General features: G+C 39.9%; 13 protein-coding genes and 1 long non-coding RNA gene across 37 annotated transcripts in view; 7 read left to right on the top strand and 7 right to left on the bottom strand.

The window, feature by feature from the left end:
- The window catches only part of LOC129160269 (tumor necrosis factor receptor superfamily member 27-like), a 5164-nt gene extending 1473 nt beyond the window's left edge, over positions 1–3691 (top strand). Inside the window, exons 3-10 of the mRNA XM_054737390.2 lie at positions 492–605; positions 697–875; positions 960–1075; positions 1167–1304; positions 1395–1530; positions 1611–1749; positions 3065–3104; positions 3187–3691. Coding sequence (XP_054593365.2) covers positions 492–605; positions 697–875; positions 960–1075; positions 1167–1304; positions 1395–1530; positions 1611–1749; positions 3065–3104; positions 3187–3449 — 1125 coding nt within the window. The 3' untranslated portion in view covers positions 3450–3691. The remainder of the gene's footprint in view (positions 1–491; positions 606–696; positions 876–959; positions 1076–1166; positions 1305–1394; positions 1531–1610; positions 1750–3064; positions 3105–3186) is intronic.
- Positions 3692–4732: 1041 nt separating this feature from the next.
- map7d3 (MAP7 domain containing 3) lies at positions 4733–59659 on the top strand. 16 transcript variants are annotated; one of them, XM_015949373.3, is made up of 20 exons: positions 4733–4862; positions 32234–32335; positions 38242–38322; positions 38540–38703; positions 38861–38972; positions 39364–39447; positions 43044–43151; positions 43735–43836; positions 44220–44318; positions 45874–45999; positions 47612–47727; positions 50916–51046; positions 51142–51362; positions 55185–55314; positions 55426–55711; positions 55879–55932; positions 56098–56164; positions 57954–58113; positions 59083–59375; positions 59450–59659. In XM_015949373.3, the coding sequence occupies exons 1-20, from the start codon at positions 4817–4819 to the stop codon at positions 59455–59457; spliced, it is 2490 nt and encodes an 829-aa protein (XP_015804859.3). In that variant the 5' UTR covers positions 4733–4816; the 3' UTR covers positions 59458–59659. The 16 variants fall into 16 exon arrangements, with proteins under 16 accessions (XP_015804859.3, XP_015804850.3, XP_015804866.3 ...); XM_015949364.3 differs by having other exon boundaries at positions 47588–47727; XM_015949380.3 differs by lacking the exon at positions 39364–39447 and having other exon boundaries at positions 47588–47727.
- Positions 59660–61947: 2288 nt separating this feature from the next.
- On the bottom strand, positions 61948–78727 carry fhl1a (four and a half LIM domains 1a). 2 transcript variants are annotated; one of them, XM_054739242.2, is made up of 6 exons: positions 78524–78727; positions 66500–66681; positions 66159–66336; positions 65848–66017; positions 65550–65736; positions 61948–62503 (listed from the first exon to the last, which is right to left on the bottom strand). In XM_054739242.2, the coding sequence occupies exons 2-6, from the start codon at positions 66653–66655 to the stop codon at positions 62349–62351; spliced, it is 846 nt and encodes a 281-aa protein (XP_054595217.2). In that variant the 5' UTR covers positions 66656–66681; positions 78524–78727; the 3' UTR covers positions 61948–62348. The 2 variants fall into 2 exon arrangements, with proteins under 2 accessions (XP_054595217.2, XP_070406730.1); XM_070550629.1 differs by lacking the exon at positions 78524–78727 and adding an exon at positions 70467–70713.
- Positions 78728–84056: 5329 nt separating this feature from the next.
- Positions 84057–107129, bottom strand: slc9a6a (solute carrier family 9 member A6a). Its single transcript, XM_070550633.1, has 16 exons — positions 106723–107129; positions 100814–101013; positions 100484–100561; positions 100300–100376; positions 100091–100203; positions 99565–99670; positions 97789–97939; positions 90237–90333; positions 88108–88196; positions 87599–87712; positions 87233–87344; positions 86915–87068; positions 85247–85277; positions 85088–85173; positions 84792–84897; positions 84057–84543 (listed from the first exon to the last, which is right to left on the bottom strand). The coding sequence occupies exons 1-16, from the start codon at positions 107018–107020 to the stop codon at positions 84271–84273; spliced, it is 2085 nt and encodes a 694-aa protein (XP_070406734.1). The 5' UTR covers positions 107021–107129; the 3' UTR covers positions 84057–84270.
- A 694-nt stretch (positions 107130–107823) lies between these two features.
- taf7 (TAF7 RNA polymerase II, TATA box binding protein (TBP)-associated factor) lies at positions 107824–120199 on the top strand. Of its 2 annotated transcripts, XM_015949516.3 has the most exons (12): positions 107824–108017; positions 110517–110593; positions 110674–110752; positions 110939–111072; positions 111339–111459; positions 111608–111666; positions 112098–112170; positions 114038–114148; positions 115247–115441; positions 116975–117087; positions 119566–119625; positions 119940–120199. In XM_015949516.3, exons 1-12 carry the CDS (start codon positions 107999–108001, stop codon positions 119982–119984), a joined length of 1086 nt encoding a protein of 361 aa, XP_015805002.1. In that variant the 5' UTR covers positions 107824–107998; the 3' UTR covers positions 119985–120199. The 2 variants fall into 2 exon arrangements, with proteins under 2 accessions (XP_015805002.1, XP_054596014.1); XM_054740039.2 differs by lacking the exons at positions 119566–119625; positions 119940–120199 and adding an exon at positions 119224–119544.
- A 235-nt stretch (positions 120200–120434) lies between these two features.
- Positions 120435–137121, top strand: LOC107378992 (sperm-associated antigen 1). Of its 2 annotated transcripts, none has more exons than XM_054740038.2 (8): positions 120435–124045; positions 125910–126089; positions 126466–126654; positions 127422–127598; positions 128174–128315; positions 134009–134589; positions 135085–135226; positions 135827–137121. In XM_054740038.2, the coding sequence occupies exons 1-8, from the start codon at positions 123950–123952 to the stop codon at positions 136552–136554; spliced, it is 2235 nt and encodes a 744-aa protein (XP_054596013.2). In that variant the 5' UTR covers positions 120435–123949; the 3' UTR covers positions 136555–137121. The 2 variants fall into 2 exon arrangements, with proteins under 2 accessions (XP_054596013.2, XP_015805015.1); XM_015949529.3 differs by having other exon boundaries at positions 135082–135226.
- Positions 137122–137671: 550 nt separating this feature from the next.
- Positions 137672–662946, bottom strand: drp2 (dystrophin related protein 2). Of its 5 annotated transcripts, XM_015949550.3 has the most exons (25): positions 661370–662946; positions 536635–536812; positions 434887–435061; positions 399788–399944; positions 377350–377470; positions 374297–374408; positions 373026–373182; positions 244953–245099; positions 216028–216106; positions 211624–211684; positions 204356–204417; positions 203782–203856; positions 202381–202582; positions 191345–191430; positions 187830–187987; positions 183058–183224; positions 181071–181182; positions 180225–180361; positions 178244–178309; positions 159543–159608; positions 152623–152769; positions 150835–151081; positions 141822–141939; positions 141658–141744; positions 137672–140849 (listed from the first exon to the last, which is right to left on the bottom strand). In XM_015949550.3, exons 3-25 carry the CDS (start codon positions 434931–434933, stop codon positions 140830–140832), a joined length of 2631 nt encoding a protein of 876 aa, XP_015805036.1. In that variant the 5' UTR covers positions 434934–435061; positions 536635–536812; positions 661370–662946; the 3' UTR covers positions 137672–140829. The 5 variants fall into 5 exon arrangements, with proteins under 5 accessions (XP_015805036.1, XP_070406695.1, XP_070406694.1 ...); XM_070550594.1 differs by lacking the exon at positions 137672–140849 and having other exon boundaries at positions 140869–141744; positions 661014–662946; XM_070550593.1 differs by lacking the exon at positions 137672–140849 and having other exon boundaries at positions 140869–141744.
- LOC139069729 (uncharacterized) lies at positions 461208–463683 on the top strand. The gene is made up of 2 exons (XR_011520417.1): positions 461208–461458; positions 462938–463683. It is a non-coding gene; the product is annotated as an uncharacterized lncRNA (long non-coding RNA).
- Positions 490892–493919, top strand: LOC107379018 (uncharacterized). Its single transcript, XM_015949571.3, has 2 exons — positions 490892–492960; positions 493045–493919. Exons 1-2 carry the CDS (start codon positions 492729–492731, stop codon positions 493437–493439), a joined length of 627 nt encoding a protein of 208 aa, XP_015805057.1. The 5' UTR covers positions 490892–492728; the 3' UTR covers positions 493440–493919.
- A 147-nt stretch (positions 662947–663093) lies between the features above and the next one.
- cenpi (centromere protein I) lies at positions 663094–693752 on the bottom strand. The gene is made up of 20 exons (XM_015949585.3): positions 693471–693752; positions 690988–691125; positions 690635–690753; positions 682289–682396; positions 681635–681683; positions 681468–681514; positions 680377–680466; positions 675131–675262; positions 674336–674479; positions 671552–671672; positions 671215–671309; positions 671007–671124; positions 667222–667286; positions 666960–667069; positions 666555–666690; positions 664931–665055; positions 664445–664493; positions 663802–664017; positions 663508–663549; positions 663094–663400 (listed from the first exon to the last, which is right to left on the bottom strand). The coding sequence occupies exons 1-20, from the start codon at positions 693628–693630 to the stop codon at positions 663266–663268; spliced, it is 2199 nt and encodes a 732-aa protein (XP_015805071.1). The 5' UTR covers positions 693631–693752; the 3' UTR covers positions 663094–663265.
- A 2237-nt stretch (positions 693753–695989) lies between these two features.
- tmem35 (transmembrane protein 35) lies at positions 695990–697694 on the bottom strand. The gene is made up of 2 exons (XM_015949598.3): positions 697465–697694; positions 695990–696594 (listed from the first exon to the last, which is right to left on the bottom strand). The coding sequence occupies exons 1-2, from the start codon at positions 697582–697584 to the stop codon at positions 696229–696231; spliced, it is 486 nt and encodes a 161-aa protein (XP_015805084.1). The 5' UTR covers positions 697585–697694; the 3' UTR covers positions 695990–696228.
- A 6843-nt stretch (positions 697695–704537) lies between these two features.
- Positions 704538–709080, top strand: mars2 (methionyl-tRNA synthetase 2, mitochondrial). The gene is made up of 3 exons (XM_015949641.3): positions 704538–705030; positions 707077–707411; positions 707596–709080. The coding sequence occupies exons 1-3, from the start codon at positions 704757–704759 to the stop codon at positions 708772–708774; spliced, it is 1788 nt and encodes a 595-aa protein (XP_015805127.1). The 5' UTR covers positions 704538–704756; the 3' UTR covers positions 708775–709080.
- On the bottom strand, positions 709001–746327 carry med12 (mediator complex subunit 12). 2 transcript variants are annotated; one of them, XM_015949610.3, is made up of 43 exons: positions 746168–746327; positions 745433–745537; positions 745138–745329; positions 742404–742563; positions 742120–742295; positions 740980–741090; positions 740422–740694; positions 740177–740323; positions 739228–739327; positions 739000–739136; positions 738317–738448; positions 738084–738210; positions 737679–737956; positions 737545–737604; positions 737270–737443; positions 736827–736971; positions 733148–733266; positions 731489–731632; positions 731246–731409; positions 730341–730472; positions 729964–730191; positions 729730–729874; positions 729526–729646; positions 723699–723809; positions 723504–723617; positions 723239–723375; positions 722643–722822; positions 722328–722399; positions 722072–722235; positions 721815–721976; positions 721541–721742; positions 721242–721351; positions 721024–721159; positions 719237–719386; positions 718586–718951; positions 718371–718512; positions 718094–718284; positions 717926–718000; positions 716868–717076; positions 716565–716739; positions 713266–713454; positions 709467–709566; positions 709001–709391 (listed from the first exon to the last, which is right to left on the bottom strand). In XM_015949610.3, the coding sequence occupies exons 1-43, from the start codon at positions 746267–746269 to the stop codon at positions 709354–709356; spliced, it is 6495 nt and encodes a 2164-aa protein (XP_015805096.1). In that variant the 5' UTR covers positions 746270–746327; the 3' UTR covers positions 709001–709353. The 2 variants fall into 2 exon arrangements, with proteins under 2 accessions (XP_015805096.1, XP_015805114.1); XM_015949628.3 differs by having other exon boundaries at positions 737679–737908.
- Positions 746328–749126: 2799 nt separating this feature from the next.
- On the bottom strand, positions 749127–787472 carry wu:fb13g09 (ATP-binding cassette sub-family C member 5). The gene is made up of 29 exons (XM_015949649.3): positions 787239–787472; positions 785430–785612; positions 784849–785004; positions 776218–776365; positions 775320–775553; positions 774933–775106; positions 772124–772271; positions 771003–771151; positions 770753–770860; positions 768467–768817; positions 768310–768381; positions 768057–768181; positions 767889–767961; positions 767608–767811; positions 765708–765833; positions 765285–765396; positions 765023–765207; positions 764477–764623; positions 762471–762600; positions 760936–761089; positions 756780–756908; positions 756363–756549; positions 753259–753348; positions 752881–753073; positions 752606–752765; positions 751015–751093; positions 750831–750944; positions 750417–750581; positions 749127–749273 (listed from the first exon to the last, which is right to left on the bottom strand). The coding sequence occupies exons 2-29, from the start codon at positions 785600–785602 to the stop codon at positions 749184–749186; spliced, it is 4176 nt and encodes a 1391-aa protein (XP_015805135.1). The 5' UTR covers positions 785603–785612; positions 787239–787472; the 3' UTR covers positions 749127–749183.
- Between the last annotated feature and the right edge of the window lie 26019 nt (positions 787473–813491).

Here is an 813491-nt window from a genome sequence, read left to right as displayed (position 1 = left end):
TTAAATAAAGGGAACCTTTGTTTATTAATGTTTAATAAAGCACTAAGTAACGTTAATAAAGGGACCCTTGTAGTAAAGTGTTAGCAATGCAAATTCTAAACCCCAAAACTTCCATCTTATTCCTTATGAAACCAAATGCATATTTTAATTAGTTTGATTTATTCGACAAAGGAAGTTTGTCATGGAGACACAGGATTTACTCTTAGAAAACTTGTAATGTGAAAAAAACAATAATTATTTCCATATAAATAAAAAAACATTTAAAAAATAAGAAAAATTGCATAAATTACATTGAAAGTGCAAAGTTTATAAAACAATGCATGTATTTCCCAAAATTGTTTTTGTTTTTCCATTCATTAAATATGTTAATAGTTGTTGTTGTATTTGCATTCAAAGAAAAAAGACAAACAATTACTTTTGGAAACACTGCCAACAACATTTTAACAATGCTGAAGCTGTTCTGAATTCCTTTCACCTTTGTGTTTGTTCAGGGATCCTGTGTGCAGGTTCAGTCTGAGGCCAGTTGTGATCAGATGGAGTTTTTACACCCTAATGGCACTTGTGTTGCATGTCCTGTTTGCATACCTGGAGAACAGCTGTCAGAGGTAATGCACATCCTTTTGGCAGCTGCATGTAGCTTTTTGTAATTATCTTTATGGTGCTTGTGTAATTTGTTGCTCTGTGCATCATTTCCAGGACTGTGGCTTTGGTTATGGTGGAGAAGGGGTGTGTATTCGATGTGAAGAAGGGACGTTCAGCACAGAAACAGGTGTAGCTCCCTGCAGGAGATGCACCCAGTGCCGTCTGCTGAACCGCCTGGTGGAGACAGCGTGTTCATCCACAGGTGATACCCTGTGTGGGCGGTGCCTCTCAGGGTGAGTTACATCCACAGGAGCAAACACCATTTGCATTTATTTAGCGTTTGTAACTTACACGTGTGTTATTGTGCGTATGTGCAGGTATTATGAACTGAGGAGCATGACTGGAGAGGTGGAGCTGCTCTGCGTGCCGTGTAGCAATCACGACACAGTCCACAAGGAGTGTTTGCTTTTCAAATCAAAAGGCTCCAAAACACGTATGACCCAGAGATAATGTGTAGTTTCTGTTTGCATAGATACCTGTACTGATGGAGCTGTTATCAAGTTACGGTTGCTGTTGTCTTACAGAGGGGGCCATCCTGCTGCCTGAGGGAAATGTAAAAGAAGAGGAATTTCCAGTGGTTCTGATTGGTGCAGCAACAGCATCTGTGGTTTTTCTCATTTCTCTGCTGCTTTGGGTCATCCTTCTGACTTCAGAGAGATTCAGTGAGTTTCATAATCTCAGCTATTTCAACCTTTTTAAAGTTTTGTTTGCTTTCCTAAATTTGGGTCCCAAATTCTTGTTAATATGTTCAGAGCAGGTTCCTGCAGACTGCACCAAGCCTGAAGGACTTCTGTCTGCAGCAAGCCTTCAGTATGAATCTGTGTCGTGTCACATGGAGAAAGAAACATGTCCAGATAGCTCGGCAGTTCCAGCCGAAGATCCTACAAGGTGCTAAATCTAATTACCAGCTTGACCACTTTATTTGTGCATTTCTGATTTTACATTGTTCCGAATACTTCTGTACTCAGAGGCCAGAACTTACTGAGCCATGAGAGTGAGCGGCATCCCACTTCTATTGTGATTAATGTCACCACCAACATCAAGCCCTGCAGCCAGAAAGACAATATCACCACACAGGAAGAACAACAAAGCTTCACCACAGAGGAGGTGTTTGTATATCACATTTCTAGTAACAGTAAAAAAAAAAAGGGCGTCGCTTTGTGCTTAAAGCGTCTGGGAACAATGAACATAAACTTTAATGTGGTTTGAAGAGAACTAGAAACAATTATTAATGTAAAGTATTTATCATTTGTTTGACTTTCCAATCCAACACGCACAGGTGTTGACATTTGCATCTTTGTTCAATCAACTAAAGTTGAAAGAGTAGCTTGGGTTCGATCCAGCAACTCACCGAAAACAGAACAAACTTCTAAACCCCGGGGCTGCTATCACCTTTAACTAGGACTTCACAGCAAAACACTGGTAAAATAATACGTAGCTTACCTTTGTCAGGAATCGGTCAACTCCATTCCGCCACAGCGCAGCTGAGTTGTCTGTGATCCACCGGGCTTAATAAAAACTAAGTAGTGATTTCCCAGTAGGGCCGTCCTGCACCATTTCTATGGGACAAAATAATGGAACCGATATCCGATGGTTTTTCAGCAAGCACAAAACTGAGCTGTAAGTGCAGCCCTACAAGTGAGACTAACTAGGAATGACCCAGATTCCCTTAAGTTAATAGTGGGTTAGTTAAAGGACCAGTTTATGATTCAGCACAATGATGCATGGAACTGATCTCCCAGCATGCCATGCTAATTTCTGTCCTTTTGCAAAGTAAACTAAAGAAATTAATGATGGTTTTATATTTTTATTCACAACTGAAGAATAAATAATGCATTGTAATATCAATGAATGAAACGAAAGTAATAAGCCAGAAAAACCTTGAGTGTGTAAGATACGATACGAAATACAAAAGTGTTTAAAGTAATGTTCTAAAGAACTCAATGCTTGAAAAAGCTTCTGTTTCTTTCCTTTATATTCTGTTCAATTTATCTTTTGTTGATGTTGTTGAGACACCCAGACAAATAAAATGGCATCATTGTAATATTAAAATTACAAATTCAAACAACATCTGACATCGTTAAAACTATTGGTCATTGTGATTTTTCAAATTACTCACAAGCTCTCTGTGTCTCTATTTTTCAAGAACTCTGTCTTTTCATTCCTTTGATGTAATATTTGGTGGTCTGTAAATTTTAATTAATAGAAATCCAGACATTTGAAATAGTTCATAAAATAATTTTATTTCTATTGAAAGCACAAAAAGCACTCACAAGTGTACTCAATCAAAAATAAAGAAATGTGTTTTCACTGATTTGTTTTAATTGAATCAGTGATTAAATTTGCAATGCTGAGTTTACCTTCCTTTTGTGTTGAAGTGAGAAACATCTTTAACATTGTTTTTTTCTTTTGTTAACATCAGATGAAGCAAAAATTGCAGACAATTTGGGAGGTTGCTCAAGGTGCGTCCTCTGTGTTTTCCACCCGTAGGGCGAGTCCTGATCTCAGTGTTCATTAGACCTTTTCTGTTGTGAATATGTGCAGGTCAAGGTATTGACATCCTAGACTACGACTCCATCCAGGATTTGTCCCTGCTGCTTGATTCTCCCAAAAGCATCTTAAAGAAGCTGGGGCTGTCTTTGGGAGTGTCCCCTCAGGTTACAGCTCATCTCCGCAGCTTTGAGGACCTGTTCCAGTACCTGTGTACCTCCACTTACACACAGCTGCCCCAGCTGGCCCAAGCGGCTGCTCTCTTGCCTAATTTTGAAGTTGTTTCCAGGATACACAAAGCCGTGGTGAACAAGTGACTACTTAGCACCTCAAGGATATGCTTCAATGGCTTGGACTGTTGTAAATAACTTGCAACCTACTTTGCATAATGACACTGTCACCAGATCGCACTGCAGACCTTCTCCCTTCCACAGAGGCTTCATTTTACTCAAACACATTTAGTATGAAACATGAGATCAATACAAGCTGGATCTTTCTTGATGAAAAAGAGCCTGTTGTTGTACTGACTATAAGAAAAATAAATGCTAACAGGTTTGATGTTAATAAACTAACTTTTTCTAATAAATCGTGTCATGTGGCTGTCTTTGTGCAAACAATACAACTTCCAAGTAATTTCAGCTGTAGCACTGCATGCAAAATTGTTTCCTGTTTACGAAGTAAAATGGAAGAGCAGCCCTCTGGCTAAAGCATGTGAGAAAAATCAGGACAGAGGACACAGTGTTCAGGATATGAGAATGAAACTTGAGCTGTGAGAATTTTTATTATCCTCCCAGTTTGCCATTTGATCATCTCTGGGTCTGTAGATTCTTCGACGAATTCGATCTGGTAAGGCTTCAAACGACTGATTTTTCAAACATTTATCTATAAATGGTGACCAATTAGAGTGAAGTTTATTGAATTTATATGTTCTGCAATGCTAACATAGGTCAGAAACTAATAATTCAAACATCATTCATTCATTTTTACCAATATTTTTAATTCTTATTTGATTAGAGCAACACATTTGTTTTATTTAAATCACTCACAATTCCGCAAAAGGAATTTCTTGTCAATGCATTTATTGTTTGAAAAAGAAAATAAATAAATAAAACGACTGTGCCCGCTAGAGAGCGCTGTCGAGTAGGCTTTTAAATTCCCGGCGTTGTTTCGTGCCTTCTTCTCTTCTCCCAAGATCGTCTATGTAACAGCATGTGCTATCGTGCAATGATTTCATGCGGTTTGTGTAGCGTTTATTTCATTGAACTTTTTTCTCTACAAAACGAGTGGTAACGAAATACAGCTACTTTTACCTACAGTAGGCCATCTAAACTCAGAAACTACCTCTTGCTATGCGTGCGTCAACAATAGTGACCAGAAGCAGCAGAAACAATTTTAAACAAACGCTTTATTCACACAGCAAAGAGAGATTTTGAAAAACAATTGACATAATTTATATGTAACTTTGCAAGATTCATACAGGTGACAATCATGTCCGCCTATACTCACAGGGGAGTGTTTGGATCTTGTTTTTATTTTATTTTTATAAATGCCAAAAATAATAGTCAGAGTGAGACATCTGTATTGTTCACTTTCTCTTTGATGTCCACGTCCCCGTGGTGTCCGAGTCATACCGGTGTCGCCCGCCCCTGGCTTAGAAAAAAGAGAGAAGGAAAACTTTAGAGAAATGGCGGAGGGTGCTACGACGCTCAAAGGCTTGCGAGCCCAGATGGGTGAGAAATTATCGCACTGTTGTTCTGTTTCTGGTCTGTTTATGTCCCACAGTGGATGGAACATTCCGTCATGTTTACCGGCAGCCGTTCACTGGGGGGTTTTGAGCGGCAACGGTCCACTGGCTAGTAACGTTAGCTCGCTATCCGGTCACCTGCTATTGCTTACAACGAACGCAGATAAATATGCGACTTAACATCTTCATCAAAACATCTACGTAGGGCATTTGAAGTACCACATTTAAAGGCACGAGAAGCAAAAAGAAGACAGCCTGGTGACTAGAAGTGAACTGTTTGCACTAGTTTTAGCTAAAGTTGAACACGGTTTGTTTCTGAGCCGCAGACATATGACCAGATAGATATCCGGCTCATCACTTATCAGCTATTCTTTAGTCACGTTGTCTAACAATAAGCTGCCGCGTTGTTTACAATGATTCGGTTTGTCTGCTTTTCATTTATGGAATCACACCAAAGCAATATTAGTTTTTTAGTCGTTTGCGTTTGGAAGAGACAGGCTATCGGACATGTTCCCAGTCATAGAGGATCTTTAGTCTCGTACATCAGCAGTTTTGTAGCTTCCTGCTTGAAGGTCCTCTTATCTTGTGTGAAACGATCCCTCCCGCCTCCATCCTTCTCATATTGCATTGACTGTTTATGTCTATTTGATGGCATATGGTATAGCCCCCTCCAGTTGTCTGGGTGGAGGATAACTGCAACAATGACTGACCTGGATTTCTGATAGAGCTAGAATGTCAGAACAGAGCTTTGGCGTCTGATTGGAGGCTGACACCGTTCAGCTGTCGTTAGTGGCATGGTTTTGGTTAGACCATCAGTCCCTGGTCAGAAACTGCTCAGATTTTCAGGATTCAGTGCTAGATGTCAGCTAACGAAGCGAAGGTTGCATCAGTGCATTTTAATCACTACTTTAGTCTATGAACAAACGTGTTTTTGCATCTGTGGGCATGAATGCAGGACTTGTTATGGCTAGAGCAGCAGTTGGACTGTGTGTTTCAGCGATTTAGGGTATGAGGGAGTTTTCTGCATACCCATTTTGGGTGTAGGCAGGCTTTACTCCTGGCTACTACTACATTTGGACCATATTTAGTGCAGATCTTCCTGTTTTCCTTAGCTTTTCCACTGAGTACGTTCAATCTGGAATTGACATCCACCCACTTTAGTGGTTTTATGAAAATATCTGCAAAGTTTAGAGTTAGGTGTTGGAATCATGGCTTTGTGAGGAATTAAATGATGTTCCGGACAAACTTTAGATTGACCTTGAGCCAGAGTGGAGGACCAACAGTAATAAAATGATGTCAGGAATCCAGCTCGTTTACATTGTCCTCCACAAGAATGTGTGAAGGGAGAAAACTCACCCTGTGATTCTGAAGAGAGATCACACATCTGCACGTCAAACTGCAAGCTTATCCAGATCCTGGATCAGTAAAATCTTTTATGAAACTGAAAACATGAGAAGTATTTAAAATCTGATTGGATCTGACCAAATACAGAAAATGAACCTCAAGTTCCGTTTGCAGCTTTTTGATCTGGTTAATTTAATTATTTTGGCTCAAACGTCCCATCACTGTTTTATTGTTTTAAATGTAAAGGATTTGTTTTAGTGTACAAATATTGTCTCACACATGCAACAAAGATTTGAATAGCAACTCATCTAAGTTTGAGTGACTCAGGATATCATCATAATAGTTTGCTGCCAAAATTATGTATACATTTATATGTTTTCTCCATAGCTGTTATTTTGAACTGATTACATCTCTTTTATATAGGCTATGTGGAATGTTTGACTTGGTTGTTATCCTCAGAATACTGCAGTATGTAAACACAAATATTCAGTTTCAGTAGATATTAACCTGGAAGACTTTTATTTTTTTTACTCCTAAAGAGAGGTAGACTGATGTATTGGTCAGCCGATATATCTGGTCAATATTTCACTTTTTTTTTTTTTTTAAATATATTGGCATTAGGGCTGCCACAAAACGATTATTTTAATAGTCGACTCATCACTTTTTTAGGTGAGTAGTTGACTAATTGTGTCATGCATAAAGTATAGATTATTGCACCAGGATGCAGCTGCTATAATACACCCATCATTAGCTTCTAGTTTTAAGTGTGACCTGTTATGTGCTATCTAAAGATAAAGACAAGATGATAGCTTATCAAACAACAGAGGTCTCTTGTTTGTCACCAACAAGTTCAAAATTGCCGCGTTTGCTTGCCAAGGTGTGCTGTTGGCTTTTGTAGCAATCTCTCATCCATTGAATAGAATGCTTCTTTTTAACACTGTAACGTAGCAAGATACGATTTTTGATGCCATCCTATATAATCCAATACACTGTTTTTGGGCCGATATCTAACTACTTCCGATATCGATATCGGAACGGGACATTCCTACTCTAAAGGGCCCTATACAAATACAGGCCATTTGCCGTTTACTATTTTAACACACACAATATATTTTATTTAGTCAGTGATTAAGGTCATTTTCAAAAGTGTATTAAAATGTTTATTTTAAAGAGCAAGTTCAGTGAGAAAACATATTAATTCTTTTTGAAATACTACCAGGCACTCTGAGTCTCACATGCAGGCTGGATGTGAGAATAGTCCTCTACCCCCATTAGCTGCCAAAAGAAAATAGACAGGCAAAACGCTTTGGTCAGAAAAAGCCACACAGATCTAATGGCAGTTTCATATCTCTGCAAGCATGGACCAGACTGGGTAGCTTTTAAAGTGTTCACATCTTGGTGGCCTTGCATTTTTCTGTGCTCAACTGGTCTGTTTTTCAGCCCTCATACAAAGGTGGTCAGCTTCAGGCTGAATAGGTTCAACACACCTGCTGCCACTGATTAGCCGGCTCAAATACATGCCTACCATTAAGGGGAGCTTCCGATTGGCAGATAGAATCCACCAGCTGAGCAGGAGTTTCCCACATGCACATTGCCTCTGACTGAAGCTGCAGCAGCTCTCTTGTCTGAGGAACACACACACACACACACACACACACACACACACACACACACACACACACACACACACACACACACACACACACACACACACACACACACACACACGCACACACGCACACACGCACACACACACACACACACACACACAGAAACAGACCCTCTGTCTATTGGTCTTTGACAGACGACGCATCGGCTGCTTTAGCATGTTGCTTGATGAGATATGCAGATGTATAAACAACTGAAGTATTGGTTGCTTTGTGTGTTGTGAGCTTATAAACCTGCAGAAAATGGTACACTCCTGTTGTGTGAAGGGCTGCTATGCTATCTTCACAAGCAGGCAAAAAAATAAATGTAAGCAGGAATTGCGTTAACTGGATATTTGACAGTTTATTTTGAAGTAAACATCTCAAAGCTTTTGGTCATTCTGACAGACTGGCGTTACCTTGACGAATGCAGGTGTGCAGGGTTGTCATGGTAACCAGTTTAGCAGTAAACCCCGGTAAAAAAGTTGACAATAATATTAACTGTCTTGTTTTTGAAGAAAAATATTATCTCGGTGGATTACCGAAGCTGCGATGTAGGCGCGGTGACTAGGGTTGTCACGGTATGAAAATTTAACCTCACGGTTATTGTGACCAAAATTATCACGGTTTTCGGTATTATCGCGGTATTTTTTAAACGGTGTTGCATATGTTCAGAAAGCATTGATAGTCCTGTTCTACACAAACTGAAATAGTTCTGAAAAGGTTTAACAGTGTTTATTAAACCTAAAATAACACAAAGCCTTAGCAAAAGTGCAACTTTTCACAAGTAAAGGAACAAATAGCTTATTTTTCTGGAACATGTTACAGTAGTCAGTGCAGGTTTAAATGATACAAATCCAAACATTCAAAACATAAACAATATGTAAACAAATCAAAGAAACACCACTTGTTTTCTCATATACTTGTTTTCTTCATTATCAAAATGAAAATCTAAAACTCCAGTCCACACTTGACTTGAGCACTGTACAAGTCAACCTTAAAAAATATGTATTTAAAATAAATAGCCACTTTAAACAACTTACTAAAATAACTACTACACTATGTAATCAAATCCAAACGTTCAAGTATAAATGGCATTGAATAAGTAAACAAATCAATAACAAGGAACTAATTGTATATTTCTCTTCATCATCAACAAATAAGATGCTTCATCCAGCAACAGGGTGTCCGTGACACGGTTTAAATGCTGGCAGAGGACGCTGCGGCTGCAGTCTATAGTGACTCGTTGCATTCTCCCTCAACCAAAAGTCCTCACGTCATGCATTTAAGCTAAAACACTAATGTTAACTTACCTTGCACTGGCTGTAGAGATGTGGGTGATGGTCACGCAGATGTGCCATGAGATTCGAAGTGTTGCTGCCTTTTGCAGACACTTGTTTCCTGCACGTTCTGCAAACGGGATAGCCGTCTTCTATTAACTGTCCCTCAGCATTTTTCAGAAATCCAAAATATGCCCATACTTCCGATTTAGTCTTCTTTGAGGGCTGATGGATGTCCTGGGCGCTGCCGTCTCCTCCTTCGGCCGTTATTTCAGCTTCAAAGTTTTGGTGCCGTTGCAAACTAAAAAGTGCGTGTGCGCGCCGCGGGAACTTCAGCTGAAGCGACGGTGGCTGGTAAGGGTCATCGCGCCGAAACCGCGGCCACGGTAAACCCACCGAGATAATATAGTTTTTTTAAAAACTGGACGGTTATTTTTATTGTCAACTTTTTTACCGGGGTTTACCGCTATACCGGTTACCGTGACAACCCTAGCGGTGACCCTTACCAGCCACCGTATCATCTGCTGAAGTTGCCAGCGGCACATGCGCACTTTGTTGTTTACAACCAAAACTTTCTTGAAGCTAAAGCTGAAATAATGGCCAAAGGAGGAGACGGCAGTGCTCAGGACATTTATTATCCCTCAAAGAAGACAAAGTCGGAAGTACGGGCATATTTTAGATATTTGAAGAAGGCCGAGGGAGTTTATAGAAGACGGCTATCCTGTTTGCAGCATGTGTAGGAAGAAGTGTCTGTGAAAGGCAGCAACGCTTCAAATCTCATGACACATCTGCGTGACCATCACCCACAACTCTACAGTCAACGCAAGGCAAGCTAACGTTAGCGTTTTAGCTAAAATGCGTGATCCGAGGATTTGGGTTGAGGGAGAATGCAACGAGTCGCTATATAAAGCAGCCGCAGCGCCCGCTACCTGCATATAAACCGTGTCGCAGACACCCCCATATTGAAATGACGCTATGCATTACAGGGCTCCCAGAGGCAGATAAGAGTTGGTCTCTCTCCGAGAATAATTATGAATTTAACAATGATTACTGCCTGATGACATTTTCCCACGTCTGCAAAGCTCACTGGAAGGACACAAACCGAGGACAATATTTTCCTGATATAGGGTTTATTACTCAAGTAAGGGTAAAAAAGTATCTGATTAGAAGGCTACTTGAGTACTGAGTATCATCTGATCTAATATTTTTAAAATGATGACATCAAATAGACAAAAAATAAGAAGTTATGGGCAAATATTGCTATTTTAAAGACTAAAGGGGAAAAATGTAAACAAATAAACATAATTACAAAATAACAAATTTTAGGCAAAATTTAGATGCAAACTGAGGACTATACTCCTGATATACAGGGTTTATTTAGTTGTCTGAAAATGTAACACGTTTAAAAAAATACTGTGATAATTTTGGTCACAATAATCGTGAGGTTAAATTTTCACACCGTGACAACCCTACAGGTGTGCAGACATTTTTAACGTCACACACAGAGAACATTGTAGAGGTAACAAAATCAATCAAAAAAGATTCCCATCAGAATCTGATCCGAGCATTATCTCAGACCTGGACACCATGATCGGCGCAGCTCACTGTCAAGCGCACTGGAGCTGTGGAGAGCAGCTCGGAGCGCGTCTATGGGTCACAGGCCAGCAGCACTTTTTATTTTTACTTGATTATAAATACAGGTCCTTCTAAAAAATTAGCATATTGTGATAAAGTTCATTATTTTCTGTAATGTACTGATAAACATTAGACTTTCATATATATTAGATTCATTACACACAACTGAAGTAGTTCAAGCCTTTTATTGTTTCTAATACTGATGGTTTTGGCATACAGCTCATGAAAACCCAAAATTCCTGTCTCAAAAAATTTGCATATTTCACCCGACCAATAAAAGAAAAGTGTTTTTAATACTACAAAAGTCAACCTTCAAATAATTATGTTCAGTTATGCACTCAATACTTGGTCGGGAATCCTTTTGCAGAAATGACTGCTTCAATGTGGTGTGGCATGGAGGCAATCAGCGTGTGGCACTGCTGAGATGTTGTGGAGGCCCAGGATGCTTCGATAGCGGCCTTAAGCTCATCCAGAGTGTTGGGTCTTGCGTCTCTGAACTTTCTCCACAATATCCCACAGATTCATTCTCTATGGGGTTCAGGTCAGGAGAGTTGGCAGGCCAGTTGAGCACAGTAATACCATGGTCAGTAAACCACCATTTACCCGTGGTTTTGGCACTGTGAGCAGGTGCCAGGTCGTGCTGAAAAATGAAATCTTCATCTCCATAAAGCTTTTCAACAGATGGAAGCATGAAGTGCTCCAAAATCTCCTGATAGCTAGCTGCATTGACCCTGCCCTTGATAAAGCACAGTGGACCAACACCAGCAGCTGACATGGCACCCCAGACCATCACTGACTCTGGGTACTTGACACTGGACTTCAGGCATTTTGGCATTTCCCTCTGCCCAGTCTTCCTCCAGACTCTGGCACCTTGATTTCCGAATGACATGCAAAATTAGCTTTCATCTGAAAAAAGTACTTTGGACCACTGAGCAACAGTCCAGTGCTGCTTCTCTGTAGCCCAGGTCAGGCGCTTCTGCCACTGTTGCTGGTTGAAAAGTGGCTTGACCTGGGGAATGCGGCACCTGTAGCCCATTTCCTGCACACGCCTGTACACGGTGGCTCTAGATGTTTCTACTCCAGATTCAGTCCACTGCTTCCGCAGGTCCCCCAAGGTCTGGAATCGGTCCTTCTCCACAATCTTTCTCAGGGTCCGGTCACCTCTTCTCGTTGTGCAGCGTTTTCTGCCGCACGTTTTTCTTCCCACAGACTTCCCATTGAGGTGCTTTGATACAGCACTCTGGGAACAGCCTATTTGTTCAGAAATTTATTTCTGTGTCTTACCCTCTTGCTTGAAGGTGTCAATGATGGCCTTCTGGACAGCAGTCAGATCGGCAGTCTTACCCATGATTGCGGTTTTGAGTAATGAACCAGGCTGGAAGTTTTTAAAAGCCTCAGGAATCTTTTGCAGGCGTTTAGAGTTAATTAGTTGATTCAGATGATTGGGTTTATGATATGCAAATTTTTTGAGATAGGAATTTTGGGTTTTCATGAGCTGTATGCCAAAATCATCAATATTAGAAACAATAAAAGGCTTGAACTACTTCAGTTGTGTGTAATTAATCTAATATATATGAAAGTCTAATGTTTATCAGTACATTACAGACAATAATGAACTTTATCACAATATGCACATTTTTGAGGACCTGTATGTTGAAGTAGTGCTACCCACACTCAAGTGATATATTTTTGACATTAATGAAACATCTGAGCTCAATTTGTTTTCTTTGAGGTCTGGGAGGTCTATATTGTTGATTGTAGACAATTTCTGAAAATACCAATCCCTAGTCTTTACAAGTTTATCCCTGTAAGGCAGGGGTGTCAAACTCAAATTCACACGGGGCCGAAATGGAAATCTGGGACAAAGTCGCGGGCCGAACTTAATATTTTTTGAAAAAGTGACGGCAAATTTGCACATTTTCTTTATCAACATATATGCAATTTTGAACCTTTTAATTTGGAAACAAACTTATTTTTGCATTAACACTGAATGTGGAATAACCAAATGACACACGAGCAAGTCAGTTTTAAATAAAACACAGTGGTATTCATTACTTGTGGTATTTTCAGCATTTTTAAAATCTATTCAGGATTTATGTTTCTTGTTGTTTATTTGTTTTTCTTATTTTTTCCTCCTTTTTTCTCCTGTACCAAGTGTCATTGCTGCTGTGACATCTAGCTTTCCCCACTGAGGAACAATAAAGAGATTTTCTATTCCTGTCTGCAGCCTTTCCAGGTCCTGTTTTACTGTAGGTTAAATCTTTTCTCACGGGCCAACAACAAAATAAAAATATAATTTTATCTTAAATGAAAATGCAAAATCTCCCCTGTTAACTTTCATGTTTTGAAGCAGAAAAAGACCATAAAACCAAAATACTTAAAGCTCAGTTTGCTCCACTGATTTACTGTGATGCTCACCTGTTCCAGCCAGATACCTGCATCATGGGGTTGATCTGAGCTGAGGAGGAGACTCCTGTTGTTTTGTTCATCTTCATCATAATAATGACGACATTAGATGACAGTGGCGCTCAACTAGGGCTGCAACAACGAATCGATAAATTTGATGAAAATCGATTACTAAAAGCGTTGGCAACGAATTGCGTCATCGATTCGTTGTGTCGCACAACTCTTCCAAAAGCGCCCCTTCCCGCCCGCCGTTGCGCACAGACCAGAGCAAGTCAGATCAGCGCGAGGGAGAGCCGCAGATCAGCGCGAGGGAGAGCCGGCAGATCAGCGCGAGGGAGAGCCGGCAGATCAGCGCGAGGGAGAGCCGCAGATCAGCGCGAGAGAGAGCCGGTACCGGCAGATCAGCGCGAGAGAGAGCCGGTACCGGCAGATCAGCTCGAGGGAGAGCCTGCAGGCTTGCGCTGCTGCGAACCGGTTCCGCATTGTTGCACAGCGATCCAGGCAGCTTCTTCCAGCGCACGGTCCATTCTCAAAGTGGCGCAACCAAAAAACTATAATTAGCACACGATCGTTCTTGTCTGCACATGTTCTCTATTTTCTGTCTTATTTGTGCCTGAAGCGCGCTACTGCGGAGCTCATCACCTGTGCTGTGGTGATGTCACCTCACGCAGCATCGAAAACGCGCTCTGCGCTTTGTGGTCAGGAGATCTCTTTGATCTGCTCAAAAGTAACTGATGAGGTGAAAAGGTAAGAATCCAGGCAACAGATTTTCTGGAGAATTAAGAGGAGATGCAGGAAGATGAGAGACAGACAGGACAGGAAAATAGTTAAATAAAAACAAGAAAACAAAGTAAAATGTAGGTAGATTTATCTCCACTACACGTTTTTACCAGTAAAAAACAATAAGTTATACACGTCATATTTATACATCTGATACAATTCAGATCACCTTCAAAACTCAGTCACACACCCAGGGCCGTTTCAAGACATTTTGGGGGCCAAGGCAAAATGCCCCCCCCCCCCCCCCCCCTCCATAACTGGGCTCCCCAGAAGCCTCTGTGTAATTCATACCCTCTCCAGTAGTGTTAGTTATACGGTGTTTATAAAAGCCCCTCAGACATTACTGACATGTTCTAATATTATCAGATGAAGAACTAAATTATCAGACACGCTGTCTCATCTGCTTCTTTTATAAACTTGCAAAAAGTAACAAAACCATTTGAAAGCCACTATTTGTGGATTCTCTGAAAGTTTCCATGGAGTGTGTGACAACTTATTCTTTCATTGATCCTATCGTCTAATCTCACAGCTGAAACAAGCATCCTTAATAATCTGTGCACAGGAAGCTTACCGATGCTGTAGTAAAACAAAAGGTAGTTTCTTATTAATAAAACCTTGTTGCAGCACTAAAGCATAAAAATGAGATTTTGCATTAAATATGCAAAATATTTACATATGAATTGTTTTAGAGCCCTTTTATTGGCAGAATCTGATATTAATTTAGTTCTTACAAAAAATGGGTCCCAACATGGTTTGTGTGGCGTTGCCATAGTGTGACGTCATAGGCACAGATTCCCTGTCCTCTTGTTTGGAAATGGAAATATGGTCACCCTACATTAAACAAACTGTCCACCCGGGCTTTTGCGCTGCACAGAGACGCTTCGCTGCCAATGACTTTGAATGTCAGTTGAGAGTCAGTCTCATGCAGACTGACCAATGAAGAGAGGGCCTCAAGTTAAGACCCTCTCCTCATTGGTCAGTCCACACGAGGTGGGTCAAAGGTTACTCTGGGCAGGTTACGTGTTGTCAGGCATTCAAGTATTGAGTATATTTACTGCATATTACAGTAAAATATTCTGTATGTGACCACATTATGGTGATCCTTGGGTCGTGATGATGGAGCCCTTGAATATTGTTGCCCAGGGTACAACAAAGTGTTAATCTGGCCCTGGTTCCGCCGTCACATTCCCGCAGAAACTGGTTGATCACACCGGGGCCAGACTACTAGCATGTGGTTTTACAACCACAATGTCCTCGGAAGCAAAAACGCTTTTAAAAGGGAGGGAGGAGTCCTAACTGTTGCTGCAGGCGTGTTGTGTGAGAGTGCAGTTATATACTGGTTAATATATTTTTGGGTTCAGCTGCTTTCATGTGGCCTAATGTGAGTCTATTTGGGATCATTGGAATGATCAGCAGCATTTCTTGATGTGACTTTATGGCAGTTGCCCAGGGCATCATCGCAAGGAGGATGGCATTCATTTACTTTTGTTTTATTTGGTATTTTTTCAGTCATATTTGGAAATGGTGATCAATTTTGATTAATTCACAGCCTATGTTTAATTACATTTAAAATAAATGTCAACAGATGAGATCAAATAAAACAGATGAGAATTGCCCTTAAGTTGTTTAACTTGGACCAAGCATTTTAGGTCACTGATAGATGTAGCTTAGGGTCTCTGTCTATACACCTTACAGGTGCTGGCCAGTAAATTAGAATATCATCAAAAGGTTGAAAATATTTCAGTAATTCCATTCAAAACGTGAAACTTGTACATTATATTCATGCAATGCACACAGACCAATGTATTTCCGATGTTTATTACGTTTAATTTTGATATTTATAGGTGACAACTAATGAAAACTCCAAATTTGGTATCTCAAAAAATTAGAATATTCTGAAAAGGCTGAATATAGAAGACACCTGCTGCCACTCTAATCAGCTGATTTACTCAAAACACCTGCAAAGGCCTTTAAAAGGTCCCTCAGTCTTGTTTTGAAGGCACCACAATCATGGGGAAGACTTCTGACTTAACAGCTGTCCAAAAGACAATCATTGACACCTTGCACAAGGAGGGCAAGACACAAAAGGTGATTGCTAAAGAAGCTGGCTGTTCGCAGAGCTCTGTGTCCAAGCACATTAACAGACAGGCGAAGGGACGGAAAAAATGTGGTAGAAAAAAGTGTACAAGCTCTAGGGATAACCGCACCCTGCAGAGAATTGTGACGACAAACCCATTCAAAAATGTGGGGGAGATCCACAAAGAGTGGACTGCAGCTGGAGTCAGCGCTTCAAGAACCACCACGAGGAGACTCATGAAAGACATGGGATTCAGGTGTCGCATTCTGTGTGTCAAGCCACTCTTGAACAAGAAACAGCGCAAGAAGCGTCTCGCCTGGGCCAAGGACAAAAAGGACTGGACTGATGCTGAGTGGTCCAAAGTTATGTTTTCTGATGAAAGCAAGTTCTGCATTTCCTTTGGAAATCAAGGACCCAGAATCTGGAGGAAGAGCGGAGAAGCACAGAATCCACGTTGCATGAGGTCCAGTGTAAAGTTTCCACCGTCAGTGATGGTGTGGGGTGCCATGTCATCTGCCGGTGTTGGCCCACTCTGTTTCCTGAGGTCCAGGGTCAATGCAGCCGTCTACCAGGAAGTTTTAGAGCACTTCATGCTTCCTGCTGCTGACCAACTTTATGGGGATGCAGACTTCACCTTTCAACAGGACTTGGCACCTGCACACAGTGCCAAAACCACCAGCACCTGGTTCAAGGACCATGGTATCCCTGTCCTTGATTGGCCAGCAAACTCGCCTGACCTTAACCCCATAGAAAATCTATGGGGTATTGTGAAGCGGAGGATGCAATACGCTAGACCCAACAATGCAGAGGAGCTGAAGACGACTATCAGAGCAACCTGGGCTCTCATAACACCTGAGCAGTGCCACAGACTGATCGAGTCCATGCCACGCCGCATTACTGCAGTTATTGAGGCAAAAGGAGCCCCGACTAAGTATTGAGTGCTATACATGCACATTCTTTTCATGTTCATTCTTTTCAGTTGGCCAACATTAGAGAAACAAACATTTTTTCATTGGCCTTTAGAATATTCTAATTTTCTGAGATACCAGATTTGATGTTTTCATTGGTTGTCACCTATAAATATCAAAATTAAACGTAATAAACATCGGAAATACATTGGTCTGTGTGCATTGCATGAATATAATGTACAAGTTTCACGTTTTGAATGGAATTACTGAAATATTTTCAACCTTTTGATGATATTCTAATTTACTGGCCAGCACCTGTATAAGACAATTTAGGTGATGGCATGTTGTTTTTCTGCTATTGAACTGTTTTCTAATAATGTTGTGTTAAATAAAGTGAAGGAAGGAGAGAAATAACGTTTCCCTAGCAGTTTTTAAAAATTTCCCCATGTAATCCGATTAATCGATTAATTGTGTCGAGACCCCGTCCGATTAATCGATTATCCAAATAATCGTTTGTTGCAGCCCTAGCGCTCACATAGGTTTGTGCTGCTGAACATGGAGAGCGTCTGAGCAGCTTGACCACGCTGTTGTGTGTCGGGGAGGAAAAATAAAAACTACAGCAGCCACAGAGTCATGCTCATTTGAGCCTGTCGCTGCTCGCTGGAGTTATATCAGCTCTGTCTGGAAGTTAGTTGGAAAATGTTCTCTCTGTCGTGAACATATTACTGAGTGGTTAAAATCTCACTTTCTGGGCTTCAACGTCGGCAAATACCTGAGTAAACTCGGTGCTGAGTGAGAGGAGTGTTTAGTTTGTCCGAGACAGCGGAGCTACAGACACCGGCAGCAGACGCTGGAAAAAACACAAAGGAGGTGGCACTTCAGCTCCGCGCTAACGCCGCAAAGCATCATGGGAGTTGTAGTATTTGCGGTAAAATCTGCCAGCGGGTCAGTTTTAATATATTTTTGATATTTCTCACAGGCCACATAAAAATGCTCCGCGGGCCGGCCTTGTGTCTGACACACACGTGCTGTAAGGGAATTCGTTCGTCCTTGTTCTTTTCAGCCATCGTTTTGTATGGTGTGCTGCTTCAACTTCAGCTGCGGCCCACCTCAGCAACGTGAGTCATACACCCAAAATGGCGCTGAAGTGGTGTGGTTGACATGCAGGTCACGTGTCTGACAAAGGCCGATTCTTCACACACACAGAGACATTGCTCCCGTACCTTGAGCAGCACGGTCGTTGTTTAAGGGAGACACCACAGACTTTTCCATGTGTTTTTTGCCCCGCCCATGTCTTTGGAGATTTCCCCGTTCCTGTATGTGTGAACACACCCCCTACCAGTGCAGGACCTGGACCGACACCACCCAGCCCAGTCCGTGCTGGCCCAGATGTAAAAGTGCCATTAGTCACAGTGTTAATTTGCATTCATGGACTTGCCCATCTTGGCTCATGAAGGGGAAGGCTGTATTTATTTAAGGACCACGAGAGATGCTCCACTAAGTGGATACATTTTTAAACATAGGGTCCAAAAAAGGTGCAGTGTTGTTTTTTCCTACTGTGTCTTTAGGTCAGTAATGACGTAAATTGCCCAAATATGTTCTTTAGCAGATTAAGTAGTTCTTTTTATTTATGTACTTGTTTAGTTATTGTAGTAGCATTTTCAGCCAGTGTTGGAGTTTACTTGTTTAATGATGCCAAATGGTGGTCCACCCCTAAATTTAGCCGTCCAGACACTTCCTGAGCAGCCAGCTATTTAGCTGTACCATGCTGCAGGGCGCGATAAAGAGCGCAATTAGAAGAGGCTTTAAAAGAGAGACCAGACAACATCATGTAACTGCTTCTGACTTTAATTCATCCACTTTGCCAATAGTATATGTAACATAAGCAGTCAGTTGGTGTGGTGATGATTGATTGTTTTGATTTTATGCAGACTGACCTGTTTCCTGTTTAGTGTTTTATTTGGGTTGCAGACCTAGGTCATTATTAGCCCCCCTGATTTGCTTTTAGTTAACCATAATAACCCAGCAGCCCATAGTTGAACTGCAGTTTATCTCTAAATTACTTCAGATCAGAATGGCTTTGTACTCATCTCAAAATGGGTAATATCAATAGCTGTATGGTAATACGTTACTAAGAACAATGACAAGCTGAACTGCTGTAAATTCTAAAAGTGATGATCATATAAGTGCATAAAACATGTTATCTGCTGCAGACTGAAAATCTATTTTCCAATCACATCTCTTTGTAAAAAAGTAACAATATAGCTCTTTTGATGTTATTTGATCAGTCTGGAGTCAGTCCTTCAACACTTTTGTCTGTGATGTCTTAAGATTTGGCCAAGTTTTTTTGATTAGTATTAGTACTAGTGATGTATGCTAATATGCGCAAGTCTCCATAGTGATGGAGTGATGAGTGTGAGCTCCTCTCATAGGCGTTTTTAAATTTACTCTGTGTGCACACCTGCCCCTCAAGATCTGTTAGCAAAACTGTGTCTCTCCATCTCATGAAAGCTTTAAACTTTTAAGTTAAATGTTTTAACCAACATGGGGTTGGATGCTTGTATTATTCAGGGATGTTTTGGCTTTCATTTTTACACATGTAGCTTGTTTACTCACTCTGCTTCTGAAACCCATACATTTAGTAAAAACCAGGGTTTCCCTTACATAGGCGTAGCCGTGGCGGCCCGCCACGGCTGAAATCCCACCGCCACTCCTACAAGATCCCAAGTTTTTTGGTTTTTATTGGCGTTGTTTCCCGAAGAAGCAGCGGGAACTACTATGTTGTCGCTTGTGATTACAGCCGGCGGGCAGCAAGGAGGAGCAGGCAGGGCAAGGTGCAGTTACAGCATAAGTTACTGAGTTTAAAATTAGAAAGGTAGCAGTGGATATACTGCTTTTTGGTTTACATGTTTCAGTAGCATTGAGATAAACGAGTGTTGACGATCTTGACAGGGTTTCCTCCAGTGCTTATTAGGCCAGGTTTTCCTCCCCCCACCAGGCTAAGCATCACTTATTCATGTAAAATTTATTTATTTTTTCATGTCTGATTTTAACCACATCTAATACTGTATTACGATGTGAGCGCAACAGCGACAACTTAAGATCGATGTGTGAGCAGCGTGAGAGGTCGGGTGCTTTCATCTGAACCCTTAAAACCTCCAGCAGGCTACGCTGCACTATTGACGTGTTAGCGCGCGGCGCTAACAACTTAGTGACGTGGCATGTCTCGGAGAAAGCGTAAAAACACGTTGGACGCTTCTTCTGAAGTGGGAAAATAACACTTCTTAAGCAGAACACGACGCCGCCTCGGCTCGTTCACCCTCTGCCGAGCTGCACTGAGCTCGATAACATTGATCCAGCACAGCCACTGGGTCGTTGGAGCTGCCCTCGTGACTGCCTGATGGAAAACCAGCGGGTTTCATCAGACTCGTAAAGTTTCTTGTTTTTGCTGGGGACCCCATGTATTTTACCGCTCCCTCCTGCAGTCGCCCCCTATTAAAATTTAAAATGATTCTGTAAATTCCGTGTATCAATAGAAAAAATCTCTGCCTCTGCCAGCTGCAGTAAATGTAATTTCCAAATAATAAATAAGAGGTGCATTCATCTGTGTATCTCCTTTGATCCACATTAGTGATATTCTCAGCACCAGAACAGTGAAGCAAAGAAACAGATTCCTGAGTTTGTTAGTAATTTTATTTATTAGGTGCATCTAACCTGTTCTATTTTTCTCTGAAATGAGATCAAATCAGTGCTTCTATGGGTTGTCTCCACTCTGCTCTAGAAAATTTTACTTTATTTAGAGACTTGTCATAATTTCTCCCCAAGCTACTTAACTAATTAGCAGAATACATCTTTTTAAATTGAAAGAAAAAAATATGTATTAATTAGTAGATAAAGTGGTATTTGGAGATGAAGGCATTTCAGTAATTAAAAATCAGTATCAGTCCACTAATCCTTTACCCATGCATTTCCAGTTCTGAATAATTTTAGCTACAGATGTGTTCTCTCAAAAGGTTTTATAAGATAGAAGAAGAATGTGGATCATGACACTGATGCACCACTTTAGGTAGTGATTTTTTTCAAAACAAGTTGATTTTCATCAATATTCTAGAAAAAAAAAGTGTGACCTTACAAAGTCAAACACAGAATGAGCTTTCAGCTGCTAATCTCTGTTTATACATGGCCTGACCTGTTTTCTTCATATTCTGACAAAAGCTCTTAATATTTGTTGCCCTGGCAGGAATATTTGTTGTAAAAGTTGTCTTTTTTGTCCTAAGTTTGTATTTGTAGTAATGTTGTTTTGCAATGAACGTGATTCGTTTAGCACAACAAACAATGTACTAGAAAAAGGGGTCACAGGTATATTATTGATCCATGATGTTGCAAATAAGTGATTATGAATTAATTTCTAAATGTTCATTATAATTTTATCAATGATAACACAATATTAATGTAGCATTAAGGATTAGCTACTTATTTATTAAATGATCAATAAGATGTGATATTCCATATAAAAATGAAATATCAATCTGATTGGTCTTTGAATGTTTAATCAGAAAACTTCAGTTTTTTCACTTATTCAGGGAATTTACACTTCATATTAATCCAGACAGAGTAAAGAATATAGTTAGCTAGATGTTTTAGCAAAACCTTTTTTAGGTATCCGAGAGAGCTTGTGGTGTCTGTCAATTTGGCTGTACGGTTTGATAAGCCAAAATGTATTTATAAAACCATCTGTCACAATTTGTGACATACAGATGGGATGCTTGCGTCTGCAAATTAAAAAGGTATTTTCTGTTCTTTTTGATGAAGTGCTAACTTGGCCTTTGGTACGTTACATTAATGAAGGCAAAAGTCAGAATTTTAAGACAATTTATAAAGAGCATTTAGCAGAGACACAAGTTCTGTCTGCGTTTTCATAAGCTGGTTTTCTTATCCAGCTCTCAGAGTACAGACGCTTTTTCTTCAGCTCCCTTATCTGCTTCCCCAAGGCTCTCTGTCCTGTCTGCCTACAGAGCACTTCTCTGCATTTCTCCTGAAATCACTACTTCTTTTTTGGAAAATGGACTTAATTAACTGGTCATTCAACGCGATTGATAAGATTTTTTCTACAATGAGAATGGAGAAGGGGGCTCCCACCTGTCCCAAGGGGACATTCGCAGCGGGATATGCACTCGATTCTTGGGAGGTGTGGCGAATCGTGTGCCTCTCTCAGTTGTCCATCGAGGACGTGGAAGATTTGTGGATATTCGGCCCGATGATCACTGGATTTCTTCTGATTGAAGTGGGAGGATATCTGGTTTTCTGGAAATTTGGGAAGACGGGAGCGATTGGAGTGCGACCTGCACCCACGGAATGATGCCGCCCGTGCGGTGACCTCACAGACTGGGACGTTACTCGAGGTGAACCGTAAGCTGGACAATGTCCTCGCGGCGTTGCCTGTGTTAGTGCGCAAGATGGATGTCATCTCGGAGAGGGTCGCTGGACGGTGTGGGGATGTTTAGAACGTATAATTGGCTTCACTGGTGGACATGAATGACCACTTATAGACTCCAAGGCAGAGAGGAAAATTATCTCTGCCTGCCCTAAACAAAGTCTTGTTTATCCTTATCTGACGCCAAGGCAGCCTCCAAGGCTGGCATCAACACACCTCCACGAAAGGAGGAATGCTGACAGATGCTGTGTCCCGACCTTCCCCCCTGCCTTCAGATTGTGACTTCTGCTTCAAGGTCAGCAACCTGCAGGAAACTCGGATGTGCTCTCTGTCCCTCATTTCTCCCTCCCACCTGTCTGACTGCAGCTGGCTGAGCACCGTAATGGCAGCTCCCGTTGGAGGATTCAGGATCCCGCCCACCCCGCCTTCCCATAGGACTCTGATGTTTTGTATCTGTGATGTTCGTGCTTCTAAGTTGAGGAGTTTTTTTGTATAATAGAGTTACTCCCCGCTGGGTCTAACTCTGCTATGCCTTTTTTTTTTACCTTACCCCAATTATCCTCATGTAACACCCTTTTCATCTAATGAAATGAGCGCCGTTCTGGCTGCTCTCGTGACTGCCTGTACCTGTTTTTGTCTACATGTGTGTGTGTTTAACCTTGGTCAGGTTGTGTTGCGGAGTCAAGTTCCTATGCTCTGGGTCGTTGGAGCGCTGGCAATAAAGCTTATTCTGATTCTGATAGAGAACAAGCCGTAACAGAATAATTAATGCATCATAGTAAACAAACACAATAGAGATGGTTGGTTAGATCTGTGTTCTCCTGAGCAGAAACACACATCCACACAGGGGCAGCAGTAGCTCAACAGGTTGAACGGGTTGTCCAGTAATCGGAAGATTGCAGGTTCGATCCCGTGTCTAGGGCTGCAACAACGAATCGATAAATTCGATGAAAATCGATTACTAAAAGCGTTGGCAACGAATTGCGTTATCGATTCGTTGTGTCGCACAACTCTTCCAAAAGCGCCCCCCCTTCCCGCCCGCCGTTGCGCACAGACCAGAGCAAGTCAGATCAGCGCAAGGGAGAGCCGGCAGATCAGCGCGAGGGAGAGCCGGCAGATCAGCGCGAGGGAGAGCCGGCAGATCAGCGCGAGGGAGAGCCGGCAGATCAGCGCGAGGGAGAGCCGCAGATCAGCGTGAGGGAGAGCCGGCAGACTTGCGCTGCTGCGAACCGGTTCCGCATTGTTGCGCAGCGATCCAGGCAGCTGCTTCCAGCGCACGGTCCATTCTCAAAGTGGCGCAACCAAAAAACTATAATTAACACACGATCGTTCATGTCCGCACATGTTCTCTATTTTCTGTCTTATTTGTGCCTGAAGCGCGCTACTGCGGAGCTCATCACCTGTGCTGTGGTGATGTCACCTCACGCAGCATCGAAAACGCGCTCTGAGCTTTTCGGTCAGGAGATCCCTTTGATCTGCTCAAAAGTTACTGATGAGGTGAAAAAGTAAGAATCCAGGCAACAGATTTTCTGGAGAATTAAGAGGAGATGCAGGAAGAAGAGAGACAGACAGGACAGGAAAATAGTTAAATAAAAACAAGAAAACAAAACAAAGTGTTGAAAAGTAAAATGTAGGTAGATTTATCTCCACTACACGTTTTTACCAGTTAAAAACAATAAGTTATACACATGTCATATTTATACATCTGATACAATTCAGATCACCTTCAAAACTCAGTCACACACCCAGGGCCGTTTCAAGACATTTTGGGGGCCAAGGCAAAATGCCCCCCCCCCCCCCCCCCCCCCAACTGGGCTCCCCAGAAGCCTCTGTGTAATTCATGCCCTCTCCAGTAGTGTTAGTTATACGGTGTTTATAAAAGCCCCTCAGACATTACTGACATGTTCTAATATTATCAGATGAAAAACTAAATTATCAGACATGCTGTCTCATCTGCTTCTTTTCTAAACTTGCTAAAAGTAACAAAACCATTTGAAAGCCACTATTTGTGGATTCTCTGAAAGTTTCCATGGAGTGTGTGACAACTTATTTTTTTCATTGATCCTATCGTCTAATCTCACAGCTGAAACAAGTATCCTTAATAATCTGTGCACAGGAAGCTTACCGATGCTGTAGTAAAACAAAAGGTATAATAATTTATTATTAATAAAACCTTGTTGCAGCACTAAAGCAGAAAAATTAGATTTTGCATTAAATATGCAAAATATTTACATATGAATTGTTTTAGAGCCCTTTAATTGGCAGAATCTGATATTAATTTAGTTCTTACAAAAAATGGGTCCCAACATGGTTTGTGTGGCGTTGCCATAGTGTGACGTCATAGGCACAGATCCCCTGTCCTCTTGTTTGGAAATGGAAATATGATCACCCTACATTAAACAAACTGTCCACCCGGGCTTTTGCGCTGCACAGAGACTCTTCGCTGCCTACGACTGAACGTCAGTTGAGAGTCAGTCTCATGCAGACTGACCAATGAAGAGAGGGCCTCAAGTTAAGACCCTCTCCTCATTGGTCAGTTTACATGAGGTGGGTCAAAGGTTACTCTGGGCGGGTTACGTGTTGTCAGGCATTCAAGTATTGAGTATATTTACTGCATATTACAGTAAAATATTCTGTATGTGACCACATTATGGTGATCCTTGGGTCGTGATGATGGAGCCCTTGAATATTGTTGCCCAGGGTACAACAAAGTGTTAATCTGGCCCTGGTTCCGCCGTCACATTCCCGCAGAAACTGGTTGATCACACCGGGGCCAGACTACTAGCATGTGGTTTTACAACCACAATGTCCTCGGAAGCAAAAACACTTTTAAAAGGGAGGGAGGAGTCCTAACTGTTGCTGCAGGCGTGTTGTGTGAGAGTGCAGTTATATACTGGTTAATATATTTTTGGGTTCAGTTGCTTTCATGTGGCCTAATGTGAGTCTATTTGGGATCATTGGAATGATCAGCAGCATTTCTTGATGTGACTTTATGGCAGTTGCCCAGGGCATCATCGCAAGGAGGATGGCATTCATTTACTTTTGTTTTATTTGGTATTTTTTTCAGTCATTTTTGGAAATAATGATCAATTTTGATTAATTCACAGCCTATGTTTAATTGCATTTAAAATAAATGTCAACAGATGAGATCAAACAAAACAGATGAGAATTGCCCTTAAGCTGTTTAACTTGGACCAAGCATTTTAGGTCACAGATAGGTGTAGCTTAGGGTCTCTGTCTATACACCTTATAAGACAATTTAGGTGATGGCATGTTGTTTTTCTGCTATTGAACTGTTTTCTAATAATGTTGTGTTAAATAAAGTGAAGGAAGGAGAGAAATAATGTTTCCCTAGCAGTTTTTAAAAATTTCCCCATGTAATCCGATTAATCGTGTCGAGACCCCATCCGATTCATCGATTATCCAAATAATCGTTTGTTGCAGCCCTAGTTGTGTCCTTGGGCAAGACACTTAACCCACCTTGCCTGTTGGTGGTGGTCGGAGGGTCCGGTGGCGCCTGTGCTCGGCAGCCTCGCCTCTGTCAGTGCGCCCCAGGGCAGCTGTGGCTACATTGTAGCTCATCCCCACCAGTGTATGAATGTGTGTGAATGGATGAATGATACACTGTAGTGTAAAGCGCTTTGGAGTCCTTACTCTGAGAGGCGCTATACAAGTGCGGGTCATTTATCATTTATCATTATCCTACGTGAGTCTCTCAGTCGAAGTAACTCTCTGCTGCAGCAGCTTGCCAAATTGAGCCTTTTTAACACTCAAATACTCGTGAGATTTCCTAGAGAACTGCAGAAGTTACTCTCTATAGTAACGCAGGAAACTGTTTCCAAAAACTAAATGTTTTCTCTGTGACAGTTAGGTTTGAAAAGTTTTGGAATAGTAACATAAATGGTTTTTAATCCTAATGAGAATAACTTAAAAGACACCTTTGCTTATGTTTGTAACTTCACTCTTCTGTTATGATTGTAATACATAAAATTAAAACCAGTGATAAAGGATCCTTTTTTAAGACTTAAGTTGAATTTGATCATTCCACCTCCTTTGGTACAGAACTTAAAAAATTATCAGTTGGGTTTTTAGTTTTATTTTCAAATTTTGAATGATATTTTTATACTCTATCAGATATCACATTGTTCAAACGAGTGGTCTTTGATTCTCTTTTATTTTCTGAACATGAGCTGGCCATATGAAGTCCACAGACATCTTTGACTTTGACTAGAAGTTGTGATATCAGTACAGCAAATTGTTTTTGCAAACCGATAAGTTGTTTTCGTTTTACTCTTTAAAGGTTGTTAAAGGTTCGTTAAGTCTTTTACTGAAAGACCAAGTAGTACGGGGCGGAGTTGAGGACAGTAGAAACAAGAAAGACAATAATTTTATAATCACAACACTTCCTTCTGAAGCACATCAGATCAGAGGAGCCTAAAGTTCCCCACCCTACTTAATTAGCACATTGTTGATTTTTTTAAACTATATTTCTGGGTTAGGCTACTTGGAAATCTAGTGATAGATTTCTTATTTGTTCTTGTCACCACAGTATGTTTTTAGATCAAGATGCAAGTGAAACATAGGGTCCATTTATGTACAGGACACCAATTATTCTGTTTTTGAGTGACTAAAGTTTGTATGAAGAGTTGATTTGAATGCAGACATGGCACGCTACCACACCCACAGAAACCATGGTCAGTTCCAGTCGTGTGCACAGCATGATTTGTTTACTTCATAACAATGATGTAAACGATCTGTTCACTAACAACTGTCCTCAAGTGTCTTTTTCTACCCTTTTTTATTCAGTTTACACAAAATTGTTATCTTTACTATTTTGTGAAAGTTTCACCCAGTTGCTTCAAGGCAGATGTGTTTAGAATGGAAGACAACCTCCTTGTGTTATATATTTTTAAAGGGATGACCTCGGCAGGGCAGTACAGTGCAACATCAATGTCCCACATGTGGGGGGGGAATGTGATCAACTATTTATTGATGTAGCTAGGGCTGGGCGATATGACGATTTTAGACCGTTTTACGATCTACACATCTGACGGTCTGTCATTTTTGAGAGGCCTTTTTATCACGATTCACAGCTCTGCTGTTGAATTTTTGCCTCTGAATGAAAAGGGAACTTACCTCAGGCGAATGACACGCCTTTGTTTGACCCTTAACCAATCAGAGTGAGTCATAATAATATATTAGTGCCCCGCTTGTTTTCACCTGTGTGTGAACAAACATGGCTTCGCCGCGGCTGAGCGACAACGAGGTTTTCGTTTCAAAGAGGAACGCAGGGTTTCCTTAGCGCACGGCGTTAACAACTTAGTGACGTGACATGTCTCGGAGAAAGCGTAAAAACACGTTGGACGCTTCTTCTGAAGCAGGAAAATAACACCGCTTCTTAAGCAGAGCACGACGTCGCCTCGGCTCGTCGTGACTGCCTGATGGAAAACCAGCGGGTTTCATCAGACTCGTAGTTTCTTGTTTTTGCTGGGACCCCCTGTATTTTACCGCTCCCTCCTTCAGTCTTCCCCTATTAACATTTAAAATGACTCTGTAAACTCTGTGTATCAATAGAAACAATCTCTGCCTCTGCCAGCTGCAGTAAATGTAGTCTCCAAATATCATCTGTGTATCTCCTTTGATCCACATTAGTGATATTCTCAGCACCAGAACAGTGAAGCAAAGAAGGATTCAAATTCAAAAATACTTTATTAATCCCAGAGGGAAATTGATTCCTGAGTTTGTTAGTAATTTTATTTATTAGGTGCATCTAACCTGTTCTATTTTTCTCTGAAATGAGATTAAATCAGTGCTTCTATGGGTTGTCTCCAATCTGCACTGGAAATTTTTACTTTATTTAGAGACTTGTTGCAGAAAATATTCAGAATGCGCAGTTATTTGCTACCACAAGCGATCTCTGGTCCAGCCGCACATCAGAGCCGTATTTGAGCTTAACTATCCACTACATGAGCAACTGGGAGCTACATAGTATTTTGAACAAGTTAATGTTTGCACAATACGTTTGCAATTGACATGTTTGCAATTTAAATATGTTTACGATTTTAATTTATGTTAAGTTACTTGAAAAACGAGAAAAACAGATTTTTGTAATTGTTTCTCTCAGGGCTTTTATCATCTCTGGTGTGAGTTTAAAATATATGTGTGTTAGCACTGTGCTGATTATCCCTAATATGAATAAATGCTTATTTATTCAATGTTTCTCTTCTTTAATACGCAATTGAAGTTATGCTATTCATGGATAAAAAATCGTGATAAAATCAAAATCGTGATAAAATATTGGAAAAATCGTGATATTCTATTTTTGCCATATCGCCCAGCCCTAGATGTAGCACACATACAAGCTACTTGTTTTTTGTATAAATATGTGACAGCCAAGGCACATCACTATGCCAAATAATGGTTGTAGTCTATTATGATATCCAGGTTTTACCTTGTCATAATAGTTACTCTTATATTCTACAGCAATGCCACCACCACAATGCCTGCGCGTTCTTACAAGTTTACTGCTATACAATGTGTGTATGCGCTTCAGAGTCAGATGGATTTAGGAACCAGGATTTTCAGGCTGGGGAAATGGAGCAGTATTTCAAACCTTTAACAGAACACAAACTAACCATGTGATAAAGAAGAAACAAAAACACAACCTGCAGCAAACCAAGGTATGACCGAAGGGAAAAGTTTGTAAGCACAGCACTTTCTGTGGCGCAACTTCTCTTCTGTCAGTACTGGATTGAGGTGCCAAAAAGATCAAATCAAACTACTCTTATGTTGTAGGAAACAATGTTACAAAACATCTTGTGTCACATTCTGGCCAGGGATGCATTTATTACTACACAATTAGTGGTGTAACCGTTAAATGGGGGGTGTAGGACCGTTTTAGTTCGGCCTGTTTGGTTTGGTCCACTTGCGAACCGTTTCGGTTTATTTTTTCCACTAAATAATGAATTTTTATTTGCATGATTTAAGTGCAGCGGATAAAAGTTTCTAGGTGAGTTTCCGCACCGCACAGACGCTGTATTGAGTGATGCGTGATGGCTGCATGCGCCCGATCTCCATTTAAAAAATGTGATCTGCAAATTCTGATCAACGTCTTTCAGAGCGGATGAAACCAGCTGGTTGTCGCTGCTACTGTGGAGCCTGTAGAGATGCTGAACGGAGCGTCGCCCCTCCCTCCCTTCTCTCACACTGCAGGCACATAGCGGCAAAAATGTAAACAAACACGGCTGCTGAGCTTTCCCCGTGACAACTGATGTAAAGTTTTAATCCTACAACGACAAATACGGCACAGAGGAAGCTGGTTATTTATTATGAGTTTTAAAGAAGAAACTCTGGGCGGTGTGAGGTGTGTTTTTAAGGCTTGCTGCAGAAATAAAAACAGGGAGCATCAACAGTCAAACAACAGTATGAGAGTAACACACATAGCTGCACAAATAGCCTGTGAAATAATTAAAGACGTCATGCTAGATCAGCAGCCTGCGATGGCACCTGGTTCTGGTCACTAAAGTAGCTGCTTTACATATGAAATAAACTAATAGTGATGCACCGATATGAAACCAATACCAATATGTTATGAAACCGATACCAATATGTTAAAAAATTACTAACATCGGCCGATAATGATATTATTGCCGATATATTGTCCATCCCTAAAATTTAATAACAATATACTGAAAATGAATTGAACCTTCAAAACACCGAACCAAACTGAATATGATTTTAGCGTACCGTTACACCCCTACTAAACAACTACCAGAGCAGCTGAAAACTCATCTGTTCAAGCGGGCTTTTATGTGACCTCTTATTCTTCCTCACTAGTTTCTTATGCTGCTGTTTTTGTAAGCTCATTATTTGTTTGGGCTCCTGTGTTTAATTTTAATTAGAATTTATTTCATTTTTATTCTCATTCATTTTTTTCTTGTTCAAAATGTTCATTTTCCCCTAATGCTTTTATTACGATATTGGTAATCATTAAAAAAATTGATTCTTTTTGTGCTGCCTCGTAATATTTATCTTCAGAGGTGCTATATAAAAGTCTTCTTCTACTACTGCTTTTTATAATTATTCTTAAAAAATGTTTGCTCCTTGTGAAGCACCTCTTGAGAGGCGCTATATAAAAATGTCTTCAATTTCTGCTGCTACTACTACTTCTACTACTGTAGGTCGATGTAAAAACTAAAAGGCAAGGCAGCTTTATTATTTTATTACTTATATTGCACAATTCATACACAGAGGCAATTTAATGTTCTTTTCAGGTGCAAGAAAAACTTGTGAAAACAAAACGAGACATTTTAAAATGAACTGACAAGGTAAAAGGAATTTTTTTTAAATTTTTTTTATTATCTTTATTTCATTCAATAAAAAAATAACACAACATATACTAAACAATATTCATGAAAACACAATATTTGAATGAAAGGGAGCAGATAGAAGAAAAATCTTATTATTTCTGCCCCCTTTTTAAACTTAAATATCAATTTATATGTGCAGTCCCTCACCAGTTCTTTCAGTCCCGTAACTGTTCACATTTGTTAATTATTATGTCCACATCAATTGTCCGTTGTCATATCCACTCAACACGTGATTTAATGTGTAGACTGAACACTTTTAGAGTTCTTGACTCTTTCCATTCTCTGTCCCTGCAATTCCACAACTTCACACCATTCACAGATATGCTCATTTCCTTCATTCTTGTTCTAAATCTAGGTTTTTTGAAGATTTCAAATCCCTTCAACGAATAACTGCTATCTCTCTTTTCAAATATATGCTGAATATTCTTTGGCAATGTACCTTTATTTGCTTTATACATTATATGCAATATTCTCCAGTTGGCACCAGAGTATTACTATGAATCTTATGATTTATTGCTTATGTGTATGATGGAACAAGTTTATCATGGCAGGTGGAGTTTAATTATCAGCCTATTAAAGATTTCAATTTGAAATACTAAATTCTTTTGTTTTTCAAAATGTCCTGTTCTCATATGTTTGTAAGCACAGTTGTATGCAGGTTGTGGGCTTCATTGGAATGATAAACCTTATTGAAGTGTCTTTCTGTGTAAAAGTTATTGCCATCTTACCCACTGCACAGTTTCCTGAGTGGCCTGTTTGGAGAGAGTTGCATCCTCTTGAACTGCAGTGGACGTCTCTGCTAGTTCAAGCTAACCATTAGCATTAGCAACTTCACCACATGGCAGATGATCCTCCAGGCTTATGTGCTTGGCCCACGACCGGGGAATACTGTTGATTATTTAAAAAAGTTACTGGAAGTAAATAAATTTCGCTTTATCAGGAACAAACGGGAACACAGAGAGGAGGTAACGGGTGGAAACCAGCCCTATGAATGGCAATGTAATCACGAGGAGTCTGAAGACTCTCCCAAATGTGCTCAGTTTCTTCCCTTGAACATTTTAAGCATATTGTTTACTTTTTGATTATTTAGTTCTTGTAGGTAATCCATTTTGGAAGAACAGTTGTGACTTTTGCCCTTTTTTTGTATTGATTGTGGTTTCCCTAAAATATTGTTTGTTAGCTACACACAAAGAAGCTTGCAAGACATTACTTCCAAATAGTTTTCTGAAATCACATCTCTCAGAGCTTGTCATAGAAAGCAGTGAATGCTAAGCTGGACTATTGTCATGTTGTTTGAAACGGGTCTAAATTCGTATTCCTGCTCATAGCAGAAATTGCACAGAGAAAAAATATATAATATTATTACTTGTGTGGATTGGAATATCCCAAGCTACTTTTTTTCTTAAAATGTTTTGATAATCTCTTTGACTTTATGACACTTGATTCTGTGTATTTATTTATTGTGTTGTGTCATACAGCTGCAGCCGCACAGGCACAAGCAGAAGAGCGACGTAGCTTGGCTGGGAATAGTCCAGGACCTACAGCTAACATATCATCTAAACCTCAGGGCTGCAAACCAGGTAAACAATACCACAGATTGACACTGAAACAACATCTTCTAACGGCTTTGTCTTATGCAATTTTAACAGTTGGATGTAGCTAGGGTTGGGCATCGTTCATCGATTGGAACCGGTTCCAACTGTTAGTTTTTCCTGGAATCGTTCAAGGTTTTTTATTTTGATTGCTAGTTCCGTTTCCTAGTATGCCGACTGGAAGAGGAATCCGCGGCCGATCTCCGTGAAAAATAAACGTGATTTGCAAATTGTGATCAACGCTTTCCAGAGCTGATCACATCAGCTGTATGTGTGCAGCGCCGAGTCCCCCCTCCCCCCACCCGGCGCGCAGCGGCCAAATATAAACGCGTCTGCTGAACTTTTACTCCGTAATGTAATTTTTAATTCCTGCAGCATAGAGGAAACTTGTTAAATACGTCAACACGGTGGATAGGGCTGCAACAACGAATCGATAAATTCGATGAAAATCGATTACTAAAAGCGTTGGCAACTAATTGCATCATCGATTCGTTGTGTTGCACAACTCTTCCAAAAGCCCCCTCCCGCCCGCCGTTGCGCGCAGACCGGAGAGCCGGCAGGTGTTTGGAAGAGGAACATGGCAGAAGCAGCGAGACCCAAAAAAAGTAAAAACTTCTAAAGTTTGGGAGCATTTTCAGTTAAATCAGGCGAAGACATTTGTTACCTGCAACGTTTGTAGGTCAGACTTAGCATGGCACGGGAGTACTACAGTGATGATGCAGCATCTTAAACGCAAGCATGTCAGAATCATCAGCGAGGAAGGAGAGAGCTCTGTGTCCGGGTAAGTTAAAAACTTTTCAAAAGTGATTCACCCAAGCCCCGGATTATTACACACGCTAGACTTGCCCTAAGCTCTTAAAAAAACGTCTATAAAATTGTAAGCGCAACGCTATTAGATAGGCGGGTGGAGGGACTCGCGCTGCTGCGAACCGGTTCCGCCGTCACATTCCCACAGAAACTGGTTGATCACACCGGGGCCAGACTACTAACATGTGGCTTTACAACCACAATGTCCTCGGAAGCAAAAACGTTTTTAAAAGGGAGGGAGGAGTCCTAACTGTTGCTGCAGGCGTGTTGTGTGAGAGTGCATTTATATACTGGTTAATATATTTTTGGGTTCAGTTGCTTTCATGTGGCCTAATGTGAGTCTATTTGGGATCATTGGAATGATCAGCAGCATTTCTTGATGTGACTTTATGGCAGTTGCCCAGGGCATCATCGCAAGGAGGATGGCATTCATTTACTTTTGTTTTATTTGGTATTTTTTCAGTCATTTTTGGAAATAGTGATTAATTTTGATTAATTCACAACCTATGTTTAATTGCATTTAAAAATTAGTTGTTTGTCATCCCCAATTATAATAAATGTCTACAGATGAGATCAAACAAAACAGATGAGAATTGCCCTTAAAGAGCAAGTCACCCCCAAATAAACTTTTTTTTGCTGATAAACTAAATAAACGAGTGTCTAATCGTGCTGCAGACACGCGTCGTCAATAATTTGGCACTTCAGTGCATCTTAGTTAAAATTTAAATATTCTGCCTAAAACTGGCAGTGTTGTGGCCTTGTCAGGTAAAAACTCTGCACTGTATTTTAATTTAAATCTGCCACCGCTATTGGCTAAGAAGTATGCTATGATGTAAACTGGTACATTATGATGTCACAATGCTGTTGTGAGCCTGAGTGTGTGTGTATTTGTTAGCGGCTCTGCCCTTTCGGTCTGCCTGGCAACAGCATGTGTTGCATTTTTCAAACATGAAGTGGGAGTGGAGTTAGACTCTGGTAGGGGTTGACTTGCTCTTTAAGCTGTTTAACTTGGACCAAGCATTTTAGGTCACAGATAGATGTAGCTTAGGGTCTCTGTCTATACACCTTATAAGACAATTTAGGTGATGGCATGTTGTTTTTCTGCTATTGAACTGTTTTCTAATAACATGTTTAATAAAGTGAAGGAAGAAGAGAAATGACGTTTCCCTAGCAGTTTTTAAAAATGTCCCTATGTAATCCGATTAATCAATTAATCATGTCGAGACCCCATCCGATTCATCGATTATCCAAATAATCGTTTGTTGCAGCCCTAACGGTGGATTTAATAGAAGCTTTAAAGAACAAACTGTGGACGGTGTGAGGTGAGTTTGTCTCACTGCAGAAATAAAAACATACGGAGCGTCAGCAGTCAGATGCAGCCGCTCACCAACGTGTGTGTGTGTGTGTGTGTGTGTGTGTGTGTGTGTGTGTGTGTGTGTGTGTGTGTGTGTGTGTGTGTGTGTGTGTGTGTGTGTGTGTGTGTGTGTGTGTGTGTGAGAACGTCAGATGGCTGAACAATAACCTGTAGAATAATTAAAGTCATCATGCTAGAGCAGCTTTCTCTGTGGTGAACCACACCAGCTTCTGACACAATAAATAATTATAAAAATAATAATAAATCACACACAAAGTTGTGAAATTTCCTTTTTGAACTATTTCTGTTGAGAGTTTTAATGTTTAAAATCTGTTAGATTGTTACTGACAGCAGCTACATTTAAGTTTTACTTTCTGCTCTGACTGAATGCTGCTGCAACATGGAGGTGTAGTTCTCAGTCATCCTGGACATGATCATCCTGAGAGTTTTAGCTGAAAACAGCTGGACGTTTCTGGATATGTTGGAGACATTTAGCCTCTCATCCCAGAGGCTTCTTCCAGACTTTGGTTGTGGTCAGAAACAAACACACTGGTTGTGCTGCAAGTCTTAATCTTTTTTTCTCCAAAACATGTTTTTGTCTAAATGAAGATGATGTTGTTCATAGAATTAGAATTCATGTTGAAGTTAAGATAATTTCATCAAGGAGGACCTGTAAAACATGTCATGTCTTGAAAGAATCTGAATCGGGAATCGATAGGAACCGGAATCGAAACGAGGAATTGGAATCGGAATCGTTCAAAATCAAATGATCCCCAACCCTAGATGGAACACAATCCACCTCCACATTCTCAGTGTCATATTGCATGTTAGTCATCATTAGGGCTGTCGCGGTAACCGCAAAAAGAAAATATTGCGATATTAAGAAACCCACCGCGCTGCATGACGTGCACCCGCCATAACCGCACTTGATTGAATCTCGCGACAGCGCATGCTGAGAAGGATGGCTGCACTGGTGTCGAAGCGAAATGCTACTTCGCCCCTTTGGGAACATTTTGGCTTTCAGCCAAATGAAAAGGGGGAGCCAGAGAATTTAAACAAGGCAGTCTGTAAAATCTGCGGCAAAACGGTTCAAGTAAAACGAGGAAACACATCTAATTTAAGGGCTCACCTTGCGACCTACCATCCAGCTATCAAGGCGCGGCTGCCGTCGTCACCTGCCACACAGAGCTGCGGGGCAGCTCATGCCGGTGCAAGCCGACAGCTTGGACTCGGCGAAGCCTTTTCTCGAGTCGGCAAGTACAGCAGAGACAGTGACAGACATAAACACCTGACAGGCTGTGTTACACGGTATCTGGTGGAGGAGATGGTGCCATTTTCTACTGTGGAGAAACCTGCATTCAAGTCGCTTCTCCAGAAATTTGACAAGCAATACGAGTTGCCAGGGAAAACCTACTTCTCTGAAATTGCGGTGCCAAAAATGTACAACACAGTTAGAGCATCGGTTCAGAGTGAGCTCAAAAGTGTGGACTTTTTCTCTGCCACCACTGACATGTGGTCAAGTGTGAATATGACTCCTTACATGAGTCTAACTGTACATTACCTGACCAAAGACTGGACTCTTAAATCACGCTGCCTCGAAACAGTGTTCATGCCCCAGAATCACACATCTGACAACATCGCAGATGCTCTACGCAGCGTGTTTGATGAGTGGTCCCTGGATGAGAAGAAGCTGGCGTGCATAACGACTGATAACGGGGCAAACATCGCCGCAGCAGTGAGAAAATTGAGCTGGACTTGGCTGAACTGCTTCGGACATAATTTACACCTGGCAGTGACAAACGCAATGACAAGTGTTAAAGATCGCACATCCCGAGCAATGGGTCTGTGCCACACCTTAGTGGGTGCGTTCTCCCACAGCTGGGTGAAGAGGAGGGATCTGGCGAAAGCACAAGCGGAGCTCCGCCTCCCGCAGCACACGCTCATAATGGTAAAATAATTTTCATAAGTTTTATTTATGATCTAATTGTATCCCACTGTAATTTCACTTACTAACACAGATAGGCCCAATAAGTCTGCTAAAAATATGAATACCGTGAATGGGATTTATTTTATTTGTTGCCCGAAATTCATAAAACATATGTGCAGCCTTAAATAGCAGTTGGTGGCTTTATGTGATGCTTAAAAAACATGTTTTGTTTAGAAAGAAATACACTGAAACAAATAAATATTGTTATATATTGACTTAATTTAAAAAGAATAGGCAGATTTAATTTCAGTTTAAATAATAATATGCCATTACTCCATCCAACCAGGACTGTCCAACAAGATGGGGTTCCAAACAGAAAATGGTGGACCGAGTCTTGGAGCAAATCCCTGCTATTAAAAGGGTTCTGGATGATCGGCGGCATCAGCATCTCATCCCCAGCTGGCAGGACATTGCAGTTTTAGAGTCGGTGAACGCAGCTTTAAAGCCAGCAGCTGAATTTACGGATCTGCTGTCTGGCGAAAGCTATGTCACGGTTTCATCTATTAAACCTGTCCTGAAACTCCTCACTGAAGAGGTTTTAAAACCATCAGACGAAGACACCACTCTGACCTCGGACATCAAGCAGAAGATGTGCGGTGTTCTCGAGGAGAAGTACAGACCAGCAGCTCTACAAAAAACGTTGGCACGGTCCTGCTTGCTGGACCCAAGATATCGAGGCAACAATTCTGATGATGATGCTGAGGTAAAGTCCGCGCTGATCGAGGAGATAGTAAACATGGAAGATGGAGGGAGCCGTGCCAGTGCGTCAGCTGCAGTCCAGCCAGAGACCTTGGAGCAGGCAGTGCTGCCACCAGCGGCAAAGAAAAAAACGCTTGGAGACCTGCTGAAGCCACGGACAAGCACGTCATCTGTAACCGTCCCCAAGAGAGTTAGAGCCGAGCTGGAACTCACTCGCTACCTGCAGGAGGAACCCATTGACCCTAATGAAAACCCTCTGACATGGTGGCGTAACAACCATGAGAGATTTCCATTGCTCTCCAAAGTCGCACGCAAGTACATGTGTATTTGCGCAACAAGCGCACCATCCGAGAGGGTTTTTAGTGTCGCTGGAAATGTTGTCACCCCTCTCAGATCTTCTCTCAAACCGCATAAAGTTAACATGCTGGTGTTCCTTGCGCGTAACAAGGACATGAATGAGTTATAAATCTCAGTTAAGCTTGTGTGTGAAAGTGAAATGACAGTGCCTAGGACATCTCATTTTGTATACTTTATTTTAAACCACAAAACAAAACAGGCACTTTTTTTATTTCTGTTAGATGTTGCAGCCAAATTTGCATTTCAAAGTTAAACCTCCTGAATGTTGTTTTTAAGTTCAGTCAGAGAATGCTGTTACTGCCCTTCGATCTGCATTCAATAAAGTGGTAAAAATGGCCATGTATTTTTCTCTAACATTTTTAAAATGTGTAAGCACAATGTTTTAAAGGAAATATTGCCATGAGTTTAGTAATTAACAAACAAATTTGCTAAGTACATAAATAAAAACAAGGCGCAATAATATCGCATATCGCAATATTGAGCTGCCCTGACTCACCGCAGGGGGAATTCCTCAACCGCGACAGCCCTAGTCATCATCTCATTACCGTAACGGTGGCAAACCTCATTAATGAGTCACGTGCATCCATTTGGATGATAAAAAGCTTTTAAAACACACTGCATCATTCTAGTGTTGTCTGTATTTTTGTGCATATACTTTCCATTTAACCATATATGCACGTGTGTTGGTAGTAATCGACGGTGCTGCGCTTCGAGTAGACGACCGGCTGCGAGTGGCAAAAGAAAGACGGGAGGAGGCCGATAGAAAACAGGGTAAGAAGACAGGTTTTATTTTATTTGTTTCCAAAAACAGCCATAATGGTTCAATCCAAAAAAAGATCACACTTTTAGGTGCAGCTTTAAAAAAATCCCATAAAATAATTGATCCTCAACAGGCTAAAAGTAGAATGATACAAGAGGCCAGCATATATTTTAATAAAATAAATGCAGTAAACTCCATTTCCATTATCTAATCATTATGCGTCATCAGCTTTAAGAGAGTCTCAGATCATGGAGCGGGAACGCAAAGCTAAGCTGCAAGTGGAGCGCCAGCAAGAGGAACGACAGAAAAAGGTTGAGGAACAGCGAAGGAAGGAGGAGCAGAAACGCTTGGCCGTGGAGGAGAAGAGGAAGCAGAAGCAGGAGGAGGAAAAGGTAACTGCACCAGAACTGTGTTTACTTTTCAGATGTTAAAACTAAGAGATTGCACAGGTAAACAGTCTACTGTTTCCTTCATTAATAAATCAACCTAGAGGATCATGGCTGAAGTGTGTAAACAAGCTAAAACTGTCCTCTGCTTCGGTTGCTGCAGGAGCACTACGAGTCTGTGATGAGGCGGACGATGGAGCGTAGTCAGCGGGTGGAGCAGAGGCAGAAGAGATGGTCCTGGGGAGGGATTTCCACAGATCAAGATGGACGAGCAGGTAGCTTTCATTTGTTTTGTTCTTGATGTCCAGTTCTAGTTTTACAGCCTGTCTTGTAAACACTTAAAATGCACCTCACATCTTTAAAACAGACATTTATGTTCATGTTTCACCGCAGCTGGCATCAGATTGTCCCCACCTACTTTTAAGTAACACACTGTCAGACTGATTTAGATGCTCATGACAGAAATGGGCAGTTTTCTTTTTTTAATTCCAGAAAAAAAATGGCTTTTAACCACAAAACCCACCACTCTCAGTGCGATGTTCCTTTTTAATAGGGTTTAATAGGTTTTAGCCAGGTTTGACTCATTTATTTGTATTTATTTGAATGAAGGACATGCCCCTTCTTCTTGTGTTTGTGCTCCTGCCTGAGAGCTGTCTTTTCCCACAGGAGATTCTGATGCCAGCATCTCTTCTCCAGTAACTATAGTTGTCTCATCTGCCTCATCAGAAAAGCCACAGAGGAATGAACAAGGTTTTGTTTGTTATTTGTTCACCAACATAGCAACACAGCATGGACCGGCTCTGGCACCTCAGATAGCTTGGTTACCCTTTCCACTGTCACTCCCCAACCCCACCAGTCTCCACCTGCTTTCTAACGGGCAGTTTTTCCTACTAACAGAATGTTTTTTGTATGGTGTATTTGTTTTGAAGAGCCTTGTTGGTTATTTACTGGACGTGTTGCTCTTTTTCAGGGTTGGGCGCACGTTTTCTTTGTGATGTTTACTCATAGTTAATTATATATTTTTTTTACTTATTTTACATGAGCAAACTGACTATGTTTAGGAAAATGAAGCTGCCTCAAACAATAAAAGCACAAATGCAGTTCAACTAAGGACTTAAACCCTCAAACAGTCTAATAGTAGTAAAAAAAAAAAAGTAGACATGACATTCGCATCTGCACTCTTAGTCCCCATTAAACAAAAAACAAAATAAAACTATATACACATGGTGTGACACAAACAGAACAAGAATATAAAACACCACTTAATGTTCAAATGTTTCATTGGTATGCCAAAGGTTCTCAGTTCTGTAAGAGCTTTACCCAAAACTCCCAATATTTATGTAGTTTTCCCCATTATTAAATTTAAGAGCTTTTGATTCAAATAGGTTCTGGTTCTGACTTTAGATAATGTCCATCCCTATTATTGTACACCTCCAGGTTTGATGGGTAATTAGTATCAAAGCCTTTTAAAGTACTTTACCTAAAATACTTTTCTATTAACAGTGTAGTTTTGGTAATGCTTTCTTTTCTTTTGGGTAAAAACGTAAGCATGTGTTGTTTTCGGTAATCAATTATTTGTACATTTGTTCTGTTTTACAGCTGCTTTACCAGATCTGCAAAATAAGCTAGCTTTTAAACAAACACGGTCACAGAACTCAACATTTTTGTTGTCCTTCATTTTGACCTACATGGTTTAAAAACACGGTCACGATCATTTTTTTTTCTCTCCCATCATTTTCATTTCTAAAATAATAATAAACATTCAATGCTAGTGATGCACCGATATGAAATTTTTGGGCCGATACCGATTTCCGTTATTAAGATCACTGTTGTGGCCGATAACCGATATTTGCTGATACTGATACTGATTTACTGACATTAATGCTTCTAAAATCAGCTAATTTTGTATATAATGAAAATTATTAGAGCTGAATTTACATTATTATGTACACACAACACACACATTTACACTTCTGAGATGATTACGACCACTGTTCACATGACTAAACAATTACACACACACACACACACACACACACACACACACACACACACCCTCACCCTCTGAAACGGGCAATCAAATGGAGACGAGATGGAAAAAATACCGTTTGTTAATATTGGCCCGGTTTTGTTTATCGAACCGATAAACAATGATATGTTAAAAAATGACTAGCATCGGCCGATACTAATATTGATGCCGATATGTTGTCCATCCCATTCGAAACCATTCATTTTTACATTCATATATAATATTTAGACCAAACAAGCTGACCAGAGTAACTGTAACAGCCTCGGTAACATTAACTTTACAATTAAATAATTTCACTTGGAGTAGGAACAATTCACCTGCTGTGGCCCGAATGCACACCTTCCTACTGTTTTGCATAAACCTGAACTGTTCACCTGCTTGTGCGTAATCAAATGTCTACGGTGGATTGCTGAAGGGGCTATATTCATGAGGTTCTGGACTGCTGCCTCGGACAGACCCACGGTTGTTTAAATGTTGTGGTCCTATGAATCCACGCTCTGCTGCAACCCACAGATGCGCTCTGAGCTCCTGTCCGTCTCTTTTCAGCGTGGTGTCCACTTGCGTGCTCTGTCAACAGCGAGTTGTGCTGAGAATAATGTGACTTTATGTCCAGATGGGAGTCTTTCCTCGATTGAATTTGTTACCTCTGCAATCTATTTTATGTGCGTAAAGTTTAAAATGTTTGTGGACATGCAAGTCGGGGTGTGAATTGCAATCTGTCAAAATGACCCTTCAGATTTTTTCTGTCACCGATACAAAAATAAAATAAAATCTGTCAAATACAGAATATCCAGTTTACATAACACCTGCGGAACTCTCACCCTTCCCGTCAGCTTTCTACAGCTGAATGAAGATAAGACTGAGATCCTCATCTGTGCCCCAGACAAGCTGGTTCCCAAAGTCAGAGACTCTCTTGGTCAGCTTGCTTCTCACACCAAACCTTCTGTCAGGAATCTTGGTGTGACCTTTGACCCAGCTCTCACCCTGGATTCTCATGTCAGTTCTCTTGTTCGCTCTTCCTTCTTCCATCTCAGGAACATTGCTAAGCTGAGTCCCATTCTGTCTCGCTCTGAACTTGAGACAGTTCTCCACACCTTCATCTCCTCACGCTTAGACTACTGTAACTCTCTTTTCACGTGTCTGAGCAGAACCTCCCTGAACCGTCTACAGGTGGTTCAGAATGCCTGTGCTCGGCTTCTGACCAAGTCCTCCAAATACACCCACATCACCCCGCTTCTCCTCCAGCTTCACTGGCTGCCAGTCAACTTCAGGGTTCATTTCAAGATCCTGGTTCTGGTCTATAGGGCCTTACATGGACAAGCACCATCTTACATTGGTGATCTTCTTAGTCCCTACATCCCCAGCAGGTCCCTGAGGTCCAGTGATCAAAGCCTACTGGTTGTGCAGCGCACCAGGCTAAAGACCAAAGGTGACAGATCATTTGCTGCTGTGGCCCCCAGACTCTGGACCTCTATCCCCCTGAGCCTGAGATCAGTGGACTCAGTGGTCTCCTTCAAAAAGCAGCTGAAAACCACCCTGTTCAAGCTGGTTTTTGTGTGACCTTCACCACCACCCTCTCCTTATTCTGTTCTTATTCTGCCTTTCTTGGGATCCATCGATTTCCCTCTTTCCTGTTCATTTTCTCCCTCCCTTACATTTTTTTGGTCTTTTCTCCTTTTAAACATGTTTTTAATCATTTTGAAATCTTTTTAAACTTGAATTTTTGTTTTTGTGAAGCGCCTCATGATTTTTATCTTGAGAGGCGCTATGTAAAAGATAGTTGTCTTCTTCTTTCATCCCTAGGCCACGCCCCCCTGAACCCGCATTGCCACTAACCAAAAAAAAGTGAACATTTTCTATGACCAAATGTATTTTGTTTTCTGCATCTTCAAATTGCAGTTTTCTTTTCTGGTAGTTTGTCCTAAAATTGGAAGTGGTAGCAGCCCACTGTTTCTTCTTCTCTGATATAATTGAGCAGAGAACCTTTCAATCGTATGGTCCAATGGTTTGTTTTGAATAGAGTCGTGTTATTGGTGGAGGATTTTGACAAATGTGAGAGAACCACATTATTTGTTTTTAATTGCCACAAAATATTTATAGCTATACTGTGTTGGAAGGTTGTTAAAGGGACATGAATTCCGTTCTGGCTTATTTAGCAGATTTACCATTGTAACTTTAAAATGTTTTAAAACTCACATTAGTAAAACTGATATAGAAGGACCTTCTTCTCCCTCGTCTGCCCCTGAAATTCCTCTCCTATTGGCTGCTTCCTTTGTAAACCCCACCTCCCTCATCTATTCTTCCCCCTTGCTCTTAGTTGAGAAGCGCTCCTCATCCACCACCAACCTGAAACAGCCGTCTGAGGCTGGCATCAACAAGCGCTTATCCTCCTCCTCTGCTGCCCTCACCAAATCACCTGACAAAGGTAAGTCTCCTCTTTTCCATCCCTCCCTCCCTCCTTTGTCGTCCCCCCACCCCATCCTTCCTTGATTCACGTGCTGCAGTTTTAGCCCCACACAGTCTACAGCAAGCAGTTTTTTCACTTGTCATGCACTTAAATGTTTTTGCTATCATTTGCACGCTAGATTATGTGGCTAACAATAGACTCAATGGATTTAAGCCTTCTCTGCCAGTTTTAAGCCTAAAATGAACTTTGACCTCTGCCCTTTTGTATATCCATGGTTTTAACGTGCAGATTGCCTGATGCACACAGAGATTGGTAAAATTTAAAAGGGTCTTTTTCAGGCTCAACGGTTCCACAACTCCGCTTACCTTTGATACTTTCTTTTAAAATTCTGAACAAAGTCTAATGAACAGTTTATGGTCTTAAAAAAGTCTTTGATTTTTGCTTGGAAAGGAATCTGCTGACAATCTTGTGCTTAATTATTATTTCCCCAGTGTGCACCACTTTAATCTAAGGATGATGCAGGAATGTGTTGTAAAATGTCTGAAGAACCGACTACACAATGTTTCGTTTAATTACCAGATGTGTCGTTATTGTCTCTCAGGTGTTAAACCAAGGAGTTCATCTTGTAACCGGTTGTCAAGCAATGACACTGCTGCTCAGGCCAGTAAGGAAGGAGGCAAAAAGCTTCAGGTGGAGCTGACAGGTGCAGAAGATCCCCCCCCCCCCCCCCCCCTTCCCCCTCAGAGGTTGTTTTAATAACAGACGGGGTACAGAACACCATCGGAGCTTTGTGTTACACTTTCAGCTGCTCTGACAACGTCTAAATAATGAACCCTCACCTGTTATTGAGGAATAAATACAGTAGATATGAACTGGTATAGAAGGAAATGGGTGGTTTGATCAGATAGGACAGTTAAGAAGCTTGTTTGTGTCTTCAGACCTAATCTCCTAAACCGGGGCATCAGCTGCTGCTAGCTCTGGCCTGGTGACTTCCACAAGGCCAGATGAAGTGCACATGACTTGGGCCTTTCCTTGTTGACTCCCTGCAGTGGCTGCTTGGCTATAACTCCACTCTCATGTCTTTAGGCCATTCTGTGAAGAAGAGAAGTTCCTCCCTCACACGAGTAAGTGTGGGCAGAGCACAGACCCCTGCCAAGCCTGATAAGGGGACATCGGATGATCAAGGTGGCTAGCATGTAAAATCGGCTTGCACTGCTCAATCAGAACTACCTTTTTAAATAACAAGCATGCTGCTCTGATGGCTTACTAATTCAGAATGTCCTCATACTTTAAAAGTACAAGAAACGTTCTTTCTGCTCTCGGAGCTTTATGGAGTAATGCTCATTGATCTCATTTAAATGTACCAGATTTCATGCTTTTTTCTCTTTTAACTGGCTTACTTTTTTCTATTCAAGTTCTTTCTCATTGGAAGCTCACAAATTCCTAATTGCATAGGCTGTTTATGTCTGAACTCTTCAACTTTGATGTGCTGGCTAAATGTAACTATCTAACAGATCCAGCCCTGTGCCGTGTTTTCCATGACCTCCTTTCCTCGCTGTGTTCTGTCAGCTTTAACACCATTTATTGTCCTGTTGCCTGAAAACGTTGGTTGTCTTCAAGATGACGTTATCGCTGAATATAACTTGCCCTGGCTTCAGCGTAGTGTGTCAGTGCCATCCTCACAGGAGCAGGAGGGCACAGAAAGGATAATAGAAAAGTCTTTTTTGTTGCAATTAACCATGACTGCTTTTGTTTGTTCTGCAGCTCAGTCACCAACTTTTCCTACTAATGAAATTGTTGTGTTCCTGTCTTGTATATTTGTTTCCTGTGTGGTTGACCTACTCCACATCACCTATTACAGATATTAAATAGAACCTTACATCTGTATTCATAAAGTTTATTTACTCTTTTTATTTATCTCTGTCCCCGGCTAGAAAAAGGCAAAGAAAAAAGAATTTTACTTGGATTCAGGACAACATTCTGTCATGGTTTCCAGTCATCACTGAACATAACTCGGTCTGTCACTAGCAGATGCTGCTTCAGAAAAGAGCTGCAAAGGGAAGCAGAAATCAGCATTCTGCCTTCAGGAGCTAGCCCTTAATAAACCCAACTCATCAGCTCTAAAACTCCACCTGGTGTAATTTATCATCTGTAGAACGGTTCTAATGGGTAATTTGGACCTTCTCTCCATTTGATGAAAGCAAAATTCTTTATTTCTGCTGTAGGATAAAGGTCCATCATAATGACCTTCTCAGAAGTTGTGGTGTTTGACTCGACCACTGAAACCACCTCCTACAGCAGAAACTAAATGACTATTGCACGTTCACAGTCTCCCTATCACAGTTTCACTTCTCAGACCATAGTATTGACCCTCTATCTTTGAAATAACTAATGGTTTGTTTTTCCCATCAGCCCTCTTTCCTCTGCCTCCAGAAACCACTGATTTGACTTTATTGTCTGTTTTGACTGCTGGTTTAATTCCATTCAGTTAACACGTTTATCTCTGTACTTAGTCATGGTGACCTTTATTAACTCTGCCTCTCCAAAAGCAAAAGGACATGGAGAGTTGATGAGGAAGCCATGTTTTAACTACAGAGCTGTAGCCTGTGGTTCTTTACATTGACTCTTTCCTGTTGAATCACATGGTGACCTTTTCTTTTTGTTCATTTTTATCCTCTCCTTCCTTCTTGGTGTTCTTTTTTCTTCTCTCCTGTTTTTCGGGAAATTTGTGGCTGCGTAGCCCGCAGGCCACCGGCCAGTACTGTGGATGAAGGAGTCCTTAGTCGCCTCCTCACCCCCACCCAAGCCTCACTAGCTAGGAGCAAGAGCGCCGCTGCCCTGTCCGCTGAAGGAACAGATTCTCCAGGTAAACTCCGCCAAGGAGACCTTGACAGAGGAAGGATGTCTAAACACGTCCTTCATGCTAAACACATCTTCAGTATCATCATTAACATGAATTAGCCCCATTGCTATGCTTTTGGAAGAATTTCTCATTTCCTTGTTGCTAGTTGACTTACAGAAACCGGTTTACATCCCACTCTTTGGAAAAACCTGTGTTGATCAGCTGTTCATGTATTTACAGTCATTTCAGAGAGTTAGACATGGTCAGTAAATATCAACAAACATTGTTCCACTCACGCTCACTCACACATCTTTAACAATCAGCCATTTGTGACGTTGGGCGGTACAGGCGACGTAGCCACGAGTGTTTCCATCTGAGGAGCCTCATAGTCCATGCTGAGCGATTTACTCTTAAGCTGCTTACCCACTGTTACATCTGACTGAGACTGTTGAGAATGTGTTCTAGTTGTGAAACATTTCTAGTGACTTCAGGCAGTTTAGCTAAACCAAATTAAATGCTGATATTATACATGCATTAAATCCATTTATGTGTCTCATTAGAGAATCAAGAGTGATTATGACCCTGCGTGTCTCCGTGGCTCTCTCCAAAGCTGCAGAGTTTTGCTAGTGTTTGTTTTAGGTTGTGGTGTTTATTGACAAGCCTTTATGAACCCATTAACAGTGATAGATCTGCTGCTAAGTATAGCCTAAGCTGAAACATGACTCATCCAACTGAAGCTCGTGACAGGCTACGTTTTAGTCACCTCTGCAGCTCAGCGTGTAGTCAGTGAAGTACTGAGCACGTTTGGAGCAGGAAGAGTTGCTGAGGTCTGGATTATGAAGGCTAATCCCTCAATCTGACACAGCAACATGGAGAACAACACTATTTCCTCTGGTGCTTGTTCATGTAATGGCATTTTTTAAAAAGTCATCAGCACCACATAGGTTGCAACATGTTTTCTGTCTCATAATAATGAAGCTGAACATCATAACAGTAGGAAGTGCTCAAAGGCCTCATTTCTCACTTATTGTTGCATAATGGAGAAACAAGAAGTGGCACAGTGTGTGTGTTCGGCGTACTAATATAGTTTTGAAATGTGTGTGTGTGTGTGTGTGTGTGTGTGTGTGTGTGTGTGTGTGTGTGTGTGTGTGTGTGTGTGTGTGTGTGTGTGTGTGTGTGTGTGTGTGTGTGTGTGTGTGTGTGTGTGTGTGTTGTGTTTGTAGCATTTGACTGTGGTGTTGTGTAGGGTTTGGTGTTCAGATCCATGTTGTGGAGGAAGCAGGGCGTTTGGTGTTTTTGTCAGATTGATGCGTTCTCCATTCATTTGCTTAGCTATTAGAACTCAACCTGCCTGCATAAAGTGCTATATCTAACAAAGTGCTTTTTGTGTGCTCCCCTCCCCCGTCACAAAAACACTTTCCTGCAATTTCCAACAATCTATCCCCTCTCCACTCTTCATTTTCTCTCCTTACTCTGCCTTTGTCTCCCAATCCATCCTTATTTCATCCTCCCTCGTTGCTGTTTTCGCTGCTTTGCTGCCCATTTCGGTTGCTTCTCCCTCCTCCTACTGGTTGTGCTGCCCTGGTCCTGGGATGACTGTGTCCTTTACCAGAGTGTCACCTGTGTCCTCGTTCAGCATCTGCCAGTCCCCTGCACCCATCTCGTGGACCCGTACGCAGCCGCAGCATTGACCGACAGAAGAGCGGCATGACCACTTCCAAATCGGCCAGTGAAGCCCTCGACCCTTCTCAGGTGGGAAGTCTAATGGTTTCCAATGTCAGCAAATAAACCATTTTATTCCGAATTCAAATTAACTTTTTAAAAGTGAGTTACTTTAATAGCATTACAGCTCATTTTGTTTTTGATGAAACACTTTAAACCTGTTCGTTGTTTAGATGTGTTTGCTGATGAGAGTAACCTGAATGAGATTTTAACCATAAAATTTAACTCGGCTTCACTCAACACAGTGTGTGTGTGTGTGTGTGTGTGTGTGTGTGTGTGTGTGTGTGTGTGTGTGTGTGTGTGTGTGTGTGTGTGTGTGTGTGTGTGTGTGTGTGTGTGTGTGTGTGTGTGTGTGTGTGTGTGCGTGTGTGCGTGTGTACACAGTGAAATGCAATGGAAACAAATAGAAATGTTGCAGGAAATAATTCTGAATCTGAATATTTTGCTTTTATTTCTCTGGTAGACATTTTTGATTGCATTTTATTAATTTTTTCTGGTAACAGTTGATTTTGCAGAGGCTGGTTGGGGTTTACCTTGTCATTACAGCAGATGTCTGCTTTTCTACACTGAAACTGGATCACACCCAGTAAAAAAGAAAGCAGGACAGTCTGTGATTTATATGCACGTCTAACTACATTTGCCTGTCAAAGTACCTCTGTGGGATGCTAACCATAGGGAAATACAGCTCCTCCTGTGCTCTAAAACATTCTTGGTCACTCATATGTTAAATGTGTTTTTACTTTGGTGTAATTGTTGCTACTGCGTTACACAACTCTTTTCTGTGTGTTCTGAGTTGGTGGCCCATGGTGCCTGGCTCCTTCCTATAATCTGCAGATCCTCATCCTCCTCTCTGGTGTGAAGGGCTTCATTGTAATGGCATGAGACAAAGCGATCCACAGTGGCCTGATTATGGACTGATGAGGCCATGCAAAGCAGACTCCACCCTGACCATGAATCCTGATCTGCAGCCTCTGACTTTTCTCACCATTCAATTGTCCTCTCTCCCTTTTACACCCACAGTGGGAGAGGATCAGAATTCACAGCTTCATGTATTGCTCTGTAGTTGCATGAAACTTGAGTGGAATTATTTCAGTGTCAAGCATTTCTACCATCTTCTACATTACATATAACTCACAGTATTGGCCCTGAGCCACTTGTGAGGGCCATGCACACTGCTGTCCTACTCTGCAGGAGTGAAAGAGCTGTTTCTGAAGGAGTTCTGTTGTGCACATGAGTCTTAAGCTGGGCGGACACTGTGCGACTTTTTCACTCGTAGCACTCAGCTTCAGCTCAAACTACGACTTCCTCGCAGGGCAGACCTCACTAGTCATGTGCTCACACTGCAAGACCCAGTTCTCGGTTGCGATCTGACTGCTCACACTGTACGTCTGGTAGCAACACGTCGGCCCTAAAACATATGCTAAAAATAGCAGTTTTTACACAACACGTCAGACTTTTTTGTCTTGTTTTGCCTGTTGTCCTTTGGGAGTGCTGCAGGAGGACACACAGGGATTTATGGGGTTGGATGAGGAAAATGAAATAATGAAAGTAAATCTGTGTTTTGTGATCAGTTTAATTTGACATGAACACGACAAACACGCTTTCTTGACAATCTTTGTGAGTAAAAAAAACGTGTAGAAACAAAAACGAACAGCGTGTCTTTTTAGGGAAATAGCGAGCGGCGTTGATGCAGGATTGCGCATGCGCCGTGAGCGGTTCTGATACTTTTTGGGTCGCAGCGCCGCTTCAACAGTGTGATACCCTCACGAGGGACGAGCGACATATTAAACACGCCAGAAGTTTGTGCGAGCTCACGACTGCTGATCGGTAGCTGGTCACGTGGTGTTAATCGCCTCTCGAAACCCCCTGTACACTACACGACCGCTCAGCGCAAAACTCGCCCCGATGTCGTGGATTCTCGCACGACTGGAAAATCGGCTCAAAAAAGTGAAAAAGTCGCACAGTGTACGCCCGGCTTAAGAGCGATAAACTCCCATCTAGCGTTGTCACGATGTGAAACTGTAGCCTCGCGGTTATTGTGACCACACTTTTCAGTATTATCAAGCTTTTTTTTTTTGTATTTTTTTTAAGTGTTACATTTTCAGACAACTACATAAACCCCACTCTGGTTGACCAAGAACTGTACAGGGGGTTTTGAGATGATTTCCAGAATTCAAAATTAAATAGAAAACTAATTGCTGAAGCTACATTTCTTGCATAATTGTTAAAAACCATAAGAAATGATATTCTCCTGACGGCCAGTTTTGGCTGTGTTGTTTCGGTGATTTAGGTGTTTTTGCTGAAAACAGAAAATGCTCTTTTGGGTCATTTTTGGTGGCTGAATTTTCGGTGCATTTCTTGTCTTGTCAGTTGCTATTTTGTGTATCTGAAGCTGAAACGTTTGAGAACTGCTGTTTTAGGGCATTAAAAGCAAATCTTGTTTAAAAGCAAACAACATAGAATTGTTGCACTTATTTAGATGTTAACCTGTCAGTACAGTTCATGTTACTGTGCTTGTTGACATCAGTAGGGTGTTGTGTGGCCCTGCCCTCCTGTAGAACAGTTAAGGATTGGTGTTCATAGAGTACTAAAGATAATTTAAATGTGTACTTCCATTTCAAGGACAAATGGGTCTCATTTCTTAAGATTAAAAAGCCGGATCTGCTCTTGAGTCAGAACGTTTAAAAAATTTTAAAGTTCACCCCCAGTTTCTTTCTATTTTTTTTTTAATATTTTTTTATTTTTGTTGTTGTTTCTTTAATTTTCCTATTGAGAAAATGTATAATATCACTTCTAAGCTGCCTGTGTTACTATTCTTTTTTTTTTCTTCAAATGATCAAACCGTTTTAAAGTAGGGCGTTATTGTCACACACCATTGGTTTATTGTTCTACTTATTCCTCAGTATTTTTTGTTGAATAGTATGTAAGAGTGTCATTATTTCTCATAAGCACAGTGTCAAACACAGATGCTACACGTACTGATTAGAAAAGGCCATGGTCGTATATACCTGTGTTTTTATGTCCACTGACTTTGCAGCTGATTTCTGACACCGTGTTTAACACCGGCTTTAAAAATGCATGAGATGCAAGAATACGTTAGCATTGTATTACCCGTGTTCTACCTTGAGTAACCAGTATCTTCTTGGAGCATCAAGATTTACAAAGAATGTTAAAAATGATTTGTGTGTGTGTGCGTGTGTGTGTGTGTGTGTGTACAGAAAGAAAAGCCTTTATCATCGCCTCAGGGGCAGCGCCCCGCCTCCCCATCCTCCACCTTGGTACGTAACCGCTCACCATCACCAGCACCCAATCCAGCGCCAAAGAGAACCCCGTCTCCAGCAGCAACCAAGTAAGGAGTTGTTAAAGGTTGTTGCAATCTTGCTTTTGGTTTTATAATCTTTCAATAAACAAAAACAAATCACTCTGAATAATTTCTCTTAACAGGCAAAGTCCCAGGATGCGTCCACCTTCACCAGCTGCAATGAAACAGCGTCCTCCATCTCCTCAGCCAACATCAGCTAAACCTCCACCTATCCAGAAACCATCTCTCACGCCAACTGGGCCCCCAACCCTCAGAAAGAGGGACTCCAAATCCAAGGATCTGGGTCCTGTTCAGGCTGTGGCTTCACTGTCCTCCGATTCCTGCAAGACCAAAGACAAAGATGGTGAGCTGATGCCTTAAAAGGTCCGAAATTAAATATGTGGTTCAATTCATTGTATTATTCACACACAGTGATGCAACTAGGATGTTTGCTTTGATTCTTCCAGACATTCGGTCTGTTTTGGAAACTCAAGCACCCTGCTTGATAAAATATTTAGCATCTTAGCTGTGAACCTCATAAATCCTTTAGTTTTGCTGATTCAAACAAACTTCTGAACTGACAGAAGAATCTTCCTATTATTGTGCTGCGGCATGTCTCATTCAAGTAAGCAATCAGTGTAGGGCTGAACGATTAATTGCATATGCCATACGCAATTAATCGCGATGTGACAAAAGGAGAATTTCTAATTGCAAAGGCTGCGATTTGACTGGCAATGAGTGGTTAGCACAATGCTAATAGTCATGGGAAAATCCATAAGGGATGCTAATGCTAATATTGCCGATTACATTCTTACAAATTATGAATTAGGAACATGCCAACTGATTACATTTAGAGTCTAATAAAAAGTAAAAACTGCCATCAGTCAAATAAGTACATTTTAGTAAAGCTAGAAAACCATGAGACTTTTAACTCCACTGAGTATTATGACTAGCACCTATGGATGTAACTGAACTGTGGAAGCTCTGCATGGACAAGACGTCAAAAACTAAACACAAAAGACTTCAGTAAACAGGACACACTTCGTTCCTGCAAATACATTTTCACAATTGATGCTAATACCTATGCTCCTTCAAGGGATGTGCTCCTGGCTGCACAGCATTGCACCTTTACTTGTGAATTTTTATGTAGACAAATAAACTTGTTGATAAGATATGTAGATAAATATGTAGATGTATAAATTTGTTTATATTCAGTTCAAGTTACATAGTAGGGGTGAACGATTTTAGGAAAGGATTGAATTGCAATTTTTCTACCAGAAATTGCGATTTCAGTTCAGTTCACGATTTTCTGCAAACAAAGATCCAACACTAGCCTGCCAAGCCATCCTGTAGATTAAGTGAAAAGATGGTCTAGTTTCCAATCTAGTACAACAAATCATTCACATTAATATTTACTATTTAATCATACAATAAAAACAGTTAAAGCTATTAATATTTTCTCCCATTAGTATCTTTTTTGTATGCGTTTGCAAAGCAAATTGTGATTTTTATCTAGAGAGGAGCTTTATATAACATGTTCTACTCTAAAAATGCATGGAGGCAATCGTTAGATAGAAATGGCTTTTAAATGTATTAAATAAAAAAAAATGCACACAGTTTTCCCTGCATTACCAAGGCTGGCCGGCTGCACGTTTTTTGAAGCCGTCTGATAGTTTTTCCTCGCTAACGTCAGTTCCGTGAGAGAGATGCACACATTCTGAGACCTTAGCTAGTTTGAACTAACGTGCACCATCAGAAACATTCAAACCATTTTTAAAAGACAAGTTGAGCTTTCAAGTCAACTAACGTGCATGACTCCACACTCGTGCTGTTGAAGTATAAACCAAGCTTTAGAAATCAGCCTGAACCTGCTCCGTTGTGGGACGAGTCTCTCTCTCTCTGACCCGGGCTCACCTACGTCACCATTATTATTGGCTCTAGCAGCGCTGTGTGTGGGAACATAAAACAGGGAAAATAACCTGAACATGCAGCTGTGGAGTTGGGCTCGTCTCTGAATGGTACCCTCCGCGCTGGCTTTTGCCACCGCCATAACACGGGGGGAAAACCCCGGATGTAAAAAAAAAAAAAAAGTTACACAACTGATCCTGGATCAGTCAAAATGCAGCTTTGACGGTCACGTGTTCTTGCTGTTTGAAATCGCAATTTCGGTCCAAAAACGATAGATCGTTCAGCCCTATTACTTAGGTTTATTTTGCTTCTGCTCGTTGAAAAATCTGAAAAAGCCCCTTGAGAAAATCATCGTGAATTAAATCACAATTAGAATATTGAAGAAAAAAATTGCAATTATGTTATTTTCCAGAATTGTTCTGCCCTAAATCAGTGTCTCTTTAAAAATGGTTTCTGCATGGTGGCATTGTGTTGTTCCTGCTGTCCAAACACATTTTTACACCAAAATATGTAAACAGAAGTTAAATCAAGAAAAAAGGTTATTGGATTTTACACGTGTGTTTAAGTGACAATAAATCTTATTTGTCTACAATAAATCTACACTACTCATTTAAACTACTGGTAAAAACATCATGTCTTATCTTTTTACTTCATTAAAACTCCCAGTAATCTGGAGCTGCTTCAAATGGGACTTATTTTAGTTTAAAAACAGTGCACCACTATGCTTATAGTCAGACAATGAAATGCATTTGTGTGTGTGTGTGTGTGTGCATGTGCATGCTGCAGACTGACGTGGCAGCAGCTTTGGCTGCTATAAGTGCCTGTGGAGCAGGAGATTCATTAAGTCCCTGCTGGAGTCACATCCTGTTAAATGTGTGGATGTACGGTTGTGTCTGCCTCCCTGTGGACAGTATTGTGGACTGCAAGAAATGCAGGCTTTTGTTGTGGCTGTGCAGGTGAGTGCTGTAAATGCATAGTGAGCTCGGTGCAAGTGGGGATGTTTGGAAGCATCCTAGCTTTGCTCAGGTGCTTGAAATCCTTCAAAATACTTGGATTTCAATTAGGTGTTTTTAGGGGTTTTAAGGGAAAGAGCTCGATTTCCTAACTGCTCAGTTCATAATAAAGAACATAAGGCCTAGTCCACACGTAGCCGGGTTTTTTAAAAAACGAATATCCGCCCCTCCAAAAACTTGCATCCACACCACCTCGTTTAAAATAAAATCTCTGTCCACACGTACCCGGATAAATACGTTGTTAAGGACATGCCAGACCTGTAGGCGGCAGTACTTCCCCCGTTCTTAACCTCGTCCTTCGTCTGTGGTCTTCCGCAAGGAGCAGTAATTCCTCTTGCAAAAACAAACCAGCAAAAAGCGCTTAGACAATTGATAAAGCGAGCGCAGCTCTGTGGGCATCCATGCTGTCGGCTAGTGTAAACACAGGTCGCACACGTGATGTCAGCATTTTTTTGTCGCGGAAAGTGACGTTGCGGACCTTAAAACTCTGGTTTTGTCTGTCCACACGCAGACACCCAAAACGGAGAAAACGCAGATCTTCACTTTGGCCGGAGTTTTTAAAAAGATCCGTTTTCGTGTGAAAAAACTCCGTTTTTGTGTCTCTTCTAAAGGAACAGTGAGCAGAAGGACACGGCACACCGGGCATTTGCTGCTTTAATGGCCTCTTGCTGGAAAATCTTAAGTTCAAAACATGCTTGAAACAAGAGCCAAACCCTCTATTAGCTTCCTGCATGAAACGCAAAAGAAGCAGCTTTTTAAGATGGGGGTGTTAAGGATGATGGTAGGAAGAGGAAATATAAGGTTGAAGTTCACAACTTTTCAGCTAAAATGTGTATATTAACTCTAAATTGTGGTTCTAGAAAAATGTGATCATTTACTTTGAAAATGCTTGAAAATCCCTGAAAACTTTATTAATTACTGTAACATTAAAGGTGAGTTTAGGAGTTGTCTACCATAACCTCAAAAATACTTAGAGTGAACGTTCAGCAGTAGCAGTACTTTTTAGTTAATCCAGTCTTTGGTCTTAATGTTATCACATTACTTAAACGCTTCTGGGAATCATTTTGTTCCTAGAAAGTAAAGTTTGATCATGTGAAAGCTGCACAAGGCGCTGCTTTCTCCCTCAGCAGACTTTCAGCAATTGGTGTCCTCTCTCTGTGATGTTGTCGAGTAAAGGAACCGAAACCCGACCCTCAGCTATGAGAAAGTGATGACATGATGTCAGAAAGTGGTAAACGTATCTTCTGCGTTTGCTTCTCCATCAGACGCTAAGCCTGCGACGGGCACTAACTCAGCTGCTGAGGCCGCCAAGATCCTGGCTGAAAACCGCAGACTGATGAGGGAGCAGAAGGAGCGAGAGGAGCAGCTCAGGATACAGAAGGAGGAAGAGGAGAAGTGAGGCTACTCCAGCAGTTTAAGCAATTATGCATGAATCAGCAACACTCAGGCTGGCAGCTTGTACATGCTTTGATTTGTAAATACACTAATCCACAAACCACTCTTCAGGCTGAGAAAAGAAGAGGAGAAGCGTTTAGCAGAAGAAGCCCAACAGAAACGCCTGGAGGAGGAGAAGAGGCTGGCTGAGGAGAGAAAAATTAAAGAAGAGGAAGAAGCTCGACTTGCAGAGGAGGAACGGGTGAGAATGGCAGAAGAAGAAGCGATAAAGCAGGCCGAACTCCAGAAGGAGCGAGAAGAGGCTGAGGCGAAAGCCCTGGAGGAGGCAGAGAGAGTCCGTCAGGAAAGAGACCGCATCATGCAGCAGAACCAGCAAGAACGGATGGAGAGGAAGAAGGTATGAAGTCAAAAAGGAACTTCATGTATCACTCACATGGACTAATTTTAGTCGAATTTTAAACAGCTATTTCATCAGAATTGTCTCTTTGGATCAGCTTCATCAGTATCTGTATTTGTAATTTGAAAGGAATCCTTTCTAAACTGTCCTTTGTCCCCCAACTTCAGCGAATTGAAGAAATAATGAAAAGAACTAGAAAAGGAGAACAAAATGACTTAAAGGTGAGTTCCTGCAGTGTTTGAGCTAACTGCTCTAAACTGTTAGCCTAGTGAACTAGAACAAATTCTTGCTTTGCAAAGTTTAAATAATACATTTATTTAGTCTGGCTTGCCAGGCTACTGAACCGTTACCCTGCTGACTGATGTCCTGGTTGTTTATTTTGTTAGAGAGACGATGATAAATGTTCACAGGAGGACGGAGAAGATGGTCTAGACTTGTTGGGTGAAACCAAAAGTAAGTGTCTCACTGTTCTTGTGTTCATGTAACCTTGGTGTTTATAACTGATTTATTCATCATTCATGGCTCATGATGCTTAGAGCAACAAGCTCTCTAATCAACACATTTTCTTATCTTACAATGTTTTCTGGGAAGAATTTTTATTTTGTATATGAAGTACTTGTCACACTTTAATGATGTAGAAACCAACTTGCGTAACACTTTACAATAAGGGTCCCTTTATTAATGCTACTTAGTGCATTATTTAGGATTAATAAACCATTAAATAAAGTGTTAACAAATGCTTTTACTTAAGCATTACCTAACCATAATTAATGATTACTGAATTCATTGTGGACCCTTATTGTAAAGGCTAAACATGTGTCACTTTCTAAATGCCTAATAGACTCATAAGCATTATTTAAACACTACCTAACCGCAGTTAAACATTACCAAGTAAAAATTTGACCTTTATTGTAAAGTATGAACATTTATCCATTTATAAACACTTTCTAAATGCTTAATAGATGCCTAAGCATTACTTAACCGTAATGAATCATTACTGAATGAATTTTGGACCCTTAGGTTCAGTAATGGACATTAGTTAATACTGCATTAAATAATATGTTTAGTAATGCTATGTAATGCATGAAAGCAGTTGACAACACTTTGTTTAATGGTGTATTAATGCTTAATAATGCACTAATAGGGCTGAGCGATTTTAGGAAAAGACTGAGTGTGATTTTTCTAGCAGAAATTGCGATTTCAGTTCAGTTCACGATTTTCTGCAAACAAAGGTACAACACTAGCCCGTCAAGCCATCCTGTACATTAAGTGAAAGGATGGTCTCGATTATAATCTAGTACAACAAATAATTCACATTATTATTTACTATCTCATACAATAAAAACAGTTAAAGCTATTAATATTTTTTCCTATTATTATCTTTTTTTAATTGTTTTTTGTGATTGTGAAGCAATTGTGATTTTTATCTAGAGAGGAGCTTTATATAAAAATGTTCTTTAAAAATGCAAGGAGGAAAGCTGAAGGTAGAAACAGCTTTCAAATGTATTAAATAACAAATAATGCTGACAGTTTTCCCTCATTACCAAGGCAAGCTGGCTGCACATGTTTCCTCACTAAAACTATAACGCCTGGTTTATGCTGCGGTCAGCTCCATGAGAGAGACTCACACATTGAAAGAGAAACTGACACGTTAGCTAGTTTGAACTAACGTGTGCCATCAGAAACATTCAAACCATTTTTAAAAGAGAAGTTGAGCTTTCAAGTCAACTAACGTGCACGACTCCGCACTTGTGCTGATGAAGCATAAACCAAGCTTTAGCAATCAGCCTGAACCTGCTCTGTTGTGGGAGGAGTCTCTCTCCCCCACTCAACTACGCTCCCTCGCTTACCTACGGTGCCATTATTATCGGCTCTACCAGCGCTGTGTGTGGAAACTTGAAACAGGGAAAATAACCTAAATGTGCAGCTGTCAGCTGTGGAATTGGGCTCGGCTCTGGACAGTACCCCCCCCCCCCCACACACACACACACACACACACACACTGTTTGAAATCGCAATTTCGGTCCAAAAATGATAGATGGTTCAGCCCTACTAAGTAACTTTAATAAAGGGATCCTTATTGTAAAGTGTTACCCTAACTTGGTAATATAACATGCATAATTTGATCATGTGATCAGTAACATGTGAACAGTAACAGTGTTGTATTTGCTGTGGTTAATGCGAATACACATCATTATTTTTATAAACTGACTAGTGTTTTCTGTGTCCATTGTCCTTGCAGCTGAAATGGATGACATCACCACAGAGACCGACAAAGACATCGTGCTCTCTGACGAGCCTGTGGAGAGTCGAGGAGAACCTGTAGGCAGTGTGAACGGACAGTCAGAGGCTGAGGACAAGGAGAACAACGGCACAGACACAGATGAGATTCAAGCAGGAAGGTATGAAGACAACAGATCCCTTCAGTTGATTGGGAAAGTGCTTGTGATAATCTGTAGATGTGAAATGTTCTTGTATTTTGGAAGAGCTTTGGCCCATTTGTACTATCAGAGCTTCTGGGTAATTTTACCAGATTTTACCAGACCTTTGCAGCATGCATATTACTCCATTCCACCAGGCTGGTCTTGGAGAACTACTCTCAGGGACCAAACGAGTACCTGAACTTGGTTATGTACTTTGTAGAGTTGGAGGGCGGGTCTTGTGGTTGACTCGTGCTGATTGATTGTAACTCAGTAGGAAATTACACCAGCACACATCGACAAACAACCAGCATTTGTAAAAGTGGAAGAGTTGCTGGTAAACAGAAAGCAGAAAAAGAAACTAAGCAATTTTCACACCGTTTTAAAATAGCCGTTAATAAACTCCCAACACCAAAAATTGTGGCAGAAACCCCCCCCCCCCCCCCCCCCCCCCACAATGTTGTAATTTTTGCTGCTTTGTGGTCTGCTACAGAGCTTTTTACGTCACACAGTCTCTCTCCTGAATGCATTAAATGACGGCGTACTTTGACGGAATAAAACATGGATGCCTTTTGGTGCCAATCAGTGATGTCACTCTTAGCAGTCTTAGGAAAGTCCTGAAAGAGCTGATTTTGTATGGAGAAACAACAGCTGAGAGGACTGAACCACCAACCCGCCCTCCTAGAAATTCCCTGGAACTCTTACGGTGGAAACACGGCTACTTCCTTTTCCATGTGCAGCAATGAACAAAAGTGAATACTATCACTGGATGTCTTCTTTGGAAAAATTAGAAGTAAAATGATACTTTTGATCATCATTAAAGAAATGTGTTTTTTAACTAATTCTTTTTATTGAACTTCATGAATTTAAACACGTTTTACATTCAGCAAAGTTGAGCCTTGCTCGTGTTCTCATTATCCCTTCTGTTAAGTCCTACTCCTGTCTCTGCAGCCCCGTCCCTAAAGGGAATCTTGTTGAGAACTCGGAGTTCCTGAACGAGCAGGACTCCACCAAATCAGGGTTGGTCTCAAGTCTCAACGGGAAGTCAAACCAGTGGAGCTTCGAGGATCTCATTGATGTTAATGTCCATTCCAAAAGCCGGCCTCTCATTGAGTCAGAGGACTGTAACCAGGTTTTAATCAGCTGTGACGGGAGCACAGATGGGACCAAGGTAGCTTTTGAGGACAGGGGGACGCCCATAAACTCCCTGCATTCCTCTAATCAACCCATAGAAGCCATGCCAGGTGAGCAATCACATTCCCTCTCTAACATGGTAGACTCACCACAGACTGTAACCCGCCTGTCTTGGTCTTTGCAGAAATTTGATGCTGCAGTTATCACTGAGAAGCTTGTTGACGTTGTACTCCTAAAAGTTCCTGTCCAGTTGAGACCCTTTCAAGAATTCTCTTTCTGCTCTGAACAACCTCCTCCTCCTCCTCCTCCTCCTCCTCCTCCTCCTCCTCCTCCTCTTCCAGGAGGTGCACAAGGTGAAACGGAAAGACCACCCTAAGTGCTTCATTTGTACCCAACCTTTTGAGGAAACAAATAAATAACATTTATGTACGAGACAAGATCAGTCTTCAGGGAAATATTTTGTATTCCTCTAACGATCCTGCTCCAGGTATCTTTCTCTTTCCGTTGGTGTGAAGTTAAATACACAAAACTGTTCAATTTTCTGTTCAAAGTCAATGGTTTCTCTTTAATTTTTTTTCTCAGTTTTGTTCTTGTTAGGGGTGCATTGTTGTAATTTATTAATTTTTGCTTCTTTGTTATTGTAATTTTTTACATGTTTAGTCTTTTTGTCTCCTTAATGAGAATATTCCAAGACAAATGCACATCAGGTTGTGTAAATGATGTTAAATATAACAAATATGTTAATACATTCAGTTTGGGTGGGAACTAGCATCTGACGGTTTGCATGTGTTTCCTCAAAATTTACTTGACCGGCTGCTTTTTGCAGCATCCAGCTCCATGGCCTTACCTCTTTCACTTCCCAGCTTGTGACTGTCCTAAACTGTTAATGCTGAAACTCATACATGCATGGTTTAATAGCTTCCTTCAATCACACACACATACATACATACACGCCATTGTTGATGACGACTTCCCAAACTTTCTCCTGCTGTCCTGCTTTTCCTTATCTGGCCACTAGATGGCGTCACAAACACAAAGCTGAAAGGTTCAACTCGAGCCACAGTTCCAGCGCTGTGGTCTAGGATTCACATTTGGTTTAGATTCATCTTGTTTTAATTTACACACGTAAGTAGAAATAACGCTCACTAACATCCAAGTCGTGTTTGACTTTATTGTCATATTCAGCATCTATGTAACAAACTCATTGAACATGGGTGGATCTAGTTTCAGCCGTAGTTGCTCCTGAGACGGGTTCCTTCTTTATGCTGGCGTGGCTTCCTTCCCACTAACTCCGGTCGTCACCTTAGCTGCTACGTCTGACAAAATGCATTTCAGCTTTTGTAGTATAGAAAAGGGTTGCTTGTTGATGTAAAATACATTTCTACGTGAATATAAATGTTATAATGTTGTGTATTTAATCAGTATTAGGCCGTTTAAGCCATGTTTAGGATGGAGTGGCTCAGGCTGGGGAAAATGAAGTTTATGAATTGGGTTTCAGGTTGAGTGATGTCTGCTTACAGGTTTGCTGGGCTTCTGCATTTTATTCTGGAACTTGCAAAGCTTGCAGCTTGCTCTAATGAAAAAAAAACCCAAGTGGGAATCAATATCTAACAAAAATGAGGCGCATAAAAAAATAACAGTTTGCTACAAGAGCCGGTTGACCGAAGAAGCTGTGGAACCTCACGGTGCTTTTAATATCATTTAAATGTGTTTATGTGTAAAATAATTAGGAGTAAACGACCATCAGCTCAGGTTTCAGCTGTTCTACTGTAGTCGGAAAACCATGTTCACCCAACGGAAGGAGTGGGTCGCTCTTGATTTTCTTTTCTTTTTTGGATCAGTCTCCTAGTTGTCTTTGAACGGTGGTGTGAATAGTCACAACTATGGTGATGTTTGGGGTTGTTGCTGTCTGCCTTGTTCTCTGTGGGGTAACAAAAATAAGCTGGGCCTAAATTATCCCGGCTTTGATTAATAAGCTCAGTGACTTTCATTATTTAACACACAGAGCCAACTGCGTTCTGCTTTCATATATTATTCCTTTATGAAACGGTGAGAATCTGCACTATCAAAGATGAATTGTTACTGAGGAGAAGCTTTACTGTACAGACGAACTAGAAGATCTGTGATATTTGTAGAAAGGAGTATAGAAGCCCATGGACCTGTGACTTATTTTCGTTCTGTTATTGTAGTTTTAGCTTTTATTACGTTGACTCAAACCCTCCCCTCTGAAACCCCTCCTGTTCCACTCATATGTTGCTCCTGTTGGGGAGCTGGTCTAGTTGCTGCTTGAACAGATTGTTTTTCATGTCCTGCTGCATATTTTGGGTTTAACAACAGAACTGGTAGCTTTTTCACCCTCAGATTTGACTCCAGATAGCTCAGTGCCTTAGATAGAGATCCAGTGTTTTATTGCATTACAGTTGAAACTAAAGAGTGTCCTTACCTTGGCCTCGACAATCAGTCACCCAAACAGGGACTCTGTAAAGATTCGGCATCAAAGTCCCCTGCCCTGTCTATAAATAATATCTTTACTGTAAATATATCTAAGATATGATACAGACTGTTAAAACAATAAAGTCTTGCAAAAACATCCTTTTGTCATGATTCAGTTTCTTTCAGATGTCTCATTCTGAATACACACTTGGTTTATTTTGCAGCATCAAACAAAAGAATTTGTGTGTATTTGTAATTCACTCTTGATTCTTTTTAATAGCATTCAGAGATGTGACAGATAATCTCTCAAAGCTGGTGTGTTTATGCAGCAGCAGGCATGAAGCAAAAAATGCATTTACTCTTGGGAAGGTCCCAGTAAGGCTCTAATGGGACTTTTGAGTCCCAGAACCCTGGTACAGATTAAACCGAAACATCAATCCCAGAAATTCTGCCTTGTTAGAGATTAACACTTGATAATGATATAGTTGCAGCCTGTGCACTAAGTTAATATTTCCTTGTAACAGTTCCACAAAACTGACCACTGGCATGCATGCAAATCCAGGTCTTTTAAAAATGTCTTCTAGAACTTCAAAACAAAGCAACTCTTAGAGAATGCGTAGTGCGATTCCTTTTACAACCGATTGTGTCGTTTACAGCTTTTTAGCACAGTCGGGGCAGTAGATGTGATCTCCGTTGATGACAAAGCGCTTGTTGGCCAGGGAGAGAGAGCATTTCTTGCAGTTGAAGCAATACTCATGCCAGGATAATCCCTCATAGTTCACCACATTGGTTCCATGGCCAAATCCTGCACAGACAAAAGGGTGATTTTAGTGTCCCAGTTTGAAGTCAGACCCAAGTTTTGTTATATTAATAATAATCATAGAACTTATATAGCGCTTTTCAGGACACTCAAAGACGCTTTCACGCACTCTCACATTCACACACTGTTAGTGATGGTAAGCTACTTTGTAGCCACAGCCGCCCTGGGGCGGTCTGACAGAGGCGAGGCTGCCATTTGGTGCCGTCGACCCCTCTGACCACCACCAACACAGGCAAGTTGGATGAAGTGTTTTGCCCAAGGACACAACAGCAGAACACCCCTGGCGGAAGCTGGAATCAAACCCATGACCCCCTGATCATGAGGCAGCCCGCTCTACCACCTGAGCTGCTGCTGCGCTGTTATGAGAATAACCTTGGGACTTTATATCCTCACATATTTAGATCTGTTGCTTTAGGAGAATGCATTTAATATTATAGAGGGGATTTTTCTTTTACACCAACTGGTTTATTAAACAAATCGTTTTCTTAAATGATCAGCATTTCTCAGTGCTTTGTTAAAGGGATACTGTTGTATTTTACAGTTTTCATAGTTTAATAGGGATTACAAAACAATTAAAGCTGGGTCATTTTTAGATTCAATGTAAAAAAACTTCTCAATCAAATTCTATTTTTGACCACCTAGGGGGGATTTATTGGCTTCAGCAAGCCATAAGAAGAAAATAATAAAAATAACAAAAATATTTAACTGAGGCAGTGCAATTATAAAATAAACCGCTGCCTGTGAAGGGACCTGTTGGGGGAAAGTGGTACATGTTCTGTCAGATTTAAAATAATCATGGAAAGTAAAGATTTCATGCATTTTCCATACAGGGAGTGCAGAATTATTAGGCAAGTTGTATTTTTGAGGAATAATTTTATTTTTGAACAACAACCATGTTCTCAATGAACCCAAACAACTCATTAATATCAAAGCTGAATGTGTTGGGTAGTTTTTAGTTTGTTTTTAGTTTTAGCTATTTTAGGGGGATATCTGTGTGTGCAGGTGACTTACTGTACATAATTATTAGGCAACTTAACAAAACATAAATATATACCCATTTCAATTATTTATTTTTACCAGTGAAACCAATATAACATCTCCACATTCACAAATATACATTTCTGACATTCAAAAACAATACAAAAACAAATCAGCGACCAATATAGCCGCCTTTCTTTGCAAGGACACTCAAAAGCCTGCCATCCATGGATTCTGTCAGTGTTTTGATCTGTTCACCATCAACATTGTGTGCAGCAGCAACCACAGCCTCCCAGACACTGTTCAGAGAGGTGTACTGTTTTCCCTCCTTGTAAATCGCACATTTGATGATGGACCACAGGTTCTCAATGGGGTTCAGATCAGGTGAACAAGGAGGCCATGTCATTAGTTTTTCTTCTTTTATACCCTTTCTTGCCAGCCACGCTGTGGAGTACTTGGACGCATGTGATGGAGCATTGTCCTGCATGAAAATCATGTTTTTCTTGAAGGATGCAGACTTCTTCCTGTACCACTGCTTGAAGAAGGTGTCTTCCAGAAACTGGCAGTAGGACTGGGAGTTGAGCTTGACTCCATCCTCAACCTGAAAAGGCCCCACAAGCTCATCTTTGATGATACCAGCCCAAACCAGTACTCCACCTCCACCTTGCTGGCGTCTGAGTCGGACTGGAGCTCTCTGCCCTTTACCAATCCAGCCACGGGCCCATCCATCTGGCCCATCAAGACTCACTCTCATTTCATCAGTCCATAAAACCTTAGAAAAATCAGTCTTGAGATATTTCTTGGCCCAGTCTTGACATTTCAGCTTGTGTGTCTTGTTCAGTGGTGGTCGTCGTTCAGCCTTTCTTACCTTGGCCATGTCTCTGAGTATTGCACACCTTGTGCTTTTGGGCACTCCAGTGATGTTGCAGCTCTGAAATATGGCCAAACTGGTGGCAAGTGGCATCTTTGCAGCTGCACGCTTGACTTTTGTCAGTTCATGGGCAGTTATTTTGCACCTTGGTTTGTCCACACGCTTCTTACGACCCTGTTGACTATTTTGAATGAAACGCTTGATTGTTCGATGATCACGCTTCAGAAGCTTTGCAATTTTAAGACTGCTGCATCCCTCTGCAAGATATCTCACTATTTTTTTTACCTTTATGAGCCTGACAAGTCCTTCTTTTGACCCATTTTGCCAAAGGAAAGGAAGTTGCCTAATAATTATGCGCACCTGATATAGGGTGTTGATGTCATTAGACCACACCCCTTCTCATTACAGAGATGCACATCACCTAATATGCTTAATTGGTAGTAGGCTTTCGAGCCTATACAGCTTGGAGTAAGACAACATGCATGAAGAGGATGATGTGGACAAAATACTCTTTTGCCTAATAATTCTGCACTCCCTGTAGTTACTCCTGGAAGGAAGACAAAGACTGTAGAGTTGGTAGCTAATGGTTCGATAGTGTTTTTCAATAATTTTTTACTGATCCCTGTTATACCTATATAATCTACCTTGTAATTTCCAAATCTGATGTAATCCAATACCAATATGTGCAGGTCCCCCCTTGTTAAAAAAGAAAAAAATAAATTTTAGGTGACTAACATAACAAAGACACACTTGGTATTAAAACGCCCCCCTTGCATCACATCTCTCCTGTCATCCATACTTAAACTTTAATCATTAATTATACAAAATATAATTACTACTTCAATTTAAGTCAGGCAAGTTGTGCTAAACAAAAAACATCTCACTAAACGTCTGATCTCTGATTTTTTACATTTTAAGTGAGAGGAGACGTTGCTGAAGAATTTGATGTATAAAGATAATTTCCAATTTTATACTTTAATGCAATAACTACCAATAATATAGTACCGCACTAGTTGTTAACACATTGACATGTTCATATTTGGAGTGATTGCTTTACTTGCTTTAGTTTGGGTAAATTTAAAGTGTTTACATTTGTTTTTGCTTCTTAAATAAACTCGGCAGCAGCAGCATGCCACCCTGCACCTAGACTCAGGATTAAGCCAGTCATCTGCAACATCTGACCTGTGATCGGGTTCTTGCAGCCGTTGCACTTCTTGGCCACATCGCTCTTGTAGCAGTCCACACAGTAAACGTGGTTCTCATGGGAGGTGAAGCGAGTTCCAGCCAGAGGTTTACGGCAGGTTTGGCACTTAAAACACTCAGAGTGCCAGGGCTGGTCCTGGTAGCTGATCCCTCCAGAGGTGATGGGCTTGATAAAGAGACACGCAGATCATTAAAATCAAACAAGACTTTCTACAGAAGCTACGAAGGCTAAAAGAAGAAAACATGACCAAACAGCAGGCAGGGTCGGTATTTTTACCTGCTTGCAGTGGAAGCACTTCTTGGCAAATTTATTTTCATGGCATGGAGAGCAGTAGATGTCATCCCCTTTAGTCAGAAAACTCTGTGTGCGGATCGGCTTCTTGCATTCGAAGCAGGTGAAGCATTCCTCGTGCCACACCTTGCTCTTGTACTCCACGTTCTGGGACCCTGAAAACAACACACAAAAACCACAGAAAGGTTCACGGGACTGACTATTAGAGAGTGTGAATTCCTCTTTATGTAAAGATACCAAATATTGTTGATGTCAGGACCTTGAAAAACCCAAACTAAAAGTACTAACAGACCTACCTGGCATCACCACCTTGTAGCAGCCCTGACAGCGGTTTCCGTCCTCCCTGGAGCCACACTTGCCACACATAATCTTCCCATCATCCCGAGCGCTGAACGGCTCACTGGCCAGGGGCTTGTAGCACTTGGCGCAGCGGAAACAGTCCTCGTGCCAGTAGCGGTTCTTATGATGCAGCTCCTAAACCCATAGAAGTGGAGGGTTAACATTAAAGCAGTGATTCCATGAATCCAGAGACGCTGTGGATGCCAACACCAGAGTCTTGATGAAGAGACCTAAGGTGGGCATGTAAAATATTTAATGCACATTTCTGTTCATATAGAACTTTATTCTTTTTTTTCACCTTGGAGTCTGCACCAATAGGGCGCCTGCATTCTGCACAGGTGTTGGCACAGAGTTTATCAAAGCACTTGGTGCACACGTGCTTCTCATCCTTCTTCACATACTTCTTGCCGTGCAGGTTGTCACGGCAGTAGTAGCAGTCGAAGCGATCCGTCATGGTGGAGGTGAGGTAACTCCTGGGACCTGAAGAGACAACAGAGTCACGGATCGTAACGATCTTCTGTTCATCCTCTCTGATGTCATGTTACCATTTGACCACCAGAGGGGGTAGTGTTGTCTTTTACAACAAGATTATCTACTACTGATACTCCTCTATGAGGGATGGGATGCTCTTGCCATCCACTACTCATCTTGGATTCAATTGGGAGGGGGAGGGGGGGGGATTGGAATGACTGTTCTTATGTCATTTACATCTTGTCTTGTTTATTGATATATGTTCATTCCAAATAAAGATTTAATCCACAAAAAAAAAAGATGATCTGAATAAGTGTTGGGATAAATACTGTTTGCTTCTATAGAAAAAGTGCATAGTAAACATAGACAAGAACAGTATGAAAAACGAAATTATAATTTGGTACAAACGGAAATAAAATTTATACATTCATTCCTGCGTAAAAGTTTTAAAATCACTCCTTTTTTTATAGTTCAAAAAGTAACATTTTCTTAATTTTCTTTAATTTTGAATTACATTTATTTAATTTAATTGTGGAGGTTTTCATTCGTTTTGATTTTTCACTTTTTTGTTGTCTTGCTACCTGATGACATGTTTTGCGGTTTAAGCCTGAAAGTTACCAAAGTGGACAAGTGGGACACAAAAGAAGACACTTAAAATTTTAATGAACAGAATTGAAAACCAGGAAAGAGCCAAACGAAAAATAACCCTTCAATTTAAATTTTATATTAAAAATTTAAAGAGTCTTTTACATGTCCACTCAGGTAGAAAACACATGTTTAATTTGGAAACATGTATTTGACAAATATTATCATGATGAATTAGAATTATTATATTTTAATGACATTATTCCAACAAGTGGCAGAGTAAAGAATCATGCTGTATATATGCTTGTGTGCAAGTATACCATCAGCACCCACCTATAAAAGAGAAACAAAGCAGCTTTTGAGCAGCTGACTAGTGTATTGACCCTTCTGCGTGAACAGGTGTAAGTGGAGCCTATACGTTGTCTGGTTCAACCTTTGAGTTCAGGGGTCTTCAGATACTAAATAGGGTTCATAGATCAGAGTGGAGTGTCGACATGAAAAAGCAATCCTCTGAAAATGGTCAGGTACCGAACAGAAAAAACTTTCAAAATCCTCAGAAAAACAACTTGAAAGCCTGAATAACTACTGATCAAGGCAACTTTGAAATACCACTTTGGTGCTTGGAAGTAAATTATAAAGAATTTAAAGCTGATTAAGACTTTAACTCTGTACTCAATAAAGGAACGCTTACTTATCCGAGCTCCTTGCTCTAAAACCAACTCAGAAACAGGATTTTTAAAGAAGAACATCTGTTTTTCCACGTTCTCCCATAAAGACGCGGCTAGATCCGGCTGTTACAGCAGCATACCAAACCCATGAGACAAGTGTGAGAGAGGTGAAACTGCAGCACACAGATGGCTGCTTGTTGTCTGTCCTGCAGACTTTTTATCAGACTGGCCCTGAAAAGCTAGTGGGTGAACTCTAGCCCTGGAGCCTTGCCACACAGTCTTTTGTCTGAACTCCAAATCAGACCTTTTATTAAAAGTCGGATTTCAGTAACGAATTATGTCCAGAGACAGTGGGTGTTTTAACATATCACTTGTGTGCAGACTTAAAAAGTTGTTTATGAAGCCTCAACTGACAGCTGAACAGCACACAAGCAGTGCCACAGATATTTTAATCTAATCGGTAACAACAGCAGCAAAGGAGGAAACGATGGGTGGAATGACATTTTGTCCTTGTAACCATAGGGACATGAAAATATTTGTGTAAGGCAGGCTGTGGCTATTTAAGTGTGATGTAGTAAACAACCTCCTGCAGTGTGGTATTTGCTTCTGTTGTGTGTGGATGGATATAACTTGGAGAGCAGCTGTGCTTTGAGGATAAGAACCAAAACACCCACCCACCCACCCACACACACACACACACACACACACACACACAGGCAATAGGAAAACCCCTCCCTGTCTGTCCAATACCAGCTCGTCACATCACAGCAGCTTCCACTGAGCCCAGTTGGCCTATGAGCCTATTTTAACTTTGACCCTCTTTAAAGAGCACTGATCCTCCTCAGGGTGATGACTGCTGGGGCAAACCTATTGTGGCTTCGGCTGACTCCCGTCCAGAACTTTAATCTTTAGTTCCAAACAGTGGAGCAGCTGTCAAACAGGCGATCGATACGGCATGCACTGAGGATTATATCTCTGTGTCTCACTGTGGAAAAGTCCTCAACACTAGGAAAGGTCGCAGCGGGACCAGTTTGAGACTGTCTGACCCAGACTGCTACATTGTTCTCCGTCTTGTTGTGTCACACTGATCATGAAAACAACAAATTTCTAAAGCTACAGAGAGAGAGAGAGAGAGAGAGAGAGAGAGATCATGAAAACAACAAATTTCTAAAGCGAGAGAGAGAGAGAGAGAGAGAGAGAGAGAGAGAGAGAGAGAGAGAGAGAGAGAGAGAGAGAGAGAGAGAGAGAGAGAGAGAGAGAGAGAGAGAGAGAGAGAGAGAGAGAGAGAGAGAGAGAGAGAGAGAGAGAGAGAGAGAGAGAGAGAGAGAGAGAGAGAGAGAGCACAATGATTTATGTCTTTCAACGTGAACCAAGTGATAATTCTCAAATGAGATCTCCAGCTGTTAGATCACACATTTCCACTCTTTTAATGACACTATGATTTAAATACTGATCATAAACTCTCTTCTGGTTTATTCGACAAAGAACTAAAATATTACTAATAAAAAGGTAACAAATCCTCACAGTTTACTCACTTTTAGGCCTCTTATGTTGGACTACATCATAATAAACATAACTATATAATATTTGTTGGCTAATGTATCTTAACAATTCTTAAGGTTTCTAATATTTTCCAGTGAACAAGGATTGGATTAAACCCACGTGTAACTCAGTAATGCAATAAATAAATAAATAAATAAATAAATAAATTGTAAGTATGAAATTTCTCTTCAATTATAGCCCCTAGCTATATCACTCCATTTATAAAATGCTCAAATCATATTGAATAAAATGCAGAAACTGAGAACTGGGAGTAAAATGCAGTGCTACATACAAACATGCAATTAGAGAGGGATTCGTTCTGTTCAGTGAGTCAATTTGTAAGAATGATTGTTTCTATTTCATCAGACATCAAAAGATACAGAAAATAAAATTGAGTTCAGATGATGCTCTTAAATAAATAAATAACTGTCACATCTTTCTATCAAAAATCATAATTCAAGGAGCTCCACAATGTCACAGTTTTACATAATAATGAGTATAAGAAAGAAAAATCTGAGATGCATTAATATTGCTTTCATTTGTTAATTCTTAGTCTGGTTCTTTTTAAATTGCTACATAATGTTTTTTTTATGTAAAACCAAATAAAATTACTTTTAATGTATTTTTAAATACCATTTTTCTGTCTTTTTTAATTATTTCCCTGACTCTCCAAAGAAGTTTATTTGTCCTCTGTGTATAATGCTGCCCTGCCTTACAATCTGTTAAGAATATTATAGATGTTAAAATCAACTTTTAAGAGGTAAAAACTAACATGTAGAAGGGTAGGCCGTACCGACATGAGGAAACTTAACTGATTAAGTGAAGATAAAATCTGTATGTTTTTGAGTTTACATATTTTTTAATGATCAAACGGAAGACTGAACTTTTTTTTTTTAAATAAACCTGAATAAGTCATTTAGAAGGATGAGAAAATTACACATTAGATCTGTTATTACATCGAGCAATTTACTAAATCTGAGTACCTTTGTGTAATTTTACCTGAGTGTTTGTAGAAAGTCATGATTGGTTTCAGTCAGGCGGCAAAGATCAGAGCTGTAACATCCACACTGGGTAAAACCGAGAAAACCACGAGCATCATGTAGTTACGGAGGCCTGTATATACCCTTCTGTGACCCACACAAAGCCTCTGACCCCACATCCAAATCCAACCTTCACCCCTCCTATCCTTTTTAGGACATGCATTAGAGTACCAGTGGTACAAATTGGATTCCACTGCAGTAACATCAGATGTTAAAAAAAGAGAAAACACAACCTGAAGGTTTTGTCCTCTGAGGATAATAGATACTCCCTCTGCCTGAAATGAAATGTTGTGTTAGAACGTTTACAACATGCACGTGTGACATGTTGGATCGCCTTAGAGATGAACAAGTTTAAACTTGAATTTATTGGTATAAATCAGATTTATTTGTAGATTACAGTAATAGGTCAGGGAAAAGATGTTTGCATGTGAATGAAGAAAATTCTAATATGTTACACTGATAAGGGAACACATTTTCTCTAAATCATCACTTATGTTAAATTTAAGGTTCAATAGCCAAACAGACTTTAGTTGGTAGCCCAACTGTTAAAAACAAAATTCCAAACTATTGTGGTCTTTGACCTTGACTTTCAGTCTTTTAGGGAATAGATTATTGAAGATTAAATATAATAATAATAATAATAATAATAATAATAATAATAATGCATGCTGAGAGAACAAAGAAATTGCATAAGTGTGTGTATTTATTTATGTTTATGTTTATGTTTATGTATTTAGCAGACGCTTTTGTCCAAAGCGACTTACAAGTGATAATCGGCATGTTGCCCTTGAGGCTAACAACAATAGTAACAACAACAACTTGACATCAGTCATGGAGAGGAGGGAACAAGGAGTGGACAGTAGAGAGGGGGGACCGGTGCAGTGAGGGTGCTAGTTAAGAAGATGCTCTCTGAAGAGCAGGGTCTTCAGGAGTTTCTTGAAAATTGAACAGGAAGCCGCAGTTCTGGTAGTGCTTGGAAGGTCATTCCACATTTGTGGAACGATGCATGAGAAAAGTCTGGATTGTCCTGAGCGTGGTGTACGCACTGCTAGCCGACAATCCTGTGATGACCGGAGCGGCCGGGCCGAGATGTAAGCCTTTACAAGAGGACTCAGGTAGATGGGAGCCGTACCATCTCGGACTTTGTATGCTAGTGTTAGCCATTTGAATTTGATGCATGCTGCTAGCAGTAGCCAGTGGAGCTCAATGAACAGGGGTGATGTGTGCTCTTTTTGGCTGATTGAAGACCAGACGCGCCGCTGTGTTCTGGACCATTTGAAGAGGTCTCACAGTACAGCCTGGAAGACCAGTTAGAAGAGCATTGCAGTAATCGAGGCGGGAGGTGACAGTAGATTGCACCAGGAGCTGGGTGGCATGTTGTGTTAGGTATAGTATGCTCTTTTGTATGTTATACAGCGCAAAGCGGCATGAACGAGCAACAGAGGCAACATGATCTTTAAAGGTCAGGTGTTCATCAATCACAACACCCAGATTTCGAACTGCATTTGAAGGAGCCAGAGATAGGAAGTCATTCTGGATTGAGATATTGTGCTGTATAGATGGTTTTGCTGGGATGACAAGCAGTTCAGTTTTAGAGAGGTTGAGTTGGAGATGGTGGGATTTCATCCATTTTGAGATGTCAGAGAGACAGTTTGATATTCGTGCTGAGATTTATGTTTTGTATTTATAAAAAAGTGGTATGCATCAGAAATCTTTTTGTGTGAAACCCAGATATGTTTATGTTTATTCATTCGGCGACTTACAATTTATAACCTATAGGGCATGTTGTGATCTGTGGGGGAAACCGGAGTACCCGGAGGAAACCCACGCATGCATGAGGAGAACATGCAACTCCATGCAGAAAGGCCGCAGCCGAGTTTCGAACCTGCAACCTTCGTGCTGCGAGGCAACAGTGCTAACCACTGCACCACCATTTTACAAGCATTGTCCTGTTAAAGATATTAAAAAATATATATTTAAAAATAAAAAATAGCTAACATTGGTGTGACAAACCTAATAAAATTATTTATCATTATAAAAACTAAAAATACATGTATTTATTCTCTACACACTCTCAAGTCCTTACATTAGATCACACAATTTGTACAAGCTGTATGTCATAATTACCACCACTACAGTTGTACATAAGGTAAATGACACCTGCTTTACCTACTTGTCTACTGCAGAGAAATATATGTTCTGTTTTAAATGAAAAAGGAGTTTTGTGTTGAAGTAAGTCACTGCCACTGGGAGCTTTTTCACATGAATGAATGCAAAGTAACACAAAATGTCTGCAAACCAGCAAATCAAAAGTAAATCTACTTGGAAACATTCCAAAAATTAAAATGTCAAATTTGACTGCTGTAAAAATAAAAAGAAACAGGGTCATCGTCAGACAAAAACAAGTGAAACAGCAAGTTAGCCTTTGTGTGTGTGTGTGTGTGTGTGTGTGTGTGTGTGTGTGTGTGTGTGTGTGTGTGTGTGTGTGTGTGTGTGTGTGTGTGTGTGTGTGTGTGTTGTTTTGTGTTCAATGTGTCTTTTAACAAGTTTTCAGTGTGTCTGTATGTGTGTGTGTACTTGTATTTCCACAATATATAGGTCAAAGAGCTGGAGGCACCCTTATTGGGACTTTGTGAGGACCAACATACCGAGCCCTACAGATTTAACATGTCATTTTGAGGGCTATTAATTTGTGTTATTTTTAAAGCTGGTATTAGTTTAAGGTTCAGCTTAATAAATGAGCCAAAACATGAGTCATCTCAATAATGGGTCTTAAAGGATGTGAAGATAAGTGTGTGTGTGTGTGTGTGTGTGTGTGTGTGTGTGTGTGTGTGTGTGTGTGTGTGTGTGCGTGCGTGTGCGCGTGTGTGTGTGTGTGTCTGCGTGCATGTTAAAAGGGCATCTGGTTGTAATTACGGATTTGATTTGGTCCATTACCACAGAACACCCTATTACATTTGTCCCTCTTTTATAATCTGTCACCCAGTTACACTAAACCCACAAAGACTAATTAATGTGCAGGAAGGCGCCACAACTCCCTGCCAACAAATACCTTCTGAGAGTACTTTCTGGTCGGTGTTACATCAGAGAATCTCTCATTCGCCTAGTTTTATTACTTCCATTAGATTATTCTCTTGTTCCACATTTACTAATGTCAGATATAGTTTATGCTCATCCATTCTGTTCTTCAGTTTCAGGTCTTTCTATGTCATCCAGTCTGAATTTATGTTTATTATCTTCATGTAGCATGGGTTTTGCAGGAAGAGACTGGCATGTAATACATAGAAGATCTTATCATTTCAACTGAGGCAGTTTTTGGACAGCAACAGTTTTCAAATGAAATGATAAAAAAAAATTCAGAACATTTCCATAGAACCCTCCAAAAACATAAGACTTTGATTACACATTTTTAGTAGTCTTTTATGCATCAGAACACATCTATTGTTAGCTTTCTGTTTACAGAGTGCTACATGTTGATGTAGTCTATTCTAAAGAGATCATGATACTTCCTCCCTGAATCTACTGATCTGATGCACATAACAGCTAATATGAAGAACCCTCTCTTCTCCTGCCATCAGTGAATCATCACCTTTTAAAATAACTGCTGCAAATGCAAATCATGGATTTTAAGCCTTGCCTCCAGCCCATGAGCCAACTTTTTTCTTCAAGCAGATTAGAAGTTTCCTGAGAAACAAAAATATCTTGTCTGTATCTTCCTGACAATATGAGATCAAATCGCTAAGAGGGGACTGAAATAAACAGCCAACCTCACTGTTGTTGCCAGCAGCAACCAAAGATTTGTCTATGTGTCAATGAGCTCGTTTCTCAGGGTGACCTCTCACCCCTGGATCACCACGAGTCTCAGTCACCCTCCAAATCTGGTTCATGGGCAAACAGTCTGAGCTGCATTATCTCTGTCAGGGGAAAAGTGACTCATCACACACAAACACACACACTCACACGCACACACACGTGCGCACACACACACACACACACGCGTGCGCACACACACACACACACACACCTCAGTATAGGTTGCAGTGAACTTCAATTTGGGGCTCAAACATAAAGAGTCCACTCTTTCTGCTGATATGTAGAGCCATATTTCACAGTAAAGAAATCAAAGCAAGTCCAGAATCTGATTAATGACAGAAAATGCCATGAAGTTCAAATTAGTTATGGTTACCTGAGGTTTCTTTTTTCAGTGCACAAAGGGGTGCAACAAAAAAGTCACACTTTTGTGTTTATAGATGAATAAAACCTTATGATGTAATGTTTATGCTCCACTGCTTTTATTCTCTCTGCAGGACAAAGATAATAACTGGTGGTCCAGTTGTGCTCTGAAAAAGTATTGACACCCTTTAAAGGTTTTTGCCATTCCTAAATGTTTATCGTCTCCATAACTATATAAATATTTTAAAAATAATCTGAGTCAAAACAAAATCTGGCAATGATCATTTGATGTATTAAGGGAAATAAAGCTAACCAGTCCTCCTTGTTTTCAATGGGAGAGTTCCAAAACCTAAAGCTCTGTTGACTTAAAACAACACTATAGGTATTATTAACTTTTTTATAAAGAGGCACATTTGATTAAGTAGCTTAGCTTTTATTGATAAATGAGGATTTTTATTGGGTTATCTTTGTTTGATACTGTTTGCTGATATGAAATATTTAGGTTTGATTAAAACAAAAGCAAAAACAGAAGAAATGTCTTAGAGGGAAATCGTTTTTTCAACACTTTCCCCTTCCTTTTTCTCCCATCAGATTGAATTTGGGAAGTGCATGTTTGTAATTGAATCAGTCTTTTGCTGTTTATTACAGACTTACAGCTCTGTGCTCATTAGCTATGCTGTTTAGTCTGTCTGCTGGCCAAAGCACACACAATTTCTCATTCCTGAAGTTATTCTTAGAGTTCTCTCTTCTTATCAACATATTTAAAAATCATGAGACTATGTCCTAAGATTTGTTATCTTTAACCCAACCAAGAGCCCAGTCAGAGTTTAGGACAACTTTAAATATTTAACCCGTGACAGCAAGGTTTAGTTGTAAAAACAATTTAGACTAATCTGATCCACCAATATGTATAAGTGCTGTGATAGCTTAATAATGACATCATCTGATATGTTTTATTGATAGTAATAATATTAATAATTTATTTTGTATACAAACACACACGCACACACACATATATATTATCCAGAGTTGGGTTGCGGGGGCAGTAGCCTAAATTGAGAAGCCCAGACTTCACTCTCCCCAGCCATTTGAGCCAGCTCTTCCCAAAGAATCCCAAGGCGTTCCCTGGCCATGTGAGAGACATAGTCCCTCCAGCATGTCCTGGGTCTCCCTTTAGGCCTCGTCCCGGTTGGACGTGCCCAGAAAACCTCATCAGGGAGGCGTCCTAATCAGACGCCCGAGCCACCTCAACTGGCTCCTCTCAATGTGGACGAGCAGCGGGTCTACTCCGAGCCCCTCCCGGATGACAGAGCTTCTCACCCTGTCTCTAAGAGAGAGCCCAGCCACCCTGCAGAGAAAATTCATTTTGGCCGCTTGTACCCGCGATCTTGTTCTGTCGGTCACTACCCAAAGCTCGTGACCATATAGGTGAGAGTAGGAACATAGATTGACTGTTAAATCAAGAGCGTTGCCTTCTGGCTCAGCTCTCTCTTCACCACGACAGATGAGTACAACACCAACACCGCTGTAGACGCAGCACCAATCTGCCTGTCGATCTCATGTTCCAGCTTTCCCTCACTCATAAACAAGGTCTCAACATACTTTAACTCCTCCACTTGGGGCAGGACTTCATCCCTGACCGGGAGAAAGCAATTTACCCTTAGACTATAATGATACTGAAATAAATATACAAGCCTACTGTGTATACCTTTATGAACAACTGCAGTCCATGTTAAATCTTGTCATTATTCACATTTTATTGTGACATTAGTTTGTTTTTCTGCCTCAGATTTCGGTGTCCAACAGCTCAAGTGTGAATTAATCATCTGTTTAAACAATGCCCACATCATAGCACAATACTCAACTACCCCAGTATGTGGTAGTAACACAACATAAAAATTCAAGTAGATATCCTGCTACCTTGTAGCACGCTAGCTAGCTTGTCCAGCACCCCAGAAACAATATATCCTTTGATGCTGCTTGGCTAACAATTCTCCAGTTTTCCCTAGCAACCAAACATGATTGGCTTGGCTGTTCAGCTGCAGCTCAGAGGTACTTTTTGCCCCAGGTGTGAAATGAATGAGTCTGCAGGAGGAAATTCACTATTTTATGAGACAGCTGGTGAAAATGAAAAGTAAACATTTCAGATTGCATGTAGGCATGTGCAAGGGGGTTATTTTGATATTTACACAGTTTCATTATTATTTTACTAAAGTACATGATATAATCTGTATATTTATATCTCTTATCTTATTGTTTACTTTATTCATTTGTATATTTAGATTAGCCATTTTTATATTTTACATGTTTTTACATTACTGTATTTTTGCACAACTCTGTTGCTGTGAAGCTCGCACACAAGAATTTCACTCGCATGTACAGTACCAGTGTACCTGCACATGTGACGTGATAATAAAAGTGATTTGATTTGATTTAATTGCTTTAGTTTTTCTGGCACTAAAAATTAGCACAGTATAGACACATATAGACAGGACAGATACAGGCAGACCGCGAGAGCAGCCATACAATAAACATTTCATTATTTTTTAGTGAATATGCATGACTTTTTTTATTCACATGTATTTCTCAAGTACTCATGCATAATTCAGCTTGAGTTTTCCAGTGGCTGAAGGGGACAGCAGTGAGGCGTTTTGCCTTCTCTCAACACACACACACACACACACACACACACACACACACACACAGAGAGAGAGAGAGAGAGAGAGAGAGAGAGAGAGAGAGAGAGAGAGAGAGAGAGAGAGAGAGAGAGAGAGAGAGAGAGAGAGAGAGAGAGAGAGAGAGAGAGAGAGAGAGAGAGAGAGAGAGATAGCATTGCCTATTTAGGAGTCTGGTGAGAACACAGCTGCATATGTTTCATCAACTTTGGCACTGAGGCACACCCTCCGTTCCTTCATCCTCTCTGCTCAGTTTACAATAAAAAAAGAGGGATGAGACTTCTGAACAGAAGCATCCATCTGACTGAATAAACTGCTAGCACTGAGGCCTGCTGGATCTCTTGCTACAGGTCCAGTGATGGAAAGGAGACCTCATATAGGCAATAAAAACATCACAGAGAAGCTTTACTAAATAAAACAGTCTTCTGCAAGGAATTAATGTTTGTTACTTATTTAGTTCATGCATTGGTGCACAAACTACGGCAGGGACCTATTTGTTTTAAAAGTGGCTTTCTCAAGCTTGAACCGAGTTAATCCATCACATATTCAAGTACAAAGACTGTATGAGTTCAAAGGCTGGTGAAGTCATACTGGAACCACAGAGGGTGCCAGAAAAAGAAACATAGCATTAAGTTCTTTAAATGACATCATGCATTTGGTTTGGCAGCTGCTCAAACAAGATGGGAGGAGATGCATGTTTTAGTAGCCCACACAAAGTACCTTCAGGCTCTGCATATTCCTGATGAAACAGTTATCAGCATGCATTATTTGGTTTTTAATAAAAATCAGTTTTTCACAACAGCCATGCAGCTTCCTGTTTGAGCTGAAGTTGTCAGACTGAAGCTCAATTTCAGCCCATCCACGAGAAAACAACTTTCATCACCAAAGCTGTAATAGAAGTGAGCGTTTTACATTGCACCCCTCAAACAATGAATTAAGGAAAAATTACATTCCTGAGAGTGATTGGAATCAGTTTGAGTGAAACGTTTATAGGCTGCGCCAAGAGTGCACCACCTGTTGCGCTAAAAATGCACATTTCCCTTTGGGTCTGACTAAAAAATAAGGTCCATCGGATGAAGATAGCTAAAGTGGACACGGTAAACTCAGTGAAAACTCTTCTCTTGGTCTCTGAAGCAGCTTAATAAAAGCAGCAGCTGGACTAACCCACCTTACAAAGCTGATCCCTTCTGCGCCAGATGCGTCCGCTGGGTTCGGGCTGGAGGTGAAAATGCGCAGAGGCTGCGCAGCTTTAAAAGAATAGAGGGAGACGAGACGCTAAGGAAAAAAATAGACAGGAAAAGCACGAGCCAAACCCTTAAAGACCAATAAACAATGACCTCCTCAACCAGGAATTTACAAGCGCTCTCGGTTGGGTCTTATTGGCTCTGCGTCCAGAACCTAACGGGTCTTCCGGAAAACCATTTTCCTGCGTCGAAAGCTGAGATGCTGGAGGCAGGTTTCTTCTGCAGGAAAAACACTTTCTTCTATGATTTTTCTCACAAAAAAAAATCATTGCGTTTATATATTTTTTAAAAACAGAACTGTTACTGTAAACTTAGTTTCTCCCTCCTCAGCTCTTCACTCCTTCTTTGGTAAAGATCAGAGGAAAAGGACCCAACCCAAAAGTAGCTAATCTGCTATAATCCCGTTTAACACACCTAAAAGTGACCATGCTGTGATCTGATGCTACCTTTACTACCAGCAGCTTTATCTGTCAGATCTCGTCGTTTGATCTGCAGCCAAAAATTGTCTGAAAGAGAAAAGATTTCAAACTGCCAGGAAGGAAATGTGAGAGGAGTATGGGAGCCCGGGAGGTCATATTTGTTGTGTTAAATGCTGTTAGGGTTACTCAAAGATCAGGACAAAGAAAGAGGAAAGAAAACATACATCAGCCTGTTTTAAATGAAATTTAGAAAACTGCAGATAAATATAATTTATAATGACAATTTTAGCATCTGACACACACACACACACACACACACACACACACACACACACCACAGATGTTCATTAAAAGATTTGTATTTGCATTCAATACATTCTCTTTATTCCATCCATCCATTTTTAGCCGTTTATCTGGGGTCGGGTCGCGGGGGCAGTAGCCTAAGCAAAGAGGCCCAGACTTCCCTCTCCCCAGCCACTTGGGCCAGCTCCTCCGGGGGAATCCTAAAGTCTTCCCTGGCCAGTTGAGGGACATAGTTCCTCCAGTGTGTCCTGGGTTTTCCTTTAAGTCTCCTCCTCCTGGTTGGACGTACCGCAAAACCTCACCATCCTGACCAGATGCCCGAGCCACATAAAATGACTCCTCTTGATGCAGAGGAGCAGTGGGTCTACTCTGCGCCCCTCCCAGATGACTGATCTTCTCACCCCATCTCTAAAGGAGAGCCCAGCCACCCTGCGAAGAAAACTCATTTTGGCCACTTGTATCCATGACCTTGTTCTTTTGGTCACTACCCAAAGCTCGTGACCATAGATGAGAGTAGGAATGTAGATCCAACGGTAAATCAAGAGCTTTGCTTTTCAGCTCAGCTCTCTCTTCACCACGACAGATCAGTACAACTCCTGCATCACTGCAGACACAGCACCAATCCGCCTGCCAATCTCATGCTTCCGCTTTCCCTCACGCATGAACCTTGAGATACTTAAACTCCTCCACTTGGGGCAGGACCTCATCCCAGACCTGGGGAAGGCATTCTACCTTTTTTCAATTCAAGACCATGGTCTCAGATTTAGAGAAGCTGATTTGCTTTATTCTCGATATGAATATTTGAAAGCGGCCCCTCTAAAAAAAAAAAAGACATACTAAGTAATTTAAAGGAGACATATCATCCTTTAAAATTCTTCCTTTTTGCATCTAAATCATTCAGTTGCGGTCTAAATACAGTGGAACTGCAGTTCTTTGGTCCGAGTTCCTCATTATTGTTGCTCTACAGACCCCTCATCAACCCCTGTTCTGAGGAGACTGAGAATGAGCCGTTTTTGGGTACTGTCTCTTCAGTCGAGCCAAACAAAAATGCCTCAAAAACTAAACCTCAGATCAGTCTCATTTGGACATTTAGAGGAAAAGCAAAAGTAGCTGAAGAGTTTGATGTATATAATATGTTCATGAAAGTAAAATTTCTGTCAGTAAAATAGAAAAAATAAATTTTAATGCCAATATTGGTGGATAATATTGGACAGCCCTAAGATGACGTTATTACACCTAAAGAAGCAGCTGTTTTCTGGCCTTTTGTAGGGTAGAAAGTAAACTTAAAATGAGAACACTCGTTATTTTCATAAGAATATGTCATGGTCTGCGTCTCTCCTCATGTGTCTCCTTGTGTTCTCCATCCCTCTCTAGGTTCTCCTTTTGTGTCTCTTAGCACCCTCATGTGTCCTTGTCTGCGTCTTCCTCATGTGTTCCCAGAACTACAGCCCCTCTAGTTTTTTCCTTTCCCCCCAGGTATCTCCCTCCAGGTCCTGTGCTCCCCGTGGTCCTCCTTAGTCACGCCCCTGTAGTGTCTCTTTCTGTAGTGTTTTCCTTTAGTTTCAGCTGTTTATTTTTCAGTCTCTTTTGGTGTGTTTCTCTGCCCAGATTGTTGGTTGTTATTTGGCTCTTCCTTGTTTTTAGGTGCTGTTTCAGATCATGTTTATTTTCTTCCTCCTCAACTCACTGCCCTCTCCCTGATTAGTATTGATTTCACCTGGTCTCTCTCTCCCCACACACCTGCAGTTCATCTCCCTCTCATCCTCCCAGTGTACATAACCTTGTCTGTGTCTCTGTATGTTTGATGGTCCATTGTGATGTTTTTCTGTCAGTCTCGTCTTGCTTGTATCTCTAGTGTTTCCAGAGCTTCTTGTGTCTCTAGTGTTTTTGGATCTCCCGTTCAGTTTATGGATTTTGGATTTTGGCTCCCTGCCTTTGGATTATCCCCAAATAAAGAATTTTTATTTCATCTTCCACCCCTGCCTCCTGTCATCCTGGGTTTCTGCATTTTGGGTCCTAACCTCCTCCTTGCTCGCATCGCGACAGAATACATAAAAGAACCAGATTGAAGCAGATTTTTCCCTCCTTTTGTACATCTGAAGATCTTTGGTGTTCTCTTCCTTCAACAACTGTGTAACAAAAGGTATTTTCTCTGAATTTTACAACTCAAGATTAAGCTCATCTGGTTTCAGATAACATTACTGATCCTGACATCCAACTGGGATAAATAAGGTGGCTATCAGACCTGGGCTGTAGTCATGTTTATTCATCATTGCACGCACACAGTACAGGTGAGGGCATATTTACACAGATGTAAACAGTCAGTACCTGCAACAAACTGGAAAAAGACACGCCTCTCGAACTCACACACATTCAAATACACTCGCAGCCATTAGGACACACATTCACACAAACACCCACAGAGGATTTTGCAGTATAAAGAGAGACTGGAGTGCATGAAAACGTGGAGCATGGCAGGCCTTTTTGGTCAGCAACTTCTGACAAGAATTTTAATGATGAAAGATAAACACGAGCCATCTTTCAGACGGTGAAGTCAGAACCAGAGGCTGGAGGAGTAGGAGGTCAACCACAGACACCTACAGGTGGACCGCTTTCAGCAGAGGCCAGATTTGAACACATCAGTCAGAAAACACACGATTAGACAAGAGTCCATCAGTAGAAGATGATTCAGGCTCTGTGGACGTTATGGCAACAGCATTCAAACAGTGATTGGCTGCAAACAAACATAGCACACATTACCTGATAAGACAGAGCGATGCTATGTGTGGATGTGTGACGTATTTGCTGCAGCGCTGAAATAATTCTGTCTACTGAACATGAACAAATCAGAAAATCTTTCTGAATCATCAGGGTAACAACAAACAAGCAGCAGAGAAAATAATAATATACAAAAGGTTCTCAATACATGAGTGCAAATTGATGTTTTCTCTCCAAAAAGTCCATAAACAAAAATATCAAGTATATGATGTCACATGAGATAAAATTAAAAATAGAAATAATATAAAATTAGAAGTTCCTGCACAGCAGAAGATAACCGTGGAAGGAAAAGAGAAATGTACACGCCAGCTCTTCCTTCCATCTCTATCATCTCAAACACAAACACACTAAACACTGTCCCACTCCTCCGTCATTAATCTCCCTTTCTCTCAGCTTAATAATTCACCACTTCATCCGACTCCTGCATTCATCTCATATGCACTCCTTTCATTTTCTTTGGCTCACAAAGCAGCCGAAACACAACAAACTGTTGCGTTCAGCGAAGTCACCAAATGCTGTCTGGCTTCTGCTCTCGTAAACACAGTGTTGCTATGGTGACGTCCCATCAACGCTTCCTGTTAACGCCGTGTCAGCAGCTGCTGAGCTTCCCGAAAAAGAAAAGCTCTTCTGACCAGCTTTCCATGCTCTGAAACAGTCTAAACATTACACATCGTACTAGCAGGACCCATGGGATAATCCAGCGTTTAAGCACAATAACAACCTGTCACAGTAACAGTGCACATATCAGCTCAGACCAGATGATGAAATATAAAATGAACTTATTAGAGCATATTTTTAAAAAGTAGATTTGTCTTATGCAAATTACTCATTTAGGGCTGCAATCGTTAGGTCGGTTCAAAAATAAAACATCTGTACCGAACAAAGGATCCATAAAGCTATAATTTTGAGCAAAGTCAGGATCTGAAGTGACTGTTCAACTTCATAATTGGTATAAAGGGTCTAATGCAAGTATGCTCACATTTGATTTCCCCTCATCACCATCTTCTTTTACAAACCCCCCCAATGTAATGTACCAGTATTCCAGTTTGCAATACTAAAAAGTCATTTGTTTTCTTACATCATTGCAAGCAACTTCATGTTTTTTAAAATAAATTAATCAAATGAGACAATATGATTTGTTGCTACAAATGCAACAGTTGTGATAGAAAATGTGTGGAAAAAAGCTAAATGGGTATGAAAACGGTGATTCAAAAAGCATAACACACACTTTAAGGTCATGTGGACTCAGATTTCTTAAAAATGCCAGAGTGCAGGAGGAGAAATGGCACAAGGCTTTCTCACTTCGGCTCATTTTCACCTCAGCAGCCCTTCATTCTGCTGTGAGCAGAGTCAGCGGCTAAAATAAGGTGTGAAGTCTAACTCCATGTCACAGTCTAAGGTCACTGCACAACTTTCACTGCCAGCTCTGGCATGGTGCCACTTAACACTATTTACAAGCACAACAGCACAAACTGACAGTGTGAACACCCACGGAGTATATTGCTACCTTATGGACAGAGGCGTCTGTTGAGTTTTTATTATTATTTTTTCTTTTTTTTTAAATGCAAGGAAAGAAAACAGCGTTTTGTGTGCAAGAACTAATGCGGCATTAGGGTTGCCATGCTTAAAAAAAACAAACCTACAATTCCCAGGCACTTGATTTTATCCAAATGTAAAGTAGAGATTTCCACTGGGTCAGCTCGCCTCTGGTGCACAGAGAAAAGGCAGCAACATTCAGAGTCAAAACCAAAGCTATAACAAAAACGAGCTCTAAACTTCTGAAAACAACTGGCAACCTCCACATGCATAACAACGTCATAGATATACTGTACACTGATCATTTAACTAGTGGTTGGTGTTTGCACTCACACGCGGACACATGCTGCTAGAACTCTGTGCAATGCTACAGTAAGGTAACGGAGCCAAGATGAAAATAATATGACTGTAATACGGTAATGGTTGATGTCAGGGAGGTGTAGAATGAGGTAGAGACAGCAGTCTGGCTAAACAGGAAGTGAGAAGCACAAGAAAAGGCAAACGGAATGTGGAAAGTGCAAAAAAATAAAAAATAAAATAAGGAAGTGTGAAAAAGAGGAGAGTCGAGTACTCGTCTTTTGCTCAGTGACTCAGGTTAGTCCATCTAAAACAGACACCCGGGTCTTGAATGATTTTCACATCCGTAAGTTACGAATGGAGTCTGAGAACGGCGGCTCCGAGTCATCCATGGGCAGCACCAGGCGGGTTCCCCTCATCACCAGCTCGTGGTCTCCGTACGCCAGCTCTCGGTCCAAGTCATCAGAAGTGGCGGTGCCGGAGAAGCTTCTACCGCTGTTGGTGTGGGCGCCCATGGCGTCTGTGCTGACCGTGATGTCGCCGTAGCTCAGGTTGATGTCGCCGTCTGTCAGGATGAGGTCAGAGTCGTCGTCCTTCAGCTGGCACTCGTTCTGAAGGGGGAAATAGAATAATTTACAATATAAACGGTGAATAATTGTTTACATTTATTATGCTAACGGCTAGTCCAAGTGCAGAAAAACCAAAACGTGTAGCTGCCACCCTACAGCAGCCCAGAGGCCATTCAGTCTAGTTAAATAATAAGCTTGATACGATTTGCTTTGTAAATGTCCCAACAAGACCACTTTTCACGAATACGGATATGGAATTAAACATAAATAAAGCTCCAGTGTGAACCAACCTCAATGGCCTGAGGGCTGGTCAGAAGGCGGGCGACAGGGCCACAGCACGGAGGCAGAGTGGTGGTGAGAGGGGGGCCACTGTGAGTCAGGATGGGCTTCAGGTAGCTGGAGAGAGGCTGGAGTTGAGGAAATGCTGAGAATTAAGTTACTAGAAACAGCAGAGAGAAAAGGATCAACATAAAAGTGAAAGTGTCACTCTGCAGACTTAACAGAGGAGGTCATTTACAAGCAGGACTCCCTCTGCTGCCTGGGGATAAAAGTAACTCGACACAAGCAGCTGATGATGAAAGGATACTTGTGGTCGAAGTTGTACCAAATTCTAAAAAGCCAGGCACTTTCTTGTTTGGTGCTTCTTCTCTCCGATCCGTCAGCTAGACCCATCTGAGACAAGACCGATAATTACTCTAAACAGACTTCATTCATCAATCACATATCTGTTAAGTGTCGTACTTACAGAGTTATCCTGATCAGAGTCGACACCCACTCTGTTTAAACACACGCATAAAAGCAAATCAGCTTCATTTGGAAACTTCAGGGTTAGATTCCATAAGAGTTCATCTGTTCATCTGATATTTACACCATATTATTAACAGTCTGCTGAAGACGGGCGTACATTTAGACTTTTTCAGTTGTTGTATTTTTCTCCATCCCATTCTGTACGTCATTGTGATGAAGCAAAGCTTCATGTTCTCATCCTGTACGTGTGGAAGCCCCATGACCTAAACATATGCTAAAAATAGTATACGTTACAGACACAGTAAACATGGGTTTTTTTTTTTTTACTATCCTTGGTATTGTGTGTTGAAAACTATAAAAGAGACGACGTGTGTGTGGACGCATAAGGACCGCTGAAGGTGAGAGGTTTGATCCCTAAGCCTCGCTGGCCATGTGCCGAAATATCCTTGGGCATACTGAACCCTAAAAGTTCTGTTCTGTGGTCACAAGGGCTCTCCAACAAGTTCGCAAGGACTGAGTAGAGCCCAATTTTCTAATCCAGCAACAAAGACCGCAAGCCTGTGATTGGTCAGAATGCTGCTTCCTTTAACTGTGTCAACGGTACCGCCATTTCTCTCTCTCTCAAAAACAAAAACAAAACAAAACAAAAAACAACCATGAAGATATCTAGCAACAGACACAGAGCAGATTGAAGAACGTCTCATGGAAAACATCTGACAATATAAAACATTTTTATGCCTGTGACTGAAGGAGTACAAAGATACGCAGCAAACTTTTTATGTGCCAGAAAATTACAGGACACGTGGGATTGGAGGTGGAGGACAACGAGGGACACATTTGTCTGTCTCTGAAATGATGGCAGGATATCCCTGAAAAGTGCTCCGCCATCTGCTGTCCTGGTGGAGAATTGCACCAACAGAGAAGTATAAAAGGAAAACTTCTCTGTCAATACGTGTGCATGCGAGTGCAAACTTGTTGACTGAGAAGTATAAAAGGCCCTGCAGGTTCTGCTGCAATGTCACAATCAACATTCTCACATTTAATGTTAGGGATGCCTGACACGCAGCGATCCACCAATCACAGTTCCTCAGTTTGCAAAAGCAAACTACATGAGGGGTTGGTTATGTGAGATTTTGTTTTCTTTCAAACTCCATTGGTCACATGTAAGAATTTTTGACCTATCAGCCAAAGCTGAAGCTTTTACCTCAGCGGATGGGGGGGGGGGCACACTTCTCCTGCTGGATCAGGTCAGATCACAGGTTTGAAGCTAATATGAGGATGCTAACAAAGGTTATGGTATGTTTTAATATATGTGAAAAATAGACTTGTGAGCTAATAATTTGATTGGACATTTGTGGGTTTTGGTCAAGACGGCTCTGTTCTTTCAGTGGTGTGAGGCTTTGAACGATGAGTTGGCTGTTATTTAGTAATTCCAAAGGGTAGGACTGAAGCCTCTGTTGAAAATTGCAGCATCTTTTAATATTGTAATTTATCTCACAGGGTTAAAAGAACATTTTATATGATCCCCCCCCCCCCCCCCCCCCAATATTCTGGAGCCATAGTAGATGAGTAATTTTAATTAAGGGTATTATCAAGTAAGAATAGAAACATTAATGGGAAAAACCTGATATTAAACCACCAGCAGATCCCCGTTTAGACCCCGTACCGTATCCGCTGGCAGGACAGCATCTGAGTGGTGCCACCGCCACAAACCCAAACAGTAAAGAAGACCACAAGAAGATTGGTGGAAAACATCATCTGCCGTGCGAACGTGGCTGTGTCCCTGATGGAGAGGGCAAAGGTCATTGCACCTCGCAGGCCTAAGAAAAAAAGAAGGAAGATGTCTTGATAAGTCTCAAAATAAACTTTATATACAAGCTCACCTTTTTTACCCTTCGAGTGTGCTCATCAAAAACAAACTTTACAAAAATAAAAAAGTAACAAGGTTCATTTACAGGTAAGGTGAGAGCTGCGCTCCACTAACCTGCAAACATCATCATGTGCTGGAAGTTTGATCTAATCTTGTAACGTCGACCCAGATTAAGGAGGAATGAAAGAGGGTAGATGTTCGCAGCTCTTCCCACAAAAACCGCTAGCTGTGTGGGAATAGTGTTAGGGAAAACGTCGGAACAAAAAGCTATTTCTTGTGTCCAACGTCATTACTAAACCACTAAACCAAAGCAGAGTAAAATTATGCTAATCTTAAACTACTGCTTGCATTACTGAGACCTTCTAAATTCATACAAGTTCAAGAGTCATCTTAATGTTTCTACAAAAGCTAAACAAACCTTTACTGCTGTCATCAAGCAGATCATTTGCAGGTTTTGAGTAAACAACATTCGAAAGATACAAACGCTCCAACGATGAACATCGGATTAAAGATGTGATTCTGGAAGGTGAACAGGGTTAGACCCATGTAGGAGAAAATGAAGTTCTCTGCCAGGAAATTTAACAGCTCAAACAGCTGCAAAAAGAAAGAGAACAAAACAAGCGTCAACTGTTTCACTTTCAAAAGTTCATGGTTTTATGTTTTGAAAAAATTTTGGTTTGTGATATTATAAATAATGATGGTGTTCAGAAAAAATTGGTTCTGTTTTTCTGTTCAATGACAAAAGGAGGCTACAGTGTTTGTTTTGACACAATCATAGCAACGGTGAGGACGTTCTGAGCTTCACCGGAAAAGAAGAAAAAGCCCCATCTGTTATTTCCACTTCTAAACAAACGTAAATCTGTAAACCCAAAGCTTGTTTTCTATTTCAGTAACAAACACAGGATTTTTTATTTAAAGATGAGTAAAAAGATAAATTAAACAACAACGTAAAACATGGAGGAGGGTGGTCAGTGCAGAACTGGCCTGACCTGCTTCGTTCGGTCCTGAGACTCAGGAGACAGGTTATTGAAGGTGTAGTGGGCCTGAGTGATTCCACAGAACAGAACCGCCACCACACCTGCAAAATACAACAGAACAATAATGCATCAACAATCAGTAAAAATTAAATAAATTGGCAGTAAACCTCCTCTGATCCACACAAGAACCGTTTTTTTCTTGATAGGAACATTTCAACAGAGCTGAACCATTTAAGAATTTGTATTTGTGTGTGTGTGTGTGTGTGTGTGTGTGTGTGTACTTGTATTTATATGTTTAAGTGGGCAAATTTTAACTAACCTGTAATGTAACGTGTGGACATTTCCACATTGTGGGGACATTTTGCAGGTCCAAACAATGCTAAACACCCTAACACTTGGTTTTAGAGGTATGGTATGAATGAGCTTTAAGTTTAGGTCAGGGTTAGGTTATTGTTAGGGAATGGGTTAGGCATAGTGGAGTCACTAAAATGAATGGAAGTTAATGGAGGTCCACAGAAGGATATAGAGACAAGTATGTGTGCATGTACTTGTCTTTATATGCTAAAGTGGACAAATTTATCTTTACCATGTAGTGTGTGTGGACATTTCCACATCGTGGGGAAAGTTGGCTGGTCCACACAATGACAAAATACCTTTGAAGAGACAATCAGTAGTTTGTACCGTTAATCTCTGGAAATGTCCATCAAAATGCTGATGAAAATGAATAAAATAATGTCCATTTGTTGAAAAATATTGGCGGGTCGGTGCCATAACCATAAAAATCGGGTCTAAAATACATAAGGCGCAGGTCTAACATCTTTGGGGGACACCATGCTTCCTTCAGCCCAGCTCAGGTTCCTGCACCTATTGATGATGTCACACAATGGGTTCTGTTTCCACCATTGAAACGTAAATCCCCCTGTCATGGTTCAGATACCTCATGTTAAACATGTTAGTATCAGTTTGGACTGTTTATAGAATTTTCCTTCAATAAATTCAGTTAAAAAAATCACTAATATCACCTGGCTGAGTGCATCGCAATACATCGTGATATATCGTATTGTCTCCTCTGTATTGTGATACGTATCGTATCGCCATAATTTCACCAATACACATCCCTACTAGATGATTGGCTGAATGTATGACTTAAGAAAGTCACGCTATCACATTCGAAATCATTTAGGCGGTAATAGACACAAATTTAAATGATAAATGACCTGCACTTGTATAGCGCCTCTCAGAGTAAGGACTCCAAAGCGCTTTACACTACAGTTTATCATTCATACATTCACACACATATTCACACACTGATGGTGAAGAGCTACGATGTAGCCAGAGCTGTCCTGGGGCACACTGACAGAGGCGAGGCTGCCGAGCACAGGCGCCACCGGTCCCTCCGACCACCACCAGCAGGCAAGGTGGGTTAAGTGTCTTGCCAAAGGACACGACAGCAGAATTCTCTGTCCGGAGCCGGGATCGAACTTGCAGCCTTCCAATTACTGGACAACCTGCTCAAACTGTTGAGCTACTGCTGCCCCTAAGTTTTAATAAAAGAAACTGCTAAACTTTTTTCCTAAACATATGTGAAAAAAACAAATAGAAAAAGAGATGCAATGTATTTTTGATGAGTGGTATTGCCGTAGTATGATGACGTCATGGGCAGGCAAAGGATCCCAAGCAGATCCAGTAACAACAGTGCCAGAAAACTACGATCAAGATTGCATTCTCTCATGGAATCAACTGAACGACCATCAGTGTCTGAGGAGTCATGCTGAGGCAGCATGCTTTCTGCTCCACAGGTAACAACATTTACTGTAATGTTTTTTTAAACTAGCGACAGTCATGGTGATATGGTGTAAAACTACACTGAAATATATGTACTGCCGCCTAGCGCCAGGAAATTACACACGTCACATTAAACCTGGTTTTAGATGTATGGTGTGAATTATCTTTTGGTTTAGAGTGGGGTTAGGAAGAGAACAGCATTGGTTATAGTTAGGGGTAGGCATAGGGGAGTCCAAAAATGAATGGAAGTCAATGGAGGGTCCACACAAGGATACAGAGACAAGTGTGTGTGTGTGTGCATGTGTGTGTTTGTATGTGTGTTTGTGAGTGCATGCGTTTGTGTGTGTATGTGTTACCTGTGAAGCCACAGGCTTCAGCCAGCAGAAACGTGCTCCATGACATGAGGAAGAACAGTGCCGTCTCCAGCAGCTGGAAATCCCTCAGCTTGGTAAACTTGGTCACTTAGACACAAAAGTCAAAGACTCCAATAACACCAGTCAGTTGTTTCTAAACGCTTCCACAGAGTGTCTGCTAATAAAACATTTCTAATAGGGCTGGGCGATATGGCCTAAAATCAATATCACAATATATTGAGGATTTCACCTCGATAACGGTAAATGGACGATAACTACAGGTATGCACACAAACAAAAGTTGTCCACTAGATGGGGCTGTCACATGCATCGCGTTGAGTCACATTTTTACGTGACTCAAGGTGGTACAGCTTATTAAAGGGACATGAATGTTGACAACCTACACACATCTTTTCATTTCCCTTTCAGTCGATTCACTCTGTACAACGAAGGTACTGTGGGACATCACGCCCTCGTGTGGCCTGGCTGAAGACATATTTAATCATGCCTGTAAGGCAAATGAAAGTGATGCTGCGTGGAGGCCCTGCCCTCCACTTATAAGTGACCACATCACTGTCATTCCTCAGTTCTTACGCTCTTCACCTCGCTGAGAACACATCTGACAACTAGCTGCGCTATTGAAAGATAGCTTAACCGCTCGCTGACTGGACTCTACTGCCTTCTGGCAAGCATTCCCGCCCAGCGAGCGCTATCTTTCGCGGCTCTTCAGCTTCTCCACTTCGCTCTGCTGTGTGTCTCGCAATGAGCACCGTGCCGGACGTCGCTTCACGGAAAGCCGCTTTGCGCCCGTGTCCTCAGGGCTGTGGATTCTCTCTTCATGAGAAGGACTTACACGAAGCGTGCCTGGTTTGTCTGGGAATTCTCCACACCAGGAGAGCACTTGTGGACCCAGAGCCGTGCAAGTTCTGTCGCCGACTCCGCCGTCCCATGCTTGAACGGTGCATGAAGCTCCTACAACGTCTCCTGGGAGATGCTGCAGTTTCGCAGCAGGACCCCATGCTTTTCCGTTCGGCCCCGGCTTCGCCCGGTTCTGACGTGGCCTGCCTAGTGATCGCAGTCCCCGCTACTAGCTGGGCAGATCAGATGGAGATGGCGGACAATTTAACCGGACCAGACCTAGAGGCTTCTCAGTTTCCCCCTCTGGCAGAGGATGAAGGAGACATTTTGGACATTTGCCCTGACGGTCAGGACTAGCTCGAGGACGAGGAGGTCCTCTCGGCGGTGGAGTATTCAGCTCTGGCCGCTACTTCAGCCTCCGAGCTGCGTGATGACACTTCTTTTCTCCTGCTGTGCCGGCGGGCAGCGGGGAGGCTAGAAGTGGACTGGCCCGCTCCTCCACCTACACAAAAGAGGTCTCGCTTCTCTGGATTTTACCTCCCCTCGGAACCAGCGGAGGTAAAGAACTTTCTGCTACTGTACCCGGATTTTGTGGCTGAGCTCACGGCATCCTGGACCAAGCCGCTATCCACCTTCACCACGGTTCTGGGTTACAGTCAGTTCTCGGACCTCGACAGCGCAGAAATGGCGGGATTGGTTAACCTCCCTCTGATGGAGCGCTCTCTCGCGGCTTACCTGGCTCCGACCTGCAATAACGGAGTTAGTGGACAAACTAATCTACCCTCCAATCCATGTCGCTTCTCACCTGCACAACTGGAGAAGATTTACCGTGCGCAGGCCTCCACTGCCCATGTTCTCAGCTCTTCCACCATGCTCCAGGCCTACCAAGCACTTTGCCTGGCGGATCTTGGAGCAAGGGTCCCACCCGACAGCCCACTGACCCCCCTCATCAATGAGATACAGGTCACATCGGACTACATCCTGCAAGCGGCCCGAGGTGTCACCCTGCTGTTGGGAAGAGGAATGGCCTCAACTGTAGTGGCTCAGAGGCACCTGTGGCTGACCCTTTTTAATGTCCCCGACAGGGACAGGGCTAACTACCTGGACGAGCCTGTTTCACCCAGTGGTCTGTTTGGTCAGTCTCTCAACGCTATTCAGACGAAGTTCGAGGCCGAGCGGAAACAGACTGAGGCGCTACACTCCATCATCCCCAGGCGGGAAAGGTGGTGCACAGCACCTGGGTCTGACAGGAATAACCCGACCTCTCCTCCACCCCAGAGGACAGCCTCTCCAGCGGCAGCGAAGGGCTCGGTCCCAGCTCGGACCCAGTCTTTCCCTCCTCGCCACTCCGCTTGGAGTAAAGGCCCTCCTGGGGACTCACAGAAATGCTCTGTGAGCCGCAAGAAGAAACCTCAGTCGTCCTGATCCCGGGACCCACCTTGTTTGGGTTTTGGACCCTGCTGGGCTACAAAAACCCAGTTTTCCATGGTTGAAACGGACCGGTTCAGCTAATGTTCAACCCCACAGTCCAAAGTGACTTTGTTTCCTGCCCCCAGGGGGCAAAAACACAAATATAATAAAGACTGCTGTTTGCACTCGACAATGTGTGGATGCACTGTGTGTCAACAATGCTTCTCAAATTGGCCCCATAAAGCTACGTCAACCCGCTCAGCTGGTGAACGACAGCTCAATTTTCACATCAAATCCTGTCTGCATTTGACCTCTGTGGGAGCGGGAAAAGCTGTGTTCTCCCGCTCTGCTGAAGAACAGCAGCTTTCCTCCGACGGCAGACATGATGTTCTGAAAGCCTCCCGTTCCGCTAGAGAGCAGCAGCTACCCCACCAGGGCGCTGAGCGGTTGCCTCGCGACGAAACTTCACCTCTGGCGAGCATGCACAGTGTCTCCCTGGGTTGAGCGCACAGTTGCCATGGGTTACCGACTGCAGCTCCTGGTCAAACCACCCACATTTACCTTTGTTGTGCAGACATGTAAATACCGATGCTGCAGGCATGTTACGGGAGGAAATTCAGACTCTTCTGTTGAAAGGAGCTATTCGAGCAGTCCCTGACGAGGACACAAACAAAGGTTGGTACAGCCGCTACTTTGTTGTCCCGAAAAAGGGGGGCGGCCTTCGCCCTATTTTGGATCTGCGTGTGTTAAACACGTATCTGCGCACGTACAGGTGTAAAATGCTAACACTTAAACAGCTACTCGATACAGTCAGTCCCGGAGATTGGTTTACTACGATCGATCTCACAGATGCTCATTTCCATGTGGGAATCCACCCCGATCACAGACGGTTCCTGCGCTTTGCTTTCGAAGGGAAGGCCTATGAGTACATGGTTCTGCCTTTTGGGTTAGCTCTAGCGCCCCGCACCCTTTCGAAATGTGTGGAAGCCGCACTAGCCCCCCTCAGGGAGGAGGGCATCCGGATCCTCGCTTACCTAGACGACTGGGTTCTAGTAGCGAGTTCTGGAACACAGGCAGAAGCTCACACTGCACGGGTACTTTCCCACGTTCAAGTCCTCGGGTTTTCCATGAACTACAGAAAGAGTTCTCTAGTTCCGAGCCAGAGTTTCTCCTTCCTCAGGCTGGAAATTTGCTCTCGGTCAAGCAGAGCGCGTCTCTTGGACCAGCGAATAGCCGCGCTACGCAGCTGCTTAGCGCGCTTTCAGCTGGGAGCCAGACTGACACTCCGTACGGCTCTACAGCTGCTGGCTTCGTCCATAGCCGTGGTGCCTCTCGGACTGATAAAAATGCGACATTTTTAACCTTGGGTCTGCTTTCATCATCTCCATCCTTCACGTCATCTCTGCCGGAAGTTGACGGTCACCAGAGCCTGCATGGTAGCTCTCCTCCCATGGAGAGAACCAGGGCTGTTCTACCAGGGTTCCCCTATCGGGAGGGTGTCAGAACGCATAGTGGTGACCACAGACGCTTCCCTCTGAGGCTGGGGGGCTCTGTGTGGGGGTTTAGCTGTGAGGGGGGTATGGTCCTCGACCCAGTCAAGGTTCCATATCAACTTTCTGGAACTGTTAACTGTGTTTCTGGCCCTGAAACACTTCAGTCATCACCTGAGCGGACAACATGTGCTGGTGCGCACAGACAACACAACTGTGGTGTCATATGTAAACAGACAGGTAGGAACATGCTCTCTTCCTCTACTGAATCTGACCCACACTTTGCTGCACTGGTGCAATCTGAATCTGCTGTCTCTCAGAGCAGCTTATGTCCCCGTGTACCTCAACCACGGGGCAGACCTCTGTCAAAGGAATGGAGGCTCCATCCCGAGGTGGTGTCTCAGATTTGGCTGAGGTTCGACAGGGCAGTAGTGGATCTGTTTGCGTCAAGCGCAAACACACAATGTCCCCTGTTCTTTCCCCTGACGGATCAGACTGCTCCAATGGGATCGGTTGCTCTGGTGCACCCTTGACCCAACGTTCTCCTCTACGCTTTTCCGCTGGTGGAACTGATTCCAGCAGTACTGGAGAGTGTGCAAGTCAAGCACATCTCTGATTTTGGTGGCCCCTCAGAGGTCCACAAAGTCTTGGTGCCCGGAGATCATCAGTCTGATGATAGCCCCCCCCCCCCCATGGAAGCTCCCCATCAGACAGGACCTTCTGTCACAGGCACAAGGGGAAGTGCTGCACCCTCACCCACATCTGTGGAAGCTGCAGCCCTACCTACTGAAAGGTCCAACTTGTTAGCTAAAGGTCTTTCCCCGGCTGTGGTGAATACTATTCAGAGCTCAAGAGCATTCATCACTAGGGGTTTATATGCCTATAAGTGGAAGGCTTTTGAAGTGTGGTGTCTGAACAGGTTAGTAGTTCCCTCACAGAGCTCCATTGTGGACATTCTGTCATTCCTACAGGATCTGCTGGACAAGGGCTTGTCATTCTCCACTTTAAAGGTCTACCTGGCAGCCATTTCGGCTTGCCATGAATCTTTTAATGGAGTTTCTCCTGGCGCTCACCCTTTAGCCGTTCGGTTCATGAAAGGGGTTCGCAGACTGAGACCCATTATTAGATCGTCTGTCCTTTCTTGGGACCTCTCTTTGGTGCTGGAGAACCTGTGTGGTCCCCCATTTGAGCCTATTGAATCGATCAGTATGAAGCTTCTGTCTTATAAGACAGCTCTACTCTTAGCCCTTGTATCAGCTAAAAGGGTGGGAGACCTTCATGCTCTTTCAGTTCGCCCTTCCTGTCTGAAAATGTCATCAGATGGAGCTAGGGTCACTCTGCATCAGAATGCTGCGTATTTGCCTAAGGTCATCCCACTCAACTACGGTTTCATGACCATACAGGGAGTGCAGAATTATTAGGCAAGTTGTATTTTGAGGAATAATTTTATTATTGAACAACAACCATGTTCTCAATTAACCCAAACAACTCATTAATATCAAAGCTTTTTTTTGGAAGTAGTTTTTAGTTTTAGCTATTTTAGGGGGATATCTGTGTGTGCAGGTGACTATTACTGTGCATAATTATTAGGCAACTTAACAAAAAATAAATATATACCCATTTCAATTATTTATTTTTTACCAGTGAAACCAATATAACATCTCCACATTCACAAATATACATTTGACATTCAAAAACAAATCAGCGACCAATATAGCCGCCTTTCTTTGCAAGGACACTCAAAAGCCTGCCATCCATGGATTCTGTCAGTGTTTTGATCTGTTCACCATCAACATTGCGTGCAGCAGCAACCACAGCCTCCCAGACACTGTTCAGAGAGGTGTACTGTTTTCCCTCCTTGTAAACCTCACATTTGATGATGGATCACAGGTTCTCAATGGGGTTCAGATCAGGTGAACAAGGAGGCCATGTCATTAGTTTTTCTTCTTTTATACCCTTTCTTGCCAGCCACGCTGTGGAGTACTTGGACGCGTGTGATGGAGCATTGTCCTGCATGAAAATCATGTTTTTCTTGAAGGATGCAGACTTCTTCCTGTACCACTGCTTGAAGAAGGTATCTTCCAGAAACTGGCAGTAGGACTGGGAGTTGAGCTCGACTCCATCCTCAACCCGAAAAGGCCCCACAAGCTCATCTTTGATGATACCAGCCCAAACCAGTACTCCACCTCCACCTTGCTGGCGTCTGAGTCGGACTGGAGCTCTCTGCCCTTTACCAATCCAGCCACGGGCCCATCCATCTGGCCCATCAAGACTCACTCTCATTTCATCAGTCCATAAAACTTAGAAAAATCAGTCTTGAGATAGTTCTTGGCCCAGTCTTGACATTTCAGCTTGTGTGTCTTGTTCAGTGGTGGTCGTCGTTCAGACCTTTCTTACCTTGGCCATGTCTCTGAGTATTGCACACCTTGTGCTTTTGGGCACTCCAGTGATGTTGCAGCTCTGAAATATGGCCAAACTGGTGGCAAGTGGCATCTTGGCAGCTGCACGCTTGACTTTTGTCAGTTCATGGGCAGTTATTTTGCGCCTTGGTTTGTCCACACGCTTCTTGCGACCCTGTTGACTATTTTGAATGAAACGCTTGATTGTTCGATGATCACGCTTCAGAAGCTTTGCAATTTTAAGACTGCTGCATCCCTCTGCAAGATATCTCACTATTTTTTTTTTACCTTTCTGAGCCTGTCAAGTCCTTCTTTTGACCCATTTTGCCAAAGGAAAGGAAGTTGCCTAATAATTATGCACACCTGATGTAGGGTGTTGATGTCATTAGACCACACCCCTTCTCATTACAGAGATGCACATCACCTAATATGCTTAATTGGTAGTAGGCTTTCGAGCCTATACAGCTTGGAGTAAGACAACATGCATGAAGAGGATGATGTGGACAAAATACTCATTTGCCTAATAATTCTGCACTCCCTGTAGAGCTTTTGGGCTTCAGTAGTCCTCCTTTTGCCTCTGAGGAGCAGAGGAGACTGCATTGTCTGTGCCTGGTTCGTGCTCTGCAGGCTTATATAAGTTGCACTCTGAGTATCAGAAAAATAGACCAACTGTTTGTGTTTTGCCAAACCCTCCATGGGTAAAGCTTTGTCGAAGCAAAGAGTTTCTCATTGGATTGTGGAGGCCATTTCCCTGTGTTACAGCGTCACTGGCTCCCAGCTGCCCCTAGGGGTCAGGGCACACTCTATTAGAGGTGTGGCTGCTTCTTGGGCGATGTTTAAAGGTGTTTCAGTTGGTGACATTTGCTCAGCTGCAAGTTGGGCTACACCCCACACCTTTGTGAGGTTTCACCGATTGGATGTTTTGGAAGTCCCATAGTACCTTCATTGTACGGAGTGAATCGACTGAAAGGGAACATTAGGTTATGAATATAACCACTGTTCCCTGAAGGAGAGGAACGAGGTACAACGCAGGGCTGTCCCATTCACAGCCCAGCTCGGTGAAGAGCGGCTATCGAACTGAGGAATGACAGTGACGCGGTCGCTTATCAGTGGAGGGCGGGGCCTCCACGCAGCTTCACTTTCATTTGCCTTACAGGCGTGATTAAATGTGTCTTCAGCCAGGCCACGCGAGGGCGTGATGTCCCATAGTACCTTCGTTGTACTTCTTTCCTTTCCTTCAGGGAACAGTGGTTATATTCATAACCTAACGTTTTTCATTATCAAATGTATTAACATGGAAATTTTTTATAAGAGTCAGAAATTTTGATAATGATAAATTTTCTATTTATTGCCCAGCCCTAACTTCTAACTTTTCAGCCCCGATGCTGACCAAACCAACAAAGGATATGAGAGCTGTAACGACTCCAGTGGCCACTCCCAGAGAAAATGAGCCGCTGAAAACTCCCAGGAACATCCCAAAAGACTTGAGCAATGCCATGACCTCAAAGGTGTGACTGTTGTCTCCTTGTGGCTGGTACGCCACGATGGACCTGACATGTCACACAACACAAATACTTGATGGGCGAAAACATACGTAAAAGCATAGTGACTGTAAGCTACTGAACATAGACTAACTAAATTATAGTTCAGAGATTTTTTTCTGAGTAAACTTAATTACTTACAGACAGAAAACATTCACTTTGCAACTCAAAACAGTTGTATCAGGCTGAACTTTAGGATCGTATCTCCAAGTTTCATCATGAGCATTTATCTAAAAGATCTCTGATCACCACCCACAGGAAACTTCAGCTCTGAATAGAATTTGGATCCTTTAGAAACAATATCACAGTCACTTAAGCAATCCCACTCGTGATTCTCATAATTTCTAATAAATACATTTTATTTCTCATTCTCACAAAAGCTAGTGGTGTTTTATTGTATGTATTTATCTTTAATTCCCTCGTCTGCTTCTGTTATCAGTGGTTACCTGACACTTGTCATTGTTTTCTGCTTATATCTTCAATAACATTTCTAAAAAAGATCATCACAACCCTATCTCTTCTTTTTCAACAACATCTAGCACTTCAAGTACATGTGTGTCTATAATTACTTCAACCAATCAGCATTAAGATTCATTAGAAGCTGTCCCATGATTAATCAGAAAAGCTCTGATGGCCTCCACACTGATAGTTCAGGAAGGATGACTCATTATTACAACTTGAAAAGTCTGAAAATAACAAATTCAAAGGAAAAGATGAAACGTGCACGCATCAAAGTGTTCATCCTGTTAAATCCAAGTTGAAGGTGGAAAATTGTAAAGAACGTTTCTGTCAAAGAAGGAAAAAGAGAGTATAGATTTGTTTTTGGTGATGTAGTCAAAAATGTTTTCAGAGTTCAACAACTTTGTGTCACTTTACCTATCTGAACTGCCTAACATAAACAAGCAGAAACAAGCTGCAATCAAAATCGGGTCAAACGTGTCATAAAACCAATCATGACTAATCGGAAGTCTGTATGTTAACTGGCAGTGACAAAGAAAACCATGTAATACATATTTAAATAGAAGCTCAGATGTTATCTGAACAAAACCCTTTTCATACCCTCAAAACACACACACTCGGATGCATGTGCATGCATGCATGCATGTGCGTGTGTGCATATGCATGCATGCATGCACATGCACACACACACACACACACACACACGCTTTGTCTTTGAGCATGTTTCATGTTGCCTCCTTGCCTCTCAGAATCTCTTAAAATAAAACAAAAAGGTTCAGAAATGTTTTCTTAGCTGACTCACAAGATTAAAAATACACAAATAACGAAAAATCATGTATTTGGAAAAGCCAGAGTCTAGTCTGTGATTCGTCATGTATGTCCTCAGGCTAAGCTGCGACCCCCAATTCCCTGCTCTGCTCAGTGGGCCAGTCAGAGCTTTTCTGCAGGGCCCACTTCCTCCTTGCTCCCTACTTTTCTCCTTGTGCAATTCTGTGGAACATAAAACTGCTCCATGTGGAGGAGGACAGCATCATCTGATGGATCAACTCCAGTTTAATCAGGTTTTACAGTGAAAATGACAAATGACTTGTTTATCATCACTGGTAAGTCAAAAAACACACAACGACACTAAGGTTTGTGGACGGCGCATTTACAAATAAAATCAGGTGACTTACGAAGACAGAACCACAGCCACAGCATCGTTGAGCACGCTCTCTCCAAACAGCAACGCATACATGTCAGCGTCTACCTGCAGCTCGTGGAATATCGCCAGGACCGTCACTGGAAAACACACAATATTGCTTCTGAGAAGAAGTGACCAAAACAATTACACACGAGATCCAATTATATGATTTATTTAGTTTAGATAAAGGGGTTTTGTTTAGGCAGGTAACAGAAAAGAAACTCTGATCATGACTAAATGCCTCCTAATTAAAGTTTACAGGATGTTTTAATGTTTTCAGAACTGCTTCAGCTCTCAGATATTTTTTAAGCTTGTATTTTACAGTCCTCACAGGTTTTATGCATCATCATCATCATAATCATCCTGGAAATGGTTGTACAAGTTGCTAATAAAAATTAAATCAAGTGGTTGCAAAAAGGTGCAAGGACCATAAAAGGTGTGTGCGTTGTTTTATGTTCAAGTTGTCAAGCCAGTAGAATACTGATGTGTAATAGCTAACAGGACAGGTGTACTCTTACCTGGGTCGGTGGCAGAGACGATGGCTCCATAGAACAGACAGTCGGTGAAGAAGAAATCCCCACCCAGCTGACTGAACTGCTTCATCAGCATCACACATCCATACATCAACAACCTGTTGGAGGACCACACATCCATTCCATCCATCATCACTTTAACTCCACAAAGACTCGCATGTAAAAACACAAAGGGACAAAACACACATTCGTACCCAATAACAAAACAGGAGATGACTGTCCCCACAAAGGCATAAGCCAGGATGGATCCCATGTTCCGGAAGAAATGTCTCTGAGAAATAATGTAAAACATCAGTTATGGATGTGTCCCCAAAAGACTTTTGTTAGGAATCAAAATGTTTTTATATAAACAAATCAGTGCCTGAGTAGAAACTGTACCCTTTTCAAGCTGTAGCCAGCATGGAAGATGATGGGCGGCAGCAGAATATTGAAGAACACTTCAGGGTCAAAGGTCACCTAAGTCACACAGAAAAAGATGAAATTGTGAATAAATGAATAAATAAGCTATGGATATTAATACTTCAGTGCTGCTGCATTGATTGATAACTTAATTATTTGATGAAAGATCACACATTTAGAAAGTCATGAAACAACACACTCAACAGGAAGTGCTGTTTTAGGAACAATGGATTCCAACAAAATAAACCAATGAGTTCAGGGGGAAGTTCGGGAGGTGACACCTGAACGGTCTCAGTAAACAGTCTGTACCTTACGTAGCATCTCGTTATCTTGCACGTCGTTCACCAGGTTGGCGCTGATCTCCCCTTTCAGAGTGTACTCGTAGAATTTCCCACTGATGTTGACCAGCAGGGTGGCAGGGCTGATGTTCACAAAACAGCCCATTGAGGCCGTGCCAACGTCCCGAGGGACGTGCACTGCATATCTCAAGATTACACCAACAATCAGGCCTGAAAAAAGAGGAAAAATATAAGGAAAAGAAGTGGGAGTTGGAGACAATCGCTGTTAAAGTTACAGCGTGTATTTTTCCTGGTGATAGTGGGCAGTAGATACCTAAATTGTTGCAAGCAAGCAGTATTAATGTGTTGGGAGTAAGACCTCACCAATGGATGCCCATTAAGGTCAAAAAGCCTTGGGGAGTACAAACTTCAGCAAAATAACAAGCACATCAGATTCCCTTTCATCACTGGCAATAAGTGAAGAGGTAAATGTGTAAAACAACAACATTTAAGAATGACGAAAGTCTTGTAACCGTTTGTTACAAATCAGTAAATGCATTTAGTCCTCATGGGCTCCCATAGAAGGAAACATGACATCTAATATGGCGTGTCACCCAGAGATCTCCCATGTATTTTAGACCAGATTTTTATGGTTATATGTTACGAAGTCACCAATATTTTTCAACAACTTGGATTCATTTAATTAATTTTCAACAACATTTTGATTGATATTTTCATAGATTAATGGTAAAAACTACACATTGTATTTTTAAAAGTAAAAATCAGGTGAAAAAAGCTCCAGAGGTTTTGTTGCACTACGATTTTATTTTGTTTTTATTTTCTTTGGCTTCATGAGTTAAATTTGTTTCAAACATGTTATGAATGTGAAAAGATGCAGATACATTTTCTGGCACACAGAACTTTGCTTTTGGGCGGAACTGTTTATTAATTTACTTTCAAACCCTTAGATCAGTTGATAATGCTGAATTAAAATTAAAATTGTTTTACACAACCAATAACTTATCTTTTCACACGTCTATCTCAGCTTTATAAAATAAAATAACATTATGTTACATCAGAAAATGCAAAATATTAAAATGTTTCAACATATTACATTTAATCTCTTTATGATCAACCTTTAAAATCAGATAATTAAAAAAAACTGATTAAAATTTTTTTTTTTGTAATTCTGCTGAGTCAATGTGAAATCAGTCAGCCGTTTGATCAGATACAGGCGGACTGTTCCTAGGGATAGACCACTAGCCAATACGGTGTCGTTACAAGATCTGCTCGGGTGCAAGGTCGGCTCGGGGTCCGTCGACTGCCGATGACGTCAAAAGTAGTTGATTGGATGAACATGAACCTTACGGAATTACGTAATCACTAGGGCCGGGACGACGCGTCGACGTGATCGATTACGTCGACACGTAAAATACGTCGACGCAAATTATTTGCGTCGATGCGTCATCACGTTCAAAAACAAACATGGCAGCGGCGAGTAGTGGAAACATGAGCGGGGCAGTCGACTTAAATCACTCAACCCGAACTCGCAGTTCAAAGGTATGGGACTATTTTAACAGAAAAGGAAGCAATTCGGTCGTTTGCTGGCTGTGTAAAGTGGAAATGGCCTATCATATAAGCACGACGGCTATGCACCAGCACCTCAAACAAAGGCATCCAGGAGCAGCTTCGGCAAACGAAAAAACACCGTAAGTTTTCAACTTTTTTTTTTTTTTTTTTACTAACGCTGTTTTATAACATCCAAACACCCCACGTAGCCATGCACTAACTCACACACACAAGCAGACCCACTCTCACACAAAGATAAACACTCAACCCCTGGAACTCACTAACCCTCATTTAAGCTGCTTAGCAGTAACATATAGCAGCAGCTGTTATCTGTTTTGTTTGTTTTTATTCGTGGCTCATGATGGCCAAATGAGTCGGAATGTGCACGTGCTGATTATGAGAATCAGCGAGAGCTGAAAATGTGGGAGAGCGCTAATTGTCCGCAGTAAAAATGTTAACAAAGACAATGTAGCACCTGCTAAATGTAGCCGTCGTGGACATTATTACAATATTGTTGAAGTGCTTGCAAAAGCAAAATGACAACGGACTCTTGATTGTCAAGTTTAATGCCTCATCCTGTTCGAACGTTATTTTTTATACATCATGCTCCTCCAGCTTGTTGATCTTATAGATCTAAGTTGCACCATCTAATGACTACAAAAATGTGCAGCATTTTGTGTTAAAAACCTTTTTTAACAAATCTTATAGATTAAATATTTTGAGAAAACACTGAATTACAGATCTTCAAATTATTATTTTGATATTATGCTTTCTACATAAATATTTTTGTAATAATTTTAATTTATCTGTGTGTTGTCTGTGTGATTTATGTTTTCAGGAACAAACAGAAAAGTCTGGAGGACTACCGTCAGAAAAGAACACCCTGCACCCCCCAGGAGGTGGCTGTACTTACTGAGAGCGTCCTATCTATGATTCTGAAAGACATGAGGCCACTTGCTGTGGTTGAGGGTGAAGGATTCAAAGAAATGCTGACCACTTTTCAACCAGGTTACACTCTGCCTTCTAGGCGCCATTTTACAAGCATGATGGAGAGAAAGCATCAAACTTCAGCTGAGAAACTAAGGAACGAACTAAAAAAGGCCTCATCCAAAATCTCCTTTACCACTGATGCTTGGACAAGTCTAGTCACAGAGTCCTACTTAGGTTACTTATGTTAGATTTTGTTTGTTAAAAGACGCCATTGCTGCTATTTATATATATTTTTTTGTTATAAATTATCCTTGATTTATATGAATAGTTTGCAAAACATATGATTTTTTGTTAAATGTTATCTCTAACATAAGATTGTACTACTATTAAAACAACTTTATTTTTTTATTTTTTTATTAAAATGTGTTCAAATGAAGAAATTTGCATTTATTTCATTGAGATACATAAATTAGTAATAATCAAACTGCTATACAAGTCAAATAATTGGGAAATAATCAATAATTTAATCTAATCAAATTAACAAATTAATCGTTAGATTAATCGATGCATCGAAAAAATAATCGCTAGATTAATCGATTACAAAAATAATCGTTTTGCCCAGCCCTAGTAATCACGTTACGTTGTTATCACGTTACGTTGGTCCAGGCAAATCTTTCTGTTGGAAAGATGGACAACTTTTACTAAGAAATCCATCATTACCTCTTTGAAAATACACTTTTAGCATAGAGCTGCATGTATATTAGGGCTGAATGATTAACTGCATGTGCAATTAAATTGCGATGTGACAAAAGGAGATTTTCTAATCGCAAAGGCTGCAATTTGGCAGCGAGTGGTTAGCGCAATGCTAATATATGTGGAAAAACCCATAGGAATGCTAATGCTAATATCACTGATTACATTATTACAAATTATGAATTAGAAACGTGCCAAATGATTACATTTGGAGTATAATAGAAAGTAAAACTACCACCAATCAAATAAGTACAGACAGGTATTTTAGTAAAGCCAGAAAACTTTTAACTCCAGAGTTTTGGCTAGCAGCTATGAGCGTAACTGAACTACGCATGGACAAGACGTCAAAAACTCTAAACACAAAATACTTCAATAAACGGGACACACTTCTTTCCTGCAAATACAATTTCACAGGTGTTGCTAATACCTACGATCCTTCAAGGGATGTGCTCAAAGAGGAGTTCAACATTATGAATACAATATAGTGTTTTATTTTACAAATACCATTATAAACACAAACTTACGTCTTAAGAAACATTATTTTAATAACGAAACTGCTAAATTCTTTCCAACAGTATAAAGATGTGTAGTGTATTTTGTTCGAGGGGGTTTGCCGTACTTTGAAGTCATCGGCAGTCGAAGGACCCCGAGCCAATCTTGCACCCGAGTAGATCCTGTACCGACAACGGCTCTTTAGTAGAACACATTTAAAATCAGGCATACCCAGGGGCAGCCCAGTGCTGCTGCAAAACTACATTTAAATGTATATTTACATTTCTGAAAAATGCCAGCATAATAAATGTTCTAAAACAACATTTTCAGCCTTTACTTGTTTTTTAATGTAATACTTGATCAGTTTGTTGAACTGTTTAACTTTGGTTAAATATTTGATTTTTAATACTGAGCAGTGCAGAGAACTAAGATTCAAGACTTGGTTAAATTTAGTGTTAAAATACTGGTTGAGGTTCAGAAATGCGCATCAGCTGTTGTTATTATTTTAGTAGGGATATTCCGTTCCGACATCGATATCGGAAATATGTCCGACATCACCCCAAAAACGCTGTATTGGATTATATCGGACTGCATCAAAAATCTCAGATACTAGCAGTACTTTCTGCTTTAAATTTCATTCCAGCAACTATCCAGCAGCGCCCAGATCCAGCATACAAAGCTCACATGATCAGAACAGAGCGCACTAGTAATGTAGCAAGAAGCAGGAGCAATGTCAGCCGTGTGACAGACTGTTTCCCATGGTGGAACAGAACCAGGGAAGTTAAATACGTCCAACCACTTTAGGGATGTCCCGTTCTGATATTGAATTGGGATATCGGCCCAAAAACACTGTATCGATTATATCGGACTGCATCTAAAATCTCCGATATTAGCAATACGTTCCACTTTAAATTCCATTCCAGAATTTCTATCCAGCAATCCCACGTGATCAAAACAATGTGTGCTAGCAAAATAGCAAGGAGCAATGTCGGCCATGTGGCTGTATTTTTCGTTAAAGTCCAAAAAAGACAGTTTGGTTCGGTGCAACTCTTGTCATGCACAAGTTTCCCATGGATGAACAGAACCAGGGAATATTAATACGTCCAACCTTATTGTGCATTTGAAGCAGGATCACAAAACATTGCATGAGGATTTTCTCAGTGTGTGAAATTGAAACTTTAGACACTCAACTTGTAGTGGTTAATCAATGAACAATTTAGTGTATTCTTTTTAATAACCCTGCCCTAAGCTGTCCCTACCATTTGCTGACAGTAAATAAATACCTGAAGTGACCTTGAATTTGTATTTTGCACTTTAAAGGATATCTTTTTGTTTATTTATTTACTTAAAATATTTTTCAGAGTCTTTGAACTTACTATTTAATTCATTTGTTATACATTATGTCCAAGGTTTACATTTATGGAACAATGGTTGAATAAAAAATGTGTTTATTTCATACTTACTTTTGCTGGCTTTTCTTCTCTGAGTAATATCACTTGATCAAGCCTTTCAAGTATGTATGATTTGTGCTGATATCATATCGGATTGATATCGATATCTGTCAGTACTGAAGGCTGCAATATCGGTATCGTATCGGAAGTGAAAAGTTGTATCGGGACATCCCTACGTTTAGCATGCAAATAAGGCAGAAAAGATCTAAAAATCAGCCTTAAAAACTGGGCAAAATAATATGCAGCACATATCAGCCACCGGCTGACGATTACTTCTACATACCAATCTCTAGTTGAGAAACTGCACAATGTTTGCTGTGTAAAAATGCAAGCTCTCGAAATTTTTTTTACTCACTGAAACTTTTACTACGGTTAAGGCAAAGCTCAGCAACATGATAACAGGTCGTGTCCTGAAAAGACATTGAGACAAACGTTTTTTGAATCTGAAACAACTGAAAACAGTGTTGACGTCTGACTTAAAACGGGACTCAGGTAGAACAGAGTGGAGCGAGGAAGTAAATGATCAGTCAGGTGCTTTTAGCTGCAGCTGCTGCGTAGATTATTCCTTTTCTATGGGGACAAGGGTGGTCTTTAGACATGTTAAACATCTACACGAACCTGTGAGTAAACTGTCACAATTTAAACAGCTGTAGCCAAAGTTGTAAATAGCAGCTTCAGGGCTGGTTAAGATGCGTCATAATATAATAACGGCTCTGATGGCGAGTGTTTCGCTAAAGCATCTCACCATAAATCATCGCCAGTCCGGTTTCATGCAGAAATCTGAACCGCCGGTGTTTGAACAGCCAGATGGTTAAGATGGTGAGGGTGAGGAGCAGGATGAAGATGAGCAGGTCTGCGCTGTCTTGTCTGTGGCTCTCCTCAGCCCTTTTCTCCGTGACAATGTTCTGCATGGCACTGTCCTCCTCCTCCTGAGGAGATGATGCTCGGCAAACAGTGATGAACAAGCACAGGCTCATCAGGATGAGAAACCACAGCGTCCTAGCAGCTCTCCTGGAGCCGCTGAAAGTCACCCTAAACTCCATTTTAGCTTCTCCGCTAGTAAATCCAGCACGGTCTTCAAAACTAAAACGATTCAGGCCAAAATAACCACTAAGGACGGCAACACGGTGACTAACCCGGAAGTGAAGAAACTCCCCCCCCCCCCCCCCGAAGGTGGAAAATATTTCAGTTTAAAAGCACAATCAGAACGTTGCAAATAAAATGTTGAAAATATGTCTGTGAAGGTTCTCAGTCTTTCAAGCTCCTTCGACCAAAATGTTGAAAATGTATTTACAAACATTAATTCATCTATTTGTTTGACAAATAATAAAAATAAACACGATTACACATATTTATATCTTGATGAGGTTTTCACAGGGATAGCGATTTTTATTGTAACCAACTCTTATTCTGAAACCTCAGGTTAGTTTCTAAAAGGAAGTGAGCATGACATTATTTTTTCTACGTTAATTTTTTGTTGACTAGACGGTCTTTTAAGGGCAATTATTATTAGTAGTCGTTGAAAATATAGATTAGAAAATATTTTTAAAAGTAAAATCTCACTTAATTTTAGATTCGCTACAGAAGTGTTGGCAAATCTCGCGATACAAGAATAAAGAATTGACGTTTTGATTGTTGCGTTTAAAGCCACCAGAAAATTTCTACCTACAGAAGTTGAACGTAACATATACTAATCGCTTAAAAATATGTATATATATATTCTATCAATAGTGGATGAAATGCATTTTCAAGTGTTTTAACTTACTGAAATTATGCATTTCAGAGTTTTGTTTGATGAAAACCACTGAGTAAATGTACTTTCTATAAAGTCAACATAATAGTATTGTCAATTTTCCGAGGTAAATTTAATGCAGCAAAATTACAAGCGTAATTTTAGGATTTTCGATTGGTTCAAGGAGCTAAATCAGCGTTGTTTTATCTGAAACATGATTAGCTTTTACCTGAATTTCTTTATCTGAAAACCTTTACGAAGTGGCACCTTTTAAAATACAAAATTAAGGATGACGTCGAAAATTAAAGGTACGTAGCTCTAGCTTTTAGCCCGCTTTGCTAACAGCAATGGGTTTATTGTTAGTTATTCTTTTCTATTTGAAATGAAAACATGTGTGACTGATTCAAGTGGTTGTAGCACAAAACACAACTGAAGGTGTACTGTGTGAAGCAAAGTCACTGATAAGTCAACGCTATATGATCAATGAATGAATTAATGCTACATTAGCTTCACGTTGCTAAACATGCTTAAATGTTTAAACGGTAAAATAAATGTATCCCACTATTTCCTCGTTCGTTAGTTTTTCCTTACTGGGGCTTATCAGATCCACTCGTATGGTTTGAAGCTGTATTCTGTTCAGCTTAGTTACTTAAAAACTGTAAAAATGTTTACCATGGAAACTGTTAATTTGAACTAAGCTGCTTCCTCAGAATCTGTCACACAGGTTATGAGATTGATATTTGCAGCGCCTCATAAATTAATGGAACAAATAAATAAATAAAATAATGAGTATAAAAGTAATGAGTCATAAATATTATCTGTTATTGTTTAAATTACTTTCTACTCGGATTGCTGCAAAACTGTTACCCTTTTTTAGTTTTAAGATAAGAACAACTTTATTTATCCCGAGGGAAATTCTTGTGTCATGTACATGCTCAAAGCAGTAGGAGAGACAAAGGAACAGGTGAAATAGAAATATGATATACAATATATACAGTAAAAAATAATCTACAGTAGTACCCTGTAGGATAGTGCAAAACAAACAATCGGATAACTCAACAAATAAATACATGACTGTATCCTGGTGAATAAGTAATTAAGCCGTTGGTGCAGGCGATTCACAAAAGTGATTAAAGTATTGTGTAATAGAATTAGGGGTAGTAGCAGCATATGATATGGTAAATGGTAAATGGCCTGTATTTGATATAGCGCCTTCTAGAGTCCTGGAACCCCCCAAGGCACTTTACAACACAACCAGTCATTCACCCATTCACACACACATTCACATGATATGATGGGGGGATAAAAACATATTTACAATAAGAACTCTTGGGTGATATTGCACAGTCTGGGAGGGAACAGAATAACCCAGGTAACGGTATTAGAGGATCACCTACAGGATGAGGAAGAGTTAAACAATCCTATTGCCACCGGTATGAAGGATTTCCTGTGGCGGTCAGTTCTGCATTTCGGGGCAATGAGTCTTTTGCTGCGTTTGCTTCGATGGTCAATCATGTGGGCGTGCATGGGGTGGGAGGGGTTGTCCAAGATAGAGAGAAGCTTTTTTAGCATTCTCCTCACACAGCTGCAAAGAACACAATGCTCTCCAACACCGAGTGGTAGAACATGGTCAGCATTTTACTACTAACATTGAAGGATCTGAGCTGCCTCAGAAGAAAAAGCTGACTCTGCCCTTTTTTGAAGATAGCATTGGTGTTCTTAGTCCAGTCCAGTTTACAGTCCAAGTGTACACCCAGGTACCTGTAGTCCTCAACGATCTCAACGTCAGCCCCTCTTATGGTGACAGGAGTAGGAGGTGGGGCCTGCTTCCTAAAGTCCATAATCAGTTCTTTAGTCTTTGTGATGTTAAGTTGTAGGTGGTTTCGCTCACACCACTCAACAAAGCTGTCCACCACACTCCTGTACTCCACCACCTGACCATCCCTGATACAGCCCACGATGGCAGAGTCATCAGAGAATTTCTGCAGATGGCAAGACTGAGACTTGTACCTGAAGTCAGATGTGTCATAGTTATAGTGTCATAGTGCCATAATAATATGTTAAATGTAGAACAGAAGCAGTGCCGAGACTACTCCATTCAGCTCATTCATAATGTATTATTTATTTGTTAAAAAACGGCTAGTGAGTCCTAAAGGCTGGTTTTCTAAAGTTTAGCTCTCTCCTCAGCTCAACGGTAACTAATTGTCTTGACCTGGGCATTCTTAGGATGTTTTTTATTATATCAATAAATTTGATTTTAAAAATAAATAATTAGCATGATCCAAATATCCAACCCTATGTAGTTTGTGTATCACTCGCTTTTGTGATGTGCACATGCTCTGTAGTGTTTTTGTATTTCCCAGTATTTCCACACTGTTCATGTTTGCATTGAATGAAAACACAATTATATGAACAAAATCTGGTAAACATAACAGATTCTTCTCACTCAGTAACCTTGTCGGTAAAGTTTAGCATATTATTGTACAGATTTGCACAATTTATACATTTTAGATTCCAAATGAGTATGTCGCAGTAGAATATCTGCAAAAGCAAACAAAGTAATGATGCTGACAGAATGGTGTCAATATTTACTGAACCCCAACAATCCTGTGTTGTCAATTTAAATGATCAAGCATTAGGCATTCTGTCTTTATGCCAACATGCTGTGGGTGATTTTAGTCTATTTTTATATGTTTGCAATTTTAGTTCAAGCCCCAAAGAGGCAGCCGATTATTTCAATGCTCTCCAGTTGAAAATATATTGGATCATTTGTTCTGTGTTTTTACTGTCATGTGTTTTGGTTCTAGTGGGAAAGGTTGGCTCAAAGAGCAAAGAAGATGCTCCCTATGAGCTGGAAAGCCAGTTTGTCCTGAGACTTCCTTCGGTATGACCACTCGGTGAAATCCACTTTGACTTGGAGTTTAAAATGATGTGTTCATTTACTTTATTCTGTTTATTTTGCAGGAGTATGCTTCAACAGTAAGAAGAATTGCACAATCTGGGAGTATGAACATAAAAGACAGACTTACCATCGAGTTGCACCGTAAGATCAGTAGTCATAAAACTGGCCTGTGTGTGAGAAGTGTGTTTGTAGATTTTTATATGTGGTTTGGTAATTCTTTAGTAATCTTGTCTTTTCTGGTCTTTAGTACAGCCCATCAGTGACACCAGCTGTCGATACTTCAGCAACTTACAACAAATCTCAATCATTTGCTTCTTTCATTTACAGCTGATGGTCGCCACGGAATAGTGAGAGTGGACCGTGTTCCTTTGGCCTGCAAACTGGTGGACTTACCTTGTATGATTGAGTCTCTGAAAACTGTAGATAAGAAAACGTTTTACAAGACTGCTGATGTCTGCCAGGTAAACCACCACTCTATGATTTAATGTTTGCACTTATTAGAAATAAAATGGAAAATGCATGCTCAAACCTATATGCACTGTAAAAAAACAACTAAAATAAATCAGAACTATTTTGAGTAGGGGGAAGGTAGAAGCATAAGATTATGGATTTCCAAACCCCTCCTACAATTTTAGAAACACAAAATTTTAACTCCACAAACACACGGGCAAAAACAAAACAAACAACAACGACAATTGACCAGTCTATTATTTTTATTTTTATTTAGATGCTGGTGTGTACACTAGATGGAGACCTTTTTCCTCCGCTGGAGGAGCCAACTGGCACCGACCCCAAGAGCAAAAAGAAAGATAAAGACAAGGACAAGAAATTCATTTGGAATCATGGCAGTAAGCTGATGAATATCTCTGCATAACTGAATTTTTAATAATTTGTTCTAAAGAAAAAGTCACATGTCAGCAGTTGTGGATGCAGACTTTGCCTCCTCAGCTGATTGAATCATTTTCACTTTGCTAACTCTTTTGTTTTGGTCGTCAGTAACCTGCCCACTGAAGAACACGCGCAAGCGACGATTTCGGAAAACAGCCAAAAAGAAGGTAGACATTTTTAAAATCCCACCCTCTTCCCCATTGCCCTGCTGTTTCTTTGGCATATTGTTTGATGATTCATATATTTCTTAAGCTCTGCTCCAAATGTACTTTTCATAAAACAGCCTCTGTGGTGAAAGTGAAAACCAAGATTAACATATAAAGTGTTCCATCTTTCCTCCAAAGGCATGCAAAAAGGCAATTTCACTACTGCTTTGATCAGAGTGAAAGTGAACAAGCTTGAGTGTGACACTTTTACTTTGTCTTTTGAATAGATCTTCCTGAAGGTGCTGAGCAATATTGATTTGGCTCTTCATGTTTTTAATCACAAAAGTACTTCCTGGCTTGGATCCAACAGTTTTTTGTGAGGGTGTGTGTGTGTGTGTTTGCATGTGTGTTTGTGTGGTTAAGAAGTAACCTGAACTCTGTTTGTTTTGCAGTACATTGAATCTCCTGATGTGGAAAAGGAAGTGAAGAGATTACTGAGTACAGATGCTGATGCTGTCAGCGTTCGTATCCTTTTCGACTCCCACAGTACAAAACATCATGAAAATCTCCCTAACCTGTTACCGTCCAGCAAACTAAAAGGGTTGTTTGGAAACAATACAGCTGTAAAGACAAAAAGAGACCATGGAGATGTTTATACAAAAGTTTTAGAAATTAGGTTTATGGGGCGAATATGTTTATATTGCCAAAAGGAAATTGAAATAAAAGCAAAAAACAGCTTTGATGAAATGGGGCGAAATTGTAGCCTGACCAGCTAGCTGGGAACTCTCCTATTCAAATGACCCCCCCCCCCGGAGAATTCGAACCAAGCAAATCAGTGCTGAGCAGCGTACGAAACACACCGTAACGATGAGTTTCTCATAAACAACGAAGACGGCTTCTGAAGCGGAGTTCGCTGTAGAAGAGCTAAAAGACTTTCTTCTAAAGAAAGATCTTTGCGCTGTCGCCAGAAGCCATTTTTGACTACAGCTAAAAAAAAAAACTTCAGCGTCGCGCGTTACAGTCATCATTTCCGCCTTTTTTTCTGATTGGTTATTTTTGAGTTGGCTAGTCCTGCCTCTCATGTGCCTCTCTGCCTGTGAGTAACCAGACCTGTTTACTGTGTAGAACAGAGGACGAGTCTGGCAGGGCAGGCTAACAAAATTTAGTTAGTTAAGAACTTAACTGAACAAATAGCAAGTATAAAATGTAAGAACTAACGATGTATACAGAAAAAGTCCACATTTATGTAAACAGCTTCAGTAACTGCATAAAAAATCACATTAGAATTGTTGAGAGGTTCTTGGGACAGTTTGATGCTGATTTCATGTAGTTTCACATGTTTTGCAAAACAGGAAATATGGTGTTTCATTAACAAGTTAGTTATAAAGAAAAAAATATTTAATAACAAATCTGCTAAACTCTTTCCAAAACCTATGTCTGGAAGAACAGTATCGAAAAAGATGTGCAATGTATTTTGTCCGAGAGGCATTGCTGTAGTGCGATGTCATCGGCAGGCCCCTGAGCACATCGGGCACCCTGAGTAGATCTGGTACCTACACCGTCTCTGATCTGCTTTCACATGTACATTAGTGATGTTGTAATGCCTGCGGGGAAATGGTGTGTTCTGAGAAAAGCTGGTTAACATGTCATAAGCAGGACACACCCCTTAAATTTACATGTTCCATCCCACTTCAGCATCACTAATATATAAACGTTGGTCACGGTAATGCTAACCGCAGAACAACACTAGCCCAAGCTATTGCTAAGGACCTTATTGGACAATAGGAAAACAACAAAGAAGAATGTCAGAGCTTGCATTGATCTCGGATGAATTTGGAATATTCAGACATTGAATAAATACCAGAGCTTGGTCCACACCTCAACCCCCCCCCCCCCCAATGTCCTGAGAGGATGAGCAGAAAACAGTGCTCAGCAGTATTATGTATGACAGTAGTCTCTGTCGAGGCTGTGGTGAAAACCTGACAATCTCAAACTTAACTGTGATGTACACAGAATTTAATATCTCACATTTAATCCAAGACCCAGCAGACTCCGTCCCACCCAGCTCTCTTTATCTGGCTCCGTGTGATGCTTTTGTGAGGCAGACACTGTGTGAAAAGAAGCTATTAGAGCTCTAATGAAACCCTGAACATTTCTGACAGAATAAGAGCACAGCGGAGCGGCTTTGTCTGGCTGCTTGCTGTGTGTTATTGAGACGGTCGGTTCATTATTGTTTGGTCACAGAGAAACTAGATTCTGTTTATGTTTTTGTTGCTAAATGTTGTCCCTCAGGTGTGATTCATAGAAGAGCTTATTTAGGTTCATCTCACAGGATTTGAGGTATTTTAGTGTTGGATTTTTTTAAAGATTGGCCCTAACTCAAGATGTTCAGGATGGGAAATTATAGCAGAGGATGAGTCCAAAGAAGCAGACCAGCATGGGTCTCTGGCTAATCTGGACTCTTCACCTGGTACTTCAGGACATAAGGGTCACGGGTCCTCAGGTAAATGTAAATACACGTTCTGTTTGATGAACAGCTGGTATGGACTTTGTTGACAAATCTGGGGTACAGATTAAGACTCTGATTGTGACTGCTTTCTATAAAACCATACATAAATCCTGAAAGGACGAAAAGCCTGAATTTCTGCTTTAGTCCCTCAGGAAAAGCTAGCATAGATCAGATCTTTATACATTCGTATGCATGTATTGTTTGCTTATAGACGCATTCAGTCATATGTTGCTTCTAGGGATGTAAGAAAATATTGATATAGCAATATATCGTGATCTTTTTTCCTGCGATATATCGATATTCAAAAGCTGTGTATCTAATTTTTGGAAGAATTTACATGCAAACGTGTGTATTAACTTTTCTTTTGGTGCAAATCAAATGCCGACCACTAGTTGGCAGCAGTGTACAATGGGTTCTGTTTCCACCATTGAATTGTAAATCCCTCTATCATGGGTCAGATACCTCATGTTAAACATGATAAGTATCAGTTTTGACTGTTTATTGAATTTTCCTACAATAAATTCAGCCTAAAAAAATCGCTGATATCGTCTGACTGAATGTATCGCAATATATCGGGATATATCGTATCGCCTCCCCGTATCGTGATTCTTATCGTATCACCATCATTTCACCAATACACTTCCTTAGTTGCTTCCATATACTTTACCAGTGCTGCTTACAGTTTGTAGCCTTTTCAATTTAGACTGTCCACTTAAGAAACTTTTGACAAATTTTAAATGTTACAAGTTTTTTTTAATGGCCTTTAAAATGAAAAACACCTTATTTTGTGATTTTATTTGTGCTGAGATATTTTTTTTTATTAAAAAGGAAATTAATAAAACATGATGATCTTCATGTCAGTTTTTACAAAACGCCCAAACAGTCAAGGTTTGGGTTTAGAGATCAGAGAAGATTATTCTGGATGTTTGGACTCCAGGATGTTTTCCGTCAATGACCAACAGACCAAAAATGTTATCTTTTTATAAACTTTGGTGTCTCCAAGGGAATTCAAAGCCATCTTAGTTTTCAGAGTTTCAGCGTGTCTTGTCTGTGTGTTGTTGTTAATAACACCGTTGTGCTCTGCACGGCCAGTCCCGCGCGACGAGCTGAGGGAGATCTTCAACGACATCAGCAGCTCAAGTGAGGAAGAGGAGGACGAAGGGGACCGGCATGAAGACGAGGACCTGAATATCATGGACACAGAGGATGATCTAGTGCGACAGCTCCAGGAAAAGCTCAACGAGTCGGATTCTGCTCAGCATGAAAGCGACAGAAACAACCAGATAGGTGAGAATTAGAAGTTTGGTCGTTGTTCATCACAAGGTCAGCAGTGTGGGGGAGAATAATCTCACACTTTAAAGCTGTTTAACCTTTTTCTAAAATGCAATGTGGGCCTCGTTTATAAAACTTTGCATAGAATCCTTACCAAAACCCTACTTAAGCTCAGTAAAGAATAAATTACTCACGCAAACTAGTTTACTACGACCTATAATACTCTGCTCACTCACAGCTGCACGCAGTTTCTGCTTTCTGTATCATGGCCAGGTTTCCTGTGTCCAAAGCGTACTCACGCCAGGTCCAGTGTTTGCTTGAATTTGCGCACAATTATTCTGTCAAGTTTTTCTGAATAAGTCACGTTTGCATGGAAAGTCACTTATGCAGTTTTCAAACCTTGTTTTCTGTGCAAGCAAGCTTTATAAATGAGGCCCCTGGTCTGTAAATTATCATTTTCATTTACCTGTTTAAACATTTTCAGGTTGCAGGTTCCAGGAAACGTCTGCACGTAAAGTGCAGACTCAAATTTGAATCTCTTTACTTCCAAATAACCTACATACCTAGCTGAATGAAGCAAGTGCTGTGTTGGATTATGCAATCTTTCATGCTGTGCTTGCAACTCACACCTCAGGGTAAATGTTCAATCTCTTAGCCAACTTGGTTGTTAATTTTTTTGTCAGAGTGGTCACAGCAACAAGGTTGGACTTTGGAAGAAAGTCAGACATTAAATTAAATCAGATCACCCCTAGGTACTTGTCGAAGCAGATGTAAAAAATAAACGGAACCAAGTGTTTGAACTTTTAATAAGAAGTGAGCTTTCTAGGTCAGACATCACACACAGTCAAAGAAATAGCCTGGCTTCCCCGTAAACGCGCATGCTGCTGCACCCTGCAGACGAACACACTGACAGCTCTCAGCTCTCCTCCTTAACCAACCAGGCTGACAGGTGTTGCAGCGCGGCATGCAGCTCAGACAGCTGTCCGGTCTGACAGCGCCGGGCCTCCTTATCTGCATACGTGAAGCTGTCAGTCAGCAACTCCACTGGTCAGCTGCAGACCAGCATCCAGGCAGAGCGTTTTCCAATATGTTGCAGAATGGTTTGCCATGATTCCAGCTGCTGTGCAGGCTTGTAATAAATGGTGCAGCAAGGGCCCCTTGCTGCTTAATTTAGCACAATACAGCAACTGCATTGGAAAATTGAGCACCAGTGGAAATAAGCAGTGAATGGATGCAATTAGTTAGAAAAATATGGAGCCAGTGCAGCTACAGGTTAGTGGGAATCAGTTGAATTGAATTAATTGTAACTCTCTTTGTTGAACCTACAGCAAACTGATTTAATTGTCTCATAATGCGTCACTGCTGCTGGTGCATCATCCGTTAAACAGACCAATCGTTCCCTAGAAGGTTTAATTTACTTAATCTGCAGTCATGCATGCATTGTTCTCCAGAGTTGTTTAGTTGCATCAAGCGATGCCAGACCATTGTTTTTTTCTGAGTTGTTTTAGGACCTTTTTTAACACGTTGGCCTCCTGCTGTTTTCTGCAGTTATGGAGTACCAGGTGCAGATTAACAACATAAAGGCCAAGCTTCAGGAAACTCTTGCCCGCAAGAAACAACAGGAAGAGCTCATCATGAAGGTGGAAAACCAGGCCCTGAAAGTAAGTGGCCAATGCTTTCTTTTTGCTCCTGAATTGCATGAAATCACTAAAACACACACACAGGGTCCGAAATTAACACTCGCCACTCGCCAAATGCGAGCAAATTGCTCCATTTGGCGAGTAAATTTTTGAGCTCTATCTGCCACCTGGCGAGTAAATGTTTGCACCAAATTAGTTATGTTTATCAGTCATCTTCCATGGATTTCTGTGATACTCCTCCCGCCTGCATGCAACGTACACAAACGTGCGCGAAACGTGAGCGCCGCATCCAATGTCATTTCCACCTATCCCATTCAATCAGTTTATCAAGTTAGCAGTTAGCTTCGTGTTAAAACTAGCGGTGAAATGTGGCGGTTTTTAACTGGAGTCAGCCAGCCTTCCAAAAGAAAACTCGTCGAACTGGAAGAAAAACCACCAGGACCAGTGGCAACCAGATTTTGTGAAAAGTGGCGAACTGGAGATGGCGGAGTCGTGAGACAATGGCTACATTATGATGGCCACGTAGCGTTGCTGCCTTTCACAGACACTTTTTTTCTGCACGTGCTGCAAACAGGATAGCCGTCTTCTATCAACTGTCCCTCGGCATTCTTCAAATATCCAAAAAATGCCCGTACTTCCCACTTTGTCTTCTTTGAGGGATAATAAATGTCCCAAGTGCTGCCGTCTCCTCCTGCCATTATTTCAGCTTTGGCTTCAAGAAAGTTTTGGTCGTAAACAACAAAGCGCGCATGTGCCGCCGGTAACTTCCAGCAGATGATACGGTGGCTGGTAAGGGTCACCGCGCCTACACCGCAGCCACGGTAATCCACCGAGATAATATATATATTTTTTAAAACAAGACGGTTATTATTATTGTCTACTTTTTTACCGGGGTTTACTGCTACACTGGTTACCGTGACAACCCTAGCCCTGACACTTTCAGATATTCTCATGGTGCAGCTGTGTTCTCCAGAGATCAAGGACCTCTTGGCCCTCATGGAGGGGGCTGTCTAGCACACTGCTGCTATCCACTTAAACATTCTCCTTCTCCTGATAATAACTTTTTGCTTTCCTTGACGTTGGACGTGTTACTGCTAGTTTACCCATTTAATTAGAGATCCACTAGGATAAATACAATAAAGTTGATCTCACCAAACATAATATTTACTAAGACATCACAATAGAACTATAGACACATTATTGTGTGTGTGTGTGTGTGTGTGTGTGTGTGTGTGTGTGTGTGTGTGTGTGTGTGTGTGTGTGTGTGTGTGTGTGTGTGTGTGTGTGTGTGTGCGCGCGCGCGCGCCTGCTCTGTCTTCTCGATCCCCAGTGAGTCGTGGAGGATGGCTGCTTATACTGAGCCAGGATTCTCTGGAGATTTCTTCCTGTTAAAAGGGAGTTTTCCTCTCTACTGTCGCTGCATGCTTGCTTAGTATGAGGATTGCTGTAAAGTCACTGACACTAGTCAGTGACTTGATGCAATTTGCTGGGTTCCTTATATAGGAAACTATTTCTGATTGGCTTAATGAACTGTGAATTGGAATGTTTATTATGTGAAGTGCCTTGAGACGACTCTTGTCGTGATTTGGCGCTATATAAATAAACTTGAATTGAATTGAATTGAAGTGACTATGACCCAAATGAGGCTGTAATGCTTTGGCACAAAGACGGTGTCAGAAGCAGGAGGCCAGACTTCATGGACAGAGAAAACAAGGAGTCTGACTAGATTTCAATGAAAGAGTTCATAAAAACATCTCTAAAAATAAATAAATAGTAAAAATGACAAAAGAGTTGTTTTTCTTATTAATTGATGTTTTAATTATTTTGTCACTCCGTCTGGAATCAACATAATATAGAATAACATGCTTTAGGTGGATCTAAATCATTTAGAATTTTGGCCGGTAAAAAATATGCTTGGCTGGTAGATTTTCATCATCTACCGGCCAACTTGGCCGGTGAGTAAAAAATTTAATTTCGGACCCTGCACACACACATAAAAATATTGCAAATTAGCTAATGAGCTGGAATGCAAAAATCTTGATGCAATATACATTCTGCATTAAAAATAACTGATTGCACATATTTTTTCATATATTTGATTCATTTAAATATCATATCTTCTCCCTAGCTAATTCCAGTTTAAATCTCAATGTGCAGGAAAAACTCTGAACAAGATCTGCATCTTCAGCCAGCTGCACTTTGGTGAAGACTTTACACTGAGGCGAACATGAGCAGACGTGACCCTTTTTATATGTTGCCATTTAGAGCTCTCAATTCATAGTGCTTTGGGACCATTAAAGCCTGATCACTAGTTGTTATTATCACAGTGGCATGGAAAAGGTCAGCTGTCTCTTACTGGCATTCTAAGTGGCCCTTCTGTCGGAGAGGAAGCAGCGACACGAGCAGGCCTCTGCAGACGCACATTTAAAGGCATCACAGTTTAAAGAGGCTCGGCGTGTCCACTCGTACAAACCTTTTTTTGTCTCTTGCTGGTTGCAGAACCGTTTCCAGGCCTTGCTGGATGAGATTATTCAGCAGGAGGAGCGGGAGATGGAGCAGGTATGTAACTGCCAATAATCTGTGCCATTGTGATATTTTTGTATTTATTTTTTTACTTCTTGCAGCTTTGTGAGGTTGTCAGTTTGAGCTTGTTGATTTCATTGAGGTTTCTGGTTTTTAAAAACATTTAGTATTCTTAATTCCACTTATGAGAATGCTTTTTTGCTGTTTTGTGGGTTTTGCTTAGACACTGTTGGGTGAGTGTGTTTAAGAAGAAGGCAGACATTTCATTATGAATTGTTAAAGATTTTTTACATGTACAATAACCTTGAGTTGTGGACCTCAGTCACATTTTCTGTCTTGTGTTTTCACAGCTGGCTTCCCTGCAGGAGCAGCTGGACTCGCTGATTGAGAAGTGACCAGCAGGGGGCAGTCTCAAGCCATCTTTAGCCAGGCTACTTCCAAGGATGAGGAAGAGGAGGAGATTAGGCTGAAGGCTGTACTTCATTAGGAGACTTGCCATGTCTTTTTTGTTATTTTGCCATTTTTAATACGTGACATCTGCAGCTTTCATGTTTCTGTGTTAATATTTGACATTTTCTGTTAAGTAAATAAAAATTCTGCAAGTTTCTGAGTGCACTCTAGACATAAATATCTGCTTTAGATACCTTCTTGAAATTAAAGCTTCATCTTATTCATTTTAACTTTATTTCACTCTGCTGCTGAAAAGAAGGAAAAACTAACGACCAATGTTAGCATCATTCATTCTATCTGTGTTTTTGGTATTCATTGTTGATTTAGTGTAACATTTAACAGAATAAATGAGCGTGAACCATGCAAATAAAATATAATTGCACCCTAATAAATGATCAAAATGAATCAAAAGCAAAGAACATCAATATTCCTGTGTTCAAATTTGCAAAAAACAAACAAACAAACCGGAGTGAAGTAAAATCAGCTCAAAAGTACCAGCAGTCATGTGACTTCTAGGAGTTTTAATACCAAACTCCTCAGTGATTTTCGTTCATTACACGTATACCACTGCTCTATCCACCCACACCTCTGGGGCCACACGCAGTGGCTCTTTGTGGCTTTGACTTAAAATAACAGAAATTAAATCAGTTTTTATACCCTCGATAAAAACATAGTTGGCTCCCCTGTGCAGTTTTGTACAAATATGTGATTCACAAGTTTGGCTTTAGTAGTTTATTACCTTATGGGCACCTTAATTCATTGCCAAGCCAGCTAGTGTCATCTTTTTCTTAAATCTACCCCAACTTAAACATTTTAAGACCTGTTTAAATGGCATACTTGAAAGAAAAAGTGATTAATTACCCATTTGACAGATTTTACTCTTGCTCTCTCGCGTGTTTCCTAAACAGCTTTTCCTCAGTGGGTCAAGGAGCTGATGTTTAACTCCAGCTGTATTTGGGCGAGGGGTAGGGGACACCCAGGTCAGGTCTCCAGTCCATCCCAGGGAGTCACACTTGGGAAGACATCACCCTGGGAAAAATATTGCCCCAGGGTCAGCCCTGGTTATGATATTATTACTTCTCTATTCCTATTATCTGACATTTCACCTATTGACAAGCTGCGTGACCACTGGCAACAATATAGTTGCCAGTCATAAAAATGCTATTTTCTTCCAAAAAAATTGCATAATTGAAAAAAACATAACACAATTAAGAGGGACTCAACTGATAAAATGACATGCATTACGGCTCTGCAAAAAGTTTGGGCACAAATGGGTTAATCCTGCTGACAGACTAAAATGAGACATTAAAATAATACAATCTGCTAAACCTTTGCAAGTTATTCTGAAGACCAAACAAAGGCTTTTCTTTGCAAAAATCCTTCATAAATGTTCAAGTAAATACTAGTCTTTTTTTTTCCTAAAAGTAATAAAGTAAGCATCAATTAGCTCCTTTTAATGTCACTCAAATAACCAATCTGTACTTTTTGTTTCACAGTGAGATACTGAATACATTTATGCAAATACTAAAATGTCTCACTTAGAACTTGTTAAAGCTCTAAATTTTATCTAAGGGGCATACATGAAAAGAAAGTTGTACAGCTCTCAATAATTCTTATTTAGAGGAAATTAATGACAGAACTTAAGATTGGTAGACTTAAATAAATTTTTAGATGGAATGCTATTCTAGTTTGCATACGCAACATGACCCACCAACTATAAGGAATATTTAATGTTGACAACATCACAGAAAAAGATGGTGTTAAAATGTGAAGGTGACGTTGGGTAAAAGCGTTAGCTAGTTCTAGCTTCCTCAAATCTGTGTGGAGTACAGAAATCAAAAGCATGATGGTGCAAAACAATGTTGGCATGACCCGTCAAATAAATTAACTCCCAAAAACATCTTAACAATCAGCCTGGGGCCTCATTTATCAAGCTTGCTTATGCACAAAACGGGGTCGGAAAACTGCGTAAGCAACTTTCCACGCAAACTTTGGGATTTATGAAAGAAAACTTAGCAGAAAAATGTGCGCAACTTTAAGTTGACTAAGGACCTGGCTTACACACATTTTGGACATGGAGAGCACCTGCAGTGCTGCTGCTGAGAAGGATAAAATAATGAATTCCAGCAGCATTATCACTTGTACTGCTTTGTTTTCACACAGAACAAGACCCCCCACACGCACACACAGCCTGAAGCACAGAATACGGAATGCTGAATATCAGCAGGGGGGCAAATAGAGACAGAATGTCATGCGTCTGTGAAAGTGTGAGCGTCCCGTCACTGTGACCCGACTGGTCATGTGCCCTGGCTACTTGATCAAAGAGAGATGCCCATTTGGCTGACTGGTTAGTGCGTGTAACTTTCACCTGGGAGTCTGGGGGTTGAATCCTGATCAGATCATTTTTAATATCCACCACAGATCTCTCTGAAGAATTCAGCATTGACGGCTTCAGCAATGCTGTGCCACTCCGGATTTTCTCTGATTTGTTTTGCAAAAGCACTTCCTTTCATTTCTCCACCTCACCCACAAGTACCTTAGTTTCTGCTTGTGAAATAGTGCTTCCTTGATCTGCGGTCGGGATCGAAATGCTGCAACAAGCCGGCTTATGTATATGCATGAGATCCACAAGGCACTTTGCATTGACTATTTATGGCAGTAAGTGATAAGGGATGTGACTAAAAAGCAGCTGAGAACCTTTCTAGATAGTCTCTGATTTATGAAGCGGAAATTGCGTGCAGCTGTACGTACTCCATGTTTGATAGATCACAAACCTATTTGGCGTAAGTACATTTTTTTTGCTGAGCTTAAGTACGGTTTTAGTAAGGATTCTATGCAATGTTTGATCAATGAGACCCCAGGACTCTTTCGGCTGATCTGGGTTCTTCTGATAAGCTGAGTAGAGCTCCAACTCTCAGATGAATGGAGAGACCAGTGGACCAAACCTCTAGTGAAAGGCTGCACATCACTATAATTTATAAATCTCATAAAAAACAACATGCTTGTGATACATTAGTGGCTTGCTATTTAAAGAGGAACTAGGCAGTTTTGGCTTGCTTTTACCACCTCCTAGTACCTGCAGAACTGAACCCAAAACCTATCCTCACTGTGCATTCGCCCCTTTAGCATCTTAATCTAAGAGCAGAAATGTCTCCCCAGCCTTCTTTAGTGTCTACAGGAGTGATTCAGCACTAAATTAAACAAATCGGCTGTGTTCATAAAACATGCAGGAAATGTGCTGGAAGCAGACTGCAGCGCCAGGTATGTCAGCTCCATCTTCTCTTAAGTCAGTCTGATGCTGAAGTGGAATATTCTGGCCACAGGGGGCGATAGGGGCTGGGTGGCATTTCATCAACCCAAAGGGTCATTTTAGCACAAGGCTCGAGAAAATGTTGCAGTGTCCCTTTAACATAAAATTATTTAAATCAGACTATAAAAGTTCATATATTTTTTTCACCATTTGCTGACATTTAGTTTTGCAATCCATTAGGTGGTTCAGCTGTAATAAAAGCAGTCACTAGTAACATTCTCCTTTAATCTGATGCTGTGTGCAGGTCTCTTGCATGGCTCATAGTTAAGCCATCACCGAGCCGTCAGCCTGCCCTGCTTCCAGAGTGAGCTTTTGTTGTCCAGGAGTGATGTGGAAGCTTTCTTATCCACAAGTCTGGCCTCTCACTTCCTCCTGCAGGGACTGCCCTACCAATCGTAGGGGTAGGCGAGGGATTAGCTCCACAGATTAAAGTGGCCATCTCCAAACCCTGCTTAATCCTGCCATCTGTCAGAGAGCAGAAAACCAGCCAAGACTCTCTTCACTGGGCTAATTAGAAAAGCCAGAGTTGCACTCTGAAAAAAGGGGAAAGGATCTAAACACACAAACTTCTCTGTTGGATACTAGAACTTCACAAAGGCAATGGAGGAGATGTTCCTTCTCAACTATCCTGGAGTCAAGAAGAAAATCCTGGCTGGAGGCACAGGACCACTGCCTCATTTTCCACCTGGGACTAAGGTATCCTAAATGACAGCTAATCTGATGACCTACGTGATCATAGAATTGGTGTTTAGTCTCTATTTTTAGAGGTTTCCATGTACCAGAATTCTCATGAATTATCTATAAAGTGAAGACATCTTTTGCTTTATCTGGCTCACACCCACAGAGCAAACAGCATTTGGTCAATTGCAACATGTTTTTTTTTTTATTTCGCCCTGCCTCTGTTCATCCACTGATCTGCTGGTCTCTCTTTTACCCCCTTCCCATCCAGCCATATGGCACTGAGCCTGGACACTGACAAATATTTTCCGTGACAATGCCTGCATGAATTTCCACTCACCTGTGTGATCCAGCTGACCGAGTTGCTGGGAGTCCCTTATGTAATTCACAAGCAGAAGAAACTTAAATTAGTTATTCATTAAAGGTCTTCCTTCAAAATGAAAAGAGATCAAAAATAAATAACAGCTGCAGCTGGTTAGCTTTCTAAAACAGAGCGCTTAGATGATGTGGTTGATGGTCATCACCACAGTTTTATTCTTTGTCCCTTTTTTAATGATAATCCATTTTATGAATGATATATGTGTTTAGGCATTTAGAAGCTTACGAGTCACGTTGTGTATTAAAGAGCCTTTCACAGGCCGATGAGCAACAACATCAAAGCACAATGATGGTAGGAGAAATAAACCAAACCCCCAGGAGTTCAGGCTCTAGCAGAGAAGTGAGGACAGCGGAGACCTGCTGAAGAACCCAGATGAGAAGCAGATGGAAGAGAAAAGGAATAATAATCTACTCAGCCATCCATCTCTCTCATTCCATTTAACCAAGACCGGGTTGTTGAGGTAACACGCCCGGAAGGAAACCTCACTTCTCTCAAAGATTCTCCGACTCCTCCTAAAGGGCTCCCAAAGTGCACAGAACTAACATAAAATCCCTTCAGCAAGTTCTGGGTCTGCCCATGAGTCTCCTAGTGGGACACGTTAAGGAAACCTCCAGAGGGAGGCAGCTTTGATGAGGAGCAGCAGACTCTATACCCTAAGATCCTCCCGTAACCCGGGCTGAGCCCGCCCCCATGGAGGAAGCTCATTTAGCAACACCAATCTCAGATCTCATTCTTTTGGTCAAAATCTCATAACCAAAAGTGAAGGTTGGAAACATCGATGGACCAAATCAAAGTCGTGGCATTTTCCTTCATCTCTTCTTCACCCCAACAGACGAAACCCTATCTACAAAAACTAGTCCATCTCACATTACTCGTGAATAGGACCCCAAACTTGAACTTGGTTCCTTGAGGCAAAGACTCACTCCCAAGTATTCCAACTTTTTTCCAGTTGAGGACCCTGACCTCTAATTCTAATAACTTCCCACTCGGCTATCAATCGCCCCAGCACAGGCTGGAGGTCGCGGTTTGGAGACACCAGCAGGATCATTGTGGTATTTAAATGGTATTTAAAGGATGATGACTATGGGCTGATTGGTTTCAAGAAATAAGACAAAAAGAGGTGAGGGAGGTGAGCAGATATTCAGGATGAAATTACTCTGACAGCATGGAAAAGCGGAAAAGCAGAGGTGATGAGTGGAATGGACCTGCAGGAATGACTAATATTTACCACAGAGGATGAGCGATGGGACAAAAGGGCAGATTATTCTGGCTGAAGCAGCTTGAGCTTTATTTGCAAAAGAGAGAGAATTAAAAAAATGTCATTGCAAACATATTAGCTGGTTTTCATTGAAGATGTATAATGATTACGTTTCTACTCCTTTAATTATCGCATACTTTGATGGCAAGCTTCACCTGACTCACTTATTGGTCCTGACAAAATGTGCTTTGTGGATTATATCCTTTTTGCCTTCTGTTAATCCTCCTTTTCTCTTATCATCTAAGCTGGTTTTCCATTTCCAAACACTCCTGGACAGCTTTGAGAGGACGGTAATCGATGACAGTCGACTGGCCGGCAGACCAGCTGAGATTTTTGTCGGAAAGATGTTCAAGATGGAAGTGTGGGAGCCAATGCTGATGTCCATGAGGGTTGGAGAAGTGGCTGAATTTTGGTGCGATGCCACTGTGAGTTAGAAATCAGGCTTTATGCACATTTTGTGAGATACAAGAGTCCCCATGAGCTTATAAGGGAAGCTTTTACTTGTCATTATGTTGGATACATGAGCCAGCCTTCAGCAGTTTCCTATAAGTCACAGTAAAATAAACAAACAGCAAATTAGTGCAAATGTATGCTTTTCTCCTCCTGGAGAAAAATGTCATTAGCAAGTAAAATTGAGACTGAGTGGTTTTTTTTTTGTGCAAAAGTGATTGGCACAAGCCTGGAGCGTGTGTGTGTGTGTGTGTGTGTGTGTGTGTGTGTGTGTCAGGGGAGAGGTGCTTGATTAAGTGCTTAATTGTTTTATTTTTTGTTCACGTTGTTGTTGATGCACTACTTTTGCAGCACACAGGCCTGTATCCCATCGTGTCAAAGGGAATGAGACTGATCGCTCAGGGAAAAGACCCCCTGGAGGGTCAGAGACACATGTGTGGCATGGGAAACCTGTTCCACTATCACTCCACTGGTTTCCCTGAGCTGGACGAGCTCATGAGAAATCCTCAGCCTCTAATATTCATCATGGAGCTGTTGCAGGTGAGCTCCAGTGCCTTTGAAACTTAGAGACAAAGTGGACCGGGGTGGTGGGTGGGATAGCCAGAAGTACACCATAAACCATTTATAGAAAAAAATAATTAAAAACAAACTAATAGATAATCTAGTATTTAAATCTGTGCTATTATTGACTTATGTTAAAATAATACCTGCAGTACTCAGTTTTGTTTTATTGTGTAACTGTATTACAATCTAACAGTAATAAATACATAAAACTGGCTCTTGCTCGCACGTAGATCGGCCACCAGGAGGCAGTATACACATATGGCCTGGCTGTGGCAGGTATTTGATGAAAGCACTAATCCTGCTACCACATCTACATGCTTTTGGGCCAGAATGATGCAATATTTCAACAACAGTGACAGCGTATAAAGGGTTAAACAAAACCACAATATTTTCATAATACTACTACAATAATAGCACTTAATTGTTAAACGTTTTTTTGTTTCTATATTCTTCAAGTTTGGACTTAAAACAAAACAAAACAAAACAAAAACCGGCACATATATACAGGTTTTATTTAAAATAACGTTCAATAAATTAAATAGAAAGCCAAAATTTCCAGCTGTGATGTAACTGAATAGTGTTTCAGGCATAAATTGCTGATGCTAAGTACCTCTGAGTGGTTTTCTTCAATTTTGCTTCTTGCCATTGTAATAATTGTTTTTCAGCTCTGACTCCTGTTTTAAGATGTCTCTTCTCCCTTCTTATCCTGCTGTTTTTCTTCCTCCTGCCCATGCTGCTTCCAGGTAGGAGACCCCTTGTCCTACCACAGAGAGTCGTGGATGATGGACAAAGATGAGAAGCTGCAGACGGTGCCGACCCTCCACATGCAGGGCAACGCTCTGGTCAAGCAGAAACGATTCCGCGAAGCCGCCAGCAAATACAAAGAAGCAGTCCTGCTGCTGAAAACCGTCCAGTCCAGAGTGAGTAAAGGATCTGGGATGAAAGGTGGGATGAAAGACAGAATGAGATAAATGTCTACGCTCTTGTTTGTTTTGTTGTCCATGTTTCATGACCTTTAGGTTTCTAAGGAGGGAACTCTATTTTAATCTTCTTCTCTGTGGTCTTGCTCATAGGCAGTAGGGTGGGAGGGCTGTCAGAGGAAAGGAAAAGAGAACAGCTCTGGATTGTCTAGGAGGAGGAGAGGAGCTGTAAAACTGGAGACATACTGGAGGGAGAAAAAAAGCTGTGTGTGTGTGAGATGCTCAGATAAGATCTAGTCAGGACTCTTTTGTGTGAGATTCATTTTTAGCAGCTTTAAGGGTATTCACTAGTTTAATAAAGCCTTTATTAAAAGCACGAGCCATGTTCTGTCAGGAAGAGATAGTGGTTTCAGTGTTCTCCACCGTCCCAGCGCCGTATCTTGTTTGAATCAGTTTGGAAATATTTAAAACGAATATTTTCATGTAAATTATTGAAAACAGTGTTAGAGCTTCCAGGTAAATGCAGCAATGTGGGCTTGTCTCACCCCCCCCTCTGCCATTTCTACATGTGTTAGGAGATGCCAGGTGATGTAGACTACATTAACTTGGGTCGGATGATTGTTCCCCTGGAGCTGAACTACTGCCAGTGCATGTTAGAGTTGGAGGAGTACTATCACGTTATAGAGCACACCACTGAGCTGCTGGAGAAACACAAAGGTAAAGACAAACACTCACAAGAGACACACACTCCTATGTTTTAGACCAAATCTCATTCATTTAGCTCATTCTGGGAGAAACAGCACTCCTTCATTTTTCTCTGTTCAGTCACCGCTTCACACTCCCACCATTGTGTCACTCCATCATACCTCTGAGGTTAGCAGCTGCACCAGAGCTGCCACGCTTAATCTTGTGCACTGAGGTGTTTTAACAGTGTGAGGTTATTATTCACTCCTGAGATGTGAACCAGCAAAATACACCATATGCTCACAGCCCTTAAAGCTCAAGGCTACTGTTGTGCACAAATATGAAAAGAGACAAAAGACAGGACCGTGTCAGCTAGGGTCATTTATGCAAAATTTGTTGCAAACATTGTTTTTCTAATCTTCCTACGGCAAGAAAATTCAAATGAAAGTTCAGATAAAACTGCTTATTTTCTCTAAAGCCTAAAGCTCTTGTTCCAACAGACAGATTTTATGGTTGATTTCTTAAAGATGTTTTAAGAAACGCTAAAGAAAACCTGTTCCCAAAAAAGGAAATAAACTATCTGTCCGTCCGTCTATCTATCTATCTATCTATCTATCTATCTATCTATCTATCTATCTATCTATCTATCTATCTATCTATCTATCTATCTATCTATCTATCTATCTATCTATCTATCTATCTATCTATCTATCTATCTATCTATCTATCTATCTATCTATCTATCTATCTATCTATCTATCTATCTATCTATCTATCTATCTATCTATCTATCTATCTATCTATCTATCTATCTATCTATCTATCTATCTATCTATCTATCTATCTATCTATCTATCTATCTATCTACTGAAATTATTTAAATAGTATATTTTATCTATTTTATTCTGTTTATAAACCCATTAGGTATGGTAGTTTCCTAATTAAACTAACTAAATCTAGCTAAAATGGATGGTTCTTCCTTAATAAAAACACATAGAACCTTACAAATGTATTCTTCTCACTTTTATTGTTTTTTTATTTATTTTTCCCATAGAGCACCCTCCACCCCTGAGAACAAACAAAATCAACATCTTATACAGTATAGTCTTAGGCAGGCCTCTTAACTGGATGACCCAACCTTGTAGTAACAGTGCCACCCAGCTTCCAGTTGTCAGACACTGCTTGAAGCGTGTCACAAGCAGCCTGAGGCGGAATTAAGGATGGACCAACATCGTGCCTGAGGTGTCTGCGATTTCTCCTCAATACCGCACCAGACTCCAGCTCCACCTTGTAAGATCTTGAAACCACAGGAATAATCACCGTGGCTCTTTCCCATGTCTTTCCAAGCACCAAGGGTTGGACTCTAACTGGATCCCCAGGTGTAACACCATCCAAGTCCTTTGCTGTGCGGTTGCAGTACCACTCCTGCCTGCACCTGTTGTCAAGCAGCCCTTGTTTGCTGTTGCACACTTCTGGTTCCAATAAAGTTGTTTTTGAGGCAGAAGAGTTCTGGTCCTCCTGCTGAGAAGCCTTTGTGCAGGACTGGAATTCTGACCCTGGCTTGGAGTGTTGTGATGATCCAGTAGGGCCAGGCAGGGCCGGATTTAGCCAGCCCTACAAAGGGGTGCAGATAGAATATTGGGGGGGCAGGTCTGGGAAATAATTTCTTGGGTGTCACATACCTCCAAATACCTAAAATGCATAGAAAACTATGCTATCATCATTACGGTTCCTCTATCTATATATCTATCTTTTCCTTTGATCCATTCCTTACACTACCCCCTGCATTTACCCAGGCTTGGGACCGGCACAAATGGGACACTGGCTTGTTCCCTATTGGGGCTGCATTAATCAATCTATCAATCTATCTATCTATCTATCTATCTATCTATCTATCTATCTATCTATCTATCTATCTATCTATCTATCTATCTATCTATCTATCTATCTATCTATCTATCTATCTATCTATCTATCTATCTATCTATCTATCTATCTATCTATCTATCTATCTATCTATCTATCTATCTATCTATATCTATCTCCTGAAATTATTTAAATATAATATTTTATTTATTACAATAATTCTGTTTATGAACCCATTAGGCATGGTAGTTTCCTAATTAAACTAACTAAATCTAGCTAAAACGGATGGTTCTTCCTTAATACATTTTTTTTACTGATATACAAAAGTGTTTTGCATAAGTTCTTTAGACATGAGTTGTTTTATAGTCACAAGTTGCTTAAAATGATGAGTGAAAGAAAATTAATCACAGTGATTGTAATAGGTGGAAGCCCGCTCACTCTGTTTCTGATACTATGAAATCTTTAATGAGCAGATGAATTATTGCCCCTCTGTTCACATGGCCACTGGTTGAAAGCAGAACTACAACTGTCGTATCAGCTTTAACTAGTGCTAACAACAAGCTAACACTAACAGGAGCAGACTGATATTAAATAAGCCGTGAAGTAAAACGATCGACACAAGTCCAGTAGCAACAAAGCCAGGTCACCATCAGTACGTGATTTCATAGCCTCCTGCAGCTCCTTCAAATGAGTGTAGGCCACACAGATGTTAGCTCTGGGTTTTCTTTGCTTTATCTCCAAACACGTTACTCTCTTTACTTCCAGACTCTACCATGAGGCAAACAATAAAAGCAAACCTTTTCTTCATCTTGTGCTTTTTATTGATGATTGGTGAGCTTAACAAGCTGACTGCTAGCCCTGATATTAGCTACACAGTAAACAGCTATTGCCGTAAAGCAGGTAGAGAGCTCCCACTAGTGTTCTGACCTGAGGCACAAAACTGTTGAATGCAGTTTCTAGTGAGCAAAGGGCTACAAAGTCCTGTCCGATGTGAAATCGTTCAAGTTTATGGCTCAAGAATCACTGAAACCAGTTTGGAAGCAAAAACTTAAAGCAGTGGTTCCCAATCTTTTTTCACAAGGATCCCCTTTTCTGTGTCCAAGACAAGCCCCGCGCGACCCCAACCCAAACTCCTACACACATGTACACAATTAAAATTTTATTATTACAAATTTTACACAGACATACAGAGTTATGTTTCTTACACAGTATTTTGATGGTACTATGTGTTATCTGAATTTTAATCATGTAATTTTTTATAAATATAATCTTGGTAACCTAAAAACCTCTGCACTGAAAACATTGTAGGGATCCCAGGTTGGTATTCGCTGGCCCTGAAGTGTTAAAACCTTTTTAGTGTTGCTTTAATAATCACTATAATTACTAAATAGATAACAATGAGTATAAAACAAACATTCAGCCATTGTTGGAGCCAGAATTTCAAAAGGAATAGTCTTAGACATTAATTACACTGCAATCTGTCGACAGATAGGCTAAAATAGACAGAGACAGACTAGACTGCTGCCTATTTAAACACACAAGTTAATTTCTTATTTGCAATACTTGGAAAAGGCAGGACAAAGTTAGCGTACCTTTATGTAGCTTTAGTCTTTATTTTAAATATGCTTAGCTTAGCATATATTAACCAAACAGCTGTCCATTTCACATATGCTAATTAAACACACAGCTGTATTTACTGTACCAGATCATAAGAACTAACTAAAATAAAAACACTCTGCTGAATGTTGCAGCTCTGTTTTGTGTAAGTGTGTGGGAGGACTTGAGGCTGACATTACTGAAGGTTTTACTGCTGGAGCAGCCCTGGGAATTGTACTGTCATACTCAGGGCCAGCCATATAAGCCTAGGACATCCTCACATGCTGGCACAGCCTCCGCTTCAGAGCCTCAAGAGTCGGCCCCTCACTCTGTGACAGAATCTGCTACGACAGTCTGTATTGTATTCTTCAGCTTGTATTCTTCAGTTTTACAGTGACTTATTGTGTGTTTGTCTGTGTATCTGCACCTCTATCCTACTTTTAGAGTGTAGTGTTAAAATGTGATTAGGCAGCTGGATTCTGGGTAAAAGACTAGTCATCTCAGAGAAAATCACAGCATATTAGCAGAAATAATGAAATACACAAACTGAGATTAGACTGAGAGAATAGTTGAGGTATCGTCATGAAGAAGAGAAATAATGTAAAGAGCACCACTGGTTAAGCTCACATGATGTTTGAAGTCTTTGTCTCCTGTTCTAGAGCCATACCTTCAGTCGTTCTCAAGCTGCACCTTTGTTTCACAACTTTACAGACTTCAGCACCTTCTTATTTCCCACTTGCTTGGTTCCTCACCGTGTTGTTTCTCCTGTCATCAGTGTCATGTTGTCTGCAGCAGTTTAAGTCAGCCGCTCTGCTGCTCTTTCATCCCTTCAACACAGTTGTTCTTTGGGAAAGGCGGCTCTCTGTGGTGTCTCTGCTTTTGCCAGAAGCGACACAGAAGTCTGTTTAACTGCTGGCTGAAGGAAAATTTAGCGTCGGCTGAAAGAAAATGCCAAGAAACCACCCCCAAAAATACAAACATATATGAAACCAGAGGAGCTGCAGTGAATGAGAACACATTGTTTTCTTGTACACACATTTCCTACTTTGGGATTTTCCATTATTCCCCGATAAATGAAAAGATTGCGAGGTTTTGAAGCCTGATCAAAAGCTGTGTGCTTTCTTGGTTTAGCAAGACTAGATCTGTCCAAGGGCATCAAATTCTGCTAGAACAAAATAAAATAATAATAATAAATAACTGAGGTAATTTTGTTAAAACTAAGATTAGCTGTCTTTGCCATTTTTCTAAGCAAGGTTCACGTTTAATGATGTTGTAATTGATGGAACCAGAAAATAATTAATACAGTTTTATAAAGAAGAGTGGGACAAAATTCCCCCACAGATGTGAGAGACTGTCACAATGACTTTCACATGCAGGGTGAATACAAAAATAGTACTTCCCTTAGAAACGCTCAGGTCAGAAAAAGCCACTCAGATCTACGCCACACAGTAAATTCAGAAACGTGTCGATTTAGCACCCAGGAAAGAGCAGAGCACATCTCTGCTAGTAGGAGCTAACTATTAGCATTATCAACTCCCCAACATGGTGGAACATGTTCAAGCTTGTGTTATTTGTGAGGATATAACGTCAACGTTGCATTTTTGACCCAAGAAACAGAGTGAACGAAGGCAGCGGAAGAGTCGTATTGCTGTTAGCCAAACAGAGGCGAGATGTACAGAACATTAATGAGACTCCAAACTGTGCCATTTTCCAACCCCACTCTTCCACATGACCTTTTTTTTTTTGGACAGAAAATGACTCACAAGGCATTCATTCTTACTAGAGACTAAAGCATGCCAACTTTACGATTCAGTTACTTGCTTGGATAGTTGTTATCATTTAAAAGCTGCATTCAGTCAGAATTTACTCAGATTATCTTTGTCTGATGAATACAGTTGTGGAAAAAAAGTGTTAAAATACAAAACAGGAAACATAAAACCGAGGAGATTTGTGAGGAAGTCACACTTTTTACAGCACTGTGCACATGTAATCAGGGATTAAACCAAACCAGTCTTACCCCCAACAGATTCCTCACTGTTGGAACACAGTTCTTTCTGAAGAGACTGGTCCAGGTTAATTAATAATCTAATCCTCCTCTGAGTCACAGGTCCTCTTCATTTATTCATCATGCTGACCTGAATAGGTTTAGCCTTGCTCAAGGAAAATGCACACTAATCCCTTGTTTGATGTGCTATCTAAGCTTCTGTGTAGCAGATTCCTTGTTAAATTTCAGTGATAAATAAGCAACAGTGTGTGTGTTTCAGACTGTTTGAAGGGCTACTACAAGAGGGCCAAGGCTCACGCTGCTGTATGGAATGAAAAAGAGGCTCGGAGAGACTTCAACATGGTGGCCCAGCTGGACATCTCCCTGTCCTCACTGGTTCGCCGAGAGCTGAAGGACCTGTCGGAGCGCATGAAAGAGAAATACTGGGAGGAGAAGGAGCAGTACTGGAACAAGCTGGAGACAGTGGAGAGTAAGAGCACAGAAGAGGAGGAAAAGGACTTCGGTGAGGAAGAGGAGAAAGGAGGAGACGAGAAAGGCAAGCGAGAAGACCTTGAAGCTGCGATTCAAGTGGCAGAAGAGTCAAGTCCTCTGAAAAGTTCTGCAGCTGGTGAGGAAGAGAATGAGGCAGCACCATCTGAGGGAGAGGAGGAGGAAGCAAGCTGCTCCGCCATCGAACCAGGTGCTAGTGACAAAACCGACGAGAAGGACTGGCAGCAGATGTTACGGCTGGTCATGCTGCAGCAGAATGAAGGGAACTTTCTCATTAAAGAGAAAGACTTCCAAGAAGCTTCTGCAAAGTTCAAGGAGGCTATAGAATATGTGGACATACTACAGAGTAAGGTAGGAAAGTTGCAGAAATCTTTTAAAACAAGCTGTACTGATTTGAAAATGATCCCTGTTTTTGTATTCTATTCAGAGTGGTGAAAGTCTGAAACACAAAAGCAGTTTAAAGGATAGCGACTCTGTATTCATCATGTGTCACAACTTTTCTTCTCCTTAAAAGAAACAGCAACACTGTAGCCTCACTGGCAAAATGAAGAGCAGAGAAGATGTGCTAAAAATAACAGATATCCTCTGAGATGTCACTGTCACAGCACTCCAGCTCTTGCTTCTGCACCTCAGTGTCTCCAGTTTCACATGAAACTAATCCTCTTTTCTTCACCTTGTCCTCCTTCCACATTTTTCTTGCATTTCTCTGAATCATTATTGACGCAATGTCTTTTTTGTCATTTCTCTCAGCCTATGACTCGTTTGTTCACACTGTTGTTTGGGTTGCATCTTTCAGAAACCCTCCCCTCCATAAATCACCTCAGCCCTCCTCTGTCCTGTCAGCAGGTGGACCAAAAGGGTGAGGACTGGGAGTCTCTGGAGAAAGTGCGTCTTCCCCTTACTCTCAACCTCAGCCAGTGCATGCTGGAGCTGCAACAATACCAGCAAGTGGTGGAGCTAAACAGCAGGCTGCTGAAGACGCACAGAGGTAGTGTTTGCTGGGGGTGAAAAACAGATTGTTGTACTGGAGAGGACATAGGAAACAAACATCTTATTTGATAGAGAAACAGCAACCCAAAGTGTACTGGTTGTTCTGTTTTTTTCTGTTCATCGCATCATTTTTAAAGCCCCAAACAAAAACAAGGTGTGATGCTCAGGCCCTCTGCTTTCTCTAGCACTCCTTTATCTCTTTGTTTACTAAGAAAAGACAAAACCAAACACTCACAGCCACTTTTCTGTGTCTCTTCTTTTCCCTCCAAAACCCACCCATGGACATCTCAGTCAAAACGGAATAGTTTGTCTTTTCTAAGATGAATTATTTATAGAAACTGATGTAAAATAGCCGTTTTTATCTTTGTCTTTCCCATCATTTACTCCTCCAGCAATCCTCAAACGATTTCCATCACCTGCCTCACCCCTGGTCTACAATTTACATACTTCAGCTTCACTCAGGAAATTTATTTAGCTGCTTTCTGGTTTTATTATTGCAAACCTGTCGGTCTGGTTGACTTTTCTATTTTCTCCTTTCTTTGCAAGTAAACATTTAGTTCATTTTCTCTCCTTCCTTCTTGCTTCTCATGCTCCAAAGGTAACTTTAAGGCTGTGTACCAGAGGGCGCGCGCACACGCCGCGCTGTGCAACGAGGATGAAGCTCGGAGAGATTTTGGGCTGCTGGAGAAATTGGACCCAAAGTTCAAGCCCTTTGTTGTCCAGGAGCTGAAAAAGCTGGGTCAAAACATGCGCACCATGCATGCCCGCCAGAACAAGACTTACTGGGACACATCGAGGGAGAAGTGGGGGTCCGGTGGAAGCAAGACCAAGAGTGCAGCAGGACAGAAGAATATTAGATTTGCCCCAAAAGAAAACACAGATGTGGATGAAAAGACTGCCAGCAGTAAAGCTGAAGAGAAGGAAAGCCCAGACGAACACTGCCCTGTTCAGACAGAAGCAGTAGATGCAAAAAGTCCAAATTCAAAAGCAGAGCAGAGCAATAAAGAGCCAGAGCGTGCGACGGTGAGGGAAGATGATGAAAACACAGAACGGGTCGTGACTCCTGCAGCTGAGCCAGGTGTACCTGATAACCACAAAGCACATAAAGATAGTGAATCTGCAGCCACCGGCTCTGATAATGTAGTGAGAAAGAGATCAGCACAAGATAAGGGCAAGAAGAAGGTCAAGAGCCAAACAAGTGGTGCTCCACATCCAAGCAGAGCAAAATCTGGGATCAAAGGCGGAAGATCTAAGAAAGGAAAAGGAGGCTCCGTCAAACACGACCGGTGTGTTGACGCGACGCCGAGTCAAAAGTCAGAAATGTAGGTGAAGACAGACACAAACAGATCTATAAGTGGGAACAAAATAACAGGAAATATTGATTCCATCAGACAAACATAAACAAAACCAAACTATAAGCTTGTATTTGGCCTCATTCTGAGTCTTTATGATTCAGCTCTCAAAGGATTTATCGCATAGACACAAAAACGACAAAAAAAAAAAAAAAAAAAACAGAGAGAAACGAAAAGTTTGCCAAATACAAAGTTTTATTTCTGTACACAAAGAGTAGAAAGCAGCCAGTAACCCACTTGTTATTACAGTAAAAGCAGTTCCTCAGAAAACTTCTTGTATAGATTAAAAACTCCAGAGAACAGATGGTGAAGGTGTGGGAGTTCTGGGCTATAACAGAAAATCAAAACCATTAAACAATACGCATTTAGGTGATTAATGAGGTATATTAATGTTGAGTTTAAAGACAAAAAAAGAGAGAAACCTTAGTTCACCTGCAAGGAGTGAGTGTGTGTATAAACGTGTGTGTGTAGAAAACACCTTGTTTGACGTTAGGCAATTTAATACGCTGCGTGTGTCCATGCGTGTGTCTGTGTGTGTGTCCATGTGTTATTGTTTATGTTTATGTATTTAGCAGACGCTTTTGTCCAAAGTGACTTACAAGTGATAATCGGCATGTGTGTGTATGTGTGTGTGTCTTTGTGTGTGTGTCTTTGTGCGTGTGTGTGTGTGTGTGTGTGTGTGTGTGAGAATATAAAGTTCCTAAAGCAGGATGAGGGGTTGGTTTTTACGGATCAGACCTCAGATGATGACAGATGTGTGATTCTGTGTGAATCACCATCAGCCTGATAGTGAATGATAACGTAGCTCAGACATAAAACCATTTCATGTGTTTGTGTCATTCTGCCTCCTCTAAATCATTTAAAAATAAACACAACGATAGCTGACGTGTGGGAAATGCTTCTGCTTCTTTTTCATAATTAGTCACTGCTACATCTTTTGTGTCCTCGTGAGAGCATGGAGACAACGTGTGTGATGGGTAATCATTGTTTAATGAGATGTGTAAATACCCAGAGATAAATGACTAGGAACAAACACACTGCTCTCCCTCTCTCCCACTCACTCACTCTCTCCCTCTCTCCCACTCACTCACTCTCTCTCTCTCTCTCTCTCTCTCTCTCTCTCTCTCTCTCTCTCTCTCTCTCTCTCTCTCTCTCACACACACACACACACACACACAAAGATGAGCTTCTGCTCATTGTTCTCACTTGTGAATGCTCTGAAAAGAAAAATTCTTGAGCTGTTGCTGATGCACACACATGCCTCCCCCCCCCCCAATAATAATAGTAATGATCATCAGCAGCTAAATAGCAGCAGGCTTCGGTGGACACGCAAGAGGAAAAATGGAGGGTTGTGTTTCGGAAGCAAGATGCGCTCTCACGCTTCCCTTAAGGCTATTAGCATTTGTAATATAAACGGCGCATCGCCTATCCATCTCACAGACCTGTGGAACTGCGTCCCTGTGGACAGTTGCCTAGCAACAGCATCAAAACTAACAGGCAGCAAAGTGCTGAGGAGGATGGTGTCAAATGTGAGTGCTGTGGGAGCCTGTAATGAATGCAGCGCACGGGTTTCTAAACTCATGTTTGTGGGGTCAGGGTACCTTCTACTCCGGGTTCAGGGTGAATTTCTCAGCCTGCATGTCTCCTCCTCCTCTAAAAGAATTCGAGCTTCATTGTTTTAGGTAAAGCCTGGTCCTGCGTAGAACTGTTTTTGCTGTGGCAGAAACATCAAAGAGGATCTCTCCTACCAGCCCTCAAGCTAAAAACTAAAAACTCAATCAGTATTTTTTTGTTTTATTTTTTTCTACTTTCCTTTCATGTATTTCAGTTCTATATTCCCTCCGAGCATGCCCAGCATCATGGGTTCACTCATAAGAGCCCTCTTTAACCGGTTCCAACCCATGAATGTTCAACTTTTCTGTGATCCTCACTTCACTTCTCCTGTTCTATCACGTTAATAAACCACAGACAAACAGACACACAAACATCTGATGCAACCTCCTTCTTTCTGTGTATACATGTATAAAAACAAAGTTTGGGAAAACTAACATCTCATGTGGGTCCAGTTCTGTTTTAAGGCAATATTTGTGCTACATTAATAACAGCATGCAACCTTGAGAGAAAATCCTGTCCAAGCACACATCCTTTTCTAAATTTAAGTGTAAATGATGCAAGGTCCAGAGATGATGGGCTTATAAAGACCAAGTTCACTGAGAAACCGTTTTTTACTTGTTGTTTCTCAAGGGTTCACATGCAAGCTGAAAATAGTCGTCTACCCCAATTTCCTGCATTAACCGCCGATAGGCAGAAAAATGCTCTGATTAGGAAAGCCTGACAGATCTATGTAACATTCATGGACTCACCCCTCTTGACTCACGACGGGGAGGGCTGTTGATGGTTTAGCATCCAGGACACAGCAGAGAATGTCTCGGCTAGCAGACGCTAACAGTTAGCATTAGCTACTCCACCACAAGATAGAACTACTTTGGGCTTGTGTTATTTGTCAACAGATTGACCGGGTTGTCCAGTAATCAGAAGGTTGCATGTTTGATCCCGGCTCCGGACAGGGAATTCTGCTGTTGTGTCCTTGGGCAAGACACTTAACCAACCTTGCCTGCTGGTGGTGGTCGGAGGGTCCGGTGGCGCCTGTGCTCGGCAGCCTCGCCTCTGTCAGTGCGCCCCAGGGCAGCTGTGGCTACTTCATAGCTCAACACCATCGGTGTGTGAATGTGTGTGTGTGGGAATAGATGAATGATGCACTGTAGTGTAAAGTGCTTTGGAGTCCTTACTCTGAGAGGCGCTATACAAGTGCGGGTCATTTATCATTTATAAAACATTGACATTGAAAAGCAAATGGACACAGTGGCAGAGTCACATTGCTGTTATCCAATCAGAGGAGGGATGTAAGAAAATCAGGAAATAAGACTCCAGATCCTGCCGTGTTCTGCACCCTTCTCCTCTGGCTAACATCTGGTTCCAGAAACATTAGCACCAGAGCTTTTTTCCCCCCACAAAGATTGACTCACAAGACATCCATTTACACTAGAGACCATTGCAAACGTGTATAAAAATGAGTGAACTTGGCCTTTAAAATCTACATGAAATGATGGGAACATTATGGATAATATCAGTGTTGGGCAGCCTTATGTCCGTGTGCCTTATAACCCCCCCGTGGCATCTGGGATGGGCCTTGCACAGAGAGGAAAGGGATTCAGCCTGAAGTTCCTTATGTCAATTTCTCTTCAAACAGCAGGAGAACAATGATCCAAGGGAGGAGCCCTGCATGCTGTTATTTATCGGCATACGTTTCGTCATCAAGACACAGTTCCACTCACAATACAAACTGGCTCAAACCCGACGACTTCAAATGAGAAAATAAGCGGATCTCCAGGTTTATAAACGAATAAGTGGGGTGGACGCTTTTGCAATGCAGTGCAGCACATTACTGATCATGCGGGGAGTCTCTGTGTGTGTGTGATGCAGGAAGCGTGGATTGTGAAGAGAGTGCATGTGTAGCAGCATAAATGTGTGTGTTTGTTTGTATGTGAAGGGAAGCGATGAGAGTGACAAGCGGTTTGAGAAGCGGAACACAGCGTGTGCAAACAGAGGCGCTGTGCTAGCGGGCACTTTGGCTGTTTTAAATAAATCATGGATTGAACTTATGATGTATCATTCTCACAAAATAAATAAGCCCATTTGGGTGCACTCATCTCCAATTTACAACGCCTGTCTGAAGACTCAAAAATAGCAACCATGAAAACAAGTTGAAACAAAACTCAGACAGTAAAAAATACAGGCATTTTGACACAACTAGTGACTCCCCTTTGATTCAGATTTACATTTTTCAAGTTCTTAATTTGTAATTTGTGCTCTGAACTGATATAAAGCTTCACACTTCAGAATGACTACACAGATACTGGTAAGCACAGTGTCTTGGCTGGGCTTGTTTCTCAGTCTCTGACCTTCAGCTAACAATAGTTTCCCTTTAACGCCATAAACATGGTGCCACTGGACTGGTGAAGCACAGCCTGGCCAAAAGGGCGTCAGTGTGAGCCTTTAGCGGTTTGCATTAGAAAGGCTTTTAGTGCACAGATATCTGGAGGAGGGTTAGTTCTCGGTTTTGTAGCTGCTGCTGCAGCGGTCACAGGGCCCTGGAATGTTGCCACCTGACCTCAGCTCAATCAAGCTCCTCCCTCAGCTATCAGGAAACCTTTCAGGCCGTCATTTTTTCCTCGAGTCCCACTCGAGCTCAGATGTGTGAGGTGGTTCCTAAAATTAGGGAGCAAAAGACAAAAGTTTAAAAACACATGGAATAAATGTCTGTGGCTACAATAAAATCAGACATATTACAACTATTTTTTTGAGTTCAGTTTTACGGTGGATTTAAAACATGTCCATGAAGTTGTTTGCATAAAATCTCTGTCACGTTACACAAATTCAGCTGTTTCATTCTTGACAGTTTCAGTACCTTTCAGAATGAGCTGCCTCAAGGCTTTGTTGCTTTAAGAAAACAAGCTGGAGCAGGCCACGCCCCCCCCCCCCCCCCCCACTCAGGCTTCTATAAGCTGAGATGCTCAAATATATGGGAGGGGCTCAGAGTAGAGCTGCTCCTCCTCCAGTCTGGAGAGAAGGTAGGTAGTTCTATGCAAATTTCCCAAATTGTAACATCACACATGGTCACACTGACAGAAAATAAATGGACACTGTTTACATGTCTGGAGTGTTTACAGAGGCAGTAGAAACCAACACAGCACATCAAAAAAATGCAAAAGGTGAGTTTTACATTATGTTCCCTTGAAGAAGAGTTTCATTTAGAAAAATAATTTCGTTGTTTGCAGCAAATTTCCCAGAAAACTGCATTTTAATGGCAGTGGAAGAGTTTATCTGTGACAATGATGCTCTCAGTCTTTGTGTCACTCTTATCTTCCTCCTCCTTTATGCTATGTGATCTTCCTGTCCCTTCCTCCAAACTATCGACCTGCAGCAGTACATATTTGCTCTCCTCTCCATCTCTAGAAAAACTCTGAAGTTTGGTGAGATGGAGCAGCAGAGACCCGTGCAGATGCAACAAACTCACCCGGTTCTGAGGGGAAGACGTTTCTCAGTTGCTCGATGACCTCTTGGAGCTGCAGCACCGTATCCTGCTCATGCTCCAGGTCGTCTCCTGACACAGACACAGAAGCTTTTTCCTAATTATGAGCAGAGTGGGGTGTGTAGTAAGAGTGTGTGGCTGCTGCTTACCTGCTGCTTCTGTGTCAGTTGTCTCTCTGCTAGCTGGATCCCCATGGCGACCCCCTCCAGACACAGGAGAAGACAGCGTGGACAGTTCAGATCCATTGGCCTCTAAATCATCTTTGGGCTGATTATTGGAAAAAAAAACTGATATTATCCATTCCAAATAACTGCTAAAATAATAAAATATCAAACCTATAGGAGTCATTAGATCTACAAGAGTTGCTCTGTGATGTTGAAGAGTTTTCAAATTGCATCCTTCAGCAAAATACATTTAATTTTCTCAAAAGTTATAACACAAATAAAATTACCTGGATATTTTTGCTTTGACAGACAAACCAAAAGCAGGAAAAGTGCACTGAACAGAGCATCCCATAGAACTATTGTGACAAATGCAGAGTAAAACTTTAGATCACAATCAAAGAGGATCTAATATGCAACATAGCATTGTTTTGTTTTTGTTTTCAGCAACACAGAACAGTACTCAGGAGGTGAATAATTTCAGATGTGTCTGCAGAGACGGAGGCACATTCATACATTTCAGATTACAGTTTCCACATACTTTTATTTTCTGGAGAAATGAAGCAGTGGTGCTGTTCCATGGAGAAAAAAAACTCCAACAGCCTTTTGTATGTGTTGCCGTTTCTGTTTATGCAGGAAAATAACTTGAACCTCATCTCTTCCTGAAAACTCTCTTTTCTATTCACTTTCAATTTCCAGGTCTAATTCCAAAAGAGGAAGCACACTGTCCTTTTGTGTTTCTCATCTTCATCACTCTGCTCTCTTTTTACTCGGTGACCTGAATGTTCAATTTAGTTACTCTCACTTTTAATAATTTACACCTTGTTATAAAGGTAACACAGTAAACCAGCTGCCTCCTTGTTCTTTTGTTACACCTAGACTTCTGTCTACTACACTCTTTTTACTCTTATTCCCTTGTTTATATATCATGTTTCGCTTTTTTGTTCTTGTACGAATGCCTGTGAATTACTTTTATGCTCGGTCTATGGACTGTGATACATACAAATAAAGGAAAGCGCTGAACTTATACTTTTCTCTGGCCTTTATTCAAACTGCTCTATAAGAAACTGGCAGGGAATGAATCTGATGCAGTGAAGCAGAGCTCTAAAACACAGCGGAGGCTGATGTTGAACATAGTAATCACTACAGGGATTGATCTTGTGCCAGTCACTCTGTTTCTTCATACTAGAGCTCTAATGCTCCATTTACAAATATAAATAGCTCGTGTGACCAATAATGCCAAGATGTTTAAGGCTTAACATTGTGCATTTATATAAACAGTATAATGGATGCCAAAACACAGACTCTGTTGTATTCCCTGAATTCAATTTGATGAACTGTTGACTGCTCTAAGAACAACACTTGTGCTAAAAGTAACTGTTTATTACCCGCTGGCAGACAGAAATGTTCTTGTCTGCCTTTCACGGTGCGACGGTGGCACAGGAGTTAAGTGCTCACCCCGTAATCGGAAGGTTGCAGGTTCGAGCCCCGCTCAGTCTGTCGCTGTCGTTGTGTCCTTGGGCAAGACACTTAACCCACCTTGCCTGCTGGTGGTGGTCGGAGGGACCGGTGGCGCCTGTGCTCGGCAGCCTCACCTCTGTCAGTGCGCCCCAGGGCAGCTGTGGCTACATTGTAGCTCATCACCACCAGTGTGTGAATGTGTGTGTGAATGGGTGAATGACTGATTGTGTTGTAAAGCGCCTTGGGGGGTTCCAGGACTCTAGAAGGCACTATATCAAATACAGGCCATTTACCATTTCAGCAAAAATTCTCATGAAAGACTGGATTAGATTAAGAAAATCTTGTAAGTAATCTCTAAATGTCTTCTTCCTCTGATTAACTTTTAGACTCAACCTGATTAAGATGACCACCAACAAAACGCAGTGTTGTCAACAACCCTACTAGAGCTAATGGATTACATGGCGTCTTTCAGTGTCATGACATAATACATAATATTTATTTTCATGACCGAAACAACTCTAACCCCAACATTCCTCTCTATGATGGCTAATAAATCCTTTATAGTGAGCCAAATTTATTCACCAATGTACTTGTTCTAGAATTCCTATACAAAACATTTTAGACAAAGTAACAACCATGTAGGCAAAAGGGCTATTTGGAAAAATCAAGATTTTGCATATATATTTATATATAATGGGGGGATAGTGGGCAGCAGAGGGCAACAACGTCCTCTGCTAACCACGGATAAATGAAGCAGGAAGTGACGCCACCATCAGCGTCACCTCTGAGGATGTTTTGCAGTCGGCAAACTAAACATTAGCAAGGTAAAGAGAAACCTTTCCTGTGTTTTAAAATGAAGCAAAAATGGAATTAGAAACTAGACACAGCAAGAACACACCAAAGATGTTTAAAGAAAATACGGACAACAAGGAACAAAGGACTTCCGCCGTTTGGAACGTTTACATCTAAAACGCGCACGTCTAAGGAACCACCTTCGTTTCAATGTAAGATGCCGGGACGAAAACATCACACCAACAAGCCTACAGCTGAAAACACCGATCTGGACCAAGACAGCACAGAACATAATGGAAAGAACTCTAAAAGCACTACTCAAACAAAGGATAAGAAACGTCGCAACCAAACAGAAGCAAGTGGAAAACAAACTGGAAAGAAGACACCTGGACTTAAAAAGGAATTACAAACTTGATAAAAAACAGAGGAACAAACTAAAAGACACGTGATGGAACAACAGGAAAAATAATTCACAAAAGTAAAAGAAAGACACATAAAGAAGTTAAACAAACTCATCAACAAGAAAAAGAGAAAAGAAATACAAGATAACACCACACAAAGCTCATGGGTATGTAACATTTCACAATACGAACTAACAGAAGCAGAAGAAAGCATATTAAAAAAAGGTTTAAACTTTGCAGTAACACCAAAGAAAATACCATATGAAGGATTTATTGTAGCAACAGAACTGGCATGTCAACAAGGCAAAAGAAATCAGCTAAATCATCAGCCCGCTATTAGGTTACACAGATCAACACTGCAGAAATAGTATAGAATTGGCAAAAGAACTAAAAAAGATTACAATAAAAGATAACGACATACTCATCTCGCATGACGTCACATTCCTATTCACAAAAACACCAACCCAAAAAAACCATAGACATAGTAGTTAACAGATTCAGACAGGACAAGACTTTACCCAAAGAACAAACCTCACAGCAGATGACATAGCTCAACTGATAGGACTGGTAGCTAACTCCACTTACTTCACGTACAATAACACAATATACAAACAACTTGAAGGCTTCGCCATGGGTAACCCGTTATCAGCCACCCTGTGTGAGTTTTTCATGGAAGACATAGACCATGAGACCATACCCCCCCCCCCCCCCCCCCAACTGCAAAATAAAACAATGGAAACACTACGAAGACGACATACTGGAAATCATACCAAAAGGACAAACAGAAACACTAACACAACACTTGAATAACATTGACAGCACAGGCAACATAAAGTTCACTTATGAGTCAGAAACAGAAGGCAGCATAGCATTTATGGACATGAAAATAACCAGGCAGACCGACGGGACCCTAAACATAAACACATATAGGAAACCAACACACACAGACCAGTATCTATTACGGACATCAGAACACTCCACCATACACAAAATGTCAGTAATCAGAACATTATATCACCGAGCAAACATGATAATAGAAGAAAGAGACCGTAAACAAGAGAACAAACACATACAACACGCTTTAAAGACCTGCGGATACCCGACATGGGCAATAAACGAAGGAAAACAACAAACAGCAGAAAGAAAAGAACAAACAAAGAACCAGAAACCCAGAAAGACAAGAACCAAAACCAGTGATAACCCTACCATACATCAAAGGCATAACAGAAAAAATAAGAGCAACAACGAAAAAACACAACATAAACACACCAACAAAACAATACACAACAGTTAGAAACAGACTAGTACACCCAAAAGACAAGATACCAGCTGGACATAAATGTGGAGTTGTTTACGAAATCCAATGCAAACTCTGCAATAGAACATACATAGGAGAAACCGGACACCAACTCAACACACGAACAATAGAACATAGAAAGGAGTGTGAGAAAGAAACAAGTCAAAGACACACAAGAGCAGCAAAACAAGAAGCAGAAAGCACAATAAAGAAGTCAGCGTAACAGATCGCTGCACAAGAGAAAACCATATAATGGACTGGGACAACACAAGAATCATAAACACCGAACTACAGAAATACAAAAGATGGATAAAAGAAGCTATAGAGATAAGGAGACGTGGATGTGGGACCATGAACAGAGACGATGGGGTGTACACATTGGATTGTGCATGGGACTGCATCATCAGAGAGAGGAGAGTGGGCAGCAGAGGGTGACAATGTCCTCTGCTGCCCGCGGATAAACGGAGTAGGAAGTGACGCCACCATCAGCATCAGCTCTGAGGATGTTTTGCAGTCGGCAAACGATATGTTAGCAAGGTAAAGAGAAACCTTTCTTGTTTTTTAAAATGAACCAAAAATGGAATTGGTCTCATCCTTCCAAGCTCAGGTCCTCTATCAGAGGCCTGGGAGCTTGAGGGTTCTGCAGTGTCTTAGCTGTTCCTAAAACTGCACTTTTCTGGACTGAGATGTCTGATGTTTTTCCTGGGATCTGCTTTAGCCACTCCTCCAGTCGGGGGTTACTGCCCCGAGTGTCCCGATGACCACGGGTAGCTACCACAGATGTCTTCACTCTCAGGCTTTCTCGTTCTTCTTTGAGGCTCTGGTACTTCTCTAGCTTCTCACGTTCCTTTTTTCTGATGTTACCATCACTTGGTATTGCTACATCAACCACAGCAGCTGTCTTCTGTTGTTTGTCCACCACCATGATGTCTGGTTGGTTCGCCATCACCATTTTGTCAGTCTGGATCTGGACATCATCGAGGTTACCATTTGCTTTTGGGATACCAAGATACTTGTAACTGTCCTCAATGTCTGCAATTACTCCTTCTGGGAGGGAGACCCCTTCTGTGTGGACTACCTTTTCTTTCTTTTTCATCATCCGACCACACTTCTCAAGTCCAAACAGTGGCAGATTTGGCAATTTGGGGGCCCAAGGCAAACAGTCATGGGGCCCTTTACACTAAATTTTCGACAATCTTACCTTCAACTGGATTTAACTTCTTCTTCCCACTCTTGGAGGGTGCAGATGCTTTTTTCCTCCTCTCCTCCATATCTTATCCTCAAGGCCCTTTGTCTGTCTCTGTGTGCTGGGTCCACAGCTGCTTCTGTATTTTTTCTGGAAACTGGAAACTGAAATCACTAAAATGGACCTCGTCAGTTGGTCTCTCAACGCGATTGATAAAATTTTTTCAACGATGAGAACGGGAGAAGGGGCTCCCAGATGCCCCTCTGGGACAGACCCAGTTGGACATTCATGGACTCCTGGAAACAGTGGAACTTGATTTGTTTATCTCAGCTGTCTGTGGAGGACTCTGAAGACGTGTGGATATTCGTGGTGTTGGTGTCAGGTTTCTTGCTCATTGGCTTGGAGACTTCCTGGCTTACCGGAAAATTAACGAGCTGTCGAGGAATATTGGCCTGCTCCCGGAGCTCAGAGATGGTTTGCACCGTGCTGTGAATTCACAGACTCATAATTATTGAGATGAATCGTAAGCTTGGAACTTTGGCTGAGATTCATTCACTGGCACAAAAGATTGATGCCATCAAGGATAGAGTGGACGAATTAGCACGGATTGGGATAGATTAATGTCCATTATTGGGATTTTGAGAGGTTGAGGACCAAGGAACTTTAAGACAGAGAGGAAATTATCTCTGTCTGGCTCCAACGAAAACTCCCCCCTCAGAAGATATGTGGAATGTGCCATCGCTATGGCAACTCAATTCTATCTCCTATCCCAGCCTGGGCGGGACTGCAGGAAGGCCGCCAAATCGTTCCAGGGTCACTGCAACCCTCCAACTCTAAATGCTCCTCCTACTGTTCAGACTGAGGTGACATGCGCTGCTTGTAGTGGCTGCAGGAACCGAAATGTGGATAGTTCCAAACCCACCACCCCACCTAGTGGACACTTATGTTGTGTGATGTCTGAAGTCTGTTGCATATCTGTCTGAGGTGTTTTTTTGCAGAGCAAAACTGCCCTCCTGGTGGAGGTTAACTCTGAAGTGCCTTTTTTTCCCTCCACCTTAACCAATCCTCATGTAACCCTCTGATCTCTATTAAGGTAGCGCGACTCAGGGTTGCGAATGACCACAGTCACCAATTCTTGTCATGTGTCTTGCCCATGTATGTCTGATCTCTGAATTGTGTGTACTGAAACTCTAATTTCCCTCTGGGATTAATAAAGTATCTTTGAATTGAATTGAATTGAATTTGCGAAACTCTCCCCTCTTCTGACATGAATTATTTTCCCTTTTTATTAGTCCTCCTCTTTTTTCCTGTACTTACCTCCCTTTGAGCGCTTTCAATATTTGCTCTGCTTTCTTTTTCCTGTCAGTGCTCCTGTGCTTTTGCCTTTGTTATTTTTTTTTCTATTTTCCATTTTGGTCTATGTTTTCCTCCCTTTAAACACTTTCCACGGTCTTTCCTTTCTGCTTCCTTTTGAGGTTTACATCGAAAAACGACGTCACTTTCAAAAGTGAAGATAAAAGCTTTTATGAAGCATGCTGCTTCGTTCTCTTATTGGAGCCACTAGGATAACTCCATGTCATGCTTAATGTATTGACTATCGCTTTGAGTTTGTTACGAACGCTTCCGCCTCTCTTCTTCTTCTTCTTACTTGTGGTCTTATGGCACTTGGCAAACAACAATTTGGTGCATTACCGCCACCAACTGGATTGGAGTGGAATGACTACCAATCACTTCCTGTTTTTGCATCGCCGTCTTAATAACCCTCTTACGACCATAAATATAACAGGGCTGCCTGGTATTTTTTTAATCTTATGGCTGTAAAATTGTAATAAAAAGTGCAAAGTGTGTGTAACTCTTCTCCTTTTTTCAGAACAACCTCAGCTTTCAGTGTATGGTTTGTATTTAGAATTTATTTCTATTAAAGCCTTTAAAAAATCAGCTTAAAGGTGAAAAAAGCAAAAAACGAATTTGAATTTTTTACATTTATTACTGAACTGGAACTTCTAAATTACTGGGCAAACAATTTGGAAAGAACACTTTAAACTTTGAACTGTAATGAATCTATTCTTAAAAAAGTTTGAACCTTGGTATCTTTTTTAGCAGTTTTAAGACCATTTAGTTTTGTAAACTTTCAGACATTTTTATTTGATGTGGTAGACCTTGAAGCAGTTTCTCTTCAGCTGCAGGCAGAGCGCACCTCACACTGCCATGGGGTGCTTCTCTGGCACACCGTGCACTGCTATACCCAAAACTTTTGTTTTAGCAAAAATAATTATTTATTGTAAAAAGATAAATAATGCTGGAATGAAGCTGAATCTTACAATTGGCAAATAGTTGAGGGTTGTTCAAATAAAAATAAAAAAATTAAGACTGAACAAACATTCATATCCTGGTTCACTGGAGATCTGTCCTTCTTCGTGGTCACTGTCTTCAGATATAAGCCTTCTGGGACACTTAATAGATCGTGTTGATTTTCATTGAGTCATTTCCATAATTTCATGCTGGCTTTTTACACTGATTAGCTTCCCCGTTCCGTTATCCGCTTTCACCGCGGCGCTGTGCTCCGTTTCAATCAGGCTGTACAGCAGGATTTCCCCTTGTCGCAATATTTTCCATGACTCTGATGGCTTCATGCTATAGATCGTTGGAAAGCTGCTTTTATGTGCTTTTAGGAACCGTTGGAAGTTTTTGAATCTGATCAGCCATTCAAAAGTTATAAAATGAAGCATTTTGGATGACAAACTCAGCACATCTCTAAATCTGTGTTGTGATTCGTTGTGCTCAAAACAGGGAATGACGGTGGCTATCATAATGTCTTGTATATGCACGGAAAGCCCCAATTTTAATATTTTCAGCACTTTTGGAATTTTAATGATATCTTGAACGGTTCAGGAATCATGACAATGAGAAGTGCGCACGTCCAATCCCGTCGGCAGGTTGGTAATAAGAATATTGTGGCATTAACAGAGGGGTGTCGGCGGTCAGGGCTAGGGGGCCTCCCAACACAAGGGGGCCCCAGGTGGCCGCCGACCTATGCCTAATGATAAAACCGCCACTGAGTCCAATTGACATTTCGATATCAGTGCTGTAGATCTTGGTGGTGTGGATCAGTGAGCCAATGTCTTGCTCACTCTTGGTGTACAGCTCCATAGGAGGTAGCTGATTGTGTTTTCATTCTTGAGTCAGTATCCATAGCCAGTCTTGTTGATTACTTGGCTGAGGGAGTTCAGACCTATGCAGAACAGCAGTGGGGACATGGCATCTCCTTGGTATATGCCACGTTTGATGGAGACTTGTGCAATTGGCCTCAAGGGTGGTTTTCCTCAGCCCCAATGAAGGCTCTCAGAGCCTTGTTGATGTTGTACAGCTCCAAGCATTCAATGATCCATGAGTGCAGTATTGAGTTATATGCTTTCTTGTAATCAGTGCAGGCCGTACACAGGTTGGTGTGTGTCGGGCTTTGCAGTCTTGGGCGACTGTTCGTCTATCGGCAGTTGGTGTTAGGATAGAATGGATATATATAAATATATATGAACAGATTTGTCTCCCATCCTTTATTGATGCATAATAAACACTTTTTGATATTTATTATAATATGTATTTATTATAACTTATTATTAATGACATATCACAAGAATTTAATGACTATTTTTAAAATTCCTGTAAAATAAAATATCATTCTGTCAAAAATAATTAGAAAAAAAATCTATATTTAAAAAACTGCTTGTCCTTTTTGTTTGAATGTTAGAGCAGAAATTAAATAATAAGAAAAAAACACAAGACTAAACATTCATTACAATTTTTGCAGCAAATGAATCATGGATGTGTCTACTATCTGTTCAGAGCAGCTCATCTCTGCTGTACCTGTAGCAGCAGCTCCCTGAGCCTGCGCAGCTGGGACTCCAGCTGTTTGTTGTGGTCCTCTAGGATCTGCATGCGGGTCTCCAGGCGGGTTTTGTGTTGACGGAGGACTCGCGCCTCAGCCAGGAGCTCCTCATCCTGCGTCCCTCCTGCTGTGGGTGACCCCGGCTCTCCAGCCTCCGTCAGCATGGGCACTGACGCCGCCTCCTCGTGTTTCCACTTGAGCCTCCTGTATTCGCTCTGGAGCACCCTGAGGTCCCATCATGGAGGGCAGGTGAACAAAATCAGGTAATTGATGCGTGATGCAAAACATCCACACAACTAGAAGTATTTATCCAGGTCAGCCAGACACAATAAAAACAATCTAATTGATGTAAACATAAAATCACACCCTGCACACTGATTTCTAGTTAGAACGGTTTGTTTCTAACTGAAAACCAGTAGAGTTGTGAAAAAAAAACATGGAGGCTCAGAAATTATAAAAACGTTTTGAAGAATACTGTGAAATGACTCTGCTCCCACACCGCAGCAGCTGGTTTCCTGGGTCCTCAGATGTTTTCAGTGATGTTAAGAGTTAAGGTGATGCAACACAGTGGTAAACCTTTGCTGTCCAACATACTCACATGAGATTCAAAATGAGTCTGAGTCCAAGAAAAACCAAACAAAACAATAAAACTTCTCAAATGCTGCTGTTTGAAACATAAGTTATATTAAATGAAAAATTTGGATTATGCAAACTCATAAACTAAACAGAAAATAAACATTTTAGTTGTACAAAGATAAAGAAATAAGCTTACTTTTTCTAAACAAATTAATAAAATAACTGCTTCTTAAAATCTAATTTATTCCTGCAAAAAGTAAAAAAATAAATAAAAAAAAGAGTTCAGACTGGGTTCCCAAAATCGAGTGAGATTATGAATATCCACTTGAAAGGCTCAGAAAATAGTTTTCCGAGTGTGTTTTGTTTTAAAATCTGATTTATTGTTGATGCCACATAAATACATAACAAGACACTTTGTGCAAAAACTAAATAAGGTTAAGCCTCCATTGCCCCAAAGGCCCACGAGTGTGTGTGGCAGTGTTTTGCTGTGGGTTTGGAAAAGGTCACTGACATAAATGGGCCGAGAAAATTATTCATATGAATCATTCGCATAAAGGATGCCTCTGGTGACAAATTAAGGGATAGAGGATAAAACGAATTAGCTTCATTTATGAAAAATGGCTGAACCTGAAGGAAATAAATTCAAATTAAAACATTCATATCTTGAGTTTCAGACATGCTTTTCACACCAGTCAGTTCATAATGAGCTTTTCCCCTCCCTCCCTCGACTGTTGGGCACAAGCTGTCAAACTGAAGCAAGATTTACAAGCAGTTTCATGTTATCACAGTATTTTACACACTTAGCTGTCAGCTATGAATTCAGAGAGTGTTTCTTATGTCCTGAGGCTGTTCAAAAGGATGCAGAGCTGCAGAGTGTTTACTCTCAGCAGGAGACTTTTTAAATGGCAGGCTCTCTGAAAATAGTGCAAAAGCTCCAAATAAACTCCTACATGTTTGTGTTGGTATGGATCACTAAATAAAGTTAACGTATATCTATATCTAACCTCCTGTCAATTGTACAAACAAACAAACAAACAAGCACAGCTGCTTAAGATTTTTGAGTTAGATGTTACCCTTTCATCCGTTTTTAGCTCATTACAACTCAAGTGAGCAAAATATGTTTTTTGTTTATTTTGCATGACAACAAAGATTTGAGCTGGTAAACAGAATGAAAATGTCTGAATACAAACCTGTTCTCGTTCTCCAGCCGGGCCAGGGTGCACTGGAGCTGCTCCTTGTCCTGATGCTCCAGGTGGGCCAGCATCATGTGCTGCCCGCAGGGTGAATCGTGGTCCAGGGCGGGGCTGGAGTGACGCAGGAGGTACTGATCTTCATCCCTGAGTCCCCCACACAGGAGACAACACACTGAGCCCCTAGCACAGCACACAGCCACCAGCAGCACAAAGCAGAGCCAACAGCAGAGCAAAGCCAAAGCAAGGCAAGCGAGACGAGGACGGGCTCCACAAAATGACACAGTCAAACAAAATGGGACACAGTCACACAGAGCCAGGTTCACAGCCCAAACACTAAATACCAAATTCTACTAAACAAACTCAGCTCAGCAGACCATTAAACCGCCAGTGTTTAATAAAAACCGAGGATGCAATACTAATGTAAACAGCCCAAAATAATAAAAACATCACCCTGACATTGGGATAAAAACACAAATCTCTAATAGGAGACCTCAGGCTGCTAAACCACAAACAGAACTGTAAATTTCCGGTGATCACTCTATTAGAAAGATGGTTATTGCTGAGCTCATGTGTGGTAATAATGATTGTGCCTGCACTGGAAAACATATAAAAAGTTATAGGGCTTTGAATTTCAATACCAGATTTTACGCCTCGTGGATATTTATGGGTGCAGGCATAAACATCTCCAGATGCAGCTTTATTCACATAATAAAAGACCTATTAAAGGAGTTTTCTCACTTTTCTCCAACTAATGCAACATGTGACTCACAACACGTTCTACCATCAAAAGTTGAATTTAGTAGCATAAATTTGTTGGCTCATCCTTCGATTTTAATACATATTTAATTAGTCCATCTCTCCGAGCTACAGCTGCATAACAACGTCTGTTCAGAGTTTCTGTTGAGTGGGAGGAGGTGGTTATGGTCTCTTGAATGAATAAAGGATCATTTAAAGAATAAGAAACTATGACTTTAAAATGCTAAAGTAAAGACAGCTTAAATATCAGAGAAACTAACATCTGTGAGATGATTTTAAACATTAATATTTACTGAAATGCGTAAATAGGCTTTTGCAGAAGAGTTTCTAAAACTTCTGGAAGCAATTGTGGGTGTTTGGAGTTGCAGCGCTGTGCTCTCATGTTTTCTGAAATATAAATATAATTAAAAAATTAATAAATAGAAACAAATTAGTTTCTGAGTATAACATGTGAGGAAATTTTAGGAGTTTGTGACTAAATAAAAACAATTGTAACAGGTTTAGGGATAAGGAAAATGATCTCTCATTTGTGTTGCTTTTCTTCTGAGGAGCCTTTTCGTATCAATCATATTACATGAAGTTAATTATTATTATTATGTAGTTCTGGGCTGTCTGCTCTGTATAACTCAATGATTAGAAATCTGGGGACACACTAGAACCTAAACTCAATCTTTGTTTGATTTACATACAGTGGGGCAAAAAAGTATTTAGTCAGCCACCGATTGTGCAAGTTCTCCGACTTAAAATGATGACAGAGGTCAGTAATTTACATCATAGGTACACATCATCTGTGAGAGACAGAATGTGAAAAATAATCCATGAATTCACATGGCAGGATTTTTAAAGAATTTATTTGTAAATCAGGGAGGAAAATAAGTATTTGGTCAATAACAAAAATTCAACTCAATACTTTGTAACATAACCTTTGTTGGCAATAACAGAGGTCAAACGATTACTGTAGGTCTTTACCACGTTTGCACACACAGTAGCTGGTATTTTGGCCCATTCCTCCATGCAGATCTTCTCGAGAGCAGTGATGTTTTGGGGCTGTCGACGAGCAACACGGACTTTCAACTCCCTCCACAGATTTTCTATGGGGTTGAGGTCTGGAGACTGGCTAGGCCACTCCAGGACTTTCAAATGCTTCTTACGGAGCCACTCCTTTGTTGCCCGGGCGGAGTGTTTGGGATCATTGTCGTGTTGGAAGACCCAGCCACGTTTCATCTTCAAAGCTCTCACTGATAGAAGGAGGTTTTGGCTCAGAATCTCACGATACATGGCCCCATTCATTCTTTCCTTAACACGGATCAGTCGTCCTGTCTCCTTAGCAGAAAAACAGCCCCAAAGCATGATGTTCCCACCCCCATGCTTCACAGTAGGTATGGTGTTCTTGGGATGCAGCTCAGTATTCTTCTTCCTCCAAACACGATGAGTTGAGTTTATACCAAAAAGTTCTACTTTGGTTTCATCTGACCACATGACATTCTCCCAATCCTCTGCTGTATCATCCATGTGCTCTCTGGCAAACTTCAGACGGGCCTGGACATGCACTGGCTTCAGCAGTGGAACACGTCTGGCACTGCAGGATTTGATTCCCTGCCGTTGTAGTGTGTTACTGATGGTGACCTTTGTTACTGTGGTCCCAGCTCTCTGCAGGTCATTCACCAGGTCCCCCGTGTGGTTCTGGGATTCTTGCTCACCGTTCTCATGATCATTTTAACCCCACGGGATGAGATCTTGTGTGGAGCCCCAGATCGAGGGAGATTATCAGTGGTCTTGTATGTCTTCCATTTTCTGATAATTGCTCCCACAGTTGATTTTTTCACACCAAGCTGCTTGCCTATTGTAGATTCACTCATCCCAGTCTGGTGCAGGTCTACAATTCTTTTCCTGGTGTCCTTCGAAAGCTCTTTGGTCTTGGCCATAGTGGAGTTTGGAGTCTGACTGTTTGAGGCTGTGGACAGGTGTCTTTTATACAGATAATGAGTTCAAACAGGTGCCGTTAATACAGGTAACGAGTGGAGGACAGAAAAGCTTCTTAAAGAAGACGTTACAGGTCTGTGAGAGCCAGAGATTTTCCTTGTTTGAAGTGACCAAATACTTATTTTCCCCCCTGATTTACAAATAAAATCTTTAAAAATCCTGCCATGTGAATTCATGGATTTCTTTCCACATTCTGTCTCTCACAGTTGAAGTGTACCTATGATGAAAATTACTGACCTCTGTCATCATTTTAAGTGGGAGAACTTGCACAATCGATGGCTGACTAAATACTTTTTTGCCCCACTGTAAATGAGCTTTGAGAATCATTAATGACAGTCACTATAAAGATCCCTCCAACTCATTATTTATCAAACATAAAGTATCGAAATGTTGTGATTTAGTTGATTTTAAAATATTGCAAACAATGTTTATGTTTATGTTTATTCATTCAGCAGACGCTTTTATCCAAAGTGACTTACAATTTATAACCTATAGGGCATGTTGTGATCTGTGGGGGAAACCGGAGTACCCGGAGGAAACCCACGCATGCATGGGGAGAACACGCAACTCCACGCAGAAAGTCCGCAGCCGAGCGGAGTTTCGAACCTGCAACCTTTGTGCTGCGAGGCAACAGTGCTAACCACTGCGCCACCATGCAGCCAATGAACAACGCTAATAAAAGACAGAAGTCAGAAATCTTGGTGTCATAATTGATTCAGACCTGAGCTTCACTGGTCACATTAGGGCTATAAATAGATCAGCGTTTTATCATCTGCATTGAATAGCACGACTCAGGGGTCTCATGTCCAGACGAGACCTAGAGAAACTCATTCATGTGTTCATTTCCAGCAGGCTGGACTATTGCAATGGTCGTTTGACTGGTCTTCCCCAAAAAGCTGTGAAGCAACTGCAGCTCATTCAGAATGCTGCTGCTAGAGTCTTTACAAGAACCAAGAGAACCAAGCACATCACTCCTGTTCTTAAATCTCTACACTTGCTACCAGTAAACTACAAAATCCATTTTCATTTAAATTCATTTCAAAACTTTATTAAACAGAAAAAGATTAAAAACAATCGGGCCTGACTCAGTTTAAAACGTTGTTTTTTTTTAGCAGGCTCCTGTTCTGCAGAACATCAAACTGCAACCTCACAAGCATACATACAAAAACAGCACAAAGCAATCATACAAACACTCATGATCCAAAAAAGGCAGAAAGTTGTAACTCCTCATCTCGTCTGGACCTTCAACAGTGTTTACAGGAGAAACAGTCCAACAGATGAGAGATGAATTTCCTTTTGAATTGAGGTAATGTTGGCGCTGTCCTTATGTCATGTGGAGTTTCATTCCAAACTTTAGTCCACGCATAAAAGAACGACCTCTGGTCGTAAGAATTTCTAACGGCAGATAGCGGCAAAAGTTCACTAGTGGCGGACCTAGTAACTCGCACAGAACTTAAACTGCGCCTAGGAATCAATGCCTTTAGGTCCGATGAAGTATGACCGTTTAGGATTTGATAGTAGAATTTAATTCCCTGACATTTTATGAAATCCTGAAATGTCATGGCTTTAGCCTGTATTAGAACCAAACGGGGTCCGGGGTCCGGGGTCCGGCTTGGCAACCCGGCATGAATCTTGTAAGTTTTTCAAAGTACTTCTACTAGTTTATAAATCACTCAATGCCATGGGACCAGAATACATGTCGGATCTCCTTCAGGTATCTACGCCCAGCAGAGCTCTGAGATCCTTAGGAAGCAGTCAGCTGGAAGAACCTCGGGTCAGAACCAAACAGGGTGAAGCTGCTTTTAGCTACTACGCTGCTCACAGATGGACTCAGCTTCATTATGACCTCAAACATGCCCCAACTCTAACTTTTTAGTCAAAATTGAAAACCTTCATGTATTCATTAGCCTGTGAATGATTGTTTCTTGTGCTGCACCTTCTGCACTATAACTGCTCCCCCTTTAATTTAGTATTTTATCTCATTCATACATCTAATTTTACTTCTGCATTTAAATTTTTGATTTTAAAATCTGCAGTTTTATGTTGTCATGTTGATTTTAACGTTTTATGGTCTTGCTGATCTTGAACCTGGAAAGCACACTGAATTGCTTCTGTGTATGAAATGCGCTGAACAAACAAAGCTGCCTTGCTTGTCCAACAAATATTCAGACAATGTTCGCGAAAAGAGTTGGACATTGTAATCGGAAAGAAGTACAATGTCTTAAAATAACCCTACATTTAGAACAAAAAAGTGTACGGTCACTCATTATACTCATAAATTGTATTAATTATGAAAGTGTCATAGTTAGAAAATCTAATCGGGAAGTTGATAAAATGAATGTGTTTAAGTTTGAAACTATGGGAATGTAATGATGCCCATTTTGGTTTGTATAAAAGGGCAGGCAGTACAATATATCTTCTTCTTTCTGATCACTTTCATTCAAGTTGTTCAGTGTTGATATGCAAATTCCATCAAATTATTTATGTTTTTCTTTTAAATGACTAAACAAGTCCTGAAATATATAGGGATCTCTGTATGCAGATCAATGCCTCACTCTCCTCAGAGATGTTGTTGATTAGAAGTTGACATCCCACTGTTGAAGGAGTTCAAGTGAGACTCAGAGCGGGGATGTTCCTTTTAGAGTTGACAGCTTAGACCTTCTCCTCTGTTTTTCCCTTTACTCCTCATTATAAAAACATCTATAAAGAGAACCCACACAATTAAACATTAAAGTAAACTGCAAACAAATGAAAACATTATAGGACACTCAGCTCTGAGAAGATTTTGCACAAATAATGCAATTTGTTTGTAACTATACGCCCCGTGTGACTCATCCACTTAAAAAGCTTTTATCAAAGGTGTCATAAGCACCATTTTAGAGTGATTTCAACCGAAAATCCTCAGATTATCCTGCACTCTTCTGTCTCTGTTTGCAGCTAGGTGAAATTTCAGCTTTAGTTTTGTTCCAATAACATGTTTTCACGTGCAATTGAACATTTGTGATCTGTACATGAAGGATTATCTGCAGAATAATTTTGCAACTATCACTGGAGCAGGCAAAAAAACTGACGGATGTTTGTGCGATAATTAAGACAATTTTTAGAGCAAAATTCAAAACATGCTACAGTATTTTGGGAACATTTTGACAATTCATTCATTCAGTGAGTTAGCTTCAATCATTTCCAGGTCTGTTGCCTGTCAGTCAGTCTGGCGAACTCAGAGTGATATACAAAGGAAGAGGTTGAGGGGTATGCATGTAGACAGCATGGTTCGGGACAGAAAACAGTGTGATAGAAACAAAAACAGCAGCTGGAGGCACGGATAGCTCAGCGGCATGCAGGAGAGAAAGCATGGAGGCAATAGAGACACTGAGAGACATCTGAAGACAAAGAACGAGACCACGAGAACAGAAAGCTATGCCGCTATACTGGGACGTCATGCATGCAAACACACTGTCGGGAGGGTAATTCTACATAGACAAACTTGCGAATGCCTTGAGACACTTTCTGTGACATCGCTCCATCAGCAGCAGATGAAACGGCTCAGTAAAAAAGAATTAATTTTTTGCTTCTAAGTTTTGTTACAGCCTAAAAACAGATTCTTGATGTGGTGTCAGTCGCACCCTGCCCCACAGATAAAACTCATCTGAAATGAAATAATGAACACAGTTCACCCAGTGAGACAGACACCTGGAGCCCTGAAGGCTCAGAGCTGCTGGCCACGAAGACTCGACCCTGAGACGCATCTGACAGCTCCACCAAGTCCGACATCTTTTCACACAGCACTAAACCTCATTTTCTTTCTCGTCACTCAGTGCTTTACAATGAGGAGTGATTGCCTCATTCACGTGAAAACATCTTAATTCCTGTGGCTGCTGCACCCTCTCAGCTAGCTCCAGCAAACACAAACAAACAGAAGCAGGCGAGTGGACGATGAAGGGGGCTGCTCTCTCTGGGTCATTCTCATTATGTGGCTGATTATCAATGTGATTACTCAATCGCTCACTAACGGTTCAGCATGCACGTGTGAGCCTGAGCGCACACGTAAACACACAAACAGTCTGTGTCTCAGGGGCCAAGGGCGCTCACACACACACCCACATACACGCGCACACACACACATATAACTCAGGGGTTGTAATCAGCGGGTTGTTGTGAAGGGGTGGCTGCATACTCACAGGCTCTCATCAGGAGATAAGCTATCCGTGAAGAAAGAACAATTCTGGTTCTCCATTTCAGCCAATCTGTACACACACACACACACACACACACACACACACACAAATATGAAAGTATCAATAAACATCAACACGAAACAGAGAAACACACAAAATACAGGAGAGGAGGGTGACTTTTAGAAAAGCCACTGACGTGATGATAAGGATTAATGCTTCAACAAACTTATCATTACAGAAAACAGATTCAGCTCTTTTACTTTAGAATGACACTTCTACACTTTATCATCTGCAACTTTACAGAAACATCTGGCTAACAAGATTGCAGAGTGGCACAGATTCTTCTAGCCTCAGTCTGAATGCAATAAACATATCCAGTAGGACTGTCTGAGCACTGTCTCGCAGCCTGCAGGCATTAAAACCCGTTTTAGAAATGTGCTTTTCAGAAATCTGAGCCTGTGATGACAGAAATCTGAGCCTGTGATGAGGCTGTGTGGTCTATCAGAGTTAAGGACCCAGGTAAATGTCAAGGATAGCCCCAGTGTACAATCTGTACTGTGGGCTGTTTGGTTAGAAAACGCCAAACACATTGGACTGCGTTTGGGAGAAAGAGTTTCACTAACTTTAATGGTTTAAAATGAAAGAAATAACACACACCTAAAGTAAGAACATTTAAAAAAGGAAACATTCTCAGTGTTTGTGTTTTTTTTATTGTGTAGATGTACAGTTGCTCATAAAATTAGAATATCATGACAAAAGTGATTTATTTTAATCATTCCATTCTGAGATTTATAATAATCAAAACTGAAGAAATAAACATTTGAAATGTGTCAGTCTGTGTGTAATGAATGAATCTAATTGCACAAGTCTCACTTTTTGAATGGAATTACTGAAATAAATCAATTTTGTTGTGATATTCTCATTTTATGACCAGCACCTGTATGTGTGAATGTGTGCTTTGTATGTAGACAGTTTTTCCCATTTAACCTGTAACATGGGGACAGTTAGAAACTGTGGGAACTTTGGCTGGTCCCCTCAGTGAAAAAAAAAACAACCCACAATACTTGGTTTTAGAGGTATGATGACAAGTAACTGGTTAGGGTTAGGAATGGACCAGTAATGGTTAGGGTTAACCATCATGAGTCAGAGATGCACTGTACCAGATTTTAGCCAGGTAGCTAGTTTCCATCTGTAGTCTCTCAACAACAAGAATATGCAATAAATAAGTAAACAACAATGAATAAGCATTTCTACAGCAATGACTCACATTCATCCCCTCTTACATCCACCAGAAAGACCTAGATCAATGCCGGTGCTGGCAAGTCAGTTCGTTCCAGAACCATTTTTTATTCTCTAGTAAAATGGTGTATCTTTCTATCACTTTTAATTTGGTAAGAAAAATAAATAAATAAATACATAAATACATAAATAAATATTTACACGCTGATGGTGATGAGCTATAATGTAGCTACAGCTGCTCTGGGGTGCACTGACAGAGGCTGCCGAGTACAGGTGCCACCAGTACCTCGGACCATCATTAGCAGGCAGGGAGGGTGAAATGTCTTGCCCAAGGACATTTGACAACAACTGACATGACTGTGGGAGTTTGGATTCGTACCTGCAACCCATTGATTACAGGATGAACTGCTAACCTCTGAGCCATTGATGTTTGTTTATTGTTGTAAAATGTGAAAATCCCAATTACTTTGTTTATACATGATACTAGCTTGGTTCTGATGATGCCTGCTTGGGTAAGCAAATTTTTCTGGTATTTTTCTGTGAAATTAAGGGCGAGTTTGCCAGTAGGGTTGCTGGTTCAAATCCCAGCTTTTACCTTTTATACACTGAATAGATACACATGCCAATGCACTGCAGAGTGTATTTTAATGAAGCTTCAAATGGAGGAATACTTGTTTATGAATATTTAAAAATTGTCCCTAGCAATCTTCAAGCCACAGTCAACCATATGGTTATTGTCCCCAGCAATATTAACACCCTTGAGCAGCATGCATATCTGTAATGATAGCATGCTGCTTTCGACTTTACAACTTCTTCTAGAGCAGTGCCCCCCCCAGGGAACATATATTTTTTGTTTGTCAGCTCCGTTCTCTGGAGCCGACAAAGAGGCCACAGCTCCACTGCTTTTTCTGCTGGGTTAGCCTGTCAAATAGTCTGGGTGTTGATGCCTCCGAGTGACTGGGGGTGGCTAAAATTTCCAGCCTAAAAACAGTTGCTTGAAAAAAGGACTCTTCTGCTTCTCATGAGTCCCCAAACATCCCATTTTGCCCTGATGGGATGTCAGTTAACTAATCACTAAGTTACTTTACTGAAGCTTGATTATTGTTGCTCACTTGTTAGTGTATTTGGATGAAAGCAGCTGCAAAGTAATGACGTTAATAGAGGGTAAATTGGATTCAATAAATTGCTTAAGAGCTATTTATTTTTATTGTCATTACTTGTGACCCATAGCTGTAATACTCTATTATTATAGAATATCACCTTGCTTGGTCTTAGGATGATTAATTAGAAGGTTCTAGGATTCTTTTAATTATTAAGGGATCGTCACACTTCGCTTTGATACAAGAACCAGTTAGTGTTTGCAAACAAATAAGAATTTATTTTACAAACAATTTTAAACCTTAATAAATGGTTTAACTATTATTTACTGTGAGTGGATGCGAAATAAGAGACGGGTGTCTGGAACTAGGTGTGAATATAGTATTTCAGAGTCAAAGTCTCCGCATCTCAGAGAGAGGTGAGTTCTGGAAAATAAAAGAATTTGGTTTGCGTCTGAGCTGTAAGCTGTTCTTATCAAACTGCATACAGATGCTGTCTCAGTGTGTTCTATGTACCCAAGAGGAGACGCCCTTGCGGATCCGAGATGTCAGGGGGTTGGAGACCCCGGGTACAGAAGTCCGTAGACTAACTCCTAGTATGACCAGGTCGGTCCAGGATCGCTCCAGGTAACACAGGTGGACTGGATGAAACCAAGTGTCTCAAAACCACTCTGAAGGAGTGTTGCAAAATCAGCTTTGATCTGCTGGAAAAAATCTCTCGTTGTCCTCGGCTTTGCAGGTGCAAATGTTTAAGGGTTTTGACAGTGTGCCAAACTCCTTCCTTTGAGTTAGAGATCTGCTAAGAGGTGGCCGGCCTCCGCTTGCTCTCCGAACTCTCATTCTGTCGGATGTTCGGACTGAACAGAGGAGAAGCAGAGCGGCTGGTTTTATAGCCTGCTGTTTATCTATTACCAAAGTTATCAAGAATTCTCAGAACGCACACTCTGTGATGCAGAGCCGCACAGTCTGCGAAACAAGGTTAGTTTATGTGCAATGCTTCTTAATTTAGCCTTACTTCTTGTCTGGTGCGAGTGATCTAATCCAGTAAACATACTTAGCATCATTGAACAGATTCATGAAACATTTCATCATTTATAATTATACATGGCAATATTTAGTGATAACTGTAAGATCTTCTTTTCTTCAAGGATTATTCTGAAATATAAAATTATTACTTTAGTTATGAAATCTTCTTTTCTTCTGGGAATAAAAGTTTATTTTACAGAGTTTTGTGCAGAACCTTGGGGAAAGAATGCTACTGTCATCTTTCATTATCTGATGAAGCTTCAGTTCAGCAGATGAAATCATGTGATTAAAGAGCTTGCATGAAGACATTCCATCTCCTGTTAGGGTAAAATACAGCAGAATGTATGTAGCCAGGGTTATTTGCTCTGGCCATGCATCTGAACTGTGGGATCTCAAAATCAGTCCATTTGGTGATGTTACACCAAAACGTCAGGTACCTCAGGTAACTAAATCGTAATACAGGGAGTGCAGAATTATTAGGCAATTGAGTATTTTGTCCACATCATCCTCTTCATGCATGTTGTCTTACTCCAAGCTGTATAGGCTCGAAAGCCTACTACCAATTAAGCATATTAGGTGATGTGCATCTCTGTAATGAGAAGGGGTGTGGTCTAATGACATCAACACCCTATATCAGGTGCGCATAATTATTAGGCAACTTCCTTTCCTTTGGCAAAATGGGTCAAAAGAAGGACTTGACAGGCTCAGAAAAGTCAAAAATAGTGAGATATCTTGCAGAGGGATGCAGCAGTCTTAAAATTGCAAAGCTTCTGAAGCGTGATCATCGAACAATCAAGCGTTTCATTCAAAATAGTCAACAGGGTCACAAGAAGCGTGTGGACAAACCAAGGCGCAAAATTACTGCCCATGAAAAGTCAAGCGTGCAGCTGCCAAGATGCCACTTGCCACCAGTTTGGCCATATTTCAGAGCTGCAACATCACTGGAGTTCCCAAAAGCACAAGGTGTGCAATACTCAGAAACATGGCCAAGGTAAGAAAGGCTGAAAGACGACCACCACTGAACAAGACACACAAGCTGAAACGTCAAGACTGGGCCAAGAAATATCTCAAGACTGATTTTTCTAAGGTTTTATGGACTGATGAAATGAGAATGAGTCTTGATGGACCAGATGGATGGGCCCGTGGCTGGATTGGTAAAGGGCAGAGAGATCCAGTCCGACTCAGACGCCAGCAAGGTGGAGGTGGAGTACTGGTTTGGGCTGGTATCATCAAAGATGAGCTTGAGGGGCCTTTTCGGGTTGAGGATGGAGTCGAGCTCAACTCCCAGTCCTACTGCCAGTTTCTGGAAGATACCTTCTTCAAGCAGTGGTACAGGAAGAAGTCTGCATCCTTCAAGAAAAACATGATTTTCATGCAGGACGATGCTCCATCACACGCGTCCAAGTACTCCACAGCGTGACTGGCAAGAAAGGGTATAAAAGAAGAAAAACTAATGACATGGCCTCCTTGTTCACCTGAACCCCATTGAGAACCTGTGGTCCATCATCAAATGTGAGACTTACAAGGAGGGAAAACGGTACACCTCTCTGAACAGTGTCTGGGAGGCTGTGGTTGCTGCTGCACGCAATGTTGATGGTGAACAGATCAAAACACTGACAGAATCCATGGATGGCAGGCTTTTGAGTGTCCTTGCAAAGAAAGGTGGCTATATTGGTCGCTGATTTGTTTTTGTATAGTTTTTGAATGTCAGAAATGTATATTTGTGAATGTGGAGATGTTATATTGGTTTCACTGGTAAAAATAAATAATTGAAATGGGTATATATTTATTTTTTGTTAAGTTGCCTAATAATTATGCACAGTAATAGTCACCTGCACACACAGATATCCCTCTAAAATAGCTAAAACTAAAAACTAACTAAAAACTACTTCCAAAAACATTCAGCTTTGATATTAATGAGTTTTTTGGGTTCATTGAGAACATGGTTGTTGTTCAACAATAAAATTATTCCTCAAAAATACAACTTGCCTAATAATTCTGCACTCCCTGTACAAGCCAGTTGACTCTCAGAGGGTAAATTGGTTCTCTCTCAGTTGAAGAGTTAGTGGTTGGATCTGTGCATTATTTAGATTAGATGTCTGGCAACTTGCTGCCATTTACATATTTGAGCTCATGTGGAATTTTATGCAGACTGCTCCTAAGGTCATAAGTAGGACAAGCATTGTATTTTAATTGTGACATCAAAGCTCATGATAAAACAGACCAGAGACCTGACATGTACAACTTATGCTTAACTCCCAGGAAAACACTAACATGCAGAATATTTCCCCTTAGATGCTGAAAACAGCACATAGACCTACTGATCAATAAAATCTCCACAGAGAATCACATGATCATGAAATATGAAAGTAGTCCATTATCAAAGTGTGGGGTTCTCCCTTAAGAATGATAATTAACCATCAAAGACAAGCAATCCCTTGATGAGAAGGCACTATACCAGCCTGTATTTGTTTATATACACACAATCTGCTAAATAGAAGTCTTAAATCTTCGCAGCAGCATTTTGATGCACCAAGACACACTCTGCTGCATCATCTTTTTGAGTCATCAGGGAAGGGAGCAGGGCTGGTAAGTGATTTAGAGGCTGTCACGAGCATCCCGACTACATCCTATTTCTTTCAATTTTCCAATGTGACCATTACACTGAGAAATGTGGGATTTATCTGCGTCCTGTAACAGGAGACTGAGCCCGTGAACCTGACTGCTTGTAATTCAATCCACAACACCATTCATCAGAAAGGTTCCTAAAACCTCAAGGCTGAGTCAGGGACAAGAGCAAATGAGAAAGGTAAGGGCAGAAACTAATAGGACAAAGTGGTTGGGGTGTGTGTGTGTGTGTGTGTGTGTGTGTGTACATGTGTGCGTGCACACACTGCTTTGTGAATGGATGTAAATGGATGTGAAAGGAAATGAGAAACGGGGAGAAAGGGAAGGTCGGGGAAGAGGAATCCTATCAGAGATTGCATATTTTTTTATTATCCTCTTCTCATCTATCCTCCATGAGATGTCAAAGCATCTGTGATGATGAAAGGACCGAAGTCCTGCATCAATGAAGAAAGAAGAGGAAGCTGAGAGATACAGATATGAAAAAGGAAGCAGACACAAAGGCCATGTTTGAGACTGACATGACTACAAATCTGATTTTTGTAACTTCACACATCAAACAGAAACATCTACTTGACGATACCAGAATATTTTTTCTATACAATAAAAAACGCAGACGTGATTTGAATTTTGATTGTCCATCCATCCATTTTCTTCCGCTTAACTGGTGTCGGGTTGCAGGGGGAAAAGCCCAAGTCAAGAGGTCCAGACTTCCCTCTCCTCGGCCACTTGGGCCAGCTCCTCCAGGGGAATCCCAAGGCGTTCCCTGGCCAGCCAAGACAAGACCCAGAGATACTTAAACTTCTCCACTTGAGGCAGGACCTCATCCATGACCAGGAGAAGGCATTCGACCCTTTTCTGTATCAAGACCATGGTCTCAGATTTAGAGGAGCTGATTCTCATCCTAGCTGCTTCACCCTCGGCTGCGAACCATGCCATCGAAAGCCGGAGATCACATTCCGATGAAGCCAAAAGGATCACATCATCATCAAAAAGCATAAACCCGATCCTCAGGCCAAAATGGATCCCCTCAACATCTTGGCTGCACCTAGAAATCCTGTCCATAAAAGTTTTGAACAGAATCAGTGACAAAGGGCAGCCTTGGCGGAGTCCAACTCTCACTGGAAATGAGCTCGACACACTGCCAGCAAGCCGGCAAGCTCTGACACCTGTCATACAGGGACCTATCAGCCCATATCAGAGGGCCTGGTACCCCATACGCCTGGAGTACCCCCCACAGGGCCTCTCAATGGATGCGGTCGAACGCCTTCTCCAAATCCACAAAACACATGTAGATTGGTTGGGCAAATTCCCACGTACCCTCCAGGATACAGGATAAGAGTATACAGCTGGTCCAGTGTTCCACAGCCAGGATGAATACCACATTGCTCCTCCTGACTCCTTGGTTCGACAATCCGACGGACCTTCCTCTCCAGAACCCCTGAATAGACCTTACCAGGGAAGCTCAGGAGTGTGATCCGTCTATAGTTGGAACAAACCTTGTGGTACCCATGTAACATGATAAGTGGTTACTTTTATTAAATGATCAATAAGATGTGATATTCCATATAAATATGAATTATCAATATTATTGATCTTTTGCAATTTGATCTAAGATTTGATCTAAGATTAAACCAGGTATTTTTGATAGTTCAGGGAAACCACACCTTCGTAAAAATTTGAGACAGAGGCAAAATGTAGTTATAAAATCAATTTTATACTAAATTCATACCACTAATGATGACAGAACAACTTATGATGAATGATGGTTGACACAAGATACCTGAGACAATGAATGAAATGATGGAATGAAAGCTTAGATGTTCTGTTACAAAACCTGATTAAGTGTCTTAGAAACTTGTGATGTCTGGGTTGTGAAATCAGTCTGACTGTAAGTTTAACAAACTATCAATTATTCAAAAAATCATCCCACGCCAGTTGTGCAGATCTACGAACCCTTGTGGTGAAAGTCCCTGTGCAATCCAGGGGGTCACAGAAGTCAGTATGGACAGACTGCCTGTGGAGATGGACTTCTGGTATTGTAGCACATAGCTCTACCCCAAATACGACCTGTCTGGTCTGAGATACCTTCCAGGTGACTGCAGGAAGCTGGTGTAACTATTCTCGTCTGATGCAGCTTGCAATGAAGGCTTTGACCTTGAGGTCAAAAAGGAGGATGGTTCCTTATGCTTTGCTTACCCAGTCAGCCGAATCCGGCAGCTCGCTAGAACTGAAATGTTCAGGAAGTGAAGTAGCTTTTATTAGCCATTGTTTATCAATTTGGACAAATCAGAATTTGACAAGTTGAAGTGGGTGTTATCAAAGACCTCAGACACCACTTCTTTCTCATAACCTTATTCAATTCAATCCAATTCAATTCAACTTTATTATCGGACTCAAGGTCCACATTAAAGAGAGGTTAGAGAGGTTATTTCACCTAATGTGGAGTAAAATGTCAAATGTTTATGTGAAGATAATATATTAACAATAATATGGTAATATTAATATGTGAATATACTGATAGATTAACATTATTACATTCAACAAGTATGCTAATCTCGTGTAAATTAAGATCTGGCATAAATCATTGTAGGAATAATCAATCATGTTAACCCTTCATTCGTTACTGTAGAGCATTCAACATTATTAAAACACTTTAGATTTAAACATATCGGCAATTCAACAAAATGCTTTATTCAAAGAAAATAGATAAGATATCTTGAAATACCGCAGCATAAGTTAATCATATTGGGTCAAGATAATAGATTCGATAACGGCACCACAGTGTCAGATTGACCTGTATGAAGAAGTAAACTTTTGGACATTTTGATTAAATACATGGCCTTTTGGTACGTTACAACAACATCTAGAGCCGGATTTGGTCAACTGGTCATTCAATGCAATTTACAAGATTTTTTCAACAATGAGAACAGAGAAGGGGGCTTCCTACTTGTCCAGATGGAACACACCCAGTGGAGTATATATTGGATTCCTGGAAGGAGTGGAATATTATATGCCTTCCCAGATGTCCGTGGAGGACATAAAAGGTGTATGGATTTTCGGCCTGATTGGAGTGCAACCCATACCCATGGAAACTCTCAGCCGTATGGAAATCACTCCGACTGGGATGTTACTCGAGGTGAATCGCAACCTAGAGGGATGGCTAATGGTTAGCTAGACCTTCTCTATTGTTTGCTGGATGCTAAACCAACAACAGCCTTCCCTGTTGTGAGTCAAGATGGGTGAGTCCATGAATGTTAAGTGACTGTGTGACATAGATCTGTTAGGATTTTTAAATACTAGATTTTCACCATCTATTTTCTATTAGAAGCTAATGCAGGAGATAGGTGTAGGAGACTATTTTCATGTTCAACCTGCATGAAAAACTCATGAAAATAATAATAATAAAAAAGTTTTTTCAGCGTTCAACACCTTTAACCCTCCCACTGTCTTTATGGGTGACCCCACGAGGAAAGTTGACCATTGAGCAGGATTGATGGTTTGAGGTCCACGTGGCAGGGGTGAGGTGGTGCTCACTCCTCACCCCTGCCGCATGGACCCAAGAGATAAACCCTCAACCCTGCTCAATGGTCAACTTTCCGCATGGGGTCACACCCATTAGGACAGTGGGAGGGTTAAATTATAAGTACCTAAATTACATTATAAACGACTGACACAATCCACCATTTCACACAATTATCATTGAAAATAACACGTCCTTCACTGTGTAAATGCCAGTAAGTGCGAATATTTTTCTGAGCGCCAAGTTTCACAAAACTAAAAGCTGTTAATGTAAAGTAGAGTTTGACACATTTTATCTAGGTGTAATTTACAATTCACTCAAATGTTTTTCACCCCGTAATTCAGAGTTACATGAATATAACCTCTACGTGGAAGCGGTGAAAGAAGGCGTTTTAGTAAAAAAGCTGCCAGTGAACAAAAACACATCAATTTAAATGTAGAATAATAAAAATAAAGACCCGTTCAGCAACTTTTTTTTTGTTTTGCTTCAAAGAATGAAAATATCGACAAATTTAATAGCTTGTTAAGAAACATTTACATTGTAAATTATTTAAGAAGACATGTAGCCAATTTAATTTGTTAATATTTTTTCACAAATATTGAAAGTGAGATAAGGACTTCACAAAGAAATCATACTACTACATTAATATGTTCCCTTCGTTCACAGAGGGCACCTTGATGCAAAAGTACAGACACACAATGTCTAATGGGTCGTCTCAAGGGTAGAATTTTAAACACACCGACCTGCCAGTGATGATCACCGGTATTTTGATATCAGTTTGACTTTCCATTAAAGAGAGCACAGAGTTACAATTAGGACTTGGAATGAATTCAGATACGAAATATAACGCTCCCATTTTCATCAGGAATTAACTGATGAGAAAGAAAGGAAGGTAAGTATCACCTCAAAGAGTGTCTTCTCCTGTTATACCTCTGCTTACATCTTGTTAATAAAATATAGAGCTCATACCTTTCTCCTTTTTTCATTGTTATTCCTTTTCTTTTGTACACCGAGCTGATGGACCACCACGCTTTAAACAAAGTTGTGAAAATAATTTATTCAATTTATTGAGCAGCAGTAGCTCAGGTGGGAGAGTGGATTGCCTCACGATCGGAGGGTCATGGGTTCGATTCCAGCTCCCGCCAGGGGTATCCTGCTGCTGTGTCCTTGGGCAAGACACTTCACCCAACTTGCCTGTGTTAGTGGTGGTCAGAGGGACCGACGGCGCCAAATGGCAGCCTCGCCTCTGTCAGACCTCCCCAGGGCGGCTGTGGCTACAAGTAGCTTACCATCACTAGCAGTGTGTGAATGTGAGAGTGTGTGAAAGCGTCTTTGGGTGTCTAGAAAAGCGCTATATAAGTTCAATGCATTATTATTATTATTATTATTATTTCATAAACACACGAGTGTTAAAACACATGTGGGTTTTACTGTCTTGAAACAAAGATTGTTGATTAGGAGATTGCCTGTGTAGTTAAGGTGTAAACCCTAACCCCACCCAGTAAAAGGAGGGGTTGCAGGTTCACACCCCCTGTCAGTGTGTGAATGGATGACTGTAGAGTAAAGTGCTTTGGAGTCCTCTGACTCAGAAGAGTGCTATACAAGTACAGGTCATTCAAGAGTCACAGGTAAAAGTTTCAGCCATATTTAGCATTCTGCTATAAGGTTTTCTATGTAGAGACAAACTACTTCTGGTTTTCAGGGCCAAAACTGATTTTGATTCCTGTACAATCCTGACCAATATTGCCACCCCATCATGCTCACTCAGATCCTCTTCCTCTCTTCACCTTGTTGCTCCTTCTGCACACCTCACTAGCATGGGGGACAGTCGTCAGCCGCTCAGCTAATAAAATGTATTCTTCTTCTTCTTCTTCTTCTTCTTCTTCTTCTTCTTCTTCTTCTTCTTCTTCTTCTTATTATTATTATTATTATTATTATTATTATTATTATTATTATCTGGTCTTTGGAACTACTAGAAGGTTCTGGTGTGTGGACCTGAGGGCTCGGGTTGGGGCATAAGACTAACAGTTCAGTTATATAGGGAGGAGCTTGACCATGTAGAGCATTGAAAGTTATAGTCAGGATTCCAAAATGAACTCTAAACTTAATGGGTAACCCGTGCAGAGGGGTGGCAACCCCCGTACCCGCTGTTGGACACCAGAGGTTCGGGGAGCCGTCAGGCTGAAGAAGGAGGCCTACAGGGCGTTGCTGGTCTGTGGGTCTCCGGAGACAGCAGACAGGTACCAGATAGCCAAGCGGGGTGCAGCAGTGGCAGTTGCCGAGGCAAAATCTCGGGTGTGGGAGTAGTTTGGTGAGGCCACGGAGAAAGACTATCGATCGGCTCCAAAGAGGTTCTGGCAAACTGTCCGGCGCCTCAGGAGAGGAAGGCAGCAACTCGCTCACACTGTTTACAGTGGGGATGGGGAGCTGCTGACGTCAACTGGGGCTGTGGTCGGATGATGGAAGGAACACTTTGAGGAGCTCCTCAATCCCACCTATGCACATTCTGAGGAGGAACCAGAGCCGGGAGACCTGGGGATGGACTGTCCAATCTCGGGGGCAGTAGTTGCTGAGGTAGTCAAACAACTACACAGTGGCGGAGCCCCGGGGATGGATGAGATTCGTCCTGGGTATCTCAAGGCTATGGATGTTGTAGGGCTGTTGTGGTTGACACGTCTCTTCAACATTGCGTGGTCATCGGGGGCAATTCCTGTGGAGTGGCAGACCGGGGTGGTGGCCCCCATCTTTAAGAAGGGTGACCTAAGGGTGTGTTCCAACTATAGGAGGATCACACTCCTCAGCCTCCCTGGAAAGGTCTACTCCAAGGGACTGGAGAGGAGGGTCCGATCGATAACTGAATCTCAGATTGAGGAGGAGCAATGTGGTTTTCGTCCTGGCCGTGGAACTGTGGACCAGCTCTATACCCTTGCAAGGGTGATGGAGGGGGCATGGGAGTTTGCCCAACCAATCCACATGTGTTTTATGGATTTGGAGAAGGTTTATGACCGTGTTCTCAGGGGCACCCTGTGGGAGACGCTCCAGGAGTATGGGGTGGGTGGCTTTCTGTTGAGGGCCATTCAGTCCCTTTACCAGAGGAGCGTGAGTTTGGTCCGCATAGCCGGTAGTAAGTCGGACCTGTTCCCGGTGAGGGTTGGACTCCGCCAGGGCTGCCCTTTGTCACCGGTTCTGTTCATAATCTTTATGGACAGAATTTCTAGATGTAGCCGTGGTGTGGAGTATGTTGAGTTTGGCGGCAGGAGAATCTCGTCTCTGCTTTTTGCGGATGATGTGGTCCTCCTAGCTTCATCCAGCTCTGACCTTCAGCTCTTGCTGGGTAGGTTCGGGGCTGAGTGTGAAGCGGCTGGGATGAGGATCAGCACCTCCAAATCTGAGACCATGGTTCTCAACCGGAAAAGGGGGGCTTGCCAACTCCGGGTCGGGAGAGAGGTCCTACCTCAAGTGGAGGAGTTTAAGTATCTTGGGGTCTTGTTCACGAGTGAGGGTAGGAGGGATCGGGAGATCAACAGGCGGATTGGTTCAGCGTCTGCAGTGATGCGGATGCTGAGCCGATCTGTCGTGGTAAAGAGGGAGCTGAGCCAGAAAGCCAGGCTCTCGATTTACCGGTCTACATCCCAATCCTCACCTGTGGTCATGAGCTTTGGGTAATGACCAAAAGAACGAGATCGCGGATACAAGCGGCCAAAATGAGTTTCCTCAGTAGGGTGGCTGGGCTCAGCCTTCGAGATAGGGTGAGGAGCTCGGACATTCGGGAGGGACTCGGAGTAGAACCGCTTCTCCTCCGGATCGAAAGGAGTCAGTTGAGGTGGTTTGGGCATCTGGTCAGGATGCCTCCTGGATGCCTCCCTGGGGAGGTGTTTCAGGCATGTCCTGCCAGCAGGAGGCCCCCAGGTTGACCCAAAACACGTTGGAGAGGCTCCATCTCCAATCTGGTCCGGGAACGCCTTGGGGTCCTGCCAGAGGAGCTGATGGAGGTGGCCGGGGAGAGGACGGTCTGGAGCTCCCTAGTTGGGATGCTGCCCCCGCGGCCCGGACAAGTGGAGGAAGAAGATGACGACGACAGTGCAGAGACTTTACAATAGGAGTGATGTGAGCTCTTCTGATTGCTCCAGTTAGGAGCCTCACTGCCGAGTTCTGGATCAACTGAAGGATGTCAAGGGCTTTTTTGTTAAAACATGTGAAGAGTGTGTTGCAGTAATCTACATAGGAGGAGATAAAGGCATGGAGCACCATTTCAAGTTCATGTTTTGACAACAACCTTCACAGTTTGGAGATAAGTGATAAAAACAGTTTCATACCAATGTTTTTGGGTGGCCATCAAGAGACATTGATTGGCCAAAAACAACACCCAAATATTTATCTTGACAGCAGAAGATAAATGACCAAGTTATTGACTAATCAGGGAACACGTCTTTCTGCTTGATGAGAAATGAAAATAAATCTTCTCATTTTCTCCAAACTGAGGTTGATTAAAAAGCTACCTATAGGTAAGATATCAATTGTTTGTAAAGTTTTTACAAAAACATATTTAAAAAATATGTTTTTGTAAAAACTCTAGGACCTCTCTCTGGGCTCCCACCTTACCGTAGTGGAGGGGTTTGAGTGTCTCAATGATCCTAGGAGCTAAGTTGTCTGAGGCTTCTGCCTCTGGTAGGGTCACCCATGGCAAACAGGTCCTAGGTGAGGGATCAGACAAAGAGCAGCCCAAAGACCTCTTATGATGAATTATGTGAATGGAAACCGTGTTCCCGCGCCTGGACATGGGTCACCGGGGCCCCCCTCTGGAGCCAGGCCTGGAGGTGGGGCCCGTTGGCGAGCGCCTGGTGGCCAGGCTTTCACCCATGGAGCCCGGCTGGGCACAGCCCGAAGAGGAAACGTGGGTCCCCCTTTCGCATGGGCTCACCACTCGTGGGAGTTGCCAAAGGGGTCTGGCGCAGTGTGTGACGGGTGGTAGTCGAGGGCGGGCACCTTGGCGGTGTGATCCTCGGCTACAGAAGCTGGCTCTTGGCACATGGAATGTCCCCTCTCTGGTGGGGAAGGAGCCTGAGTTGGTGTGTGAGGTTCAGAGGTCTCGACTAGACATAGTCGGACTCACCGCAATGCATGGCTCTGGCTCTGGAACCAGTTTCTTTGAAAGGGGTTTGACTTTCTACCACTCTGGAGTTGCTCCCACTGAGAGGCGCCGAGCAGGGGTGGGCATACTAGTTGGCCCCATCTTGGTGTCTGTACGTTGGGGTTTACACCAGGGAATGAGAGGGTAGCCTCCCTCCGCCTATGTGTGGGGGGACAGGTTCTGACTGTGGTCTGTGCTTATGCACCAAACTACAGTTCAGACTACCTATCCTTTATGGAGACCTTGAAGGGGGTGCTGGAAAGCGCTCCTTCTGGTGACTCCCTCATTCTGCTGGGGGACTTTACCGTTCGTGGGCAACAACAGTGAGACCTGAAGAGGTGTGGTTGGGAGGAACGGCCCCCCGATCTGAATTCGAGTGGTGTTTTGTTGTTGGACTTCTGTGCCAGTCATGGATTGTCCATAATACCATGTTCAGACATAAAGGTGTCCAAATGTCAGGGGTGTCCAATCCTGGTCATGGAGGACCGGTATCCAGCAGGTTTTGTGGTTTTTCTGCTCCAACAATCTTGATTCAGTGGTTGAAACACCAGTGCAGCAGCTCATCAGGCTCTACAGAAGCCTATTAATTAGCTGCTGATTGAAATCAGGTGTGTTGAAACAGAGTTCAAACTAAAACATGCAGGATACCGGCCCTCCAGGACCAGGATTGGACACCCCTGCCATATGTGCTCTTGGCACCAGGATACCTTAGACCGCAGCTCGATGATCGACTTTGTTGTTGTTTCATCTGACCTGCGGCCGCATGTCTTGGACACTCGGGTGAAGAGAGGGGCGGAGCTGTCAACTGACCACTACCTGGTGGTGAGTTGGCTCAGGTGGTGGGGGAGGATGCCGGTCAGACCAGGCAGGCCCAAACATATTGCGATGGTCTGCTGGGAACGTCTGGCAGAGTCTCCTGTCAGAAGGAGCTATAATTTCCACCTCCGACAGAACTTCCAAAATGTTACGGGGGAGGCGGGGGACATTGAGTCAGAATGGACCCTGTTCCGTGCCTCCATTGCTGAGGCAGCCGACCGGATCTGTGGTCACAGGATCGTTGGTGCCTGCTGTGATGGCAACCCCCGAACCCGCTGGTGGACACTGGCCGTTAGGGATGCTGTCGAGCTGAAGAAAGAGTCCCATCAGGTCTTTTTGGCCTGTGGGACTCCAGAGGCAGCTGATGGGTACCGGCAGTCCAAGCGGAACGCGGCTCGGTTGGTCGCCGAGTCAAAAACCCGGGCATGGGAGGAGTTTGTTGAGACCATGGAGCAAGAATTCTGTACGGCTTCAAGGAGATTCTGGTCCACCATTCGGCACCTCAGGGGGGGGGGGGGGGAGCAGTGCACTACCAAGACTATCTATAGTGGGGACGGTGTGCTGTTGACCTCCACTCAGGACGTTGTGGATCGATCGTGGGCAGAATACTTCGAAGATCTCCTCAATCCCACCGACATGTCTTCCAGTGAGGAAGCAGAGTCTCTGGACTTTGGGTTGGCCTCTCAAATCTCTGATGCTGAGATCACTGAGGTGGTTAAAAAGCTCCTCTGTGGCAAGGCTCCAGGGTTGGATGAGATCTGCCCGGAGTTCCTTAAGGCTCTGGAGGTTGTGGGGCTGTGTTGGCTGACGCGGCTCTGCAATATCTTGTGGACATCGGGGGCAGTCCCACTGGACTGGCAGGCTGGGGTGGTGGTCCCCTTATTTAAAAAGGGGGGCTGCAGGGTGTGTTCCAATTAATAACTCAGCCGCAAAACATCAATTCCATCCAGAATGCTTCTGCTCTCTGTGAATGAAACCTCCTAATAATCTCATTCACGCATCCAAACTCGTATTTTTCACTTAGCTTCCATTCAGCCACAGCTTTGCTTTTAAAACAAGTTTAATATCAAGGCGGTTAAAAATTGTCATTAAATTGTCATCCTTGAATTGTCATTTATGATGTCATTTCAAATCTTTCAGTTTAAAATTGTTAGTAATAAATTTCTTCATTTTTAAACTTGCCTCATTATTGAAACGAAACAGAAAAGGTATAATGTTTCTGGTTATTTGAAAGCAAAGATCCTAGCTTCTGAATAACTTTTGCTATTAAATTTAAATATCTAAATTAAACATTAATCTTTGGATTAAAATTAGATCAAACAGGTTGATGTATGAACTTAGATCGATATATAAGTATCCAGGATATCTATATATATGATATATATATAGATATAATGATTGGTCATTTTTCGGAATCTCCACTGAATAGCAACAGAGGTGATTTCAGTATGCAGATAACTCTACACAGACAAGGTGTGGAGGGCATCCGTTTTGGTGGCCTGAAGATCAGGTCTCTGCGTTTTGCAGATGATGTGGTCCTGTTGGCTTCATCAGAACATGATCTCCAGCTTTCGCTGGAGCGGTTTGCAGCCGAGTGTGAAGCAGCTGGGATGAGAATCAGCTCCTCTAAATCTGAGACCATGGTCTTGATTCCAAAAAGGGTAGAATGCCTTCTCTGGGTCAGGGATGAGGTCCTGCCCCAAGTCTTGTTCACGAGTGAGGGAAAACTGGAGCGTGAGATTGATAGGCAAATTGGTGCTGCGTCTGCAGTGATGCTGGCGTTGTACCGGTCTGTCATGGTGAAGAGAGAGCTGAGTCAGAAGGCAAAGCTCTCGATTTACCGGTCGATCTACGTTCCTACCCTCACCTATGGTCATGAGCTTTGGGTAGTGAGCGAAAGAACGAGATTGTGGATACAAGCGGCCGAAATGAGTTTTCTCCGAAGAGTGGCTGGGCTCTCCTTTAGAGATAGGGTGAGAAGCTCGGTCATTCGGGAGGGGCTCGGAGTAGACCCGCTGCTCCTCCACATCAAGAGGAGCCAGTTGAGGTGGCTCAGGCATCTGGTCAGGATGCCTCCTGGACGCCTCCCTGGTGAGGTTTACCAGGCACATCGAACCGGGAGGAGACCTAAAGGTAGACCCAGGACACGGTGGAGGGACTATGTCTCTCACCTGGCCAGGGAACACCTTGGGATTCCCCCGGAGGAGCTGGCCCAAGTGGCTGGGGAGAGGGAAGTCTGGGCCTCTCGCCTTAGGCTACTGCCCCTGCGACCCGACTCCGGATAAGCAGATGAAAATGGATGGATGGATGGATGGATGGATGGATATTTAAAAAATATATATAACTATATGAATTATTTGTTTTTAAATTCCTCCCCAGTTTTAGTTAATGAATGCTGTGGGTAAAGAGAGTTTGAGATTTTTAAAGGTGACCAATGTGGGCAGTTTGAAGAAAATTATAGAGTAACTGACAAATCTCAGTCAACATAAGAGGATGTGAAAACAAATGGATGAAAGAACAAGAATAAAGACAGAAAGAGACAAAATATTGTAGAAGACAAAAGAAGAGACCATAGAGGATAGAGAGTAAAGGTAGAGAACAGCTGAAAAGGGAAAACGGGGTAAATAAAAGAGGTAACAATGACGATTGTTCCTGCTCCATTGTTGTCTGTTGCTCTTGTTTTGGCAGGACATAACGTGTGTAGGAGCCTCAGGGAGACGCACAAACACACACATTCACACACTGCAGGTTAAAAGGATGCGTGTGTCCAGCTATGCCCACAGTGTAGCGCTGCCAGGAGTGTGGGAGTCCAGGATCATGGCCTGTTTATAACCTGTCACATAGACACTAATCCTCACCGACGGCACCCAGGTGACCAATGGGCTCACTGCCCCGGCAAGTGACAAGCCGCCAGGCATGCTGACCCCCACTAACCTTCACGGACACTCACACAGAACCACAAACTGCTCCGCTTGTGTGTGTCAGGGTGTGTTTGTGTTGAGGATCAGAATAAAAGGAAGTGCCGGGGCAGTCCGGCCACTGTCCCGGCTGCAGTACAGTACACAACGCAAATCAATACCAGAATCAGCAAAGATTAAAAAGGTAAAGGAATTAGGAAGGCAGGGAAGGGAGGATAAGGTGGAAGAGGGAAGAAGAGGAGCTAAAGAAGAAGGCAGATCAATCGAAGAGAGAAATGTGGAAAAAAAGGAAGACTAAGATGCGATTATTTGATTTATAGGGCACATACCTGCTGGCATAATGTTCAATCCTGCTGTGTGTGTCTGCATGAGGCAGTCTGGGTGAGGAGCATGGTCTGGGGAGGTGAGAAGTTTAAATCAGGATCTCACAGAGGTATTCCTCATACACTAAAGAAAACAAGACCTCATATGACCTAAAACTAAACAGAAATATAGGTAAAAAGTGTCTTTACAGTTTTATTTAAATACATACATCTATCTTTTCTTTTCTTAATAATTTCATAATAAATAATACTTTAGCTTGTAAGAATTATGTTTAAAAAACATTGTAATTGTGAGGCTCAAAGCTCCACAACAGTTTTGTCCAGAACTGGCCCTTCAGGGCCACCGTCCTGCATTTTTTATAGGTTTTTCTGCTTCAGGCATCTTCAGAACTTACAATTGTGCTCAGGAGGTAAATAAACCATAGGGTCAGGTTTTTTGAAGCAAAGAGACTACATAAACCTGCAGGAGTGAGCCCTGAAGCACCAGGATTGGACACTACCAACCTACATTAACACCAAGATGTGTGATATAATGAGGTTTATGTTTTGTCTTTCTGATAACTTTACTGTTGTTCCATTTGTTTGACAGATGATGCATAGTGTTAGTTTAATCATTTGGTTCAGCACAAAAATATTGAATAATTTAAACCAAGAGTCAACTGGTTCCACTAATCCTAGTGGCTTAAAAGGGACACTTTAACTTTTATTGACCCCTCAGCATTCCAGCGTCCTGCCTGTGGAACAAAACCCCATTGTGTTCATTAATCCTGGAAATTTAAGGGGTTAAGTTAAGTAGTTCTATGGTCGATATTAAACATGTTCATGAAGTTCTTTGCACTAAATCCCTCACACATAAGGCAATCTCAGCTGTTTTACTCTTGACAGTTTCAGGACCTTCCAGAATGAACTCAGGGTTTTTTCACTTTGGGAAAACAAGCTGGAGCTGGCCACTCCCACTCATCCTTCACTCAGGCTGCTATGAGCTGAGAAGCTCCAATCCAGGAGGGTATCAGAGTAGAGCCGCTGCTCTTCCAGCAGCAGCTATGTCTTACACGTGAGAGGTATTTCTAGTCATCTGTCTCCATTTGTGACATCACAAACTGGGACTAGAACAGCTTGCTTTAGTCACATAAATCCTAAAACCAGACAGGAAAAGGATGGACATATTTTTGAAGTATGGAGTGTTGACAGAGGCAGTAGAGACCCACATGACAGCACATACTTTAAAAGGTGGGTTTTGTATAATATGTCCCCTTTAAATGTAGAGTAACAACCATACTTTATGTTAATAGTAAATGAATGTTACTCTTTACTCGTTTTAGTGGAACCAGTTGACCAGACATGGCTAGGTAAATTCAGCATTTGTTTCCTGGAGAGCAGGAACATAGTGTTGTGAATCATCAGCGTAGCTATAAAAACATACATTATGAGGATGTTCCCAAAAGGCATCATGTCAAAAGAAAACTGACAAATGATTTCACCCCTGTACCAACATTTCCTGAATGACTTTCAGTTTGGGCTCAGGATTTAGAAGATGAAAATGAGCCAGTCTGACTAAACCTGGGTTGAGGTAATCCTCCTGACTAGAGGACCTTGTCAGCACATAAGCAAACCAAAATTCTTCATAATTTGCTTTAAGTAACCTTACACTGTAAAATATTTTATACATTTTGCAGCTTTAGTTGCACAACCTGACAAGAAAATGAACCCATACTTATGACAAATCATCCTGGATACTAGCCTAAGGCAGAGCTTCATGATGATTTTATTGATTTTAGTCCCACAGTCCTTGTTCTCCCTTGAGACTCACTGGTGAGCAACGCGACTGAGTCAGACAGAGATCACAAGCTAATGTGAACCCCGACCACAGAAACATCCCTTTAAACCATCCGAGTAAATCAGCACAATTAGCATACAACAGAAGGAATGTGTACGTGAGTATGAGAGGAACAGACACGAAGAAAAGCCAGAGTGTTGCGGGACTCACGTCTCTGAGCTCTCAGCCTCCAGCAGAGATTGCACTGGCAGGTAACCTCTCTGCGGGTGTTTTGTAAAGTACTGCTTTGACCTGAACTTGTTCTTCAGAGTTTTTGCAAAGTCCCTCATCTTCTCTCCCGAGGTTGTCTGCAGTCGCCGAGGGTGAAGGGTGGAGGAGGGGTGACGGGTGGGGGTTAAAGCACAAGGCATGGATGATTGAAAGACAAATTGCACAGCTTTAAAGTGGCTTTCTCCAGAGATCACCTCATGTAAAATACATTCAGGGATGTTCCATTACTAGTGTTTCCCTCCATCTCTTAGTTTATTTTGTTTTCATGACAAACATTTCCTTGATTTCCTTTCTTTAAATGGAAGAAAAAGAAAGAAAAAAGAAAATTTTAAGAAAAAAATGTAAAGTGCTTCCTTGCTTTGTTTTCAGGAGAACCTTTGTCCTACTCTAATAAAAAATGTGCAATGAAAATACGATTTTATGAAGATGTCACACTTAATGTTTTGTAACAGATAATGGATTTAATCTGACACAATCTCACTAAATTTCCAATAAAAAAAAACACTGAAAAACTACACTTTGTGCATTAGGTTAGAGTTTAGGTTTGGTTTTTAAATTATGCCTTCAAATACACAGTGAGAAGGGCCAAAAAGGATAATGCTACTAAGTGGCACTTCATTTGTGTGTACTAAAGATCTGCATGAGATGATAGACACTTTACAGTGGATTAGATTCCTAATCCATGTTTGGCAGAATGAATGGAGAGTGTAAGAAGAGTTGAGCTTTATCTTTCCCTAAAGAATTGAATTAGTATTCTGTTGAGGCGTTACATAACGCTCATCTTACTGGGGTGTAATACTCCATGATGGGGTAGTGCAACTTCTTTCCCTTGGTCGTGCGGCCGGTTAGAAAACACGTCTGGCAGATGTCCACATTGAACTGCTTCAGACTGCGATATCTGTCAAGATCAATATAACAAGGAGATTTTACTGATGATTAAACTGATTTAGCTGTCGTGTGTGTTTATCTTACTCGAGCTGTGGAGATATAAAACCGTAGACACACACTTACAGGAGGGGACCTTCCGTCAGAAGAGCTTGACATTTTAATGTAAATTGAATTTTAACATCAGGTTATGATTAAAGAAAATGCTAAGACAATATTTATCTAAGACTTTAAAATTACCCTTCAAAGTTATATAAATGCATGCTTTCAATGAATAGATGAACCTGTGAACATGCTGTTCCTAACATACACCAGGTGTTTGTAATATGTATACATTAATACTTTTTAGTGTCAAAACAATAAAGAATGTCACAGGGTGTGCAGGTGAACATAAAAAATGAGAATATGGAGCAAAAGTCCAATATAGAGCAGTAGTTCATCTTAGACTGAGAGACCCTAAAGGCCCAGGAAGCCTTTGCTGGTGTTCTGGATTCATTAGCTGAGTAGAGTGTGACACTTTGAGTCTAGAATATTGAACCTTTTAACAATATTCTGATTGTCTGAGATTCTGAATGCGTGGCTTTCATTAGCTGTAAGTCACAATCATCACAATTATAACAAATAAAGACTTGAAACATCTCAATTTTCACCTTTTAAGTAGAATTAGTGACAAAAATCAGCTTTTGCACCATATTCTAAATTTTTTGCATTTCACTCATAAATCAGATTAAGTTCTATCTATTTTTATTAATGGTCATTTGAAAGACGTTAAGAGCTTTTCTTAACAGCTTCAGTCAGACAATTTTCCAAGCAGTTCTTCTATTCTTCATTTCATCATTTACTCCATTGTCAAGTTCGCATTAAATAACTATAGAAGTGCATCCAGGGATCAAGTCCTGCAGAAATTTTTAGATATTTCTTCCAAAAAGAACCAGGTATTGTGAAACTGACAGCAATGTAAAAGGCTTATAAGCAATGAGGTTAGACCATATATAAACATTTCTAATGTTTTGTGGGCCTGACACACACTGCATGGAGTGATCCACCAATCACAATATTGTAAGAGGGGTCCTCATGCTTGAGACTGTTATTTTTTTAAATGTATTGAATTTGTGATGCCTCAGTCATCAGTATATAGTGCTGTAGGTGATTTGAACTACACGTCATATGGTGGTGGCACTTCTGACTTATCAGCCAATAGTTGAATGTTTTGCTTCAGCAGAGGAGCCTGTTGGTGAAGTGGTCTTTCAAAAGACTGAAACTAATGTGAGCATGCCAATGGAGGGTGTGATAATAAAAGTTGGTTTTGCATGCCCATTATGTTTTAAAGAGACAATGTGTAGTTTTTACTGGTAATCTCTGAAAACATCCATCAAAATGTTGTTGAAAATTAATTAAATGATGCCCAGTTGTTGAAAAATATCGGCGGCTTTGTAACATATAAACATTAAAATCAGGTCTAAAATACATGGGAGTGGATCTAAGTCTCTGGGCGACTCTATATTAGATGCCATGTTTCTATGGGAGCCCATGAGGACAAAATGCATTTACTAATTTGTAACAAACAATTGAAAAATGTTCGCTATTCATAAAGGTTGTTGTTTTACACATTTACCTCTTCACTTGTTGCCAGTATTGAAAGGGAGTCTGGTGTGCCCGTCATTGGAGGTTGCACTCCCAGAGATTTTTGATTCTAATGGCCATCCGTTGGTAAGGTCTTACTCAAACACAAAAACACCACTTGTTTGCAATGATTTAGGTATGCACCGCTCCTTATTGCCAGGGGAAATACGCATAATCACTTTAAATGATTTGATAAAAAAACATTCTATGCAGTATTTAGTTTCCATCTCTTTACATTTCTATAAGAAGCATATGCTGTACCCACCTGAAGCCTTTGATGGGACACTGCTTGCAGACGTAGCATTTGGCCTGATGCTTAGTGGACTCAGCAGCAGCCACACGGTGGAGGACAGGCAGCCAAACCATCGACTGGGGCTCCAGACTCATCCATTCCAGGAAGTGAGACACCTCGATGGCAGGTTTCCCCGGGGCCTGGCAAAGAAAAATTGGAGGAAGGTGAAAGAAGAGAGAAGACTGTAAACAAACCAAATATAGATCAACAACAGTTCGGAAGCCTGGAGTGAGAAGAGAGGACAGTGCCAAATATCACAGAAAAAATAAACAAAGACAGAAAATAATAAAGAGAACAGGAAATATAACATTATAGTTTACCTGAGGGCTATGTAAAATGTGTGTTCACGCTACTGTGAAGCCAAAAATACAACAGATTAATGCCAGTCCACGTGTTTATCCACTTATTCTGTTTCACTTGGAGACAGCTTGTTATAAATTCCAGAAAGTGGAAAAAAGAGGAAGTGAACCCAATAAAAAATAACTTGCGAAGCGCTAAGAATCCGTGATGTGCTAAATTCTCATTAAGTCTGCATCAGAGATGCATTAAGGAGTAGATTTCCCTGGGGCTCCCCCCACTGCTCAAGCAGAGTAACAAAATAAACGTGTGTGAATGTGTTGATCACAGACTGTGAGGTGTACAGAGACGTAATGTCTCCAGAGGATGAAGAAGCTCCTCTCTGTTTCGAGAGAATCCAGCCTGATCCTCATGGGGGGGTCAAATGTCAGCGTCTAACACACCAAACACCTGGAACTGGCAGCGTCTAAATGCTGCTCACGCTTCTGCATGGTAAAGTCGCACACACAACCGATGGGATGTTTTATCTGTCACCAGCAAAAATAGATTGATTAATCTACAACAGTCTGTAGTTTATTTTAATTTTATACAGGTAAATAAATGATCATGGTCTGGAATGATTTATAGGAAAGCACAGTCTTCACAGAGTAAAATGGAGTATGGGAGCTTTAATTTTACAAGAAATAAAAAAGAGAATATTTCAAATACTTCAACACAATTGTTCCCCAGTCAAAGAAAGGAGCAAACTAATGTTTTCCCATCAGTAGTCCATAATGTCAACAATGTTGACAAGAATCTGCAGATGATGAAAAATCCATACACCAGTGAAGCTCTCAATGGGGAAAGGAATGATGGATGGATGAGCGGTGATGGCTCACATCTACACACTTCATCTGTGATAGTACAGCATTACATACTCCATTATCAGATGTGTATTTACCTGAAATAGACAGTCATTGTCAAGATTTAAAATAAATGTTAAATTTGCACAAATTCTACCTCTACATGTATCACTCATGTTTTTCAATGTCTTCGTTGTGATCTCTGGTCATTTTCTGTGGTTAAAAAACTCTGGTGTTGGCAGGATTACTCATTAATATTCATGATATGCAAATATCTCACCTTTGATTGTTCCAACAACAACACAACTCTGCTGCCTTCGTCAGCTCTTCTCTCTTAGGTAAAAAATGCTACGGTGAGATTTTAGCTCCACAAACAACACACGCCTGAATGTGTTCAGCCATGTTGTGGAATTGCTTTTGCTAACGGTTACCTTCCACTTGTGAAGATATGCTCTCTCTACTTCCCACGGGCAATCGCAAGCTAAGGTGGGCAAGACCGAGGTTGGCAAGCCATAGACAGAGCTCAGTTGTGGGGTGAATTCTATGTTGTCTTTCAAACTGTCTCCACACACAATTAGACAGTACTAGGACCAATCAGAGCAATGAACAATGTAACATACTCATTGCTCTAGCAATCAATCAACAGGGCAGTTCTCCGTACATTTGAAGAAGCAAATACATCCTTTATTCTAAATAAAGGACAAGAACTTCTATCTGCTCATGTCTGTAAGAAAAGCCCAAGTTTCACTGTTCAAAGTTGCTGCCAAAGCCGTTTCAAACGAGGCCCGTTACTGAGCTTTGCTGTTTTCTTCTGTTGCAGCACTGGCGCTGAACCCATCTAATAACATTCAGTGCCTGTGATTGGTAGGACACAAATCTGTTCAGGCCCACGGTAGACCTCCTGAGGCTGTTTTGACTGTGCCTAGACTGACCGAGACCGACCTACAGAGCAACATATTTTGTTATTGCTGCAGTTGGTCTAGATTTCTAGACTAGGCAGGGCCATGACTGCAAAGCTTCTATGTGACTTAGAGGAAACCGGCTTTTTCTGACCTGACCTTTTTCTTGTCCTTTCCTTTGCAAATGCAGGAAATAGTGGTTAAAGAAAATCTTCACTTTCTGCATGCATGTGAAACTCCGAGTGATGGTATGAGGTTTTGTCAGTGCCCTTCACAAAGGTCATTTATACTTTTAGTTAAAGAGCAAGTCACCCCCAAATCAACTTATTTTTTTGCTGATAAACTAAATACACAAGTGTCTAATCGTGCTGTAGACACGTGTAGTCAATAATTTGGCACTTCAGTGCATCTTCGTTAAAATTTAAATTTTCTGCCTAAAACTGTCAGTGTTGCGCCGTCGTCAGGTAAAAACTCCGCACTGCATTTGAATTTAAATCTGCCACCGCTATTGGCTAAGAGGTATGCTATGATGTAAACTGGTTCATTATGATGTCACAACGCCGTTGTGAGCCTGTGTGTGTTTTTGTTAGTGGCTCTGCCCTCTCGGTCTGCCAGGCAACAGCATTTGTTGCATTTTTCAAACATGAAGTGGGAGTGGAGTAAGTTTCTTGTAGGGGTGACTTGCTCTTTAACAGAAGTTCACATGTACAATTTAAAGCAATGATCCTGTTTTGCCTTCAACACAAGTCTCTCTGTACATATTACACAGCTACAGGAGGAGGTTGCCTGCAGTACTAACATATCCAAGGAAGAATATGTGGAAAACACTGTATCAAAATGTATAAATATTCAATATTTGTTTTCTATATTTTTTGAATATTCCTGGGGTCTCATTTATCAAACATTGCATAGAATCCTTACTAAAACCATACTTAAGCTCAGCAAAAAAATAAATAAAATAAAATAAAATTTACTTACGCCAAGTAAGTTTGTGATCTATCAAACATGGAGTACGCACAGCTGCACGCAATCTTCGCTTCATAAATCAGAAACTATCTAGAAAGGTTCTCAGCTGCTTTTTAGTCACATCCCACCCTCACCATGCCCACGTACTGCCATAAATAGTCAATGCAAAGTGCCTTGTGGATCTCATGCATATACATAAGCCAGCTGTTGCAGCGCTCCGCCAATGACATGGCGATCGTAGATCAAGGCAGATCAAGGAAGCGCAATTTCACAGAAGCAGAAATTGAGGTAGCTGTGGGTGAGGTGGAGAAATGAAAGGAAGTGCTTTTGCAAAACAAATAAGAGAAAATCCTTGGAGTGGCACAGCGTTGCTGAAGCCGTCAATGTTGTGAATTCTTCAGAGATCTGTGGCAGACATAAAAAAAATGCTCCAATCGGGATTCGCTAACCAGTCACCCAAACGGAGATCTCCCTTGTCCAAGTAGCCAGGGTGCATGATCAATAGGGTCACAGTGACAGGACACACACTGTCACACTGTGACATTCTGTCTCAATCTGTCCCCCTGCTGATATTCTGCATTCCGTATTCTGCGCTTCAGGCTGTGTGTGTGTTTGTATGCGCGCGTGTGTGTGTGAGTATGCGCGCATGTATGTGTGTGTGTGTGTGCACGCGTGTGTGTGTGCGTGTGGGGTGTCTTGTTCTGTGTGAAAACGAAGCAGTACAAGTGATAATGCTGCTGAATTTCATATTTTTATCCTTCTCAGCAGCAGCACTGCAGGTGCTCTCCATGCCCAACATGTGTGTAAGCAAGGTCCTTAGTCAACTTAAAGTTGTGCACATTTTTCCGCTACATTTTCTTTCATAAATCCCAAAGTTTGCGTGGAAAGTTGCTTACGCAATTTTCCGACCCCGTTTTGTGCGTAACCAAGCTTGATAAATGAGGCCCCAGGTCTCTTAGGACCTTTTACCATCAGTCAAAGGTTGGCAATTGTCTCTAGATACCAGAGGTAAATCCTTTAAAGTGTGTTTATTTTATTTTATTTACAAAAATCATTCAGTCAAAAATGACTTCAAAATGATAAATAGATAAATAAATCCATTAGAACAGTTCCACAGGCTTTCTGCCCTGTGACAGCCTGTTTCTGATTGTTCTTTTTCAGTTTTTTTTCTAAACAAGACAAAAAAGATACACAATGACAAAACACAGCATTTCCAGTCACAATGCAGAAATGAGGAGAGTGGAAACTACCAAAGCAAACACAAACCTTCAGCTACAAGAAGAAGCTTTTTGATAACCTATTGCTGCCAATAACACGTACTGTGCTGGAAAAAGTAAAACATGTTGGACAAAGGCCCTGTTTTTATGAAGTATGGCAAGCCAATTTATAATCTATTATCTCCATAACGTAGTGTTATTTTACCAGGTCTTCACGGTATTTCAGGCTGCTTTGAGGTCCACTACAGAGTGTCATAAAAAACTGCTTATATTTTGCGCTAAGCAGTTATGTAATACCCTTAAAATATGGTCACGATCTGCTGATGTCTTAGCAAATAGCAAAATCCTGAAAGGGCTGATTCGGAATGGAGACACAGCAATTGCTCTCAGACCTCCTATAGTAGGAACTACGGGTGGGAATCTAAAACCAGTTCTTGTTGAGAAGTGGTTCCCCTTCTTTCAATTCCTAGGCACAACTGTTAACGTGTACGATGTGAAACCCACGAATGCAGCTGAGGCCTCACCAAGCGGAAGCAGCTCCGAACGCTGGGCTCCACGTTGCTGCCACCAAAAGCAGCGACTTCGCCCAGCTGGCGGGGAATCTGGATGGCTTCGTGGAGCAGCAGGCTGAGGTGACGTTGGTCTGTCAGACCTCCAGAAGCAGACACCTGATGGAACAAATCTACAAAACATAGACTCTCTTATCCATTAGTTATGCATTAACTAACCTGATTACACACCAGTGAGTGCAGCAGCATAAATAAAGCAATATGGCATTTATTTAACAGAAAAAAGCTTTATCTCGTTATCTGCCTGTTTTGTCTACCCACACAGATTTTGCACTACTGTGCTGTTTACTGATGATTTTATAGACTAATTTTTCCCCTCAAAAAAGCATAATATGAGTCATGAGTAAAATAAAAAGTGTATTTTTAACTATGTGCCTCAAATTCTCTGCATTCAATCTAATCAGTCCTGACACGATGGAATCAACATAAATGAACCCAGGATCTTTAGTAACCGGTCAGCTTGGAGCTGAAAGCCCTGCATTAAAAGCACCGAGTCTGTCTCACGAGTCTGAGCGCTGAGTGTCACTAAAGAGACGAACCCTGACAGGCGTGTGAGTCTGCTGTGCAGTGTCAGCCTACTGAACATCCCGTATCCCCCGTTTGAGTACTTATTCCTGCTCACAATGAAAACATTTGGCTCTGACACCTCCTCCGTACAGTCTCCTGAACCGAGGCTGAAGCTTGTTTGGCATTTTAAATCTTCCCATAAAGCTGCTGAGCGGAGTTCTGAAAATATTTATTCAGAGACATTTCCACACCATCTATTATGTCTTTTAAAAAGTGCAGCTTGCAATGTTAAAAACTGTGTGGTGAAGTTGTTTTTTTCTCAGCTTGGTGCCACAAACCACAAATAATCTGACTGCTGTAGCCTCCGGAAATGGTCTGTTTTTCAATCTACAGGTCTGTCACGTTTTGGGGATGTTTAGGACCCAAATATGCAGAAACCCAGGATGACACGAGGCTGGGGAAGATGTAAAGTAAACTCCTTTATTTTAGGAGTAACCAAAAAACAAAAGTAATCCAAAAGGCTGGGAGCCAACAGTCCAAATATCCAGATAGAGATCTGGAGATCCAAAAATACAAGAGGCACGAGAAAACTTGACAGAATTACAACAAACAATGGACTGACACCAAACAGAGACAAGACAGGGCTTAAATACACAGGGAGAACAATTAAGGAAACAGGAAGCAGGTGTGTGGAGTGAGGGCTGGATGGAAGGCAGGTGACAATAATTATCTAAATGGGGAAAACAGAAACAGAGGAGGGCAAATACCTAAACACAAAACTAAACAACAATTATCTAAAGACAGAGGGAAGGACTCACACAAACTAGCTGGAGGAGGACATGGCACACACACACACACACACACACACATACACACACACACACACACACACACACACACACACACTGAGCTGAGGACAAAGAGGCTGGAGCTTTAACTGAGACGCAGACAAAAGACACATGAGGGCACTATGAGACACAGAAGGGAATCTAGAGAGGGATGGAAAAACATCAGGAGACCCATGAAGGAAGACACAGACACAGACCATGACAAGGTCACCTCTTCAGTATCGGTCATTTGGAGACATAAGTCTCCAACTGGAGCTCTAATCTACAGAAGAGACTGTTGCTTCAAGGTCCTTCCAGGCTCACTCTTATCTAAGACTGGTTTTTATTCACAGCACAAGATAGAAGAACTTTTAAAACTTATAAGTTAAATAATCATTAAATAAACATTTGTTTACTGTCACTTACAATAATTATAATGTAAATGAAATGCTTTCATTAATCTGTGCTTGAATGACTGAAGTTTGAAATGAATGTTATGCTATTTTCTTACCCTCAAATCAGAGCATCCGGTATCTGAGAAGGCGTGTTTTCTGAGGTTGTCTTGGTAATATTCCTCAACATGTCAACCTCCGATTGGCCACACAAATCATAACATGAGAACATTAAAGCAGAATCACTCTGGTGATTCAGCAGTTCGAGTTCGAGTCTCAGTCTGAGTCAGTGTTCCAGTTCTACAGAGTTCTAGAGGAAGCTACGGAAACGGTCGTCCGTAGTGAAGTCTCTTTAACTAAGAAGCAGCCTTTGACACGCCGTCAAGGTTGTTGCAAAGCTGACACAGCAACCGGTTCCTGCAGAACAAAGCTGATTTTGTTCCGACTCCTTGAGTCTAGATGCAAATGGTTCCATCCAAACTGTGTGACTGGCGGCATCTATGGACTGGAGAAGTCGGTGCTGTGGTCAATCTACTGGACCTGGGTGCTCAGAGGTCATCCGACCTCGATGACCTCCGGATCCGTGAAGAGGGTCTCCGAGAAGGGTGAGGTAGAACACAGTGGGATTGCGTCTGATGCTTCTTAGCTTAACGCAAACCAAATTCTTTTACACTCAGAACTCTGCTTTCCTAGATACGGAAGTTCTGATAACATCACATTCACACATAGGCATCATATACCACATCTCCTCCATCTAGGTTCATCCATCACAGTAAATATTAGTTAACCTGTCATGTTTTAATTGTTTGGAAAATAAATTCTTACTTTTACAAACCTGACTCTTTTCTTGAATCAAGACGAAGTGTGTACAATCCCTGAATAAACAAGAATCCTAGAATCTTCTGATTAAACATCCAAAGACCAAGCAGGTTGATATTCTATATTTATATAGAGTATCACAGCTTATTGGTCATAAGGAGAGGTAATATAATGAGCTCTCAAAGCACTACATTCACCACATCCTACACTGTCCATGAGCCGTAATTTAGTCGGTCAAAGATGTGGTCAAACTGACATCAGCAGGACACAGAGAGCAACACTGATGACAGTTTTCATGTAAACACTGAACTATGATGGACACTTGGATGAATTATTCCTGAAGATTTCAGTTGGAAAACCTGGGCTTGGTCAGACAAACCACACCCCTGCGTGGATTCAGAAAGGTAGAGCTGACCATTTTTGGAGATTCCATTAAAGAGAATTGATTATCTTTCAGTATTCAACAGAATGTGTGCCAGGGATGAATAATCCCTGCAGGAGTTTGTGGTTGTTGCTCAGTGTGAGAAGCTGTTACAGGTCCAAACATTTTCCTTTCAAATACCCTCTCTTTATTTTAGCAAAGCATTCTGGATGAGTCGTAAACAAGGGCTACAAGAGAGCAGCAAAAACACGTCCCCCACACGCTAAAATTAAACTACTAGAACAGATTTAGCTCGGAAATGATGAGCTCTATTCTACTTGAGCATAAGAAAGAGAGCAAACATGAATGTAGCTTCAAAAAGCAATCCATTTAAAACCACTAGTGCACTTGGTACAAGAAAAAAAACACTTTCATCTAATGGCACCATTTCCTCCATTACACTAAGTGGATGTCTTTATGTGATTCTGGCTATCAGAAGTGTTTTGTTTGGGATCGTTGTTTAGCTGCTGAGAATATGTCTGCATGAGCGAGCATCTGACTTACATTTGTACTTTTCTTGGACATCTGCGTTGCACAAGCTCACCAATCCCATCTTGAAGCTGAGAACTCGCATTTTGCCATTTCGAGCGCTACAGGAAAGAAGCCAAAGAGGGGGGGTTCTGAAGTTACAATTTTTGAAAGGTGAATAATCTTGAATCAGTGCGTACTGGATCGTGATAATGCAAAGCCCTGCTGGGAGGAATTACACGGGTCAAAGCAGCACAATACAGGTCAGTGAAGTAGTGTGAAATTGTATTAGAGCACATTCGAAGTAAGTAAAAGCTCTTCGGGGACTTGGTGAAGTGTTGTCCAAAGGGTTTATGCCTGGAAAAGAAATAATAATCCCATATAGCACTTACAAACACATTTATATACCTCACATTTCCATTCCTTGTGAGGTTATGATGTCCTTTTCCTGACTGGACAAACAGTTTAATCAGCAGCCAGCAGCAATACATGAAATATGAAGCTTTTTTTTCATCTTTTATTTAGCTTGGATTAAAAAAGAAAAAGGAGAAAATACTGAATTTGATGAGCAAAAACAACATCAATGTTCCCCGTGCTGCAGCACAGCCTGGAAGAAGTTTGTGTTGAGCAAAGCAGCATTAGCTAAAACCAAGCTGATCAAATTAGCTAAGAAATCCCCACATCCGTCAGAGAGCAAAAGATCAATGAAGAATAAAGCTGGGTGAGTTTCATTCCCAGACCTGCATATTTCTTCATAACTAGTTTGGGCTGCAGCTTGGGTAAAACAAAAGTCACACACACACACACACACACACACACACACACACACACACACACACACACACACACACACACACACACACACACACACACACACACACACACACACACACAAACACACACACACACACACACACACACACACACACACACACACACACACACACACACACACACACACACAGGTAAAAAAAAAAACATCTTGAGTAACGCAAACAGACAAAAGTTAGAGTATCACTACTGCTCCCTTATTAGATTCAGGGCTGGAGCGAGTCCAGAGGAGACGGCGGGCACACGGCGACGATTGGCTGTCAGCATCTTTCACCCACTCTTTCTGCTGTGTGCCACAAGCCAGTGTCAATATGCACCCCATAATGCTCCTCGGGGGATGTAATCCTCCTGCACACCCTGACAACCTGCTGGAGGACTCACACATGAACATATATGCATGTCGCAGCAGCCTGGAATCCACATTCACCAACACAAACAAGCTGAAAACTGGCCTCAAACATACTCCAGTCTCATTCTCATTCCCTGATTTCACTTATTAGGAAACAAAAATCAATTAATGAAATGTATTCGGGGGTAAAGTCTCTGATTGATTCTCATTAGTAGTGAGTGGTTGAGAGCCACAGGCCGGATTTACTGCATTGTGTTTGCACGTTGGGATTTCTCCTGAAGATGGAACAAGATAGTCAACTGGGAGTGAAGATGGATGAGTGCATGTGTCAGAGAGGATTTATTGCTGTTGTGTCTCAGAGGAGTTGACTGACCCTCTGCTTGGACATTGTTACTCCAACTTGAACTGGTGTGACATTTTATACATTTCAGTGCAACATAGAAATGCTCACTCCGAGCTGCAAACACACCAGGATGAAATGCTGTTGGGTTCCTAAATCTGTGCAAAAGCACACTCAATTTTATTAGAAGACAAAAGAAGCATTTCAGGTTTTTACTTTAAGGACCAGCGGCACCTAAATAAACAAACCAATTTCAAATCCAAATGTTAAAAACTAAAAGCTAATTCTACTCAAACAGTAATGTACTCTGAGCAGGACACATAACCTTGGTTTCTACATTGAGATGACGGTTTATGAATCTATGTTTGGTCCGTTGAACTTGAGAGAACAGCCTTTAAACTGAGAACACATACAGTGAGCACAAGCTGGGCTTCTTAGCCCTTTATAGGGCACTCACTGAAATAAAGTAAAGCTTAAAATTTAAACCCCAGGGTGTTATTGTGGTATATTACAAAAGTTTTAAACGCTTTTCAAATTGTTTTATTTTCCTGCAGAATATGGACGCTGGCCCTGTTCTGATAAAAGAAATCCCAAAATACAAAAAACATGAACATGTAAAATAAACATTCATTTAGAATAGTTTAGAACAGGGGTACTCAGCTATACGTGGGCAAGGGCCACCAGGAAAATTTCCTTTGAGTTGGAGGGCCGGTCCAGGGGTGGGGTTCGGGCTGAGGTGTGTGTGTGTGTGTGTGTGTGTGTGTGTGTGTGTGTGTGTGTGTGTGTGTGTGTGTGTGTGTGTGTGTGTGTGTGTGTGTATGTGCGTGGGCGGGTGTGGGTGGCCCAGAAAGAAGAGGCTCGTGGGTGTACCACTGGATTAGAACACTAGACAAGATAACACACTTTGGAGTAATCTAGCACATTTTACATTTTATCTCTGTAGGTAATATCACATTTTTAACATTATGAATTTTTTTAATAAAAATATATTTTTGTAGAATATGTTTTTAAATTTACTGAACAATAGACACACCTGATAATGAATTATAGAATATGAGAATATTTTAGAAAGTTATATATTTGAGGATCTGCCTCATCAGTGCCATCTTCCTCCTCCTCCTCCTCCTCATCATCAATGGCGAGATTTGGCTGGCACAATAACTGCCCCTCTCTATTTTTAGTAGAATTTGTAGTATAAAACTCCAAAGTATATTAGAAATCATAGTTTTTATTATTACTGTTACCATAGTTATGAAGATTTTGTAAAAATAAATAAAATAATAAAGATCTAACCTTAAAAACAATTTATTTTGCTTGTTCAGGTTTTATGATCAATTGTGACAGCTACAGTTTTCATTCTATGATTTCACCAACTTTAACATATACAACACACACACATCCTTATTTAGCACAAGTCAAGCTTGTGATGTGAGAGTTTCATAAACCTAGCATTGTTAGTTTTAGAGATCTGACTGTAAACACGAGGAGAGACCGAGCTGCAGGAAGGCAGTTTACCAGTTCTGCAGACACACCGATGTTTGGTGCATCATGCACTGATTGGTTGAATGGGCCCATGGTGTGAACTGTGACAAGCTAGATCTCTGATGATGGGTTTGTTGAAATCCTGTAATTCTAAGAGTCGATGAAAAGGTGCACTGCCATGATTAATGATGTGAGCGAACATGCCTAAATATAGACGCTGGCCCTGTGAAAAACAAAGCTTTAATTAACCTAAATTTCTATATCACCAACAGACAGAAGAGATTTAACCCTCTGGAGGCAGGCGTTGCAGATTTGCAACGTTAAAACCTACCTACCTGGTTACTCCACATACGTATTTCATAAGCATTTTTTTACTCAGAAGTTCCCCTGAAGGACTTAGTTGTTCGTCCTTTCATCAAAACTTATTTTGAGCCTGAGAGATTAAAGGGTACTAAAAGTATAATTGCAGATGAATTGCTCTGATATGAAATTTCCAAACTGTGAGTGTCTGTTATAGTTTTATTCCGATACATAATTATATCCACTTTGGGGGAATATGACCTAGATCAGACCTGGGCATTTTACGGCCCGCGGGCCACATCCGGCCCTTTGGTTGACTTTGACCGGCCCGCGTAAGGTTAATTGGAAATTACAAAATAAATGTATTTTCTCATTTTACCTCATGCATGGGCTAAGGCTGCATTGCTTTTATTTTGAAGTTGTTTTTTACGTGCACAATGACGCAATACGTATAGCAACAAGTGCCCGCGGTTGACATGGTGATTGTAGCCTGAGAAATGTCCGCTCATGCAAAAAAAAAAAAAAGTAAGATGCCAAATACAGGATTTTCAACAAAAATTGGACTGCTAAGTATTTTTTTTACTGAAGTCGGAGGTAAAGCCGTGTGTTTGGTTTGCGGGGAGGAGATTGCCGTGTTTAAGGACTACAATTTGAGTCGGCATTACGACAAGAAACACTCAGAAAAATACAAGAACTTGTCTGATGCTGAGAGGGCACGGACATCCGAAGCTTTGCTAGCAAAGTTGCAAAAGCAGCAAGGCTTTTTTACTAAGCTTCACACATCCAGGGATGCAGCAACCAGGACCAGCTTTGTGATATATCCCACAAAATAGCTAAAAACAGCAAGCCGTTTTCGGAGGGAGAGTTTGTCAAAGAGTGCATGGAGGACTCTGCCGCACTAATATGCCCTGAAAAAAAAGGCGCATTTGAGCAAATCCCGCTGTCCAGGTGAACCGTGACCAGGAGGATCGAGGACATTGCGGGGAACCTGGAGCTTCAGCTGCAACGTGAAGTGGCAAGTTTGGACTTTTTCTCATTAGACGGGAGCTGTGATGTCCGGGACACAGCCCAGCTGCTCGTATTTGTCCGGGGATAACGGACTTCAAGCTCACAGAGGAGCGGGCAGCAATGCGGTCGATGAAAGGGACAACGACAGGGAGTGATGTTTCTACAGAGGTAAATGCGTGCACGGACACTCTGGGATTGAAATGGGAGAGACTGTCAGGTGTCACAACAGACGGTTGTCCAAATCTTAAGCCGGGCGTACACTGTGCGACTTTTTCACTTTTTTGAGCCGATTTTCCAGTCGTGCGAGAAGCCACGACATCGGGGCGAGTTTTGCGCCGAGCGGCCGTGTAGTGTACAGGGGGTTACGAGTACGAGAGGCGATTAACACCACGTGACCAGCCGCCGATCAGCAGTCGTGTGGTCGCACGGACTTCTGGTGTGTTTAATATTTCGCTCGTCCCTCGTGAGGGTATCGCACTGTTGAAGCGGCGCTGCGAGCAGCTGCGACCCAAAAAGTATCAGAACCGCTCACGTCGCATGCACAATCCTGCATCAACGCCGGTCGCTCGCTATTTCCCTAATAACACACGCTGTTCGTTTTTGTTTCTACACTTTACCCACAAAGATTGTCAAGAAAGCGTGTTTGTCGTGTTCATGTCAAATTAAACTGATCACAAAACACAGATTTACTTTCTTTATTTCGTTTTCCTCATCCATCCCCCATAAATCCCTGTGTCCTCCTGCAGCACTCCCGAAGGACAACAGGCAAGACAAGACAAACAAGTCTGACGTGTTGAGTAAAAACTGCTATTTTTAGCACATTTTTAGGGCCGAAGTGTTGCTACCAGACGTACAGCGTGAGCAGTCAGGTCGCATCCGAGAACTGGGTCGTACAGTGTGAGCACATGACTCGTGAGATCTGCTCTGCGGGGAAGTCGTACAGTTTGAGCTGAAGCTGAACGCTGCGAGTGAAAAAGTCGCACAGTGTACGCCCGGCTTTACAGGGGAAAATGTCGGACTTTTGAAACGCATGCAAGATAAAGTGACAGAAATCTATGCAGATCAAAAATAGGTGTTTTTGCATTGTATTATACACCAACATGTGTTGTGCAAGTCAGTGCTAAAAATCAACCATGTTACTGATGTTGTTACTAAAATAATAAACTTCATCAGGGCGCGGGCGATGAATCACAGACAGTTTGTGGCTCTTGTGGAGGACTCCACACAGCTGTCAGCTGGCTCAGCCTGGGGAAAGTGCTGAAGAGGGTTTGGGACTTGAAAGCAGAGATTCAGGATCTCTGCTGGATTTCTACTCTTCTCTTAAGGAGGATTTTCCAAACCTGAAGAGACATGCTCAGAAGATGTTGGTTCTCTTCAGCTCTACCTACATTTGTGAACAAACATTTTCAATGATGAAGTTTACAAAATCCAGGTATAGATCCTCTCTCACTGATGATCATTAGTCAGCTGTGCTTCGCTTCTCCACCTCAGACATTCAACCTGACTTTGATGCACTCGTTAAAGCCCAGCAGAGACTAGATTTCTCTCACTGAATAAGAAAAAAATTGCTTAAAAACACAAAATAAGGTGTTTGGACCACAAATGTAGGCAACTAGCAGTGAACTGGGACACTTTTTTTAAACCTCTTTCTCAAGATCACAGTTCAGTGATTTTATTTTACAGACGATACTGTGTGTCTGTAGAATGCTAAGAACCTCTTTCCAACAATATTTGAAACTCAGAATGTGTTTTGGAGTGAATGTGACTGAAACTGTTAACTAATATAAGTCACAAATGTTTAACAAAAACCAAATGCGCACACTTTGTTTACCATTGCCTTGGGAAATTTGAATAAATCACATTTTTGTAAGACAACCTCACTTTTTCCTTTTTGCTCATTTATAACATATAGTCTACTCTTACCAGCTTGAAGAAACAATGGTATTTACTGCTTTTTATAAAGAAATGCCATTAATATTATGCATAATTGACTTCAGCCTTTTGGCCTGGCCCTCCACAATATTTTCTATTTCTCATGTGGCCCCATGGAAAAAATAATTGCCCACCCCTGACCTAGATGTAGCTAAACAGCTGACAATAAAGATCAATCTGATCCTGAAATTCCATTTTACACCATTTGTACACTAATTATCTTAAAAACATAAATATAAATGAACAGAAAGAAAACATTTTGACTGAGTGGATTGATGGGACCATATTAGTAATAAACACAGGGAATCCACCACTAACATGACCTCACCAGGGGAGAAGAGGCATGCTAGCAGGGGTTCAGCTCTTAAAGATAGAACAAGTTTAAGCTTCACTGGTTAAAAATGAATGAAGTGTCAGTAAACTTGTAACAAGTTAAAAATTCTTTGAGATGTGGAGCAGAAGGACATCTGGTACATCACATTCACTCCGGTTCATAATGACCCGATCTTTGTTTCACACCTGAGTTTAAACTTTCAATCAAACTAAGATCTGAGATGTGCGGATGTAAAAAGTTTATAAATGGAGTCTAAAGATGAAAGGTTTGTGGTTTTATAATTAATAGTAATGTTCTTTTTTTTCTTTAAAAACAAATCTAAATTAGCTTTTGTTTTACATTTTTGCTAACATAAAAATAAGTTTTATTTAACAAGTGATGGTGAGTTGGGTCTGAATTAATCAATCTGCTGTAATCTATCCAACTGAGAAATCCCTGACGCACTGTAGCAACAGATTTAATGAGCATTGAGTGTAATTTGGGCATAGGTGCTGGGTGAATTTTATTTTCTATACTCTTCCCCTCATTAATTATGTTTTCTTTTTCCATCTAACTTACCGGCAGGGGGAAAAATGCAGTTTGGTTTTAGCTGCAGGTGTGACCAGCTGTTGGTTTTTTAAGCTAAAAACTAAACAGACACGAGAAGATCTGTTTAACTGTTCTTTTCTAGGATTTTATTTTGCTGCCCGTAGAACGTTTTCCTTCGATCGGCCTTCTGGAGACCTGAAGGTCTTTAGTTGTTTCTTTGCTCCAACTAACATGAATAAAAAAAAAAATGAATTACATAATCAGCATCTCAAAATTCTAAAGAATCCCCATTATTCTCAAAAATTCACTAATTATGTATTAAAATGCAGAGATTTGTGTCACCATTCAGCCAAGACTCCTTTATGATCTATGATTCTCTCAGGACTCCACCTGAAATGGTGCAGAGAGGGTTAACTGATCATATTCTTTGTTACTGGCCCTGTCTTCAACTAAACATTGACCTAGAACATGATCTTTCCAAAACCAGAAAAGATATCACGCTTCAATATTGGGGCATTTCTACAAGTCAGCGCGGCTCAAATCAGGTCAACTAGACTCTGCTCTTTGTGGTTTTGTCATGACTCCCATCCTTCACCCTCCTCATTTAACCTTCATTCAGCTCACCTGGTCCCTTCACCAAGCTCCTTACAAGCCCTGTTTCCCCTGGCAACCACAATCAACTCCATTCTTGTCACCTGTTCCTGTCATCAGCTTCATCCACTTCACCTGCTCCTGGCTCCTCAGCTCATCTCACACACCTGCTTCCCCTGCTATATTAGAACCATCCAGCTATCCAGTCTCTGCCAGATTATTGAAAGCCTTTGCCAGTAAATTCTCCAGCCATCCACCCTGCCTGATCTCTGCCTCCGGACCTTGTTTTTCTCCTGACTCTTGCCTTTTTCGCTGCCTGCCTTCACGACCCTCGCCTGTCCTCCACCTCGTCCCCAGTCTGTTCCCTGTACCTGCATGTCCGATCTGGTTTTGACCCTCGCCTCCTCTTCCACTCTGTCTCCAGCCTCATCCACCTGGTAACTCTGCAGCAAATAAAAGACGTTTTTATCTACTTTTCTGTGTTTGGCGTCTTCACGGGTCTTCTGAGTTCTGCTCGTGACAGGTTTAGGTGATTTTTCCACTATAACTGAGAAACGGCTCTAGTGGACGGGCTCATCATAGCGGGGTGGCAACCTGACACAAAGCATGAGAGAGAGGTGATCTGTACACAGCACAGATTGAATGATCTGTGCATGACATAAAAACACAGCACAATGCAACAATGGCGGACATGGCAGTGATGCTACTGCTTAATCAGTGGCATTTTGTCAGACTCTAAGAAGAGACCCGGAAAAGGCTGCACGCAGCAAAGCGGAAATCTCTGGAGCAACCAGAGTTTCCACCCCCTAGCCAATCTGTGACTGACGATCTCTAACATAGCATTTTTGGCTCGGTTTGGTATGCGTGGAACCATACTGAACCAGCGGAAAATGGGCTGCCTGCAACCATTGACTTGTTACTAATGGAAACAACCTAAAACTGCACCGGTACAAATGGAAAATGCCCATTTTTTAGAGCCCATTACCTTTCTGTTTTGAGGATCCCCACTAAATCAACAAGGATTCTGTAGAACTTAGAGATGCTAAGGAGATAATTTTACCATAAATTCAGACATGCTGGAGCAGGGAAACACCTAAAACATGCAGCACAGTGGCCCTCGAGGACTGATGTTAAACATGTGTTTTAGAGTAGTGCTCAGGGTAGCAACAGCTCAGGAGAAAGAGTGGGTTGCCCAGTAATCGGAGGGTTGCTGGATCTATCCCAGCTCCGGGCAGAGAATTCTGCTGTTGCATTCTTGGGCAAGACACTTACGGTAACCCACCTTGCCAGCTGGTGGTGGTCGGAGGAACTGCTGGTGTCAGTGTACAGAAGCCTCACCTCTGTCAGTACGCCCCAGAGCAGTTGTGGCTAAATTGTAGCCCTTTACCACCAGTGTGTGAATGTGTGTGTGGATGGATGGATGAATGACACACTACAATGTCCTAGACAAATCTCTCAACATAAGCAGAATAGTGGCACAATACAGTGACACTGAGGGTGATTTGCAGGCCTGTGATCATCCAGTGTGACCAGCCCAGCCACAGTATATTGAGGACACAACCAAATCCAGCGTCAACAGTCTTAAAGCAGTGTCAGAAATCCTACAACTCAGGTCTGGAATCAACCAGTAAATATAATGAAAAACAAGTGATGAGTGTACAATGTGAGAGTAGCATTAGCAACATTAGCAACAGTGGTGTCTACACACAAGAACATGTGGACCACTTATTTTTTTGGAGTTTGATTCTAATAAAAGAAGTTTCAATGCTAGCACTTTTTCCTCGTCTCATCTATGCTGCCTTGGGTATTTGTTGGCTTTTGGGTGGCAGTTAACTTCCTGAAGCTCAATGAGGCAAAGACAGAGACACTTGTCTTGTTGGTGCTCCTGTTTCAGCTACGAACATGGTGCAGGTTGCTGCAGCAAGGTTTTTGACTAACACAAAAAGGTGGAGTCATATCGCACCGGTTTTGGCTCATCTCCACCGGCTTCTTCTTCTGTTCAGAATATGATTTAAAATCTTGCTGTTTAAAGCACTGAATGACCTGGCACCTGCATGTTTGTCTGACCTGCTTAAACCATATGTGCCAAAGCACTCGTTGCGGTCTGCTGAACATCTGTTACTCTGTACACCCTCTATGAAATATAAAACGAGAGGGGAAGGGGCCTTCGTGCATGCTGCTGCCTCAGTACTTTGGAATGCTCTCCCCATCTCTATCCACCAGTCACTTACTCTTGTGGATTTCAATTCCAGACTCAAAACCCATTTTTATGATCTAACTTTGAAATCATGACTCGGGAATGGGTTTAATTTTTAGCCTTTAGTGCTTTTTTTTATATTTATTGAATCACACTAGTGTGTAATATTTTAGTTCTCTTAGTGTGTTTTTATCTGTATTACCTTATCTCGTGTCACTGACTGTCTCAGTCGACTGACTGGACATCTCGTGCTTTATTTTTATGTGTTATACTTTGTGCCGGCTTGTTAGCCATGTTTATTTACTGTATCTCCTGTGGGTCGCTTTGGTCAGCTCACATGCTGTTTTTAAATGCTCTTGATAAATAAACTGGTTTGTAATGGTATGGTACATGCTGAAATTACAATTACTTCTCAAAAACAGTAGAAAATATTTTCAGTGTAAAAGCATGGGCATGTGTTAATAAATATTTGCGTCGCTTTGTATGTTTTTTGTGCTTTTTGGTTCCCCAGGTGGTAGGTCAAAGTTGCATCTTGCTACTCTTGAGACAACACACTAGGCTAATAATGAATTAAGATGAAGGTGGAAACTCCTTCCCTCCACAAGCAGGAGTTTTTAATCTTAACTGTGTGAAATGAAGGCATACAGGCACAGCAAGGCGTGCAGGGGAGCATTCACACAAAACAAAAACACAGTCTAGCTCTTTTCGCTCACTGAACTACCGCTTCTCAAGATAACGTCCCCAACATGCCACACTCCCCTACAAAGACCTTTAATGCAACAACTGCAGGAACTTCCAACAGACATGAAAGTAACATCTGATGATTGTTGTTGTGTTTATTTAGAAGTTTTGATTTAAATTTAAATTCAGAATCATCTCACATTAAAGCCGCATCTGACCTTGGATGGCTGTAATATTACTGTTATATAATCATTGAACTGACATTTTACTGATGATATTTCATACACTTGAATAATATTTAGAGGAGTTTGTGAAAAGTCAGTGATCGTAAACCACTACAATTAACTGTATTATTTTGATGCAATAACCTTCCAAAGTGACCTTCTCCACACTGGTGGGTCTAACGGGTCTGCTGAATGCTTGGACTCTAACCTGGTCTTTTTAAAGAGCTCTACCTGATGCAGATTACTTTAAAATAGACAGAAGGAGTTCCACTCACCTGTCATAAACATTGAGCAGCCAGTTGAGACACATATCAACACAAAGAGGGATGTTGACCAGAATAGATCTCTCCTCCTCCAGCTTTTCATACAGAGCTGTCAGGCCATGAATCACCTCCACCACATCCATCACATGCTCCCCCTGCTGCAGCTCCGGCTCCCGAAACACCTCCACCAGGCTGCGGAGAGCCACTAGATCCACTGAACAGAATGCAGATGTGCATTAAAGACCAGATATGAGGAATAATATGAGTTTTAATTCATGTTTGATTCATGCACAACATGCATATAAGTGCATTTAGACATATGCATGTTATATGACGCATACATGAGTGCACATTAACTTCTGAACACACACAGAAACATGGCAGAAAAACCCTTTTCCACACTTTTCATGAGTGCCCAGGCGGCAGCGGTGCTTATTCATCCAGTTTGGCCACTAAAGCCCAACCATATGCTTCAAGAGCAGTGACACAAATTTGATTTAGCTCTTCTAAACTAATTTGAAGGCCCATCCCTGAGAGAGGAGCTAAAAGGGGTGTCCATTGATGCCAGGTATAATTGGATAGCATGATAATGATATAGAACAGAGAGAAGAGATAAGGGGAGTATTCTCAGATTTCGGAGGGAATCACCCAAAATTGTACTTTTGATGAGCTATAACGCAGCACTGCTCATTCATTCACATGTGTAGAGAAAAAAAAAGAGGATTCTGGAGTTATTAGGCAGTCTAGCAATTAAATTCAACTCGTAGCCAGAGCAAGGGGAGATAACAGAGATGGCAGGAGAAAGAAAATGGGAGAGTGACTGAAAGAGGTTTTATGTGCATGCTGAGTTTTTATTACAACATCTGAGAATGTAGTTGGAAGAGAAGGTTAGAGGAAGGTTAGAACAAATAAAAGGAGTAAAAGTGTAAAACTGGACACTTTCAGGGATAAGAATGAACTGAACTGGGGTCAGAGAGTTTCAAAAGAAAACACAAAACAAAAAAGGGGGTATTGACCCTGATGAGGCCTGCAATCAGGCTTCAACCAAGCAGCAAAAACTAATTAGCTTCTATTTTGTAACTCAAATGGGCCAATTAATAGGTAATTATCCAGCAAGCAAGGCATCCAGATTGAGAGGACAGTGAGGAAGTATTCTGGCAAGTATGCAATTCTAGTGGCTCTTGAGATTAGCATTACTTCTGATTACTGCATTTTAAAGCTAGTAGGGCAGAAGGAGAAGTGATTCTCTCAGTGGTCAAATAAAGAAACATGCCACAGCTAATCGTTACGTCTCATTCCTGCAAAGATCATGTCATGGTGAATTACTGATGGTGCAGGATAACGGAATATCACTCAAAGAGCCTTTCCAGGACAGCGGACAGAGATTCGAGCAACAAAAATGCACCCGCGTACATCTGAGAGCCTTCTGAACTCGTCGCAGCTTCATCGCCGTTCTGTATGCAGAGAACTTGATGTTGTTCAGATCCGCTATTGGAAGGAGAAAGAGATAGAGCGATTAGAGCAAACTAATCTATCCAGCACCATTCTCCACCCTGCAATTGAGGAAGTAGACATCTCTCTCTGTCTCTGTGTTTATCACATTGCTGGAGGAGTCATTAGTAGTTTATTGTCTTACTAACATTATCTGTGTATCTGTCTGTTGTCATACATGTTGAGCTGAGCATTTGACCACGTGCATACCCCCCTGCAAGCTCTCCGTGTCAGATGAGATTAACTGTAAAACACATAATGTCGTCTAATCACAATTAATTAGAGGCTAAGCAAGAAGCAATCACGGCACTGGCAAATTGAGCCTCATAGGTTAATGACAGGACAAATGTAGTCCCCAAGGTGGCTGAAATCCAGGTTTCTTTAATGAGCTGTGCAACAAGGACTTTGTAGTGGAAACCCAGCAGCACCAAACCAAACAAGTGGCATTTCTGCCACTCAGTAGGGGTTGTGGACAAACGAGCTAGAGAGTACTCACAGAGTGCTTGGTATAGCTCTGTCATCTTTGGATGGTCCCAGCATGTCGTCTGGGCCTGATGGCTGATAGAAAAATGAAACAGAGGCACAATTTTTATAAAGCCAAAGAGAATAGAGGTACACTGTTTTTCCAGGCTAGAAAGATCAAAGTCAAAGTATACAGAAAATGGTTGCACAGAGCTGAAATGGAAAGGTGAGGCAAATAGAAGAAGTTAGAGGAGAAATAAAAAGTAAGGATATGAGAACTGTTTACTAAATAAGCCAGGAGACTTTAGACCTGGACAGTTCAGACATGGATTAAAAATGTAACGAAAGGATCCATGTTGGGTGCACTCAAATCCCACCATACCGCTTTGCTTCACTTAGAAATGCAACACGATCTATCTCATGGCTACATCAAAAATCCTTCTATGTTAGCGCTGTCTCTGAGGGACCATCCCATCTGGTATAAAATAGATCCAATAAAGGGACGAGTGCAGCAGAATCAATGGGAAACCTCATAGCAGGAAGTCTGCCAGGACCCCTGGGCCTCTCAGGGCTGCAGTCATCATTTACCTGTAAAAGTACTCATTGATTACTGACGAGCAGAGTGCTACTCTGATACTGTTCATCTCCCAGCCCCACTGGAATAAGGATATAAGGCATAAAGAACTGGCTGGCAGGCTAAACAAAGTCCCACCAGGTCCTATTGCAAATGATTAATAAGATAAAGACTAATTTTGACAGAAGAACAGATGGTATAAACGCTTTCTCATCTGCAAACCCGATGAATCATAAAACCAATGTTACTCTAAAGTATCATGGATCAGGGAAGCAAACAAAAAAATGAGTCATCAGTCTATCATGGACCATGGGAGCTCTGATTTCTATTTAAATCAAATTTTTTTATCCACTCATAGCCACATGTTTGAACAATGAAATGATTTGAAAATTAAAAAAAGATGAATTGTTTAGGACATTGTCTTTCGCTTCAAAAGATTTCACTTTATTATAAAACCTCTGTTGCAATTACAGCTGACCCCATGTCCAGAATAGGGAGACTGTGTTAGGCTCAATGTTCACCAAGCAAAAAAATATTCCAAGAATCTGTAGACAATTCCTGGGAGCTGAAAACATCCCAGTTCTTGCATGGCCAGCATGTTCACTGCACACATTACATCACCCATTGAGCATGTTTGCGATGCTCTGGATTGGTGTATACAACAGCGTGCTCTACTTCCTGTATATATCCAGCAATTAAATATATAAATATATATAATAAAATATATAAATATAAATTATATATATATAATAAAATATACAAATATAAATTATATATATATAATTAAATGTAGAAATATAAATTATATATATATATATATATATATATATATATATATACATATATATATATATATATATATATATATATATATATATATATATATATATAGTACATACTGTATATACAGCTATTGAATTAAAATGGCCCAACATTCCTCAGGTCAGTATCACCAACCTGATCAACTCCATGCAACAGAGGTGTTGAACCATGACATGAGGCAAATGGTGGCCAGAGGTATTTACTACCCCCCCCCCCCCCCTACACACACACACACACACACACACACACACACGCACACACGCACACACCTCCCAATTATCTCAGTGAAGGAGATGTGCTCACTAACACAGATTTAGACATATTTGAGAACATTATTTGAGAGTAATGGTTATTTTGTGTAATTAAAACTTGTTTGAGATATTTGAGTTCAGCTCAAAGATGGGAGCAAAAACAGAAGTGTTGTATTTATATTTTTGTTCAGTGTTCAGTGTTTATACAAGCCACTGGTTTGTAGAAACACAAAATGTGAACTTTGCATCTGAGATCTTGCCTTATTGACTGCTTGAAGAAATAGATGAATGTACATCTAAACAAGTATAGGTAGAGTATGTATAAATTAAATGAAAGCAATTATAACAAATCTGCAAACAAGCTATATTCTGAGGTCACGGTACATTCACGCCTCTCCTTGGGTATCTACCCTGAGATGCTTCTACCAGAACCAGAAACCCATAATTCCAGAGGAAACGGGATAATGCTAAACACCAGTCACCAATGTCTATGTCGAAATGTCTTTTATTGTCCATGACTTCAAATGGTGTTTTTCTTTTTGGGACTCTTGGTAGTTTGTCCTAAAGTTTAAGTGGTAGCAGCCGGCCGTTTCTCCTTCTCTGATATTATTGAGCTGAGATCCTCTCATACCAGTGGTGTTCTGTTGCTATATACAGTGCATAATGAGTGGAGGACCCAGAAAAGTGTGGTGGTTCAGCGAGACGACAACTGGATGGTCCAATGGTTGCTTTTGTGCGAGAGAAAAAATAAATTCACTTTTTTTAATCTGAACAACATGTTTATAGCTAAACTATGTTAGGCATTAAAATGTTTTAAGTGAATTCGTTTTCCTAATTCTCCATTGCAGCTTTAAGTCATTTTCTACTTGGAGACAAAGATGAAAAAAGATAGATTTGTGTTGAACTGGTACATTTGTCACTTTGAGTATCAAAACTGCAAAGAAATTGCAAAAATCACACAATATTTTGTTATTTCCCCATGCAGTCCCAAAGTGTATTAATTATGTATTTTTTTTTGTTTGCAATTTATCCTAAATTTATTTACAATTTAGTTTCACTGAGAAAGTCAGATTTCAGACTGAAATCAATTACTGTTTAGTTGTCAACCCCTCACAAAATGCTCTTACATTGCTTTAAAGGCTTTGAGATGGGATCCATAGGCCCAAAACATTTTTGTGACTATATTGAGAAAATAAGTCATAGTTGATCATGGTCAAAATTTCAGCAACAAGACAGGGAGATCTTGAGACTCTTAAATGAAAATGAAAACCCCCTCCAAAATCTGTCCATTTTCCCCCAACAGTCATCCCTGTGAAGAAAGGCTTCATAACTGTGGTTGAATAAGGCACATCTGTCATTTCTGACTGGTCAGTTGAACCAGTCTGTGAAAATAAACCTAACTGTGTCATGAAAATGCATTAGAAATAGAAAGTGTTGATGCTTTTGTGCTTTGGTGTTCTGCAGCTTTTTAAACTTAACATCATTTCATAGTGGAAAACATTTGTTAATTATGACCAATAAGGTGTGATGATTCCATATAAATATAAAAAATCAATCTGATGGATGTTTGAATGTTTAATCAGAAGATTCTAGGGTTCTTTGCTTCTTCGGGGACCATAAACACACTTTGTATTAATTCAGACAGAGTCAGTATATAGTTTATAAAATGAATTTAATTCTTTTTTCCTAAACTAAGGATTATACATGACAATATATGAATAATGATATGTGGTGTAATGGATCTGGAGTGATTTAATGTGATAGGTGAAATGTTGTAATGGAAGCTAGATGTTTAGCAACCGTTCTTTGTATCTGAGAGAAATTGTGAAATCTGGGAGTAAAATAATTTGTTGTTGTTCATAACTAGAGTGTTGTTTGTTTAAAAACCTCATCAGACTCCAGTATGCAGGCTACAATACCCGTGGAATGAGTTGCTCCCGGCGGTCCGGAGGGTTTCGGTCAGAGAGGTGAGGTCACCGGACGTCGAAACCACAATACTCAGAGATTAGTAGCTTCCTCTGAGTTCAGCTTCCCCGGCCATGAGATGCAACCCGGGGTCTGCAGGTTAGGTGTCCAAGGTGGATGTCTGAGAGTTGAAGTAGCTCTGAAAAGAGCTGTTGTGTCTGTAATCACTTGCAGCGTCGCAGAAAGGCTTTTGACTTAAGATTAAAGGAGTTTGTTTCAAAAGAGAGGCTTCTTTCCCAATTTAACCGAATCGAGAGTCAGCTGGAAACTGAATTAATCGGGAAGTAAATCCCATTTTAATAAACTCATTATTTATAATTTCTGACGTATTCTGGCAAATCAGAATGTGCCATGTCTTGAAGACTTGACCAAAACATTCCTCAGAAAGCCAACGCATTCTTCAGATACCAAAAGGTGTTTAACACTTTGTGAATGAAAATGCCTTAAAACACTTATGTGAGGTGAATGAGTATCTTATTGTAATGTGTATGAGCGTAAACAATGATTAACTTGTTAAATCAACACATACTGATCATAAGATCTGAAATGGATCGTTGTAAGAACAATATTCATTTTAAAGCCATCATTGCTTTAAGCACAGATAATTCAAACATTTTATTTCAACGTCTTGTTCATTCATCACATATGATTGTTTAACTTATAAATGTAAAATCAGGGAAGCTTCACTTTCTTCAGGGTGAAGAATGCTGAAGTATGGCTCTTACGCAGAGAGTGCAGGACCTTGGGAGAGAATGTCTGCCTGGATGTGTTGTCTCCTTATATGTGAACACACATTGAGCAGAACCTTCTGGATTTGAAGGCCAAATAGAAAGTGGACTTATGCCTGTAGAGTAAAAGTTACTGTAAATGGTGAAAAATTGACCCTTTTGGTAGGTTGTAATTTGAATAACTGGAACTAAGCAAAGAAAAAGGCCAGAAACACGTCCAGCCTGTCCGCTTCAGTAGAGGCTGTGGAAAAGAAGTCATTTGAATCTACTTTGATTTTCAATCCAAATTGATTTAGGTTAAATTGAGTGTGGTTTAATGGTTGACTGTTCACCGATGGATCTAATGTTCAGGCTGACTGATGGTCTGACAGGTTTATAGAATTTCTACTTTTCACTCAGAAGTTTCACAGTTTATTTATTTATTTAGTTTTCAAGCAAAAACTACAAAGAATCTAGAATTCTTTGCATCTTGTGGCAGCATTTACACATTCCTTCTTGTTACCTTTCCTTCATTACAAAACCACACAGGGGAGGTTCTAGACCAGAGGTTCCAGTGACCCCCCAAGGGCCACTGCAATCAAAAGACAGGGGGTCCCCAAAATTTTGTTGGTGCTGAAGTTGTGAGGCTACCAACATTATACTTGTAAAAATTACATTTATAAAATTCCAATAACACACCCAACAGTATTATAAAAACTGTATCAGGGTTGCAATTTTGTATGTCTGTATAGCATTTGTAATTGATCACTTTTAATATGTGTATGTAGGCAGGAGATGGGATTTTGAGTCCTGGTTGGTCTTGGACACAGGAAAGGTCAGCTTCTCTGTTTGTGAGGCAAACACTATGAAAATTGTCTTTAGCTATTTCAAAATGAGTGTTTAGTACAACATAATCATTGCAATTCAGTTACTTTAGATACATTAGATTCAGTTTTTCTCTTTTCTACTTCAGATAAATGCAATCACGTGTAAAAATACACAAAGTGTAACATTAGCAACCTGTCACCACACTTCTGGTACACATCCAAAACATGAAACCCCGCTGGTGGAGATGCACCCAACCGTCATCCCAGTGAAGGATTGCCTTATAGCTGTGGTTGAATAAGGCACATCTGTCATTTCTGACAGATCATTTGAACTATTCTGTGAAAATAAACCTAAAGTCGTCATTTGCAATTTTTTTACTGTGAGGGCGTCGGAACGAGTCCCCCCACCGTGAGAACAAACATCCCAGCTTTAAAGCCGATCTTCACCCACGTACGTCACATGTCACGTGATCAGGAAGCAGAAAATCCATGTGTTAGGAGATCATTTTGGGCCGCTGCTGTAAAAAAGTGAGGTGCAAACCAGAAAAGCTTCTGCCGATCACAATTCAACAACGGATTATGAAAGAACAGATATCGCTCGAAACACACAGCTTCTTCCTGATGTAAGAGGTGAGTCTCTTCTTTGTTTTGGTAGTTTTGGCGTTGACGACATCATAGAGCACAATGTTCTGTGACTCTTAAAAAAACAGTGAAAATGCTGAAAAACGCTGGCAGCGAAGGTCTTTTCTGATCAGGAAATGGCTGGCAGTGAATGCGTTAATGCTTAAGCTCTGCCCTGAGAGGAGGGCAAGGTTACTTTCGGGTTGGTACTGGCCGATCCTGGACCCCCATAGAACCACCCCTGAAACCACCCAAAATACTTCCTCAGCTTTTTACAACCTCATTCAACAAAACTGATCTGCAACAACAACCAGGGGTAACATGCTTAAATCTTGTGCAAGCAGACATGCCATAGCCTGCTGGCTGGTTTGTGTAAGATTACCACGGAAACAGAAAAAATCAGTCAACCATATCAAACATTTTTATAAAATTAATCACCTGGGGTCTCATTTATCAAACATTACGTAGAATCCTTACTAAAACCGTACTTAAGCTCAGCCAAAAAATGTACTTACGCCATGTAGGTTTGTGATCTATCAAACATGGAGTACGCACAGCTTCACACAATCTCTGCTTCATAAATCAGAAACTATCTAGAAAGGTTCTCAGCCGCTTTTTAGTCACATTCCGCCCTCACCACACCCACTTACTGCCATAAATAGTCAATGCAAAGTGCCTTGTGGATCTCATGCATATACATAAGCCGGCTGTTGCAGCATTTCGATCACGACCACAGATCAAGGAAGCGTTATTTCACAGAAGCAGAAGTTGAGGTACTTGTGGGTGAGGTGGAGAAAGGAAGTGCTTTTAAAAAAACAAATAAGAGAAAATCCACAGAGTGGCACAGTGTTGCTGAAGCCGTCAATGTTGTGAATTCTTCAGAGAGATCTGTGGCGGGTATAAGAAAATGGTCCAATCGGGATTCAATGCCCAGACTCCCAGGTGAAAGTCATGCATGCTAACCAGTCACTCAAACGGAGATCTCCCTTGTACAAGTAGCCAGGGCGCATGCTCAATCGGGTCACGGTGACAGGACACACACTGTCACAGACGCATGGCATTCTGTCTCAATCTGTCCCCCTGCTGATATTCTGCATTCCGCATTCTGAGCTTCAGGCTGTGTGTGTGTGTGTGTGTGTGTGGGGGGGGGGGGTCTTGTTCTGTGTGAAAACAAAGCAGTACAAGTGATAATGCTGCAGGATTTCATAATTGTGTCCTTCTCAGCAGCAGCACTGCAGGTGCTCTCCGTGTCCAAAATGTGCGTAAGTCAGGTCCTTAGTCAACTTAAAGTTGCGCACATTTTTCCACTAAGTATTCTTTCATAAATCCCAAAGTTTGCATGGAAAGTTGCTTACGCAGTTTTCTGACCCCGTTTTGTGTGTAAGTAAGCTCGATAAAAGAGGCACCTTGTTGTGGATAGGCCAATTTGTCGCTAAAAATAACATCTTATCTTAACTTTTATCCAATCATTTAACTTGCTTTCTTCAAGTGCATTTAGCCCAACAGTGTAGACGTGACCCTGCAGCTGCACTTACTTAATGTAGTAGGGTACTTTGTTTGGCGAGATGGCACGCTCCCATGGTATCTGCACTGAACCTGTGCAAACACAAAAAGAAAGGAAAAATCAATGTCATGCTTGAATTGCCATTATGCTCAGTGTGCCTGACAGCGAGTCCAGACACAGTGTCCATTCAAACCTTCTTAACAGAACTGCTCCCCTCTCCGGCGCAGTCAAGCTAAAGAAACAAGTCTATTGTGTGGGGGGCTCCACACAGAGTTGGTTTGTTTAGCATAGCCTAATAGATTACAGAGAGGGAGTCGGTGAGCAGGGTGGCTGTAGCATTTTAACTGACCAGGAAGTCGTATCGTCTCAGTTTGTATAACAAAACTCAAAAAGCAAACTTTATTTTGATTCCTAAAAATACTAAATTGATGGAAGTACAGAAAGCATGGCCAACAATAACATACTTCACTGTTATTTATAAGGACTGGTTGTGTAAACATAGACCTGAGGAAGGATCAGACCACACGGACAATAACAATAGCATACAAATTCAAAACTGAAAATCAGAGCATTTCAAAGGAATTCTTTTTTTTTCCTATTTTTGTCATTTATACATGTCTCAAAAATCTGTGATTGCTTGGAGATCAAAACCAACATATAATCAGTCTGAATAAGAAAATGAACAATACATGCAGACACCATCACTGTTAGAAATTTAGATCTTTAAATGAAAAATTCTAAATAATTTGTAGCAACTTTCATCTGGCAGACGTCAATAATATTAGTTGTCAAAATTATCTAATACAAATCTTCCTCTTACTGTCAAGCAGCTCCCTAAACAGCTCAGTAGGGTTCAGATTCGCAGAATTAGGTGATGATCCTGCTTTCACTCTATAGAAAATCTACTATTTTACCCCCTTCAACATTTCCTCTAGACCATAACAGAGTTTGTTATGATACACGTTTTTTCCAATAATCAGTCAGCCCTTTGGAAGGACAAACCTTAATTAGCCTAATTATTAGGAGAGTGATGAAGGGAACATGTGCTTATGACAGGCCTGGCAAACATGTAGATCTGTGTTTAAAATAGGGATGCACCGATCAGGGTTTTTGCTGCAGATCACCGATACGATATCAAAGAATGCTGATCACCGATACCGATCACCGATACCGATCACGTGGATTGGCCAGACATTTTCTACAAAATCATAACGAGTGCTACAAACTACATAATCTGGGAATGAAGGAAATGTAACCTAATCTAAAATGGTCTGCATTGGGTTGTCACGGTGTGAAAATTTAACCTCACGGTTATTGTGACCAAAATTACCACGGTTTTCGGTATTATCGCGGTATTTTTTTAAACGTGCTACATTTTCACACAATTAAATAAACCCTGTATGTCAGGAAATATTGTCCTCAGTTTGTGTCTAAATTTTGCCTAAAATGTGTTATTTTGTAATTATGTTGTTTATTTGTTTACATTTTTTCCCTTTAGTCTTTAAAATACCAATATTTGCCCATAACTTCTTATTTTATGTCTGTTTGATGTCATCATTTAAAAAATATTAGATCAGATGATACTCAGTACTCAAGTAACCTTCTAATCAGATACTTTTTTTTACACTTACTTGAGTAATAAACCCTATATCAGGAAAATATTGTCCTCGGTTTGTGTCCTTCCAGTGAGCTTTGCAGATTTGGGAAAATGTCATCAGGCAGTAATCGTTGTTAAATTCATAATTATTCTCAGAGAGAGACCAACTCTCATCTGCCCCTGGGAGCCCTGTAATGCATAGCGTCATTTCAACATGGGGGTGTCCGCATCACGGTTTATATGCAGGTAGCAGGCGCTGCGGCTGCTTTATACAGCGACTCGTTGCATTCTCCCTCAACCCAAATCCTCGGATCACACATTTAAGCTAAAATGCTAACGTTAGCTTGCCTTGCGTTGACTGTAGAGTTGTGGGTGATGGTCACGCAGATGTGTCATGAGATTTGAAGCGTTGCTGCCTTTCACAGACTCTTTTTCTGCACGTGCTGCAAACAGGATAGCCGTCTTCTATCAACTGTCCCTCGGCATTCTTCAAATATCCACAAAATGCCCATACTTCCGACTTTGTCTTCTTTGAGGGATAATAAATGTCCTGAGTGCTGCTGTCTCCTCCTTTGGCCATTATTTCAGCTTTAGCGTCAAGAAAGTTTTGGTTGTAAACACAGTGCGCATGTGCCGCCGGCAACTTCAGCAGATGATACGGTGGCTGGTAAGGGTCACCGCTCCTACACCGCAGCCACGGTAACCTACCGAGATAATATATTTTTTTTAAAACAAGACGGTTATTATAATTGTCAACTTTTTTTTACCGGGGTTTACCGCTACATTGGTTACCGTGACAACCCTACCTGATCGGTCTGCTTTGATCTATTTTGAAAACTCCGATCAAAACCGATAGGGGCGCTATCGGCCGATTGGGATCAAATGCCGATCCATCTGTGCATCCCTAGTTTAAAACACATAAAACTGTTTGTGAATTTCAAGAAAATGTGTTTTTCTTTAAACAGACATTTCCAAATGATCCAGAATGGCCTGTAAATGGTAAATGGGGTTGTATTTGATACACATAGTGCCTTCTAGAGTCCAAGAACCCCTCAAGGTGCTTTACAACACAATCAGTCATTCAACCATGCACACACTCATTAACACACCAGTGGTGATGAGCTACATTGTAGCCACAGCTGTCCTGGGGTGCACTAACAGTAGCGAGGCTGCCATGCACTGGTGCCACCGGTCCCTCTGAACACCACCAGCAGACAATTTGTGTTAAGTGTCTTGCCCAAGGACACAACAGTAGCATTCAACTGGGAACCGGGATTGATCCTACAACCCTTTGATTTCTGGACAACTCGCTCTACCTCCTTAGCTACTGCTGCCCATTCCTAAACATCATAGAGTGTTATCTGCTGTATTGATCCATGCTACTGAGACTTTTGTGATTTAAGCTTCTGCAGAACTTCTTGGTCACAATCAGCATCCACAACATTCAACTCACCAAAGATATGGGGGAGGCTGGATCTCAGACATGAATCCACCACATGACATTTTCTAACAAGGAATCTTCAAAGCTGTTTTGTTACAGCCAACATGGTTTACTCCTTGGGAGTTTGCTGATCAGGATTTTTTTAGCTCAAGTTGACTGCTGACAAATAATTTTACAGATAACATTGTGAAACCTATCTGAAGTGTAGTTAAGGCTTTCGACTACCAGAAATCAATGCTTTTTAAATTCTTAATTTAAAATCCCTGCCTCTGTATTTATTTCACTCTAACATAAATGCATTTAAATTTTATTTTAATTTGCAACCGAAACACCATACCATACAACACACAATCAATTTAACTTAGAAAGATAGGTCAGTTTGCACACACTCTTGGGAGAGGAGTGAATCCTTTTTTCCTTCCGTCATTCAGCTATGGCAACCTGGTGAATCTACTCACACATTATTCTCTGTTCAGATCCTTCCATAGTATTTTTAATTATTTTTGATCGTGGTAAATGTCTTAAAACCTGTACTTTTTCAGGTTCTATTCCCTTAGTTGACGTATGTTCTCAGTTTAATGATAGATGTATTGTTTTTTTTTTCAAATTTACTTGTATATTTCTAGAATTTAGTTATCATACTGCTTCCACCATATTCCACAGATGTAGCGCTCTGTTCTCATCATCCTGAACTCAGACGCATTGTTCATCAGAGGTTTCTGCTTGTGTTTAGTAGAATCTAAAATGTTTCAAGTTGTTTTAAAATTCATTCTGAGCTACTCCCATTTGATTGCCTTCACAATGAATGAATTTTCATTTGTTTTAGTGGCTGAGACTTTTCAGGCACGACTGTATGTTATATAAAGCAGCTGAATTATAAATATGCTGGTGGATTAAAACAACACCCAGATTTAGCGAGAAGCGTCAGGCTGAGTTAGATGCTACGTTGCCCTGAATAAAAGTCCGCCGTGGCAACTCTGATCAGCATTGCACCCTGAAATCTGGATGGGGTCGGTGAGGACGCTGAGAACATGAGCAGACCTTCCCACTTCTGATACATTCACACAAAAAGTTCTGACACACACACACACACACACACACACACACACACACACACACACACACACACACACACACACACACACACACACACACACAGTTTTTACACTTCATCGTCAGTTTTAATCAAATCACATTTGCAGCCTCTGAACAGCAGGTAGAAGAGGAGGAAAAATTCATAACTCTCAGATTGGGGCCATGTGTGCGGTGGAGCATTAATGTTTGCCCCCCCCCCCCACCCCCACCCACCCACCCACACACACACACACGCCATGGCTCTCCAGCACAGACTGGTGTAACACAAGGCACCACCTTCAAATAGCAGGAAGGACTCTTACTGGAAAGGAAGTGCTGCGATCCAGGGCCAAAGTCTCTGTGTGCATCCTGGAGCTGCTTCAGCCGCTCTTCAATAGAACCCTGAGGTGACACACACACACACACACATACCAAAGTAAATCAAACAGAGTCCTGCTGTTCGCCGCTCCCTATCACAAATACGGCACAATAGGAACACACACACACACACGCACGCACGCACGCACGCACGCACACACACACACACACACACACACACACACACACACACACACACACACACAACCTGCTTCTGCACTGTTAGTTAACTGCTGAATGTAAATTGTGTCTGCTGCCCCAGCTCTTAAAGGACTTTGAAAGCATGTAGTGAGCAGCAGGTAGGAAATGAAGACAGAGATTATGAAATAATTTATTTCGTGAAAAGGAGGACAGTGGTACAGCTGCGTGGGAAAAGAGCTGGAGAATAAAAAATGAAATAAAAGAGAAGAAGGAGTTTGCAAAGTCTCCAACAACCATGGAGACTGAACAGACAAAACAAAGTTTGCCATAGAATGTCATATCTGGTATGTTTCCCACCAAATGGGATTTAGTCTGGTAAATCCTGCTTTATTTGAAATGTATTGGATTTGGCACATTAATCATTGTCAGCTGGATGTTGAAATACCCCCTCAAGCAATGGGGGGTAAATCCACCCACTATGAGGTGAACAGACACATACAGAGGATGATTGCACTTTCAAAAGAAAAAAAAAATGGTTTCGGAGTTTCTGCTCATCAGTGCTCCCCCACCAGAAAATTAAAAAGACAATCTGCTGTGTAATTGAAATTGTTTGAGACCAATAAAGAGTGCTGTCAATGTGCCGTGGAGATGTTCCTGCCATCTTCGCTGCGTTGTACAATTTATTTGCTATACACGCAATTTCAGCTGCCATAAGGAAGACAAATGGCTGAATTATGCACAAATATCAGCTAATCATGTTTGGAAATGGATGTTTGCTCATGTCAGAGGCCAACATAAACAGCAATGAGGCTGCTGCTGGAATGTACCATTTATTATTTTGATTAAGACAAAGCTGAGACAAAGGAAAGGAATGCTTTCTAACTCTTTTGGCATTCAGTATGTTCATGTGCATCATTTTCAACTCATAATGAAGTAGAAAGTTTTTATTTAAAACATTTTCAACACTTTGCATGTCTCTTAAAACTGGGTTGAACAGGATATGAGAGACCAATCAAAAACTCAAGAGATGTCTATCAATGGGAGAATTCAGATGCTAAAATGTTTCAAAGAATGATTCATCAGATGTTGTATTCAGGTGAGTCAATCATAGTGCAGACAGAACACAAGTTGTTTTGTAACACATCCTTACTGTTGTAGCATACCAAACGGCCAAATATTTCATCAAAATGACCAGAAGTTAACTTTCAAGCCAAACTTCTTCATACAGGTCAATCTGAACTTGAGCCAATATTCTAAACTAATCCTGCGTACGTCACGAGTCAAGGCTGCAAAAGACGCAGGACTTCTTATCTATCCTCTTTGAATAAAGGTAATCTTTTCTGGCTCATAAAGTTCACTTCTTGGGCTGGTCAATTCTCAGCAGCTTCCCGGTTTGGCCGACTGGGCAAGGCCGGATTTAGCCAGCTTTACAAAGGGAGGAAGGTAGATTATCAGGGGGCAGGTCTGGGACATAATTTTTTGGGTGTCACATACCCCCAAATCCCTAAAATGCATAGAAAGCTATGCTATCATCATTACGGTTCTTCTATCCATATATCTATCTTTTCCTCTGATCCATTTCTTACACTTCCCTCTGCATTTACCCTGTCTATCCTTCCATTTTCTTATTATTATTTTTACTTATATATGTTTTGTTTTATTTTCTATTTAACTTATATATATATTTTTTATTTAATTGTTTATTTTACTTATATATTTATTTATTCTTTTTAGAATTGTTGTTTTCATTCCTTTATGGCTTTTATCAGTCATTACAGCATCAGCCGTCTGCTTTTCTGTGCTAAAGTCCTAACAAATCCATCCATATCTAGGCCTGTTGTTATGGCCTTCTCGTGAGCCAGAATGACTACATTTCTTTTTCTCTCGTGTAGCGTAGTACGGCGGAACGGGGTAAGAACACGAGACAAAGAGGAGAGAGCTCTCGCATGATGCTGCTGATATTCCAATCACAAGGGAGGTCACGTACATGCGATGGTGCTGAGGAAAGGCATTCTTATACCCATGTAGATACGTATGTGCAAACGGTGGAGAGGTCTACAAACTCTTCGCTGTTATCATCATCAGTCTTTCTGAATTCTTTCTCCAACATTATTTTTGCAACAAGAATCTCATTGGAAAGTTTGTCACTGTCACTTCCTGTCATTTTCTGCAAAGGACTTCACATGTCAGGATCCAGAAGAGAGGGAGACTGAGGTTGAAGGCAGTTATCTGCTTTCATGAGATCAAGATTGCTTTTGGAGAATCTTGTCTCCATCTCTACAAGGACTATGTCCAAAATGTTGAGAAGAGCTCTCTTCAGAGCCTGGCTAGGAGTTGTGGAGTCTTCTGCGTGGCTCACAGCGGACATTACAACACTACCTGTTAGCAGTGAGCTTGTTTGTCTTTGTCTTTTAGCAGCTGCTGCAGGTGTGCTGGTTAATATTCCACTTTCCTCTTCTCTCATCTGCTTCAAAGCCTGCAGAGATGCACTGACTACTTCTGAAGCACAGCACAGGTCAACAGAATGAGACTGCAGCATAGAATTTGCAGACTTCAGGGAACCCAGAACCTTTAGGAGGAATTTTCCTATTTCAAAGAAATTGTGCCTCCTTAACATCATCAACAGCCCTGATGCCTCTGTACAGATGTCAACAGCAGCAGCTCTGTCCTCTGTAACCTCTGACAGGACACTCATAATAGCATCCTGATTCTCCACAAGGCACTTGGTCACATCATGGTGGCTTGTCCACCTTATCTACAACAGTCGTTTCAGGGAGGGAACGTCATAGTTCTGTGAAACATAATGACGGTGGAACAATGAGTGTAGAGATCCTGAAAGATCAAAAATGGTTTTTGCATATGGCTATGCTTGCATTGCATGGACCACTGCCAAGTGCAGCTGGAGGTTGTAGCAGTGGATGTAGGGAATATGCTTCCCTACCTTCTTCTGCAGTAAGGCCTGAACCCCACCCCTGACCCCACTCATGACAGAAGCTCCATCATAGCACTGACCGATCATTTCAGCTGCACTATAGCCTGAGTCAGAGAGATGCTCAAGAATTTGGTTGGTAATGAATTCAGCATTTAACTGACTGAGGTCAAGCAGACCGATCAGGTGTTCTTCTGGAATGCCATTACAGACAAATCTAACCATGACTGACTGATTCTCCATGTTGTGGCCACCAGCCTGGCCAACTTGTTTTTTAAAACTTACGACCTGGGAAACAAAAGCACACATCCAGTTTCACTGAATATTTCAGCCATGGTCTCTCACCATACCAGGCAGGGCAAAATGAGTGCATGTTCTTCCCAAAATGGCGCTTGGGGAAAACAAGAGCGGTGGGTTGGGATGGTGTGCTACTGTTCAGGTCTGTGTCACCCACAGCGACAGCTGGGTTGGTAGTGACGAGGACAGCAGGAGGGGCTGCAGTGCTTGTGCAACAGGTTGTTCCAGTACTGCTCTGGACACGGGGGGGGGGGGGGGGGGGGGGGGGGGGGTTGTGGCGAGTTGAGAAGCAGCACCCGATGAGCCGGCTTCTGCCGCTAGTGCCTTAGCACTGTAGCTAGTTTTAGAAACCAGAAACCTGTGCATGTCGACTCGGTTCACTTCAAAATCAAATGAAAGAGAACGAGGCAAACTAAAACCTTGAGAAAGAGTAAATAAATTATTCCAGTGACCGACAGCAGAAGAAAACTTCAACCAGTGGCTGAGCGCAGATAACAACGGTGTGTCTCTGTGTTCTGCTGCTGACTCTGGGGGCGTGTGACGTATGACACAACAGAGAAGAACCATGTAGAATGGCTGGTCACACCCTCCCTATGCATCTACCAATCAGCAGCTACTTTGAATGAGGGAGAGAGAGAGAGAGGAGGGCACTCTGACCCTTTTTCATCAAATCTTTTCAAATTTGGGATTTCTACATGTCATCGAATTCGGGGGGGCAGTCACTATTTTTAGGGGGGCATTGCCCCTCCTTGCCCATGCCTACATCCGGGCCCGCGACCAGGTGAGCAAAGCACTTGAAACCATTCTCTTTTGACTCAAGTTCAAAGCCTCTTTGCAACGCTTGCAAGTGGCATCAGACGCAACAACTCATCAGACATGGAAGATCTAACTAGCAGACCCTGGTAGAATCATATGGCCGGTGATATCTGAATTCAAAGGGTGCTGCGACTCTGAGATTCCAGGAGCCACTCAGTCAGGTGATATCACCACACTGGCTGCCTTTCCTCCAGATCGCCGAGAGCTGCTGTTAAACACACCCATCGTAGATCTGCACAATGGCGTCGGATGGCCTTTTTTATGAATAATTGATAGTTTGTTAAACCATACAGTCAGACTGATTTTACAACCTAGACATCACAAGATTTCCCAGATACTTAACAAGGTTTTGCTACAAACATCTAGCTTACATTGCATCATTTCATTCATTGTCTCAGTTATCTTGTACAACCATCATTCATCATAATTTTTCATGTATAATCATTAGTTTAGAAATATAGAATTAAATCCATCTTTATAAACTATATCCTTGACTGTCTGAATTAATATGAAGTGTGTGTTTCCCTTAATAATCCAAAGAACCTAAGTTAATATTAAATCAAATATTCAAAGATCAATCAGATCAATAACTCATATTTATATGGAATCTCACATCTTATTTATCTTTTAATAAATGTAACCACTTCCATCAAGTTACACTTGTAGCCTGCAGCAGATTTTTCTCTGTGCGTCGGTCTAGCCATGCTCCATTGTGGCCACGGCAAGTCTACCATTGTCCTGATCAGCTTTGTGTTTAGCCAATGTCAGCACTCTACGTTTGTTGGACAGGCTTAGCACTATAGCAGCACTGGAGAAAAACAATAAATATGGTATCAGTTCAGGAATGGCACTCACTTTAAAACGACTTTAGCATCAACATTTGTTTGAGGGATTAAGCTCATAGAGGTACTTAAGTAATTTTTTTAAAGAATATAGTTTCTTCTGTGACAAAGTATGGTCTATTGACTGACACTCATACATCACGTTGTTCATTGCTCCAGTTGTTTTTAGCGCTGTCCAATTGAATGCAAGGCAGTTTGAAAGACAACTGTGGATTCCGCTCCACGACTGGGTGGTTTCAATGGCTCGTGGTCAGACCATATATTTACATATATAAGATGGCTCACCATACTCTTCTTTTTCTAGATCTTTCAACAACAATCTCAATTTCTAGAATATTTCTTATTAAAGTCAGGTTTTATTTCATATGTTGATGGATTCAACTAGAACCTTGTGTGTGTGTTTTGTGTTTTTCCTGCCAGTAAACTTGCAGGTTTTTTATTTCAAGCCAGAGAAACAGGAACCACTCAAGTGTATGAAAACTGACAGCAGGTCTATTTTTATGCTCCTTCTATCCCACACATTAGGATAAATATCAGCTGCATCTGGAGAATTTCACATCCCTAAAGCAAAAGCACTCAAACCTCATCAGTTTGGTCAAATCCTAAAAAAAGAATTGTATAAAACCATCAAAACCGCAAGAAATGAACACAGCAACATTGTTCATGCACGTAAGTTGGTTTAGACTTTAAAAGTTGTGTTCTACGGCAGAACTAAACACAATATCGTAGGAAGGCAGGTCAAACTGACTCATTATTGGAGTCAATCCAATTGAAGATGGCTGCCACAGTAAATAAAGCTTTAGCCTGCTCCAAAATTACTTTAACTTATTTTTGTAGTTATTGTCGAAGCTGTCGTTGCAAGTCATTCGCAATACAGTCATTGAAATCCCGGTAAGTTCATGTGAGACATTTGACACAATTGTTTCAAGATTTGATCAAAGCTGCTATAATGTCATCATTTAGCAGCTGGATGTGCTGATATCCATTTTAGTATTGTAGTTTATCATATTTTATGTTTATGATTATGTATTTAGCTGACGCTTTGTCCAAAGTGACTTACAAGTGATAATGAAGACAGCAGGTTGTCCTTGAGGCTAACAACAAACACTAATCAGTCAATCCTGGGTGGCAGTGAGGCCGCATCATCAATCATAAAGGGAAGCGAACATAGAGTGTGCAGTAGAGAGGGGGGGCGGGTGCAGGGAGGGTGCTAGTTTAGAAGATGCTCTCTGAAGAGCAGGGTCTTCAGGAGTTTCTTGAAAATCGACAAGGATGCCCCTGTTCTGGTAGTGCTTGGTAGGTCATTCCACAATGGTGGAACGACACCTGAAAAGAGCCTGGATTGTCCTGAGCGTGATGTATCCACAGCTAGCAGACAGTCCTTCGATGACCGGAGTGGCCGGGCCGTGATGTAAGCCTTTGCAAGAGGATTCAGGTAGATGAGAGCTGTACCATCCAGGACTTTGTATGCTAGTGTTAGCAATTTGAATTTGATGCATGCAGCTAGCGGTATCCAGTGGAGCTCAATGAACAGAGGGGAGACGTGTGCTCTTTTAGGCTGATTGAAGACCAGATGCGCCGCTGCATTCTGGACCATTTGAAGAGGTCTCACAGTACAGGCTGGAAGACCAGTTAGAAGGGCATTGCAGTAATCGAGGTGGGAGACGACAGTAGATTGCAGCAGGAGCTGAGTGGCATATTGTGTTAGGTACGTTCTGATATTTCGTATGTTTTACAGCGTGAAGCGGCATGAACCAGCGACAGAGGTAAAGGGATCTTTAAAGGCCAGCTGTTCATCATTCACAACACCCAAATTTCAAATTGCCTTTGAAGGAGCCAGAGATAGGGAATCATTTTGGATTGAGATATTGTGCCATATGGATGGTTTTGCTGGGATGCCAAGTAATTCAGTTTTTGAGAGGTTGAGTTGGAGATGATGAGATTTCATCCATCTTGATTGCCTGCTGGTGGTGGTCGGAGGGCCTGCTGGCGTCAGTGTTCGGCAGGCCTCGCCTCTGTCAGTGTTCCCCAGGGCAGCTGTGGCTACTTCGTAGCTCATCCCCACCAGTGTGTGAATGGGTGAATGACTGATTGTGTTTTAAAGCAGACATTTTTGTGAGAGGTGTTCTGTGACCTGCTTGAAGGCCACCCTTCTCATATTATATTATGTGATCTCACTGTATTCTCTTTTTTTGCTTGTTGCTTGTGCATTATTGTAACTTTAATATAGTTTTCATATATTTGATATTTTATGTTGCTTTCCCCCCTGCAAATAATTACCAATGAGCCAAGCTTGGGTAGGTTGAATCGGCTGTGACAGAAACATCCAACAGGTTTCAGAGGGGAAGATAAGGAGTTTAACAGTTGCCTCCGTCTGTTGGAGAGGAACAAGAAAAACCCTCTGTTTTTTTTATGATATTGGCACAGAGGTACTCTATTTTAGTATCCTCTGATCGGTCAAGGAACTGGGTCATCATGAACAAATTCAAAGCATCTCTGGCAATTTGAAAGCAGAACAGATTAGGGTGCAAAATGGACACTAGAAATCAATTTCAGAGACTTGTTCAAAAACCCTTAAATTGTTATAGTCAGTGAAGGGAACAAGAAGAGAAAAATATGCTCCAGCTAATAAAGTGACATGTACTGCAGGGAAAAAAAAGTCAAGAAGGTTATCTAATGGAAACAGGACGTTCTGATATAAGGTGAAAGCTGAGTGGTGTGTTTTACTTGTAGATGTAGCAGTTTGCTGATGGCAGATGCAGCTGATGCTTGAAAGGCACTACAGTCACAGTGGTGCTGTGTGAATAGTGCATCCCTACATTTAGCTGAGCACTAACGGGGGCAAGTACAGTTCAAGGTTTAAAAGGTTTTAGGAGTAAGTACTTTAAACTCGTTGAAGTACAGCAGTCCTAATGTAGGATCAAATGTTCAAACCAAACATTTACGCAGCAAATCTGCCATTCTCTCACTTCACTAAGAGCCATTACTAGACACATACATGTGTGGAGAGCCTTGACTCATTCGCTGAAGTTTGAGGTAATTTTTGCTTTATGACACTCATTATGCTGCTGGCAGTCAATAATGGAAAATGGGTGTATTGTCATGAAGAGAACCATATAGTCAGCAATATGCTCAGGCCCCCTGTGGATTCAACCAATGACTTTCTCTCTTTGTGATGAAAGACAAAAATAATGAAAACAATAAAATTACCGATTTCCTAAAAATGGTCTTTGCAGCCTTTAGATTACTGGACAACACGCTCCACCACCTAAGCTACTGCTGTCCCCACCAAACAAAGACCATTTTTAGGAAATCTGTAATTTTATTGTTTTCATTATTTTTGTCTTTGATCACAAACAAAGAGGGAACGTCATTTTGGTGGGGACAGCAGTAGCTTAGGTGGTGGAGCGTGTTGTCCAGTAATCTAAAGGTTGCAGGTCTAACCTCGGCTCCGACCAGAGAATGGTGCTGTGGTGTCCTTAGGCAAGACACTTAACCCACCTTGCCTGCCTTTTCATATTTTACCTTTGAAGTCAAGAAGGTTCCCTCACCAATCCTGGTTGGCTGGGGACCATGATGCTCACGTCACAAAAGTAGCAAGCATCCCAATACATGCATCATTCAGCCACTTCTTCTCATATCAGAGGTAGCTTGTCTCAGGTTAGCTCAACTGTTCACACACCGACCCTTTACTCTCACTGAACACTGACTTTCTTCCTTCCCGTCTTGACCTTCACCATAGGTTTGGAGCACGGCAAGCAGTTTCACACTCCAGTGCAAATGTTCTCTATTACAGCTAATACACCTGTTAGCCCACATGGAAGCCTCAGGCTGGAAAGTGTCCCCAGGTCATGTGAGCGCTATCTGTGTGTCTACTGCACCAGTTCTCGGAGACCCTCTTCGTGGATCCGAAGGTCAGAGAGATCGGATGACCTCTGGCACCGAGGGCTGTAGAATACCGAAGTACCGACTCCAGTCCAGAGATGTCTCGGGTCACAGCAGATGGATGGAACCGCGCGTCTGGGACTCTTGAGGAGTCAAAACAACATCAGCTTTTCTGCAGGAACCCTTTGCTGTATCAGCTTTGCAGGTGCAAAAAGATTTTGACGGCTTGTCAAAAGCGTTGATGGGTTAGAGAGATTTGCTTCAGATGGCCGGTCTGAAGCTTTCTCAAGAACTGATCTGATACACGACTGGAGAGAGTTTTTCAGTTATCAGGTATGGACCTGACCACTTCTGCAAAAGTTTCTTAACCAGTTTACCAGAGGTGACTTTTTTGTGACCGGAATTAGGAGCAAAGACGTAGAACCAGGCCTCATCACCTACGATGAGTTCAGAATGTGAGGCCTGCAGATCATAACGAGCCTTCCTGCCCACAGCTGATTTCTCCAGATTTGTCTGGGCAAAAGAAAACGCTGCAGGCAGATGGTTCTTCAGGTCCTGCAAATACTGCTCGCCAGTGTAAGTCGGAGCGGCACTGGACTGAACTGACTGATACAGCAGGTGAAGTGGCAGGGTCATCATCATTTCTTTAGTACATGCCATTGTGAGGTCAAGTTTAACACAAATCTGTAGTGTGAACTGGTGGTAGTTAGTCATCAATAGATCTGGGCGCTCTTGCAGCGTGATACCTGAAGAGGGCCCAGGTTTGTACGGTCGTATTACAGGTGGCTGTGGAGGAAGCTTAGCTGCGTTGGACATCAGACAGACACACGCAACTAGCAAAAGATACTTGTCAGTCCTGAGAACTGAAACCAAGAACGTTTTAGACTGTAGACTGGCGCAGGCACAGCCTTGCGAGGGTTCAGCGCAGGTGAGCACTCTGGAGGGCCCTCGGTCGACGCGCAGGTGCAGTCAGAGAGATCAGGGTCAGCCAGTAGTGGTACAGGGTGACAGTCAACTCCCCCTTTGGTAGGTGAGTCACCAACCTCAGGGCTAGAGGTTACCTCACTTTGTGATGAATTGGATAGAACTGGATTTCCAAAGCTTTTGCTGAAGATGCCGGATTAATACCTGCTAATAGGTGGCGGTACCGGTCGATGAAGGAATTTGGTCAGAGAAGAAGACACTGGTCACAATCTCTTCAATATAAAAGAACTAGCAGATTAAATCGTTCTTTTAAAGTATATTGATTTAAACACAGCAGTTTATAAACCAAAATGTGTACCCTGAAGGGATTCGATTGGCAGTGTTGCCAACTTAGCGAATTTGTCACCATTTCTAACGACTTTTCAGACCCCCTTAACGACTTTAAAAAAAAAAAAACACCTAGCGACAATTCTGGCGACATTTCTGACCCCCCTCAGCTACTTTTACTACAACTTTGTAACAGACTTTCCCTGCAGATTAGCGAGGCATCTGAAGCGACAGGACCGCCCTTCCTTCCAGAGGATCAGAAAGAAAATGATCTGCGCATGTGCTTGCACAATGATCACGCTACCCCCGTTGGCCAATCAAACCTTTTGTGGGTTTTCACAAGTCCATTATTTGAGATAGCCACCGGAGCTACATAAAAGGCGACCGCTCCTTCCGCCATCCTGCCGCATTTTGGCAGCTGAGCTTGGCTGGCACTGGCAGGCAGCGTCGCACTCACACATGGTTTCTCGCACCACTTGTGGTGCATTCAAGGAACATTGGAACTCTATGTTGAGTTCAATAAAGTAGCACATTTAAAACTTTTATAAAAAACAGAATAATACTGTAAGTCATTGGCAGGTCATTGGCAGTTTGCATGTAACATTTCTGAATACTAAATACGACCTGCTTCTTTTTACACAAAAGTACTAAAAACAACAAAAACAAACAAAAACAATATTTTAGGTCAATGTATAGCACCGAATCACAACATAAGAATACATCTCAATGCACTTGAAAACTACAACAGAAAATTCATTTTAATTCAGTCATACATACATTTCTATCAATTTAATATTTTTTGTGTTTAAGAGTTCCATTCTCTTCAGACAAAATATAAATATTCCTTCCATTTTTTTGTGCCATCTTTCCTTGATGTTTTAAAGGCTGCTGTTTTGTATTCTATGGGTTTTTTATTTTAATCAAATATTAAACATGAAATTAAATATTTTTTTAAAATAAAATCATGTGGGTTTTATTTGATTTACTCTACAAGACAGGTGACGTCATGACGCAAACGTGGTGACGTCACCACGCAAACCACATGACGTCATTGCGTCGTATGCAAATTAGCATGTGACGTCATTTGGCAACATCTAGTGACTTTTGGGGGGAACTTCAGCTACTTTCAGTCAAAAACAGTTGGCAACACTGTCGATTGGAGATGCAGACTCGCTGCGGCGGATTGTCGATAAAACCTGAAGGAGCTTCAGTGTTTTATCTCAGGGCTCAACAGCTAATGCTAACTATAGCCACATCAGCATCAGGCCTTGATCGCTTGATCAGGCGTTTAGGCATTAATTTTCTAGGGGAATTAAAGTCTTCGACCACGGTATTCCTTCCACAGGTTTTCGTAATTTAATTTGTTGGGATGTCGGTAATTTACACGGTATGATACGTCGTGACGTCGCTCTTCCACCCGGAGTTAATGTAGCAGCCGGTGCTTGAGATGAGCTAAAGGGAATATTGCGCTCTTCTGAAACGGATTACGACTTCAGCTTCAGGTCTCTGCCTGGAATAATCAGGTATAAGCTTCAGAAAATGTCCGGTATCGCGTCGCACTAACCACGGTTGATCAGACCTCGGTTAAAGCTATTTAGCTCTGGTGCTAATGTCGGACCTTCTCTGATCCAAGTCCACAACAAGCATAAACAAAGGTGACAAAATCACACAAATAAACGTGAAAGAATCACTCAAAAGACGTGACAACTCACACGCATAAATGTGTTTACCTTTAAATATCAACAAACAGTTTATCTCTTGCAGTTCTGCTGTAGCTTCTCATAGGCAGATTTTGAGTGGCAAGGGAGAGTAGCGCCCCCGGTGGCGGGGATGGGACTCTCACTGTTTGTGAAATAGGTAGGGACAGTGTCCCCAGGTGGCAAATAACGAGATTGCCCTCGTTTTCCGCCCAGACACAGAAAATAATAGTTTTTTGAAGAGTTAATGAATCAGAACCAACCCGAAGTGGACAATTCTAATAAAGTCTGGCTAGCTTCTGCCAATATTACCTCTACTTATGACCAATAAGCTGTGATATTCTGTATAAATGTAGAATATCAACCTGCTTGGTCTTCACTGTTTTTAATCAGAAGATTCTAGGATTCTTTGTTTATTCAGGGATTGTAAACACTTCATTTTGATTCATGAAAGAGTCAGGTTTGTTTTATCAGGTTTTGATTTATTTCCCAAACAATTAAAACATGACAAGTTAACTAATATTCACTGTGATGGATTAATCTAGATGGGGATGGAGAAATAACTAACATTGTGAAAACATTTAAAAATAAAAAGTCCACTGACTGTTTTGGTATTGATATGATATTAGTGAAAAGTATTATAGAATATATAGTGAAATCTTTTGCATAAATCTGTAATCTATCCTTTCGAACTGGTGTGTTTCCCTCACAAATGAAAATAGCTAAAGTTATGCCAATCTATAAAAAGGGAGAGAAATGTGAGTTTACCAATTACAGGCCAATATCACTACTCCCACAGTTCTCAAAAATTTTAGAAAAAGTTATTTGTTAATAGACTTGATAAATATATTGAGAAGCATAATCTCCTAAGTGATAGCCCATATGGCTTTAGAGCGAAAAGTCGACTTCGATGGCAGTGATGGACAGGGACGAAATTTTGATTTCAGAAGTGGGGGGGACACAGCAGGCTTGTGCGGATTTGGGGTGGGGGGTGTTATGTAAAAACCCCTTGACACGTCACGTGCCCATCTCAATAATTTTTCCATCCTCATATATATATATATATATATATATATATATATATATATATATATATCAAAGTTAAAAAATGTACAACTCTATTATTATTTTTATTTATTATCATTATTGAAGTGCAGTTTTGGCTGTTGACAATGGATAGGCCATTGTATTTATTGTTTTGGGTCTTTTTTATTGTTTTTGGTGCAACATTTTCTAACAGGGAGTGAGATTCCTTTTTTATTCAATTTTTGTTTGTTATTTTTATTCATTTAGAAGTTCTGGTTCTGGACATTTCAATGTTAAATGAAGGTTTATTTGTTGCATTTTAAAGGGTGTACTTGCATTATTATGATATATTAACATTATATTAGTGGTTATTTTGGTCTAGATAATGTTGACAATATCGTTTATCATCAACAATTTGTTGGACAAAATATCGTCCAGCAAAATGTGTTACTTTCCCAGGCCTAGTCAAAAGTATAAAAATGATTTATACATAAACGGTCCCTCCTGAGATCTGGCCGTTTGTTCATTTGCTGTGTTAGAGGACATGCTGAACTAATGTTTTACACATGATCATCACCCTAACATTTGAGTGTATAAAAACATATTAAATATGTTTTTTCCCTTAAAAGTGTTTAAACAGTTGTTGCATTTCAACACACAAAAAATAAATGGAAAAAATAAGATAAATCTAATGAAAAGTGTACATCTTTGACATTAAGCTTAAAAAAATCTGTTGACGATGATACTGTTCATTTTTCAGAGCTTTTTAATGTGAAAATATACATTGCAATAGATAAGTTTACAATAAAGTTAAATGATAAAAGTTTTGAAGTTACACTTCTACTACTACTAGTAATAATAATTATGATGATAATAGTAATAATAATAAAAATAATTATAATAATACGAATAAATTGTGTCTGAGGAGTCAGTTATGTGGAGGAGATGAGTTTGTAAAAGTTAGTTTTGAGTATGTTTGTGAAGGAGGAGGTGAGTCTGAGCTTAATGCAGGGGTGTCACATGTCCAACTTACGTTTTGACTTTGAAAGAAGTCTCTTATATCCACTTTTCGTTTTCTTGACATGCTGCCTCCTGGCTGTGCCTAACTACCAAAGACTCACAAATGAACAGTTGTTCAAATGTTATGTAATGGAAGCTGAGCTGAGCTGATATTACACAGCGTCTAGTTGACGATGTGACTCAGTACCGGTGTTCCCTAGCGGCTCCAAACTAGCAAAACAACGTGAGCACGTTCTGACTGTTTCCAACTTGAGTGACAGCAGCAACAGCCAATAATACGTTAGCAAGTATCAGCAGAGCCAATAGATTAGCTTTTGGGCGGGTCTAATAGTAAACCGGTTTCCGTTTCGGTCCTAGTGCTCAACCAAATCCATTTAATGGAGCGTAACATTGTTTTTGGACGGAAAAAAGTGCAGGGGACCAAATCTGCCTTTTGAAAAAGTGGGGGGGGGGGGCATGTCCCACCCGTCCCCCCCCAAAATTACGTCCCAGGTGATGGAATATGTTGAAATTCGTCATGTAAAATCTAAGCAGTTGAAAGTTACTTGTGGTGTTCCTCAGGGCTCTGTGTTGGGCCCTAAATTATTCATACGATATATAAATGATATATGTAGTGTTTCCAAACTACTTTGTATTGCTCAGGTACAAATCTACAACAGCTTCTGACTACAACCACTTTGTATTGCTCAGGTACAAATCTACAACAGCTTCTGACTACAACCACTTTGTATTGCTCAGGTACAAATCTACAACAGCTTCTGAATACAGTGGAAAAAGAGTTAAATGTATTAAAAAACTGATTTGATATAAATAAGTTATCATTAAATATAAAGAAAACAAAATGGATTGTTTTTGGCACTAGACAAATGAAAAATATATCTAAAATTAGGGTTAATGGAATTGAAATAGAAAGGGTGTTAGAAAATAAATTTATTGGAGTGATAATTGATGACAAGTTGAGTTGGAAGTCTTACATAAATCATGTGAAAACAAAAATGTCAAAACCATTGCTATACTCTACAAAACAAAGTATGTCCTGAACAAGAAATCATTACACACACTTTATTGTACTCTATTGCTTCCATATATGACTTATTGTCTTGAGATATGGGGTAATGCATATAAAACAAATACTCTTCCTATTTTCAAGTTACAAAAAAGAGCTATAAGAATTATAAATCAATCTAACTATATAGAACCAACTAACATTATGTTTATTAATCTGAATACCCTGAAAATTTATGATTTAATTTAATTAAAAATAGCACAGATAATGTATAAAGCACAAAATAACTTGCTTTGCCGCAGTACTCAGAAGCTGTTTAAACTCAGAGAGAGCCAATATGACTTAAGGGGAACTGAATTCTTTAACAAAAACAGAATAAGGACAAATATAAAGCAGCAATGTGTTTCTGTTAGAGGAGTTAACCTGTTGAATAGTTATGACAGTGACTTAAAAAGGTGTAGTTCATTTTCCTTGTTTAAAAACATGTTTAAAATAGAGTATTAGAAAAATATAAAAATCAAGAATGAAAAGAGCAAAAATAATAATACTGAAACTCTTGACTGTTTTGCTTTGATGAAGTTACTTACAGTACTTAAGGTGGAAAGTTTTTTGTATTGTTTGTTTGTTTGCTTACGTGTTTGTTTGTTTTGCGTTGTCTCATCTTCTGCTTGCAGCTCCAGTACACTGGAGCTGCAAGCAAATAGATCTTTGTAAGAAGGGTTGGCGTAATAAGCAAATGCTTCAGCCAATACCTTTTGATTAGCCTTGTCTTTGTGGTAATTTTTTGAAAATTTCTTTTATATTTAGTTTTTCACTGAGATATTTGAATGCTAATCAATCAATAAAGTTTGAAAAAGTTTGAAAGATGGGGATGTAGTTTATGGTGCCTATGTGTGAATGCGATGTTATCAGAACTTCCGTATCTAGGAAAGCTGCATTCTGGATGTAAAAGAATTTGGTTTGCGTTAAGCTAAGAAGTTGATTATTATCAAAAGGCATCAGATGCTATCTGTGTGTCTACTTCACCCGTTGTCGGAGATCCTCTTCGTGGATAAGAAGGTCAGAGAGGTCAGATGACCTCTGGCACCGAGGGCTGTAGAATACCAAAGTACCGACTCTTCAGTCCAGAGATGTCTCGGGTCACGACAGATGGATGGAACCGCGCGTCTGGGACTCTTAAGGAGTCTGAATAATATCAGCTTGTTCTGCAGGAACTGTTTGCTGTATAAGCTTCGCAGGTGCAAAAAGACTTTGACGATGTGTCAAAAGCTTTGATGGGTTAGAGAGGTTTTGCTTCAGATGGCCGGTCTGAAGCTTTCTCAAGAACTGATGAATCTCCAGAGTGATCCGGTTTTAATGATCTCATGTTATGATTTGTGTAGCCAACCAGAGGTTGACAAGTTGAGGAGTATTACCAAGACAACCTCAGAAACATGCCTTCTTTGATACTGGATGCTCTGATCTGGGGTAAAGGGCTATCTATGTGTCACGCGTTTGACTTTACATTGTCCTTGTGTGAGTGCAAAAGGTGACGACCTGGTCATATCACCATGCTGAAACATATATCAATCAGTGTAATCATAGCATAACATTCATTTCAAACTTCAATCACTCAAGCACAGATTAATGAAAGCATTTCATTATATTATAATTATTATAAGAAGCAATAAACAAACATTTATTTAATGATCATTTAACTTATAAGTTAAAAGTTCATATTTAATTTAAGAAATCATTCTTTGATTTAACAACTAATCCGAGCTGCGAGTGTTCCTTATTCAGAGGCATGAAGAATCCTGTAGGACGATGAGAGAAGCTTGGGCCTTAAGGAGAGAACATCATTGTTGACAATACGTTATCACGTGTTCAAAGCTGCAGAGAGGCTCTAAACTCCAGCTGATGGGATGAAGGCAGGCAGATTAAAGAGAACACATGCAGTCTTGTGTCTCTATTTTGACCAGATGTTGAAGGGTTAAACTGTACTTAAAACTGACCATTGCTGGACGTTACACTTGCTTCACCATGAAGAGCCTTCATCATCTACTACCATGCCAAGCAAGCTTGTCAACTCCTAAGCTGCCAACTGAGGACGTCAACAAACAAGCCCTTCAAGCTGAACCCAGCTGGGGCTCCCAGCTTGAACTGGCTGCTCCAAACCACTCAGTTGAGGACGTGCTGAGGTTGGACTACAGAGACAACGAGGAAAGCTTGGAACTCCTCATTTCAGAGAACAAGGAGGATGACGTTTCTCTCCCTCCCTGGACATGTCTGAGGTTAGCCTTTCACTCACGGACATTCCCCTACTAGACGGGAAAACTCGTGAGGTCAGAAGGGACTTTGTAGTAAACAAACATGTGGAAAAGCAGCATACTGCGCTCTGCAGTTCCATCAAAATTTCTGATTGGCAAAACATCACATTTAATAGGCAGCACATTCATTTGTCCCCAGAAATCAGACCAAGACAATTTGTATTTTAAAGCCCTGATGTGTGATCAGAGTGTTCCATATGTCCATATCATAGAGCTAGTAACACGCCACACAAGGTGGGATTATCTGATCAGATTATCTTTAGAGATGATTCAGTAAATGGCATTTGTATAGCACCTTCTTAGGGTTCTACAACCCCCCAAGGTGGTTCACAGCACAATCACTCAATTACACATTCACACACTGGTGGGGATGAGCTATGGTGTAGCCACAGCTGCTCTGGGGCACACTGACAGAGGCGAGGCTGCAGAGCACTGGCGCCACTGGTCCCTCCAACCACCGCCAGCAGACAAAGCGGATTAAGTGTCTTGCCAATGTAACCCAGAAGCTAGAACCTTAATGAGGTATTAACTAATTGGCTTACTAATATGATCCATCCTCAATTTAGATAAAATATAAAATATAAATTAAGGAAATTAACAATACTAATTAATAGATATCTAATTAACTAATAGATAATTTCATAATGAATTATTGGAAGGGTGAATAACTAAAATAACGAGTTTAATATTAAACATCGGTTAAAACAAGAATCTTGAACATCCCTAACAGAAACAGAAGAGGAAAGCTGTATACTATTGGTCCAGGTGGGAATCTGAAATTTCATTGGCTGAGAGACATAAGTCCCGCCTCCGCGAAATAAAACCGTGCGACGCAGCTGAGCGAGAGGAGAGACAAACGGCTGTGCAGCACGCAGATACAGAAAGCAAAGACTGAGCGGTTAGAGAGAGAGAGAGAGAGAGAGAAAAAAAAACAACGGTCGAGGCCGTGAAGAACCCTGATTTGGGTGCCGCATAGATAGAGGGAGAGGCGGACTTGACTCCTTCTAATAAGAGCTAGGAACTTGGAACCAACGCGGTGAGTAAAGAAAAAAGAAGAGAAAAAGCTAACGATGCAACTTAAAAAAAAAAAGGAAACTTAAATAGCTTATCAAATTAATTCCATTCTTATAGATTTGTGTGGAGACGACAGAGTGAACCAATCCTCTGTAGGAGGGAACCGTTGGAGCGCGTTGGTGAGTGAATGAGATTAAATTCAGTAAATTATTAAATTCAAAAAGCTAATTACAGCAACCGAGGTGACAGCAGTGGGCTGCTAGACGTTAGATCCCAGGAGTTAACATCTCAAACTACCAGTTAACGGTGGTAGGGCATATAGGAGTTAACGGCTCAAACCGCCAGTTAACGGCGGTAGGGCATATGGGATTCCCAGGAGTTAACGGCTCAAACCGCCAGTTAATGGTGGTACGGCCTAGATGTACAAGGTCCTCAAGGGCGTTATAGCTAACGCCATAGAATTAGCAATGCGTCCCTTAACCAAACATTTAATAATAAAAAAAATAGATAAATAAAAATAAATAAAAGCTAACTGATTAGGGAGGAATTATTTTACAAAGGTGGACCAAAGGACCAGAATTTATATTTTGTTGAATTTTGTTATAGAACATTTTATTTATTTATTTATTTATTTATTTATTTATTTATTGTGTTACAGATATACAAGGTGTCACAATGCTGTATAGAAACACAACTAAATGTATCCTTGTTGTCATGAATGTATTTCTTGTTGAATAGTGTAGAGTAATAGAATCTAACTGAGCCTATTGAGCTGAACAATTGTTGTCATATGTAATTATATTTCCAGAGCTACTGAGAATTATTTTAATAGACAATCAAATTGATGTTATGTTAGTTGAACTGTGAACCCAAACATGATTGGCTATGCCAATAGAGTGAAGCATTTGTTTAAGTCTGTAAGACTTTATGCTGTGATGTGACGAGAAGGGTCGATGCCAACTCGCTAACAGTCCTGTTGTTTACAGGCTGGGTTTTTTTTTTTCCTTGGGTTTGATCCCGACTCCTATGATCACTCACTTGGAACGAGAACTGGATTTCTTCCTGACGAGGGAGATGGCGAGCCTTAACCACTGAACGAACCAGGACATCTCAAGTAACTGAAGAGCAGACTGCTCTCTTCTGTGAACAATCTCAACGGTGCGGTAGGAAAAAATCGCACCACCGGACTCTGACTTTCACCCCAAGCGTGGGGATTTGACTTGACGCCGGCTGACTTGTGACTCATATGATCAAATCTCATACCGACCATTTTACTATTGTCGATTGTTTTCATCTGTTTTTGTGTGTTATCTTTATGTGTTATATTTCCCATTATTATTAAAATTTAGTATATAAACCGTTTCATGCTATACCCGTGACTCCAGTCATTCTTAAACAACCTCCAATTCTCCCCGAACCTAATTATTGGCCCATTTGTTTATTTTTTCTTTTAATTATCTTATTGTATCCTGTAATCCGGTTACATAAAACTTGGCGAGCCAGCCAGGAGAATTGTAGAGTTGTTACCTTAGCTAACCATTGACTGACATCATAAGAGTGCCTGGAGGTCACAGTGGTTTGCCATTTTGGCATTATTGGTACTTTTGAGTGTTTTAAAATGGAAGTTGTGAAAACAGAAAAGGTCAAAGTTTCAAATGCTGTTTTAATCAGTGGGTTAACTGATACAGACCTTGATAACGAAGTCTTTGGGTTTATGGAAGGATTCGGACCAGTTAACAGGCGCATTAAGTTACCAAACTGTGATCAGATTATTGTGGAGTTTCAACATGAAGCCACTGTTAAGGAATTAAAGAAACAATGTTTACCCTATGACAAACCTTGTACTAGGAACCCAGATGTTTTCTTTCATATTCAAGACCTAGCCAGCGCGTACAGTCTAGAAACTAGCACATCTGCCACTGATGCCTATCTGTCAGAGCTCAGGGACATAGCTGCGCGTAGCAATCAATCATTTAAAGACCTTCTAATGGAGGAACTGGCAAAAATTGGGGAATCTTTAGGAAGGGATACCCATGCATCTGAACCAGTCACTGAACCAGAGCCAATGCTCCATAGTGACCAAGTTACATATTCCCTGCCTTTAACACCAGAAGTTAACTATATGAACAACTCAAAGGACAATTGTCCACCTACAGAGACTGGAAAACAAAACCCTTGCATTCCACCAAATCTTTTAAACACACCTGAGGTTCAGCGAGTTATTGTGGAACACATTGTTAAAAGCAGTGAGGTTATCCCTCCGCCTAGTTCACAATACAGACTAAAACCGTTCTCAGGGCGAGTTCCACACCCTTCTCTTGAAACTGACTATGATACTTGGCGTAGTAGTGTAGTGTTATGCATAAATGATCCTTCACTCACCAAGTCCCAAATTGTACGAAGAATCGTGGAGAGTCTGTCAGCCCCAGCAGCGAGCATCGTTAAAGCTCTTAGTCCAAAATCCGACCCGGAAACGTACCTTGAACATCTCGATTCAGCTTACGCAGCTGTCGAAGACGGCGACGAGCTCTTTGCTCGCTTCTTAAACACAAACCAGGACAGTGGTGAAAAACCTTCCGATTACTTTCAGAGGTTATACACCTTGTTAAACCTAGTTATTCAGAGGAATGGAATTTCCTCCAGTGACGCCGACCAGCAGCTGCTCAAGCAGTTTTGCAGAGGCTGTTGGGACAGCTCGCTGATTTCAAACCTGCAACTCGAACAAAAGAAAGACAACCCGCCTCATTTTACAGCACTTCTCCTCAAACTGCGCACTGAAGAAGACAAACAGGCTACTAAAGCAGCACGCATGAAACAACACTTAGGGGCACAACGAACTAGAGTGTATTCAAATGTGCAAACAACATGCTCTCAGAGTAAAAACACTTGTGAACTGGAAATAGATGATAACTGTGATGACTTACGCAAACAAATCGCTGAGCTCAGGAGCCAAATTGCACAGCTTAAGGTTAACAACACAGATAAAAAGGCAAAGAAAACTCAAAAAGAGTCAAAACCCCGTGTGGGGACTAAAATTCCAGATGAGCCCAAACAGATTCAGCAGATAACAGCAGTGGTGCCCAGACCAAAGCCTGGATACTGTTTTAAGTGCGGAGAAGATGGGCACATAGCTTCTAGCTGTAGCAACGAGCCAAATCCAGCACTAGTTGCAACTAAAAGACTTGCTCTTAGACAGAAGCAGCGCGAGTGGGAGATGTCAAAGCCAATTGCTCAGTCTCCTCCTTTAAACCGGTAGAAGCTCCTATCGTGGGACAGATAGGTGCTAAAGTAGAACCAAGTCCCTCTAAGGAAAGGACAGAGAGACTTTTTTGCAAGCCAGTTCATGCTCATTCAGTGCCAAAACTTCCCAAAAGATTAGTGGGTGGGCGATGCACAGCTACAGTCTCAGTTAACAGTGTTGAATGTAATTGTTTACTGGATTCAGGGTCCCAGGTAACCACCATTGCCAATTCTTTTTACCAAGAACACTTACCTGACCTCTCAATTAAACCCATCAGTAATCTGTTAGAAGTCGAGGGCGCAAACGGTCAAGCAGTTCCTTATTTAGGATACATAGAGATAAGTGTCACATTTCCAAAAGAGCTCGATCAGTCTGGACTTGAGTTACCTACCCTTGCGTTAGTGGTTCCGGATATAAGCTCAAACTCTGATACACCACTACTCATTGGCACAAACACACTCGATCCTTTGTATGAGCAATTGTCTGCCAATAACTTACCTGATTCCAAGGCACTCTCTTATGGGTACCAACACGTGCTAAAAGCCTTAGCCGTCAGAAAAAAACAAAGCAAAGATGGACGAGTTGGTGTGGTGAAGCTTCGAGGGAGAACCCAAGAAGTTCTCCCTGCAAATAAAAAACTGTTACTAGAAGGGTTTATGCAACCCAGCCAAAACAAGCATGAGCCTTATGCACTCATTGAACAACCCACCAATGGTTCTCTACCAGGGGGTATAATTGTAGACTGTTGCCTCATTTCCTTACCTTCACATGGTCCATACAAAGTACCTGTTGTACTAAGAAACGAAACTAACCATGACATCACATTACCCACTAACTGTGTGATCGCTGAGTTAGTTAAAGCCGATCGTGTTATGCCATATCCAGAACCTGACAAAAGTGATCAGAAAGTACTTGCGGCGTGTAGTTCGCAGCAACAGACTTCACCTTCAAACCCTCCTCTCAGTTTTGACTTCGGTACTTCGCCCTTGTCCGAAGAATGGAAAGGGAGGATCACCAACAAACTTAACACTTACTCCGATGTGTTTTCGCACCACGATCTTGATTTTGGTCATACACAACAGATAAGACATCACATCAACTTAAAAGACGAGACCCCATTCAAACAGAAATCTCGGCCGATCCATCCACATGATTATGAAGCCGTGAGAAAACATTTGGAAGCCCTCTTGGAAACCGGTATAATAAGAGAGTCGGAGTCTCCATTTGCCTCACCAATAGTGGTAGTTCGGAAAAAGAATGGTGAGGTACGTCTATGTATAGACTATAGAAAGCTTAATCTGCAAACCATTCGCGACGCATATGCCCTGCCTAACTTGGAGGAGTCCTTTTCTGCTCTCGCTGGATCACAGTGGTTTTCTGTGATGGACCTCAAGTCAGGTTACTATCAAATAGAGATGTGTGAAAAGGATAAACCTAAAACTGCTTTTGTTTGCCCGTTTGGGTTTTATGAATTTAACCGTATGCCACAAGGAATAACAAATGCTCCAAGCACTTTCCAACGGGTTATGGAAAAGTGTATGAAGGACATTAATCTGAAGGAAGTGTTAGTTTTCCTAGACGACTTGATCGTCTTTTCCAACTCCTTGGAAGAACACGAAACCAGACTTTCTCACGTTCTTGAACGGCTTAGAGAATACGGACTCAAGCTATCACCAGATAAGTGTCGTTTTTTCCAGACATCTGTGCGTTATCTTGGACATATAGTATCTCGAGATGGCATAAAAACCGATCCAGATAAGGTGGAAGCACTCAAAACATGGCCGAAGCCTCAGACTTTGAAGGAACTCCAATCTTTCTTAGGATTTACCGGTTATTACCGACGCTTCGTTAAAGATTACTCAAATATTGTCAAGCCACTAACATCTCTCACGGCTGGTTATCCACCCAAACGGAAAAACTTTAAAACACCACCATGTAGATCAAAGTACTTGAACCCCAAAGAACCCTTTGGGAATCGTTGGAGCCAAGACTGTGAGAAGTCCTTTCAAACTATTATTGAAAAACTTACCACTTCGCCAGTTCTTGGCTACGCTGACGCAAAACTCCCATATCTAGTACACACAGATGCTAGTACGACCGGACTCGGTGCAGCGCTATACCAAGTGCAAAACGGTGTCACACAGGTAATCGCTTATGCAAGTCGCGGTTTAAGCTCTAGTGAAACTAGGTACCCTGCGCACAAGTTGGAGTTTCTAGCCTTAAAGTGGGCCATAACAGATAAGTTTCATGACTATTTGTATGGGAACACATTCACTGTCATTACTGATAATAATCCGTTAACTTACCTCTTAACAACGGCAAAACTCGATGCAACGAGCTATCGTTGGCTAGCTGCGTTGTCCACCTATAATTTTGACATCAGATACCGTGCAGGTACACAGAACGTTGACGCGGATGGCCTGTCTAGGAGGCTGCATGATAAACCTGAAGACAACTCAAAATTCACTGAGGAATGCCAACGACTAGATGAGTTCCGATCTCATCTTTTATCCTCTGTCAAAGAAGTCGAGCTTCAACTTCAAGCCGAAGCAGTGAAGGCAACATGCCAAAAGCACATGGTCTTGGATGAGACTGATTCTCCTTGTGGTTTAGTTCAGTCACTTGCCATGTCTGCAGCGGCCATTCCAGACCTATTCCAGTTGGAAGACAATAGTGACAGTTTCTTTGCTGTGCCCAAGTATAACCATGCTGACCTTGTCTCCTTGCAGAGGAAAGATCCAACCATTGGCCGAGTCATTCAGCTGCTTATGACTGACAATAAACCGCCAACTGATACTATTGCAGAACCCCCGGTGGTTCTTAACCTTTTGAGAGAGTGGAAACGGTTTGAGTTTCAAAATGATTTACTGTACCGGAGACGCCAATTAGGACCAGAGACATCATTGCAGTTAGTCTTGCCTGATTCATTACGTTCAACAGTCATGCAAAGCCTACATGATGATATGGGGCATCTTGGGGTTGAACGTACGACAGATCTCATTCGGTCCCGTTTTTACTGGCCAAGAATGGCTAGTGATATCGAAATCAAAGTTAAAACTTGCGAAAGATGTATCCGTCGGAAGGCCCTCCCTGACAAAGCTGCTCCAATGGTGAGTATTACCACCACCAGACCTATGGAGTTAGTTTGCATGGATTTTCTCTCCATAGAACCAGACAGTAAGAACACTAAAGATGTCTTAGTGATTACAGACCATTTTACAAAGTATGCAGTGTCCATCCCAACCAAAGATCAGAAAGCCACCACCGTCGCGAAGAACCTGTGGGAACATTTTTTAGTCCACTACGGGTTTCCTGAGCGTCTTCATAGTGATCAGGGACGGGATTTCGAATCACGTACAATCAAGGAACTTTGTTCTTTACTTGGTATCCGTAAAGTCAGAACGAGCCCTTATCACCCTCGTGGCAACCCCGTTGAACGGTACAATCGTACATTACTCAGCATGTTGGGAACTTTACAAGCCACTGAGAAACATCACTGGCGCGATTTTGTAAAACCACTTACTCACTCGTACAATTGTACAAAAAATGACGTGACGGGATACTCTCCCTACGAGCTAATGTTCGGTAGGCAGCCTCGGTTGCCTATAGATATTGCCTTTGGGTTACCGCATTTGAACAAGCCCTCTATAACTCATTCTCAGTATGTTAAAGAACTGAAGAGTCATCTGGAACAGAGTTATGACATTGTCATAAAAAACTCTCAAAAAACAGCGAGGAAGAACAAAGAACGGTTCGACAGAAACATTCGTGAGTCCACACTAGGTGTGGGAGATCGTGTTTTAGTCCGAAATCTTCGCTTAAGAGAAAAGCATAAATTAGCAGACAAATGGGAGCAAACAGTGTATATAGTTCTCAAACAGATGGAAAACTTGCCAGTATACACTGTAAAACCAGAGAACGGAGAAGGACCCAACAGAACACTCCACAGAGATCTTTTACTGCCTTGTGGTTTTCTCTCTTCATTAGAAAATGAAACAGAACGCGTTACGAAACCTAGCAGACCTCATACAAGACAGAGTTCAGCCTTAGAACCTGACCCAGATGAGCCACTTGACGAAGAGGTAGATGAGTTTTATTACTCTGATCTTCCACAAGTGCTAAACCGACCATCCTATCAAATAGCGGTCACCTTGCCAAATAGGGAACTCATAGCAGATTCAGGACCGGTAAATAATATTCAACAACAAAACACACTATCCTTACACACAGGGGATCGCAAGGAACCAACCTTAGCTGGTAATGAAAATGCTGAATTGCCCTTACTTGACAAAGGCATCAACACCGAAACATTCTTACCTGACAGAATGAGTGAAACTGCGACATTCTTACCTGAAAGAGTGAAAGAAGCAGCAACATACTTACCTGAAAAAACGAAAAAAAAACGAAGTATACTTACCTGACGTAGAAACGGGGGATGAAACTAACACAAACCTACCTCAATTGGATGGTGTCCTAAAGTCGCAGCAACGTGATGTAAGTTTTGAACCCATCATACACGATCAGACACATACATCTGAAAAGACCAAAGTCTTAGAGAATAGCTCATCAGCTCTGTCGGAAACAGAGAGCTCACTTCGTCCTGTCTCAGTTGAGAATCAAACCGAAACGGATGAGCATGATACTGTGCAACCAGAGATGTATGTCAGGAGATCTGAACGAAGTAGTCAGCCTCCTCAAAGACTAACTTACTCTCAATTGGGCAATCCACTAGTGACCGTAGTTAGGTCCCTTTTCCAAGGACTTAATAAAGCTTTTATTGACTCTCTTACTCAAGAAGTTGTGTACCCCGTAGAAACAATGCACAGGGACGTGCATGATATTTAATGGGGGAGGATGTAACCCAGAAGCTAGAACCTTAATGAGGTATTAACTAATTGGCTTACTAATATGATCCATCCTCAATTTAGATAAAATATAAAATATAAATTAAGGAAATTAACAATACTAATTAATAGATATCTAATTAACTAATAGATAATTTCATAATGAATTATTGGAAGGGTGAATAACTAAAATAACGAGTTTAATATTAAACATCGGTTAAAACAAGAATCTTGAACATCCCTAACAGAAACAGAAGAGGAAAGCTGTATACTATTGGTCCAGGTGGGAATCTGAAATTTCATTGGCTGAGAGACATAAGTCCCGCCTCCGCGAAATAAAACCGTGCGACGCAGCTGAGCGAGAGGAGAGACAAACGGCTGTGCAGCACGCAGATACAGAAAGCAAAGACTGAGCGGTTAGAGAGAGAGAGAGAGAGAAAAAAAAACAACGGTCGAGGCCGTGAAGAACCCTGATTTGGGTGCCGCATAGATAGAGGGAGAGGCGGACTTGACTCCTTCTAATAAGAGCTAGGAACTTGGAACCAACGCGGTGAGTAAAGAAAAAAGAAGAGAAAAAGCTAACGATGCAACTTAAAAAAAAAAAGGAAACTTAAATAGCTTATCAAATTAATTCCATTCTTATAGATTTGTGTGGAGACGACAGAGTGAACCAATCCTCTGTAGGAGGGAACCGTTGGAGCGCGTTGGTGAGTGAATGAGATTAAATTCAGTAAATTATTAAATTCAAAAAGCTAATTACAGCAACCGAGGTGACAGCAGTGGGCTGCTAGACGTTAGATCCCAGGAGTTAACATCTCAAACTACCAGTTAACGGTGGTAGGGCATATAGGAGTTAACGGCTCAAACCGCCAGTTAACGGCGGTAGGGCATATGGGATTCCCAGGAGTTAACGGCTCAAACCGCCAGTTAATGGTGGTACGGCCTAGATGTACAAGGTCCTCAAGGGCGTTATAGCTAACGCCATAGAATTAGCAATGCGTCCCTTAACCAAACATTTAATAATAAAAAAAATAGATAAATAAAAATAAATAAAAGCTAACTGATTAGGGAGGAATTATTTTACAAAGGTGGACCAAAGGACCAGAATTTATATTTTGTTGAATTTTGTTATAGAACATTTTATTTATTTATTTATTTATTTATTTATTTATTTATTTATTTATTTATTTATTTATTGTGTTACAGATATACAAGGTGTCACAATGCTGTATAGAAACACAACTAAATGTATCCTTGTTGTCATGAATGTATTTCTTGTTGAATAGTGTAGAGTAATAGAATCTAACTGAGCCTATTGAGCTGAACAATTGTTGTCATATGTAATTATATTTCCAGAGCTACTGAGAATTATTTTAATAGACAATCAAATTGATGTTATGTTAGTTGAACTGTGAACCCAAACATGATTGGCTATGCCAATAGAGTGAAGCATTTGTTTAAGTCTGTAAGACTTTATGCTGTGATGTGACGAGAAGGGTCGATGCCAACTCGCTAACAGTCCTGTTGTTTACAGGCTGGGTTTTTTTTTTTTCCTTGGGTTTGATCCCGACTCCTATGATCACTCACTTGGAACGAGAACTGGATTTCTTCCTGACGAGGGAGATGGCGAGCCTTAACCACTGAACGAACCAGGACATCTCAAGTAACTGAAGAGCAGACTGCTCTCTTCTGTGAACAATCTCAACGGTGCGGTAGGAAAAAATCGCACCACCGGACTCTGACTTTCACCCCAAGCGTGGGGATTTGACTTGACGCCGGCTGACTTGTGACTCATATGATCAAATCTCATACCGACCATTTTACTATTGTCGATTGTTTTCATCTGTTTTTGTGTGTTATCTTTATGTGTTATATTTCCCATTATTATTAAAATTTAGTATATAAACCGTTTCATGCTATACCCGTGACTCCAGTCATTCTTAAACAACCTCCAATTCTCCCCGAACCTAATTATTGGCCCATTTGTTTATTTTTTCTTTTAATTATCTTATTGTATCCTGTAATCCGGTTACACCAAGGACATAACAGCAGCATTCTTTGGTCGGAGCCAAGATTGAATCTGCAACCTTTCGTTTACTGGACAACCTGTTCTACCTCCTGAGCTGCTGCTGTCCCTAGTAATCATTTGCATTCTTAAAATGGTCAGAATGGGCAGAGCTGGTCTACAATCGGAATCACCCACCAATACAAAGTAGGTTGCAGCAGAAACCAAACATATAGGGGTGCAGGAAAGCGGTCCTCCAGGACCAGGACTAGACACAATATAATACTCTTGATTTGATGAAGGATGTCAAGATTTCAGAGTGGGGGGAAAAAACTTTTGTGATTAGATGATTGCACAAGGTCAGAATCACAATGAACAATCTTGTCTTGTTTAAGCAAGACCTTCCTTACAAACATTTGTTGTTACAAACACATCTTTCAGTCTGCCGAAATACAGTGATGTTGATTCTAAAAAAAGACTGCTTAAGAAGTTTTCACATAACTGAGTAGAAATGAAACGGAAATCACAAAGCTGGCAAAAACTCTACCTGAAGCACTTTCCATCTGCTGTTGAGATGCTCCAGGGCACGAGCGTTCTCCATCGACAAATGGACGTCGGAGATGGCCAGCTGGTGAGCTAATTCATTGATCTGTTTCATGCCCTCCTTCACCTGAGTGAGCTCCTCCTTGAATAACTGCAGGAGTCAGTCCAAGAACAAACACAGGAGCAGAGAGGGGTGGATGATAAATGGAACAGCGAAATTTTTAGAAAAAACCCTGATAAATGCAGATATCACACAGAGTGAGAGTACCGTGCAAAAACACCAAGAGAAATTACTTTAGATGGAAAAGAAAAATCAATTCAAATTCATTCCCTTAACGATTTCTCCTCTGTTGTACAAACGTTTTCTCAAGTAACCGTATACAACATCCTATAATCAAAGGGGAAGCATGTACAGCATTATTGACTGGCCTTGTCATCTGTCTGTATACATGTGTATAAATAATAATAATAATAATAATAATAATAATAATGCATTGAACTTATATAGCACTTTTCTAGACACCCAAAGACGCTTTCACACACTCTCACATTCACACACTGCTAGTGATGGTAAGCTACTTGTAGCCACAGCCGCCCTGGGGAGGTCTGACAGAGGCGAGGCTGCCATTTGGCGCCGTCGGCCCCTCTGACCACCACTAACACAGGCAAGTTGGGTGAAGTGTCTTGCCCAAGGACCCAACAGCAGGAAACCCCTGGCGGGAGCTGGAATCGAACCCATGACCCTCCGATCATGAGGCAATCCGCTCTACCACCTGAACTACGTCAGGAAACGCTGGGGAACGGGCACCATTGAAAAATAACAAAGAAAATAAATAAAGATCTGAACCTTTAAAAAACACACTCAAAAATTAAGCATGGACATAAATAAAGTGGTACCATATTTGATTATTTATTATATTTAATATTTATATTTAATCTGTACAACATTCTGCAGAAAATCAATGTTTGGGAGGTCAACCACTCGGCCAAGCACACTTTAGTCCCTATTGAAGCATAAAGTGAACAAACAATATTAAATAAATAATAGAAGGATGGAAAACACTTCTAGTCTATTTAAGCATTATTTGTCCCTCTGCCACTTACCTGAAAACAATGTATACAGCGTGTAAAAAAGCCCAGTCCTGACAGACCTTGAGATAGATTTTCTTCAATTTAGTGATGGATTATTATTTATCAACCACCGGTTATGTTACAAGAGTTCACCTAAGACATGAGCGCCTTTGTTCTGCAATGACTGTTCCATAGTCATGTGTCTTGAAGTACAGTAGCATGCTCTGTGTTTCTCTACTGTGCTTTTACATGAAGGTTTGCCTCCTTCTAAACATTATGTGGGGATGGAAAAACTGTGGCAGCCTTGCTGGTTTAGGGATATTCTGTTCCTTCCCTTTGGATTGCTTGTCTTGCTTCAACTGCATGTGATAGCTCGATTGAAAGCTGGAAGTCGTTGATGACTGTGGCGGTGAGCGAATGGCTGCAGGGTGAGACAGAGACGGGTGTACAGCAGTAGCAGAAGACCCAGCTGAAGTGACAGCAGTGGAGTGAAAAGACGCAGATGCAGCCAATGACTGACTGGACCTGTTCTACAAATATTCACAGGTCAAGGACAGAGGGTTCTCATTTTCCTGAGAGAGATGCCAACTGCAGGAAGTAGCAGAAACAGTAAAATAAAATATGCAGACGGCTGAAAGCTTGTGTGTTGTGTTTTCTGTGAGGATCCCCGAAGTAACTGTCAATGCTACAGTGTCTCCCTCTCCCCTACAGCCGTACGCGCACCACCTCAATGGCATATTGCCTTTTTTTAATGGGTGTGGGGTACTGTAGCTGCAATACTTACTCGGAACTGCGTAACCCTAAAGATTCAAATAGTTTTACACACTGGGGCTTTAAATAATGGTTTCATTTATCCATACAAAAATAGTGATGTGTGAAAAGGAAACCTAACAAGTGGTTGTAACACTCTTGGCAACAACCAATCAATCTTAACCCCTAAATTAGGGACCACATTCTTCTTATATTGTGTCATGGAATCAAAATCAATCTCAGCACCTGCTCCAGCTCTTTTCAATAAGGCTCATATAATTTATCAGTATGAACACAGTAATGTCACCATATATCATTAATGGTTAAAACATGTTTGCTTCACTCTAAGAATCTGAGGGAAGGAGTGATTTCTTGAGGTATTTTGGTGACGCCTTTAAACTTGTCAAATTCTGATTTGTCTAAATTTGTCAACAGTAGTTAATAAAGGCTAGGTCGCTTCCTGATTTAGCCAGTTCTCCACCGCTTCCCGGTTCGGTCGACCAGGTGAGCAAAGCACTTGGGACCATCCTCTCTTTTGACCCCAAGGTCAAAGCCTCTTTGCAATGCTTGCGGGTGGTATCAGATGCAAAATAGATACGCCAGCTTCCTTCATTTATTTATTTTTTACCGTGTCCTGTCTGGCTGTGAAGCAAACAGAATTGATGTCTGAATGCTAGTGACAAGCCTTACAGATTTACTCTCAGGTGCATCAAAGCGTCTGCTTTAATGTCACGCCTGGTACTTAAAAATTTATTGTTATTGTTTTTTGAATGCTTTATAATTCTGACCAGACATGGAGACAGAGGTGAAAGAGAAAAGAAGAAACAAAAGGAAGGGGGGGGGGGGGGGGTCCACAAAAATGAACAATAAATGAACAAGAGTCTGCTTCTAGTCGTGCAGGAAGAGAAAAACAAACAAAAAAAAGAAGGGGGCACAGAACAACACAACAAGAGCAAACTATCACTGCGTCAACCTGATGAGGAAAAATAAAATCAACATTGTTTAACTGAACAATCACACGATAATAAGTCACAGTGCATTTAGTGCCAACCACAGCCTTAAGACATGTGTTGAACGTGCCCAAGTCCATACTTATGAGAGCACCATGTGAGCACCTGTGTGCGTACACACGCTTGTATATGTAAGGTTTATCTATAGGAGCGTCCAATAGAGAGTGTGAGGGGCCACAGATCTGCCCCCCAAAGATGTGTAGGAGATGGCGGGAGCTCCAAGTCCCAGAGATCCAGGAGCTGTCCCAGAGCGCAGGGACCCCAAGGAGACTGCGACCAGAAAAGCCCCAGCCCCTTCTCTGGGTCGTACTCTCGGAGCTGAACTACGGGTTCCGGTACCAAGAGGTCCACGCCACTGACAGTTTGTCCATTCTGACCTCTTGACCCCCTGGATCTTACAAGGGCCTTCAACACAAAGAGTTTGTAGATTTGCACAATGTCATAGGATGGTTTTCTGAATAATCTCCAGTTTGTTAAACCATACAGTTAAACTGATTTTAAAACCCAGACATCACGCAATCTCTCAGATACTTAATAAGGTTTTGCTAGAACATCGAGCTTACATCCCATCATTTCATTCATTGTCTGTTATTTTGTCCAACCATCATTTAATTCATAACTTCTCATGTATAATCATTAGTTTAGAAATATGGAATTAAATTCATGTTTATAAACTATATCCTTGACTCTGTCTGAATTACTATGAAGTGTGTGTTCCCTGTATAGTCCAAAGAACCTAAAGTAATATTAAATAAAATATTCAAAGACCAATCAGACTGATCATCAGGGCCGTGCAGAGACCTTTGACGGGGCGGGTGCTCAAAGTAAAAAAAGGGGCACTTATAGAGCAATCCAATAAGTTAGAAAATTCAGATAATGAGACCCTTGGGTTCAAACAACATAATAAAAATATATAAATTAGTGTCATTAGTGTTAATGTTAGTTCATAAATAATAGTTTTAGTTTTTAAAGCTGACTTATATCTAGAGATGTTACAACCACATTTTTGCCCCTGATCCGAGTCCAAGTTGTTTGATTTTTGATTATCTTCCAATACTGAGTCCTGTTCTGATACCAGGTGGTGATGCAACACATTATAAAATAAGAAATAAGTCATCCTTCTGTCTGTATTTGTCATTTTGTTATTTTAGCCTGAAAAGGTCACTCATTCAGGAAGTACATTTAACAGGAATCAAGATACTGTATTGCTATTGCACAGGTGTACAACCAAAGATATTTTGTGATTACTAAAGACAGCTCTAGTAAGAGGTAGTAAAATAAATGTAAAATAAATGCAACCACAGAGACTTATCCAGTGTGATCTACAGCTATGTTAGCTGAGATCTTTTTCCTGTCAGTAGAAAATTCTTGATCCCATTCCATGATTTCACTGAACTTAACACTAAACATGAGAGCTCTGCTACCAACCTAACAACAACACCCTTTACACAAAGGCACCATCATCACATACGTGGCAGGAGTCTCAGAGAAACTTAGAAGAATCTTCTCCAAACACAAAATCCCGGTAAACTTTAAACCCAACAACACCCTCAGACAGAACCTGGTCCATCCAGAAGACAAAACACCCAAACAGAAGCTCAGTGGGGTCATTTATGCAGTCCAGTGTAGGAGCACTGTCCAGATGTTTACATTAGAGAAACTAAACAACAATCACACAAGAACATAACACAACACAGGAGAGCCACCTCTTCAGGTCAAAACTCTGCAGTCCACCTTCACCTGAAGGACAAGGGACACATCTTTGAAGATGACAAAGTCCACATTCTGGACAGAGAAGATAGATGATTTGAGAGAGGAGTAAAATAAGCTATCTATGTAAAAACGTGAAACCTCCACTTTAAATAGGGGCGGGGCTTAGATTTCACCTTTCCAGTACCAATAATGCAGCATTGGTCAAGGTCAAGGTCAATTTTACTAACAGAACGCATTTACAGCAGCAAAGCTACACCAAAGCGCTGTACAAGGTAAAACAAATCAAGATACAACAAATCAACAATAAAAACCTAAAATAAGATGAGCACACAACAGTCACAATCTATGATAAAAACTGTTAAAAACTATTAAGATGCTCAAGTCAACCTGCATTAAAAGCCACTAAAAAAAATTGTGTCCTAAGAAGGGATATAAAATGCTCTAGACTCTGTGTGGTCCTGATGTTGAGAGGTAGCTTGTTCCACAGTTTGGGCCCAACCACAGAGAACGCTCTGTCACCGCGAGTCTTGTGGCAGGTTTTTGGAACTGTTAAAAGAGCTTGAGAGCTGGACCTCATGGTTCTGGCAGGGACGTAAGCGGACAGCAGCTCAGAGATGTAAACTGGGGCCAGGCCATGAAGGGATTTAAAAACAAAAAGTAAAATTTTGAAACGGATCCTGTAAGAGACAGGAAGCCAATGGACAGACGCCAGAACCGGGGTTATGTGATCCCACTTGCTGGTTCCAGTCAGCAAGCGAGCCGCTGCATTTTGGACCAGCTGAAGTCGGTGTGGGGAGGACTGGTCCAGGCCAGAATACAGGGAGTTACAGTAGTCCAATCGGCAAGACACGAACAGGTGGATGACATGTTCGAGGACATTAGCAGGAAGGCATGGCTTCACCTTTGCTATCTGCCTTAAATGATAAAAACCTGATTGGACCACTGCACTCACCTGTCTGTAAAGATTAAAAGAACCATCTAAAAACACACCAAGGTTTTTAACACAGGGTTTTAGAAAACCAGAACAAGGACCAAGAGGACCAACAGCGTTGTTTAAAAGATTAGAACTTTTTTTTGAATCTCATTCAGTTTCAGTCTAGGTCACATCTTCCTGCATGTAATCAACACGATGACTCACCATCAATAGAGGCTAATGACTCATCAGGAGATGGAGAGGTGGGGTAATCAGAGTAGTTTCTGCTCTTTAAATAACAACAGACAGCTACAGCTTATGAGCTTGACTCTCCCATATTCCAGTTAGAACTGACAAAGCTCCTCAGAGGAGAAGTGAAATGTTTTAAAGAAACCAAAGAAGTCCAGTTGCCTTCATCTGAACCCTTAGGAGTAATAGTCAATAATAAAAAATACATAATAAAGTAATAAAACGTATATAATTATGCTCACATTCACTTTTACCATCTCTTTGTGGGAGGCAGAAAATTTATCACGTTTAACCCTCTTATGACCATAAATATAACAGGTATTTTGCTTTGTTTTATGGCTTTAAAATTGTAATAAAAGTGTAAAATGTTTGTAACTCTGCTCCTTTTTCCAGAACAACCTCAGCTTTCAGTGTCTAGTTTGTATTTGTGTTTATCTTTATTAAAGTCTGTAAAACTGCAGCTTAAATGAAAAAAAAAACAGATTTGAATTTTCTTTACATTTATTACTAAACAGGAACTTCTAAATGACTTGAGCAAACTATGTCAAAAGAACTACTGGTATTTAAACTCAGAACTGTGTTGCAAACACTCAGAAAACAGTGTGACCCCTGACCTCATGTTAACCAGTTTAATGACTGCAGCCTGTCTGTGACCACAGGTCTACGCTCTGGTCCAGAGAACGGGATACAGTAAAATAAATACTAGGTATCATAAAATAACACTCATAGGCTACTTCACAGCTGTAGCTACATTTCTACCAGCATTATGAAGATCAATAAGCCAGATAAAAGGTTAAATCTAAACATTTCATTACAAAAAGTCAACTAATAAAATTCTGCACTGATAACATTATATTTTCAGCTAAATAAATATTTATTGTACGTATAAATAATGCTGGAATGAAGCTGAATCATTTAGTTAACAGTTGAGTGTTCAAATAAAAACCAGTGTGACTGTAATCTGTCCCTTCTCATGTCACCATCTACAGAAACAGCCTTCTGGGACACCTGACCAACCAGGTGGATTTTAATTGTGACGTTTCCATAACTTTATAAAAGCTGCTGATGAAGATGATCAGATCATCTCCTCCTTTCGGTTCTTGCTCTCCCGTCGCGGTTCGCTCCGTTTCTTTCAGTGACGCTGCAAAGCTGGTTTCCTTCTTATGGGCTCGACACACGGGAGGCGACATTGCCTCTCCTCCATTCATTTTCAATGAGACATGCACAGGGGCGGATTAAGGACTGAAGAACATCCGGGGCTTAACACATGCACATGCGCGCGCACACACACACACACATGTGACACGCGCTAGTCAACATCATATATGTCTTGTACCTCATAATTTTTAATCTGAAGCTACATATTAAGCATTTTCAGGGCAGAGTATTGTTCCTGTTAGTGTTTAATGTGAGATGATAGTAAATATTCCCTTTCTTTCTCCAACCACTTTACCTGATAGTAAGCTAACTTTAGGCAAACCAGCAGCACAACAAATATTTTCAAATAAGACTCACAAACCTGAGTCAGCACCAGTCTCATCAAAGCTGGGGTTCTGTCGCCGTACTTTTGGTCTAAAAAACGTCCTTATGTCCATCTTCACTCATGCGTTTCAGGCAGAGAGTAGAAGAAGCCGCCTGCTGAAGGGCTTCTTCTTCAGTGGTGGAGGCTCAGGCAGGCTGTATACAAACTACTGCCAGCTGCTCCCTCTCTGTTAGACTTTGGTACTGCATGTTAGTCTAATGAGCTTTGAAAGAAACAGACGTACTGCATGTTACTTCCGCGATTTAGATCCGGGGCTTCCTCTGAAACATCCGGGGCTTCAGCCCAAGTAGCCGGGCCTAACGCCGCCCCTGGATATGCGCAACAAAGCGATAATCGCGGGTCTCCCTCCTACTAAGCGAAACGCGAAAAACGTGCGTGTGAAATTATGCGCTCGTGCACGGACGACCCAGCGACGCGATCCCAGAAAGTTGAAACATTTTCAACTTTTCATCGCTGTCGCTCGGATGAGGACCAATCAACGGAGGTTTTATTCACTGACCAATGAGCGGACAGGATGCTCCGTGCACCTCCGAGCAAACATGGAGGAGAAGTTGATTATTATTATGTTTTATATAGTAAAATCAGAAATAAGATTTCACATAACTCTAGCAGCACCTTGTGAAACATCATATCTACCACTTTATTAACTCTGAACCGCTTAAATAACCTTACTTCCCTCCAACCTGACACAGCCAAACAAAACAACGGAAGTTTCAATTTCGCCATGGAACAGAACGCGTAGCCGGCTTTGCCGCTGGCCGCTGCCGCGGATCGCCTTCCGTGTGTCAGGTAATAAAAGCGACAGCGACGAATTTCGCTGATCGCGGTCGTTTATCGCCTCCCGTGTGTCAAGCCCATAATAGCGATTTTTGGAATAACATGAATTACATCATGTAATACCTCGTTGGAAAGCTTGTTTTATGTACTTTTAGAAACAGTTTTGCAACCCACATATAAATGTACCTTAAATATTAGAGGTCAATCTCTATGAAAATAAATAAATAATAATAACAATAAAATAGAAATAAGCTATTAGTTTAAGAGCTACGTTTAGTTGTATCTGAATAGCCTACAGATCCAGCATAAAAAGGGTTAACTCCCAGGAGAAATGAAGGCGTCGCTCTTAGCCAATGAGCTGCGGCTAAACCCCGCATGTCCCGCCCATCTTCTCCATGTTGGGTTGCAGACCTTCCGTTAATTCTTTTGGCTGGAGCACCTGATCAGAACGCATCAACCGAGCGAGCAGACACGGAGTTTCGGGAAAAAAAGAAAGCCAGAGTTTAGAGGCGGCGCCATTTTGTGCTGCTGTGCTGCCCCCTCGTGAGATCGGTCAGGTTTTTTGTGTGATGCATGAACATTCTGATGTTGATGGCGAGCCAAGCCCGTGGATAAGTCAGATCAACAGCGCCTTCTTCTTCTCGCCTCGCTGCACAGTGGAGTGTGGTAGGAGCGCATCGAAAGGACCCCATTACACCAATCTGCTCTCGTTTCCCTTTCACATACATGCACACATTCCCTTGGACCTTTGGACATCACGCTTTATTATTTAGGACTCTTTTTTTTTTGGACTCTACACAACGCCATACGAGAGGCGATTTGGTGTGTTTCAAGTCGGAGCCACTCCGACAAAAGTGGAGGTTTATTTTTTTGTTGCAGGAAGTTGGAGGTTATACACGTGTCAAGCAGATATTGTGTACTGAAATTGTGCTGATATGAGCTGAAAGATTAATTGATTTACTAAAAAGGGTGCACCCAGGGAAAGAAACAAGAATAATTGTGATTGCGGAACGGTATTGTTACTCAAACTGTTGGTACCAAAAAGAAAGATATTTCGGTATGAAATAATTTTGTTTTCTCTTTTCAAATTTTCTTTATTAAATTCATCCAGCTGGTAGTTCTAAAATACTTTAAACATTGTCTTGAGTCTCATTCCTTTTCACCTCTTCCGTGTGTAGCCGAACCTACTGGTCCAAAACTTCGACTATATTTACCTCGCTTAACCGTCAAAGTAAATATAGTCCCGACCATGTCGACGCACCCCACAGCCCCCACATCAGGGCATGGCTATATATATATATATATATATATATATATATATATATATATATATATATATATATATATATATATATATATATCTGAGACTACTTAAGGGTCTAATTGCTAACCGCGAGTAGCCGCTAGCACAACGGCTAACCAGCTGCTAGCCAAGCATATTCATTAAGCTCTTGTTCTGCTCTGTTTCATTAATTAAGCTAATGCTAAGATTGAATGTTCTCGCTAGTGAATTGGCATTTAGCGGAGTTGTGTGATACTGTGAGGAGGAGACGGACGTCTTGCTGGCGTGTCGGAGAGGTCCCCTTTGCTGGTGTGCTGAAGTTATGTGTTCACATGGGAGCACGCGGAGACGACGACTGAGTGCTGCTGCCGCGGCCTGCTGGTAGCCTTGACTCAGCTTTCCCCGGCTGTCCCCTTAAACTGCCAGGAGGTGTGAGTATACTGTGTGCACGTTTTTTATTTTACTGCTTGGCAACAAGTGAAGTGACCATATTGTTTTAGGTCCCAACGCACCCGAGCCGTGACCCAGGCCTGCAACAAGGGGTGGGCTAAGACTGTAGTATTTGAGGTGTGTGTGTGTTGGTGAGAGTGCATGTGGGCCCATAATATTATTCGATTACTTTGTTTATGTTGAAGTAGATACCATACTATTGTTCAGCAAACTTAATTGATATTTCTTTTTTTTTTTGCCGTGTTAATTAATTGTTCACTAAAGTGGAGTTAACTTTTAATTGACCTGCTTGTGTGTGATTTCTTTTTCCTATATAGTGTGGTTTTATTGCATAGTTTATACCATAAGCATCATAAAGGGAGTATCAATAGGAAAGTAACGACAGGAACCCAGGGCCCATCTCAACAGAAGTGGGACGGGTGTTTTATATATATATATAGATATATATATATATATCAGACATCAAGCTAAACAGACAGGGTTAAAAAAATATGATCGACCTTTTTCCCCATCACTTTCATTTTTTAAATAGTAATTAAAAAACATTCAATACCATTACAATTTCCTTTGATTTAATTTTAAATAAATATTTAGAGTGCCCAGGTAGCACATCAAAAATGCAATTTAACGGTTTTCTTAAAGTAGGAACGTTTAACCTGTGCGGCCAGAGCACTCTCCTTCCTTCTGCTCTGCGTAAACCTGAGCTGGTCACTTACTTGTGCGTAATCAAATGTCTATGGGGAGAAGTTGGAAAAGAGATAGCCATGAGGTTCACTTTCGCCTCAGACCGACTTATTGCTGTTTTATAGTGTGGCTGAATCTGCGATCCACTGCCACGCGGACTGGAATAACAAATGCTGCAGTAACATGAGTTCAGGTTCGGAGTCACTGGCTGGAGCAGACCCGACCTTAATACGTCATCCCAAAATAGAAGCTAATATCTTAATTTGACCTGGAATGAAAAATGTTGTCATAAAACCTCTTAAAAGTTTTTATCACAGAGGAGGCAGCGTTCATTTCTGTCTTCAGTCTGACGGCGCGCCGGAGTCTACACAGCGTGCGCGCTTATTGAATCTGTGTGTGTGTGTGTGTGTAAGCGCGCGGCACAGCTCTATGAGCCGCTCCAGTCACCGCGTCTCGTTCTTGGCGCTATTTAAATCAATGTTGTAAAATTACTTATGCCCAGTCCAGATGTGCACTTGTGCACCCGTGAGCCGTGGTTCCGCTGGAACGCGTCTGACCTCTGACAGAGGCACTCTGAACTTCAGATCTTCAGCACGCTGTTAATAGCCTGAATGGGAATAATTTCTTGATTTATTTTGTTACTGTACATCCACAATGTTCTGTGTGTGAGGTTTACAATGTCAGAACACCTGCATGAGACAGGTGTTAATTACAATCTGCCAGAATGTTTCACCACCTTCAGATTTCTCCAACATCGTTAAAAATGATCAAATACGGAACATATCGGCGTGCGCAGGCCAGAGTGCTGAAGCTTGGCCATTATTATGAAGCTAGGGCACATGTGGAGGACACACACACACACACACACGCAAAAAAATATACTTGTTTTCAATTACATTTATTGAGCCCACTTACTTTTTCTTAAGCCCACCCACAAATGAGTTTCTGGCTACGCTAATGGTGACATTTGACAGACTTCTCTGAGCTCCACAGCCATTACACTTTTCACCTCGCGCACACCCTAGCGGCAGCTCACGCACCCCCGGGGTGCGTGCACCACACTTTGGGAATCCCTGAGTTAGATGAACGCAGACTCCCGTCCGCAGGGAAAACACCGGTCTGTCGTCTCCATGGCTACAAGGTAGAGCGACAGTAAGGACAACCAATCACACGTTAGTATGATGCGGCAGAGCCAGTCAGTGAGCTTGTAGGCAGGTCTAAGGGAAAATAACCTTCAGCTTGAGGCTGCTGCCTCCGCATGGTCCTAGTGTCCAATTTGTATCAGAGTATAACAGTTTTGTATGGTAAAATCTGACGAACGACCCGAAAAAGGGCACTTCGGACAAAAGGGGCAGGGTCTCAAGCACCCCCCCCCCCCCCCGTCTCTGCACGTGCCTGTTGATCATTCATATTTATATGGAATAGCACATCTTATTGCTCATTTAATAAATGTAGCAACAATCCAACCACGCTACAGTGTTATCATATGTTGCCTTTTGACATCTTTAATTGTGCTTCATGATGTCAAACAGGTTTGTTTGAAAGGATTTCCTTCTTTTTAAGGTCTGGCAGAAATCAGGTCTGGATGTGGAAACGTTAAAATGTTCATTAAAATGTTTAAATGTTCATTAAAACGTAAAATTTTTCATTACAACGTTTAAATTTTCATTTTTAAAAATGTTTAAAGGTTCATTAAAACGTTAAAATGTTCATTTTTTGAAACAAACAGTCTCCGTCTGACATCATAAAGAAACAAATCAGAAGGAGACTGCTTGTTTCTTCATGATATCAGAAGGAGACTGCTTGCTTCAAAAAAATGAACATTTTAACGTTTTTAAAAATGAACATTTAAATGTTTTCATGAAAAATTTAACGTTTTGATGAACCTTTAAACGTTTTAAAAAGGAACATTTAAACGTTTTAATGAAGAATTTAACGTTTTAATGAACATTTTAACGTTTTTAAAAATGAACATTTAAACATTTTAATGAACATTTTAACGTTTTTAAGTATGAACATTTAAACATTTTAATGAACATTTTAACGTTTTTAAAAATGAACATTTAAACATTTTAATGAACATTTTAACGTTTTTAAGAATGAACATTTAAACATTTTAATGAATAATTGAACGTTTTAATGGACATTTAAACGTTTTCATGAACATTTTAACATTTTAATGAAGATTTTAACGTTTTATTGAACCTATAAACGTTTTTAAAAATGAACATTTAAACGTTTTAATGAAGAATTTAATGTTTTAATCGACATTTAACCGTTTTAATGAAGATTTTAATGTTTTAATGGACATTTAAATGTTATAATGAAGATTTTAACGTTTTTAAAAATGAACATTTAAACGTTTTAATGAAGAATTTAATGTTTTAATGAACATTTTAACGTTTTAAAAATGAACATTTAAACATTTTAATGGAGATTTCAACGTTTTAATGATGATTTTAACATTTTTAAAAACGAGCATTAGAACGTTTTAATGAAGATTTATATTCAACAAGCATATATATATATTCTGATATATATCAGACATATCTGTTTCTATAAGATATCAGAAGGAGACTGCTTGTTTCTACATGATATCAGAAGGAGACTGCTTGTTTCTACATGATATCAGAAGGAGACTGCTTGCTTCTTTATGATGTCAGACGGAGACTGCATGTTTTAAAAAAATGAACATTTTAACGTTTTAATGAACATTTTAACGTTTTTAAAAATGAACATTTAAATGTTTTAATGAAAAATGTAATGTTTTAATGAACCTTTAAACGTTTTTAAAAATGAAGATTTTAACGTTTTAATGAACATTTAAACATTTTAAAGAACATTTTAACGTTTTTAAAAATGAAGATTTTAACATTTTATTGAACCTATAATCGTAATTTAATGAGAATTTAATGTTTTAATGAACATTTTAACGTTTTTAAAAATGAACATTTAAACGTTTTAATGAAGAATTTAAACGTTTTAATGGATATTTCAACGTTTTAACGATGATTTTAACGTTTTTAAAAACGAACATTCAAACGTTTTAATGAAGATTTATATGTCAGACGGAGACTGCTTGTTTCTACATGATATCAGAAGGAGACTGCTTGCTTCTTTATGATGTCAGAGGCAGACTGCTTGTTTCTTTATGATGTCAGAAGGAGACTGCTTGCTTCTACATGATATCAGAAGGAGACTGCTTCTTTCTACATGATATCAGAAGGAGACTGCTTGTTTCTTTATGATGTCAGAATGAGACTGCTTGTTTCTACATGATATCAGAAGGAGACTGCTTGTTTCTACATGATATCAGAAGGAGACTGCTTGCTTCTTTATGATGTCAGAATGAGACTGCTTGTTTCTACATGATATCAGAAGGAGACTGCTTGTTTCTACATGATATCAGAAGGAGACTGCTTGCTTCTTTATGATGTCAGATGGAGACTGCGTGTTTCAAAAAATGAACATTTTAACGTTTTAATGAAGACTTTAACATTTTAATGAAGAATTTAACGTTTTAATGAACATTTAAACATTTTAACGTTTTTAAAAATGAACATTTAAATGTTTTAATGAAAAATGTAACATTTTAATGAACCTTTAAACGTTTTAAAAAAATGAACATTTAAATATTTTAATGAAGAATTTAACGTTTTAATGGACATTTAAACATTTTAATGAACATTTTAACGTTTTAAAAATGAACACTTAAACGTTTTAATGAACATTTTAACGTTTTTAAAAATGAACATTTAAATGTTTTAATGAAAAATGTAACGTTTTAATGAACCTTTAAACGCTTTTAAAAATGAACATTTAAACGTTTTAATGAAGATTTTAATGTTTTAATGAAGAATTTTAACGTTTTAATGAACATTTAAACATTTTAATGAACATTTAACGTTTTTTAAAATGAACACTTAAACGTTTTAATGAACATTTTAACGTTTTTAAAAATGAACATTTAAATGTTTTAATGAAAAATGTTACGTTTTAATGAACCTTTTAAACGTTTTTAAAAATGAAAATTTAAACATTTTAATGAAGAATTTAACGTTTTCATGGACATTTAAACGTTTTCATGAACATTTTAACGTTTTTAAAAATGAAGATTTTAACGTTTTAATGAACATTTAAACATTTTAATGAACATTTTAACGTTTTTAAAAATGAAGATTTTAACATTTTATTGAACCTTTAATCGTTTTTAAAAATGAACATTTAAACGTTTTAATGAAGAATTTAATGTTTTAATGGACATTTAAATGTTTTAATGAAGATTTTAACGTTTTTAAAAAATGAACATTTAAACGTTTTAATGAAGATTTATATTCAACAAGCATATATATATATTCTGATATATATCAGACATATATATCTTGTTTCTACATGATATCAGAAGGAGACTGCTTGTTTCTACATGATATCAGAAGGAGACTGCTTGCTTCTTTATGATGTCAGAGGCAGACTGCTTGTTTCTTTATGATGTCAGAAGGAGACTGCTTGTTTCTACATGATATCAGGAAACTGCTTGTTTCTACATGATATCAGAAGGAGACTGCTTGCTTCTTTATGATGTCAGAGGCAGACTGCTTGTTTCTTTATGATATCAGAAGGAGACTGCGTGTTTCTACATGATATCAGAAGTAGACTGCTTGCTTCTTTATGATGTCAGAGGCAGACTGATTGTTTCTTTATGATGTCAGAAGGAGACTGCGTGTTTCAAAAAATGAACATTTTAACGTTTTAAAGAAGATTTTAACATTTTAATGAAGAATTTATTGTTTTAATGAACATTTAAACATTTTAATGAACATTTTAACGTTTTTAAAAATGAACATTTCAACGTTTTAATGAACATTTTAACGTTTTTAAAAATGAACATTTAAATGTTGTAATGAAAAATGTAACATTTTAATGAACCTTTAAACGTTTTAAAAAATGAACATTTAAACATTTTAATGAAGAATTTAACGTTTTAATGGACATTTAAACATTTTAATGAACATTTAACGTTTTTAAAAATGAACACTTAAACGTTTTAATGAACATTTTAACGTTTTTAAAAATGAACATTTAAATGTTTTAATGAAAAATGTAACGTTTTAATGAACCTTTAAACGTTTTTAAAAATGAATATTTAAACATTTTAATGAAGAATTTAACGTTTTAATGGACATTTAAACGTTTTCATGAACATTTTAACGTTTTTAAAAATGAAGATTTTAACGTTTTAATGAACATTTAAACTTTTTAATGAACATTTTAACGTTTTTAAAAATGAAGATTTTAACATTTTATTGAACCTATAATCGTTTTTAAAAATGAACATTTAAACGTTTTAATGAAGAATTTAATGTTTTAATGGACATTTAAATGTTTTAATGAAGATTTTAACGTTTTAAAAAATGAACATTTAAACGTTTTAATGAAGATTTATATTCAACAAGCATATATATATATTCTGATATATATCAGACATATATATCTTGTTTCTACATGATATCAGAAGGAGACTGCTTGTTTCTACATGATATCAGAAGTAGACTGCTTGCTTCTTTATGATGTCAGAGGCAGACTGATTGTTTCTTTATGATGTCAGAAGGAGACTGCTTGTTTCTACATGATATCAGGAGACTGCTTGTTTCGACATGATATCAGACGGAGACTGCTTGTTTCTTTATGATGTCAGAAGGAGACTGCTTGTTTCTTTATGATGTCAGAAGGAGACGGCTTGCTTCTACATGATATCAGAAGGAGACTGCTTGTTTCAACATGATATCAGAAGGAGAATGCTTGTTTCTTTATGATGTCAGAAGGAGACTGCTTGTTTCTTTATGATGTCAGAAGGAGACTGCTTGCTTCTACATGATATCAGAAGGAGACTGCTTGCTTCTACATGATATCAGAAGGAGACTGCTTGTTTCTACATGATATCAAAAGGAGACTGCTTGTTTCTTTATGAAATCAGATGGAGACTGGTTGTCTCTATGATGTCAGAAGGAGACTGCTTGTTTCTACATGATATCAGAAGGAGACTGCTTGCTTCTTTATGATGTCAGAGGCAGACTGCTTGTTTCTTTATGATGTCAGAAGGAGACTGCTTGTTTCTACATGATATCAGAAGGAGACTGCTTGCTACTTTATGATGTCAGAGGCAGACTGCTTGTTTCTTTATGATGTCAGAAGAAGACTGCTTGTTTCTACATGATATCAGGAGACTGCATGTTTCGACATGATATCAGAAGGAGACTGCTTGTTTCTTTATGATGTCAGAAGGAGACTGCTTGTTTCTACATGATTTCAGAAGGAGACTGCTTGTTTCTACATGATATCAGAAGGAGACTGCTTGTTTCTTTATGATGTCAGAATGAGACTGCTTGTTTCTACATGATATCAGAAGGAGACTGGTTGTCTCTATGATGTCAGAAGGAGACTGCTTGTTTCAACATGATATCAGAAGGAGACTGCTTGTTTCTACATGATATCACAAGGAGACTGCTTGCTTCTTTATGATGTCAGAGGCAGACTGCTTGTTTCTTTATGATGTCAGAAGGAGACTGCTTGTTTCTACATGATATCAGAAGGAGACTGCTTGTTTCTACATGATATCAGAAGGAGACTGCTTGCTTCTTTGTGATGTCAGAGGAGGACTGCTTGTTTCTTTATGATGTCAGAAGGAGACTGCTTGTTTCTACATGATATCAGAAGGAGACTGCTTGTTTCTTTATGATGTCAGAATGAGACTGCTTGTTTCTACATGATATCAGAAGGAGACTGGTTGTCTCTATGATGTCAGAAGGAGACTGCTTGTTTCTACATGATATCAGAAGGAGACTGCTTGTTTCTACATGATATCACAAGGAGACTGCTTGCTTCTTTATGATGTCAGAGGCAGACTGCTTGTTTCTTTATGATGTCAGAAGGAGACTGCTTGTTTCTACATGATATCAGAAGGAGACTGCTTGTTTCTACATGATATCAGAAGGAGACCTGTGTTTCTACATGATATCAGAAGGAGACTGCTTGCTTCTTTGTGATGTCAGAGGAGGACTGCTTGCTTCTTTATGATGTCAGAGGCAGATTGCTTGTTTCTTTATGATGTCAGAAGGAGACTGCTTGTTTCTTTATGATGTCAGAAGGAGACTGCTTGCTTCTACATGATATCAGAAGGAGACTGCTTGTTTCTACATGATATCAGAAGGAGACTGCTTGTTTCTTTATGATATCAGAAGGAGACTGGTTGTCTCTATGATGTCAGAAGGAGACTGCTTGTTTCTACATGATATCAGAAGGAGACTGGTTGTCTCTATGATGTCAGAAGGAGACTGCTTGTTTCTTTATGATATCAGAAGGAGACTGGTTGTCTCTATGATGTCAGAAGGAGACTGCTTGTTTCTACATGATATCAGAAGGAGACTGCTTGCTTCTTTATGATGTCAGAGGCAGACTGCTTGTTTCTTTATGATGTCAGAAGGAGCCTGCTTGTTGCTACATGATATCAGAAGGAGACTGCTTGCTTCTTTATGATGTCAGAGGCAGACTGCTTGTTTCTTTATGATGTCAAAAGAAGACTGCTTGTTTCTACATGATATCAGGAGACTGCTTGTTTCGACATGATATCAGGAGACTGCTTGCGTCTTTATGATGTCAGATGGAGACTGCGTGTTTCAAAAAATGAACATTTTAACGTTTTAAAGAAGATTTTAACATTTAATGAAGAATTTAACGTTTTAATGAACATTTAAACATTTTAATGAACATTTTAACGTTTTTAAAAATGAACATATAAACGTTTTAATGAACATTTTAACGTTTTTAAAAATGAACATTTAAATGTTTGAATGAAAAATGTAACGTTTTAATGAACCTTTAAACGTTTTAAAAAATGAACATTTTAACGTTTTAAAGAAGATTTTAACATTTTAATGAAGAATTTAACGTTTTAATGAACAATTAAACTTTTTAATGAACATTTTAACGTTTTTAAAAATGAACATATAAACGTTTTAATGAACATTTTAACATTTTTAAAAATGAAGATTTTAACGTTTTATTGAACATTTTAACATTTTAATGAACATTTTAACGTTTTTAAAAATGAAGATTTTAACGTTTTAATGAACATTTAAACTTTTTAATGAACATTTTAACGTTTTTAAAAATGAAGATTTTAACATTTTATTGAACCTATAATCGTTTTTAAAAATGAACATTTAAACGTTTTAATGAAGAATTTAATGTTTTAATGGACATTTAAATGTTTTATTGAAGATTTTAACGTTTTAAAAAATGAACATTTAAACGTTTTAATGAAGATTTATATTCAACAAGCATATATATATATTCTGATATATATCAGACATATATATCTTGTTTCTACATGATATCAGAAGGAGACTGCTTGTTTCTACATGATATCAGAAGTAGACTGCTTGCTTCTTTATGATGTCAGAGGCAGACTGATTGTTTCTTTATGATGTCAGAAGGAGACTGCTTGTTTCTACATGATATCAGGAGACTGCTTGTTTCGACATGATATCAGACGGAGACTGCTTGTTTCTTTATGATGTCAGAAGGAGACTGCTTGTTTCTTTATGATGTCAGAAGGAGACGGCTTGCTTCTACATGATATCAGAAGGAGACTGCTTGTTTCAACATGATATCAGAAGGAGACTGCTTGTTTCTTTATGATGTCAGAAGGAGACTGCTTGTTTCTTTATGATGTCAGAAGGAGACTGCTTGCTTCTACATGATATCAGAAGGAGACTGCTTGCTTCTACATGATATCAGAAGGAGACTGCTTGTTTCTACATGATATCAGAAGGAGACTGCTTGTTTCTTTATGATATCAGATGGAGACTGGTTGTCTCTATGATGTCAGAAGGAGACTGCTTGTTTCTACATGATATCAGAAGGAGACTGCTTGCTTCTTTATGATGTCAGAGGCAGACTGCTTGTTTCTTTATGATGTCAGAAGAAGACTGCTTCTTTCTACATGATATCAGAAGGAGACTGCTTGTTTCTTTATGATGTCAGAAGGAGACTGCTTGTTTCTACATGATTTCAGAAGGAGACTGCTTGTTTCTACATGATATCAGAAGGAGACTGCTTGTTTCTTTATGATGTCAGAATGAGACTGCTTGTTTCTACATGATATCAGAAGGAGACTGGTTGTCTCTATGATGTCAGAAGGAGACTGCTTGTTTCTACATGATATCAGGAGACTGCTTGTTTCTACATGATATCACAAGGAGACTGCTTGCTTCTTTATGATGTCAGAGGCAGACTGCTTGTTTCTTTATGATGTCAGAAGGAGACTGCTTGTTTCTACATGATATCAGAAGGAGACTGCTTGTTTCTACATGATATCAGAAGGAGACTGCTTGCTTCTTTGTGATGTCAGAGGAGGACTGCTTGTTTCTTTATGATGTCAGAAGGAGACTGCTTGTTTCTACATGATATCAGAAGGAGACTGCTTGTTTCTTTATGATGTCAGAATGAGACTGCTTGTTTCTACATGATATCAGAAGGAGACTGGTTGTCTCTATGATGTCAGAAGGAGACTGCTTGTTTCTACATGATATCAGAAGGAGACTGCTTGTTTCTACATGATATCACAAGGAGACTGCTTGCTTCTTTATGATGTCAGAGGCAGACTGCTTGTTTCTTTATGATGTCAGAAGGAGACTGCTTGTTTCTACATGATATCAGAAGGAGACTGCTTGTTTCTACATGATATCAGAAGGAGACTGGTGTTTCTACATGATATCAGAAGGAGACTGCTTGCTTCTTTGTGATGTCAGAGGAGGACTGCTTGCTTCTTTATGATGTCAGAGGCAGACTGCTTGTTTCTTTATGATGTCAGAAGGAGACTGCTTGTTTCTTTATGATGTCAGAAGGAGACTGCTTGCTTCTACATGATATCAGAAGGAGACTGCTTGTTTCTACATGATATCAGAAGGAGACTGCTTGTTTCTTTATGATATCAGAAGGAGACTGGTTGTCTCTATGATGTCAGAAGGAGACTGCTTGTTTCTACATGATATCAGAAGGAGACTGCTTGTTTCTTTATGATATCAGAAGGAGACTGGTTGTCTCTATGATGTCAGAAGGAGACTGCTTGTTTCTACATGATATCAGAAGGAGACTGCTTGCTTCTTTATGATGTCAGAGGCAGACTGCTTGTTTCTTTATGATGTCAGAAGGAGCCTGCTTGTTGCTACATGATATCAGAAGGAGACTGCTTGCTTCTTTATGATGTCAGAGGCAGACTGCTTGTTTCTTTATGATGTCAAAAGAAGACTGCTTGTTTCTACATGATATCAGGAGACTGCATGTTTCGACATGATATCAGAAGGAGACTGCTTGTTTCTTTATGATGTCAGAAGGAGCCTGCTTGTTGCTACATGATATCAGAAGGAGACTGCTTGCTTCTTTATGATGTCAGAGGCAGACTGCTTGTTTCTTTATGATGTCAAAAGAAGACTGCTTGTTTCTACATGATATCAGGAGACTGCTTGTTTCGACATGATATCAGGAGACTGCTTGCGTCTTTATGATGTCAGATGGAGACTGCGTGTTTCAAAAAATGAACATTTTAACGTTTTAAAGAAGATTTTAACATTTTAATGAAGAATTTAACGTTTTAATGAACATTTAAACATTTTAATGAACATTTTAACGTTTTTAAAAATGAACATATAAACGTTTTAATGAACATTTTAACGTTTTTAAAAATGAACATTTAAATGTTTTAATGAAAAATGTTACGTTTTAATGAACCTTTTAAACGTTTTTAAAAATGAAAATTTAAACATTTTAATGAAGAATTTAACGTTTTCATGGACATTTAAACGTTTTCATGAACATTTTAACGTTTTTAAAAATGAAGATTTTAACGTTTTAATGAACATTTAAACATTTTAATGAACATTTTAACGTTTTTAAAAATGAAGATTTTAACATTTTATTGAACCTTTAATCGTTTTTAAAAATGAACATTTAAACGTTTTAATGAAGAATTTAATGTTTTAATGGACATTTAAATGTTTTAATGAAGATTTTAACGTTTTTAAAAAATGAACATTTAAACGTTTTAATGAAGATTTATATTCAACAAGCATATATATATATTCTGATATATATCAGACATATATATCTTGTTTCTACATGATATCAGAAGGAGACTGCTTGTTTCTACATGATATCAGAAGGAGACTGCTTGCTTCTTTATGATGTCAGAGGCAGACTGCTTGTTTCTTTATGATGTCAGAAGGAGACTGCTTGTTTCTACATGATATCAGGAAACTGCTTGTTTCTACATGATATCAGAAGGAGACTGCTTGCTTCTTTATGATGTCAGAGGCAGACTGCTTGTTTCTTTATGATATCAGAAGGAGACTGCGTGTTTCTACATGATATCAGAAGTAGACTGCTTGCTTCTTTATGATGTCAGAGGCAGACTGATTGTTTCTTTATGAAGTCAGAAGGAGACTGCGTGTTTCAAAAAATGAACATTTTAACGTTTTAAAGAAGATTTTAACATTTTAATGAAGAATTTAATGTTTTAATGAACATTTAAACATTTTAATGAACATTTTAACGTTTTTAAAAATGAACATTTCAACGTTTTAATGAACATTTTAACGTTTTTAAAAATGAACATTTAAATGTTGTAATGAAAAATGTAACATTTTAATGAACCTTTAAACGTTTTAAAAAATGAACATTTAAACATTTTAATGAAGAATTTAACGTTTTAATGGACATTTAAACATTTTAATGAACATTTAACGTTTTTAAAAATGAACACTTAAACGTTTTAATGAACATTTTAACGTTTTTAAAAATGAACATTTAAATGTTTTAATGAAAAATGTAACGTTTTAATGAACCTTTAAACGTTTTTAAAAATGAATATTTAAACATTTTAATGAAGAATTTAACGTTTTAATGGACATTTAAACGTTTTCATGAACATTTTAACGTTTTTAAAAATGAAGATTTTAACGTTTTAATGAACATTTAAACTTTTTAATGAACATTTTAACGTTTTTAAAAATGAAGATTTTAACATTTTACTGAACCTATAATCGTTTTTAAAAATGAACATTTAAACGTTTTAATGAAGAATTTAATGTTTTAATGGACATTTAAATGTTTTAATGAAGATTTTAACGTTTTAAAAAATGAACATTTAAACGTTTTAATGAAGATTTATATTCAACAAGCATATATATATATTCTGATATATATCAGACATATATATCTTGTTTCTACATGATATCAGAAGGAGACTGCTTGTTTCTACATGATATCAGAAGTAGACTGCTTGCTTCTTTATGATGTCAGAGGCAGACTGCTTGTTTCTTTATGATGTCAAAAGAAGACTGCTTGTTTCTACATGATATCAGGAGACTGCATGTTTCGACATGATATCAGAAGGAGACTGCTTGTTTCTTTATGATGTCAGAAGGAGCCTGCTTGTTGCTACATGATATCAGAAGGAGACTGCTTGCTTCTTTATGATGTCAGAGGCAGACTGCTTGTTTCTTTATGATGTCAAAAGAAGACTGCTTGTTTCTACATGATATCAGGAGACTGCTTGTTTCGACATGATATCAGGAGACTGCTTGCGTCTTTATGATGTCAGATGGAGACTGCGTGTTTCAAAAAATGAACATTTTAACGTTTTAAAGAAGATTTTAACATTTTAATGAAGAATTTAACGTTTTAATGAACATTTAAACATTTTAATGAACATTTTAACGTTTTTAAAAATGAACATATAAACGTTTTAATGAACATTTTAACGTTTTTAAAAATGAACATTTAAATGTTTTAATGAAAAATGTTACGTTTTAATGAACCTTTTAAACGTTTTTAAAAATGAAAATTTAAACATTTTAATGAAGAATTTAACGTTTTCATGGACATTTAAACGTTTTCATGAACATTTTAACGTTTTTAAAAATGAAGATTTTAACGTTTTAATGAACATTTAAACATTTTAATGAACATTTTAACGTTTTTAAAAATGAAGATTTTAACATTTTATTGAACCTTTAATCGTTTTTAAAAATGAACATTTAAACATTTTAATGAAGAATTTAATGTTTTAATGGACATTTAAATGTTTTAATGAAGATTTTAACGTTTTTAAAAAATGAACATTTAAACGTTTTAATGAAGATTTATATTCAACAAGCATATATATATATTCTGATATATATCAGACATATATATCTTGTTTCTACATGATATCAGAAGGAGACTGCTTGTTTCTACATGATATCAGAAGGAGACTGCTTGCTTCTTTATGATGTCAGAGGCAGACTGCTTGTTTCTTTATGATGTCAGAAGGAGACTGCTTGTTTCTACATGATATCAGGAAACTGCTTGTTTCTACATGATATCAGAAGGAGACTGCTTGCTTCTTTATGATGTCAGAGGCAGACTGCTTGTTTCTTTATGATATCAGAAGGAGACTGCGTGTTTCTACATGATATCAGAAGTAGACTGCTTGCTTCTTTATGATGTCAGAGGCAGACTGCTTGTTTCTTTATGATGTCAAAAGAAGACTGCTTGTTTCTACATGATATCAGGAGACTGCATGTTTCGACATGATATCAGAAGGAGACTGCTTGTTTCTTTATGATGTCAGAAGGAGCCTGCTTGTTGCTACATGATATCAGAAGGAGACTGCTTGCTTCTTTATGATGTCAGAGGCAGACTGCTTGTTTCTTTATGATGTCAAAAGAAGACTGCTTGTTTCTACATGATATCAGGAGACTGCTTGTTTCGACATGATATCAGGAGACTGCTTGCGTCTTTATGATGTCAGATGGAGACTGCGTGTTTCAAAAAATGAACATTTTAACGTTTTAAAGAAGATTTTAACATTTTAATGAAGAATTTAACGTTTTAATGAACATTTAAACATTTTAATGAACATTTTAACGTTTTTAAAAATGAACATATAAACGTTTTAATGAACATTTTAACGTTTTTAAAAATGAACATTTAAATGTTTTAATGAAAAATGTTACGTTTTAATGAACCTTTTAAACGTTTTTAAAAATGAAAATTTAAACATTTTAATGAAGAATTTAACGTTTTCATGGACATTTAAACGTTTTCATGAACATTTTAACGTTTTTAAAAATGAAGATTTTAACGTTTTAATGAACATTTAAACATTTTAATGAACATTTTAACGTTTTTAAAAATGAAGATTTTAACATTTTATTGAACCTTTAATCGTTTTTAAAAATGAACATTTAAACGTTTTAATGAAGAATTTAATGTTTTAATGGACATTTAAATGTTTTAATGAAGATTTTAACGTTTTTAAAAAATGAACATTTAAACGTTTTAATGAAGATTTATATTCAACAAGCATATATATATATTCTGATATATATCAGACATATATATCTTGTTTCTACATGATATCAGAAGGAGACTGCTTGTTTCTACATGATATCAGAAGGAGACTGCTTGCTTCTTTATGATGTCAGAGGCAGACTGCTTGTTTCTTTATGATGTCAGAAGGAGACTGCTTGTTTCTACATGATATCAGGAAACTGCTTGTTTCTACATGATATCAGAAGGAGACTGCTTGCTTCTTTATGATGTCAGAGGCAGACTGCTTGTTTCTTTATGATATCAGAAGGAGACTGCGTGTTTCTACATGATATCAGAAGTAGACTGCTTGCTTCTTTATGATGTCAGAGGCAGACTGATTGTTTCTTTATGAAGTCAGAAGGAGACTGCGTGTTTCAAAAAATGAACATTTTAACGTTTTAAAGAAGATTTTAACATTTTAATGAAGAATTTAATGTTTTAATGAACATTTAAACATTTTAATGAACATTTTAACGTTTTTAAAAATGAACATTTCAACGTTTTAATGAACATTTTAACGTTTTTAAAAATGAACATTTAAATGTTGTAATGAAAAATGTAACATTTTAATGAACCTTTAAACGTTTTAAAAAATGAACATTTAAACATTTTAATGAAGAATTTAACGTTTTAATGGACATTTAAACATTTTAATGAACATTTAACGTTTTTAAAAATGAACACTTAAACGTTTTAATGAACATTTTAACGTTTTTAAAAATGAACATTTAAATGTTTTAATGAAAAATGTAACGTTTTAATGAACCTTTAAACGTTTTTAAAAATGAATATTTAAACATTTTAATGAAGAATTTAACGTTTTAATGGACATTTAAACGTTTTCATGAACATTTTAACGTTTTTAAAAATGAAGATTTTAACGTTTTAATGAACATTTAAACTTTTTAATGAACATTTTAACGTTTTTAAAAATGAAGATTTTAACATTTTACTGAACCTATAATCGTTTTTAAAAATGAACATTTAAACGTTTTAATGAAGAATTTAATGTTTTAATGGACATTTAAATGTTTTAATGAAGATTTTAACGTTTTAAAAAATGAACATTTAAACGTTTTAATGAAGATTTATATTCAACAAGCATATATATATATTCTGATATATATCAGACATATATATCTTGTTTCTACATGATATCAGAAGGAGACTGCTTGTTTCTACATGATATCAGAAGTAGACTGCTTGCTTCTTTATGATGTCAGAGGCAGACTGCTTGTTTCTTTATGATGTCAAAAGAAGACTGCTTGTTTCTACATGATATCAGGAGACTGCATGTTTCGACATGATATCAGAAGGAGACTGCTTGTTTCTTTATGATGTCAGAAGGAGCCTGCTTGTTGCTACATGATATCAGAAGGAGACTGCTTGCTTCTTTATGATGTCAGAGGCAGACTGCTTGTTTCTTTATGATGTCAAAAGAAGACTGCTTGTTTCTACATGATATCAGGAGACTGCTTGTTTCGACATGATATCAGGAGACTGCTTGCGTCTTTATGATGTCAGATGGAGACTGCGTGTTTCAAAAAATGAACATTTTAACGTTTTAAAGAAGATTTTAACATTTTAATGAAGAATTTAACGTTTTAATGAACATTTAAACATTTTAATGAACATTTTAACGTTTTTAAAAATGAACATATAAACGTTTTAATGAACATTTTAACGTTTTTAAAAATGAACATTTAAATGTTTTAATGAAAAATGTTACGTTTTAATGAACCTTTTAAACGTTTTTAAAAATGAAAATTTAAACATTTTAATGAAGAATTTAACGTTTTCATGGACATTTAAACGTTTTCATGAACATTTTAACGTTTTTAAAAATGAAGATTTTAACGTTTTAATGAACATTTAAACATTTTAATGAACATTTTAACGTTTTTAAAAATGAAGATTTTAACATTTTATTGAACCTTTAATCGTTTTTAAAAATGAACATTTAAACGTTTTAATGAAGAATTTAATGTTTTAATGGACATTTAAATGTTTTAATGAAGATTTTAACGTTTTTAAAAAATGAACATTTAAACGTTTTAATGAAGATTTATATTCAACAAGCATATATATATATTCTGATATATATCAGACATATATATCTTGTTTCTACATGATATCAGAAGGAGACTGCTTGTTTCTACATGATATCAGAAGGAGACTGCTTGCTTCTTTATGATGTCAGAGGCAGACTGCTTGTTTCTTTATGATGTCAGAAGGAGACTGCTTGTTTCTACATGATATCAGGAAACTGCTTGTTTCTACATGATATCAGAAGGAGACTGCTTGCTTCTTTATGATGTCAGAGGCAGACTGCTTGTTTCTTTATGATATCAGAAGGAGACTGCGTGTTTCTACATGATATCAGAAGTAGACTGCTTGCTTCTTTATGATGTCAGAGGCAGACTGATTGTTTCTTTATGAAGTCAGAAGGAGACTGCGTGTTTCAAAAAATGAACATTTTAACGTTTTAAAGAAGATTTTAAAATTTTAATGAAGAATTTAATGTTTTAATGAACATTTAAACATTTTAATGAACATTTTAACGTTTTTAAAAATGAACATTTCAACGTTTTAATGAACATTTTAACGTTTTTAAAAATGAACATTTAAATGTTGTAATGAAAAATGTAACATTTTAATGAACCTTTAAACGTTTTAAAAAATGAACATTTAAACATTTTAATGAAGAATTTAACGTTTTAATGGACATTTAAACATTTTAATGAACATTTAACGTTTTTAAAAATGAACACTTAAACGTTTTAATGAACATTTTAACGTTTTTAAAAATGAACATTTAAATGTTTTAATGAAAAATGTAACGTTTTAATGAACCTTTAAACATTTTTAAAAATGAATATTTAAACATTTTAATGAAGAATTTAACGTTTTAATGGACATTTAAACGTTTTCATGAACATTTTAACGTTTTTAAAAATGAAGATTTTAACGTTTTAATGAACATTTAAACTTTTTAATGAACATTTTAACGTTTTTAAAAATGAAGATTTTAACATTTTATTGAACCTATAATCGTTTTTAAAAATGAACATTTAAACGTTTTAATGAAGAATTTAATGTTTTAATGGACATTTAAATGTTTTAATGAAGATTTTAACGTTTTAAAAAATGAACATTTAAACGTTTTAATGAAGATTTATATTCAACAAGCATATATATATATTCTGATATATATCAGACATATATATCTTGTTTCTACATGATATCAGAAGGAGACTGCTTGTTTCTACATGATATCAGAAGTAGACTGCTTGCTTCTTTATGATGTCAGAGGCAGACTGATTGTTTCTTTATGATGTCAGAAGGAGACTGCTTGTTTCTACATGATATCAGGAGACTGCTTGTTTCGACATGATATCAGACGGAGACTGCTTGTTTCTTTATGATGTCAGAAGGAGACTGCTTGTTTCTTTATGATGTCAGAAGGAGACGGCTTGCTTCTACATGATATCAGAAGGAGACTGCTTGTTTCAACATGATATCAGAAGGAGACTGCTTGTTTCTTTATGATGTCAGAAGGAGACTGCTTGTTTCTTTATGATGTCAGAAGGAGACTGCTTGCTTCTACATGATATCAGAAGGAGACTGCTTGCTTCTACATGATATCAGAAGGAGACTGCTTGTTTCTACATGATATCAAAAGGAGACTGCTTGTTTCTTTATGAAATCAGATGGAGACTGGTTGTCTCTATGATGTCAGAAGGAGACTGCTTGTTTCTACATGATATCAGAAGGAGACTGCTTGCTTCTTTATGATGTCAGAGGCAGACTGCTTGTTTCTTTATGATGTCAGAAGGAGACTGCTTGTTTCTACATGATATCAGAAGGAGACTGCTTGCTACTTTATGATGTCAGAGGCAGACTGCTTGTTTCTTTATGATGTCAGAAGAAGACTGCTTGTTTCTACATGATATCAGGAGACTGCATGTTTCGACATGATATCAGAAGGAGACTGCTTGTTTCTTTATGATGTCAGAAGGAGACTGCTTGTTTCTACATGATTTCAGAAGGAGACTGCTTGTTTCTACATGATATCAGAAGGAGACTGCTTGTTTCTTTATGATGTCAGAATGAGACTGCTTGTTTCTACATGATATCAGAAGGAGACTGGTTGTCTCTATGATGTCAGAAGGAGACTGCTTGTTTCAACATGATATCAGAAGGAGACTGCTTGTTTCTACATGATATCACAAGGAGACTGCTTGCTTCTTTATGATGTCAGAGGCAGACTGCTTGTTTCTTTATGATGTCAGAAGGAGACTGCTTGTTTCTACATGATATCAGAAGGAGACTGCTTGTTTCTACATGATATCAGAAGGAGACTGCTTGCTTCTTTGTGATGTCAGAGGAGGACTGCTTGTTTCTTTATGATGTCAGAAGGAGACTGCTTGTTTCTACATGATATCAGAAGGAGACTGCTTGTTTCTTTATGATGTCAGAATGAGACTGCTTGTTTCTACATGATATCAGAAGGAGACTGGTTGTCTCTATGATGTCAGAAGGAGACTGCTTGTTTCTACATGATATCAGAAGGAGACTGCTTGTTTCTACATGATATCACAAGGAGACTGCTTGCTTCTTTATGATGTCAGAGGCAGACTGCTTGTTTCTTTATGATGTCAGAAGGAGACTGCTTGTTTCTACATGATATCAGAAGGAGACTGCTTGTTTCTACATGATATCAGAAGGAGACCTGTGTTTCTACATGATATCAGAAGGAGACTGCTTGCTTCTTTGTGATGTCAGAGGAGGACTGCTTGCTTCTTTATGATGTCAGAGGCAGACTGCTTGTTTCTTTATGATGTCAGAAGGAGACTGCTTGTTTCTTTATGATGTCAGAAGGAGACTGCTTGCTTCTACATGATATCAGAAGGAGACTGCTTGTTTCTACATGATATCAGAAGGAGACTGCTTGTTTCTTTATGATATCAGAAGGAGACTGGTTGTCTCTATGATGTCAGAAGGAGACTGCTTGTTTCTACATGATATCAGAAGGAGACTGCTTGTTTCTTTATGATATCAGAAGGAGACTGGTTGTCTCTATGATGTCAGAAGGAGACTGCTTGTTTCTACATGATATCAGAAGGAGACTGCTTGTTTCTTTATGATATCAGAAGGAGACTGGTTGTCTCTATGATGTCAGAAGGAGACTGCTTGTTTCTACATGATATCAGAAGGAGACTGCTTGCTTCTTTATGATGTCAGAGGCAGACTGCTTGTTTCTTTATGATGTCAGAAGGAGCCTGCTTGTTGCTACATGATATCAGAAGGAGACTGCTTGCTTCTTTATGATGTCAGAGGCAGACTGCTTGTTTCTTTATGATGTCAAAAGAAGACTGCTTGTTTCTACATGATATCAGGAGACTGCTTGTTTCGACATGATATCAGGAGACTGCTTGCGTCTTTATGATGTCAGATGGAGACTGCGTGTTTCAAAAAATGAACATTTTAACGTTTTAAAGAAGATTTTAACATTTAATGAAGAATTTAACGTTTTAATGAACATTTAAACATTTTAATGAACATTTTAACGTTTTTAAAAATGAACATATAAACGTTTTAATGAACATTTTAACGTTTTTAAAAATGAACATTTAAATGTTTGAATGAAAAATGTAACGTTTTAATGAACCTTTAAACGTTTTAAAAAATGAACATTTTAACGTTTTAAAGAAGATTTTAACATTTTAATGAAGAATTTAACGTTTTAATGAACAATTAAACTTTTTAATGAACATTTTAACGTTTTTAAAAATGAACATATAAACGTTTTAATGAACATTTTAACGTTTTTAAAAATGAAGATTTTAACGTTTTATTGAACATTTTAACATTTTAATGAACATTTTAACGTTTTTAAAAATGAAGATTTTAACATTTTATTGAACCTATAATCGTTTTTAAAAATGAACATTTAAACGTTTTAATGAAGAATTTAATGTTTTAATGGACATTTAAATGTTTTAATGAAGATTTTAACGTTTTAAAAAATGAACATTTAAACGTTTTAATGAAGATTTATATTCAACAAGCATATATATATATTCTGATATATATCAGACATATATATCTTGTTTCTACATGATATCAGAAGGAGACTGCTTGTTTCTACATGATATCAGAAGTAGACTGCTTGCTTCTTTATGATGTCAGAGGCAGACTGATTGTTTCTTTATGATGTCAGAAGGAGACTGCTTGTTTCTACATGATATCAGGAGACTGCTTGTTTCGACATGATATCAGACGGAGACTGCTTGTTTCTTTATGATGTCAGAAGGAGACTGCTTGTTTCTTTATGATGTCAGAAGGAGACGGCTTGCTTCTACATGATATCAGAAGGAGACTGCTTGTTTCAACATGATATCAGAAGGAGACTGCTTGTTTCTTTATGATGTCAGAAGGAGACTGCTTGTTTCTTTATGATGTCAGAAGGAGACTGCTTGCTTCTACATGATATCAGAAGGAGACTGCTTGCTTCTACATGATATCAGAAGGAGACTGCTTGTTTCTACATGATATCAGAAGGAGACTGCTTGTTTCTTTATGATATCAGATGGAGACTGGTTGTCTCTATGATGTCAGAAGGAGACTGCTTGTTTCTACATGATATCAGAAGGAGACTGCTTGCTTCTTTATGATGTCAGAGGCAGACTGCTTGTTTCTTTATGATGTCAGAAGAAGACTGCTTGTTTCTACATGATATCAGGAGACTGCATGTTTCGACATGATATCAGAAGGAGACTGCTTGTTTCTTTATGATGTCAGAAGGAGACTGCTTGTTTCTACATGATTTCAGAAGGAGACTGCTTGTTTCTACATGATATCAGAAGGAGACTGCTTGTTTCTTTATGATGTCAGAATGAGACTGCTTGTTTCTACATGATATCAGAAGGAGACTGGTTGTCTCTATGATGTCAGAAGGAGACTGCTTGTTTCTACATGATATCAGGAGACTGCTTGTTTCTACATGATATCACAAGGAGACTGCTTGCTTCTTTATGATGTCAGAGGCAGACTGCTTGTTTCTTTATGATGTCAGAAGGAGACTGCTTGTTTCTACATGATATCAGAAGGAGACTGCTTGTTTCTACATGATATCAGAAGGAGACTGCTTGCTTCTTTGTGATGTCAGAGGAGGACTGCTTGTTTCTTTATGATGTCAGAAGGAGACTGCTTGTTTCTACATGATATCAGAAGGAGACTGCTTGTTTCTTTATGATGTCAGAATGAGACTGCTTGTTTCTACATGATATCAGAAGGAGACTGGTTGTCTCTATGATGTCAGAAGGAGACTGCTTGTTTCTACATGATATCAGAAGGAGACTGCTTGTTTCTACATGATATCACAAGGAGACTGCTTGCTTCTTTATGATGTCAGAGGCAGACTGCTTGTTTCTTTATGATGTCAGAAGGAGACTGCTTGTTTCTACATGATATCAGAAGGAGACTGCTTGTTTCTACATGATATCAGAAGGAGACTGGTGTTTCTACATGATATCAGAAGGAGACTGCTTGCTTCTTTGTGATGTCAGAGGAGGACTGCTTGCTTCTTTATGATGTCAGAGGCAGACTGCTTGTTTCTTTATGATGTCAGAAGGAGACTGCTTGTTTCTTTATGATGTCAGAAGGAGACTGCTTGCTTCTACATGATATCAGAAGGAGACTGCTTGTTTCTACATGATATCAGAAGGAGACTGCTTGTTTCTTTATGATATCAGAAGGAGACTGGTTGTCTCTATGATGTCAGAAGGAGACTGCTTGTTTCTACATGATATCAGAAGGAGACTGCTTGTTTCTTTATGATATCAGAAGGAGACTGGTTGTCTCTATGATGTCAGAAGGAGACTGCTTGTTTCTACATGATATCAGAAGGAGACTGCTTGCTTCTTTATGATGTCAGAGGCAGACTGCTTGTTTCTTTATGATGTCAGAAGGAGCCTGCTTGTTGCTACATGATATCAGAAGGAGACTGCTTGCTTCTTTATGATGTCAGAGGCAGACTGCTTGTTTCTTTATGATGTCAAAAGAAGACTGCTTGTTTCTACATGATATCAGGAGACTGCATGTTTCGACATGATATCAGAAGGAGACTGCTTGTTTCTTTATGATGTCAGAAGGAGCCTGCTTGTTGCTACATGATATCAGAAGGAGACTGCTTGCTTCTTTATGATGTCAGAGGCAGACTGCTTGTTTCTTTATGATGTCAAAAGAAGACTGCTTGTTTCTACATGATATCAGGAGACTGCTTGTTTCGACATGATATCAGGAGACTGCTTGCGTCTTTATGATGTCAGATGGAGACTGCGTGTTTCAAAAAATGAACATTTTAACGTTTTAAAGAAGATTTTAACATTTTAATGAAGAATTTAACGTTTTAATGAACATTTAAACATTTTAATGAACATTTTAACGTTTTTAAAAATGAACATATAAACGTTTTAATGAACATTTTAACGTTTTTAAAAATGAACATTTAAATGTTTTAATGAAAAATGTTACGTTTTAATGAACCTTTTAAACGTTTTTAAAAATGAAAATTTAAACATTTTAATGAAGAATTTAACGTTTTCATGGACATTTAAACGTTTTCATGAACATTTTAACGTTTTTAAAAATGAAGATTTTAACGTTTTAATGAACATTTAAACATTTTAATGAACATTTTAACGTTTTTAAAAATAAAGATTTTAACATTTTATTGAACCTTTAATCATTTTTAAAAATGAACATTTAAACGTTTTAATGAAGAATTTAATGTTTTAATGGACATTTAAATGTTTTAATGAAGATTTTAACGTTTTTAAAAAATGAACATTTAAACGTTTTAATGAAGATTTATATTCAACAAGCATATATATATATTCTGATATATATCAGACATATATATCTTGTTTCTACATGATATCAGAAGGAGACTGCTTGTTTCTACATGATATCAGAAGGAGACTGCTTGCTTCTTTATGATGTCAGAGGCAGACTGCTTGTTTCTTTATGATGTCAGAAGGAGACTGCTTGTTTCTACATGATATCAGGAAACTGCTTGTATCTACATGATATCAGAAGGAGACTGCTTGCTTCTTTATGATGTCAGAGGCAGACTGCTTGTTTCTTTATGATATCAGAAGGAGACTGCGTGTTTCTACATGATATCAGAAGTAGACTGCTTGCTTCTTTATGATGTCAGAGGCAGACTGATTGTTTCTTTATGATGTCAGAAGGAGACTGCGTGTTTCAAAAAATGAACATTTTAACGTTTTAAAGAAGATTTTAACATTTTAATGAAGAATTTAATGTTTTAATGAACATTTAAACATTTTAATGAACATTTTAACGTTTTTAAAAATGAACATTTCAACGTTTTAATGAACATTTTAACGTTTTTAAAAATGAACATTTAAATGTTGTAATGAAAAATGTAACATTTTAATGAACCTTTAAACGTTTTAAAAAATGAACATTTAAACATTTTAATGAAGAATTTAACGTTTTAATGGACATTTAAACATTTTAATGAACATTTAACGTTTTTAAAAATGAACACTTAAACGTTTTAATGAACATTTTAACGTTTTTAAAAATGAACATTTAAATGTTTTAATGAAAAATGTAACGTTTTAATGAACCTTTAAACGTTTTTAAAAATGAATATTTAAACATTTTAATGAAGAATTTAACGTTTTAATGGACATTTAAACGTTTTCATGAACATTTTAACGTTTTTAAAAATGAAGATTTTAACGTTTTAATGAACATTTAAACTTTTTAATGAACATTTTAACGTTTTTAAAAATGAAGATTTTAACATTTTATTGAACCTATAATCGTTTTTAAAAATGAACATTTAAACGTTTTAATGAAGAATTTAATGTTTTAATGGACATTTAAATGTTTTAATGAAGATTTTAACGTTTTAAAAAATGAACATTTAAACGTTTTAATGAAGATTTATATTCAACAAGCATATATATATATTCTGATATATATCAGACATATATATCTTGTTTCTACATGATATCAGAAGGAGACTGCTTGTTTCTACATGATATCAGAAGTAGACTGCTTGCTTCTTTATGATGTCAGAGGCAGACTGATTGTTTCTTTATGATGTCAGAAGGAGACTGCTTGTTTCTACATGATATCAGGAGACTGCTTGTTTCGACATGATATCAGACGGAGACTGCTTGTTTCTTTATGATGTCAGAAGGAGACTGCTTGTTTCTTTATGATGTCAGAAGGAGACGGCTTGCTTCTACATGATATCAGAAGGAGACTGCTTGTTTCAACATGATATCAGAAGGAGACTGCTTGTTTCTTTATGATGTCAGAAGGAGACTGCTTGTTTCTTTATGATGTCAGAAGGAGACTGCTTGCTTCTACATGATATCAGAAGGAGACTGCTTGCTTCTACATGATATCAGAAGGAGACTGCTTGTTTCTACATGATATCAAAAGGAGACTGCTTGTTTCTTTATGAAATCAGATGGAGACTGGTTGTCTCTATGATGTCAGAAGGAGACTGCTTGTTTCTACATGATATCAGAAGGAGACTGCTTGCTTCTTTATGATGTCAGAGGCAGACTGCTTGTTTCTTTATGATGTCAGAAGGAGACTGCTTGTTTCTACATGATATCAGAAGGAGACTGCTTGCTACTTTATGATGTCAGAGGCAGACTGCTTGTTTCTTTATGATGTCAGAAGAAGACTGCTTGTTTCTACATGATATCAGGAGACTGCATGTTTCGACATGATATCAGAAGGAGACTGCTTGTTTCTTTATGATGTCAGAAGGAGACTGCTTGTTTCTACATGATTTCAGAAGGAGACTGCTTGTTTCTACATGATATCAGAAGGAGACTGCTTGTTTCTTTATGATGTCAGAATGAGACTGCTTGTTTCTACATGATATCAGAAGGAGACTGGTTGTCTCTATGATGTCAGAAGGAGACTGCTTGTTTCAACATGATATCAGAAGGAGACTGCTTGTTTCTACATGATATCACAAGGAGACTGCTTGCTTCTTTATGATGTCAGAGGCAGACTGCTTGTTTCTTTATGATGTCAGAAGGAGACTGCTTGTTTCTACATGATATCAGAAGGAGACTGCTTGTTTCTACATGATATCAGAAGGAGACTGCTTGCTTCTTTGTGATGTCAGAGGAGGACTGCTTGTTTCTTTATGATGTCAGAAGGAGACTGCTTGTTTCTACATGATATCAGAAGGAGACTGCTTGTTTCTTTATGATGTCAGAATGAGACTGCTTGTTTCTACATGATATCAGAAGGAGACTGGTTGTCTCTATGATGTCAGAAGGAGACTGCTTGTTTCTACATGATATCAGAAGGAGACTGCTTGTTTCTACATGATATCACAAGGAGACTGCTTGCTTCTTTATGATGTCAGAGGCAGACTGCTTGTTTCTTTATGATGTCAGAAGGAGACTGCTTGTTTCTACATGATATCAGAAGGAGACTGCTTGTTTCTACATGATATCAGAAGGAGACCTGTGTTTCTACATGATATCAGAAGGAGACTGCTTGCTTCTTTGTGATGTCAGAGGAGGACTGCTTGCTTCTTTATGATGTCAGAGGCAGACTGCTTGTTTCTTTATGATGTCAGAAGGAGACTGCTTGTTTCTTTATGATGTCAGAAGGAGACTGCTTGCTTCTACATGATATCAGAAGGAGACTGCTTGTTTCTACATGATATCAGAAGGAGACTGCTTGTTTCTTTATGATATCAGAAGGAGACTGGTTGTCTCTATGATGTCAGAAGGAGACTGCTTGTTTCTACATGATATCAGAAGGAGACTGCTTGTTTCTTTATGATATCAGAAGGAGACTGGTTGTCTCTATGATGTCAGAAGGAGACTGCTTGTTTCTACATGATATCAGAAGGAGACTGCTTGCTTCTTTATGATGTCAGAGGCAGACTGCTTGTTTCTTTATGATGTCAGAAGGAGCCTGCTTGTTGCTACATGATATCAGAAGGAGACTGCTTGCTTCTTTATGATGTCAGAGGCAGACTGCTTGTTTCTTTATGATGTCAAAAGAAGACTGCTTGTTTCTACATGATATCAGGAGACTGCTTGTTTCGACATGATATCAGGAGACTGCTTGCGTCTTTATGATGTCAGATGGAGACTGCGTGTTTCAAAAAATGAACATTTTAACGTTTTAAAGAAGATTTTAACATTTAATGAAGAATTTAACGTTTTAATGAACATTTAAACATTTTAATGAACATTTTAACGTTTTTAAAAATGAACATATAAACGTTTTAATGAACATTTTAACGTTTTTAAAAATGAACATTTAAATGTTTGAATGAAAAATGTAACGTTTTAATGAACCTTTAAACGTTTTAAAAAATGAACATTTTAACGTTTTAAAGAAGATTTTAACATTTTAATGAAGAATTTAACGTTTTAATGAACAATTAAACTTTTTAATGAACATTTTAACGTTTTTAAAAATGAACATATAAACGTTTTAATGAACATTTTAACGTTTTTAAAAATGAAGATTTTAACGTTTTATTGAACATTTTAACATTTTAATGAACATTTTAACGTTTTTAAAAATGAAGATTTTAACGTTTTAATGAACATTTAAACTTTTTAATGAACATTTTAACGTTTTTAAAAATGAAGATTTTAACATTTTATTGAACCTATAATCGTTTTTAAAAATGAACATTTAAACGTTTTAATGAAGAATTTAATGTTTTAATGGACATTTAAATGTTTTAATGAAGATTTTAACGTTTTAAAAAATGAACATTTAAACGTTTTAATGAAGATTTATATTCAACAAGCATATATATATATTCTGATATATATCAGACATATATATCTTGTTTCTACATGATATCAGAAGGAGACTGCTTGTTTCTACATGATATCAGAAGTAGACTGCTTGCTTCTTTATGATGTCAGAGGCAGACTGATTGTTTCTTTATGATGTCAGAAGGAGACTGCTTGTTTCTACATGATATCAGGAGACTGCTTGTTTCGACATGATATCAGACGGAGACTGCTTGTTTCTTTATGATGTCAGAAGGAGACTGCTTGTTTCTTTATGATGTCAGAAGGAGACGGCTTGCTTCTACATGATATCAGAAGGAGACTGCTTGTTTCAACATGATATCAGAAGGAGACTGCTTGTTTCTTTATGATGTCAGAAGGAGACTGCTTGTTTCTTTATGATGTCAGAAGGAGACTGCTTGCTTCTACATGATATCAGAAGGAGACTGCTTGCTTCTACATGATATCAGAAGGAGACTGCTTGTTTCTACATGATATCAGAAGGAGACTGCTTGTTTCTTTATGATATCAGATGGAGACTGGTTGTCTCTATGATGTCAGAAGGAGACTGCTTGTTTCTACATGATATCAGAAGGAGACTGCTTGCTTCTTTATGATGTCAGAGGCAGACTGCTTGTTTCTTTATGATGTCAGAAGAAGACTGCTTGTTTCTACATGATATCAGGAGACTGCATGTTTCGACATGATATCAGAAGGAGACTGCTTGTTTCTTTATGATGTCAGAAGGAGACTGCTTGTTTCTACATGATTTCAGAAGGAGACTGCTTGTTTCTACATGATATCAGAAGGAGACTGCTTGTTTCTTTATGATGTCAGAATGAGACTGCTTGTTTCTACATGATATCAGAAGGAGACTGGTTGTCTCTATGATGTCAGAAGGAGACTGCTTGTTTCTACATGATATCAGGAGACTGCTTGTTTCTACATGATATCACAAGGAGACTGCTTGCTTCTTTATGATGTCAGAGGCAGACTGCTTGTTTCTTTATGATGTCAGAAGGAGACTGCTTGTTTCTACATGATATCAGAAGGAGACTGCTTGTTTCTACATGATATCAGAAGGAGACTGCTTGCTTCTTTGTGATGTCAGAGGAGGACTGCTTGTTTCTTTATGATGTCAGAAGGAGACTGCTTGTTTCTACATGATATCAGAAGGAGACTGCTTGTTTCTTTATGATGTCAGAATGAGACTGCTTGTTTCTACATGATATCAGAAGGAGACTGGTTGTCTCTATGATGTCAGAAGGAGACTGCTTGTTTCTACATGATATCAGAAGGAGACTGCTTGTTTCTACATGATATCACAAGGAGACTGCTTGCTTCTTTATGATGTCAGAGGCAGACTGCTTGTTTCTTTATGATGTCAGAAGGAGACTGCTTGTTTCTACATGATATCAGAAGGAGACTGCTTGTTTCTACATGATATCAGAAGGAGACTGGTGTTTCTACATGATATCAGAAGGAGACTGCTTGCTTCTTTGTGATGTCAGAGGAGGACTGCTTGCTTCTTTATGATGTCAGAGGCAGACTGCTTGTTTCTTTATGATGTCAGAAGGAGACTGCTTGTTTCTTTATGATGTCAGAAGGAGACTGCTTGCTTCTACATGATATCAGAAGGAGACTGCTTGTTTCTACATGATATCAGAAGGAGACTGCTTGTTTCTTTATGATATCAGAAGGAGACTGGTTGTCTCTATGATGTCAGAAGGAGACTGCTTGTTTCTACATGATATCAGAAGGAGACTGCTTGTTTCTTTATGATATCAGAAGGAGACTGGTTGTCTCTATGATGTCAGAAGGAGACTGCTTGTTTCTACATGATATCAGAAGGAGACTGCTTGCTTCTTTATGATGTCAGAGGCAGACTGCTTGTTTCTTTATGATGTCAGAAGGAGCCTGCTTGTTGCTACATGATATCAGAAGGAGACTGCTTGCTTCTTTATGATGTCAGAGGCAGACTGCTTGTTTCTTTATGATGTCAAAAGAAGACTGCTTGTTTCTACATGATATCAGGAGACTGCATGTTTCGACATGATATCAGAAGGAGACTGCTTGTTTCTTTATGATGTCAGAAGGAGCCTGCTTGTTGCTACATGATATCAGAAGGAGACTGCTTGCTTCTTTATGATGTCAGAGGCAGACTGCTTGTTTCTTTATGATGTCAAAAGAAGACTGCTTGTTTCTACATGATATCAGGAGACTGCTTGTTTCGACATGATATCAGGAGACTGCTTGCGTCTTTATGATGTCAGATGGAGACTGCGTGTTTCAAAAAATGAACATTTTAACGTTTTAAAGAAGATTTTAACATTTTAATGAAGAATTTAACGTTTTAATGAACATTTAAACATTTTAATGAACATTTTAACGTTTTTAAAAATGAACATATAAACGTTTTAATGAACATTTTAACGTTTTTAAAAATGAACATTTAAATGTTTGAATGAAAAATGTAACGTTTTAATGAACCTTTAAACGTTTTAAAAAATGAACATTTTAACGTTTTAAAGAAGATTTTAACATTTTAATGAAGAATTTAACGTTTTAATGAACAATTAAACTTTTTAATGAACATTTTAACGTTTTTAAAAATGAACATATAAACGTTTTAATGAACATTTTAACGTTTTTAAAAATGAAGATTTTAACGTTTTATTGAACATTTTAACATTTTAATGAACATTTTAACGTTTTTAAAAATGAAGATTTTAACGTTTTATTGAACCTATAAACGTTTTTAAAAATGAACATTTAAACGTTTTAATGAAGAATTTAATGTTTTAATGGACATTTAAATGTTTTAATGAAGATTTTAACGTTTTAAAAAATGAACATTTAAATGTTTTAATGAAGAATTTAATGTTTTAATGAACATTTTAATGTTTTTAAAAAATGAACATTTAAACTTTTTAATGGAGATTTCAACGTTTTAATGATGATTTTAACGTTTTTAAAAACGAACATTCAAACGTTTTAATGAAGATTTATATTCAACAAGCATATATATATTCTGATATATATCAGACATATATGTCTTGTTTCTACATGATATAAGAAGGAGACTGCTTGTTTCTACATGATATCAGAAGGAGACTGCTTGTTTCTACATGATATCAGAAGGAGACTGCTTGCTTCTTTATGATGTCAGAGGCAGACTGCTTGTTTCTTTATGATGTCAGAAGGAGACTGCGTGTTTCAAAAAATGAACATTTTAACGTTTTAATGAAGATTTTAATGTTTTAATGAAGAATTTAAAAATTTAATGAACATTTAAACATTTTAATGAGCATTTTAACGTTTTTAAAAATGAACAATTAAACGTTTTAATGAACATTTTAACATTTTCAAAAATGAACATTTAAATGTTTTAATGAAAAATGTAACGTTTTGATGAACCTTTAAACGTTTTTAAAAATGAACATTTAAACATTTTAATGAAGAGTTTAACGTTTTTATGGACATTTAAACATTTTAATGAACATTTTAACGTTTTTAAAAATGAAGGTTTTAACATTTTATTGAACCTATAAACGTTTTCAAAAATGAACATTTAAACGTTTTAATGAAGATTTTAACGTTTTAATGAACATTTTAATGTTTTTAAAAATGTACATTTAAATGTTTTAATGAAAAATGTAACGTTTTAATGAACCTATCAGTAGGAGACTGCTTGTTTCTACATGATATCAGAAGGAGACTGCTTGCTTCTTTATGATGTCAGAGGCAGACTGCTTGTTTCTTCATGATGTCAGAAGGAGACTGCTTGTTTATACATGATATCAGAAGGAGACTGCTTGCTTCTTTATGATGTCAGAGGCAGACTGCTTGTTTCTTTATGATATCAGAAGGAGACTGCTTTTTTCTACATGATATGAGAAGGAGACTGCTTGCTTCTTTATGATGTCAGAGGCAGACTGCTTGTTTCTTCATGCTTGTTTCTTCATGATGTCAGAAGGAGACTGCTTGCTTCTTTATGATATCAGAAGGAGACTGCTTGTTTCTACATGATATCGGAAGGAGACTGCTTGCTTCTTTATGATGTCAGAGGCAGACTGCTTGTTTCTTTATGATGTCAGAAGGAGACTGCTTGTTTCTACATGATATCAGAAGGACACTGCTTGTTTCTACATGATATCAGAAGGAGACTGCTTGCTTCCTTATGATGTCAGACGGAGACTGCTTGTTTCTACATGATATCAGAAGGAGACTGCTTGTTTCTTTATGATATCAGAAGGAGACCGCTTGTTTATACATGATATCAGAAGGAGACTGCTTGCTTCTTTATGATGTCAGAGGCAGCCTGCTTGCTTCTTTATGATGTCAGACGGAGACTGCTTGTTTCAAAAATGAACATTTTAACGTTTTAATGAAGATTTTAAGGTTTTAATGAAGAATTTAACGTTTGAATGAACATTTAAACATTTTAATGAACATTTTAACGTTTTTAAAAATGAACATTTTAACGTTTTAATGAACATTTTAACGTTTTTTAAAATGAACATTTCAATGTTTTAATGAAGAATTTAACGTTTTAATGGACATTTAAATGTTTTAATGAAGATTTTAATGTTTTTAAAAATGAACATTTAAAAGTTTTAATGAAGAATTTAATGTTTTAATGAACATTTTAACGTTTTAAAAAATGAACATTTAAACGTTTTAATGGAGATTTCAACGTTTTAATAATGATTTTAAAGTTTTTTAAGAAGGAACATTCAAACGTTTTAATGAAGATTTATATTCAACAAGCACATATATATTCTGATATATATCAGACATATATATCTTGTTTCGAAATGATATCAGAAGGAGACTGCTTGTTTCTACATGATATCAGAAGGAGACTGCTTGCTTCTTTATGATGTCAGAGGCAGACTGCTTGTTTCTTTATGATGTCAGAAGGAGACTGCTTGTTTCTACATAATATCAGAAGGAGACTTCTTGCTTCTTTATGATGTCAGACGGAGACTGCTTGTTTCAAAAAATGAACATTTAAACGCTTTAATGAAGATTTTAACGTTGTAATGAAGATATTAACATTTTAATGAACATTTAAACATTTTAATGAACATTTTAACGTTTTTAAAAATGAACATTTAAACGTTTTAATGAAGATTTATATTCAACAAGCATATACAAATATTCTGATATATATCAGACATATATATCTTGTTTCTACATGATATCAGAGGGAGACTGCTTGCTTCTTTATGATGTCAGAGGCAGACTGCTTGTTTCTTTATGAGGACAGAAGGAGACTGCTTGTTTCTTTATGATGTCAGAAGGAGACTGCTTGTTTCTACATGATATCAGGAGACTGCTTGTTTCGACATGATATCAGAAGGAGACGGCTTGTTTCTACATGATATCAGAAGGAGACTGCTTGTTTCTACATGATATCAGAAGGAGACTGCTTGCTTCTTTATGATGTCAGAGGCAGACTGCTTGTTTCTTCATGATGTCAGAAGGAGACTGCTTGTTTCTTTATGATGACAGAAGGAGACTGCTTGCTTCTACATGATATCAGAAGGAGACTGCTTGTTTCTTTATGACGTCAGAAGGAGACTGCTTGTTTCTTTATGATGTCAGAAGGAGACTGCTTGTTTCTTTATGATGTCAGAAGGAGACTGCTTGTTTCTTTATGATGTCAGAAGGAGACTGCTTGTTTCTACATGATATCAGGAGATTGCTTGTTTCGACATGATATCAGAAGGAGACTGCTTGTTTCTACATGATATCAGAAGGAGACTGCTTGTTTCTACATGATATCAGAAGGAGACTGCTTGTTTCTACATGATATCAGAAGGAGACTGCTTGTTTCTTTATGACGTCAGAAGGAGACTGCTTGTTTCTTTATGATGTCAGAAGGAGACTGCTTGTTTCTTTATGATGTCAGAAGGAGACTGCTTGCTTCTACATGAAATCAGAAGGAGACTGCTTGTTTCTACATGCTATCAGGAGACTGCTTGTTTCGACATGATATCAGGAGACTGCTTGCGTCTTTATGATGTCAGATGGAGACTGCGTGTTTCAAAAAATGAACATTTTAACGTTTTAAAGAACATTTTAACATTTTAATGAAGAATTTAACGTTTTAATGAACATTTAAACATTTTAATGAACATTTTAACGTTTTAAAAAATGAACATATAAACGTTTTAATGAACATTTTAACGTTTTTAAAAATGAACATTTAAATGTTTGAATGAAAAATGTAACGTTTTAATGAACCTTTAAACGTTTTAAAAAATGAACATTTTAACGTTTTAAAGAAGATTTTAACATTTTAATGAAGAATTTAACGTTTTAATGAACAATTAAACTTTTTAATGAACATTTTAACGTTTTTAAAAATGAACATATAAACGTTTTAATGAACATTTTAACGTTTTTAAAAATGAAGATTTTAACGTTTTATTGAACATTTTAACATTTTAATGAACATTTTAACGTTTTTAAAAATGAAGATTTTAACGTTTTATTGAACCTATAAACGTTTTTAAAAATGAACATTTAAACGTTTTAATGAAGAATTTAATGTTTTAATGGACATTTAAATGTTTTAATGAAGATTTTAACGTTTTAAAAAATGAACATTTAAATGTTTTAATGAAGAATTTAATGTTTTAATGAACATTTTAATGTTTTTAAAAAATGAACATTTAAACTTTTTAATGGAGATTTCAACGTTTTAATGATGATTTTAACGTTTTTAAAAACGAACATTCAAACGTTTTAATGAAGATTTATATTCAACAAGCATATATATATTCTGATATATATCAGACATATATGTCTTGTTTCTACATGATATAAGAAGGAGACTGCTTGTTTCTACATGATATCAGAAGGAGACTGCTTGCTTCTTTATGATGTCAGAGGCAGACTGCTTGTTTCTTTATGATGTCAGAAGGAGACTGCGTGTTTCAAAAAATGAACATTTTAACGTGAAGATTTTAATGTTTTAATGAAGAATTTAAAAATTTAATGAACATTTAAACATTTTAATGAGCATTTTAACGTTTTTAAAAATGAACAATTAAACGTTTTAATGAACATTTTAACATTTTCAAAAATGAACATTTAAATGTTTTAATGAAAAATGTAACGTTTTGATGAACCTTTAAACGTTTTTAAAAATGAACATTTAAACATTTTAATGAAGAGTTTAACGTTTTTATGGACATTTAAACGTTTTCATGAACATTTTAACGTTTTTAAAAATGAAGATTTTAACGTTTTAATGAACATTTAAACATTTTAATGAACATTTTAACGTTTTTAAAAATGAAGGTTTTAACATTTTATTGAACCTATAAACGTTTTCAAAAATGAACATTTAAACGTTTTAATGAAGAATTTAAGTTTTTAATGGACATTTAACCGTTTTAATGAAGATTTTAACGTTTTAATGAACATTTTAATGTTTTTAAAAATGTACATTTAAATGTTTTAATGAAAAATGTAACGTTTTAATGAACCTATCAGTAGGAGACTGCTTGTTTCTACATGATATCAGAAGGAGACTGCTTGCTTCTTTATGATGTCAGAGGCAGACTGCTTGTTTCTTCATGATGTCAGAAGGAGACTGCTTGTTTATACATGATATCAGAAGGAGACTGCTTGCTTCTTTATGATGTCAGAGGCAGACTGCTTGTTTCTTTATGATATCAGAAGGAGACTGCTTTTTTCTACATGATATGAGAAGGAGACTGCTTGCTTCTTTATGATGTCAGAGGCAGACTGCTTGTTTCTTCATGCTTGTTTCTTCATGATGTCAGAAGGAGACTGCTTGCTTCTTTATGATATCAGAAGGAGACTGCTTGTTTCTACATGATATCGGAAGGAGACTGCTTGCTTCTTTATGATGTCAGAGGCAGACTGCTTGTTTCTTTATGATGTCAGAAGGAGACTGCTTGTTTCTACATGATATCAGAAGGACACTGCTTGTTTCTACATGATATCAGAAGGAGACTGCTTGCTTCCTTATGATGTCAGACGGAGACTGCTTGTTTCTACATGATATCAGAAGGAGACTGCTTGTTTCTTTATGATATCAGAAGGAGACCGCTTGTTTATACATGATATCAGAAGGAGACTGCTTGCTTCTTTATGATGTCAGAGGCAGCCTGCTTGCTTCTTTATGATGTCAGACGGAGACTGCTTGTTTCAAAAATGAACATTTTAACGTTTTAATGAAGATTTTAAGGTTTTAATGAAGAATTTAACGTTTGAATGAACATTTAAACATTTTAATGAACATTTTAACGTTTTTAAAAATGAACATTTAAACGTTTTAATGAACATTTTAACGTTTTTTAAAATGAACATTTCAATGTTTTAATGAAGAATTTAACGTTTTAATGGACATTTAAATGTTTTAATGAAGATTTTAATGTTTTTAAAAATGAACATTTAAAAGTTTTAATGAAGAATTTAATGTTTTAATGAACATTTTAACGTTTTAAAAAATGAACATTTAAACGTTTTAATGGAGATTTCAACGTTTTAATAATGATTTTAAAGTTTTTTAAGAAGGAACATTCAAACGTTTTAATGAAGATTTATATTCAACAAGCACATATATATTCTGATATATATCAGACATATATATCTTGTTTCAAAATGATATCAGAAGAAGACTGCTTGTTTCTACATGATATCAGAAGGAGACTGCTTGCTTCTTTATGATGTCAGAGGCAGACTGCTTGTTTCTTTATGATGTCAGAAGGAGACTGCTTGTTTCTACATAATATTAGAAGGAGACTTCTTGCTTCTTTATGATGTCAGACGGAGACTGCTTGTTTCAAAAAATGAACATTTAAACGCTTTAATGAAGATTTTAACGTTGTAATGAAGATATTAACATTTTAATGAACATTTAAACATTTTAATGAACATTTTAACGTTTTTAAAAATGAACATTTAAACGTTTTAATGAAGATTTATATTCAACAAGCATATACAAATATTCTGATATATATCAGACATATATATCTTGTTTCTACATGATATCAGAGGGAGACTGCTTGCTTCTTTATGATGTCAGAGGCAGACTGCTTGTTTCTTTATGAGGACAGAAGGAGACTGCTTGTTTCTACATGATATCAGAAGGAGACTGCTTGCTTCATTATGATGTCAGAGGCAGACTGATTGTTTCTTTATGATGTCAGAAGGAGACTGCTTGTTTCTTTATGATGTCAGAAGGAGACTGCTTGTTTCTACATGATATCAGGAGACTGCTTGTTTCGACATGATATCAGAAGGAGACGGCTTGTTTCTACATGATATCAGAAGGAGACTGCTTGTTTCTACATGATATCAGAAGGAGACTGCTTGCTTCTTTATGATGTCAGAGGCAGACTGCTTGTTTCTTCATGATGTCAGAAGGAGACTGCTTGTTTCTTTATGATGACAGAAGGAGACTGCTTGCTTCTACATGATATCAGAAGGAGACTGCTTGTTTCTTTATGACGTCAGAAGGAGACTGCTTGTTTCTTTATGATGTCAGAAGGAGACTGCTTGCTTCTACATGAAATCAGAAGGAGACTGCTTGTTTCTACATGCTATCAGGAGACTGCTTGTTTCGACATGATATCAGGAGACTGCTTGCGTCTTTATGATGTCAGATGGAGACTGCGTGTTTCAAAAAATGAACATTTTAACGTTTTAAAGAACATTTTAACATTTTAATGAAGAATTTAACGTTTTAATGAACATTTAAACATTTTAATGAAGATTTATATTCAACAAGCATATATATATATTCTGATATATATCAGACATATATATCTTGTTTCTACATGATATCAGAAGGAGACTGCTTGTTTCTACATGATGTCAGAAGGAGACTGCTTGTTTCTTTATGATGACAGAAGGAGACTGCTTGCTTCTACATGATATCAGAAGGAGACTGCTTGTTTCTTTATGACGTCAGAAGGAGACTGCTTGTTTCTTTATGATGTCAGAAGGAGACTGCTTGTTTCTTTATGATGTCAGAAGGAGACTGCTTGTTTCTTTATGATGTCAGAAGGAGACTGCTTGTTTCTACATGATATCAGGAGATTGCTTGTTTCGACATATCAGAAGGAGACTGCTTGTTTCTACATGATATCAGAAGGAGACTGCTTGTTTCTACATGATATCAGAAGGAGACTGCTTGTTTCTACATGATATCAGAAGGAGACTGCTTGTTTCTTTATGACGTCAGAAGGAGACTGCTTGTTTCTTTATGATGTCAGAAGGAGACTGCTTGTTTCTTTATGATGTCAGAAGGAGACTGCTTGCTTCTACATGATATCAGAAGGAGACTGCTTGTTTCTACATGCTATCAGGAGACTGCTTGTTTCGACATGATATCAGGAGACTGCTTGCGTCTTTATGATGTCAGATGGAGACTGCGTGTTTCAAAAAATGAACATTTTAACGTTTTAAAGAAGATTTTAACATTTTAATGAAGAATTTAACGTTTTAATGAACATTTAAACATTTTAATGAACATTTTAACGTTTTTAAAAATGAACATATAAACGTTTTAATGAACATTTTAACGTTTTTAAAAATGAACATTTAAATGTTTGAATGAAAAATGTAACGTTTTAATGAACCTTTAAACGTTTTAAAAAATGAACATTTTAACGTTTTAAAGAAGATTTTAACATTTTAATGAAGAATTTAACGTTTTAATGAACAATTAAACTTTTTAATGAACATTTTAACGTTTTTAAAAATGAACATATAAACGTTTTAATGAACATTTTAACGTTTTTAAAAATGAAGATTTTAACGTTTTATTGAACATTTTAACATTTTAATGAACATTTTAACGTTTTTAAAAATGAAGATTTTAACGTTTTATTGAACCTATAAACGTTTTTAAAAATGAACATTTAAACGTTTTAATGAAGAATTTAATGTTTTAATGGACATTTAAATGTTTTAATGAAGATTTTAACGTTTTAAAAAATGAACATTTAAATGTTTTAATGAAGAATTTAATGTTTTAATGAACATTTTAATGTTTTTAAAAAATGAACATTTAAACTTTTTAATGGAGATTTCAACATTTTAATGATGATTTTAACGTTTTTAAAAACGAACATTCAAACATTTTAATGAAGATTTATATTCAACAAGCATATATATATTCTGATATATATCAGACATATATGTCTTGTTTCTACATGATATAAGAAGGAGACTGCTTGTTTCTACATGATATCAGAAGGAGACTGCTTGCTTCTTTATGATGTCAGAGGCAGACTGCTTGTTTCTTTATGATGTCAGAAGGAGACTGCGTGTTTCAAAAAATGAACATTTTAACGTGAAGATTTTAATGTTTTAATGAAGAATTTAAAAATTTAATGAACATTTAAACATTTTAATGAGCATTTTAACGTTTTTAAAAATGAACAATTAAACGTTTTAATGAACATTTTAACATTTTCAAAAATGAACATTTAAATGTTTTAATGAAAAATGTAACGTTTTGATGAACCTTTAAACGTTTTTAAAAATGAACATTTAAACATTTTAATGAAGAGTTTAACGTTTTTATGGACATTTAAACGTTTTCCTGAACATTTTAACGTTTTTAAAAATAAAGATTTTAACGTTTTAATGAACATTTAAACATTTTAATGAACATTTTAACGTTTTTAAAAATGAAGGTTTTAACATTTTATTGAACCTATAAACGTTTTCAAAAATGAACATTTAAACGTTTTAATGAAGAATTTAAGTTTTTAATGGACATTTAACCGTTTTAATGAAGATTTTAACGTTTTAATGAACATTTTAATGTTTTTAAAAATGTACATTTAAATGTTTTAATGAAAAATGTAACGTTTTAATGAACCTATCAGTAGGAGACTGCTTGTTTCTACATGATATCAGAAGGAGACTGCTTGCTTCTTTATGATGTCAGAGGCAGACTGCTTGTTTCTTCATGATGTCAGAAGGAGACTGCTTGTTTATACATGATATCAGAAGGAGACTGCTTGCTTCTTTATGATGTCAGAGGCAGACTGCTTGTTTCTTTATGATATCAGAAGGAGACTGCTTTTTTCTACATGATATGAGAAGGAGACTGCTTGCTTCTTTATGATGTCAGAGGCAGACTGCTTGTTTCTTCATGCTTGTTTCTTCATGATGTCAGAAGGAGACTGCTTGCTTCTTTATGATATCAGAAGGAGACTGCTTGTTTCTACATGATATCGGAAGGAGACTGCTTGCTTCTTTATGATGTCAGAGGCAGACTGCTTGTTTCTTTATGATGTCAGAAGGAGACTGCTTGTTTCTACATGATATCAGAAGGACACTGCTTGTTTCTACATGATATCAGAAGGAGACTGCTTGCTTCCTTATGATGTCAGACGGAGACTGCTTGTTTCTACATGATATCAGAAGGAGACTGCTTGTTTCTTTATGATATCAGAAGGAGACCGCTTGTTTATACATGATATCAGAAGGAGACTGCTTGCTTCTTTATGATGTCAGAGGCAGCCTGCTTGCTTCTTTATGATGTCAGACGGAGACTGCTTGTTTCAAAAATGAACATTTTAACGTTTTAATGAAGATTTTAAGGTTTTAATGAAGAATTTAACGTTTGAATGAACATTTAAACATTTTAATGAACATTTTAACGTTTTTAAAAATGAACATTTAAATGTTGTAATGAAAAATGTAACATTTTAATGAACCTTTAAAAGTTTTAAAAAATGAACATTTAAACATTTTAATGAAGAATTTAACGTTTTAATGGACATTTAAACATTTTAATGAACATTTTAACGTTTTTAAAAATGAACACTTAAACGTTTTAATGAAGATTTTAATGTTTTAATGAAGAATTTAACGTTTTAATGAACATTTAAACATTTTAATGAACATTTAACGTTTTTAAAAATGAACACTTAAACGTTTTAATGAACATTTTAACGTTTTTAAAAATGAACATTTAAATGTTTTAATGAAAAATGTAACGTTTTAATGAACCTTTAAACGTTTTTAAAAATGAATATTTAAACATTTTAATGAAGAATTTAACGTTTTAATGGACATTTAAACGTTTTCATGAACATTTTAACGTTTTTAAAAATGAAGATTTTAACGTTTTAATGAACATTTAAACTTTTTAATGAACATTTTAACGTTTTTAAAAATGAAGATTTTAACATTTTAATGAACCTATAATCGTTTTTAAAAATGAACATTTAAACGTTTTAATGAAGAATTTAATGTTTTAATGGACATTTAAATGTTTTAATGAAGATTTTAACGTTTTAAAAAATGAACATTTAAACGTTTTAATGAAGATTTATATTCAACAAGCATATATATATATTCTGATATATATCAGACATATATATCTTGTTTCTACATGATATCAGAAGGAGACTGCTTGTTTCTACATGATATCAGAAGTAGACTGCTTGCTTCTTTATGATGTCAGAAGGAGACTGCTTGTTTCTACATGATATCAGGAGACTGCTTGTTTCGACATGATATCAGACGGAGACTGCTTGTTTCTTTATGATGTCAGAAGGAGACTGCTTGTTTCTTTATGATGTCAGAAGGAGACGGCTTGCTTCTACATGATATCAGAAGGAGACTGCTTGTTTCAACATGATATCAGAAGGAGACTGCTTGTTTCTTTATGATGTCAGAAGGAGACTGCTTGTTTCTTTATGATGTCAGAAGGAGACTGCTTGCTTCTACATGATATCAGAAGGAGACTGCTTGCTTCTACATGATATCAGAAGGAGACTGCTTGTTTCTACATGATATCAGAAGGAGACTGCTTGTTTCTTTATGATATCAGATGGAGACTGGTTGTCTCTATGATGTCAGAAGGAGACTGCTTGTTTCTACATGATATCAGAAGGAGACTGCTTGCTTCTTTATGATGTCAGAGGCAGACTGCTTGTTTCTTTATGATGTCAGAAGGAGACTGCTTGTTTCTACATGATATCAGAAGGAGACTGCTTGCTTCTTTATGATGTCAGAGGCAGACTGCTTGTTTCTTCATGATGTCAGAAGGAGACTGCTTGTTTATACATGATATCAGAAGGAGACTGCTTGCTTCTTTATGATGTCAGAGGCAGACTGCTTGTTTCTTTATGATATCAGAAGGAGACTGCTTTTTTCTACATGATATGAGAAGGAGACTGCTTGCTTCTTTATGATGTCAGAGGCAGACTGCTTGTTTCTTCATGCTTGTTTCTTCATGATGTCAGAAAGAGACTGCTTGCTTCTTTATGATATCAGAAGGAGACTGCTTGTTTCTACATGATATCGGAAGGAGACTGCTTGCTTCTTTATGATGTCAGAGGCAGACTGCTTGTTTCTTTATGATGTCAGAAGGAGACTGCTTGTTTCTACATGATATCAGAAGGACACTGCTTGTTTCTACATGATATCAGAAGGAGACTGCTTGCTTCCTTATGATGTCAGACGGAGACTGCTTGTTTCTACATGATATCAGAAGGAGACTGCTTGTTTCTTTATGATATCAGAAGGAGACCGCTTGTTTATACATGATATCAGAAGGAGACTGCTTGCTTCTTTATGATGTCAGACGGAGACTGCTTGTTTCAAAAATGAACATTTTAACGTTTTAATGAAGATTTTAAGGTTTTAATGAAGAATTTAACGTTTGAATGAACATTTAAACATTTTAATGAACATTTTAACGTTTTTAAAAATGAACATTTAAACGTTTTAATGAACATTTTAACGTTTTTTAAAATGAACATTTCAATGTTTTAATGAAGAATTTAACGTTTTAATGGACATTTAAATGTTTTAATGAAGATTTTAATGTTTTTAAAAATGAACATTTAAAAGTTTTAATGAAGAATTTAATGTTTTAATGAACATTTTAACGTTTTAAAAAATGAACATTTAAACGTTTTAATGGAGATTTCAACGTTTTAATAATGATTTTAAAGTTTTTTAAGAAGGAACATTCAAACGTTTTAATGAAGATTTATATTCAACAAGCACATATATATTCTGATATATATCAGACATATATATCTTGTTTCGAAATGATATCAGAAGGAGACTGCTTGTTTCTACATGATATCAGAAGGAGACTGCTTGCTTCTTTATGATGTCAGAGGCAGACTGCTTGTTTCTTTATGATGTCAGAAGGAGACTGCTTGTTTCTACATAATATCAGAAGGAGACTTCTTGCTTCTTTATGATGTCAGACGGAGACTGCTTGTTTCAAAAAATGAACATTTAAACGCTTTAATGAAGATTTTAACGTTGTAATGAAGATATTAACATTTTAATGAACATTTAAACATTTTAATGAACATTTTAACGTTTTTAAAAATGAACATTTAAACGTTTTAATGAAGATTTATATTCAACAAGCATATACAAATATTCTGATATATATCAGACATATATATCTTGTTTCTACATGATATCAGAGGGAGACTGCTTGCTTCTTTATGATGTCAGAGGCAGACTGATTGTTTCTTTATGAGGACAGAAGGAGACTGCTTGTTTCTACATGATATCAGAAGGAGACTGCTTGCTTCATTATGATGTCAGAGGCAGACTGATTGTTTCTTTATGATGTCAGAAGGAGACTGCTTGTTTCTTTATGATGTCAGAAGGAGACTGCTTGTTTCTACATGATATCAGGAGACTGCTTGTTTCGACATGATATCAGAAGGAGATGGCTTGTTTCTACATGATATCAGAAGGAGACTGCTTGTTTCTACATGATATCAGAAGGAGACTGCTTGCTTCTTTATGATGTCAGAGGCAGACTGCTTGTTTCTTCATGATGTCAGAAGGAGACTGCTTGTTTCTTTATGATGACAGAAGGAGACTGCTTGCTTCTACATGATATCAGAAGGAGACTGCTTGTTTCTTTATGACGTCAGAAGGAGACTGCTTGTTTCTTTATGATGTCAGAAGGAGACTGCTTGTTTCTTTATGATATCAGGAGATTGCTTGTTTCGACATGATATCAGAAGGAGACTGCTTGTTTCTACATGATATCAGAAGGAGACTGCTTGTTTCTACATGATATCAGAAGGAGACTGCTTGTTTCTACATGATATCAGAAGGAGACTGCTTGTTTCTTTATGACGTCAGAAGGAGACTGCTTGTTTCTTTATGATGTCAGAAGGAGACTGCTTGTTTCTTTATGATGTCAGAAGGAGACTGCTTGCTTCTACATGATATCAGAAGGAGACTGCTTGTTTCTACATGCTATCAGGAGACTGCTTGTTTCGACATGATATCAGGAGACTGCTTGCGTCTTTATGATGTCAGATGGAGACTGCGTGTTTCAAAAAATGAACATTTTAACGTTTTAAAGAAGATTTTAACATTTTAATGAAGAATTTAACGTTTTAATGAACATTTAAACATTTTAATGAACATTTTAACGTTTTTAAAAATGAACATATAAACGTTTTAATGAACATTTTAACGTTTTTAAAAATGAACATTTAAATGTTTGAATGAAAAATGTAACGTTTTAATGAACCTTTAAACGTTTTAAAAAATGAACATTTTAACGTTTTAAAGAAGATTTTAACATTTTAATGAAGAATTTAACGTTTTAATGAACAATTAAACTTTTTAATGAACATTTTAACGTTTTTAAAAATGAACATATAAACGTTTTAATGAACATTTTAACGTTTTTAAAAATGAAGATTTTAACGTTTTATTGAACATTTTAACATTTTAATGAACATTTTAACGTTTTTAAAAATGAAGATTTTAACGTTTTATTGAACCTATAAACGTTTTTAAAAATGAACATTTAAACGTTTTAATGAAGAATTTAATGTTTTAATGGACATTTAAATGTTTTAATGAAGATTTTAACGTTTTAAAAAAATGAACATTTAAATGTTTTAATGAAGAATTTAATGTTTTAATGAACATTTTAATGTTTTTAAAAAATGAACATTTAAACTTTTTAATGGAGATTTCAACGTTTTAATGATGATTTTAACGTTTTTAAAAACGAACATTCAAACGTTTTAATGAAGATTTATATTCAACAAGCATATATATATTCTGATATATATCAGACATATATGTCTTGTTTCTACATGATATAAGAAGGAGACTGCTTGTTTCTACATGATATCAGAAGGAGACTGCTTGCTTCTTTATGATGTCAGAGGCAGACTGCTTGTTTCTTTATGATGTCAGAAGGAGACTGCGTGTTTCAAAAAATGAACATTTTAACGTGAAGATTTTAATGTTTTAATGAAGAATTTAAAAATTTAATGAACATTTAAACATTTTAATGAGCATTTTAACGTTTTTAAAAATGAACAATTAAACGTTTTAATGAACATTTTCAAAAATGAACATTTAAATGTTTTAATGAAAAATGTAACGTTTTGATGAACCTTTAAACGTTTTTAAAAATGAACATTTAAACATTTTAATGAAGAGTTTAACGTTTTTATGGACATTTAAACGTTTTCATGAACATTTTAACGTTTTTAAAAATGAAGATTTTAACGTTTTAATGAACATTTAAACATTTTAATGAACATTTTAACGTTTTTAAAAATGAAGGTTTTAACATTTTATTGAACCTATAAACGTTTTCAAAAATGAACATTTAAACGTTTTAATGAAGAATTTAAGTTTTTAATGGACATTTAACCGTTTTAATGAAGATTTTAACGTTTTAATGAACATTTTAATGTTTTTAAAAATGTACATTTAAATGTTTTAATGAAAAATGTAACGTTTTAATGAACCTATCAGTAGGAGACTGCTTGTTTCTACATGATATCAGAAGGAGACTGCTTGCTTCTTTATGATGTCAGAGGCAGACTGCTTGTTTCTTCATGATGTCAGAAGGAGACTGCTTGTTTATACATGATATCAGAAGGAGACTGCTTGCTTCTTTATGATGTCAGAGGCAGACTGCTTGTTTCTTTATGATATCAGAAGGAGACTGCTTTTTTCTACATGATATGAGAAGGAGACTGCTTGCTTCTTTATGATGTCAGAGGCAGACTGCTTGTTTCTTCATGCTTGTTTCTTCATGATGTCAGAAGGAGACTGCTTGTTTCTACATGATATCGGAAGGAGACTGCTTGCTTCTTTATGATGTCAGAGGCAGACTGCTTGTTTCTTTATGATGTCAGAAGGAGACTGCTTGTTTCTACATGATATCAGAAGGACACTGCTTGTTTCTACATGATATCAGAAGGAGACTGCTTGCTTCCTTATGATGTCAGACGGAGACTGCTTGTTTCTACATGATATCAGAAGGAGACTGCTTGTTTCTTTATGATATCAGAAGGAGACCGCTTGTTTATACATGATATCAGAAGGAGACTGCTTGCTTCTTTATGATGTCAGAGGCAGCCTGCTTGCTTCTTTATGATGTCAGACGGAGACTGCTTGTTTCAAAAATGAACATTTTAACGTTTTAATGAAGATTTTAAGGTTTTAATGAAGAATTTAACGTTTGAATGAACATTTAAACATTTTAATGAACATTTTAACGTTTTTAAAAATGAACATTTCAATGTTTTAATGAAGAATTTAACGTTTTAATGGACATTTAAATGTTTTAATGAAGATTTTAATGTTTTTAAAAATGAACATTTAAAAGTTTTAATGAAGAATTTAATGTTTTAATGAACATTTTAACGTTTTAAAAAATGAACATTTAAACGTTTTAATGGAGATTTCAACGTTTTAATAATGATTTTAAAGTTTTTTAAGAAGGAACATTCAAACGTTTTAATGAAGATTTATATTCAACAAGCACATATATATTCTGATATATATCAGACATATATATCTTGTTTCGAAATGATATCAGAAGGAGACTGCTTGTTTCTACATGATATCAGAAGGAGACTGCTTGCTTCTTTATGATGTCAGAGGCAGACTGCTTGTTTCTTTATGATGTCAGAAGGAGACTGCTTGTTTCTACATAATATCAGAAGGAGACTTCTTGCTTCTTTATGATGTCAGACGGAGACTGCTTGTTTCAAAAAATGAACATTTAAACGCTTTAATGAAGATTTTAACGTTGTAATGAAGATATTAACATTTTAATGAACATTTAAACATTTTAATGAACATTTTAACGTTTTTAAAAATGAACATTTAAACGTTTTAATGAAGATTTATATTCAACAAGCATATACAAATATTCTGATATATATCAGACATATATATCTTGTTTCTACATGATATCAGAGGGAGACTGCTTGCTTCTTTATGATGTCAGAGGCAGACTGCTTGTTTCTTTATGAGGACAGAAGGAGACTGCTTGTTTCTACATGATATCAGAAGGAGACTGCTTGCTTCATTATGATGTCAGAGGCAGACTGATTGTTTCTTTATGATGTCAGAAGGAGACTGCTTGTTTCTTTATGATGTCAGAAGGAGACTGCTTGTTTCTACATGATATCAGGAGACTGCTTGTTTCGACATGATATCAGAAGGAGACGGCTTGTTTCTACATGATATCAGAAGGAGACTGCTTGTTTCTACATGATATCAGAAGGAGACTGCTTGCTTCTTTATGATGTCAGAGGCAGACTGCTTGTTTCTTCATGATGTCAGAAGGAGACTGCTTGTTTCTTTATGATGACAGAAGGAGACTGCTTGCTTCTACATGATATCAGAAGGAGACTGCTTGTTTCTTTATGACGTCAGAAGGAGACTGCTTGTTTCTTTATGATGTCAGAAGGAGACTGCTTGTTTCTTTATGATGTCAGAAGGAGACTGCTTGTTTCTTTATGATGTCAGAAGGAGACTGCTTGTTTCTACATGATATCAGGAGATTGCTTGTTTCGACATGATATCAGAAGGAGACTGCTTGTTTCTACATGATATCAGAAGGAGACTGCTTGTTTCTACATGATATCAGAAGGAGACTGCTTGTTTCTACATGATATCAGAAGGAGACTGCTTGTTTCTTTATGACGTCAGAAGGAGACTGCTTGTTTCTTTATGATGTCAGAAGGAGACTGCTTGTTTCTTTATGATGTCAGAAGGAGACTGCTTGCTTCTACATGATATCAGAAGGAGACTGCTTGCTTCTACATGATATCAGAAGGAGACTGCTTGTTTCTACATGATATCAGAAGGAGACTGCTTGTTTCTTTATGATATCAGATGGAGACTGGTTGTCTCTATGATGTCAGAAGGAGACTGCTTGTTTCTACATGATATCAGAAGGAGACTGCTTGCTTCTTTATGATGTCAGAGGCAGACTGCTTGTTTCTTTATGATGTCAGAAGGAGACTGCTTGTTTCTACATGATATCAGAAGGAGACTGCTTGCTACTTTATGATGTCAGAGGCAGACTGCTTGTTTCTTTATGATGTCAGAAGAAGACTGCTTGTTTCTACATGATATCAGGAGACTGCATGTTTCGACATGATATCAGAAGGAGACTGCTTTTTTCTTTATGATGTCAGAAGGAGACTGCTTGTTTCTACATGATTTCAGAAGGAGACTGCTTGTTTCTACATGATATCAGAAGGAGACTGCTTGTTTCTTTATGATGTCAGAATGAGACTGCTTGTTTCTACATGATATCAGAAGGAGACTGGTTGTCTCTATGATGTCAGAAGGAGACTGCTTGTTTCTACATGATATCAGAAGGAGACTGCTTGTTTCTACATGATATCACAAGGAGACTGCTTGCTTCTTTATGATGTCAGAGGCAGACTGCTTGTTTCTTTATGATGTCAGAAGGAGACTGCTTGTTTCTACATGATATCAGAAGGAGACTGCTTGTTTCTACATGATATCAGAAGGAGACTGCTTGCTTCTTTGTGATGTCAGAGGAGGACTGCTTGTTTCTTTATGATGTCAGAAGGAGACTGCTTGTTTCTACATGATATCAGAAGGAGACTGCTTGTTTCTTTATGATGTCAGAATGAGACTGCTTGTTTCTACATGATATCAGAAGGAGACTGGTTGTCTCTATGATGTCAGAAGGAGACTGCTTGTTTCTACATGATATCAGAAGGAGACTGCTTGTTTCTACATGATATCACAAGGAGACTGCTTGCTTCTTTATGATGTCAGAGGCAGACTGCTTGTTTCTTTATGATGTCAGAAGGAGACTGCTTGTTTCTACATGATATCAGAAGGAGACTGGTGTTTCTACATGATATCAGAAGGAGACTGCTTGCTTCTTTGTGATGTCAGAGGAGGACTGCTTGCTTCTTTATGATGTCAGAGGCAGACTGCTTGTTTCTTTATGATGTCAGAAGGAGACTGCTTGTTTCTTTATGATGTCAGAAGGAGACTGCTTGCTTCTACATGATATCAGAAGGAGACTGCTTGTTTCTACATGATATCAGAAGGAGACTGCTTGTTTCTTTATGATATCAGAAGGAGACTGGTTGTCTCTATGATGTCAGAAGGAGACTGCTTGTTTCTACATGATATCAGAAGGAGACTGCTTGTTTCTTTATGATATCAGAAGGAGACTGGTTGTCTCTATGATGTCAGAAGGAGACTGCTTGTTTCTACATGATATCAGAAGGAGACTGCTTGCTTCTTTATGATGTCAGAGGCAGACTGCTTGTTTCTTTATGATGTCAGAAGGAGCCTGCTTGTTGCTACATGATATCAGAAGGAGACTGCTTGCTTCTTTATGATGTCAGAGGCAGACTGCTTGTTTCTTTATGATGTCAAAAGAAGACTGCTTGTTTCTACATGATATCAGGAGACTGCTTGTTTCGACATGATATCAGGAGACTGCTTGCGTCTTTATGATGTCAGATGGAGACTGCGTGTTTCAAAAAATGAACATTTTAACGTTTTAAAGAAGATTTTAACATTTTAATGAAGAATTTAACGTTTTAATGAACATTTAAACATTTTAATGAACATTTTAACGTTTTTAAAAATGAACATATAAACGTTTTAATGAACATTTTAACGTTTTTAAAAATGAACATTTAAATGTTTGAATGAAAAATGTAACGTTTTAATGAACCTTTAAACGTTTTAAAAAATGAACATTTTAACGTTTTAAAGAAGATTTTAACATTTTAATGAAGAATTTAACGTTTTAATGAACAATTAAACTTTTTAATGAACATTTTAACGTTTTTAAAAATGAACATATAAACGTTTTAATGAACATTTTAACGTTTTTAAAAATGAAGATTTTAACGTTTTATTGAACATTTTAACATTTTAATGAACATTTTAACGTTTTTAAAAATGAAGATTTTAACGTTTTATTGAACCTATAAACGTTTTTAAAAATGAACATTTAAACATTTTAATGAAGAATTTAATGTTTTAATGGACATTTAAATGTTTTAATGAAGATTTTAACGTTTTAAAAAATGAACATTTAAATGTTTTAATGAAGAATTTAATGTTTTAATGAACATTTTAATGTTTTTAAAAAATGAACATTTAAACTTTTTAATGGAGATTTCAACGTTTTAATGATGATTTTAACGTTTTTAAAAACGAACATTCAAACGTTTTAATGAAGATTTATATTCAACAAGCATATATATATTCTGATATATATCAGACATATATGTCTTGTTTCTACATGATATAAGAAGGAGACTGCTTGTTTCTACATGATATCAGAAGGAGACTGCTTGCTTCTTTATGATGTCAGAGGCAGACTGCTTGTTTCTTTATGATGTCAGAAGGAGACTGCGTGTTTCAAAAAATGAACATTTTAACGTGAAGATTTTAATGTTTTAATGAAGAATTTAAAAATTTAATGAACATTTAAACATTTTAATGAGCATTTTAACGTTTTTAAAAATGAACAATTAAACGTTTTAATGAACATTTTAACATTTTCAAAAATGAACATTTAAATGTTTTAATGAAAAATGTAACGTTTTGATGAACCTTTAAACGTTTTTAAAAATGAACATTTAAACATTTTAATGAAGAGTTTAACGTTTTTATGGACATTTAAACGTTTTCATGAACATTTTAACGTTTTTAAAAATGAAGATTTTAACGTTTTAATGAACATTTAAACATTTTAATGAACATTTTAACGTTTTTAAAAATGAAGGTTTTAACATTTTATTGAACCTATAAACGTTTTCAAAAATGAACATTTAAACGTTTTAATGAAGAATTTAAGTTTTTAATGGACATTTAACCGTTTTAATGAAGATTTTAACGTTTTAATGAACATTTTAATGTTTTTAAAAATGTACATTTAAATGTTTTAATGAAAAATGTAACGTTTTAATGAACCTATCAGTAGGAGACTGCTTGTTTCTACATGATATCAGAAGGAGACTGCTTGCTTCTTTATGATGTCAGAGGCAGACTGCTTGTTTCTTCATGATGTCAGAAGGAGACTGCTTGTTTATACATGATATCAGAAGGAGACTGCTTGCTTCTTTATGATGTCAGAGGCAGACTGCTTGTTTCTTTATGATATCAGAAGGAGACTGCTTTTTTCTACATGATATGAGAAGGAGACTGCTTGCTTCTTTATGATGTCAGAGGCAGACTGCTTGTTTCTTCAAGCTTGTTTCTTCATGATGTCAGAAGGAGACTGCTTGCTTCTTTATGATATCAGAAGGAGACTGCTTGTTTCTACATGATATCGGAAGGAGACTGCTTGCTTCTTTATGATGTCAGAGGCAGACTGCTTGTTTCTTTATGATGTCAGAAGGAGACTGCTTGTTTCTACATGATATCAGAAGGACACTGCTTGTTTCTACATGATATCAGAAGGAGACTGCTTGCTTCCTTATGATGTCAGACGGAGACTGCTTGTTTCTACATGATATCAGAAGGAGACTGCTTGTTTCTTTATGATATCAGAAGGAGACCGCTTGTTTATACATGATATCAGAAGGAGACTGCTTGCTTCTTTATGATGTCAGAGGCAGCCTGCTTGCTTCTTTATGATGTCAGACGGAGACTGCTTGTTTCAAAAATGAACATTTTAACGTTTTAATGAAGATTTTAAGGTTTTAATGAAGAATTTAACGTTTGAATGAACATTTAAACATTTTAATGAACATTTTAACGTTTTTAAAAATGAACATTTAAACGTTTTAATGAACATTTTAACGTTTTTTAAAATGAACATTTCAATGTTTTAATGAAGAATTTAACGTTTTAATGGACATTTAAATGTTTTAATGAAGATTTTAATGTTTTTAAAAATGAACATTTAAAAGTTTTAATGAAGAATTTAATGTTTTAATGAACATTTTAACGTTTTAAAAAATGAACATTTAAACGTTTTAATGGAGATTTCAACGTTTTAATAATGATTTTAAAGTTTTTTAAGAAGGAACATTCAAACGTTTTAATGAAGATTTATATTCAACAAGCACATATATATTCTGATATATATCAGACATATATATCTTGTTTCGAAATGATATCAGAAGGAGACTGCTTGTTTCTACATGATATCAGAAGGAGACTGCTTGCTTCTTTATGATGTCAGAGGCAGACTGCTTGTTTCTTTATGATGTCAGAAGGAGACTACTTGTTTCTACATAATATCAGAAGGAGACTTCTTGCTTCTTTATGATGTCAGACGGAGACTGCTTGTTTCAAAAAATGAACATTTAAACGCTTTAATGAAGATTTTAACGTTGTAATGAAGATATTAACATTTTAATGAACATTTAAACATTTTAATGAACATTTTAACGTTTTTAAAAATGAACATTTAAACGTTTTAATGAAGATTTATATTCAACAAGCATATACAAATATTCTGATATATATCAGACATATATATCTTGTTTCTACATGATATCAGAGGGAGACTGCTTGCTTCTTTATGATGTCAGAGGCAGACTGCTTGTTTCTTTATGAGGACAGAAGGAGACTGCTTGTTTCTACATGATATCAGAAGGAGACTGCTTGCTTCATTATGATGTCAGAGGCAGACTGATTGTTTCTTTATGATGTCAGAAGGAGACTGCTTGTTTCTTTATGATGTCAGAAGGAGACTGCTTGTTTCTACATGATATCAGGAGACTGCTTGTTTCGACATGATATCAGAAGGAGACGGCTTGTTTCTACATGATATCAGAAGGAGACTGCTTGTTTCTACATGATATCAGAAGGAGACTGCTTGCTTCTTTATGATGTCAGAGGCAGACTGCTTGTTTCTTCATGATGTCAGAAGGAGACTGCTTGTTTCTTTATGATGACAGAAGGAGACTGCTTGCTTCTACATGATATCAGAAGGAGACTGCTTGTTTCTTTATGACGTCAGAAGGAGACTGCTTGTTTCTTTATGATGTCAGAAGGAGACTGCTTGTTTCTTTATGATGTCAGAAGGAGACTGCTTGTTTCTTTATGATGTCAGAAGGAGACTGCTTGTTTCTACATGATATCAGGAGATTGCTTGTTTCGACATGATATCAGAAGGAGACTGCTTGTTTCTACATGATATCAGAAGGAGACTGCTTGTTTCTACATGATATCAGAAGGAGACTGCTTGTTTCTTTATGACGTCAGAAGGAGACTGCTTGTTTCTTTATGATGTCAGAAGGAGACTGCTTGTTTCTTTATGATGTCAGAAGGAGACTGCTTGCTTCTACATGATATCAGAAGGAGACTGCTTGTTTCTACATGCTATCAGGAGACTGCTTGTTTCGACATGATATCAGGAGACTGCTTGCGTCTTTATGATGTCAGATGGAGACTGCGTGTTTCAAAAAATGAACATTTTAACGTTTTAAAGAAGATTTTAACATTTTAATGAAGAATTTAACGTTTTAATGAACATTTAAACATTTTAATGAACATTTTAACGTTTTTAAAAATGAACATATAAACGTTTTAATGAACATTTTAACGTTTTTAAAAATGAACATTTAAATGTTTGAATGAAAAATGTAACGTTTTAATGAACCTTTAAACGTTTTAAAAAATGAACATTTTAACGTTTTAAAGAAGATTTTAACATTTTAATGAAGAATTTAACGTTTTAATGAACAATTAAACTTTTTAATGAACATTTTAACGTTTTTAAAAATGAACATATAAACGTTTTAATGAACATTTTAACGTTTTTAAAAATGAAGATTTTAACGTTTTATTGAACATTTTAACATTTTAATGAACATTTTAACGTTTTTAAAAATGAAGATTTTAACGTTTTATTGAACCTATAAACGTTTTTAAAAATGAACATTTAAACGTTTTAATGAAGAATTTAATGTTTTAATGGACATTTAAATGTTTTAATGAAGATTTTAACGTTTTAAAAAATGAACATTTAAATGTTTTAATGAGGAATTTAATGTTTTAATGAACATTTTAATGTTTTTAAAAAATGAACATTTAAACTTTTTAATGGAGATTTCAACGTTTTAATGATGATTTTAACGTTTTTAAAAACGAACATTCAAACGTTTTAATGAAGATTTATATTAAACAAGCATATATATATTCTGATATATATCAGACATATATGTCTTGTTTCTACATGATATAAGAAGGAGACTGCTTGTTTCTACATGATATCAGAAGGAGACCGCTTGCTTCTTTATGATGTCAGAGGCAGACTGCTTGTTTCTTTATGATGTCAGAAGGAGACTGCGTGTTTCAAAAAATGAACATTTTAACGTGAAGATTTTAATGTTTTAATGAAGAATTTAAAAATTTAATGAACATTTAAACATTTTAATGAGCATTTTAACGTTTTTAAAAATGAACAATTAAACGTTTTAATGAACATTTTCACATTTTCAAAAATGAACATTTAAATGTTTTAATGAAAAATGTAACGTTTTGATGAACCTTTAAACGTTTTTAAAAATGAACATTTAAACATTTTAATGAAGAGTTTAACGTTTTTATGGACATTTAAACGTTTTCATGAACATTTTAACGTTTTTAAAAATGAAGATTTTAACGTTTTAATGAACATTTAAACATTTTAATGAACATTTTAACGTTTTTAAAAATGAAGGTTTTAACATTTTATTGAACCTATAAACGTTTTCAAAAATGAACATTTAAACGTTTTAATGAAGAATTTAAGTTTTTAATGGACATTTAACCGTTTTAATGAAGATTTTAACGTTTTAATGAACATTTTAATGTTTTTAAAAATGTACATTTAAATGTTTTAATGAAAAATGTAACGTTTTAATGAACCTATCAGTAGGAGACTGCTTGTTTCTACATGATATCAGAAGGAGACTGCTTGCTTCTTTATGATGTCAGAGGCAGACTGCTTGTTTCTTCATGATGTCAGAAGGAGACTGCTTGTTTATACATGATATCAGAAGGAGACTGCTTGCTTCTTTATGATGTCAGAGGCAGACTGCTTGTTTCTTTATGATATCAGAAGGAGACTGCTTTTTTCTACATGATATGAGAAGGAGACTGCTTGCTTTTTTATGATGTCAGAGGCAGACTGCTTGTTTCTTCATGCTTGTTTCTTCATGATGTCAGAAGGAGACTGCTTGCTTCTTTATGATATCAGAAGGAGACTGCTTGTTTCTACATGATATCGGAAGGAGACTGCTTGCTTCTTTATGATGTCAGAGGCAGACTGCTTGTTTCTTTATGATGTCAGAAGGAGACTGCTTGTTTCTACATGATATCAGAAGGACACTGCTTGTTTCTACATGATATCAGAAGGAGACTGCTTGCTTCCTTATGATGTCAGACGGAGACTGCTTGTTTCTACATGATATCAGAAGGAGACTGCTTGTTTCTTTATGATATCAGAAGGAGACCGCTTGTTTATACATGATATCAGAAGGAGACTGCTTGCTTCTTTATGATGTCAGAGGCAGCCTGCTTGCTTCTTTATGATGTCAGACGGAGACTGCTTGTTTCAAAAATGAACATTTTAAAGTTTTAATGAAGATTTTAAGGTTTTAATGAAGAATTTAACGTTTGAATGAACATTTAAACATTTTAATGAACATTTTAACGTTTTTAAAAATGAACATTTAAATGTTGTAATGAAAAATGTAACATTTTAATGAACCTTTAAACGTTTTAAAAAATGAACATTTAAACATTTTAATGAAGAATTTAACGTTTTAATGGACATTTAAACATTTTAATGAACATTTTAACGTTTTTAAAAATGAACACTTAAACGTTTTAATGAAGATTTTAATGTTTTAATGAAGAATTTAACGTTTTAATGAACATTTAAACATTTTAATGAACATTTAACGTTTTTAAAAATGAACACTTAAACGTTTTAATGAACATTTTAACGTTTTTAAAAATGAACATTTAAATGTTTTAATGAAAAATGTAACGTTTTAATGAACCTTTAAACGTTTTTAAAAATGAATATTTAAACATTTTAATGAAGAATTTAACGTTTTAATGGACATTTAAACGTTTTCATGAACATTTTAACGTTTTTAAAAATGAAGATTTTAACGTTTTAATGAACATTTAAACTTTTTAATGAACATTTTAACGTTTTTAAAAATGAAGATTTTAACATTTTATTGAACCTATAATCGTTTTTAAAAATGAACATTTAAACGTTTTAATGAAGAATTTAATTTTTTAATGGACATTTAAATGTTTTAATGAAGATTTTAACGTTTTAAAAAATGAACATTTAAACGTTTTAATGAAGATTTATATTCAACAAGCATATATATATATTCTGATATATATCAGACATATATATCTTGTTTCTACATGATATCAGAAGAAGACTGCTGGTTTCTACATGATATCAGAAGTAGACTGCTTGCTTCTTTATGATGTCAGAGGCAGACTGATTGTTTCTTTATGATGTCAGAAGGAGACTGCTTGTTTCTACATGATATCAGGAGACTGCTTGTTTCGACATGATATCAGACGGAGACTGCTTGTTTCTTTATGATGTCAGAAGGAGACTGCTTGTTTCTTTATGATGTCAGAAGGAGACGGCTTGCTTCTACATGATATCAGAAGGAGACTGCTTGTTTCAACATGATATCAGAAGGAGACTGCTTGTTTCTTTATGATGTCAGAAGGAGACTGCTTGTTTCTTTATGATGTCAGAAGGAGACTGCTTGCTTCTACATGATATCAGAAGGAGACTGCTTGCTTCTACATGATATCAGAAGGAGACTGCTTGTTTCTACATGATATCAGAAGGAGACTGCTTGTTTCTTTATGATATCAGATGGAGACTGGTTGTCTCTATGATGTCAGAAGGAGACTGCTTGTTTCTACATGATATCAGAAGGAGACTGCTTGCTTCTTTATGATGTCAGAGGCAGACTGCTTGTTTCTTTATGATGTCAGAAGGAGACTGCTTGTTTCTACATCATATCAGAAGGAGACTGCTTGCTACTTTATGATGTCAGAGGCAGACTGCTTGTTTCTTTATGATGTCAGAAGAAGACTGCTTGTTTCTACATGATATCAGGAGACTGCATGTTTCGACATGATATCAGAAGGAGACTGCTTGTTTCTTTATGATGTCAGAAGGAGACTGCTTGTTTCTACATGATTTCAGAAGGAGACTGCTTGTTTCTACATGATATCAGAAGGAGACTGCTTGTTTCTTTATGATGTCAGAATGAGACTGCTTGTTTCTACATGATATCAGAAGGAGACTGGTTGTCTCTATGATGTCAGAAGGAGACTGCTTGTTTCTACATGATATCAGAAGGAGACTGCTTGTTTCTACATGATATCACAAGGAGACTGCTTGCTTCTTTATGATGTCAGAGGCAGACTGCTTGTTTCTTTATGATGTCAGAAGGAGACTGCTTGTTTCTACATGATATCAGAAGGAGACTGCTTGTTTCTACATGATATCAGAAGGAGACTGCTTGCTTCTTTGTGATGTCAGAGGAGGACTGCTTGTTTCTTTATGATGTCAGAAGGAGACTGCTTGTTTCTACATGATATCAGAAGGAGACTGCTTGTTTCTTTATGATGTCAGAATGAGACTGCTTGTTTCTACATGATATCAGAAGGAGACTGGTTGTCTCTATGATGTCAGAAGGAGACTGCTTGTTTCTACATGATATCAGAAGGAGACTGCTTGTTTCTACATGATATCACAAGGAGACTGTTTGCTTCTTTATGATGTCAGAGGCAGACTGCTTTTTCTTTATGATGTCAGAAGGAGACTGCTTGTTTCTACATGATATCAGAAGGAGACTGCTTGTTTCTACATGATATCAGAAGGAGACTGGTGTTTCTACATGATATCAGAAGGAGACTGCTTGCTTCTTTGTGATGTCAGAGGAGGACTGCTTGCTTCTTTATGATGTCAGAGGCAGACTGCTTGTTTCTTTATGATGTCAGAAGGAGACTGCTTGTTTCTTTATGATGTCAGAAGGAGACTGCTTGCTTCTACATGATATCAGAAGGAGACTGCTTGTTTCTACATGATATCAGAAGGAGACTGCTTGTTTCTTTATGATATCAGAAGGAGACTGGTTGTCTCTATGATGTCAGAAGGAGACTGCTTGTTTCTACATGATATCAGAAGGAGACTGCTTGTTTCTTTATGATATCAGAAGGAGACTGGTTGTCTCTATGATGTCAGAAGGAGACTGCTTGTTTCTACATGATATCAGAAGGAGACTGCTTGCTTCTTTATGATGTCAGAGGCAGACTGCTTGTTTCTTCATGATGTCAGAAGGAGACTGCTTGTTTCTTTATGATATCAGAAGGAGACTGGTTGTCTCTATGATGTCAGAAGGAGACTGCTTGTTTCTACATGATATCAGAAGGAGACTGCTTGTTTCTTTATGATATCAGAAGGAGACTGGTTGTCTCTATGATGTCAGAAGGAGACTGCTTGTTGCTACATGATATCAGAAGGAGACTGCTTGCTTCTTTATGATGTCAGAGGCAGACTGCTTGTTTCTTTATGATGTCAAAAGAAGACTGCTTGTTTCTACATGATATCAGGAGACTGCTTGTTTCGACATGATATCAGGAGACTGCTTGCGTCTTTATGATGTCAGATGGAGACTGCGTGTTTCAAAAAATGAACATTTTAACGTTTTAAAGAAGATTTTAACATTTTAATGAAGAATTTAACGTTTTAATGAACATTTAAACATTTTAATGAACATTTTAACGTTTTTAAAAATGAACATATAAACGTTTTAATGAACATTTTAACGTTTTTAAAAATGAACATTTAAATGTTTGAATGAAAAATGTAACGTTTTAATGAACCTTTAAACGTTTTAAAAAATGAACATTTTAACGTTTTAAAGAAGATTTTAACATTTTAATGAAGAATTTAACGTTTTAATGAACAATTAAACTTTTTAATGAACATTTTAACGTTTTTAAAAATGAACATATAAACGTTTTAATGAACATTTTAACGTTTTTAAAAATGAAGATTTTAACGTTTTATTGAACATTTTAACATTTTAATGAACATTTTAACGTTTTTAAAAATGAAGATTTTAACGTTTTATTGAACCTATAAACGTTTTTAAAAATGAACATTTAAACGTTTTAATGAAGAATTTAATGTTTTAATGGACATTTAAATGTTTTAATGAAGATTTTAACGTTTTAAAAAATGAACATTTAAATGTTTTAATGAAGAATTTAATGTTTTAATGAACATTTTAATGTTTTTAAAAAATGAACATTTAAACTTTTTAATGGAGATTTCAACGTTTTAATGATGATTTTAACGTTTTTAAAAACGAACATTCAAACGTTTTAATGAAGATTTATATTCAACAAGCATATATATATTCTGATATATATCAGACATATATGTCTTGTTTCTACATGATATAAGAAGGAGACTGCTTGTTTCTACATGATATCAGAAGGAGACTGCTTGCTTCTTTATGATGTCAGAGGCAGACTGCTTGTTTCTTTATGATGTCAGAAGGAGACTGCGTGTTTCAAAAAAATGAACATTTTAACGTGAAGATTTTAATGTTTTAATGAAGAATTTAAAAATTTAATGAACATTTAAACATTTTAATGAGCATTTTAACGTTTTTAAAAATGAACAATTAAACGTTTTAATGAACATTTTAACATTTTCAAAAATGAACATTTAAATGTTTTAATGAAAAATGTAACGTTTTGATGAACCTTTAAACGTTTTTAAAAATGAACATTTAAACATTTTAATGAAGAGTTTAACGTTTTTATGGACATTTAAACGTTTTCATGAACATTTTAACGTTTTTAAAAATGAAGATTTTAACGTTTTAATGAACATTTAAACATTTTAATGAACATTTTAATGTTTTTAAAAATGAAGGTTTTAACATTTTATTGAACCTATAAACGTTTTCAAAAATGAACATTTAAACGTTTTAATGAAGAATTTAAGTTTTTAATGGACATTTAACCGTTTTAATGAAGATTTTAACGTTTTAATGAACATTTTAATGTTTTTAAAAATGTACATTTAAATGTTTTAATGAAAAATGTAACGTTTTAATGAACCTATCAGTAGGAGACTGCTTGTTTCTACATGATATCAGAAGGAGACTGCTTGCTTCTTTATGATGTCAGAGGCAGACTGCTTGTTTCTTCATGATGTCAGAAGGAGACTGCTTGTTTATACATGATATCAGAAGGAGACTGCTTGCTTCTTTATGATGTCAGAGGCAGACTGCTTGTTTCTTTATGATATCAGAAGGAGACTGCTTTTTTCTACATGATATGAGAAGGAGACTGCTTGCTTCTTTATGATGTCAGAGGCAGACTGCTTGTTTCTTCATGCTTGTTTCTTCATGATGTCAGAAGGAGACTGCTTGCTTCTTTATGATATCAGAAGGAGACTGCTTGTTTCTACATGATATCGGAAGGAGACTGCTTGCTTCTTTATGATGTCAGAGGCAGACTGCTTGTTTCTTTATGATGTCAGAAGGAGACTGCTTGTTTCTACATGATATCAGAAGGACACTGCTTGTTTCTACATGATATCAGAAGGAGACTGCTTGCTTCCTTATGATGTCAGACGGAGACTGCTTGTTTCTACATGATATCAGAAGGAGACTGCTTGTTTCTTTATGATATCAGAAGGAGACCGCTTGTTTATACATGATATCAGAAGGAGACTGCTTGCTTCTTTATGATGTCAGAGGCAGCCTGCTTGCTTCTTTATGATGTCAGACGGAGACTGCTTGTTTCAAAAATGAACATTTTAACGTTTTAATGAAGATTTTAAGGTTTTAATGAAGAATTTAATGTTTGAATGAACATTTAAACATTTTAATGAACATTTTAACGTTTTTAAAAATGAACATTTAAACGTTTTAATGAACATTTTAACGTTTTTTAAAATGAACATTTCAATGTTTTAATGAAGAATTTAACGTTTTAATGGACATTTAAATGTTTTAATGAAGATTTTAATGTTTTTAAAAATGAACATTTAAGAGTTTTAATGAAGAATTTAATGTTTTAATGAACATTTTAACGTTTTAAAAAATGAACATTTAAACGTTTTAATGGAGATTTCAACGTTTTAATAATGATTTTAAAGTTTTTTAAGAAGGAACATTCAAACGTTTTAATGAAGATTTATATTCAACAAGCACATATATATTCTGATATATATCAGACATATATATCTTGTTTCGAAATGATATCAGAAGGAGACTGCTTGTTTCTACATGATATCAGAAGGAGACTGCTTGCTTCTTTATGATGTCAGAGGCAGACTGCTTGTTTCTTTATGATGTCAGAAGGAGACTGCTTGTTTCTACATAATATCAGAAGGAGACTTCTTGCTTCTTTATGATGTCAGACGGAGACTGCTTGTTTCAAAAAATGAACATTTAAACGCTTTAATGAAGATTTTAACGTTGTAATGAAGATATTAACATTTTAATGAACATTTAAACATTTTAATGAACATTTTAACATTTTTAAAAATGAACATTTAAACGTTTTAATGAAGATTTATATTCAACAAGCATATACAAATATTCTGATATATATCAGACATATATATCTTGTTTCTACATGATATCAGAGGGAGACTGCTTGCTTCTTTATGATGTCAGAGGCAGACTGCTTGTTTCTTTATGAGGACAGAAGGAGACTGCTTGTTTCTACATGATATCAGAAGGAGACTGCTTGCTTCATTATGATGTCAGAGGCAGACTGATTGTTTCTTTATGATGTCAGAAGGAGACTGCTTGTTTCTTTATGATGTCAGAAGGAGACTGCTTGTTTCTACATAATATCAGGAGACTGCTTGTTTCGACATGATATCAGAAGGAGACGGCTTGTTTCTACATGATATCAGAAGGAGACTGCTTGTTTCTACATGATATCAGAAGGAGACTGCTTGCTTCTTTATGATGTCAGAGGCAGATTGCTTGTTTCTTCATGATGTCAGAAGGAGACTGCTTGTTTCTTTATGATGACAGAAGGAGACTGCTTGCTTCTACATGATATCAGAAGGAGACTGCTTGTTTCTTTATGACGTCAGAAGGAGACTGCTTGTTTCTTTATGATGTCAGAAGGAGACTGCTTGTTTCTTTATGATGTCAGAAGGAGACTGCTTGTTTCTTTATGATGTCAGAAGGAGACTGCTTGTTTCTACATGATATCAGGAGATTGCTTGTTTCTACATGATATCAGAAGGAGATTGCTTGTTTCTACATGATATCAGAAGGAGACTGCTTGTTTCTACATGATATCAGAAGGAGACTGCTTGTTTCTTTATGACGTCAGAAGGAGACTGCTTGTTTCTTTATGATGTCAGAAGGAGACTGCTTGTTTCTTTATGATGTCAGAAGGAGACTGCTTGCTTCTACATGATATCAGAAGGAGACTGCTTGTTTCTACATGCTATCAGGAGACTGCTTGTTTCGACATGATATCAGGAGACTGCTTGCGTCTTTATGATGTCAGATGGAGACTGCGTGTTTCAAAAAATGAACATTTTAACGTTTTAAAGAAGATTTTAACATTTTAATGAAGAATTTAACGTTTTAATGAACATTTAAACATTTTAATGAACATTTTAACGTTTTTAAAAATGAACATATAAACGTTTTAATGAACATTTTAACGTTTTTAAAAATGAACATTTAAATGTTTGAATGAAAAATGTAACGTTTTAATGAACCTTTAAACGTTTTAAAAAATGAACATTTTAACGTTTTAAAGAAGATTTTAACATTTTAATGAAGAATTTAACGTTTTAATGAACAATTAAACTTTTTAATGAACATTTTAACGTTTTTAAAAATGAACATATAAACGTTTTAATGAACATTTTAACGTTTTTAAAAATGAAGATTTTAACGTTTTATTGAACATTTTAACATTTTAATGAACATTTTAACGTTTTTAAAAATGAAGATTTTAACGTTTTATTGAACCTATAAACGTTTTTAAAAATGAACATTTAAACGTTTTAATGAAGAATTTAATGTTTTAATGGACATTTAAATGTTTTAATGAAGATTTTAACGTTTTAAAAAATGAACATTTAAATGTTTTAATGAAGAATTTAATGTTTTAATGAACATTTTAATGTTTTTAAAAAATGAACATTTAAACTTTTTAATGGAGATTTCAACGTTTTAATGATGATTTTAACGTTTTTAAAAATGAACATTCAAACGTTTTAATGAAGATTTATATTCAACAAGCATGTATATATTCTGATATATATCAGACATATATGTCTTGTTTCTACATGATATAAGAAGGAGACTGCTTGTTTCTACATGATATCAGAAGGAGACTGCTTGCTTCTTTATGATGTCAGAGGCAGACTGCTTGTTTCTTTATGATGTCAGAAGGAGACTGCGTGTTTCAAAAAATGAACATTTTAACGTGAAGATTTTAATGTTTTAATGAAGAATTTAAAAATTTAATGAACATTTAAACATTTTAATGAGCATTTTAACGTTTTTAAAAATGAACAATTAAACGTTTTAATGAACATTTTAACATTTTCAAAAATGAACATTTAAATGTTTTAATGAAAAATGTAACGTTTTGATGAACCTTTAAACGTTTTTAAAAATGAACATTTAAACATTTTAATGAAGAGTTTAACGTTTTTATGGACATTTAAACGTTTTCATGAACATTTTAACGTTTTTAAAAATGAAGATTTTAACGTTTTAATGAACATTTAAACATTTTAATGAACATTTTAACGTTTTTAAAAATGAAGGTTTTAACATTTTATTGAACCTATAAACGTTTTCAAAAATGAACATTTAAACGTTTTAATGAAGAATTTAAGTTTTTAATGGACATTTAACCGTTTTAATGAAGATTTTAACGTTTTAATGAACATTTTAATGTTTTTAAAAATGTACATTTAAATGTTTTAATGAAAAATGTAACGTTTTAATGAACCTATCAGTAGGAGACTGCTTGTTTCTACATGATATCAGAAGGAGACTGCTTGCTTCTTTATGATGTCAGAGGCAGACTGCTTGTTTCTTCATGATGTCAGAAGGAGACTGCTTGTTTATACATGATATCAGAAGGAGACTGCTTGCTTCTTTATGATGTCAGAGGCAGACTGCTTGTTTCTTTATGATATCAGAAGGAGACTGCTTTTTTCTACATGATATGAGAAGGAGACTGCTTGCTTCTTTATGATGTCAGAGGCAGACTGCTTGTTTCTTCATGCTTGTTTCTTCATGATGTCAGAAGGAGACTGCTTGCTTCTTTATGATATCAGAAGGAGACTGCTTGTTTCTACATGATATCGGAAGGAGACTGCTTGCTTCTTTATGATGTCAGAGGCAGACTGCTTGTTTCTTTATGATGTCAGAAGGAGACTGCTTGTTTCTACATGATATCAGAAGGACACTGCTTGTTTCTACATGATATCAGAAGGAGACTGCTTGCTTCCTTATGATGTCAGACGGAGACTGCTTGTTTCTACATGATATCAGAAGGAGACTGCTTGTTTCTTTATGATATCAGAAGGAGACCGCTTGTTTATACATGATATCAGAAGGAGACTGCTTGCTTCTTTATGATGTCAGAGGCAGCCTGCTTGCTTCTTTATGATGTCAGACGGAGACTGCTTGTTTCAAAAATGAACATTTTAACGTTTTAATGAAGATTTTAAGGTTTTAATGAAGAATTTAACATTTGAATGAACATTTAAACATTTTAATGAACATTTTAACGTTTTTAAAAATGAACATTTAAACGTTTTAATGAACATTTTAACGTTTTTTAAAATGAACATTTCAATGTTTTAATGAAGAATTTAACGTTTTAATGGACATTTAAATGTTTTAATGAAGATTTTAATGTTTTTAAAAATGAACATTTAAAAGTTTTAATGAAGAATTTAATGTTTTAATGAACATTTTAACGTTTTAAAAAATGAACATTTAAACGTTTTAATGGAGATTTCAACGTTTTAATAATGATTTTAAAGTTTTTTAAGAAGGAACATTCAAACGTTTTAATGAAGATTTATATTCAACAAGCACATATATATTCTGATATATATCAGACATATATATCTTGTTTCGAAATGATATCAGAAGGAGACAGCTTGTTTCTACATGATATCAGAAGGAGACTGCTTGCTTCTTTATGATGTCAGAGGCAGACTGCTTGTTTCTTTATGATGTCAGAAGGAGACTGCTTGTTTCTACATAATATCAGAAGGAGACTTCTTGCTTCTTTATGATGTCAGACGGAGACTGCTTGTTTCAAAAAATGAACATTTAAACGCTTTAATGAAGATTTTAACGTTGTAATGAAGATATTAACATTTTAATGAACATTTAAACATTTTAATGAACATTTTAACGTTTTTAAAAATGAACATTTAAACGTTTTAATGAAGATTTATATTCAACAAGCATATACAAATATTCTGATATATATCAGACATATATATCTTGTTTCTACATGATATCAGAGGGAGACTGCTTGCTTCTTTATGATGTCAGAGGCAGACTGCTTGTTTCTTTATGAGGACAGAAGGAGACTGCTTGTTTCTACATGATATCAGAAGGAGACTGCTTGCTTCATTATGATGTCAGAGGCAGACTGATTGTTTCTTTATGATGTCAGAAGGAGACTGCTTGTTTCTTTATGATGTCAGAAGGAGACTGCTTGTTTCTACATGATATCAGGAGACTGCTTGTTTCGACATGATATCAGAAGGAGACGGCTTGTTTCTACATGATATCAGAAGGAGACTGCTTGTTTCTACATGATATCAGAAGGAGACTGCTTGCTTCTTTATGATGTCAGAGGCAGACTGCTTGTTTCTTCATGATGTCAGAAGGAGACTGCTTGTTTCTTTATGATGACAGAAGGAGACTGCTTGCTTCTACATGATATCAGAAGGAGACTGCTTGTTTCTTTATGACGTCAGAAGGAGACTGCTTGTTTCTTTATGATGTCAGAAGGAGACTGCTTGTTTCTTTATGATGTCAGAAGGAGACTGCTTGTTTCTTTATGATGTCAGAAGGAGACTGCTTGTTTCGACATGATATCAGAAGGAGACTGCTTGTTTCGACATGATATCAGAAGGAGATTGCTTGTTTCTACATGATATCAGAAGGAGACTGCTTGTTTCTACATGATATCAGAAGGAGACTGCTTGTTTCTTTATGACGTCAGAAGGAGACTGCTTGTTTCTTTATGATGTCAGAAGGAGACTGCTTGTTTCTTTATGATGTCAGAAGGAGACTGCTTGCTTCTACATGATATCAGAAGGAGACTGCTTGTTTCTACATGCTATCAGGAGACTGCTTGTTTCGACATGATATCAGGAGACTGCTTGCGTCTTTATGATGTCAGATGGAGACTGCGTGTTTCAAAAAATGAACATTTTAACGTTTTAAAGAAGATTTTAACATTTTAATGAAGAATTTAACGTTTTAATGAACATTTAAACATTTTAATGAACATTTTAACGTTTTTAAAAATGAACATATAAACGTTTTAATGAACATTTTAACGTTTTTAAAAATGAACATTTAAATGTTTGAATGAAAAATGTAACGTTTTAATGAACCTTTAAACGTTTTAAAAAATGAACATTTTAACGTTTTAAAGAAGATTTTAACATTTTAATGAAGAATTTAACGTTTTAATGAACAATTAAACTTTTTAATGAACATTTTAACGTTTTTAAAAATGAACATATAAACGTTTTAATGAACATTTTAACGTTTTTAAAAATGAAGATTTTAACGTTTTATTGAACATTTTAACATTTTAATGAACATTTTAACGTTTTTAAAAATGAAGATTTTAACGTTTTATTGAACCTATAAACGTTTTTAAAAATGAACATTTAAACGTTTTAATGAAGAATTTAATGTTTTAATGGACATTTAAATGTTTTAATGAAGATTTTAACGTTTTAAAAAATGAACATTTAAATGTTTTAATGAAGAATTTAATGTTTTAATGAACATTTTAATGTTTTTAAAAAATGAACATTTAAACTTTTTAATGGAGATTTCAACGTTTTAATGATGATTTTAACGTTTTTAAAAACGAACATTCAAACGTTTTAATGAAGATTTATATTCAACAAGCATATATATATTCTGATATATATCAGACATATATGTCTTGTTTCTACATGATATAAGAAGGAGACTGCTTGTTTCTACATGATATCAGAAGGAGACTGCTTGCTTCTTTATGATGTCAGAGGCAGACTGCTTGTTTCTTTATGATGTCAGAAGGAGACTGCGTGTTTCAAAAAATGAACATTTTAACGTGAAGATTTTAATGTTTTAATGAAGAATTTAAAAATTTAATGAACATTTAAACATTTTAATGAGCATTTTAACGTTTTTAAAAATGAACAATTAAACGTTTTAATGAACATTTTAACATTTTCAAAAATGAACATTTAAATGTTTTAATGAAAAATGTAACGTTTTGATGAACCTTTAAACGTTTTTAAAAATGAACATTTAAACATTTTAATGAAGAGTTTAACGTTTTTATGGACATTTAAACGTTTTCATGAACATTTTAACGTTTTTAAAAATGAAGATTTTAACGTTTTAATGAACATTTAAACATTTTAATGAACATTTTAACGTTTTTAAAAATGAAGGTTTTAACATTTTATTGAACCTATAAACGTTTTCAAAAATGAACATTTAAACGTTTTAATGAAGAATTTAAGTTTTTAATGGACATTTAACCGTTTTAATGAAGATTTTAACGTTTTAATGAACATTTTAATGTTTTTAAAAATGTACATTTAAATGTTTTAATGAAAAATGTAACGTTTTAATGAACCTATCAGTAGGAGACTGCTTGTTTCTACATGATTTCAGAAGGAGACTGCTTGCCCCTTTATGATGTCAGAGGCAGACTGCTTGTTTCTTTATGATGTCAGACGGAGACTGCTTGTTTCAAAAATTGAACATTTTAACGTTTTAATGAACATTTAAACATTTTAATGAACATTTTAACGTTTTTAAAAATGAACATTTAAACGTTTTAATGAACATTTTAACTTTTTTTAAAATGAACATTTAAATGTTTTAATGAAAAATGTAATGTTTTGATGAACCTTTAAACGTTTTTAAAAATGAACATTTAAACATTTTAATAAAGAATTTAACATTTTAACATTTTTAAAAATGAAAATTTTAACGTTTTAATGAAGATTTTAACGTTTTAATGAACATTTAAACGTTTTAATGAACATTTTAATGTTTTAATGAAGAATTTAATGTTTTAATGAAGATTTATATTCAACAAGCATATTTATATTCTGATATATATAAGACATATATATCTTATTTCTACATGATATCAGAAGGAGACTGCTTGTTTCAACATGATATCAGAAGGAGACTGCTTGTTTCTTTATGATGTCAGAAGGAGACTGCTTGTTTCTACATGATATCAGAAGGAGACTGCTTGCTTCTTTATGATGTCAGAGGCAGACTGCTTGTTTCGACATGATATCAGAAGGAGACTGCTTGCTTCTTTATGATGTCAGACGGAGACTGCTTGTTTCAAAAATGAACATTTTAACGTTTTAATGAAGATTTTAAGGTTTCAATGAAGAATTTAACGTTTGAATGAACATTTAAACATTTTAATGAACATTTTAACGTTTTTAAAAATGAACATTTAAACGTTTTAATGAACATTTTAACGTTTTTTAAAATGAACATTTCAATGTTTTCATGAAGAATTTAACATTTTAATGGACATTTAAACGTTTTCATGAACATTTTAACGTTTTTAAAAATGAAGATTTTAACGTTTTATTGAAACTATAAACGTTTTTAAAAATGAACATTTAAACGTTTTAATGAATAATTTAATGTTTTAATGGACTTTTAAATGTTTTAATGAACATTTTAACGTTTTAAAAAATGAACATTTAAACGTTTTAATGAACACTTTAACGTTTTTAAAAATGAACATTTCAATGTTTTAATGAAAAATGAAACGTTTTAATGAACTTTTAAACATTTTTAAAAATGAACATTTAAACATTTTAATGAAGAATTTAACGTTTTAATGGACATTTAAACGTTTTCATTAACATTTTAACGTTTTAATGAAGATTTTAACGTTTTATTGAACCTATAAACGTTTTTAAAAATGAACATTTAAACGTTTTAATGAAGATTTTAATGTTTTAATGGACATTTAAACGTTTTAATGAAGATTTTAACGTTTTAATGGACATTTAAATGTTTTAATGAAGATTTTAATGTTTTTAAAAATGAACATTTAAAAGTTTTAATGAAGAATTTAATGTTTTAATGAACATTTTAACGTTTAAAAAATGAACATTTAAACGTTTTAATGGCGATTTCAACGTTTTAATGATGATTTTAACGTTTTTAAAAAAGGAACATTCAAACGTTTTAATGAAGATTTATATTCAACAAGCATATATATATTCTGATATATATCAGACATATATATCTTGTTTCGAAATGATATCAGAAGGAGCCTGCTTTTTTCTACATGATATCAGAAGGAGACTGGTTGTTTCTACATGATATCAGAAGATGACTGCTTGTTTCTACATGATATCAGAAGGAGACTGCTTGTTTCTACATGATATCAGAAGGAGACTGCTTGCTTCTTTATGATGTCAGAGGCAGACTGCTTGCTTCTTTATGATGTCAGACGGAGAGTGCTTGTTTCAAAAAATGAACATTTAAACGCTTTAATGAAGATTTTAACGTTTTAATGAAGAATTTAACATTTTAATGAACATTTAAACATTTTAATGAGCATTTTAACGTTTTTAAAAATGAACATTAAAACGTTTTAATGAACATGTTAACTTCCTTTAAAATGAACATTTAAATGTTTTAATGAAAAATGTAATGTTTTGATGAACCTTTAAACGTTTTTTAAAATGAACATTTAAACATTTTAATAAAGAAATTAATGTTTTAATGGACATTTAAACGTTTTCATGAACATTTTAACGTTTTTAAAAATGAAGATTTTAACGTTTTAATGAACATTTAAACGTTTTAATGAACATTTTAATGTTTTAATGAAGAATTTAATGTTTTAATGAAGATTTATATTCAACAAGCATATATATATTCTGATATATATCAGACATATATATCTTATTTCTACATGATATCAGAAGGAGACTGCTTGTTTCTTTATGATATCAGAAGGAGACTGCTTACTTCTTTATGATGTCAGAGGCAGACTGCTTGTTTCTTTATGATGTCAGAAGGAGACTGCTTGTTTCTACATGATATCAGAAGGAGACTGCTTGCTTCTTTATGATGTCAGACGGAGACTGCTTGTTTCAAAAATGAACATGTTAACGTTTTAATGAAGATTTTAAGGTTTTAATGAAGAATTTAACGTTTGAATGAACATTTAAACATTTTAATGAACATTTTAACGTTTTTAAAAATGAACATTTAAACGTTTTAATGAACATTTTAACGTTTTTTAAAATGAACATTTCAATGTTTTAATGAAGAATTTAACGTTTTAATGGACATTTAAACGTTTTCATGAACATTTTAACGTTTTTAAAAATGAAGAATTTAACGTTTTATTGAACCTATAAACGTTTTTAAAAATGAACATTTAAACGTTTTAATGAATAATTTAATGTTTTAATGGACTTTTAAATGTTTTAATGAACATTTTAACGTTTTAAAAAATGAACATTTAAACGTTTTAATGAACATTTTAACGTTTTTAAAAATGAACATTTAAATGTTTTAATGAAAAATGTAACGTTTTAATGAACTTTTAAACATTTTTAAAAATGAACATTTAAACATTTTAATAAAGAATTTAATGTTTTAATGAACATTTTAATGTTTTAATGAACATTTTAACATTTTAATGAACCTTTAAACGTTTTAATGAACATTTTAACGTTTTTAAAAATGAACATCCTAACGTTTTAATGAACATTTTAACGTTTTAATGAAGAATTTAACGTTTTAAGGAATATTTTAATGTCTTAATGAACATTTTCACGTTTTCATTAGCATTTAAACGTTTTGATGAACATTTTAACGTTTTAATGGACATTTAAACCCTTTATGAAGATTCTAACGTTTTTTAAAATGAACATTTCAATGTTTTAATGAAGAATTTAACGTTTTAATGGACATTTAAACGTTTTCATGAACATTTTAACGTTTTTAAAAATGAAGATTTTAACGTTTTATTGAACCTATAAACGTTTTTAACAATGCACATTTAAACGTTTTAATGAATAATTTAATGTTTTAATGGACTTTTAAATGTTTTAATGAAGATTTTAACGTTTTAGAAAAATGAACATTTAAACGTTTTAATGAAGAATTTAATGTTTTAATGAAAATTTTAACGTTTTTAAAAACGAACATTCAAACGTTTTAATGAAGATTTATATTCAACAAGCATATATATATTCTGATATATATCAGACATATATATCTTGTTTCTACATGATATCAGAAGGAGACTGCTTGTTTCTACATGATATCAGAAGGAGACTGCTTGCTTCTTTATGATGTCAGACGGAAACTGCTTGTTTCAAAAAATGAACATTTTAACGTTTTAATGAAGATTTTAACGTTTTAATGAAGAATTTAACATTTTAATGAACATTTAAACATTTTAATGAACATTTTAACGTTTTTAAAAATGAACATTTAAATGTTTTAATGAAAAATGTAACGTTTTAATGAACCTTTAAACGTTTTTAAAAATGAACATTTAAACATTTGTTACGACACCTGGGTTTTACGATGGTTGGTCGTATTATTATTATTACTATTTAGTCAGAATTTGTTCCCCTGTTTTGGTAGTTTTCTTCCCATTGTTTTGTTTTCTTTTGGAGTGACAACACCACACCCAGAGACAAGATGGCTGCCTCCATGCTGTTGTCCAGTAACCATGGAAACCACAATGAGCACCGGCAGCCTCATCACCAGTGGATCCCTCCTCAGTTCTTCAGGTGGAAGCAATTGGACTAATCGTTTTTCTCTGGATCTGGAAAGGATAAAAGGCTGGAAGAACTTTCATTCTAGGAGCTACTTGTAACCAAGTAGACTCCCTTTGGGATGGTTTCAGGGTTTTAGAAGTTTAAACATCTTGAAAGAAAATAATTCCTCAGCTTTTATTAAGTCTCTCTTTGGGTTTAGTAATTACTTTTGGTAAAAGAACTACAGTGGTCACTGTTAGAGTTTGAGAGTCTTTTGTGGTTAATTTGCTGAATTATTATGTAGAAGGTGAAAGCTTCTTTAGGTTTTGGAAATAACCCTGAGTCTTTTAGTTAATCCATCCCACATCTTTCTTTCTTTTGTACCATCCTGTTGGACACTTAGGTCTGAATGGTTTTCTTTTGGTGCTGCCAGTTAAAATATCTGAGCCTTAGTCTCCTGCTTTATTTTATATGAACATTGGACTCTCTGAGTTTTATGGGCTGTGTTAGTGCATTTCTGTTAGGATTTCCAGCCCTTGATTTTGTGTTATCCTCTAATGTTTTAATAAATTTGTTTTTCTTTACACAAGTTACTTCTTTCCTCCCTGGTTTCCCCTCCCTGAAGAAGGTAAAACGTAACACATTTTAATGAAGAATTTAACATTTTAATGGACATTTAAACGTTTTCATTAACATTTTAACATTTTAATGAAGATTTTAACGTTTTATTGAACCTATAAACGTTTTTAAAAATGAACATTTAAACATTTTAATGAAGATTTTAACATTTTAATGGACATTTAAATGTTTTAATGAAGATTTTAATGTTTTTAAAAATGAACATTTAAAAGTTTTAATGAAGAATTTAATGTTTTAATGAACATTTTAACGTTTTAAAAAATGAACATTTAAACATTTTAATGGAGATTTCAACGTTTTAATGATGATTTTAACGTTTTTAAAAAAGGAACATTCAAACGTTTTAATGAAGATTTATATTCAACAAGCATATATATATATATATTCTGATATATATCAGACATATATATCTTGTTTCGAAATGATATCAGAAGGAGACTGCTTGTTTCTACATGATATCAGGAGACTGCTTGCTTCTTTATGATGTCAGAGGCAGACTGTTTGTTTCTTTATGATGTCAGAAGGAGACTGCTTGTTTCAAAAAATGAACATTTAAATGCTTTAATGAAGATTTTAACGTTGTAATGAAGAATTTAACATTTTAATGAACATTTAAACATTTTAATGAACATTTTAACGTTTTTAAAAATGAACATTTAAACGTTTTAATGAACATTTTAACTTTTTTTAAAATGAACATTTAAATGTTTTAATGAAAAATGTAATGTTTTGATGAACCTTTAAATGTTTTTAAAAATAAACATTTTAATAAAGAATTTAACGTTTTAATGGACATTTAAACGTTTTCATGAACATTTTAACGTTTTTAAAAATGAAGATTTTAACGTTTTAATGAAGATTTTAACGTTTTAATGAACATTTAAACGTTTTAATGAACATTTTAATGTTTTAATGAAGAATTTAATGTTTTAATGAAGATTTATATTCAACAAGCATATATATATTCTGATATATATCAGACATATATATATCTTATTTCTACATGATATCAGAAGGAGACTGCTTGTTTCTACATGATATCAGAAGGAGACTGCTTGTTTCTTTATGATGTCAGAGGCAGACTGCTTGTTTCTACATGATATCAGAAGGAGACTGCTTGTTTCTACATGATATCAGAAGGAGACTACTTGCTTCTTTATGATGTCAGAAGGAGACTGCTTGTTTCTACATAATATCAGAAGGAGACTACTTGCTTCTTTATGATGTCAGACGGAGACTGCTTGTTTCAAAAAATGAACATTTAAATGCTTTAATGAAGATTTTAACGTTGTAATGAAGAATTTAACATTTTAATGAACATTTAAACATTTTATTGAACATTTTAACGTTTTTAAAAATGAACATTTAAACGTTTTAATGAACATTTTAACTTTTTTTAAAATGAACATTTAAATGTTTTAATGAAAAATGTCATGTTTTGATGAACCTTTAAACGTTTTTAAAAATGAACATTTAAACATTTTAATAAAGAATTTAACGTTTTAATGGACATTTAAATGTTTTCATGAACATTTTAACATTTTTAAAAATGAAGATTTTAATGTTTTAATGAACATTTTAACGTTTTAAAAAATGAACATTCAAACGTTTTAATGAAGATTTATATTCAACAAGCATATATATATTCTGATATATATCAGACATATATATCTTATTTCTACATGATATCAGAAGGAGACTGCTTGTTTCTTTATGATGTCAGAAGGAGACTGCTTGCTTCTTTATGTCAGAAGGAGACTGCTTGTTTCGACATGATATCAGAAGGAGACTGCTTGTTTCAAAAATGAACATTTTAACGTTTTAATGAAGATTTTAAGGTTTTAATGAAGAATTTAACGTTTGAATGAACATTTAAACATTTTAATGAACATTTTAACGTTTTTAAAAATGAACATTTAAACGTTTTAATGAACATTTTAACGTTTTTTAAAATTAACATTCCAATGTTTTAATGAAGAATTTAACGTTTTAATGGACATTTAAACGTTTTCATGAACATTTTAACGTTTTTAAAAATGAAGATTTTAACGTTTTATTGAACCTATAAACGTTTTTAAAAATGAACATTTAAACGTTTTAATGAACATTTTAACGTTTTTTAAAATTAACAGTTCAATGTTTTAATGAAGAATTTAACGTTTTAATGGACATTTAAACATTTTAATGAACATTTTAACGTTTTCAAAAATGAACATTTAAACGTTTTAATGAACCTATAAACGTTTTTAAAAATGAACATTTAAACGTTTTAATGAACATTTTAACGTTTTTTAAAATTAACAGTTCAATGTTTTAATGAAGAATTTAACGTTTTAATGGACATTTAAACATTTTAATGAACATTTTAACGTTTTCAAAAATGAACTTTTAAACGTTTTAATGAACATTTTAACGTTTTTTAAAATTAACATTTCAATGTTTTAATGAAGAATTTAACGTTTTAATGGACATTTAAACGTTTTCATGAACATTTTAACGTTTTTAAAAATGAAGATTTTAACGTTTTATTGAACCTATAAACGTTTTTTAAAATGAAAATTTAAACGTTTTAATTAATAATTTAATGTTTTAATGAACATTTAAACGTTTTAATGAACATTTTAACGTTTTTAAAAATGAACATTTAAATGTTTTAATGAAAAATGAAACGTTTTAATGAACTTTTAAACGTTTTTAAAAATGAACATTTAAACATTTTAATAAAGAATTTAATGTTTTAATGAACATTTTAACGTTTTAATGAACATTTTAACGTTTTTAAAAAATGAACATCCTAACGTTTTAATGAACATTTTAACGTTTTAATGAAGAATTTAACGTTTTAAGGAATATTTTAATGTCTTAATGAACATTTTCACGTTTTCATTAACATTTAAACGTTTTGATGAACATTTTAACATTTTAATGGACATTTAAACCCTTTATGAAGATTCTAACGTTTTTAAAAATGAATATTTAAACGTTTTAATGAAGAATTTAATGCTTTAATGAACATTTTAACGTTTTTAAAAAATGAACATTTAAACCATTTAATGGAGATTTCAACGTTTTAATGATGATTTTAACGTTTTTAAAAACAAACATTCAAACGTTTTAATGAAGATTTATATTCAACATGCTTCTATATTTTCTGATATATATCAGACATATATTTCTTGTTTCTACATGATATCAGAGGCAGACTGCATGCTTCTTTATGATGTCAGACGGAGACTGCTTGTTTCAAAAATTGAACATTTTAACGTTTTAATGAAGATTTTAACGTTTTAATGAAGAATTTAACATTTTGATGAACATTTAAACATTTTAATGAACATTTTAACGTTTTTAAAAATGAACATTTAAACGTTTTAATGAACATTTTAACTTTTTTTTAAAATGAACATTTAGATGTTTTAATGAAAAATGTAATGTTTTGATGAACCTTTAAACGTTTTAAAAAATGAACATTTAAACATTTTAATAAAGAATTTAACGTTTTAATGGACATTTAAACGTTTTCATGAACATTTTAACGTTTTTAAAAATGAAGATTTTAACGTTTTAATGAAGATTTTAACGTTTTAATGAACATTTAAACGTTTTAATGAACATTTTTATGTTTTAATGAAGAATTTAATGTTTTAATGAAGATTTATATTCAACAAGCATATATATATTCTGATATATATCAGACATATATATCTTATTTCTACATGATATCAGAAGGAGACTGCTTGTTTCTACATGATATCAGAAGGAGACTGCTTGTTTCTTTATGATGTCAGAGGCAGACTGCTTGTTTCTACATGATATCAGAAGGAGACTGCTTGTTTCTACATGACATCAGAAGGAGACTACTTGCTTCTTTATGATGTCAGAAGGAGACTGCTTGTTTCTACATAATATCAGAAGGAGACTACTTGCTTCTTTATGATGTCAGACGGAGACTGCTTGTTTCAAAAAATGAACATTTAAATGCTTTAATGAAGATTTTAACGTTGTAATGAAGAATTTAACATTTTAATGAACATTTAAACATTTTATTGAACATTTTAACGTTTTTAAAAATGAACATTTAAACGTTTTAATGAACATTTTAACTTTTTTTAAAATGAACATTTAAATGTTTTAATGAAAAATGTCATGTTTTGATGAACCTTTAAACGTTTTTAAAAATGAACATTTAAACATTTTAATAAAGAATTTAACGTTTTAATGGACATTTAAATGTTTTCATGAACATTTTAACATTTTTAAAAATGAAGATTTTAACGTTTTAATGAAGATTTTAACGTTTTAATGAACATTTAAACGTTTTAATGAACATTTTAATGTTTTAATGAAGAATTTAATGTTTTAATGAAGATTTATATTCAACAAGCATATATATATTCTGATATATATCAGACATATATATCTTATTTCTACATGATATCAGAAGGAGACTGCTTGTTTCTTTATGAGGTCAGAAGGAGACTGCTTGCTTCTTTATGTCAGAAGGAGACTGCTTGTTTCGACATGATATCAGAAGGAGACTGCTTGTTTCAAAAATGAACATTTTAACGTTTTAATGAAGATTTTAAGGTTTTAATGAAGAATTTAACGTTTGAATGAACATTTAAACATTTTAATGAACATTTTAACGTTTTTAAAAATGAACATTTAAACGTTTTAATGAACATTTTAACGTTTTTTAAAATTAACATTCCAATGTTTTAATGAAGAATTTAACGTTTTAATGGACATTTAAACGTTTTCATGAACATTTTAACGTTTTTAAAAATGAAGATTTTAACGTTTTATTGAACCTATAAACGTTTTTAAAAATGAAAATTTAAACGTTTTAATGAATAATTTAATGTTTTAATGAACATTTTAACGTTTTAAAAAATGAACATTTAAATGTTTTAATGAACATTTTAATGTTTTTAAAAATGAACATTTAAATGTTTTAATGAAAAATGAAACGTTTTAATGAACTTTTAAACGTTTTTAAAAATGAACATTTAAACATTTTAATAAAGAATTTAATGTTTTAATGAACATTTTAATGTTTTAATGAACATTTTAACGTTTTTAAAAAATGAACATCCTAACGTTTTAATGAACATTTTAACGTTTTAATGAAGAATTTAACGTTTTAAGGAATATTTTAATGTCTTAATGAACATTTTCACGTTTTCATTAACATTTAAACGTTTTGATGAACATTTTAACGTTTTAATGGACATTTAAACCCTTTATGAAGATTCTAACGTTTTAAAAAATCAACATTTAAACGTTTTAATGAAGAATTTAATGCTTTAATGAACATTTTAACGTTTTTAAAAAATGAACATTTAAACGTTTTAACGGAGATTTCAACGTTTTAATGATGATTTTAACGTTTTTAAAAACAAACATTCAAACGTTTTAATGAAGATTTATATTCAACATGCTTCTATATTTTCTGATATATATCAGACATATATTTCTTCTTTCTACATGATATCAAAGGCAGACTGCTTGTTTCTTTATGATGTCAGAAGGAGACTGCTTGTTGTTTCTTTATGATGTCAGAAGGAGACTACTTGCTTCTTTATGATGTCAGACGGAGACTGCTTGTTTCAAAAAATAAACATTTAAATGCTTTAATGAAGATTTTAACGTTGTAATGAAGAATTTAACATTTTAATGAACATTTAAACATTTTATTGAACATTTTAACGTTTTTAAAAATGAACATTTAAACGTTTTAATGAACATTTTAACTTTTTTTAAAATGAACATTTAAATGTTTTAATGAAAAATGTCATGTTTTGATGAACCTTTAAACGTTTTTAAAAATGAACATTTAAACATTTTAATAAAGAATTTAACGTTTTAATGGACATTTAAATGTTTTCATGAACATTTTAACATTTTTAAAAATGAAGATTTTAACGTTTTAATGAAGATTTTAACGTTTTAATGAACATTTAAACGTTTTAATGAACATTTTAATGTTTTAATGAAGAATTTAATGTTTTAATGAAGATTTATATTCAACAAGCATATATATATTCTGATATATATCAGACATATATATCTTATTTCTACATGATATCAGAAGGAGACTGCTTGTTTCTTTATGATGTCAGAAGGAGACTGCTTGCTTCTTTATGTCAGAAGGAGACTGCTTGTTTCGACATGATATCAGAAGGAGACTGCTTGTTTCAAAAATGAACATTTTAACGTTTTAATGAAGATTTTAAGGTTTTAATGAAGAATTTAACGTTTGAATGAACATTTAAACATTTTAATGAACATTTTAACGTTTTTAAAAATGAACATTTAAACGTTTTAATGAACATTTTAACGTTTTTTAAAATTAACATTCCAATGTTTTAATGAAGAATTTAACGTTTTAATGGACATTTAAACGTTTTCATGAACATTTTAACGTTTTTAAAAATGAAGATTTTAACGTTTTATTGAACCTATAAACGTTTTTAAAAATGAAAATTTAAACGTTTTAATGAATAATTTAATGTTTTAATGAACATTTTAATGTTTTTAAAAATGAACATTTAAATGTTTTAATGAAAAATGAAACGTTTTAATGAACTTTTAAACGTTTTTAAAAATGAACATTTAAACATTTTAATAAAGAATTTAATGTTTTAATGAACATTTTAATGTTTTAATGAACATTTTAACGTTTTTAAAAAATGAACATCCTAACGTTTTAATGAACATTTTAACGTTTTAATGAAGAATTTAACGTTTTAAGGAATATTTTAATGTCTTAATGAACATTTTCACGTTTTCATTAACATTTAAACGTTTTGATGAACATTTTAACGTTTTAATGGACATTTAAACCCTTTATGAAGATTCTAACGTTTTTAAAAATCAACATTTAAACGTTTTAATGAAGAATTTAATGCTTTAATGAACATTTTAACGTTTTTAAAAAATGAACATTTAAACGCTTTAATGAAGATTTTAACGTTGTAATGAAGAATTTAACATTTTAATGAACATTTAAACATTTTATTAAACCTTTTAACGTTTTTAAAAATGAACATTTAAACGTTTTAATGAACATTTTAACTTTTTTTAAAATGAACATTTAAATGTTTTAATGAAAAATGTCATGTTTTGATGAACCTTTAAACGTTTTTAAAAATGAACATTTAAACATTTTAATAAAGAATTTAACGTTTTAATGGACATTTAAATGTTTTCATGAACATTTTAACGTTTTTAAAAATGAAGATTTTAACGTTTTAATGAAGATTTTAACGTTTTAATGAACATTTAAACGTTTTAATGAACATTTTAATGTTTTAATGAAGAATTTAATGTTTTAATGAAGATTTATATTCAACAAGCATATATATATTCTGATATATATCAGACATATATATCTTATTTCTACATGATATCAGAAGGAGACTGCTTGTTTCTTTATGATGTCAGAAGGAGACTGCTTGCTTCTTTATGTCAGAAGGAGACTGCTTGTTTCGACATGATATCAGAAGGAGACTGCTTGTTTCAAAAATGAACATTTTAACGTTTTAATCAAGATTTTAACGTTTTAATGAACATTTAAACGTTTTAATGAACATTTTAATGTTTTAATGAAGAATTTAATGTTTTAATGAAGATTTATAGTCAACAAGCATATATATATTCTGATATATATCAGACATATATATCTTATTTCTACATGATATCAGAAGGAGACTGCTTGTTTCTACATGATATCAGAAGGAGACTGCTTGCTTCTTTATGATGTCAGAGGCAGACTGCTTGTTTCTTTATGATGTCAGAGGCAGACTGCTTGTTTCTTTATGATGTCAGAAGGAGACTGCTTGTTTCTACATGATATCAGAAGGAGACTGCTTGCTTCTTTATGATGTCAGACGGAGACTGCTTGTTTCAAAAATGAACATTTTAACGTTTTAATGAAGATTTTAAGGTTTTAATGAAGAATTTAACGTTTGAATGAACATTTAAACATTTTAATGAACATTTTAACGTTTTTAAAAATGAACATTTAAATGTTTTAATGAACATTTTAACGTTTTTTAAAATGAACATTTTAATGTTTTAATGAAGAATTTAACGTTTTAATGGACATTTAAACGTTTTCATGAACATTTTAACGTTTTTAAAAATGAAGATTTTAACGTTTTATTGAACCTATAAACGTTTTTAAAAATGAAAATTTAAACGTTTTAATGAATAATTTAATGTTTTAATGAACATTTTAACGTTTTAAAAATGAACATTTAAACATTTTAATGAACATTTTAATGTTTTTAAAAATGAACATCTAAATGTTTTAATGAAAAATGAAACGTTTTAATGAACTTTTAAACGTTTTTAAAAATGAACATTTAAACATTTTAATAAAGAATTTAATGTTTTAATGAACATTTTAACGTTTTAATGAACATTTTAACGTTTTAATGAACCTTCAAACGTTTTAATTAACATTTTAACGTTTTTAAAAATGAACATCCTAACGTTTTAATGAACATTTTAACGTTTTAATGAAGAATTTAACGTTTTAAGGAATATTTTAATGTCTTAATGAACATTTTCACGTTTTCATTAACATTTAAACGTTTTGATGAAAATTTTAACGTTTTAATGGACATTTAAACCCTATATGAAGATTCTAACGTTTTTAAAAATGAACATTCAAACGTTTTAATGAAGAATTTAATGCTTTAATGAACATTTTAACGTTTTTAAAAAATGAACATTTAAACGTTTTAATGGAGATTTCAATGTTTTAATGATGATTTTAACGTTTTTAAAAACAAACATTCAAACGTTTTAATGAAGATTTATATTCAACATGCTTATATATTTTCTGATATATATCAGACATATATTTCTTGTTTCTACATGATATCAGAAGGAGACTGCTTGTTTCTACATGATTTCAGAAGGAGACTGCTTGCCCCTTTATGATGTCAGAGGCAGACTGCTTGTTTCTTTATGATGTCAGAAGGAGACTGCTTGTTTCTACATGATATCAGAAGGAGACTGCTTGCTTCTTTATGATGTCAGACGGAGACTGCTTTTTTCAAAAATTGAACATTTTAATGTTTTAATGAAGATTTTAACATTTTAATGAAAATTTTAACATTTTAATGAACATTTAAACATTTTAATGAGCATTTTAACGTTTTTAAAAATGAACATTAAAACGTTTTAATGAACATTTTAACTTCCTTTAAAATGAACATTTAAATGTTTTAATGAAAAATGTAATGTTTTGATGAACCTTTAAACGTTTTTTAAAATGAACATTTAAACATTTTAATAAAGAATTTAACGTTTTAATGGACATTTAAACGTTTTCATGAACATTTTAACATTTTTAAAAATGAAGATTTTAACGTTTTAATGAAGATTTTAGCGTTTTAATGAACATTTAAACGTTTTAATGAACATTTTAATGTTTTAATGAAGAATTTAATGTTTTAATGAAGATTTATATTCAACAAGCATATATATTCTGATACATATCAGACATATATATCTTATTTCTACATGATATCAGGAGACTGCTTGTTTCTACATGATATCAGAAGGAGACTGCTTGCTTCTTTATGATGTCAGACGGAGACTGCTTGTTTCAAAAATGAACATGTTAACGTTTTAATGAAGATTTTAAGGTTTTAATGAAGAATTTAACGTTTGAATGAACATTTAAACATTTTAATGAACATTTTAACGTTTTTAAAAATGAACATTTAAACGTTTTAATGAACATTTTAACGTTTTTTAAAATGAACATTTTAATGTTTTAATGAAGAATTTAACGTTTTAATGGACATTTAAACATTTTCATGAACATTTTAACGTTTTTAAAAATGAAGATTTTAACGTTTTATTGAACCTATAAACGTTTTTAAAAATGAAAATTTAAACGTTTTAATGAATAATTTAATGTTTTAATGAACATTTTAACGTTTTAAAAATGAACATTTAAACGTTTTAATGAACATTTTAATGTTTTTAAAAATGAACATCTAAATGTTTTAATGAAAAATGAAACGTTTTAATGAACTTTTAAACGTTTTTAAAAATGAACATTTAAACATTTTAATAAAGAATTTAATGTTTTAATGAACATTTTAACGTTTTAATGAACAATTTAACGTTTTAATGAACCTTCAAACGTTTTAATTAACATTTTAACGTTTTTAAAAATGAACATCCTAACATTTTAATGAACATTTTAACGTTTTAATGAAGAATTTAACGTTTTAAGGAATATTTTAATGTCTTAATGAACATTTTCACGTTTTCATTAACATTTAAACGTTTTGATGAAAATTTTAACGTTTTAATGGACATTTAAACCCTATATGAAGATTCTAACGTTTTTAAAAATGAACATTCAAACGTTTTAATGAAGAATTTAATGCTTTAATGAACATTTTAACGTTTTTAAAAAATGAACATTTAAACGTTTTAATGGAGATTTCAATGTTTTAATGATGATTTTAACGTTTTTAAAAACAAACATTCAAACGTTTTAATGAAGATTTATATTCAACATGCTTATATATTTTCTGATATATATCAGACATATATTTCTTGTTTCTACATGATATCAGAAGGAGACTGCTTGTTTCTACATGATTTCAGAAGGAGACTGCTTGCCCCTTTATGATGTCAGAGGCAGACTGCTTGTTTCTTTATGATGTCAGAAGGAGACTGCTTGTTTCTACATGATATGAGAAGGAGACTGCTTGCTTCTTTATGATGTCAGACGGAGACTGCTTTTTTCAAAAATTGAACATTTTAATGTTTTAATGAAGATTTTAACATTTTAATGAAAAATTTAACATTTTAATGAACATTTAAACATTTTAATGAACATTTTAACGTTTTTAAAAATGAACATTAAAACGTTTTAATGAACATTTTAACTTTTTTTAAAATGAACATTTAAATGTTTTAATGAAAAATGTCATGTTTTGATGAACCTTTAAACGTTTTTTAAAATGAACATTTAAACATTTTAATAAAGAATTTAACGTTTTAATGGACATTTAAACGTTTTCATGAACATTTTAACGTTTTTAAAAATGAAGATTTTAACGTTTTAATGAAGATTTTAGCGTTTTAATGAACATTTAAACGTTTTAATGAACATTTTAATGTTTTAATGAAGAATTTAATGTTTTAATGAAGATTTATATTCAACAAGCATATATATTCTGATACATATCAGACATATATATCTTATTTCTACATGATATCAGGAGACTGCTTGTTTCTACATGATATCAGAAGGAGACTGCTTGCTTCTTTATGATGTCAGACGGAGACTGCTTGTTCCAAAAATGAACATGTTAACGTTTTAATGAAGATTTTAAGGTTTTAATGAAGAATTTAACGTTTGAATGAACATTTAAACATTTTAATGAACATTTTAACGTTTTTAAAAATGAACATTTAAACGTTTTAATGAACATTTCAACGTTTTTTAAAATGAACATTTCAATGTTTTAATGAAGAATTTAATGTTTTAATGGACATTTAAACGTTTTCATGAACATTTTAACGTTTTTAAAAATGAAGAATTTAACGTTTTATTGAACCTATAAACGTTTTTAAAAATGAACATTTAAACGTTTTAATGAATAATTTAATGTTTTAATGGACTTTGAAATGTTTTAATGAACATTTTAACGTTTTAAAAAATGAACATTTAAACGTTTTAATGAACATTTTAACGTTTTTAAAAATGAACATTTAAATGTTTTAATGAAAAATGTAACGTTTTAATGAACTTTTAAACGTTTTTAAAAATGAACATTTAAACATTTTAATAAAGAATTTAATGTTTTAATGAACATTTTAACGTTTTAATGAACCTTTAAACGTTTTAATGAACATTTTAACGTTTTTAAAAATGAACATCCTAACGTTTTAATGAACATTTTAACGTTTTAATGAAGAATTTAACGTTTTAAGGAATATTTTAATGTCTTAATGAACATTTTCACGTTTTCATTAGCATTTAAACGTTTTGATGAACATTTTAACGTTTTAATGGACATTTAAACCCTTTATGAAGATTCTAACGTTTTTTAAAATGAACATTTCAATGTTTTAATGAAGAATTTTATGTTTTAATGGACATTTAAACGTTTTCATGAACATTTTAACGTTTTTAAAAATGAAGATTTTAACGTTTTATTGAACCTATAAACGTTTTTAACAATGCACATTTAAACGTTTTAATTAATAATTTAATGTTTTAATGGACTTTTAAATGTTTTAATGAAGATTTTAACGTTTTATTGAACCTATAAACGTTTTTAACAATGCACATTTAAACGTTTTAATGAATAATTTTATGTTTTAATGGACTTTTAAATGTTTTAATGAAGATTTTAACGTTTTAGAAAAATGAACATTTAAACGTTTTAATGAAGAATTTAATGTTTTAATGAAAATTTTAACGTTTTTAAAAACGAACATTCAAACGTTTTAATGAAGATTTATATTCCACAAGCATATATATATTCTGATATATATCAGACATATATATCTTGTTTCTACATGATATCAGAAGGAGACTGCTTGTTTCTACATGATATCAGAAGGAGACTGCTTGCTTCTTTATGATGTCAGACGGAAACTGCTTGTTTCAAAAAATGAACATTTTAACGTTTTAATGAAGATTTTAACGTTTTAATGAAGAATATAACATTTTAATGAACATTTAAACATTTTAATGAACATTTAAACGTTTTTAAAAATGAACATTTAAACGTTTTAATGAACATTTTAACGTTTTTAAAAATGAACATTTAAACGTTTTCATGAACATTTTAACGTGTTAATGAATATTTTAACGTTTTTAAAAATGAACATTTAAACGTTTTAATAAAGATTTTAACGTTTTAATGAACATTTAAACGTTTTAATGAACATTTTAACGTTTTAATGAACCTTTAAACGTTTTAATGAACATTTGAACGTTTTTAAAAATGAACATCTTAACGTTTTAATGAACATTTTAATGTTTTAATGAAGAATTTAATGTTTTAATGAAGAATTTAATGTTTTAATGAAGATTTATATTCAACAAGCATATGTATATTCGGATATATATCAGACATATATATCTTATTTCTACATGACATCAGAAGGAGACTGCTTGTTTCTACATGATATTAGAAGGAGACTGCTTGTTTCTACATGATATCTGAAGGAGACTGCTTGCTTCTTTATGATGTCAGACGGAGACTGCTTGTTTCAAAAAATGAACATTTTAACGTTTTAATGAAGATTTTAACATTTTAATGAAGAATTTAACGTTTTAATGAACATTTAAACGTTTTTAAAAATGAACATTTTAACGTTTTTTAAAATGAACATTTCAATGTTTTAATGAAGAATTTAACGTTTTAATGGACATTTAAACGTTTTCATGAACATTTTAACGTTTTTAAAAATGAAGATTTTAACGTTTTATTGAACCTATAAACGTTTTTAACAATGCACATTTAAACGTTTTAATGAATAATTTAATGTTTTAATGGACTTTTAAATGTTTTAATGAAGATTTTAACATTTTAGAAAAATGAACATTTAAACGTTTTAATGAAGAATTTAATGTTTTAATGAAAATTTTAACGTTTTTAAAAACGAACATTCAAACGTTTTAATGAAGATTTATATTCAACAAGCATATATATATTCTGATATATATCAGACATATATATCTTGTTTCTACATGATATCAGAAGGAGACTGCTTGTTTCTACATGATATCAGAAGGAGACTGCTTGCTTCTTTATGATGTCAGACGGAAACTGCTTGTTTCAAAAAATGAACATTTTAACGTTTTAATGAAGATTTTAATGTTTTAATGAAGAATATAACATTTTAATGAACATTTAAACATTTTAATGAACATTTTAACGTTTTTAAAAATGAACATTTAAACGTTTTAATGAACATTTTAACGTTTTTAAAAATGTACATTTAAATGTTTTAATGAAAAATGTAACGTTTTAATAAACCTTTAAACGTTTTTAAAAATGAACATTTAAACATTTTAATGAACATTTTAACGTTTTTAAGAATGAAGATTTTAACATTTTATTGAGCCTATAAACGTTTTTAAAAATGAACATTTAAACGTTTTAATGAAGAATTTAATATTTTAATGGACATTTAAATGCTTTAATGAAGATTTAACGTTTTTAAAAAATGAACATTTAAACGTTTTAATGGAGATTTCAACGTTTTAATGATGATTTTAACGTTTTTAAATAGAACATTCAAACCTTTTAATTAAGATTTATATTTAACAAGCATATATATATTCTGATATATATCAGACATATATATCTTGTTTCTACATGATATCAGAAGGAGACTGCTTGTTTCTACATGATATTGTAGCGTTAGAGAATTCATGATGGTCTGCACTTAACAGCTGCCCCTTCACACAGTAACACCGCCAAGGTCGGACGCTTTGTTCAGTATGTTTACATTCCAGGAGAAGAGACAGAAGAACAGAAGAAGAACGCTTTTCATGGAGTAATCAAAGTACTTTATTTGTGATAAGCTAATCAAAGCATTAGTTGATCATTAATAATCAAGTGAATGATCTGTGAAATAAAGATGTCGTGAGTTATGTGTTTAAATGAATAAACAGGGCTGCCCAGACACACTGATATGCATTACCATGGAAACGCATGACACATTGTTTTCAACCAATCAGAACTTTCGTCTGTGGTAGGGCAGAATCTGGTTTGTTTATGAAAGTAGTCCAATCCAGTTTACTAAGATTCTCAAACAACTGGGAGATATAAAAAGAAGGCAACACCATTTTAAGTCAGTTCCACGTTACGTCCGACTTTCAGCAGTTACGTATTAAACTCAGCTCCAGGACATCCGAGTTCCTAAGGATTTCCATCGTCATCATTAAGAAGTTCAGACTGGCCAGCTGGACTTCCTACTTTGAGCTGAAATCTGTCAAGCTTGAGATTTTCTGTCGTTCACCTCAGTCAACGAGACGACGGTCCTTCAAAATAAGAGTGAACTTGTTGACGCCTGCCGAGCTACCTGAGTCGACCCATCAGACGGGCGTTGTTTGCTGTGACCGCTGTTTCAACCAGCTCCAGTATCGTTGAAGGTCCGAGACCTGGCAATTCCTGATCTAACACGGGAGGCTCTTCCTGGGTACGTAAATACGGCAAATGGCGGCTCATGTCATCAGCTTCTGAAGCCTCGTGGTAGCCTAGTCATAATAAACCAGATCCGCTACTCAGCCTAGAGATTCTGAACAAAACACACACACACACACACACACACCAAACCGAACCATCTACATCCATATGCATCCATCATTGAGATAGTCCTGGTAGATTGTAAGAATTTATAATTATAGAAATTAAAGATTCTTAAACGATCCCAACTTTCTCTCTTTCTTGTCTCTCAGTAAATACAAAGTGTTGAAGTAAACTCCCTGATGATAAAAACGACCACTTCTGATTGATTATTTAGATTGTATAAATATACAGGATCAGGTAATTAAATTATTTAATTACAGTATATAAATATACACTTCTAAACATTACATTACATTACAATATCAGGAGACTGCTTGTTTCTACATGATATCAGAGGCAGACTGCTTGTTTCTTTATGATGTCAGAAGGAGACTGCTTGTTTCTACATGATATCAGAAGGAGACTGCTTGTTTCTTTATGATGTCAGAAGGAGACTGCTTGTTTCTTTATGATGTCAGAAGGAGACTGCTTGTTTCTACATGATATCAGGAGACTGCTTGTTTCGACATGATATCAGAAGGAGACTGCTTGCTTCTTTATGATATCAGAAGGAGACTGCTTGTTTCGACATGATATCAGAAGGAGACTGCTTGCTTCTTTATGATGTCAGACGGAGACTGCTTGTTTCAAAAATGAACATTTTAACGTTTTAATGAAGATTTTAAGGTTTCAATGAAGAATTTAACGTTTGAATGAACATTTAAACATTTTAATGAACATTTTAACGTTTTTAAAAATGAACATTTAAACGTTTTAATGAACATTTTAACGTTTTTTAAAATGAAAATTTCAATGTTTTCATGAAGAATTTAACGTTTTAATGGACATTTAAACGTTTTCATGAACATTTTAACGTTTTTAAAAATGAAGATTTAAACGTTTTATTGAACCTATAAACGTTTTTAAAAATGAACATTTAAACGTTTTAATGAATAATTTAATGTTTTAATGGACTTTTAAATGTTTTAATGAACATTTTAACGTTTTTAAAAATGAACATTTCAACGTTTTAATGAAAAATGAAACGTTTTAATGAACTTTTAAACATTTTTAAAAATGAACATTTAAACATTTTAATGAAGAATTTAACGTTTTAATGGACACTTAAACGTTTTCATTAACATTTTAAAATTTTAATGAAGATTTTAACGTTTTATTGAACCTATAAACGTTTTTAAAAATGAACATTTAAACATTATAATGAAGATTTTAATGTTTTAATGGACATTTAAACGTTTTAATGAAGATTTTAACGTTTTAATGGACATTTAAATGTTTAATGAAGATTTTAATGTTTTTAAAAATGAACATTTAAAAGTTTTAATGAAGAATTTAATGTTTTAATGAACATTTTAACGTTTTAAAAAATGAACATTTAAACGTTTTAATGGCGATTTCAACGTTTTAATGATGATTTTAACGTTTTTAAAAAAGGAACATTCAAACGTTTTAATGAAGATTTATATTCAACAAGCATATATATATTCTGATATATATCAGACATATATATCTTGTTTCGAAATGATATCAGAAGGAGACTGCTTGTTTCTACATGATATCAGAAGGAGACTGGTTGTTTCTACATGATATCAGAAGGAGACTGCTTGTTTCTACGTGACATCAGAAGGAGACTGCTTGCTTCTTTATGATGTCAGACGGAGACTGCTTGTTTCAAAAAATGAACATTTAAACGCTTTAATGAAGATTTTAACGTTGTAATGAAGAATTTAACATTTTAATGAACATTTAAACATTTTAATGAACATTTTAACGTTTTTAAAAATGAACATTAAAACGTTTTAATGAACATTTTAACTTCCTTTAAAATGAACATTTAAATGTTTTAATGAAAAATGTAATGTTTTGATGAACCTTTAAACGTTTTTTAAAATGAACATTTAAACATTTTAATAAAGAATTTAACGTTTTAACCCTTTGATGCATGAATAATGAAATCTTCAACCACGATTTTTTAAACAATTTTTTTCATTCATATTTAGGTGTGAATGAAACAAATTTCAACAAATATCTTTTGTAAAATTTTGTTAATTTACAAATAGTTTATTACATGTCCAACTCAGGGGACAGCGTGCGTTCTGAACATGAAATGTGTTGGCTTGACTTGCTGAAGCACAAATGGAGGGGCTCACATGCAATAAAGTCTTCAACAGCTGTGCTTAATAGCAAAAATAAATAAATAACAATTTTGAGTACCTGTCCACTGTAGTGACCATTATGCACCAAAGGGTTAATGGACATTTAAACGTTTTCATGAACATTTTAACGTTTTTAAAAATGAAGATTTTAACGTTTTAATGAAGATTTTAGCGTTTTAATGAACATTTAAACGTTTTAATGAACATTTTAATGTTTTAATGAAGAATTTAATGTTTTAATGAAGATTTATATTCAACAAGCATATATATATTCTGATACATATCAGACATATATATCTTATTTCTACATGATATCAGAAGGAGACTGCTTGTTTCTACATGATATCAGAAGGAGACTGCTTGTTTCTTTATGATGTCAGACGGAGACTGCTTGTTTCAAAAATGAACATGTTAACGTTTTAATGAAGATTTTAAGGTTTTAATGAAGAATTTAACGTTTGAATGAACATTTAAACATTTTAATGAACATTTTAACGTTTTTAAAAATGAACATTTAAACGTTTTAATGAACATTTTAACGTTTTTTAAAATGAACATTTCAATGTTTTAATGAAGAATTTAACGTTTTAATGGACATTTAAACGTTTTCATGAACATTTTAACGTTTTTAAAAATGAAGAATTTAACGTTTTATTGAACCTATAAACGTTTTTAAAAATGAACATTTAAACGTTTTAATGAATAATTTAATGTTTTAATGGACTTTGAAATGTTTTAATGAACATTTTAACGTTTTAAAAAATGAACATTTAAACGTTTTAATGAACATTTTAACGTTTTTAAAAATGAACATTTAAATGTTTTAATGAAAAATGTAACGTTTTAATGAACTTTTAAACGTTTTTAAAAATGAACATTTAAACATTTTAATAAAGAATTTAATGTTTTAATGAACATTTTAACGTTTTAATGAAAATTTTAACATTTTAATGAACCTTTAAACGTTTTAATGAACATTTTAACGTTTTTAAAAATGAACATCCTAACGTTTTAATGAACATTTTAACATTTTAATGAAGAATTTAACGTTTTAAGGAATATTTTAATGTCTTAATGAACATTTTCACGTTTTCATTAGCATTTAAACGTTTTGATGAACATTTTAACGTTTTAATGGACATTTAAACCCTTTATGAAGATTCTAACGTTTTTTAAAATGAACATTTCAATGTTTGAATGAAGAATTTAACGTTTTAATGGACATTTAAACGTTTTCATGAACATTTTAACGTTTTTAAAAATGAAGATTTTAACGTTTTATTGAACCTATAAACGTTTTTAACAATGCACATTTAAACGTTTTAATTAATAATTTAATGTTTTAATGGACTTTTAAATGTTTTAATGAAGATTTTAACGTTTTAGAAAAATGAACATTTAAACGTTTTAATGAAGAATTTAATGTTTTAATGAAAATTTTAACATTTTTAAAAACGAACATTCAAACGTTTTAATGAAGATTTATATTCAACAAGCATATATATATTCTGATATATATCAGACATATATATCTTGTTTCTACATGATATCAGAAGGAGACTGCTTGTTTCTACATGATATCAGAAGGAGACTGCTTGCTTCTTTATGATGTCAGAAGGAGACTGCTTGTTTCTTTATGATGTCAGAAGGAGACTGCTTGTTTCTACATGATATCAGGAGACTGCTTGTTTCGACATGATATCAGAAGGAGACTGCTTGCTTCTTTATGATGTCAGACGGAGACTGCTTGTTTCAAAAATGAACATTTTAACGTTTTAATGAAGATTTTAAGGTTTCAATGAAGAATTTAACGTTTGAATGAACATTTAAACATTTTAATGAACATTTTAACGTTTTTAAAAATGAACATTTAAATGTTTTAATGAACATTTTAACGTTTTTTAAAATGAAAATTTCAATGTTTTCATGAAGAATTTAACGTTTTAATGGACATTTAAACGTTTTCATGAACATTTTAACGTTTTTAAAAATGAAGATTTTAACGTTTTATTGAACCTATAAACGTTTTTAAAAATGAACATTTAAACGTTTTAATGAATAATTTAATGTTTTAATGGACTTTTAAATGTTTTAATGAACATTTTAACGTTTTAAAAAATGAACATTTAAACGTTTTAATGAACGTTTTTAAAAATGAACATTTCAATGTTTTAATGAAAAATGAAACGTTTTAATGAACTTTTAAACATTTTTAAAAATGAACATTTAAACATTTTAATGAAGAATTTAACGTTTTAATGGACACTTAAACGTTTTCATTAACATTTTTACATTTTAATGAAGATTTTAACGTTTTATTGAACCTATAAACGTTTTTAAAAATGAACATTTAAACATTATAATGAAGATTTTAATGTTTTAATGGACATTTAAACGTTTTAATGAAGATTTTAACGTTTAAATGGACATTTAAATGTTTAATGAAGATTTTAATGTTTTTAAAAATGAACATTTAAAAGTTTTAATGAAGAATTTAATGTTGTAATGAACATTTTAACGTTTTAAAAAATGAACATTTAAACGTTTTAATGGCGATTTCAACGTTTTAATGATGATTTTAACGTTTTTAAAAAAGGAACATTCAAACGTTTTAATGAAGATTTATATTCAACAAGCATATATATATTCTGATATATATCAGACATATATATCTTGTTTCGAAATGATATCAGAAGGAGACTGCTTGTTTCTACATGATATCAGAAGGAGACTGGTTGTTTCTACATGATATCAGAAGGAGACTGCTTGTTTCTACGTGATATCAGAAGGAGACTGCTTGCTTCTTTATGATGTCAGACGGAGACTGCTTGTTTCAAAAAATGAACATTTAAACGCTTTAATGAAGATTTTAACGTTGTAATGAAGAATTTAACATTTTAATGAACATTTAAACATTTTAATGAACATTTTAACGTTTTTAAAAATGAACATTAAAACGTTTTAATGAACATTTTAACTTCCTTTAAAATGAACATTTAAATGTTTTAATGAAAAATGTAATGTTTTGATGAAGCTTTAAACGTTTTTTAAAATGAACATTTAAACATTTTAATAAAGAATTTAATGTTTTAATGGACATTTAAACGTTTTCATGAACATTTTAACGTTTTTAAAAATGAAGATTTTAACGTTTTAATGAAGATTTTAGCGTTTTAATGAACATTTAAACGTTTTAATGAACATTTTAATGTTTTAATGAAGAATTTAATGTTTTAATGAAGATTTATATTCAACAAGCATATATATATTCTGATACATATCAGACATATATATCTTATTTCTACATGATATCAGAAGGAGACTGCTTGTTTCTACATGATATCAGAAGGAGACTGCTTGTTTCTTTATGATGTCAGACGGAGACTGCTTGTTTCAAAAATGAACATGTTAACGTTTTAATGAAGATTTTAAGGTTTTAATGAAGAATTTAATGTTTGAATGAACATTTAAACATTTTAATGAACATTTTAACGTTTTTAAAAATGAACATTTAAACGTTTTAATGAACATTTTAACGTTTTTTAAAATGAACATTTCAATGTTTTAATGAAGAATTTAACGTTTTAATGGACATTTAAACGTTTTCATGAACATTTTAACGTTTTTAAAAATGAAGAATTTAACGTTTTATTGAACCTATAAACGTTTTTAAAAATGAACATTTAAACGTTTTAATGAATAATTTAATGTTTTAATGGACTTTGAAATGTTTTAATGAACATTTTAACGTTTTAAAAAATGAACATTTAAACGTTTTAATGAACATTTTAACGTTTTTAAAAATGAACATTTAAATGTTTTAATGAAAAATGTAACGTTTTAATGAACTTTTAAACGTTTTTAAAAATGAACATTTAAACATTTTAATAAAGAATTTAATGTTTTAATGAACATTTTAACGTTTTAATGAAAATTTTAACATTTTAATGAACCTTTAAACGTTTTAATGAACATTTTAACGTTTTTAAAAATGAACATCCTAACGTTTTAATGAACATTTTAACATTTTAATGAAGAATTTAACGTTTTAAGGAATATTTTAATGTCTTAATGAACATTTTCACGTTTTCATTAGCATTTAAACGTTTTGATGAACATTTTAACGTTTTAATGGACATTTAAACCCTTTATGAAGATTCTAACGTTTTTTAAAATGAACATTTCAATGTTTTAATGAAGAATTTAACGTTTTAATGGACATTTAAACGTTTTCATGAACATTTTAATGTTTTTAAAAATGAAGATTTTAACGTTTTATTGAACCTATAAACGTTTTTAACAATGCACATTTAAACGTTTTAATTAATAATATAATGTTTTAATGGACTTTTAAATGTTTTAATGAAGATTTTAACGTTTTAGAAAAATGAACATTTAAACGTTTTAATGAAGAATTTAATGTTTTAATGAAAATTTTAACATTTTTAAAAACGAACATTCAAACATTTTAATGAAGATTTATATTCAACAAGCATATATATATTCTGATATATATCAGACATATATATCTTGTTTCTACATGATATCAGAAGGAGACTGCTTGTTTCTACATGATATCAGAAGGAGACTGCTTGCTTCTTTATGATGTCAGACGGAAACTGCTTGTTTCAAAAAATGAACATTTTAACGTTTTAATGAAGATTTTAACATTTTAATGAAGAATTTAACATTTTAATGAACATTTAAACATTTTAATGAACATTTTAACGTTTTTAAAAATGAACATTTAAACGTTTTAATGAACATTTTAATGTTTTTAAAAATGAACATTTAAATGTTTTAATGAAAAATGTAACGTTTTAATGAACCTTTAAACGTTTTTAAAAATGAACATTTAAACATTTGTTACGACACCTGGGTTTTACGATGGTTGGTCGTATTATTATTATTACTATTTAGTCAGAATTTGTTCCCCTGTTTTGGTAGTTTTCTTCCCATTGTTTTGTTTTCTTTTGGAGTGACAACACCAGACCCAGAGACAAGATGGCTGCCTCCAAGCTGTTGTCCAGTAACCATGGAAACCACAATGAGCACAGGCAGCCTCATCACCAGTGGATCCCTCCTCAGTTCTTCAGGTGGAAGCAATTGGACTAATCGTTTTCTCTGGATCTGGAAAGGATAAAAGGCTGGAAGAACTTTCATTCTAGGAGCTACTTGTAACCAAGTAGACTCCCTTTGGGCTGGTTTCAGGGTTTTAGAAGTTTAAACATCTTGAAAGAAAATAATTCCTCAGCTTTTATTAAGTCTCTCTTTGGGTTTAGTAATTACTTTTGGTAAAAGAACTACAGTGGTCACTGTTAGAGTTTGAGAGTCTTTTGTGGTTAATTTGCTGAATTATTATGTAGAAGGTGAAAGCTTCTTTAGGTTTTGGAAATAACCCTGAGTCTTTTAGTTAATCCATTCCACATCTTTCTTTCTTTTGTACCATCCTGTTGGACACTTAGGTCTGAATGGTTTTCTTTTGGTGCTGCCAGTTAAAATATCTGAGCCTTAGTCTCCTGCTTTATTTTATATGAACATTGGACTCTCTGAGTTTTATGGGCTGTGTTAGTGTATTTCTGTTAGGATTTCCAGCCCGTGATTTTGTGTTATCCTCTAATGTTTTAATAAATTTGTTTTTCTTTACACAAGTTACTTCTTTCCTCCCTGGTTTCCCCTCCCTGAAGAAGGTAAAACGTAACACATTTTAATGAAGAATTTAACATTTTAATGGACATTTAAACGTTTTCATTAACGTTTTAACGTTTTAATGAAGATTTTAACGTTTTATTGAACCTATAAACGTTTTTAAAAATGAACATTTAAACATTTTAATGAAGATTTTAATGTTTTAATGGACATTTAAACGTTTTAATGAAGATTTTAACGTTTAAATGGACATTTAAATGTTTAATGAAGATTTTAATGTTTTTAAAAATGAACATTTAAAAGTTTTAATGAAGAATTTAATGTTGTAATGAACATTTTAACGTTTTAAAAAATGAACATTTAAACGTTTTAATGGCGATTTCAACGTTTTAATGATGATTTTAACGTTTTTAAAAAAGGAACATTCAAACGTTTTAATGAAGATTTATATTCAACAAGCATATATATATTCTGATATATATCAGACATATATATCTTGTTTCGAAATGATATCAGAAGGAGACTGCTTGTTTCTACATGATATCAGAAGGAGACTGGTTGTTTCTACATGATATCAGAAGGAGACTGCTTGTTTCTACGTGATATCAGAAGGAGACTGCTTGCTTCTTTATGATGTCAGACGGAGACTGCTTGTTTCAAAAAATGAACATTTAAACGCTTTAATGAAGATTTTAACGTTGTAATGAAGAATTTAACATTTTAATGAACATTTAAACATTTTAATGAACATTTTAACGTTTTTAAAAATGAACATTAAAACGTTTTAATGAACATTTTAACTTCCTTTAAAATGAACATTTAAATGTTTTAATGAAAAATGTAATGTTTTGATGAAGCTTTAAACGTTTTTTAAAATGAACATTTAAACATTTTAATAAAGAATTTAATGTTTTAATGGACATTTAAACGTTTTCATGAACATTTTAACGTTTTTAAAAATGAAGATTTTAACGTTTTAATGAAGATTTTAGCGTTTTAATGAACATTTAAACGTTTTAATGAACATTTTAATGTTTTAATGAAGAATTTAATGTTTTAATGAAGATTTATATTCAACAAGCATATATATATTCTGATACATATCAGACATATATATCTTATTTCTACATGATATCAGAAGGAGACTGCTTGTTTCTACATGATATCAGAAGGAGACTGCTTGTTTCTTTATGATGTCAGACGGAGACTGCTTGTTTCAAAAATGAACATGTTAACGTTTTAATGAAGATTTTAAGGTTTTAATGAAGAATTTAATGTTTGAATGAACATTTAAACATTTTAATGAACATTTTAACGTTTTTAAAAATGAACATTTAAACGTTTTAATGAACATTTTAACGTTTTTTAAAATGAACATTTCAATGTTTTAATGAAGAATTTAACGTTTTAATGGACATTTAAACGTTTTCATGAACATTTTAACGTTTTTAAAAATGAAGAATTTAACGTTTTATTGAACCTATAAACGTTTTTAAAAATGAACATTTAAACGTTTTAATGAATAATTTAATGTTTTAATGGACTTTGAAATGTTTTAATGAACATTTTAACGTTTTAAAAAATGAACATTTAAACGTTTTAATGAACATTTTAACGTTTTTAAAAATGAACATTTAAATGTTTTAATGAAAAATGTAACGTTTTAATGAACTTTTAAACGTTTTTAAAAATGAACATTTAAACATTTTAATAAAGAATTTAATGTTTTAATGAACATTTTAACGTTTTAATGAAAATTTTAACATTTTAATGAACCTTTAAACGTTTTAATGAACATTTTAACGTTTTTAAAAATGAACATCCTAACGTTTTAATGAACATTTTAACATTTTAATGAAGAATTTAACGTTTTAAGGAATATTTTAATGTCTTAATGAACATTTTCACGTTTTCATTAGCATTTAAACGTTTTGATGAACATTTTAACGTTTTAATGGACATTTAAACCCTTTATGAAGATTCTAACGTTTTTTAAAATGAACATTTCAATGTTTTAATGAAGAATTTAACGTTTTAATGGACATTTAAACGTTTTCATGAACATTTTAACGTTTTTAAAAATGAAGATTTTAACGTTTTATTGAACCTATAAACGTTTTTAACAATGCACATTTAAACGTTTTAATTAATAATATAATGTTTTAATGGACTTTTAAATGTTTTAATGAAGATTTTAACGTTTTAGAAAAATGAACATTTAAACGTTTTAATGAAGAATTTAATGTTTTAATGAAAATTTTAACATTTTTAAAAACGAACATTCAAACATTTTAATGAAGATTTATATTCAACAAGCATATATATATTCTGATATATATCAGACATATATATCTTGTTTCTACATGATATCAGAAGGAGACTGCTTGTTTCTACATGATATCAGAAGGAGACTGCTTGCTTCTTTATGATGTCAGACGGAAACTGCTTGTTTCAAAAAATGAACATTTTAACGTTTTAATGAAGATTTTAACATTTTAATGAAGAATTTAACATTTTAATGAACATTTAAACATTTTAATGAACATTTTAACGTTTTTAAAAATGAACATTTAAACGTTTTAATGAACATTTTAATGTTTTTAAAAATGAACATTTAAATGTTTTAATGAAAAATGTAACGTTTTAATGAACCTTTAAACGTTTTTAAAAATGAACATTTAAACATTTGTTACGACACCTGGGTTTTACGATGGTTGGTCGTATTATTATTATTACTATTTAGTCAGAATTTGTTCCCCTGTTTTGGTAGTTTTCTTCCCATTGTTTTGTTTTCTTTTGGAGTGACAACACCAGACCCAGAGACAAGATGGCTGCCTCCAAGCTGTTGTCCAGTAACCATGGAAACCACAATGAGCACAGGCAGCCTCATCACCAGTGGATCCCTCCTCAGTTCTTCAGGTGGAAGCAATTGGACTAATCGTTTTCTCTGGATCTGGAAAGGATAAAAGGCTGGAAGAACTTTCATTCTAGGAGCTACTTGTAACCAAGTAGACTCCCTTTGGGCTGGTTTCAGGGTTTTAGAAGTTTAAACATCTTGAAAGAAAATAATTCCTCAGCTTTTATTAAGTCTCTCTTTGGGTTTAGTAATTACTTTTGGTAAAAGAACTACAGTGGTCACTGTTAGAGTTTGAGAGTCTTTTGTGGTTAATTTGCTGAATTATTATGTAGAAGGTGAAAGCTTCTTTAGGTTTTGGAAATAACCCTGAGTCTTTTAGTTAATCCATTCCACATCTTTCTTTCTTTTGTACCATCCTGTTGGACACTTAGGTCTGAATGGTTTTCTTTTGGTGCTGCCAGTTAAAATATCTGAGCCTTAGTCTCCTGCTTTATTTTATATGAACATTGGACTCTCTGAGTTTTATGGGCTGTGTTAGTGTATTTCTGTTAGGATTTCCAGCCCGTGATTTTGTGTTATCCTCTAATGTTTTAATAAATTTGTTTTTCTTTACACAAGTTACTTCTTTCCTCCCTGGTTTCCCCTCCCTGAAGAAGGTAAAACGTAACACATTTTAATGAAGAATTTAACATTTTAATGGACATTTAAACGTTTTCATTAACGTTTTAACGTTTTAATGAAGATTTTAACGTTTTATTGAACCTATAAACGTTTTTAAAAATGAACATTTAAACATTTTAATGAAGATTTTAATGTTTTAATGGACATTTAAACGTTTTAATGAAGATTTTAACGTTTTAATGGACATTTAAATGTTTTAATGAAGATTTTAATGTTTTTAAAAATGAACATTTAAAAGTTTTAATGAAGAATTTAATGTTTTAATGAACATTTTAACGTTTTAAAAAATGAACATCCAAACGTTTTAATGAAGATTTATATTCAACAAGCATATATATATTCTGATATATATCAGACATGTATATCTTGTTTCTACATGATATCAGAAGGAGACTGCTTGTTTCTACATGATATCAGAAGGAGACTGCTTGCTTCTTTATGATGTCAGAAGGAGACTGCTTGTTTCAAAAAATGAACATTTAAATGCTTTAATGAAGATTTTAACGTTGTAATGAAGAATTTAACATTTTAATGAACATTTAAACATTTTAATGAACATTTTAACGTTTTTAAAAATGAACATTTAAACGTTTTAATGAACATTTTAACTTTTTTTAAAATGAACATTTAAATGTTTTAATGAAAAATGTCATGTTTTGATGAACCTTTAAACGTTTTTAAAAATGAACATTTAAACATTTTAATAAAGAATTTAACGTTTTAATGGACATTTAAACGTTTTCATGAACATTTTAACGTTTTAATGAAGATTTTAACGTTTTAATGAATAATTTAACGTTTTAATGAACATTTTAATGTTTTAATGAAGAATTTAATATTTTAATGAAGATTTATAGTCAACAAGCATATATATATTCTGATATATATCAGACATATATATCTTATTTCTACATGATATCAGAAGGAGACTGCTTGTTTCTACATGATATCAGAAGGAGACTGCTTGTTTCTTTATGATATCAGAAGGAGACTGCTTGTTTCTTTATGATGTCAGAAGGAGACTGCTTGCTTCTTTATGATGTCAGAGGCAGACTGCTTGCTTCTTTATGATGTCAGAGGCAGACTGCTTGTTTCTTTATGATGTCAGAGGCAGACTGTTTGTTTCTTTATGATGTCAGAGGCAGACTGTTTGTTTCTTTATGATGTCAGAAGGAGACTGCTTGTTTCTACATAATATCAGGAGACTATTGCTTCTTTATGATGTCAGACGGAGACTGCTTGTTTCAAAAAATGAACATTTAAATGCTTTAATGAAGATTTTAACGTTGTAATGAAGAATTTAACATTTTAATGAACATTTAAACATTTTAATGAACATTTTAACGTTTTTAAAAATGAACATTTAAACGTTTTAATGAACATTTTAACTTTTTTTAAAATGAACATTTAAATGTTTTAATGAAAAATGTCATGTTTTGATGAACCTTTAAACGTTTTTAAAAATGAACATGTAAACATTTTAATAAAGAATTTAACGTTTTAATGGACATTTAAACGTTTTCATGAACATTTTAACATTTTTAAAAATGAAGATTTTAACGTTTTAATGAAGATTTTAACGTTTTAATGAACATTTAAACGTTTTAATGAACATTTTAATGTTTTAATGAACATTTTAATGTTTTAATGAAGAATTTAATGTTTTAATGAAGATTTATATTCAACAAGCATATATATATTCTGATATATATCAGACATATATATCTTATTACATGATATCAGAAGGAGACTGCTTGTTTCTACATGATATCAGAAGGAGACTGCTTGTTTCTACATGATATCAGAAGGAGACTGCTTGTTTCTTTATGATGTCAGAAGGAGACTGCTTGCTTCTTTATGATGTCAGAGGCAGACTGTTTGTTTCTTTATGATGTCAGAAGGAGACTGCTTGTTTCTACATAATATCAGAAGGAGACTACTTGCTTCTTTATGATGTCAGACGGAGACTGCTTGTTTCAAAAAATGAACATTTAAATGCTTTAATGAAGATTTTAACGTTGTAATGAAGAATTTAACATTTTAATGAACATTTAAACATTTTAATGAACATTTTAACGTTTTTAAAAATGAACATTTAAACGTTTTAATGAACAGTTTAACTTTTTTTAAAATGAACATTTAAATGTTTTAATGAAAAATGTCATGTTTTGATGAACCTTTAAACGTTTTTAAAAATGAACATTTAAACATTTTAATAAAGAATTTAACGTTTTAATGGACATTTAAACGTTTTCATGAACATTTTAACATTTTTAAAAATGAAGATTTTAACGTTTTAATGAAGATTTTAACGTTTTAATGAACATTTAAACGTTTTAATGAACATTTTAATGTTTTAATGAAGAATTTAATGTTTTAATGAAGATTTATATTCAACAAGCATATATATATTCTGCTATATATCAGACATATATATCTTATTTCTACATGATATCAGAAGGAGACTGCTTGTTTCTACATGATATCAGAAGGAGACTGCTTGTTTCTTTATGATGTCAGAAGGAGACTGCTTGTTTCTACATGATATCAGAAGGAGACGTTGGTTACGTATTGTAACCCCAGATTCTATGAGTCTAGTCGCAGCCCTTAAGCTAGCTGCTATTGGAAGGATGATCTCCGCATCAGCCAATCATGAAGAGCTTAAATGTACGCCCACCAATAGTGGGCCCCCTCGTGGTATATAACCGCAGTGACCCCACTGCTCGCCTCCTTTTTCTCTTCATGCCAAGCTGAGAGCTTCTTAAAGAGCAAATTTATCCAGAAATAGCAAGATTATCCGAGAAGACTTACCAGCCATGTCCAGCGACGCCAGACCCTGCCCGACCTGCCAGTCGGGCTCCATTTCCAGCGGAGACCTGCACGCTAAGTGTGAGGTCTGTCTCGGGGCTCACCACGCTGGCCTGGCCTTGACCCCGCAGGCCTCGTGCCCGTTCTGTGCCGATCTGCCCGTGGCAGAGAAGATTCGCCGGGTCGAGTACTTCACTCCCGCCGCCGACGAAGAATTTCCGGTGGCTGACTCGTACCCGCTGGACAAGGCGTTGGATTTCTTCGACGCCGGTCAGGAGCCGGCTGGCTTCAACCGGCTGGATGACGTCACCGACAGCGAGAACTACGACGAGGCGGCATCCCTCCTAGACATAACGGAGGTCGATGAGCTCCGCCCAGCGGGTCCTTCTGCCCCAGTGGCTTCTCGCTCCTCCCTGCCAGCAGTAAGAGCACTGCTCCAGGAGCTGCCCGCCATCATTTCTGCGGCAGCAGCCCACAAGGGGCTAGCTGTGCCAGAACCAGCCCCGCCTGAAGCGAATGATTTGGCGGGAATCTTCGGGGCAACTCAGACACGCTGTCTAGACCCTGTCTGGCCGCGCTTCCCTGCTGCTATGAGCTGCTGGTCTGCCGCCTTCTCCGAGCCTGCCAAACTCAAGGCACCAGTCTCCACCTTTGCGCCCATCACCAAGGTCGAGGGGTTTTCCGACCAAGGCTGGCCGTCCGTTCCTCCGCTAGAGCCGGACTTGGCCTCGCTGTTTGGCGCCAAGAACCACCTCGCTGGCCCGCGAGCTGTTCCCGCTTCAAAACATGACCAGCTGCTGACGCGGCTCACCGACCGCGCACATCAGTGTGCCTTTCAGACCGGCGCTGCAGGGAATAACATCGCCCTCCTTGCCTTCGGCGTCTCGAGGATGATGGAGGAGCTGGAAGCCCCCGAGGAGTCGAAGGCCGTCATTACTAAGACTGCTGATGCTATCCTCAATTTGTGTGCTGCTGTGCTCACCGGTTCTGCTCGCATCGCTGCCTGGCAGACCCTCATCCAGCGAGCGATCTGGCTCAAGGCCCTGCCCCCCATTCCGGAGCATCTGCAAAGGGAGATGCTGGACGGCCCCATCACCACCGATGTTCTGTTTGGTCCCCATCTTAGGGGCGTCATTGAGAGGGCTCAGAAGACGGCCGAACTATCGGCTACGGTACGAGACCTGGTTCACCCTCGGTCAGCCTCGCACTCCGGCCGTTCTGCCAGAGGATGGGACAAACGGCGCGCAAGCTTCAAACGCCCAGCTGCACCGTCCACTCCACGGAGCCGGCCTCCCGCTTCGGCTCCACATCAGCGGGACCAGCGAGATGGCGGGCAACGGTTCCGGCGGGGCCAGCAGACGCCGTCTTGGCAGTCCCAGGTGCACGAGCCTCGCCGAAAGCAGCCACGGAAGTGACTCTTTGGGGGGAATGTGTGTGTACATGATTGTAATGTTGATGTTGGTTTTGAAATAAAACCCAAAACATGTCACTCAAAGAGCACAATCCTACAGTCCTCCGCAGAATCTCCTGCCGAGTTCTCACACATGTTCCCCACACCAAGCACTGCTGCACGCACACATGTTCCTGCAGGCAGTCATAATATACGGCCAACCGTAAGGGTGCGCTCCATTGGCGCTCTGGCCCCAGCATCCGGCCGGGCCCAACTCTCACCACATCGACGGGTGGGGCGAGATGTCAGGTCGCTGTCTCGACCACGCGCGGCGGCACAGTGCGCGGCTTCGTCCGCTGGCACTTTGTCGCCCCCGTGCACAGGCTCGGCTCCCACTCGTCCTTCACTTTCGGACTCCACGCTCCGCGGTGCGGACCAGCCTGTTCCAGCTGTTTCGCACCCGCCCTTTCGAGCGCAGCCCTCCATGGGTCGCCCCCAGTTCTCTGGTACGGGCGACGGCGGTAAGGGCGCATGCACAACCCTCAGTCGTTGCTCACGTGACCGCGCACACGCGTCCTCTGTCGGAACGCGCGCACGAGTGGCGCCGCCTTTGTATCATGAGCAAATGGATTTCGGACACCATTCATTGCGGTCACACACTTCACTTTCAGGTCACTCCACCTCCCTTCAACGGGATCGTGGAGACGACGTTCACATCGCAAGTACAGTCTCAGGCTCTAGAGCTGGAGTTGCGGGAACTTCTGTCCAAGGACGCTATTTCACGAGTCCCTCGCGGACAAGAGCTCTCGGGCTTCTACTCCCGCTACTTCATAGTACCGAAGAAGTCGGGAGGAATGAGACCGATTCTCGACCTGTCCCTGTTCAACTGCTCCATAGCAGTAATGCATTTCCGCATGTTAACGATGAGACAAGTCCTGGAATATGTGCGCCCTGGGGATTGGTTCACGTCAATCGACCTGAAAGACACATACTTCCACATACCAGTAATTCCGAATCACCGGAAGTTTCTGCGTTTTTCGTTCAAGGGAGTTCAATATCAGTTCAATCGCCTCCCTTTCGGCTACTCGCTAGCCCCGCGCACCTTCTCCAAATGTCTGGAGACCGCGCTGCAGCCACTGCGCACGGAGGGAATGAGGGTTTTATTTTACTTGGACGATCTTCTCCTGTGCGCTCGGTCCAAGGACGAGGCGTCACAGCAAACCAGGAGGTTGACAGAGCATCTGTCGACCCTGGGGTTTTCTATAAACTGGGAAAAGAGCTCCGTTCTTCAATCCCAGTCGATTGTGTATCTCGGGGTGGAGTTGGACGCCTCCCTGATGAGAGCACGTTTGTCGCCTGCAAGAGCGGCAGATCTCTCCACGGTGATCTCCCGTGTACAACCCCGCAAGATCGTGAGAGCCCTGTTAGTCATGAAACTCCTGGGCATGATGTCCGCAGCCCACGCTGTGGTACCGCTAGGCTTGCTGCACACGAGGCGCTTGCAACGTTGGTTCACCCGCCTCCGGGTGCACCCGATACGTCAGAAGAGACGTATGTTGAGGATTCCCCCTTCAGTGGGCGGGGACCTCGCTCACTGGGGGAACCCCTGCATCCTCTCACGCGGGGTTCCCATCGGACGTCCTGCGTCACACGTATCTGTGTTTACGGATGCGTCACTGTCGGGGTGGGGGGGCACGTGCTTGTCCCATACGGTGGCGGATCGTTGGCCCTCCCACACGCACGAGCACATAAATGTGTTGGAGCTTATGACAGTGAGGAATGTGATCAGACACTTTGCTGCCCTTCTCGAGGGCCGTCATGTCGAAGTTCACACAGACAACCAGGTGGCGGCAGCCTACATAAATCGCCAAGGGGGAGTTCGATCCCTCCCTCTGTTGCGTGTCGCCACAGATTTACTGTGTTGGACACATGTCCACCTGCTGTCCATCAGGGCCATCTACATTGTGGGGGTCCTGAATGTAGCGGCAGACATCCTGTCGAGAGGGGGACCCCGCGACTCCGACTGGCGTCTGCATCCCGCACTGATATCACAGATCTGGATCAGGTTCGGGGAACCGTCTGTGGATCTGTTTGCGGCTCGCGAAAACGCTCAGTGTCGCCTGTGGTTTTCCCTGAGTCCCCGGGACGGACCCCCGCTCAGGGCGGACGCCTTCTCACACCAGCCCTGGCCTCGAGCGCTCCTTTATGCGTTTCCACCAGTCCCTCTGATTCCCCGTCTCTTAGACCGAATTCGGTCGGAACGGCTCTCGGTGATTCTGGTGGCTCCCAGGCGCTTGTCCGCGTCATGGTTTCCGGACCTGCAAGCGCTAGTGTCCGGCTCCCCGTGGAGGCTCCCGTGGAGGGCGGACGCCCTTCTCCAGGTGGATGGGATAATCAAACATCCTCCGGAAATAGGCCAACGGCTGTGGGTCTGGCCGCTGAGCGGTCACGCTTAGAGGCTTCTGGGCTGCCGCATGATGTGGTCGCCACGATTCAGAGTGCGCGGGCGCCCTCTACCATTGCGTCTTACGCTGCTAAATGGGCAGCTTTCCAGAAATGGTGCACAGAGCGGAATGTTCAAGCGCTCTCCTGCCAGCTGGCGGATGTCCTGTCGTTTCTGCAGATACTGATGGACAGGGGCCTCGCCTTCAGCACTATTAAAACATATGCTGCAGCCATCTCATCCTGTCATCAAGGGTTTGGAGATAGATCTGTTTTCAATCATCCCCTCACAAAACGTTTTCTAAAAGGTGTCAGGAGGAACAGACCTGTGTCCCGCCCGCTTTTTCCCCAGTGGGATCTAACGGTGGTTCTGCACGGCTTATCCAAAGCCCCATTTGAACCCTTGGACCAGGTCTCACTCAAGTTCCTGTCACTTAAAACTGCATTGCTGCTAGCGCTAGCATCAGTTAAGAGAGTGAGTGACCTGACCGCCCTTTCAGTGGCTCCCGCATGCCTCAGGATCCGGGAAGATGGCGGGTCTGCTGTTTTATGCCCCAATCCAGCCTTTGTGCCCAAAAGCATTAATGCTTCCTTCAAGTCCAGGTCAATTTCATTGGCTGGACTTTTTCCTCCTCCCCATAATTCTGAGGAGGAGGCGGCTTCTCACCTTCTCTGCCCGGTGCGCGCGCTTGTACGGTATGTGTCACGCACTTCAGGGATTCGTCGTTCACAAAACCTGTTTGTGCACTACAGGGAGTCTTCCCTTGGTCAGGCGCTGACGGCCCAGCGTCTTTCACACTGGCTGTGTGACGCCATTTCCCTCGCTTACACGTCATCGGGGCAGGTTTCCCCTGAGGCACTCAGGGCTCACTCAGCCAGGGGGATTTCCTCTTCGATGGCGCACCACAGTGGTGTGTCGATGGAAGACATTTGTCAGGCTGCTTCATGGGCTTCACCCTGTTCCTTTACTCGTTATTATTTACGGGATGTGTCTTCAGGTTCCATCACTCGTTCAGTGCTTGGACCCCAGCAGGCTGAATGAATGCTTATGACGCCTCATTGGCCTTGCTGAGATGGATTTCATCCTCTCGTGGATGATGTTTTTTTAGTGGGGGCCCTTCTTTTATCGTGGCTGCCTCAGTCTTTAAGCCTGGTCTGAGGCTGAACCTCCCTCACTAAAGGAGATTGATTGGGTGTGTCCATTGGTTGTGTTAACCAGTGTGGCGTAAACCCATCCAGCTGCGCTTTATTCCAATAGCAGCTCGCTTAAGGGCTAAGACTAGATGAAATAGAACGTTGGTTAAGTATTGTAACCCCAGATTCTATGAGTCTAGTCGCAGCCCTTAAGCCACTTGGCCCCACTGGTTATGATGGAATAAGAGCCATTGGAGGCGAGCAGTGGGGTCACTGCGGTTATATACCACGAGGGGGCCCACTATTGGTGGGCGTACATTTAAGCTCTTCATGATTGGCTGATGCGGAGATCATCCTTCCAATAGCAGCTCGCTTAAGGGCTGCGACTAGACTCATAGAATCTGGGGTTACAATACGTAACCAACGTTTCTTTATGATATAAGAAGGAGACTGCTTGTTTCTACATAATATCAGAAGGAGACTGCTTGTTTCTTTATGATGTCAGAAGGAGACTGCTTGTTTCTTTATGATGTCAGAAGGAGACTGCTTGTTTCTACATGATATCAGAAGGAGACTGCTTGTTTCTTTATGATATCAGAAGGAGACTGCTTGCTTCTTTATGTCAGAGGCAGACTGCTTGTTTCGACATGATATCAGAAGGAGACTGCTTGCTTCTTTATGATGTCAGACGGAGACTGCTTGTTTCAAAAATGAACATTTTAACGTTTTAATGAAGATTTTAAAGTTTTAATGAAGAATTTAACGTTTGAATGAACATTTAAACATTTTAATGAACATTTTAACGTTTTTAAAAATGAACATTTAAACGTTTTAATGAACAATTTAACGTTTTTTAAAATTAACATTACAATGTTTTAATAAAGAATTTACCGTTTTAATGGACATTTAAACGTTTTCATGAACATTTTAACGTTTTTAAAAATGAAGATTTTAACGTTTTATTGAACCTATAAACGTTTTTAAAAATGAAAATTTAAACGTTTTAATGAATGATTTAATGTTTTAATGAACATTTTAACGTTTTAAAAAATGAACATTTAAACGTTTTAATGAACATTTTAACGTTTTTAAAAATGAACATTTAAATGTTTTAATGAAAAATGAAACGTTTTAATGAACTTTTAAACGTTTTTAAAAATGAACATTTAAACATTTTAATAAAGAATTTAATGTTTTAATGAACATTTTAACGTTTTAATGAACCTTTAAACGTTTTAATGAACATTTTAACGTTTTTAAAAAATGAACATCCTAACGTTTTAATGAACATTTTAACGTTTTAATGAAGAATTTAACGTTTTAAGGAATATTTTAATGTCTTAATGAACATTTTCACGTTTTCATTAACATTTAAACGTTTTGATGAACATTTTAACGTTTTAATGGACATTTAAACCCTTTATGAAGATTCTAACGTTTTTAAAAATGAACATTTAAACGTTTTAATGAAGAATTTAATGCTTTAATGAACATTTTAACGTTTTTAAAAAATGAACATTTAAACGTTTTAATGGAGATTTCAACGTTTTAATGATGATTTTAACGTTTTTAAAAACAAACATTCAAACGTTTTAATGAAGATTTATATTCAACATGCTTCTATATTTTCTGATATATATCAGACATATATTTCTTGTTTCTACATGATATCAGAAGGAGACTGCTTGCTTCTTTATGATGTCAGACGGAGACTGCTTGTTTCAAAAATTGAACATTTTAACGTTTTAATGAAGATTTTAACGTTTTAATGAAGAATTTAACATTTTAATGAACATTTAAACATTTTAATGAACATTTTAACGTTTTTAAAAATGAACATTTAAACGTTTTAATGAACATTTTAACTTTTTTTAAAATGAACATTTAAATGTTTTAATGAAAAATGTAATGTTTTGATGAACCTTTAAACATTTTTAAAAATGAACATTTAAACATTTTAATAAAGAATTTAACGTTTTAATGGACATTTAAACGTTTTCATGAACATTTTAACGTTTTTAAAAATGAAGATTTTAACGTTTTAATGAAGATTTTAAGGTTTTAATGAACATTTAAACGTTTTAATGAACATTTTAATGTTTTAATGAAGAATTTAATGTTTTAATGAAGAATTATATTCAACAAGCATATATATATATTCTGATATATATAAGACATATATTTATCTTATTTCTACATGATATCAGAAGGAGACTGCTTGTTTCTACATGATATCAGAAGGAGACTGCTTGTTTCTTTATGATGTCAGAGGGAGACTGCTTGTTTCAAAAAATGAACATTAAAATGCTTTAATGAAGATTTTAACGTTGTAATGAAGAATTTAACATTTTAATGAACATTTAAACATTTTAATGAACATTTTAACGTTTTTAAAAATGAACATTTAAACGTTTTAATGAACATTTTAACTTTTTTTTAAATGAACATTTAAATGTTTTAATGAAAAATGTAATGTTTTGATGAACCTTTAAACGTTTTTAAAAATGAACATTTAAACATTTTAATAAAGAATTTAACGTTTTAATGGACATTTAAACGTTTTCATGAACATTTTAACATTTTTAAAAATGAAGATTTTAACGTTTTAATGAAGATTTTAACGTTTTAATGAACATTTAAACGTTTTAATGAACATTTTAATGTTTTAATGAAGAATTTAATGTTTTAATGAAGATTATAGTCAACAAGCATATATATATTCTGATATATATCAGACATATATATCTTATTTCTACATGATATCAGTAGGAGACTGCTTGTTTCTACATGATATCAGAAGGAGACTGCTTGTTTCTTTATGATGTCAGAGGCAGACTGCTTGTTTCTTTATGATGTCAGAAGGAGACTGCTTGTTTCTACATGATATCAGGAGACTGCTTGTTTCGACATGATATCAGAAGGAGACTGCTTGCTTCTTTATGATGTCAGACGGAGACTGCTTGTTTCAAAAATGAACATTTTAACGTTTTAATGAAGATTTTAAGGTTTTAATGAAGAATTTAACGTTTGAATGAACATTTAAACATTTTAATGAACATTTTAACGTTTTTAAAAATGAACATTTAAACGTTTTAATGAACATTTTAACGTTTTTTAAAATGAACATTTCAATGTTTTAATGAAGAATTTAACGTTTTAATGGACATTTAAACGTTTTCATGAACATTTTAACGTTTTTAAAATTGAAGATTTTAACGTTTTATTGAACCTATAAACGTTTTTAAAAATGAAAATTTAAACGTTTTAATGAATAATTTAATGTTTTAATGAACATTTTAACGTTTTAAAAATGAACATTTAAACGTTTTAATGAACATTTTAACGTTTTTAAAAATGAACATTTAAATGTTTTAATGAAAAATGAAACATTTTAATGAACTTTTAAACGTTTGCAAAAATGAACATTTAAACATTTTAATAAAGAATTTAATGTTTTAATGAACATTTTAACATTTTAATGAACCTTTAAACGTTTTAATGAACATTTTAACGTTTTTAAAAATGAACATCCTAACGTTTTAATGAACATTTTAACGTTTTAATGAAGAATTTAACGTTTTAAGGAATATTTTAATGTCTTAATGAACATTTTCACGTTTTCATTAACATTTAAACGTTTTGATGAACATTTTAACGTTTTAATGGACATTTAAACCCTTTATGAAGATTCTAACGTTTTTAAAAATGAACATTCAAACGTTTTAATGAAGAATTTAATGCTTTAATGAACATTTTAACGTTTCTAAAAAATGAACATTTAAACGTTTTAATGGAGATTTCAACGTTTTAATGATGATTTTAACGTTTTTAAAAACAAACATTCAAACGTTTTAATGAAGATTTATATTCAACATGCTTATATATTTTCTGATATATATCAGACATATATTTCTTGTTTCTACATGATATCAGAAGGAGACTGCTTGTTTCTACATGATTTCAGAAGGAGACTGCTTGCCCCTTTATGATGTCAGAGGCAGACTGCTTGCTTCTTTATGATGTCAGACGGAGACTGCTTGTTTCAAAAATTGAACATTTTAACGTTTTAATGAAGATTTTAACGTTTTAATTAAGAATTTAACATTTTAATGAACATTTAAACATTTTAATGAACATTTTAACGTTTTTAAAAATGAACATTTAAACGTTTTAATGAACATTTTAACTTTTTTTAAAATGAACATTTAAATGTTTTAATGAAAAATGTAATGTTTTGATGAACCTTTAAACGTTTTAAAAAATGAACATTTAAACATTTTAATAAAGAATTTAAAGTTTTAATGGATATTTAAACGTTTTCATGAACATTTTAACGTTTTTAAAAATGAAGATTTTAACGTTTTAATGAACATTTTAACGTTTTAATGAACATTTAAACATTTTAATGAACATTTTAATGTTTTAATGAAGAATTTAATGTTTTAATGAAGATTTATATTCAACAAGCATATATATCTTCTGATATATATAAGACATATATATCTTATTTCTACATGATATCAGAAGGAGACAGCTTGTTTCTACATGATATCAGAAGGAGACTGCTTGTTTCTTTATGATGTCAGAAGGAGACTGCTTGTTTCTACATGATATCAGAAGGAGACTGCTTGTTTCTTTATGATGTCAGAAGGAGACTGCTTGTTTCTACATGATATCAGAAGGAGACTGCTTGCTTCTTTATGATGTCAGAGGCAGACTGCTTGTTTCTTTATGATGTCAGAAGGAGACTGCTTGTTTCTACATGATATCAGGAGACTGCTTGTTTCGACATGATATCAGAAGGAGACTGCTTGCTTCTTTATGATGTCAGACGGAGACTGCTTGTTTCAAAAATGAACATTTTAACGTTTTAATGAAGATTTTAAGGTTTCAATGAAGAATTTAACGTTTGAATGAACATTTAAACATTTTAATGAACATTTTAACGTTTTTAAAAATGAACATTTAAACGTTTTAATGAACATTTTAACGTTTTTTAAAATGAACATTTCAATGTTTTAATGAAGAATTTAACATTTTAATGGACATTTAAACGTTTTCATGAACATTTTAACGTTTTTAAAAATGAAGATTTTAACGTTTTATTAAACCTATAAATGTTTTTAAAAATGAACATTTAAACGTTTTAATGAATAATTTAATGTTTTAATGGACCTTTAAATGTTTTAATGAACATTTTAACGTTTTAAAAAATGAACATTTAAACGTTTTAATGAACATTTTAACGTTTTTAAAAATGAACATTTAAATGTTTTAATGAAAAATGAAACATTTTAATGAACTTTTAAACATTTTTTAAAATGAACATTTAAACATTTTAATAAAGAATTTAATGTTTTAATGAACATTTTCATGTTTTAATGAACATTTTAATGTTTTAATGAACCTTTAAACGTTTTAATGAACATTTTAACGTTTTTAAAAATGAACATCCTAACGTTTTAATGAACATTTTAACGTTTTAATGAAGAATTTAACGTTTTAAGGAATATTTTAATGTCTCAATGAACATTTTCACATTTTCATTAACATTTAAACGTTTTGATGAACATTTTAACGTTTTAATGGACATTTAAACCCTTTATGAAGATTCTAACGTTTTTAAAAATGAAAATTTAAACGTTTTAATGGAGATTTCAATGTTTTAATGATGATTTTAACGTTTTTAAAAACAAACATTCAAACGTTTTAATGAAGATTTATATTCAACATGCTTATATATTTTCTGATATATATCAGACATATATTTCTTGTTTCTACATGATATCAGAAGGAGACTGCTTGTTTCTACATGATTTCAGAAGGAGACTGCTTGCCCCTTTATGATGTCAGAGGCAGACTGCTTGTTTCTTTATGATGTCAGACGGAGACTGCTTGTTTCAAAAATTGAACATTTTAATGTTTTAATGAAGATTTAAACGTTTTAATGAACATTTAAACGTTTTAATGAAGATGTTAACGTTTTAATGAAGAATTTAACGTTTTAATGAACATTTAAACATTTAATGAACATTTTAACGTTTTTAAAAATGAACATTTAAACGTTTTAATGAACATTTTAACGTTTTAAAAAAATGAACATTTAAATGTTTTAATGAAAAATTTAACGTTTTAATGAACCTTTAAAACATTTTTAAAAATGAACATTTAAACATTTTAATGAAGAATTTAACGTTTTAATGGACATTTAAAACATTTTAATGAACATTTTAACGTTTTAATGAACCTTTAAACGTTTTAATGAACATTTTAACGTTTTTAAAAATTAACATCTTAACGTTTTATTGAACCTACAAACGTTTTTAAAAATGAACGTTTAAACGTTTTAATGAAGATTTTAACATTTTAATGAACATTTTATTGTTTTACTGAACATTTAAACGTTTTAATGAACATTTTAAAGTTTTAACAAAAATTTTAACATTTTGAAGAAACGTTTAACGTTTTTAAAAATGAACATTTAAACGTTTTAATAAAGAATTTAATGTTTTAATGAACATTTTAACGTTTTAATGAACATTTTAACATTTTAATGAACCTTTTAACGTTTTTAAACATGAACATTTAAATGTTTTAATGAAGATTTTAACGTTTTTAAAAATGAACATTTAACCGTTTTAATGAAGTATTTAACGTTTTAATGAACATTTAATGTTTTAATGAAGATTTTAACATTTTTAAAAATGAAGATTTTAACGTTTTATTGAACCTATAAGCGTTTTTAAAAATGAACATTTAAACGTTTTAAAGAAAAATTTAATGATTTAATGGACATTTAAACGTTTTAAGGAAGATTTTAACGTTTTAATGGACATTTAAACGTTTTAATGAAGATTTTAACGTTTTTAAAAATGAACATTTAAACGTTTTAATGAAGAATTTAATGTTTTAATGAAGATTTTAACGTTTTTAAAAAAAATGAACATTTAAACGTTTTAATGGAGATTTCAACGTTTTATTGATTATTTTAACGTTTTTAAAAACGTACATTCAAACATTTAATGAAGATTTATATTCAACAAGCATATATATATTCTGATATATATCAGACATATATATCTTGTTTCTACATGATATCAGAAGGAGACTGCTTGCTTCTTTATGATGTCAGAGGCAGACTGCTTGTTTCTTTATGATGTCAGAAGGAGACGTTTTTTTTCATCAAGTTGACGCAGGGATAGGTAGATCTTGTTGTATTGTTGTTGTGTCCCTTTTTTGTGTCCTTTTGTTTGTTTTTTTTTTTTGTCTTTTTCTGCAGGTCTAGAAGCAGACTCTTGTTCATTGTTTATTTTTGTGGATCCACCCCCCCCTCTCTCTCCCTCCACCCTTTTTCTTCCTTTCTCTTTCACCTCTGTCTCCGTGTCTGGTCGGAATTACAAAGCATTCAACAACAATAACAATAAAGTTTTAAGTATTAGGCGTGACATTAAAAGCAAACGCTTTGATGCTCCACCTGAGAATAAATCTGTAAGGCTTGTCACCAGCATTCAGACATCAATTCTGCTTGCTTCACAGCCAGACAGGACACGTTAAAAAAATAAATAAATAAAAAGAAGGAGACTGCTTGCTTCTTTATGATGTCAAACGGAGACTGCTTGTTTCAAAAAATAAACATTTTAACGTTTTAATGAAGATTTTAACGTTGTAATGAAGATTTTAACGTTTTAATGAACATTTAAACATTTTAATGAACATTTTAACGTTTTTAAAAATGAACATTTAAACGTTTTAATGAACATTTTAACGTTTTTAAAAATGAACATTTAAATGTTTTAATGAACATTTAAACGTTTTAATGAACCTTTAAACGTTTTTAAAAATGAACATTTAAACATTTTAATGAAGAATTGAACGTTGTAATGGACATTTAAACGTTTTCATGAACATTTTAATGTTTTTAAAAATTAAGATTTTAACGTTTTAATGAACATTTAAACGTTTTAATGAACATTTTAACGTTTTAAAAATGAAGACTTTAACGTTTTAATGATGATTTTAACGTTTTTAAAAACGAACATTTAAACATTTTAATGAAGATTTATATTCACCCTCCCCATTGGGTGAGCGGTGGGGGGTGTTGCCGCCCGCGGACTCGTCTCTAGGCCGAATGTGAGATCTAATATGGACTGGGACTGTTAAATTACAAGCAGGGCCAGACCGCTGCGACCGGGAGCCCTGGCCTTCCAGATCAGCGGGACATTAGCTACATGCTAACGCGGTAAAACAACTCCTACGTCATTGCCCTACAACGTTTTATATATATGTCTGATATATATTCTGATATATATCAGACATATATATCTTGTTTCTACATGATATCAGAAAGAGACTGCTGGTTTCTACATGATATCAGAAAGAGACTGCTTGTTTCTACATGATGTCAGAAGGAGACTGCTTGTTTCTTTATGATGTCAGAAGGAGACTGCTTGTTTCTACATGATGTCAGAAGGAGACTGCTTGTTTCTTTATGATGTCAGAAGGAGACTGCTTGTTTCTACATGATATCAGAAGGAGACTCACATCTTATTGCTCATTTAATAAATGTAGCAACAATCCAACCACGCTACAGTGTTATCATATGTCGCCTTTTGACATCTTTAATTGTGCTTCATGATGTCAAACAGGTTTGTTTGAAAGGATTTCCTTCTTTTTAAGGTCTGGCAGAAATCAGGTCTGGATGTGCTCCACACACACTAACCACGGACTCACACGCACATAAACAAAAGCTCTGATATTAAAATCTATCCAGCTGACGTGAAGCAGGCAGAAAAAAAACTTACAGTTAGATCAGTGGTTCCCAAACTTTTTAAGCCGCTCACCCCCTCCTATGTCCCGACCATGTCGACACCCCCCCCCCCAGCCCCCACATCATATATATATATATATATATATATATATATATATATATATATATATATATATATATATATATATATATATATCAGACATCAAGCTAAACAGACAGGGTTAAAAAAAATATGATCAAGCTTTTTCCCATCACTTTCATTTTTTAAATAGTAATTAAAAAACATTCAATACCATTACAATTTCCTTTGATTTAATTTTAAATAAATATTTAGAGTGCCCAGGTAGCACATCAAAAATGCAATTTAACGGTTTTCTTAAAGTAGGAACGTTTAACCTGTGCGGCCAGAGCGCTCTCCTTCCTTCTGCTCTGCGTAAACCTGAGCTGGTCACTTACTTGTGCGTAATCAAATGTCTATGGGGAGAAGTTGGAAAAGAGATAGCCATGAGGTTCACTTTCGCCTCAGACCGACTTACTGCTGTTTTATGGTGTGGCTGAATCTGCGATCCACTGCCACGCGGACTGGAATAACAAATGCTGCAGTAACATGAGTTCAGGTTCGGAGTCACTGGCTGGAGCAGACCCGACCTTAATACGTCATCCCAAAATAGAAGCTAATATCTTAATTTGACCTTGAATGAAAAATGTTGTTATAAAACCTCTTAAAAGTTTTTATCACAGAGGAGGCAGCGTCTTCAGTCTGACGGCGCGCCGGAGTCTACACAGCGTGCGCGCTTATTGAATCTGTGTGTGTGTGTGTGTGTGTGTGTAAGCGCGCGGCACAGCTCTATGAGCCGCTCCAGTCACCGCGTCTCGTTCTTGGCGCTATTTAAACCAATGTTGTAAAATTACTTATGCCCAGTCCAGATGTGCACTTGTGCACCCGTGAGCCGTGGTTCCGCTGGAACGCGTCTGACCTCTGACAGAGGCACTCTGAACTACAGATCTTCAGCACGCTGTTAATAGCCTGAATGGGAATAATTTCTTGATTTATTTTGTTACTGTACATCCACAATGTTCTGTGTGTGAGGTTTACAATGTCAGAACACCTGCATGAGACAGGTGTTAATTACAATCTGCCAGAATGTTTCACCACCTTCAGATTTCTCCAACATCGTTAAAAATGATCAAATACGGAACATATCGGCGTGCGCAGGCCAGAGTGCTGAAGCTCGGCGCATTATTATGAAGCTAGGGCACATGTGGAGGACACACACACACGCACGCAAAAATATACTTGTTTTCAATTACATTTATTGGGCCCACTTACGTTTTCTTAGGCCCACCCACAAATGAGTTTCTGGCTACGCTAATGGTGACATATGACAGACTTCTCTGAGCTCGGCAGCCATTACACTTTTCACCTTGCGCACCCCCTAGCGGCAGCGCGCGCACCACACTTTGGGAATCCCTGAGTTAGATGAACGCAGACTCCCGTCCGCAGGGAAAACACCGGTCTGTCGTCTCCATGGCTACAAGGTAGAGCGACAGTAAGGACAACCAATCACACGTTAGTATGATGCGGCAGAGCCAATCAGTGAGCTTGTAGGCGGGTCTAAGGGAAAATAGCCTTCAGCTTGAGGCGGCTGCCCCCGCATGGTCCTAGTGTCCGATTTGTTTCACAGTATAACAGTTTTGTATGGTAAAATCTGACGAACGACCGGAAAAAGGGCACTTTGGGCACTTCGGACAAAAGGGGCAGGGTCTCAAGCACCCTCCGCCCCCCCTCTGCATGTGCCTGTTGATCATTCATATTTATATGGAATATCACATCTTATTGCTCATTTAATAAATGTAGCAACAATCCAACCACACTACAGTGTTATCATATGTTGCCTTTTGACATCTTTAATTGTGCTTCATGATGTCAAACAGGTTTGTTTGAAAGGATTTCCTTCTTTTTAAGGTCTGGCAGAAATCAGGTCTGGATGTGGAACTGAACTTCTAAGTTGTTAATCGCAGTCAATTTATGATTTAACAACTTACTTACTTTTTCACATATGACACTTTGTCTTCTCCCCATTGATGAAAAAGTTTTGAATTTGAAAACAGCGTATTGTACTCATCCAAGTGTTCTTTAACACTGATGGAGATAATGACACAATTTAGTGAGAATGGACTACTATGCAGTTTATTGTGTATCCACCTTGGTAGCATCGATGTGGTCCTGCAGAGAATCAATGAAGAGGTCACCAACAGGCTCCCAGGCATCCCTCACCCCCTCTGCCTGCTCCAGGGCCCCTGCCAGCTCTTCCATGGCTGCCTGGATCTGCAAAAGGCGCTCCAGTGTTCTCTCCATGTGTCTGCAGTTTTCATTAACAACACAAAAAGTTTAACTTTTAAAAGGTCTGTGATCATGCAGTTACAAGTATCATTTATCACAATGTATAAATTGTCAGTTTAGTCTGTATAAATTTCAAATTTGTCTTATTTGGGTTACTAAAATACACCATGAGAAGAACTAATATTTAAGATTTTAATATCGTAACCAAAATATAAAAATGTCACCCTACAGGGATGAATTGGGTATGTAAATATAATTTCTTTCCTTTTCCTGGGCCAACATTTGATACATGTGTTTACCTAAAAGAGTGTGTAATAGATTACAGTTGCCCCATTCTATGATATAGTTATGGTATTATAGATAACATATGGCAGCATAAACCTCTGATGGACAAAAGGCAAGTTTAAACACATGAAGAAAGTCAGGATTTATATAAATGTATCTCAAAAAGTTAAAATAAACAGCTAAAACTATTCAGACAATAAACTAATTAAACTAATTTGAATAGAAATACACAGACTTTGGGTTGAAGGGCTGATAATCTATCTCTGAGTCTCACACGGCTTTGATCTGCTGATTCTAGTGTCAGCAACTTCTGACAGAAAAAGATTAACAGAATATGACTTATTTATTTATTTATTTCTGATTAACTTTTAAATTATGATTCTGAAAGTAAAAACTTCCATTTAATAGAACTGCTCTTACCAACTGTGAAATCGTGGATTGAAAAAGATTTGTGAGTTTCACATTGGCTCATCACACATTAAAACTGTCATGCTGAATGTTGTCCTGTTCTGATCAACAGCAAGTGTTTTCATGTAACACTGATTTTGAACCAAAGTCTCTAAGAACTCTCAGACGCTAGTTTCTTTGGACATTTTTGTTCATTTTTTTAAACCATGTTTAGCCATTAACTTTCAGTATTTAACAGTGACCAAACCTGTCTAAATATCCATATTTTTATTGTATTTCAACCTCCTTCTGGCACCATCTTTGTCAACATAAACCCTACCAAATTAAATTCTTTTGAACTAAAATGGTCCTGTATGTGACAAGCTGTAATAATGATTTTTTTTAGAACAGAAAGGGTGCTATTTAGAGATGTGCACTATCCTTGACTAACAATCTCTGACCTGTGTCGGTCCACACAACGTGCTGTCAGCTTTTCCCAGAGGTCACTGGCCACATTCGCCTGCTTCCATACCGACCGGCTCACATTGAAAATCCTCCGACGGGGAGAAACCTCTGTGGAAGGTAGAGGAGGATAAAAGAAATTTTGGATGGAAGTGAACACGTTGGGGTAATAACATAAATCAAGTAAAAGAGTTGGTATGTAAAGGAGAGAGTCAAGGATTTGGTTAAATTCAGTTTCATTTACATATATAGCGCCAAATCACAAGTCATCTCGAGGCACTTCACTAACCCCGGCTTTCCACGGGAGCCGTCAGCAGCACGTTACTGCAGCAGCACGTCATAGCTGCTGATAGGAACCGCTGTGGTCAACAGAACCTTTTCCACTGGAGCCGTCGGCAGCCATCAGCAGCGCGAGTCGGCCGCGTCTCACCCCGGGTTTCCACGGGATCCGTCAGCAGCACGTTACTGCAGCAGCACGTCTTGCTCGCGTAAGCTGCTGCTTGGCCCTTCCCACGAGACGCGAAGCAGCAGGGGAGCAGCTGTCACCGACCGAGCACGTCAGTAAACACAACAACAAGCAGGAGAAAATTACAACATGGTTTGTGTTTTATGTTCTGTCCGTTTTATAATCGCCAATACGGACCTGAAAAACAAAGGAGACCGCTAGCTAGGTGATAACTTCTCACGGGGACGCACAGTTAGTAACCTTTTTTAAAAGTAAAGCAACCAGAAAGCAGTACGTTCTTTATTCTGAAAATCTCGGGAGCTTCTCTCCATTTCCGCGTCCGATTTCCTGTCTTTCCTTCCCCCAAAACTGTCGAACTTGACCCGTTTCAGAGGCGTCGCGCGTAGAAAATAGAACCGGCGCATAAAGTGCTGCGACATGCTGCTCCTGAGACGCGGCCGACTAGCGCTGCTGACGGCTGCCGACGGCTCCAGTGGAAAAGGTTCTGTTGACCACAGTGGTTCCTATCAGCAGCGTGCTGATGCAGTAACGTGCTGCTGACGGCTCCCCTGGAAAGCCGGGGTCAGGAGCAGCATGTCGCAGCCTTTACGCGCCGGTTCTATTTTCTACGCGCGACGCCTCTGAAACGGGTCAAGTTCGACATTTTTGGGGAAGGAAAGACAGGAAATCGGACGCGGAAATGGAGAGAAGCTCCCGAGATTTTCAGAATAAAGAACGTACTTCCTTCCGGTTGCTTTACTTTTAAAAAATGTTACTAACTGTGCGTCCCCGTGAGAAGTTATCACCTAGCTAGCGGTCTCCTTTGTTTTTCAGGTCCGTATTGGCGATTATAAAACGGACAGAACATAAAACACAAACCATGTTGTAATTTTCTCCTGCTTGTTGTTGTGTTTACTGACGAAGTCACACGAGTGACTTTGTCACTGTCACTGGTGCTTGGTAAATCTGTCATCTTTTCATTCGACCATAAACCAAAACATCCGAAGTATAAAACTATGCCCACGCCATCTTTAATGCCAGTTCAAAGCGTTCTAGAGAGGTTGACGGAGTGGCCAATCCGTAACTCTTCTCTTCAGCCGAAAGAACCAACGACAAGCTGGATAAACCTGTTGCCGTTCCACCTGCTGCAACGGTTCCTTTCAGAATAAAAGCTGAACCACCACGACCCCGTTTTGGGTCTTGTTAGATGCTGATAAACTGTTGTGACCCGGGAGTATCTCAAGACTGGTGGTCGGCTGCCGCGGCTGCTTCTACAAGCTTTGGCTCCACAAAGGTCAAGCTGGACCTTTACACCTCCTGATCTAGACGTGGACTTCCACTAAGGGTACGTAGACCGACAGAATGGCGTTGAATGTGTTTATGAAACTCCTGACCAAAGCTTAGCGTGAAGACATCAGCTTCATTTCCCACCAGAACTAATCGTTTCTTCAGATTTGCTGGTTCTGAGCAACATTCCACACTACACCATTCTCCGTCTCATTCACCTTAGTTACACCATACATTTAGTGTTAAGTTAGTCTAGTTTTAATTTGTTTAGTAATAAATATTTAAACTTTTAAAACTTGACTCTCTCTTCTGTTGTCTGAGTTAATACGAAGTGGTTACATTATCCCTGCAATAAAAAGTTCCAATCTTCTGGTTAAACAGTACCCACAGATCCATCGGGTTGATTTCACATTTACTATGGAATCTTATGTCCAATGGCTCATTAAATAACATGTAAATTAACTCATTAAAATAGTGATATATTCTGTAGTTTTGAACAGTGATATAATGTTCTAAAATTAGCTAGATTATGCTAAAGTGTCTTATAATTATTCATTTATTCAAAAATATTGTTTATTTAGCTTGTTCATAGTTATTTATTTTGGGATTTCTTTTACCAGAACAGGGCCCACGTCCCTATGTGATCACTTCAATCTGATTTTCTGCATGAAAATAAATATTTTTGAAAAATGACATTGAAAACAGAAATACACTTTTGTTATGGACTACAATAACACCCAGGGGTTGAAATAAAAATAAAAATTAACTACTTCAATGAGTGCCCTACAAAAGTTAACAGGAAGAAACAAAACACACACACACACACACACACACGGCTGCACACATTGTGATTTCTTAGTAGAAATTATATTTCCCAGCCAAATAATCTTTATTTTCTCTATCCGAGTGAATTAGAAACTGAAACAACACTAAAAAACAAAGTAAAGAAAGGAGAAACTACTTGGGTGGAAGTTGAAACACTTTACAACAAAGAAAAGTTGGAGAGACAATAGTGGGACAGCTTACTGTGAGAACAAACCATTCAGAGGAGAACATGAGTCTGGAGAAACAGTCAAGCTCACTGTAATATTGATCTCAGCAGCTGGCACTGTAGTAAACTGGAGCTAATTGGTCCCGACCCGGACATTTTTCCTAAACTCAGCAAGACACCAGAGGACTGATCACTGCTAATAACAGCTAATGGAAAATTTCACCTGCAAGGGACCTAATGGAATGAACTTGGGGGTTGAACTGAGGGGGAATCTGAGTGTGACATTTTGACTGGCGCAGCAGTTGGCTCAGAGTGTGGAGGGAGCAGACCTTTTCCATCGGTCAGGGTCTCCTCTGGCTCCTGGAAAGGGTGCTGAGCCAGAAAGGCCTGGGCAGACTCCAGAACCGAGTAGATGAAGGGCCCGCGAGACTTGACATCCTCCATGAATGCCTAAAGGAGGGAAGAAGGAACAAAACATGAAAATGATTCCAATTTAAAACAAGGAATGAGTCATACAGGCTGAGCGCCTCCTCCTTGTTCAATTTAGACTGAATTTTAATGTCAATACAACTCAAATCAAGTGATTAAAAGTTAATAATTATTTGAACAGCATTTTAATTTGAGTTTAAGTACACAAATAAAAAGGATTTTTAAATTATTTGGGAAACTTTTGATCTTTTTCAACTTAAGAAAACATCTAATAGTTTATGTTTTGATACTAGTTTCAATAACTATAAATATGTATCTAATTCTAACTTTTTTAAGCAGACTGATGAACTGCGATGCCAAGGATTCTGAAGCCATAAAATAAACATTTTGTTAAAGTAATACTGCTCCCACATCATGAATGTGTAAAATGTACAAAGCTCAGTAGAATGTGAAACATTGACCATCATTTACACTAAAGAAAATGTTATTTTATGCACTCAGGTTTCTGGAGTCATTCACTACACGTAATCATGGCACTGACGGATCACAGAAAGGTCTTTGATCCGCTTCAGAGTGCACATCATAGGATTATCTTAGTTTAAAGAGCAAGTAACGCCTAAATTAACTTTTTTTTTTGCTGATAACCTGCATAGATGAGTGTCTAATGGTGCTGTACACATGTGTAATCATTAGTGTAGCAGTTTAGTGCAACTTACTTTAAATTTAATATTTCAGCCCAAAACCATAATTCTATCTCCATCTTCAGGTTAAAACTCTGCCCCACATTTATGTAGAACCAGCTGTGGCTAATGGCTAAGCTGAAAAACATGAGGTTGTCTGCAAATCACTACGTGGCTACACTGCACTGGTCTCCAGGTGATGCAGCCGCACCTACCAATTTGACACGCTGGCGCTCTGAGCCGCTCGCCTCCTTTAAAAAAATGCCCTCCTCCCCTTTTCATCTAATGATCGCGTTTAACAGGAAATCCTCCAGAATGCTGCATAATCTGTCTGCTTTTCTTCTGAGCGGTAAGTGTTGTGTGAGTACGTGGTTGCATGCACGCGCGAGTACGCACATGCTCGTTAACCCTTTGATGCATAATGGTCACTACAGTGGACAGGTACTCAAAATTGTTATTACTTTATTTTTGCTATTAAGCACAGCTTTTGAAGACTTTATTGCATGTGAGCCCCTCCATTTGGACTTAAGTAAGTCAAGCCACCATATTTCATGTTCAGAATGCACGTTGTCCACTGAGATGGACATGTAATAAATTATTTGTAAATTAACAAAATGTTACAAAAAATATTTGTTGAAATTTGTTTCATTCACACCTAAAGATGGATGAAAAAAATTGTTTAAAAAGATCTCATAATTCATGCATCAGAGGGTTAAACTCCGACAGCACACGCTGGGGGGGGGGGGGGGGGGTGCTCTTTCAGAAGCCTTTTCCTAACAGGAAGTGTGGATGAAATACATCTCCACCCATGCCTTGACCCTCACTTTAAAGTGACATATTACGACTTTTTCTTAAGATATAGTAGTTCTATGGTCAATACCAAACAGGTTTATCAAGTTCTTTGCCCAAAAACCCTTTCACATAAAGTAGTTTTATTCTCAACAGTCTCTGTACCTTCTAGAATGAGCCTTTTTAGGACTCTGCCACTAACAAGCTGCAGCTGGCCAGGCCCAGCCATCCCCACTCAGACTGCTATTGGCGGACATCACAGAGGGGCTTAGAGTAGAGCCGCTGCTTATCCAGTTCCTTCTTTCATGTAAAAACTTTTGCCCATGTGTGACATCACAAACAGGAACTTTTTTCCAATGTGGGTTAGGATTAGCTTGATTTAATAAAGTAAAAGTCCCATTAGTCATCATCACACCCTGGGGAAGTTACATTTCTGCATTTGACCCATCCCCGTGGAGAGCTGCGCTCTGGAACTAAATGGGTGTTTATCCCCACCCCCCACCCCACCCCAATCCAATTCATTTCAATTCTATTTTATTTATGTAGCGCCAAATCACGACAAGAGTCATCTCAAGGCACTTCACATAATAAACATTCCAATACAGCTCAGTTCATTAAGCCAACCCCTGAAAGCTGAGTTACTGGGTCCCATTTTTAAAGTCTTTGGTATGACCCATCTGGATTGGAGCCCTTATCTCCCAGTCCCAGTGCAGACAGTCCTACCACTAAGCCAAGGTTTGTCTTTTTACTTCAATGTTACTTTTAGCCTATTTATTTTCTTGTGATCAGTATGTTATACACCTTTTCTTGTGCCCTGGTTCATTTTATCTCAGGCCCCAGATCAGCCACCCCACCTATTTCCCATCAGTTAAACAGCTCACGACCAGCCTTGCCAGTCCTCAAACTCCTATCGCTTCTTACTGAAACATTAAAAATGTCATCATTTTTTTTTCAAACTCAACCTCATGACAACAAGAACTAAATGGTGACACGTCTCTAGAATTTCAGGTATTTTGTTCAGTTTGAACATCAAATAAAAAGCTTTGGCTACATTCAGCGCTTTAAGACCAAAGTCCTTCATTTCAAACAAAACAAAATGATTCCAAAACTTAACAATCCTTAGAAAATGCCCAAAGGTAAAAGCTTTCTCTCTCTCAGCCTCTTGAAAAGCACTAACCTAAAGTAAAATGCAAGTGTTAAATAATTAACTTTGGTTGAAACTCCTTTCATTCTGGCCCTTTTATTGTGGAACATTAACACTCCAAGATGACTTCAGGTCTGAAGGACGGCTTTAAGCACAAACTGTTAAAGATGAATTCTCTCTGACATTCAAGCTCAGTGCTTTGTGTAAAGTGCGTAGATGTGTTTGATCAAGAAAGTTGAATAACAGTCGGTAGCTTTGCTGACGTTACAGGCTCTGATTGTTTACTAGGTTTTATACTGAGAAACAGCTTTACAAGAAGACTGAGTGGGCCTGTATAGAAGAGAGAATGAATAAGACACTTTAGAGCTTTTTCTTTTCTTATACAGCCACATTGATGTAGTTACAGTCAAAACAGAGCCACACCTCTGCTCATTTAATTGAAGGAAAGCCACATGATGCATGCAGTTTCAGTCACTCTGTCCAAGTTTATCACCAGAGGAAAGATCTTTGTGTTTTGAGACCTTAGATAAAAGCATAAGTCTTGTTACCACTTTTGGGTGCTTTCCATTTCCTAATGCAGCCCACTGCTTGAACACAGCAGCCCAACTCTGCCCAAATGCTGTTAATACTAATAGTGGCAATGGAGCACAGAAGGATGTTAGGTCAGCAGCTCAGTGGGAGGTGGCTGCTGGCAACTAATTAGAGCCATAAAATGAAGGAAAATGAAACTGAGCTAGTACCTTTGAGACTTTTAGAGTTGTTTTATCTATACTTGACCTGCTCATCTGAAGTAAATTAACACTAAATGCAACAGTGGTGTGACTTCAAGAATGCAGAACAAGTCACTTTTCATTTGTATGGATTTTAATATTAATCTATTGAATGCAAAATCACATCAAATGACTGAAGAATGTATAAATTACATGTATAGCATGGGATTTTTTCCAAGGATTACCAAGCCAAGTCCAATTACTACATACAAAAGTACATTAATATATATATATATATATATATATATATATATATATATATATATATACAAATGAGGGGTGCTCCGATTGATCGGCCACAGATAATTATCGGCTGATTTTCCTGCAAAAGTGTGTGATCTGTGATCGCCGATCACTGCCTTTCATTTCCGATCTGGCACTGGCGCTTACTCTTCCCGGCCGGTAGTTCACCCTTCCGCTTCTCCCCGCTTAGTGCGCATGCACCTGGCGGCAAACCCGCAAAGACAAACATGTCTGCCGTGTGGAACTTCTTTACGGTGTGCGAGAGTGATATTAAGTTTGCGTCTTGCAACACTTGCAACGAAAACATACCCTGCAGAGGAAGCACTTCAAAAAAAATTCAACACAACGAATTTGATCCGACATTTAAAGACTAAACACTTGGCGGAGCATGGTGAGTTTTTGAGGCTCACCGCAGACAATGAAAAGAAGCCTGCTAATGCTAATGCAGCCACAGTCAGACGGCAGCTAACGCAGCCGACGCTTGGAAACACTCGCCCATATGAGCGTGACAGTCAAAAGGCTAAGCAAATTACCCGTAAAATCATCGAGTTTATTGGACTAGACGACCAGCCTTTTTCAGTTGTGGAAGACGCCGGATTCCGCCGACTACTAACCCACTTGGAACCTCGCTACATGCTACCGGGACGTAAATATTTCGCCAACGTAGCCCTCCCAGAGCTCCACCAGACAGTGTAATCTTTCATCGAGGGACTCCTTAAAGAAAGTGTCTCATTCTCTGTGAGTTTCACAAGTGACATTTGGAGCTCAGATGTCAGTCCTGTGTCAGTGCTGAGCTTAACAGCTCACTGGATGTATCTGAATGTATCCTTGGTTACTTAATTTGATTTAGGCGGTGATGTGAGATAATGACTTTTCTTGCACTATTTGTAGCCTAAAGAGAGCCTTAATGTTTTCAATTTCTTATAAATTGTTACTGATATTACATAATTTGAAGTGAAGTAAAACCATGTTTTTTCTGAATTAATATGTAACATATGCATTAGAACTCACCATAGCTAAATGAACAATTTACAGCCAATCTATGTAATTGGTATCGGTAATCAGCTGACCGGCCATGATCGGCCTCTTGGCTGATCGGTATCGGTGATTGGCAGATTAAAACCTGATCGGAGCATCCCTAATACAAATATAATTGGAGACAATATGAGTAGGTTGCTTTATATTGACATCTCTGATCATTTGCCAATATGTACACTTTATAACTGTCCAACATAAGGGAAATAATTATATAAGTAAAGGATTACGAAGGCCAGATTTTATGAATATGTTTAAAACTGAATTATCCAAGCAAAACTGGAATATAGCTTGTGAGCAAACACATGTAGATAAAGCCAATAATCTATTTTTAGAAAGGTTCTTGAAACTTTATAGTGAAAAAGATCAAATAAAAAAAATACAAGAAAACAAGCCTTGGATTACAAAAAGCTTAAATAATGTGTGCCAAAAGAAAAACGTACTAAATAAAAACTTCATCAAGAACAGATCAACAGAATCTGAAAGTAAACACAAGGCATACAAGAATAAATTGACAACAATTCTAAGAAGTAATAAAAATAAATATTATAGTGATCTTATTGAACAAAATAAAACTGACGTAAAAGGGACTTGGAATGTGCTCAATACTCCTATTAAAGGTTCAAGTAAATCTAAGAGACAAGAATATCCAGATTATTACTATGACAATAATGAAACTATTAAAGACAAGACTGATATTGTTAATGGTTTTAATAGTTTTTTTTTCTGTTAAAATAGGGCCAGAACTGGCAGAAAAAATAATTCCACCAGATATAGAAACCAACTTCGATTATTTAGAAAAAAGATATGTGGTTCAATGTTTCTTTGCCCAGTAGAACATGGTGAATTAAAAAAATTATATAAATGGACAAAAATGTCTAATGACTGGAATGATATAGATTAAAAACATTATAGAAGAGATTGAGCCATTAACATATATCTGCAATCTATCATTCAAAGCAGGTAAATTTCCCCAGAAGATGAAAATGACCAAAGTAATACCTCTATATAAAACTGGAGATAAACATAATTTCACTAATTACAGGCCCGTGTCACTATTATCACAGTTTTCCAAAATTCTTGAAAAACTTTTTTTGAAAAGTCTTTTACAATTTGGGGATGTAAGCGGTTTACAAGGAAAACTGAATTTTAAAACAACAACCAGCCCACCACCTCTGCCCCGCAATCTAGGGATATTAAAACAGGAGCAGCCAGGTGGTACCAGCTCCAGCAGGGCGCTCCAGTCACCAAACGGGATCCAGGACTCACAGATGCACAGAAAACTCAAGTCATGCTGAATAAAAAAGTCCCAAAGAATAAAAGTTTTGTTCAGCACAGACCTGGCATTGACCAGACCAAACTGGGTCTGCGGCGGGGCCGCAGCACTGGGATCGCGCACAGGCACGTCTCTTCCAACTCTGAGCCCGTGACCGAGCGTAGATTCTCCCAGCAAACCCCACTCTGGCGAGGTCCTCGAGCCGATTGGCCATGGCGCGGTGCCAGCTCATCCTCAAAGCCGGCCAAGTCCACAAGGCAGGGCACAGAGTAAACCATCAGACGTCTCGGAACCACCGGGTCACAAGCTGGGCCGAATCGGACCAGCCACTTCTTCAGAGATCCCGGAAGTCCAGCCCGACGTCTCACACACCGGCTACCTCGCTTTCCCCATCTTCTACGATGCTTCCTTCTCAAGCTGGGGCGGACAGAGGGTCGACACATCACGGCTTGGGGGAAGAGAGCACACAGACAGTCCAAACAACAACGCCATCCGTGAGGGTCCCAGCGAGCAGCGCCCGCTACATCAACAAGAGGACGAAGCCTCAGCAGCGCAGCTCGATCATAAGTCACCAGAGAAGCCACACCATTCAGAAAAATCATCAGAGACAACGACGATACATAAAAGCCAATTAAACGCAAGGTTCCATTGCGTAAAGACGACGAGCAGCTCGCTGCGTGCACCTGCGCGATCGCCATCTGAACTCTCCAAAATATGCCACAATTTTAAATGAAATCCCCAATTAAACTATTAAAAGTATAATATGCCTGTTTGAAAGAGAATAAAGATGTAGTATTTGTAAACCTATTATAGTATTTAGGAGTTTGCAAATTAAAATGATGACATAATTGCTCAGGCTCCTTAAAGGAGTAGTCCCTCCCTGCATGTAAAATGAGACACCCACAGCAGCAGTGATCCAGCAGAGCTTCATGAGGATAGAAGCTGCTTGTGCTGAGAGCCCAGGGCAAAACAGAACTCCACTGGGAATCATCTGGTCTCAATGCAGAAGTGCCAGTTATAGCTGAGAGCCCAGTTCTCGTGGCCCAACAGTGCTTACTATGCAAATTACAAACGAGCGGCTCATTGTGTGAGAAAAGACACGTGTCTTAAATTTGTGCTTTAATGGATACCCAGAACATCCCTTGGTTCTTAAAGAAAGCCATTGTGTCAACCGTCTTCATTCTCCTCCACTAGTCTTTGTTCTGTATGAAAACACAGTTCAGGTGCAAGTACCAGGGATGTTCCCTCTCTTCAGAGTCATTTATTTAGGCAAAGCCAGTACTCTCAATCCTCTTAGCGTATAAAGAGATTACACTTTCAGCTAAAAATCTACATTCCCTGTTTGAATTAGTGAAGTTGTAAACCACAGTGTTTCAGAGACTTTTAACAACCCCAGAAGTAGAGCCCGGCAGACCTGATAACACCCAGAAAGTGGAGTCAAACAGAAAGCCTCGAACAAAGCACCAGCAAACACCAGCTGGCACTGAGTAAACAAGAAAAAAGTGTGTGACGATGGAAAGCTGGAGCATGAGATAAGACTCCCAAAGCAACAGTCAAAAGGAAAACCTACTGTCTGTCCTCCTCTTCCTTCCTACCACCCTCCTTCGACCTTACATCCTCACTTCTCCCCGTTTTATCCTCTCTATTCTTTCCATCCTTTTTCTTCAGCTGCTTTGCAACCAAAGAGGAGCTGAGCCTTGGATTCCCTGTGCCAGCTGTCATGTTAAAACTTTAATTCTGGCTAAATTTCACACTCAGAGGCTTCATCTTTGGTTGGAGGAACATTAAGAGAGGAGCCTTCAGATCAGATTAAGATACATTATGCATGAATGGAGAGAAGTCAGGGGAATGAAATGGCTTCATTGACTTGGTTTAACCATGTTGATGGCATTAATTTGACTCCCTCTTGATGCTTCCTCTCAATTATGATAAATTTTCATTTCCTTTTCCTTTTCACACGAAGCTGAGACATTTCTACAGCTGTAGAAGACGCATAAAATCCCTTCACAGTGGGACGGCTCATTCATTCCAACACCCAAACCCATGCATCCAAACCACCGTCAAAGACACAACCCCAAATACATGCAAAGTAAACATGTTACCAAACCAAGACTTAGATACACACACACACACACACACACACACACACACACACACACACACACACACACACACACACACACACACACACACATTCACTACAAGCTAAACTCACACAGCAACATCACAATAAATCCACTTAAGATCAATAATTCACTATTCATAAAATAACTTTAGTTCTCTATAGAAATCTCTGATGCAATTTCCCTCGTTGCTTTGTTGGGAAAGTTTTAGCGCGACCAGGCTCTGGAGAAGCAGAGGCATCACAGATTATGGGGATGAAAATGGGACAGAGGAGTGGTGGCACATAGAGCTAAGAAATGTGAAAATGATGGGAATAAAAAAAAATACTACAGTGGATATCATAACGTGGGTTCAGCCAAATTTCATTGAAAGTATAACTTTACTAGCTCCACAGAAAGACATGCAATATTGAGCCTGTGCTTGCATGCATCTGTGTGTGTGATATGTGTGCGCGCATGTGTGCACCTGTATGTGTTTATGTGTGTGTGTACAAGGGATCTTTGTCTTCACAAACATAAAGATGGCCGTAAGTCAGTCACTGTTATAGACTTTTAGCAGAAAACGTAGTGTTGTTGTAGCGGAGTCCTTTAAATCTAATTTATAGGTCTTAGCTTGAGTGCGAAGTCATGCTCACTTGGACTGGAACATTTTCCTTTCAATCTTCTCCATTGCCAGAGGAGTTGCAAAGCAGTTCCCCTCCAGCACAACAGAGGGCGTATCACTTTTCTGGGGTGTTCTGCCACTATCACAATCACGTCTCTGGTCCATGATAGTGCATCTACTATTGTGTGTTTATATTAGGTATTATCCACATCTTCATGCAGTCGCTACCGCTGAACCCGCATTTCCCTTAGTTTACTGCCAATTATTGTGCTTCTTCAGTCAAGGATGTATAAACCTTCACGTCACTGGACGTCTTCCATGAGACATACTGATCGGCTCCTTGTCTGCCACTAAATCTATTTGGCACTTGTTTATTTTTTTAAGGGGGAATGGCAGTGCTGTTACTGAGTGAAACAGCATCTTGATCAACGACAGGCTTGTGGTCTCTGTTCCTTTGGATGGGCAGTAAAAAAAATTGGGTGTACTCAATGTTTTCTTCAGATTGCGTAAGATCTGACAGCATCATGATGATCAAGATTTGACCAAAATGACAAGAACTCTGTGTCTGTCTACATTTATTTGTATAGTGCTTTACACAACCCCAAGATGTAACCAAAGCTCTTCACATTCAGAGACATAAATTAAAAGCATGTAAAACAAGAAACAACAGTTTAACTGACTGGGTGTAAAACCAGCCTTACCCAAGGACCACACACTTGGCGGCACAACCAAGTTTTGAAATGCCTTGCTGCTACACTGGAGGTAAAACGATCCAGCATCAACGCCCTTTCAGTACCTAACATCTCAACACCACCATGGGCAACTGCCTTCGTCCGTGAAGGCACAGCAGCAACTAAGAGCAGTTAAATCATCAGAGAGAAGCCAGCTGTGCCTAGCACGTGACTGGAAGATGCTGGCAGACATTGGCAAACAACTGGTGTTTCCCTCAGAGATAGCTACCACCACCGTTAGGCCTGACCTGGTGCTATGGTCCTCCTCCATAAAGGTTTACATAATTTAATTCACCGTACCCTGGGAGGATTCCATGGAGGAGGCCTTTGAGCGGAAGCATCTGCGGTATGCTGACCTAGCTGCCGAAGCAAAACATCGTGGCTGGAATGCAGAGGTCTGCCCAGTGGAGGTCGGGTGCAGAGTGTTTGAGGGTACATCTACCACAAAACTATTAAGGGACCTAGGAATCATGGGCCAGAAACAGTGCTGAGCCATCAAAGCTACATCAGAGGCAGCAGAAAGAAACAACCAGTGGCTCTAGCTGAAGAGGAATGACCCCATTTGGGCCCCCAAGTAGTGTGCCAGGTTGCACACTTTAATAGCTAATTGGACTTGGGACACAAGCTGAGGTCTGATCAACCTACAGCTGGCCGCCTCTGAGGAGGGTGTATAGTGTTAAAAGCCAAAACACCCCATGATCCAGAGGAACACTACTGAGGATGGGTCCCAGAAATGTTTTCCTGCAGTTCTACCATCCACCATTAAGTAGACCGAGCACTCATATGTTCTTGCACAAGGAAATACCATCTGATCCTGTGTTTTCTGGAATTGGTGCTTTACACAACCCCAAGATGTAACCAAAGTTCTTCATGTTCAGAGACACAAATTAAAAGCATGTAAAACAAGAAGCAACAGTAAAAACAGCAATGGCATAGTTAAAAATCTGACTAAAATAATTAAAGAAAAATATTAAACAGAATGTTCTGGTACCTGTCACACCCCTGCTGGTTGTTTAAAAGTCTGACAGAATAGGTTTGTTGTAACTGGGGGTATAGAAAATAAATTGACCGGATGACCTTGTGCCTGTTGTGTTTGTGCAAATGAAGAATGTCAGAAATATAAGTGGGAGTAAGGTCTCGAATACCTTTTAAAACAAACTCCATTTTAAACATACATTGATTCTGGTCTAAAAGGAAAGGAAACGGGTGAAATGGAGTCTTTTAAAGAATGCTAGACTTTTTATTTATTAATGTCATGCACACAGATCAAGAGAAACTAAGAAACAGAAGTTTGTTATTTCTCTAAACATGTAAGCATAGAAAAAAATGTTTTTTCCCTGATTGATTTTCACATATCAGTCTTTACATGCCTACCACACAGCCACTTCATTTATGGTTGAATTTAGACTTTTCCCAGCCTTTTCCTCCAGCGCCTACCCGTTAGAATGACATGTTGCAGAACAGTGCCAGTGACAAGCAGCCAGATGATTAAACAGTCATAAATAAAACAACATGACTCAACAGAAAGACAGTGCCAAAAAGCAGAATAAATCAAATTCAGCTTGAGGTAAAGCATCAAAGGTCTCAAAGTACAAACTTTCATGTGCTACTGCTACTTCAGACTGGTTGCCGGTGACAGTGGTAAAATGATGAGTGTGACACTCAGACGAGATGAGGGCAAGAAGCATCAAATAGAGCAGCGAGGAGCTCTGAGTGAGTCGGCAGCCGCCGCCTCAAACCAGGCAAAGCACCAGCCAGATAATACGGCTGATTATGGTGTCAAGGCTTCTTTGGCTTTAGCTTTGAAGAGGTAGAAAACAACCAGACAGCTCAAGACTAATATGCCTGCTATTTATTTTATTGGGTTGAATACATGAATCCTTTCAGACAGACAGACTTCTAAAATGAAAAACTATGTCTCAAACCCAAGGATGTGCTCACTGGTATGTTTTATTTTGTGTTATTTTGTGTTACACAAATATAGAGATACTACTGAAACTTATAGATGTATCTAGTCCCACTGATGCACTCACTCCCACCTGTTTGAAAAAATAGAGTTGTGTTCATTTTTACACTTTATATGAGGAAAAGAAACAAAATGCCGGGCTTTTAGGTTTTTGTAGGAACTTATTCAACCTGATTTACTGGGTATTTGTTAGGTTTGTGTTCTATATTGTTTATGTTGAGTTTTGTTTATCTTTTTGCCCTTTTTTCTGAGTCTGTTCCCAACCTCCGACCTTATTTCTGTCGGGGTGAGCACACATTGTGTATCCTTTTAAAACTGTAAACACATAACTAAAGAAGCCTTTTGGAGAGAGGTGAAACATCGTAATGCAACAAGAGAAGTCCAGTTGCCCTGTTTGACTCCTACCCCTCATTTAGAGTGAGAAGGGATGTGGTCCAGAGTTCGTATGGCTTCCAGACGGCGTGCATTTTTGACAGAGCTGTGTTCTTCTTCATGGATCAGGATGCTCCTCTGTGATGAAATAGGTGTAATTCTTCTTTCATTGAATCTAACCGATTTTTTTCCGGGATGATAAAATGTCTCAAATGAGGCATCGTCATAGAAAAGAGGGTAATTTTTTTTATCATACATGGGCCTTTCACTGCTCCTGAAAGATTTTAATAGCATGATACAGTTATTTTAAACAGTCCAGCTGTTTCCTTGTTGGTTCCTTACTGTCTTCCTCCTTGTTCCAGATTTTCTCCTGCCTTTACCCATGCCTGTAAGTTACCTCTTTGGTTATTGTTTCTTTTTTCCTGTGCCCTTCTCCTGTGTTTTAGAATTAAAGACTTCAAGTTAAATTCACCTGGCTCTCTCCTGAAATACCTGCATTTGGGTCCAGCCTCATCAAAAAATCCCATGACACACTGCACTGCAAGGTGATGCAGACACCTCACTCCAGTCAGCTGATCAACCCAGCTTGAGCCTAGGTTCAACCTGCACTGAATTAATGTCAGTCTGTAAAGTTTAAGCTAACCGTGGAAGAGGAGGGAAGGAAATGAAAAGGGATTTATCTAGAGCGCTGCGTCAAACAATTGTTTTGGCCTGTTGTAGCATAGTTGCGATGTGCTAACATCGTGAGTGGTGGTTTCCTGCTAGTTTTGGATGTTTCAAAGCTTGAACACGTCAGATTTGATTAAAACGATTTGCACATCCTGGTGTCTCCTTCGGCTGAGAACATAATTCAGACGTTAGAATCAGTTGTGTCGGCGCAAGAGCATCGTCTGTCAGCGCTACATAGCTATGTGTGTGCAGTTGCATGGTATTATATGAGGCTTTCAGCTCCTTCCTGAAGAGGATGTGCAGGTGCGGAGCTATAGCTATTTAAAAATGTCAAAATCCCATTCTCTAAAAGGAGATGCAGGATTATAAGAAACCTGACCTTGACCAGCAGAAAATTTCTGACTCTGTTTTAAAAGTGCATGAACTAAGATTGATATCTTGTGGTAAAATGTGGGTACTGCAATCCATGTATGAAAACAAAAGAGTCTGCTCTCAGCCATTCCCCCATCCTCCATTGTTAGTTTCATGCTGGCTAGTTACAGATCAGTACCAAGACGAGTCGTGCTTATAAGCTGATAACTGAATAAATACATTCCACTGTAATATTGATTTGTTGGTAATTGAACAAAATAGCCTGAGATATTTTTAGAGACAACAATTTTTTTTCTTATATACTTATTAGTTTGGTGTTAGCCTCTAGCCTTCTCTACCTAATTGAATAAAACAAAGAGGGTGCTGTGGCTTTTTAAGGGTACAAGAAATTCCTTCTGGGCTACTCCTTTTACTGGTTTACATACTATCTACTATTCTGCTGCTCTTTGCCGGCCGGTGCTGCTCCTGAGTAGTAAGCTCTTTATTCGTTTCTCAGCTTATGATTTCTGACATACGCATGAGAAAGATATAAAATGACATACTTGCCTCTTTGGAGTTGATGCAGTCCTGCTAATTGAAAGTCTGCACCAACTCAAGGAGTTTGAATGAGGTGATGCAGTAAAGACTTAACCCTTTCCTTTCAATGCAACTTGATTTCAAACACAGCACAGAAAGCTAGAGGCAAGGTGGAAAACAGGGTAGCAGTAAAACAATAATATGCATGCTAAAATACCCATTAACCCTCTGGAGGCAGGCGTTGCAGATTTGAAACGTTAAAACCTACCTACCTGGTTACTCCACATACGTATTTCATGAGGATTTTTTTAACTCAGAGGTAATCCTAAAGGAGTTAGTTGTTCGTCCTTTTATCAAAACTTATTTTGAGCCTGAGAGGGTTAAAACAGTTTCTGTGTATGACAAGATTCATCATTTGTGACAGAAGTGCCAGGTGCTTCTGAGAAAACCCATATTTTATTTTCTAAATTACAAATATTTAAATATTGTGCCTTGGCATATTATGAAATGCACTCACTAGAGTTCCTGCTTTAAAAACCCACTCACACCCTTAAGTGTGTTCCACATTTATAGACAGCACAAACCACAAAAGGTGTATAACCTGTCAATTAAATAGATTTCTGAGGAGAGACTTTCATGCCTTAAAGGCGTCCTGGGATCTCTGCAGTTGTCCCACTAGTGGGTATCATCTTTCTCTTCTGAAGCTCCACATTTAAGAGTAAGCACTGAAGTGTTCAGTCACTATGACAGCTGGTGAAATAAAACAGCTCAGACTGGAAGGAACATGTGGTAACTATGACAATAATTTCATAATTACCCGAACTACAGGTGTGCTGGTTAATCGGACGTGTTTTAATTTCACAGAGTATATAAGTCATATTCTTGAGTTTTAATTATTTTGTTTTTTTTTTTTTTACACTCATTCTTAATGGAATGAATTTGTTAATAATTCATTCATCCATCATCGGCAGGCTACTGCTTAATAATCTAGTGGGGTCATGGGTAGATGGTGCTCAACTCCAGCCGTCATTGAGCAAGAGGTGCTGGCACACCATTGGGACACACTCACACTTAAGAATAAAATAGTCTCCAATCAACCTAACATGCATGCTTTTGGTCTGTACCAGAGTAAATTCACACATTCACTGGGAGAACTGGGAGAACTATCTCTGCACAGAAAGGTCAGCATTCAAGCCTGCTTAAACCTAATGTATACTTCTGCGTCAGGTCCACTAGGGAGAGACACACAAGCACAGACAGAAGCGTTTTGCTCTTGGACTTCTTCATCAGCTGGGGATTGTTGCAAAACAATTCCCAGCCAGGACAACAGAGGGCATAGCACTATGCTAAGTTATCCTGTCACTATTACAGTCACGCATTTGGTCCACGATAGTGTATTTACTAATGTGTTTACATAGTTTTAATGTATTTCAGAGACTTTTGAACACAAACAAATTTGTCCCTCATCCACTTCTTTGTGCGATCAGCCGCTATAAACAAGGGCGCCCCCAACGGGCTAGAAAATTGCTGCCCCTGCCTATAAACCCATGTTTCTTGTCCTTACCATCCACAAATAAAACACTTCTGCATATCTTTGTACTTCTTCAGTCATGGGTGAATAAATGTTCATATATTAAGACGTTTTCTTTTTTGGAGACTTTTTCTTCAATCTCTTCCATGTCTACCGCCAAATATTGTTTTCCTTTTTGAGGGGGCAAAGGCAGTGCTGTTGACGAATTAACTGGAAGCAGAGTCCTGACTAATCACAAGTTAGTGTTCTCCATCACTTTTGACAGATAGGTAAAAATTTGGGCATGTCTCCGTCACCCTCTGTGAGCCTGTCGGAGAGCTCTTGCGCTGACGCATAATGACGCGTGACGCAGAAGGAGAACTATACATTAAGCTTCAGACTTTCTCACTGCAAGGCAACACAGTTTTACGAACTCTATCACCATTCAACTCCCTTGCTGCTGAAAAGCTGATTATTCCCTCAAACCAAAATAAATTAATCTAGAGCTTGTATTTAAAGAACTGTTAGATTATTATCATTAAACATTGTTGTTAGAGACATGGCCTTAAGCCTCAACACTACCATTGGAACATTTTGTTCTTCTCATGAGGGAAAAACAAAAACATTATCGGATCCGTTTGTCTGCTTTGCTTCAAGCGCACCAAGACCAGGTGCAACACACCACAACTGCCTGAATTCAATTAGAATGGGTTTCCTGCTCCACAGCTGAACCCTCACATAGCAACAAAACAAATTCACTCATAGGTCCACCCCACTCACTGAGTGGGAGGAGTTTGGGCTATTATAAATGAAAAAACATGGACGTTTAGGGACCTCTTTTGACATATTACCCTTATAAAAGTTTGGAGAAGCACCAGCACTAAATTCTTGGTACCATTTCTCTGATTTTTGGATTTGTTAAATTAGGTTAACTGAAATTGTGGAATTAGAGTAATTGTTGATGAATATTTATGTGCTCTGTTCATGTTCCACTGGGACAAAAGAACCAAAGCAAAGAGCTCAAGCAAAAAACTCAACAAATGGTGCCAAAACCTCTCGCATGGCAGGAGAAATTTCTGCCACTGAACCACCTAGGTACCCCTGGCTGAAAGACCCACTACCCCCTGAGAGAGATGAAAGGACTGGTATACATCCCATGGAGTCATTACAGGGACCACTATGATGGATGTCTCATTGTCTAATGAGCAAACACTTTGATTTCACAACACTCAACCACCAAGTGATGAGCCAAATCCACAGTTCTCAGTTAGAGTTGTTTGGATCAATAGTGTGTATGACAACATTATGATGATTGTTGTAAAAACACTGATGCCAGCCAGTGACTTGATGCAGGAAACATTTTACTGATTGGCTTGAAGGGGCATTATGGAAGTTTAACAGCCAAAATATGTATAGAAATAATAAATTTCTTCTTCATACATTCTCCTGCAATGCCCTGGTCCTGTAGAATGAGCCCTGGCATTTTTACTGATTGCCTGTTTTTCTGTAAAATCACAGAAAAAGAGAGATGCTCGGGTCGAGCAGGCTGCTTCATTCGCATTTACGCTCAGGCATAGCCCGTAGCATTTGCTATCTATAGGTTTAACAGCAGAGTGAGGTACTGCCAACTCAGCGCCTTTGTCGCTGTTCCTAAACGCCTAGTGACAAACCTAGCTACATTTCTGAGGACCCTTAGCTACTTTCTGTAGAATGTTCTTCTAGATATTTCCTGCAAATTAGCAACAAAATAGCCATTTTTGCTTCGAACCGTTCTTTGGTTTGACGTTGTTTCAGGTGTCATTAAGGATATAAAAGTTATGAATGCTGTAAATGCTACCAGAGAGTAGCTCACCTTGTAAGACATTTGACTACCATGCATAAGACCTGGGTTTGATTCTCGGTGGGAATGTAGTTCATTTAGAGTTTCGTTTTTACATTAAAGGTATATTTTTTTACAGTAAGATGCCCAAATTTTTATTTGAGACTCGCCGAACGGCATTGAATTCACAGATAAAAAAAGATGTGGGTTCAACTTTCATTTTGGAACAATTTTTCAAGCCAGGGAAGGGAATGATCTGAGCATGCAGGAGGACTGACCCATCTTAAACCTTTGTCGGCTGTGCTGAAGAGAAAGGTACATAACCAAATTATTTAATTAATTAGCTGCGCGTTCTCCTGTACTCTGTCCACCGGGCCACACACACACGGGACTGTCTCAGTTGTTATTTTCGTTAAGGAGTGTGCACGTACAGCATGCGCTCCTCGTGCACGAGCCTACTATTGAAGCTGCCGTTACGCTTTTGGCCTGAGGGGGCAATCGCAAGCATAAAAATTCAAAACTCCGTAAAGTCCCAGACACTGTAACTTCTAGTTAGAAAGGTATGATCTAAACCAGTCGAGAGCAGTTCCAGAGACCACAAAGTCTGTTAATTAAGGTGTTGAGATAAACAGTGTCAAAAGCTGTAGGAAGATCTAATAATACTAAGACTGTGAAGTTGCTTTAGACGCCAGGATTTGTTAGTGTTGTTTCCTAATATTTGGACATCAACTGCAATGCGAATCTACCACTGACTCTGTTTGCTTTGCAACATTGTTTATCTCCACAAATAAAACAAGCCTGAAGGAGTTCTGCCTACTAGTTGAGACGTTCTCTGCCGTTTCCTTGATGCTAAACCAACAACAGCCTTTCCTGTCACGAGTCAAGATGGGAGAGTCCATGAATGTTAGGTTACTGTGTGACATAGATCAGTCAGGCTTTTCTAACCCTAGTTCACCGTCTATGTTCTATCAGAAGCTAATACAGGAAGTAGGTGTAGGACAGAATCCTCCCGTTCAGCTTGCATGTTAAACTCAGAGTAACCAATTATTTAAAGAGCAAATTGCAGGTAAAACAAATTTTCTAATTCGTATAAAATGCTGTTAAAAAAAATCCTATTCGAAATGTTTATCGTGGATATTTAATTTTAAAATACATAACAGCAGTTTTTCTAGTAAAAAGTGGCCTTTCTCAGCAAAGCTTCTAAAAAGGCTCTTTTTTCTAAACGTGAACCTCTGACATAACCAAAGGGAGTTAGAAGTTAGGCTGCCTCAGCTCAGTGTGGAGAGTGGGTAATTTTAGGGTAGAGCTGTTATCCAGACAGTGTGTGTGTGTTTACTAGTGTAGGATTGTGTTCATGTTGATAAAATATAGTTTGTGAAGGCAGTACCAACTCCAGCCTGTCTGGACATTGAGTCCACGGGTTTCCAGATAGCAGAAACAACACCTCTATCTCCATGCCTGAGGGTGTTTCTGCAGCTGAAAGACGGACCTCTGTAGCCCACATTGGTCGGTACCGGGACAGGGAGGTCCGCGCTGGGCTCCGGAGACCCGTGGTGGGGTTTAAAAAATGAAATGCGGATTTCTGAAGCTCAGATCGCCATCAGAACCAGGCCAGAACCGACCACCAGAAGAGATGTGCGGCTCAGCGGGCCAGTTGGTTTCCGGGTCAGAACCGGTGTTGTGCCAAAGTAGTTACCCCCATCAAAAATTGTTTCCCCATTCACGGGAGCAATACTATAATACTGTAAAACCAGACGTGATCATGGAAACACGTCACTCTCTGGTGAATTTACACTCGGTTTACACTTTGTTTTTGTTGGCGTTGCTATCACGAAATAGTTTATTTACAAAATCAATCACAGTATAACCAATAACTACAGTAACATTGCAGAGTGTTTCTTCACAGCAAAAGTTAAGGAGGGATACAGATTTTATCAGGCTGTGTGACCTCGACTGCCAAAATGTGTGCCCCCCCCCCCCCCCCAATCAATAATGCACATTGGCATTGCTATCACGAAATAGTTTATTTGCAAAATTAGTCACAGTATAACTAATAACTACAGAAACTTTGGAGAACATTTTCTTTTTTTAGACTTCTTAATTTAACGTTTAATGTTCTCCAAAGTTTCTGTAGTTATTAGTTATACTGTGACTTATTTTGCAAATAAACTATTTCGTGATGGCAACGCTAACAAAAACAAAGTGTAAACCGAGGGGAAACAATTTTTGACGGGGGTAACTACTTTGGCACAACACCGGATCAGAACCACCGCCCGGACAGCCAGGAGAGGATCATGTGCAGCTTTTAAAAATACCAACTGGACTGGCTCGCTGGTTTTTGGGTCGGATCCAGCTCACAGATGTCCGCATGAGCCCCAGAACCGGAAGCTCTCCCTCTCTCTAAAGCACTAAACTACATTAGGTGAATGGATATTAATGAGTATGAGACAGCTGACAGACTCTCATTCATAGCTATTAACTCACCAATACTATTTTAATTGTCTGGTACAATATAGTAATTTGTACAATATTTTAATGTTAGCACACAAGTTTAAGCTAGCATCGTGAACTCACCTGCTCCATCAGAAGTAGAATTATAAACATTTAAAGTTTCCTCTGTGTCAGCGCTGCATTAGAATCCATATTTTTCTCTGGATTGAGCTAACTCCCGTAGCTGGCGTCCCTTGGCGTGGCAAAAAAAAAGACTTTCTCACAAAAAGGACTCTAAAAGCCAAAATAATTCATATATATGAAAAAAAATTTAAACGAGTTTCTATTATGTTTTTCTAAACATTGGGTGCTCTTTAAAAATAAAAGTAAAACATGGTTTCTCAGTGAAGGACCTCTTTAAATGTTGCAGAAAGAGATTTCAATCCCCTCTGCTGATCAATCTACAATTGTTCCACCTGATAGATCAGTAAAATATTTTGCCAAGTCTTAGGTTTTAAAAGTGATGACTTCGTGAAAACTAAAGAAAGAAGCTCATCTGTAACACATCACACACCTGAGAGCAGAACCATATGGATACATCTGTCTGTGTGCATCTCAGAGGGACTCATCACCGATGCTTCTGATTGTGCAGATAATGTTGACAGGTGGTAATTTAACTCAAACAGTGATCCCAATTTGATTGCATTCAGAATGAAGAAGAATCCAGACAAACAAACACTCTGAGTATGTGAGCCTGTGTGCCCTTGAAGAGATATAAAGCCAAATTATTCAACCATGCAGCAATTAGTTGACAGGAGATGTTTCTGTCATCTACAATTATTGATGATCCCTAAAGCCTTGAACTTTGATGCAGACAAAAATAAAACATTATAATTGCTGCCAGTCCTACCTCATTAACGTTTGTGAAACTTGTTTGTGCCCTTCACCCAGGATGCACATAACTATTGAGTGCAACACACTGCTAATAAAGAGATGAAGACTAATCCTTGAGTGGCTCGATGTTAATCAAAGTATTAATTTTACAGAAGAGTGAGTGGGACACTCTATGAGTATAGCAGCAGCGTTGTGTAGAATGTGAGTTTGTATCTGTGTTTCTGATTGTCCTGCTACAATTAATTCTCTGGGTCACAGCCAGGGACAGTGTCTTCATACCGTGTTACAAAAATATCAATCTAAACTTTTAACAAGCAACCTGTTCAGTTCGGGTCAACATCAAGCTAAAATAGTTTAGTTCTCAAGAACCCAGGAAAAAAAAATTGACTTTCTCTGCTTAACGTGAATACACTTTAAGGCACAACTTGGAGTCTTACTCATTAATATTAATTGTATGCACACATCTCGTCTCTGACTGGATAACAGCAATGTGACTTTTCTCATTTCTCATTTATTCCGATCCCCATTAGCTGTAACTTGTACAGCTACTCTTCCTGGAGTCGATGTAATTCAATAAAACATTTTTACATGTATAATAATGCTCATAGAACTAGCTCAGTTCGCTCTCTCTTTGGTAAAAACTGCAATGTTGTTAGCCTAGAAATCTAGACAGACGAAAAATGATTTAGCGCTGCATATCAGTCTAGCCACGCTCCATTGGCACCTCTGCAGCCCTGACCTGTCTAGTGGCGTGCCAATCACAGCACTTTATCAGGTTGGTGGTCAGGATGATGCAACGGAGGGGAACAACTAAACTGGCGACAGCTTGTTTGAAACGGCTTTGACATCAAACCTGGACTATTTATATTTGGGCTTTTTTTTTTGAGTCAAGAGCAGATAGAGATACTTAAGTCCTTAAAAAAGAAAAAGGTTGTATTTGCGCTTTCTTCAACAGTGTATGGCGGACTGCCATGTTGACTGACATCCATAGTGGTGAGTACATCACATTGCTTGTTGTCCAATAGCTTTCAGAGACAGTTTGAAAGACAACCGTTGAGTCCACCCTTCAAATGAACTTTCACTATGGGTCGCAGCCAGACTATTCACATATTTAGGATGACTTTCCAATTAATGCTGATGTTTTATTTCCACAAATAGCACAAGTCTAAAAGTGTTGCGGAGCTGCTAATGTTAACTTTTACTGTTAGAGATTTGCTCAGCTATATCCTGGCTGGTAAATCCACATAGCCTGCTGTGACTGCAATGATCTATGACTGCTGTTTTTCCAGTGTTACGTAGATCTGTGCGGCTTTTTCTGACCTGATCATTTCTCTATTTTCCACTCATGGCTTAAGTAGGAAACAGGAGTTGAAGACTATTTTCATGTTCTGCATGTGTGTGAAACTGATCATACTTGAAAAATAAGTATCGTACATTCCTCAGAGCCAAAATAAAATGTGTCACCTTTTTCACTGACAAAAAAACAGACACATTGAAAAAGAAACAAATCTTTTAGCAAATTTTCTGAAAAAAAAAACAGCAATAAAACTTATTTTCTATGTACCTTCGACTGATTTCTAATGCAAATGAAAAAACAAGCTGATTAACTTATCTAACATATATATATAAACATTTTACTGCATTAAGTTTATTACATTTTTTTCATCCAGAAATCATAAAAACAACACAAACCTTTACAAAGGATACTAACAACTCATGTCAATAACAAAAAGGACAATTTATAAAAAGTGCATCAGTGGTTTGAAGGCCAAGTGTTTCTCGGATGGTCTTCCAGAGTTAGTTTGAACTGTCTGGATGCCATCTCAGCCTCCCACAGAGCTGTGCCTCCATCAGTGCTATCAGTGACAACTGAAATCAGGGAAACCATTTCAGGCATCTATCTCATATTGACTGAGACTGGACAATAAACTCAGGTTTGATCGATAGCTGTGATATTTGCAAAAGCCGCCAGAAAACTCTTGTTATCTACAAACTAAAAGTGCACTTTTCTGTTCTTCACTTGCTACAAAAGAAATTAATCATTTTGGTGACTGTATAATCTGTCTTCAACAAGGACAAAATTGACCCATTTTAAAAAGCTGTCTACAAAACTACTGCTACTACACACACACACACACACACACACACACACACACACACACACACACACACACGCATGCATATGCACAAACAAACACCGCACAGACCATGTGTAAAACCTGTTGTAGAGGATGAAGTTTCTGGGTTCTGAAGCTAAGAAGCACAACAATAGGCATCTTGTTATGTCTATCACTCAGTGTTTTATTCTATGTGCATTCTTAAAGGTGTGTGTATGTTCTAAGTTTTCACTTAAAACTTCCTATGTCCTGGACATACTCAAAGGCATCCAGGTTACCTGGTGGAACTCTCTCTGATGCTGGACGGCTCCTGCGTCGCCTCCTATGGGCAGCTGCTCAGACAGCTCCTCGTCCTTGGCTGTAAGCCACTCAATGATCTCCTGCAGGGAGAGCTGTAGCTTCCCACTGTTGTCGGAGAAAGCTTCGAGCCGCGCCCTGCCAACACACACACACACACACACACACACACACACACACGCACACACACACACACAGGCACATTAGCATTAACATATTCCAGTACATTTAAATGCTCCAGATGACAGGTGGTCTCCTGCTGTTCAGACAGAATATTTACTTCATTAACATCCATTAAACACCTTGTTATGAATTTAGAAAAAAAAGCAAAGGTCAGTGGTTGTGTAGGTTGAATCCTAAAAAAATTACTGTAGATGTATATTTATGTTTATCTATAATTAGTTTGTCTATGTCTTGACAAGGGCATTGACCACATTGTCTGCAGATGGTTAAGAAGGCTACAGCTCAACTTTTTACCCAAACAAGAAAATGTGAGCACATCACAGCACTTTTGGCTTCACTTCACTGACGAACAGTGGCTGCACTAGGTCTATGGAATACTTTGTCAGGTCTCACATCAGATCTGTCCAACGACTGGCAGTTCTTAAAGCTCTTTAAAAACCTCACTTTTATTCCGTAGCTCTTCAGTAGAAGATCCAGACATCACAGGAGGGAATTTGAATCACATGACTTGAATTCAAGTCATTCATTTCATGACTTGAATTGAATAAATATTCAAAGATTTTGACTTGACTTGGACTTACACACCAGTGACTTGGGATCGGATTTAGACTTGAATCTGTTTACTCAAAAAGACTAGATATTTAGGCCTACATATTGAGTGAGTGAGTGAGTGAGTGAGTGAGTGAGTCTAGACAAGGAGGTAAGTTAATCCAGTCAGGGAAAAGGATATTTCCAAGTCATGAGCTTAATTATTTCACTTCAGACAGAAATGCCATTAATCATTTTTGAACAATCATCAGCTGAATTAAAGTAACAGAAAATGATTAGGTTAAATGGTTCAGGTTTAATAGAATATCATGAAGCTGAGGGAGGCAGTGCAGTCCAACAAGAGGGTCAGATAAAATTTGTATTCAGTAGTAAAAGTCTGTACTCTTTCATTTTAATTTATAAAATCTCAAAATATTATTCAAAATCTTTTTGTGAAATGTTGTTTTTTAAAGGTTGCAGAATGTGAGGTCCTGCAGAACAAAGTCCGAATGTGAGTAGAAGGAGCTGCTCTGGATGAAAACACTCCAATAGTAAAAAATATTTTTTGACAATTAAATTCTGAGCAACATTGTTTAGGCTCTAACAAACATAGCAAAGTGTAACACACTGGAGCTCTAGGAAACTATTAACGTGCTGTGAACACTCTTGTGGGTTCATTGTGCAACGCATCGTGTTAGTGGGGAACATCTGGATCAACGTGACAGACAGGCCCACTAGAAGTACATTTAATATGTTAAAGCTGCCTTTCTGGTTACTGCTACTCACTTTTTCTTCACTTGTTCAGGAAAATAAAAGTTCTTCTTTATGTTCTGACTCTTGAAATGTTGCTGTCCCTCAGATTCAAAAGTTTCAAAATCAAATAGACGAACACGACACATGGAAGTGTGTACTTCATTGATGCTTTAACCCTCTGGAGGCAGGCGTTGCAGATTTGCAACGTTAAAACCCACCTACCTGGTTACTCCACATACGTATTTCATGAGCATTTTTTAACTCAGAAGTACCCCTGAAGAACTTAGTTGTTCGTCCTTTTATCAAAACTTAGTTTGAGCCTGAGAAGGTTCATCTCTGTTCAAAGAGTCAGATCTAAATGAAAAGAAAAGAAAAAAAAATTAGGGTCCTCATGCATCAAACGTGTAAGCGGTCTTATATTTCTTCCTACAAATGAAATTTAGAATGTGTGTACAAACAGCCAAAATCCTGCTTTCTGAAACATGCGGTGGCCTCTCGTACGCACGCTCCTTCGCAATCACCTGTTGATGAATCCCACCTGTGCGTAACCAGGTGCTCGTGTCCATTCACCGACATTTACATACAGAAACGCCCTCAAATAACCATATTTGGTCACGCTACGTCCTCAGCACATGAGGGAATTTCCTGCTCCAGAAGGATCTCCTTCGGAAAGATTAGTGTGCTCAAGGAGGACGCGCTCCCTCCAGAAGTCACGCTCTGCCAAATCCTCCAACACAGACCAGCCATGATATAATGTCAGATTCCCATCAGTCACATGTGTCTTTTGTTGGTTTTAGCACCAATTATGCTAGAAAGCTGTTTTTCCACCAACATAATTATGTATTGGTAAAAATACTTTATGGATGAGGAACATGTGTGGATGACTGAGACCTTCAGTACTGCGGTTTCCCCGTTCTACCACTAGCTGCTGGGCGTTCGCATGGTCAGAGCTGTTCTTATATTTGGGAACATTTTTATGCACGAGTACAAATTGGTAAACACTACACAATGTGTAAAAATCTATCCTACACACAAAATACACACAGATGTTCATAAGTACGGTTGATAATTAAGCAACCTGGATTGGAGGAAGTGAAGATTAAACAACAAGATTACCCGGTGCAGGCATTTTTAAATTATGTTGTCAACATTTTGACCTTTACAAAAGTGAAATGGAGACAGGATTATTGGTTTAATATGATACTGGCATAACAGCTTTCATAATATTTTCATAAAAGGAAGTGATTCTGAAAGGTTTAGTTACTCTTACTTAAAAGAAAACACATGTAGCTTTGACACGGTGATATTTGTAGCAACATGCTTGCTTTGATAACAGAAAATACACCCTGCTAATTTGTAAACAAGATTTGATAAATGCAAAGCTCACGAGAAAGTAAAAAACTCAGTAGGCCAAAGTCTCAACAGTGATAAATGACAAATGTTCAAACCAAATCAAGTTACATTTCAATCAATCATGATGTTTGAAAAGGAAAATAAACACATAAAAAATTTACAATAAAGATTCAAGCTACCCTCCGACGAGAAACAATGATTTATTTTAATGACACATAAAGTCATTCAGTTATCAGTGAATTTACTGGACTAATTGATTATTGATCCCTTTATTCACATTTATTCTACTTTAAATGTCAAGCCCAGCTCACTTATTTACGAGCAGTTCTACCAGCATCAGAGTCAGTATGTAGCAACCAGTCAGAAAATGTAAAAAAAAAAAAAGTCACATTTTCATTGGCTGTGTCTCAATTCAGGGTCTGCATCCTTCGAAGGACCCAGCCCACCCGGCCGACGTGGGCTGCGTCCTCCGTCGGCCGGGTAGACCGGTTGTTAACGGCTTTGAATTTGGACAGGCCTAGCCTTCATGAACTCCCTCGGCGAACGTTCCGTCGCCTAGCAACCGTGGAACCGCTGGGCAGAAGGGAGAAGGAACTTTAAACGATGGAGCTCGACGTTTTATTTAGCTTTTTAACCCCCAGAAACCCAAATTTAGAAACAACTGCAAAATCTTTTTTTAACCTTTCACATGTTGTTCTAGCAGGCCAGATAAACGGGCCTATTTACACATTTTAACAGCCAATAGTGTTGCAGAACTGAACAATAGGTCCTATTAGCAATGTAAATGTGGTTTTAAAAAGAAAAAAAAATGGGGAAGGTTTATTTTTGTAGACTTAAATCCGATGTTGTAATATTACAACCGTGGGTCTCTGGGGGTTAATCATTTCCTTGACTGTTGGAGAGCTAATTCAGAGAAAATACTTTAGACAAGCTGAGCCTGAGCAAAGATGTGATAATAGTTTTTAATACTTTCTAAGGGTCTTAATTTGACCAAAACCGATTTATCACCTTTTAAGACTTTTCAAGACCCAGCGGATACCCTCTAGTAAACAATTCTCATTTGTAAACAAAAATAAAATTCAAGAGTTTAATGCAGAACTGATTTTATTTAGATATTTCTTTTATATGTACATGTTTAATCTTCCTTAACCATTTTTTTCTAGCAAAGTAAAAAGCTGTCAAAGTTCTCCCTTCTCTCCTGTGCTCTCTGCTGCTCTGCCTCCCTCTGCAGCCTCATGTCCTCCCTGATCAGCTCCAGAAGCTGGTCATCGCTGGCACCTTCCCCTGGATGTCCATTTTCTCCAGAATAGTCTTAACAAACATGTAAGAAAAAAACAGATAGAGAAAAGAGGACAACGGGTTATTCCTTTCATGTTTTCGCAGATAAAAATAAACTCAAACGAGTTTTTTTAAAATATGAGATGTTATTGTACCTCCATGCCACAGCCGCCGAATACTTTGCTCCGGTGATCATGTGGTCCATCTTCGCCCTAAGCTTAATAAATTCCCTGGTTTTCTCTTTTGTTCCTAAAATACAAACTTCTATTAAAATCAGGGGGAAACGCAGCGGGAGAAGTACGACACCGAGCGCGGCCGAACATACGAGCCAAGACCGCAATACAAGCACTTTTACTGTTACATTTCTAACTAAAATAACGTTCATGTATCACAAAAAGTCCTTAACCTAACAGTTTTCAAGTTTATACTGACATTTATATGCGCAATCCTCTCCGACAGCTCCCGCTTCACTGTCCGCCATTGTTTTTAAGTTTTTCTGCCGGCCGGCCCGCAAGGCATCTTGGGAAATGCTACCTATTGAAGGATACACCGGACCCATCCTTCATTCAGGCGAAAAGAAGGCCGCATTCGTCGACTGCATTTGAAGGAGTCTTCGAATTGGGACAGGCCTAGTCGCGGCGCTGTGACGTAACCGGCCGACGTAGGATGCAGACCCTGAATTGAGACACAGCCATTGAGTGGAGTTAGTAGCATATTCTGTAAGAAGAAGAAATAAAATTAGAACTAAAATGGATCATTGGCATATGGTCCTTTTGAAGCTGGTATATCTTTTTGCACCAATAGCAGCTGCTGTTTAGACTCCGCCCCTGCACACGTATCGTGAAACATGACAAAATTTTTCCAGCGCTATGTGACCTCGTCAGCAATCAGTTCATGTATTTTTTCTATTGCCATGTTTCGCTGAAGGATTAAAAGTTAAAAGTAATTGAAACGTTGTTATGCCATGAGCCACATCACTGCTCAGCTTCAGGAGACAGGACTTGGAGACTTATTTCCTGATATTTGGACATCCTTCCTCTGATTGTGTGCTTGCTCTGCAACGTTGATGTTTCATCTCCAAGAACACAAGTCTGGAGGAGTTCTGCTGTGTTGAGTTGCTAATGCAAATGGTTAGCTTCTACTAGTTGAGACGTTCTCTGCTGTTTTCTGGATGCTATAACAATAACAGCCTTCCCTGTCGCGAGTCAAAATCGGTAATTCCATGTACATTCAGTGACAGTGTGGCATAGATCTGTCAGGCTTCTCAGATCCTGGAGTTTCATTGTATATTTTCTATCAGAAGCTAATGCAGGGGGTAGGTGTAGGAGGCTGTTTTCATGTTCAGCCTGCATGAAAAACCCAGAGTGATTGATTATAATCAAGAATAAGATTTTTTAAATGTTCTTTCTGTGTTCCACAACTTGAAACAATATTTCTTCCAGGCTTTGGGGTTTCTTTTAATGGCTGTTGTTGCAAATTATTTTTCTTTTTTCTTATTTTGTCTTTTTAATGACTCAGTAGTTTATTATGTTTAATGATTTTTATTAAATGTTCTTCTGCATCTTTAAACCAAATCTTTCAGAACATATTGCCATTGTCAAATAACAGCACTGAACAAAGCACCTAAAGTCAAAAGAAAAACATGAAAGGCCTTCAGAAATTCAGAAAAAACACAATCAACAATGACAACAAAGTCTAGCTGGTAAAAAAAATACTAAATTATATTTTTTTGCACAGTAGAAAAGGTGCAAGTTGAAATATTACTCCTAAAAAAAGAAATGTCCTGACAGAAGGTTCAGCCGACGGCCAGATAAACACAAATGGTAAATGGCCTGTATTTGATTTAGCGTCTTCTAGAGTCCTGCACACACACACACACACATTCACACGCTGGTGGGGATGAGCTACTATGCAGCCACAGCTGCCCTGGGGCGAGGCTGCTGAGCACAAGCGCTGCCAGTCCTTCTGACCAACACCAGCAGGCAAGGGGGGTTAAGTGTCTTTCCCAAGGACACAATGATAGCAACAAACTGAGTTTGTTATGGGGTGAGCACTTAACTCCTGTGCCACCATCACACCGTCAGTGAGTAGAGGTAAAGAATATATTTTATGACCAAAGCTACATAAACAGGCTGAAACTGGGCAATTATGTTCAGAAAAATTCAGCTATAGTGTGATAGAATGGCACGCAAGCTACATTATCCATCCATCCATCCATGCATCCATCCTGATTCACTTACCATACCATACCATACCATACCATAATTTAGTTATATAGCACATTTAAAACGCAGCATGGGAGCTGCCCAAAGTGCTGCACAGGCTGGACCAAAACACGACCAATCAAAGCAACAAAAACAGAAGATAAAAATACAGATAAGAAAAGCAAATTAAAAATGAGGAATACTAAGAACACAATAAAACACTAAAATGAGTCACGGTCTAAAAACCAAATCGTAAAAGTGGGTCTTTAAATGAGATTTAAAAACCGTCAATGATGGAGCCTGTCGAACTATAATGAGTAGAGAGTTCCACTTAACCGGGGTCGGGTCGAGAGGGCAGTAGCCAAAGCAAAGAAACCCAGACTTCCCTCTCCCCAGCCACTTGGGCCAGCTCCTCCAGGGGAATTCCAAGGTGTTCCCTGGCCAGATGAGAAACATAGTCCTCCTGTGTTTTCCTTTGGGTCTCCTCCCTGTTGGATTTGCCAACCTGAATCCCTCAACATGCATGCATTCAGAAGACATCCTGAACAGATGCCTGAGCCACCTGACATGGCTCCTCTTGATGTGGAGGAACAGCAGATCAACTCTGAGCCCATTATGACATTACATTAGATATACTGGAGGAACGTACATGAAACATAAAGAACCGAAAAACGTCCCATCATGCAGCAGCATAAGGAATGTTAGAATGAAGCTCTGACATTCAGTGGCACAGCTGGCACCAGGAGGGATCAGGGCATTATGAAGGTTTCCTGGTGTTTCAGTTACACACACTGTGGTCCTGCATTCACATCTCATTATGCCTCCATCCATCCATCCATCCATTTTCAACTGCTTATCTGGAGTCGCGTCATTGGAGCAGAAGCCTAAGGCAAGAGGCCCATACTTCCCTCTCCCCAGCCACTTGGGCCAGCTCCTCCGGGGGAATCCCAAGGTGTCCCCTGGCCAGGTGAGAGTCATAGTCCCTCCACCGTGTCCTGGGTCTACTCTACTCTACTGGGAAAACTCATTTCGGCCGCTTGTAACTGCAATCTCGTTCTTTCCGTCACTACCCAAAGCGCATGACCATAGATGAGGGTAGGAACCTAGATCGACCGGTAAATCGAGAGCTTCGCCTTCTGACTCAGCTCTCTCTTCACCATGACAGACCAGTATAACGCCCGCATCACTGCAGACACAGCACCAATCCACCTATCGATCTCAAGCTCCAGTTTTCCCTCACTCATGAACAAGACCCCGAGATACTAAAACTCCTCCACTTGGGGCAGGACCTCATCCCTGACCCGGAGAAGGCATTCTACCCTTTTCCAAATCAAGACCATGGTCTCAGATTTAGAGGAGCTGATTCTGATCCCAGCTTCTTCACATTCGGCTGCGAACCGCTCCAGCGAAAGCTGAAGATCACGTTCTGATGAAGCCAACAGGACCACATCATCTGCAAAAAGCAGAGACCTGATCCTCAGGCCACAAAAATGGATGCCCTCCACACCTTGTCTGCGCCTAGAAATCCTGTCCATAAAGGTTATGAACAGAATCAGTGACAAAGGGCAGCCTTGAGGGAGTCCAACTCTCATTGGGAACGAGCCCCACTTATTGCTGGCAATGAGAGGGCCTGGTACCCCATACTCCCCGAGTACCCCCACAGGGCCCCCCGAGGAATGCGGTCAAGCGCCTTCTCCAAATCCACAAAACACATGTAGACTGGTTGGGCAAATTCCCATGCACCCTCCAGGATCCCCCTAAGGGTATAGAGCTGGTCCAGTGTTCCACGGCCAGGACGAAAACCACACTGCTCCTCCTGAATCTGAGGTTCAACAATCCAGCGGACCCTCCTCTCCAGAACCCCTGAATAGTCCTTACCAGGAAGGCTCAGGAGTGTGATCCCCGTAGTTGGAACACACCCTGCGGCCCCCTTTTTTAAATAAGGGAACTACCATCCCGGTCTGCCAGGCCAGTGGGACTGCCCCCGATGTCCACGCGATATTGCAGAGCCGTGCCAGCCAACACAGCCCCACAACATCCAGAGCCTTAAGGAACTCCAGGCGGATCTCATCCCCTCCTGGAGCCTTGCCACAGAGGAGCTCTTTGACCACCTCAGTGACCTCAGCACCAGAGATTTGAGAGGCCAACCCAAAGTCCCCAGACTCTGCTTCCCCACTGGAAGACGTGTCGGTGGGATTGAGAAGGTCTTCGAAGTATTCTGCCCACCGATCCACAACGTCCTGAGTAGAGGTCAGCAGCACACCGTCCCCACTGTAGATAGTGTTGGTAGAACACTGCTTTCCCCCCATGGTGCCGGATGGTGGACCAGAATCTCCTCAAAGCCGTATGGAGGTCTTGATCCATGGTCTCATCGAACTCCTCCCATGCCCGGGTTTTTGCCTCGGCGACCACCCGAGCTGCGTTCCGCTTGGACTGCCAGTACCCGTCAGCTGCCTCTGGAGCCCCACAGGCCAAAAAGACCTGATAGGACTCTTTCTTCAGCTTGACAGCATCCCCAACCGCCGGTGTCTACCAGCGGTTTCGGGGGTTGCCACCACGACAGGTACGGACGATCCTGCAACCACAGCTCCGGTCGGCCGCCTCAACAATGGAGGCACAGAACAGGGTCCATTCAGACTCAATGTCCCCCTCCTCCCCTGGAACATTTTGGAAGTTCTGTCAGAGGTGGGAATTGAAGCTCCTTCTGACAGGACACTCTGCCAGACGTTCCCAGCAGACCCTCGCGATACGTTTGGGCCTGCCTGGTCTGACCGGCATCCTCCCCCACCATCTGAGCCAACTCACCACCAGGTAGTGGTCAGTTTGACAGCTCCGCCCCTCTCTTCACCCGAGTATCCAAGAAATGCGGCCGCAGGTCAGATGAAACAACAACAAAGTCGATCATCGAGCTGCGGCCTAAGGTATCCTGGTGCCACGAGCACATATGGACACCTTTATGTCTGAACATGGTGTTCATTATGGACAATCCATGACTGGCACAGAAGTCCAATAACAAAACACCACCCGAATTCGGGTCGGGGGGCGTTCCTCCCAACCACACCTCTCCAGGTTTCACTGTCGTTGCCCACGTGAGCGTTAAAATCCCCCAGCAGAACGAGGGAGTCACCGGAAGGAGCGCTTTCCAGCACCCCCTCCACGGTCTCCAAAAGGGTGGGTAGTCTGAACTGTAGTTTGGTGCATAAGCACAGACCAGCCAGAACCCATCCCCCCACATGTAGGCAGAGGGAGGCTACCCTCTCATTCACTGGGGTAAACCCCAATGTACAGGCACCAAGATGGGGGGCAACTAGTATGCCCACCCCTGCTCGGCGCCTCTCAGTGGGAGCAACTCCAGAGTGGTAGAAAGTCCAACCCCTCTCAAGGAAACTGGTTCCAGAGCCAGAGCCATGTGTTGAGGTGAGTCCGACTATAGTCGGGACCTCTGAACCTCACACACCAACTCAGGCTCCTTCCCCACCAGAGTGGTGACATTCCATGTGCCAAGAGCCAGCTTCTGTAGCCGAGGTTCAGACCGCCAAGATCCCCGCCCTCGACTACCACCTGTCATACACTGCACCTGACCCCTTTGGCCCCTCCCACGAGTGGTGAGCCCATGGGAAGGGGGACCCACGTTTCCTCTTCGGGTTGTGCCCGGCCGGGTTCCATGGGTGAAAGCCCGGCCACCAGGCGCTCGCCAAAGTGCCCCACCTCCAGGCCTGGCTCCAGAGGGGGGGCCCCGGTGACCCACGTCTGGGCGAGGGAACACGGTTTCCATTTATATAATTCATCATAAGAGGTCTTCGGGCTGCTCATTATACCTGTAGATCACAATTTGCCAGCATGTCACACAAGAGATAATGAAGTTGAGTGAAACCAAGAGTCATAAAATAAAAAGAGGTACACTAATGGAGAGTCCCGGATCTTTCTCCGACTGAATTGGTAATCAGAAGGCTTCTTAAGTAAAACACCTAAAGGTTCAAATTAATCAGGTTGAAATTAATCAGATGATGTCTCCTCTGATCAACCTAATTAGAAGTCAAATTATACATGACATGTGAATAATGCAAAAATGGTGAGGTCCCAAAAACACTGATCTATTATACATCAACCTTCACTTTTAGCATGCTGAAAGCAATGTCATGTAGTCTAATGATTAAGAAAATACTGTAAGGCAATGTCCTTCTAATTAAACTTGGCACAGAAGAGTTCTGACATATGAGGGATTATGTTTTACTTTAGGGACCCAGTTCCAGCGAGACACGAGAAATGCTTTAAGACAAAGGGAAAACAGCAGAAATGTGAAGTGATCGGTCTTTTTGTTCAAACCTTCACCAGAAAATCTGAGTGAAGCGGACCATGATATCCCTTAAGCCTGGTTTATGCTTCTCCGTCAGCTCCGCAAGGGACAGACACGCACGGACTGACGGAAGCGTTTTGCTCTTTTACTTCTCCGTCTCCTGGAGAGTGTTGCAAAGCAATTGCCTGACAGGACCACAGAGGGCGTAGCGCTGTTCTGTGGTATCCTGTCATGTATCGGTCCAAGATCGTTTGTTTATATTATGTTTTTTGTGTATATAAGAGACTTTTAACACGGACATATTTGTCTCTCATTCTCCCACCGCTTCTTGCGCTCCCCACCTCTAAACCCACGTTTCCTGTCATTTCCGCCCACAAATAAAACGCTTGCTGCGCATCTTTTCACTCATCCAGTCACGGGAGAATTAAACGTTCATATTTTTAGAGTTTTTTCGCAAAGTATTCTTCAAGCTTCTCCGTGTCTGCCGCTAGTTATCCTCGGCTCTCTTTGCAATGATGGCGCTGTAAACAACAGCGGCGTCCTGACCAATCACAAGCTTGCGTAATCCGTCTCGTTCGACGGATGTTTAAAAAAGTGGGCTCGACTCCGTACGTACTTGCGTGCCTGCCGGAACCCTACGCAAGGACGGATAATGGCGTTGCGTGTCTCCGCACTGACGCAGACGGAGAAGCATAAATCAGGCTTTAGCCTCTTGTTGCCCCCTGCAACTCAGTTTGTAGTGGTAATTGAATCAGAGGGCAGTTTTTCTTTGGCTCCAACAGAAAAGCCTTTCATTTCCGGACAAGTGTGAATACCCATCCAAACACACACACACAAACACACACACGTGTGTGCAAGCAAACACACACACACACACAAGTATACACGGGCCTCAGAGATGACTAACTAAGGTTATCCATCAAGAGATGGCCCTGACAGTTTTGCAAAAAAACTTCTAAATGCTTCAAACAGCTTCAGAGATTTGAACAGGAAGCGGGCAGAACCAGTTCACCGAGCACTCAAACTGTTCTGGTTCCAGTGCTCCCAGCAGGTGAGACAAATAAAGAACTGCTTGTACTTTAATGGATTTGTCCTCACATTACGGGCGCTTCCAGGAAAAATCTCCTGCCCTGCTTTGCTGCAGGTGGGTTAGACTAAAGATCTGTGAGGCTAGGGGGGCTAAATAATGATACTTTATCTTGACTGAAACCATCACCTTCTCAATGTTCAAATGCTTCTGTTTTACACCAGGAGACACGCTCAGTGTCAAAAGAGTGAACAGGAGTGATAAATAAACATATGAGGTGGAAAAAGATAAATGTTCCATCAGTGCTGCAGGAGGTAAAAATATCACTATGAGGACAGATGTGTTGTTAAAGTGTTCACATCATGCATGAAAAGAACTGCACTCAAGCTGTCTGCAAGACATTAACCAGGCATGTCTTCAATCTGTAGCAGCACAAGGGGTGAATCTTCTGAGATAATCAGTGAGAATGTATATGAGTCTATTTCAAATCATCCTAAAGTAACAATGAGGTAGCAAACACTGGACATGTGCATTTTCTTGTTTTCCACAAATAGTTTATTGATTTTAAAGAGATTAATTTCCATCACAAACATCAAAATTATTTTTATTAGGAGATTCAGGACAGGGACTGAATTGCAGCAGGCTGTTGAATGTCTCTACAAGTACAGATGCATCACTGCAATGTTTTATGTGCTAAAGTATGACTCATTCCCACATCCTCATTATATTTGGAGGTGGGTTTACATTTCTGAGTACTCTTTGGCATCAGCTTAGAGTGAAACTGAAAAGAGCGCCTGCCTCAGATAAAACAAAGGAAAATTACCAGAAAGACAAAAACTCAGGCTCACTAGTTTTCTTTGTGTGGATGTTTTTGTGTTCAATGCAAACCAAAAGACTTGATAACGCCATAATTAATCAATACAAATAGGCTGATGGGGATTGAGAGCGTGCACTTCTGTGCATGTTTGGACAGACAATCTGCTGGCAGCACAGATGGCATGAGTTTGGGTTTTTAGGATTAAAAAGGATCCAGACCTAACAGAGAACAGAACTTATTGTACAGTACACGCTGAACCCATCATAAAAGAAGGTATCATCAGAGACAGGCTTTCTCCACTGTGTATCAGAAACATACAATCATGTTCCTGAACAGAAATAAAACAGCCTCTGTTCAACAGGGTCCTTCATGAAATGAGATAGAAAAGACAGCGATGCAAGTTTCTGATTGATTTCAGGTTACGGAGCATTTGGTATCTTGGTTTTATGAATGTGTGCCTGCAGTGGGACGTGAGATCGCTGTGCATCAACATGATGGGTGTTTTACCTTCATCCTTTTAAACCATCATGTGTCGCCTCAGTGAATTTTGTTGTCATGGCACGCTTGGGACTTCTTGAATAATTGGAGTTGTTAGAGAATTACAGTGTCATGTTGTGAGTGTGATGGACTTCACACTGAAATGGAAGAAAAAAACTCAAAAATCAGATTAAATATCCATCTACTTAGCGTTGTGCTCGACTTGAGCTTTTTTGGTGAAAAGACTGAGACCGGTGTGTCTACACCAATCTGAAGGGAATTTTGTATTTTTAGGACAGGAGTATTCCCATTTGAGTACATAGAGGGGGGCAGGACATGATCCTTGTGTCACAGTGGAGGACATCTTGTTTTATTTCATAAACATGATTTTTCTTGGGGAAAATTTAAAGTTCCACTCATGTTACAACTTCTTCATCACACCCATCTCTCCGATTGTCCATCCATACAACCATCCAAAGAAAATCGATGGAGGAGGGAACCAGATGGTCCCTTCCCCAGCTCCTTCTGAGCCCATGCTCAGAGAGGGGGTTCTGTGTTTGCTCCAGGGTCTCCTCCTGCTGCCGAAACCCAAAGAACCAGGTGTCGGATAGAATATTTTACTTCCATTTCATGATTCAGCTAAATTTAAAGGATTTATAGCAGACTTCACATCAGCGGGACCAAACTTTGAATGAGAATACATACGATTTTTTGGAGTGATGCTGAGTAACAAAGAACATTTGTGAAAATGTCTTTGAATATCATTCATCAGTGCTGTTGGCTGCAGTGAAGAATCCTAATCACAGTGTTATGAATAAAAATAGGAAATTACAATGTTTATGAAATTTGGAGCTTTATATTTCTTGCAACTTTGCGATTACTGATTGAAATCTCTTTCTCATGCTAATTCTAGGTATTTCTTCAACACATTCAAAACCCAAAGTAAATATTGTATTCAAACAAGGATCAATCTCCCCAGTCAAAATGAAAATGTCACAGAGAGAAGCTGAGCCAAATCTTTAATAATTAAATAATGTATGGAATATATGCCGTGTTTTTCACAGTTTAAGAGCTTGCTGGTTCGTTGCCTTGGGGCCCAGAGAGGCTTTGAGCACAGAACTCTGTTTCTTTCTTTGTCAGATGCAAAGATGCCATAAAAACTGGCAAAGAAATTTAAACTGTGTGATGGGCCCCAATGATACAGCCATGCTGCTTTAAGTAAAGAGGGCATGCATTCAAGTGGGCTTCATTTTTCCCTTTGGCATCTCAAGGAAAGCCACATTCAGAAAGCCTTGAATTGAAATAGATTCATTTATGATGTCACGTTTCCACTCCAAGCGAGTTAGGATGTTTGCATGAAGGTTTGACAAGCGTGCTCAGAGTTTTTGGTGCATTGTGCATGTATTGTAGTGTTTAACCCCAGCTGTAGAGTGCATAAAACAAGTGATTTTTTAAAAACACTTATTTTATTCTATTAGTAATCAGATGGAGCTCATGTATTTACCTGGATGATTTGAAACTAGTAATGCTCTTTTTGACATAAAGCATGCTTCTTCTGAAACATGGATCAGTGCAATAGAATTAAATTAAGATTCCCTTATAAAACAAGCAGAGAAGAGAGTGAGTGAAAAATCAGTTTTCTACAACGTTCTGTGTTTGCTTCATGTAACTCAAACAAGGCCGTCTTTGATCCACTTTCTTTCACCCAGTGACTTGTTTAAAAAAATATTTAATCAACTCAAAATCTCTTCTTCTAGTTTATCCAAAGCTTTCCACCATCAGGAAAAAAAAGTCTATGACTTCAGCTATATATGCTAAACAAGACAGGTAGCTATTGCAAGCATTAGCGTAGCATGTCCCCCTCATAATAACTTGACTCCTTTCTCAAGTAATAAAATAAAATAGTGATAAATGCCTGACTCCAGGCTTCAGAATGACTGTACCCAGGACCACTGGTCTTAATGTGACTGAAGCTCATTTCCCACCTCAACGCCCTGCTGACCAAACGGTGGTTTCTTCATCTACACAGTTGAGAGGAGCTGTCGCAGGGATTCATTTTGTAGGATTTCTTGGTGCAGTCAAATCAGCCTACTGTGAAAACATTGAATCATGGCACTGCACGTGTCTTTCTGAGGATTTGTAGAGGAAACACGATATTAGAAAATAACGTGTTTCATTGGCTACAATGGTAGGAGCTTTCCTGCATGTTCCTTCTGTTGCTCTCCTTGGTTTTCCCACTCAGTAGGGTTATAATGTGCCATTCATGATGCATTCAGACATGTTTTCGGTGAGCGGGGGGATACTTCCAGCAGACATCTTTAATACAACTAGTTAACTGTAGTGAAATAAAAACACAAGTGATGAATGTTTCCCACCAGTGCACATACGAATGCATTCATCTGCAGCAGTGGACACCCACAGAAAATTTACTCAAGCCAGTTTCAGGGGATAATTGTCTAAATAAACAGCAATGCATTTTATTTATTATAAAAAGGACTCAAATATAACTATTTCAGTATGTCCTTTCTTGGTGGAGAGATGATTTTTTTCCTCATTAGGGGAGCTTTAAAACACAAACTTACTCCTGATAAGAACAATGCTCTGTATCAGGATGACTTATTCTTCCAATTAACCCAAATTCAGAGTGCCTCATGTGGGTCACTTCCTCTTCTGCATCACATTATTGCTCTTTAATCTACATATACAGAAAGTGAAGTAAATACACCTGTTCATGAAGCAGTTCTACTTCCTGCACTGCAGGGAAACTGCATGAATGGAAACCAGACTGAACACACACACACACACACACACACACACACACACACACACACACACACACACACACACACACACACACACACACACAGGGGTGAGTGTGCAGAGATGCATACAAAGAAGAAGGTATTTCCCTCCTTTTGTTATGCAACGCAGAAAGACAGATGGAGCTATGAGAAGGAGACAACATAACAATAGAAAAAATAAAATGCAAATGAGTAGCATGAGAGAGCACTTCAGCTCCAGAGTGCTGTATGTTTTGTATTTGTGTAGCAGTACTGCAATAAAACAGTGATGTATGGTGTTGTCTAAGGCTGCTGTGGATGTTTGTGTGTGTCTGAATGGCTGATGTCTTCCATCAAAATCAATGTTCCTGTGAATTGTGTGTGTGGTGCATGCTTGTTGCCATTTATGTGCATCAGAGTGTGGGGAACTATCGTACCCTTTCAGTACTTTTCCTTATGGTTCATCTATCAGATTTTGACATTAACTACAGACTGAGGGACTCCCCGTCTTCTGCCCTGTCCCAAGGGTAGACCCAGATTTTGGGGGTTCTCTTGCATCACCTGAAAACATTTCTTTAGATTCTACTATTCATTTATTATAAAGTACTTGTTTCGCTTTTCAGAGCAAAAACAGGCTGACAGAAGAAGACTTGTGCCAACGTAGTTTTTTTTAGGAGAAACTGGGTCAGTTTTAATATTCAGATTTCCCACAATGTGAGTCGAAATGTTTACATTTAAAGAGGTTTCCAGCGCAGAAGGTTGGGGGAGAATAGGTGATTAAGTAACACAGTACTGATCGGTGATTGGTCATTGATCACAGAGGCACACTATAGATCAATGTGCTGCTGGTCTGTAACTGATTAAGAATCATACACAAAATAATGGGCAAAAACTCTTTCTACATTTTATTTGTCTTTGCAAAAAAATAGATGTAGTTATTACAAATTTTAAAATGTTAAATGTAAATGAATATTTTATTGAAAGAATATGAAATGGGCATATACTTGTTATTTTAGCAATAAGGCTGTGGGCTCTAGTATGAATGAATGCCTAATGAGTTGTTTTCTGTGGGGAGAAAAGCTCTGGAGCTCCTGTTTCAGGAAGAAGATGTTAGCCACAGCAGAGGTGAGCAGAAAACAGCGGCGTTTGGAGTCTTACTCATTAATATTCATGATATTCAGACTTCTCATTTCCCATTGGCTAACAGCAAAAAAACTTTGCAACACTGATGTTTTATCTCCACAAATACCACAACCCTGAAGGAGTTCTGCTGTGTTGTGGAGCTGCTAATGCTAACAGTTAGCTACTAGTCGAGGCATTCTCTGCTCTCTCCTGGCGGCTAAACCAACAACAGCTTTCCACGTCACGAGCCAAGATGGGTGATTTCATGATGGCTAATTTTCACCGTGACATGGATCTGTTTGGGTTTTTCTAACCAGAGCATTTCCCCGTCCATTTTCTTTCAGCGGCTAATGCAGGAAATAGGGATGGAAGATGATTTTAACGTTCAGCCTGCACGTTAAACTCAGACTGATCATATTTTACAAAACTATATGTTCCACATGTTTCTCAGTGAACCTCCCCTGTGGCATATTCAGATGGTAAATGGCCTGTTTTTATATTCAAATGGATTTTAAACAAACATTTGAATTTAATTCATGAGACCCTTTTCTCAAATTCTTGAAGAAATCTGCACTTGTTATACCTTGGTGGTAAGATAGTTAGGTGAGGTTGTAACGCTGCCAATTTGGGCAAACGGCCAGTTGTTGGATTAGAAAAAAGTCTCATCCTGTGTTCTTTGGTATGATGTTTCCAGCCTACAAGCAGCACAGTACATCTGACTCTCCCACTTCTCCTCTCTTTTGGTTTCACAACACTGGATTCATTTAGAAAAGTAAATCAAAACGTGGTCAGCTCAAACTCTGGTTTCTGAACATCCAGTGGCAGCTTAGAGAGAAGCATGGCTTCTCTCATGGCTCAACTTCCTTTCTTTCTTTATTTGCCCAGGTATGTTAATTACACTAATGGACATCATTACTGGCATAAATAAAATAAAATAAAATAAAATAAAATAAAATAATATTTCTTGTCACTCAGTGGGTAAATGTTGTTAAAACCAGCAAGCAAAGCAAAATCCAGTTACACAATATTTAATTTTTGAGATTTTCACAGCAAATTAAAACTTCTAAGTTAATGTCATTGGCTTCAATAGATTAACTAGTCTGTACTAGTTCATAATACTAGATTTGATTTACTTTTAAACACTATTTATATTGGTTTTTAAACACTTCTGAAACACTGTGTATAAACTAAAACAGGTTCAGTATTTGAAAACAGAAAGAAAACTTTTTTTTCTTTTTTATTTGATGAATTGTGAGTTACTAATTCGTATAAGGAGTAATTATTAAAGCATTTTGAAGTAAATTTATTGTAAAATGGATTCAAATGTATATAATCAGTAGAAAGAATAAATGTGGTTTTTCTGTTTCCTGACAACAAGGTGTTGATTGAGGAATCGCCTGTCCTGCGGAGACCGTTTTAAAGTGGCAGCTGAGAAGGATGATTATCATTTAATGGCCACTTTATTATGCACACCAGTCAGACACACATTAGGACAATCTGCAATCATCCACTCACAAAAACTAAGCAACTGAACATGAATCTGAGCATCTGTGGGACTAAAACACTACACGGTGTTCACTGAATGGGAACAAAATCAGCAGATTCCCTCGTTCTCTAAAGCAGAATTATAACATTCCTAAACGTATGACTGATTTGGTATGAAATCTTTGTGAACAGGTCAGTGGAATTCTTTTTTGATGAGCTAAAATACCAGTTTGTTCTAAAAAAAATTTGTTTTTAGTAGCAAGTGACTCTTGTAATGTGATGACTGGGAATCAAGCATAGAAGCTCCTGTTTGAAGAATTAGTGGGTGAGACACTGATGGTGAAAGCTGAGGGGAAAAAAACTGGATGCCACTCATCTACTATGAACTGGACTGTGAGGATGGAGTGGTCTCTGGCTCACTAACTGGACGTTTGAAGATTAGAAACGTGTCACCCTGCCTGAGGAGTCAGCAACACTCACATCATAAGACCCTCTGCACAATCCTGGTAGTTTCTTCATGTTAGTTCATGTGGGTGCATTATTAGCCTAGAAATCTAGACAGACAAATGGCTTTGCTCTTCACGTCTGTCTAGCCACGCTCCATAAGAACATAGTCTTGTGTCTTGTCAATCACAGAGCTCCCTCAGTTTGGTGGGGGAGATGTTGCAACCGAGCAAAACAACAAAGATGACATCGACTTGTTTGAAACGGCCTAGGCTTTTATTTAAGTCAAGAGCAGATAGAGGTACAACACACACACACACACACACACACACACACACACACACACGTTGTCAAGGCAACAAACTAACAGAAAGCTCTGGCAGCTGACACAAAACAGGCTAAATTTAAAGGCAACAGATCCATTACCCAAACGTTTCCCAACAAGGAGAGAACCTGAATCTAAACAGAACAAATAAATCAACTCCTTAAATGAGATTTGCAAATGACAAACAGAACAGAACATTCTGTCCATTGAAATAAAGAGCCCAGCTCAGGCTTTACTTCCTGCTCCAAACCATGAATCTTTTACACAAAGGGGTGTGCACAGAGAGGTGAAGGAAGGTCAGAGGAGCAGTTTGATGGATCACAATTCAATCATTAAAAACAGGATGTTCACAATAATTGCATGGTTGTGACCAAAACATTAATTATACTTTTTTTTTTTTTTTGCTAAACATTGAATTTATTAGTTGCCATCAGAATGTGAGGAGCATTTCAAACAACAAGGTCAAAAATGCTCCAGAAAAGTCTCTCTTATTTCATCTTTAGCTATAAACAAATACAAAGCACTGTAATATTTATTACCTTAGGTCTTTTGTTATGCACATCCCAGATGGGCATTTAACAACATAAAATAATTTAAAAGACATGAAACAGCAAAGCAAATCTATATTTTTTTAGATTGTAAAACCAAGAACACAGGAGAGGGGAATAGAGCAAAAAGCTGCCCTTGAAGCCTTGCTGCTAATGATTACATTTCAGTTACCTGATGTTTTGTTTGTTTGTTTGTTTTCACTGCTAATAAAATCAGGACTATTCGGGTCAGTGATGATCTGCAGCCATCCAGGACTCAGCAAATCCTAAGAAACTTTTAAAAAAGTGGCAGGACTTATTTTAGTGGATTTATTTTCCTGTTCTGAAGATGCCTTTAAAAGAGGGAAAGCTCCTCTTGAAAAAAAGTAACACATCTTCAAATCAAAAGCCTAGCATTCCTTAAAGAAACACATCCACACGGTGCCTTTCATGCCTTTTTTTAAAGATCATCTTACACTGAGAAATGATGAAGGATTTCTGGTCAAATCTCAGGCAATATCACAAGATCTTATGCAACCCATTACTCAGTGATCAGAATTTGTGTTAAGAATAAGCCCCAACTGCTACTACATTAAATTAGAGCTCAAAAGCTAAAACTCTATCTATTTTTTAGCCATTTATGTATGCCAGGGCAAATTGACTGAAGCAGCCATCTTGAATCTGGTTAATTTCAACAGTGAATCAGTTGTAGACGTATATCCGATGATTGCTTTCTTAGAGGTTTGTTATAATCCATCCAGTGGCTCATGAGATGTTTTGCTCACACTCACCCACACATTATTAAACTATTTTTTTCCTTTTAACAGCCGTCAATAAAAATAAGAAAAAAATTCAGTCACCTTTAAAATTCTTGAACTGTGTCAGTAGTAGCATGCTTATGTAGTTAATGCTATCTAATAATTAGCTTTCAGATGATTAAATTAAATGCATATTTATCCTGCTGACCTCGGTATGCAGAGCTGCATTTAAACAAGACTAAAATACAATGTGTGCTCTGTTCAGACTTGAAGCCGTGACAGAATTTGGTGTTTACTCTGTTTTCAGAATGCCTGAGAACAATGTGTGCATGCTCTTTCATCATTGGACTTTCACCAGTTAGTCGAACATTGTAGAGTTCCAGGTTTGCAAAGGATCAGATGAGTAAGTAGATGCTCTTTAAAGCTTCCTTCACTCTCAGCCATACACACACACACACAACACACACACACACACACACACACACACACACACACACACACACATATATGTATATATATATACACACACACACACATTTAAACACATGCACAAACATATAGACGTGTATACACACACACACACACACACACACACACACACACACACACACACATACACATGCACATACATATACACGTGTATACACACACACACACACACACACGCACACACACACATACACACATATATACACATGCACATACACACACACGTGTATACACACACACGCACACACACATATATACACATGCACATACATATACACGTGTATACACACACACACACACACAGACATATACACATGCACATACATATACACGTGTACACACAAACACACGCGCACACACACACATACACACATATATACACATGCACATACATATACACGTGTATACACAGACACACACACATTAAAAAATATATATATATATATACATATATGTGTGTGTGTGTGTATGTGTGTGTGTGTGTGTGTGTGTGTGTGTGTGTGTGTGTGTGTGTGTGTCACCCTGTGGTGCATGCTGGGAATGTACTCAAATATTAATATTAAGTAATGCATTACTGAGCAGACCCTCCGCCCAGCCCATTGTCCTTATCTTAAGAACGCTTAATAGTTAATAATAATGTGCTTAATAAGACATTAAGTAATGTTAATAAAGGAATCCTTATTGTAAAGTGTTTCCAAAACTTCTGTGAGGTCTAAATTATTTCTATAAGAAGTAATGGATTTAAACGTATTAAGGCTTAACCAAATGATGATAAATGTTAAATGACGATTAATCAAAATTAAATAAAAAGTGGATTAGGTCTTCAGGATTTTCCTCGACAGCTGTCTTTTATAATGTTACGCTGAATTCAAACTAAAGATTTCTGCCCTTTCTCACAGGCAGGTCAAGGCAACAAACTAACAGAAAGCTCTGGCAGCTGACAGAAAACAGGCTGCATTTAAAGGCAACAGATCCATTACCCAAACGTTTCCCAACAAGGAGAGAACCTGAACCTAAACAGAACACATAAATCAACTCCTTAAATGAGATTTGCAAATGACAAACAGAACAGAACATTCTGTCCATTCCGACTGTAATACAAGCAGATTTTAGGTCTTAAATAATTCTCATGCTTCACTAAAACAACCCCCTTATGACATCCCACCTTGACCTTGAAGGTAATTTTAATTAAAATGTAAGTGGAGCTCAATACATCCTGCAGGTATTTTACTGCAGCTTTCCTGGAGGTTCAGAAAAACTGGAGCAGAGAGGCACCAAAGGGCATTGCACTGAGATCAAGCTGTATATAGAAAGCGGATAAAAAGCACAGGAGTACGGGAAAAAACTCAGAGGTGGAGGGTGGAAATGTTAGCAACAACAAAGGGTGGGAGAGGAGCAAAACGGGTACAATGGAAAGTGACTGGCATTACAAGTGCCAATAGAACAAAAACAGCTGTGTGTAGAAAAGAGAACACTGAGGTAATGATAGACTCAGAGGTCTCCCTTTGCCCTCAGACAGATACTGAGCGTGGGTTGTTGGCTCTCTGCAGCTATCTGAGCCACGGAGGCAAACAATTCAGAGCATTCGGCTTAGCAACCTACTCCAAGCTCTGTGTGCATTCCCCGCAGAGCAAACCAGTGGCCACTATTGTAGGACAGTGTGCAGCTCAACTGTGGCTGATATTGTTATGGTTGACACTATGATCTGCACAACATGAGACATCTGTTTGGGAGAGGATACATCATATGTGCAACAGATCATTGTAACAAATACCAACTGTACGAGATTGTTCTCAATTCAGCAAGAGGCGTTGTCTTTGCTTTTGCTGCTGCTGTAAACACAGCAGGTTTCAGTGGAGATACTACTTCAGATGACTAGAAGATGCTGAGGTTATGAATGTCGTTGGATATGGAGTAAGCTATCTGACCATCTGGTGGCAGGACACAGCCATAAAGCTGCTTTGTTAGGCCATAATTAGGTGAAGCATGTCTAAGTGGAACATGAAAGTCTAAATCACGTTTTACCCTGACAAGTCCAAGAGCAGTCACATAAACCACCAACAGGAGATTCATTGTGGCTGTGCCAGAGAAGGGTGGATAAATTGCTCTAATCAGTGGGACATATCTCTCAGGATTTAAGTGAATCTGTTACACAGAAGGTGATTAGTTCTTTTCTTTTTTTTAAGGTGACACAATCACAAAACACAATCAATGGTTTTAGGATTTAGTGAATTAAAAGCACATTTTTACTAAATAGAGAATGTCAGAATAAAGACAGAGATTAAGATGGCTACATAGTCCTCATCTCCTTTACTTTATTTTCAGGTTTGAGAAATGAACTAGACACAGATGAAAGCTGTACAATTCAATCTCATTTTACTACAGTAACAATGTTGTGGCCCATTTCTTTTCCCACTCCTCCTAAAGCAGTACCACAAGACAGTATGTGATTTCAGTCTTCTATTTCTAGAATGAATGCATCAGCACCCGACCAAAAATACACCTAGTACCTATGTGCTCCTGCAGACCAAGATGCTGTGTGAACAACAATGAGCTGTTTTCTTGTGTGTCTGGAGACCAATGTTGAGGGGACTCTGTGGTATTAGAGGTTGCTGAAGACATTCTCAGGTTAGGCAAGCTCATTCGAGGTGAGCTGATGCTTTAGTGGATAGATATTCGAAGTCAAGGAGAGGACTGTTTGGGAACCTCAGAGTCTAATCTCTGCATATTGCAGATGATGTGATTGTGTATTCATGACCCTCAGTGTCCAAAGTGGTTTCTAGACGAATATGAAGCAGCAGGAACAAGCGTCAGCTCCTTCAGGTCTAAGGTCAAGATTCTTGACTAGCAAAAGAGGAATCCCTCCAGGTTGGCAGAGAGTTTCTGCTTCAGTTGGAGGAATTTGGGCATCTCGGTGTTGTAGTGGTCACACTTTATAGCGTGGCGACTGCCAATTAATTATGACTAATAAGATGTGATGATTCCACATAAATATGAAATATCAATCTGATTGATCTTTGAATGTTTAATCAGAAGATTATATTTACTTTTACTTGTTCAGGGACCATAAACACACTTCGTATTAATTCAGACAGAGTCGGGTATATGGTTAAAAAGGATTTTTACTCTTCTTTAAACTAATGATTGTACATGACAAGATATGAATAATGAGATGTGATGGAGTGGATATGCGGTGATGGAATGTAATGTGTAGGTGGTGTGATGTAAGCTAGATGTTTATCAGAATCTTTGTATCTGAAAGAGATTGTGAAATCTGGGTGTAATAGAATTTGTTGTCTGCTATGATCTAGAGAGTTGATTATAAATAAAACAGCATCAGACAATCTGTTGCATCTACAAACCCTGGCGGAGACCCGCAGCAGAACCGGACTGTCAGAAGTCGGGTGGACCTCACGGCACCGGGAGCCAGTAGATTAACTCCAGTACAACCCGTCCAGTCTTGAGACGTCTCCAGGTCACAACAGTAGCTGGAATGCTTGTTTGCGTCCAAAGTGAATGTAGCTCTTAGGGAGCCGTCTGGCTGTGTCAACTTGCAGCATGCAAACAGGTTTTTGACTGTATGTCAGAAGAGATGTCTCAAGGATGCTTGTTACGAATTGGCCGGTTTGGAACTCCGCTAGAAACTGAATAACTCAGGGAAGTAATTCTTGTTTTATCAAACTACTTTGTTATGATTTCTGGCGTATTCTGGCAAATCAGAATGTGCTATGTCTGGAAGGCTTTACCAAAACATTCCTCAGAAAGCCACGCCTTCCCTCAGATACAAGATTCTTAACAATGTGAGTAAGAATCTTTAACCTTTATGTGAGGTGAACCTTGACCTTAATTTGTATCTTATAAAGATGTGTGTGAGTGTAGATAATAATTAACTTGTTAAATCAAACACATACTGATCATAAGATCTGCAATGGATCATTGTAAGAGCAATGTTCATTTCAGCTTCATTGATTTAAACTCAGATTATTCAACCCCGCTTGGGGGGGGGGGGGGGGGGGGGGGGGCTGGTGCCTATCTCCAGCGGTCAATGGGCAATCAGGCGGGGTACACCCTGGACAGAGAGCCAGTCCATCGCAGACTGTGTCAATCCAAAGGTGAAAATTGACCCTTTTGATGCATTACAGTGTCTTGTTTAGGAAAAGTAAAAAGATGGAGCAAGAGATAGGCAAATGGATTGGGGCTTCTTCCAAATAAAGGTCAATATAACTGGAAAAAACAAGTACTATTACTATTTCTGATTATAATTAGTATCTCTGAGTTTGCCATGCAGGCTAAACATGAAATGTATTAAAAATATGACCTTTAATAAGTACATTGCTCTGGTCTGTTGTGGAGTAAACCAAGCTAAACTAACAAGAAAGGTTAATTTATTGGTACATCCAGGTACTAATCTATGGTCACAAGATTTAAATCTAGCTCAAAAGAACAGGATCATGAAAACAAGTGGCTGGAATAGATTTTCTCCTTGGGTTGCCAGGTTTAGCCCTTAAGGCAAGCTAAGGAGCTCCATTCTGGAGGCACTTGCATTGGAGTTGCATCAAAAGAAGTCAATTGAAGTGCTTCAGGCGTCGGAATAGGATCTTTTTTTTACTTCTCCCATGTCCTGTCCAGCTGTAAAGAAATCAGAATTGATGTCTGAGGGCCAAAAACAAACCTTACAGCTTTATTCTCACTGGTGGAGTGTTTTAGATTCAGCTGTAATGCCCCTCCTGATATCAAAAACATTACTAGAAATGTTTTTGGTTATTTTTAATCCCAACGGACATGAAGATAAAAAGAGAAAGCGGGGAAAGAAAAGGGGGGTGGGGGGGGGGGGGTCCACGAAAATAATTAATACAGGAGGTACAGAAATCTGCTTCTAGACCTCCAGAAAGAGAGAGGGAGAAAAAAATGGACACACAAAAACACAACAGAACCAAGAAATTACTGTACCAAACAACTTAAGGATATATAAGAGTAGCAATATTTGCTGAAAAGCACAGAGTAATAATTAATTCATGGTGCATGTAGTACCATCCACAGCCCATGGTAATGGGTCAAAAACACAGAGTCCATACTTGTGAGAACACCATGCGAGCATCTGTGTGTGTACACATGCTTGTGTATGTAAGGTTGCTCTACAGGAATGTCCAAAAGCGAGTGTGAGGGGCCACAAACTTATAATTATTTTCAGTAAATATCTTACTTTATGTATGTTATTAAGTAATTTTAGACTATTCTTAGTGATATTTGACATTGCTTCGCTGTTTTTTTGTACTCGTTTTTGACCCGTAGTTCGTCGTTTTTCAGCTGCATATTCATTGAGGCTTTTTATTATTTTATATGTAAGATTTGTTTTTGTAAATAGAAAACAGGAAATCTAGAAAGAGGAAACTTCCATCAAGATGTTTGTTTGTTGATGAGGAGCAAGATGGTCCACATTGTTTTTCCATCCCAAAATGCAGTAAGTATCTCTGCACCACATATTTTCCACTAAACACGTTCCAGTTTTTTGTTGTCAAGTATTTCTGAGTATGTTGAGTATGAGTATGTTTTATAAAATTTCATATATTTATAATTTTAGAGATTCTTCAGATGAAGAGCCATCCACCATCACCAGCAAAAGGCAATGTCAGAGACAGGATGCTGCTTGAGATGCTCCACATCATCTGGACTCCTGGACAACAAAGTCAGACCCGGGTACCGTCAACCCACGACAGCCAGATTTATCCCCCAGAAGAACTCCTGGCTATCAGCTACCTCTCACCACCAGCTCCACAAACAAATCAGCAACAAGAAGCAGAAGGAGGCCATGAAACATCAACAATTTCAGGAGCAGCAGTGTGCACAGCTGCTTGTGAGGATGAAAACCCTCCAGCTCAAGGTCACATCCCTGTCCTCTGGACCAGTGGAGAAGGAATGGACAAAGCACAGTGGGAAAGTCAGGGGGGAAACAGGTACACTGTGTGCAAAAAACAAAAAATAACACACTCCTTGGATGTACAAAGAGTACAAGAAATAGTTTAGTCTGTAGCAGGACAAGAACGGCTCTGCAGAATACCACAGCAGCTAAAAACTTCTGGACATTGACATACAATATCACCTGAAACTCAGACACTGAAAGTTGTACATATTAAAAAAATCACTACAAAGTTGTAATACATGTTGGGATGGATTTCTTCTATTTCAGATGTTTTTTGTTTATGTATATTTACATTTTCTATTCATAAATTTCTGAAGAAAAATCAAATGCTTTTTTTTACAGTTATAACACACGGTTTTGGTTTAAAATGCCAATTATAAACTACACACCAGCTTTAAATGTTAATATCCCGATAAAACCCGAGTTATACTTAAAATAATTAAATCTCAGACCATCAAAAAGATTGTGATCTCGATCACTGTCTTGATACAGTAATCTTTGATCAATTGTTGTCGTACTTGCTCACATGTAGCCCCTTTATTATATGTGTGACGTGAACATCCCTCCCAGGGTGGAGGTCAGCACTCTGAATGCTTTCTAGTTTGTATTACTTAGTTATCTTTCTTGAGTGTTTAATTTTAATACTGTAACATGTTTTGCTTGCAATTTGTGGCAATTTATGGTGTGTTTATAAATCATCTAACAGACTATCATTCAATTGAAGTTTGTCAAAATAGTGGGCTTCAGAACAAAATCTTGCAAAGGGCCCCCACAATGCTAGAAACGGCCCTGCCCACCACGCAGCTACTGGGAGAAAGCTGGTAAATGCCACAACACCCAGCCCCAGACACGAGAGCAGCAAATACGCAGGCAGGCAGAGGCACCACCCACAAGCAGGACATGGCAGGGAGGATAGGCTAAGAGTAGTAGTAGTGCAACAAGATGGCCCAGGTGAGGAGAGTAGTCCAACCCTACTTGACAGATCGATCCCTGTCCAAAAGACATCCCCTCACCATCTCTCAGAATGTCTCTCTCTCTCCTGTCACACCGCAGGTTGGCTCCCTGCCCCCACTTCACGTTGCGTGAAGATGGGCGTCCTTACGAGGGCATTTGAGCTGAAGAAGGAGAGTCTGGGTCTGTGATGACTCGTCTGTCTCATCTCGACGAAAGGGCAACACCATTCTATGGAAAACATTGTTTTAACATAAACTTTCCTCCTCTAGCAATTCCAACGAATCAACTGAGTTTGCTAGTATTGTTGCAAGTCCGAGCAATCGGTCAAGGCTTAGAAACAGTGGTCAGAGACAAGGGTCACACAAGGGTCAAGAGGACAATAGTTCAGGACTTGCTGGTGAGGACAGAACTAGGCAAAGGGTCAAAAGACAGGCTGTCTTCTCTGGATCCACCCATGGACACACCCCTGGGCCCGCCCCTAACTCCACCTCTGGCGGGAAAAGAAGGACTGGCATGGAGTGAGGAAAGTCCAACTGGACCCAGAAGCTCTCAGGAATGCTGGAGGAAGATCTACAATTTGCTACCAACATGAAGATTTATGACCTGTGCTCTCATTCCAGGAGTGCAGAATGTAACTTTTGTGCCCTCATGTGAATACTGCATGTAGTGAAAAAGATACCAAATGTCTAATGTAGAGCTAAAAAAGTGTATCTGGTAAATGACCCCTTGACCTAAACTGTCAGGAGAGAATGACTTGTGACTCTTACATTGTTTAGAGCAGTCTCAGAAATGATATAAAAGGATGCAGCTCAGATCAGATTGAGAGAGCTGGGGCAGACGACAAGAAGAGACAGAGCAGATTTGGAGGGGTCATCCCCCGTCCTGCTGGATGGGGGATGACAGGCAGTTTTTTGGAGAGAAGCAGAGCTAGAGGGCTTCGTTCTTGGGGAGATTCTGAGAAGACAAGAGCTAGTGTAAACTAACTCTTATTTAATCATTTTGAACTAATTCCTCCGTGGGGGATAGCAGTTGTTTTTCACTTTACCCAATTTTTGTATTTTGATTTTGTAATAAACCTTTTTTGAAAAAGAAACATAATCCTGATTCTTTCAGGTTTTCTCTAAAGCTTCACGTTTGGGGCCCTGGCCATAATTGCACAGAGGTAAGCATGTCGAAGATCGGTCTCTGAATTATCAGGACTTACTTTACAGTTTATAACAGAATAATATAAAGAAACCTTAAGATAAGGGAAGTTTTAACTTCCCCCTCCTTGCGAGTAACGAGTTGTCTTAAGGGCGATAAAAGCAAAATATTCGAGGTTATTTTGGCTCTGATTGCAGGTTGAAAAAGTCTCTAATCAGCTGGAAGGTTGGATTAATAAATAAATTGATAAACTTATGATAGCCTGATCAACTAGCATAAAACATTTTATAGTTACCAACCTCCCACATAAGCTGTTAGAGGCGCAATTAATTCCGGATAATCCAAACAATTGCTGAGAGGCTTGGCTTGCCTCCAGACTTCTCTCTAGTATCTTAACCAAAAGGTAACGAGTTTAAAAGAAGTGTAATACTCTGGGGCTGGCTATTCGTGCAAGTCATTTCACCTTTAAAATAAAAGGCAAGATTCTAATTAGGTAGTCCAAACCCGGGTCTGGTACGATTATACTCGTCGATACACCCCCGAACCCTGATGGATGCACCGTCTCATAAGTTCTAACGGAACTGGGTTTTAAAGGAACCGGTAAATGGGACGGGCACGTGACAGTATCTGATAATTCATATCAACTCGTGTTAAAGTTTCTTGCATCTGTTATGGTTATCTTAATAAAGCTAGGCACACAGGATAAAGTAGATTTTGGTGTTTGGGTTATTGTTAAGCTAAAATCATCGTATTGATTCATAATTCGTGCTTATTGACTATTGGGTTATTGACATCTTACTCTGATTTGTTATGACAACAAAAATGAACATCAGGAGGGAATGTTAGGTATTTTTGATTGTTCATTATTGTTGTGAAATCTTTTCCTTTGTCTATGTGAAGAGTTCATTCACCTTTACTGCTTAAATGTGGTTAGGAAAATCCCTGACCTAGTTATTTGTTTTCACGTTTGGGTGTTTTCAGAAACACCTTTCTGCTTTAGGCATTTTGATCCAGTTTCTGAAGTTTTCCTTTGTCCTGTGCATTCTAAGACCAAGGTGTTTTCCATTAGGTAAGGGCAAACTGGTCAGGTAGGAAAATGAGCTCTAATCTAGAAACTTCTCTTCTGGTTATAGAATTTGTGGGTGTGCATTCTGTGATGTGTGGTTGGGTGTGTTTGTGCCAATAAATACTCGCTGCAGTTTCCAACTCGTTGTGAGAACAAATGACCGTCTTGTCTGGTGTTTGATTCTCACACTTTGCAGAGTTGTTGACTGTTTAAGGTTTATTACAAATTACTAAATTAAGAATCTAATCCCTCTGTGTGTGTGTGTTCTGACTTTAAGGTAATTTAAGTTTAAGATAATGAGAACAATAGAATAAATTAATATACTCAACATAATATGAGAACAATAGAATAAATTAATATACTCAACATAATATGAGAACAATATGCTACATTAAAATACAACGATAAATTAAATTACCTAACAGTCACCCCCCCACCCCCCCACCCCCCACCCTCATGCTCACACATAAACACATCCAAGGTAAAGACACACCAGACTGCACATCATACACCCACTCACACTCCCCACATAGCGGTTCAGGTACTGCTAAACAGAGGGCACAACCATTCCTGGAACCGGGAGATGGTCCCGTTTTTACTGGTGTAACGATGAGCAGGCAACATCGCCCAAAGCTGGCAAAGCAACCCACTACACCAGACCCCAACCAGAAAACCATCTCCCCTCCTAGCCTCCAGCACCGGGCAGCAAACTGAGAACTGAGGTGTTAGTCTCCCTCTGCCTGCTTGATGCATGATAGGATGGGATGTTTTTGGGAAAGCAGTAGCTCAGGAGGTAGAGTAGGTTGTCCAGTAATCGGAAGGTTGCAGGTTCAATCCTGTCTCTGAACGGAGAATGCTGCTGTTGTGTCCTTGGGCAAGACACTTTATTCAATTCAACTCTATTCAATTCAAGTTTATTTATATAGCACCAAATCACAAGAGTCGTCTCAAGTCACTTCACATAGTAAACATTCCAATACAGGTCTGTTCATTAAGCCAATCAGTAAAACGTTTTCTATATAAGGAACCCAGCAGATTGCATCAAGTCACTGACTAGTGTCAGTGACTTTACAGCAAACCTCATACTAAGCAAGCATTTAGCGACAGTGGAGGGGAAAACTCCCTGAGTAGGCATCCCCGTTCCCAAACCCAACCCGGTGCAGGGAGATCCCAGCCTCTCTAGTCAGGGCCCACAGGAGCAACATCTCAGAGTCCGAGGCCATCCACTCAGCCCCACCCCAGTAGAATACCTACTCTCACCCCCACATTTGATCAACTTCCAGACTACATAAGACATCAGACACTCAGGCAGAGCTAGATTCTCCCCCTCCTGGAGATCCCCTTGCCCTGTGGTGGAAATTAGAAGTATTCCTGCTAATTAAGGAGGAACCAAGGTCCACTCGAGACCTTTGGGCCAAGGTCAGGCACTTGCCCACGCCAACGGCAACATACAAGCCAGCACACAAGTGCCCTAGGCCCAACCCCTGGGGCCCCACACATGGCTGCTAGAAGGACAATGTTATGTTGGTCCAGTCATCCAAGCATCTCCAGGCTGGACCAGCAGTTCCCAACCCAATGCCAGACTGCCCAACGAACCCATCCCCAGGAAAACTCTGCAGAGAGTGATACTAGAAAGAGGGATATCAAGGTTCCCTGCATAGATGATCCTGTTGCCTTAATAATCAAAATTAGGACATCAATCAATCATTAAAACTTTATTTAGAAAGCACTTTTCCTATAAAGGGTGCAACAACGATACTACAAAACCCTCAATCCAATCCCTCTCACACTGGTACAGTCGTAACAGAAGTATACTTCAACTTTTAGTTTCCTAATCATTTGTCATATGTCACACTGTCCCTGTGAGCTTTTTAAGATGTTCAAGTTAGCATTTAGCTGACAGCTCTCATGCCTTATTATTGACTCACATAGCTGTCAGCAGAATATTAGAATCTCAGCCCTCTTTACAAATAAGTACGACAGTAACAGCATAAATGTAAATTAATTCCAGTCAGGCCAGCATGTAGCCTTAGGGACAACGCATGACAGTTTATAGGATGGAAAGAAGCTGCTTTGACTTTTATTGTAACAAAGTCAGACTCCTGTCAATCAGTTCTAGACAGGCCATTATAAAACCAGTTGTCTGTACTTGTCTGGCCACTGGCATCAAACGCAGTCAGGTGTTTCCTTTGGACAGCACTTATCTTCAAGGTTAGACAGCTATTCGCTGAAGCTCTTTCTCATTCATTCATTCAGTCTTTTGGTCCCGTTTTCATCCTGCCCTTCTCAATTTTCTACATCTCTCCTGTTTGATGATTTAACACTAGCCGTCAGTTTCTCCTTGCTGTCTCTCTCTCACTACCCCCCGCCCCAACATTGACGTCCCTGTTTTCCTCTCTTCCTGTCTCAGCCTGATGCAGCCAGAATGTGGTTTGGATATAAACAGCCACTGCAGGCCATGCATAGTGATCTCATTATGCAGGACTGCAGGGGAAACTGTCTTACCCAATTTAACAACCATTCTCCCTTAGCCCTCCTCCCCTTCCTGTTCTCCTACATCAGGGTCAAGTAAGCAATTAAGGGGCCAATTGTCTAAACAGGATGCCAGTTGAATTGAAAATAACAAAAATGATGCAGCAAGTCGGCACGTTTTCCAATTAAGCAATAAAGACCAGTGTGGACACCCTGTAATTGCTTCACACTGACAAACAGCTCATGTGCACAATAGAAGTATTTACCATCATATCAATAATTAATGTGATGGCTGGAAGAAGATGAAGTAAAATATGCATCATCTGACAGCACGTTGTTAGACAAAACCCTTTTTTAAAAATACCTTCACACTGGAAAAAGGCAAGAAATGGATTGTTGGGTGAAAATATAGAAAAATGAGAACATAACTATAGATATACATTTTTGGTTTACTTTTCCCGTTGCAGATAGCTAGACAAGACATAGATACGTTATACTAGAAAAAGTACAGAGACACCCTAAATCAAGGACTCCAGATGTTCGTGTGATGGCAGAGCCCTGACCTCAACCCAATAGATCCATCCATCCATTTTCATCTGCTTATCCGGAGTCGGGTCGCGGGGGCAGTAGCCTAAGTCAAGAGGCCCAGACTTCCCTCTCCCCACCCACTTGAGCCAGCTCTTCTGGATGAATCCCAAAGCGTTCCCTGGCCAGATGAGAGGCGTAGTCCCTCCAACGTGTCCTGGGTCTACCTTTAGGTCTCCTCCCGGATGGACATGCCCGGAAAACCTCACCAGGGAGGCGTCCAGGAGGCACTTACCAGATGCCCGAGCCACCTCAACTGTCTCCTCTCGATGTGGAGGAGCAGCGAATCTACTTTGAGCCCCTCCCAGATGACCGAGCTTCTCACCCTATCTCTAAGGGAGAGCCCAGCCACTCTGCGGAGAAAACTCATTTCGGCCACTTGTATCAGCAATCTTGTTCTTTCGGTCACTACCCAAAGCTCATGACCATAGGTGAGGGTAGGAACGTAGATCGACCGGTAAATCGAGAGCTTCGCCTTCTGACTCAGCTCTCTCTTCACCACGACAGACCGTTACAACACCCGCATCACTGCAGATGCAGCACCAATCCGCCTATCGATCTCACGCTCCAGTTTTCCCTCACTCGTGAACAAGACCCCGAGATACTTAAACTCCTCCACTTGGGGCAGGACCTCATCCCTGACCCGGAGAAGGCATTCTACCTTTTCCCGAATCAAGACCACAGTCTCAGATTTAGATATACCCAGTAGATATTTTAAAAAAAATTAAAACTTTGAAATTTTGCTGCTAAATTCATGTCCCAAATATCAATATTTGTTTACGTTCTCCAAACACAACTAAAACTACAATAAAACAGTTTAGATGGAAAATAAAGCAATTTTAAATATTACTAAATCAAAATACAATAATACTTGAACATTGTTTTAGAAGAGCATCTGCCCCTCTCGGTGTCTGCTGGAAAAACTTCTGGCCCTTGAACAAATTTGGTTGATAACCCATTTTAGAGGATCGAAAAAGCAGGTTTAAAATAATAAGACAGCAAAATAGCTGAAAGTTTCCCGTTTCCACTTTTAAACCAAAAATTTCCTCACTTCTCCACATTTTTTTCCTGATGTCCATCCCAACCAAAGCTGAGTGGAAAAGAATCAAAGTAGTTTTGTGCAGGAGTCAGCTGAAAACAAGATATTTCAAATTAATGTAATTCATTATAAAGGCTGTACAGTTGCATCATTTGGTGGTAGTTTGGTATAGTTTGGGGAAATGCTCTATCATTTTTATTAGATAGGTTAAACAATGTTTTTTGTCAATGAACTTTTAATCATTACCTGGTCACAACAGTAGCTTTTATTCAAAACCAAAGCTAAAAAGGTTTTCTGTGAACTACTGAGCCAGTAGTAATGTGTTGTGTACGTTTAACAAGTTCATTCTGTAGCTTAAAACATACATTAAACCATCTAAAGTTTACATGTAAGTCCTAAAAGCTTCTAGAATAAACAAAGTTACTTTACCTGAAAACGTTTGTGAACAAACGCTGCTGATGGACATGAAGCTGCTGTAGCTCCTTAATATTCCTGCTCGATTTTCGCTAGCTTTAGCATTTTTTCTTTGCGTGTAGCTGCCGCCACGGGCGGCTGTGACGGGACCTACGGGTCACCGTAGAGGTGAAGGCTAGACTGTCCGAATTCAGAGCCGCTGGGTTCTGGTCTTAGCGGTCTGGCAAGGACCCGGCCTTGCTAGACCGGCGAGGACCCGTACTCGTAAGCATCCTGCCTGTGGATTCGGACCTCGGACACACCCGCTGACTGCTCTTTAACATAACCACGTTCGGCAGAACAACTTCCGGTTCAAAAGGCCAACGGATCCATCATCCAATCAGTGATGCCTGTTGTTGCAGCATTGGTACCTACCTTTTCCGGTTTGTATTTTCAATTTGTTTTTGTGTTTAGTGAATTTGTTGCGCTTTTCAATTTGTTGTGCATTAAGTGATTTGTTTTTGTGGTTTGCACTTCAGGGCCACCGTACAGCACAGATGGGAACAGAGACAATACAAAGGAGAGCAGATAAATTATTTCTTTAAAATCATTCATTCATTTAGATTTTCCTATGTTCTAACGAGCTGAGGTTCTTTCTTACCGGATGTTGTGGGACTTGCGCTTGATCTCGTTCCAGCAGAGGTTCATTTCTCCGGTTTGGTGGGGACCGCCTCCTGTCAGTCTCCCGCACTCAGTGCCCTCGTCCTGCCCCTCACCGTCCACTGTGGACTGACACGGCACACAGCGGCATCCCGGCCACGAGGGCCGCCCTGCAGCTAGAACACAATCAGAGACAGAAAGCAGGTGAGTGCCACAGCTCTGCTGGTTTGACTCTGGTCTTCAGAATATGGTGCGTACTGTTAAGAAGAGGCTAATAGCAAAACATGACTCTGACTGTCCTGAGAATTTGTGTCCTCTTTAAACGTGTTACACGTGTGATGTGGGGGGCCAACATCCTGGTGATCTGAACTCTGAACAAAAGAAAAGGTCAAGTACAGAACCGAGCTTTGCCCTGAATACAAACTCATCTTTCATTTCAATAAAACTCACATTGGTCCAGCTAAAAGTCATTGAAAACATTATTAAAGGGACTAACTATGTCATACAAAATACACCTTTTGGAGCTTTTGACCATGCTTTATTGTTAATTCATCTTGGAAAACACTTTTCCATCTCAGCTTCTTCTTTACTTCAACTGTGCCTAACTAAGTTAAGCTATTGCAGATAGCTGAATGGGGCCATCTTTGCGTCCGCTCATCCCACTCCAGGTCATCTCGATTCCAGATCCCTCGTTCCCTGGACTGTCATTACTAACACCCAATCTCTCAGAGTAGCTAGCAGGGAGTTTAATCTCAGCAGGTGTAATGAAGTTATTTCTTTCTCATCTAGTCTGCATTTTAAATAATGCCTCAAACCCAAAAATGGATTTTTGTCTGTGATAAGAAGAGCATCCATCTGCAGTCTTCCTAAATAATCTTCAAGAGCTCTCAAAAACCAAGCCACAATGTGCTCGTGAATTCACAGACTGCTTGTTAAACAATTGGCAGTACCGGAGAGGGTTTTCAGATGGATTACTACTTTACTGGCACCATTATAACATTAATACCACCAATGGATAGGCCAGGGCCATGAGTACAACTAAAATGGTAACCAATAACTGCTAGCTGAATGGTTATAAAGTTTGGCTGGTGAGTGTCAGGAACAGTACTTCAGGCCAGGAATTTGCTACCGACAGACACCTTATCCTCATCCAAGCAGGGGTGTGTGTGTGTGTGTGTGTGTGTGTGTGTGTGTGTGTGTGTGTGTGTGTGTGTGTGTGTGTGTGTGTGTGTGTGCGTGCGTGCGTGCGTGTGTGTGTGTGTGTGTGTGTGTGCATGTTAGCGGCCCTGACAGAGAATTCTTCTACGGGGAGTGGAGTGCATTGACAACCGACTGGGACTTGTCAGCATGCATCTGTGGTCTCCGGCTCAACAGGTGTGAACTATTGTAGATGGAGGAAGGCGGGGTTTCGTCAAATCCAAGAGTCTTTTCTCCGGGTTAAAGAAATGGCTCACAAAAATATCCTAAAAAATGAAATATTAATAGTGCTAACGGTAATATTTTATCATATATTGTGCCCATGTTTGCTCTGGGTGGTGTAAAATAGCATGGCATATAAATACATTAGAGTTTAAAAATGAGGCAACACTTGCAAAACTCAACAGAAGCTATTGCTATTTCATTAAAACCTTCTTACAAATAAAACATTTTTTTGCCATTTGTGAATGATCTTTTCTTCAAAAAAGAGCACTTTAGGTAAAAAAAAGTGTAGTCATTTTAAAGGAAGATACTCAAAACCACCTTAAAGCTGTTGCACCTTCCTGTAAATCAATCCACTCAAAGTGAGATACAACTTCCTTTCAGTTCTAGCAATAAGAAAAAAGTGAAAAAAAAAAAGATTTATATCAACAGGAGTAAACCTCTTTAAAATGTGAAGCACCACACACATGGGCAGCAAACTCAAATTGTATATCTCTGTCTTGTGGGCAAGAAAACCTAAGAGACGAGAGGTTTTATCCCATTATTCCGTTCCATTAAACTCAGGGAAACAAAGATGGACAAAAAGCTTCTTTTATCACAGACTTATAGAGTGTGAGGGCATGTGAGGCAACACGAAGGAGTGCAATCCCCTTGATAGACCTGAGAGGAAAAAAACATCATGGAGGGAGCCTGTGCACACACACACACACACACACACACATGCTCACAAACAAACTCCAGTTTGTGGCATTCTGTGGAGCAGAGGCATTTCAAGGTTCAATGACAGAACTGGTGTCTGGCCACTGGGTTGTCTGAGGTTTGCTTCACAACCTTTCCCTGAACAGCAGCCAGGTCTTCAGGTAAACATAATCAGACGAGTAAGACAAACACTTTCTCACACACACTTTCATTAAAGTTTTTAAACAAAATAATCCTATTTTCCACTGCAGCAGAACTTAAGCCTTGACTCCTGACAGCAGCACACAGTAAAGATGCAGTATTCAACCTTGGAAAAAAGCACTCAAGCAAGCTACATTTTGAAGAAAAACAATTAAAATGTCTGACCCCTTTCTACAGGCTCCTTCCTATTAACAGAATCTGATGGCTGCAAAATATGGTACAACACCGGCTAGCGGCACAGACACACAGGAGCAGACATGGAGCTCTGCTGTGCTGCTATGGTCAAAATTTCCATCTGACAAAATGTTAATGTATTGGTTGCCATGGGTGTGTGAGAAGCATTTGAATCAATATGGCAAAAATTCTCCAAAAAATTAACTCAGACAGTACATGTAATGTACTGTTGCATTTTAAAATTCAGATGTGCAGTTATCAAGACTTTATACATAAAGATAGAAAAGTCATTTATGTTTTAAAATGTTTAGAGCAGCTTGGTACTAAAACTTAAAGATGTTGGTTAATTACAAAAGAGTAATTAGGCCCGAGCAGTGAAGCTGCGAAGGCCTATTGTATCTGCTCCGTTTATTAGGCCCGAGCAGTGAAGCTGCGAAGGCCTATTGTATCTGCTCCGTTTATTATTTTTTTTCTTTTTTTTTTTCTTTCTTTTTTTTTCTTCCGCGTCATTGGATGGCCTTTAGGGGGTCTAAGCATATCCAAAAACTCACCAAATTCTGGCCCAATATAGAAAGTGCGTGAAATTTACGTATTTCACTGGCAACGTGAAAGTTGGTAAAAAATTGTTTCAACAGCACCCCCTGGAAAATTAAAAATACCCCTCCGCTTTGACCTTTTTTCATAGTAGAGTGATGAAATTTGGTACACTTGTAGAACTCAACAATACGCACAGAAAAGCCTCTTGCACCCATGGTCAATATCAAACAGGAAGTCGGCCATTTTGGACTAAAGTGGCCATTTTGACCCCATTTTGGCCATTTCTAGGGTCTATATTTGGTTGAACAGTTTGGTCAATTTTCGCACGATCGTCTCAAAAATAGTGTGCGATCGAACAGAAGCGATGGACGATTAAAATGAGACAATAAAATTGACTTTTCGTAAATACTGAAGGGGCGGGACCAGGCCTCAAAGTTCGAGCACTCGCCAAAAAAATTCAAATTGCTATAGATTCATAAATGAAAGAATTACAGTTAAAGAAATGTTCTATGGACAATTGGCGTCGCCCTCCGAAGACAAATGAATGGTCGATTGATGATGTCACATAAGCCCCGCCCCCTCAGGACTTAAAAGGTCAAGTTTTACTAGGAAATTTCCCAAAATTCGCCCTTTCAAATAATCACCCCAAATTTGTAGCAGGTAACTGAAGACAAGTTGGGGTTGCTTGGCGTCACTTTATGGGAGTTTTCTGAAGAAGGCGGGGCTGTGGCGGCGCGGCGAAGTCAGGCGTACCGACGTGGCCTTACGTTTGCCTCCCATTTCGTCATTTCTAGAGATATCGCCACGAAACATCTTGGGAGTGATCCTAGTCCGGCCCCCCCAAAAAAGTGATGTGAACATCCGGTGGGCGTGGCCTATTTTCTGAAATAGCGCCCTCTAGGACCATTAAAACTGCCAGCCCCATGCCATGCTTTGACTGACGAGTACAAAATTTGGTACACTAATGTGGTGTCTCAGGACCTACAAAAAAGTCTCTTGGAGCCAAGTGCAATGTCGCACAGGAAGTCGGCCATTTTGGTCCAAGTGCGCGATTTAGTGGTTTTCGCACACGTTGTTTGGAGAGTGATGCTCCGTCGCCCTTTTCACCAATTGCCTTCACACTTCTGCTATATACTGTTAAGACATAGATGAAAAAATTCAGCCGTCGGATTTTAAATAAGTATAAAGGTGTGGGCGTGGCTAAGCCTCAAACTTTGACCTGTCGCCACGCCACTCTTTTTTTCACAGCTCCCTATTGGACTCCTTTTAACCAATCACCACCAAACAGTTGCAAATAGCAGCAGACAAGTTGAGGTCACTTAGTCTATAGTACTGGCAGGTTTCGAATAAAGGCGGGGCTTTGGGAGCATGGCAAAATTCGCCATCACGACATGGAAATACGTTTGTCTCTCATTTCTTCAATCATTGTGACATCGCCACACAAGTTCTGATGAGTGATCCTACTCTGACCCCTAATAGAATTGGACAGCTGAAGTTTGTGGGCGTGGCCTATTTTCTGAAACAGCGCCCCCTAGGACCATTAAAACAGTCAGCCCCAAGCCATGCTTTGACTGAGGTTCACAAAATTTGGCACACTAATGTAGTGTATCAGGACCTACAAAAAAGTCTCTTGGAGCCAAGCGCAATGTCGCACAGGAGGTCGGACATTTTGGTCCAAGTACTCAATTTAGTGGTTTTCGCACACGTTATTAGGAGAATGATATCTCCTCGCCCTTTCCACCGATCACCTTCAAACTTCTGCTATATACTCTTAAGACATAGAGGAAAAAATTCAACCGTCGGATTTTAAATAAGTATAAAGGTGTGGGCGTGGCTAAGCCTCAAACTTTGACCAGTCGCCATTACCTTATTTGACTTAACAACTCCCATGTGCATGATCAGATCAATTTCATACTTTGACTGTGTGATCACTGACCACATCTGAAGACAGTGACAATGTGGACAGCTGACATCACCTAAGCCCCGCCCCCTGACTACAGGAAGTCTATTGTTTTATGGTGAACTGCCCATATTTGTCCCCTCTAATTTAGTCAAGATGACACTAAGGTCATGCACTGTCTTCATGATGCTGTAATGACCATTCAGATCTGATAGCTTTTCAGAAAGGGAGGGGCTTTGATGCCACAACGAATTCTGTTCTGGTGGACGTTTCTGCTCCGCGCACGTGCCCTGGTGTCCCGGGCTGCCGGCCAGGAAGGGGCGCGGAGCTGGGTTTGGAGAGCGTCGGGGATGGAGCAAAGGGGGTACAGACGGAGGACGAGCAGCTTCGCTGCGAGGGCCGAACGACGCTGCTTGCAGCTTTAATTTATTTTTTTTTTCTTTCTTTCTTTCTTTTTTTTTCTTCCGCGTCTTTGGATGGCCTTTAGGGGGTCTTAGCATATCCAAAAAGTCACCAAATTCTGGCCCAATATAGAAAGTGCGTGAAATTTACGTATTTCACTGGCAACGTGAAAGTTGGTAAAAAAATGTTTCAACAGCGCCCCCTGGAAAATTAAAAATACCCCTCCGCTTTGACCTTTTTTCATAGTAGAGTGATGAAATTTGGTACACTTGTAGAACTCAACAATACGCACAGAAAAGCCTCTTGCACCCATGGTCAATATCAAACAGGAAGTCGGCCATTTTGGACTAAAGTGGCCATTTTGACCCCGTTTTGGCCATTTCTAGGGTCTATATTTGGTTGAACAGTTTGGTCATTTTTCGCACGATCGTCTCAAAAATAGTGTGCGATCGAACAGAAGCGATGGACGATTAAAATGAGACAATAAAATTGACTTTTCGTAAATACTGAAGGGGCGGGACCAGGCCTCAAAGTTCGAGCACTCGCCAAAAAAATTCAAATTGCTATAATTTCATAAATGAAAGAATTACAGTTAAAGAAATGTTCTATGGACAATCGTCATCACCCTCCGAAGACAAATGAATGGTCGATTGATGATGTCACATAAGCCCCGCCCCCTCAGGACTTAAAAGGTCAAGTTTTACTGGGAAATTTTCCAAAATTCGCCCTTTCAAATAATCACCCCAAATTTGTAGCAGGTAACTGAAGACAAGTTGGGGTTGCTTGGCGTCACTTTATGGGAGTTTTCTGCAGAAGGCGGGGCTGTGGCGGCGCGGCGAAGTCAGGCGTACCGCTTAGGCCTTACGTTTGCCTCCCATTTCGTCATTTCTAGAGATATCGCCACAAAACCTCTTGGGAGTGATCCTAGTTCAGCCCCCCACAAAATGTGATGTGAACATCCGGTGGGCGTGGCCTATTTTCTGAAATAGCGCCCCCTAGGACCATTAAAACTGTCAGCCCCAAGTCATGCTTTGACTGAGGATTATGAAATTTGGCACACTAATGTGGTGTCTCAGGACCTACAAAAAAGTCTCTTGGAGCCAAGTGCAAAGTCGCACAGGAAGTCGGCCATTTTGGTCCAAGTACTCGATTTAGTGGTTTTCGCACACGTTGTTTGGAGAGTGATGCTCCATCGCCCTTTTCACCAATCGCCTTCAAACTTCTGCTATAGACTCTTAAGACATAAAGGAAAAAATTCAACCGTCGGATTTTAAATAAGTATAAAGGTGTGGGCGTGGCTAAGCCTCAAACTTTGACCTGTCACCACGCCACTCTTTTTTTCACAGCTACCTATTGGACTCCTTTTACCCAATCGCCAGCAATCTCTGGCGAATAGCAGCTGACAAGTTGAGGTCACTTAGTCTCCAGTACTGGCAGGTTTTGAAAAAAGGCGGGGCTTTGGGAGCATGGCAAAATTCACCATCACGCCATGGCAATAAGTTTGCCTCTCATTTCTTCAGTTATCGTGCCATCGCCACAAAATGTCTGGTGAGTGATCCTAGTCTGACCCCCAATAGATTTGGACAGCTGTAGTTTGTGGGCGTGGCCTATTTTCTGAAATGGCGCCCCCTAGGACCATTAAAACTGTCAGCCCCTAGCCATGCTTTGACTGAGGAGTACGAAATCTGGTACACTAATGTGGTGTCTCCGGACCTACAAAAAAGTCTCTTGGAGCCAAGTGCAAAGTCGCACAGGAAGTCGGCCATTTTGGTCCAAGTACTCGATTTAGTGGTTTTCGCACACGTTGTTTGGAGAGTGATACACCATTGCCCTTTTCACCAATCACCTTCAAACTTCTGCTATAGACTCTTAAGACAAAGGGGAAAAAATTCAACCTACGGATTTTAAATAAGTATAAAGGTGTGGGCGTGGCTAAGCCTCAAACTTTGACCTGTCGCCACGCCACTCTTTTTTTCACAGCTCCCTATTGGACTCCTTTTAACCAATCACCAGCAATCACTGGCAAATAGCAGCAGACAAGTTGAGGTCACTTGGTCTATAGTACTGGCAGGTTTCGAATAAAGGCGGGGCTTTGGGAGCATGGCGAAATTCGCCATCACGCCATGGAAATACGTTTGTCTCTCATTTCTTCAATCATTGTGACATCGCCACACAATTTCTGATGAGTGATCCTACTCTGACCCCTAATAGAATTGGACAGCTGAAGTTTGTGGGCGTGGCCTATTTTCTGAAATAGCGCCCCCTAGGACCATTAAAACTGTCAGCCCCAAGCCATGCTTTGACTGAGGATCACGAAATTTGGCACACTAATGTAGTGTCTCAGGACCTACAAAAAAGTCTCTTGGAGCCAAGCGCAATGTCGCACAGGAGGTCGGCCATTTTGGTCCAAGTACTCGATTTAGTGGTTTTCGCACACGTTATTAGGAGAATGATGTCTCGTCGCCCTTTCCACCGATCACCTTCAAACTCCTGCTATATACTCTTAAGACATAGAGGAAAAATTCAACCGTCGGATTTTAAATAAGTATAAAGGTGTGGGCGTGGCTAAGCCTCAAACTTTGACCAGTCGCCATTACATTACTTGACTCAATAACTCCCTTGTGCATGATCAGATCAATTTCAAACTTTGTCCGTGTGATCACTGACCACATCTGAAGACAGTGACAATGTGGACAGCTGGCATCACCTAAGCCCCGCCCCCTGACTACAGGAAGTCTACTGTTTTACGGTGAAATGCCCATATTTGTCCCCTCTAATTTAGTCAACATGACACTAAGGTCATGCACTGTCTTCATGATGTTGTAATGACTATTCAGATCTGATAGCTTTTCAGAAAGAGAGGAGCTTTGATGCCATGGCGATTTCTGGCGTGACGCTGTGACCTTACGTTTGACTGTAACTTCCACAAACAGCCTCCGATTTGCCAGAGACTGAACATCACATCACCAGTGTGGTAAAGATAGAGTATCTCCTAGTGGTGAGACGTGTAATGCTGGGCTCAGAGGGGCTGCTGAATCAGGGTGAGGTGTGGACGAGGAGGCCGTTCACGGTTTCTGGTGTCGGGGTGGTTGACTTTCTGTTCTGCCCGACGTGCCCTGGTGCCCCCGGCTGCCGGCCAGGATGGACAAGCGCGGAGTTGGGTTTGGAGAGCGTCGGGGATGGAGCGGAGGGGGTAAGGAAGGAGGGCGAGCAGCTTCGCTGCGAGGGCCGAACGACGCTGCTTGCAGCTTTAATTTTGTTTTGTCTCTGGTCACCTCATACCCCACCAGATGCTGAAAAACTGATCCATGCTTTTGTCTCCTCTAGACTGGACTGTAGTAACTCACTGCTTACTGGGATCTCTAACAAGAACCTTCAGAAGCTTCTATGTGTCCAAAACTCTGCAGCTAGAATCCTGCTGAGAATGCGTAAATATGAACACAGTACAGCCATCCAACAATCACTTCACTGGCTTCCTGTCGCCACAAGGATAAATTACAAAATCTCTCTTCTAATTCATCAATGCTTGCATGGAAATGCTCCTTTCTATCTCAAAGAACGTCTCACCCCACCAAGAAAGAAAGAAGACGATCTTTTCTACAGCACCTCTCATGATAAAAATCACAAGGCGCTTCACAAAAATAAAAAATTTTAAAATACAAAAAAGATTTTTGAAAATGATTAAAAAATGTTTAAAATAGGCAAAAATAGAACATTGTGATTAAAAATGCTAATGGGACTCAGCTTAGCAATGTTCCTGAGATGAAAGAAGGAAGAGCGAACAAGAGAACTGACATGAGAATCCAGGGTGAGAGCTGGGTCAAAGGTCACGCCAAGATTTCTGACAGAAGGTATGGTGTGAGAAGCAAGCTGACCAAGACAGTCTGACTTTGGGAACCAGCTTGTCTGGGGCACAGACGAGGATCTCAGTCTTACCCCTTCTTTCCACAGGAGCCGTCAGCAGCACGTTACTGCGGCAGCACGTCATAGCTGCTGATAGGAACTGCTGTGGTCAACAGAACCTTTTCCACCGGAGCCGTCAGCAGCGCGAGTCGGCCGCATCTCAGGAGCAGCATGTCGCGGCCTTTACGCGCCGGTGCTATTTTCTACGCACGACGCCTCTGAAACGGGTCAAGTTTGACATTTTTGGGGAAGGAAAGACAGGAAATCGAACGCGGAAACAGAGCAAAGCTCCCGAGATTTTCAGAATAAAGAAACGTACTGCCTTCCGGTTGCTTTACTTTAAAAGAAGTTACTAGCTGTGCGGCCCCGTGAGAAGTTATCACCTAGCTAGCGGTCTCCTTTGTTTTTCAGGTCCGTATTGGCGATTATAAAATGGACAGAACATAAAACACAAACCTTTTGGAGCCATGTTGTAATTTTCTCCTGCTTGTTGTTGTGTTTACTGACGAAGTCACTTGTGTGACTTCGTGCTCTGTCGGTGACAGCTGCTCCCCTGCTGCTTCGCGTCTCGTGGGAAGGGCCAAGCAGCAGCTTACGCGAGTAAGATGTGCTGCTGCAGTAACGTGCTGCTGATGGGTCCGGTGGAAAGAAGGGGTTATCTTCATTCAGCTGTAGAAAGTTCCCAGCCATCCAGGTTTTAATAGTCTAATCAGGTGTGTAACAGCTGCAGCTTAGACATCTCATGGTGCTTAAAGGAGATGTACAGTTGTATGTCATCTGCATAAAGATGGTAGGAGATTCCTTTGAAGGAGCTCAGGATGTGCTGAAGAGGAAGCAGATAAATGAGGAAGAGCAGAGGCCCCAGCACAGAACCTTGTGGGACACCATGAGTAAGGGAGGTGGTGGAGGACCTAAACTTGGAAAGGGGTGAGTCTGACTATATCTAGTCGGAACCTCTCAACCTCACACACCAACTCAGGCTCCTTCCCCACCAGAGAGGTGACATTCCATGTGCCAAGAGCCAGCTTCGGTAGCCAAGGATCAGACCGCCAAGGGCCTTGCCCTCGACTACCACCCGTCACACACTGCACCTGACCCCTTTGGCCCCTCCCACGAGTGGTGAGCCCATGGGAAGGGGGACCCACGTTTCCTCTTTGGGCTGTGACCCGCCGGGCTCTATGGGTGAAAGCCCGGCCACCAGGTGGTCGCCAACGTGCCCCACCTCTAGGCCTGGCTCCAGAGTGGGACCCCGGTGACCCACGTCTGGGCGAGGGAACACATTTCTATTTATATATTTCATCATAAGAGGTCTTCGGGCTGCTCTTTGACTGATCCCTCACCTAGGACCTTTTTGCCATGGGTGACCTTACTAGAGGCAGAAAGCCTCAGACAACTTAGCTCCTAGGATCATTGAGACACTCAAACCCCTCCCCCACGGTACGGTGTCAGCGCAGGGAGAGGACGTCAAAAATCAGAACTAAATAATCAATAAATAATGAAAATATACTAAAAATCATTAAATCTACAGTTTGGTGGCATTTTATAGCTTATTTATTGCCCAAAATCAAGTTTCCTTTTTTTTTTAGCTCATCTTAATGTTTGCCGTAATGTTCAATTCAGGCTTTCTGATGTAACATCAAAATACTATGAAAGGAAAAATATCACTGTTTTCAGACGTTTGGTGGGAAAAATAATAATAATAATAAATGAAAAAATTTAAATGAAAAAGTTTAACAAAAATATTTTAAAATGACTGTAATTTCACACAAAGTGCGTGGAGAAGAATGAGTGATAAAACAAACCCCAGGAGGAGTTTTGATGAAGTGGTTGAAAACAGAAATGATAAATGAAAGTGCTGAGTTATACAGTTTTCTGCTCCATTACACACCGACTGGCTGCAGCCTAATGTAACAATCAAGAGGTATAATTAACGTGTGACAAAACTAATTTTGGTGTACTTGGTAATTATGTAAGACGTTATTTTTAAAACTCTTTTTGAATATTTTCAACGAGAATGAATTTTTTAATCTATCTTCGAGGCTATTCCATAAACTCACTCCTCTTACTGAGATACATCTTTTTTTTATTGGTTCTAATATTCTTTTTTTTTTAATCCCATTTCCTCTTAGACTATATCCTCCTTCCCTTTGTTCAAACATCCTTTGGAGATAAGGTGGAAGATGAGCCTGATATGCCTGATATACTACAACCAGTGTATGCAGGTCAATAATATCGTAAAATCTTAGAATTTTTAAATGGATGAAGATAGGGTTTGTTGGTGCATAATAGTTAGCATGGGAAATTTTTCGAACTACCTTTTTTTTAAGTAAATATACAGGACAAATATTTGCTCTGTAATAATTTCCCCATATTTCAATACCATAGCTCAGATATGGTCAAATAAATGAGTTACAGAGTATCTGAAGGGATTTGATATCTAAAACAAATCTCATTCTACTCATAAGTCCTATATTTTTTTAAATTTTTAACTTTATATCATCTATATGAGGCTTCCAACTCAGTTTTCTATCTATAGTCGTCGTCGTCGTCGTCTTCCTCCGCTTATCCGGGTCCGGGTCGCGGGGGCAGCATCCCAACTAGGGAGCTCCAGGCCGTCCTCTCCCCGGCCTTGTCCACCAGCTCCTCCGGCAGGACCCCAAGGCGTTCCCGGACCAGATTGGAGATGTAACTTCTCCAACGTGTCCTGGGTCGACCCGGGGGCCTTCTGCCGGCAGGACATGCCCGAAACACCTCCCCGGGGAGGCGTCCAGGAGGCATCCTGACCAGATGCCCAAACCACCTCAACTGGCTCCTTTCGATCCGGAGGAGCAGCGGTTCTACTCCGAGTCCCTCCCGAATGTCCGAGCTCCTCACCCTATCTCTAAGGCTGAGCCCGGCCACCCTACGGAGGAAACTCATTTCGGCCGCTTGTATCCGCGATCTCGTTCTTTCGGTCATTACCCAAAGCTCATGACCATAGGTGAGGATTGGGACGTAGATCGACCGGTAAATCGAGAGCCTGGCTTTCTGGCTCAGCTCCCTCTTCCCCACGACAGATCGGCTCAGCGTCCGCATCACTGCAGACGCCGAACCAATCCGCCTGTCGATCTCCCGATCCCTCCTACCCTCACTCGTGAACAAGACCCCGAGATACTTAAACTCCTCCACTTGAGGTAGGACCTCTCCCCCGACCCGGAGGTGGCAAGCCACCCTTTTCCGGTCGAGAACCATGGTCTCAGATTTGGAGGTGCTGATCCTCATCCCAGCCGCTTCACATTCGGCCGCGAACCTACCCAGCAAGAGCTGAAGGTCAGAGCTGGATGAAGCTAGGAGGACCACATCATCCGCAAAAAGCAGAGACGAGATTCTCCTGCCACCAAACTCGACACACTCCACACCACGGCTGCGTCTAGAAATTCTGTCCATAAAAGTGATGAACAGAACCGGTGACAAAGGGCAGCCCTGGCGGAGTCCAACCCTCACTGGGAACAGGTCCGACTTACTACCGGCTATGCGGACCAAACTCACGCTCCTCTGGTAAAGGGACTGAATGGCCCTTAACAGAAAGCCACCCACCCCATACTCCTGGAGCGTCCCCCACAGGGTGCCCCTGGGGACATGGTCATAAGCCTTCTCCAAATCCACAAAGCACATGTGGATTGGTTGGGCAAACTCCCATGCCCCCTCCATCACCCTTGCAAGGGTATAGAGCTGGTCCACAGTTCCACGGCCAGGACGAAAACCACATTGCTCCTCCTCTATCTGAGATTCAACTATCGATCGGACCCTCCTCTCCAGTACCTTGGCGTAGACCTTTCCAGGGAGGCTGAGGAGTGTGATCCCCCTATAGTTGGAACACACCCTCAGGTCACCCTTCTTAAAGATGGGGACCACCACCCCGGTCTGCCACTCCCTAGGAACTGCCCCCGATGACCACGCAATGTTGTAGAGACGTGTCAACCATGACAGCCCTACAACATCCATAGCCTTGAGATACCCAGGACGAACCTCATCCGCCCCCGGGGCTCCGCCGCTGTGTAGTTGTTTGACTACCTCAGCAACTTCTGCCCCCGAGATCGGACAGTCCATCCCCAGGCCTCCCAGCTCTGGTTCCTCCTCGGAATGCGCATTGGTGGGATTGAGGAGCTCCTCAAAGTATTCCTTCCACCGTCCGACTATAGCCTCAGTTGACGTCAGCAGCTCCCCATCCCCACTGTAAACAGTGTGAGCGAGTTGCTGCCTTCCTCTCCTGAGGCGCCGGACAGTTTGCCAGAACCTCTTTGGAGCCGATCGATAGTCTTTCTCCATGGCCTCACCAAACTCCTCCCACGCCCGAGATTTTGCCTCGGCAACTGCCACTGCTGCACCCCGCTTGGCTATCCGGTACCTGTCTGCTGCCTCCGGAGACCCACAGACCAGCCACGCCCTGTAGGCCTCCTTCTTCAGCCTGACGGCTCCCCGAACTTCTGGTGTCCACCAGCGGGTACGGGGGTTGCCACCACGACTGGCACCGGCCACCTTACGACCACAGCTAGCAACAGCCGCCTCGACAATCGCAGAGTGGAACAAGGCCCACTCGGACTCAATGTCCCCCACTGCTCTCGGGACGTGGTCAAAGCTCTGCCGGAGGTGGGAGTTGAAGACCGTCTTGACAGGTTCTTCTGCCAGGCGTTCCCAGCAGACCCTCACTATGCATTTGGGTCTGCCAGGTCTACGCGGCATGTTCCCTTGCCATCTGATCCAACTCACCACCAGGTGGTGATCAGTTGACAGCTCCGCCCCTCTCTTCACTCGGGTGTCCAAAACATACGGCCGCAGGTCAGATGATACGACTACAAAATCTATCATCGACCTGTGACCTAGGCTGCCCTGGTACCAAGTGTACCGGTGGGCATCCTTATGTTCGAACATGGTGTTCGTTATGGCCAAACTGCGGCTTGCACAGAAGTCCAATAACAAAACACCGCTCGAGTTCTGATCAGGTGGGCCGTTCCTCCCAATCACACCCCTCCAGGTCAAGCTGTCATTGCCCACGTGAGCATTGAAGTCCCCCAGCAGGACAATGGAGTCCCCTGATGGAGCACTATCTAGCACTCGTCCCAGGGACTCCAAAAAGGGTGGGTACTCTGAACTGATATTTGGCCCATAAGCACAAACAACAGTCAGGACCCGTTCCCCGACCCGAAGGCGCAAGGAAGCTACCCTCTTGTCCCCCGGGGTAAACCCCAACACACAGGCAGAGAGTCTCGGGGCTAACAAAAAGCCAACCCCAGCCCTCCGCCTCTCACCCGGAGCAACTCCAGCAAAGTAGAGTGTCCAACCCCTCTCCAGGTCTCGGGTTCCAGAGCCAATGCAATGTGTCGAGGTGAGTCCGACTATATCTAGCCGGTACCGCTCAACCTCTGCCACAAGCTCCGGCTCCTTCCCCGCCAGCGAGGTGACGTTCCATGTCCCAAAAACTAGTTTTCTTGTCCGGGGATTGGACCGCCAAGGCTCCCGCCTTGGTCTGCCACCCGATTCACATTGCACCGGACCCTTCATGTTCCTCCTGCGGGTGGTGGGTCCACAGTTGGACGAGCCCATGTATCCGGTTCGGGCTGGGCCCGGCCGGGCCCCATGGGCGAAAGCCCGGCCACCAGGCGCTCGCTCACGGGCCCCAACCCCAGGCCTGGCTCCAGGGTGGGACCCCGGTAACCCTCCGGGCCGGGTACTCCGACTCTTCGTTTTCACCGCCATGAAAGATCCTTCGAACCGTTCTTTGTCTCACCCTTCACCTAAGACCAATTTGTCATGGGAGACCCTACCAGGGGCACTAAGTGCCCCAGACAACATAGCTCCTAGGATCATTAGGGCACTCAAACTCCTCCACCACGATAAGGTGACGGTTCATATAGTAATTCCCAAAAATTTATATGTGTGTACTTGTTCAATTTCAATAGCATTTATTTTTATAATAATTGCATGATTAATTTTCCTGTTTCCAAAAATAGTTTACTTTGTTTTGGTCACATTCCTAGAAAGTTTATTCCTGTCAAACCATCCTTTTAACACTGCCAGTTCTATTTCAACTAAATCAACAAGCTTGTTTAGGTCATCACCAGAACAATAAAGGCTGGTGTCATCTGCATACAACAAACAATTTACTTTATCTAGAACCGCACACACATCATTAAACATTATAATACATAACACATAATACATTCATAATACATTATGAATAATTTAGGTCTCAAAATAGACTCTATTGGGACTCCATGAGTAATGAACTCCTTTCTTGAATCAACATTATTGATATGCACATACTGGTCTCTTTTACTAAGGTAGCTTGCCATCCAAGCATAAGCAGTGCCACAAATACCATATCTTTGTAGCTTTTGAAGAAGAAGTGTATGATCTATAACGTCAAAGGCCTTACTTAGGTCAATGAAGACACCCAAGGTATATTTATTTTCTTCCATTGCAGTTGTAACATCTTCAATTAAGACCATTACTGCCATCAGAGTGGATTTGTTTGATCTGAAACAAAACAGTTGTTAATTCAACAAGTTGAATTTTTCTACAAAATCATCAAGTCTAGTGACAAACAATTTTTCTAAAATTTTAGAAAATTGTGAGAGAAGCGAAATCAGTCTATAATTTATGAATACGTGTTTACTTCCATTTTTATAAATAGGAATTACTTTTGCTGTTTTCATTTTACTCGGAAAAACACCAGTACAGAATGACAGATTGCAGATATATGTAAGGGGTGTGACAATGTGATTGATAATTTCCTTTACTAACTCATATCTAAATTACAGCAATCAGTTGAACTTTTGTTTTCAAATTTATTGACAATATTTATTATTTCAATGTCTTCTACACCCCTTAAAAATAACGAACTGGGGTTACAATTAGATAGACTCGGTAATATTTTTTTATTATTTTTACTTATAGGTGCTTTAATAGCACCAGCTAATAATGGTCCAACCTCAACAAAGTAACCCGTCACACACTGCATTAGCAATTTCCTTGATATCAGTTATTTCATGATCTTCTTTGATGAAATAGCTTGGGAGTGCATTAACTTTTTTCCATTCCTAATTACACCATTTAATAATTTCCACATTCCTCGTGTGTTATTCTGGTGTTGTTCTAATAATTTATAATAATAATGTTTTTATTCATGCATATTATATTTATTAATTCATTTTTATATATCTTACAGTGGTGGGCAGTCAGGGCCAGCAAAGCCTTCTCTGCTGGCCTAAACGTACTCAAAAACGTAAATGTATTTTTTTTCCTTTGGTAAATATTTTTAAATAAAAAAAATGTTCACTGGTCTATTTTCTTTATATCCTATTATACCCACTTGGCTGCGCTGCTTCCAGTGTTAAAATACCAAGGCTGGGTGTTATCCAATCAGATTTAAGCTAGCTTGTGTTTTCAGGCAGATTAAGTCTGCCCTAGGCCTTCAGAATCAATCGAGAAGCCCACTGTCCGCTGTAAGTGAACAGAGACGAGCCAGTTGCGATAGCCAATCAGCTCACGAGTCAGCTTGGTCCGGGCCAGCTAGCTGGCCTCACGCAAAAGCTGACAAGAACGCATCCTGTGATTGGATAAGCAGTAGTTAGAACTTTTCTAGCAGCATGAAGCAAAATATCAAAACTAAACACGGAGATTTGTATCTATAGGCAGCTATCGGTGTATTTTTGAACACATGATGGCTGAAAGAGGAGGAGACAGGCTTGGTTGCAGATTAACTTGCCACACCATTTTCCAGACGGACCTTTCAAGAAAAAATGGATCTTGTGAGAACAGGTTATCCGACTCCAATGCTAGCTGGCTTGTCCCAGCAGGGGAAAGGATTTGTTCGTCATTTTCAGGCAAGCAACTATGAACGGTACCCATGGCTAACAGCTTCAGAGAACCGCTGCAGGTTATTCTGCTGGGAACGCCTGTTGCTCGCATCAGATGGATTTGGTAGCATTAAAGCGCAAAACGTACGCCAGAAACACGACCGGGCAGACACGTCTTTCAGCATTAGCCTCCATGTCCATAGAAAAGGATCCACTCATGGACCTGAAGCGCACAGATAAACTGTACGGAGCCATTGAGGTTTTCCTGAGGAAAGAAAGAAGGATGGATTTTATTTTCAAATGAGCAGGAGAGAAGGAGATCCATGCTGGACATTTATGTTGGTGAGTAGAAAGTATTTTTTAACGTTTTGTCATTTCATTTTGTTAATAATCAATAAATGGTAACGAAATAAAATGTCTAAATGAAATTATTCTGTGTTCTGTTTCTATGCAATTTATATTGTGTATAACGTGGTGTGTCCAGCTGCGCCAACATGTTCAATTGTTTCGCAGTGCAATTTTCTCCAAAACAAATGCAAATGATGTGTTTGCTTTACTTATTTATTTTATTGTCTCATCTCTTAAACCCATCTTTCATTTTTGAGATTTGACGGTATCCGTGGTCTTAGCTTCCTACTCTCAATTGGGAATGCGAGGTTGATTTTAAAGGCTCCGGAAATGACGTCTTGCCCAGCCACTGGTGTGTGTGTGTGTGTGTGTGTGTGTGTGTGTGAGGTTTCTCCAGCTGTGATGTCCTATTGATGGTATTTTAAGGTGTGTTAATTTAGATTGGACTGAACAGGAAATCACTGAAGGCCCAGGGGTGGAATGCACCGCCTGCCACTGATGTCTTATATCTTTCTTCAGCACTTTTAGTTCTTTGTTTTAAATATAATTTGTAAAGATTATTTTTCTTCTTACAAGCCTTTACTATGCCATATCTTCTCCAGGGCTTTTTTATTTTAATTTTATTTTCAGTAATATATTGCTTCAATGAGCAGTGTTTATCATAGAGTTTGGTTACTTTGGATAAGAAGGCATCATATGCTAGGTTGGGGTCCTCAGTACAAAAAACTTCATCCCACGTCTGAACAGAAAGATCTGCCTTGTATGCAGCCAGGGCTTCGGGTGTTCTATGTCGAACCAATTTCTGTGTAATCGTTTCAGGATTTTGAGCATAATGTACTATTTGATGAAAAACTCTAAATACCGGTAGATGGTCACTTATATCATTAACTAGTAATCCCACTGTAATTTGTCTGGATATCTCATTAGTGAATATATTGTCGATCAAAGTGGCAGTTGTAGTTGTAATTCGAGTAGGTTTAAGGATAAGTGGGAGAAGGTTATTACTGTACATTGTTGTAATAAAATTAGATATTTGTAAGTTATCATGAGGGTTAAGAAGGTCAATGTTAAAGTCACCACATACAATATGGACCTTGTTTAAATTTACAAACAAGCTACCGACTTCCTGATTTAAAGTATTTAGACAAGATCCAGGTGTTCTATACAAACAACTAACAATGATGGGTTTAGTTCCTTCAATAGCAATTTCAACACTAATGCACTCCATAACCCCAACAATAATAATTGTCTTTTTTTCAGATGACTTACACCTCCGGATTATATCCACATACAGTGCAACCCCACCGCCCTTTTTCATGTTCCTATTTAAGGTAAATAATTCATATCCCTCGATTTCCACATAGGAACCCTTTTCATTGTCCAACCACGTCTCTGAGACAGCAATAACAGAACATTTTGGTAAGTGACTCAAATACTCTTTAACCTTATCATAGATTTTATGCAAACTTCTACAATTGAGATGGATGACAGAGAAGGCTCCCACTATATTTATCTCTTTAAAATCCTCATCACTATAGTATTTACAATCATTCCATGGCTCTTTATTAAAATTACCATCAAAATCTAAATCGCTTCCAAAATCATTCATTTTGTGGCGCAAAGAGTCAAACATTTTGAAGTTGTTTACCATGGAGTAGATAAGTGTCCTCCTAACAGTCAGAATCGGTAAGTAGTTCGTCCTCATCCACCCCGCATACAGTACAACAGATATGTCTGCCTACAGAGCAGTAGTGTTTTATTTAAGTAATATCCTACCATTATAGATAATTGAGTCCACCTCACCCTCGAAGGCCTTGTTAGAATATATTCTCTGATCACCTTCCATACACCTTACCATACTTAGAAGGGTCCAATCATTCAAATGTTTGTAAATTACCAACCAAGTCCCTGTCATTAATCTCGAGATTTTTCTGTAATTTTTAGTGTCATTTTAATTGCTCAAGATCTTTATGATCTTTTGCCATAACTACTTTGGCTTGTTCGGGTGTAGTCCCATCCAGTTGGAAGCAAATCTTGCAATTCCTTGTCCAGGTCGTCTTTATCTTGTTGTTCTTCCTCAGGTTGCGTGCTTCATGTGCGAATTTGGCTGTTTTCTGCGTAAGATGCTCATTCAAGTACACCTCAGAACCCTTCAACTTCTTCCCTTGCCTCATCAGTTCTATTTTACGTTTCCTGTTTACAAGCTTCAAAATAATGGCAGGTTTGGACTTATCTTTCCTTAGAAGAGTATAGCAGGCAGAAATATTCCCAGCATCCAGATGTATATTCTTCCCAGCCAAGAAACACACCACTTGCCCTTCCAACGACTGTGTGTCCTCTGGATCGGCATCTTCGTCTATATTTCTCCCTCCTGCTGCGGCTCTTGCGTATGAGCGACGCTCATCCCAGTAATTATCACATTCTCCATTCCCGTATACTGCTCCAAGTTATCGATCCTTTTTTCTAGTTCTTCAATGGTCTTGTCCCATTCAATTATGGTCTTCTTTAGTAGCTTTACTTCCTCAAAAAGTTCCATGAGCTTAAGCAGCTGTTGCGTTACCTTAGCCAGCTCCTCAGACATGCTGTTTATTGACTTACGAATGTCCTCCATATCGTATTCCGTCTGCAATACTCTCTTGAGTGGCATCTTTTCTCTTTCAGTGCTGTATTGTTTAATTTCGTTTCCCAACTCCTCTGTGCAAAAAAAAAGTTCCCCCTTATGAAACCATGTGCATCGTGCAGGTATGCACCAACTCCGAGAGCGAGACCCAGGATGGTCCTGTCTCTTGCATTAAGCTTCAAAACTCTGAGTCAAGCTTTAAAACATGCATTATTTACAGTCATGATTGGATGTGACATTTGCTCAGTCAAGAGGAAGTACAGCGGCTTTTTTTTTTCTTTCAAAGATGCTGAAAACCAGCTGAGATTTCCCTGACGTACTAAAAAGTGACACAGACAATATTCATCTTGCTGCTTACGGACACGAGTCTCACTTGGTGGGTTTTCATGGCTGCTTCCCACGCAAATCATTCCTTAATTCTTTTAAAGAGGAGAATTTACTCCATGGAGAAAAAAAGCACAGACTAGATATTTGTCTATTAATCTTTGTTTTTAGTTCACGCAAGCTAAAACAAGCTGAAATGACTTTTTCTTACAGGTTGTGTGAATTTCAAATCAAAACAGCTGAGGATAATAAAAGAAAGCACGCTAAGCTTTGCAGGATTTCACGAGAACAATAGAATACAGTTTAGCTGTGCAGATAAGGCATCAGTAGATCAAAGCCAGAGAGCAGTTATAGCATGTATACATGATGATCTTAATCTAAAGACGATGGCTCAGATAGCTCAGAAGAACAGCACGATAATCAGGATAGTCTCATTTCTAAATCTCTACAGATACACACAAGTCTTTCATGCCTACCTTAAAAGCAGAAGCGTGCAGTGCTGCTGCTGGTTGGTTTGAGAGAGAAAATAAAGAAATAGAGGAATGGATGTTGAAGAATGAGGAGGAGATGGATGTCCCGCAAAATCAAAGCCATCTCTGTCCTCTGACATTCCTGCACACACCTACATTTTCCCCAATAAAAGGCCATCTGCCTGATGACCTTCTGCCCACACGCTATGACCAATGCACAAAAAATGGCGCTTACTGGAATACCAAGCATTCAGGGAAATAAAATGAGTAAATAAGCACAGACTTTCACAGGGTTATATATTCTTTTAAAAATGAAAAAAAAAATTTAAGATGAGTGATTAATAAAGGAAGAAAAGGTCAAACATAGCACAATGATGATATATACTACAGTATCAAATAAAGAGGAGAAACTATTAAGATGGAAAGTTCTATTGTTTAATATCTTCGTCATCGTCTTCTTTTCCTTCTTCAAAATCTTCCTCTTCAAAATCTTCAAATTTGTCAAATTATTATTATTATTATTATTATTATTATTCAAATCTGTCAAATTATTTTCCAAATTCTTCTAATACTTCTTCGTTTTCTTCTTTTTCTTCTTCAAATTCTTCAAGTTTTGGCTCTAGATCTGAGACTAACTGATCTAAACAATTTTTCTAGCTAACAGAAACATTTCACAAAAGAATAATGGGGGTTAACAAAAGGTCACACTGCTTGGTGTCAAACATGTTTTTCTTAATAAAAAATAAGGTTTCATTCTAAGAAACTCAACTGTAAAATTAAAACGCTCCTCTGCTGTGACAGATGGAGTGATGGTACTGAAATGGAACTAATTCAGTACTCTAGCTGCTAACACGTACTTCTGTCAGCAGGGGAAAAGCCTCCGATTTGTGATGCATTAACACCCACCATAACAACACTTAACACAAGTGATTAAAAAAACATTATGAATAGGCAAAAAAAAGGACATTTGACAAATACAGAAAGAGACACTGAGAACTTCAGTGGTCAGCCACTAAAACAGCAGCTAAGCTTCAATAACCCGGAGACCTGCTGCTAAAATTACACATGAACATGAGAAGATGGGTAGTTAGTGCATTTGTGAGTTTGTGTGGATGCATAAAGAAGTGTGTGTGTGTGTGTGTGTGTGTGTGTGTGTGTGTGTGTGTGTGTGTGTGTGTGTGTGTGTGTGTGTGTGTGTGTGTGTGTGTGTCCTGTTTGTTTCAGTAGCAGCCTTTTCGCTTTGTGCCTGATGGGTGTTAGTGGAGGTTGGACCACTGCCTCCTTGCTGCTGTGCTCCACTGTCCCATATCCCCTCGGCAGTCACCAGTTGTAAAAGACAAGAAAACACACACACACACACACACACGCACACACACACACACACACACACACACACACACACACACACACACACACACTTCCTGCTTCAGAGCAAGCTGAGCTTCTCACAACTAACAGTCACACACACTGCTGGGGAGACTGAAACTCCAGGGGCTTGGAACAAATACATTTTCACATAAGCACACTTAAATATTGACTTCTAAAATCCCCCCCCCCCCACACACACACACACACACACAGATTCACAAAGCTGTCATCTATACCCCCTGAACCCCTGTTGCATTTAGGCCCTTGTCAAACTCCTTCCATCTCCCCCAGAAACTTCATCAACATCTATCCAGTGTGGACTTTATCCACTCCACTCACCCTCCTACTGTCATTGTCCCTTTGATCCTCCATTTCATCTAAACATTGTTGTGTTGTGTTTGTAGATATTTGCATTTTAACGCCAGATATTTCATTACACTTTGTCCATAATTATCAGTTTACCGTAATAATGTCATTTTCCTCTAGAGTAAAAACCACAATCCACACACTCAGTTATATTTACAAGTGGCATTGATTAGTTTATTTTTTTTACAACAGTTTGGCAGCAAAACAGGAGCTCAGCTGATATTTAAATCATACTTGCGGGTGGTGCAAATTGTGGATGTGCTATTTGAACACTTCACATGGTGCTCATTTTGTTTATTCTCTTGTCAAATGATTTCCATTCGGTTCTTCAAAGTCAGCTGTGAAGTAGAAAAAACTGCTTTCACAGTTGCTGTTGCTAATCTGAACAAGTAAAAACTATGACAATAAAAATAACAGCCACGTATTTTAAGGTGGTCTAAGTTCACAGACAAGATTTAATCCTAACAGAAAATGCAGAAGAAACCTGATCCCATTTATTTATCGGTTAATTATTATTATTATTATTGTTGTTGTTGAAAAAACAATTTTACACAAAATGATTGCCATATTGTTGTCCAAAATATAGTGACTAGAGAGGTGTGGACTGGTGACACATGACTTATACTTGAGTCATTATTTTAATGACTTCAGACTTGACTTGATAAAATCTACAACGACTTGACTCGGACTTGAACGCCAATGACTTGTGACTTGAACTGACTTGCATCTGTTGACTTGATGATGACTTGATCATATTTGATATTTTAGCACAAAAGTGGCACGACATGAACAAAAATCATAAATCATTATTCGTTCTGGGTTTGATCATGTACGGCTAAAGGCAGCAGCACTTTGTTTATAATCACTTTCAGCTGCACTTTCTGCTTGTTTCAGTAAATAAGTTAAGCTTTAAGAAGCTTTATTTCTGGAATTTATTTATTATATTTGTCATTAAATTCAAGTTGGACAGATGGTTTGACTGTGACTTGAATTCTGGAACAAAATACTGAAACAAATACAAAAAGAATACATACTAAACATTCTTTCATTTGTTTTTCATAACAGCTTGTTTCAAGGTACTGGATGATGGACGGACGGATGGACAGACAGAAACAGCTGCTTCCATCAACCAGAGTCTAAATTTCAGTCTATTTCATCTTCTTTTTGTTATCCATATTTGTAGGAAGTTGATCTGATTTAATAATCCTAATTGAGACACAGGTTTTAACACTTCAGTAAGGAAACAAGGTACCATAAGCATTCCCTTGTGGGACAAAGATATTTTGCCTGTTTGTCCACTGCTGTTTTGTCTTTAAGCTACCAAAGTCAGAGACAGATTACAGACAAATGTCCTCTTCACTCAGCTCTGTGCTAAAGCTTTGAATTCATACAGCGCCCTAATGAACTAATTGTAAAGTCCTTCTATTTCCACACCAGCCTAGTCCCTCCTGTCTAGTTTTTATCAAGAAAATTGAATTTACAGCTGTGAATTCTTTAATAAAAGTAAGGAAACGTCATCCAATTTCAGATATGGTTTATTCAATAATAAAGCATTTTTATCTGCTTGCAGAGAATATGGAAGCATGCACCTTTAGACTTATCTGTTCAGTGATGTTGATGCATAATACAGTTTTGTACTATTTTTAAAACTTTTTTTCTGTGTTAGAGATGGAAACGGCAGATAAAATTGTACCACCGAACAATTTAAGGTAGTTGTATTTGCAGCCAAAATAGATTAAAAAAAGAAAGATTTGAATACATTTCTAAAACGAAAACAGAAGACCATGAGATCGGCTAATTTTAAAGTTCATTGCTTAAGCAAAGTGGGAGAGCAGTGATTAATTTTACTGATTAAAACCTCATTCCCAAATGAATGACTTCATGAACACCTTTTAAAGACTAAAATAGGCAGAAAATTGCATTGCTGCAAGAGCAGAAGATCAGCTTTGAGACACAGAAGCCAGATGTGAAGGGGAACCCGCTGGGCTTTAGATGTAGATAAAAAATGAATTTAAGATGCTATCTATGTCTACTGTTACTCCAAATGAAGTATTTTAGAACAATTATTTTTTTGCCTTCCTTTCAGTTTGTACAGTGCAGAAACTCACTGCTATTAGAATTTTGGGCTGAAGGTTTAAAGCAGCTCCTTTCTCTGGGACATGTGTTTTTACAAATACATCAAATGCATCAAATAAAGATCTTTAATGATATGAAAGCATTTATCCAAAAATAAAATCACATTATTCAACCAAAAGTCAATAAAAAGCTGAAATTCCTATTTTCTGATGAGCATTTAAATGTAATCAAATGAAATCACCATCAAAAACGCACACAATGCCTCACAATTACTGTGTAAGCAGCACTGATTAAAAGTCAGTGATGTCATGTCTCCCTACTGTGCAGATAAGTGTAGAGAGGAAACGCCTGCTTCAAAAGGAGGTAATTTACCAAACCCCAACTGAAATCCACACTAATTAAGATGAGTTTCGCCCACCGTGAGATGAAACATTCTGCTGGGAGGAAATGCATCGACAGAAAGTCCCACGGAATTTAAAGCATGAAGATGCCAGGGTTTCGACACAAACATACCTAAGACTATCTTTTATTAGGATTTTGGTTGGCTTCCTGTCACCGAGCACCACCATAACTTTCTGTAATTAATCTGGTTGGTTTAGATGTTTCTAGTGATTTCTAGTATTCATAAAATCAACCCAAAAAAGTTAATGCTGAGAGGTGCAGACTTCCATCTGTAAAAACTACTGAGTTAATGCCATTTTCATTCATTCACTCATTGTAGATGGGCGTTTAAAGGGATACTATGTAACTTTTTAATATTTTTAAATACTTTTCTAAAATGAACCTTTAATGGGTTAATGAAAGGTCACCCAGCCCCTTTCACCCCCTGGGACCAGAATAATCCACTTGCAACTTTATCCTGGCAGGCCGCTCTGTTGAGAAAGAACTGAGCTGACATATCTGGGGCTGCAGTCTGGTTCCAGCACATTTCCTGTATGTTTTAGATCAATAGCACAGCTGATTTGTTTAATTTAGTGATGAACCACTCCTGTAAACACTTTTCAGCTGTTAGATTAAGGTGTTAAACTATGGTGTCAGGTTTCCGCCAAAACCCGTGCAAGCGTAGCCAAAACCCGTGCACGCGTATTGTGCACATCGCGCGTGCGAACGGGACTCGTGCGTGGAGGTTAGAACCTCATGAGTGAAAATATACATGGCGAGGAGGTCATTTGTACACTGAGAGGGAGCAAACTGTGTCTGTGAGCGCACAAGGATGTGCACAAGTGACAAACCTCGTTGGCCAACGAGCACACGGCAGAGGAAAACATGCGCGCGGCAGCCTCACTGCACGCTCGGTGCGGCAGCCTCACTGCACGTGTGGCAGCCTTTCTGCGCGCTCGGTTTCTGATTCTGCTCGCTCGGCTGTTGGGAGTTTTGGCACTCTGGAGGCGTGGAAGAATTAAAGTGCCAGAAACTGAGCAGTTGAACTTTCAATTTGAGAGCAGAATTTCATATCAAGAGACCATCTTTTTAATTTCAGAATACTATTTTATATTATTGCTCTCAAAACTTGTAATGCTTGCGCTCAAAATGTCTGCTCTCTTTCAAATTCACTCTGTTCTCCTTCAAATCTTTGTTTTTGCGCTCAGATTTAACCTTCTTACACTGGTATTGTCTTCTCATGTGACAACTTTTTCTCTACACGGATCAAAACTCCTCCCACAAGTCTGTCTCCTGCTCTCACGGATCTTGTCTGCTCTCGCTCAAAACTTAGAAGTACAATCTCCTAGCAACCGCTCAGCCAATAGAAAGACTTGTGGGACTGGGCGGGAACAAACCTCTTTGGGGTGCGCTCGTTTTGCGCTCTGTGGATTTTCCTGTGTGGCTGCCGCATCTGCGCACTAACAGCCTGGCTAATACCCGCTCTGATCTGGAGCGAGAGTTTCACCTGCACCAGCAAAATGGACCAGAACCAACAAGACGCTCAAGTAAGTTATTTTTCAAGGCTACTAGCTGCAGTTTATTCCATAAAATTGTTTTGTTATGCTACTTTTTACGACTCCTCGCATTTAATATTGCAACAGGGGCACATAGCTAGGTGGATTAGGTTATTCACTATAGCTACAACTTTCATAAAATGGCCTCAGCAGATTTGAGTTTTACCCTAACATATCACTCGTCCCCAATGCTAGCTCTGGACCTAGTGTAGATGTTTTTTGTTTAGTATTCCCACCTTTGTTTTTAATAGTTAGCTCTTTGGACATTACAGTAGTTATTCGTTAGCGTTTACTCCATGAACATTGTTTCCTCATCTAACTGCTAACTATCAAAATGTGTTTCATCCATCGACATAAATATATCCCAATGTTTTTCTCGCGCTGTAATGAACAAGATGGGTCATCAAAGTAAGAGAATGTTATTAAAAAGTGGAACTCGTTATAATTGAACGATGGAAAATTTTGACCAAAGCCGTAGGAGAAAACCGTTTTTGATAGGGAAACACATTTTGACACAACACCTGCCCTGACTGGCGCGTCAGCTAGCTTTCAATCTGTTTGTATGTTTCTGAAAATATTAATGCTATGTTAAGTGAGTGTAATCCAGTAGTAATTTCCCCAACAAAATAACAATTTCTATTTTTGCTCAATTCCTGCCTCCTTCCATTTCATTTTGCACTTGCATTATTTCTTTTTGTAATCCTGTCAAACCTAGCCGCTGGTCTTTAAACATAATGAGCCTAGCTTACTAATACTGAGTCTGGGGTTACATAAGCAGTAACAAAACAAAAACAGTTTCTGTTTCTAAGTCTCAGCAATGAGTAAGGTTGTATTTCTGGTGTAAGCGAACTAACATTTGTTTTCTGTGAAATGCGCGAAATGTTGTATTACACAGTCTGTGGTACCATGATGCAGCACAATTCACTGTTGCATGTTAAACCACAGAAGATGTAGAGGAAAATGAATGTAATGGCTGAGGTGGAGGACCTGTAATGACACCAGAAAATAAGAAAATGTGTAAAAGCTTTATTAAAAGTTTAGTCCTGAAATTCTCATGGTAATCCAGGGAAGCAGGTTGGTGTATGGTCAGGGAACAGGCGTGGGTCAGGGCCAGATAAACAGCAGGTTCCATCCCAGCTCCAACCAGAGAGTGCTGCTGTTGTGTCCTTGGGCAAGACACTTAACCAACTTTGCCTGCTGTTGGTGGTCGGAGGGACCGGTGGTGCCAGTGTTCAGCAGGCCCGCCTCTGTCAGTGTGCCCCAGGGCAGCTGTAGCTACTATCTGGCTTATCACCACTGTAAGCATGTGAAAAGGGTGTGGCTGTTGTGTAAAGTGCTTTGTAGGCCTTGGACTTGATAAATTTCAATAAATGTGCAAGCCAATTACAATTTTTTTCAATTTGTAGGCGTTTCCCATTTGCTGTATAACCAAATACAACTTTTTCTGTGTTTTTTGTTGTATTTCTTTAGACTGGTTCCATCCGAGAAGTTACGAGAAACCTTATGGATTTACTGAATGCTCATCTACAAGCAGAGGGCCCGCAACAAACACCAACTGTGCCACAGCGCACAACACCAGCGACAACACCTTAACAGACTATCCCTCGGTCTACAGTTCATCAAGAAATGTCAAGGTAAGTTAAGTGTAGAAATGTAAATATTTGACATCTGCATTGGTCTATTCAGTGGTTTGAAATTAAATTATTCCAATGATGCTTTATTATTCATCTTAGAAAGAGGCTTTCTGCAATTGACTATTTTTTTTTTTTACATAGTGAAATTAAATTCTGAAATAATGTAAGCAGTGTAGTATAGGCTACAGCTAGGGCTGGGCAATATATAGATATTTTAAAATTATAAATATAATTTTAAACGAGAAACAAGATGACTTTGTATTGATATAACTAGTCAAGCCACATAAGCTAGCAACTAGCTTGCTCCGTCTCTAAGCGGTCATTTCATGTATTCTCACAAATCTGCTCAATCAGAAAACCTCTGGGTCAATGTTCTGCCCTAAACTTTGCATTTGGCTTCATGGTTTTTAATTATTTGGGGATATTCGTTCATGTTTCATCAAGCCTGTTCACTGTGGTTACCAACGGAGTTCTGTTTACCCCTCCCTCCCTCGTGTAATTGGGAAACCACTACAGAGAGCCGGAGTGGCCAAATTACCTCAAACATGTTGTAATGGCTTCAACTGTAAACGTTAGGGTTAACATTTAATTTTGAAGGTGAGTTCAGCGCTAAAAGTTTTTCTGGTTCCGTTTTTTGATGCTTTGCTATGGTCGGGGCTCAGCCACGTGAGTTCGGAATAGAACGGGTGGTTTCTTGTTCACATGTGATTCCCAGGACTTCTCAGGAATGCGGAAATCCCCGAGCATGTGGGCGGCGGTAAAGACGCGCGGAAGAAGTCTGCGGTGTCCGCCTATGCTAAAAAATAATTCCTCATCAAACCGCTGCACCAACACACACTGCGCTTCTCTAATAATCTGCTCTCCTCTAATCCTTCCTACTTCAGCGCTGTAGTGTCCTCCGCTGCAGACGTGTCCTTATAACCGCTGCTACACACACACACACTGCTGTCCTCCTCTGCTGCGGAGCGGGTGACAGCAGCTCAGTGCTTCATGTGGGCTAAACAGCAACCAGGATGAAAAGTAATCGCATATGCGGAAACCCCCCGGTGTTTGATCCAACTCCCCAATAGGAGGCGGTAGGTGTGAGTTTCAGCTGCCAATCAGTCCATAGTGTCTGCTCGGCACCAGCCGGACCTCCAAGGGAAGTAGTCTGGAAAAAAAAGTCTCCTTAGAACGAAATACACACATGTGAGCCATATGCGAACAAAACATTTGGTTCCGAACGCATCCATGCCGACCCAGATGTGAAAGCGGCTTAAGTGAGGGAAAATACTAACATGGGACGACTGTGAGAATAAGGAGTAAAATAGTTTAGTTTTAAAAATAGTTTCCAGCTCAAAACAGGAGACTTGACAGGTGTGATCCTGGAATTGTGGATGAAGTCTGTCAGTGAAGCTCTTGGGATCACAGCTCCACCTCTCAGTTCAGACTCCACAGAGCTCCTAGTGTGTGAGTTCTTGTTCTCTTCTGTACTTTTAACGTTAACGCAGGAGAGTGTTTGCTGTTGTATTTCAGTTATAATGTGAACAACCACACAAAACATTAAATTTACTCAAAAATTCTGAATGGATTTTTAAGACCTGCCGTGTGAACGTAGCCTTAAGCTTGATTCATGCTTCTCCGTCTGCGTCAGTGCGGAGACACGCGACGTCCTTGCGTGCCTGCCGGAGAGCTCCGCAAGGACGGACGGAGTAAAGCTCTCTTTTCTAAACAGCCGTCAGTCGAGACAGACAACGCAAGCTTGTGATTGGTCAGGATGCCGCTGTTGTTTACAGCGCCGCCATTGCACCCTCAAAAACATAAAGAGAGCCGAGGATAACAAGCAGCAGACACGGAGCCGGAGCAGCTTGAAGAATACCTCGCGAAAAAACTCTAAAAACATGAACTTTTAGTTCCCCCGTGACTGGAGGAGAGAGAAGATGCGCAGCAAGCGTTTTATTTGTGGACGGAAATGACAGGAAACGTGGGTTTAGAGGTGGCGAGCGCATGAAGAGGTGGAGGAGAATGAGAGACAAATATGTCCGTGTTAAAAGTCTCTTATATACACAAAAAATACAATATAAACACATTATCTTGGACCAATACATGACAGGATACCACAGAACAGCGCTACGCCCTCTGTTGTCCTGCCAAGGAATTGCTTTGCAACACTCTCCAGGAGACGGAGAAGTATGAGAGCAAAACACTTCCGTCAATCCGTGCGTGTCTGTCCCTTGCGGAGCTGACGGAGAAGCATGAACCAGGCTTTAGACAGCATGTTTCTCTGTACATAAGCCGTACCATAGACATCATTGGCTGCTGGAGAGTAACTGCTTCACCGCCATATTGAGTAGGTTTCTAACTTCAAAACCCAATTTGAATCCAGTCATTGGAGCAACTATGCCTGTTTTTGTGCAGCTCACAGTTCCAACAACCAGCAGTTACATCTGCCTGTAAGCTTTGTTTGTTAATAAAGTTATATAAAAATAAAAAAAACTGTTACGTCACGATCTCCTTGCTTTCTACAGGAAGTTTAAAAAATTATTTCAATAAAGACTGAAACACAAACATGAAGCTAAATGAGGAGCTCTATGAACATACTGAACGCCGCTTTAAAAGATACTGAATGTGAAATATGGCATTTCTCTACTGCTGACTGATGAAAGGGAGTCCGATGTGCCTGTTGTCATTTTGCAGGAGGTTGAACGATCTGACAAGGTAGTTAGCCCGTAAAAAAATTGTGCTGCAACACTCCCAGTGCTTTTTTTGGTGGCCTTTACGGCTATTCATTGGTAGGCTCATCACGGAACACAAAAATGTAGCTTGTTTGTTATGATTTAGGTACGTACTGCCCCCTAGTGGCAGAAAACTACAGACTGTCGCTTAAAGAAATAGCATAAAATGGCCAGGGATGCAATTCAATATATATTCTCTTCTACGGTTTTAAAATTTTGAAATAATTATCTATCGATCGATTAGATTTTTTTAAATTAATATGCTTTTATTCATCAACCAGCCCTAAAACCTACTAAAGGTTAAACATTTTAAATTGCAAACTGTACTTAATTACGGTGATGCAAGTAAATGACAATTACACCCCTGCAAAATAGTAAAAGTTCTAAATCAAAACCATTTTGAATTTTTGTTATTCTTGTCCCTACTATTTGTAATTTTTTTAATCTAATTTTGACATATAGTAATCCTGCACAACAATGTGATAATTTGGTTTCTATTAAAATTTAGGAAATTTTGCTTATTTGTTGACAAATTGCAGCTCAATATAGAAACATCATCATTGTTCTCTTGTTGTAATGTCAGGATTGCCAAGAGCCAGACATCGACTGGGATGTTGCTGCAGAGTACAGCCCAGATGTGGACGGTGCTGCTGTGGTCCCGGAGTTCGACAGTCCCCTCACTGAAGAGCAGCATGCTGAACTGCATCCATGCTTTCATTCTTTTTTAAACACAGAAACAGTTTTGTTTACCTGTTAGTAGCTACAGTTTCGCCGACGGCTGCCGGCTTCTTCAGGCTGACGCTGTTGGTGGCGCGTCACTTCTATGGCGTTTAAAGCGTGCCACAACCCGTGCACGCGCATTGGGTCCACAGCGCGCGTGTGAACGGGACTCGCGAGCGCAAATATACATGGCGAGAGGTCATTTGTGCACTGAGAGGGAGCAAACTGTGTCTGTGAGCGCACAAGGATGTGCACAAGTGACAAACCTGCGTGCGCGCGTTGTCAACGAGCACACGGCAGAGGAAAACGTGCGCGCGCGGCAGCCTCTGTGCGCGCTCGGCAGCCTCTCTGCGCGCTCGGTTTCTGACTCCTGCTCGCTCGGCTGTAAGGGTTTTGGCACTCTGGAGGCGTGGCCTGTGGCAGATCTTCTCTGTCCTCTGATTGGTTAGTGTACCCCGCACTTTACCCTCTACCTATCTATACAAAAAAGTCTGCTATTCAAGCAGTTGCTGGCATAGCTCAGTTGGGAGAGCGGGTGACTCTCGCCCCGGAGGATCCGGGTTCGAGGCCAGGCAAGGAAAATGCAGTAGATGTCATGTTAATTTTTCTTAATTTCAGGTATTTTACTGTCATTAAACGTCCGAATGTTTGCTGGGCAGTGTTTTAAAAAGTGCACATAAGCTAGATGGTTTTAACCATAGAAAATTACATTTTTTGTGATACTGGAAAAATACATACTGAAATAAAACTACTGATTGAAAACTTTATGACTGTGGTTGTACAATATATGACTCACTAATACACTGCAAACTCCCTTAGAGTGGGGCTTCCAGAGAGAGAGAGAGAGAGAGAGAGAGAAAAGTTCTTGCCTCATTAATGAATTGTTTATTTTTTTCAGTATTTAATTGACAAATTATCCTTTCAAATAATTAATTGATGAGTTACATAATTGTCCATTTAGAATTGTTGAATGGACTGAGTCAAGTTTGGTGCACTTTATATATTTCAAAACATGTTTTTTTTTTAATGATGCATATAAATAATTTAAATGTTAATTTAATGAAATATTTCTATTTTTTCATTACCTCACCCTTGTTTTGACAAAAACGGGACCTTGCTGGATAATATCATGGAGAAACTATTTGTTCACAGTACATGGCTCAGTGAGGATCTGTGTACCAAAGGAGGAGATACTCAGAAATCTGTCTGCAGATTGTTACAACCCAGACTGGAAGTGGTGGGCTGTAATAAGAAAGGAGACCAAACAGAGGAGTGGGGGTTCAACAACTGATTTATTTAACAAAAGTAAGGATTTACTAAAGCAAGTTAGTGAACAGAAAATGGCCAGTGAGGACTCTCCACCACACAGGAGAGACCCAGTGAAAGCAGAAAAACAGTAGGCTTTGTAGGCAGCACCACACCCTGAGCCCAGGTGCCTCCAAGGCTGCTTAACCAGCTGCCTACAACAGAAGAAAAACACAATTAAACACAAATGAAAACCCAATGAGACGGTGGGGGCATCACAACACGTTCAGGACTACCTAAACACCAGTAATTCTTGACTGCACTGATCTGAGGTGTCAATGGCCATATTCCCCTCTCTTCCAGAGTCATATATTTTCCTCAAGTTCAACTGCACTCTGAAGAGGCTCATTTGGATTGTGCCACATAGGCCAGTGACCTTTGTCTCAGCACTGTATGCTGGAACTATCAGCGACCAACCTGGGAATCTGGTGTGATGAAAATGCTACAACTAGAGATGGTCATCTTGGTAGACAGGGGTTTCTTCATTGATGACATTGTGCCCTGCAAAGTGTACAGGCCAGCTTTCCTTTCTGGCAAACCTCAAATGTCTGCATGTAAAGTTATAAACAGAAGCCATAACATCTCTGAGTGCATGTGGAGCGCTCCATTCATCTGGTCCAAGAACACAAGCATTTTGATTGTTATTCCCCTCCTTGCATTTGTAAACAATCAGCTATATGCTGTGGTTTTTCTCCTTACCAACTTTTAAAATAGCCCACTAGTGAAGGCCTGGGCAAAGAAGCCTGATGTCTGAGAACCTCAACATATGTACGGCAACCACACTGTATATTTACACACTTTCATAAAGAAACTGCATATCAAGCTTTCATTCAGATGACCTTCAACAGTGCTGCACCCTGCTGAGGGACATCCGAGTAAAACCTTGAGATGGCCATTTTCTGTTCACTAACTTGCTTTAGTAAATCCTTACTTTTGTTAAATAAATCAGTTGTTGAACCCCCACTGCTCTGTTTGGTCTCCTTTCTTATTACAGCCCGCCACTTCCAGTCTGGGTTGTAACAATCTGCAGACAGATTTCTGAGTATCTCCTCCTTTGGTACACAGATCCTTACGGAGCCATGTACTGTGAACAAATAGTTTCTCCATGATATTATCCAGCAAGGTCCCGTTTTTGTCAAAACAAGGGTGAGGTAATGAAAAAATAGAAATATTTCATTAAATTAACATTTAAATTATTTATATGCATCATTAAAATAAAAAAAAAAACATGTTTTGAAATATATAAAGTGCACCAAACTTGACTCAGTCCATTCAACAATTCTAAATGGACAATTATGTAACTCATCAATTAATTATTTGAAAGGATAATTTGTCAATTAAATACTGAAAAAAATAAACAATTCATTAATGAGGCAAGAACTTTTCTCTCTCTGTCTCTCTCTCTCTCTCTCTCTCTCTCTGGAAGCCCCACTCTAAGGGAGTTTGCAGTGTATTAGTGAGTCATATATTGTACAACCACAGTCATAAAGTTTTCAATCAGTAGTTTTATTTCAGTATGTATTTTTCCAGTATCACAAAAAATGTAATTTTCTATGGTTAAAACCATCTAGCTTATGTGCACTTTTTAAAACACTGCCCAGCAAACATTCGGACGTTTAATGACAGTTGAACGGTCACAACTGTAAAATACCTGAAACTAAGAAAATTTAACATGACATCTACTACATTTTCCTTGCCCGGCCTCGAACCCGGATCCTCCGGGGCGAGAGTCACCCGCTCTTCCAACTGAGCTATGCCAGCAACTACTTCGCCAGCAGACTTTTTTATATAGATAGGTAGAAGGTAAAGTGCGGGGTACACTAACCAATCAGAGGACAGAGAAGATCTGCCACAGGCCACGCCTCCAGAGTGCCAAAACCCTTACAGCCGAGCGAGCAGGAGTCAGAAACCGAGCGCGCAGAGACGCTGCCGAGCGCGCACAGAGGCTGCCGCGCGCGCACGTTTTCCTCTGCCGTGTTCTCGTTGACAACGCGCGCACGCAGGTTTGTCACTTGTGCACATCCTTGTGCGCTCACAGACACAGTTTGCTCCCTCTCAGTGCACAAATGACCTCTCGCCATGTATATTTCCGCTCGCGATTCCCGTTCACACGCGCGCTGCCATGTATATTTTCGCTCGCGAGTCCCGTTCACACGCGCGCTGTGGACCCAATGCGCGTGCACGGGTTTTGACACGGGTATGACGCGATACACTTCCTTCTCCGTTTATCTGCGGGCAGTTGTCTCTGCTGCCCGCAGATAAACGGAGAAGGAAGTGACGCGCCACCAACAGCGTCAGCCTGAAGAAGCCGGCAGCCGTCGGCGAAACTGTAGCTACTAACAGGTAAACAAAACTGTTTCTGTGTTTAAAAAAGAACGAAAGCATGGATTTAGAAAGACACAGCAAGAACACACCTAAGATGCTGAACTGCAGTTGCTACTGGCACAAAATTGGGAGCGTTCAAACACTAAGGAACTTTTATCTATTGTGCAGAGAATATGTTAATGCTGCTTTGTCAGATTAATGTGTACTTGAAATAAAAAATCAAGAGATCAGTTCCAGTGCTTTTATTAATGTTACAAAAGAAATACATAACATGTATTTGAAATGGCAATAAGCCTAACTTTATGGATTCATGTAACAATGTCGCTTTCTAGCTCCAAAACATTACATTATTTAACAAAACCATTTGTCTTTTTGGATTCAAAGTTAAATTTGAACCATTATACAGTAACCTGAACCCAGAACAGTGGCCATCTTGTTTTCACTTAATGTCTGCTAAAATCAAATCTATCACAGACTGCCTGAGTAAGCTGACTTTCAAAGTCAGTGTATGTAGTAACGTGCCATGTAGGTAAGGTGATTAAGTGTGGTCCATACCGGGTGGTACTGTCGTGATCAACATTTAGTTATCTTGTAAAATTCTCTTTCTGTGTCTGTTAGTGGCAAATGTGCCTGGCCTGAAACCCACTGAAAAAAATCCTTGCACTGACAACTGCTTTGCTCCACAGCCATCTGATGGGCTCCCATCTTGGTCATCTGTTCCTGAAGGGTGAAAAAAAAATCAGTGTGTCACTAACATGATTGAGGTACTGATTACCTCTCTGTAATTAAGGTGTAATGGCTAAATCAGTTTCAAAACAAATATATTTATAATTTATTTTTAAATTTTTTTTATTTGATGGGGGATTGAGTGAAACACAATGGTCTCTCTGACACTTCAAAATTTTCTCAATCAATCAATTTTTATTTATGTAACACCTTCCACTGCCTTTGCAGGAGCCCAAGGCACTGAACATAACAATTTTAAAAAGAGCTAAGCATTATGAGCAGTAAAAGTGGAATAATCCTGCATGGTTCTGTGGCTACCTCCTTCCAGGTTTTGCAAGAGGTCCTGCAAAAAGTTGATCATGTCCACTTCCTTTGTGTCTTACTGATCCATTGTCACTGTACTGAGGAGCCAGTGCCTCCACAACGAAGTCTGCATCCACCTACAAAAGACGTTTTTAAAAATACTGTGAATTAAAAAGATAAAACTGTTAGGGCTGCTTCTGCTTATCCTGCAGAGCTAAATTAATATAAGAAAATGAAGATGTATACCACTAAAAAATATGTAAAACTTCATTGCCATGATATTAGAATAAAAAATACATCTGATAGCTTCCTTAAAGAAAACTTAAAATTGCTGTCTGTAAAAAAAATGATAGCTGTAAAAAATAAATTGGGGCAAACATTGTTAAACAAACAGATTATTGTACTTGTGAATCGATTTGATTCTTAGTATTTTTACAAGAATCGATTAGAACTGTTGATGGAACAAAAACAGCTTCAGCTTCTCTGCATTTCCTATATGTTTTTGTAATGGACATATTTTTTTTGCAGAGGCCTAAAGAATTTGTACTTACCTGTTTAAGGTTCCCAGGAAGAAAGAGGGGCTGAAGTGCCTGGTGGTGTTGTGGCAACAGCTCATCCAAACCCTAGATGGCCAGTCCTTCTCTAAGCTGACTTAGCATCGGTATGAGTCTCATCACCGAATGCAAACTGATGGCCCTAGTAAAAAGAATAATGAACTTGTAATAACTCAATTTTCAAAAATTGCATGACTTGTTTAATGCTACATTAACATAGCCTACTCAATGATGGCCCTTTTGCAATTGCTGTGAATTGACCAGTGTAGCCACATGCTACAATGGCATCAGAAAGGTCTGTCAGTGCGTCTTCTTCGGCACGTTCGACCTTCAATCAGAAACACTTGTTAGTACAATTTACAGAAAATAAATTATTCTGTTTAATTTACCTCCTGAATCAGGTTCTGGATTGCCGTATCAGTCACCTCTGGCACATCTTCATTTGTTATTTGTCCATGACGCAAGAAATGGTAAGACCAAGTAGAAAAGAAATTCGGTGCTGGTCCTGCTTGAACCAAGCTGGTGGCAATGATCTCCCCACAGATCCTGAACACAAAACAAGCCAAGTTACACTGCAGAGCAGCATCATACTGTACATACCTGTATCTGTTTTCCTGGTAGTAAGAGATACTATATTTGGGGTTTTGCCTTTGCATGAAACTCCTTCAAATAAGTTCAACTCAAGGCCTCGCATCATTTCTATTGGGAAAAAAGAAATGACAGTTTGCCATTTTCAACTATATTCAAAGTTGGTATGTTGACATTAGCAAGGAATACATACCAGTTAGGAACTCTCGGCGTAGTGCTCCTTCATCAATGTCGTGTTCTCCAATAAAGGAAACAATTAGCTGGTTTTTGGGGGAAGCCTGCTTCTGTCTGGCCCGCTGTTTCAGAACTTTCTGGTAAAGGTCGTCCCTTGTCACATTATGTTAAAGGTTTTAGTGTTGTCAACTCTTTCTTGTAGGAACTTCAGGATGTCTGATAAGCTATTGACAACAACATTGTGTTTATTATTATTTATTTTAAAACCTACACATTAACACAAATGTTTGTAAAAATTCTAACCAGATTAAGTGCTTGGAAGAGTCATCCACATCCAGTATGATGCTGTTCAGATGTGGAAACAAAAAAAAAAAAGATTAAACTCTCATAACATATTGTGTACAACGTGCATGGGTAAAAACATGCACCTGTCCTCTTCCTCCTTCACCACAAAAGCTGGCATGCAGTTGTATAGACTCCTGAGTAAATTCTTATCATACAATGGACAGGAAACCTATTAAAGACATTTTTTTAAATCAGTGACCAACAATCATTGTTAAGTAAACAATAATGATTAACATGAAATGTAATTAAAATATTCTGTATATTGCTAACGTGCATGTCTGAAGTTTGATTTAAAGGGATATTCCACCCTAAGTGAAAATTTGTCTACTGTCTAAATTGGCTCCTGCAAATGTGTTACTTCTTACTTTTCATTTGCAGTCAACATGTTTATTGAGCTCAACAGGAATAGCTGGTATCATAATTTAGTAATTTTACAGTTTTGCACACAAAATGCTACTACCTCCCATTAAGTTACATGGTTTATTCTCATCTAAAGCAGACAGACTGCTGGCAGATAAGAATTACTGCGCTGGTTAAAACAATCCTTTTTCATTCACTTATCGAACTCTGGGGAATACGGCACTAGAAAACATTTTTGGATCTTTCCCTGACACATATCTAGCCCCTCATAACTCGATCCCCAGTTCCTGGATAAAACACCGGACATTTTATTCCATGTAGGACCCTAATCCACCTAGCTATGTGCCCCTGTTGCAATATTAAATGTGAGGAGTCGTAAAAAGTAGCATAACAAAACAATTTTATGGAATAAACTGCAGCTAGTAGCCTTGAAAAATAACTTACTTGAGCGTCTTGTTGGTTCTGGTCCATTTTGCTGGTGCAGGTGAAACTCTCGCTCCAGATCAGAGCGGGTATTAGCCAGGCTGTTAGTGCGCAGATGCGGCAGCCACACAGGAAAATCCACAGAGCGCAAAACGAGCGCACCCCAAAGAGGTTTGTTCCCGCCCAGTCCCACAAGTCTTTCTATTGGCTGAGCGGTTGCTAGGAGATTGTACTTCTAAGTTTTGAGCGAGAGCAGACAAGATCCGTGAGAGCAGGGGACAGACTTGTGGGAGGAGTTTTGATCCGTGTAGAGAAAAAGTTGTCACATGAGAAGACAATACCAGTGTAAGAAGGTTAAATCTGAGCGCAAAAACAAAGATTTGAAGGAGAACAGAGTGAATTTGAAAGAGAGCAGACATTTTGAGCGCAAGCATTACAAGTTTTGAGAGCAATAATATAAAATAGTATTCTGAAATTAAAAAGATGGTCTCTTGATATGAAATTCTGCTCTCAAATTGAAAGTTCAACTGCTCAGTTTCTGGCACTTTAATTCTTCCACGCCTCCAGAGTGCCAAAACTCCCAACAGCCGAGCGAGCAGAATCGGAAACCGAGCACGCAGAAAGGCTGCCACACGTGCAGTGAGGCTGCCGCACCGAGTGCGCAGTGAGGCTGCCGCGCGCATGTTTTCCTCTGCCGTGTGCTCGTTGGCCAACGAGCGCACGCAGGTTTGTCACTTGTGCACATCCTTGTGCGCTCACAGACACAGTTTGCTCCCTCTCAGTGTACAAATGACCTCCTCGCCATGTATATTTTCACTCATGAGGTTCTAACCTCCACGCGCGAGTCCCGTTCGCACGCGCGATGTGCACAATACGCGTGCACGGGTTTTGGCTACGCTTGCACGGGTTTTGGCGGAAACCTGACACCATATTAAACAGACAGTCGCACAGCGAGGAGATAGGTTTGCTTTTGGTTCTACAATCAGGCACCAGTGGGTGCTAAAAGCAAGCTAAAACTGCCTAGCTCCCCTTTAATAGATACTTTCTGGGAGTTTCCATTTAGTGGTTTATCAGACATCTTGCTAACATTACACACATGCACAAACACACTCACACACACAAGCTAACAAACAGGCAAAAAAAAAAATAACATCACCCACCTTCTTACCTTCACCCACCTTCTTACCTTGTGGAAATAATAGATTTTTTTAGTTTAGTGTGTGAGGTAAGATTGGCATCCTGTGGTCAACTATGGGTACTGCAGTCCATGTTTCCAAACAAACCAGTGATTCCCCTCCTACCCTGTTAGTTTCATGGGTACTACCCATCCGCACCAGAAGATTCTTGATGATGACTGAAGATGAGTGAAGTTGAAGCTGACTCTGAAAGGCGCAGGTCATGTATCATTTTAACTAATTAATCTAAAGTAGATCTACAGTAGGTACAGAAAGTATTCAGACCCCAGTCAATTTTTCACTCTGTAATTTGCAGCCATTTGGTAAAATCAATTAAATTCATTTTTTCTTTTTTGTCTTTCTTTTTTTCTTTTTTTTTTTTTTATAAGTGTCACAAACAAAGGGTCTGAATACTTAGGGCCATGGGATATTTCGGGTTTTATTTTTTAACAAATCTGCATAACTTTCAAAAATTCTGTGTTTTTTTGTCAACACAGGGGGCTGTGGGTACATTAATGAGGTAAAAATAATTTCATTGATTTTGACAAATGGTTGCAATAAAACAAAGAGTGAAAATTTGACGGGGTCTGACTACTGTCCGTACCCACTGTAAGTGGGTTTTTGTTAGCTTTGTAAAGTTTAAAGTTTGTATTACAGACAAAAAAAAGTGAAAGTGACTATAAACATCACATATTTAAAGTCACATTTCACTGTAAGAACAAACAAATGTCAGTTTACTACCTATTTATTTAACCAAGCAGGCAGGGCCAGATTATCATTGCAGGGGCCTCTGGGCACAATGTGCTTAAGCCCCCCGGCCACCCCCAACATTACTGTCACCCAGTAGCACTTTTTAGACATTTATGTTTATGTTTATTGTAGCATCATGGAAGGTCCTCTAAATTGTGGCAAAGGTCACATCTACCCAGCTGGGTCAAGCTGGGTCAAACAGTACTTTTAAATCCACAGATTAACCAGGAGCCATGATGTCTGCTCAGTATCATATCACCTATCGGCTGCTGTTCCATCCCAGGAGAAGGACACTCCAAGTTCAGGATGATAATTATTAAATGATGATATTAATAAAATATATTTGATTTTACTACTGTTTATGAAATTCATCATAAATGATCACTTGGTTCAATATAAAGGTATTTTAATTACATGAAATGAATGTATGCTTTGGGTATAATAATGATTAATTATGATTATGGTTGATGACAGTAAAAGATGTGTTCAGCAAAGAAGGTCAGTTCACCTTATCCATCTAACACAGAGTCCAGATAAAGAATAACTGCAACACATGTTTTTGACGCATGATCAAAGCTTTCTTGCTGAGAGAGTGGGAGTGTCCTGAGAGCTTTGTAAACTGTAACCATCACCAGCTTCAGTGCAGTTCTTGAACCAACATCACGGAGGAAGGGAACGGCCGTCCCTAAACCTCCACCTGCTGTTCCAGTCACGCCGACAAGAATAGCTAAGAATAAACGAAACTGTAACCAGCTAACGAAAACTCTACCCAGAGTTATTGATTTCTGAGTTAAGTTAAGACGAGAACGTCCATCCACCAAACGCTCGACAACTGTGTACCCAGCGACATCTCTGGACCAGAGGATCGGACACTCGCATCTTCCCTGCCGGACCGAGGGTCATCTTGGATGGACACATCCTCCTGATCTCCGGATCCACAAGAGGGTCCCCTGTTTGGGTGAGGTAGAACACGGGAATGCGTTTGATGCTGTTTTCTCTAAGTGAAAGACTCAGTTAGCCGAAAAACTTCATTTCCATCCAGAACGCTTCTCCTTTCTCTGAAAGAAACCTTCTGATAATTCCATTCACACATCCAAACTTTCCAATTTAGTTTCCATCCAGCCACAGGTTTGTTCTTTTAAAACAAGTTTAATATCAAAGCTGTTAAAAATTGTCATTAAATTGTCATCCATGAATTGTTGTTTATAATTGTCGTTTCAAATCTTTAAGTTTAAAATTGTTAGTAATACAATTTCTTCATTTTTAAACTTGTCTCATTATTGAAACGAAACATAGAAAAGGTATAATATTTCTGGTTATTGAAAAGCAAAGATCCCTAGCTTCTGATTCAACATAACTTTTGCTATAAAATTTTACTATTTAAATTAAACGTTAATCTTTGGATTAAAATTAGACCAACCAGGTTGGTGTATGAACTTAGATCGATATATAAGTATCCGGGATATTTATGCATGATCTAAGCCTCATAGGTTAATCTGATTGGTCATTTTCAGAATTAACAACTGATAGCAAACAGTGTTGATTCTAGTGTGTAGTAATCTCTACATAATTGGCGAGCGTAACCCAGTCTTAATTTTCCTTAACCTTAATTTTCTTCCTCCGGAAACTTCCGGGAGGGAAGCTTTTACGGTGACACCGACATCCGGCATAAACATCCGGCAATTCTAAATACAGCGATAACCCACAGGTCTGTGGGACTGTTTAAAAGACATCCTAATTGCTAAAGTAAGTGAAGGTGGTGTTTGATTGCGTGTTTGAGTGTGTTTGACCGTTTATTCGTCCCTTTGTTGAGACACTGCGTCTCCGAGTCAGAGACTCGTTTTCGCTCTTCACGTTAGTGAGAGCTAACCGCTAACAGCCAGCCAGACCGGCTGGAAAAATAGCACCCGTTCTCCGCTACAGCTTAAACGCTCTTATCTTAAGCTTTCGGGAACGTTCAGATTTAGTCTGATCGAACTGCGTGCATCTGCTAGTTTAAAACGAACAAGAGTTCTGTTTTAGACAAAATAGCTAAAACAGCTTTGCGTCTGAACACCGCGAACAAACAACATCCAGCTTAAGTCGACATCAGCCAGTGCACGGCGTGCCGCAGCTGAACAGGGAAATCGCCTGATAAAGGGGAAATACCTAAAAAAGTCCACGGATCGTTCGACTCGTGGTAGGGGATAGGTTTTACTTAGGTAAGACCGACAGATCAAACAGGTCGCCGTCAACAGCAGCGTCCCGCGGAATCCTTTTGGGTAAATATTCTGTAAAATCACTGTGTTTCAGCCAAAACCAAGAGCTTGGCTTCAACAGCTTTGCTTCAGCGCCTTGGGCTTCCTGACAGGGTTGCGGAAGGCGCTTTATAAATAAAGCTTTGATTGATTGATTGATTGCAAGTTCATGACTCTGGTTAAAGAGTGAAGCATCAGCTCCCTCCATTAACCAGTTCCTTAGCCCAGTGGTTCCCAAACTTTTTTAGCCGCGCACCCCCTTCTATGTCCCGACCATGTTGACACACCCCCCAGCCCCACATCATGGCTATATACATATATATATATATCAGACGTCACGCTAAACCAGGGGTCGGCAACCTGTTCCCATCAAGGAGCCATTATTACCCGTTTCCCACAGTAAAGAAAACACTGCATCAGCCGCGGCGTTGTGGGCGGGGCCTACCCTCAGACAGCAGAGAGCTGCTCACAACAGGTGACAGCAGCCGGTATCGCTCGTGTATGTCAAAGCTGTCTTTCATAAGAAGATAATCAATAAAACGATTTATATAAAATGGATCTAGAAGTTGTAGCCCGTCACTGCCTACAATATTTTGATATTTTTCACCCTGTTGGTAGTTTTACTGAGCAGGTGCCACTTTTGTCATACGTTTCTTTTTAAAACATGTTTAGACTGTTCAGAATACAAATCCAGGCTCTGTCACGTTTGATTGTTGTAATTAAACTCTGTAGGTGGGGAAGGTCAGAAAAGGATCCGATCATTGTGTTTTCCCCTCATTTACAGTGACGGAGATAACGGCGCAGTGCGCCTGGCTCTGGTGTTAATCAAGTTTAATTTTATCTATTTTCACAAGAAAACAAAACAGTTAGAACAGAATAGAAAGAATTACCCCGACGCATGCAGACGAACTGACACTTTATTCGTTTCGCAAATCGCAGATGTAGCTAAATCACCCAAGAAAAGATTTCCTTCTGAACATCTGAGCTGGACACCGCTCAGCGCAGCTCACTGTCAGTGCGTACATAAGGTGCCCAGCGAGCTGAAGATGTGGAGAGGGGCTTGGAGCGCGTTGCAGAACCAGAGCACATGCGGGAAGATTCCTTCCACTGAAGCGAGAGTTTTCCAAACCCGGTCTCTCAGAGAGACTTGTCACTTAGAAAATGTTCCCTGATGATGAAACTTTGGCTGAATAACGCTTGTTCCTGTCTCCAATGTGGCATCTGAGGAGAGTCCCAGAATCTCACATCGTCTTCAGCTCAGAAAGCGCCTATATGATTACGCACAAGCGTGACGCGTCAACCCGGTCACACAGTCAGACCGGGATGGAACTGTTCAGGTTTACGCAGACAATCTTTACATTTAGAATTAGCTTACAGATGTAAAATTTATGCAGTAAAATATAAAGCATTTTATTTAAATATCCATTCATTATTTTACAAGCACAGAGAGCCGCATCAGATGGATGGAAGAGCCGCATGCAGCTCCAGAGCCGCGGATTGCCGACCCCTGAGCTAGGACATGTGCGGAGGACACACACACACAAGCAAAATATATTTGTTTTCAATTACGTTTATTGGGCCCACTTACATTTTCTTAGGCCCACACACAAATGAGTTTCTGGCTATGCTAATGGTGACTTTTGACAGACTTCTCTGAGCTCCGCAGCCATTACACTTTTCACCTTGCGCACTCCCTAGCGGCAGCTCGCGCACCGCACCACACTTTGGGAATCCCTGCCGATCGATGCTGCCATCTTGTGACGGTTTTAACACCTGGCTCAATAAAGTTCATTTTTCCTTTCTGTTCTTTGTTGTTTCACTACTAATGCTTATTTCTCATAATAAGGTTCCTAGTGTATTATTAAATGTTGTTCAAAGCAAAAATGTCTCCTGTAACATAGCTCAGTATTAACAACTGAAGTCAGCTTCCATTAATTTTTAAAATAAATTAAAGGGCTGGACATTGGTTTTTTTTTAAATGAGCTCAGAGGAAATCAAGCTATTAACCACTCTCATTCTAGAGATGAGGAGCCAGTCCCAAATTCATCTCGCTGAGATGAGAAACCATCTCCAGACTCAGTGCGCTGAAATGAGAAACCAGTTCCAGATTCAGCTCGCTGAGATGAGAAACCATCTCCAGATTCAGACGGCTGAGATGAGAAGCCAGTTTCAAATGCAGAAGGCTGAGATGACAAATCAGCTCTCCAAACTGCGTCAGGATGTAACAGATATTCAAGATAAAACAAACATGCTGCAGAGAAAACAAGTGACAACTCCATGTTCCTCTGATCTCCCGCCAGATAAACAAGAATCAAAATATTCTGATGTGTTACTTGGCTCTGTTCTAAAGCAAAAATCCTCATCTCTGACTAATACGCCTGACATAATCTCACAAGATCATTCTGTATGTATTTAGCAGACACTTTTGTCCAAAGTGACTTACAAGTGATGGTCGGCATGTTGCCCTTGAGGCTAACAACAACAATAACAACAACTTGACGTCAATCATGGAGAGGAGGGAACAAGGGAGTGGACGGTAGAGAGGGGGGACGGGTGCAGGGAAGGTGCTAGTTAAGAAGACGCTCTCTGAAGAGCAGGGTCTTCAGGAGTTTCTTGAAAATTGACATAACATTTCATAACATTGTCAATATTAAAAATCGCTTACTTATGTTGATACTAAAGCATTTACTTCCAGGACAAAATAGCTTTGTAACCCAATCACACTCATATCTGATGATTTTCCTGTTGTGCCTCACTCATATATCTTTCTTTCTCTGTCCTCTCTCTTTTCTCCTCGTTTTCTGTCTCTCTCTTCCTCGCAGTGCTCCTGTCTTCTCTTCTGTCTGTAATAACAAACATGTTTCCAATCTGTGGGACAGTGGGGGCAAGAGTCTGCTGTAAAAGAGATCCCACTGTCAAAGTACAACAGAAAGTAATGCAGGATTATTTAAAAGATTATACAGTTATGGAAAAGTTTGCAAAGAAGAAATATCTGCATGTTTTTGTTAGTCTCCTGTCTACTTCCTCCTATTGTCTCCTGTCTCATTCCTCCTCTTGTCTCCTGTTTCCTTCATCCTCATCTCCTGTCTCCTTCCTCCTCCTGACTCCTGTTTCCTTCCTCCTCTTGTCTCCTGTCTCCTTCCTCCTCTTGACTCCTGTCTCCTTCCTCCTCTTGACTCCTGTCTCCTTCCTCCTCGACGCCTGTCTCCTCTTGTTGGTCTCCTCTCTTGCCTTCAGAAAAACTGCTTTCTGGCCTTTCTATTAGTAAATTCATTTACAATGTCTTCAAAGTCCAGATTCCTGACAAGCTGAGATTCAATAGCCATCAGTGACAGTGCACTGAGGCACTGTTGAGTTAGTGTTGTTATCAGTTCATTTTTTTTTCTTGCCATTTGTGAAAATGATCGTTCCCTTCACAATTTGTAACTGGTAGAGTTAGAAAAATCCGCAGGGCCACAAACACATTAGGGAAGATGGACTGTAGACTATTTTTTAGCCCGAAAACGATCCTGGTACTGCTTACATTAAATTATCTAGGTGGACTCTCTGGGAATGATTTAGAGCTGAGAGGCACAGAGCTCTGATCGTTGATGCGCTCCAGACAGATGTGTCCTGAGCACGGCCGCAGTAACATTATCAAAGTGTTGCCACCTCAAAAACAAATTTAATGTGATCATTCATGTCCGCTCATATGCTTTCATGCTTTCGGTCTTTTATTTGTGCCTGATGCGTTTCGCTGCAGCGGTGCAAGCACATCACCTGGTTCATCCTCCAGTGACTTCACCTCACCGGTGTGGCCGCCGAGCAGCGCGCACTCTGCTATTTTTGCGGTCGGTAGGTCTTTTAGAACTGCATTTCAAAGGTAACTCATGAGGTAAATATATATGAAGCCATGTAGCAGTTTTTTCTTTAGGATTGAGAGGAAATGCAGGAAGATAATAAACAGGCAGGACAGAAAAATAGTCAAATCAAAAACAAGTTCGTTTTTGTACCTGGTAGCAACAAACAGACACCACTGAAGGTAATCAGAAGTGAGGAACAGAAAATGAAATAATTCTTTCAATGTTTAGATCAGGAGGAACTCTGAGAGGCTGCAGGCGCATCAGTGAGTTTGTGGCCGCTGCGCTGGGGGAGGGGGGAGAGGGCTGAAGCAGGCAGTAGAGATGCAAAAACTACCGTTGTTAAAAGAAATGTGTTAACTTAGAAAATGCGGGCGCAATTTTAATTACTTGTTAACTTTTTTCTCCAATGCGAAGACTGCTGCACATAAAAAAAAGACTGCTGCTCGCATGGGCCCCCTTGTGGCTGTGGGCCCCTGGGCCTGTGCCCAGTTTGCCCATATTATAATCCGGCCTTGCAAGCAGGTAACTACAAAACATTTTCTAATCAGAGAAAAAAATCCATCCATTCTCTTATGCTTATCCAAGGTCGGATCTCACGCTCTATCTTTCCCTCACTTGTGAACAAGACCCCGAGATGCTTAAGAGAATATATATAAAAAATAAAAATAAACGCCACCCAGACTGGAAGAATATTTTCACACATCAATAACTAATTACCAAAAAATGCAACAAATAAAACAGAGCTAGCTTTTTTCTGACCGTATATTTTTACAGGCGATTATGCAGGCCCCACAAGTTCTATGTCAGACCTCAATCTTTGCTTCCTAAAGTCACAATCTCCTCTCAATAGAAATTGAAAAGACATAAAGAGTTGTTGCCCTCCGCTGGTCTAGGAGGTGATATGTGGGGTTTAGTCAGTCAGTAGGATTTTGTGTCATTTTCTCTGTTAGAAAGAAAAATTAGACCTATGCTCACTTCAGAAGATACTCTAAGAAATCATTTTAAATCTGAATATGTTTCATTTAAAACAAATTGCTTAATGTGGCTTTAAATTTCATTTTGAGTTTATTAAAAATATTAAGATTAAAATGCAAAAGAAAACTTCTACTGAACAGAAAGTTAGTGGTGCTAATGATGAACATCTGGCATAATGAAGGCTTGAAAGCACAAATCAAAAGAAAAACGGTTTTGATGGATTCAACGGTTCATTGAGTTCCACTTTAAAGCTTAAATCTCATTAAAATGGCAAGAAAAGGCTTTTGACAGGCTGCGATGGAACATTTGGCTCTGGACTTAACTGTCCACACTCACTGCCCTGTCAACCTTGTCACTTTCTATTTGTTGATGGAGCTGCGCAGAGTCCAATAGCAGGGAATCTGCTTGACAGTTGGCTGTCTATTAAAAAGGTGATGATGATTTCCAAAGAATAGCTGCAGCTCACAGTGAAACTAACTTTGGCTGAGAAAGAGCAGCTAGCAGAAACTCACTTTACCAAACAACAGGGGCGAGCACGCAGAAGTCATTCAGATTTAACAGCCACTACGACAGAAATAGAAAATGCAACACTGATGTTTCCACTGTCACAAAACACTGGGACATAAAACTCTGTGCCTGACTGTGTAATTGGGACAGGCAAGAATCCAGCGTGAAAGCAGCTGTTTGTGTAAAGAGGGTCGTGTCTGTTTCCCTCTCGCTCAACACAAATACATTTATGAATAAAATGTTGCACGAATCATTTACATGCTTCTAAAAAGGGCATAACAAATGGAAATTGTGGGGTGAAATGGGAACGCAGAATAAGCATCAGCGGACGACACGCCAGCATAAGTTTAATTAGAGATTTATTTGAATAATTCCTCCAAACTTTGCCTCAACAGGATGTCAGATGTGAGTAAAATCAATGCTAAGCACCAAGCAGAGCTGATTAGAGATGGAAAATGGTGAAAACAGGTTCCTCAGTAATGGTGGATTTCAGTGCTCTAATGAAACACTGATGATGGAGGAGAGTTTAAAATATTCAGGTAGCTCTCATCTGCTGTGAACCTGTGAGACCTTTATTAAAAAGCCTTCATTCTGCAATTCTGGTTGTTTTCAGTTCAAGGTTCTCCTTACAGGGATCTGCACTGCTTCAAGAACTTTATCCAATGTAGAGAAAACCCCACTGTAGATTAACCTACTTTTGATGTGCACAGATGAGGACTTGCCTTTAGGCAAAGGAAAGAAGAAGAATGTGTGTTTAGAAAAAACAGTTCAGTTAAGAATAATTTTAAATGACCATACAGATCAGTGCATCAACCCATGGGCAGCTCATGCATAAAGTAAGTGGAGCAACACAAGGGAACCAAAACAAAGAAGAAACGTGGTTATGATGGTCAGACAAATGTTTGTTGTCTTTATCAATTCTGATTTTATGTTTTTGACTGAACAAAGAATATAATCAAACAACAGCACAACACTCGACCTCTGAAATGGTTCAGTCCAACTTAGCCAATATGTTGCTATAGCTGCTAGATTGCTAGTCAGACATAATTTACCCATGGACATGTAAAAACAGCCCAAGTCTTCTTTTTAAGTGCTAAAACATTCCTTAAGCTTGGTTCACATGGCAGGATTTTTTAAGAGTCAGCTGATTTTCAAAGCATGAGAGACCATAGATCCTCCCGTCCCTTATCTTTACTTGTTGAGCCTTGCAGGGTCACAGGGGGCTGGCTGCCTCTCTCCGGCAGCCTTCGGGCAAACTGGCGTTGTACTCCCTGGACAGGTTGCTGGTTCAACACAGAGAGAACACATATGTGGTGATGAAAAAAATCACACATACAGTATAACAGTTCAGGTCCTACAGTGTGTGATGTGCAGCAAATCTGCAAACACACTGCATGTGAACCGCTTTCACTTACGGGCATTCCCCGGTGAGACGAGAGATTTTGCAAGATCAAACGTGACATCAGCATAAACAAACTTGCTGAAGGAAGACGTGTGCAGCATGCATCCATTACCTTGCTTTCTGTCACATTCAACAGGCATCATGCTTGTTTGTCTTTAAAAATCAGACCAAAAGAATTCCACATGTTTAAAAGTCCTGCTTTAGGATGGGAGCAGTTCCGACATATTTCCGAGCAGACCAGACAAGATCAGCTCATAACACACTACACATGGCAGGTATGCCTAATAAAGTTATCTGTAGTATGGTATGGTATTAGAGTCGTTACGGTAATCAGGCTCATCCTAAGGGCTGTTGGAAGGAGAGGAGCGGGTCAAAAAAGTCACCAAGATTAATCCTCACTAAGAATCAAACAGACCTGTACAAGACCTTTGTCTGGTACCAGTCAAACATGTTAGACATCCTCACTCTACTCTCCCATCAGCCCACAGCACATAGGTGTGTGAGCCCCCATTGAGAATTCCTTTGGAGTTGAGAAAGCCATTTCGGAATTGGAATTTGCTAAACCCTTACATTTAGTTTTGGACTTCTGCACTCAGTCAAAGTAGGTAAGGAAGGTTACAATAACAGCTCATTGCCTTTTTGTGTTTACCTGTATTCTTGTTATTTCTCATATTCCTTTTCTCGAAGTGTAAAAGCTGCTGTAACAAGTGAATTTTCCCCCGTGGGATCGACAAAGTCTATTCTATTCTAAGAACATTTAAAACAATGGACTGTTCCACAGTCTGGTGAGAGAAACACATTCCAAAATAAACTGTTCTCTCAGTACATCCATTTAAAGTGTTAGTCACCCCCTACCAGAGTTTTACTCCACCCACAATTCCAGTCTGTCACAAGGAGGCATTGCCTGGTGGACTGGGAGGGCAGGTCTGTGGCAGCCAGTGACTCAAACTGTTAAAACCGAGACTTGGCTGCATTTAAAGCCCAAAGCGGCAGTGCTGCTGACGGTGCTGGCTAACGTTACAGGGTACGTCTTAGCCATGGCTGATTAAAAATTCAGTGTAGTGCAGTGTTTTAACCTGAAGAAGGCCTCACATTGATGGTTTTAGACTAAATTATAACACTAACACAAATTTTAATAATGAATTAGATTTATATAGCACTTTTCAAAGCAACCAAAACTCTTTTCATTATTCACACTCTCACACACACACAGCTGTTGATATTATTACATTTTAAATAAGATGCACTAAAATGACAAAATATCTACAGCACTATATTTACATAATTTTGCGGCAAAAACAGTAGATTTTGGAGTAACTTGTTCTTTTATATAGAGATTTCATTGAAAATGGGATATGTTTGTACTCTTTGAAACACTAACATGCATAAAACCAACACAGGGCTAATATTTTTGGACAAGGCTGATAAATGCCAGCATATTTCAGTGAATTTATGATAATTTTCACAGATGATATAAGAGGTAAAAGCTGTCCCATGAAAAACAACAGCAGACAACAACGATTTCTGCTGCAGCCAGGAAAGAATAAATGCTAAAACAGGTGTCAGATGTGCGGCTGGCAAAGACTAAAAACACTCCGTAATGGAACATTTGCGCAGATATATGAGAACAGCGTGTCATTACAATGTGGCAAATTATGTTGGTTTTCTGCTTTTTTACATGCTGACGGATGTTCAATACCACTATTGGAGGACATAGATTATATCTCAATCCTTTTAATCCAATTAGTAGAAATGGATGATACACATTATCTGTAACCAAATCTCTCACAGCACCGGACATTTTCTGTTCACCTTGGAGTTTATGTTATTGTACTCACACACTACAGGTACACAACGCCTTTCATATTTAAATAATATAGTTCAGGCATGAAAAAATCTGAATCAGAACTTAACACAAAGAAGAAATGTTTTTTTTTGTTTGACTAGTTCAACGCAAGGAAACTAAAGTGTCCTCCAGATTACGCTTATAAGCACGCAGTCGCAAGCAACGCTGTGTGTTTGATGCCACAGTTCCACAACACAACATGTTCCGAGTCAGACGGACATTTCAGCTGCATCTCACTCTCTTTTCTTTTTGTTCATAAATGACTTTTGTTGTGCATCAGATTTTTTTTTAAGTAGACTGAAAAAATGTTATTATTTACAGAGCGGGGGCAAATGTTTGTGTGCGTCGGGGGGGAGGATAGTTTCGGTTAACCGGCTATTAACCGTTAAGGGGTGTCAATAGCCAGTTGAAGAAATGTTGGCAAATGTGCATCCCTAAGAGTAATATAATAAATAAAAACAAATCATGGAGCCTATATTTGTTACAATTTCAGCAGGGCCGTGCAGAGACCTTTGAAGGGGTGGGTGCTCAAAGTAAAAAAAATAAAGGGCACATATAGAGCTAATTTTTAAAACAGATTTACGATCCAACAAGTTTGAAAATTCAGAAAATGAGATCCATGGGTTCAAACAACAATATCAACTAGGAAAAAGATGTAATTTTGTGTCATTAATTGAAGGTAACCTGGGTTTTTCCTGGCTCAAATTGAGGCAAAGGTGGTACCATCCTGACCATGCGCCAGCACGTGCATACTCTGTGCATTCAACTGCCTCACTTTTTTAAAGACAAAATATTATGAAAGGCTCAATAATATGCATTAGATTAGTGTTTAGTTCCCTTTTTCCCATTTGATATTTATAGTTACAAATATATTTTAATTTTTGACTTACAGTTCAGTAACATTTTAGGTTTGTATTAATAACACTCATCTTGTCAAAATAACACATAAATATATCCAGTAAGATATAGTGCATTTCATTAACATGCATTTGTATTGGAAATTGTAATAACATATAATTTCGGCTGTCAACAATGTAATGGTGGCATGTCTATTATGTACGGGTTGGCAATAATCCAGTACAAATTATGTTCAAAGATACCGTTGAAGCGTTTGTGAATTACCGTAGATCCTCTAATACAGGCCCGGGTCTGTATTCGACTCAAGCTCATCAAGCTCCAGGCCTTTATTGGAAGGAGGACCAGAATTAGAGGCAGGCCTCAATTTCTATTTGAGCAAAATGAACTAATGGTTCGCTGGAGTTTTTGACAATTAAAATTGTGCCCACATTTTCAAAGTTAAACACATTTCTTTTAACAATGGTAGTTTCTGCTTCAGCCCTCTCCCCCCTCCCCCTGCGCAGCGGCCGCAAACTCACTGATGCGCCTGCAGCCTCTCGGAGTTCCTGCTGCTCTAAACATTAAAATAATTATTTCATTTTCTGTTCCTCACTTCTGATTACCTTCAATGGTGTCTGTTTGTTGCTACCACCAGGTACAAAAACTAACTTGTTTTTATTTGACTATTTTTCTGTCCTGTATCTGTTTATTATCTTCCTGCATCTCCTCTCAATCCTAAAGAGAAACTGCTACCTGGGTTCATATATATTCACCTCATGAGTTACCTTTGAACTGCAGTTCTAAAAGATCTACCGACTGCAAAAACAGTGGAGTGCGCGTTGCTCACCGGCCACATCAGTTAGGTGTGTCACCGAGGACAAAACAGGTGATGCGCCTTGATCCACAGCAGCGAAACGCATCAGGCACAAATAAAAGAATAAAAGACAGAAAACATAAAAGGAGATGAGCCGACATGAACGATTGTGTGTTAAATTAGTTTTTGAGGTGGCAACACCTGATTTGATAATGTTACTGTGGCCGTGCTCAGGACGCAGATGTCTGGAGCACGTCAACAATCAGAGCTTTGCATGCGCAAGCTGGTTAAGGTTAGGATGGGAGTGAGGGGAAGGTTAAATTGCAAGAGGGTAAACGTTACAATTTGGTTAAATGTCCGTTTTACGGTGGGTGCCGGTACCGGCACTCTGGCACAGCGCGTTGCCTCCGGACGCGCAGGAGCTTGTCACCTGCTGACAGCAGGCTGCTGTCTTCTCCGTGGACTGCATCTTGCCGGTCATTATCATGTGACAGCGACTAGTCGATGACAGGCATAAAAAGTCACTATAGAGCGGTGAAGTCGACTAGTGACTAGTTCATACAACCCCTGCTACTGCTCCCCAGAGTGTTCTGCAGCATAATCAGCACGTTCTCTTTGAACTTGATATCAAATTTTCACCTCCTCTTCGTCTCCGCATGGTTAAAGTTACCCTCGCGGTCTATCACTGGCAAATCAAAAGTGAGACGGATGACACAGCCGCCCCCGTACTTGCTTGTTACCACATTCCACCCGGCCACAATAAAAAAACGGCCATTATTCACCTCCGCCGACTCCGACGCCAGCCAAAATATGATACCCGGCCGTTAATTAAATACAGGCTAATATTAGAGGATTTACGGTATATACTACAACGGCTTGCCGCAATTCCTGCGCCAGCAGTAATGTTTGTGACTCGAATCTGCAGCGGTTCTGATCCATAGCGCTGCAGGATGCAGAATAAACAGGATGGTGGGGACTTTTCATCTGCTTGTAGAGTTTAGTCTTTCTTAGTTTTACGATCATCATATATTTTTTGTGCGCCGCTTAATCGTGAGACTGCTACCCTTTAGCTGTAGCATTAGCCAATCTACATGTAGCCGCACTTTTGATCCCAAACTTTGGACCGGTTCTGCCTTTGCGCCTTTACTGGTTCCTGTATTTTCCTCCACTGCATCCAGATGATCACACTGTGCGCCAGTAAAAAGCATTTTTCTTACACGTAACTTACTTTTGTTCAATAAAGTTCTGGGTAAAACAGTAATTCAAAGATGTTGCACCGGTGCTACGTTTAAAAATTGACAGACACGCACACAGTTTTTTTCATCGCACTGTACAGCCCTGCTCTTATATGGAAGAGCCTGGGGGAAAATCAGGACATCAATAGCACCAACCATAGATATGTAACTAGCGAGAAAAGCAATATTTGATCCTTGTCTGCTGCGGTTTTAGTGCTTTTCGGTGCACCGCTGCTGATACAGCGCTCCTGTAGTGGTGCAACACTGAAAATGCAGTTAAAATAACATCCATATAGCTGGGGGCAGAGTGAAATCAGGCTGGGGCGGCACAAAATTAGCTGGAGGCGGCCGCCATACTAATTTGAATGCAGGAAAAAACCCTGGTAGTGTTAGTTCACAAATCATTGTTTTAGTTTTTAAAGCTGACTTATTTCTAGAGATGTGTAATGATTTAAATTACATGTCATTTAATAAGCCATAAGGCGTAGGATTCCATAGTAAACATGAAATCAACCTTACGGATCTGTGAGATTATTTTAAACCATCCACATTTTTGCACATGCCTGAATTTCAGTAACTCAAGTTGCAAGCGCATTTAAAATTTGTTTGCAAGAATCCTAAATTCCTCCCAAATAACATGGCAGACTAGATCATGTGTCTGAAGGCAGCCAGCAAGCAGCAGAGTAACATTGTAGTTAAAAGTGACATATCATGGCTTTTTATTAACTTTTGATGGTTTTATGATAGATATGGAAAAAAAATAAAACAGTAACAAGGTACACCAGAACAGTAAAAGTAGTACAGAAAACTACTAAATATAAGCTACAGGGAATACTAATCATGGCTAAAAGTAACTGAAAACAAATGCAAAGTAGTGTAACAAGCATTTTGTTTGTGATCTAAACTTTTATATTTTATATCTGTAGGGTTCTCTCCTCAGAAGTAATGTAGCTAAGGGTGGCTGTGGCGGTATGGAGAGAGTGGCACTGATAAAATATTTATTTTAAACAAAAAACAACAACAGGTTGTCTCACTGTAACTTCCAGCTTTTGTTTCTAATATCTAAAGAAGACCACCTTTAATTCATGAAAATCTGACCGGATCATGTAAAAAATTGTATATTTCATATTCTTACAGCCCTTGAAGCATCTCACACATTCCACCCAGAGATGAATAAAGCAGAACATAAAGATCTTTGTGTGTTTTCTGTCCCCTGCCAGCCTCAGTAGAAAGGATACCTTTAATCAAGTGTCCAAATAGACCCATAAACCATGCTGAAAGGCCTCCCGTAGGAACCTTACTGTGTAAACAGCCCCATCACTCTGTCACCATCCTAAATTAAGATATAACACCACGCATGCGATTAACATTTGTTTTCAGACCAGGAACAGTACATCACGTTGATTAAATGAAGTTTGAGAGTTACACACAAAAGAAATGCTGTGTCATTTTTCCTTCTGCAGAGAACAGAAACTGGATTAAACAGAATGGATTTGCAAACACTGAAAACAGGACATGGTGGGTATTTACTGAGAACAAAAATAGCAAAGACCCATCAAAGAAAGTTTTCCCTCTGAAGATTCAAAGCCTTTTCTGCAGAGGTGAATTTTGTCTGTTACATCAAACTTCTGGTGAATTGAAATGAGCGTAGACCTCACGCACAATGTTTTGTTAAGTGCCATGGGCCTCTTATGAATTTGGCTTGCGCACAAAATGGCGTCTGAAAACTGTGTAAGTGGCTTTTCAAGCAAACATTGTGATTTATAAAGAACGACTTTACTGTGTGCAATTTTAAGCTAACTTTGGACCTGACGTCGGGACATTTTGGAGAAGGGACACCTGGCAGCACAGTCAGTGAGATTGAGAAATATTTTATTTTGGACACATTAACCGACATAGACCCTTGCGCTCGCATACAGAACCAACAAGCCCCGCTTAAAGAAAACCACCATTTGAAGCCATAGAAAGCGGCCAAAATGAGTTTTCTCCCCGGGTGTCTGGGCTCTCCCTTAAGCTTGGTTTATGCTTGACGCATTCACTTTCCGCGCGGTGATGCGGCTCGCGGCTGAAACGCGCTTCACAACTCGCAGCGTTTATGGTTTGTGCGGCTCGTCTCTGCGGTGAGCCAATATTCTCCCAAACTGTAGGGGGCAGCATGGAGCTCTACAGCATGCATCCAACACTACACCACAGTAGAAGTAGAAATCACTGTTTACAACATGGTATTTCAGCATTTTTAACAGCGTCCTCGTCTTTTCCGACGGTGCGAGCTATTTCTCTCCAAGAATTATTAACAACATGTTGATCACGGTGATCTCTGAGAGCTGAATCATACAAATGTCTGTATTTACGAACCTCTGCCGTGCCGGTCCGCCATGTTTTTCCGCGTCCGACCGTCCGCGTGGTTAGAAATTTTCCGAGGTGCGCGTTGCGGAAATCTTGGGCCGTGCGGAGACGCGGTGGAGGGGCGTGGTTGTTAAAATGATGCAAAATGACGCTACTTTTCCGCGCGGAGCCGTGCGGACCTCGCGGACGCGTCAAGCATAAACCAACCTTTAGAGATAGGGCGAGAAGCTCAGTCATCCGGGAGGGGCTCGGAGTAGACCTGCTGCTCCTCCACATCGAGAGAAGTCAGTTGAGGCGGCTCGGGCATCTGATTAAAGCTTGGTTTATGCTTGACGCATTCAATTTCCGCGCGGTGATGCGGCTCGCGGACGGAACGCGCTTCACAACTTGCAGCGTTTATGGTTGTCTCTGCCCTGAGCCAATATTCTCCCGAACTGTAGGGGGCAGCCTGGAGCTGTACGACATGGATCCAACACTACACCTACTATAGTAGAAGTAGAAATTACTGTTGTTTACAACATGGCAACACCACGGATGAGACGTGCGAGGTTATTACTTGAAGAGGAAGAAATTGTATGTTTACTATTGCTACGCAGCAGACGACGAAGGAGATGGTCCACTCGTCCATTAAACCAAAGTAGACGAGAAGTGAATATAGTTCCCTTGTGAGACCCATGTGTGGAATCGATGAACAGTCGCATTTCAAGTACTTCCGCATGTCTGCCAGTAGATTTGACGAATTGTTGCATCGTATTCGATCACATATTAACCACGCAGCGACCCACAGTAGCCCTGTGAAGCTGGAAGAAAGACTTGCTGTCACGCTTCGTGTGCTTGCATCAGGAAACAGCCAGCAAAGCGTGGCACAGAGCTACAGGCTATGATCCACAACAGTCTCCCTCATCGTCACTGAAGTCTGTGAGGCCCTTTGGTCGGCGTTGTGCAGTGATTTTGTCTCATTACCTGACAAAAACAAGTGGGCAAACATCTCCCAGGAATTCTGGAGTGTTTGGAATTCCCCAAATTGTTTGGATTGCGTGGATTGAAAACATGTGATCATAAAAGCACCACCAAATGCAGGGAGTGATTTTTTCAACTACAAAGGAACTCATTCCCTCGTGCTCATGGCTGTGTGTGATGCTAACTACAGACTTAGCATGGTGGAAATAGGGGCATATCGACGAGAGAGTGATGGTGGAGTTCTTCAGGAGTGCATGTTCGGGAGAAGGCTGCTCCATGGAACCCTGGACCTACCACCCCCGGCCAACCTGCCTGGTTCCACAACTACTGTTCCACACGTGTTCCTAGGTGATGCGGCCTTCCCTCTCCACCAAAACCTGATGCAGCCTTTTCCAGGTATGCTATCATTAGGATGTGATAGGATAAAGATTTCTTTAACTGGGATTATTATATAACCTAACCTTTTAACTTAACTTGCAGGAACAAACCTTGATGACACACAGCGGATTTACAACTACCGCCACTCACGTGCCAGGAGGGTGATAGAGAACAGCTTTTGCATCCTGGCAGCCCGATGGCGGATCCTGAGACGACCAATCGACTTCCACCCTGACAAAACTGTTAAAGTTGTGAAGGCCTGTGTGGCTTTACACAATTACCTGAGCAGCACTGATGCTGCCAACACCCCAGCCACCCGCTACGTCCCACCCAGGTTCTCCGACTCTTTCTCATCTGCAGATGATGTGGTGGATGGGGAATGGAGAAGAGTAGCTGCCGGTGACAGCAACCTGTTGGATGCTGGACAGCTCAGCAAGGCACGAGCAACTCGGGCTGCAATTTCAGCCAGAAATGATTTTAAGTCATTCTTCCTGTGACCGCAAGGACTTGTACCTTGGCAGGAAAGCGTGCTAAGGAGAGGTACACTGAATGAAGCCTCAGGTCTGGTCTGAATGTGTCTGTGGATGGAAGGGCATTTTCAATTCTGCAGTCAGTTTATTCAGGTCTCTAGGCAACAAGGAATAGAGCTCAACTCAATGCATTAAATCACACCATTTATTGTGTTCAAGGTAAAAAATGACACATGAAAAAATAAAAAATAAACCATAAAAAAATCACTGTGAATTGTTTGTCTCTATCGCTTCATACAGCAGCTGGTAGATTTTTAACTGGACAGACATTTTCTTTTCAGATGGCATTTTCCCCAGCAAGTCAGCAACAACATGTCCAAATCTAATATCCTCTGTGTCATTTAGGACAGCTTTCTCATGCTCAATCCTGTCGAGCCTTTTGAGTAACACGTCATCCATCTTCTTCCTCCTGTTTGGTGCTGGGCCTGGACTCATTAAGACACTGGTTAAACCTGAACAGAAAAGCAGTTTTGTAAATATTTAAAAATACATTTCCAATTAACTAAGTGTAAGTACAACTGCACGTACCACCACTGGATCCTGGAGAGGAGAAGACCTTTGCGGTTGGACAACTGTTGGACAACGTGTCTTGGAGGGTGCGTGGGCATATTGTGCTGATTTCAGATGAACTGGATGATGAAGGAGATGGCGTTGGGACAGGGGAGGGTGGGGAATCAGACTGGAGGAGATCTGCATCTGAGTGTGATTCCTCCACAACCTTTAAAATCAATAAAATAAAATTAACATATACTTATTTTATAGAAGCTGTTTGTTATTCAACATTAACAGAAAAAAATATTAAGTCTTTCTATGAATCATGTGATCAGACACATTTCTTAAACCTTCACAGAAAAATAACTTTACTTAGCACGGCTGATGTCACGTTGGTCTCTGTTGCTCGATGTTTTATGTAAGTTGAGAGCCAACTCAGCTCTTGTAGAATTGGTGGAGTGTTGTGGTTTCCACCAGGATCACCGCTTTTCCCTTTGTTCCCCTTTCTTGCCTTCACATATCAGTCCCTGATGTTTTTGCAGCATTTTTTCACAGCTTCCTCGTCTTTTCCGACTGTGCGTGCTATTTCTCGCCATGAATTACTTACAACATGTTGATCACGGTGATCTTTGAGAGCTGAATCGTACAAATGCCTATATTTGCGAACCTTCACCACAACAAGTTCTTGCCAGTCCGCCATGTTTTTACACGTCTGACCATCCGCGTGGTTAGAAAATTTCCGAGGTGCGCGTTGCGGAAATTTTGGGCCATGCTGAGATGCGGTGGAGGGGCGTGGTTGTTAAAATGACGCAAAATGACGCAACTTTTCCGAGCGGACCTCGCGGACGCGTCAAGCATAAACCAACCTTAAGATGCCTCCTGTACGCCTCCCTGCTGAGGTTTTCTGGGCACGTTCAACAGGGAGGAAGAAAGACCCAGGAAACGCTACAGGGAATATTTTCCCCTGGAGGGTCTGGCTCAAGCCAATCAATCAATCAGATTTGTTTATAAAGCGCTTTTCAAACAAAGTGCGACTCAAAGTGCTTTACAAAATGACCCCAGATTCCCATAACAGATTAAAAACATTAACAGACATATGCAAGCACGCACGCACGCACACACGCACGCACACACACACACACACACACACACACACACAAGTAAAAATTATATTTGGCTGAGTCCAGATGAGCCAAGTAAGGTAAGGCAAGGAAACGCCATCAGAGGAGCCGTCTGCCCCGGCAGCATCAGGTCTTCCACACTAAGTCAGGGTGCTCAGTGGAGGGGGAGCATAGACCCCCACCTGTAGAGCGCCCAGGAAGCTACAGTCGACCACCTCTCCTGGGGCAGAGGGCCCCTACAGAGAAAACACTGGATTAAAATGAGTAAAAATATAATAAAAGAGTTAATATAAATGTCAAAAGTTAGAAAATAAGTAATGAATAAAATCATATAGACAGAAAAATAATAATATTAAATAATACAAATGTGCTAAAATATAATCATATAAAACATGCAAAGCAAGCAATAAAATATAATCATGTAAAACGAGAAATAAAACTGTAGTAAATATTTAGATAAAAGCTAACCTAAATAGGTGGGTCTTGAGCCTGGACTTAAAACCATGAACGTTATCTGTGACCCTGAGGTCCTCTGGCAGCTCGTTCCAGAGGCGAGGGCCATAACACTAAGGACGCCTTGCCATGAGTGTGTGTCCTAACTTTAGGGATGACCAGGAGACGCCTGCCAGAGGAGCGCAGAGGCCGTGAGGGTTCATATGGTAAAAACAGCTCTGAGAGCTAAGAAGGCCCAAGACCGTTAAGACACTTAAAAACCATTAGAAGAATCTTAAATGGATCCTGAAACATACGGGGAGCCAATGCAATTATTCTAAAACTGGTGTAATGTGCTCCCGCCTCCTGGTCTTCATCAGGACACGTGCTGCCGAATTTTGTAGAAGTTGTAAGCCTGAGATGCTCTTTTTAGGAAGACCAGAAAGCAGGGCATTGCAGTAGTCTATCCTACTGGTGATAAAAGCATGCATCAGCATCTCCGTATTGGCCCGAGAGAGAATGGGGCGGACTCTGGCGATGTTCTTTAGATGATAAAAACCTATTTTTGTGATATTTTTAATGTGTGGGATAAAAGTCAGCTCAGAGTCAAAAATCACACCCAGGTTCTTCACTTGTTCAGATGGATTAAAAGACAGAGATTGTAATTTCGGTAAAAGTTTCTCACTCTGGGTCTCAGGACCAATGACTAAAACTGCAGTTTTATCCTGGTTGAGCTGGAGAAAGTTCTCTGCCATCCAGGATTCAATGTCTAAAATACAGTTAAAAAGTGCATCCATTGTCCAAGAGTCATCAGGAGACACGGAGATGTACAACTGTGTATCATCAGCATAACTGTGAAAGTTAACTCCGTGTCTCCTGATGACTCCGCCAAGTGGGAGCATATAAAGATTAAAAAGCACTGGGCCTAAAATTGAACTCTGGGGTACACCACATGTAATCCCATGGACCCTAGAGGAACAGGTATCCAAACTCACCATGAAAGTCCTGTCTGTGAGGTAGGATGTGAACCATCTATGTACAGCACCAGAGAGGCTGATCTGTTTTAAACAGTTAAAAGAATAGTGTGGTCTACTGTATCGAAGGCAGCGCTTAGATCCAGTAGAACCAACACTGTCAACTTCCGTCTGTCATAATTTACTCTAAAATCATTTAAAATCTTCAGAAGGGCCGTCTCGGTGCTGTGGTTCACCCTAAAACCAGACTGAAATTTCTCTAGGGCATTATTAGTGTTTATAAAATCATTTAGTTGATTTAAAACCAACTTTTCTAAAATTTTGCTTAAAAATGGTAAGTTGGATACCGGTCGATGATTGTTTAATTCGTTAAAATCTAAATTGCTCTTCTTCAACAGGGGCCTCACCACCACCTCTTTAAAGGCAGCAGGAAAGACCCCCGTCTGAAGGGAGCAATTCATCAGGGTTAAAATCTCATCACTAAAACATCCATAAAATTGTTTAAAAAGCGAAGTTGGGATTGGGTCCAGAACACATGTGGTGGGTCTCACTGAGGAGAAAACTTTATCAAGAGTCTCAGCTTCTACCAGGACAAAGCTGTCCAGTGTTTCCTCTGATATAGACACACATTCAGATCTATCTAAAACCTTATTACTTATAGGATAAAATATTCTGTCTGATGGTGTCTACCTTCCCTCTGAAGTGGGCTGCAAACTCCTCACAGAGAGCATTTGAGGGTGTTTTCTGAAGTGAATTGGATGTATGGTTTAAAATGTTGTTTATGGTGGAAAAAAGTATTCTGGGATTGTGTTTATTGTCTAGAATGATTTTGGAAAGGTATACATTTCTTGAATTTCTCACTGCGTTATTGTATGATTTAAGTAGCTCTGTATATATTTGATGATTTATAGTTGTTTTGTTCTTTCTCCATCTCCGCTCTGCAACCCTGCAATTTCTCTTTAGTTTCTTTAGATTTTCATTTTTCCACGGTGAAGCACGTTTAGAATAAAGACTTGATTTTAAGTGGAGCGAGCAGGTCGAGAGCGGATTTCAGTCTACTGTTAAAATCATTGACAGTAAAATCACAAGAGGCAGTTACCGGAGTGGGAGGGATCTTTCTAAAAACTTCAAGAAAACCTGCAGCCACTTCATCAGGGGTGAGATGACGCTTCCTTACAGTTCTCACAGAGGGTTCCAGCAGGATAAAACTGGTGATGCTAAAAAATACACAGTAGTGATCAGAGACAGCCAAATCAATAACAGAGGACACACTGGTGGACAGGCCATACGTGATGACCAAGTCCAGGGTGTGTCCTGTGTTGTGAGTTGGCTTTGTGACGTGTTGACTAAAATCCATATAACTCAGAATATTTAAAAACTCCTTTGAAAAAGGATCAGAAGGATTATCTATATGTAAATTAAAATCACCGGCTAAAATGATCCTTTCAAAGGAGTTGTGCAGGATTGATAAAAACTCTGAAAATTCTTGAATAAAAATGGCACTCTGCTTAGGAGGGCGATAAACTGTGACACATAAAATCTGAGGAGAGCTAAAAACTGCTGCTGTATATTCAAAAGTGGTAAAATGATCAAATAAAACTGGTTTGGCAGAAAGTATTGATGAACTACTAAAAGCAGTACCGCCTCCCATTTTGCTACTCCTCGTCAAAAAATTAAAATTAAAATCCGGCAGAGAAGCCTCTGTGAGAACAACAGGTGCATCTGAACTCAGCCATGTTTCTGTTAAAAACAGACAGTGAAGATTACGATCTAAAATCAGGTCATTTATTAAAAACGTTTTGTTCAGCAGAGAACGAACATTTAAAAGAGCCATATAAATAGTAACTGGTGAAGGAGTGACTGTATTAACTGAAGGTTGGACTTTTGGTAACTGTTTTAGATTACTGGGGTTGCTTTTGTTTGGTTTATGATTGTTTGTCCGCTCTCTGCTGATAATAACAGGTATGAATGAGGTATGGCAAGGTCCAAGTCCGATATGTGATTTACTGTTAAAATCAGGGCTGGGTTGGTAGGAGCAGGGACCAGCTACACATCAGGAAGTGGGAGCAGATGAGGCTGGTGGAGCAGACAGGGGGGGTCGTGGACAAGCCAGGCTCATGGTTAGAGTACGGGTCCGCTGTCTATTTAGGTGAAGCCCATCCGCTCCAAACGGGTGTCTCCTGCCCCCGAAAATGTTAAAATTGTCTATAAAACCAACATTACGGATCACGGTGGCAGAGGAAAGCCAGGTGTTTAATGATAAAAGTCTGCTAAAATGGCTGATTCCTCTGCCCATGGTGGGAGTGGGGCCAGAGATAAAAACAGACACATGAATGGTTCTTAAAAGATTAAAAATGTGAATAAAATCACGCTTGAGGAGCTCTGACTGCTGCTTACAGATGTCATTGGTACCGGCGTGGATAATGATTCTACTCACTGTTGTGTGTTTCTGGATGAGGTCTGAGATGTGTCCTGCAATGTCCAACACTGTAGCTCCGGGGTAACAGAAGGTCAGGGCTCCTCTCATCCTGACATTACGGAAGATGGAGTTCCCAACAATGAGAGTGTTTGGTGGTGGTGGTGGTAGTGTGGGTGTGGTAGTTGGTTGAAGCTGGGCAGAGGACCCTGCCAGGACCTGCTGACTGATGGGCTGAGCTCCCCCAGGACTGCAGCGACGAGAAGTCAGCGCTCCTTGGTGGGTCCCAGCTTCAGTCTGGGGGGTTGTGCGACGTTGATGGCCGCTGCCGTTCAGCTGGTCCCGCAGCGGCTGGGAGGATCCTGAAAAGTCACAGCCAGGGGCTGGCAGAGGAGGAAAGTCTAACTCCAAGGCGCCGAAACGGTTGGACAAGGACAGGCTAGGTGGAGGAGATCGGCGGCCGCCGCCCCACGTACCCCCACATTGGCCGGACCCAACCTTGACCCATGCACCCTGGAGCAAGGGAGTGGAGCTGAGGGGGGCTTTCGGCTTTGCCCCCAGCTGGAACCAGCGCTCCTCCTCCGCCGCGAATGCTGTGCAGGCCCCCGGCACTCCGAGCCTGCTTGGAGAACCGGAGATGGAATTTGCTCCAACAGTTACGCCGGGCAGGGCTGCGCAGTGGCGCAGTGGTTAGAGCTGTTGCCTTGTAGTAAGAAGGTCCTGGGTTCATTTCCCAACCTGGGATCTTCCTGCATGGAGTTTGCATGTTCTCCCTGTGCATGCATGGGTTCTCTTCGGGTGGTCCGGCTTCCTCCCACAGTCCAAAAACATGACTGTTAGGTTAATTGGTCTGTCCAAATTGTCCCTAGGTGTGAGTGTGTGTGTGTGCATGATTGTTTGTCCTGTGTGTCTCTGTGTTGCCCTGCGATGGACTGGCTCTCTGTCCAGGGTGTACCCCGCCTGATTGCCCATTGACCGCTGGAGAACATGATTTGTGAGCTGATCACTGCAATGTGTACAGTACGTTTGTTTATTTTTAATTAATGACAAAATGAACCAACAAATATAACATTAAAGGACCAAATGAAAGATAATGGTATATATAATCTGCCCCACTCACATGAGTAGTTAATTCAATAGTAAATAAAATTTGTTTGACTAATAACATTTAGCTAAAATACAGCTGCCCACCAAGATGCCAGTGATTTACAGATGCATCATATACTGTTTTTGGAACATCAACAATTCAATGCAGTGCAAAACAAGAAAAAAATCTAAGCCCAAATCAGCTTTATTGCTGATATTTTCTCATCATAGCGATTTTAACAGTCTTTTTAAACACTATAATTTATTTTGCTTCTTTCAATTCTGACTCCAGATTGATCCTTAAACCGACTCTGTACACAGCAACACGTCACTCCAACACTTTGGTCCTGAATCTAGGTTTTATAAACAGTGCGCATCCTTTTAAATTATAACAACTTTTTTTATCTCTCTTCAAAATTACTTGGTCAATATTTAGTATAAGCTTTATATGTCAATTTTAAAATACTATAATCAACAAGATTGCCAAATTTTTGTATTTTTATTTTAGCAAATAGTTGGATTGGTTTGGGCCTTATAACCATTTCGACTGATTTTTCTAATTGCTGGATTAGTTCGTTTTACATGTAGTTCCCTAGATTATTTAATTTAATAATTTGAGTTTACAAATGTTAACAAGAGTGAAGAGCAGACCCTTTTTCCACTTACAGATCAAGATTTTATGTAAATATTGTTACTTATAGTTTTCTGACAGGTGTGTGGTTACCATGGTGACCCTAAAGTAAACTTTAAAGCCTACTGCACACTGGAAGCATCAGCAGCACAGAACGGCAGTCGTCACTGCTTCAAATAAAATCAATTACAGTCTATGGGAGTGATTCAAACCAGCCGTGATGCGGAACTTTTCAGGCACTTCCCAGAAGCGGCACGCCGCACCACTAAATATAGGGTCGGGTTCTATTTTTGCCGCTTCTCCGACAACAATTTCCGCAGTTAACATAGGGCTAGGCAGGAAATCACACACGGTTTCAGTGTAAAACCCCCAGTAATTTTCTAAACAAGTCTATTGCAGCGATGGGATTTCATATCTATGTAGATTACGTCAATACAAGTGACCTAACAGCTTATTTACTCCCAGCATTGTTCCAGAAGTTCAGCTGAGTGTTTGTCATGGCTTTAATACTTGCAGTGGAGAGGAACAGCATATATGACATCAAACAGCAATTTCCAACGTGATTTCCTTCTTTCTGGTTTATTGGCAGACTGCATAAACTTGAGACTTCGTGATCATGCAAGTTAAGCGAGGAGAACAGTAGAGAAGACTCGCCCGGTGTAAACTGGAGTGCAGCGATTGTCACGAGTAAACCTTTCCACTGCCGTTCCACGCCGCTGATGCTTCTAGTGTGCAGTAGGGGTAATATTTCTTTGGTTAAGTTTTGTAATGCAAAAGTGGGTCTCAGAGTATAATCGGGCTATTTTGTGATAGGAAGTTCCTAATTTAGCTTTAAATTTCTATGTTTAAATATTTAGCATAGGGCCTATGATAAAATATTATGGGCCGTTAAGAATCAATAGAGTTGATATGTGTGGACAAAAGCTCCAAAACATAATTAAATAGCAAATAATCTTTGAAATATGTTTCTTTTATCTAAAATACTGGTAAAAGACACTGTTTGAATAAATAGCAGGGGTTTAATAATAAAGGAAAGCAGCCACTAAGGATCAAGGAACTTGTAAGACTGAGATTAGAGCAGCAGAACTTTGAAGCTTCATCTGTACTTCATGCCTGCAGCCAGCTAGCACTCTCTCAAAAGCAGGAAACATGGGAACGTTGGAGAGCACAAAGAAACTGCAGGAGAACAGCTTTGAAGATCACAGTGGAGCCATCAAGGGTGGTGTTGGTCCCAAATAAACACCTCCCAAAAAAGCTGCTCCTCTCCAGTAATCAGAACTAATTCATGTCGTTCTCCTCTCCGGTTGCCTCCTGCTCTTTGATGTCATTCTGGGGAGATGTTTCCTAGTTTTATTCCCATTAGCCATAAACAGTGCTGCTGCTGAACATGGTGTGTGTGTGTGTGTGTGTGTGTGGGGGGGGGGGGGGGGGGGGGGGAGATCAAGGATGCAAGGGGGAATCCCTGTTAAAAGGAGAGGAAAACAAAAGGAAAATAGTCGATCTGAGGAAGGCGTCTGAGTGGGAAAAAGCTTAGCAGTAATCAACAAGGGCAAGCCTCATAGGATGTCTGGTCTGTAAGCAAATAGAACATTTCCAGGAAAATAACTCACTTTTGAAAAAGGCTTTTTAAGTCGGAGTGAGAGCGGGTTGAAGACAAGGCTGTGCAACAGAAGGGGGAAAACAATTTAGGTGTATGCCAGATTGTTTGGCATAATCTCTGCAGCCAGCCAAGCAAAACAGAGCTATTTTTGAGCCTGTCTTTCAAATGCTGCTTTGGTGACAGGACGATTTCCAATATGTTGAGAGAGCACCACACATGCACCACCAGACGATACTCTGGGATGTGTTTCAGAGCGGGCGGGCAACCCATGTCTGGCCTCACACTCTTATTTTGAGAGCCATCATTCTCACGAGTAAAGCATCCTGGCTTCATTGAGACTCAATCTCCATCACTCTGCAGCTTCTTCCTGCATCGAGACAGGCTTTGTTTTTCCTGTTACTGCCCGCATGTTTGATTTAACGTTTCAGAACAAAAGAGAAACAGCAGCTATTATCCTACTTTGTTAAACTGCTTGTGATTGACAACCTCCTTTTACACCTGCTTTCAAAATGATCTCACTTTACCAGATAGCTGTATTGTTAAAGAAAAAATGCTCTAGGATCTGTTAGAAATTCCTTATTTTGTTTGATTTTCATATGACTGATGAAATATTAGGCAACAACAAAGAGGTGTCTCAAAAGAACAACTTCACAAAATGCACACTCTCATAAACATGTGCAAACAATATTGTAAAATGTTGCAAGGGATCTCTGAGGGAATAAACATTTCTAAAAATGCTTGTTGTTTCATTACTTTAGAAGATAATTTTGTGGGTGCCAAGAGCTCACTACCCTGATTGCTATCTAACCAAACTATGGCAAACAGTCTCTTCCATCTCCTCTCTTGTGCCATGTGATCTCAGAAAACCAATTTATGGCCTTGGTCCAATAAAAGTAGTCTTTTTAAAATGCATGTAAACATCTGAGTCAGGCTGAAGTCGAGCCGAAATGGACTTCTCCTTATCGAGCTATGTGCAGTTAGAAATCTAAATTTATCTGCATGTAAACATCTCAGCTTAGACACTCCCTCTTCCGGAAGTGACAAAACTGTGAATGTCTGCTTCTGCACACATCACACTCTGCGTGAATCTGACATCTAACACAATCAAACAGTACCTAGCAAATGTAGTGTGCATGTCTCTGACCATTGTGCATGTCCTGCTTTTACTCCACGTGTTGCACTCCCACCGGCATTTGTTTACTATTTGTGTCGCTATAGGCTAACCAGTAGAATGTCAACAAGAAAGGGTGCATGTTGCCTACTACTGTAGCAGAGTGGAACGCACTTCATTCAATAATTCATTTTTCTAACTAACATGGGAACTTGAATAAAGGCTGCCAATTTTGTTAAGGTATTAGCTCGATTACTGCAGCAGCTAGACTTAGATGGACATGTAACTAAAGCTTCTTTCACACAGATTGTGGAATAGGTGCGGTCTGGTTTCCATATGGCTTCCATGTAGACCCAAATAAATGAGTCCAATCAGAGCATTCACACAGGCTGCAGTGTGGTGCGAGTCCAGATGTGGAGTATGTTTGTTTTTTTACATTGATCCAGTGTAGCGAGATGGGTGGGGAGTGTGTTTTAGTTGTTTCTTATGGTTTGTCTGGTTAAAAATTGTAAAAGTTCAATAAACAGACCATGTTAAATCATTTAGTGCGTGTGAAGGAGCAGCTATCTGGAGCACACGAACCGTAGTCAGTGTTTATGGCAATCTGACTTAACCCTACCAGATTAGTCGGAACTCTGGAGTTACAAGATTAAAGATCCAGTCTCTGTCCCAACACTCACATGTCTGCATTTGGGTAAACCAACACGTGAAATTCAAACTTCAGTAATCTTATCATTTTTCTGGCAGATTTTATTTATTTAAAAATATTAAATGACATAAAACAACAAACACAAGAATACAGTCTCATTACCTTTTGAGAAGTAATCTTCAATGACCAAAATATCATATAATGTTTCCTCTTGCTCTTTGGACGTGAAAATGAACCCTTTTGAATGTTTAAACAATATATTTGAAAGTCTAAAAAACTAATGATTTGAAAAGGGCTCAAGTCATGCCACAGTTCTTTTCAACTCAGTCACTCTTTTTATGAAATAACTTCCCTGGATGGTTGAAGGTTGGGGACACACGGAGACAAACATCCACTCACACAGAAACAATTTAGGGTTGCCAGTCAATCTTACATGCATGACTTAGTCTGTGGAAGAAAACCGCAGTACCCAGAGAAACGATAATGAGGATAAGAAAATCCTCTAATGGGCCACTGTCAGGATTACAACTTGCAAACTTTTCACTGTGAGGCAACAGTGCAACCAACGATGCTACCATGCAGTCCTTATTATTTTGTAGTGTTTCTACTTTTAGAATATGTTCCTACCACACCTTTTCTGGTGAAACTGATAAGTACATTTAAATACATAAATGACTTTTGAAAGGAGTTGTTTTGTCTCAGCTTCAACCACAAACAACAGTTTGACGTGTTTGATGAAATTAAATTCCCAAACCTTCTTAAACTTTTAAATGTTAAAGATAGCTAAACAGATTATTTTTAACAGCAGGCCTCCAGAGATCCTCCAGACACAAGCTGCAAGCTAAATACATCCCTCCCGTGTTGTGTGCATGCGTGTGTGTGTGTGTGTGTGTGTGTGTGTGTGTGTGTGTGTGTGTGTGTGTGTGTGTGCATGCGTGCGTGCGTGCGTGCGTGCGTGCGTGCGTGTGTGTGTGTGTGTGTGTGTGTGTGTGTGTGCATGCTGACTGGTTAAGATGTTTGCCATCACTGGGGTTTCTGGTCACGCTATTCTGCCTGGCATTATTACACCACACATCACTCAGACCTACTGTATATGTTATTCATGTCCCGGGAGGAGTCCGTCAGCGGTCGTGGCTGCAGGTGCTGTGACAGAGCGCTCAATCATGGACACCCACGCCGTCTGCTCACACGACCCCGCCGTGACACAGCAGCCCATGGTTTTACTCTGTTCAACTGTGGATTTGGGCTCAAAAGTGCAGAAGAGAAGAAACATTCTTTCGTTGTTTGCTGATTAACAATTTAAGCAGCACGTTCCTGCAAACAAGGACTGAACTTCCTAATGTGGCCTGCCACACATCATTATCAATAGCTAACTCAATGCACACATGGATGTAGTTTTGGGGGGGGACAGGGGGGACGTGTGTGTTTAGTCAGACATTAGAGGGAAAGAAGCTCAGGTGTCTTCCACCAAAGACTCGGGTCCTTTGATAGTGCCAGCAGTCTGCCATATCAGACCACAGCGTGAAAACACCTTGACTCAAACCTCAAAAGCAGAAAACATGCAAGTCTACAGAAATAGCTATAGCTTCAGAAACTGATGTTTTTGCTCTGTTTTAGCTAGTTCTTTAAAAGTATCAATAATCAGCCCCAGTTCTCACAACTAGAGATCAGCAGAAACTTTTATTCTTTCAGTGTTGGAGGCAAAAATGTCTCTTTAGCAAATGTTGAGAGGGGAACTTTTTCTATTGGGTTACAGTCTTCTGCTGTGCTCCGGTCCCTTGTGAGGTAATTTGAAGTCTCAGGTTCTTCATTAAGATCCTTCTACCTTTATAAAAGAGTCTGAACACCCTGTCTCCTTAAATAGGCCTGAGGTGTTTCCACCCTCAGAACAGCAAAATCCAACATGACACCAGGACCAAAACTTTAACTATTCTGTCTTAAAAAGTCAAAGGGCTCCAAATATTCTGTAAATTTACCAGAAACTTTCTGTCTCTTTTTCAAGGTTTCCATATCTCTGCTCAACTCGGTGTTGTTTTCTCCTGAAGACACCAAGATGTAACATTTTCACATTTGGGATGATCAAGACTTTACAAAATCATGTTTTATAACACTGGGGATGTTTTTTTGTCCTTTTGTGGCCTGAAGAATACAGAATGTTTTCCATCAGTAATCGGAAAGTTGCATGTTTGATCCCGACACCCAACAGAGAATGCTACTGTTGTGTCCTTGGGCAAGACGCTTAACCCACCTTGCCTGCTGGAGGTGATCGGAGGGACCGGTGAGGTTCGCGCGGCAAAATTGCGTCATTTTAACAACCACGCCCCTCCACCGCACCTCCGCACGGCCCAAAATTTCCACACCGCGCACCTAGGAAATTTTCTAACCACGCAGACGGTCGGACGTGGAAAAACATGGCGAACTGGCAAGAACTAGTATGGCAGAGGTTTGTAAATACAGACATTTGTATGATTCAGCTCTCAGAGATCACCGTGATCAACATGTTAATAATTCTTGGAGAGAAATAGCTCGCACTGTCGTAAAAGACGAGAACACTGTTAAAAAATGCTGGAATGCCATGTTGTAAACAACAGTAATTTCTACTTCTACTATGGTGTAGTGTTGGAAGCATGCCGTGGAGCTCCATGCTGCCCCCTACAGTTTGGGAGAATATTGGCTCACCGCAGAGACAAGCCGCATGAACCATAAACGCTGCAAGTTGTGAAGCGTGTTCCAGCCGCGAGCCGCATCACCAAGCGGAAAGTGAATGTGTCAAGCATAAACCAAGCTTAAGAAGGCGCTATACAAATACAGGCCTTTTAACATTTACCATCATTTATGTGAACTGACCTGGCACATAATACACCTAGTAGTTGTTCTTAAATGTATAAGTCCCAAACTAACCAGAAAATAAGCTTCTATTTCATATTACGAAGCTCATTTTGAATTTAACTTTAACAAACCAAGTTTCCTAAATTTTATTTAACCTTTGTTAACTCGGGAAAAACTCACTGAGATCATTTTTTTTTTCTTTTTGAAGAGTTCTCTGAACACATAAAACATTTAAATGTATCAGCTTTTACCGTTAGAAAAATGGAATAACCTTCCAACCTGATCATTAAGTCTAGATTATGTAGATTACATCACTGCTCAAAAAATAACAAGGGTCCAGATTCACCAACAAAGCACCGTGCGCCATCATCTGACCCTGCTGTCTGCGCCATCTCAATGGCAGGTTCAAAATGCAAATAGTCCAAATTATAGGCCTGGTGCACACAAGACAATAAAATTCCACAGGTGTGAGTGCTTTGTAATCTTTTGGCATTAATCACAGCTGTCCTTGCAGCACAAGCTAAAGATAGACATTTGGCACAAACACACTCGTCACAAAAGTGACAAAGAGAGAAAAACATTCTTCTGACAGTCAGCTGCAGGTCTAAAGGACGAAGAACAAGAAAGAAGAGTGACCTGGTAATTATAACATAATATAATTACTGTAGGTTAATCTCTGAATGTGAAACTCCACTTGTTGTAATATCCTATAATTAAAAAAAGATGTGTTGTTTTTCTCTGATCGTAAAGTAGCAACAAAAATGTTCCCACATTTTGACAAAGACTTAGACAAATGTAACCATGTTTGATTTAAGATTTGCCCTGACACACCTTGCCTGATTTTGTTAAGGCAACAGTCTTGCAGATGCTTTTTTTTTCATTTTTATTCCCTGAGATGCAGACATCAACAGTTATCATAATATATAATATATGTAATAATAAATACATTTTTTAAACTCCACAGTGCTTTAAGATTCAAACGTCTTTTACACTAATAGTTACTAACGTTAACACGAGGGCGTCCTCTAAATGCATAATACCTCATTCCAATATAAGCACATGTACCAGAAATTAGAGATACTGAGATGTGTTTTTACAAGGTCTTTGTGAGTTAGACAAAGGTGCAAAGCCCTTATCTGCACTCACAAAAGACACGCAGTCATTTTGGTGAATTTGGGCTGATTTTTTTTTGGGGGGGGGGCACATAAATAACAAAACCAAGCTGCAAGTTCAGTACAGACTTTTATTACTCACCAAACTTTAAATCTGTCAAAAAATTCTACAGAACTGTCTGATTTTAGTAGATATTATTTCACTAGAGATTTGCAGAGTTTCTGCAACAAAGCATCTAATTTTATCACATTTCAATGAAGGTAGCCACGATTTTACTTTAACAGATGTCATCAGATTGTATCCAGCATACTATTTTAGAAAACCGAGTTAGTTTCAGAAGGAATGCTTTTGTTTCCAGCGTGTGGTGGTTCGTGAGAGTGATTTTTAACCCAAATCATAATGTTTTTCTGAACCAAGCCAAAAAGAAATGTACATGTGAAAGACAAGGAAAAAAACATTTGCAGCAATAACCTTCCAAGACATGAAACAAACACCAGTTCATGTTTTCATCTATCACTCCTCCAACTTCATGGTTCTTTTCTCACCCAGGAGGATGCTAAAAGTATGCTTGCTCTAAAAGTAAGAATAATAAGTAAGAGGAATCCGATGCCAAGAGCTGCTGACTAAAATGTGACAAAAGTGGGCGAATGTGTTGCAGCAGCCCAACTTCAGTTCGCAGATAAAAAACTGAGGAAAGGAGGAGGAAGCTTCCTGTGATTAGGTGTTCAGAACTAAATGTTAATTATAATTCATGTTGTATTCCAACACTCATAGTTAAGACATGCCTCAGATTACTCTGAGTTATTTGAGCTATTAAATGTGCAAAACAGAGTGATGAAAGAGCTGGAAAAGGTGGATGAAAATGTGTCCATTTAAAGAAAAAGCAAATAATTAGCTCACCAAACATGTTTCTGTTTTTTCTGAGTCTTGGTGAGCTTTTTAGCTGCTGCCTCTTCAGTATGATATAAATACACGTAATACTGATGATTATGTTATCATACTAATGCCAAATACATGAGATTTGCAGACAAGTATCCTCCAAATGTTTGCTCTAATAGTGGGTAAAAGCAGTCTTGAGCACAGTGTTTCAGATATTTTGTATTATGCATGTGTTGTGTATCTCTGGATCACGCATCTTTCCTTCTGCCGACAGCCCCCTGTATCTGTCTCCGCTGCTGTAAGCAGGGATTAACTCCCACCAAATGAAGGGCAATTTAGCGCTGGTATCAGGACACATGGACACCAATTTAAAGGGTTCATGACTTTCAGTCTGATAATTACAGTGCTTGAGGATTAACACTAAAGTTATGAAGGAGTCAGCAGAATGCTAAATGAAGGAACACCGCTCAGAGCAAACAAACCAATGCAGACATTGTGCCACTCATAAATGCACAGACACGACAAATGCATGCACAATCAGTGAGTTTTCCATCTGAGCTCCTGTTTCTGCACTAATGGCTCATGGCACATCAGAGTGACAGTGCTGGAAACATACACAGCATGCAGCGACTTTTCAGTCACCTCCACTCGGTCTCACGCACCATACATGATAATGATCTCTTTTATAAAAGCCAGGGCATGACATTTAATGTTTCCACATCTGTTACAGGGGTAAATTATGGCATGTAATAATTCATCTGTGTCACTGCAAAGACAGAAATTACAAGGCCTATAATAGCAGATTCATCACACAGAACCAGACAGGGAAATCTGTACAAACTCAGGGGGGGTTTATATATATATTTTTTTGTTTTTACTTAATTTGCGACAGCTTTCTCATGCCCGATGAATAAGATCCTAAAATAAAATTACAAAATAAAACTACAGTGGGGAAAGAAAATGTTTGGCAGCCAATGATCGAGCAAACTAAAACGATGTGGGTGCAGCAGTAGCTCAGGAAGTAGAGCAGGTTGTTCTGTAATCATAGGGTTGTAGGATCAATCCCGGCCCTCAGCAGAGAACGCTGCTGTTGTGTCCTTGGGCAAGACACTTAACCCACCTCGCCTGCTGGTGGTGGTTGGAGGGACTGGTGGCGCCAGCGCTCAGCAGCCTTGCCTCTGTCAGTGTGCCCCAGAGAAGCTGCGGCTACAATGTAGCTCATCATTAGTGTGTGAATGTGTGTGTGTGTGAATAAGATACAGACCATTTAAGTCTGTTATTTTCATAATAGGTACACTTTACTAGACAGAATGTAAACACAAATCCAGGAAAATCCCATTGCATGATTTTTAAAGAATATATTTGTATAAGGGTGCAGAAAGACCATATCAGAGAGCTGTCTGGACACCAAGGATGAGATTGTACACCGTGATAAGACTGGGATAAGTCAATCTACAATAGACAAGAAGCTTGAATGTCACTAGAAATGATCTTGTGAACTGTGGTAACCCATTGTGAAGCCTGAGGGTAAAGCGTTCCGCTTTTGGGCTGCTTTGCTGCAAAGGGCATCTGTATTAAAGAAAGGATAAATTGGGCTATGTACTGTTAGACACTGGTCAATAACCTCCTTCCATCCGTGATAGCATTGAAGATGAAACTTGGCTGGATCCTCCAGCAGGACAGTGATGCCAAACACACCACCTGGGCAGCAAAGGAGTGGCTACATGAAAAACGCTGCAAGGTTCTGGAGTGGTCCAGACCTCAGTCCAATACAGAATCTGTGGAGGGAGTTGAAAGCCTGTGTTGCTCAGTGACAGCCCAAAATATCACAACTCTAGGTGGGATCTGCATGGAAGAAAGGGCCAAAACACCAGCTACAGTGTGTGCAGACCTGGTGAAGACCAACAGGAAACGTTTGACCTCTGTCATTGCCAACCAGTAACCTGGCAGCACCGCGCCGCATGTCGAGTTCTACACATTTCGATCTGGTAGAATATTTGGAGCTGATTGGAGGACGTGCCCGGCTGGCACTGGCCACCATATTTTGTCTTTAGCCAATCACAGTAACAGCTCAAAAGACGTATACCACGTGCGCCTGGAAAACAACAACTCGCTCAAGCTTCATTCAATCACTTATGTGGCAGTTACCATGTCTTTGGTTGATTTCTGCCAGTTCTGCATGGAGAATATGCACATAAAGGGCAAGGTTTCCCCCAGCGCTTTAGAAGCCAAAAACTCTTGATTTCCCCGCCACTTACGTGTTTCCAGTTAAAAACTCAGGAAGAAAATAATAAAGAAAGTTTGGTTCCAGATTTGGTCCTACCTGATTCTGTTTGAATAGTAGTCAGCTGGGCACCATTTCCCACTTTTACACAGCCCAGTTGAACACTGTATCTGTAGTAGTGGTTGCATCTCTACCTGCCTCACGATTCGATCCGATTCCGATTATCTGCCTAACGATTCGATTTGAGTCTGAAATGCATCACGATTCTTCACACAAAAATTTTCATTACTTAATAAAAGCAGTAGAATAGTTTTCAATTTCTTTTTGATTTCGAAATCCCTGAAAAACAGAACATTCATCTATTCACTATAGTGAGCAATAATGTTTAAAGTGTGCTGCCTATAATTACTTAAATAATTCAAGAAATAATGTTTTCGGTAGAGCAGCTTTAAGATAGAATATTACTGAACTTAAATACTGTGTTAAGTGATTCTTTCACATCCAGGATCCCAAAACAGAAATTAGCCCAGACATCCGATTTAAATGTAACGGGTACATCTTTGATTACTGGTAATGTTGGCCCTGTATCCCTGTCCAATTGCTTCTAGGACAACGCAGTGCGCATGTCATTGCAACTCTGCCCCAGAAGTAATTGTAAAACCTCAAAAATTTATTGTCCTCGCATAGACATACCAGGGGTCGGCAACCTGTTCCCATCAAGGAGCCATTATTACCCGTTTCCCACAGTAAAGAAAACACCGCAGCAGCCGCGGCGTTGTGGGCGGGGCCTACCCTCAGACAGCAGAGCGCTGCTCACAACAGGTGACAGCAGCCAGTACCGGTCGCTCGTGTACGTCAAAGCTATCTTTCATAAGAAGATAATCAATAAAACGATTTATATAAAGAGGATCCAGAAGTTGTAGTCCGTCTCTGCCTACAATATTTTGATATTTTTCACCCTGTTGGTGGTTTTACTGAGCAGGTGCCACTTTTGTCATACGTTTCTTTTTAAAACATGTTTAGACTGTTCAGAATACAAATCCAGGCTCTGTCACGTTTGATTGTTGTAATTAAACTTTGTAGGTGGGGAAGGTCAGAAAAGGATCCGATCAGTTTGTTTTTCCCTCATTTACAGTGACGGAGACAACGGCGCGGTGCGCCTGGCTCTGGTGTTAATCAAGTTAAATTTGATCTATTTTCACAAGAAAACAGAACAGTTAAAAGCAGGGCTTGTGTTGTGTTGACCGGATAGTTCCCGTTTTTGACTATTTATTTTGACGGAGAAAGAATAGAATTACCCCGATGCATGCAGACGAACTGACACTTTATTCGTTTCGCACATCGCAGATGTAGCTAAATCACCTGATTCCCATCTGAGCTGGACACGGAGCTCAGCGCAGCTCAGCGCAGCTCAGCGCAGCTCAGCGCAGCTCGCTGTCAGCGCGTACGTACGGTGCACAGCGAGCTGAAGATGTGGAAAGGGGCTTGGAGCACGTCGCAGAACCAGGGCGCATGCAGGAAGATTCCTCCGACTGAAGCGAGACTTGTCGCTTAGAAAATGTTCCCTGATTATGAAACTTTGGCTGAATAGCACTTGTTCCTGTCTCCAATGTGGCGACACATCCAGGAGCTGAGGAGAAGCCCAGAATCTCACATCCTCATCAGCTCAGAACACGCATATGATTACGCACAAGCGTGACGCGTCTACCCGGTCTCACAGTAAGACCGGGTTGGAACTGTTCAGGTTTACGCAGACAATCTTTACATTTAGAATTAGCTTACAGATGTAAAATTAATGCAGTAAAATATAAAGCATTTTATTTAAATATCCATTCATTATTTTACAAGCACAGAGAGCCGCATCAGATGGATGGAAGAGCCGCATGCGGCTCCAGAGCCGCGGTTGCCGACCCCCGACATAGACATAGGGAGAGAATCTCATTATGTCACGTTGCTGCATCGATGCGGAATCATGCAAGGCTGAATCGCGATGCATCTTAGAATCGATAATTTTTCCCACCTCTAATCTGTAGAATGTTTATCTACCAACTTCTGTTAGCTTTAGCAGTCAGATCCTATGTATTTAACACTTATGGTCATTCCAAATGAAGAAGAAGAAAGAAGAAAATATCATTTCTATAGCGCCTCTCAAGATAAAAATCACGAGGTGCTTCACAAAAACAAAAACAAAAAATATAAAAATTGTAAAAATATAAAAAAGCATTTATGTTTAAAAATATATTTAAAATGAGCAAGAATAAGCAATTGTGATTTAAAAGAAAAAATGTTAAGAAAGAGAGAGAATGAATAGGAAAGAGGGAAATCAGTGGATCCTGAGGAAGGTGGAATAGGTGGAGAGAGCAGAATAAAGAGAGAGTGGTGAAGAAGGTCATACAAAAACCAGCTTGAACAAGTGAGTCTTCAGCTGCTTTTTAAAGGAGACCCTTGAGTCCACTGATCTCAGGCTCAGGGGAAGAGAGTTCCAGAGTCTGGGGGCCACAGCAGCAAATGATCTGTCACCTTTGGTCTTTAGCCTGGTGCGCTGCACAACCAGTAGTCTTTGATCACTGGACCTCAGGGACCTGCTGGGGGTGTAGGGACTAAGAAGATCACCAATGTAAGATGGTGCTTGTCCATGTAAGGCCCTATAGACCAGAACCAGGATCTTGAAATGAACCCTGAAGTTGACTGGCAAATATGCCAAAAGGAGGTGCTACCTGGAAGACTGTTTCTCATTCACATTGATCCATTAGATTGCACTCTAGGCAAGAACAACATGCTCTTAGTTTCATTGTGTTTCTTGACCATCTATGAAATGTTACTTCATCAGCTCCAGCTGATAGGACGAAGGCAGGCAGTTTAAAGGGAACACATGCAGTCTCATGTCTCCATTTTGACCAGATATTGAAGAGTCAAACTGTACTTAAAAATGGACCATTGCTGGACATTACACTGGAATTACAAATCAGCCTCCAGATGCAAATGGAAAAAGTCTGGAAGAGGTCCAGAAATGGGACCTATATATGTAAATATAGGTTTTATTTTTATATTTTTAATCAGAGCCTGTTTTTCTTTGCTGTTTTAGTTAATCCTGATGACTAGAGCAAATATGTCAGATTATTTCCAAAAGTGGCTTTGAAAGCTGCTGAATATTGTGCAACAGATGTCTAACATCTCACATAACTATATTGTATTCAGAAAACAAATCTTGGACAACAAATTATGGCCCAAAAAATGACACCGCAATGAAAAAAACTTTTCAGAAACTGAAACGAGCAGGAGTTTTCAAACTGCACCTCACATTTGTGTTTGCAGTGACATTTTTTTGACTGCTGTCAGGAGAAGAAATCCTGCACCAAAGCACCTTCTCCTGAAGAACAATGTTGTTTGTGGAGCAGAGAAACCTGCACAGACTGACAGGAGGTAATTTTATTAGGCAGTTTGTTGGACTGACAGAGGTAAACACAAAAGCATGACAGGACCGCAGTACCGCATGAATGTTCACTCCGCTGCAGGCCGCTGCCTCTTTGATTACACTACAGCAAATTTGTGTTTGCCAATTATAGATTTCACGCTCAATTTTGAAGCACTCTGAAACAATTAGGTGAATATTGATCAAGATGCAGGAAGAGGACTCAAAACTAACCTTTAGCTTTAGAACTCTCTCTTTATACAGACTTTGTTACTGTATACTTTTTTCATCTGACATCCTGCTTCAGAGGTGATGTCTCTGCAGTGGAAGAGCTAACAACTCATTAAACTAAAAGTTTATACTTTTGTGAAGAAGCAGAAAGTTTTGAAGCAACTGCAGAATAACGTGTGGTTCTAAAACCTCTATGAAACGGAGAACAACTTTAACTTAATACTACAAAAACGTACAAGTACCTAAAACTTGGAGGGAGCACATAGTCAGAGCCAAGTATTGACTTACTTTTTACTACTGCAGTAAGCTATAAATTTAGATACTAACTACAGATGTAGTTTGGAGATAAATAAAATAACTTTAGCAGCTGCTTTGCAAACAGACAAGTTATAACTTCCTGCAGCTTCTTGTCCCTTTACAATAATGGAGCTGTTGCATAAACTATAACAACATTTTCACATTTGCCCCTCGGTGACATCCATGGTACATTCTGCTTATATATAAATAATGTCTAGATCTATATTACAGACTTTACTTCAACATGAATTTTCCGCTTTTACCTCTATAGACATCTTTTTAGTTCAAACTGACAATGTCACGCTTGTGTGTAATTCGTAACAAGGTCAGGCACAGTTTGGTTCTGTTTATGTAAAACAATAAAGCTTTTCTTCAAATAAAATTACAGAAGTTCTAGTATGATTTATCGTCTCTGACGCACCAGCGTTTGATTCCAATAAACGAGACTCATACATTTTAAATTTCTCGCACCTTCAAGAAAAAAAGAGTGCTGTAAACATTTCAGCTACAGCTAGATAAGATAGCTTCCTTTGAAATAGAAATGTCATTTGAACTGCAGAGAAAGCCTGATACATATTCCACATTTATGTTCGTCTGCCTGCCAAGGTGAGGGAGTGCACTTTCAGCAAATTGGTCTGAATCTGACTAAAAAGGCTTGGGGTTAAATTCCATTCTCCAATTTACATCTCCTTGTAATGACAACCTCAGAAATCAAAGTGATACTAAGAGAAGGTCTGAAAGCCAGCAGGTGAGGTAGTGAGAGGATGTGTAACTTCGAGGACAGAGAAAAGGTGAATTGTTTTGGGCCACCTGGAACCTCCAGTAAAGAAAACACATCAGGTCTTTTTGGCTACCTGCACTGAAAAAGATTTATGTCTTTTATTTTATTAGATTAATGTGTTTTCTTTACTACTTATGTCTTGAACATGAATTTTTCTGTTTTACTTTTACTGCAACTTGTGTGTCTGGTTAGAAATGTAGTTGGACACTGGTGGTCACTGCATCTGCAGCTACTCCAACTTCTCAACTCAAAAGGGGCCATACTATGATGTTCTATTGTCGATAAAGAGCAGTTCACTCCCTCTTAGCCGAGTCTTAGTCCACCCACACTTCCTGTTTGAAAAAGGTGCCAAAAGGAGGTGCTACCTGGAAGACTGAGGGCGATGTGTGGCAGTGCCACCAACAGCAACAGATTTAGACATGGAATTTTAAATAGGATTCACTATATCAAAACAATGACTGCACGTGTTTATAGCACCATTACACACTAATTTATACAGCCTAAAACAAGTTAATTTGGTGTTGACTTGCTCTTAAAGAAAACAAGTTGGTGGTGGCCACGCCCACCGGTCCCCCACTAAGCTGCTATAAGCTGAGAAGCTCTGATATCTGAGAGGGGTCGGAGCGCCTGCACGTAGTTCTATTATACTTTCCCCATTTGTGACATCACAAACAGGAACTAGTTTTAGGCACATAATTCCTGAAAACAAACACTGACAGAAAACAAAAGGACAAGGATTTTTGTCATATTTAACGTGTTAATAAAAGCAGTTGAGACCCACATGGCAGCACAAAAGGATGCAAAAGGTGGGTTTAGCAAATATGTTCCCTTAATGCATGCAGAGTTAAATTTCATAAACAAACACCAGAGAGCAATGCATTAATTTCATTCAGACTGTTTCACAGGTCCCTGTCCCACACATGCACTTCACAGGCTTAGAGTGTCTGCAGGAGAATCAGTCTGACGGCCACGGAGGAGACTCAGAAAAACCTCTGTCAATATGGCAACGGAAGAAGGATAAAATACAAATAAATATGGTGGTGAAACAGTTGTCTTAGCATGTTCATGAGCATATGCAACCCTAACCAGCACGTGTGTGTGTGTGTGTGTGTGTGTGTGTGTCTGTGTGTGTCTGTGTGTGTGTGTGTGTGTGTGCACGCGCACACGCACACACAGACAATGTGCTGTTGAACAGCTTTCATTCTCTACTCTCAAAATCATTTGAATTTTCTGAGCTGGAAAAGTAAGATGCTAATAATTTTGTCACAGAAAAAAAACTTCTAAATGTCTGAACTATCCCTTTAAGATCAATTTAGAAGTAGAGATGAATTTAAAATACTCAAAGAAAACAATGTGCACCGGAAGAAGATTCAAAACCCACACTAAAAGGAACTTTTGAATCTGTTATGAGGTGTCATTACACACACGCACATCATCACAGTGCAGCTGTTATGACTGCAGTCCATGTGTAAAAACACTGATATGCAGCAAAGATGAAGTAAACACAGCCTCCGGCAAATCCCTTGCACGCTCCACCAACGTACAGGTAACTAGTGAAGTTAGATCTCCATTTCTGTTTCTTCACCAGCCCTTCCCCCAAAGAGTTACCCATCATTCTCAGAGGTGACAGGCACAGAGAGGGAGGGGTAGAAACGTGTTAGGGGAAATGGGAAATAAAGACGTGAAGAGCAGTGTGTGTGTGTGTGTGTGTATGTGCATACGTGTGTGTGTGTGAGTGAGTTGGGGGGGGGAGGGGGGCAGGAAAATGGAGATTAGTAAGAAGAGTGATACAGTAGAAGGAAGGCCACATTTGCTGATCCTCAGGCCAACTTCTCAGCACCAGGAGCCTCTGGAGAATGACTCACATGAATGCCAGCCTCCAGCTTTACACAACACACTGGCCCTTGGGGGGGGGGGGTTGAAGTACCAGGAAAATGAAGAGGGAGGCAGATAAGAAGATCAAACTGTGAGAAGGGAGTGGGGTAGTAAAACTACAAGGGCAAAGAAAAGAAGAAGTAGAAGAAGAAAAGGCAAAGTCTATCCTCCTAAATGAAAGTAATGAGGTCTTTCAGAAAGAAACAAATGCTCAGGGAGGTTTGAGGTGGGGAACCAGACTAGGCTCCCTCAAACAGAATGAAGAATGCTCTCACTGAGCTCCATGTGTGGTCGTGTAGGAGCTTCAAAAACTTTAAGAAGATGTCTTGTTAAACTAAAGAGCTGCTGAATAACTGTGCTTTATAGTTTATTAACTCACAGATCGTACTAAAATCACAATAAGCAGAAATTGTCTTCTAGACTTCTACAGCTGGGGTCAGACCATACTGTTGGTCATAAAACACAGAGGCCCAAATTCACCAAAAGATTGAATGGTACTACTGGGTCCATATAAGGATTCTGCACCTCTGTCTAATTCACAATGCCCTTGCAAAAACATAAATTATTTACCAAATTTAAATCCTACTTCCTTTTATGCTGCCAATCAAACAATATATCTATTTCAACCAGACTACGTTATGTATTATGACTGTAAATGCATAGGTACATGAAGACCAGGACTCTTTGTCTCTTTTCTTTCTCTTTATGTTATGCAGCAAGAACAACTGTAATCTGAGGCCAATTTCCCAAACCTATACTGAACTTAATAAGTGTGCATGCAACAGCATATTTATCACTGTTTGATTGTGAATGTGAAGCTTAAAAAGGAGCAGATACCAGGTGCAAATGATGTTTAATAAATGCAGCTAAACACAGGTGCTGTACATTCTTGGCATCTTGCCAAATCCTAATGGTGCTTTCACACCTGGGTCTTCACCAGTGCTGGGAGTAATGGTGTTTAAGTACAACGGCATGTTTATGCAATGCAATAATCTAATAATTACTTTTTCCATTTTTATAACAGCGTTACTATTACTAGGCATGTAAAGTGGCATCACTGTTGGTCTTTCTGACTGGCACGTTGATGTGTCGGTCACGCACGAAACAAAGCCGGAGCCATTCGGAGCCGGCTCCATCTTGGACAAGCTGGAGTGAGTGACAGACTGACTCCCCCATCCTATTCCGAGCCGGTAAGAAACTGCAAAAAATGAACATACACACACATGTAGCATGCACACACTCATACACACACACACACACACAGTGTTCCTCTGATCACTATGAAAGCAGGGAAGGAGGTGTTGAGCGCAAAGTGCCTGGGACAATTATTACAATAACATGATGGTCCTGTAAATATTGGTGAAGACAAATCTGTAAAAGAGGAGGAAAGAAAAGCAAACAGCCCTTCAGAAAGGCCAGGAAATGAGTGAAGACAAGACATGTTGGGAATGAGCAGACTTTGGCAAACTGTTTTAACGTTTAATCAACAACTAGACCTCTCTGTAATTCCTTTTTGAATAGCAATGAGTTAATTTATCCTAGTAATAGTTGTATTCATATTAGTCAAAATTGCAAATGAAGCCATTAACAGTTATGCTGTTACTATAGAAACTATAATTAAGGGTATCCATAATAATAACGGCACTAGTGGGAATTAAGTTTGACAGAATCCCTAAAAACCTAAGGTGGCTTTTTTAACACTTATTAGGCAGACTGGATGTGTATTCCTGGTATCTATATTTATATTGTACCTAGTAGAAATTAACCTTCCAGATCTCTATAAGAACACAATGAGTATTTCATATATCTCAAATGTTCATTCTAGACAATGAGAATCATTAAGTTAAGAAAAATTTTTACGTTATAGATTTTGTAGAACGTAACGGTGTTATATAACATGAAGGTAATGCTACAGTTACTTTATGCAGTACATTTCATACACAGAGGCAAATCAAAGTGCTTTCCATTAGCAAGAATATGAAGAACATTAAAATTATGAATGAGCTACAGTTGCGTCACAGCTTTTTTGGGAAGACCAGTCAGAAGACCATTGCAAAAGTCCAGCCTGCTGGAGATGAACACATGAATGAGTTTCTCTAGATCCTGTCTGGACATGAACGCTGATCTAGTTATAGCCCTAATGTGTCCAGTGAAGCTCAGGTCTGAATCAGTTATGTCACCAAGATTTCTAACCTGGGTCTTTGTCTTTATTCCTCTCAAACCAAGTTGAGATATAACCTCCATCCTATACTTCTTATCTCCAAAGTCAATAACTTCAGCCTTGTCTTTGTTTAACTGGAGGAAGTTTGTCTGCATCAGTCATTGACTTGCTCCAAACACTAACAGAGTGGGTCTAGAGGACCACAACACTAGGTAATAGAGCTAGGTAGATCTGGGTGTCATCTGCATAACTATGATAGGTAATGTTGTTATAGCGAACGACCTGACCCAGGGGGAGCATGTAGAGATTGAAGAGCAGTGGTCCGAGAACTAAGTACTTTTACAATGTGGTAACTGAGCTACTAACTCAATTACTTATATAACAAATACTCATAACTAATTTTTCACATATGATGCCCAACACAAGTCGGCACAGACCTCCTAGCGGTCCGCTTCAGGCTTCACGCCTACTTTGGGGGAGCCGATTGGCCGGACTTCCCGCATGCGCGATTCATTATCACTCTGGATGCTGAGGAGTAAACATTTCCTCTGACTTCAGCTGGGAGCTGTGCTCCAGCACACAGCAGTTTCAGTGAGAGAGCGAGCAGAAAGCAACATCAGTCTCCAAAAGCAACACTGCTCACGGCCGCCTTTATTCACTAATTGAGGAGGACACCACTGACATTTCCACCCATCTTTTGCCCCGCCCACGTGCTTGCCCATGGCCTGAATATGTTTTACTTAAGAAATAATCACTAACAGTTTGTTTTAGCCATAATTGCTACAAAGCAAACATCATATTTATGGTCTAATAGGCTTAGTCACCAACAGCCTGGACTGTTAAAGTCAACAAATAAAAGATGGAGAAAATAAAGTATTTTTGCTGAAATAACTAAATCCTTTTCTTTGTTAGAAGTTAGATGAATTTTTAAATCTGCGACTCCAAAAAGACTTGGACGAAGCCTTCAACAAAACTTGGAGGATGGGGTAACAGTGAAGAGTGCACGGCACCTATTTTCCTGTTAACCTAGATCTCTGAGCTAGAGTTAAACTCTGGGAATTACTGCAACTTTATAATATATCTACACTCAACCTTCTGCCTTTCTTCAATCCAGTAGTCACCTTTTATGACCTTACGCTCCCCCTCCTCACCCACACCATTCTTTCTGTGGGCTTCGCTGTGAAGACCAGACTGAAGCTTAGCAATTGAAAGTCAGAGATAAGGGCAGAAGGAGGATATTACCGGAGTGTAGACAGTGATTGAATTGGCTCCAGGGGGTCAAACACACCTAAATGATAACATACCAAGAGCCCAAGACCCATTTATTTAACTCTAAGAAGCGTCGAACGGTAGGTCTGCTAAAACAACAGTGTGGGTGGCCGCACAGCTGAAGGGTAAAGCAAGGAGGAAAACAAAAGCAATCTGCAGCTTACAACTCTCCTAGTGATCATGTAAGTCTGTTCTTATATGTGAGCAAGATAAGGACATAAATCAGCCAATTTAAAGCTCACCAGGAATGAGTAACAAGCTACAGTACAAGAGAAGAAAACACGTGAAGGGACAGACAAGAATAAACAAGGTGAGTGACCACGTTTATTTTTACTCCCTTATCAATTCACAATAATGTAGGTACAAAATTAAACACTTCCAGAAGGTTTAAATAGATGCAGCGTCAGAAATTTAAGAAGTGATGAAAGCTAAATGTGAGAAAACAAATTCATTGTGTGGAAATGTAGTTAGATGTGGGGAGCTAGTTTTCACTGGTTTTTCACTTTTAGACACTAAGCAAAAAACTTTCTACCAAAGACTTACTGCTGTGACGGTTAGTGACAAATTGTAAAAGGCCTTCAAGAAGTTTTTTAAATGTCTCAAAATGTTTGTAAGACTTCTCATGATTCACTGGGCCTCACTTTTATCTCATGGGATCAGGGCCGGATTTAGCCAGCCCTACAAAGGGGTGCAGGTCTGGGAAATAATTGTTCAGGTGTCACATACCCCCAAATACCTAAAATGCATAGAAAACTACTCTATCATCATTACGTCTTCTATCCACATATCTATCTTTTCCTTTGATCCATTCCTTACACTACCCTCTGCATTTACCTGGGCTTGGGACCGGCACAAATGGGACACTGGCTTGTTCCCTATAGAGCTCCGGGAGTTGACGTCACGTTTCCCGGCACGCAACAGTTCAAATCGAAACGGCGCCATTAGGCAGGCAGAAGCCGGCAGCTCTATTGGGGCTGCATTCATCTCTCTCTCTCTCTCTCTCTCTCTCTCTCTCTCTCTCTCTCTCTCTCTCTCTCTCTCTCTCTCTCTCTCTCTCTCTCTCTCTCTCTCTCTCTCTCTCTCTCTCTCTCTCTCTCTCTCTCTCTCTCTCTCTCTCTCTCTCTCTCTCTCTCTCTCTCTCTCTCTCTCTCTCTCTCTCTCTCTCTCTCTCTCTCTCTCTCTCTCTCTCTCTCTCTCTCTCTCTCTCTCTCTCTCTCTCTCTCTCTCTCTCTCTCTCTCTCTCTCTCTCTCTCTCTCTCTCTCTCTCTCTCTCTCTCTCTCTCTCTCTCTCTCTCTCTCTCTCTCTCAATGTTTTTTTCTTTTTTGTCTTTTATATATTTTATCGATCTTATCTGTCTATCCTTCCATTTTTATTTAATTTTTTATTTTACTTATATACTTTTATATCTTTTTTAGAATTGTTGTTTTCATTCCTTTATGGCATTTTTCAGTCATTACAGCACCAGCCATCTGCTTTTCTGTGCTAAAGTCCTAACAAATCCATCCATATCTAGGCCTGTTGTTATGGCCTTCTCGTGAGCCAGAATGACTACATTTCTTTTTCTCTCGTGTAGCGTAGTACGGCGGAACGGGGTAAGAACACGAGACAAAGAGGAGAGAGCTCTCGCATGATGCTGCTGATATTCCAATCACAAGGGAGGTCACGTACATGCGATGGTGCTGAGGAAAGGCATTCTTATACCCATGTAGATACGTATGTGCAAACGGTGGAGAGGTCTACAAACTCTTCGCTGTTATCATCATCAGTCTTTCTGAATTCTTTCTCCAACATTATTTTTGCAACAAGAATCTCATTGGAAAGTTTGTCACTGTCACTTCCTGTCATTTTCTGCAAAGGACTTCACATGTCAGGATCCAGAAGAGAGGGAGACTGAGGTTGAAGGCAGTTAACTGCTTTCATGAGATGGAGATTGCTTTTGGAGGATCTTGTCTCCATCTCTACAAGGACTATGTCCAAAATGTTGAGAAGAGCTCTTCAGAGCCTGGCTAGGAGTCGTGGAGTCTTCTGCGTGGCTCACAGCGGACATTACAACACTACCTGTTAGCAGTGAGCTTGTTTTTCTTTGTCTTTTAGCAGCTGGTGCAGGTGTGCTGGTTAATATTTCGCTTTCCTCTTCTCTCATCTGCTTCAAAGCCTGCAGAGATGCACTGACTACTTCTGAAGCACAGCACAGGTCAACAGAATGAGACTGCAGCATAGAATTTGCCGACTTCAGGGAACCCAGAACCTTTAGGAGGAATTTTCCTATTTCAAAGAAATTGGCCCTCCTTAACATCATCAACAGCCCTGATGCCTCTGTACAGATGTCAACAGCAGCAGCTCTGTCCTCTGTAACCTCTGACAGGATAATAGCATCCTGATTCTCCACAAGGCACTTGGTCACATCATGGTGGCTTGTCCACCTTATCTACAACAGTCGTTTCAGGGAGGGAACGTCATAGTTCTGTGAAACATAATGACGGTGGAAAAATGTGTGTAGAGATCCTGAAAGATCAAAAAAGGTTTTTGCACATGGCTCTGCCTGCATTGCATGGACCACTGCCAAGTGCAGCTGGAGGTTGTAGCAGTGGATGTAGGGAATATGCTTCCCTACCTTCTTCTGCAGTAAGGCCTGAACCCCACCCCTGACCCCACTCATGACACAAGCTCCGTCATAGCACTGACGGATCATTTCAGCTGCACTATAGCCTGAGTCAGAGAGATGCTCAAGAATTTGGTTGGTAATGAATTCAGCATTTAACTGACTGAGATCAAGCAGACCGATCCGGTGTTCTTCTGGAATGCCATTACAGACAAATCTAAGCATGACTGACTGATTCTCCATGTTGCATCTGTCCCTAGATCCATCACTTTTAATGCAAAACCCAGCATAATCTGCTTTGTCATAATTATCTTTTTTAATACCATTTTTGCCAGTGTTTCAATAATTTGTTTTGTATGTTGTGAGATGTGTATTTTGCATTTTCTGGGATGTGTTTGTTTGTTTCATAAAATTTGGAGTCGTTGGCCGGTGTGTAGTCAACCATTTTTAAGAACAGTCCTGCAGAGTTATCATCACCACTGGAGCTTTCCACAGTTCATTTACTGCTAGGAACTGAACTACTTCTCCAATTGTTTTTACATAGTATCTGTTTTTTTTTCTCTCGATTTGTGTGGGACTTATTGAATTACCTATCGTTTCCCCTGTGGCCACTCTTTGGGACATTTCAGACCAGCTTTTAATTTTTTATGTGGCATTGACTTGATGCATGCTTTGTGAATCCCTTATCCTTTTCCAGTGCAGTTTTCCAATGATTAAATTCTTGTTTTGTGAAAACCAAATCCTTATCATTGTTCTTCCCCCCAAACTTACGACCTGGGAAACAAAAGCACACATCCAGCTTCACTGAATATTTCAGCCATGGTCTCTCACCATACCAGGCAGGGCAAAATGAGCGCATGTTCTTCCCAAAATGGCGCTTGGGGAAAACAAGAGCGGTGGGTTGGGATGGTGTGCTACTGTTCAGGTCTGTGTCACCCACAGCGACAGCTGGGTTGGTAGTGACGAGGACAGCAGGAGGGGCTGCGGTGCTTGTGCAACTGGTTGTTCCTGAACACGGGGGGTTGTGGCGAGTTGAGAAGCAGCACCCGACGAGCAGGCTTCTGCCGCTAGTGCCTTAGCACTGTAGCTAGTTTTAGAAACCAGAAACCTGTGCATGTCGACTCGGTTCACTTCAAAAACAAATTAAAGAAGAGAACGAGGCAAACTAAAACCTTGAGAAAGAGTAAACAAATTATTCCAGTGACTGACAGCAGAAGAAAACTTCAAACAGTGGCTGAGCGCAGATAACAACGGTGCGTCTCTGTGTTCTGCTGCTGACTCTGGGGGCGTGTGACGTATGACACAAAAGAGAAGAACCATGGTGAATGGCTGGTCACACCCTCCCTATGCATCTACCAATCAGCAGCTACTTTGAATGAGGGAGAGAGAGAGAGGAGAGCACTCTGACCCTTTTTCATCAAATCTTTTCAAATTTGGGATTTCTACATGTCATGGCATTTGGGGGGGCAGTCACTATTTTAGGGGGGCATTTCCCCTCCTTGCCCATGCCTACATCCGGGCCCGCATGGGATGAAGAAAGAAGGGTTGTTCTGTGCCTTTTAAAGGGCTTGTATCATGTTATTTTACACCTGTCAGAGCAACAATAGGTACAGCATATGGTAAAAGATTACCATCTGCACTGTTGAGATGTCATTTGTTCTGAAATATGAGTTTTTTCATGAACAATTCTTTCAATCCAGAAATTTAACTTGGATTCAATGAAATCCAGCCTCCACCCATGTGAATTCCACCTATTTCATAACGTAATCCTAGATCAGCCAGTAAAGCAGCTCTTTTGTACGTTCGTTCTGTGTGTAACTTCATAATCCATTACTTTGTTCTTTTTTTACACAGGCGGAAGTAACACCACCAACACCAGCGAACCCTGATGAGGGCTAGAGTCATTAGCCGAAACATGTAAGATAAAACCAATTGTTTTACTAGCTGTGTATAAATAGAACAAAGTAATGGATCAGTAAAGCAGCTTTTGCATCAGGTCAGCAGTGGTGAACTGTATCACGAGCATTGGAACATTACCCAGTGGTGTGGCCCTCTCAGCGATTGCCATGAAGTGGTTTGCACATCTTAAACTCACCTTTTGCATACTTTTGTGCTGCCATGTGGATCTCTACTGCCTCTAACAGCCTCTCTACTGCTCTCCAAGTCCTGTGCTGGACAAACTGTCGTTTGTGGTACTGAACATGTAGACTCCTGGGGTGAAGTAATTCCAGGAGAATAGAGTTGGTACCACAACTGAGTGAAGATGGCTAACACTTTGCTCCAGCACACAATCCTTGGCCGTGAAGTCCAACATCGATAGATGTTGGAAACAAATGGAAATGGAGGTAGGTCCGCTTCAAAGTGTAAGAAAAACAGCCTTTCACACCACAGAAACTCTACCATAACATTAGTTTTCCCCGCCACTGACGTATTTCCAGTTACCGTAATTTCCGGACTTTAGAGCGCACCCCAACATATGCCGCACCGGGCTCGCATCAGGCTAAAAGCCGTAGATATCTACTGAATTGAAAATGTAGTTTAACTGTCAGTGTCGCTCTCCGTGTTGCTGTCATCATCCCGGGGTGAAGCTGGGAAAACAAGCAGCGCCGTTTTACTGTGAAAAAAATCCTCCTGGGCGCTTTCCGTAGCACTCCTTTAACCATTCCTTCATTAGACTTTCTAGCATCCATCATTTCTGGTTGACTAAAGCCGCACCTCATTATCTCATTATAAGCCGCATGGTTCAAAGCGTGGGAAAAAGTAGCGGCTTATAGTCCGGAAAATACGGTAAAACCAGGAAGTGTGGAAAAATGTCAATGATGTTACAAATGTGGAAATTAGCATTGGAACCCCCCTCTCACCTCTCCTCACTGGAGAAGCAGCTGCCCTACTTCAAACCCCTCCCATTATCTGAGCTTCTCAGCTTATTGACCCTTTGCACCGACGTCACCTAATCACGTGGGTCCACCATGATGGACGGCAAAAGCATGTAAACAGTGAGCGACACGATTACTAAACAAAGGGAAAAGTAGAGCCTGAAATTGCTTTTGCAATCAAAACAAAAACAAAACTCCTCCAGCAGTCCTTCAACTAGTTCAAGCCCAGTTCAGTTATCAGAAGAAGTAGCTCATCTAGCCGGGGCTCATAGAGAACGGTATGTTAACTAGCTTACCAACGTTATCAACAAGCTGAACCGGGCCAACATACCCACTGCTGACTGATTGGTGTGTGTGTTGATTTTTGGTGTGACAAGATGGGGCTGTCCATGGCCTGCCGTCTGCTCTCCCAATTGTTGTTTTTGCTTTTTATTTTCCTGTGTTGCTCTTTGGTGGATAGTAGCTCAAATTTTCTCTATGATCGACTCATCCTTCTTGAACTTCGTCATAAACTTGGAGTTGCCTATCACCGCTGTTTGGATCTAAGACGGTCCTTCGCCCCGCTGTTTACGCCGGTCCCAGATCTGCTGCTTCGCTCTCCCCGCCCGGCGTGGCTACCAAGGAAACGCCGCAGACGTGGCAAACGCGGGGGTTCCAAAGTGCGGCTCAGAGCGTCCTCCGGCCGTTCGTGCATGGGATGTAAACTTCACCTGTCACCAGAGTTGATACATGGAGATCATCGGACCTTCCGCATTCCATCGCTCCGTTGAAGATTCTCTGGGGAATCCGGTCGCCAGAATGCCTCAACCACCAACCCGTGGATGCACCGGGGCGTCAACCAAGCTAACCTTTGCTATCCTACGGTGACCTAAGCAGCCCAGTCACCCCGGTCAGCTGATTCGGGTCTTCCACCGATCTTCAGGGTAGCTCTCCTAAACGCCCGGTCAATTGGGAATAAAACCCTCATTTTAAGAGATTATTTTTTCCAGCATGAGGTGACATTATTCTGCATGAACGAGACCTGGGTTCTTCCTGGTGAGTCAGCTGCTCTGTCAGAGCTCTGTTCTTCAGACTGTCAGGTTCTGAATGAGCCCAGGCTCACTGGTCGTGGAGGTGGATTACTAACCATGTTCAGATCCTCTTTCCATCCTAAAAAACTTACTATACCGGTGACTCCAAACAGCTTAGAGTTTATGGCTTTTGAAGTGGACTTTAGTCCTCCACTGCTGTTTATTCTCTTCTATCGCCCACCTAAGTACAATTCACACTTTTTATCTGAATTTTCTGATCTTTTAACAGACTTTCTTCCAAAATATGACCGTGGGATTATTCTTGGTGATTTTAATATACATGTTTGCTGCCCTGACAAACCTCTTATTGGTGGCTTTTTAGAAATCTTAGATTGTTTTGGTCTCCAGCAACAGGTCCAGTCACCCACCCATTCAGGATCGCACATTTTAGACTTGGTTTTGTCATTTGGGATCTGTATCTCTGATCTGATTGTTGACTCTGCATGTATCTCTGATCATTCTCCTAATATTTTTAATATCTGTGGCTTGACACCTCCATCCACTAGGCAACATAATCAACACCTTACAAGAATAATTTCCCCTTTCACCACCAATCTATTAGCATCTAGCCTAGCTGCAACTCTATCCGCTTCCCAACCTGATTCCACCTGTGTAGGAGTTGATGAGCTTTAAACTCTACCTGCTCAACTGTTTTAAATGCAGTCGCTCCTCTAAAATCTAGGCATAAAAAACTGTGGCAGACCCTTGGCTCAATGAGGAGACTCGTGCCCTAAGACGGCAATGTAAGTAAGTAAGTAAGTAAGTAAAAGTTTATTTACAGAGCACCTTTCACAGATATAAATCACAAAGCACTGTAGGGTCTGCAAACGCCGGTGGCGGAAGGACAAGCTGCAAATCTCTTACCAATTATTCAAGGATTCTTTGACCCGCTATCAGAAAGCTGTCCGCACAGCTAGAAACAGATATTTTGCAAATATAATCACTAGGCATAAAAACGACTAGAAGAAACTGTACAGTGTCCTCACCTCTGTACTATCCCTTAGAGAATCTCCCAACTCTTCTCCCTCTACAGGGGCTCTTTGCAATGAGTTTCAAAACTTTTTCCTGCATAAAATCCCGGATATTAGATCCGGTTTCTCTTATTCAGGCTGGGTTACCTGTGTGGAACCTCACTGTCCACCCTCATTCTCTTGCTTTGCTCATGTGACACTCTCTTCCCTGGTTGATCTAATCTTGGCTATGAAGCACTCAGGCTCTCCAGAGGACAGCCTTCCTCCAAGACTGCTGCACGATGTCCTTCCAGTGGTGGCCCCTGCTGTTTTGGATTTGTCAATTCAAGCTTCTCCTCTGGTGTGTTTCCAGCTGCTTTTAAAAATGCAGTTGTTCAGCCACTATTGAAGAAACCAGGCCTTGACCAGTCTGACTGTGCCAATTATCGCCCAATCTCAAAACTTCCATTCATCTCAAAAGTAGTTGAGAAACTGGCTCTCACGCTGCTTACTTCTCACCTAGATGACAATGGGCTTCTTGACCCATTCCAATCAGGTTTTAGACGCAATTACAGCACAGAATCTGCACACATTAGGGTACTCAATGACATCTTGATTCTGACTGACTCTGGCTCCCATGTGCTGTTACTCTTACTCGACCTGACTGCAGCATTCGACACTGTAGACCTCACCATCCTACTTCACAGACTTGAATTTTGGGTGGGTGTGACCGGTACTGCCCTCAAATGGTTTAAGTCGTACCTTAATGGTCAGTGTTTTAGTGTTCATGTTGGAGACTGCTCTTCTCCCAATGCCCCACTTCCATGGGGAGTACAGCAGGGCTCCATCCTGGGTCCTCTCCTCTTTTCAATTTACATACTACCACTTTGTAAGATTTTAGCAAGTCTCGGGGTTAACTACCACTTTTATGCAGATGATTGCCAGATCTACCTTCAAATCAACCAACAGCACTCATTTTCTATAATGTCAGAATGCCTCTCCCAGGTCAGATCCTGGCTTTCTCAAAACTGCCTACGGTTAAATGACAGCAAATCAGATGCCATACTTTTTAGCCCCACTAACATGAATGGTGCTTTAGATGTCTCAACTCTCCCACGCAATCTCAGCCTAGGTGTGCCACTAGCCTAGGTGTGAAACTGGACTCTGACCTTTCAATGTCTTCACAAGTCAACGCTACTGCTTTTTCCAACTCCGCCACATCACTTGTCTTAAGTCAATCCTCAAACGCCCGGATCTTGAGTCAGTCATTCATGCTTTTATTACTTCACGTCTGGATTACGCAAATTTTGTCCTGATTGGGATTAATGCTTCAGCCTTAAGCAAACTGCAGAAGGTTCAAAATGCTGCGGCCAGATTTTTAACCAACACCGACAGGCGCATGCAATCACACCCATCCTCGCAGATTTACACTGGCTCCCAGTCAAATTTAGGATTAACTTCAAGGTCTTGTTATATGTTTACAAGGCTTTGTACTGCCCATCCCCATCCTATCTGACGGACCTGCTGACCCCGTATGTTCCCACCCGTGCCCTTTGGTCAGCAGATCATCTACTGCTTGTTGTTCCGAAGGTCCGGTACAAATCACGGGGGGAGCGTGCCTTCTCTTATGCAGCCCCAAAACTCTGGAACTCACTGCCCCTCCATGTGCGTCTGGCTCCCTCTGTTAGCAGTTTCAAGTCGGCCCTGAAAACGCACTTCTTTAGCATTGCTTTCCCTCCGTGACACTTTTCATGACAATCTAGCGCTGGATTTGAGTTTTTAATTCTATTTTTATGATTTAGTTGCTCACTTTTGGCACCTCGCACCATCTGGTATTTTATTTCGTTTTATTTGTGCTATTTCAAATGTTTTTATTATTCGTCGCATTATTTTATTTTTATAGTGCTGTTAACTGTTCTCCTATTTTATTGTTTTTAGTAGGAATTTTTATCTCCGACTATTTATGCTTTGTTCTAATGTATTTTGCCTGTTGTTATTGTGTTTCTTGGTCAAGCATTTGGCTTTTTTATGTACAGCACTTTGGTTAGCTGCCATGCTATTTTGAAATGGTGCTTTATAAACAAATATGGTAGGTATGGTATGGTAACGTTAGCTTATGTTCTCTCTGCAGCTGTTCACCGATGTAAACATGTTGCTGACTTTGCCTAAATTCACCCCTCTGGATTTATAACCTTATGTTATAAATAGCGTTTCACTTTACACCATAGCTGATTTTTAAAAAGTCCGGATCCCTACCAGCTTCTGTTGCTGGTGGTGTTACCGGGTTCAGCTGCTGCTCTCACACCAGAATGAGAAGATCTCTGAACGGCAACGCTCATGTAAATAAATACTGTAATTTTAACAAATGTAATCATACATCAGAGCTTTAATATTGTTAATAATTATCTCGCTTTACACTACAGTGGATGGCGCACATCCTCCGTGGTGAAATACCCATCCATCAGGATTATTATCAATAATTAGTATAAACAAACACATCACATTTGTCCCTGTCCCCGTCTTCCTCGTGAAATAAATGAACGTTAATCTTACCCGGTAAAAACATGCTCGCTGCAAATCTGAGGGCTGCTAGTCCGCTTGATTGATCGCTGCAGTTCATCTCCATCAAAGTTATTAAAAAAAAGAGTTGAGTTTACATCCTTGTCTGTTAGTGCAGCCAACCACTCAGCAAGCTAAAACCATTTTACTGTCAAATCAACTGAATAAAAGCAATAAAAGGCTAAAAGGCTACAAACTGGCTTGTTTTGACTAGCTTCTCTTGAGTTTCAGCAGGTGTAAATGGTCTTTTTGCCGTCCATCATGGCGAAGGGGGCGGTCACATGATTGGCGTGACATCATGTGCAAAAGGTCAATAGCAGCATGAGTGGGGAATGGAAGGGCGTGACCAGCTCCAGTTTGTTTTCTTAAAGAGAGTCCAGAAACAGCCAATTCTGGAAGGTACTTAAGCTGTCAAGTATAAAGCTGCTAAAACTGTGCAAAATAACCATTTTAATGTGTTTTGTATCAACCATAGGACTATTTTATCTTGTTTTAAGTCAAAATAGGTCTTTAAAATTCTGAAAATGTGCAGCGTGTAAATCAGCTTTGAGAAAGGATGGCAACCAAATCACCAAAAAAACGACATGCAAAGATTTGTGGGGACAAGAACTTTTAACCCTCCCACATTTTTAATGGGGTCAGATGGACCTCTGGTGTATTTTTTTTTTTTAGGGGTGCATCACTTCACCCCTGCCAAAGCATAAACTTTAAACCCTGTTTAACCACCCCTCAGGGGTCAGGGTCACCTGATAGGACAGTGGAAGGGTTACACAGTTTTGCAATTATATAACATGACCATTCACTGTGATCACTATGTGATCTCCCTCCTAGTTTCATGCTACTGTCCTGTCTGCCTGGGCGTGATGCACAGTGAGTTGTTATCAGTAAATCTAAAAACAGTTTACTAAACTTTATTTTACTTTTTACTTTATTTTCTTACTGGGCTTCATACCATGATGATGACTTGATCTGAATTTTATGTGCACAATTTTTTACACTTTCTTAAAATGTAAATACTAGGGATGCAACGATACCACTTTTTTCCAATACTTGGAACTGAGTACTCGTCGATACCGATTACCGATACCGATACTTCTACCGCACACAAAAAAAATGCTATGAATTGGAATACAGGTTTTATTTTCTTCTCTGTCTTTCAACAGGAAAAGACTGTGAGGTAGATAAAAAGTAAATTATATGAATAGAAATTATCACAAAACTAAAATATTAAGGGAACAGAAATGACAAGTTACAGTGAAGCCAATTTCAAGCTACTGTATTGGTATCGGTTCTTGGTATCGGTTAATACCTAGTAAATACGAATCATTTAAGCAGGGGGATCTGTTTCCATTGATCAAAAATCTTTAAAACGTATAAAAAGAATTAAGGAAACAAATTCCCATGATCTATAAAGACAATTCTGCCCAACTATTAAATTATAAATTGATATAAAGATATAAAAGCACCATTAAATTATCCCATCACTTCTTCTCCGGTATTAAACTGGTACTGATTAAACCTTATGGTCAGCACAATAGTCACGGTAGAAAACTACACAAATCTGTATTTTCATTGAATACATAAAAAATATTTGCACTTTGCTCCAAATCTGAAGTCACTAAATTGATGAAATTATTAAAAGGGAAAAAAAAATTGGCCCAGTTTTACTTTTATTTGCATCAGAAAGTTTAGCTTTTGTCTGAGGCCAAAGCACATTGGTCATGTAGGGGCGGCTCAGAGTTCAGCTGAAAACAAGTTTTTAAAATATGGACAAGCATCACTCTGATACAAATATTTATCCCAACCCACAATTTGACTGTATTAGCCCACAGCTATTTATGTTTTTATCAAAAACATCTCCAGACTTCTCTGTCTGCCTTGGACTCAGCTGATAAGAGCCAGATCAGATCAGAGTGAGGTTTTAAAATCTGACCTTTTTAGTTCTGCTGAGTTAAATCTATACTTTCCAAATATTTTCTTATCTATTTTTTGTTCATTTTTAAAACACAGGAAAGGTTTCTCTTTACCTTGCTGACAGTTTCGTTTGTGGCTGCAAACATCCTCAGAGCTGACGCTGATGGTGGCGTCACTTCCTTCTCCGTTTATCCGCGGGCAGCAGAGGACGTTGTCGCCCTCTGCTGCCCACTCTCCCCTCTCCGATGATGCAGTCCCATGCACGATCCAACGAGTAAACTCCATCGTCTCTGTTTGTGGTCCCACATCCACGTCTCCTTATCTCTATAGCTTCCTTTATCCATCTTTTGTATTTCTGTTGTTCGGTGTTTATGATCCGTGTGCTGTCCCAGTCCATTATATGGTTTTTTCTTGTGCAGCGATCTGTTACGGCTGACTTCTTTATTGTACTTTCTGCTTCTTGTTTTGCTGCTCTTGTGTGTCTTCGACTTGTTTCTTTCTCACACTCCTTTCTATGTTCTATTGTTTGTGTGTTGAGTTGGCGCCTGGTTTCTCCTATGTATGTTTTATTGCAGAGTTTGCATGGGATTTCGTAAATGACTCCACATTTATGTCCAGCTGGTATCTTGTCTTTTGGGTGTACTAGTCTGTTTCTAACTGTTGTGTATGGTTTTGTTAGTGTGTTTTTGTCTTTTTTCATTGTTGCTCTTATTTTTTCTGTTATGCCTTTGATGTATGGTAGGGCTATCACTGGTTTTGGTTCTTGTCTTTCTGGGTTTCTGGTTCTTTGCTTTGGTTGTTCTTTTCTTTCTGTTGTTGTTTGTTGTTTTCCTTCGTTTATTGCCCATGTCGGGTATCTGCAGGTCTTTAAAGCGTGTTGTATGTGTTTGTCCTCTTGTTTACGGTCTCTCTCTTCTATTATCATGTTTGCTCAGTGATATAATGTTCTGATTACTGACATTTTGTGTATGGTGGAGTGTTCTGATGTCCATAATAAATATTGGTCTGTGTGTGTTGATTTCCTATATGTGTTTATGTTTAGGGTAGAGGGCGAAGTCCTCTGCTGCCCGCGGATAAACGGAGTAGGAAGTGACGCCACCATCAGCGTCAGCTTTGAGAATGTTTGCAGCCGCAAACGAAATTGTCAGCAAGGTAAAAAGAAACCTTTTCTTTGTTTTAAAAAAAGAACCAAAAATGGAATTACACTGAAAAAAACAGAATAGTTTAATCAACCTAATTTAATAATTTCAATTGGTAACAAGCAATTTAATTAAGTTTATCCAACCATAATTATTAAAATTGTACCAATAATTTAAGTTGGATGAACTTAATTAAATTGCTTGTTGCCAATTGAAGCAATTTTTTAAGTTGGGTCAACTTTTTTCTTTTTACAGTGTAGAAGTACACAGCAAGAACGTACCAAAGATTTTCTCATCTAACTTTTATATGAAGCAAAACGGTCTAATTGAGACAAGAGGTAACAGAAAGTAGATAGGTAAGTGATGCTAGAGGTAAGTAAAAGCCATTGGCCCTTTAACTGATCAGTTAACCACCTGGTAGAGCTCATTTTAGTCTCTTATCAAAATAAAGACACTATAAAAGCTTTGGAGATTAGAATACAAAGTTAAAAATTGTTACATTATTTTAATTAACCGTTTTGCCCCATCCATCCATCTATTGTCTTTACCCACTAATCCTCACAGGGTCGCGGGGAGGCTGACACCTATCTCCAGCTGTCTCCAGGCTAGCAGGTGGGGTACACCCTGGACAGGTTGCCAGTCCATCACAGGGCAACACAGAGACACATAGGACAAATAACCAAGCACACACACTCACACCTAAGGACAATTTAGACAGACCAATGAACCTAACAGTCATGTTTTTGGATGGTGGGAGGAAGCCGGAGTACCCGGAAAGAACCCACGCATGCACAGGGAGAACATGCAAACTCCAGGCAGAAAAACCCCAGGTCGCGATTTGAACCCAGGACCTTCTTGCTGCAAGGCAACAGTGCTAACCACTGCACCACTGTGCAGCCTCCTTTTTGCCTGAAAGGAACTGAAACTTAAAAGAAGAAAAACTGCCATTGCTTATTGTCTTGATGTGGTAATTAGCACTTTATTGGTGAAGTGATCATATTTGATCACTTGTGCATGCTTTAAGTCTTGGTTTGCAGCTTTAACTAGAAACAATTTTTATTATGAAAAATATCTATAAAATATGTGTTATAAAAGAACTAAAGCTAATTTATTAGAAAAAGAATTGACAACTGTAAGAAAATGTTCAAAACTTAGACAGACAGACAGACAGATAAAAAGAAAGAAAGAAAGAAAGAAAGAAAGAAAGAAAGAAAGAAAGAAAGAAAGAAAGAAAGAACCCCATATTCCAGTCAGAATTGACAAAGCTCCTCAGATGAGAAGCGAAACATCTTCAAGAATCCAAAGAAGTCCATTTGCCATCATTTGAGCCCTTTTGGATTACCATGACCTGGATGACTGAGAACCTTCACCAACAGACAGACTGGTACAACATCCGCATTTTTGCAGACGAAGCACCAATCGGGCCGGTGTGAACTAGACCATAGAAAAGTGGAACTCCTCCACTCCATATTTTTGTATTTTCCCCAACAACTCATCCCTGTTGGGTTCAGCTCCGTTCCTCTTTATGCCTCGGGTCACGTGACTAGGGGCTCACTTACACACAATCATACCTCTCAATAAAAACAGCACCTGCCTGAGTTTGCAGACTACGAAAATGCCAAAAATAATCTAAGTTTTGGCTTTGTGTGAAAGTAAATGGCAGCAGAGATAAAGGTAACATCTGTGTTAAGATTTGTGTTGCCAAATATGGAAATACCGACAATATTGTAAAGCAGCTTGTCGTTCGTGGCATTGATATGCAGGCAGAAGCGTGTACCGTCTTCAGCTATAAAAACCCATCATTGAGCCTAAACCTGATGACTGTAATGACAAAAACATGTTTTTCTAATCATAACCCTGCCAGATGCTTCACTGTGCATGTTTGTCATTAGTTTGTAGACCAGTCTGCTGCAAGCATCAAGTATGAACAAAAACACACAGTGATTCAGGACGTGCAACCAGCAAATTGAACAGAGTCTCAAAGTGCCCCACATCCCTGAGGAGGTCTGCTGAGGCTTGTTTAGCGATTATCTGTGGGTTTATGATTCGAAGCGGCTCCTCACACACAGCATATTTGTTGTTCTGATAGTATTAGTGCAGCTTTGAGAACTAAAGTAATTCTTTGGTGTAGTTCAACACAGAGTGGAGACAGTTCAGATGATGATACCTGGAGTCAAAAGTCAAATGAGTCATTACAAAATAACCTCTAATGAAACCTTGAACAATTCTTTCTGAGCCCTGAAGTGTCTCTGTGTGGGTGTGAGAGACTGTATGTTATTACATGCTTGGCTGGAGAAAATGCCTCTTTTGCATGAAGGTTGCACACATGAGTGAGTCCAGAAGCAACAAATAAGCATGAAGAACAGACTCCAGAAACAGGGACAGCATAATGTCAAACCTCTGTGCTGCTCCGCCTCCCGGAAAACATCCAAAAGCAGGAGCTTTCTGCTCGCATGCTTGATAGTTACCCAGTGGTGAAGACGTGATGGATGTGGCTGCAGGATCGGAGCCTCCTTGGAATCCAGCCAAGCTTTCGGTGGCTGCCCCGCAATGTCAGAGGAGGGGGTGGAGAAAGGGTGGGGAGGTCTGGACTTGGAGTAACGATGGCAGCAGCAATCTCCTCACACAAGGAAGAGAGGGGAGGACCTACAACACAGGGGAACAGGGTCAGAGGCTCGTCCCTGGTGAACAGAGGGAGATTTGACAAGAAGCTGACAAAGAAACATCATTTAACAGCCGTCTTTGTGGAGTTCAATCCATTATAGTTGGTGGGCTAGATGCCAATATCCCAGTCACTCCCAACAGCCCCGGTGTCATTCAGACCCAGACATGCTGAACATAAAGCAAAGATTCCCTCAACCTTTAGGCGAGATAGACAGAGCGGTGTGGCCACGCTGTAACTCAGCTCTGTAACTCGCCTCAGTGTTTGGGCTGTTTATTATCAGCAGACAGCACACCCGGGTCTGCGATATAGGACCGCTTAGACACTGGGTTCTGGCCGCTGGGAGGAAAGGGAGTAAGGTGATGCAAGAAGAATACCAATCAGTGTCCCCTCTGCTCCACCAGATTTCATTTTCTTCTGTGGCACAACACAAAGCAACTCTATCCTGCCTGGGGTTTTAAACAACCTTAACAGCAGCTAGAGACGTTTCTCCGGACTTAAGATTGGAATCATTACACAACAAAACCGTGTTGATTCACCCGGATACAGCTAAATTAAGCAGTTTGTAGTTTGGGATGAGAAAGATGGGCTCTTTTATTAAAGAGATGTGAGAGAGTTTGCCAGTAAACAGGCTGGTACAAAGGTGTGTAACATGTCCAATAAATCCTGAGCAGCTGAGGTCCAGAGGGGCCAGAAAAAAGAGAGCATTCCCTAACAGCTCAAAACACACATGAAAGTTTAATGCCAAGCTGGAAGCAAGTAGCTGACAGAAAAGGAATGAGCCAAACTATTTTCAGAGTAGTAAGAAGCATTCATAATTCACATTACAGTCTTATGTGTAGAAGCAGAATATTCCTTTGACTCACTGTTTCTGCCTGTAATACCTCTGCAGTATTGATGCCCATTATTGTGTTTTGCAGAAAGGCACGTTTGCTTACATTTGTGTGACTGACAGAATATTTCATTGCTTTAATAGATTCAATATGCTAAAATTTTTGTGCGACATCCCGTGAGGGTGTCAGACTGAAAGCTAAATGAAACGGTCTGTTGTTATATCATCAACAACAACCCCGGCGCACAAAGTGAGAGACGGTTTGCATTTCCTAATCCAACTGCCAGAATCTGGCACAAGCAGCTATTTCAGGCTCTCAATCTTAATAAATTAAATCTTACCGCACGAGACAAATAATGAAATTTAATAGTGGGGTGATATTAGCATGTTTGAAGGTTCTTACTGATGCTCAATTATTTAAAGCAAGACCGCCCAGAGGGGGAAACATCGCGCAGTAAAGGGAGGGGAACGAATAGTGAAAAGATGACTAAAATGGAGCACAAATGAGGTCAGACAACCTGAGAAACTGAAGAACTGAAGAAAAAAATCACCTTGTATGTGAAACCCTTAAATGTTAATGGCATGTACAGAGCAGAGTGAGGAAAGAAAGGTTAATCAAATCTGCAAATGTCAATAGAAAGATGTGTTTTCTACTTAGCTGGAACTAGAGAGGCTTTATCAGGTACAAATATCTACAAAGACCTCTTGTGCATGCACGAAAACAAGTCTGGAAAGCAAAACCCCAAAGTCATTTTACACTAGCGTGAGAGCAGATGTTATAAACACAATACAGCAGAAAAAAATCCCTTGTTTTTACATCGTACTGGAGGCTAAAATAACGGCACACGAACCAGCAAAAGATGGGTCAGGAAAAGTTGTATTCTCCTCGCTGTGCACTTTTGGCTTTTGTAGAAAAAACAAACACAAAAGTCACAACACAAACTGAGAAAGTAGGGCCGGAAAAGTTAACATGAGAATAAGTTTGAGAGGAGAAAATGAGAACATTTTGTTCATCTCTGAAATGTGAGTTTACAACCAGACCATAGCCTAAATCTGCAGCAGGTGTCATAACAAAAAAGGTAGATTTGTGTTTGATGCTAAATGACTTTAATTCAGTTGTTTAAACTCGCTTGAGTAACACAAGCAAATCCAGTCGTTAGTTTGAATTGCTTCTATCTCCACCTGGATTTAAATCATCACATTTAATAATGAACACACATGTGCTCCCAACCAATTTGCTGTTTAACTTCATACTGGCTTATGCTTTACATCACTTTGCAGAGCAGAGGCGTGCACTTCAGTCAGCCTTAACCAGACCTAAAACTCCACAGAGATGAAAGGTGCTGCAACATGAATAAGATGTTATTGTTTTCATTCAGGTTTCCAGCTCACATCTCAAAAAGCCTTCACAATAAAGTTCACGTTTCACACCTGATTTCATGCTTTCCTCATCAAAATTCATCAACTGGACTAATAAAGTTACAGGTGAGGAAAAATCTACTTCACCAGTCCTGAGACTTCCTGCATAAAGACTGGTGTTATAACAGATGTTATCAATGGAGAGTGATGAAAAACCAGTGTTCCCAGTAGAACCAGAGAGGAAGATTTCAGTAAATCATGGAAATAATACCTGCTGCTTTTCTTCTGTTCAGAACTATCTGAGACTCTGTTGCATAAATCACTTCATTGATCACATTAAATTAGTTTTTATTTATTATTCTCTGTTCAGAAGCTCTTTACGTGACTTTTGGCAAATCAGGGCAAAATAACTGATTAATTTATAGATTTGATGCTGTTTAACAATTAACACATAAGTAACATGTAATTACTTATTTTCTTTTATTCCTGCTGCAATCTGAATTATTTTTTCTATTTTATGTGTATTATTATTATTATTATTATCATTATTGATACTGTACATCTCATGGAGAAATGCTTCTCTTCATTTGATCAATCTCTGTGGAGGAGTGGGCTACCATTTGTACAGCAACCAAGGTGGAAACTTTTGGGATTGAGTTGATGCTGATTGGGTCTAAAGATGATGCCAGAGCTTGGATTATTTGACAATCTCACATATTTTCAAAACATTTGAATGTTGTTTCAGTCACTAAGAACAAAATATGTGAGCAACTGTTGCTTCTTCCATATGGTGAGTGAGCAGGTTATAGGCTGTTACCATGGCGATCTAGCCATGCTCAAATAGATCCTCTTCTGTGACAGCATATAAACTCCAACTTCCAGATCAACAAAGTCAACCAAGTAGGAAATGATTTACCCTCCACCCGACTCTTGAGATCTGTAAAATATCGGTCTGAAAACTATTGGAAGGTCACAGTTTGTGACAAAAGGTGACAGCTTCACAACAAAAAAGGTGTGTGGAGGTATACTGTAGACCCAAATAGAGAAGAAATCCAGAGTACCAAGGTGGACTGAATCTTCATATAAATAAATCCACAAGCACAAGGGTAAAACAACAAAGTAAGGTTCCCACAAACAAGGATCTAGAAACAAACAAACCCGTGAGTTATACTGATGTGAACAAACACAAAATATGCAGCAGGTGGGTTAACTGGAACCAGAAGCCTGGTGTGACAAGGAGACAGAATGTATCTGACCAAAAAGCACAAGGAGATCCATGACCATGGTATAACAGGAAGCCTGAACATGACTCAGAAATAAATCAGCCATCCCTTGTGAATGGAAACCCCCGTCGTAAGTCCTTAAACTCAAGTTATACTCCCCTTCAGATCTCAACATAACAGAATTTAGGGAGTTTTTGTCAAAAGACTGGTGCATATTTTACTTTATCAATGTATTTCTCAGCATCTTTCCAACCAAACTCATAAAAAAACTCATAAAACACATTCTGAAACTCTAGTAAAAGGAACATTTCAGACACCATTGCTATTATAATGGATTTAATCATTAACACATATTACTGATTTCCTATAATTAAGAAACATTGATGGTCTAATCAGAAGTGTTTGATTCTGAGTCCATCCAGCTGTGTATAAAAAATACACATGTGTCTACACATACTATATTATCATGCCTTGCATTCTGAAAATCATTCTTAATCCTTTAAATTCCTGAACTGTTTTCAGTTTGTCATTTTTCTAAATGTTGCCAAATTCATCAAAACATCTGTCAAGCTCTTAGATTTAATTCACTCCCTGATGAGGGATCTGTTTATGCTACACACTACTGAATCCTCGCCTTAGCTAAACCCTGCTTCATCCACTCTCATTTCACAAGAATTATATTACACAAGATCTGAAGAAATATCCAAATATCATGAATGTTATCGAACAACCTACGGTTTCATTTGAAGTTGCTGCTGAGGGCCTTGACTGCTTTGATCTTTAATGGATGGGTATTTAGCTTAGAATTTAAAAAATAAATAAATAAAAATAGTAATAAACTCTATAAAACCCTGATTTGGACTTCAGATGTCTGCGTGTATAAACAGAATTTAGTACACAGACTTTTCCCCCCTTCCGGCTATCAGCTGTTCTAGATCTTTCAACGGCTATTTACAGTACAACAACCTCGAGTGGCTGAGTGCATCCGTCATTCACAAAATGTGTGCCCTACAAACCTCGATAAAAAGACCAAAGTTAGGTTATTGTTCCAGTTCAGTGGAGAAGAGGAGACTCCCCGTTCTATCTCCTTTAATGTTGTAGCGCCTTCAACTCATTAACAGCCAACTGCTTCCTTTGATTATTTTAATGTTCAATCATATTATGGTCATTAGAAATACAAAAATCTGACTGTATTGGGGTTCCTTGGTGTTTTGGCTGCATTGTAATGCCAACATTAATGAGTTGGTTGTGTTATGGGGCATGCTGATGTAAGTACAACCACAGCCAAAGGTTTGCAAATCACTCAAGTATTATTTTTTAAAATGTTTGTTCCTTTGGGCTTTTTAGATATTTTTGTCCAATGTTTCTGTGGGTATTGAAGTACAGGAGCAGGCATTTCATACGTTTCAATAATTTTATTCACTAAAACATTGTGCAGAGTCAGTATTTGCAATTTGGGTCTTGAGTCATGCTGTCAACTTGTGGTCCAAATCCTGACAGAAGGCAGCTTATTGCTGCATGGCCAGTTCCTGAAATGTGTCCGAATCCATGGCTTTCTGTTTGTCCACACACATCTCGGGAATCGACCACAAGTTTTCAATGGGATTCATGTTTGGAGACTTTTATGGGCACAAACTCATATTTGATGTTTTTCGAGCCACTTCTAGTTTGACCTCATGGCGTGGAGCTTCATCATGCTGAAAAAGACATTACTCATCATTGATCTCTTTTGGAAAAAAACTCATTCTGGTCACTTGTGTCCACAATCTCCTTCTTTAGGTCACTGCCCAAAGCTCATGACCATAGATGAAGGTAAAAATGTAGATCAACTGGTAAATCAGCACCAATCCACCTATCAATCTTGCACCCCATCTTTCCCTCGCTCATGAACCGAGATTCTCAAACTCCTCCACTTGGGTCAGGACCTCGTCCCGGACCTGGAGAAGGCATTCTACCTTTTTCCAACTAAAGACCATGGTGCCAGATTTAGAGGAGCTGATTCTCATCCCAACCGCCTCACACTCAGCTGCAAACCACTTCAGCGAAAGCTGGAGATCACTGTCTGATGCAGCCAACAGGAACACACCGTCTGCAAAAAGACGAGACCTGATCCCTGGGCCACCAAAACAGATCCTTTCAACACCTTTGCTGCACCTTTAAAGCCTGTCCATAAAAGTCATGAAAGATTACTCATTTTAGAAAAAAAGACCACCCTGGTCCTCAGAAGTCCAGTCTGTGGATCTTTAGCAGAAAAACTGTCCTTGGTGGATTTGTTGAACTAGAGGCTTATTTGCTGCCCTTCTTGAAACCAGGCCAAATTCCAAAACATTTCCCTCCGCTGTGTGTACTGATACACGCACACTAGCTTTCTGCCATCCTTGAACAAGTCCTGCACTGGTGGTACTCTGATCCAGCCCCTGGATCAAAATCAGTAGATGGAGCTTGCTGGATTCTCATGGGTGCTCTAGCTGTAATCCATCAGATTCTCCTTCATGACACCCAAAAACTTTGCTACCTCATAATGTTGTCTTTCTGAAGTCTTTTAACTGTGGCTGAGCTTCACATTACACAAATAGGTTAAATGCAACTTACATGATCACTAAAGTGTGAGATGAAGAAAGTGAAAGGAATACGCAGAATGCTGCAGGCAGAGCTTAGAGAAGAGCTCTGCAGCGTCTGTAAGTTTCACTGTAGGATGAATTCGAGTCTGCGAGAGCAAAAGCCCCAAATAAACCAGATAAAATGATTAACTCCATGTTATCACTTCACAGAAAACCCCAATATCTAAAATAAAATCATCCAAATGGTGCAGCTTTTACACCTGACTGAGGTGGAATAGATAGCCTTCAAATGAAAAGTTAAAAAAACAGAAACAGTGTTTATCATGACACACACACACACACACACACACACACACACACACACACAATCATGTAATCATCTGTCACTCAAGCTCACATTTCACTGAAAATACTCACAGATAAATATGGAATTTGCTGGGAGAAATATGGAAACTATGCTTAAACAAAAATACATTCATAAGATTTATAATATTTGCAAAAAAAGATGACAGACAGACAGTCTTCTACAGGACTCGGAGCATTAGTTGAAGGGCTGAGCTGTCAGTCTCTCACTGAACTACTGCACTGACACTAACATGAGGTGTTACTGAATGCTAGCATTCTCCTTCTGTTTTTCCTCTCCTCAGTTCCCCAGTGGCCACCCACTGACCCTGAATGTTTAGCTGCCTCAAACAACAACATTTCAAAAGGAATTCAATCTGTCCGGGGTACTGTGGAGGACACCGGGCTGTCAAAGCATCGCTTTCTTCTAGGTGGATCTGGGGCTCTCCCAGCCCGGAGCCTTGCTCATGCATTCCCCTTGCTAGCTTTCCCCCTACCTTTTTCTGGGAGAACGTCAATCTGAATAGGACAGAGAAGTGCACTTCAATCGCAAAATGCAATTCAGCAAGCACAGGTTTTAACCCTTCATGTCACGTTCCTGCCGCTGGAAAATGAAGCGTTTTGCCCTTGAGTATGGGAGTGCACTTGTTCAGAAAAGTCTGAGCAAAGTTCCAGGGGCATGAGATCGGTTTTAATCAGGCTGTTGTGAGATCAGTTGCGTGAGGTTATTTCCAGTAACTGTATGAAATCAAAAGATGAAAAAGCAATCAATACGCTGTGTGAAACGAAAGCTAACAAGAAAGACAAACTTTCACGAGAGGAGTGGGAGAAAATAAGTGGTTGATGAAATGATGAATCAGAAATAAAGAGAATGACATACGAATGGAGTTTATGATTTAGTCTAAGAGAGAAATAAGAGACAGAGAGGAAGTGAACACATTCAGCTAAAGATCCCAGTAACAAGGCAGCAGCCTTGTTCCAGCACTTCCCATTAAGCCAAGGTGTACTGGATGAGAAGTGACATACTGGTAGGACTTGCTGTCATTCTCACTCAAAGGTATGTCAGCAATCCCATGGTAGGTCTCTGCAGCTGGTGTTCAGAATAAAAAACGACCCTATCACCCTCAGACAACCGCTGGTTCCCACAGCAGACTGAAACTCTCCACAAAGCAGTAACGTTTTACAGTTTTACCACAGGATACCGGTGTGGGTAAATTATTCTGGAGGAAGACGAGTGGCCATGATTTAAGAGCAAATTTGCGGTTGAAACAGAATTATCGTTTATCCACTAAGTACATCTTAATAGAGGCACTTTTTGCTAATGTATGACTGAAAAAAATACACTTCTTTCTCAGGGTGATTCCACTTTGAGTCAATATAGTTCAATGAGTGTATTCAACCCCAGCGAGACAATTAAAGGTAAATACAGCAGATCGCAGAGCAATGGTTTTAAATAAACCTCATTAAGTCGGGTAACTCAACAAGTTTAAAAAAAGAAAGTAGTAATTAAAATACCAGCTACTGTAAACACACGTTAGTTTTCCAGGTTACTCATCATTTGATCCGTCAGCATATTCTGTCGAGTCTGATCTGATCTAGAATCAGTGCTGGTGTTGTGTTACGATGTGTTTTTCTGATTTGCTGAAATACTAAACTCCATTCTCTAAACCAAATTCTCAGTAGCCTGCACTCACTTTTATAAATCAAACACTTTCGGACAAACCTTAGACGCTGTTCAGGTACCTCAACAAAAATAAACAACACTCATTCACTTTTTCTCTAAACCTTAAACACATCCTCAGTCACTAAACACATCTCCCAGATAAGTAGCTAAACTGTAAATACTGGCAGCAAAATGTGAACTCAAGCAAAACACTCTTTTAACACTCCACAATTCAAAGGTCAACACAGATGTTTCTAAAGATGTGATCCAATCAGTTGTGCATGTTTAAGCAGAGATCTCGTGGTGCATGTGCATCTGCATGGATAGACATACAGACAGGCAGATGGTGGTGGGTTAGAAGGAAGTGGACGAGGGGGATAACGAACAGCCAATACGGGTGAAATACTGTTGTACACCAGGTTCTCGTTCAAGAGGCAGCAAGGACAGAAGGACAAGGAGTTCAGTCCTGTCTGAGCAGATTCTCTGTGGGCAGCAGCATCAGGACATTTAGAAAACATTTCCCTGCTGCTTCGTATTTCTCCAACTATACTGTAAGTGCTGTGATCTACGTTACAATGCTATCTTTACTGGCTATGAACATTTGCAAGTGTTTTGTCCCTTTTCTAGAGTTAATGGATGACTAAATGATGGTGGAACAACCTCTTGTCTCAACAGCAAGAAGCGTCATTGTTGACATGGTCATCCTAAATTAAGAAGAATAAATAGGAGACATTGTCAACTTTGATGAAACAAGAAGATGAAGACAAAAGAAAGAGTCTAATGCTATTTTAAGAAGAAATCACAAAGTGCTTCAACATAGGCTTGAACCAGCAACCCACCAACTACATGGCTAACACTTAACTCCTATGCCACTGCCACCCATATAGTAATCAACAGTATTGGCTGTGTCCTCCAACACAACAGACCTGACAAGTGTACAGAATATGCTTTGAGCAAAACTCTACAAAGTCATAAAGGTCTAGGACAGGGCTATTCAAATTTGGACCTCGAGGGCCGGTGTCCAGCATGTTTTAGTAGTTTTTCTGCTCCAACACACTAGATTCAGTGGTCGAGTCACCTCAGGTCATCAGGCTCTGTTGAAGCCTGTTAATCACCTGCTGATTGAAATCAGGTGTGTTGGGTTCAAACTAAAACGTGCTGGATACCGGCCCTCAAGGCCTGGAATTGAATAGCCCTGGTCTAGGAAATCATGATGTTTTCCCCTGATGCCTGGCAAGGGAGAATATGGCTTTGATGTGGATGAAGCCCACGATGATGGAAAGCATCTGTGAATTACAGTAACGTGTCTTTAAATTTGTTTTGTTTTTCACTCTAATCGGGGTAATGTTTGTTAAATACACTTACTTGTAGGACATCTCACAAACCGGCCCCAGTTTGTGAGAGCCTGGGACTGTGTATCTGACCTGCTGACCTGCTGTGTGGGTGTGCCCCAGGGTACAGTCCTGGCTCCCTTTCTTTTTACCCTCTAATCTGCAGATTTCAGATACAGCACAGACAGCTGTGTTCTGCAGAAGAAATCTGTTGTAATAATGCAATGTCCCCACTGAGGGACAAATAAAGGTATTCTCATACAATGACTATTTTAACTAGTCCAGGATGCCGTGTCTTAAGTTATTGGATGTAGTATTGATTGTTCTGTGGTGAATATACTTTTATGTCCTGTGTTTATGATGTGAACACAGAATGACTGATTTTGAAGTGATAGTTTGATTTGAACAGAAATATTTGCTGTTTAGTGAATGTAGCGACAATTTTTGGATTTGTGTTAGAAGGAAGTGGGTGCAGGTTTTAATAAATGTGTCTTAGCATTTCAAAATACTGTAAACTAGTTAACAAGTTTACTTTCATCAGCCAACTAGGAATGTGAATGCAACCTTGAAAGTGAAGCTGGAAAATAATGAGCGCCCCCTGTAGGCTGGTTCCTGTACATTTGTTACAGTCCTGCACCCTCAATGAAAGTGAACAGGACATTTTCCTGATTAAAATGTGACTGAACTGGTGACCAGCATGAGGACGAGGAGCCAAACCTATGTGGCTGTATGTGGATCTTCCAATTACTTGTGTGCAACCACCCAATCCAACTCAGAAAGAGAGTGAATATACAAATAAAATAAAGTTACAGGGGATTTTGGACAATTTTTTTGAGGCTACCCACATGTTTACCTTTGTTTTTTAATTCCACTGATGCACAGTCCTTACAATCCTAATTGTACTAATTAGATTTTCCAGATTTATTACCAAAGAGCGTTAATACAGCAAAGGAATAATCAGCCAAACATACTGTTACGCCCCCCTCTCTGAAGGTCTAGGAGGATGAGGGGACTAACACAAGAAAATAGGTGTAGGTGTGTAAGAGTGGATAAAGGACGAGGAAGTTTGAGTAAAAACAAAAGGATTTATTAACAAAGGGTGTCCGTGTCTGAACGGCAAAATAAGGCTAAACAATAACGCAACATGAAGATGGGAACTGAAAACATAAGCAAGTAAGGCTTATGGGAAAAAGGCTTCCTGCCAAACTCAAATAACAGCCTAAACGAAAATATCCCCTGCTCAAAAGGTCCAAAGGGGATAAACAGCCACCAACACCAGAAGACTGACCCTAGGTCAGTAAAATCCTACACAGCGGGAGGATAAATAAGCCAAACCCTGTAGAAAACACTTGAGAATCACAAACGGTTTAACTGTAACAAACACAATCTCAGGAGAAAAACAGACTACCGCTCGAGTCTTTTGTAAAACCTCCAATCCGAAGAGTAACGGTTCTAATAACCTTAAACCTGATCGGTAACGGGTTAAATGTAATCAGGAGTGTCAAAGAGCGAGGGAGAATCGCAGGCTAGTCCTGGATCTCCCAGACTGTCTGTAGTGCTCCTCTTTTAAGGAGATGGGAGCTGCTTGATCGCTGATTCAGGTCAGCTGCGGTCTTCGCTGGCGTGCCTCTCTCCGAGGTCCTGAACTGGCACTGTGCGCTGGAGAGTGAGCAGGCCGCTCCGGGCGCTGTCCATGGTGCTGGATCCTTTTCAGTGAGGACAACGGCTCAGGGGAAGATGGGATGACGGACCGAAGGGACGAGGTTCGTCACACATTCATTTTCTGCATTTTTTGCTACAATGATTTCTGTCTGTTAGGACCTTATTAATTATGTCCACATTGTTTTTACCCATTGAGTGAATATGTTGCTAGTATCTGAATGCTTAAAATGCAGAGAAATAAATTATATATGACTTACATTTCTAATAACAGTAACCTTGCCTCTGAGCACAACCGTTCACAAATCCAACTGGGTTTCCAGCTTGTAACTGGGTGTGATGTCATCCCCAGATCTGAGTTCTGATTTCTGAGGTAAAAAGGATTGTGGACAGTGGATGGATGAGTAGTGGACATCTAATAATGTGTCACCAAACATATAGACATTAGTAATGGAATAGATTTAGATATTAATAGCTTTTTTCTACTGTAGCCACGACTGCCCTGGGAAAGACTGACAGAGGCAAGGCTGCCATTTTGCACCACCAGCCCCTCTGACCACCAACAACATAAAAAAAGTTAGAGGAAGTGACACAACAGCAGGATACCATGGAGAACGCTGGGATCCATCCAGCAACCTTCTCATTACCAGACAACCCGCGTAGCAATTTCTGGAGTTCAAAATATCTCCTCTACTCATTTATTGTCTCCTTTAAAATCAGGTGAAAAACAGAGGTCAGACAGCTAAACAGCACCTACAAATAAGGTGACAAGAGTGGTAAACCATTGCTGCTAGCTGTGTGCTGCTTAACACTGTTCCCATGTGGCACCAGAGTGTGAAAATCGCTGTTCAAACTTCAACTTCAAACAACCTTTGCAGATGCCAGGTTGTCGCGCAGGCTAGAAGACATACAGCGCGACCAGCGGCAGAAAACCCAATAAGACATTGTAGGATTCTCCCAGGCAATCAACAGGCACAGTTCCGTGGCACAAGCAGACATGATTGAGCATCTTATCAATGTCTACAGGACATTTTGTTAGGACTCATTTGTTTCCTTTCTCACCTTTCAGATGGAGGAAGAGAAGTGGCAGAGAGCAGAATAAATATCTGCCAGGCCCAGAATAACCCAGAATAACAGCCTGGTGAAGGTGGGACACCCAAAGTGTCCTCTCCATTTCCCTGTCCTTGCTGCCACCTTGCTCTCACAATGCTCACACTCCATTATTCATCCTAAAGCATGGCCAGGACACAAACAAAGGTAAAAGCAAGACTATCTTGGAATATTTTAGTGCTGCTGAAGCCACACAAGTGCAGAAAAGAGATAATAGTTAGGCAACAAAAGCTTCTTTGTTTAATAATTTTTTCATGTTTAAGTCTTATTGTACTGCATTCTGGTCCTGCTACTTAAGGGAAGAGCAGGTAAGCTGCTGCTTTTATTAGTCCTGTTTATCACATAATCGCTTGATGGTGGAGCAACACAATCATTGCATGATTCATGTCTGAGACAACTAAGCTAATTTTCCTTTATTTTAACAGAAAGTGTAATTACACTTTAGTTTTCTTCATATGAACTTTCAAATGAATCCACGCTTGTTGCTTTTGTGACTGTATATGCAGAATGTAGGGTTTCACTTGTGCAATGTTTCATTTGTGGGAAGCTACATTTTTCGTTTTCATTTGTTGCTTCAGTTGTTGTCTCAGTCTCAAACTGTTGGGATTATGTTGACAGGGTCCTTTCAATTTACACATAGAAAGGAATGAAGTCCATGTAACCAGTCAGATGAGATGTTATCAGGCTGTGTTTAATGCACAGGGCTCTCCTGGGGGTTAAATCTTCAGATTATTTGCTGGCCGTCCTCCTATAAGAAACCTAATCTGGGTGTTGCTGATGGGATGCGGTTCCCTTATTTCACATCTTAAATGGTTTATTTCTTCAGAGAAGCAATAACAGAATTTTGCAGCTTTCTTTTAATGAATGCAGTCTCATCTCACACAGAGATATCTCCTAGAATGGAAAACAAAACATCTTTGAAAAACATGAAAATAAGTCTATTGACCTTTTATCTAAAAAATAAATAAAGTTGACCCAATATTTTTTTAAATGAGCCTTTCTGCTGCATTTCTACTTCCAATTCACACAAAGTTTTCAGTTAGAAAAACTTTAAATAGCTTAACAAACTTCTGCTTTGCAGTCTCCACTTTGATTAGAAAAGTAACAGTTTTCAGGAATGATGACATATTTTTGTGCCTTGAACACAAAAGAAACAGAAGAGCTTTAGTATCTCTCTTTATCCTCATCCTGCCATCATTAAACTTGATTGTGCGCTTATGTGAATAAAATAATAGGAAATATTAATTAGAATAAAAAACTCTTTATGAGAGAATCTTTTAAGGGTGCTTAAAATCTAGGAGAATGCATGAATGTGAATATGGTACTTTCAGATGTTTGAAAATGAATGTTATGAAGTTGTAGAAACTGATTAAATTGGTTTTAGCACAGTAGAAAGTACATGTGTATTATTTGTGTAAGGGTGAATGCTCACCAGCCCACAGGAAGCTGTACCATCCTGAAAATCCACATAAAAAATGCCTTAATTTGGCAAATATATGATAACAGTGACCTTTAGCCAACTGAAGAATGTTTGTATTTTGATATGTTGTTGTGTTTGTGTTTTTCCCATTACACCTTTTGGGCGTTGGAAGAGTTAGCTGAAGGTTAGGAGTTCAATTCCTGGCTGGGTGGCAAAGCGTCTGTGAGCAAGACATTTCACACCAAACTCATAAATGAGTAACAATATAGGTGTGTGTGTGTGTGTGTGTGTGCACGCGCGTGCGTGTGTGTGTGTGTGTGTGTGTGCGTGTGTTGTGTTTTTACCTCAATTTCACCAACTGCCCATCTTTGATTCAGAAACATATTGCCTTTTATTTCCATATCATACTCCTGAAGTAAAACAGGTGGGCATTATTTTAGCTGAGCATCAGCTAAGATTGCTGCATGAATCATGTGAACTTTATCACCTCTTCATTCACTTGCTAATTCTCACTTGTGGAATACATTTCATTCTGCAAAGCTTGTAAATTTAAGTATAATCTTTCTCTTATTACAGCTTTCTGGAAAATATTGCCCAGAGGCAGTGCTTCCATATTGGCTAACCCATATACCCCCATTAAAAAGCCATTTTTCAGACCTCTCTGCACACATAGAGCACCTGAACATGCGACTAAAGGAACAAATAGAAGGTTTTAAACAGAGTTTTAACAGCATACGACACAAACTCCGACACAGACAGGTCCCTAACATCAGAGTTATTCATTCTTATACAGCAAAAGTCATTAGATGTAATTGCATTTTTTATGAAGCCAACATAGAAGCTTGCAGTGTTTAATCGATGGGAGGGCACTGCGTTTGTGCAGAGTTGGTTGTGCACAGTCCTCTTCGAAGGGTTGTCCAGTTCTGTCACATTACAGTTCAGCACCAATCCACATCCTGATGATGACACTCACACTAGAGAAGGATGCCTGTCTCTAAGATCCCCATCTGGCCTCATAATGGACTTCTGGGCTGCTATAAACTAAACTAAACTAACATCAGCTCACAGGGTTACCAAGGAGGTCCAAGGGTTTTTCTAATAGAAGAATGCAGTAACAGAAAAAAAAACTGCCTTAGACTTTAAAATATATTTTTTTCAACACAGTCCTTCCTTCCTTCCTTCCTTCCTTCCTTCCTTCCTTCCTTCCTTCCTTCCTTCCTTCCTTCCTTCCTTCCTTCCTTCCTTCCTTCCTTCCTTCCTTCCTTCCTTCCTTCCTTCCTTCCTTCCTTCCTTCCTTCCTTCCTTCCTTCCTTCCTTCCTTCCTTCCTTCCTTCCTTCCTTCCTTCCTTCCTTCCTTCCTTCCTTCCTTCCTTCCTTCCTTCCTTCCTTCCTTCCTTCCTTCCTTCCTTCCTTCCTTCCTTCCTTCCTTCCTTCCTTCCTTCCTTCCTTCCTTCCTTCCTTCCTATTTTATTTATTCATTTAAATGTTTTGTTCCTCTTTGCTCTTGTTGAGAATGTAATTGCTGCTGTGACACCATAAATTACCCCACTGTGGGACAATAAAGGGATTCCCCATTCTATTCCACTCTGTTCTATTCTACGTATTCTAAAGGTGGAGTGTGTGATGTTTTCTGGAGCATTTTTGTCATTTTGCTTGAAAGACTCCACAAACTGGTGGCAACCAATAAATTACATGTTTTGTTAAAGAAAATAATACTTTTAACCGTCTTTGAAACCTATAATCCTGGCAAAACCTCCAGGACCTCCAATCGGTGTAAACATCATATTCTCGATGATTGGTTCATAACTCATCAATCAAACTGCCCTCTGACAATCTCTCCCCTCTCTGTGGGATGTTCACAGATGTATAGTTTAACAGACAGAATGTTCTGTTTTCAAACTTTATTTAAGGAGTTGTTTTACATGATTTGTTTAGAATATGGCTACGTGTGCGTGTGCGTGTGTGTGTGTGTGTGTGTGTGTGTGTGTGTGTGTGTGTGTGTGTGTGTGTGCATGCGTGCGTGTGTGTGTGTTGCAAGCCGGCCTAGACGAATCTGGAGGCTTTGACCTTTTGTTAGTAGGATCTTACCGTTAACACAGCTGAGCTGCTGTGATTTGGAAGTTGAGAATAAACTAAGAAAGCTAAAAACGGCCCTGTTTTCCATCACAAAAACACCACACTATATTAGGTAGCATAGTAAATTGTCAGAAAGTTAAAGCTACAATAGAGAATTTGGAAAACAAATTTGCTTAAAACATGTTTTTCATTTCTTTTTACAACACTGTAACATAGTATAACCATAAATATGTTGTAGAAATAAAAAAATGAAATAACTTCATTAAGTGGTTCTCTCACATTTGTCTAAAAATCTTCACCAATAACACGTTTCAGATCCAAAATAACTACTTGACCATTAAGTTGCTGGCCTCAACGAACCTTCGCACTTTCCTGGGTTCTCCATTCATTACGCACGTGTGTATTTAGCAACAGAACACCACTGGTGTGAGAGGTTCTCAGCTCAGTAATGTCAGAGAAGGAGAAACAGCCGGCTGCAACAACTTCAACTTTAGGACAAACTACCAGAGTCCCAAAAAGAAAGTCACGGAAAACGTAAGACGTTTGGACCTAGAAAATGGTGACTGGTGTTTAAAACTGGCATTGCCCATTTCCGGTTCTGACAGAAATGTCTCAGGGAAGATAACCGAGGGGAAGGGTGAGTGGCCCGTGACCGTGTTTGTGTTCAAAACCTAGCTTGTTTGCAGATTTGCTATAGCAGCTTTATGCTCTGTTAGTGTGGTGGTGCGCTGGGCCCCGCGGGTCTGCAGGAAAGGATGGAACAGCTGGAACAATGGAACCATGCTTCTACACAACCGGAGCGCATAAGTAATAGTGTTGATAACTGATTCATTCATTGACTCGTCTCTGTTATTGTTAGCAAACTACTTTCATTAACAGGCTATAATTATTTCTAGCTTATGACTTTTTCTATTCTGTTGTCTCTGAGTGAATACGTAACGGTTATCTAATCTCTGCAATAAAAAGATCCAATCTTCTGGTTTAAATAACCCTCGATCCGTAAGGTGGATTCTATATTTCCTGTGGAATCCCACACCTTGTGACTCATTAATTAAAATGTAATAACCTCCATTTCATTAAACTTATCATTAAAAACAACAGTCCGTTTCTTAAAAATACAAACGTGTCACCCAGAGGAAGCATGTGGTACTACATATGAGTCACACACCCCTACCGCCCGGTGCTCAGCTGCAGAAACGCAGGCCGCGTTACCGGGGAAGGGTTGCTCCTTCTGAACTCTGATAGCCTGACCTATGCCATGTAACTATATTATATAGTTTACAATTTGTTTGTTTTGCAAAGATAATAAGAGGACTAAAGAAAAAATATAATATCTCAGGTACACCACTAGTTTTAAAAAATACCTTTCAGTACAGTAAAATGGATAGATTTCTTTTCAATCACTCATGTTAGCGGTAGAATTTACATGGAAAGATGAGTACATTAAGGTTTAGTGAAATCTGAGTAAGTGACTCAAATGACTCAAAAACCGATTCATTTTTGTGAGTGACTCATTCAAACTTGATTCAGTAAAAATAATCAAGTTTACCATCATTAATAAGTCATCAGTACTCTTGTGTGCTTAAATACAGATGGAGGGGGTGGGCTGTGAGCACAAGCCTGAGAGAAGACGCAGGATTGCTGAAGGACCAGACGTACGTTGAGAACCTGAGCAGATGTGGTGTGTGTACCCCTGCAGTAGCTATTACCGCTACTTACGTATGGCAGAAAAGTAGGATAAAATGAAAGGCGTAGGAACGGGGGGGATGGGTGGGGCGTGTCCCCTTCAATATTGGACAAACGCGCATTTGTCCCCCCAATAACATGGAGAAGAAAAAAATTGATTTTGAAATATTTGACTCGCGAGCTTTTATTTTGAAAGACACCACAGATTTCTCACCGACACAGCCCCTCCCCTCAGGGAGTTAGACAGGCTGGCTGAGTGAAGCGGGAGTCAGAGCCAGGACGACAGCAGCTCAGCCAGTTCTTCTCATGGGCAAAAAAGAAAGAAAGAAAATGTGAGTTGGTAATAATTTAGTCCAAGAGGATAATTGTATTTCTGGTCATACGTTAGACAGGCTGACTAACGTAAACATCATGCTAGGCAGCATTAAACATTAAACAACACTACAGTAACAGACAAAAACCATTTGACACGAAATAAATAAAAAAGTAGAATCTCCACATAAAAATGGAGTTTGTAAATGTGATTGTTGCTTGTTTGTGACATTCTCATCACATTTTATTTTGAAACCTTATTCATGTCACTCTTTTCATATAAGAGACCAGAGGAAGTTCAGCAGGAAAATGATGAAGAAGGTGAGACAGGTGGCCCCAGACCCGCTGAGGGTGAGACAGGGAGTACCAGACCTGCTGAGGTGCAGATAGGTCAGGGGTGGGCAATCCCAGTCCTCGAGGGACGCTGTCCAGCAGGTTTTAATTGTTTCTCTGCTTAAACACACCTGGTTTGAATCTACTAGTGATTAACAGGCTGCTGCAGAGCCTGATGAGCTGCTGAACAGGTGATTCATCCAGGAATCAGGTGTGTTGGGGCAGGTAAAAAACTAAAACCTGCTGGATAGTGGCCCTCGAGGATCAGGATTGCCCACCCCTGAGGTAGGTGCTACAATGAAGAGTGAGATTTTAGATGGTTGATGATGAGAGGAAGATTCGAGCATGATAACAAGTGAACACGACTAAATAATACTATAACTAGCATGATTTTAATGTTGCACTAGTCCTCCAACAGTATCTTTACTCCTTATTCATGTCCACAGTTTTTATATTAGAGATCAGATGAAGTTCAGCAGGAACCTGCTGAGGGTGAGACAGGGAGAGCCAGACCTGCTGAGGGTGAGACAGGGAGAGCCAGACCAGCTGAGGGTGAGACAGGGAGAGCCAGACCAGCTGAGGGTGAGACAGGGAGAGCCAGACCTGCTGGGGGTGAGACAGGGAGAGCCAGACCAGCTGAGGGTGAGACAGGGAGAGCCAGACCTGCTGGGGGTGAGACAGGGAGAGCAAGACCAGCTGAGGGTGAGACAGAGAGAGCCACACCAGTTGATGGTGAGACAGGGAGAGTCAGACCAGTTGAGGATTAGACAGGGAGAGTCAGACCAGTTGAGGGTGAGACAGGGAGAGTCAGACCAGTTGAGGGTGAGACAGGGAGAGCCAGACCAGCTGAGAGTGAGACAGGGAGAGCCAGACCAGTTGAGGGTGAGACAGGGAGAGCCAGACCTGCTGGGGGTGAGACAGGGAGAGCCAGACCTGCTGGGGGTGAGACAGGGAGAGCCAGACCTGCTGGGGGTGAGACAGGGAGAGCCAGACCTGCTGAGGTGCAGGTAGGTGCTACAGTGAAGAATGAGATGGTTTTAGGTGGCTGATGAGAGGAAGATTTGAATGTAATAATAAGTGAACACAGTTAAATATATGTAATCCCATTACAAGTAGGGCTGGGAGTACGGTTTAAGAATAAATTACATTCTGTACACGCTTCCTTAGAAATATTAGAAAAATAAGTGTTAAACTCTGTATTCTGGTGCATTTAGACTGCAATTTTGGCCACAGTTTTTTCTTTTGTCCGTCTGAAAATTAACGTAGTTCCAGCTGTTGTTGTGAGTGAATTATTTCTTTTTTCATTCTGTCAGAAGCAAACAGATTTTTCTGATTGTTGGTCAGCATTGTTGGCTGATGTAGTTTAAAATATTCTGATGAGAGTCAGATCAACTCAGACTGAATTTTCACAGCTTTAGTCTTGTATTAAATCTGTTTATACATCTCTACCCATATGTATAAGTTAATATATCCTACTTTCATATTATTAAATAAAAATAAAACAGTACTGACACATAAACAGCTTTTTTATCATTAAAATGTCCACGTTGGCCGGTAATCACCTGGATCTGGCTAAAGGGGAGCCTAAGTCTCCTCCCCTTCTGGCTGGCTCATGGGTCCCCGATCAAAAAAAACAAAACAGAATGTTAGTGAACTTGGCTATAAAAGTTATTTTCTTGTCTTTCTGGGCTTTGCCTTACGCCCTGAGTCACATCTGTCAGGCTTTTCTAATCCTAGAGTTTCACCGTCTGTCAGACTTTCTATTAGAAGCTAATGCAGGAGATAGCGGTAGGATACTATGTTCATGTTCAGCCTGCATGAAACACTCAGTGACACGTTAGAATCAGAAATAATCATTAAATGTATTTTTTTCAGTGAGGTTGACCTATATATTGACCTACAACACATTTGTTAGATTTCCAAAATGTGTCCCCCCCAATATTAAACTCGTTCCTACGCCCTTGGATAAAATTATGCTTTCAAGGCTGTTTGACAGTGTCCATTGTATCAGGTGTTGCACCACTGTCCACAACAATCAAATTCTCTGCATCTAGGGGGAGCCTGAAGAAACTAAACTATTCTTACATTTTAAATCCAAATGCCATTGTTCATGGAGGACAAGGACTGCTCTAAGACAGCAAAGGAAGGGTTGTGCAACAAAACCTACAGCATTTTAATCAGAATCAGGTTTATGATTTAATCTAAAGAAGATGTATGTCCTATGAAAAACAAAAAGATAAAACATGTAGGTGTTGTTGGACCATTTGTGGTGACTTTTCTGCAGATATAAAGAGAAACAAATAAAAACTTAACTTCCTGCATTCCTCTGAGAACTTTAAAACAGAAGAACTGCACTATATAACTATCCAACAGTTTCACTGTGCTGAGCTGGTTAGGTTCCCTGAACTGACATTTTAATCATTTATCTAATTTATTAATAAAAACATCCAAGAATTCTTTCCCACATTTTTAGAAATCAAAAATAAGTTTTATGTAAACCCACGTGACAAAGATGTCTCTTCTACTTGAAATTTGTCTCATTAAACATATTTATGAATCTTTGTTGCAAATAAACCAAACCGTCTCAATCCTGTTTGTGATTCTGAGAACAGAGAAAGCTGAACAATATATTAAATATGTATGGTGATATTGCATGTATAGATATTGCAATATAAATGTAACGTCCAAAAGGGTACATTTTCACCTATATATTGACCAACATAGTGACCTTTCATCTACAGCATAAATTCACTTTCTATGTGGCCTTCTAAATCCAGAAGGTTCTGCTCAGCGCGTGTTGACATTCCATGGTTCCCGTCTCTCCATGAAAGCCAGATGTCAACGTTCTTCACTCTGAAGAAGTGAAGACTCCATGATTTTATAGCTATAAGTTAAATAATCATATGTGATAAATGAACAAGATGTTTAAATGAAATGTTTGAATAATCTGTGCTTAAATCAATGAATTTAAAATGAATATTGTTCTTACAATGATCCATTTCAGATCTGATGATCAGTATGTGTTTGATTTAACAAGTTATTCGTTGTTTACACTCATACACATTACATAAGAGTTGAACATTGTCATTCACAGTGTTAAAAACATCTTTGTACCTGAGGTGGGCGTGGCTTTCTGAGGGATGCTGGTAAATACTCAGAAACGTGTCAAATTCTGATTGGCCAAACTTGGCCAGAAATCATAACAAAGTAGTTTAATAAAACAGGATTTACTTCCCAATTAATTCTGTTTCTCGCTGGCCCTCGAACCGACCAATTTGGGAAAGAAGCATTTTTGAAACCATCTTCTCCTTTGACCTCCTGTCAAAGCCTCTACAACGCTGTGGCTGATACCAGACAACCGGCTCTCTAAGAGCCAAGCAAACATCCTCCTTAGACGCAAATAAGCATTGCAGCTTCCTACCTTCACCTGGAGGGATCTCAGACTGGACGGGTCTTATCGGACCTATCTACGAGTGTCATGGTCCGTGGTAAGCTGTCTGTCAGTAATCTTGTTGTCCTCTGAGCTTTGTCTGCAGGTGGGCGCGTCTGAGAGCAACCAGCCGCAGCTGATCCTGTCATCAAGGCCCAGGGGATTTAAGGAGCAGTGTGATACTACGCCACGCCGGATGATTACTGTGTTTGGGTAGCTCTAGCCACTAACCTTTCTTGAACTTGTATATTTTACTAGAAAAACCTGCCGCCTGAAAGATCCCCGACGACTCTTCCCTGCTCTTCTTCAGGTTTCACTCCACGTTCCCTCGTCTCCATAACCACCCCGGATTCCTGCACTCCAGATCACACTGCCGCTCCCCTGGCCGCCCGTTCTCAGCTGCTCACCTGCCCTCATCAACATCCGCTCCAACCTCACCTCTGGATAAACAGTTTGTCGCCTTCTAGACCTCCTCAACTCTCCCGGACCTGAGAGAACATGCAGACTTATCACAACTGATAGCATTAATCCAGGCTGGCGTACTCTAAAGAACAAGTCACCCCCAAATCAACTTTTTTTTCTGATAAACTATATAAATGAGTGTCTAATCGTGCTGTATACATGTGTAGTCAGAAACTTGGCATCTTAGTTAAAATTTAAATATTCTGCCTAAAACTGGCAGTGTTGCTACCAGTGTTGCCAACTCAGCAACGTTGTCAATGTTCCTAACGACTTGTTGATCCCTAACGACTTATTTTCCAAAAAGCACCTAGCGACAAACCTAGCGACATTTCTCAGGACCTGTTGCTACTTTCTGTAGAACTTTATTGTAGAGATTCCCTACAGATTAGCAACAAAGAAACCGTTTGCACTCTGAACCGTTCTTCCGGGAGTAAGGAAAGAATGATAATCTGCACATGTGCAAGAGGACTGACCAATCATAAACCGTTTTCGGCCGGGCCGATTCGCCGAAGACAAAGGTACAGCTGCAGAGCTGGAGACCGCCGACTTACATCAGCTGCTGCTGCAGGCTCACACTTCTACTAGAGACGGCACAGGCGTCAACCTGTGACCTCTGGTTCTACAGCCGTCAGACACTTTGGTTTTTCCTGCATTTGGCAAATAAAGTCAACGGGAGTTTCAACTACCGTCCCCGTTTACACACGCAGCTCTGTGGCTCATCTGAATTTCCTTCAGTGACACAGGGATGGTTATACCATGAGACACCCGCTCCCTGTTGCTCGGTGCGCCGTTATTATCACGATGGAGAGAATGCACAACAGAGGTGTAAAAAAACTGCTTTTTAGGAAAATGTCTGTGAGAATGAGGAGAGCAGGAGGTCTGAGTTATATCCTACAACAGAACTGTTTGGATCACCACACCATATCTGTCTTAATGTCACTTTATTGATACTTTTGGAATTTATTGTACATATCAAAGCAATTTGGGCCATTTTAATCATACTAATTAATAACTTTAACACAAAACATAGTTTTTATTTTCCTCCCTTTTAGTCCTATATATATATATATATATATATATATATATATATATATATATATATATTAGATGCTATGGGGAAAATGATCGCCAATGTGGCATGATGACATCATAAATATGTAAATTAGCACGTGACATCATCTGGCTACATCTAGTGACTCTGGGGGGAACTTCAGCTACTTTCAGTCAAAAACAGTTGGCAACACTGGTTGCTACTGTACCTCTTCAGGTAAAAACTCTGCCATCGCCATTGGCTGAGAGGTAGCCTATAATCTTAGCTGGTACCATATGATGTCACAATGCCACTGTAAGTGAGTGAGTGAGTGAGTGAGTGAGTGAGTGAGTGTTTGTTAAGAGCTCCACCCTCTCAGTCGGTCAGGCAACACCTCCTTGTGGTGTATTTTTCAAACAGGAAGTGGGAGTGGAGTTAGACTCTTGTAACCTTGCTCTGTAATATTGTGCAGCCCATACTGGAGACATTTTTTAAAATGAAAAGCATTAGTATTTTCTAATATTATTTACTTAATCGCCCTATAACGTTTTATTTAAAAATGTAATCACTAATCCATTGAAACAACACCTCCCAGGTCTAGAGGTGAGTTTTTCTTACAAACAAAAATAAAGTATTCTGATATACAAAACCTTTTTTTCCCTTAGTTTGGGATCCTTTGTGATTTTTACTTATTTTTGTTGAAATGAGGTATAACTTTATGCAAAAGAGGTATGTTGACATTCCAAAAAGCAAAAGAGGTATGTTGACATTCCAAAAACAATTTGGATCGATAACACCTCCCACCACCGCCACCAGCACTCAAGCCATTTGTGGCCACACACACACACACACACACACACACACACACACACACACACACACACACACACACACACACACACACACACACACACACACACACACACACACACACACACACACACAAACACACACACACACACACACACACACACACACACACACACACACACACACACACACACACACACACATTTGATATCAAAACTGCATGTATTAGAAACTAAGCAGCTTCCAAAATCCTATAAGCTCCAATTATTTCTATTGATAGCTGCTTTCATATTTACACATGCATAACAAGATGCTGCAGTCTCTCATCAACAGCAGTTGATGCTGTAACTGTGTGAACAAACTGCAGTCTAGTGTATTTAATAAATGTGTTCTTCTCTTAGGAGGCAAGAGTGAGGAGAACGGTGTGACACTCTACCAGAATCTAGCTTTTTACTGAAACCATCAGATTAGTGAGATATTTGAAGGATAGAAGTTCTTCAATGGGATGCATCCATGTTTCTCATAGCTTCATTCCCTTTTTTATGTCTATAATTAGCACACGTAATGCTAATTTCATAGCATTGTTATTAATCATATTTTATAGTAGGGCTGCTCAATTAATTGAATTTTAATCACGATTACGATCTGAGTTTTAAACGATTATAAAAACAAAACAAGCCGATTATTTGCTCCTCCCACTTGCGCTGCCCCAAGTTGCAAATGAAGCGCTGCCAACTTAGCGACTTTGACGCTATTTCCAACAGCTTTTCAGACCCCCTTCTTGACTTTTTAAATCTTAAAAGTACCTAGCGAACACCTCAGAAACATCTCTGGTGACCCTTAGCTACTTTCTGGATAACTGTCGTCGACGTTTCCTGCAGGTTAGCTAAACACTCCGCCTGTGCTCCGAACCGTTCTTCAGGACATTAGGAAAGGGAATGATGTAGTGATGTGTCGGTCGCTAAAGCAACGGCTCTCGGAGCCAGCTCCCTGTTGAAGTAACCAGAGTGAGCGACACACACCATACCTGCGGACCCCTGAGCCGCTAAAAACAGCTAAATGTGCGCGTGCGGCGTGCTTAACACACGTGCAGCTTGCCCCTGATTGCTGTGAGACCGGGTTGGGGGGTGGGAGGTGCAGCTGTGGTTGGGACAATTATTACAATAAGTGATGGACTTGTAAATAAATAGTTTATAAATAAGGTAGAACTAACTTCCTCACGCTGATAAATAATAACTAATCTCTCTGAGGACACGGTGCTAGTGCACTCACCTACAGCACCTTGACACGACTCAATAAATGTTATGCAACATTTAGTGAACATCAATTTATTTGCATTTATTTGTTATGAATGCCACTGTATAATTCTTGCTGTCAGTATTTGCAAGATATTGGTATTTGGGTCTGTACTGGTTAGACTTAAATGAGTTAAACCAAGGTCTATAGCCCTTGGGTCATAAACTATGAGCTTTAAGTATATTGGTCTTTTTATATTGGGAATCAGGAGTTATTTTAGTGATCATCTTGTTTCTTATTTATTTTTGTCCTGATTGTGCCCTGAGCAATTTTATGACTGAATGAAAACAAATAAAATCAACATAAATTGAAAAATCGTCTTAAATAATCGAGATCTCAATTTCAGTCACCATAATCGTGATTATTATTTTTGCCATAATCGAGCAGCCCTATTTTATAGTTGTATTATAAATCATTTTTTATGAATTACACCCTCTCCCTGCTTTTGCTATAATTTTTCTTTCATTCAGGTTTCAGCTTGAGGTTTTAATCATTAATTAACCTGCTTAATCAATAATATAAATGTTAGAAACTCACAAATCTTAATAGACCTGCAAAAACTCAACAGTTGAAGACTTGAGTCACACAGCCACACAGTTTTCACACGTGATATTAGCACCATGCCACATAATTAAGAGCCACATTATAGACATGTGCTTGATAAATATGCCTGTAACCCACTTATTGTTGGTATTAATTTCCATTGCAAATGAAATCGAGCTTCTCCTTTTGTTGAACAACAGTGCGCTTGTTCCAATTCATTATCGTGGCTGTGGTACACTAAGTACCAGAGCCTGATTTATGCAGGACACAGACAGTCTCCTCAACCCCACAGAGAGAAAACAAGCAAGTGTGAATAGCTTGTCCAAGTTCCAGGAATTAGCTGCTGAGTATCAGTCATATTCCTCCTCCACATTATGTAAAATGACAGAACAAGATCCATGAGGAGTGTTGCTGCTCTATGTGTTAGATTAATGCAGGCCAAAGACAGCCTCCTCATTCTCACCAGTAACAGCAAGAAGAGGGGTGCAAAAATCACATAACCAAGACGCTGAAGAGACACACAAAGGTCATTTTTCTATCAGTCTCCTTTCAGTTCACAAGTCTCAAGTCAGAAGAGTTGATTTAATTAAATTACAACCTGCATCATCAATATTTTGGGAGAGACAAATAACTCTCAGAGCCACTGCCATCTGCTAATCAAAGCCACCTTTTATGTAAGGGGTTAAAGATGGATGACATAAGTCTGCTCACACGGACCGAAAAGTTGCAGTCCATCCCCAGACTACATAGACTTTAACTCAGTAAAAGGTAGAAAGTAAGAATACATTTCATTCTTTTTCCTCTCTCGTTTTGGAAGTAGGAGAATGCTGCTAGATGTTCTTGCTAATTGCTGAAGACATTGTTTCTGTCCTAAATTTATTGTTTACATGCATTTTTTCATTTTACCGATGAGTAGGACATCCACAGCATTGAGCAAGCATTGGTTTAAATGACTGAAAAACTCAAAAAAATTAAAAATGTGTAAAAAGTTATATATATATATATGCATTAAAACATGTTTTTAATACATTTACTTTTAAAGTTTTTCTCACTGAGGACAAAATAAAATATTTAAGTAAAGTAAAGCTAACTGTTCACATGACGACACAGTCTCAGGAGGTTATAATAATGAATTTTCTGAGTTAAATAAAAAGTGGAAAACTTTTATTTTGCTATAAGCTATACCAAGTTGTTTTCTCTCTAAACCAAAGTCATGACTTAAGTCTTTAATAAAAAAAATCACTGTTTAAATCATCACTCCTGAGACACTCTAGAAATGCGGCAGTGAGACATTGTTTCAGATAAGGGATGTTATAATGAAGTTCAGGATAAAGTACTATGTGTTATATGGCAAAGATCAATGCAATTTAATGCATTTTGGAGACATACATCACCACACACCAACCTATATTACCACATAGACAACATTGGTCCACCTGTGGGCTTCACCCCTGCTGCTCCTGCCCTCTACTCTCAGTCTGGCGAGTCGGAGGATCTGGAGCTACCTGCGGAGCTTTGGGGCCGTTGTGGGTATAGATGGGTGCCCATGAGTTGGGGTATGGTCTGGAGGCCCTGGCCAGTGTTGTGGTATGTGTAACGGGGTGACTCGAGCTGGGCGAGAGTTTGGATGTGGCGTGGCTTTTAACCCAAGTGCGGAGTGACTGACGCCAGGTTGAATGGACACGCTGTTTAATCTGGGAGCCGGGTGCGCAGCTGTATGGTGACACAGCTGAACACGGCGACTCCTGGTCTGAAGCTGATCTGTACAAACAGGCAGGATTCTGAGATCTGGCTGGTCTGATCTGAACAGGCTTCGTGATCTGAGCTGATCTGGTTTGGACTCTAGGTTAGGTTCGGTTAGAACGATGACTGAGTGAGCCAGCGTTGTGCGGCACTTCCTTATATAGATTTGGCGGGTGACGTGAAACGGAAGCCTGGCGCTGGGGATGTTGGGTAATGGAGTCTGAGCGGCTCTGCGGTGCCTCCCTAGAGGAGGTTGACGGCTGAGAGGGAGGTTGTGTGACAGTATGTTGGGTGGCTGACTGTTGGCTTGGGATCTCTGGCATCTTGGGCTGGCTGCTGCTCCATTCCCCAGAAGGGGGAGAGCCCTCCAAGTTTCATGGCCAAGGATGTCCTCTCAAACTACCATCCCCACCATGTTTTGGGCTGGGAGCGTGGTTAGGGGATTGGAGCTCGCTCCGCCGGGGAGGCGGGGCCAGGTTGGCTTGGCCTGTAGCTGTGAGGGTGCTAGGTAGGGGGCCTGAGGCTCAATGGCCCCAAATAGGTTTCCTTTGGTTGACTGCTGGTGCCCTGACGTCCTCTGGTTTGACCCCCTTCTTCCCTGGACTCGGATCTATCCTCTGGTCAGGCCAATCGGTGTCCATCCAATGGTGGCTATATTGGGTAGTGGGGCGTGCATGGCCTCGGACTCTGGCACTGGGGTAGGTAGCCCCTCCCTTCATACACACAACATTAAAAAACAAAATAACACTCTTGGTGACAAATCCAATCATCCACAAACATGTAGCCATTCAAATAAACACAGCTTAGGCCTGCACACATAGATAACCACACAAACACACACACACACACACAACATATTCTACAAGATAGACATGCACACACACAATACATGCCACTTTAAATATGGTTCCTTATCCCATTTATTCTTGTACATTTTCATTTATTATTTTTACTATGGTGACCTCACTCTTTTGTCCTACCTGTGTATTTGTTGTGTACTGCACAAGAAACACTCTTGATAATTAAAATTGATTTTCTTACCAGAGCCATTGAAAGTATTGTTGGGTGACTTCAGCCACGGTGCTGCTGATGAGAGACGGAGGCATTTGATAAAAACATTGATGCATAAACTACAACCATGTGACTTTTCAGTGACTGCTGGACTTTATCAGCAATGAGTTGAAAAATCAGCTCCTGTTGTTTTTTATTAGTGATGTAAAATTAATATAAATGCTATTTTTAAAGAACGCTAATGCAATGTGTCATTTATTTGCTGTTTAATAAAAGAATGACATTTTAAATGTGTGTGTGTGTGTGTGTGTGTGTGTGTGTGTGTGTGTGTGTGTGTGTGTGTGTGGTGTCATTCTTCCTCATACAGATAATTTCACAGCTCATTTAATTCCATATTTATGACAGTTCATATAAAATCTCCTGTGTTTTTGAAACAATACATATATATGTCACTTAATAAATTTTCATTTCACCATCGTTTAAGCATTGTTATGAAGAAATGAATTCTCATTAGATTATTAAATGTTTGTTCTGCTGTCGGAGTGAACAACAGTGTAATGCTTTAAAATACATTTTATTTCAAATATCTCATCTGCAGCACTTTATCTTGATGTCTCTAATCTTCATCCTGCTTTTTTGTTTCTGCACCTACAACTGAAAGAGAGTCAATGTGTATCACGTTTTCTTCCCAGAAAACTAATATAACTCTTTCTATCCTTATTCACCCTGTTTCCAAACAGAATCATCTCATCACGTTTATTGGTCATGCAATAAAATTGCATAAAGTGTTTATCTTTCATTAAGGATTTATTCATTAACACGATAATAAATTCATTTTCAGGCTTAAAAGAAATAGCATTTTAATTAGTGTTTATATTTCTTGAGAAACTTTTCTAAGGATCTTTGTCGCTGTTTGGCCTATTTAAACTTAAACATCACAAACTAAGGATTAAACAAATAGGCCAACTGAAACACTCAGATGAGGACAACGAGGATTTATTTTGCTCAAAGGCCAAGAGATTGAGCATTTTTCTACACCTCTTTGTTCAAAACCAGTGTTTGTTTTACTTTTACTGATCCTAAATTTCTAGGTGAGCTAAAACTAATCAGCAAATAAAGCTAAGTTGGTTAAAATACAATTAAAATTTAATAAAGGCAACAGATAAATATACCCTGCAGGCTCTTTTCATTTAATTTCTGTGTTTTGTATTTTCGACAAGGTTTCTGTACATAGAAAACTAAAAGTTTGTTGCTGTTTTTGCTGCAAGAAACACGAATATTTGTTCACAAAACACAACAAACTGTTTGCTCATGCGTGACAACTGAGGCTCCAGTTTGTACGATTCCCTCCACCTCCAGGAACTACAGCAGCCACCTGACTGCTTCTGCATCGCTCCTCACACACTCTTCCTCCATTTGATGAAGGCTGTTGAGTGTTTGGGTTTATCCTCGCACCACACACTCTGCCAACTCCTCACTTTTCTGTTAAACAAAACAGTGAGAAATAGCTGCACTTTTGCCGTGAGGCTAAATCTGTCAGTACTGCTGACGGAGCAAAGCTGGAAGGTCTCACTGCTTAAAAAGATGACAGACCTTTCGGTCAAACGAGAGCCTTATTCTTGGGAGTGTTGAAACTAATTATGAGGCACCAATGTTTCAATAAACTGCAGCTGAATTTTCTTCATTTGAATTCAGGTGAGCTTACCAACAGATTAATGACTTATTTATAATAAAGCCGCACATATAGGAGCGAAAAGTAATGTCATATTTCCCCAGCTCTGTGCATCTCTATCTCACTACACAGTATAAAGGAACTGATTTTAGTCCATTTTTATCTTGTTCAAGAAAAACTATATAAAAAAATTATTCTGTACATCTATCTACCTCTACTGCGTGCTTTCGAAGCCAGGCTTTATGAAGGAGGGGTAATCATAGCACAAATTTCAATTTAAGACACCCACACATAGTTTTAAATCCACACACACACTCACACACACTGTGGGATTTACAGTCCTGCTGGAGCATGCTTAGTTTCTCATGTTTAAATCCAATCATGGTTGTCACATATTAAATCTGAAACATGCTCCTGCTTATCAGAGCACTGCATTCCTTTTCATCACCTCCTACCTGAACCTGTCAGGAGTCTGGCTCGGGACAAACGCCATCTCTAAAACGCTGATGTTACAGGTCCCTGCTCCTTACAAATTCCCAGGATACCTCTCTTTTTACATCTGTCATGTGTTTCCCAACACTTCCTGCTCTGCATTCAGATCCTGAGAATGCCAGAGTTCACTGGTAAACCATGACAGCGCTGTGCTAAATGCTGCAGAGTTACGCTGACAGGAACACTGCACCCTCTGTTTCCTCCAGAGCTCCCAGATTCGTCCCTGCCTCTCTGCAAAGCCAAGCAACATTTCAAGACAGACGGTATTTAATAGTTTTATTTTGGGCACTGAAATTAGCAGAGGTTAACAAAAAGACAACCAAATGCAATCGGGTATTGATTCCTAGACAGTAAATGGCTATGCAGAGATCGACTGAAAGTAATTTCCCTCTGGGATTAATAAAGTATCATTGATTTGATTTGATTTGATTTGATTGATAAAAAAGGCTATAAATAAAGAAGCTTATAGAACAAAGGATGGCTTTTATTTTACAACAATATTATGCTACTATCATTTTTGTTTTAGGGTTTAAAATGCAACATTTTGATGCAGAATGGCTGATTTTACCAGTTTTACAACATCCTATGTGCATAATTAAATACAAGTTTGTATTAGTGGTGAATCCGGCTTGTTTGGTACTAGTACATGCTTAAGTCATTGCTTACTCTGCAGACAAATGCTTTGCAACTGTCACCTGGTAAGGAACAGCTCAACCACTGGAAATTACCACCTGTCCTTGTCAGTCATTATATCCTTTGTGTTTTGCTTTCACTCTTGCACAATAAGATCTGAGAAGCCAGACAAATATGTGTCTGAAACCATTTGACTGATGACACAAACAGCTGATAAAAGCAACATTAAACAAAGAAGACAGTTTGTTTCTCTTCCTTATGTAAAGCTATTCAAAATTATGTGCTTTTCACGGGAAAACTGACTAGTTAAATGCAGCCAAATATTAAAGAACAATGAGTGCATGAAGCTGTACTGTTCAGAATGAAAGCTCTGAAGAAATGCACACCTTGCATCGAGCCTAATTTACAATGACCTTGATGCATTTTTAATAAAGCAACAAAGAGTTCTGGCTTTTCAGGAGAGTTCTCAATGTGCAGACTAATTTTCTCATAATTAATCTTAATTGAAGCATAGCTTTAGCTTCCAAACTGAATACATTGGTTCAGTTATCCCACTGTAGATCTCATCTGTTTGGAGAGTGTACACAATCTAGGATTTACAGAGATTCAGAAAACAGGTGGCTCAGGTCATCAGCTCTTCTGAGGAGCAACAAAATGTTCTGAATGGAAATATGTTAAAGAATTCCTTCGATGAGAAATCAATGTTTACATTTTATCTTTGAAAATGATCAATCACACTGAGTTTTTCATGCAGGCTGAACATGAAAATAGTCTCCTACACCTATCTCCTGCATTAGCCACTGCAATTCTCTCTCTCTCTCTCTCTCTCTCTCTCTCTCTCTCTCTCTCTCTCTCTCTCTTCTCTCTCTCTCTCCTCTCTCTCTCTCTCTCTCTCTCTCTCTCTCTCTCTCTCTCTCTCTCTCTTCTCTCTCTCTCTCTCTCTCTCTCTCTCTCTCTCTCTCTCTCTCTCTCTCTCTCTCTCTCTCTCTCTCTCTCTCTCTCTCTCTCTCTCTCTCTCTCTCTCTCTCTCTCTCCTCTCTCTCTCTCTCTCTCTCTCTCTCTCTCTCTCTCTCTCTCTCTCTCTCTCTCTCTCTCTCTCTCTCTCTCTCTCTCTCTCTCTCTCTCTCTCTCTCTCTCTCTCTCTCTCTCTCTCTCTCTCTCTCTCTCTCTCTCTCTCTCTCTCTCTCTCTCTCTCTCTCTCTCTCTCTCTCTCATGTCCACTCCCATTCCTTCCTTATCTTTTCCTTGAAATAAGCCTCTGTGACCAGATGTTCAGGGCATTTGCCCTGTGCACTTGCCACAAATCATGATTTGATTGTATGTCTGCCTCATTGTTTCTCTTCCCTCTCTCTAGCTGCAGGAAATGGGTTTATTGATAAACATATTGATACTATCCATGACACCCATCACAGTGAAGGCTGTTGTCGGTTTAGCATCCAGGAAAGAGCAGAAAATGTCTCAGCTAGCAGTAGTAGTAGTAGTAGTAGCAACTTTACCACACAGCAGAACTCCTCCAGGCTTGTGTTATTTTTGGAGATAAAACATCAACATAGCAAATCAAACAGAATGAGCGGTAGAGCCACACTGCTGTTAACCAGTCAGAGGAGAGATGTCCAAATATCAGGAAATAAGACTCTAGATCCTGTCGTCTGAAGCTACTTTCTCCTCTGGCTGAATTTTCAGTGCTGAATAGGGTGTATTGGAGCTTTTTCCCCCAGGGTATGACTTACAAGGCACTCATTCCTACTAGAAACCACTTCAAGTATATGAAGATATGGGAGGTTTACATCTGCACTCCTGCATCACTGCGTATTGGAGTTATGAAGAACCTGGCCAAACTGCTAAAATTTGATTGAACTTACCACTTTGGGTTCACTTTAGAATTATTTTATGAAACCCACTGCCTTCTGCATGATATTTACTTCCATCCAGTGCTGTGAAATATGATTGGATAAATTGCTCTTCTGATGGTGTAATTGCACAGTATGTTCTTCACGTCTTCCAATTGAGCAAGTGAACTTCAAGGTTTTGTTAATGAGGTTGTGTGACATATGTTCAGGATGAGCAGCCGTTACTTGGCACAACAGTCAAATGGATCTCAGCTTGAAGAATCAGTAAAATTGTAATAAGTCAGATAACCTAACAGCCAGCTGTTGGAGCTAATTTCCTAATTTATTTACATTTAAAACTATGGATTCTTTTTACTTGGGGTCCGTTTTCTTTTCTTTACATGAACCAACTGTTTAGTATTTTCATGTTGCTACACTGACAAGGTTGATTCGGTGTCTCTGATCATACATAGTTCCTCCTCCTTAAGATCCTCCTTATCTTATGATCTAGTTTGTAAATAAACCATTGTTTGATTGGAACACTATAGATTTTAAGTAGCTTCAGAATGTTTAAAATTACTCTAAAGTCTCCTTGGTGGCCACTTGGAAGCTGTTTGGCCTAAGCACAATTTCAGTCTTATTCCCATATAAATTTAAAAGATAAGTGGGAAACTCAGCTTTAGTGAAAAACCCTGATAGTCATTTGCATAAAAACGAACCAGAATATTACACCTAAAGAAGAAGGTACAAAGTAAAAAGAAAGAAGCCAAGCGTGGAGCCTTGTGGGACACCCCAAAGGAGATAACAAGAAGTGGAAGCAAAGTATTTGATTGTGATGAAATTTCTGTATGAAACGTATGACTTGAATGGCTGGAGCTCTAAGCCAGCATTGCCCACCCATCCACAATTGGCCATCACATAAGAATTCATGACCACATGTGTCGTTTGGCAGCTTCAATATCTGTAGATCTCGTTTCCATCTATTTGTAAAATAAACTAATTGTCAACATTTCATATGAGGTAATACATTTTGATTTAATAATCCTAAACACCACTATGAATTTTGCATTGCACAAATTGAACTGAAATGTGACAAAAAAACATTAAAAGTCGTAGATTTCCACATAAATCACTGCACAATCTAATGGCCCAAAAATCCTTTTAGTTAAGTTATGTAGAAGAAGAAGTAGTAGTAGTAGTAGTAGTAGTAGTAGTGCAGAATGACAAGTGCTTGCCATTTTGTTTGGGCACAGTCGGTTAATGTGTGCCAGCTATAATCACTTAAGTGTTTTTCTTTGTTGAATCAACGTTGTTGTTTCTTTTTTCATTTCTTTTACCTTTGTCTGGTTTATATATACTTTGATTTGTTTTAGTTGAACGTGGCATAAATCACTGTTTACTTCTTGGAATCATAGTTCAGTGAATCACCTTTTTGAGACCAAAAGGCCCAATCAGAGAGTCTGCTCCTTCAGGTTTTAGATAGGAAACAAATAGCAAGCACGGAAAATGAGTGGTGGAAACTCTACACCCCTGAGCTACACATCCTGGAAAGAAGAGACCTTCTACTGCCAATTCAGTAAAGCCTGCACAGCAAATTTCACACAAGCATTTTGTGCAGTGCTGATAAAACACTTCGAAAATGCACTGACATGGACAATGCATTCAGTTATAAGCCACGTTTTGTCCCCATTCCCTTTCATCAATGTCCCAAATAAAACCAAGCCTGACTGAACTGAAGTGACTTGAGCAACACACACACACACACACACAATACACACACACACATGCACACACGTACACAGGCATGTGTGGGAAGAAGACTGTGTTCTGCTCAACACGTCTACAACATGATCCTAAATGCTATTGGTGATTAGCTCTACTAAGCATGTGAAGAGGAGGTAGCACAAAGGCACTAGTAGCCTGCACCTGTCGCCCTCTCATCCACCCCTCATTCAGAGTCTGTCAATGACTGCAGCTCACTTCAATTTCATGTCCCACTAAAGCATGATCCTGATGAATAAGAAGACATCAGTGGTGAATTAATGCTAGCTTTCATAGCCTCGTGCAAGGGGAAATGAGATGGATTATTTAGTGGGAATCATATCAGGCTTCCAGCTCATTGAGTTTTACTGATCTTCAGCACCTTCATTTTGATTAAGATTTCACATCTGGAAGCTGAACAGCATATTGCTGTCATCATCTACACCAGTGGAGCACACAGTTAGCTCACAAATCGGCCCGTGGACCTTCTTACCTGGCAGCTCGTCTCAGTTGTCTAAGAGGTTCTTCTCATGCCACTATAACATGTTTCCTTGACAATGAAAAGCTAATTAACACAGATTTCCAGGCTTTAAAGATTTAGAAGCCCTAATAAATGAATGTTCTCTGTAGGTGGAGTCACACTGATCTTGGTCTGCAAAGTGCTGCGTTTATCCTAACATTCCTGTCAAAACATGTGTATTTTACGTGTGAGTTTTACCTTAGTAACATCTGGTATGTAGACATGTCTAACATCACCATATTCTACTGGCTCAGCTTGTCGCACAAGGACTTCAGTCTAGTGTTTCCTTAACAAAGTGACTCCAGCTACACACAGCTAGCCGACTGTGTGCTGTGTGGATTTAGCCTCTTTCTAAAGAAGGAACACACATTAGGAGACTGCATTTGCTTTTAGGTTGTTCCGAACCTGAATTGTCGCCACATTATAAATCATGGCATTGTGAAAAAAGTCTTTGCCCAGCTATAGATTTGTTCTTGTTTTTGCTTTTAGTCCTATTTACATGTTGCAGAATAGCCAACAAATGTCAATTTTAGACAAAGTTAACCTGAGTAGATAAAAAAAAACATGAAGACCCGAGTCTAAAATGACGCCTGTGATTCCTTTATGTTTGTAATTATTTTACCTTGCAGTCAGAATGATTATTTAGGTCACCAAGTAGAATGGGATCACTACTGAGTGATTTTAAGGACTTTTTTTTACCCACAATACTAGTTGGATCCATTCACCTACTGTGTTTTAGACTAAGCTAACGCTAAAGGAGTACAGCCAGGTCAGGAGAATGACTGGGCTGGTTAAAAATTGTTTTTTGCCACTCAAACCGGGCAGACACTGTGCGACTTCTTCACTATTTTGAGCCGATTTTCCCTTTGTGTGAGAATCTACAAGATCGGGATGGGTTTTGTGCTGAGCATCATGTAGAATACAGGGGACAACGAGAGGCAATCAACACCACGTGACCAGCTACCGATCAGCAGTCATGAGCTCGCACGGATTTCTGGTGTGTTTGATATTTTGCTCATCCCTTGTGAGGGTGTTGCACTGTTGAAGCGGTGCTGCGAGCAGCTGCGACTGGCTGCGACCCAAAAGGTACCAGAACCGCTCACGGCGCATGCGTAAACATTCGTCAACACAGCGTGCCAGTTATTCCTCTATTAACACATGTCATTCGATTTTATTTCTACACTTTACTTACGCACACAATGACAAGGATTGTCAAGAAAGCGTTTTTTCTGTTTATGTCAAATTAAACTGATCACAAAACATTGATTTCCTTTCTTTTGTTTTCCTCCTCCAACCTCTACAAATCTTCAGCACTCCCGGAGGACAGCAGACATCAATAACAACACAAATAAAGTCTGTGTGTTTTGTAAAAGCTGCTATTTTAGCATATTTTTAGGTCTGACGTGTTGCTACCAGACGTACAGTGTGAGCACATGACTCGTGAGATTTGCTCTGCGAGGAAGTTGTACAGTTTGAGCTGAAGCTGATCGCTAAGAGTGAAAAAGTCACACAGCGTCTGCCCAGCTTTACCTAATGCTGGGAAATATTTAAACAAACACATTTTCAATTTTGGGTGGGATATCCCTTTAATACATGAAGCCATCCTTGGAAAGAGCATATTTTTAAATTACTCACGTTATATCTGTCTAATTTTGAAGTTAGTTTGCTGATCTTAAGTGTGACAAAAAAGCAAAACCAGGATAAATCTATAAAAGATAAAATACTTTTTTCACAGCTTTGTATTTTGTTTCTTCAGACTTGTTGAATCATGAATCTATGTGTAGAGAAGATGACATTGCAAATTGATGACACTGTAAAATGAGTTAATGCCGACGCATCTGAGGAAAAGAAACTTCCAACTATTGTTTAATAAATACAAATGTATACAATTTTGATCTGATTTATCATAAAGTCTAAATACATGGATTCCAGCAGAGTTAAATCTTGTTAGCTGAAATGTTTTGATGAGTTCATTCAGGTGCTTAACCAGTTTTCTATCACCAGATCACTAAAGTACCAGTGTAATTAAAGAATCTTTGGCAGAAATTACCCTTTGTTTAATGAGCTAGAATACAGTATGACATGGTAAAGTCAAAAGAAGGTTTTAATAACCAAAAAATATGAGATTTTCTTTTAAAATCTACTTCATTAAAAGCCAGGAAATGTCAGAGGCTTCATTGCTTTGTCGTCTCTATAGCAACACCCCAAATTTAAAGGCCACATTCATATGAAGGAGGTCGTTTCCAGTGACTTTGAATTTCCCAGCATTGTAAAAAAAAATGTGCTGAGTTACGCATAAGCAATGAAAGACGGCATCAAATGTTGGAGTGAGCTGAACTGGGACAGAAGCTTCACTTCTAGGAGAAATTTCCAAGAACGTGTAAACAGGAACATCTATTGCATGCTAGATAAAGAGCAGATTCTTGTATTTTCTGTATTTTTAATTTTTATGACTACCACCATCTTTTCATTTCCGCTCCCCCCTTTCTCTTTCATTACTGTCTCCATTTCATTACTATACTTTGGGATTAAAAAAAACATTCCTAATAAAGTTGTGATATTAGCTGAATTTATAATGCTCCACCTGTGAGAGTAAAACTCTAAGGCTAGTTTTTGGCACTCAGACAGTAACTCTGATTGATTTACAGTCAAATAGGACACGATGAAAAACTGATACACTGCTTTTACATATCGATTCTGTATCATAACAGGAAATAGTGCGATATTTCAGTGTATCGATATTTTCTCATACAAAATATGTGGGAGGGTAAGATAAAACCAAATCAACCAAAAGAGGCTTTAGGCTACATAATGTTTTACAATAATAAGTAACTAATATTGTCAATTATGCCTTTTCCCTTCATATACAGACATGAAAAAATACTTGTCTGGTATGGTCAAAAAGCTCCTTGGTAGCAAAGCTCCAGGGGTGGATGAGATCTGCCCAGAGTTCCTTAAGGCTCTAGATGTTGTAGGGTTGTGTTGGCACCGACAAAACTCAGCAATATCGCATGGACATTGGGAGCAGTTCCATTGGATTGGCAGACCGGGGTGGTGGTCCACCTATTTAAAAATGCTGCTGTTGTGTCCTTGGGCAAGACACTTAACCCACCTTGCCTGCTGGTGGTGGTTAGAGGGACCGGTGACACCTGTGCTCGGCAGCCTTGCCTCTGTCAGTGCGCCCCAGGGCAGCTGTGGCTACATTGCAGCTCATCACCACCAGTGTATAAATGTGTATGTGAATAGATGAATGATACACTGAAGTGTAAAGCGCTTTGGAGTCCTCTGACTCTGAAAGGCGCTATACAGGTGTGGGTCATTTATCATTAAAAGGGTGCCACAGGATGTGTTTCAACTACAGGGTGATTACACTCCTGAGCTTCCCTGGTAAGGTCCATTCAGGGGTTCTGGAGAGCAGGGTCCATCAGATTGTCAAACCTCGGATTCAGCAGGAGCAATGGGGTTTTTGTCCTGGCTGTGGAACACTGGACCAGCTCTATACCTTTAGGGAGGTCCTGGAAGGTGCATGTTGAAGGGATCCGTTTTGGTGGCCTAAGGTTTGAGTCACTGCTTTTTGCAGATGATGTGGTCCGCAGAGTGGCTGGGCTCTTCATTAGAGGTAGGGTGAGAAGCTCGGTCATCCGGGAGGGGCTCGGAGTAGACCTGCTGTTCCTCCACATCAAGAGGAGCCAGTTGAGGTGGCTCAAGCATCTAGTTAGGATGCCTCCTGGACACCTTCTGGTGAGGTTTTCTGGGCACGTCCAACTGGGAGGAGACCTAAAGGAAGACCCAGGACACGTTGGAGGAACTACGTATCTTGGCTGGTCAGGGAACCAGAATCAGAATCAGAAGGGCTCTACTGCTGCGGCATTTGGTGCAATAAAAACAAAAGGTAAAAATAAGCTACAAGTAAATATAGGACGTAAGAATATAATCATGATAAAATAATAATATAAAGTGGCAATCATTAAAGATCAGATAATAATCAAAGCGGATCAGTTCAAGTACAAGCACAACACAGGGTCATGTGACTGAAACCAAGCGACAAGCGGGCAGCCCTAGGAGTCCAACAGCAGAGGGGAAGAAACTGTTCTTGTGGCGTGAGGGTTTTGGTCTGAAGGGATCTGAGCCTCCTGCCCAATGGGAGCGAGTCAAAAAGACTGTGTCTGAGGGTGACACGGGTCAGCTGTTATCTGACCTGCACGTCTCAGTGTCCTGGAGGTGTAGAGGTCCTGTATGGAGGGCATTTTGCAGCCAATGACCTTCTCGGGCAGAGCGTACAACACGCTGCAGCTTCTTATTGTACCTGGTGGTGGCTCTAGTGTACTACACGGTGATTGAAAAGGTGAGGATGGGCTCAATGATTGCAGTGTAGAACTGTCTCATCAACTGTACTGATAGCTTGAATTTCTTCAGCTGCCTCAGGAAGTATGTCCTCTGCTGGGCCTTTTATTTGACGGAGGTGATGGCAAGTTCCCAATTGAGGTCCTGGGTGATGGTGGTGCCCAGGAAGAGACATGAGTGATGGGAGTGTCAGACAGGGTTGTGGGGGAGTGGGGCTGTGTGCTTCCTAAAGTCCACAACAACCTCAGCTGTCTTGGGATTCCCCCGGAGAAGCTGGCCCAAGTAGCTTGTTTCGTTTCGTTTCGTTTTATTGAGATCCTCATTAGCTTCTGCCTAAGTGCAGATGCTAGTCTTCCTGGGGTCTCATACATTTTCATACAATTGCTTACATGAGATAATACCCTTTACACACAAACACACACACATTCACGCACACACATCCCCAATTCCCATAATACCAGTAGCTCAAGATGAAATCACATATCTAGAACAAAATTACATACATAAACTAATATCGGGAAAGGAGTTAATCACACCAATAAAGATTGAAAATAAAATATAACAGAATGGTGACATCATGTCCATTGTTTCGTATCATAGTTCATCGATATCCAGTACTCGACCTCAAACACAGATTCTCAATCCTTCGTTGCAGAGTTCATAGTCACTATACAATTAAGTGTGTAAACAAAAACATCTTCACTTTCTTATGAAAAGAAATGTTATTACTTTCAAAAATTAAAAATCTAGGTAATGCATTCCATGCAAGCATAGCTTTATAGTGAAAACATCGTTGAATTTGATTTGTTCTACTGCGTGGTAAAATACATTTCATCTCATTTATCTGTCGTGTTTTATAAGTATGATTTTCTGAAAAAAACAATAATTTGCTATGTATAATTTTTGGTGTTTTTGTAATTATTATTTTCCTCACAGTTGTTACCAAGAAATACTTCAATCTACTCTTCACATCAAGCCAAGCAAGTTTTTCATGCATCGTTCCCACATTCGTTCTGTAAGGGCAGCCTAAAACAATACGAGCAGCTTTATTTTGTGCTACTTGTAGCTTATGCAAATTATTTTCACTTGTACTGGACCAAATAACAGATGCTTGATCTACACAAGAAAGCACTAATGATTGAACAAGGCATTTAAGTAAAAATTGTGGTATAAATTTGCAACAAAATTTAATTATGCCCATACCTCTCCCCATTTTGCGTAAAACATAATTAATCGGGCTTGTCCATGATAATTTACAATCAACTATAACTCCTAGTAATTTTACTTCTTCTAGTTGTTCTATTATGTTGTTACTCAGGGTTAAATGTAACTTTGGCATCGTCTGTAAAGTAAGTTTGGAGCCAACAACCATGCATTTAGTTTTTCCTGCATTAATCACTAATTTGTTAGCAGTTATCCACTGCTCGACTGTTCTTAACGCTTCATTTAATATTTCATTCAATGCACTCTCCGTATGTGCTGAAGCTAAAACAGTAATATCATCTGCATATACTGCTGTAGTCGCATGTTGCAGCACCCACGGAAAATCATTCAAAAAAATAGAAAACAAAAGTGGTCCCAAACAACTTCCCTGTGGAACACCACATTCTATCAGACCCTTTTCAGAAAAACTGCCATTGAAATAAAATTGATATTCTCTGTCAGTAAGATAACTTTTAGTCCAGTTAAGAGCAGATGTATGAAATCCATAGTGTTTAAGTTTTTGTAATAAAATATCATGATCTAAAACATAAAAATCCGCACTTAAATCAAGAAATATAGAACCAATTAGCTTATTATTATCGATATTCTCTAAGCAATAATCAGTTATTTGAATAAGTGCAGTAGTGGTTGAGTGATTTGTTTTGTAAGCATGTTGATATTTTGTGTTCAATTCATTTACCTTAAAATAATCTTGAATTTGATCATTTGCAATTTTTTCCATGATTTTACTTAACGCTGGTAGCAAACTTATTGGTCGACTGTTTTGACCAGACAGTGGTTCTCTATTGTTCTTAATTAAAGGTATTATTTTGCTGTTTTCCATTGAGATGGGAAAATACCTTCTTTAAAACTTCCATTTATTATATGAACAATAGGACATGAAATAAAATCTACTACTAACTTTAACCATTTTATATCAATATTATCTATGCCAGATGGTTTATTTTTACTTTTTAATATTATCTCCTTAACCTTGTCTTCAGTCACTTTATCAAATTGAAATTGGCAGTTTTTATTTAACATTATTTTTTGTTTAATTAGTTGATAGGAAATATTTTTGGTTTCACTATTTTCCATAGAATCTCGTAACAACTTAATTTTATTAGTTAAAAACTGGTTTAAATAATTAGCAATTTCTGTTGGTTTAGTGAGATAAGTTCCCCCTACATCCAAAAAAGTTGGAGCTGACCTATTATGCCTACCCATCATTTCATTCAATGTACCCCATAATCTTGCACTATCCGATTTTGCATCAGTTAGTCTTTTTTGATAATACAAACGTTTTTTTATGATTATTTAATTTAGTTACAAAGTTTCGTAATCTACGATACTCTTTCCATTTATCTGGATTATCAGTTTTTACTGCTTCATTTTTAAGTTTATCCCTCTGCCTCATATATTCTTTTAATTCTTCATCCAACCATGGAGCAGATACCCTTCTCACAGCACGTTTCCTTATAGGAGCTTGTCTGTCTAACACCTTTGTGAACAATTCATTGAAAACTGCTACTGCTTGGCATGGATCATCTTCACTTAAAACCTGTGTCCAACTTATTTTCCTCACATTTTCTATGAAGTCATCTTCATTGAAATATTTAAACATCCGTCTGCACACAAATAATTGGCCTTTTTTAGGCATCTTTGTTTTCCTTGTTACCGCAATTAAATTATGGTCGCTACAGCCCACTGGAATCGAAACGGCTTTAGAACATAAATTTGTCATATTGGTAAAAATTAAGTCAATCAAAGTTGTAGAAAATTTGCCATTACTTTTCATCTGAGTTCTAGTATCAGCCTGCACGAGTTGTGATAAATTACAAATGTTGGTAAATGAAAACAATTTATTCCTCAATGGACAATTTCCTGATTTCCAGTCCATATTAAAGTCACCTAGGAAAAAAATTTCTTTTCTTAGATCACATGCCTTATCCAACATACCTCCTATCTGATCCAAGTGGTATATAGGAGCATTCGGTGGTCTGTAACAACATCCAATAATGACAGCTTTTAAATGAGGAATCTGCAATTCTAACCATAGTGTCTCAACTTCAGTTACAATGAAATCTGTTCTTACTCTAACTGGAATATGATTTTGGACATAACAGGCCACACCTCCACCATACAAATTCCTATCTAGTCTATAAATATTATAGCCCCTAACCACTACTACTTCATTATTAATTGTGTCATCTAAATGTGTTTCTGATATTGCTAACACATGTAAATTATAACTTTGCAAAATTTCTTGAATATCCGCCACCTTATTTCTCAAACTGCACACATTCAAATGAGCTATTTTAAACCCCTTTTCCCGCAACCAAACATGATCTGTCATCCAAAATCTAGAATAAATTCCTGCCTGCAAAAATCATACTGAGCTTCCTGTAACATTTTTATAATTTTACCAAACACATTCATACTGTCATTCATCTCAAACTCAAACACTGTAATGAAATAAAACTTTTACACGCCAACTCTAGACACATAAATAACCAAATTATATAACTCTTATTATGCGGGCTATCATTTCCATCTTGCGATGTTATTTAATACTTATATAAAAATTAAACATAATCCTCACATAACCTAAACAGTAATCTCACAGTCCATCTTCACACTCATTAAACTGTTCTTAATTGGTCCATATTATTCTCCATCCTTCTTCCCTGGTTCAATCACAGTCTTGTAGTAAGCTTCAGCCTCACTCGGTTCATTGAACCTTTTTGTCTCATTTTTAAAAGTCAGAATCAGGGTAGCGGGATGAATCAGGCCATGTCTCACCTGAGCCTTCTTCAGCTTACTCCTTATTTCCCAGAAGCCAGCTCGTTTTTTCGCCATTTCACTGGTCAGATCTGGAAAAATCTTCAGCTTCATACCACGCAGTTGGAAAACACGTTCTTCTCTGGCCATCTTTATAATCTCCTCCTTTGTTGTAAGCCTCCGCAGCGGCACCATCATCGCTCTTCCTACTGCGTCTCTCCTAGGTCCAATCCAGTGCGCCATCTCCACTTCTGGCTCCCGCAGAAGTTTTCCTCTGAACAAATCTTTAAACAGTGTGTCCATATAAGTAGTCAGGTCGGTTTTTCCAATGTCACCAGATAATCCGAACACACGAAGGTTGTATTTGCGGCTCTGCATTTCAAGCCACTCCGTCCTCTCTCTCAGCTCGGCGTTGGATTTGTTCAGCGTTGCATTCTCCGACTCCAACTTTGACATCCGACTGTCCAGTTTAGGTAAAGTCTCCTCCACATCACCCAGTCTTCTCACACAAGTAGAAATATCATCCATAATCGCGTTCAGTTTATTAACCACAACGCTGATCTCTTCCTTTATGACAGAGCTTATCAACTCCGATATTTCTTTTCTGTCACCATGCGCACCTGCCATGTCTCCTTGTCCCACGTACTGAAGCTCGTCGTCGTTTTCGTTTTGTTTGGATTGCTGTTTCACCTTCCTGAGGGGCATAATACTGCCAACTGCCACATATGTTGATTTCACCAACTAAAAAACATTTATCTCAATCCAGCACCACAATATTTGACAAATTTGTCAGAGCTTGGCGTTCACCTGTGCTCACCCGTGACTCATGGGCGTGTCAGGTGAAGTGGATGAAGCTTGTGAGAGGGAAGTCTGGACCTCCCTACTTAGCCTACTGCCCCCACAACCTGACCTTGGATAAGTGGCCAAAAATTGATGCATGGATTATTTTAGAAGCCCTTTCATGAAATAATGCAGGGATGGGGAATCCTGACCCATTGAGGGCCACTATCCAGCAAATTTTAGTTTCAACCCTGCTTCAACACACCTACTTTCAATCAGCAGGTGATTAACAGGCTTCTGCAGAGCCTGATAAGCGTGAACAGGTGAATCAACCACTGAATCAGAAGTGTTGCAGCACCATTGAATTTTCTTTAACTTGTCAGTTCCTGCGTCCCCACATCCTGCTCGCCGTATGGTTAGTTCTCGTTTTCTTAATGAGAGCACAGCTAGAAATGTTTCTGCTGCTTTTTATCCACCCTGTTCTTCTGATAACGACCCAGATTCCTTAACTTCTCAGTTTAACGAGCACTGCCTCTCCATTGTGGACAACATCTGTCCTGTCAGAACCAGATCAGTTCCTGCAGTGAACCCTACTCCCTGGTTTAATGACAGCCTTCGCAGCCTGAAGCACCAATGCAGAAAAATTGAGCGTTTGTGGAAGAAAACCCATCTCCACGTCCATCTGCTGCACCTAAAGGATCTTCTGACATCCTTTAACTCTGCAGTCAGAGACGCTAGGGTTTCCTATTTCTCCAACCTGGTGTCCCAGAGCAAAGGGAACCCCAAGGTGCTGTTTAACACCATCAGCAGCATCGACTCTCCTGCCTCTCCTACAGCCTCCATCCACTCTGTTGCAGACTGTGAGAACTTTCTGTCTTTCTTTGTGGACAAAGTCAATAAGGTTAGATCTAGCATCTCTCCTTCAGCCTTATCGCTGCCTCTCCTGACTCCAACCAGGCCCATCATCCTAGATAGCTTTGCTGCTGTTTCTTTGCCTGAGTTAACCAAACTAGTTAACTCTATGAAGACCTCTGCTTTAGGGCTGCAACAACGAATCAATAAATTCGATGAAAATCGATTACTAAAAGCATTGGCAACGAATTGCGTCATCGATTCGTTGTGTCACACGACTCTTCCAAGGGCGCCCCCCTTCCCCGCCCGCCTCCAGTAGACTCGCGCTGCTGCGAACCGGTTCCGCCGTCAAATTCCCACAGAAACTGGATGATCACACCGGGGCCAGACTATTAGCATGTGGTTTCACAACTACAGTGTCCTCGGAAGCAAAAACGTTTTTAAAAGGGAGGGAGGAGTCCTAACTGTTGCTGCAGGCGTGTTGTGTGAGAGTGCAGTTATATACTGGTTAATATATTTTTGGGTTCAGTTGCTTTCATGTGGCCTAATGTGAGTCTATTTGGGATCACTGGAATGATCAGCAGCATTTCTTGATGTGACTTTATGGCAGTTGCCCAGGGCATCATCACAAGGAGGGTGGCATTCATTTACTTTTGTTTTATTTGGTAGGGTAGGGTTAGGGTTAATTGATTAATCATGTCGAGACCCCATCCGATTCATCGATTATCCAAATAATCGTTTGTTGCAGCCCTACTCTGCATGCCCCCTCGACATCTTACCCTCATCTTTGTTTAAAAGTGCTTTTCAGTCCATCAGTCCCAGCGTGCTCTCTATAATTAATGCTTCTCTGGTTTCTGGTCAGGTCCCTGCTTACTTTAAGAATGCTGTAATCCACCCGCTTCTTAAAAAACCGAGTCTCGACCCCTCTCTCCATAGCAGCTTCAGACCCATCTCTAAACTTCCGTTCATCTCCAAGATCTTGGAAAAGGTTGTGGCTAAACAACTCACAGCTGCTCTTGATGAAATAACATCTATGATAGCTTCCAGTCAGGTTTTCGTAGAGTTCATTCTACTGAAACAGCTCTTCTTAGGGTCTCTAATGACCTTCTGACTCAGTGATGCAGGGGACTGTTCTGTTCTGGTCCTGCTGGACCTGACTGCAGCCTTTGACACTGTTGACCATCACCTGCTACTGGAGAGGCTGAGAGACTGGGTAGGCCTATCAAGCAATGCTCTGGAGTGGTTCTCCTCTTATCTCTCTGAGCGCTCCTTTTCTGTAGCCGTCTCCAAGTTTAGGTCCTCCACCACCTCTCTTACCCATGGTGTCCCACAAGGTTCTGTGCTGGGGCCTCTACTCTTCCTCCTCTATCTGCTTCCTCTTCAGCACTTCCTGAGCTCCTTCAAAGGAATCTCCTACCATCTTTATGTAGATGACATCCAACTGTACATCTCCTTTAAGCCCCATGAGATGTCTAAGCTGCAGCTGTTACACACCTGCTTAGACTATCAAAACCTGGATGGCTGGGAGCTTTCTTCAGCTGAATGAAGATAAGACTGAGATCCTCATCTGTGCCCCAGACAAGCTGGTTCCCAAAGTCAGAGACTCTCTTGGTCAGCTTGCTTCCCACACCAAACCTTCCGTCAGGAATCTTGGCGTGACCTTTGACCCAGCTCTCACCCTGGATTCTCATGTCAGTTCTCTTGTTCGCTCTTCCTTCTTCCATCTCAGGAACATTGCTAAGCTGAGTCCCATTCTGTCTCGCTCTGAACTTGAGACAGTTCTCCACACCTTCATCTCCTCACGCTTAGACTACTGTAACTCTCTTTTCACGTGTCTGAGCAGAACCTCCCTGAACCGTCTACAGGTGGTTCAGAATGCCTGTGCTCTGCTTCTGACCAAGTCCTCCAAATACACCCACATCACCCCGCTTCTCCTCCAGCTTCACTGGCTGCAAGTCAACTTCAGGGTTCATTTCAAGATCCTGTTCTGGTCTATAGGGCCTTACATGGACAAGCACCATCTTACATTGGTGATCTTCTTAGTCCCTACACCCCCAGCAGGTCCCCGGGGTCCAGTGATCAAAGCCTACTGGTTGTGCAGCACCAGGCTAAAGACCAAAGGTGACAGATCATTTGCTGCTGTGGCCCCCAGACTCTGGACCTCTCTCCCCCTGAGCCTGAGATCAGTGGTCTCCTTCAAAAAGCAGCTGAAGACTCACTTGTTCAAGCTGGCTTTTGGATGACCTTCTTCACCACTCTCTCTTTATTCGGCTCTCCCCACCTATTCCACCTTCCTCAGGATCCACTGATTTCCCTCTTTCCTATTCACTCTCTCTTTCTTAACATTTTTTCTTTTAAATCGCAATTGCTTATTCTTGCTCATTTTAAATATATTTTTGAACATTTTCAAAATGCTTTTTTTCTATTTTTACAATTTGTATATTTTTTGTTTTTGTGAAGCGCCTCGTTATTTTTATCTTGAGAGGCGCTATAGAAATGATATTTTCTTCTTCTTCTTTAGCTCACCTAGTAAGACGTCGGATTCTCGTGCAGAAGACTGGGGTTTGATTCTAGATGTGAATATGGTTTAGTTAGAGTTTATTTTTTACATTAATGGTATATTTTTTACAGTAAGATGCCCAAATTTTTATTTGAGACTCGCCGAACGGCGTTGAATTCACAGATAAAAAAGATGTGGGTTCAACTTTCATTTTGGAACAATTTTTGAAGCAAGGGAAGGGAATGATCTGAGCATGCAGGAAGACTGACCCATCATAAACTTTTGTCGGCTGTGCTGAAGAGAAAGGTACAGAACCAAATTATTTAGTTAATTAGCTGCGTGTTCTCCTGTCCTCTATCCTCTGGGCCACACACACACACAAACACACACACACACACTGCACGTTCAGCCAGCCGACGAGAAAGTGCAGCTGCAGAGACAGAGGGACATTATTTTTTATTAATTTGCTGTGTTCTTCTGTCCTCCGGGCCACACACACACGGGACTGTCTCAGCTGTTATTTTCGTTAAGGAGTGTGCACGTACAGCATGCGCGCCTCATGCATGAGCCTACTATTGAAGCTGCCATTACGCTTTTGGCCTGAGGGGGCAATCGCGAGCATAAAAATTCTAAACTCCGTAAAGTCCCTTTAAATATATTTTTAACCCTTTTCTAAATTATTTTTTATACTTTTACATTTTTTGTTTTTGTGAAGTGCCTCGTCATTTTTATCTTGAGAGGCGCTATAGAAATGATATTTTCTTCTTCTTCAAAGAAATGCTGGATAACGGCCCTCGAGTACCAGGATTCCCCACGCCTGCAATAATGAGACGGAATCAGTAGGCGTTATATAGTGGTGGGAAAAACTAATTGCCCCCTTCCTGATTTCTTATTCTTTTGCATGTTTGTCACACAAAATGTTTCTGATCATCAAACACATTTAGGGCTGCAACTAACGATTATTTTCATAATCGATTAATCTGTCGATTATTTTTTCGATTAATCGATTAATCGGTTTGTTATTGTTTAGCTATTTAACCTATACAAGTGATGGATGCATTTCAGTTAAGAAAAAAAAACATAAGAGAATTGTGCAGTTGACTGCAATCTATTTTATTGCACATGAACACAGTCAGCAGTATAAAATGAGCTAAACAGTGCAAAATATCAGTCCAGAATAATTTTTTAGCATTAGCTGGAAGCCTGCTCCTTCCACCATGGATAGTGGCCTCATGTCTTTTACCAGCATGTTTAGAATAGAGTTTGTAAGTGGTATGAATTGCTGGGGGGTGAGTGTCTCTTTCCCCATGTAGTTGTCCATCGTTGCTTGTTTTTTTTCTGCATAAGAAACACAAATAGACTGAAATAAGTACACATATAAAATAAAGCAGCACACACACTACAACACTAAATCAATATTATATTATTTGAATTAATTAACAATATACAGTGATCATTTATTTTGAGGGTTACGTTCTACAAAATAGCCCGCAACAGGAGATATTCAGAAAAAAAGTCTAATTTTTTTACTATTAAAAAGCTCTAAGTAAGAAGCTCATGAGGTTTTTACTTTGAGTCGGGAGTGTTTAAATTAGCTAGAAAAATGTGAAAAATGATTATTTTGTGTAATACTGTTTAAGAAACATGATAAAAATGTGTTGTGAGGCGTTTTACAGCGTTAGATAGTAAAACAGCCTTTTAATAGTAAAAAAATGACTTTTTCTGAATTTCTCCTGTATTTAAAAATTGAAAGCGTACAACTATGCCGCGTTATATTCACCTGGACACAGCTCGTCTGTATATTTTTCACCGCGGAGTTGTCCTTTTTTGAATGAGAAACATAGTTATGGGTTTGTGCCGTTTTTCTCTTAACTAGAACATTCTTATAAACAGACGTGCTGAATTTGGCAAGCGCATGATTCACAACACGGAGGAGATTCACGATTGCATCTAGTCAATCAGAAGTAGAACACCGTAGACTGACGCGGCAAAAAAACATGTTTAACATCCACTATAACGAACTCAGCTAAAACACTAAGTCCAGCTTGTTTATTTTCTGTTACTTACCGGGCTGGCTCTTCCAAATGACGGCTCACTTGACCGCGGTGCTCTTCCTCAGCCCCCACGTTTTCGTCTCAAATGTTCACTTAGGGACGTCGTGCTTCCGTGCCATGCTAGATGGTTTTTGCATATTTTGCCTTTTCAATGCATCTAGTGAAGTGCTCCCATACTCGTGAGGTTTTTGTCCGGGGTTTCTCTAAAATTTTGTCGCTTCTATTTTTCTTCCGTATTTCCTCTTGTTCCGCCATCTCTCACAGCAAGATGAGCGTCAGTAACGTGATACGTCATGAAAACCGAGGGCACTCATTGGCTCATTTCTTCTTCTACGGCTCCACTGGTAGATCAGTGGCTCATTACTGCCACACACTGGCGGCAAATTTAACAGCTTGTAACCGATGTCAGATTGTGGTAAAAATAGACTTTATGCGGTAAAATATGATTATTAAACAACTAATCGATGACTAAAAAAGTTGTTAACTATTTTAATAATCGATTATAATCGATTAAATCGATTAGTTGTTTCAGCTCTAAACACATTTAACCATTAGTCAAAGATAACACAAGTAAACACAAAATGCAGTTTGAAATGATGGTTTTTATTATTTAGGGAGAGAACAAAATCCAAACCTACATTGCCCTGTGTGAAAAAGTAATTGCCCCATTGTTAAAAAATAACCCAACTGTGGTGTTTCACACCCGAGATCAATTTCTGTAGCCACCCCCAAGCCTGATTACTGCCACACCTGTTTCAATCAAGAAATTACTTAAATATGAGCTGCCTGACACAGAGAAGTAGACCAAAAGCACCTCAAAAGCTAGACATCATGCCAAGATCCAAAAAATTTCAAGAACAAATGAGAACAAAAGTAATTGAGATCTATCAGTCTGGTAAAGGTTATAAAGCCATTTCTAAAGCTTTGGGACTCCAGCGAACCACAGTGAGAGCCATTATCCACAAACGGCAACAACATGGAACAGTGGTGAACCTTCCCAGGAGTGGGCGACCGACCAAAATTACCCCAAGAGTGCAGAGACAACTCATCCGAGAGGTCACTAAAGACCCCAGGACAACTTCTAAAGAACTGCAGGCCTCACTTGCCTCAGTTAAGGTCAGTGTCCATGACTCCACCATAAGAAAGAGACTGGGCAAAAATGGCCTGCATGGCAGATTTCCAAGACGCAAACCACTGTTAAGCAAAAGGAACATTAGGGCTCGTCTCAAAGTTGCTAAGAAACATCTCAATGATTGCCAAGACTTTTGGGAAAATACCTTGTGGACTGATGAGTTAAAAGTTGAACTTTTTGGAAGGCAAATGTCCCGTTACATCTGGTGTAGAAGTAACACAGCATTTCAGACAAAGAACATCATACCAACAGTAAAATATGGTGGTGGTAGTGTGATGGTCTGGGGTTGTTTTGCTGCTTCAGGAACTGGAAGGCTTGCTGTGATAAATGGAACCATGAATTCTACTGTCTACCAAAACCTCCTGAAGGAGAATGTCCGGCCATCTGTTCGTCAACTAAAGCTGAAGCGATCTTTGGTGCTGCAGCAGGACAATGACCCAAAACACACCAGCAAATCCACCTCTGAATGGCTGAAGAACAACAAAATGAAGACTTTGGAGTGGCCTAGTCAAAGTCCTGACCTGAATCCTATTGAGATGCTATGGCATGACCTTTAAAAGGAGGTTCATGCTAGAAAACCCTCAAATAAAGCTGAATTACAACAATTCTGCAAAGATGAGTGGGCCAAAATTCCTCCAGAGCGCTGTAAAAGACTTGTAGCAAGTTATTGCAAATGCGTGATTGCAGTTATTGCTGCTAAGGGAGGCCCAACCAGTTATTAGGTTCAGGGGGCAATTACTTTTTCACACAGGGCAATGTAGGTTTGGATTTTGTTCTCTCCCTAAAAAATAAAAACCATCATCTCAAAGCTGCATTTTGTGTTTACTTGTGTTATCTTCGACTAATGGTTAAATGTGTTTGATGATCAGAAACAGTTTGTGTGACAAACATGCAAAAGAATAAGAAATCAGGAAGGGGCAAATAGTTTTTCACACCATTGTATGTAGTCTGTAATATTGCACTAAAATACTGGAAAGTTTCAATGGTTTCAATATTTAAAAATAAATACCATTCACCCCCGGTGTGCTCAGTGTGACAAGCTCACCAGCAGCTGATTTAGCTCTCAAGACGAAAGGGAAAGTGTTTTTCACAACCATGAGTGTGTCCATATCTGTCTCATTTTCCATTCTCCTCCTTGTTAGAGTTTAATAATTAGGTAACACCAGCTCTTGCTTCTCATTCATTATTGAACTGACATCTCTGCAGACAGCTGGTTTCTATTGAATCTAACATAATACACGGTGACAAAGGTTAATATTAGGATTTTCTTACATCAACGCACACTGTGACATACAAGTTCACTACAATTGCTAACTGGGACACACTTTAGATTATAAATTAACAATATTTCATGTCTATTATTGATAAAAGAGAATAAAGTTGGATGCTTTGACCCATTCAAACATTTATTTATTTAATTATTATTCCTAATGTTCGCACAGTTAGCTTGTATTAAAGTTGAAAAGGTAATTTGATGATGAAACTTTGTCAAGTTTCTATTTATCATTTGATCCCAACTCAACTTTTTTTAAAGTATTAATCCAGATTTTGACGTTATGGGGGAATAAATAGATATTTTTTATTTTAAAACATACACTTTTCATGCACCATGTTCCCAAAAGGAGTTAACACAAGGACAGTTGTGACTGTCTCTGTGTCTCGTAGCACGTTCACTGGCACACCATCATCCTGCTCCTCAGTCTCTAATCTATCTAATAACACCACCCTCCCACTGCTGTCCTCCTCCTTTCACAACTTGAAAGCACTACTTTACCCATTACCCTTCAGCAGGAGCTGCCCTTCTCTGGACCATGCTGACATTCACGTGCTATTTGGAGCCATTAGGGCCACCAAGGTCAGCACTTCACTTACATTTTCACAGCTTTGGGCATCATTTTCCCCACTTTCTTCTCACATTTTATCATTTCTTGCTCCATCATTGTTGTTTTGTGCAGCAAGCAGCACATGATTCACACCGGCTCATTAAAACAGGGGAGAAAGCCAAAAGACTCAGGGCTATATTTTTATTCATTAGTTCCAGGATGTGATGAATAAACTGACACTGCAGGTTTTCCTTCCAACCCTGTGAACAGCATCTTGATTGGTTGATTGTATGGTGGGATAAAAGTCATGAAGATGTCACTTTAATTGCAACAAATTGTGTTTTTAGAGAGGTGACAGAAAGCAGACACCACCAGTGTTGCAGTTGATAAATCTTAATGATGGAGAGTCCGCAACCAGACTTTAAAAAGAAAGAAAATCTGTAATAATTTCTACTGTCAGAGCAGTAAAAGGAATAAAAAGTCATCACAAAAAGATAAAGAGGAAAGTTTTAGGCATAGAACATAAATATAGCAAAAGTAAATTCACTTTTTTAATTAGTTGTTCAATCTTTTTCTTTATTTGCCATCACAAATTCGTATGGTCTTTCCACCTTATAACCTTTTTTTTCAGCTTAACAATCTTTCACAAACCATTTTTATTACTATCTGTTCACTGTGCATGAAGTAAACGCAGGTGCGAGTCATTACAGAGTAACACCTCTCAGATTGTGTGACTGGGATGGATGGAAAGTGAGAAAATCACTGAATATCTGTAAATTTATCAAGATAATTAGATTATTTATCTCTCACATGATTTTTTATTAAGTTTTTTTTTCCCCATATTTGTTTGCATCTTCCAGATTTCCAGGCTAAAAAGTGGTGCAGTGGATAGAACTGTTGCAGCAAGGAGGTCCTGGTTCACATCCCGGCAGGTCAGAAACGTTTTGGTATGCTACATTAGAAAACTCAAGCTGCCTTTATTCAGCAATAAGATGAATGTGCTTTTAAATTCTAGCTCCACTTTAAATATCTTGTGAACCACTGGACTGACTTCAATTAAAATCAAAACGTAATCATTGCATGGGCATCTACAACAGGCCCAATAACACAATACGAGTGAAACCCACTCAGTTTTAGATATTGGACAGTTGACGTGGTCACCGAAGCTCACAAAATGCACAAGATCAAGATCAAGATCAGTATTGTGTGAGAGTGTTCATAACATCCTTTTGAAGAATTGGCCAAAACAGTTAAAGCATTTTACAAAATAAATGAGGGTAAATCTATGATGGGTCATTCCTTCTAATGCCAGTTCTTTTACTGCAGAAGGAGTTGTTTGTGTGAACCATGTCCAAGTTGTGCATTACCAAAGCTAGGAGCATTACTGTATACATTATACAAGACGAACCCTTTGTGACCTCTCCTCTGCCAGCTGCCAATGCCTGAGTATTATAGCTATCGATCTGTAAAGTAGATGTTAAATCACTGGATGAGCACTAAATCTCTTTGTAGAATGCTTCTAAGCATCGAATATTTAATCTACTGTACCATTTCTCTGCAAGAGTAAAAAGAGCAAAGGGCAGAAATGTCCTAAAAACACAAGCACGTGTGTTCAGTGTCCCAGAGACTTTGTTGACGATGATCGATTTGCAATGCAGTCCATTCTTTCATCACAAAATGTTGCAATTGCAGCCATCATGCTGCTATTGATTTCTGTTGAGCAGGGCTTAAAATCTGCCATCAAGACAGCAAGAAGAACTTCTCCCTCTTCATCATAGCTCTCCTCCAAGGGAGGAGGAAGCAGCAAAGTTCCCTCTGACAGGAAGTAACAGGGAACATTTCAAAGCTCTCCGTTTTTGCAGCGACTTGTATTTGTGAAAAGAGGCTGGGACATGAGTGAGTAATGTGCTTGTTTGTTGCAGCTCTGCAGAGGGGCATGCATACATGTGTTTGCATTTTTATGAATCAACAACACAAAATGACAGAGGTATAGTCTCCTCCCTGTTCTTGTTTGCATAGTGTTGCTTTGTTGGTGTCTGTATGTGTGGGCACTCCGTTCAGTGTGTGACGATTCCCTTCTCTGAACAATTTCCAAACACAGCTCAGCCATGGTCATCTCTATAGCAACTCTTTCTCCCATCAGGACTCTGAGAAATGCTGAATATAATTAAAAGGAGTTACGTAGGAGGAAAGGAAATTCAAGACTTTAGACATGAAACTTAACGTTCTAATTACATCTTGTGATTTAAAATATTTTGAGGGGATTTAATTAGGAGGAGAGACGTCCCAGTCAGTGCTATCCGAAAGGGATGTTCCGTAGAACTTGGAAGCAATTTGTTCCTGCTCTTCCTTCTTTCCTCAACCCTGAAATGACTTTGATAACCCACTGAAATTAATTTTTGGATTACATGATGATGAAGCAGTTATCCCTGTTTTCAGTTGCTCCACACACACACACACACACACACACACACACACACACACACACACACACACACACACACACACACACACACACACACACACACACACACACACACACACACACACACACACACACACACACACACACACACACACACACACACACACTTTCTTTGGTCAATACATCAAAGTGTGACATTCAGTCTGTGGACTCCTGCTCTACTCCACAGATTAGTCTCTCTGCTGTGTGAACGGCAAGCCATTGTTCAGCACTTTCTGGCCTGGGGTGAGGATGAGTTTGGAGTTCAATTTTCATAAGCGCCAAACCCTGACATCTCACAGAGCTGTGAATGAGCAATAGCAGCCTATGGGAAGCTGCCAGGCCAATGGGCTGCAGTTTGCTCGATGCTACGCTGCTTATTTACTAAAGAAAAAGAAAGAAGCTTGCCAGTTGGTTTATTGAGACCTTTGAACTGCGATTTAGCTGCTTTAAAAGAATGAAAGTCATATTTATCCTGCAGTAGAATTGCATTTGCCATTAGCAAATTAACGTCAATTTGCAGCTTACTGGTTTGCTCTTCTGGGATGTGGACTGGGATTGGCTCCAGGAGAGTGGATCAGTTGATATACATCTTAAATAAGGTTGAGAAATGAAACAAAAGGAGACATTTAGCACATGGCTGCAGGGCGTGACAGAAGCATGAATCAAATTAATTTGCATGTCTAAACCGACTTTAGAACAACACTAGCTCAAGCTACTGCTAACACTAGCCTGAGCTACTGCTAATGCTAGCCCGAGCGTCTGCTGACATCACTGTTGGACAAGAAGAAAGCAACTGTTTAAAGCACCATTCAAGTTCTAGAATGTACTAGGGATATCCAGATTAAGAATGAATGTCAGAGCCACATCTTTTAACCTTTGTCCTTTTATGGGGCTGTGTTTGTTCATTAATCAGGGCTCCTGGGCCACTGTGCACCCCAGCAATGTTTCTGATGCTATATAGAGGCTCAAAGAACAGTTTACAATTGTGGAAAAACATGTCTTTCTAGTACACTGTTAAAAGTTAATGGAAAGAGTTTGAGGGAAGAATATGTCCAGTCAACCAGCTTTCAGAATGTGTTCAAAGTAACTCTTAGCTCAATATTTGAAAAACTAACTGGGTAACCCCGGCTTTCCACAGGAGCCGTCAGCAGCACGTTACTGCAGCAGCACGTCATAGCTGCTGATAGGAACCGCTGTGGTCAACAGAACCTTTTCCACTGGAGCCGTCGGCAGCGCGAGTCGGCCGCGTCTCAGGAGCAGCATGTCGCGGCCTTTAGGCGCCGGTTCTATTTTCTATGCGCGACGCCTCTGAAACGGGTCAAGTTCGACATTTTTGGAGAATGAAAGACAGGAAATCGGACACGGAAATGGAGAGAAGCTCCCGAGATTTTCAGAATAAAGAACGTACTGCCTTCCGGTTGCTTTACTTTAAAAAAGGTTACTAACTGTGCGGCTGCGTGAGAAGTTATTACCTAGCTAGCGGTCTCCTTTGTTTTTCAGGTCCGTATTGGCGATTATAAAACGGACAGAACATAAAACACAAACCATGTTGTAGTTTTCTCCTGCTTGTTGTTGTGTTTACTGACGAAGTCAAACGTGTGACTTTGTGCTCGGTCGGTGACAGCTGCTCCCCTGCTGCTTCGCGTCTCGTGGGAAGGGCCAAGCAGCAGCTTACGCGAGCAAGACGTGCTGCTGCAGTAACGTGCTGCTGATGGCTCCCGTGGAAACCCGGGGTAAGAGACATTTTTGTGTTTGCTCGTGTTGACAAGTTGTGGTTGTCATCAGGAATTAGGTTGACTCCAAAAGTTAATCAGCTGTTGATGAATATCCAGTGAATAATTTCTGGAAGTTTCAGTTAAATCCATCCAGTAGTTTGATGGATGTTTTGCTAACTCAACAGTAGGTGTTAACAATTCAAAGCAACACAGAGAACAGCACCAGCATCCCAGACCATTGTCTGTGAGAAACCAAGATATACTTTCCTTTGATCTTTGGTAAAATCTAATCATTTTCGCTAATTATTTACACAAAACAATTCTAATTTCATTTATGAATTCAATACAAAGAACAAAGCATGACTTGTTTTTGATGAAGCACTGTTTTTGAATATTTTAAATCTGGAGGATGGTTTTCTTTTTGTCTGTTTCTTAGATCAGTAAGAAACTCACTATATAACAAAGCCTTTACTGCTTTTAAAGCTTCTAATTACACATGACTTTGTGCAATTGTATCATAAATTTCCTAGAATAAAATAAAATTTCTCCTTTATTCTTCAAATGGACATCACTGTCTCACCCCTGATGCTTCAAGAAAACCAATGTGTATTTGGAACTTGTCCTCATGCTTTAAAACTGAGTAACAGAGAAGAATAGAATAAATGATAAATGACCCGCACTTGTATAGCGTCTCTCAGAGCAAGGACTCCAAAGCGCTTTACACTACAGTGTATCATTCATCCATTCACACACGCATTCACACACTGATGGTGATGAGCTACGAAGTAGCCACAGCTGCCCTGGGGCGCACTGACAGAATAGAATAGAATAGAATAGAATAGAATATAGTAGAATAGAATAGAATATATCAATCCCACAGTGGGAAAATTCACTCGTTACAGCAGCACATACACTTAGAGAAAAGGAAGAAGAAAAAGTGCAGGTAAATAAACACAGGCTATAAGTTATTATAGCTATTATATTATTGTAACCTTCAACATTTAGATCAACAAATAAAATATAGAAACTTTTGTTCCCAAAAATACGCAGCATAAGCGACAGACATACTAATGTACATTCAGTATCGCACGAGTATGAAACACATACTGAATATTGCATTGATGTTAATAGAGTTAATAGAGGTAACACTGAACTTTTTACATTATTTCATATTTCATGATACAAGTGGCTTTTTGTTGGAGAAAGGAAAAACCGTGCTGTGCAAACAGTCGCAAAATAATCCTCAATAATCCTTTTTTTGTAATTACGATGATTAGTTTTAGAGCCTGAAACATAAATATCACTTTGCACACAGCAGGTAGAGTGTATCAAAGCACTACTGTGGATTATTGAGTTTATTACGGAATAAATTAGAGGTGTTCAGAGGAGAAACCGATAAGAGAAACAGTGTGTGTGTGTGTGTGTGTGTGTGTGTGTGTGTGTGTGTGTGTGTGTGTGTGTGTGTGTGTGTGTGTGTGTGTGTGTGTGTGTGTGTTTTGACAATGCCTGGAAATCCTCAGCAAAGCTCCTGCATGTCACTTGTTTCTCCCTTTCGTCCTGAAGGCTGATTGAATTAAACGTCAGGCCTGTGGCAGCTCTGCCCTCTTTCCTGCAGGCTGAACATTTTCATTACCTCTCGCCCACAGATGAGCTAACTTAAGTGTGCATCCTCTTCACGTCAAGCAGAGACAGTTATTCTCTGACTGTAAATGCCACATAACCACTTTAAGAGCACTCACTGTGTCATATTTCTGGATAATGCAACTTGTTCTTTTTAACCCATAAGTCCTGTCAGTGAGAGCACTGTTACAAGCTAAATACTAGCATCAGCTTGCAGTCATTCTCGCCATGTTAAACAGACAGTAATATTAGAGGGTGTTGTACAGGGCCTGGTCAAGCTCAGGTAAGTAACAAAAGATCAGTCAAATCTGTTGCTTCAGGAAAAATGATCATTTGTAAGAATTTCCAATGAAAGTTAGATAAATTTTGCCTAACTTTCCAAGATCACTTAATCATAATACAGTAATTATCCATTGTTGACACTGAAAAAAACATTCAAACAACTAATCTTATAATTAATCAATTACTGTAAATATTTTTAAGGCATGCTTAGCAGTTTTGCTTGTATTTAGCACCCCCTGGTGTTCGTAATTAATTATCTGTGGTTAAACCAAAAATGAAAGTAATCTCCTTGCTCTGCGTTTGTCTTTTTAACACCTTAATCTAACAACTGAAATGTCTTCCCAGCCTTCATTATTGTCTACAGGAGTGATGCATCACTAAATTAAACAACGCAGCTGTGATCATGATCTAAAACATACAGGAAGCATGCTGGAAGCAGACTTCTGCGCCAGGTATGTCAGCTGAATTTGTGAGACTGCCACACTAAAGTTGGCCACATATGGCGGTGGGGTGGCATTTCATTAACCTGTAAAGGGTCATTTTAGAACATGCTGGCCCCTAGAAAATGATTAAAAATAGGAAAAAGTTGCAAAGTATCCATTTAATCCAAATAATAAATTCTACAACAATCAACCCTCAGATTTTTTGTTTAATACAACATCAAATATGATCAGATATAAGATGTCAATTTTAGCACCTCCTTATTTCTTAAAGAATAAAAAGTTTAATTATTCATCGTGATGTGAGTGACAAACAAGTCCACGTTCTGACCTTCTGTTGTACAAGAGATTGAGCCAGAATTAATCAAAACTAGGTTAATTCCTGTTATGAGTGCCTCAGATATACATTTGTCTGGTTTAAGTCTTATTCTGTCAACTATTACTAATATATACTCATTAGATATGCTAAACATGGGACCACTGATGTGACTGGTTACATAAACACTGAATGTGGGCCTTGATTCTGGTCAAGAAAGTGTCAAACAGACACCGACTGATTTTACAGATGGGTTTTATTAGCTCTAGCTACCCTTTGTGTCTCATTTTTGTTGGTAAGATAGAGAAACCCCACAGGGTGCGTTCGAAGTAGTCCCATACTTTGGACTCTTCAGTCTTTCAAGGTTCGTTTTTTTTAGCTTGGCCTAATAAAACCTTAAAGACCTTGTACACTTATTGCCATTTTTTGTAAAGCTGAATATCCTCCCCTGCTCATCTAGGGGGAAAAACTATGGGTCCACACCACCTTTCAATTAAAAAAAATCGACTCTAGTGCGTTATGAAGCACGTTCACATGCATGCCAAGCCTGTAGGTGGCAGTAGCTCCCCAAATCTTCACATTTCTGCAGAAAACCAAATTCCTTCCAAGCTAATGTAAACAGGCTGCACATGTGGCATCAGAGAATTGTTGTCATGGGTAGTTTTGTTGCAAAACATAACAGCAAATGCTGAAAGTGGAGAACCTGCAAATCTCCATTTTAGTCTGAGTTTTTGAAAGAAGCATTTCGGTGTGGTTTATCTTTACTTTGATGTGGATAACAGTCCTAAAGATCTCCTTTTTGTGGGATACCCTGCTCCGCGTGTCTAGAGTTTAAAGAAGATGCAGTGTTGGGTTTATCTCCCATGATTGTTTAGAACCAGGAACTTATAGACAAAGCTAATTAATTGAGCTGAACTCAACTAACATAAATAGAAAAACAGAAGTTCAATTTATTTCCAATCTAAAATAACTGCAGCAGTTCCGATGTATGGATTCAACATGAATCATCAGACTTCGTCATCATCATCTTTTCATTCCCTGCCTCGTCAAACAGGCACATCAGATAAATGAGAACTTTTCTTTGCTCACACATTGAGTTCTGTTACTTTTTCATCAACAATAAGCAATGAATGATGTCAGTACTCAGAAAAAAAAACACAATCTCCCCACGAGTTTTGATGTTTAAATGCATCGTACATATTTTAATCCTTTTTGGATGGTAAACTGTTTGACCATCTCCGTGCATGTCAGAGTTTCTGCATCTCATACACACCCTAGGCTGTTTCTGAATGTCTCAGTGAGAGGTTCACAGGGGTAACACTCAAATGAGTGCAGCGTGAGACCTGACAGGCTCAGAGAAACACGAGAAGGTGTGTGTGTGCAAGTGTGGGCGTGCATGATCTCTTATGTGATTATCTGAGCATCTATGTATGTGCTCTTGTTATGCTCATGCGTGTTGGTGTGTCTATGAATATGCACCAAGTGTTCAGACAAATCATGTAGAGCAAGTTATGGTGTGATGTCAGGTCTAATTAGCCAGCCTTGCCTAAGGCTCATTACTCACAGACTCCTGGGAGGAGGAAATAGGGAGAAGAGGAGGGCAAAAATGAAAAGGCCACATGGGGAGCACTTACCCCCATCTGAGCTTCATCTCAACTGCTTCCTCACTGGAAATGCATCAAGACTTTGATAAGGGCACATGCACCCCACTCAAGAATTGATGTAACCCTCTTCCTGTTTCTTTAAGCCTCCCCACGCTCCAAACCACACAGCTGCATCTTCAAGAACTCACGAGGAGGCGCGGCGAGGGTATCAAGTGTAGGTCAAAGATATGCCGATGCAAACCAAGAAATGAAGCATTTTAGACTCCTCTGTTGCCTTGGAAACACATTTGCATCCATGTTTTGTTGGTTGGAAGCACTTCTCTTTAACAGTTTAATCATGGTCAACGAGGTTTTGCGTAAAAGACCAACACTAGTAACAAGTGTTCATCAGAGTAGTCACAATACATCAGTGTAGAGAATGGCCGACTGCAGACAGCTTAAAAATCAGCCCCACAAAAAGCTTCTGCTCATCCGTTCATGACCCTCCTCTTCTCAAAACATTGGAAAAACAATTAAAGGAGCAACAAAGTTTTATGTCTCACTTCCTGAATCAGAAATGAACATAAACACTTGCAGCTCAGAGTGCTGCCAGCTACCGCTCACTGGGAATACAAATACTTTAAAGTACATGTATCTTTCCGACAGTTTCCGTTTCATTTTTCTCCAGAGTGTTGCCCATCAAGTTGTCCAATTAATCATACATGCCCAACCCTTCCCTGTCTCCAGCTTGAAAAGACATATAAAGACTCACTAGTAGCAAACAACTCATTCGGATTCCCTGTTCCACCTCCCAAAGCTGAAATATTATGAAAAACATCACTATTTCTCATCGACACAACATATATCTGGGTGTCAAAAGTGACCATAAGCTCATAAAGTTAGATTTAAGGCAGCTGATTTATTCTGAAAACAACTCTTCCAGTGAGTTGTTAAGTGTACAGGGAGGACTCACCCTATCTCCCACCTTTACTCAGCCTCCAAGTTTGGCTTTAAATCATGTTCTCAGAAGTAGAAAGTTCTCCCCTTTAGTCCTGCCTTTTTAGTTTTATATTAACGTTAGTAATAAAGTTTCAGTTAACATGAAATATACATACACACACACACACACACACACACACACAAACACACACTGGCCACTTTATTGGGTACACCTGCCCAACTGCTCGTCAACGCAAACAACTAATCAGCCAATCACATGGTGACAACTCAATGCATTTAGGCATGTTTACATGGCCAAGACTAGGGTTGGGAATCAAAAACCATTTCTTGTTGAGAACCAGTTCCCACTGGTTCAATTCCAAGGAATTGTTCGCCACTCTATGTGTCCTTCATGCCACACCAGTTGGACAGGCTGGCCACACTTGTACTCTGCCTGACCCAGATCAGTAACTGGCTGTCCAAAACTTTCTTGTCTTAAATACTAACAAGACAGAGACCCTGATCGCTGCACCCCCGGAACTTCAACCAAAAATCAAGCAAGAAATTGCCTCTTTTTGCCCATCAGCCAAGGCCAACATTAGATACCTATGAGTTATTTTTGATCCAGCTTTAAGTTTAGACTCACACGTCAAAACCATCTCCCGCTCTTGTTTCTTTCAACTGAGAAACATTTCAAAAGTCCGTAAACTGATTTCTACTGCAGATCTGGAAAAAATCATCCATGCCTTTGTGTCATCACGCTTAGACTATTGTAACGCTCTTTTTACTGGTCTCAGCAAAACCTCCCTCTCACGCCTTCAAGCCATCCAAAATGCAGCAGCCACACTCCCAACCAAATCTAGCAGACGAGTTCACATCACCCCAGTTTTACAGTCCCTCCACTGGCTCCCGGTAGAATATAGAATACAGTTTAAAGTTTTAGTCCTGACCTATAGAGCTCTTAACAACCAGGCTCCAAGCTACCTATCTGAGCTTTTATCCCCACACACCACCTCTCGGAACCTTAGATCCACATCTGAAAACCTCCTGGCTGTTTCTCGAACCAGACTGAAAACCAAAGGGGACAGGGCCTTTCAGACTATTGCACCCAGACTTTGGAACAGTCTGCCTTCAAATCTCCGTCTCTCTAACACTGTAGAGGTCTTTAAAAATCATCTAAAAACTCACCTTTTCATCCAGGCGTTCCCTCCCTAAATGTTTCAGAATGATGGCTTTGTTCGGGTTCACACCTTCACTTTGTTTATACTCATGATTTTATTTTCTACTTTATCACTGCTGTTGTTTTCCTGATGTTTTTTGGTTAGAGGTATTTGCCCTGATCTTTATCATGTTGTACAGCGCTTTGTGATTTATATCTGAGACAGGCGCTACATAAATAAACTTTTACTTACTTACTTACTTACTTACTTACTTTTGCAAACGAATCCCCTTACCAATTCCAGTCGGCGCGAATGACGTCACCGCACACGTTGCATAGCTTACGGAAGCAGGAAACATGGCGTCTAAGCGGCACGCACACTCGAAAGTTTGTTTATACTTTACAAGAAAGCATGAAAACAGGGTAACTTGCAATAACTGCAAAGTAGATATTTCATCAAAGGAGGAAACATTCCGAATATACAAAAGCCTTTGGGCACAAACTACGCGATAATTTAAAGTAATTGACGAGTTCTGACCCGCTCCAGACTAGTGAATATTAACACAGCAGCAGCAGTGACGTTCACACGTCCTCTCCTGTTAATACTGCAGGTAAGTAACCAACTAACACTGTTTATCATGTTAGCGACATTTACCTTATATACACACCTCCACACTAGCAGACTGTTTAACTTCTCTGGAATTGACAAATGGAAAATGGTAAATGGCCTGTATTTGATATAGCACCTTCTAGAGTCCTGGAACCCCCCAAGGTGCTTCACAACACAATCAGTCATTCACCCATTCACACACACATTCACACCCTGGTGGGGATGAGCTACGATGTAGCCACAGCTGCCCTGGGGCGCACTGGCAGAGGCGAGGCTGCCGAGCACAGGTGCCATAGGTCCCTCCGACCACCACTAGCAGGCAACATGGGTTAAGTGTCTTGCCCAAGGAAACAACGACAGTGACAGACTGAGCAGGGCTCGAACCTGTAACCTTCCGATTACAGGGCGGGTACTTAACTCCTGTGCCACCGTCACCCAAGTAAGAAAAGGAAGATAAACAAATTTGACAATGGCATTGGTATCGACAAAAGTGTATAAATTCCCACCACTAGTCAAGACAACCCACTGCAGTTCAAACCAAGCTTCAGAACGGGGAGGAAAGGTGATTAAGACGCTTACACATTAGCATCGGTACGGCCCCAAAAGGTAACGAACGGCACCGGAATTTTGTTTCAAACACCGGTCAGATCTGTGTTTTGGTGTTGAGGTGCCTCTTTTCCTCAGACCTTCTCCCCAGCAGCCAGACTGGGACCGAGGCGACACTACGGACTGAAATTACACCTACCGCCTCAGATCTGCGAGAAGAATGAGCCACTGGGGGGTTCCAGCATGTGCGATTCATTTTCATGCTCCATGCTGTTGAGTAAACTTCTGTCTGTAGCACGGAACTGCCTTGGGAACGGGAGAAGAGAATAACTCCGTGTGTGTGTGTGTGTGTGTGTGTGTGTGTGTGTGTGTGTGTGTGTGTGTGTGTGTGTGTGTGTGTGTGTGTGTGTGTGTGTGTGTGTGTGTGTGTGTGTGTGTGTGTGTAGCAACTGAAAACAGGGATAACTGCTTCATCATCATGTAATCCAAAAATTAATTTCAGTGGGTTATCAAAGTCATTTCAGGGTTGAGGAAAGAAGGAAGAGCAGGAACAAGGTTGCAGGTTCAAGCCCCCAGTCTGTTGCTTTTGTTGTGTCATTTGGTAAGGCAATTAACCCACCTATACACACACATGTATATATATATATATATATATATATATATATATATATATATATATATATATATATATATATATATATATATACATATGTACATATACATATGTACATATACATATATACATATACATGTATATATGTATATGTACATATGTATATATACATATGTACATATACATATGTACATATACATATGTACATATACATATATACATATACATGTATATATATATATACATATATAAGTTATATAATTTTAATTACCATATTGACCCGAATATAGGACAACCCTGATTATAAGACGACCCCCCTTTCCCAGACTAATCTTCAGGAAAAGAAAAAAAAAATCACTTTTAAATAAACTATTTCTATTGACAATTTGAGACTAAATACTGAGCTAAAATACTATTTTAATGCAAACTACCAGAACTTTGCTGACATGAAATCAAAAGTCAAATGAGGCTTTTATTCAGACGCCCTCTGCCTCGCTGTACTCACTCACGCTCACTCGTGCTGCTGCGGTCCAGGTGCACCATCAGATCGCTACACCTACTGACTCCTCCCAGAACATCATCCTCACTGCCATGACATCCATGCATGTAATGTTTGACGCCTCTGCTGAATTGACCACCGTCATCTTGGTTGTGACAGTAACCACCCCCCCCCCCCACCCCCCCCCGGCCTCACGTTTATAAGTTTTTATGACTGTTTCTATTTTCTAATTTCCTGACTGCATCCCTGTCTATGACCACAGTATATGCTCTGGTTGAGAGAATGGCATAAAGTCAAGTAAATATTAGGTAACATAAAATAACACTCATACATCACAACTGTAGGTACATTTCTACCAGCATTAGAAATATCAATAGGCCAGATAAAAGGCAATAATAACATGTGAAATCTAAACATTTTATGTGAAAAGTCAACTAATAAAATACTGCACTGATATAAAATTATATTTTCAGCTAAATAAATATTTATTGTAAATGTAAATAATGCTGGAATGAAGCTGAATCTTACATGTATTAAATAGTTGAGTGTTTGAATATAAACAAGTTTAATTGTAATCTGTCCCTTCTCATGTCACCATCTACAGAAACAGCCTACTTATCAACCAGGTGGATTTTTTGTGACGTTTCTATAATTTTATAAAAACTGCTGATGCAGATGATCAGATTATCTCCTCCGTGTCCTTCTCCGCTCTCCCGTCGCGGTTCGCTCCGTTTCTTTCTGTGATGCTGCAGAGCTGGTTTCCCTCTAATAGCAATTAGTTTTTGAGGAACATAAATTACATCATGATAGTACCTATCATAATACCTCGTTGGATAGCTTGTTTTATGTACTTTTAAAAAACTGTTGGGATGTTTTTAATTCAATCAGCCATTCAGAAGTTATGACTTAGAGAAGGGTGAGAAATATCAACAGCTGTGATTCTTTGTTGTGAGTTTATCTTCACTTTAGAAGTATCTCTCATGTTCACTTTTCTGTCTCAGACATGCTGCTACCCGACTTTGCCACACACACACACACACACACACACACACACACACACACACACACCAAAGTAAAAATGTTAATGTAAACAACCTGGTTAAAATCCATCAAGCTGATGTGATGCAAGCAGAATAAAACTTAACAGGTAGATGATCGCAGACTCCTGCTGACAAGAAACACACCGGTCTCAGTCGTCTCCATGGTGATAGAGCGACAGCAGGGACAGCCAATCACACAATAGCATGAAGCGGCAGAACTAATCGGTGAGTTTGTGGACGGGTCTAAGGGAAAATAGGCTTCAGCTTGAGGCGGCTGCCTCTGCATGGTCCTAGTGCCCGTCCTGTATCACAGTATGACAGCTGTTGATGGTAAAATCTAATGGAAAACTGGAAAAAGGGCACTTTGGGCACTTCGGACAAAAGAGTAGGTGCTCAAGCACCCCCCAACCCTGCACATGCCTGGGTCTTAGTAGGATATAATGTTTATCAGGTGCTTCACGATCAGTTTGCTCCTTTATTGAGGCAAGGACTGAATGTCTCTCAATTTCAATGTATCATGCTTCAAAGGTTACTTGTCAATTGTTTCCAACACAAGTGTGTTGTCATAGAGAGACACTGGATGGAGAGACTGATGAAGTAGGGTGGAGTGGCTAGATCCACGTTCTAAAACCAGCTGTTACTATATGAACTGAGACCTAAATTATGGTTTAAAACAAGCTTTTGTTCCAACTACCTGATGTGTTTAGATCAAAGCATGTTAGACACATGGCATTGAGTGTAACACATTGCAGCTGCCTTATAATACCAGACTATAAAGGCTAAAGGGGTGGCACAGGTTATGATGAGGTGATTCTTCATAGACTTAATTATGGTATCAAATAGAAAAGAGAGTCATCATAGAGTATTTTAGTTTGCAGCCTCCACTCAGAATTTGACCTTTGTATTTTATAGGTATGTGACGGTGAAATTGTGGCTTCCAGGGATGTGAGGTAGCCTGTGTATGAAACGACTTTAGGAGTGAGAGATCACCTGAAATAACATCTGGCAGCAAATCTTGAACTTCTAACATGAGTTATCAAATAGAAAGATGAAGTCTTTGGCATTTGTTCAATAAGAAGGATCAAATCTCTCTCACCTGCTCGGCTTTCTCCTGATCCTATTTTCATCACTTTCACTTTTCCCACGCTGTCAGGCTCGACTCATTCTTCATTCTGATGCCATGACACGAGTCCAGTCATCTGATTTGATTCCCTTTTTTTAAGTGTGATCCTTGTTCTATCATTCTGTTTCTCAGAGACCAGCATGTTTCACATCTCCATGTCTCAATGATGGTGCACTGACATTTGATCCACTTGATAACTCTCCTCATTCTCCACCAGCAGCCTGTAGACACCAGGCTGTCCACAGACATGCTCTCGTCAGTCCTCCACCATGATGAGCTATGACACTCTGATCTAAAATGGACTTGTATATTGATATTTACTAAGACATTTGTTGATTTCCGCACTTACCAAAACAAGAACAGTCATAGTAACACCCTTTTGTTCAGCAACATGTTTTTGTGTAAGGTTTCCTTTTAAGGCTTAATCTGTTCAACAAAATTAAAGTTACACATAACACATTTTCTATCATCTTTGTCTTGTAAGGCTGCAGAGTTAAAACAAATGGAGCAGAGTTGATTTTCAATACAGCTTGCCAGCTAATAAACACCAATAACTACTGTCATTTACCTTTGTTATCATTTTTCTTCAAATTATTCCCTGAAGTGTTGGTGCTGCTGTAACAAGTGGCTTTCCCCACTGTGGGATCAATAAAGTCTAGTCTATTCTATTCTATTCTACTAACTGTGCATAATTAAATCACTTGGTCAAAGAGGCAAATTTGAAAAAAGCTTTACCCTTGAACTTCTACAATTTCTTGCATTTCATGTATTAATTTGGAGAAGTTAAGGTTATAATATTAGAAGTGTATTTATTTATATCATTTTGTTTTGTTCTAATTTAAGTTTGGTGTGTGTTTAAATAATAAACTGGGACCAAAATGTATTCTAATGAAATGTGCAAATCTTAATGACAAACTTTAGCTCTCAGACAGGTAATAAGTAAGAAATACTGTAATATTAAACAAAGATAGAGTTATAAACATATAGTAAAGTCTGACAACTGTGTTTTAAATTTTGCTTTAATCTAAATGACTAAAACAACAATCCAAATCACTGAGGTGAGTTTCATCCTTCAAGAACTAAGGACACCAGACCAACATTTTGGGCACTGCAGGCCTCACTTAGTTCAGGTTGATGGCAGAGGTCATGATTAAACAATAATAAAGAGATTAGAAGAAAAAATGCATTCCTGTAAAAAAATCCAAGACCAAACCTGCAACCTACTGAAAAATAACACACTCTCTGGTATTAACCAAAAACCTTCTAAATGATCCGTCAGACACTGAGGAAAATAATAAACAGACTGTCAAAATAAAAGAGGAACTTTTAGAAAGTGTGTGTCCCATTCCATCTTGAGTAAACTAACACTGCAGATCAGAAAAAGAACATCACAGCAGCAGTCAGACATGCTGCTCTCTACCAGAACTAGTAGAAAACACGACATTTGACCTTAGACAGATTGTTCAACCCTCCAACATGGCTGAATTACAACTTTCATGTTCCTCATGCATGTTAGGTAGAAAGAATACTCTAAATCACATGTCAGACACCACGCCCGCGGGCCAGATGCAGCCCGCAGAGCAATTTTATGTGGCCCGCAAGATAAATATCAAAAATATATTAAAACTGGCCCACTGGCCGATTTTACCGCAAAGACTTCAACTCCCATGATGCTTTGCGGCGTCAGCGCGGAGCCGAAGCGCCCCCTCCTTTGTGTTTTTTCCAGCGCCTGCTGCCGGTGTCTGCAGCTCCGCTGTCGACAAACTAAACACTCCTCTCACTCAGCGCCGAGTTCACTCAGCTGTTTTCTGACGTTCAAGCCCAGAAACGGAGATTCTAGCCGCTCAGTAATGTGTTCACGACTGAGAGAGAAAGTTTTCCAACTAACGTCCAGACAGAGCTGATATAACTCCAGCGAACAGCGACACGCTCAAACCAGCATGACTCTGGTTGCTGTCGTTGTTATTCGTCCCCGACACACAACAACGTGGTCAAGCTGCTCAGACATGTTCAGCAGCACAAACCTATGTGAGCACCTGTTGTCATCTAATGTTGTCATTATTATGATGAAGATGAACAAAACAACAGGAGTCTCCTCCTCAGCTCAGATCAACCCCATGATGCAGGTATCTGGCTGGAACAGGTGAGCATCACAGTAAACCAGTGGAGCAAACTGAGCTTTAAGTATTTTGGTTTTATGCTCTTTTTCTGCTTCAAAACATGAAAGTTAACAGGTGAGATGTTGCATTTTCATTTAAGATAAAATGATATTTTTATTTTGTTGTTGGCCCGTGAGAAAAGATTTAACCTACAGTAAACAGGAAGTGGAAAGGCTGCAGATAGATGAATAGAATAGAAAATCCCTTTATTGTTCCTCAGTGGGGAAAGCTAGACGTCACAGCAGCGATGACACTTATTACAGGAGAAAAAAGGAGAATAAAAAATAAGAAAAATGAATAAAAAAGAAAACATAAATCCTGAATAGATTTTAAAAATGCTGATTATACCACAAGTAATGAATACCACTGATGCCTTTTATTTAAAACTGACTTGCTCGTGTGTCATTTGGTTATTCCACATTCAGTGTTAATGCAGAAATAAGTTTGTTTCCAAATTTAAAGGTTCAAAACTGCATATATGTTGATAAAGAAAATGTGCAAATTTGCCGTCACTTTTTCAAAAAATATTAAGTTTGGCCCTCGACTCCGTCCCAGATTTTCATTTCGGCCCCGTGTGAGTTTGACACCCCTGCTCTGAATTGTCCCTAGCTGTGTGTGTGTGTGTGGCTGTGTGTGTGTGTGTGTGTGTGTGTGTGTGTGTGTGTGTGTGTGTGTGTGTGTGTGTGTGTGTGTGTGTGTGTGTGTGTGTGTGTGTGTGTGTGTGTGTGTGTGTGTGTGTGTGTGTGAGTGAGTGAGTGAGTGAGTGAGTGACTAGTAGTTTGTCTCCGTGTCTCCCTGTGATGGGCTGACAACCTGTCCAGGGTGTCCCTACCTCTCACCCAGTGACAACTGGAGATGGGCCCAGCAATCCAAAACCCTACTGAGGACTAGTGGTTTGAAAATCAGTATACGAGTAGGATTTTGCAGGATCTATTCATTCAGATCCCATTTGGAAGAGATTTATACAAAAGCCTTGCACGTCCACATGATGCTACTGAAACACACACCTGGCCTCCAGGTACTGAAAACATTCAGATCCATGCAATACATCAGCTTCCAAATGGTTTTAACCCTGCCCACTTTATCTCCTGAATTTGCTCCTAACAAACAAAACAAAAGTGTGATGTTTACAAATCTACATTTGATGCTGCAGAATTTTCCACCAGTCACCACATATCAAAGCATTCTGACCATATCGGTATCCAAGCAGAAATACTTAAAGATTCTTGGTCTTTCATTTCTCTTTTCCAGAAGCTGCTGCTAAAAACATTTGAATCACAGCTTTTTCCTTTAAAATCAGGTCTCGTCTTTCCCTTGAGGCCAAAAGGAAATCTGTCGCTTTCACTTTTTTGTTTATATGCTGGATCAAGGAAAGCCTGTGAACACATCATTTGCTCGCTGAACTCGCTCTCTGAATATGGTCCATCTAATAGCACTGATGTTAATCACAAAGCTTGAACCCTTCACACTCCATAGCATGCTGTAAGCTCATATTGAGTCGATATTTTGTCTTCTTATGAATAAAAGCACCAGCAAATACTCATCTATAAATCTCTTTCTGTCCAATTTTTTTCTTTTTTTCCCCCCGTGTCCTGTCTGGCTGTGAAGCAAACAGAATTGATGTCTGAATGCTGGTAACAAGCCTTACAGATTTACTCTCAGGTGGAGCATCAAAGCGTCTGCTTTTAATGTCACGCCTAATACTTAAAACTTTATTGTTATTGTTTTTGAATGCTTTGTAATTCCGACCAGACACGGAGTCAGAGGTGAAAGAGAAAGGATGAGACAAAAGATGGTGGGGTTCCACAAAAATAAACAATAATGAACAAGAGTCTGCTTCTAGACCTGGAGAAAGAGACAAAGATAAAACAAAACAAAAAATGGGACACAGCAACAATACAACAAGATCAAGCTATCACTGCGTCAACTTGATGAAGAAATATATAATCAACATTGTTTTACTGAACAATCACACAATAATAAATCACAGTGAATTAAGTGCCCACTATAGCCTTAAGACCTGTGTTGAACGTGCCCAAGTCTATACTTATGAGAGCACCATGTGAGCACCTGTGTGTGTACCAAACCCCCACAATGCGGCTCAAAAATTGAGCCCAACCCGGAAGTACCAAAAATTGTTGTTCCACCCTCATCCGCTGGGGGCTGGTGTCAGAAGCGAGCAAATCCTCATCGACTCCCATGTTAAAAATACCAATTTCACAGCAGAAATAAACATGTTTACAGCCTGGTACCAAAACATGTTTTTGTTTTAAATTATCTAGTTTACACTCATGACAACTCTGAGGGGGGTGAATTTTTTTCTCACTCTTCTGTTTAAGTGTATTAAAAGCCTAAAATTCTGTATAATTAATGAGCATCAGACCCACGTGACCACAGAGCTAGCTCCGTGGAAAGGCCTCAGTAGAGCCTCGGTCTGGCTTGGAAACTGCTCCGGGATTTTGAGTCTCCGTGTTTGTGTATTCTTTTTTGGATGTTTTTTGTGCAATTGTTGGACAAAATGACTTGCTATGGCATTAATTGCACTAATAGAGCGTCCAAGGAGTCTCCACTTCATTATTTCGGTAAGTAAAATTATATTTATGTATTTTAGGTCCCTGCCGAGCTGAGCTTAGATTTTAACATGTACTGTTTAACCATGAAATTTAAATGTAATAGGGTAAAACCCAGTGCATTTAACATAATGCTGCACTTTAGAAAATGGGTTGAAATATAACATGTTGGTGGAGCTGGTTGGGTTCCGACTATCGGCTTGTGGAGCTCTCGGGAGACCGATGTTTTCCACCCATTTCTCCCCTCCCCGCAGCTCGGCGCATCTCTGTCTGATCGCGGCTTCGGTCTGCTGCGCGGGCTGCTGGCTTTCAGCAGCTTTCGGGAGACCTCTGTGTTCCACCCGGCTTTACCCAGCGGTCAACCCAGCGTATCTCTGACTCAGAAGCTCTGGTGTTGTGCACAGTTAACTCCGGTTGTAGCTAGGTTGCTACCTCCGTTAGCTTAGCTCCCACCTCTGCGCTAGCTTTGGGTTAGCTTCAGGTTAGCTTGTAGCTAGTTCGACCGGGTGTCGTCAGTTGATCCAAGCCTTACAGCCACACCCTCGGCTCCACCTCTCTTCCCTTTTGTGGAATTGTCTGGGCTTGACGAAACCTGTGACACGGTCAAAATGGCGGTGGTGACCACCTCCCATTTAGCCTCAAAAACGTGTTATTGGAGCCTATGGAAATGAGTTGTCCAGTATATATGTCGATGGTGTGTACACGCGCTTGTTTATGTAAGGTTTCTCTATAGGAGCGTCCAATAGAGAGTGTGAGGGGCCACAGATCTGCCCCCCAAAGATGTGCAGGAGACGGAGGGAGCTCCATGTCCCAGAGATCCAGGAGCTGCCAAAGAGCACAGGAACCCCAGGGAGACTACGACCAGAACAGCCCCTGCCCCCCTCGAGAGGCGCAGAGGATCGCCCCGGGGGGCCACCACCAGCAGCCAGCAGAGTCCCGGGAGATATTGGCAGCAAGCCCACAGGCCCGCCCGCAGCCTCCCACCCCCTAGCCGTCCGAGCCCGGGACCCAGCGACCCGGGACCCTGGGGCGACCACCCCCGCCGGGGACCCAGACCCCACCAGGCAGCCACCGGGATTGGTCAGGCAGATGCCAAAAATCTCAAACTCCCTGACCCGGGAGCCACGACCCAAGCAGACTAAGGCACCGCACTCCACACCAGGTGTGGCAGGGAGAGGGGAGACGAAGATCTATATCATCAAACGAAGCCTCAGGAGAAGAGAGTAGTCAAAGGCCCCACCTGACATATACAGTCATACACAAACACAGTCACACACTCCCTCCCTCATGCTCACACATACACATACAACCAAAGATTTACAAAAATGCATGCCGGACATCCACTCGTGCTCCCCATACACACCCTATTCACTCTGGTCCCGGTACTGCTGCACATGGGGTACAACCATTACCGGTAACCAGAGTTTGACCCTTTCTGCTGAGTTGCTGATGAGCAGGCTCCCCCGCCCAATGCTGAGCACAGCAACCCACCACCCCAGACCCCAACCAGACGGCCAGATCTCCCTCATAGCCTCCAGCCCCAGGAAGCCAAGCGACAACAGAGGTGTGCCAAGACCCCTAGTCTCCCTCCGCCTGCTCCAACATGGTGATAGCGAGTGTTGATGAGGTGTATTCCATGGCTGTGGTGAGCGGGCAGTGTGGGCATCGTCTGGCCTATGCCTGCTGATGCCACCACACCACCCCACTTGCACCCACAGCCCTCAGTGTCTATGTGCAGTTTAAAATTAGAAGTGGGCACCGGCACTTGGGATGAGGCTGAGAAATCCCCCTGCCAAATGCCGTTGAATGTGCTCACTCCCAAGGCCCTAAGTGTGTGTTTGCGTGGAATGTCGTCAGTGGAAGTGTATAAGGTGCAAATAAAATTGGGGGGCAGGTTGCCACAGGAATGCGGAAATGGGGTCCATACCCACACTCGTTGACTTGTCCACCCCCCAAGGTCCTATGTGCATGTTTGTGTGATGATGTGAGAGAGCAGGAGGAGAGAAATGTGTGGGGATGGGGAGGAATGGCTGGTTGGGCTTAGCCCTCCAGGGAGCCAGCTCCCCCACTGGCCCCAATAGGCAACTCTGTTGTCAAAATACCACTCAGGGCATGGAGACCCCAGCCCATACTGCCAGGGCCCAAAGCAGCAGCATCACCGAGCCTCACGGAGTCCGAGGGCACCAACCCAGCCCCACCCCAGCAGAATATCTACGCCCATCCCTGCATTTGCACAACTTCCAGATTATATAAGACATAGGACATCCAGGTAAGGTTGGGTCCTCCCCCTCCTGTCCTGTCCAACTTTTGTCTATACAAAAAACATTTTCTTCAGAAAGTATGGCAGACTTCCCCACTGAATGATTCTATAACAATGAATACATCACGTTGTTCATTGCCCTGATTGGTCCTAGCACTGTCCAGTTGCATGTGGAGACAATTTGAAAGACAACTGTACATTCTTCCCCTGGACTGAGCTCTGTCTATGGGTCATAGCGGGACTATATATTTACATACACAGGTAAAACGGGAAAAATTAGAATGTGGTGCAAAAGGCCATTTATATCAGTAATTCAGCTTAGAGCGAGAGACCGTCTAAAGGCTCAGGAACCTTTTCCAGGTGTTTTGGAATAATTAGCCGAGTAGAGTGTGACACTTTGAGCCTAGAATATTGAATTGTCTGAGATGTATAATTTCCATCCATTCCTCTTCCTCTGTGTATCTGGGGTCGGGTAGCGGGGGCTGACGTCTTAGCAGAGGCCTAGACTTCCCTCTCCCCAGCCACTTGGACCAGCAACTTAGCAGAAGCTAACTGTTACCATTAGCATCTACACCACACTGCAGAACTCCTCCAGGCTTGTTATATTTGTAGAGATAAAACATCCATGTTGCAAAGCAAGCAGAGTCAGTGGTGGAGTCATGTTGCTGTTATCCAATCAGATGTGAGATGTCCAAACCTCAGGAAATTGAGGACAGCAGCAAGTTACTTAAGATTTCCTCACAGAACCATGTTAAAAAGATAGGATTAAACAAGCTGAGCCAAATCGCTTATGTTTTGAATGAAACTATGAAAAATTGGACTCCCAATAAGGACTCCCAGTCAAGACGTTTTAATGTTAAGGTGTGATTGCATCTTCTAGGGATCAGAGGCGGTTTTACCATTAGGCATAGGTAGGCGGCCGCCTGGGACCCCCTTGTGTTGGGGGGGCCCCCTAGTCCTGACCACCAGCACCCCTCTGTTAATGCCACAATATTCTTATTACCAACCTGTCGCCGCCGACGGGATTGGACATGCTTCTCATTACCATAATTCCTGAACCGTTCAAGATATCATTCAAATTCCAAAAGTGCTGAAAAGATTAAAAGGGGGCTTTCCGTGCATATACAATACATTACGGTAGCCACCGGGATTCCCTGTCTTGAGCGCAACGAATCACAACACAAATTCAGAGACGTGCTGAGTTTGTCGTCCAAAATGCTCCGTGTTATAACTTTTGAATGGCTGATCAGATTCAAATAATTCCAACGGTTCCTAAAAGTACATAAAAGCAGCTTTCCAAGTTCTAAAGCATGAAGCAATCAGAGTTAGAAAAAATATCGCTACAACGGGAAATCCTGCATTACAGCCTGATTGAAAAGGAGCGCAGCGCCACGGTGAAAGCGGATAACGGAACGGGGAAGCTAATTAGCATAAAAACCAGCATGAAATTATGGAAGTGCCTCAAAGAAAATCAACACAATCCATTAGGTGTCCCAGAAGGCTTGTATCTGAAAACAGTGACCATGAAGGACAGATCTCCGGTGAACCAGGTTATGAACTTTTTTTTTTTTTTTGAACAACCCTCAACTATTTGCTAATAGTAAGATTCAGCTTCATTCCAGCATTATTTATCTTTTTACAATAAATAATTATTTTTGCTAAAACAAAAGTTTTTGGTACAGCAGTGCACGAAGCATCCCATGGCAGTGTGAGGTGCACTCTGCCTGCAGCTGGAGAGAAACTGCTTCAAGGTCTACCACATCAAATAAAAACGTCTGAAAGTTTACAAAACTAAATGGTCTTAAAAACTGCTAAAAAGATACCAAGGTTCTAACTTTTTTAAGAATAGATGCATTACAGTTTAAAGTTTAAATTGTTAATTCCAAACTGTTCGCCCAGTAATTTAGAAGTTCCAGTTCAGTAATAAATGTAAAAAATTCAAATTCGTTTTTTACTTTTTTCACTTTTAAGCTGATTTTTTAAAGGCTTTAATAAAAATAAATTATAAATACAAACCATACACTAAAAGCTGAGACTGTTCTGAAAAAAGGAGAGAGTTACACACACTTTGTACTTTTTATTACAATTTTACAGCCATAAGATTAAAATAATACCAGGCGGCCCTGTTATAATTATGGTCATAAGAGGGTTATTAAGATGGCGATGCATAAACTGGAAGTGATTGGTAGTCGTTCCACTCCAGTCCAGTTGGTGGCGGTAATGCACCAAATGGTTGTTTGCCAAGTGCCATAAGACCACAAATAAGAATAAGAAGAGAGGCGGGAGCGTTCGTAACAAACTCAAAGCGATAGTCAAAACATTAAGCATGACATGGAGTTATCCTAGTGGCTCCAATAAGAGAAAGAAGCAGCATGCTTCATAAAAGCTTTTATTTTCACTTCTGAAAGTGACGTCATTTTTCGATGTAAACCTCAAAAGGAAGCAGAAAGGAAAGACAATGGAAAATGTTTCAAGGGAGGAAAACATAGACCAAAATGGAAAAAAAATAAATAAATAACTAAAGCTAAAGCACAGGAGCCCTGACAGGAAGAAGAAAGCAGAGCAAATATTGAAGGCACTCAAAGGGAGAGACATTGCCACGATGGTCGACTGGGTACGGGAGTTGAGCTTGGTAAGGATGTTTGATGTCTGGATTATTAGGTAGAGAACTCTGATCATGGGTTTCAATGAAACGATGACTGAGTGAGGAGCCGGTGCGACGTCTTCCATATATAGGCTTGGTTGTGACTGGGAGAATGCCGGGAGTTCCCGCGAGGAGCGTGCTGGGAAATGTGGTCCAAGATGGAGGCCGGTTAGCTGGGAGAGGCCGGTCCGGGGGCTTGGGTTCTGACAGAAATACAGGAAAAAAGAGGAGGACTAATAAAAAGGGGAAATAACTCATGTCAGAAGAGGGGAGAGTTTCGCAAATCCAGTTAAAGGTAAGATTGTCGAAAATTTAGTGTAAGGGGCCCCATGTCTATGTTTGCCTTGGGCCCCCAAATTGCTAAATCCGCCCCTGCTAGGAATGATTTATCAAAGACAGCAATGGCATTCAGGCTAATGGCCTGTGAACACAGCTTCAGATAAACAGTCTGGTGCTGTTGAGTCCACCGTTTGTTTGGCTCAGCACCTGCATTAACATATCCATCTATCTGCTGTTTCACAGCACTCAGCTGATTACACATCAATGACTGATCTGTTCTTTTATTTTCACCCTCTCTTCACTTCTTGACCATTCTCCAAGTGCAACGACTCTTAGAAGCACTCAGATCCAATAAAATATCAGATAACAACCTTAATCAGTCAAACTCATCGTCTGACACGACTTGGTCCCGATGTCTCACCTCTACACATCACAGAAAATTTAGCTTTAGCATCTCACTCTGTTCAGATCATCGACATAAATATACTGGACAATTCCTTTCCATAGGCTCCAATAATACGTTTTTGTGCTAAAATGGGAGGTGGCCACCATCGCCATTTTGGCCGTGTCACAGGTTCCGTCAAGCCCAGATAATTCCAAAAAAGGGAAGAGAGGAGGAGCTGAGGGTGGGGCTGTAAGGCTGGGATCAACTGACGACACCCGGTCGAACTAGCTACAAGCTTACCTGAAGCTAACCCAAAGCTAACGCAAAGGTGGGAGCCGAGCTAACGGATGTAGCCACCTAGCTACAACCGGAGCTAACTCTGTGGAACACCCATCGACCGCATGGAGTTCAGGTGGAGGTTTGCGGCGCTTTTTCATGAGACGTACCTTTCTGTGAATAAAAAATATTAAATCAGTAAGTTTATAAGTTATTTCTGTAATGAAAATATATTTTGCTTTGAGCAAGTTTTCACTATTTTTCACGTACCGTATTTTCAGGACTTAAGTCGCTCCTGAGTCGCACCAGCCATTAAATGTATAATGAAAAAGAAAAAACATATACAAGTCGTATTTTGGGGGGAAATTTTATTTTTCTTACAAAAAGCGTTTCACATTGCAAGACAAGTACTGGTAACAATAACCGAATAATGCGCCGCAGCAGCGCGCCACGGTCTCCAGCAGAGGAAGGCGGTGTTTGAAACCCTCCCAGCGGGACAGGGGAACTCATTCTTGGGTCGGAGTCGGCCAGCAGCAGCGCGGTGTAGCCTACATATTTTGTTATACAAGTCGCTCCTGAGTAGCAGGACCGGCCAGACTATGAAAAAAGTGCAATTTATAGTCCGGAAAATACGGTAGTTGTTAGTATTTGAGATAAATTAGCAGGCTAAATACATTTCATATATTTCCAAAACGTAATCCTTGTTTTTATCTTGTACAGCCAAGTAGCCTTTATTCTGGACTCAGTACAATTCACCAAAAGTAAAGACACATTATACAGATGAAGTAAGCGCAAGATAACTTACTGGAAGAAACAGAATTATTATCATGAGAACCAGAACAAGACAGCCTGATAACAGTCATGTGAAAATAACTGTTAAAAAGTATGTATGTGTAATAGAAATAAAAATATATTAGAATTTGTGTAACTCACTGTGATCCAAACAATGAATCAGCCGTAGCTGATTAGTAAATATGACATGAGGTCTGGGAGTTTTTAACTTTCATTATTTTATTACATTTTTTTCTTAGATCTATTAAAAGGTCACCATGGCAGCCTGTGTGTTTTCAACGTCGGCTACACAACACAGCAAGTGTAAGTTCCAAATACCTGCCTTGACCACTTCATGTATGGTTTAGTACTTTAAACAGCTAGGCCAAACCTGTTACTTTTTTTCTCCATAGCCATTTGGATCATCGGTGACAGCTGAGTGAGGTGCGGTGCCCAGAGAGCTGCAGAGGCCCTCTGAGACAACCTTGGCCTCCCTGACGTCTGTCTCCTGGTTCGGTTGGGGCGGACTGAGGTGGAAAGACCTTCTCCCCTTCTTTTTCAACTCCATGCATGGAAGAGCAGCTCCTGATGTCCTTCTCATCCACTGTGGTGGCAATGACATGGGGGTGGTCAGCAGTGTGAAGCTGGTGAACATGATGGAGGACCTGCACCGGCTTCACCTTCTCCACCCTCATATCACACTGTTGAGAACTGCTCTTCCTTCACAACCCAACGTTCCACTCACTCTGCAGCTCTCTGGGCCCCTTTTATTATTTTAAGTATTTTTCAAATGTCCCGACACTTTGTGTCCTGTTATTTTATAAAATGTGATGTAAAAAAATTAATGCTTTTGCTCAATTACTCGAATTTCTTTGTTTAAGACAAAAATGGAAGAATCATTTATGCCAAGTTGTTTCTACAACAGGCCTGTTTTAAGTCCAACAGTTTCTTAGCAGCCAATTGAAATGTGTTCTTTACTAACTTTACTTGGTTTAAAAATCTTACTAAAATAAACAGAGTGCTGTATTGCAAAACCCAATCATACTTGTTATGTAAATATTAGCTTTGTAGATATTTTTTACAGATAGATATTTGTGTGCTAAAAAACCATAAACTTAAATAATTTGTCATTCTTTATTGAAAAACAACAAAATACAGGTATACAGAAAGTGTGGGAAAATGATAATGTGAAAGTGTCATTGTGTCCTTGAGCAAGATACTTAACCCCCTTTGCCTGTTGGTGGTGGTCGGAGGGACCGGTGGCGCCAGTGCTTGGCAGCCTTGCCTCTGTCATTGCGCCCCAGCGCAGCTGTGGCTACATCATAGCTCATCCCCACCAGGGTGTGAATGTGTGTGTGAATGTGTGGATGACTGATTACATTGTAAAGTGCCTTGGGGGGTTCCAGGACTCTAGAAGGCACTATATCAAATACAAGCCCTTTACCATTTTAGCCATTAGCACAGGGGTGTCAAACTCATTTTAGCTCAGGGGCCACATTGAGGGAAATCTAGTCCTAAGTGGGCCGGACCGGTAAATTAAAAACAACTTCAGATTGTTTTCTTTGTTTTAATACAATCAACATAAACCAAAGCTGGAGCCTGAGGACAGTGTATCCAAAATAGAACAAGTACGACACCTGAAGTGTACTTGAAAATTTGAAATAAATAAAAAAATCAATAAATAAAAAAAAAACATTCCTTAGTGATTCAAAGAGCTTTCAGATCACATGGCTAGATCAGTTTCATGCAGCACTTAAAGTATATTTGACTCATTTTACTTTACATCTTTTAGCTTTCACCAGCACATCAATATCAGAAGTCACATCCTGAGTGGCAGCCAACTTCAGGATGTGATTCAAGTTCTTGTGTGAGCCTTGAGCGCAGCTTTGTTTTATTTATACTCATTACAGAGGAAACTTGCTCACAAAGATATGTTTATTTTCACTCTACATTGTAAAGTATGAAAATAAAGTTTACAGAACCATCTGGCGGGCCGGATTTAACCCGCTTGCGGGCCGGATCCGGCCCGCAGGCTGCACATTTGACACCCCTGCATTAGCGCATCAATCTTGTTAGAACACAACTTTCCATACATATCCAGTCTAAAGAATCTGATCAGTCACTTTCTGTGCAAAAGGAGGACCTCAAATATTGTGTTTGTGTGTGTCTGAGAAGCAAGAGGAGGTTGTTTTTTACTGACTACCATAAAACTTTTGAAGCACACAACCCACAGTAACATTCAAGTCTATTTATGATCACACAAGACAGCCTAACAGAATTACTAGAAAAACCAGCAAATAAAACATTTACCTCTCATCTGGACGTTTACATCCACTCACACCACAAACAAGAAAGCCAAAAGTGTCCATTGTGTGGAGCTGCAGCACCAACAAGCTGTCGTCGGAGCTCTGGTCTTGGGTCTTTATATGGATCCTAACTGTTTATAATGCTGATTTTGTCCTCATACCGGTCCCCTACGTCTTTATTTAGCATATCCCTGTATATTCCGCATCCCTTTTGGGATTTTAACATGTTGTAGAACGCTTCTTTTCACCCAAATCTGCATCTTTTCTGCAACGTACTGTTTGTTTTTACGGTTTGTTTACATTCGTAAGACCACCAACATGTCTACACGTAATCAAGTGTGATTCCACGGCCTTTTGCCTAATTTCACATCAAATCCTTTCATTAAAAGCTTCCTTTATTAGACACACTTTTGTCTGTGACCCTGCAGCTGCTTCAGGCCTTAACTAAATGTTCGGAGACTTTCCAACCAGTCTCAGTTGTCTTGACTTTTCCCATCTCTTCACCTGCTCCTCATTCCCCAGCCATCCCTCTCAATATGAACACCAGCCATTTGCACCTGCTCCCAGCCAGATTGCCACATTGTCTGTTGCTGCCAGCCTGTCAATAGCTTCCCTAACCTGAACCAGCTCATGTTCCTACATCCCTACTCTTAAATCTCTACCTGCCTTCTCTTATTTTTGTATGAACCTCTTATGACTCTGACCATTAGTTTAGTTAAGTCTTATTTACTTGCTGTGCTTCACCATCTGCAGTCACACACTCACCTGTGACTTTTATAAGAAATCCTGTAATGTTAGTCATTTAGATTTCCAGTCATCACAGCATCAGTGGGTCTGTGAAGGTTCTCAGTCATCCAGGTCATTGTAGTCTAATGAGCTTGAAAGAAAAGCGTCTGGACTTCTTTGAGTTGCTTGAAGACGTTTCACCTCTCATCCGAGAGGCTTCTTCAGTTCTGAGGTCAAATGGTGGAGAGTCCCAGATTTAAACCCAGTGGGACTCTCCACCATTTGACCTCAGAACTGAAGAAGCTTCTCGGATGAGAGGTGAAACGTCTTCAAGCAACTCAAAGAAGTCCAGATGTTTTTCTTTCAAGCTCATTAGACGACAGCATCAGTGATTATCTCAGTCGGATCTCGGCTCAGATTTTTTTGGTTAGGAGCTTTCTCTCTGACTTTCTAGGTTTCCTTGAACCCTCTGGAGGCAGGCGTTGCAGATTTACAACGTTAAAACCTACCTACCTGGTTACTCCACAGACGCATTTCATGAGCATTTTTTAACTCCGAATTACCCCTGAAGGACTTAGTTGTTCGTCCTTTTATCAAAACTTATTTTGAGCCTGAGAGGGTTAAAGGGAACGGTTTTCTCCCACAAACCCAAACCGTGCAGGTTAGGCTAATTTGTGGCTGAAGTTGTGAGTGTGATCACTTGTGTTGATCATGTGACAGAGTGGCTGAGCTGTCACCGTAGCACGGCAGGATAAATTGTAAAGAGGGAATCAATGGATGGATGGATTTTAAGATGCTGGCCAATAATTAGAAGCTTTAGCCTTTACAGACAAAGTAGAAGCAAATTTAAAACAGGCTTGATCTATTGAGAAAACAATATTTCACCCAAAGCTTCATCTGATTTTTATATTTTTATCCATTCAATCAAAGACTGATGCTATCTTTACTTTTTCCTTATGTAAAACTGATGCAGTTGATCCAAACTAATGCTCCAACTGTGAGTCATGGAAACTGTATGTGGGATGGGTTTTACAAGCAGAGCCATTACAAGGATATATGTGGGATGGCTATACTTTGTCTCCGGGTCAAAATCAGTAAGGGCTTAAATATAGTGTCTATAGTTATGTGTAAACAAACCAGCAAAAAGACAATTCAATAAATATAAAGTCAGAAAAGTTAACAAAACATTTCTTTTAACTTTTAAATAATATTTAGGAAAATTTTAACTCGTTATCAGCAATAAATATTTACACAATTTTAAAAGTTATTATTATCTACTCATATTTTCTTAGGCTTGATTGAGGTAGGGCAGGTGTGTCCAAACTTTGCCTCGGGGGATGTTTTTTTTAATGGTGGGATTTTGACTCTCCAACAGACAAGCCATGTAGATAGAACATTTTTATTAACATATTTTTCTAATTAATCACATTTTTGTAGCCATCGTTTATACAAACACATAGTCTGGCTACAGTCCATAGACAGAGCTCAGTCGTCAGGCAGATTCTACAGTTGTCTTTCAAACTGTCTCCACACACAACTGGACAGCGCTAAGACCAATCAGAACAATGAACAATGTGATGGACATTACTACTACACAAATCCTAAGATGGAACCCACAAGGAAAGAGGAGAAGAGGTCAACCAAGAAACACCTGATGCTGAGATCTGGATGTAGACATCAAGACCATAAAAAAAACGTGAAACCAACTGGAGAGAAAAGCCCAGGACTAAGATGCCCAGAGATGCCTTGTGGGCGGCCTATACCCCAGAAATGGTGGAGGTGAAAAGTAAAGTAAGTAAGTTCTGATGCTAAACCTGATCAACATCTCTCCACAAACATAGAGTGCTGTTATTGGCTGGACCCAAAATTGTTCAAGCCAATGGTAGACCTTTTTTAAACACAGAAACAGTTTTGTTTACCTGTTTGTAGCTACGGTTTCGCCGACAGCTGCCGGCTTCTTCAGGCTGACGCTGATGGTGGCGCGTCACTTCCTTCTCCGTTTATCTGCGGGCAGCAGAGGACGTTGTCGCCCTCTACTGCCCGCTCTCCCCTCTCCGACGATGCAGTCCCATGCGTGGTCCAGCGTGTAAACTCCGTCGTCCCTGTTCATGGTCCCACATCCACGTCTCCTTATCTCTATTGCTTCCTTGATCCATCTTTTGCATTTTTGTTGTTCAGTGGTTATGATCCGTGTGCTGTCCCAGTCCATTATATGGTTTTCTCTTAAGCAATGATCTGTTACGGCTGACTTTTTTATTGTACTTTCTGCTTCTTCTTTTGCTGCTCTTGTGTGTTTACGATTTGCCTCTTTCTCGCACTCCTTTCTGTGTTCTATTGTCCGTGTATTGAGTTGGCGTCCGGTTTCTCCCATGTATGTTTTATTGCATATTTTGCATGGGATTTCGTAGATGACTCCACATTTTTGTCCAGCTGATATTTTGTCTTTTGGGTGTACTAGTCTGTTTCTAACTGTTGTGTATGGCTTTGTTGGTGTGTTTATGTTGTGTTTTTTCATTGTTGCTCTTATTTTTTCCGTTATGCCTCTGATGTATGGTAGGGTTATCACTGGTTTTGGATCTTGTCTTTCTGGGTTTCTGGTTCTTTTTTTGGGTTGTTCTTTGCTTTCTGTTTTTGTTTGTCGTTTTCCTTTGCTTATTGCCCATGTCGGGTATCTGCAGGTCTTTAAAGCGTGTTGTATGTGTTTGTCCTCTTGTTTACGGTCTCTCTCTTCTGTTATTATGTTTGCTCGGTGATATAATGTTCTGATTACTGACATTTTGTGTATGGTGGGGTGTTCTGATGTCCATAATAAATATTGGTCTGTGTGTGTTGGTTTCCTGTATGTGTTTATGTTTAGGGTCCCGTCGGTCTGCCTGGTGATTTTCATGTCCATAAATGCTATGCTGCCTTCTGTTTCTAACTCATAAGTGAATTTTATGTTGCCCGTGTCGTCAATATTATTTAAGTGTTGTGTTAGTGTTTCTGTTTGACCTCTTGGTATGATTTCCAGTATGTCGTCTACGTAGCGTTTCCATAGTTTTATTTTGCAGTTTGGGGGGGCGGTGGCTATGGCTTTTTGTTCCAGGTCTTCCATGAAAAACTCGCACAGGGTGGCTGATAACGGGTTACCCATGGCGAAGCCTTCCAGTTGTTTGTATATTGTGTTGTCGTATGTGAAGTAAGTGGAGTTAGCTACCAGTCCTATCAGTTGTGCTATGTCATCTGCTGTGAGGTTTGTCCTTTTATGTAAAGTTTTGTCTTGTCTGATTCTGTTAACTACTATGTCTATGGTTTTTTGGGTTGGTGTTTTTGTGAACAGAGATGTGACGTCATGTGAGATGAGTATGTCGTTGTCTTCTATTGTAATTTCCTTTAGTTCTTTTGCCAATTCTATACTATTTTTGCAGTGTTGGTCTGTATTTCCTAATAACGGGCTGATGATTCTGCTGATATCTTTTGCCATGTTGTATGTTGGTGTACCTATGCTGTCAACTATTGGTCTAAGTGGGGTGTTTTGTTTATGTATTTTTGGTGTTCCATATATTCTTGGTGTTATGTTTGCTGTGGGAATCCAGTGTTTGTACATTTTTTCTGTTATTTTGCCTTTTTCGTGCAGTGGCTTCAGTAATTTTTTCATGTTTTTCTTAATGTTTTCTGTTGGATCTTTTTTAAGTATTTCATATGTATTTTTGTCTTCTAGCATCTGTTTCATCTGTTGTTTATATTTTTCTCTGTCCATAACTACTGTGGTTCTTCATTTATCTGCCGGTAGAATAATTATCTGTTCATTTTTGGATAAAGAAAGCAAAGAACAACCCAAAAAAAGAACCAGAAACCCAGAAAGACAAGAACCAAAACCAGTGATAACCCTACCATACATCAGAGGCATAACGGAAAAAATAAGAGCAACAATGAAAAAACACAACATAAACACACCAACAAAGCCATACACAACAGTTAGAAACAGACTAGTACACCCAAAAGACAAAATATCAGCTGGACAAAAATGTGGAGTCATCTACGAAATCCCATGCAAAATATGCAATAAAACATACATAGGAGAAACCGGACGCCAACTCAATACACGGACAATAGAACACAGAAAGGAGTGCGAGAAAGAGGCAAATCGTAAACACACAAGAGCAGCAAAAGAAGAAGCAGAAAGTACAATAAAAAAGTCAGCCGTAACAGATCATTGCTTAAGAGAAAACCATATAATGGACTGGGACAGCACACGGATCATAACCACTGAACAACAAAAATACAAAAGATGGATCAAGGAAGCAATAGAGATAAGGAGACGTGGGTGTGGGACCATGAACAGGGACGACGGAGTTTACACGCTGGACCACGCATGGGACTGCATCGTCGGAGAGGGGAGAGCGGGCAGTAGAGGGCGACAACGTCCTCTGCTGCCCGCAGATAAACGGAGAAGGAAGTGACGCGCCACCATCAGCGTCAGCCTGAAGAAGCCGGCAGCTGTCGGCGAAACCGTAGCTACAAACAGGTAAACAAAACTGTTTCTGTGTTTAAAAAAGAACGAAAGCATGGATTTACAAAGACACAGCAAGAACACACCTAAGATGTTCAATGGTAGACCTGCTGAGGCTACAATGGAGTGTGTACCAACCTGCAGAGAAAAATGTTTTGCTACTGCTGCAGTTTGTCTAGACTTCTATTTTGAGCTGTACAGAATAAGGTTCACTCTAAAATAAATTTAGCTTTTTTATAAGAATATAAAAAAATCTAATTTTGTGGCCCACAGGGACTTTAACTTGACAATTTTGACCCTTGTTATGAATCTTATCTGTAAATGAATTCTTCTCCTATCTCTAGAAGGACTTAAATGTGAATTGTGGTTCTTCTCCAGGGTTTCCTCTCAATGAGAAACATCTAGAAAGAAGTGATCTTCCTTAACTAACTCCTTTTGATGAGGGGGAGCAGCTACTCTTCTTCTAGCTTCTCCCAAATTAAGGCATTTGCCACCTTAAAAATCTAAGATGTTTGAACCAACTCTCCTAACAAATGTAATTTACATAGAGCCATATAACTGGCTTCATACACACACAATTAGTCCCTTTATCTTAGACTAAACTAAAATGAAACATGCTACTGCATTAGGCGCTGTTCTCTCCATCATGAAATGGGAACGCGTAGGCCACGGACAGAGAATGATGAATGAGCGAGTGAGGAATGCTGGGAAATTGAGTTTTAGGTGTGGACTGGTGTAAGGAGGATGACTGGACATCTGGAATCGTGACAGTACCTCCCACCTTAGGGATGGCTCCTGACGGCCAAAGACAGCAAGACTAGGGGGTGAGCACCGGACCAGGTGTGGCCAGGACTGGCCTGACATGACTTGACTGGAAAGGACCGAAATGGAATTAACTACTAAAGGACTGGACAGGACTTGACTGGAAAGGATTGGGTTAGACTTGATCGGAAGGGACCGGGCATGACTTGGTTGGAATGAAATGGACTTCACTGAAAGGACTGGACTTGGTTCGATTGGCAGAGGGACTTGGCTAGTGGGACTGAAAGAGGCCAGAAGGAAATGAAGAGGACTGAAAGGGACTGGAAGAGTCTTGACTGGACTTGACTTAATTTGACTGCAATAAACTGGACAGGACTTGATAAGAAATAATTTGACTTGGATGGAAAGACCTAGACTTGACTTGGCTGTAAAGGGCTAGACTGAACATGGTTGAAAATGGCAAGACTTGACTTGGCTGAAAATGGCTGGACTGTAAAGAACTGGACTGGATTTAACCTGAAAGTGTCATGAACTGAACTAGGAAGACCCGTGAAGATGCCAAACACCGTAAAAATATATTTTAAAGGTCTTTATTTGAAGCAGAGTTACCAGAGTTGGGCGAGGCTGGAGACCGAGTCGGAGAGGAGGCGAGGGTTAAAACCAGATCGGACATGCAGATACGGAGAACAGGCAAGAGGCAAAGTTGAGGACAGGCGAAGGTCGTGGAGGCAGGCAGAGTTCAGGCAGGGTAAATTAATCTGGCACTGAATGGCTGGATGGCTGGTTCTTTTGTAGCAGGGGAAACAGGTGTGAGTGATGAGCTGAGGAGTCAGAAGCAGGTGAAGTGGATGAAGCTGATTGTGGTAATCAGGGAAACAGGGCTTGGCTGGGGTTTGATGATGAGACCAGGTGTGCTGCGTGAAGGCTGATGAGGGTGAAGGACTGGGAGTCATGACAGAATGAAAAACGACTAGACTTGACTTGAGTGAAAAGGACTGGACTTGACTTGAGTGACAAAGAATGGACTGGACTTGAGTGACAAGGAATGGACTGGACTTGAGTGAAGGTTGGTTAATGCTTGACACGTCCGCGAGGTCCGCATGGCTCAGCGCGGCGAAATTGCGTCATTTTAACAACCACGCCCCTCCACTGCGTCTCCGCACGGCCCAAAATTTCCGCAACGCGCACCTAGGAAAATTTCTAACCACGTGGACGGTCTGACGCGGAAAAACATGGCGGACCGGCAAGAACTAGTATGGCAGAGGTTCGTAAATACAGACATTTGTATGATTCACCTCTCAAAGATCACCGTGATCAACATGTTGTTAATAATTCTTGGAGAGAAATAGCTCGCACTGTCAGAAAAGACTAGGACGCTGTTAAAAATGCTGAAATGCCATGTTGTAAACAACAGTAATTTCTACTTCTACTATGGTGTAGTGTTGAATGCATGCCGTGGAGCTCCATGCTGCCCCCTACAGTTTGGGATAATATTGGCCCACCGCAGAGACAAGCCGCATGAACCCTAAACGCTGCAAGTTGTGAAGCGCGTTCCATCCGCGAGCCGCATCACCAAGCGGAAAGTAAATGCGTCAAGCATAAACCAAGCTTGACAAAGTCTGGACTCGGCTTGACTGGAATGGTCTTGAAAGGACTGGAATGGACTTGACTGGAGAGGACTGGACTTGATTTGATTAAAAAGAGGTGGACTTCATTGGCAAGAACTGGACTTGACCTGGTTGAAAAGAACTTGACTTTATTGGGAAGGACGGAATTCAGCTTGACTGGAAAGGACAACTGATTGACTGAACTGGACAGCTGATTGACTGGAGTGGAAAGGTTAGAATAGAACTGGACTGAACTGGACTGAATTGGACAGGATTGGGTGGGACAGAACTGTCTTACTGGTGGCTTACCACTTGCACTTCGCTGGGTCTCTTAACTCATTAAGTGCCATTGATGCCTAAAGTTGTCACTTGCATTTTTTTGCTGTGTGGGTGTCAGAATGAGCCCCCACACCATGAGAATAAACATCCCAGCTCTAAAGCCGATCTTCATCTGAGTATGTCACACGTCACGTGATCAGGAAGCAGAAAATCCATGTGTTAGGAGATCGTTTTGAGCCGCTGCTGTAAAAAAAGTGAGGCGCAAACCGGAAAAGCTTCTGCCGATCACTATTCGACAACGGATTATGAAAGAACAGATAATGCTTGATACGCGCGCATTCTGATGTAAGAGGTGAGTCTCCTCTTTGTTTTGGTAGTTTTGGCGTCGACAACATCATAGAGCGCAACGTTCTGTGACTCTTAAAAAACTGTGAAAACGCTGGCAACGAAGGGCTTTTGTGATCAGGAAACGGCTGGCAGTTAAAGAGCAAATTGCAGGTTAGAGACTCCCACGAACCAATGTTTAGAGAAACATAATAGAAACTGGTTTTAAACATTTTTTTTACACAAACAAATTATTTAGCTTTTAATCATTTTTGTGAGAAAGTTTTTTTGGGGGCCAAACCAAGTGACATCATCTGAGGGAGTCCTGTTAATCCAGTGAAAAATATAGATTATAATGCTGGCACTGACACAGAGGATCCTTTAAATGTTTATAATTATACTCACGATGGACCAAAACCATAAAGTTATGAGTTTGCTGCTTGCCCCAGAGGGCAACGACAAACCAGAGGGAGAAACCATTGGCAAAAGCAGAGAGATTAAGGAGGAGCAGTAGCAGGGGGGGGGGGGCAGCAGGTGTCTGGTGAGGTAACCATGTTACCTTAAACATCTTAGGTGTGTTCTTGCTGTGTCGTTCTAATTCCATGTTGTCGTTCTTTTTAAAACACAGAAACAGTGTTGTTTACCTGTTTTGTCGCTACATTTCACCGGCAGCTGCAGGCTTCCTCAGGCTGACGCTGATGGTGGCGCGTCACTTCCTTCTCCGTTTATCCGCGGGCAACAGAGGACATTGTCGCCCTCTACTGCCCGCTCTCCCCTCTCCGACGATGCAGTCCCATGCACGGTCTAACGTGTACACTCCGTCGTCCCTGTTCATGGTCCCACATCCACATCTCCTTATCTCGATTGCTTCTTTAATCCATCTTTTGTATTTCTGTTGTTCAATGTTTATGATCCTTGTGTTGTCCCAGTCCATTATATGGTTTTCTCTTATGCAGTGATCTGTTACGGCTGACTTCTTTATTGTGCTTTCTGGAGGATCATAAAATTCTAATTATGCAAAACATACATGTTTGGTGACAGGGTCGTTATGATTAGGGTAAGGGTTAGGACACGCGGTTTATTTATTTATTTATTTATTGTAGGTGGGTTATCTCCACTCGACATAACACCGGCGTGACACTGGGAGCCGGACAGGAACAGATGCAAGCTGTGACCGCTCGGTGTGAATCAGGAGTTGGCAGTCAGAAAGCCACAGATCGAAGTGAGCATGTGCGCTCTAGGCACACGGTATGACCGAGTGAGCCGACGCACTGGAAAAGTAAAGGCTGAACTAAAATTAAACACGTTACCGCGTTAGGCGCTGTTCCAACTGACACAAAATGGGAACGCCAAGGCCACGGACAGAGAACGATGCCTGAGCCATGATTGTTGTGGTGGACTTCCTGATATAGGGTGAATGTGATTAAGTGGAGAGGTGAATACCAGGTCAGGGAATGCTGGAAAGTGGAGTCTTAGGTATGGACTGGTGTAAGGAGGATGACCGAGCATCTGGAATCGTGACCCCTGGTCAGCAGAGACTATCCCCTTTTTAGAGGAATTTGTTTTCCTCCCCTAACATCAAGGATACTGGTTGCCATCCATTAGATGTTATCGGTACAAATGTTCTTTTGTCCCAAACTCTATAAAAGTATTTAATCAATCATGGGACATTTTCAAATGTCTAATGTTATTGATTGTGGTTTTTGTGTTAATATGTGTCGATTATTCCTCGATTATCTTTGTCTGCTGTACACTAAATTTTCCCGTGTAAAACAATAAAGAACTGAACCTGAACCTAAACATCAATATTTATTAACATAATATTCTAATAAAATATAGAGAATTTTTTACAAAATTATTACATTTTGCTTATAACTGGTATTGCCCACAAGCTATTTTAAATTTGCTAAATTAATAATTTATCATAAATTCTTATTTTCTTTTTTCTCTAAGTGCATAATTAAATGCTAAATAAGATTTGAGCAAAAGTCCATGTCCTCACTCACTTGATTTATAAGAACAAAATGTGCCTTAGCGATAGAAATGCAGTAAGAAGCAGCTGCTTGATGGCTGAGTGGGTGTTTCAAGTGTTTATTGAATCTCTTGATCCAACTAATGCGTGGTGGGGGAAACCAAACAGCTCAGTCTTTGGCCATAGTCACATCTTTAAAAACCACACCAAACTTTACCAAAAAGGTTCTTATTTAACTGTTAATATTAGTAAAGAAAAAAATATTTTTTCTATTAAAGCCACATAACGATATAGTCTGGAGATACAAGGTTTCTAGCACACCACAGGGTTTGGCAGTCTGGGTTTTTTTATGACTCACTGCCTCCTCACTAAGACTGAGCACCAACAGGAGATTGACTCTAAAAATAAAGAACAGGCACCATGAGCTTTTCCTCTCATTCTATACGTCTTTGCATGGGTGCTGACGCAGAATCAGAGGTGTTGGGCATACACAGACAGTCATAATTCTCTGTTAGTCTGAGGGGGAAAAGGTGAAGCTACTGAGAAACTATGTAAACCATGAACATAGTTATGATTGCATATTTGGTGATGTGAGCGTTGATCCCTCAGGATTTCACATGGAGGACAGATTTACAGCAGCTGAAAGGTCAGCATGAGTGGAGAGAACCGGAAAGGTCACAGCAGACTCAAACATCTGAATCATTAGATTTTATTCCAGGTTTGTTCCATTTATTTAGTAAAACCTTCCCGGCCTTCAATGCCCTGCTGCCCTGAGATGGATTTTATAAGAAGACACGATGTCTAACAAGGCCAAAGACTTCTGCAGGCTCGCAACATTTCACTGCCTATTTAAGTGGTCTGCTTAGCAATAATCCTGATCCCTTCACATGGCTGTTTCCATAGGAACTAAGTGATGCACAAATGAGACTGATAAGATGCTTAAAGTATAGAAGAAGGAAATCTATTAATATTTAAAGTAAAATCAAAAGGCACACACACACACACACACAAAGGAAAACGTTTGGCCGTTGCTCAAAAAAATAAGCTAAATGTGTGACTTTTAGCAGCACATGACAAACACAAATATAAGCCTTGCTGCAGGCGAAGTGACTAAGAGGGAGTTTTTCTCATCAGGAAACAAAACTGTAAAATGTAAAGAAGATGCTCTACTTCCTTAGGCAGGATTCCACATCAGACATGTCATTTGTTTGGTAATTCTTTAAAACAGAAATGTTTTGTTTTGTATGTTCTCTTGTGAAAAAGCCACTCATTTGTAAGTCACGTTGAATAAAAGCATCTGCCTAATAAACACAAAAGCCTGCACACCGTGGTAGTTTTTTTTTTGGGGGGGGGGGGGGGGGGTCTGGCTTTGAAATGGTGAAGGATTTACCCTCATTTTGTTGTAAAATATCTGAATCATTATTTAAAACCTAACATGAGGCAGCACCATGCAGATCATTTTGATCCCAGAATACATTTTGGAAACTAAATTACCCCTCTCCCCACCTAACTAATGCAACATGATTCCAAAGCACATGAAGGTTTTAGTTCAGAGTTGTTTATTTAACGTGTTAGTGAAATGGTATCAAACTACTGTAATGAATAGGATAATAACCTATTAAATTTTAATTTGTTAGCACATCATTGACTAATAAACCATTTATGAGCAAACGGTCCAACTGGCACTGAGTCATCTTCTCACATTGGTCATGTATATGAAATGATTGTTACTCCTTTGAGAGGAGGTAGTCACAGGACCATGCTAATGAGAAGGGTGTAAGTGGGAGGCGGAGCTTGCGCCACTCTGACAGCATGGCTGTCATTCCTCTGGTAAATAGACTTCACTCTTTTAGTTCATGTGTTGTTTTTTAATTTATTTATCATTTACTTTGAAGATATCTTAAGTAAAATTCTTATGAATGGCTTTTCATCAAACTTGTTAGTTTTGTCCAAATGTTTAATTTAGATATCTAAAGAGAGACAAAAGTGCTGAAAATATTGCTAATATCATTTTTAAAAGAGCAGTAATACTAATAAATGCTATTTTAGTTATCTAGTATTAATACTATACAAAGCTTAAGTCACCTTTATTGAAAGAATTGCAAAAGCTGCAGTTACAAATATCAACAAACAGTAATCATTTATCCAGATCTCAGATTAGTGCTGAAACTTATTTGTTATAAAGTAAAACGCAGGGGTGCACAGATATGAACATTTGGATGTTAATGCAGCTGCTATTGCCAATAAATGGCATTTACTGATCATATTTCATTCCCAGCATTTTCAGCACCATGTTAAAGCAACCACATCATCAATAGTGTGTCCCAGCTTCAGTTGAAAACCTCCACAGTCCTACATCACTGCCATTAAATGTGCGTCTAAGTTGAGTTATGGCAATAATTGAGCTAATACATCAGAATGGGAGCCTTTGTCCGGGTTTACATGTCAGTTCCAAAATCTAATTGTTGAAAGAGCTGTAGAGGAAAAAAAGGAAAGATCCCAGGCACTCTGAACTGAAATAAACGTCTTTTTTAAAGAGGGATGAGCTGACGCGTCTTGGCTGCATCTGATCTTCTTCTGGGCTTTTTAACATACAGACCACAGGTGTCCTTAAAAGACAACGTCTAGTCATGTGATGCAGTCACGTGATCAGAAACCTTAAACCAACAGCAAAAACACTGTACTGGTAAAGACAAAAACTTAGACAAGGCAACTGTATCTGTATAGCACCTTACAACGGTATATAACCGACCAAGTGCTTCACAGACAGTAAAAACATAAAAACAATACTTAACAATCAAAACTAAAGCTTAAGAACTAACACTGATAAAACACTAAAAAGACTCTCATGCTGGGTTAAAAGCCAAATCATGAAAATAGGTTGTCAAAAGAGGTTTAAAACCAAACAGTGAAGAGGCCGACCTAATGCTCAAAGGAAGAGCATTCCAGAGCCTAGGGGGCGCTACAGAGAAAGCCACGTCACCTCTGAGCTTCGGTCTTGTTTTAGGGACTTCTAAGAACATCCTATCAGCCGACCTCAGACACCGTGCAGGGGAATAAAAAACCAGAGCAGAGATTTAAAAGCCCATAAAAGCACCTTGTGCTTAGAGAAATTGGAGTCTAGATTTTACCTAGAAACTAACACTGATAAAAATAAAACACGTTAGTTAAAGGACCAATCTACTACCCCCAATCTTTAGGGATACACCGAAAATTCAGCCACAAAAATTTTTCCGCCAAAGATTTTTGTCTTTGTTGAATTGTTTTATAATAAAACATAATTGTATAATTATTACATCCACATCAGCACAGTTAGCACTGCTGCCTTGGGTTTGATTTCCAGCAGAAGCCATTCTTTGAGGAGTCTGCACTTTTTCCTCATACATATGTGGGACTTCTCTGGATTCCCCCTTCAGACCAAAATAAATATTTTAAATCTATGTTAGGTTAACTGGTGGTTGTGAATTGGCCCTAGGTGTGTGTGTAGGTGAACATTTGTGTCTATATGAGGCCCTGTGACTGTCTGGTCCAGGTGTAACTCTACCTCTCACCCAGTGAAATCTTCCCTGCAACCCTAGTGGGTGTAGAAAAGGGATGGATGGATAGTCACAAAGCTACGTTGACCAGGAGGAATATTTAAAATGTTTTTGAATGTTTGCCGTTCTGCCGTACTTTTACACACTCATAATCATTACTGTGTCATTTTTTTCCAACCACTCTGGCTGCATATGTCACCTCTGTTCTGCTTTATACATTTTTAAATTAAAGTTCAGCAAACAGCACCCCTTCCTGTGCTCCTGTCCTGAAGACAAACCACAGAATGACATATTCCTCTGATGGAGCGAGCACTCCTGAGCAGCACCAAATAAAACCAGACAGAATTAATTGCAGCTTGCGGTGGTGACCTTTTCTGTTTGATAAATCATACAGCCTCAGTGACTGTCATTAGCCTCGTAGATGGAAAACACGCAGCTTTGAGAAATGATCTTAGATCGGGGTATCTAGAGTTATATCGACCCAGCCGAGCTGAGCATGCAGCGCATGCACGTACGCACACACACCTACACACACACACACACACAAATGCAGAAACATCATCACTTTACAGCTAAAGTGGTCCTAGTAGTTTTCTTTTTGTTTGTTTTGGACAGGTAGAAATGAAATGATGACTAACACAACACCTTGCAGCAAGTCATGCAAATGTGATGCTTTCAACCATTGGTTCCCAACCTGAGCCGTTTTCTCGTACCACGAGTACCCCCTTAGGCAAACGTGTTGACGATTCCCCAAAAGTAGAACGTACAACTGGTTTTGAAATAGAAATTATTTCATTAAATATCCACAATGCAGAATCATGTCTTACTTCCTGTCTGGGGAACTATTTAACTTCATCAATCCTCATGCAGGATCCAGGCAAAATAGACTCCATATGGAAACTTTCTGGAGCTCTGCATCTGGATCTGCACCACAACTGGTGTAAATTCTCTGACTGGACTCAATGATTTCTGATCTACGTAAAACTGAACCTCATCCATTCTGCATCTGATGTAATTGATGCTTCAGGCCGTCTCTCGGTAGCAGCTGCAATCCCGCTCTGGTTTTTCCTTCGTGTGTTTCTTAACCCTGGACCTCAGCACCCCTGTCCTACATGTTTTAGGGGTTTCCCTGCTGTCACACACCTGATCTAAATGAATAAGTGATTAGCAGGTTTCTGCAGCACTTGGGTTCATCCTGAGAATGCATTGCAAATATGTAAATCAGGTGGGCTGAAGCAGAGAAATGGAAAACATGCAGGACAGGAGGGTGCTTGATAAAAACTGGGTTTATTATTCATTCGGGTAGGAATGGGCCATATGGTCTAAAATCTATATCACTATATATTATTTTCTTCTATTTATGTTTGTCAAAAGTACAGAAAGCCATTTAAATAACATTTTATGGTCAAATTTTATTTAAAAAAAATAGCTTTTTATGTTGTGATTCATTCTTCAAACAATGCAAAACAAAAATCCTCATTAAATGAATAAAGATGAAGATATTTAAATAAAATTCAAGTTGAATGTGATGAGAACACATAAACATAAATTATTTGAACTGAAGTGAAAAATGTGAAATCAGATATAAAATTTCTTCCTACTTTCCAGATCCCTGATTCATTTAATCATGTTTTATATTTTTCATTGTCTCACAGAAGTTAAGTGTTGATTCACTAGTGGACAACTGCAGGTAAAATGATGCTTTGCTGAACTTTTTTATCACCAGTATTAAATAGGGTTGGAGGTTTACTTTTTTTCTCTGCCTCTGGTTCAGCATGCTCTGATCAGCAGGTCTGGGGGTTATTAGAGGTCAGACCCGTGGTGTGCACCAGCCAACACGTTCACGGGCAGGACGGAGAAAAAGAGAGAGAAAGCTACACAAAATGTGAGCGTTAATAATGGGAGAAACAGCTGTGGATGGTAATTTGCTCAAACTAGATCACGGGAGATGTCCAAAAGTCTGGAAGCCTGTGTGTTTATCCTGTGCTAAAAAAACAAACAGCATTTAAGGGAATTAGTGTGAATGAGCTATTAACGCAGATACGGCTTTACTGTCGCCAGAATTATTCACTGAGGATGTTTTTCTGTTCAACATTAGACTGATGAAACTCAAACTACATCTGGATGGTCAGTGGTACCCCAACTTCTTCACTCCTTAGCGCTCTGCGCTGCTGCAGCCTCTAGTCCAGAACTGACCCAGCTTGACCATTTTGGAAGTTCTGCCAGAGGTGGGAATTAAAGCTCCTTCTGACAGGGAAACTGACAGGTGTTCCCAGCAGACCCTCATAATGTGTTTGGGCCTGCCAGGTGTGACCAACATCCTCCCCCACCATCGGAGCCAACTCACCACCAGGTAGTGGTCAGATGACAGCTCTGCCGCTCTCTTCACCCAAGTGCCCAAGACATGCGGCTGTAGATCAGATGAGATGACAACAAAGTCGATCATTGAACTGCAGCCTAAGATTTCCTGGTGTCAAGAGCTCATATGGACACATTTATGCCTGAACTTGTACAGAAGTCCAATGGTAAACGGCCTGTATTTGATATAGTGCCTTCTAGAGTCCTGAACCCCCAAGGCGCTTTACAACACAATCAGTCATTCACCCATTCACACACACATTCCACCCCCTTGCCTGTTGGTGGGGATGAGCTACAATGTAGCTACAGCTGCCCTGGGGCGCACTGACAGAGCCGAGGCTGCCGAGTACTGGCACCACCGGTCCCTCCGACCACCACCAGCAGGCAAGGGGGGTAAAGCGTCTTGCCCAAGGACACAACAGCAGCAACAAACTGAGTGGGGCTCAAACCTACAACCTATCGATTAGGGGCGAGCACCCAACTCCTGTGCCACAGTCACTTACAATAACAAAACACAGGTCAAAATCAGATCAGAGGGGCCATTCCTCCTCATATGTCCAGCCAGTCATCCAGTGTGATGTCATCGGCAGGCGCAGGAACGTAAGCTGGCTCATGTGAAACATGACATCTGATACGGCATCCCCCAGAGACTTAATCTGATTTTTATGGTTATGTTACAAAGTATCCACTATTTTTCAATGAATGGACATAATTTTTTTCATTTTCAACAATACGTCGTTGGATGTTTCCAGAGATTAAAGGTTAAAACTACACATTGTCACTTTAAAGTAAAAATATAATAAAGATTACTATTTCTAAAAAAGAAACATGACTTCATTTTATTTCTTAGGTTAAGATGTTCTGTGGTAACAGAATGATTTTCTATTAAAAAGAAAACTATTCAAAAATGAATCCAGTTTAGCTTGATTCAAAACTTCAATATAAAAACATCAAATACTGAAGTAAATAGAAGGGACAGAAGAGATGTTTTCTTCTTCATACAGGTTGTGTTTGTGCAGGTGTTGCTCAGCAATGAATAATATGCAGCATCACTTACTGAAGTTATTCTTTTACAAGAGAATTTGCTAGATTTTTGGTTTGCCATTTTAATTTATCTACACCGTATTCTGAACTCTTTCATGCTCTCATATGTTGCAGTTTTCCTTTTACAGTTTATGTAAATTGTCAGTGCAAACTATGGAAACATTAAACAAGATAAATTATGTTTGGTTTTAGGGATCAATTCTGAGGAAACAGAGTAATTGCAAAGTTTTAAAGGAAGCGTATTATGCAAAACTCAGCTTGTGCATCCTTTTGTGCTGCCATTTGGGTCTCCATTAAATTCAAGTAATTGAGTTTTAATCTCAGTCACCATCTTGGTTTTCAGCAATCATAAAAAATTACCCGATTATTTTCTGCTCCTTTGCAAAAAAGATGCACCTCCCACACAGTGTCGCCCAATTAGCTACTCTTTAAGTATGATTTGTGTGTGTGTGTTTGTGTGTGTGTGTGTGTGTGTGTGTGTGTGTGTGTGTGTGTGTGTGTGTGTATATATATATATATATATATATATATATATATATATATATATATATATATATATATATATATATATACACCATGTCGGTAATCTCACAACTTCAGCACAGACTAAATTGTGGGGACCCCCTTGGTGGGTTACAGACCCCCCCACTGGGACCCACTGGTCCAGGTGTTGTAGTTTAAGAAACGATGATCATGAGTGGAATAAATGGTTGGAATGGCTCTTTCCCTGAGTGGAGAGATTAGGTGAGACAAGATGTTTTTTGTCACTTTGTCTTGTGGTACAGAGAGAAAATCCTAGGTGACAAGGGGTTAAATTGGTTTTTGGGCATTTTAGCCAGAAAATATAAATGCAAACAGATTCCTGGAATGCTGTTTTGGTGTGGTTGAGAGAGCATGGACCGGTGTGGTAACTGAGAGGCCGCCCAAGTGAGAGGTGGCCTGGCTTTTGAGCGTTTAGCCTTAAACTGAAACGCAACTCCAGTTGTCATTGTTGGTTGTGTGGTCAGAGAGAAAGATAAACAGATTCCAGGAATGCTGTATTGGCTTGGTTTTTTGAGCATTTTTGCCAAAATATAAACGCAACCCTGACGTGATAAAGTTAATGGACCTGTGCGATAACTAAGAGATTAAATTGGTTTTTGGGCGTTTGAAATATAAACGCAACTTTGATTTGGCCTGGCCTTTGGGCATTTTGCCTTGAATAGAAACGCAACTCTAGTTTTCTATGTTGTTGTTTGTTTGTCTTAGATGTTGTCTGCTTTATTTGTTGTTCAAATGGATGAGAGTGTGTCTGGACTTGCTTATTCGTGTAGAAAGAAGGATATGGCAACTCATTTGCACACGTTTCAAATGGTCAGACTTTTAAACTGGTTGGCTGATATGTGAGTCCCACTGTGTTTAGAGACACAGAGGTGGACATGTAGTAAAATTATTTGCAAGTTATCAAATGTTACAAACTATATTTGTTGAAATTTGTTTCACTCACACCTAAAGATAAATGAAATACATTGTTAAATAATCATGGTTGAAGATTTCATAATTCATGCATCAAAAGGTTAAGCATTAACCAAATATTTAGTTCCTGGTATTCTGGTGATTAATATATATATATATATATAATATTTTCTTTACACGGATTGTGGCTTTTTTTGTTAGTTGTTGGTTTGTTTTGGTTTGTTTTGTTGTCTTATGCACACTGTGTTGCACAACTCAAGTTCCTTGGGATGGGGGTGTTTTTCACATGTTTTGTGAGGTCCAATTTTAATGTTGGGTTGGCGCAATGCTCTCCGGTATCGGACCCGTTTTTTTTATGCTTTGTTTCTGGTGAGCCCCGAGTTGCCTCATGCCTCAAGAAGAGGGAATGCTGATAATGATTTCCTCACAGTATTACACTGGAATTACTTTAAATATTAGATGATAAGGATTTTTGCTGAAAACAATTCAAAATCAACAGTGATCTCATAGAATTTTCTTGTGCTTTTTCGCCACAGGTTGTGAAACCAGGAAATTGGGTTTTGATGAAGGTGCTGAAGCGAAACAGATGGGGCAGCCAGAGGTCCATTCGAAGTACTCCTCATCACTCCCACTGCTGTGAAAATTGCTGAGAGGCCATCTTGGATTAATTTATCCCACTGCAAGCTCATCAACAAACCGCTCTAACGCGGCAACAAAGTCCGGCTACAAAGGGGTGGGCCACCACTAGGGTGCCATCTCTCAAACCGGTGAAGATAAGATCAAGATAAAGATAAGATAAAGATCTGCTTCAAGTTTGCTGGGTTCACCACATTGTTGATGTTGGTGGTCGCACTCGTGGCCCTGTACTTGGGCCGCCTCTCAGCACCTGATGGAACAACTGAGAGAGCAGCATTTGAGGGGGTACTAGAACTGTAACTGAAACGACGGATTGGGGCTCCTCCCTGACAGCGCACCTACAGGACAATGTAACCTGCATCCACCTCGGCTGAAGACTCCCTGGATGCAACTACAACAGGACACAGTGAAGAAGAGATGCTGGAAAAGGATCAACTACTTCAAGCACCTGCACCCAAATCCCCAGACTGGTTTCACGGTCAAGGACCTGTAGGACCTTTCGGGGACAAGATCAGCTCCCTGACAACTGGACAACCGCCTCGACACGCCATGGAAGGACCCTGGTGTCTTCCTATTGAGAAGTTGAACTTTGCTCTTCATGGTTCCGACCTACGTTATTACACTCCGGACATGGACTTCAAGGTACTCATCAACGTAAGACTGAAACCATCCTGATCAACGGAAGAGGACCTTGACTTTCAAACCTATTCTCCAACCGGGACCCTCAGTCCACGAACAAGACCTTCGATGAAGAACGCCTGGTTTGCCTCAGCTCTGCCATAGTTAGAGCTGCGTAAATGAATATTACACCCTCATTTTTCCTCCTTCTCTGAAAGATTCGTCTGCAACTTGGAGCTTTAAACTAAATTCACCTGATGCTTCAATACACTGTATTGATATTTTCTGTGTATTATATGGTTTTGCTAACCCTTCCCAATCTCCTTACAGGAACTGCTATAAAATTGTAGGATTGTGCATCACAGTAAATTAATTTCAATATGTATGAAATAATTTTTCTTAAGTTTGTAATTGTGTTGATTTAGCTGATTCTATTCTCTATCTCTGTGAACAGCTGTAAGATATTATTGTTGGTTGTGTTTGACTTATTGTGTTTATTACCCTATTTGTTCTTATTATTTTGCAGATTTTTGTATTACACTGGTATGGAATTATTCTTTGGACGAAGTTATCAGGCCTGAGATTGCAATCCGCAATACACAAATGATTGCAGACCTCATGCTGTGTTCTCACTTCATCGTGTTGATTCTGAACCTTTCATATCTGATCGTAGTGTTTATTACTTTACTAATTATTTTTCTTGTTTTGATGTTTATCATTTTTGTCTTGAGTTCCTTGATTTGTGATTGATGTAGCTTTCATAGTTATTGGTGACAAGTTATGGAAGTGGATAATATTCCTCATTATTTTACTTATTCTTATTTTCCTTCTTTGGTTTTGTTTTGTTTTGTTGCTTCCTTTTGTTTGGTTATCCTATTCGGATAAACAGGAGGGGATGTTATGGAAAAATTTATGTTTATTAATTCTTGATCATGGACTCAATCAACTGAATGTAAATGTCTTGCTCTATGCCTCTTTGCTCACTCATTCAGACACACCAACACAAGCCACACACACACACACACACATTCTTGACTTCACACACACACACACACACACACACACACAATCTCTCTCTCTTCCTCCCACTCCCCCTCTCTATAAATAAACTCTGTGACCGGATGTTCGGTGCATTTTGCCTCATGCATTTTGCCACAGTTATAACTGTTTGACTTGTCTGCTCATTGTCTCCTTCTCTCTTCACTATAGGAAATGGGTTATTGATAAACATATTGATAAAATCCATGACAAGCTCCATCTGAATTTCCATTTCAAAAGGACACTAAAAAGACCAGCAACATTTTTAGATTTATTACCGTAATTTCCGGACTATAGAGCGCACCTCAATATAACCCGCACCGGCCCAAAAGCCGCAGATATCTACTGAATTGAAAACGTAGTTTAACTGAACGTAACTGAACTGATCAGTATCAAACAAAACAGAAAAGCTATTGATTAGTTTATTCATTGTCCTCCTGAAACCACTGAAGTCAGTGTCGGAGTTGAACAGCCTCAGAAGAGCTTCGTCACATGCCTTTTCTGTGGCGATGTCAGTGTCGCTCTCCGTGTTGCTGTCATCATCCTGGGGTGAAGCTGGGAAAACAAGCAGCGCCGTTTTACTGTGAAAAAAATCCTCGTGGGTGCTTTCCGTAGCACTCCTTTAAGCATTCCTTCATTAGACTTTCAGCATACATCCTTCCTGGAAGACTAAAGCCACACCTCATTATAAGCCGCATGGTTCAAAGTGTGGGAAAAAAAGTAGCGGCTCATAGTCCAGAAAATATGGTAATTTTTATTGTTACCTATTTTTCCACCAACATCAACTTCCAGTTTCAACAGTACCCATACTCTTTTTGCAAAAGTTTTCTTCTTCTTTTCAAAGATGACAACAAATCTTTAGTAATAGATATTTAGTGAAGAGGAGCAAAAGGTCAGTGACTTCTCTGAAAAAAGTCAGATCTAATTTTAAAGTTCTGACTTTTCTCAGAATAAATCATCAAGGCTTCAATGAAATTATTGTTTTTTTGAAGGGTTTGGTTTGCCTAAAACAATACAATCCCAACAGTTTGTCTGTGATATAAGCTGCTTTGGGCTTCTTTAGCACCAACCTGTCCAGTAACTGGGAAACCTGCTGAGCAACAGTTGTGACACAGAGAGAGATGCCTCTGAGGAACATCCCACTCTCTCAGAGTCACCCTGAACAGCTTTAACCCACGAGTAAATGTCTTCAGTCGTTATTGTTGTCTGTACTCCATGCTGCTCCCTCTGTTGCTTCCTTTTGCTTCAGTGGTCCGTGCGCGGTTCATGCGCTGCACCTGCACTTGAGTCCTGCCTCCTAGTTTGATAGCCACAGCTTTCATCACACAGTCAATTTATGCAAGATTCAAACATGAAACAAGAGACTGTAAATAATGTGGGACAGTGTCTCAATGTGCAAACTCAAGACTGATTTATATTCGGTGCGGAGACACGCAACGCCATTATGCGTTGGCACAAGGGCTCTCCGATGGGCTCACAGAGGGTGACGGAGACATGCCCAAAATTTCAAACATCCGTGGAAAGTGACGAAGAACGCAAGCTAGTGATTTGTCAGGACACCGCTTCCTGTAAATTCCTCACCAGCTTCGCTGTAATTCTTAAAAAGAAAACTGATATTTAGCGACAGACCCAGAACAGATTGAAGAACGTATCGAGGAAAAAGTCCGAAAATATGAACAATTATTCACCCGTGACTGAAGGAGTATTTCGTGGCCACAAATAAGTATTTCGTGGCCACGAAATAGCTATAACGTGGCCTCAAAATAGTATTTCGTGGCCACAATTTATTTATTTTTTGGACCATGTCATCAGAGGGGCTCCGTAGATTACAAAACTTTCACCATTCATAAATATTGTTGTTTTACACATTTACCTCTTCACTTATGGCCAGTGATGAAACGGAGTCTGATGTGCTTTTAATTTTGCTGGAGATTGTGTGGGGTAAGGTCTTACTCGAACACAAAAATACTGCTTGCTTGCAATGATTTAGGTATGTAATGCCACCTATCTCCGGGGAAAACGCACACCATCACTTTAAAGTGACAGGCCTGAAACAGTTCATTCTGGAAGTTACAGAAATCTTCAATGTGAGAGGGATTTTGTACAAAGGACTTCAAAACATGTTTTGTATCGACTATAGTACTTAATAACTGAAGTAATGTGTCCATTTTAATATTTACATCATATTTCCTATTTAGGTGTTGACTGTGAAAAGGTTTTCATCAATGTTTAAAGTTTCTTTTTCTGCTGGTTTTCCTTTTTCCAGCTTATCTTTACCCAGAACCAGGCTGTATGTGACCTGCTGGAAGAACTGCCAGAAACTTGACTCTCTTTGTTGTCCTCCCTGTTGTCGCCTGAAGGTTCTTCCACAGAAGACCATCAGGAGTCATTTTTAATGAGTTCATCACCTTGTGTATGACAGGGATGGGTTTCAGATTGCCATAAATATGCTAATATGCCTGTGAAATAGTGTGAAATGACTGTCACTCGTCTGAGTCAATCCTATTTCCTGAGTCGAACAATAAGAAGAAAAAAGAAAAAAGTCTTGACTCTGACTGAGGTGTGGGCCAAAAGCTCTTCACAAATGAAATACAACTGCAAACAGCACCTGCACCCAATTTATCTCACAAATTACATTTTAAATTAACAACTTCTACACTGTTTTCTGATGTTAATGCAAAGTTAACACAAGAAAAATTATCCTTTCTAGCAAATATTAAATCAATAATATCAATAATGTTCTTATTGAATCCTAAACAGTGAGCAAACACACTGTGGATAAAAAACAAGTCTGAAAAGGGGCCACACTGCCAGCCATGACACTCTACTGATCGGAACATCAGAATGTGTCAGCTTTAATTGGAAGATGTTCACAAGTGTACAAGATGAAGCCTGACAAGTGAAGAGCAGATGCCACGTTACTTTAATGTAAACTGACACAGGAGTCACTCGTCCACTCGGGAGTAAAATTTGCTGGAAAGCTGTGGGAGCGCTTAACCCTTTAGGCGCCATAGTTTTTTCAGTAAAATATGAATTATTTATATCACTATTTAAAGAGCTTGTAGCTTAAATCTGGTTAGAGATAGAGGAATATTGTAAATTAGAAAAAATCTTCAGTATGAGCCAAATTTTGTGATAGGAACAAATTCACTCACATAATTTACGTTTTGTGACATCATCAGGTGGCAGCCATATTGGATTGCACTACATTTGCAGATTTTTGTTGTTGTTTTTATGTTTTTGTCTTATTTTCTTAGTGTTGTTATTGTTTATGATACAAATATACATATTCCTATGTAGACATATATAACTATGTGTATATATATATATAATATTTATTACTTTATTGGTATTTTGTTATGTTTACTGCGTATCAATCAAGAACACTGTTTTTGGTGCTTTAGTGTCATGAACACATTTCACTCATCCCTTCTTTAGTTTATTTAGGGTTCCAAGCCCAACGGGCAGGGAACCCTATTGTTTTTTGTTTATATATATATATATATATATATATATATATATATATATGAGCTGCTCGATATATGAGCTGTGAGCTGCTCGAGGCCTCAGCGGAGTTTTCACCGGCCCGATCACCGCCACCACATCCCTCCCCACGGAGGTGACGCGGAACATCGGACAAGGTAAGGGCTGGATGGGCTGCTTGTGTAACTGCGTCATCGCTGACAGACTCCCTGTTGCTGCACACTGAAGCCACGCTTTCCATCTCGCTAGAAGACCACAGATCATCCAAATCTGCCAGTACTAGAAAAAGAGCTTCGTCAGCACTTAACATTCCTCTCTGCATTGTTTTTTTCCTCTACCACTCGCTCGCTCTCACTCGCTCTGACAACCTCCACAACTCTGCAACTGGTGAGCAGGGTTCAAGCGCTAAATACTCCAAAAGTTTCAATAGTAACACACCCACAAATGCTGCTTGGATTGAAGTTACAGGTGTCTGCCACCCCGCAGTGTAACGTATTAACTGCATGAGGGCTCATTTCTGCTGCTGTGGCTTATTAAATCCAACAATGCTGCTTGTCACAATTCTGCAACTTTGGCACTTAAAGGGTTAAGTTATTCAGGTTTGGAGAAGATGCAGTGTAGAGGCTAAGCCAATGCTTTAAGCCACTGGTGTGTTTGTAACCAGAATAATGGCTGACGCGCTACGTTGCTTTCGATGGAATAAACACTGTCCAGTCTTTGTCCATTGCTTTTAAGAGATGCATATCCGTTTATTTCTCCATTAATTTCTGCCCATTGAAATGTTGAATAAACGGCATACTTTGGCAGCACATAACAAAACGCAACAAAGTGAAACAAAGCGGTCTAAACCAATTACCCTTTCCGGCCAAACATATACACGCCGGCAGGTCATTTCCTCTTCTTATAAATGGGAGCACTGATTGGCTCCCACATGCAGCAAGGAGGGAAGCACTGTAAGCAGTAGCTATAACAATCCTGTTGCACTCAGGGTAGGAGACATTAACTTCAATTAAGAGAAGAGCATCTGGAGGAGAGCTCTGAGTGCTCTACAGACTGAAGATCTGCCAGAATAGTATGTATTGTTGCAATTCCACTAGAACAGATGATGCAGGGTTGCACCCCAAACTCCTATCTCACTGGGATCTGACTGTTGGCAAGTTGGAAACATGCTGTATATGTAAATATATAGTCTGCCCATGCCCTACAGACAGGTCTTGGTTGTGGTGTGGAATCCATTGTTGTCTTTAAAGAGCAAATTGCAGGTTAAAATTCTTTTTTGAATTCATATAAAATGCTATCCAAAAAATACTATTTAAAAAGCTTATTGTGGATATTTCTTTTTAAAATACATAACAGCAGAGTTTTTCTAGTAGAAAGTGGCCTTTCTCAGCAAAGCTTAACGCTCTTTTTTTCTAAATCTGAACCTCTGACATAACTCAAGGGAGTTAGAAGCTAGGCTGCCTCAGCTCAGTTTGGAGAGTGGCTAGATTTAGGGTAGAGAGGTCCTGTTATCCAGACAGTGTGTGTGTTTACTAGTGTTGGATTGTGTTCATGTTAATAATCTATAGTGTGTGTGAAGGCTGTACCAACTCCAGCGTCTGGACATCGAGTCCACCGGTTTCCAGATAAGAGAAACAAAGCCTCTATCTCTGTGCCTGAGGGCGTTTTGTGCAGCTGAAAAGACGGACTTCTGTAGCCCACATCGGTCGGTACCGGGACAGGGAGGTCCGCGCTGGGCTCCGGAGACCCATGGCGGGGTTTAAAAAATTTAATGCAGATTTCTGGAACTCAGATCACCATTAGAACCGACCACCACCAGAAGAGACGTGCGGCTCAGCGGGCCAGCTGGTTTCCGGGTCGGAACCAGATCAGAACTGCCGCACCGGGAGAGGATGTGCGGCTTTAAAAAAAAACAGCTCAACTGTCTCGCTTGTGTTTGGGTCAAATCCACCTCACAGAAGCCCGTATGAGCTCCAGAACCGGGTCACAGGCATCTCTCTCGCTCTCTCTCTCTAAGCCAGGAGTTGGCAACCTGTCCCTATCAAAGAGCCATTATTACCTATTTCCCACAGTAAAGAAAACACTGGGAGCCACAGCAGCCGCAGAGTTGTGGGCGAGGCCTACCCTCAGACAGCAGAGAGCTCCTTTAACCAATCACAACAGGTGGCAGCAGCCAGTACCGGTCGCTCGTGTACGTCAAAGTTATCTTTCATAAGACGATAATCAATAAAACGATTTATATAAAGTGGATCCAGAAGTTGTAGCCCATCTCTGCCTACAATATTTAGATATTTTTCACCCTGTTGGTGGTTTTACTGAGCAGGTGCCACTTTTGTCATACGTTTCTTTTTAAAACATGTTTAGACTGTTCAGAATACAAATCTAGGCTCTGTCACATTTGATTGTTGTAATTAAACTTTGTAGGTGGGGAAGGTCAGAAAAGGAACTGAATATTTTGGTTTTCCCTCATTTACAGTGATGGAGATAACGGTGCAGTGCACCTGGCTCTGGTGTTAATCAAGTTAAATTATATCTCTTTGCAACAATTTTCACAAGAAAACAGAACAGTTAAAAGCAGGGCTTGTGTTGACCGGATAGTTCCCGTATTTGACTGTTTATTTTGACAGAGAAAGAATAGAAATAATTACCCCGACGCAAGCAGACGAACTGACACTTTATTTGTTTCGCACATCGCAGATGTAGCTAAATCACTCAAGAAAAGATTCCCATCTGAACATCTGAGTTGGACACTGCTCAGCACAGCTCACTGTCAGCGCGTACGTACGGTGCACAGCGAGCTGAAGATGTGGAGAGGGGCTTGGAGCGCGTCGCAGAACCAGAGCGCATGCAGGAAGATTCCTCCGACTGAAGCAAGACTTGTCACTTAGAAAATGTTCCCTGATAATGAAACTTTGGCTGAATAGCGCTTGTTCCTGTCTCCAATGTGGCGACACATCCAGGAGCCGTCTGAGGAGAAGCCCAGAATCTCACATCCTCTTCAGCTCAGAAAGTGCCGATATGATTAGGCACAAGCGTGACCCGTCAACCCGGTTTCACAGTAAGACCGGGTTGGAACTGTTCAGGTTCACGCAGACAATCTTTACATAGAATTGACATACAGATGTAAAATTAATGCAGTAAAATATAAAGCACTTTATTTAAATATCCATTCATTATTTTACAAGCACAGAGAGCCGCATCAAATGGATGGAAGAGCCGCATGCGGCTCCAGAGCCGCGGGTTGCCGGCCCCCGCTCTAAGCACTAAACTACGTTACGTGAATGGATATTAACGAGTATGAGACCGCTGACAGACGCTCATTAGTATTAATATTATATTAACTGACCGATACTATTTTAATTGTCTGGTACATGTTAGTAATCAGTACAATATTGTGATGTTAGCACACGAGTTTAAGCTAACATGGTTAACTCACCAGGCTCCTGCTGCTGCCGCTTTCTGAATCAAACTAAACTCAGAGGCTTCCGGACATCTGCAAAAAACTATTTTTGGAGGAACTTTGACTTCCATATTTTTCTAACATGTCACCAAGTGCTGCAGCCCAGTGAAAAACTGGATTAAAACATTGCTGCAAACAGAATGTGATGATTAAATTGCTTCATTGTTTTAGAAATCAACTCGACTATTTATCACACAGTACACATCGGAGTTGCTGCTGTCAGACGCACGTTTCTTTGGGGGATTTTACATGAAAGTAGAAATGTTCAGGCAGTAGATGTCTAATCAAACATTTCCACATGCTGAAAACTATAGATAAACACTAAAGCACCCAAAGCCAGTTTCTCCAGCAGGCAGCCTGTGAGGATTAAGATATCATGTTGCATCTTTAGCACATCCTTTGCCTGGCAGTCAAACTGGGGAACATATCTGATCTCTTTACAGACAGAGTAAGTGGCATATTTGCCCTGCTGCTGGCATTTGATGAAAACTTCATCCTCTAAAAGCTACAATATCTGCACCAAATTGCATGGCAATCCATCCAGATGCTTTGAAGCCATGTCAGCTTGGAGTAAAAGGGTTGGGCTCATTCATTGTCGTTACCACCTCTGCACTGGTGCCACAAAGCATGAATAAAACCACAAGCTGTTATGGAGTCTGCAGACTCATGCATCCGCCACATTATTCCCACAAACTGTTAACTGAGCAACTGGTCGGCAATTTCCTCCCATTCACTTCCTGCCATATACGGATGACTTGCTCCACAGGACCACAGCGTGAGTCGGTCCTCTCAGCAGCTCCCAGAGCGAGGCCTGCTGCACCTTCCAGTAAATAACCTGTTTAAACGTGTCAGAAAACAAGCCGCACACGCCAACCTATTTAACATTAATGAGAGTGCATCCCTTACTGGGGTCTAAATAATAGCTCCCAGTCACCACAACCAAAGGTGGTTAACACAGAGACAGGAACTGATAGTGTAAAAAAAAAACTGCCCTTCCCCATTCCTATTTGCCCATGCTGCAAGCACTCATCACCAGGGTGGAGATGATGGAGAAGCTGCTGGAGCAGGCCTAACTGAGCACACCTGTTCACAGACACAGAGCTCAGGATGATGATGCTCCGAGGTGTACAACAGCTATTTGTCCATCTGGGCCTCAGGAGGTGCCACCATTTGACAGGACAAAGATGTTTTTATTCCAGCAGGGCCTGCGGTGTTAAGGAGTAATAGATGACACTTTTTTGTTGCCTGGGAATTGTGGATGTAAACAACATTGCTGATCTGTCGCCAGGTAGAAAAATACAATCTGCTCCGTTTGTTTGTTTGTTTTTGGGGGGAGGGGGGTTATTTCACTATCAAAATATTCTTTCAAGAGAACATAGAACAAAATACACATTAATTAATTCTTAAATACCTTTATTTTGTTCTTCTAAAATGTATGTAGGTCATTGTTCAAGTTCCTGATTTTGTCTCAAACAAATATTCAAAATTTTCAGAAAGAATGTGAAATAATTTTTATGTGAGTTGCACCCATTCAAGTTCATTGCCTCTGAATGGCAGCAGTTCTTCTGGAATGTTTTCAGTCTGGTCTGCAGCTATCAGGAGCTCTCGAAGGTCCAAGAGAAGGAAAAAAAACTGAACTAGTGACAGAGTCATAGCTGATCAAAGCTCCACTGTGCTGTCCAATCCATTGGTGAAAATGAAAAATGTTAATGACTATGCATAGAATGAGAAGGAAAAGTACCCGTCCTCTCCTCACTCCGTGAGTGAGTGATGCACTTGTATGAATTCAAGTCAAGTGGGCTCATTACATATCAAAATGATGCTTATTGCAGTTTGAGTCACTTCACTGGTTCAAAGGTGGAAGTTCATGTGTAACATTTTTAGTTTAGTTTAGTTTTAGTTTATTTTTTTATTTCAAACAATGAAAAACATACACAATTTAAAAAAACTGAAAAATATATAAAATCATCATCCTTTTTTTCCCCAAAACCTCTCTAGACAAATTTTGAAATTCAATTTGGAATTCTTAAAAAAGACCAAGGGAACGCTATATAAAAAAACACAACCCTCATGTGACCTTTATGGACAAAAATGTCCGCTTGTAAAAGTGGATATTAAAAATTTGTATTCATAATTGTTTTGCTTTTTTTCACATATCTGTTAAACAACTTTAGCCTTACTTAAATCTATGAATGCGTAATCATTTTGACGATTATAACCTTTCAAATTCCAGTTTGATTACCCAAACGCATTGCTGCAATTTATAAAAAGCACAAAAAATGTGTTCTTTTCCAAAAAACAACTTTTTCTGCCTGGGGCATTTATTACAAATCAGTTTTGGTTATGTTATAAAATATCTAAAAAAGTTAAAATTTTTGCGTCAATAGTTTTGGCGTAAAAACAGTTAAAAGTTAGCATCTTCTAATGACTATCGAGGACAAAAACGTCCCATTCAGAATCAGAAGAGTTTTCTGCCATATATGCGAAAATCACAACATTAGGAAATTGCCGCTGTACTTGGTGCAAAAAAGGAAGATAAAAATAAGAGATAAGAAAATACATGAAGAAAGAAAATAATCATGATAAAATAAATAAAAAAAATGTGCTATATACAAGATAGGTACTAATCAGAGCGGATCAGTTCAGGTACTAACACAACACAGGGTAAGGTGACTGGGACCAAGCGACTGAAGCAAAACAACTAATTTTTTGCCACTATCGGATTGTGATATAGGTCCAGCTTTAGCTCTGGTTTGCTCCTTGAGTCTAACTTTTAGACTATCATTGTTTCTGACGAGTCACGCATCACTGGAGCCTCTAAGTCTGACCCAGACAGAAGCAGCAGAGCAGATCATAACTTCATGTTCTCAACTGATGGTGATGGTTAGCTTTTAGCCTTGCATCTTTTACCAGTGTCCTGTGGGTAATGTAGTCGATATGTATCACCTTACAGCAGAGGCTGTTCACCAGCAGGTTAATGAGAAGTAGTGGTCTAGTCACATCTCTTTTGAGGGCAGCAGCTCTAACAATGTGGTCATTTTTGAGCCACGTCCAACAGATCCTCTGGTGTAATCCCATAGCATTTCTAGGCAGCCCTAGAGACATAAATAACCCTTCCAGCATATTCTGGGTAAGACACAAAGTCTCGTATCTGAAATATGCTTGCACCACTTCAGCTGGCTCTTCTCATCATGGAGAAACAGCAGCTCTACTTAGATGTCTGAGCGACTTACGCTGACTTTAAATTAAGACTAAAATTTTTCTAGCACTTTAAAAGTGTGTTTCTGTGATTCTGTAGGTAGAAAGATTACCAACATCACCTTGGGTATAACTCTGCAGCCCTCTGCTGACCAGAAACCATACATATCAGATTTCTGGGACACTAAGTGCACTAGGAGGAACTCTCTATCTGCATTTGCTTACTTTAAGAATGCTGTAATCCACCCGCTTCTTAAAAAACCGAGTCTCGACCCCTCTCTCCATAGCAGCTTCAGACCCATCTCTAAACTTCCGTTCATCTCCAAGATCTTGGAAAAGGTTGTGGCTAAACAACTCACAGCTGCTCTTGATGAACATAACATCTATGATAGCTTCCAGTCAGGTTTTCGTAGAGCTCATTCTACTGAAACAGCTCTTCTTAGGGTCTCTAATGACCTTCTGACTCACAGTGATGCAGGGGACTGTTCTGTTCCGGTCCTGCTGGACCTGACTGCAGCCTTTGACACTGTTGACCATCACCTGCTACTGGAGAGGCTGAGAGGCTGGGTAGGCCTATCAGGATCTGCTCTGGAGTGGTTCTCCTCTTATCTCTCTGAGCGCTCTTTTTCTGTGGTCGTCTCCAAGTTTAGGTCCTCCACCACCTCTCTTACCCATGGTGTCCCACAAGGTTCTGTGGTGGGACCTCTGCTCTTCCTCCTCTATCTGCTTTCTCTTCAGCACATCCTGAGCTCCTTCAAAGGAATCTCCTACCATCTTTATGCAGATGGCATCCAACTGTACATCTCCTTTAAGCCCCATGAGATGTCTAAGCTGCAGCTGTTACACACCTGCTTAGACTCCATTAAAACCTGGATGGCTGGGAGCTTTGTTCAGCTGAATGAAGACAACACTGAGATCCTCATCTGTGCCCCAGACAAGCTGGTTCCCAAAGTCAGAGACTCTCTTGGTCAGCTTGCTTCCCACACCAAACCTTCCGTCAGGAATCTTGGCGTGACCTTTGACCCTGCTCTCACCCTGGATTCTCATGTCAGTTATCTTGTTCGCTCTTCCTTCTTCCATCTCAGGAACATTGCTAAGCTGAGTCCCATTCTGTCTCGCTCTGAACTTGAGACTGTTCTCCACACCTTGATCTCCTCACGCTTAGACTACTGTAACTCTCTTTTCACGTGTCTGAGCAGAGCTTCCCTGAACCGTCTACAGGTGGTTCAGAATGCCTGTGCTCGGCTTCTGACCAAGTCCTCCAAATACACCCACATCACTCCACTTCTCCTCCAGCTTTACTGGCTGCCAGTCAACTTCAGGGTTCATTTCAAGATCCTGGTTCTGGTCTTTAGGGCCTTACATGGACAAGCACCATCATACATTGGTGATCTTCTTAGTCCCTACACCCCCAGCAAGTCCCTGAGGTCCAGTGATCAAAGCCTACTGGTTGTGCAGCGCACCAGGCTAAAGACCAAAGGTGACAGATCATCTGCTGCTGTGGCCCCCAGACTCTGGAACTGTCTCCCCCTGAGCCTGAGATCAGTGGACTCAGTGGTCTCCTTCAAAAGGCAGCTGAAGACTCACTTGTTCAAGCTGGCTTTTGTATGACCTTCTTCACCACTCTCTCTTTATTCGGCTCTCCCCACCTATTCCACCTTTCTCAGGATCCACTGATTTCCCTCTTTCCTATTCACTCTCTCTTTCTTAACATTTTTTCTTTTAAATCGCAATTGCTTATTCTTGCTCATTTTAAATATATTTTTTAACATTTTCAAAATGCTTTTTTTCTATTTTTACAATTTTTCTATTTTTTGTTTTTGTTTTTGTGAAGCGCCTCGTGATTTTTATCTTGAGAGGCGCTATAGAAATGATATTTTCTTCTTCTTCTTCTTCTTCTTCTTCATAACAGCTGTTAGTTCTTCACTGTGCCGATAGCTAATACAAAGGCTAGCAGTCAGCTTCATCACCCAGAGATAAAAAGTAAAACTGGAAGAAAAAGAAGTTTGGGTTTTTTGTTGGCATCATGGTGGAAACCAGAGGTAAAAGATAGAAAGTAATATCTTTGGAGGAGAAACAAAGAGCTAAACCCAAAGTGAACATCACTGTGACCTACACTCTGAGGTTATGAAATCACGGACCAATGGTGACCTGGCTTTGTTGCTACTACCTGTAAGTAATAATATTTTTGTCTAACAGTGCAGATCTTTTTACTCTGTGGTTTATTTTAGTGTTAGTTTGCTAGTGTTAGTGTTAGCTCATTGTTAGCGCTAGCTACAGTAGGTTGCCTCATAGTTGTTTGCAAAAGCTGTAATTCTGCTTTCAACCACTAGGGCGGAGAAGCTGGAAACTGTTTAGTGTTACTTTATTGCCAAGGCCAGCCAGCCTGGAAACTCATTTTAATTGCCTGTATTTGGGATCTTGGCCTCTTAGTCAGAAAGCTCATGACCACACATGAGCGTTAGATGAACTGGTAACTCAAAACCTTCAATTTCTGACTTGGCTACCTCTTCATCCCAACAGACAGTTTAGAATGAGCAGCAAGACCCCATAATCCACCTGAGGTAGGACTTCAATCTGTAGTACGTATTCTAGTTGAGATCAATGGCCTCTGATTTGGAGGTACTGATCTTCACCCCAAATATGTGGGTGAATTCAAAAGAGGTGGTTTGCTAGGATTAGTAAGTAAAGGACAACAGTGAACATCCACCTTCTTCAGGCTTGAATTAATGTCCTTCCTGATGGTAATATATTAGGAAAAACCCACGTAGTGTAGTTTGGTGTGTTTCTACTGGAAATATCTGAAACAGGTTTAGTCAACAGAACTGAATAAACCGACCTTTTGGTTTGGGTCTTTAAGTTCTATTATTCATATGAAGATGATCTGGACATCAGACAGCAGGCAGATCATCAGAAAATTAGCAGAGTCCATGCTTAGGAAGCTCAGGGAGGCTTTTATGACCACACAATAACAATGTTATGGGCAATCAGTCTGTATTTTCATAGTTTTTCTGCAGGATTTTGTTAAGGTCATAACCTGATTGATTTAACATGTTATTGCTAAAATCAGACCTTTTGATTTGCTTTCAACTGTATTTTCTGTTCTGGGATATAACCGCCTCTCAAAAGCATCCTCAACAAAATACAACTAACCTACTACTAACCAACTAACCAATCCTGTGTTTATAGTCCTGATTTATGCAGACTAGTTCATATGTCATTTAATATTTATGAGTGTTTTCTTGTTCATCGTGCAACAAAGGTTGTCTTTGATGACTATATCTCCAGACTCTTTGAACAGGAACTATATAAGAAGATGACATTTACTCCTTAAGGTGATTAACAGTGAGCCAAATGCCGGTCATGCATTACCTACATCTACACTTATTTTTCTTTCATATCATGTTGTGCATGTTTTCTAACACCTTAAAGGGGCATTATGGAAGTTTGACAGCCATAACATGTATAGAAATAATAAATTTCTTCTTCATACATTCTCTTGCAATGCCCTGGTCCTGTAGAATGAGCCCTGGCATTTTTACTGTGATTGTCTGTTTTTCTGTAAAATCACAGAAAAAGAGAGCTGCTCGGGTCGAGCAGGCTGCTTCATACACGTTCACGCTCATGCATAGCCCGTAGCATTTGCTATCAGTAGCTTTAGCAGCAGAGAGTGAGGCAGTGCCAACTCAGCGACTTTGTCGCTGTTCCTAAACGCCTAGTGACGAACCTAGCTACATTTCTGAGGAACCTTAGCTACTTTCTGTAGAACTTTCTTCTAGATATTTCCTGCAAATTAGCAACAAAATAGCCATTTTCGCTCCGAACCGTTCTTTGGATTGACGTTATTTCAGGTGTCATCAAGGATATAAATGTTACAGATACGTCAAATGTTACTGCTGCTTAAGCTTAACTAGTTAGATGTCTGACTCTCATGCTGAAGCCGTGGGTTTGATTTTGAGTGTGAACATAGTTTATTTGGAGTTTCTTTTTTACATTAATGGTATGTTTTTTACAATAAGACGCCCAAATTTTTATTTGAGACTCGCCGAACGGCATTGAATTCACGGTTAAAAAAGATGTGGGTTCAACTTTCATTTTGGAACAATTTTTCAAGCAAGGGAAGGGAATGATCTGAGCATGCAGGAGGACTGACCCATCATAAACCTTTGTCGGCTGTGCTGAAGAGAAAGGTACAGAACCAAATTATTTAATTAATTAGCTGCGTGTTCTCCTGTCCTCCGTCCTCCGGGCCACACACACACACACACACACACACGTTCGGCCGGCCGACGAGAAAGTGCAGCTGCAGAGACAGAGGCACATTATTTTATTAATTTGCTGTGTTCTTCTGTCCTCGGGGCCACACACACACGGGACGCTCTCAGAGCTCTGTGCTCTGTCTCAGTTGTTATTTTTGTTAAGGAGTGTGCACGTACAGCATGCGCGCCTCGTGCACGAGCCTACTATTGAAGCTGCCGTTACGTTTTTGGCCTGAGGGGGCAATCACGAGCATAAAAGTTCAAAAGTCAGAAAAGTCCCTTTAAGAATTAAAATATCAAACTGGAGGGAGATTAAATAACAAACTCCTACTAGATCAAAATGAAGTTTCCCTGGATACAAACTTAACAGAATATTGAGCTTTTTAAAGTAGTGTGGTGCTATGTTTTTGCTAAGTATGACAACAAATGACTTCTTCTGAAGAAAGAAAAAACCCTCACATCCCCAGATACAATGAGATTGTGCAAGCTCCAGTGGGAATACATTACATGACTGCTAATTATGTAAAGAAGAAAAGCAGGAATGGAAAATGTCACTTCAGTGAAATTTTAAAAAGAGACACAAACTGAGTGTAGCTTTGTGAAGCAATGAAGGAGAACAAATCGGTGATTACTTCATCTGCTCCGCTGAAGAGGAGGGTGACATCAAAAATCTGGGGTCAACACTGATTTAATCACAACACCAGTTCTTCTCCATGAGGCCAAAAGAGGTCACAACTTGTAAACTCTCCTCTTAAGAGAGCCGATAAAAAACCACAATGATTATTCACAAATACGTCTGACCATTAATGCAGAGTGGGGCTGCAGCACTCCTTGTGGTGTCAGAAGATATTACAGCTAAACACAACACTAGACCAGAGGTTCCCAATTTCTTTTTTTGAGGACCCCCTTGATCATGTCCAAGACAAGCCAGGACCCCCAACCCCAACTCCTACATGCGTAAACACATTAAATGTGATCATTTACTATCTTTATACAGACACACAGAGTTATAAATTATATATGGAGTTCTGATTATACTGTAGGGTGTGTTATTGGGAGTTTATAAATGTAATTTTTACAAATAAATTCTTGCTAACCTCACAATCTCAGCAAAGACAAAATTGTGGGGACCCCCAATGAAGGAACCCCTGCACTAGACAAGCAGACATGTCATGAGCTGAGATGCCAACAAAAACACTGGTTTGCTTCAGTGCTGTTAGAAGGAACAGGAACCCAGTCTTTACTTGTTAACAATGCAGCAAAGCTACCCACTAAAGGTAGTTCACTAAATGGCAGTTTAAAAGACCAGTCAAATGAAATCATCTTCTCCATGTAATATTTCTGGTCCTTGACTATAAAAATTCTTCATTATTAAGATGCTCAAATAATTTTCTGAAATGTTTTAACAGACCCAGATTTCTGATGAGAGTTAAAAAACTTCCAGTAAAATCCAGAATAGAATAGAGCTTGGCCTTTGAGCACTTTGTGTGCTAGTTCTAGCACACAAAGTGCTCAAAGGCCAAGCTCCATCCTATCTTTCCAAGTCAGACCGCTAGCCTGGTAGACCATCCTACAGTACAGGCTAAAAGTTTGGATATGCCTTCTAATTCAATGTATTTTCTTTATTCTCATGATCATTTACATCAGTAGATTCTCACTGAAGGCATCAAAACTATGAATGAACACATATGGAGTTATGTTTGGGGGCAGCAGTAGCTCAACAGGTTGAGCGGTTTGTCCAGTAATCGGAAGGTTCGATCCCGGCTCCGGACAGAGAATTCTGCTGTTGTGTCCTTGGGCAAGACACTTAACCCCCCTTGCCTGCTGGTGGTGGTCGGAGGGACCGGTGGCGCCTGTGCTCGGCAGCCTCGCCTCTGTCAGTGCACCCCAGGGCAGCTGTGGCTACATTGTAGCTCATCACCATCAGTGTGTGAATGTGTGTGTGAATGGATGAATGATACACTGTAGTGTAAAGCGCTTTGGAGTCCTTACTCTGAGAGGCGCTATACAAGCGCGGGTCATTTATCATCACTTAACCCAAACATGTGAAATAACTGAAAACATGTTTTATATTCTATTTCTTTCAAAATAGCCACCCTTTGCTCTGATTACAGCTTTGCACACTCTAGGCATTCTCTTGATAAGCTTCAAGAGGTAGTCCTTCAAGACTGTTTGAAAACCATTTCAGTCGACTACCTCTTGAAGCTCATACAGAGAATGCCAAGAGTGTGCAAAGGAAGGAAAGGAAATGACGCCACCAACATCCGGCGTAGAGTAGGGCTGTCGCAATAATCGCAAGAACAATATATCGCGATATTAAGAAACCCACTGCGCTGCATGACGTGCCACCGCAATTACCGCACTTGATTAAATCTCGCAACAGCGCATGCTGAGAGGTAAAGTCCGCGCTGATCGAGGAGATAGTAGGGCACTTTTTTTTATTTCTGTTAGATGTTGCAGCCAAATTTGCATTTCAAAGTTAAACCTCCTGAATGTTGTTTTTAAGTTCAGTCAGAGAATGCTGTTACTGCCCTTTGATCTGCATTCAATAAAGTGGAAAAAATGGCCATGTATTTTTTTCTAACATTTTTTAAATGTGTAAGCACAATGTTTCAAAGGAAATATTGCCATGAGTTTAGTAATTAACAAACAAATTGGCTAAGTACATAAATAAAAATGGGGTGCAATAATATCGCATATCGCAATATTAAGCTGCCCTGACTCACCACAGGGGGAATTCCTCAATCGCGACAGCCCTACCGTAGAGCCCTGCACTGAAGCCCTAGGCCTGTGGGTCGGCCCGGCCCAAGGGCCGGGCTTCGGGCCAACAACTGTGTATTACCTCGGACACGGGCCGGGCACCTTTATTTTTAATCGAATTCATAAAAAAAAACTGAAACACTTAAACGCAGCAGCACCTTCCTGCTTCTCACGCACCGTTAGCTCAGTTAAGGTCTGTGTGGTTTATAAAAACAAATTCTCAAACTGCTGATTGAAACATGTGCCCCTTTTCTAATATGCCATTTTATGTCCACTTTGATGTCAGAAACCATTCGTTTATTCTCATGAAAACGGCAGCATTCTATTTTTCTGTGAACAAATTCGCTCTGCAGTTAAAAAAATACAGCATTCATTGCTGGGATTTTTCTAACTGCAGAGCGCATTTTCAGAGCGGCAGATTAAATTTACAAACGCTTTATTAATTGGGAACATTTATTTAATCTGCCGCTCTGAAAATGCGCTCGCAGTTAGAAAATTAGAATGCTGCTTTTTTTTCTAATTGCACAAGAGCGCATTTTCAGAGCAGATTACATTTACAAACGCATCCAATTAATATAGTGTTCATAAATTTCATCTGCCGCTCGAAAAATATGCTCTGTTAGAAAAAAAGCTGCATGAATGCTGTTTTTCTTTCTTTTCTTTTTTTTTTTTACTGCAGAATGCTTCTCACAGATAATTAGAATGTGGAGCATTCTATCATGCTAAAACATTATGAAAGGTTAAAAAAAAGTCGGGCTCGGGTCGGGCCAGAGAATCCTGAAAAACTTCTGGGACCAGGTCAGGCAGGGGCTCCATACCCTCGGGCCGGGCCGGGCACGGGCTCAGATTTTAGGCCTGTGCAGGGCTCTAATCCGGCGGTTACCCTGACGAAGACGGCAATGACATTAAAACATGTCAGCAAAGGTAAAAACAAACCCTCTCACACAACGAAGAACTAAAGAAAACAAAATCAGAAAACAAACAGTACATAAGTAACAACGGTGAACCTGTTCTTGTTCTGACGGAGGTTGCTTCCTGTTAAAAAAAATAGTTTTCCTTTCCACTGTCCCCATGTGTTTGCTCAGTTTGCCTCCAGTCATCCTGCAAAACTTCCTGTGAGGCTGGATGTGAACAATCTTGTTTTTTTATTGTAAATACCGCAAAATCTTCCAATAATGAATAATTTCAAAAACATCAGCTAAGTTGCTGATTCCAATTTGTAATGGCCTAAGATAGTAGGGATGAAAGAAAATATCGATAGGACAATATATCGTGATAGCTTTTCCTGCAATATTATATCGATATTCAAAAGTTGTGTATCGAATTTTTGGAAGAATTCACATGCAAACATTTATGTATTTTCTTTTCTTTTGATGCAATTCAAATGCTGACCACTAGTTGGCAGTAGTGAGCGATGAGTTATGTTTTCACCACTGAAATGTAAATCTCTCAATTATGGTTCAGATACCTCATGTTAAACATGTTATGTATCAGTCTGGACTGTTTATTGAATTTTCCTACAAAAACTTAATTCTAAAAAAAAGAGCTAATATCGTCTGGCTGAATGTATCGCAATATATCGTGACATATCGTATCGTCTCCGCTGTGTCCTGATACGTATCGTATAGTCAGAATTTCACCAATACACACACCTATAAGATAGACCTGAATAAAGAATGCAATTTTCAGATCACTGTCTTACTTTTGTTAGAGGCCTGAAACAAATCTGTGACACAGTTTACTTAATACATAACAAATAATAAAATGATATAAATGCATGCTGAGTATTCATCGAGGGTGAGTAAATATAAATTGCAGCTCTCCACCTAAGGAAAATAGATATTTAACCTTTAACACTCAGAACTCTAAAAACATTACCCCTAAATGGAAGGCAGTGTGATTCAACATTTCTGCAGCAGAAAATCATCACAGACGGGGTCATGCGAGTCTCTAATGTGTTGAGAAAAATGAAAGGTCACAAAAGAAACAGCAATCGCTTGTGTGGTTAAAATGTGATTTAAACATATGCTAAAATAATTATTTGAAGTAATATAGTCAATGCAATAATCAGTCTGAATATTAGAGTAATGGGGCAGTAATTGTAAGATACTGGCTGAATAACTTAAACCAGCAAAAAGAAAATCAAACCGACCTAAAAATTAGACTTTCACATTCACGTCATTACAGTAGGTGTCAGTGAAGAGGTGGTTCAGAGACCGTTCATCTACAAAAACAGAGTATTACAAACCACCACCTCATGTAAAGAACACACGGAGGCTGCTGTTCTGTCCCCTCACAATAAATAAATGACACTGAAATGGAACGGTGCTGTAGGAGTTTTCTTTACTTTGCAATAAACAGCCTGAGGGAGAGAGCTGGGAATGCTTAAGAAAAAAAGGAAATTACCAGAAGGCATGCAGGCCGGGAGAGTCACAGTGCCAATGAAACATTCTAGTAATCCTGTTAGTCTCTTACAATTACAGTTCAGTACTGAGTAAAGCCTTGAGAAATACTCCTTTCTGCCAAGTCTCATTACCAAGAGCAGCACGGACTCGACAGTGTGTTACTCGTTATTAACCACTATGAAACCCGCCATGCAGATTTCTTTTCCTATACCGGGTGTGCTCCATAGCAGCACTTGAAATCAAAGATGTGCAATCAAGAACCAGAGAAAAGTTCTGAAAGAAGTGATCAATCAGTGTCAGTGCGTGTTCTCTAAGCTCCGGGGCTCCTTCAGAAAGTTTTCAAAGGAGCAGCCAGCTGGAGCTGCTGATAATCATGGGGTAGCACCCCCAAAAGCCAAACGTTGGAGTGAGAGTCAGCTCCTCCATATCTGAGGCCAGGTGGAATGATCCTGAAGTTGGGAGCGTTTCTCTTTCTCGTCGATTGGAGTTTGGGAATTGTGGTGTTTTGTTAGGGAGCGAGGAACAAGAAAGGGACTGCATGGATCAGGGCGGTATCTTCAGTAATGAGGGTGTTGCTCTGATCTGTTTAAGAAGGAGTTGAGTCAAACGACAAAAACTTTTGCTACACTGGTCCTTCCACAATACAGCCTTCACTTATGGTTAAAAATGACAAATGACCTGTATAGCACCTTTCTGAGTCAGAGGACTCCAAAGTGCTATAAGTCCATCTGTCCATTCACACACTGATGGTGATGAGCTTCAGTGTAGCCACAGCAGCCCTGGGGCTCACTGACATGGATGAGGCTGCAGAGCACTGACTCCCTCCAACCACCACCAGCAGGCAAGGGGGGTGAAGCATCTAGTCCAAGGATATGAGTGACACAGACAGAAGGTTCAAACCAGCAAACTCCTCCTAACCCCTGAGCCACCATCTCCACCTAAAGAATGTGGATCATGACTGAAAACAAGACCCTTTCATCTAAAATGAGCTTCCTCCATCAGGTGGCTGGGTTCAGCCTTAGAGACTAGGTGAAGAGCAGAGCATGATTAAGATGCCTCCTGTCCACTTTCCTCTAAAGGTTTTCAAGGTACGTCCACGTAGGAGACTTTGAGATAGACTCAGACGTTTCTGGAGGGATTAGTCTCTCTAGCATGGGAACACCTTTGGATCCTTCAAGAAGAGCAGAGGCATATATTGCTGGGAGAAGACTGTCTGGAGTTTCCTCCTGGATCTATACCTCCACAGCCCAAACAGTAGGTAGGTATCCCTCCACAGCCCAGACGGACGGACGGACGGACGGACGGACGGTCGGTCGGTCGGTAGGTAGGTAGGAAGGAAGATGGATGATTACATGTAGGCGTTATCTTATTTCACACAACTTCTTTGCAATAACAAGGACAAGAAATGACAATCATAAAGGAATAAATGTTGTAACTCCTTAATGTGTGTCTTCTCTCCCCTTAAAATATTCCTAAAAAGATATTGTGCAAACACTGTCTCACGGAGGGGGAGGGCACACAGCTCCCCACTTGGAGTCACCACTTTCTAAACTTGAGTTAGACGATTCTATCTGTAAAAAATCCAAAACTTGTATTTTTTTACTAAGTTACTTTAGTTAGGCTACATTTTCTTCCTTGTTTTTTTTTCTGAGAGCACCAATGACAACCTGGAGTTAAAGGTGCAATATGTAAGAATGAACTAAGAATGGCATCCTGTGGTCAAAGGATCTGCTTCTTCTCCCTCTGATGTTTTGTCCTGACAGCCTGGCTTCTTAGAGGTACAAGAAACAGCTAATGGGTCGCTCCTGTTCACTGGCTTCATTCTTTAAACAACTCTGAAGCTTTTTGCCTGTCGGTGTCGAATTACAGATACCAGCGCTGCAGTTATGACATGGCAACATCACAAACTCACATACTGCGAACTGTAAGTACATCACTCTTTCATTTTTATCTTTACTTTGCAATAAACAGCTGAAGAAAAATTGACCACCCCCACCACCGTCAGCTGGCTGAGAATGAAATCTGGTTCAATGTGACCTTCCATCAAACATGAGACAAACGTTTTGTGATTAATTCACTGTATTCTTACATAGCCAATTGCTTCTTTAAATCATAAATGAAACCATAGTTCTAATGAGAGAGAAAAGGAACAAACACATGGCTAGCTTTCATGTCAGAAAAAAAATCTATAACTGTCAATCTAAGTACCAAATATTAAATAAATAAATAACTGAGTTGGACAGGTGAACGCTTCTTTTAACTTGTGCGTGCGGGACAACATACTTCCTGGTCCTAATTTTACACCCACTACAGCACACGCATTTACTTTCCTTTTCTCCTGCCAGATATTTCCCTAAAACATCCCTGCATGCTGCATCGTGGAGACCTCAAAGGAGTCTGGGGCTTAAGACGCTCAGCGTGTAATTGGAGTCATAATTACTCGCGACATCCCGGGTTCAAATTCAGCTCAGACCCTCAGCCTGCCATCACACGTCAGCCTCCACCCAGACAAACTGGTGGGGCGGAAAAGACCCAAACGCCAAGAACAATTTAATTAAAATACCGTTAGTGGTGTTTTAGATGTATGTGCGCTCTTGAAAGTGTCTCCGCTAACTCTTCCGTGCAGGTTTCCTCAATAATAGCCTAAAGAGGAGAAACTGAGTCCACTTGCAGCCAAGAGACGTCCAGATTTTCCAAAAGCGCACACGCACGTCCGCAAGGTGAAGCAAACCCAATCCATCACAGGATGCCGTCCGATTCCAGAAGCCAGTTGTTAAAGTGTGAGCAGTAGCCCAAGTGCAGCCGGACTGCCCTAAAGGCGGCGAGACCGCCACGCCGCGCTCCTCCGGTCTGCCCTTAGCGTGAGCCCGACAGGGCTCCAATCAATAAATAACAAGCAGTCGTTAAGAGCAGCCTTACCTTTTCTTCCCTGCGGCGGGGATTTGGCTTGGGTAAACACCGGCACCGCTCACTTGAACGCGTCGGGGAAGACGCTGCCGGAACAACCTGCTCCCAGTCGAGGCATGAGGAGGAAGAGGAGCGGGGCAGCGCGGCGCTGCTCCGGCGGCTCCGACTCACATCAGCGCGCGGCTGCTCCAGGATTCAGATTCAGCATCAGGTCCGGAACCGGCAGTTGCTGGATCTATTACAACTTGTGACTCCAGCAGGAGGAAGAGTGAAGTCACCGCTCAGAAGAGAGGAGAGCTGGAAGTGATGTGGTTCAGGTTGACAGCAGCAGCATCTTCATCTGCGACACAGAGCTGAGGAAGCAGGCGTCAAACTAAGTTGTAAAGACCAAATCTGTCCTCTAGAATGACGTCACAGGAGCGTTTTATTAAATACCTCGTCACTCTGGGACAAATGAGAACACGCCGATAAGTTTATTGGAGTTTATGATCAATATAAAACTGAAAAACATTGCCTAATAACCATTTTATCTTTCACTCATATTTTTGCATATTTATTTTCTAATAGTGGTTAAGAATGAAATCATGGGCCATCTGAAACACCAAAGGCTCATTAGCTGCGTGGATGGTTATGAAACCATCTGTTGCAGACTGTAAACACATGTATCCAGTAATCATTTTTCAGGTTAGAGTGAAATAATGTGAACTTGTATTAAAGTTAACAAGATCTCTCCAAAGGGCACGGATGATGAAAGCCAGAGGATAAAAGCCAACACACGACACACAGCCTGCTGTGATTTACCAGACATATGTACACGGAGTAAGGCACATGTTACATCCAGATGGTGCCCATTTTATTTATTTCAAAACGAAGTTTTATTTGCATTAATGAACATAAGATTTACAGTTTCCTGCTCTCTGAATCCATGCTGCCTTTCACAAAAAATTAATTAAAAAATAAATAAAAAAACAAGTTTGAAAATTCAAGGTACACTTGGTATTTGGGCTTGCTTTTACCACCCCCTTGTGTCTTTAGTAGAACCAAAAGTAAAACATATTTCATTGCTGTGCGTTAGTCTTTTTAAACACCTTAATCTAACAGCTGAAACGTCTCCTCAGCCTTCCTTGTGACTACAGGAGTGATTCGTCACTAAATTAAACAAATCAGCTGCGTTCATGATCTAAAACATACAGGAAATGTTCTGGAAGCAGACTGCAGCGCCAGACATGTCAGCCAGTCTGAAGTTGCAAGTGCGATATTGTGGCCACAGGGGGTGGTGGGGGTTTCAGTGACTTTTCATTAATCCTGTAAAACAGGGCTATTCAATTTGAGGGCCTCGAGGGCCAGTATCCAGTAAGTTTTGAGTTTAACCCTGCTTCGACACACCTGATGTCAATCAACAGGTGATTAACAGGCTTCTGCAGAGCCTGATGAGCTGCTGCACAGGTGATTCAACCACTGAATCTAGTGTGTTGGACCAGAGAAACCACTAAAGCGTGCGTGATATGGATCTGGAGGCCCAGAATTGATTAGCCTTGGTGTAAAGGATCACTTTAGCACATACTGGCTCCAGAAAACGATTTAAAAATATGAAAAAAAAAAATTGAATAGTGTGCCATCAACTTGTGCACGTTGGGGTTTCTGGAGAAGCTGAATTGTGGCTTTCTTTTCTGAATTATTTCTAAACTGGACTGAACTCAGTAACTTCACTCTACTGTTCATGCCATAAACACAGCTCTATTCAAAAAGAGTTTATTTACAAAAGCATAACTGTTGTAGCAGAAAGCAAAAGGTGCTTCAGCACAGAAATAAAATACATACACAAAAATGGAAAGTTTAAAACAGGAGACAAAATATATACAAGTCTTTGCAAAATCCTGAAGATCATTTTTCTCGTGCATCCTGCGACTACCTCTGCTGTGAGTCGCCCTGCCCGTCATCCACTGTCAGCTGTTGGTTGATGTTACTCTGAAAAAAGTCTTTAAGGCCGTCAAAGCCCTGATTGAACAGATACTGCAGGTACCAACTCCAAGGCTTCAAGTGCTGAAACACACAATGACATGTCGAAGACATCTCAATCTATGAAGCCTGTCTGATGAGTTTAATTTGAGTTAATTATGGATAAAAAATGAAAATAAGGCCTCTGGTACCTTTATAGAATTGAGGTCCATTTCCTTTCTGCCTGGCCAACACTGATAAAAGGAGAACATTAATATTCATTGACAGAAATCTCACCAGATCGCTGCTCAACGCTGCAGGTGGTCGAATTAAACGTGATATCTTATAGAGATGCCATTAATAATGGAGCATCATTCAGTATTAATGTGTCAAATGTGAAAGATACATTAATGCTAATCTGTCTCGCCTGTGGCTCCGCTAAAAAAGAACAAAGCTGCACACTGATCCATCCTGTGACTCCTACCTTAAACACAAATCGCACTCACCTTCTGGTGGAAATCAAACGCATAGCTCATTAAGGCGGGGTGGTGGATGAGGTCGAACCTCGTCCAGTACTGTGGGACGTTGCTCTTTTGGAGCAGCTCCTCACTCAGCCGTACGTCCATCCCCGGCTTAAACATCCTGGAGTTCCACAGGCAGTTCACCATGAACACCAGGTAGTGGTTGAACTCCTGGAAAGTCTGGCGGCTGATGTGAAAGGCCTTCGGGGGAGAGGAAACCAAAAGGGACGAAGAGAAAGGAGAGAGGAAAAAGTAAACCCACTGGCATCTAATATTTGTTGTCGTGATTCATTTGTGTGCCATTTGCCTAGTTCATTTTTTTTCCTAACGAAATGAACCAGTGGCATTTTCAGGAGAGCCTGAGAGGTAAATCTACTTAAAAAGTCAGAGCTGGCAATAGCAGCTGTACTAAAATAAACATCTGAAAGGAGATTATGGCCATCAGGTTTATACGGATGTTTATTGGCTTTTAAAGAGCAGGGCAGACACCGAGACAACAAAAAGAAGCTGCAGATGTAGATCTATGAAGTATTAAATACACAAATCAACCAAAACATTACAACTACTGATATGACGAACAAGTTTTACCATCTAGTATCATTTACACACACACACACAAAGTCCGTACCTCTGTTGCCTTCTCTTGATTCTTGGCTGATGTGAGGTTCACACGGTATCTGACCAAAAAATATTCAGGGTTTGATTATCATAAATCAACATAAAATTGCTAATTCTCTAGAGTCTGTCAAAAATATATGACACAATTAAAATCCAATTTTTCTTTTTATGTACTTTTGCACTTGGTTTTAGTTGAAATATTTCAGCACCCCAGGGTGTCATCAATTTGCCACTGATGTAAAAGATTAGTGTTATTACGGCCCACAGTTAAAAAATAGCTCTCATTTCACTCCAGAAAAAGAAAGAAAGACAGCAAAGGAGAGCTCATTGGTGTCTCTTCAGGACTCTCATTACTATATTAATTTTATTATTATTATTATTATTATTATTATCATCAAACATCAGCAGGTAAATGAGTTTGTCTCTGGTCCTTGAGCAGATCTCCAACTCCACGCAATGTGGTGGTTACACTGGTGGAGGAGTAAGGAGCCCCCACCTGTGCATGATGTGGGCCAGTCTGTCCAAGCTGATGGGGTCAGCAGCAAAGAATGCTGGGTAAAAAACTCCAGCTGGCGGCATCACCACAAGGGGAAGACCAAACTTCAAGAAAGTATCACACACCTGGGGGGTGGAGAAAACCAAACAGTTACCACACACACACACAAGAAGTTTGAGTAATATACAGCATTTAATTATAAAAGCTGTTTGTACGTTTCCGTAAAAACTCTTATAGTGCTACCAGTTATTCTTCTGTTTTTAAAGTGTGCAATAAGTGAGGGGACGAGTTCCTAAATGGACTTTTTGGATAGAGCCTGGTGTGTTCATGTGTAGCAGTTGTGAATGTTTTAATAAAGAGGAGCTTCAGCTTGGAGAAATAGATTTGTACCCAAACAGTGATGAGCTAAAAGCTAATATCCAGTAGCACAGCTAACACCAGAATGTATTGCTGCTGTCCTAAAACAGCTTCAGTCTCTAAAACATCACATTTTAAAAACCTTTACACTGGCATTACATTTCACACTGAGTCGGAAAGAGGAGGAAGGCCTTCTCCAGTTCAGGGATGAGGTCCTGCCTCAAGTGGAGGAGTTTAAGAATCTCGGGGTCTCGTTCACGAGTGAGGGCTAGATGGAGCGTGAGATCGATAGGCGGATTGGTGCCGTGTCTGCAGTGATGTGGACGTTGTACCGGCCTGTCGTGGTGAAGAAAGAGCTGAGCCAGAAGGCAAAGCTCTTGATTAGCCGGTGGATCTATGTTCCTACCCTCACCTATGGTCACGAGCTTAGGGTAGTGATCGAAAGAACGAGATCGCAAATACAAGCGGCTGAAATAAGTTTTCTCCGCAGGGTGTCTGGGCTCTCCCTTAAGAGAGAAGGTGAGAAGCTCGGTCATCCGGGAGGGGCTCGGAGTAGACCCGCTGGAGAGACTTTCTACACTGGCCAGGGAACGCATTAGGATTTCCCTGGAGGAGCTGGCCCAAGTGGCTGAAGAAAGGGAAGTCTGGGCTTCTCTGCTTAGGCTGTTGTCCCCGGGCATGACGCTTAGCCTGGCGGGTGGCCAGGCTTATAAAGCGCTGGGGGAAACCCTGTATACCCATAGAGCCTTTTCTTTAAATACCACAAGTGATCAAATACAAAAATCACAAATGCATAATATAGATTTAAAAACTACAAGTTTCTTTAAAAACATTAAAATGTTTGTTTAGTTTAACCTGGTAGCCCTGTATGGGCTCAAAACCCATGAAGTAGCTCTCAGCTTCACAGAGGCTTGTGACCCCTGCTCTAAACAGAAGCTGTTTTTATCTACAATAAGACTAATAATAATATTAAATAATAATAATAATAATAATAATCTATGATAAGATGGTGACAATGTATCACGTTTGCACAAAAACATGCCTCCAAATGCCCAAAATATCACTTTGAGGACCTCCTTGTGATTCAACATTCCTTCTGCCTTAAACCATTAAGGCTACATACATGATGCTGTAAAACATCCACATGAATTAAGAAAATAACTCATTTGTGTGATAAAAGAATCTCAAAATTAAAGTCCGAATAAAAGTTTTGCAGCTGGACTGAAACGCACGAGGCTACCTCAGTTAGCAGCTTCAGCTTACTTACAGTTCCATAGAAATCCAGGACAAAGCTTAGCAGCAGAGTGTGGCAGCCTTCGAGCTGCAGACCCACGGACGCTAACCGACCCACGAAGTGAACCAGCTCCATCACAGAATCCTTGAACCCTGACAAGGTCATGTTTCTGTGACAGAGGGGACAGAACGTTACACACACACACACACACACACACACACACACACAACACTTTATACATATATTTACATAAGCACAGTCTCTCATCAGTGATTAAAATGTTAGTAAACTAATGGATCCCCCTACTAGACTCAACCAGAACACAGAGGAAGAAGATTTCACCTGCCATTTGACACCATGTGTGCGAAATTGTTCAACTCTAAACTGTTCCAGCGCTGACCGTTTTGTCTGCTCAGAACAAACAGATGTGACACTCACACAGAGGTGTGGCTGCCGAGACTGATGTCCAGGTCGTCCTCCAGAGCGTAGACTGAATGCCAGGTCAGCCACTTCACCAGCATGCTGTTTAAACACTCCATCAGGCCACACTGCAGACAGGGAGGAGAAGCACTGAGCTCACAGAACCTCACACACACCGACTGGGAGGAGAACATTAGGAACACAAGACAAACCCTGCTAAAGACTTTCTTATTAAATTAGCGCAGAAGGTTTTTGTCATTCAGCGGAAGGAAAAACCCACCTTGAAAAACAGCGAGGATGTGAAGAAAAGCTGTGTGAGCGGCTCGAACAGAAGCTTTCCTAAATCTGAACAGGAGGGAGAAAGACACAGTTACGACTGCCTCTTAAATATGAAACAACAGAGACCAGGAATGATGAAACCGCATTTATTAAAGGAGACTTCTTCTTTTAAACAGTTATGAGAAAGTTCCTATAAGTAGGACGTGATGTCCTTCACTGTCCCTTAAAGCAACACTAAAGAGTTTTTAACAGTTATTACTTTCAAAATGGTTTCAGTGGTTCTTGAGCAGATTCACATTGGACAGCACTCTGTCGCCCTCTGCTGACCAGAAACTGCACTCAACAGTTTTGAGAGACAGGTGCACTAGCGGGACCTCTACCTGCTTTGTGGCAACTGCTGTTTACTCTGCCGATAGCCAATATGAAAGCCAGCAGTTAGCTTTTTCGGCTAGCCGACCGCCAATAAATAGCACAAGAATAAGAATGAGAAGAATGTTGCATTTTTGTTGCCATCGTAGCTCAGCCTGGGAGTAAAAGTAAGAGAGTAATGTCTTTGGAGGAGAAGCAATTAGCTAAAACCAGTGTGCACATCAATGCATCCTACACTTGACTGAGGAAGCTTAAGGAGGCTATGAAATCACAGACTGATGGTGACCTGGCTTTGTTGCAACAGGACTTCCAACTGTGTGGATCTTTTTACTTTGTGGCTTATTTGGTATCAGTTGGCTTGTGTTAATGCACCAGAAAAGCACCGCACCCGCTGCTGTCCTGCTTCACAACTCTGACAGTGGGGAAGTGAAAAGGAAAATGTCTCCCAACTAGGGCTGCAACAAACGATTATTTGGATAATCGATTAATCGGATGGGGTCTCGACACGATTAATCGATTAATCGGATTACATGGGGAAATTTTTAAAAACTGCTTGGGAAACGTTATTTCTCTCCTTCCTTCACTTTATTTAACACAACATTATTAGAAAACAGTTCAATAGCAGAAAAACAACATGCCATCACCTAAATTGTCTTATAAGGTGTATAGACAGAGACCCTAAGCTACATCTATCTGTGACCTAAAATGCTTGGTCCAAGTTAAACAGCTTAAGGGCAATTCTCATCTGTTTTGTTTGATCTCATCTGTTGACATTTATTTTAAATGTAATTAAACATAGGCTGTGAATTAATCAAAATTGATCACTATTTCCAAAAATGACTGAAAAAATACCAAATAAAACAAAAGTAAATGAATGCCATCCTCCTTGCGATGATGCCCTGGGCAACTGCCATAAAGTCACATCAAGAAATGCTGCTGATCATTCCAATGATCCCAAATAGACTCACATTAGGCCACATGAAAGCAACTGAACCCAAAAATATATTAACCAGTATATAACTGCACTCTCACACAACACACCTGCAGCAACAGTTAGGACTCCTCCCTCCCTTTTAAAAGCGTTTTTGCTTCTGAGGACATTGTGGTTGTAAAACCACATGCTAGTAGTCTGGCCCCGGTGTGATCAACCAGTTTCTGCGGGAATGTGACGGCGGAACCAGGGCCAGATTAACACTTTGTTGTACCCTGGGCAACAATATTCAAGGGCTCCATCATCACGACCCAAGGATCACCATAATGTGGTCACATACAGAATATTTTACTGTGATATGCAGTAAATATACTCAATACTTGAATGCCTGACAACACGTAACCCGCCCAGAGTAACCTTTGACCCACCTCGTGTGGACTGACCAATGAGGAGAGGGTCTTAACTTGAGGCCTTCTCTTCATTGGTCAGTCTGCATGAGACTGACTCTCAACTGACGTTCAGTCGTAGGCAGCGAAGATTCTCTGTGCAGCGCAAAAGCCCGGGTGGACAGTTTGTTTAATGTAGGGTGACCATATTTCCATTTCCAAACAAGAGGACAGGGGATCTGTGCCTATGACGTCACACTATGGCAACGCCACACAAACCATGCTGGGACCCATTTTTTGTAAGAACTAAATTAATATCAGATTCTGCCAATTAAAGGGCTCTAAAACAATTCATATGTAAATATTTTGCATATTTAATGCAAAATCTAATTTTTCTGCTTTAGTGTTGCAACAAGGTTTTATTAATAATAAATTACTATACCTTTTGTTTTACTACAGCATCGGTAAGCTTCCTGTGCACAGATTATTAAGGATGCTTGTTTCAGCTGTGAGATTAGACGATAGGATCAATGAAAAAATAAGTTGTCACACACTCCATGGAAACTTTCAGAGAATCCACAAATAGTGGCTTTCAAATGGTTTTGTTACTTTTTGCAAGTTTATAAAAGAAGCAGATGAGACAGCATGTCTGATAATTTAGTTTTTCATCTGATAATAATAGAACATGTCAGTAATGTCTGAGGGGCTTTTATAAACACCATATAACTAACACTACTGGAGAGGGCATGAATTACACAGAGGCTTCTGGGGAGCCCAGTTATTGGGGGGGGGGGCATTTTGCCTTGGCCCCCAAAATGTCTTGAAACGGCCCTGGGTGTGTGACTGAGTTTTGAAGGTGATCTGAATTGTATCAGATGTATAAATATTACATGTGTATAACTTGTTTTTTACTGGTAAAAACGTGTAATGGAGATAAATCTACCTACATTTGACTTTTCAACACTTTGTTTTGTTTTCTTGTTTTTATTTAACTATTTTCCTGTCCTGTCTGTCTCTCATCTTCCTGCATCTCCTCATAATTCTCCAGAAAATCTGTTGCCTGGATTCTTACCTTTTCACCTCATCAGTTACTTTTGAGCAGATCAAAGGAATCTCCTGACCGAAAAGCGCAGAGCGCGTTTTCGATGCTGCGTGAGGTGACATCACCACAGCACAGGTGATGAGTTCCACAGTAGCGAGCTTCAGGCACAAATAAGACAGAAAATAGAGAACATGTGCGGACATGAACGATCGTGTGCTAATTATAGTTTTTTGGTTGCGCCACTTTGAGAATGGACCATGCGCTGGAAGAAGCTGCCTGGATCGCTGCGCGACAATGCGGAACCGGTTCGCAGCAGCGCAAGTCTGCCGGCTCTCCCTCGCGCTGATCTGCCGGTACCGGCTCTCCCTCACGCTGATCTGCCGGCTCTCCCTCGCGCTGATCTGCGATTCTCCCTCGCGCTGATCTGTGGCTCTCCCTCGCGCTGATCTGCCGGCTCTCCCTCGCGCTGATCTGACTTGCTCTGGTCTGCGTGCAACGGCGGGCGGGAAGGGGGGGGGGGCTTTTGGAAAAGTTGTGCGACACAACGAATCGATGACGCAATTCGTTGCCAACGCTTTTAGTAATCGATTTTCATCGAATTTATCGATTCGTTGTTGCAGCCCTACTCCCAACACCACGTGTGAGTGCAAAGTTGCTGACGGAGAAGTATAAACTAGGCTTTAGCATTAGTTCATTGTTTATTTATTTATTGGATCCCCATTAGCTGCTGCTGCTGCTTCACACAGCAACTATTCTACCTGGGGTCAGACACCCCATCAACAACTCACAATATTTACAAGCTAGCTACAGCAGGCGGCTACAGGGTTGTTTATGACACTTTTAGTTCCGCTCTCAACCAGCAAGACAGAGAAACAGAACTTATTTAGTGTTACTGAGAAAGTCAACGAGGTAAACTATTCCACCAAAAGCCATTCAGATAACATTAAGGAAAAAGACTAAATAATGAAGGTGTGTGTGTGTGTGTGTGTGTGTGTGTGTGTGTGTGTGTGTGTGTGTGTGTGTGTGTGTGTGTGTGTGTGTGGGAGGGGGGGACTCACGCAAGGCAGGGATGACTGGTATGTTGCTCAAGAGGCCAAGGATCTGTGGACGCATGAGCGAGCCATCCCAAACATTGAGGAATTTGTACAGAAAAGCATCAGAGCTGGAAAACCCCTCCTGGTGGAAAATCAGTTTGTAGTAAATTTCTATGTTGATTTTATTTTGCAATTACATTCACAGCAGAAGTTATTTTAACGTGTGGCTCACTTGGAGGAAGTGCTGAGCAGACAGTAACTTATCCAAAAACTGGAGCGTTTCTTCTGGTATGTGGGCGGCATCGTCATCGCTGCCAAATAAAAATTCTAAAGAAAAATTAACAAAAAAATTAAAAGGTATTTAGTCACTCAAATACTGAGAAAAATAAAAAGAAGACAACAGATTATAGCAGCACACAGTCACATCCCCAAGGTATTAAAAAAAAACTCTTTTGATGTGCCAACTAAATAATACGCTGCAGTTCAACTCAAGGTCAGCTCTGCTTAGGTAGCACCCTTTCCACAGAGGATGTCACAACAGGTTTGTAGCTCCCCCCACCTACATTTACCTTCTTGGAGCGCACAGCCCAGCCAGAAGTTGAGGCGCAGGAGGGCAGACTCCTCCTGCACACAGTCCAGGTACTGAAGAGCCAGACCAGAACCCAAAAGAGATCCCATCTGAGCAGGCAGCTGGTGGGAAAAACACATAAAATGTGTTTCAATTAGAAAGAGCTTAAATAATCAACTATTGGACGACAGTGATGGTTAAAAGCTCGCCCTGTATTCGGAAGGTTGCAGGCTCGAGCCCCGCTTGGTCTGTTGTGTCCTTGGGCAATACACTTAACCCACCTTGCCTGCTAGTGGTGGTCGGAGGAACCGGTGGCGCCTTTGTACGGCAGACTGTGGCTACAATGTAGCTCATCACCACCGGGGTGTAAATGTGTGTGAATGGGTGAGTGACTGTGCTGTAAAGTGCCTTAAGGGGGGGTACCAGGACTCTAGAAGGTCCTTTATTAAATACAGGCCATTTACCATTTGTGGGCGAAAATTGGCACATCGATACCATTTCATAAGTATGCTCAAAGTCAAACTTCACATTAAGATGCATTAAAAGCTCAGAGTGACAGCCTCATTTTACTTTCAAACCAACCCGTTTACCTGCTGCAGAAGAATAAACATAAGCTCACATCGTGTCATCACATGGGGAGGCCAACAAGTTCTGTGCCAGTTCTCCAGTATCCAATAATCTCATAAATGGCAGAACTGGGACATGACTTGTGGATGGTTTATACGGTCTCTTACTGCGCACAAGCAGCTGCCGCTCAACAAGACGCCTTCATCAGCATAATAAATAAATCAGAGTGATAAGGAGAGGCCAAATGAACACAATTCAGATCTGCAATAACTATGTATAATCTGTGATGATCATTTGTTTTTTTGACACTAAAATTGCAGGAACTGGAAAAAAAATATCTATGATCTTCTTGTTAGTAATCTTGCAGGAATGGTTTCATAAGGACGACTGATTGCACTCCTCTTTTTTGTAATGAATAGTGGGGGGAAAAAAGCTTTCCTGGCAATAAACAACTTGGTCTAATCCCCTTTAAAAGCCTCATCGTTCCTGTTGGCTTTGTGGCCAAAGAAAGAGGTGAATTTATGTGGCGTGAAGTATAAAACATTGAAAGCCATTTAAAATGGCTTATTTTATTTTTTCAGGTCACTGAATCTTCAGGGCAAATGGGCATTTATGGAGACATTTTATTATTTAGACTAATGCTTTACTGAGACATATCTCAGGTCTTGTGCTTGCATTACTCACAGAGGGCAGATAAATCACTAATGAAATCGGTGAAAAAAGAAAATAAAAAAAGCACAATATGGCAAATAACAAGTGTGCTGCTCGTAAAGCAGGTTCATGCCCTAATCTAATAAAATAATTACAGCCAAGGGCCACCTGTGCTTTGGGTTGGTCAGGGGAAGCCCTGTACACAACAAAATCGGTCAGGACAGTGACACACTGCCATCTTGTGGTCCTAAAATGACATTACAACTGAAATAGATTCACAAGCTGGAAAGGTTTTTGTAATTTATGCACATTAGCAACCAAGATCCTTTAGTTTTTCATTTGAGCAATCTTTTGAGATTAACTTTTCTTGTTTTAAAATGACTTTAATGTGCATATTTATGAAAAGGTTTATTTAGAAAGAAAAATAACGCTTTATTTGTTGCCACAGGTGGTTTCTGAAAACGTGAAAAACAGAAATCACTTTTTTTTGTGGCAGCTCTTCTCATCAGGGACAAACACAATATTGTGCAACATAAACGCAAAACCAAAACTAAGTATATTTGCATTTCCTTTATGTTAGAGATCTTTTTAGTGGTGTGCCTATAATCTCAGGTTTCAGAACTGGGAGGGCACAGAAGTGTTAAATCAGTTCAGTGCTTTCTCAAAAACCCTAACCCTGCACATTAAGAAACTAAACACGCAAACATTTAATGTTGAGTGCAAAAATGAGCAGCCAGTGATGCTGTTTCAAGGCCATTGGTGCATTTGTTCGTTTTGTTTTGTATAGAAATCCTTGTCAGGACATCAAAAATAATTTTAAAACTTCACTCTTTTTTTTCAATACATGTGCAGTAGTCTAGTATGAATAAATATTTTGGGAGTCAATCTCTGATGGAACAAAGATATCTCACTCATGTTTCAAAAACCAGAAATTAGCCACAGCAGAGGGCAGCAGAATACAGCAGGATTTAGAGTCCTTATAGAATTCCTTATATTCAAACATCTCGCCTCTGATTGGCTAACAGCAACGTGACTCTACAGTTTACTTTGTAACGTTGATGTTGTGTGGTGGAGCTGCTAATGCTAACGGTTAGCTTCCACTAGCCGAGAAGTCTTCTGCTGTCTCCTGGATGCAAAAACAACAACAACCTTCCCCGTTGCAAGCTAGGTTGGGTGAGTTCATGAAATCCCATTTCCCTGTCTATTTTCTATCGGTGGCTAATGCATTAAGAAAACTAGTTCACTTTCAACCTGCATGTAAAACTCAAGAGTGACCAGTTGTATTTAAAAAATAACAGGTAAGAATCATTCAATAGTGAACTTGGTCTTTAAATAAGTTTCTAAAAATTACAAAAATCATAAAAATACCTCAACATAAATAAAATAAAATCATTATAAACTATTTAGCATTTAAATATGCATTTGCTTTCCCCTAAAATATAAATGTTTAACTGTGGGTTTGAAAAATTTAAATAAAAAATAATAAAGTGAGTGAATAAGTAAATAAGGTACCCCTGAAGCAGCCCTGGACAAATGCAGAACTCGGGCAAATTCAAGGAGGAATTACCTCTATTTGGTGCATTGTTTTCAACAACTGATCAAAGGACTGGATCTGCACCAGAGGGATCAACTTTTTCCTTGAGTTTTGCTCGGTGTGAGGCTGTTTGTTGGTGACAGAAGTCAACACTGGAATCTGCAAGTGGCCGTGTTTCTGTGAAAGAAAACATTTATTATACACACTGTAAATAAAGTCGGATAGTAAATAGTTTATTTATTAATGAACTTTGAAGTTCTTCAGTTGGTTAATGGGCTACTGGTCTTGTTTAAGATTATGAGGGGGAAAAAAACAAATTAATAAAAATGAACAAATTACTCTCCTTTTAAACACAATATTAGAAACGTATATTGAAAATTGTTAAATAAGAACGTTAGTGTGTTTGTTTTTTATAACTGAGTGAGTGAATGAATAATTACTACTCATGTCTATCTGCAGTAAAAATACAACCAACTTAAAATTATTCACCAATTATCTTGATAATAAATCCAGGAGGTTCAACAAAGTTGTTTTTGACTAATTGCAAACATTGCCAACCAAATGTCTCATGTATACAGACAATTTTCTTCACAGTACTCCAATTTCTGGGAAATAATGACAATTCCTCAATAATTAATAGCTAGGTTTGTGCTTTGGTTAAATGTACAATCTTATCATTCATCACCACAACAGACACACTGTTAGGAGAAAACATACAAAGCATCAAGATGAAGAAACTGCAAAAAGACAAGAAAACAGCAGCAATAACAGAAGTGCAGCAGGAGGGATTTTTAATCTAAGTGGTGGTTAGAGAAAATGGTAGCACACCCTTTTCCTAGAGCTGGTCCTATCTCCCACAGGCAGGGCTAGACTGATAGCGGACGCAATCTGTGCACCATTCCTCCTCTGAACAGCAGCCAGTGCTACTTTCCAGGGAGAGTTATGGTTCTTGAATCCACTCTGTAAGAAAACAAAACATGAATTACCATTTTAAAGATGCTAAAAGTAAGAGACGTCTTGTGGTCAAATGTGGATACTATAGTCTACTATATTTATCGCCCTCCAAAGACTGACTCTAACTTCCTTAATGATTTCTGTGATCTTGTGGCAGACTGCATCCTAAAATATGACTATGTCCTATTTTTTGGTGATTTTAACATCCACCTCTGGAGGCTGCCTTTCTGTGTCTTGGCCCTTCACTTGGTCAGATTATCAATGGGAGCCTCAGCACAGGTGTGGTCCCAGCTGCTTTGAAAGCAGCAGTTGTTCGGCCGACCCTGAAGAAACCTGGTGCTGATGTCTCTGTGATAGAAAATTACAGGCCTATCTCTACCCTGCCTTTTACATCAAAACTGCTTGAGAAAGTCGTTTATCAGCAGCTGGTCTCACATTTAAGCCGGGCGTACACTGTGCGACTTATTCACTCGTAGCATTCAGCTTCAGCTCACACTGTACGAATTCCTCGCAGGGCAGATCTCACGAGTCAGGCGCTCACACTGCACGACCCAGTTCTCGGATGCGACCTGACTGCTCACACTGTACGTCTGGTAGCAACACGTCGGCCCTAAAACATATGCTAAAAATAGCAGTTTTTACACAACACGTCAGACTTTTTTGTCTTGTTTTGCCTGTTGTCCTTCGGGAGTGCTGCAGGAGGACACACAGGGATTTATGGGAGTTGGATGAGGAAAACGAAATAAAGAAAGTAAATCTGTGTTTTGTGATCAGTTTAATTTGACATGAACACGACAAACACACTTTCTTGACAATCTTTGTGAATAAAAAAAACGTGTAGAAACAAAAACGAACAGCGTGTCTTATTAGGGAAATAGCGAACGAGCGGCGTTGATGCAGGATTGTGCATGCGCCGTGAGCGGTTCTGATACTTTTTGGGTCGCAGCGCCGCTTCAACAGTGTGATACCCTCATGAGGGACGAGCAAAATATTAAACACGCCAGAAGTGCGTGCGACCTCACGACTGATGATCGGTAGCTGGTCACGTGGTGTTAATCGCCTCTCGTAACCCCCTGTACACTACACGACCGCTCGGCGCAAAACTCGCCCCGATGTCGTGGATTCTCGCACGACTGGAAAATCGGCTCAAAAAAGTGAAAAAGTCGCACAGTGTACGCCCGGCTTTAGCTGACTCTGATCTATTTGAGGTTTTCCAATCAGGGTTCAGGTCTGGCCATAGCACAGAGTCGGCTCTACTGAGGGTCCTAAATGACATCTATCTATCACTAGATCAGGGTACATCTGTGGTGCTTCTGTTGTTAGACCTGACGGCAGCCTTCGACACAGCTGACCACGCGATTCTACTCGATCGCTTGGAACGATGGGTTGGGATCAAAGGGTCAGCTCTGGACTGGTTTAGATCGTATCTCCACAACAGGACATTCTGTGTTAAACTGGGTGATGTTTTTTCTTCTTGGGAGGGGCTCCGCTGGGGGGTCCCGCAGGGGTCGATCCTTGGTCCTCTTTTGTTTGCCATTCATCTGCTACCTCTGGGGTCAATCTTTCGTCAACATGGCCTATCATTCCATCTCTATGCTGACGATTGCCAGATTTACTCTCCATTGTGTCAGGAGAAAGGTCACTCTATCCAGTCCTTTGTGTCCTGCATTAATGAGGTGAAGCCTTGGCTAATGGCCAACGTTCTGCATCTGAATGAGGGAAAGACAGAGCTCATTGTTTTTCACCCCAACAGCAGGAATGTGGATCGTTATGTTGATCTTGGCCCTCTTTCTCCCTACTCAAAACCAGTTGTTACCAGTTTGGGGGTGAAAATTGATGCTGGACTTAAATTTGATGCTCACATCAACTCTGTGATCCGGTCCAGTTTCTTTCACCTGAGACGCCTTGCAAAAATCAAGCATATGCTGCCGAGAGCCCACCTGGAGCGGGTGCTGCATGCATTTGTAATTTCTAGGCTTGATTACTGCAACTCTCTCTATGCAGGGTTGTGTCAGTCATCACTGCGTCGCCTACAGGTTGTGCAGAACAGCGCTGCCAGGTTCCTGACTGGGACCAGGAAACGGGACCACATCAGTCCGGTTCTGGCCTCTCTGCACTGGCTTCCAGTTTGCTATCGTTCACACTTCAAACTCCTCGTCTTTGTTTATAATTTCTTCCAGGGTGGTGCTCCCCCCTATCTAGCCACGCTCCTAAACAGACATTCCCCATCACGCGCTCTGCGCTCCTCTGACCAAGGCTTGCTCGCTGTCCCTCGTTCTAGGTGTTGTACTCGCGGGGACCGGGCTTTCTCAGTCCTAGCACCGCCACTCTGGAACCAGTTGCCACTCTCCGTTAGGCTGTCCCCCTCTCTGCCAGTCTTCAAGAGTCGCCTAAAACACACCTCCTCCGCTTGGCGTTTCCTGAACATGTTTGAATTTGGCCCTCTTTTATGTTGATTTTATTTCACAGTTTTCATTGGTTCACTCTATCCCTTGTTTTACCCATTTGTCCTGTACTAGAATGTTTCACCTTTTTTTGTAATTTGTAATCTGTAATTTGAATTGCTTTTATTTTCTGATTTATTCAATATATTTAACTTTCTACTGTACCATGTTCAGCCCCTTGGGCTTCCTGACAGGGTTGCGGAAGGCGCTTTATAAATCAAGCTTTGATTGATTGATTGATTTATAGTCCATTCACCAAAACAAACAAGTCTGCTCTGATCAACTGTTGCCAGGTCCAGAAGATTCTGGATGACAAGTGGAGACGAGTCAAATCAAATCAAATCAAAGCTTTATTTGATCATCATCATTGAGTCAGTCATACTCAGTAAGCTGATAGTAGATAAACACATTTCACTATAATATTGAATTGTTGGTAATTGAAAAAAAATAGCTTGTGACATTTTTAGAGCTGACCATTTTCTTTTAATTCATTATTAGCATGGTTAGCTCAACGTTAGCCTCTAGCCTTCTTTGCCCAATATTAGAGTAAAACATAAAGAACCCGTGGCTCCTTAGGGGTACGAGAAATAACATCTGGGTCGCTCCTGTTTACTTGCTTTCATTCTGTCCACAATCCAGTCAGTGTTAAATTACAAATTCCGGGGCAGTGTTTGTGTAGAAGGCTTAACAACCTTGCGGGCTCACAAATTGTATACAATGACTACGTCTTATTTCGGCCTACTTAATTGGATGAAAAGTGGCCTCCACCCAGCCGGCTAAGAAAGAAATCTGTTTCAATGTAAACTGTCTTCAAGTAAGGTCATGACATTAGGGCTGGGAATCAAAAACCGGGTCTGGTAGAGAACCGATTTCCATCGTTTCAATTCCTAGGAACCGTTCAGCACTTTTGCATACGATTCCCCCCTTATCAATTACAGTCAGCGTGAATGACGTCACCACGCACGCTGAATAGCTTACGGAGGCATGAAACATGGCGTCTAAAGCCTGGTTTATGCTTCTCCGTCAGCTCCGCAAGGAACAGACATGCACGGATTGACGGAAGCGTTTTGCTCTTTTACTTCTCCGTCTCCTGAGGAGTGTTGCAAAGCAATTGCCCAGCAGGACCACAGAGGGCGTAGCGCTGTTCTGTGGTATCCTGTCATGTATCGGTCCAAGATCGTGTGTTTATATTGTGTTTTTTGTGTTTATAAGAGACTTTTAACACGGACATATTTGTCTCTCATTCTCCCACCGCTTCATGCGCTCCCCACCTCTAAACCCACATTTCCTGTCATTTCCGTCCACAAATAAAATGCTTGCTGCGCATCTTTTCACTCCTCCAGTCGCGGGAGAATTAAACGTTCATATTTTTAGAGTTTTTTCGCGAGATATTCTTCAAGCTTCTCCATGTCTGCCGCTAGTTAAACTCGGCTCTCTTTGCAATGGCGGTGCCGTAAACAACAGCGGCGTCCTGACCAATCACAAGCTTGTGTAATCCGTCTCGTTCGACGGATGTTTAAAAAAGTGGGCTCGACTCCGTACGTACTTGCGTGCCCTACGCAAGGACGGATAATGGCGTTGCGTGTCTCCGCACTGACGCAGACGGAGAAGCATAAATCAGGCTTTAGTGGCACAAACGCTCGAAAGTTTGGTTATACTTTACAACAGAGCAATACAACAGGGTAACTTGCAATATTTGCATAGTAGACATTTCATCGAGGAAAGGAAAAAGAATTTGGGCACAAAAGACGTGTTCTGACCCGCTCTGGACTAGTGAATTTCAACACAGCAGCAGCGGTGACGTTCGCACGTCCTCTCCTGTTAATACTGCAGGTAACTAATCAACTAACACTGCCCATCATGTTAGCGTCATTTACCTCATATACACACCTCCACACTAGCAGACTCCAGTGACTAAAAACAGATCTGTGGTGAGATTTTCCCAGTCTGATAAAGCTGCAGCAACACTACACCAAACAAGATGACTCTGCCTTAACAGGGAGCATGAAGGAGAACATTTGGAAAGATACTTTCAACCGACACAAGTACAACTGATTATTTATCATAAATAAACCAACAGATATAATGCAGGAGCTGTGTGCTATTAGATTTTTGCCACCTATTGAACTACTATGAATTGATAAGGAATTGGATCGATAAACTGAATCGACAATACCATTGATAGATAAAAACTTATCAATTCTCACCCCTACATAAAAGACTATTTCAATTCAAATTCAAAGATACTTTATTAATCCCAGAGGGAAACTTAGTGATTATTTCAATGGAGAATTATTACTTAAAGCGCAAGTCATCCCCAAATCAACGTTGTTTGCTGATAAACTACATAAATGAGTGTCTAATCGTGCTGTAGACACGTGTAGTCAATAATTGGGCACTTTAGTACATCTTAGTACTTAAATATTCTGCCTAAAACTGAGTACTGTGCCCCCTTCGGGTAAAAACTGCACTAACTATGATGTTAACTGGTACATTATGATGTCACAATGTTGTTGTGAGTCTGTGTGTGTGTGTATTTGTCTGCCAGGCAACAGCATTGGTCACATTTTTCAAAAAGGATGTGGGGGTGGAGTAAAAGTCTGGTAGGGGCTGACTTGCTCTTTAATGCACCTTTAAAGTAAAAGTTTTAAAAAGCTTTAACCAAATAGCACAAACCTTAACTCGTGATGGAACAGAAAGGGCCACCAGCTCGGGTGAGAAGACTTTATAAAGTGAGAGCAGATGCAGGAGGAATGGTTGCCTTCCCTGAAGGAAAAAGACGTCATCGGCACATTAATAAAAACACGCATATACTCCAGTTTACTTTCCCGGAGTGTATTTATTCATTGCAAGAATAAGAAAATGTGATCACAGCGCCCCTGCGCTAACCTTGCCTGTGTGATGTAGTTTAAAGTCTTCACAACCTTAAATGAATTTGCATTGAAATCAGATCAAAATGTGCAATAAATGGGCCCTCAGGACCACTAAGAACTGAATAGAGTCACGAGTTACTCCAGGGTCAGCTGTTTAAGACAATCAGAAAGAATTCATTTACTTTCACGTTCTTACCAACAAAGAATGCAATGGTGCAGAAATGTTGAAGCAATGTGAAAGACACACAAAAAAATGTAAAACAAAATGCACATAATTGCCACTAAAAGGAATATTATTATTGTAGTTTATTGTAGTTTATTTCCACAGATTTATTGTTGAAACTAGAGGTCAACCAATGTTTTTTTTCTTTTGCCGATACTGATGTGTAGAGGTCAAGGTCAGCTGATATGTGCTGCAGAATTTTTAAGACATATTTTCATGGATAATATCTAGACATTTTCAGCCCCGTTTGCATGAAAAATGTCACTAATAAAAGTTGATGCACAAGATTACTGATTCAGTTTTTGAACTCTGAATTTAGCCAATTGTTAAATTTTAAATTTTATGCCTTGATCAATGTTAAAATGAGACTTCTAAGGTGAATCAAACAAATTAATTAACTGACCAAGTATTAAATATTCAAAATAAAAATAAATTTTTGTTGGAAAAAATATTTCACAATATTTATTATGCAAATGTTTATCCAAAATGTACATATAGATATTGAAAAAATAGTACATATCGGCCCGGTGCACTGGTCTTCCCCTTGTTGAAACCTGTTTTTCTGTCAGTGTGCAACTGCTAGAAACTGAACATCCCAGAGGAACCTTCCTGAGGGATTAATAAAGTTCTGATAAAAAAACTCCAGATGAAATAAGCATGAGGGTGTTTACCAGTTTGGACTGTAGGTCCATCAGCTTCCTCACTCTGAAGGCACGCACTGTAAGGAAAAGAAAACTTACTGTTAACACTGAGGTGGTAGAAATAAACGCAAATAAAAACATTATGGGAATCTGTATATATGTATTAATGTGGTTTATATTTAAGGTATTTGACTTACCACTTTCCTTTCTGGTCAAAAGGTAAAGCAGATGGCAAACAAACGGGCACTGGAAACATCATCGCATCATAAGCTTTGCTTTACGATTTAAAACATGCACACACTCAAACATTAAACACAGCTATTCTAACATGCAAAAGTACTCTGAGACAACTCCAAAAACATAAATTAATAAAGTTTATAAGTCAGATGGACAGAAAAATGTTATGATTTAATAAACCTGCTTATTAAAAATATGTTCAGATGACTTTTTACTCCTATTCTTTTAGAATTATTGCACCGTGTGTGTGATTTTAGTTTAGTTTAGTGAATCCCAAGTCAGCATGAGCATTTGTTGTTTACAGGTTTCAATGTTTAATGTCATACTGATGAACACAAGATATTACAAAACTTAAAAGTCTCAGTTTTTAAATCAAATGCCAAGAAAAATATATTTTTAAACCGAGGGCTTTCAAAAGTGCTTATGCTTTTGAACACTGGGATTAAAAAAATGAATATTTTAACAAAAATGACAAAAACTTCTACAAGCTGAGAAACAAGTTTTACTATTGTAACAACTCATACAGCTTTAATGTTTCCAATTTTCAAAAAGCAGCTGAAGTATATTAAAACAATTACAAAACATTTGAATTGGAGAGAAAACTAGACACATACCAGATTTTCCTCTGTGATGAAGCTGAAAATGAAGCCATAAACAGCTCGCAGTTGGTCTTTTGCATCAATCATGTCAAATACAGTCAAGACCCATTTTAGGAAAAGAACCTACACAGAAACATTAAAGTAAAAACAGATCAATCAGGATGCATTACATTAACAAATGCCATTTTAGGTATTTCATCTGAACACCCTGACAACATTTTTTAAAGTGGTACTTTACTCTATATTTTTAATACATTTTAGAATCACATTTACTGCCAAGTAAGTGAGTGTGTCACATTACTTGGATTTGTTTTGGTGGAATGGTGCAAACATACAGGTCCTTCTCAAAAAATGTGCATATTGTGATAAAGTTCATTATTGTCTGTAATGTACTGATAAACATTAGACTTTCATATATATTAGATTCATTACACACAACTGAAGTAGTTCAAGCCTTTTATTGTTTCTAATATTGATGATTTTGGCATACAGCTCATGAAAACCCAAAACTCCTATCTCAAAAAGGTTCTCTAAATGAGCTATTAACCTAATCATCTGAATAAACACCTGCAAAAGATTCCTGAGGCTTTTAAAAACTCCCAGCCTGGTTCATTACTCAAAACCGCAATCATGGGTAAGACTGCCGACCTGTCCAGAAGGCCATCATTGACACCCTCAAGCAAGAGGGTAAGACACAGAAATAACTTTCTGAATGAATAGGCTGTTCCCAGAGTGCTGTATCAAGGCACCTCAGTGGGATGTCTGAAAACGTGCGGCAGAAAGCGCTGCACAACGAGAAGAGGTGACCGGACCCGGAGTAAGATTGTGGAGAAGGACCGATTCCAGACCTTGGGGGACCTACGGAAGCAGTGGACTGAGTCTGGAGTAGAAACATCCAGAACCACCGTGTACAGGCGTGTGCAGGAAATGGACTACAGGTGCCGCGTTTCCCAGGTCAAGCCACTTTTCAACCAGAAACAGTGGCAGAGGCGCCTGACCTGGGCTACAGAGAAGCAGCACTGGACTGTTGCTCAGTGGTCCAAAGTACTTTTTTCAGATGAAAGCTAATTTTGCATGTCATTCGGAAATCAAGGTGCCAGAGTCTGGAGGAAGACTGGGTAGAGGGAAATGCCAAAATGTCTGAAGTCCAGTGTCAAGTACCCACAGTCAGTGATGGTCTGGGGTGCCATCTGCTGAAAGCTTTATGGAGATGAAGATTTCATTTTCAGCACGACCTGGCACCTGCTTACAGTGCCAAAACCACTGGTAAATGGTGGTTTACTGACCATGGGATTACTGTGCTCAACTGGCCTGCCAACTCTCCTGACCTGAACCCCATAGAGAATCTGTGGGATATTGTGAAGAGAAAGTTGAGAGGCGCAAGACCCAACACTCTGGATGAGCTTAAGGCCGCTATCGAAGCATCCTGGGTAGGGCTGTAGCGAAGCCTCGATGAAGTCGATGACTCGATTCTAAAAATTTGTCGACGTCAGATCCGGAAGTCGACGCACCGCGCCCACTTGTTGCATCCCCAGGAGTTTGTAAATAGAGGAGGAATCTGCCTGTTTTTCCTCTAGTTCGCCCTCTTCTCCGCCTTCACTAACATCTCCGCCAAATACCGAAGACCCGGAACAACGTCCGTCCACTACTAGATTATTTTCCTGTTTTGCCCCTTCGTCTCCCGGCAAAGGGCAACAACTTCCGGGGTCAGATGCGCTGCTTCGTGTCTATCGCAGATGTAGAAAATCACCGGGAGCGCTTCTCCCTTCATTAAGGAGCTTCTTTCAGACATGAGGAGAGCTGTTTTGGTGGTAGCAGTCTCTCCTCCGTGCTGGTCTGTTTGCTGCTGGGTGTTTTTGGTTTATTTAAACTTGGTAACTTGAACTTAATGTTGGTAAAGCTACTGTTAGCATCTTCGCTAACAGCTTCTTGCGTTGGGATAAGCTGTTACGTTTTGGTTTAGAGATCATCTTTTTTGTGGTGCAGATCTCCCTTTTATTACATTTAGAGTGTTGTGGGTTTTTGGTTTAGTGTAAAATATCACCTGAGTTTGGTTTAACCCGTAAGACCACTCGCCTCACGCACATAAGTGACCAAAACAAAGCAGCATGGAGACACTCCATCTTCTACCACCTCTCAGGCAGCAGCCTGCACTCCCAAGTTCTACACGTCACCAGAACATAACCAACCGCAACACAATAAAAGCAGTGTTATACAAAATGGAAGGCCTGTAGTGTTTATTCTCTTACAGTAAGAATTTATCCATTTTTTTGAGGAATTTATTTGAGATTTTCTGGTTTTTGTTAATTGTGCAATAGAAAAATAATCATTAGATTAATTTTCTAAATAGTCATTAGAATAGTCGACTATTCGATAAAATAATCGTCAGAATAATCGTTTTAAAAATAATCGTTTACCCCCAGCCCTAATCCTGGGCCTCCATAACACCTCAGCAGTGCCACAGGCTGATGGCCTCCATGCCACGCCGCATTGACGCAGTCAATTCTGCAAAAGGATTCCCGAACAAGTATTGAGTGCATAACTGAACATAATTATTTGAAGGTTGACTTTTTTGTATTAAAACACTTTTCTTTTATTGGTCGGATGAAATATGCTAATTTTTTTAGATAGGAATTTTGGGTTTTCATGAGCTGTATGCCAAAATCATCAACATTAGAAACAATAAAAGGCTTGAACTACTTCAGTTGTGTGTAATGAATCTAATATATATGAAAGTCTAATGTTTATCAGTACATTACAGACAATAATGAACTTTATCACAATATGCAAATTTTTTGAGAATGACCTGTACAAATGAGGCAAGTGGAAATAGGATGCTTCAAAGATAATCAACGCAGGAAAGAAAACATAAGAAACATGGGTGCCTAGTGCAGATATGTCTGGTTGCAATAATTATTTGGTGTTGAGAAGTCCTACAGCAGAGGGAAAGAAGCTGCTTTAGTGGCTCCTGTCTGAAGGGAGTGGTTCAACCGGTTCAATGCACAATACGCTGTAGTCTGCGTTTTTCCCTGGTAGTGGCTCCAGCACTAGACTCAGTGATGGAGGTGAGGATTGACTCAATGAAGGTCATATGAAACTGGACCATCATCATGGGTGGCATACTGAATTTCTTCAGGAAGAACATCTTCTGCTAGACCATTTTGATGAGGGAGTTGATGGACTTCTCCCACACAAAGTCATGGGTGATGGTGGTCCCAGTGAAGTGGAAAGAGTCCACGGTTGAGATGGTAGTGTCCATCATGGTAATGGGGGGTAGTGGAGCTGACACTATCCTGACGTCCACAATATCTCCACTGCCCATGCGGGATCAGAAGAATCATGACGTGGCCTGATAGTCCAAGAGCAGCATGTGGCACTGTGCGATATGCTACACTTATTGTAGCGTAACAGTGATCCAGAATGCTCTCTTCTCTGGTTGGGCAATCGATTGTCATTTGGCAGTTCTTTGCTCAGGTTATCCTCATTTAAGTCACCAAGGACAATTATCAGGGAGTCTAGGATGTTTTTGTTCCATTCACAGTATTTGGTCCACAACCAAATACAGCAGGAGAGCAGTGCTCACAGTTAGTCACTAGGGCTGAGCCATATCATACCTTTCACGGTGATACCGGTACAATGCTGGGCAATGATAAGAAAATGAAATAGCGCGATAGGATAGAATGGTTAAAACGCGCTTGCGCAGTGCCTTTGTTTTCATACGCTCATACGCACATGGCGGAAAAAGCATGGCGACGACGGAGGAGAAGGGCGAAAGCGGCTCGTTGAATGAAACAGAATTTGTTTTTAAAAAAGGTGCTACTTCAGTGGTGTGGAACTGGTTCGGTTTCCGCCCGTCAGATACCCAACAAAGCACAATTTTTTGTAGAACATGCAAGCGGGCCGTCGTGGCGAAGGGAGGAAACACCACAAACTTATTTCATCATTTGAAGCAGAAGCACTTTTTGGAGTACAACAAAGCTGTTAAAGCACGCGAAGATGCGTCCCCTTCAACAAGTGTGGCGGTAAGACCAAAGAAGCTGGCTCAACAAACAATCGGAACAGCTATAAATAGCTGCACCCCGTATGACAAAAGTAGCAAACGTTGGGGAGAACTAACTAATGCAGTAACGCATTGTTTAGCCAGGGATATGATGCCCATTCAGAGTGTGGAAAAGGAAGGTTTCACAAAGATGCTTAAAACGTTTGATTCACGCTACAAGCTGCCCACCAAGAAATACTTCTCTAAAGTCGCTTTGCCTGCTTTATATGAAGAGGTTCGTACTGAGGTGGCAAATGCATTATCGTCTGTGGAGTTTTTTGCGTCCACCACGGACATGTGGTCAAGCCGAACATCAGACCCCTACATGAGCCTCACAATACACTACGTGGACAAAGACTGGAAGCTAAAGAACAAGTGCCTTGAAACAAGTTTTTTCCCCGAGGACCATACCGGGGAAAACATAGCCAAAGGCCTAAAAGAGTTCCTCAGCTCGTGGAATCTTCAGGAGGAAAAATAGGTGTGTGTGACGACAGAAAGCGGGGCCAACGTTGTGAAGGCTGTCGCACTCAACAACTGGACCAGACTTTCATGCTTCGGACATCGCCTGCACATTGCCATAGGTAAATTGCTTAGAATGTCAGATTAAGCATTTCTTGCATTAGTTTAAATGATAGCAATGTTTATATTATTAATCTTTAGATGTCTTTAAAAATGAACAGGAAGGCTGGATGTGCACATTTATGCTGTAAGACATTTTAAGGTGTGTGTGTGTGTGTGTGTGTGTTATACATAAAACTTAAATGTCACACATTCCACACTGCATTAATATTGGTGTTGAGCAATTAACCGTTTTCCTTTAAATTTGTCTTTTTTAGAAAGAAGTGTGAAGGACCAAAGGATTGATCGAGCAGTTGGAGTGGGAAAGAAGATTGTTGGTGCCTTTGGTCACAGCTGGAAGCGCCAGCGTGCTCTGCAGGCTGCCCAAAAAGAACTGGGCCTACCAGAACACAAACTCATAACTGAATGTTGCACTCGTTGGGGCTCAAAGCAGAGAATGATCCAGCGACTGCTGGAACAAGAAAAGGCTATAACACAGGTTTTAGCTGCTGATAAAACCACAAGGCACCTCATGTTGACATGGCAAGACATTCAGGTGCTTGACTCAGTCAGCGCTGCATTGAGTCCACTTCTAGAGTTTACAGATGCTTTTTCTGCTGGAGTATGTGACCATTTCATGTGTTAAGCCTGTTCTTCAGATGTTTAACAACGACCTGTTAAAAGTAAAAGAGAGTGACACACCGCTGACCAAAGACATCAAAACAGCAATACTTGACTACATGAACAAAAGCTACAAAGACAGCGTCACAGAGAGGCTTATTAACATGGCTTCTCTACTTGATCCACGTTTTCGCACAGAATATTTCAGTGAGAGTGAGAGCGAAGCCATCAAAGTTCAGGTCATGAGTGAACTAGAGCATCTTGTGTCACACCAGGGTAGCACAGCCACAGGTGTTTCAGAAACACTTCCCACATCTGCTGGAGACCAAACACGTCAGGGAGCTGCTAAAAAGCCAAAAAAGAGTCTCGGGAGCTTTTTGAAGGGACCTGTTAGTGGCAAGACAGATGTAACTGCAGAAAGGTTGCTATCTGAACTGAGCAGTTATGTGAATAGTCCACCAGCAGACAGTGAGTGTGATCCTCTTTTGTGGTGGAAGGTTCACACGGTAAACTTTCCCAACATCAGCAGATTAGCTAGGAAGTACCTCTGCATTCCAGCAACTAGCTCTGCATCTGAAAGGTTGTTCAGTACAGGTGGAAACGTTGTAACTTGTCTACGATCCTCCCTTAAGCCCACATCTGTGAACATGTTGGTGTTTCTGACAAAAAATCTTAAAACTTGAAAAGGGCACTTTATCCATGTTGTTTTTTTATGTATTTTTTTTTTTACTCAAGAGTTTGAGTTTTATGTTGCAAAGCAACACTTTAAGTTATGAGATATTACCAATGGTTATGCTCAGGAGGATATTCAGCCCATTTGCACAAACATTTTAATGTAGTTTTGATGCATGTAAAAACTGCTGCTTAAATGAAAATATATTGGTGGGTTCTTTGCACTAATAAAGTTGTTAATTTGTAAAGTACTTTGTCTCGCATCAGTCATATCGTCAGTTATATCGTTATCGCAAATTTTCATATATATATCGTGATAAATATTTTTGGCCATATTGCCCTGCCCTATTAGTCACATTAGAAATTAGGGCTGAAACGATTCCTCGAGTACCTTGAATAATTCGAGTACAAAAAATCCTCGAGTCAAATTCTCTGCCTCGAGGCTTCATTTAATTCATGTTTAATTAATTCATGGCTTTGCAATCACCCGGGTTGAAGTTTCACCCGGACCGAAATAAGTGACGCACATACACACTGCACTGAATGCACACGCGAGTAGCGAATGTAACTTAACTTTCTCTTAAGCCATGGCGGACAATGTGGACCCCGGTGGAGAGCGAAAAAGACACAAAATGCCAAAGGTGTGGGACCATTTTTCACGTCGTAAGGCGGAAAACGTACTCCAGTGTAAACACTGTAAAATGGATTTAGCCTACCACACCACCACATTCCTCGATGCTGCAAGCTGACCAGGAAACATCTACATGTAAATGTCACTTCTGCAAGCGGACTCTGAGCCTCTACAAGATGATGCATTTTAGCCTGTATTTCTATATATTCTGCAGACACTGTGTGACTTTTTCATTTGTAGCACTTAGTTTCAGCTCACATCGCACGTCTGGTAGCAACACGTCGGTCTTAAAATGTGCTAAAAATGGCAGTTTTTACAACACGTCAGACCTTTTACTGTGTTGTTATTGATGTCCGTTGTCCCTCAGGATTGCTGCAGGAGGACACAGGTATTTATGAGAGGTGGAGGAAAACGAAAGAAAGTAAATAAATGTTTTGTGGTCAGTATAATTTGACATAACCACGGCAAACATGCTTTCGACAATCCTTGTTAGTGTGAGACAAAAAAGTGTAGAAATTAAAATGGACGTGTGTTAATAGGGAAACAGCTGGCGAACCATGTTTGCGCCATGAACGGTTCTGGTGCTGTTTGGGCCGCAGCCGCTCGCATTTGTTTACTGTAAAGTAAAGTTGAAGTGCTGAAGTTTTGAAAACTAATTTTGAATAAAACTTGAATAACTGGCAATTGCTTTCTCATTTCAAGAGGTCTTTCATATTTTATAACATGCTATTTGATATAATGGTTTACAAAACGCAAAAGGGTAATTTATTAGAGTACTCGATTACAAAAATATTCGATAGCTGCAGCCCAGTTAGAAATCGTAAAAATAGACACCACCTTTAGTTTTGCCAGATAGATCACTGTTGCGATCCGCGTGGAGGAATTGGAAACCATCCAGCTGGAGCGTGCCATTCAGTATCTTCTCACAAAGCTATGTCGCCATGAAGCACAAGGCATAGAATGAAGAGAAGTCTCCATTTCTTTTCATCAGCAGTGTAATTTGGTCCATTTTGTTGCTGAGTGAGCACACATTAGAGAAAAAGACCCCATATAGCGGTAGGGGCGTCTGCAGAGGTTAACAAGCGTGCCAGCTCGCTTCCCCTTGTATCTCTTTCTTATTGTAGACAAAATCATGCAGTATATCTATTAGAGGCAGCAGTAGCTCAGGAGGAAGAGCGGGTTGTCCAGTAATCAGAGGGTTGTAGGATTGATCCAGGCAGTGAATTCTGGTGTTGTGTCCTTGGGTAAGGCACTTCACCCTCCTTGCCCACTTGTGGTGGTCAGAGTGACCAATGGTGCATGTGCTCGGCAGCCTTGACTGTCAGTGTACACCAGCGCAGCTGTGGCTACATTGTAGCTCATCACCAATGTGTGAGTGTGTGTGTGAATGGATGAATGATACACTGTAATGTAAAGCCGTTTGGAGTCCTCTGACTTTGAAAGGCGCTATACAAGCAAGCGTCATTTATCATTTATCAAAAAAATAAACCAAAAAAAATAATACAGCCTTCCCCACTTTGAGTCAAGATGGATGAGTCGATGAACGTTAAGTGACAGTGTGACGTAGATCCGTCAGGCTTTTCTAATCTTAAGAGTTTCACTGTCTATTTTCTATCAGAAGCTGATGCAGGAGATAGGTGTAGGAGAATATTTTCATGTTCAACCTGCATGAAAAACTCAGGGTGACCGATTATAATCAGAAATAATTTTAAAAAATAGCGTTTTTTCTGTTAAGTACATCATTTATGTTTAATAGGTCATGAATTATTACATGGAAACAAAAGAGGATGTGTATGCAAGATTTCACATTTAAACAGAGAAAAAACAAAAGTTCACAAACCTGTGTGGTGATTGGCATTTTGCCAACATTAAGCCAAACTACCCCTCGAACAACAGCTTCCTGTGGTACCACGGATGAAGGAAGCAGACACTTTAGCACCCGCACACATGGACTAGACCCTGCAGCCAAAAAACAAATAAACAACAGAAAGTCAGTAAAGGATTTAACTGGCTCCAAGTAGCTGGCTGCCCATCACAACAACATAACATTATCTGAACATATCTGAATCCTAAACAAAACATAAGAATCTGAAATTAAAAGTTAAAGATGGCTTTATCTAGAGTTATTATGCTTGTGCTAACATTCCAAGCAAAAACAAACCCCACTCAGCAGATTCTCAGTAACAGCCTCACCCATGCGAAGGCTCATGGCAAACTCCAGCATGATAGAAATGGCTTCAGGGGAGAGTCCATTGCTGTAGGCCACCCTCTCAACCAGCACCAGGTTCTTCTCAAACTCATCATTTCCGGTGACAGGGGTGCCTGTCTGAACTGCAGCAGAAGGCAAGAATTTTTTTTTTTTTTTTTTTAGTTTAGTTTATTTCAAACAAAGAAAACATACATTTTTTTAAAAAAATACCACAAACAGAAAAAATACATATCATCCCTTCTTCTGTGTTTGAAAAGGAGTAGGCTGAAGTGGAAACTTATATGTCCCTACCCCTTTATACAAGTAATTTTTACTTGTTTACTAAATCTAACACAAAACCGACATTAAAACAAACAAAATGGTACAAGTCACCAAAAACCACCAAATTATATGGAAAAAAAACAACAAAAGAAAAAAAAAACATCTTTTTACAATTGATACAATTTACTTTTCCTTAGAATAAAGGACACTCACATAAATCATCTATTTTCTACTATATACTTGTTCAGAATATGTTTTTTATAATTCATTTTAAACACATTTATATTTGTACTTACTTTAATTTCTTCTTCTAAATTGTTCCATAATTTAACCCCAATTATTGTGATACACATCTGTTTTAATGTTGTTCTAAACTTATGTATCTTTAAGTTTAGTGTTCCTCTCAGGTTATATCCTCCTTCTCTCTCTGTGAACAGTTTCTGTATTTTATCAGGCATTAATTTATTTCTTACTTTATACATTATTTGTGCTGTTTTGTATTTAACCAAGTCCTGGAACTTCATTATCCGTGTTTTAATAAAAAGTTCATTTGTGTGATCCAAATATCCTGCATTTGTTATTAATCTGATAGCCCTTTTCTGCATTGTTGTTAATGTCTGTAAATGACTTTTGTACGTGTTTCCCCAGACCTCTACACAATAGCTCAAATATGGCATTAGCATCGTATTGTATAACATATAAAGTGCTTTCTGATTAAAAATATACTTAGCTTTCCCCAATAAAGCAATGCCCCGTGCAAGCTTCCCCCTAACATATTTGATGTGTGGCTTCCAACAGATTCTGCTGTCTATGACCACCCCAAGAAATTTTATTTCATATACTCTCTCAATTTTTACATTATTAATTACTATATCTAATTCATTGTGTCTTCTTTCATTACCAAACAACATAAATTTTGTTTTCTCTAAATTTAGTGACAGTTTATTTACATCAAACCATTTTTTTAATTTATTTATTTCCTGTGTGACCACATCCAGGACCTGTTGCAATTCCACCCCCGAGCAAAAAACATTTGTGTCATCTGCAAACAATACAAACTTCAAAACTTGTGAAACCCTACAAATGTCATTTATGTACATTATGAATAGTTTAGGTCCTAAGACTGATCCTTGAGGCACCCCACATTGTATCTGTCTTAGTCCTGATTTATGTTGATTTATTTGCACGTATTGTTGTCTATTTGATAAATAACTTTTTATCCAGTCCAATACTATACCCCTGAAACCATATTTTTCCATTTTTCTCATCAATACATCATGGTTTACAGCATGACACCTTTATCACTTAGGGTTTGGATGGTGAGATACAATTTGGGTACAGTGAAATTGACTTTTGATCCTGTGAGTAATTTGTAAAATAAATGTCTATATCAACTTTTTTTTTGCTTTTTACCATTTCTTATGCCTGATTTTTATTGTATTGTTTATCGTGTTTTATTATGTTTTGAATTACCTGCTTATATTTTACAGTTTTGATATATCGATGCTGAGCACTTTGGGCAACATAGCTGCACTTTAAGGGCTAAACAAATAAACTTGAGTTGATTTGAATAGACAGTATGAATAGGCATTTTTCAGAATACTTATAAACAATACATAATTTTCAGGTTACTTAGACAATTTAAGTTACAGTTTATTGAAGCAAACGGTGCTGATTATAATTTCAAATCTTATTTTTTCCCTTCACATTGAGAGAGTTTAGCCTTAACAAATCTCTGGTATATCACATATTACAGTTGTTGTTTTTTCAGGGGTCACCAGCTCCATTCAAAACGTTTTACAAGTTTGTTGCTCCCGCACACCCCTGAAGCCAATGATTTAATCAGTGCATTAGTCTGGAAATCACTCAGTGACTTAAACAGATGTGTTAGATTAAAAAAAACAGCTTAAAGTTTTAGAAGGGTAGTCATCAAAGACTGGTGACCCCTGGGCCATGTTCCCACCGCTTCAGGACCACAACAGCTCTATTCTACTGCTAGTCTCGGTCCTCCTCCAACTAGCTTAGCAGTAGGCCGGTTGCTTACAGACTACGGCGGAATGTTTTTAATAGTTCTACGTTTTCTAAAGTTCCTTTGTTTATTCCTAGCCTCTCTTATTTGCGCCTAAATGTTCAAAGTCGTGTTAAGGACTGTAGCATTGCATACTTCCACCGTTCTATCGACCCGAGATGCTTGTCCCAGCCTTACCGTCAGAGAAGTATTTCAGGGCCAGAACAAACGGCTCCTCCGCCTTTTTCCTTCTCTCGTTTTCTGCGACTCTCATACTCCTGTTGCCGGACCGACAGGACACAGACTGGTCACTTGGACGCAACTGGTCTGATTCCGATGAGTCTGACGATGCTGCCATGTCTACATTGCTAAAATTTTCAAAACATGGCTTTTCTCAGCCTGCGTACATTCAAAAATTAAATTCTTCCGCGCGACCGTTTGCCCTGCGCTTGCGCAGTATCGCGCTTCCGCTCGGATGCTTCATGGGAGTTGTAGTTTCTTTGTTCTTCGGCTGCTGAGTGGATATGGGTATCCATGGTATCCATCCCTGGTCCCGTTCAGCCTGTTATGATTCTTATTAATTTTAACCGTATTATGGTGCTTTTGCGGCGACTTGTCAATGTCAAATATTTATCTTCTCTGTATTGATTTATGGCGATTGGCAAGCAACTTCTTGGTGCCCTACTTTGGAGCGCGGCCAGAGAAACTAAACACACACACACACACACACACATATATATATATATATATATATATATATATATATATATATATATATATATATATATATATATATATATATATATATACATAAATACTGCAGAATTATCTACTGGTTGAAATCAGGTGGAAAAAGAAACTTCTAAAACTATAGTTTTCTCTACTTTAATATACTTGTTTCACTACATGTATCAAGATGAAGCACATGTAGCTTTTAAACTTTGGGATATGATTGGGAGACCTAAGCAAGGTCTGGAATTTGAACAGAAAAAAACGTGCAAATGCCAGATATAAGTATGCTGTTTCGTTTTATATCAAAAAATGAGCAGATCACGACGGCAGATTCTATGGCCAGGAAATTTATGAGTAATGATGTAAAAACAATTAATAATTGCAAATCATCTCTACTAGGTACTGTTGAAGGTGTTTCTGGGGAAGATAATATTGCAGCATTATGGAGACAACATTATTATGCATTGTTCACTTGTTTAAAAAGTGATCGGTATGAGGATGGCTCTGTAATTAACGATGAATCTATATGTTTAACGACCCATGAGGTGCATGAAGCTATTCACAAACTAGCTAGTGGTCTGGATCACATTAGTGCAGAACATTTGAAATATGCTAGCCAATGACTAGCTCCCCTTTTAGCTCTTTGTTTTACAGGGTTTATGATTTATGGCATACTACCAGACTCAATTATGGCAATTCTGCTTGTCCCAGTAATTAAGAACAAATCTGGGAAGGTGACCAGTATGGATAACTATAGGCCGATTGCACTAGCCAGTGTTTTATCTAAAGTTTTAGAAAGAATCATATTTGATAGAATCGCTGTGCAGCTCAGTTCCTTGGATAATCAGTTTGGCTTTAAGCCAAAATATGGTACTGACACGTGTATATACGCACTTAAAAGAAATGGTTAACTGGTATAGAAATAGAAATTCTTCAGTCTTTAAGTGTTTTTATTGATGCTTCTAAGGCTTCCACAGCCCAACTGGTCATCCTACAATCAAAGCAGCATGAATAAGCTGCATGTTGCATACAATGATGCCGTAAGAATCATACTCAAAATACCCAGAGGGGGCAGTGCCGGTCAGATATTTGTAACAGCAGGCGTTTGTACCTTTAAAGCTCTTTTAAGAAAACTAATATCCACGTTTAGAGAATGACTGGATAGCTCTGCCAACAGTATAATTTTAGCAATCACTGATCCTACTGTGAGCAGTTGTCGCTATTTGTCCAGTATAAGGAAACACTAGTTGAAGTGTTTCTGTGGTTACTCTTAATTGTGTGGAACTACATCTGAACCCAAACATATGTATTTGGTCAAATAGAAATCATAAATTCAAAAATCTAATTCAAACCAGAGAGCAGTGCTAATGAAAGAACCAGTGTCAGCTCCAGTGTTTTATTTTAAGTACATCATTTACAGAAATATTAACAGCCTTTACAATGCCAGTAGAAATGCCTATCAAATTATTTAGAGATGAAAAATTAAAACATGCATGTGAAGTTTAAGACTTCAGTGAGTTACAGAAGAATAAATCTCCTAACAGAGAATAAAGTACTTTTGGTTAGTTCTATTGTAAAGGGCAGCAACAGCTGCTGCCTTTTCTGTATACCTAAAAGAAAAACTGTGATGACCAAGATGATATGAAATAAAATAATTAGCTTATTTTTAAAATGTAAAAATCCCCCCAAAAAATCTAATGACATTTGAAAAAAAGAGAGTAGTCATCCAGTAATGTACTCTTTTTAACGCTGCTACCAAAAGGATGAGGATATGTATAAAATCCTCTAAACACTGCTCTTTCTTGATTTATCTTCTCTAAACCAATTTAAGCATGCTTCAAACGAATTAAAGTGTTTCCTACTTATAGTATAAAAACAAGCTACAAATACAACCATGGAAAACAGCATTCTCAAACAAAACTGAAAAAAATTAAATAAAATCCTGCTTCAGTGAAATCACAAACATTTACACAGTGTGGGACTGAAATAAACAAACTGGATCACATGGTGCGATACACAGGCAAGATTGTCCACAGATATGTCAAGACAGGATTTTAGCTTCACAGTAAAATGTGCAGATGAAAAGAAGAAAGTAATCAGTCAGCTGGACAAGACATGAGATGTACTTAAGGGATCATTATTCGACGTGTTTCCCTTAAAAATCTACAGTCCAAAGAAGTGCAGGTTTCCTTCACTGCTGCCTGGGTCAAGGTGAAAGAGCACCCTAAGATTGCTTGACCTTGTTTCTTTCCTGATCGTTGATGTGCTGTTCCTCTCTGCTGTCTTCCCGCTCTGGACGATCATCACTCTGGCGGGCAATAAGCAGTCGGCAGGTGAGCAGAATACCAAAAACCAGAGCATGAGCATACCGTTTCAGAGGGTCTCCTACTAGCTGATGGAAAAACAGGACAGCCAGCATGACCAGCAACAGCAAGAAGTTGGCCACATCCTTCGGCCGGCCTGGTACTAAAGTTAGCACCACTCCGCAGCCGACTTCCAGGGAGCCGATGATCTTACGGAGCAGCACAGAGCTAATTCCAATCTTCTTTAAACCTGGCAATGCCTTGGCATAGCTCTTGTATGCTCTTTTCTGAAATTAAAAGAAATAATAAATATCACAAATGCATGATGGCACACTTGGTGGAGCTGTTGTCTCAGAAATTTGAATTTGTGGAGTTAGCATGTTCTCCTCATTCATCTGTGGGTTTTATTCCTCCCACAAACCAAAAACATGCATGATAGGTTAATTTGATAAATTGTGCCTAGGTGTGAGTGAGTGTGTCCCCAGGTGACTGCTGGAGTTAAGACACCTGCTCCCCATGACCCTACTGAGGAATAAGTAGTTAAAATAATGAATATTACAAATAAGAGCTAAAATAATCAGGGTTGTCACATTACTCCACATTCAGCTGGATTTGAAAGAAACCTAAACTTCAGGTGGTTTATTTTTAGGTTAAAAGAAACTTCAGTTGAAAATGTAAAGTAGCATCTTTATGCTGATTTCTGTAAAATGTCTCCATCCGGGGGGGATGCTGTTTCCACATCAGCATCTGCAGGTGCATCCCACAGAAATTACTCGAATCCTCCGCCATTGCTCCTCAGATGCTGAACTGTTCCAGCTAAGCAAATGCAGCAAAGATGGCAGTGGGTCCATCACTTCCAGTTCTACTTTACATAAATATCCCTGTTTTAGCTAGCTGTTATGTTGTATTATTTCCCGGTAGTGCAACACTACAAATAAATGAATGCATGTTTAAACACATCTATAACCTTACAGGCCGGAGGATTATCCACGTTTCACGAAAGATGGAGAGCAAGTTTCTACGGACCGCACAGCTGCTTCTTCTACTATTTAGGCCACAGACTCCAAGCCCGTCGCGTTTGGAGCCAGCCCAGAACAATGGTCTTTATTAACCGCTAATGATGCGGCCATTGACGGTTGGGATTCAGCTCTACTCACCATCTCGCTGTAGGCATCTTTGCTCAGTCTCGGGGTGAGCTTAATGGTTCCCATGAACACAAAAAATAAACCCAGAGCAACAGAAAGGGCCAATATTGTTACTGCCCTTGGTGAAGCCATCTTTCAACACAGGACATGTAGCAAGAAAGGCGGCGCTCCCTTCCACACAGGAGTGAATGAAAGTCGGACCGCTTCCCGGAGAGGAGAGGATGCACCACCAGGGGGAGGGGCTTATGGATAAAAAAATGGCGACGGAGCTAGAGGAGCTACAGACCCGCAGCTTCAGGCTTGCTCCAGTTTCACGCCAACTGCAGGCTCAGGCTTCTATTGTTTTTGAGACAGCGCCGCCCACTGCTTCATAGCAATCCAAGATGGATGACGTTCAGAAATGTTTATTTAAACAATTGAACAAATGGCACAACTTCCAGAAAGGTTTCCCAGCTTGAAAAGTTACCAGAACATGCTGATACCCAGTATAAGAAGAGCGAGGCACGAGACAAAAGTAGATTGAGGCAGGGTACACAAAAAATAACTAAATTCAACCAATCAATTAAACTTATCATTAACTAAGTGCAGAATCGACAAAATCGTATGTGATTTTTGTAAAAGAATAAAAGATAGATTTTTGACTTTTATGTAAAGGCAACTCTACAGGGAATATTGTGGAGACTAAGTACTAACAACATGGCGACTGAGTTTCTATTAAAAAACTAAGTAACATCTGTACAACGAAAACAAGAAATGCCAAGTCGGATAATTATAGAAATTGTTGAAATAATGGCTTTAATAATCCCAAGCGATTTTGGAATAGTGTTAATAATCTTAGAGGTAAGCCAAGAAACCTAGGTTTAATGGGTCAAGCTACCGGCAGAAATTGCTGATGGTTTTAGCATCCATTTTGCGACAATTCCACAACTTAAATCACCTACTCAGTGGTCTAGATCAAGTATTTTACCATTAACTACTTCTAGCAGTTTTTCTTTTTCACAAATTTCAGCCAATAATGTTTTGTATGCGATTCATGCGTTACCCTCTTCTGGTGCTCCAGGTCCTGATGGGATCAACTGCAAATTCATCAAAATTGCAGCTTATGAACTTGCCCTTCCATTAGCCATGCTTTTTAATCTTTCATTTAATACTTGTTCAGTTCTCGTTCCATGGAAAGTTACAAAAATATTTCCTTTATTTAAAGCAGGGGTGTCAAACATGTGGCCCGCGGGCCGGATCAGGCCCACACACAGTTTAAATCTGGCCTGCGAGATGATTGTGTAAACCTTATTTTCAGACTTTTATAAGCTTTCATTTTTCAATTCAACTGCTGGTGAAATCTAAAAGATGTCAGGTACCAGGAGTCAAAGACATGCATGAAACTGATATAGCCATGTGATCTGTGAATCAGTTATTTGAATTACTGAGGAATAGTCTGGTTTTTTTTTTTTTTGTTTTGTATTTCACATTTTCAAAAACACTTCAGGTGTTTTATTATTAATAGTGATGTTGTGCTTAAACTATTTTGGATACACTGTCCTCAGGCTCCAGCTTTGTTTAGTGTTGACCATATTAAAACAAAGAAAACAATCTGAAGCAGTTTTTAATTTATACATACTTTAATTTTACTGGCCTGGCCCACTTGGGACTAGATTTTCCTCAATGTGGCCCCTGAGCAAAACTGAGTTTGACACCCCTGATTGAAAGGGACTATAAGGAAGTTTACAGTCAACTGTGTATAGAAATAGTAAATTTCTCCTTCATACATTCTCCTGCAATGCCCTGGTACTGTAGAATGAGCCCTGGCATTTTTACTGTGATTGTTTGTTTTTCTGTAAAATCACAGAAAAAGAGATGCTCGGGTCGAGCAGGCTGCTTCATGCGAGTTCACGTTCAGGCATAGCCCATGGGCCATGGGCAATGCTTAGCATTTGCTATCTGTACCTTTAGCAGCAGAGAGTGAGGCAGTGCTAACTCAGCGACTGTCGCTGTTCCTAAACGCCTAGTGACAAACTTAGCCACATTTCTGAGGACCATTAGCTACTTTCTGTAGAACTTTCTTCTAGATATTTCCTGCAAATTAGCAACAAAATAGCCGTTTTTGCTCCAAACCGTTCTTTGGATTGACGTTGTCACAGCTGTCTTCAAGGATATAAATGTTACAGATACAAAGAATGTCACTGGCGCTTTAGCTCACCTAGTAAGACTTTGGAATTTCATGCAGAAGATCAGGGTTGGATTCTGGGTGTAAACATAGTTTGTTATTTGGAGTTTCTTTTTTACATTAATGACAATTTTTTACAGTAATAAGATGGCCAAATTTTTATTTGAGACTCGCCGAAAGGCATTGAATTCACAGATAAAAAAGATGTGGGTTCAACTTTCATTTTGGAACAAATTTTCAAGCAAGGAAAGGGGATGATCTGAGTATGCAGGAGGACTGACCGATCATAAACCTTTGTCGGCTGTGCTGAAGCGAAAGGTACAGAACCAAATTATTTAATTAATTAGCTGCATGTTCTCCTGTCCTCTCTCCTCCGGGCCACGCGCGTACGTACGTGTACACACACACACACACACACACACACACACACACACACACACACACACACACACACACACACACACACACACACACACACACACACACACACACACACACACACACACACACACACACACACACACACACACACACACACACACACACACACACACACACACACACACTGCACGTTCGGCTGGCCGACGAGAAAGTGCAGCTGCAGAGACAGAGGCACATTATTTTTATTAATTTGCTGTGTTCTTCTGTCCTCCGGGCCACACACACACGGGACTGTCTCAGCTGTTACTTTCGTTAGGGAGTGTGCACGTACAGCATGCGTGCCCCGTGCACGAGCCTACTATTGAAGCTGCCGTTACGCTTTTGGCCTGAGGGGGCAATCGCAAGCATAAAAATTCAAAAGTCCGAAAAGTCCCTTTAAGGGAGTCAAATAATAATAAGTCCAAACAAATGCAGTCGTTAAAGTTTTTGGAAATCTAGTTTTTAGCCAACTTTACAGTTATCTTAAGGACAACAATATACTCTCAATTTCAGTCTGGATTCAGGAAGATTCGACCACTGCTACTTTTCCAAACTTGTTAATGATTTTATTAAGGTTTGATAAGAACTTGCTCACTGGGATGATTTTCCTTCATTTTACTAAAGCTTTTGATTTGGTTGATCATTATTTGCTTCTAGATAAGTTAAATGCAATCAGGCTGTCTAGAACTTTGGTTCAATTCCTTTCTCCACTATCACTTTCAATTTGTCTCTTTGACAGTTGCTAATTCACAAATCAGGGAAGTTTCTAGAGGAGTTCTGCAGGGTTCATCACTAGGGCCATAATTGTTTTTCGTATTTATAAACAATCTCCCTCTCTGCTGCTCCACAAGTTCCATTCATATGTATGAAGATGATACCATTTTATATTGCTCTAAGCCAGTGATCTACAAATGGTGGCCCGCGAGCCACGTCCGGACCACGAGCCCTCTCTTTGTAAACAGTTTGTTTCAAAGTCTTATATCACAACATTTCATAATGTGCTGTTGAGCAGCTCTTATTTGCTTTTATTTATTTAACGCCACAATCCAGAGTGCTTTAATCCAATGATGATATGTAGGCCTACTGCAACATAATACTTGATTTATATTTATTTATAGCCGAAAGCAAAGCCTCGGGTTCGTGAACGCCCACCTCTCTGGCCAACAAACTGTTGACACGTTGTTTTACAATTATTATTCTCATGTCATGTTGTTTTATCCTCTAATTATATTTTAAAGACGTACTTGTCCAGGAGATGAAGGTTGGTTTATGCTTGATGTGTCTGCGAGGTTCGCACGGCTCTGCGCGGCGAAATTGCATCATTTTAACAGCCACGCTCCTCCACCGCGCCTTCGCACGGCCCAAAATTCCCGCACTGTGCATCTAGGAAATTTTCTAACGACGCAGATGGTCGGACGTGGAAAAACATGGCCGATTGGCAAGAACTAGTATGGCAGAGGTTCGTAAATACAGACTTTTTTATGATTCAGCTCTCAAAGATCACCGTGATTAATAATTCTTGGAGAAAAATAGCTCACGCTGTCGGAAAAGACGAGGACGCTGTTAAAAATGCTAGAATGCCATGTTGTAAACAACAGTAATTTTTACTTCTACCATGGTGTAGTGTTGGATGCATGCCGTAGAGCTCCATGCTGCCCCGTTCAGTTTGGGAGAATATTGGCTCACCGCAGAGACAAGCCGCATGAACCATAAACGCTGCAAGTTGTGAAGCTCGTTCCATCCGCGAGCCGCATCACCAAGCGGAAAGTAAATGTGTCAAGCATAAACCAAGCTTTAGTCTCCAACTCTGCATCTGTGTGCATCGGTCCTCAAACGCTCACGTGACTGACAGCGGCAGCGTCATTGGCCTAGTTCGAGTTGAGCAGCGCCTCGCCTGGAAAGCAGACGAGAGCAGATGGACGCAGCAGGGGGAGTGGATGAAAGCCGAACAGGGCCAGAAGATGATTGACCTCTCTCAACCATTCAGGGGGCTAGGTGGGAGCGGGGCACTTTCCCACCTTCTGACGGTCAATCAAATTTAACTTGTTTCTAGTTTTAAGTACAGATAGTTCAAAAAGATCAAAAACAGGAGTCTGTTATTGGCTCAATATTCAGCTTTTTAATATTCATTCCTAATAGACTTGGTTAAAGTGATATGTAGTTCCTTGTGTTGCCATGGTAACAGATAACGCATTTAAAATTGAATACAAGATTCCTGAGACCAAACTGGTCAATTTGATGTATCGATTTGGAATCAACAGCAGACACCTCACATCTTGGTCTTTTCAGGGGCTGTGAACACTGCTCTGGGACTTTCTGGAAGATGAATTTCCTTCATGGTCCCTGTGTCACAAGACACACTGAGGCTAGGAGCTCTAAACTGGGTGGCTATGTAAAAAACAAAGAAACAGCACATTTATAAATGTTTAAAAGAGCATAAAATCACGTGTAACAATAATCTGTAAAACAAATTAAAACTAGAAGGTGATAATAAAATGTTTACATAGACGATTATTAAAAATAATTCACCTTTGCTACGCCGGCAAGGCTTCACGTCAGCCTGGACAAGTGCATTCTTGCAGACTGACAGTCTGACAGCCAGTGTCTTGGGTAGATTTAGCCTGAAAAAAAAGAAGAAGCACATTGTTGTTGGAGTTTATAAAGTCATAGATAATATACAAAATAAATTATCCTATATAGGCGCTTTATAACATTTCTAGTGTGTGATCGTTATTATAATGTAAAAGTCAGTCACATATGATGTGAAGAGAGCCTGAAATGCGACCTCCTGAACAGAATTCTTTACAGAACCAGGTCACAAGCTGGATTTCACGCTGTAATGCTGTCTGTCAACTAGTGCGCGTTAGTTAGAGCCACTGTTGCAGAATTACCGACTGACACAAAAACAACCCGAATTTTCTCCGAGCCTGACAGTAATAGTCATGTGGACCATTTCATCGGCCAGGGCTTCGAGATATGTTCAGATTCGCCGCTGATTCTAACCTTGCATCCCGTTCCACATTTTGTGAACTTGACAAATTAGCCCGAAGGCAGTGCAGGCTGATATTAGCTAAATGGAGTGAACCACATCTCTTAAACTTTGCATTTAGGTAGGGAATTGTCATTAGAAGATGTAAAAATTTTATTTAGCTTACTCACTTCAGACTGGAGCCCGCCGTGGTGGGGGAGCAGAGTCGGTGGGCTGCATCTAAATCGTGGAAGAGCCACGGTGGGCACGGCCTCCCTCTTCAAACGGAGGCGTGCAGAATAACCCAAACTCCATCATGTTGGCAAAGGAATCGCGGGTAAAATGCTGGTTGCAAACTACAGCACCAGGCGGGAGCTGACTGTTTGCCAGACACCGATTGCGCGCAACCACTGGCGCCTAATTTCTAAGTCCAGCGGAAAGGAGTGCAACACCACAGAGCCCTCGAACCCACTACACTACACCTTCTCACCATACTAACACGATATGGAACACTAAACCCGAACTACTTTCCTAATTACACTAATAGCCAAACACTAACTAAACTACAATATCTAACAGCCAAACTAACACTAAATAAGTATGTATAACACTAAAAGCTATAAAGACTAGGATATGCTAATGCTAGATGCTAATGCTGAATTACGGCTAACTGTCCGACACTCGCTTGCAAATCCGACTCCCAACTTGCCACAAGGCGTGGCCGAGACTCTCGATGCTTTATAACTTTGACACAGAGCTGCTACGTAGTACTCTACTGGTTTACGTAGTATCTTACTCTGTAGCCATTGGTTAAAGTGTATTCAAAATGACTCAAACTCTATGTTTTAAGCTGAAGGCGGTGCTATACTGTGGTATTTAGGCAGAATTTTTTATTTTTAAAGAAAATGCACCAAAATGCTAAAATAATGAATACCCACATTTAAAACACTATTAGCCACTCATTTATACAGTTCATCAGCAAAAACAAGTTAGTTTAGACGTTACTTGCTCTTTAATAACTAGAAAAATTTAAAAGATATCAATGCCAAAAGTTATAGCCGAAAAGAGCTAACGAGCTGAACGTTTTGATATAAAATTGTTGAAATAGCTCAAAATTTGAAGAAGAGGTTCAAAAAGTGTACGGAAGAAGAAGAAGAAAGAAAGAAAGAAAGAAAAACAGGAAAACAATAGTTTGAATGCTAACAATTAGTAAGAAGGGGGACACGGATTATGTTAACCATTTAGATCAGGGTTAACCAATAGTTCTATTTGCTGCTCCACCACAACTGATTTTTTAATCATCTCCTCATCAAGTCGTTCTGTGGAAGCCTGTTAGTGACCCCTTCATCAGGTGAGTTGGGACACGAAATCAGCAAAAGTTGGTTTCCATAGAGGGCTGGAGTTGGTGATCTCCGTTTTAGGCGTTCTCTGTTCACCAAATTATTGAGCAATAAAGTTTTCAGAAGAAAAAAAACCCCAAGAGAAATTTCACAATCTGATTGGTGGATCTTTGTCCACGTGCTCGTTCTAGTATTTTGGTTGGACGAGGAGTTTTCACAAAAGGCGGAAGAAATGCTAACCTTGACAAGCAATCAAATGAACACATGGGTAACTGAAACTGTTCGTTTTACCTTTAAACATCTCATAAAAGACAATTAGATATTACCGTTTCAGCTATCACAGTTCTCGGTAAGCGTTAGGACTTCGCCACCCTCTGGATTATTCTCTGTCAGCGGCGCCTGTCGTTAAACGATGAAGTTTCCTTTTCTTATTACTGTCAGAGGCTGTGAGGCTTTTTGCAGAGTTCAACAAAAACAGTTTTTATTTCAAATTCCCAGACTGCGGAGCTGTGCTTTGAGATGCAGCAGCACTCAGCTGATTAAAGACGAGAAGAACTTCTACATAACAACTCCCATCTTCTACGTGAATGCTGCTCCTCACCTCGGACACCTGTATTCTGCTGTAATAGCGGACTGTTTACACAGATATAAGCAGCTTCAGGGGTTCAACTCAAGGTTTGCTACAGGTAAATTCTTCATCCACCTTATTCTCTTGTGTTCTTGCAAGTGATTGGCATCCAAAAAGGCTCAAATCAAATCTGGTTTCTGTGGAAAGGTTGTGCTAATATTAGGGATGCACCAATACAAATTTTTGGGCCGATACCGATATTACTATCCCTGGTATGGCCGGTAATGAGATATATATATATATATATATATATATATATATATATATATATATATATATATATATATATATTCTGAAATCAGCAAATTTTGTATAGACTGACAATTATGCAAGATACGTTTTTGAATGTTTTGCTTTATTTCTATAAAGTGCAATTTGCAATACGTTATGTACACACACAACACACACTTATGCTTCTGAGATGATTTCCGTCACTGCCACATAAACAATTAAACCATCACCCCCTCACCCTCTGAAACAGATACACAAATGGAAACAAGACTGAATAAATATCAGTTGTTAATATTAGGGCTGAACGATTCTGGAAAGTAATCTAATTGCAATTTTTTTTCTTCAGTATTGCAATTGCGATTTAATTCACGATTATTTTCTTAAGGGACTTTTCTCCTATTTTTCAACTAACGGAAGCAAAATAAATCTATGTAACATACTGAATATAAACAAGTTTATATATCTGCATATTTATCTACAAATAATATCAACAAGTTTGTCTACATAAACACTCATAAGTAAAGACAACATTTTGTATTTGAAGATGCAATGTTGCGCAGCCTGGAGCACATCCCTTGAAGGAGCATAGGTATTCGTATCAACTGTAAAAATTTATTTGCAGGAAAGAAGTGTGTCCCATTTACTGAAGTCTTTTGTGTTTAGAGTTTTTGACGTCTTGTCCATGCAGAGCTTCCGTAGTTCAGTTACATCCATAGCTGCTAGTCATATAACTCAGTGGAGGTAAAGTCTCTTACGGTCGTTTGCTAGTGTAGCGTACCCAAAGGTCAAGTTTACATCAAAAATTACCAGAAATTAACTTTTTAATTTGCAGACACAAGCACCACATCTGTCTGGCCCCCAAACAAGAAAGCACTGCATAAGGCCTCGTTACCGAACAAGGGAGCCATAATATCTTTGCTCAAGGTCTCATGCAGAAGACGAGACCTCCTCACTCTGAATAAAGTTCATCTTCCTTGAATCATAAATGACTTTTAAAATGTGATTATTGCATAAGTGTCATATAATCATCTCATGCTAAATCCTAAAGTGTGTGCATAATTTGTGCATCAATCAATGATGTGTTAAAATAATATTTTTCCTGCAATAATTCATTTTAGATCTTAAACTACACTAGATCCTTTGCAATTGGGAAATCTCCTTTTGTCACATCACAATTAATTGCATATGCAATTAATCATTCAGCCCTAGTTAATATCGGCCCAGTTTGACTTATCGGACCGATACTGAAATGTAAAAAAACGACTGACATTGGCGATACCAATTCTGATATATTGTGCATCCCTAGTTAATATCTTACCTGTTGTAACATAGTATAGTTATAAATGTATTGTGGAGAGTAAGCAAGTGGTTCTCTCACATTTGTCTAAAAATCTCCGCCAATAACACATTTCAGATCGAAAGCTAGAGGCTGACCGATATGTTCAATTTTTTCTATGTCGGCCAAAATTCAGTCTCAGGGAAGATACCCGAGGGCAGGGGCGAGTGTTTTGTGATCATGTTGCGTTCAAAACCTAGCTTGTTCACAGACTCGCTATATCAGCTTTAATAAAACTAAACATATGAGACAAATTAACAATTCAGCAGTTAGGTAAGAACTATGTGACACAAAATAAAACAACTGGGGAAAATGTGATCTCGGGTGTAATTTTTGCTTTTAGTCTTTTTCCAGTTAATTTATTCCATATTTAATTTTACATTTTTCCAGTTTAAATTTACATTAAGGTTTTATCCTTGCAAAATTGTAATCAAATCTATTCGGAAGGTGGGGAGAGTGGCCGTGTGATGTAGAATGTGGCGTTCAATGAATCATTTTTTACTTACAGGTGATACCTTGTCATCTTCATAATTGCAGGAACAGATGAACATGGCTTAAAGATCCAGCAAGCTGCTGAAGCTGCAGGAAAAGATCCCCTTACCTTCTGCACTGGTGTGTCAGAGCGATTCAAACATCTGTTCAGCAGCTGCAGCATCTCCTTTACAGACTACATTAGAACCACCGAGCTGAGGCACCATCAGGCTGTGAAGCATTTCTGGTCCTTGCTCTGGAACCAAGGGCTCATCTACAAGGGGGTTTATGAAGGCTGGTACTCCACGCAAGACGAAAGCTTCCTTACGCCGTCGCAGGTTGGCAATGCTCTGGACTCGTTGGGAAAGGAGGTTAAAGTGTCACTGGAGAGTGGGCATAAGGTAACTTGGATTATTCTGTAAAAACCTTTAAAAGGATTTAATTACATTGTAAGTTTATTTGTTATTAGGAGCAATCGCCCAATAATGTTGTGCTGACTGTCTTGGGTCATCCCAAGGTCAAGTTCCTCTTCTTTATGAATGGAAACTCCAGATGTTTTTATAAATCTACTCAACTGTTTTCCAGGTGGAGTGGATGAAGGAGGAGAACTATATGTTCCGCCTGTCTTCATTTCAGTCTCAGTTGGTCGACTGGTTAAGAGGGAATCCTGGGGTTATACAGCCAGAGCGCTTCTACAACGTTGTTCTCCAGTGGCTGCAGGAAGACCTTCCAGATCTCTCCGTGTCTCGACACAGAAATCGCCTTCAGTGGGGCATCCCGGTCCCCGGAGACACCGAACAAACCATCTATGTGTGGCTGGATGCTCTTGTGAATTATCTCACTGCCGTTGGTTATCCAGATCAACATGACCAATGGTGGCACAAAGCTCATCACGTTATTGGAAAGGATATATTAAAATTCCATGCCATCTACTGGCCGGCTTTTCTTCTAGGAGCCGGACTCCCGCTGCCACAGGTCATCCATGTCCACTCACACTGGACAGTAGGAGGAAAGAAGATGTCTAAAAGTTTGGGTAATGTGGTGGACCCTCTCGAACACTCGCAGAAGTTTACAAACGATGGCATGAGGTACTTTCTGTTACGCCAGGGAGTCCCAGACTCTGACTGCGATTACACACAAGACAAAGTAATAAAGCTGCTCAACGCTGAGCTTGCAGACTCTTTAGGTGGTTTGCTGAACCGCTGCACAGCTCCAGCGCTAAACCCAGATCAGGTTTATCCCTCTTTCTGTTCTCAGTCCTTCCACGGTGACCAGGGAGGCAGAGCTGTAACAGATGACCTCCACATGTTGGCAGCAGTCAAAAGTCTCCCAGCTGTGGTTGAGAAGCACTATGAGAGTATGCATGTGTATAAAGCTCTGGAGGCCATCAGTGGCTGTGTGAGGCAGACAAATGGGTTTGTTCAGCGCCACGCACCATGGAAGTTGGAAAGGAAGGACAGTCGAGACCGGCGTTGGCTTGACACTGTCCTCCACGTGTCCCTTGAATGTTTGAGAATTTATGGGACTCTCCTTCAGCCGGTGGTGCCAGAAATGTCTAACAAGCTGCTAACTCGACTCGGAGTGCCACCGGACGAAAGGAGCTGGACTGCTCTGAACTTCCTGCCAAGGTCTCAAGGACTGGACTCTCCCTTTGAAGGGAGACCTCTAGGACCTGAGTCAGGAGTGCTTTTTAGTCGCTTGGAAAGTCAGAATAGAGATAAACAAAAACCAACAAAAACAAAGAAATCTGCAAATACTAAGTGAAGTTGGTTTCATCTGTCAGTATAATGAAAAATTATAACAGTGTCAGGGTTCAGTTACAAGAGTTGGCTGTTAGATTTATTTGAATCTTTGGAGCCAAACTGTGTTTCCGGGTTGTCTTACTTAACTAAATCAGAACCTTTACAAACCTGTTCCTGTCAAATTATGTTCAGAGGATAAAAAAAAATCTTGAGACTTCAATCTATGGCAGAAAACACAAGTACAAAAATTGACATGATATTTTTAATGAGAAGTACACAAAACTGGGAAAAAATGTACAAGGTAAATAAAAAAAATGCATTATTATAATTTGTGGTATTTTTTTACATAAGTTTTTTTTTTTAATGAACCAAAATTTAACCATCAGACTCATTTGTGATAAACGATAATTACACATCTGAAGTCTTGGTATCTTCTAATTGTTGCCTTTATAATTAAGGTGGGTTTTGGCTCTTCATTGTTGTTTTAAGGTGGTCCTTTGTGTCTTTCGCTCCACCTGCCTACAACGGACTGGATATATTTTACAAAACATGGCTGCCCCACAAAAACAAAGACCTCTTGTCCCCACAGCTATTAACATTTTTAGTAAAACTGATTGGTGCCCTGTCCTGGTTGTGTATCTGAAAGAGGAGATAAAGGATATTTAAAAGATTGAAACCAGAGAGGAAGTTACTGAAGGCAGGCTTGTGACTTACTGGAAAGTTGTTGTTGCAGTTGCCGGACCAGAGCTGCAGTCTGCTGCTGCTGCTGAGTCTGCTGTAGCTGCTGAGTCTGTGGCATCCCATGTCGATGAAACTAAGAAAACAAATAAGCACAATTTTAGCAATAAAGTCTCTCCTTGTTTTAGCTTAACTGATGCATTCTGTTTTAGCCAGATTCAGTGCTGTTGAGTATGCTTCTAAGTAGCCCACATATTTCCGTTTCTAATCGTTTCTAAACAACTTAATAATCTAAAATATAACCTATTTGAAACAATTAAACAAATAAATAGTCCATATATTAAAAATAACATGCAGTGGGGCAAAAATGTTTTTGGCAGCCATCGATTGCACAAGTTGTCCCACCTAAAAAGATGGTGTGCAATTTTCAGGAAATCATAATGTATCTATCAGTTATTAAGAATTTACTTGTCTAATGGTGCAGAAAATAAGAAGCCTATGAATGTAAATATACTGGCCATGACCAGCCACAACGACAGAACTCAGTCGTCGGGCGGATTCTACGGTTGTCATTTAAACAGTCTCTGCATGCAAATGGATAAAGCTAGGACCAATCAAACAGAGCTGGCCCCCATGCAAAATAAAATTAGAGTAACATCCTATTTTTATTGTTCTAAAACAACATTTCCATTTAAGATATACTATCATGTTACTATAATCTAATTTTCTCATTTGAACAATATAACAATATTCTCACATTAAATTGAAAGAATGTGAAAAGCAGTGGTGGCTGGAGAGAAAATATCTTGGTGGGGCGACTTGTGACAAGATTTACCTTCTTAGTCCTAATAATAATACATTTCTAAATGAACAGTTGAAAAATGACCACACTTCCAAAACAATAGTTAAATTACCTTCCCTTCTCCAAATCAGCGGTTTTACAGCTAGTCAATTTTCAAATTTGCTGATAAAGTAGACAGAATAATACTGACATAAATACACAAGCCTACTGTGTGGGCCTTTAAGAGGAAATGCAGCCAATAACTTCCATTTTTGTCATAGTTTTTTTTTTCCATCTTTCAGTCTTCAACAGCCTGTGTGTCTCTATCTGCTGAAAGCACCTCATGGTGCAATACTCAGATCTGCCAGTAGGGGACAGTAACATGACATAAAATTGAATGACATCCTGTTTTAAACCTTATAATTATATGAAATGAGAACAAATAAATGCATGTTACTGTAGCAGCTACATGATGATTACAGCTCTACCTATATTAAACCAACAGTGACTGTGTGAACGATGAAGTGACAGAGTGACTTCTAACATGCTAGCTAGTTTTCCGTAGAAGGGGTGCTGTGATATCATGTGATATACCTCAAATTTTACTTTAGTGCAGATAGCAGCTCTATGTTTCTGTATAATAAAATGCCCAGCTACAGTTGTGCAAACCTGTAGTGGAATAAAAAAAGCATGAACTACTATGGTACTATGATTGAAATATCAAAACTAGCTTTTCAATGACATACTCCCCCCTGATGTTAAGCACTTCTCCCGTATCCTACCACTATATAAATAAACAAAATCAAGTTATTAAGTATAATTTTAGTAGGGATGGACAATATATCGACAACAATATCGGTATCGGCCGACGTTAGTAATTTTTTAAACATATTGGTATCGGTCCAATAAATAAAACCGGGCCAATATTAACAGATATTTTTCTATCTTGTCTCCTTTTTTTTTATCTGTTTCAGAGGGTGAGGGGGGTGATGTGTATTTGATTAGTCATGTGACAGTGATCGTAATCATCTCAAAACCGTAAATGTGTGTGTTGTGTGTATATACCGTAAATCCTCTAATACAGGCCCGGGCCTGTATTTGACTCAAGCTCATCAAGCTCCAGGCCTTTATTGGAAGGAGGGCCAGTATTAGAGGCAGGCCTCTATTTCTATTTGAGCAAAATGAACTAATGGTTCGCTGGAGTTTTTGACAATTAAAATTGCGCCCACATTTTCAAAGTTAAACATTTCTTTTAACAACGGTAGTTTCTGCTTCAGCCATCTCCCCACTCCCCCTGCTTCAGCCCTCTCCCCCCTCCCCCTGCGCAGCGGCCGCAAACTCACTGATGCGCCTGCAGCCTCTCGGAGTTCCTGCTGCTCTAAACATTAAAATAATTATTTCATTTTCTGTTCCTCACTTCTGATGACCTTCAATGGTGTCAGTTTGTTGCAACCACCAGGTACAAAAACTAACTTGTTTTTATTTGACTATTTTTCTGTCCTGTCTGTTTATTATCTTCCTGCATCTCCTCTCAATCCTAAAGAAAAACTGCTACCTGGGTTCATGTATATTCACCTCATGAGTTACCTTTGAACTGCAGTTCTAAAAGATCTACTGACCGCAAAAACAGCGGAGCGCTCGCTGTTTGGCGGCCGTATCAGTGATCAGTGCGTCGGAGGACAAGGTGATGCGGGCAGCGCCCCGCTCCACAGCATGCAGCGAAACGCATCAGGCGCAAATAAAAGACAGAAAACATTAAAGGAAATGAACCGACATGAACGATCGCGTGTTAAATTAGTTTTTGAGGTGGCGACACCTGATTGTTACTGTGGCCGTGCTCAGGAGGCAGATCTACCGACCGCGAAAACAGCGGAGCGCTCCCTGCTTGGAGGCCGCATCAGTGATCTGTGCGTCGGAGGACAAGGTGAAGCGCCCCGCTCCACAGCAGCGATACACATCAAGCGCAAATAAAAGACAGAAAACATTAAAGGAAATGAACCGACATGAACGATCGCGTGTCAGTACCTACGGTCTGGCACAGCGCGTTGCCCCCCCCCCCCCCCCCCCCCCCCCCCCGAGCGCAGGAGCTTGTCACCTGCTGACAGCAGGCTGCTGTCTTTTCCGAGGGCTGCACCTTGCCGGTCATTATCACGTGACAGCGACAGGCATAAAAAGTCACTATAGTGAAGTTGACTAGTTCATACACCCCCTACTGCTGCTCTCCAGAGTGTTCTGCAGCATAATCAGCACGTTCTCTTTGAACTTGATAGTGTAATGACCTGGCTGGGGTTGTAAGCCAGGTGCATTCTGGGTATTGTGTTATATGTGTTTCCTATCGTTCTGCTAGTTCCTATGTGCTGATTTGCGTGTTGTGTGAGTGTTATGTAAGCCACAGGGAAGGTGATGTGTGTTCTGTGGAGCGGGTTGAATTAGCATGGTTAACTGACACCGTGACTCTGTGTGGTAGGAGCGTGATAGAGGATCGTGTCTGTAGCGTTACAAAGCGTTGAAGAAAAAGCCTAATAAAGGTCTGTGTGAACCTCTATTGGCTCCTGCTGGTTGATTTGGGGACTATAACCCTGCCGCTGGGATGCTTGTACTTGCTTGTTACCACATTCCACCCGGCCACAATAAGAGACCGGCCATTATTCACCTCCGCTGACTCCGACACCGGCCAAAATTGGAGACCCGGCCTTTAATTGAATACCGGCCTGTATTAGAGGATTTACGGTAATAACGTAAATTCAGCTTTAATAATTTTCATTCTATACAAAATCTGCTGATTTTAGAAGCATTAATGTCAGTATATCGGTATTGGCAAATATCGGTTATTGGCCATAACAGTGATCTTAATATCGGATATCGGTACATCACTAAATTTTTGTTTTTATTTTGAACTAAGAAAAACTAATTAGAACTGGACTTTTATGGATTATACTGGACAATTAAGTTTTTTTATTGAATAAATAAATGTCCAACCATTAGGGTCATTTAAAATTCTACTATATTTTGCAGACCAGAGGACAACTAAAGGCTTTTATGAGTCATACTTACCATGGGCTGCTGAGGGGGCAGTGGCTGCATGTTCAGACCCTGGTTCTGTGTTTGACCTGGAGGAGCCACGGCTGAAACCTGCTGCTGCTGTTGCTGCTGCTGCTGTGAAACCTGCTGCTGAGGAGGAACCTGCTGTTGCTGAACCTGCTGCTGCTGCTGCTGTTGCTGCTGAGCTTGAGCCTGCTGCTGCTGCAGAAGGACAAAAGTATTACAGCAAGAGAAACTAACTTCAGTAAAGTTATGTCTAAATTCATCGGCTTCTCACTCTAATGCCCTTCAGAGCCCCCACTGAAAAAAAGGTAAAGCTTCCAAAGAACGTCTCAGTTCACTGAATGCACCAGCTTGCTTCTCTAAGGTTTTAAGGTTTATTTTCTCTTTTTCAGTTCTTTGAAATGTAGTGATAATGTATACGTAACAGAAAAAAGTTAGCCTTTCAGATGAAGCAAAGTTTTCCTTGTCACTGCTTTTTCTTTTTGTTATTAAAACGACAACAACCTTAGCCTAGAAATGTAGAGAGACCGTAGCAGGAGCAAAAGTCTCTGCAGGTCAGTCTAGCCACACTCCACTAGGTCCTCAGCAGGCCTGAGCAGTCTCGCAAGGGCTGCCAAGTTTTCCATGCATGAGAAGGGTATGGGGTGCCTCGTGTCACCTCACTCCGCTGCACCACAGTTGGATGTTGGACATTTGACAGATATACACTCATAGTTCACCACAGTTAGCCGGAGATTTTCATGCCGTGTGCTGCACCAGAGAGAGACAGCGGTCAGCTGTGTTCCGGGGACTTGCTCATGAAAGCGGTGGTCCGCTTAGGGACCGTCAACAGTTTCTAGTCTTAATTAAATTATTGAAAATCAATTCCATGTTGTCTTACTGAACTAGACCAACGAGGCACAATAGTTAGAAACATATTTCATACAATCTGACCTTTTTTTTATAAGTAAAACTTTTTTGTCAATAGCTTACAGGTAAATTGATTAAAATACTCCAACCTAATTCCCAACGGTGTTACTAAGCTAGACCAATCCCACAACAACAGCCTTTAACACATTTCATACAGTCCTGTACATTTTTTATAGATTTTTATGAAAAATTAAGTGATTTTCTTCAAAAACCTCCAGGTAAATTAAAACATTACTCAAAACTAATTAAGTATTTTTTACTTTGCTAAACCAATGAGACACAACAGTTTTTAACATGTTTAATTGAAAGAGATCCTTTTTATTAATGTTTTTATGGCGATTTCTGTATTTTGCTTCAATAGTGAGCCTAAGTCACGCCCATCTTCTTCCGGACCATGGGTCCCCGGAAGAACGAAAAATTGACTGCAAGTCAGTGGGACTAAATTTGTTATTTTCTAATGGAGGCAAAAGTTATTTTAGGTTTTGTGTGAAAATACATCCAGGACTACAAATGCACATCGCCAATTGACGTAATCAAATCAGACATGGAGAAATGATGAGGAAAAGTGGCTGTAAAATCAGCCAACTTCAAATCCTTCCATCAGGAGGAAAGAACCACCATGAAACTGGCCATTTGGTCAGTAGAAGCTACGCTAGGGGAGAGGAGATTCTATGGTGACATCATATATGTGACTTGCCGATGTCTGATTTGTAGTCATTGTAATTACAAATTGCTTTTCATTTAAATTGAAGTACAACAGAAGACGTGCTGGAACCAGACAGCAGCGCCAGCTCAATTTTTTTCTTAGTTCCAACAGGGCGGCCAGACAAGCTGAAATTGCATGTGGAATATGCTGGCCACAGGAGGCGATAGGGCCTGGGTGGCCTTTCATTAATCCTGTAAAGGTTCGTTTCAACACATACTGGCTCAAGAAAATCATTTAAAAATATGAAAGAGTAGCAAAGTATTCCTTTAAAAGTATCATGTTTCTTATTTAATCTGGATCCTTATCTAAGGCCAGGGTGCCTTTATGCTCCTGTTCATTAAAGGTGCATGAAGAAAGAATGACATTCAGTGGTCAAATGTGGGTACTGCAGTCTGTATTAAAACAAATGAGTCTGCTCTGAGCAAACATTTCCAGTTACAACTCAGCACCAGAAGAGTCTTGATGACGAGCAAAGACGAGTCATACACAGTAAACTGATGAGTAAATTAATTTCACTGTAGTATCGAGTTTTTGCTAATTGAAAAAAGTAGCTTTAGATATTTTTACATCCGACTGTGTCCTTTTAATTCACTGTTGGCATTGTTAGCTCAGCTTTAGCCATTAGCCTTCTTTATCCTATTGAAGCAAAAAGATGCCGAGGCTTCTTAGGGGTACAAGAAATAACTTCTGGGCTGCTTCCTTTAATGGCCAACATACCTTCCACAACTCTGGAGCGTTTTGTCAGCCAGTGTTGAATTACAAAAGCCAGTGCTGCAGTGTCAGATCAGCACAGAATTGGCAACCCCACAGGCTCAAAGAATGTGAAAAGTGACTGTGTCCGTTTTTGACCATTGTGAAAGGAGAAAAACTGACAACCGCCCAGCCGGCTGAGAAGGAAATTTGTTTCAGTGTAACTTTCCTTTCAACATCATTGAGACATTAGACGGGTTTGTTATTTTTTTCACTATAAATTTCTTACTTCTTGTACCTTTAAGCTCTTACTTTAAATCAGAGTTGAGTAGACTTGCTTATCTACATTGTTTTATTGTTTTATTTTGGTGTATTTGGCAACACCTTAACCCATACACTTACAACACAATGCATATTTTAAGCCCTACTTAAATGTTGAGTACTTGTAATTTTTTTCTTTAAAGTACATTTGAAAATGTATACTTTAACACTACTTCTTGAATACTTCAATTTTTCCTTAGGTCATTTGCACCCCCTTATCTGTACTTTTACTTAAGTAAAACCATCAAGTATTTCTTCCACTACTGGTCCAAACAAAACCAAGACCAAAATGGATCACTGCCATCTTAAATCCAAAAATGTCACAGTGGTGTATGTAAATGATATTTCATCTAGTTGGATAGATTCCTTTTTACTACAACATCCATAATTCAGGTATTGGCAGCAACAACTAGCTGTACTGGTTCTGGTACAGCAGGGGGCACTTCCAGCAGGAGCATCATATTTCTGCCAGAAACAGAAAGTGTAAGGTTTAAAAATGTTCCAATTTTAAGGCTAGAGTTTTTTCAAGAAGGCTAAATCTGCTTAGAAAGTTAGGCTGCTCAGACCACGTCAAGCTCAGAAACTTTAATTTCCAGGCCTTGTAATCATACTCTATCCTTTTATTATTAAGAATAAACTAAACCAAGCTAAAACCTGTGTAAACCAGTGATCAGTCTCTTACTCGGAGTGCTACTTGTCTGTTGTAATGTTGCTGTTGCTGCGCTGCTTGTTGCTGCTGCTGTTGCTGCTGCTGATCTGCCAGCATCGGATTGTGCCTCAAGCCAGAATACACTCCCTGGGGTCCTGTTTGGCTGAGACCCTGCATGACAGGATTCGACTGGTGGGTTTGAGGAAACCTGAAGTTTACAACCCCCCCCCCCCAAAAAAAATGAACAGGAGCAAAATTAGTAAAGATAAAGACTTAGCTTTAAATTTAAAAAAGTAAAAACACAAGACTAAGCAGCTGCTGTCCTACAAAGCTGACCTTGGTGTTGTTGGCATCTGCACGTAGGGGCCTGGAGCCTGCTGGAGAACATATCCATTAGGCCTCGGCTGCATTTGCCTGTGAGGATCCACCACGGCGGGGTTTGGTCCAGGATGGGTGCTCTGGAAGTTCTGGTTCCCATAGGGGGAGGAGGAAAGGATTCCACCACTCATGCCCACGTGGGGTCCATATGAGGTATAGCTCTGAGACTGGATTGGAACAAGGTTGGTAATCAATTGAAATGTTGATTTCTCAGCTTAGTTATGTGGTCAACACTTGAAGATGTCTTAAGCCGGGTGTACACTGTGCGACTTTTTCACTTTTTTGAGCCGATTTTCCAGTCGTGCGAGAATCCACGACATCGGGGCGAGTTTTGCGCCGAGCGGTCGTGTAGTGTACAGGGGGTTACGAGAGGCGATTAACACCACGTGACCAGCTACCGATCAGCAGTCGTGAGGTCGCACGGACTTCTGGCGTGTTTAATATTTTGCTCGTCCCTCGTGAGGGTATCGCACTGTTGAAGCAGCGCTGCGAGCAGCTGCGACCCAAAAAGTATCAGAACCGCTCACGGCGCATGCGCAATCATGCATCAACGCCGCTCGCTATTTCCCTAATAACACACGCTGTTCGTTTTTGTTTCTACACGTTTTTTTACTCACAAAGATTGTCAAGAAAGCGTGTTTGTCGTGTTCATGTCAAATTAAACTGATCACAAAACACAGATTTACTTTCTTTATTTCGTTTTCCTAATCCAACCCCCATAAATCCCTGTGTGTCCTCCTGCAGCACTCCCGAAGGACAACAGGCAAAACAAGACAAAAAAGTCTGACGTGTTGAGTAAAAACGGCTATTTTTAGCATATTTTTAGGGCCGACGTGTTGCTACCAGACGTACAGTGTGAGCAGTCAGGTCGCATCCGAGAACTGGGTCGTGCAGTGTGAGCAGATGACTCGTGAGATCTGCCCTGCGAGGAAGTCGTACAGTTTGAGCTGAAGCTGAGTGCTACGAGTGAAAAAGTCGCACAGTGTCCGCCCGGCTTTAGACTAAAACGCACCCACCTGTGAGGCTTGCATTGCCGTGTATGGTTGGTTAGGAGCCATTTGCCTCATGGGCTGTCCATGAGCTTGGCTTTGCTAAGAAAAGTGATTGTAACATTAGTTCGAGTAACAAGAGGATATAAACATCAGACGGGATTATTTGATCGGGTAGGAACAGGCACAACTCACCAGTCTGTACATTAACTGCTGCCGTGGGTTCTGGCTCTGAGCCATGCTAGGTGGGGGCTTGTAGGGCATTTGGTATGGCTTGTCAATTCCAACCAAACCAGCCATGTTGGGTGGATAGCTGGGTCGAGTGGGTATCATTTTGTTTATCATGTTACGCGGAGGTCTGTACGGAGGCTCCAACCCTGGACCTCCTGATGGAAAGGCACAGGAACGTAAAACCAAGACTGGGTTTTGCTTAGTCTCCAAAACTAGGCCTTTGATGATGCTGTGGGCTTACCTGGAGGCAGGGGTTGGTTCTGTGCCAACATGCCCATGGGCTGTGGGTTGTAGGGTGTTCTGCCATATGGGTGGCTCTGCATTAACTCTGGGGCAATGTTTGGCATGTAGTTCACACCTCCTGTTGCACGATTCCCATAATCCTGTCAAAGAAAAGCCAGTTAACTCCCTAATTCTAAATTAAAACATGCCTGTTGGACACGAAGCTACTCAGACCTCTGTTTTGGTAGAGGAAGACTTCTTCTTTTTGCTAGGCTTCTTCTTGTTCGACTCTGGAGGAACAGCTGGCACATTCTTCTCTGCTTTCACCGTCTCCATCATCTTCTTCTCTGGCTCCTGAGGGACAGGCGTCAAGGGTTCCTCTTCCTCAGGGGGCAGAGGGAGAGGCTCCAGGTAATAGCTGCGAGGTTTGGGCTTCAGGTGGGTGTGGTAGAGCAGGAAACGCTGCTGCTCCTCAAATTTAGTGATCTTCCGGTCCACACGTACAGTTCCAAACCAGCCCCAGGAGAGAGGGGCTGAGTGTTTCAGACCCTCAAACACATCCCAAGGAGAAATCTTCTGTTTGGTTGATACTTGAAGGCCCTGATGAACCAAATTACACATTTTAATCAATAACAAAAGCCTAAAAGACCTGAAATATTGAACATTAGAAAATTTAAATGACCAGTGTTTCAAAAACAAATGAAGCTGTAGAAGCAGTGATGATTAGCCTAACAGTTGCTTTTGATCATTATGACAAAAACAATGTCTTTGCACTGTCCTCTATTTGTCTCAGAACCACCAAATCTCCAAGTTCTAGCATTCATAAGAACCTAACCCAAAGCCATTGTCGATCGTCATGTTGAACGAGGAGTAAAGTGTGTCTACCTCCTTCTCAAAGCCGGCGATCTTGTTGCCCTTTGTGTCTATTAGTGAGCCTTGGGGTTCACAGGTGATGACATCACGGGTTTGTTTCGGTAGCGGCAGAAGCTGGCGAACCTTCTCCAAACTTTCTGACTGTCGATCTCCAAGCTCCTTCTGTACGAGTAAGAACAAACGGAGCAACAATTACAAAATCGTACAACCTCAAATGTCAAAGATTTTACCTTAGTCAGAACCACTTTTAACCCTTCGAGCTGGAGCGTCCCCTAATTCTGGGACAAACAGGTGAAGCAGCAAAAGGCCTAGAGCCCAAAGTCATTAGATCATCAGCAGCCATATTGTTTGGCTATTTTACTGTCTGGAAACATATTCTTGAATAGTCCGAATTACCACGCATTCTAATATTACGCAGTAAAACTCAAAAGTTGCTCTTGCTTTCCTTATATAATATATGCTCATACAAGCTGACAGCTTAACAGCTTAATTGCACTGAATTATTTAGATACTTAATAAAAATTAATAAAAAAAATGTTAATGTCTTTAATAGTAATGATTTATTTTGTATATTGCCGATTGAACGCTGCAGAGTGGTTGGAGAAACGGGTTTCAACTCACTCACTCACTTACACACACAAACACACACACACAGGGTACGAAATTAAATTTTTTACTCACCGGCCAAGCGGCATATTTTTTACCGACCAAAATTCTAAATGATTTAGATCTACCTAAAGCATGTTACTCTATATTATGTTGATTCCAGACAGAGTGACAAAATAATTAAAACATCAATTAATAAGAAAAACAACTCTTTTGTCATTTTTACTATTTATTTATTTTTAGAGATGTTTTTATGAACTCTTTCATTGAAATCTAGTCAGACTCCTTGTTTTCTCTGTCCATGAAGTCTGGCCTCCTGCTTCTGACACCGTCTTTGTGCCAAAGCATTACAGCCTCATTTGGGTCCTAGTCCTTGATCTCTGGAGAACACAGCTGCACCATGAGAATATCTGAAAGTGTGTCAGGGCTAGGGTTGTCACGGTAACGGGTGTAGCAGTAAACCCCGGTAAAAAAGTTGACAATAATAATAACCGTCTTGTTTTAAAAAAAAAAAAATCTCGGTGGATTACCGTGGCTGTGGTGTAGGCGCGGTGACCCTTACCAGCCACCGTATCATCTGCTGAAGTAGCCGGCGGCACATGCGCACTTTGTTGTTTACAACCAAAACTTTCTTGAAGCTAAAGCTGAAATAATGGCCAAAGGAGATGGCAGCACTTGGGACATTTATTATCCTTCAAAGAAGAAAAAGTCAGAAGTACGGGCATTTCTTGGATATTTGAAGAATGCCGAGGGACACACACTTGACCTTTTTAAACCCCAGGACAGCAGCAAGTGGGAACTGGAGGATGGAGAGAGGCAGCGGGCAGGACACAGGATGAAGACGGGGGGAGGGTTACGCTATAGGTTAGGCAGAATTGTTTTTTTCTGCTTTTCTACAATGACTGGCCTAAACTTCTTCACCATGTGCTGAGTCGTGTACCACACATGCTTTTTTGCTACAGAACTCACGTGTCCACAGCTTTTTGCGTAGTTTAGAGGGGTGAGTCATACCAAGGTAATTAGATGCCAAACTGCATAACTGCCAAGCAAAGTGTGTACAGGTTGGCAGGTCTGAAACTAGAATAAAAGCCCCTTGATTATTGCCGTAGCTCAACTACACACTTGCACACTCTTTCAGCCCCCCCCCCCCCCCCACACACACACACACACACACACACACACACAGGTCCTACCCTGAGCTTCTTCACCAGGTTCATGTAAGCTCTCTTGTTCTCCTCCATGCTGCCCTGGGAGATGCTGGACATGTCAGCAGCCAGCGTGCCATTTATTAGCACACTTAACATGTCCAACACCGTTGTGAACAGCTCACTGCAGAAAAGAGACGGAGATGAGCACCAGACAGGCACATTACTGACAGTGACTTTGGAAACTCCCTGTAGGCAACACTCACTTGTTGGACTGCATATCCACCGTGCCGCTGCTGATGATGTCGAGGAGAAGAACTGCCCATTCAGTGGTCTGCTGGGTGCTCCGCTGCACCGTATCAAACATGCCTCCAACCTTAGCAAGAAAACAAAAACGCTTCATGAAATCTTTTATTCTAAGAACTCAAATCCAGACCAAAGTCGGTTCTGTGTGATAAGGTGCACATGAAACTAGAAACTTGTGCAATTATTTTGAATCAGAATAAACAAAATCTTGTTAAGATGTTGTGTTATACAGCTATCTATGCTTTTGAAAGACGCTCACAAGATTCAGACGTAGTTTCAGAGCCTCGTGCATCATTTGCTTGGCCTTGCAGTCATCCTGGTACTGATCTTCTCTCCAGTTTGTGACAATCTGCTGCACTTGACTGTAGAGGGAGGTAAGAAGGCCTTCCCTCTGTTCATCCTGGCCCTTCAAGCAGGTCAGCACCAAAGACAGGAACGGCTGCTGGCTCAGCAGAGACATACTGCGGGAGCAGAAACACACGATTGTTCCAAAACTACCAAGATTCCAGGGAAAAGACTCAGCTGCCACGTACCTTTTCTGTTTCTGCCTGTCCCTCTCTTTGCGAGAGGAGGAGCCGAGGTGCTGTCCCTTTTCCAGTTCCTCTCCGGCTGCTTTCAGGACATGGCCCTGGACCGATGTGGGCAGCTTGGCTATCAATGGGGCCACCAGCCAGACGCCTGATCGCTCTGAGGAGCTGGATATCAGTGAAAACAAAGATCTTAGCTTCATTCAACCCAAAATGTAGATTAAAGACAGATCCCATTATCAGTGCAGAGTTGAAATCCGCACCTTAAAATAGGTTTCATCTTGCTCGTGGTGCTGTTGCTATTGGATGCAGAGCCAGCCTGGGCTGCCGCTCCATTTCCTGAGGGGTTACTGGAGTTCATCTCAGCTGATTTCTGGAAAACCTCTATAGTGGCTTTAGCTATGTTCTCCAGGAGAGAGTAGAGCTCCTAAATATAAAATAAACACATTTATGTCGCCAGTAACAACTATAAATTCACCATTTTCTGTTACTGGGACAACAGGAAGGAGTTAGACTCACATTGTTTGTGCTCTGTTTGATCATCAGCTGCAGCTCCAGAGACGACTGCCTCATCGTCCACTGGTCCATATTCTGCCACAGAGAGAAAGTGAAAAATGATTTAGTAGGTGGCTGAAAAACATGAAATAATACACTTAGCCAGAAAAGGGCAGGAAAACCCCACGGTTTCATTTGGAAGGAAAAAAAAAACCAAAGCAGCAGATCAAAGGGGTTGATAAATAATGAACTTTATTCCTATAATTGTACAATATTTAATCACAAACAAAAGTAAAGAATTAGATTTTGCTGACAGAACTTGATGCGAGTGTTTTGTACCTGGAGGATGCGTTTGATGCGCTGCCTCTGAGGGTTGTCACCGTCATCGCTGTCCAGCTGGCGGTGAGGATAACAGATGAGCTGCAGGAGCCGCTGGGCCTGTATGTTTACCAGCACCGGGTCCTGCAGAGCGCTGCTGTCCTCAGAGAGGGACTTCAGGCAGCGTTCTCCAACCCACTCCTGCAACACAACAAGATGAGCAGTTGGGGACAGCAGGTAAAAACTTGCATCATCCTCAAGTTTCAGACTCGGTCAAGCAGAACTAGCTTGACTAAAGCTGCAATGGGTGGAGACAAAAGAGGAGGGGAGTAAAAGGCTAATTATAGAGAATAAAAGCTATAATGAGTAAAAAAAACGAGTAAATTCTCATTAAGCCTCAGGACATGTAGAAAACCTCAAAATCCACTTCTAGTTTGTTCAGCAGCACTGACGCATGTGTGCAGTGATTATTCTCACATCTGATAGGTTAGGAGCAACATCAAATGATTTCAGGATAATGAAACTAAGACTTTTTATTTTTATTTTTTAGAATTTTCTGACTTGTGGTGGTTAAATTCACTAGATTAATCCTTCCAATCCACTTCAGCTCAACTCACCTGCTGGCAGATTGTCTTCAGAACATACTTTGCGTAAACATCAAGGCTGGCTGTTTCTATGGAGACATTGCGACCCTCAGATATGTCGTCGAGGCCCGCTGGGTGCGACAGACCCGAGCCTCTTAGCTCAGCGTCACCTGCAGCAACATGAAAGAGCAAATAATCCAAGCAGCAGAATCTGTGGCCTCGTCCGTTCCTAACTCACACAAGAACCCTCAAGCTGCCCTGTTTATGATCACTCTGTTGGAGTTACAAAAACTCCTACCCAGCATAAATACGGCTTTGAGGACAGCAAAAACTGCTCCAACAACTATGCTGTTCTGTGAAGCGGCAAGAAGGTGACGATCACAGGAGGAACGGATCCCCACAGACGACTTGTCTGCAAAGTCACCAGAAAAAAAGCAACAAATCAGTTCTTTCACTATCAGAAGTAACTTGCTGAAGTGTTTGTGCTCAGTACCTGACTTGACGCCATCTTGTGGGACAGGGTTGCGCTGCGGCGTCTTAAACAGGTGCAGCAGAATTCTGCAGGTGAGTCGTGCTCCTGGCTCAGAGTCCTGCTCGCTGCAGGCTGAAGCAGACCAGATTCTTTCATTCTAACATGTTTGATGCTCTCTACATACACAGAACAGCGTTTGTTAGTGTTCATTGGGTGGTTGTTGTGATAAGAGCCACAAGCAAGGGCTGACGGCATTTGGCAGGTTTAGTCGTGATATAAAATGAGCCACATGCAACAAATCAGCTTGGCTGAATGAGGATTTCTGTCCAAAGTGATGAGATGGAAGGACTGGAGTGAGTCTTCACAGGTTCACATGATCAAACACACGCCGTTCTTTTTCCCCGACAGAGCTAAAATATTATTATGCTGGATGTTCTGGTGTGGTTTCTCAGACTTTGTCTAACACATAATGCACATTCAAAAAAACCTAATCTGGGAAAAAGCAGAATAACATCCCAGCTGAAGCTAAAACACATCATCGAAAGAAACGAAGATTAACGGGAGTTATGGTTAAGACTTGCTTAGGGACAGAGGTAAACCCTTCGACATACATCATCTGTCAATTATAAGATTAAAGGTGTTGAACACTGTTTACTAAATACATTTGTAGTGGTCTCTAGTGGGAATGAATGCCTTGTAAGTCGTACTCTGGGGAAAAAAGCTCAGATGGTGCCCGAATCAGGAAGTACAATTCAGCTGGAGGGGAAAGCAGCTTCAGACGGCAGGATCTGGAGTCTTACTTCCTGATATTTGGACATCTTGCCTCAGATTGGCCAACAGCAATGTGACTACCACTAGGACTGACAACATTTTTTTAATAAGATAGATAAGATACTTAGTGGACTGTAAGTCACGGATGTAAGTGATCACTTGCCTCTCTTTTCAGTGCTTGAAATTAATAATCAATTTACTATTCGAGAGGAAAAGATTGATTACATTGGTAGAATAAAAACACCAGAACAGATTGCAGTTTTTAAAAGAGAAAAAGAAAATTATGACTGGAAAAAGATTTATGTGGATGACACTGATGATGCATATAATGCATTTCTAGACATATTTTTGTCAATCTATGACAGCCATTGTCCACTAAAGAAGTTTTCTTAAAATCTCAAAAAGAAAAAACCATGGATGACAAAAGGTCTGGAAAGAGCTTGTAAAAGGAAAATAAGTTATATAAGATTTTTTTGACAAATAGAACTAAGGAAAATGAAGACAAATATAAGAAATATAGAAACAGATTAACAAGTATTTTGCGATATGAAAAGAAAAGTTATTATGAAAAGCTGCTTCAAAAATCTAAAAATAATATAAAGGCTACCTGGAGTGTACTTAATAAGATAATATAAAATCAGAATATATGTTTTCCAACATGTTTTGTAAAAGAAGGTAATGTAGTGATTAAGAATATTGAGAGTATAGTCAACGAATTTAATGATTGCTTTGTTAATGTAGGTCCCAATTTGGCAGAAGAGATTTCTGTACCAGGAATACACGAAGACACATTTTTTAATTGTACTTCTTATAAATGTAACTCAATGTTTCTTGGAGGAGTCTGTGAGAGTGATATTATAGATGTGGTGAGTAAATTTAAGAGTAAAAAGTCCATGGATTGTGACGGCCTTGATGTCATTAGTTAAAGAAGTTCTTCATAGTATCCTTCAGCCATTAACTTATATTTGTAACAAATCATTTCAAACTGGAATTTTTCCAGATAAAATGAAAATTGCCAAAGTGATCCCATTATATAAAAATGGATATAAACAGGTTGTGTCAAATTATAGACCAGTATTTTTGCTGCCTACATTTTCAAAGATTCTTGAAAAACTATTTGAAAACAGACTAAATTATTTTCTTGAAAAATATGATTTATTGAATGACCAGTGGTATGGGTTCAGAAGAAATCACTCAACATCTCTAGCAGTGATGGAATTTATTGAAAATATTGCAACAATTGTGGATAAAAAACAGATTGGAATAGGTGTGTTCATTGATTTACGCAAAGCCTTCGATATGATAGATCATTCTTTACGGTTACAGAAATGTGAAAGATTTGGTTTAAGAGGTGTTGTACAACTTTGGTTAAATAGTTACTTGGAAAGAAGGTTCCAATATGTGAGTATTAATAATATGAAATCTAAACTTAGAAAAGTAACTTGTGGAGTTCCACAAGGATCGGTGTTGGGACGTAAGCCATTTTTACTTTATATAAATGATATTTGTACAGCTAGTGATATTTTAAAATATGTGATGTTTGCTGATGATACAAACTTATTTTGTTCTGGAGATAACAAAGGAATTACTGAAAACAGTGGAAACAGAATTGATGAAGTTAAATAGATGGTTTGTATTTAATAAACTATCACTGAATGAAAGTAAAACAAAATGTATGTTGTTTGGAGGTATTAAGAGTAATATTGAAGTAAAATTGAATCTAAATAATGTTGAAATTGAAAGAATATATGAGACTAAAATTTTAGGAGTAATAATTGATGATAAACTTTGTTGGAAGTCTCACATAGATCACGTGAAACGTAAATTATCCAAGTCTATTTCTATTCTTTATAAAACAAGAGATTTATTGCACAAGAGCTGCCTTTATTTACTGTACTTCCCTTTGCTTGCCTTATATGAGTTATTGTGTGGAAATTTGGGGGAAAACATACAAAACACATCTGGATTCAATTTTTAAATTGCAAAAAAGAGCTATTAGAATAATAAATAAAGCTGGATATAGGGAGTCCACAAACCAATTTTTTGTAGGATCAGCTATTTTAAAATTTAAGGACATTATATATCTTAAAACTTTAGAAATGATGTATAGAGTGGTGAAAAAGAATGTTCCAATTTGTATTTTAAGTATGTTTAAATTAAGAGATGGAAAATATGATTTGAGGGGGTCTCATATGTTTGAAATACCTAAAGTGAGAACTAATGCTAAGTATAGATGTGTGTCGGTTTTGGGAGTGAAGTTCTGGAATGGACTTAATGATGAACTGAAGATGTGTTATTCTTTGTCATTTTTCAAGACATTTTTAAAAATTGGCATCTTCCAAAGTTATAGAAACTTAGTTTGATGTCTAACCTTGTGTTGATTTGATTTCTTGATTTATCATTGTTTTTTCTTTAAATGTTATGAATCTTATCTATCAGCCCTACTTTTTTTTCCTCTTGGTTAAGGATTTGATTATCTCTGTGGGGGTTAAGGATAGGCTAATTATAAGCCACTAGGCTTCAACCTATTCCTTTTTTTGGTTGCTTGATTACTTTTATGTAAAATTGATAAATTGTTGTTGTTGATTGAATAAAAATATCCAATAAATAAAATACCTAATTGGTCTCTGTACCGTCATGAAGGGACTGTTTTCCATCTAATTTCCCCTGTCTCCTCATGAAGAACTAATCTCCTTGAGATATGGCTCAAGGCCTTTGATGCCTCTGCATCTAAACTGTTCTAACTAGCTGTTTGCCTCCCCCTACAGCTCAAGAGAAGACCAAGAAGAACTCTCTTAGAAATCAGAAGAACTCTATTAAATAATCATAAATAACGTCTGTTAGTCAAACAATCATGTGAAGCCTAATGTTAAATCAATCTGTGAAATGAGAATATTAATTACTTGATATTATAATACTGTAATCAGTAGTTTTATATAACAATTAACTTGGTACAGAAGCACTAGACACTCCCATCACAAGTAATGTTAAAATCACATGACACATTCCTTTTGTCTCTCCAATCAGAGCTTTCCTTTCTGACGCGTGGCGTGGTCTGTGCGGTGTTTATTTTTGTTGTCAAATTCTGATTCGACCATAAATCAAAACATCTGAATTATAAAACTAATTCCCACGTCACCCTTAACTCAGTTCAAACGTTCTAGAGTTTCGAGCCAGCCACTCGTAACTTTTTAAACACAAAGAACCTTGACCAGCTGGATAATAAAACCTGTTGAAAGCTACATCTGAATGCAACGCAGTTCAGCGTAAAGCTGAACTCACTGACCCTTCAGGGTCCCGCTGAAGCAGTCAAACAACTGTCGCTTACCTGGAGGCAATCCCAAGACTAGTCTGTCGTACCGTACGCTGTTTCATCGGCTCTGGTACCAAAGGGGGGGGGGGGGGGGGGGGGGGGGGGGGTCCGAGGACCTGGCATTCTGGATCTACAACGGAAGTCTCCACCAAGGGTATGTAGAACGGCAAGATGGCGTCTGAATGTGGTTTTTGAAACTCCGACTGTGGTTTAGAGCAAAAACATTCGCTCCCACACAGAACTAATGCTTCTCCGGAAATGAGAGTTCTGATAACAACATTCCACATTTACACATCCATTTTGCCTCATTCACACCTAGATCCATTCATCACACAGAGTGTTTTGAGTTAGCCTTGTTTTAAATTGTTTAGAAATAAATCTTCTTAAACTTTAAAACTTGTCTCTCTCTCTCTCTTTTGACTCTGGGTTAATACAAAGTGTTACCTAATCCCTGCAATAAAAAGTTCCGATCTTCTGTTTAAAGTAATATTCAAAAATACATCAAATTGATCTCATATTTTCTATGGAATCTCACCTTTGATGGCTCTTACGTAAGATGTAACTAACGAATCATTACATCTCTGATGTGTGGACGGTGGGCCTTTTATGGTCCTTGACTGTAAATCAAGAGTGGTAGAAGTTTGGCCCTCCAGCATCAGCTGCTGATAGATGATAAATACTTTTTAAAGGGGTGTATTGATGTCAGGCTTGACAGATGTTTGTATGAATCTAAATCTTTTGCAAATGGAAAGAGTTCATCACAACTAGGTGATGAACACATCTTTCTAACTCAACTTTGTTGTAAATGGGAACAAGAACCCTCCCTGACTTTTACTGAAGAGCAGACGTGTGAGCGCCGCTTGTAGAACTTGAGCAAACACAGAAAGGGACTCAGATCTTGGTTTTGTTGTTGCTGATGGACTAAAAGCTGTTTTAAATAGCAAGAAACTAGAAAACAACATTGACCCAACAGATCTGAATGCCTGGACGTGTTGTAAAGTGTCGTGGGGGGTTTTAGAACCCTGGAAGGAGATTTTAGTGGTTTTTCCCTCCCATGTGTTTTTATGAACTTTTAGTCGTTTGGTTGTTAGTCTTTTAATCATGTTTTCATTTTGACGTTTTTCTTTGTGAAGCACTTTGATTGGTTTTCTGATAAGTGTTATGTAAATAAATTTTACTTACTTATGTATTTCTTTCATTGAGACAAACATAAGACTCTTTATGTCTCAAATCAAAGACTTAAGCATCATTTTCTACAGAAAACCGCTAATTTTTTCCTTACCTTTAAATATTGCATTTGTCATGCATTTAAATTGAGAATGTATAAAAATAAAAGAGACATTCCTGAAGTTACAAAAGTCAAATTTCAACACGGCAGCTTGGCACACATCTAGGGATGTTCCGATCACATTTTTGGCCCCTGATCTGTGTGGTTTTGATTTTGAGCATCTGCTGATCCGACACTTTAACAATGCTTTAACACAAGAAGAAAGAAGAACACATCCAAGTTTCCTTAAAATACGTCCAACTCTTGAGACAACATGTTAGTGCTGCATTAGCCTGCTAGCTAACAGCTACATGTTATGGTGTCTGAATTCCTCGGCTGCCGTAAAATGGGTGAGGTTAAGGTGTTGTCTATGAAGCAAATGTTGATGTAGTGGACATTTTTCAAATGAAAACAAAGCCATTATTATTACATTTTAAAATTCCTCCTGAAATAGAATTTTACAAAGTCCTGCTTGTTCTTTTATCAAGAATGCTTACCTGCATTAAGGAGGGAGGGGATGGCCACACAGCGAACCAGGTCTTCTAGGAGTAAACACTGTCTGGCAATAAGGATAGCTACAAAAGTTGCCAGGGAGTCATGGAAGGATAGATCACTGACCTGAGTGGCACACAATCAAAATTAATTTAACATGAAAGCACAGAAAATGAACAATCTGATGAGAATAATGAGAATAAACTTACGTCTACATTACACAGCAAGTCATTGAAACCGCAGTTTCCGTTATTGGAGGAGCAGCAAAGAGCTTTGAGAATGCCGAGCCACTCTGCGCTCAGGGAGCGGCAGTACGCCGTCAGCTCGGCACACAGGATCCCGATATCATTCACCCTGGAAACACGTGACCCGCCATGAAAACAGCACCTCCACAAAACAGAGGGGCAAAAACCCGAAGCAATCAGAACTCCATCACGGCTTACCTCTCGGGGTCTCGGTGGTCCACACAAACATCCATGAGAACGTTACAAACAAAACTGTAGCGGTTGGCCGGGCTGTCGTTGAGGATTTTGCCCACCATGGAGTGATTAAAGTTGTGGGCCGAGGGGTTGGCGATAGCCTCCATCATGAACACCGGATCCCAGAGCATGTTGGAATCCGACGGGTCGATGTTGCAGTAGATGGAATTCTTCACTTTGGAGCAGAACTCGCTGTGAGAGCACAGAGTGGTGAACGAAAATTACTCAGCTGCAAAAATCCATAACAACGCCGTTCGGATGGGGATGTGTGCTGCAGGGGTACACTAATACATTTTAAACATCATTTCAGTTTCTGACACCTGATTTTTTTCCCCCAATACCTAAAAATTTCTCCAAATTTGTTCTTGAGGTGACTGCAAGACGTGTAGAGGTCATACAGGTAGGCCAGGATACAGCGTTCAGCAGAGGAGCAGTCAGCTGGATTCACACCCGACTTCACCACGATCCGCAGTCTGTTAGCAACACGCACACGCACTCACACGCACGCACACACACGCACGCACGCACGCACGCACGCACACACACACACACACACACACACACACACACACACACACACCTCATTTAGCAATGTAGTTCCAGAAAAAAGTCTCGCTTAATGATGATTTCTCTTTTCTTGGACAGATTAAACATCCTGTGGTTAAAAGCTCAGCTGAAGCCAGCAACGGGCTGACGTACCTTTCAGTAAACACTAACTGTCCATTTAAAAGCAGCTTTGAGGTGGTTTTGTGCCAAAGAAGTCAAAACATACAAAATGAATGTTTATCCACTAATCTAAACTTAATTCAGGCTACAAACAAACCCAGGGCTCTCCCATTAACATACTTATAACAAATGTTTACCATGAAAACTCTACATCATCTTTCTAGATGCGGTAATAACTGATCCAACTTTGTATTTTGTATTCTAGAGACGCGTGGCTCTACTTGCACTTGCCAGCATCACCGGGAAATAAAGTCTTCTGATGAAAGTCAGAAGAATGAGTTTGTGGAAAAAACACAAACTGCCAATTATTCTTTAACCTTCTTCTCCAACTCAAACATTCTGTTTTTACTACTTTAATTAAAATTTTAATTGAAGCCTTAACCCCACTAGCATCCAGTTGTGGATGCATTAAATTGCCGTTTCTGTTCATTTAAAAGCAGATGACACAGAGAAAGAACAAAATAAAACGTTGGTAAGTTTTTAGTAGAATGAGGAACCGGGTGAACTTTAAGTGACGTACCCATCAAAAACCTGCGCCGTCTGCTCAGGGTTGAGGATGAGACAAGAGTGGTATCTCCTCAGCACAGCTACGATACACAGACACAGGCTAGTGGTGTAGCTGCCCACCAGGCTGGAGGACTTCAGCAGCAGCTCTGCTTCCACCAAACTCAACTCGTTCAGCAACTACAAAACATAAAAGCTTCAGAAAAGCTTCACTGCCACTAAAGGTGACCTGTCTAGCTGAATCGGAGCTACGTGGTACCTGTATAGCAAAGTCTATGAGGCCACTAATGTTGAGGGAGTACTCCATGAGGTCAAAGATGAACTGAATGTGTTGGACGAGAGGAAGGTGATAGGACATCCCTAAGGCAAAGCTGGTGATCTGCTCCAGAACGTTTCTGGACACCTGCACACGAGAGAATAAAACAACTCAGTGGAAAAGTGTGTACGCTCAAATGTTTGTTTTCTCAAACTCTACAAACCAAAATCACTCGTTTGTTTGATGGCAACTGGTTGAGTTATGAATCAAGGGACTGTTAAATATTTTAGAGCTTCTTAGGAAAATTTAAATGAATAAGAAAGGAGACCGATTTACAAAATATGAAGCTAGCAGCCCAATGGGTGTGAACACAACAGCGTACACCCACTAGAAGAAAGCCCGGCAGAGCCTTTTGTACCAAAAACAGGAGCGCACCTTTGATCTTCTTACCTGACCCAGTCTGCATGGAAACAAACTGGTTTGCATCCAGAAAATATTATCAGGCTTAAAAACCACCCTTTTAAAAAATACCATGTAAAATACATAAAAGCAATTAAATGTTTTTTGGTCCCCTGGGGCTTCCATATAGATTTAAAATTTTAAAATGTGCCCATTTTCACAGTTTTTTGGATCAAAATCTGTTGTAAAAGACCCATTTCCACTTTACCGGACCTGCACAGCATGCACAGGGTCACCATGAAAGGACCATCTTCCAGGCCGTTTCTGGAACCAGTGGAGTACCTGAACTGGGGTATGTGCTCAGGATGGCCCGGTAGTCACTGAGCGGGACTTGCCGTTAGCTCATGTTGACTGGTTGTAACTCAGTGGGAAATGACACCAGGACTGGGAGACATCATCAATCAATCGGCAAATGGAAGGAAAAGAAAATAAGCACTGTTGATGTTTTAAAGTTTCTGTTTCTAAACTCCCAAAGCCAGAAATGCAGCGGAAATCCCCCCACACTGCCATAATGTAGGCCGCGTTGTGGTTTTCTACAGAGCACCATAAAACAGCGCTTCTTCTGGTTACTTTTATATCTCACAGTCACTCTCCCCTTCCCTTGAATGAATTAAATTACGACGCGCTTTGACAGAATCTAACTTTTTTATGTTAGTAATGTCTGTGGAAGCTAATCAGTGATGACATCACTTGCTGCCGAAACGGTCGCGATATGCAAACGTCTCAGCAAAGTCCTGAAAGGGATGATCGTGAGCCAACAGCTGAGAGAACCGAGCCATCATCGTATTTTACCCGTCACCTCTTTGCAACCTTCTCAGTGGTCTAGTGGTAGAGTGTCTGCCTTGGGACTGGGATCGGGGTTAAAAATGGGACCCCAATCCTCCCTGCTTGACAGCAACCATGCCCTACAGCTGTGGCTCCCAACCTAAAATCCCAATAACACACCCAATGGTATAATCTAAACTCCATAAGTGTTAAAACTCTGTAGGTCTGTGTAACGTTTGTAACTAATCAGATTTAATGTGCGTATGCAGGCAGGAGTGCTGGGGTTGGGGGTTCTGGCTCGTCTAGAACACAGGTCTTCAAGGATCAAAGGTTGGGAACCACTGCTCTACAGGACAATCTGTACTCTCCTCAATTGCTTTCTTAATCTATGGCCAGTCCAAAAACATCAAGTGAAAGGTGACAAACTGGTTTCCATACCTGTGAGGTGACCTGGTGCTGGTCAAAGTGGGAGAGGTGCTGGAATTTAGAGAAGATGTCTTCTGCAGTAGGAAAGGCTTCTGGCTTACTTCTTTTCCTCTTTTGCCCTTCTTCTCCTCCTGTTTGTGCAGGAGAGAGATGATTAAAAAAAGAGAAAATTGGTGGATGGAATTCTTTCCAGTCTACCAACTAGGCCAGCTGTGAAATCTACATAAGCGGTTAGGCTGTCATCTTTTTCTCTTCTTTTTTTCAGCCTCCTTTTATTTGAAGCTTCTGTGCAAAACGACACATGGTGATAGAGGGTACTTCAAAGGAATAAAAAATGGGAGTTGTGCTTTTCATTTATGAGAAACACAGCTGAGAGCTGAGGCACATCATGAGCTTAGAGGTATGTGTCACACGATCGTCCCAATCTGTGCAGGAAATCTTAAATCACCTTGATAAGGTCACCTGTATCTGAGGAGATGTGACTGTGAACAGATGAGAGCCATTAGCATAGAGATGGAGTGGAAACAAGCACGCACGCACACACACACACCTTTACCCAGCGTGTTTCTGGCCCCACACACACCAGGGGACACACTCTAGACCTTGTTTTTACCCTGAGTCTAAATGCTGACAGTGTTTGTCCTGAGGACGTTTATATTTCAGATCACCATTGCATTTTCTTTAACTTGTCAGTTTCTGCGTCCCCACCTCCTGCTCGCCGTCTAGTTAGTTCTCGTTTTCTTAATGAGAGCACAGCTAGCAATTTTTCTGCTGCTTTTGATCCACCCTGTTCTTCTGATAATGACCCAGATTCCTTAACTTCTCAGTTTAACGAGCACTGCCTCTCCATTCTGGACAACATCTGTCCTGTCAGAACCAGATCAGTTCCTGCAGTGAACCCTACTCCCTGGTTTAATGACAGCCTTCGCAGCCTGAAGTGCCAATGCAGAAAAATTGAGCGTTTGTGGAAGAAAACCCATCTCCACGTCCATCTGCTGCACCTAAAGGATCTTCTGACATCCTTTAACTCTGCAGTCAGAGACGCTAGGGTTTCCTATTTCTCCAACCTGGTGTCCCAGAGCAAAGGGAACCCCAAGGTGCTGTTTAACACCATCAGCACCATCGTCTCTCCTGCCACTCCTACAGCCTCCATCCACTCTGTTGTAGACTGTGAGAACTTTCTGTCTTTCTTTGTGGACAAAGTCAATAAGGTTAGATCTAGCATCTCTCCTTCAGCCTTATCGCTGCCTCTCCCGACTCCAACCAGGCCCATCATCCTAGATAGCTTTGCTCCTGTTTCTTTGCCTGAGTTAACCAAACTAGTTAACTCTATGAAGACCTCTGCATGCCCCCTCGGCATCTTACCCTCATCTTTGTTTAAAAGTGCTTTTCTGTCCATTGGTCCCAGCGTGCTCTCTATAATTAATGCTTCTCTGGTTTCTGGTCAGGTCCCTGCTTACTTTAAGAATGCTGTAATCCACCCGCTTCTTAAAAAACTGAGTCTCGACCCCTCTCTCCATAGCAACATTTATTGGGCCATTCCCATCTGTACCGGGTCGGCCCGGGCCGGGTAGCGTAGGTTGTTTACATATCTGGGTGGCCTGGTATTTTTCCGGGCCAACCAAGGCTCATTCTCAGCCCTCTTCTCGAAGGGGTCTGCTTCAGGTCGACCAGGGCCAACACACCCACTGCTGACAGCAAATTCACACCTTCCATTAGAGCAAGCCTCTGATTGGTGGGTAGAATCAGCCCACATGGGCTTAAGGCAAGGATGTGTGGAATCAACCGCGCCAACCTGGGGCCGACTGGGGCTACCCGGCCCGGGCCGACCCGGTACAGATGGGACTGGCCCCTAAGATAGCTTCCAGTCCAGTTTTCCTAGAGCTCATTCTACTGAAACAGCTCTTCTTAGGGTCTCTAATGACCTTCTGACTCACAGTGATGCAGGGGACTGTTCTGTTCTGGTCCTGCTGGACCTGACTGCAGCCTTTGACACTGTTGACCATCACCTGCTACTGGAGGGGCTGAGAGACTGGGTAGGCCTATCAAGCAATGCTCTGGAGTGGTTCTCCTCTTATCTCTCTGAGCGCTCCTTTTCTGTGGCCGTCTCCAAGTTTAGGTCCTCCACCACCTCGCTTACCCATGGTGTCCCACAAGGTTCTGTGCTGGGGCCTCTGCTCTTCCTCCTCTATCTGCTTTCTCTTCAGCACATCCTGAGCTCCTTCAAAGGAATCTCCTACCATCTTTATGCAGATGACATCCAACCGTACATCTCCTTTAAGCCCCATAAGATGTCTAAGCTTCAGCTGTTACACACCTGCTTAGACTCTATCAAAACCTGGATGGCTGGGAACTTTCTTCAGCTGGATGAAGATAAGACTGAGATCCTCATCTGTGCCCCAGACAAGCTGGTTCCCAAAGTCAGAGACTCTCTTGGTCAGCTTGCTTCTCAAACCAAACCTTCTGTCAGGAATCTTGGTGTGACCTTTGACCCAGCTCTCACCCTGGATTCTCATGTCAGTTCTCTTGTTCACTCTTCCATCTCAGGAACATTGCTAAGCTGAGTCCCATTCTGTCCCGCTCTGAACTTGAGACAGTTCTCCACACCTTCATCTCCTCACGCTTAGACTACTGTAACTCTCTTTTCCCGTGTCTGAGCAGAACCTCCCTGAACCGTCTACAGGTGGTTCAGATTGTCTGTGCTCTGCTTCTGACCAAGTCCTCCAAACACACCCACATCACCCCGCTTCTCCTCCAGCTTCACTGGCTGCCAGTCAACTTCAGGGTTCATTTCAAGATCCTGGTTCTGGTCTATAGGGCCTTCCATGGACAAGCACCATCTTACATTGGTGATCTTCTTAGTCCCTACACCCCCAGCAGGACCCTGAGGTCCAGTGATCAAAGCCTACTGGTTGTGCAGCACCAGGCTAAAGACCAAAGGTGACAGATCATTTGCTGCTGTGGCCCCCAGACTCTGGAACTCTCTCCCCCTGAGCCTGAGATCAGCGGACTCAGTGGTCTCCTTTAAAAAACAGCTGAAGAGTCACTTGTTCAAGCTGGCTTTTGGCGTGACCTTCATCACCCTCTCCTTATTCTGCTCTCCCCACCTATTCCGCCTTCCTCAGGATCCACTGATTTCCCTCTTTCCTGTTCACCCTCTCTCTCTCTCTTTAATCACAATTGTCTATTTTTTGCTCGTTTTAAATATATTTTTAACCATTTTCTAAATTATTTTTTAAATTTTCACATTTTTTGTTTTTGTGAAGCGCCTCGTGATTTTTATCTTGAGAGGCGCTATAGAAATGACATTTTCTTCTTCACACACACATGGATAATAAACAAGCCCTTTTGTAGAAGGTCAGAAAACAAGGGTTATATTCTATTAAAGAGGAGAATTCCCAGGACCAGCTAGTGTAAAACTGTCAGTTATCAGGATGGTCCATGTTTTTATGGAAAAGAACGGAGCTTCTGCTTTCCGCTCTGCTGCTTCCAGGAAAAACAATATCTCTGATGTGATAAACACACAATATTCAGGAAAAACAATCCAGCTGGTGAGAGGAAAGCACTTGTGAAACATGATAAAGGTAAACCAAACCAGGTTTAAACACGCCCCTAAATGAGAACAAGACCCAACTAAACCAGGAAGCTCTGGAACATCAGTCAAACAAAAGGTGACCCTCTGAGAACTCGCCTGTTTCTGCGGTGCTTTTGCGGTTGAGCACCTTCAAGATGTCTTTGGTAATTTTCTTGATGGTGTGTCGCGCCTCATCTCTCAGTTTGCCCACGCCGTAGAGGACCACTAAACGCTGGTTGCATTCGTGACTGGCACTTTCCTCCTGAAGATGGAAAACAAAACTAAACTGGACGCAGTCTAGAGTCTGAGCAGCACACAGAAACGTTCCTCATCCGGAGAAAACAGTCAAATAAACATCTAGAAAAAAAGAATCCAGCAGCTCAAGACTTGGCTAAAGCCATTTAAGATATTCATGCAGCTATTTGCACCATTTTAATATTCCAAGCTAAGTTTTATTGCGTTAGAAATCTGAAAATGCCCCCGATTGACAACACAGAGAGGGAGAAGAACGAAAATCTCTAAATGAGCTGTAGAAAAGGCGATTCCTGATGAATCCTTACCTGTGGAATAGGGAAGTGGGTGGCATACTGGATGTGTCGGGGTTGATCGTACAGCTGCGGGAAGGCGGGGTCCATGCCTTTATCCTTATGGCTGCTCTTACTGTCCAGGTCTGGAGCAGGCTTCTCGGGGGAGGGGCTCCCCTTGGACTCACAGTGCATCGGAGGTGAAAACATCTGCAGAGACACGTTCTGAAATCACCTCAAGAAAAAATAAACACACACACACAAGAAGAGCTTTCTGATCAACCTATTTATGTCCCTATTCTGATGATTACCTCGTCAAAATTAGCACTAGAGTTGTGATCGATCTCCATGGACTCAGACAGACCGGTGTCCTGGTGAACACAGAACCAGATGTTACCATCTCAACATCGTAGCACAACAAAACAGACAGATGCCTCCAACGTGCCTCCATCTTCACGCTGCTGCCCACGTCTTGCTCTTTCCGCTCGGATTCGTCAGAGTGCTCGTCGCTCGGGGACCGCGGCCTCGGAAGGTGGGAGTCGGACGCCAGGTCGCCACGGGAGATCAGCGTGCACATGTAGATGTTGTGGGAAAAGACGTCGTGGCGGATGAGCTCGCAGAAAAGAAGGACGAGGTTGGAGAACTCGATCCGCTCACTTTCATTTCCGGGCTCCGCTGGAAAACGATGCAAATGATTCAATACCAGGACTTCCCTGTTCAAGTCTTTGGAATAAATATGAAGAAGGTAAGGGAATCAGAAGAGCAAAAAAAGGATTTAAAGGTTCCTTCAGCTATTATAGAGATCAACCGTGACTAAACACAGCGGGGAATGGTGGGAATAAGGACTCACTGAGCGTGGGCGCCTGCGTGTCTAGAAACTGCAACAGAACGTCCTGGAAAACCGGCAAAGTTGCAGCGGAGAGGGATCCGGACGACACGGAGCCTTTCTCATCCACCACCTCTGACTCACCACACCTCTGCGGACAAACGCCACACACGCACGATGAATCTCCCCAAACGCTTTGATTTTACAGTCTAAAAAAAGAACATGCGAGTTCACACCCAGGGACAGATTCATCTCACCTCTGCTTCTATTTCAGCCTGTCTCTTCTCCAGTAGTTTGGCCACCACCATGGCTCTGTGTCTGCCGGAGCGCTTGCAGCACACGGCCCACTCACACAGCAAGGTCACCACAGCGTCATCGTCAGGAGACATCTGGACAAGAACAGGAGTTACAGGACAAACGAGCTCAGAACAGGATCACATGTTGAGTAAATTACACCACAGCCGTATAATCTGATTTATACTTTGGCTAACTCAATAATAATGAGGCTTTTCGGCCGCTGTGTTATATCCATGCGCCCAGCGGTGCTTTGTGGTGGTGTAGTCTCAAGTCTAAATTAGCTCCTGGAAGTCCTTCCTGTTACTTCTTACTTTTCATTTGCAGTTGACATGATTATTGAGCTCACCAAGAATAATTGGTATCATTATGGAGTCATTTTAATCACTTTTGCAGACAAAATGCTAACTTCTGCTATTCACTTCCATTGTTTATGCTAAGCTAAAGTAGGCAGACTGCTGCCAGACCAGGAGAATTACTGCGCTGGTTACAAAATGCTTTTTTCGTCACTTATCTAACTCTGGGAAATACAGAAATACAAGACTAAATTTCACCTAGGGGTGGAATATCCTTTAAAACGGAGCGTCTCGTAGGATCAGAAACTTTCTGATTAGACTTCGTGCACCAACAAAAAGACTATGCTTACCTCGTGGCCATCTTTACTCTGCCCAGAACCAAATATCCTGTTGTAGAGGGAATCCAGTGAGTTGTTAAAGTCCGACTTCTCAAAGCTGTGGTTGTCTAAAACCTCCAGGGTGTGAAGAACCCTTCCAATGGTAAAACCTGGGAAGGGATTACACCGTATCCAATCATGCTCACAGGGTGTTAAACAGTCTGCAGTCAGAGGGTGGGGGCGGGGTTACGCAGCTCCTACCTGCTGTGGTCTCCTGGCACTTATCAAACGACCACCTGAACTCCACCGCCTGGCCCCGCTCCTTAACTTGCTCCTCGATTTCTCGCAACTTTACACGAACCTGCAGAGAAAGATGGAGTTTAAAAGACTTGTCAAAATTGTGATTATGAAGGAGTATAAAGGATAACTAATAATGTTTTCAGTTCATGTAAAACAGTCATTAAACTAGAATTACATATTTATTCCACATTTGTTTATATTCAATTATTTTTTCTTTTTTTTTTTTTTTTTACTCTAAAGCCATTTTCTCCTCAAACACAAATAACTTCTGTTCCATTTGAGGTTCATTAATTTTATGTTTTATCTGTATATTGTGGGCCATTTGCAGGAATAAATAAAAGTAAATAAAATAAATAAATTAAATTAAATTCTGCCTACAACATTTCTTTTTAAATCCCTCCTCAGTAAAAACTACTCTTAAAAAGTTTCCCACTTCTCCCCCTACTTGTGGAAAACTGAATTACAACCTCTAAAGAACCCTGCTGTTGCTCACACCAGATTAGTAGACGGTGTTGCCAGACAAGCTGTTGTATTTTGCATGTTTTTCCTATTGGCAGTTCAGAACAAAGGAAAAAATAGGAATCTATTACTTATTTTTTAGACGGTTTGGCCGTGATGCCAACAAAAAATTCTGACCATTTCTTCTTTGTGTGCCTTTTATTGACGGTCTGCAAACTGAAAAAGCTAACTGCTAGACTTTACGTGAGACACAGGCCCAATAAAGCAGGTAGAGAGCTACTAGTGCTGACCCGAGCCATCAAAGTTGTTTAGTGCAACGTCTGGTCAAAAGACGGCTGAAGAGGGCTGTGTCATGTGCAACTGCTTAAGTTTCTGGTTCAAGAACCACTGAAACCAGTTAGAAAGCAATAGCTTAAAATGTAAAAATCTCCTAGGTATTGCTTAGGATCACCTGTTGTGTGAAGGCAGTATTTCCCCCTGGCATTGGCAAACTGGAGGGCGCGATGGGCAGGAGGTCCAGAGGAGAACCGGTTTTGTTTCTGCTGTCTGTTAGAGAGTAATGCCACACCAACGCACTGGGACAGCACAACACTATGCTCTGATGTGATGGATGCAAAACACAAAGGCAAAAGATCTTTAAGTTTTAAATAATAATAAACCCCTAAAAGACTTGGGCGCTAGAATAAAGTCTGGTACCTGTAACATGCAGCTGAGGCCGAACACCAGAGGCCTGTGCTGTGGGCAAATGTAGAAATCTGTGAAAGGTGTCTGAGGCTGGTTCCCTCCAGCTGGCTGGGAGGTCGGGGTGGGGGGCAGGGCATTGCTTTGCTGTGTCAAGATGCCGTGTGCTGGGTGCCCTCCTGCGCCAGGGCCCAGGCTACCGTCACTTAGCAACAGGTTGAGGCGCCGTGTGCAGAAGTAAGCCAGTCGTCGTGACAAATAAGCAGACTGTACAAATTCTCCTGAGTACTGTGGCGCAGAGAGATTCACAGCATTAGCCACAACACTCGAGTGTCCATTAACAGCAGTAAGCTTACAGAGCAGCAGCAAAGGAAAGGCTGTGTGCCCCAGTGGGTGCTGTTAGCAAAGGTCAGCACCGCCAGATGAAGACACAAAAACATGACGGGCTGTGGAAGGAGCCCACACAGAGCAGGTTTTGATATAAACGTGCAGCTGCAGGATGATTAAGCCAGAATGTTTCCTAAGTGTTATCTATTTGTGTGGGAGCGCAGATGTGAATGCAGATGTGATTACCTGCAGCAGGAGGGGCAGGAGGAGTCTGAGCAGCTCGTCTTCACCGGGTCGAACTTTCTCAAAACACTCCAGCACCCACGTCAGGAACTCATGTCTGTCCAACATCCCATCCTGAAAATGCCACGGTGTTTTAGTCAAAACAGCTAAAATATATCAGTTATTCATCTGTACGTTCCTTTGGTACGGACAGCTTTTTCTTAGAAGAAACTATTTAATATAGCGCCTCTCAAGATAAAAATCACAAGGTGCTTCACAAGAACAAAATAGTAGACTAAAAAAGGATTAAAAAAATATCAAAAAGGGAAAACTTAAAAAAAAACTGAATTCAAAAAATGAGAAAGACTCTTGGTGGCCTGCCTTTTTTTAGGGTGCAACGAGACTGTTTTTCAGCCCTCTTTCTGAGGGGGTCTGCTTCAGGCCGACCAGGGCCAACACACCCACTGCTGACAGCAAATTCACACCTTCCATTAGAGCAAGCCTCTGATTGGTGGGTCGAATCAGCCCACATGGGCTTAAGGCATGCTCAATTCATCATCATTCATTATCATGCTGATTACCTAGAAGCTGAAAATGTCTCTGACTGCATTCCTTGCATAACTAGGCAAGGATGTGTGGAATCAACCGGGCCAGGCTGGGGCCGACTGGAGCTATCCGGGCAGGGCCGACCCGGTACAGATGGGAATGGCCCATAAATGAATAAGAAAATGGTGATACAGGATCCAGAGAAAGGCAGAATTGGTAGAGATGGAAGCATGAAAAGAAGGTAGTGAGGAAACACGCTTACTTATGTTTAGCCAAACGTTAGCAAAGCTAAGGTTATTTTAGGCTTTATCTTGAAAAAAATAAGTACAAATTAAGTTTTATTTTCTTGCATGACTCAAAATGTACACGTTTATTAGAACTCAAAACTAATCTCATTTGTTGAATGCAGATTTTGTTTGGGAGGTGCAGACGCAAAAAAGTCAGAAATGTCTCGTAACAAGCCATGGGTTTGAATTTTCACCAAGGAAAATAAATAAAATAAAGGAAAATACAAATAAATGTAATGACTGCAGAACAGGAAAGAACTGGTGCTGCAGATAAACTCCTCTAAATCTGATCCTGGAACAGCTTAGATGTCCGACGGTGGGAGAAACGGACCTGAAACATGAACATGGCGAGCTTCTCGTTGTACTCCCACTGCTTCATGGCCGTCTCCACATCAGCAGGCATGGTCGGCAGTGGCGAGCTGCAGCCCTGACTGGGGAACTGTCGGTAGAAGTCTGCCACCTTCTGCAGCTGCTCCCACAGATACTTGGTAATGATCTGGGTCCATTCTGCAAACGAACAAGAAACAAAAGTTGGAACAGACAAAAAAAAATCTCATTTCTAAATCAAATGAAACTACAAATACACCATTTAGATGAAAACGATCCACCTCTCACCTATACAAGGATCGATCACGTGTCTCTTTTTGACTTTAGTCTCGGTGATGGCTGCGTGATAAGCACAGGTCATCTTGATCATCCACGCAGACCGCATGACAGGAATAGAGTATTTGGCCAAGTATCCAAACACCTCCTCTTTTTTGCTGAAGATTGGAACCTGTAACAGAAACGTAAATTAAATTCGCACAAAGCTGACATCACCATCAATAAAACATACATATTATATGTATGTGTAACACAGTGAGGGGCTTGCAACCCTATGAACAGACGTTGCTTTAATTTGGCTAAGAAACTAAAAACCTCTCGGCACAATAAGTAAGAGCACAATGGGTTTACTAAAAACAAGGAAAACACATGAAGATTTCAAAAATCGATATTATTTGTGAGAAATTGTAAAATAAAAATTACAAAAGCAGCCGACAATGAGAGCATTTGTGTTTTGGGTTAAAAAATCCCTAAGACAACAAACAGATTTGGTTTATTCAGATGCACAAATATAGTGGCTTTTAAAAAGGGATTTAAACACAGAATTACTGATTTAAGCTGCTTTCGCGCCGTAACATTAGACCTGAATAATCCAGACAGGGTTTGCTAAATTAGGAGATTTGTTTTTAACAACCTGAGACTAGAGTTATCACGGTGTGAAAATTTAACCTCACAGTTATTGTGACCAAAATTATCACGGTTTTCGGTATTATCGCAGTATTTTTTTAAACGCGTTACATTTTCAGACAACTAAATATCAGGAGATTATCGTCCTCAGTTTGTGTCTAAATTTTGCCTAAAATGTGTTATTTTGTAATTATGTTGTTTATTTGTTTACATTTTTCCCCTTTAGTCTTTAAAACACCAATATTTGCCCATAACTTCTTATTTTTTGTCTGTTTGATGTCATCATTTTAAAAATATTAGATCAGATGATACTCAGTACTCAAGTAGCCTTCTAATCAGATACTTTTTTACCCTTACTTGAGTAAAAAACCCTATATCAGGAAAATATTGTCCTCGGTTTGTGTCCTTCCAGTGAGCTTTGCAGATGTGGGAAAATGTCATCAGGCAGTAATCATTGTTAAATTCATAATTATTCTCAGAGAGAGACTAACTCTTATCTGCCCCTGGGAGCTCCGTAATGCATAGCATCATTTCAACATGGGGGTGTCCTCGACACGGTTTATATGCAGGTAGCGGGCGCTGCGGCTGCTTTATATAGCGACTCGTTGCATTCTCCCTCAACCCAAATCCTCGGATCACGCATTTTAGCTAAAACGCTAACGCTTGCTTGCCTTGCGTTGACTGTAGAGTTGTGGGTGATGGTCACGCGGATGTGTCATGAGATTTGAAGCATTGCTGCCTTTCACAGACTTTCTCCTGCACGTGCTGCAAACAGGATAGCCGTCTTCTATCAACTGTCCCTTGGCATTCTTCAAATATCCAAAAAATGCCCGTACTTCCCACTTTGTCTTCTTTGAGGGATAATAAATGTCCTGAGCGCTGCCGTCTCCTCCTTTGGCCATTATTTCAGCTTTAGCTTCAAGAAAGTTTTGGTTGTAAACAACAAAGTGCGCATGTGCCGCCGGCAACTTCAGCAGATGATACGGTGGCTGGTAAGGGTCACCGCTCCTACATTGCAGCTTCGGTAATCCACCGAGATAATAGATTTTTAAAAAACAAGACGGTTATTATTATTGTCAACTTTTTTTACCGGGGTTTACCGCCACACCGGTTACCGTGACAACCCTACCAGAGACCAATTTTTCTTCTTTTACAGAGCCAACACAGCCTCCCTGTGCTCGTCAGCAAATTCAGATCATCTCCGTAGCTGCTGCGTTTGCAGAACGTTCAGGTAAAAAAAACGCTCAAACCGATCGAAAGAGCAGGATCCATCTCAATAACCATGTTCACCAAAAACCTGGACTGCTTTTCTGTGTAAGATCTCCATGGAAACAAAACAAAACCTGAAAATCATTTCATATAAACAAAGTTTAGAAAATATTACAAAAGCACCGATTAGATGCAGGAACTGAAAAAGTACTGATTTCCCAACTAATTATGTATGAGAAGAATGTAGCAATGATTTGCTATAAAGGAGAAGCTTTGAGTCCTTTAAAGATGAAGACAGGTTCCATATTTCTTCTGTTTTAATGACAGGAAGCAATCAATGAATAAACCGCTGGGAAAGGAGTCAACAAGTCTGAAAATCGATTAGAGTCCTCACAAATACAACTGGCAGCACAGAACGAAGATAACATCTTCATATCAGGGCCCTACTTTCAGTATTTGTGTAAAACTCAAGCTACCATGTAGTTAAATAAAAACAATAAAGGATGTAGTTATTAAGTGAAACTGACATATGGCACCAACAGCAACAAGTCAAGGTAATAATGGAGTAATCTGATTACACTTTTTTGTGGGAAAATGCATTAACACTTAGGATCAAATATAATTAAGCAACAAAAATTATTACATTTAATCACACATTGCTAAAAATAGTTCAATCTGTGCTGATGCTCCAGTTTTTATATGTGATGAATTTCTAAACCGTTTTGTTGAAACTGACAGAAATTCTCATCTTTTTACCAAATGTTGACATGAAAATTACACAGCACAACCAAGTGATGCAACCAGAACTACATCAATAAACAAAGAGTGTTTCCGCCACAGCATCCTATAAATAGGTGGAGTTTTTGTTACGTCAACGAACCAAACAGGTGATTTAGTAAAAGCAGCTCACCTTTTTAGCCAGCTGTGTGAGAGGTTTAGTCCCAGCTAAATCTGTGAACCAGTTATTGATGGAGCTCTGTGATCGTGCTGTGACCAACCAGAAATTGTCCTTCTGGTTGACCTGTGGTTTACGTTTCCCTGTGTCTGGAAATGTGTTGTAGCGCAGTTTCTCTGCAATGATGCTGCTGAAGTTGGAACTGATCTGTAAAGCAGCAGGACCCAGGGAGGATGGACAGGAACCATTAGTGTCAAGTGGCTGTGATTGGGACACAGTCCAGCATCACTGTTAACATGTTAGCCATTACCTTTGAGGGGTTGAAGTTGACATTTCTGGCACTTCCATGTTCATCACCAGACACAGCTGGCTGGTTATTAAAACCTTGCTTTACGTTCAGAGCAGTCAGCTCATCCTGAAACACATCAAAGTGTAAAATACTGAAAATGTAATGTTTTTATGCAAATAAATTCATTTCAGCCTCTTAATCTCAGATCACAGACAAGCGAATCACACATTTATCAAGCTCGAACGGTCTTAATTTTACTGACAGCAAAAAATAAATATAAGTTACAAAATTATCTGAGAAAACAATAGGCTCGGATTTAAACAAAATAAAAAAACTTCTTAGTTTTCAACAAAAATATGGAGCCAGAATGACACAAAATGGAAAGCAGCACTAATTAGCTAGGCCACACTCAATATCAAAACAAATTTTTGTAAAGCAGCCAAATCAATAATAACATCAGATTTTTGAAATACGATCATCATTATTTTTTATCACAAAACAAAGGAGTGGTGACAGTCTGGGTGAACGTGAAAACCACCCACCAGTTTAGCTAACGCTGCTATCAAACGAGCCGGTTGTTTTTCAACTAAGCTGCCCAACAATCTGACAACTAGGAGCAGCTCATTGTTACTGCGAGGCCCGAAACGTCTGCAGCTCTGCTAACATGCTAACTCTTGCTAGCAGCGTCTTTTGCTGGACATTTTCGCTAATAAATCGCACTTTCTCGATTTCACACTCAAAACGGTGAAACCTCACCTCTTTTTGCTTTGGATCCTGGGGATAAACGTCTGGAGGGCCAAGCCGTGGCCTCTTCAGAGGCCGGTGTTCGTAACTTAGGATACCGAAGGCAGCCATCATCCAGCGGCATCACAGCCGAGCCGACGCTTTTCTCCCCACTAAGCAGCAGCAGCTCGTTGGAACTACAAGTCCCAGCAGTTATTGCAAAAAGCCACACTTTCGGTTTGCGTCGTCCGTAAATTTCAAAATAAGTGTAAAAATTACATTTAATTTGGTAAAATCTATAATTTAATATAAATAAGCAATATGTTTTAATGAATAAAATGTTCTACATAAACAAAGCTGCCTTTCCTTAAAAAACCTTCAACAAACATTCCGAAGGTTATCAATTTCAACATTTGGAGGGACATTTGAAGGAGCAACATTGCCAAAATTCCCAATAACTTCTTTTTAAAAATTACAAAAGGTCCTAAGGAAGGCTCATATATTAGCCTTGGAAAAAGTAATTTAGAAGGAAGACTTCCAAGAAAATTTAAGTAATAAGCTTTCAGGAGAAATTAGAGATATATATCTGCAGGATTTAATTTTCACATGTTTTACAAAAGGAACACAAACATCACACTCATTATATGTACACAGAGTTTTTTATTGGCCGTAGTTCGAGACAAAATTAAAAAAAATGTTTTAACTAAATCAGAGGGTTAACTTGTGCTCGGAGCTGCATCTCTGCTCTCTATACATCACTGCTTTTAGAAAAGAAATAAATAAAGAAAACAATCTTTTTTATAGCGGCTCTCAAGATAAAATCACAAGGTGCTATCCAAGAACAAAAAATGTAAATAGAAAAAATTTAAAAAGGGATTTAAAATTTTGCAAAAAAGAACATGTTTTTTTTTAAAAGGTGTTGATTGAATAAATGTAAGGAAATAGGGAGAAAGAAAATGAATAGGAATGAGGGAAATCAGTGGATCCTGGTAGGCAGAATTGGTAAAAAGAGCAGAATAAGGAGAGGGTGGTAATGAAGGTCACACCAAAGCCACCTTGAACAGGTGTTTTCAGCTGCTTTTTAAAGGAGACCAATGAGCCACTGATCTCAGGCTCAGGGGGAGAGAGGTCCAGAGTCTGGGGCCACAGCAGCAAATGATCTGTCACCTACGGCGACGGTGGCACAGGAGTTAAGTGCTCGCCCTGTAATCGGAAGGTTGCAGGTTCGAGTCCCGCTCAGTCTGTCGCTGTCGTTGTGTCTTTGGGCAAGACACAACCCACATTGCCTGCTGGTGGTGGTCGGAGGGACCGGTGGAGCCAGTGCTCGGCAGCCTCGCCTCTGTCAGTGCGCCCCAAGCCAACTGTGGCTACATCGTAGCTCATCCCCACCAGTGTGTGAATGTGTGTGTGAATGGGTGAATGACTGATTGTGTTGTAAAGCGCCTTGGGGGGTTCCAGGACTCTAGAAGGCGCTATATCAAATACAGGCCATTTACCATTTTTTTACCTTTGGTCTTTAGCCTGCTGCGCTGCACAACCAGTAGGCTTTAGTCACTGGACCTTTTAGACGAAGGCTATGGAGTCTCAGGATAAATTACTCTAGTTTCTTTAAAATTATTTTTACCTTTTTAAAGTTTAAATCTTAAATTTGAATTTTTCTTTTGCATTTTCTGCAATGCGTTTTCTTAAAATCGGATGTCTTATTCACATTTCAGTTCATTCTGATAGCAGTTGCAACACTGGCCCAACTTAGCCATTAGTTTCAATTATCAAGGTAAAAAAAAAAAAGAGGTGCTAAAACAAAAGCACCATTAAATACCAAACGGTATGCACCAAAAACACTAAATTATCAAATTTGTTTTAAATCTGAAATAACAACAAACAAGTTTCTCCACATAGTTCACATGTCCACATCTCTCTTTTACATTTAGAAAACCAGACATTTTCATTTATATAAAAATATTTTATTCAAAAACTTATATTATTATTGAACACTCAACAAAAGTATTGCAACATTACAATCCCAAGTGTAAAAAGGCAATGTTATAAAAGTATCAAAGCAATAATAACATATTGCACTTTTTAACGATTGTTCAGCAAATACTTGACTATAAGGCAAAAAGTCTATGATCTTCAGATTTGGAGAAACATTTAAAGACATCCAGATGTTGATCATCATCCTGCCCTGGTTGCAAATTGCATACAGTACTTTTCAAATGCAACACATGAATAGATTGTATTCAACATCGAAACAACTTTGCTTGTAGAATATTAGCAAAAAAAAGTGTAAAATGTGCACATTTTAAACTCCAGCATTTGGGACATTTAGCTCAGTTTTGAAGCACAGTACTTTGCTTGCACACAGTCTAACATGGCTGACTCCATTATTTAAAAAAATAGCTCTCTAGGCACATATCTCACTTGAAATAATACGCACAAATATTATTCTTTTAGACTGCAGCAAAAAAACCGAAAATATTTTCAAAATCTTTTAGACAGTGCCTCATAGGAATGTAAAACAAGTGTTTATCTTAGAGACTCTGTAATGAATAATTAACAAAAATCCTCACATACTTCAACTGAATATTATGACACAGCAAACAAAATACTATCTTAAGTAAGTTCCTGCACTTTGAGGTCTTAGTGACAAAAAAAGACCAAAACTAATCTAAAGTTTCACTGATTACTGACCTTCCAAGGAAAAAGGAAGCACCGCACAAAACATAAAGTGCTGTTTGAGTCTGAACTCAGTTTGATTTGCAGTTGGCCGTTAGGAAATAACTTGTGTGAAACGGCAGTGGACACCACAGTTTCGTCGAATCTCATTTTGCATAGTGAGACTGGACGTGTTTTAGGACATGAATTTAGTCTCTGGATCTTTGACGTGGTAAGAAAGAAAACAGACACTGTTACACAGATCTCCCATCGCTGGATTCTTTCTTTTTCCAGCACATCATGACAGGACTGGTGAAACTGTGTAGTTTTGAATGTGTTTTTACTGCTTTTTTTTTTTTGGGCAGCTCTCAACTCCAGTGTTTTATTTATCATTTCAGCTTTGGCTCTCCGATGCTTGGATCATGGCTCTGAATCTTGAGTTTTCATCTGCCAGCAAAGCTGCAGGAGAGTCGAACTCCAAAATCTACAGGAAACAAAAACAACAACCCAAAAAGGACAAAGGGGAAATCATTAGCACTTAAAAATTGGAAACTTTCTCATTGACGGTGAAATAAAAAATACACTTGGATTGTGCTCAACCACCCTGTTAGATCTTGACACACACATTTCTACTTTATAACCAGAAAAGGGGCAAATAATTGACTATGCCTTTAAAGATGCAGTATGTAAGAATATAGTGAGAACTTTACAGTGAGAAAATTCCGAAAGAGTCTAATGTTTCAGTCATTTTGGAAGGAAGGTTACACTGAAACATTTCATACTAGGGCTGGGGGATATGGCCTTTAATCAATATCACGATATGTTGAGGATTTCACCTTGATAACGATACATGGACGATAACTACAGGTATGTGCAGAAACAAAAGTTGTCCACTAGGTGGGGCTGTCACATGTATTACGTTGAGTTGGGTCACTTGTGACTCAAGGTAGTACAGCTTCTTAAAGGTACATGAACGTTGCCAACCTACACACAACTTTAAATTTTTTTATTATCAAATTTATTGATATAGGACAAATTGTTTCAATACGAGTCAGACATTTCGATAACGATACATTTTTTATTTATTGCCCAGCCCTATTTCACATCCAGCTGGCTGTGGGGATTGTCAGTTTTTCTCCTTTCAAAACAAAAGAAGGAGGGACGTAACTACTGTTTACCAACAGTGAGTGTGGGGATGCCGTGTCTCCTGCAAGCTAATCTTGCAGCGATGACAATTGTAATTTGACGATGGCTTGCAAAAAGCTCCAGAGTTGTTTAAAGTGGTTGCAGAAACCACATTTTACCACAGGATGTCATTTTTACTTCATTTCTGCATAATGCACCATTAAGATTGAAATATTTAGACATTACTAAGGCTGATTTCTTTTAGCTCCAACTCGACTAAGTGCTATTTAATATATGCGTGATGGTTAAGAGCTTATAGACTCCTTACACAATAAGTATTACACGGTTATTGTCACAGAAATGTTTTTGACTTTTATACAGAAATACTTAATAACTGCTGAAATATCCTTTAAGGTGCTGCTCTGCTCACACAGTCGAGTGGAAGCAGCTTCAGCTTGTGAGTGTGTTTCAGTCGGCAGAGTCGTGTTGCATTTATGCACACCTGGCCGTTGTCGAGGACCATGACCCTGCTGCAGTTCATCACAGTGTTGAGACGATGTGCGATGATCAGAGTGGTGCAGCTGCCAAACGCACTGCGAATGGTCTCCTGGATGAGACGATCTGTCTCTGTATCGATGGCTGCTGTTGCCTCGTCCAGTATGAGAATCTAAAGCAGAAAAGAAAAATAATTGTTTCAAAGGAAGGTCAAATTACTGTGTGCGTGTGTGTGTATTTGGCCCTACAAACGCTAACATAAGAGGTCTAGCTCTTTATCAGTAAAGATGGCAAACACCAGGTGGCAGTGGTATCCCACTCAGTGAAGAACACAAGCTCTTCTCTCATTTACTGAATCTGGAGAGATCATCACCAAGGTTTGAAATGTAAATGTGAGGTGGCGGCATTATGCAGTCGGCACCTTGCTGTTCCTTAGAAGGGCTCTGGCCACGCAGAGCAGCTGCCGTTCTCCCACCGAGAAGTTCTCTCCGTTCTCCGTCACCTCCGAGTGGAGTGAATGAGGCAGTTGACTGACCTGAGGATGGATTCACAGAGTTTCACCCAAGGGTTTGTGTCATTTACTACACCATCATCTTATCACTCACCATCTCTTTAATTTGGGTTTTTTCAAGAGCTTCCCAGATCTCCAGATCAGAGTATTGATCCCACGGGTCTAAATTGCTCCTATGGGGATATGAACCATAATTGGGATATTCATCAACAGGAATGAAAATTTTCCATTAATGTAAGCCATTTGGCACTCTGCAGATCTCAAAATCACTACCTGAAGCTATGGTTATTGATAGCTGTTATTTAAAGACCAAGTTCACTCGTTACTTTCAACAGATCTTTAGTGGACTCTAGAATTAATGAACGCCTTATGAGTCGATGTGGTGTTCCTATTTCAGGAGATAAAAGTGAGCCACAACTGAGCTGAGCAGAAGACGGCAGAAATTGGAGTCTTATTTCCTGATATTTGGACATCTCACCTCTGATTGGCTAAAGGCAACACGACTCTACCACTGACTCAGTGTACTTTCGACGATGGTTTATCTCCACAAATAACAAAAGCCTGGAGGAGTTCTGCTGTGTGGTGGAGTCGCTAATGCTAACAGTTAGCTCCTACGAGCTGAGACGTTCTCTGCTGTTTCCTGGACGCTAAACCAACAACAGCCTTCCCCGTCACGAGTAAAATAAGTGAGTCCATGAATGTTAAGTGACAGTGTGACGTAGATCTGTCAGGCTTTTCTAATCCTAGATTTTCACCATCTATTTTCTATCAGAAGCTAATGCAGGAGATAGATGTAGGAGACTATTTTCATGTTCAGTCTGCATGAAAAACTCAGAGTGACTGCAAAGATAACAAGTAAAAATGGTTTCTCAGTGAACTTTCATCTTAATTAATAAAAAAAACAGCCAATTTTAACCTTCTAGTAATGACTTTTTTAAAGCTGTATATAAGTCTTCATGAAATACATCACTTTTATTCTGTTCAGCCATTCACTCAGTCTAACTGGATCTTCTGTGCACAGTCTCTGTGCAATAGCCCTGTTACTTGCTGCTAAGAGAACTTTTACAAGCTAATGGTTCACAGGCTGCACATTCTGGGGGATCAGATTGCCAAGATGCAACATTAAAGACGTCTTAAGTACAACATAACCTAATATTCTCACTCTGCTTGCACAGCCTGCCAAATGTTTCCCACTTTCTAATACATTCCCAGAACATTCTGCACATGTGCATTCAACTCACTCATTCCTGTCACGTTAGACATATGATTTTCTTATGGGAGAAAACAAAGGTTACATAGAAAGAAAGACTGTCAGGCCCACACTATGAAGGTAAGATAACAATGATGAATGATGCGTGTTTAATATGTGGGATTATTAAAATACATATGTAAATGTAAAGAAACTTCCTTTTTTTTAGGGAAAATACATTAAAGCTTCAGAAATAAAGACTGAATAAACATGTTTTTTAGAAGGTAGTTGCCATCTGTATAAACAAACAGGCAGACATACTAACCACCTGCTCGAAAGCTAAAACTGATCTTCTGCCTTAATTCCTATGCAAATAACTGTTTTACACAATTTTCCATTTTACCCAAATTGTTTTATCCCCCTAAAATGACTTTTGTACAACAGAATAATGCATCAGTCACAACTACGGGGATGAAACTAATCATAATTGGATTACCTGATGGTGCCGATGAAGAGTACGGGCTCCTGAGGAATGATGGTTAGCTTGCTCCGCAGGTCATCCAGGCCGATCTGCGCAGTATTGATCCCGTCAATGATTATGGAGCCAGCGCTTGGCTCCACCAGCCTGAAGAGAGCTGCAGCCAGAGAGGACTTTCCTGTAAACACATAGCAGAAAAGATGCTGTGCTTAACAATTGTGGACATGTTGCAACAGAGATTTAAATGTAAGCTGAGACGCTGCCGGCTAGGGAGCAGGGAAGGTCAGCTGTACCTGATCCGGTGCGGCCCACGATGCCGATAGTCTCTTCGGGGAGGATAGTGAAAGACAGGCTCTTGAGCACAAGTGGAAGATTGTCTCGATAACACATGCTCACATCCTGGAAGGTGATCTTTCCCTGCTGAGGCCAGGAGGGGGCAGGAGTAGTCGCCTCAGGACTTTGTCGAGGTGCTTCACTGTCAAGACTCTGAGATAAAGCAAAGCGATGTGATCTGGTATTAATCTCTGAATCTCCAAGAGGAACAAGTAACCTCACTGAGTTCTAGTGCTTTTCTCTCTGTGGGCTTTCCTTTATTGACAGGGAAATAAAAGTTGATGTTGTGGTTTGCGTGGCAGAAGTCCTGCCTTGTACTGTGTCTTGTCTCCACTTACCGATATATAATGGTTTATTCTTTCAACCGACGTGAAACGAGCCTCGGTTTCAGTGAGCAGCCGCACCGTGAACTGAAACAATCCCGTCAACTGAAAGTGAAAGACAAGCAGAGAGTTAAAAAGGTTAATGATTAACACTGTCACACCAATTACTTTAAATCACTGGCTATTTAGACACGAGCAAACCCAGCTGTAAACAGACTCACTGACATGCCTCCTTCACAATCACGCTAATTGATCCCAATTATTTGCTCTGATCTTTGTGTTGATTACAACACGAGCTAAAAATATAACAATCATCAGACAAACAATCTGAGAGCAAACAATTTCTGTGTTAATATAATTAAAACTGGGTAAAAAAAATTAAGCTACAGTTTTAGCAGTAGCAAGAGTAGAGCTCTCCTTCACTTGTTTTTTCCTCTAAATCTGCAGCAGCCACACATATACAGTGGGGCAAAAAAGTATTTAGTCAGCCACCGATTGTGCAAGTTCTCCCACTTAAAATGATGACAGAGGTCAGTAATTTTCATCATAGGTACACTTCAACTGTGAGAGACAGAATGTGAAAATAAATCCATGAATTCACATGGCAGGATTTTTAAAGAATTTGTTTGTAAATCAGGGTGGAAAATAAGTATTTGGTCACTTCAAACAAGGAAAATCTCTGGCTCTCACAGACCTGTAACGTCTTCTCTAAGAAGCTTTTCTGTCTTCCACTCGTTACCTGTATTAATGGCACCTGTTTGAACTCATTATCTGTATAAAAGACACCTGTCCACAGCCTCAAACAGTCAGACTCCAAACTCCACTATGGCCAAGAACAAAGAGCTTTCGAAGGACACCAGGAAAAGAATTGTAGACCTGCACCAGACTGGGAAGAGTGAATCTACAATAGGCAAGCAGCTTGGTGTGAAAAAATCAACTGTGGGAGCAATTATCAGAAAATGGAAGACATACAAGACCACTGATAATCTCCCTCGATCTGGGGCTCCACACAAGATCTCATCCCGTGGGGTCAAAATGATCATGAGAACGGTGAGCAAGAATCCCAGAACCACACGGGGGGACCTGGTGAATGACCTGCAGAGAGCTGGGACCACAGTAACAAAGGTCACCATCAGTAACACACTACAACGGCAGGGAATCAAATCCTGCAGTGCCAGACGTGTTCTGCTACTGAAGCCAGTGCATGTCCAGGCCCGTCTGAAGTTTGCCAGAGAGCACATGGATGATACAGCAGAGGATTGGGAGAATGTCATGTGGTCAGATGAAACCAAAGTAGAACTTTTTGGTATAAACTCAACTCGTCGTGTTTGGAGGAAAAAGAACACTGAGTTGCATCCCAAGAACACCATACCTACTGTGAAGCATGGGGGTGGGAACATCATGCTTTGGGACTGTTTTTCTGCTAAGGGGACAGGACGACTGATCTGTGTTAAGGACAGAATGAATGGGGCCATGTATCGTGAGATTCTGAGCCAAAACCTCCTTCCATCAGTGAGAGCTTTGAAGATGAAACGTGGCTGGGTCTTCCAACACGACAATGATCTCAAACACACCACCCGGGCAACAAAGGAGTGGCTCCGTAAGAAGCATTTGAAAGTCCTGGAGTGGCCTAGCCAGTCTCCAGACCTCAACCCCATAGAAAATCTGTGGAGGGAGTTGAAAGTCCGTGTTGCTCGGCGACAGCCCCAAAACATCACTGCTCTCGAGAAGATCTGCATGGAGGAATGGGCCAAAATACCAGCTACTGTGTGTGCACACCTGGTAAAGACCTATAGTAATTGTTTGACCTCTGTTATTGCCAACAAAGGTTATGTTACAAAGTATTGAGTTGAATTTTTGTTATTGACCAAATACTTATTTTCCACCCTGATTTACAAATAAATTCTTTAAAAATCCTGCCATGTGAATTCGTGGATTTTTTTTCACATTCTGTCTCTCACAGTTGAAGTGTACCTATGATGAAAATTACTGACCTCTGTCATCATTTTAAGTGGGAGAACTTGCACAATCGGTGGCTGACTAAATACTTTTTTGCCCCACTGTAAATTAATGCCTTGTGGATAAAAGCTCTGGTGCTCCAGTTTCAGAAAGTAGAAGAAAACAACAGGATTTGGAGTCTAACTCATTAATATTTGTGATTTTTGGACATCTCGCCTCTGACTGGCTAACAGCAACATGGCTCTGCAACGCTGATGTTTTATCTTCACAAATAACTCAAACCTGGAGGAGTTCTGCTTTGGATGCTAAACCAACAACAAGCTTCCCCGTCGTGAGCCAAGATGGGTAAGTTCACGAATGCTAGTTTTTAATGTGACGTAGCTCTAACTGGCTTTTCTAATCCGAGTGTTTCCCTGTCCGTTTTCTATCAGAGGCTAATGCTCAAAATAGGGGTTAAAGACCATTTTCACGTATAACATGCATGTGAAACTCAGAGTGATAGTATTTCAGAAACAACAAGTAAAATAACTGTTTCACAGTTAACCTACTCCCTAAGACTTAGACCTAGATACTTTACTATTTTGCGCTAAAATTTAAAGAAGATATTTGTTATGTTAAACTGATTAGTTTGGTCTACAAGTGATTTTCCAGCTGGACTCTTGCTTGAGTCTGACTGTTGTTTCTAAGGTACAGAGGCAGAAGCATGATGAAATTCTGGTGTGCTATTTTAATCTGAGACATATCTGGGACAGAGAGGAGCTGCCTCTGCTTGGTCAGTGCAGATAACCAGTCAGCTACATAATGAAAGCATCTTCTTTGTAGTAATACAGCATAATCTGATTTAAACACACAACCTCGTATAACATTGGTCAAACTTTTCATTCTCAAACCAGAGGGTGATAGCAGAGCCAAAAGGAGATCCAGATGTTTTATTTTCCTTCTGAATAGCCTGAATTAAAATTACAAAAGTAGAGCCTTTGCAGGAAAATTCACACAACTGAATTAATTAGTCTTATGTTTTTTCTATAAAACGAGACATGGTGAAACTCTGACCTGAGTTTTTCTATGAAACCGTTTAAATGGGGCTTCTGCACAAACACACATCTCAGAAGATAAGGCCTGCTTACTTTCTGTGTGTTTTTATGTGCTTGTTTACACACCTGCACTGCATACGAAATGGCCAGGCCTGCATAGGCTGGAGGTATCTGACTGTGCATGAAGACAATGAGAAGTGCCACAGCAGTGATAAGAGAGATGCTGATGAGGTCCAGGCGGACAGCCAGCCAGCGCATAGCACAACTGAAGAGGTAGGTGGTGGCCTGGTTGGTGTCCAGCAGCTCCTGGTATCTTCAGAAAAGGAGAGAGAGGTATATATATACATTTACTGGGACCAGATCTCTCAGCAGCAGCAGCAGCAAGCAGGGATGTGTGCTGATTTATTTGGAAGCAGAATATTTTTCTTGCATGTTGTCTGATATTTTTTTAAGCTGAGGAGCAAACTGAAAAAACTACAAGAGGCCATATGATGAGTTTAAAGTTTAATGCCATCTGTCCGTGACAGGCGACATTGCATTCACCTTTGGAGGAAGCTGTGCCCTCTTTCATAAGCGTGGATGGTGGAAAGTCCCTGCAGACTGCTGGTTATATGAGAGGTGAAGGGTGATTGGCTGATGTTCTCCAGGCGCTTCAGCTCACGAATGAAAACTCTGAAAATAGATGAGCAGATGAGCTTCAGATTCTGTTAAGTGTGTAATTAACTACAAATTACAAGTGGTGGCTGCAGAAAACAACTTGTACTCTACTTTGATTTGTTATCCTTAAATGTGGTGAAACACTGTAGAACTGCTGTTCACTTGAATGTAAATGAGATTATTGCATTAAAACGCTGCGTTTGAGGAGGAAACTTTCTAAATGGATTAAACTCAAGTGAGAAATCACAAAAAAACACGGCACAGTATGAACAGAAGACGCAATCTTAAAACACTGAATGAAATGTGAGGCTGTGAGAAAGAACCCCCTTTTAAAAACCGAGGCACGTATGTTACAGTTCAGTTAAATTCATCTGCCATCTTCACACAGCTGAGGGCTGAGGGAAAAATGTGAATGAGGGAATGGAAAGAGTCTGAGCTCTAATGCTGCTGCAGACAGGTAAGGATGAGGCCACGCCCAGAGCGGGATACGGTCCATGGTGCAGCATCCGGCTGTGGATGAGCACGAACAACGGTCACAACAATGAGCCACGCGCTGTGTAGGACGACGTGGCGGGAAAGCGTGTGGAAAAGGCAGGGTTGTGTCTACTTTAGCTGCCAAGACTGAATGACGGTGTTTGGGAATTACAAGTCTCCCATGAATCATTTGGTTTGCCTCATAAAAGCTGTGAGGAGATGAGGAAAGAACATGACACTTCCTCGCTTCCAGGCAGCTTTGCACACAAACATGTTGATGCCCTGGGCAGTTTCATTTTACAATTCTATAAAAGCAGCTTTAAAAAGTGGGTAATTTCTATGGGAAACCCACTTTTACATAACACCCATACACATCCTGGGACGCTGTGACTTTGTATGATGATCCTTTTTGAACAGCCCTGCCGAGGGGTTATCACAACTTTACCCGCTTGGGGGATCCTCTCTTCCTTCCAGTTCAGGTGTGCTGTTTACCCTATCAAAGCTCATCTCTTATTCTGCTTGCATTTCACAACGATAAGTGCCTGCAAATTGAGACATTTTGCAATGAAAGCCATCTTTAACGAGCAGGAGTCAAATCTGGTTAAGGAAATGATTCGTTTTAATTTCGACAGGGAAAAGATTAAGCATGAAGAAGAGGAGTAAAATATACTTTAGAGCTTCTTCCCCACATGGTCGTCCATCTTTGCCACACCTGACAAAACCTGATTTGTAAGAAAGCAAAAAAGCCTAATTTTTAGCCATTTGCTTATTTTTAGTCTAAAAGAAACATTTTTTTTCTTTTGAAAAATATCATTATTGTAAATGAGGTAAACATTCTTAAATATGATCCAAATTTCTGTGTTTCGAGTAAAAAAAAAAAAAAAAACTGCCAGTGGAGCTGCCAGAAGTTGCTTGGCTAGAATTCTTAAAACTAGCTAATAAATGTAAAATTAGATTATCTTACTAGTTTTAAGAATTCTAATCAAGCAACTTTTGCTTGCTGTACTGGCAGATTTTTTTTTATAACCAGAAACAAGAAAATTTGGATCATATAGTGGAGTCTCCATATAGTCTCCATGGGTGGAGACTTAATTCAACCGGATTTCCTGTTCGAAAAATACCTGAAAAAAAAGGTGTCGCCTGCAGGAACGAGAGAGTGGCACTGAAGCAAGGATTGACAGCACCCCCCTCAACCACCCTGAGTGAGCTCTTAGTTTTTAGACAAAAAAAAAATGAGTTGTTAACCTGTGCGCGCACGGGAGCATTGACTCATCACCGCTCAAGAAAAGAGCAGACACAGAAACTGACTGCAGGAAGGAGGATTTCCTGTTCATTGCGATCAATAGGAGAAAGGGGTGGAGGATGTTTTTTTAAGTCCAGCATCTCTGAGCACCAACTTGTCATATCAGCAGGTGAGTGGTTGAGCCAGGTGGAGTTGCGGTCCAGTGCAGAGCAGCCACGTAGCACTGCACAGACAATGTCACCCTGCAGCGCTACAGCAATCAGCTGTGGCTGATCCTAAATCAAGGCTGAGCAGAATGTTAACCTAAAGGTGGATATGGTTACAGTTTTGGGCAGAAATATCATATTTTAAGTGAGTTGCGCTAAACTGCCAAAATAAATATTACATACATCTACAGCACTATTAGATACTCATTTATACAGGTTATCAGCAAGAAAAGTAATTTAGGTGTTACTGCTCTTTAAGAAAATCTACCTTATTTTGAATAATGTTATTTTTCTAGAGAAGAATGATTTTTTTCTTCTTAGACTAAAAATAAGATAAAATGTCTAAAAATTAGACTTTTTAATGTTCTTAGAAATGAGTTTTTGCAGTGTGCTTACTAAACATTTCAAATGCACTTAAAACTTATTTACTGTAAATTCAGCAAAACAGTGAAATGGATGAAGTGTGTTTCTGATCTCACAGAAAGAGAAAAAATGATTCTGTGGTTTATTTCTAATGACACCAGCAAGCTGCTGTTCCCCTTGGTGGATTCACCTTTATTGTACAACTTCTGCAAAATGCAAATAATGACAAACATAGAGCCATTAGGTCATCCAGAGCACTTCTGCTAAATTTACCCCCATACACAGGGTTTAAAACTTTACACATCTGCCAATATAGGTTATTTTATTAACACTCTCACTGATCATTGCTTAAGTTTGTGGACGTACTGTAATTTAAATTCACACATACATTAAATTATTTTGTAAAGTAAAAAATACGCACTCCGGGGGTCTCATTTAGGGTTGTTATGCTGTGAAAATTTAACCTCACAGTTATTGTGACCAAAATTATCACAGTTTTCGGTATAATAGCGGTATTTTTTAATGTGTTACATTTTCAGACAACTAAATAAACCCTGTATATCAGGAAAATAGCCCTCAGTTTGTGTCTAAATTTTGCCTAAAATTTGTTATTTTGTAATTATGTTGTTTATTTGTTTACATTTTTCCATTTAGTCTTTAAAATACCAATATTTGTGCATAACTTCTTATATTTTTTCTGTTTGATGTCATCATTTAAAAATATTAGATCAGATAATACTCCGTACTCAAGTAGCCTTCTAATCAGATACTTTTTTACCCTTACTTGAGTAATAAACCCTATATCAGGAAAATATTGTCCTCGGTTTGTGTTCTTCCAGTGAGCTTTGCAGATGTGGGAAAATGTCATCAGGCAGTAATCATTGTTAAATTCACAACTATTCTCGGAGAGAGACCAACTCTCATCTGCCCCTGGGAGCCCCGTAATGCATAGCATCATTTCAACATGGGGGTGTCCGCGACACGGTTTATATGCAGGTAGCGGTGCTGCGGCTGCTTTATATAGCGACTTGTTGCATTCTCCCTCAACCCAAATCCTCGGATCACGCATTTTAGCTAAAACGCTAACGTTAGCTTGCCTTGCGTTGACTGTAAAGTTGTGGGTGATGGTCACGCACATGTGTCATGAGATTTGAAGCGTTGCTGCCTTTCACAGACTCTTTTTCTGCACGTGCTGCAAACAGGATAGCCGTCTTCTATAAAATGTCCCTCGGCATTCTCCAAATATCCAAAAAAATGCCCATACTTCCCACTTTGTCTTCTTTGAGGGATAATAAATGTCCTGAGCGCTGCCGTCTCCTCCTTTGGCCATTATTTCAGCTTTAGCTTCAAGAAAGTTTTGGTTGTAAACAACAAAGTGCGCATGTGCCGCCGGCAACTTCAGCAGATGATACGGTGGCTGGTAAGGGTCACCGCGCCTACATCGCAGCTTCGGTAATCCACTGAGATAATATATATTTTAAAAAACAAGATGGTTATTATTACTGTCAACTTTTTTTTTTTTACCGGGGTTTACCGCTACACCGGTTACCGTGACATCTCTCAATAATGAAGTTCTACACAGATTTGAAGCATGCTTTCTTCATTCTGACATTTATAGTGTAATCACCATTTTCAGTGCTAGCTGGGTGGAAAACATGCAGCTGTCAGTGAATTATAAAGAACAACAACTACAGACAACTCCGATAACAGGGCTTCATCCATCCTGCGCACAGTGAAAGAATAAAAAGAGTCTGACCTGGAGACTCGATTGACAATGCAGAGGAAGGCACCCAAGGGTAGAACGGAGACCAAGAACCAGGGGAAGACGATGCCCACCATCCCCAAGCAAAAAAGCACCAGAGTTAGGTTCTGCAGCAGCATCTCAGCGTGCATGGTCAGTCGCACATCCACTGCAGAGAGGAGAAATAAAATGCAGACAGAAATCAGAAGGGATGTTTAAACAGGCCCATTTTGAACAGGGATAGACTAATAGATCGGTCAGCCAATAAATTGAGCTGGTATTCAGATTTTTATTTATTTACTGGCATCAGCCAATATAAATCTTGTGTAGAGCTGATTTAAAAATCCATGGGCAGCCTGGTGCTGCTGCCAAATCTTATATAGATGGTAAATGGCCTGTATTTGTATAGCACCTTCTTACGGTTCTACAACCCCCCAAGGTGCTTCACATCACCATCAGTCATTCACCCATTCACACGCTGGTGGTGATGAGCTACGATGTAGCCACAGCTGCCCTGGGGTACACTGACAGAGGCGAGGCTGCCACGCACTGGCGCCACCGGTCCCTCCGACCACCACCAGCAGGCAAGGTGGGTTAAGTGTCTTGCACAAGGACACAACAGCAGCATTCTCTGGTCAGAGCTGGGATCGAACCTGCAACCTTCCAATTACTGGACAACCCGCTAACCTCCTGAGCTACTGCTGTCTCTAGATGTATCTTTATGTTCCAGAAAAATATCTGCTTAATAAATACTCTAAAACATTATAGTCAACAGACATTTATTATTATTTAGCTGTTTTTATATTTAATACTTGATCAGTTTATTAATTTGTTAGATTAACGTAAATGATTGCTTTTGCACAAAATTAACTGGTTGTTTAAATTCACTGTTCGATAAAGGATTCAGGTTCAGAAAAGCTGTGCATCCCCTGTTGGCGTTAGCAACATTTTAGCCTGCAAATAGGGTAAAAACGTCTTATTGATATCGGCCACTAAAATCGGCCCAAAAACTCAGCAGCACGTCAGCTAACAGCTGACCACTGCATAATGGCATCGGTACCAGAAAAAACATATTGATTGATCTCTAATCTTAAACAAATGAGAACCCATTCTGGTTTATATTTAGTAACACATTTGGAGACATTTGACCATTTCTAAGGTAAAAAAGAACATTAAAATTCTGGTTCCCAAAGACAAGAAGAAACCAGATGAATCCAAGTTGAAGCTGAAATGATCCAACTGTGTTAAAACAGTGAGATGAGCTCTCTACTTCCTCAGACAACTCAGGAGCTGGCTAGAAAAACGGATTCTCTGCTGAAAGCTAATTTTTTCCCTCTCTTTTGGTGTGTGAGATCTGCAGGTAACAGAAAAAATAGACATGTCAAAGAAAAACGCAAGTGAAGTGGATAACAGAGAGCAACTCACTAGGGAAAAGGCTCCATGCCAAATCACGCTGCGTCTCAGCACTACACCTTGTCAACCACAGTGACATCACTGACTGAGAGCTCTCCTGAGGGAAAGATTCTCAGTCAAGACAAATCAAGCCTCACCCTCGTCCATGTCCCTGGAGAAGCGGGTCAGGATACGACCTAGAGGTGTCGTATCAAAAAAGCGCATGGGGCTGAAGAGGAGCCGGCGAAACAGTTTGCGGTGGAGCACAGAGGCGGCCTTCGTGGTGCACTGTCGAAGCAAATCACATGTTGTGTTTGAACATGAGACCTGACACATGTAAACAAACTGCTTCGACAAACATATGGCAGCAATCATAAGTGGGATAAACAGACAGAAAAAAAGCCTCACAATGCTGAGGTGCTCACATGTTGCCTGCAGTTTCCACAGACTATCTCACCATATGCTGAGCATGTGCATGGCACTGGGTGGCTGTTCTCTTTCCTCGTACGAGGAAGGCTGTCAAATCCTGATTTATAATGAGTTTCTAGAGGCTTACATAAAGGTCATGACCCAATTCGCAAGAGACATTTCGCCAATTGGACAGAAATTACATGTGGCAGCAAAGAACAAATTAATTCTATTAATGGAATATTTAACACTTGCAAAAGATCCTGTCACAGCTAGAGGTAAAAAAAGATCAGCCATCTTTGAAGAATTAGCCATTTTAAATGGCACGCATTAACGTGGGGGGGACTAACCTCTGTGGTGCTGTGTCGGGATGGGTTAGTGAGGAAAAAGAGGATGCACACCCGGAGGGGGCACTGACATGAACGAGCACACACACACACATGCACACACACACATGCAAAAACACACACACACGCAGACAAACACGCACACAAGTGCATGCAAGTACACACACACACACACACACACAAGTGCATGCAAATACACACACACACACACACACACACACACACACACACACACACACGCGCACACACACACACACACACACACACACACACACACACACACACACACACACACACACACACACACACACACACACACACACACACACACACACACACCAAATACACAAACACACATATGCACAAACACACCATATGCACAAACACACACACACACACACACACACACACACACACACACACACACACACACACACACACACACACACACACACACACACACACACACACACACACACGTATGCACATGCACATACAATACAGGCCAAAAGTTGGGGCACACAAGAGAGACAGGCTGACAGACAGACCAAAGCCCCATTCCCATCTGTACCGGGTCGGCCCGGGCCGGGTAGCCCCAGTCGGCCCCAGCCTGGCCCGGTTGATTCCACACATCCTTGTCTTAAGCCCATGTGGGCTGATTCTACCCACCAATCAGAGGCTTGCTCTAATGGAAGGTGTGAATTTGCTGTCAGCAGTGGGTGTGTTGGCCCTGGCCGGCCTGAAGCAGACCCAATCGAGAAGAGGGCTGAGAATGAGCCTTGGTTGGCCCGGAAAAATACCAGGCTACCCAGATATGTAAACAACCTACACTACCCGGCCCGGGCCGACCCGGTACAGATGGGAATGGCCCATTACATATCTGGGTGGCCTGGAATTTTCCCCGGCCAACCAAGGCTCATTCTCGGCCCTCTTCCCGAGGGGTACTGCTTCAGGCCGACCAGGGCCAACACGCCCACTGCTGACAGCAAATTCACACCTTCCATTAGAGCAAGCCTCTGATTGGTGGGTAGAATCAGCCCATTCACACCTTCCATTAGAGCAAGCCTCTGATTGGTGGGTAGAATCAGCCCACATGGGCTTAAGGCAAGGATGTGTGGAATCAACCGGGCCAGGCTGGGGCCGACTGGGGCTACCCGGCCCGGGCCGACCCGGTACAGGTGGGAATGGGGCTAAAGCCTTTGTAGAGCGGTGAGGAGTAGCAGTAGACAACATGCTAATAGGATTTGGCCAGCAGCTATTTTCCATTATAGTGCCTCGACCACATGAGCATGAAAAAAGGACAATTAGGGAGGAACACTTAACTGTAAAGCCCAATAATACATCATGATTTTATATCACTGCCAGGTCCATTAGTGGTTAAAACAGGACAAAGCGTGTAGGATGCTTACCTTCACAAACACAAGCCCTCTCACGGTCTTCAGAAGTAAGGCGGCGCCCATGGAGACGACGTAAACAGTTGAGTAATACTGGATGTGAGGGTTGAGCCTCATGCTGGTGCTCACCATCGTTTCGTTCCCTGAGATTAATGATGTGTTCTGAGGGCAGATGGAGCAACAAATTTCAAAGTATGAAGAAGACGAAGAGGAAGAAAAAAAACATTTCCCATTTGGTCTCTAATAAAACTGAGAAAAGCACATCTTGGCTTAAAATAAGTGCGCTGAAAATCAGTCAGTCTGGTGATGTTTGCTATTCCGAGCACATCTCTCAACAGCAGCGGCTGCCTGCTTTGCTGCACATCTGTTTCTCAAGCGCTCATGCTTGTTTTAATTAAGTTTACTGAGGTGCCGTTACTTTTTTAATCATGCACATTCAGATTAATGCTCAGACTGCTGCCACAACTCACTGAAGCACAGTAGTTATTTTTCTTTTGGGAGCCGAACACACACTAAAGAGAGGCGTCTTTTATAATGAAGCAGGATCATCTCTTGGCTTACCCCACTGCCCTGCCTGATCCAGTGGCTCAGCCACCAGTTACTGAAGGCTATACTGCCCGTGGTAAAGAGGAAGAAGAGGGCATTGATGATGAAGACTACTGGACCCCCTGCTGCTTTGATGTATGCTCCGTACACAGGCCAGGCGACTGCACCCGAGCCTTTTTCCTCAGCTTTCATCAGTTGTTCTGAATACAAGGACAAGGAAGAAAACGTTTACAGCTTCCTTTTGGAGTCTAGAGTAAGATGTGACAGGCTCTCTCACCTCTGTTCTTGCATTCCACCTTTGGTTTGATCTTGGCAACATCAACAGCACCATTAACCTTTTTCACTGCTTCGGTTTGTTGTTTGTTTTTCAAATTCTTTCTCACCAGATTCTGCAAAGACGAGCACAGCAATGGTGAATAAAACTCTGAACAATACCAAAACAAACCAGAACAGCCTTAATAACAACATGCTGTCTTTAAACAAAGACACGAGTGCTGCAATCTTTTTCAGCTCACCGGTGAATCAATTCACACATAAATAATGAAAGACCTGGTATACATTAACATTTCCGCGCTACTGGGCCCGTCTGTCTGTTCTCATGAATTATTCAGCCTGTAATGTTCAGTGTTACAGTGTAGCAGGGGCAAAGATCCTTTATTCAGAGGAGCTGTCTTTGTTCCTCCTGTGCCCCTGGCCTTACCTCCTGTTGCACGCTGTTGAATAGGGTGGCATAGTCACGCTCTTTACCCATTAGATGTGCATGGGTGCCATGCTCAGCAATCTGCCCATCCTTCATCAGAACAACATCATCACACTCAGGCAGATACTGAAAAGGAAGCAACAAAATAATTTCTTTCAGATACTGTTTAGAAAATGTTCAGATAACAGGAGGATCTACGTTTGCTTTGAAAGTTCTGGTAGTTTGGGAAAGTAGACTGACATTAAAAGTCCCTTGAAATGATGACTATTACCCACAACCTTTCATTTCTGAGGTAAAAAACCCCAACAGAAAACAGGAAAACACAGGGCTGTGTCATTATGGAATATTTAGACTCTGAAAATATTGTAATAAATTATCATAGTGTTTGTTAATATGATTAAGCAGCTGTTAATACTTTATTAAATAGTTTATTAATGCTTAATAACGCACTAAGCAACGTTAATGAAGGGACCGCTGTTGTAAAGTGTTAACAAGTATTACTATATTGTTATATCTTGTTTTATTATTCTTGTTGGAATCTGAACTCTTGTCATCTTAGATGGTAAATAGCCTGTATTTGTATAGCGCCTTCTTGGGGTTCTCCAAGGCGCTTTACAACACAATCAGTCATTCACCCATTCACACACACATACACACACTGGTGATGATGAGCTATGATGTAGCCACAGCTGCCCTCCACAACCACCAAAAGCTTATCAAATAAATTTAATAAGTCGTAATTATTATGTTTGATCATATTCTTCTGTAATTTTTGTACGTATTCTAAAGAAGTGGATTCCAGGAGAATAGTCTTTACTCTGGGGAAGACTGATGGGGATCCTTAAATAAACAAATAAACAAACATTACGCGTAATCTCAAACATGATTACAAGAGCATGTGAGATTAGTGAATACTCGGAGCATGTTGGAAATAAGCCCTTTTCAGATAGACATTCTGGAACATTTGCGGACAATTCAATCCGGTTTTTAACCGGAACTGTGTTTTCAGACACACCACTTTTGTACCGGAACTTGTCCTGTCGGCTGCGTTCACACAGCAGGGAAAAGTTCCAGATGTCTGACGGCGGCGGGGGGTGGGGGGGGGGGGGTGGGGGGAATCGGACTCATGCTAAGAAGAAGAAGAAAATATCATTTCTATAACGCCTCTCAAGATAAAAATCACGAGGCGCTTAAGCATAATTCTGTGCACACGAAGACGCATAAGAGACCTGGATGATGAAGCTCAATGGTTAAAGGAATCACTGAAGCGGTGTGAAGCGGTGTGAAGAGCTCTGTCGCGCGTCTAGTCGGTACCGTAGGAGGCGAGCTGCCGTGGTTCGCCGCACGCTACAGCAGCGGGCTATCTAGGTGCGCACGGCGTCCCCCGGTCCCCTCCTCCTCCCCCTCCCCCTTGTCCGGAACTCTACCTCACCAGTCTGAAGCAGCCACCCTGTCCGTAACAAGTCCGGACCTGTTACTAGGGGCTTCGTCCGGATAAATTACGGAACACGTTATCCGGATGTTTGTATTCAGACACAAAGGTCTTACGGACAGAGTCCGGAACATTTCCGTTTGTCATGGCCTGTCTGAAGGGGGCTCACTGCATCAAAGTGTGACTCAACATTTGAATTTACTATGATTGATTAGTTGAGCAGCCATCTTGGATTGGACACAATCAATGGTAATTAACTGTAGATGTACATCTGATAGTTAATTTGTGAGTGTTTAATAAAAGTCCGTTCTATGTTTTGTGAGCTACTTCACAAAATGTTGATGTTTCACAATCAGTTAGCATTCATTTGAATGAGAATGACTCTCGGCTGGTATGCTATGTGTTATGGCTGTTTCTGTGTTTGCTGATCCTCATCAGCTTTAGAAGCACTCTTTAGTGGGTCCTGACCTGCAGCTGATGCGTTACAAAGATCACGGTCCTCCCTTTAGCGGTGCCCCGAATGGCTCTGTTGAAGATGTGTGAACCCACACAAGCATCAACAGCACTGAGCGGGTCGTCCAGGAGAAGAATGGGCCGCTCGCTGTAGAGTGCACGAGCCAGACTCACTCTCTGACGCTGTCCTCCACTCAGGTTGGCACCTCTCTCTCCTATCTAGAGAGAAGAAAAAATAAGTGATCTGTTCTGTTAGGAAAATCAAAGCTTACAGCTGGGACATGTCGTCCACAAACCTCTGTCATGTCTCCATATGGAAGCTCTGCAAGATCCGGGAGAAGACAGCACGCTTCCAGCAAAGCATTGTATCTGATGTAGAAAAAATGTAAGCAAAAATGGAGATGGTGTAAACCAAGCCTGGATGCTTTGTTTTTGCAGCATCATTATGCAAATGATGGTCTTACTTGACTGAGTCATATTCGTGTCCAAACAGAATGTTCTCCTTCAGTGAGTCATTAAGGATCCATGCTTGTTGGGACACATAAGCGAAACTGCCACTTGCAGCCACTTTACCTTCCACCAGAGTCATCTGCAGCACAAAAACACCAAGTTGGACTCAGAAAATGGTTTTTTTAAACTTTTCTAATTTGGGGGAATTGGAGTGAGCCAAAAAAGATGTTTTCATTACTCATGAAAGACACCATAACAGCATCTGACCTGCCCAAGCAAAGCTGACAGAAGAGAGCTCTTTCCACTCCCGACGCCTCCACAGACTCCAACCAAAGAACCCTTGAACAAAAGAATGATACGATCCAGATGAAGGCTTCTCTAACTGTTTAGGGAACATTCCCCCGATGTATTTTTTTTCTGTTACCTGCTTGATTTGCAAGTTAATACGATGCAAGGTCTTGTGCAGCGGGGGCCGCATGCTCTGAGTTGAGGAGATGGTGCTTTGCGGACTCTCCTGCTCCATGTTTGTGAGGAGACTTTGTCCATTGGGTTCATCTTTGTTCTCCTTGTCGTTCTCAGAGGAAATGTACAAGCTGAGCTTCTCTCTGCGCAGCACACGCTTTATTCCTCCTTGCTTCTTAGGAGGCGGGTTTGACTTTGTGGCCGGGGAACGAGCCTTTTCCCAGGCCAGCGTGGCGTCCCGAAACTCCACCGTGTTGTAAGGGTCCTCTGTTTTGACTAAAATCACCTCTCGATCTTCCATCATAAAAAGCCTCTGAGGAGTCAAACAAGCCAAATTCTAAAACATTCTTCCCATAAAAACGCAACTTTACAGCAGTTATTCATTAAAGGACAATTAAAATCAATTTAGTAAAAATAAATGACTGTTTATGTGGTTTCACGAGCCAGAACCACAGCAACGACTCCACTACAGAGCTCAAGTCTTCGAGTACAGCTTGTACAGTTCTGGAGCACTTTGGTGTTTTATTATTCACTGCATGAGTTCAACCACAGATGAGCTTGAGTCTTTTAGTGGATCCTTGGCAGAAATGCTTGTTTACTTAACCCCAGCTGGCTGTGTGAAACTTCTCCCACCAGCATATGACTTTTAAACATGTGTTGGGAAACAGTACATCAAAAATGCCAGTATGTGGTGTGGGTGGAAAGGTCTTTAGCAACAGGATCGCCTTTTATTCACTCTAAGCAGGCTAAAACCTGCATGCCAATTCTCATACTGCATCTGTATACTGACTCTATTTTAGTCTGATGACCTGCAGAAATTGACATTTGCTTTTATTGAGAGGAAATGTTCAAAATCTCTTTTGAAGCTCTCGTTAACTCGTTATTTCAATAAATGTTGTGTGGTCTCTGGTATAAATGACTGCTTGGTGAGTCGTTCTATTCGGAAAAAAGCTCTGGCTCTCCTGCTTTAGGAAGTAGAAGTTAGCTGGAAAAGAGGGGAGGGCGGAAAATGAAAGAATTTCGAGTTTTATTCATTATTATTGATGATATTCAGACATCTCGCGTCTGATTGGCTAACAGAAACGCAATTCTACCACTGACTCTGTTCACTCTACAACACTGATGTTTTATCTCCACAAATATACCAAGCCTGAAGGCTTTATGCTGTGTTGTGGAGTTGCTAATGCTAACAGTTAGCTAATACTAGCAGAGACATTCTCTGCTGTTTCCTGGACACTAAACCAACAGCAGCCTTCCCCGTCGTGAGTCAAGATGAATGAGTCCATGAATGTTCATTTTCAGTGTGAGGTAGATCTGACTGGCTTTGTCTAATCCAAGCATGTTCCCATCTATATGGGGTGACGGTGGCATAGAAGTTAAAGAGCAAGTCACTCCAAATCAACATTTTTTTGCTGAAAAACTACATAAAAAGAGTGTCTTATCGTGCTGCAGACGCGTGTAGTCAATAATTCGGCACTTTAGTGCATCTTAGTTCAAATTAAAATATTCTGCCTAAAACTGTCAGCGATGCGCCGTCGTCAGGCAAAAACTCTGCACTGCAATCGAATTTAAATCTGCCATCGCTAATGGCTAGGAGGTACACTATGATGTTAGATGGTACATTATGATCTCACAATGTTGTGTGTGTGTGTGTGTGTGTGTGTGTGTGTGTATATTTGTTAGCGGCTCCGCCCTCTCGGTCTGCTAGGCAACAGCATTTGTTGCATTTTTCAAACAGGAAGTGGGAGTTGAGTAAGAATCTGGAAGGGGGTGACTTGCTCTTTTTAAGTGCTCGCCCCGTAATTGGAAGGTTGCAGGTTTGAGCACCGCTCAGTTTGTCACAGTCGTTGTGTCCTTGGGCAAGACTTAACCCACCTCGCCTGCTGGTGGTGGTCGGAGGGACCGGTGGCGCCAGTGCTCGGGAGCCTCGCCTCCGTCAGTGCGCCCCCAGGGCAGCTGTAGCTACATCGTAGCTCATCACCACTTGGGTGTGAATGACTGATTGTGTTGTAAAGCGCCTTGGGGGGCTCCAGGACTCTAGAAAGCCCTATATCAAATACAGGCCATTTACCATATTTTTATCAGTGGCTAAAGTAGGAAATAGGAGGAGTAGACTATTTTCAAGTTAAACCTGCACGTGAAACTCAGCATGACCCATCATATTTAAAAAAGTAAAAAATGTAAACAAAAATAACTAATGCAGGGGAGTTTTTTAAATTATATATCCAGAAGATGTTTCTGTCCTCACCTGAAATCTTTTGACTGCAACAGCACCTTCAGACAGCGCCCTCACAGCCAGCGGTGTGACTTTCAGGGCAAAGGTCATGGAGTTGAAAACAGCGACCACTGTGAAAGCCTGGTAAAGGACGTACCAGGATGGAGAAACACATTTGTAACATTTCTTTTCTTAGTTTCTGACATCAAAACTCCCATAGTCATGTCCCAACTCAGGGGATTTAGCAGACAGTGACAGAGTAAACACCATAACTCCTAAATACCTCAGCTGCAGTAAGGTCGTAACCCAAGGCCATGTGTAGGGTAAAGGTGCACACGCTTGCTATCACCACGACAATAGGAGCCACGCCCACTGTGAGACTCTGGATGAGCCCTGCTCTCTCTAGGATCCCCCTCTCCTCTGATCGTACCTCTGAAAAGGGGACATGAAAGAGAGAAATGAATAAGAGCAAAGAAAAAAAATATATAAAGGGGTTGAGTGACTCTCAAAGGGTTCTTCGATGAACACTCAACCCACAGCACCCCCAGAGCCGCTAACCCAACACGATGTGAAAACACAAACAGATAAAAAAGGGAGGACAAGAGCCGCCTTTATTGAAACAGGCTTGAAAACCTGCTGAGCCTTGAAAACTCTCCAGGCCTAACGCCCAATCCCCGACCTCTGTGACCCTGTGTGTATCTTTTAAATGCATGTGCTGGCTGCTTTGTTAACCCAGCACACAGGGTGCAAACGCAGGAGCAAGAAGCCTGAGCATCTTACGCCCCAACAGCACAGCGTGTGAAATATGAGAACTCCCTCCTCCTGGTGCGTCTCACACTGTTGAGATTCCCCTTAGATAGTTTCTGTGTGAACTACAAAGAATGAGTCATACATCTCAGGCAAAAACTCTGATCATCCATGTAATAGTGATACTAATTGAAAGGAATGGTTCTGTAACTCTTCAGGCTCGTTAGTAATTAGAGGGAATACCAATCACTGTAATGGCTTATTATAGAGCAGCAGCAGCATCCAATCCCACCTGGTTAATTTGAAGAATAATTAAAAGGAGGAAAATATCTTTTCTACAACCACATAAGAAAAAGACCATCGTCTCATAGATGAGATGAACAGCTTTAACAGAAAATCAAAGTATCGTAAGGCCCCAAACGCTATGCAAATTAACCTTGAGATATTTATTGTGACGGAGATTTCACCCCTTCTCCACACCTGCCACTTGATCTTCTGCAGGTGACAGGTGTTCAAGCAAAGTGGGACAATTTTCTGAGTGAAGGCCACATAAGCACCAAATTAAGTTCTGAGAAAAACCACCGGCTTCACACCCCAAACAGGAAATAAGCACCAAGCATTGAGCTGAGTCATTTAGGAAACACAACAGCCACTCACTGTGAATGTTCTGTGCAAAGGCGTCCTCCCAGCAATACATCTTGATGAACTTTATGCAGCTCAAGATCTCGTTCATGAGCCTCACGCGCCGATCAGTGACCGCCACGCACTTCTTGCGGAAGTACGCCGTCAGCCTCGATGCGAGCATCTGTCCAGACAGGAACAGGGGAAATGATGACAAAATAAGTGGCGGGAGAGGAAATGAAAGCAGACACAATCCCATTAGCCATGCTACAGGTCTGTCCAGGGGATCGGAGAGATAAACGCTTCTCACATCAACACCGGGCTCGCTGGCTGACAGGCTATGCCTTGGGTGTCATTTTTGTATCTTGAAACTAACTATAAGGCTGATAGGAAATCATTAGCAACAAAGTGCTTTGATAACCTAAATTAACTTTTCTGTCTTTGGAAAAACAAATCGTATCTATAAACTGTTAACAATCTGGTTTTACTTTGTTAGAAGTACAGGGAGTGCAGAATTATTAGGCAAGTTGTATTTTTGAGGAATAATTTTATTATTGAACAACAACCATGTTCTCAATGAACCCAAACAACTCAATAATATCAAAGCTGAATGTTTTTGGAAGTAGTTTTTAGCTTGTTTTTACTTTTAGCTATTTTAGGGGGATATCTGTGTGTGCAGGTGACTATTACTGTGCATAATTATTAGGCAACTTAACAAATATATACCCATTTCAATTATTTATTTTTACCAGTGAAACCTACAGGAGGGAGGTGGAATGGCTGGTGTACTGGTGCAGCAGCAACAACCTGGAGCTCAATGCTCAGAAGACAGTGGAGATGATTGTGGACTTCAGGAAAGTCACAGCCCCAACTCTCCCCCTCATCCTGACAGACACCCCCGTCACCACTGTGGACTCCTTCCGCTTCCTCGGAACCACCATCACACAGGACCTTAGGTGGGAGCCATCCATCAGCTCCCTGATCAAAAAGGCCCAGCAGAGGATGTACTTTCTGCGGCAGTTGAAAAAGGCCAAGCTGCTGGCCCAGATGATGGTGCAGTTTTACACGGCCATCATTGAGTCCATCATCACCTCCTCCATCGCTGTGTGGTACGCTGGAGCCACAGTGAGGGACAAACATAGACTGCAGCGCATTGTGCTCTCTGCTGAGAAGGTGATTGGCTGCAGCCTTCCATCTCTCCAGGACCTGTACGTCTCCAGAACTCGGGGGCGTGCAGGTCGGAGGTCGCTCCCCTCAGGCAGGAGGTTACGGTCCATCCGGACCAGAACCTCCCGCCATAAGAACAGCTTCTTTCCATCTGCCGTTAGACGTGAATAGCTTATAAACACACAACCATGCTCGTCTTCTGTACTCGACACAGCGTCACGTTATCGGCCATGTTACCATTACCTGCCATTTTTTATAGCTGAAAGTTTTATTCTATTTTATTCTATTTTTAATCTTATTATTCATGTTATATGTAGCACATTAGTACCAAAGCAAGTTCCTAGTTTGTGAATTGTTTGTTCACTGACAATGGCAATAAACCTTTTCTGATTCTGATTCTTTGTTTGCAAGGACACTCAAAAACCTGCCATCCATGGATTCTGTCAGTGTTTTGATCTGTTCACCATCAACATTGTGTGCAGCAGCAACCACAGCCTCCCAGACACTGTTCAGAGAGGTGTACCGTTTTCCCTCCTTGTAAATCTCACATTTGATGATGGACCACAGGTTCTCAATGGGGTTCAGATCAGGTGAACAATGAGGCCATGTCATTAGTTTTTCTTCTTTTATACCCTTTCTTGCCAGCCACGCTGTGGAGTACTTGGACGCGTGTGATGGAGCATTGTCCTGCATGAAAATCATGTTTTTCTTGAAGGATGCAGACTTCTTCCTGTACCACTGCTTGAAGAAGGTGTCTATCAGAAACTGGCAGTAGGACTGGGAGTTGAGCTCGACTCCATCCTCAACCCGAAAAGGCCCCACAAGCTCATCTTTGATGATACCAGCCCAAACCAGTACTCCACCTCCACCTTGCTGGCGTCTGAGTCGGACTGGAGCTCTCTGCCCTTTACCAATCCAGCCACGGGCCCATCCATCTGGCCCATCAAGACGCACTCTCATTTCATCAGTCCATAAAACCTTAGAAAAATCAGTCTTGAGATAGTTCTTGGCCCAGTCTTGACGTTTCAGCTTGTGTGTCTTGTTCAGTGGTGGTCGTCGTTCAGACCTTTCTTACCTTGGCCATGTCTCTGAGTATTGCACACCTTGTGCTTTTGGGCACTCCAGTGATGTTGCAGCTCTGAAATATGGCCAAACTGGTAGCAAGTGGCATCTTGGCAGCTGCACGCTTGACTTTTCTCAGTTCATGGGCAGTTATTTTGCGCCTTGGTTTGTCCACACGCTTCTTGCGACCCTGTTGACTATTTTGAATGAAACGCTTGATTGTTCGATGATCACGCTTCAGAAGCTTTGCAATTTTAAGACTGCTGCATCCCTCTGCAAGATATCTCACTATTTTTTTTACCTTTCTGAGCCTGTCAAGTCCTTCTTTTGACCCATTTTGCCAAAGGAAAGGAAGTTGCCTAATAATTATGCACACCTGATGTAGGGTGTTGATGTCATTAGACCACACCCCTTCTCATTACAGAGATGCACATCACCTAATATGCTTAATAGGTAGTAGGCTTTCGAGCCTATACAGCTTGAGTAAGACAACATGCATGAAGAGGATCATGTGGACAAAATACTCATTTGCCTAATAATTCTGCACTCCCTGTATTCTTGTTTCTTCAGACTCCTCTCCGATGCTCACAACAGCTCAAAAACCACCTCAACATACCATGATAGGGTAGAAGATGATGAAAACAGCAGATCCCAGCAGAGCAGTGGGGCCCAGGAAGTAGGACGTATAAAAAAGACCAAGTATCCCCACTAAGGGCCCCCCCACCAGCAGGCAACCCACTGACACAGATTCATACAGCCGCTGTCCGTCACAGGAGCACATGTTGATCAGCTGAAGAGGGAGACAGCGATTGGAAACACGAATTAGACATTAAAATCTCTAAAATGCTAAAACCAAGACACAGGTTTCTACGTTTCCCCACCCTCAGAACATCTGATTTGTTCGGACCAAAGCAGGCTTGATGAAATGGTCAGATTTAAACCCATCTAAATTCTCTTTGCAGATAAATGTTCTTAATTTGGGCACAAGTCCCCTGCAGCCTACCTCGCCTGGACTGATGTCTTTAGTGCTGCGCAGGCGGAGGATCTTCTGGAATGCAAACGTGAGAGCTGCCCCGCGCAGGCGTGCAGCAGTGCGGTAGTTGACGGCCCACATGAGCGCCAGGGACCAAGAGCGCATCAGCTCCATGAGGAAGATCCCAACTACCAGAGACAGGCCGTACGGCACAGAATGCTGCGGGCTCTGGGAATACTCCAGGAGAGCTCGGACCAGAAGGGCCTGGGCACGGAACGGTGAGAGCAGGGATGAGTGGGCACGGAACAAATAAAAAGAAAGCTAGATCAAGGCTAAATGAGATATAAATATGGATACAAATAACAGAACATAGATGAAACATAAAATAGATTAAAAACATTTTCAGGGTGGAAGGCATAAAGAATAAAATGCAAGAAGGCTGCTACGGCCTTTAATGCTTGCTAATCTGCAGAAATAATAAAGTGCTTTGTTCCTTAAATAGATGAGGGATGTCTAACAAATGCTGCACTGTGTGAAAAATAAATCCACTTAATGCTATAAAATAGGAAAGGAGTCATCTAATGGGGCACACATACCAAATCATCAAATCAAAACAAAAACAACAAACAGAAGAACTCAGAAATGATTAATTCACTGTGATCAGTTCAGAAATATGCACTCTTCTGAATATTTACACTCACACCAATCCAAATCTGTCAGAATATAAAACTGTATAAATATAGATTTTACTGTTGGAAGCTTTGTAATCTCCTCATACGTTTTCTTCTAAATCTTTAGTCCAACATGAAACAGGATGAAGTGATTTAAAGTAAATAAATACATGGACTTGGCGCTCTGAGCAAGCAATCGTACTCAAAGCCAAATCAGCTCAGCAGAAAGAGAAATGGAAGATTTGGACAGGACTCACTGGCCCAACGAAGCCTGCCACCATTGTGAGGAGGAGGGAGAAGATGGCCACCAGCATACGAGTTTGGCAGAACCTCCAGAAGACTCTTGTCAGAGAAGCTCCTTCCCGCCCGCGCCTTTTCAGCTCATCGTGCCACAAAGATTCAAGTCTGAAACCAAAATATCAGGAGCACGAATAATGAGAAACCTGATGACTTTTTTTCAATCGCTGGCACGAGTTCTGTACAAAGTGCTGTAACACTGCCTGTTAACTGCATGTAAAAGTTGGCCTTTATGAAGGGCAAAATTGTAATAAATAAAAAGGATATTTTATGTATTGCTCTTTTCCCCTTAAATTATGTAAAAGCAGTTTATCAGACTGCCCAGAGGTACAACGGGAGGTATAAACAACCTGGCAGGCAATCATTCTAGTTAAAAACCACTAGAGAAAAATTAAGGCAGCCAGCGTGATAATAATGTAAAGGTGACCTCCGATATACAATCATGAATGATGCATGACATAATTAGACTCAGAAAGGTACCAACCATGTTAAAGATGTGCTAATGTACTTCTATTGCTGCGTAATGCTTCTTCAAGTGGATAAATATCTTGTTGGCCAAATGCTTCACGGCTAATGACTCCATAACACAGCAGCTGCAGAAGGTAATTTATGCCCAAACGACTTTATTAAAAACGTATCACAGATAGACAGAGCATTAAGCCAACTACACTCTCACAACGCCTGATAATTACGACTCCAAGTCAAATGCTGCCGAATCTTGGAAATCGCAATTAAACAGCAGCTGAAAGCTGTTGAGTCTGCTCAAATATGAGAACTAATAGAGTCGTAATAAGGACTTTTTGAAGAACTTGAGAGGCAATGTCAAAATTTAAGTTGGAATGTCCATAATGGCGCTGTGTTAGGAGCAATGGAAACACCTAGGCTCTGTGTGAAAGCAAAGACGATTGTTTCTGAGTAAAAACAGGTCTTTTCAGTCAAATATCTACAAGGTTCCTCCAGTCAAGGAAGAACTCTGATGTAGCAATAGAAAAAGAAATCTCCACGTTTCTTTGTGTAGTTTTAGCTATTTGTTCACAGCTATTGGTCCAAATGATCTGTGATGTTAATTCTTATAGTTTTGTGTGATTAGAAACGTTTGACTTCAGCATCTACTTAATTTACTTTAGTTATAAAATACTCCTTCTTCCTGAGAATTGTTCTTGGTTAAGTTTGAAACTAAAACTTTATTTTCCATAAAGTGACAGTTTTAAGAAAAGAAAGAATAAGCCTCACTCTGAAAAGGTTAGTTAGGATCTTACCTGTTGCTATTTGAACAAGCTCAGAGATAATTTCTGAGCAACGTTTTATCCAACAGTTGTTTTAAGAACTTTTAAAATGTGAATGTCACATTACATGGTTGTTTACATAGAGTACTGTAGATATTTACAGCAGAGCTAGCTACTGTAGATCTTCTGGGTGGAATTTCATTAATATTCTGCCAAAGTAACCATGAAATGTGACATCTACGTCAATTTAAAGGTCATAATACAGCATATTTATACCCTGCTATGAAACATTTGAGATTGGAATTGTTTTAAGTGACCCTTAAGCCTAGTTTATACTTCTCAGTTAGCAAGTTTGCACTCACACACACATACGTTTTGATGGAGAAGCTTTCCTTTTATACTTCTCCATTGGTGTTTCAGCTTTGCAAAGCAATTCTCCACCAGGAGAGCGGGGACGTATACATTTTCTGGCAGGTTTACCTACCATTGCAGTAGCATCTGTGGTCGACAGCAGTTTATTTACTTCAGCTTGTACACGCAGTACCACTCAAGGAGCAATGGCTGACAGAGAGCAATTTTTCAAAGAGTTGTAACTGCTAGATCTCAAGGAACAAAAACTTTACAAAGAATTCACCGGGAAGAAAAAAAGCACTGGCGCTTTTGACAAATTTAAAGGAAGTAGCGTCAAGCCGAAAATGATCCAGGGCTGTTGTTGGGCCAACCAATCACAAACGTGTGCTCTCCATTGCGTTCGACAGGTGTCAACAGATATTGGCGTTGCATGTCTCCTCAACTCCACAGATGGAGAAGTATGAACTAAGCATTAGTTGTTCTAATTGTAATATTCTCAATTAGAGCTAATATTTTTTCTACACAGGCCCTTTAAAAAAACATCTTCAACAGGTAAGATGTTAATTGCTCAAGCCGGGCATACACTGTGCAATTTTTTGACCATCCTGAGTTGATTTTCCTCTTGTACGAGAATCTTTGAGGTCAGGGCGAGTTTGCATCATGTAGTATACGAGAGTTACGAGAGGCGATTAACACCTCACGACCAGCTCCCTATCTGTAACCGTGCAGCCAAACGAACATCAAACCTGAATATGAGATTAAGCTGAGTGCTACAAGTGAAAAAGTCGCACAGCGTACACCCGGCTTTAATGATCCGACTCAAACCACTTTCCAAATATCTGAACTTTAAATGAAAAAAAAAGTCCACCTTTAATTAATTTCTTAAGGTGGACCTGCTACTTCACTAGAAACATAAAACTTTTACATAAAATGTTTTAATTTATTGTTAAATACGTTGATTATGCAAGCAGGAAAACAAGGAAAATTATTTGTAATATTTTTGGTGATAAAATTTAAATACAAAATAATTTGTTTTATTATTAGTATTATTATTATTAGTAGTAGTAATAATTACTTTTCAAATATATTTACTTACATGATAATTCAATCATAGTTCCATTATACAATCGTTTCTTTGAAGAAGAAGCAGGCAGGAGTAGAAACGTACCTGGCCCTACGCCTTAGATGTAGCTCATCCTTTATTAAGGACATTTATTTTTCAATTTACAAAAACAAAACTAATCCAAAACATAAAAACCAGTAAAAGAACATGAACAAACACACTACTGCTAAATAACAGATTTAATATAACCCTAACTAGAAAGAAAAATGTGTTTTAGTTTAAAATTAATGCAGAATTACTGGTGATTTTCTGCATAAATAACACCATTTCAACTGTAAACAATCTCCATGATGCAACACTAGACTTTAAATATGTTTATAAATACATGCATCGATTAAAAGGAGAACACTCCAGCAACAGAATCCGCACTGAATGAGGATTTTTTTTTTTTTTTGCTTTTTTAAACAAGAATGAAATGTTCCTAACAGCCAGCAACCAGATGGCACGCAGAGCTGATGTTTCAAGACAGAGTTGGCCGGGACACTGCGTTCAAGGTTCGCACCTCACTGAGCACCAACAAGTGTCAACTCTCCCAGGGTGCCGTTCCAATTTTCCCTCGCACACCATCTCTGCTTTGCATCAGCATTGCATAACAGCTCTTTCTATGTAAGGCACAACATAAAGCCTCCCCGTCTCCAGCATCCACCCTGACAGCGTGATAGCTTTGTGCTCCTTTATTGGTTCTTTTCTATTTGCTCTTTAACACACAAAAGCAGCAGCGGCAGCAATAAGCCAGACCCCGAGCCACAATCGTTCAGCAGAATAAGTCACCCACAACCCACGCAGTTGTCACCAGACAGAAGAGAACTTCCTCAAATAGTCTCAACCTCTTCTTTACTGCTGAATCATGGCACTGAGATGTGACAGCGCATGACCAATGGAAAAACACAGGTTTTCTTTTCACTGGGGATCAGCATCCAAATGCCCTCTATTAAGCTTATTGTAAATCCTGATAGGTCATTCACTAGAATTGAGCTCTTTTATGTCTTAAAGTGCAGTGTGGCGAGCAAACAGAGACAGTCAGTGACAGCTAATTATAGGGATCAGGAGACAGTGTGTGTTACAAGTGGAGGGGTGACATAAAGCACACGAGTCAAGCAACGACTCTCACTGTAATCTCTAATCCCCGTTATTCTTAGATCCACCTGCCTGATTCCAACTCAGCATTCCTGTATTAGTAAACAGAAGCTGACTGTTTATCGCTGAAGTCTCACTGAACAGACTGAGACTCACAAACAGTGAAGCATATAACAAAACTAATCCATGAACAAAAAATAAACTGCAAAAGTTTGAGCAAAGTCCATATAAACCACGGAAAAGTGACACATTAGCTTAATATTTTAGATAAGATCCCTTTTTTATTTATCAGACTTTACAGCTTCAACAAGATAAAAATGGTAAAAGGCTGGAAGCTATACAGTTAGCTACAGAAATAGTTAGCAGCACATGAGACTCAGGCCATCTCTTAGCCCTCCCACTGTCTTGGGTGACCCCGCGAGGAAAGTTGACCATTGAGCAGGGTTGATGGTTTATCCCTTGAGGTCCACGTGGCAGGGGTGAGGTGGTGCTCACTCCTCACTCCTGCCACGTGGACCCAAGGGATAAACCATCAACCCTGCTCAATGGTCAACTTTCCTCGCAGGGTCACACCCATTAGGACAGTGGGAGGGTTAATTCTACTTGTCTTAATTGTTTACTTGTGTACTGAAACATCATCATTGATGGCACAAGTACTATTCCAGTCCTAAGTAAACATCATGGCTAGTATGCTCAAAGTTCCCAGATGTGTTCTTGCTCCACCCATTTGATCAAGGATGCACCAATGTAAGTTATATGAAAATACAAATAATTAAGTTTAAATAAATAAGTAATCTTATTGTAGATAATTGTGTGTAACCTGTGAAATTTGCTGTTTTTTTGGGACTCTTCACAATACTGTTAAATGCTAGCTTACCCACTGTAAAAAAAAACAGCATTGCCCTACACACTCCTGTTTTGATTAACAAGACACGTAGTGTTCTTCATTAAACATAAAGTAATGGAGTACGGTTATGTCTTGCTTGCTTTCCTGTACGGACTTTCTGTTGTACTTGCCAAGTAAGCAAGAAGATTCTGGCGTAGCTGGGTGTTTAGAAAGGCCAGAGTCCAGACAACAACCAGCCCTTTACTTCCTGTTTAACATTTGTTGCAGTCAAGTCTGCAGACATCCTTTAGTTAGTTAGATTTTTAGCATGTAGTTCATTATTCAGAACAACAGATTTAACCATGAACACCATGTAGGAAGCCTTCAGCTGGGCCCTCTTCAACTACACCTTTTGTAGATTTTTACACATCCTCAGAAGCATTATCCTATTGCAGAAGACGTCTTGGTTTATTCTATGTTTGCACTTATGAGGTGCAGAGATGTTTGCTTCCAGGATTTAATTGAATTCTTTATTCCCCTGAAAAATGAAACAGCTGCACCGTGAGCTCAAAGTGAGATCGATCCACCTCCCTTTCCTGACAGGTGAAGAGGTGGTCTTCTTATATATATTTGAAAAATCTGCACTGCTTTTTCTATCTTTGCTCATTGTGTCATAAATGTTCTATTTTGACTGCATTAGTCTGCAGGCATAGATTTCGGAAGGCATCAGGCCTTCCTGGAGGTCTTCTGCAGACAACGGAGGATTTTAAATTCTAACACTCTTATGAACAGCTGTGGAAATGGATTCTTATAGCATCTCTGGCTGTGTGCAATATCAACTTAGAATGCATGACGGCTGCTTAGATGTGGTCTGAAAGCAACTGGACAAGATCTGAGAAATCAGCCAGTTTTTAAAGTTTTGAAATAAGCTCCCCCCGACCTTTTCTAATGATGAACATGAAATGAGCTGAAGCACTAAGAAGCTACTGTGTTTATTTTCTAAGAGTTCAGGGAACGTTTGCTGAAAGTTCAAACGTCTTGAGGACTATGAACCCAATCAGTTTCTTTCACAGTATTTAATTCAGTCTTTTAACGATTTGTTTTTCACTGTACAAACATGTTATACTGTCAACAAAGATTAGTGCTGCTAGGACTTTCAAATCCGATATAAAGGCCAAAATCTACTTTAAATCTATCTGTTGCATGTGTTTTTTCTACAAATGTGAATCTTCTGAACTATAAATTATGTTTCAAAGAGGCAACAGTTTTCTTTACAAAAGTAAACAGCTAGAATTCCTTAGGTGCAATTTATTTAGCTAGTGGGGGCATTTCTACATTTCACACAGACATTAGCTTGTTGGCCAGTAGGACTAAAACTCATCTCAGAAAGCTAAATGGTAGCTTCTGAGGTATTTTGACAACTGATTTTAACCACAAAACTGGTTATGCACAAACAAGTAAAACAAAATTGTAAAAATGCTCACTGAACCATTAATGTCTACCTAAAAATTTAAATAAACAAAGCTGAGTATAAAGTTTAGAGCAGAACAATACCCAAAGACTTTTTAAATCTAAAAACCTACTATTCTGTAAGTGTTGTCAGCATGCGATCGAATACATGTGGTGTAATCTTGTAGTCTGGGACACATCAGAGGAAAAGACACAGCAGGCTAGTTCTGGTTGTACATTTATATGGATGTCAACTTTACAAAGTAATTTTGTGTCTTGTTTGAAAATACCAATATTTGTCCGTGATATTTTTTTTTAAAACTTGAGATATTATATCAGTACAATTCTCCAGAAGTGTGGGGTATGGGGCATGTTTACCACAAAATTCATAAACGGGGAAGGCCCTATAGCAGGAACCTGACAGTTGACCCAGGACAGGCTGTGTTAGTCTCTGTGTTAGTCAAGGAAAGCCTTGGGATTCCACCAGTGGAGCAGGTGGAGGTTGCTGGGAACCCAGATAATCGAACGAAAACAGCCAGAGATGCTTTACGTAACGGAAGGATAAGACTCACGTACACAATGAAGTGAGGACGTGCAAAACCCTGATGCATGTCCGTTGTGATCAAACATAATGGCAAATGAATTTGTTTTACAATGCAGACTTTTTCTGATCATCAAGGCATAAAAGGTCTGCTGAGACAGTGACACCGAACCTCTACAGCCACAATACCAGAGGGGTGAACATTGGAGTGTTTCTAGAAATGGTTATGAAGCATAAGAATTCACTCACACACACACACACACACACACACACACACACACACACACACACACACACACACACACACACACACAAAACATAGGAGTCAAACATCATATGGCCTTAATTTGACCTCTACAAAACTGAGATAAATGAGGTTATGTTGAGAAATGATGGAGTCATGAATTTATTCCTTCGGTTTCAGTTCTAACACTATGTTAGTTATTGCACAATCCCACATGAGCTGGTAAAATTCCAAATGTGTATTGGAAACTACGCTCACCTGCTACTCTTAAAGTTGATCTCAATGTCTCAAAAGATGGATAATCCAATGTTGTTTTGATGTTTTCTAACGCTGATTATGGCAGGTTGAGCCGGTTGTCCAGTAATCGGAAGGTTGCAGGTTCGATCCCGGCTCCGGACAGAGAATTCTGCTGTTGTGTCCTTGGGCAAGACACTTAACCCCCCTTGCCTGCTGGTGGTGGTCGGAGGGACCGGTGGCGCCTGTGCTTGGCAGCCTCGCCTCTGTCAGTGTGCCCCAGGGCAGCTGTGGCTACATCGTAGCTCATCACCATCAGTGTATGAATGTGTGTGTGTGAATGGATGAATGATACAATGTAGTGTAAAGCGCTTTAGAGTCCTTACTCTGAGAGGCGCTATACAAGTGTGGGTCATTTATCATTCATTTATCTTGAACCAGGTTGATTTAGAAAGTTAATCAGTTGTAATTTAATGAAGACTTTTTGAATGTTTCACTCAAATTCATCCACTTATTCATGAGATATATAGTATACAGTGTTGTAATAGTACTGTATATAGGAGTGGCTTGTGACATGCATGTTGATAAGTAAACACTTCAAGTAGGGTATTCCATTCTAAAGCTAGTTATTTTCATGCCTTTTCATGTTATGGTGCACCCAACTATTTCACAATCCTGGTCAAACCAAGTTGTCTTACAAAGTGCAGCAATGCTTGGCATTCACGCAACATGTTGCTTCATGCTGCTGCAGATCATTGGGAAACGTTATCACTCAGCTGATTTAAGACAAACCAGCAGATCTTTAATCTTCAGAATATTATTCTGATGCAGCTGTTTGTGCTGTTTGATGTAGTGAGCTGCCTTACGTATCTTCCTTTGCTTCTCGTCTGTTCTGGTGGTTAGCAAAACGCAGGTAAATGAACCCAATCATCCCATGTGGGAACCATGATCAGCTGGGACTGATGCTGCATCTCCGCTACTCAGCACAGTTCATCTTGACTCTGCTCTACATGATTTGGGTGGTTTTCTATTACAACTGAGAAACAGCTCTAATGGGTGGGCTCATAATTGGGGGGGGGGGGGGGGGGGTCTTCACCTGACACAAAGGACATGGTGGTGATGTGAACATTCTGCTTAGTCAGTGCCTTTTTTGTCAGACTCTGAAAAGAAGAGACCCAGAAAAGGCTGTGGGGCATCGAGGTGGAAAACACTGGAGCAACCAGTGACTCCACCTGTCCAATCAGTGACCAAAAGTCTCATTTTCAGTCTCATTTTGTTCTTAAGGTTTGTGAACTGGATACACAGAGTTTGAAAGCAAACAAGTAAAAATACCACTGGGGCTTTAAAGCATATTATGAAATGCCTACATGCCATATACCAAAATTAACCATTAGACCCAATGAGCTATTACAAAAAGTAAGTAAACTTTCACATTACTTCAAGTTCACTAGTGGAATAGTTTCTTTCAAATCAGACACCGCAGGTCACATTCCAGAGGGAAAGCTCAGCCTTGCATTCACCTTTGACAGTTGACTGTGGAGGCTTCGTGGCAGGACAGTCCCCACACATCATCTATTGACAAGCTGGATTGCTTGTAGGCCTTCAGGGCCAGCGGGGAAAGCCAGTGAAGAGTCATAAATGAGAAGAGGCCAGCATTATCGACTGGGTGCTGATGCCTGGAATAGAGCAGAAGATGTAGAAATGGGTGAGGTGTCTAAAAGTGTGGAGCCCACACAGAGGCGCTACGCTGTCAGAGCAGACTCGCATAGGCTGCTGAGAAACAAGTGGCGCGTTTGCTCGCCAGAGTCAATAACAGGTGAATCATACCTGCAATGTTTGGATAGTAATTTGCAGTCGTCACAAAAATCTTACAGAGAAGTAAAAAGAGGGGTGGGGGGGCACAGAAGTGGTTTTATCTAATAGCATATGTTCAAACATGAGGCCGTGCATCCCTGAGAGATAGGACCAAACCACACCCTAAAAGTCAGCACATCGGACAGACGGCTGGAACAATTAGCTCTTTCATCTGTGCCAGCCAAAGACTGTCACATTTCCACTTTCCTGACTTAAGGTCAAAGATGGGATTTCATAGTTTCCGTACTTGTGTGTGATCCTGAAGGGCTTTAAAAACTGCAGGCTTTCACGGTAGCGTCCCGGTCTCTTCGGCCCCCTCTCTGTCGCTGCGTCAGCCTCCTCCTCCTCCTCCAGCGGTTGCGGGGAGGACAGTGACAGGCCCTCCACTCGGCCAGCTGTCTCCAGGGCATCAGCAAACATGGCAAACACTCTGTAAAGTATAAATGCAGAGTTAATTAACTGAGAATCCATTTCTGAAAAGGAAAAACACCACTGGTGATGCTTCTAAGAGCAGACAGTTGCCATTATTTTAGTATGTTGCTCCAACAGTTGTATATTTTAGAAATACCTCTAAAATTTAAAACAGTAAAAAAAAAACTGTGCTGTTTTATCTGCTTTTAAAACACTTTTGCATACAAGATGGAAAAAATGGAAAATATTCATTATCTGCTGTGACAAATTATGATCAATGCTAATCATAATCTGGATTATTGGAGATAATACAATAACATCTTATTCAGCACCTGTATTTACTGATCAGCGTTTTTTCCTCCTTTCTTCTACTAGATTTGTTCCTCGGTTATTATTGGAGAATTCTATAACTTTGGAAGCTTAAAAGTGTCATATTTGATCTAATTCATGATGTTAGGAGGTGGTGTGAAAACATTTTACAGAGTGATTTAAAGCTTTAGACCAGGCACACACATTTACAGACTCTTAAACTGTAAAATATGTTCTAGGTTTTTCTAGAGTCACAAATCGGGTTGATTATTCAGATGTACAGCAGGTGCTCGGTTATCTTTGCCTGGAATGGTTTAAGACGGATTTTTAAGGTACATAAGAAATACTCAGCTTGACATTTACAGCCAGCCTCTCAATGGATAGATAAAACACAGTAATCTACCTGCTCTGTCTTCCTGTAACCCGGAGAGCTATTACAGAGGAGCGGTGTTTTGCTAAATCAGCCTCAGAGATGCATATAGTCTCAGAAAACCACCTTGCTCACAGGTCACGGCCCCTCTCAAGCATACAGTGCTTATCTATTTAAAGACGGTCTGCCTGACACCCCAAGGGCTCAGGAGCAGACATCTGAGCTGTCTGACCAGCAAACCACCACAGATCCGATCCCTCCTGCAGCAAAAGCTCTTTTACGAGGTCAGCCCCGCTTGGGGTCTGGGGGCGCAGATGGAGCGTCCAGGGAGTGTGCTCAGTGACGACAAAACTTTTAGTCAATACACGCAGCCCAGCTGGGGCAGAAACAGAAAGCAAGAAGTTCTGCTGGGAAAAGTACACAATGACTCCTGATGAGATGGAAAACCACTAGGTCTGGGGGGAGGGGGGGATTCTGCAGCCCTCAGCACCTACATCATGTGAAGTTTGTCATATGGCTGTGAACTCTCAGAGATTTCTTCAGGAACAAAGACATTCACTGTAGTCAAAAGAATCTTTGCAGCTATGCATTCTAGAACTCATTTAACAACAGCACAGAACATTATTAGGATTATGTATGGGTCACCTAACCTGTAAGTCAAGTTTGGACAGCTTCAATAGAGAACGTCTGCACTTTGATTTTATGGAAAAGGGGAACAAACTTTAAAATAGATTTCAAAATTGCTAAAAAAAAAACAGTAAAGTTAACGCTAGTGTCCTCTTTTAGTAAAGCCTTAACTCAAATAAAAGTTAAGTTGTGTTCCGTTTTTCTGTTTATAGCTGTTACTGGTCAGACATTACTCCTCTGTAACTATGCGTTTATTTTTAAAGACTAAACCTACACATCACCGGTCCGAGGTAAAGGCCTCAGTTGCACTCCCGGCTGTTACTGTCTGTTATCACTTACATTCAAGTCAGCTTGGTTCGGGTCACCTTGGTAGCAGTTCTGATGTCAGAAGTGTTTAGAGCAGCAAACACTGGAGAGGAATGACCATAATGACGCCTCCTCCATCAGAGTTACACTTGTTCCTCTCCGCTCGGACACATCCTCTACAACCAGCGGCGAAGCTCGGCACTCGGATAAAAACACAGGCTGAACTGGGAAAACTTTCCGCCTCACGTGTATCAAATGCGTGCCGCCTCCTCCCCGCGGCGTCCACGGCTCAGCCTCTCTGTCACAGCACGGCCTGACATAACAGTCACACGCCAGCCTACAGGGAGAGGAATCCCCGTCATGGCTCTGATGTAATCGCGGCTTCGCCAACCGCTGACGCCGCTGTGCGGTCACCTTGGTAACCGCATTGGAAACAAGGAAGTTTAAGGGGTGAGGGCGGGGCCAGTTACAGAACAGCTAACCGGTCGGTCTTGTTTGTGTTTACGTGTTTACACGTAAAAGCAGACGGAACAAATGAAACAGAGAAGCGAACTAATTTGTGTCTGGTTGAAATTTGAGACCGAGCAAACCAAAACCTCCTTCTCCAGTCCTGGAACATCACTTTAAAAAAATATAAGTCAAACGAGTTAAAAGTGTGTTGCTGTTAATTTCAATTTCTTCTTCTTCTTCTTACATTATTAATTGTGATGTTATCCAATATTAGCGCTGCTTCAATATAACAATTCTACATACACAGTCCTGTTATTATTTGCCCCTTTAGCTAACAAATACTTGCTTTTTATCACACTAAAATGATTCAGAAATGGAAAAAAAATTACTTTGGAAAAAGATTACAAAAAATCATATATATATATATATATATATATATATATATATATATATATATATATATATATATATATATATACATATATACATATATAATAAAGCACCGTTATCAAATTATCTAAAGCAACTTAGACCAAGGCCTATATGAAAAAGAAACCAAAAGCCTGAAATCAACTATCTACTAGACCTAATTTATGACGAGATCCTACAGAAAACTACATAAAATACAAATGTGTGTTTTTGTGTGTTCCGAGTTCCAGGTTCTGTTGCCCAGAGGTCCACTACCGGCAGTGTCCATCCCGACCTCTTGGCCCCCTGGATTGCATGAGGACCTTCAACAAAAAGGGTGTGTAGACTTGGCACAAATGGCGTTGCATGGTTTTATGAATGATCTATAGCTTATTAAACCATACAGCCAAACTGATTTTACAACCCAGAAATCACAAGATCTCTCAGATAATTAATAAGGTTTTGCTACAAAACATTTTGCTTATATTACATCTTTTCATTCAAACTGTGTCATGTATAATCATTAATTTAGGAAAATAGAATCAATTTAATTTTTATAAAACTATATCCTTGACTCTGTCTGAATTAATTTGAAGTGTGTGTTCCCTGAATAGTCAAATAACCTTGAGTAATGTTAAATCAAACATTCAAAGACCAATCAGATTGATAAGTCAGATTTATGTGAAATATCACATCTTATTGATCATTTAATAAATGTAGCTAATCTTCACCGCTACATATTATGGACCACAAATGGCTTTATTGATAGTGGTGGTGCTGGGGTCAACATGATCTAAGTTTTACACTGATTTTCAAAATTTATATAATTTACATAAAATTGTGACTTATTTGTCAAAGAAATCATGAATGGACCAAAACTGCCCATAAGAAAATAGATGGAGGACTTGTACCCCCTTGCCCCAAAAATTACATCCATGTTTGTGTGTTTTGATGAAAAGTTTGTGTTTATTAGAAAAACTGCTGGCATGTATTATAACAACTGTCCTCCATTCCCAGGTTCAACGGGGTAACATAAATCAGCAGTGTTCCACATTGCCCAGTCTTGAGTAGCTTAAGAGATAATGAGGGGACCTCATCACCGGGCTTTTGGGCTGGAGAGTTTATTCACTCTCAAACAGTGAGGACCTTGAAGTCACTCATAGGTTCCAGTGTGATGTGTTCAGGGGCAAAGATAAAAAAAATTGATATACTTAAGTGTTTTGGAAGCTACCTCCAGTGTGTGTGTGTGTGTGTGTGTGTGTGTGTGTGTGTGTGTGTGTGTGTGTGTGTGTGTGTATGAGTGTGTTCATTCAGTGCATTTCTCATCTTATCTGAAACGAATAAGTAACCCAATTTGAGTAAAGGTCCCAAAGCATCAGCTGCAGCAAAGAGGGATAGAGTCTGGTTTCTCTGCCTATTTGCAGGACAATGAAACACCACAAGCCTCCAATTACACTTGTCAACCTACGAGTCCTTGTACGATGACCATACCACCTCTTACCCATCTTAAATCATGTTGAGCTTGAGCAGATTTTGCTCAAATGTGAGATTACCGGTAACTCGGAGCGAGAACAATGCACCCCTCTGAAGGCTGTAATTACAACTTCAACAAAATATAATTGTGAAAGCTTCAAGAGTCTGACAGAGTCCTTGGGTGGAAGCCCGAGATCTCTTAATGGCCACAGAAAATTAGGAACATTTTGTGTTGTTTTTCTCTAAAAATCAAAAGTGTACGAGTAGGTGAGGAGAAACATCTTTAGTATTAATTAATATTATTGCTCTAACTTTAGTTTTTCTCAAACTGAGTAATGACATTTCAAGGTTTAGCAACACGTTTGCAGTCTGCATTGTGTTTGACCACCATAATAATTGACCATGAAGAGAACATTTGCTTAATAACTGCACTTATAGTGACAACCAGTACCATTCCATAAAACCTCCCAGAATGCACCAGTCCAGGCACATTAGTCTTGAATTCACAGAAGCTGTTTGAAAATTATCTTCAAAATGTCTGGGCCCCCTATGCACAAGTGAGTAAGAAACCTCTCTCGTTCCTTTGCTTATCTCTTACCGTGCAGATGTTCCTGTCTGAGGGACTGAAATCATAATTTGTCAAAAAAATAATAAAGTGCTTGCATGTCAATGAAATTCCAACAGCTCAAGGATTAAAAATGGAGAAGAAATAAACAAAATGAACCCGCGACTAAGCAGCATCCAAAAGGGCTTTTGATGTTTGGTAACCTGACGTTGTTAGACGCTGCTGCTTCACAGAAACACACCGTCACTGACAGGGAGACGTTCCTAACAGCGCTTTGGTAAATTCTCCTTCCCACTCTATTAGCCGACTTCGTATTTTTCTTATGTAAATGATAAGACCTTACGCTCTGCTCTCTACAAATAATAGCTTCACTGAGATGCCCTAATGCAACAAAGAAGCAGAGGAATGGAAAATTATCTGCTTTCAGCTTTGCACAGGAACTGGACAGAAAAGCACCAGTTACAGGAGAACAGCTCAGGCGGTGTACGGTCGCAGGCGGCTGAAATAAAACCTGGTGAACTGGGCCAGTCTGGAGTTTCTGTGGGGGGAAAGTTCAACATTTGCACATTTGCTTGGAAAAGCTTGCAACATATTTGAGGTTGAGCAAGAAGAGCTGATCCTAATTTGTGTTTAAATGTTGTTTAGTTTATTTACAGCATCATCATTACATAAGACAATATACTACATCTGCACAAGCCCATTACAGGAAACTGGATGTGGAGAGGTCACCGCAGGTAAGCTGTCTGAAGCTTTTAATCAGGGCTCAGTTGCCTAAAGGTAAAAGTCTTAACAATTAGCCAGATATTTATTGACAAACAACAAACACATAATCCCAGCAGTCTACATAATCAATAACAAATGATTATCTGTGCTTTCTATGTTTTTATCTGTAAAGATAGAGAAGTAATGTAACGTTTTTAAACTTTTTATCAAGCTCATTCCAGATCCGTGGTCCTCTGTACACGAGACTAAAACTGGCACACATGAACTTTATTTTTTTCCAACAAACTGGCTTTTGTTCCTGGTTGTAAAGGCGTGCACAGGAAGTAAACTTGGAATGTGATCACTCAGTTCGTGGTTGAGGGTTTGAACTACTTGTACATTATGCTAGCATTCTTCATAGATAGTCCTCAGAAAGGCTCAGAAGAATGTCACAGCTAAAAAGAAATGCTCTGGTCGTAGGAGACATGCAGGACTTTTTTCGAGAGAATTTTGTCTTTTTAAAGTAAGATGGAAATTTATGACGCCATAAGTTGCTACAGTAACATAAACAGTGCTGCTTTAAGGTCAGGAGTGCAGAAAGCAGGAGAAAATGTGTCAGCTCCAAACGTAAAGACGCATGTTTAGGCTTTATTGTCAGATAAAGAGTGAAGAAATTCATCAATGAGGTTCATCACCACCTTCTCCTCATTCTGCTCTTTCTACCAACTCTTCCTTTCCAGAGATCCACTGATGACCTCTTCCTAAATCATTTTGTCTTTCCTTTTCCTCACATTTAAATCACATTTTTTCACTTTTCCTTATTTTACATTTTAACTTTTTTTTTTGCTTGTGAAGCGCCTTATGATTTGCATCTTGAGATTATTTCTTCTCCTTCTTTAGACTGGTTGAAGTCTTATTTAAAACAAGAACAAGACCCATGGCTGTTGCTGAAGAAAATATGTGAAATAAAAATTGTTTTACTGTTTAATGGTTTGTGCAACAGTAATAAAATCCTTGCTGCAAGAACGAGATAGAGGAAAACATAGATCTATGTCAGTCAAGTCCGTGTTTTTGTTCAGAATCATGACGTTTTTTCTGAATTCATTGGGTTTTACCATTTTTTTAAATAAATAAGCAAATTAAACATTATAGGTTACTAAAAGTTCATTTTGATGATCAACAATCAGTAGAACATAACATAGCCCTGCAGACCGGCTGGCAGCCTTCTCTGCACGCCTGGTAGACAGAAAAAACACAAGTAACCATGAAGACAATCATTGATAGGGTCTCACTTTAGTGAGCTAAGAAGTTTGCTGAACTTCTGCAATCAATGCTCTGAATGTGGACTTAGCTATCAACCCCCTGAGACATTTAAGATAACAGCAAAGCCTCGGTTTATCCTAGAGCACAACACAATCACACTTTCTCTTTTTTTTTTCTAGCGGCACTACATGATTGAAGACGAATGCTGGGACTGATGGACATACTCTGTGTGACGGGAACAGCTCTAGAATTGAAAGTGTGAAAAGAATCCTCAGTAAGCACCTGGAATGTTCTCATAAACGTGATGTTTAGACTCGGTGCTGAAGTTCTGTCCTTTGGTTTTTGCATTTTTGAAGCTGATTATGTTTTGTTGAGGATCTTGAAAAATTAGAGCAAAAGGGAAAACTGTAATAAATTAGATTATGACCCCGTAGCTACTGTTGGGTGAGATTGTATTTAGTTCACATTTGCTCTGAACACTTATCTACAACAAGCAAGATGTTCTTGTGGACCTCAGAATCAGGATGAGCAGTGTGATTTGTGTCCAGGTTGTAGGACATTGGACCAGATTGTCACCTCATGGTCAACTGTATGGGTCCAGTGGTTCCTACAACCAAAGCAGGAGCTGTGCTCACATTCTTGGCTACTGTCTTGAGTTTGCTCCCTAAGCAGGCTGGCTCCAACCCTGCCACCCTGGTCTCAGATCCTGTTTGTGGATAGAATCCAACAGGGTAGTCATGGAGATGAGGCTGTCTGGTTTAGGAAACTTGGGGTTTCCTCTCTGCGTTTTGCAGATGATGATATTTTGTTAACTTCTTCAGGCCATGATCTTCAGTGTGCAACGGGGAAGTTTGCAGCCAAGTACGAAGCAGCCAGGAAGAGAAGAGTCTGCTCCTCACAACCTATGACCATGCCCAGAACACGGTGAAATGCTTCTTAAAGTGTCTTTGCTTCAAGAAGAGCAGTTTGAGTAAGTTGGTGTATTGGTGCACAAATGGTGGTCAGGATAGAATGATAGGTGGACTGATGGAAAGGTGAAGTTCTCAGTATACACTCATCTATGGTCCTCACTCCCTAAAGTATTTCTGCCAGTCTTTTACACTGTGTTTTATTTTAGAATTTGGTAAAATCAATTAAATCTTATCAAGTATTTTCAACATGTGTTTTTGTTCAATCTACAACCTTTATTCCTCTATATGATTTTATTTATTACTTATTTTCTAACTTTTGTCATTTATATTAGCTCTTTTATTATATTTTTACTCATTTTAATCCAGTGTTTCCTCTGTAGGGGCCCTCTGCCCCGGGAGCGGTGGTCGACTGTAGCTTCCTGGGCGCTCTATAGGTGGGGGTCTATGCTCCCCCTCCACTGAGCGCCCTGACTTAGTGTGGAAGACCTGATGCTGCCGGGGCAGACGGCTCCTCTGATGGCGTTTCCTTGCCTTACCATACTTGGCTCATCTGGACTCAGCCAAATATAATTTTTACGTGTGTGTGTGTGTGTGTGTGAAAGAGCCTGTGTGTGTCTGTGCGTGTGCGTGCATATGTCTGTTATTGTTTTTAACCTGTTATGGGAAACTGGGGTCATTTTGTAAAGCACTTTGAATCGCACTTTGTTTGAAAAGCGCTTTATAAATAAATCTGATTGATTAATTGATTTTCAATTCTTGCTCCTATAATGAATGTGTCCCTATTGAGGGACAGTAAAGAGATGCTCTATTCTATTCTATTCTATTCTATTCTATTCTATTCTATTCTATTCTATTCTATTCTATTCTATTCTATTCTATGATCCCAAAGACAGGTGAAGAGAGCTCAGAGTAGAAACATCGCTCCTCCATATCAAAGAGTCAGCTGAGACGGTTCAGGCATCTCACTCAGATTGGTTGCGTTCCACTGGACATTTTCCTGTGTTGTCCCATTATAGGGGGGACACCCCAAGGCATAACTCACTAGAGGAAGTGTATATCCCACCTTGCCTGGGAATGTCTGGAGATCTCCCAGGAGAAACTGGAGGATTTCACTTGGTAAAGGGATGTCTAGGTTTTGCTTCTTGAACGTACCTCTCAGGATCTGAGGCGAGTGGTTCTACCATAACCTGTGTGAGTGCTCAATTGCAGATGGGTGGAGCCGAGGAGCGAGCAGCTGCAGCAGATTCTCCATCAACCGGTCTGCGCTTAAAAGGAGCATGGAGACAACCCCACCTTGCCAAATGATTTGCTCACTTTGGGTATTGCTCACCCTGAGATCGTATGCCAACTCAACCTAAAACCTTTTTTGGTCTCCGCTCTAGTCTCTCGAGTTCCTAACCCCTCTTCCTGTCTCCAGGTATCCTTCCCACAACCAGCTCTCCAGCCATAACCAGATGGACCTCATCTCTGGACCACGTCCTCCCTGCCCAGCCCGACCGACTCGCTCTCCACCCCTCACACTGCACTCGCCCACTCTCTGGAGAACTTCTCTCGAGCCCGAACGCTCCTCAGACCTGACCACCTACCTCTCCATCTCCAGTCGTCCCTCCTCTAAATCGACCACCATGTCACGAGCCTGTACGGACCCTCGCCTCACTTTGACGGCGCTCCTTTAGTTCTCCTTTACAAGAATAAACATTGTTTCTCATTTTTCATCCTCTACCTGTGATTGATTCTGTATGACCTGGGTCAGGAGACTTAGCCAGAACATGACAGTACCTTATGAAATTGCCAAAGCAAAGTTGGACAAGGACAAGACAGATGACAAATTGTGACCAAAAACAGCATCACATATTGTGCATTTTTGGTTTCAGCAGTTTTAGGACAGTATTAACAGAATCAACTTCATAGCTTAACGCAAACCAAATTCTTCCCTTTTGCACCCATAACCCAGCTTTTCTAGATACGTAAGTGCTGATAACATCATGTTCACACATAGGCACCATACGTCACATTCTGTCCACCTAGATCCATCCATCACAGTAAATATTAGTTAACCTGTCATGTTTTAATGGTTGGAAAATAAATTCTTACTTTTACAAACCTGACTCTTTTCTTGAATCAAGACGAAGTGTGTACAATCCCTGAATAAACAAAGAATCCTAGAATCTTCTGATTAAACATCCAAAGACCAAGCAGGCTGATATTCTATATTTATATAGAGTATCACAGCTTATTGGTCATAAGTAAAGGTAACATATTAAGCTCTTAAAGCACTACATTTACCAACTCTTACAATATTTTGTTTCATTGCATTATTGTTAATGATGGAATAAGTCGGCAACAACTTCCTAATTACGTCACCACAAGATGTGTCTCAAGTACGTTTTGATAGTTGAGCACGAGTCACTGATAAATGTCTGTGACACCAAAGGCCTGAAACAGGTTTGTCTTGTTCTGGTTGTACGTGCCATGAATAAACCCAGTGATCTTTGTTCATGTCCTGTTAAAAAAACCTTCACACTGTTGCCTAACTGACACACAAAGGCAAGTAAAGATAAACGTTAGATAATTTTAAATTTATTTCCCTGTGGATTAATGAAACAATCCTGAAAAAGCAGAAAACTAGAGACTAAACAGTTTTACGTTTGTGTTTCATATTAAATGCGCTTCAAAGTCCCTGATGGAGCTTTAGTAGCGGCTGACAGTGCGCCTGGTGTGATAAAGACTCAGTTGTGTGCTCAGTGAAAGTTCCCTGGGTTGTCACTGTTGATGTTTTGGTGGAGTGTTTTCCGAGGATCGTGATCAGACCGTGCAGCGATGATGAAATAAGTTATTAACTGATAGGCAGCATTTTAAGGAGACTGACAAGTAGTAACTCATCTCCACAGTACAGGAGAACCAACAGCAGTTAAACAAACGTATTGATGAATTTTATCTAAGCAGCTAAAAAAGGACCAAAGAAATATCATTACAGAGAATGATTACCTATAAAATGATATTTTGACTACAGATCAGCGGAACCAGCTTCGTATAAATGAGTCACAAACTGTTTTTAATTCATAGAGGACATATTGATTTATCCAGGCTGCAGCTACTTTGCCACTCAGGCAAACATGACTTGCACCGTTGTGGATATAATAAAAATAATGATTCAGGGAGAGAAACGGATGTCAGGTAAGTGCAGCAACTGTTTCATAAGTTGTGATACTTTTCACTCACTAGAACTCTTATTTAATGTAGATATGACGTCCTTGTCCAACTGGGAGGAGACCTAAAGGTAGACCCAGGACACGGTGGAGGGACTATGTCTCTGACCTGGCCAGGGAACGCCTTGGGATTCCCCTGGAGGAGCTGGCCCAAGTGGCTGGGGAGAGGGAAGTCTGGGCCTCTCACCTTAGGCTACTGCCCCCGCGACCTGACTCCGGATAAGCGGATGATAATGGATGGACGGATGGACGGATGGATGGATGGATGGATGGATGGATGGATGGATGGATGGATGACGTGAGTAAATCAAAAAGCATGAGCGTTCCTTTCTCTAGTGTCATCCAGATGTGCCTCACCTGCGTTTCACCCTCAGCAACCATGTGATCTTACCCCTTCGTGTTTATGTGAAGAGATGCAGTGATGTCTTCCATTCATCTTTATTTATTTATTTATTTATTTATTTATTTATTTATTTATTTCCTAAGGGAGAGGCCTCACAGGTCACCAAACAGCTCCAGTTCTGGTACAAGCTTCTACTTCAGTCCCATGTGAGGTGTAAATATAAACCTTTTTCAGCAGTAAATAATAATAATAATAATAATAATAAATGTGGTTTTGTTTAAGTGCTTATAGAAAGTGACAAAGAGAAGTCAAACAACACATTTCATCTAAAAATGCTGCATAAAAGCAATGCATCAAAGTTAAAGAGACACTATTGAATCGTACCAAATGGCCAAGTATTTAATCAAAATGACCAGAAGTTAACTTCTAACTTACAGGCTAAACTTCTTCGTACACGTCAATCTGACAGTGATTCTTAACTTATCCTGCATATGTCACGAGTGCTCAAAGCTGCAAAAGACTCAGGACTTCTTATCTAGCGAGCAAGGACTTGGGACCATCCTCTCTTTTGACTCAAACTCAAAGCCTCTCTGCAACACTTGCGAGTGGTATCAGATGCAAAATAGATACGCCAGCTTCCTGCCGTCACCTGGAAGGTACCTCAGAGCAGATGGGTCGTACTCGGAGCTGAACTACGGTTTCCGGTACCCAGAGGTCCACGCCACTGACAGTTTGTCCATACTGACCTCTTGACCCTCTGGATCTTACAAGGGCCTTCAACACAAAGAGTTTGTAGATTGGCACAATGGCATAGGATGGTTTTATGAATAATTTCTAGTTTGTTAAACCAAACAGTTAAACAGATTTTACAACCCAGACATCACACAATCTCTCAGATACTTAATAAGGTTTTGCTAGAACATCTATCTTACATTCCATCATTTCATTCATAACTTCTCATGTATGATCATTAGTTTAGAAATATGGAATTAAATTCATGTTTCTAAACTATATCCTTGACTCTGTCTGAATTAATATGAAGTGTGTGTTCCCTGTATAGCCCAAAGAACCTAAGGTAATATTAAATCAAATATTCAAAGACCAATCAGATTGATCATTCATATTTATATGGAATATCATATCTTTGTTCAATGAACAAAATTGTGGCTAATAAATCACTTTGCAACTTTTTCATATTTTTAAATCATTTTCTTGAGCCAGTATGTGCTAAAATGACCCTTTACAGGATTAATGACATGTCACCCAGCCCTTATCGCCCTTCCTGTTGCCAGAATATATTATAATAATATTCCAGTCGCCGGTTCGGTCTGATGGAAAAAACCGGAGCTGACATACCTGGTGCTGCAGTCTGCTTCCAGCACATTTCCTGCATGTTTTAGATCATGAACACAGTTGATTTGTTTAATTTAGTGATAAATCACTCCTGTAGACACCAATGAAGGCTGGGGTGACTTTCAGATTAAAGTGTTAAAAAGACGAACGCACCGCAATGAGATACGTTTTGGGTCTGGTTCTATAAACAGACACTAGGGGGTGCTAAAAACAAGCCAACACGTCCTAGTCTCCCTTTAAGCCAAATCCAGATTGAAGGATTCAGTAAAACTGGAATAAGGGCTGCAGCTGGTAGCACTGTTGCCTAGCAATAAGAAGGTTGCTGGATCGAATCTCAGCTGCAGCCTCTCGTTGCAGAGTTTGCAAGTTCTCCTCATGCATGCATAGATATTCTACAATTTCCTTCCTTGGACCAGAAACACGAATTTCAGGTTAGTCTGTGACTCTTAACACAACAGGTGCGAGTGATTAGTCTGTCTCTGTGTGTCACAGTGATGGACTGGCAGCCTGTTCCCTGCCTCTCGCCCGACAATGAAGAAGGCACTAGCTCCTTGTGTCCCTCTGGAGGAATAAACACTTTGGAAAATGACACAACAGCCTAGGGTCTGAGAGGAGAGCAGAGAGAGAGTCTCCAGGTTTACCTTTAGAAACTCCAAGAACCAGAATTAAACCTGCAGTGGGAGAGCCAGGAGCTCTGCTGGGATAACCTGAAAAAGGACAATGTGTCATATGGATTTTGAGAGTTTATATTAGGAGCAACATTTAATTAAACTGTAGATTTTACAGGGAGTCAATGAATTGATGCAAAAACTGGAGAAATGTGATCTCCTCGTTCTTATCAGAACCCTGGCAATGGTACCTTGGATCAGCTGGAGGTCTTTTACACAATTTCTTTACAGCATCCTGATAATAAAGAATTAAAGTATTCAAGCTGTTATGGAAAATGTTATGTTTATTAATTCTTAATCATGGACTCAATCAACTGAATGTAATGTGTATTGCTCTATGCCTCTCTGCATGCCCACTAGTTCAGAACTCATTCAGACAGACACACACACACACACACACACACACACACACACACACACACACACACACACACACACACACACACACACACACACACACACACACACAATCTCTCTCTCTCTCTCTCTCTCTCTCTTCCATCTCTCTATAAATAAACTCTGTGACCGGATGTTCGGGACATTTTGCCTCGTGCATTTTGCCACAGTTATAACTGTTTGACTTGTCTGCTCATTGGCTCCTTCTCTCTTCACTATAGGAAATGGCTTATTGATAAACAAATTGATAAAATCCATGACACAGGCCCAGAAGGATTAAATGTCTGGGCACACCTTTTGGCATCCCATTGGGTCAGGACGTTCAAATGGTAGAATGCTGTTCTGATTAGATGCTTCATAGAAGAGTTTAAGTTAGTGTCATCCAGAGTAAGCAGACAACTACGCAGCTTGTTCCTGGTTCTCAAAACCACAAAAAAGACCGCCAGCTTCAGAGGAGATGTACTACTTTTAACATAACCAAATATTAGCTTTGCACACAAACACTAACCATTAATGTTTTTGTGTAAACATGACTTGTGCACTAATATCACCTCCTAATAGCACTAAACATTTCTGCAGGCCTTCAGGTGTTTGCAGATAAATAAGAGACAGAATCTAGCAAATGCTTAAACCCAAAATATCACATAAGAAGTCTTGGCCAAATTTGTTGCCAAACAGAAGAAATACACTCCAGCTTCTTCCCACAGCTCAGAAACATGCAGGTAGCAATTCCAAACTGGGTTTAAGTGAGAGCACGTTTTCTGTTTGTATTTCTGTTAGCTGGGTGATAACCTGTTGACTTGTGAGAGCTAAATTAGGATCAACCCCCTCCCTTTTTCACCCGTGACCCTGAACAGAACAAGGCAGGTACAGAAAAGGAATGAATGGATCCATGAATGGAAAGGGAAGAGAGAAAAAATTTCTCACAGGCATGTGTACTGTGCAGATAATTGTCATTAGGGCAAAGCAATTAGTTTTTTCTAATGGTCACTCAATCCGTAACAGCGGGACTGGCTATCGCTTGCTAGGAGGGAGCATCTCCGTCCCGGCTAACCTGGCATGAGCCGCGCTGCGCTGGCATTCGGATCAAACGCTAATCAAGCCTCTGGGTCTCTGTGAGTGGAGTGCTGCTGCAGGAGATCACTGCAGACCGATGTTGTGTTCCAGTTTATCTCGAGGGGGGGTGGGGGGGGGGGGGGTGGTGTTAAACTGCACAGATTCATGAAGGAGAGAGAGATGTTCTGCCAGATATTATTTAGTTTTTATCATTTCACTCACCTATGGAAGTATTTAAATTGGCAGAGAGCTGCTTAGTGGGAGCAAAGACCTTATGGGCATTCAGCAGCGTGCTTTCAAGTTGTGTTTGCTTTGTAATAGGATCCATCAAGGCTGCAGGAGAGAAAAGGATGGAGGCAGACAGACAGACTTGTTAGAAACCATGAAAGAAGGATGGCATGACACCAAATTTTTCTGTAGAACTAGAGTCTAGACTCCCTGGAGAGCAGTAGAAGCATTATTCCACCACTTGTCAGAAAGGGTTATAGTTATGGCAGTTTTACAAGATCCATTTGTAAAGTTACCCCACTCTTATTTTGGTGGTCCAGTTTGTGACATCACTTCCTCTAGATAGTCACTTCCTGTAAAGCCGTTTCTACCATTTTGTCCAAGCTGTTGGTGATGGCAGACAGCCTCGTGTGCGTTCATGACTGATATGTAAGTTTGGCCAACCGTAGCACCTCTATGGATACATAAATAACCTATAAGTTCATTCAGTATCCTTTATGTCTGTCTGGACATATTGTTTGGATTATTTAGAGGGAGTTCCTACAGTTTAATTGTTATCAGTTGCTATTCTCGCTTGTAGTCCTCATTTCACTTCTCTTAATTTGTGTTATGTGTGCTAAATACTGGTTAATTTGAGTTTTATTCCATTTACTCCATGTGTATCCATCCATGACGTCAGTTCAGTTGAGGTGTGGTATAATGCCAGGCTAATTGGCAGCATGGTTTAGTAGTGTGGTACTTGCAACAGCAGTACCTTGGTTTGACCACCAGAGGTCCCCGGAGACCATATAATTTGTCAGTGCCTCTGAGGCTGGAAGTCACAATATTTACTCGGTGTAACCCTTGAATGTGCATCATTTGGGAATATATTTGTTTTTGCTTAGTCTTAAACGTTGGCATATTTATTTCACCATTTGTACAGTCCTTTTACATCATTCTTTGTATTTATTTTCCAGACCACACGGAACCACAGAAATGTACAGATGTCCATACTTCAACTGTCATTAAATACGTAAAACTGTCTCTCCGTGCCCTGCTCTCTGACCGGAGCCCTTATCTTGAAGATACTGTCAGATCAGCAAATAACTTCCAGAGTTCCCACTCTATCACATGGTCCTTCGAGCCGGATCCACAGTCATCTAGAGATATTATGGAGGACCCAGGACAACCATCTGCAGACCCAGCAGTGCGTTCTAGATCCCAGCGGGAGAGACGACTACCAACGTATTTGGAGGACTATGAAGTTGGATATCAACCTCAACTTCTCCATCATCCAGCAGCCCAAGCTCCAGCTGGGCATGAAGCTCATCCTCCAGATCAACCTGCAATGATGACAGCTGCTATCACTGGAGCCATACCTAGCCTACCTAGTAGGAGAGCATCATCAGATCGAAGCCAATCTGTCTCTCAGCGCAGTAAAGCTAAGACCCAGGGAAGCGCCAGTTCGTCAACAAGGAGGTCAATCATCGATGGGTTGTCTGACATACAGACAGCCATGTTGGAGGAGAGAATAAAGCGCATGGAGTTGGCAGAGGTGCAAAGACAGATAATGGAGGAAAGTCTGATGGATGAACAGTACCAGCATCTGGACCAGCAAGCTCGGGAAGCCCTCAGAAGAAGAGAGGAACTCCTAAGAGAACAAGAAATACAGAGGCGTAAGCTTGATGAAGAGGCAGAAATAGCATTAAAGGCAAAGGAGGCTATTACCAGACGGCTAATGCTGCAACGTAAACTAAAGGAAAAGGAAATAGAGTTAGAGAAAGCGACTCTCATTACATCCCTCCTGAAGGAGGAAATGAGCAGCTCTGTTGCCTCAAGACCGCAAAGTGGAGATGAATCCAACAAAGGGTCCCCAGCTGACGTCATGGGAGAACCAACACCCTCACAAGGTGCACATGGACCTGCACACTCTGCTCCTACAGTTATTGGCCCTCCACCAGCCTTTACAGCAGCAGTGCCTAATCCTCCTGTCTCAACAAGCCAATTAACAACTAGAGCTTCGCCTATCCTTCAACCGCAACCTCCTGCCATGGTGAACCTTCCGACCCAGCCACAATTCACATACTCCATGACAGCTCCTCCTCCAGGCTCAATCGCTGCACCTAGTACAGACCTAATGGAGCTATTAATAGCTACTTCATATGGACTTCCTAAGCCTGCTTTACCCTACTTCACATCTGGAAGAGAGGCAGACTTTGCACTGCTCAAGATGGCTCTAGATAACCTGCTAAGCTCACATGCTCACCTCACCTCACCATTTAAATATCAAGTGTTGTTGCAGCATTTGAAGCTGCCTAGTGCTCACAAGCTAGCACAATCCTTTATGTATGACCCGAAACCATACACATCGGCCCTACAGGCACTTCAAGATAAATACGGGCAACCCCGCCAGCTTGTGCAAAGTGAGCTAGGAGCCATCCTAAACTTACCTCCAGTTAGGTTTGGTGATCCAGATGGATTTGACAATTTTGCCCTCTCAGTACAAGCTTTAGTAGGCATGCTCCGATCGCTAGAGGGTGAAAATGGCTACGAACTTAAATGTGGCTCTCATGTTGATAGGCTGCTTAACAAATTGCCCGCTAACTACAGAGACAGCTTTGTTGAGTATAGCTTGAACTGCGGCATTCTGACAACTGGCACTGATAAGACTTATACCCTGTCAGATTTCTCCACATGGCTCCAGTTGAAATCACAAGCCAAGCGAATCGCCGCTAGAGCAGCGTACATGTGTCAAGATCAACCAAAGCTGAGGAATCAGAAGAAACCTCAGGGTCCTTCATCCAATGTGTACTACAACACAGAGAGCCAGGCTAAAGCCACACCTCCAGATCCAGCTGGCCATATAAGATCACCTAAGCTTAAATCAGGTCCTAAACCTTACTGCCCTTATTGTGACGACAGAGGACATTACCTGAGCCTGTGTCCTAAATTCAAAGCTCTTTCAGCAGCTGAAATTGCCACATGGATCAAACACAGAAGCTGCTGGCGGTGCGGCAGGAATCGTGCACCTGAGGTTTGCACTCTAAAGAAGCCCTGTAAATTATGTAAGCAACAACATCTTACTGTGCTCCATGACGTGTGCCCTCAAGAACCTAAAAAGGTGTTAATGGTCAACGCTGCTCCCAATACAGTGTACACTGACCGTCCAAATCGCCCAAATAAAGTCATGCTCAAGTTGGTCAAAGTATGTCTACACAATGCTGAGTATTCCCTGGAAGGCTTTGCTATCCTCGATGACTGGTCCGAGAGGACTCTTATCCTCCCATCAGCAGTGCGACGCCTCCATCTGACCAGTGTTGGGAACGTTACTTTAAAAAAGTAATTAGTTATAGTTACTGATTACTTTGTCAAAAAAGTAACTCAGTTACTAACTGAGTTACAAGATCATAAAAGTAACTAATTACCAACAAAAGTAACTACTTAGTTACTTTTTTCATTAAAGAATGCAAGAATTACTACAATAGTAAAATATAAATGACTAATGACTGAACATAATAAAATGAATGTCCAAATGTTTTATATAAACCTGAATAAACAAATAAGCACTTAACAGGAGGAACTACTAATAGGAACATTACACTAATCTAGACTATTAAAAGGTCACTGTGTGATATTTAACAAGACCCCAATCAGCTAAAATTTAAAATTGCAAATAGAAACACCTGTAAAGGTTCCCGAGCCTTTAAATTGTCTCTCTGTCTAGTTAAATTACAGAAATAAATGTAATTTTGCACAGTATTCTAATTTTTCCAGCTTCACATAATTGTGTGTTTTTAGCAGCATTTCTGTTGCTGCTAATCTAGTAACGGTTAAATAAATAAATAAATATCCTTTAAAATGACACTAGAACAGGCACTAGAAGATCTGATGGAGGACTTACATTTACTAACGTGGGTCAGACCCAACCACAGATGAGCTGAAGCTGGGTGGTAAACACACACAGGTAGTTCTAATAACACCTGAGCTCCATGCCGTCTGAGACAGATGCATCAGTGTTACAGCGGGACTAAAGACATGATCAGAAACAGGTTACAGCTGGATGATCTAGGAAGGTGGAAGATCAGGACGTCTGAGCGGTGAACAGGTGAGCGGACCTTCGGGACGTCCCCCTGTCATGCTAAGGGCACGGCGGCAGACCCGCAGATTTGTTGCTGCAGCAACAAATCTGCGGGTCTGCCGCCGTAGACTATTCATCACGTCTTCCTCGTTCTTCACGGGCCGTGATACTCTTAAACATCTGCCTCTTTAGCTTCTGATCAGCTGACAGCTTCAACACACCGCGCTGCTTAACGCACGCATTTTCTTATCAGTAACAGGAACGACGTTTTGATAAAAGAAGACGTAATTAATTAGTTTGCTCGTTACAGAAAGAAATATTTTTATTAACGCGGTCATTTTAAACGGAGTTATTCCCGTTGTGTCTACAGAATGCAGTGACTGAGACCGTGAGGGTCTCCGCCCACCCGGCCAATCATCGTGTTTGTAAGTGCGTTACCGACACCTCTCTCTCCCTGGCTGCAGCTGAAGTGTCTGGCTGCAGCTGAAGTGTGGCGGTCAGAAAGCCTCACGCTGCTGCTCAACATTCTACAAGCACATAGTAATGCACAACGTTCCGTCCCCAGTAACGGTAACGGCGTTGCAACGGCGGGAAAAGTAATTAATTAGATTATTCCGTTACCTATAAAAGAACGCCGTTAGAAACGCCGTTATACTTAAACGGCGTTACTCCCAACACTGCATCTGACTAAAGAGCCTGAAAACCTTCCCCTGCGCACTGTCCGCCATGAGGTGATTCACCTTCAGGGAGCAACAGTTTCATTTGAAATATCCCCAGTCCACACTCCCAAAGTAAAGTACAGCATTCACCATGCCTTCACTGCTGATGAACTAAGTCTCTCAGAACACAGCTACCCTGTAAAGTCAATCATGCGAAAGTACTCCCATCTGGGAGGACTTCCACTTCCACTTGTGGACAGAGTGCAGCCTTTACTTCTTATTGGGTCTGATTTCCCTCATCTACTCATCCCTAAGCAACCAGTAATAGCTGGCCCACCTGGGAGCCCCCTAGCAGTGTGCACGCCTCTTGGTTGGACATTACAAGGCCCAGCCAACTTCAGTCCTGTTTCTGCTGACCACCCACACTGCTACTTCACCACATCTCCCAACTCAGAGCTCCAGCGCCATGTAGAACGTCTGTGGGAAGTTGACGTCTCGCCTTATATGAACATAAAGACTGCCACGCGTTCTAAAGAGATCAACAGGCTGTGGACCTGTTAGAGCAACGCACCAATAAAGTGGAAGTGGATGCAGTGACTAGATATGCTACTCCACTTCTCAGGCGCAAGGATAGTCCCCTCCTCTGGGCATCAAAGAACACATTGCTCCCACAGCTACGTAGTACTGAACGCCGTCTGGCTAAAGATCCAGCTCTGGCAGATACCTACTGTCAAGAAATCCATAAATTTGAACAGTTAGGTTATGCCAAACCTCTTCCTTCAGCTACAGTAGACAGCTCCCAGGAGTCTTGGTATCTGCCTCACCATGATGTCCACCATAATGGAAAGGCAAGAAAGGCCTACAAGGTGATGGCCACGCAGTATGACCCACTGGGCTATCTTATCCCATTCACCACTCAAGCCAAGATCCTCATCCAGGACCTGTGGAAAGTGGGAGTCGACTGGGATGAGCAGATTCAACCCAAGGCTCTACTGGAAATATGGACACAATGGGAGGGTGAGCTGGTCTACCTCCCACAAGTGGAAATCCCAAGATGCTATGTTCCAGCAACCTTGGCCCCTGAAGTGCCTAACAGACAAGCGCACATCTTCTGTGATGCCTCCGAAAGAGCTTACGGAGCAGTCGAGTATATTCAAACTCTCGATAACCAGGGCATGTTCACGTTGCATTTATGATGGCTAGATCTCGTGTTTGCCCTCGAAAACAGCTGTCAATGCCACGCCTTGAACTGTGCGCAGCTCTAGCAGGAGCTCAGCTGGCTAAGGTCACAATGACAGAGTTGTCATTCTCTCCCCAGCAGATAACACTATGGACCGACTCAACTACAGTGTTGACATGGCTGAAATCAGACTCAAGTCGATACAAGGTTTTTGTTGGAACGAGGGTTGCTGAAATTCAAGAACTTACCGAAGGGTCAACTTGGCGGTATGTCAGCACCTCTGATAATCCAGCAGATGACCTTACCCGCGGGAAGACACTCCATGAGCTCAGTCAGCCCAACCGGTGGAGTCAGGGTCCACAATTTCTTCACCAGCCTATTGACACCTGGCCAGAGCTACAAATGGAAGTAGCTCAGGAAGAAGATGAGGATGAGCTACGCAAGACAGTGTTTTGTGCAGCAGCTACCTGTCCTTCTCATGAGGTGGATGTTACTAACATCGACAACTGGGATGACCTCGTTAGAGCCACTCATATGAGCCTTCACGGGGCGGCCAAAGACCTGGCGAGCCCCACCATGACAGCTGCAGATGTACAAGAAGCTGAACTACATCTCCTACGACAATCCCAAAGTGAGACCTTCCAGGAAGAGGTGAAACTCCTTGCTGTGGGGAAGTCCATCTCCAAACAAAGCCGCCTAATCATGCTTGCTCCTGAGTATGATATAGCTGTCGGGCTGATAAGAGTGGGAGGCAGGCTGCGAAGAGCAGAAGATCTGGATCTAGACACCATGCATCCAATTATCCTTGACCCAAAACATCATGTTACCAGGCTCCTCATCAAGAAATATGACAACCAGCTCCTGCATCCAGGTCCCGAGCGTGTGTTCGCTGAAATTCGGAGAAGATACTGGATCCTACGCGGAAGAGAGTCCATCATACGGCATCAGTACAGCTGTGTGGAATGTCAAAAGTGGCGTGCTAGTCCTGTAGTCCCACAAATGGCAGACCTTCCCCCAGCAAGACTCCGTCTATACAAGCCACCTTTCTGGTCTACCGGAGTGGACTGCTTCGGCCCTTACAATATCAAGGTGGGTTGACGCACAGAGAAGCGATGGGGGATCATCTTTAAATGCATGACAACGAGTTGTGTGCACCTCGACCTGCTGGAGAGCATTGACACTGATGCTTTTCTGATGGGATTACGTTGCTTCATCGCTCGACGTGGCAAACCCTTTGAAATCCTGGCCGACAGAGGGACCAATTTCCGAGGTGGAGCGGCTGAACTACAGACCAGCTTCCAAACTTTAGAAGCACCTATCCAAAAGCAGCTGGCTGGACAGAAAATAGAGTTCCGATTCAACCCGCCAGGTTCCCCTCATTTTGGGGGGACATGGGAACGGGAGATCAAGTCAGTGAAGGCAGCCCTTCGAGTGGTACTGCAGGACCAAACTGTCACAAAATCTGTTCTGCAGACGGTTTTGATTGAGGTGGAGGGAATTCTCAATGCGAAGCCACTGGGATATATATCCTCGGATGCTGCTGATCCAGACCCAGTCACCCCGAACTTACTACTCATGGGACGTCGTGATGCATCGCTTCCACAAGCCATTTACGCTTCCAGTGAACTCCTGGGCAGACGGCGATGGCGACACAGCCAGGTCCTGGCAGACCACTTCTGGTCCAACTTTATTCGCTACCATCTTCCTAACCTACAGAAGCGACACAAGTGGCACAAGAATACAGAGAATCTTGCAGCTGGACAGGTTGTGATGGTGGTCGATTCACAACTGCCCAGGGTCCAGTGGCCGATCGGGAGGATTGTCAAGACATGTCCAGGCTCAGACGGTCGAGTCAGGGCAGCTGAAGTGAGGATAAAGGGACAGACTTATCTTCGACCAGTTGTGCGCCTGGTGCGACTGCCAGCTTGGGAAGATGAAGATGACTCTGGCTAAACACCTGATAAGACTTTCCTCTAGTTTTCGAATTTATAACTAAATTCGGGGGCGGCTATGTCAGAAAGGGTTATAGTTATGGCAGTTTTACAAGATCCATTTGTAAAGTTACCCCACTCTTATTTTGGTGGTCCAGTTTGTGACATCACTTCCTCTAGATAGTCACTTCCTGTAAAGCCATTTCTACCATTTTGTCCAAGCTGTTGGTGATGGCAGACAGCCCCGTGTGCGTTCATGACTGATATGTAAGTTTGGCCAACCGTAGCACCTCTATGGATACATAAATAACCTATAAGTTCATTCAGTATCCTTTATGTCTGTCTGGACATATTGTTTGGATTATTTAGAGGGAGTTCCTACAGTTTAATTGTTATCAGTTGCTATTCTCGCTTGTAGTCCTCATTTCACTTCTCTTAATTTGTGTTATGTGTGCTAAATACTGGTTAATTTGAGTTTTATTCCATTTACTCCATGTGTATCCATCCATGACGTCAGTTCAGTTGAGGTGTGGTATAATGCCAGGCTAATTGGCAGCATGGTTTAGTAGTGTGGTACTTGCAACAGCAGTACCTTGGTTTGACCACCAGAGGTCCCCGGAGACCATATAATTTGTCAGTGCCTCTGTGGCTGGAAGTCACAATATTTACTCGGTGTAACCCTTGAATGTGCATCATTTGGGAATATATTTGTTTTTGCTCAGTCTTAAACGTTGGCATATTTATTTCACCATTTGTACAGTCCTTTTACATCATTCTTTGTATTTATTTTCCAGACCACACAGAACCACAGAAATGTACAGATGTCCATACTTCAACTGTCATTAAATACGTAAAACTGTCTCTCCGTGCCCTGCTCTCTGACCGGAGCCCTTATCTTGAAGATACTGTCAGATCAGCAAATAACTTCCAGAGTTCCCACTCTATCACAACACTAGACAATACAAAAATATGTCTTAATATTGTGTTTGGGTTGTGGTTCGGGGGCTAGGCTGCATTTAGAATTGAGTTTAAGATTTATTTACGCAAACATGAATGATAACTGAGCAGCTTTCACTCACATAAGTGACCTGATGACAGATCACATCACACCTGGTTCTGGCTCCCAACCATTTAGGTGTTAAGTGTAGTTGCTGTTGAGCTCAACAGGAGGAGCTGTGGACTCATTACTTCCTGTCACAGAGCTGTTTGAGCCTCTTCTATTGATTTATTTGGTTACAACAGCAGCATCGTGGTTTATGAGATGCCACTCAATGCGTTCAAACTACTTAATAGCAAAACCTGTGGGTGCATGACCATAATGTGGGCAAGCTTAAGAGGTGAAGCCCCTCTGTGTTCCTCTAATCCACTTACTGGGGTCATTGTTTATGTTATTCTGGGTGGGAAATGCAGTACACACGAAGACACAAGGCATCCTCTCACCTGCTTTCTCAAGGGAGGCTGTAATCATAATTAAGTAGCCATCAGGCAGGAACATGAGAGGGGAAAAGTAATTAAGTGTAGCTGGAGTGTTATAATACCACCCAAAGGAATCTGTTTATCTTAGGGCTGCACAGTGTTAGAATAATATATGATTGCATTATTATTGTTGAATATTGCAGTGATGGTATGAGTTGTGATAAACCCAAGTTCTGTTTTCATATTGCTCACACAAACATGGTGGTTGTTGACATTTAGGGAAGCTGGGGTCAGAATGATAGCAATATACATACAAGCATGCTTACAATTGTTGGTAACCTGAAAGACAGAAAACCCCACAATTAGGGAAGTGGTACTAGAAGCCAGCAATCATTGTTATCTTTAAAAGGACTATATCATATAAAATCCACTTTTGACCAGGTTACAAAACACTCCCAAAGCGCATTTGGGCTTTACGTTTTCCTGTTTCAGCTCAAAATTCTCTGCTAGTCTGTCCATCAGATGCAAAAGCCTGGATGGGGTCGTCCTTTTCAGCAATCACCGAGTAGGACATAACAACCTCCGAGTGAGGGGTGAGTCAGGGGATGGGACATTGGAACCCAGGGGAGGGTGTTTGCGTGTGCATGCATCAGTATTAAACGGATACTTCGCAACTTTTTCATATTTAAAAACATTTTCTTGAGCCAGTTTGTGCTAAAATTACCCTTTACAGGGTTAATGAAAGGCCACCCAGCCCCTGTGGCCAGAATATTCCACCTGCAACTTCAGAGTGTCGGTCCAGTCTGTTGGGACTGACATACCTGGTGCTGCAGTCTGCTTCCAGCACATTTCCTGCATGTTTTAGATCATGAATGCTGCTGACTCGTTTAATTTAGTGACGAATCACTCTTGTAGACACTAATGAAGGATGGGAGATGTTTCAGCTCATAGATTTCTTTAATGGAAGGGTACCAATAATCTGCCGTTGGTATATGGTTTGTGTGTAAATTCATTGTTTATTGTTCATGTTTGTTTCTCCCCAACCTGGTACCATACATCTGCAATGTGATGCAACTATGCACCAAAGGGTTTTTGAGACTCTGCAAGAAATCTCACCTGAATGTCACTCAGAGCTAGTTCAACCTGAAGATCAACAGATGCCCAAGGACACCCCCTCTAATATATCTCTCAGCGCTTTTACAAGGACAGAGTCATCCTCCGGCATTACTACATTTGAGGAGGTGAATTGGACCCGGTTGCTTGCATGCACCTTGAATTAAAATAACGAGGCCGCTCCCGACTGTGTCACAGTAATGAGAAGGCAGCAGCTCACAGAGAGCAGCATTCAGCAGGGACTGCCGGTGGATTTAATTAGTCTGTGTTTACCTCCTTGTGTAATGCCCAAGAACCTAAAGCACAATCACGTGTGCCTCCGCCTTGGCACTCAGACACAAACAGCTGTAAAAGAGATAAATTTCGAGCGCCCCGAGTCTATCAGCGCATAGGAATGGCAGCTCAGTTGGGAGGAAACTCCACACAGAAAAGGAGCCTCTGAAAAACAAGAACGCACCATGTTAGTGTTTTGTTTGTGTCAGGGAGGGCAGAAACGTAGCAAGTCTGAAAGAGAAGAAGTTCGTGTGAGGTGTGCTGGAGTTTGTCATCGGGGAATGTTCTGTTGAGCTCCAGTCAGGCGGTGTGGAGAGGAAGTGTAGCGATGCACAGCTGTGCGCAAGAAACATCTCGCACAATCCCAAGTGCACTGTCAGACAGACAGAAGTTAAAAATGTGGATTTACTCTTCATCCTTCAGTAACATTATCACAACAAATACCTGGAACACACCATCAACCAGGAGACAGACTCATTTTTGTACTTTGAGACTGCTGACAACACAAAAACCCAGCATGGCAGCTCATGTAATCACATATGACAAAGGCCAAGTGCTTACCAGCTATATTTAGCTTGTAAACAATTCCACTCTAGTGACAGATTTACAAACCATAAAATCCTCCTTTATTTTAAATCACTTCTGGTTCTAAATGCATTGATGGACCTGCGGGTAAAACAACTTTATTGTTAATCCAGCAGTATGCTACAGTGACAGAGCTCATCCATAAGAGGTGTCATAGCGCCGCCCTCCCTGATGGGAAGGGAGAAAAGAATCTATAGTAAAATCTATCTTTCTGACTAAGTTTAGCTTAACTGTGTGTTCCTACACGCAATATGAATTTTTTACAAATCATTTTCACCAGCTGGCTCTCATTAAACAATGAATTTCCTCCAGCAGACTCACTAATATCACTCCTGGGGTGCTGGAAAACGTGTTCCTGAGCTGCAGCTAAACAGCCAATCATGTTTGGTTGCTAGGGAGAACTGGAGAATTTTTGGGCAATCAGCACCACTGAATTTATTGTCTCTGAGATGCTGGCTGATAGTGCCCCTGCTACAGAAAACAGCTAGCTAGCATGCTAGAAGGTGCTGCCTCCTTTCCTCTCTCACTCCCTCATTCATACACACTCACTGTTGGTTTATGTAGAGCTGAAATCATACCTGTTGCTGTAAAATGGGTTTTTTTGTTCTTATAATGTTTGAATCGGTATATCTAATTCAATTTCATTGTCGTGTTAGTTGGTCTTCTCCGGGTCAGGGATGGGGTCCTGCCCAAAGTCTGGGAGTTCAAATATCTCAGGGTCTTGTTCATGAGTAAGGGAAACGTGGAGCATGAGACCGAAAGGCAGATTGGTGCTGCATGCTGTGATGCTGGCGTTGTGCCGGTCTGTCGTGGTGAAGAGAGAGCTTCGCCTTCCGGCTCAGCTCCCGATTTACCGGTCGATCTACGTTCCTACCCTCACTTATGGTCACGAGCTTTGGGTAGTGACCGAAAGAACAAGATCACAGATACAAGCGGCTGAAATTAATTTTCTCTGCAGAGTGGATGGGCTCTCCTTTAGAGACAGGGTTAGAAGTTTGTTCAACCGGGAGGGGCTCGGAGTAGATCTGCTGCTCCTCCACACTGAGAGGAGCCAGTTGAGGTGACTCGGGCATCTGGTTAGGATGCTTCGTGGACGCCTCCCTGGTGAGGTTTTCTGGGCACGTCCAAACATGAGGAGACATGTCTCTTGGCTGGCCAGGGAACGCCTTGGGATTTCCCCAGAGGAACTGGCCCAAGTGGCTGGGGAGAGGGAAGTCTGGAGCTCCCTGCTTAGGCTGCTGTCCCCCTGACCCAATTCTGGATAAGTGCCCGAAAATGGTTGGATGGCGTGTTAGTGGCACCTACTGGTGGAATGGAAAACTACACTGAAGTGGACACTGGGTGAATAATTGAGACACACAGGCTGTTGGAATTTGAAAACTCAAGATGGAAAACGAACTGTCAAAATAAAATGTGTGACAAACATGTACACTATGTATGGACTGCAGTTTTATCTGCAAGTTAATAGACTATCTATAAAACCGCTTATTCAGAGAAGGGAAATTATTGTTTTTGAATTGTAATCATTTCCAATTGTTCATTTGATTACTTATAATGGACTGAGAAGGTGCATACTTTCACACATAGCACCAACAAGAATGGTTTCCACCAATTGGTACGCTAAAAAGTGCAGAGGTGCTGATTTTTTTCTGAAACAGGTGGTAGGAGATTGTGGAGTTTAAACGAGAGGAAATCACATATAATTAACCTTTTTTTCCAGGAGCAACAGAGAGAAAGAACCCAGTGGAGACGTGTTAGCGATGCGTGGCTGGGTTATCTGGGGGATGGGGGGTACAACCTTCATTTCTGAGCTCTCAATCTCCTGAAAGTGAAGACTTCCCCCTCCACAACCCTTTAATATAGATATGTGCACAAACAATACCATTTTGTTAAACTCCTTGCCACAGAACACACACACACACACACACACACACACACACACACACACCGACTGTCTCACCAACTAAACATTATTAACATGATCCCTTCGGTGTGCTTCCCACTTAAGTGTGATGCTAGCGCTTTGCCTTTTGCCAGGCTGACAGCC

This window comes from Nothobranchius furzeri, chromosome 1, assembly GCF_043380555.1.
Source record: "Nothobranchius furzeri strain GRZ-AD chromosome 1, NfurGRZ-RIMD1, whole genome shotgun sequence".
Lineage (NCBI taxonomy): Eukaryota > Metazoa > Chordata > Actinopteri > Cyprinodontiformes > Nothobranchiidae > Nothobranchius > Nothobranchius furzeri.
Note: the sequence above shows the minus strand (reverse complement) of the source record. Positions and strands in the feature narration are given on the sequence as shown.

What these genes read in the sequence shown, in the direction of transcription:
- fhl1a (XM_070550629.1), bottom strand. Translation starts at nt 70,488, where the DNA reads ATGACTTTCTACAAACACTCAG. An exon ending in CTATTGGTGCAGACTCCAAG is followed by an intron (nt 66,337 to 66,499) that starts GTGAAAAAAAAG and finishes CTATGGGTTTAG; the next exon opens with GAGCTGCATCATAAGAACCG. An exon ending in CTACAAGGTGGTGATGCCAG is followed by an intron (nt 66,018 to 66,158) that starts GTAGGTCTGTTA and finishes TGTTGTTTTCAG; the next exon opens with GGTCCCAGAACGTGGAGTAC.
- taf7 (XM_015949516.3), top strand. An exon ending in ACTTACCATCGAGTTGCACC is followed by an intron (nt 110,753 to 110,938) that starts GTAAGATCAGTA and finishes TTTCATTTACAG; the next exon opens with CTGATGGTCGCCACGGAATA. An exon ending in TGCTGATGCTGTCAGCGTTC is followed by an intron (nt 112,171 to 114,037) that starts GTATCCTTTTCG and finishes CAAGATGTTCAG; the next exon opens with GATGGGAAATTATAGCAGAG.
- slc9a6a (XM_070550633.1), bottom strand. Translation starts at nt 107,020, where the DNA reads ATGGAGTTTAGGGTGACTTTCAGCGGCTCCAGGAGAGCTGCTAGGACG. An exon ending in CTGGCTACAGCTTGAAAAGG is followed by an intron (nt 100,377 to 100,483) that starts GTACAGTTTCTA and finishes ATTATTTCTCAG; the next exon opens with AGACATTTCTTCCGGAACAT. An exon ending in TGAAGCCTGTGGCTTCACAG is followed by an intron (nt 88,197 to 90,236) that starts GTAACACATACA and finishes TGTATTTTGCAG; the next exon opens with GTGTGGTGGCGGTTCTGTTC.
- wu:fb13g09 (XM_015949649.3), bottom strand. Translation starts at nt 785,602, where the DNA reads ATGTTTGCTGATGCCCTGGAGACAGCTGGCCGAGTGGAGGGCCTGTCA. An exon ending in CTCCAGGGACATGGACGAGG is followed by an intron (nt 761,090 to 762,470) that starts GTGAGGCTTGAT and finishes TCCTCTCTGCAG; the next exon opens with TGGATGTGCGACTGACCATG. An exon ending in CGTGGGCCGCACCGGATCAG is followed by an intron (nt 752,766 to 752,880) that starts GTACAGCTGACC and finishes ATGTGTTTACAG; the next exon opens with GAAAGTCCTCTCTGGCTGCA.
- drp2 (XM_070550594.1), bottom strand. Translation starts at nt 434,933, where the DNA reads ATGAACCTCTGCTGGAACGAGATCAAGCGCAAGTCCCACAACATCCG. An exon ending in AAAGTACCCTACTACATTAA is followed by an intron (nt 204,418 to 211,623) that starts GTAAGTGCAGCT and finishes TTTTTCTATCAG; the next exon opens with CCATCAGGCCCAGACGACAT. An exon ending in TTATCTCCTGATGAGAGCCT is followed by an intron (nt 152,770 to 159,542) that starts GTGAGTATGCAG and finishes TGGGGGACTCAG; the next exon opens with GGATGAAGATCAGTACCTCC.
- tmem35 (XM_015949598.3), bottom strand. Translation starts at nt 697,584, where the DNA reads ATGGCTTCACCAAGGGCAGTAACAATATTGGCCCTTTCTGTTGCTCTG. An exon ending in AAGATGCCTACAGCGAGATG is followed by an intron (nt 696,595 to 697,464) that starts GTGAGTAGAGCT and finishes TTTTAATTTCAG; the next exon opens with AAAAGAGCATACAAGAGCTA.
- LOC107379018 (XM_015949571.3), top strand. Translation starts at nt 492,729, where the DNA reads ATGGCTGTGTGTGATGCTAACTACAGACTTAGCATGGTGGAAATAGGG. An exon ending in CCTGATGCAGCCTTTTCCAG is followed by an intron (nt 492,961 to 493,044) that starts GTATGCTATCAT and finishes CTTAACTTGCAG; the next exon opens with GAACAAACCTTGATGACACA.
- map7d3 (XM_015949364.3), top strand. Translation starts at nt 4,817, where the DNA reads ATGGCGGAGGGTGCTACGACGCTCAAAGGCTTGCGAGCCCAGATGG. An exon ending in AGGCTTGCGAGCCCAGATGG is followed by an intron (nt 4,863 to 32,233) that starts GTGAGAAATTAT and finishes TGTGTCATACAG; the next exon opens with CTGCAGCCGCACAGGCACAA. An exon ending in GGGGACATCGGATGATCAAG is followed by an intron (nt 44,319 to 45,873) that starts GTGGCTAGCATG and finishes GTGGCTGCGTAG; the next exon opens with CCCGCAGGCCACCGGCCAGT.
- med12 (XM_015949610.3), bottom strand. Translation starts at nt 746,269, where the DNA reads ATGATGGCTGCCTTCGGTATCCTAAGTTACGAACACCGGCCTCTGAAG. An exon ending in CTTCCTCTACCAAAACAGAG is followed by an intron (nt 718,513 to 718,585) that starts GTCTGAGTAGCT and finishes TTTCTTTGACAG; the next exon opens with GATTATGGGAATCGTGCAAC. An exon ending in CAGATGCCAACAACACCAAG is followed by an intron (nt 716,740 to 716,867) that starts GTCAGCTTTGTA and finishes TGTAAACTTCAG; the next exon opens with GTTTCCTCAAACCCACCAGT.
- LOC107378992 (XM_015949529.3), top strand. Translation starts at nt 123,950, where the DNA reads ATGGAGGAGATGTTCCTTCTCAACTATCCTGGAGTCAAGAAGAAAATC. An exon ending in ATTTTCCACCTGGGACTAAG is followed by an intron (nt 124,046 to 125,909) that starts GTATCCTAAATG and finishes TTATCATCTAAG; the next exon opens with CTGGTTTTCCATTTCCAAAC. An exon ending in TCATCATGGAGCTGTTGCAG is followed by an intron (nt 126,655 to 127,421) that starts GTGAGCTCCAGT and finishes TGCTGCTTCCAG; the next exon opens with GTAGGAGACCCCTTGTCCTA.
- mars2 (XM_015949641.3), top strand. Translation starts at nt 704,757, where the DNA reads ATGAAGTTTCCTTTTCTTATTACTGTCAGAGGCTGTGAGGCTTTTTGC. An exon ending in CAACTCAAGGTTTGCTACAG is followed by an intron (nt 705,031 to 707,076) that starts GTAAATTCTTCA and finishes TCATAATTGCAG; the next exon opens with GAACAGATGAACATGGCTTA. An exon ending in CACTGGAGAGTGGGCATAAG is followed by an intron (nt 707,412 to 707,595) that starts GTAACTTGGATT and finishes ACTGTTTTCCAG; the next exon opens with GTGGAGTGGATGAAGGAGGA.
- cenpi (XM_015949585.3), bottom strand. Translation starts at nt 693,630, where the DNA reads ATGGCAGCATCGTCAGACTCATCGGAATCAGACCAGTTGCGTCCAAGT. An exon ending in CTGCTCAGCACTTCCTCCAA is followed by an intron (nt 671,125 to 671,214) that starts GTGAGCCACACG and finishes ATTTTCCACCAG; the next exon opens with GAGGGGTTTTCCAGCTCTGA. An exon ending in ACCAGTCATCCCTGCCTTGC is followed by an intron (nt 667,287 to 671,006) that starts GTGAGTCCCCCC and finishes CCTCCTGTTCAG; the next exon opens with ATTTAGGAAAGCTTCTGTTC.